General features: G+C 46.8%; 2 protein-coding genes across 2 annotated transcripts; both read left to right on the top strand.

The window, feature by feature from the left end:
* Window positions 1-53213: 53213 nt before the first annotated feature.
* PIK3C2A (phosphatidylinositol-4-phosphate 3-kinase catalytic subunit type 2 alpha) lies at window positions 53214-606939 on the top strand. The gene is made up of 17 exons (XM_086954142.1): window positions 53214-53251; window positions 53361-53486; window positions 107096-107276; window positions 178761-178865; window positions 183545-183637; window positions 246294-246423; window positions 277722-277858; window positions 286979-287148; window positions 313670-313826; window positions 338852-338961; window positions 391354-391561; window positions 404048-404172; window positions 486369-486486; window positions 486582-486663; window positions 532405-532514; window positions 539756-539881; window positions 602497-606939. Exons 1-17 carry the CDS (start codon window positions 53214-53216, stop codon window positions 602677-602679), a joined length of 2199 nt encoding a protein of 732 aa, XP_086810268.1. The 3' UTR covers window positions 602680-606939.
* An 88030-nt stretch (window positions 606940-694969) lies between these two features.
* On the top strand, window positions 694970-703874 carry RPS13 (ribosomal protein S13). Its single transcript, XM_086956049.1, has 6 exons — window positions 694970-695118; window positions 695688-695736; window positions 696303-696381; window positions 702285-702454; window positions 702605-702705; window positions 703796-703874. The coding sequence occupies exons 1-6, from the start codon at window positions 695096-695098 to the stop codon at window positions 703827-703829; spliced, it is 456 nt and encodes a 151-aa protein (XP_086812175.1). The 5' UTR covers window positions 694970-695095; the 3' UTR covers window positions 703830-703874.
* The last annotated feature ends 320839 nt before the right edge of the window (window positions 703875-1024713 follow it).

The following is a 1024713-nucleotide window of genomic DNA, read 5'->3' as shown; positions in this document are numbered from 1 at the left end:
GCGGCGACACCAGCGGATGGCAGGGACAGCAAACTCAAGCAGCTGATGGCGACAGGGGCCTGTGGCCTGACGCATCCCTGGAGTGTGCCTGGGAGTCCCTGGCAGGGGGCGCAGTGGCGGTCTGCTGACGCAGCCTGAGGCCGAGGGAGAGCCTGTTGGACATTGCAAGAGGGACACGGCCTGGGAGTAGCTGAGAAGTTGCGCCCCCGATCGGGCATGAGCGGTCCATAGGCCGCGGAGACGGTCGGAGGAGGATTGTAGTCAGGCCGGTGTGACCTTGGGCGCCGGAAGTGGGGCCTGCCCGACAGTAGCAGATACCCGGTGAGCCCGGTGCCCGGCGGGAGAGCGACAGCAGTGAGTGTGAGGAGGGCGGTGGCGAGGCGTGGACGCACTAACTGGGACGAGCCCTACCGCGACCGATCTGAGGCTGGTACTGGCCGCAGACCTATGACTGGGTGCAAGGAGTGACCTGGAGGAGCTGCGGCGGAGGGGGCCGGACCGCTGCGCCGCCTGTCGGGGGGGGGGGGGGCTGTGCCTTGGCAACAGAAGAGGTGGACTTCCCGGGTTGGTTGCTGTCCCTGAACTTTGTTGACCGTTGGGGCTGGCCGAAAAGCACAACAGGACTCTTGCCCGGAGGTACCCTCTTATACGATGGCGGGCAACAGAGGGGGCAAGAAGGGGGACCAGACACTGCCGGAAATGCTGAACAGGGGCCCATCGAAACAGGACAAGGGGCAGCCCTTGCCGGGCCCCTCGAGAGGCTCGCAGGAGGCGAGCGGGGGGGAACCACCGGTCACCAGATCCTTCCTGGAATCTCTCTTCAGCTCCCTACGGGATGATTTCCAGGCGCTGAAGCAGGAGGTGGCCGGAGAAGTTCGTGAGGTACGGAGAGAGGTTGATAGCCTAGGTGAAAGGGTGGCTACCATGGAAGGAGCGGGACACACGAGGGATGAAGAAATCATGCAGCTGCAGCAGGAGGTGCTGCGCTTGAGGGATCAACAGCTGGACCTCCAGGCGCACAATGAGGACCTCGAAAACCGGTCCCGCTGGAACAACATCCGGGTCCGGGGGGTGCCTCCTAAAGAAGAGGGGGAGGGCACTGTTGGGTACCTGCAGGCCCTGTTCAGGGAGGTACTAGGTGAGCCGGAGGACTTCCCTATCAGAATTGACAGGGCCCATAGAGTGGGCCTGACTCGTCGGGCTTCGGCGCCACCGCCTGATATCCTGGCCTTCCTGCCTGACTTCCCGCTTAACCCCATCGCTGCTCATGACGAGCTCAGCTCGTCATGAGGCACAGTTGAGCTGTGCTTATGACGAGCTGAGCTCGTCATGAATAGAGAGATTCATGGAATGTTAGCACAGGAGGGGAAAACCATTAGCAGCCAAGGTGTTAAGGAACAGATCCTCCGTGAGGCACGGAAGCAGCAGTCGCTGCACTTCCGAGGGCACCCAGTTGCTCTCTTCCAGGATCTGTCGGCAATCACGCTCCAGAAACGCAAAGCATTTAAAATAGCGACGGACTTTTTGAGAGACCATGGGACACAATACTCCTGGGGCCACCCTCTCCGCCTCATCTTCCGGTGGAACGGCGCCCTGCACCAGCTTCGCTCCCTCCAGGATACCTGCGGGGTACTAGGAATCACCGCGACGGACGAGGATGCGCCTACACCACGTCGACGACGCACCACCAGAGACGGCCGGCAGCGGGTCTCTGGATGCCGGTCCTCTGCGTCTTCAGCTCGACCGGACACGCCTACCATCCGAGCGGAAATGGACAACGCAGTGCGGAAGGTGGCCAGGGATACGGCCTCGGGTGACGTCGCGCTGACAGCCTAAGATGACTCCGGGGGGAGATCGACACAGCCTTCTTCACAGTGCAGGTTTGGGGGTTCTGGGGGGGAGGGGTGGCGGGCAGGAGTGTAGTGGCTGGACGTCCACTTCAGTAACTTACCACAGACTTGTCCCTTGAGGACTGGACTGGGACTATGGGGTTCTGGAATTCGTTGAGGGCACAGGGAGGTGGGGGGAGGGGGTTTTGGGGTTGTTCTGAGTTTGGGGCAGGGGGGAGGAACGGGGGAGTTCTGGTTGGGGATAGGGGAACCAAGGGAGGAGGGTGGGTCGTCCAGTGCACTAAGCAGGTCTCAGCCGCCCATAGTGGCACTCATACGCCTTCCGCTCAGGCGGGAGTTTTACGCTTTTACTTTCATACCACATGCCGCCCACGACTCTTAAGATTGTGACTCTTAATGTCAGGGGCCTAAATAACCCGGTTAAGAGACGGGCGGTGTTATCTCTATTAGAGAGCACCCAGGCGGATATTTTTCTTCTTCAAGAAACCCACTTGCTGCCCCGTGACTGCCATAGGCTGCGCTCCCATAAGTTCCCGACACCATTTTTTTCTTCCATCAACACTAAGACTGCGGGGGCGGCGGTTCTGGTGGCCCGGCATTTCAAGGGGGAAGTCCTCCACAAGCATGCAGAACACAAAGGCAGGCTGCTGGCTTACAGGTTTAGGATTGGGGGTGTTGCCTTCATGGTTGGGTCCCTGTATAGCCCTAATGAACAGCAGGAGCGCTTCTTACGGTCGGCACTGGTAGACGTCACTGCCACGCAGGACAGGCACATTGTCATTGGAGGCGACTTCAATATGGTCTTCGACTCGGCCCTAGACAGGTCCGCACAACGTTTTCTGCAAGCCAGGGAGTTCTCGGCCGGGTGTAGAGCACAGTTGGCGGAGGTGGACCTCCATGATCTCTGGCGTTGCATGCACCCCACTGACAGGGGATATTCATATTATTCCCACGCACATAAAACGTACGCGAGACTGGACCGTCTCTTGGTCACGACCCCGGTACGTGCTTTGGCCTCAACGACGGAGATGGGAGTGGTCTCCTTATCGGACCATGCACCGCTTTCCACCATGCTATGCCTACCGCCGGTATCCTGCCCTCCCAGGGTCTGGCGCCTTAGAGACACCTTATTGCACAGGAAAGCGGTGGTAAAACACATAACGGATACTATTCGGGACTATTTGTCCCACAATGATAATTCCGACACCACCCTGGCTACACAATGGGCGGCCCTGAAGGCTGTACTTAGGGTGGAGTTTCTGGCCATCTCTTAGGCCGAAAACAAGGAGCGGCAGAGTAAGAGGGATGAACTCACCCAGCGGGTCCGCAAACTTGAATAAATACACCGACGGACGGGGCTCCCCGAATCTGGAAGCAGCTCCAAGGAGCGAGGTAACTCCTGACGGCCCTGGATATGGACCGCGCGGAGTACGCTGCGCTGCGCTTGCGCCATACCTACTACACCGGGGGGGACCGCTGTGGCTGACTGCTGGCGAATCGGTTCCGGGTGACGCACCAGCGACAGATGGTGAAGGAGGTTTCTGACTCCACGGGGACGATGGTCACGGAGGACGCCCATATTGCCGAAACCTTCCGCAGGTTTTACGCAGATCTTTATGCCGGGGATCCCCCGGATGAACCTGCGACGGCGGCGTACTTGGACTCGATCACCCTCCCCTCTTTGGCCCCCTCGCAGGCAGAGTACCCAGACAGAGATATTCGAGTCGAGGAGGTGATTTCCGCCATTGCCAAACTTAAGCGCGGTAAGGCTCCGGGGCCGGACGGATATACGCCTCTTTTTTATAAAACGTTTTGCACGGCGTTGGCTCCGCTCCTCACCCGCCTATTTAACTTGTTTGCTTATCCGGGTGCTATCGCGCCTGACCTTTTACGGGCCTCTCTCACGGTCATCCCCAAGCCGGGGAAGGACCGGACGCAATGCGGCTCCTACAGACCGATATCTCTCTTAAATGTAGATCTTAAGCTGTATACTGGGATCCTTGCGGCCCGATTAGCCCTACACCTACTGGGACTTATAGTACCGGACCAAACGGGATTCGTTCCCGGGCAGCAGACGGTGGACAACACCAAGAGGATCGTTCACCTCATAGAGAAGGCCTCCCGAATTCTCAGAGAGAGAATGATGTTGGCGGTGGACGCCGAAAAAGCGTTCGACCGCGTACACTGGCCCTATCTGGAACAGGTCCTGCTGAAAGCGGGTATAGGAGAGAAATTTCGATCCATGATCTTTAATTGCTATAAATTCCCGACAGCGGTAGTACGGGTGAATGGTTACAGTTCGCGGAGTTTTGACATCGAGAGGGGTACCAGGCAGGGGTGCTCGTTCTCACCCCTGCTCTTCGCCCTTTATATGGAGCCCTTTGCCCAGCGGATACGTACCAACCCGGCGGCAACAGGATTGAGGTTTGGGGGCTTCACTCACACCATAAGCCTCTATGCAGACAACATAATACTGTCGTAGGACGACCCCCGGACTGCCCTTCCGGTGTGCATTGAGGAGCTAGACTCCTTTGCTGCTGTCGCGGGCTTCAGGATGAATATGGGGAAATCGGTGGCTCTGGACGTGTCCCTTGCGCCAGCCACTAGATCTTACTTACAAGGCCTGTTCCCACTGCTCGAGTCGTCGGATCTGGTGCCTTATTTGGGGATCCAGCTGGCTCCCACCTTGCTGGCTATGGTGGTAGCTAACTACACCACCTTAGGCAAGAAGATCCGGGAGGAACTCGGACGGTGGACTCGCAGCACCCTTTCTTGGTTGGGCAGAATAGCTGCAGTTAAAATGACGGTCTTACCCCAGATTCTTTACCTGTTCAGGGCCTTACCGCTCCAGCCGCCCGCTGGGTGGATCCAACAGACGCAGGCCGATCTTGCGCGTTTTATTTGGCAGGGCAGGAAACCCAGAATGAAGAAGACACTCTATGCTGGCCCCTGAGGCTGGGGGACTAGGGATACCGGATCTCCGCAAGTACTTTGAAGCGGCACAGCTGCGTTATCTGGTGGAATGGAGTAGGTGGGAATCGGACAAGCACTGGCTCTTCCAGGACCTGGCGGTAGCGGGCCGGCCCCTACAGGAGGTGCCATTCCTGCGTCGAGCTCATCGCACCGCAAATTTATATGCTTCCTTTGTCACCAGGGTGCCCCTGCGGGTCTGGGATGCCACTAACATCGTTCACAATCTTACCACATTCCCCTCGCCACTCACGCCGCTGGTCGACAATTCGGACTTTACTCTGGGGATGGAAAAAGGGGCCTATACCCACTGGCGAGCGGCCGGGTGTCGGGCCCTGTGCCATGTGTACGACCCGAAGGGTGTCATCCCCTTCCCACGCTTTCGACAGGTGCATTCATTCCCAGAGACCGAAAGGCTCCGCTACATGCAGTTTCGCCACTGGGCACTACACCCACAAGTACGGGAGGCGGCTGATAGGCGACTACTCCCTTATGAGAGATGGCTCTTGTCTCGTGCGTCGGATGCAAAACTGATTACCGACCTCTATAAGCTACTGCAACCGCCTTCTTCACACTTCTACAACCCCGGGAGGGAGCGCTGGGAACGGAAATTAGGCAGGACACTGAGCGATAAGGAATGGGAGCAGATATCGTACAGGGCAAGGCACTCGGCATACCATATGGGACTCACTGAAACACTCACTAAGGTTTCTACCTACTGGTATTATACCCCAGAACGAGTACATGAAATGGACCGTAGTTAGGGTAGCACTTGTTGGAGGGGATGCGGGCAAGTGGGCACATTGACACACATTCTATGGGACTGTCCGCTCCTAGACTCTTACTGGAAGGAAGTGATAGATGACATTGACTCCCATTTCAACACCGAACTGCCACGCTTCCCAGCATACATATTGTTAGGACTCCCGAACAGGTTAATGAATCCCCTTAGATCTCGCAGAGGCAGACAGATAGCTATTGCACTAGGCTCAGCAGTACAGAACATCCTCCTACACTGGCGCACTGCCACGCTTCCCTCTATCACAGGCTGGCTCCATAGACTGTGGCATGTGTTAGGAATGGAGAAACTGTCACTCACAGTGGCAGGGGATATAGAGCAATTTGACGACCTTTGGTAGCCGTTCCGGTCCCTGCTGCTCACTGAATTCAGGGAAATCACCTGCCCAAGATACCGTCGCCTCTTAAGGCTCACGACGCCCGAAGAGTCGACCTCTTGAATGGATGCTGGGCTAGATTCTTTCACTAAAAAGTGGCCGGGGAGGACGGCAAGGGATAGGCCTGCGCACTGGACGAAGGGGGGGGTAAGGGGATCAGGGAGTTAGGGTACTGGAGGGGGGGAGTTCGGGGAGGGGGGGATTGTTATCTTATTGCAACACTGCCTGTCTTTATGTGTCGCTGCGGACTAGTCTTCAGTTGAGATGTCCTTTGGAGAGACTGACGCCGAGAGTGCAGCTCTGGCCGCGGTGACTTGACACTTTATATGCTCTGTATGTTTTGTTTACTTGTGTTGCACCAATAAAATGCTTTAAACCTAAATCGTCTTGATAACACTCAACATGTTTATGCTCTGAGTGCTAGGAGGCATTGTAAAACTAATGGTAATTCCACACCAGAGGTTTGCCCGTGACTTTTCTTTCGTCATCTCTCCATGATGATATTCTGAACTTTATGATGTCATACATGGTCCTCTTTTGAACAGAAACCGATAACAAAATGTGTGTGTTTGAGAGATTGCTGATTAAATGAATAGTTTGCAGCATGTGCTGCTGTAGATCAAATGCTGTACACACTCATACCATTTAGTGTTGGGCTCAGACATTGCAAGTTGTTTCTTTTAAAATCCACAATGCTCCAGGAGACAGACTCCACCCAAGAGAGGTTTTTTAAGCATCGCCTTGGTTCAGACATCGAGTCAAAGATAACTTTATTTGGTCTATATAAGACTTTAAAAGTACAAAAAAACTTCAATAAATACACACATTACACAAATTAGACAGATTAAATATAACGATAAATCCAAACAGTAAATAAATTGCTAAAGATACATATAATACAAAAATTAAGTACACATCCGTTAATACAATGTCTAAAATGAGAAAATTTGTGAACATCAGTAAGCATCCCAAGTATGCCTAAATTCTATTTCTACATTAAGATTTTATACACTCGTGAAGATCTTTTGGGCAGCAATCTAAAATCTACCTATGGCACGTGCTATATCTAAGGACCGTATTTCAGTTATAAGTGCCATCGCTTGGGGTCGGTTTCTAACTTCATATTTTAGGAAGATCGGTCATAAAAAAAATGTCCACTCGGCTAATACTTTAAGGCAATCTAGTAAGATGTGCAATATATCGCGTTTAACATTTAAACCACATGTGCAGTTCCCCTTTTTATCTATCATGTCTGTTTTTATCTTCTCATTAGCTTAACAGGGGTTAATTCCAATTCTATCACTTCTTTTCTCAGATGACTGTCTGGAAGTATATCTGCATATTGGTATCCTACTCTCTTTATCCATGGACCAGACATGAATTTTACTGATTTTTTTCTCTCCTCAAGATACTTCTTATCTCTGTGTTATGATAATTCCCGGCTTACTGCTCTTAACTCACTCTATGTAGTTCCAATTTGTTGGTTTTCCATGCACAGCTTTTTTTCTCATCTCACTGCATACTTTTACCATCATTTTCTTAACCTCCTTGACCCATTTTAGTTCGCTGTACAATATTTCCTTTAAACACCCCAATGATATCTGTCCCCCCCACCCACTCCCGTTTAGACCCCCCCCCCCCCGAATCTTAACAATGCATTAGTGGCCATTGTATTCCCTGACAGCAATTGCATGTCCATTCTTATAGCCTGGATCATTGATGATTTGGGTAATGACCAAATATTTGAAATATTTACCCTGTTTAATATCCCATCTGCATTTGCCACTTAGAAATAGCAGTTCACTTACATATTTATTGATTTATTAACGTTTTATATAGCGCAAACAAGATCCCGAAGGATATCCGAGCGTTTACAAAGGATGGAAGGCAGGACATAAATCAAAATAAGGACATCAAGTAATAAATACACCACAAGAATAATAGCATAATTCGCAGAAATGGAGAATCAGGGAAAATAGTACAATAAACCTGTATAAAGCAGGCTACGAGGGGTGTACATAATGAGGAAAAGAAGAGCATAGATCCAATATCAACATCAAGTAGAAATACATAACAGGAATAATTGCATGATTCCCAGACAAATGAATCCAGGAGAGTAATACAATATACCTGGCTGAGTGATATAACTACCCAAGATCAGCGGAAATAGCTTGCCTCTGAGCCCAAGACAGGTCAATGGGTGTTAACTGCTGACCACTTAGCAGGAATTAGTTATTAAGGAGTGGAGAGGAACAGTTGGTAGAACAAAAGGCAGCTTTAGTCCTACCCTCTTAGGTCAAAGCCTACCAGACAGCACAGCCGTCTAGTTTACTAAAACTGTCTCTGAGACTTTCATAAAGTTTCATTGGGAATATTGGAATTGTTATGGGATCATAGCTACAAAGGCTTTCAGGGCGGGCCTACCTGATATCTCCTCATAGTCCTTATTACATTTGTTCGGGCCACTAACTGAGATCAGACCTCATCCTCTTAATGACGTCCCATTTTAGTGATTTATCAAACCAGACCTCTGGGTTCTCCAATATTATGGTGCTCAGATACCAGCCAAACTTAGTTTTTTCCATATTCATCATCAATTATTTGTGCTTACAGTATTCCCTAAATCTATCCAATTATCTTTGTAAGCCTATCTGTGTCTGGTCTACACTTACCAGGTTGTCTGCTTAAAGGAGGCAGGCTACATGTTTGCCATTTATTTTGGGGCTGGCTCCCTTGGCTTCTCTCTAGATTTGTGGCAGGTTGACTATAACCAAGGAAAAGAGGATAGGAGCCAGGACACACCCATGTCATAGTCCTTTTTTTAAAAATAATATTTTCTCTGTTCGAGTTCCCTCAGTGTGCCTGATGACTTGCACCCAGTTATTTCAGTGTACCTCCTGTATTATAGCGAGAAGATGCTTTGGGATATCCCACCTTCAGATGTGTTTCCAATGCTTCTTTATGGTGTGCAGCATGAAAAAACATAAAATCAATATCGGGGGACCTGGGGCACCTATAAGACATGGAAGTTACTACTTTAAGCATCAACATTTCCCTGCCGACCACAATGAAGGTTATGTGAGAATGACTTCAGTGGGGAGTGGTTATGGAGAATACACCATTTATACTCTATGGGTAGTGGGTATGGAGAATGCAGCATTCAATTTCTGTCTCATGCAATAGTAAATTCATGTGGTCAAATTAGCATGGGTTTTGTAACCTCCTAAGGGGACATTACAAAAGAGAATGTGCTCTGCATGTAATGCCTTTAATTGAAACAAGACTGTTCTACTGCAACAGGACAGAGGTTTAGTACACCGCTAGACGAGGCAGTCCCAAGAGTCCACTGAGTCACCATCTCTTGCAGTTGCCAAGAAAGTGAAATAAGTTGACTCAGATGATGTAAAGGATGAGTCCTCCAGTAGCCCATTGACCCCATTTATGTGTCTTCTCACAACTGTGTGAAAGAGTGTCCGGGCCCTACATGAAGTCTGCTCTCAGGACAGGGGCCATACCAAGAGTTTCAGGCATTAACATGAAGCTCCTGGCGTAATGCTCTCAGCCTCAATCGGGCACTTAAAGGTCTTCCTCCACCGGATCAACCTTGAAAATAGCCTCACTCCCATAGCAAGGAACAGCCTCAAGATTGCCATGTCTTGTATAATGAGGCTCCCAGGAGAAAGGGCTGGTAGTCTATACCCATAGCTATTGAGACCTTTCACCTCCAAAAGGCACTTGTGATGCAAGAGAACTTGCAAAGCCAAGGCACTGAGCTTTGAAGCTGAGAGGATCACAACCATCCTCTGTAACTGGGGTGGACACTCAAATCTTACAAAGCCTCAAGTCTGATCACATCAAACCTTAGGCTGAGGAGGGAAAGAAGCTTGATAGTATTCAGAGACCTATTTACATTGACCCAGAAGCTGGCCCTATTGTAGCTAGTCCCTTCTGCAACGTACAGCCATCCCACTTAAAATGTAAGCACAGCTTTGAGGAGGCTATTTCATAGGAGCTTAGAGTCTTCCCCACTCCTAAAGAGAAAAGGCCACACACTATCCAGTCTAAATTGATTGGCGTCAAAACATCCACAATAAATAGGTTTCCACAAGCCTGTACTGTGTCAAAGCACTGTCCACTGTGCCTTCAAAAGCCAGCAGCAGCAAGTCAGACTAGTACGAAATCCCCGGGATGACTGTGTGAGTATGGTCCGCCAAAGCCAGTGTGACCACGGTGGGAGTATCTCTGCCAACAAGCTGTGACACACCATTTCGCCAGGCAAAGGCATAGATCGCACCCTTTTGTCATACATGCAAGCGTATGCAAGTACGTTGATATACTCGAAGATAGATAGTCATGGAAGCAGTATAAATAATAAAGGGATTTAATGCAGATACAGAGTAGAAGCTGAAATAAAATAAGAGAATACCACATACGTCTGATCCAGCACCTTGTTCTTGGTAATGTTTGTTGTGTGCAAACCATACAGCCTGGGACCTGTTATCTACTTGTCATACCTGACTCCTCCTCAACGCACAACTCATTCATGCCAGTGCCATAGCGGAGCTTGCTGATCAGTGGTCCAGCGGGGATTGCTGCGGTCGAAGAAAGCGATGCTGCCTACGGTAACACGCCAAAGGCAGAGAACTGAGCAGGTTTGAACAGCGAGGGCCGTGAGGGCTGGGGCATTGGCACCAGCGTCAGCTGCCACTTCTAGCCCCACCCCCTGCCTCTGCTACAAGCTGTTTCTTGGCTCTAACACCAGCTCCTAGGCTTCTGGCCCCTGGCCTCCCAGCTCCCAGCATTCAGGCCTCCTCCAGAACGAGCCAGGCAAGTGGTGACAACCGAGAGAGAGAAACTTTTTATGGGGGGAAAACAAAACCTTGCACCCACTACAACCCTCTGCAAAAAAAAGCCTGCATCGCATAGCAGGGTGCAGTGAATGACAAATAACAAGAAAGAAAAATAAATAGAGAAATGGGAAAAAAGGAAGCGGCCTGGTTAGGTTCCAGGTGCGCCTTGTAGGTTTTCCTCACAGTACCCCGCTCATTACACGCTCTGCTTTTGTGGACCGTGCATCCAACTCTACTGCCATCTTAGCTGTCTAATGGGCCTTGATGATTAAGATGGGGGTTTCTGGGGTGTGGTTTGGATGCCGAAGAAAATGGCGGCATAGGTCTCTTCCTCCTCCCGTGGCGTCAACTCTATTTGATTTTCTGATTTGATTTGATTTGTGGTTTTGTAAAGCGCTATTATGCCCTTAGGCGTCTTGGCCCTGTAGAAAAGACAGTTAAACCCGGTGCAATCTTGATGCTGGCACCAAATCCTGCAATCGGTGAGGGGCTACTATTACCTGGTTTTGGTGGCATCTCGCCGGTTCCAGTGACTGCTACGTGCTCGAGCACGGCGTACCCCGACACCCGGCCGGGCCCCGGTGTCGGATCAGCGACGAGGGAAGGCTCCGGAGCTTCCGCGGCTGCAGATGCACCAGGACTGCGCACTTACAGGAGACTGCCTGCGATCCCTGATGCCCCCAGAGCCTTCCAACAGTAAATGAACCTGGAAAGCGCGATTAATAGTAGATCACGACCTCGCCAACATCTACGTGTGCGGTATACACCTGTTACAACGCATTTGTTACAACGCACTACTGTTACAACGCGACTTTTACAACGCATACCATTACAACGCATTGCGCTGGGGGGCGCTCTAGGATAGGGAATAAGTATAATTTACTATCCAACACCTTCCCTAGGGTCCACGGGGACTGGAGTTAGAATAGTAAATTATACTTACCACTATCCAGCACCTCAAAGCGCTATGCGTTGTAATGGCATGCGTTGTAATGGTTGCGTTGTAACAGTAGGTAGTTGTAATAGTATGCGTTGTAACATGGTACATCCACGTGTGCATTATATAAAATGGCGGACGCACCCGATGTTTAAAGTGGAACGCACCTAGCCTTTGATCCACCATGTTCATCGCTACGCTGGCAAACCTGCTCACTGCATAATTTTACATGACTGCGCCCGATACCTAGGGCTTTTCCCTGAGGCTTATGTGCGTTGATTTATGGCCATCTGAACGGAGGAGCGCGCTGGGAGAGAAAATGGCTGGCGCTCTCAGTACCTGTATGAGGAGCACTGCAGCGTGCTAGAAGAGATAATGGTGGTCGCTCCTGGTATTTGAGGGTGTGTGAAGGAGGCCTACTAGAGCGTGTAGGAGGATACTGACGGCGCATTTGGTATCTGGAAGTGTATAAAAGCGGCTGACTGGAGGGTTTGAGGTGGATTGCAGGTGGCTCAGTGGAAGCTCTATGTATATGGGACAACTCATGATCATGACCGATGACAATGAAACAGCCCTACTTTTGGACTCATCGCTCATAATAAGGTGATATTAGCCTATGGCCCTGTACTGCGGTAGGAACAAATACACAACCAACTGACCCATTCTGCGATCATTCCCTGAGGGGAACATATGTAACTCTCTCGACACACCTTCAGGAGTACTACTTAGAGCGTTCAACACTAACACTAATCTATATGTTGATGATGAAGCAGGATTGAAATAGCGCTCAGAAGCCCTGTAGGTATCCCCGTGCTATGCGAGTCAGTCAGCCTTGAAATCAAAATGGTGCACGCACTAACCTCAGATGTCTAATGTGCAGGCTTGAGTATTAATTCAATCAATGGTGCTTATTAGACCTTCCTGATGCATTTCCTGCCACCTTGTGCCATCCATGTGCCTCTCATGTCTTCGGCCTCTCATGTCATATGCCACATCCTATGAGACCATATCGAGTCCCTGATACCTGTGATCATACTAATACATGCCTGTGATCCCTGGTCAGTACCCCAAGGCCCAGGTTAAGCGGATTTGCTAAAGTGACTGTATGCAAATTGTATTATATTGCGTTGTTTACTGACCTCAAGCTGGCAACCATCTGAAGCTGCTTATCTCCATCAAATTCATCAACTTCCGGGTCTGACTCTAAGACAGCGTGGTAGGAGTAAACCTTTTGTTATCACTGGGCTCCGCCTGGTGGTCTCAATTGTTGTCCATTCGTAGATCCTGTTCTCCAATTACTGTCGTGTAATATAGGGAGTGCAAATATCCTGATCCCTTACTGAGAACATCATGAGTGAGAAAGAAGCAAAAAACCTCAAGCGGCTCAAGGCAGATCCACCTACTCCTGTTTCACCTATCAAGGGAAGGAAGGACATCAACGACACAATGGACACAATACTGAGAAAATTAGCGGAGGTACATGACTTGGCGAAATCCATAAAAGAAGAAATTACAGCCATTAGGCAAGATATTAGAGACACCAACTCCAGACTAACCGAGGCGGAGGCAAGGTTAAGCCGTCTGGAAGACTGAGACAAAAGTCTGCAAATCCCTCAAGAACTTATCTCTAGCTTCGGACTCAATGTCAAGGAGGTTGGCTGAGCTTGAAGACCGGAATCGAAAGGGGAACCTACGCATCTTTGGCATACCTGAAAGCTCGGAAGAAGCCTTCAGCTCATGTATTTCCTTCTTGGAGTCCTGGTTCTCGCAAGCAACTAACCTAACCTTTCACCATCCGCTTCAATTTGACAGAGCTCACAGAGTTCCCGGTAGAGTCACTCCGACCCAAAAAGGCCCTAGGCCAATTGAATGCAAGCCCCTACGAAACCAGCACGTTGAGCAGATCTTATCCTTTATGCGTAAAAACAACCATATCCTATGGAAATCCAGCAAGACCTTCATTTTCCAGGATTACAGCAAGGAGACAGGTGATATAAGAAAGGGCTTTCTTGCTCTCCGTCCAAGACTACGCTCGCTAGGCCATCAATTTGGATTCGTGGGTCCAGCAAGGTTCCGAGTGGTCATCCAAGGCACACCTCAGGTTTTTATGGACCCTCAGAAGCTCAGACGATTCCTTGATGGTCCGGATGAAAGCTGTATGGACAAGACGACACCCGGCGCTTCAGCAATTGCCACATGAGTATCCTTTCATTTGTATCGGTTCTACTTTCTGATTAGCGCACTCCTAATAAGGCTTGTTCTTGTTTACTATGGCTGATTCACAGCTAGTTGTTTTATGTGGTAGAATCACCGCTACTTCTTGTTGTTATTTGTTGAGGTCAGCCGCCATATCATTGACTGTTTTACCTATGCAGGAACTGTTCCCTTTACACACTTGCCGTTTCACTGCTCCAGGAACTTTTGTGGATGCTAAGACTATATTCTCTGTTTTTGATAAATTAATTATCCTGTGAGGCTATGTACTGAGAAGATGCACTACCTTACTTATGTCATGATCTAATCCCGTTTAGGTTATACTAGCATATTGCTACAGTTATCTATGAACCCAATGCTTTGAATGTTGGTCCAGTTTCATACTCCATGATGGTTCTTGTTCATTACCATGAGGGGGAAGCTGTTTTCCCTCGTCACCATGCCTACTAAATTCGTTCAGGGTGGGGGGCGGATGGGTCTGGGCGGAGAGGGGGTAGGATTTTCATTTGGTTTTCTTTGTCATCATTACTTTCTGCTTCTTTAGGTCCGCCTGTTATTATTCTCAATGCTCAAGTACCGTTATATATTGTTACGTGGGCAGCATTTGCCTCATGTCCAATGGTTGTCCTGACTTTCATTTGTCTTCTAAGTCGTTTCAATATACTTCGAAACACATCTGGTTGGGCCGCAAGATCTGGCCTCTCTGTTTTAGGCAGCCCACAAGGCACCCAGGGGCAATTGATCATTTAAAGCTATCTGTTCTATGTCAACACAAACCTATACTCCACAAGTCACAATTTTAATCGTGCTCATGCATCCTGGTTGTACTGTTACCCAACTGGAAGCGTTCAATTAGGGGCGTCATTAATGGCAGTGTCGCTAACCTGACCTGGTTTGATCTTCCACTGCATCCTTATGTCGCACACTACAGTTAGTACACCCCTAGGTACCACTAGGGTGGACAACCTCAAAATAATTTTACTTAATGTCAAAGGTCTTAATCAACCGATTAAGCGGCAAAGATCCTGGACTATCTCCGAAGGCAAAAAGTAGACCTTGTCCTGTTACAGGAAACAAAGATTGACACAAAACAATTCAACACAATTAGAAATATATTCTACAGAGATGTGGTAGGTTCTGAAGCAATTGGCAAGAAAAATGGTGTCCTGACGCTGATAGTAAAAAAATCAAATGTTGAACTGGTATCTTTCACAGCTGACACTAATGGGAGGTGGGTCACAACTAAGTTGGTTAAAGATAACACGGAATTTTATGTCACAAATGTTTATGCCCCTAACACCAGCGAGCTGAGGTTCTGGAATGACCTTACTAAACAGATTGAAACTATTCCTGACTCGGCTGTGCATGTCCTGGCAGGAGACTTTAATTTACCCCTTGATCCGACTCTTGACAAGGACTCAAGGTGCACTTATCACTGTAATAAATCCCACAAAGCCTTTACTAACCTCTACGCACGCTTTAACTTAGTGGATTCTTGGCGGTTACAAAACCCTACGGGTAGAGAAAACACATTCTACTCGCCACCGCACGATTCGTATACTCGCATTGATTATCTCCTCATTATTCCCTATTTAGGTAAAATTCTGGAGACGTATGTCACTCGCTGCCTGAGTGCTTTTATTGAGAGCTCATCTTTTTTAGATGCCCAGCAAGCCGGTTTCCGGCCGCTCCATTCTACCGAGGCGGTCATTGTGGCTGTGATGGATACCTTGAGAAAGGGCGCTGACAATAACATCTCCCAGGCACTTGTCCTATTGGATTTGTCGGCGGCCTTTGACACGGTCGATCATGCAATATTGATCGACCGTGTCAATAATGCGGCATCCAGGGCGTAGCTCTCGATTGGGTCAGATCTTTTTTGGATAAGAGATCCCAGGCAGTGAACTTGTCTACCTTCCCTGCTTCTTACTCCCCCCCTATCTTGCGGAGTCCCACAGGGCTCCGCCCTATCTCCTTTGTTATTTAATCTTTACATGCAACCCCTAATAGCCTCTCTCCGCAAATCCTCGGCTACAATCTTTAATTATGCGGATGATCTGCAGCTAATTTTTTCTATTGACACTTTCCTATCCTCTTGCACTAGCTTCCAAACTACCATGCTTGATATATCGGAATGGATGTATCACAGTCAGCTTAAATTAAATCCCACTAAGACCGAGCTTGTGTTGGTAGGCGGGTCAGCCAACCCATGGAATGCCAGCTTTTGGCCTCCCTCACTAGGGTCTCCACCTTGCCCCGTCAACTCAGTGAAGAGCCTTGGCGTAGTCATTTCTGGTGATTTATCCATGAGGCCTCAGATAAATGCTGTCACGTCATCCTGCTATTTCCATCTGCGTAGGATACGCAAGATCAGTAGGTTCCTCACCAGAGATGCACTTATACTTGTCATGATGGCTCTAGTTACATCCAGAATGGACTATGCCAACACTCTGTAAGTGGGAATCCCTGCTTACCATCTCCACAGGTTGCAGCTGGTGCAAAATCAGGCAGCACGCCTAGTTCACCATCAGCCTAAACACCAGCACATTTCGCCGCTGTTGCGGAGCCTGCACTGGCTCCCGGTGGCTAAGCGTTGCGCCTTTAAACTTGGTTGTACGATATTCAAAGCTCTGTCTGATCAAGCTCCTGCCTTCATCTCTTCTAGTCTGAAGCGATATGTGCCCCTGAGAGAACTCCGCTCCACCTCACACTTCGAGTCATTCCTAAAATCAAACGCAAAAAGCACGGTGATCTCTGTTTTTCTTTTCTGGCCCCCAAAATCTGGAATTCCCTCCCGACTGCTTTCCGACACTGCCCTACCTATGATTGCTTTCGTAGGATGTTGAAAACCTTCCTCTTTCAGTCAGCGTTCGAGTAACTCCCGTTCCTGCCCTCTGCATTTGTTATGAGCGCCATGAAACCGTCTGGTGACCGAGCGTGGTACAAATAATTTTAACATAACATAACATACGAACAACAGCATTTCTAGAATAGAAGAGACAACAATAGAACCCAGGGTACTATCTGACCACTCTTGTATTTCACTGTCCATCTCCAATGTAAAACCGTCCATCCGTCAGTCCGTTTGGAGGCTAAATGACGAGGTATTGGACAAGGAGCAGCACAGGTCAGCCATAGAGACTGCAATCCAAACTTACCTAGAACATAATAATAGGAAGGGAGACACTTCAGACCTAACTCGTTGGGATGCTCTGAAGAGTACTATCAGGGGGGTAATCATCAAAATTAGATCAGCTGTAAATAAAGAACATAATAGGGCCCTGGAGGACTTAGAAAAAGAGATCTCCGCTCTAGAAAGCAAACACCTGATAGATAGGGACGATGCAAGACTGAATAAATTGGCCAATAAGCAATATGAATATAATAAAATAATAAGCAAAAGAGCGGGGGTCTGGTTAAACAGACGGAAGAGGTTCAAGCTTTGCGAATCGAACAAGGCGGGTAAGAGTTTAGCTTCATATTTAAAATTTAAAGTACAGAAAAACACGATAAACAGCATAAAAGACCACAATGGAGTGACATATTCAGACCCTGACAAGATTGCAGAAATATTTAAAGACTTTTACAACAATTTATATAACAAAAACGTAGAGATAGAAAATGCAAAAATTCAAGAATATCTTAGGGAGTGTGACCTAAGGTCCCTCTCTCACGACGAGCAATTAGACCTTAATAGCCCAATAACCATCCTGAAAATAGACAAAGCAATCAAATCATTAAAATGTGGGAAGGCCCCTGGGCCAGATGGGTTCAGTGCGAAATTTTATAAATGCTTCCCTTCTCTCCGCCACTCTTACATCTGTTCCAAGAATTCAACAACACTGGTGAAATCACGGGTACACTGTCTGAAGCCATCATTGCGGTGTTGCCTAAGGAAGGGAAGGGCCCAACACACCCCTAACAATTATAGGCCAATTTCCCTTATCAATTTAGATTGTAAGCTTTTTGCTACGATCTTGGCCAATCGCCTTCAAAAGATTCTACCCAAACCTATCCATCTCTTGCAGGTCGGCTTTTTAAAAAATAGACTTTCCAGTGACAATACCAGAATTGTAGCTCTTGTGTTAGAAAAGGCTAAACTTGCTAACACCCCCACGGTAGCGATAATGCTTGATGCAGAGAAGGCCTTTGATAAAGTAGATTGGAAGTGCCTGGAGGCGGTGCTAAATAAGTTTGGCCTAGGAAAGAACTTTACAAAAATGGTAATGTCCCTCTATTTCAGTCCTTCGGCTAGAGTCAGGGTGGGAGGGTCGTTCTCTTCATCCTTCCAACTTCAACAAGGAACTAGGCAGGGGTGCCCCCTCTCCCACTCATTATTTTTACTCTCAATTGAACTATTCTTATTCCACATAAGAAATAATGTTGTATTTCGGGAGTCCATGTTAACGACTGTTCGGTAAAACTTACTGCCTATGCGGACGATGTCTTAGTTGTCTCAGAGAAGGCTGAGGAAGCTATACCTGCCCTCATGTCCACAATTGAAAACTTTTCATGTGTATCAGGGTACAAATTAAACAAAGATAAAACCATAGTAAAACTTCTGAATAATGTGGGCAACAAAGAGGTTCTGGGTAACTCAGGCCTGACTTGGCAGCCAAACTGCTTCAAATATCTGGGGTTAGATTTTTACAAAGACTTAATTTCTACACTGCACATTAACGAAAATTTGACCTTCAAAAAAATCTCCAAACTACTAGATGGGTGGTCTCCTAAATACCTCTCATGGTGGGGCAGGGTCGAAACACTGAAAATGATGGTGACTCCTTTAACTAAATTACCTGGCCAGCATGTTGCCGATGACTTTCTCCTCTGACTTCTTGAATAAGATCGATAAGCTCTTTAGTACCTTCCTTTGTCAGGGGAAGAAGCCTAGAATATCTCTGACTAAGCTGCAGCTATCTAAGGAAAAAGGCGGTCTGGGTCTCCCCAACTTCAGGAATTACCAGACAGCATTCCTGTGCAAACAGGGAGCGAATTGGCTGACTCTGACTCCGGATTTCACTCCGTTATGGCTTGAGATAGAGATATCCTTCATCGACAACGTACCTCTACCTGCCTTACTCACTATGGATCTCCTCCACCTGCCTCACTCTGGATACATTCTCCTTAATACTAGGCGTGCCATTTTGAGATTAGAGCCGACACACAAATCAAACTTAAAAATCAAGAAGTCTAATTTGTTATCCCTGTGGCGGAATCCCTCCCTTAAATTTGAAGGAACATTTCTCCACTGGGAACCCTGGTCTAGGAAAGGTATCAACTTAGTAGGAGACCTCTATGAAGGAACACACCCTTTGCCTTTCCCTTCACTTAAGACTCTACACAATTTAACAACTATGGATTTGTATGATTTTCTGAAGTTGAAAGCCTTCCTCTCGACGTGATCCTTTAAGCCCTTTACCCCTTGGCTCATGACTAGGGTACCACAAATTATGGAAGCTGGCCATTTTGTTTCTAAAACATATAAACTCCTTCTCCCTCTCCCAAGGAAAACTACAAACAAAATGAACATAAATGGGAAACGGAACCCAATTCCACCGGCCGAACGTTCGACTGGGACAAAATATATAACACGGCCTTTTCGAATAAAATCTCCCCTATCCTAACCCAAACCAAATATATGTTACTAAATAGAACGTACTGGAATCCGGAAAGGCTTTTCAAACTTCACTTAAGAGAAAACCCGACATGCTGGAACTGTAACTCCGCTATCGGGGATCTTGCTCACATGCTTTTTCCTTGCCCCTCCTAACAGCTATATTGGGGTAAAATTTTTGATTGTATTGAACACATTTTTAATGTCAAACCAACTAGGGAATTTTCATACATCATACTGGGCGTCCTTGAACCGAAACTAGTTGACGATTATGACCGTCAGCTGCTCGACCTCTTGCTAACCCTGGCCTGTAAAGTCATACTATGTAAATGGAAGAACTCCAAAGAAGTGTCCTTTAAAACTTGGCAAGGGGGGCTGACCTTCCTAAGAGGAGCTGATAACCCGGCGTTGCATTCCTCCCCTTGGCGCATATCCCACAAGAAACTTTGGAAATCCCTAGACGCCTCATCATTCTCATTCGATCCCCCTTGACATCCTACTCCTCCAGTGTTGTATGTATATCCATAGTGATGCCATTGACCTACCTTTAACCACACTACTGGTGACCATGTACTAATTTGTAATAATCTGTAATAATTAATTTCATACACTGCCATTTCCACATTGCCACTAATGGTGTTGAAATTAAATGTACCAACAGGTGCATCAGTATGAACATTTTGTATGAAACAATCAATTTGTTTGTAACAATCAATTGGTATGTATCTTACTGAGTCGGACCTATTTTGTTTTATATCATATGATTATATATTGTTGTTTTATTTTTTTTCTTCATGCAGTTCATGTTAATTTCCTTTCATGTACCTGTTATTTCTTTTGTGTATTTCCTTGCATATATTTTCTTTTCAATAAAAATGATTTGAATTTTAAAAAAAGATGGGGGTTTCTGACATGGCCCCTGCAGTTGGAGGCAGTGTAAGTAATATAAAGGAGTACCATCAGGGCTTCAGGTGCAAGAGGGTGAACGCCTCTTTTTGGAAAAACAGGCCCATGGTGAGAGTTAGAAGATAGCCCATAGAATTTTTCTACAATGGAAAGCTATGGTGAATGGCGGTGAGTGGACCAAGTGGATGCCACAGAGGAGAGACCAAATAAGGATGCTCACAATTCAAGAAGATGGCCCTGTCATTGACCTTTCTATGAGAGGTGAATCAGCAAAGACTAAGGGCCAGATGCATCAAAGGGTTTTATCCATTCTGTGTCTATGGGGAAATGTGTTTATGCATGTAGCCCTAATGAACCAACAAACCGGGAATGTGAATGCCTGTCTGCATTGACCAATACAAACATGGGAAGGTTATTTGAGCAAAAGGACAAGGCTATTTCCAGCTGCCAAAGTAATAGCGAACAGTCACTGTCAAAGGTCTATATAGAAGTAATGAGCCCCACAATAATCAGAAATATGCCAAAGATAAATATCGGGTCCACTGAAAAAACTGAAACATGCAGGAGCCAAAGAATAAGATACAGGACACTCCCAGAATATTTTTCAACTGTAGCAAAGGGGACATCCATCCCCCAGAAGGAGATCCCCCTCAAGGTTCAAAGGAGACTACATTTAAACGGTAACAGACACCAAAGAGATTCAAACAACAAATGTGGCAATAGATAACTATTTAACAGAAAGCCAGAAGATTGCAACCTCTCAAACAACTTTAACCCCTTTCAGTTGACCATCCTGCAGCCTAACTTACCTCACTCAGGAGCGGGAGTGGCCATGACAGGCAGGAGCCAGTCCATAGACCCTCAGAGTATACAAATCAACAGCAAGAAATAAAAAAGTCAATAACAGTCAAGGCGTAACTACACACATATGACATCAATGGTGACCAGTTGGGCACAGTTAACACTACACCTTTGAGCACAGGCCATATTGGAGACTTGGACTTGTCAAACTAACAAGAACAGGGAACAATTATTGTCCCCTATAAACATAACTCTTACTGCAGAAATCAACACCCTTACCTGGCAATGAAATAAATGTAATAATCCAAATGGATATAATTCAAACAATTCAAACAATAGCTTTAGCAATTGTGAAAACCTCAGCCAAATTAGACAACCTAGAAAAGGGGTTCTTGATCAGGGAGTGCCATTGTTCTGGAATTGTAGATAAATTAACAACACTCCCTGAAGTCCTGTTATCTATGATAAATGAGTTGAGGAACCTTAACTCGCATGGTCAGCAAAATCCAAACAATGAGACCACAAGATCAGTTGCAAAAGTCCTAATATCTTTAGAAGGTCATGCAGAACAACTTATAGTGGCGGGAAAAGAAAAGAATAGGACGCCACTCTAATTTCGATCAACTTAATCCAAACATACCCACTGCCAAAACAGAGCCTGAATTTATAAGTTCAAATCTGGCAAACCACAAAAAAACACACACAGAAAATTAAGCATCTATTTAAAAAAATAATTAACATTGGTTTAAACCAGGTGGAGGAGCCAAGCTGGTGACCTAGGTGGCCGCTTAGGCTCCCGGCTCAGCAGACCTTCTCATCCTGCTACAAGATCCTGCCAGTTATCCTGTGCCTATGCAACTCTCCCGGATAGATGAAACGAAATAACGCTACACCGAGTGACCCAGAAAGTTCCACCTGCTTCGAGAACGGAGAAACGTCGCCTTGAAGTTTGCGGCCTACATCAGCATTGAAGCCGGGGCCTCTAGTAAGAAAGCAGCCAGCTTCTAGTTGAACAACATCGGCCATAAGAGTTCGGGAAAAGCCGGTCCACCGGAATGGAAGTGAATTTTGTCTGATTTCAACATCATATATCTGTATGGATTAGCGCCGAAGTGGGGCACTTTAATGACACTGCGGGTGCGAGCGGAATAATTGGTTGTCGGAGCCCAGAATATAAAAGGCTTGGTACCGTCTAAACTGCGACCCGATGGTTTCTTCCATATTCTGAAGAAAGCTCCGCAATATCCTTGCATGCAGAGGGATTGGAACGTGTGTCTTTGCTTCTGATTCTACTGGGTCTATTTCGAAGGGCCCAAGGAGAGACAGTGAACGAAACGCGCGAAATGGTGCTCAATATCGGCCTTCGTGTAAATCAGACCCGATCCTCCGAGAGGTCTGGGAAAATTCGAATGGATGACCTGGGACGACATATCCTATCTAAGGGATCTCCGAGACCGGACCAGAATGTCCCCATCGAGGGGGACCAACTAGTGCTGACCAGGGTTGAACCTACGCTTGGGGCTATAATGGCGGCGATCGAGGGTCTTCATCTCTCCCTGTATTGGAAAGCCCAAGCCTTGGAGCACAAATTGGACGCCGTGGCTTTTGGATTGGGAAATGGTGACATAGCTTTTGTTGAGTTCAAAGACACTGTGGAAGTAACAACATCCACACCACCCGGACTGATGGCGGCCAGCAACCCCATAAAACAAGTGATGCAAAAGACCCTGGATTGCAAATTAGCTAATGCCCGTGTATTGGAGGTCCCGGTCATGTCCGTGCACACACTATTATTATCGACTGAGGGTAAATCGCACCAGTCAATGTATCTGATGACTCATGTGATGACTCAGGAGTGGCTCGACCGGGTAGCCCTTTCTCCCTTTCCGAACTCAGTGCACCTGGACTTTAAACAACATCTGTGGTTCTTATCGACACAGATGGGACTCAGTGACAATGAGACTGAGAGAGCCCAGCTATTTCCGGCTCGCTACTGTTCTTTCACATTTTTCAAGATGGTGGCTGTTCGGTTGAAGAACATTTGTGTACCTGATCGAGTGGGTCAAGGCTGAGAACGGCCTATAGTTTCAAGACTTTTATTCAAATGGTGGCAGGGTGGGATTCACTCTATAATGTTGGTACCGGGAGGCAGTGTAGGAGAGTAATGTATCCCCCGATTTTTGCTTGATAGTGAAATGATAATATATCCGTGATAGGGGGAGGCTTAGAACTAGCGGGGGGGAAGAGGCCGGGAGCCTGTACGAATGGCCCTCCTCCACTTACTTCTTTTAGTAATTGTAGATTAGATGGGGTCGACAGGCACACTGCTAGTTGGGGTCAGGCGTAAGCTTCATGCAGGGGTGCAGGGTGGGGGGTGGGGTGTTGCGTTTTTTAAATTTTATTTTCTTTCTTTACTTACTGGATATCCTGACTCTGTTTTCTGTATCAAGGTGCCAATGCGTGCTCTATTTTTTTGATTTTTTCATTTTTGCATACAAGTGTCTGTACTTTATCCTGTTTACGATTTTAGTATTGAGGGGCGCATTGATCATTGATATCCTGATTTTGTGGGTGGAAGGGCCTGTGGGCAGCACGCATTGATGTAGGCTAACTCAGCTAGTTTTATAATCCTGATTCGTCAAATGTGTGTTAAAGGGTGTGTCCTACCTCAACGGCTGCCGATATTGCGACCTTTCAATTGTTTGATTCCTTGTATGTTTTGGACTGCATTGCACTTGATACGCTCTTATTGTTTTTCTTTTTTCTTTTATAACAATAAAAAGATTTACAAAAAAAAACATTAGTTTAAACCTCAAAGCTAGGTGTGCACCGCATACTCCTCCCTCTTTTTTCACAAATTACAAGAAAACGCCTGACAAGGAAAGGATGAAGAAGAACGAGCTAAGGTTGCCTCAAAACTTGAATCAGCAAATAAATTGTCAGTGACGATAAAGTAAGCTGTCGCAGCGCGCAAAGAAAAGATTACAAAAACAACAGAAGGGCCAAAAGATCACACAAATCAGAAGAAGCTGGGGACACCCCCTGCATGCTTCCGCAGACTCAATAGCAAAGCCAACTACAAGTCAGGATGGGCCAATAAACATGAAGTCATATCCAATTTTTACAAAGATGTACAAGCAAAGTAAACCTTTTGCAGAAGGGAATATAACTGGAACTTCATATACTCACCAGCCACAACAGCAGGGACAACTTCAATGCGGCATGAGCTGTTTTGGAACCCAAAAAACTCTCTAAATGGGCAGGAAGTTGGACGCAGAGAGGGTCAGTACAGCCACCAGGAGGAACTTGCAAAGGGGATCCACAAATAACAGAAATTCGAATGAAAAGCCCCGCATATGAACCACCTAAAGAAAAATTCCACAAAGGAATGATGCACTCACAGACTGCGAGGGAAAATTTATCAAATTCTACCCACAAAAGCAGTGCATGGAAGACTGTATTTCCGCCTTTTTTATACAAATCAAAGGGTCGGCATGACACACTCAACCGGGCAAACCTACTAAGGCTCTTCCAACATATTCCTTCATTGACAAAGTGAAGATATGGTCTGTGTACAATTTACACCCAAAGAGAAAAATAACACACAAGAAGACACCATAGTGACATGGAAGAGTCATCGTACGTCAGAAGCAGTTCTAAAGGAAAAAGATAGCTTCGAAAATTGGGCATAACAATACATGAGTGAAGGCAAGAAAAATATCTTCACATGTTACTTCAGCCAATAAACACCATAAAACACTTAAAGAAAGCCAAGGAAAATTTGCAGACTGTATTTAGAGGAACTATAAAAACACAGTTATTTCAGTGCTATAATAACTAGAGTACCCAGGAAGGTACGATAAAAAATAGAACAGTAACAGATGAAGCACTTCAAAAAAACGAAAACAAGGGAGCACCAATACAGGACCAGCAGTGAGACAGTGTATGTCACTCCTCATTCCTGACACCAGGGTGGTCCCACAAGAATTGTGCAATCCCAAACAAATGAGGACGACAGAGATTGGAATTCAGCTCACCAACCAATCGAGTATAAAAATTGTTTCCTGGAATGTTGCTGGCATCCAAAGAGCCCTTAAACACAAATCGGCATGGAAGACATTACAAGAAGGTGACATTGTATGCCTACAAGATACCTGGGCAACAGAGCCCACGCATTTGGAAGGTTTTGCCGGCTTTCACAAACCAGCAACTAGACATCAACGATATGGTAGACTGTCTGGTGGTATTTAGACCTATACAAAGCACGCAAAAGAATTCCCAATATTGAAAGAAAAACAGTCAGAAATGCTGCTGGCATTTTTAGTAGGAGCAATAGAGGAAAAGAAAAGAATATCTTCATTGCGAATAATAAATGTATATGTCAATGCACTGGGTTAGGCAAAATTGGAGACAACAAGATCCATGATCGCCACAAGGTGATCATGGGCGACTTTAATCTCCACTATTTATGAAGGAAGAAAAGTGAAAAAATGCACAGAACAAGCACAGAATTTTATTTTAATGACTTTCTACAGAATTACAATTTCAAGAACTAAGTACCTACATCAAGCAGCAGAAACAAACTACCATTCTAGCATACTCCAGAGGCATTGAGGAATACTCATTACTTAGGATGATAAGATGGAATAAGCAGATGGCTGTCCTACTAACATCATGGAAATACGAACAAGAACACTCAAACGACCATCTTAGCACCGAACATACCATAGAAAACTGGGGAACATGGATCTCTGCCCTGAATACAGTCCTTTGGAGAGGAGCAAATAATACCTTCTAAATAAACCTTCCACCTGCTACGCAAACCTGGCAAGACAATATGCAATTAAGTGAATTAACCCAGAATCTAAAATAGGTAAAAAGGAATCCCCACAGTGCTGTCACACAAACCACCAAGCATAACTATAGAGAACTCAATACAGAGAACACAAATCTGATATGGTCCTTAAAACAGAAGAATCTAGAGAAAGAATGGATTAAGATCCATGATCTAACCATAAATCACTAACATCAGCAGTTCTGGCAATTTATTGCTCGGTTGGAAAATTATAAAGTGGAGCGACGCAACATGGCTAAGTCACGTAGCTAAAATCTACGTAAAAAACAAAGCAAGCATGGAGGAATGCCTAGTCTAGTCTAGGGCACAAATGGTGATGAGGAGCCCAGGTTAGAAGCCGGAGGTAAAGATCAAGACTGCTCTGCCGTTCATAAGAGGGGAATAACATCAGAAAAGACGGGGATCCCGGACTGAACGGGCTACCGGTAGGAATGTTCAGAGATGACCCGGCATACTGGGGAGGAGTCCTATCTACCCTATTGACTGAATGTCGATTGCAAGCTAACGTTCCAGAATCATGGAGTTGCTCACTGTTTCCATACATTTTTAAGAAAGGAAATAAAACAGAACCAAAAAACTATAGACTGATTGCCCTTTTGGACATCGAAGGGAAAGCTTATGTGCGCACCCTACTGGCAGAACGGAATAGGTGGATCGACGACAGAGAAATCTTCCCGCCATATCAAACCGGGTTTCGCAAAGGAGGGTCAACAATTGATAACATAGTGGCTGTTTCTTACTTGAGCCAGCAAGCCAATATCAAAAATAAAAAAAGTCTTTGCCTGCTTTTCTTGATTACTCTGCAAAATTCGATGGGGTCTCTCGACAGAAGCTTTGCAATAAGCAAATAAACTGGCAATTCCCAGCAGGCCTCTTGAACGCCATCATCTCCAAACACAGCAAAATCTGGATAAAAGTTAAATTAGCAGACAGCACACAAAAAAACAGGTGCTTTACTGACAGGGGCCTAAAACAGGGCTGCACTCTTGCCCCTACTCTCTTTAACTTATACACAACAGATTTAGGGAAGACACTTCAAAATGCCAACCTTGCAAGTCCCAAAACAGGCCTCCATACGTTTTAAATATTGCATTATATGCAGACGTCCTGGTAGTGATGGACCATACCAAAATCGGCCTATAAAGGAGTCTAAAAGCTCTCAACATCTATAACGAGACCAATGAATTGGTCATACATCCACATGAGACTAAAGTAATGATTTTTGGGCATTGAACAAAAAAACAGTACTCAAATGGAAAGTGGGCAATGAGACAATCTCCATTACAAAAACATATAACTATCTTGGAGCATGGCTTAGCGACTCTGGGAAAGCGACTTTTACATCTACATAAAATGAATTCAAATGCCCAGTCAATAATTTATGCTTTGTGCAATCTCCACAGGAAACTGCAGAGTCCAACGACAGTCCCAGTAAAAAGAGTCATACAATCCAAAATAAGGTCAATAGCGGGTTATGCACAGCAGGCATTCCCAGTCAAAATGGATAGCATATTTGAGAAAGCACAATGCCGGGCGTACAAACAAATAATTAAGCTACCAAAACACACTTGTAACAGCTTGATTCGCCTGGAGTTTGATTGATGCAACAAAACCAAGAATATTATTACCGAGTGTTGAAAGCTACAATTGTAAGCTTAAAGAACATGTCAAAGCCCATCCATGAAGGGGCAGCTAACCCTTGGAAAACTTGTCTGCCGAAAGCGGTGGAAACATCAGGCCTGCTAACACAGAACTTGGAGCAAGAGGGCTCAAGCTACAGCGGCAATGAAAACGCACTTAACAAACATATTCACCAATTGTCATGAGAAATAGACTTGACAAACTATACTGCTGGGGGAGGGCTCCCTAGGCTGATTACATCACACAAGGAGCATATAATACAGCCTTACTTGAGGCAAGCATTTGGGGAGGATGGTTCTAAAAAATATTCAATGGGCCAGGCTAGTGCCCCTACCAACTAAAGAACAAAAACCTAGATGGAAATCCCTGGCCACTATAACAAGGTGTAGAATGTGCAGTTCTAAAAAGGAGTCCCAGCTACATTTAGTTGTCCTAGCCTACTACAGCAACATCAGAAGATGCTAAAAACCAATGTGCCTATCTAAGGAGGTGTGGACAATGTTCTCCTGCACTACTCCAACCGATTTAGCTAAATTTGGGAAATATATGGCTGAGTTGCGCGTTAGGCTCTCTGAGAAAGAAGGTTCGGAAGACACCAGAAGAACCCGCAATAGCAAGCAACCAAACTGAAAATAGACTTGCTCTCTACTTTTAATATCAAAGTTTTATACGACACAAGGCACTTAGTCACTTTAAACTTGGCGGCGCCTAGACAATATGGTGGCGGATACTGATGTAATTTCTGTCTTACAATTATGTCGCATGATGGCCTTTGCCACAGAATTGGATATTAATTTCTAATTAATGCTGCTAAAACAACTACTCCTTTTAAGACAAATAAGTATTTTACACAATTTTACAACAGTAATCAGATAGAATTTGACTTATGTTTTTTCTTTACAGATGTAAGACGTATTGCAAATGGCTTTAAATAATTGTGCTGTAAAAGGTTTTTTTCATACATTCATTCATTCACGCTTTTTTCTCCCCTGACCGCCCAACACCTATTAAGGGAAGCGTGGGGTTATAACTACCCTAAAGTGATCAGGTAACATTAGATCAGTGAGTACTGTCCAACACTGTTACTGAATAGAATTTCATACCACTCCTCTTAATCTTTCACCCCACCACCATAACACCAGCAAAGATCATTGCAGGCTGTTGAGGACGTCAAGACACTTTTGTTTCAGAGGAGTTATAGAAGTTGTCCCATCACATCAAAGATAGTCTATTCATTATAGTTCCTAACTCCCAAAAAGCATGAAACATTTGTAGCCAGTTCTCGACCTCATAATGTTCAACTTGTACATTAGGCCCGATCATTTTGAAATGATGCTGCAAGACATCACTCCCCTGCTCTGGGTGGGAGACCGTAGGGCAAACCTCAATCTCAAGGACGCCTTCTTCCACATCACTCTGCACCAGTCTTACTGCCAGTACCCCAGATTTGGGGTCATGCAAAATAAACTGTTGGGACATGGTTGCATAGTGCTGGCCATGGCTTACTAAAATTGAGGACAAAGAGTCAACAAGTTCAAACTTGGATTAATTTAAATTTCCACTTTTGAAATGCGATGGATCATCCTTATTTTGCTCAGTAGGTTATATAGCACCTGTGAGGAAACTGGGTGTATTACAGGGTGTGGTTGTTTGTTGACCTCACTGTGTAATGCACTCACCACCCTCTTTAGGACCAATAGGTTTCATTTGTTAAACCCTCTAGCTCAACACTAGGTAGCTGTGATTCTGAACTGCAAGGCTTACACAAAGGAACACGTATAAAGCTTGTAAACATCACCAAAACAAATGAAGTAAAAATATACAAGGCACTCAAGAGATCTGACCCCAATTTTCAAGAATAGACTGTATTTTTAGACACCACAACCAAAAAGATCCATCGGCAGACTTCCGGAGATGTAGAGTTTACAAGGCAATTAAATATGCACTTTTTGTTCAGCTGTGAACAAGCATGGGGCACATGCAATGAATTTGGCATTTTTTTTTTGGAGCAAATTCTTTTCGCCAGCTGTGTTACTTTGGGTGTCCAACTCCGACAGGGAAGCCAGTGAGCGGGGCCAGTTAGGCCCTCTAGAACAGTTACCTCAGCAGGTGAAGCAGTCTTCAGTCAGTTCTAGTAACTTAAATCCTTTGCGGTAGGTTCCTACGGATGAGGTCCTCATGCAAGGGATACAGGATACTGAACATGCTCAAGGACGCTGTGGATTTGATGTGGTTAACGGGAGTCTTCCTGCAGCTACTCGGTCCAGGGATGGGGTGAGGCGGTCCTGACGATGGGGTCGATGTCCATTGAAATCCACTCAGTTCTGGCTGAAGTCCAGTCACCTGGTATCATGGTGACAACCAAATCTTTCCCTGGTCAATAGCTCATCTTTTGGATGATCAAGTTGCACTCTGGCAACCTAATGCATCAGGTTCTGGTAACTTGTGCTGCATAGTGGCAGTTTGCGGCAGAATGAAGATTCTGGGCTAACAACTTGCCTCAGCAGGCTTCTTCTGCTATTGTGACCCTGAACTGCGAACAGGAGCTCAGCCAACTGACCCTTGGCGTCTTTCTTAGGCTGGGCTCTGGAGACTGCGTCTCCATGAGGACACAGTAAGCACAGTCTCTTCTGCTTTGCTAGCCACCAATTCAGTTGGTGCAGTCGACACCAGTGTAGCCTCTCTTTGTTGGTTCCACGTTACAGCAGGGCAGTTGAGATCTGAGATTGGGGCCCTTTTTATGTTGAGTAAGTGCCCTCAGGTTGTATGTAATCTGAAGCCATCGGGCTACTAGGTCTGCTGCTTCCTAATGACCACTTCCTGGGAAGTGTGACATATGGCTATCCCAGGATGCACCATTCTGCCCACTCCCAACATGGCAGAACCCCTCTCTCGGTGTCCAGAGCTTCCTAACCCAACCCAGAGGTGTGGCTACCGAGGAGGCTTCACGCCAGAGAAACCTGTTTGCCAACTGGTTTCCTCTTTCCTGTCCCCAGTGCCAGCCTATCTACCTAGACAAAAGAGCAGCTCCTCTCCGAAGTGTTACTCAATTGCCCTTCAAAGGTGGCTTGTCCTTTGAAGCTTGCCTTTTGGGCCAACACCCATGTGGCTTTCTGCACGAGAGAGACCACACCTTTCTCCAGTGCAGGCTTCTTGGCTCCTTTTCTGGGAGTCCTTATTTCTTCGCCTCAGAGAAGAAAGCTGTTTCGGGGACAGGTTCCATGTGCAACTGTTCAGGGCACAAGAGACTAAAGGCAACAAAGTTGCTACTTTGTAAAAGTTGCTCACCACATCCAGCTACATCACTTTCGACTATAGAATCTAGTTGTGCTCAATATAACAAGTTGTTTGATAACTTGAGTATCAACTTTGGTCGCTACTTTCAGGCCCGTGAAATATGCTGCACCCTGTCTGAGGAGTCACTGCTTCATAGTACCAGGGGAGCCTTGGCTTCTTTTCTGTGGGCATAGACAAGGCTGGGCTAGCCGTTAATTACATACAGTAGGGGCTTTTAAGTAAGCTAGCTTATGCCAATATTTATACTACAATTCGACATGTACGTTTCAGGGTTAGGGCGCTCGCCCTAAGTTCTGATTAGCAGGCCTCAGTGCATGAGTCGATAAACCAGCATCATTAGTCCAAGAACGTGGGGTTGGCCGTACATAAAGAGTCTTTCCCTTACAGAGCCAACAAAGACACATGACCGCAGCATTTCTCACATACCTACTGGATCTATTTGAGTGCATGCTAACCATAATCAATGCCTTATGACATTGACATCTTCTGCTCACAAAAGCTTACCAACCCCACACATCGTCAACCTCCTTTTCTCTCAGATCTTCAGTCCTGTCCTATCAGACTAGCTCTTCTTATTTTAGTCAACCACATGCTCATCAATGTTTCTATTCCCTGCAGACAACCCCACAGCCTTTGGTCCATACGCTTAAAGATACTTAGTTCTCTTAAACTTTCTTCTATGATTCTCCTTGTGGTTCCAGCAACATTCTAATGAAATAATCCGTAGCAAACATGTTTGCCATAAAATGACGAAATGCCAAATGTCTGAAATGACAAACCAACCAATGGCACAAAAACTATTTCATGAAACAACAAAAAACAATAATGGCACTTGAGAAAACAGCCTCCACCTTAGCTGTTCCGCTAAGAATGAGAACTTTCCCAAACTAAAAAAGTGTATTTTTAATCCTGAATACTAAAGGCTGATAGTTTTAAACTTTCATGACATTAGTGAACTGCCAGCATTCCCCTCATCGCTGTCCAAAGTGACATCCTTTTTAGGGCTAACACAGCCTTTATTTCCTCTTTGCAGCCAGCATGTTTTGAGCAGCACCATATTCTGCAGATTCACTACTGTCTAGGAAGAGAACATTTACAGATTTATCTTTTAACTAACAATCATTGACTCACACAATCTGCAATGGAATGGTTGCCTAACTTTGTGGACTGTCTATCATGCCCATCATTAGTGCCTCCTTAAAAAGGGAGCAGTCTCGCACTAACTCAAACTTGTCCTGCCTAACCCTGTTGATGATCAATACAACATTAATCCAAAGTCCTTTAATCGTTGTAGACTGTTTTCTGACTTTTTTTGTCAATCTAGGTTCCTCAAGACTACTGAACACCAAACTATTGCCTCCCTGAAATCAGATTAACCACCTTCTCAACTTCTGTTCTGGGTTTAATCTTCTTAGCTACTTCTTTTCTAAGTTCAACCACTTGTGAGGAACTGAGACTTCTTCAATAGAAATCAGTGAGTCTGAGGTCTTTCCTGCTATTATCCTATTGCTCTTTGACCAGGTGTGTTACTTCTTGGGGGTATAGAAAATGATGTCACCATACTTGTAGTCTCTTCTGGTAGGGAGTAAGTATGGAGCGCGCTTTAATTGTTGCTGTTTTGAAGTTGTTTTGTTGTCTTTCTTATTGTTATTTTTGTCAATTTTTACTCTTGATAGACCAGCAATAAGACTTGATAGAAAAGTAATAAGATAGAATATAGAAGTATTTTTCTGTAACCCTATCATTTACTTATATTGCTTAAGTGTGGAGTTTAGGTTAAATTTAGACGTTGGAAAAAGGTTGACATTATCCGATCAAGAGACATAGGCTCTTAGATCTCAAATAAAAATTTGAGCCCATAAAATATAGTATAAGAGGTTATGATAGTAACTGTCTCTTGAGGCATGTTCTCCTTCCTACTATTAGGAATGTGAATAGGGGCGGCGTGGCTAGACATTGATGGTGTAGGAAGCACAGTTCGATGTTCCTGCTAGAGAAACCCCATCCAGTGCCATCCTGCAGATAGTGGCTGGCTCGAGGGGCATGAGTCCTCTGAGCCCTACTGTGGCCACTGACACCGGCAGCAGTAGCTGACATCTGGTGCAGAACAGAGGCTCCGGCAGAGAAATGCTGGAACTGTGCGGCTGCAGTCCCAAGATTGCGGCTGCAAATTGAAGAGCTGATTACGGGAAAAGCCTGACTGAGCCCAGCATGAAACTGTTGCTACTACCATCCTGCAACGGGGAGAATCCCCCAGATAATTGTGGAAGAGATACGACCGGCGATCCTGGTCAAATCTACCCTAGCCACGAGCTGAGACAGGCACGGGCACCTGGGAGCGGAGGTGAGGGCAGCAGGAGAATAACAAAAGAGGTGAGTGCGCTGCTGAGGTGCTGCTCCCCATAGGAGGCAAGCGATAAGGATCGATGCCTGTCTGCTGCCCTGGGCGAGATATTACAGTGAGATGGCTACCGTATGCAATAATGTTCCCTGCACAACTGTGGGTGGCAACATCAGTTGGGGTGCAATTCTTCCAAACCACTTCAAGAGGTATGGCGCTGACTCGATCGGCACCCACAGCCTGAAACTATATCACAAATCTCAGTAAAGACAATCTTGGCAGGCCAGATTGAAGTTCAGAAACAAAAACCACAGTAAAGCGTTTCCTTCCAGAGATGAAGCACAGCAAGAGTGCCAGAAAGTGATGGAAGTGATAGCATTGATGAGCAGCAGTGGGGCAAGCCTCCTATCTACAATGGAGGAAGAGGTCGCCCAAGACTCTGACCGCAGGCCCAGTTCATCTCGGAACAAGAGTACAGAGCTGCCTAATGTGATGCCTGGAACCTCCAGTGAAATTATCTGACGCAGCTATCATGTTGGTACAGTGGTGATGGACGATTGTTATAAATTACATAGTGAGCAACGACAGGAATGGAGAGAGAGATTATATTAATCCCCTGAGCCAGGAGATTCTTTCTTTCCTATTGATGCTAAATCGGGGAACCTGATGTGGCGCACCGAAAAGCCCCAACCTCCTGGTTAGTGTTGCACATGTTCCCTCAGGAGCAATGGTAATTTGACTGAATGTTTGGATGGGGGGGATGGGTTCGTTGCCTACTTGTCTGTTGGAGTTGTGATGAATGTTGTTTGTTTGTTAACTAGGAGAGTATGAGTTGTGACCCACTGGACCTCTTATCCCCACCCAAACAATGGATTGAGGTGCCACGTGGTAGAGTGGAAGTTAGAGGATTGTCGCAATTACTTGAACGTAACTTTGTGAGATGGCAACTCCTTTTACTTTCGAGCTCTGATCTTGGAACATTAGGGGGATGGACAAAATGATGAAGCAGTATAAAGTATTTTCCTATCTAAACAGAAGGGGAATCCACATTGCACTTTTGCAAGAAACACACCTAACAGCCAAGGGGCAGTATTGCAAAGAAGGTGGAGAGGTTAGGCCTATGACGCTACATATTCAGCCTGCGCAAGGTAAACACTGATTTGGATCTGAGCAGGAGGTACCTTTTCAGCACAGGGGAGATTTGATCGACCCAGCAGGTTGATATGTAGTAGTGATGGCCCGACTAGAGGGTCGCGATATAGCGATCATGAACGTATATGCCCGAAACGTATATCGGGGGGACATTTCCTGGCAGGCCCTTAGTCCCCAATCTGGTGGCCATCATGAGGCGAGACTTTGTGTATCGGACCCTAATGTTTACCTCTCCCACCCTACCTTGAGTGATTCACCAGCAACCTGAACATTTCTTCGCCGACTGGCAGACCAGATGGGGACTAATCAATACTTGGTCCCAGACTCACCCACACACACGGAACTATACTTTTTTTTCCTCAAGCCCACACAAATTGCATAATCTCCTGGACACGATCCTCTGCACCCCTGACGTTCACAGCTTAGTACAAGACCTAGAATACTTGGCCAGAACGATATCAGACCTTAACCTGGTCCTCCTCCAGCTGAACTGTGAGCATCCTAAACGATCTATCGCTACGTGGAGATGGAAACCTCAATCACTAGAAGACCCTATGTACCGAGAAGTGATCGGCCTATATAAGGCGATATTTTGAGGACAACAGTGGCACAGCGTCCGGGCACATACAGAGTGCTATCACACTGGCTCCCTCCTGACTCGGCTGGCTAACGGATTCTCTACTATAGTGGCTCTCAAGACTGAGGGAGGGACCTGGCTGTGTAGGCAAGGGGAGATTAGGGGAAACTAGGGAGATTAAACAATACTTAAACCACGATTATACCAGCTTTTACACAAGTATGTCTACACGCATTGCAGAGGCACTAACGGCTTTCCTAACACCATCACTTTTTCCTCACATCACCAGTGAAGAGGCAAGGGACTTGGTGGGGACATAACTCTGCAGGAAATATGTGCAGTGATAAAGGGTTTAGCACAGCTTGGAGTGTGATTTTTAAAATGGTGTATTGTAGCGCGTACAGTTAGGTCACTGATTTTTTGCCTGAACTAGGCTGCTACACACAGACCCAACAGCCAGAGTTTGCATGGGCAGACCATCTCTGAGTGCTATAAAGTAGGGTATGGGATAAGGCAGGGATGACCCCGTCACCCTTACTTTTGCATTGGACATGAAACCTCTAGCTAGCTATGTGAGGACAGCAGAAATATATCAGGGCCTACAAATTTGTGATCATCTCCAGCACATTGCCTTGTGTGCGGACAATCTCTTATTTTTCCTTCGAAACATGACTACAGTTGTTTGAGGTGCCAATGCCCTGTTAGAGGATTCTGGACTAAAGGTCAGTTGGTAAAAGTCAAGGCTGTTCCTGATGGTAGCCAATCGCAACCCCGTAAGGGTCTAGAGATGTTAGAATGGGAGCCCCGATGCCCCCATGTGGGTGTCAAAATCTTTCATGACCAGGTCGATCTCCTGGAAGGGACGGTAGGGATGGTTATTAGAGCACTCAGAACGAGCACTGATTTCTTGAAGACAGGCCCTTTATCGACAGAAGTTGCCTGTGAAGACCCATGACTCTGCTAGCAACACTGCTCCATGGTGGTAACTGGTGAGGATTAGAGGATTAGAAGACTGCTGGGACATCAAAAATTGGGTACTTGTTCTGTGCTGAAGAGCTCCTCCCATTTGAGAACTTCCTACTCCACAGCGCAGAGATGACTACCATTCTCATGCACTGGCGAACCGGCATGTCGGAACCACAGCCTCATAAAAGTAGTCAATATATTTTCGTCATCAGGCACAATCAAAACAGTCACATGCCTATACAGAGCTCTAAGTAAAGACATGCTTCAACCACTAGAAACCCTGAGGACACGTTGGGAGGAGGACCTGGGGATTCCCATCGCTAAAGGCGATTGGAGGACCCTCTTGGAAAGGGTACAAATATATCTAGGAACGTCTGATTCAAATTAATCAATTTGTATATCCTACACAGGGCATATTTAACTCCAGGGCGGATAATATACTTCAACACAGTTGGAGTGGCATCCCTGGGATGTGTGGGAGGTTCGGGTAGAGCTTATGCACATGCTGTGGAACTGTCCCCTGCTGACTGATTACTGGGTAGAAAAAAACTACAGTGGTTCCTCACATCACAAGAGAGGTTCCCTGCTCTCCGGGACATTGCATGCTGAGCTGGTTTCCGCGGAAATCCGAGACTAAGGTCACAGGTAGATTTCAGAATGTTGCCTTTATAACAGGGAAATCATCAGACATTGGAAGGTCCCAAGGGGCCCCTGTGCTGCCTCCTGGCATAGCGAACTTGAGATATGTGCAGGATATCAGGTACTGTTGAGGGAAGCTAGATAGGACCGAGACTCGCCGGACCGAGCCCAAGCTTAGGAAGCACTGTGAATTGCTTGAGAGACCCAGACCTCCCATCATGACCGACGTCCTCAGGGGTAACACCAACTACAATCCCTCCCTAGAACTGTGTGTAAAAGCACAAACAGATTCCTTACACTAGGCACCACAATGACTCCACCACTGGATGAGCCCTCTGAGCCTTCCAAATATCTGAATGTAACGGCGGGTGATTATGAATTATACTTCACTACCTGATGTACAGATTTCTTTTCAGCACAACTCAGGGAGGGTGGGGAAGGGCGGGGAGTTTGGGGTATCCAGATACGAGATTTTGAGAAGTTAAACACATTTGGTGTGTAGGTAGGACTGTAATAATAATTGCTGTTATGCAGCTATGGCCTTACACATCTATCAATTATTAATTCAAATCCCTTGAATTACAAGGGGTCTCAAGGTGAAAAATGGATGTTACTTGTATTAAAGATGATTTTAAAGCGTCAAGCCAATGGTACAGTTTCAAACTGTGTTCCTCTTTAAACAGAGGTCAGCTTAGCGAGGGAAAGAATTTCCAAGTTAAAGTTTAAATGTATGAAGTGTGTTTAAAATTTCTTCTGTTACCGCTTAGTAGACAGTCCGTTATAAAATACACGAAGATCACACTCCGCGACTGGAAAAGAAGCGACTATTGTTTTCATACATACAAGTCTGGTGACTGAGCTTTGTAGGTCTGTAATGGGACAGTGGCACATTTCCGCATCAAGCCCTGACTATTGAAGGATGTGTGGAGCAAAATAAGATGTGCAATTACTGCATTAAAAAATCTTTTATGGTAATCAATTGTCAATCAATAAAATATGTATTCTGTATGTAAACAAACAGCCATAAAAGTATAAATAAGCAAAACAATAAAACAATAATTGACAACTGATAGTCGTGATATGCTAGTGGCACTTATTATTCTACAGCAAACAATAGCCATTGTATCGGAGCTAAGAGGCTTCATCTTGATCAGAGAAAGATAAAATACAACAAGCTATATTAAAATAGTTAAGAGCAATGAAATAGCATCACTGGAAAGATGCCAATAAAAACGTCCTAGGCACTCATGCATATAATGGTTCAACAGACTCTGAGAGGGATTTTTAAAAAAGCCTCAAAGGTCTGATATGTGCTGAAGCAACTATCAAACCTAATAACTGTGACTTCCAAAGTGCCATGAACAAGGAAGGCACTCTATTATGCCTTAACAGAGTAACACACATTTACAAATACAAAATTACAAACTACATTCATACTATATTATCCCTGACTAGCGCCTTGAGACCCTTGCGCGTATGTAGTGCTCTTTACAAATGATTGATTGATGGATTGACTAGGAGTCAAGCTGCAGCCTGACCCTTACCTCCCATTATTAAAAAAGTGGAAACTAAGAAGATATCTTCCCTTTCAAGCTGCTGTAAAAAAATAGTGCTTCTGCAAGATAGACTTGATAAATTGAACCCTTCCCTATGCATAAAAATGGCAAAAGAACGTAAGGTGCAGGGTAGTCTGAGTAGTAATAGCATCACAAGTGCATGGGCATAGAGTGATAGCCCAATGATTTAAAGAAAACCTCACAGGGAGGAAACTCGTATGATGATCCTTCACCTTCAACATAAATGGTTGCATTCGGGGACTAGGATGAAGTCTCATGTATGCCCGAGCTGAGGACTAAGGCTGCGTCCCTTGATGCCACTCCTCGTCAAGCTGAGTAATTCACAGATCTCTAAACTGACACTTGCTCAGCGCTTCCAATCTGCCCGTCTCTTCAAATAGTTCCCTCCCATTAAGTTTATGGGTGATATCCTTAATGCTCTTAATCCACAGATTTTTAATCAAGTGAAACAAGGCCAAACAGTCCCTGATTAGATCCCTATTTAAGGTCAAGGCCGCGTTTGTTTATACCTGTAGCCACAACATGAGTGAACGTATGGATAAAATGTCTTTTAAATAGTGAAGCCCTGTTTCAATATGGCAGATGCATGCAGGATTGCTCCGCGATAATAGAAAAAGTCTATTCAGAAATTAATTCTCAACTCGAAGCACCTCCACATTCTCATGCCCCCATATCCCAGCACCATATATGGCAGCCGATAAGCAGTTAGCCATATAGATGGAAATCATATGGTTGATAGGTTTTTGCCTAAGTTTGGAGGCAAAGCCGAGTATTGCACTAACAGATCTGGATACCATGTCCAGTCATTTGGGGTTTCCATTAGCCCTCGTCAATAAATATGACTCCATGATAAGAAAAATTAGAGCAGGTGTTAATTCCCTTTCCAAAATAAACTGGGGGGCTTACCTCTCTTACTGCCATAAATCATGACATGGGTTTTAGTCCTGTTAACATGTAAATCAAGGGCAGCCATGAACATTTCAAATTTGTCCAAAAGGTCCTGTAAAGCCCTCGGGGTACGACCCATCAGGACGGTGCCATTGGCGTATAATAGCGCCGGTCTTGCGCGAAGACCAGTATGGGGCATGTCCCTGCAACCATACCCTTTTGAGATGGTTAGTATAAAGGGTAAAAAGAAAGGAGGCAATGACACCCCACTGTCTTTCGGGCTCTGCCAGTCCTGAAGGCAATAGAACGTTGTCCTGAAACCCAAACACAACAGATGCAGAGGAATCCCTATAGATGTCCTTTAAAAGATTAATCATGGAACTGTCCATGCCTTGCTCTTCCAGGATCGCCCATAATTTCTTATGGGAGACGCGATCTAAGGTGTTGGACAGATCTATGAAACCCAGATGCAGATGTCTCCCCTTAACAACTGTATATTTACCAGTGAGTAGCGCCAAGTTAAGGTACTGGTCCTCTTTACCCATACCTTGGTGAAAACCAAACTGAAGATCAGAAAGGATACCCTTTTGTTTTGCTCAATCTTCCAGAGGGGCCAAAACCACAGGTCCCAAAACCTTTAACAATAAGTCGAGCAGTGATATGGGACGGTAACACGAGACATCCGCCCTATTCCCCTTTTTAAAAACTGGTACAATTAAAGAGCTGAACAAGGTAGGAATGTTACCCTCAACTCCGGTTGCCCGAAGAACATTAGTCAACCAAGGAGCCCACAAATCAACATTAGTCTTGTACAGATGAAGAGGAACTCCATCTTTCGACTAGCACTACTAACAATAGCGAGCCTCACCTCCTCCACCGTGGTAATAAATGAACTGTGATCCACAAGGGCCATTGAGGTAACTTTAGCCCTTTTGTCCCATGTGTACTGAGGCATGCAGATCTTACTGAATGAGGCCACCCAATCTGAATCTGGGATAGCAGCTTTCTGACAAGGATCAGGCTTCCCCTTCAGGAGTGGCTGATTTATAATCTGCCAAAACATATATTATTGGTCTGAGCAGCTTCCTCTAGCCCTTCTCAGGCTTGAGTCTGGAGTTCTCTCTTCCTTGCACCATTTTATACTCCTTCCTGCACTTGGCAATATCTATTCTGGATTTAGGATGTCTTTTTGTTACGGCAATTATATTTTTATATGCAGTGGTGCAATGCTGGCTAAACCACCCATGAGGAGATTTCTGCTCTTGATTTAGAGATCTCTGTAAAGCATTACTAAGTGATAAATCAACTTAATAAAAGCTCTCTTAATGTCTACAGTGTCACCTTCCTGATCTAGGCAAACATTAAAGTCTGCCAGGTGACTTTGCACGAAGATGGTAAGAAAGGCATCCGAGCAAACTCTGTCCCACCTAAGCCTAACCCTGTTTCTTTGAAAACCACACAAGACCATTTAGGCCCATCACAAGCCAGGACATTATACCTACATTAAGCACATTATTAAACCAATTGACTATTACTAATCTCATGCCATCGTTCAACTCCAGTTAGATTAACTGGAAAAAAGGATCACCCATCCTACACACACACACCTTAGCTTTAAGCAGAAAGGATATGTAAAAGGAGAGATCCCCATTGGGCTTCCTGCTTGGAACAGAGATGTTGGCAGGTGTAAGTAATATTCCAACATGTGATCTGGATGCAATGACCAGGCTTCTTGAAAACATAGGCTATTAAAGTTTACCCCAAACTCTTGCCACATAGAGGTAGACAACTTACTATGCCAGCTATTTTCCAACACCATACCTAGAGATAATTATTTTCACAACTCAACCCCTCTTCAGCCTGGTAAATTGACTGCTTCCTCCCTTGCCAAGCGAACGCTACAGTGCCAGGTTTTCACCCTCGTCAGGGTGGAGATACCTTCCTGTATCCCAGAATTTAGTTAAGAATTACTGGTGAGCAGTGTGTTGTTCCTCTCCTGTCAATCTACACTGTCCTCCGAGGCTAGCAGGGAAAAGCGGCTGCTAAGATGTAACGATCGCTTCCAGTCCCTGGACTCTGAGACCTCCAACCTCTCCTGGTGTTAATGGAGCAGCATGAGCCTTATTAAAGAAAAAAAGGCCTAGGGGGACTACCTCAGTGCCAATGGGAAATGATGTTTTTCGATTCTGCATGGAGGTAAACGATTTAGTAAAACTAGCTGAACTAAAATTGATCACAATATAATCTCCACTGCAAGTTTTTGCATCCTTGCCCACCCACCCTACTCCTTGAACCATGCGGATTCCTGTAAACAGTGAGTCGACAATGGCCCTTTGATGACCCAGCCAGTGCACAACTTTATTTCGCAATTGCTCCGGACTTTACGACTAGTTTGGGAATATTAATTAAAACTGCAATGAAAAGTATTGCTTGAGGGGGCAGGTCCAAAGTTACCACCTTTACTCATGAATAGGTCACTATATCCTACAGGCCGCTGGGGGGTGAAAGTTACATGCCTTTGCATGACTCTGGTCTAGTAATAGGAGGAAGGGGTGTTGCACTTAACTGAGGTGGCCCATTCAACTGAAACTATATTGGACAAGACTGACCTGGTCCTAAGTTACTCAGGGAGGGCGTCTGCTGTGGCCTGGACAATTTCAGCAGAAGATTGAAATTCATTCTTAAGCTCATTATAATTGTGTGTGATTGCGGAGGCTAAAATATTCTGTTTCTCCTAGCTTCCAATGCCTCCAACGCAGTGAGTCTATCCGTAATAGCCCCTAAGGCCTTGACCAACCTCCACTCCATAGCCTGTAACAAACGTTCCAAAGTGACCAATAGAAGTGAATGCAGGGCCCCAACATTGCCCTTGAGTACAGTACTTGCATTAATGAAAGATTCCTGGCCCAATTTTAGTGCTGCTATGGGATATGGTGTGATTTGCCTCGATCAGCCCTATTCTTTTTAATCTTTATCTGCAGCCCCTGATCCCCATGATCAAATCCTTCGGCATAGATCTGATAAACTACGCCGATGACACACAATTGGTGTTCTCCTTAGAAGGAAGACAGGCGGTGACCATGGAGACCTTCCAGAACTGCATGAACAAGGTGTCCAGGTGGTTGACAATAAACTCCCTTCAATTTAATGAGGGGAAGACAGAGGTTGTCTACTGTTCGTCAGCCAAGCCGAGTCAACAACCCTCCCATGAGATTAGGCTCGCGCCGGGAGCAGAACCTTGCATCCCAGTTAAGACCGTGCGCAATCTAGGGGTACTGTTTGATGCGGATCTCCAAATGACCTCTCAGACCAATAAAACCATCAGTGTCTGTTATGGATTGTTGAAGGCACTCAGACAGATTCTGCCCCTCCTGCCTAACGAATCTAGACCACTAGTAGTTAGGAGTGTGATTCTGGCCAGACTGGACTATTGTAACTCTTTATATCTAGGGGCCCCCCTATATATCCTACAGGGGCTCCAGAGGGTCCAGTCTATAGCGGCCAAGCTGGCACTCAAAAGACCTTGCAGTTCTTCCACTACGTCGGCGCTAAGAGATCTACACTGGTTGCCAATCGGGAGTAGAGTTGCCTTCAAGTCCCTATGTATCGTGTACAGAGCCTTGCACAACACAGGACCTATCCCTCTACAGGAAAGGCTCTCCTGGTATAGTCCTTCCAGGTCCCTGCGCTCTGCTAGCCAGAGTCTGGCAGCTACTACCAGGATCAGGAGAACGAGGATGGGAGGCAGAGCGTTCTGTACCTCTGCCTCTAGGCTGTGGAACGAGCTTCCCCAGAACATCAGACAGATCGACACCCTACTGGGTTTCCGAAAGAGCCTGAAAACCTGGCTGTTCGGGGGGGGGGGGGGCACCCCTCGGCAAACTGCTTTGTGTCTCCCACCTCCTATTAAACTGGAGCGTTGCTTGGTGTCTCCCGCCTCTTCCTGTAGGCAAGGCTCTCTGGGTATGTAGTCTGGACCCTGCTGCTAGCGTTCTGCGCTGCTAGTTAAAAATGCTCATTTCCAAGCTCCCGACTGGCATGCTGCTTGGTGCCTTCTGCCTCTACTTGGAGGCAAGGCTTTCTGGGGTATGTAGTCCGGCCCCTGCTGCTAGCATCAGATAGTCTCATATTTCAATTACGGCACAAGTCCTAAAAATCCGAAGTGGTTGGGACTAACCTAGGGGCCGATTATGATAGCGGATAATCTGCATCCGGATTAACCGCTGCGGACTAAGAAAAGACCCCCCGCCAGATTAGGATGGCTGGGGCATCTTTTTTCCGTCCGCCGCTTTTCCTCCGCGGTCGCCTTCTGACAGCGGCGGAAAAGCTCTAACATGGCTGGCGGTGTCTATCAGACACCGCCAGCCATATTAGGATGGCGGCGCTCCTATGCCTTTCCATGGCGGCATTTCTGCCGTGGAAAGGCATACAGTGTTTTCTTTGGGAGCCCGTTGCGGGCCCCTAGGGGTGAAGGGGGGGGGGAGAGTGGGAGCTGCACATGGGGGGTACCTATGGTACCCCCCTGCCTTTGCGTGCACGTAGTGGCAGGCACCACGCGGTGCCTGTCGCTTCGTGCATGCAAAGGTAAACATGCATTTTTTAACATTGCGGCGTGTGCTGCTTCAAGCAGCACCCGCCGCAATGTTAAAAATACAGAATGTGACCGCCAGGGTGGCGGTCACATCCTAATTCGCACGGAGGGACTGCCGCTGCCCCTGCGGACGGTCCCTCCTCCTCTGGGGTGGCGGACGGACGCAGGTCCGTCCGCCATTCTAATAGGCCCCCTAGTTAGTCAGTATGCAAGTGACATCACGGCACGCAACATCACCGCGCATGATATTATGGGGCACCTGACATCACAGGAATTGACATCATAGAAAGTGGCATCACAAGCCACAACTTTACGTGAAGTAGTATCACAAGAAGTGACATCAGATCTAAAGCCCTCATATATATGTTTAACAGGTCTGTCATGTTTATGTTTGAGTGCATTGCGAGGATAAATAGCACTGTGAGCTTTGGAAGATGATATGTGACTTCTACACCTTGCAAACCCCCAGTTTTATGTGCCATATTCTGTACATTCATTTACAAACTTATATAATTTATTTTACCTAATATTTTATTTCATATGCATGTGTTGATGTAAAGCGCTCCGACACCCTGCATTGGAATGAGTAGGGCTGTACGAAAAAAATAGTGGTACTTACATTTTTTCAATGCCTCTTCAAGGGAAGTAAGCTCTATATAAATCCAGTTTGCTTTGTGTAAATACTGGGAAAGACCAACACATCTCACATTCTTACGGTGTATGCATATCTCCTAAACCGACTCAACCAAGTGAAAAGCTGCCTCTTTAAAGTATGTGTGAAGTTCTCTCTTCCCACTCGCCCCAAGAGTAAAACTGAAATTTTATGGGAATCTGATTTGCAACGTACTCTCCATATACACACCTGGAACTCGATTTGGACACGTATACATCACACTTCCTGCAATGCTTATACCACTCAAACTCTTTATTATTTTTATCAAAGGTTATTTTTAACCACATTATCTATTACAAAGTTCAGTTCTGACCTATCCCCCAACTGTTGGTCCTGTAAAAACATTCCTGGCACATGCTTACTCTTTTTTCCTCTGCCCTAACATTTCCCTTTTCTGGACAGATATATGTAAATTAATTACCTCCATTTGCTCCATCAACTTTCCCTTTGATATCTACTACATAATTTTGGGTAGTAATTCCATGCACTGGTTTGGTGCTCTCAGCATGGGCTCCTTTGTGGATCTGTTACTTGCCACTGCATTTGAGGTTCTTTTTTTTTGGGAAAATCTTTTTATTAGTAAAGTAGGTAAGGACCAATACAGTATAGCCGACATAGTTAAAAGTTTCACATCGTGGTGTCCCCACATATCAATAGTGTTTAATGCAATGATCAGACATTTTCTTTTTATATATTCCAACTATTTCATACTAAACTCCCCAACCCCTACCCTCCCTCCCCCGGCACTTTTTTTTAATCACATTCGATAGTTGCAGTACATGACTCTACTTAACACAGCTGATTCACAGTTATTGACTCAACACAGACCTTTCGGGGACTATGTACAGCATGGTATGCATAAGATCTCCGTTCTCTGCACCTAAAACTGGTCTCTCCCATCGGAGTGTAAGACGGCGCCAACTGTAGGGGAAGCTTCATGCATTTCGAGCATAACACTGTACATCCTAACCGGGAGTAGATGATGAATCAGATGCAATGTCCCCACCCGCCTCGAAAGCCCCAAGTGTAGTATTCCAATCCAGGGACATTAGGGTCTTCCTGAGTCCCCTACGCTCTTCGCGCCTCAATGTCTCGCCCTCTGCCTTTCCCCAACGCACCACTTCTGCTCTCGATACCTCAGGGTCCGGCGGCCTAGCCGACTTCCAGCGCATTGTTATTGTGCGTTTCGCAAGCTGCAGAGCTAGATCAGTAAATCGTGTAGCTACGCTTTTTTTACGCTCCATAGGCCCCAGCCCTAATATGGCATATTCTATAGTGGTGTATGGCTTTGAAGGAGCCAATTTAAATAGAGCCTCCTGGATCGTCTTCCAGTAGTACCCTAGTTTTGGGCAGTCCCAAATCATATGTTTTAATCGCACATCATCCGCACTGCATCGGGGGCAAGTGTTAGCTGTGTTGGGGAACATTGTGTGTAAGCGGTGGGGTGTTAGGTACGCCCTATGCAGGACCATAAGTTGAATGAATTTAAATTTCGGGTTCCTGGACACTTTCTTCGGGAATTTGAGGATTCGCCCCCATTCCTTGTCCCTTACCGGTCTCCCTATATCTTCTTCTCATTTTTCTCGCAGAGGCTGTAACGAGGTCGCCCTCCCCGCTCTTATACCATTCGTTATCCATTTTGTCAGGTGGCTGCCCGATCCCATGAAGTACTGCATTGTGAGCTGCGGGTTCGTAAGTGGCTCCACCCCGTCTGGTGTCCATGTCTTCGCTATGTATCGACGCACCTCAGCATGTAAGAGAAACATTCCTCCCGGGGTCTGGTGCGTGACACGAAAGTCTTCAAAAGACATTACTTGGCCATCTGCAAACAGATCTCCCACCTGTGTCACGCCCGCCTCATGCCATGTAGCGAGTGTTTGGTTCAAGTGCGGTCCCGATCCCAGCAGAGGTATTGTGGGGGCATAGGAGGACGCAGGGGACGTGTACTTCACCGCCTTCCTCCAGTAGGTAATCGCGAGTCGAAGCAGGGGGGGCGTCGATCTAGGAACCTCCGACCTAGGTAGTAACAGGGTGTGGATGCTCCCTCTTGACCAGTCCGCCTCTGACATGCCAATTTCGTGCAGGTTGCGCCCTGCCAGCCAGTAGGCCAGCCACTGTAGTTGACAAGCATAGTTGTATGCCTGGAAGTCCGGGACCCCCATACCGCCCGTCGCAGTGGTGAGCTGCAGTTTGGACAGGCTGACACGTCTCCGTCCCGCTCCCCACACTAATTCCGTTAGGATTGTATTTAACATCTTGAACATTATAGCAGGGTCCATGAATGGCATGCTCGTGAAGTAGTAAATTAGGCGGGGTAGCACTACCATCTTAGAGATGGCCACTCTGCCCGCCACTGACAATGGCAAGGCGGTCCAGAATTGTACCTGTGATTTCAGCGCTGTGGTCGCCCTTCCCAGGTTTCCATCTATCATATCCTTCGCCCCTCTATATATCTGTATCCCCAGGTACCGGAAGGTTGTCTCCGCCACCTGAAAATTGTGAGGCGCAAAGGACAGTTGGGTAGTCGCTCCAGCGGCCCTGCAGCAGAACCCATAAGACTTAGGCTCGCTAATGGTGAGACCCGACAATGCACGGAAGTCCTCGAAGATTTCGGGGATGGGACCCAGGTCCCCCCTCAGGTCCCGTAAGTATAGAATGATATCGTCTTCATATGCCGACACCACATCAACTGTTCCGGCTCTATCTATTCCCCGATGGTGTGCCAATCTACGAAGTTTACAGAGTAAAGGCTCAAGCGCCAGTATAAACAAGAGCGGGGACAGCGGGCATCCTTGTCTGGTCCCCTTCGCTATGTTCAGTTGTGCCGATATGCACCTATTGCGTACCCGGGCTGTCGGTTGGGTATACAACAGTTTGACCCAGGCAACATACTCGGGTGGTATCCCAAACTTTGCAAACGTCGCAAACATTAAGTCCCATCAAAGGGGGTCAAATGCCTGCTTCAGGTCTTGAGAAATGCAGCCCTCCGTCCCTTCTCGCGCCTGTTCGCATAGCATGAGTTGGCTGAGCCTCCGCAGGCTCATGGCCGTACTCCTGCCAGGTACGAATCCGCACTGGTCTGGGTGTATTAGTTGTGGGATGTGTTGTGCCAGACTCGTCGCTAGGATCTTGCTCAGTATTTTATAATCCATATTTAGTAAGGACAGGGGTCTGTAGTTGGCTAAGTGCATTCCGTCCCTACCCGGTTTCAGAAGTGAGACTATCAGCGCCTGTAGGGACGACCGTGGCAGTCTCTGTGTTTGCAGCGCTTCTTGGTACACTATATGTAGGCGTGGGGCAAGGAGGTCGATATAGGCCCCATAGAACTCGGCTGGGAGGCCGTCAGTCCCAGGGGTTTTATTCCGAGGGAGCGTGCGTATGGCCTGCCGAACCTCTGCAACTGTGATAGGGCGTGTCAGGTCCTCCCCTTGGTGGTCCTCAAGTCTTGGCAATTCGAGCCCTGACATAAACTCCTCGAAAGCCGTTTCGGAAAGCTGTCGGTGTGGGCCATACAGCGTCTCATAATAGTCCCTAAAGGCAGTGTTAATGTCTATTTGTGTCGTGGCTGGGGATCCCCCTTGGTCAGTAACCTCTAGTATGGGCATGTGTGCTGGGACATCTCGCACTATACGGGCCAGTAAGGGACCCGATCTTTCTGCCTGTGCGTGTTGCCTGCATATGTACTCCCTATAACCTAGCACACGCAGCTCCTCCAGGAGTTCAGCGTGTTGTATGTGCGCCTCCTGTAATGGCGTGAAGGGCACGTTTGTTCCTGCAGCCTCACTTTCCAGCATGGCCAGGCGGCCCTCCACCTCCCGGAGCCTTTCTAATACATTAAGTCTCATGCCCACTCGTGTGCCCATCGCCTCTCCTCTGATTGACACCTTAAAGGCGTCCCATTCTACTTGCCGGGAGCTAGCAGTACCAGTGTTTGTGCTGAAGTAATTTGTAATAGCATCTGCAAGCGATTTCTTAAAGACAGTGTCTTCCAGTAATTCCGTGGGTATGCGCCATGTCGGTATAGGCGTCGGGACTCTACCCCACTGCAATGTGACTTCCACTGGGTTATGGTCGGAGAGGGTCTTACCCATATGTTCCGCTGTGGTAACCTCCCCTAGCAATGGTTTGGCACAGAAGACTCGGTCTATCCTAGTGCGTAGCCTGGGGCGGGGAGTAGAAAGAGTATTCTCTGTTTAACAAGTGTTTGCAGCGCCATATGTCAGCTAAGTCCCATCCCTCTGCCCACTGCGCAAGGGCGTCCGCCTGCCTCCTACTTTCAGTGGCTTGTAGAGGTGGGTGCGACCTGTCTAGTGATATATCCAAGACTGCATTAAAATCCCCACCTATAATCCACTGGTATTCTGCTCAGTCTGCCAACACTCCATTTATGCTAGTTAAAAAATATGATTGGCCTGAGTTCGGCGCATACACACTGCCAATCACAACAGGGGAACCATCCAGCAATCCACGGACAAATACGTATCTACCCTCTATGTCCAGTCTCTTTTCCACTATCTTAAATGGCACTGAGTTCCTGAACCATATAGCCGCCCCTCTTGAGAACACAGAATAAGAGGTAGCAAACAGCTGTCCCTTCCATTTTTTGAGCAGTTTTACGCTCTCCGCACTGTTCAGATGAGTTTCCTGGAGGCAAACTATCATGACATTTCTCCGGTTAAGCTGTGCCAAAAGTCTGTCTCTTGTGGATGGACCCCATACCCCTTACAATCCAGGTGCATAGTTTGTAGGTGTTAAGAGTCCCCATTTCTGTCTGTGATAGGTGTGTCCATCAGGCTTTGTGCCAGTAAGGCCTTGTGTAATGTGTGCAATGATCCAAGTCCCTTCAAAACGTGTAACCCCCTAACTTTAAGGTTCCCAAGTGAAAAAGCCTGATGTCCAAACCTTATTGCCCAACGTGGGCAAGAGTTAAACCAGAACATGTCTATACGTTGGGGGGGTGGTGTCCACGTACACCTGCCCAGGACCAGTCGGTGGTACTACTGCGTGCCCTAAGCTAGAGTGTCCCCATTCCCTGTCAACTCACTCTTGCCCCTGCGTGAATCTCATACATTACCAACTGGAGTCTTCTGAAGACACACTCAGAATTTGTTTGCCACTTGTGCCGTGATTTTGGGAAAGAGCTGTAAGCTATCCGCAGAGCCCGACACCTCCGTGGGTGTGTCCGAGTTGCTTCCCAGGGCCGATTTGCCTCTTGTGTCGTGTGCGGCCGGCGCAGCCTTCGTCAGCTGGACCACCTTCGCCTTCTTTCCGGATTGCTCCGACATTGACCCACTGCGTGCCGCCGACTCTTTCGCATGTTCTTCTCCCGTGTCAGTCCGTTGGTGATCCTCCTGATGTGAAGGCCCCCCACTTTGGTCCTCTTCAAACGGGTCCTGTGTATTCGGCGGTGTCAGAGCCACCTCCATCCACTCTGCTGAGTTTGAGTTTGAGTTTAAAGCATTTATAGAGCGCACGTTCACCTGGCGGTTTCATGGCGCTGTGGTGTACTGAACCTAGAAGGACAGGAAGATCAGGAGGGAAGCAAGGCAAAAGGCAGTTTATAATGGGAAGGCTTGTGAGAAAAGGAAAGTTTTTAGCTCCTTTCGGAAGTGTGCATATTGAGTGGAAGATCTGAGTTGGGCGGGGAGAGAGTTCCAAAAGGCAGGGGCGAGTGTGGAAAATTTCGTGCCCCCCCCCCACTTTTTTCGCCTTCAGCGGGGAACTGTCAACAATTGTTGGGAAGATGAGCGCAGTTCCCTGACGGGGGCGTAGGCTTTGATTTCCGAGGAGATGAAAGCGGGGGCTGCGCCGACCCGGGCCTGAAAAGTGATACATCCCATCTTGAACTGAGCTCGCTCTCGGATGGGAAGCCAGTGCAAGGACTTGAGGAGCGGAGTGACGTGGTGGAATTTGGCCAGGTTATGAACCAGGCGGGCAGCCTGGTTTTGGACCAGCTGTAATCGGCGCATGCTGTAAGCCGGCATGCCACAGTATAAAGCGAGAGATTACCATTGCCAGGACAATGAGTTTTAAGGCAGAGAAAGAAAAGAAATTGGAAACTTTGCGGATGGTGCGGTGTGAAAGAAAAGAAAAGGACACCACTAGGCTGACCTGGGAGTGTAAAGTGAGTTGGTCGTTCAGCTTAATCCCAAGTGTTTTCACAGAGGAAGATGGAGAAGGGGGGGGGCCCAGGGAGGGGGGCCAGAAGAGAGAGGTCCAGGGACTGGAGCAACCACCTGTCAAAACCAGCTCAGTTTTGTCTGGGTTTAACTTCAGGTGGTTGTAATTCATCCAGTCCCGGATGAAGATCATAACAGACTGGAATTTAACCATGGACTCTGGGGATGGGGACAAAGTAAAAATAAGCTGAAGGTCATCCGCATAGTTATATACGGAGACCTCCATTTGCTGAAGGGCAAAAATGAGAGGGGCAATGTACTAGTTAAATAAAAGAGGGGAAAGGGAGGAGCCTTGAGGAACCCCACATTGTACTTTCCGGAGGTCTGCCGAGAAATCACCCAGGCGGACTGCCTGGGTGCGGTCCCTCAGGAAGGAGGACAGCCAGACCAAGGCCGAGCCTCCAACCCCCGCCGCCCTGACACGAGAGAGTAAGATGGAATAGTCAACCGTATCAAAGGCGGCGGAGAGGTCGAGGAGGGCCAGGGCCTGGGGGTGGTTAGTGTCCATGCCCTGTCTGAGGTTGTCGAGGACCGATAGTACCACGGACTCCGTGGAGTGTGCAGGGCGGAAACCAGCCTGACGGGGGGCTAACACCCCGTTCTCCTTCACATAGGTACTGAGCGTTCTGGTCACATGGTGCTCCAATACCTTCCCCAGAAAGGGCAGTAATGAGATGGGGCGGTAGTTGACAAGAGCGGAGGGGTCAGCGCCAGTTTTTTGAGGATGGGGAAAATGATGGCCGATTTTAAGAGGTTGAATAACAATGCCCTGGGACAGTGAACTGTTGAGAAATTTAAGAGTGGGCTGCACACAAGCCGAGTAGATGTGCCTGAGGATGTGGGCAGGACAGGGGTCTAGAGGGGAGCCTGATTTGACCATAGGGAGGATGGAGAGAAAAGCCTCTTCTGTCAGAAGGGGGAAGGAGTCAAGGCGTGCCCCGACTGACGGACATTGGGGGTCGACAAGGAAGGGGGGGGGGAAATGTTTGCTTTTATGTTTGAGATTTTGTCCAGAAAATAAGTGTTGAGGGAGTCGCACAAGTCCTGGGAAGGGGAGGGTTTGAGGGTAGCTCTGTCAGAGTAGGCGAGGTCATGAACAATGGAGAAAATTTCTCTAGGCTGATTTTCGGCAGCCAGGATTGTTGTGGAGAAATAAGCCGTCTTAGTAGCCAAAATAGATTTTTTGTATTGAGACAGGAGGATGGTATACTGGGTTTTAAGGTTGGGGCAGTACTCTCGCCTGCTGCCTCCTCAGGGGTGTCAAAAAAATGTGACTTGTTTTCATATATCACTGCATTTGAGGTTATCACTTCCAACTGAAAGGATGCTTCCAAAGTCACTTTTTCTGCTTGGTGGAATCTTCTCTGTTCCCATCATAGGCTTGATAGAGCCTCTGCAACTACCTTTCAGCAACTCCTATGAAAAGAAGCCTTCTGGTCTCCACTTCCCAATTATTTAACTTCTACTGCAAGACAATACCTTTTGTTTTTCAACCGCCATGAGTATAGTGTTAAACCCTTTTTACAATGTTGTTATTTGATTGCTATTATTTTGCGATCTGAGATTGTATATTGTTTATTATTGGATATCTTTATTTAAAATATTTGGTAAGGATGTTGACTTTCTGTTTTTCATATACTCTTTTCTTTCTTTTTCCCTCTATTTTTCTTTCTTTCCTATAAAACCTAAAATGTTAAACTGTTATGGCACATAACTATTTAATTGCTCTCAACCTTAGTTTTTATTTTTTGATAAAATCTGCTACATTAAGTTTTCACCTTTCCTTCACCATATACATTTTTTGATACCTGCTGCACTTCTTTTATGACTGTTAATATATTATTGTACCCTGTTCCTTATTTGCTTCAATTAAGCTTTTTGAACTAAAAATAAATTAGGTGTGAAGTGCTAACAGGGTGTGAGCCTTCATTTCCCATCCGCTTCATTTGCATCAGGTGGAAGGTTTCTGACTGCTCCCAGCCAAGAGACTCAAACAAAAGGTGGCCTGATAACCCCTCAAATTCGGCCATTCTTATGGGCCCAGCAGGAATCTTAAATAAGAAAGCCCCATGCCATCCCCGCCTGCTCATTGTTGCTTGTTGCAGATGGAAAGCAGACAATGTGCAGGCGCTGCTGAAAGTGTCCCGGTGTTTGGAAATTCCACCGGGAGGAGTTGAGCACATTATTCAGTGGGGTCAAATTCTTGGCAGGGTGGACAGCGTTCACCCTGTGAAAAAAGTGGGTGGACCCCGACCACCCGCATGTACTCCCGATCCGTGCCCTGTTTCAAACTTTAAGTCTGTGTTGAAGTTTCATGTTTCAATATGTCCGCCAATCATCCATGAGTTCATTGCAGAAGTCTACAGTGACAAGCCCTGTAAGCTGCCTGGTAAAATGAGTTCTGTCTGGCCCTCCTCCTTAGTGACATGTTACTTGCTTTTCTTCCTTAATGAGTGGTAGATAAAGGATGAGCTGAGAGCAGATCTCGCACACTCACTCTCGTTGAGTAAGTGAATAATGGCTGATGTTTCAAAGTCGGTGTTTAGGACATGCCTGTGAGTTAATGGTAATATATGTATATTTCTTGAGGGTTTTTTTTGTTTCCCATGTCACTTTGGTTTTTATTTTCCAATACTGTATTTCTTAATCCTTTCCTTTCCGCAGTAAGTTAACTGCACATGTTTGTTTTGATCAGGCACTAAAGTATGAAATATACTTGAACAACGCATTAGTAAGATTTCTTCTGAGTCGTGCCTTGGGAAACATCCGGATAGCACACTATTTGTACTGGTAAGAATTCCTTCACTCTTTTTCGCTGTTGATGTGCAAACTGTTACATAGACAAAGTTGAAACCTGAATGGCAAATTTAATAATCTGGAAACCTGCACCAAAATATTAGGTCAATATACATTCTCCAGTACTATTTCTCACACTTTGTGTTTGGTATTCGATCACACATTGTCCCTCCTATTCCTGTCTGCAATTTACAGAAATCTTTTGGTGGTAGGCAAATTACTTTTTACAGCCTAGCATCTTCCACTGCTGGTAGCAGTGGTAACCAAATAAATGGTAATGCAATTTTAAAATGCAAATAAGCAGCAAACAGAGATAAGGAGGGTTAGTTTATCCGAACATTAAATGGATAACCCACTCTAACTCCTATTAGAGTGCTCTGGGGCTATGTGCGAGATTTATTGCACCCAATAAAATCTAACTGCAGGGATCAAACCTTATCGGGTGCATACAGTTTGGCGCTTCCCCACCAAGATCCACAGTTCCCAATATTTACTAGACCTCTTTACCTCAGTAAATTTCCACAGGCTTGACCTGAAAAATGTATTGGGGACAAATTACGGGTTTATGATGTTTGCCAAAAAGCGTATAATTCCTGTATGTGCGAGAACAAGAGTTATACCACATATGTGGATTGATTAAAGCACTTGCTATTGGAAATTCAACATTTTAAAATTCTACATGCCACTCAGTGCTGTATATACACGCACACCTATTTTTTAAATAATCTTCCCAGTACGGTTCCCAAAACACCATTATGTTATGTATGTAAGTTGTAGTCGGGTACCAATAATGTTAATGGAATTGTCCTAGATGTGTTTGCTCAAAGTCTGTGCAGTGCAATCATAAACCTTTGCACTGCACACACAACCAGGTAATGAAGGAGTTAAATAGCACTGTTATCATACATTCTTAATTTCTGTCCAAAAGAAATTGAAGAAAACTTCAGATTTCTGTAGTGACATAGGGTTTCTAAATTGTCTACTGGAAGGAATAGATTCTTCTTTGAAGTTACTTGACTTTCAGTTTTATAAGCATGTTTTTTTTCTTCAGAAAATCAGTGTTGTAGCAGAGATGTTTGCTTGATTTTTGCAGATTTTCTGCATGGTAATCATTAGTGAATTTGAGAACCAGTCCTGATAGTCTGCGGTTATGTTGCTAAATATGCGTTTTGGTATGCCTGAACCCCAACTTTTGTTTTGGCTTCCGGAGATATCAATCCCCCTCTGAGTCCGAGTCACTGTCTTCAGAATCCGATAGAGGATCACAAGTTTCTCCTCTGTATTTGTTCCATGCACCCCACACTTTTTCCCACTTTTGTGGGCACCCTCTGTTACGGCATACTGCCCTTTCAGCTATCATGGCTGCATCCATATCTTTACTCCATTGCGCCAGGGTTGGCACCTCTGCGCCCCCCCCATTTCTGCGCTATATTTCTCTTTGCCACCATCATGCCCAAGGTAGCCCAGCTTTGTCCCAAATGTGTAAGGTCATTAGGTTCCCATATGTTTAAGAGGCACCGCCTGGGCTCAGGTAGCAGCGACACCTCCACCACCTGCGAGATCGTTCTCACCACCTGTGTCCAATAATCCATTATTCCGGGACAATCCCATATAGTATGAAAAAAGGTTCCTTCTTCCCCACAGCCTCTCAGGCAATAGGGATGGGCAATTTTTACTATCGTATGTAGGGTGTGTCTGGTTTAGTAGGAGCGGTGTAGTTTACGTAGTTGTACCAGTCGGAGTCGCAAAGGGATACCCACCTCCCTTAGGGACGCCAGTGCTTCCTATCATTCTGTGTCATCGATGTCTGCAAGGTCATGCACCCACTTCTCCCTCAGTGTTCTCGTTGGATTAGGGAAGTTATTTACAAGCTTACAGTAAGTTAAAGAGGTAGCTCTTTTCGGAATATATTCTGTCAATAATCTATCTTCCCTTGGGGATGCCTCCGGGACCTCACAGCCAGCAGTTAACGCCCGCACCAGAGCGTGTCATATCTGCGTATATCTAAACAATTCCGAAGGGGCCAGTTAATACTGTAGTTTTTAGCTTTCAAAGGTTACCACGTCTTCCTTCTGCAACATATCTCTGACCGTTGATATCCCAATATCATCCCAACGGTCAAAGCCCTTAGTGTGTCTGAGGTTTCCTAACCGTTTTGAGTCCCATAGCGAGGAAAGCCGGGTTATCACTCCCTGCCATCCTGATCTCGTCTGAGCTGCGTGCCACAACTCTAGGGTGTGTCGCAGCAGGCCAAACTTTGTCTGTGCTAATTTTTTATTATATAGGGGGGCCAACATGTCTCTCACACCCAACTGCGCCCTATCTGCTTGTAATGCCGGGTCTGACTGCGTGAGGTGCATCCACTGATTCACCACTTTTAGTTGTGCTGCCCCATAATAAAGTTTAACGTCTGGAAGTGTTATCCTACCATCATACCAACTACGTACCACCTTGGTTTGCGCAATACTTATTGCCCCACAGTAGACTGGAGACTTGAGCAGCAATAGCCTTGAAGTAGGAGAGTGTCACTAGATATGGTGTATTTTCCAGAATATATAGGAATCGCGGTAGGGCCATCATTTTAAAAAGAGCTGCCCTCCACAACAACGTCAGCGGCAATGTTTCCCAGTGATTTATGTCTTTTGAGACGCTCTAGTGGAGGTTGCAAATAGTTTTTATAGAATTCCCCTGGGTCTGCTGTGAAGTGAACTCCTAGGTACTTAAACGTGCTGTCTACTATTGTAAATGGGCAATTGTTGGGGAGCCGTGGTGGTGGGCCGTGTAGCACATACAAAAGAGACTTGGACCAGTTAAGGGTGTATCCAGATGCCCGACCATAAATTGTACATATTTCCAATAGACTAATTATTGAATGTCTGGGTTGGGTGAAATATAACAGGATATCGTTGGCATAGAGGGACATACGGTCCTCCCACATAGCGGTCCATCTAAGGCCTTTTATCAGAGGGTCCCACTGCAACCACACTGCCAGCGGTTCCAGCACTAGCGCAAATAGTAGTGGTGACAAAGGACAGCCCTGACGCGTACCTCTCTCCAGTAAGAAGTCCTCAGAGATGTGACCGTTAGCAGCGACATGCGCTAGCGGTTTGGTATAGAGCAACTGAACCCAAAAACAGAATTTCAGTCCAAACCCCAAATGACGGAGTACTGCAAAGAGAAATATCCAATGTATTGTATCGTATGCCATTTGCGCTTCCAGAGACAGCACCACTGCTGGCTTCTTTAGATACGCAGAGCGAGCAAGCACCCCGTGCAACCTTCGTAGGTTGAGCGCTGTGCCTCTGCCAGGTGTATGAGCTTTGTTGGGTGTGGTGTGAGTCTGATCGCTAGCACCTTTGCAAGGATTTTGGCATCTGCATTTATGAGAAAAATAGGCCTATATGATGCGCAGTCTTCCGATGACTTTCCCGGCTTTATGATCGCCACTATGGTGGCTGTGCGTTGGTCTGGTGGAAGTTCTCCCACCTGCAGACTCTGTGTACATTTGTAGCAGATGTGGTTTTATGTAGTCTGACATCTTTTTGTAAAATTCAATAGGTATACCATTGGGACCTATCGCTTTGCCTGATTGGAGTGCCCTGATAGCTGTCTTTACTTCTTCTTCTTCCATGAGGTCAGCCTCTAATCCCTGCGATTCTTTGGGTGTCAATGTGGGCATGGCCACGCCCTTGATATAGGTCAGCGCTTCATCGACATCTGTTGCAGAGTTTGATGAGTATATCGTCTGGAAGTGGTGTGCCAGTTCTCGCACTATACTTTGTGGGTCAGTCAAGGGTTGCCCCTCCCCCGTGGCGATCTGTGATATCCATCTATCCTTTGATTCCTTTTTGTCCAGCCATGCCAGCAATTTCCCTGCTTTGTAGCTGACCTCATATATTTTGCGGTGCGTGTGTGCCAATTGCTGTCTAGTTAGTTCTGTCAGGTGTGCCTTGTGGCGCTGTTGTGCAATATGCAACTGGTGTGTGGCTTCAGGGGTTGGGTCTATAGTGTGTCCTGAGTCAGCAGCTGCCAATGCAGTCTCTAATGTCTGCAGTTCCAGCTGTCCTTCACGTTTGTGAGCAGTGATGGAAGCTATGGCCTGTCCTCTAAGGACTGTCTTAAACGCTTCCCAGAGAGTGACCGGTGAAACAACCGAGCCCACATTGTCCTGAAAGTATTATTTTGTAGTCTTGCGGAGTTCTCTCCCGATCTTCCGAATTTGAAGATAACCGGGGCGTATCGGGTATGTCCGGAGTCGCTTCTGTCGATGACAGGGGTATCTGAGCAAAAGTGGGGAGTGGTCAGAGATACCCCGCAGTCTAATTTCTATTATGTCGATCTGTTGGAGGCTATCTAACGAGCCTATAAAGTAATCTATCCTTGTGAGAGTATTATGCACATTACAATAATATGTGTACTGACGTTCAACAGGGTGGTGTCTTCTCCACATATCAACCATTCCCATTGCCTCCAGGAAACTGGAAAGTCTGGATGGGCCAGCAGCATCCGCCCTATGTGGGAATCTATCTATAGCATCCTGGATGATCGCATTAAAGTCCCCACCCAGGAGCAGTTCCCCTCCCGGGAGTATAAGCAAAAATGCACTCAGCTCCGGAAAGGCCACCGCATGCAGTGCTGGAGGAATATAAACTGAAACTATATTAAGGGGTCTTCCCTCCCATTGTGCGTGTATGGCAGCACATCGCCCTGAGCCATCAGACCTAACCTCGTTTATTATCAGAGGGCATTGTTACTTCACTAATATACCTACTTGCCACCCGGAAACACCACCAGCTGATCCGCGCCGCCAAGAAAACAGCATTCAAGGACCGGTTGGACAACAACGCACACAACTGCAAGGAACTCTTCAACATCGTGAAAGAGCTTTCCAACCCCAGCGCAGGAAACAACGACATCACCCCATCGCAAGACCTCTGCAACTCCCTCGCCTCATACTTCCACAACAAGATCACGGACATACACAGCAGTTTCAACAACCAACCAACGCACACCATGACCGACCAACCACCCCCCCCCCCCCCCCACCACCACCCTCCACGCCTGGACCCCGATCAGCACCGAAGACACCATCCGCACGATGAACTCCATCCACTCCGGATCACCGACCGACCCCTGCCCTCACCACGTCTTCAACAGGGCCGACGCTGTCATCGCACCCCACCTGCGAGACATCATCAACACCGCCTTCGACACCGCCATCTTCCCTGAGAGCTGGAAACACGCCGAACTCAGCGCTCTACTCAAGAAACCAACAGCGGACCCCACCGACCTCAAGAATTACCGCCCCATCTCGCTTCTCCCGTTTCCAGCCAAAGTCATCGAGAAGACCGTCAACAAGCAGATGGCCGCCTTCCTCGAGACGAACGGATCCCTCGACCCCTCACAGTCCGGCTTCCGAGCCAAACACAGCACCGAGACCGCCCTCATCGCCGCCACCGATGACATCCGAGCCCTGATGGACAATGGAGAAACAGCGGCCCTCATCCTCCTAGACCTCTCCGCGGCATTCGACACGGTCTGCCACCGCACCCTAGTACGGCGCCTCAGCAACATCGGAATCCAGGACAAGGCGCTGGAATGGATCATCTCCTTCCTCGACGGAAGAACACAGAGAGTCCGCCTACCACCGTACAAGTCAGAGGCCTCCGAAGTCATCTGCGGCGTCCCCCAAGGATCATCCCTGAGCCCCACCCTCTTCAACGTCTACATGAGTCCCCTCGCGGCCATCGTACGCAAACACAACCTCAGCATAATCTCCTACGCCGACGACACCCAGCTGATCCTCTCCCTGACCAACGACCCCGCCGCCGCCAGAGCCAACCTGCACGAAGGGATGAAAGAGGTAGCCGAGTGGATGACGACCAGCCGCCTGAAACTGAACTCGGACAAGACGGAGGTCCTCATCCTGGGCTCCTCACCCCTCCGCCTGGGACGACTCCTGGTGGCCTCCCGCCCTGGGCACCGCACCCAAACCGACAGACCATGCACGAAACCTGGGCTTCATCCTGGACTCCTCCCTCTCCATGACCAGGCAAGTCAACAACGTCTCCTCGGCGTGCTTCAACATCCTACGCATGCTACGGAAGATCTTCTGGTGGATCCCCACAGAGACCAGGAAGACCGTCACCCAGGCCCTCGTCACCAGCCGACTGGACTACGGTAACGCCCTCTACGCCGGTACCACCGCCAAGCTCCAGAAGAGACTCCAGCGGATCCAAAACGCCTCAGCCAGACTCATCCTCGACATCCCACGATCCAGCCACATCTCCGGACATCTGAGAGACCTTCACTGGCTCCCCGTCAACAAGAGAATCACCTTCCGCCTCCTCACCCACGCACACAAAGCCCTACACGACCAAGGCCCGAGCTACCTCAACAGCCGAGTCAACTTCTACGCTCCCAAACGCCACCTCCGATCAGCCAACCACGCCCTCGCCGCCGTCCCCCGCATACGAAGAGCGACTACAGGAGGAAGGTCCTTCTCCTACCTAGCCGCCAAGACCTGGAACTCCCTCCCGTCCGACCTGCGCCTGACCCAAGACCACCTCTCCTTCAGGAAGAAGCTGAAGACCTGGCTGTTCGAGCAGTAGCGGCACCCCCCCCCCCCCCCCCCCCCCCCAGCGCCTTGAGACCCTACGGGTATGTAGCGCGCTCTATAAGTGTCACTGATTGATTGATTGATTGACTCCCCTGGAGTTCGACGTAAATTCGGAGTGCACTATCATCTTATATCCCCATCTGTCTAGTGCTTTGGTGGATGTGCCTGTAAGATGTGTTTCCTGCAGGAGCACTACTGCCGGGCCCTCCCTTCTGATGCTTTGTAAGACTAGGCCACGTTTGATTTTATCACCTAGCCCAAGCACGTTCCAGGTGAGTATTGAGAGGAATGGTGTTGTGGTGTTGGAGTGTCCCACAGAGTCAGTCCTTAGTCCGTCTTCGATTTTCATGGCATAGCAAGTTAGGGATACATGTGGAGTGTTTTGAATTGCTACTGGACTGTGTCTGCGATCTTGTGAGTGTTACATAACCAGCCCCGGTCAGAACCATGATCTACATTAAATACAAAAATCGTACAAAAAATCCCTGCCCCCCCCCCCCATCACTCCTCCCTGCCTTGCGGACACAGAACTGCCCGCCTCCCCAACTTAGCAGAGTGCTTAGAACCCCAAAACTGTAACAGTACTTGCATGCACCGGGGTGGGAAGTCCGAGGAAGACCTTTCAATCCCCACGTCCCAGAGTCCTGAATTAACAGCGAGTCTTTTGCCATTGGAACGCCAAGGTGGTTTTGCTGATAGTAGCATATGGAGCGGCCATGGTTTGCTTTATCAGTAGGTACCCTTCCAGCGCAGCCCTAGAGCTCATTCCCCAGCCTCCTTCTGTAGTTGCTTGCTTTCCGCCCCATCCTGCGCACCATTCTCCTTATCTTCGGTTTGCATCCGACGTCCTCTTTCTTTTGGCGCTCTTCCAGATTTACCCGTCGTTCGCCATCCCTCCAGCCAGTCTGTGGCCTCCTCAGGCATTTAAAAAAAAAACAGGTTTTCCCCTCCGCGACAACTCGAAGCCGTGACGGTAAGATCATGGAGTACGGAAATTATCGGGTTCTCAGCATGTTCTTGACCTCCAGGAAAGTTCTGCGGCGAGTTGAAACTGCTGCCGTGTAGTCAGGGAAGAAGGAAACTGTAGAGTTTTGTATGCCGACAGGTGGCGCTACTCTGGCCGTCTGTAGGATGGCGTCCCTATTTCGAAAGTTAAAAATACGGGCCAATATTGGACGCGGTTGGGCCCCAGATATCGGTCTGCCTCCTGGGACTCTGTGGGCCCGCTCCACTAAAAAGAAGGTTGAAAGTCCCTTTGGCTGCAGGCGTGTTTTTATGAGATCTTCAATGTATAGGTCCATGGTGGGGCCCCCTTCCAATTCAGGAACTCCTGTGATTCGAACTTTGTTCCGTCGAGAGCGTCCTTCCTGTTCATCCAGCTTCTCCGATATGCGCTTGTTTTCCGCCTCCAACTGCGTCACCTTCTTAATCAGGAGTGCGGAGTCTTTGGAGAGGCTGGTCATCACGTGCTCTACCTCATTTACTCTGGCAGACATTTTTTGAAAGTCTGCTCTAAGGAATGTAACATCCGTTGAGAAGTAACCCACCGTTGTCTGTACCTTATGGAGAGCTTCCATGATATCTTCTGGCGTTACTTTGGGGCCACCCTCATCTTCTTTAGATCTGGTCTCTTGTTCCTTGTGTTCCGGTAATGGAGGGAAGTCTTTTATGCAAGCAAATGTGTCTAGCTTGCCTTGCTGCGCCGCACGTGTCCCACTACCACTCATATTTTCTAGGTCTGCTCACCTTGCGCCAGGGAGATTCACGAGGTGCCTTGAGAGCCTCTAGCCCGCTGCACTCGGGAGACCGTCCACGCAGTCTGCGCGCGATCACGGCCAAACGCACCAGCCGTCTGCTCCTTCTCACCGTCGCTGGGGTACCAACTGCGCATTTACTTGTGACTGTTCCGGTGCATCAACGTTACTCCAGCCAGGCTGTTGCTTATTGTCACCCCTCAATTCTGCAACTGTCGAGCGGGGGAAGGGGGTCTGTGGGAGGCACTATTGCACGGCAGCCCCCGTCGCGGGTCTCCAAACCTGCCCAAAAGTAAGTGTTCCCCCGGCTTGCTTGTTCTCTCCCTCTCAGTCGTTGCCTGCCCAGCAGTAAGTGTTCCCACGGCTTGCTTGTTCTCTCCCTTTCTGCTGTTGCCTGGCCGTCTACGCCCGAATGTCCTCCGCCGACCAGCCGGCTGCTTACCTTCTCAGTCCGTTGCCGTGTGCGGGGGCCGCCATTTTATCTGCACCCCGCCCCGGGGGTCTCCGGTCTACTGTCTCCAGCGTGCCCGCCTCCTTTCTTCGAGCACCCCCCATACCGGGACCCTCAGGTGTGGGGGGGAAGAGGGGAATGTTGCGCGGATCTCACAATCTCTACTCCACTTGTGCCCTCAGCATTCCATTGGTTAGCCACCTATTACTGAGCGTCCTGATGTACTATATATCTGAGGCTGGGCTGTATTACCAATCTTCAGGGCACCCATGGGGAAGAGCACTCAGTCGGGCTCTTTGCTGCAGCTCGGTGGGCCGGTCGGGGAAATCCTTCCCTGCGTCACTCCACCCAGCTGCACGCCGAACACCAGGGCACCCGCGGGGCAAATCACTCAGTTGGGCTCTTCGCTGTAGCTCGGTGGGCCGGTAGAGAAACCCTTCTCCTGCGTCACTCCTCCCAGCTGCACAGTACTGTACCGGATCTTTAGGGTACCCGCGGGGTAGATCACTTAGTCGGGCTCTCCGCTGCAGCTCGGCGGGCTGGTAGGGAATCCCTTCCCTGCGTCACTACTCCCTGCTACACAAATACTGTACAGGTGCCAGGTCTTTACCCAACGGCACAGTCGCCGCACCCCTCCGCAGGGTCTCGTCGGTCGACTCCGTCACCGGCCGCCGTCGCGCTGGACACCTCCAGGGGAGGCCGCCAAAATTTAGTCCCCGGTGTCTGTATGCCTGGGTAGGCCGCGACCGTTGCGTCAACACAGCACTGCCCAGGGTTCTTCAATATTCACCAACGTTGGGCTGTCGTGCACTGCTTCCGCTCCTCCACCTATGTACAGGCTCTTGGTATAATATTTTCCACGGATAAATGCACAGATTACTGGGGAGAGGTTCTTATTCTCGGAGCTCTGTTAGGCTGCGGCCATCTTGGTTGGCTGCTCGCCATGCCCCCCCCGGACTCAGCTCTTTTTTGAACAAGGCAGATTGTGCTCTGGAGCGGTTAATAGAGAGCAGAGTTGCAGCATGCCCTCTGGGCTTATCTTGCCTGCCGCATCAGTACTTAATTCCTTTTGTGGTTACAGCAGACGTACTCCATAATGACAGCCACTTCAGTCTCGGCAGTGTACCCAACAGTTTTGAGGCATTGGCATCCACTGACCCCTGCGGTCAAGGAAAGCGTACTAGTTAATATGTCACCTCTCCCCTGCCCTAACCCCACCAGAAACCCCCCTGCCAATCCTGTTTAGAATGCCTTTACTTGAGCTCAGCCAAATGATTGGAGGCAAGATCCAACAATTCTTACTGGGTTGACAGACCATAATATCATACAGATGCATTTTGCAGATTGCCCCAAAGGGATAAACTCTACTTTTCATAGCTACTCCGCTGCACCTTACAACGACCCCGGGCTGACTGGTGAAGGACTGTCTGTCTGTGTTCCAGTAGGAGGGGCAAGTCCTTATGGCCCTTGGGGATATAGAAAGGGTTCCTGTGCCAGAATTGGGTTGTGGTGGTTATTCCCGCTACTTTCTGGTACCTTTAGAAGGATGGAGGCCTTTGTCCTATTATAGACCGGCACCTCCCCAATGCCTTCCTCTGGTAGATCATATTTAAAATGACCATCCTAGCATAAGTCTTGTTTCACTTGACACTGGAGACTGGACGGTGGAGTTGGATCTGCAGGACACCTGTTTACATATGTCCGTCCTGCACGCACATGGGCCCTACCTGTAATTCGTGGTGGGACAGGAGCATTTTCAGTTTGCTGAGATTTCCTTTTGGTCTCTCCAGTGCCCGTTGGGTGATTACGAAGGTGATTACCGTAGTAGCTACACATCATCGAAGGTGAGGGAGTCCCAGTCTCTCCCTACCTCAACAACTACCTGTTGAAGGTGGACTTGCAGCAGTTAATTGTCAACCTCCTTCAGATTATGGTGAACCTTCTGTCTCCTTTGGGGTTCACTATCATCTTGGTAAAGTCACACATGACTCCTTCTCCGACGCTCTCCTTGATCGTAGCCTTTCTTGACGTTGGTCGGATTTGTGTTTCCCCCCCAGAAAGAAGAATCCAGTACATTCAACCTATTATTCTGATATATCTCCCTATATCCTGGATATGGGTGAGGTAGACTCTGAGGCTGCAGGGACTAATGGTCTCCTGCATCCTGCTGATACGCCAATTGGCATATGCGGGCTATGTAGTGGGTTCTGAAATCTCAGTGGACCCAACATCAAGTTGACCCCTCTGACCACGTCCAGATTTCAGAGGAGACTGTGAAATATCTGTTGTGGCGATTACTAGAATGTGACTGGATCAGAAACGGACCCCTCTCACTACCTCACCCAGAGCTGACAGTAGTGACTGATATGTCATTACTGGGTTAGTGCAGCCACCTGGAGAGGTGAAAATGAAAGGTCTTTGGTCTCCAGCGTAGTCCCATCTCCATGTTAGCCTAATGGAGCTGATGGACATGCATTGATAGCCTTCCTTCCATCCATCAAAAGGAGGCTGGTACAGGTGCTTAAAGATGACATCACTGTCATGTGGTGTTGCAACAAACTGGGCTGTTTGGGGTTGTGGACCCTCTGCCAGTAGGCACTACATCTTCTGGAAATGACTATACCATCCAGGAATTTCCCTGATGGTGAAACATCTGGCAGGATCTTAAAATTCCAGGGCGGCCAAGCTCAGCCATTGACGCCTTGCTGATAATGAGAACAGTTGAATCAAGAGGTGGTGCTAGGTCTTTTCCATGACTGTATAGAATCATGGCTCATTCTATTCACCACCGTTGAGAATGCACAATGTCACCAGTTCTGCATAATGGAATTTAAAGGCGTCTCTCAGTAAGAGACTCGTTCAGCCCAGGTTGAAAGTCTGGAGTTCTGTATGCCTTCCAGCTGATACCTCTTCTGTGCCCAGTTCTCATGAAGATCAGGACTGACTAGGCCCAGGTCATCCTAGGGGCCCTAGATTGGGTGCCAAGAGTATGGTATCCAGAGCTCCTTGATATGATCGGCTCTTCTCTGATTGGGCGGTCCTTCTGGGAGCCTCTGCTGTTGCAGCAACAGGAAGGGTTCTGCACATATGCCTTAGCAATCTCCACTGAACACCTTCGACCTTTCTTCAGAGGTAGTTGATGTCATCTTGGCAGCCAGGCATACCTCGACAAAGAAAGTATAGGTCAGTTGTTGGAACAGATTTGTTTCAGGATGCAGCACACAGCAAATGGTTCCTCTAAGGAGGAGGAGAGACTCCATCACTTGGACCAACGAGCTTTTACATCAATTGTACCAGAAAACACCGGGTGGACTATCAGTTCATTGTGGGGTTCACTTGAGTGAAACCAGCTAGGCAGTACAGAACAGGACCTTCTCTTGATAGATCGTGGTCTACATTAAGATCTGCAAAGCATTGGCCAAAAAAGCAGGCTCCAGAAGGAATGCAAGTTCATTCACCCAGGTCCAAAGCTGCTACTACTGCATTGGCACACAGTTCCTAGGCATCTGCCAGGCACCTAGGTGTGCGTCACTCCATATGTTCATAAAGCACTACTATCTAGCCTACCGTTTCACCAAGAGGGGTATTTCACCCACTCATTCTTCCACGACTTTCTGGTTTGAACCTCTTCATAGACCAGCCTCCAAATAGGCACTACTTTGGTATCTATTTAAAAGGTGAGGACTCTGTGGCAGATTCTATCAGAACAAGTTAATTAATAAGATCCTAAGTATAGGACTCTGTACACTGGTCACAAACAATTTGCTATTGGGGCTTAGCATCTGGGGGCCTGAACATTCTCGTCCACGTGAGCCGTGTTGTGCCTATATAGGCTCTGCACATCATTTCTTGAAAAGAACAGCGTCCTTGCGGAGCCGTACAGCGCCACCTACGGGCACGCAGATGCACCGCTAAAAGCATTTCTGGATCAGGTATGGTGCCTAGGGAATAGTCAAAAGGTGGAGAATGTGTGATTAGGCAGAATATCCACCAGACAGAGCATTCCCGAAGGTAAGTTACTTGTTCATTCAGGACATCAAGTCCGCTACCCTTCTCCAAGAATTGAGTTAGTGGCACAGAAAGCAGTAACATAGAGTGCAACTGTGTAGAGTGCAGTGGCGTAGAGTATTGCAAAGTAAAGTATAGTGGCATAGAATGCAATTATGCAGAGTAGATTAGTGAGAGTGCAGTGGTGGGGAGTGGCGTAGAGTTGATTGTTTCAGAGTAGAGTGAATTTGCGTTGGGGTAGTAGTGCAGGGTAGAGTGGTGAAGGGTAGAGCGCAGTGGTACAGAGTAGTTTAAAGCAGTGTAGAATGCAGTGGTGTACAGTTGAATGATGCATAGTAGAGTGGCATAGAGTGTAATGTCGTAGAGTGCATTAGCGCTGAGTGCAGTGGAGTGCCTTAGAGTAGAGTGGTGCAGAGAATAATGCAGTGGCATAGAGTGCAGTGGGTGCAGTTTAGAGTTGCATAGAGTTCAGTGGCATAGAGTAGAATGGTGTAGACTACAGTGGGTAGAGAGTAATGGCATAGAGTACATCGGTGCACAGTAGAATAATAGCTTAGAGTGCAGTGCCGTAGATTACAGTGTTGCAGAGTAGATTATAGTGGCTAAGAGTGCAGTATTGAAGAGTAGATAGGTGTGGAGCGCTTTGGTTTAGAGCAGTGGCTTAGGGTGCAGTGATGCAGAATTGTTTGACGTGGCGTAGAGTGGAGTGACACAGAGCAGAGTAGGGGGGCATAGATTAGTGTCATTGACTGCAGTGTTGCAAAGTAGATTGTAGTTTACAGTCTCGTCTGGTGGCTTAGTGGACTAATGCATCCACTGTAGGTATCGGTGTGAGACCTCATAGTCACAGGTTCAAATCCCGGCGGGTCCACTCAGCCTTTCATCCTTCTGAGTTGAATAAAATAAGTACCATTGAGTTCGGTAACAATAAACATCTGTTATTCAGTGCCAAGATACCCTTCTTGGTGAACGTGCACTTTACAAATACACTTCTGTTAGAGTTGGGTGGCGTAGAGTTGACTGGTTCAGGGTAGAGTGCAGTGGCATATAGAAGAATGGCTTAGAGTGGATTGGCCTAGAGTGCAGTGGTGTAGAGTGTAGTGGCATACAGTTATTGGTGTAGAGTGGTGCATAGTAGGGTGCAGTGGCGTCACTAGAGTGCAGTGGCATAGTGGTGTAGGGTTGAGTAGCATAGAGAACAATGGGAAGAGTACAGTGGGGCAGAGTAGAATAGAGTGGCTGACAGTGCAAAGACAGAGTGCAATGGTGTAAAGTAGAGTGGCGCAGACTGCAGTGGGCCAGGGTAGATTGGCATAGTGTGCAGTGGCGTAGAGTGCATTGATTCAGAGTAAAGTGGTGTAGAGAGCATTGCCTTAGAGTGAAGTGGCTTAGAGCACAGTTGTTACTGTAGAATGGCGTATAGTGCAGTCGTGTAGATTGGTGCAGAGAAGAGGGACGTAGAGTGGTGCACCATTGATTGTAGTGGTGTAGAGTGGAGTGGCCCGGAGTGGAGTAGAGTGCAGTGGCATAGAGTAGATTGTTTCAGATGAGTGAAGTGGTGTAGAGTGGAAAAGTGCAGGGTAGAGCGAAAGGTGTAGGATACAGTGAAGTGGCGTAAAGTGCAGTGTAGCTTAGAGTGGCATAGAGTTGATTTTCATGCAGTGCATTGGCGTCGAGTAGTACAAAGTAGAATACATAAGCATTGAGTGCAGTGTTGCAAAGCTCACACCGATCCCTACAGTGGATGCATTAGTCCACTAAGCCACCAGACCAGAGTGTAATCTACAATCTACTTTACAACACTGCACTCAATGACACTAATCTATCCCCCCCTACTCTGCTTTGCGTCACTCCACTCCGCGCCAAGTCAAACAATTCTGCACCACTGCACCCTACGCCACTGCTCTAGTGGAGTGACCTAGACTGGAGTGGTGTAGAGTGCAATGGTGCAGACTTCAATGGTAGAGGAGAATAGAGTGAAACAGGCTGCATTGGCATATAGTGGTGTAGAGTAGAGCGGTGTAGAGTGAAGTGGTGCAGAGTAGAGCGCAGTGATGCCGAGTGGAGTGGCGTAAATGGGAGTAGCATTTGTGTGGTAGCTCACTGCCATTGCAAACAACACCTTTTCAATTGAAATGATCATTACATTAGCATAGTTGTACAGATAAAACTATATAACGCAAAAAACGATTATGTATTGATTTGTTTTGAAATGAAATGAAATGAAAAACGATTTTTAACGCGCAACTAAGCCCAGATGGGCGTCAAGGCGCCTAACCAAATAATACCAGATAACAGAGACTGATCCTAATTACGGATAAGCCCTGACAAAACACCAGGTCTTGAGCGCCTTTTTAAAGGAAGACAACGAAGGTTGCATCTTAATCTCAAGAGGTAACACGTTCCATAGTTTGGGAGCAGCAATGGAAAAAGCTCTGTTTCCCCAACGAACCCTTTTGGTACGTGGGACAACCAACAGATTCATCTCAGAAGATCTTAAAGATCTACCAGGCTGATACCGGGTCAGCAGGGCACCCAGGGGGTCAGAAGAACCCTCTGCCAAAGCTCGATAGACAAGACAGAGGATCTTAAACGAGATCCTGAAATGAATGGGCAGCCAATGAAGGCTCTTTCTGGCCATCGTAGCAGATGAAGCTTTGGGAAGTGCTAAGACAAAGCGAGCAGCCGCATTTTGAACCACCTGTAATCGCTGAATGAGCCCCTTGTTGGAGTCTACATAAAGCGCATTACAGTAGTCCAACCTTGAACCTATCAATGCTACTGCAACCTGTTTGCGTGCCGAGGGAGAGAGATAGTGAAGGATCCTCCTAAGAATCTTTAACACTCCCCAGCAGGTGGCCACCGTACGGTTGACCTGCAGAGTCATGGATAAGGAGGTGTCAAAGATTACCCCCAGATTTCTTGCATTTCATTGTATTAAAATATTTGTTTACATTGTACTTAACCAAAAAATGTGCTTCATTTGTGCTCGCCTAATTCGGATATATTCTGAAATATCTGCGAAGGTCATTTACATTTTCATTTAATTTTTGTAGAGTGCTTGAAAAAAATAACATCATACAGCCTTTCTCTAGCACACCCCCAGTAGCCAGCATGATTGTAGCACAAGTCCTCTCACTTTAAAATCCGAGAAAGAAAAGTAATCACCAAGGACACCTCGAAGATAGAGCCTGACATTAGAACTCTGTCTCTGAATGCACAGTAAATGTGCCAAGATAAGAGCAAGATTTAAAGGCCTGTTTACAGAAAGGAGCCCTGGGGGAAGAATACCAGGGACCTTGGTATATAGGCAACGCTCCACGGATTTACAGAAAGAAACACAGGTTGAAGAATACAAGAGGCCTTTGTAAACCGGCTATGCTCCACGGAAGGGATGAATTCAAGTTCTACTTCCCAAAGCAAATGAAGCCAGCAAACGGAAAGCAAGTAAATGTTAGTTAAGAACCACAAAGCCAATGGTAAGTATGGGGTGGAACGCATTCCCATGGGAATGTATGACGATACAACGCATACTTTTACAACGCATACCATACACAACTCATTTTTTACAATGCAACATCCATTACAACGTATTCCATTACAACGCATGCCATTACAACACATTTTTAAAAACTACCATTACAACGCATTCCATTACAACGCATAGTACCTTTACAATGCATACCATTCAACGCATACCATTACATCGCATGTATGGTAAGTATTGGATAGTGTAGGGGTAAAAATTACTATTCTAATTCCAGGGGGGCGCAACAGTAGGGTAAGTGTTGGATAGTGTAAGGGTACTATGCGTTGTAATGGTATGCGTTGTAATGGTATGCGTTGTTGTAATGGTATGCGTTGTAATGACATGCGGTGTAATGACATGCGGTGTAATGACATGCGTTGTAATGACATGCGTTGTAATGGTATGCGTTGTAGTGTCATGCATTGTAATGGTTGCGTTGTAATGGCGTGCGTTGTAATGGATGTTGCGTTGTAAAAGTTTGGTTGTAATGGTAGTGCGTTGTAAAAGTTGCGTTGTAAAGGTTGTTTCCCTTCCCATGGAATGCATTCCAGATTTCTTCAAGAGGTCTTAAGCAAATCAGACTGCTGCGCTGTCTGGTAGGCTTCGACCTAATGAGTGCTCTGACTGAATTCCCAGATGATACTGCCACTCAAGCTCATAGTGCCACCTACTGGCAACAGCCAATAGCAGAAAGTATATTGCAAATTGTACAACATGGGTAATCACAAACATTTTCTCAGGGGACACAAATTTGGTCTGTGATGTGACTTAGGGCGCATTATTACCAGCAAGGTGGCGGTAGGGGCTTGGGGACGGGTTTGTAGTATGGTGGGTGTAAGGGAAGCCAGGCGTATACATTCAGTGTCTGAATTGCACAATGTGAAACCAAAAACTTGATTATTCCCGGCTTAACCAAATTGTGTGATCCTAGGCAATTATTTTATTCACTTTTTCTTCATTATGTCATATGAGGACCTCGAAATACATGACTTCAGGATGTGTGCTGTACAAAGCCTTCTCCAGTGTTTGATTTAATAAACTATATGTTCATGTATAAGCGAAACCCTGGTTCCCAAAAAGTATAAATGACAACTGACTTGCCTCTTCGTACTCTATTAGTATTGTTATCAGGGTGAAGGGAAGAATTCATGTTTTTCAATTCATGTTTGAAAACTTTCACTTTAAAAAAAAAATAAAGCACTTCTCAATGCACTGACAATCTGATGTACTAAAGCGAAACGGTTCTGCATTTTAACTAATTATTAACCGATTGTACCATTATTTTATTGCAAGAGGTCTTTATAAATGATGTTCTTAAAGTTAAGTGGTTTAGGACACCCTAAATACTTTGTTGCTTTAATTTCAATCAACTATTAAATATATGCTTGCCAGTTTATTTAACATATTTTTTATGTCGAGGCTCAGTCATGTAAACATAAGCCCAGTGCTGCTCTTGACCAGGGGGCCGCTTGTAAAGGTCAGGAGGGCCACTTTGAGTATCAATGCTGTACAAGAACAATATCGGGGAAAAATCAAGGCTTTCTCCGCCTTATTTTACTCTGTAATATCTATAATATCTATGTCACAAAGTGAGTTTAATCCAGTGTATTGTCACCCCACCCAGTTTCTTTTATCAACCAAGGAAATCCCCCAAATGAGTGGGACGATTGGATTGATAATTTTGAAAACTATTTACAAGCTTTAGATGGGCCAGATTTCCCTCCTATCAGGGGAAAGGCACTTCTGCTGGGCACCCTAGGTAAAGAAGGACAACATGTCTTGAAATATTTACCACCCATGGTTGATGAACATGGAAACAACATTTTGGATGTGTACAAGGAAGCCAAACTTCGTCTTGCAGCTTGATTTCGAAAATCTGTGAACATTATGCTTTGCCATAAGTTTTATACTCAACGCTGGAAATTGACAGAATATAGTGATGACGTTGTAGCTAGACTGTGAGAATTAGCTGCAAAGTGCCAATTCAGAACAATGACAGATGAATTGATCAGAGACCAGCTTTTAGTCTCATGTTCCAGTAAACAAATTCCAGAAAGATAATGGGCTGCCAGTGATCCATCCCTAAAGCATGCCATAACAACTGCTAAGGTGGTTGAAGAATCCGAGAAATGCATGCAAGAAATTAAATGCAATGGATGGAATTCAGGAGAGATGGCTGAGATGAATGAGAAATTGGATCAACTCGATGCAGTGTGCAAAAAGAATACAGTGCAGAACTACAGTAAAACTTACAATTCTAGATGTAGTAGAACCTCGATCGATTGTCCAGGGTCTACATCAAGATCCTGTCACAGGTTCAGGAGCAATCTACACTGGAGACACCAAAACTACTTTGCTATAGGTAAACAGTGTTGGAACTGTGGCAGGAAAGGTAATTTCGCAATGGTATGTAAGGTGATGAGCAGAGGGGGTATTTCACTAGTGAGTGAGGCAAATGATGATTCACATCATGAGCTTTTGAATGTGGACAATATGGACTCGATGTATCTTAATAACTACTTGAAAATGATGGTTCATCCTAAAGCCGTCCTTATTGTGAAGGACAAAGATGTGTCATTAATGGTGGATTCTGGGTTAGTATACACTTTAATACCTAAACACTTGTTGAGATCACATGGCCTGGCAAATCACTGGATCCAAAGAATGTGAATTTAAAAGGAACACCACATATAGCAATGAACCATGTAGCGCCCGACTTGTGGGTCGAGTTTTTTAAAGGCCAATTTTCAATTGCAAACTCCTTAGACACCCACCCATTACCAAGTTGTACACCCCCCACCCTGTTGTTCAATAGCTCTGAGGTGGAGAATGTTCTCTAACTGTTGCCGAAATGGAGGGCTCCTGGTCTAAACTGTATACCGGCCGACTTGTTCCAGTATGACAAAGCAAATTGGGTTAAATACATTACATTAATTGCTAATGCCATAGCCAGTGGTGCACCTATCCCTGAGACCTGGGCTGGAGCCACAATTTTACCTATTTACAAGAAGGGTGATCGCTCGTCCCCTGGCAATTATAGGTTGATTAGCCTAATTTATTCTATGCAGAAAAAATTTGCCAGACTGGTACTCAGCCGGATCCAAACGTGGATCGAGAAGAATTAGATTTTGTCACCACTGCAGGCAGGCTTTCGCCCTTTTACAAGCACCAACAATCAAGTTTTTAGTTTTACTATGGTGTACTGGAAGGTTGTTCTTTTAGGAGGAGGGTCCCTATATGCAGCATTTATTGATTTAAAGTCTGCTTTCGATTTGGTGCCACGTAATAAAATGTGGCACGCCTTTCTGGAAGTAGGGATGCTCCTGGAGTAACTGGCCCTGATAATTAAGCTGCACAATTCAAACCACGCTCAGGTGCGGTGGGGCCCTAATGGTGAGACCACAGATAGTTTCCCAGTGCTAAAGGGTGTGCGCCAAGGATGTGTCCTGGCGCCGACGTTGTTTTCCTTGTTTATTAACAGGGTGGTCCGTTACTACTCCACATATCCTACAGATGCGCCCAGTCTGGGGGTCATAGGATATGTTATGTTATGTTAAATGTTCTGTAAGCGCAACAGCTGCCCCAGCAAAGAGGCGTCCCGGCGCTGCTAGATCCAAAAGTACTGAAACAACTAAAGGCTAGCCGACCATGGTCTTAAATCCCTATGCTGGAGGAAACAAAGGTTTTAATGGATTTCTGAAAAGCAAGCAAATTCTCCATTCCGCGGATGCCGACTGGCAAGGAGTTCCAAAGCTTGGCTGCCAAAACCCGGAAGGAGCGGCCACCAATGCGGCATAATTTAGTCTGAGGTACAATCCCCTGATGTTGTCCTAGTGAACGCAGACTACGCTGTGGAACATATGGGGTTAAAAGTGGGCATAGTAGGTCCGGGCTCCCGAATTTAAGGATCTTAAACGCCAGAAAAAGAGCTTTAAACTGGATTCGGAGTTAATCGGAAGCCAGTGCAGCCTTCTGATCGTGGCTCTGGCTGAACACATACGGGGAAGTCCTACCAAGGTTCTCGCTGCTGAATTTTGGACTCGCTGGAGTTGCGCTATCTCTGCTTTATTTGCGCCCAAGAACAGCACACTGGCATAGTCCAAGCGTGATCGAAAAGTGGCTTGGACAATAAGCTGACGCACTTTTGAATCAAAAAACTTCAGAATAGGGTTAAGGCCTCTTAGCAGACCCACACAAGTAGCTGCCACTGTCTTGGTGTGAGTCTTAAAGCTAAGCGAGGAGTCCATCCCGACTCCCAGGTTCTTAACTAGAGATTTAGGCGCTGGCATAATGTCCAGCGAGGCCGGCCACCAGTGCTCATTCCAGAGGGTGATGTTCTTCCCTACAAGCAGAACCTCAGTTTTGCCTGCATTAAGCTGCAGACAATTGTCAGTCATCCATTGGGCAACTGCTGCCATCCCGTCTCTGAACCTCGTAGCCAAAGCAGATGGCCCTTCAGCTAAGGTGATAACCGGCTGGGTATCGTCCGCATAGGATACCAGCATTACTTCCCACTCTTTAGCCACTGCCACAAGCGGCTGTACATAAAGATTAAATAGAGACGGGCTGAGTGCAGAACCTTGAGGAACCCCCTGTCCAATGGAATAGGACTGGGAAAGGTATGGTGGTGCCGATACCCGGAATGATCTATCTTTCAGAAATGATCGAAACCATTCTAAAGCGAGTCCAGCAATCCCAACTGCTTCCAGACGATATAGAAGGATGTCGTGAGAAACCGTGTCAAAGGCAGCGCTGAGATCTAACAAAATCAGCGCTGCACTCTGACCAGCGTCGAGAATCGTCCGTAGATGTTCGGTCGTGGCTAGTAGGGCGGACTCGGTACTGTGGCCCGGCCTGAAGCCATTTTGAGATGGATCCAGAATGCCATTAAGATGCATGAATTGGGATAACACATTATTCACTTGGGCCTCAGCAGTCTTAGCCACACATGGGAGAAGGGATATTGGCCTAAAGTTTTCCAGTTTTGACGGATCCAATGTGGGCTTCTTAATAATAGAGGATACCCATGCCTGTTTCCATGCCATAGGAACACTGGCCATGGAAAAGGACACGTTGAGTATGAGGCCCAGAGGCTGCTGGAAGAGCGTCAGAGACTCAATGAATTGTGCCGGCCTCATAGCGTCCGACGGAGATCCAGATTTAACTTTCCTACATAGTTTAACTAGCTCTTCACTGGTGATCTCTGGTATAGCTACCAGGGTAACGCCCCCGACCGTGTTATTGGTGGGGGCGTATATTCCTGGAGAATGTTGCGGGAATGACTTATAGATTTTTTGCACTTTTTCGACAAAAAAAAGTAGCAAGATCTTCACACTGCTGTGCAGAGGTTATACTGGATGCAATAGTTCTATTACTCTGTAATTCTTGAACAATTTTAAAAATGCATTTGGTGGGATTAGGGCTAGCTTTGATTTCTTCCGCATAAAATATGGCACGTGCAGAACAAATAGCTGTATGGTAAAGCTTTAATTTAGCCAGATAGGTCACTTTGTCCCCATCTTTGTAGTCTCTTCTCCAAGCCTGCTCAGCTCTCTTGCATTCCTTTCTCATAGATCTCAAAGCATCACTATACCAAGGATTAGAGATGGATCTGCGCCCCTTAGTCCATTTAGCCGGAATAAGGATGTCTAATCCCCCCACAATCCAATCGCAGAAGGTAGTGTATGCCATCTCAGGATCCGCCATGTCCCCTCGGGGAAACATCCCTAGGTAGGCATGGAAGTCCTTCAGTTTAAGTTTGTGCCATGGCCTCTTAAAGACCCGATTCACCCTATCCACCTTAAGTGGCTCGATGACCTCCACACTGCCTTTAACCAGATAGTGATCCGTCCAGCCCATAGGTTTGGGCGCGTCTATGTTCACTTCCGGGATATTGGAGAACACTGGATCCAATATATGCCCTGCTGAGTGAGTAGCGACTTGAATTAATGAATCTAGCTGTAAAGCCGCTAGATTCGCCAACAGATTCCGAATGGTCGAATCATGAATCTGATCAAAATGGAGATTCAGATCCCCCAGAATCGTAAAGTTGGCAGATCCCACTACCAAAGAGCTAACTACCTCCAGTATAGTCTCAATAAACTTAGAAGTAGGTCCCGGGGGACGATAAATATATAGTCCCGAAAGTGTAAAATGCGGGCTGATTACAATCCTGAAGCTGGCACATTCACAGCCCCAAATATCTTCCTTGATGAAGGAGCTGGGATATTGTGCTTTATGAATTACCGCTATACCACCACCCCTTGAATCCCTGTTTAAAGTCTTGATCAAATAGCCTACAGGGAGAGTGAAGTTAAGTATCCCAGTCATATCATCTCGCAACCAGGTTTCACACAGGAAGAAAACATCAAGGGATTCTTCAACAATAAGTGTCTGTATCTCCAAATGATGTTTAGCGAGCGATCTAAATTTGATTGGAAGACAGTAAGCTGTGCTTGTTCTTTGAACCCCCGAACTCGTCCCACCACACAGGGTGCAGGGGCGACGAAGTTACAAGTATCACACTTCAAACCTGTCTTCCCAAGTTGAGACGGCAGCTCCCCACAGATCTGGCCACCTGGGTTCAATGTTAACAATTCCTCTCTGTCATAGTAACGGGGCTCCAGGAAGCCTCGAACAGAGGTACTGGCGAGAGGCGATGTCCTGGCGGTGACGGGCGCAGACGGGCTTGCCTTTGGCGCGCCCGCTGTGCGGACGTCTAATGGAGGCCATATGTAAGGTAGACAGGAGGAGGGGGATACAGCTGCTTATGTTCGCGGACGACACTCTGATCCTATCTAAGACACAGACAGGACTGCAGGCTGCATTGTCCAGGTTCGAGTTGTTCTGCCGCGAACATGGGCTGGTGGTCAATGTGGACAAAACAAAGTATATGGTCTTTCATCACCATAAGACCATCCATAGTACCGTTCTCATGAACAATGTTCCTCTGGAACTCACGACCGGGGAGTTTCTGGAGTGGCACGACGCCAACGTGCAGACTCTGGGAGATCTGTATCGGGATGGCATGCTTCTGCCATTTGAAACACTTGCTGAAGAGCTGGGGCTACCGCAGGGACATTTTTTAAGACACCGCTCCTTGATCACCACACTGGCCTCTAGATGGGGGGATATGACGGAGGAGCAGAGTCAACACCTCACCATACAATATCTCCACGTCATGGGTCGTGGCCGAAATCTAATCCGGTGGTTTGCGGCATCCCTTCGCACGTATGCAGCGATAAAGTTAGACTCACTTCCACGCAGGTGGGAAGAAGACTTGGGGAGGCAGCTGGAGGATAGGGAGTGGGAAAAGATATTGAAAAGTCCTAAGAGAATCCCCAGAAACATGCAGTTCCGCCAAATTCAATTATTTATAGTCCACAGGGCTTACCTCACTCCTGAAATTATCAATTGGTACTTTCACCGTGCGGACGCAGCCTGTCCCCGCTGTACAGAGGTGGGGGCTGGCCTTGTGCACATGCTGTGGGGCTGTCACATACTGCACATTTATTGGCGGGCTATTAGTGAGACAATGGGCGCATGTACTAACCGCAGCATACCTTTCGAGTGGCCCACTTACTTATTACATTAATTTAATAGGGCGCCGACTACGAAAGTCACTTCTCGTTTTCTCAACGTGGGGCTAGTTGTTGCCAAGCGCCTTTTAACAAAGAGATGGAAGTCTCAATCCCTACCACACATAAGGGCGTGAAGGTATTCCCTCATAGCATGGGCTAAAGCGTAAGGAATTGCTTTCACACTGGAAGAAACATTGGGCTTGCGTAAGACGCCGATGGCAGCACAGTGGGAGGGTCTGCTCCAGAGTCTTATGCACATAGAGGAGGACAACCTAGAGCAGCGGCCGCTTGTTGAGGGAGGCACCCCTGCAACTTGAGATGGGCGACACTCTTATCCCGCCATACAGGCGCATTTATACCGTCCACCGACCAAGCAGCTCTGTGGAGTGCTGCGAGCCGGGGAGCGAGGGATGGGGCAGACAGGGGGTGACGGATGTTGTTATGGGGGAGGGGTATGGGGACTAAAGGATAAATGTAAAGTGGAAAAGGTGTAATTAGAAGTCGAGCTTAGCTGCTGTGGTTGGTTTCTTTCCTTAGTTACTGTTGTTTAATCTATAACATCTGTACACTCACACAAGATGTATGATCTGTAACACTCTACATATTACGTCTCCAGACCCGCAATATGACGACACTGTGGACTTTCCCTCTGCTGCAGCGGCGCATATGCTGTAGTTTTATCTGGACCTGTGGCTAAAGAGACATCAGAGTACCTGGTGGCCATCCTAAGCATGTACGAACTGAGCGCACGGTCTAAAACAGTGTATTTGTAACAGTAATGCATTGCTGGAGATTGTCTTACATAATCTGAAAGAGACACGTTAGTGATAGATTCCTTACCTTAGAATATCCACAGGCGTCAGACTGGATCCGGAAACTTTTGCGCGTCGGTAGGCGTCTTCTGCGGCTCCGCGTCCGTCGTCGGCGTCGTGGGCGCCGTGATGACGTCGTCGGAGTACTTAGACGACGCCTCCGCGTGCTTACGTCAGTTCTTCTTTTTCCCGCGCCAGTCAGCGCAGATTCGGAAAAGAGCAGTTACCCTAGTCAATTTTTGACTAACTTTTGGTGATCTTTTTGATCCTTTCGAAGTCTAACCACTCCGACGGTGCCGTAGGGATGCCCGGCTTCAAGCATTGTGAAGATTGCGACGACACCATGTCGGTCACGGATCCTCACCGCCAGTGCCTGACGTGTTTGGGCGTCGACCACGACGACGAGGCCTGCCCCGACTGTCGGGCCCTTTCGAGGCGGCTCGAACTCCGGCAGTCGGCCCCACGCGCGTGAGGTCCCGGTCCCACGGGAGGTCGAGGGACAGGTCGCGGGGACGGAGCCGTCACAGCTCCAGGAGTCGGCACCATTCCTCCGGGTCCAAGTCGTCGGGTAAGAAACACAAGAAGTCGAAGAGGCATCATCGCTCTTCTGACTCCCCCCCCCCGACCGTCGCGCGATGCAGCCGGGGGTTCGGGTGACACCACCCACGCGGCTCCCTGGGCTGAACGCGACGCCGGAGGATATTGAGCGTTTCCTCATGGCCATGAGGTCCCTTTCTCCTCCGACGGGTTCCGCGGCGCCTCCGGGCCCGTCTGGGGGCCCTAGTGGGTCGGGGGCTTTGACCCCGACGCCGTTGGTTGCTTCGACGCCGCCGGCGCCTTCGGGCCTGGCGCCGCAGGGCCCCACGATCCCGACACCGCCGGTGCCCTCGGGCCCGGCGCCGCAGGGAACAGCGGCACCGGCGCCGCCGGCGCCTTCGGGCCCGGCGCCGCTGGGCCTTCCTCGGGCTCTGGATCGTCACCGGTGGACCTTACGACCCCCCCGGCGTCGTTCCGTGTGGTGTCACCTCCGGCGCCGTCCTCGGGCCTCCTTTGCTTCTGTTACGGCGTCGGGACGGCGCCGCACCCGACGCCGTTTGGAGATTTTTACTTCTATGAACCGACCTCATACAATTACAACCCTGACTCTCAGGAGATGGGTGATGAGGAGGATTGGGAGGGGTCTGACCAAGGAATGTCAGTCTAATATGGACTGGGCAGGAGACCTTGGCGAGGCCAGTGGCCTGGACACTTCTCCAGACACTGGATTTGTCTCTCCTCCTACCGTGGCTTCGGAGGAGGGAGCTACCTACGGTGTGGTGTTGACTAGGGCTGCCAAGGCCTTGGGCCTTGAGCTCCCCGTCGCGGCCGTGAGGACTAACCTCCTCACAGAGGTCCTTAAGCCGCAGTCATGCTCAATGGAGCCTCTGCTGCCGTTTAATGAGGCCTTGACCGACGTTCTTTTGGGCACTTGGTCCAGGCCCGCTACGGGTTCGCCCGTAGATAGGAACGTGGCCAGACGCCACCGCCCGGCTTCGGGCGACCCATGTTTCCTGTCCTACCACCCCACCCCCGAGAGTCTGGTCATCCAGGCCTCTAATTCCCAGACCGCATTCCAGACGGCCCCGCTGGATAGGGAATCCAAGAGGTACGAGAATTATGGAAAGAAGATATTCTCATCCCTTAGTTTGGGACTGCGGTCTTCCAACACCGCATGCCTCTTGGGCCGCTACACCCACTCTCTGTGGGAGACGGTGGCGGAAGTGCTGCCAGAGTGCCCGTTGGAGGTACGGGTCAAACTCGGCCAAGCCCTTGTGGAGGGCCGGGACGCAGCCAAGTATTCCATCAGGTGTGGGCTGGATACTACCGACTCACTAGGCAGAGTGATGGCTACGACAGTGGCGGTGAGACGCCACGCCTGACTGAGATCCGCCAATTTTTCGGCAGATGTCCAAAACACTCTTATGGACATGCCGTTCGATGGCCGTCACCTCTTTGGCGACAAGGCAGACCACGCGCTTGAGCGCTTTAACGACTCCAGGGCTACTGCCAAGTCCTTGGGCCTCTCGGCCCCGCTCCAGCAAACGGGTGCCTTTTGCTCCTTTCGTGGCCAGGGAAGGGGCGCCCCCACACGTGCCGCCAGCCACTCGCCGCAGACTGTCGTCCAGCGCGGCGACGGACATGGTAACCGCCGCGGAGGCGGTCGGGGAACCAGGCGGAGTCAGTCCACACCTGCCCCCGCGGCATCCATCTCTAAACCCTCCTAGTCCGTGCTTCTCGGCCCATGTGACGCCAGTGGGAGGCAGGGTTCGCCATCACCACTCTCACTGGTGCACTGTCACTTCTGACAGGTGGGTGCTGCAGATCGTCTGGAGGGGCTTCTCCCTCCCCTTCGAGACAACTCCTCAAGCCATGCCACCGCAACACCACCGCGTATCGGGGGATCACTTGCGGCTCCTGCAGGAGTAAGTTTCGGCCCTCTTAACAAGGGGGCCATCGAGCGCGTTCCTGGGCCAGAAGTAGGACGTGGTTGCTACTCCCACTACTTTCTGGTACCCAAGAAGGGCAAAGGGGGCCTACGCCCTATCTTGGATCTGAGGAACGTCAACGGCTTCCTCCGGAAGGAGAAGTTCAAAATGCTGACTCTGGCTCAGGTCTTAGCTGCCCTAGACCTAGGAGACTGGATGGTAGCGTTGGACTTGCAGGACGCGTACTTCCACATCCACATCCCCGTCCTGCCGGCCCACCGGTGTTACCTGCGGTTCACGGTAGGCCATGAGCACTTTCAGTTTACCGTGCTCCCCTTCGGCCTTACCAGCGCCCCACAGGTGTTCACGAAGGTGATGGCCGTGGCCGCAGCTCATCTGCGCAGGTTAGGGGTGTCAGTCTTCCCCTACCTAGACGACTGGTTGTTGAAGGCGGGCTCGCTCCAGACAGTCGTCAGCCACCTCCAGACTACGGCGGATCTCCTGCACCAGCTGGGATTTTCCATCAATGTGCCGAAGTCACACCTGTGCCCCTCTCAGAAGCTCCTTTTCATCGGAGCGGTTCTCGACTCGGCGCAGTTTCGGGTTTACCCGCCCGAACAGCGGGTTTGGGATATACAGGCTCCGATTCCGATCTTCCAGCCTTTATCCCGAGTTTCGGTCAGGTTTACGCTGCGGCTTCTGGGGCTGATGGTCTCCTGCATCCTTCTGGTGCATCACGCCAGGTGGCGGATGCGGGCTCTGCAGTGGGACTTGAAGTTTCAGTGGGCCCAGCATCAGGGCAACCTGTCCGACCACATCCTGATCTCGGAGGGCACTGCGAGACAGCTGCAGTGGTGGCTCACGGACCGCGATTGGGTTAACGGCAGATCCCTCTCCCTTCCCTAACCGGAGCACGTAGTTGTGACGGACGCGTCCCTCCAGGGCTGGGGAGGCCACTTGGGAGAGGCGGAGATCAGAGGCCTCTGGTCTCCGGCGGAGTCCCGGCTCCATATCAACCTGTTGGAGCTGCGGGCGATTCGTCTGGCACTGAAGGCATTCCTCCCGTCTGTCCGAGGGAGTGTAGTGCAAGTGTTCACGGACAAACACCACCGCCATGTGGTACTGCAACAAACAGGGCGGGGTGGGGTCGTGGACCCTCTGCCAGGAGGCTCTGCGCCTCTGGCAATGGCTGGAACATCAGGGCGTGACTCTGATGGTTCAACACCTGGCAGGTTTTCTGAACGCCAGGGCGGACGAACTCAGCCGACGGTGCTCGATGGATCACGAATGGCGTCTGAACTCGGACGTGGCGCAAGGCCTCTTTCAGCAGTGGGGAGAGCCTTGGTTAGATCTATTCGCCACTGAAGAGAACGCGCAATGTCATCAGTTCTGCGCGTTGGAATTTCCAAGGCGGCACTCGCTCTGAGAGCGCGAGTGGAGTTGCGGTCTGTTGTACGCCTTTCCGCCTATACCACATCTGCCCAGAGTGCTGAAGAAGATCAAGCGCGACCGGGCACAAGTCATCCTTGTGGCTCCGGACTGGGCACAAAGGTACTGGTATCCCGAGCTACTCAGTATGTCAGTCGATCCCCTGGTTTGTCTGCCTCTTCAGGAGGACCTTCTGTCGCAGCAGCAGGGGACGGTCCTCCACCCGAACCTGTCCAGTCTCCACCTCCATGCTTGGAGATTGAGCGGCGACAGTTGAGGCCATTTGACTTGCCTCCTGAAGTCTGTAACATCATTCTGGCAGCCAGGCGTCCCTCCACAAAGTCGGTATACGCCTGCAGGTGGAACAGATTTGTGGCATGGTGCACAGCAAAGGCTGTGGATCCCCTCAATGCCCCTCTTTCTGAGGTTCTCCTCTTTCGTCTCTCTTGCCCAGCAGGGCTCTGCTCTGGGCACTGTCAAGGGCTATCTTCCAGCTCTTTCAGCCTTTCTGAGGCTGCCTGACCAACCTTCTTTGTTCAAGTCCCCTATCGTTAATCGGTTCCTGAAGGGCATCACTCATACGTTTCCTCCTGTTCCCTTCGTGATGCCTCAGTGGGACTTGAACCTGGTTCTTACGTTTCTGATGTGCACTCCCTTTGAGCCACTTCACAACTGTCCTCTTCGCCTTCTTTCTTTGAAGACTGCCTTCCTGGTAGCCATCACCTCTGCCAGGAGAGTGAGTGAGCTCCAGGCTCTATCTTGTAAGCCTCCTTTCCTTTCAGTCCATCCGGACAAGGTTGTGCTACGGACAAGGCCCTCCTTCCTACTCAAGGTAGTCACGGCCTTCCACATTGGGCAATCCATCACGTTGAATTTAAAAGGTTATCAAGTAGCCAGCATTGGAGTGAAGGGTTTCATCTTATCTAGAATAAAGTTTTGAGATCATGACATTTGGCAAAGTCTACGTTGAGGAGTCTAGACCACCGCCAATTCTAGGATGGTCACATCAATATGACTTGCATATAATAGTCCACCCCAGTGCTGACAACCAAGTTATGGTGGTAGATGATTTTGACTCCGACACTTTATTGGGCAAATACGCTACATTTGTTTAGAACAGACTCAGTGAGGCAAAGAGTTATTTGCACAAGATCATCATGAAGAAGGGGGCTGTGCCTTTCAGGCATGTTGCAAGAAAGGTTCCAGTAGCTATTAGAAGAGACGCCAAGGCAATATTGGGCCAGATGAAGAAAGATGAGGTTAAAGACGCTGTGGAGCCTGCTGAATGGATATCTCCTGTGATGGTAATGAAGAAATCTGATGGCTCACCAGGTTCTGTGTAGACTTGTGCAGCCTGACCCAAAATATTGTGACCTACTGTTTGCCACTCCCTAACATAAATGATTTGGTTTTGTTGTTGTATGGGGGAAGGTACTTCTCAAATTTACATTAGCAAAGTGCCAACATTCAGGTGAGGCTTCATCTCAAGTCCAGGACCTTAACAGCATTTTTTTCTACCAAAGAAGTCCATCAGTTCAGCCGATTGTCGTTTGGTTTGTCATTTGCTGTGAGCTTCTCCAAAAATAATTTCCAATGTTTTGGCCGGAAATAAGATTGTTGTGTTCTTTCAAGATGTCATCTTGATTTTTTAAAACATCAGCATACAAGGTCTAAGGGAGTAGGTAGAGGAATCTAAAAAAGAGGACAATGTGTGTGAACTGTTTGCGTATATGGCAAAGATGCCCCTTGACCGGATTATACTAAATGGGGCCCATCAGGTAGGCCAGTGCCTGAAACCGAAGGGTGCAACAGACCAAGAGATATTTTAGTAAAGTTCTACAGCTATCGGTGCAAGGAGGAATTCAATCAATCAATCAAGTCGTATTTCTAGAGCGCAACTTTTCACCCAGGAGGGTATCCAGGCTCTAGCGGCTGGTCGTAGTCGAAAAGCCAGGTCTTGAGTCCCTTCTTGAATCCAGTCAGTGATGGTGCAGTTCAGAGGTGGAAGGGTAGGGTGTTCCAGGTTTTGGCAGGGAGCTGGGAGAAGGAGTGTGAGAAAAGGCCATCTTTCTTGCCTTGGTATGCCCCCACTTTTGTCTGAATTGCTGATGTGCTTTGACTGAGTGTCCCCAGGGCTCCTGCCAACCAAGTACCCAAGGTCTGTGTTCCTTCCCTAAAAACTGGGTTGAAACAAAACCCAATTGGTATCTCTTGCCACCTATCACCCCCTAGTAAATGGCACCCTAGGTACCCAGGGCATGGTGACAAGAGAAGACCCCTAAGGGCTGCAGCACTTATTGTGCCACCCTTAGGGGCCCTGTACCTGGGTACCCACCCACTGCCTTTGGCAGGGTGAGTGCCTAGGTACAGAACTAAACAAAGAGTCGACATGGCACACATCCATGTATGCCGTGCCCACAAACCCACAGTCATGGCACACATCAGTCACCCCTCTAGCTGGGTTCCCTGTGCCAGTGGTGTGGGCCCAGGTGCATGAGCTCTGTGCCCCTACAGTACCCAGGGCCATTCCTGGGCACTGTAAGTGCAGTGATGCCATTAAGAGTATATGGTGCTGGGAGTTTGTCATTACGAACTCCACTGTACCATAATGGCTACACTGAAGACTGACAAGTTTGGTACCAAACTTCTCCGCACATTAAACCCGCACGGATGCCAGTGTGAGATTTAATGTAAAATGCACCAGAGGGCATCTTAGAGATGCCCCCTGAAAACCTAACTTACAACCCACGTCTGGCTGAGTGGCTGCAGAGGCTGCAACACAAAAGACCTGTTGCTGGACCCCTGGGTAGGAGAACCCCCGCTCTCCTGGGTTCTGCAACAATGCACATTCTGGGCGAGGTGCTAGGTCTCCTCTCCCACGATGGACAGGGGGAAGCTTCAAAGGCATGCTGCCTCTGTGAGCTTCTCCAGACCATTTGCTGTACCCAGCAACCAGCCCCCACCAGTCCTGCCCCCACTCTGGCGGGAAGACTGGAGGGAAAAACTATGTCAGGAAGGGGTTGTGCCAGCCTGTGCCAACCCCACCCCTCAAGTGTGGGAGACGAGGTGAAGCACGACCCCGGGCTCCGGCCATCTTGAAGATTGGGAGCCCTGCCCAATCACAGCTAGACTGCTGCCACCCTCCTACAGGAGAGGAGCGGGCTAGGGGGTGTAATCACCCCAGGGCAGGGACCCATTGGTCCCTGTCCTTGCCCTACCTGTAACGCCCCTAAATTCAGTATTTAGGGGCTCCCTGAACCTTCGTTCCTCAGATCCCGATACGAAAAGAAGAAGATCAAGAAGAAGACCCGCCGTGCAGCTGCTAACAATAGGACGACAACAACTGAATTGGCCCCAGCCCTACCGGCCTGTCGGTCCTGGAACCTGCCCCTGCTTAATCCCGGCGACTCCTACGGACAGCAACCTTGGGACACTCGGAGGACCTGCCTGCCTTGACCCTCTTGAAGACTGGGACACCCATCAGCAGAGGCTCTGCTGCAACAACCCACCTGATGCCAACCAGGAAGCTCCGGATCAGCCCACTCTGCACCCGCCGAGCCCGGGCCGGGCCCAACCGAACCAAGACCACGAGGACGTCCCCCCAGTGACTGGGACCCGAAGTCCAGTGCCTAAAGACCCTCCTCGACCAACTTGCCGACGCCTGCAGACTCAGAACCAGGGGCCACCCCAACTGTGACCGCCGAGGGTAAGCTTTTCAGACACCCAAAGACACCCCTGCACTCAGCACCATACAGCCCCCCGTGCCTCCCTTTGAGGTACCTACCTGTGCTCCAAGATCCCAACTTACCTCTCGAAGTGCTGGTCACCCCTAGAGAGTCTCAGTCCCGAGGCTGCAGCCTTTGTTCCTTTTTGACCTTTCCCATTGGATAACATTGAGCATCCGAAGGCTCGAAAGCACCCTGCACCCAGACGCCAGAGTGCCGCTGGCTGTGACCCCTGTGACCTATCCTACTACCTCCCCTTGTAATTTGTAATTTGTAATTGTATTTGTAGAGCGCAACGGTCGCTCCGAAAGGAGCATCCTGGCGCTGATTCTGGAGGTATGCAGTCAGTTACGTAAGCCGAATTAAATGGCGGCCATGACATAATCGTCTGGAAGATTAAAAATCCAGGTTTTCAGTTGCTACCTGAACTGGGATTCAAGAGTTAGGGACCTGAGATTTTTAGGCATGGAGTTCCAGGCTCTGGAGGACAGATGAGTCAAGGTTTTGCCCCCTTTAGTTTTGAGGTTGAACCTAGCTATCTTTATTTGAGATATTTAGGGCCTGTGCAGTGGAATGCCCGGAATGCGATGATAAGAATTTTGAAGAGTATTCTTTTATGCAGAGGCAGCCAATGTAGAGTTTTTAAGGCAGCAGATGCTGAGGATTGCCTGGGCAGTTTTAGGACTAATCTGGCTGCTGAGTGTTGTACACTTTGCAGTTTTTTTAGTGTAGATTTTATGACTCCTGCCATCAGACTATTGCAGTAGTCTAGGCGGGCGAGGATTAGAGCCACTGTTACCGTCTTTCTTGAGTCATTGGGCAAGAAGTGGAAGAATTTTTTTAGAGATTTAATGATGCCAAAGCAGCATCCAGCAACCTTGGTCGAAGGAAAGCTCGGTGTCGAACAGGACTCCGAGATTCCTTGCTGTCGTTACGGTCTGGGGAGGAGCGGTGGAGTCTTCTGGCCACCAGAGGCTAGGACAGAAATTGACATTTTTTCCCATTGGGAGGATTTCTGTCTTGCTGGCGTTACATTTAAGGTGATTTACTTCCATCCAGTGGAAGACTTCCTTCAGACAATTTTTAAGGTTTAGTTTGGCATTAGTAGAGTTTTCCTCTAATGGCACGATGAGTTGAGTGTCATCGGCATACGAAGTTACGAGTATGCCAAATGATTCAATCAGAGAGATGAGTGGGATTAGGTAGACGTTAAAAAGTAGAGGACTTAGGATGGATCCCTGAGGGACTCCAGAGCAAACTTTCTTGGAAAGGAAAGGGCCCAAGGCAATGGTTTGAGATCTGTCTGTTAGGAAGGATGTTATCCACGCGAGAGGCACTTTTGAAATACCAATGTCTTTTAGTCTGCCCAGCAGTATAGGGTGGGAGATGGTATCGAACGCCGCTGTAAGGTCCAGCAGAATCAGCACGCTGTTCTTTCTTTGATCCTGAAGCAGCTTTATGGAGTCTGTCAGTTCAATTAGTGCTGTTTCAGTGGAATGGTGAGGGCGAAACCCTGATTGTTGGGGGTGGAGGAGGTTGTATGTTTCTATGTGTCTTTTTAGTTCTCTGTAGACCAGTTGTTCCGTGATTTTTCCCAGAACTGGGAGGAGAGATATTGGGCGTAGATTGGAGAGGTCTGAGGGTGATTTATTATGTTTTTTCAACAGAGGTTTTACAATTCCTTGTTTCCATACTCGTGGAACAGTGCCTGTATTGAGGGAAGAGTTTACGATCTTATTTATAATTGGATTCACCACATCAATTAGCTGATGTAGGATTCTAGGGGGGCAGGGATCTGAGGGTGCTCCTGATTTACAGGCTAGGATTACTTCACGAGTTTGGGATAGACTGACCGGAGTGAACGTTTTCAGACTTCCAATGGAAGTTTCTCCCTGGTTGAAGAGGGTAGCCGCATGAGAGACTTGATGTATGGGAACATTTTTCTGTATTGAGTCAATTTTCTCCTCGAAGAAGTCCGCAATTTGATTGCAGAATTCTTGGGATGTGGGTATTTCGGGCTGTAACGCTCTTGGGTGGGTAAAGGTCTTCACTATTGAAAACAACGTTTTTTGTTTTTGTTTGGATTCTTTGATGGCATTGTTATAGAAATCTTTCTTGGCAGTTTTTATGTTGGTATGATAAATCTTCCTCAGCTGGATGTAGGAGTTCCTGTCTGCACTGTTGTAAGTTTTGCGCCAATTGCGTTCTCCTTTTTTGCATAATAGATGGGATTTGGCTAAATCTGGGGTAAACCAGGGGGCATTTTTCTTGCATCTTTCATTCCCTCTTCGGGGACGTTTGTGTGGTGCACGTACTTTAATCTCGTGTTGTATCCAGCTTTGGAAGAGATCTGAGTCGTGTTCTACGTTGCCCGTCAGACTGGGGGTCTGAGTCTGGATGATAGGTTTAAGCTTGAAATTTTCCTCTACTTTTTTCCAGTTCACGTAGTTATCAGAAAGTGAATTGGTGTTGATTGCGATCTGGGGGCGTGGGGCTTTGATGCAAAACGGGATCAAACTATGGTCAGTCCAGATGAGAGGGACAGGAGAATTGATTTCTAGGCGGGGGAAGTTCGTACATACCCCATCTAGTATGTGTCCAGCTTGATGTTTGGGCTGTTTAACCATTTGTTGACGATTAAAAATTTCCAGGGTCTGATGGAAATTAAGAACCTGAGAGTCTGCTATGGAGTCGAGTCGAGCCCTGAGCAAGTGACAAGGAGCCCAGCTGCCACAGTCGCGTGGCCTGCTAGCCAGCAGCCACTAACCGAAGGCCCCCCTTCCCTCTTTGGATATCATTAGACCTACCTACCTCTGGACCCGGCCACCCCTGTGCCGCTGGGAGTGAACTAACTGTACTTACCTGGCCCTGGGGGACCCCTGAGTCTGTGCCCAGAACCCTAACTTCACCAACCAAGTTCTCACCTGGAAACCGGTAATTTACTTACCTGCCATTGGATAACATTGACTCATTTTGACTCAAACATTTTCGAAGTGTGAAGTTTTGAAATCTAAAACTATTCACATAAAATCAGCCAAAGTCCGAATTCCGAAGTACTTACATGTGATCAGGGGAGAAGCCAGTACTGTACCTTTCAGCCCAATACTGAACCGCAAAAGTAATCCCTAGCGGGGTTACTAGTAATCTGTATTTTCTCCCTAGGAACCCATTGTCTTCTTTTCTGTGAAATTTCTTCTGTCTACTTTTGAAAACTTGAAATATTCTTTAAAAATCATTCGAAATACTGAAACGCAATTACCTACCTGTTTTGAGTTAAGACCCCAGTGCAGACCCTAGGAGACCAATACTGGATTACAAAAGTAACGAGATCGTACTTCACCTGCAACCTGAATTTTCTCCCATTGAATAACATTGTCAGATTTCCATTGAAAAGTTTCTAAGTGTGAACTTTTAAAACGGCTTTATATTCCTGAAAATTCACTACAGTAACTAAAACGTTTTTGCTATTCTGGTTTCAGCTTAGACCCCAGGACTGAATCTAAGATCTAGTCCTGGAACTACTAAAGTAACCTATATAGTAATCAACTGTACTTACATGTGGAAAACCCATTGAGCTCAATGCTATAGTGTGTTTTAGGATTGTGTTGCTTACTGTGAATACTGTATTAATTGTGTGCACAAACTTTATTGCTCCTTTGCAAAGTAATTACATGAGAGAACTCATAACAAGAAAAGTATATTTTTATAACTGTTGGTTCTAAAAAATAAAAACCCTATATCTGTGGATATAAAAAGAATTGGCCCGAGTTCAGTCCTTGAGTGTGTGAAAACTTTTGACTGAGTGTGTATAACACATGCTTTACACTGTACTCTGGTACTGCCTTACTGTTTGACCAAGCTACCACTTTGGAGAGTAAGGTCAGTTCTGACTTTAACCTCTGTTATACCTCTGGGGTTGGTGGACTCTATACACACTGTACTTCATTCTAGTCCAGTATATATGGAGCCTCTTTCTCACAAGGAACGTCCTCCGGAGCGGCTATGATATATCCATGGTATCTCTGCAAGGGCGTGGTGTGCTGAGCAGAGGTTCCTGTGTGGCTGATGAAAGTGTTGCTGGTGGTTCATGTAGACAGGTACTTGGTCATGTAGGGCTTTGTAGGTGTGGGTCAGGAACTTGAAGTGGCATCTTTTCTGAACTGATAGCCAGTGGAGGTCTCTCAGGTGGTGATGTTGGTTCTCTTGGGTAGGTTGAGGATCAGTCTAGCTGCTGCTTTCTGGATCAACTGTAAACTTTTCATTAGTTTGGTAGTGGTGCCGGCTTGGAGTAAATTGCTGTAGTCCATTCTGCTGGTATTTATGGCCTGCGCTACAATTTTCCTGGTGTTGATGGGGAGACGTGAGGATCATGCATAGTGTGTGGAAGCAGGCTAAGGAGTTGGCGTTCACTTGACATTTCATGGATAATTCACTGTCGAGGATAATGCTGAGGTTTCATGTGTGGTCCATATGTGGGGGCGGGTCGGAGGTCCGATGGCCACCAGGAGTCCTTCTATAAGGCGGTGTGCTTGCCGAAGACTAGGATTTCCTTCTTGTACGGGTTGAGATTAAGGCTGTTGTCCCTCATCCAAGCTGAGATGTTCTTCATACAGTTGTGAAAGTTGGACTTTGGCATGGTAGGGTCAGCTGAGGATGATAAGATGAGTTTGGTGTCGTCAGCGTAGGAGATGATGTTGATATTGTGTGATCTGACAATCTCTGCAAGTGGTGTCATGTAGATTTTAAAGAGTGTTGGGCTGAGGGGTGAGCCTTTTGGAACACCTCACGTGCTTGGCCTGTGATGTCAACGGAGGGTGCGTCCAGCGAGAAAGAATGCCATCCATTTTAAAGCGTTGTCTGTGTTGCAGATCTGGTGTAGATGATTGAGTGTGTGGTGAGAAGCAGTGCCAAATGTTGTGGAGAGGTTGAGCAGAATCAGGGATGAAGATTCTTCTCTGTCGAGTGGGGTGTGGATGTCTTCTAATGCAGCGATCAGAGCTGTCTCAGTGCTGTGGTTGGTACTGAAGCCTTATTGGGAGGGGTTTCTCTCCAGGTGTTCGTTGAATTGGAGGTTGATGGCCTTCTCCAGGACTTTGGCGTGGAATGAGAGCTTCGAAATGGGATGGTAGTTCTGTAGCTTGTTGGGGTCTGCAGAGGGTTTCTTGATCGGTGGTTTGACCTCAGCGTGTTTCCAGGTGTCTGTGAAGGTGGCTGTGGTTATCGAGGTGTTGAGAATTAAGTTGAGTTGGGTGCTGATCTTGTCCTTTCCGAGAATGAAGAGTCTGTGCGGGCAAGTGTGGGTTGGTGCTCCTGAGTGCATGGTGTTCATCAGAGGGGCTGTGTTCGATATGCTAAGTTTGGTCCCAAGTTAGTCGGCGGCGGTGGCTGAGGAGGATGGAAGGTTGGGGGTTTAAGTTTTAATAGACGGTTGCTATTTTGTTGTGAAAGCTGTCTGTGAGGGCGTTGCAGAGTTCCTGTGATGCAGGATCGCGTTTTCAGTGAAGGCAGGTAAGCTCTTAGATGATACTGAAAAGTTCATTGGCTTGGTTTTAGCTTGTGTCAATCCGGTGTGTGAGGGCCTCTTTTTTTGCAGCTTAGATTTGCCTTTAGTAGTCGTTGAGGGCTGATTTGAAAGTGGCTTTGTTGGTGTGGTTCCTGCTTGTGCACCATCTCCTTCTTAGTGGTAGACACCTGCGTTTGGACCTGCGGAGTTCTGGGGTGTGCCAGTTTGCTTGCTCGGGGGGAGGGGTCTGTGCGGTGTGGCTTGTTTGTTGGGGTGCAAATCAATTGGCATCATTGGTGATCCAGTCATTGAATTTATGTATAGTATGCTCCGAGTTGGTGATCTCTTTAAGGGCAAGTAGTGCTGTGGGCCTTGGTCCATTGTTACTGGGTGAACTTGGACCACTTTCAGAAGTCAGTTGGAAGAGTTGTGGGCAGGTCCAGCGATGGTGAAGTGTACGATGGGGTGATCCGACCTATGAGTTCCGAGGAGTGGCTGTATCTGATTCTGTTGCTGGATGTGAAGATAAGGTCCAGCGTGTGTCCTGCTTTGTGTGTTGGGTTTGTGTCTAGCTATTTGAGGCTGATGATGCCGAGTCTTTCCAGAAGGTCAGTGGTGCTGGTGTCTGTTGTGTCATCCAGGTAAAAATTGAGGTCTCCGAGGAAGATGTAGTGTACAGATTCAGTGGTGAGTGGGGTGATGAATTCTGTGATGATTACGCTCAAACCGGTTCGTGGGCCTGGCAGTCTGTATGCTAGTGTGCCTCTGATGGTGGTGGTAACGTCGGTGCCGAACTGGAAATTCATGTGTTCCATGATCAGCATGGTTTTGTCGTAGGAGTTGCTGCAAGTGATTGATTCCTTGTGTGTGATGGAGATGCTGCCTCCGTATGTGTTGGTGAGGTTGCAGTGTTTCATTTTGAAGCTCTGGGGGTTGCCATGGCGATTTCTGGGTCTATGCGAGGATGAGCCAGGTTTCTGTGATGAAGCCACGTCGGGAACAATGGTGGTGACTGTGTCCCAGATTTTGGTGGTGTGCTTGCAGAGCGAGCTGGCGTTAAGCAGGTGAGTTGTACAGGGATGGTCTTGGCTTCCGGGGCTGGTATGGCTCTGGTTGCTATGATGGTGCTCGGTGCTGGTGTAGAGGTGAATAGACAGCGGAGGCAGTTGAAAGGTCCTGCTGTGGAGCGGGGTGTTGAGGTAGTAATTGTTATTCCGTCTGGGAATTAGGGCAAGCAGATCTGCGGTGAAGTACTGGTGGGTTGCGGGTCATGGCACTGTGCAGGGTCCACACCCATACAGGCGTAGACAGGCTTGTATTTGGCACGCCTGTGGCGCAGCTGAACAGCTGTCTTCATAAGTAGTCCTGGGAGGTGGGAGACGCTAGAAGGGAGGCAGAAGGTCTGCACGGGTGGAGTGGCGAGGAAGAAAAACTGCTCTTCAATGCCTAGGTTCATTCTTAGACATTGTAACTGAATAGGGAAGCCATACCGAGAATGTGGCCTGGACACTCGTCATTGCGAAGTTCCCAGGTCCATGATGGCTTCACTGTAGCCCAAGAGGTTTGGTACCAAATATCTTGTCCTAATAAATTTAGTTTCATCCTCTTTAGTTTGGGAGGGTTGTGTAGAAAAGTGCCTTTTTTGACATGGCCACCCGACTTTTTGCCTGATACCTCATGCAATTTCGACTGACAGTGCACTGAGTCCCTGATAAACAGGTCCCCAGTGCCAGAGCTCTTTCACAAAAATGTACCATTGTTCCACAAGTGGCACGCCTTCAGCCCCCAAGTTCTAAGTAAATGGTACCCCTGGTACTTCCGTCATTGGGACCGAAGCGGGTGCTACGAAGGCTGCTGGTACTAATTGTGCCACCTTAGGAGGGGCTCTCACCAAGATCATGAAAACTGCAATTGAAGGCTGGTTGTTTTGGTGCATACAAAACTGAAGAGTCGACATGGCACACAGCCCTGTATACCATGCCTACAGACACTGCATGAGATAAAGGTAAGCCACCCCTATAGCAGGCCTTACAGCACGAAGGCAGGTGCACGAAATCCCATGTGTGGACATATCTGCCTGGGTAGATATAACCCTGCAATGCCTAAGTCCACTCATAAACATGTAATTCACCAGGGAAGCCATGCAGAGTACATGGGCTAGACACTCCTCATTATGAAGTTCCCAGCTCCATGATGGCTTCACTATACCCCAAGATGTTTGGTACCAGATATTTTGTCCTAATAAACCCGCACTGATGCCCGTTTCGGATGTATTAGTAAATGCTGACAGAGGGCACCTTAGAGGTGTCCCCTGAAAACCTACTGTCTGGTCTCAGCCAGCCTGCCATCACTAGACATGTTTCTGGCCTCCTGGGGTGAGAGCCTTCGTTCTTCGAGGCTGGGAACAAAGCGTACTCTGGGCGGAGGTGTTCACACCTCGTCCAAGTAGGAACTGCCTTCCAGGGCGGGATGCTTCAAAGGCCATGCCGCCTTTAAAATGCAACCAGGCCTCTCCAGTTAGTGGAAAATGCCAACCCCCTGTCCTGATCCTATTTTGTGGCAGGAGGACAGGTGGGAAAATTAGTTTGAAAATGAGGTGGGCTCACACCTAGCCAGCACCTCCCCTAAGGTGGGGCAGGTGATGTGGACCAAACTTTTCCCACTCCTCCATCTTGTGTTGGAGAGATTTATCTTATTAGGGTCAGGGTTATGCCCATTTCCCACAGGAAGTGGTCATATAGAGGGTGTAGTCACCCTAAGGTAAGTAGCCCATTGTCTGCTACCAGGTACTCACCTTAAAATACCTAAATTGAGTATTTAGGTGGCACCCCTCAACCCAAACCTTAAGATTCGACAGACCTATAGAAGAAACGGACAAAGAAGAGCTGCTGAACTCGAGAACTGAGACCCTGCCACAGAGTTTTGGGCGAACCCCTGCCTGCTGCTTCAAGACCCTACACTCGAGATGAATTGTCTCATCCTGCTGCTCTGTGGCTTCTAATAACCCCAGAGAACTGCTGGCCATCCCCAATTGCCAAGATCTCCCTTGGAGTAGAGGAGCTACTTCGCTGCAGGCCACAGGCACCGAAAACTGCAGAGTATGGTCCACCAACTTGCAGCCACCGGCCTTACCGACACAACAACCGACTAGGGAGAGGTACTTGTGTTCTGGGAGGTCGGATCTGTCTCTCCCTCGAGTGAGGAAACACCAGGACCAAATGGAGCCGTGCAGTACCACTTCCTGTGGTACTGGAAGCCCTGAACTAAAACGGACCACAAAGAGTCCCGTCGGGGCTTCAGCTGCACAGGAAGCAAGCACCTGTTGAGGGACTTCAGCATCCCTGAGACGCACTCTGGGACCGGCCCAGCAGTCCTAAAATTCGTCCTGCCAGCTGTTTGCTCTTACTGCGAAGACCACCTTTGCGCACAGAGGCCGGCCTACCTAGTCTGCAGTCAGCCCACCCGGCCACCGACGAACCCGCTGTGCTCCTGTGCTGCTGAGGACTTTATGCCTTGAGCCCCTACTTGGAAGCTCTCAGACTTGCATAAAAGTACCCCTCAGCAGTCTGTTTCTAGGTGCCCTCCCTTCACCATAGCACTCCAGATACCAATGCCTTCAGCACCCTGCTCCCAGCTGAATCTCTGACTCTTCCGACAAACATTGGACCTTGGCTTGCTACCACTCCGAACCCTAAGGATGAACCCCTAGAACCGTCTGCCTGATTTTCTCTGCATTTCTGCTTTTTCCTCCCATAGGAATCCATGGTGCATAATTGTGCACAATTAATGCTTCTTAACCAAGCATTCTTAATTTTGCCCCCCGCCCTGATCCCTAAAACCAACCTCGCCCTACACTTGATACTACTTGAGACATTAAACCCTGCCTGCATTTAAATAGACTACCAAACCTTCTCCACTGCCTTGAACCCCTAAAAACTACCCCCAAACCAGGCCCCAGCCCTTAAAACTACCCTGCCCCCTTCTAAAAACTAACCTCTGAACCCTAAAACCTACCCACACCCCTAAATATTAGCACGCAACACGGCCCCAGCCCCACTTCCCTGTCTACGTCCAGAGCTTCATGTTTCAACACTTCCTCTTCCTCTCCCTGCCCATCCAGACACTAGACCGCTATCTGCGTTAACCACACATATGCGTGGTTAAAGCAGATGCGTGGTTCTGGCAAGTTTTGTTCCACTTGCGGGGAAACGGCTTGCATGGCTCAGCATGCGTTGTAAAGGGCATTTCCCTTCACAGGTGTACGGCAAAACCTTTGAGAAGTGTAAAACAAATGTTGGGTTGAGGAAACATAGACATTATGATATGCCCAAATTAGACTTTGTGTTCTCCACCCAACCTTCAAAGAAATGATTTTGAGACCTGACACCACTAGAGAAATACCTGAAAATGCATACATGCTCAAAGGGATAGACCTCAGCCTTATACACTATAATCCTAGACGATTCACTGACCCTGACACACCAGTACTCCTCCAGGTTGGCAAATCCTCTGGGAAATTCCCCCTTATGATAAGCAATGGTCTCACACATGGAGGAATGTTAATCCAGTCAGTTGTATATTATGCAGAGAAGCAGTCTACAAAGTTCTATATAACTGGTATATGTACCCTACAAAACTGCATTAACTGTTCAACAGCTAGTACACTATGCTGAAGATAATGCAAGGCCAATGGGAGACTAACTGCATATATTGTGGACATGTCCTAAGACACGCCCGTTCTGGACTGCTGCCCTGTCAGGCCTGCACTCCACGCTAGGCGACCCTGTCTCAAAGATACCAGGTTTAGGAAGCTGGCTCCGTATATACTATACCAAAGTGAGGTATAGTGTGCAAAGAGTCCTGTGAAACCCAAAAGGTAGGCAGAGGTAAAGTAGATAGCACTGCACTCTCTATTTGTGGTAGTGTAGTCGAGCAGTAAGGCTTTATCAGAGGACAGTGTTAAGTATTTGTTGTACCCACTCAGTCAGCAAATTAATTCACACACTGAAAGACTGAACTTCAGACCAATTGTTTTTGAATAAAAATATTCTTTTAGTTATTTTATTTTGTAGAACCAAGCAAGCCTGGCACAGGTAAGCAATAACTACTTTACAGTAATAATACAATTTGTAAACCGTTAGGATTTCAATTGTAAATGTACTTTGATTGGATTACAGAAATGTTACTGTTAATGCAATGCTTTTCAGAATACATTACATATACTTTGTATAGGATTTTTAGTAAAATATCATATAAGTTTCTTTTTAATTAACTTTTCTTACACAGTGCAGTATACCTGGATGCATTTCCTGTAAACAGGTAAATAAAAGCGTTTTGGTTATTTAGTTACAATTTTAAAGGATTTCTTAGATTTTCCAACTCCACACAGTTAAACACTTTTCATATAAAAACAGTCAATGTTATTCTATGGGAGAAAATAGTGTTATCGGTTCAGAGGTAAGTACTTGTGGGAGTTGGGTTTCTGGGGTTAGACTCAGGGGTCCCCGGGGTCAAGGATGCACTCTTGTTACACCCTCAGCTGCACTAGGGCGGCCGGGTGCAGAGTGCTGAGGATCAGTGTTATCCAATAGGGGATAGGGGCCTCCGGTTGGTGGCTGCTGACGAGCAGGGCACTGGGTTGTGGGAACAAAGCTCCTGGACTTAAGCTCAGGGTGAATGGGGTTTAGGCCAGCACAAAGCAGCACTAGGGCGGCCGGGTGCAGAGTTCTGCTTTGGCGTCGGAAGCCCTGTAGTTTTCATGGGGAGTCTCAGTTTGCAAAAGCACTGCAGGCTCAGGGAAGGTCTTCTGGGTGCGACCACCACTTGGAGAGGTAAGTTGGGATCTTTGGTGTTTGTTAGGCACAGTCAGTTGGAGCACCAAAGGCCGTGCGACGTTGGGTGCAAGGGTGCCTTTTAGGGTCGGATCTTCTTACCAGCTCCTGGTCGTGGTTGTGGGGACCTCCCGGTTTGAGGCTGCAGGTGTCTGTTTGAGGCAGGGCAGAGATCACCGGCTCTCTGGTCAGGATCGCCGGGGACACCTCCTCTTGGTGTTGGGCCACTCGAACTCAGGCCGTTGGCATCTGGTGCAGAGTGGTGCATACTCGCAGATACTTGCGGAGCTGGAGTCTTTTGTTTGAACAAATCCGATTTTCCCAGGGGACACAGTCTTTGGGATTGAAGGCAGGCGGGTCCTCCGGGTTTCTTGGGGTTGCTGGCTGCAGGACACACCGGGGTTTCACTAGAGCAGGTTTGAGGTGGGGACACCATACATATCAAAGGAGGCAGTGGAGAGGGAACATGTCCACGTAGACACAAGGGGCGGGTTCAATCTCACCAACTATAGATAATGAACAAAGAGAATCCACCCATGTAAGATAGGCGAAAAAATGGGGAAAAGGTCTGGAGTTAGAAGTGTTTCCTACAATGGTGGGAAGCACGTGGTGTTCTTTAAATACCCCTCACACACCAAAAGGGCCCTTGGTGTCATGCTTCATCATAGGGGTCTTTGCGTCCCTCTACGGAAAGTGGCTTGCTACTAACCAGCGGATACCTGGGAGCACTGATGTAATCACTATATGTGGTGTGCGAGGGTGGTGAGTGGTAGGTTCAGGAGTGAATGGTAAGTTTTAAAAAAATACCTGAGGTGGGGACACGCTGGTAGGGCTGGGCCAAGTCAGTGGGCGTCCTCCTCTTGTTAGCCTCGGCACCGCTGTTTGGTCCTTGAATGAATGAATGAATGATTACGTATTTGTATCGCGCATGGCTACCCGAAGGCATCCCAGCGCTTTGGACAACTTTCATTCACCGAATTCAGACAAACAGCAGGGTTTTCAACGACTTCCTGAAACTAAGATGGTTACTTTCCATTCTCAGATCGAGTGGCAGATTGTTCCAGAGTCTTGAAGCCTGTAGGGAGAACCGTCGTTCACCCATCCGCACCTTTTTAGTTTTAGGGATTGAGAGAAGGTTCTTATTGGAGGATCTTAATTCCCGGCTCGGGAGGTGGGGACAAAAAAATAATTGTATCAATAGGGGTGCTTTTTTATGGATCACTTTGTGGACCGTCACCAAGGTTTTAAATTCGATCCTCTGTTGCACTGGAAGCCAGTGCAACTGGCGGAGTGCAGGTTTGGCAGATGTTCTTCGTGGAATGTTCAGCAACAAACGTGCAGCACAATTCTGAACAGTCTGCATTGTCCTGATTGTCCCTTGGGGGGAGCCCAGATAAAGTGCATTGGACTAGTCAAGGCGTGACAGAATCAACGCCTGCACTAGTATCCGTCTGGCTTCAAAGGGGAGAAGAACGATAATTTTCCTCAAAAGCCTCATAAGTGCGTAGCATGTGGCAGCTACCTTCAGGGCCTGGACAGAAAAATTAAGAGCTGGGTCAATCCATACCCCAAGGCTCTTAATTTGGGTCTTAGGTTTGGGTGGTTGGCCCAGATTGTCCGGCCACCAACCATCCACTGTGGTAGGTGTTTTATGTCCCAGCAGCCTCACCTCAGTTTTTGACCCGTTTGGTTTAAGGAAGGATTCATCCATCCATTCCTGAACTTTATTAAGGCAGCTGGCGAGTTTTTCAAAAGGGGCATCATTGGTAGATAGTGAGATGATCAGTTGTGTGTCATCTGCGTATGTAACAAGTTGTATTCCCCAGGGAAGCACCACCTCAGCCAACGGCTTCATATAGATATTAAATAAGGTGGGGCTGAGGGATGAGCCCTGGGGTACACCGCAGTTGAGACACATTTGAGGGGAGGAGGCTTCATTTTCAAATACCACAAAGGTCCTATCAGCCAGAAAAGATTGCATCCACTGTAGTGCGCGGCCCGAGACACCGACCTCCTCCACCCTATGAAGTAGAATGGAGTGGTTGACGGTGTTGAAGGCCGTGCTAAGATCTAATAGTAGTATGGCCGCATGATTCCCACTGTCTACGATCTTCCTTGCCTCCTCAACCCCTGCAATGAGCGCTGTTTCGGTGCCTTGATTTCTCCTAAACCCTGTCTGCGTCGTGTGAAAGAGATTGTTATCCTCAAGAAAGGTAGCCAGCAAAGAATTGACATACTTCTCTGTGAGTTTACTAACAGTGGGCAGAAGAGAGATGGGGCGATAGTTTGCCCAATCTTCGGGGTTAAGGTTGGGTTTTTTAACAGGGCCTTAACTTTGGCCTGTTTCCAGGTTGGAGGCACCAAGCCTGAGGTCAACGAGGCATTGATCACTTCCTGAATGACTGGAGCCACAGTGTCTGACACCAGATTTAATTTGGTAGGGGGTGCAGGGTCATTCGGAGAGCCTGATTTTAAGTTTCTTAGGAGACTCTGAGTAGTGGAGAGGTCTATAGGAAGGAATTCATTAAGTTGGATTTGGGCCATATGAGAAGCCAGAGGGGGTCCAGTGGGAGAAGGCTGAAAAGAGGAATATATGGTAGCTATTTTGTTGAGGAAGAATTTGGCAAGTTCCTCACAACATGCCTGGGCAAGTCCTGGGTCTTCAATAGGGGTGGGAGGGGCGACCAAAGATTTAAAAATTTTAAAAATTTCTCTAGGTGAATTGGCAGCCATGCTAATTTTGGTCTGAAAATAATTAGTTTGGGTGATTTTAATCTCCTCCTTATACTTTTTTAGGGCAAGTTTATAGTTGACTTTGCCATTTTCGGAGTAGTGTTTTCTCCACTTCCTTTCTTGTTGCTTGCAGGCGAGCTTCAATAGTTTCAAGTCCTGGGTGTACCAGGCCTTCTTGTTCTTACCACTTCTGTGGGAAAGTTCCACCTTCGGAAGGGAAAGATCCAAGGGTGCCTCCACCCATCGATTGAAGGAAATATCGGCTTCCACCGGCTCCGGTGGGATTTTGGGAAGGGAATTTTAAGATTGATGTTCCAAGTTTCGATGGGGAGTTTGGACCATCTCCGACATAACTGTTTCGTGAGTTTAGTATGTTCGGGTTGATTCTGAGAGGGCAGGGAGAACAATAGTAGTGAATGGTCAGACCAAGGGATCCGAATCGCATCATCATACCTAAGGGATTCAACGTTGGTATAACAATGATCTAGGATGTGTCCTGCAGAATGTGTTGGATCGGTAACTAGTTGTTTCAGATGGAGAACTTCCAGACCAGTAATCAGTTTTATAGAAGCCGGTGCATCTACTTCATCTGCATGGGTATTAAAATTCCCCAGAATGGTAAAATTGGGAGAAGTACTAGCATAGTTAATAGCTGTGCAAGAAAGATCTTCACAGAATTGACCGCAAGGGCCAGGGGGTCTATAGATCAGGATTCCTGAAAGAGTATTAGTGGGAGAGAAAGAGATAGCAAATTTGAGGCTTTCAGCTCCAGAGATGGAAAGATTTTCTATTCGGCATCCAAGGGTATTCCTATAAATAATAGCAATCCCACCCCCCCTCGATCATGAGGTCCTTCTTTTCTTGTAGGTTCCAGTCTGAGGAAGCAAGGTTCAGGGGTGCCCCTAAATACTTGATTTAGGGGCGTTACAGGTAGTTAAAAAGGTTGGGACCAATGGGTCTCTTCCCTGGGGTGGGTAGACCCCCTAGTATGCCACCCTCCAGTGGGAGGGGGGCATAAGCCTTTTCCTGGTTTGCTGGATCCCCCCCATCTGCACGATGGCGGGGACTGAGAGTTGTGCTACATCTAACCTCCCCCACCTGAGGGGTGAAGTTGGCAGAGTTGGGCACATCTCTCTTCCTCACTTGTTTTTCCCACCGGTTCTCCCGCCGAAAGTGAGGGTTCGAACCGGTGGGGACCAGTTGCTGAAAGTAGCAAGTGGCCTGGGGAAGCTCACAAAGGTGGCAAGACTTTGAAGCTTCCTCTTCGTGAACCCTGCCCATCCTGGGTGAGGAGGCTTGGCACCTCGTCCCAGGATATCCATTGTTTCAGGGGCCCAAGAGCAGCAGGCTCTCGACCCAGGGGTCCAGAAACATGTCTAGTGGTGGCAGCTGAAAGCAGCCACTCAGCCTGGACACTAGTGGTAGGTCGTTTTTCAGGGGGCATCTCTAAGATGCCCTCTGTGTGCATTTTTCAATAAATCCCACACTGGCATCAGTGTGGGTTTAATGTACTAAGAAGTTTGATACCAAATTTCTCCGTTTTCTGTGTAGCCATTATGGTGCTGTGGTGTTCGTAATGACAAACTCCAGCACCATTTACTCTTAATGGCAGCACTGCACTTACAATGTCTAAGAAGTAGACACTGTAGGGTTACAGGGCTCATGCACCTGTACCCTCACCACTGGTATATTGCACCCAGCTAGAGGGGTGACTGATCTATGCCAGGGCAGTGGGTTGTAGGCATGGTACACTGAGGTGTGCCATGTTGACTCTTCACTTTGTTCTGCACAAAAACACGCAGCCTGCAAAGGCAGTCTGTGAGTGTAATTGTACTTGACCTCTAATGGTGGCATAATATGTGCTGCAGCCCTTGGAGGTCTTCCCTGGTCACAGTGCCCTGGGTACCTGTGGTACCATTTACCAGGGGCTGACCTGTGGCCAGAGAATCCAATTGGGTTTTGTTTTTAATGCAGGTTTTAGGAAAAAAACATAGGCCCTGGGCTCCTGATTGGCAGGGGCCCAGGGCACACTCAGTCAAAGCATATCCGCAATTCAGCAGAAAGTGGGGGTGAGCATGCAGAAAGAGGGCACTTTCTCACACCAGGCTTCATTCTCTTTAGGTTTACAGCAAGCGACTCCCTTTATTAATTGAGGGCGGATGAAGCAATCATCTGGAACTAACTGGGGGCACTGAAAACAATCATCGCAGCCTCCTGTTAGAAAAGGATCCGTCGGGCGGTAATAAGTGGCACACCCGGTTATGGTTGCTCATGACCATGAAGAAACTAATATCCAGACTCAGTGGGGAAAGCAGGGTCTTGTAATCAGTATGGGAACCCCTGCTGGAATGTTTATCAAGGGGAATCTCGACCAGAGCACTATCACTGAGCTTGAAGGCATTGAAGGTATTTTGACATTGGTGGGGCAGAGAATGAGCACAAGACGCTATAGCTACTGTATGGTTCCCATTTGTGGATTCATTCTTTTGATTTATGGTTTGTTCGCCAGTCAGGGGAAATTTGGGGAAAAACCAAAGCCTTATGCGCAGTAAGAAGACATTCGGATTTCCGAATGTCTTCTTACTGCGCATAAGGCTTTGGTTTTTCAGAATTAAATTGAATGTTCATTGTATTAATTGCCCCATGCGCAATCAGGCCAAAAGAAAGGGAAAAATATTCATCCTAGTGGCCTGACATAGAAACGTGGACAGGGTACTCTTAACCTAAATGAGTAATTTATGTTTAAATGTCCTCTGTGTAGAATTGTATAAATGTTTAATTTCTTTCGTTTTTCTAAGTAATGTATGTTTGTAGTTACTGTAAATACATGTGTCTTTGTGCAGGACAGTAAGTAATTCTTCGGACTGTCACAGAATCTGTAAAAATTGCTGCAAGCTTCTTTTCGAATTTCTAAAACATAATGTTTACACTTAAGGATTAAATACCTTAGTGTATGATTCTGCTCTAAATAAAAAAGACAGCAGAACAAAAAAACGAGTGACCGGGTCTTCCTTTTTTCTCTCAAATTTTTTTTTCTCTCAGATAGTTTTTCCATGTTTTAAATGTTCTCTACCAGATATGCATGGGGTGGGGAGTGGGAGTTGATTTCCTGTTTAATATTTCAAGACTTTGGCCAGAGACGTCCGAGCAACAATTAGAAGTTGTGACTTTAACTTACCTGTGGTGGTAGAGAGTGACAAACTATTCATTCCTGTGTCTCCCAGAAGCCCTACCAGAGTTTTTCAGTGGTATTTTGATTCCTATAATCTGGTTATTGTGCAACACGATTTTTTTCCAGTAGTCTGGATAGGTCTGGATTGTGTGTGCATGACAACCACTTATGGTAAACGGTGCTCCTAACTCCCCATTTTTTCCATCAGAGCTCGGAGCGTCCATGGATTGCATGTATGCAAGTGGGAGATGGGCACCAGTGAGTTAACAGTTTATATGTATTTTCTTTAAGGTGGACGCATATCAATACTGTATTTTCCCTTTACCATATTTTCCACCAGGTTTCTTTCCAGGTATTGAACATACTTATGTTTAGGCTGTATATAGGTTCGTAAAAACTCGCTGTCACCCTGTTATACCCTTTATGTTTATTGGCATACAGGTTTTGTAGTGGAATTTTGTCTCTGCCAGCTGATGCGATTGCCCTTTGCGAGCATGTCCATTGTAGAAGGTGTGTTATGCAAACGTAATCTACCCTGACCAGGCCTCATTCAGTCATGAGCTCCTCTCTCATCAGAAGTGTGCCTCCCGGGAATAGGTCACCCAGGATTGGAGTATTATAATCATTTCAAGCCCCAGATCTATGGTCAATACGGACGAAAGGGAACTCTGCATGTATGTAAGATTGGTATCATGGGTGAAGGGGAAGAGGTCGAACCCTTTTTCCAGGTTATTTGTTGCCAGTATTCTAGGAGGATTATCAAGAAAGGACGTAAAGTGTTGGTTGAGCGTTGTACTGCTGGGGGCATTCAGCGAAAGAGCCTAGCAGGCGGGGTGGGGTGCGGGGGTTGTCCAGAGTCTATGTGAACCCATCCCTTGTTTTTGCTGTTGTGGTTCCAGTTTAGTGAAGGCTCTCTAGACATGCATCTGAATGTTGGGAAATCCCAGTCTCCCATTCATGGTAGGTCGCAATAATGTGGCAACATGATTTCTCCATACAAAAGATTATTTTTAATTCTTGACACAATTTATGATGAAGTTATGTATTCTGAGGCAAAGGTTTTTAGGATACAGAGGAAGCAAGGTAAGAAGTTCATGTAAAAGCTAGTCAGTCGGCCCAGACAGGATATTTCTAGCTATCCCCATCTGTTTGTCTTTGAAAAGTGCTTGCAAAACAGGTGGTATGTTGGTGCTGTAAAGCTGGGATGATTTATGTGGGAGGTAGATGCCTAGGTATTTGATAGTGCCCTGTGGCCATATGAGCCTATTGTGTTCTATGGCCTCTTGGGCATCTTGCTACCCGCCCGTGACCCCTATCCCACTAGATTTATTTTTAATGTATTTTGAAACCAGACACGGCTGCAAAGAGTTGCAACGCTTTTTTGTGTGCTAGAATAGATGTGGCAGGATTGGACAAAAAGCAAATTACATCGTCAGCATATAATGCTGTTTTAAATTCCTGATATGCCACGACTATCCCTTTGATTACACAGTTATCTTGAATTCTGTGGACCAGGAGCTCCATCGATAGTGTGAGCATTGATGGCGACGGGTGCTTCATAGCATGTGCCCTGGGAGAGGGGGAGAGTGGGTGAAAGTTCCCCATTCACCTAGATTCTTGTTATGAGGCATTTATAATTAGTTAATAACCAAGCTTTTATCTTGGAACTGATTGGTCTTCTGTCTAGCATTTTTGTTATGAATGATCAGTTAACCCTGTGAAAGGCCTTCTCCGCTTCTAGTGAGAGAAGGACCATTGGTTGATTTGTGCTTTCTGCTTACTCTGCTAGAGTGACCTCAAGTCTTGTGTTATCTTGGGAATGTTGTTCTTTATGAAACCACTTAGCTGTGGGGAGATCAGTTTAGGCCACACAGTATGTAGCCTATGCAGCAAGATAGAAGCAAAGATTTGTGCATATGTGTTCAGTTAGGCAATGGTTTTGTATGATGAGCAGTTCCTCACGGGTTTCAGTAAGAGTGCGAGTTGTGATTCTAGCTTAGAATCCGTTTTCTTCCCTGTAGTGAGGATGGTGGTTCAAGATCTTGGTTAGGGGCACTATGAGGAGGTTGGCATAAGCCTTATAGAATGTGGCAGGAAAGCTTTTTGGCCCTGGTATTTTATATCCAGGAAGCTTCGTTATGGCTTGTTGAACTCCTCACTCGTTAAGTCCTCTTCTAGATGCAAGTATTTTGTTCTAGATAGTGGGCAGGTGAAATGTTCAAGATATTCGTATTGTACTTCTGGTTGAAGGATTGATTCTGTGAAAAGGTCGCTATAAAAGCTAGTGTAGGTGGTCAGGATATCTTTCGTGTTTGTGTGTATGGTCCCATCAAAATCCCTGATCCCCAAGATGAAAATCTTTGTTCATAGCAGTCTGTTTATTGGTTTAACGGCCATCCTGACCACTATGTGGTCCGATAATATCTTAGGGCCTATATGAGATGAAGCGATTGATGATATGATGCCATGTGATACTAGGATAAATCTATACGGGTATCTGTGTACGAAAATGGAAAAAATAATCCCTATCTTCGTGGTGTGGATCGTGGTATATGCCCATTAGGTCAAGATCTGTTATTCTGTGAAGCAAATCAGCAGAGGGTGTGTGACACATGTACCGCCTAAGGGATCGGTCTACTGTTGTGTTCAGAATGGCATTCAAGTCTCCACCCAAAAGAGTGTGTCTGCATTCACGAAATCTGCTTAAAACTTTTCCTTTCCATCGTTTGCTGTGTGCAGAGACAAAAAAGGGTAATCGAACAAATCGAACAAAACGGAAGTCCTAATCTACCACAAAAATCACTCCTCCTAGGACGCCTCTTGGTGGCCCTCCAAACTTGGCCATCCACCCTTCCCTGTAGACCATGCCAAGAACATCCGGATCAACCTCTCCATGAGCAGACAGATCAGTGCATTCTCCTAGTCATTCTTCTACATCCTGCGAATGCTACGCAAGATTGATCGGTTACCCAAGCTCTTATAACAAGTGGATTTTGCTTACGGAAACCCAGTCACAATCCCAGCCCAAGTCTATGCCGACTCCAAATTACCCAGAACGCTGCTGCAGGCTCATCCAAATCATCCTGCGAATAAAAACACCTCTCACCACACCTCAACAATATCCACATGCTCCCAGTCCAAGAAAGATGTAAGTTCAAGCTACCAACCCACACCTACAAAGCTCTCCACAGCACTGGTCTAGCTTACCTCAACCACTACCTCAACGTCTGCAAACTCACATGACACCTTCAATCTGCTTCCCAGGCAAAAGCTCACATCCATTGCATCAAGAAGAACAGAAGCGGAGTACGCTCCTTAATATACCTTGCAGCCAAGACCTGGAACGATCTCCCAAAATACCTCAGAAACTCACTCCTCCCTCATGGACTTCGGAAGGAACCTCAACATATGGCACTTCCAGACGAAACAAGGCATGATCGCCTCGCTCTCCTCAGGCCTGCCTTACTCCGCTCATGGATACATGGATACGCTCACATTTGATTAGCTGCGATCTACAAATGCTCATAACATAGCAAGTAATTTGTTATATACAAAATAAATGACCTCCAAAAAAACTATTTTTATTCTTTTAGATGTGAGGAAGCGTTTGGTATTGGCTATACTATGTCCTTGTCTTATCTAAACTAGTTTAAAGATTCCTTCTAGAAATGAGAAGTTGAGAAACCGTTAAAACTGGCATACCTTATTTTTCAACTACAAATGAAAATTTCCAGCACCCAGGGTGATACATTGTTTCCTGTTAACAAAAAGTTATTTTGTGACACTTAGAAGAAAGCATATTGATCTGACCGCAAACATGGAAAACCTACACAGATTTACTTTAGATTGCATTTACTGCTATATAACTGCAAAGATATTTATGTCTGATGGTATACTTGATTTTTAAAGTTTGTAAATACTATTGAACAGAATGGTGTGCATTATGAATTGTTTTAAGCTGAAAATCTTCATTTGGTGTGTTTCATTTTGCAGGTTACTAAAGGATGCATTAAATGACCCACATTTCGGTGTGCAATATGAGCATATTCTTGGTGCTCTGTTGTCTGTCTGTGGGATTGGATTGAGGGAGGAACTGATGAAGGAGAACAGACTTGTTCAACTTTTAGGTTTAGTTGCTGAAAAGGTTCGGCAAACCAGTGGATCGTCAAGACAGGTGAGTTCTACTAAATAGCAAACATGCTTAAAATGTGGTGGTGTGGTATCTACTACTGCTCTTTTATTTAGTGAATTTAATGTGTTGTTTTCTGTCACCTCAGTTTAAATATTTGTTGGTGTTTATCTATGTATATCTATATATAGATATATGTGTGTGTGTATATATATATATATATAGATATAGAGATAGATATAGAGATAGATAGATAGATAGATAGATAGATAGATAGATAGATAGATAGATAGATACTTGTGAGAAAGTGGCTCTATATATACTGGACTAGAAGGAAGTACAGTGTGTATAGAGTCCACCAACCCCAGAGGTATAGCAGAGGTTAAAGTCAGAACTGACCTTACTCTCCAAAGTGGTAGCTTAGTCAAGCAGTAAGGCAGTACCAGAGGACAGTGTAAAGCATTTGATGTACACACTGAGTCATCAAAAGGTTTCACACACTCAAGGACTGAACTCCAGGCCAATTATTTGTATATCCAAAGATATGGTTGTTTTATTTTTAGAACCAACAGTTATAAAAATATACTTTTCAAGTTACGAGTATTCTCATGTAAATTCTTTGCAGAGGAGCAATATGTTTGTACACACAATAATCACAGGTTTGCTAATGGGTTTTCATAGGAAAGTACAGTTGATTACTTTATGGATTACTTTGGTAGTTCCAGGACTAGATCTTGGATTCAGTCTTGGGGTCTAAGCTGAAACCAGATTAGCAAAAATGTTTTAGTTACAGTGATGATTTTTCCTGAATATAAAGCTGTTTTAAAAGTTCACACTTAGAAACTTTTCGAGGTGATTCTCACAATGTTATTCAATGGGAGGAAATTCAGATTACAGGTAAAGTACGATCGTGTTACTTTTGTAACCCAGCACTAGTCTCCTAGGGCCAGCACTGGGGGCTTAACTTAAAACAGGTAGGTAATTGCGTTTCAGTATTTCATACGATTTTTAAGGAAAATGTGTAGTTTTCTAAAGTAGACACTTCATAGAAAAGCAGACAATGGGTTCCGATGGAGAAAATACAGGTTACTAGTAAACCCGCGAGGGATTACTTTTGTGGTTCAATACTGGGCTGAAAGGTACAGTACTGGCTTCTCTCCTGATCACAGGTGAGTATTTTCGAAATCAGACTTTGGCTGATTTTATAGGAATATTTTCAGTTTTCCAAACTTCACACTTAGAAAATTTCCGAGTCAAAAATGGGTCAATGTTATCCAATGGCAGGTAAGTGAATTACCGGTTTCCAGGTGAGTACTTGGTTGGTGAAGTTAGGGTTCTGGGCATAGACTCAGGGGTCCCCCAGGGTCAGGTGAGTACAGTTAGTTCCGTCCCAGCGGCGCAGGGGCAGCCGGGTGCAGAGGTAGGTAGACTCAATGTTATCCAATGAGGGAAAGGGGGCCTTCGGTTGGTGGCTGCTGGCTAGCAGGACACACGGCTCTGGGAGCTGGGCTCCTGGTCACTTGCTCAGGGCAAGAGGGGAAGTAGGATAGGGCAAAGAAGTCACAGCCAGCGGCACTCGGGCGGCTGGGTGCAGGGTGCTTTTCAGTCGTCGGGCGCTCAATGTTAACCATTGAGAATCTTGAAAATAGAACAAAGGCTGCAGGTCCAGGGACTGTGACTCTCCAGGGGCGACCAGCACTTTGAGAGGTAATTTGGGATGGAGCACAGGTAGGTACCTCAAAGGGTGGCAGAGGAGGCTGCAGGGCGCCGGGTGCAGGGGTGTCTTTGTGTGTCGGAAAAGCTTACCCTCGGTTGGTCGAGGTGGCCCCTGGTTCTGCATCTGCAGGCGTCGGCTGGTTCGTCGAGGAGGGTCTTTGGGCACTGGACTTCGGGTCCCAGTCGCCGGGGGTACGTCCTCGTGGTCTTGGTTCGGGTTGGCCCGCCCCGGGCTTTGCTGGTGCAGAGTGGGCTGTTCCCGAGCTTCCTGGTCGGCACCAGGTGGGTTGCTACAGCAAAGCCTCTGCTGATGGGGTCCCAATTGTCGAGAGGGTCAAGGCAAGCAGGTCGTCTGGGTGTCCCAAGGTTGCTGTCCGCGGAAGTCGCCAGGTTTAGGCAGGAGCAGGTTCCAGGATCAAAAGGCCGGTAGGGCTGGGGCCAAGTCAGTTGTTGTTGTCCTGTTGTTAACAGCTGCACGGCGGGTCTTCTTCTTCTTGATCATCTTTCTTCTTTTTGATATCGGGATCTGAGGAAGAAAGGTTCAGGGAGAACTTAAATACTAAATTTAGGGGCGTTACAGGTATGGCAAGGGCAGGGATCAATGGGTCTCTGTCCTGGGGTGAGTACACTCCTGCTCCTCTCCTGTGGGAGGGGGGCAGGAGCCTAGCTGGGAGTGGGCAGGAACTCCCCATCTACAAAATGGCCGGAACCAGGGGTCGTGCTTCACCTCGCCTCCTCCACCTGAGGGGTAGTGTTGGCACAGGTTGGCACCCCCCCTTCCTGACGAAGTTTTTCCCGCCAGTCTTCCCGCCAGAGTGGGGGTAGGACTGGTGGGGGGCTGGTTGCTGGGTACAGCAAATGGTCTGGAGAAGCTCTCAGAGGCAGTATGCCTTTGAAGCTTCCCCCTGTCCATTCTGGGGGAGGAGACATAGCACCTCGCCCAGGATGTGCTTTGTTGCAGACCCTAGAGAGCGGGGGCTCTCCACCCAGGGGTCTAGCAACATGTCTGCGGTGTGGCAGCCTCTGCAGACACTCAGCCCAGACGTGGATTGTAGGTTCGGGTTTTTGGAGGGCATCTCTAAGATCCCTCTCATGCATTTTACATTAAATCCCACACTGGCATCAGTGCGGGTTTAATGTGCTGAGAAGTTTGGTACCAAACTTGTCAGTCTTCAGTGGAGCCATTATGGGGCTGTGGAGTTCGTGAATGACAACCTCCCAGCACCACATACTCTTAAATGACAACAATGCACTCACAGTGCCCAGGAATGGTCCTGGGTACTGTAGGGGCACAGGGCTCATGCACCTGGGCCCTCACCTCTGGCATAGGGCACCCAGCTAGAGGGGTGACTGAAGTATGCCAGGGCAGTGGGTTTTGTGGGCATGGCACACAGGGATGTGTGCCATGTCGACTCTTGCTTTCGTTTTGTACCTAGGCACTCAGCCTGCAAAGGCAGTGTGTGGGAGCCAGGGTACATGACCCCTGAGGGTGGCACAATAAGGTACCATTTACTAGGGGCTGACAGAGGCCAGCGATGCCAATTGGGTATTTTGTTTCAGCATAGCTTTTCTTTGTAGGGAAGGAACACAGGCCCTGGGTACCTGATTGGCAGGGACCCAGGGCACACTCAGTCAAAGTACATCAGCAGTTTAGAAAAAAGTGGGGGCATACCAAGGCAAGAAAGATGGCACTTTCTCACAATATTCATGAAATTTTTCCAAGAAGTGTGCTGAACTCCCTGCGAAGCGGTTGCTCCTTGCTCACCTCCCGACCTACAAGCGCCACTGCGGTATCGTAGCGCTGACTATTTCATTTCATTCACTGGCTACATCTTTCATTTGGCATTTTACTCTCTCGTAATTAAGTGCCCATTCCACCGCGTAGCGCTCCGCATTTGCGTAGTTGATAGCAGTTTAGTGCAGATATTGTCTCAGGCGTATTGTGCTATTACTGCTGTTGTCCATCTCAGGATTTTTAATATTATTTGATACCTGTGTGCATAGCGCCGCTGTTCTGACTGATCGCATTTGTTTTGGTGCATTTACTTTGCCCTCACATAGCGTCGTGTTGTTGTTTGGGAGCCCTCCATTTTGTTGTGCCTGCAGCCCGTCCCTCCCCCTTCGCTAACGCCTCCCAGCTCACCCTCCCACGCTCCGCCCCCTCCACTTTCCATTTATGGCCAATGCCCCCAAGCGCAGCGTCCACGCGCTACGCCCGCGCCGAAGGTGCGCCAAAGGTAAGCCTGTCTACGCCCGTCCGCGCCTGGACCGCGCCCAGCGCCAGACCCCCTGGTCCTCGTAATGCCCACCCCTCCCGCATTACTTACGATGCCACCACCCTCCTAGCCCTTAACCCCGGCCACTCCCCCAACTGCGTCCAAGCCGCTCCTGGACACACCCATGGACCCTTTTCCTGCAACTCCTGCAAGTTCGACGGCACCAAGAACAACTCCTCATCTAAGAACACACAACAGACATCCGACCCCAACCACCTTAAATGCATCCTGCTCAACACCCGCTCGGTCCACAGGCATGCCATTGACCTCTGGAATCTACTAGACACCATCTCTCCGGACGTCGCCTTCCTAACAGAAACATGGATGAACGCCACTTCAGCCCCAGACATCACCATCGCCATCCCGGAAGGCTATAAGATCATTCGCAAGGACCGTACAGGCCACACAGGTGGAGACCTCGCTATCGTCCATAAGAAATCCATCCGCATCTCAACCAGCTCAGACATCAATCTCGCCAACACTGAACACCTTCACTTCCAGATCCACATCGACCCCAAGACCACACTCAGAGGCACCCTCCTTTACAGGCCACCAGGACCCCGCGCACAATTTAGTGAAGACATCACGGACTTCATCACTCCACACGCGCTCCCCTCCTGAAGATTACATCCTTTTGGGTGACCTCAACTTTCACCATGAAAAGAACAACGACCGCAACACCAATACCCTTCTAGACAACCTCGCCAACCTCGGACTTAAACAACTTGTCACTACCCCCACCCACATCGCAGGTCACACACTCGACCCTATCTTCACCTCCAGCAAACATGTCTCCTTCAGCCACACCACAGCTCTCCTCTGGACTGACCACAGCTGCGTTCACTTTACCTACAACAAGCCCACATCCAACAACCACCCCCAACCCACTCTGCAAACAAACTGGAATAAAATCACCATCGACCAGATCTCCTCTTCCCTTCTTCAAAACCCCCCAGCCCACTCCTCAAACCCAGACCATGCAGCCACCAACCTCACCCAATGGTTATCCAACAGCGCCGACATCCTAGCACCACTGAAAAAACGACAAATCAAACTAGGCAGCAAGAAGGCTCCCTGGTTCAACGAGGATCTTAAGAAATCCAAGAAACTCTGTCGATCCCTTGAGAAAGCCTGGAAAAAAGACCCAACCACCAGCACCAAGGACGCCTTCAAAAACGCCACCCGCATACACCACCAACTGATCCGGAATGCCAAAAAAGCCGCTTTCAAGAACCGTCTAGATAACAACGCCCACAACAGCAAAGAATTATTCAACATCGTCAAGGAATTTACCAACCCCTCAGCCAACTCCAACGACATCACCCCCTCTCAAGCCCGCTGCGACTCCCTAGCCTTATTCTTCCACAACAAAATTGCAGACATCCACAACAGCTTCGACAACCAACCCAAAGACAAACCCACCCTACCCCCTGCAGGACCCCCACCCCCCCTGAACATCCTCAATGACTGGAAGCCAATCTCCACTGAGGACACCATCCGTCTGATGAACTCCATCCACTCAGGATCCCCCACAGACCCATGCCCTCACCACATCTTTAACAAAGCAGACTCCATCATAGCACCGCACCTCCGAGACGTCATCAACTGCTCCTTCAACTCCGCAACCTTCCCGGAAAGCTGGAAGCATGCCGAACTCAGCGCCCTCCTGAAAAAACCCACGGCTGACCCAACCGAACTCAAAAACTACCGCCCTATCTCACTCCTTCCTTTCCCGGCCAAAGTCATCGAGAAAGCGGTCAACAACCAGCTCGCCGCATTCCTCGAAACCAACAAATCCCTCGACTCCTCACAGTCCGGCTTCCGAGCCAAACACAGCACTGAAACCGCCCTCATCGCAGCAACAGACGATATTCGAACTCTACTGGACAATGGAGACACAGTCGCCCTCATCCTCCTCGACCTCTCCGCAGCCTTCGACACGGTCTGTCACAGCACCCTTTTACAACGCCTCAGAAACGTCGGAATCCAAGGAAAAGCACTGGAATGGATCACCTCGTTCCTCACCGGAAAAACCCAGAGAGTCCGCCTTCCACCATTCAAGTCAGAGGCCACTGAAGTCATCTGCGGTGTACCTCAAGGATCTTCACTCAGCCCCACCCTCTTCAACGTATACATGAGCCCCCTCGCGGTCATCGCACGCCAACACAACCTCAACATCATCTCCTACGCCGACGACACTCAACTGATCCTATCACTCACCAGAGACCCTAACACTGCCAAAACCAACCTGCATGAAGGAATGAAAGAAGTAGCAGAATGGATGAAGCACAGCCGTTTGAAACTGAACTCAGACAAAACAGAAGTCCTCATCCTAGGCACCTCCCCCTCCGCCTGGGACGACTTTTGTGGCCTGAGGCCCTTGGAAAAGCACCCATCCCAACGAACCACGCACGAAACCTGGGCGTCATCCTGGACTCCTCACTCTCGATGACCAGACAAGTCAACGCCGTTTCTTCATCTTGCTTCAACATTCTTCGCATGCTCAAAAAAACATTTCGCTGGATCCCCACCGAAACTAGAAAAACAGTCACCCACGCCCTGGTCACGAGCCGACTGGACTACGGAAACACCCTCTACGCCGGTACCACCGCTAAACTCCAGAAAAAACTCCAACGCATCCAGAACGCTTCAGCCAGGCTCATATTAGACATCCCGCGCAAAGAACACATCTCTGATCACCTGAAAAACCTCCACTGGCTCCCCGTCAAAAAGAGGATTACCTTCGGGCTCCTTACCCACGCACACAAAGCACTCTACGAAACCGGACCTGAATGCCTCAACACACGACTGTCCTTTTACACCCCCTCCCGCCAGCTACGATCCTCCAACCAAGCCCTTGCCACTGTACCTCGCATCAACAAAACAACCATGGGAGGTAGATCCTTCTCCTACCTAGCAGCTAAAACCTGGAACTCACTTCCCACTCACCTTCGCCTTACTCAGAACCACCTAGCATTCAGAAAGCAACTTAAAACGTGGATATTTGACAAGTAATTCCCCATCCTTCTTCAAGCGCCTTGAGACCCTCTGGGTATGTAGCGCGCTATATACATTTTTTGACTTGACTTGACTTGACTTGTGCATGGGATGTTCTGGGGTGATCCATCAAGCGGGGGTTGAGAAAAAGGAGGTCAAATCAAGTGCTTTTCCCATGTTAATTTCTTTAGTGATTTTAGACACAACTACAGCCCGAACCTCTGGACGGAATTACACCAGATTTGGCAGAAAGCTAGCTCTTGGTCGAAAAAGAGTGCTTTTTATGAATTGGTGTAAATCCGTTCATTAGTTTTTCAGATATTAAAATAAATCCAAATTTAAATATGTAGGGACGCTAGGGCTGCCTTTCCAGCAGCTGCCTTCATGCAGCAGAAATGCTGGCTCCCGCAGAAGGCGGGTAACCGGCTAAGATCACGAGGGCCTTGAGCCCCCCCCCCCCCCATGGTCCCGTGGAACAGAGCAGAAAGAGGCAAAACAAAGATTAGAAATTAGTAGAAAGAGGAAGAATGAAGGTGAGAATCGATCAGAAAGGCAAGTTAAAGGTCAGCAGTGAGCAAAAAGAGGCAAAATAAAGGGGAGCAATGAACAGAAAGAGGTAATAAAGTTCCGAAATTAGCAGAAAACTGCAAACTAGAGATCAGAAACTAGCAGAAAGAGGTTTCCAATGACCCTCAGCAGTCAAGGCGACGTCATTCCCCAACTAGTAGTGCGCCATGAGGCGCATTTCTACAGTGGGTGAGAAAGGTGACTGGCCGCTGCAAGGACAGTCCCGCTGTGGGGGACTTACTCGTGGCAGCAGTAAGAGTTCTTGGCTCTCAAGGACCCTCAGCAGCCAAGGGGACTTTATCCCCAACCAATAGTGGGTCAGGAGGCACATTTGCTGAGTTGTTGAGAAAGGGGGTGGGGCCTACGAGGTCTCAGCAGTCCCGCTGTGGGGTATGTACTGGTGGCAACAATGGAGGTTCTTGGCCTCCAAGGACCTTCAGCAGCAAAGGGTACTTAATCTCCCAAACAGTTCCCCAGGAGGTGTGTTTACAGAGTGGTTGAGAAAGGGGGTGGGGCCTCCGACAAGGTCTCAGCAATTCTGCTGTGGGGATCTTACTGGTGGCATTAATAGGGGTTCCTGGACCCCAAGGGCCCTCAGCAGTCAAGGGAACTCCATCCTCCTTCCAGTAGTGTGCCACATTGTGTGTTTGTAGAGTGGTTGAGAAAGGGTGTTAGTCCTCAGAGGTCTCAGCAGTCAAGCTGTGGGGGACTTTCAGGTGGTTACAGGAGTGGTTCCTGGCCCCTAACTATTCTAAGCGTCCAAGGGGACTTATTTAGCGGTGACGGAACACTACTCCTCCTGCTCACGGAATTCTGCGGAATTTGGTGGAGTTTTTCAGTACCTCCGGGGAATTCTGCAGAATGAAAATCTGCAAGCTCCGCCCAGGCCTAGCAGAAAGAGGAGAATAATGTTCAGCAACGAGCAGGAAGAGGCAAAATAAAGTTAGCAAGTGAACAGAAAAAGGCTGAAAACGCGCAGAACTCACTCCGTCACTCATACACCCACTCACAGATTCAGACACTCACGCACCCTTTCACAAACCCATTGAGACCCTCACTGACTCACACATACACTGAGACACTCAAGCACTCACTCTCAAAGGTTTCAGGTTATAGTTGGGAAATAACATTAAAAAAACATAGGAATGATATAGTTGGAAATTTTATTTTAAAAGTCTTAGAAATTCACTGAAAAAAACAAAGGTTACAGGGATACTATAGTTAGGCCCAGATTTCTCTAGTACAAAAATGTATAAATTTAGCTTTTCTAGTTAATTGATCTAACTCGAACTTATACCCCGCAATGCAATGCTTATTGTATTGCATTGTAATTGCATTTGTATACCGCTTGCTACCCCTGACGAGGCATCAACGCGCTTTATTCGGCGAGTAGCACGCTACTCCGGGACCCATAGAGGATTAGTGTTGAATTAGTATAGTAAAACATGAAAGTACATTTTAAGTGGGGGATAGGTTAGTAAGTTATTTGGATTCTGAAGGATAACGGAAGGATAGAAGAGGAAAAAAGGTTTGTATCTATATAGCGCTTGTTACCTCTGATGGGGTGTTGAAGCACGCTACTCCGGAAACCCATAAAGGATTAGTGGTGAATTAGTATGGTGAAATATTAAAGTAATTTGAGTGGTGGATACTAGTCAGTTATTTGGAGTGAGAAGGATAGGGGAGGGATAGAAGAGGGGAAGAGGTTTGTATTTATATAGCTCTTGGTACCCCTGATAGGGTTTTGAAGCGCTTTTGTTGGCGAGCAGCACGCTACTCTGGAACCCATAAGGATTATTGTTGAATTAGTATGGTGAAACATGAAATTATTTGAGTGGTGGATATGTTAGTCAGTTATTTGGATTGGGAAGGGTTGGGGAGGGGTAGAAAAGATAAAAAAGGTTCGCATTTATAGAGCGTTTATAACCCTGATGGCGTGTTCAAACGCTTTATTGGCGAATTGCACACTACTCTGGAACCCATGATGGATTAGTGGTGAGTTATTATAGTGGAATATGGAATTTGCGAAGTGAACATGCTAGTCTGTTACTTTGATTGAAAAGGATAGTAGAGGGATAAAAGAGTGAAGGATTTCAAATATATATATATATATATATATATATATATATATTTATATATATTTTTTTTTTAGGTCATAGCAGTAGGGGTAGGCTTTTGGATAAGTAAAAATGGTTTTTGGATGGTAAGAGTCAGAGGGAAGAGTTTAGAGGGGTTTGTTTTGGGAGGGTCGGTATAGTAAAAGAGGTGCCAGATGCAAGGAGGGGTAGAGTAGGAGAGAGTCTAGAAAGGGTTATTTTGTGGGATCATAGTAGTGGTATGGGGTTTGGGATAAAAGAGAGAGTGGATGTAGAGGATATATTGATAGATGTATAGGGTTAGAGATAGGGTAGTGCATTGGAAAGAGTAGTAGAAAGTAGTTTGAGACGAGTCAGAAAGTTGACCTAGAAGATATATTGAGATAAGTGTAGGCTGAGAGATAGCGGAGTGCATTGGAAATGCCAAATTAGAAGAGTGATAAATATATAGATCCAAAAGTACATTGAAAGTATATAGATGCATAAAGGAGGTACGTATATGTAGATTAAAGATATTGATAGAGGTACAGGATGAGAAATATGGTAGTGCATTGGATGTGCTTTTTCAGGAGAAAAGTAACTGACACACAGATCCAAGTACATGGAGATACATAGATGCACAATGGAAGCAAGTACATGTAGACCAAAGATGATTTTTTTTTAACCACATCATTATTCTACAAAGCAATACACAAAGATTCTGTAGTGAAAATAAATGCTTATATTCAGAGGGATATGCTGTAAATTTCTGATCTGAAAGAAACTGGTTAGTGTTAGATTCCTTACCTTATAATATCCCCAGGCGTCAGACTGGATCCGGAAAGTTTTGCGTAGCAGTACCCCTGCGCGTCGTCCGCGTCTGTTGTCTGCGTCGTTGGCCCCGGGATGTTGTCATCGGAGTACTTAGACGCCGCCCTCGTGTGCTGACGTCAGTTATTCTTTTTTCCACGCCAGCCAGCGCAGATCTGGAAAAAGCAGTACTTCTTAGTCAATTTTTGACTAACTTTTTCGATCTCTTTTGGATCCTTTTTCGAGTTGATACGACTCTCGGTGCCGATAGGGATGCCCGGGTTCAAACCTGTGCCGACTGTAACCGCCTGATGTCCGTTACCAACCCACACCGTCAGTGCGTCTATTGCCTTGGGGCCGACCACGATGACCAGCTGCAGGCGCCGCGCCTAGCTCCATACCGGCGTTCAGTCCCTGGACTGAACGCGTTGCCGGAGATCAGCGCCTTCCTCGTGGCCATGAGGAATCGCTCCCCTCCGACGGGCTTTTCGGAGGTGCCTCCGGGCCCCTGGGTCCTTCTGGGTGCCCTAGCGGGCCGATGGCTCCGGCCCCGGCGCCGTTGACGACTTCGGTCCTGACGCCGCAGGGCCCCACTGGATCCGGGTCCGGATCTGGGTCGCTGCTGGTGGACCTTACGACTCCTCCGCCCGCGCCGACCCCCCGGCTGTCGCCCTCGATCCGGCGTCGGACCGGCGTCGCTTGACGCCGAGAGAAAGGAAATTCTTCTATGATCCGGCCCCATCCTTTGGACTTGACTATCAGGAGATGGGGGCGAGGAGGATTGGGAGGGGTCTGAGGACCCTCTGGCACAGGAGTGCCAGTCGTATCAGGACTGGGCAGTTGAGCTAAGGGAGGCCAGTGGTCTGGACACTTCGCCCGACACTGGATTTGTCTCCCCTCCTACCGAGGCTACGGAGGAGGGGGCTGCTTACAGCATGGGGTTGACAAGGGTGGCCAAGGCCTTGGCTCTTGAGCTCCCCGTCGCGACCGTGAGCACTAAACTCCTCACCGATTTCCGCAAACCGCAGGCATGCTCTTTAGAGCCTCTGCTACTGTTTAATGAGGCCCTTACTGACGTCCTGTTGGGCACCTGTTCCAAGCCCGCTACAGGCCCCCCTGTAGATCGGAACGTGGCCAGACGCCACCGCCCGGCCCCGGGCGACCCTAGCTTCCTGTCAACCCACCCCACCTCCGAGAGCCTGGTTATCCAGGCCTCTAACTCCCAGACCGCATTCCCGAATGCCCTTCCTGATCGGAAATCCAAAATGTATGACCAGTTCGGTAAGAAGCTGTTCTCTTCACTTAGTTTGGGGTTGCGGTCGGTCAACACCACTTGCCTTTTGGGTCGTTACACCCACTCACTGTGGGACACGGTTGCGGACGTGCTGCCAGACTGCCCGGAGGAGGCCTGGACAAAGCTCACTCAAGCCCTTGCGGAAGGGCGAGATGCAGCACGGTACTCTATTCAATGTGGGCTGGATACACATACTCGCTAGGCAGGGCGATTTCCACGACCGTGGCTGTTCGCCGTCACGCCTGGCTGAGGTCCGCCAACTTCTCGACTGATGTCCACAGCACACTCATGGACATGCAATTTGTTTGCCGTCGCCTCTTTGGCGACAAGGCAGACGGTGCGCTTGAGTGTTTCAAGGACTCCAGGGCTACGACCAAGTCCTTGCGTCTGTTGGGCCAGCGCCAGCAAACTTCTGCCTTTCGCACCTTTCGTGGCCAAGGAAGGGGCGCCCCCTCACGTCCTGCCAGCCACGTGCCGTTGACTAGCATCCAGCATGGCGGCGGACATGGTAACCGCCGTGGCGATGCAAGGGGACAGCGGTGAGGCCAGTCCACATCCACCCCCGCAGTATCCGCCTCAAATCCTTCCTAGTCCAAATTTTCAGGCCCATTTGACGCCAGTGGGGGGCAGGGTTTGCCATCACCTCCTCCACTGGCGCACCATCACATCGGACAGGTGGGTGCTGCAAATCGTCCGAAGGGGCTACTCCCTCCCCTTCTAGGCGACCCCTCCAGCCATGCCACCGCAGTACCACTGCATGTCTGGGGAACACTTGCAACTTCTGCAAGAGGAAGTTACGGCCCTCTTGGCTAAGGGGGCCATCGAGCGCGTTCTTTGGCCAGAAGTATGGTGTGGTTGTTACTCCCACTACTTTCTGGTTCCCAAGAAGGGCAAAGGGGGCCTATGGGCTGAGTTTTGCGCGTCATAAATTTGCTTTCATTTCATTTCATGCCCTATCTTGCACCTGCGGAATATCAATGGCTTCCTCCGGAACGAGAAGTTCAAGATGCTGACTTTGGCTCAGGTCTTAGCTGCCCTAGACCCCGGAGACTGCATGGTAGCGTTAAAACTTGCAGGACGCATATTTTCACATCCCCGTCCTGCCGGCCCACTGGCGTTACCTGCGGTTCACAGTAGGCCACAAGCATTTTCAGTTTACCGTGCTCCCCTTTGGCCTTACCAGCACCCCTCGGGTGTTCACGAAAGTGATGGCGGTGGTCGCAGCTCATCTGCGCAGATTAGGGGTGTCAGTCTTCCCCTATCTCGACGACTGGTTGTTGAAGGCGGGCTCGCCCCAGACAGTCATCAGCCACCTCCGGACTACGGCCGACCTCCTGCAACTGCTGGGGTTCTCCATCAATGTGCCGAAGTCACACCTGTGTCCCTCTCAGAAGCTCCTCTTCATCGGAGCGGTTCTGGATTCGGCGGAGTTTTGGGCTTATCCTCCCGAACAGCGGGTTCGGGATATTCAGGCTCTGATTCTGATCTTTCAGCCTTTATCCCGAGTCTCGGTCATGTTGATGCTGCGGCTTCTGGGGCTGATGGCCTCCTGCATCCTTCTGGTGCATCACGCCAGGTGGCGGATGCGGGCTCTGCAGTGGGACTTGAAGTTTCAGTGGGCCCAGCATCAGGGCAACCCGTCCGACCACATCCTGATCTCGGACGGCACTGCGAGACCGTTGCAGTGGTGGCTCACTGACCGCGATTGGGTCAGCGGCGGATCTCTCTCCCTACCCTAACCGGAGCGCGTAGTGGTGACGGATACGTCCCTCCTGGGATTGGGGGGGAAGGGGGGCACCTGAGAGAGAGGGAGATCAGAGGCCTCTGGCCTCCGGCGGAGTCTCTGCTCCATATCAACCTTCTGGAGCTGCGGGCGATCCGGCTTGCACTGAAAGCTTTCCTTCCCTCTGTCCGGGGATGTGTAGTGCAGGTGTTCACGGACAACACCACCGCCATGTGGTACTGCAACAAACAGGGCGGGGTGGGGTCGTGGACCCTTTGTCAGGAGGCTCTGCGCCTCTGGCAATGGCTGGAACACCAGGGCGTGTCCCTGGTGGTTCAACACCTGGCAGGTTCCCTGAACACCAGGGTCGACTAACTCGGCCGTCGGTAAATGATGGATCACGAATGGCATCTGAACTCGAACGTGGCGCAAGGTCTCTTTCAGCAGTGGGGAGAGCCTTGGTTAGATCTATTCGCCACAGAAGAGAACGCTTAATGTCTTCAGTTCTGCGCGTTGGAATTTCCAAGGCGGCACTTGCTCGCAGATGCTTTTCGTCGCGAGTGGAGCTGCGGTCTGTTGTACGCACTTCTGCCCAGAGTGCTGAAGATGATCAGGCGCGACAGGGCCCAAGTCATCCTTGTGGCTCCGGACTGGGCACAAAGATACTGGTATCCCAAGCTACGCAGCATGTCAGTCAATCCCCAGATTCGTCTGCCTCTTCAGGAGGGCCTTCTGTCGCAGAAGCAGGGGACGGTCCTCCACCCGAACCTGTCCAGTCTCCACCCCTATGCGTGGAGATTGAGCGGTGACAGTTGAGGCCATTTGACTTGCCTCCTGAAGTCTGTGATATCATTCTGGCAGCCAGGGATCCCTCCACAAAATCGGTATACGCCTGCAGGTGGAACTAATTTGTGGCATTGTGCACAGCAAAGGCTGTGGATCCCCTTTCTGCCCCCCTTTCAGAGGTTCTCCTCTTTCTTCTTTCTCTTGCCCAGCAGGGCTCTGCTCTGGGAACTATCAAAGGCTACCTCTTTGCCTTCTCTTTTCAAGTCCCCTGTTGTAAAAAGATTCTTGAAGGGCATCACTCGCATGTTTCCTCCTGTTCCTTTCGTGATGCCTCAGTGGGACTTGAACCTTGTTCTGACTTATTTGATGTGCGCTACCTTCGAGCCACCTAACAATTGCCCACTTCGTCTTCTTACTCTTAGGACTGCATTCTTGTTTGCCATCACCTCTGCCAAATCCTGAAGAACAGAACAGTTCTGTTCTTCAGGATTTCTGGTGTGATCATTGGTTCGCAGACCCACCACCGGGGTTGGTATTGCTGGGGTATCTATTCTAAGGTAAGGAATCTAAAACTAGCCTGTTTCTTTCAGATGCACAAGTTACTTACCTTCGGTAACAATATATCTGTAAGAAACAGTAGTTAGTATTAGATTTCTTACCGCTCCACCCATCCTCCCCGTTCTGCGAACCGATATCTAGGGTTTAGGTTCTTCCCTTTGAGGGCCCTAGTTTCATGGCACCAGTGTCAGTTTTTATCATGGCTCTACGTTTCTGGCGCGGAAAAGCTGTGTATAAGAACTGACGTCAGCACGCAGGGCGGCGTCTTAAGTACAGACGACGACACGGACGCGGAGCCGCGGACGACCCCTACCAACGCGCATGGGTACTGCTACGCAAACCTTTCCGGATCTAGTCTGGCACCTGGAGATTGACGTGAGCAAGCCTCAGCAAGGCCTACCAGTGCAAGGGGTTCGCCCTTCTCTGCACAGAGTCCTTGAACCATAGGAAGAAGTTGGCACAGAAACTGGAAAATACAAAAGCATAGTTTATTAAACCTTTAAAGGTGGAACTACAGTCCACACAACACCCTTCAGTTATTGGATGGAGTAGCACACCGAACTAAAGCACATGGCCCCTTTTATACACAAAGAGGGGGCTCAAAAGAAGGCGGTACAAACATGGAGCATGATTTATGACCATATAAGGACATTTCAGAACACAATCGATACATGGGTGGAGTTAACGGTTCTTGAGACCCCCCAAAAGCACATTCCCATCTGAAAATAATCACTACCAGATGTGGACTCTACTGGGCATGCGCTAACACACAAAAGATGCTAATTATAGCCTGTTGCTGGGCAGATTCCAAGTGCAGTTAACTGGGAAGTAGGACAAAACTCGTGGCGAGCACATGGCATACAAAATGGCTGCCACAAATACAAAATGGAGTCGGTTCAATTGCTACAACAATGGCCAAATACAACATATCTTCTACTAATGCTTAACCTAATCGGGGATATTCTAAGGTAAGTAATCTAACACGAACTACTGTTTCTTACAGATATATTGTTACCAAGGTAAGTAACTTGTGCTTTGCGTATGGTTTTATGTGGGCAAGAGCCAATTCTTAAGTAGTTTTCTGAAGATAAGGTGGTTGTTGGTGGATCTTATGTTGGGGGTAAAGAGTTTCATAGTTTGGCTGCTTGATCAGCGATTGGTGTGCCACCCATGTTTTTTTTTACTTGTATCTTGGGATTTTGAGGCGAGAATATTGATATAAAAGGTAGCATTGTTTAACCTCCATGCCTTTTTGGAAGGAGAAGCCTTTGTTTGGGCCTCAATCATATATTCATAATTTCCTGCCTTCCTGTGACCGATTGCCATTTTAGTTGCAACATGCCCTCACAAAAAAAATCTAATTCTGGTTGTTTTTGTCCGTAGGTGAGGGTTTCCTAGTAGCCAACAATTATTAGTAAAGTGTGTGTGCTTTTAAGGATCCATTTGCCTTTTTTTGACTATACACTGTGCCATGCCTTTTGGCAAAGATGTTTGGCAATTACCACAGTGCATATTGACACTCCATGACCATCTGCCTACCATAAGGGCAAGATTGTCTACTAAGTGAACTTCTGAACCATGCCATCATCGTGTATTAAGTTTGCGCCTCCACGCAGCAAGGCATTCTTCTGTTCATTTTCCGTTTGCCAAGAACTGAGATCTTTCATACTTTACACTCGGGGTGGAAATGTTTTAGAAATGTCTTGCTTTGTACACCTCTGAATATTTTTTGTTTCTTAAGTACAAGCTGGATTGCGAGGCTGACTGATTCCTTTGCCAGAATATGTACGGGATGATAGTCTTTAAATATTGTCTGACTTCTTTCAGCTCTAGTAATTAGCACATATGGCACTTCAGAGGAATGAGTCTGTACTTGGTTCCGTTTTAAACGGGCTCGGCTGGTGCAGAGTGGGCTGGTCCCGAGCTTCCTGGTCGGCACCAGGTGGGTTGCTACAGCAAAGCCTCTCCGGATGGGGTCTCAATCGTCGAGAGGGTCAAGGCAGGCAGGTCATCTGGGTGTCCCAAGGTTGCTGTCCGCGGAAGTCGCCAGGTTTAGGCAGGAGCAGGTTCCAGGATCAACAGGCCGGTAGGGCTGGGGCCAAGTCAGTTGTTGTTGTCCTGTTGTTAGCAGCTGCACGGCGGGTCTTCTTCTTCTTGATCATCTTTCTTCTTTTTAATATCGGGATCTGAGGAAGGAAGGTTCAGGGAGAACTTAAATACTAAATTTAGGGGCGTTACAGGTATGGCAAGGGCAGGGATCAATGGGTCTCTGTCCTGGGGTGAGTACACTCCTGCTCCTCTCCTGTGGGAGGGGGGCAGGAGCCTAGCTGGGAGTGGGCAGGAACTCCCCATCTACAAAATGGCCGGAACCAGGGGTCGTGCTTCACCTCGCCTCCTCCACCTGAGGGGTAGTGTTGGCACAGGTTGGCACCCCCCCTTCCTGACGAAGTTTTTCCCGCCAGTCTTCCCGCCAGAGTGGGGGTAGGACTGGTGGGGGGCTGGTTGCTGGGTACAGCAAATGGTCTGGAGAAGCTCTCAGAGGCAGTATGCCTTTGAAGCTTCCCCCTGTCCATTCTGGGGGAGGAGACATAGCACCTCGCCCAGGATGTGCTTTGTTGCAGACCCAGGAGAGCGGGGCTCTCCACCCAGGGGTCTAGCAACATGTCTGCGGTGTGGCAGCCTCTGCAGACACTCAGCCCAGACGTGGATTGTAGGTTCGGGTTTTTGGGGGGCATCTCTAAGATCCCTCTCATGCATTTTACATTAAATCCCACACTGGCATCAGTGCAGGTTTAATGTGCTGAGAAGTTTGGTACCAAACTTGTCAGTCTTCAGTGGAGCCATTATGGTGCTGTGGAGTTCGTGAATGACAACCTCCCAGCACCACATACTCTTAAATGACAACAATGCACTCACAGTGCCCAGGAATGGTCCTGGGTACTGTAGGGGCACAGGGCTCATGCACCTGGGCCCTCACCTCTGGCATAGGGCACCCAGCTAGAGAGGTGACTGAAGTATGCCAGGGCAGTGGGTTCTGTGGGCATGGCACACAGGGATGTGTGCCATGTCGACTCTTGCTTTCGTTTTGTACCTAGGCACTCAGCCTGCAAAGGCAGTGTGTGGGAGCCAGGGTACATGACCCCTGAGGGTGGCACAAGAAGGTACCATTTACTAGGGGCTGACAGAGGCCAGGGATGCCAATTGGGTATTTTGTTTCAGCATAGCTTTTCTTTGTAGGGAAGGAACACAGGCCCTGGGTACCTGATTGGCAGGGACCCAGGGCACACTCAGTCAAAGTACATCAGCAGTTTAGAAAAAAGTGGGGGCATACCAAGGCAAGAAAGATGGCACTTTCTCACAATATTCATGAAATTTTTCCAAGAAGTGTGCTGTGATTCTACTTGTGCATGGGATGTTCTGGGGTGATCCATCAAGCGGGGGTTGAGAAAAAGGAGGTCAAATCAAGTGCTTTTCCCATGTTAATTTCTTTAGTGATTTTAGACACAACTACAGCCCGAACCTCTGGATGGAATTACACCAGATTTGGCAGAAAGCTAGCTCTTGGTCGAAAAAGAGTGCTTTTTATGAATTGGTGTAAATCTTTATTAGTTTTTCAGATATTAAAATAAATCCAAATTTAAATATGTAGGGACGCTAGGGCTGCCTTTCCAGCAGCTGCCTTCATGCAGCAGAAATGCTGGCTCCCGCAGAAGGCGGGTAACCGGCTAAGATCACGAGGGCCTTGAGCCCCCCCCCCCCCCCACGGTCCAGTGGAACAGAGCAGAAAGAGGCAAAACAAAGATTAGAAATTAGTAGAAAGAGGCAGAATGAAGGTGAGAATCGATCAGAAAGGCAAGTTAAATGTCAGCAGTGAGCAAAAAGAGGCAAAACAGAGATCTGAAATGAGCAGGAGGATGCAAAATAAAGGTCAGACACGAGCAGAAAGAGGCCAGATAGCGGTCAGCAGTGAGCAAAAAGAGGCAAAATAAAGGGCAGCAACAAACAGAAAGAGGCAAAATAAAGTTCCGAAATTAGCAGAAAACTGCAAACTAGAGATCAGAAACTAGCAGAAAGAGGTTTCCAATGACCCTCAGCAGTCGAGGCGACTTCATTCCCCAACTAGTAGTGCGCCATGAGGCGCATTTCTACAGTGGGTGAGAAAGGTGACTGGCCGCTGCAAGGACAGTCCAGCTGTGGGGGACTTACTCGTGGCAGCAATAAGAGTTCTTGGCTCTCAAGGACCCTCAGCAGCCAAGGGGACTTTATCCCCAACCAATAGTGGGGCAGGAGACACATTTGCTGAGTTGTTGAGAAAGGGGGTGGGGCCTACGAGATCTCGGCTGTCCCGCTGTGGGGTATGTACTGGTGGCAACAATGGAGGTTCTTGGCCTCCAAGGACCTTCAGCAGCAAAGGGTACTTAATCTCCCAAACAGTTCCCCAGGAGGTGTGTTTACAGAGTGGTTGAGAAAGGGAGTGGGGCCTCCGACAAGGTCTCAGCAATTCTGCTGTGGAGATCTTACTGGTGGCATTAATAGGGGTTCCTGGACCCCAAGGGCTCTCAGCAGTCAAGGGGACTTCATCCTCCTTCCAGTAGTGTGCCACATTGTGTGTTTGTAGAGCGGTTGAGAAAGGGTGTTAGTCCTCAGAGGTCTCAGCAGTCCAGCTGTGGGGGACTTACAGGTGGTTACAGGAGTGGTTCCTGGCCCCTAACTACTCTAAGCGTCCAAGGGGACTTATTTAGCGGCGACGGAACACTACTCCTCCTGCTCACGGAATTCTGCGGAATTTGGTGGAGTTTTTCAGTACCTCCGGGGAATTCTGCAGAATGAAAATCTGCAAGCTCCGCCCAGGCCTAGCAGAAAGAGGAGAATAAAGTTCAGCAACGAGCAGGAAGAGGCAAAATAAAGTTAGCAAGTGAACAGAAAAAGGCTGAAAACGCGCAGAACTCACTCCGTCACTCATACACCCACTCACAGACTCAGACACTCACGCACCCTTTCACAAACCCATTGAGACCCTCACTGACTCACACATCCACTGAGACACTCAAGCACTCACTCTCAAAGGTTTCAGGTTATAGTTAGGAAATAACATTAAAAAAACATAGGAATGATATAGTTGGAAATTTTATTTTAAAAGTCTTAGACATTCACTGAAAAAAACAAAGGTTACAGGGATGCTATAGTTCGGCCCAGATTTCTCTAGTACAAAAATGTATAAATTTAGCTTTTCTAGTTAATTGATCTAACTCGAACTTATACCCCGCAATGCAATGCTTATTGTATTGCATTGTAATTGCATTTGTATACAGCTTGCTACCCCTGACGAGGCATCAACGCGCTTTATTCGGCGAGTAGCACGCTACTCGGGGACCCATAGAGGATTAGTGTTGAATTAGTATAGTAAAACATGAAAGTACATTTTAAGTGGTGGATAGGTTAGTAAGTTATTTGGATTCTGAAGGATAACGGAAGGATAGAAGAGGAAAAAAGGTTTGTATCTATATAGCGCTTGTTACCTCTGATGGGGTGTTGAAGCACGCTACTCCGGAAACCCATAAAGGATTAGTGATGAATTAGTATGGTGAAATATGAAAGTAATTTGAGTGGTGGATACTAGTCAGTTATTTGGAGTGAGAAGGATAGGGGAGGGATAGAAGAGGGGAAGAGGTTTGTATTTATATAGCTCTTGGTTCCCCTGATGGGGTTTTGAAGCGCTTTTGTTGGCGAGCAGCACGCTACTCTTGAACCCATAAGGATTATTGTTGAATTAGTATGGTGAAACATGAAATTATTTGAGTGGTGGATATGTTAGTCAGTTATTTGGATTGGGAAGGGTTGGGGAGGGGTAGAAAAGATTTAAAAAAAAGGTTCGCATTTATAGAGCGTTTATAACCCTGATGGGGTGTTCAAACGCTTTATTGGCGAATTGCACACTACTCTGGAACCCATAATGGATTAGTGGTGAGTTATTATAGTGGAATATGGAATTTGCGAAGCGAACATGTTAGTCTGTTATTTTGATTGAAAAGGATAGTAGAGGGATAAAAGAGTGAAGGATTTAAAATATATATATATATATATATATATATATATATATATATATATATATATATATATATATATATTTTTTTTTTTTTTTTTAGGTCATAGCAGTAGGGGTAGGCTTTTGGATAAGTAAAAATGGTTTTTGGATGGTAAGAGTCAGAGGGAAGAGTTTAGAGGGGTTTGTTTTGGGAGGGTCGGTATAGTAAAAGAGGTGTCAGATGCAAGGAGGGGTAGAGTAGGAGAGAGTCTAGAAAGGGTTATTTTGTGGCATCATAGTAGTGGTATGGGGTTTGGGATAAAAGAGAGAGTTGATGTAGAGGATATATTGATAGATGTATAGGGTTAGAGATAGGGTAGTGCATTGGAAAGAGCAGTAGAAAGTAGTTTGAGACGAGTCAGAAAGTTGACCTAGAAGATATATTGAGATAAGTGTAGGCTGAGAGATAGCGGAGTGCATTGGAAATGCCAAATTAGAAGAGTGATCAATATATAGATCCAAAAGTACATTGAAAGTATATAGATGCATAAAGGAGGTACGTATATGTAGATTAAAGATATTGATAGAGGTACAGGATGAGAAATAGGGTAGTGCATTGGATGTGCTTTTTCAGGACAAAAGTAACTGACACACAGATCCAAGTACATGGAGATACATAGATGCACAATGGAAGCAAGTGCATGTAGACCAAAGATGATTTTTTTTTTAACCACATCATTATTCTACAAAGCAATACACAAAGATTCTGTAGTGAAAATAAATGCTTATATTCAGAGGGATATGCTGTAAATTTCTGATCTGAAAGAAACAGGTTAGTGTTAGATTCCTTACCTTATAATATCCCCAGGCGTCAGACTGGATCCGGAAAGTTTTGCGTAGCAGTACCCCTGCGCGTCGTCCGCGTCTGTTGTCTGCGTCGTTGGCGCCGGGATGTTGTCATCGGAGTACTTAGACGCCGCCCTCGTGTGCTGACGTCAGTTATTCTTTTTTCCACGCCAGGCAGCGCAGATCTGGAAAAAGCAGTACTTCTTAGTCAATTTTTGACTAACTTTTTCGATCTCTTTTGGATCTTTTTTCGAGTTGATACGACTCTCGGTGCCGATAGGGATGCCCGGGTCCAAACCTGTGCCGACTGTAACCGCCTGATGTCCGTTACCAACCCACACCGTCAGTGCGTCTATTGCCTTGGGGCCGACCACGATGACCAGCTGCAGGCGCCGCGCCTAGCTCCAAACCGGCCGGTCCCTGGACTGAACGCGTTGCCGGAGATCAGCGCCTTCCTCGTGGCCATGAGGAATCGCTCCCCTCCAACGGGCTTTTCGGAGGTGCCTCCGGGCCCCTGGGTCCTTCTGGGTGCCCTAGCGGGCTGGTGGCTCCGGCCCCGGCGCCGTTGACGACTTCGGTCCTGACGCCGCAGGGCCCCACTGGATCCGGGTCCGGATCTGGGTCGCTGCTGGTGGACCTTACGACTCCTCCGCCGGCGCCGACCCCCCGGCTGTCGCCCTCGATCCGGCGTCGGACCGGCGTCGCTTAACGCCGAGAGAAGGGAAATTCTTCTATGATCCGGCCCCATCCTTTGGACTTGACTATCAGGAGATGGGGGCGAGGAGGATTGGGAGGGGTCTGAGGACCCTCTGGCACAGGAGTGCCAGTCTTATCAGGACTGGGCAGTTGAGCTAAGGGAGGCCAGTGGTTTGGACACTTCGCCCGACACTGGATTTGTCTCCCCTCCTACCGAGGCTACGGAGGAGGGGGCTGCTTACAGCGTGGTGTTGACAAGGGTGGCCAAGGCCTTGGCTCTTGAGCTCCCCGTCGCGACCGTGAGCACTAAACTCCTCACCGATTTCCGCAAACCGCAGGCATGCTCTTTAGAGCCTCTGCTACCGTTTAATGAGGCCCTTACTGACGTCCTGTTGGGCACCTGTTCCAAGCCCGCTACAGGCCCCCCTGTAGATCGGAACGTGGCCAGACGCCACCGCCCGGCCCCGGGCGACCCTAGCTTCCACCCACCCCACCTCCGAGAGCCTGGTTATCCAGGCCTCTAACTCCCAGACCGCATTCCCGAATGCCCTTCCTGATCGGAAATCCAAAATGCATGACCAGTTCGGTAAGAAGCTGTTCTCTTCACTTAGTTTGGGGTTGCGGTCTGTCAACACCACTTGCCTTTTGGGTCTTTACACCCACTCACTGTGGGACACGGTTGCGGACATGCTGCCAGACTGCCCGGAGGAGGCCTGGACAAGGCTCGCTCAAGCCCTTGCGGAAGGGCGAGATGCAGCACGGTACTCTATTCAATGTGGGCTGGATACCACATACTCGCTAGGCAGGGCGATTTCCACGACCGTGGCTGTTCGCCGTCACGCCTGGCTGAGGTCCGCCAACTTCTCGACTGATGTCCACAGCACACTCATGGACATGCCATTTGTTTGCCGTCGCCTCTTTGTTGACAAGTCAGACTGTGCGCTTGAGTGTTTCAAGGACTCCAGGGCTACGACCAAGTCCTTGCGTCTGTTGGGCCAGCGCCAGCAAACTTCTGCCTTTCGCACCTTTCGTGGCCAAGGAAGGGGCGCCCCCTCACGTCCTGCCAGCCACGTGCCGTTGACTAGCATCCAGCATGGCGGCGGACATGGTAACCGCCGTGGCGATGCAAGGGGACAGCGGTGAGGCCAGTCCACATCCATCCCCGCAGCATCCGCCTCAAAGCCTTCCTAGTCCAAGTTTTCAGGCCCATTTGACGCCAGTGGGGGGTTTGCCATCACCTCCTTCACTGGCGCACCATCACATCGGACAGGTGGGTGCTGCAAATCGTCCGAAGGGGCTACTCCCTCCCCTTCTAGGCGACCCCTCCAGCCATGCCACCGCAGTACCACCGCATGTCTGGGGAACACTTGCAACTTCTGCAAGAGGAAGTTAGGGCCCTCTTGGCTAAGGGGGCCATCGAGCGCGTTCTTTGGCCAGAAGTAGGGTGTGGTTGTTACTCCCACTACTTTCTGGTTCCCAAGAAGGGCAAAGGGGGCCTATGGGCTGAGTTTTGCGCGTTATAAATTTGCTTTCATTTCATTTCATGCCCTATCTTGCACCTGCGGAATATCAATGGCTTCCTCCGGAACGAGAAGTTCAAGATGCTGACTTTGGCTCAGGTCTTAGCTGCCCTGGACCCCGGAGACTGCATGGTAGCGTTAAGACTTGCAGGACGCATATTTTCACATCCCCCTCCTGCCGGCCCACTGGCGTTACCTGTGGTTCACAGTAGGCCACAAGCATTTTCAGTTTACCGTGCTACCCTTTGGCCTTACCAGCACCCCTCGGGTGTTCACGAAAGTGATGGCGGTGGTCGCAGCTCATCTGCGCAGATTAGGGGTGTCAGTCTTCCCCTATCTCGACGACTGGTTGTTGAAGGCGGGCTCGCCCCAGACAGTCATCAGCCACCTCCGGACTACGGCCGACCTCCTGCAACTGCTGGGGTTCTCCATCAATGTGCCGAAGTCACACCTGTGTCCCTCTCAGAAGCTCCTCTTCATCGGAGCGGTTCTGGATTCGGCGCAGTTTTGGGCTTATCCTCCCGAACAGCGGGTTCGGGATATTCAGGCTCTGATTCTGATCTTTCAGCCTTTATCCCGAGTCTCGGTCATGTTGACGCTGCGGCTTCTGGGGCTGATGGCCTCCTGCATCCTTCTGGTGCATCACGCCAGGTGGCGGATGCGGGCTCTGCAGTGGGACTTGAAGTTTCAGTGGGCCCAGCATCAGGGCAACCTGTCCGACAACATCCTGATCTCGGACGGCACTGCGAGACCGTTGCAGTGGTGGCTCACTGACCGCGATTGGGTCAGCGGCGGATCTCTCTCCCTACCCCAACCGGAGCGCGTAGTGGTGACGGATACGTCCCTCCTGGGATTGGAGGGGAGGGGGGCACCTGAGAGAGAGGGAGATCAGAGGCCTCTGGCCTCCGGCGGAGTCTCTGCTCCATATCAACCTTCTGGAGCTGCGGGCGATCCGGCTTGCACTGAAAGCTTTCCTTCCCTCTGTCCGGGAATGTGTAGTGTAGGTGTTCACGGACAACACCACGCCATGTGGTACTGCAACAAACAGGGCGGGGTGGGGTCGTGGACCCTTTGTCAGGAGGCTCTGCACCTCTGGCAATGGCTCTCAGGGCGTGTCCCTGGTGGTTCAACACCTGGCAGGTTCCCTGAACACCAGGGTCGACTAACTCAGCCGTCGGTAAATGATGGATCACGAATGGCATCTGAACTCGGACGTGGCGCAAGGTCTCTTTCAGCAGTGGGGAGAGCCTTGGTTAGATCTATTCGCCACAGAAGAGAACGCTTAATGTCTTCAGTTCTGCGCGTTGGAATTTCCAAGGCGGCACTTGCTCGCAGATGCTTTTCGTTGCAAGTGGAGCTGCGGTCTGTTGTACGCACTTCTGCCCAGAGTGCTGAAGATGATCAGGCGCGACAGGGCCCAAGTCATCCTTGTGGCTCCGGACTGGGCACAAAGATACTGGTATCCCAGGCTACGCAGCATCTCAGTCAATCCCCAGATTCGTCTGCCTCTTCAGGAGGGCCTTCTGTCGCAGCAGCAGGGGACGGTCCTCCACCCGAACCTGTCCAGTCTCCACCTCTATGCGTGGAGATTGAGCGGTGACAGTTAAGGTCATTTGACTTGCCTCCTGAAGTCTGTGATATCATTCTGGCAGCCAGGGATCCCTCCACAAAATCGGTATACGCCTGCAGGTGGAACTAATTTGTGGCATTGTGCACAGCAAAGGCTGTGGATCCCCTTTCTGCCCCCCCTTTCAGAGGTTCTCCTCTTTCTTCTTTCTCTTGCCCCAGCAGGGCTCTGCTCTGGGAACTATCAAAGGCTACCTCTTTGCCTTCTCTTTTCAAGTCCCCTGTTGTAAAAAGATTCTTGAAGGGCATCACTCGCATGTTTCCTCCTGTTCCTTTCGTGATGCCTCAGTGGGACTTGAACCTTGTTCTGACTTATTTGATGTGCGCTACCTTCGAGCCACTTAACAATTGCCCTCTTCGACTTCTTACTCTTAGGACTGCATTCCTGGTTGCCATCACCTCTGCCAGGAAAGTGAGTGAGCTCCAGGCTCTATCTTCTAAGCCTCCTTTTCTTTCTGTCCATCCTGTCAAAGTTGTTTGAAGAACGCGTCCTTCTTTCCTGCCCAAGGTGGTTACAGCCTTTCACATCGGACAATCCATCATCTTGCCCACCTTCTTTCCGCATCCCTCGAAAGAGGAAGAGAGGCTTCACCGTCTGGACCCACAACGTGCGCTCTCATTCTATCTGGACCGCACACGCCAGTTCCGGGTGGACGACCAGCTCTTTGTTGGTTACGTGGGCGCTAAGATGAGACGGGCGGTGCACAAACGAACCATTTCTCGATGGGTCGTTTTGTGCATAAAGGCTTGTTATTCACTGGCTAAAAAGGAGCCTCCTGTGGGGCTTCGTGCCCATTCCACTCTGGCCACAGCGTCTACTACTGCCCTGGGTCGGGGAGTCCCCTTGCAGGACATCTGTCAGGCAGCTACGTGGGCCTCGCTGCACACGTTCGCTTGACACTACTGCCTGCACAGCCAAGTCCGTAGAGATGGCTTTTACGGACGTTCTGTTCTTCAGGATTTCTGGTGTGATCATTGGTTCGCAGACCCACCACCGGGGTTGGTATTGCTGGGGTATCTATTCTAAGGTAAGGAATCTAAAACTAGCCTGTTTCTTTCAGATGCACAAGTTACTTACCTTCGGTAACAATATATCTGTAAGAAACAGTAGTTAGTATTAGATTCCTTACCGCTCCACCCATCCTCCCCGTTCTGCGAACCGATATCTAGGGTTAAGGTTCTTCCCTTTGAGGGCCCTAGTTTCATGGCACCAGTGTCAGTTTTTATCATGGCTCTGCGTTTCTGGCGCGGAAAAGCTGTGTATAAGAACTGACGTCAGCACGCAGGGCGGCGTCTTAAGTACTCCGACGACGACACTGCCGCGGACGACCCCTACCAACGCGCATGGGTACTGCTACGCAAACCTTTCCGGATCTAGTCTGGCACCTGGAGATTGACGTGAGCAAGCCTCAGCAAGGCCTACCAGTGCAAAGGGTTCGCCCTTCTCTGCACAGAGTCCTTGGACGATAGGAAGAAGTTGGCACAGAAACTGGAAAATACAAAAGCATAGTTTATTAAACCTTTAAAGGTGGAACTACAGTCCACACAACATCCTTCAGCTATTGGATGGAGTAGCACACCGAACTAAAGCACATGGCCCCTTTTATACACAAAGAGGGGGCTCAAAAGAAGGCGGTACAAACATGGAGCATGATTTATGACCATATAAGGACATTTCAGAACACAATCGATACATGGGTGGAGTTAACGGTTCTTGAGACCCCCAAAAGCACATTCCCATCTGAAAAAAATCACTAACAGATGTGGACTCTACTGGGCATGCGCTAACACACAAAAGTTGCTAATTATAGCCTGTTGCTGGGCAGATTCCAAGTGCAGTTAACTGGGAAGTAGGACAAAACTCGTGGCGAGCACATGGCATGCAAAATGGCTGCCACAAATACAAAATGGAGTCGGTTCAATTGCTACAACAATGGCCAAATACAACATATCTTCTACTAATGCTTAACCTAATCGGGGATATTCTAAGGTAAGAAATCTAACACGAACTACTGTTTCTTACAGATATATCGTTACCAAGGTAAGTAACTTGTGCTTTGCGTATGGTGTTATGTGGGCAAGAGCCAATTCTTAAGTAGTTTTCTGAAGATAAGGTGGTTGTTGGTGGATCTTATGTTGGGGGTAAAGAGTTTCATAGTTTGGCTGCTTGATCAGAGATTGGTGTGCCACCCATGTTTTTTTTTACTTGTATCTTGGGATTTTGAGGCGAGAATATTGATATAACAGGTAGCATTGTTTAACCTCCATACCTTTTTGGAAGGAGAAGCCTTTGTTTGGGCCTCAATCATATATTCATAATTTCCTGCCTTCCTGTGACCTATTGCCATTTTAGTTGCAACATGCCCTCACAAAAAAAATCTAATTCTGGTTGTTTTTGTCCGTAGGTGAGGGTTTCCTAGTAGCCAACAATTATTAGTAAAGTGTGTGTGCTTTTAAGGATCCATTTGCCTTTTTTTGACTATACACTGTGCCATGCCTTTTGGCAAAGATGTTTGGCAATTACCACAGTGCATATTGACACTCCATGACCATGTGCCTACCATAAGGGCAAGATTGTCTACTAAGTAAACTTCTGAACCATGCCATCATCTTGTATTAAGTTTGCGCCTCCACGCAGCAAGGCATTCTTCTGTTCATTTTCCGTTTGCCAAGAACTGAGATCTTTCATACTTTACACTCGGGGTGGAACTGTTTTAGAAATGTCTTGCTTTGTACACCTCTGAATATTTTTTGTTTCTTAAGTACAAGCTGGATTGCGAGGCTGACTGATTTCTTTGCCAGAATATGTACGGGATGATAGTCTTTAAATATTGTCTGACTTCTTTCAGCTCTAGTAATTAGCACATATGGCACTTCAGAGGAATGAGTCTGTACTTGGTTCAGTTTTAAACATATGAAATAATCTCCTTTTTAGGTCGAGCAGACAGAGTCTGCGCAGAGACCTATTGTTGGCCGTATTTGTGAATGTGGACACAAGAGGGGCACGAGCGCAGATTTCACCTCGTGGGCGCGCACGGCGCCGTGCCCCTCTCGTGCCTCATATTCCCATGCGCAAACACACTCACACAGCCACACTCACACAGCCACACTCACGCATGCGCACATACACAGCCACACGCATACACACACTGCATACACACACGCACACACACACTGCATATACACACGCACCCCCCCACTGCATACACACACGCACCCCCCCTGTCGCCGCTGCACCTACACACACACACACTAGCGCACCTACACACACACAGAGACCCCCCACACACACACACCAGCGTACCTACACGCACGCACACATACATACAGAGATTCCCCTACCCCCTCGCCGCCACCGCACACATACACATACACACACACACAAGCGCACCCCCCTACAACTAAGCCTCACTTACCGCCTTCCGGGACTTCTGTAGCCGGGGCTCTCCCTCGGGAATGAGAGCCCTGCTCTCAGGCACTCCGTGGGCGCGTGCGCGGGACTTCCGAAGACGGAAGTCCCGCCCAAAGGAACTGGCTCAAACGCGCTTGCGCAGTGACCAGACGCTCCAGCCAAAGCAGCTCTGCGCCTCCTCGCACCTGGCCCATACAAAACTTGTTTTATTTATGTTTTTAACTTCTGCACATCTAGATGATCTCTCTTCATAGCGAACCCTCTTGTCGCCTTAACCACCCATTATTGTTTATAAAGTTGCCGAACGAGTATTTTTGGAGGCGATCTCTGAAGAGTCGCTTCCTGCTCTGCGTACCTCCGGCGGCAGCCACCCGGCCTCCTCAGGAGGGTGACCAGAGTGTAAGTAAACTCGAAGTGGAGTTAAGCGCGAGGGGTGCCAGAACAGAACCTACGTGCCACCCTGGCCCAGGACATTTAATTAGAACATTTCCTCTCTGTCTTTCTGCTAATACGGAAATCGTGGAGGGATTTTCAGTCCGTCTTATGCTGTTATGTTGACGACGGGCTAATCGGCTGTAACCACGTGTGTGTATTTTGATAATACCACTTTCCTCCTGTGATCTACTTACAGTTAAGGCTCCCGGTGTTATCGTATATGTATTTCTTTTTAACATTTCCTTGTTTATTTATATATATATATATTTATTTTTCCTCAATTTAGCTTTTGTTATACGGTTTGATTTTTGATGCCTGAAAATAAAATCCTGTAACTGTTTTTCGCATTTATTGGTACATAAAATGGATTCTCACACATAAATTTGTATGCGGATTAATGAGCCATTTTACAAAACCAACAATACAGTTTTGTTACTGGGTTGTTTAAATGATAATGCGATGTTTATTTGTGTTAAATCCCTTTGGCTGAACATCCGTTTATAAACGTGGGTATTTCCGGAAATGTTGCTCTTTCTTTGCTGTCAGTATGCCTCTGTACAGAGAGAGCTCAGTGACAAAGTGTGTATAGCTAACCTAAATACATGGTTCCCGGTTGTTCCATGTTTTATAAAGAAATACCCACGGGAAATTATTTCACATTTGGAATATTTGTAAAAATTAGTAAAACTGAAAATTTGTAGTCTTAATTGTACTAGAAATATCAAAGATAACAGGCTGGGGTATCAATTATCTATTTTCCAACCTATGGCTTGGCAATTGTTGTGTTTTAGACGGGTTGGGTGTGGTACGCTGGTCATCCCATGGCGAATATGAGCCCTTTAGCAAGTTCATTTCAGATTATTTACCTGTCAAGAATGAGGTCGCCTGATCCATCCTTCAGGAAACTGGGAGTGGTGCCTTCAGAGAGCACTAAGGCAGAATGTTTTTCATTTGTAAAGCGCTGGCATTTGGCACAGTTATTTCATAGCACTAGATGTTTCAGAGTCCGACGTTTTCGAATCGCCATCTCAGGCTGAGTCATCAGAAGTAGGTAGCCTACAAGCCTGGGTGGATATTTTTTTGTGAATAAGTTGCCCGGATCAAGGTTCTACAAAAACCACTGTACTCCTGAGGGAGTGGCGGTCCCTCCAATTCAATTCAATTTCAATTCAGTTAATTTATATAGCGCGCTACATACCCAGAGGGTCTCAAGGCGCTTGGGGAAGGGTGGGGAATTACTTGTCGAATATTCAGGTTTTAAGTTGCTTTCTGAATGCTAGGTGGTTCTGAGTGAGGCGGAGGTGAGTGGGAAGTGAGTTCCAGGTTTTGGCTGCCAGGTAGGAGAAGGATCTTCCTCCCATGGTGGTTTTGTTGATGCGAGGTACAGCAGCAAGGGCTTGGTGGGAGGAGCGTAGTTGGCGGGAGGGGGTGTAGAAGGAAAGTCGTGTGTTGAGGCATTCGGGTCCGAGTTCGTGAAGTGCTTTGTGTGCGTGGGTTAGGAGGCGGAATGTTATCCTCTTATTGACGGGGAGCCAGTGGAGGTTTTTCAGGTGACCAGAAATGTGGTCTTTACGCGGAATGTCTAGTATGAGCCTGGCTGATGCGTTCTGGATGCGTTGGAGTTTTTTCTGAAGTTTAGCGGTGGTACCGGCGTATAGGGTGTTTCCGTAGTCCAAGCGGCTAGTAACCAGTGCGTGGGTGACCGTTTTTCTAGTTTCGGTGGGGATCCAGCGAAATGTTTTTTTGAGCATGCGAAGGATGTTGAAGCAAGATGATGAAACGGCATTGACCTGTCTGGTCATCGAGAGTGAGGAGTCCAGAATGACGCCCAGGGTCCGTGCGTGGTCTGTCGGGATGGGTGCTTTTCCAAGGGACTCTGGCCACCACGAGTCGTCCCAGGCGGAGGGGGAGGTACCTAGGATAAGGACTTCTGTTTTGTCGGAATTCAGTTTCAGACGGCTGTGCTTCATCCACTCGGCTACTTATTTCATTCCTTTATGTAAGTTTGTTTTGGCGGTGTTAGGGTCTTTGGTGAGTGAGAGGATCAGTTGAGTGTCATCAGCGTAGGAGATGATGTTGAGGTTGTGTTGGCGTGCGATGGCCGCGAGGGGGCTCATGTATACGTTGAAGAGGGTGAAGATCCTTGTGGCACGCCGCAGATGACTTCAGTGGCCTCTGACTTAAATGGTGGGAGGCGGACTCTCTGGGTTCTTCCGGCAAGGAACGAGGAGATCCATTCTAGTGCTTTTCCTTGGATTCCGATGTTTCTGAGGCGTTGTAATAGGGTGCTATGACAGACTGTGTCGAAGGCTGCGGAGAGGTCGAAGAGGATGAGGGCAACTGTGTCTCCATTATCCAGTAGAGTTCGAATGTCGTCTGTTGCTGCGATGAGTGCGGTCTCAGTGCTGTGTTTGGCTCAGAAGCCAGACTGTGAGGAGTCGAGGGATTTTTTGGTTTCGAGGAAGGCGGCGAGCTGGTTGTTGACAGCTTTCTCGATGACTTTGGCCGGGAATGGAAGGAGCGAGATGGGGCGGTAGTTTTTGAGTTCGGTGGGGTCAGCTGTGGGTTTTTCAGAAGGGCGCTTCGTTCGGCGTGTTTCCAGCTTTCCGGGAAGGTGGCGGACTCGAGGGAGCAGTTGATGACATCTCGGAGGTGGGGTGCAATGATGGAGTCAGCTATGTTGAAGATGTGGTGAGGGCATGGGTCTGTGGGGGATCCTGAGTGGATGGAGTTCATCAGGCGGATGGTGTCCTCGGTGGAGATTGGGTTCCAGTCATTAAGGATGTTCAAGGGGGGTGAAGGTACGGCAGAAGGTTGGGTGGGTTGGTCTCCGGGTTGGTTGTCAAAGCTGTTGTGGATGTCTGCGATTTTGTCGTGGAAGAACGAAGCTAGGGAGTCGCAAAGGGCTTGAGAGGGAGTGATGTCATTGGAGTTGGCAGTGGGGTTGGTAAACTCTTTGACGATGTTGAATAATTCCTTGCTGTTGTGGGAGTATGCGGATGGCGTTTTTGAAGGCGTCCCTGGTGCTAGTGTTTGGATCTTTTTTCCATGCCTTCTCAAGGGAGCGACAGAGTTTCTTGGATTTCTTAAGATCATCGTTGAACCAGGGGGCGTTTTTGCTGCCTAGTTTGATTTGACGTTTTTTCAGGGGTGCTAGGCTGTCGGCGCTGTTGGTTAGCCATTGAGTGAAGTTAATGGCTGCTTGGTTGGGGTTCGAAGAGTGGGTAGGGGGGTTTTGAAGAAGCGATGAGGAGATCTGGTCGATGGTGATTTTGTTCCAGTTTCTTCGCAAAGTAGGTTGAGGATGGTTGTGGGTTGTGGTCTTTTTGTAGATAAAGTGAACACAGCTGTGGTCCGTCCAATGGAGAGCTGTGGTGTGACTGAAGGAGATATGTTTGCTGGAGGTGAAGATAGGGTCGAGAGTGTGACCTGCGTAGTGAGTGGGGGTATTAACAAGTTGTTTGAGTCCGAGGTTGGCGAGATTGTCCAGCAGGGTGGTGGTGTTTCTGTCGTTGCTTTTTTCCAGGTGAAAATTGAGGTCACCCAATAGAATGTAGTCCTCGGAGGGGAGGGCGTGTGGGGTGATGAAGTCAGTGATGTCTTCACTGAATTGAGCACGGGGTCCTGGTGGTCTGTAGAGGAGGGTGCCTCTGAGTGTGGTCATGGGGTCGGTGTGGATTTGGAAGTGAAGGTGCTCGGCGCTAGTGAGGTTGACGTCTGAGCTGGTTGAGATGCGGATGGAGTTCTTATGGACGATAGCGATGCCTCCTCCTGTTTGCTTGGTGCGGTCTTTTCGGATGATCTTGTAGCCTTCCGGGATGGCAATGGTGATGTCTGGGGCTGAGGAGGCGTTCATCCATGTTTCTGTTAGGAAGGCGACGTCTGGAGAGATGGTGTCTAGTAGATTCCAAAGGTCGATGGCGTGTCTGTGGACCGAGCGGGTGTTGAGCAGGATGCATTTAAGGTGGTTGGTGTCAGGTCTCTGTTTGGTGTTAGTGGATGAGGAGTTGGTCTTGGTGCCGTCAAACTTGCAGGAATTGCATGAGAAGGGTCCATGGGAGTGTCCAGGGGCGGCTTGGGCGCAGTTGGGGAGTCGGCCTGGGTTGAGGGCTAGGAGGGTGGAGGCGGCGTAAGTAATGCGGGTGGGGTGGGTGGGACGGGGGCCAGGGGGTCTGGCGCTGGGCGCGGTCCAGGCGCGGACGGGCGTAGACAGGCTTAGCTTTGGCGCACCTTCGGCGCGACCGTAGCGCGTGGACGCTGCACGTTGGGACATCTGTCATTAATGGAGAGTAGAGGGGGGCGGAGCGTGGGAGGGGCAGCTAGGAGGCGGGATCTGGGAGGAGACACGGGCTCATACAAGTAAACACTCCACAAAATGGTAGCCCGGTAACTGAATCGAAACTGGGGCAAAGCCGGAGTGCGAGTCAAGGTACAGGAAATGTCAGAAACACTATTCAGGCTCAATTAACTTCCCCACAATGCAAATTCTATGTGCACAAATATGTTAACACAAGTAAATGATACCAGGCGCTGAATGCGCTCTAACAGGGCAAGCAGGCAGCAGGCAAATAAATTAATGCACAACGATACCAGGCGCTGCGTGTACTTCAAATGCGCTCAGTTAGGGCAAGCAGGCAGCAGGGAGCAAAGCGTCTGATGGGAGGCAGAGAGCAGGGGGAGCGATCGTTATGGACGGAGTCCATAACGATCGCTCACTGGTAGGTTGTGTGGGATGGGTAGCTGCTCAATTAATGACTTTGGGAAAGTGAGCAGAGAATTGCCCAGTTTTCAAATGTGGGTGGTAGCATTTTTAGATAGTCACCAGTCAGGTTACTGAGACGTATACATGTCTTGATGGGTTTGTCAGGGGTATTCTCCTTTTAGTGGAGCTGCTTGAGCACTGGTGCATTCAGTATTAGTAATATCCCTTATGTACAGCGCTTAGTAAGGATAAAAGGTGTATATTAAGTGCTACATAACAATATTATTCCTTTTAAATTGGTTTATAGACTTTGATCATATCAGGAGTGTACTGTTAGAGCGTCCCATTTATGGACTGTACATAACCTGAAACTGGAGTTTAGCTCAGACTACTGCAATAATTCAACAATTTTGTATGTGTCTTCACTGTAATGCACAGCTGTTCGACATGTCAGGATCCTGTGAAAGGATATTGAAAGGGGTAGCAGACAGACAGAAAAAATTAAGTCACCGCAAGTGACTCACAACAGAACCTGCACCCTCCCACCCGGGGAACTTCCATCAACCAGTCACACCAGTGAAAAAGTCATTACCTTCACTGTGCAGTTCTCATATCTTAAAATGCAAACGCAGAGGCATTTTGCCTTTTCAAGCAGCTGAAGTGATAACTCAGACGAGGTATTGAATAAATGGCGCCTCCTTCCTTAAAAAAAAAATATATATATACCACTTCTGCAAATGCAATCCATCTGTTCTCGGTGAGGTGGTCTCTGAGCAAGATCCTGGCCCAGGATCTGTTCTTTTCTCATGCCAGTTCTCACAGTAGGGGAGGTGGGGCTGCAACAATGGACAGCCCTCTAATTATTCTCAAAACCTGAAAAACGCCTACAACAATGGGCTTTGCACTGGGTGCCTTGTACTTTTGACTGGACTTTCTCTACTGCAGTTGTGTTCTTTGAGTGTTTGTGAGCCGCCCAGCACTGCTGCTCCTCTCTGGTGAGGCCCCTTGCAGGCGGCTGCACCCAGACGCTGCACGGGGGTGTATTGCTCGCCCCTCCCCTTCGCAGGCCTCGTTATAGTTAATGAAAGCTGCAAGCGCGCTTGAGACTTGAAATTATTCAATTATCTCGACCCCGACGGGTGATTTGAGGACGAAGGCCGCTTTCTGGTTGCTTTGCAATAATATCGTTTTACCCGAAGGCTCCTCCTTTTAAAATAAGCACGTGCTGAATTGTGTTACTTGCTCCAAAATGCTTTTGTGAGCCCAAAGTCGTCTTGGTAAGGGGAAAGGATGCCCTCGCCTCTTTCTATTCTGTTAACTTCTCTGCTATATCTAGGGCCTTCGAAACAGTTTTTCGTAACCCGCTAAAAAAACAGCTTGTGCTGCCAGTTCCAATAAAGTCTTCACCAGCCCCGAGAAGCTAGCAAAGTTACTCCTCTCTGGAATAGTAGGGGTGGACAATCACAAGTCTAGAAGCGAAGTGAAAGGAGTAAACTAACTGTCAGCAGCACTGGTTCTCTTAGTTGAGGTGGCATCTGCATCGTTTTGTTCTGCGGGTGCAAGTTTAGGGCTCAAATATTAATGTGAAGCTTTTTCATTAAATAGTTGGTTTAATAACCACATATTGGTGCATGTGCAATAGTGAGTGCCTTAAAACCGATTATCTGAAAGAGACACGTTAGTGATAGATTCCTTACCTTAGAATATCCCCAGGCGTCAGACTGGATCCGGAAATTTTTGCGTAGCAATACCCCTGCGCGCTGGTAGGCGTCGTCTGCGGCTCCGCGTCCGTCGTCGGCGTCGTGAGCGCCGGGATGACGTCATCGGAGTATATAGACGGCGCCCATGCGCGCTGACGTCAGTTCTTCTTTTTTCCGCGCCAGCTAGCGCAGATCCGGAAGAAGCTCTACCCCCAGTCACTTTTTGACTGAAAACTTTTTTGATCTTTTTGATCCTCTATTTAGTCGCTTCTCGACTATCGGTGCCAGGGATGCCCGGGTTCAAGCCTTGCTCGAAGTGCGGCCGACTCATGTCGGTCACGGACCCCCATCGCCGGTGCCTGAAGTGCTTAGGCCTCGACCACGACGATCGAACCTGTGACGACTGCCGGGCCCTGACGTCGAAGGCTAGGCGGGAGCGGTCCCGCAAGCGTCTCGAGCTGAGGCAGTCGGCCCCGCGCCGCTCCAGGTCCCGGTCCCGGTCCCACGGGAGGTCGAGGGACAGGTCGCGAGGTCGGAGTCATCGACGCTCCGGGAGTGGTCACCGATCGTCCGGTTCCAAGTCCTCAGGTAAGAGGCATGAGAGGTCGGAGCGACACCATCGATCCTCCGACCCGCCCCGTCGCTCGCACGACGCGACCGGGGACTCGGGCGACACCGCCCACGCGGCTCCGCGGGAGTCGCAAGCGTCGCCGCCTGCCCCACACCTCCGGGTCCCTGGGCACGGCGCGTCGCAGGAGGAGGTCGAGAGGTACCTCATGGCCATGAGGGCCCTCCCTCCTCAGTCGGTTCCCGTGGCGCCTTCGGGCCGATCGGCTCCGTCTGGAGGTCCTTCCGGGTCGGGCGCTTCGGCCCCGACGACGTCGGGTGCTTCGGCCCCGGCGCCGCTGGCGACTTCGGTCCCGGCGCCGCGCGACCTCGCTGGATCCGGCTCCGGATCCGGGACCTCGCCGGTCGACCTTACGACCTCACCGGCGCCGTCCCTTCAGGTGTCGTCCCCCGCAGCCGATGTGGTTGCCGACCCCAATGCTTCCTACGGTCCTACTCGGGTGTCGGAGGGGCGCCGCTGGGCGCCGATTCCGTCGGCCTTCGGAGAATTCTATCTCCACGAGGAGGCCCTGGCTGTTAATCCTGGTCTCCAGGAGCCAGGTGACGAGGAGCAATGGGAGGGGTCCGAGGACCCTCTGGCACGTGATTGCCAGTCGCATCAGGACTGGACATATGAGCTTGGGGAGGCCAGTGGTATTGACACCTCGCCAGACACTGGATTTACGTCGCCCCCGACTGTGGCTTCGGAGGCGGGTTCTGCTTACAGCGTAGTGTTGACGAAGGCAGCTAAGGCCTTAAACCTTCAGCTCCCCGTCGCGGCCGTGAGGACTAATCTCCTCACTGAGGTCCTCAAACAGCAGTCCGGTTCCACGGAGCCCCTTCTGCCGTTCAATGAGGCCTTGTGTGACGTTCTGCTGGGCACTTGGTCCAAGCCCGCCACAGGCCCCCCTGTGGACAGGAACGTGGCCAGACGCTACCGCCCGGCACCGGGCGACCCATGCTTTTTGTCCACCCATCCCACCCCCGAGAGCCTGGTCATCCAGGCCTCTACCTCCCAATCCGCATTCCCGTCGGCCCCGCCCGACAGGGAATCCAAGAGATATGAGCAGTTCGGGAAGAAGGTCTTCTCGTCTGTAAGCCTGGGGCTACGGTCAGTGAACACCAACTGTCTCTTGGGCCGCTACACCCACACTCTGTGGGACACGGTTGCGGAGGTGCTGCCACAATGCCCTGAGGAGGTCAGGGCTAAACTCAGCCAAACCCTTGCGGACGGCCGAGATGCGGCACGCTTTTCTATCCGGTGTGGGCTGGATACCACGGACTCACTGGGCAGGGCGATGGCAACGACGGTGGCGGTTCGACGCCACGCCTGGTTGAGGTCCGCCAACTTCTCGGCCGATGTCCAGGCCACCCTCCTGGACATGCCGTTTGATGGCCGTCGCCTCTTCGGCGACAAGGCAGACCATGCGCTGGAGCGTTTCAAGGACTCCAGGGCCACGGCCAAGTCCTTAGGCCTTACGGCCCCACGCCAGCAATCGGGTGCCTTTCGCTCCTTTCGTGGCCACGGAAGGGGCGCCCCACCACGGACCGCCAGCCACACGCCGCAAAATGTCCAGCAGCGCGGTGGCGGACGTGGGAACCGCCGTGGCGGTGGTCGGGGTCAGCGGCGAGGACAGTCCACACCTCCCTCAGCAGCCCCCGCCTCAAAACCTTCCTAGTCCGAGTTTTCAGGCCCATTTGACGCCTGTGGGAGGCAGGGTTCGCCATCACCTCTCCCACTGGCATACAGTCACTTCGGACAGGTGGGTGCTGCAAATTGTCCGAAGGGGTTTCTCCCTCCCCTTCGAGTCTTCCCCTCCATCCATGCCACCTCAATACCACCGTGTGTCGGGGGATCACTTGCAACTTCTGCAGGAGGAAGTTTCGGCCCTCTTGGCCAAGAGGGCCATCGAGCGCGTTCCTGGGCCAGAAGTAGGACGTGGTTGTTACTCCCACTACTTTCTGGTGCCCAAGAAGGGCAAAGGGGGCCTACGCCCTATCTTGGATCTGCGGAACGTCAACGGCTTCCTCCGGACGGAGAAGTTCAAGATGCTCACTTTGGCTCAGGTCCTGGCTGCCCTGGACCCAGGAGACTGGATGGTAGCGTTGGACTTGCAGGACGCCTATTTCCACATCCCCGTCCTGCCGGCCCACCGGCGTTACCTGCGGTTCACGGTAGGCCTAGAGCACTTTCAGTTTACCGTGCTCCCCTTCGGCCTTACCAGCGCCCCACGGGTGTTCACGAAGGTGATGGCGGTGGTCGCAGCCCATCTGCGCAGGCAGGGGGTATCAGTCTTCCCCTACCTCGACGACTGGTTGTTGAAGGCGGGCTCGCCCCAGACAGTCGTCAGCCACCTCCAGACTACGGCCGACCTCCTGCACTTGCTGGGGTTCTCCATCAATGTGCCGAAGTCGCACCTGTGTCCCTCTCAGAAGCTCCTTTTCATCGGAGCGGTTCTCGACTCGGCGCAGTTTCGGGTTTACCCACCCGAGCAGCGGGTTCGGGATATTCAGGCTCTGATTCCTGTCTTCAGACCGTTATCCCGAGTCTCGGTCAGGTTGACGCTGCGGCTTCTGGGACTGATGGCCTCCTGCATCCTTCTGGTGCGTCACGCCAGGTGGCGGATGCGGGCTCTGCAGTGGGACCTGAAGTTTCAGTGGGCCCAGCATCAGGGCAACCTGTCCGATCATGTCCTGATCTCGGAGGGCACTGCGAAGCAACTGCAGTGGTGGCTCACGGACCGCGAATGGGTCAGTGGCAGACCCCTCTCCCTACCCCAGCCGGAGCACGTAGTTGTGACGGACGCGTCCCTCCAGGGCTGGGGAGGCCACATGGGAGAGGCGGAGATCAGAGGCCTCTGGTCTCCGGCGGAGTCCCGGCTCCACATCAACCTTCTGGAGCTGCGGGCGATTCGTCTTGCACTGAAGGCATTCCTCCCCTCTGTCAGGGGAAGCGTGGTGCAAGTGTTCACCGACAACACCACCGCCATGTGGTACTGCAACAAACAGGGCGGTGTGGGGTCGTGGGCCCTTTGCCAGGAGGCTCTGCGCCTCTGGCAGTGGCTGGAACATCAGGGCGTGACCCTGGTGGTTCAACACCTGGCAGGCTCTCTGAATGCCAGGGCGGACGAACTCAGCCGCCGGTGCATGATGGATCACGAATGGCGTCTGAACTCGGACGTGGCGCAAGGTCTCTTTCGACAGTGGGGAGAGCCTTGGTTAGATCTATTCGCCACAGAAGAGAACGCGCAATGTCAGCAGTTCTGCGCGTTGGAGTTTCCAGGGCGGCACTCGCTCGGAGACGCTTTTCGTCGCGAGTGGAGCTGCGGTCTGTTGTACGCCTTTCCGCCTATACCACTTCTGCCCAGAGTGCTGAAGAAGATCAGGCGCGACCGGGCCCAGGTCGTCCTTGTGGCTCCGGACTGGGCACGAAGATACTGGTATCCCGAGCTACTCAGCATGTCAGTCGATCCCCCGATTCGTCTGCCTCTTCGGGAGGACCTTCTGTCGCAGCAGCAGGGGACGGTCCTGCACCCGAACCTGTCCAGTCTCCACCTACAAGCTTGGAGATTGAGCGGCGGCAGTTGAGGCCATTTGACTTGCCTCCCGAAGTTTGTGACATCATTCTGGCAGCCAGGCGTCCCTCCACTAAGTCGGTATACGCCTGCCGGTGGAACAGATTTGTGGCATGGTGCGCAGCAAAGGCTGTGGATCCCCTCTCTGCACCCCTTTCGGAAGTGCTGCTCTTTCTTCTTTCTCTTGCCCAGCAGGGCTCTGCTCTGGGCACTCTTAAAGGGTACCTTTCTGCTCTTTCAGCCTTCTTGAGGCTACCAGATCAGCCCTCTTTATTCAAGTCCCCTATTGTAAGTAGATTTCTGAAGGGCATCACGCACATGTTTCCTCCTGTTCCCTTCGTGATGCCCCAGTGGGACTTGAATCTGGTTCTCACCTATCTGATGTGTGCTCCCTTTGAGCCACTTCATAACTGCCCTCTTCGTCTCCTTACTCTAAAGACGGCATTCCTGGTTGCCATCACCTCTGCCAGGAGGGTGAGTGAGCTCCAGGCTCTTTCTTCTTCTCCACCTTTCCTGTCTGTTCATCCTGATAAGGTGGTGTTACGTACACGGCCTTCCTTTCTGCCCAAGGTTGTCACGGCCTTCCACATCGGGCAGTCCATCACTTTGCCAACCTTCTTTCCGCCTCCGCATCCCTCGAAAGAGGAGGAGAGGCTCCACCGTCTGGATCCAAAACGTGCGCTCTCCTACTACCTAGATCGCACACGCCAATTCCGGGTGGATGACCAACTCTTCGTTGGTTACGTGGGCGCGAAGAAGGGAAAGGCTGTGCACAAGAGGACCATCTCAAGATGGATCATCTTGTGTATTCAAGCGTGCTACTCCATGGCGAGGAAGGAGCCCCCGGCTGGATTGCGGGCTCACTCCACTCGGGCCACGGCAACGACAACTGCCCTGGGCCGCGGTGTCCCCCTGCAGGACATCTGTCAGGCAGCCACGTGGGCCTCGCTGCACACGTTCGCAAGACACTACTGCCTGGACAGTCAAGTCCGGAGGGATGGCTTCTTTGGCCGTTCCGTCCTCCAGGACTTTCTGGTGTGATATTGGTTCGCAGACCCACCACCGGGGTTGGTATTGCTGGGGTATCTATTCTAAGGTAAGGAATCTATCACTAACGTGTCTCTTTCAGATGCACAAGTTACTACTTGTGTAACGATATATCTGTAAGAGACATTAGTTAGTGATAGATTCCTTACCGCCCTCCCATCCTCCCCGTTCTGCGAACCGATATTTAGGGTTAAGGTCATCCCCTTTCAGGGCCCTAGTTTCATGGCACCAGTGTTAGTTCTATCATGGCTCTGCGTATCTGGCGCGGAAAAGCTGTGTTATCAGAACTGACGTCAGCGCGCATGGGCGCCGTCTATATACTCCGATGACGTCATCCCGGCGCTCACGACGCCGACGACGGACGCGGAGCCGCAGACGACGCCTACCAGCGCGCAGGGGTATTGCTACGCAAAAATTTCCGGATCCAGTCTGACGCCTGGGGATATTCTAAGGTAAGGAATCTATCACTAACTAATGTCTCTTACAGATATATCGTTACACAAGTAGTAACTTGTGCATCAACTCTACTGGTAACCAACCGATGAAGACTGTGAAGGGCTATTGACACACACTATTTTTGCCCCATTATCAAGAGCTCCTGCGGGTTAAATGTATTTGTTTCTGTCATAATTGACTTACATTGTTGGATTTTCAGCCATGGTTGTTTTGGCAGTGGTAGAACAGTGGACCTGAACAACCAAACACAACCACACACACAACCACACACACACACAACCACACACACGCACAACCACACACACACACAACCACACACACACACAACCACACACACACAACCACACACACACACACACAACCACCACACACAACCACCACACACAACCACCACACACACACAACCACACACACAATGTAAGGTAATGTAATGTAATGTAATGATGTCTTGTATAGCGCATGAATCACCCCACATGGGGTATCTCCGCGCTGTAGACCGCTGGGGAACCCGTCCTGGCTTTCCCTGTGAGATGGTCCCTACTGGGTATCTCCAAGGTGAAACCAGGCATCCCCGGCGTATGTGGGGGGCCGTTGTGGAGATGAGGCAACCTAATGCCCAGAGTTGCCGAGTGTGATCCCTGGTTAGAGTAGGCACCGAGGCGAGAATTATCGAGTCCGCTGACCCTGGTCCACGACCCTACCGCGTCGGGAATCGAACCCTGGTCCCGGGCCGTCCTCTGCTTCCGGGTCTGCCGCCTCTAACCAGTGAGCCACACCACTCCACAACCACACACACCACACAACATCAATGTATCTATCGCCCTCACTCTATCTATCTATCGCCCTCACTCTATCTATTGCCCTCACTCTATCTATCTACCGGCCTCACTCTATCTATCTACCGCCCTCACTCTGTCTATCTATCGCCCTCACTCTGTCTATCTATCGCCCTCACTCTGTCTATCTATCACCCTCACTCTGTCTATCTATCACCCTCACTCTGTCTATCTATCGCCCTCACTCTATCTATCTATCGCCCTCACTCTGTCGCCCTCACTCTGTCGCCCTCACTCTGTCGCCCTCACTCTGTCGCCCTCACTCTGTCGCCCTCACAACATCAATCTGTGCAACCATTCAAAAACAACTAGTTCAAATATGTTCTCTCAATGTTTCAAGCTTTATTACAAATGTCACAAAAAGATGTTAATATTTCACTTCTGTTCTTGGATTTTCGTCACAATAAAATACACTGAACATAATCTTCACAAAAGTTATTTACAAAAGTTTAAGCTATTGCCATTAAAAATTACAATAAATTTTATTGAAGTATTGATTGTTTAAAAAAAAAGCTATTATTATTTGTAATATCAATACATCTAAGTCACGTAAATACAAAACATGTTGCATTACAAATGCTATAGGTGTCACATTTGCAAGAGTTAAAAGTATTGGCATTGTAAATGACAAAGCTATTAATTTCGCTATTTTCAAAACTAACACATAAATAAAAAATGTGTCATTTACAAGACCAATAGCTCAAACTTTTCTAATGCGAGACCTATTGCATTGCAAATGCTTGTTTATTTTGGTTTTGTTGTTTGCCATCATTAAAGCTAGTGGGATGCTGGAACAGCATGAAAAAATGCATTTATTTCATCTATTGTTTTATTGCACCATCCAAATAGTGACGGAAAGCTGATTACTCCTCAAATAGACTAGGAACATACACAAATCCATTTTTCCATGGATTTCTATCTGCTGGACAAGCAGAGTAAGTCGGTACTCCCAGATTGTATACTCTTCTCTGTTTTGGACAATTACATCCATCTTTCTTCCTACACCTAAAAGCACAAACACGTGCATCTGTGATGGTCATTTACTCTTCCAAGAGTGTTGGAGGCCCAGTACTTGAGCATTTCTGCCTGCTCTTCTGCTCAGTCTGGGTTAGACTTAAAGGCGCAGTTTCCTTTCATTCACAGCTTCTTTTCTGCAGGTACCCAAGCTTGTGTAGCTTTACTTGGCATTTCCCATCCTATACATATCTGTAGCATTTGTGATTCACATTTCATTAAGAGTTGGAAAGTCACTTAAAGTGATGGCTGGATAACATCAAAACTCCTGCTGCCCTTGAGTTAAGGATATCTTAATGTAGGCATGCCTGTCATTTCACAGTTCCCTTGTCTCGGTGATCTGTTATTGCCAGCTGCTGATTGGGTTGTAGAAGGAATCAATAAGTAAGAAGTCAGATTACATATGTGTTCATTTTGCAGGCAGTTAACCACAATGCAGTCACAGCCCTGAACCAGGAACCTTGCAATCAAACACAAGGTGCACTCCCAAGTCACCAGAGCCTCCTAAACTGAATAAAATCCTGAGCTGCAACTAGAGCCTAAACTTCCTTTCCATACTGATCCATAGTACCCTCAACATATGTCATCCAAAATCGTTCTAGTGGTCCAGCGAAACACATTTACTGATCATAGTGACTGGTACATGAGAAAGGAAGCACTGTACTGTGGACACTGCAAGCACCAAACATAGTACACATGGGACTGGACTGTACCTGTAAGTGACTTGAGATGGGACAAGGTAGTACAGTAACCTCAAATTAGTTACATGCCTCTGGGCAACCAGCCATATACAATTTGACTTTGCTTGTGGTCCAATAGGAACATTCCAGCCCGAGCTGCTGCATCAGTGGACTTCTGTACATGAGCATAAGTTACCCCATACCGTTGTTAGGGTGCAGCTTGAGTACTTTGATATGGTGAGCACGAGATGCATGTACCAATGCCTGGGCATACTCATTCCATTTAGGTCATCGCCCAGAGAATAGCAAACACAGATGAGGGCATTGCTTGAATTAATCTAATCTGCCAGTAATTACTCTGACCTTTGACGAAGCCCAAGGTGCAAAATCCCACTCCGATTGATCTCAGGTCAAAGAATTCAGGTGTGGAAACAATGTCTGACTGCCAAGACAGACTGGGGAGTGCTTTGATCGGTTTCATCATAGAATATTTAGACAATTTAAAAAAATGCATAGCAAAGGCATATTTGAAAGTCATGTAATTACAAAATGTTCTTAGAAAAAGCAATATTGAAAGTCCACACTGCGTAAAAAGGAAGTCTAGGCAGAGAGACTGAGTGCAGGGCACTCTTGTAGTCCATATGCCAGGCCCTAATTCTACTACTCGTGGCCAAAGGCCACGTGCATTGTGGTTTGTGGGCAAAGGAGCTTGGCGCAACACATGAACAGTGACTATGCCTTATCCCCAAATGATGCTCCACACTCTGAAAGACCATGCACTGCGTGTTCTCGGGCACTGGGCCTGAACTAGGAGTTAATTGTGCAAGGCCGATAATAAGTCAACTGTTTTTGATTAATTGATTATAAATTCACCTAAAAAATTTAATTAAGGATCTTAATGGCTATGATGCTATACTTAAATGGTGATATTCCTCCTTTCTGGTGAGCAGTACATTAATATCCCCCCCTTCATGCACTGGCTATGACTTCACACTTGACATTATAGGAGCTGCAGGCTAAATAACATGTCCTACACCAGGATATTTTGAGTATTGTGAACTCAGTTTGAGTGTGTGCTGAACATTTGGTCTGATATGCCACGAAGTTTCACTGGGCATGGCCTATGAAGGGCTCTTTAAGAATGGTCTTAATTGCAAGGTGTGAAAAAAGGATGAGTCCTGCACCTAAATATCACTGGGCATGGGTTAAGGCGAAGTCTGTTGGGTGTCGAGTGTGGGTGCTAGTGACCCCAGTGGATTGTAGAATGTGCGGAAATTGAGTACCTTCTATGATTTCATCAACAAATCGCAGTAGCAATATAATATAATTTTGACATGTGAGCTCATGAGCAGTTTTTGGGGGGAGTGAAGGTTGCCTCCCCATCAGTAGAACTTATTCTTTTGCAGTAATTTGTTTCCTACAAAACTACATAAGGTAATAGACACTTGGCTAGTGTATTTTTCAGGTTAACAACCGGCATATTTCTCTGAAGGTATCCACTCACTGTACTGAGGTTGGAGCAACCCAGATGTCTGTTGTAACAAGACCTAACTCTCAGTAGTTGGTAAGATTTCTTTAGTTCTTAACAAAATCATGTCAGAGTTGCTGAATATTATCTCAATATTTTACCACAGTCCAGACTGTCTGTACTGATCATTCTTGATCTAAAGTTACTAAAAGGTCTTGCACACGGGCCTTGTCTGATCTCTATCTCATTCCTGATATTGCCATAGCTTCGATCCACCTTGATTCTGTGGATAATCTTTTACATTTTAGATCACTTCCGCTTTGTGTTGTATTGCTTCCACAAGGACATTTAAAAACTTTAGAAAGCATCCTGCTTCTTTGCCGTTTTCCAATGATTTCTTGGCTGTCAAACAGAAATGTAAAACTTCTGAAAGAACATAGAGAAAGAACTCCAGTTCTGAGGCTAAAGTCCTCTACAGGGAAACTATAAAAAATTATCACAGATACACTTGTCAAACCCGCATTCCTTTGCTTCGCGAATTGAACAGGCTCAAATGTATGTAAAGAACTTTTCTCAGTTGTCAAACACATGCTGAATCCTGCAAGACTGCAGTTCTTCCTTCACAAGTGCATTGTAACAACATCTCTCATTTCTGTTATGGTAAAATAGCAAAACTAGAACTTCATTTCAGTAAGCAGTCATCCCTTGACTATCGTATTTCTTCACTTCTCACAAATCTTCTCTCCATCAACTCTTGCCTTATTACGTAAAAAGCGGTCTTCTCTCTCTACCCACAATAAAATCAGTCTCACCTCTTGTCTATGTTTGGGAGGTTCTACCGCACTGATCTTAAGTAATTTCTATGCAGCATTTGATATGGTTTTGCATTCCATTATAATTAACCATCTTTAATAAAAACGGTATTTGCTGTCCGGCGCTTTGTTGACTGAAATGTTTTTTTTCCACGGTTCACAGTCCTCCTTACTGCTTTGAGAAAATGCTGATTTGTGGAGGTCCTTGGGGCTCTTCATCGAACCCCACTCAGTCTTCCCATTTTCCCTCTGCCACACCGGTTAGATGAAGATGTTCCTTACCTTCGGTTTTCAGATTGATACTCTTACCTCAGATTCCTTACTTTTAAAATATTCCCCAGATGCCAGACTGGACCTGGACGTATTCACAGTAATGCTCCTGTTCTCCTTGAAGTAGCACTTTGTGGCTCCATGCTGACTTCAATCCACCCCCAAATTGACTGTGGAAAGCTGTATATTAGCACCACCGTGTCTCGATATCAGTTTCTTGCTCGTCAGTTTCCACACTTCGGATGCAAAGCACATACAATTGGAGGTACCAGTTTGCAGATCTCTAATTTCGGGCCTCTTTATATGGTAAAAGGGAACCTCTCCACAGAAAAAGAAGGTGGTAGGGAACTGAGAAATCTGTTAGTATCCAACAGAAAGAGCATTTCCAAAGTTAAGTAACTTGTTCTTTTGATGGATACTTCTGACCGCAAATTCCTCACATTTAGAATAGATACCAAATCAGTCCCTCTTCAAAATGGATGGTTTCTCTAGTGGACTCAGACCAAAAAGTCCTGCAAGATTGAACAAAGGAAATGCCCTTCCTGTTGGACCTGGCTGTCAGTGCAGTAGTGCTCTAAGAACTTTGCCACTGACGCCCGGGTCTCAGTTTGACAGATGTGCCAACAAATTGGTAGTGCTCTTGGCCCTGGTGGAATGAGCCTTCAGTCCTTCTAGAGGCTACTTTTTGGGCCAGTGCATAGTAGCTCTTATTCAAAGGATTATTATCCACTGTGACGGAGTCCTTTTCTTCACCACCTTGCCTTTTTTTTAGCTCTGGAGAACCCCACAAAGTTCTAGTAATCCACCTTGACTGTATTTGCTGCTAACTATATAAAAGCTTAAGGTTTTCTTGGGATCCAGTGGTTTCAGTCTTTCACCTTTTTTCGAGGAGTAAGATAGAGCAAAGACTCTTGGGAGGGTGATGGATTGCCCAGCATGAAGCAGAGTTCTGACTTTATACAAAAATGCTGCCCGGGTCCTCAACACCAACTTGCCTGCGGAAAGAGGTGGCATATGGTGGCTGAACAGACAGAGCCTGGAGCTTACTCATGCGACAAGATGAAGTGCTCAGAATGAGAAAAATAATTTTGAGGGTGAGAAGATGCAGCAAACCGCTGTGCATGGGAGTATACACAAGGAAAGTAAGGAATAAATTAATATCCCATTGTGGCGTCACAAACAGTTTGGGAAGGAACATGTGTCAAGCCTTTAAAGTATCAGCAGGTGATTTAAACAAGGATGGCCTGTCCGGCAAACACAAAAATGATCAACCTTTAAACGTGCCCACTGCAAAACCTTGTTGGGCCAATGATTAAACAAACCGTTATATATCCAACAGTTTGTCTTGTCAGGGGTCTGTGTTATAGACTCCACAAGCGACCTCGGATCGGTCCCTATGCTTGTGTCGACTTTGTAGAAGAACACCGAGATGTGAGGATGACACTCAAGTGACAGATTAAAGGCAGTCAACTGCCACTGCTCAATCTCCCCTCATAAAGGTGTAGATTGCGCACGTTCCGGTACAGAACCCTGTCCTGCTGCGTCAACTGAAGATCCCTCCTCAACGGTACCCTTATCAGAGATCAATTACTCATACCCAGACATTCCGGGCACCACTCTCTCCTAACCTGATCCAGAGCCACGAGGAAAACTTGTACCCAGCCAGTCCAGATGTTTAGAACTATGATCAGGAGAGGCAGAAAGGAGTACAAGAGTACCATGCTCTACTCTAGCCTCAATACATCTCCTTGAGAGAGCATCTTTGGAAACTCCAGCGGGCAGACTTTTTGACATTGCGCATTTTCGAATGTAGCAAAAGGATACAGCTAGGGTTCTCCCTCGTTGTTGAAAGATACCCTGTGCCACCTCGGGCTGCAACCAACATTCCTTATCTACCAGGTGGATTACGATCAGAGAAATGCCCTGACGCTCCAGCCAGCTTCAGAGAACTAGCACCTCCTGGCACATGTCACATGGTGGTTGTGTTTTTCATGATTACTAGCACCGGCTTCCTTGAAAGGACATCAGGAAGGCTTTCAGCACCAGGACAATGGACCACAGCTTCAACACTTTGTTTTGGCGCTGGGCTTCCGATAGAGACCAGAGACCCATGATCTCCACCCACCCCAAACTGATGTATTCGTCCGCTCATGCTGGGGAACAAAGAGGGGTCTGCTATTTGTCAGGGTTCTGTTATGTGTCAGGTTGCTGTCAAGCAGCCACCACTGCAGACCTTGTGCAGTATCCTTTAGAACGCGTATGATATCCAACAGATATTTTATGTGTGCCCAGTGAAACTTCATATCCCATTGCAAGTCTGCATGTGCCATTCTAGCCCCCTAGGTCATAGCTGTGGTTTGCCCTCTGCCCAGTCAAGGCCCATTTCAGGGATGTGGAAATGTTTCCAAAATCTACTTGGCCAGGAGACAAAAGTTACAGAAATCTACTTGTCGTGAGAAGATATCTGCCTGACCCACCTACTCCATAAATCACTAAGGTAGGTCTGCATCGAAAGAACCTGCCCTGTGCAATCAGTGCAACAAAATGTGCATTATATATTTCAAATGCAAGTCCAATTATGTAGTGCATGGTCATGCACCCTTAAATTCAACTGTTGTACAGCATGCATGCAGATGTGTCGGTGTGCACTGCACCTAAGAATTAACCAGTTTGCATGTGAAAGATTTTCAAATGTAGAGAAATAGTACATAAAGGCAGAGTGCAGACTAGTAATTGACCTCATTTCTTAAAGCGTCTTTGGCACAGACTGTTTCGGAATGTGAACCTGTAGGACAGATCGGTGCTCTTCACCCTAAGGCCAACTCCCATGTGCTGCTCTAATATACGTGTGGATGGGAATAACTGCACTTTTTGGCAGAGCTTATGAACTGTTAATGTGGCAGTAAAAACCACGTAGCAGAGGTGCTTAGATTCATTGAGGCACTATCCACAAATAAAAATGCACAAGAGGGGCAGTAATGGTCAGTTAAATACATCTTTCCTTTTACACTCCTGGGCAGGTATGGAGTGTTTATATTATTGTGCACTCACTGCTACATCTCCACATTCTTCTCCCACACAAGAAGCATATGTAGCACTAGCAGAAGCAGTACAGGGTTCTCTCGTGCACAGTACTGGTATAGCAATGGCGCCAGGAGAGTAAGCTTTCCTAACATGGGGTGCAACTGCAATAGATGTATAAGTTTCTCACTTAGATTTGTAGAGTAGTCTTGTTTTTCTTTAAAATCCTCGTTCTCTGCCACTTGTCTCTCTCCTCCAATGTCCCCATCCCCCTCAGAGCACCCCCAAATGTGCCTGTTATCTTTTGGGAAATCCTTTAATTCTGTTGCCGGATGCTGACAATCCTGGGAAGCCTGATACTGTTTCAACGTTGTAGCAACTTGTGCAATCAGTTTGTTTCTTTCAGAAGCTGTGCATCCCAAGAGTCTAAGGGATGATGCTTGGATATTTCAAAATGGGTACATGCATAAAGAAGGCAGGGAAAAACACCCATTGGCAAATCGTGTAGGAGAAGAAAAACAAACCTTTTTGTCGGCATAGGACGAATATTCACACATGATAGTCACTTTTCCTTGGATCTGGTATGGGCTCGTTTTTACTGCTGACATACTGTGCAACATAAATGCACCTCGACAGCGTTTTGCATAAAATTCTGAGGGGAAATATTGTATAATTCCATGCAGTTTTTAATAAAACGTGATTGTGAGACCTACAAATTTATATTTTAATAATTTCTGTTTTATAGATGGTTCCCCACTGATGGCAGGTCCTGTGTACATATACGTGACTTCTATACAGAGCTACTCTAATTATGAGATTCTACAGCTGCAGCGTTTTCCACATAATTTAATTCATAATCATCACATGCTGCACTAACGGCATATATTTTTTGATTCTAGTTCAAACAAAGGAAAAGTTACTAAAAGGGGGCAACACATCCTGCCTCACAGTTGAAAGACGATCACAAGTAGTGACGGGTCACTTTTACATTGCTTATTGCTGTATTTGGGTGTTAATTTGAAAGTAATGAGGCAACACATTTAATCTGATAGACGTCTAGCCGCAGATTACTTAACTTAGAATGGATCCGGGAAACTTTTCTGCAGCAGCACCTGTTCACTTTAGGGGGTGGCTCCGCCCTGACGCGCCTGACGTCCACTGACATGACATCAGCGGAGCCATATATGCCCCTCCTGGCGCGCTGACGTCAGTTTTCTTCTTTTCCGCTTCCGAGCGCGGATCCTGGAAAACCAGCAGTTCCTTGGCCTGGTTTTTGGGCCTTCAACGACACCCTCCGTGTCGTGGGAACAATGTGTAATGCATTCCGGATATAAGGCTTGTGAAGCCTGTGCTCGTCAGATGTCTGGCACTGACCTACACCTCATTTGAATGTGGTGCCTCGGCATGCACCATGACTCTAAGGACTGTGATGCCCATCAGAGGATGAAACCAAAGTCATTGAGAGGGCGTCGCATGAAGTTGCTGGCCTCGCGGGTGTCTGGTCCGGGTCACTCCCGCAGCCGCTTTTCTTCTCGGGATCGGGCTCGTTCCCGAGGTCGCTCCGGCGACAACAGGTAAGCGTAAGCACAGGCATCACTTATGGAGATCTTCAACCACTGTCCCTGTCGCTGACGCCTCCTCTTGGACTGCGCCCTGTGAGGGCGCACGGCAGCCTTATTCTCCATATCCACCCTTTTTGGGTGTTGGGGCAACGCGTGCCCAAATGGAGGCTTATTCAAAGGCACTCCAGGCTTGTTTTGAGTTGCACCCTCTGCCTGGTGCGCCTTCGTGTCCCACAGAGGCAGCTGGCACTTATGCCGGGCCTTCGTCTGCAGACGTTTCACCGGCACCAGCTGTGTGCGTTGACTTTGATTCCGAAGCTGACGCGGCACGACACCACCAAGCCAGGGCCCAGAGCTCAGCCCATCACGGCAGTCAGCGCATAGCCCTGTGCGGCTTCCCGCGCCGATGTCTGATGCAGCGCCGTTGACGCCCGGGTCGACGCCGTGTTTTACTCCAGGCAGGCTGCAGTGGGCTCGGCGTGGGTCGGCGTCCAAGACCAGTGCTCTGTGGAGGTCGTTGGCGTCGAGGGGACTCCGGTGGCGGCATCAAGTCCGCTTCCCTTGGTGGTTGCTCCCCCGACTCCTCGGACAACAATGGGTCTCCACCACAGCATTCACCGACGCCGGTGCTACCATTTACACCTCTTCGCTTGGAACCTGATGTTTACCTGGACTCTCCTGATCAAGGAGCCCGGGTGCAAGTACCCTCTGCCGCCTGCCTTCGGGTCAGTCTCCAGCTCCTTCACTGCTCATGTCTAGTGGTAGAATTAGCCTTCAACCATCTCCTACGGACAGTTAGTTATCTCCTACATGGATGGCAAATGAGTCAAGTGCTGCCTTTGCGCGCGCTATTCATGGGGCTGCGGCTGATGTGCTTGGATTTCAGCCTCCTATGGTGCCTCTTCTCTCTGATCCTTTGGTGGATCTGCTCCATTTGGAGCCTATCTAAGTAGAACCGTTGCTGCCCTTCGGAGACTCTTTACTGGATATCCTGCATGGCACATGGTCCAGACCCGCTTCAGGTGACCCTGCTGATCGGGCTATTGCTCATAGACACCGCCCTGCCCCGGGTGATCATCTTTGGCTGTCTGTTCACCCAACAGCTCAGGGACTGGTTGTTCTGGCAGCTTTTAATTTACAGTCCTCACCCTCTTTGCCCCCATTACCTCCCACCAGGTAATCTAGGTGGCTGGATGATTGTGGTCGCCGGCTTTTCGCCTCTGCCAGCGCAGGCGTCCTGGCTTTAAATATAGCCTCTGTGTTTTCATGAGCATCCTCTGCCATTGGGACTAAGTTGCTCACCTTCTCCCTTCCATTCCAGAAGGTCCACAGACAGAATTGCTTTGTCTACTGCTGCATGGTAGAAGAATGGCACAGTTCTCCCTTAGGTCCTCCAGGATGCAACTGACTCTAAGGGACAGGTCCTTGCTTGCGTTGTGGCATTACGCCACCATGCTTGGCTGCGTGACAGTCGCTTCCCAGATCATATTGGGGATGCACTCAGATCTTTCGTTCAATGGAGTGGATCTTTTTGACCGCCACATGGATTCAGCAGTCTCCCGTCTCTTGTCAGGGCTGCCATAAATCTGGTTGCCATATTCTCTGCCTTATTTTCAGGGCGCCCAACCTAATGCACAGGTTGGTTTTAGAGCCCGGTTACTGTTCATTGCTGATTTGCCATCTCTATGTTCATTCGGCGCATTCTCTTATTTTCAGTCCTCCGACTGTGTACTTAGCCCAAGAGGACGCCCCTCCTTGGGATTAGCCTAACCCTTTGTGGTGTATATGATGGCGTTAGGTTCTGCCTTTGCCTTGGTACGCTCCTATGGACTACTGGGAGTCACTTGTCTCTTCCCACAGAATTCCTCCTATAACTTGCTCTATTGCACGTTGGGTTGGTCTGTCTGTAGTGCATTGGAACATGGCATAGGTTCCGTGCTGTGTTGTGTCTATCTCACACGCCTGGTGAGACACCTTGTTGTCGCATTTCTTTCACGAATTACACCCTATTGGATGCTGTGCAGCTGCTTCTTCTTATTCTCATTGGTGCAACTTGAACGTACAGCCCCTTTTGGTTTGTCCTCCAAGATAGTGGATTAGCAGATGTTCTCTGCTATGCGTGGTCATGACCTCTTTCTGGCTTCTTATCCTACAGCAGTGTTCATATTCCCTGCTGTTTCCTCACAAGTGTCTCAACGCTTTTGCTTGGATTGCACAATACTGTGCACTCTCAAAGGGGCGTGTTTTACCTGGATACTCGCTCCTCGGGGTCAAGGACCTTTAAATTTGTCCTCACTTTTGCCACTGTAGTGACTCGTTCTTTTTCTTACTGTGTCTTGCAGGGGACTGTTGTTCCTCTCAGGCAAGGGGCATGGGTTACTTACTGCTCTGGACATTGTCCTACCCTGTTTCCGCATGTCTGTGAGTATGTTCAGTGTACTCTAGACTCTAGTTGGGTGACGTTTCATTGTTTCAACGTTTTTTCTCCTGCTCTGTATCTGCTCTGTGTTCTTGCACACCTGATTCGTTCAGGCTCTTAACTGCGGTGTCTGTGGTTCCTGACCCGGTCTACTTGTACCACAAGCTCTTGTGGTGTCCGGCTTGCTGGTGCCCTTTTTGGGCCGTTGCCTTCTTGCTGTTGTGTGCCTCTGAGCTGCTATGCTACCCTACAGGTAGTCTTGGCTTACGGTTATGGTTCTAGTGTCCACACGGTATGCTTAGGTCCCTTCCGGTCTTCGCTCTTGTTTGTTGTTGCTCAACTGCTTGTCATCGGCTCTTCACCACGAGTATTCTGGCTCTGTTTTCCTTCTCTCAACCCGGTATACACAAAGGTTTTCTTTTTGTGCTGTTCTTGACTGCTTCTAGTGCCTTTGTCTCCCATGGCTTTCCGCTCTCTTTAGAGCTTCATGGTCTGGTGACTAACTGCGCTAACATTACTGTCCTCATTGTGGTTTGCCCCCAAGGGTAACAGTCCTCTTAAGTTACCTTATGAATTAATAACTTTATTGTGTGATTACTTAAAACGATTACATTAAAACCAAAGTATAAAATTACAAAAGTTAAAACCGAAAATGTTTCTGCAGACAGGTTACCAAAGTTCACAAGGGCACACGCGGTCGGGGACCTGGGAGGGCCACCCAGTGTCCCACAACGAAGTCTCTATTCCTGCGTGACCTTGGCAGCCATCAGCTCGGACTGAGTCTGTTGTATGAATTTTCCGAATGAGGCCATCTGTTTTACTATGCTCAAGGTGTATAGTTGGTGGATTGCTTCCTTAGCTGTGCGTGACCCGGCATCCCTAAGAATGGGCCTGAGGTAGAGGGTGCGGGGTGCACGTAGGGCAGGGCAACAGAATAGTAAGTGGGCCAATGACTCACGTTTATAATTACAGAGTCTGCATTCCAGAGCTCCCGTGCCTGCATTTCCTGGATGATATAGTTCTTTGACCGCAGGGGGTGCAGTCTGTAGGCAAGAATCTTGTGGAGTCCTGGGAGGCCCACGGCCTGCGTGAGATGATTTCGAAGATTATACACGGTGTGCGGCAAGCATAGGGACTCATGAAAGGCTCTTTTCGTGAGGGACTCCAGATCCAGGTCCCGAGAGCATGCACGCACTTGCTTTTTTATCGCGTGTTTGATGGTTGTGTAGTTGACAAGGTCTGGGTTCCACGACTCGATCGCCAGGTTCAGTAGCGTCATGGCTGATTACCTTATGGACGACTAAGTTCTTTCTGGAACTTGGTGGGGTTCAGTCACAGACCCGCCTCCTCCATGGGTATGGCTTTGGTATCTATAGTAAGTTAAGGAATCTGCGGCTAGACGTCTCTTTCAGATGAACGAGTTACTTACCTTCAGTAATGATGTATCTGGTAGAGACATAGTCTAGCCGCAGATTCCTTAACGCCCGCCCGTCCTTCCCGTTCTGCGAGGACCTTTTCAGTTGGAGGCTTCTATACTCGCCTCCCTTAGGGTGGCTTGCCCTTTGGCAGGGTGATATACTGTCTCACTCCAACACAGACTGCTTCATTCTGTTTCTCTGCTACTTTCCGCCCATTCTCTAAAAATTAGGCGGTATGTTAATAGATCATGTGTTCCTTCCAGCCCTCGGCCTGGATGGTAGGGTGTGAAATCGTATTCATGTTTTTTCCCACCATCCCGCATTCCCTTTCTACATTGCCTTATGGTCTTTGCCACCTATGCAGCCTTTTCCTTCAGGTCTATTGGCTTTGTACATTTATGGATATTTAATTAGAATTGCGACGTCTTTTTGGTGACGTCTTATGGTGAACTCTTCTTAATCTAGTGTTCCAGACTTGTTCTCCTTCACGGTTTTACTTTCAGGATGTGGACTTTCTGCCCTCTACCAGACTGTTTTTCCACATCCTATTCTCCCTTTAATGTTGATTGAGCCTTCACTTTTGAAGGGTGGCTTTTCAGAGCACTGCACTGTCTCACCGGTCCATTTTTTTATCATTTTTGCACACTGTTCCTATATTTTCAGTTTTTTGTTTTGGTAATGGCTCGGAAAAGTTTCTCCGAGAAAACTGACGTCAGCGTGCCGGGAAGGGCATATATGGCTCCGCTGACGTCAGGTCTGCGGATGACGTTGGGCGGAGCTGGACGGCGCAGCCCCCCGGCGAGCAGAGGTGCTTCTGCGGAAATGTTTTCTGGATCTAGTCTGACGGCTTGGGTTATTCTAAGTTAAGGAGCCTGCGGCTAGACTATGTCTCTACCAGATACATCGTTACCGAAGGTAAGTAACTCGTTCTACAGACCGTGTTAACGTGTACAAATGTCAAAATAATGTAGTAGTACTATCAAAAAACGTGCTGAGTTATGCTACATAATTCTTATTTTGTGAGCACTTAATTTAGTCAAACCGGGCGCATAATTTAGACCTTCCCTTGTGCCTCATTAGTGTCTCATTTAGCACAAACCGCCAGAGCACTGTGCATGGTGGGGTTGGATTAGAGTAGGTATATGCGATGAGAAAAGCAACCAAATAAAGGTAGAGGCTAAAACGAATGAGCACAAAATGTGGAGAATAACCGGTTTCTTGACAGGGTAAGGCCTAAAAAATTGACACAGATGTGAGTCTTTTCTTCTGCCACAGTGGCAAGATTGGAAGATAAAGTGTCGGCACTGATTGAGCTAGAAGCCGTGGAGTGAAGGGGGGGTTGTATTTGAATAAGGAAAAGGCAATACTGTGGGGGAGGATATTGATAAAGGAGACCTCATTTGGGGGAAATGTGGATATTGCGACATTGCGACATTTCAGAAGCCAAGAGTGGCCCACATCTCAGTGACCAGTGTAAAATTCACTGCACACATGAATCGAAATTTGCCTGGCTTACGTAACTGTAAGTTTCAATTCTATTAAGGACATGGAGGCGAGGATTATGCTTTTCTTTCTTCGCCATTTATTATTACATCAAAACACAGCAGCCTCAGAAAAGCCTCAACCAATGCTTATATGCAAAAACCAAAGAAGCATTCAGGAAACACCATGAAAAAATCCATAGGTAAACTACAACTCCCATGAGTCTTCACAACAGTCCATAATGTAGTCATTCTAATATGTCCACAAAGGGTAGATAGCCTGTCCTTCCTCAATCTTCCTCCTCTTTCTTCGCGCAGGTTACGCATTCTCCTCACTGGTCCTGTTTGGAACCGTCATTTCCTATTGGAAAAAACAACAGTGTGAGCGTAGTGCAACAACTACACTGACAGCATAGCATAGAGGAACAGCCACAACATTGGCATGATACAAGTACAGGAATGTAAACAATTTACTTATAGCCATATGGGTGGGTTCTCAAACGTTGAACTCCTGGGTGGGATAATCCTCGCCTCCGTGTCCTTAATAGAATTGAAACTTACCGTTACGTAAGCTAGGCAAATTTCGATTCTATGTCAGGACCGGAGGCTTCGGATTATGCTAGTTCAAAGCTTACTCCCCATAAACTGAGCAAGATCCACCACTGGTTTTAAGTAAAACCTCTTAAACGTGGAGTCAGAGGACCAATCTGCTGCACGCAGTAGATCTTCCAAACGAGCTCCCACAGAGAACGCCTTAGAAGCCATGGCTCCCCTGGCCGAGTGAGCTCCGAAACATTTTGTGTCAATGCCTGCCTCTTGCATGACCCAATGCACCCACCTGGCAATAGTGGGGGAGGAGACTGCTTTGTGCGGTTTTCGCAAGGCAATGAGTAATTGTTGTTCACCCGGAGGGAGAAGATCCAAAGTCAAATCCTCATAAGCTTTCAAGCATTGAAAGACACACAATTTGGAAACGTCCACAAAGGCCGGGTACGATATAGTTTGTGACGCGGACTTCGTGCGGCGTCCCACCGTAAAAGTCACCCCTTCTGGGGAAAAAACCCGAGCCGGAACATCCAAAGCACGGACGTCTGATACTCCTCGGCTACAAACCAAACACACAGCGTAGCCAACTTAGCCGAAAGCTCTTTCAGAGATAAATAAGCTTTAGCTTGCCAGGACAAAAACAGGTTCAAGACCACATTAATGTCCCAAAGGACAGAAAACCTTGGCTCCGGAGGCAACGAAAGACGAATACACCGTAAGAGCCTGCAAACAAAGGGGTGTTCACCTACTGGAGAACCCTCCACAGGGTGGTGGCCTGCTGAAATTGCCGAGCGCATTGCTTTAATCGTTCTATATGCCAAGCCCCTAGACGCCAACTCAGCCAAAAAATTTAGAATTTGAACGATTCCTGCAACCACGGGATCCAGACCCCCTCGAAGACACCAACGCATCCACTTAATCCAAGCGGATCTGTAGCGCTTAGCCTTGCTATCCCCCCAGGCTTTGGATAGCAGGCCCTCAGCTGATCTCGAAAGGCCTGGGAGCGACCAGCCTCGCCTGAAAGCCTCCATGCCATGAGGCGGAGAGAGCCATGAACGATAAGAGGATGCGGCTCCCGATCCGGATTGAGCAGGAGGAGAGGAAACTGGGGTAGTAGGATTGGAAAATCCCAAGAAAGTTCCAGAAGAACCGGAAACCAAACTTGAGACCTCCACAGTGGTGTAATCAGCACCAACACCACCTCCTGACGGCGAACCTGGGTCGCCGTCCGCACTACCATTGAAAAAGGGGGAATGCGAAAGGCTTCTCCCGACTCCAGTCCTGAAGGAAGGCGTCCGTGGCCTCCCGCTAGAGGATCCGGTCTCCAACTGAAAAAACGTGGCAGCTGGTGATCCAGACGGGACGCAAACAGGTCCACTGAAAACGGACCCCAAAGTTCGTTCAGCCACTGGAAGACCGGAATGTGCAACATCCACTGACTGGCATCCCTCAGATGTCTTGAGTGCCAATCCGCTACCTGATTGGAATGACCCGGTAAATATTCCGCCGTCACCGATATGTGATGCGTTAGACAGTAGTCCCAGAACTCCTTCGCTAAATTCGCCAGAGCTCGGGAAAGGGGGCCTCCCAGATGGACAATGTCTCAGCGGTTCGCTACGCCAACCATCTTTAGGAGGACGCAGGACGTTGCTGAGTCCTTGGTCCAACAGCGCACTGCAAACGACCCTGCTAGGAGCTCCAAACAGTTGATATGCAACCGCTGTTCGTTGGAGGACCACACGCCGCCGGTGGAGAAATCCCCACAACGGGCTCCCCAACCCGTCGGACTCTATCACCAGATCCGGGACCGAAGATCGCCCGACCATTCCACGCTTCCATGTGTGACAGCCACCACGACATTTCCTCCAGCACCTCCTCCGTGAGGGGAAGCATATGGTCGTAGGACATGCCTCTGCGTAGATGTTGGGCCTTGAGCCGCTGGAGCGCTCTGTAATGCAACGGGCACGGGAAAATCGCCTGGATGGAGGGCGACCGCAGCACCACCACCCTGGTAATCTGACGCAGAGAGGTCCGGTTCTTCGCAATTGTTTGTCTCAACGTATGACAGAACTTTGTTATCTTCCGTGAAGGAAGACTGAGCGAAGCTTCGATGGAGTCTATGACAAAACCCAGAAAGGTAAGCTTCTGACACGGACCCATGACCGACTTGGAACCTTTGATGACAAACCCCAGACTCTAGAGAAGCCAAACCGCTTGCTGGAGTTGCGGGTTCAAGACCACTGGGCCTTCAGGAGGATGTCGTCTAAGTAGACGATAATCCGAATACCCTGCCCTCGCAGGTATTCCACCACCGGGTGCAACACCTTCGTGAAGCACCAAGGGGCTGAAGAAAGCCCGAATGGAAGGGCGACAAACTCGAACACCCTGTCCTTCCAGCAAAACTGTAGGAACCGACGGTGAGGAGGATGAATGGGAACCACCAAATACGCGTCTTTGAGGTCCAACCTCACCATCCAATCCTGAGGAAGGAGTACATCCCGCAGGAGATGAATCCCTTCCATCTTGAAGTGCCGGTAGACTAACCAACCGTTGAACTCCTTGAGTTTGATCCCCGGACGTTTACCTCCATCCGTCTTGTCTACCAGGTAAATATTGCTGAGCTAACCCGAGGGATGGCGCGTTGATTGACGGATGGCTTACTTGCGCAGCAACTCTCAGACCTCTTCGTCTATCAACCGCGCGTCGGACTCGGAAAATACTATCGGCCGCGGGACAACCGCCTGGACGGGCCGATCATAAAACTCTATGTGGAAACCGCGTACGGTCTGCTGTAATTGACGCCCAATCCTCGTAAAAGGAGGGGAGCCGACCCCCCCCATGAGAATCTGGTCCGAGAATTGACACTCACCGTTGGGATTGTTGGATCTAGAATTCTTGTGGTAATCTCTACCGCCGAAGCTCTGTCCTCTCGTGGAGTAGAAGTTGTTAAAGTTGGCTGAGGTGTGGTATTGGCCTCTGCCGGAGCCTTTCCCTCTGTTACCTGCATTTTGCCCGCCACGGCCGGTCGAGCGGCCCTTACTACGACCGGCCCCTTGGGAGAAACGTTGCTGGAAAACACGTTTAATGCTGGACTGTGCTTTGTCCAACAATGTAAATGTGGACACAAATTTTCCCAGCTCCTTAATGAACGGCTCACCGAAGAGGCCACCCTGGGCCACCGCTCCCGCTTCCGAAGAAGCTAAATCTCCTAACTTTGGATCCAGCTTGATGAGCAGAGACCTCCTAAGCTCTGTCGACAGGGCGCAGTTGGCATTCCCTAGGAAGATTATGACTCGCTGCGCCCAGTTCGACAATACCTCCGGGGAAATAACGGTGCCTGTGGCCTTAGCCTCTTTCGCCATATCGAGGATCTTTGTGGCGGGCCCAACCGCGTCCAACAATTTATCTTGGCATGACCGCTAAGAGCGATCAATGCCCTTGCGCGGGTCCTTCATAAACTTTGCCAGGAAGGTAGCCATTTTTGCGTCCAACTCTGGCGTCTAGGCCACCTTACCCTCTAGCGTGGGCCTCGGGCACTCTCTCCTCAGGCACCCCCTAGCCTCCTTCTCTAATGGCTTGCGCAGACAACCTGCCACAAACTTAGCCACAGAGTCACCCTGCGTCCAGACCGCGGATGTATGATCTCATCCGGGTCCAGCATGCCCGAACTGTCCCGGGGCAACTCTGTGGTCGAGCCCGAGGGACGCCAGGAGCGCACCGACTCCCCATAGTCATCCGTGTTGGGGGAATCCACCCCCGGAGACGGAGGGGCAGTCTCCAAATCCACCGCAGGCTCAGGACCTGAAAGTGGCGTGGGAGGGACAGCAGTCGCCTTAGCCAAAAAAGCGTCCCTGAGACGCTCAAAGGCACCTCTGTCCACCCCCTGCGCCCCTTCCAATGTCCCCTCCCTGCAGGGTTTCTTCGGGGCAGAAGGGCCCTCACCTGAGGGGCCCGGGAGACCAGTAGGTACTCCCATATGGGCTTGCGCAAGCTTTGCGCATTCCTCTACGATGCGCACTGAAAGGCGGTCCTCCATGGGACCCACCACTTCAGTCACGCATCGGTATATTGAGCTATCCACTGTGCGACTCCTCATCGTAATAATCCCCCTGCTCCATACCTAATAGAGGGGAATGGACCTCAAAAATGACAAACCTTACCGACAAACTAGGGTGTCAAGATTGCTTCGATATGGGCAGACTTACAAGACTGCAATGAAGTTTTTGGGCCAAATGTTTACACTGGCTATCAGGGTTGCACCAACCCTCCAACGCGCTAACCCTCCTCACAGGGACTGGGTCTGTCCACCCCGAACGCGCGTTTCACCGCCGTAAACAACAAATGTGCACACTCTCGCCTACTGGCGCTCCACGCGGTCACTGCCGCAATACAGACCCCGAGGAGCGTAATCAATCTCAAATGACAGGCCAAATACCTACCCGGTAACCGGGCGTATAGGGGTGGAGAGGGCATAGCTCCGGATCAACCGTCTCCTCCGAGTGAGGAGAGCGAGCCAGGGGAACAGCGAGATGAGCGAGCGCCCCCTGGTGGGCGCTGTAAGCACCGCACCGAATGACAAAGTCGCATAAGGTGCGAGTCCGCTCCCGCGACCGAGGGCTCTGAAAGGGAAAACCTAAGCACAACAAGGCAGAATAGAGCCCCTGTGACCCCCGTCCCCCAAACAGACGTTTTTTCATACACAAATCCCTAAAACATGAGACACCGAAAAAAAGGCACTTAACTGGCTACGTTGAGCAGCGAAGAAAGAGGAGGAAGATTGAGAAAGGACTGGCTATCTGGCTATCTACCCTTTGTGGACATAATAGAAGGACTACATTATGGACTGTTGTAAAGACTCATGGGAGTTGTAGTTTACCTATGGATTTTTTCATGGTGTTTCCTGAATGCTTCTTTGTTTTTTTGCATATAAGCATTGGTTGAGGCTTTTCTGAGGCTGCTGTGTTTTGATGTAATAATAAATAGCGAAGGAAGAAAAGAATAATCCGCAGCTTCCGGTCCTGACATAGAATCATGAAGATACTTTCTACCTGCTGCATTGTGTGGCCTTTATTTTATTCAAATTTAGCTTGATTTGTTTAACCCCAGGAAAAAGATGTGACTTAAAAAATCTGTTTATTTACAGCGCACGCATAACCTTGCGAGGCAGCATTTTCTGTGCGCCTACTAGGTGTTTAAAGTAGGATTGTTTTCTCCTTGGCCCCAAATGTGACCTCGTCCATAAAAGCAGAGTCAAAGTAAAGGTCAACATCTCTATAGTGAACTGACCTTTCATTGTGTTTTCACTCATGATCAACTCGAGCACTGCACTGGTTCCATTGTTACATTTCAACAGCAGCCTTGTACTAATACCACACCACGTCGAGTTCACACCTTCCCTGGGCCGTGTAAATTGTTAGGGGCGGGAGAGATTTGGTCTCCCGTGTCCCCTCCATTCACAGCCGTAGATATTCCCTTACCGGATATCTTGAGTTCTCTCACATCCGCTGCAGTGACTGAGGTAGCCATACATTTCACTAACACTACACTGACATACAGATTTTGTCTCGGATGTATAATTGCCCACTCTCTATTTCACAGTAGTGATGTGATGCTGAGTGAGTTGGCCTCTTGCATCACCTTTCTTAACCCCTTCGAAGCTAATGACGAGCTGGGCTCGTCATGGCGCTTACCTGCCGTGCGCGGATGACAAGGCCAGCTCGTCATGAATTATGGTGATTATAGTTTTTCAGCGCAGGACGGGAAAACGCCTAGCAGCCATGTGGTTAAATAAGGTTCCACGTTCATCGGCCAAATTCATTGGAGAGAGAGTCTCCCGTCGTATTGTAAGTTATGGTAAAACATGCCACACATTTAATTTGACTCTGCCCCCATGCTCACTGAACCCAGCCCATTGTATGCAGGATCATAGTTCATATACTTTTCTTAAGGCATAAACCATTATCAGACTGACTCACCAGCTGGGGAAGCATACAGTGTGTCGGAGAGGCGGCCCTGCCACTACCGACTCCAGGAAGAGCCACTCACACTTTTTCTGCTCATTTCTCTTTTATTCTGCCCATTTCTGCTATTTCACTTTTCCTGAAGTTTCCTTTTTCTGATGTTTTCACCGTTTTCTTCCCATCTCTGCCAATTTCTTATTTTCACCATTTTAACTCTTAATTTGTTCACTCTGTGCCACTGTTGCTTTCCCTGCTCTTCTTGCTAGTTTTTGATACTTTTCTCACTTCCCCTTTGTTCTTTCCACTTTTTGGAGCTTTTTTTGTCTTGTGCTCTTTGCTGGCTATCCATCTCCCACACTCTGTTACATCCCTTGCCTCTTCCCAGCATCCCACCTTCTCTTCTCCATGCTTACAGGGCCCACTCAATGGCAGATGCTCCGAAGGCAAGCCTGTTGGCGCTCCATCTGTGCCCAGCTTCAGGTACCCTGGTTTTCACCCAACCTGCTGTTACCCTACCGTTACTGCGACTCCAGACCACCACGTGTTCCATACTGCATTGACATCCGCAGCAACAGTAGGAAAGAGCTATTTGCCATCCTGGAAGATTTAAAGTTACCTGTGGCTGCTGCCAGCAGCATCATCCCCTCACAAGACCTTTGTCACCCACTCTTACAGTTCTTCTGCTGCAAGATTACACCCATATACAACAATTTCAGCCTATAACTGGGGCCAACAAACCTTGCAGCAAGACTTCCCATCATGCCGAAGAAAATGCCTGTATCCACCTGATCAGACATCACCACGGAAGAAACTGCCACCACCATGCAGTCCACCCACTCTGGGGCCCTGTAATACCTCTGCCTCACCCTGCCTTCAGCAAAGGATTTCTGCTAATCGGTGCATCACTCACCTCAATACTGAACTCCTTCTTTGCCTCTGCCACCTTCCTGGATGTGAGAAAACACGCCACAGTTCTATCCTGCTAAAGAAGCCTACTGCGGACCCATCAACACTGGCCAACAGAGAAACTCATCAATAGAAGCCTCACTAACCACATGAACCAACAATAACTCCTTGACATCACAGTCTGGCTTCACACCCAACCACAGCATGGAAACAGCTGTAGAGAACCGAATCCGAGGACCCGACCTCTGCTGGATCTGCTTCTTCCTGTCTGAACAGTCTGTTTGTCTGTTCCTCTGTGCCAGGGAAGCCAGTTACCTGCTATGTGTGGTACTACAAGGATCCTCACTGAGCCCAAGACTGAACATATACATGATCCGTCTCACCATCATCATGCGCAACCAAGACGTTCTTTCCTATTCTGATGACACCCAGCTCATACTCTCCTTTACGACAAATCCCCCAGCACCCGGAGCAAGTTCATGCCGGCATGAAAAATGTGGCTGACTGGATGATGACAAACTCCCTCAAAACTAAACACCAACAACAGATATTGTGGTGATTGAGAAGATCATGTTACAATGAGACTCCACCTGAACTAGGATCTGGTCTGAACCCCACCTCTGATGCCAAAGACCTCTGGATCGTTTTCAATAATAAGCTCAACATACTACCCAAGTCAACGCTGTGATAGCTTCATGCTTCCACAGCCGGAAGATGATGAGGAAAATCTTCAAGTGGCTCCCTACTGGGACATACTAAACAGTCACTCCAGCCCTCAAATCTAGCAAACTGGACTATAACACTCTTTGTGGGGGGTTCAGCGAACAACTAACCAGACGACTACAAATCATTTTGCTGCAAGAATATCACTAAGCCTCCACCCACTGCACACACTTTCACCACACCTCCAAGAGTTCCACCGGCTCACAGCATTTGCTTGATTGTTTCCATCATGGGTCCAGAAGTGGCCATAGCCCGGAGACAGCTTTAACTTCTGTAGTAAATAACATATGCAATTAAAGTAGATGCTGGGTACACCTCGTTATTATTTCTACTAGACCTATCCGCAGCTTTTGATACCATCTCGCCTACGCGTCTGGTTGGCCGTCTCAAATAAATTGAGGTCACAGGCTCCGCTTTGATGCTTCTGTCCTCATTTCTCACTGATCAGTCACAAAAGGTAAAACTGGATCAATTCTTTTCTGACGCTACTCATACCTTCTGCGGCGTTCCACAGGGTTCCTTATTGAGTCCTTATTGAGTCCTACCTTGTTCAACATCTATGTCTCCCCTTTGGCCACGGTTATTAGAACTTTTGGGCTGTAGTCTCTTTCCTATCCGGATGACACACAAGTTATTGTGTCAATTACCAATAGCATTGAGGCGTGCACTGCAAATTTTAAGAGCTGCTTGCAGGCTGTGGCCACCTGGATGGTAGACATCTACCTGCGACTCAGTGGTGACAAGACAGAAGTCCTGATTTTTGGCAACCAACAATATATATGGTACCACTCTTGGTGGTCTGAAATGCACGTCTCATGCTCCTCTCTAGCTCCAGCAGCAAAGAATGTTGGTGTCCTAGTTGATAGCTCTCTCTTTTGACCCCAGATCAACAGAACAGTCTCCACCTGTTTTGGTATCATCAGGATCCTGAAGAAGAGCCTTCCATGTCTCTCCTTTTCCTCTTGAAAGCAGGCAGCTGTGGCCCTAGTGCTGTCTAGATTGGATTATTGTATTTTTTTTGGTGGGGAGGGGGTTCCGGGTTCCAGTCCATCAAGGAGGGGGGGGGGGGGGGTCTGTCGAAGAGCCAGGTTTTGAGGTTTCTCACGAAGATAGGGAGCAATGTTGCAATGAGTCGGCTGTTCAGGTATGCTGGTCCGGTGTCGTGGAGGGACTTGTGTGCGTGGGTGAGAATCTTGAAGGTGTTTCTAGCTTCAATGGGGAGCCAGTGGAGTGTGTGCACGTGCTGGGAGATATGGCATGTCTTGGCAGGTTGAGGACCAGTCTTGCGGCGTCATCTGGATATTTTGTAGCTTGCAGGTGAGGTTTTTGTTTCTTCTGGCGTAGGGTGCGTTGTAGTAGAGTCTTCTGGTGACGAGGGTGTGAGTGACGGTCTTTCTGTGCTCGAGGGGGATCCATTTGAAGGTCTTACGTAGCAGGCGGGAGGTGTGGAAGCAGGAGGATACGACGGAGTTGATCTGGCAGTCCATTTTGAGCTTGGAGTCAAGGATGATTCCCAAGGTTCCGTGTGTGGTCCATGGGGGTTCAAGGCCCTCTGCCTTGTCCATAAGGCTCTTCATAACTCTGGTTCCGAAGGTATCAAAACGTTCTTCCTATTGTATGTCCCTACTAAACAACTGCGGTCTGCCAGCAAAAACTAGTTGGTAGTCCCAAGGTTCAAGAGAGCCAGGTTGGAGGGGGCAGGGGGGTAGTGTGTGGGGGGTGGGGGGTAAGAGCTTTTTCTATTGCTGCCTCTAAGCTTTGGAATTCTCTCCCACTATCAATCTCTGGGTAAGACTCATCTTCTGTTTTACAAGGCCTTAAAAACATGGCTCTTTACTCTTTAATTTTTAGGCCCCTCTTTTGTGCTTCCTATTACCGCTGGCTCTATCCGCAGCGCCTTGATGCCTTTGGGCAAAGTTTGCGCTCTATAAGACTAATATTCATTCATGCATTCAATACACACACAAGCACAGTTCAGCTCTTGACCCACATTTTCAAGGCACTACGCAACACTAGCTCGCTTGCCTCAACAGCCGCATCTGCTTCAACAAGCCGCTCAGCTGGACTACTTCTTGCACGCAACCCATGCAGACCAGAGCTGGTGGCTGGACCTTCTCTTAAGTCGCCGCTAAAGCCTGGAACATCCTACCACTACACACCAGGGTCTTTTCTTCAATTCCAGAATTCTGAAAGAAAATGAAGACCTGGCTCTTCGAGTAGCCTTCCCACCTAAAGAGACAAGACTAGTGCGACACCTGCTCAGTTCCAGGATACACTCCCGGGTGATGGTACACTCTACAATAGGCCTAACATAAGAATAGAGCAAGAGTTTCAGAGCCGCTCTCAAAGAGATCCAGGCGCTGAGGCTTAAACATCAGGTTCATAGCCTGAATATCCCTGACTCATTGTGGCGGAGGCAAAACCTTGAACTTCACTGTGTCAAAAATGGCTCCTGTAAAGGGGAGTCCCTACGGTGAAGCAGCTAGTTGATGCAGAGTGCAAGTGACTGGAAAAGGTCTGCTGTTATCTTGCAGTGGCCTGCAACTGACTGTGGTGAGTCCGCCTTCAGCAGCCAGTTATAGAGGTAGGTGAAAACTGGTATCCCCAAACTCTGAAGATGGGTGGCAACCACGCTTAAGGGTGCTGGTAAAGTAGAAGTGGGAGCAGAGCAAACTGCAAATGCCCCTGGCCAATCTTGAACCACTGAGGTCCTCTCTTGGACTGCTGGACAGGCATGTGCATGTGTGTGTCCTACAGGTTCCAGACATCATCCATTCACCCAGATTCAGTGAAGACAGAACTTGGGCCAGAGATAGTATTTTGAATTTGTCCTTCCGTACGGAAGCATTCAGAGGGTGTAGATCAGGATAGGATGTAGGCCACCGTCCTACCTCTTGAGGAAATAGTGGGAGTCACAACCTGCTCCTACGTCCGAAGTAGACACTCTGTCCATTGCCCCCTTGGCCATCAGAGCTTGCACCTCTTGCAGCAACATGGATAGGTGCATCTCTGGAAGCCACTTTGATGTGGGAGAAAGTTGAAGTGGATCAAGTGGTAGTGCAGGAAAATCTGGAGAACCCATCTGTCAGATGTGATGGTCTACCACAGTAGAAAATAATGTATGATTCTGCCCTCCAAAGGCAGCTGTGCATGCTGGCTATGCACTGCTAAGTGCAAACTAAAGCTGCTTGTAGGCTTATTAACCTAGTGACCTGCACAGTGCCTGCTTGATCTCAATCCTCTACCACAAATGAACTGGGAAAACCATTGCATTAGTGGTGGTTGTGGTAATGCCTATACACAAGCTCTGTGGCTTAGCTTTGAAAGGGTCAGAACTGCTGATGAAACACCAGTGAATTGAATCAACATTTGGCGGTGTAGCACCAGACTTTTATCAAAAGAAGTAGGTTGGGAGGACATTCATTTTCCCTCCTGGCAGCTGAATGGTGAAAAACTCACTCCTGATTTAGGATCCATCCCTTCTCTCGCTGTCTTCCTGAAGAAACTTAAAATATGGCTTTTTCATCTTTCTTAATTTTGTTAGTTAGCATCACTGTCATTATTTTTGCAGTGACTGCTAAGCTAGAATCTTCTTTAGCACACCCCCCATTTATCTGACATTTGTCAAGTTAATCAATTACTATATTTATCCAAGGGTGGACCACATTAGTCTTGTAGTCTCTTGGTTTAATCAGTATGACTACCCCATCCCTGGTTAGTATCTCCTTTCGATGCACTGCACCTCATAGTCATTTGACTTTCTTATTCCTGTTCCGTATACTGTATTGATAGCCACACATTTCTTCAGTAGGATGCCATTTTAATTTGGTTTCCATATGAGTTAATTCATAATTTATTTGTTTATCAATGTTTCTGAAAGAATTGTATTGTGAAATCATAGATTAATTTCTTTATTTCCCCAAAGCATTGTGTGATTAGAAAGAGCTTGTCTTCAGGGGGCTTGAGAGGGAATCACCAGGAATGAAACAAAGTATATACACAACACATATCATTCTGAGTTTTCCCTCACAATATGCCAGTTAACTTCTTTTACAAATGAGTAGTAACAAAGTTCCACAGCTACTTATATTGATGTAAACAAAAACAAAGTAGATGTGTCCAGTGTTCAAACCATTATTAAATGTTCATGATACTATTGAACAGATAACCGAAAGTCAATTTGTTATATAAAAACTAAAATTGCACTTATGTGACATTGATAGCCACCCTACGTTTTGCTGTGTTAGAAATAATGACAGCATTAAGAGGTGCTTTGTGAATCACGTTGTCCTCTCTGTGCTATTATAATGTTCTTGAAACCATAAAATGATATTTTCTGATGGTAAACATGTGGGTGCTATCTAAAGTGTGGTGATGCTTAAATTACAGGTTGTGACTTTAATAGCAATGTGCTTGTAAGCATGTGATGTTGTAAGGGCAAAGCTAACTTAGCAAAATAAATCCATTGGAGCAAGAAAATTGCAATTTGTCAAAGCCGTAAGAGCTCTGACAAATTTAGCCAGGAAGTTAGGTAAGCGTCCCATCGCAGAATTGCTCGCAATTTACAAAGCTAGATGCATCTCATCTGCTGTGTATGGAGCTGGAATATGGGGCTAGGTAAATGTGGATTCACTTTATGACAATTGAGAACACATTTTTTAGATATCTTTTAGCCACCACAAACAGTACAGCTACGTATATTGTCCATGCCGGGTTGGCAATGTCATAACTCACAGACCTAATTACAATGCAGCTGGTCCTTTGTGGCACAAGATCTGGTCAAGCGTGGCCACAGGTCTTAACAGGGGTGTGATTGAAGATTGCTTGAGCCTACAGCGTGCTTCAAGTATCCCATCCTGAATACTTCAGCAACTCTACCATTCAAAGGCAAGAACTAAAGACCACCTGCATGTACTTTTTAGAGAATTTGAGATTCTCTCTTAATAATGACAAACCGACTTTTAGAGAGAACCAATTTCTCTTAATGCAATCAGGGATACAACCATACCGTTTAAATACAAAGGGAAGTTATGACTGACCGTTAATGACACGCTTAGGTAATTTTCACAATACGGCTACATTTCCTTACATGAACGTTTGGTCACGCCCCCTAGACCCTTGAGACGATATATCCTCACAGACCACGCTTCGCGTTATATTTTTCTGCAATTTTTATACATTGCTAAGGAAAAGATGGATTTTGCCAATTTTAAAAGAGTTAGGACTGAGACAATGCCGTCCCGCATTTATTAAATTGCAACTTTTAGAAAATGAAATTTAGAATGATTGTATAGCTAAAAATATGAAAGGGATTGTCAGATTTTAGAAAAACAATGTAATATCTCAACCCCTCACTGCGATCAACCGGATTTCATTTCTTGCCCATGCATATGTTGGAAGATGAAGTACGACGCTTAAGTCTTGTTAATAATGTTTTTTAATGGCTTTTAAATCATTTTGTAGAATTGATGTATGTTCTTCTTGTACCATGCTTTCATGATTTAATACTTGAATCGAATAAAGCGAATTTTGATTTGATATTTTCTGATGGTAAACATGTGGGTGCCATCTAAAGTGTGGTGATGGTTAAATTACATGTTGTGACTTTAATGGCAATGTTCTTGTAAGCACGTGATGTTGTAAGGGCAAAGGTAGCTTAGCATAAGAAATCCAAAATACTATAAAAAGTCTGATGGTACCATCCTGGAAGTCAAAATATTGAATGTTAAATGTCCCTATTATATAACACATTATCTTGGCCCTTACCTAGTATAGATCAATATACTGCTAATCCTAGTGCAGCCATTCGATGTTACTGAAGAAATGTTGCTTATCAAATTTCACCATGAAAAAGATGTGGATAGCTAGGGGCTGCACAACTGCCCATTGATGTTTCATTTAACTTAAATAGAATTGTTGGTTACTTCAAAATAGCTGTGGTACAGCTTAGATTGGAGTTGTTACAGTACTAGGACAGTTTTAGCTCTGCAACTATCTTATTGAAAAAGGAACCATTCTACTACCTCAATACCCAGGGTGTGTGTCATAAGTGTGTACAACTATTTCACATCAATAGTACACAGTCACCCTTTCTTAATGATAAATCTTCAGTTTCTGTAATTTTTTTAAAAGTCTGTTGTATCTATAATGTATAAATGACTTTTTTGTAATTTTGGTTGCATGTGAGATATGAACTACACAGGACAAATAAATGGTTCCTACATGGTGCTCTGTAACAGGAAAGATGTAGATAAGAATAGGCTGTAGGGACGTGTGTACTGTTGAAATTTCCTAATAGAGTGGTTTGGTGCACTTTAGAAATTTACATCTCTGGACTTGGCTTCTGTGTCAGGACATTACTTTGACAAAAGGACCTGCCTATATAAAAAAAACCTCATTATGATGATAGTATAACAACCCATACGTTATTGATCAAGAGATTTTGTGGTTGTCTTTCCTTCAGATAAATCTGTTCCTTATACACACAATGAAGATTCGCCAAAACTTGTTTCACCCCTACTGGCTTGTCCTACCCAAGGCTTTTTCAACGTTGTCTGGTCATTAATGATACTTCTGTTTGTAAAATGTTTGCATTCATCATGTCTTCACATGAGCAGCTGGAGAAAACACATAGCAGCCGCTTCATGTTTTGTGCCAAGTGATACCCTAATAAAGTTATTACATAACTACAGTAATCTTAGACGGGACTTGCTTAGCTTTTATTAATACCTCCACCCATTCATAGGTGCAAATGTGTACATTAGATTACTTTTACTGCTTGACTGAAGGGAGAGAGAACCAGAGGATTGAGGTGCTTTGCTCACATGACTCAACATTGCGAAGATATTTTTTCTTTCATGATTATATTGCTTTAGTCCTGATTTATAATGGAAATAGCATATTACACATATTAAAACATGATTTCTACGAAGGATTGTGGTTATTTTTAATTGGTTTGTTCGCAGACTGTTCTTCAAGAGGAAATGGAACGTGTACAGACCTTTTTCGTCAAGAATAAGTGTCGACTTCCTATTAATCCAAGCCTGGTGCCAAAGGAATGTAATACTAAGGTACTCTAATTGCTGTATCTTAATTTTGATGTACTTAAATGTCATTAGTATTGCAACAGAATGTTTTCTCTAGAGATAGTGCTTTGATCTTTAGCATTTATTGACCAAATTGCTTTTGATTATTGGATATGTTTCGAAAACTGTTTGAGATGAAGTCCCGAAAATCACAAAACAATTATGCATCAGAATTTAATCTTTAATAATTTCTAAACCTATGTAGCTTGTACTGCCAGCTAAATTGCTGATCTGTGCATCCTACTTGACTTTGTGCTTCATGTGGCGTCCGATATTCAGAAAAGAGTACTAACAGTATTAGGAGAAGAGAATATGTTTTAAACTGTAATTGGAATTAATTTTCTGAAGATAGTTGGGGGAGTTAAAGCAGACATGAATAAAAGTTTATGAAACTCAATAGGTGACAATTGAGGCAACATTATTGCCCACCTCCTGCACTCCAGCATTTGTAAGTTTGCTGATAACCAGAATGCTCTACTACATCCTGGGTGGAATTTTTGACAATGTATATGTGCATGTATTGGTATTTTTTCAGTTCCATCAAAGGTGGGGAGTAATGTAATGCTGGGCATCAAGCTATCATTGCGCATTTATTTTACATGTAACAATCAGTGTGTGTATGAGACACAGGCACGTTACATGATTTACCCAGGGTCACATGATGTTTAAGTTTGGAAACTGGTAATCAAACTTCCTTCTCTTGGTCCCTGGATCAGCAGCGTAGTCAATAGACCATATCTCCTCTTATATGCAAAGCGATTTAGCCAAACAGACAAAGTTTCCTTCCATTATCGGGCATTTTGTTAATGCCTGCCTAACAGGCACTTGCAAATTGCCATTGGGTATGGAGGATGTGTACAATTCGAGAGCCTCAGCCCATGGGTTGTCTTACTCTATGAACCACAGTGCGACAAAGAAATATGCAACTTTGGGCAGTGGAATGTTGACAAAGTATCACAGGAAAGAAAAATGTTAAATCAAGATTTTGTTTTAGAGAAGCTATTATGCCTATTAATTATTAATGAAACATAGTCACCCTACGTTCTGAGCAAGGCTTTCAAGAATGTTATCCATATTATCTAAATGTGTAAACAATCTTCCAATGTATCATCCATGACAAAATTCTGCATTAATGCCTGTAGCCATTGTTTCCCCTTCCTTGATTAAGAGGCTTGTCCACTCTGACACACCTTTGTAAGTACTCACTTGTACACATCTGCGGAGTACTCACAAATGTGTTGGTCTTGCCGAAATTGTATAGGGTCCACACACTGAAAGACACATTCATACTTAACATATACATTTTAGCTTTTGTGAATGGCCTCGATGCCATGCATGCTTGAGTTGCAGTTTTTTTCATTTGCAACTTTCCTGTTTGCGTGTTGAATTTGACCCGTACTGCTTTGAATAGAATGCTAAGTTGTGGCTGTTAGCATATAGAGTAGACTTATGCTGAATTCATCTCTATTTGCTTTTATCCCCATGAACTACTCTCAATAGTCACAATGAAGTCAACAGTTGTAGATGCCTGAACCTTTTTTTTCACTGTCAAATTTCATGTGGGCTGCACAAACCAAATCACATATTATTAGGTTGAGTGCCTTTTGTCCACACCCTCCTCTTTGATTGCACCTGGTAGGCACAGATTACCCCATAAAGCAGAAACATTTGAGAACTTTATAAACTGGTATGTTTTGCCTATCTCTGATCAGGCTGTAAAGTGAGAATGTAGAGCTGTGAACTCAATTCATTTTTGAAAGTTTAGATTCGAAACCCTGTGTGGTGTTTTCAGTTAATCAGACCAAGTACATCATCTTTTGACATTTCTTCGGGATATAAAGTAGAACATTCTGGCAGTTTTAAAATGTCAACACAAACATACTTGGGAAACGCAGGGAGCGCTAACTTTCTTACTAAGGATACATTTTTTAAACTACCGGTAAATGAAACTCTTGCTCATTTTCTTTTTTTTTTTTTTTTTTTTTTTTTTTGTAAACCTTTATTAGCATTTCTCAGTTACATTCAAAGTCTACCAACCACCATGGTTGAACACAAGCACAGAGGTAAGTTGAGCAAACAATATAGAACAGGATCAATGCGAAAGTACACCTCACAGTATCTATGTGTAACTCAGGAGAGCTTAGTAGAACATGTTCACAGGATTAAGAAAGGTTTGTTTTTAAAATTAAGAGAAAGCAGGATCTGATGCCGCACAGTTAGACCTTGCCAATGCTAGGGTTACACATAAAATAGGATATTTACGGCAGGACCACCATAGGCAGGATATTCGTGTCAGGACGTAGAATCAGGATATTCAATAAACTTTACATGTCCCCACCCAAACAGTGTCCGTCTGCCATGTCATAGAGCATTACAAAACATAAACCCCTGAACTGAACCAGGAAAACGCACGGAGAAGTACCTCTAATCAGACCCGCAGAGAAAAGAAGAATAAAAAGAAGAAAGGAAAGAAAAACCAAAGTGTTAACAAGAAAAATAAAGGCCATAGAACTAAGAAAGGGAATCGAAAAACAAAAATACCCCACCCCCATCCCCCCACCCTGCACCCCTGCATACGGCTACGGCCTACCCCCCTAGCAGCGTGCCTGTCGCCCAGTATCTAAACCCGAAATATAGAGAGAAAGAGATAAAGAAGAGAGAAAAAGACAGTATTCCACACGAAGTAAGAGAAAGAAAAGAAAATGAACGAAAACCCCACGAAAGGGGAAGAAGAAAACATGGAGGGTCCCCAGTACAGGCCCACGGACGACTCCCCCCCCCCCCCCCCCCCCCCCCCCCGCCGCCTAGCATCCCTGCAATGATACCATAGTGGATGATAAAATGTCAAAGACATAAGCAGATTCAAGATCACAATTACAGCCCAGCCAGCCACCCGAGCAAGATGGAAACCTCCCCATGCCAGTACAAAGGAACCGAGTGTCATTGATGTACACGCACTTCGATGTCCCGAATCAGAAACATATCTCAAACATTATGAAGCGGGAGAAGGCAAGTAAAATAACACCGTGATCGGGCAGACCAGACCAAAAAGGAATAGGAAGTCTTGCAGTATTCCGAGTAACTGCACCGTCAGGGGTTATCCGCTGCCATTTTAACCGTCTTCGATCCAGACAACAATGTGTAGGAGAACCAGGGCAGCCATTTCGCAGTTTCAAAGCTCGACACCAGGAGAGGCGAGCGAAAGGGAGAATAATCAAACATAGCCGGTGGTCGCTCCAGTTAGATAATGTATCCGTGGAATTAGGTGTCGATGAAGCAATCAATTGAAAGCAAACAAGGAGTTGTACTTGCGTGAGCATTCTTCCGCGCCGCCGATAGAGTCTAAGCAGGGCCCCACCACAAAACCTGCTCAACGAAGGCCGAGCAGGGGCCACATGAACAAAGTCTCGCAACGAAGATACCTGCGGCAAAGCGTTCTCTCCATTCCAATGACACCGGGCCCACCCCTGTAGCAGTCCATTTCCAATTCCGTCCTGCCAGCGCACGGGGGGCATCCGATCCACTCCCCTCGAGCCACTGCGCGCGCTTCCAGCGCCGTCTGTAGACACACCACATGAAGTCACTACTCACAGGGGGGACCCCCAACACGAACTCCGCTTCGACAAATGCCAGGGCCGCCCGCCCCGAGTTCGAAAAAGAGGGGATGGTGTCGTCAGTACCCCCACGTTAGTACACATTATAATCATCATCCCACTGCGTGGCGGATGAGCACATTCGGGCCCCCACAGTCAAAAAGGGCGCCCCAGTGGTACAGCGCAGCAGCCAGCCCCAAGTAACTAAAATGCGGGGAATAGGCAGCGCATTGCGGGCCAAACAGCGTTCCAACCGAGTAGCCAAAGGCAGTTGGTGAACGAGCAAGGCCGTCGGGGGGAGAAGGGGGGTGGGGACACCAAACCAGCCCTGAAGAATAGCATGTGTTCTGCCCTCCCGGTCCACGGGGCAGCGCTGAAGCCAAGTTCTCGGGGGCGGGCTGACCTGCATAGCAGTTGACCGGTACCTTCTGGATCCCAGCGGCCGTTGTTATTGCACTCGCAGGCGGCGGTGAAGTCACGCTAGGTCCCGGCTGCAGGTCTCATGCAGGCCAAAATCACGGACGTCCGTAACTCCGCTTCCAGGGCACGGAAATCGCTCGGGGTCGGACGCATCTGCTCAGCACCCCTTCCGACACACGGGAGCGCTGGAGCTGTGCGGGGTGGGCGATGAAATCAGGCGACGGGAGAGGAGAGCCGGCGGAGACGGGAGCCCGGGCGACCATCTTGCCCGCCGGTCTGGCTCCGCCCCCCCTCTTGCTCATTTTCAACCCAAATGTACTTTTGATGCACTAAAATGGGATTTAAAATAAATATTTCTTGTGTTTTAAGATTGGTTTTAAATGATAAAAAATCGTATTTAGAACGATTCTCCATTTTGTCAGAATTGTTTTTACAATTGAATAATGTTTCTCCAATTTCTTCAGCTTAACTGTGGCTCATAAACAGTTGTTCTTAATGTTAAATTATATTTGTCATGCTAAATCTTTTTGTGCTGTGCGCAGCTGTTTTTGAGTGAGTGGGCGGAGAGGCAGAAAACATTAAACAAAATGTCTACTTGTTGCTCTTACCCTTTGTATTGCTGAGTCTTATCCATGTTAAATGACTTTTCAGGTGTGCTCCTTCTTCAATTCAAATGCAGTGCCACTGAAAGTTACAATGCTAAATGCAGACCCCCTTGGTGATGAGATCAATGTCATGTTTAAGGTATGTATTACTACAGAGATAAATAAAAAAAAAAATCTTTTTGTAAGACCTTTATTGCACATTTGTTCTTATGTACACAGCATTGCACCTACAACCTTAGAGGCCGGCTGCAGCGATCATAGGTTTCTCAGAGTCCTGTTCGGAGTTACACAGCCCTTTAGCCGACAGCCATAGGTCCGGCGGCATGACAGAGGTATCAAGTGCAGATTATACTTTTTGTTATAGAATAGTTGTCGTCTGACAGTTTTTCTAAACTTTTTGATTTGCATACTAAAGTGAAACAACAAAAAAGAAAAATAACATCGACCACTGCACCACAGCATTCTTCCTCCCATCACCTGTACAATGATATCATTAAGCTTCCAACATCATGTCATACATGTTGCCTGTACTTCACTCACTTTGTTCCGGCGACTGCGCATTAAGATAATCAAGTAAATAAAACCAATAGTCTTTGGGACGTGACCTGGCCGGAAGTTCTTCTTCATATGTTGCTAGTGTATCTCGACAATAGACTAGGTCCTCTAACCAGTGCCGTACCGTTGGACATCTTCTACCGTTCCAGTGGAGTGAGACTCTGCGTTTAGCCATCAACAGGGTAATAACACAAAACTTTTGTTTCCTTGCCCTGACTTGAGGAACGAGGCCTAGTAAACACACCCGCATCGTACAGTCAATTTGTGTCTCCAGCATAGTGCTAAGTGCTCTCGTCACCTGGACCCAGTAGTCTGCAACTTTCGGGCAATGCCATGCCAGGTGAGTAAAGTCAGCATCTTCCTGCCTGCATCACTTCCACCTAGAATCCGCACTTAGCCCAGATCTATAGAGCCTATGTGGCGTATAATACATTTGATGTAAATATTTGTAGTGAATGATTCTCAAATTACCATTTGGAGTCAGCATGTTGGTCAACATACACGTGGACCATTCCTCTGTGGATAAAGGTTCAGACATAGCAGTCCTCCATTTATTTCTCATTGTCTCAGTGTTGCCTGCAATATCCTCCTGCAGCCTAGCATATAGTCTCGATACTATGTGTGTTGCCGTGGGCGTCGTCAGTATAAACTGTAATGATGTCATTTGTTGGGGCTCCTCAGGATATGTCTTATAGTGTTCTTTTACTGCTCTTTGCAACCGATAATACGTGAAATTGAATAATAGTGTGGGATTACTGATATAACTAATTTTCGCTAGCGGTTTGAATACACCTTCATGATACAGATCACTCTTTCCATCTATGCCCGCTTGTCGAAGTAGGTCCATGCCCACAGGCTCTTGAGTAGCCGAGAGTGCCGGGTGGTGGGGCAGCGGTAATGCCGGAGCATATAATGGTAGCTTACCCGCTTTCTTGCCCATCAGTCGCCAAGCTTCATTAGTGGTGTCTATAGCGTTTATGTCACGATCGTGTAATTTCGGCCGCTTATGAGGCAGTATGGCCGATAGTGGGATCGGGAACGCATCCCCTGTCTCGACAGCAACATGTGACATGAAGGGTATTTCATGGTACCAGTAGTGAGCAAATTGTGCCTGCGCACATAGATAGTACAGCAAGAAGTCAGGCACCTTGAATCACCCCCTGTGCATACGGCAAAGTCAACGTCTGCAGGTCCAACCTAGCTTGTTAACCCGCCCAGATGAGACTAAGGACTAGTTTGTTTATATTGCGGAACACTTCTGCTGGTGGTTTAATGGGTATGTTATTAAATAGATAGAGAAACTTGGGTAAAAGCACCATTTTGACTGTGGCAGTCCTATCTGCCAGCAAGAATGGCAGTTTGTTCCATCAATTTACTTTTTCCTCCAATGTGGAAATGACTCTTCCATAGTTTGTGCGGATGACTAATTCAGGATGTCTATGGAACCAGACTCCTAGGTAGCGCGTGGGCTCCTCTTGCCATTCTAACGGGTAGTCTAGCGCAAAGGGGACTGTGCTATCAGTCAGCGCAATAATGAGGGATTTGGCCCAGTTTATTTGCAGGCCCGAGTGCTAGCCGAATTTAATATATTCACGCAATAGCGGGTTGAGGTGTTGCGCCGGATCCTTGACGTATAGCACCATGTCATCCGCGTAAAGGGAATATGGAGGGGGCGCGTCTGGAATTGGAGGGCCGAGTAGTGATGACATTGCCGGATTTTGCACGCAAGGGGATCTAACACCAGAGCGAATAGCATTGGGGATAAAGGGCATCCTTGTCTGCTACCCCGGCTAATTTGAATTGGATCTGAGACATAATTGTTTATTTTTATGCGAGCTGATAGGTTAGTGTATAGCATTGATATCCACTGCGTGAACATAAGGGGGAAGCCCATGCGTACCAGTACGGCATGGAGGAATGGCCATTCAATCGTGTCGAAGGCTTTGGCAGAATCCAACAATACCGCCACAGCCTTGGTCTCAGGTGTCAGGTAGTGAGAAGAGATAAATAACATGATGTGATTGTAGGTGGATGATGATAATTGCACAATTTCTGTCATGATCTTCACAACATACATTTTCCAAGTCCGCCAGTAGCAGTGGAGACATATTCAAGGTATTTGTGGATCCAGGAAACTGCACTTTTTTCCAAATCATTTATACAAGTGCAAAGTTGCGACCAATGACAATCATATCAGGGCCTAAATTAATGCGGCAATTTAACTTGTTCAATAGATGTAATAGTTTCTAAACAAGAAATAGTTAGAACCTTCAGTGGATAATGATGTGGGCATCTACAGGCCCAAAAAGCATTAATCAAAGCTAACTCAAGTCATTAGTGTTGATAGGGGGCGTCTGGTCCATACAAAGCAGCATGTCTAGTAATGAAAAGAAAATTAAGTAATGCAGATCTGTCCATAGCCCGTCATGTAGTATGTAAGTTTTATAGTTGTGGGGGTTGAGTGATCCTTACAGTTTTTTTAGGGCAGGGAGTCCAGTATTGTTTTAATGTAAGGAGAAACTAACCTAGCAGCACCCATACCCATCCAATGTCGTGTTAGGTCATTTTGTGGAACTCACACTTTTAAAATACTGTCTGATTTATTTGAATGGGTGTTCTTTTGGATGTTCTCCCCAGTTCTTGAAATTAAAATTTAGGAGTTCCAGTACTCACTATCCATAGGTACTTGTCCACATTAAAAGTGTTGCACCTTGCTGTGTGCTCTCCCTTTCAAGGTAAATATGTTCAAGTGCTCCAAACCTGCTAAATGAAATGATGGTTCACTCCCTCTCATGGAGTTTCTGGTGTTTCCTTTGTATTGGTACTTTGCCTTGGAGACCAGGGTGAAGACATGAATCCTTAGAATGAGCTTCTTTTTATGCGATTTATTTTTCCAATGCACAAACCATAGTGATCTACAGCGCAAACATCAAATTACTACTTCCCCAGCACCCATAATTGGTATGGCTAAAGATGCTAATAAAAAAGGTATTGAACGTTATAAAATATTGTTTCTGCTAAAAGGCTGGATACAAACGGTATGTCTAACTCTTGAAAAATGTGCAACTCATAGCTGCTTGAGCCTTGGATAGAGGCTTCACACCTCCTGCCTGTTTGGACATTCTCTGTGGTGCTAAACCTATTTGGTGGCAACCCAGCACTGTTACCAGTTTTTGTAGGGTCATGAAAATGACAACAAAATTGTACTACATGGGTGTGGAATAATGGCAGCAAGTTTTCTCATTTATCTATGGCAAGATAAAAAATAAGCATTTAGTTCTGCTGTGAACATTATTTCCTCTCCTCCATTATTGATTTACTGAGTTCTCATAATTTTTGAACTAGTGGTTTCCGGTGCTCACCACTGGCACTTACGACAGTTTGCCACATGGTGACGCTGTTTGTCTGCTTTCGAGATGAACACAACAATATTGGTTTGTTCATACATTAAAAGTGACTAATAGCTGCCACCCAAGCCATTCTTGTAGCTATGGGGGCCTGTAATAGTGTGAATTACAACACTTGTAGGAGTGTGATGGTTAGTAGTTGTGTTGGTACTGTGCTCCTCAACCTATTAAGATGCTTTAATGATTAAGTTGGTACAGAAATACCCATTTTTGCATGATCACCCCCAAGGCTTTGGACTAATGGTGCTGGTTTGGTGACTCAGAGAATGCACTGAGGCCTGCTAACCAGACCTTTATAAATAGGCTAAATATGCAGTAAAATAAACATAATAAAACTACAAGGCAAGCAAAGTCTTGGTTCTCCTAAGATAATCCCTTATTTTGGTTCCAATGCTTGTTCCTTTTAAATCAGTTTGACATTTTCCATCCTACCTCGCTTTTGTCAAGACTGATTTTGAAGTCCTTATTTAAACGTCTAAAGGGCTTTGATGTAGCCAGCTTTGTATAATTTTGTATATTACAATTTCTGAAGGACTTTAAATGCTCCTTATAGAGAAGGTAACATTTCTTTCCACTACTCCTGCTTAAATAAAAGAGTTTAAGGCAGGAATCAATGCTAATATGATTTAATATGCCTGCCTTTTAAACCTTTCATCTTGTCTTTCCCACCCACTTCCATATTGCCTAGCAAAGTGGGCCCCATACTTATTTGTTCATTCTGGTGTCTCACTTTGGTTTTCAGCCCCAGTTCAGGGCTGATGAAGACTATATTTCGATGTTTTCTTTCCCGGACCGCAGAGACCACGTTCTACTATGGAATGATTGTTTTTCAGAACATCCTTAAAAGACTCTTGCCTTGAAAAGCCCTCGCCCAACCCGCCATCTGGCAAATCACTTGTCTGCTGTTTTGTCTTTTTCCAATATTATTATGTGTAACTGAAAAAATAAAGAAAAAGTAGCACCAACTGTGGAACACAATAATTGGATATTATTCTCCACAATCATATGAAGATTAAAGGGTACAAACCTCCACCATTACCTACAATTCGATGTTAGAACTGCTGCAAGCCAGGAATAAACTACCCAAACAGCTCGTTTTTAAAGCCTTTCTGAAAGGAACAGGCTGTTGCACAAGCTTCAAGTCTCCATATAGGGCATTAACAACAATCTTGCAGTGGCCAGGAAATATTTTCTCCTCGCCATTTCCCTAATTATAAAAAGATGATTACAATATACAAAGCTAATTATTAGCATTAACGCATTGCAAACTCAAAAATCCTGCCATAGAAATTCTTTACATTTATAACAGTTTAGCTCATCCACAAGTTGCAGCAAGCCATGTACCTCGTCACAGGTACTTTGTAACAAAATATCCAACTTCTTCCAGGGGAAGATCACCAGACTACCAGACAGTCTGGGACTGAAGGAAACCAGGGTCATTCTAGTTCCCATGAACCAGTATGGCTCCTCTTTTGAAAAGAGACGATAACCTGAAAATCTGGCCCAACATTAGATCATCCTCGCTGGTAGATGCTTGTCTGGTTAATCACGGAAGTACTTGTAAACAATCAACTGGGTCCTTTTTTAAAGAATAACCCACTTCTCCATCTTGTCTATTCGGGTGTTAGAAAGGTTCCTCATCACCAAGACATTGCCAGCTTAAGTCGCTAATGATTTGCATTTCATTCTGGTTTAGGGAAGAACAGTAGCTCTGGTGCTCCTTAACTCGTGGGCTACATTTGATACCATCTTTCATATTACGGTCTTGGAGTGACTGGCAGAGATGAGCTTTCCGTAAAAACCATGAAGTGGTTTGCATTCCTCCTATCCAAACACAAGCACACAGTCCGCCTCTGGGATTTTCGCTCTCTAGCCTCGTTTGGGGTTCCACAAGTTTCAGCATTGTGTCTAACCTTGTAGAATCTGTATGTAACCCCCTTGGCGAGACCCACTAAATCCTTTGGTCAAAAATATTCCTCTTACACAAATGTTACTCAATTAATTCTAACAGTTTTCCGCCTGTCTAGCAAAAGTTACGGACTGGTTTAGAAACCTCTCCTGCCCTCTGAACGGGGATAAACCGAGTACAGCAATCTTTAAATGAATTGTGTATCTTTCGTGTAAGAGAAATATATTTTACCAAAGGATTCAGTAATTCTCGCCAAGGGGTTTCACACAGATTCAACAAATATTGATACTGGTAAGTCACTCATTTGTATGATATTGCATAGTTTTTAGAAGTGGGACATGGAAAAAATATTACCACGTCCCTACAGTGACAAGACCCGACATGTTATTTTCACTGTGGCAGGCCTAGCTATCCTATAGAGAAAATCACAGTGCAGATTAAAATACTAATGCTGTATCTTGGGAATGGGATCAGCGAGAAAACACTTATATTAGCTATTTTTAATTGTTAATAAAGAAAACAATTCAGTGGTGAATTTGGATTTGTAATAAATATTAAGGAAAATAACTTCAGAAAGTTACCCTTTACCTATCTGAAATGTCAAAAGGCCAATTAATATATGCCTCTGTCAGCTCTCAGTCTGTGCTCTGCTTGTCTGCGTCCTTTTTGACACTACAGTGTCCAATCCAACTTGACAAGTCTGTTGAGCCACATGTACACTTGGGCACACTTGAAAGGGAGAGCACTGGATGGCGAGACATTTTTTGTGATTTCCCTGTCTGGTTGATGAAGTACCCTCATTGTGTCCTACCAGACATCTTTCTCTGGGTTTGTTGTGGGCACAGTGTCTGCCTCAAGCTGGATTTTAGTGTTAGATGCAGTAGAACACTCGGATTACCATAGAACACTCACCCACATACACCCAGCCCTCAGTGCCCAAGTTTAGTGTTGCCGAAGACTTTTGCCATCTTGAAAATGCCTTGGCACATTGCATTTTGGACTTGTGTGTAGTAGGGCAGACAGGAATTTCTGCAACGGAGGGTAGAGTTACTACAAAAACCTTCACCCTATTGGTTAAGGAGGGGCCAGCAGTCACTCCACCCACTAGTTAGTACCAGGCATAAATGTAACATCTCCAGGGACCTACTTCAGAACACTTTCAGGACCTGCAGAAGATCAGTCGTGGACTGGGCCTGTATAGAGACAAGAGTCACAGCACATTACTTGGGCCTTTCAACGCCTGCCAGGCAGCTTACCCACCACTTACTTCCCTTTCAAGGATTCTCCAGAGGGTTGGTGTCCTGGCAGTGTCAACCCCCAAACCCTGCATCAGGCACCCCAGGACTATCGGAGTCAGAAATGGGGTTTGAGCAGACATGGGTGGGTATCCAGGAACAGTGATGATACAAGTCCCCTAACACTGCAGCATCAGCCTCCAAGCAGCTTTAGCTTTCCCTTAGTGGCACACGACCAGCCCTGTAGGAGGCTGGATTAAAGACTATCTGCATGGGTGGCATAGGATTACAACCTCTCAACGGGGCTATGCCTTTCCATTCCTTTCCATCCAGCCGCATCTTCCACCTGCATCAAAACAGCTTTCAGAGGAGCACCTGGTCATTTTTGTGCAGGAGAAGCAGGCTCTCCTGTCCAAAGTGGCTATGGACAGGTTAACAGCCTTGGAAATAGGAACAGGTTTTTATTCCCGCTATTTCTTCATGCCGAAGGACAGTGGCCTTTGTTCTATTTAAGACCCTGCCCTCCGAATGCCTTTCTTCAGAAGGACAGATTCAAGATGCCCAAAGTGACCCAAGACCTGTCTGCCCTGGATCAAGGTGACTGGATGGTAGCCCTGGACTTGCAGGACCATATTTTCATATACCCATCTTGTATTTTCAAAGAGATTCCCTGCGGCTCAAGGTAAGCCAGGAGCGTTTTTAATTTGCTTTTCTCCGTTTCAGCCTCACCAGTGCCAGTCAGGTGTTCATGAAACTAATAGCTGAGGTCACGGGACAACTTAGGAGGTTGTTGATACCAGTTTCTATCTGCCTCAATGATTGGCTGTTGAAGGTGGGCTCCCCACAGCCAGTCGCAGACCACCTCCAGACAGTGGTGAACCTTTTGACATTGTTGGGGTTCACAATCAACACTTTGATATCACACCTGATGACTGCGCAGAGCCAATTTGGTACTGTGTAGTCCATGGCCTTCCCTCTCTCATATCGTACCAAGAGGACCCAGGCTATGATCACAATGTCTCAGCCTCAGCCCTGAATTGCAGTAAGAGTGGTTCTAAGGCTAGTTGGCCTATTGATCTCTTGCATCATGCTCGACAGTTAAACTTGAAGTCTCTGTGGGCTAGCACCAAGGTAACCTGTCAGATTCCATCCAGGTTTTGGAGGAGAGTGCATAAGATCTGCAATTTCTGTTTAGTGGTTGGTAGTGGCAAATGGAAGTAAGGGTAAGTTTAGGGTTTTGGGGTTGGTAGTGGTAAAGGGAAATAAGGGTTAATTTAGGGATTAGGGATGGGTAGTGATAAAGTGAGTTTGGGGTGGAGGGCTAGAGGATTCCCTCCTCAAAAAATATTATGTATGTGTGTGTATACACACAAATATATATATGTGTATATATATGTATATATATATATATATTCCACCTCTTGGCTCACTTTCCCTTCGCTAGGCGCTCCTTGATTCTCTGTCGCGTTTCTCCTGCGGTTGAGCCAACCGCTGTAATTTATCACAGGATCTCCCCGGTCACCGGGGAGGAATGGAGTCGCTGAAAGACGGCACTGACACGCTTCTTTCAATAAAGGTGGTTTATTTCATCAATCCATGTGGGGGATTTAACAACAAAAAGCAACCAACGCGTTTCGACAGCGTCCGCTGTCTTGATCACGGTCAGTTTGGGAAGTGAAGCTCACAGTTTTATAAAACAAACAAAACATTTTGGTTACACCCCTTTGGTCACTGGTACCGCCCATAGATCTGGGTATTGTGGGATATGTAGTCCTAATTCAATTCAAGTTACTTTTTCCGTGAATGTTTTAGGGATGCGTATCATTTTTACATTTAAATTGCTGTTCAAATTAATCTTGTCCACATTTAAATTAACAGTGGCGATACGTTTTAGTATTGTGAGTATCATGAGAAACCTGTGGATGTTAAGTCCCGCCCTCCAGTGGGCTTGGGCTGTGTCTCTGCTGACTAGTGTTTGGTGAATATTATGCCCACCATTGCTAAACATTTTATCATGTTACCCAACATATGACCTGCATTTTTGGCATTAATAATTAGGCATGACATTTCATATGGTTCAATTCATTTGTACAGCTGGGTATGTGAGCACAATCCTTTAGTCTTTATGTTCGGGTTCTCGTTGGCATAATACTGCCCTCTGGTGGGCTGATTAGTCCATTAGAACAGCAGTTTGTTTCATATGTGAGCTTAATTCGAGTGAAAAATTAAGTGAGGTGGTGAAAAATTAAAAGTAATTGGGTTAAAATTGTTCATGGTTAGCGGGAAGGTAATGGAGAGTTTGTTAGATTAAAGATGTATGTATAGTTCTTCCGACTGATTGAGCCCAAAGGGGGTCATGGTCCTGAAGCTCAGGATAGGTTTTGATTCTTTTCGTCGGAGTTCCTTCTCATTGTGTCCACCCCTTATTGAGAGACTCAAGGTTTCAATGCCCCAGAAACATAGTTTCTTCCAATCTCCTTCATGATTCAGCTCCATGTGTTTTGCAACAGCGTTGCTTCTGTCCTTATGTACAGTGGCTCTTACGTGCTCTAATATACGTTTTTTTAACTCGCAGATTGTGCTGCCTATATATTTGAGCTTGCATGGGCACTCAATCATGTACACTGTGTTTTTGCTGTTACACGTGATGCATTCTTTGATTTTTCCAGGTTTTGTTATTAGGCATTGGTATTTCAGTAGTTGGCTTGGCTATTTCGCAGATCTTACAATTGTAACATTTTACAAAACCTTTGGTTTGCAGCCATGATTTCTTGTTGGAGGTTTGGAAGTGACTGTGAACCAGTTGGTCCTGCAGGTTTTTAGCTCTCCTGTATGTTAGGATGGGGTGGTTACCCATTTTTTCTCCTATTACTGGGTCCAATTGTAAAAGCTTCCAATTTCTTCTTAGTATTTGATTCAGTTGTTTGGTCTCTTGACTGTAATCCGTTATGAATCTGATTGGTTCTTCTTGTGTTGGTCCTGAGATCTCTTTTGGTTTTAGGCAGTCTTCCCTTGCTTTTGAATTGGCCTTTTCCCAACATAGTTGAGTTGCTCGTTGATTATATTGTCTCTTGCAAAAGCGCTGCTTGGCGATGTTACTTTGTTTTTGCCATTCTTGCTCCTCACTGCAAATTCTCCTTAAGCGTAAGAATTCCCCATAGGGGATGCTTGTTATGAGCGACTGCTGGTGGAAGCTGGTAGCTTCTAATGTTGAGTTTGTCGCAGTACTTTTGCGATGAAGAGTGGTTTCCATTAGATTGTTTCGTATGTACACTTCCGTGTCTAGGAAAACTGCTGTATCTTGACTGATGTTGTAGGTGAATTTGATGCCAGGTGTGCTATTGTTTAATATTTGAAAATATTGCAAAAATGTGTCTTTTCCTCCGTCCCACACAATGAACAGGTCATCTATAAATCTTTTCCAGACTTTGATATGTTGTGTGAACGTTTGTAGGTTTATGTTCCATGCCACTGTTTCCTCCCACCAACCCATGGCGGTGCAGGCATAATTGGGGCTAAAGGAAAAGCCCATGGCCGCTCCATTCTTTTGTTTGTACATGGTTTCCCCAAACACGAATACATTGTTTTTGAGCAGATATTTAATCATGTCGAGCAGCATGATATTGTGATGTTGGTAATGGATGGTCCGTTCCTGGAAGGCACATTGACATGCCTCAAGGCCCATGTTGTTATCTATGTTTGTGTATAATGCAATTACATCCATGGTGATCAGGATGTAATGTGGTTGCCATTGTATTTGTTTCAAATTACAAAGAAAGTCCGTGGTGTCTTTTATGTAAGACTTTAGAAGCTTCACATGTGGGCTCAGATAGAAGTCTATAAAGTTAGATAAGGGCTCCAGTAAGGAACCGTTAGCCGACACAATTGGTCTCCCTGGTGGTTTCGTGGCATTTTTGTGGATCTTGGGCAGGAAGTATATGGTAGCCATCTTCGGGAAATCCACTGTCAAATACTTTTTCTCATCAAAGTCTAGGAGTTCTTCTTTTTCCCATTGTGATATTTTCCCGTCCAATTCTCTCTTGATTTGATCCATTGGATTTTTGTCTATTTTTTCATAATAGTGTAAGTTGTTCAGTTGTTCCATCGCCTCAGCAATATAAAGTTTTCGGTCCCATAGCACTATGTTCCCGCCTTTGTCGGCCGCTTTGATCTCAAAGGTGTCATTGTTCCGTAATGAGTTTAAGGCTTCTCTTTCACTTTTAGATAGATTATCTTTGGTTTGGTTTTTTATTTTGATGTTGTATAAGTCGTGAATTACTGCCTCTTGAAACATGTCAATTTTGTTTCCTGGTGCTAGTTGCGGGTAAAACTTAGATTTCGCTTTCAAACCACTAGTTCCGGCCCCCAGTTGTGGTATGGCTGTCTCCAGGCTGATTTCTTGGCCTTCTTGTGCATTTAGATTTAGCACAGTTAAATATGCTTCCGACTCTTTTGCAAGAAGTATCGATGTTGGTTTGGGCTGATTTTTTGTAATTTTTGGTTTATTTTTTCTCTCCGCAAAGAATTTTGCAAGCTTGATTTTTCGTATGTATAAGTATAGGTCAATTCTTGTTTGGGCCAGGTTAATGCGTGCTTTGGGACAGAAATTAATTCCTTTCTTCAGTAGAGAGATTTCCGCATCAGTGATTGTTTTTCCAGATAGGTTGACTATTTGGAGTTCTTCATCTATTTCCCTCTCTTTTGTTTCATGAGTCTGGTTTCTGTTCCCACTTTTTCGCTTGTAACCGTTTCTCCGTCGGCCCCTCCTTGTGTGGATCTGTTGAATTTTGGTTGCCAACCTCTTCCTCTGCCCCTCGCTCGACCGCGTGTATTTCTCTGCGCCCCGTGGTTCTGTTCCCATCTTTGTTGTGATAGAACAAGGCGCATGTCCCCTAAAAAAATCCTCTGTCCGGGGTCCAAATTTGTGTCATCTTCGCTTAGATCTGCTGATGTTAAGGATGCCATACTTGAGGAGGAACTGGCGATGTTAGTTTTGGATGGCCTGAAGGAATCATATTTTCGTGCAAACGTAAATATGCGGCCTTGAGCATAATCATTGGCGTCCCTTTCGAATTTGGTTTGTTTCCTTTGCCTGACCTCTTCTTCATGTTTTTCGATTTGCTTGTTTTATTCTTCTTTGAACTTAGTCATTTCTGCATTAAGTTTGATTGAATCCAGCTCTTTCTCTACTGTTCGCAGTTGTTCTTTTATTTTTTCTAGTGTTATCTCGATATGTTTGACTAAAATTTTTATCAATCCCAGGGAAGAATTTAGCGTGTGTTCACCCCACTCTTGAAGTAGTTCATTGGTGACATCCTGTTGGCTTGGCATTGTCAGTATTCGTAGCCCGCGGGGCACTCTTTCTACTTCCAGATACTGTTGCAATGAAATCAGTTCCCAGGATTTGTTTATTTCCTTTTTGTTTAGCTTCTCCCATAATCGGAGCTTATCTTTTATGTCATTCTTTTCCTGGTCCTTATTGCTCTCCGCTGGTCTAGCCTTATCTTGTTTGTTAAACATGGTACCAATGAGTTCTTTTCTCTTAGCTTCCCGCTTATCCATTGTGAATTTTCGTATTTTTGTGTTTATATTCCCCCACCTTTGAGTATCGGTTCGTTTGTTTTGATAGCGAATCCGTCTTGTTTAATCTCGTCCTTTCCTGCTGGTGCTGTTAGTGCTTTTGCTTATGTTTATGCCCACAATTGGGTAAGTGAACGGATTATCAGAATCCCAGAGCACACGAGTTGCAGTTTTGGAAGATTTCAACCCAAGTAGCCGGGGAGATCCTGTGATATAGATATATATATATATATATATATATATATATATATATATATATATATATATATATATATATATATATATATATATATATATATATATATATATATATATATATATATATATATATATATATATATATATATATATATATATATATATATATATATATATATACTGAAAAAACCATAGGTTATAGACCATATATAGTTAGGAATTAGCATTTACAAAACCTTGAAAATTCACTGAAAAAACCATAGGTTATAGACCATATATAGTTGGGAATTAGCATTTAAAAAACCTTATTTTAATCACACAAAACCATTGAAATTCCATATATAGTTAGTTGCACTAACTATATATCGCGCACCCGCAATCCACTGCTGATGATGTCACATATTACATCATTCATGACATGGTCAGTGACATCACTGATGACATCTCAAATGACATCACTGATGACATCTCAAATGACATCACTGATGACATCACTGATGGCATCTCAAATGACATCACTAATGACATCACTGATGACAACATCCAGTGACTGTATGTTTCTGTAAAGTTAAAATATGTCTTACATATTGAAGAATGAGTGGATGTATAAGTGTCTGGATGAAGGATTTAGTAGGTGCATGACTGACTGTGTGAGTGAGTGATTAAATGTGGCTCACTGAGTGCATGGGTTAGTGACTAAACTGTCTTAATGTGTGCATCATTATGTCTGTTGTTCTGTAAACTGCTTGTGGCCTGGCTTGTGACCCGTCTACGATTACTGTACCATGCTGACCATTTTGTATCAAGAATATATAAATTGCTCCTCCCCTTGCCCAAGAAACCACATAGGCGGACCGAAAGTAAGTGGGAATCGGAACCTAATTCCACAGGCATTGCATTAGATTGGGAGGTAATACACAACACCGCACTGACAAACAAGATATCCCCGATCCTATGTCAAACGAAATATATGCTGTTAAACAGAGTGTTCTGGACCCCCCAGAGATTGTTTAAATGTAAACTGAGGGATACGCCTACCTGTTGGAACTGCCAAAAAGCACCTGGTGACATGGCACACATGTTTTTTCATTGTTCCCTATTGCGATCATTTTGGAGTAAAATATTTACATACATTCAACAGGTGCTTGGAATCACGCCTATCCAGGAATTCATATATGTCATTCTAGGTCCTCTGGAAGCACAATTGCCGGACATTCATGACAGACAATTGCTTGATATTATGCTGACATTGGCGTGCAAAGTCATACTTTACAAATGGAAAAATTTTGCTGAAGTCAACTTCAAAATGTGGCTGGAATGGCTTTCATTTTTAAGAGGGGCAGATAATCCTGCACTACAGTCAGCCACTTGGAAGCCTTCGAACAAAAAACTCTGGACATCCCTGGATGAGTCATCCTCCCACTTTGAACCACCATGACATGCATCTCAACACTCGGCTTTACTAGATAGAATCTAGATGGAATTTGATGTGTTTGCTTCTGTATGCTTACTGTATATTCTCTGTTACACACACAGTGTGCCAACTCTGGGTAAACCAACTACTATTGCCCTATGGATACACCTGTCCTCTCTCTTCTCACCTCTTTTTTTTCTCCTCTTCTCTCTTTTCTCTCCTCTCCCTCTCTTTCTCTCTCTTCCTTTTCTTATCTTTTTCCCTTGATCTGCTTTTTGATTACTGTAAGTGTCATGTTACCAAGAATGTATTCATTCGTACCTTTGAAGATTTATTGTATTGTCTTTATTTTCATCCTTATTCTTCAATAAAAAAGATTTGAAATAAAAAAAAAAAAAAAAAAAGAACATTCGTAAGCTCCGATTTCTCGATGCGACAACATCTTCAGACTGAAACTGTACAACTTCTTGCTGAGGCTCTTTTCATGGGAAATGTCCTCCCACATATCCTTCAATTCTGTCTTTTCTTTTTTGGTGATGTAAGATGTCACATACCGAGCCACAGCCATACAGTTGTCAGCCACAAACTGTATATCCATGTTAGCATTCCACATGGACAAAATCACTGGGTTGTAGTCGTTGATGTACTTGGACTCTTCGTTCCTTTTCAAATTGTATGTATTTTTGGGTGATTTCCTCGTCACATTATGTCGCAGCGAAGACATCAAACTGTTCACTCTTCCTTTAGAAATCACCGGTCGTGGAAAGTTGAAACGACATTTGGTGTAGAACTTGTCCTTGTTTCTGAATTTACGACGACAGTACTTTCCACAACGATGGCTTTGGAAACGTAGAACTTGTTCTCTTAGGCTTTTCTTCTCCGTTGCGTTTGGAACAGCACACGTAGAATACTGTTCTATGAAATTCATCACTAAGTCATCCGGATCTGTTCCAAATTTAGGTTCATCCTTGATCCACAGCAACATATGTATATGAGGAGCACCTCTTGCTTGGTACTCCTTTCTCCAGAAGAAATCCAACACCTCTCCAAGAGGTGGATTCTTCTTATTTGTGATGAAAGACATCATAGCTTCAAATCTATGATTGAAGTACCTGCATACATTCACTGGATCCAAAGAACACAGTTCTCCAGGTGTCTTGAATTCAATGTTTTCAATATTTCCATTTGCCTCTCGTAGAAATTCAAGTAAGTCTTCCCAGCCATACTCGGCACAGCTCAGAGTGAGGAACCAAGTTGGAGTTCCTAAGTTCCTCAGCATACATTTTAAATCACCATGACGACGGTACCAGTACTCATTAGTACCACGCTGACACGCCATGAGATTAATTAGGTGAGAATCCAAAATACTGTCTTGGACATTGACTTTATGCATAAAGTCACTTGCCGAGATGTTTCGCATCTGTATACCACTTTTTAAGATGTGGTTCACTGCATATGACAGTCCAGACAGATCGCTTTCAAACAGGAGATGAAACAAATAGGGAATGCATTGACGAAACCTAGGATCTTCTGCATACAATCATAAAGTCCGGTATTCAGACGCAGGAATTTGATGAGGTCGCTCATCATATCTTCCTCCTTGACCTGTTGGAAATAGTTGTGGGAAACACCGAGCTTCCAAACTTTCCTCCCAAACACTAATGGGACTCCCTTTGGCTTGTTTCATTTGAAACAACTCAATAGCATTCCCCATGACTTCCTTGGAATGCAAAGGATGAACACTATAATGTTCATATATTTCTTCACTTTTAGAGGCCTCTACTTTCTCAATTTGGCCAGCACACAAATCGCTATCCTCTTCATCACTTATTTCCTCTTCTGCAACATATACATTCTTATAGAACTTATTATTTTTCTTCAAATACAATGTTGCCTTTTTGACTTTCCTAACATCCACTAAATCGTGCCATATTTTCTTATTCTTTGTCGGAACCCCATTACCAAGATAACCAGAGGTTCCTCTTCCACTTTTTCTACTCCAATTGTGTTAATGTTTTTGTTCAACTCTAGAGGCAAATAAACAACTCTTCCCTTTAATCCTCTCTGTAAATCTGATGGAGGCAACTTCCCTGTCTTTGGCTCCATTCTTACAATAGCCTGAAAGGGATGGATACTTTGAATCAAAATAGATTCAGAAGTATTTAAATCCTTCAATTCAGAAGGAATCTCAACCAATTCCAGATTATTATGAACATCCCTAGCAGGCATCTGGTTTTGGTTTAATTTGTTACAACAATAAGTACACACACGTTCATCCGATCCCAAATCAAAATAATTTTCTACCATCAAGTATGTGGCAAAATCCTTCCATTCACTATTATTTTCCCTTTCACTTTTTGCATATAAATCCACTAACTTAATCTGATTCTTGTAATAAGTGCGTCGACAACACACACAAGTGAAATTAGGCCTCTCACTTGATTTCATCTGAAACGTGGCAATTTCCTTCTGAAATTTATCTGTACTACAAACCTGTACATTATCTTCAACATTACCCTGTACTTCTGGGTCAATTTGAGCATTCTCATCTTTACTTCCAAAGTAACAAAACTACATTTCTTCACAAATATTCTTGACCTCTATTTCAGAACCATGCAAAAGAGCAGCACATAATTGTTTAAGCATAATTGCTGGACTCAGCATGATACAACATTCTGACTAATTTCCTGACTTTATTATGATGCACTGCTAGCATCCTGAAATGATGAAAAACACTCTGGCATACTCTCCTGGGAAGACAAGCCAGTGAATGACCACGCAAACCTGTCATTTGTCTCACTCTGCAAGGATCTAATTCTTGCAACAACCTCATTTTCTGCTTCAAACTTTTCTTATTAAATGTCCGTACAAAATCACAAAGCAAATTGATGGAATCCTGTTGCACACTGCAAATAGAACTACACTTCCAAATGTACACAGGACCCTTAGGACGTCTTCCTAAAACCTCATTACCTAACACCTCGTCTGCCTCTATTGTCACAAGTTTTTCTTTTTCAACTGGACAACCATCCTTCACTTCATAAGCTCGACCACTGGTGTCAACTGCAAACACCAAATCATTATCCTGAAAATAACTCTCCTCATTAAAAAATGCCTCACAACTTGAACTATGCATCCATTCTCCGGAAAAAACTTCACAAAAGTTAGTACGATTTACTACTTTCTTCCATCTACTATTTGATTTGAAATCAGAAATTACCTTGTTTAGTTTCCTAATTCTATTGATTACCAAAATAAATAACTTTCGCTTAATTTCGAAAGCATGATCAATAATTTTCTCTACATTTTTCTTCTTCTTATAAAATGCCACTTTCTGTTGGCCTTTCTTAATATTTTTTAATAAATTAACTATTATCCTGTTGCGGAACATTCGTTTTCGAATGTCCCTAAACTGTTGTTTCCTTCTACTATCATGCACAGAGTTATCTCTTGCTCTAGCAGTAACATTTTTGATTGGTCTTTCCTTTCCATTTAAATTGCTTTTCTTTTTCTGGACTGAAACATTTTTGGGAGAAATACTTTTTTTACTACAAATATTTCTTATGAATGATTTTGTGCTCTTACCCGGAGCTTTCTTGGTGATTTCACAAGTTTTTGGGGGAGAGGACTGCTGCAATAATAGATCATCCTGCTGTCTTTGACGTTTTCTAGCCTTTCTAATTCGATTCTTAGTTGGCATTTTTCAAATTTTGAAATGATCTGCAGTTGAATCTGTGGAAAAATATAATAAAAAATGTTATTAACCACTATTACCAAACAGTAAATGAATAACAGTCATCAAAAACTTAACACCCTACTTATTATTTAACATAGCAAATCTTTTGCACCACCACTGCGTCACAAAAGTGACGCACAGTGGTACAAAACAGGCATACACCTATCATAAATCTCTCCCTAACATTTTAAATGATTGATTCAGGATGACGATAAGGGGCCTCATTTATGAGGCTTTGCGTCAGTTTTGCGCTGCGGATGCGGCACTTTTTGTGACGCATTTGCGGCGTAAAACATGCGCCTTGTTGCGCCATATTTAAAAAGTGACGCATCTAGGTAGATGCGACACTTTTTAAACCCCTGCGCCACATTATACCTGCGTCAGGTATAATGTATGCAGAGGTGGCGTTCCCCCGCAAAAAGCCTCGTAATAGTGACGCAGTGAAATCTATGAGATTTCACTGCGTCACTTTTAGGATGCTGTTGCGTCAAAATCTTGCGCCTGCCTCACAGCAGGCGTAAGGCTGACGCAAGCCCTTTCACATGGGGCTTTCTTCATGTGAAAGGACACATTGCTGGAGATGCGTCACTTTTGTGACACACTCCAGCAATGCGTCACTTTTGCGCTTACAGATGCGTCAGAAATACTGACGTATCTGTAAGTCCTTGCAACATGATGCGTCATACATTAAATATGAAAGCGTTTTTTAGATTGCCCTTGCACCATTTTTGGGTCATTTTTAACATGGCTATATAAGTCCCATAATCAAAATCTAAATTTGCCAAGCACAGGTGGGAGCATATTTACAAGAAACTTGCCCCATGCAGAAAGCTCTTCAATTTAAATGGGAAAAATAACATCAGAGACACTTAAATGCCTTATAAATATGCCCCAAACAACCTATAAAGCTCTAGCAGTACATAACCAGAAATGTAATTGATTTCAAAAAATCGTTTTTAAACACAGCATATAAATCAATTGTATACATACATTCAAGATGAAATGACTGAAAATGTCCTTGAGACACATGAAAGCGTTTTTTTGAATGCCCTTGCACCATTTTTGGGACATTTTTAACATGGCTATGTAACTCCCATAATCAAAATCTAAATTTGCCAAGCACAGGTGGGAGCGTATTTACAAGAAACTTGCCCCATGAAGAACGCTTTCCATTTAAAAAGGGAAAAATAACATCATAGACACTTAAATGCCTTATAAATATGCCCCAAACAACCTATGAAGCTCTAGCAGTACATATCCAGAAATGTAATTGTTTTCAAAAAACGTTTTTAAACACAACATATCTGTTTCAGCTTACATGAGAGACCATGGAACGGGCTCCATGTACAACAATATCTTGTATTACTGCATGCCAGAATGCTAAACCGAATATGCAATTACAATTTCTCAAAGAAACAAAATCTATTTGTATATGACTTGAGACAAAGCCACATTTTAAAAACACAGCTTTCTTCATCATTTTCTCCTTAAATCATACTATTCTCTATCTAAATTAAATAAATCTTTTCTCACCTTAGCAAATACTTTTTGAGTTTCAAAACAGTCTCAGAAATACTCCAAATTGTCTTCAGCAGAACAAAGAGGATGCACTCCAGAGGCTGCAGCTATAGAAAGCACAGAAATGCTGATATTCTTTACACATATCTCTCATATTAGCCAATCATAACTCTTCCCTCATTTTTTTCAAATCAAAACCCTTCCCCCCTCTGCCCTCTCTGCCTTTTTTGCTTAGCAACCACCTCCTGAAAGACCTCTCATGTTTGCAAGTTCACACAACAATGTTTCAATTGAACTCTGAACTCTCAGTGCACCTGCGTATCCAGTGCAATCTTTCATTAAATGTTTTTTCCTTGACCATTCAAATTACATCTTTCAAAGAACACATCCATGCACCCTAACTTTCTGTTTTCAGAAATGGAAATGCACCAATCACTGCTAATGAATCATTAGCACTGGAAATCCACAGTTTTTTTTCTTTACAAACTCCTACTGTTTCAACTGCCCTTTCATTACCACACTTCATCTGACTGCAGCCCAACCTTCTCTCACCATGTTTAATGTCTGGATTGTTGGACATAGTTACATCTACTGGGCTCAAAGGTATGCTGAGAACAGAAATTTACCTAACCTCAATTTACAAGATGTGGAAATTAAGTGGTTGGGCCAAAGAGGATTAAAATGTCACCAATTGATACCATTGGTGAAAACCTTTATGCATTTGCCAAAACCTGACCTGTTGATTGTGCACTGTGGAGGTAATGATTTGGGCACTTTGACTGGGTTAGGTCTGGAAATGCTTTTAAAGGACACCTTTGAGCAATTGATGACACTTTTTCCTCAAACTGCCTTGGTATATTCCAATATATGCCAAAGACAGAAATGGAGGTGGTCCAACCAATTTTGTCCACAAATTGAGAAGTCGAGGAAGCATGTAAACAAATCTGTTTCAGCTTACATGAGAGACCATGGAATGGGCTCCTTGTACAACAATAACTTGCGTTACTACATGCAAGATATCTACAGAGGAGATGGAGTTCACTTCTCAGATGAGGGCAACAGAATTTTCATTTTGAATTTAAGACTGTGCATTGGTACCTACTTATAAGTACCAAAATGTACCATAAACCCAAAAGCTCTTCTCAGAGCTACCCTACATCTGATCACTCACAATTATTATTTTTCTCTAACTTTTTTCTCTAATTTTCTACAAATTACGCCCCAAGAGCGCTACCCGGTACGCGAACTGGAAGCTAACCGCGTAAAATTTCTAAAAAAAATATTTTTACCCCGCACATATGGTCCTCCTCAGCCACCCTCAGAAAACCTAGGGGGTCAAGATACATCTACCGTGCCCCCTTCTACCCATTCTGAACATTATTTGCCCTCCATCTTGTATCTTGATTCGACCGAAACACAAAATGGTGGACTCCCGTTACGCTGCTGGTTCGCGGACCGGACCGCTTCCCGGGAAGCGGTCCAATAAAAAAGGTGGGAATGTAATTCACAGAAAAACGACTGGAGACACTCTCACCAAATATAGATTAGCTCATACTACATAACAATCCCTTTCATTTTCACAAATTTGATTGAAATTCCATTTAGCCATTAAGCCTGTTGACCTCTCTAAATACCGTGAGGTAAATTACTTCACAAAACACATCTGAAGTGTTGGAATTGACAACCAATGAAAATGTTACTTTCATTTTCTACTTTTATTACCTGACATTTGATTGGTTATATACCTGAATATATATAAAGGAAGAGAAGAAAACACAGCCATTTTTACTGCTACTTCTTGTTGTACATTACATTTGAATAGTTACCAAACACTTCAACTTGTTTGTGAAGGTAAGTTGTTATTTTTAAAACTGAAGTATATTGTGCACCATAACTTAACATGGTAAACTTTTTCTAATAGTTATATACTATCCCTCTGTAGTAGTTATAGATTTAGATAGACTTCTCTGTTATAGTTATGGATGGAGTTAGGCTTCTCTTGGTTAAATCACATACACTTTTTTATAGTCCTACTTCCACTCTGATACTATACACTGCCAAAAGATGAATTCACTGATAAAAACTGCCTATCTAAAATTAATCCCAACAGTGCCCTATCTCTAGTAATATTTATTTTTTTAATCCAAATTTCAGGCAAAATGGAAGGCGAGCAGCAAGTTCAATTTAAAATTGTACTGGAAGAGAGCAGCCAAGGAAACATTGATGAATTTATGGATGAAAGTAGGGACCAGGAACTACTTCAATGTGTGGAAGCAGTGGATAACCTGCTTAAAAATGAGGACATTTTACACCCTCATAGACTTCAAAATATATTCAATGACAAATATGAAATTTCTGACGATGAATTGTTAGAAAATTTAATAAATTATGAAACACAATCAAAATAAAAAAAAATGCTTAAAAAAAAAATAAAAAAAATAACAAAAACAACAAACAATTAACATACAGTATTTGAAAAGTCTATCATTCTTTTTTCCTTTTAGTACGCTGCCTAGAACGCTTTCCGGTTCGCGTACTAGGCGCTCACCACGCAAAAAAAAAAAAAAATTTTTTTTTTTTGCCCTGCTGGGCCCTTTTAAAACCTCCACATAAAACCTAGGGGGTCAACGAGGATCTACTATGCCCCCTTATGGTAATGTCCCCCTTTGTTTTGGCCTCCTCTTGTCTCTCGATCCTACCGAGAGACAAGATGGCGGCCGCTCCGGACTGTTTAGAATGTTGACAGACACAGGAGAGCCAATCAGATTCGCATCGCAAAGTTCCGTTACGCGAAAAGTACGCGAACCGGAGCGCTACCCGGAGCGCTGTTACAGATATATATCTTGTTTTGAACGTTCATTTCTCAAAATCCACTGAAGCACATATATTGAGACCTAGCAAAGGCACATCGGGCTAACAGTCCCTACAATTTTGCCAAGTTTCGTGCAAATCCATTCAGCCGTTCGGGCTAAAAGTGAGGCCAACCGCCCTATGGAAATTAACATGGGAAAAACGTGTTTTGGGACCCCCCTTTTTTCTCGGCCCCCTAAAAGTGAGGCCAACCGCCCTATGGAAATTAACATGGGAAAAACGTGTTTTGGGACCCCCCTTTTTTCTCGGCCCCCACTTGATGAAACCCCCCCAAATTTTCAGGGGCTGCTCAGAAACAAAATGTGCCATTTTCCTGAAAATTTCAACCAATTCCGTCCACAAACGCCAAAGTTATTAGACATAGAATTTTCAGAAATCCCATAGGGAAAAAATCCTAACTATATATACCTACTGGCGACCGCCAGTAGGTAATATATATATATATATATATATATATATATATATATATATATATATATATATATATATATATATATATATATATATATATATATATATATACTGAAAAAACAATAGGTTTGACACCCCTTATACTTAGGAATTGGCATTTAAAAAACCTTGGAAATTCACAGAAAAAAACCATAGGTTTCATACATGTTATAGTTAGCTGCTGGACATTTCACTCATACAAAACCTTTGAAATTCTCCCGTTATAGTTAGTTCAGCTAACTATTACTCGTGTGCCCACAATGCACTGCTGCTGACGTCACATATAACATCACTCATGACATGGTCATTGACATCACTCATGACATCTCAAATGACATCACTGATGACATCATCCAGTGAATGTTTTTTTTTCTGAAATTTAAATAGGTTTTCTATATGTGTATCACAAGGTCGATGGAAGAAAAATAGATAAATGTCTCAATGGATGTTTTTTTTGTAAAAATGATTGCATAACTGACTTATTAAGGGTATCTTAGTGAATACATGTATTAGCGAGTAATGTTTAAATATGTAAATATCTGTATCAGTGTCTCACTTTGTCTATAATTGGCTGCATGGGTTGGTGAGTAGCTACATGAGTGTATATATGAGTTATTAGTTGGCTTTTTGAGTATCAGTATGTTTGGTGGGGAGTATTACTTGGCGCATGAATGAGTGACTCACTGTTTGTATGTGTTTTGAAGACAGCATATATGCAGGACTGTATGGGTGGATGAGTGTGTGTATGGGTGTGTTAGTGAGAGATTGACTGTCTCAATAGTATCTTTATGAGTAGCTACATATGTTTTAACCCCTTCGCTGCAGTGGCTATTCCGCCGCAGCGCTAAGGGGCCGCGCGGCGGGCGCATGCTGGTGACTGAACCGCTCCGTCACCAGCCGCGGTTGAGCTGTGCTCATGACGGAGCGGTTCCGTCATGGCCCCGCCCGCTCAATAGAACGCGGCGCGGCGGCCGAGCCATGACGGAACCGCTCCGTCATCAGCACAGCGCCACCGCGGCTGATGACTGAGCGTTCCGTCATCAGCATGGAACGAGTTAATCTACTATGTATGAGTATTGATGTATATGTGATTATATGTGAGAGTGAGAGATTGAAAGAGTTCCTGTATAAATAAGAATGTGTTTCTGTAACTGATTGTTTAAGAGAGTAAGTATATGTACCTTTCTGTAAAAGTAAGTATAGTGCTGTGTGTATATGCTGTATATGCAATTAAATGTATGTTTGATAGTTTATTTGCATGTGTGAGTATATGTGTGATTATGTGTATGGATGTGTGTCTGTGTGTAACAGGATGTATAAATGTATGAGTACATATGATGAGTGAGTACATGTATAAGTGACTATAAAGAACTGTTGGTGAATGAGTGGATGTGTATGTAGATGGTGAAATTACTGAATAGCTTGTTGGTAAGTGGTATCAGTATCTCAATTTTTTTGAAAATTTTAGTTTCTTTTTTTGAATGGGTGTATCAAAGGTTATATTATGCTGAGTGGTCTGTCACTCTTTCACAAGGATGATGTCATCAGTGATGTCATTTGAGATGTCATGAGTGATGTCATGAGTGATGTCACTGACCATGTCATAAGTGATGTTATATGTGACGTCATCAGCAGTGCATTGTGGGCACACGAGTTATAGTTAGCTGAACTAACTATAACGGGAGCATTTCAAAGGTTTTGTATGAGTGAAATGTCCAGCTAACTAGAACATGAATGAAACCTATGTTTTTTTGTGAATTTCCAAGGTTTTTTAAATGCTAATTCCTAACTATAACATGTGTCAAACCTATGGTTTTTTCAGTGAATTTGCAAGGTTTTTTAAATGCTAATTCCTAACTATAACATGGCTGAAACCTATGGTTTTTTCAGTGAATATTTATGCACTGGAAAACTAAACACCCACTTCCTTTACAAAGAAATGGAAAGTTTGCATCTCTGCAATCTCTCTAATTTTTCATCTTAGTCATCTTCCACTCAATCAACACAACAACCACAAATGCACACACCTACTTGCTACCATTCTTCGCTGAGCTTATCAATTATTCTTCTTTAATTCAAATTCAAAGTGCAGGCCCTTTATTAGGCCTTCTTGGTAACTACTACCGATGAATAGCAGAGGTTAATTTGCACACTTCCGTCCTTTCTCGCGTCTTTTCTACCACACACTGGGGCAGATTTACAAGCCCATTGCGCCACTTTTGCATCATTTTTCCCACTAGCTTGTAAATCTACCGAACTGTGTGTACTTTATGCACTAGCTTTCTTCCTTAGATGTAGTTCTAGTTTCTCTTGCTCCCACTGCAGAATCCAACACCCGATCTGTGTAATGGCCTGGAAATTCAAAGATCCACTTCACTGACAATGCAGTGGGTTGTTTGTGTGTCTCCAGCCTTTCTTATTTTTCATGTTTTTCATCTTCCACTTAATCTACACATCATCAACACATACACACATCTAATTACTGCATTCCTGAGCTGTGATTATCAACGAATCTTCTATTTTATATTCATATTCATAGTGCAAGCCCTTTATCAAGCCTTTTTGTTGTAACTACTGTTCCAGGAACTCTGCTCATACACAGAACTATGCATAAAGACTTAGGACCTCTGTGAATTAATGTGTACCAAAACCCACCTTACCACACAAACCCCCTATCAGACTAGCAATCAGTCACTCATTGGTTCTTCGCCCTAGAGCAAAAACACCAATAACTAGTCAACCCAGAACATGCAACTTAAATTATATGAAGTAAACTGGATAACAAGAGCACTCTTTCATTATAGTCTTACACCAGTCCAAAACAAGATGTAAATAAAGACACATGCAACTTTGAAATGTTTATTTCTAACGCCATAATCTCATGCACAGTACCTTTAATAATACAACCAAACATATTATCAGAAACAAGGTTGTCAGCATTGTTACTATTATATTAAATACAAACGGAAAAAGCATCCTATAATTTTAAAGGAAAAAAAATTAAAATATACCTACATTTCACCCTCCCTACCTAACAGATTAGTTTATAACTACAGAAAGTTTCATAGGATTACATGGGCAGACCCATACCTCTGGTAGTCAGCAGTAATGCATCACATTCAGTGCTCCACAAACTGTCAAGATACAAATGTTCTCCAACTGTGTGTAACTTTGCCTCCACAATGCATTATGAAACGTGCAAGTATCAGAGGTGGCCACAGCTGCATATGTGTTATGGCTCGAACGTGTGAGGATCATTCTGAATAAAAGACAGTATGATAACCTTGATGTTTTATGCTCTCACTATACACACAAAACTTGCGAGGCAGTTTACAAATCTAGCATACCAAGTTATTCTCATATAAACCAAAATACTCAGCGTTCTCTAAACAATATCACAAGTATGTGTCGTGTGCAAAGCAGAGCAGGAAAGCAAAAATAGCGTGCAAGCTTCTAATAAACCCATGCTAACTTAACAGGGTGTGAGTGCAAGACTCACGCCCACGGCACCCTTCCTTGATCGAAGCACGTGATATAAAAGTTGGCGAATTAGAAACGCAGAGTCCAAGCCTAAAAAGCAATCAAGTTCACATTTCCAAAAAAAAGTTATTCGCTCTTTGATAGAAAGCAGTAGCTAAATAATAAAGAATACGTAGAAAAATCAAAGAGTCTTAATCCAACAGCGTGTACGCACAGTATGTAGCAACAGCCTCCAAGAGGAAGTCATTGTTCTCATCTGAAAACATTTCAGCTATCCAATTCAATAGTGGGAATGAACATATATGTTCCTCAACAACCGGAGCCTCTATCACCATCATAGGAAAACTCGGGTCATCTTCAATGTAACTGCATGCCAAGAAGTCATGCGCCGCTGTAAAAACATTCCAACGTCCCATTATTCCATGTATCGCTGCTAAGGCCATAATCCCGCCGCCAGAACAGAAAAATTCATGAGCAACTAAGGGGCTCATCAGCTGATCATAATCCGCGTTGGGAGACACCGTACTGCAGACACACAAATCCAGGGCCAATTCTAATCGCAGCTCAGGCAATAGAACGCATGTGAAAAAGGAAAATTGAAACGATAATCCATGAGCTGCACTCAATGTAGCCAGAGGCAGCTCTCCGTAATAACTAAGCATTCGGTTGCGGACCAGCAACAACACGGACATTCTCATCTGCTGCAAGATGTGCATCCATATTTAAGTAAACAAATTAATACAAGCACACCGGCAACTAATGTGAGCATTAAGGAGAATCCACCAAAGATGCTTGAAAAAATCGAATGGAAAAACACAGACAAGACACCAAATATACTTTCTACAGAAGTCACAAGGCCACTGCTTCTAACTTTTGAAAAAGTAAGGTAACCCTAACAGCGACCTCTTTTTGAGACAATAGCGCTCTTATACGACTCATTTGGTTGACTCTGCTTTCAAGGTCGAAATCGACAGCCAGATGAAAACATCCAGCTTCCCATGCAGAGGAGTTAACACAACTTTTTTTTAATCAAACCACACGCTTAGTTACCGTAATCATGTAAGCGATGCCTGCTAACATTGCACAACAATCTCCATTATTTCAAAGTAAATAACTCCCGTTTCCAGTAAACTGAACGTTGTTATGATAGCAGGTGTCGGACTACCTTTCCAAACTCAATCCAAATTAGGCGCATCTTGTTTACAAGAGCCATGCAATTGTATGTGTCTACAAATTAAGGAGTGATCTGCTGCTAATGTGCAATCTTCGCCATTCAGGTGGACTTCTTTTCCCTCCCTCGGGCACCTATATGTAAATGATAATAACCAAGCTTCATGGACATAAGCGCTGCCTAAACATCCATATCTGCCTATAGCATAGTATTTCATGCAAGCCTCAAACTTAAACAGGTTAAAAAATAACTTTATGATACTGTGGATAAGCCACACACCTGAATTGGATCTCCAATGAGTGACCACTTCTAACCATTCTCATAGCGCGCCCTGTGCTCTGATTTGACATTGAGAGAGTGATCGCACCATAGTTTATTCTGCTAATCATTCTCAGCATACGCTCCGAATACGCTTTGATGTTACGCGTCGCATCAAAGCTTCCGTGTGACGTCATGTACGGCGCCCCGTAAGCGAAACACGCGAACGTTTTTAATTGTTTAAAAACATATATTCATGTATTTAATGAACATATGGAAAGGGACGACCACTCGGTCCCCCCGAACGTATGGTAGGGTGCCCTGATCCCCCCCGGAAGCCATCTTGGGCGGGGGGCGTGTCTCGGCTGGTATGCCCGAAGCGGCGTAGCCGGGGCGCGCCTTTTCCCGCCCAAGAGGGGTTGTCCTAGACACCTACACCGTTGACCACGCCTCGTGGGCGGATCGGAGGAGGGTACACGCCCTCCCGAGGAAGAATAAAAGGAGCGACAATCCAAGGAAGCATCCTCTTGTTCCTGTGCTTGGAAGCTGCACCTCCTCGTTGCACGTGAGCCCTAGACGGAACAAGGAGCCAATTTTGAGAGCGTTGTAATTTTTGTGCTTCTCTTTGCAGGGATTCCGATTCTCTGGATCCAGGACCTCGTCGGGCAGCAAGTGTCGAACATCCGAGAACGATGCCTGGCAAGAAGGTTGGAAAAAAGGTCGGGACCGAACAGATGCTTCGCATGCTAGTAAAAGACATGGCGAACATGAAAAAGCAGATGGCGGCAATGAATGGTACGGGGAGACCGAAGAAGGTCATCGGGCCTGCATTGCCGGGAGTAGTACCTGCCGGGAGAGGTAAAAGGGCCAGGAATAGGGCGACAGGGGGGGAGGCACCGGTTCCCGAGTCGCCTCCGGCGAGCCCGGTCAGTCCAGTGGAGGCCCCAATCCCGATCCCGGACGTAGGACAACCGATCCCTGTGGTAGTCACACCTGTTAACGAGGGGGATATGCCTCCTGAGCTGGCCGCCCAGTTGGCGGCATGGTTAGGCAAAAGCAGCGGGGGTGCCGAGGCACCAGGAGACACGGCCGAGGAGGCCAGATTAATAATGAAGCAGTTGCGGCAATCGAGAGATGCTGCGAAGGCACCTTGTCCTCTTGTTTCCCCTCAGGTTCCGGCGGAACAACCGGCGTCGGGCGTTGGAGCAACAGCAACAACAGGTCCAGTTACTGATACGGGTAAGCAGCCATTACCAATGGCAAGGGAGGGGTCGTTACCCTCAAGGAGGGAAAAGGTGGTTCAACATATTCCAATGGCCACGAAGGAAATGATTTGGGCTGATAAATATGTGAACATGTTTTCACTGTTGACCGATCACTATGAGATAGAGCAGGTTAGAAATCAGAAGGAGTTGTTGCATCCTAGTGTATGGCGTGCAAAAATGGCGAGTTTCAGAGTAGAAGAGACGATCGCTAATTGGGCCAGGGCTTTTGGAATGTTTACTGCAATCATGGGGGAACGTAGGCCCGAGGTATTGCAGGAATTGGCTTGTTATCAGACACGTATAATGGAATTTCATGAAACATATGAAGGTAATCAATGGCTGGGTTATGATAACAAGTTTCGTAAGGCCAAGGAGCATGACTCATCCCTGACGTGGGATTGTTTCGACTCCATTTCCTGGCAGAAGCAGGTTATGCCGAACACGACGAAGTCGTCTTCGTTTGGCGGAAATGGGGCGGAGCCTTCCCGCCATTACTCGGCGGCACCCTTTCGGGCAGGCGCCAGCAGTGATCAACCCACAAAGAATAATGGGAACTCGGGGAGAAAAGGGGTCTGTTGGAGCTTTAACAGAGGCAAGTGCTCTAGGCCACAAGGGACATGCAGGTTCAGGCATGAGTGTGCAGGGTGCGGGCAGTCTTCACACCCTGAGAGTTCGTGCAGAGCCAAGAATGGTGATACAGGAGGTAGAGGAGGGGCCAAACAGGTCTAATATCGACCGAGGGGCACCGCTACCTACTCCCGTTGACATCATGGCAATGATCCCTTGGCTGAACGAATACCCTGTTCATGGCTCCGCCGGGGTGTTGCGAGACGGTTTCTCATATGGTTTCCGCATCCTGGCGGGGAATTTTCAGGGGAATACACAGTGTAAGAACCAGTTATCGGTTCAACAAAATGCGGCGGTAGTTCAGGCAAAGATTGCAAAGGAGGTGGCCCGAGGTCGAGTTGCGGGACCTTATGGGAACCCGCCGGTTTGCAACTTTGTTTGTTCACCGTTGGGAGTAGTCCCCAAGAAGGACCCAGGTGAGTTTAGGTTAATCCATAATTTGTCCGCTCCTAGGGGTCTTTCGGTGAACGATGCGATTGACCCGGGAGTTTGTTCGGTGCGGCATGCATTATTATATCTGGTTTTGTAGAGCGCTCAGCTACCCGTAGGTTTCCCGGCGCTAAGAGAACAGAAGTAAGAGAGGACAAAGGAAGATAAGGAATCGGTTACAGAGAAAACAACCAGGTTTACACACCTTTGCGGAATTTGATGTAAGATGGTTCAGACCGCAGAGGAATGGGAAGTGAATTCCAGAGCGCAGGTGCTAGGTGGGAGAACGAACGTCCGCCGACTCTGGCACGCTTGAAGCGGGGAACAGAGAATCTGCAGTGAGTGGAAGACCTAAGGGTGCGAGAGGGACAGTATTGCTGGACTAAGGTGGTGAGATAGTGGGGGGCTTTTCCAGCTTTGATGCGGTGCATAAAGCAAAGTGCTTTAAATTTGGTCCTAGATTCTATGCGCAACCAGTGAAGGTTACGCAAGGAAGAAGAGACTGAGGTTGTTCTCGGGAGATTACAGAGTAGCCGGGCAGCCATGTTCTGGACTACTTGAAGCTTCCTGGTAACCTCCTTACAGGCACCCAGAAGAAGTACGTTGCCGTAGTCCAGCCGCGATGTCACTAGGGCCTGGACCACTGACTTCTGGGTATCTGGAGGCAACATCCATGTGATCTTCCTCAACCACCTGATGATGGTGGTACAGGTGGCCGAGACCTTGACCACATGTTGTCTCATGGATAACTGGTTATCAAAGAGGACCCCCAGATTGCGTGCTGACGTTGCTGGGACCGGTAAAGGTCCCATTTGCTGAGGCCAATGTTGCGGGCCCCAGAGAGCGGAATCCGGCCCAAACAGGAGAAGCTCTGTTTTATCGCCGTTGAGCTTAAGCTTGTTAGTCAGCATCCAGTTGGCGATATCAGTGAGTCCAGCACAGAGAGAAGAGGAAGGGGAGTGTTGATTAGAGGAGAGAGAAAAAATAATTTGGGTATCATCAGCATAAGAAAAGATAGAAAGTCCCGCCTGTTCTGCAAGAAAAGCAAGAGGTCTAACATAAAGGTTAAAGAATAAAGGACTAAGAATAGAGCCTTGGGGAACACCATACGGAGAATTGTGAACAGTGGACACAGAAGAGGGGGAGAAAACCTGAAAAGTGCGATGAGAAAGAAAGTCAGAAATCCAGGCAAGGGCGGGGCCGCAGATACCCACAGACTTCAGGGCAGACAGAAGGATGCTATGGGAGACGGTGTCAAAAGCGGCACTCAAATCCAAAAGGATGAGTGCCACTGTCTCCCCTTTGTCTACCTGGCGCCTAACTGTCTCCGAGACTCCCAAAAGGGTGGACTCCGAAGAGAAGCCCGCACGGAAACCAGACTGAGAAGGATGGAGGACGTTTGCTGATTCAATGTAGGTGGTGAGGTGACGATTGACATGTTTCTCCAACACTTTTGAGAGGCAGGGGAGCAGGGAAATGGGCCGGAAGTTGGCAGGATTGCTGACATCCGCATTAGCTTTCTTCAGCAGTGGAACCACCATCGCATGCTTCCAGATATTAGGAACCACTGCCTCAGTGAGGGATGCATTCAGAAGAGCCAAGATGCAATCCAAAGGGACAGTGTCCAAAGTACAAAGAATCTGGGGAGGCATGGGATCCAATGGAGAGCCGGATTTAATCTCTGCCAACAATTTCTGGAAAACAGGCATGGAGATACATTCCCATTTATCTAGTTGAGGCGAAGAAAGTCGTTCAGGATCATCCTGTGTGGAGAGTTGGTCGTGTAGCTGGAAAGGTGGCCTAAGTGAGACGGAAGGAGAAGCGCCAAAGCCTGCGTAGATGTTATCAATTTTTGATGTAAAGAACTCTGCCAAGGAATTGCATTGATTGCTATTCAGGCAGGGGGCTTTAGGGGCACATGACATACCCGATAGTTCCTGAACTGCCTTAAAAAGGGCTTTAGGACGATTCTGGGCTTTCAGTATCGTGTCGTTAACATGATTAGCCCGGGCAGTGTTACATAGAGTGTGGTATTTATGTAATGCAAGTTTGTAGTTCTCTTTATCTGCCAACAGGTAGTTGGATCTCCAAATGCGCTCCAGTCTTTTGCAGCGTGACTTTTCCACTTTGAGTTCTTCATTGAACCAAGGGGCAGGAGGGTGCAAGAACTTTTGTATACATTTACGTGCTGGAAGGCAGGACTCAATAGCAGAAGTAAGCCAGGTGCTAATCTTGCCCACGTCATCAGTGGTAATATTAGCAGAAGGGGGGAGAGTTTCTATTAAGGAAAAATTAAGTTGCTCCAAATTCAGTTTTTGCCAGTTCCTTCTTATTCCAAGGGAAGGTGGGCTGCCAAGGGGGCCAGGTGCGACCGTTGTTTTGATGTGAAACTCTACAATGAAGTGATCTGACCAAGTAATTGGTTTAGGGGGGAGGCAGGTAACATTATCTAGGTTAGCAAAAATAGGATCAAGTAAGTTGCCGCCTTTGTGCGTGGGACCAGAGTTTAGAAGATTTAAATTGAGGGCGGCCAGGTCCTGTGTAAGATGGGTGCTGGTAGGGCATAGGGTGTCATTAAAATGTATATTTAGATCACCTAATAACAAAAAATTGTTGGATTCCAGCACAAGGGGAGAAATATGTTCCGGAAGAGCGGCAGCCCATGCGCCGGCAGCGCCAGGTGGGCGATACAAAAGGGCACCGGACAAGGTAAAATTTGGGGATAATAGAAGTTTAAAACTGCCAGCTTCGCAGTTAGGGATAACAAGATCATCCCACTTGCAAGAGTAGGTCCTTTTAAAAATAATAGCAATGCCTCCTCCATCTTTAAGAGGTCTGTTACGACCCACGAAGGCGTAATCATCAGGGAGGGCGGTAGCGATGTCTGGGCCAGAACAGTCCTTTAGCCAAGTTTCGGTAAGAAACAAGGCCGACGGACTATATGAAGTGAGAAGGTCAAATATGTCCCTTTTGTGCTTAGGTAACGGGCGACAATTTAAACTGATAAAACTAAACACAGGAGAGGGGTTAGACAAATGAGCTATCACAGGGAAAGGGGAAGTGGTCCAGAAAGGGAGTGAGGGAATGCACAGCTCAGAGGGGTAAGACGTGATAGCCAAGGCGCAAGCAGGGCAGGCTAGAGGAGCGTCCTGACAGCACATGCGAGAGCAGTACTTGCCAGGCGACGGACGTAAGCCAAGCAGAGTGCAGCGAGAGTAGGTATGTCTAGGAAAAATGATGCCAGGAGCGGGGGGAGTGGCCCCAGGTCCCAACTGGTCGCAGACGGGCTTAACTCAGGCGCAACTCCGGCGCGCCTACGACGCGCCCGCTGCGCTCGTCCGCTGCGCTTCCTAGGTAAGGGGACCATTTTAAAGCGCTGAGGGCGGGAGGGGCCGAGCGCTAGTCCGCTCGCGTCCGCTCCACTCCCGGCTCCTCACCCAAAATGGCGGCCAAAGTCGGGTCCCGGGCAGTGTTTTAATCACCTGCCATGGGATGAATGAGGACAAGTGCACGAGTGTGCAAAGTAAGTTTTACAATAATCGCCTGTATAACAAAAGAGTCAAAACAAAGTGTGCAGATTAAAATACAGATTTAGACAATTCCGTTTTTAAAATCACCACATCGCCTCTAAAGTATCCACGGAGCCCGATGTAGCCTTGGGCATCCGTGAACTTCTATCAATTGGCCTGTGGACACGAAGGGCTTTTGAAGGGCTGAGGGCGGGAGGGGCCGAGCGCTAGTCCGCTTCCTTTGATGAAGCCGTCGCCATGTTGAACCGCCTGGGGCCCGGAGCGCTGATGGCTAAATCTGATATTGAGTCAGCGTTCCGGTTGCTCCCGGTACACCCACTGGATCAGCGTCTCTTAGGTTTTGTGTTTCAAGGACGTTACTACATGGATAAATGTATGCCAATGGGTTGCTCCATTTCTTGTGCGTATTTTGAAAAGTTCAGAACCTTTTTGCAATGGGCGTTCACCAGAGCCACAGGCTTTACGCAAGTTATGCATTACCTTGATGATTTTCTGTTTCTGGGGGCAGCCGGGGACACGGAATGTGCACAGGCTTTGAGGAAATTTTGTGATCTTATGGGACGATTTGGCGTGCCATTGGCACCGGGCAAGACAGTGGGGCCATCTACTTCACTCGAGTTTCTGGGAATTGAGCTCGATTCTGTGGAGGGGTGCTTCCGTTTGCCCAAGGAGAAGGTAATGAAATTTAAGGCCTCGCTCGAAATATGAATCGGCGAGAAAAAAGTAACTCTCCATCAGCTGCAACAAGCTGTGGGTCAGCTCAATTTTGCCCTTAGAGTGATACCGATGGCTCGCCCCTTTTCCCGCTCTATCTCACAGGCCATGGTTGGCCTAAAGGAAGGGCACCACCGCACAAGACTGTCAGCAGAGGTTCGCCGGGACATGCGCATATGGTTGGCATTTCTGGCGGATTTCAACGGTCGCGTCGTGTGGAACAAGCCACCAGCTTCTTCCGAGGAGCTGGGGTTGTGGACCGACTCGGCGGGGAGTGTGGGTTTTGGCGCCATCTTTGGTAATCACTGGTCGGCACAAACATGGCCGGCGTGGTGGCACGATAGTGGGCTCACAGGTAACATTGGGTTTCTTGAGCTGTTCCCCATTCTAGTGGCCTTGAACACATGGCCAGAGGGGTTGCGTGATCGCACAGTGGTGTTCTGGTCTGATAATATGACCGTGGTTGAATGTATCAATAATCAGGCAGCGCGCTGCAAATGGATTTTGAGATTGCTGAAAGAAATTGTCCTGCTGTGTATGAGACTAAACGTCTACTTTAGGGCAAGACACGTGCCTGGGGTACTGAACCAGGCGGCTGATGCACTCTCTCGTTCCCACATGCAGGCCTTCCGGGGTTATCTGCCCTCAGCGGACGTGGTGGCGGCACCATTTCCCGAAGCTCTCTGGTCTCTCGGTGCCCCGGATTACAAAACCTCGTGGGAGAGAGTCTAGCACCCAGGACAAGGAAAGCATATGAAGGAGCGTTCCGTTCCTATTGGTCATTTTTGGGTTCAGCTAGGGGGGAGCAGTGGGGGCAGGAGGAGTATGTCCTGAAATTTCTAGTATCACTACATCAGGCAGGCCGATCAGTGGCAACAGCCAATAGGCACCGGGCCGCCATTTCCTTCATGGCACAGGCTCATGGCATCCAGGACCCCACATCGTCCTTTCTTGTAAAGAAGGCACTGCGTGGGTGGCAACGCATTGAGGGTCGTAGAGTGGACGAGAGGCGCCCGATAGGGCTAGCAAGGTTGTCCCTGTTAATGTCCGTACTCCCTGCGACATGTTCATCGCAGTCAGAGACAGTGCTGTTCCGGGCCGCTTTTGCATTAGCATTCCATGGGGCCATGCGGGTAAGCGAACTGGTAGCAAGGAACAAGCAGGATACGGGGGAGGTCTGTGTCGAGAACACATTCAGATCAAGGGTGATACGATGCTAGTCACAATAGTCAGGTCCAAAACCGATCAGGGAGCGATCGGGGACAGTGTGGTTGTGCAGCGCATTCTAGGGTCCCCCATGTGCCCGGTGAAATGCGTGGAGGAATATTTAGCGCAGAGGGCGGTATCATGGGGGGGATGCTTGCTGAGACACACCGACGCCACCCCACTGACGAGGTTTCAGTTTCAGCGGGTGTTAACGATGGCAATCGCGGCAGCGGGCTTGAACCCGAGCGATTTTGGGACCCATTCCTTCCGGATAGGGGCTGCTACTGAGGCTACAGCCAGGGGTCTGAGTATTGAAAAGGTGAAACAGTTGGGGCGTTGGTCCTCGAATTGTTATAAAAGGTATGTGCGGTTGCACATGTTGTGAAGCTAATGTCATGCACTCACGCTTCTTGTTTTCTGTTTGGTTTACAGTTTCGCGAGCAGGCTTTGCGGGCGGACTGTGCAGTTGACCCGACACCTGGGGACCAGCGTTCAAAGACCACCGGCTGAGGGAGGAGTGGTGTGGGTCGTTGGCCACTCATACGTGAGGCGCGCCGCGGACTTATTCAAAGCAGGTGACATGATTCACGTGGCTGGGGAATACGGGTACAGGGTGACCTTCCACGGAAGGGGCGGGCTCTGTATTGACCAGTTTCAAAGTTTTATGGAGGGACTATTAGGGCGGACAAGGTCACCGCCGTCTGTAATCATAGTGCATCTTGGGGGCAATGATTTGGTGACCATTGGTCGACGAGTACTTCTCGAGTTAATTTTATCCACAGTGAGTTGGCTGGCGAGAAGGGTTCCGGGGTGCACGATTGACATGATTCCTCGGAAGGTGTGGCGGGGGGCCCTCTCTGTGTCAGCTTTGAATCAGTCGGTAAAGAAAGTTAATAACAAACTGAGTAGGTTGTTTCGTTCAGGACAGTTGCATTGTATCCCGCATGGATGTATTCGGGGGGACCATATGTATCTGTGTAACTATCCGGCCTGTGGCGGTAAGGTCAAGATCGGTGAGCAGTAATTGGAAGATCCCTAGAGGTGGGGCGCCACCCATTATGGATGGAAGCGCCAGGGGGGAATCGGCCATTGGCCCCTCACACGGGGAGGCGGTACCCTCTAAGGATAGGGCCGCCGAAAGGGAAGGCGGTCAAGGCCCCTCCCTGGGGAGGAGGGGCTACGGGCCCCTCCTGGGAATTTCCCGGGGCCAGGACATCCGCGACGGCGGATGTGGTAAGCAGTGTGGGGTGGGAGGGGGGTCTACGCTACCTTCTAGACACCTCACACGAGTCCTCGGACGACCACTAAGATGGCGTCGAGTAAATTTGGGGCCCCCGCTAAGACAAGGGAAATTGGAAGTTGGCACAGAGGTACAGTCCTCTGTGCGCCCGCCCCTCACAAGTGAGGGGGGAGTTCTGGTATTAGGGATCTGACACCGGTTACGACCTTGCCGTTGGCCCGTAATGTTAGGATGTACAATTTGAATTTTGAGAATTTGCATTTACAGGATGTTTTAGAATCGGCTAGGAGAACCTTTGTATTAGAGATGTGTTAAGGTTAGCCAATAAACATCGTAATGTGTAAATGAAATTGTACATGATATGAAACTGTTATTTTTAATGTTTTAATTTTGTTTCATATTTTAATAAATACGGCCGGGAGGGTAACTCCCTCCCGCCTTCCAAAAGTTCAAGAACTGTTTCCGTCTTCCCATTCTTGGGGATTGTGTTGGGAGGGGGTGACGGGTATTATATTACTTCTATATTGTATGAGTGGAGCTGCGTGGCCCTCCGCCTGCTGCCCTAGACTCCACCACGCCCAGACCTGGTTCATAAGCATGCGTGATTGTCACCACAAAACCATTAGCACGCATATCGCTTTACCACACATGCTTTTACAACTAGTATGCATTTACCACGCATAATAAACGCATAATCTTAATAATATTTTTTTCTTGGCAAACACGCGTTCTAATGGCTGTGGCTTACGTCCTTCAAATTAGTTTCTAGGTATACGGGTGACGAAGTCGGATAAGATCGGAGGCCAAGGACAAACACTGTGGTGTCTGTGGCAGGAAATCTCTTCGATCACAGAGAACATCTGCGCAGGGTAAAATGAAAGTAGCAGGTATAATATAAATATTGGAGGAAAACTACTAAAATGGCGGTTGAACGGAGTATGTAATCAACGTTTGGCGCCTCAACACTACATTTCAAATAAATATACATCCAATATGTTTATTAATATTTTACAATAGTATAGCACCGGATGACACACACGACCCGGAAAAAGAAAGCGGTAAATTTAATACCTAAAATCAGGAGAGGTTTGTTTGGAAAACTTGAAGAAAAATAAAAAAAAAGTGCACTTGCAAACAAGGCTGCCCATGCACAGTGTATTATTGTCCATCTTAACGTGTTTATTGTACTACATGCTCCTTTAGAAGATGTTACTTAACATAGCCCGGATATGCCGCCAAACCCCTTCTTTATTCATCCGACACTCTCTTTATTTGCTACACATAGAATAACATTTCCTCTCATCCCGCTCACTTCCGGGTCACGAGAGAACTTTCCTATAACGCGCTCCCTGCGCATGCGCGAGTACACACTAACCCGACACCGGACCAGCTACGCGTCCCACCCAACCGCCAGACCGGTGAGTGATATATGGCGCGTACCGACCCGCACTAAATGCGCACAGTTTTCCCACTTATTTTCACGAGTATTGAGCACCAACCTGCGCACAGTATTTTATACTTCATCTCCACGAGCGCCGAGTTACACGCCACAGCGGCGCCTACCTTCACAGAACTGCTAATGATTTAAATGCCACCAGGTTAACAGCATGTTAGCAGCACGTAACACTGGGTCTATTGACATTCAGGACAAGCGCCCTTATACTGTCGGATTAACTTTAGAAACTTTTTCTTTTTAAACAACACTTGGGTTGTGCACTTTTTTCCCACAAACTCTCATAACTTCACCTACGTTACAGCATGTTTTTAGACAAATTTCAGTCATCCCTTGATTATGTAGCCTTAACATTCTGAACAGACTATGACCTGCATCCTCTTCATTGATTATACTCTATTTTGATTTTACCCTATAGAAATGTATTTCCCCTGATGAAGTGCAGACAGCACGAAATGCATTGGGCACTTGGTTGAATTTGTGGACAACAAATTGTTTATTGGAATGACGATGAACCTTTGCACAGCTGTGATGTAACAGCCCAATTTTGAGAAAAAGATTGAACTATTGAACTAGAAGAATAAACTTGTGCAACTAACAGTTTCCTTTGGTACACGTTCATGAATACCTTTATGTTTGAACTGTATTGAAATAGAAGGGATTGATTTCCCCAGAAGAGTGCGGCTGGTTAATCTGTCAAATCTGACAGCATCTAATCGACACAGGGATGTGTGCCAGGTCGAGTCTTCACTTTGTGAGAGTGAGAGAGAGATAGCGCCAGGTGTGTCATGGGTTGATTGTTTATTTTTTTTGATAATCAATTTCATTGAAATTTTCCTTACAACATATACATTCATTGGTTGCAGTTCAATAATCATCAGGATAAACATGACAGGACACACAGTTGACAAAGAAAAAGGTGATCCAGCAGGGCACATCCGACAGACCATACTGTAGATCCAGTTGTACATGAAATAAACTAAGGAAAAGGCAGATCATCAGGGTGGAAGCATATTGAACCATTTACCCCACACTTTACTGAATAAGTCCTGGCACCCCCGGGCCTCGAATAGGGCCTCCTCCTGGATCCCACACCAGTCCACTCCTCTCCTCCAATCTTTTACGGAAGGCGCCTTAGCCTGGGACCAGTGCGCCGCTATATTTCTCTTGGCCACCACCACTGCTGTCGCCAAAAGGCGCTTGTCCGCCTTAGAGCCACCCAAGACATCAAACACCCCCAACAACATACGCAGCGGATCATGGGTGACCTCCCTTCCCAAGGCCTGCGTGAGCTCATGCTCCCCCCTCCCCTACCACCAATCCTCCCCCCCACCCAAAAACGGCACCAGCGCTGGACAGCGCCATACCATGTGGTAAAAATCGGCTGGGGCGGAGGCACAACGTGTACATGCTGGGGAGGATTTCAACCAGGCCTGAAATAGACGGGTTGGGGTAAGATATGCTGCGTGGAGGTAATAAAGTTGGACCAGGCGCAACTTGGAGGATGTGGTCAGGGTTTTGGCGCAATAAGGGCATCCCTCCAATCCGCATCTTCTAGGGGGCCCAGCCAGCCCTCTTATCGAGCCCTGAGCCTATCCAGGGAAGCGGGACCATTGTTGACCAGGCACCGATAAATACTAGAGGTGGGCGGAATTTGGGTAATTGTGTTATGCAAATCTCTGCGAAACGGTAAAAAATCTCTGCGAATACGCAGAAATTCTGCAAACACGCGGAATTTCTTGTTCGCTATGCTTTTTTCCTGTTCGCAATCACTGTTTGCGTGCTCTGGGAGAAATATCTCGCGAACGCGCATTTTGAGAACGCGAACAAGCAAAGAATTTTGCGATGTTGCGGAATGCAGACTTTTGGGCAATTTTGCGTTCTCCGCGGAACGCGAAATTACCCAAATTCCGTAAAATTCCGCGAGCAGAATGGAATTTACCACCCAGGCCTAATCAATACGGGACACTCGCTCCCTCCCCAAATTTCCCATCACCTGGGCTCCAGCGGGCTGAACTCTGGGACGGAGATAGGTGGCAAGACATGTGTAAGAAGGGCTTGTCTAAGTTGTAGGTATTTATAGTGTTGGGAGTGTGAAAGAGCATGGCGCTGCTGCAGGTCCGCAAAGGAGCGAATGTGGTCCCCCACCCAGACATCTCTGAGCACTGAAACTCTAATGAGGTCCCTTCTTCGGAACCCCTGCAGAGACAAGACCTCTTGCAGCAAGGACCCGTGCCAAAGGGGCATCTGCCGAGTGAGTTTCCGGTCCCACCACACGTGGCGAAGAGCCGTACGCCAGGCCAGAAACCCCGTCCTGGTGACCGAGGGCAGGGCCTGTGGCACTGGGCTACCATACAGAAACGCCTGGATCTGCGGGAAGTCCGACGTGCTGAGTTCCACGCAGTATGCCGGATCGGACTAGCCGCCCGCATACCAGTCATGGATGACAATGAGTTTCGTGGCCAGGTTATAGGGGTGGAGATTGGTGACCCCTATACCGCCATCAAAGGGGGTAATACGACAGTGCGCCAAGGATAGACGTGGTCTCGCCCTCCCCCAGAGAAACCGGTTGAGGACAACGTCCAGCTCGCGGAACCATCTGCCAGGGAGGTAGATAGTAGTGTTTTGCAGTATGTAAAACGGGGGAGGATCATCATTTTGAAGAGGTCTCTCCTGCCCAGGGGGTTAAGGGGAAGGTTCTGCCACCTCTTTAGATCCGCCTTCATCTGGACGACCAAAGGCGTGACTATTAAAGCCCATTAAAGTTCTGGTAGGAGAGCTATCCAGATGCCAAGGTATTTGACAGAGTGTCTTCTAAAGGGGATGTCCGACTGCCAGTCATAGCAGTCTCTGGAGGGATGTAGGGGGACCAAAGTTGACTTCACTGGATTAAGGCTGATTCCAGAGACCCGCTCAAAAGCGACCAGCGCCGCCATGCATCTGGGGCCAGAGCTATCCGGGTCTGCCAAGTAAAGCAGAACGTTGTCTGCATATAAGGCTTTCTTATCTACTTGGCTCTAGTCCCAGGTCCAGCCTCGAATAAGTGGGTCTTGTCGGATAAGGGCCGCCAGGGGTTCCATCGCCAGCACAAATAAGAGTGGCGAGAGCGGACACCCCTGACGCGTACCTTGTCGGATCGGGAATGCTTCAGAGAGTTCCCCATTAATGAGTACTCGGCTTCTGGGGTTAGTGTATAAAACTCTGATCAGATGACGGAACGAGGGACCGACACCCATCCTGTCCAGCACATCTTGCAGATACTCCCAATTCACCGTATCAAAGGCCTTCTCAAAGTCTAAGAAGAGCAATGGCAAGTACAGGGTTAGGCGCTCCCGGTGGGCCAGCGCCAAGTGGAGACGACAAATACAGTGGCGAGTGCCCCTGGCAGGCATGAACCCGCATTGGTCGGGGTGGACAAAGTCCTGCAGGAGGGGCCGAAGTCCCTGAGCCAAGACCGTGGCGAAGATCTTGATCTCCATGTTGATCAGCGAGATTGGGCAGTAATCCCCACAATTCAGGGAGGGCGGCTGCGTCTTCGGAATAACCACGATCGTGGCGACATCCGACTCGGGCGGGAATGATCCTGTCTCTGCCACATGGTGGTAAAGATCCACCAAATGGGGGGCTAAGATATCCCGAAAAGCTGCATAGTGCTCCTGGGGGTACGGGACCTGGCGTTTTACTGGGGTGTAAGAGCGAGATGGCGTTTGGACCTCCAGAGTGAAGGGGAAGTCCAAGGCTTCCGCAGTCTCAGGAGAGATGTGTGTAGAGTATTTATATAGCGCACTTCTACCCGGAGGCCTCGTAGCGCTGTATTCATACCGCTGTGGAACCCATCCTGGCTTTCCTGTGAAATGTCCACTCCTGGGCACCACCAAAGTGAATCCAGGCATCCACAGTGCTGCCGTTGTGAAGATTAAGCAAGCTATTGCCCAGAGTCACAGAGTGGGACCCATGATTAGACTAGGCACCGAGGCGAGAATTATCAGGTCCGGGGAAATTGAGTTCAAGAGCCGCCGAGGCGGGAATTGAACCCTTGTCCCGGGCCAGACCTCTGCATCAGGGTCTGCCGCTCTAACCATTGAGCCACGCTTCTCCACGCTTCTCCACGAGAGACACGGCAGTCGGGTACCAGTCCCTTCCATCCAGTCAGCCAGCGAAGCTCCCGGGGAACGAGCGGTGTAGAGGGTCGCGTAGTAAGCAGCAAAGGTTTGTGCGATGACTGAGGACGTCACTTGGAAGGTCCCGGTGTTCGAGCGGACCTCCCGAATAATACGGTTGACTTTGGGGTAAGACACATGGTTGTGGAGGAGCTTGCCATTTTTGTCACCCCACCCATAAATACGGGCAACCGAGGAACGCCAAAGCATCTTAGCAGATTCCAACGAGATCCGATGGATCTCCTCGCGTACCACCGCTAGTTGGCGGGAGGAATCCCTTGCGTTGCTAGTGAGTTGAGCTGCTTCAAGCTGTGCCGCCCGGGATTCCAGCAGAACAAGCTGGGCCGTCTGCTCCGACCGTTTGGCCTGGCCACCCCCCGGATGACGGCCTTGCTCGCCTCCCACAGCGTCCCCGGCGAGGGAACCGAGCCTGTATTGGGGGAGAAAAAGGAACGCAGTTCCTGACCAAGTGACTCCACCATCGCAGAATCCTGTAAGAACCAGGCATTCAGCTGCCAAATCGCTCGGGGGCCCGACGGAGGGAATCCAAGACGGAGGGAGAGGGGAGAGTGGTCCGAGATCCCCCTGGGTAGCATCACAGCCCAAGAAACTAGCTTTCAGTCGGTGGCCGGCATCAGGAGAAGGTCCATTCGGGAATGAGTATGATGGGCTGCCGACGTATGGGTGTATTGTTCCCCACGGGGGTTCCAAACCCGCCAGACGTCACAGAGACCAAGGGCCCAGGACCAGCAGGAAAGGAGCTTCAAGGAGGCAACACGGGCTCCGGACGGGGTCCCCGTCGTATCTTGCAAGAGTCGCAGGACAGCATTAAAGTCCCCCCCCCCCCCCCCCCCCCACCATAAAACCCTGCGGGAGGGAGGAAATCACTTATGTCAGGTGGCGAAGTGTGGGAGGCAGGAGGGGGAGGGGTGTAAAGACATAGGAGGCTCAAGGGGCGCCCTTCAATGGTTCCTGAGACGGCCACATAGCGGCACTGCGCATCAGTCTCTGCTTTAGCCAGGATAAAGGGAAGCCCTTTCCTAAGTAGAATAACCACCCCTCGGACCCCCGTGTAAAACCAGAGTGCCAGACCCTGTCAAAGTCATAGCGAGCTACAAAGTTGCATTGGGTACCCATGAGGTGCGTCTCTTAGAGAAAGAGAATGTATGGCGCGTGGCGGTGAGCAGCGCGGAGGACAGCTGTGCGCTTAATTTGGTCCCAAAGGCCATTAACGTTCCATGAAGGGGAGGTGGATAGGTCTAGCAAGGTTGTAAGTCATCTTAAGAAAAGGGGCCGGATAGCTACCTGGGACCCTACCCACCTGGAGGGGAGCGCCCACCCAAACCCGGGCTCAGAAGCGGGGCCGAGGAAGGTGATGATCTGCTCGTCAACTGTGGAAATCAAGGAAGGAGGGAGCTTAACTCCCGAAGGGAGCCCCCGATGACTGCCCATGGGCGGCCACAAATAACAAACTGACGGAAGATGTGGTCTGGGTGTCAGCGGTGGGTCAGTCCGAGAAACATGGATATCAAGAAGAACTGCAACCTTCGGCCCGTAGGCGGCTAAACAAAACAAACTGTCGAGGAACAACGATCCCCCGTCCCACCCAACCCCCCCCCCCCCAACTCCCCCAACCCTACACTTCTGAAGTGGAAGCATCTGTCGCTCAAAACCCCAACTACTAACTGCACCACAAAAGGTGATTCGCTACTCTAAAACGGTTAGCAACAACCAGTCAGGAGCATGGCTGAGTCAGACCCCCCTCCATATATGCGGATGCATGCCCACAATGAATAAGCATGGAGTGGATAACCAAATGTCACAAGACGGTTCAAAGTCAGGATGGCAGGAAGAAGGTAAACCTTGGCCGGATCTTCCAGCGGAGCCAAGGGAGAGCCCCCGTTGTGGGGCCAGAGATAGGTGCATCATTTCAGGTCCTGAAGAGTAGAGTGCAGGCACACAACTAGTAACCCAGATCACACCCCTCTCCCCCCGCCAGAGTAACGTATCACGGGACTGCCCAACAGGTCTGAGTGCGACATAGCCCTCTGACCGAGGGATGCTATCCATGTCGATGAGGGAGGACACCAGAGTGGGGGAGGAGGCCCTCTGGCTTAAGGCCTGAACCGGGGAGCGCCGGGACCGTGCCCTCGGCGACCGCGAGCCCCCTCCCCGGCGGTTGCCCCGCCGTCTGGACCCAGTTTGTCGCCGCTGTGCCCTGGGCACCCCTGGGTCGGGTCGGTCGTAGCTTTCGCGGCGGGGGGGGGGGCAGGTAAAAGGGGCCGCTCCTCCATAAGCCAGGTCCATGCTGCCTGTGGAGTGTCGAAGAAAAAGGTTTTGTCTTGAAAAAACACCTTAAAGCGGGTCGGGAAGAGAAGCCCGTATCGGAGGTTCAAAGCCCTACGTTTCTGCTTGACCTTATCGTAAGACCGTTGTGTCTGCACCTCCCTAGAGTTGTCCGGGAAGATCATGATCTTGGAATTTTGGAAGTGCACTGGACCCTGCACCCTAGCGGCCTCCAGGATTGCGTCCCGGTCCCTAAGTCTCTATTGGTAAAATCTGCATCTCGTTTGGCGCTCCCCTTATGAGAAGTTGTTCTTGTTCCTCCCATTTTTCTGGGGTCAAACCAGTTCCGATTCACTTTTCTGCCCTTTGGCCTATCCTTGACTCCCTGGATGTTTACAAAGATGACAGCAGTGATTGTGGCTCATCTTCACAGGTGAGGAGCTGGTGTATTTCTTTACCTTAACAACTGGTTTTGTAGGTGGGCTCATTCCAGTCAGTTGTCAACCAGCTGAAGACGACAATGTCAGTTTTGTTTTACCAGAATTTCTCCATCAACGAGCTGAAATCCCGCCTTGCGCCAGTGCTGAATATTTCCTTTATGGGTGCTATTCAGCTCAGGATGGCGTTCAAAGCTCTTTTGTCATTGCAGTATCACTGATACACTCATGGTATTATGCCGATGTATCTGCTAGGGAATTCTACCTGCAGATTTCTTGCCTTAGAATATTCTCCAAGTGTCAGACTGGATCCAGAAACATTTCAAGCAGTACGTCAGCAATACAGCATCATTAGACTATATTGATGCAGGTGGTCTTTAAGCCTTGTGGTTCCTGTCACAGACGTATGTCTGTCACAGGACCCTACTGGTTTGTCTTTGGTGTTAGGAGCTGGACCATGACTCCAAGACTTGGAATGCTTGAATGAATCTTAGCCACTGGTAATTTCTCAGGGCAGCATCCCATGCCATCGTTATTTTCCACACCATGCCTCCTTTTTGGGGAATATCCAGGCATCCCTCTTGGACATGCCTTTTAACAGCAACCATCTCTTCAGAGACAAAGCAGACCCAGCGCTGTAGCGCGTTAAGGACAGCCTAGCCTCTGCCAGGTCCTTGAGCCTCTCCGTGGCCCATTGCAACCCCATTCTTCCATTCGTCCATTCCATTACAGTAGGGGCTTACCAACTGCATCCATTCCTGCCCAGCCACCAAGGCCAACAGACTTTCCAGGCCTTTCATGACCACAGACGTAGGTTCCTCAAGCTTCGTGAGACACATAGGCAGAAGACCACTCCTTTCACCATTCCCTGGTGGCCTCTGCCTCAAAACCACTACAGTTTGCCCTCATAGGCACCTTGTGCTTGTGGTGGCAGGATCCATCATCACCTGACCCGCTGGTTGTCCTTAGCATCTGTTAAGTGGGTGATACAAATTGTTTTTCTGGGTTACTCCATCCCTTTGCTCAAGACTCCACCACCCATGCCATCTTCCCCAGACCAGCTGATGGAGGACCACCTCATCTTATGGCCAAGAAGAATGGAGGTCTCTTCCCTATTTTAGACCTGTGCCCTCTCAATTTCAAAATTCAAGATGCTCAGGTCCTGTCTGCCCTAGGCCCTAGAGACTTAATGGTAGCGTTAAACATCCCTTTGAACATTTTTGAGGCAAGAAACATGTTGACCCCTACACAACTCACTAGGACGACATAAGTTTAATCTTCCCTTCCCAGTCTGTGACTCTTCAGTCTGTTTTTAGCCATGGCCCAGATACTCCGTGAATAAAAGGTTTGGAGAATCCAGGAGCTATTTTACTGCACACTCACTATCCCACGTCTACTCACTACACAAAGGCGCTCTCACACAGATACCATCTAGCTTTATATTCACCATCTAGCTTCACGACGGCAAACCGAGAATACCTCCGGCAAAGAACCCCCCCCTGCGGGGCCCGTTGTACATTGCAGCGCTGGCCCAACGAGGAGATGTCCTATGATGAAGCATGACACCCCTTAGGGTGTGTGAGGGCCCTTGCTCCCTATATGAGCTATCCCTGGATGAGTAACCTTATGCTCGGCCTGGCACCACACGGAAACCAGCCATCACTGACGCGGCCTACCCCCTTTTCTCCTTCCCTCTTCGCACTCCTAGGAACAGCATACCTTTCTCTGTATCATGATCAGTTGAACGTCAACGCTTTTGTTGGTCAATTCGGTGGAATCACTTCTCTTCTTTGAGAAGTGTGATGTGGAGCAAAGAAGTAGGCAAGGTGATAGTCTGGCCTACATTAAAAGGTGCCACCACTTTCGGAAGGAAAGATGCACAAGTTTCCAATAACAGTTTGTTTGGGAAGAATTTTGTGTAAGAAGGGTTCACAGAAAGTGCTTGCAGTTCTCTAACCCTCCTGGAAGATGTAATTACCACTGGAAAGACAGTCTTGATGGTTAACAAACTAAGAGGAAAATTGTGTAAATGCTCGAAAGGCAGACATATTAGGAACGTTAGAACTAGGTTCAAGTCTCATTGGGGCACAATGAAGGGTTTTAGAGAGAACAGATGTTATAGACCTTTAAGGAACCAAGTCACAACAGGTGACTTAAACAAAGAGGGCTCATCTGGCCACCACAAGAACACCGATTTGGCCAAAAGATACTCTAACTGTGCCCAAAGCACAGTCTTGCTGGGCTAATGTAAGAACAAATTTCAAGATCTGACCGAGATGCAGAAAGGGGATCAACATGTTTGGTGATGCAGCAAGCTACAAATGTGTCCCACAAGCAGGCATATATACTCTCTTGGTTGGGGATGCCTGGGAGCCAGAATGACAACACAGATTTCATCAGGTAGGTCTAAAACTGTCAATTGCTGCCTCTCTATCTACATGCATGAAGGCAGAGCGTGCACAGGTTAGGGTGCAGGACCCTGCCCCGTTGCTGTGACAGAAGATCCTCCACAGAGGGCTCCTTTAACAGAGCATGGATGCTCCTGCTCAGGAGTTTGGGATAGCATACTCTCAATGCCCAAACCGGAGCAATAAGAATGACTTGGGCCTGGTCGATCCTGATCTTCTTGATAACTCTAGGCAGGAGTGGTAGCGGCAGAAAAGCTTCCAAGAGGCTTGACTTCCACTAGAGACTAAACATATCTCTGAGGGGAAGTCATCATGGAAACTCCAGTGTACTGAACTGCTGACAGTGCACTTTCTTAGCAGTAGCAAATTGATCTAACCAATGTTGCGGAATGCAGACTTTTGGGCAATTTTGCGTTCTCCGCGGAACGCGAAATTACCCAAATTCCGTAAAATTCGGCGAGCAGAATGGAATTTACCACCCAGGCCTAATCAATACGGGACACTCGCCCCCTCCCCAAATTTCCCATCACCTGGGCCTCCAGTGGGCTGAACTCTGGGACGGAGATAGGTGGCAAGACATGTGTAAGAAGGGCTTGTCTAAGTTGTAGGTATTTATAGTGTTGGGAGTGTGAAAGAGCATGGCGCTGCTGCAGGTCCGCAAAGGAGCGAATGTGGTCCCCCACCCAGACATCTCCGAGCACTGAAACTCCAATGAGGTCCCTTCTTCGGAACCCCTGCAGAGACAAGACCTCTTGCAGCAAGGACCCGTGCCAAAGGGGCATCTGCCGAGTGAGTTTCCGGTCCCACCACACGTGGCGAAGAGCCGTACGCCAGGCCAGAAACACCGTCCTGGTGACCGAGGGCAGGGCCTGTGGCACTGGGCTACCATACAGAAACGCCTGGATCTGCGGGAAGTCCGACGTGCTGAGTTCCACGCAGTATGCTGGATCGGACTAGCCGCCCGCATACCAATCATGGATGACAATGAGTTTCGTGGCCAGGTTATAGGGGTGGAGATTGGTGACCCCTATACCGCCATCAAAGGGGGTAATACGACAGTGCGCCAAGGATAGACGTGGTCTCGCCCTCCCCCAGAGAAACCGGTTGAGGACAACGTCCAGCTCGCTGAACCATCTGCCAGGGAGGTAGATAGTAGTGTTTTGCAGTATGTAAAACGGGGGAGGATCATCATTTTGAAGAGGTCTCTCCTGCCCAGGGGGTTAAGGGGAAGGTTCTGCAACCTCTTTAGATCCGCCTTCATCTGGACGACCAAAGGCGTGACTATTAAAGCCCATTCAAGTTCTGGTAGGAGAGCTATCCAGATGCCAAGGTATTTGACAGAGTGCCTTCTAAAGGGGATGTCCGACTGCCAGTCATAGCAGTCTCTGGAGGGATGTAGGGGGACCAAAGTTGACTTCACCGCATTAAGGCTGATTCCAGAGACCCGCTCAAAAGCGACCAGCGCCGCCATGCATCTGGGGCCAGAGCTATCCGGGTCTGCCAAGTAAAGTAGAACGTTGTCTGCATATAAGGCTTTCTTATCTATTTTATTTTATTTATTTTATTTTTAGCATTTATTAAGCGCGAACAATTGCCCGCAGGCGTCTTGGCGCCGTACTGTATTACCCTCCTATGTGATCTTGGGAATTTTTTTCAGAGGTTAAATAGCCAAGTTTTCAGTTTCTTCCTAAAGGACATTAGATTAGGGCTTGATCTTATGGTTTGTGGAAGTGTATTCCATAGTCTTGGGGCGGCAACTAGGAAACGTCTGTCTCCCCAGTTGACCAGCCTAGTCCGTGGCACTACCAAGTCATTCTGTCCTGCTGATCGTAGCATTCGAGTGGGAATGTATGGGACAAGATGGTCGCACAGGAATTGAGGCGCTTGATGGTGTAGTGCCTTGTAGACGATACATAACGTCTTAAATTTAATTCGATTCCTAACAGGAAGCCAGTGGAGACTCCTCAAAGATTCAGCTATTGGCTTGAATTTGGGGATGTTAAGGAGAAGTCTGGCTGCTGCATTTTGGATTGTCTACAATTTCTTGATTATCCTGACTTGGGCATTTGCAAACAAGCCATTGCAGTAATCCAGTGCTGATAAAACCATAGCGCTAACCAGTGTCTTTCCCACATTAGTAGGAAGAAAAGGAAGAATCTTCCTAACCAGTCGTAACTTGTAGAAGGCAGTAGAGGCCGTCTGATTGGCGTGAGCCATGAAATTTAGATTGTCATCAAAGATGACACCCAAATTTCTCACTTTCGTGACTGGTTTGGGTGCAGCTCCAAAAGATGATGGCCACCAAATTGGGGACCAGCTAGGGTTGAGGTGGCCAAAAGTGACCACCTCGGTTTTATCTGAATTTAATTTCAGACAGTTTGCTGACATCCATTTTCCAATGGCCAGCATACCCGTCTTGAAATTTTCCGCCACTGTTTCCCCATCATTTCTGACAGCCAGTATCAGCTGTGTATCATCCGCATATGAGGTAAGGTTCATCCCGTGCGCTTTGATGGTTTTAGCGAGGTCCGACACGTATATATTAAATAGTGTCGGACTAAGGGATGAACCTTGAGGTACCCCACATGGCAGCGATAACTCAGCGGATTCAAACTGGCCCAATATAACTGCCTGGGATCTCTCTGCTAGAAAAGACGCTAGTAGATCTTTTGCTAGGCCTTGCACGCCCATCTTTTCGACACGGTTGACTAGGATCTTGTGGTCAACCGTGTCGAAGGCAGCCGATAAATCTAGGAGCACCAATAGTGCTGTGCCACCTTGGTCTCTGATTAATCGGATATCATCCGCTGCTTTGATGAGCGCTGTTTCCGTTCCATGAAACTTGCGGAATCCAAATTGTGTTTCGTCGAGCAGATGGTGTTGCTCGATGAATTCCGCAAGTTGAATATTCATGGCTTTTTCAACTATCTTAGCAAAGAAGGGTAAGTTCGCTATAGGCCTATAGTTTTTAAGTTCTGCTTTGTCCAAGCCGGGTTTTTTCAGGAGGGGTTTGAGTAAGGTTTTTTTTAACTGGTTAGGAAAGATACCTGTGCGGAACATGAGATTACTTATTTGGGTAATAACTGGAATAACAGTGTCCATTAATGAACGAAGAGTATTTAAAGGACAGGGATCCAGGGCTGATCCAGACTTAATTGTTTTAATAATGTCCTGAATTTGATCTTCTGTGACCTCTGCGAAGCAAGAAAAATGATTGCTTGGAGATGGTGTATTTATTTTTTCAAGGCATTGGTTATCACCTAGGTTAAATGCTGAAAATATGTTGTTCACTTTGGTGAAAAAGAAGGATGCCAATGAATCACAGAAATCTTGTGAGCAAGGGGGGTTAAGGTCTGGGACGCATCCCGCAAGATGTTTAGTTATTTCAAAGAGCTTTTTATTCGAATTTTTAGCGCTTTCGATTTGCTCAGTGTAAAACTTCTTTTTTGTCTCTGTGATCAGAAGTTTATATTGGGTTAACAATTCCTTGTACACTATCCTATCTTCATTATCATACTTTTTCCTCCAGATTCTCTCTTTGTTTCTGCATTGCTGTTTTAGTTTTTTAACCCCATGGCTGCTAGGCGTTTTCCCGTCCTGCGCTGGGTTTTATTATTATTCATTGTTTTATGACGAGCTGGCCTTGTCATCCGCGCACGGCAGGTAAGCGCCATGACGAGGCCAGCTCGTCATTAGCCTCGAAGGGGTTAAGCTCCTCGGTGTACCATGGTGCTGAAGGGGAGCTTCTATTCCTGGACATTCTTTTTTCTGGTACCAGTTTATTAGCCGCCTGGCCCACCCATGTGTGATATTGTTCAATAGCGGTTTCTGGATCAGTAGCCCACATGGGTGTAGAATTCTGTAACACCTCCTTGAAACAGGGGATATTGATGTCTTTCCAGACCTTGAACAATTCTCGTTTGGAGGGGGATATAGTGGTGGTAGATGTTTTATTAATTTGTATTGTAGCCAGTACCAGGTAATTGTCGGACCAAGTCATTGGCAAGACATCAGTCACTAGTATATTTTGTAAGTTAGTGAAAATACCATCTAGGGTATGGCCTGCAGTATGAGTAGGTCCTTTCACCAACTGAGATAGACCAAAAACCTCCATTTCGGATTGCAAAGATGTAGTGTCCTTGTCTTCACTACATTCCAAATGAAAATTGAAATCACCTAACAGAGTTACAGATTTATCAGTAGCTGAAGTTTCTAGGATAGTGAGCATTTCTGTGAGGAATTCCGACCGAGTTTCTGGTCTTCTGTATAGTAATACGCCTTTAAAGTTGTATGAGGGGGAAAGGTAGATGTCAAATTGAAGCGCCTCACATGTCGTTGAGGGAATGGCAGTGGTACGAATTTTAAAAGAATCACGGGTAATTATAGCAACCCCACCGCCTCTTTTACCAGTTCTGTCTAGTCTATAGCATTTGAATCCTTGTGGAACGGCTATCACAAGATCTGGGTCGGAGGCTTTATCCAGCCAAGTCTCCGTCAAGAACATTATATCTATGTTCCTGTCGATGAGTACATCGGCTACCTCTTGCCTATGTTTGGCTAATGAGCGCACATTAATGAGGGCTATCGTGTGCATTTGTTTAGTTAGGTTCAGATTTTCACTACCTGCTCTTTTATTTAATAGGGGAATGGACATTTGACAGTGTTTACAGTCCAGTACAGTTTTAGATGATATGGAGTCAGGGCTATACCTTATGCATTTTTCCATAGCTTGTGGGCGGAGGCCAATCAGCGCTGAGCGTGGATAAGATGTGAGGCTTGCGCGAGCATTCTAGCCAGGGGGGGTGGCCCTAGGCCTGTGTCCGGCGCGGACGGGTGCAGACAGGCTTGCCTTTGGCGCGCCTTCGGCGCGCCGCCGGTGCGCCCGCTACTTGGCTCGAGTCCCAGGTCCAGCCTCGAATAAGTGGGTCTTGTCGGAACAAGTGGGTCTTGTCGGATAAGGGCCGCCAGGGGTTCCATCGCCAGCACAAATAAGAGTGGCGAGAGCGGACACCCCTGACGCGTACCTTGTCGGATCGGGAATGCTTCAGAGAGTTCCCCATTAATGAGTACTCGGCTTCTGGGGTTAGTGTATAAAACTCTGATCAGATGACGGAACGAGGGACCGACACCCATCCTGTCCAGCACATCTTGCAGATACTCCCAATTCACCGTATCAAAGGCCTTCTCAAAGTCTAAGAAGAGCAATGGCAAGTACAGGGTTAGGCGCTCCCGGTGGGCCAGCGCCAAGTGGAGACGACAAATACAGTGGCGAGTGCCCCTGGCAGGCATGAACCCGCATTGGTCGGGGTGGACAAAGTCCTGCAGGAGGGGCCGAAGTCCCTGAGCCAAGACCGTGGCGAAGATCTTGATCTCCATGTTGATCAGCGAGATCGGGCAGTAATCCCCACAATTCAGGGAGGGCGGCTGCGTCTTCGGAATAACCACGATCGTGGCAACATCCGACTCGGGCGGGAATGATCCTGTCTCTGCCACATGGTGGTAAAGATCCACCAAATGGGGGGCTAAGATATCCCGAAAAGCTGCATAGTGCTCCTGGGGGTACGGGACCTGGCGTTTTACTGGGGTGTAAGAGCGAGATGGCGTCTGGACCTCCAGAGTGAAGGGGAAGTCCAAGGCTTCCGCAGTCTCAGGAGAGATGTGTGTAGAGTATTTATATAGCGCACTTCTACCCGGCCTCGTAGCGCTGTATTCATACCGCTGTGGAACCCATCCTGGCTTTCCTGTGAAATGTCCACTCCTGGGCACCACCAAAGTGAATCCAGGCATCCACAGTGCTGCCGTTGTGGAGATTAAGCAAGCTATTGCCCAGAGTCACAGAGTGGGACCCATGATTAGACTAGGCACCGAGGCGAGAATTATCAGGTCCGGGGAAATTGAGTCCAAGAGCCGCCCAGGCGGGAATTGAACCCTTGTCCCGGGCCAGACCTCTGCATCAGGGTCTGCCGCTCTAACCATTGAGCCACGCTTCTCCACGCTTCTCCACGAGAGACACGGCAGTCGGGTACCAGTCCCTTCCATCCAGTCAGCCAGCGAAGCTCCCGGGGAACGAGCGGTGTAGAGGGTCGCGTAGTAAGCAGCAAAGGTTTGTGCGATGGCTGAGGACGTCACTTGGAAGGTCCCGGTGTTCGAGCGGACCTCCCGAATAATACGGTTGACTTTGGGGTAAGACACATGGTTGTGGAGGAGCTTGCCATTTTTGTCACCCCACCCATAAATACGGGCAACCGAGGAACGCCAAAGCATCCTAGCAGATTCCAACGAGATCCGATGGATCTCCTCGCGTACCACCGCTAGTTGGCGGGAGGAATCCCTTGCGTTGCTAGTGAGTTGAGCTGCTTCAAGCTGTGCCGCCCGGGATTCGAGCAGAACAAGCTGGGCCGTCTGCTCCGACCGTTTCGCCTGGCCACCCCCCGGATGACGGCCTTGCTCGCCTCCCACAGCGTCCCCGGCGAGGGAACCGAGCCTGTATTGGGGAGAAAAAGGAACGCAGTTCCTGACCAAGTGACTCCACCATCGCAGAATCCTGTAAGAACCAGGCATTCAGCTGCCAAATCGCTCGGGGGCCCGACGGAGGGAATCCAAGACGGAGGGAGAGGGGAGAGTGGTCCGAGATCCCCCTGGGTAGCATCACAGCCCAAGAAACTAGCTTTCAGTCGGTGGCCGGCATCAGGAGAAGGTCCATTCGGGAGTGAGTATGATGGGCTGCCGACGTATGGGTGTATTGTTCCCCACGGGGGTTCCAAACCCGCCAGACGTCACAGAGACCAAGGGCCCAGGACCAGCAGGAAAGGAGCTTCAAGGAGGCAACACGGGCTCCGGACGGGGTCCCCGTCGTATCTTGCAAGAGTCGCAGGACAGCATTAAAGTCCCCCCCCCCCCCACCACCATAAAACCCTGCGGGAGGAAGGAAATCACTTATGTCAGGTGGCGAAGTGTGGGAGGCAGGAGGGGGGGGTGTAAAGACATAGGAGGCTCAAGGGGCGCCCTTGGATGGTTCCTGAGACGGCCACATAGCGGCCCTGCGCATCAGTCTCGGCTTTAGCCAGGGTAAAGGGAAGCCCTTTCCTAAGTAGAATAACCACCCCTCGGACCCCCGTGTAAAACCAGAGTGCCAGACCCTGTCAAAGTCATAGCGAGCTACAAAGTTGCATTGGGTACCCATGAGGTGCGTCTCTTAGAGAAAGAGAATGTATGGCGCGGGGCGGTGAGCAGCGCGGAGGACAGCTGTGCGCTTAATTCGGTCCCAAAGGCCATTAACGTTCCATGAAGGGGAGGTGGATAGGTCTAGCGAGGTTGTAAGTCATCTTAAGAAAAGGGGCCGGATAGCTACCTGGGACCCTACCCACCTGGAGGGGAGCGCTAACCCAAACCCGGGCTCAGAAGCGGGGCCGAGGAAGGTGATGATCTGCTCGTCAACTGTGGAAATCAAGGAAGGAGGGAGCTTAACTCCCGAAGGGAGCCCCCTATGACTGCCCATGGGCGGTCACAAATAACAAACTGACGGAAGATGTGGTCTGGGTGTCAGCGGTGGGTCAGTCCGAGAAACATGGATATCAAGAAGAACTGCAACCTTCGGCCCGTAGGCGGCTAAACAAAACAAACTGTCGAGGAACAACGATCCCCCGTCCCACTCAACCCCCCCCCCCCCCCCAACTCCCCCAACCCTACACTTCTGAAGTGGAAGCATCTGTCGCCCAAAACCCCAACTACTAACTGCACCACAAAAGGTGATTCGCTACTCTAAAACGGTTAGCAACAACCAGTCAGGAGCATGGCTGAGTCAGACCCCCCCACCATATATGCGGATGCATGCCCACAATGAATAAGCATGGAGTGGATAACCAAATGTCACAAGACGGTTCAAAGTCAGGATGGCAGGAAGAAGGTAAACCTTGGCCGGATCTTCCAGCGGAGCCAAGGGAGAGCCCCCGTTGTGGGGCCAGAGATAGGTGCATCATTTCAGGTCCTGAAGAGTAGAGTGCAGGCACACAACTTGTAACCGAGATCACACCCCTCTCCCCCCCGCCAGAGTAACGTATCACGGGACTGCCCAACAGGTCTGAGTGCGACATAGCCCTCTGACCGAGGGATGCTATCCATGTCGATGAGGGAGTACACCAGGGTGGGGGAGGAGGCCCTCTGGCCTAAGGCCTGAACCGGGGAGCGCCGGGACCGTGCCCTCGGCGACCGCGAGCCCCCTCCCCGGCGGTTGCCCCGCCGTCTGGACCCAGTTTGGCGCTGCTGTGCCCTGGGCACCCCTGGGTCGGGTCGGTCGTCGCTTTCGCGGCGGGGGGGGTGGGGGGGTGGGAGGGGGCAGGTAAAAGGGGCCGCTCCTCCATAAGCCAGGTCCATGCTGCCTGTGGAGTGTTGAAGAAAAAGGTTTTGTCTTGAAAAAACACCTTAAGGCGGGTCGGGAAGAGAAGCCCGTATCGGAGGTTCAAAGCCCTACGTTTCTGCTTGACCTTATCGTAAGACCGTTGTGTCTGCACCTCCCTAGAGTTGTCCGGGAAGATCATGATCTTGGAATTTTGGAAGTGCACTGGACCCTGCACCCTAGCGGCCTCCAGGATTGCGTCCCGGTCCCTAAGTCTCTATTGGTAAAACCTGCATCTCGTTTGGCGCTCCCCTTATGAGAAGTTGTTCTTGTTCCTCCCATTTTTCTGGGGTCAAACCAGTTCCGATTCACTTTTCTGCCCTTTGGCCTATCCTTGACTCCCAGGATGTTTACAAAGATGACAGCAGTGATTGTGGCTCATCTTCACAGGTGAGGAGCTGGTGTATTTCTTTACCTTAACAACTGGTTTTGTAGGTGGGCTCATTCCAGTCAGTTGTCAACCAGCTGAAGACGACAATGTCAGTTTTGTTTTACCAGAATTTCTCCATCAACGAGCTGAAATCCCGCCTTGCGCCAGTGCTGAATATTTCCTTTATGGGTGCTATTCAGCTCAGGATGGCGTTCAAAGCTCTTTTGTCATCGCAGTATCACTGATACACTCATGGTATTATGCCGATGTATCTGCTAGGGAATTCTACCTGCAGATTTCTTGCCTTAGAATATTCTCCAAGTGTCAGACTGGATCCAGAAACATTTCGAGCAGTACGTCAGCAATACAGCATCATTAGACTATATTGATGCAGGTGGTCTTTAAGCCTTGTGGTTCCTGTCACAGACGTATGTCTGTCACAGGACCCTACTGGTTTGTCTTTGGTGTTAGGAGCTGGACCATGACTCCAAGACTTGGAATACTTGAATGAATCTTAGCCACTGGTAATTTCTCAGGGCAGCATCCCATGCCATCGTTATTTTCCACACCATGCCTCCTTTTTGGGGAATATCCAGGCATCCCTCTTGGACATGCCTTTTAACAGCAACCATCTCTTCAGAGACAAAGCAGACCCAGCGCTGTAGCGCGTTAAGGACAGCCTAGCCTCTGCCAGGTTTTTGAGCCTCTCCGTGGCCCATTGCAACCCCATTCTTCCATTTGTCCATTCCATTACAGTAGGGGCTTACCAACTGCATCCATTCCTGCCCAGCCACCAAGGCCAACAGACTTTCCAGGCCTTTCATGACCACAGACGTAGGTTCCTCAAGCTTCGTGAGACATATAGGCAGAAGACCACTCCTTTCACCATTCCCTGGCGGCCTCTGCCTCAAAACCACTACAGTTTGCCCTCATAGGCACCTTGTGCTTGTGGTGGCAGGATCCATCATCACCTGACCCGCTGGTTGTCCTTAGCATCTGTTAAGTGGGTGATACAAATTGTTTTTCTGGGTTACTCCATCCCTTTGCTCAAGACTCCACCACCCATGCCATCTTCCCCAGACCAGCTGATGGAGGACCACCTCATCTTATGGCCAAGAAGAATGGAGGTCTCTTCCCTATTTTAGACCTGTGCCCTCTCAATTTCAAAATTCAAGATGCTCAGGTCCTGTCTGCCCTAGGCCCTAGAGACTTAATGGTAGCGTTAAACATCCCTTTGAACATTTTTGAGGCAAGAAACATGTTGACCCCTACACAACTCACTAGGACGACATAAGTTTAATCTTCCCTTCCCAGTCTGTGACTCTTCAGTCTGTTTTTAGCCATGGCCCAGATACTCCGTGAATAAAAGGTTTGGAGAATCCAGGAGCTATTTTACTGCACACTCACTATCCCACGTCTACTCACTACACAAAGGCGCTCTCACACAGATACCATCTAGCTTTATATTCACCATCTAGCTTCACGACGGCAAACCGAGAATACCTCCGGCAAAGAACCCCCCCTGCGGGGCCCGTTGTACATTGCAGCGCTGGCCCAACGAGGAGCTGTCCTATGATGAAGCATGACACCTCTTAGGGTGTGTGAGGGCCCTTGCTCCCTATATGAGCTATCCCTGGATGAGTAACCTTATGCTCGGCCTGGCACCACACGGAAACCAGCCATCACTGACGCGGCCTACCCCCTTTTCTCCTTCCCTCTTCGCACTCCTAGGAACAGCATACCTTTCTCTGTATCATGATCAGTTGAACGTCAACGCTTTTGTTGGTCAATTCGGTGGAATCACTTCTCTTCTTTGAGAAGTGTGATGTGGAGCAAAGAAGTAGGCAAGGTGATAGTCTGGCCTACATTAAAAGGTGCCACCACTTTCGGAAGGAAAGATGCACACGTTTCCAATAACAGTTTGTTTGGGAAGAATTTTGTGTAAGAAGGGTTCACAGAAAGTGCTTGCAGTTCTCTAACCCTCCTGGAAGATGTAATTACCACTGGAAAGACAGTCTTGATGGTTAACAAACTAAGAGGAAAATTGTGTAAATGCTCGAAAGGCAGACATATTAGGAACGTTAGAACTAGGTTCAAGTCTCATTGGGGCACAATGAAGGGTTTTAGAGAGAACAGATGTTATAGACCTTTAAGGAACCAAGTCACAACAGGTGACTTAAACAAAGAGGGCTCATCTGGCCACCACAAGAACACTGATTTGGCCAAAAGATACTCTAACTGTGCCCAAAGCACAGTCTTGCTGGGCTAATGTAAGAACAAATTTCAAGATCTGACAGATGCAGAAAGGGGATCAACATGTTTGGTGATGCAGCAAGCTACAAATGTGTCCCACAAGCAGGCATATATACTCTCTTGGTTGGGGATGCCTGGGAGCCAGAATGACAACACAGATTTCATCAGGTAGGTCTAAAACTGTCAATTGCTGCCTCTCTATCTACATGCATGAAGGCAGAGCGTGCACAGGTTAGGGTGCTGGACCTTGCCCCGTTGCTGTGACAGAAGATCCTCCACAGAGGGCTCCTTTAACAGAGCATGGATGCTCCTGCTCAGGAGTTTGGGATAGCATACTCTCAATGCCCAAACCGGAGCAATAAGAATGACTTGGGCATGGTCGATCCTGATCTTCTTGATAACTCTAGGCAGGAGTGGTAGCGGCAGAAAAGCTTCCAAGAGGCTTGACTTCCACTAGAGACTAAACATATCTCTGAGGGGAAGTCATCATGGAAACTCCAGTGTACTGAACTGCTGACAGTGCACTTTCTTAGCAGTAGCAAATTGATCTAACCAAGGTTCCCCCCAATCTATGAAGAGACCTTGCACCACCTCCTGATGGATGACTACGACCGCTTTGGCATTCAGAGGGCCCACCAGATGCTGAACCACCAGTAAAATGCGCTGACATTTCAGCCATGTTCAGAGGCTCAGAGCCTCTTGATACGGGGTCCGCGACCCCACCCCATCCCATCCCACTTGCTGAATATCACATGGCAGAGGTTTTGTCCGTGAACCTTTCAGTGCCAGTCGGATCACTCTTAACTCCAACAGGTTTTTGTGGAGTTGGGACTCTGCCAGAGACCAGAGTCCTCTGATCTCCCAAGCATTTGTCACTGCAGTAAGCTCTTGGGGGAAGAGCGAGGGGTCTGCCACTGACCCAAATGCGGTTTGTCATCTACCACTGCCGGTCTTATGCAGTTACCTCCGATAGCTGGACTGGGTCAGAGAAATTCTCTATTTGCTACACACACTGGGACTTCAGGTCCCACTGCAGAGCCCACATATACCACTGAACATGAGTCACCAGCACAATGCAGGAGGCCCAGCAGCCTCAGGGTCAGTCTCACTGAAATCCAAGATAGAGGCTGAGATACCGGAATCTTAACCTGATTATCCTCAACTTGCTGTTCTGGAGGATAAGTCCAAATCTGAACAGTTCCGATGAAAGGGAGCGCTGAGAGGGAGTCATGTGTGACTTTACACGTTTAAAGTGAACCCCAGTGAATGCAGGAGGTCTGCCACAGTCTGGAGGTGGGAGACTACTCTCTGGGGCAAGCCCACCTTCAACAGCCAATCACAGGGTTAGCGGAAACTCTGGAACCCCTGACCTCTGCAAGTGTGCTGGGACCACCACCATCACCTTGGTGAACATCCAAGGGGTGCAGGTTAGACCAAAACTGATAATGCTCATGGCCCACCGTGAACTGCCGGTATAGACCAGATCTGTGAATGTTTGATATGTTTTGCATCCTGTACATTATCTGTTCTTTTTGCAGGTAGAGTCTGTGGGAAGGCAGGATGGGAATATGGAAATAGGTGTCCTGCAACTAGGCAATTCTTCAGGACCTTTTAAATCCTCGTCTACTCTAAGGGGGCGGTGAGGGGTGTTCCGCCAGTAGGAACTATGTGTCACGTCCCCTTAAGTATAAATTCTTAGTAATCCTGGAAGTGTAAAAAGGTGAAAAAAAGTGTTGCCGCAGGTATAAGTATACCGTCTGGAAAGTAATGCACCTAAGTGGGGGGGATAGTGAGGCCTCAGCAGGAACGGTACGGGATGCTCGTTAGAAGTTGCGAGAAGGACCCACTAGAGTCCCGGCGGTGCCGGAGTATGGACTTACCCATGGCCATCCGTCCCTGGGTTGACTGATCATGCCAGAGAGTTACTTCATTGGGTTCATTGGGGCGAAGAAAGCAAAGGCTGTGTAGAAATGGACCGTTTCACAATGGATTGTACTCTGCATTAAAATCTGCTATGCATTGGGTAAGAAACAACCCCCTTGCATGCACATTCCACCATTTGTTTTCACTATTTACATATATTTCATTGTCATCACATTACTTACACATGCTTTGCACTTCTTACTCACCTGCCTGTGAGGAAACAATCCAACAATGGTGCTGATGCCCATGTACATTACCACCGAGAGGAGTCACTCGACCTTGTGAGTCAAAAGATTTCTATGAAGAAAAACAACTTGCACAACTCCGGACCCACCATCATCTCTGTTCTGTAGCATGCTCTTCAGTCAGGTTGCATGGTCCCAGGTTAGATTTAACGTACTTCCCGACTACCAATTTGTCAGCCACGTCTGAGGGCTCAAAAGTTGCTATTATAATCAGACATTAGCCAAAGAGGTGGCGCCTCTGTGCAGCTTCATGTTACCTCTTCCAGAGATGGGATGTGGTGCCACCTTCTGTTGAGTGGAAGCTGTTGCATGGAAAGTTTCCAGATCCAGTTTAGCACCTGGGGAATTTTAAAAGGGTAAGAATTTGCGATTAGATAGAGTATACCCCAGATCGTTACGAACGGTAATTACCTTGTTTACCTGCGCAGTTCCTTATTTCAAATGGAAGAAGTGCAAGTAGACAGCTATATTTTTACTTCGTTTTAATACCAATAACACAGAATTAACCTGACATAAGAATTTACTTTCCCAAAGTTTTTGTAGCTCGATGAATGAGGTCTTGGGCTGTTATGCTATGAATGTCTGGGGTAGGGTAATTTGAAATGTTACAAGTAGCGCATTTATATGGGATCTTTGATTGTTGCCAGCTCTAGTGGAGGTTTTCGGTGTTTGTTTTTGGAAATAAATTATGTCCTAGATTTTAACAGTCTTGGCTCAGAATCAGACCTTGTGCAACACAAAGCATTTATTTGATGTTTTGCTCAGACGTTATTTACCCAGCATGCATTTCAGTGCAGATAGATAATAAGTCACTGTAGTGAAGACCATAGATTACCAGTAATTCCTATGTTATGCTTTTTTATTTCCCAGCCTACTGCTACGTTGAAGTTAACATGGACTTTTCTCCATCTGGAAAAAACTAAACTGATTGGGGCAATGAAGCAGATGAAAGATCTTGCAGTTTTTGGTTTAATTCTCCCATTCTGGCTGTCCCCTATTGACGTTACCGTGTATTTCTCCACTCTGCCCCTTAGAGTTCACTTGTAATGTTATTGTAAGTCCGCACTGCCAATTCTGAAGTGACTTGAATGGCCATCTCTCCCAGAGTCTACTTACTTGATTTCTTAAATAAATTCTTAGCGCATTGTTCTCATAACAAATGGTTGGTAAAGTCACATATTAATGGCACCGGCGAAACTTCTTTCTCTCTGACAGGGTAACCTTTTATATATATATCTATCTGTATGAGTGAGCGTCTTATGTGAAAATGAAGCTAACATAAATAGCGACAGTGTTGCTTATTTAAATAATTAGAGGCCCTTTTGTCCTGAATGTTTTCATGTCGTCTAACATTGCTTTGCTCTCCAGTTGTATGAGTAAGTGTGGGATTTCTTTGAATCTGGTAACGTGAACACAAACAATGATTCCAAACATCTACACCTAAAATGTGTACCGTACCTAAATAGCTCTACAAAAATGTCGACGTGCACCTAAGCAAGCCATCAAGCCCTTGCCCCTAGAACTGCATTTGGGATAGCGCATTAAGCTGGTTCTAGGATTTTTTTAAAGTTTGGATTTTTTTCGTCAAATATATTTCTGTATGGTGTTTATTTTCCCAGTTATTGTTTGTGAGTCTGCTTTTCTGTGTTACATGGAACCTTCATTTTTGCATACAAAGTCTAAGCAGCTCTTTACGAAATTATCAAGCTACGGAGACATTCAAACTGAGCAGGTATTTACTCGGGTAGCAACGGTAAGCCTTAGCTCCTTGACACATTGAATAGCAGAGGGTTTAGGCAAATATACAGCAGTGTGTTCCCATAGGCGATAGCAAATGGTTAACTGATATCAGTCCCAGCATTTTGTCAGTTAGCTCAGGCACAAACGAACTCGGTTCATTTTGAAAAAGAGGCTTTGAGTATAACTGGTTAGCTAGCCTGCTGTCCTTCTCCAGTGCTTATTTTCTCTAATATAATTTGTAAAGTTTCCATTTGCATCTCAATGGAGTTTGTGTAAAAAGTTGTAACCTATTCCCTCAGTTTGTTTTGTGTTAATTTTGCTTTTGTGCTTAGGTGGGGGAAGATCTGCGGCAGGATATGCTGGCTTTGCAGATTATCAAAATCATGGACAAGATCTGGCTTCAGGAAGGATTGGATCTTCGAATGGTCATTTTCAAGTGCCTTTCTACTGGCAAAGACAGAGGTGTGGTGGTCAGATTGTGCCTTTTACTAAAGCTTCACATACACACTTATAACCCTAACATACATGAAACAAGTGTTATTATATTTTACATGTGTGGAATTTTTTTTAATGTTAAACTCTTCTGTTCTTTTCTGGCTACATTGTTTTTATCATTAACCAGGTGCTATCTTTGTTGATCTTAAAATGTAATCTGCCCTTGGAAACAAAAGATTACAGCGTCATATGGCAAATACAAGAAAGTACAAGCCTATCCAGCTAATGTTAGGAAATAAAAACGAATGTTGCTGAATTTTTTAAGCTATTTCCAAAAACAATATAATTTTATCGTGTACTATCAATCTATCGTTCTGACCTGCCAGGATTGAAGATCAAAGCGCGTCAGACTTGTAGCCATAGAGCATATGGGAAGCATAAGTATTATGGCACACATAAAAATTACAATTTCTGGGGCATGTTGGCAAAAGTATGAGATACTTTTACAGTCTGATTCACACACAGTTTTTCTGGTTCCAACAAAGTACTTGTTCCATCTTGGGTTAGATGCTACTATGCCATGTGGCCTCTGATGAGGTGGGGTGTTAGCTGATAGAAAGCATTGACAGGCAGGAGTTACAAGAGGCTAGGGGATAATTACGGATAATGCGGCCTTACAATTGTTTGTCTTAAATTGTCAGTCTGGCGCCAATCTTAATTGCCGTTTTGCCAATCCACTAGGTTTCCACTCTTAAAAGCACTCTCTGGCATGTTTTGGCCCGTCGTTCTTGTTTCATTCCACTGATACAGATGCACATTTATAGCTGCCTGACTTGTAATACCCCCGTCTGTTGTCTTCTTCCATTATAGACCCACCTTGTTGCTGGTGAACTCATCCTTGTCTGTGTTACTGATCTCCCTGACTTCACAGTTCAGTCCAGTCCTCTGCATGTCATAAAATGATGCTCTACTTTACTCAAAGTATGGCAGTTTGCCAGTGATTCAAAACTTGTTTGTAATCTTTGCTAACTCATCAGTAGCCTCATCATTGTGCATCCTGTTTTCGTCTTCACAAAGTCCTTAAACCCATTAAGGTTCAGCTCCTAGTCCTTTAATCCACTTATGCAGATGTCCATTCGGACTTTACCATGGCTGTGCAAAACTTTCTGTACAATGATTGATGGATATCTGGTTCCCATGATGACGTCTGTCATCTCAGATAGTGCTCGTAATCGTAATTAAAGCTATGATTCATAGAAATCATTGCTCTCGTTACAATTCTGTGCACCATTATCCCCTTGTGCATCATGTGACCACCTTCCTCATTCTTGCACAGTTGTAGGCTGTAGAGGGTGGTAGGGGATGTGGCTGTCTGCTCTTGTGTTCAAGGTTCTGCATCTCAGATGTGCCCACTCTTGACAATTTATTTGTTGGTCATTTATGATGCTTTCTTGTCTGCTTATTTGATAAGACTAGAACCTTTGCAGCAGTTCTTTTTTTGGATTGGTGTGACTTATTTTCTCACCCATTTCTTTTTAATCAACACGTTTGTTTCTTGAATTTTGCCATAGGTTGCTGACTTAAAGAACTTAAATGCTCATTAGATTTAGATGTAGAACTTTCATGCTATCCACATATTGAGGGGGCATGTTGCCTGTCTGTGAGTTCTTCCTGCTGTTCCCTCTGATTTCAGTATCCTCCTAGACGACCTGATTCCTCTGTATGAATATCCTTTGAGGACAGTTCCACCAGGGTATTTTTTTTAATTTCATCTGAACACTGGAAATCTGATGTACATAAAGAGAACTCTGTAATGGGTACAGTTCCAAACCTGAAAACCATGGTTTCTCGAGTCCTGGAAAACTTCTCTTCCTAGGGCTGTGTACCATAAAGGGGTACACGCCTCACAACATCTGACTATTTGCCCTAGTGTTAATTTTTTAATCTTTCCCATAAAGAGGTTGCTTAAGCTTTGCCCTTTCCCCTTCTAAATGTTTTCCTTGAGACTCTAAGCAGAGGGAGATTGATAGAGTATTTCCATGTATTTCAGGTGTGGCTTAAATCCATAACACAACGTTCATAACTCAATCTGTTCCACTTACTTCCTCTGCGCAGTTAGTGCAGTTAGTGCTTGTAGTTACTGCTATGGCACAGGGGAAAGCATATTGTTCCATGTCTTCATTTAGAAAAGAAAGGAAGCTTCAATTATAAAACATTGGGTAAATGCAAGGTATTCTGCTAGTTAACACTCCTCCACATACTTTTTGTCCTCAAATATCTTGTAAGAGTGGGATAAACAATGCAACCATAACATATTCTGTCAATAGTGCCTGGGGTGCACTTTGTCTTCTTCCTTCTGCATGAGAAAGTGGTGGAAATTGAGAGGAAAACAGAGTTGTTTGAGCATAGTTTTGAAGTTTGCAAGACACTCTGGGTATAAGACACTGGGTATAAAAGTGCGGTGGCATCCCAAGTAATCAACACTGCATTGTATTCCCATGGATAACTAGTTTCAGAAATCACTATGTTTGATATAGATCTTTGTGTGAAGGCTGAGTCTGGCCGAGTGCCTCACCCACCCGTATACCAAAACATAATCTAATTCCAGAGATCTGTCATAGTGTTTCCACAGTTCCTTTTTTGAGTCTTCTCTTTTTCGGCCCACACAAATGGTTGTCAATTTCTTCAGTAGAGGTGTGGGACTTCTGCATTGCCCAGCAGATTCTAGAAGGAGGCGGTCGGGACCGCCAACTGGAGGACCGAGACTGTTGCGTCAGCCCAACATCATAATCAGGCCCTATATTTCTGATCCATTCTTCGTACTGCAGATTACAAGCGCCAGACTGCATCCAGAAAATTGTCCATGCAGTGCTTCTGCGTACCACTATATGATGCCATGTGGCCTCGCATTGGCTCTGTACTGCCCTGGAAGCTATGGAGCAGAGCTGCATAAAAGCAACACCTCTGCATAGTGACGTTGGTTCCTTTCTTTCTGTGCCATCTGATTAGGATCCAGAGTTCCCCTCCCAATTTTCTTGGCCTTCCAACGACTTTTAAAAATGAATTTTAATCTGCTCGGGAATGCTGAGATTGCACAAAAACAATGCCTGTCACGGACTTGCATGAGGTGTGTGTCTGCGCTTGTGCCACAACTTTAAGTAACCTGAATAACAAACAGGAGTTAACCCGTAAACCCACTCGAGATCTGGGTGCCAAGCATATGTAACAAACAACGTCTCAACAGGTAAGAATTAAAAGCAAGTATAAATATGCACACAATAATTGAAGAAAAACAAGTAGACCAGGAAGGAGGGAGACATCAATGGTTATGCAGAAAATGCTGGGAGCGGTTTTATGTTTAGAATTTCGCCACTGCGAGCTAGTGTACATAGGTCAAACTACACAATTGGTCAAGACGTGTATAATCCAACACAAGAGCCGTATCCGCTGCAGGATGGAAAACGCTCCTTTGATTCACACTTTCTTGAAAAGGGTCTCACTGAAACAGACTTCAGACGTCATTGACCAACCTACTCTACCCCCCAGAGGCGGCAATCTATAATCACTCGTGAATAAATGCAAGTGTAGATGGATCACTCGCTGTGACTCTGTTAACCATGGAATCAGCACCCTAGATGAATGGAACAATACCATCACCATGTAAATGCCTCCTGCGTCTTACATAGGTCCTTCCCTACTCCAGGGCACATTCATCCCAGGGTCCTTCTCTTCCCCCCCAGGCATGTTCATTAATGTAACTGTCATCACTTACTTGTGTTCATGTGTTATTCTCTGCAAAAACAGGTCCTCTATTTCCAGATTGATGTCCATATCTCAAAAATGTGATCCCTGTACGTCTACCTGTAATCCTCTGCAAAATGTGTTTCCACCTCTATGCAGGTTGCATATTTTTCTGTCTTCACAGGCTTATGTTATTATACTGCACTTTGACTTATGTTATCATAATTTCTGTACACCTACTATATTCATATCATACAAAACATTGTAATATTTCCCTCCCTGTGTACTAATATATAATGTGCATCAAGCTCGTATTGTTTACAAATATGTATATTGTCTTTTTTCCACCCTGTAACCTATTGCACACTCTAATTCTCTTCATTTTTTACGCCAGCTACAATTTGGGTGCTGTGCCCTTTAAGGCTTGCCTTGCCTTCGTAGCTCCTGCCCTCTTTTTCCACTTAACAGCTCTCTGCTGTCGATCTTTCACCCCCGTCGAGCATTTTCCGGGCAGCACTGAGCTGCACAGACACATGCCGTTACTGCTATTGATCCGTGTTCCAGCCGCTTAAGGCAGAAAATCCACCCGTCCTGACGCTGATATGTGTTAACATACACTGCCATAGGTCTACTAACGTGAACGCCTTGCACGCTCGCTTTATTCAACCCCTTGTATCACCCCGTCTACTAATGCAAACGCCTTGCTCGCTTTATTCAATCCCTTGAATCATCCCGCTGCCTTGTGTTAATGCACGCAAACGCCTCATGCGATCGCTTTATTCATTCCCTCCAGCGCTTAAAATTGTCGGCCAGGCCCCGCAGTTTATTGAGGTTGTTTAGTTTTGTAATAAGGGTGAATGCCTTAATTATTCGCCCTTTTGATGTTATTTTCTGTGCATACTTAATTGTCAGCCGGCCCCTGCAGTGCTGGCTTTATGCAAGCGAACATTTTCATTTAATTGAATTGTTTGGGCCTCTGTAATTGGCAGCTCGCCTTTGCGTATCTTCTCCTCACAACCCGAACGCTCCACGCGTTCACATTGCTCACTGGTTGTGTTTTTACTTCCTTAATTGTAGTTGCTGGACGCCCGTTATCCTGGACGCCGGCTTTGTTTTCCCAACCATTAACTCTGTGACCATTCGTTGGACTCACAATACTACACACCGTAAGTATCCCCCCTTTTTTGTGTCTTAAGTCCTTAAAAGGGCACTCCGGCCACAATTTTTCTTACACCTGCCCCCTTTCGCCTCTCTTCCAGGAGGGTGGTGGCTACAATTACAGCAATCCTGGGCGACGAAGTCCTAACTCGCTCACCCTGAGGCTCCAGCCATTCCTGGCGGTACCTCCATGAGGAATCCCTGTCCACCTCATTCGAATCCGGCTGTGACGTTGATCCAAGTGCCTTTCTTTTCATGGATTTATAGCCTTGTGCCCTTCTGGTGGGGCCCATGCAGGTATTTCCCGCTTACTTTCTACTACTGGCTCTTTGTGGCTACGTTAGCCCTTCCATCTATCCGTTATTACATCTTTTTCTTATATCTTCCCCCTTTCTGTGTAGCAATTCGAATAAGTGTAACCTGGTCCTGATGATGACCTGCATTGCTATGAGGTCACAAACTTGCACAAGTGGTACAGATTACATGTCATTAAATGTAACACAGTGCTTTATTTCCTTGTTCCTCCCAAATTCTTAACATAAAACTGCTCCCAGCATTTTTTGCATAACCATTGATGTCTCCCTCTTTCCTTGGCTACTTGTTTTTCTATAATTATTGTGTGCATATTTATATTTGCCTTTAGTTTATACCGGTTGAGACATTGTTGTTTGTTACATATACAACTTTAAGTAAAGCGCTAAATATGCTGTCATGCACTTCAGAGCAATCCGGGACTGGAAAGCAAAGGTGTACATTGCCATAAATAAGTTGTTGCGTCCTTCTCGTAAGTCCCACCCACGTCACATGCTTGTGCACTTTAAAGGCTATTCCTGCAAGCTGTCAGTGTTGCACTCTAAATCCTCCCGTAAGTCAAAGTCAAAGCGAAACATAAACAAAATAACTCCACTCTACAACAACCTGCCACTCTGTACCTAAAGACAAGGTGCAAAGGCTTCATTATGGAAGTAGTTTACCTTCGAGGTTTCCAGGCACAGTGCTGACTCCTCAACTGGTGCGTCTCTGAATTTCTGTGGCCTTCTGCGATGCCACAGAATATTAAAGCCTCCAAGGAGGCCATGGTGCAGAATTATGGTGAGCTTCTGATTCCCTCTGGTGAGACTTCAGGCCCGAAGGATCTTCAGGGACCACCAATTGATAGAACAGACGGATCTGTAGTGTGTGCCATCTAAATCATTTGGACCCGATTTGAGCCACATTCTGACACAGGCTTTCATTCTGACTCAAAGACCAGCGCTGGTCCCTTCCATGTTGACATCTGTACCTGTGACACAGGCGTGATAACTGGGTCTGGTGATGAGACTAGTGTCGGACTCCGAACAGACTTCTGCTCGATCTTGACTGATGTCATGCTGCGAGATTGTAAAAACGCAGCTGGTCGTCATGCACCCTGCCTTTGGCCAGATGTCTATACAAGATGTACATGCCGGCGGTTCACTGACAAAATGTCGACTACCAAAATATCTACATACAAAAATATTGACGTAAAAAATATTGACATCCTATACTTATAATTAAAAGTACTAATATATTGAGAAAAAAATATTGTTGTCACCAGTAAAGTTGTCTAAAATATCGATCTGATAGAGACTACTAGCCGCAGATCCGTTAACGTAGAATTATCCCCAGGCGTGAGACTGGATCCGGAAAACTTTTTTCCACAGCATCCATGCACGCCAGCAACATGTGACTCCCCCCCTGACAATGCCCACGTACGGGACATCAGCGAGGTCACATAAGTCCCACCCCGGCACGCTGACATCAGTTTCCTTCTTTTCCGTTTGCAACACGAATCCGGATTGTGTTCCCCTGACCTGTTTTCAGGCCTTCTTTTGACGCTTTGCGTTGAGGGACAGTGTGCGAATGACTTCGTGTTTCAAGACGTGTACTTCTTGTATGCGCCAGATGTCAGCGACGGACCCTCACCCTATTTGTATGTGGTGTTTGGGCAAGCACCATGACTCTACGGACTGCAACGCTTGTCAGCATCTCAAGCCGAAGTCACGGCAGGAGCGCCGGATGAAATTACTTTGGGCCCGCTTGTCCAGATCAGTGCTCGCCACAGCGTCCGTCCCCTACCTCGGAAGCCAGAAGCAGCTGATTCCGACTGCAGCATCGTTATTCACCGAGGCCCCACAGGCGTGGCTCGCCCGCTGGGCAGTCCTGCAGTTTGGCGCTGAGGCCTTGTCCTCGTATGCAGAGGGCGCAGGTTCGCCTCTGGATGTGCGCCCTCGCCCGTCACTATCCTATCGGCCATTTCCTGGTGTTAGGGCAACTAGGGCCCAGATGAAGGCCTACGCTACGGCTCTGCAGACTTCTTTGGGGCCCCTCCTATTCCTGAGACCCCAGCGCAGATGAGTTTGGCTTCAGGTTCTGGGGGTGTGGTGTCGTCGAAGTGCGGCCCTACGGGGTTTCCCTCTTCGGGCCACGGTGACCCTGCCTCTCTGCAAATCCCCTGGGGTTCCCTGTGGTGTCGCAGGAGGTCACCTGGACTCACCGTTCGTCCTGAGTCCCCCTCGGTCCTTTGGGCAGGCGGCTGCCTTACCGGAGGCCGAGCCGATGCCTTTCTGGCACCAACGGTTTTCCACCATGGCCCTGGCGGTGCCGCAGGTGGTGGCCGGGACCGGGCACCTCCCAGAGTCCCTCTCGATCCTCGACGCAGGCGGCTGCCTCGTAAGAGATCGAGCCGGTGCCTTTTCGGCGCTGTTCATTTGCCTCTCCGGCTCTGAACCCCGCCCGATTCTCCTTGACAGCACTTGGTGGTGGAGGTAGACTCGGCGCCCCTGATGGCCACTTCGGCTCCGATCGAAGGCACACCGGTGCCTATGATGGACTCTACGGTGCCCTCCCGGCATTGGGTCGTTGACTCTTCTCCGGAGGTCCCTTCCTCGCCGGAGGTTTGTCATCTCCTTGTCTCCTCTTCACCGGAGACTGGACGCCGCGTCATTGCTTTTTCCCTGGCGGTTTCTAGGGGGGGGGGGCTCTATGCCCCTGGACCCTCTGGTCCGCAACTCGCTGTTGGCTGCCCCGCAAGCTTGTCCGGAGATTCCTCGACCATGGATCTTCCATCCTACAGGGCTGGCAGTTTCTTTCTCCAGCTGGACTTGGGGATGGGCAGCTTAGCTTGCAGCCTACGCCCATGGAGGATTGCTCTGTCCCCGGCGATGCCCTACGGAGGCGAGTGTAGCCTTTGTCCGGGCCATTTCCATGGCAGCTGGCATTTTGCAGATGGGCAACCAGGTCACTCCATTTCCTACGGACCATTTGTTAGAGGCTCTCCACCAATGCCCTGGTGAAGAGGAGCTGCTTTTTCCATTTGAAGCCTCGCTCCACAACTCTTTTTTGGGAGCGTCCTTACACTGGAGATCTGGTGCCTCAGCCACTCCTCCACCGTCCTGCTCCGCACGATCCAGTCTGTCTTTCTTTCCACGCTTCTGCCCAGAGCCCTCTCCTGCAGATTGCTTTTCCTTCCTTGCCTTCAGTGTTGCTCCCTCCGTCAAAGGAGGCCCGGTGGTTGGACTCCTGGGGGCATAACATCTTCGCTTCAACTAGTGCTGCCTTGCGAGCACTCTACACACTTTGTCTTTTGGCCAGGGCTACCTCCAGCCTATAGGATTCCACCGAGTCCCCCCTGTCTCCCTCCTCGCATGACGGAGTCTGTGCTGATCTGCGGCACCATGTGCTGGATATCTGGGAGTTGGCTGCATTTATTCTCCGTTCAGCCTTGAATGTTTCTGATTCTCTCGGCCGCGTTATGGCAAGTTCTGTGGCTCTCCGCCACCAAGCTTGGTTGTGAGATAGCGTTTTTCGAGAGAATATTAGGGGGCATCTTGTTGACCTGCCTTTTGATGGGATTGTTTTATTTAACACCCGCGCGGAGTCCGCCATTCAGCAACTCCTTGCCGGTCTCCGTCCTCTTCCTTCTCCGTAAGCTTCGGCTTGTCGGTCCTCTGGTGCTTTATGGGAGGCATTTCTCCCACCTTTCTCTTTGGGCCTAGTGTTTCGGTTGGCCCGTCTGTGTGGCTTGGAATGCCTTCAGCGTCCTTGAGTTGGCCCCTCTGTACTGTTGGCTGCTGGTAGAGCCCTTTGGCTTTTGTGGTGTGTTTTCTGGCTGTTATTGAATTCGTATAGGTCCTAAGATTGGGCCATCTGTGTATTTTTGGGCTGCTTGATAAGCCGCCTGTGGTGCTACCCGCAGGTACTTTATGTTCTTGTCCTCTGCTGTGGGGTTTTTCCCCTAAGTGTTGTTCCCATATTTTGTTTTGGGACGTGTCATACCCTAGGTGGGGTACTTGTAGCTATTGTGTAGCTCTGTCTTAAGCTGGGTGGGTGTCGACACATTCTTGGGGTTTCTCGCCTTTCCTGGCGTCACTGTTTGCCGTGTGGTGCGGTCTTTTTTTTCTGTCTTAGCGCATCTTGCGCTGCTCCTGGGTCTGTCCTGCTCAATATTGGCTGTGTCGCCAGGCCGACTTTGGCATGCCATCTATGGCGTTGTTGTGGTGTTTCCACCTTGTTATCCGATGTTTCGGGCAGGTCCTCTGCCTGGTGTTCCAGGGGGGGCTAGGATACTCCTGGTATACTCCTGTGTTCTGGTTGATGGCTTTAGGTCTCAGCTACGCATTCCTCCTCTTTAACTTCTGGCTGGTCCCACTTCTTTTTGTGGGTCGGGTTGCGTCACTGGAATGGTCCTTCTCTGGGGTTTGTTCCGGGGTTCCTTTGCCTTTGCCTTAGTCTTATGCTTGGCTTGTTCTGGGCGCACTGCTTCCATTCCGTCCATCACCACCCCCTTTTGTACCGCTTTTGGCCGCCAACGATTCCTGGTCAACCAAGCAATCTCTTCCCCACGCCCTAACGCAATCGGGGTCACGCAAGGTTCAACGCTATCCCCAGATCTATTCAACTTGTATGTAGAACCTCTCACGGAGATTCTTCGAAAATCACAGCTATCCTATCACATGTATGCAGACGACACGCAAATATACATAAAGATCGCCTCCCTTGATGACATTGATCTAATGAACGAGACACTAAAGAGAGCTTTGCAATGGTTAACTACTAATCATCTGAAACTAAATGCCCATAAAACAGAATTCCTGCTAATTTCACCTCCAAGGAGCCACTCTGAAGTAAAGGAATGGACTAAATTGGTGACTGCGCTAAATTGCACCCCAACCCTAGTTAACTTTGCTAAATCACTAGGAATTACATTAGACGAGAACCTTGACATGAAAGCCCACATTAATTCAATGGCTAAGAGCGCCCGTTTCCACTTGAACTACTTAAGAAAACTGAAACCTTTCATCTCAGAGGCGGATCTAAAACTGGCTATCCAATCCCTAGTTATCTCGAGGATCGAATACGGTTGCACCACGTTAGCTGGCCTACCTAAAACATCCACAGCACCACTAAAAGCCTGTCTCAATGCAGCGGCAAGACTCATCACGGGATCGAAGAAATTTGATCACATATCTCCTCACCTGAAAGCACTAAACTGGCTACCTTACGAGGCCAGAATTCAAATGAAGATGGCATGTATTACTCACAAAGCGGTTCACTACAACACGCCTAGATACCTAGCCAAGAAAATTAAGCTATCGGGAGGTAACAGACCAACTAGGAGCGCTAAGGAGCTGCTATTGCGGCCAGCCTTCTTCCGTAGGAAAAAGACCTATGACCGAGCGTTCTCTGGAGCCTGGAACTCACTCCCTCCAAGCATCAGGAAGATTCAAAATACTGTAGCATTCAAACGGGAACTGAAGAGCCACATGATGAGTAAATACCGTGCATAGAGAAGCCTACGGATCGCTGGTATGAACATTTACGCCAGAAGAATGATGGTCCTCGTCATGAATATTCTGAAGATCAATTACTGACAAATGACTGATTCCACGTACAAGACTCAACTGTACACTTACTGCTACCTCATGTCTATGTGATCTTATCACTATCTCACAGCCAAAACTATATAACCTCTACCTCACCTTTGTTTGTCTATATGATACATGATACAAGCTAAGCCTTATTCACCTCTTAATGCTAATTGCACATGTAATTGCACTTGTAATGCTATATAACCCCTACCTCACCTAGTTTGTCTATATGCTCCATGACACAAGCTAAGCCTTATTCACCTCTTAATGCTAATTGCACAGGCGTTAGGAATATATATATCTAATCACCCCCTCATAGCCATATCGCCTTCTACCTCATATATGTTTGTTTTTATAATTGCTATTATAATGTCAATTTGTAATCTACCTTCTATGTTAAGCGCTCTGATACCCACGGGTCTTGTCCGCGCTATACAAAACACTATAAATAAATAAATAAATAAATAAGTGTGGTAGGGTATGCTCAGACGTGAGTCCCTTGCTCACTTTGCCACTGGATTCAAGCAAGCCGGGCTGAAAACGGCTGGAATGCCAGAAACCGGTCCTCGGAAGCTTGTTTCCGGTCCAGGGAAGACATGGCTTGGCAGTTCGGGCTGGACTGTTCCCATGAGGCACAGGGTCAGACTGATTTGCATATAGCCATGTCTGAACTGGGGTGGCAGAGTGGGCTAAAGAACGGTGATGGATTAAACCCAGATCTTTTGACTGAGTGTGAGTGTTTGATTAATTCAGATGCTCCGTCCATCACCACCCCCTTTTGTACCGCTCATGGTATTTACCAGCTGCTGACTGCGCACGCCTAGTCGTTCTGGTCCGCCTCCGTGGGCCTTGGCGTGTGCTCCTGTCTCTTGCTCTGCTGGAGCTTTGCGCTAATGTGTCTGTCTTTTCACACCTGCGCTTCTCGGCTGTGGGGCCGTTCTTACCTTGTACGCTGCCTCTGGGCTGATGGTAGTTCAGCTGTCCCCTTCGCTCTCTGTGTATTCTCCTGCAGCGGGCTCTGCCTCCGTTTCCTCCTCTTCTCCTTGGATTTGGGTCCTTCTTTTCTTCCTTTGGTACTCTTTTGGCACTGTCTGTCCCTGCGGGGTTTTTTGGCGGATACCCCAAGCCTCGGGTAGGCTTGGGGTGTCCTGGCCTTCCCTTCTCCTTTTTCTGTTTACTTCTGCATGGTGGGTACTGGGCCGTCCTTCCTGTCCCCATGACACATCCCCTGTTGGGGCCCTGTGTTTTTTCCAAGCTGGTGAGGTTCTCTCGTAGACCCTCCTCCCCTCTGGGTATTGCTCGGGTGTCTATTCTACTTTAAGGAATCTGCAGCTAGTAGTCTCTATCAGATGAACACGTTACACACCTTCTGTAACGATGTATCTGGTAGAGATGATTCTAGCCGCAGATTCCTTCAAGACCTGCCCTTCCTCCCCGTTCTGCGAAGACCTTCAGCTTGGTCTTCAGGACTCCCCTTTCTCTGGGTGGCTTTGTCTTCTGCGAGTGCCCTCTTTCACTCCCTTCCTGGCAGCATGCTTCGTTCTGCTTCTTTGTTCCACTCCTTACTTTCGGCTACTTGAATGGTAGGTTCATGTGCACTCCTGCATCCCTATACCCTAGTTATTCCAGTGTGGGGCCTACTCATACTCTTCTCCATTTTTCATTGCTTGGGGTTTCTGACTCCTCTGCAGTCATATGGGTTGGGGTCTCTTGGCTGTGCCTCAGCCCTTAGTTCTTTACGGGGGCTACAACTCTCCTTGATGGTGTTGTCTTGGCGTAATTTGTCGTTACCTTGTTGCCCTTCTCTATTATAGATTGCGGTTGCAGTCTTTCTGTCGTCTGCTATGACATTTTCCACATGTTTTTCTGTCTCCAGGGAGCCTATAGCCTTCGTTTGGAAGGTTGCTTCTCAGAGCGGGCTCTGCTATTTCCCTTCCATGACATTCCGTAACACAGTGCCTTGCACTGTCCCTACTGGTGCTGTTCTTCACCATTCTCTTCTTTCCTTTCTATTTGACAGATTTTTTTCGCACACTGTTCTCATACTCTCACAGTTTTGTTTGTGATGGCTCCGCGTTGTGGCGCAGAAAAGTTCTCTGAAGAAGAGTGATGTCAGCGCGCCGGGGTGGAACTTATGTGACCTCGCTGACGTCACGTACGTGGGCAACGTCAGGGCGGAGTCACTTGGTGCCGTACCCCGGTGTGCAGGGATGTTGTGGCAAAAAGTTTTCTGAATCTAGTCTCAATGCTGGGGATAATTCTACCTTAAGGAATCTGCGGCTCTACCAATAACTTTGTTACCACACTTTCAATAGTTAGCTTTAATTAAATTAAAGAATATTTATAAAAATAAAATATATTTAATAATGTATTTGATAAACATAGCCATTATTTTCAAAAATTAAATCTTCATTTATCAATTTATCATTATTAAGTTAATATTTTTAATGTATATTATACATTTTTAAATGTAATAAAATAATTTACATACATATATCCAAAAACATGTCTTTTTTCAAAGACAAACCATTTTAATTGCAAATAAAAGAAGAAACAAAATACAAATTTTAAATTTACTAAAAATAAATGAAATATTAAAAAGAATAATTATTTAGGGGCGTGGCTTCGAGGGCGAAGATGGCGAGCGCGGCTCTGTAGAGCTCCTGTCGGCCCTATCCTTATCCGCTAATTTATCCTTGCCCTACACCCTCTTCCCTCGTCTCTGCTAGTGCAGGAGTTTGCTGGAGTCCGGCGGAACACGGTGGTGTGGTTGTTGGAGCTCCAGACCTCCGCTGGCGCCACCATCGGGGACCGTCCATGCTGGGCCTACCTGCCGCGTGGTGAGCCGGGGCCTCGATTTTTCTCCTGCCCGCCGGGAAGCCCTGAAGCCGGCTGGGCGTCATCTATCTCAGTCCGCACCGCCGGAGCGGAGTCGCTGGAGCTGTGAGACAAGGGGCTCGTGACCATATCCGGTGGATTGGGGTCCCGACGCATTGGTTGTGTGGACCAGAAGTGTATCCTGATCGGCCTGCCCTGACGGTCTCGTGGGACGGCAGCGCTACCTGGGGCGGACGGTCTGGTGGCGCCGATCCGGCGATTCAGCCCTGGGCCCTTGCCTGGTGATACCTGCGCCTTGGTGGAGGGCCCCCCCCCCTTGGATCTGGCCTATATCTTGACGAGCTGGGGGCGAGCTGGACCCGAGGGACTGCTGTGCCGCGGACGCCCCATACCCCGTCTGCTGCCTGCTTCCGCGGGGTGACCCATAGCGAGTGTCTGTCGCCGGACTACCCCGCCGGCGGCCATGACGAGAGGTAAAGGCGGTCTTACTACAGCCACAACGGGACCCATCGACAAGTTCACCGGCCCCGGGGGTGGTGCCGGAGCTGCCGGAGGGGGTCAGGCGGCGGGCCCGGACAATGCAGCGCTGCTAACGGCCATCACGCAATCCCGTGATATGTTGGATGCGAAGATCGGTGCGGTGGGCGCCGATGTGATGCTGTTGCGCCAGGACCTCCGCAACGCGATTGCTCGCATCACGGAGGCAGAGACCAGGGTCACGACAGTGGAGGGCGATGTCGGTGCCCTGAAGAAGAGAGTTGCCGACCTGGAGCAGACGCAGCGGGGCCTGGCACTCCGTGTGGAGGACGCCGAAGGGCGGGCACGGCGGAACAATCTGCGCTTTGTTGGCTTTCCGGAGGACTGCGAGAAGGGGCCTATGGATGTTTTCCTATCCCGATGGCTGGAGAGCTGGCTACCCCCGGACACCCTGTCACGCTGTTTTGTGGTAGAGCGCGCCCACCGCGCCTTGACGCAGAAGCCGCCGGCTGGTGAGCGGCCTCGCCCGATCATTGCTCGGATCCTAAATTACCACGACAGGGATGTCATCCTCCGGGAGGCAAGACTCAAGGACACCCTGCTGTTTGATAACTGCAAAATTATGATCTTCCCGGACTATACCAAGCTGGTCCAGCAGCAGAGGCATTCCTTTCTGGCGGCCAAGGCCAAGCTCCGGGGCCTGAAAATTCAATACTCATTGCTGTACCCGGCCCGCCTCCGTGTCATCTACAATTCGAGGACCCACTTTTTTGATTCCCCGGAGGCTGTCTTTGCCTGGACAGACGAGGCGGTCCGGCTTCGGCCACACGTCCAACCGGGGCTGCACTCCGGCTCCTCACGCAGTTCCTCTCAGGAGCGGAGCGATCAACAGACCAAGGGGAAGCGGCACCGCAAATCTCGTTCGAGGCGGAGGTCCCTGTCTCGAGACCCCCTCTTGGGGGACACACAGCCGGAGACGGATCACTCTGGCAAGGGGCCGTGACTACTGTTCACCGACTTTTGACTCTTTGCATTTCTATTGTGGCCGCCTGCTGCGGCGACTGCCTGCTGCACGACGGTTCGGACTTCATCTGGTGCAGTATTACCTGGCTCTTAAGTGCCTATTTGGGACTCGTGTGAACAAATGCACTATATTACGCAATGTTATTGATTGTGCTTAATGATGGGGGGGGTGGGTGGGGCATGTTCTGAGGGCTGCCTCCTCCTGTTGGGGTTTAGGGGAGGTTTTTGGGTGTGTGCTTGGTTGGTGATGGGGGGTTGTGTGGGATCCATTGGCCTGTCTGACTTTCGGCGCTCTGTTCTGTGCCTGAAGTACCGTATGCCGCGACAGATACTTCATTGTTTCTTGAGGTATTGGGGTGGGGGAGGGGGGTCTTGGGCTGTTAGATGGCAAGTTGGGGGGGTTTGCTTTCCGGGGGTCGTGGGTATTGGGGTACTGTTTTCTGGGGTGCACGTGATCTTTCTGACCAATGCTACTGTGGGGTTTGGGGCCTGGGCCGAGGGCCGGGGATTGTGGGGCTGGGTGAGTCGTAATGATGGTTGATGTTCCTCGTTTAGCGCCTTCTGGCGCCTCCATGCATGTTCTTAGTTGGAATGTCCGGGGTCTCTTGGACAAGATTAAATGGGGGGCGGTGCTTCGCTGGGCCAAGAGGGATCTAGCGGATGTGCTCATGCTTCAGGAAACACACATGCTGGGCACGAAGGCCCTGAGTCTCCAGCGCTTTGGCTTCCACCAGGTGTTCCACGCTGGGTTTGCTAGGGGGTCCAGGGGGTGGCCATTCTTATTCATAGGCGGCTGGCATACACTCACGAGCGTCAGTGGCTCAACCCCCAGGGGCGTTTTGTGTTTGTTCAAGGGAAGGTTGGTGCGGAGCCTGTGGTGTTTGGCTGTGTATATGCTCCCCCCCCCCCCCCCCCCCTGCAATGGGCCTTGGCTGAGCGGTTATTTGCCCTATGGACTGAACTCCCCGACTCCCTGGCAGTGATTGGTGGCGACTGGAACGATGTGGTGGATGTGGCTATGGACAGACAGCGGAGGCCTGGGGTGGCGCCCGTACCCTCCCCTACACGATTAGGGGCTATGATGGATGTCCTAGGATGGGCGGATGTGTGGAGGCATTTGCATGCAGAGCGACGTGAGTACACCTACGTCTCAGCGGTCCATGGCTCCCTTTCGCGCCTGGACTATGTGTTTGTTCCGAGGGCTTTCCTTGCTAGAGTAAAAGGGGCGGCGATTCGGCCTCGCGGGCTCTCCGACCATTCCCCTGTGGCAGTCCAGATAGACCTGCATAAAGCGCGCCAACCTTTCAGATGGCGGATGTCCACGTGGCATCTGCAGCGACCTGACTACTCCCAGCATCTTCGTTGCGCAATCGCCCAATACTGGCAGGACAATCTTGCCGGGGGTGTAGACGCTGTGACTGTCTGGGAGACTATGAAGCCCACTCTGCGGGGTATTGATATTGCATGGTGTGCATCTGCTCGCCGGACTCGGCTGGAGGGCATTGCTGCTGCGGCGGGGCGGGTGGAAGAACTAGAGGCTCGCCACAGAGAGGCGGCAGATGATGTCGCCCTGCGACGGCTCCTGCAGGCGCAGCAATCTTACTCCTCGGTCTTATTGGACGAGGCTCGCCAGGCGTGGCTGGCCACCCGTAGTCGGGTCTACCAGTGGGGCGACAAGTCCTGCACAATGCTCCATAGGCTCTGTCAACAAACTTTGCAGCCCCTTACGCTCCTGGGTCTAGTCGATGCCGCAGGTGTGGCGATTACAGACCCGGCCACTCTTGCCACGAGCTTCGCGCACTATTATGGGCGTCAATATGCCTCCCGGGAGACTCTCTCCCCCGCTGCTATTGCAGATTATCTCACATCGGTTCCCCCTTCCGCTGTGTCTGATGAGGTGCGTGACGCCCTGGATCTTCCCCTGACGGCTGAGGAACTCGGGGACGCGCTGGGTCAACTAAATGTGGGCAAGGCGCCGGGACCGAGCGGCTTTCCCAGCGAATTCTATAAGAAATTCCATCTGCAGCTCGGGCCGCATTACCTGCGTGCCCTGGAGCTGGCGCGAGAGCAGGGCCGCCTCCCACCGGACTGGCGCCATGCCGAAATCGTAGTGTTCCAGAAGCCGGGAAGGCCCCCGGACCGCCATGACTCTTATCGCCCCATCTCCCTTATTAACTTCGAGGCCAAGCTCCTGGCCAAAGCGCTCGCGAATCGCTTGCTTCCCCATATCTCTGCCCTTGTTCACCCTGACCAGGCAGGCTTTATGCCACGCCGGGCAACACGGCACAATATACGGCGGGCGCAGGCGGCGATAGATGCGATCGGATCTTCGGAGGATCAGGCGGCGTTATTATTGGCCGACATTGATAGTGCCTTTGATTCGGTCAGCTGGACTTTCCTCTTCACCCTTCTGCCACTGCTGAACCTCGGCCCAGTCTTCATCTCTTACGTCCGCCTGCTTTACACTGAGGTCACAGCCTCGGTGCGTGTCTCGGGGGCGGCTTCGGCTCGATTCCCAGTGACCAGGGGCACGTGTCAAGGGTGTCCGCTCTCCCCCTACCTTTTCGCGCTGGCCATGGAACCGTTGGCCGCCAGGGTACGCAATGATGCACTCTATCGTGGCTTTGTTTGGAGCGCGGATCACGCGGACCGCATTGCTTTATATGCGGACGATGTGCTGTTCTTCATGACTGACCTGCGGCGTACGGGCCCTCGAGTCCTAGAATTGATGCAGGGCTTTGGTCGAGCGTCGGGGCTCTTCCTTAACCCGCGCAAGTCGACCCTATGGGTGCTGGGAGGTGGCGCAGTGGAATATCCATGGGCTGCGTCCCTTCAGATCGCAGTGGAGGGAGTGAAATACCTGGGAGTCTTCCTCTCTGCCTCGCCCACGGAGGCGTGGAGCCGGAACATCCAGCCGGTTTGGGACCGGGTCCAGTTGGGCATCAAGACATGGACGCGTATGCCTCTTAACATTTACGGTCGATCGGCCGTCTTTAAGATGGTGGCCTTGCCCCGTCTCCTTTACCAACTGCAGAATCATCCCTACCCGATTGATCCGCAGTTGTTCCGCAGTGTTGACTCTGTGTTGGGCAGGTTCCTGTGGGCTGGGGGTGCCTCCAGGGTGGCGCTACGTACGTGCTTCCTCTCTACTTACTGCGGCGGCTTGGCAACCGCGGATATATTGTCCTACTATCAGGCCTCCCATCTCCTGGTGCTCAACGAGTGGTGGTATGGGGACCGCTGTGACCCGGCCTATGCTCTGGAGCACTCTCTAATGGGCGACGCCTCCCTCCATACGTTGCTGTATTCGGCCAGGCGGAGGCGACTGCTCCCGCGGATCACCCAGGTGGTTTTCGCTGTCTGGCGGATGGCCCTGCACCGCATGGGCTGGTGGGGTAGACTGACGGCTGAGACTCCGTTGTGGCGTAATGGCCTACTGCCGGCGCTGGCATCGCTGCAGGGATTCGACGGCTGGGACGCGATCGGGGTCTCGTCCCTTGGACATGTCCTCTCCGGCACCACTCTTAAATCCTTTCAGGATCTCAGTTCTGAATTCAACATGCCCAGGTCTCAGTTCTTTTGTTACCTTCAATTTCGCCACGCTCTTACTCCTAGCCTGGTGGGACTGGAACAGCTCCCGGACTTTAGTCCCATAGAGGCGAAACTGTTTATGGGAGATTTGGGTGACAAAAAGGTCTCCCAGATTTACCGCTCCTTGGTCACGCACTGCTCCCCCTCGCTCTCGACATTGAAGGCCTCGTGGGAGACTGATGTCGGTCCCCTAGATGAAGACGACTGGCGCGAGGCCCTTGAATCCCCCCGTGGTGCTGCTATTGCTGTCCGCCTCCGCTTCATTCAGTTCAAATATCTACATCGAGCTTATTTCACAAGAGACCGTTTGTGGCGGGCGGGCCTTATTGCGACTCCGGAGTGCCTGAGATGTGGTTCAGAAAGAGGCACCCTCTTTCACACTGTGTGGTCTTGTGTGCGGTTGACTCGGTTCTGGGCCGGGGTCTGGGACTGTCTGTCTGAGGTGTTGGGGTGGGACCTGCCCCGTACCCCTAGATTGGGCCTTCTTCATGTCCTAGAAAATGTTGGGGGCAACATTTACAAGCGCCATCTGTTGTTGCTGGGGCTGGAGGTAGCAAAGAGGGACTTGGCGCAGGCCTGGTAGAGCGAGCGCGCCCCCCCCCCCTCTCCTCAGTGCCTGGAGGGCGGGCCTGGACTTCCTCATGGGTTTGGAACAGCCTGTTTTTGAAGCTCGAGGGTGTCCCCGCAAACATTTCAAAATATGGAAACGGTGGGCGGACTACAGGGGCCTGACCCTCGACCCTCCTATGGACATGGACGATGCACTGCCGCAGGATGTTGACCCTGCACCCTAGGCTGTTGGCCGGCTCCACCTTTGTATACCTTCTCTTATGGCTGAACTATGATCGCGTGCACTGGGTTAGGGTGCGATACGGGGTGGGTAGTAGACGGGGTTGGTGGGAGTTTTGGGGTTGGTGGGTGGGAGTAGTTTGACAAAATTCGCTCTATGCACTGGGTTCAATGCTATGCCAATGCTGTGTCTTTTCATATCTGCCGACGACAGTCTCCTCCTGATTGTGGAGGGCTGTGCTGAAACTTGATTGAACTCCTAATAAAAATGGTTTTGAAAAAAAAGAAGAATTATAAAAATAATTGTATGTAACCAAAACCATATTAATATAAATTTAAAATATAAAGTAAACTACAAAATTTTAAAATGAATACATATACTATTCTCACTACGTTGTATCCAAAAGTAAACAAAGTGTCGTACTCAGGAGTTGTAAAATGTACAAGTCCCACTACACAATACAACAGTAGAGAAAGTGTTGGGCTGCGGAGGAGTAACATTTACTTTTCCCACTCCACTCAGTTCAACAGTAGGAAAAGTGTTGGATTGCGGAAGGGTAACATTTACTATTCCCACTCCAATATGTGGAAAAGCAGTCAATACAACTAAATATTAATTAATTAGAATTAATTTCCTCCCCACCCTGTACCCCAATAAAACCCACAACTTCTAAATTCAACAGTAAATAAATTGCACAAATAACATAATTATCAATTAAATAATATCAATTAAGAGCTAATTAATAATTAAAATTAAATTACGTCCCATCCTGTACCGTTATGAACCCCACAACCCGCACATAAAAATTTAATTAAAAAAAATAAATTACACAATTTGCATAATTTTCAATTAAATAAATAATATTAATTTAAAAATAATCATTAACTTATTATAATTAAGGTACTTCCCACCCTGTACTCTTATAAACCCACAACCCGCTACGGCACTAAAAAGGACAAACATAAATTTTATTTAGTAGCTACTAAAAATGTAACCACTATATTAAAAAACATAAATAATTATACCATTTTTTTACCTCTTATACATTTAAAATATATACTAAAATGCATAATAAAAAACGAAATTATAACAACTATATTGTTGTAAACAATATTAGTGATTTAAATTTTTGAAAAAACGATATTAACTTAAATTCGATATTCTTGACAACGATATTCTTGCTGATAATACCATATCCACATTTTTTTACTCAATATTTTGGCAAGCTGATATTTTGTACTCCTTATTTTGTCTGAACACCCATGCTGGCAGAGGCATGATGGTGGTAAGGATAGCGGTGTTCTCCCCTTTCAGTTCTTAGACTATGCCGTCTACATGGATTTGCAGGATTTTAGTGGGCTTGTTTTCTCTCCTGAGATGGGGTTTATCTTGCCACTTTGGCCGCAAACTAAAGTACGTTCCTCTAATGCCATAGTACTCAGGAAGGCAGCTAGTTTCTAGATTTAAATCAGCCTTCAGTTGAGACCAAAGTAAATGGCCCGATGGAAATTTGCAACTTGGACTAATTATTTCTGAGCCTTACTCCCTTTTAGTGGGGCACCGATTGATACCTTGATGACCACTAGGTCAAAGCCCCGTTCCTGCCCACCAATAAATAAACAGACAGACGTCACAGACCAGCTCCTCGCAATCCTGTTTTTCTTACGAAAATTCTACTCTAGAGAGCCTTGTGATTGAGGCTCCAACCAGTAAAGTGAATCCATTTTAGTACCTCACAACTTCTTCAGTTGGGGAATTAAGGTATAGACAAGCACACGCTTTCCTCCACGAGTCTGCCTTTGCTGTTGGTCAATGCTGTTTGATTACTGGGTTGTTATACATATGCCCTGCGGGGTATTGCCAGCTAGATTTTGCCGGCAGTACTAGAAGACCTTTGGGTCTTAATTCATGAAGGACAAGACATGACTAAATCCACGCTTGTCTAGATGATACTGATTACATGGGTAGGGCAATTGGCACCAGTGTTATAGGTTACACGTAGATGCAATCCACCGGAGTTTACAGCAATGTACAGGCGTCCCTCTTAGATATGTTTCACACCTTCTCAATTAGAAGGCTGACTGTAGATTGGAGCGCTTAAAGGAAAGTACAGCTGGAGCAAGTTCCTTTGGTCTTTTTACCACTGCCAAGCAGTTTCCATACCAATTCGACTTCAGAGTCTATTCCAGAGGGATAGTGAATGGGCAGAGACGGTCTTCCCAGCCTGCACAGCAGTCATATAGTCCTTTTGAGTATGTGACACAGTTCAGTTTTCTGTGCTCCCCTTCTGCCTAACAAGTGCCCTTTGGGTGTATTGCTGCTCAGCATCAGTCAGGTAAACCAGGATTTCCCTGCCTCAACGACAGGCTGTTGATGCTGGGCTCACCACAATTCGTTGTAGACAACCTCCAGTCAAGGACAAACATCCTAACATCATTGGGGTTCACTGTCAACAAGCATCTGACTCTTTGGCAGAAACCTCCATTCATTTGAGCTATCCTGAACACAATGCAGTTCATGGCCCTCCCTCCGCCTCCATGAGTCCTAGGACATGTTTTAGCCTTGGTCCTTGATCTAGGTTAGAGCAGCTTTGAGACTTCTTTGCCTCTTAGCATCTTACGTCCTCTGTCAGCTATGCCAGGTGCCACATCCCGGCTGTGCAATTGAATTAGTAGTTCCAATGGGCTTCGCCTCAAGGAAATCGAACAGATCTCATCCAGGTCATCAAGTGAGGTGACTGCCCACATTTAATTGGTCTAGCAGCAGATCTCTCTCTCTTCCCCTCTTGAAGCTGATTTTGTCAAATAACACTCTCCTGCTGGTCTAGGGAGGTGATCAGTGATGAGGTGGAGATCAGGGAACTGTGCTCCCATGGACGCCTGGCTTCAAAGCTACTGAAGTTGTGGGCCATTTTTCTGGGTCTGAAGACCTTTCTGCCATCTGTTAAAGGGAGGCTGGTGCCGGTTCTTACGGACAACACAATGTCTCTTTGGGATTGCAACAAGCAGAGTGCAGTGGGGTCTTGGGCCCTCTGCCAGAGGGCTCTCCACCTCTGGAGTTGGTTATATTGCCAGGGCATTTCCCTGATCTTGAACCACCTGGCAAGATCCTTGAGTGCCAGGTCAGACAACCTACAAAAACAAGGTGCTGGAATAAATGCTTTAATCTCAGCAACTGGCAATCCATCGGGCTGCATTTCAGACTATTTGTTTTTGCCCAGTGTGCCATAACAGTACAGCCCAAACTACAAGGCTTGGTCCCCTCCGAATGGTAACGCAAGCAACCCCAGAACAGTTTTGACCTAATTAAGTCTCATCAAAAAAGGTATAACTTGAGTCCTATGGCACAGTGAGCAGAGGACCCACTTCTGAGCGAATGTATGATGTTACTAGGCCATCCATTACCCCGCAGTAGGTTACAACTCTGACGTTACATCGTCCACGTTGTTCCCACGCATGGCTTTACATTTAAAATCCAACACATTTCCTGGTGTTGCGCGCCATCTAGCGCAAGTGGTAGAAACGACTTGCGATTTAATGTCATGTGTGGTAACAACACGGACAATGTAACATCAGCGTTGTAACCTACCTGCATGATATTACCAGCGTTGTAAACGCTGTTTTCCCTTCTGAGCACACCTGTCACACCCAGGGTGTCTACTGTGGAAACAAAAGGTGATGGATGGAATGTAGTTGAGCTAAGCAGACATCGTCTGGCAGAACATGTGTGTTGTCTGCATCCTGAGGTGGCACAGCACCTTCCAACAGTGGGTAGAACCCTGGCTAGATCCTTTTACTAGCGTCAAGAATGTGCAATGTTGAAAGATTGTTTGTTCAAGTTCTGCAAGAATACTTGTTAGGAGATGCTTTCCAGCTGGAATGTAACATTGATACTCCTATAGGACTTACTACACCTGTCTGTCCTGCCTTGAGTTCTGTAAAACATCATCATCTACCGGGACTTTGTCATCCTTGTGACTTGAAATGGGACAGAAGAGTGAAGTACCTGGAACTTATGAGCATTTGTCTTCTGAACAGTCTACCTCTTCCAGAATATCTTCCTTTGCTGCATCAGGGCATGATCCACGACCAAATCTGCACAATCTATACTTAGCCATCACAACTAACAGCGTTTGATCTGCGCCTGATGAGGTATTTATTTTCCTTGCTGCCAGGTGCCCTTCCACAAGATAAATGAATGCTGGGTACTGGAACAAATTTGTGGCCTGGTGTGGAAAAAAACGATCCTTTACAAGAAAAGCTGTTGGACATTCTTTTGTTTGTTTTATCTTTGGCCTAGCACACCTTTGCATCTGCACTATTAAAGGCTTTTAGTCTTCCCTTTCAGTCGGTTTACGTTTACCAGACTAACCAGTACTTGTTCAAATCACCTGTGGTGATGAGATTTATCAAATGTCTGACACATGTTTCGGCCCAAGCCATCCCACAGTGGGACCTTAACGTAGTCCTGTTACTCATGTGTATGCCTTTCGCGCGACGCATAATTACTTAGTGCGTGTCCTGACTTCCAGAATTGTCTTCCTAATTGTGATTACGTCCAATTGTCAGGTGAGCAAACTCCATGTACTCTGTGTAATTGCCACACACTATCTTCATTCATGTTCTCAGGGAGCATTCTTGATGAGAGCTGCGACACATTTCACGTTAGTCAATCAATCACTCTACCACCGTTTTTGCTCCTCCTCACTTGTCCAAAGAGGAGGAGATGCTCAATTAGCGTTAATCTTTTACATTGATTGTAAAGAGCAGCACCATGTGGATGTTCAGTATTTTTGGGGAGGGGGATGGTGGTTCATGGTCGAAGACAGAGAAAGCTGTTAAAAAGTGGACCCTGTTGAAGTGGATACTCCCCTGTATCAAGGTCTGTTATGCACTGGCCAAGAAGCAGTCCCTGCAGGTCTGAGAGCACATTTCAACAGGGCTAAGGCTGGAGCACTGCAGTGGCTCACGGAGCCCCAGTCCTTGACTTCTGCCAGACTACCACATGTGCATCAGTACTTACATTCACAAAGCACTACTGTCTTGACAGCCAAGTCTGGCGAGAAGGTCATTTTTGTCTGCTTGGTCCTGCAAGACTTTATGGTTCACTTCACAGACCCTCTACCTTGGGAGGTACTGCTTTGGTATTTATTCTAAAGGTGAGGAATTTGTTGTTAAAATATCCATTATAAGAAGTTACTCAACTTCGGTAACACTCTTTTTGGTACTGATCTAACTGTAGATTCCTCACTGCTCTCTCTCCTCCCCGTTCTCTGGAGTGGCGTCATCTAAACTCCTAAAACAAGTTTGAAATCTGAACAGTGCACTGGTACCAACAATTGCTCATACTCGGTCAGTGAATGCAGATAGGCAAAAACAAGAAACTTATGTCAGCACTCAAGGGTGGCACTTATATGTGGCTACACTCAGTTACTTTTGGAGCAGCACAGAGTCAACACAGAGATGCACAATGCCTCCTAGCAGCAGTTCTGGGAATCACACTCTACTGGTCCTATCCAGCAGTAATAGGAGGATTGGACCAGGTTATTCCTTATCTTTTTCAGAACTTGAGGCAGCCGGTTAGGAGTCCCAAGCACCACTGTAACTTGAATGCTTCTCCTAGAGAGGTCCTTCATGGAATTTCCAGCGCACAAAAGGGTTGATACTACATGTTTTCGATGGTGGTGAAAAGATCCAATCAGATCTCATTTTAGCAAGAGGGCCTGTGCCAAAAGTATTTGCCATTCTCAATCTGCCAAGTGCTGTCTGTTAAGCTCGTCTGCCCTAGCATGTGATTCACGATGAGGGAAGTGCCCAGATTCCTCAGCTGACTCCAGAGGTGAAGAGCCCTCCAACACAGGACCCACTGCTCCATACCACCTTGCTTGATACAGTACCAAACAGCAGTGGTGATGTTGCTTGTAAGGACCTGTAATAGCCTCCCTTTGGCAGATGCCAGGTGGTCTTCCATGCCAAGCTTTTGGCCCACAACTCCAACAGATTGATGTGGAGTCCATTAATCTTCAATTCTCCCTGATGACCTCCCCAGTCCATCAGTAACACATTCGTCACCACAGTCTGCACTGGATGGGCAGGGAGAGGGAACTATGCTGGGGCAATTGCAATCAAGCAGCCAACATTATAGGTATTTTGCAGTCTCTGTGAAACCTGGATGGACACTAACGGGTTCACTTTGTGGTCAGACCACTGAGACTTCATATACCACTGCATAGCCCACATATGCTACATATGATTTGATTTGATGAGCAGGATCCAAGAGGTCAATAGACCAAGAATCCTCAGAACCACTCTCACCATGGCTGAAACATTAGATAGTATGAATGTCTTGGACTATTGCTGGAGGGAAGACACTGAATTGTAACGTTTCTAATATTGTTCCAGTGAAAGGGAGCCTAGGCAAAAGTAGTCATGTGTGACTTGGACACATTGATTGTAAAGCCCACTGATGTCACAAGGTTCACCATCACCTGACTTTGCAATATGACTGACAGTAGAAGCCCGCTTTCAACAGTCAGTTTTCAAGTTAGGGGAAAACTGGTATCACCCAATTTTCCATTCTCCAAAAGCGTGCTGTGACCACTACCATGAGGGGCACTGTGAGGCCAAAGAGGGCAAAGCACACTGAGAATGCTCTTCGCCTACTTCGAACTGCAGGTAATGCCTGTGAGACTGCAGGAAGGGTGAATAAAACTAGGTTCCTTGCAAGTCTAGGAAAATCTTTGTCACCCGGATCCAAGGTGAACAGAACCTAGGCCTGTGTGAGGATCTTGGATCTGTCCTTCCACAGAAAGGCATTCATAGAGCAGAGATCTAAGGCATCTATCCTTTTTTGGCACCAGGAAGTAGCAAAAGTTTAAAACGGCCCATATTTCTGAGTTGGGTTCCTTCTCTACTATGGTCTGGTTGCCCAGGAGAGTCTGCAGTTCTTTCAATAAGATGGCCTGATGCTCCCCTAAAAGTTGCTCTGACATGGGTGTAATATGTAGTAGATTGGACATGAATGGCAGGGCAGATCCCAGTTGACCAATATGAATGTTTTATTTTCCCACTCTTTCAGTTGGTGTCCGATCCTGCCTTCAACAGAATAGTCTTGTACCACTAAGGACAAAGTAAGGTGGTTTGAGGCTGATGCCGCAGGAATGGGGCGTCTGCTGCTGAGACCCTTGGTGGTACCTATATGCCAAACCTCTGGAGAGCTCCCAAATGGGATGAAACTGCCGAGTTTGGGTTGAGAATCTCAAGTAACGTGCGATGGCCTGACTCGCTTTGTAATGTTTCCCAGAGAAGAATCCTCCTTTTTTATTAATAGGGAAGATCAGTCGAAATGCATATCCATAAGGAAACCTTCATTTCCCCAGCTAAATATTTGGATCTCATCCGTGCATGAGTATGAGACACCACACCAGTGCCAGATGCTCTGCCCAGTCTATCAGTGGCATGTATACCAGATTGAATTCCATATTTGGCTGCATCCTGGCCATCTTGGATTGATTGAGCCACGAAGGCACGAAATTCTTGACATTGACCTATCTTGGGGCTAGGTTGGCTGATAAAAATATCTGTTCCCTAAATGCCTTAATTCTCTTTGACTCTCTGTCCAGGGGTGTGGTAGGGAATGGATTGATTTTCACCTTTGTGGTAGAAGTTTGTACCATCAGCCTGTGGCTTCTACCTACCTGCCTGGTCACTGGTAGAAAAGAACAATGATTAGACCATTAATGTGTTGGTCAGTGCCGTTGTAACAATTCAGAGGAACTAATAAATCAATGGGGTGTCGCCCATAGAATCAAAGGACCTGAGAATGAATTAGTTTAAGAAAAAACAGTGGTCCTTGACTATCAATCAGGAAACAAACTTTACATGAAAAACATTTTTGATTCTGAAAATGCAAATTAAATCAGCATACTTTGACTCAAGCTGGATAAGGGAGATATAAGTCTTATCTCAATTGGCTCTATATACATTAGATGAAAATGAAATAGTACCCTAGCGTGTCAGTAAAATCAATAAATTGACACCACACTCTGAAAATGTACTTCTAGAGAAATTACATATTTATTTACAGTTTTTATAAAACGATAGTAATCAAAAACGGTGCAAGGACTATTAAGTATAGTCAGTGAGAAAGTAAAGGGTGCTCAAGAAAGGAAATTTAGTATACAGTTCTGGTATTTACAATAGAACAAAGCGGGCAACCTTCCGCTGTTGGTGTGTGCCTGTCCGCACAATTTGTTTTAGGGGGTAAGGAGAGGATGGGGACGTTATGGGTACAGGCACATTGGTAATTAAAGCGTCAACGTTTCGACCCTGATGCTCATGGGATGTTTGGGGCCTCGGCGGCGGGTCTTCCTCAGGACGGGGGAGGGAAGGGGAGTGGGGAGGGGTAGAGAGCTGGCTTGGCCGTAGTCCAATGAATGATCTGGATCGGGCACCTAAAGTGCCCGATCCAGTTCATTGCTTTTGCTTTTAGAATGGTTGCTTTTAGAATGGTCATCGATTGATATTTACAGGGGTGTGGTCTAAGTACATGCTGAAGGGTACATTACCAATAAAGCTGGTCAACTGGGAATTCTGTTCAAGCTTCCAGGGTATGAATCACCTGTAGAGTATAGAAGATATTGGAACATTATCAGTTCCCATCTCCCAAGGGCAACTGACATCCAGTATCATGTCTATGGAAAAGCAAGATGCTAGACTCACCTACTGTCTTGGGGAATGATTCACTGGGTAGGTCAATCTGTTCTTTATTATAATACCTGTGGGGGAGGAGCACATGTTCAAAACCCAGCCTTCACTATGCATTGTTAAAAAATCGAGATGCAGAGTGAAACTTACCAAGGAATTGGTGTGATAGGGCAATCCTACCGGTGCCCCCACCGGCAATCCGGTGGCTTAGAAGGATGGTTTGGTTGAATATCGCCTCTGATTCTGGCTGGGAATATTTGTGTCACCTGGTATATGAGAAATGATAGAGAAGTGTATTACAAACTTCATCTATCCAGCGTTTCTCTGATTAGGCGCCAATTAGCGTTCTCGCTAGTGTGCACCCGGTTCGTGGGCTGACCGGATGTGCACCCTCCCTTGATGCAACAGATAGCCTGCTTACCTCGATGTAAGTACTTCGTGCCCCTGTGACCGCGAGCAGCGTCTAGCGCGAGGAGCAGTGGCTACGATCGGCGGAGAACAGCGGTCAGACTCGGCTGTTGCTTCCGCGTTAGTGACTCGTGTCACATGTACTCGCGACCAATCAGAACGGGTTGGGCATAGAAGAAGGACCATAGGCTTTTAGGTCCGGTCTAAAGGTAAACAAAGGACTGGTGATTTATTCTGTCTCCGTGAAGAGCGCTTGGGTCGATTATTAACAGGTGATCATTAGAAGAAAGGCTCAAAACGGGAGATGTTTAACTAGATGCAAATCCAACAATAAAATGGTACAAAATCCATTAAATCAAAACAGGATCATTCCAGAAAATGCATTAGTACAACTATGTTGGGTGCTTCCATCTTAATCAGAGTTATTTTGCTCAGTATGAATGCCACAATGTGTACAATAATTCAGTGGTATAATACATGATACATAAAACACAGATTATACAGTATAGTATTCTTTACAGAGAGTACACAAAACGTGTAATAGTGTATATTTGGAAATTATCCTGAGCCAGTAAGGTACATAACTATGGGGATTAGTTCTCAAGCAAGCATTCAGCCATTTCTGATTGACACCATTTGTCTCAGCACTTCTTCACGGTCATTAAGACCACGGTTGACAGTATCGAAGATGTGCAACCAAAGACATTCGCGAGTACTCAATAGTTTGGCATAATTACCACCTCGGGGGTTCTTATTGACCTTCTATATTATCCACCATGTGAAACTTTCCGGATGATGGTTAAACCTTAGAAAGTGATCCACTAGTGGGGCCCCTTGTACCTTGCAGCGTATTTTGCTGCAATGCTTTTCTAAAACAATTCAGAGGAAGCCTGTCCATCCTACAAAACCTCTATGAGCACATAGGTCTGAACTCCAACAGAAGAAAGTTGTAAGTTAACTCCTCTGCTGCCCGTCTAATCACTATAGCTAAAGGAACAATATCTTCTGTTGTTGGTCCGTGTGGTGTGACCAACCCATGATCAGGGGTTGTGTCCAACCCACTGGCCTCTTATAAATCAATATACAGATTGTCATCACCATAATTGGGGGAGTATACTGTCCCCATCATCTCCCTGGTCATCTTCGAAGGCTCGCTGACTTTGATCAGAGTCGAAAGTGTGGCGGAGCACAATGGTACCCCCATGGTAAAGGCAGTGTCTTGTCTGAATCTCATCACACAGTGACCTCATGACCACAATGAGTTAGGGCTCGGAATCAGACACTTAAATCAATAATGAATCCTCCTCCGACACCTCTGGCATTGGGACTTGTGATGATTTTGAAGAAACCAGTGTGGATTTTGACAGTGGTGTGTATGTCTGCTCCAAAGAAGTTGCAGAACCAGGGAGTGGTGCGGAGGGCACAGACTGCACTGAGGATGGATCCACTGGTTCTAACCCACCAGCTGGGCTTTGTGGATCCTTTGGGCCTGAAGACACACTAGAGGGTGCCAGAAGAGTGCCAGAGATTTGCAACACAGTCTCTCGAAAGACTTTGATCTGCTGCGACCGATCTACACAAACAATGCATTGAATTGAGAATTTAGGGATTTTGAGCATCCAAACTTTTTTTACACTTGCATCCCTAACAAATTGCAAATGGGCAGAAATTACAAAAATACATTCTATTCAACAACTGCAAAAGATCTGCAGAGGTGGTTAACAAAAAACATTTGGGTCAGCGGCAGACCCCTCTCCCTACCCCCAACCATATTTGACAGTAGTGACAGATGTATCACTCCTAGGATGGGGCGACCAGCTGGGAGAGGTGAAGATTGAAGCCCTCTGGTTTCCGGCAGAATCCAGACTCCACATCGATCTACTGAAGTGCCGGGCGATCCGGCTGGCATTGAAAGCCTTTCTACCCTTCCTGTCTTCCTTACCGCCCCCCCTCCCCTTTGGAATACTGGGTCGTGTTAGCGCTGGGATGCCCGAGGGTAGCTATGCGCTCTACAAATCCCTACTCAAACTCAAACTCAAACCCTCCGTTTAATGAAGACTAGTGCAGGTGTTCACGGAAAACACCACTGCCATGTGGTACTGCAACAATCGGGCGGGGTGAGGTCATGGATCATTTGTCCAGGGGCCCTGCGTCTCTGGAAATTGCGGGAATGTTAGCAATATCCAGAGACCCAGGGGCAGATTTCTTGACTCAGTAGTGATCATCTGGAGCTACCATGACGGTGTTCTCACTTCTGGCACTGCATGGTAAACAGCTGTAGAAGAGAGGTTTAGCAAACAGAAGGCAAGAAATGTGGCATTTTTAGGTTTCCATTTTTTTAAACTGAAATTGGCATTATTTCTGCTCTGAGGTTTTGGAAATATCAACAATGTCATCATTACCGCTTTTAAACCATGCTATACATTGAGTTATTTTACCTAATAATATACAGTTTATTACTTTTTTATATGTGATATCATAGGAATGATTTGTAATTTAATTTATGATGCTTTCTACCATTCTGTGCATGTAAACTGTAGAATCACTCTACAATGTCATATGTATACTTATATCACTATTCATACCCATACTATCATCAATCCATCTTTGTTGGCTCATGCATTCGTAATGTGTCCAATGCTGCTCTTCATTGTCAGTATGTACAGTACTTCTTATAGTTCTAAAAAACAAATGTTTTTCTTTAAGGCATGGTGGAGTTAGTTCTGTCTTCAGAAACACTTCGAAAAATTCAAGTGGAATATGGAGTCACAGGATCATTTAAGGATAAGCCACTTGCAGAGTGGTTAAGAAAGTATAACCCTTCAGATGAAGACTATGAAAAGGTATTAATTAGCATAAAATAGTCGTAAAACAAGGCTGGCAATTTTGTAGTCTGTAAACGTACTAGCAGTACCTCAAATGCTACAGTTTCTTAAAACATCTAAATGTGTAGCCTTTTTACATCAATGGTCCTGATTTCTTGGCCGTTTACGTTTTTAAGTGGCTTCACTCTCCACTCTGTTGCAACTGTTTCTTTTATGTCGACTCTTTGTCATACAAGTGTCCACAACATTCTCACCTGTCATTGGTGAACACTGTGCCTCCAACTATGGAAATGATAGTTGCATCACAAATTACTGTTAGGCAGGCCTTCGTTTGCAGCTGAACCACTATTGCCTAAGAAACAGTGGTGTGATGCGAATAGCTGGCTTGAGGTAAACCAGCATGAGTATTTCATAGTGAAGAATTCTAGAGATTGGAGCAAATTATTAAAATTTTTTGTAGCAACCAGTTTTAAAGGAAATGTAGGAACTAATTTCAGGTGGGGACATTGGCCAACTACCTGTTTGTAGAGGCAAAGAGAAGTTTCCTGACATGGAGATACAATCCAAAACCTGATCTTATCCTGAAAGAAAACTGATAAGCTGAATGAAGAATGGCCTGTGAACCAGGAAAGGCTATTGTTCCATTAAGGGAAACTTATCATACAAGACCTCATGTGAGTAAGGTCCGTACTTTCAGTGTGTACCAGTGAAGTAATGTTGCAGGACACCAGGGATGGTAGCCACATCGGTGAAAGGGCAGAGTCTGAATAGAAAAGAACACCTCAGTAGTTCACTGGTTCCAGGCCAAGTAAAATGTTTCTTGGTGCACCGGAAAGAGTCCCATAAACAGATTACAACATTGTAGACATAAACTCACAGCAAAGAGGGATCTTGGGGAACAAATCGAAAGGAAGTTCCCTGATTAAAGCCTATGTGACTCATTTAGAAACAAACTGTTCTAAACCATTTTAGGACACTATTGTAAATTTCCAGATTATGCCCGTATATAGTTATAAATCGCCATATCCTTATATAGGCATAGAAATCATAACCATATTTAGGCATAGCTCATGCTGTCCAAATACGGCAGGGCTACTTCCACTAGTTCCGAAAATCTACTACGATTTCTTGGAAAACTCGTCTTCAGCAGCTAATGATTTTCCCTTGCTCAAGAACTGACTTGTCCAAGAACTCATGGAGTTTTCACAGAATCGAGATTCTTTAATGACATTATGTCCACCTTTACGTCAAACTCGGCAACTTCAAGGTATAAATATGCCCACACTTGCCTTAGCAAACACACAATGGTTTGGAGCAGTTCGACTATCTACTTGCCCGACGCATCCTGCTACAGCAAGTGCAGAAGGAAGCCGACCCTCCAGCAGATGCACTGAGAGAGACGCTGTCTTTTCTCCTGCCTAGAAATCCAGCTCCAGTGTTTCCAAGCTACCCTTGCAAGTTGTTGGGAAATCGAGTCCCGAGACTGACCTTCTCCATTCTAAACTACGGTACGGAGCTGATTAGACCCTAAAAGAAATCTTGGACAGATTCTTGGCAAAAGAATACTACATTTATGCTACACCTCACTTACTTCTTCCCTCGTACTAAGGTTAGGTTAGATTAGGTACACCGGGGTAGCCGTATTTTAGAAGCACCAATTGAGTACTTATAGCCTCTGTTATTTATGTATGTATTTATCTATGGTTTAGGAACCATACAATGCTCTTACAGTATTATTTTATTCAACTCTTTATACTGTATGCATTATATTTTACAACCAGTTTTACGATTGTAGCAGTTCATTTCTTATGCTTGAGAAAGAAGACTGTTCAATAAAACCTTTTTATTGAAAACGCCCGTCTGTCTTTTTCTCTGCACCTCTGGTGAAACGAAGCATGCACGATTGACTGATTGAAATATATATCTATTGTTTCCACGACTCTGATGATCAGTTTTATCTTGGGGAAACAAAGTTGTCATGTTTATGCGGTTGTCAGAAACTAATCCCTTCTTGTGAATTAGAGAAAGTTTCTCGTGACCTCTGAGCTAGCTGGCACTCACAATTAAGTCTAGTATATTCGATAAAGACCTAGTAGACCTCAGTCCTACGTCTAATCTATAAAATATATTATTCCAATGTGTAGAGTCTATTGGGAATATAGGAACTACACGGCGCTCAACTTTTGGTAAGGCACTAATTTAACGCTAAATACTAGAGTAACTCAGTCGTGCTTTTCACAGAGTGCCCCTATTTCCCGTAAAATACTCCAATAGACGTCTGGAGTGGGTTAAAGGATAAAATATTTGCCTTAAACTGAGTAGGACGAAAAATCCTATGTATTAGTTTTTGGTTTTGTTCACCGTTGAAGTATACAGTGTTCCAAAACATTGTGCACCTTATCTTTATTTCATTGAAACTTGCTCTGCAACTTTCATTAAACAATGTTGGTTAACAGTGACATCAACGCAACCGGTGGAGCTGCAGTAAATGCAAACCAACCGGGTTTAGACGTTACAGGGTTTCATGAAGACGACGATGATGCTATAATCATCCTGGAAAACGTAAGAAAAACCATAGCTATAAAGCTTATAGAAAATGGCCTATCACCAAGAGGTGGTAGGGTCATTTTTGTCATAGAGGCACATGACAATCGGCAGACAGAAGTATTCTATTCATGGATTGTCTTTCCACAAGCAAATCCAACCACACGATTTCACTTCTACAAGATGGAGGAACATCCAGCGAAATACGTTCCTTTCTAGGACGTTGAAATTCCACTAACTTACCAAGAGCATCCGCTCTGGTTTAAAGGCTCCCTACAACATCAAAATCACATTACCAGGCTCGGTCCACTAGGTAGACCAGGAGCAACATGGCCGGTATTAGCCAGCTATACACCACATCCTAACACTGAAAGAATGTCAGATGTAGAACTGTTAGCTCAGCTAAAACAATTAATTAAAATATATAGACAATTAGTACAATATGTCATGCGGACGTTAACTGTCCAACCTGCTATTAGAGTTCCACTCCACAACACACCCCTCATCAGGGGAATACAAACAAAATCACACCACAGACTATACAATCAGTCATTGGTAAATTGCCCGCAAACACTGAACAAATTCCATTCTGGTTAGCCCAGAAAATTGCTCAAATAGAGGTCATATTTCCCAATAGTACACCTCATGAAAAACACAGGATTCTAACAATCTGTTTACCAATGGGGATTTGACCTCACGTGGAGGACTGTGACACTTGGGGTACAGTCTTTGCTTCAATCTACACAAAAACACATGGTGTCCCGTCTATGGCGGTAATACCAGACGTTCTGAGACCGTTTCAAAATGAATACGGTCCAGAACCAGCCTTGAATCTTGGTATGAAATTACTGAAAGATTTCAAACAAGTCTCAGCTATTTTATTAGCTAACATTAAAGGTGAAGCAGTATCCGTGGCAATCCGCCAAAAATTCAAAGAACTCGATATTACTGAGCAACCGTATGAACTTGCCGGAATTATTGAAAAATCCTATGAAGAACTAGGAAGAGATAGTTTGGGAGGGAAACCTGTAAAGCTAGAATTAACAGAAAATCCTGAAAAAGTTTTTATCAAAAACAATCTAACTACTCCTAAAAAGAAATGGGAAAATAGTAGACCGCCACTTCATAAAGAGAAGCGCTCTCAGTCCAGAGGTAGATCTCCTCAAAAGGAGCACTCTGAAAAGAGGTATAACCTTAGCAATAGGGATAATTTAAGAAAACCTGATAGACATCCTCGCAGAAATCCGAAAGAAGAGGACGATCCGAACACAAAGAAGAGCGTGTGAAGTCTAAAGACGATCAACACGTTCCAAAAAATAAGAAAACTCAATTCTCCAAAAAGAAGGTAGCAAGTATTAAAATCAGACATGCCGAGGATCTTGAGGACACGACTCAAGAACGGGGAGTGGGCCCATACAATGCTGGATCTGAATGAATACATTCAGGTCGAAACTGCCGACACCAGGGTTAGTGTACCCCATAAGTTATATGAAGTAACACTATAGATAGAGGAGGACATAACTAGAAAAATAAAAGCATTCTTTTGGGAAAAACTATTCAAGGGTTATGACATCCTTCTGGCTGAAAAAGACTGGCCACCTGAATTTGTCAGGGAGTTCCCACATGGTGAAGAAATAATTATCAACAAGTTGTGGCCACAGGCACTCCTCTTAATTATCGCTGGGGGTTATTTAATAATAGATTTTGTCAAGTTTTTCCTCCTTTGGCGTGCTGTTTGGTATCATAGGGCTGCCTTTCCCTAGGTATAATAGTTATTTGAGCAAATGGTTAGTGATAAGATATCACAACCCTACCGATCGCACAGCAATCCTTGTCTTAACTCCTCTTCTAATTTTAAAGAACTTTACTTTGCTCTTTTCAAAATTTGTTCATGAAATTTTCATATTTATTCAAATGATTCCATTTGATACTAGGATCACTGTTCAGAATCAAATCATGAATCTTAACGTTCAATTGTAATTATTTCAACATTACATTTGATCATACAATTGTATTATGTTTCATACAAGTATTATTGACATTTTACGGCGATTGTTGCTGTAGTTGGCCCGATGCATTTCGGGACCGATGTCCCTTCTTCAGGGGTCTCTGTAAGACAATGTTTAAACATGTATAAATAACACAACACACTTACTGACAAACATCAGCTTAAAACTACATAAGCCACTTATAAGTTTTGAGTACACCACCTTGGTTGTACCATGATTTGAATTGTCTTACAGAGACCCCTGAAGAAGGGACACCGGTCCCGAAATGCATCGGGCCAACTACAGCAACAATCGCCGTAAAATGTCAATAATACTTGTATGAAACATAATACAATTGTATGATCAAATATAATGTTGAAATAATTACAATTGAACGTTAAGATTCATGATTTGATTCTGAACAGTGATCCTAGTATCAAATGGAATCATTTGAATAAATATGAAAATTTCATGAACAAATTTTGAAAAGAGCAAAGTAAAGTTCTTTAAAATTAGCAGAGGAGTTAAGACAAGGATTGCTGTGCGATCGGTAGGGTTGTGATATCTTATCACTAACCATTTGCTTGAAGAAATAATTATGCCAGCTTTCTCTAATCATATTCCTATACATAAAAAATATACCTATGCCAGGAAATGGGCTGTGGCCCAGGCTCCAGCATTATATAAAAATCATATGGGATGAGGACTCTCCTCACCATAAAATCCAGTTGAAAAATTAACCTACTGCTCAGAGGCAGTACCCAGTAAAGCAGCAAGCTAAAAAACAAGTCAGGGAGATCTTAGATCAACTTAAATACCAAGGGGGGATTGAAACATGCACCTCGTCAATGAACAATCCTTTGTTTCCTGTCTCCAAACCAGACAATACATATAGTCTAGTTTTGGACTACAGACATTTAAACACTTGTTGCAAAACATTTGCAGTACAAAGTGCACACAGTGCAGTGCAGCACTGATGAATAACCTCGTTCTCACAAAATATAAAACTAAATTAGATATTTCAAACGGCTTCTTCTGTCAAAACATTACGCCAGAAAGCAGGTATTTGAACACTTTCTCAATAATGGGGACACAACAACACTTTTGTCGTCTCCCCGAGGGATTCAAGAACAGTCCTCGATTATTTTCAGCCAGAGTAACAGTTACTACAAACGTTTGATGATGAGGCATTATCTTATGTCGATGACATCTATCTTACAGATGATGATTTGGACAGGCACTTGAGCAGGGTAAACACCATAATACTTGGATTCGACTCTGAAGGGTATAAATTCGACTTTAAAAAATCAAGAATTTCCCACCTCAACGTCCTATTCTTAGGATACGAACTTTCAAGTGAAGGCAAAAGCCTGGCAGCAAACTTTTTAGAAAAATGTATGGTTAAACCTCTCTACGAACTAATCAAACCTGATTTCAAACCAACTAATTGGACTCAAAAACACATAGAAAGTTTGCGTTCAGTACAAACAGACATGTTGGCTACACAACAAAACATTTACAAACACGCAATAATGTACGCAACCTTGTAATCCGAAGCATCCCAGGGAGATTCAGATTCACATACCTAACCTTTTAATGAAGGTGAAAAGGTACTAATAGCTTACAAACCACACTTGTATACACAAGCTGAAATGAAATTCACTTCTACAGAAAAAATTCTGACAGCTGTTCAAACTGCAGTAGCAAAAGAGAGCGCCCTCGCAAAGGGTAAACGCATTATGGTGGTTACATCTGTACCTGCCTTAGAGGCAGTGACAAAAGTGAGAATTCCGAATGCTAAAGCTTTACATCCGAGACGGATACAATGGGTTAATTCTCTTGCTGCAACAAACGTTGAATATGTTTTTGACCCTTATTTGAAAACACAAGAATTTCTACAATATGAACAAGAATGTCCTCTACCTACTGAAATTTCACCTCTAGAACATTACGGCTGTATCATTTATACGGACGGATCAGCACAGCCCGCGATTGGGGGTAAACAAGCTTATAGTGCAGCGTGCGCGATTGTTAAAGGTCGCTGGCACGATGGTAAATTCCGACCTCTGGTCACAAAAACTCAATCTCTAGGAGACTACAGCTCAGCAAGCTCAACTCCAAGCTGACGCTTGAAAATACCGATCGCGAATTCCCCACACTCATATTGTGGGATTCGTATTACTGTATCCAGTCTTACAATGAATATCTGCAGATCTGGGTTCAAAATGGTTTTAAAGACGCAAAAGGTGGCACAATCAAGCATAAAATGTTTTGGGAACATAGAGACCTAGTAGACCTCAGTCCTATGTCTAATCTATAGGATATATTATTCCAATGCCCAGAGCCTATTGGAAATATAGGAACTACTCTACAAAACGAGATTGGTAGCTTAAGGTTCAGAGGCCCTATGTCTCAGAACCCAAGATATTTCTCTAGAAATTGGTGAAGCTTTAGTGAGGCCAGAAGCTGGAAAGAAATAAAAGTGCCTGGCCTTCATTTCAGCTAGCTCATGTATGTTCATTGGGACCCCAAAATCCCAGTAGTTTTCATAAAGTGATCAACATGTGTGTTTGGAAACTCCAAGCAAATTTAGTTTATTATATTCTTGCCAGTGCAAACAAACACCTAACTTCAAAGGGGGAAGTGAAATAAAACTTTCAGAATTCTGGAAAAATGTCACAAAACAAAATATGATGGTATACAGAGTCCTGAATAGAAATGGTTAAATTCTTCCAAAAGGTACCAATTGTTCTAGAGGGAAACTGATAGAAAGGGAGACCGTATTACCACAGCACCAGGATGAACCTGGGCTTCATCCTGGACTCCTGCCTCACGATGACCAAGCAAGTCAACGCAGTCTCATCATCCTGCTTCAACACCCTGCGCATGCTCCGAAAGATCTTCCGGTGGATCCCCACCGAAACCAGGAAGACGGTCACCCAGGCCCTCTTCACCAGCCGACTGGACTACGGGAACACCCTCTACGCTGGAACCACAGCCAAACTCCAGAAAAGACTCCAGCGCATACAGAACGCTTCTGCACGACTCATCCTGGACATCCCTTGTCGCAGCCACATCTCTGCCCATCTGAAAGACCTGCACTGGCTCCCCGTCAGCAAGAGGATCACGTTCAGACTCCTCACCCACGCACACAAGGCTCTCCACGACATGGGCCCGAAATACCTCAACAGCCGCCTCACATTTTACACACCCACCCGCCAGCTCCGATCCGCCAGCCTCGCCCTCGCCTCCGTCCCACGAATTAGCAAATCCACCGCCGGAGGAAGATCCTTCTCCCACCTGGCGGACAAGACATGGAACTCCCTCCTCACCCACCTATGGCTGACCCAGGACCATCTCTCCTTCAGGAAACAACTCAAGACCTGGCTGTTCGAGCAGTAGCGAAATCCCCCCTTTCAGCGCCTTGAGACCCTAGCGGGTGAGTAGCGCGCTTTACAAACTTCTTTGATTGATTGATTGATTGATTGATCATATCACAATAACAGAGTACGAAATGATAAAGTTGTTGCATTTTTTCTCCCGAGGGCATAGCATTCTAAAGCTGTTAGAAATGTTCCTGTTCCTTTGAATCTAGTTAAAAATCTCAATGGAGAGAAAAACGAAATTAGTTTTACTTAAACTACTGACGTTGTTTTAGATATATTGTATGTAGCTTTGATTGTTGCATTGAAACAACCACCATATTCAGAATAGTACTATGCCTAATGACAAGGTGGCCACCACCTTCATTGCATCCCTTTTGTTTTGTTACTGAATATTAAATGAACATGCTTAGCAGTGGTATCTGTGCACAGACAAAGGGATGCATAACTGACAATATTTAGATAATCTGCTCCTCACCCCCACTAAGTTCACATAACTGCCTTGTCTCATTTCTTCACATGCAACCCCTAAAAGGACAGTGCCCTCCTTCATCACCTCTGTAGTGTTGGCTTTCTAGTTGTTTCACATATGTCATCATTTGGAATGTTCTCACAGATTGGAATGTTATGTTCTGATGCTAGTGTCTACACTACAACCTCCCTTACCTAACATATCACAACCCAATTTCTTAAGTAGCTCAATTTTGAATTTGAGGTAACAAGTTTTCTAACCTTTTCCCTAATCTTCCCTTATACTATATCAGTACTAGTTGCACTATACTGTGTGCATCCTCTCTACGTTCAGCCTGACATTTGACGTAAACAGTTACTACCTAATATTTTAATCTTTCAATCCCATAATTTGCAAATAACTTTAAAGAGGAGGACATTAGAGTAAGCAAAAGAAATCACTACCAACATACCTCCATCAGCTCATTTCTTCTGTTATTGTCATCCAACAGGTTTTTAGAGAAAGGTGCTACATGGGAGTACTGCAAATTATCTGGTTTGCACATTTTTTATCCCTATATATTCATTTTCCTGTGCTTTCCTGGTCATTGGATTTCTAAAAGATCATTTCATGAATCGCTAGATCACAAGGCCACATGTAAATAGTGCTTCTATATTCATGTTAGGTTTTGCTAATTTGTTTACCTTTCTATTTCTACTTAAATATTGTGTGTACGTGAAATGCCATGTGTTAATTAACTTTCTCGTTGTAGGCATCAGAAAACTTCATCTATTCTTGTGCTGGATGTTGTGTAGCAACGTACGTACTGGGAATATGCGATCGCCACAATGACAATATAATGCTTCGAAACACTGGCCATATGTTTCATATTGATTTTGGCAAGTTTTTAGGTCATGCACAGATGTTTGGCAGCTTTAAAAGGTATGCTTAGTTTCTAAATGGAATCTGACCACATTAACCTGTTTTTTTTTGTTTTGTTTTTGCAATGTTTCCCCATGGGTTTAACTTTCCACTGAAGAGGATTACGATTTTGTTTAACTAACAGGCTTTAGTACAGTCCTGATAGCTTCAAGAATAATGTCATACGTAGTATAGTTCATAAAAATAAGTGTGATTTGTTTTTCTTATGTGCCAAATTATTTACTCTTGTTTCACCTGTGTTACCAATTAGTTTGGTCTATCATCTTTTATGTTCATGCCCTAACAGGTTGTGCAGTCATCTTACAGTAGGGAAAGTGTTTTTTTATTTTTACATTTCCAAGCGTTTGAAAAATCATGGCCTTGTTTTAAAATGCAAGCAAGAGTCTCCCCATGACATTAAAGCCTGACTCGTCCATTTCTCCTTACCTTAGACGGAGTTTCATTGCACTCGCAGCTCACTATTTTTGACACACAACCTCAATACTATACCAAGTCTATTATGCTCCAACTCTGTTAGAAAGTTGATTACTTGTCACATACATGTGACATTTTGCAATCTTTCTATTCATTGGTTGTAATAACCAGTTTGTCATATGTTTTGCTATATTATTTAAAGCTTCATACCATTCTACTACTGTTTCTATGAATTGTAAATGGCAGGTGCTGCTATTGCCAAATGTAATGGCTCTCTATTTATTAACGGATTTAGGTACAAGGTAAGTCTGAGGAGTCTTGGGGAGGGGTGGGGGGGATTTAACCCTGTGACCTTTAGATCGATGGAAATGTCAGTGAGAGCATTAACTCCTGAGGCACCTTTGTGGCCAAAGATAGCTGGCTTCCAGCAAGAGACTGCAGTAAAACATAGCAATCCATATGTACTGACTCTGGAAACAGATCTAATGAAATAGGTTAGCTTCAGTAAACCTTTAGGAGTGGAGAGCAGTACAAAATGGGGCACTCTACACCAAAACCAATGTTGAATACAATGCCCCATTAGGGCTTAAAACTCTGAAAATGTCTGTTTAGGTTTGAAGGCATTTACTAATAAATGAATGATCTGAAAGACTTCTAGCCACAGATTCCTTACCTTCAAGTTATCCCCTGGCATCAAAAATATTTTCATGAGCACAGTAGGTGGTGCCATTCGGCTCTGCGTGACGTCAACCGTGCCAGAAGTGACCTGTGCATTGCCAATATAGGCACCACCTCAGCGTGCTGACGTTAGTTTCTTGTCGCAACTTTCCATGCCAAAAGTGCAAAGCCAGGAAGAACATTGACCACTAGTGTGGAAAACTATGGCCCTGACAGGCAAAAGCTTTGTCCCTAGGAATCTGTTTGCAGAGTGGGGAGGATGGGTGGGTTGGAAAGGAATTTGCAGCTAGATTAGGGTCTATACCAGATAAATTGGTAACAAAGTTACTCATCTGCTAGATACTTCTAACTGCAGATTCCTTACCTTAGAATAGATACCCAAGCAATACCTCCCTGGAGGTGGGTCTAAACAATTTCAACCAAAAAGTCCTGCAGAATGGACGAAGTGCTGGTCCCGACTGGCCTAACTGTCCAGGCAGTAGTGTTTTGTGAACGCGTGCAGAGAGGCCCACATTGCTTACGGGCAGATGTCCAGAACCAGGACTCTGTACGCTAATGCAGTGGTCGCAGCCTTTGCTCTGGTGGAATGAACATGCAAGCCCTCAGGGGTTCCTTCTTGGCCAATGCATAGCAGATTTAAATGCAGACCACGATCCATTGGGCAATTGTCAGTTTCTGCACAGCCTTTCCCTTCTTTGCTCCGACATTCTCCCACAAAAAGTTAATTGTCCAACTGGAACAGTCTTATGTGGTCAAGTTTGAATGACAACACTCTTTTTGGGTCGAGTTGGTGAAGTTGCATCCTCCTCTTAGGAAGGTTGTAGCAGGGCGTAAAAAGTAGGCAGGGTGAAAGACTGGCCTATATGGAAAGGAGTGGCCACTGTCCACAGAAAAGAAGCTCCAGTGTGAAGAACCAACATGTCTGGAAAATGTTCAGGTATAGAAGCTTGGATTACAGTCTGAAACTCGTTGACCCTCCGGGCAGAAGTTATTGCCACCAGGAAGACCATCTTGATGGTAAGGAGCAAGAGAGGACAGTTGTGCAAGGGCTCGAAGGAAGCTTTCATCAGGAACTTCCAGACTAGATTAAGGCCCCTCTGAGGCATGATGAAGGGCGAAGGAGGAAGCAGATGTTGCAAAGCTTTCAAGAACCTATGTACAATAGGGGATTTGAAGAGGGATTGCCGGCCAGGCAACCGCAGACCGGCTGAGATAGCAGAAAAGTAGCCGTTTGGGTGCCCAGAGCAGAGCACTGCTGGGCAACCGAAAAGATAAAGTACCTGAGAGACGGGAGCAGAAACAGGGTCATCCTGTTTGATGGAAACCATGCCACAATCTTGCCTCAACCGCAGGCGTTAACCGCTTTGGTGGCAGGACGTCTGGCTGCCAAAATACCATTGCAGACTTCGAGGGGGCGGTCGGAAGCGGTCAATTGTTGCTCATCACTCTCTATGTATGGATGCGGAGTATTGAAAGGTTTGGGTAGAGAACCATCCTCTTCTGCTGCAACAGAGGATTCTCCCGAAGGGGCAGACTAATAGGATGGGCGATGACCATTTTCATGAGCTCAGGATAACAATCTCTCCGAGCGCAGTCCAGAGCCACAAGAATGACTTTGCCCCGGTCATTCCTGATCCTCTTGAGAACTCTGGGCAGAAGTGGTATGGGTGGCGATGTTATGAGCAGAAAGGCATACAGGTGGCCTTAACTCCCTTTGAGGCGAAAAGCGTCTCTGAGTGAGAGCTGCCTTTGAAAACTCCAGTGCTCAGAACTGCTGACATTGGGCATTCTCTGCGGCGGCGAACATATCTGCCTAAGGCTCTCCCCACTGCTGAAAGAAACCTTGCACCACTTCTGGATGAAGACACCATTCGGCTGAGTTTGTCCACCTTGGCGTTCAGAGAGCCCACCAGGCGTTGAACCACCAGAGAAATGCCCTGGTGTTCCAGCTATGTCCAGAGACGCAGGACCTCTTAACAAAGTGTCCACAACCCCATCTCGCCCTGTTTGTTGCAGTACCATGTGGAGGTGGTGTTACCCGTGAACACTATACTAGCCTCCCCTTGATGGAGGGTAGACAAGCTTTCAATGCCAGCCAGATCGCCCAAAGCTTTAGAAGGTTGATGTGGAATCTGGATTCCACCAGAGGCCTCAGATAATCACCTCTCCCAGATGCCCCTCCCCCATCCAAGAGTGACTCATCCATCACCACTGTGAGATCTGGTTGGGGAAGGCAGAGTGATCTGCCGCTGACCCAATTGCTGTTAGTTAACCACCACTGCAGATCTTTTCAGTTCCCTCTGAGATCTGGATCGTGTTGGAATGATTTCCCTGATGCTGCGGCCACTGGAGCTTCAGGTCCCACTGCAGGGCTCACATATGACAGCGTGCATGTGTCACAAGCCAGATTCAGAAGGCCATGAGGGTCAGCAGCCTCAGTCAGTTTAACAGAAATGGAGATTTTTCACAGCCTGGTGGGCAGAAAATCTGGATTTTATTAAGGACATGGAGGCCAAGATTATGCAAATCTCCTTTATTGCCACAGCTCAGCAGTAACAATGAAGAATAGCATATAGAACTTTAACCCCTTCCACACTCATGACGAGCTGGGCTCGTCATGGTGTAGCCTCCTCGTACACTGATGACGAGCCCAGCTCGTCATAAAACAATGAAATAGAGCAATCTCCAGCACAGGAGGGGAATTGCCTTAGCAGCCATGGGGTTAAACAACATTCCATTACAGTATATAGTCCATGAGCGCACATCCATCTTCCTTCTTTCTTTGTCCAGTGCTGCATACAAGAAATAAGCTCAAAGAACCATAACTTCAAAATGACTGGGAAAGAGTCACTTCAATCAATAATACATAGACGGCTTATTCTGGAAGAAAAAGAGACACAATAGGTCAGACAAAAGTGAAACCCAGGGAGGGTTAACGAGTGGAGGGATAATCTTAGCCTCCGTGTCCTTAATAAAATCCAGATTTCTGCCCACCAGGCTGTGAAAAATCAAACACTTCTTTTACCCATCTTGTAAGCGTGGGGGATGAAACTTCTTCAATGTGGGATCTGTGAGAGATCAGCAGTTGAGTTCCAACTCCTCTTAGACCAGCAGTTCTCTTTACATGCTCCTTTAGACATTTTACAACACACCGACTTTCATTCAGAGAGAAGAAAGTGTAGAAAATTGAAGATGACTTAGTTTTTGTCCCTTTTTAAGGTAAAAACAAACTCCCTCAGGTTGGTAAGCCCTGCTTGTAACATCTCATGTCTTAACATCAGAGGTTCGTCTAAAAGAAACTAAGCAAAGCAACACAGTAAGCTTATAAGAGATGCGCTTAGGAGAAAGGTTAACATTATCTCCCCAAGAGGATATAAGTTGTAAAATGTTTCTTACGTCTCATAAGGCCGTATATTTTGGGGTTGGAGGATTAAGAACCTGCATACTTCTCATAATTTTCTTTGTTAAAAGGTTTTGTCCCACAGAGACACTATCAACTAAGGAATGACCTGTAGCTATTGCTGATCTATAGACATTAACCGTTCTGTAAGTTAGGCCAGATGCAAACAATTTGAATAGGAAGTTTACTACGTGAACTAAATAAGTTGAAACAGGATCGTAGTGTCGTTGAATACACCAGCGAACCCATTTACTCCATGCCAGTCGATATGCCTTCCTTGTTCCAAATGCCCAAGACTCAGATATGAGCTGGAAAGCATCTTCGAAAGCCCTGGAATTTTCCATTGTCACCTGAAATCTTCCAGCCAGTCAGAACAATTAGACCTTGATCTATGAGAGGGTGAGATTCGCCTTCTGGACCCCGAAGTATTTGCTTGAAAGGGGGTATTAGAAGTGGAAAGCCTGGTGCTTCAGGTCCCATTGCATAGCCCACATATGACAACGGGCATGTGTCACAAGCAGGATTTGGGAGGCCATGAGGGCCAGCAGCCTCAGTCAGTGCAACAGAAATCCAGGATAGAGGATGAAAAACCAGCATCATAGCCTGACTATCCTAGGCTCACCTTTCGGAAGGATATGCCCAACACTCCAGAACAGCTCTGATAAAAAAGGAGCATCTGAGAGGAAGCCAGGTGTGAGTTTGGCACATTGATAGTGAACCCAAGCAAGTGCAGAAGGTCTGCTGTAGGCTGGAGGGGGGGAAGACGACAGCCTGGGGTGAGCCCGCCTTAACCAGCAAGTCAACGAAATAGGGGAAGACTGGCACCCCTGATATCCTTAAATGAACTGTAATCTCCACCATCACTTTGGTGAACACCCGAGGTGTGCTGGTAAGGCTAAAATGAAGCACGGCAAACAAAGTGCTCGTGGCTTACCGTGAACCTTAGGTAACGTTGGTGGGCAGGCAGGATAGAAATGTGGAAATTAGCATCCTCCCTTGGCCATGAGAGCCGTCACTTTCTGCCAGAACAAGGTAAGATTGTCCTCCGTCAGCCTGTCACCAACAGGTGGCATGAGTGGCGGGGTAGTCACAAAGTGGAGTGAGTAGCCCCTTCGGACAATTTAAAGAACCCATTGGTCTGATTTGATAGACCTCCAGTGGGGTGGTTCTAGGCATATCTTGCCTCCCACGGAGTGCTCATGATGGAAAGAGGGCAATCTGGAGGTGTTTGGAGCGTGCAGCTGCCGGGGTGGGGATGAACTGGCCCAACCTCTGGCTGCCCAACGCACAGAGTCTGTGGGTACTGCATCCTTAGCCACCCAGAGATTGGGAAGCTTGCGCATCGTGGTGGCTGTGCGTGTAAATACATGCTGGAAACTCCTACCATGAAAGGAGCGAAAGGTGTACTGGGGTGTGCAAGGGGTCATAGAAAGGCTCTAGGACCTGGACATAGCTCTGCTGTCTTTGAAGCACTCCAGCGCTGAATCTGCCTCATTTCCAAATAGATTGGAGCCATCAAAGGACATGTCCATAAGTGATGCTTGGAAATCCCCTGAAAAGCCAGATGTTTTCAGCTAGGTGTGGCGCCCTAAGGCCACTGTTGATGAAACCTCTCTGCCTACTGAGTCGGTGGTATCTAGTCCACATCTGATTGTGATTTTAGCTGTGTCTCTCCCGTCAGCAGCAGCTTAGGAAAGTAAGGTCTGTGCCTCCGTAGCCATGGGCAGCACATGCGCAACCGAATCCCATAGATAATGGGAGCTATAGCCCAAAAGGCAAGCAGTGTTCATGGTTCCTGTGCCAGCCTGGTGGAAGAAAACATTTCCTTGTGTAAGGTTTCCAATCTCTTGGATTCCCTATCAGGTGGAGCGGAAGGGAATACACCAGGATTTACATGGGAAGAAGAGGCATGGGCCACCAAGCTCTCCGGGGTAGGGTGTTGTGTTTGAGAGGAAATGTGGGTCCCTCGGGGAGGGGCAGTGGCGGCAGGCAATCGTCATTTTCACAGGCGCCCCTTTGCTGGGCTTGGACCAAGTCCCAAGCAGGGCATCTCTAAGGGCTTCATTAAATGGGTGTAGTGGTTATGAGGGGGGTCAATCCCAGCGGACGCACCTCTGTCAAGATATTTGTCTTGATCGCCACTGAGGGCAGGCTAAGGTCGGACCAAGGCTACACTAAGCATAGCAGACAGCGCTCCTCAATAGCCACGGTAGGAGAAGAAAGCTTGTCAATAGGTTATTTTACGTTAATAAGCATTCAGTTACCCAAAGGTGTCTTGGGGCTGGCTTTGAAACCAGAGAGTAGCAAGAAAAAGAAGCGAAGAGCTAGCAGGTGTTAAAAAAGTGAGGTCTTCAAGAGCTTCCTAAAAGTCATGAGGTAGGGTGCACTCATGATGTACAATGGTAAAAGCATTCCAGGATTTTGTGGTTCCCAGAAAAAAACTCCTAAAACCGTGGGTGGGTCGTGTGAAACTGGGTACAACAATATGTTTGGCCAAGGCTGAAAGTAGGTGTCTGGCTAGGGTATACCAGTTAAAACATTGTTGAAGAAATTCTGGGCCAATGCATAGAGTGCCTTGTAAGCAATACAGAGTGCTTTGAAAGTAATCCTCTGTCTGATAGGGAGCCAATGCAAAGTTTTTAATGGCTTTGGCCATTCACTGATGTTTTGGAATCTTTAGGAGAAGTCTTGGAGCGGCATTCTGCAGTGTTTGTAGTTTGTTGAGAATGACTGGTGTGCAGTGAGTAGTAGACCTTTGCAGTAATCCAGTTTAGCCCATTACTAAAGATGCAATGACAGTTTTTTGGCAGTGGACAGGAATAAACAGGAGAATCTTTTTTAGCATTCTCAGAGTAAGAAGGCTGAGGACGCCAGAGCGCTTACATGATTTGTGTTACTTAGTTTATTGAAAATTAGAACAGGTTCCTGCTCTTGGTGATAGGTGTTGGTAGAGTGCCCATATCAGCTGGCCAACAGGACAGGGTCCAGAAGGAGGTTTGTGCACCAAAGATCTTCTGTTTTTCCTGCGTTCAGTTTCAGGCAGTTCTACTCATCTGGGGAGAAGTTTCCGGTCAGAAGGTCTCTGCGACGCCCTCGCACAAGTCCATGTTAGGATCTAATGGCTGGTATTCTTTAGGGTTCAGCAACCTCTCCCAATCCTCCTCGAGTCCTAGCTCTTAGGAATAGGGCTCAGGTTCCGGTTTGGAAGGCATGACTCCAATTGGCACCAGAGCACGCATCAGACGATTCCTCTACGGCTCTGTGTCTGAGTTGGGGATCAGAATGGGGATGGCGCCACAAGGGAATGCCAGCTCGGGACTGGCGGCAGGGAAGATCAAGATGGTACGACCAGTGCTGGTCTGGATCCATCTGTGGATCCAAGGTGCCCGAATGTCACTGGGGGCGGATCTGCCGGTGTGGAACCAGTAGGGGCCTCTCGCGAACCTGCGGGGCCCAAAAGCACTCAAATTTGAGGTGTATGACATCATAAAACTCTTGACATTGAGTGAGGAATGCTCCAGTATCCTGAAACTCTGGACAACACTGGGTCAGCCGTAGAGCCCAGCCTCGGATGGCAATGCTCCCTCGTCTCACCTGAATACCACAATAAACGTGGCGAAGTCCTCAACTTCTTGTTCTTTTTCTTGTGGGACTTACCCGATGGCCCGACGACTTCAAGTGCGATGAGGATCTTGGGATCCGCTACTCTCGACTGAGATCGAGACTGCTGAGGCGTTACACGCTGAGCAGCAAGAAACTTGAGGGAAATCTCCCTCAAGGACTTGGAGTGCACAGTGTGGCAATCGTCACAGATTTTCATGTTGTGGTGGTGCCCCGGGCACAAGTGGTAATCAAGGTGCAGGTCAGTCACCATAGGTTGATGACAGGCACTGCAGGGCTTGAAGCTGGTCTTCATAGTCTACATCCCTGCCACACCAGTAGAAGATCTATTTAAAAAAAGACTTTGACAAAGTCAAACATTGACTGGAGGTAGCTCTCTCCGGATCAGCCCTGCCTCTTGCGCAAAAAAAATAACTGATGTATGTCCACGCGCTGGGGTGGCTCCTATATAGGCAATGCACACATCACTTCTGGTGCGGAATCTTATGCCACCTACTGGTGCGAGGGGGTACAGCTTGTGAAAAAATTTCCAGATCTAATCTGATGCCGAAGTCTAATTCAACAAACTGCGGCTGGATAGTCTCTACCAGGTAAGGTGTTACCGAAGATAGGCATCTTGTTTTGCAAAGTCCAACCACCTGGTATGTGTAGATCTGAAACATTCACCTGCCTGTTGATTCCTCACCTTTTGAATTACCCTTGTGCTGGCATTCCACTGAAACTTTTTCATAGCTCTCACATGTCAAGGAGGATGTTACAATAGCACGGCTCCGCTTGCGACTCCGTAAGACGTCACCAGGAGGCATAAAAAGACCTTGTCGGCGTGCTGACGTCCGTTCCCTTTTTTCCGTGCTGTCGACGAATAACGGTTTTTCTGAGACTCCTTTTCCTTATATATTACTTTGCTACAATATCGTTCTATTGTGCAGCAGTGCGATGGCTGCACAAAAGAATTCAGTATTCAATTGCTGTAGGGAATGTGGGGGTCATATGTACATCACTGACTCTCATAAAGATTGCTTTTAGTGCCTGTTGTTGGATCACAAAGTCGAAAGATACTCTTCTTGAAGGAGGATGATTCTGAAGGCACTTAAAGAGTGAGAGGCAAAGCTATTCATGGCCCTGGCGAGAAAGGATAAGAGAGGCTGCAAAAGATCCAAGTACAAGAGGTCGTCGAAGAAGCACAAAAAGAAGTGTTGACATTTATCTCAGCTTCGATCTTCAAAAAGCAAGTCTACGAGGTTGGCTTATCAGGTTATGCAGCATCATGGTAAAGATGACATGTCTCCTTCGCCCTCACCTTCTTTTCAGGCTACTCCGGTCCTTTCTCCAGCGCCAGGGGATTTGTTGGCGCCCAGAGAGTCGTCTGCTCCTCCGACTTTACCTGCCCTAGCCCCTGTGTCTCCGGCACAGCAGCAACAGCACACTACACAGCCTCGGTTGGATCCAGACAGGCGGTTCCGGATCCTTATCCACCCTTTCCAGGCCCGGATGCGGATCCATCGCATATTCTAAATGTGATGTTTGGCATGTTGTCAAAGTGGCTAACACATCTGGTGCACCGGCTGACCCCGTTGGTCCATTGCCTACAAGCATCCCCCAGCGATATGCCAAGGCAACGTTTTTGCCCTCCATGCTGATGACCCCATGATGGTATCTTCCGCGCCGAGATTCTCAACGCCGATATCGCTGTCTCCGGTGCCGTTGTTTTTCGGGTTGACACCATCCCGGCTTCAAGCGGCACCGACTACCTTTGTAAACGATATAGCCGATTAACTATACACCTACTAAAGCACTCAGATAATCTTTCGCCGATCAGGCCTGTATCGTCAAAACACATCTGGTGCGCTGAGGTGGTAGGTTCTGTGGCTTCCTAGGAGCCCAAGCTTGGAACAAACTACCGACAACTTTGAGAGCATTAACAGATCTGTCTCACTTCAAAATACAGTTGGAAACATGTCTTTTTAAGAGCTAAGCCTTCTAGAAGGGCAGCCATTTGTAAGTTGTTGGCGCCGGGACACTCCTGCCGGAGTAGCTGTGTGCTCTGTAAGCACCAGTCATTCATTCATTCATTTATCCGAACAATCTGCTGGATCCTTCCCCACCACCCCTAGGGACAGGGACTCCAAAAAACGTGAACAATCAGCCAAAAAGGTGTTCTCCTCTGCAAGCATAGCTTTAAAATCCACAAATGCCACGTGATTGTTGGGAAGATATATCCATGCTTTGATGGCTCCTAAACTGCCTAATAATGTACCTGTTCACTTTTTGGGGGTGTTGGCGGATACGCAGGCTGAAGCCTGTCAAGTGATTTAGTCGAGTCTGGATACGGCGGACTCTGTTGCCAGGGTGATGGGCTCCTCAGTGGCTACAAGGAGGCATGACTGGTTTAGATCTTAGGGTTTGTTTCTGGATGTGCAGACCACTCTGCTTGATATGCCTCTTGATAGCACCAGGCTGTTTGGGCCAAAGGCAGATTCTGCTCTAAAACGCTTCAAGGATATCAGGGCTACTGCGACGTCCTTAGGCCTTCAGTCCAAGCCTAGAGGCTATGGTTCCAGGAGGTTTCGTGGCTTTCGATAGGCAGCTTCCTTTCGAGGCAGTTCGCGACAGCAGCAGCAGAACCCCCAGTACAAGTCGTATAGAGGGAAGGGAAAAGGCCGCCTGGCAACAGTCTTCCTCCTCCCCCTCCTTTCCTGTTCCCCTCCTCCCCCTCCCCCATTGGTTCCGCAGGGAAGCAGCTCTAGATCCCCCATCTTCGAGTATGTTTGTCCCGTAGGAGGCCGGGTGCCCCATTTTCTACAAAATTGGAAATCTGTTACATCAGATCTTTGGGTTTTGAATCTTGTAGAAAATGGGTATGCCCTACCTTTCCAGGATTTTCCCCTACCCCCCTTGTCAGGGGAGGTGTTCTGAGTATCATCTGCTGCTCCTTTGGCAGATGGTCCTGGTCTGGCTTCAGAAAGGTACGATAGAGGTGGTTCCAAAGCAGAAAAGGGGTCAGGGGTGTTACTCCCAATATTTCCTGATCTTCGAAAAGGATGGCCTGTTGAGACCGATCCTGGATCTCAGGATCTTTAATTTTTACGTCAAGCAGGAGAAGTTCAAGATGTTGACCCTAGCTCAGTTTCTTCTGGCGTTGCAGCAGGAAGACTTGATGATGTCGATCAATTTGGAGGATGCTTATTTCCACATTCCCATCCTGAAGCTGCATCAGAAGTATCTCCCTTTTTACGGTGGGATCTCAAAGCTACCAGTTTGCTGTCCTTCCATTCGGTCTTACTTCCGATTCTCGGGTCTTCACAAAGGTGATGGCAGTGGTTGCAGCTCATCTTAGAAGGTCGGGGATTCCAGTAGTCCCCTATCTGGACAACTGGCTGCTCAAAGTGAAATCTCCAGAGTTAGTGCTGCATCATCTGCAAATAACAGCTCAACTGTTATTCGACTTGGGTTTTTCAAAAAATGTACCCAAATCTCACTTGGTGTCCTCTCAACGCAGCCTGTTCAGAGGGGCAGGCCTGGACACTCCTGTGAATCGTGCCTTTCAGCTTCCGAGAGTATTCTAGACATCCAGGCAATGATTCCGTTGTTTCAAGAAGGAGCAGAAGTTTCAGCCCTGAAGGTCATGCACCTGCTTGGTCTGTTCGCTTCCTGCATACTGTTGGTAAACCATGCCTGCTGGCACATGAGGACCCTTCTGTGGTTTATCCGCTGGCAGTGGTTTCAACACAACGGAGACTAAAGGGAGGTGGTTAGAATTCTCCAGGTACACTACAGGAGATCTGTTATGGTGGAGTGTGTAGGTAACCTGTATCAAGGGAAGCCATTTCAACCTCCTTCAGTGGCAACAGTGATTACGGATGCCTTCACTCTAGGATGGGGTGCTCATCTGGGGGATCTGAAGAAGGGCCTTTAATCTTCAAAGGAGAGATTGCTTCACATCAATCTTCTGGAATTGCGGGCGATACGTTTGGCTCTCAAGGCCTTTCTTCCCTCCCTTTGCGGTCAGGCACTTCTGGTCCTAACAGACAACTCTACTGCGATGTGGTGATCCATCACTTTTTCGTATGTGGGGATTTACTCGGTTGGACCTGTTTGCCAGTCACAAGAACGCGTACTGCCCATTGTTCTGCAGTCTCCAGTATCCGATGCGGGGATCGTTGGGGGGGACACCTTTCAGTTAGATTGGGTCTCTCAGCTCATTTCCTCCCTTACCCTTGATTCCTCGGGTTCTGAGGAAGATTCGCCAAGACTCAAGTCATATTGATTGCCCTGGATTGGTCAAGAAGGGGGTGGTACACAGACCCTCTTCATCTCGCTTCGCACCCTCCGCTCTGTCTGCACCTCAGGGCAGACTTCCTCTAGCAGTCGCTGGTGCAGGTTCTACACCCCCCACTTTCAGAGCCTGCACCTTCATGCCTGGAGATTGAACGGGGCAACCTGAGTTCCTTCTCTCTCCCACCGGATGTGATGGATGTTATTTTATCGGCCATGAGACTTTCCACCAAATCTGTTTATTCCGGTAGATGTGGACCAGATTTGTGAAGTGGTGTGAAAAGATGTCAATTGATCCTTTGAAGGCCCATTTATCTGATGTTCTTAGCTTTGCACTTTCCTTGGCCCAGCAAGGTTGTGCTGTGGAAACTGTTAAGGGTTACTTGTCGGCTTTTTAACACCCTTCCTTTGTTTGCTAGACCAACCTTCGTTGTTTAGGTCCCCCATAGTTATGAGGCTCATTAAGGGTCTTATTAATAGATTTCCTCCCACACCCTTTATTATGCCTCAGTGGGACTTAATTCTGGTTCTCTCTTTCCCGATGGGGTCTCCTTTTGATCCTCTACATAGTTGTGCTTTGAGGCTTCTTACATTCAAGACTGTTAATCTTATTGCTGTTACCCGTGCCAGGAGGGTAAGTGAGCTTCAAGCTCTTAGTTTTAAGCCTCCTTTTACAACCATCCATGCAGACAAGATGGTTCTTAGGAGCAGAGCTGCTTACCTATCTAAGGTGGTTACTCCCTTTCATCTAGGGCAGTCAGTACCTTACCTATGTTCTATCTTCCGCCTCACACTTCCAAGGAGAAGGAGAGACTAAATCGACTGCACCCTACAAGAGCCGTCAGCTTCTATTTGGACAGAACCAAGGACTTGAGGCTGGACAACTAGCTTTTTGATGGTTACGTGAGTCAAATGAAGGGCAAAGCTGTCCACAAGAGAACGCTTTCCAGGTAGATCATCATGTTCATCAAGATATGCTACGCCATGGCCAAGAAGAAGAAGCCTGAAGGTATCCAACCACATTCTACTAGAGCAAAGTCTTCAACTTCGGCTTTGGTTTCAGGTGTCCCTCTTATTGACATCTGTAAGGCAGCAACATGGACCACCTTCCACACTTATGCAAAGCATTATTTCTTGCACTCGAAAGGTGAGCAGGGATGGCCATTTTGTAGGTTCTGTGATGCAAGTCTTTTTGCCCGGAGAGGGACTGCTTTGGGATTCAATTCAAAAGGTGAGAAATCCACAGGCAGATGTATCCATCAGAAGAACAAGTTACTTACCTTCGGTAATGTTTTTGCTGGTAGATACAGTATCTGCCTGTGGATTCCTCACTGACTCGCCCTCCTCCCCGTTATTTACCTACGTATACCGAAAACGTTTTTCGTCCTTGACCTTCTTTTATTCCTATGTAATTTGCTTTGCTATGTTGCATGTTGTTAGGAAATGTCTTGGCTTTTCCTGTTTATCCTTCTTATTTCATTTACATACTGTGTATATTGTATACTGTGTATACTTGCAATATGTTGTCGGTCCACCTGTTCGCCTCGAAGGCACAGGAAAAATTAGTTGAACTGACATCAACACGCAGATAAGGTCTTCCTATGGCTACATTGGAGTCTTGCTGAGCCGTCCTATTGTGTTGTCCTTGTCGGCGTGGTAGAGCTATGAAAACATTTCCATGGAATGCTGCTGCTGCGGTACTTCAAAAGGTGAGGAATCCACAGGCAGATACAGTCTCCACCAAAAAAAGCATTACTGAAGGTAAGTAACTTGTTTTTTCAATTTCTGCTGAAATCTGGCTACGGGCTATACCACTGAATCATTCCCCCACGCAATTGAAAGGAGACACCTCACAGGACCTTTCATTATCTGGACCATTTTGCACAACCACTATACTTCAAGCCCTGAAGAAGTCTCAGTTAAGGGACAAAACATATTGGCTTCAGGAAATGTGTTTTAAAAAGCAGGAATAAATAAGTACTGGAAATTTTGATGGGAAATCGAGAAGGAGTCTGTGCACTACATAATAATTTTCTGTTACTGTGATTTTTATATATTGATTTGAATTCATGGTGGGTGCTGATCACCTTTTGCAATTACTTCGTGGGAGGTACCATTGTGTCCATTGATTGTATGTGTGAATTACCCCAGCTTCTATTCTGTGTACTCCTGCAACTGGGTTTGAAGTAGGATATTTCGGAGGCAGTCACCGTCTGGAGTAACACTGTCCTAAGTGGCCTTGTTGTCACTAGAGATATTACAATTGACTTTTTATAGCATCTTTCCCTATTGTGTTTCACCTGTATGTTTGTTTGTTGTTTGCCTATATAGTTATGTGGAGTAACACTGAACATCTGAAAGAAACACATAGTGATAGATTCCTTACCTTAGAATTACCCCTAGGGGTCAGACTGGATCCAGAAAGTTTTCGTCAGCAGTAACCCTGTGCGTCGGTAGGTGGCGTTGTGCGTCTCCGCGTCCGTCATTGGGGTCGTGGTCGCCGAGATGACATCATGGGTACTACTTAGACGATGCCCACGCACACTGACGTCTGTTATTTCTTTTTCCGCGCCAGCAAGCGCAGATCCGGGAAGAGTAGGTACCCCCAGTCATTTTTTGACTGACTTTTTGAGGCATTTTGTCTCTTTTCTCATTGAGAATTTGACTCCTGGTGCAGTTAGGATGCCCGGTTTTAAGTCCTGCGAGGACTGGCATCGCATGATATCGGTGACTGATCCGCACCAAGTGTGTCTTTTCTCCCTGGGGCGCTACCACGATCCCAAATCGTGCCCCAACTGCCGGGCATGGCGCTGAAGTCTTTGCGGGAGCTGTCCCGAAAGCTGCTGGAGGCCTGGCAGTCAGCTCTGCGTCGTTCGAGGTCCCGATCCCGTGGGAGGTCGAGGGACTGTGCACGGAGTCGTCATCATTGATCCTCGAGATCCAAGTCTTTGCACTAAGGGTCACTAAGGCGAAGCACAAGAAGTTGAAGAAACGTCATCGTTCTCCTACTTCCCCTCGCCGGTCAAGTGACGCGGCTGAGGGTGCAGGTGGTGCCTCCCCCGCAGCTCCGGCGGAGCCTGTGGTGTCGCCGCCGGCCTACCCGCCCTTTAGGGGTCCGTCTGTGACTCTGACCCAGATACAGGTGTTCCTGTCGGCCATGGCTCTCCTCCTTGGGCTGTTGGGTCCCGCTGGTGCGCCTACGGGCCTGTGGTCCTAACTGGGGGTCTTCGCGTTCCATCGCCGGCGGCTACAGCCCCGGCTTCGGCCCAACGTTGCAGGACCCCCGTGGATCCAGGCCTGGATCCCGGTCGACCTCATAACACCTCCACCGAAGTCGATCCCACAGGCACCACTTTGGACGTTGCCCCTGGTTTCAGCCCCAAAGGGGACGAGGCATCGGACAATGTGGTTCTCGCCGTTGCTCGTGGATTTCTATCCCCATGTCCCTACCTCTTATTTTAGGCCTGTGAAACGACCTGAGGTGGAAGGGGAGGACTGAGAGGAGTCTGAGGACTCTCTTGCAGCTGATGGCGAGGATGACCAGGTCTGGGCAGAGGAGTTGGGGGAAATCAGTGGTCTGGCTACCTCACCAGACCTTGGCATGCTGTCTCCTTCTACCGTGGCTATGAAGGAGGGCGCTAGTTATGCTGTGGTGTTGCATAGGGTGGCCGAGGCACTACACCTCGTGCTCCCTACTGTGGCCAGCAGGACTAACTTTCTGGCAGAAGTGCTTCAGCCAGCAGCTACTTCTGCGGAGAAGCTGTTCCCCTTCTACAAAGCACTTTCTGACGTTTTTTTGGGCACCTGTGGATAGGAACGTGGCCCACGTCCTCGCCTGGCTCCGGGTGACCCCATTTTCCTCTCCCAACACCCCACCCTGAGAGCTTGGTTGTCTAGGCTTCTGCTTCCCCGACCGCCTTCCCTTCCGCACCTCAGGATAGGGAATCCAAGAAACTGGATCAGTTCGCAATGAAGATTTTTTCTAACGCCTGTTCTGCGGTCCGTGAACACCGCATGCCTCTTGGGCCGTTATTCCCACTCTCTGTGGGATACAGTGACACCAGTGCTGCCTCAGTGTCCGGAGGAGGCCCGGAACACTCTCTCCCAGGCTGTTGCAGAGGGGAGAGACGCAAATAAGTTCATGATTCGTTGTGGACTAGACACCGTCGACTCACTGGGCAGATCGATTGCAACGACGGTGGCAGTTCGACGGCACGCCTGGTTGAGGACAACTGGATTTTTGGGGGATGTGAAAAACACACTTATGGACATGCCTTTTGATGGCCGTCGCCTCTTCTGTGACAAAACAGACAGTGCGTTGAAGTGGTTTAAGGACTCCCGGGCTAGGGCGAAGTCCTTGGGGCTGTCTGCAGTCCTCCCTCCTCCGCCTTCTGCTTTTCACTTCGTGGCACCGAAAGGGGCGCCTCGCAGTGTTTGCAACAGAGCCACAAAACTGTGTAGTCAAAATCTCAGCTTGCCACGGACGCAGATTTCACTGTGGCAGACCAAGGGGCTGGTCAGTCCACCTCCACCCGGGCCACCTCTGCCTCCAAACCTTCCTAGTCCAAACTTTCAGGCCCATCAATTGCCAGTGGGCGGCAGGCTTTGCTGGCGCACCATCACATTGGACAGGTGGGTTTTAGAGATAGTCCGGAGGGGCTACTCTTACCTTTCTAGACTACCCCTCCAGCCATTCCACCTCGGTACCACTGCATGTTGGGGATCACTTGGTGTTTCTTTAGCAGGAAGTTGCGGCCCTCTTGGCTAAGGGGGCCATCAAGCACGTCCCGACGCCAGAAGTAGGTCACGCTTGCTATTCCCACTACTTTTTTGCGTCCTATCTAGACCTCCGGAACGTCAATCGTTTCCTCCACAAAGACAAGTTCAAGATGCTCACCCTGGCTCAGGTCTTGTTTGCTCTTCATCCACAAGACTGGATGGTAGCGCTGGACTTGCAGGCTGCTTATATTCACATCGCAGTCCTGTGGGCCCACCTGTGTTATCTGCGGTTCACGGTAGACCACAAGCATTTTCAGTTTACTGTGCTCCCTTTTTGCCTTAACTGCGCCCCTCAGGTGTTCACGAAAGTGGTGGCCGCAGCTCATCTGCGCAGATCAGGGGTTCAGTCTTCCCCTATCTCGACAACTGGTTGTTGAAGGCGGGCTCGCCCAAGACAGTCGTCTCCCACCTCCAGATTACGACCGACCTCCTGCATTTGCTGTGGTTTTTCATCAACGTGCTGAAGTTGCACCTGGTTCCCTCTCAAAAGCTCCTCTTTTTAGGGGCGGTTCTGGACATGGCGCAGTTTCGGGTCTATCCTCCTGAACAGCGAGTCCGGGATATTTGGGCTCTGATTCCGATCTTTCAGCCCTTGTCCCGGGTTTCGGTCAGAGTGACTCTAAGGCTGCTGGGTTTCATGGCCTCCTGTATCCTGCTGATCGATCATGTCAGATGGCATATGCGGGCTCTGCAGTGGGGCCTGAAGTTACAGTGGGCGCAACATCAGGGGAACCTGTCCAATCACGCCCAGATCTCGGGGGCACTGCTCAACAGTTGCAGTGGTGGCTCATTAACCGGCATTGGGTCAACGGCAGATCCCTTTCCCTTCCCCAAACGGAGTTTCCAGTGGTGACGGATGCGTCCCTCCTGGGATGGGGCGGCCACGTGGGAGAGGGGGAGATCAGAGGCCTCTGGTCTCCGGCAGAGTCCAAACTCCATATCAACCTTCTGGTGTTTCGGGTGATCCAGTTTGCACTGAAGTCATTCCTTCCCTCTGTCAAGCGTAGAGTAGTGCAGGTGTTCACAGACAATACCACCGCTAAGTGGTACTGCAACAAACATGACAGGTGGGGTTGTGGACCCTATGTCAGGAGGCTCTGGGTCTCTGGACATGGCGGGAACATCAGGGCGTTTTCCTGGTGGTTCAACACCTAGCAGGTTCTCTGAACTCCAGTGCGGAACAACTCAGCCTCAGGTGCATGATGGATCACGAATGACGTCTTCACTCGAAGGTGGTGCAAGTTCTCTTTCAGCAGTGTGGAGAGCCTTGGTTAGATCAATTCGCCACCGAAGAGAACGTGCACTCTCATCAGTTCTCCGCGTTGGCATTTTCAAGGCGGCACTGGCACAGCGACGCTTTTCGCCGCGAGTGGAGTTGCGGTCTGTTGTACGCCTTTCCGCAAATACCACTTCTGCCTATACCACTTCTGCTGAAGAAGATCAGCCGCAACCGGGCACAAGTCATCCTTGTGGCCCCGGACTGGGCTCGAAGAGTATGGTATCCCGAGCTACACCGTATGAGCATCGATCCTCTGATCAGACTGCCTCTTCGGGAGGATCTTCTGTCGTAGCAGCAGGGGCGGTCCTCCACCAGAACCTGTCCAGTCTCCACCAGTTTCTTTGGCCGTTCTGTTTGCCGCGACTTTTTGGTGTGATCTTGGTTCGCAGACCCACCACCAGGGTTGGTATTTCTGGGGTATCTATTCTAAGGTAAGGAATCTATCACTATGTGTTTCTTTCTGATGAACACGTTACTTTCCTTCGGTAACGATATATCTATAAGAAACATTATTATTGATAGTTCTGCGAACCGATTACTAGGGGTAAGGTCATCCCTTTCAGGACCCTAGTTTCAATGCACCAGTGGTCTGTTTCTTGCATGACTCTGCGTTACTTTCGCAGAAAGTCGTGTACAGAACTGATGTCAGCGCGCTTGGGAGGCATCTAAGTAGGGCGCACAACGTCATCTCTGCGACCACGACGCCAACGACGGACGCGGAGCCACGCGATGCCACCTACGATGCGTAGGGCTACAGTGGACAAAAACTTTCCGGATCCAGTCTGGCGCTGGTGGGTAATTCTAAGGTAAGGAATCTACCACTGCTAATGTTTCTTACAGATATATCGTTACTGAAGGTAAGTAACTTTTTCTTATGGTTTATGGTGCTCTATACTTACTGACATGCTGCAACAGTCAAATAAAAAGTTTTTAAAAATATGTCGAAGGTGGCATGTCTACATTTTAAATGTATGTGATACCTGGCACATACGTAAAAAAAAAGTATACCACTTGCTGATAGAACCTTCTAAATGCGGATTCATTGCCTTAAAATAATCTCCAAGTGTCAGACTGGATCAGAAAAATCTTTGGCAATACCTCTGTGCACCAATAGGAAGCATCGATCTGCTCAACGCTGGCATTGTCCTTGTCAGAAGTGATGCTTCGGTGCTCTGTTTGTAAAGTTTTGTCGACCTTTTTTTGAACATTTGCTCCCAGTGTGATTCGGGGCATGTTCCGTCCAAAACCTACAGGTTTTAAACCTTGTGAGGCCTATTACCGACAAATGTCGGTGTTGCATCCTCACTTGATTGTATCTGGTGCAAGGGGTTGGGCCACAACCCCAAAGTCTGCTCTGAGTGCAAGTCAATGCTCTCCAAGGCAATATGTGAGCAGTCTTTGAAGCTCCTGCATCATGGCAAAAGTCCTGTTCCCGATTCAGATCTTAGTGCTGTTCTCAGGTATGCTGTTCTCAGGTATGCTAATCTTCTTGCTCCAAGGCATCGTCTTTGAAGTCGGATAAGTCTTAGAAACACAAAAAGAATTTGTCCATTTGTTCTTCAGCTTCCCTCTTCTCAGTTGAATGAGTTCTACGACGCCACCGACTCACTCTGCATGCCTTTGGGCCTCACTGTGCTGAGAGATGCCCCTACTGAGTTGCCACCAGCAGATCTGCCCCTGACACTAGTCAGGCCACAGGTTCCGTCCCAGTATCAGGATTCATGCCGCCATGATGCCATCTTCTATCCTGGCTCCTTCCCACCTGTTGCCATTCGGACGCCACTGGCACCGCTCTACAACAAGCTCACCTTAGACTCCGAGTCGGTGCTCTTCATCATCTATGCCTGCTCCTTCCAGGCAAAACCAACCCCTGGACTTACTGCCTCTAGATTGGCCCTTCCTTTGTGAAGGAGAGGAGGAAGAAGGGTTTGGTCCCCTGAAAGAGGACCTTGTACCTGCAGACAACTAGTATGAGGAGTTAGATGACATCAGTGTTTTGTATACTTCTACAGATTCTGGCATGTTTTCATCTCTGGGAACTGTTTCTGAGAAGGGGTCATCTTTTGCCACCGTGAAGCACAGGGCAGAGGATGTCCTTGACCTCCAACTGCTAGCTTGTAGTCAAGACCAGCATCTTGACAGAGGAGTTTCACCCCGGAGTGGGTTTGGCTTATCTGTTGGTCTCCTTTAATGAAGCCCTCTGACGTTCTCTTGAGAGCCTGGGCCAATCCTTGCACAGGGGCTTCTGTGCACCAGATGATTGAACGATGCCATCGTCCCTGCCCAGGAGACCTAGCCATCCTCTCCCATTACCTCATCCCCTGAGAGCCTGATTTTTCAGGCCTCAATGGCCAAGTTCAACCCAAATGTGTTCCCTTTCCGTTATACCGGACCAGATATCCAAGAAGCTGGGCACCTTTGGACAGTACATTTTCTGTTCCACCAGCCTAGTCTTGTGGGCGGTGAACATTGCATGCCTCTTGGCCCAATATTATCTTGTGTTGTGAGACTCAGTTGTGCAGCTGCTTTCCATGCTTCCAGAGGAGGACTGAGTTGTCTTCAACCAAGCCTTAGTGGATGGTTGGGATGCAATGAACTTCACAATACGGTGTGGACTGGATACCACAGACTCCATAGGCAGAGCCATGGCTTCTACGGTGGCACTGCATCGGCTGCCTGGTTGCGATCCATTGGGTTCTCAGGAGATGTCTAAGTGTTCTTGATCGACATTCCAGGTTACTGCCAGATCTCTAAGCTTTGACCATCTGCCCGGTCCCAACCAGAATCCTTTCAACCCAGTCATGGCTGTGGTCCGGACAGGGATAGGCGTCCGCAATATCACACATACCTGCCATTCCAGGAGCCTGCTCAGTCCTTTCATGGGCAGGTTATTGGTACCCAATGAGGATGCAGCAGCCAGTCCCAGTGTGCTGTCCAGTTCCCACCCCTACAGCTGCTGCAGTCTCTATGCCTCTTTAGTGCACCCTCCATCCTATTGGCGGCAGGATCAGGCACTGCCTGCCTCAATGGTCTGCCATTACCTCCATTAAGTGGATGCTTCAGAGTGTGTGGAATGGGTATGTCCACCTATTAGTGGGGACCCCTCCCTATTTGCCACCTTTCAAAGAACAGCAGACCATCTCTTTTTGCATTGTCAGGATGGGCAGGGCCTTCTTGCCAAAGGGGCCATTGAGATGGGCGCCTGCACAAAAAGTAGGTTGTGATTGCTATTCCCACTATTTTCTGGTTCTGAAAAAGGACTGGGGACTTTATCCTATACTAGATGCGCACCCTCTCACCGCCTGTCTTCGGAGAGAGAAATTCATAATGCTACCCCGGACTAAGGTCTTGTCTTCCCTGGACCCTGGAGACTGGATGGTAGCGTTGGATTTGCGGGACACTTATTTTCACATGCAAGCCCACAGGCATTATCTGCAGTTAACTGTGGGCCACAAGCATTTTCAGTTCGCTGTGCTCCCCTTCGGCCTCACCAGTGCACCCCTTGCGTTCACAAAAGTGATGGCATGTTTGCAGCACATCATCATAGGTCCGGGTTACCAATCTTCCGCCTACCTTAATGCCCATGCAGTCATCACGCACCTCCAGACTACTGCAGACTTTTTGTTTGCACTTGTTAGAGTTCACTATCAACATGCCAAAGTCACCCCTGGCGGCTTCTCAGATGCTCCCTTTCATTGGAGCCATTCTGGATACAGTGCAGTCCCAAGTCAATCCTCCGTAGTGAGGAGTCCAGGATGTTAAGGCTAGGATCCAGAAGTTTCAGCCTCAGTCCTGCATTTCGGTGAGACTGACTCTGAGGCAAATGACACAGGATCTGAGAGGCAAAATAACGGCAAAATCGCCAAACATAAGCAGATGAAACGAAAGGTTTGTATTTATCAATTATATCCTTTATTTCATATTCCTTGAAGAACTGTGAATACAGCCAACGCGTTACACCCGTATCTGGGCTTCTACAGGGCATTCAAGAAGACAAACTCCTCGGTCTTATGGCTGTTCCCAGTGCGTTATCTTTATAGAGCCCTTTAAGCTGTATGGTTAAGATTTCTTCATCACACCGGAGTTAAAGTTGTAAACACTAAGAGTCTTCAGTGAGGAGCTGTGCGACCCGCTTCCCAATCGAATCCCATGCTACACTGTCCCCGGACACCGTTCAAATTTAACAGTTGCTGATTACAGCTCTTCACTACTAATGTGTGTTCAGAGAAGCCTAGTCACTCAGCTCCTCACTGAACATCCGACTGGTGGGTCCTGCAAATTGTTGAGCATGGCCATGCCCTCCTATTTCTTTCTGACCTCCACTTCTTCAACCATATCAAAGCAACTTTCGGAAGACCACTTATTTATTTTCATGCAGGAAGTTCAGGCTCTTTTGGTGAAAGAAGACATAAAGAGCTTCCCTGTCTCAGAATCTAGATGTTTCTTCCTCTGTATCCTAATGCTGAAAAAAGGCATAGGCCTTCATCCTATTTTAGATCTCTGGCCTCCTTATTTTCTTACAACAGAAGGACACATTCAGGTTGCTCATGCTGATCCAGGCTCTATCTGCCTTAATTTTAGGAGACTGGATTGTGGCTTTGTATCTGCATGAAGCCTATTTCCAGGTGCCCATCCTACAGATGCTACTCTTGCGGTTCAAGGTTAGCCAGGAGCCTATTTAATTTGCCACGCTCTTCTTTAGTCTCACTGGTGCCCCTCGGGTGTTTCCGGAAGTGATGGCGGTGGTTAAAGAATACCTTTTGGAGGTTGGTTTACCAATCTTCCCCTAACTCAGTGCCTGACTTTTGAGGACTAACTCCACTTCCAGATGACCTCATTGGCGTTGACTATCAACTTGCCGTAGCCACACCTGACTCCTTTGCAGAGACTCCTTGTTAGTGAAACCATCCTGGATAGTGTTTTATTGGTCTCTCCGTCCGGATGAGCGAGTCCAGTACATTTGGGCTGTGTTCCCAATGGCTCGGCCTCAGTTCTAGGTCTCCTTGAGGGTGGGTCTGAGGCTTGGCCTCCTGCATGTCAGTTGTGCGGGATACGATGCAGAGGCTCAGTGGTGTGAATGGACCTAGAACCTAGTGAACTTTTCAAATTTCATCCAGGTTTCGGAGGACACTGCAAAAGATCTGCTGTGATGGCTGTTCAACCACAATAGGACTAGTGGCAGATCACTCTTCCGAACCTCACCCAGTGCTGACAGTGGTGACTGAATCACACAACTGCTGGGTTGGGTAGGCCATGTGAGAGGAGTGATGATCAGAGGACCTGATCTCCAGCAGATAACCATCGCCACATTAGCCTGTTCGAATAAAAAGCCATTCGCCTCTCATTGAAAGCCTTCCTACTGTCCATCAATGGGATCGTGATGCAGGTCTTTACAGACCACACAAGCATCATGTGGTATTGGAACAAACAGGGCGGTGTGGGGTTCTCATTCCTGTATCATTAGGCCCTGTGCCTCTGGAATTGGCACGGCATTTCCCTGATCGTACACCACCGGTGGGATCTTTGTCATTGGTAGGGTGGACAAACTCTGTTGCGATGCCTAGCAGACCATGAATGACTAATACGCCTGGAGGTGGCTCAGGGCATCTTCCAGCAGTGGCTCAACCTCTTTGTCATTGCCAAGAATGTGGAATTTCAGCACCCACTTACTGAGACGCAGTCTGCCTACAGTTTAGAACAGGATTCCTCTATCTTCTGACGCTTCCTCTCCTGCACTGATTTTGATGACGATCAGTAACGACTGTGGCAAAGCCTTCCTTCGTGGCCCCATAATTGGCCAGGAGAATGTTGTTTCTGGACCTTCTGGGCGTGAGTATCTTCCGTCAGAGCAGCAGGGCAGGGGTAGTACACTAGGGTCTGCACATTCTACAGTTCCTTGGCTAGACTGAGAAGTGGTAGTTGACTGCATTCAATCTCCCTCCCGAAGTTGTAGATGTCCTCCTTGCTGCCAGGCATGTTTGGAAAGAGTCCACTTATGCATGTTACTGTCGTAGTGTGGTGCCTTTAATACGGACCCATTGCAGGAAAAAATATCAGATGTATTATACTGTTGCAGGCCAAACTGTCAGATGCATTGTTGTTTGTTTGTCTTTGGTCTAGGAAGGACTTGCAGTGGGGACTGTTAAAGGTTTTGTCTGCCTTTCCAGCCTTTTCTTTTAATTTACCGGACAAGCTGTCCTTATTTATATCACCTGTTGTGGGACAATTGCATAAAAGCATTCTGAACACGTTTCCTATTAAACCCTTCATAATGCCACAGTGGGATCTTAATTTGATCCTCACTTTTATTGTGTGTACCATTTTTAAGCTGATGCACAGCAGCCCTCTTCGCCTCCTGACTCTGGACACTGCCTTTCTCATTGTGATAACTGCAACACCCTCCACAACCACCTTCGTTCAGGATAAACTGGTGCTGAGGACTAGAGTGGCCATTCTACCAAAGTTTGTAATTGACTTTATTGTTGAATAGTCAAAAGAGGAGGCAAGACTTTGTTTGGACCCCGTAAGCGTACTGAGTATTTGCATTGATCGCACTAAAAACCAGAGGGTAGACAATCAGCTCTTTGGGACAGAGACAATGGCTCTCTGGAGGTGAAGAAAGGCCAAGCAGTGCAGAAAATAAGTTTAGGAGAAATTCAGGACAAGTGGGGTATTGCTTAATTTGTTGCAAAAAATCCAATTAGGTGGTTGCTTGGAAAAAGTTTTTATCTGATATGACTCTTAGTCCACTTTTCAGTTTTAAGATCGAGAAAGGTGACAGCCAACACGTGTTTCGCCCTCTACATGGACATCCAGCCCGGGGCGTCCTCAGGCATGCCCATGGAACTGAAGGACTTGCGCAAGGCAGTAAGCCGCTTCAACCAGCACGGACTAACGAGTGTGCTGTACGGGACCATTTAAAGCCTTGAATATACATATAACGCCCTGAGGAAGCCCTGGGCCGGATGGCCATGTAGGGGGTGAAACACGTGTTGCAGGTCACCTTTCTCGATCTTAACACTGAAAGCTCGACTAAGAGTCATATCAGATAAAAACTTTTTCCAAGCAACCGTCTAATTGGATTGTTTACAACAAATTAAGACAATATCTACTTGTCCTGACTTCCTCCTAAACTTTGTTTCTAATAGGAAGGGGGTCTCCCATTGTAAACACGGTTAGTACGGGATTGGGACCTACAACCCCCTCTTTTCCTAAATAGTGCAAAAAATAACATAGTCTAGGTGGATAGTCTGCTGCATTATGATCTGCTTTGCGGCAGCCGAGAAGCAACCTCCTGGTGTGCTGAGTGCCCAATCCATGAGGGCTACCACTGTGTTGGCATATGGAGTTGCCTGTCCTGGATATTTGGCAGGCAGCAACGTCGGCATCAGTGCACACAATCACAAGCACCGCTGCCTCGACAGCTAGCTCAGACAGGAGGGGCTTTTCGGCCATTCGGTCCTGCAAAACTTTTTGATCTGAGCCCTTGTACAGGCCAACCAGCTGAGGATGGTATCTATTCTAAAGGTGATGAATCTGTGATTAAAAGTATACATCAGATGAAAGAGTTACTCCCCTTCGGTAATGCTCTTTCTGGTGGTAATCTAATTCTACTACTTTGCCTGAGAGTACTTTCACACAACCCACCTGTGCGAACAGTCTGGCGTTTTGTGATGCGGTATGGGCTAGGATTGTACCAAGATAGTTTGCATTATCTCCACTGGCAGCATTTAGAAGTTGACTGTATTGGACATCACTCAGTTTTCCATGCATGATGGTTAGTGGTGATTAGCTCATGAGGTTATGTAAACTGTAATCATTACAGTAGGACAGAGTACTGCATTAACATTCTCACAATATAGAAAGTGTATGTTTAATAAAGACTTAAGTTGTGAAGGTATAGTGCTCGGAGGTGGCACTCGAAGTATATTTTATTATGTTTTAATAAGAATATAGTTACTGCTTTAATAAAAATGATTTATAAATAGTTTTATGGAATGCATCGAAAGCTTATATGTTAACTGTCATTATACTCCAATCTAATGCCTTGACTGGTTTTGTTTTCTTTGCAACAGGGATCGTGCTCCTTTTGTGCTAACTTCAGACATGGCATATGTCATAAATGGTGGTGAAAAACCAACAAGTCGCTTCCAGTTGTTTGTGGACCTCTGTTGCCAGGCTTACAATTTGATCAGGAAACACACAAACCTATTTCTTAATCTGCTTTCCTTGGTAATGTGTATTATTTTTTTCTTCATTTTATCTCACTTGCATAGATTTATGAAAGCCATTCATACAGCATAATGTATTCCTTTTTAATCCTATTTTATTGTGATAATCCTGTTTATAATGGCATACAAATTATAGAACAATGTTTCTTTTTTCTTTGCCAATCATTTAAAAATATTTTAGTAATCTTTTAGAAGAATTATTCAATCTATTATTTATAAAAAAAGATACTTTTTCACATTTCAAGGATATGGCCTTCATGTCTTCCATATAAATCTTTAAAAGTAATGATTCAAGTGTTTCTTCTAAAGCAGTACCCATAATCCACACTAATAAGAAGTACAATCTATTTGTATGTCCCTAGCATAGCTTGATAGTAAATCAGAAAACAAACATACCTAGTGGATTGTTATTATGTATAATTATGCAATTCCCAAAGTTGGATGATTTAACTCAATACAACTCTGCATGCCCTTGATTTAACACAAGTTAATCAAGGGCATGTTCACATACAGAAATAGTTGAATGACGTGCCATCTCAGGATATTTGCTTGATGAAGAAAATTGCTACCTTCTTTGTTTGCAACAGTAGCACCAAATCTGCATCTCAGAAATTCAACCTTCACCTTTTATACTTTCGCATGTATGTAGTCATATTATGTGTCACTTGTTAACCTGCTTCTTTGATAACAAACAAAATACCTCTTTTTTTTTTTTTTGCTGTATGCATATACCTTCACAAGTATAATGTTCTAGTTATGTTTTTAAAAAAAGCTGTTGGCATGTTCCTGACTGGTAACTTCAAAGAGCTTTTGGGAGACATATGTGAATGTGGATAAGAGAAGATATTTATTTTTTATTAAGTAGCAGATCTATAAGAAAGGTCCAAAGAGAGATAAGTGCACGGATGGAGTAATAGTTGTCAGAAAATGTGATTAACGTTAGCCTTGAATCCTTATTATATTCTGTCGGGGTGTGGCTAAGGCGTGGTAAATATTTAATTTTTCCATGGAATAATTAAGGTAATTGGAGAGAATGGTTGCAACAGCACGCAAACATGCAGGAATATTCATTTGGTTAACTTGTTATGTTATGAAATGCATTATGTTGAGTACAATGCTCTAGCTACAAAAGTCAAAGATTTTTTTAACCTTCTTTTCAGCAAAAGTAATATAAGCTGTGTTTGTAAGTTATGTATTGGAGTCCTAAAATTATTTGTATTAAGCTTAGAATGTAAGGTGGTGCAAAGAGAAAGGACATCCTCTTAAGAGTATGTGGTTTCACATGTCAATATACATCTACTTATCTTGTCCTAATAAGACGTAGTACATTAATCTAATCTCTTGTGTCACAAATGTAATTTTATCATAACTTTTCAAACCAATTGGCAAACATTCAGTAGTCTTGTTTGTATGAAAGGTAATCACACCTTTACAGCTTCCATATCCGTTAACAAGCTAGTTAAAAACAGGTGTTGTGTTAAACAAGTGCACTTGATTGCTTGAGATTTTGGAAGTGCTACCACTTGTATATAAAATCAGAAACTTTGTCAGTTTGGTCTTGGGCATTCGTTCTTCGTTTAATGCATCATACCCAGGTCAGAAAATATCTGTGATGTTCACTGAGAAAGAATCATTGCTGGTGATCTGTCTCGATAACTTTGTGAATACATTTAAAAACAATATGAAGTCCATAGTTGCACGGGGCGTGGCTACGCATGCAGCGAGACTGGCTGTGTTGTAGCAGAGCTCCAGCGTGACCCTCCAATCTGGGGGTAAATTCTCCCGTCATTTCCCCGTCTGACCGGCCGCTACTTGGGGCATGACACTGTGAGGCGGCTGCCCTGCATCGGACCGAGTTTTGAGGTCCCACATGCTCCGGAACCGCACCGGCCCTTGGGAGCCCACCTGAGCCGAGAAGGGAGCCACGAAGTCGGCGAGGCCCGCCAGGCAAGCCCAGGGACGAGGCCGGAAGTGCAGGCCGTACTGGCCGAGGACGCCCGGTGGCCGAGTAGAACAGACAACGCTGGGGAGCGCTGAACGTGGCCGACCCCCGGCGGAGACAAAAAGCGGAGACGGCCCGACCGGGACCCCCTTGGCAGCGAGAGTGAAGGACTGTAGCGGCAGACTGGGGCTGACGTCTGCCGAAACCCGGGTCACCGGGGCAGCCTCGGACATGGTGAGGGTCTTCCGTGGGAAGAGTGAGAGAGCCCCGGCGACGACGAGCAGAGCCCAGCCACCCGACGATCTGCCACCTGCCTGGGGCCACTGTTGCCGACCCTGGCGAGGACCCCCGAGAGCTCCTGCTCGCAGGACACTCCCGCGCCGCACGGCCACCAGCTGTTCCGGTGCCCTCTCCCCTCGCTGCTGCTCGCAGCCTCGCTCTGCCCTCAGCCCTGCAGGCCCGCCTCCCTCTGCGGCCTGATCTGCTGCTAGGCAACGCTCGCAGATTGTGAGCGCTCCCCCCCCCCCGTGCCGGCTCCGCCAGACACGGTAGTATTCTGCTGCCCGTTTTGTACTCCTACTGCTGTTGTGTTGTCATTCCTGTATTTTCTTGATTGTATTGTGCATTTCGCTTGGTTGTCCCCCCTGTGCCCTCCCCACCCCGCTCCCCGCTTCCCGCCGCTGTTCACGCGGCCACGCCCTCTGGACCCCGCACACCCCAGCCCACCCGCCGGACCTACGACGCCGCCACCCTCAACGCACTCAACACCGGCCGAATCCCGGGATGCTACCGAGCCACCCCGAGACGCACCCACGGACCTTTCAGCTGCCACTCCTGCAAGTTCACCTGCATCCGGACCTGCACTGCACCAGCACCCACCAAGCCGAACACCAGCAGCAACCACCTGAAGTGCATCCTGCTCAACACCCGCTCCGTCCACAGACACGCCGTCCAACTCTGGAACCTCCTCGACACCACATCTCCAGACGTTTCCTTCCTCACGGAAACATGGATGAACGCCTCCTCAGCGCCTGACATCGCCATCGCCATCCCGGAGGGCTACAAGATCACCCGGAGAGACCGCGCCAACCAGACGGGAGGAGGCATCGCCATCATCCACAGAAACACCATCCGCATCACGACCAACACCAACGACACCCTGACAACCGCCCAACACCTGCACTTCCAGATCCACACCGACCCCAAGATCACCCTCAGAGGCACCCTGATCTACCGACCCCCGGGACCACGCACACAATTCAGCGAAGACATTGCCGACTTCATCAGCCCGCACGCCCTCCCCTCCGCTGATTACATCCTCCTCGGGGACCTCAACTTCCACCTGGAGAACAACAACGACCGCAACACCACCACCCTGCTTGACAACCTCGCCAACCTCGGACTCAAGCAGCTGGTGACCACGCCCACCCACTACGCCGGACACACAATCGACCCCATCTTCTCATCCAGCAAGGACATAGTCTTCAGCCACGCCACCGGACTCACCTGGACGGACCACAGCTGCGTCCACTTCAGCTTCAGAAGGACCACTATCCACCACCACCAGCAACAGGTTGCACGAAGAAGCTGTAACAAGATCACGGCCGACCAACTCGCCACATCCCTGAGCCAGCAACCTCCCGCCAGCTCAGCGAACCCCAGCCAGGCCGCCGGCAACCTCACGCAGTGGATCAGCAACTGCGCAGACGACCTCGCCCCACTGAGGACCCCGCCCAGCAGACCCGGCAGCAAGACGTCCCCATGGTTCACCGACGAACTCAAGAGCTCCAAGAAGAACTGCTGAGCCTTAGAGAGAGCCTGGAGAAGAGACCCAACACCAGACAACATTACCACCCTCAAGCTCGCCACCCGAAAGCACCATCAACTGATCCACGCCACCAAGAAAACAGCATTCAAGGAGCGGCTGGACAACAATGCACACAACAGCAAGGAACTCTTCAACATCCTGAAAGAGCTCTCCAACCCCAACGCCGGAAGCAACGACATCACCCCATCGCAAGACCTCTGCAACTCCCTCGCCTCCTACTTCCACAACAAGATCGCTGACATACACAACAGCTTCAGCACACAAACAACGCTCCCCACGACCGCACCAACGCCCCCCACCACCACCCTCAGCGCCTGGACCCCGATCAGCACCGAAGACACCATCCGCACGATGAACTCCATCCACTCCGGATCTCCAACCGACCCCTGCCCTCACCACGTCTTCAACAAGGCCGACGCTGTCATCGCGCCCCACCTGCGGGACATCAACACCTCCTTCGACACCGCCACCTTCCCTGAGAGCTGGATGCACGCCGAACTCAGCGCTCTACTAAAGAAACCAACAGCGGACCCCACCGAACTCAAAAACTACCGCCCCATCTCGCTCCTCCCGTTTCTAGCCAAAGTCATCGAGAAGACCGTCAACAAGCAACTGGCCGCCTTCCTCGAGACGAATGGATCCCTCGACCCCTCACAGTCGGGCTCCAGGGCCAACCACAGCACCGAGACCGCCCTCATCGCTGCCACCGACGACATCCGAGCCCTGCTCGACAACGGAGAAACAGCGGCCCTCATCCTCCTAGACCTCTCCGCAGCATTCGACACTGTCTGCCATCGCACCCTAGTGCAGCGCCTCAGCGACGTCGGAATCCAGGAGAAGGCACTGGAGTGGATCATCTCCTTCCTCGCTGGAAGGACACAGAGAGTCCGCCTACCCCCTTTCAGGTCAGAGGCCACCGAAGTCATCTGCGGCGTCCTCCAGGGCTCCTCGCTCAGCCCCACCCTCTTCAATGTCTACATGAGCCCCCTTGCGGCCATCGCACGCCAGAACAACCTCAACATCATCTCCTACGCCGACGACACACAGCTGATCCTCTCCCTTACCAACGACCCCGCCACCGCTAGAGCCAACCTACACGAAGGGATGAAAGACGTAGCAGAGTGGATGATGACCAGCCGCCTGAAACTGAACTCAGACAAGACGGAAGTCCTCATCCTGGGCTCCTCACCCTCCGCCTGCGACGACTCCTGGTGGCCCCCCGCCCTGGGCACCGCACCCAAACCGACAGACCACGCGCGCAACCTGGGCTTCATCCTGGACTCCTCCTTCTCCATGACAATATAAGTCAACGCTGTCTCCTCGTCTTGTTTCAACATCCTGCGCATCCTACGTAAGATCTTCTGGTGGATCCCCACCGAGACCAGGAATACGGTCACCCAGGCCCTAGTCACCAGCCGTCTGGACTACGGTAACGCCCTCTACGCCGGAACAACCGCCAAGCTCCAGAAGAGACTCCAGCGAATCCAGAACGCCTCAGCGAGACTCATCCTCGACATCCCCAGACACAGCCACATCTCCGGACACCTGAGAGACCTGCACTGGCTCCCGGTCAACAAGAGAATCACCTTCCGGCTCCTCACCCACGCACACAAAGCCCTACACAACCAAGACCCGAGTTACCTCAACAGCCACCTCAACTTCTACGCTCCCACACGCCTTCTCCGATCGACCAGCCACGCCCTCGCCGGCCTCCCCCGCATCCGAAGAGCCACAACAGGAGGAAGGTCCTTCTCCCACCTGGCCGCCAAAACCTGGAACTCTCTCCCGACCCACCTCCGCCTGACCCAAGACCACCTCGCCTTCAGGAAGCAGCTCAAGACCTGGCTGTTCGAGCAGTAGCGGACCCCCCCTCCACAAGCGCCTTGAGACCCTCCGGGGGAGTAGTGCGCGATATAAATGTCTTTGATTGATTGATTGATAGAGCCCCCGGCCCCGCCTGAACTGGGCCAGAGGAGTGCGCGGTGAGGCGTGGGCCACCACTGGAGAGCCCCTCCGCCAACTCCGAGGGTGCGCCCTTCTCTGCACGGCGACGCTGGTGGACGTCCGGCCGCCATCAGCCTAGACAACAGGCACGGACACTGCTCGGACAAGGAGTCCCCGACCCGTGTACCCTTGGAGACCGGCGCAATACCCCACGCCGCCAGGCAGAAGCGGTGAACATCGGAGGACGCCGGGACCGGCCTGGGCCGAGGCTGCCACACCGCGGGAGCACGCACACACCAGCCATCACTGGCCGCCTAGCCGGGCGGCGCGACTCCTGGCCACACCAGACGTCATTGCAGCGGCGCACCGAGAGGGATTCACAACGGGAAACAGCGGCCCCCTAAGATACACTGGCAGAGACCGGGAGGAGGGAGACGCTTACAGGTGATGCTGCCGCCTGAGTGCCTCGCATGCTACTAGAGCACTGGGGGTGTTTGAAGAGCGCGGATGACCACCCGCAGGTACTGACCCCCTCTGAGCTCCGGTACCGCCAGCTGACCGATGCAGTGGCGGGACAGCGCAGACCGTGCAACATACGACGTTAGAGGCAGAGCTACGCAGTACATCGCACCCGGCCGAAGAACCGGGAAGTGACGCAACCACTACCAGGACACACAGACCCGTACACTGGTCGGCCCAATACAGCCACGGACGGCTCACGAAGAACACCCCCCTCTACAGGTATCATCCCTGCTTTGAAGCAGCGCCTGTGGTGCGGACGACTGGCAGAAACGCTAAACACTACACCGTCCAGGACATCCGAGCACAGGACCCTGCCCATGTCTTGAGGTGCAGGGAAGCGCACAGGAGCCGGGAGCACGTACCCGAAGGGCAAAATGGACAAGTCACATAAGCCGGCGGACGCAGACCGGGTGACGGCCAGGCTGGACTCAGTACTGGCGGCCATGGAACGACTGGAGAACTCCATCCAGTCCACCCGAACGTCCCTGGAGGCGAAGATAGACGGGGTCGCTATAGACCTGACGCATCTGAAAGCGGATCACAAAAAACTGGCTGAACGCACCACAACCCTGGAGACCACCATGACTGACTTGGAACCGCGCGTCACTCAGTCAGATAAGCAGGTAAAAGATCTGCTCAACAGAGTGGAGTTCCTAGAAGACAGAGCAGAGGATGCAGAAGGACGGGCGAGACGCAACAACATCCGAATAGTGGGTCTGCCCGAAAAATGGGAAGGGAGAGATCCGACTTCGCACGTGGAGGACTGGCTTCGCGCCCTATTGCCAGAAGGCACCCTTTCGCCCCACTTTGTGGTGGAGCGGGCGCACAGGGTCCCGACTAGACCGCTTCCAACTGGCTCTAACCCGCGCCCATTCCTCATTCGAATCCTGAACTACAGAGATCGGGACGCAGTCTTGAGAGAAACCCGCAAACTCTGCACCATACAAGTGGATAATGCGAACGTAATGTTTTTTCCGGACTACACGATTCAAGTGCAACGCCAGAGACACTCCTTCCTGATAGTGAAAAGGCGTCTACGCCCGCTAGGACTCACGTATTCCCTCCTCTTCCCAGCAAAACTGAGAGTCATAGCTGATGAGAAGACCCACTTCTTCAACACCTCGGAAGAGGTGGAAGCCTGGCTGGACAACGGGACGGACAAAAACACAAGAAGACAAGGAGACCCGCCCAGGTCGAGGAGGCGCAGGAGATCCAAAAGGAGACGCGGGAACAGATCGCCCTCACCAGCAGCGAGTAGTACACAACACAGCGCAAGCCCACCTGAGGAGGAAATACGCCGGGAGCAGCAGGAGGCCCTGCGGATGGTCACGGAACTCAGCGGCTCTCCGTCCCAACGCTCCCCGCCTGTCACCAGCCCCAGGATATCACCGAGCGACGATGAGGCGATCTATCGACTACCGGACTCAGAAATCTCAGGTGATCTACCTGTAATCACGCCACAAACATCGGACCTGTTCGGCTGACGGAGTGTAGCACCCTGGCACTCTTCCCGCCTTGCTCCACTCTCCCTCCCATTCCTTGCCCTCACACCTGCCGACCAGTGGGAACGGAGCACCGGAGAGGGGCGGCCAGGAGGCACCGACTGCATGGGACGGAGGCGGTGAGTCAGCACCTCCCTGCGGGGACGCACACCTGAGACGCTGCAAGTAGACACTGAGACACATATAATGTCACCTGCCGCCGAACAAACGGCCCGGAGAGCCTACTCCCCCCCCTGGGCCATGATGCGGCGGGGGTCCCTCCAGATGGGCGGGGCCTCCAATACACACTGAGAACTGATGGCAATGGTGCTGCATGACTTTACGGTCGCACTGCGCTGCCGACGGTGTGGCCCACTTGATGGCCGCCCAGAACTATATACTTCCCCCCATGAGAGGTTGTACACGCATTCATGCTCTGCTGGAAGTCATTATCCCATTCGCCTTGCGTGCTAGACAGCAACCCCCCAGACTGGAACGTTAGTTGTCTCAGTAGAGTGTTTGGACGGCTGCCCGTTTGGCAGCCGACCCTATGGTATTTCCCCCAGTTTATGTTCACCCTTCTCCCTCCTTTTGCAAAGTGCTGCATCCACAGTTTAGTGGCGAACTTACTGAACTTTTTATGGTGTCCCACAGGTATGCGTGGATATGTTATGGAGTTGGGTGGTGGTGGGCTTCGGGGGTGGGGGGCCAGATGGGGGCCAACCTGATCTATAATGATGGCTGAGGTTAAAATCTGTACTTGGAATGTACGAGGTATACACACACCATCGCGTAGGTATATGATATACTCATACTTGAAGAGACACAAGGTACAAATGGCACTCCTGCAGGAGACACACCTGACAACGCTTGAAGTACACACACTACGTACTACTACTGTACGCGACTGGGTTCTCCGCCTACGCCAGGGGTGTATTAATATGGGTGAGACCAGGAATACCGTTTGACATTGACGACTCACACATAGACGGGGAGGGGAGACTGGTGGCGGTCAAGGGGCGCCTGGATGGGCGCCTGTTAGTACTGGCGTCGCTTTACGCCCCCAACACGGACCAGCAGGGTTTTCTTGAGACAGTGTCTACGGCCCTATCACACTGGCATGGGATCCCTTGGATACTGGGGGGGGGGACTATAACTGCGTGCTGGACGTCACACTAGACCGTTCCTTCCTGCCCTTACCCAATGCTCTGGTAGTGGGCGCCATGAAAGCCCTCATAGCTTGGGCTGACCAATGGAACTTGCAGGACGTGTGGCGGCACCGAAAACCAACCACCAGGACGTACTCGTACTACTCAGGAGCTCGTGCCCTACACACCCGATTAGACAGACACATGCTCACTGACGACTTACTCCTGTTGGTAAAGGAGGCACACTACATGGGCAGGACACATTCCGACCACAAAACACACATGCTGACAGTCTCATGGGCAAACGCTCATCCCCCTATCCCCACCTGGAGACTGCAGCCGGATCTCCTGCTAGACGCACCATTCCGGGACTCACTGTTTACACATATAGCGCATTACTTCGAAGAGAACGCTGGCTCTGCCACCACCCCACAAATAGAATGGGATGCATTTAAAGTGGTCATACGGGGACAGTGTCTGGGCACGCAGGTCAACCTTAAACGGCGTGTTGAGAAAGACCTTCAGAGGGTTGAAACTGAGTTAATACGGCATGAACAGGAATCGGTTAGAGGTGACGGCAATGAGTTACAATCTGCGCAAGCGAGCCACGAAAAATTGCTGGAGAGGCTTAGATGCTTGAATTATGCGGCCCACGCGGCACGCACCCACGATAGGGGGGACAAGCCAGGTAAATTGCTATCGTGGCTCATTAACAGGGAGGAAAAGACAAAAACCGGTCACAAGAGTATTGGGCGCCGATGGGATGCTCTTACACACTCAATTGGAGATCCACGACGCGTTCACTGCCCATTATGACACATTGTATCGCTCTTACCTGCCCATCCCCGCCCCGGACACGGAGGGATACCTCCGCCAGATCCCGTTACCGGCACTCCGCGATGCCCAACGCACAGACCTACTAGTGCCCATTACCTCAGAGGAACTCCGGGAGGTCATAGCAGCGCTGTCCAATGGTAAGTCCCCTGGCCCTGATGGACTCCCAGCGGAGTTCTATAAGGCGTATCCGGACCTCCTGATCCCCGAACTCATTAAAGTGTATGAGGCAGCGCTCGACGACTCCTCCCTACCACCCTCTCTGAATGAAGCCACCCTGGTCTCCCTCTTAAAACCGGGAAAAGGCGGGACGCTACTGGGCTCATATAGGCCACTCGCCCTCCTAAACACCGACTATAAAATATTAGCATCCACGCTAGCACGGAGACTAGCCCAGTACACACCCACCCTGGTCCACACAGACCAGAACGGTTTTGTACCCACGCGCAGCACATCGCTCAATATCCGTCGGCTGTTTAGGGTGCAGGAATACGCGAGGGGGCCTTGGCCACAGTCGGGTTGCCTTGCTCTAGATCTGGAAAAGGCATTTTATTCGGTAGAGTGGCCGTATCTCAGGGCGGTAATGCAGAAATTTGATCTGGGAGATGCTTATTTGGATATGGTCGGCCTCCTATACCAAACACCTAGCGTTCGGGTCCGGACTGGGGGCCTCCCATCGGACAATATACGAGTCAGACGGGGCACATGACAGGGTTGCCCATTGTCGCCTCTGCTCTTTTCATTGGCGATGGAACCACTGGCGGGCTGCTGAGGGGACAAGGTGCAGAATGGGGCATCCCGTTGATAGACGGCACGCACGCGGTCTCGCTGTACGCTGACGACCTGCTCCTCTACATTAGGGACCTCACGCAGATACCGCCAAGGCTCGCGGACACCCTACGTGAATTCACAGCCCACTCAGGATTGAGAGTCAACTGGGGGAAATCTGGGGTCTACCCCTTTCACCCCGACATGCAGGAATGTGCGATGCAATTAGGAGGTACAACGCTGACCTGGTACGCGGGCACCTTTAAATACCTCGGTATTCATATATACCAGTCTCCGACGGACATACTGGAAGGCAACCTGATCAGGGCTATATCCTCCCTGCGAGCCCAGATAACTTTCTGGAGCACGCTCCCGCTGAATGTCCCGGCTAGAATCACCTTGACGAAAATGATAGTTTTGCCGAGACTCCTTTATTATTACTCGAACATACCGGTGTACGTCCCCGCCCGGATATTTAAAGACCTGGAGACCATGGTACGAGCACTCATATGGAACACAGGGAGACCCAGAGTGGCCCTGAAGAAACTTTACGCCCGACGTCCTCGGGGGGATTAGCGGTCCCCAATCAAGAACTTTACTACCTCGCGGCGCAACTTCAATGGGTGGTGGCGTGGCTTGCAGGAAGAAACCTAAACGACACAGCCTCGGCGACCCCGGCCCTGACCCATGCGGGGGCTCTCGCAATGTTCCGCCCCCTAAATGATGCGGCTCGCGGAGTGCAACTACACCTTGCGGTGGCACTTAAATGCTAGAAACGAGCACTAAAACTAACAAAGGGGATTACACCCTACGCCCCAGCACTCCCACTGGAAGGTATGCCCAGGCCTGGGGGAGTAGTTACTGCGACACAATTACACAGCTGGGAACGCGCAGGAATAGAATCACTGGCGGACCTGTATACCGACGGCACCCTAGTCCAGTTCGAGAGACTGGCAGAGGACTCTGGTCTACCGGCAGGACAATTCTTGCTCCACGCCTCCATGGTCCGTGTACTCACGAAACACTGGGGGGATATGTTGGAGGAACCTCAGACACACTTGTTGATCCAATACCTGCACATCATGGGGAGCGGGTCTCACGTGATACACTGGCTGACACAGGCGTTAAAATCCCACGCCACATACACACTCCAGCCCTTGAGAGACAGGTGGACGTCACAGAGGGAGGGTCTGGACGGATAACGAATGGGAGAGAATCCTGGAAAGCCAACGCCACATACCCCGCAACTCGAGATTCAAAATAATACAATTCTACATTATACACAGGGCATATCTGTCCCCGGACAAGATCAATTGTTACTTCGCGCTGGATACCTCCAGCTGCCCACGATGCGCGCTACTGAATGCAGACCTCCTGCACATGCTGTGGGCGTGCCCCGGACTACAAACGTACTGGCAAGATGTCACCACACTCTTGACAAAAGGGACAGACATAGAATTGCGACACGATTGGGATGCCTGCGTGCTGGGCCTGTTCAAAAGAACAAAACACAACAAGGCTCATACCAGGTTCTGGGATCTGGGACTGATAACCGCCAAACGACTCATAACACGACACTGGAAAGACGCAAACCCACCACTGACGAAGCACTGGTGTGCCTCTCTCAACTATTGGGCGACGGCAGAGGGTACAGTTTTACGCAGGAAGGAAACTGTGGGACGGAGAGCCATTCCAATAGCCCAGATCTGGGACGACATCCTACGGGCATTCAACAGGGCCTGCCATGACCGAGGGATGACGTAGGCTGGGCGAAAGCCCTCCCCCCACCCCCCTAGCGATGCGCAGATGTACGATTGGGGAGAGTAATACACGGCAACAACACGAAGTCGGAGCCACACATATATAGGCTTGAGCCACCAACCATATAGTCCCTCCCTCCCCCCCCTGCTTCTCACCCCCCCCTCTCTCTTTATCCCCCCCCAATGCTCCCCCCCCCCCCCCCCCCCCCTTGTTGGGAAGGACTGACCACACGACCGGCACACACGGAGCGACACCGCCCCAAAGCCAGAAGCCTCCGCAACTCGCCTATAACAGTTGGCCCACACATGCACAGCATCCCCACCCCGCATTGACACGCTACCTGATCGCGGACCTAGGACAACAGGAGCCACACTGCAGCACCCCCTTCCCTCCCTTGAATTAAGGTTCACTTCATCCCCAATTTCTCTTCCATTTCCTACCTCGGTTCGGAGGTTGTTTTTCTTTTACAGACTGTCACCCCCCAGTTGACTATGCTGCACTTTCACACCTGACAAGCAAGCACATGAACATAAACTACATAACGACCCACGCCGCAGCCCTCTACCGCATCGCGACAAATGGCCAAGATGCACTCAGCATCGATGGCATCCACACACTACGCTCAGTGACAGATCTGGTCGGAGAGACCCACCCTTGGGAAACGATGCATTACAACACCGAGCGGAGGGTTGTGGGTGACACAGGGAGAATCGACCAGAGGCACACCTAGTCGGACAAGATGGGCCAGACACTCTGGTGGGATGGATAACGCAAAATACATTGTTGTGTAATGTAAGAATGTTATTTAATACAGACGCCGGGACTATTCCCACTGCAGGTGACTGCATAGCTCACTGATGATTGTACTTATTGGGATTCCGGCCGTAGTCTACGTTATCACGGACATTGTACGAGTTGACCAACTCTCGGTTTCCCTACTATACCATGCGTACAGAAATGTAATTGTATGTCAATTGTTTCAATAAAACATATTTAAAAAAAAAAAAAAAAATGAAGTCCATAGTTGCACAGTTAGATACATTATGTGCAAATTTGCCCAGGAATCGGTGTCCCTTCAAATTCAGGCATAGATCCTAACGTATATGCTGATATAGATTGCAAAAAATGCCAAACCTACGTCCAGTATTTTACAGGTCTCACAATGCAAAGCGAAGTCGTGTGGCTGTATTTCTGAGAAACTTGTTTGATGAAAACCAAATGATGCATTTCACCAGAAAAGCCACTTGTCAACCTGGAAGCATGGTGGTAGAGTTGTGGTTGTTTAACCCTGGTGTGGAACCACAAGATATGAATGCCTTACAAACATTGATTTCATTGTGAATTAATTTCAGTTTCTCTGGATTCTAAAGAATAAATGTGAGACCATCTACCAACAGCTAAAGCTTAGCCAAATGTGGGTCATTCACAGGGAAGTGAAACAAAACATTTCCGTAAGTTTACAACTCAGTGACTTAGAAAGAAAAAAATCAGTATTTTGTAATGGCTCAGCAAAGTCCAGACTTCAAACTCACTAAAATGCTGGAGCAGTATCTAAAATGTCTGTGCACAAATGAATGACTTTCAACATCACCATCTTAAGACTTTTCAATTAAAGAAGTGGACCAGCATTCCTGGCAGGCGAAGTCTTCACATTAATAGCTTTGAAAGTGGTTCCAAGCATTAGTGAACCACATGTTGCACTTTTTTGTGCAAGTCTGATGTTTGACAAAAGCAGTGAAACTCATCCTTTAGGTAGCGGTCATCTTAATATAAACATTTGAAGAACAGGTACTTGTAAAAGAGACCCTATATTAGCCTTGATATATTAGCAAAGGCCTTCACTGACTTAAGTGGGGATAATGAGGAACAGCTTCCTTCTGAATCAGTTGGTATGATTATTTCCACAGGATACCAAAATGACTTCTTCAAAGTGTATTATATCTTTAATTGTCATAGGGCTTGTTCTTTCTAGGGCTTCTCGATTTTGTATCCGGAAGAGGTGTCATCTACTCGAATTGCAACTTACAAGTGACCCTGTGGACTGTCAACCTATACACTCACTGATTAACCTTTAGTACCTCACTTAAATCTAGGAACTCACCAAGGCCAGTTTCACAACCAATTGTATCCAACAATTCACATCTTCCTATCCTGTCAATTGCAGATGGTATGGGAAAAGGTGATGATACTGGATTAACCACTGCATTAAATACACCTAGTGTTTTTCTGGACTTGATTGTGCTTCCTCATTAGTCATGAATTGCTTAGTTTACCCCTCACACGCAGACTCCATTCAAAAACTGCACTACCAAGCTGGTTGATTACTTTGTGCTAGTCGTTTTGTGTCCCCGTCTCTTTGGCACTTAGCTGTAAACAGTATATTGGAATGCCACCTATTTCAGACCTCCATCCAAGGATCTGTCTTTTTAGATGACCAGGTTGCAGTGGCTAACCGATGATAACAGTTGAATTCCAAAGTCAACATTCGTATTTGTTATGTAGAATGTTCAAATCAACCCTTCACATTACATTAAGTATATTAGGTGTTCTCTAGAAAATCATTATCTTGGAAGGTGTTTCAGGTTACATTTTAGAATATTAAATGTCACAAATTGCTCCCGTTAAAGAAGCTATTCAACTACCCAGGCATGTTTCATGTCCTCACTAGTTATTGTCTGTGTGTGTCAGTTTGCGGAATGAGGCATGTAACCCCAAGGATCACATACTTTGTTACACAGCTCTATCAAACATGGCCCCTTTCTACAAGCAGTCACAGCTGAATTTCTGGACGGGTTAGGTAAACCGGAAATGCTGCTGCATGTGGTCTGGTCTTCTTTCGTCCTTCTGGGTCTCCTTCCTTTGGCATACTAGTCCATCACATGTGGGCCTGTATACCAAGCATAGATTTTGGATGTACACTGTTAACATTTGCTGGACAGGTTTGTCTAACACACTCTCGAGCCTTTAATGGTGTAGGTCTACATTTGACAGACCTAGGCCTTACCTAGGCTATGTTTCTTATTGGCTAGGGTCCCTCATATGTAGGCCCTACCTATCAGACATGTACTTTGACCACATGCAAGTACATATAAGATTTGCAATGCCATTCTATAGAAAACAAATTCAGCCCAGAGAAGCAGTTATTTGTGTGCATGACTCTGCCTCCTTACAAGGAGCATACCGTTCCCATGGTTGGTTGACCGGTTGGAAACGCGTGATTGACCACCAAGCATGGTCTTCAACCACACAGAGCCACATTCCTTATTTACAAGATTGGTCCACCAAAGATAGACATGAAATTTGCTTCAAGAGGCTGGGGATCAAGGTTTACACTGTATCTGACAAACATGGATTTGTTTTTCTGTAAGAAGACACTACCTACCTTTGGTGGACCGAACCACCAGACATTAGCTGCAGCCATTATTCACAATTGCCAGATTGATCAACCTAAGATAGATCATGGTCACAGATGACTGGCATTTGCAAGTATTGCATATAAACTGCAAACACAAATTCAAGCAGCACAGGATTGAAGTTGACATTTCCTGGATCAGTTCACTAAAAAGACCTGCAACCGATAAAGGCCCAGGGAAATGAGGAGGATCTACTTGAAAGTATATCGTCTATGTTGCTTCTTGCTTTTACGAGTACATTTAGTCTGTCGGGTGAAAGATGCCTTGTTCATTGAAATAAGTGTGGTTAAGTGCACAGTCCAGAAACCCGTTCTAAGTGTATAAATATAGTTAGTTTCTATGAGCATATAACATTTTAAAAATGTGCTTAAAACTGCAGTAGTAAGATCCTCATGCCTGTTGAATTTAAGATGTGTAGTATCTCTAATGGAAATATGGAAGTGGTTTGTTGTGGTTTTGGTTCAGGGAGACCTTCTCCTAGTCAGCCATGAAAATGGAATATTATGGTGTAATACATTTCTCTTTACCAATGGAAAATGTTTATGGGCATTGAATTGCGTGGCGGCATACATTTTGATGAGTTTTGTAGTCTACAATGTCCAGCTTACCATACTTTTTTTGTGCTTGCATTTGACATGCAGCAATCCAGTCTTTCAGAATAATGTTAGTGTATGTTACACTGAAGTATAAGTTATAGTTTATAATATTTTTTAGATGGCAAAAGAAGTCCATTATGTCTTGGAGGACAGTTGGTGTAAAGTGTTTTTTTATTGAGTCCAGAGATCTTTTTTGTAAGTGCGTATTCCAGAAAGTTACTTAGTTGGATTTTCAGAAATCAAATTCTCCAGTATATCCTTGAAGTTGGTAGGAATTGTTGTATGCTATTCTCCTTTGAGGGGTCTTTGGCTGTTGTCTTCTGGATGAATGCATGGGGTGTAATCTGTTAATGAAGACCGGAGCATGCTTCGTCCATGTCAGCACAGATTTTGAAAGAACAAGGTCTATTCAATGATCCCGCTACTTGAGTCACAATGTTTCCAGTATTTAATCATGTGTTTGCTCCCTGATAAGTATTTCACTCACATTTCTGTCATTATTGCCTACTCTGTTTTTCCTCCTGAAAATCCTATCTAATTTAAAAATAAAGATAGAAATCAATACTGATAAATATAGTCTATTGGACAATATCTTGTATTGTTTTAGGGTTTAATTGTTGTAGAGGTGTGAATGATTTGAGGGTCTAGAATTTACAACGGCTTTCTTGAGGTATGTTTTGGAGGCATGTTTGGCTGCCTTATCTAGTATTTGGGTATCTTTCATAGATTCACATGCCTGAATCATTCCCCGTTGTCGGGATGGGAGTCCCTGGTAAATAAACAAAGTAATGTCACATTAGACATATTGAGTAATAGGCCAAAGGCCTCACATTAGTAACATATCCAGGTCCTTCTGTAATAAGGACCAATCTCTAGAGAGCAACCAATCAGCTGCCACCATCCTCTAGAACCTTCCTGGAAGGAGCTCTAGTCCCTCAGATTTTCATAAGCACAGTGCTATATAGAGGTACCACTGAGAGTACTAGGTGAACTCTTCCAAGTGAGGCGAATGGGTTGCATGTAAATCTATGAAAGATACCAATACTGGATAACTGCAGTTACAGGTAAGTAACGCATTTCTTATCCAGTATTAGGGTATTATTCAAAGATTCACATGCCTGAATCAGAGTAGAAAGCAATGATTAGCACATTTCCTTTTGCCTAAAGAACATAAAGCATTGGTTAACAAATACGTATGTATACCTCTGCATATATCACAACAGTAAAATGCAAAGCAATAAGTTGCAAGTCTGTTGGAGGCGGCAACTTTACAGGAGGGAAAGTCCGAAACAGACCTTTGAGGAATTGTTTTATTAATCTGTTTGACCACAGAGAAGGTGCCGTAGAAGATCTTCTGATAGGGGATATTGCTGCTAGGTGAACCTTGATGGAAGCGTGGGCGAGGCCCAAAGTAGCTAAATAAAAGAGGTATGGCAATATCTCTTCTGGAGAGGACGTGAAAGGATGCACTTTAGCCGACTTGCACTAGATACAGAATCTTTTCCATTTAAAGGATTAAGTCCTGTTTGTACTATCTGCTCGAGCGCGAGATAGGACAGCTCTGCATTCCGGAGAAATGTTCAAATCCTGAAATTCGTGGAACTCAAGAGCCAGGCCAATAATCTGAGAGATGCTGGGTCCGGGTGTTGGACTTGTCCCTGGTTCATTATGAGGAGGGATGGAAACGGTGACAACAGAATTGGAGCTTGTAGGGAGAGGAGATGAAGTTCCATGAACCAATGTTGGCGAGTCTATCCTGGAGCTATTAGAATCAGCGTGCAAGGCTCTGCCTTCATCTTCCTGAGGGACCTGGGAATCAGTGGAATCGGCCCAGTGGTCTCCAAACCGGTCCTGGAGGGCCGGATCCATGCCAGATTTTTGGGATATCCCCATTGAGACACACGTAGTAATTTTAAAAATCTGGCATGGATCAGGCCCTCCAGGACCGGTTTGGGGACCCCTGGTGCGTTTACGCCGAACAATGGTATTGAAAATACATTCACCATAGATCCCTGTTGGGGATGCCAGCTTGCGAAGTGTTGGCATTTGGTGTTCTGTCGCGTGGCAAAGAGATCCAATAAGGGTTCGCCCCACAGAGAGAAGATGCTGTTAAGAGTATCTTGGTTTAACTCCCCCTCGTGGCAGGTGGTATGCATTCTGCTCAGCGAGACTGCCAACACATTGTCTTTTCTTTGAACATACTCTGCTCGCAGGGAAACTTTGTTCTGAAGAGACCAGTTCCAGATTTTCTGAGATTCTCGAGAGAGTGAGAGTGAACGAGTCCCTCCCTGCTTGTTCAGGTAGTGCATTGTTGTAGTGTTGTCCGTTCTGACTAGCACCTGTGAACCTTTTATTCTGGGAAGGAAAGCCAGGAGGGCTTGGTAGACAGCTCTGAGTTGTAGGAGGTTTAAGGGCAGTTTTTGCTCAAAAGACAACCACTTCCCGCTGATCTGAAGCTCTTGAAGGAAGGCTCCCCAACCTTCCAGAGACACATCCGTGTTTATAACCTGAGGGGAGGCTTGAGTAGGAAGGATAGGCCTCTAGACAGTGTTTGTGGCTGAATCCACCAGTTGAGAGCGCCGACCATCTGAGGAGTCACCTGTATGATGTTGTCAAAGGATCCGCTGATTTGAATCCACTGTGCGAAGAGAGCCTCCTGAAGAGGACACAAGCAGAAACAAGAGTATAGAACTAGAAAGATGCAGGAAGACATCATTCCGAGGAGGGATTTGAATAGGCGCACTGAAAGAGACTTTCTTGTGCGAGCGTGTTCTGCCAAACATCAGAGTTTTTGTTGTCACTCCTGCGATGGGAAAGCTTTTATCAGGAACGTGTCTAGGACAGCTCCCAGAAATGTTATCAGCTGAGAAGGCTGTAGAACTGACTTGTCCGAGTTGAGGGTAAGGCCTAATCTTCTGAAAAGCTGCAGGCAGGCTTTGGAAAATCTTCTCGCGCTGTCGAAAGAAGGTGCTCTGACGAGGCAGTCATCTAGATAGGGAAAACATTTGATGATGTTGTTGTCTGAGGTATGCAGCCACCAGAGAAAGGCATTTTGTGAAGATGCTTGGGGCTGATTTGAGCCTGAAAGGCATGACCTGGAATTGGTAATGTCTGCCCACTACAGCTAACCTCAGAAGCTTCTTGTACCTTCTGTGGATAGGAATATGAAAGTAGGCATCTTGGAGGTCCAAGGATACCATGTAGTCATTCGCATTGAAAAGCTGTAGGACTTCCTGTATAGTGATCATGCAAAATGATTGTTTTTTCAAGTATTTTTTTAGACTTCTTAGATCTAGGATCGGTCTCCATTTCTTTTCCTTTTTTCGCACTAAGAAGCAACTGGAGTGAAAACCTTTTCCCCTTTGATGGACAGGTACCCGCTCTATAGCACCTTTCTGGAGCATTGATGCTATTACCAGGAGTAAGAGGTGCAAATGCTTGTGATTCAAATGTTGTGGAGGCGTTGATGGTAGAGTTTGTTCAAATTCCAGAGAATGTCCGAACTGCACCAGCTGAAGAACCCAACGATCCGTTGTGATTTGACTCCAATTGTGAAGATAGTGGGAAATTTTTCCTTCCACTCTAGAAGGTGGAAAAGAAACTGAGGCTGGCGGTAGAGGGAAGTCATTGACGTCGCACGAAATCCTTCTGCGGTCCAGCTTTTCCGCGAAAGGAAGACTTGTAAGAAGTCTGCGCTTGTTGTCTCTGATGAAAATGCGGTCTGTATTGCTGGTTAGAGGTACCCACGGATCCCTATTCTGCTGCTGGAGACGCCGTGTGACTCTCGGACCGGGACTGTGGGGAGGTCGTGCCTGTGGGGGACTGCGAGGACCAGCATTCCTAGCTGAAGTCACCAGCTGGTCCTCTTCCCCTATTCAGCCCCGCCTCCTTCCATATTTCTTCTGGCCCCTCCCGCATGACGCGGGGCTCGCGCGGGTGTGCGCCGGGCCAAGCCCGGGCCCGTTCTAGCCCGTTCTAGCCCGTTCTAGCCCGTTCTAGACCGATCCAGACCGGACCGGGCCACCCCCCTTGGCTCTATATTACTTTTCTTTGTGCCTTATATCTTGTGTTATCACTTACGTAAACATTGTATTTAGTGATTTCCTTAAACTATACAAAGCCAACGAAGGATGGCCACTAGGGAAAGTAGAAGCAAGGCTGCCAAAGGGGGGAAATTGCTCACAGGTACTCTTGATGACTTTATTACCAGATCTAACACTGTAATAGACATGGGTATTCAACTCATGGAACACAAAAGTTTCGATGGAGTTAGCAGCTGCTAGGAGATTGTCCCAGGGCATTGAAATGGCGAAAAAGTCTTCATTGGGCCATATAGCATCAGCAAGAACTCCCGAACGTATATCAGGCCCTGTTTCACTTGTTACACACAATGACATACACAATATTCAGGCTCCCCAGCCCACAATACCAACTCCGCCAGAAGTAACCAAGCAAACTATTACAGATAATATAAGTCCCGATGGGCAAGCTACCAGGGGAGTTACACTAGTAATCCAAACTGAGACAGACGTCCAGGGTGACGACGTTAGTTTGAGTCAGACCCCCTGGTAGACGGGAAGGCGCAATACCAAAAAGAAAACGCCCTAATGGTTCTTCCTATGCTAGGAAAAAATCTAAAATAGCAAAAGAACAGGTATCGAGGTGTAGGGTGATCAATGAGGAAAACAGGTCTGTATTGCCTCCTTCGAATTTATCAAGTGGGGAGAAAGAGGCCCAAAATGTTGTAAATTTGGATATATCAGAGAGTCCGCAAAGCATGGTAAACTTGTGTAATCCGGGAGGTTTTGGGAACTAGGGAAGTGCAGGGTGAGAATAACATCCTACTAAAGGAAATAGGTGATATTATAAAAAAAACTTTTCACCCCTCTTGAAACGAGACTGACATCGATAGAAAATCAGTTACTCGAGGTGGAGAAAAGTATTTTAGCCATAACAAGCCTTAATTTAGCTGGACCAATGCCCAATCCCAATGTGGGTACTGGACAGACTTCATTGACTAATACGGCCTCCCATGTGACCAAAATTAATCCCCAGATAAAGGGCAAGAGCGCTAATAGCAACCAAAAACCATCAACCTCGAATCATGCAGCAACTGCCCCACAACGACCTTAAACTCTGTTGACAATAAGACTAATCGTCCTGCTTAGATTGAAAGATCTGTGTCAGAGTTGTCTTGTGACCTGTCCTTCTTTCCCTTATTACTCCTAGATCTTCTTTGCCGCCTGCACAATTACTTTGCTTTTGCTGTTTCACCCTAGCATTTGTTCCCAACCGTCATCCCAGCTCCACTCTTATCCTTCTCTCAGGCCCTCCTCTTTTCAACTTGCTCTTCTGTTTCTCCTTTGAAAGCAAAGACTGCTTCTTGACCTCATCTGCCTTACTTATTTACCCCACCTCTTCTGTTACCACTTTCAACTTCTCCTTACCAAACCCTTGTTTTCCCCAAATCTTCTCATCCTTTGGCTCCAGTTCATCTTGCCTCTCACACTTCACTCTCCCCAATTCAGCTGCTCTGTCCCTTGCCAGCTGCATATGTCTTCTCCGTTCTAAACTCCAGCTCTTACTTTAGTATGCAGTCAACTTCTTCCCCATCCTTCAAAGCTCAGGTTGCCTTTACCGAACACTACCCTGACCCCCTTCCCTCCATTCCGTTCACACCTAGCATTCAATGGAGGCTATTATCTAGGCATCCAGTGGCATGGTATTCAGGGCAGTTAAGAGAAAATTAGTGGGAAATGTTTAATTTGTGGGTGTAAAAAATCTAAATGCGGATGAAGCCTTCAATTTGCTGATGAGTGGGCAGCTTTGTGGGCATGGTTAGTGACACTATAGATTCCCTTACTGTCTGCAGTTAAATCTTATGGACAGAGTCAGATTTGGACCCAGAGAGAATGTTCTGACTGTTTTACACTGGTTTAGACTTCTTTGGGGAGTTTTGCCATCCCTCTTCTTGACTTTAAGCAAACTGTCCACAGGAATACCCAAGGAAACAGGTTGCAAACACATTTACAAGAGAAATTCAAATTTCAATCTGCCCTGCCACTGAAGTTATTTGACCCAAGCTGCTTAGCATCTTGAGAAATTGATAAATAGCTATGTGTACTTCATGGGCGATTATGAGTACTATTATTTCTAAAATGTATGTTTTGTCCTTGGGCCACAAATCCACAAAATCCAGGAATGTCTGTATTAATAATTGTGTACTAGAGACAGTGTTTCAAAGTTAGAATTACTTTTGAGAACTGTAGACACCCTGTTTGTTCCAATCAGAAAGATAAGATTTATTAAATTGCTGGGGAGCTGCTTTTGATTTTTCATTTAGGATTGGCAAAAAGCCAAACTAATGTTGCATTGTTGTAGAAGTAAGTGTGTTTTGTCAGTATTTCATGGTGCTGGGTTTTGGGGTATTACAAATAGGACTTTTATTCAGGTGACAAAAATAGCCTTTCAGACAGCTGTTGGGTCTCACACAAAGTGTATCTCATGTCTCTTTCCCTGACACACTTAGACTGAGTTATCTGGAAGAAATTGTTAAATCGTCTCCAGTTTATTTCTGCGTCTCTCTTTGGGCTGAGCTGGCTGCTTCTTTAAGTCATAAAATTAAGGATTGCTTGAACTCGGACTCCAACTTAAATGCTATGGCTTAGAACCTATAGTGTATATGTTCTGTGAGCTAGGCAGGTCAGAACTGCTCATGCGTTATAGATAACCAAGGCATGGGTCCAGAATATTTTTCGTTAACACAGATGTTTGCAAGAGACTCCAATGAACTATTCAAGTTCCTTTATTTATATCTTATCCCTGAAACTTTTGAGAGTTGCTTATTCACAGGATTTAGGATGGGTATTGTCCACTATAAGATGTTCTTTAAGAAAGGTCTGGACTTTTGTGAACTCTTTGATATTGTGTCCCTTTGATCACAGCACATTTCGAATGCTATACTTTATTTTGCTCATTCTTTAGATGTGTATGACATAATTATATTGTTACTCAGTGGAGAAAGGGAGCCTTTATAACATTTGCAAAAATAATAATGCATGTTTGCAGCTTGCAGAGTCCTTTGACCTGTCATGGTGTTAAATGCTTTGTATGCGCTAGTAGGGCCAATCGTGTTCAATGTTGTTTAACTCAATTGGAGATGCTCTGGTACATTTAATAATACTGAATTCCTGTCACCTCCTGGTGGATTTAATGATACTGATTTGCTCTCATTTCATTTTTATGTGAACATATGAAATGCTGTTTTAATCGTTTACATTTGGTTTATTCTGGTTATTTAACCAAAAATAAACTTTTGAGTTTTGAAAGACTAAAGTGATCTCCCATCGCAGTATGCTCTTCAGAACACCACAAACATGGTACCTTTTTCAAGAAACTGGAGACTCCAATCCATTTACTTTTGCGGAATGGTAAGATACCCTATCGCCTTCAAAAAATTGAAAAGGGGGATATGATGGTGGTATTGCACTTCCGCACATTAAAAAATACTACTGTGCTACACAGTTGGCAGTCATATATGACTGGGTGTTTGCACAACTGGATGAACCTGCGATTCAATTTATATAAAAACAATGACCTGGCAACATTGCCGGTTCATACAAAAACACCAGTGTCCGTATAGAAGGAAGCTACAAAATTATTAGGATGGATTTCTGGAGGGGGGACAGTTGCAATAAGATTCAGATGTGATACAGGCGGAAGGGGGTGAGACAGTGGGTAAGAGATGGAGAAGGGGATGTATATGCCTAAACTTACATGGACTAATTTCATTTTATGCCTACTCCCTATTTCAGAATGTTGTAGGTGATTTGTTGCACTTTTTAATGTTTTAAAAATAACTTAAAAATAGTTCTAAAAAAACAATATGAAAGACAATACTCTTGGCATCCAGGTGAGAGGCTTTTCGAATTTGGTGTGGTACTGGTTTTTGGTATTGCTTTTTTTATGAAACCAGTGTGAGGATCACCTCACCTTTACCCAGGTCCTCCAACCACTCAAATATAAATCCTGTAGTACCAGCCAGCTTATTCAACGTGCTTAAAACATTATGGTACTGCACACTAATGCTTCTGCCTAAGGGAAACACTGAAGATTCTCCTATCACTGTAAAGTTTAGCAGACTTCCCAAACCAAACGCCCCATTGAGGTCAGTAGGCCCTGTACCTAATCCCTCCCATTATAGGTTGATTTTCTTCCTCCTCAATTGTCCCCTTAGAATGTTCTTTCTGCAATTTTACCAGATGATCTAGGCTTTCCTAAGTGTTTGCTTAATACTTATAGAACGCTTCCTCATCGCCACCTCCTTAGCCTGTGCTTGACAAATGTTCAATCCACAGACCTAGAGTGTTAATTGTGTACAATATCACCTGTAAACACGAGTCGTACTTCATCCTCTTTACCAATAATATTGAATATGTGCTTTGCTACTTCACCAATGGTATCTTAAGATTAGACAATTTGTCCAGTTGATTCTGGTTGTAACAAGTCACAGGAGAGAGCACCCATTCCAAAAAAGAAATGCTCTCAGAATTCCTTCTGGACATTCTAGCTGGCAACTCAACGCAAGACAAGAAACACAACACCCTCATATTTGTAACTGGGATCACCATGAAGATAACTTTCCCTTCTTATACATAATAAAACAAAAAGAATTTGAAGTATTTCTTAAATCTTCGCTGAAATAAATACACATTTTACCTGCTTACTTACTACCTTATATTTTCTGTAGAGACACATTTTACTTTGTCATTGTTTATTTTTTAAAACAGATGATGTCATCTGGTTTACCTGAGCTTTCTGGAATTCAGGACTTGAAGTATGTCCAAGATGCTCTCCAACCACAAACTTCAGATATTGAAGCTACCATATTTTTCACCAGGTAAAAATTAGAATGCAATGTATTTAATTATCACAATTGTTATTTCTGTACAGGACCCCAGCGATTGCTACAGTTAGATCATTCTATTGAACATTTGTATTTGAAAATTCCTTCTCTTGATGGAAAATGTTGTAGGTGCTTGGATTTAAAGAAAAACGAAAATGTTTATAGTTTGGTGCCAAACAATTCCCATGTCCTCACCTTCAAACTAATTCTCAACCACACAGGAATTTGGGACTCTGACTATAGGTTAGTAAAGGAAGAAATCATCTGTCTCTTCGTTTGCAGACTCATCTTGTCTGGGGTGTTTTCAAGAACTTGGGTCGCTGAATACAAAGACAACCCTTTTGAGAATCAGAAAGAGGATTACAATCCTCTTTCAGAAAAGAGTTATATTTTATTACTCCATAGCTTGGTATCTAGTGTGAAAAGACATTCGTATGATAATAGTATAAAAGATGCAAGTCAAGCTTAATTGCATGTGAACATGACTGAATTTGCCATACATTAGAGAATGTGTGTAAAGGCATAGATCCTAAAACCTGATTAACTGTTTTCATGAAAATGCTAAGAAATGTTTTTGATCACCATGTTTTCAGGAAAAGTAGCATTAGCTTTCTAGCTTCCATATGCTTCTGCAAAGGGACTTATTTGTTTTACATTTTTGTAGCAAAGCGGGAGCTGAGCAAGAGGCTCCACTTTACTCCTTAAGACACAGGGAGGAGCAGGTTTAACTCTTGGGCTTGTAGCTGAGGAGAGATGCTCTAGAGCTAAATTCTGACTACTTACCTCATCCAGCATAAGGTATGCTGGGAAACTATAAATACCTTGGCATAATAAAGCTTAGTGAATTAATACAGCTGTTTATTTTGGATGGCTATAGCTCTGATTGACACTTTGGGTAGCGAACAGTCTAACGGGTTAAGTATGTGTGATGAAATATGTTTGGGTTATTTTGAACCTTTGCCCTACTTTGCATATTATCTGCTAAGTTGTTTAAAATCTTTATCTTTGTAATACATTTGTTTTGTAGACAAGTATTGCATAATAACCATATGACTGTAAAATAGCAATCTTTGTGTATGAATAAGAGTTCAGGTGCAAGGGCTGGGTGCTACTTCATCATCACCTGTAGATGGTGATTTCTGACAGGATAGTCTGACACGCAACGTTCTCTGTCTGCCAGTATAACTCACTAAAGGAGGTATGAGCGAAACATGCTAGTTCTCATTGTCTCTGGAAAGGGTAAACTATATTGGGTGAACACAACAGTGAAATCTTGTCCGGCTGCATTGTCAATTTTTTTAACTTTTCCAGTCCCCTTGAATAGGCTGAGGCGCTAAAGACCTTGTATTAAATTGATCCGTGATGAGAAAAGAGGCTAAAAAAAGGACAGTGTGGCCCCTGAAGACGTATTGGGCATTTATCAGTGCAGAAGAGAACTATCTTGCAATGGGTCGTCTTCTGCATCAAAATCTGCTACGCTCTGCTAAAAAAGCAGCGTCCTGAAAAGGACTCATTTAACCCAGAGCTAACCACAGCATTGCAGCATGAAGTTCCAGTCCTCGACTTTTATCAGGCATCAATGTGAGCATCCCTGCACATGTTTACCAAAGACTACTGCCTATGTAGTCAAGTCCGAAGGGACAACCTTTTTGGCCGCTCTGTACTGCAGGTCGTCCTGGTCTAAACTTGTCTCCAGTCCCCACTTTGGGGATAGTATTGTTTGGGTATTTATTCAAAGGTAAGGAATCTGTGGCTAGATGGCTCTGTCGGATGGACAAGTTACTTACCTTTGGTAACTCCTTATCTGGCAGAGACTATATCTAACTGCAGATTCCTTACTAACCCACCCATCCTCCCTGCACTGTGGACAGGTTTCTAGGGTCAGGGCTGAACCTCTTTCGTGGCCCTAGTTGTTCAGAAACACACCTATGTAAGTGCACGTCATGGCTCTGCTCTTCTGGCGTGGAAAGTTGTGAAAAGTAACTGATGGCAGCAAGCCGAGGTGGTGCCTCTATAGGTGACACGAACGGCACAACATCGAAGACTGCACCAATGATGTCACGTGGAGTCGACCAACGTCACCTACCGGTGTGCAAGGGTATTGCTCGAAGAAAAATCTCCTGGATCCAGTCTGATGCCTGGGAAATTCAAAGGTCAGGAATCTGCGTCCAGATCATGTTTCTACCAAATAAGAAGTTACTGAAGGTAAGTAACATGTTCATTAGGGACCTAAGCACCTCTGTAAAATGGTCTAGAATTTAGTACCTATTGGACCAACATCCATTTTGTTACTGCAAAAAACAGATATAAAAATAGGGGAATCTGAAATGTACCTTCAGGTACTGCCCAATTCAAATGGACACTACTGTATTGACCAAAACGTGCAGTGTTGCGATTTTGATGCGGAGCTGGCTGGGAAAGTGACCGACCCTTGAGGCCATAGCAGGTAAATCTGGCAGATATGTATTTGCTAGAGGAAGAATAAGCTCAGAAATATTAGCATAGCAGCTCTTTCTAATGGACTCTTCAAACCACAGATTCCTCACATTATTAATTTCCCCAAGTGGCATACCAGAGTTGGAAGATTTCCATTAGTTGCTTCTGTGTGCTGACAAATTACATATTCAGACTCCACGGCGGCTTTGCACTAGCCCAGGAAGCGACCGCATGGAGCAGTATATAGGCATGCCTACCCTGTTTACTGGTGTAAGTTCCTTCCTTGCCTCACCTTTTTATACAGATCAAGAGCTCCACTCCCATAACTTTTCATGGTCTTTTACAGAGTCCAGAATTGGGGTCATCGTGACAGTGTGCTAAAGCAAATGGCTCACTTTAAGACCACAGGACTCAAGCCATGAATGCAGGATGCTGATGTCAGTAACAGATCTGTGCAATGTCTGCCTATGGTATCTTAGACCTTTCCATGATTCAAAGACCTGCAACAAATGGTTCATGATGCATCCAAAGGCATCATCAAGTTGGATATGTACTGTGATAAGCCAAGCACAAGAAACTTTGTAGGTCACGTCCCAAACACAGATTTACTGCAGATGCAAGTCGCTGGGCAACTCCCAGTCCAGGTGCTAATCTTGCGCCAAGTTACAATCTTAGGTTAGTCAACGGTCAAGAACAGGTCCTATCATAAAGACAAGATGTCCAAGAGGTACTCTTCTCAATCCACTGATTCCTGTCTTAGAACAAAGTTGTGCAGTCGTCACTCACCCATTACCATCCAACTTGGGTGTCTATCCCCAAGGTGGACCCGACGCTCCCCAAGTTCCCGGGGCGTTGTCGACCCCAAAGCAAGTAAAAGCCATCAAGGAGGATATGCTGCAACTGTTTCTTTCCCTCTGGAGCTCCTTTGGGCTATTTGGTGCCTCAGGGGTTCCCGGTTGGATTGGGGCCTCCTAATGTGCTGGCTTCCTCCAGAAACCCAGAGGCAATGTCAGCCTATGCTCAGCCGATGACTCATTATGAGGTAACTAAAGTACAGCCCATCTGTTGGAATGATTCCCAGACATTTGTACCTTGATGCCAGTACTATTGAAGGGTGGAGACCTAATTTCGATGTATTTGAATGCCATCCAGGGCCTCCAAAACATTTCACATAGCAATAGGGGAGAGGATGTGGCCTTACGGCTAGAGCAGTCGACCTGGAAGCTGTGGAACTGGGTTCGAGTCTCGGCAACAACGCTCAACATCCTCTGATTCTGGGCAAATAACTTTATCTTCCCGTGCCAAACAAAAATGAAGGTGTCTATCTGTAACAAAACTGGTGCTCATGTAAAGCGTTATGATACCTGATATCTTCGGGTCGAGTTTGTGCTATATAAAACTCTACATATAGCTCCCTTTGTGTGTCTCTCAAACCTTTACCTCTACATTTTTCTTCAGTTTGCAAGAGATGCCACCCCCAACAACAGTGTTTTAAGCCTCTCAGGGGTTTGTTACAAGCAAATGACAGCGATAGGTCCTTACCAGGTATGCCTTTGGTGTCTGAGGTCGACTCCAAGGCCTGCAATGATTGCATGAAGGCCATCGGGGACAGTGAAGTGAAGCTTTACATTGCCAAGCATAAAAAGACTCCTCTCTGGTATCGCTCCAAGTCATGGTCCACGTCCAGAGTTCGATCCTTGCCCTTTTCCCATGTCTGAATTTGACAAAGACTCTGCAGTGCCCTCTTCTTCGCGGTCTAAATCGTCAGGTAAATATAAGCAATTATACCCTACTCGCATTCGCATTTGCAGGGGCAGAGCCACACCTCTCTATATTGCTCCTGAAGTTGGTCAACTTTGGAGCCAATCCTGCAACGGATTCCGGCACAACCACAATAACCGGAACCAACAGCCATGCCACATCAGTTTGAAGAATTTAACACAGCCGTGCTTGGGCTCTGGAATCCTTACGGACTCTCTTCCATCTTCAGTCCTGCAGACTGGTTCATTAGTTGAACCCTCTGATCCTATCTCACCTCCGGTTCCAGTCGACACCCCGCTTCCGGCACCACAACCTACTCCAGCCCCATGCACACCGATGCAGACTTCCTTAACACTGTAAGAGGAGGTCACATTAGTTATAGGGATCGATTACCCCCGCTTTACTTAACACCTCCACAAGGGAGAACACAAACTCTACATTCTCTTTTTGGAAATGACTCAGACAATTACTATGACCCAGGCATGAGTTTGCTCAACCCTAGTAGGAGGATAATTTGGTATGAGGACCTGCAGGAGACTAGTGGTCTAAATACCTCCCTTGAAATGGATCTCCGACAATTTGCAATTATTATTAAGCAATGTTTCTGTTAAGAACAAGTGATGTAAGTTCCTATTTAACATTGTGTCTGTGACCTTATTACAATATTTAGCTGCAACTCTACATTTAGGAGGAAATGAACATTTGTTCATGGGTATGTAGTTTAAAAAGATCTAGATGAGGATATTGTACTTAAGACAATTCACTGTCTTAGTAGTTTTGAGGTGTGTGAGCAGAAATGATGGGTATGTATGAGAAACTGTTAGACTTTGTGCACTCATCTTGGTACCTGTATTAACTAGTTCAGCAATGTCTAGATCCTAATGATGAGAAGGAGATCTATTAGGATAGGATTGTTGCTTTTGATTGTGATCATAATAAGTAGTGCGGCAAGAGTAGTTTTGGTAATTAAAGCTATGTTTAGAAGTTGTATCACTTGGATAATGTTGTGAAGTGATCTGAAAATAGAAGTGTTTGGTAATGTATGCCGTAGGCGAAGTGTAGTTATGTTGAGTAGTCACTTACAGGGAGTTGAGACATCAGCTGGTTGATCCTGAAGTTTGATATATATATATATATATAACAGTCCACTTCCTCCATTTACACCGGGACCTTCCAACTGCGGTGCATTCCAGGGGCGGAGGTCGCCCTGTCTCAATTGTTTTCCACAAAAACACAGCGGCCGCTGTGTATATGCACTCCCATCCAGCGTATTAGAAATCCACAGAAACAGTGCGTGTGCTTCAATTTGATTTATTTATCCATAACGTTCCAGCATGTAATCACGGCAATAACGGAACAAAAACCCAACGCGTTTCGGCGAGTAAACCTCTCGCCTTGCTCACGGGTAACTCGTTTGTGAAAGACAACCAATTTAAATAAAGTTAAAGTTTTACAAAAAATGTGCTCATGTGGTCAGTGGTTTGGTAATGAACATAAACAGTGGACACAGGTAGCGGTCACTTTGGCAGACATCTTAACCTGGTACTAGTAACAATTTACTCAATGTCTAAAATGTTCAGAATCGGAACGTTGTATATCTCTATTTGACAATACATTGTTACAATAGAGATGAGTACCTTCATGCGTGGTGTGTACAAAACAATAATATGCCCAGTGGCTGATATAAGATAACAAAAGGACCGCCAGCATATCCCCTTGAATAGATTACTGCATACCCACTAGGTGCAGTCACTACAAAATAAAACGTAAAGACTATCGACAGGCTGGAGCTTGATACGTGATCCAAGTGGACCTGAAAATTAATGATCTAGTCTTTTGATGTATTGATTACATACAATAAATTGTTATTGAAATAAAGTGGCTATTCGATTATTAATATATATATATATATATATATATATATATATATATATATATATATATATATATATATATATTACCTACTGGCGGTCGCCAGTAGGTAGTTAAAGTTAGGATTGTTTTCTGTAGGAAATCCACAACATTCTATTGGGAATAACTTTGGCACCGGTTTAGGAATCTGCCTGTAATTTTCCTTAAATTTGCCTCGCTGCGCTCCGCTCCTTCCCTGAAAGTTTGGGGGGGATTCGTCAAGCGGGGGCCGAGATATCAGGGGGGTCCCAAAACGTGTTTTCCCCATGTTAATTTCCATAGGGCGGTTGGACTCACTTTTAGCCCGAAAGGCTGAATGGATTTCCACAAAACTTGGCAAAATTGTAGGGACTGGTAGCCCGTTGTGCCTTTGCTATGTCTCAAGATATGTGCTCCAGTGGATTTTGAGTAATTTAGGTTAAAAAAAATATATATATCTGGGCGGAGCCTAACCACACATCTGATCTGACTGGCTGTCAGCACAGCATCCTAGGAGTGTTGGCTGCCATCTTGGGACCAATATACATGATAGCACCTCATTAAAAAGCATTGTAGTTAGTAGAGGGTTTTAGGACTTTTACATTATAAATCATTTGTTGATGGTACCATACTCATTTTAGGAATTGTGGTGTGTTCTAAGGTGATTTTACCATGTGAAAAAGCCTTCTGCTGTGATATCATGAATCATGTTTGAAAGAAAACTAATATCTCATGATTTTCCCACAGTTGTTTGGAAGGGGATCTATAAGCTAAACTGAAAGCATATTTTCAGTAAATTCACATTATCTTTCTCATAAATGTGAGAATGAAGTCTGACATTCTCAGTAAAACATGTACATCCAACAAGGACAGAGACTGTCAGTTGATTCCTTTGTGTTCTACTGCAGCCTCCTAGAGTGTTCTAAAGAACAACTAGAGCGCTAACAGTCCTACTTATTACAAAGGTATGGCACACCCGAAGCCATCTTGATTGGAATAAAGTGGTAACTCTTCAAACATTTAATTTAAAAAGGCACGAAATGAGGGGGTATATTTTGCCATATAAAGTATGATTAGTGCTGCAGAAAGAAAAATTAGGGCACATTTTGAGTGACTTCTCAAATCCTCTTCAATTTCATTAAAAAATTCTGACATGCAGTCTCCCAAGATGGCCACCAGAGACAAAAGAGCCTAAATGTAGCCCAAATAGCACCCAGATGTAGCCCAAGTATAGCCCAATGGCAGAATGTCCCAGAGTGTTCTAAAGAACAACTAGAGCGCTAACAGTCTTACTTAGGACAAAAGTATGGCACACCTGAAGCCATCTTGATTGGAATGAAGTGGTAAGTCTGAAAATATTTAATTTAAAAAGGAACAAAATGAGGGGGTTAATTTTGCCATAGAAAGTATGATTAGTGCTTCTGAAAGAAAAATTAGGGATCATTTTGAGTGACTTCTCAAATCCACTTCTATTTCCTTAAAAAAATTCTGACATGCAGACTAAAACATGCACTTTGAATGCCAGCAGCTGAGTTCCCTGGTGAGCAGTAGCTTTACTACAGTGATCTAATGAGCAACTAGAGTGCTAACATTCAGAATTTATGGCAAATGTGTGACACATCTGAATGCCTTCTTGATGGAACCAAAGTAAACAAGCATTGAAAATGCAATAGATCTTGCCCTCGTTTAAGTTAAAGCCATTCTGTTTGTAATGAGGTGGCTTTTTAGCTTTGCTTTTATTAGTGTTTTTTAAACTTCCATGTAAATAACATGCATCTGTATGCATAAATGTATATGTATGCATGCATTTATATTTGTTTTAATATAGATATACAGATTATATATGTTAATATATGTATGTATATATATATATATACATACACATACATATATATAAATGCATATGCATATATATATATGTGTATATGTGTGCGTGTGTAGAGAGGTAGAGGTGTAGAGGTAGAGAGGTAGCGGTAGAGAGGTAGAGACTAGTAGAGAGAGAAGTAGAGATAGGTAGAGAGGTAGAGAGTGAGTAGTAGAGAGTAGTAGAGAGCAGTAGAGAGAGTAGCAGAGAGTAGTAGAGTGAATAGTAGAGTGAGTAGTAGAGAGTGAGTAGTAGAGAGTAGTAGAGTAAGTAGTAGAGAGCAGTAGAGAGTGAGTAGTAGAGAGTAGTAAAGAGAGTAGTAGAGAGTAGTAGAGAGTGAGTAGCAGAGAGAGAGAATAGTATTGAGTAGTAGAGTGAGTAGTAGAGAGTAAGTAGTAGAGTGAGAAGTAGAGAGTGAGAAGTAGAGAGTAGTAGAGAGTGAGAAGTAGAGAGTAGTAGAGAGTGAGTAGTAGAGAGTATTAGAGAGTGAGTAGTAGGGAGTGAGTCGTATCTGGAGGAGGATCAGCTGGGAGGATCAGCCTCCCAGCTGATCCTCCCTCGCCCCTCCCCTCCCACCATCCATATGGCAGAAGCCTTTGCGCGCAGCGTTCACGCGCAGCGGGCGCGCCCTATGCGCGCCGAAGGTGCGCCAAAGGTAAGCCCGTCTTCGCCCGTCCGCGCCTGGACAGCGCCCAGCGCCAGACCCCCTGGTCCCCGCCGCTTCCAACCCTCTAGAGTCACATATGATGCCGCTACTCTCCTCGCCCTCAACCCCGGACGTACACCACTATGCTGCGAAGCTACTCCAGGACGTACCCACGGCCCATTCGCCTGCCTCCCCTGCAAGTTCAACTGCTTCAGAACACTCACCAAATCCACGTCCTCCAAACACAACTCCGACTCTAACCGCCTAAATTGCATCCTGCTCAACACCCGCTCGGTCCACAGACACGCAACAGAACTCTGGGACCTAATCGACACTGCGTCACCTGACATCGCCTTCCTTACTGAAACATGGATGAACACATCATCAGCCCCCGACATCGCCATTGCCATACCGGACGCTTACAAGATTATCCGAAAAGACCGCACCAATCAAACAGGAGGAGGCATCGCCATCGTCCACAGAAACACCATCAAAATCACAACCAGCTCCGACGACAATCTTGCAACAGCCGAACATCTCCATTTCCAGATCCACACCGACCCCAGGACCACACTTAGAGGCACCCTCATTTACAGGCCTCCAGGCACCCGCACTCAATTCAGCGATGACATCACGGACTTCGTCAGCCCACACGCCCTCGCCTCCGAGAACTACATTCTTCTAGGAGACCTCAACTACCACCTTGAAAACAAACACGACAGCAACACCACCACCCTTCTGGACAACCTGGCAAATCTCGGACTCAAACAACTTGTTGACACCCCCACTCACACAGCCGGACACACGCTCGACCCTATCTTCACCTCCAGCAAGCACATCTCCTTCGATCGCACTACAGCTCTCCACTGGACGGATCACAGCTGTGTTCACTTCAGCTACAAAACCACCCTGACCCACAACTGTCCACAACCTATTCCTCGGAGAAACTGGAACAAAATCACCACCGACCACCTCCTCACATCACTCAACCAAAACCCTCCCACCCTCTCAATGGACCCAGACCAAGCAGCCACCAACCTCAGGCAATGGATTACCCACAGTGCGGACGAATTAGCACCCCTGAAAAAGCACCAGATGAAACCGGCCAGCAAAAAGGCTCCCTGGTTCAATATGCCGCACCATGGAGAAGAATTGGAGAAAAAACCCAACCTCAGACAACATGGCCTCCCTCAAGACAGCCACCCGCAAACACCACCAACTGATTCGATCCGCCAAGAAATCAGCATTCAAGGATCGTCTCGACAACAACACTCATAACAGCAAGGAACTCTTCAATATCGTCAAAGAATTCACCAACCCCACCGCAGCATCTAACGACATCACTCCCTCCCAAGACCTCTGCGATGCGCTATCCTCCTTTTTCTACAACAAAATTGCCGACATCCACAACAGCTTCGAGAATTCTCCCAGCGATCAACCCGCCCCACCCCCTTCAGATCCTACTCCTCCAACTAACTACCTCAACGCTTGGAACCCAATCACCACTGAAGACACCATTCGCCTCATGAACTCAATCCACTCTGGCTCGCCTTCTGACCCCTGTCCCCACCACATCTTCAACAAAGCTGACTCCATCATCGTACCCCAACTCCGCGATGTCATCAACTGCTCTTTCAACTCTGCCACCTTTCCAGAAAGCTGGAAACACGCCAAACTCAGCGCCCTTCTGAAGAAACCCACAGCAGACCCCTCAGAACTGAAAAACTACCGACCCATATCCCTCCTCCCTTTCCCGGTCAAAGTCATCGAGAAAGCCGTCAACAGCCAGCTCGCCGCCTTCCTTGAATCCAACAACTCCCTTGATCCATCTCAATCCGGGTTTCGAGCCAAACACAGCACCGAAACCGCCCTCATTGCAGCGACCGACGACATCCGAGCACTCATGGACAACGGAGAAACAGTGGCCCTCATCCTACTCGACCTTTCCGCAGCTTTCGACACAGTCTGCCACAGCACCCTTATACATCGCCTCAGCAACATCAGCATACAAGGAAAAGCCTTGGACTGGATCATCTCATTCCTCGCTGGGAGAACTCAGAGTCCGACTTCCCCCATTCTACTCAGAGGCCACCGAAGTCCTCTGCGGCGTACCTCAAGGATCCTCACTCAGTCCCACCCTCTTCAACGTCTACATGAGTCCTCTCGCCTCCATCGCGCGTCAACACAACCTCAACATCATCTCTTACGCCGACGACACCCAGCTAATCCTTTCCCTCACCAAAGACCCGAACACCGCCAAAACCAATCTTCACGAAGGCATGAAAGAAGTAGCCGAATAGATGAAACAGAGCCACCTAAAACTCAACTCAGACAAAACGGAGGTGCTCATCCTAGGATCTTCCCCCTCAGCTTGGGACGACTCTTGGTGGCCTTCCGCTCTGGGCACAGCACCCACACCCACAGACCATGCACGTAACCTTGGCTTCATCCTAGACTCCTCTCTCTCGATGTCCAGACAAGTCAACGCCGTCTCGTCCTCCTGCTTCAACGTACTTCGTATTCTCAAAAAGATCTTCCGCTGGATCCCCCTCGAGACAAGAAAGACTGTCACCCACGCACTGGTCACGAGTCGACTGGATTATGGTAACACACTTTACGCCGGAATCAAAATTACAGAAAAAACTCCAGCGCATCCAAAACGCGTCAGCGAGACTCATATTAGACATCCCGCGCCAAGATCACATCACCGGACATCTAAAAGACCTCCACTGGCTTCCCGTCAACAAAAGAATTACTTTCCGCCTTCTCACCCACGCACACAAGGCCCTCTACAATCTAGGACCCGAATGCCTCAACACTCGACTGTCCTTCTACAAACCCACCCGCCAACTAAGATCGTCCAATCAAGCCTTCGCCGCAGTCCCGCGCATCCGGAAATCCACCATGGGTGGCAGACCCTTCTCCTTTCTGGCTGCCAAGACCTGGAACTCACTCCCCACCCACCTCCGCCTCACTCAGAACCACATCTCCTTCAGAAAAGAACTTAAAACCTGGCTATTCGACAAATAATGAACCCCTTCCCCTAGCGCCTTGAGACCCTCTGGGTGAGTAGTGCGCTATACAAATGCCCGAACTTGAACTTGAACTAGGGTAGTAGAGAATGAGTAGTAGAGAGTAGTAGAGTAGTAGAGAGTAGTAGAGTAGTAGAGAGTGAGTATTTGAGAGTAGTGGAGTAGGAGAGAGTAAGTAGTAGAGAGTAGTGGAGAATATTCCAAAGTTTGGCACAACCCACTTGCACAATAAGTCCAATCAAATCATATCACTTAGAGTCCTTATTGAAGCGCTGAATCTTGGTGTATATTCAAATGCTTTTTTTTCCCTTACGTTTATGTACCACAGCCAGCCGAAACGTTTCGTTCTGTACAACAGAACTTCTTCAGGGCGTTCATATTTCCTTCAAGTTATGTCGGTATCCTGTTGTCATACAACTAGATATTTCTTCCAAATGTTAGACAAGACGTAAGTACATTCTTATTCAAAGTGACTAGGTATCAATTTTACCCACACAATTCAGGCAGACTTGAGTAATTTATAGCATCCTCAAAGTCAGTCTTTCAAAAATTCCAAAGTATAGGACTTGATAATCCAAATCCGAATGTTTCTCAAGAAAAGTCATTTTCAATCGTTCGGAATATTGGTGTTTGGGCAGATATGACCCAGGGACCCCCAGTATGCAAGGGGAATGAGTCCCCCCTCTGCAAACACGCCAGTGGCCTGCGTTGCAGAGAGGTGTAAAAAAGGGCATAGCCTCATTACACCTTTCTGCAATGCAGCCCCCTGGCGCATACTTGAGGTTCCAGGTGGGCTAGTTGGCCCCCAGAGACCCCTAGTATGCAAGGGGAATTAGTTCCCCCTCTTCAAACCTGCACGGGGCTGCGTTGCAGAGAGGTGTAAAAAAGGGTGTACCCTCATTACACCTCTCTGCAATGCAGCCCCCTGGCGCATACTGGAGGCTCCTAGTGGGCTAGTTGGCCCCTAGGGGCCCCCATTATGCAAGGGGAATTAGTTCCCCCTCTTCAAACATGCACGGGGGCTGCGTTGCAGAGAGGTGTAAAAAGGGGTGTGGTTATTCAGTTTAATACTTTGCTCTCCATAGCAAATTGTCCTTCCACAAAATTTGCAAACTATTTTGAAATCTCCAAACTGGGTTTGGATGTTTGGGACCATCTCACTTGTCTCTGGACCCGATGGAGTGGGTTGCTTACTTTGGGAGGTGCTGGGTAAAGATTGGGGAGAGTTTCTGGTCAGTTCTCTGACCTCTGCCGCAGCATAGTTGTTTGTGTGCCGGCGTTGCATGTGGCGAATCATGGTGTTGCTGCCAAAAGAATACTTTTTGGCTGGGTTCCCCCTGGAAAGTACAGTGCCACAGATCAGACAAGTAACCTTTGGCGCATTAACTTTCTTGAGGCCCCTTGGGATTTTAAAAAACTCCCAGACAATGTGCTCCTTTTGCTTATAGGTGGTAGTATCTTCAGGCAGGTACCGCCTCTAATCCTCCTCCTCCTACTCCTCCTCTTCTTCTTCTCCACCACTGTGGTGTTGTGGTGGTGGTGGTGGTGGTGGTGGTGGTGGTGGTTGAGATGCTCCTGCTGCTGCTGTTACTGTAGCCATTTCTCAGTACAAATAGGTCTGCAAACAGGTCTTCCTCAATCAAAGTAAAAAGTGAGAATGAGGAAAAAAGGTGGGGGCTTTCATCTTTTGGAAAACAAAACTGTCCTGAACCAATGAAAAGTGTTATTTTCAGGTCACATAGGGCGCTTACGTAGCGCTATCGTATGCGCTCGAGTGCTTCCGGGTGCACTTACGCCGTGCGTATCACACGGACGCGGCTACACGATACATCACGATGATGTTTCCGTTCGCGGCAATAACGCTAACGGGACGCTCACCGGTACGCGCCGCATGACTGCGCTTACCGGTGCGCTCACCGGTACGCGCACCGGAAGCGCTCCAAAGCAAAAAAAAAACCCATGAACAATATACATAAAAAAATAGTATTACATAAATATACAATATAGGATTCATTATAAAAAATATTACATTTCATAGCTATAGAAATTTGCTATTAAAAAACCTTTGAAATTCACTGAAAAAAACATGGGTTTGAGGCCCTATATATAGTTAGGAATTAGCATTTAAAAAAACTATGAAATTCACTGAAAAAAACAGGTTTCACACCAGTTATAGTTAGGAATTAGCATTTAAAAAACCTTTGAAATTCACTGAAAAAACCATAGGTTTCACACCAGTTATAGTTAGGAATTAGCATTTAAAAAACCTATTAAATTCACTGAAAAAACCTTAGGTTTGACATCAGTTATAGTTATCTGGAAATTTTACTGACATAAAAGCATTGAAATTCCCACGTTATAGTTAGTTGGACTCACTATAACTTGCGCGCCTGCAATGCACTGCTGATGACGTCACATATTACATCACTCATGACATGGTCAGTGACATCACTCATGACATCACTGATGACACCATCCTTGTGACAGTGACAGACCTCCTTTCAGTGTAATGTAACCCTTGAAACACATATTCAAAAATAGAAACTAACATTTTCAAAAAAATTGAGATACCCATACCAGTAACAACAACCAATTCAGTAATTCCACCATCTATATACACATCCACTCATTCACCAATAGGATGAGGAACACTGGGCAAGGGTCGGGACACTGTTATTAGATGTTATTTCCTTATGTACTAATGCCTCGTCCTGTAGTCATTCTATGTTAGCTAGATCATTCAGTGGTGTGAACCTGTTTGCACATACCAGTGGGGGCATTTGGAGAGTTTGGGGAGTGGCACAAGAACACAGGAGCTGTTATTGGTCTATAAGAATGCCCTACCCGAGTGGGGTAATTCTTGACTATCTTCCTTCATTCTCAGTATATTACTCACAAAAGAAGGAATATGAAAGTTTATCACAATTTAGTCCCATCAATTTCTTTCTTGACTACCCTACTCATTCAACTCTTCTCACCATTATGATCTCATTAAGACCCCTTGAAGTAAAATGTTGATGCTTGCCAAGCCAGTGAACAGTTATATTGCGAAGGTGCTCCGATTTTTCCTGCTGATCACATATAAGGGAGGGAATGCCTGCCAGAACCAGGACATATGGGCAAGCCGCGGGTGGGAGGCTCAATAAATCCTTGTGGATTTAGTCTGATCCTGTGGCTCCTGTATATGTTGTGTTTTGATTTTTAGACTGAGTGCCATTTATAGTAGCTTGTCTATTAATGTTTGCGTCTATTAGGCAGGAACCACTGCCCTGATCCAGCCCTTTTAGTTGGTACAAGTTTACAGCGACCATCCCGAGGCATTTCAGAGCTCGCAGACATAGACTGTGAGTTACTGCCCCCTGAATGGCAAGGAGTAGTATGAGCCATCTGTGGGGAACTTCCGCTGCTAATATCAGCAATTTGTTGTTTGAATAAACCTATGGTAAAACTCTCAATACAATCAAGACGATGTAAGATTGGTTTCAGTTTTTCCTCTAGGATAGTGCAAAACTCTCACAGGGGTCTGGCTGGCCTGGAGGGTCTATGATCATGGGGCACCCATCGGAGTTGACTGGGATTGAGATGGAGATTGAATCCATGACAAGAGCTGGACATATTGAAAATTTTGTTTGTGTTTGGCAGGTAAGCCCTTCACTATGGGTCTTTTCCTCTCAGTGGCTGGGAGTTGATGCACCTGAGTAGTAGGCGGACTAGGCAGCTCAAGGTCCGTTTCCACACTACCTGCCAGCACATTGTGGTCGCTAACCAAAACATGTATATGTGAGCCAGACCCTAATTCTGGTGGTGCTTCAGTTTAAATTAGAGCAAGCTCTTGTCTAGTCGGTTTGTAAACCTTTGTCCTGTGACCATCTACGTTCTGCAAGCACGATCTCATTAGAGATTATCCCCACAGCCTTCTCCAACATGCTATTTATAGTCATTGTTATGCGTGGAGCGGTAACAGTCCCAACTGCTTACCCATGGCTCAAACAAATGGGAAATGCGCTCACCTGCTGTTCGCTACGAAAGCTAAAACTGGCAGGCCCCAAAGAGAGTGAGCCAGCCTTGTCTGGTCGCGGACTGGCGCAGACGCTCCAGGAGTTCGGCAGCGATCTTGAAGTATCAGCTGATTTTGGCCCATCCTAGCAACAGTGGAAGGCTGTAGGACGAAATCCCACCCCAGCCAGGGCCTCCAGGAAGCAAAATGTTGCAGACAGGGTGAAGCAGGCAGGAAAACCTGATTGTGTGCGACGTCCCGCGCTGCAGGAGTTTGGCGGCACTTGTGAAGCATCAGCGGGCCTTGACCCCTCCTATCACCAGGGTAAGAAAGCTGGAGGACGAAGTTCTACCCCAGCCAGAGTCTCCAGGAAGCGCAGCATTGCTGACAGGGAAATCTGCTTGTGTGTACCATCCTCTCAGACCTCTAGTTACTCTGCAATCCTTTCATCCATCCATACAACTATCCTCCTATCCTTTCATCCACCTAGCCTTTCGCCGACTCATCCTTTTACTCACAAATCCATCCATCCTTTCGCATTCTCCTCCATCCTTTCGTACACCCCTTACTTGCATATATTATCAAGCATTGGCAAAGTCAATAGGTCGCGCCTATGCAAGAGCTATTTGCTTTGCACATATGTTTTAGCAATGTTGTACTCCAGAGTGGCTGCTTTTCAGCATGGCTAAAGTTAGTGGGGTTAAGAAGAGTGGTGTGAATAGGAGTGCCATGATGTATAGAGGAGCATTGTGTTATGGAGTTGCGTGGAGCGCAGTACAGTTCAGTTGAGTGGTGTAGAGAGGAGTGAAGTAGAGTATCTTGGAGTAGCATACATGGTTGAGGGGTGTCGTGGAGGAAGTAGAGTGGAAGCTCGTAGTGTTGAGTGGTGTACAGTGGAGCACACTGGCAGGGTTGAGTAGAGTGTCATGGAGTGGTGTAGAGCAGAATGGAGTGGTGTAGAGGGTGTTGAGTGGAGGAGAGTTTTGTAGAGTAGAGTGGCGTACAGAGGAGTAGATTGTTGGAGTAGAGCAGCATAGACTGGATTAGAGTTGAACAGTGTATCATAGCATAGAATAGAGTAAAGTGGCATAGAGGGAGTTGCGAAGAGCGTCGTAGGATGGAGTAGTGTTGTAGAATGGCATAGAGTGGAGTAGAGTGCCGTAGAGTCAGTGGAGCAGAGGTTAATTGAGTAGAGTGTAGGGAAGTGGAGTGGCCTAGAGTGAAGTGGTGTAGAGTAGATTGGCGTAGAGTGCATTGGCATATAGCAGATTGCAGTGGCATAGAGTGCAATAGCATAGAATGGAGTAGTGTAGGGTAGAGTGGAGTGGTGCAGAGTAGAGTGCAGTGGCATAGAGTGCAGTCATGCAGAGTGCAGTGCAGGGTTGTAGAGCGTTGTAGAAAGTTTCAGAGCAGTGACGCTGAGAGCCGTGGTGTAGAGTGGCGTAACGTGCCTTGGTGTAGAGTAGAATGTTGTACAGTAAAGTGGCGTAACCTTCAGGGGTGTGAAGTAGCTGACATAGGTGCAGTGGCGTAGGTTGCGTTGGTTTTGAATAAAGTGGTGTCGAGTGCAGTGGTTTAAAGTACAGTGGCATAGCTCAGACTGCAGTGGCGTCGAGTGAAGTGCCATAGAGTGGAGGGTTGCAGAGCTGAGTAGAGTAGGGTGGAGTGGTGCAGGGTGGAGTGCAGTGGCATAAGAGTGGAGTGATGCAGAGTGTATTGTCATAGAGTAGAGTGGTTCAGTGACATAGAGTGCAGTCATGCAGAGTAGAGTGCAGTGTCGCAGAATTGTGCAGAGAGCAGTGATGTAGAGTACAGTGGCGCAGAGTAGAATAGAGTGGTATCTTATAGAGACATGGAGCCAGAGATTCCTTACCTTAGAATATCCCAGTCGTCTGGCTGGATCCGGAAACTTTTGCTCGATCAATACCCTTGTGCGCCAGAAGGTGGCGTTAGTCAGCTACGCTGGATGGCAGGGGCATCCGCGCCAGAAGTGACATGCATGTCACCTATATAGGTGCCATCTCAGCGCGCTGACATCAATTCTTTTCTTTCCGTGCCTGCTAGTGTAGATCTGTGAAGAGAGCTACCCTCTGTCACTTTTTGACAGGCTTTTTACATTTTGTCGACTATTTTGTGTGTAGGTTTTACCCTCTATGTGGAGGACTTCTGGATTCAAACTGAGCGGCCCCTACCAGCGTGCCATATCTGTGACTAATCCACACTCAATTTGTCTCTGGTGCCTGGAGTGCGATCACTACTTGATGTTGTGCTCTGTCTGCCGGGCCTATGCTCTGAAGGCTTAGAAGTAGTGGTCCCGAAAGCTGTTTGCGGTCCGGTGTTAGACTCCACGTCGCTCGTATCAGAGGTCTCATTCCCGGTCTCGGTTCAGAGGAAGGTCCCGGCACTGCTCCAAAAGTCCAATGTCTTCTTTGTCCCTCTCAAATTCGTTGGGAAACTCGTATAAGAGGCTTTGACTTCTTTCACGTCTGTCGGTGGATGCAGTGGATGAGCCTCGGTGTTCAAGGCCTCGTTCTCTGGAACCTGCATCTGGGTTGGCTCCATGCCTCGCCGCCTTCAAAAAGAATTTTGCCAGACCATGCCCCTCATTTTTGAGCGGCCTGACCCCTCTGATGCGCCTTTGTTCCCCATGGGGAAAGAGCGGGGCTCATTGGGTTTCGGTCCAGCTGCTCCAGCCCTGGCGCAGAGACTGCCCCCCATGAACCAGGACCAACGCCAGTCTGGTCATTGCGACCTGCCCTGGCCCCAATACTCCTGACACCGCTGATTCCCACCGGCGGCGTCAGCCCCATTCTGATTCCAGACGATCCAGAGCTAGTACCTCATTGACCTATGCCGATTCCACCACCGACAGGACCTCCAGGTTCGAAGTCGCTTCCTCAGCCTTATTCAAAAGGGCTATGAGTAGAAGAAATTTTGGAGGGATCGATGGACCCCATAGAAGACCAGCCTTCTCCAGATAATGGCATGCTTTCTCCCGCTACCATGGCTATTGAGGAGGGTGCATTTTCTGGTATAGTGGTTTGAAAGGCGGCTGAGGTGTTTGACCTTCAGCTTCCGACAGTGGCGGTCAACACTAACATCTTGACAGAAGTGCTTCCGCCTGGCGTTTCCTCCTTGGAACCCTTGCTTCCTTTTAATGAAGTCCTCACAGATGTCCTACTGGGAACCTGGTCCAAGTCCAGCACAGGGGCGCCTGTGAAAAAGCCGATTGCTAGTCGCCACCGCCCTCCACCGGGCGACCCAAACTTCCTCACGCCCACCCTACATCCCTCTTCATCCCATGGCACGTTCCCTCCTGCTTTCACGGACAGTGAATCCATGCGGATGGACGGTTGGGGCAAGAAAATGTTTTCTTCCGTCAACCTTACATTGCAGTCGGTGAACACATCTAGCTTATTGGGCAGTTATTCCCACTGTTTGTGGGAAACGGTTGTTCAAGTGCTGCAACAGGTTTCGGAGGAAGCCCAGGCTGTCCTTTCCCAAGCAATATAATATGGGAGAGATGCAGCAAATCTCACCATAAGGTGGGGTTTAGACTCGGCCGACTCGCTGCGCAGATTATTTCATTGACGGTGGCTGTTAGATACCAAGCCTGCCTGGGAACATCTGACTTTTCAGGGGTTGTCCAAGCCTTGCTCATGGACATGCACTTTGGCGTCACCTGGCTCTTTGGAGTCATGGCAGACACGGCGCTGTAGGCACTTTATGGACTCATGGACTACAACAAAGTCCTCAGGCCTCTCAGTGGCCATACGTCCCCAGTCTGCCCTTCACCCCTTTCGTTGCTACAGAAGGACCATATCTCAGCCACAAACCCACGCAAGTTACACAACTCCTGTGTGGCCGTGGGTTGTTCCTACCTCGTGGGTCAGACGGCCAGAGGTCCGGTCAAACCACCACCCCCCTTGTAGCTTCAGCCTCCTAATCTTACCCTTCCAGACCATGGGAGGCCAGTTGGTGGCAGGATCCGCATTCAACTCTACCACTGGCAAAACTTTACATCAATCAGGTGGGTCCTCAAGATTGGCCAAAGGGGCTACTCCCTCCCCTTCAAGACCACCCCTCCCTCCATGCCCCCATCCTACAACCGGCTGACACATAAGCATTTGATTTTGCTCCAGGAGGAAGTCCTGACTCTCTTGGCCAAGGGAGCCATAGAAAGGGTTCAAGTGCCAGTAGTAGGCTGTGGTTATTATTCCTGTTACTTTCTGGTCCTGAAAAGGTACAGAATCTTTCTTCATATCCTAGACCTACGAGCCGTCAACTAGTTCCTCAGATAGGAAAAACTCAAGATACTCACATTAGCTCGGCTCCTGTCTGCTCTGGACTGGGGAGACTGGATAGTAGCATTGGACTTGCAAAACACCTATTTTTACATACCCGTCCTGCCTGCCCATTAGCGCTTCCTGCGGATTACGATTGGCCACAAGCATTTTCAATTCACCCGGTGCCCTTTTTGCCTTTCTTGTGCCCCTCAGGTGTTCACCAAGGTGAAGACAGTGATCACAGCTTATCCATGCAGATCAAGGGTGCCAGTCTTCCCCTTTCTTGACAACTGGCTGCTAAAGGCCGGCTCGGCCCAGGCTGCCGTTTACCAGCTCCAGACTACGGCAAACCCCCTACATTCGCTGGGGTTCACTATCAGAGTGCCGAAGTCACACCTGAATCCATTTCAGATGCTCCCTTTCATCAGAGCCATTCTGGACACAGTTCAGTGTCTGACCTATCCTCCCGAGCAGCAAGTCCAGGATATTCAGGCTATGATTCCGATATTTAAGCCTCTACCATGGATTTCAGTGAGAACGACTGAGGCTGCTGGGCCTCATGGCCTCCTGCATCTTGTTGGTGACACACTCCAGATGGCATATGCAGGGTCTACAGTGGGGCCTGAAGTTCCAGTGGGCGCAGCATCTGGGGAATTCCTCACACATGGTTCAGATCTCGGAGGGAACTGCGCGAGAACAGCAGTGGTGGCTGATGATTAGGTCAGAGGCAGACCCCTCTCCCTTTCTCAACCAGATCTCACAGTAGTGACAGTTGCGCCACTCCTGGTATGGGGCAGCCATCTGGGAGAGGTGGAATCAGAGGACTCTGGTTTCCAGCGGAATCCAGGCTTCACATCAACCTGTTTTAGTTCTGAGCGATCTGTTTAGCATTGAAAGCCTTTCTACTCTCCATCAAGGGAAGGCATGTACAGGCATTCAGGGACAACACCACCGCCATGTGGTACTGCAACAAATAGGGTAGGGTGGGGTCATGGACAGCCCTGCTTCTATGGACATGACTGGAACAGCAGGGCATTTCTCTGGTAGTTCAACATCTGATTCCCTGAAAGCCAGGGCGGACAAACTTATCCGTCGATGCCAAACGGATCATGAATGGCATCTCCATCCAGAGGTTGTGCATGGTCTCCTTCACCATGGGGAGAGCTTTGGTTATATCTGTTTGCCTCTGCTGAGAATGTGCAATGTCAGCAGTTTTGCACTTAGGAGTTTTGAAGGCAGCTCTTGCTCGAAGACACTTGTCTACTTCAGTGGAGCTTAGGCCTCCTCTATGCCACTCCTGCCCTTTCTTCTCATGAAGATCAGGAACGACCGGGCCCCAAGTCATCCTTGTGGCTCCGGACTGGGAAACAGAGTTTGATATCCCAAGCTGCTGCAAATGAGCATCGATCCTTCGATCAGGCTGCCCCTTTGGGAAGATCTTCTGTCACAGCAGCAGAGGAGGGTTCTCCACTCGAAACTGTCTACTCTCTGCCTTCCTGAATGGAGATTGAGTGGTGATGGTTGACAGCTGTGGGAAAGTGGGTGTTCGAGGCATATGAGCTGTAGGTTGTGTACTTTAGCATAGATCGCCATGTGGTGTTGGGCTTGGATGTTTGAAGTTTGTTTTTGTCAAATAAGTCTTTGTTAGTCACAAGATAGGTGACTCCTCCTTGTAGTGACAGTGCGCATGGGCATCGACTCCATCCCCAGCTTGTTTTTTTTCCGCCATCGGGTTCGGATGTGACTTGCTGCGCTCCGGGTCGGTGTGGTTATCGAAACCCCCCTTCGACGCGCAATCACCTACCACTCGACGGTACAGTCTTGATCGCGTTTCCCTTTTTCGACATGCATCTTCTACAATCGAAAAAAGTTTGACGCGGGCCGTTGGGCCTACCCGTGCCGATTCCGACAGAAGTTGATGGAACGGACTCCCTTTAAGAAATGTCCCCAGTGTGGTGCTAAATTCCCACACTCTGACCTACACCCACTGTGTAATCTCTGCCTCTCTCCGTAACATAGAGAATCTACCAGTGAGGCTTGTCTATCTTTCAAGTCTAAGAAGACCATTCATTATAGTCAGGCTCGACGCCACAAAATGTCCTGAGGAAGCGGCTCAATTCCGGACATCTTTAATCCAGGCCCGACAGCCTTTCTGAACAAGCCCAGGAGGAACCGGTCTTGGTCTCCACAGATGGCTCAGACTCTGAAGACGAAGTCACCTCAGCTCCGCGGACCGTGAATACCGAGACACCCGCCCCACCCCAGCCCATACCAAAGGCTCCGGTAACACCTACTCCACAAGGCCCAGGTCCACTCCGGTCGAACATTTCAGATGCCCCGCCCTTGGGCTCGGCTATGAAAACCAAAGATAAGCCTTCCAGCTCAGGCTCGAGCCAACCGCACTCCAGTACCGAAAAACCATCTTTAGCACCAAAATCCAAGGCCACCGATATGCCATGCCTTCCTCCATCGGCACAGGAAAACCCTCCGGCACCGAAACAGCTGAAGGACAAACCCTTCGAGCCAAAGTAAAATGGGAAAGCTTTGAGAACTAAAACCTCGGAGCCGAAACAATCCAAGGAAAAACCTTCCACGCATAAAACCCCCGAAGCAAACCTCTCCGGAGCCTCAACAATCGACACTGAAATCTTCAGAACAACGAAAGGCTTCTAAACAGGACACTATCCCTATGCCTAAACAGTCTAAGCCTCCTCATAGGGAGAAATCTTCAGCACCCAAAAAGAACACCAGCTATGAAGAACTTTTTGTCCCAGATCCCAACCAGAAAACAATTTACATCCATCCAAAGACTGGTCATATTCTCTACAAACAACTTATAAAAAGGAAACCAGACCATATGCAAGATTCACCGGTTCAGGCTAAACGAATGGACAAGGACACTGACACCTCTCCACTCCTACACCTCCTCCTCTACCTGTTAATCCCAATTTACTTATCTCTCCAGTACACTCTCCAGAACACACTTTTCCACTCTCACAACCAGAGGATAGTGATAATGGAGATGGGAGCGGACATGGGGACGATAACATAATCCACAACCAGACAATGATGACAATGAGGATCCCCCACAGGACCCAGATCCATGGATGGACTATAACACAGATCCCGACTTAACAAACCCAGATCTTTATCCCTCCAAGCCATCCTAATGGGCCGCAATATACCACGGAGTAAATCTAGATTCTGAACCTGTAGAGAAGGATTTTCTCTTAGAGACTTTTGCTCAGCCACAAAAAAACTTGCACGTCCTACCAATGTTAAAAGGGCTCACTAGACACGCACCAGAAGTGTGAATGGACCCTGTTAGGACTAGGGTTCTTAACTCAAGGATAGACAAGAAAAACAAAGCTGCTCCCAGTGACCCCATATACATTAAGGACAACTTCTTTAGATTCCCTGGTAGTAGCCAATGCATGTAAAAGGACCAACTCTCAAGGTTCAGGTGACGCCCGCCCCCGAATAAAGAATCCAAATTATTAGATGGCTCAGTCAAACGTATGGCATCTCAAGCTGCAAACTATTGGAAAAAAGCCAATACACAAGCTCTCTTTGCAAGGTACCATAGGGCTCTCTACAAAGAGCTAGAAAAACTCATCCAACACAAGTCTATGGGAGCCTTGCAGTTATCTTCTCCTAGAGGCTCCTTTTGACGCTCCATTCATAGGGCTGGCTCAAAACCCAACACACCAGAGCACCCATCCTCATCTTACAAAAGACCCAATCAGAGTTCCTTTTCCAAAGAATACTTTAGGGGAGGTTACAGGGGTAACAACAAGGGCAGAGGCTGGGGTAACAACACTCGCAGACCCCCTATCACCAAGCAGTGACTTCCCAGCGCTTCCCCCGACCACTCCACACCTATCGCGAGAAGCCTTTCACAGTTCCTACCTGTTTGTAATTCCATCACCACAGACAGGTGGGTGAGACAAAAGTATCCAGTATGGTTACTGCCTGGAACTCACGTCCACTCCCCCACACATTCCTGCCAAACACCGTCCAATGTCCACACAACATTTGAATCTCCTCAAGCAGGAAATTCTCTCTCTACTAGACAAAAATGCAATAGAACCAGTTCCCTTACCCCAATAGGGCACAGGGGTTTATTCGCTCTACTTTCTGATTCCAAAAAAGGACGGCTCTCTCAGGCCAATATTAGACCTCAGACCCCTAAACTTCTACATCCAATCAGACCACTTCCACATGGTCACTCTCCAACAGGTGGTACCACTACTTCAACAAGACGACTTACTCTTCACTCTGAATCTAAAGGACGCCTACTTTCATATTCCTATTCACCCTTCTCACAGAAAGTACATCAGGTTAACAGTGGATGGACAACATTATCAGTTCAAAGTCCTTCGATTCGGAGTAACCACGGCACCCAGAGTCTTCACCTAATGCCTCGCAGTTGTGGTAGCTCATTTAAGAAGGCAACACATTCATGTGTTCCCTTATCTGGACAACTGGCTGATAAGGGCCAAATCCCACAACAATTGTGTACAACACACACTCAGAACTATCCTACTACTTCACAACTTGGGTTCTACAGTAAACCTCAATAAGTCTCACCTTCAGCCATCCAACATACAGCAGTATCTAGGGGCTACTCTGGACACCTCAATCCATGCAGGCTCTAATATTACAATTTCGACCCTAACACTCCTTGCCAGCTAGAGTGTTTATGCAGGTAATCGGGATGATGGCTTCTTGCGTTCTCATCGTCCCTTAGGCAAGACTCCAAATGCGTCCCTTGCAAGAATGCTTAGCACATCAGTGAAGCCAGGCTCGAAGCCAGCTGATAGATCTGGTTTTGGTGAACAGCCGCACACATCGCTCTCTGCAGTAGTGGAATACACAAAACCTTTCAGAGGGCGGCCGTACCTCGACCCGGTTCCACAAATAGTACTAACAACAGACGTGTCGCTCACCGGTTGGGGGAGCTCATCTACAAAGTCAAACTGTCCAGGGCTTTTGGGCCCCTAGACAGAAACTACAAAACATAAATCACCTGGAGTTACTAGCAATCTTTTTAGCGCTAAAACCTTTCCAACTTTTGCTACTAGGCAAAGCTGTCCTAATACGTACAGACAACATGACAGCAATGTGTCCCATTCAAAAGCAGGGGGGTGGGGGGACACTCTCTCCAACATTTGCGCCTAGCGCAAACTATATGGAGATAGGCTATTCCTCAAAAGATATACCTACTTGCTGAACATCTATCAGGAGTACACAATCAGATCGCGGATCTGCACAATCGACAAACGCAACAAATCCACGAATTGGAACTTCATACTCAAGTTCTTCTTCTATTCTTTCAAATGTGGGGACACCCAGACATAGATCTGTTTGCCACACACCACAACACAAAATGCCAAAACTTCGACTCCAGGTATCCGCACCCATTGTCCAAAGGCAATGCGCTATGAATTAACTGGTCAAACAGATTTGCCTGTGCTTTCCCGCCTTTCCCACTCCTTCCGATAGTGGTTCCGAAACTCAAACAACATTCCCTCACAATGATCCTAGTTGTTCCAACATGAGCCTGACAAACATGATTCACAACCCTTTTGGAACTATCAGAAGTTCCACATCAAAAGCTACACCTCTCGCCCAAAGTTCTTATGCAGAAACTTGGAGAGACAAGACATCCAGATACCAATCAGCTTAATCTTGCGATCTGGCTCCTGAGGTCCCAGAGTTTGGCTACCTTAATCTCCCACCAGATTGTATGAACGTCATCAAAGAGGCTAGATGTCCTACCAACAGGGCATGCTATGCAGTAAAGTGGAAACGATTTGTTGTTTATTGTACAAATAACAAAATCAACCCTCTAAATGTATGTATGTATTTATTTTTGTATAGCGCATAACTCACCGTTCGGTCTCAGAGCACTAGCGAAGGACTGGGCTATAGAGGACTGGCATGGGATTTAATTTCAGTTAAAAAGCCAAGTTTTAAGGTTTTTACGAAAAGTTTTGTGGTTTGAATGCTTCCATTCAAAACTTTATCTGTTATCTCCTACGTCTACAACAATGTAATTTGGCCGCTTACCTCCAAAATAGACACCACTTGTCTCTGTTTCGAGTTCCTCCTATCAAAGCGTTTATGGAAGGACTAAAAAGAATAGTTCCACCCTCCCCAGTCTGTAACCTTAATATTGTCCTTACCAGGCTCCTGGACCCCCATTTGAACCTCTACACAAGTGTGAATTACAATTCCTCACTTGGAAAGTAGCCTTCCTGGTAGCTATCACATCCCTCAGGAGAGTTAGTGAACTTCAGGCATTAACCATACAAGAACCATTTTTACAAATGCATCATAGTAAAGTGGTTCTTAGGCCTAACCCAAAATTTCTACCCAAGGTAGTTTCTGCCTTCCACCTTAATCAGTCTGTTGAACTGCCAGTTTTTTTCCCTCAACCAGACTCCGTGGCAGAACATGCTCTTCACACACTAGACATTAAAAGAGCATTACTATACTAGATCGAAAGAACTAACTCTTTTAGAAAGACTTAACAGTTCTTTGTATCTTTCTTCCCACCTCACAAGGTCAATCCCATTTTAAAAAAACTGGGATTGCGAGATGTCAAGTGAATCCAAATATACTATCTCAAAGCTAAACGCACGCTAACCGTTCCCCCCTAGAGCTCATTCCACAGGCAAACTAGGGGCTTCTATGGCATTATTAGGGAATATTCCCCTAGATGACATCTGCCAAGGAGCAACTTGGTCGAAACACACACTTTCACTAAACACTATTGTGTAGATGTGCAAGCAAAGCAACAAGCTGGTGTGGGCCAGGCTGTATCAAGAAAAAATTTTCAGACCACTGCAACAGATACAGGTTGCCACCACTAAGGAGACAAACTGCTATATAGTTAATGCTAAAGTATACAATCTACAGCTCATATGCCTCGAACGGACAATGCTACTTAGCAGTATGCGTCTGTTCTTGGCATGTAAAGCTGTAGAGTTGTATACGCCCACCCACCTCCCATGATACCTTTACCTGTTTCAGATACATTACACATGGACATCCTTTTCAACTTTCCTACTAACTCCATCATTACCCTTCATGGCGAAAAACAATCTGGGGATGGAGTCGATGCCCATGCGAACTGTCACTACAAGGAGGAGTCACCTATCTCGTGACAAAAACAAACTGCAAACATCCGAGTCCAACACCAGATCGCGATCTATGCTAAAGTATACAACTCTACAGCTCTACATGCCAAGAACAGATGCCTACTGGTAAGTAGCATTTTCCTTCTTTTGCAGTAACTTCCCTGCTTTTTGCCAGATTTCTGATGCACTTAGAGGGCCCTGGGTCCCTGCCAATCAGGCTCCCAGGGCCTGTTTTCTTTTCCCTAAACTGAACCATTGTTACCACAATTGGCACAAATCTGGCCTACCTGTAGGTCCCTTGTAAGGGGTACTTACGGTTCCAAGGGCATGGTAGAGCATGGTAATGTCTCTGAGGGTGGAAGCATGTATTATGACACCCTCGGAGACCTCTCACCACAAACATGAACCATTGCTTTTGCAGCCTGCATGTTTTGGTGCAGCTAAAAGTTAAGAGTCAACATGGCACAACATGGCACACACCACTGTGTGCCATGCATGATGCATAGATAAGTCACCCTTAAGGCAGGGTGCACTGTACCTCATGTGAGGACCTATCGACATGAGCAGATAGACCCCTATAATATCTAAGCCCGTTCTTGGATATATGTGCAGTAAAGCTATATAAGAGAATATGGTCTGGAAACTTGTCATTACGAGTTTCAAAGCACCATAATGGTTTTACTGAATCCTGGGATGTTTGATATCAAACATCTAAGAATAATAAACTTGATTCCAGTGTCAGATTTATTAATCATTGCTATCAGGGGATTCTTATAGAGGAGACCCTAAACCAAATCAGCCCTGACTGATAAACACCAGCCCGCCACCACCAGACCCGTCTCTGGACTCCTGGGTAGAGGGCCTCCGCTCTCTGGGTCCAGAAACAAAGTCCATCCTTGGCAGAGGTGCCATGCCTCCTCCACGAAGGGGAGCTTCAAAGGTCTGCCACCTTTGTTAGCTGACCCTGCCTTTTGCTGCCCCAGCAACTGGCTCCCACTAGTTCTGACCCACACTTTGAGCAGGAGAATCAGCAGGAAAACCAAGTTAGGAAGAGAGGTGTGCCCATCTTTGCTAACCATACCCCTTAGGTGGGGGAAGGCAAGGTGAACCACTCAGCTCAGTCACCTCCATCTTAAATACAAGTGGACCCAGACAGTCAGAAAGAGGCGCATGCCTCCCTCCCATTGGAGTGTGGCATAATAGGGGTTTTCCTGCAAGCAAGGACGAGGCAAGCTCTAATGCTTTGAAGGAATCAGTAAGTGCTGGCCAACACATGCTATGAAGCACTGTAAACAAGGACACGTTGTCTCTAGAGACACCAAAGGGGGCAGGCAAAAAGACCACTATCTTGATCCTACCTCTAGGCAATGGGGCCAGGGGGGCGGGGGAGGCAGATCTGAGCAGGCTGGAGCAAATGAATCCGGCGCTAAAAGGAGAGTATGATGTTGAGAATTCTCTAGACGTAAGTTCTTGCTGCTACCACTCGAGCACATACTAAGGCAGTAGGGACCCCTGAGGGGGGATACAGTTTACTACCTAACAGATGAATCGGAAATCTCGAACGCCAGTGAGAATGGGGACTCAGATCTGGAAACATATGAAGGGGACGCTGACAGTCCTGCTATAAAACCAACTATGCAAAAACGTGCATCCGTCCTGAAAAAAGGAAGAGCACTGCTGGGAAGAGCAGGGGCTCAGATTCAGACCATAGCAGGTCAGATGAAATGGGACTATTCATCCACTTACTTCGGGATAAAGGCTGGAGAAATGAAGGATGTCTGAGGACAGCTTGAAGCTGCTAAGCTATTCTCATAGCCTAAGTCTATCTCAGAATCCTCTCCATTAATGGGGCTAATTTATTCTACTCTTAAACAAATGCAGGTAGAAGCGTTAAAGAGCACAAGAAGGCTCACTTGGCGACAAAAACATTGCAGGGGCAATTTGAAAAAGTTAACAAGGCATGCTCCGAGATTTTGGAACGCACAACAGCATTAGGAGAGCGGATCCTGGTACTCAAGGCAGGGGCTGAGGCTACGGGACAGCAATCCCCTGTGAACGAAGCCAGAATGACGGATTGTGTTATGGAACTGGAGGATTTCGAAAACTGCCAGGGGCGGAATAACTTGAGACTCCTAGGCATTGAAGAAAATGCAGAAGGGGATGACATTCACAGATTTGTCCTTCAGCTGTTTAAGGGGACCTTCCCAGAATTGGCACATTGGTATTGGGATTCTGAGGTGCAGAGCGTACACCGATTCCCTCTGATGTTAAAGCCATTTGTAGTTACCTTGGATCCATGTGTGTCAATTTGTGACCACGCCATAAGATGGCTTCCTGCATTGCTCTTAAGGTAGCTAGCACTATATCCTACGATATGTATATTTTGTTGATGCACATGTTACAGATCAGCATAAAAGATTTATTGTACTTCTCACAAAGAAGCTATCACTTGATATAACATATAAACAACACAGAGTGGCCTGGTGTCAAAATATAGTAAATAAAATATTGCCTGACAGAATAATTGGGTTCTAAATATTCGTTTATAAAAATATCACCCATTGGAGTCAATAATAGAAAATCTACACCCAATGAGACAATATTTTTTAAACCATATTTGGGACATGATTTTTCTGTTACACTCTATTTTAGGTAAATGATATTCTGGAATACAATCCACAGAATGCATTGTAAAAGGGATGCTGTCCCCCATCTCGCTCCTTCCATTCCCGGCCAAAGTCATCGAGAAAGCTGTCAACAACCTGCTCGCCGCCTTCCTCGAAACCAACAAATCCCTTGACTCCTCACAGTCCGGCTTCCGAGCCAAACACAGCACTGAGACCGCACACATCGCAGCAACAGACGACATTCGAACTCTTCTGGACAATGGAGACACAGTAGCCCTCATCCTCCTCGACCTCTCCGCAGCCTTCGACACAGTCTGTCATAGCACCCTGTTACAACGCCTCAGAAACATCGGAATCCAAGGAAAAGCACTGGAATGGATCACCTCGTTCCTTGCCTGAAGAACCCAGAGAGTCCGCCTCCCACCATTCAAGTCAAGAGGCCACTGAAGTCATTTGCGGCGTGCCACAAGGATCCTCACTCAGTCCCACCCTCTTCAACGTATACATGAGCCCCCTCGCGGCCATCGCACGCCAACACAACCTCAACATATCTCCTACGCTGATGACACTCAACTGATCCTCTCACTCACCAAAGACCCTAACACCGCCAAAACCAACCTACATGAAGGAATGAAAGAAGTAGCCGAGTGGATGAAGCACAGCCGCCTGAAACTGAATTCCGACAAAACAGAAGTCCTTATCTTAGGTACCTCCCCCTCCGCCTGGGACGACTCTTGGTGGCCAGATTCCCTTGGAAAAGCACCCATCCCAACAGACCACGCACGGAACCTGGGCGTCATTCTGGACTCCTCACTCTCGATGACCAGACAAGTCAACGCCGTTTCATCATCTTGCTTCAACATTCTTCGCATGCTCAAAAAAACATTTAGCTGGATCCCCACCGAAACTAGAAAAACGGTCACCCACGCACTGGTTACAAGCCGCCTGGACTACGGAAACCCCCTATACGCCGGTACCACCGCAAAACTTCAGAAAAAACTCCAACGCATCCAGAACGCATCAGCCAGACTCATACTAGACATCCCGCGTAAAGACCACATTTCTGGTCACCTGAAAAACCTCCACTGGCTCCCCGTCAATAAGAGGATAACATTCCGCCTCCTAACCCACGCACACAAAGCACTTTACGAACTTGGACCCGAATGCTTCACCACACGACTTTCCTTCTACACCCCCTCCCGCCAGCTACGCTCCTCCAACCAAGCCCTTGCTGCTGTACCTCGCATCAACAAAACCACCATGGGAGGAAGATCCTTCTCCTACCTGGCGGCTAAAACCTGGAACCCACTTCCCATTCACCTTCGCCTCCTTCAGAAACACCTAGCATTCAGAAAGCAACTTAAAACCTGGATATTCGACAAGTAATTCCCCACCCTTCTCCAAGCGCCTCGAGACCCTCTGGGTATGTAGCGCGCTATATAAATTAATTGAATTGAATTAAATTGAATTTCAATAACATCATTCAAAAGTTGTCTGAAAAGGTTTACAAGTAAATGTTTTAACTTTTCAGAGTACAACTAGGACAAAGTAGTGCATGAAGACAGCTCCTTTGTGAATTCCTTGTCCATGTTAGTGGTGGTTCTACCCACCAAGATATAAATTATTAGTGGGTTTCTTATGCTCAGGCAATTGCGACTAAAGTGTCACTATAAAGAAAATGCGATTTGCTTTTGAAATACCCAAGCATGTTAAGGGCTAGTTAAAGTCAAGTGTAATGACATAGCTCTGCTTCAAATCAAGAATGGACCCTGGTCTAGATTTAGGTACTGTATACGCAAAGTAAAAGCATAATGTTATTAGTATATTTACTAATTTACCATTATTCTCGGAGCAGTTTCAAACTCTCAGACAGATAAAAAGACTTTACCTGCAGATTTCTCGGAGCAATAAATCTCAATGTTCTTACAATGTTCTACTGTGACAAAGAAGTGTATCTATAATCTCTTGCAAGTAGCTGTAGCTTTTATAATGGTTGGTGTAGACATGCACCGACTTAGTTAAAGAAGAAGCAACACACACATGGAACTAGATGATGAATTCCCTGTCCTTCATTACACATCACCTGCTTGTGGTGAGATTTGAGTTCTAAGCTAACTGTCCTGCATCTTAGAGTACCTTATATTTCATAATGTCAGAGTTGCTACATCATACCCCCTCCAAAATCTATATAAGAGGGAGTGGGATTTTAAGCACATCTTCTGCTTGTTGTCAGTACCATTCTGAGTAAACTTTAAAAAAGGCCAATTTCATTCTCCCACTCAACAGTAGCATAGCACGTATAATAGTGGAGGATTCCAACCTAGTAAAAAGGAGGATGAGAGATACAAGAAATCAAAAAAAGGATTTACTTTTTCCGTTGTGCAGCAACCAATGTAGTGTGTCCAAGAGAAGCATGTTTGAGCTCCTAGTCATGACTGAACTTCTTTGTCGATGAGAATTGAAACTGAGATTTTATGAACGTATTGACCAAGGGGGGGAATTAAAATGAACTGAAGTGTAACCATAATTCTCCAACTTCAGTACTTCTTTCAGCCTTTGACTGTCGATAACATTCTTTGCTGGGCCAAAATCTCATTGATGTGACAACAGGGAAAAATGTCTTTCAATGAGAAGGTGCTGGGAATGAGAGGGATTCAGACACTTATTTTGAGACGCTTAACTCGTTTTAAGGGCCCTTTGAACCCCTATAAACGTTAAGAACAGATGTTCTAAAAGGTATTTCGAACAGTTATAGGGAAAAATTTGCCTTTTGCCATTCAAGTAAATTCATACACATCAGCAGTATATCCTATGTGCCCAAATAACCTTAGCATTTTGTTTCATAATTTTTACATACATAGGTGTTTGGATGAAATATTCTTCCTGGTGCAATAATTTCGCTATCTTGGGAGGGGTCTGCCAGTATTTCCAGCTCGAGCATTTTTGGTGAACGCAAAGAGGCTGCAAACGGTCGAAGCTCTTTTGTTTTCATTTGGGAGCCGGTACTGTGTCATTTCCGTGCACGAGGTTTGATGGCACCGGGTGTAAATGATTCCAATTTGCTGTGGTTGATATTTCCCTCTTGTGTTCTGCTTGCTGACTGACATCTGCTATCATGCTAAGCAGGTGTTCCTTTGTAAACGAACGTGCCCTGCCTGTTTGTGTTTCGCCATCCTCGCTACTGCGCACCCAAATGAGCAGCGCGATTAAGAATCCTGTACATTTTTTAAAGGGAGCGGATGGCTACCCTACTAGAACATAATTACACCGTTCCAACATCCGCAGTTCACAGCTGCAGCCGTCTTGGAGAACAGCAGAAATTAATAATATATAATAGCATCACTCCTGTAATTTATAAATGAAATAAAGTATTGAGGAGTTTCTGCTGATGTGCATTTTCATGTTGATCCTTCAACAGGAAGTATAGATTCTAATATTCACCGTGGTAATCATGGTTAGCAGTATGTCACCAGTTAGTAGTGAAATGGTCAACGCTTGTGGAGAAGCTGCTGTTCTTGTATAAAACTGATAATGTCTTTACTCACATCATCTTATATATCAAAGACGTTGCATTTAAAGGTTCACAAACGTATTTTTCTATCATAAGCACTATGCATTTAAGCTGTAGATTTGGCTTTGAGAGATCTTGCTGCGGAAGCCGCAAAAAAGGAGGTTAGGGTGTATGCAGTTATTTTGGTGGGAGCTGAACAAACTGTTCTGTGACTAGTATTTCGGTTTGACTGACTTCTCATAAACCATAGGATTATAGTCCATTGGTAATGTGAAAGAATTGTGAATATGTGTGTAAGTTTGAGGAAGTGTTCCCACTGCGCCTCACTTTACAGTCAACTATTATATAACTAATGCGTTACAGTATGTTATGTTATTTTAATTTATAAAGCACGCGTATACCTGGAGGTGTCTTGGCGCTAGGGACGGCGGGGAGTCTGCACTGACAACTAGTTCTGGAACAGCCAGGTTTTCAAGTCTTTTCTAAAGGAAGTGAGGGAGCTTGCGCTTCTGAGTTTGAACGGAAGGGAGTTCCAGAGCTTGGAGGTGTAAAAGTGGTAGCTGCGGCCGCCCCATTGTAAAGTGCGGATTTTCGGCACCTGCAGAAGTTTGGTGCTGGAGGAGCGAAGGTGTCTGGCTGGTTCATACCAGGCAAAAAGATTTTGCAGAAAAACCGGACCCTTTTGGCTCAGGGCTTTGTAGGCCAGAGAAAGTGCCTTGAATTTAATCTGTTGTTCCACTAGAAGCCAATGCAGTCTTAGAATTTCTGCTGTAACCGATTTATTCCAAGGAATGTTAGATAGTAGCCATGCGCTGAATTCTGTACACTAGTTTTTTCAAGCATTACTTCTGCACGTTCACCAGCAGTCCATTACAGTAGTCAAATTTTGACTGAATTAAGGATGTGACTACGGTTTTTCTAGTATCTGCAGGGTGTCAAGGAAGAATTTTCCTCCCCTTTTTAATAAGAAAGTGAGCGGCCGAAACCGTTGCATTGGTGTGTTGGGTAAGAGAGAGTTTGTGGTCCAGCCACACCCCCAGGTTCTTGGCCTTTACCACAGGTTTAGAGGGCCACCTCTGTTTAGAGGACCTCTGTTTAGAGGGCCATCTCTGTTGGCCACCACAGATTACCCCAGCTTGGTTGCAAATTGCCGAAAATCAGAATCTCTGTTTTGCCAGAGTTTAGCTTAAGGAAGCGTGTATTCATCCATCAATTAATGGAACGCATGCAATTTTAAAATTGCAGGGTAGGGGGAGGGGGGAAGGTCTCATTTTTGTATGCTGTTACCACAATCTGAGTGTCGTCGGCATAGGATGTAAGGTTAAAGCCAAAACTCTGAATTAGCAGAGCCAGTTCCGATACATACACATTGAAGAGTGAGGACTCAATGAAGAGCCCTGTGGCACTCCACATGGAAGAGTATAGGATTCAAAATGGAATGTGTCGACCTAAACCGTTAGCCTCCTGTCTTTGAGAAAGGAGGATAAAAGGGCCAACGCAGTACCCCCGACCCCTAAACTCTCGAGCCGCTTATGCAAGAGAGAGTGGTCGACAGTATCAAAGGTGGCTGACAGAATGAGGAGTATCAGCGCTGCTGTGCCTCCCCGATCCTTCACCGCCCTGATCTCTTCTATGGCTTTAATGAGAGGTGTGTCGGTACTATGTTCACAACGGAGGCCAAGCTGTGAGGGAACTCATTGATGAATTGGGTCAGCTGGGAATTAATGAGTTTATCAATTATTTTAGCAGGCAGTGGTAGCCAGGCAATGGGACGATAATTATTGGGGTCCGAAACATCCAGCGAGGGTTTTTTCAACAATGGTAAAATTGATGTGGCCTTCCAAATAGATGGGAAGGTGCCATAAATGAACATTGAATTAAGGATTTCTGTTAGTCCTGGACTCACCAGATCTGCAATTTCTTTAAGAAATGTTGGTGGACGAGGGTCAGCAGGGTACCCTGATTTTGCTTCCTGAATAAGTCTGGTTACAGTTAGGCTATTATCCTTTTTACAGGGGGACTCGTGTGTCTTTCCAGGCGAATTACAGTTTCTGTAGAGACAGGAGAAAACGTAAGTAGCAGGTTGGTGTTGAGTTCTCTAGTATAGGGTTTACTAGGAGGGGAATGGGTTAGATCTTTGACATTTTTAAAAATGTTCAACACTTTTGTTCTAAAGGCAGCTGCAATGTTGTAGGGTAGACGCGGAGTTACAACTCGTTGAAGAGAAATACGGTGATTTACGATTGAGCCACATATTGAGAAAACTAGGAAGAGAGGCAGTCACATTGTTCTGCACGGGCAGTACTGAATTGTGGAAGCTTCAAAATAAAGACATACTTGGAGTTTGAAGAGCCAAAGGATTGAATAAGAAGATGGCGCAACCTTGAACGCCCTAGTCCTGATGAGGCCTGGAAATTAGAAGGGCTGAAACGCGTCGACACTTTTTGAAGGCACCATTAAAAATTTTTGAATATGTCAATTAAATCTAAACGGAGTACAAAAATAATAGAGGCTAATGAATATACCTCCTATGCTCCTATTTCTTAGTGGCGACCTTTTTGTAAGGAATGTCTTTGGTTATACATGGTTGGTAAGCATCCTTTTGTTGTAAAAATAAGAGCGAAGACTCTTAAAGGTTCAAAAATAGATATGTATTACGTGTAAAGTTATATTGTTTTGTTTGTATATTGTATATATATATATGTATATATGTATGAGTTGTGTGTGTATATATATATATATATGTGTGTGAGTTTGAAAAACAGTAAAAAAAACTATGTACATTCATTTTTGCAGAAGATGGTGAAATAAATAAAGAATACATCTTAATTCTTTCTGGTTTGCCATTGTTTGAAGAGGCCTAAATAAATATAGATTTTTTCGGAAGAGAGTAAACTCAAATAGGAAGAGATAATTAGTTGTATCTTTATCCTTCAATTGCTTGCACTATTTTTCCCTAGGCATCATTTTCATTATTCTCTGTATTATTACCCAGATGCTGTGTGGTTACTTGGGTTCCCCCTGTATTATAAGTTGTTACATAGCTTTTGGTTACTTTTAATCCCTAGGGTCTTGGTAGTGACTAGTTTGTTCACCACTGCAAAGAGTTCTTTAGATGAGTTTTTGGCATCTTCAATTTGTTTGGTTAAAAAATCTGTTTTTCTTGCTATCAATAGGCTTTTGTACTGTAATAGGGCTGTTTTATAAATTATTTTCTCGATGGGGCAATAGTTAGCATGCCAACGTCTTTCTAATTGTCGACATTTCTGTTTTTCTTTCCAAAGATCGTCGGAGAACCAAGGGGCTGAAGGGTTTTGCCTATTGCCTGTTATTTTTTTAATAGGTACGGAGGCTTTAAACGCATCATTTAGCCATTTGGAATATTTAAGGGCTGTGGAATCGGGGGAGCCATTTAGCTGCGGACGGGAAGCCTCAAGCTGAGTGCGGAGGGTTTTTCTATCCATTGAACCCCAGTTTCTTTTGGTCATTAGAAGTCCCATTAGTTCCGAAAGAAGTGATTGGGAGAGTAAATTTGACAAACGAGTGATCGGATCAATTTAGGGGCAGGATCTCAGTGGAGATAAGGCGATGAACTGACGTAAAGATGCCATCTAACATGTGTCAAGCCTCATGGGTAGGGGTCTGGACCATTTATCTGAGACCCACCGCTCCCAGCGTTTCCATAGTCTGTCTCTATATTGTCCCTATCTTCAAGATAAAAATTAAAATCTCCCAAAATGGTAAAATCATCATTTTGCCAAGTAAGCTCTAGGAGGCTGTCTAAGTTAGATGTGAAATTACTCCTAAAGCCAGACGGTCTGTATAGTAAAATACCCCTAAAAGTTTGATTTGAGCTAAGCTCAACTATAAAGTGTAAGGCCTCGTAAAAGGGCGTAGAGGCGGAGTAAAATCTGACCGGGAAGTGTTCCCTCAGAATAATTGCAACCCCGCCTCCTCGTTTTAGTGGCCTATCAATCCTTAGAGCCCGATAACCGGCCGGAGTAGCGGTCACAAAGTCAGGGTAAGAGGCTGTATCTGCCCAGGCTTCAGTTAAACACAGTAAATCCAGTTCATTGTCAGAGATGAGGTGGGAGATTTCATATTTGTGTTTGGCTAGCGATCTAACGTTTGTGAGTCCGCCGCGCAAAGTAGTGTTCTTTGTAATTAAAATGCTTGTCACTTTCAGGTCTCTGGACAGGCTGAGAAGCCTTGGGCCTATGTGTATAAGAAAGGGTAAAGCTGCATGAACAGGCGGCTTGTCCGTTGTCCGGAATGAACTTGCAGCAATTTGCCTCAGGCCAGTTGAGGAGGAGTAGATCTTTGGAGTTATACCTGAACATTTGTGTCCCAGGAAAATCAGGGGTCCTGGCCCTGGGGCATGTTGAATTCCTAATATGTCATATTACAGCAGGGTTGGTGCAGGTAAGTGTAGTGGGGTTGGCGAGAGTGGGCGAAGTCAACAGACCATGGAATACCAAAAATTAAATTAATAAATAAATCCTATTCTGTCATCTATTGACACCGCCCGCCTCCCCTCACCGCGCTTACCTGCACCGACCCCTGCTGTCAGATTAACAAATGTAGTCATAACTATTTAATTCTATGTCTACTTCGTATTTCTCTCTTAAGACAATTAGCCTGTAAAGATATTTGTCATAGAAAAGAGTAGTATTGGCCACAACAGGAACTTACAAAATGCTCTGCCACCTTTGTAGGGAAAATGTGATAACTGACAAATAAAGAGGGGCGAATTCTAATGTCAATTAATTAACAGTTGGCTTTAAATCTGTATGGAAAATATGAATCTGAAGGTCCGGAAGGAGGTCGAGGAACCGGTCGCGGGGCCGGAGTCACCACAGTTCCGGGAGTCGTCATCGGTCTTCGGGCTCGAAGTCCTCAGGTAAGAGGCACAAGAAGTCGAAGAGGCGACATCGCTCTTCTGACTCCCCCCGACGCTTGCGCGACACAGCCGGGGGTTCGGGCGACACTGCCCCGCGGCTCCGCCGGAGCCGCAGGAGTCGCGGCATGCTCCATACCCGCCGGTCCCTTGGCAGAACGCGATGCCGGAGGAGATCGAGACCTTCCTCATGGCCATGAGGCCGCTCACTCCTCCGTCGGGTTCCGCGCGCCTTCGGGCCAAGCGGCCCCGACTGGGTCCCTAAGCGGGCCGGGTGCTTTGGCCCCCGGTGCCGTCGGGTGCTTCGGGCCCCCGGCGCCGTCGGGTGCTTCGGGCCCCGGCGCCGCCGGGTGCTTCGGGCCCCGGCGACTTCGATCCCGACGCCGCAGGGCCCCGCCGGATCCGGCTCCCGATCCGGCTCGTCGTCGGCCGACCTCACAACCTCAGCGGCGTGGGCCCCTAGGGTGTCGCCCCCGGCGCCGTCCCAGGACGACGTCGTCCCTGGTCCTACCCTCGATTAGAGTCTGGCGCCGTATTCAACGCCGCTTGGAGATTTCTATTTCTATGACCTGGCCCCATCCTTTGAACCTGAGTACCAGGTGATGGGTGGCGAGGAGGATTGGGAGGGGTCCAAGGACCCTGTCTTCTCATGACTGGACAGGTGAGCTTGGGAAGGCCAGTGGTCTGGACACTTCGCCCAACACTGGTTTTGTCTCCCCTCCTACCGTGACTACGGAGGAGGGGGCTGCCTATAGTGTGGTGCTCACGCGGGCTACCAAGGCCTTGGGCCTTGAGCTCCTCGTTGCAGCCGTGAGGACTAACCTCCTCACTGAGGTTTTTAAACCGCAGGCAAGCTTAGCCGAGCCTCTGCTGCCTTGTAATGAGGCCTTGTCTGACGTTCTTCTGCGCACTTGGTCCAAGCCCGCTACAGGTCCGCCTGTAGATAGGAACATGGCCAGGCGCCACCGCCTGGCTCCCGGGAACCCTTGCTTCCTGTCCACGCACCCCACCCCTGAGAGCCTGGTCATCCAGGCCTCTAACTCCCAGACCGCATTCCCGACGGCTCCCCCCGATCGTGAATCCAAGAGGTATGAGCAAAACTGGAAAAACGTATTCTCCTCCCAGAGTTTGGGATTGCGGTCAGTCAACACCGCTTGCCTCTTGGGCCGTTACACCCACTCTCTGTGGGACACGGTCGCGGACGTGTTGCCACAATGTCCAGAGGGGGCCCGGACTAAAGAAGCCCAAGCCCTTGCTGAGGGTCGAGATGCGGCACGGTATTCCATCCGGTGTAGGCTGGAAACAACGGACTCACTGGGCAGAGCGATGGCAACGACGGTGGCGATTTGTCGCCACGCCTGGTTGAGGTCCGCCAACTTTTCGGCAGATGTCCAAAACACCCTTATGGACATGCCGTTTGATGGCCGTTGCTTCATTGGCGACATGGCAGACCATGCGCTTGAGCGCTTTAAGGACTCCAGGGCTACGACTAAGTCCTTGGGCCTCTCGGCCCCACGCCAGCAACCGGCTGCCTTTCGCTCCTTTCGTGGGGAAGGAAGGGGCGCCTCCACACGTCCTGCCAGCCACGGGCCACAGACCGCCATCCAGCACGGTGGCGGACGTGGAAACCGCTGTGGTGGCGGTCGGGGACAACGGCGAGGTCAGTCCACACCTACCCCTGCAGTATCCGCCTCAAAATCCTCCTAGTCCGAGCTTTCAGGCCCATGTGACGCCAGTGGGTGGCAGGGTTCGCCATCACCACCTCCACTGGCGCACTGTCACATCGGACAGGTGGGTGCTGCAAATCGTCTGAAGGGGCTACTCCCTCCCCTTCGAGGCGACCCCTCCAGCCATGCCACCGCAGTACAAGCGCGTGTTGGGGATCACTTGAAACTTCTACAAGAGGAAGTTATGGCCCTCTTGGCCAAGGGGGCCATCGAGCGCGTTCCTGGGCCAGAAGTAGGGTGTGGTTGTTACTCCCACTACTTTCTGGTTCCCAAGAAGGGCAAAGGGTGCCTAGGCCCCATCTTGGACCTGCGGAACGTCAACGGCTTCCTCCGTTAGGAGAAGTTCAAGATGCTGACTTTGGCTCAGGTCTTAGCTGCCCTGGACCCGGGAGACTGTATGGTAGCGTTGGACTTGCAGGACGCTTATTTTCACATCCCCGTCCTGCTGGCCCTCCAGCATTACATGCGGTTCACGATAGGCCATGAGCACTTTCAGTTTACCGTGCTCCCCTTCGGCCTTACCAGCGCCCCATGGGTGTTCGCGAAAGTGATGGCGGTGGTCGCAGCTCATCTGCGCAGGTTAGGGGTTTCAGTCTTCCCCTACCTCGACGACTGGTTGTTGAAGGCGGGCTCGCCCCAGACAGTCGTCAGCCACCTCCAGACTACCGCCGACCAGCTGGCGTTCTCCATCAATGTGCCGAAGTCACACCTGTGTCCCTCCCAGAAGCTCCTCTTCATCGGAGCGGTTCTAGACTCGGCGCAGTTTCGGGTTTATCCTCCCGAACAGCGGGTTTGGGATATTCAGGCTCTGATTCCGATCTTTCAGCCGTTATCCCAAGTCTCAGTCAGGTTGACGCTGCGGCTTCTGTGGCTGATGGCCTCCTGCATCCTTCTGGTGCATCATGCCAGGTGGGGGATGCGGGCACTGCAGTGGGACCTGAAGTTTCAGTGGGCCCAGCATCAGGGCAACTTGTCCGACCATGTCTTGATCTCGGAGGGCTCTGCAAGACAGTTGCAGTGGTGGCTCACGGACCGCGATTGAGTCAGTGGCAGATCCCTCTCCCTACCCCAACCGGAGCACGTAGTTGTGACGGACGCATCCCTCTGGGGCTGGGGGGCCACATGGGAGAGGCGGAGATCAGAGGCCTTTGGTTCCCGCGGAGTCCCGGCTCCACATCAACCTTCTGGAGCTGCGGGCGATCCGGCTTGCACTGAAGGCATTCCTCCCTTCTGTCCGGAGGAGTGTCGTGCAGGTGTTCACGGACAACACCACCGCCATGTGGTACTGCAACAAACAGGGCGGGGTGGGGTCGTGGACCCTATGCCAGGAGGATCTGTGCCTCTGGCAGTGTCTGGAACATCAGGGCGTGACCCTGGTGGTTCAATACCTGGCAGGTTCCCTGAACCCCAGGGCGGACTAACTCAGCCTTCGGTGCATGTTGGATCACGAATGGCGTCTGAACTCTGACGTGGTGCAAGGCCTCTTTCAGCAGTGGGGAGCGCCTTGGTTAGATCTATTCGCCACAGAAGAGAACGCGCAATGTCATCAGTTCTGCGCGTTGGAATTTCCACCGTGGCATTAGCTCGGAGACGCTTTTCGTCGCGAGTGGAGCTTCGGTCTGTTGTACGCCTTTCCACCTATACCACTTCTGCCCAGAGTGCTGAAGAAGATCAGACGCGACCGGGTCCAAGTTATCCTTGTGACTCTGGACTGGGCACCAAGATACTGGTATCCCGACCTACTCAGCATGTCTGTCGATCCCCCGATTCGTCTGCCTCTTCAAGAGGACCTTCTGTCGCTGCAGCAGGGGACGGTCCTCCACCCGAACCTGTCCAGTCTCCACCTCCATGCTTGGAGATTGAGCGGCGACAGTTTGTAATGTGATTCTGGCAGCCAGGCGTCCCTCCATAAAAGTTGGTGTACGTATGCAGGTGGAACAGATTTGTGGCATGGTGCACAGCAAAGGCTGTGGATCCACTCTCTGCCCCCCTTTCTGAGGTTCTCCTCTTCCTTCTTTCTCTTTCCCAGCAGGGCTCTGCTCTTGGCACTATCAAGGGCTAACTTTCTGCCCTTTCCGCCTAAGGCTACCTGATCAGCCTTCTTTGTTCAAATCCCCGATTGTAAATAGGATCTTGAAGGGCATCACTCATATGTTCCCCCCTGTTCCTTTCGTGATGCCCCAGTGGGACTTGAACCTGGTTCTGACTTACTTGATGTGCGCTCCTTTTGAGCCGCTTCATAACTGTCCTCTCTGTCTTCTTACCCTTAAGACTGCTTTCCTGGTTGCCATCAACTCTGCCAGGAGAGTGAGTGAGCTCCAGGCTCTTTCTTCCAAGCCTCCTTTCCCTTCTGTCCATCCGGACAAGGTTGTGTTGCGGACAAGACCCTCTTTCCTGCCCAAGGTAGTCACAGCCTTCCACATAAGACAGTCCATCACCTTGCCCACCTACTTTCCCCCTCCGCATCCCTCTAAAGAGGAAGAGTGGCTCCACCATCTGGACCCAAAACGTGCGCTCTCATACTATCTGGATTGCACGCGCCAGTTCCGGGTGGATGACCAACTTTTCTTTGGTTACGTGGGCGCTAAGAAGGGACAGGTGGTGCACAAACGGACCATCTCTCGGTGAGTCGTGATGTGCATCAAGGCATGCTACTCTTTGGCTAAGAAGGAGCGTCCTGTTGGGCTGAGGGCCCATTCCACTTGGGCCACGGCGGCTACTACTGCCCTGGGCCAGGGAGTCCCCTTGCAGGACATCTGTCAGGCAGGTACGTGGGCCTCGCTGCACACGTTCGCAAGACACTACTGCCTGGACAGCCAAGTCCGGAGGGATGGCTTCTTTGGCCGTTCCGTCGTCCAGGACTTTCTGGTGTGATTATTGGTTCGCAGACCCACCTCCGGGGTTGGTATTGCTGGGGTATCTATTCTAAGGTAAGCAATCTAATACTAACAATTTACTTACATTCGCTAACGATATATCTGTAAGAAATAGTAGTTAGTATTAGATTCCTTACCGCCTCACCCATCCTCCCCTTTCTGCGAACCGATATCCAGGGTTAAGGTCATCCCCTTTCAGGGCCCTGGTTTCATGGCACCAGTGTTGGTTTTTATCATGGCTCTGCGTTTCTGGCGTGGAAAAGCTGTGTATAAGAACTGACATCAGCGCGCGAGGGTGGCGTCTAAGTACTCCGGCGACGTCATCCCGTCGCCAATGACACGGAGCCGCAGACAACGCCTACCGACGCGCAAGGGTACTGCTACGCAAAAGTTTCCGGATCCCGTCTGACGCCTCAGGATATTCTAAGGTAAGGAATCTAATACTAACTACTGTTTCTTACAGATATATCGTTACCGAAGGTAAGTAACGTGTGCATTAATGGCAGGACAGTTTGTTTATGGTGAATATGGCAATATTGGAATATATATGACCTCAGCGTACATTGAGAAAGGAGAAAAATATTTAGAAACTGCTCCTTGTATGACTCAATCTGACAGTGGGAAAAGCCAGTGTGTGCGATGAGTTCATGTCCTCTCTTTGTTTCACACACACTGTTTTTAGACATACAGCATTTTCAGTGCTTAAGTTGACCCCTGGTTTCCGGTGTTCAGCACCTGCACTTAATTGTACACACCGGTGCTTATGACAGCTGCCACATGGTGGCGCTGTTTGTATAATTTGAAGATGAGCAGAACAGCAATTGTTTATTAATTTAGTATGCATTAAAAACAACTAATTTGGCCGCCCAAGCTTTTTTTATAGCTTCGTGGCTGGAATAGGCTAAATTGTAACACTTGTAGCAATGTGTAGGTTCTGTCATTAGCAACTCTAGAAAGTGGCAAGCTGCAGAGCCTCCTAAGTTCAACCAAAACGGGAAAAAAGAGATGACGTACTCTATTTCCATGGCAGCAAACATGTCAACATAATGGTTAAGAACTTCTTAGCGAATTCCAGTAGTACATAAATCGTAGCTGCCATTCTCTACCTCACACCCAGTCGTTGCAGAGTTGTTTTGTCATCCCTGCATTAAAAAAAGGGATAGGATGGGGAGAGGATGCTGGCTTACGGCTATAGCGGTCAACCTCAAAGCTGGGGTACTGGGTTTGAGTCTCTGCAACGACGCTCAACACCCTAGGATTGTGGGCAAATCACTTAATCTCCCCATACCTGACAAAAATAAACATGAATGTGTGCATCTGTAACTAAACTGGTGCTCATGTAAAGTGCTCTGACACCTGATATCTTTGGGTCTAGTTCACGCTATATAAAACTCTAAAAAAAAAAAAAAATTAAAAGAGAAATTGTAGTGCTTAGGTCTCCTTGAGGCAAGGTCTAATTGGGAGGAAATGTGTCTCCTCCGATTCCTTGTGTTTATGATTTCCGTTTAGATTTTTTTATGTTTTTCTTTTTTGATTAAGTTTAGAGGTAAATGGGCAGGGGGCAACAGCAGGATACAGGAGGCATTACAAGGGTCTTCGAACCTTTTTTGCCTAGCGAAGGGGCGGGGGCCTGATCCAAAGGAGCTTATATGGGTAAAAGCGACAATGAATAGAATGTATGGGCATGATGGAAAAAGAGCACTTGGGTGAATGGGTAAATTAAGAATAGCCTCCATTGATATTTGTGGCCTAAATAATCCACAGAAAAAGCGCAGGATTAATGTGGGTATCCAATTTCTGAAGGCTGATCACATATGCCTTCAGGAGACATATGTTGAAGCGAGCAGACGGGAGATAGTGAAGCTGGCAGGTTTTCAATTTATCTCTGGCACTTCACTGGGGACGCTAACAAGGGGGTTGGCAGTCATGGCACAAAAAGGGAGAGCCAGATTTCCGTGGTCTAGCTCAGATAAAATAGGAAGATGGGTGATTACCCATTGTTGTACGGATCATTGTATGTTTACCTTGTGTTCCGTGTATGGTTCAGTGCTTGATGACCGGGTGCTGTTTGAGTGGCTGAATGTCGCGTTAGTGGGGTGGCCACTCCCCTGAATAGTGTATGGAGATTTTAAATATAAATATTAATTCTCAAAAAGACAATCTAGGGGGAAGAGGATACCATGGCCGCAGACCTAAAGTTTTTAAATCTTCATCACAGTTATGAGCGTTTCATGGGCTTTTAGATGTTTGGGCGATGCAGGAACCAGGGGACCCAGGCTATACCTACTTTTCTGCCCCACATCAAGTACATGCTAGGCTGGATTACTTCTCATTCTCCCAGGAACTAGCACAGTCCTGCAAGATATATAAATATCCAAGGGTCATGTCTGATTATAACCCCCTAGTCTGTGATGAGGGATTTATTCAGCATGTGAACGTTTGGAATCCTAGGTTCATAGAGGAGAATAAAGGTAATACCAGTATTAATGTAGTCTGGGATGCCCTCTAAGCTGGGATAAGAGGGAGACCTCTAGGTAAGGTTGGGCGGCCAAGAAGAAGGAAAAGAAGCTTCTTCAGGATTTATACAAGGAATTGGCGGCGGCGGAAACGCAACTGGTTGAGACAATTGCAGGAGGGGGAGACATGGATTAAGCGCAATCTAGGGTCTTAGTTGGGAAATCACCAATAATTGATATTTCAGCTGAAAAATCTGCTGAGAGATTTATGGCTTAGCATAGTAAAATATATGAAAACAATGAAAGGGTGGGTCATCTACTGGCTGTACGCACCAGTGACAAGATAGTTCATGGGGGCATCGCTTAAATTAGGGACCCAATTGATGGGATAATCCCTCAGCATGCTGCGGTGTGCTCCTCGTTTCAGAGGTTTTACCAGCTCCTATACACTGACAACACTTATTGTGAGGACAGAGTAATAGAGGTCTGTCTAACGGGCCTGCCAGGGGAATGGCTGTCCCTCAAGGAGAAGTTTTTAGAGGCACCAATTACACATGATGATGTAAGGAGGGCAATTGATTAACCTCCAGCAGGGAAAGCGGTGTGAACAGATTCAATACCGGGTGAATTTTTAAGTGCACAGTCAGAGGGAGGTGGCCCCTGAGTCATGGAACATAGTTGTGTTCCCGAAGAAGGAAAAACCCATTAACGAACTTGGATCATATCGCCCAATCACGCTGGTTAACAGCGATATTAAGATATACGGTAAAATCATTGCAGGCCGATTGGCTGAAGTAATTAAGAGGCTGGTTTACCCTGTCCAACGTGGATTTGTCCATGGTCATACTACGGTATCATATCTGAATAACCATTGCTTTATTTGACTCTTCGAAGAATGCCAGAGACCCTAGGGCGTTGATCTTGCTGGACATAGCAAAAGCCTTTGATAGGGTCTCTGGCCTTTTTTTGTGGGCTATTCTGGAGAAGAAATTCTTGGGTAGTGGTTTTATCAGGGAAGTACAGACCATGTATCAGAATACAGTTGCTTGAGTTGTCGCAATGGGCAGTATGTTTTATTTAATTAAGATTACTCAGGGCCCTGCTCCCCCCTGTTGTTCTCCCTCTATATCGATCCTCTAATTAGGAAGATTGATGGAAACAAAGGAATTTTGGCTATACATAATGGGGGCGAGATTCTAGCTTATGCGTATGACTTGACAATCACTGCCCCTAACCCAGGGAATGCCCTTACCAAAAGAGAAGTTGCCAACTTTGGGCATATCTCAGGGTATCAGCTTAATCAAAGCAAGAAGCAAATTGTGATGAATGGCACTGCACAATTAAATGATGATCAAATAGTCCCGAATGCCAGGTATCTTTGAGCGGAGATCACGTCGAACTTAGAGAAAACCACTGAGCTAAATCCAGACCCAGTGCTCCAAAATTCAAAAGTGACTTAGCTAAACTGAATATTTTGAAACTTACATTGATGGGGAGAAGCAATGCTATCAAAATGATCTTCGTACCAAAGATTTTAGACTTTTTCAAAGCCATTCCCTTAGAGGTTGATACTTTGTGGTTCAAAGCCTTAAACCAGCTGATTTCTAGGTTTTTATGGGCTGGCCAACGCCCCTGGAGAGCTCAACATTTTGAGCCTCCCAAAAGATCGGGGAGGATGGGCCATTCCTAACTTTCAATTATATTATTGGCCAGCATTGCTGCAGCAGATGGCAGGCCTAGTAACAGGGGAAAGAGCTGATCTAGAGGAAGAGCCTTCTGTCTCAATATATGAACTAATATTAGGAACAGAATCTAGAGGATGTCTCATGCGCCATATTGATTTTGCTTATTTTAGAGGGTTGTATTCAAGATCTTGATTGCGCATTTAATGTATGGACAGCTGTTCGGAAGATGTTTGGACTGGGCCGGATTCACAGATACACTCCCATATATAACAATGACTTACTCTCAGCCATCCTTTATGATGGATACATGAAATAATGGGATGAGAGTGGATTGAGGAAAATCGGGGACTTCGTTGTAGAGGGGGTGTGGGGGGATACTTCCTTTCCATGCAATCAAGGATCAATATGGGATGGGGAACAAATAATTTTTTAAGTACTTGTAAGTAAGAGACATCTTGGTCAAAAAGTCAGGGGGAATGACCGGTTCTCTAGGGTCACTCTGATAGATATATTGCTGAGACCTACACTGGCTACTGTATATAAATTGTTAAATAAGGAAATGGTGGATGATCTCACGAAACATATGGACCACTGGCAGAAGCTTTTACAACTGGGACTGGAGAGTATGAAGTCTCGCTCCACTTGGCTCAAACAGCATTCATTGCGGCCAATCAGGTACAGTGTTTTTAAACCTTCTCTGGCTCGGATATCCAAGTGGGGGGTGGGGGCTTCTGGTCTTCGCTGTCCGCGATGTGGGAACCTTGCTGCTGATATCGTCCATATGTTCGCAACCTGTCCCAAACATAATATTCTTAAAGTGTATGTTGCTAAACGTCTGGGAGTACAGTTGAATTCGCTATTGATCTGACCCCAGTTTGATAGTCTTAGGTGTGAGTGATTTTTAGGTGCCTAGGCCGACCCAGATTTTCTTATTCACTGCTATGATTGTACTAAAACTCTGCCTGGCTTCATTCTGGCTAGACCCTGAGCCACCATCTGGGCATCAATGGTTGGGCAGACTCCTAGCGTTATACCAATAGGAGATAGAAGTTTATGAACGAAGGCGACATAGAGCCCGGAAAAGAGGCTCTGAAATCTGGGCCCCTATTAGGCTGTGGATCAATGAGATTGATGGAGTTATCAAACCCATTTCGGGATAAGCAGGATGTGAGCTCGACCCCTGTCATATTTCTGTTTCTTACTGTTAATTAAGGGTGTAAATCATGATGTATGTTTTTTCCCAAATTTTCATTTTCTCTTCTTTTTCTTGATTGTCTTCCGAAAATAGGCTTCAATTTTGATTTGGATCAAGAGCGGGGAGGGGCAGAGGGGATAATTCAGGAACGTTGAGAGCCCTTACCATTATGTTTTGCAAAATGCATGCAAGAAAATATCAAAGAATGTATAAATGTATAAATTAAAAAACGGAAACAGGGTTCCCGAGTCCCGACATCCTTGACACCTTGCATCCTGCTGCTTCTGTGTACTGATTGCTGTCACCTGCAGTGCTGATCATAAGCCCAGGATCTTTTCTCCTACAACCTAGTGGCCTTCTCGTGAGCAGCCCCCAGCAGAAGGCCCCCTAACCCCATTGGAAGGCATTGGGCCACTGCACTCATCACCTGGCAGCCTTGGTGCTGCTGGTTGTTCAGCTCTAGTGCCTCCTTGAACCTTGGGGAACCTTGGTTGTAACCCCAAACACAGCCTGCAAACTGATAACATTCTTTTTCTCCATAGGAACACATGTTGTGGTTTTTCCTCTGGAAATGTTCTCTCTCAACCTGCTTTTTGTATGAAACAAAAGTAACTGGTCTTTGAAAAGTAAGTTGCCTTACAAACCTCTGTGTTGTAGAACCCACAGTGTGATACCTAGGCATATCACCCTAAGTAGTAGATGTAACTAAAAAGGAACACAAAAGTAATCCAATGTAATGTCAAACTATTATGTACTGTTTTGAAAGCAAATACAAACCTGCACCAATACCAATTTCATCTACATTTGCATTTCTCTGTACAGACTTGCATTTGAAAGTATATTTTACCTACCTGTACCAAGTTCTGCTTGGGTCTAGAAATAAAACATAAGTAAAGCTTTTTTTATACTTACCTAATTGGTCTGATTCAGTTTTAGGGTGTGTGTCATCATTCCTTTCCTGAGTGAATACAATAAATACACCTCTGATAAGCCTAACTGCTGGACATACCATCACAAATGAAGCTGTTAGTAATTCACTAATTTAGCCTCTGCTATACCTCTGGTAGTCTACTGGACTCCGTGCACACTATACCTTACTTTGGTATAGTATATTCAGAGCCAGCTTCCTACAGCAGCTTTTTACCTTCCTGCAGAAGTCTGCGATGTCATCTTGACAGGCTGGTGTCCCTCCACCAAGACTGTGTACGCCTGCTGTTGGAAACAATGGGTGGCATGGTGTGCAGAAAAATCAGTTGATTCTATTTCTGCCTCTAAATATTAAATTCTGCTTTTCGGTCTTTCTCTCGCCAAGCAAGGCTATGCTCTGAGCACTATTAATTGCTATTGATCTGGCATTTCGGCCTTCTTGCGGGTGCCTGATCAACCCACTATGTTCAAGTCCTCTATTGTGCATAGGTTCTTTAAAAGCCTTACTCATCTATTCCCTCCTTCACCATTCATTATGCCTCAGTGGGACCTTTATTTAGTTTTTAGTTTTTTGATATGTGCTTCCTTCAAGGTTTGCACAATTGTCGCCTCGGGCTTCTCACCTTGAAAAAAGCCTTCCCTGTGGTGAATTCATCGGCCCACAGAGTAATTGAGCTGTAGGCCTTATCTTACCCGCCTTACTTCTCAAACTATCCTGACAAAGTGGTGCACAAGGGACTCCTTTCTACCAAACATGGTCACCCTTTTTATGTAGGTCAATCTAACACCTTGACTACCTTTTTTGCTCCTCCTTATTCATCTAAAGAAAAGGTGCGACTCCACCATCTGGACCCAAAAAGAACGTTGCTGTTCTACCTTGAAAGCACACAAGAGTTCCAGGTGGATGACCTACTCTTCGTGGGTTATGTGATATTGAAGAAAGGACAGGATGTACAAAAGAGGCCTGATGTCCAGATGGGTCATTAGCTCAGGGAGTTCTAGTCATGTACATCTCCCAGGCAGTAACGTGGGCTTCCCTGCACACGTTTAACAAACACTACTGCCTGGACAGTCAGGTCTGTAGGAATGGGAACTTTTCATGTTCGGTCTCGGTCCTGCTGCAAGACTACCTCGTGTGCAATTGGTCCACTGGACTCACATCCGGTGAGTTATTGCTAGGATATCTATTCTAAGGTAAGGAATCTGCAGCTAGAAGTCTCTATCAAATGAACAAGTTACTTACCTTCAGTAGCGCCTTATCTGGTAGAGACTATATCTAGCCACACATTCCTTGCAGACACACACATCCTCCCTGCTCTGCAAACGGTTTTCTATGGACAGGGCATTGCCCTTTCAGGGCCCCAGTTTTCCACATTAGTGGTCAGTGTTCTTCGTGGCTCAGCGCTTTTGCCATTGAAAGTTGTGAATAGTAACTGACATTATTGGACTGAGGTGCTGCTTATATAGGCACTGCGCACCTCACTTATAATGCTGCCACGCAGAGCGGAATGATGCCCGCCTACTGGTGCACAGGTGTAATGCTCTAGAAAAATTTCTGGATCCAGTCTCATGCCTAGGGATAATTATAATGTAAGGAATCTGCGGCTAGAAGTCTCCACCAGGTAAGGTGTTACCGAAGATAAGTAACCTTTTGTGATGCTCCAGTGGGATTTGAATTTGGTTTTCACTTATCTACTATGCACCCCATTTCAACTGAGACACAGTTGACCTCTGAGGCTTCTAAGCCTGAAGACCGTGTTCTCTTAGCAATCATGTTGGCACACCTCACGAGAGAACTTTAGGCACTAACCTTTACCACCTTCTTCCCCGACAAGCTAATGCTACATATTAAGGTGGTTTTCTCTGCAAAATTTGCCACACTCTTTCACATCAGGAGTCTATCAGCCTGCCAACATACTCTGACCCTCCTACCAATTCTAGGAGAATGAAAGGCTCGATGATTCAGACTCTGAGAGCTCCCATTGGGTGGACGATCAGCTGTTCATTGGGTTCTCTGGAAAAAAAGAAAGGAAAGCCAGTACAAAATCTGACCATTTCCAGATAGATTGTACTTTATATTAGGATCTGCTATGGATTGATTAAAAAACAGTCTCCAGAAGGTCTGCAGGCTCATTCCACATGAGCCAAAGCTGCTACCAAAACGCTGGTACGCAATGTGGATGGTTTGAACATTGCAAAGTCTGGGAAAGGCATTAGATCACATGTTCACAAAAGACTGCTGTCTGTATAGTCTGGTTTAGCGGATAGGGCAGTTTGTGAGTGAGTAGGATGGCGGGGGTACTTTCCTGGTATCTATTCAAAAGGCGAGAAATCTGTGATTAGAAGTCTCTATCAGAAGAACAAGTTTCTCACCTTTGGTAACGCTCTTTCTGGTAAAGCCTAGCTAACCACAGATCATTTAGCGACACTCCGATCCTCTCGGTTGTGTGAATTGGGCTCTATTAATATGATCCCAAGTGCAGGAATTTGCAAACGAGTAAATCAATTTTATTTTGGGGCTCTGCATCTTGGGGTGCTGAACGCCTTGAAGCAACTGACGTCAGTTTGCAGGAGTTGCTCCTATATAGGCCCTACATGTCCTCTCAAGAGTGGAACAACATCCATGCAGAGTAGCATTGTGCTACCTACCGGCACTTCAGAGGTACTGCTCAAAAGTTTCCGGATCCAGTCTGACACTTGAGGAATATTCAAAAAGTGAGGAATCTGCTGTTAGATAGTCTCTTTCAGAAAGTGTTTTACCGAAGGTAAGTAACATGTTAGATAAAGCTAATGTAGGTCAGGCACCTTTCTAATTCACCTGCTTGTAAAGGAAAAGTAGCACATTCCTAGTAGTAATTAAACAACATGGGTAACTTGAAATGTTTTGAAGAACAATTGCATAATTTTTTCCTGTGGGTATTTATTGAAACAGTTAATATGTAGTTTAAAGCTAGGTGGTAGTGTTTCCTTTGATTTATTTTTACAACTAGTCTTATCAGTAACACATTTCTGTGGGCCTGTCAATGCATTGAACTAAGGAAGGAGCAGCTACGTTAACCTTCTCTTTACCGGCTCCCCTGGCCACTTTTTACTATGATCTGCAATTTAATTCTCTAGTAAGAGTTCCAATTTTCCGCTTTATGCTATTTAATTGTTTTATCTGAAGCATTTACCTTACTCACTACATCTCCTGTAATGCTTTTCATTACACATGAGGTTCACTACCTAGATTAATAGCAGTCATATTCCACAGGGGATGATATCAAAGAGGTAAGTCCCTGAAATGTAGCACAATGTTTCTTGAATATAGTAATCTTCCTTGCAGATTCAAGTGTCATTTCCTCCAAACTGTTTCTTCATTGTTTCTTACATTTGGAAGCAACTTTTAGAGAAATTCATGTGCTCTAAACTTTGTTTTTTTTATATAGATTGATTGAATCAAGTTTGGGAAGTATGGCCACTAAGTTCAACTTCTTCATTCATAACCTTGCACAGATGCGTTCTTCAGGACCGCATAGCAACAACGAGCCTATCCTTTCATTCTCTCCCAAAACATACTCGCTAAAGCAGGATGGACGAATAAGGGAAGTCTCTGTCTTCACTTATCAGAAGCGATACAGCCCAGACAAGCACTATGTAAGTGTTGATCTTGCTAATTGTAGTACTCATGTTACTTTTCCTCTTTAATGTGTTCTTAGATGTTCGTACCCTTGTTGAACTTGGTACATTTTTTGAATATAAAAACGAATTTGACCAGCTCAGGTTTTAAATTAAACTGAAAATGGTAGATGTGGTGCCAAGGTTAGTGGCTTATTTTAGTTTATTACATCTATATGGATAGATAGATATATCCGTTCGGGTTAAAGGGGAGGTTGCCGTTGTGCCCGAAAATATGAGGAATTTTAATGGGACAAGAGGAAGGCATTAGCAGTTGAAAGTCCCTGTCCTACCCTTTAGCTTAACTGCGATGGACACTCAAGGTTTTTATGAAATACTTGTCCCATCGTCCTTTATTATTAATACCTCAATCTGCTGGCTCTAGATGTAGCTGCTGTCCTGTAGGAAATTCTGCACTTATGTTGGACACAAGTGGGCAGAGGCTAGTGCAACCATGTGTGGAGCACAAACAGAATGAAACTGGCTTAAGCCATGAATCTGACATGGGCATTACATTTTGCCCACAATCAGGATTATGGCTCCTTTTTAATAAGATGCAGTGACTTTGGAACTTAGAGCCCTGCAATTGCATATCCTCTCCACTTTTCGATTCCTCTCTGTCACTACAAAACCAGCGCCCTAACCATGAGTTACCCCAGCCTGCATCAGCAACTCCTCAACCTCAGCATTTCCACAAGCATCTTGAATGGAAACTGTGCTGATGCAACAAATAGTTAATTGTGGAGCCTTTTGATAGGTTGCCCAACATATTTTTCTAATGTTCTTTTATCTTATTTGAGGTTTCGTAAGGGTTTTTCATTTTCATTTTTTTAATTCGTTTTTGGGATTTTTTCCTCCCACAAAGACCCTGCTTCCTGCATTCATACAAGATTGTTCTGTTTAACTTTTGTGAACTTTTGTAACATGCCTTGCGTTCTAATAGTTCTAAAAGGTACGAGAGATGTAGATTTTATTCTCTATCTGGTAGCTCATTTCAATATCTATGGCTGCAGATCTACAGGTATTTCTTAAGAAGCGATCGCCTTTTCAATTAAAGACTAGGGACCCTGAATTGACTTTGGTATTCAAGTAGGACAGTGAGTAGCACACTTATGCAAAATAAGTGAGTATGATGCTCAGTAGACCATATTCAAAGCGTTTCAAGATTTTTCTTCAATTTTGTTTATAGTCATCCGTGTTTAAAACGTTTTGTAACATATGGTAGTAGAAGGAACACACTGCAAACTAGTTTAGTGCTGTAAGGAAATGCCTCTTTTGGTATGGTCCCCCCCAAGTTTTCAAACTGATGGGGCTGTTTTTTTTACTCTGAGAGCGCACTTAGGCCTGCTAATCAGACCTCCATGCCTGTTCCCTTAACCTCAAACTTATTTGTGAAATTGACTCTTACCCAATAGATTAAGCTAACTTACTTGTAAGTCCTTATTAAATGGTATCCAGGGCATGTAAGTTAGAGGGTCTCCCAGGGATTACTGTACTGGATGTTCCACATTGTGCGTGGCACAAGTAAGACAAGACTCCCAGCCCACCATTTGCCGTCTGGAAAAGCGGTTTAAGCTGCTAGGCCGATTTTGCCATTTATGATATAACCATTGTAGATAGCTAGGATATCAGTAGTGGTCTTACTCTAATACTTAATTATGTTTTGCCATTTTTTACTATAACCTAGTGATTTCTTGTATTCTCCAGTCTGTGTGGTTTGGGTAAGGTTAAGCATTTGCCAATATTATTGAATACGTATACATACTTGTCATTAAAGAATTGAATATCCACTGAAGGTGGCTGTTTTGTAAAGCACTCTGACACCCAATTTGTGGGTCTTGTTCGCGCTATAGAAAACACTGAATAAATAAATAAATAGTAATGTTAAAGCCAGACTTCTCCCTGGTATATCTGTAAGGGGGTCCTTTCGTGGAGACAGCTCTCTGCCCTCCTGGGGAGACGTCATAACAGGATACAATAGGGCCTGCTCTGGAAGGGGGGGTTCCCCGCCCTTCTACAGGAAGCCACACAGGTGCTGGCCCAAAAGGTGAGCTTCAAAGGGAAAGCCGCCATTCAAGGGCAACTTGATACAGTATGAGAGGGGCTGCTCCACTGACAGGCTGGCACTTGATACGGGAGAGAGGAAACCAGTTGTTAAACTGGTTTTCCAGGAGCGTGTAGCCCCCTTAGCAGCGACACCTTTGGGGTTGGGCTAGGGAGCTCCATACACCAGGATAGGGGTCCTGCCATATTGGAAGTGGGCAGAATGATGCATCCTGGCATGCCCAGATGCCACACTTTGCAGGATATGGTCATCAGGTGGAAGTCAATCTGGTAGCCCATTAGGTACCAAACTCATCCTGCCTTAAGGGTATTTTCTGAGAATAAGTAGGACACCTCTGGCCCCCTGAACTCAGATCGTGACTGGACTGGAAGAAGGACCGGAGTGTGACTGCGCTGCTGCACCGTGGAACCGGCGAAGAGAGTCTGCACAAACGTGGACCGCACCTGGTGGTAAGCAAAGGAGAGGGACTGTGCCTGCTGTATTATGCTAGAGAAGTCTTCTCCAGAGCCCAGCCAAAGCCAAGAGACTCCAAGGGTCAGTGAGCTGACCTCATTTCCACAGCACAGGGACACAACAGCTGAGAAGTGTGTTGGGGCAAGTTGGTAGCCCAAAGTCTTCAACCAGTTGCCATGCAGTACCAGGGACCAGAACCGATGCATAAAGTTACAGCTGTGTTTGCTGAGCCTGGGGTGTCCTCGAAGTGCAGCTGGGACCGCCAGAGGATGAGTTATCGGCCCAGGAAGGATTAACCCATGATCATGATACTGGGCAATTGGTAGTCCATGGTTGACTGGACTTCTACCAGCACAGAGCAGACTCTGATCCAGCTCATCTCCTACATGGACCGAGGAGTAGTCATGGCAACACCCCCTGTCGGCTGCATCGCATCCACAGCGTCCTTTGAGCGTTTAAAGTATCCTTCATCCCTTGCATCTGGATCACTTGATAGAAAAGCCCTGCAAAGGATAAAAGTGCCTGGGACTGACTGAGGGCTGCTTCACCTGCTGACCTTGCTGGTCCCTCTGACTAGCTCCCCACTGTAGTTGGTCTCCCTAAGTGACTCCAACTGAAAACTTTACACTGAGCCCAAACTTTTTAGTGAAACAGTTTGTGTCACAATTGTTGAATTTTCTGATGCTTGTTTGCGATTGAGTGAAAATACCTTGATGTACTATACCTTGTAAATTCTATAAAGTTGGAACCCTCCTGTGGATCTTTTCCTTTCTGGTGTCTAAAAATACAGTCTATTTCTATAAATTGGTGTCTTGTTGATTTCCTTTTTCAATTGTTTTGGTGTTGTGTAAACACTTTACACTTGTTCCTTTGTCTAACTGTTGCTGGTCAGAGCCACAGCGACCCTGAGTTGAGCTAAAGGTTTGATAAACTAAACCTTAGGTTCTTCAAGGTGTTGGTGAGTGAATTACACAGTGAGTTCACACAACCACACCATATAGTACACCCCAATTCCTCACAAACACTCAAAACCTTTATTGTATATTTGTTTTCTTACCAAAGCTCATTATTTCCTAGTCCAGGCATTTCCCATTTCGCAGTAACAGTTTTCTCTGTAAGATTGCAGTATATATGCTTTTGTTGTAAAAGGCATTTTTGGCATGGGACGTTCACTCTCTCGCCCTCCCTCCTGGTTGAAGGTCATTCTCTGCTGAAGATTCCAAGTTTCCATTGTGGAAGAGAGATTATTCTCAGTGCATGTCTTAACAACTTGTGTTCCTCACCTCTAAAAAGAGGCTGTAGCCGTTAATACAGAATGTTCCCGAAAGAAGCTTCAATCTTTCCTAATTGCTTTTATACAGGATGGCCATGCTCCGGCGTCTTTGCTAATTTTGCCTCCTGGCTGGTAATTGGTAGTTGAAATGGGAAGAAATACATGCACCCAGCCGCCCCATCACTGACCAAATCGTTTTGTGTCAACCTCAACTTACTCCCTCCGACTACATCTCACATAGTATACCAAACATCTCTCCTGCATGTAGCCCTGAAGTGATGGAGTCATCATCCTGTCATTGGTTGGCTGTATCCTGATCCCTCTGTCATCTGATACCTCCCATAGAGTATAGCCTGCAGAGTTAGTAATATTCATGTGTTGCATGCATCACCACTGCCAACCAATTCACCCCTGCAGAGGCTGCATGAGGCAACTGGTTACGATTTGTCCTCCTGGAACATCCAACAAGTTGTGTAACCACATGACATTCACTATATTACTTGTGTCTTCCAAGAGTACAATGTTCTGCCATTTTCTGGGACACAAACATTAGCCTTTGACCTAAAACAGATTTACATGTTAGCAAGGATATTTCGGGGAAGAAACCTTAATATGAAAGGCAGAACTTTCTGTGGTACAGTTGTCCCTTTCGAGATGTGACTTTCAGTGTCATAATGGGAAAATGCCATGACACTGGGATGCTTTCATTTGGGAATCCAAAGAAAATAAATTAATCTGATAGAGACATCTAGTTGCAGATTCCTTAACTTTTAAATTCTCCCCAGGCGTCAGACTGGATCCAGAAATTTTCAGCAATACCACTGCGCGCTGTGAAACTGTGCCGCACGGCACCGTGATGATGTTGACTCCGGTTGTGACATCACTGGAGCCATATAAGTCCCATCTGGCGCGCAGACGTCCGTTTCTTCTTTTTCACACAGCAATGCAGATCCGGAGAAGCAGTTCCTCAGGTCGTTCAATCTGGCCTATTTAGAAGGCTTTTGTTGGAGGGAACAGTGTGCCTTTTTCCAATGCCGTCATGCTTTAACCCTTAAGGGTCCTGTACTCGACAAATTTTGGTTTCAGGCCCGCATTCCATTTTTATTTGGTGTTAGGGGGAACACCATAACTCTGAGGATTGCGCCTCCTGCCAGAAACTGAACCTGCTCAAGTAGCGCCGTATGAAGTTGCTGGCCGCATGTCTGTCGCGGTCCTCAGAGTCCTTGCGGTCTCTGTCTTCTTCTCATAGGATAGGATAGGATGTGGATTTATAGAGCGCGAATTGCTGCCCGGAGGCGTCCAAGCGCTAGGAATACTGAAGACCAACCATGAGGAACACAGGGGGGAGGGAGAGGAAGTTTAGACTGGGTAAAATAGGAAGGTTTTTAATTGTTTACGGAAGGCTGTAAGGTTGGGGTTGGATCTTAGGTACAATGGAAGGGCATTCCAGGCCCTAGCAGCATTGTGGGAGAACGGCCTGCCTCCGGATCTGGATCTTTTTACTCTCGGGGTAACTGCTAAGAAGGTCTGGTTAGATCTTAGGTTCCTGTTGGGCCTGTAATGATTGATTAGGTCCTGTGTGATCCTGGGGCCAGAGTTCCAGAAGGACTGATGGGCTATGCACATGGCTTTGAACATAACTCTTTGGCGCACCGGTAGCCAGTGGAGAGTAACAAGCCCGGATCTTACTGACTGTCTGCGGGGGAGGTCGAGTAATATGCGTGCAGCGCAGTTCTGCACAGTCTGCAGCCTTCTCAAAGTGGATTCCGGGGCGCCGAGGTAAAGAACATTATTAAAATCAAGGCGGGATTGGATCAGGCCTTGTTCCGCTGCTTGCCTGGCTTCCATGGGGAGGAGAGGGAAAATTTTCCTAAGCATCTTCATGATGCCAAAGCAGGTAGCCGAGAGTTTAGTAGCTTGTACGTTGAAGGAGAGAGATCTGTCCATCCATATTCCCAGGCTTTTGATGCTGTTTTTGGGGGTTGGTGGAGGGCCCATGCTGGGTGGCCAGAGGGTGGCCGGGAAGCTAGGGACCGAGTTGCCGAGGACCATAAACTCGGTTTTGTCTCCATTTAATTTTAAGGACGATTGGGACATCCAAGTCTTTACATCCTCCAGACACTCTCTAAGCCCGCTCTGTACAGGTGGATTGGTATCCTGTGTCAGGGAGACCACAAGCTGCGTGTCGTCCGCGTAGGAAATGATCTTAATCCCGAACGGGCGGACGACATCGGCCAGTGGTCTCATGTACAAGTTAAAAAGTGCAGGGCTTAGAGAGGAGCCTTGGGGGACGCCGCATTTCAGAGGTCTGCTGGTGGAGACCGAATCGCCGTCGAACACCTGGAAGGATCTGTCTTCCAAGAATGACCGAAACCAGGACCACGCTTTACCCTTGATCCCGACCTGGGACATGCGGTGCAGCAGGGTGGCATGGCTGACCGTATCGAAGGCCGCACTGAGATCAAGGAGGATCACTGCCACTGATCCTCCCTGATCTAAGATTTTTCTAGCCTCCTCGTGACCATGAGGAGGGCGGTCTCGGCCCCATGTTTGGGTCTGAAGCCGGTTTGGGTGGGGTCCAAAAGATGGTGGTGTTCTAGGAAGTTTATTAGCTGGTGATTTATGTATTTCTCCAGGACCTTGCTCGCCCAGGGGAGCAGGGAATTGGGGCGGTAGTTGCTTAGATCCGTGGGGTCCAGATTGGGCTTTTTCAGCAGGGCTTTCACCATAGCTTGCTTCCAAACTGTAGGGACTGTACCCGTGGATATGGAGGTGTTTAAGACCTCCCTTAATATGGGTAAGGTGGTCTGTGAGGCCGCCATTATTATCTCCGGGGGGGCTGGATCATTGGGGGACCCGGATTTGACTTTGCGTGCCAAAGGTTCAAGCGAGGCAAGTTCCAATGGAGGAAAATGAGACAGCGTAGGTAACTGTGGGCTGGGGAGTGGTTCGGTAGAGTGTGGGGAGGAGATGGGAAGAGGGAGATTGTTCAGGGGGAAGGCCGAGTAGATGGAGCTGATTTTCTGATGAAAAAATTCGGCAACTTTGTTGCAGTGGGAGGTGGATTTGTCCGTCGGTAGGCTGGGCGGGTGTTTAGTTAGTTTTTTTATGATTTTGAAAATTTCCTTAGGTTTGGATTTTGCGAGCACGATTTTCTTCGAGAAGTAGGCGGCCTGGGCTTCTTTTATCAGACTTTTGTAGTCGCTGATAGCTTCTCGATAGCGTGTTTTGTGTTCCGATGAATAGTCGGTTCGCCATTGTCTTTCGTATTTCCTACAACAACGTTTTTTGTCTCTCAAAGTCTCCTTCTACCACGGGGCAGTTTTATGGAGGCGTTTAAGCGTGATTTCTTTTTTCGGAAGGACAATGTCGAGAGATTGGGAGATCCAATTAACGTATGCCTGGTTAGCTGGACCGGGGTTGTCGGTGATCAGGGGTGGATTCTCCATAAGTGTGTTAGTCCAATTATCAACTGTTAGATGGGACCAAGCTCTCTTGAGTCTTGTAGTGGGGGTAGGTTCAGGGGGTTTAGAGATAGTCCAGTTGATTGGGATCAAGAAATGATCCGTCCAGGGAAGGGGGATGGGTGGACTGGTTAGGTCAGTGCAGTTGCTAAAAACTGGGTCAAGCAAGTGGCCCTTTACATGTGTGGGCAAGGTGACCCGTTGTGAGAGCAGCAGAGCTGCTAGGTCGTCTGCTAAAGTCGAGGCAGTGAGGTCAGAGGATGAGTCAAAGTGAAAGTTAAAATCACCCAGCAAGATGAAGTTGGATGAGGAGTTGATGCGTTCAGATACATTTGAGGGTAGGCTGACGTGGAACTGCCTAGGGGGGCCCGGAGGTCGGTAGATCAGGGTGCCTGAGAGGCACTTATTAGGTGACAGTTCGATGTTAAAAGTTAGGCTTTCACAGTCTAGAATGGTTTCAGCGACCACTCGGCAGTGGAACTGTTCTTTGTGGATTATGGCCAGGCCTCCTCCTCTCCCTTTTGACCGGTCCTGGCGCAAGATTTGGAAACCTGAAGGAAGTGCAGCTATTGCGGCTGGGTCTGCTTCCGGGGAGAGCCAGGTTTCTGTTAGGAACAGAATGTCAGGTGAGTGTTCTTCTATTAGAAGCATTATTTCGGCTGTATGTTTGGGGAGGGAGCGGCAGTTCAGTAAGAACATAAGGAAATCGTATAGCGGTTTGGGGGTTGTATTGGGTTTGAGGGGTTTATGACACTCTGGGCAGAGCTGAGGCAGGTTATCAGCATGATATCTGCGACAGCTGTGGTTGCTCGTAGGAGCCCTCAGACTGTGAAGGAGGTCCGCGCTGTAGAGTATGCGGTCTGTTGTTCGGGGCGCAGGGGTTCTGGCCCTGGGCCCGGACTCGGCGCGGACGAGCGCAGACGAGCTTGCCTTATGCGCGCCTTCGGCGTGCATTTGTCGCGCCCGCTGCGCTCGTCTGCTGCGCTTCCTGTGCATGCACATTTTTTATTGGGAGGATTAGGGGGCGTGTCTCTCGCTTCCTCGTGGCCGATGGCGGCTGAAGAGGGCGCTCGCAGGCACTCCCTCTGAGCGCTAGCTCCGCTCTGGGGGATGCTTCAACGAGGACAACAAAGTGAGCAAAGGTCTAAAACAATTTTAAAATAAAGTATTTAAGTTGTGCAAAATACGCAAATTAGCAGCGTTTCTTCTCCCGGCTGTGCCTCAGGAGGAGTGTGGTATTCAAATGCGCTCGTGGGTCTGCGCGCTTTCATACAGCGGGAAAGGGGGCGTGGCTTCGAGGGGGCGTGTCCCTCGCTTCCTCGTGGCAGATGGCGGCTGAAGAGGGCTCTCGCAGGCACTCCCTCTGAGCGCTAGCTCCGCTCTGGGGGATGCTTCAACGAGGACAACAAAGTGAGCAAAGGTCTAAAACAATTTTAAAATCAAGTATTTAAGTTGTGCAAAATACGCAAATTAGCAGCGTTTCTTCTCCCGACTGTGCCTCAGGAGGGGTGTGGTATTCAAATGCGCTCGTGGGTCAGCGCGCTTTCATACATGCAGATGTCAGTTCGCAAGGCCGTTCCAGGAGACGGAGCCGATCTCCAGGTTGTTGTACTTCTGAAACGTCCAAGGGTAAGTGCAATTTGTGACACCTCCGACTTTGCCACGTGGAGACTTGGTCTCCCGCAGCTCCCTCCGCTCGGAAGTTGAGGAGACTCTACCTTGTGTCTCCTCATCTTTCCGGGAGCCGGCAACGGTGGCCCAGATAAGGGAGTATTATAATTCTCTGCATCTCACCTTTGGTCCTCTGCCTTGTACTGAAGCACCCATGGGCACCAAAGAGGTGAGTGGAGCTACCCCAGTGGGTTTGTCCTCTGTGTCAGTTGGGCCATTTGAGTCTACTCCGCTATGGCACCCGTGCGCAGCCCTTTGGGGACTCCTCCTTCGGCATTCGTTATTGATCAGCCTACTTTGAGAATGACGCCGACGGCGCTAATCAAAGTCTCTCCTCCTATTGACGTTGAAGCATCATCTTCTCAACGTCGATTGAGGTTGGGTACGGAGTCACTAGAGCAAGCTGGGAGGAATGTGGTGTTTCACTTCCTTCTCAGGTTTAGAGTTCCGGAAGTCACATTGGGATGGATGATGCAAGGGATTCTGGGTTTTTCAGCCCTTTTCTGAAATTATTCCATCTCAAGGGGAGGAGAGTTGTCTCTCTGCTCCTGGTGAGACTAGTGGGCTGGAGTCCTCCCCAGCCTCGGGCTACTTTCTCATCCAAGTCTTGCTACTGAGGCAAGTTCTTACTTCGCAGAAATGTTGAGGAGAGTGGCTTCAGTTTTGGGCTTGTCACTGCCCATGGTGGAAAAGTCCATTAACCCCCTGATTGATGTCCTTTAACAGACGGGTGACGATCCTGTTCTTCAATACATTGTAGCCCTGTTTGACATATTGTTAGGAACTTGGGCCAAGCATGTTCCAGGGGTCTTAGTGGATTGTGCTATATCTCGCAGGCACCCAGTTTGTCTCCTCAGGCATCCTACCACTCATAGCCCGATAGTCAGGCTGCTAAAGCCTCGCAGGATGTGGATTCTTCACTGAAGACTCCTTTAAATATGGACTCTAGGAGTCCAGATGCATGTGGCAAACAAATCTTTGCTTCTGCTAGTTCTGTGTTAAGGTCCACCAACACATCATGTGTTCTTGGACATTTTCCCCACGCTTTGTGGGATACCTTGCAGTCTATGCTGCCATCACTTCCGTATAACCTCCATTCTGATGTTGAAAACTTGATTAGAGATGGACAACCGGCATCGGATTTGGCATGGATACTACTGATTCAGTAGGCCGGGCCATTGCATCTTTGGTGGCGTTCCCGCGTCATGCATGGTTAAGAACTTCCCCTTCATGACTACTACTCCACCCATGCCACCTGCTTGCGACAGGCTAATGGAAGACCATCTTGCCTTGCTCCTCCAAGACATGACTGCGAATAGAGAAAGCTCTGACACCAGAAACAGCTCGTGGTTGCTATTTTTGGGGCCAAGAAGGACGGAGGCCTTAGTCCTATATAAACCTGCGCCCTCTCAATTTCTTCCTCAAAAAGAAGTTGAAAATGCTCACTCTCACCCAAGTGGTGTCTTCCCTGGACCAGGGAGACTGGATGGTAGTGTTGAACTTTCAGGACGCATAACTCCACATTCCCGTTCTGCCTCCTCACAAGAGTTATTTGTGGTTCATGATGGGCCACAAGCACTTTCAGTTTGCCATGCATACTTTTGGTCTTACCACACCTTGGGTCTTCAACAAAGTGATGGCGGTAGTTGCAGCTCACCTGAGGAGATCAGGGGTGCCGGTCTTCCCCTATCTCAATGGCTGGCTGTTGAAGGCGGGCTTGCCCCAGGCTGTCGTCTCCCTCCTCCGGACTTAAGCAGTTGAGAAGGGTTCTCCACCCGAACCTGTCAATACTCTAGCTTCTTTTGTGAAGATTGAGTGGTGACAGTTGACAGCATTTGACCATCCACCCGAAGTCTGCAATGTTGTCTTGACTACCAGGCGTTCCTCTGCCAAAACGGTATATGCATGCTGTGTGCTGAGAAACAGGTTAGTTCAATTTCTGCCCCCCTTTCTTAGGTCCTTCTCTTTATCATTACCTTGCCCAGCAGTATACTAATCTGGGCACCTTATAGGGCTCCCTTTCCGCTGTGAGCCTTTTCGTGGTTGCCTGACCAGCCAAATCCCCTTTTGTACGTAGGTTTTTGAAAGGTTTGCACCATATATTTCCTCCTTCACCATGCTTAGTGGGACCGTAATCTGGTCCAGACGTTCCTGATGTGCGCTCCATTTGAGCCCTTGCTCAAATGTCTTGTCAGCCTCCATACCATCAAGGCGGCCTTCCTGGTGGCAATAACATCTGCCCAGAGGGTCATTGATCTTCAGGCTTTGTGATCCAAGCCTCCATATTTGAACATCTTCACAGATAAGCTGGTTCTACGAACTAGAGCTTAGTTTGTGCCGAAAGTCATCACCTCCTTTCATGTGGGTCAATCCATCACCCTGCCTACTTTTAATGCTCTGCCACATCCCTCTTTAGAAGAGGAGCAACCTCACCAACTTGACCCAAAAAGAGTGTTGCCGTTCTACCTAGACCACACGAGAGTTCTGGGTGAATAACCAACTCTTCATGGGGTATGCTGGAGCGAAGAAGGGAAGTTCTGTGCAGAAGCAGACCATCTCCAGATAGATTGTGCTTTGTATTTAGATCTGCTACGCATTGGCCAAGAAAGAACCCCCTGGAGGTTTGCGTGCTCCTTCCACCAGAGCAAAGGCTGCAACCACTGCGTTAGCATGCAGTTACGGTCCTGAATATCTGCTAGGCAGCAACATGGGTTTCTTTACATGCGTTTACGGAGCACTACTGTCTGGACAATTCAGATCCTTCTGGAAGGGCACTTTACTTGTTTAGTCCTGCAAAACTTTCTACTGTAAATCAGTTTTACAGATCCCTTCCAGGGAGGTATTGCTTGGGTATCTATTCTACGGTAAGAATCTGCAGCTAGAAGTGTCTATAAAGATGAACAAGTTACTTCCTTTCAGTATCGCCTTATCTGGTAGAGACTAGCTGCAGATTCCTTTCTGACCGCCCATCCTCCCCGCTCTGTAGACCGATTTCTAGGGATAGGGCTGTTCCCCTTTCAAAGCCCTAGTTTTCCTCACCAATGGTCCGTGTTCTTCGTGGCTCCTGGTGTAGAAAGTCGCAAAAAGAAACTGACTCCCGCACGCTGCGGGCGCTGTCTATGTAGGCACCGCACACCTTACTTCTTGTGCTGACAACGCCAGTGATGCCTCGCAAAGACAAACCACTCTACCTTCTGGCACACCAAGGGTACAGGTCACAAAATGATTACCAGATCCAGTCTAACGCCTGGGGATGATTCTAGGAAGGGAATCGGCAGCTAGATGGAATTCCTACCAGATATGGTGTTATGGAAGGTAAGTAGATGGTTCTTCCTGCTTCATTTGTGAAAGAGAAATGTTGGATGCATATAGGATGAATAGGTAGTTATGACAGGTATGAATGTCTTTTGTGTTCTCTCTGTTTTTGCACAGACTGCAATTGCAAGTGTAAATACTACTAAGATTGTTCATGTTTTCCATGGTCCACTTATTGTTGAGCACATGTGCAGTGTTTTATAAGTCATACTTTTTTCTTCAAGGTTTATGTATTGACAGTGTTGCGAGAAGGGCAGGAAGAATCAGCATTTATCTTCCGGACATTTGATGAGTTCCAGGAGCTCCATAATAAACTAAGCATTCTCTTTCCTCTATGGAAGTTACCAGGGTAAGCATTTATCCATTAAGATTTCTTGTTGGGTAAATTTTTTACTTGAATGATGTTTCAATGTTTCACAGAAATATAAAATTGGAGCCTTGACTTTAATGGGATTTGATAAGAAATTACATAAGATTAATATGATGGCTAAACTTAGGGATATATATATACTGCTGTGCAGTATTGGTCCTATCTGTGTGGTGAAGCAGGTAAGTTAGATGTCTCATAGGCATATAAGCCCAAAAAAAAACACGTCTCTTGTTCTGTTCTTTGAAAAATATTGGGGAGGGTGAGCTTGAGCATTTCCATTGTCTCAAAAGGAGTTTCTGTCTTAGTTTCATGCTGTTTTCTTCTGCCAGAGAACAGGGTACCGTTTTTAATTTGCACAGCCTTCACCAGTGCCTCTACCTCCAGAAGTTCAAAATGGTGGCTGGGGTTCAGGTGCTGGCAATCTAGATATCATTCAGTGTTTATGCTTACAGAGGACTCCAAGGATTTGCACTGTCAATGGCTTGGTTTCTTTTTTTTGTATCAAGGCCACAGGCCTTTTTGGGGAACCTCGTCATGTCTGTCAGGTCCATTGCTTATAGTTCCCTCACACAGAACAAAAGTGCCAATGTATGTAGTCCAAGCTGAGTTAATGTATTTCTCCTTCAGTGGCAGACCTAATGTTGTTAAGTGAGTTGGGCTTAGCAGTGTGGCAGCGAACTCCCTGCGTAACAACCTGGTATTAGGCAATTGCTTGCAGGTATTACCTCCGTGCAGTATAGACAGCCTCCTGGGTCTTCTGCCGGCTCAGCGTAACTGTTTCCTATGCGCAAACCCATCCAGTGGTTCACACAGTCTCTTCTCCTTGTCCCACGCTGCATATGATCCTGATAGTAAAGCTACTTACATGGCTGTGCCTAAATGGTACCACAGTCTCATCAAGCATTATCTCTGTGACTACTATTCAATAAAATTTATTTCTGCTCAGAATTCTTCACAAGACATGTTTTTTGCCAGTGTCAAGTCACTCATCTATTTCCTGAGTTTTGCCAACCACCATACCACCAGAGGAGGGCTGCAAGGTGGCAAATATCTGTGCCTCCTTTCCAGCGGAGTCTAGAGAAATCATCTGTCTAGAGTCCTGGTTTGACTCCTCAGACGTTAGCTTTGGGTTGCCGCATTTTAAACCCATCGTACTTGAGAAGTTGTCCTCGTTGCTCGCATCTTTCAAATAAGGTTCTCCGCTTGAACTATTATTGCCCTCCATTTTGGAATGGGTGTTGAAGCAGTCCTGCCCATGGTCCATGAGCTTCTTAAGAGCTCATTGGCGGCGGGCCGGGTTTCTCAGAAGTGAACGCCAAGATTGTAGTCCCACTTTTTAAAAAGCCATTATTGGACCCTACCAAACCTGGTAACTACGGACCTATTTCATTGCTAATGCTCCTTGCCAAAGTCATTGATATGCATGTCAATGGACCACTGTCTACATTTATTAAGGCCAACAACCTTCTTCACAGGACACAGTCAGGGTTCCGGACCTCCTACAACACAGAGTAACCCCTGCGTTCAGCACCGGAATCCATACACCAAATATTGAACCCCAGATATACTGCAGCTCTTCTGATGCTGGATCTTGGTGCGGTGTTCCACACCATGTCTCACATCCTGCTGATTGAGCATCTGTGGAGATGCGCTGTCAACCACAAAGCATTGCTGTTGGTTGCTTCTTTTTTTATAGGGGTGCACCTTCCAAGTGTTTCAAAAGCCATACCATTCTAAAATGTATACCTTGCAGCAGGGAGTACCTCAGGGCTTCTCCCTCAGCCCAATGTTGTTTAATATATCTGAAAGAGACAAGTTTGTGATAGGTTCCTTACCTTAGAATATCCCCAGGCTTCAGACTGGATCCAGAAACTGTTTAGCAGTACCCCTGCGCGCCAGTAGGTGGCGTCCTGCGGCTCCGTGTCCGTCACTGGCGTTGTCAGCGCCGAGATGACGTCACGGAGGATACTTAGATGCCACCCATGCGCGCTGACGTCAGTTCTTACTTTTTCCGCACCAGAAAGCGCAGATCCGCATTGAGCACGTACCTCAGTCACTTTTTGACTACTCTTTTTGAGACTTTGTCTCCCCCTTTTTTCTCCTGGTGCACGTAGGGGTGCCAGCTTCAAGTCCTGTGGGACTTGCTGCCGTAACATGTCCGTGGCGGACCCCCACGATGCGTGCCTCTACTGCCTGGAGACCAATCATGACTCACGGGACTGTCAAAACTGCCGAGCCATGGCCCGAAGGCCTTGCGGGAGTTGCTGGAGGTCCGGCATTCCCCTCACCGCCGCTCTGGGTCTCGGGGCCATTCCCGAGACCGCTCACGGGACCGGAGTCATCGGTCCTCGGGCTCCAAGTCTTCGCCCTTGGAGTCCGGTAAGCGACGCCATAAAAAGAAGTCGAAGAAGCGTGTTCGCTCTCCGACACCCCTCCCCGTCGCTCTCAGGAGGCAAACGAGGGGAACAGGGGTCCGCCCCGCGGTTCATCTGGAGCCGGGGAGTCCCGAGGCCTACCCACTATACCGGGTCCCGAGGCGGCTCCCGAACAGATGGAAGAGTTTCTTGCTGCTATGGACCGCCTTTTCAGGCCTCGTGTTCCTGCCGGCGCGCCTTCGGGCCCCACGGTCCCGTGTCCAGATCCAGTTGGCCCGGCGGCTCCGCTACCGGCACCAGCCTCGGCGCCACAGGATCCTGCGATGCTGGCTCCGGCCCGACGCTACGAGGTGCAGCGCCGTAGGCTCCAGCCCCGGCAACGCACTGGGTGCTGTTTATCCCACCCCTGCCCCCAGACCATTTTGTTCCGAATTGGGATACGACTCCGGCACTGCCCCGGCCGGCGCCGCTCTCTGCGCCATTCGTCCCCTCCCTGGCCCGCCGCGACAGAGGACCCCCTTGCCCGGCAATGTGACTCCGAGCAAGATTGGGTGGACGACCTGGAGGACGCGGGTGAGCTCGATGTCTCTTCTGACCCATGGTTTGCCTCTCCTCCTCCTACTATGGAGGAAGGTGCTTCCTACACCGTGGTGCTCCGTCGGGCTGTGGAGGCTCTCAATCTCAACCTCCCTATGGTGGCCCTCAAGACCAACCTCCTTATGGAGGTTCTGCTGACGGTGTCTGTAGCGTCGGAGATGCTGCTCCCTTTCAATGAGGCCCTTACCAAAGTCCTTTTGGGCACTTGGTTGCGGCCGGCCACGGAGGCACCTGTGGATAAAAACGTTGCCAGGCGCCATCGTCCAGCGCCTGGTGATCCCGCCTTCCTGACCACTCCGCCTACGCCGGAGAGACTTTTAATTCAGGCCTCGACGACGCAGAGTGCCTTTCCCACAGCTCCGCCGGATAAGGACTCTAAACGGCTGGAGCAGTTTGGCAAGAGGTTGTTTTCCTCGGCCAGCTTAGGACTGCGGTCGGTGAACACCGCCTGCTTGTCGTTACTCCCATGCAGTGTGGGATTCCGTGGCTCTGGTCTTGCCTCTGTTATGATGAGGTCCAGGCTGTCCTTTCCCAGGCGGTTGCTGAGGGTAAAGATGCGGCTAAGTTTGCCATCAAATGTGGTTTGCATATCGCTGATTCGTTGGGCAGGGCGATCTCCACAACAGTGGTGTTGCGGCGCCACTCCTGGTTGTGTTCAAGTGGGTTCTCGCCCGATGTCAAAAGGCTCGCTCATGGACATGCCTTTTGATGGCTCCAGCCTCTTTGGCTACAAGGCCGACAGTGCATTGGAGCGCTTTAAGGACTCTCGGGCCACGGCTAAGACTTTAAGCCTTTCTACAAAGAACCCTGCCACTCCCGGCTTTCGTTCATTGTGTGCCCAAGGCAGAGGGTCCCAGGCATGCTCCTCCAGCAAGCCTGTGCGGAGCCAGCCTCAGCGGGTTCGCGGGCGTGGCTTCCGCAAGGGCGGGTCTGGAAACCAACATGCAGGTCAGCCTACATCTACCCCCGCTGCTTCTGCCTCTAAGCCTTCCTAATCCGAGCTTCAGGGAGCACCCCACGCCGGTAGGTGGCAGGGTCCGCCAACACCTCCATCCACCACTGGCGAGTCATTACATCGGACAAATGGGTGCTGCAGATAATCTGCCAGGGTTACTCCCTTCCCTTTCAGTCCTATATCCCCCCCCCCAGCCATGCTACCTTGGCACCACCACATGTTGGGGGATCATTTGGTTCTTCTCCGACAGGAAGTCACGGCCCTCCTAGCCAAGGGGGCCATTGAGTGTGTTCCCGATCAGAAAGTAGGGAGTGGTTGTTATTACCACTACTTTCTGGTCCCCAAGAAGGACAAGGGGGTGCCTTCTTCCCATCTTGGACCTTCGGGACGTCAATCGCTTCCTCCGTAAGGAGAAATTCAAAATGCTAACTCTGGCTCAGGTCCTGGCTACCCTCGACCCTGGAGACTGGATGGTAGCGTTGGACTTGCAGGATGCTTATTTTCACATTTCTGTCCTGCCGGCCCACTGGCGTTACCTGCGGTTCACGGTAGGCCACGAGCATTTACCAGTGCCCCTCGGGTGTTCACGAAGGTGATGACGGTGGTTGCAGCTCATCTGCGCAGGTCGGCGGTGTCAGTCTTCCCCTTCCTCAGTGACTGGCTGTTGAAGGCGGGCTCGCCTCAGGCAGTCGTCAACCACCTTCAGTCGACCGCCGACCTCCTGCATCTGCTGGGGTTGTCCATCAACATGCCGAAGTTGCACCTGAGTCCCTCTCAGAAGCTCCCCTTCATTGGAGCGGTTCTGGATTCAACACTTTTTCGGGTTTATCCTCCCGAGCAGCGAGTCCGGGATATTCAGGCTGATTCTGATCTTTCAGCCTCTATCACAGGTTTCGGTCAGGATGACCCTCCAGCTTCTGGGCCTGATGGCCTCCTGCATCCTGCTGGTGACACATGCCAGATGGCATATGCGGGCTCTGGAGTGGGACCTGAAGTTCCAGTGGGCGCAACATCCGGGCAACCTGTCTGACAATGTTCAGATCTCAGGGGACACTGCACGATAGTTGCAGTGGTGGCTTGCAAATCGCGATTGGGTCAGTGGCAGATCCCTCTCCCTTCCCCAACTGGAGCACACAGTGGTGACGGACGCGTCCCTCCTGGGATGGGGAGCCCACTTGGGAGAGACGGATATAAGAGGCCTCTGGTTTCCGGAGGAGTCCCGGCTCCATATCAACCTTCTGGAGCTGCGGGCGATCCAGCTTACCCTGAAAGCATTCCTTCCCTCTGTCCGGGGATGTGTAGTGCAGGTGTTCATGGACAACACCACCGCCATGTGGTATTGCAACAAACAGGCTGGGGTGGGGTTTTGAACTCCATGCCAGGAGGCTCTGCATCTGAACTTGGACGTGGCGCAAGGTCTCTTTCAGCAGTGGGGAGAACCTTGGCTAAATCTATTCACCGCCGAAGAGAATGCTCAATGTCATCAGTTCTGCACGTTGGAATTTCCAAGGCGACACTCGCTCGGCAACGCTTTTCGTCGCAAGTGGAGTTGCGATCTGTTGTACTCCTTTCCGCTTATACCACTTCTGCCCAGAGTGCTGAAGAAGATCAGGTGCGACCAGGCCCAAATCATTCTTGTGGCTCCGTACTGGGCTAGAAGAGTTTGGTATCCCGAGCTACTCAATATGAGCGTCGATCTCCTGATCCGTCTGCCTCTTCGGGAGGATCTTCTGTCGCAGCTGCAGGGGACGGTCCTCCACCCGAACCTGTCCAGCCTCCACCTCCATGCGTGGAGATTAAGCGGCAACAGTTGACACCCTTTGATCTTCCTCACGAAGTCTGTGATGTCATTCTGGCAGCCAGGCGTCCCTCCACCAAAACGGTGTACGCCTGCAGGTGGAACAGGTTTGTGGCATGGTGCACAGCAAAGGCTGTAGATCTCCTTTCTGCCCCTCTTTCTGAGGTTCTTTTGTTCCTTCTCTCTTTGGCCCAGCAGGGATCTGCTCTGGGCACGATCAAAGGTTATCTTTCGGCCATCTCCGCCTTTCTACGTCTTCTAGATCAGCCTTCTCTTTTTAAGTCCACAGTTGTTAACCGTTTCCTTAACCGCATCGCTGCGGCGGTAATTTTCCGCTCTGCGGCAAAATACGAATGGCAATGTTACATGACGAGCTCAGCTCGTCATCCGCACACGACCACCGTGGCTGATGACGAGCTGAGCTCGTCATCAGCAGCGAAGGGGTTAAAGGCATTACACATACGTTTCCACCTGTACCCTTCATAATGCCTCAGTGGGACTTGAATCTGAGTGAGTGAGCTCCAGGCTCTTTCTTCTAATCATCCTTTCCTTTCTATTCATCCGGACAAGGTGGTTCTGAGGACCCGTCCTTCTTTCTTTCCAAAGGTTGTGTCACACCCTTCCACATCGGGCAGACCATTACTTTGCCCTCCTTCTTTCCGCCTCCGCATCCTTCCAGAGTGGAAGAGAGGCTCCACCGTCTGGACCCAAAACGTGCGCTCACTTTCTATCTGCAACGTACACAGCAGTTCCGGGTGGATGATCAGCTCGTTGACTACGTGGGCGCCAAAAAAGATCGGGCCTTGCACAAACGCACCATCTCCCGGTGGGTCGTTCTGTGCATCAAAGCATGTTACTCCTTAGCCAAGAAGGAGCCTCCTGTGGGACTGCATGCCCATTCCACCAGGGCAACTGCAGCCACTACTGCCTTGGGACGTGGCGTTCCCTTGCAGGACTTTTGTCAGGCAGCTACGTGGGCCTCGCTGCACACTTTTACCAAGCACAACTGCCTTGACAGTCAGGTCCGGAGAGATGGCTTTGTTGGCCGTTCTGTGCTCCGTGACTTTCTGGTGTAATCTTGTCCGCAGACCCACCTCCAGGGTTGGTATTACTGGGGTATCTATTCTAAGGTAAGGAATCTATCACTAACATGTCTCTTTCAGATGCACAAGTTACTACTTGTGTAGAGACATTAGTTAGTGATAGATTACTTACCAACTTACCCATCCTCCCCGTTCTGCGAACTGATTACTTGGATTAAGGTCACCCCCTTTTAGGGCCCTAGTTTTATGCACCAATGGTCAGTATCTTGCATGGTTCTGCATTTCTGACACGGAAAGTCATGTACAGAACTGACGTCAGTGCGCATGGATGGCGCCTAAGTACCCTCCATGACGTCATCTCGGTGCTGACGACGCCAGTGACGGATGCGGAGCCGCGGGACCCCACCTACTGACACGCAGTGGTACTGCTAAGCAAAACTTTCCGGATCTAGTCTGAGGATATTCGAAGGTAAGGAATCTATCACTAACTAATGTCTCTTACAGATATATCGTTACACAAGTAGTAATTTGTGCATACATGTGCCTCCTGCTTGGATCATTGAACGGTTTTACAGGTATTACATACGTTGATGGTATTTGGTTCATCATTATCCTCTCCCAAGAATGCGTCAACATGGCTGCCTTGCTAAGTTAGTGTTTGTCTAGAGGAGGTAGCCGGGCGGATGGAGCAGAACTGTCCAAAGTTCAATGCAAGGAAGACCCAGGTTTTGATTCTGGGCAAACACCCCAAAATCCGGTCACCTCCTGGTGGCCTGAAACTCTTTACCCTCTACTCTGCCCCAAGCCCAGGGTTAAAACTCTGGGTATCTGAAAATAGTTACAGCTTCTGCGCGGCTCCGATTGGTTCAAGTATACTATTTGCATGCGGCCTACCATGCACCTTCATCGCTCTGGGCTCCGACTTGATGTTTCCTGTCCCCACTGTCACTGGCCCCTCTTACTGAGGTCCTGGCTGGGAGGTCCCTATGAACATACTTTTGGGAGTTACTGATGGTCTGGAGAGGAACAGAGCAGAGGGGTTGATTGGTGTGCAGCGCAGGAACGCCCCATGTATGCTGCCCGTGGCTGCCCTAAAACGTTTTGAATGGTGTGGGGTAAATCGGTCGGAGTGATGGAAGACTGAACTTCTTGAAGCTTCCTCATAGACATGCTTGTGGACATTGTCGCTTGTTATTCCTAATCGGACTTCTGTGTGTGGGGGGCTTACTCCCCTTGTTTTATTTGTCGCTCTTGTGTACTGCTCGCTGTGCAAAAGTTGGCTGTGTTCTCATTGCTGTGTATGTACTCATTTAAAATCAATAAACTTGATTATATTAAAAAAAAAACTAGGTATCTGGTCTGACCAGGAGCTGTCTTTTGACAGCCAAATCATAGCTTTGAGTAGGAAGTCTCTGTGTTTTCTTAGACGCCGCCCCTGTGCTCTGACGTCAGTTCTTTCCTTTTCTGCGTCAGCCTAGTGCAGATCCAGCGAGAGCCTGCCCCTTAGTCATTTTTTACTAACTTTTTTCTACTTTTTTCGACATCTTTTTTTTCTAATCTTTGGCTCCTGGTGCGCAATGGATGTCCCATTGTCGAACCAGCATCCAGACTTGTGACTCCTGTCACAAACTGATGTCCATGACTGACCAGCATCTCGTGCTCCGACTGTCGGGTCATGAATCCAAAGTTTTTGCGGGAATGGTCCCGAAAGCTTTTAGAGCCCAGGCAGACCGCTCCGTGTCACACTCGGTTGAGGGGAAAGTCTCGAGACCGGTCGGGGAGTCACCACACTCGTCCAAGTGTACGCACTCTTCGGGTAAGTGAATCACAAAAAGAAGGTGAAGAAGCAACGTCGCTCTACGCCTTCTCTCCGTCGGTTCATTGCTGCTCCAAGGCACAGCCATAGTGCCTGATTCAGGGACGACTCTGCGCCTCCCTCCTTTTCTGGGAGCTAGAGCGTCCCCTGCCCAGCTTTGTAAATTATACATAGCCCTTCATCACATCTTTTGGCAGTCCGACTCCACTGGCGCAAGTTTGGCCCCGCAGAGTCGATTGGAGGCTTTGGGCCTTCAATGCTGGCAGCTCCATCCCTGGTGCCGAAGGGCCCCCATGGATCCGGATCGACGCCGGTCGACAGTGCTCAACCTTCCCCGGCTCCAATCCCAGTGACGATGACCCCGGCAGTGCCCCTGGCCGACGGTGCCCCCATCCTCATCCCCGAGATGGACACGGAACGGATCAACGTTTAATCCGATGCCTGAGGGTACTTTTGTTCCCTTGTTCATCCCTGGTGGTGAGGACTGGGAGGGGTCGCTGGACCTTTTGGCGGACCAGCTGGAAGACCCGAGAGGGGAATTGGGTGACACCAGTGGTTTGGGCACCCTCCCAGACCTTGGCATGCTTTCTCCCCCTTACTTGGCTAAGGTGTAGGGAGCATCCTATGCAGTGGTGGTGCGTAGGGCAGCCGAGGCCTTGGGCCTGGAGCTCCCTACAGTGGCAGTCAGGACTACCCTCCTGACACAGGTGCTTCAACCGGCGGAAACTTCCTCTGAACCCTTCTTGCCCTTCAATGAAGCCTTCACGGACGTCCTTCTGGGCACTTGGTCCAAGCCCAGCACGAGGGCACCTGGGGAACCGACGATTGCCCATCGCCCGGCTCCGGGTGATCCCAATTTCGACAAAAACAAAACAACATTTTTAGTCTTGGAGATACAGGCAGTGAGAGGTGGACTGAAAAGCAAAACCCACTTTAAACCCACTGCCCGCAATTCAATCCTACATTTCACCAGTTTCCATCTCAGAGCCCTGCGTGAAAATCTCCCCTACGGACAGTTTCTCAGGCTCCTCAGAAACTGTAGTGATGTACAAGACTACAAAAGCCAGGCTAATGCCCTAAGTACAAAACTGCAACTTGAGGCTACCCCACACGAATCATAGAAAAAGCCAGGAAACGCGCATGCAACCAAAACAGCAAAGGTTTACTAGAAACAACGCTCCGGGAACCAGCCACCACAACTATAACTTGCGTAACCACTTTCAACGCAGTCTCGAACAAAGTATCGCACATTATCAAAAAACACTGGAAAATACTACAGACCAGCAACCTGAACTGGAACCCCCGCTTCTCTCATACAAAAAGGCCAGGTCCATAAAAGATACCCTAGTATCTAACACCCAGCACCTCCACAACAATCAACCAATACAGTCCTCAATGCCTGGGGGCTTCCGAACATTGTTGGCCACTTTCCATGTGGTAACTGCAGTGTAGGCTACATCACAAAAACGACCAAAAGCCTTATTCTGGAACCCGGGAAAATGTGGTAAATAAGGCAGCACAGGAACTGAAACACTGCACACGTCATCTACCGCATCGTATGCCCCTGCAACCTTAACATACAACGGGATGACAAACCGCAAGGTAAAGACCAGGATCTGTGAACATCGCAGCACCATCAGATGTAAGAAAAATACCACACGAATGACTAACCATTTCTTAGAGGTAGGCCCTACAACCTATGACGTGTTGAGTCGTCATTGAAACACTGAACCCCATATACCAAACATACAGTCGCCTCTTCGTAAAAGAGCAGAGATGGATCTATCGCCTGTCCAGCCACAAGACAGGCCTTAATGATAACATTCAGAGGACCAGCCTCAGGAAGCCTCCATGAAATCCCCATATGGCTCACCAAAAAGTAGATCTAGTAATTCGCAACAATGGCGCATTACCTACCATCCCATGTGGCTAATACACCACTTTCTCCATCCTAATGTCCTATGGAACAGCCTCAAAAAACCTCCATGTATTCCCCATATGGCTCATCAAACAGCTAATACAGCAATAAGCTCCAATGGCTCATTATTGACAAGCTCATGTGGCTAATACAAAACTTTTTCCATCCCAATGTCCAACTTAATCAAAGACAGGGCCACATCAATCTGCTTTGCCAATAATACATTGAAACCTCCATGAAATCCTCACGTGGCTCATCAAACAGCAGATCGTATACTAAGCCCGATGGCACATTACCAACAAAACCCATGTGGCTAATACACCACTTTCTCCATCCTAAAGAATAAACAGGACAGGGCCACACCAACCGGCTTTGCCATAACTATGTTGCCCCTGCCCTTCCTGAAGCAAGACTCAGTTTTGACATCCCAATCTGCATCCCTTATTCTTTTTCATTATTCTTTTTTGTTTCAGATTTATTGACCACTGCATCTACCCTTTAACCAATGGCACATACAGCCTTGAACCTCCTCAACAAGACCCTCCGAAGATGGCTGCTACAAGACTCACTTGTTTCTATTGAGCTCCTTGCCTCCCGTCTACCAAATTACCCCGCATGCGCAGCGCAAGTTCCGGTAGCACTAATCACTCTACAGATCGCGCAGCCCCGCACGTAACTGACCGCGTCTCGTTGCATAAAACCCTCTAGCACACGATCGGTCTTCACCAGCCGTTACTACAGGAGACCATAGCAGGCTACTAACGAGATACTCTTCTACACCAAGTAAGGTTGTGCATCCGTTTTTTAACCCGAGGCATTGGAGCACCCACAGACATCTGTGCTCACCATGTCTCCCTCTTTCTATTTTTTTAGAGTGGGACTACAGATGAGACCCCTTCTGAGCCTTGAATCTCTGCCTAACACTTAAATCTAGTGTAATTATAAGATATAAGTTTCATTTCACATGTTGGCAATATAGATGTAAACTACTTTACACCACCTTAAGCGACCACATGTCATATTTCACGAGTGGTCGGCCTCACAGGGTTGACACATTGGCCCTGTTTTTTATCCTCCTCCGCACAATATCCTCCTTGATGACACGTCGTCAACGCTGCATAACCACCAGCCTGGAGTCCCTCGCTGCATGTTATAATACAACCGCTGCGCACACCATGAGTTATCAGCTTCATGCGCCTCCACCTAATCACGGCTATGTATTAAATCACTGTGGTAGTCTCTTACTTGCGACAATGACTGCAGCAACTGCTTAAGATTGCATTTTATGTTGGTAATATATGCGTCTTGTCTTGTCCTTTTCTCTCCCTAACTTTTTCACTCACCCGGTCCTGAATAAAACCCATGTTATCTACCTTGCGGGCTGAAATATGTAGACAAAGGTATCTAGCCAACTAAGGGTAATAATTCTCCAGTAGTTGCATCACATATTTTTATTCATATCCTGGGCTGCCATTAATAAATTCTACAGGAGAGGATTCTCAGAGATCTTTTTAATTCACAACACTTCACATAAATCACACCACACCAGCTCCGTTGTAATCAGACGTTGTAGCACACCTGGGGGGTATTCGGCCACCCTGTTGGGACCCCAGTGATGAAGCATGACACCAACTAGGTTGGTGTGTAAGGTGTCTTTTAAGCAAACCTAATGGGTTCATATACTTACCACAACAGTGATTTATACAAATTTGCTTAGTGGGTCAGTCCACATTGTTTAGCCTAGTTCGGTAATACTTACCTTGGGTGGTTCCTTGTGTCCCCAGCTCTTCTAAGTCTTCTAGTCCAAGTCCGGACTTAGGTCGCAGTTTGCATTCCACTTCTATTGTCTATGGTTTGGTCTTCCCTTGGAGACCACTGTGTATTTGTGCTTACTTAGCTGGTTACATTTGAAATATTTTGTGTATTGTGTTATCTCTGGGTAGGAGATATACCAATGTGTTAGTGAGTGTATAATGAATATAGCTATTTTTATAACCACACTGTGTGGTTCTTTTACATTTAACCTACACTATATGATTAGTTCTGGTAAAACAAACTGCTACACATCCCTTTTGGACTAAGCCTGAAGGCTGCTCTCCACAGCTAATACTTAAAAAGCTTTCTATGGTTGTCTAAGACCACTAAAATCACCTTAGAGGTTGTCTGGATAAGTGCAGGGTGCTCCACTTAAATCAGTGTGCACAATATACTAAGCCATCACTTGGTCCTGATTAGTAGGATCCCAGTCAGACTAGTAATAAAACAGAGAAACACCAGCAAAAAGTGGGGGTAATCATGAAAGCAGATCTTACTTTGCTACACAACTCCCCCCCCACACTGTACTGTTAAATTTGTTGCTATTTTAGGATTCATCTTAAAACTCTGGTGCTATTTTAAACTGCTGTTTTATTTCCTGCACCTTTTTAACAAAGTCACTTTTATCTATTGTACTTACCAGCACACTTACCGCCTGAAAGGGCACCAGGGGGAGCACACTTCCTCCCGGCTGGGCTGGGAAGGGCGGTGACACTTGGGAGGCGCCATCTTGAGGGAGTGTGCGCTGTAGTGGTCTTGCCTTCCCTGCCCCTATGGACATATATGAGGACGCAGCACGGACGTGCTAAGGCTCTGGGGGCTCTGAGACGAGCAAGTGGCTCGGCTTTCTGCCACTGTATGCTGCATATTGCACTTTACATGATTGACTAAATCTGTTGTTCGCATTGAAACTGCTGAATTTGTTGCTAATTTAGGGCTTATCTTAAAACTCTGGCGTTGTTTTAAAGTGCTGTTTTAATTGCTTGCACCTTTTTTTTTACAAAGCCTCTTTTATCCATTGTACTACGCGGCTGAAACGGCACCAGGGGAGCACACTTCCTCCCGGCTGGGCTGGGAAGGGCAGTGACACTTGAGAGGCGTCATCCTGGGGAGTGCACACTCTAGTGGTCCTTTCCTCCCTGCCCCATGTACATAGATGAGCCACAGCACAGGCTAGTGCACCAAAGGCAAGCCCATCTGCGCCCAGAAGTGGCCAGAGCCAGCCTCTATGCCGGTATGGTGCCAACAGACTCACATTGTATCCGTTTTTGATAGGGATTCCTTAATCACTCTAGCACCCAAAAGGAAATGCACAACAGCTTGGTCCACGGACCTTCACTGCAAATAATTCATCTGCTACCCTCACTGCAAATAATTCATCTGCCCTAGGACTCCGGTTATTCCGGCTCCCCACAGGACGTATCACAGCCCTGTATTGGCTGAGAGAACTCAGTTTAGGGCAGCCACGCTTAACACAAGATCGCTTCAGAAACATAAAAAAACCTTATATTGGACCTACTCACGGATGAGGACCTGGATGTACTCTTCCTTACAGAGACATGGCTGTCGGCCACAGCCAACCCCACACTAGCATCAGCCATCCGGCAAATTGTAGAGTTCTTAGGAAGGACCGTGACTCTGGCAGGGAGGTGGAAGGGCAATCATATTTAAAATACACTATGAATGCACACCTTTGGAGCTGACAGGTCTCCTTGAGATCAGAGCTATAGGTTTCTGCCTCTCCCTCTCACCGAATCAATTGCTGGCAGGGGTCTTGGTGCACCGACCACACGGCTCTGCCAGTAAGTGACTGCGCTCATTGGAAGGCACATTGGTGCCGTGGGCAATGAGATATGCAAACTTTATGGTGCTCGGTGATTTTAATATTCACATAGACCACGCTAGGGAGCCAGAATCCATCGCCCTACTTAAAATTATGACCCCTTTGATGCTCAAAAAAGAGGTCTTTGGGCCCACCCATCTAGCTGGACATACTCTCGACCAGGTTTTCTCTAACCTGAACTTAGCAACTACACAGTCCATTCCTTTTCCTTGGACAGATCACTATCTCATCTCCTTTACTTAGTCCCAGGCGTGTAGTAAGCCGCCCACGAAAGATAGTGCTTTCTCCACCTATCGGGCCTACCACAAGCTACAGCCAGAGGCCATCAACCAGGCCCTGACCTCCACCTCCCCTGTCCTGACAGGTAATTTAGAATGTGACACCGCCCTCCTTGATAGCTGGATTAGCGAGACGGTCAACACACTTGCACCTATTAAAATAATTTCTCAGACAAGATCTAGCCCGACAGCCCCATGGTTTAAGGCTGAGTTCAGCTCTTGTAAAGGCAAATGGAAGAAGCTTCAGAGAATATGGAGACGGAAGTGACTTACAGACGATAAAAAATGCATACAAAGATGCACTAAAGGTATACCAGAGGAAGTCGCACTTAGACAAAAAAAGCTTTTTTGACACTAAAATTATGGAAGCAGACAACAAAGCAAAGGAAATCTTTAAAATTGGGGACTTCTTCCTGCATCCCTTGGTCTCTTAAAGAGCCTGCACCCCAACTGCGGAGTGGTGCAAAGAACTCAACCAATTTTTCTATGAAAAAATTATGTCTATTCAGAAAAGCATCCTGAAACCTGCACCCTCTCTGCAGACTCAAGGGCCGATGCCAGCTCCTTCCTCTCTCACATATGCCACCTTAGCCGTTTTCACTCCCATCCCCTCGCTCAGTCTCTAACCGCACTAAAAAGTCTTAAATCCGGTTCCCCCCTTGATCCCTGACCCACCACAGTGCTAAATATCGTGATACCGGAGATCAACCCCTCTGTTAACCATATTTTCCCCACCTCACTGGCAAAAGGGGAGGTCCCCTCCGCATGGAAGAAGGCTGAGGTCCTCTCACTGCTAAAGAAACCTACAGCAGACCCTAAGCAAGCAGTAAAGTACAGGCCCATCTCCCTCCTCCCCGCCTTCTCCAAAATTCTGGAGAAAGAAGTTAATCCACAACTTTCCACGTATCTGGAAGCCAGTGGTATTCTCCATCCTACGCAATCTGGCTTCCGTCCCCAATTCAGCACTAAGACCACGCTCCTGGAAGTTACTGAGCACATTCTAAATGTCCTTGATAAGGGTGGCAAAGCAATGCTGATACTACTCAACCTCACAGCGACATTTGATATGATACCTCATTTCAAGCTGCTGGAGCGTGTGCACAAGATAGGGATCAGACACCAGGCCTTTAGGTGGCTAGCATCACTCCTGGACAGTCGGACGCAGGAAGTCTGACTGCCACCGTTCACAGCTCAGGCCAGGCCCCTGTCAGTGGGAGTTCCACAGGGGTCTGCCCTCAGTCCTATGCTGTTCAACGTTTATCTGACACCCATTGCCACACTCGCAGAATCGTTTGGCGCTAAGGTCATCTCGTGTGCAGATGGCACTCAGCTGCTGTTTACATGCGAGAAAAATGTGGAGTTGGAGGAGAAGGTGATCTCTGGTTACCTTACCAAAATCTTTCAATTGATGGAGCTGCATCATCTGAGATGCAACCCGGATAAAACGGAGATGGTGACCTTCAGAGCTGTCCCTCACAATTTTGTGAAAGAGTGTTGGCCGAATAATCTTCCACATCCAGGTCCCCCGCAAAAGTGTGTCAAGAATCTCGGAATCAAAATTGACAGCGCCCTCTCCTTTCTCCCGCAGATCCAAGCTCTTGCTGGGTCCTGCTTCAACGTGCTTTGCATGCTGAAAACATTTCTACCACTCCTGTCTGAGGCTTCAGGTAGAAAGGTAGTACAAGCCCTGATTACATCAAGACTGGATTATGGGAACGCACTGTACCTGGACCTTCCTAACTAGCTCCTTAATAGGCTCCAGGTGGTACAGAACTCGTCAGCAAGACTGCTGCTCAGACTTCCTGCTAGGTCCCACATGACTCCTCACCAGAGAGCCCTCCTTTGGCTCCTGATAAAACAGAGGGTTGCATACAAAACTTTGGTTCTTATGCACAAGTTCTTGAATGGGACAGGACCATTGTATCTCAACAAGAGAACCAGCTCTTACACCGTCCACTCGCACCCTCCGCTCTTCCTCGGCACGCATCGCAAAGGTGCCTCGAATCAATCGACTCAGAATGGGTGAGAGATCCTTTTCCTATTTAGGACCCCTCTCATCGAACAGACTCCAACTCCACCTGAGGCGGATAGACAGCCTCGACCTTTTCAAAATGAAGCTGAAAACCCACCTCTTTAACATCCAGACACCCTCTTGCGAATCTCTTCCCCCCTCCGCCAGTGCTGGGACACTCTTCGGGATTAGCAGCGTGCTTTATATATGTTTTTTAACATAACACAACAACAAAAGGAGTTGAGACTAACCTTGCCCAGTTGATTCTTCATTTTCTAAGTGTAAATATCTGAAGAGTCCATCTACTTTGGCATGGTTACTCCCAGGTTTATGTTCCACAGAAAAGTCCATCCCTGTAAGGAAATGGACTACCTCAAAAGTTTGGGATTTTCACCCTTCATCTATTTAAGCTGTAAGAGAGGCTTATGGTCTGTCTGAACAATGAAGTGAATACCAAGTGGGTATGGCCTCAACATCTTTATGGCCCAGACAAAAGCAAAGGCCACCCTCTCAATAGCCGTCCAACGTTTGTGTAGTGAGTCTGGGTAGTGGAAGCAACCCAGTCCATTATGGTCTGGATTTTTCTCTATAATGGCTGAACAGCCATTCTCTGCCCTATCCGGCATGTTGTGGCCTTGATAGTGAGGCCTGCCTTTTGCAGAGCCTCCAGGACATTTCTGAGGTGGACCAGGTGACCCTCCCAGGTGGAACTAAAGACAGCAATATCATCTCGATATGCTGCACTACAGGCGTCCTTATTTGTGAGAAATGTACCTATGAAATCTTGCAGGTGCATTCTTCAAGCCAAAAGGCATTACAATAAATTGATAATGCCCACTAAAGGATTAAAATGCTGTCTTTGGCTTGGCATCCTCAGAGAGTCTGATTTGCCAGTAGCCAGCAGTCAGGACAAATGTTCTAAGATACTTGGCTGAGGCCAACGTATCAGTTAGCTCATCTGCCCTGGGATTTGAATGGGCGTCAATTCTAGTGACTGCATTGAGGCCTCTGTGGTTCACTCAGAGCCTCATCTCTCTCTTACCATCTTGGATATGAGGTTTTGGCACAAGGAGTGCTGGACTAGCCCAAGGGCTATCTGAAGACTCAATGACCCCACACTCCAGCATATTTTGGACCTTAGTTCTGATGCAGTCTTTGGCATGGTCAGGCTGTCTGTAATTTGTATTCTTCACCTGTGCCCTCTTCATGGGTAAACCAAGGTGGTTTTACTAGGAGTCAGAGAAAACAAATGGTTGAACCGATTGAGGACATTCCAGCAATCTTCTTGCTGCTTATCAGTGAGTCTGCCTGCCAAGGCTACCCCATCAACTGACCCATCATCAGCGTTATGATAGAGGAGACCAGGGAAAGGGTCACTCTCTTCCTGCAGTCCCTCATCAATGGCCATGAACAAGCTCATGTCAGCCCTGTCAACAAAAGGTTTTTGGCGGTTTAAATGAAGTACCCTGTGGGGACTTCTAGGAGTGCCTAGGTCAACCAAATAGGTGACCTTACTTTATTTCTCAAGGATGGTGTGGGGGTCACTGGAGACCTGCTGAGGCCACAGATTCCAGCACCCACACATTCTGTCCTGGGTGGTAAACAGTCAGTACAGCCTTTTGGTCATGCCAAGCTTTCTGAAGCTCCTGGCTGCTCTCAAGGTTTTTACTGGCCTTCTTTATGTACTCGGTCATACATGAACGCAGGCCAAGGACATAGACCACAATATCGTGTTTAGGAGGTTTGAAAGGCTTCTCCCAGCAATCCATAACCAGACATAGTGGACCCCTAACTGGATGCCCAATCAGAGGTTCAAATAGGTAGTAGCCCACTCCCTTCTGAGGAACTTCTTTGAAGGCAAAGAGAAGGCAGTTTTCCAATTCCAAATCCAATTTTCACATGAGCTTTTCAACAAGCCCATTGCACTCTGGATGTTAGGGTGTGGTAAACTTGTAGTTTACTCCTCACTCTTTCCACATTGGAGTGATGTAACTAGACATGAAGTTTGTACCTCTGTCTGCTAAGAACTCCTTGGGAAACCCCACTCTGGAATGACTCCCGGGCCCTAGCCACTACGAGAGCTGTAGTGGTCCGAAGTGGAATAGCCTCTGGATGCTTAGTCCCATGATCCACCACCACTAGGATGTAACTGTGTCCAGATGCTGTTCTAGTGTTTAGGGGACCAACAATGTCTCTCCCTACCCTCTCAAAGGGAACCCCAACAACTGTGAGTGGAATTAAGGGGTCTTTGTACTGCCACTAGACTTAGGACTGGCTTGGCAGGTGACACAAGAACGACAAAACTCCTTGATGTCCTCAGACATGTGGGGCCAGTGAAAATGAGGGACAAGCCTGTCCCAAGTCCTGCTTTGCCCAAGATGTCCTGCAAGGGGAATGTTATGTGCTAGGGGTAGAAGAAAAACTTTAGCTTCTGATGTATTACCAACCTTCTGGTGGCACCAGACTTGGGGTCTCTACACTCCGAGAACAGGAGCCCATCTTCCCAATAGATACTACGGGACCCACTAACACTTCCTGCCTCCTCCGCAGCAGCTTGCTGTCTGACCTATTCAAGAGAGGGGCAAGTTTCTGCTCCGAGCTCAAGTCTGCCCTGGAAGGACCCCTACCCTCAAGAACTCTGCCTGGTTAGGCCTAAGTTCCTCTGGGACAGTACCTTCAAAAGAGCTGAGGCCCTCTCCCTCAGGAGGCTGACTCTCACTGGGAGTTTGGGAGGAAAATAAGTCCTTACCCTTCCTTCACTTTCTCCTAGGAGCCAGCTGGTCCATTATCCAGAATCCAGTGCTCCTCCAGTGCCTAGCTGTTTGACCTGAGCCCTGGTGACAGCAAATCCTCTGGCAGAGATTCCCATCATCACTGCATGTGTCCTGAACTCCACTTCAGACCTGTCTGAAGTTTCTAAATCATTGCCTAACAGACACTCTTCAGGTAGGTCTGAGAAAACTACATCTCTTTTAGGGCCAGTTACCCCTCCCTGCTGAGATTCACAACTGCAAAGGAGTCATCAATCCTGACATTGCTGGCATTGGTCACTTGATAAAGTTGACCAAGTATGATTTGGTCCAGGTGACACAATCATACACTGGCCACTGTCTCCCTGTAAGCTATAAGTTCTTGACCATTGATCAAAGGCTTCTGTCTGCACTTGCCAAGGTTAGTGGGACTTACAAGTAAAGTTGCACGATCCATGCCAATGTCGCAGACAAAGACAGCCTGAGTGTGTGTTATGACTAGGCCAGAACCCACTTCAGAACCCAAGGTTAACCCCACTAATCCCTTGGGGGCTGTACTACCACTTGTACTGGTGCTAGGGAGTTGCCTTGGGGGCAGTGGTAGTAGCTTTCTTGGTTCTGACCTTAGAACAATTAGCATTCCTTGGCCTATGGCCGTTCTTCTTACACAGGTAATTCCAAGGTTTCTTTCTGGATGAAGTGGAGGATTGGGACCCACCCACAGAGGCAGGTTTTGGGAAACATTGTGAAGACTACTTTTTGTCTTTACCCTTCTCCACACCTTTCTCTTGAGCTTTAGAAGAATCTTGCTTCTGCTGGTCTCCACCACCATGAGCTTTCTTCTTAACCCTGGTTTGTACCCATTTGTCTGCCTTCATTCTCAATTCTTGGGGGGAGGTCAGATCGGAGTCCACCAGGTACAGGTGTAGCTGTTGTGTTGGACAATTATTAAGGATGTGCTCCCTCATCAACTAATTGTACAATATTTCGTAGTAATGCACCCTGCTTCCATGAAGCCAGCCTTCTAGAACCTCAATAGCATGGTCTATAAAATCAGCCCAATTTTGGGTGTGTGCCTTCTGTGTGACCCTCAACTTAACCCTGTATTGTTCAGTGGTTAAAGTAAACCCCGAAATCTATGAGGGCACTCTTCAGGACTGAGTAATAATCTGCATCCTCTCCTTAAACAGTGAGGAGCTTGTCTCATCCTGTGTTAGCAAAGGAAAGCCACAGGATAGCTGACCACTGCCCTTGAGGGACCTTCTGAACATTACAGCCCTATCCAAAGCAGTGATCCATTTATGGGTATCAATCCCCTCCTGGTAAGGAGAGACTATCCTGCTCAGGTTCCTAGCATCAAAGGAAAGTTCCCTGACTCTAGGTACACTAGTGCTGCCACCATGGGATTGTAGTCCCATATTCTTTCTAGCCCCCTGGACTTTCAGGGTCTCCTTATCAAGGGCCAACTGCTCTTGCTCTTGCTTGAGCTTTGCTCTCTCAAGTTTGAGTAGGTGGAACTCCCTTTCTATGGAGCCCTCCCTCTTGCTAGCGATGGAGGTCCCTTTGGAACTATCCAAGGTATTGAAATTGGCAGAGGAGGATCTAGACATCCGCTGCATTCTCTGCACTATCCCAGGAGGAATAAAGGGAGACCTACTTCTAGGGACACCCCTGTAGTATCAGTACTATTTCCTGGGTGATCAGAGTACACCAATGTGGAGTCATCAGACTCCTCCTGGTCATGCTCAGAATTAAGGTCACTAAGGGCAAACCCCTCCTGATCCAGCTTCTGGAGCATCCCCACCACTTTGTCCTACCCTTCTGTCCTATCAGCATTCTTGAGTTCATCCTGCAGAAGCAGCTTTAAGAGTTGTTTAGAGTTAGGGTTGCTACCTGTCTTGTGTCTTCTAGAGGCACACAGGGTTCTTAGTTCCTGTAACTTATGACTACTGTATTAAGAGCGTTGGGACCCACTGGGTTCCATAACTAAAGGCATAGTGACTAGGTGTAGTGTGGTATTTCACCCCCCTACCTTAGTAAAAACTAAACTTTCGAAGGTTGGAGAAAGGGTTATGCTATCCCCTTAACAACCCATCTAAAAGTTCAGTAGAACTTATTGTTTAAATCATATTTTATATGTGCCTAATGCTAGTGATAATTTTTAATTTAATCCACACCTAGATTTGCTGGTAAAACTGTGCAGGCTTTAATCCCAACCGTTACACTAATGTAGGAGGCTGGCTTAGCATATGGTGCACACTTATTTAGGTGTGGAGTACAGCCTTCAGGCTTAGTCCAGAAGGAGTGTTAAGCAGCTTGTTTTACCAGAACTAATCATATGGTGTCGGTTAAACAAAAAATAACCACACAGTAGAGTGATAAAAATAGGTATATTTATTATACAGATTCACTAACTGCGACCAAAGTCATGACTTGAACCAGAAGACTCAGAAGAGCTGGGGACATAAGAAACCACCCACAGTAACAACCCCAGAACCCCACAGAGGCTGGGTGCAGTGTGGAAACACAGTCAAGTTCCTAATGCAAGTCAATGGGAAAGTTGCGGTGTAGTTTTTAAGAAGGACCCTTCCCAGTGGACCCCGAAGAAATCCAGTGGAAGACAGAAGGTTTGAGAATCACCCCACCCTTGGATACCTCAGGAACCAGGATACCTACAGAAAGGGAAGCCGGGTGCATAGGTGCGAAGTGACGTCAGAAACCGCTATAGACCACAATGGAGGACTTCAGAAAAGATGCTGCGTTCGAGGAAGGTGAAAGAGCCCAGTGGAATCCTAGGATGGATTCTTGAAGAGGAGTACCTGCAAGCAGAGGGGACAGAGTCTGCCACTCGGACATGACCAGGAGGCATGGCAGAACAATGACCAACCATGACCGAAGATGCAGGAGTGATGACAGTGACCTTGTTGCTGCTGCTGTGAGGACCAGGTGATGCTGTAGAAGACCAGGTTCACAAGCTGTCCCACGTTGGTAGTCCAGAACCAGGGGGTCGTGGTCCTTCTGGAGCACAAACAAACCTTGGCAGCAGCAACCAACATGGTAAACGAAGAAGGTGCAAAGTTGGGACAAGCAAGATCCAAGGGACTCAACAATTGCAGTAGAGTCAAAGCAGGTCCCGAGCAAGCAGGGGAGTCCACTGAAGCCAAAGAAGACCCTCAAGGGGACCCACAGGCTGAAGGCACAGGAGTCACAAGGGGACCTCAAGCAGCTCACCAAAGATTCAGGACCACAGTGCAGATGATGCGGTGAGGACAAAGATCTTGGCAGGAAGAGATGATGGAGGCTAGTGCTTCTAGTAGCCCCGAAGATCTCTGGAGTACAGAGTCAGCAAGCCTTGGGAACTGCAAGTTGATGTAGTGAGACGGGATTCTGTTCCAGGGCTTCAGATGAGGAATACTGGCCTCAAATTTGCTGAGAGGACAGGACGGGCCTCAAGGAAGTTGCAGAATCACCACCTGTGTTGTTGAGCCTTTGAGTCCGTAGGTCCTCAGGAACAGCAGACCGCTCAGCTGCGTTGAGGTGCCTGCAGATGCAGGGGAGTGACTCCTTCACTCAGAAGGAGATCCCTTCATATTTGTTTTATGCCCACAGGCCTGAAGAGGAACCTGAATGAAGCGCAGGCACAGACAACGAAGAAGGCTTGCAGAACAGCAAGACCAGGGGCAGCAGGAGTCTTCCTCCATGCTATCTCGGTTCCAAGCAAAATCCAGTGAAGTCCGAGGTGCCCAAACTGTCAAAGTTGAAGTGGTTTCGCACAGGTAAGCCCTTAAGTATCCTGGGGAAAGGGTTGGGATGGTTGAAGGGTGCCTCCCAGAGGAGGGGTTGGACAAAGGGGAAGATACTCCCATGTCCTTTGTCCAGTTTCACACCAGAGCAGGAGCCAAGGCCTCCCTGAACTGGCTTAAACTGGGGTATGCAAGGAGGGCACGAAATGTGCCCTTCAAAGCAGTCTGGTGGTGCTTGCAAGCACTCTCATCCCAGCCCAATAGTCTAAGACCTGTCTGGAAGGTAGTCACATCTCCCTGTGACAGGAAACCTATTGTTCTACCTTCCTCTGATCGAGCTCAGCAGCAGGAGGGCAGAATTGTTTCTGGGGTCGGCAGGAGCACTGGCTTGCTGGCAGACCCTGGAAGGCTGTCACCGGGAGCACTAGGGGCTTCCCGTAGGAGCCCCCTGGTGCATTGAATCATACCTCCAACACCAGTAATGGTGTTGGGGTATGATTCCAACATGTTTAACACCAAACATACCTAGGTTCGGAAGAGCCAATATATAGTTAGCCATTGCGTAATGACTCATGGCCACGAAATGTATCAAAAGGGCTGACCACACTTAGAAAGCCTCCGGGGTCTGTAGTGGGTATCCTGCTCGTTCAGGGCACCCTCACACTTATAACTTAGCAACCTTCCTTCAAGAATGAAAGGCCTGACTTAGTGGTGACTTATAGGTTTTAAGTGCAGTGACCTCAGATGTAAGGAAATGTATATCTGCCGTAGGTGGTGCTAACACCAACTTACACAGGCTGCAATGGCATGAAAAGTATATCTGCCATAAGTGGTGCTAACACCAACTTACACAGGCTACTATGGCAGGAGGGTAAGCACAATTTGAGTGGTCTCTCATGGGTGACACAATACATGCTGTTGCCCATGGTGTACCTAGTCCCTGGCTACCATAATACCATAGATCAGGGAATTAGAAGCGTACACCAGTAGCCAATTGGGAAGGTACCACAGTCCAATTTAGGGAGAAAGCACAGTAGCTGGGGTCCTGATTATTTATTTATTTTAATGTTTTATAGAGCGCGAACTTGACCCGTGAGGGTATCAGAGCGCTTTACAGGTTCATAGAGTAATACAAGAAAGACGGTTGCAGGATCCCAGTCAGGCTAGTCCTAAAAAAGAATAACCCTAACACGACAAAAAGTGAGGGTAACCATGAAATAATATCCTACTCTCCTACACTCCCCACACATTAATAATTCTATATTAACCGTAACCTTTTAGACCCAAGAGGAACACTACACCTTTCACAGCTTTATATAAACAATGATGTGAATAATAATTACTTTAACAAAAATTGAAACCAGCAAGAAAAGAACTAAAAACTGAAAGAGTCAAAGTAAAAACTCACATCCTCTCTGAATAAGTGTCCATTAAAACACAGATGTCACCTCAGCGTTAATCACATAATCACTGAAATAGCCTGGACGTTTGTGCGAGTTCATAGTCTTCCTTTGACCAACATCAATAATGGTGCTTTTATTTCTGAAGTAAAGTGGAGAATTTGAGATCGTATATTCCTGAGAACTCACATATACGTTATTATCCTCTTGACACTTGTTAGTTTTAGCTTTAAATTTTACTACCTGATTGAGATTCCAGATCCTTTCATCATCTGTTTTACAGCATTTTTTAAGAGGTTAGTAACTCTTGTCAAGCCTGTTCTTTAGATTACCAATTATTGAGAGCATTAAATATAAACCTATACCCACCCCATTTTGTCCAACTTCGACAAGTAAGGGGCTGGGAGCGTGACCCGAGAAAAGCTGCAACGGGTATTTCCCAGTGGAGGTGCGAGGAGAGATCTACTTGGGTGTAATCCTCCCGTAAATATTTTTTCCAATGCAGGCCCTTACCTCTAGCCAATTGTTTTCCTCCATTAAGGTCGTGTCCAATCTTTCCAGTGCATTATTAGTTTCCGGGTGATAATTAGAACATCTTTTATGTGTAAAACCACAACTCTTTAAGAACAAGTCAAATTCACAGAATTGCACAGACTGCATGCAAGTGTAATCATGTGTGGCCCCTGGGGGTCGGGAGGAGAACGTGGCACCAAAGGGGAAAGGAGGTGAGAGGCAGCAGCATAGGCAGCAACAAAGGAGCGCAATAAGACTCCTTGGGAGGTGTTAGAGTCCCTGCACCAGTCAGAGCCCCTTGACTGCAGATGCGGCCCACCTAGGTGTGGGTGTGGCTTGTGGCCAAAGTGTGCCCCCACCTCCCACGTTTCCTCAAGCTCAAAGCCTCCACAAAAACTTCAGTGTCCTGACAAGGGGGGGATGACAGTCCAGTTATAAGTCCTGTTTGAGTCCTAGTAAGTGCTGCTACCTGAGTCACGCCACGAGTTGTGCAGGAAGAAGAATAGTAAACTACCTTGAGCCCAATGAGTCATCCTGACGAACGCCTTTAAAACATCCCGAAAAGAGTACTAGGGCCATCATGAAGGGCCCATGGGGGTGATCATCAGCAAATTAGAGCCATATGTTTCACTGCAGGCTGGAAAGTTGCTCATAGAGTCTTCGTGCAGAGAAGAGCAGCAGCCACGGTAAAAGGGGGAAGTAGAAAGCAGCAGATTAGAGTTTGCGCCCAGAGGAGCACACAGGAGGCTGCAAAGGGGCCTAAAATCCTGGTTGATTATTACGAAAGAGTCCCTGCTGGAATCAGAGGGAGTGCAACATCTGACTCCAGTGCGGTTCTGCCATTTAATAATGACAACAGCATGCCAAATATAGGCGGTCGAGAGGCCCCCAGATAAAGACAGGGCCAAGCATCAATAAAGAAAGGGATCTAGATGCCCCGTAAAGCAACGAAGAAGCTCCAAGGTATCATACCGTTACCGAGGATAGCCATTAAAAACAACGGTGGTACGCATGCCACTGGCCCACAGGCGGGTGGGAATGATGCCAGTGTGAAAGAACTTTCCTCAGGTTCATTAGCAATGCCCTGTCTAGGGGTTGATGAACCCAGTGAGTCGCCTTCAAGGATGTCAGGCCTCTAGTCCCCACAACAGGCACAGCAGAGGAAACCGATGGCAGAAGTACTCAACAGGAATGCAGAAAGCGATCTAATGGACCTGACCAAAACTATCCCAACCAGCCCACTGACATCAAAGGGCTGGGTTGAGCAGAGTGGAAACAGACCTATGCCGTGGTTGGATGAGGAGGTGCAGGAGCAAGGGGCAAGACTGATTAGAATGACGCACATAGCCAACACATCACTTGACAATATCAAGGTGGTTGGCACGAAACAAGCCAAGACCCTCACAAAAACCAAGATATTCTGCTGTCATCAGTTAACGCCACTAATGCCCTCACATGGCAGTCACATATGCAGGAAGTCCATATGGACACTCTGCAAACTATAGCACTGGCCATCGCAAATATAGTTGCCAAGCGAGAGGACTTGGAAAATAGAGTCATTACATAAGACTGCCACTGCAGAGTCATAGTGGAAAAACTATCAACGTTTATAGAAGTTCTTACATCTATGATCTATGAAAAAAATTGAAAACCTGGCTGTTCAATAAATAAGTTCTCGGTATAGAATAGAGGTCTGAGCAAGGCAGCTTATTTAACATCAAGCTGGCAAATTAATCAGCGCCAAGACACCCTAGGGTATATGCTGCGCTTTATAAATGCCAATAAATAAATAAATAAATATGATCAAGGAACTGGAAAATCTTAAGTTAACCAACAGTGCCAAAGCAAGCATAGAAACTAAGTCAATTATCGCAAATAATAAGGAGCCCGAGATCTAAGTAAGGCCATGGAACCTGAGAGAGAAGGGGTCCCTGGCTGAGGCCTAAACATCAGATGTCTCTTCACAGCGACGGAAATGGGCAGGCATCCTTGGCAAACAGAGCCAGCAACAGCAATAACCATTCAGTGTCGACTGGCTTGAATTCAGAGGGCAATAATATTAGCCTTACAAATATCACAAGCACCATAAGCAAGGATAACAAACCACTGACAAGATATGAGAAAAAAAGGTTAAAGAAAAGGTGAAAAATGCTAAGGCAGACGCTTGCACAAAGGAGCTGGGGGCAGTACCCCATGGTTGAAGAAAAAACAGCAAAGATAGAAGAATCATCCAGTACAAAACTCTATCCGATATTCAACAAAAGAAAGACAACCCCCTGAGCCCCAGGAGATCCTGAACCCTTTGGCCATTGCGGGTGAGGGGCAAGCCTCAAGCCAAACCCCAGCACGAAAGGATGCTAGGCCATTTCAAGCAGCTGTTGAAGTGGGCCCAAGACAAGTAAGAAAAGTGGGCATAGATGCAGCCTGCAAAGGCTATACAGGAAGATATAAATTAACTAAAAGAAAGACCTCCGGGCCAGTAGTAATACACTGTGACCCGCCACACAATGGACAGCAAGTGTCCAATTGATTGCTACCCAGACAGAAAGCACAGCCCAAGAACTTCCAACAAACTGAAAGAAGTCCCCCTGGGTTCACACAGGCGCTATGCAGAAAGTGATGTTATGCCCCCAGTTCACGTGACGAGGAAGGCATGACACCCTAAATAGGGCAGATATCTTGAAGCTGTTCCAAGACATCCCGTCTTTAGCACAAATAGCAAGCAAAGGTATCCTCAGCATTTATTTTTAGAAGGGCAACCAGTGGAACACTTCGCAAAAATAACATATCAATATGGAAAACAATTGCCTTTGATCACTTGGTTTTGCAAAAAAAGAAGAATTTTGAGGATTGGGGCTTACTGCTCCAGGAACTCAGTGACGAAAAATACCCACACATGCTTGATAGACAAGACGGTGGCTGCACCAGACACCAAAGAAGTGGCACAACTGAACAAGGCCTTTTACCGGGGACTCCTCGTCTTGAAACAGCTTCCAGCTTACACAATCTTACTGTAGAATATTGTGAAAAAGAGCCGAAGTGAGAGAAGAAATAAAGGCAACTCTGTAGATGAAAGGCGGCACAAGATCCAGAATTGCAAGTCCTCTACGATGCTGGGCTGACCTAACTACTCGTAGCTTTCGGTTACAAAAAAGGTGAGACCGGCAACCACACAAGGAACCACTGGTGAAGCATCCTCCATCAGAGCAAAAAAGTCCACCTTCAAGCTCATAAAATGGAACGTTGCAGGCAGTGCCAGTGTACAAAATAGTGAATTGGCAATGGAAAAGTTGCAGAAGGTCTATATTCTCTGCATACAAGAAACATGAGCAACTATAGATGTACACGTTCAAAGATTTGACGGCCTACATACACCAGCTAGTAAAGTACACTCCCACAGTAGGCCCTTGGGTGGTCACGCAATATATATGAAACATGCACTAAAAGTCTCCATCAAAGAGGACACAAAATTGCTAGACATGCTCCAGTGTACCATAGTAGGACTATTTGATGGCAAAACCAGAAAGGAACTTCTAATCATCAATGTATATCTCAATAGCAATGGTATCCCAAAGCTGAAAACTTCAAAACATGCCATCACCGCATTAGAGAACGTGCTGTGTGAACACGTAGCTATGGACTCGAATATTACAGAGGACTTCAACCTTCATTCACCATTGAGTCTTAAGGCAGTCAAAAATGGGAGTGGCACACCTGCAGAATGAGCATTCAGTAGCAACCTCTGGGCCTACGAACTTGTCTCAAGGCCTGTGTCATGGAATTCCGCTTTAAGGAATCAAGTTGTCTCACCTTAAACAATTGCACAACAATTGACTATACCTTTGTGAGGAAAAATATGAGGCGTTGGATTACATATTTTGGGATTCACCGAAACAATGCAAGTGATCCCGCTATGCTTATAGTAGAATTTACTAGAAAAAGAGGGTGGGGGGGGGTCAACAGGGGAAAATTTAATGACCACAGTAGCTCAAACCCCTTTTATCCACTAAATAAACAAACAAGAGGTACCTGGTCAGATTGCTTATCTATGAGTTGTGTTGTGCCAAAGAGACCACTACACCAAATTGTCCTCCCAATGATAATACTGGGATTAGAAAAAGTCCCATCAGCCCACCCTTACTGGTGGAGTGTCGTCATGTGGGATATGGACCATGAACCAAGATTTTCTCCTGATGCACCTAATAATGATGCAGAGATAGGTTCTGGAAGGTGATCTTCTTAACCACAGTATTACAGAGGTAGGACCAATGGAGTGCAGTGCTGGTGAAAACCAAAAATAAAGGTGATTTTAAAATTGGCTCCTGGGACAAAACATATGTTTATTCAGTATTGTCCAGGGTCAAGAGTAAAAACAACGCCTATAGTCTTAAAAAATGGCTATGTCATGGCGTAGTGCATAGTGGTCGACATGTTTCAGCTCGGGGGACAACTAGTCCGAGCTTTCTTCAGGACCTTAAGATGTTATGCATCTGCACTGTTAGAAACATGAAGTGTAGTTAACATTTTGGATTAATCCTACCGGATCTTTGAGCCCAAAGTATTCCCTGGTAGTCGTCCAATTGGTCTTGATTTTCCTAAATGTAAAAAGGGGAATGTGAGAGGCAATTTGTGAAGCAGTGGCACTTAAAAGGACACAACACAACAAGGAATAAGCAGTGGCTGCAGAAAACTTTTCTCAGCCCTTCAGAAGCTGCATATGTCTTCTGATTTACAACTAAGTTAGTTACACAGTGTTCATTAATGTTGTACTCGCCCAGCAATCTCTGGGAAAGCGCCTCACCTCACCCGGCACCCACTCGGGAAAGAAGGAGGCCCCGCTCTGTTAGAGATGGAAAAGTATAGTGACCTCTAATGAACAGATCTATTGAGGTACAGAGTGTGTATGCTCTACTTATCCATATATATATTTATACACTAACTAGAACTAGTTGATTAAAAAGAGACTCAACCCAGACAAAATTGCATGGTTGTGACTAGGCTAGGGAATAAAACTTGATGAAAAAGTTGGTTCTATAGGTGGGCTGTAGATGTAAGCTAGACCCACATGCAGAAATTTAAGTAAAAGAGACCAAACCCAGTCATGGGGGGGAAGTCTGGTTAGCCCATGTTGCGGAAATCTATACAACTAAACCAGGGTTGCAAGGAAGCGAGAAGATCTCCGGGCCAGAAGGTGCAACACTTGAATAAGAGGCCCGACGTCAAATGTGGTACAGCGCAGGAACCCAAGGATGGTTATAACAAAAGATCAGAAGTGATGGAGCCCCCAGGCCCGATGGCCTACCCAGTGGTTTGTTCAAAGAGGATCCTAAATTTTCGGCGGAGATCTTAATCACGTTGTATCTGATAGACTACTAGCCGCAGATTCCTTCACGTAGATTTATCCCCAGGAGTGAGACTGGATCCGAAAACCTTTTTGCCACAGGATCCCTGCACGCTCGGGCGACATCACGCGACTCCGCCCAGGCGTCGTCTGCGCACTTGACGTCAGCGAGGTCACATAAGACCAGCCTACGTCAGTTTTTTCCTTTTCCGCGTGCAAGGCGGATCCAGTCCTTGCTACGGACCTGGTTGGACCCTCTTTTTTCCTTCCATTGTCCCTTCTTTTGTGGAACAGTGTGCGAATGCCTTCAGGCTTCAAGACGTGCACGTCGTGTGGGCTTCTTATGTCGGCGGCGGACCCTCACCTCATTTGTATGCGGTGTTTGGGGCAGGATCACAGCAACACTGATTTTGTGGAGTACCAACAGTTGTAGCCGAAGTCAAGATGGGAGCGCCGGATGAAACTTCTCTCGGCGCGGCTCTCCAGGGCGACGTCCTCCCCTCGGTCTGCTTCGACGGACGGCTTCAGATACGGCCGTAGTCGTTGTCCTCGCCCTTCTCCGATGTCACGTGAGCGTCGGTCCCCTGTGGGTAAGTGTAGCAGTTTGTCCACGGAGGCTGGTTTCTTACCTGCCGGGACTTGGATTCTCCACGGGTGATGCGGCCCCTTGTGTCGTCATATCCACCGTTTCCCGTGTTGGGGCATCGAGAGTCCAAATGGAGACATGCGTAGCGGCTTTGCAGGCCTCACTGGCGTCTCCTCCTCCTGGGGTGTCGGCGGATCCCTCGCCATGTGCAGGGCCCTCCGCAGTGCCGCCGGTGGCTCCTGCCCTGGCTGGTTCAGATCCAGGCTTGGAGGATGTGGTGCTGTTGGGTTGCGACTCCTCCAGGGCACCTCCTTCAGGCCACAGCTTCTCTGCCTCGCCGCAAACTCCAGCGGGAGTCCGTGTCGCGGGAGGTCGCTGGGGCTTGGGTTGCATCCCCGAGCCCCTCTCGGTCATTTGACAGGGTGGTCCTGTCTAAGGCTGAGGCGATGCTGCTACAGCAGCAGCTGGACCGTGCGGCGCCATAGGGGGTCGGTGGACCCTCTTAGTCCTGCTCTGGGTCGAGGCCGGGTGAGGACCCCTCGTCCCTCTCCAGGCTCCTCTTGTCCCTCCCCAGGCCCCTCTTGTCCCTCCCCACAGGCGGCTGCCTCGTTGGAGGGCGAGTCAGAGGTTAAATCGTCCCTGGCACCGACACATGGGTTGCCGAGCAATCTCCGCTTTGTTCTGGGCAGCGGCTGGCTGAGTGCTTTGTGTCACTCCCCAGGCCCGTCTCATTCCCCCGTGCAAGTGGCTGCCTCAGTGGGGGTCAGGTCTGTGTAGTTCCGGCGCTGCCCCAGAGCCGGTTCGGCTCCAGCCCAAATCCGGTCTCCACTACGGTCTCCGGTGTGGGATGACTTGGAGGAACCTTGTCCGGTGACGCCGGATGGCGCCGACGTCCTGCCTCAGGCAGCAGACTCTACGGCTCCGCACAGGGGTCGTCCAGCGGATTAGTCTTTGGACGCTCCTTATTCTCCAGAGGCAGGCTGTATATTGGTGTCGTCCTCCCCGGAGACTGGTCGCCGTGTGGTGCCTTTCTCACCGGCGTCGAAGGGCGGCTCCCCACCCTTCCTGAGGCAGAGGTGTTCGTCGGAAGAGCAGCAGGTCCCTCATTCTTCGGCTGCTTCTGACTTCCAGGTCTGGCCCTTGCCAGTCCCGCTTGGTCTCAGGGACGGCCGCCTTAGTTTGCAGCCGTCGCCCACTGAGGAGCTGCTTTCTCCACCGTGGGACCCTACCGAGGCGGGTGCGGTCTTCGCTCACTCGGTGTCCACGACTGTGGGCATCCTGCGCATGGGTGAACCGGTGGTTCTTTTTCTGGCGGGCCATGTATTAGAGGTCCTTACCCCAGGGCTCTGGTGGGAGGGAAATCTTACTTCCCTTTGAAGGTTTACTCCTTTCTTCCTTGACGGGGGCTTGGAGGCCTCCTGCCTCAGGAGACCAGGTGCCTCAGCATCTTCTGCATCGGCACCTCACAGCGCCATAAGACCCGGCGTTGGCCGCCAGCCCCCTTTTGCGGACTGCTTTTCCCTCCCTGCTGCCACTGTTGACTCCGCCGTCCCGGGAGGCCCGCTGGCTGGATTCTTGGGGGCGCAATATGGTCACCTCAACCAGCGCTGCCTTGCGGGCCCTTAATACCTTGTGTGTTCTGGCTAGGGCCTCCTCCAGTTTGTGGGACTCGGTTGAGTCTCTGGGATCCGCAGCGTCCCAGGAGACTGGTCAGGTGGACTTACGGTATCATGCGTTGGATGGCCAGGAGCGTGCAACGTTTATTCTCCGCTCCGCTCTGGACATTTCAGAGGTGCTTGGCCGGGCCATGGCTTCCTCAGTCGCTCTCGGTCGCCATGCTTGGCTTCGGGACAGAGTATTCCCTGAGAATATTCGGGAGCGACTCATCGACCTTCCGTTTGATGGCAGCCTGTTGTTCCATGTTCCGGCCGACTCCGCCATTCAGAGGCTCTTGGCAGGGCTCCGTCCTCCTCCTCCTCCTTCTCTGCCTTATCCTCATCTTCCTCCGGCCCCTCCTCAGCGACTCCGGAGTTGGGCTGATTCTGGGCCTTCTTAGGCCAGTTGTTCTGGCTGTGGAGTGTGTTTTCTGGCCTTTGCATCCTTCCTTGGGACTTTGGCATTGTTGGCTGCTGGACGGCCCTTTTTTTGATTGTGTTTGTGTGATCTGCCGGAGTTATTGCTCAGACTTGGCCCTGAAATTAGGCCTTCTGCTTTGCTTGGACTGCTTGCCAAGCCTTCTACGCGGGTGTTTTTTTCTCTGTGGCTCTTTTGTTTTTCCTCTGCTCCGGAAGTTGTTCCAAAGAGGGTTCCCATATCTTGGGACTTAACATACCCTATGTGGGGTAGTGGTAGCTGTTATATAGTTAAGCTCTGCTGGGGAGGTCTGGTCGCCTTGGGGTGCCTGTTCTCCATGGTGTTTATGTAAGTTGCTTTTGCTTCTTGAGGTCGTGTGCGTGGCCACTCTTAGTGGTGTGCCCGGGCATCTCCTCCTCTCCCTGCTCCTGTCCTGAGGTCTGGGGTTATCCTGTGTTCTCCCTTGTGGGGGAGTGGGGTGCTTCGCCCTCTCTGACCTTACACTTGGTTCCTCTGCTGTGAGTGTATGGGCCTCTTCAGCCTTCTCCCTCCTACATCCTCTTGGGTTAGGTGGGGTCCTGCTGTGGGAGTTCCCATTGCCTGGCAGGGACGAGGTTCTACTTGGTCCACAGATCTGGTCCCCTGTGGGGCCCTCTGTTCTGTATTGGCTGGTGGGGTCCTTTCGCAGACCTTCCTTCCCAGGGAGTATTGCTAGGGTATCTATTCTACATGAAGGAATCTGTGGCTAGTAGTCTCTATCAGATGTACGAGTTATTCACCTTCGGTAACGATGTATCTGGTAGAGACGATTCTAGCCGCAGATTCCTTCATGGCCCGCCCTTCCTCCCCGTTCTACGAAGTCTCTTGAGTTGGTCTTCGGTACTCACCTCCTGGTGGGGGGCTGTGTCTCCTGTGAGTGCCTTACTTGTTCTTGACGGGTGGCTCCGTCTGTGGGCAGTTAATTCTTCCTCTGGTTCTTGGGAGGATGGGGTTCCCGTGCTCCGGTGCCCTGCTGCTCTGGCTACTCGAGGTTTGGGGGGGATTGCTTTCTATTCCTGTCCTTCCTCCCCTCCCTTCCTTCCATTGCTATCCTCTGATTAAGGGTCATCTGACCGTGTCTTGCCCTTGTCCCTTGTGGGTATTTGCCCTTTATGTTTGGGTGGCTTGGAGGTTTGTTGTCCCTGTCTGTCTTGAGCCTGGCTCAGGATGGGGGTGGTAGGTTACTACGTGGGCCATGACTTTTATGCATGTTCCCTGCTTCTGGAGCACGAGGGTGGGGGGCTGTTTACGTGCTGACAGGGTGGCTGCGCAGGGCTCTGCTTGTTCTTTCTTCTTTCCTTGCCTTTGGATTCAGTGGTGTTGGCACTACTCTGTGTGGTGTTGTTAGTCACCGCTTCTTTCCAATTTTTCTGCTCTTCGCACACTGTTCCCATGTTTCCACAGTTGTTTTATCTGGTGGTTCCGCGTTGTGGTGCAGAAAAGTTCTCCAAAAAAAACGTACGTAGGCACGCCGGGGCGGGTCTTATGTGACCTCGCTGACGTCAAGTGCGCAGACGACGCCTTGGCGGAGTCACATGATGTCGCCCCGTCCCCCGGCGCACAGGGATGCTGTGGCAGAAAAGTTTCCGGATCCAGTCTCACGCCTGGGGATAATTCTACGTGAAGGAATCTGCGGCTAGAATAGTCTCTACCAGATACATCGTTACCGAAGGTAAGTAACTCATATAGAATGTAGGATCTCAAGAGACTTCTCGGACTCCTGACGAGGCACGTTGTTGCAACCAAGAAAAGTGAAAAAACAGAGGCAAGGAATTGCAGGCTCATTACCTTAATAGATATCATAGGCAAAGCATACGCCAGCACTCTGTTGCAGGAGCTAACTGAATTGATCATGGACAATGGAATTTTACCTTTCTACCAAACCGGATTCCGAAAATGCTGCTCGACTAAAGATAATAATGTGGCATTATCTTACCTAGCACAGCAGGCAAGCTATAAACAAAATCTTCCAGTTTTTTTCTTTTTTGTGGCTGACTAGGCAGCTTTTGATGGCGTCCCTCAAAGCAATGTATGGAACAAACTGTAAAGTTGGAAGATCCCAGACTAACCACTGATGGCAGTTATCACCTTATACAGTAACGCCTCAGTGAAAATTAAACTGGCAGGGGACCCGATTTTGCTTAAGCATTTCACTGACCGTGTCCTAAAAAAGGTATGTGTATTACCTGCAACAATCTACAGCCTATACACGACAGACATTGGGAAGGACCTACAAGGCTTAATGCTGCTTACTCCAAATATACGGCCCCATCAATTGCACGTGCTGCAGTATGCTGATGACCTGTAGATTATTTTTTTTAAAACTTTTTATTAAACATTCGTCAGTCTCAATATACAGCATTCCATTAGGCAGTATTCGTTAGTACATCACCATCCCCGCATTACACTTCAGCAACATATAAATGTCTGTAACACATGCTGTAATTCAGCTAAGTATACAGCCCAAGGCACTTCCTACCTCCCCCTCTCCTTCTGATCATTCGGGCCTTTCCCAGTTACCCCTGCACACTTCCCTTTGCTGCCACACTTTTTCCCATTTCTTGGGGCATCCCCTGCTATCATATACTGTCTTTTCAGCCTCACAGCACCTGTCCATGTCTCTCTACCATCTTTTCACTGTCAGTGGTTGCGTGGCTCCCCAGGCCCCGTCAATATTCCTTTTGGCCACCATTGCCGCCACTCGCAGCCAAATTTGTTGGTATTTAGGCCACGCGGGTGCCCCGATATACACAACAGATGCCACCTGGCATCTCTGGGGACTTCCTGTCCCACAACTTCAGACATTGTCTGAGTCACCCCTCCCCAATACTGCTGTATGATCGGGGATTCACAGATAATATGAAAGAAGTTACCCCTCAGGTTACACCCCCCCCCCTCCCCCCCCCCCTGACAGTTTTCGCTGGGTATACGCTCCAGCTTGACCATGAGCAGACTTGTGGAGTAAGACCTGTGAAGAATTCTCAGTTGTACAAGCCCGAACCTTGCCCTAATCGCCACCTCTCTAAGGCTCTTCCACCCAGTCATCATCCTACAGCAGGCCTACATCAGATTCCCAGGTCTCCCTTAGCTTCACAAGGAGGCACGGGGCATTATTAATAATCTTCCTATAGGTGCATGATAGCGCTTTCCCTGGGATTAGATCTAGGATTAGTCTATCCTCAAGTGGGCTGTATTTGGGTATCTACTCCTCCTCCTTAAGATGCCCTCCCAGTGTGTGTTTCATTTGCAAGTACCTATAGTGTTCTGTGTCTGCTAATTGATATTCTTTTTTTAATTCGGGGAACTTAAGCATAGCCTGTCTCTGCCACACATCTCCTAAGCGCACAATATCTAACAGTTTCCATTTACTGAAACCCTGTAGTCTGCCTATTTCCTGAAGTGCATTGCGGTCCCTTAAGGGTGACCTTTCTGTTAGTCTATTATCCCAACCCAGCAATCGATTGGTTTTCGTCCACACATTTATTACGATCTGTGTATGCGAGGGGAAGCCTTCTTTATTCCCTCGACTATATAACGCTCGTAGGTGTCCTCCGGCCCCCATTGCCCAATGATCCACTATGTATGCCGGGTGGTTCCTATCCAGAAACACCCAGTCCTTGATTACCATGAGGTGTGAGGCCCAGTAGTATTTTTGTAGATCTGAAATGGCCAGACCACCCTCATATATTCCTTTTTGTAGTTTGGCCAATGCAATTCTCGCACCACCTCTATCCCATAGTAGTGTTCTTAGTTCCCTGTTCACATCCTTAAAGAATTTGTCCGGTATCGGACAGGGGGTGTTTTGTACGATGTATAGTATTCTTGGTAGCGGCATCATCTTGAAGAGCACCGCTTTTCCATGAGGGATATCAGCAGTTTTCTCCAATGGGTGACGTCTCTCCTCAAGCGTTCCAGCTGAGGTTGTAGATTCCCTGTCAGAAATCTCATGTCTGTTCTAGCTATTTGTATACCCAAATATTTAAAACTGCGTGTACAGTAACTTAACCCATGACTGGAATTGTGAGCCAAACCCAAACAGCTTCACAACCTCAAATAAGTATTGCCATTCTATACTATCAAACACCATACTGGCGTCCAGTCCAGAGATAGAAGTGCTTTCTCCTCCCCTGGGTTGGTCTTTACCAAGTACAATTCCCCTGTGTTGGTCTTCACCAAGAGCATACATCTTCGACGACTCTATGGGGTCGTAGAGTCGTCGAAGATGTATGCTCCACAGAAGTACCAGGCTCAATCCCGATTGGTCTGGATGGATCAGGGTCCTGATTGGAATGAGGAGTTGGTTCACCAGGACCTTGGTAAGTATTTTAATCTCCATGTTTAACAAGGATATCGGCTAATACGAGGTACACTGGTCTGCTGGTTTGCCCGCCTTGGGTATAACCACAATGATGGCTGTCAGCTGATCAACTGGTAGGCATCCCCTCTCTCTCGCTTCGTTAAACATACTTAATAGATATGAGGCCACTGTATTCGCTGTGCATTTGAAGAGCTCCACCGGTAAACCGTTTGGTCCCGGTGCCTTCCCTGCCTGTAGGTCTTGTATGGCCCCTACTATTTCCTCAGTGGTAATGTCCCTATCGATACTTTCTCAGTCTTCCTCCGACAGTGCCGGCAGCCTCATTTCTTCTAGTAGGTCGCAACAATCTGTGGCTGACCTAACTGAGTTGGACTCCATGAATTATTGGTCTCCCTGTGTGACTGGATGGGAAGACATTGCCTTCAGCTGAACTCAGGAAAAACTGAGGTGGTGCTATTTGGCAATCTTTTCCCTCAGTTGTCTCCAGTCTGGTGGCCAGATACTTTGGGCATTACTCCCACACCAGTGGCTAAGGCGAAAAATCTGGGGGTCATTATAGATGATAAACTTAACATGAAGGCCCAAGTCTCTAAGGTGATCTCTTCCGCTTTCCTTACTATTAAAATGGTACGGAAAATTGTGCCTTTCATTCCTATAAGTTCTAGAAAAACGGTGATGACCTCCTTGGTGTTATCCAAATTGGATTACTGTAATGGACTGTATATTAATCTACAGCCCAACTTACTTAGAAGGTTGCGTTCAGTACAGAACGCTGCTGCTGGACTGGTCCTGGAGGTCCCTAAATATCAGTCTATCAGTGCAGGAATTCGGGAATTACACTGGTTACCAGTCGGTCAGCGGATTAAGTTCAAGGCCCTCTGCACAGCCTTCAAGGCCTTGAATGGAGAAGGACCATCTGTTTAGCTGGTACTCTCCCAAAAGATTGCTTCGTTCAGCCAATGGCTTCCTGATGCTCACCCCCAGAATTAAGAGATTCAATTGGGGAGGAAGGAGCTTCAGCTAGAATACCATTAAGGAATGGAATGCCCTTCCACTCCCTCTTAGGAAGTCCTCCTCCTTGTTTGAGTTTAGGAAGCTGCTCAAAACTTGGCTTTTTAAAAACTAGTTCTTCTGACTCAGTTTCCTTGGAGACCGCTAGCGCCTAGCACCTTCGGGTAGTAGTGTGCACAATAAATTGTTATAACATAACATGTTATAACATAACTCATAAAGTTCCTCATAGTAATAGGCAAAGATCCAAGTCATGTCCTCTCCAGTACAGTAAGCCTGAACATTTTTGTCGCACATTTCTGCTATCCAGCTCTTTTCTCTGTCTCTCTTTTCTAACCAGGCTTTCTTGTTGACTTCGTCTCCCAGATCATGTATTCGTCTCTGCATTATTCGCCATGTGCTGCAATTCCTGGCTCTTAAGTTCTAATCGATGTGCTAATTCGGTGTCAGTTCTCCCACCCTCCAGGTAGGTAGCCTCCATTTCCATTATCTTCGCCTCTAGTATGTCTAATTGCAGTCTCTTTTCTTTATTATCTCCTATGCAGGCCTCGACATGACCCCTTATGACTGGTTTAAGTGCCTCCCACAAGGTACACACCTCTTCAACTGTCCCCTCATTTTCCTAAAAGTAGAGTTGTGCCCGATCCTAGACCTTTTGAGCGTTTTCTTTCTTCTTGAAGAACCAGGAATTCAGCCTGGGTGGCAGGGTATTGGTTTGAGACTGTCCCCTCACCATTACTTCTACTGGCAAATGATCCAAAATGCCCCCCAGACCAATTCTAGCATTAGAGAACCATGGCTCCCCACCTCTGTGTGTTAGAATATAGTCAAGTGTAGAGTAACTGCTATGTGTGGCTGAATAAAAGGTGTATTGGCGAGTGTTTGGGTTATGCAGTCGCCCTGGGTTTATGGTTGAGTTTATGTTCCCCCGGCCCCAATAGCAAGAGTCCCTATGGAAGGTCGACCAGTAAGGTTCCCAGCGCAGTCAACGCCTCAGACCGCATTGCCGGCGGTATGTAACAGGAGACCATATTAACTGTTTTTCCTTTCGATGTCCCTGTCAAAACCACATACCTCCCATGGGGATCATTCCAAATTTTCCCAACTACCAAGGGGAGACCCCTTTTAACCAGTATCCCCACTTCGTGCGAGCCGGTCGTGTAGCCCGCATGTGCAACCAATTTGTATCCGTATCTATCTTGTCAAGTGTCACATAAATTGCAGGCCCCTGTACTCCAGAGGTTGCTGCACATATCAAATACACATTCAATTGACTTTGACTTTTATGTGCAATAAACAAACCACATTATAACAAACCTCCCACCCCCCAGATTGTGTCCATGCCACACACAGCCATCCATGTCGTCACTGCACACCCAGAAATCACAGTCCCTCCGGATCTTCCCGCCTGCCCCTGTCCAGCCATGAGGGATGTATATGTATCAGGTCGGCAAACGTGCCTCCACCTCCTGTGGGGGGTCCAGGTCTATCTCCTGGTAATCCGCACACATGTGCCATATCTTGTAGTGTTTACTGGGGCATCCCCTGGCCAGGAAGACTGGTTGTTCAAGCCCTATGGAGAAGTGTAGCCCGTTTTTCCAAACTGCCACAGATGGGGCTCTGGGGGCCTTCCAAGCCCTAGCAATGTCCCTCTTCGCTAGTGTGAGGCCTAACAGCAGGAGATGTCGTTTGTAGCAGTTACCCCCACTCCCTCCATGACATGCAGCAAGACCAAACGCGGTGTAAAGGTGAGCTCCCAGACTAATACCTCAGACAAGCAGGAGTATACTCCTCTCCAAAATCTATGCAATGATAGGCAGTCCTAGACTGTGTGGAGGAGCGTACCCTCCTCCCGTTGACAGCAGAGGCACTCAGGCGATGCTATCGATCCTGCCCTCCACAGACGTTGTCTGGTAAAGTACACTATATGTAGGTATTTAAACTGCACTAACCGCAAGCGTGTTGCTATTGCCGCTCCTCGCAGGCTCGCTAGAGCCTCAATCTAGTCCTCCTCCTCCAGTTCCCCTATATCTGCCTCCCATGCAAGTCTGAGCCTCTGTAAGTCGGGGGAACAATGGATGACCAATGTTTGGTAAATGCGGGAGATTTTACGGTCCGGAAGCTCCCCCATGAAGATCTTCGCCTCAATGGGGCTAGAGTTTGGGAGTGACTCCAGGCCCTCCAGGCTAGGGGCAAGGGCATGCCTAAACTGTAAATAGCGGTAGAATTGGGCTCGCGGCATAACATATTCCTCCTGCAAGTCCTGAAAGGACCTAAGGGTCAAATCCTTTACAACATCACCCAGAACCGAGATGCCTATTGCGTCCCACCCCTGGAAACCCTGCAGTGCTGCCAGCTGAGGCAGACGTCCATTGTCCCAAAGGGGTGTTGTAAACTAATCTAGGACCCTAGTGTAATTTTCCCGATTCATGCTCTTATACAGGTATACTTTATCATGTCCTTATATAGGCATAGAAATCACTACCTTATTTGGCCTAAGCCATACAGCCCAAATATGGCATGGCTACTTCCAGTAAGGTCCGAGAATTAACAACAATTTCTTGGAAAAACCTGCCTTCAGCAGCTAGGGACTTCCCCCTGCTTGAATATTAAGTTCTCCAAGAACTCCTGGCATTTTCCAAGAATTTAGCCTTTGAGTGACGATATGAAGTCCAAACATGCGTCAAACTCGGCACCTTCAAAGTATAAATATGCCTAGGTTTGCCCAGACAAACACACAGTGGTTTGGAGCAGATCAACTATCTACTTGCCCGACGCCCTGCAGTAGCAAGTGCCGAAGGAAGCCGACCCTCCAGCTGACGCACTGAGAGAGACGCTGTCTTTTCTCTTGCCGAGAAATCCAGCTTCAGTGTTTCCGGCTTACCCTTGCGGGTATCTGGGAAATTGAGTCCTGAGAGAGAGATACAAGACCTCCTTCATTCTAAAACCAAGGTACGGAGCTGATCTAGACCTCTCAGAGAAGACCTCTCAGAGAATTCTTGGAATAGATTCCTGGCAGAGAACTACAAAACTTAGGCTACTCCTCACTTACTTCTTCCCTAGTACTAGACTTAGGTTAGGTACACCGGGGTAGGCGTATTTTAGCAGCACCCGTTGAGTACTTTCAGTCATTTATTACTGTATGTATTTTATACATTTTATGCACTTTATGGCTTAGAAACCATATCATGCTTTTACAGTACTACTTTATAATACTGTTCGTATTATACGATTGTAGCAGTTCATTTCCAGTGCTTGAGAAAGAAGACTGTTCAATAAATACTTTTATTGAAAACACCCGTCTCTCTATTTTCTCTGCATCTCTGGTTAAACGAAGCATGCACGATGGACTGAGTAAAATAGTTATCTATTCCTATTGGTAATATAGGAACTACACTAGATGGCGCCCAACGTTTGGTAAGGCGATAATTTAACGCTAGATACTAGAGTAACTCAGTTGTGCTTTTTCACACAGACCCCTTTTTCCCGTAAAATACTCAATACACGTCTGGAGTGGGTAAAAGGATAATATCCGCCAAAACTGAGTAGGACAAAAATCCTATGTATTAGTTTTTGGTTTATTCATCGTTGAAGGATACAGTGTTCCAAAATATTGTGCACCTAGTCTTTGTTTCCTTGAAACTTTTCTCTGCAAAAAATTTCAGTCAACAAAAATGTCGGAGAGTGACTATGAAAGGGAGAGAGCTAGAGTAGTAGCTCAAGCAGTCTTAGATGACACAAATCTCCAACAAAATGACGCGGATGCAATAATCATCCCGGTAAATGTAAGAAAAACCATAACTATAAAACTTATAGAAAATGGGGTATCATCAAGAGGTGGTAAAGTAATCTTTTTTATAGAGGCACATTAATATCGGCAGACAGAGGTATTCTATTCATGGATTCTATTTCCTATAGCAAATGCAGTAACACACGAGTTCCACTACTACAAATTAGAGGAACCTCCAGCGGAATACGTTCCTTTCGAGGACGTTGAAATTCTATTAACTTACCAGCAGCATCAGCTCTGGTTTAAAGGCTCCCTACAACATCAAAATCACATTACCAGGCTCTGTCCACTAGGTAGACCAGGAGCTACATGGCCGTACTTGCGAGCTATACACCACATCCTGACATTAACGGAATGACAGGTCCAGAACTGTTAGCTCAGCAGAAACAGTTAATTAAAATACACAGACAATTGGTTCAATATGTCATGCGGGCTTTAACAGTCCAACCAGCTATAAAAATTCCACAGCACACCCCGTATCAGGGGAACACAAATAAAATAACACCACAGACTATACAATCAGTCATTGGTAAATTACCCGCAAAGAGGGAACAAATTCCGTTCTGGTTAGCTCAGAAAATTACTCAGATAGAGGCAGTATTCCCTGATAGTACACCTCATGAGAAACACATAATTTTGACAATCTATTTATCAATGGAGATAGCACCACATGTGGAGGACTGTGACACTTAGGGTACAGTCTTTGCTTCAATCTACACAAAAACACATGGTGTACCGTCCATGGCGGTAATACCAGACGTTCTGAGGCAGATTCGAAATGAATACAGTCCAGAACCGGCCTTAAATCTGGTTATGAAATTACTGAAAGATTTCAACAGGTCTCAGCTATATTATTAGCTAACATTAAAGGTGAAGCAGCCTCCGTGGCAATGTGCCACAAGTTAAAAGAAACAGATATAACAGATCAACCATATGAGCTTGCTAGAATTATTGAAAAATCTTATGAAGAATTAGGAAGAGGTAGTTTGGGTGGGAAACCAGTAAAACCTGAATTAACAGAAAATCCTGAAAAGGTGTTTATTAAAAATAATCTCACTACTCCTAAAAAGAAGTAAGAAAAACTAAACCGACACTTCCTAGAGAGAAAAGTTCTCAGTCCAGAGGAAGATCTCAGCAAATGGGAGGTAGGTCTCCCCAATGGGAGCCCTCTGAAAAAAGGTATAACCTTAGGAATAGGGATAATTTAAAAAAACCTGACCGATATCAAGATAATGATACACGTCCCTCTCGATCTTTTCAGACTTCCTCGCAGAAATCGGAAAGAAGAGGACGGTCAGAACACAAGGAAGAAAGCGTTAAGTCCAAAGACAAAGAACCCGTTCACCAAAGTAAAAAAGCTCAATTTCCCAAAAAGAAGGTAACGAGCGTAATAATCAGACATGCCGAGGATCTTGAGGACACAACTCAAGAACGGGGAGTGGGCTCAAACAATGCTAGACAGCGCAGCAGACGTCACCATAGTTCCCAGGATCCTGAAGGATCATCTGGAGACAGTGGACTTGAATTAATGCATTCAGGTTGAAACTGCCGACACCAGGGTTAGTGTACCCCACAAGTTATATGAAGTAACACTCCGGATGGAGGGGGACATAACTAGAAAAATAAGAGCACTCTTTTGGGAAAAGCTCTCTAAGGGCTATGACATTCTTATAGCTGAACAAGACTGGCCGCCTGAATTTGTCAGGGAGTGCCCACATGGCGAAGAGATAATTATGTCAGCCTTCTCAAATCACATTCCAATTCATAAAAAATACACTTATGCCAGAAAATGGGCAGTAGCTCAGGCTCCAGCATTATATAAAAATCATGTAGGATAGGATGAGGATTCTCCTCACCATAAAATCCAGTTAAAAATCAACCTTCTGCACAAAGGCAGTACCCAGTTAAGCAAGAAGCTAAAAAACAAGTCGGGGAGATTTTAAATCAACTTGAATATCAAGGGGTGATTGAAACATGCACCTCGTCAATGAACAATCCTTTGTTTCCTGTCTCCAAACCAGACAATTCATATTGTCTAGTATTGGATTACAGAAACTTAAACTCTTGTTGCAAAACTTTTGCAGTACAAAATGCACACAGTGCAGCACTGATGAATAACATTGTGCGCAAAAATTATAAAACCACATTAGATATTTCAAATGGGTTTTTCTGTCAAAACATTGCAGCCGAAAGCAGGCATCTGACCGCCGTCTCCCCCAAGGATTCAAGAATAGTCCAGGGTTGTTTTCAGCCAGGGTAACAGAGTTACTACAAACGTACGATGATGAGGCATTATTTTATGTCGATGACCTCTATCTTACAGATGACGACTTGGACAGGCACTTGAAAAGAGTGAATACCATAATACTTGGGTTCGCTTCTGAAGGGTATAAATTCAATTTTGAGAAATCACAAATTGCCCAACTCAACGTCCTATTTTTAGGATACGAGTTATCAAGTGAAGGCAAGGGCCTGGCAGCAAACTTTCTAGAGAAATTTGCGCTGCTCCAAGCTCCAGAAACGCTGAAAAACTTAGTCCATTCTAGGTTTCCTAAATTTTGGAAGAACTTTTTCTCTGAATTACGCAGAAAGGGTTAAACCTCTCCACGAACTAATCAAACCTGATTTCAAACCAACTAATAGGACTCAAGCACACACAGAAATTCTGTGTTCAGTCCAAACAGACATGTTAGCATAAAACACAGTTACAGACACGCGAAAACGTTCGCAATCTTGTGATCCGAATCATCCCAGTGAGATGCGGATTCACGTACCTGACATTTAATGAGGGAGAAACGGTACCAATAGCATACAAATCACACTTGTACACACAAGCTGAAATGAAGTTCACTTCTACTGAGAAAATTCTGACAGCGGTCCCAACTGCAGTAGCAAAAGAGAGAGCTCTCCCGCAGGGTAAAAGCATAATGATCGTTACACCTGTACCTGCCTTAGAGGCAGTGACGAAAGCAAGCATCCCAAATGCTAAAGCTTTACATCCGAGATGGGTACAATGGGTTAACTCTCTTGCTGCAACAGACGTTGAATACGTTTTTGACCCCAGCTTGAAAACGCAAGAATTTCTCCAATACGAACACGAATGTCCTCTGCCGACCAAAATTCTACCTCTTGAACATTACAGATGTATAATATATACAGACAGATCAGCACAGCCCGCAATTGGGGGTAAACAAGCTTATAGTGCTGTGTGCGCGATTGTTAAAGGTCGCTGGCGTGAAGGCAAATTCAGACCTATGGTCACAAAAACTCAATCACTCGGAGACTGTACAGCTCAGCGAGCTGAACTACTGGCTTTCAAGATGGCGCTTGAAAATACCGATCGCGAATTCCCCACACTAATAGTGTGCGATTCGTATTTCTGCTCTTAATCTTACAACGAAAATTAGCAGAACTGGGTTATAAACGGGTTAAAAAATTCTAAGGGTGGCACAATCAAGCATAAAATTATTTGGGAACAAGTAGTACTTTTACAGAAAGAACTACAAAAGACACACGTGATCCATACACTTGAGTCATCAGCGTGATGGCGTTCACGTTGCAGGGAATCCATTGGCTGATGAAGCCGCGAAGGCAGCTGTGCAAACGGCTTCCGTACCTACAATCGCTTGCTCAAAAAGAGTAATAGATGGTGAAACGCTATTAGCAGTGAAAGCCTCAATGGATGGCAATCTTGCAGCGTTACCTCTAAACTATCCACTCACGTATACATATATAATTGATGCAAACTCCGTTATTTTTGCTCGAATCCCTGGAGTGGGGGACAGAGTAATTCCCAACAGTAAGCAGAGAGCTTACTTGGTTCAAGAAGCACATATGGGAGAAGGTCTGACACATCAAGGGATCTTAAAATCTCTAATAAAATTAGAAGAGATGTACTGGTGGCCAGGAATGAGCATTCAAGTTTACGAATTTGGAATAAACTGTGATACCTGTTACAGATATCATAGCTTTGAGTTCCAGCAGATACCTGACTACAGTATAGCCAGCCCAGTTCAGATACCATTGTTAGACAGCATTAGGCTATCTACACGCAGACGACACCATGGACAGATGCAGTCCCACAACTAATAGGACAAGATTGATTTGGTTATGGCCCCAGCGCTCGGCTGACGCTCGAACTGTTATAAAGGATTTGCGAGTCTTTATCAGCACATACGCAATCGGCACGCTACATTCTGAACAGGGTCCTGCGTTTAGCTCTCGAGCTTACAAGGAGGCTATGGTTAGCTTGGGTTCTGCATTGCGATATTCTAGTCCCTTCCATCCTGAGGGTAATGCGGTAGTGGAAAGAAAAAACTGTGACATAAAGCAATCCATAACAGCTAAGGTACTAGGTTTGGGTGATGGGTGGGTCCAACATTTAATAAGTGTCCAACGTAGTCTTAACATTCTACCAAGAAATTCTCAGGGGGGAATCACTCCTTATGAATTACTGTTTGGTACTAGAATGATAATCGAAGACCTTGATTGTCATACTTCAGTGGTGGAACAAAAACCCTTTGATGTCGAAGATTGCTTGGCTGTTTTACAGGACTTAAATGAAACAAGAAGAAGTCTGAGTAACACAACACAAAAGTCAATAGCCACTGAAGAAAAACCACCTGTCCCAGCAAGACCTGTCTGGATTCCAAAGATTGGGGATCTAGTTAGGGAAAAGATAGCGGTAAAGAAGGAATTTGGGCCTTCTTACAGAAAAGCAGTACCTGTCTTAGCAATCCAAGGAACAAGATCAGTAGTACTACTGCTACTTGCTGGTAAAAAGGAGAACCGAGTCGTGTCCATCGACCTGGTCAAACCACAACATATAGCCAATAATAAGTAGTAGGCCCAGTGGACTCCCAAGATGTAGCAGAAGACCAAATCTTGCTACTATCCAAGAGGTTCAAACTGAAAGACTTATCACCTTTGATAAACCTGCAGTAAGAAAAGAAGGACTATGCAACAAAGCCATGGAACTCGTGCCTCTTGAGACCCAAATAACAGTTCGTCAAGAAACACCTGTCTACAATGATGTTGCCTCTGACTATACCAGTATGACAATGGAAGAAGCAACTCCAAAGATTAATAACAATCCTGATGCAATTCAAACAATTGACAGAACTGCCTCTGGCTATTTCATCAACTTTGGTACATTTTCTGAGGATCCCAGTGAACCCGAAGAAAGGCCAGCAAATAAAACTATCAAAGAAAAAACAGAACTCTTTCATCAACTTGGGAAAATATATCTGGTTTCACCATGGATTGAATTTTGGATTGGCTTAGGTGTATTTTTTCTCCTGCTCTGGCTGATATTAGTTTTAAGCTTGGGACAAATGATAGATGGAAAATACAGTACAATGGACACAGCAATTCAGAAAATCAACTTGGTCCTAAAACCTCACAAATCATCCCATCGTGAAAAAAGAGACCTGTCGTCAGTGAACATCACAGCCGTTCCTATACCTGGTGGTATAGCATGGGATAGAACTGATTGTGACATATATGGCCCGGTGGAGCTGTTGAAGATTCCACACCAGTTCAAGGTTTCATTAAGTGACTTTGTATCGCCCAGCACATTTTCTGATGATTGGGACTTTGAGACTATTAATAATATGATGTCAGATTTAGAAATGTCTGCAAAATTTACTGAACATGACTATTTAGAAGGGTCATCAGATTATGAACAAATGTATTGTTTTAATCATTATGGTCACCACTATTTGCACAAATCTGCAAGTCCTAGGAATGTTTTTTCATATAATCAATGGGAACATTGTCCCACGACACCAAAAGGCAGCTCAAAAACATTTCATGAAAAGTTTTCGTACTTCTCAGGGTTTAATGTTACAAATCCAGAAGCGTTTCATTTCAAAAATGTAAATAAGACAGGAATGAAAACAATGTTGACCAATACTAAACACATTTATTCTGAAAACTTTTATGCTCAGCTGTCTACATTAGGTTTCGACTTTTGAAAAGACCACATTTAGACAAAAACTGTCTGGGGCACGAAAGACTGGCAGGTACAAGGTTTAGAAGCCTTGTTCAGAGCCTGCGTTATACCAGAACAAATAATGTTTTTAAACCACACTGTTCAAAAGACTTCTTGTATTGGCCTGGCTAAGATAAAAGATTTAAATAAACCGTCTTTACCTAAACCCACTTCTGAGAGTAATGACCCTACAGAAAAGGAGGTGGACGTACCATATATTTTAACACAAAACAGAACTAATCCTGATTGGAAAAAATGGTTAATCTGGCCTACAGACACCAATAACTGTCAAGATAGATTCCTGAACAAAACACAGGGGTTAAAACTGAACAGGCCAGATCCAAGATACTCCCAGAGACAACATCCAGGGATAGTAACAACATACAGTGTAGGAAAACTATGCCTTGAGTGGCCAAAGACATCCACACTTCCGGAAATCAAACAACACTTATCTTTACTTAAAGAAAGCAATGATTTGAGAGATTTCTTAATGGGGCCTCGCAAACCACAGCAAAAACTTTTCATATACTCCGGTATGTACAACAAAGCTTGGGATATAACGCAAATGAAAACTGGAGAAAGAATACGAGAAATTGATCGTATTAATTTAGAGAAAGCTCTCTGTAGTGGACAATGGGTTAACGACTCTGTCCTCCAGGATATATTCTTTGGACAGCATTGTATCCTCTGCAATTGACAAAATGGAACAGGACTTGCTAATGTTGCAACATGGCCAGTCTCAATTACGTTCTATAATGCAGTTAGGCTGGACGTTGCAAAACCTTCGTTCAGGCCACGTGCCATGGCGTCTAATCAACACAACATCATTGTTTGCTGTATTTAACCTTACAGATAAACAAATCTCTTTGGCACAAAGAGGAGCAGACTATACGCTGCTGAGCATTGAAAAACTGGAAAGATTACCATTGACAGTTTCTGAGAAACCTGTCATTGAATGGATAATTCATGGCACCATCATGATACCAGTGACAATTTTCCAATTTCAGTATTGTCTACAGCATATGCCAGAGGGCCTGTATGAAAGGTTGGGTAAAGAATACATTAAGTCAACATGGACTTTACCTTACACACACAAATGTTGGAACAAGGAAAAAGGTATTCCTTAGTGGTAAAAATTGTAAGAACTCACTAAGTGGTACACTTTTGTGCAAAGGTATTAATTTACACAGAGCCTGCGACGGTTCTGCAAATAACCTCTCTTGCCACCTGCACTGTACTCCCTCCACGGTGATAGAACCCATTTTCAGGCAGCTATCCAATGGCAGTTACGTTATGTTGAATGATCACAGCTGCTGTGGCAGGATGCCAGGAAAACTTTATCTCGTTAGTGTGTCGTCCATGGTCCCTTGTTGTATGCAAGTATTGTATCCAACGCACAAGACAGAAAGTGGGTCGGCATTATGGCCTTCACTGAATATCTTTTCTGTACGAATTGATACTTTAAGCAGAATAAAAGCCATTCTTTTGCAAAAATCTGTGCCGCTGACCTCGTCTAAAGAAACGTATGATCTGCAAGTTGCGAGGACATCTGCAGAGATACATGCATTATTATCAACAAACCGCCCAATACATTTCGCAGAAATGTTAAGTCAAACCTTAAACATGTCTGATACCAGTTGCATCGCACATGTATTTAAGATGATTTTTTGGGACTGTTAACACCATTCGAAGCAGTCCTCGGCATTTTTCCAAACTTCGTGCACTCTGTGTTCGGCCGCCTGACTCATCTTGAACTCGTAGCAGGAATTCTATTTTAATTCCTTCTGCTCCGATATGACAAATCCGGCAACCAACGATACCCAAACCAACATGGAAGGGACCCTCCTTGCTATGAAGAATAGTGAGAGGATTCTTGGCTTGGCTCGTTTAAGAGATCTGAACACAACCTGGTTTCTATTTTTCAGGCCAATCTGGCAAGATTGCATCTTACCTGTTCTACGATGCCTGCTTTGCGGAGAGGAATGCGTGTTGGACATCTGTCTTACACTTCCATCAGTCCTGCCATCGGATGTCGACGCCTTGCTAGGTCAAGTAACGACTCACGCATTGTGTTTTCCCCAACGGCTACCAATCCTGATGACGGCATTCATTGAGGTCTCACCAGTAAGTCTAACTGAGGGTGAGATACGAGGAACAGGCACACAGGTACCATCTGATATGAACACTGCTAATGCGGCACCTGGCACTGACGGCAATCATCTCATCTGTGCACATTTGATCTGCTAGATAAAATAGTTCCACTTTCACCTACTGTGGTAGACGATTTCTTTGCCAGCCTAGACGATCTGATGTTTTCTCCTGATACCAAGAATAACTTTTGATTCATGCACACAGCGTTCCCTGAACTCTGAAATTCGGCCTTCAATTTTTCAAAACATAGAATTCTAACTTTGCGACTCTATTTTTTCACAAACATTTGAATTTTTTCTCTCCAAAACATTGACTTTTTTTGGCACAGACTAATCTGCTTAAAGCAGAACTATTCTTAGAGAACAAGAAATTATTTTCCTTTTCACTACCTAAAGAAACTATTTGACCTTGTCCTCATGTTGTGCCTCATTTATATTCTTGAAATAAAAGATTTGAAAATCAAGGAATACCATCGTTCGCAATTCATTGTATAATATATATTGCATATTATAATTTGTGGTGCACCTTTGCTGTTGTGAATGTTATATTGAATTCCCTAGGGAATAGGCACTGTTGCGGTGGGTGCCAATCAGTGTGCACACAACCCCCATTTGATGTTCAGGCGAAGAAACATATGTGGGGTTATTGTTTGATTAGGTGCTGTCAAGAAGAAGGTACCACTGTTAGGTCTTTGTTGTCTTAATATAAATATGCCTAGGTTTGCCCAGACAAACACACAGTGGTTTGGAGCAGATTGACTATCTACTTGCCCGACGCCCTGCATCAGCAAGTACAGAAGGAAGCCGACCCTCCAGCTGACGCACTGAGAGAGACGCTGTCTTTTCTCTTGCCGAGAAATCCAGATCCAGTGTTTCCGGCTTACCCTTGCGGGTATCTGGGAAATCGAGTCCTGAGAGAGAGATACAAGACCTCTTTCATTCTAAAACCAAGGTACGGAGCTCATTAGACCTCTTAGAGAATTCTTGGAATAGATTCCTGGCAAAGAACTACTGAACTTAGGCTACTCCTCACTTACTCCTTCCCTAGTACTAGACTTAGGTTAGGTACACCGGGGCAGGCGTATTTTAGAAGCACCAGTTGAGTACTTTTAGTCATTATTTATTACTGTATGTATTTTATACATTTTATGGCTTAGAAACCGTATCATGCTTTTACAGTACTACTTTATAATACTGTTCATATTATACGATTGTAGCAGGGGGGGCGTGGCTTGGATGCCGAGCGGACTGGCGGCGTGAGCCCGGAGCTCCGCTCCTGATCCCCGCTTTTATCCTGAAAAATTGCATGAAATCCACCCTAAAGTGCATCTTTCGATCACTAAAGGACACCTGAACAGCAAGGAACCCCCGAGCGACGGACTCAAGGCGCCCACAGCGCTAATTGGCTCGAGGGAAGAACGAAGAAGCGCCGAGGGGGCGATGGAACAAGATGGCGACCGGAGCTGGCGCTCGAGACCCAAGATGGTGAAGTCCCCGTAGCGCCTCTTTGGGGGACGGCCTGTGACGGAGGGGTTGTCGCCTGAGCCCGCTTGATTTTGCCACCGCGGTGTGAGCAGGGGAGCTTGCCGAACCTACAGCTTGAGCAGGTCGGGTCTCCAACGGACGAGGGTTGAGGAGCACAAGATGGCGGCCGCCCTGGCACCAACGAGCCGTGGAGAGCCCAACGCCTAGCAGTAGAGCGGGGAGACAAGAACGTCCTGGCTCAGAGGCATACTGGGCACGCATCCGGATACATCCTGAGAGAGGCCCCTGACTCCACGGCGGCAGAATGGGAAGCGCCACCCCCAAGTTGTCGCCCCACGGAGGGGTCGAGGTGCGGGCCTGGTCGCCGGAGCGGCACCAGCGTGAAGGATACGTGTTAAGAAGACCGAGTGCCTCCGGGACAACATTGACTGGAGCCAACGGAGGCTGCACCGGCGAACTGAATCCCAATCTCCCTGAGGGGCCTGGCGGCCTGCGATCAGAGCTGGCTTGATCCTGCTGGTGACGGAGCGTGGGCCTATGCTGCCACGCTGGCCGGGTTGCGGCGCTCCCTGCCAATTTCAGACATTGGAGAGCCGGGGCCGAGGGGACATTGAAGGTGCCCTCCACTGAAAAACGGGGAGAGTTCTGAGGTTTCTCCCCCCCCCCTCCTCTCCAGTGAACGAAATGGGGAAACCTAGGGGAAAAGTGGAGGAGGCTGCGAGCTCGGGAGCGGCGGAGGGCCCACCACAATCCCCGACGGACTTACAGCAGCTGCAAAATTGCATCTTGGAAGCCATTCAAGCCACCAAGGATGCGCTACAGCAAGATATCGCCCAAGTGGCGACGGGCCTGGGACTGTTGCGAGCCGACCACGATAAACTGAAGGATAGGGTCAAAGCTGCAGAACATACTCTCAAGGAAATACTGCCCGAGCACAAGTCTATGGTGGGGAGACTAGGACGCGCTAGACCGCATCCAGGCCTTGGAGAGGAGGGCGGAGGATGCCGAAAACCGCAACAGGCGCAACAACGTGCGCTTAGTGGGCCTTCCGGAACAGAAAGATGGGGACGATATGGTGGGATACCTCGAACACTGGCTTAGGACGGAGGTGGCACCAGAGGGCCTTTCTCCCTTCTTCCCGCTGGAACGGGCGCACAGGGTCCCGGCTCGACCTCCTCAACCGGGCCAATTGTCCCGCCCGGTAGTGATAAAATTGCTGCACTACAAGGACCGGGACTGGTTACTACAACGAGCAAGGGATGTGGGTCCTTTCCAAGGGGACAACAGCAGGGTGACGCTTTTCCCGGATTACAGGTATGAAACGCAGAAATTGCGGGCCTCGTTCTTTTCGCTCAAAAAAGAACTTCGAGCGGAGGGTCTGGCGTATTCACTTCTGTTTCCGGCCAAACTCAGGGTGGTGGTGGACGATAAGGTGCTATTCTTCCACAACTCGGCGGATGCCTGGGCGTGGTGGGACACGTACAAAGCCGGCACCGATGGGGCGAAGCATAGAGCCGAGGACGAACTGACCCAGCAGCCAACTCGAAAATCGCAGAGGATCCGGAAGCGTCGACAGAGAGCCAAGAAACCGACGGAATCGCAGACTGAAGGCGAGAGGAAGGCTGCGCTGCAAGCGGTAATGGAACTGTCAGGAACTACAAGATCCAGATCGTGCGACAGCTCGAAGGCGGAGGGACTAGTTACTGGCTCAGAAGCAGAACAATCGGACTTGAACAGTGTTAAGTGCCCAGACGTCACGCCACAGACGTCGGGAGGCCTTATGGACGAATGATACTGGAGATGCCCTATGTCGGGATGGTAAGGTTCCTGGGGTGTATCTTAGCTGGCAGTTGGCGACAAACACTGAGAGAGGGATGGAACTCTTGACTTGCATGGGGGGGGTCATGGTTTGGGGGTAATGGGACTAGGTTGACCACCTTCGGAGCCGAGCAACGCCTTGCGGGCCCATAAGGCCACCGTAGTGTCGACTGCGGTATAGTCGGGTTGTTGGGGTAGGACGCTAGGTCCTCAACAAGTTTGGATGGGAACTGCGCTTGCTGGGCTGGGCCCTGTTCTGGGGGGGAGGGCGTTTAGAGTAGTTGGGGGCGCTCGAAGCGGGGTGGAAGGGGAGGGGGGGTTCTGTTGCGTTGGGACTGGGGGGGTGAGTGTGACCCTGTGTGCCGAGCTGGGCACCGTTACGGGACTCTGCAGTGCATCATGGGGTTATGGCTAATACTGGACATGTGAAGTGCATAACCTGGAATGTGAGGGGTCTACACACGATGGCACAGAGGCATAAAATACATGCGTACTTGGTTCGGAGAGGGGTGCAGATAGCGCTGCTGCAGGAAACGCATCTGACGAAACAGGAGGGTATAGCACTGCAGAGACGATGAAGGGGGGTGCTGATTTGGGTGCGGGAAGGGACTCCTTTTCAAGTCAATAAGCACATCATAGACCCGGAGGGCAGGTTCGTAGCAGTGGCAGGGAAACTAAGAGGCAAGGACATAGCGCTCTGCAGTGTGTATGCGCCTAACATAGACCAGGCGTCCTTTTTCACCAAACTGTCTGGCGCTCTGGCGGGGTTCTTAGCTGGCCCCATCATAATGGGAGGGGATTTCAACTCGGTGACCGATGTGGAGCTGGACAGATCTCATCCCCCACTAGGGACGTCTCCCATGCACCGGCTAGCGAGGCGTAGGGCGCATTGGCAGGAGAGTTGGGAACTCCAAGATGCCTGGCGGGTGCATCACCCAACGGTGAGGGATTATTCCTTCTACTCTGGGTTGCACGACCTCCATGTCCGCTTGGACACTTTCTTGTGCTCCTCACAGGTGTTACCGGCGGTATCCAACTCTGAATACCTTGCACGCACGATCTCCGACCACAATCCCCTACTGCTGACCCTCAATTGGATGACTGAGACATCGCGGGTCTCGACGTGGCAACTGAGGCCGGACACGCTGGATGACTTGGTGTTCAGGGAGGAGCTGGGGGACCGGATCACGTGCTACTTCGAGGAGAATGAGGGCACGGCATCGACTAGAGCATATGAGTGGGACGCCTTTAAGACCGTTGTCAGGGGTCATTATATAGGGAAGTACACGGGGACTCGCAGATCCTTGTTAGACGATCTGGACAGAGCAGAAACAACATTGCGCGCTACTGAGAAAGAGCGCCCCAACCTCCCGGAGTTGCAGGGGACGCTGAGTGCTGCCAAAGAGGCGGTGGCTGTGGAGATGGAACGGCTTCGCTACTTCGACCATAAATCCTACTTGGCAAGGGCGCACGCAGAGGGGGATAAAGCGGAAACGCTGCTGGCCTGGTTAGCCAACCCCACTAGACGGAGCCACCCTATTTTAGCCATAAAAGGGGAGGACGGCCTAGATCGTCGCACCCAGGCGGAGATTTTGGAGCGCTTCCACTCGTACTACGAGACGCTCTACGAGAGCGCGCTCGAGGGGCGGGAGACTGAGATAACCGCTTTCCTGGAAGGCCTACAGCTGCCACGCTTGGAACCAGAACAGGCGGAGGCTCTGGGCAGGGGCATAGAACTGGGCGAGGTAAGGAGTACCGTGAAGAAGATGGCCCGTAACAAAACTCCGGGTCTGGAAGGGCTTCTGGTCGAATTCTATAGCAAGTATATTGGCCAACTTGCCCCGAGGCTTCAGGCGGTGTATAATGAGGCTAAGGCTCTGGGGAGACTGCCTGCATCTATGTGCGAGGCGCTCATGATCCCGCTTCTGAAGCAAGGTAGAGAGAGCAAACACCCAGCCTCCTACAGGCCACTGTCCATGTTGACGGTGGACTACAAAATCCTGAGTACCATCTTGGCGACCAGGTTACTTCAGCACATGACGTCGTTGGTCCACAGTGACCAGTCTGGCTTCATTCCCGCCTGTAACACGACTGCTAACATACGTCGTTTGATTCGCCTGCTGGGGGAACCGTGGCCTGCCACGCACACGCCGGTGGTCCTGTCGATCGACATAGAAAAAGCATTCGACAGCCTGGAGTGGGGGTACCTATACAAGGTTATGCAACACTTCGGCCTTGGGGACGGGTATATACGCTGGACGAAAATCCTGTATGCCTCGGCGGTTGCACGGGTGCGGGTGGGTCCCCTTGTGTCGAACCCGTACCCAGTTAGTCGAGGCACCAGGCAGGGATGTTCCCTATCTCCCCTGCTGTTCGCTTTAGCGATCGAACCTTTCGCGGCAGAAGTCAGGAAGGGGCTTTCTTTCACGGGCTTGACTTATCGAGGACAACCACACCTCATCTCACTATACGCAGACAAACTCCTGTTATATCTAGAAAACCAGAGGGAAGCACTGGAGGGGGCGGAGAGACTCCTGGTGGCCTTTGGCAGATTGTCTGGGCTGCGGGTGAATTGGCCTAAGTCATGCCTATTCCCGTTACACCACGGCGAACCGGCGCCTATCAGAATGCAGCTGGCCTGGGCGCCAGATTGCCTGAAGTATCTGGGAGTGTATATATACCACAAGGCTGCGGACCTGCTGGAGGGCAACGTGGGTCGCTGTATACGGGCGCTACGTGGTAATATGACCTTCTGGTCTACTCTCCCGCTGTCGGTCACGGGACGCATATCCCTGGTGAAAATGATAGCCCTGCCGCGCCTCCTCTATTACTTCCGCACGCTGCCTGTCTGGATACCCAGGTCGACCTTCCGGCAGCTGAGATCTTTATTGATCTCCTTCGTCTGGGGTACGGGCAGGCGCAGAATTGCTCTGACAACGCTGCTCCGGCCGAAGGATGAGGAAGGCCTGGGGGACTCTGACTTTGAGTTGTATTATCTGGCGGCGCAGCTGCAGACCTTCACGCAGGAGGTGGCGCGGGCGTACCGTGGACCAGAGGGGGACAGGGAGGCGGGTACCCCCCGCCATGTACTAGCATTTATCACTTTACAGCAAAAGCTGTTCCTTAGGGATCTGTCGCTGGAAGAGCAGACGTACGGACTCTGCTGGAACTGGGCGCAGAAACGGGCCGGGGTGCGACGCATGTATGCGCCTGAGATACCCCTCGGTATGATAACAGCACTCCCGCATGGGGGCGACTGGTCGAGGCTACAGGGATGGGAAGAGGCAGGACTGCAGATACTGGGAGACCTATATGAGGACGGGGAACTGATCCCCTCCCAATCGCTGCAGGACCGCTTCGACCTTCCGAGGGGGACTTCTTAATGCACGCAGCTATTACCAGCGCGATGCAGGCACACTGGGGGGAGGGGACTCAAGAGCCCCCGACGGCAATGGCTTGTCAGTACACAATGATGGCGGCTGGTACGTATAAAGCAGTGACGTGCCTTTATTCGCGAATGTCACGCGAAACGTTGCAACCCTAACCACGCTGAAAGAGGCTTGGGAGCTGGAACTGGGGACTGAGATCCCCGATACCACATGGCACAGTTAGTGCGGCGGGCGAGAGAGTACAAGGAACGCCCGTTTTCAGCTGATCCACTTTTATGTATTGCATAGGGCCTATCTCACACCCAGGAGGATTGAAAAGTACTTCGGAGTGGCTGATGCGGCGTGCCCCAGGTGCAACACAATGGGGGCGGACCTGGGCCATATGCTCTGGGATTGCGCACATTTGCGGGACTACTGGGCGGAGGTTATTGAGACCTTGAGTACGGTTACCTACCGGGAATTACAAGTCTCTAAGGCAGTGGGCTTGTTGCACTGGTTACCGCATACACCCAAGAACAGGATCTCGAGCAAGTTTGTGGATATGGGTCTGATCTTAGCTAAAAGGGAACTAACGAGGAACTGGAAGTCGAAACAGGGCCCAACGCTGCGAAGGTGGACCAATGAAATGCATAGATGGGCTGCGAGCGAAAGCACGCTCGGGTATCAATTGGCCCGCCGCAGATCAGACGACAGGGCGCTGGAAGCGGCCATGGAATCGTAGATGCTAGTGCAGGCACTCCGGGACAGCGCGTTAGAAGACGAGGACAGCCTCTCTGAGTCGAGTGTAGTAGTACCCAATCACTAACCAGTTGCACGTTCCCAACACGACATTGTCACTCCGGATTGCACACACACAGGAACCTTAAGGCAGAGCTTAGGAGCAGGGTCGAGCACTCGGGGGGGTGGTTTCAGTTGGGGTAGGTGGGGTGTTGGGTAGAAGGTAGAGGGGTGGGGGGGTGGGGCGATTAGAGGGGCGTGGGGCAAAAATGTTAAAAGCAGGTTCGACTACTCCGAATGAATCAGCAGTCATATGTGCATGATGGCAAACAGGTTGACCTACTGACTGACGCCGCCCGACCCCCAGGTTGTGGGCTTAATGGCTGTGTATACCTTAACATTTAAGGAGGTCGGGCGAGGCGGAGCCCGCGAGGTTGAATATTGTACATATGTGAAATGCATCTTTTCCTGCAATAAAAACGGTTTTTAAAAAAAAAAGAAAAAAAATATACGATTGTAGCAGTTCATTTCCAATGCTTGAGAAAGAAGACTGTTCAATAAATACTTTTATTGAAAACGCCCGTCTCTCTATTTCTCTGCATCTCTGGTGAAATGAAGCATGCACGATCGACCGAGTAAAATAGTTATCTATTATTTCCGCTACTCTAGAGATTCATTTCTTATTCTTGGGAAACAAAGTTGTTATGTTTATGCGGTTGTCAGAAACTAATCCCTTCTTGTGAATTCGAGAAAGTTTCTAGTGACCTCTGAGCTAGCTGACACTCACTATTAAGTTTAATATATTCGGTAGAGACCTAGCCGACTTCAGTCCTACGTCTAAGCTACAGTATATATTAATCCAATGCGCAGAGCCTATTGGGAATATAGGAACTACACTACTGGGGAGTCTCACAAGTTAAAGTATTCCACCACCCCATCCTACACAGTGTCTGTCTTCAAATATAAAATACCACCCGTGTGACTGGTGGCAGAGACCTTCGTAGTGGTGCGGAATACAACAGGGTGTGTAAAGAGTGACGTCCCATAAGTCGCCTCTTGACCGCGTCTGTCCCCTCGGTCTCCGTACCAGCAATCGCTGAGGAAGCCTGATAGTAGGAAAGGACATCCAATGTGGCCAGCTCTCCAGAGTAGGTAGACAAGAAACATGTGCACAGCGCTACAATTACGCTACCTCCCTCCCACAGAAATTGTCCCAGGACCGCGTTCACTCGCCGGAACCATTGGGGTGGGATCTGATACGGGTGATTCTGCAGTTGAAAAAGGCCGCCACCATCTTGAATATGGCCAACCTACCATATATGAACATGGGCATACAGGACCAGACCTTAAGATCTGCCAGGGTACGCTCCCACACCGGGACCAGAATGCGTTCCCAGGACACCGCCGGCTCATCAGGCAGGAACATCACCAGATATTTCAACCCTCCTGCCGCCAGCGGAACCGACACAGCCCACGCACACAGCCTCTGTCTACCCCCCATGTCCCATATCGTAGATTTATTCTGGTTCATGTGTAGCCCTGAGGTTTCCCCAAATATCTGTAAGATATGCAGCAGCCACGGCCCGACCTATCTAGTGTGGTGAGAAAGAACAGAACATCGTCCACGTATAATGCTATCCTGTCCGAAATCCCCGGAGTCCATTTGAAACCCCTAAGCTGTGCATCAATGCGTACCCAGGCCGCCAGCGGCTCCATGGCGAGCGCAAAGAGATATAGGGAGAGGGGGCAGACCTGCGGCGTACCCCGCTGGATAGTAAATGAGCGAGAAATCGCTCCCCCCACCCGCACCAACGCCGTAGGATCGGTGTACAGCAGCGTCAGATAGGCCAGAAATCTCGGCCCGAGGTTAAGTCTCCGCAGGAGGGCAAACAGATACGTTCAGCTTAGAGAATCAAAGACCCTGTCCATGTTGGCCAGGAGAAGTGCCGCCGGCTCCCCCAAATGTCCGCTGGCCGCCACTGCCACGTGCGCACACCTGATGTTGTGGCGCGTCGCCCTCTGGGGCATAAATCCAGCCTGGTCCGGGTGTACCAGGGAAGGAATGTATGGAAGAAGTCGGTTAGCTAATGCCTTGGCCAGGACCTTTGCTTCTATGTTAAGGAGGGAGATGGGACGGTACAACGTGTGTTGCTCCGGGGACCTGCCAGGCTTGAGGAACACCACCACCTCTGCGTGTCTCCAGTCTGAGGGAAGCGAGCCCGATTCCCGTGCCGCCTCCACCTTCAGACGGAAGTGTGGGGCCAGCTGCACAAAGCACTTTTTAAAAAAACTCACCGGGAAAACCATTCGGTCCTGGGGCTTTCCCAGGATTCAGCTCCCACAGGGCCGTACCCAATTCCTCATCTGTCAATGGCCTATCCAAGCGGTCTCTAACCTTATCTGCTATGGCCTTGGGTGGAAGGTAATCTATAAATTTGACTATGACCTCAGCAGTGAGGCACTCCTTAGGTGCTTATAGGTCTTCATAGTATGTGGCGAAACTGTCCGCAATAGCTGCGGGCTCAATAAGTGGTGCCCCCGTAGGCCCCAGGACCCTCGGTAGGGCCTATGAATGGAAGGCACTCTGGCACAATCGATGCAGCATCTTGCTGGACTTGTCCCCCCATTGGTAGACCCTACTTCTCGTTGCCAACCGGGCCTGACGGGCCTCATCTAGCAACAGGGCTTCATAAGACTGTTGGGCCAAATGTAACTGTCTGCGCGCCGGGCCGCCATCTGTTTCTCGGCTCCTACGCTCCAGCGCCTCTATTGCCGCCTCTCGTCTCACTAGTTCCGCCTTCCGCTCCCTATGCGCTGCCACGCACCAAGAAATATCTACCCCTCTTAATGTGGGTTTTAATGCCTCCCACAGCACTGCTGGGGACAGGACCAACCCTACATTGACCGCTAGATAGTGTTCTATCTCTTCCGCTAGACGCTCCCTGTAGTCCTCTTTCTGGAGATGCCAAACCGGCATGCGCCATCTAAATGGCTGCTGTCCCGGGCCAATCCGTAGGGTGAGGGTTACCGGCGAATGATCCAACAGGCCCCTGGGCAGGATGGCAGCTGACCCCACCCTGTGCGCTATGCCCATAGGGACGAAGAGGTAATCGAGTCTCGAAAAGGAATCATGTGTTGCAGAGAAGTAGGTATAGTCCCTACTAGAGCCATGTATGTGTCTCCAAGTGTCAACCCAATCAAGTCCCGCCACCAGAGTGCGCAGTTTCATAGGGGGACCAGTTTCCACTACTCCCCAACTCCTCCATCTGTCCTGGCCCTGGTCCATCACGTCATTCCAGTCCCCTCCCACTACCGAGAGTGTGTCCAGCCTATCACCCCAGAGGTTAAGGAGTCTCTCCACTAAGTTCCATTGCAGTGGCGGGGGAGCATATATGCTGCTTAATGTTAGAATTTTCTCCCCCCACTTTGCCTCGAATGAGGATGTAACGACCTTGTGTGTCCGACTATTGTTTCACATGAATATAGGGGACCCTACGGTGAATCAGGATCGCTATTCCCCTCGAACCCTGCATGAAGCCTCAGTGGAAGACCTGCTGGTACCCGTATCTTTGCAGGCACAGGGCCTTTGTACCCATTAAATGGGTTTCCTTCAACAGGAGCACATCGGCCCCGGCACGTTTGGCATAATGAAGCATAACCCCCGCTTAATCTTGTCAAGGGCCCCGCGGACGTTCCAGCTAACTATATGTAGGGCGCCAGGGGTCACCTGCTTCCCAGGCGTCGTGCGTGACATCTCGATCTGCTTGTACAATTATGGTCGGTGCGTGTGACACCTAGTGTGTATATTGTGCTGTTGTAAAGCTGCATCGACGCGCAATCTAGAAGCACCCCGAACAATGGATACGTAACTTGAAAATTAAGATAAACCCTTCCCAACAAGCCCCCCCACCCCATACCTCAAAAACTCTGAAGTATCTATCATGGCGGGAACAGCCGTCCGCCCCCAACGGGGGACCGAGGACCGCCCCCGCCAAGGATCGCCAATTGACAACCCATCACTCTTCTGGCTCACCCCCCACCGGCGTCAAGCCGAAGGGGAAACAGCCCACATAGCAACTCCCTCCACCCCAAGGTCAAGCGTTCACTCTGCCCAAACAAAGGAAATCTTCAGCATCATTTCAATTGCAATAGTCAAGAGTCCGCCTGCTGCTGCCCAGGAGCGGGACCTCCCCGGGAGGAGGCTCCACAAGACACTGAGCGCCGCCGAGATCTAGATCGCCTGTTCCCTCTCCGATGTTGCAACGGGGACCCTTCGATGGCACCTCACTCTGAGGAGCCGCAGACGACGCCTACCGAAGCGCAGGGGTACTGCTACGCAAAGGTTTCCGGATCCAGTCTGACGCCTGGGGATATTCTAAGATAAGGAATCTAATTCTAACTACTGTTTCTTACAGATATATCGTTACCGAAGGTAAGTAACTTGTGCGATCCCACCGTCCCCGAGTGTCCACCAATGTGTAATGTGTGACCTAGAAGCCTACCCTTCACCTCTGTTACTCTAGGGCCCATTTCTTCCCTGAATCTTCTAGCTACCAGGATTGCCACTCCTGCTTTTTTCATCAGAGATAGATGAAAAAGAGTTGGTGTCAGAATGATCGAGAGTGGAGACTGTACAAATCGTTGCTCAGGAGATTGTAATTGTATTGTAATTGCATTTGTATAGCGCTTACTATCCCTGACGAGGCGTCCAAGCGTTTTTTTCGGCGAGTTGCACGCTACTCCGTGACCTATAGCGGATTAGTGTTGAATTAATATAGTGAAACATGCAAGTACATTTTAAGTGATGGATAGGTTGGTCAATTATTTGGATTTGGAAGGATAGCAGAAGAATAGAGGAAGAAAAAATGTTTGTATTTATATAGTGTTAGTACCCCTGATGGGGTGTTGAAGCATGCTACTCCAGAAACCCATAAAGGATTAGTGGTGAATTAGTATGGTGAAATATGAAAGTAATTTGAGAGGTGGGTATTAGTCAGTTTTTGGAGTGAGAAGAATAGCGGAGGGATAGAAGGGGAAGAAAAGTTTACATTCATATAGCACCTGTTACCCCTGATGAATGTTGAAGCGCTTTTCTGGCGAGTAGTACGCTACTCCAAAACCCATAAAGGATTAGTGTTGAAAATTAGTATTGTGAAATATGAAAGTAGTGGTTATGTTATTCAGTTATTTGGATAGAGAAGGGCAGGTGGTGGGATAAAGGAGGAAAAAGTTTGTATTTATATGGCGTTTGCTACTCCTGATGGGGTTTTGAAGCGCTTTTTTGGCGAGTAGCACGCTACTCTGGAACCCATAAAGGTTAAGTGGTGAAGAAGTGTGGCTCAATGATTAGAGCAAAAAACACAGTTGATGGACAGAATGCCGAACAATGTCTTACATTCACCCCAGTACAAAGATCTGGGCCTAAATCCATCGTTTTTTTGCACTCCACACCACCCTAGGCCCAGATCTTTGTACTGGGGTGAATGTAAGATATTGTTCTGCATTCTGTCCATCAACTGTGGTTTTTGCAATTTTCACCCCGAGTGGGCTGAGTATGCTCAGACGTGAGTCCTAGGCTCTCCACATCACTGGAGTCAAGCTATCCAGGCTGAAGAAGGCTGATAGCCAGAAACCGGTCCTTGGATGCTTGATTCCGGTCTGGGAAAGACATGGCTTGGTAGTTCAGGCTGGACTGTTCCCATGAGGCACAGGGTCAAGGCTGATTTGCATAAAGCCATTGTCTGACCTAGGGTGGTGTGGAGTGCAAAAAAACGATGGATTTAGGCCCAGATCTTTGTACTGGGGTGAATGTAAGATATTGTTCTGCATTCTGTCCATCAACTGTGTTTTTTTCAATGATTAGAGCGGCAGACCCTGATGCAGAGTTCTAGCCCGGGACCAGGGTTCGATTCCCCGCCTCGGTGGGTCTTGGGCTCAAAATTCCACGGACCTGATAATTCTCGCCTCGGTGCCTATTCCAATCATGGAGTCCCACTCTGCAACTCTGGGCAATAGCTTGCTTAATCTCCACAACGACCCCCACAACGCTAAGGATGCCTGGCCTCCACCTTGGGGGTGCCCAGGAGTGGACGCCTCACAGGGAAAGTCAGGATGGGTTCCACAGCGTTATTCGTACAAGCACCTTGAGACCCTTGCGGGTGAGTAGTGCGCTATACAAGTATCAATTTACATTTACATTTACATTTACATTAGTATAGTGTAATATGGAATTTGAGAAGTGAACATGTTAGTCTGTGTCTTTGATTGAAAAGGATAGGGTAGGGTTGGAAGAGTGAAGGATTATTATTATTTTCTTTTATTTAAATATAGTGAAAATAAATGCTTATGTACAGAGGGATATGCTTTAAATTTCTGTTTGCGTATGGTGCTTATGTGGGGAAGAGCCAATTCTTGAGTAGTTTTCTGTAGCTAAGGTGGTTGCTGGTGGATCTTAAGTTGGGGGGAGTAAAGAGTTCCATAGTTTGGCTGCTTTAACATAGAAGGATGTGCAACCCATGTTTTTTTTTCTTGTATCTTGGGATTTTGAAGCAAGATGCCCCTTTAGAGCAGAGGTTCCTTTGTTGAATGTGTATGGTGATTTTATTCCTGATGAAGAGCAGTCCCATTCCTTGTATTGCTTTGTGGGTGATACAAAGTAGCTTGAACGTGGATCTTCTGGCAGCCGGTAACGAATGCAGGGCTTTCAGGGCAGGTGAGATGTGGTCTTACGGTTTGATATGCAAGAGTAGTCTGGCAGCCGAAATCCGAATCCGTTGTAGTCTTTTCATGGTCGTTAAAGGTGATCCGTTGTAGAGGCTATTGGCGTAATAGAGTTTGGACAGAACAAGGGAGATGGTAGCTTGGACTTTGTGTGGAAATCCCAAATGAAGAAAAAACCGTCCCAACGTTTTTATAGTGACAAAGCTTGATCTTGCTAGTTTGTCCACTTGGGCATTCATCGACAGCTTGGAGTCCATGGTCATTCCAAGGTTTCTTACTTCCTTTGATACTTTAGGCAGTGATCCCAGTTCATCAGGCCAGGTGGCAAGTGGTTCATAATGTTTACAATCACCTCATGTGAGTATTTCCATTTTGGAAGCATTCAATTTGAGATGACTCCAAGTCATCCACTGATCCACGGCTCTGAGACAACTAAAAATTGGGGACTTTCCAAATTCTTTGGGGCATTCCAGTTGAAGGAGTATTTGCATATCATCTGAATAGTTACAGCATGTGAGGTGAAATTGATTGATCAATTCCGGTAATGACTACATGAAGATGTTAAAAACCATGGGCGAGATGATAGAGCCTTGAGGGACCTCTGCTTTTGTGTAGTATGGTTTGGACGAGAATGGTGGGGTATGGATGGCATTAGTTCTGTTTCGAAGGTAGGACACAATCCCGTCTAGAACAGTTCCCTCTATGCCTTCTTCATAGAGTCTTTGTTTCAGAGTGTCATGGTCAACTGTGTCAAAGGCAGCTGAGAGGTCCAAGAGGAGTAGCTTAGCAACCCCTTTGCTGTCTACTGTATTCTTCAGGTCATCCCAGATGGCAAGGTGGGCAGGTTCAGTGCCTCTTCCCAGACGGAATCCTGTTTGGAAATCTGAAGGTAGTTAAGGAATCGTTGATGATTCTTCTTACTGGAGTGGCAGCAGAGGTTGTTCAATAAGTTGTCTTGAAAGTTTGTGGTGGACAGGGGTCAGAAGGGCTGCCGGCAGGCCTGCTTGCTTGGACCAGGTCCATAAATTCATTTTGCGAGATGTGTTAGAAGGAACGGAGCGGCTGGGTTAGAGTATTCTTGGATTGCTGATTTGTACACGGGTTAGTACTGGTGCTTTGTTTCTGTTTTAAGTACGAATCCAATGTGTCTGCTTTGCCCGTGTAATGATTTGCCAGTGTGTCTGTGAAATCTTGAGTAACAGGATGAGTTCCTTCTAGGCAATTTGGTTTGCGAAATTCATTGAGTATTTTATAGAATTCTTTATTTGCACATTTAGTATTTTTAATTCTGTCTGAATAGTACCTTTTCTTAGCTTTTTTGATAGCTGACTTGTATAATCTGTTCATTTTCGGTAGGTGAAGTTTGTCTTGTTTGGTGTTTGTTTTGAGCCAGGTACGGTGCAGCTTTCTAATTGTAATTTTATGTCTTATTTCCAAGTTGCTTTTTTTGTTTTGTTCTGTTGTGTGGTTTTGAGTGGTATCAGGATGTCAAAAGCTCCCTGTAGCCACTCATATATATTTTGAACAGAATTTCTTGTTTCCAGATTTATACTGGATGTTAGTTGTTTGTAAGTGTTCAACACTGAGTTTGTTTCACGGCCGATAGGTGGATGGATGTAAGGTAGTTTTAGGTGAGTCGCTTAGTGTTGTTTTATGTTGGAAAGCAAGCAAATAGTGGTCTGACCATGTGACTGGAGTTATAGTTTGAAAGGTAACTAGTTTAGTATTAGCAAAAATTACATCTAGGATATGTCCAGCAATGTGTGTGGGTTTGTGGACAATCTGATGCAGGTTCAGTGCATCTAGGCCAGTGATTGTTTTTGGATGGGTCATATTGCGTTTGTCAAACCAAATGTTGAGGTCACCCAGAACGCATAGGTTGGGGTGTATTGTTATCAGGTTTGAAACTGTGTCTAGAAGTGTATCTTTGAATGTCACCTTGCTAGGTGGAGGTCTGTAAAGGAGCAGGAAGTTAAAGGAGGAAGACGGTGTAGGATTGCATCTTGTTAACAGAGCCTCACAATTCTTTATGTAGATGTCGTCAACTTTAGTGATATGTAATGTTTGCCTGAACACAACAGCTAGACCACCTCCTTCTTTTCCTATATGATTTTGGTTGATCATTTGATAGCTATGCAGGACTGGAGCCATAACTCCCAACCATGATTAAATTATGAATAGTATGTCTGGTTTTATATCTGTGAGAAGGTTGTAGATGTGATGTTTGTTTTTAGAGAGGGATCGAGCGTTTATTAGTAGAGAGTTTAGAGAATTGGCTTTGGTGATAGTGAGACTGTTTTGTAGAAGTGATCAGTATTGTGTGGGTTTGTAGCAGGTGTGTTTTTAGTGCGAGCATTAGCTGTATTAGGATAGCAATTGTGTAGCTGTTCTGTATCATGTTCTTCATCCAGCATGCTAAAAAGTCATTTTGATGGGTCTGTGCATGTATGTGGTGGAGATGGTGTTTGAGATTGAGTTGGTGTGCTGTGTTTTCGTGGTGTAACATTGTTATGCAGTAGAAATGCGGCAGCGAAGTTGTGAGATGTGGCACGTTGCTTATAATGTTTTTTTGTGTTTAGGGCAGAAGGTGTATGAGTCAAGGGTGGTGGTGCAGCATGCAAATCATGTAGTAAGTTTCTAAATTGTCCAATGGATGAGAGGCGGTTAGAAGAGAGTTGCTGTGTGGCTGTATCTATTTTAGGTGTGGTGGAAGAGAGAAAACTTGGCATAGGAGTTTTTTTTGTCCTTTGTGTGGTTATTTTGTGATGGTAAGTATTATGAGATGTTGTGCTTTGAAGGTCTTGTTGTGCTGGTGTGTGTGATATGTTTTGTTTTCTGAGGAGTAGTGAAAAGGGGTGCTGGTGTATTTGTTTCATGCAATGGATTGGGTTGTATAGTATTGTATGTGAGAGGAGGTTGTAAGGTAGAGGGGGTGGTGATGTGTTTATGAGTAGGGTGTATGTGGTGTTTAAGAGGGAATGAAGTAGAGGTAAGAGTTTTTGTCCTAGACTGGTTTGTTGCAAGAGTTAAAAGGTGTGGTGGTGTGCAGTGTAAGAGTTGTTAGTGTTATTATGGTAGAAAGAAGCGGAGGGTGTTGGTTGGACAAATGATGGAAGGCTGATTATATGTTAATGATAAAAGGTGGTCTGTTAGGAGTAATTAGAGCAGGGTGTGTATTTCTGGATGGGATGTAGTTCTGTATGGTGTTGAATGGCGTGTTGGTGATGAGTGGATTGGTTGGTGGTATAGGATAAAGTAGGGTACTGTTTGTAGGTGATGGTGGGTGGGTATGTGTGGTAGTTTGGGATAGAAGGGTGGTTTGGTTGGTTTTTTACTCTATGCTGGTACATTGGTTTGTGCATAGGGTTGTGTGTGGTGTACATTTGGTGTGAGTGTGTTATTCTGTTTGTGGATGGTGTGGGGTGGGTATTACTGAATGGGAACATGGGGAGCATTTCTGGCCCTAGTCCCAACCAGTCTCATGCAGTCTCAAACAGGCAACTGCCTTGTTCTCTCCGTTCTTAGTGGAGACGCCCTAAGCCTTGGCCTTTAATAGCCCGAGTGACCCCTTCAGCCAATGGGAACCCTAGCCCTAACAGTATCTAATCACACTACCCCTAAAATCTGGAACCAGTAGGAGACCACGACCTTACAGCCCATCTTAGCCCTAGTCCAAGCACCCAATCAGTTTAAAAATACCCTGATCTCTGTCCAATACAGGCCCTAGCCCTACCAGTAGTCCCAACCCAAGTCCAAGTAACCATTTGCACAGGAAGCCCTAGTCCCTACTTCCTTTAGAAAGCCTAACCCTACTCTTAGCCCCACACCTAGTCCAGCTGTAGATTCACATGCTCTGCACTCCCGCCATCCGTTGCTGGGTCCGGATGCCTGCACCCCGCCCCTCCCCGAAGAAGCCCCCATACCCGCCACGATGCAGGCGACTCCCCCCTTGGCGACAGTGCACATGGGCCTCGACTCCACTGCCACACTGCCTTCCCGCAGAGGGTGGTAATGAAGTGAGTAAGTATCTCAGTAAGATATCAGTGCAACAGGTATAGGTACCCGGGGAGGCAGGTGGGTGCATGTACATCTAAATGTAGATTACATCTTTTGCATAGACTATATTGGAGTAATCTCCCAAAGAAGTGGCTAACCTGTACCTGTTGCAGTGGTTTGAAAGAGTGTCGTAGAACTGCCTGGCCCACACTAGCTTCCTGTCTTGCTAACATCTAAACAATAGTGAATGTGTGAGGTGTAGACCATGTCGCAGCTTTGCAGATGTCATCTATGCGGATGTTTCCTAAGAAAGCCATAGAAGCCCCTAGTTTATTTATTTATTTTATTTTGAGAGTTTTATAGAGCGCGAACAAGACCCTTGCGGGTATCAGAGCGCTTTACATTAAGTCATGATAATTGTACAACAAATCAATGCAGGCAAATCACATATACATAGTATTACATTAAGTCAGGTTATTGCGAGTGGATTGCGCTCTAGGGGGAATTGTTAATGTTCGTTTCACTTTTACATAGCATGTTTAAATACATTTAACTATCCACTGTGCAATACCGGTTTTGAGATGGGATTGACTTTGAGGTGGAGCAAAAGCCACCGAGAGCGGTTTCGTTTTACAGAAGATTTTGTCTTTTCTATGTAGTAGAGTAATGCTCTTTTACCGTCTAAGTTATGTAGAGCAGGTTCTGCCACAGAATATGGTTGAGGAAAGAACACAGCCACCTCAAACGATTGGTTGATATGGAAGGCAGAAATAACCTTGGGTAAACATTTAGGATTATTCCGAAGAAACACTGTTTTGGTGTACTTGTAAAAATGGTTCCTGTATAGTTAGTGCCTGAAGCTCACCTACTATCGTCAGTGATGTAATAGCTATGAGGAAAGCAACTTTCCAAGTGAGAAATTGCACCTCACATTTGCGCAATGGCTCAAAGGGTGAACCAATGAGTCTGGTAAGGACAATATTGAGATTCCACACTGGGGCATGTGGAAGTCTTGGGGGAATGACTCTTGAGTCCTTCCATAAATGTCTTAGTAACAGGCACTCTGAAGAGAGTCAGATGTGGTCTATTTCGAAGGTATGTGGCTATTGTAGCAAGATGTAAGCTTATGGATGTGTATGCTAAATTTGAACAATGTAGATGCAGTAAATAGCAGATGATCTTTTGAATGGGAGCATCAAGCTGGTTGATTTGTTTGCTTTTACAATAAATTACAAACCACTTCCACTTTGCTGCATAGCAAGCTCTTGTAGTAGGACGTCTAGCCTCTTTGATAATGTTCATGCAGTCTGGCGGAAGATTGAGGTAGCCAAACTCTGACTTCAGGGGCCAGATCGCAAGGTTGAGATGACCGGGATCTGGATCGCTTATCTCTCCACGGCTCTGCATGAGGAGATTGAGTGTAAGATGTCGTTTTTGGTAATGGACTACTGAGAGATATCTGCTGCAGAGTTTTCCAGGTATGAAAGCATAGCTCACTTCTTAATGGAGTAATTAGGACCATTTGCATTGAGCGATAGGACCTTAATTACATGCAATGTCATGTCATATGTATGAGATAACTGCTTTCTATGGTCCCTCTTATCAGTTTCCCCACCTCTCTAATGATTTTCAAGATCTTCAGCATGGGCTTGGAGATCTATCTGTTAGCGTAAGCGGATCATCTCGTTCTGTAGCTGCTCCACTTTCTCATCGCGGGTGTGCTCCTAATCTTCTATACTTGCCACGCATTTCCCAATTGAATCCACATTGCGTTGGATCTCTTTAATGTCCTTGGATGGTTCCCCTCTAAGGGATTGCAGATCTTCGTGCAATAAAGAGAACAGTGCCTCCAGAAAGGAACAAGTGACTTGTTCCTCTTTGTTGTCTACTTCTTGGCCAGAGTGCTCTGCGATACCCGTCCACCCCCCCCCAGTCGCAGGGGGAAGTTTAGTCAACATGTCATTTAGTGTCCAATCCACCTTCCCCCTTGCAGAAGACCTGTCTAGGGGCATAAGCTATATTTCGTTGTGTGAGCCTCTATTCCCTTAATCAGCCACCGTCAGCCTATTGGAACTGTGCGACTTTGTTAGTCTTGCGTGGCGGATTTAGAGCCTGCTGACTTTGCGCAACCAGCTCTCAGGCAACCAGTATCCCTTCCTCTTCTGAATGCCGATAGGTCTGGATCAGCCCTCGATCTCGGCTCCCCTGGCACGCTCCCCGTTGGGTAATTACAGTTTCTAGTAGCGCTTTTGCCCCCTTCGGAGTAGGGCTGCTCTGTGTCCATCTTCTGCTATTAGCTATGTTTAGCTCCAAGGATTTGTTATTCAGGTCTCTATTTCCTCTGCATGCTACTAGCATGTCCATGGTGCATCTCGACTTCTCATCCTGCGTCTGGGGGTTGACTGTTCAGGCCCACTTACCCCTGGGCTCTAACCATTAACCGCTCCCTGGGCTCCTATAAGCTTTGGGAGTGGGGCCGGGAGTTGTGCCTCACTTCTTCCTCTTCTGCCTCTCTATTAAGGGGTCTCCAGGCTTCTTTTTGGAATTGGAGTTGCCATTGCAGGACCCTAGCTCATCAGGGCTCCCTCCCGTGGCAACTATGGGGGACTTCTGGCCACGTGGGTTAAACCAGCCATGGCGTCTCCAACCTCTTAATACCTTTGCCCCCAACCTCTTAATTCCTCCGCACCATTGGTCCACTCCAGCCTCCCTAGTGGCCTCAGCTTCAGACCTTGTCCCCGCTTTGTTGCGCTATTGGGTGGGCCAACGCGGAGCCTCTTCGCTCTCAAGTCCCCCAACGACCACCTCATCTGCTGTTGTCCGCTTTAATCAGGATGCTTCTCCCAGCCAGTTGCACCATCCTTTTTCACCGTCAGCCAAGCATCTGTCATTAGGTGTCCCGGGCCATGGTTACCGTTCCGCACAGCCGAACCCGACTCTCTCTGCCAGCCGCTCCAGATTAGGCTCCACTGGTTGGCACTGACCCCAGGCCCCTGCGGGCTTTGTATAGTGTGCTGAGTGTAATTTTACAGGACTTCCCCCTCTGTCAGTCCATACACTCTCAGCAGGCCTACCTTGTGACGATTCCACAGTGCCTTTTCCTATCGGGCTGCTCCCTCACTGCGTCGCCTGTGTTCCTTCTGTTGTGTGGGGCAGGTCCAGCGTGGTGCCCCAGACCTACCTATTTCGCCACAGGCTCCCCAGCCCCTCTTTGGGCGTAGGCTCAGGTTCTCTAACTCGCCGCCCCTTTGTGCCGGAAGGGACTCTGCTCTGCCTCGCCGCTCTTGGGCCCCGCTTCGGACCTACCTCCTCTCAGCTCTTGTGAGCAAGGACGATTGAGGCAACCTCGTCCCAGGGCGACATCCGTACCCCCTATCAGCAGCTGATCTCCCTCTGTTGGGTACGCACCTTATGGTGCGCTCCATGCCGCGGTCGCCAGTGCTCCCAACCGGGCCGTCTCACTGTCAGCTGCCTGCCTCCCGGGATAGCAAACTCTATCTGGGGTCTGGTCTATTGTTCAGTGCCTTCGCCCTTCATGGGCGCACTTGGGCGGGCTGCGGTCTCGGTGGGCCACCGAGAGCTGGGAGACGATGAAAGCACGTCTAACCTGCTCGCCATCTTGGCAATGCCCCCTGGTTTTTCCTTTTAAAAGAGAGAGGGATACACAGCCCTTTCTCCAAGCCTATTCTGGCCCCGGTACACCATCCCCAGGGCCTGGATGGGTGCGTGACCTTGTGCCCCCACCATACACAATGTTGGAGGCCGCGGAGGAGTCCCAGAACCCAGCACCCCAGCCGGCTCCCCGCATGCTTCAGGAGCCGGCATTGCTTCAGCCCTTAGGGAGCAGCTATTTGTGCTGCTCTATCCGGATGGGAGCAATATCTTGATCTGTGTCCCTGCCTGCATCAGTGCTGACAGGCAAACAGATCAAAAGTCTGCTCCCACCTGGCAGGAGCATTTTTTTCAAAGCTCCCTCCCACTAGGAGCAGAGTTTGTGTTTGCTCCTGTTTGGCAGAAGTTTTAAAAATGCTCCACCCTCGCGGGAGGAAACACCGATTAATGACTCAGGAAGAGGGGGCCGCATGCCCACCTCTCCCCTTTTAATGTAAATAGTGACCGTGGGGGAAGTAGTCCCCAGGGGGTTTTAAAGGCTCGGGATAGAGGGGTGGGGGAGAGGGTCACGTGGACATATGAGATAGAGGCCTTGGAGACTTTTTGTTTTGACTGTGCTTTCTCTATGGAGAACTAGTATTGAGAGGTTACTCCGTTTTATTTATAGATCTTAATAATTTTGCTTACGGTTATCCCGTTTGGAGTTGATTGCAATCTGAAGTATTTCATACTCGCACCAAATCAATACCGCTAACAGCCAATTCATGAATATTCAGTAGTTGTTCTTAGGTGGTAAAATTTGAATAATTTTCAACAACTCATTTGGCCTGGTTTCTTATGACCTCTACTGGGCAATGCAAGATCCTCATGTTATTGTTTCTGTAAGGGAAGTACAAGTCATGTCCTGACTAATTTGTTAGCTGTAGGACAGAGAAGGCCTCAGTTCTTATATTCCCTTTCCCCACTGACCACATTGTGTGATTGTGGGCAAGCTGCTTTATCTCCTTATGCACTAGTTCCTTTTCATTGAAGCATTGGCAGCTCTTAGAGACAGGGCAAACTCTAGTACTAAAGGCTGTATGACAACTTTCTATACATGCGCATCATGGAGTAGGTGTTTAAAAGTTCTCTGTAAGGAAGTATATCTTTATTTGATGTTTCCTGCTCCTGTCATCACACAGTGTTTCATGTTTAGGCAGGTCGTGATAGAATAGTGGCACAGGTTCTCTGACTAGCCATTGGCTGGTAGTTATTGTAGTCTGTGTTCTGCCATGCTGTGAGTGGCTTTCTAGTGCCAGCTGGTTCCTGAAGTCTGCACTCTAGTCATAGGTGAGCCCTGTACTCTATGTTCTGCTGTTGGTGACTGGTCAGTGTTAGGCATGTTATCACTTCACAAGCGCTTAAGAGAAACTATGATTATCAGGCAGGCCTTTGTTCAGCAGTCCTATGCAAGCGATATGCATGAACTGTAAGAATGCCATTTGTATCTGTGTGTACGGGTAATTACACAAAGAACGATTTAAATGGCACTCACAAATTAATTTCTCTTCTTCTTACACTCGCTCTCTTATCAGTCGTCCACTTCTCATCTGCTCTTCTCTCCCTCCCCATTGTGTTTCACTGCCCATCTCTCGTTCCTCATCCTGTTTAACGTTCCTGCGCTCCCTCTCTCTAATTGCTATCTCTTTCTCCTCTTTTCATCTTCCCTCTTTCTGTCTTCCTACTAATCTTGCTCCTTCTTCTTCCTTCTCTTGTCTTTCTCAATCCCTCTTTCCTTGTTATCTGTTTCTCTCCATTTTATCCTCTCTAGCGCACACTCACTTTTTTCTTTCTCCTGTCTTCTTCCTCTAGCGTCTTATTTCTTCATCTCTCTCTCACTGCCTCACTCTAACGCTCTAGTTTATTTTCCCTCTCTTTCTTGCCCTCGTTCTTCTCATTCTTTCTAAAGATTTCTCTCATTTTGCTAATATCTGTATCCCCCTTTAATGTTCCCTTTCTTTTATATCTTCCATTTTTTTATCTTGTCTTTCTACTTTTTATTTCCAACATTACCTAACCTTTTAGTTCAAGCATTTTCTATTTTTTATTGATGAACATCAGTTCACATGTTTCCCCTTTGTTTTTTAGGTTTCGCCTAGGCAGCGTATGCGCTGTCTCGATGAAAGATACTGTATACAACTATAGTGGGGGAAGCCCCGCCCACTTTCAACCTAGCTTTGTCATTGGCCGCAATCGTAAATGCTGCATGCTGATTGGTTTATGGAAACTTAATCCCGCCTCATGACGGCCATGTCGTCATTATTGTTCTTCCACAGCTATCGGCACCATTACCTTTAAAAAAGTTTAAATTCCCTGCCTCCTCCTGTTCCATCCTGCAGTTCGTGACTTCTGAGACCAGCAGCACCCCCCACCCGTCCATGCCTTCTTTCACGCCCGCACTTCTGTAGAAAATGCAGTATGTCTCTCGTAAATAAGAGTCATATAGCATTTTCAGTGCTTGTTTGGTGCTTGTTTGGTGAGTGATTGGTTGATGGCTTCGCACTCTTTGTTGCAATGGGTCAGAGTGAGCCTCTTTTCATATCCACCGGGACCAGACAGTTGGCCTCAAACGGATTTGCTGAAGTGCAAACAAGCACACGCTTCGTGCTCGCGGGCACAATATTTAAATGCTTTTAAAGCTACTTGCGTATTCGCAAAGGGAGTTAGTTGCCTGATTCTTAAATGGCCGCCGAACGGGACGTGCAGTACCACCGCGCCACTGTTACACCTCCCAGTCCCAGTTTATGTGCCTCCTGAGGGCGGGCTCCTTCAGGGCGCTGCAGCCGTTCTATTCCTGGAGCCGCCTCCCGATCCTGGCCCATCCGACCCCCATGTCTTCTCGCCGTGGTCTCTGCACTGCAGAGGGACACAGAAGCGGCGGTGCTGGTTTTATCCCAGTCCCAGTTTATGTGCCTCCTGATGGCGGGCGCCTCCAGGGCGATGCAGCCGTTCTATTCCTGGAGCCGCCTCCCGATCCTGGCCCATCCGACCCCCATGTCTTCTCACCGTGGTCTCTGCACTGCAGTGGGACACAGAAGCGGCGGTGCTGGTTTTATCCCAATCCCAGTTTATGTGCCTCCTGAGGGCGGGCGCCTCCAGGGCGCTGCAGCCGTTCTATTCCTGGAGCCGCCTCCCGATCCTGGCCCATCCGGCCCCCATGTCTTCTTGCCGTGGTCTCTGCACTGCAGAGGGACACAGAAGCGGCGGTGCTGGTTTTATATAGCATGAACTCTACCTTTAGGTACCAGAGCGCTTTACACGAGTACCAGTTGCCCTACAGCAGGGCATATTGATTTTATTTTTAGGCACGGGGGGATTGTGATGTGCCCAGAATCACAGGAAGACCCTAATGCAACCAATATGGCGAAACCAATTGGCATGGCCAATGCTTGTTCTCCCTGGTTTCCATGTATTTTCCTCTCATTTCCCCTTTCCTGTATATTCATTTCTCCCCCTGCTGCACTTCTCTGTCGCACTATCTCTTCTTCATTTTTCTCTCCACTGTTTCTCTTTCCACTCTTCCTCTCAGCATTTCCCCTCTCCTCCTTTTTTTTTTTTTGCTGCACTTTGTTGTCTCCGTCTCTAGTCGTCTGCCTTATCTCTTTCTCGGTCTATCACCCAGGCACTCATTTATTTCTTTTAATCTCTCCTGTGGTCACTCTCATTCTGACACCCACTATTTGTTCCTGTTCAGAAGGAGGGACTCTGACAACAGAGCTCGGTAAATGAGGTTTTATTTTTATGAATGTTTTTTTCTTCCTCTGAGTGTTTTTCACGAGCTAAGGTTGCAGGGTCTGTGAGGGGGCGGAATCTTCGGGGGCTGGTCCGCCTTCTCTCCTCCTCTGGTGATACCCGTTCTCTCTCTCTGGCTGGTTCCCAGCGCCACATGCGGGAGAAGAAAGAGAGGGCTTTAGCGCTTTGACCTATGACCTTAATGTTCCCCTTGGGATCCAAGGGAAGTGCGGACACCGGTGTTTTGTGCTATATACAGATACTAAGTGCAGGACAGGTGACGGAAAGCGTGGTGAGGATAGAAGGTAGGAGGGGTTTTCAGGGAGAGATGGGGGCGGAAAGTCAGTACGATATGTACACTAATTACACGGCGTTGCCACGCCGCCCCAGCCAACCCGATACTCGGTCACGCTCCTGAGTAAGCCACACTCCTCCGTGGGTGTGGCTGGGCGGTGCTTGGGAACGTTGGCCTACAGGCACTGCTACTCCCGTTCTCCGCTCCTCCGCATGGTCTTCACTCGATCCTCCTCCGTCCTCCACAGTCTCCCGTCGCTCTCCTCTCCTTCTCCAGGTGTCCAGACACACGGACTCTTTCACTCCTGCTTTTTGACCACTCCTCGAGTCGGCTCGTCATTGGGGGCGTACATTGTTCCTCCAGTTGGTTCGCTCGGCACAGCAGCTCATCATAGGTGGGAGTGTCTTCTCCTGAAACCACGGCCCCTTTAAAGGTACAGTCCTCATTTCTGGATGGTAGCTGATTCCACCACGCTTTGGACTCCGTTTCCCAGGGGTCCTGAAGCGGTGAAAGAGAGGGGGTATCAGGTTTGTCTGTCGACCACCAGTCACTCTCAGTAGCAGTCCCCGCCACCCCGCTACAGTTCCCCTCTCTCAGTTTCACTTATTTTCTCTCTCTTCCTCCATCTTTCAAGCAGATACACACACACACACACACACACACAATATATTACTCGTTCTCTATCTCTTGTTTCCCTTTCACCCTTTGACCTTACTGTGAGTATCATTCTTTCTATTCTATTGCTCTCCTCTCATACTAACTCAGTCTGTCTTTCTCACATGTTTATTTCTTCCCCCCACACACAATTTTACCTCAATGTTTCATTCTATATCTCTGGCCGCAATATTTCTATATATATATATACTGATTGCAGTCTCTGTCTACACAGTTTTTAATGTGCCCCATTTCCATCAATAGTCTGCCCTCGGAGTCCGGCATCTGGTGATTCTCCCCTTGTTGTCATGTATTGTAAATCGGGTACTATTTCCCAACCTCTGCCCTCCAGTTTTTTATGTCCCACCCACCCCCAAAAAAAGAAAGGTATAATAAACAAGCATTAGAACAGGCAGGAAAAAGTTGCCATCATTGTAAGGACAAAAAAACTAGAATTCATTTTTTATGTTAATTCTTTTTTTCATAGGGTCATTCAGTTGTTTATACATTTCTTCTTGTATAAAAGTAACCTACCTCCATCTTCCTCGCTCTTGACCCTGGTCCGCCCCGGCTGTGTGCCGTTTGAGCGGAGGGTCAGCCCACGAGCGACACTTCCTGCCTGGTCCTGCTCCACTTCCGCCCTGCCTCTCCACCGTGCAGGTCAGCGGTCTAGTGGCTCATGGCAACCAGATATAAATGGTGACCTGGAGCAAGCGCAGCGGACGAGCGCAGCGGGAGCGCTGACTTCGCGCATAAGTCAAGCCCGTCTGCGCCCGTCCGCGGCCTGCCGGGGCTAGGGGCACGTCACTCTACCCATTTCACCTCCTACTCCCCGGCAGAACTTCTCAGTCTCCAGGGCCCCTGGCCTTTAGCTGCCACCACTTGTTCCCGTATTTCCTCCCTTGGCCTGTCTCCCGCTCACGTTTCCCCTCCCCCACATTATATTCCTTCTAATTCTTCTGGGGGTACTGTCAATCCTGGACCCACTAAAACCCTCCCAGCCTACTACCTTAATACCCGGTCTGCCGTAGCCCACTCGCATGAGCTATCGGTGCTGCTGGACCTCCATGCTCCAGATATTCTGTTTCTCACAGAAACCTGGTTTTGCGACGACTCCCTCCCCGCCCTATTGGCCACCCTACCAGCTCCATACTACGCCTTACGCTCAGATCGCCTCAATGGCAGGGTCGGGGGAGGTGTAGCGCTCATTGACCGAGCGGACTTCCCCTTTCAAATTCTCTCTCTGCCTGATATTGCCACCACTGAGTACCTGGCCATCCGCACTTCCTCCATCACCCCTCCCCTTACCTGCTTACTTATCTACCGCCCCCCTCAATCGCCCTTACTGTTTCTCCCTACCTTTCTGGAAGTACTAGCCACGATTACGATCAACAACACTTCCATTTTGCTTTTGGGTGACTTTAATTTCTGGCCGTCCGACCCCGCAGAATGCCCTTCCTCTAAGGAATTTTCAGAAACCCTCCGATCTCTTAATTTCATGCCCCACATTCACTCCCCCACTCACGTCAAAGGGCATGTTCTAGACCAGATTTGGTCTCTGAACTGCCCTGTAAATTCCGTCTCTATCTCACCCTGCACCTGGTCGGACCATCGCCTGATTTCATTTGCCCTCCCCATTTACTTCCCGGTCAAGCCCCCACTTCCCAAAAACGTTTGGGTCCGGGCCTGGGGATGAGTAGACCCAGACAATCTATCTGACCTACTCACCGCTTCCTATCCTCTATTACAAGGTACGTCCATTCTCTCTCAAGTCGCGTCCATCAATCAGTGGCTCACCTCGGGTTGCGACTCCATTGCCCCCCTCAAGCGGGTTACTTCAAAGCGGAGAAGGACGCCAACCTGTGGTTTAATGAGGACCTCAAGACCACTAAACTAGCGGTACGCAGAGCGGAGCGTGGAGGAGAAATTACTGCCCCCTACTACGATTGGAGTTCATCAACATCCTATCCCAATATAAGCAGGCTATCCTGGTGGCGAAAACAGCTTATTTCTCCTCCAAAGTCCTCGCCGCAGAGAACCAATCGAGGGAAATTTTCTCGATTGTGCACAACTTGGCATTCTCTGACAGAACCACCTTGAAACCCACTCCTTCTCCAGAACTCTGCCACTCTCTTAACAATTTCTTTATCCAAAAAATTGCCACCATCAAGGCCAATATCCCTCCCCCTTCTCCTACATTTGTGGATCCTCAGTGCCCTCCCCCCAAGGGACAACTTGATGCCCTCCCTCTCCTGACTAAGGAAACCCTGACCTCAATAATTCCCTTAGTCAAATCTGGTTCCCCCCTAGACCCTTGCCCTTCCCACATTCTCCGTCACATTTTTCTTCCTGTTCTGATCCCCCCTTCACCTTCTTAACAGTTCACTCTCTCAGGGCGTGGTACCCGCCCCATTGAAAACAGCAATCATCGTCCCCATTCTCAAGAAACCAGGCGCGGACCCTTCGGTCCCCGCCAACTATCGTCCCATCTCCCTCTTGCCATTTTTGGCAAAAGTGCTTGAGCGCCACGTCATCCGCACCTTGAGCACTTTTGTGGAGATGCATGGGGTCTTAGCCCCCCGCCAGGCCGGTTTCCGCCCCGCACACTCCACGGAGTCCGTAGTACTCTCGGTCCTTGACAACCTCAGGGAGGGAATGGACACCAACAAGACCCAGGCCTTGGTCCTTCTTGATCTCTCAGCCGCCTTTGACACGGTTGATCATACCATCTTACTCTCCTGTGTCAAGGCGGCGGGGATCGGTGGTACCGCACTGGTATGGTTGTCCTCCTTCCTGAGGGACCGCACCCAGGCAGTTCGCCTGGGTGACTTTACTGCGGACTTCCGGAAAGTTCAGTGCGGGGTCCCCCAAGGCTCCTCTCTCTCACCCCTTTTGTTTAACCTTTACATCGCCCCTCTTATTTTCTCACTACAGCAAAAGGAGGTCGCAGTATACAACTATGCTGACGACCTCCAACTTGTTTTCAACCTGTCCACTTCCCTGTCTTCTATTTCCAACTTTCAATCTACCATGATTCACATCCGAGACTGGATGAACCACAACCATTTAAAACTCAACCCCGACAAGACCGAGCTGGTGTTGACGGGTGGTTCATCCAGTCCCTGGTCTCCTCTGTTTTGGCCCCCTTCCCTTGGCTCCCCACCTGTCCCCTCTTCCTCAGTAGAAACTCTAGGTATCAAGCTCAACCCTCAGCTCACTCTTCACTCCCAGGTCAGTTATGTGGTGTCCTCTTCTTTTCTTTCACTGCATACTATACGCAAGGTGTCCCGTTTTTTTTCTTTTCACGCTTTGAAATTGATCACCTTGGCAATGGTCATCTCCCGCCTGGATTACGGCAACGGCCTATATGCTAGTATACCTGCATATAGCCTTAGGCGGTTGCAACAGATTCAGAACCAGGCGGCGCGCCTGGTGTTCAAATTACCAAAATCCCATCATGTCACCCCCCTTCTTAAATCTTTGCATTGGCTCCCAGTTCGTGAACGTGTCCAGTTCAAGCTGGCCTCCATCACTTTCCAAGCGAGACTGGGCACGGCACCGGCCTTTATCTCTTCAGAGATTATTCCTTATGTCCCTACCAGAGAACTTTATTCTTCTACCCAATCCCTCCTCACTGTCCCGCGATTCCGGAGGAAGAAATGGGGAGGCTCGAAATTTGCGACCCTTGCTCCACTCCTCTGGAACTCCTTGCCTCCTGAGCTCAGAGCCTTGACTCTATATCCCCAGTTCAGAAAACAACTTAAAACTTACTTGTTTACCAAAGCCTTCAATTAACTTTTCTCCTGTAGTTTAAATTTTTTTAATTTACATTTCCCCTCTGCCTTGTTTTCTGTAAGTTGTAGCGTCATGAAGCCGCTGGCGAACGAGCGCTTTATAAATAATTTTAAATTCTAATTCAAATTTAAAAGATAAGGTAGCAAAAATGTGTGAAACACTTTATTAGAACTTTTCTACATGCCGTTCAGCAGCCACTCTGCTCTTCAACATAGCTTAAAGACATTGGAAAAGCCGATAGCTCTGGCTAAACACAAATAAGGTCCCATAGCCGAGACCTATTGGCTATGCCAATGCTTGTTCTGAAGTTGCTGGCAGCCAATCCGAGCGCTCGCTCCAGCAGGATGCTGATTGCCGCGGGAGCGAATTGGACCAAGGTGACAAAAGCTCCCTGAGCCAATCAGAACACTTGATTTTTTTAATCGGCCCTCCCGCTAGAGTCTTTCAAGTCTCTTGCGGACACAACTGTCCAGATACAGAAATATTTTTGACCCTTAATTAAAAAAAATTAAAAAATAATAATTACTGAACGGATTTACACCAAGGCACAATCTGCACACCAACAGTTAAGCAGTTTTTGCGGTAGCTCTTCTTAAAGAAGTTAATTGGAAAATGCATGGGGATTTTGGGACCCCCCCCTTTTTTTCTCGGCCCCTGCCTGATGGATCACCCCGAAACTTCCCATGCACAAACTAGTCAAAAAGTGGCAACTTTTTAGAGTGTTTCGTAGAGATTCGTCGAACGGAGCCAAAGTCATAATACAATACAAAAAACACTTAATTTACTTTGGAACAGCTGGTCTAACTGACCACTCAATGGTGACCGCCACTATATATGTATGGATTTGTTATGTATGCAACAGTATCACTAAAAGCACAAAATCCATTCAAATCACCCCATTACATTATGCTGCCAAAATGCTTACTCGCCCATCTGCGATAAGCAATCTCTGATGACACATCAAAGTACTTAGTTGATTACATTAATGTGATGCACAATGTATGCAAGAGATGCAAGGAGTGGTTGAGTTTTAAGGAACTGAACATGACCAACTGCTGTGTGTTGTTGGTATAGGAGAAAGCTGTGAAAAAGCAGCTAGGATACCCCCAAAATCCAAAGTCCACATAGCCAACGGCACATGACCTTTGACCGTACGCAAAATGTGGATTGGCACAAGGTGTAGCCTTTGACCTTACCTTTGCATCCCCATTTGCCCTAAAGTAGTTTTGCTGTGTTCTGTGTTGGCAGCTTCATGGAGATGTAACATTTCTAGGGCACCTGCACACAGCTTCCAGATAATGTGTTCAACAAAAGAGCACACTAATTGGTTACAGACAATACTCAACATCTCTAAGGAACTAAACAATATAGCCCCATGGGAAAGGATGAAACCACAGATACCCACTCCTAGAATCACAAATCCGCATTCCCCATTGAACACCACATGGCCTTGAGTGTGTGGTCTGGCATTTGGCCACACTCTGCTCCCATTCCTCCCTAAACTGCTAACAATAAGCCTTTGGCTTTGCGTGTGAATCTTTTGTGGTAGCTGCATATAGCCTGCAGCTGGTCCCGGTCCACACCCCTTCTGTTTGCACAGCCGATGTCAACGGTGATATGTAATGTTACAAGTGATCTCAGTGATTGACATATTGGTGACATATTGCTCTGATTAATTCATTTTGACTTGATCGTTGTATTTTGTAAAGTAGGTAGCTTGTTTTCATGTTTTCAAAGAATAATTTTAGTTTTCTTTTTCATCCTTTAGTTTTCCTAACAGGATGGTTCTCGGAAGAACTCATGTTAAAGATGTAGCAGCCAAAAGAAAAATGGAACTGAACAGTTACTTACAAAGTCTTATGGACAGCTGCACCGAAGTAGCAGAGGTTAGAGTTTAACTTAAACTTTGTACTAAATCATATTGTGTTCTATTTTAGAAACACTGCTAACATTTCTCTTTCCATTTTCTATTCATATTCAGTGTGATCTTGTTTACACATTTTTTCATCCATTACTGCGAGACGACAAAGCTGATGGCATCGAAGGAATTGAAAAATCCATAAGTATAAGAACTTTTTATTTTATTAATTTGTTCTTGCTTTGTGCACTAATTTGCTATTAGTTTTCTAGTATTTTTATTTAAACAATTGCGTACAACAGCGTTCTGCTTTTGTTTTGAGTTGATTTTGACATTTCTCTCCCTTGAACAAATCTCTAAAATACTTAATATTGACCTGTAATTTAGATGCGTCTCACCTTATATCTAATACTGATATTTGTTACACTTTTTGGATAAGGAACATCTTTGCAAAAACATCTCGATTAGAAAGATCCTTGGTGTGTAACAAGATGTTTAGAATATTTCACTTCAAAGAGGATATTACATAGCATATTTCTCCTATGACAGACACTAATTTCTTTGAATACTACTGTCCATATACACGAAAAAACATAAAACTGCAAATGGAGATTTGCATCTCTGCCTCTGCGTCATCACGATTACTACCAAAATTACACCTACAAAGATGTGACGGACACAGGTTTCCAGGCACACTGAGAATCTCATGGGAAAGCCCCTAAGGACTTCTATTCCTGCTGTACTGGTGTTCTATACAGTTCAAAACTGCATAAGAAGCATGGAGTTTCCTGTGCAAATTAAAAATAAATTGTCTCATGGGCAAATATTTCGCGTGGGGAAATTGTCTGCAGTTTTCTTTCCATCTGGGCATGTGATCCTGAGATCTGGACACAACTATCTGATGGGCACTTACAAATTGTCTGCATAAGACAAACAAAATCTCACTATCCCTGCAGCTGGCTGTGACATTGCATATGCATTCCAGTACCCTCTTCCCATGCTTATGGATGGCCTTGTCACATTATTTATTCTAAATTTGGCTGTAATGATTCCTTCTCCATTCACTAGTTTACCTTGTATCTCTGTGCCCCAGAGCATGTACTTTCCTCTGGCTAACTAGATCTTTGCGCCATCACCCCAGATAACTTTTTACAGCTTGGTGAAATAAAACTTCATTTAACTATTGAAACTTTTGTTTTGTGACATATCTTTTTATGATCTAGGAATCGTTTTACCATACCCGTTGTCCTCTGCAGTATAATTAATCAATTGTTGTAGAGGTAGGGCCCTTGGTGAATGAGGGAAGTGGTAACCAGAATATTTATAAACCCGAAGCCATGCACGTTTTGAAGACTTTGCTCCTGTGCTGTCAGATTTATTTACAACTTTTACAGCACAACTTACCAGTGTACCAGTGGGGAGACAGCTAAGGCTGCTAATACACCCAGATGGTAGCAGATGTTGGATCTAGTGTGTGTTTTTCCCATAGGCCTTTTTTTATTAAACTTATTCTTGTCCTAGGTTGGGACTTTCTTCAGTGGGTTCTATCAGTCTGTTCCTTATCCCATTTTCCATCCTACCTCTTATCCAGAGGCTGTTGCCATGTTTAGAAGTGGTCTTTGTTAAACAATATTGACTACCAAGGTGTTTTTTTTATTATGTAATGTAATGAATCACATATTAATTGCCCATCTTTCTAGTGCGAAGTAGTGCTGGCCATGGTTGTTTAACACGCTCTTTTCAAGGTACCACTTTGTTAGTTCCAGTATAAAGGATTTCACTAACTTAATCCAGAATGTTTTAGGACTGATTATTCGGTGGCTGTGCTGCTTTAAATATTTTAAAGTAGGACGAAATATGCTTACTACAAGCATGTCTTGAGCCCTGGGGCTCCTCCCGCGCCCCACAACAAATATTAAACATGTGGGATTGGTGGCCCAAACAATTAATAAATAAAAGAATAATAAATGAGCGTCAGGAGCTCCTCATTTATTATTCACAGTTCCTTGCAAGGAGCATCCAATTATGCCCTGTGAGGGCTTTTTAGGTCTCGTGTGGCTTTGCAGCGCAAAGCGCTGCTCACCTCTGCAAGATTTATTGTGAACAAGGAGTTTCAGAAAAGAGTTTTAAGCCCCGCCCCTCATGTCCATTGGCTGGCGTCACCATTTATGCTAAACGGTGGCTTGCCATTGGAAATTAGGGTTTTTGGTTGATACCCTTTGGCCTCCGAGCCAGACTGGGTCGCCTGCTTTGCTGCTGTCGCAAAGCACTTTCTTATCTTTATGGGGCATGTGTTTCTAATTAGAAACACATGGGCCCATAAAGACAAGAGATCCCCATACTCTGGCTGCAGCGCAGTACTCTTTCACTTTCGGGACCGAGATTGTTATTATAGACTCCTGTGAAATTTCTGGGGTGTTCCTTTGGAAAGAGGGTGGTGGTAAGGTTTGTTCTAACCTTAGTTGAACGTCTTTCTGAAAAGGGGGCTGTGGTGCTCAGCTCTATGGAATGTGGGGGTGCCTAATATACTGCCCTCCGTGGCTGCTAGTAGGGCTGCAGCGAATTCTTGGTGTGAATGATGAATCTTGGAAGGGTGGATGAAAACTTAGATGTGGTGCTCAGATCGATGGAATGTGGGGGTGCCATATGTATTGCCCTCCGTGGCTGCACCGAATTCTTTGTGTGATTGATGAATCTTGGAAGGGTGGATGAAAAGTTAGATGTGGGGTGCTAATATTTGGGGGGTCTGGAGTGTTTCAGGGGTGATGCGACATCTGTTTGAGGGGCAGCATAGAATGTTGGATTTATTGTGGGGCACCGATTATAGGGCCATTAGCCAGTGGAGGAGCAGACGGCTGTGGTGCTGTGGCAGGCAGCGTTCATCCCCAGCCATGTGGGGCTGTAGTAACAGCTCTCGTACTGTGGTAACAAGTGCGATGTCATAGTACCAGTGCTTTGGCAGCACTCAACGGGTACCACCAGTGGTAATGACCAGGGGCCTTATGTATCATTCCTAATTACGATCGCAAACGCCTAAATTTGCAGAAATTCGGCGTTTACAATCTCAATTTGGCTCAGTGGTATGTATGAAAGAAAAACTGCTTCACAAAATAAGGAATCGCAAAATTTGCGATTCCTTATTTTGTGATTGCAATTAAGGAATCGCAAATTGCTATTCCTTAAATGCACAGTAAAAAGCACAGAAAAAGTGCAATTTGGCCTTAAGGAATCGAAAATTACCACCAACTTCAAGTTGGTGGTAATTTGCGATTTCTTTAAAAAATTCACTTTTTTGCATTTTGCAAAGTGCCATGTGCACATGTACATTTCAGGGGTACACCCTTGAAATTGCATTCTCAATTTGCGATTCTCTAATTGAGAATCGCAAATTGAAAATGTCTTCCCATTCATTCCTATGGGCCTCAAGACCCTTAGGAATGAATGGGGAGGTATTCCTTAATTGCGAATTTCAGTTTCGGATTCGCAACTAAGAAATATGTAGGATTCGCAAAATTATATGTAAATCTTACATGCATAGCGTTTTGCGATTCTCAAATAGCGATTCTCTAAAAATCGCTATTTCAGACTCTCAAAACCAAAGATTCATTCATATGGCCCTAGATCTGTAGTGATCGACAGCAACGAACCCTCCACCCCATGCTTGCTTTCTGAGCTGACAACCCACTACACCGCCTGCTCTAAGTACTGGGCAGTAACAATCCTGCATTCCCAGTGATGCCTCGTGTCATGCCACTCCTCGGATTCCCAGTGCTTCGATGTTGCAACCCTAAAGCGCAGGCCTGTAACAACCACAACTACGCTGATGCCCGGTGCGGCGCTGGCTGTAATAACACTCTCCCATTGGGTATGAAATGCTCTGATCCCCACCCCCAACGAAACGGTTCCACCCGGCACTCTTCCCATCTTGAAAGGCTGACATGAGTACCCCTCCCCCACCGTCAAACATGAAATACTTGCTATCCAGCCTTGACACAACTCACCACAACAACAAAAAACAATCGGGAAAGACCCTATAGAGCGATGCTTGATGCTGCCAAAGGGGTGCATTACTACGCACAGGACCGAGCGGTAGCGGTGGGCTACTGACCTGACCGGCAACTGTACAGCAAACCACTGCGCAGAGGCCGAGCACAGGTGGGAGGGGCGGGACAGACGGACCTGTGGCGGAATCCACAAGAAGGAATGCCCACCTTGCGCACCATTCCCCTGCTTCTGACGTGGTCTTGAGGCACCCACAGACTGTCTCTGTTCACGCCATGAGGATGTTGGGCCTTGGAAACCTAATTAAAGGCGGAGGGCACTTGTTCACATCTTGCCACAGAGGGGTCTGAGCTTCGTACACGGAGACCTGTGCTTTAACGAGTTACTCTTTCCACACAACGAATGGCAGCTTTGCCCTTCAAATTGCGGAAAACACAGGAGTCCTCCCTCCCCGAAGGCGTCGCAGGGCGACTCCACAGGGGAAGCCATAGGCGGCCAAAGGTCTAGCCTCACCTCTGATCATTACTAAACATATAAACTACATTCTGAAAGTGGTTTTGCTTGACTTGTCCGTGTGGAAGCAGGCTTCGATGAAGGTCCGTCTCAGCTTTTCTTAAATGTATTATATGTGGTGCAACTATACTCTACTATTTCTGACATTGCAATTTGAGATTTATACAGACAGACAAGTGGCGCACACATTAGGTATGAGGTAAAAATACATTCCACATAGATGTTAATACGAGCTGTTCTATACATTTCAAAGCATTTAGTTCCAACAGATAAGGAATTATCCTCCACCTTAATTCACATCAGCAACCGAGTATGTTGCTGAAATTCGGTGATTATAATCTGTCGTGAGTCATCTTGTTCGCGCCCCGTATCTGGAAGTTGAATGATCCCTAGATGATTAAACCAAATCCACAGTCCGGCCCTGCATACCTCTCCATTTGGCTTCCCTTAACCTTGTGAATGTCTGAGGAGTCGCTGATTTAAGTGGTCGCTAACAGCATTTGGAGTGAAACGGTAGTAAAGCCACAAAGGAGGTTGACCGTTGCAAATATGCCTTCAAACTAAAACTCATAGGTAGGGACAGTCAAAACGCGTTTTACTGAGTTTACGGCTGATTTCTTAGTTCCCCACAGACTGTCAAAATTTGGCATTTCCTCCACCTAATTTTAGAATTACTTGCAGAGGTTCTAGATCTACCTTAATCTACTTGCATAATTAGTTATCTTGTGTATCAGCTTGAGAAAGGTGCAGAGGAGGGTCTGGGATATTTTTTATTAGCTCCGCCGAGTTGAGGACAGCCTGAATGGTTGGCGTGTGTGTGTGTGTTAAGAGTATTCAGTGAATATGTCCAGCCCTAGTCACCCTAGCTCTTCTAACTAACACGGCACGCTGTTGGGTGGGCATGAATGCAGACGTTATCCTAGGAAAACTGTGGGTTCACATAAGCCCAAAACAGTTGTTGACCGAAGTGTGGGAACAGGAGATAGGTGCTCAAGATTGATACCTTCACATCCGCTTGCCCACATTGTAGCTAAAGAGAGATGTCTACAAGGGGGGAGAAACCCAAGTTATATATTGCCTTATGTTCTAGAATTGTAGGGCTCCTTGAGACACACGGTGGGCGCAGTTTTATTTACTTTTTTTATTTTTTGCATTGGTCTAAGACACATTAAGATGACTCTTATCCATCTTCACTACAGATTTGACCCTTTCCCGCAGAAATATCTTCATGTTTCTGCAAGTTTTATTTTTCTGGCATTTTTGTCCATCACTGGGAATTTCATCATTTCAAGGTCAATGAAATTAGTATTGGTTATATACATTTTCAGAGCTATGAAACCGCACAATTCAATGGCAACCACACTTTTAAAACGTAAGTTAATTGGGTCATAGTGTAGAATTCAGTTAATCGCCTGACAGCTGACTGGTTTAATGCATTTGTTGCTGAAATTGGTGACATTTACTGCTCACAGGTTTCGATGCGAGTGTGTAGCAACTTGGTTCTTTCAAGGTAAATTAATTGAGTACCCTTTAGGACCTGATTATGAGTTCTCTAGAGCAAAAGGTGTTAGTTACCAAGAGTTTACAATAGAGCGGGTACTGTAAACTGCAGGGATGAAAAGTTAACGTGGATTATTGGTCGAATCCTGAGAATCCCCAGAGTAATGATGCTGCTCTATACAGTTCAATAACCCTGTGAAACTGGTAACAAGAACTACGGGGGGGGGAAAAACAATATATCACATTGGTGAACCACCTGTTTTAGGGTGGAATGCGGTGGACGCTGTACAATATGTGAACAAAGGTATCCCTGAAGTCTCTGGCCATTCTCCAACCATATGCGCCTCAAGTATACTAAACGTTTGCCCTTGACTGGTTACTTAGCTTGTGTGTGGTTTACATAGTGCAAACTTAGTTACAAAGAAACTTAATTCTCTGCAAGAAGGGATTCCTCAGAGTGAAGACTCAGTGTGGAATGGAGAACAGCAACGGTAGGAGGTTGAAGCTGGAAAAGTGCTCCTGAGGTTACATTGGTTCGTCTTTGTATGGATCCACTGAAGCCACTTGAAGTTCCCTTTCATTTGTATGAATCCGCAGTTGCTTATCTAAACAAGCTTTTAAAATGCAATACGTCTTGCCTTTGATTAAGTTAAAGCCATTTGCTTTGCTAATGGTATTGTATAACAAAGCAAATGGCTTTAACACCTTGGGTGCTATGGGTTTTCCCGCTGGGTGCTGAAGCTCCTGGTTTCCCATTGTTCATGACAAAGCCAGCTCGTCATAAGCACAGCGCAGGTAACACCCATGACGAGCTGGCTTTGTCATCAGCACTGAAGGGGTTAACTTAATGAAAGGCAAGACCTATTGCATTTTTAAAGCTTGTTAAACATATTGTTTGAGGCATATGGGCTGCAGACCACACACTATTGCATAGATCACCATCTGGTGGTGGGCCTGGATGATTACACTTTGTTTTTCTTGGAAGAGTCTTTTTTTGTCTGTTGGATGACTCCTCCTGTAGATCGTAGTGCGCATGGGCATCAACTCCATCTTCAGATGCTTTTTTTCCGCCATCGGGCTCGGATGTGTTCATCGTTCGGTCCCGTTACCGATCTCTTTTCAAATTCCAGAACTTCATCATGCCATCGGTATCGTCTTCGACTGTAATTCCAAGTTACCCGCGTCGAGAGAAGGCTTGCGCTTCTCGATTCCAGCGTTCATCTGGGCCTTCGGGCCCAACTGCACCATTGGGCCTTTGGCTTATGGAAAGAACATCTTTCAAGAAGTACCCTCAGTGTGGACATAAATTCCCTCACACTGATCTTCATGAGGTTTACAACCTGTGCTTGTCTCCAGAGCATGAGAGTCGAGACTGTGAGGCCTGCGCTTCGTTCTGGTCCAAGAAGACTATCGGAGACCGTCAAGCTCGAAGAGTCATGGCACAGTCATCTTCATCGACACCAGACCTCATCATAGACGAGGCTCCGATCGAAGTAGAGTCCGAAGAACAGCAGCAGGACGACGAGATAGTTTCCGAAGCAGAGGAGTCCGCTCGGAAGACGACTATCTTCTTCCAGCTGGTCAACAGGTCGGGAGTACAAGCCTCAACCCTGTTCACCTCTCCATACCAGGACAGGCTTCGATTCCACCTCCGGATCCAGGTGCACACCGACCAAAACCTTCCGACTCCCCGCCTCAGCAATGAAGAAGACCAAAAAGCCTTCAGTCGACTCGGGCTGTAATCAGTCTGTCGGTCCCGACAAGCAAAAGGTCCTCAAACCAAAATTAACCCCGGCACCGAAGCAGCCATCGGTACCGAAACCGGTCGAGCCGAAATCTAGCTCAGCACCGAAAGACCTTCCCAAGTCTACCGAACCAAAGACCCCGGTTCCGAAAAAGTCAACCCGAAGCCTGCTTCGGCATCGAAACACACTTCGGCTCCGGTTGATGTCAAAGCCCAGCTCACCTGAGTTTCTGCTCAGTTCTGATAGAGGTTGAAGACAGTCCGACCCCGCCCTGAAACTGCTTGTTCCAGCACACTAGTTTTAAAACAGTGTACTAAGAACCTGAAGCTCAAGCCAAGGGGGGAAGTGGATAAAATAAAAAAAGAGAGACAACACCGTTCTTGCGTTTCCACTGCAGAAGAGCTGCTAAAATCTGCGGCCCTCTCTGACTTCTGTAGAAACTGGTGCCTAATGAAACATAAACAAAGAACAGATAAGTGCAACCTAACCCTAAATGTGTTCCTGACTAAACCTTAATCTTATTAGAAATTCTCTTCTAAAAGTACCTCTTGGATCTTGGACTCGGCAGGTAATTTGTGCAAGTCCTTGATTTACTGTTTGCCTTGCTGTCAATGGTTTCCTCTGTTCGATTCTTAAAAAAGTTCCATGTAAAACAATGTTTATTTCACAAAGTTCCACAAAGTATTCTTGTAACAAAGGGTTTGAACCACAAAGTTCGTGGGAGATATCTTGTTCCAAATTGTCTTTACATGAATCCAGAAATCGCCGATAAAGTTCTTTCAGGTAATAAAAGGTTTTGCACTTACTTGTTGCTGAAAAGGGATACTGATCAGTCTAACCTTGACCTCTTTCTCTTTTGCAGGTCGATTGCAGTGGACAGAAGAGGGGCTGAGGCAAGAAGTAGCCGGAAACCAGAAGAAGGAAGAGTCAGAAGCCGCGCCCGTTGAAGTCAATGAAGGTCTGGAGAGAGCAGGAGTGCCAGCGTTGAAGGATCTGTTCTCAGGTAAGTGGGAGGTAGACGAGCACAAGCACTGGGTGAGGCTCAGGGGCTGCCTTTTATAGAAAGGGCTGGGTGTGGTTCGAAGAGCTGGGTGTGGTTCGAAGAACTGGGTGTGGTTCTCACAAGTAGGTGTGCAGAGCTTCAGTTATTATGCTAATGAGTTGAAGTAACACATGGCCTAGGGAGGAGTGTTCTAAATAAGCCTTGGTAAAAGCAAGGTCCAATGTTTTCTAAATAAGCCTTGGTAAAAGCAAGGTCCAATGTGCAAACAAGACAGCAATGTCCAAACTTGTGAATACATTGAGCAACATACACAGAAGTCTTAGGGAGGGGCCGAGATAACAAGAAAGGCTTTTAGTAGTATGTTTAAAGAGAGTTATTACAGAGACCACTAGTGCAATGAGAGGGGACATGCTCTTTGCTGTGCACAAACCCTAACAGTTGATGACTCCAAACGCACTTCGGGAGCAAAGATCCCGGATCCAAAATTGGTAGATCCGAGAATGACTAAGGCTTCGGAACCGAAACCAAAATCCGCTCCAAAGACCATAGAGAATGTAAAACCTAAGCATTTTGGTCCCAAACAAGCTAAATCGGCACCAAAAAAGGATTTTCTTCAGAAGAGCTTTTCAGACCAGACCCAAAGCAAAAGACTCTTCAAATTAATCAAAAGACTGGACATGTTATTACAGTGCCTGAAAAAGGAAAATTGACTATCCTAAACCACCTCCAGTTACTCTCAAAAAGCATGCTTAAACTTCTCCCATAAGAATTCCTTCACCATTACCAGAGATACCAACAGATTTTTCTCCAGTACACTCACCATCCAGCACACATAGCCCTATACCACAGGATGATGAAGACAATTATTCACAAGGGGTCGAAAGTGAACATCATATAGATGACACAGATGACCCAGACATTATTCCTGGGCCATCAGATGATCCCTGGGAGGATTATAATGCGCCAGATGCACCAGACCTGCCACAAGATGATGCATACCCTTCTAGACCATCTCCACCATATGACACTATTGGGTTTACACAGCTCATTCATAGAGCAGCCACATTTCACGGAGTAGACTTACACACAGATCCAGTGGAAGAGAATTTCCTCATGGATACACTACTGTTGTCACATAAAACCACAACCACATTACCAATACTTAGTAGAGTGGTGAGACATGCACCAGAGGTATTCAAAGACCCTGTCAGAGCCAGGGTGATTAATCCCAGGCTAGAAAAGAAGCAGCTCTAGCTGACCCAGCATACATCAAAAGTCAGCTGTCATTAGACTCATTGGTGTTATCAAATGCGAGAAAAAGAGCTAACTTGCAGACAACAGGGGATGCTCCACCCCCTGAGTCTTAAGTTTTAAGATGCTTCAGGGAAACGCACCATCTCAAAAGCAGGCAATATCTGGAGAATTGCTAACACTCAGCTTTGTTAGCAAGATATGATCGAGCTCATTATGAGGAGTTAGAACCACTCATTCATCATTTACCAGAGCAATATAAGGCCAGAGCCTCTGATCTAATACAAGAAGGCAAGGTTATTACAAATACCTCAATCCGCTGCGCATTAGACACTGCAGACACAGCCTCTAGAGTGATAAATACAGGGGTACTGTTACGTAGACATGTATGGCTATGCATCTCAGGGTTTAAACCAGAAGTACAGGCCAGTATTTTAAACCAACCCTTTGACCAGCAAAATCTCTTTGGCCCAACAGTTGATAGTGAACTAGAAAAGATGAAAAAAGATACAGATACAGCACAATCTATGTGAGCTTTACAAACTCAAACCCATAGAGAGTCCTTTCGTCGCTCTTCATATAGAGGCGCCTCCAAGGGGTTTAAAACTGACAACACCTCCTCTTCTTATAAAGCACCCACTCAAACCTCACCCAGCAGAGGCTATTACAGAGGAGGATATAGCGGTAAAAACAATAAGGGCAGAGGCAACAACAACCGCAATGCCTCTACTCCAAAACAGTGACTTCCCTTCCATCCCCCGAGACCATTCCACTCCTGTCGGGGGAGATTACAACAGTTCTAGTACCTGTCTGGAACTCCATCACCACAGACAGGTGGGTAAGACAAATAATTCAGTCAGGTTATTGCCTAGAGCTCACTTCCACTCCTCCAACAATACCACCCAGACAACGGCCCATGTCACAGGAACATCTCATACTTCTAAGACAAGAGGTTGCATCTCTATTACTAAAGAATGCAATAGAACCAGTCCCAAAACACCATCAAAACACAGGAGTTTACTCCCTATACTTTCTCATACCCAAAAAGGACGGGTCCCTCAGACCTATACTGGATCTAAGACCCATAAACCTGTACATACAATCCGACCATTTCCATATGGTCACACTACAACAAGTTCTACCGTTGTTAAAACAAGGTGACTTCCTTCCCACATTAGATCTCAAGGACGCTTACTTTCACATTCCTATTCATCAATCTCACAGAAAGTACCTTTGATTTGTACTACAAGGTCAACACTACCAATTCAAAATACTCCCTTTCGGAGTAATTACAGCACCTCGAGTGTTTACAAAGTGTCTAGCAGTAGTAGCAGCACACTTGAGAAGGGACAACATTCATGTCTTTCCATACCTAGACGACTGGTTAATGAAATCCAAGTCATACCACCAATGTGTACAGCATACGCATCAGACCATCTGCCTGTTGCACAAGCTGGGATTCACAGTAAATCAAAAGAAGTCACACCTCCAACCATCCCTATCTCAACAGTATCTAGGTGCCACAATAGATACTTCAAAAGCGATTGCATGCCCCAATCTTACAAGGATACAAAGTATGCAAACTCTGATACAAAAATTCCAGCCACAGCACTCACTACCAGCTCGAGTGGTCATGCAATTGATAGGAATGATGGCATCTTGCATTTTCATAGTACCATACGCAAGACTACAAATGCGCCCAATACAAGAGTGTTTGGCAAGTCAGTGAAATCAAGCTCAACAAAAAATAACAGATCTGGTGGTGGTAGAAGACCGAACATATCGCTCTCTGCAGTGGTGGAACACCAAAAACCTTTCCAGGGGCCGGCCATTCATAGAGCCTGTTCCACAAGTGGTGCTAACCACAGACGCATCTCTCACAGGATGGGTAGCGCATTTAGAGAAACACACAGTACAAGGTACATAGACACTGCAACAAAAGTTACTCCACATAAATCATTTGGAGTAGTTAGCGATTTTCCTAGCTCTAAAATAGTTTCAGCATTACCTCTCAAGAAAGGCTGTACTGGTCCGTACAGACAATGACGGCCATGTATTACATCCAAAAAAAAGGAGGAACACACTCCGTACAGCTCTCCCGGCTGGCGCAGAGCATATGGAGATGGGCCATTCCTCAAAACATCTTTCTGTTAGCAGAACATCTACCAGGAGTTCACAATCAAGTTGCAGATCTGTTAAGTCATCAAAGACAACAGGTACACAAGTGGGAACTTCATCCACAAGTTCTTCAACCATTCATTCACTAGTGGGGACAGCCAGAGATAGATCCGTTCGCCACACACCACAACTCTAAATGCCCAAGCTTCGCCGCCAGATACCCACACCCATTGTCCAAAGGCAATGCGGTATGGATGAGTTGGTCAAACAAATTTGCATACGCTTTTCCACCTTTCCCACTAATTCCGTTAGTGGTACGCAAGTTACAGCAACATTCCCTCACATTGATTCTCATAGCACCAACGTGGGCAAGACAACCGTGGTACACCACACTAATGGAGCTATCAGTAGTACCACATCAAAAAACTCTCTCAACATCTACTGACACAGAACCATGGAGAGATCATGCATCCAGACCCAGTGCAGCTCAATCTAGCGATTTGGCTCCTGAGATCTTAGAATTTGTATACCTCAATCTTCCCCCTGATTTGAATGTCATTAAAGAAGCGAGATGCCCCACTACCAGAGCATGCTACACAGCCAAGTGGAAAAGGTTTGTTGTGTATTGCACAAATAACAACATTAACCCATTAGATGTTTCCATACAAAACATCATATGCTGCCTACTTCATCTACAAAGATGAAATTTAGCGTACTCCTCAATCAGGATACATCTTGCTGCTATCGCAGCTTATCTTCAAAACAGACAACATTTGTCATTGTTTAGAGTACCTGCCATCAAGGCGTTTATGGAAGGATTAAAAAGAATAATTCCTCTCAGAGTACCACCTTCTTGGGTATGGAATTTACATATTGTTCTCACTAGACTTATGGGTCCTCCATTTGACCAGTACATAAGTATGAGTTACAGTTTCTTACATGGAAAATTGCATTTTTAGTTGCTATTGCCTCACTCAGAAGAGTAAGTGAGATTCAGGCATTAACAATTCAAGAACCATTTATACAACTCCATCACAACAAAGTGGTTCTTAAGACAAACCCAAAATTCCTCCCAAAAGACATTTCACTATTCCACCTCAACCAATCTATTGAGTTGCTAGTATTCTTTTCCCAACCACAAACAGTTGCAGAAAGAGCTCTACACACATTAGATGTAAAAAGAGCACTCCTCTACAACATCGACAGGACAAAACCGTTTCGTAAAACAAAACAACTGTTTGTGTCCTTTTCTCCTCCACACAAAGGCAATCCTATTTCAAAATCAGGCATTGCAAGGTGAATTGTTAAGTGCATTCAAATGTGTTATCAAAAAGCAAAACACACTCGATCTATTCCCCCTAGGGCTCATTCTACCCGTAAATTAGGGGCACCTATGGCATTCCTAGGAAATATACCATTAGATGATATCTGTAAAGCAGCTACATGGTCTACACCGCACACATTTACAAAACACTACTGTGTAGATGTGCAGGCAAATCAACAAGCCACTGTGGGCCAGGCTGTACTCAAAACATTATTTCAGACTACTGCAACAGATACGGGTGGTCGCCGTAAGGGAGAAAACTGCTGTGCAATCAATACAATAGTGTGTGGTCTTTGCCCATATGCCTCGAACGGAAAATGCTACTTACCAGTATGCATTTGTTCTTGGCATGTAGGACTGCAGAATCGCACACGCCCACCCGCCTCCCCCGCTACCTACATCTGTTCCAGTAATATCTTAATTAGATGCACGATACATGGACATCCTTATTTATACTCCTACAACTCCATCATTTGCCAAATGGCAAAAACAATCTGAAGATGGAGTCGATGCCCATGCGCACTACGATCTACCGGAGGAATCATTCAACAGACAAAAAAAGACTCTTCCAAGAAAAACAAAGTGTAATCATCTGGGCCTACCACCAGATGGTGATCTATGCATGTTGTCGGGCACTGCAGGGGTTACAGCAGCCCCCACTCTCCCAGCAACATAAAAAAAAACAGTAAGTCTCCTGGGTCATTAAATCCATGACCCCATGAAAGCTTAGCATATTTTTTTTTTTAATCACTCTTTGCTGATGCTCTAGCTAAAATAGCAATTGAATCTTGTGGTTGTTTCAATGGCTATTCTTTGTAGCTTGACAACTGTTAAAAACAAGCATTGGTAATGCATCGGTTTATGAATAATAACAAGCTTCACAGGAGTGGAGAGGATGCGGGGCAGTTGCCAGAGCTGCTGACTCAGTCTCGGCGGCGCAACATCCTTTGATTCTGGGCAAATCACTTAATCTCTCCATAAGTTTCTAAAGACATATGCTGCAAGATAGTAAAGTAAAAAGAGGCAAAACATTTTTTTTAAATAGTTCCACCAAAGCGGATATTAACAGCTTTTAGGCTAAGGGAAACTGATAGGAGAAGCAGACGAGGAACAAATATTAGTAAATGCAGGAAAATATGCTATAGCAAATAGAAATGGAGGAAAAGAAAGTGGCATGCTCAGGAACCAGTGAAAGGCCAGGAAAGTGAGGAGGCGGGATGGAAGCCCCTTTTCTGGTTATATTAATTACAATAGATTTCACAAGCACAGCTCAAGCACTGAGCAGGCGAAACCTAAGGAGACTCCGATATGTTCATTATTTTTTTTTAATTGCACCTGATTAAAATTGTTTTATAACAGCCAATTTTAATAAACATTGTACTGTGTGAATGAATGAAATATACATTTCATAATAATTATTCGTGATTTTTTCACAAAGCCAATAGGTGTGCTTTATATATGTTGATATGCTGACCCCTTCATAAAGCCAATAGGCTCACTTTTTAGGTCTCGCCTAGCGACGCAGTGCGAAGCGCTGTCGCTAGCGAGATCTATTGTTGTCGGCTTGAGTTTGGAAGGGGGACAGGAGATGTGCACTTTTTCCCGGACAGGCATCTGTATAAGCTTCAGCCCAGACAGCCGATGTGCATGCGTACGGCTCACAGCGTTATTACAACTCCTGCTTTCATCATACGCGTGCACATCTCCTGTCCAGGGGCGGCTTACTTACGTCAGCACGCGTATGGCTCATCTCCCTCGACGCGCATGGCGTGCTTTCGCTTTCCCTCCCTACGGTGTTTCATGCACACGACCCGTATGGGTCATGTGTACTTGTGCACATCTCATGTCCCTCCCTGTCTCCTGAGCACTTTCACTTTTGTGCGCTCCCACTTTCTTTTGCCTTGTATCCGCGAGTTCCGCAGCCGTCTCTTTGCAACATTACTTCCCCTTGGTGCCCCCCTCGGAACCCATATTGGACCATGCGCCCTTCTGGACCTCCAGCCAGGAATATTTTGTGGGATGCTGCCTACTTCTTCCCTGAGGATTTGTACACAGCGTGGGCCTGTGCTCCAGACTTAGGTGGCTTTTATTTTTCCTATTTTGTGTTGTGTATTTATTTTGAAGAGCAGCCAAGAGAGGAGGACGCAGCTTCAGCCCTGTGGGGAGCACAGGGATGCTCTGCCTGCCCTGCCCCGGAGGCAGGTAGTAGAGGCTGGACCCCCTGCCTGCTCGCTGTTTCATTGGAGGAAGGTGTGTCATCCTGGGCCTAGCGTGAAAGCCGGCCTCCTGGGGAGGTTGGCACTGTTTTCCTGTGCAGTGAGTTGTCTTAAGGAGAGAAGCAATGGAGTGGGGGAGGGGCAACTGGTAGGGGGGCATTAGTAGCTGGTAGTCGTATATCCTACCCATTAGTTACTGGCAGTCGTATATGCTACCTATTCTCTTATTTGTTTTAATGTATTTATTTCCGGTTTTGTATAGAGCGGATCACGTGTAGTCCACGTCAAAGTGCTTTACAGTGGAGTGGATGATAAGATTGTGGAGAAGAGGCAGTATTAAAATATACATTTGTTAAAAAAGTGAACTTGTATCGCTGACCTTGAAAACTACTGTGCTGAATCTAACAGTTGTGAAATAAAAAACATGTAGACATATTTACGTCTTCAAAAAGGATATACCAGGGGGGCGTGGCTTGGATGCCAAACATGGCAGACGTGCTTTGAGTCGTCTCCGTCCAGCCCATGAAATATCCTTAATTTATCCTGGCAATCTGGCGACTTAAGAGCCACTGACCTGCGGAGTTAAGTGCGGTGGCTGCTCCCCTTTCTAACGGTGCCCCTCCTGTTAGCCGCGATCGGTGTAGGCTGCGATCCGGCAGAGGCTTGGGTAGGCGCGGCGGCTGGAACCAACATGGCGCTGGGGCCGCGGCTGGCCTGATCTGTGGTGGCTGCCGGGCCGCGCTGAGGAGTCTGCGGGAGGTGCGCGGCTCGGAGAGGCCCCCGGGTGATCTGGTGTTCCCGGGAGTGATCGGCATCGGGGACGACTACCGCTTGGCAGATGGCAGCCGGAGGACTAGCTGGCTGTGAGGCGAGGAGGCAGCACCTGGCGACCGGTGGGGGGGCTGAGGTGAGCGGGTCTGGGCGGCTGGCGAAGGGCAGCGCGGCCTGACTCCTTGCGTGCCCCCCTTCAGACACGGGGTTCGGCAGCGCGGTCGTGCCGCGGGGGGGGGGCGAAACTCGGACGGTGTACTTGGTCCGGTGTTTCCCCCTCCCCTGTTGGCCGGAATCGGTGTGTGGCCGGGATCCGGCAGAGGCCTGGGAGGTGCTGCGGCTGTAACGAGCATGGCGGCGCGGCCGTGGCTGGCCTGATCTGTGGTGGCTGCCGTGCTGCGCTGAGGAGCCTGAGGGAGGTGTGTTGATTGGAGGACCCACCCGGCAATTTGAACGGAAGAGTGCCTGGCATCGGGGATGACTGGCGAGTATTGCGGAGCGGTGGGGCAGCACGGAAGACCCCACTCTGGAACGTGGGAGGCAGCCCAGTGGACAGACAGGCGTTGTAAGAGGACAGCCATGCGGAGCACAGGGTAGGCCCGAGTTTCTGGGGGGGTTTGGGCCTACAGTCGGGACACTGGTGAAGACCGCATTCGGGAGGACAGTGGGGATAGGACCCGGGTCCCCTCGTCGGCCCGACCTGCGGTGTGCCCCTAAGACTCCGACAGTGCACTGGGCCCCGGTATCTCCCTGTAACCCCCCACGGCGGTAGTGGGCTGGCGGCGATCACTGCAGTGCTGCAGGAGCAACACGGAAGAACACCCCCCATTTCCCCCCTAGCGCGAGGACTATACAGCTCCGGCCCTGAGTCGAGGGTGAGACGGTGGTTGGCGCAGGGTGGTACTGCTGCGGGTTGCGCTTGGGGTCCGGGAATTGACTACTGGTTGCCCTACCTTGAGGGACCCTGGGGACGCGCTCGCGCCCTCTTAGACACTGGAAATCACAGAGGGGCGAGGGCTGGCTGGGCCTGTGGTTTGGGAGGAGCGTTGAGTGGAACCTTTGGAGTGAGCGGCAGACTGTGCAGCTGGGCCTGACGATATGACGAGGGAGAAGGGTGGCCGCGGCACGACCAAACAAAGGCCCATGGATAAATTTGCGGGTCCGACTGGGGGGTCTGGAGCGACTGGGGAACAACAGGGTGCGATGCCGGATAATGCGGCCCTCCTGGCCGCCATCACTCAGACCAGAGACACGCTAGATGCCAAGATTGGCGCAGTCTGGGCAGACGTCATGTTATTGCGCCAAGACCAACTCAATGCAGTATCCCGCATCTCGGAGGCTGAGACATGGATATCGAGTGTTGAAGATGACATGACGAAACTCAAGAGGAAGGTGACGGCGATGGAAACGGTCCAGAAGGGCTTGGTACTTCGGGCAGAGGATGCGGAGGGCCGGGCTCGCCGCAACACCCTCCGTTTTGTTGGCTTTCCAGAGGGCTGCGAGGAGGGCAATATGGAGCTCTTTCTCCCGTCGTGGCTTAAGGGATGGCTGCCGTCGGAGTCGCTGTCAAGGTGCTTTGTGGTAGAACGCGCCCACCGTGCACTCATGCAAAAACCTCCTGTGGGGGCCTGGCTGCGGCCAGTTATCCCCAAACTCCTCAATTATATGGATAGGGATACGATCCTTAAACAGGCTCGTGCAAAAGAACCAATACTGTATAAGAATGCCCGTATTCTGATTTTTCCTGATTATACACGGGGGGTCCAACAGCAACGCCAGTCGTTTATGGCCGCGAAGGCGCAGAGCAATGGTATGACCTGCAGGGTCGTTATGTAATTATTCGGGGCAGGATTGACAACCTCCCCATTATATTGGGCAGTGTGTATGCGCCGCCTCCGCTGCAATGGACTCTAATAGAGAAGTTGAGGCTGCGTTGGGCCGAGATGTCGGATGATGTGTCAGTAATGGGGGGTGGGGAGACTGGGACGATGTTATGCAATTGGCACTAGATAGGTCAGGATCTGATGCGGGGTCACGGGGCGGCGTGCCCACAAAGCTTCATGCACTGGTGACAGGAATGGATTGGGTGGATGTGTGGCGGCGGCTGCACAGTGTGGCCAGGGAATATACGTTTCTTTCGGCAGTGCATAAGACCTTTTCCCGGCTAGACTACCTGTTCGTGTTCAGGGCTGCGGTGGGCAGAGTGGTGGCGGCGGAGATATTGCCACGAGGTATCTCAGACCACTCCCCCATTTTTATGGAGCTAGACATTGGGAGGATCAGGCAGCCCTTCCACTGGCGGTTGGCTGTATGGAACTTACAGAAACCGGAATATAGGACCCATATTGGGGAATCCATTGCCCACTACCTGGAAGAGAATGCGGGCACCGTGTCCAGTGCGGCCACGCTCTGGGAGGCGCTGAAGCCTACGCTACAGGGGGTGGACATATCATGGTGCGCAGCCACCTGCAGGCAGCGGCGGGAGGAGTTTGTCCGAGCCGAAACCCGCATAGAGCAGCTTGAGTCACAGGCTCGTGAGTCGGGCAGCGAGCTGGGGGTGAGGCAGCTACTTCTGGCTAGACAAGAATGTGCAGCCCTGCTGATGGAAGAGCCGCGGCAGGCCTGGCTTGCTACACGTAGTAGGGTGTACCAATGGGGGAATAAGTCGGGGAAAATGTTACATCGGTTGTGCCAGGGCACCATGCATGCGCAGACTTTGCCTGCAATCCTGGACACGGCGGGGGCAGCATGGCGGACCCACTGGCTATTGTCTTTAGAGCTTTGCCGAATACTTTACCGACCTGTATGACCCACGGGAATGCCTGGAGCCAGCCATGAAAGACAAATTCATAGCGGACCTGCCACCCAGGGCTTTGTCAGACGACCAGCGGGACCAACTGGAGGCTCCCCTCTCTGAGGAGGAATTGGGGGTGGCCCTAGGAGAGTTGAGAACTAGGAAGGCCCCCGGCCCAAGTGGGTTCCCCAGCTAATTCTTTCGTCGGTATAATTTGCAGCTGGCCAAGCATTATAGGGCTGTGGTGGAGGAGGCCCGGGAGGAAGGGACAATTCCTCAGGATTGGAGGCATGCAGAAGTAGTGGTCTTTCAGAAACCTGGACACCCCCCGGAGAGTCACGCGTCCTACCACCCCATCTCTCTCCTAAATGTGGTTTTGGCAAAGGCGCTGGCTAATCGGCTGTTGCCGCATATACCGTCCCTCATACACCCGGACCAGGCGGTCTTTATGCACCAGAGGGCTACACGGCACAATATCAGAAGGGCGCAGGTGGCGGTCGCGGCGATCCGGCAGGCCGGGGAGCCAGCGGCGTTGCTCCTGGCGGACATGGATAGGGCGTTCGACTATCTGAGCTGGACCTATCTGTTTGCCCTACTGCCTAGGCTCAATTTTGGTCCACGCTTCCTGTCATACATAAAGTTGCTCTATACTGGTCTCACGACAGTGGTCAGGGTCGCGTGGCCGGTCTCCTCTGCTTTTGAGATTCAGAGAGGAATGCGGCAGGGGTGCCCCCTGTCGCCATACGTGTTTGCTCTGGCCATGGAGCCATTGGTGGCGTGGGTACGCATAGATGTGCAGGTCCATGGGTTTGAGTGGGACACAGGTGTTTCCGACAGAATAGCCCTTTACGCGGATGATGTTCTTTTTTTCCTAACGGCCCTAGAAAGGACAGGTCCGAGACTGCTGTAGATCATGCAGATTTTGGGGAGACATCAGGCCTTTACATGAACCCCCGCAAATCCACATTGTGGGTTCTGGATGGGCAGATGACAGTGGGGTCGTGGGCGTCCACGGTACAGTTGGCTGCTGGGGGACTGAAGTACTTGGGGGTGGTTTTGTCAAAGGTTCGAGCTGTGGCATGGGAGCGCAATGTGGTACCGATGTGGGATAGGACGCGGGCAAAATATTAGGTCCTGGTCTCGTATGCCCTTAATGCTGTTCGGTAGGTCGGCAATATTTAAAATGATGGCGCTTCCCCGTCTTCGTTACCAGTTGCAGAATCACCCATTCCCGATTCCAGCCCAGTGGTTTCGCACGGTGAACTCGGTGTTGGGGCAGTTTCTGTCGGGGGGGTGGGGTGCGGGTGGCGGTGCGCACATGCTTCCCCTCTACGTATAGCGGGATGCTGTTCTCACCTGACCTTCTACCGTACTATCAGGCCTCGCAATTATTGGTCCTTAATGAAAGGTGGTATGGAGACAGGGGGGACCCAGCTTATGCGTTGGAGCGCTGGTTGATGGGTCAGCACACATTACACACTATACTGTACTCTGCCAGGCTACGTGGGGCGCTACCGCCGGCCACAAAGGTGGTGTTTGCAATCTGGAAACAGGCACTGCGGCACATGGGTTGGTGGATGGTCCTGACCCGGGAAGCCCCACTGTGGAACAATGGGCGGCTGCCCCAGTTGACTACTCTTTCGGGCCTCAGGGGGTGGGATGCCATTGGCATTTCCACATTGGGTGATGTAGTGACTGACAATGTTATTAAGTTCTTTCAGACCCTACAAGAAGAGTACCACTTGCAGCCATCACAGTTTTATCAATACCTACAGCTGAGGCACGAGCTACACCCGAGTTTGGGGCACTGGAGGACATCCCTGAGTTCAGCCCTATAGAGGCCAAATTATTCATGGGAGATTTGGGAGATAGGAAAATCTTGCGTATATACCAAAAATTAGTGAGTCACTGCTCCCCCACACTTCAGAAGTTGAGGGGGGATTGGGGGGCTGACGTGGGAGTGCTGGAGGAGGAGGACTGAGTAGGGCCCCGGGGCGTCCCCGCGTGGGGCGGCCATTGCAATGCGACTTCGTCTGGTCCAATTTAAGTATCTTCATAGGGTGTACTTCACCAGGGTGTGCCTTTGGCGAGCCGGGATGATTTCCTTACCGACATGTTTGCGCTGTGATCAGGCGGATGGCATATTTATACACACGGTATGGCTATGTACTGCTCTGGAGCGCTTCGGGGGGGGGGGGTCTTTGCATGTCTTTCGGAGGTCTAAGGGTGGCAGCTTGCCCGCACATCGCAGTTGGCCCTGTTGCATGTAAATGAGGGGGCGGGAGGGAATAGGTATAAGCGACACCTCTTACTATTAGGACTCACCTTGGCAGAACGAGATATTGCACAGGCATGGAAAATGACGCAGGCCCAGTCAATAGCGGCTTGGAAAAATGGTCTTGACTTTTTGCATGGGCCTAGAGCAGCCTATTTTTGTGGCAAGGGGATGTCCACGCAAGCACTATAAAATTTGGAACAGGTGGGCAGAATATCGGGGACTGTGGCTGAACCCTCCAGTGGTGGACGAGCAGGTACTGCCGGATTAGGGGGGATTGCATATGAAGACGAAGAACTGTGTCGCAAGGGTGGTGGGGTGGACTGTGGGTGCCTTCTGCTATGTGGTTGTTCTGCACAATTGCGATCATGAAACTGTGGACCTGTGTGACCTGGGGGGTGGGAGTTGGGGGAGTTCGGAGTACGGGAGGGGGGGGTGTTCTATGCACTTTGAACCGTACAGTCAAGAATGATTATGAACCTGTTGTAATGATTCTGCAGTTGCCTCTGGGCTACAGGGGGCTGTTTGACATGTGCTACTTGACTAATAAAATCTGTTTAAAAAAAAAAAAAAAGGATATACCAGGGTCTGAAATAGATAACTGCATGTATTGAGGATGGGACGGTAACGATAAGGACTACCACCGTGCCGCAGGCAGGTCCAGTAAGTCATGGGTTAACTCAGGTGTCTTCGTTTTGGGATAGAAGTTCTTTAGTTTTTAATGACAAATTATAGCCTAGCTTAATGGTGCGAATTTAGGATGAAAGGCGGAGTGTGAACCCCTAGTAATGTACCGAATGCTGCAGCTGGTGCATTTATCACTACTACGTTGTAGAAGCTTGTGTGCACGAATGTCCTTCAGGGTGGGTGTGGGGTCACTCCAGTTTATCATGCTGGGTGTCTGAAGGCATGCCCAAATGTGTCTGATCCGGATGGCAGGCCCGAGTTTGATAGGCTGGGTGTCTGAAGGCATGCACGAGTGTCACATGCTTGGTGTCTGTAGGCATTTCCGAGTGTGCCTGACCTAGTGTAACACGCTGGGTGTCTACTCATGTCCGACTCCGAGTATAACACACTGGGTATTTGAAAGCATGCCCCGATGTAACATGCCGGATTTCTGAAGGCATGCCCGAGTGTAAGACGCTGGGTGTCTGAAGGCCTGTCGGAATGTGACACGCTGGGGGTGTGAAGGCATGCCAGTGTCACAAGCTGGGTGTTTGTAGGCATGTCCGAGTGTGCCTGCCCGATTGTAACACACTGGGTATCTGAAGGCATGCCTGAGTGTGACAGGCTGGATATCTGAAGCTCAAGTTAAACATGCTAGGTGTCTGAAGGCATGCCTGAAGGTGAGAAGCTGGGGGCTTATTTACAAGCCCCTGGCGCCACTTTTGCATCACTTTTCCCATGTTAAGTGACACAAAAGTGCCGCAAGGGGCTTGTAGATCTGCCCCTGGGTGTCTGAAGGCTTGCCGGAATGTGACACGCTAGGGGTCTCAAGGCATGCCAGAGTGTGACACGCTGGGGGTCTGAAGGCATGCCAGAGTGTGACACGCTGGGGGTCTGAAGGCATGCCAGAGTATGACACGCTGGGGGTCTGAAGAAATGCTTGAGAGTAACATGCTAGATTTCTCAAAGCATGTCCGAGAGTTACATGCTGGGTGTCTGAAGGCATGCCAGAGTGTGACAATCTGGGTGTCTCAAGACATGCCAGAGTGTAACATCTAGGTGTCTGAAGGCATGCTTGAGAGTAAGACGCTGGGTGTCTGAAGGCATGCCTGAGTGTGACATGCTGGGTGTCTGAAGGCATGCCCGCGTGTGACACGCTGGATTACTGAAGGCATTGTTGAGAGTAACATGCTGGGTGTCTGTAGGGATGCCTGAGCACAGCAGGTCCAAGAGGCTCCTGTAGAGTAGATGATCTGTGTGTCCTGGTATTTAAAGGAGAGCATTGAATGATGCAGTAGTCGCCCTCAAACTCAAGCAGATATCATTAAGGAAAGTTGGATTCTTCAATGCAAAAACTCTGCCAGACCATCTTACAAAGGGCCATTCTGGAATCGCTGCTGTTGGCGATACTGGACAACACACGTTTAATATCTTTCTGTTTTCGATTTTAGAAACCACGTTATTGATAAAAGTGGAAATCATGAAGCAGGACAAAAGAAGTGAGAAATAAATGCATAAAATACCAGCACCTCATAATGTACCGATATAACGCAGAATGTGTGCCCCTTCTACCAGAACCTGTGCAAAGCCTATAGCCTTTGGCTGTCAATCTCCGGGATTTTGGGCACCGTCTTCCTCTTTCCCGGGCTTTAATTTTTGAACCACAGGACTGCACACAAAACTGCACAATTAAGCGAACATATCTGCAAAATACAAATTAGCATTTTTTTGTGTCTCCATTCGAATCTTCATTGGTGCTTTGTAAACCAGCTTCCATGTGCTTATTAATAGCTGTCTGTATAGCTGAAATATTTCCTAGGAAACAGCATTTGATAGCGTAGAATTGGGTAGCTAAGATTTGACCTCAATCAGTGTGGTCCTCATTCGTCATAACTTCATCACGTGTCACTTTCCTTTTTATTAAGCAGTTTTCATTTTTTTTATTGGCTACAACACAACCTTTGCAAATAACCTTGGAGTGATCCTAAATTCTAACTTGGGCATGCTCACACTGCTCATCTCTATCTCCTTACTTGTGCCTCATGCTGCTCTTTTAACTCTCCTTCCTTCTCCCTCCTGCTGCTCTTCTCCTCACTCCCCTTCCTTGTACCTCATGCTTCTCCTCTCGTCACTCTCCTTCGTTGGGACTTACACTGCTTTTCTCCTCCTCACTCTGTCCTTGTGCCTCACGCTGCTCTTCTCCTCCACCATCCTTAGGGCCACTCCGTCATCCTTACAGTACCAATAGTTGAAACTCTAACAACTGCGAGACCTATTGCATTGCAAATGCTTGTTATAATGTGGAGTTGTGGTCTGTTGATAACGCCAGTACATATAGCCAGCTGTATGCATTCATGGGGGTTTAGCTTCAGGGTCTGTGACCAACCCCCACCCCCACCAGCATGGGGTTAGGTGCAGCACTTGCGCCCAACCGCCTGCTGTGCACTACTCATGCGCAGCAGAGAGGTAGGGTACTAGCACAGGGTTGGGTGTAGAGCCTGGCCACAGACCAGCACCTGTGGCCGACCTTGTTCTGTGCATGGCCAAAGGCCACTCACAGTATGGTGTTGACTGCCAACGAAGGGTTGAATGCAGCCCTGGGCCTGCAATGTGTGAAGTTGTTGTTGCATATGGTAATTAAATATTATTTGCATTAAAAAAAACTACTGAAATAAAGGTTGAAAGGACGTTCTAGTTGGGTGAAAATGTCAAATCATACTCATGTGCAACCATACACTGCTAATTGACCTAAATATTATGTTGCTTGTGACTCTTTCTATAACATCATTGATAACTGCAACATCTGAAATGACATCATCGATAAAAATACTGTACATGGCGGTGGCACAAGTTAGTTACTTTAGGACACGAGTTACAGTTAATTGAGAACTATAAATGGTGCATTTCAGTGGTTTTGTTTGTATAAAACGGACATTGTCACATAACTGTAATGTCAAATTAACCCTTGTGTTTTAGTGACCTTCTTGGTGACGTTCTAGGGTTTTTTTCGTCAAAAATATTTTTATTGGAATATGTAGGAGCATACAGTGCACAAGCATTCACGGCTAGAACAAATGGTCCCACGTAACTGATTAAACAGACATGATGAAAGCTTGCCATACAAAGAAGGTAAAAATAAGAAAAACAAAAAGGCTGGGGAGGTAAGCTCCTCTTCAAATTCCAGTAGCTAGATGGGTCACAGCCGCTAAAGTATCGGAGCAGTTCCCACTACCACAATAAAGTTGCGAAGCATCAAAGAGCAGGTGTCTGAATAGTTAGTTGACCAAGCCTCGTACAACCAGATAAGTGTCTGCATTATCATGCCGTCTAAAACACGCTTCCTTAGTGCAGCCAGGTAGCGAAAGAGGCACCTGTAGCTCAACAAAGCCCGCTCCAACATGGGGCAAGGAGTAAAACAACTAATAAAAGAACAAGACCATACCCCCCCCACCCTAACCCACCCCCACCCCGTGGTGGAGGCATTATTCCTAGAAGAAAGGTAGAAGAGGTAAAAAGAGCACCAGACACCAGTGAATTGGTCAGAATTGAAAGAGGTGTAAAGCTCTGATGGTAGAGGCACAAACAGCAGAGGGGATGCCCCGAGAATGGCAAACGACCAGTGGTCCCCATTTGAATTCAAAGTTCTTGTAATCGTCCCCGAAGATGTCAGCCATACATTCAAGGCTCAATAGTCTCCAGAGGCGGGCATGCCACAGGGATATAGCCGGAGCTTCTTTTTTCTTCCAGGCAACTTTCAGAGTGACATTGGCCGCCCAATGCACAGCCACATGATCATCTTGTCAGCACAGGTCTGATGTTCTAGGGAAGGGTCACACAGCCCCAAGAGAACCCCCACCACAGTAGAAGGGATAAGATAACCCAACATTTCTTTTATGCGTGCTAGAATGTCATCCCAGAAGGGTCGGATAGACGGGCAATCTCACCATATATGGCGAAAGTCGTCCAGGAGCCCACATCCCCTCCAGCAACTGTCTGAAGTAGTAGAAAATATGCGCCTGAGCTTGGAGAGGTGCAGGTACCAGTCCTTCATAGTTTTAAGGTGTGCCTCTCTGAGATCTTTGGAGTGGTTGAATCGGATAGTGTCAGACCAAAGGTGGGCCCGTTCCTCGTCTAAAATAGGGCGTTGGATCAGGTCTTCCCACATGCTCATGTACCTGGGCCGAAGCGAGAGGGTGGTTTTGAGCAGAAAGGCATAAATAAAGGAGATTACCCCTTTCATTGAAGACAACTTAGAGAGAAAGGCTTTGAATTTTCGTAAGAGGTCTAGTAGCAGCGTCCCTGACCTGAGGATTGAGGGCCCAATGAATTAGCTGTGTGTAGTGGTAAAATTCTGTACCCTCCAGGTCGAACTCCCGCTTACACTCCTCAAAGGTGAGAGGCTCACCGCCTCAAAATAGATGGATCAAGGCTAAGCAACCGCCTCGTTTCCAGGAATTAAAAGGACCCTCATGAAGAGCCGGAGGAAAGAGGGAGGTGTCGTGGATCGAGGTAAAGGGAGATGTGAAGGAGGTCCACCTGTCGTCACCCGAAACTGTGTCCCATACCCTAAGAGTGGTGTGTGTGGGTGTGCTAAGATAAGTATTCGGGGGTCTATCTCTACTAGGGCGCCACACCAGATTCCATATAGTCCGACCTGTCACACCACGATCCATATGTAGCCAGTGTTTTTCAGTGTCTTTCTGGGACCATTCGACAAGTACCCGCAACTGAGCGGCCTTCTAGTACATCTGGATGTCCGGCAGGCAAGTGTTTTATAAAAAAGAGCTGTATAGCCGTCACGACCCGGGGCTTTATTAGATTTCAAAGAGTTAATTGCTAGGGTGACGTCTGTAATGGTGATGGGAGCGGTAAGTAGATCGTTCCATGCCTCGGAGACCCGTGGCAGGGACAGCGAGTTAAGGAATGCCTGTTGTGTGCCTTCGTCTAGTGAATCCACCACGTAGAGGTCTCTATAAAAGGACCCAAAAATAGCAGCCTTCGCCTCATCTTTGTGGGTGACCCTTCCCGCTGAGTCCAGAATACCACCTATGTATTCTCTCTCTCGCTTATCCTACAGTTGGCGAGCTAAGTGTCTGCCCATCTTATTACCTTGCGTGTAGGAAAGATGTCGTAATTTAAGAAGGGTGTACTCTGTCCTATTAGAGTAAATGGCCCGGAGGTTACCTCTGAGAGCGGTGAATTGACGTTTTGTTTGTCTCGTGGGGTTCGTTTTATGGGAGCGTTGAGTAGAAGCCAACTCGGCCTCAAGGGCATCGCGTTCTCGAGCGCGTTATTTGTTAAGGGCGGCATTAAGGGCAATACATTCACCCCGAAGAACAGCTTATAGGGTGTCCCAATTAGTACATTCTGAAGTGTCTTCTGGGGAGGGTTAGACTTGTTGAAGTCTGCAATAGCATTACGTTGCTTAGTGCAGGATTCTTTATCACGCACGAGAGAAGATGAAAAGTGCCAATTAGGTGAAGCCTGAGCAGGCCCACGCCACTGCAGGCAGACTGAATATAGGCTGTGGTATGAAACCGAAATGGGAAGGATTTTAGCGTCCTGGAGGATGCCCTGCAATGTCTGGCTAATAAAAATGTAGTCCAAACGGGAGTATGTCCTATGTAAATGGGAGAAAAATGTATAATCCCGGGTCTGTGGATAGATTGCACGCCAAGAGTCTAAGAGGCCTAGATCCCGAATGCATTGTCTCCCCAGTGAAGGTCCGCGCATCTGATCTCTGCGAGTGCGTGCTATCTAGATCCTTCTGCCAAATTAGATTAAAGTCACCCAGAAGAATAAGCGGACCCTCCACAAAGTCCGCAATCCTCCCCAACAGGTTGTGTAAGAAAGATGTTTGACCCACATTGGGAGCGTATAGAGCAATGAAGGTGCAGATCTTCCCCTCAGGTGCCCCTTAACCATGATCCAGCGGCCATCCTTATCGCCCTGAACCGCCAGTGGCTGGAACTGAATCGCGGCTCGGAAGAGCAAGGCCACCCCTCTGTGCTTCGTAGTTGCTGAGGACCTATAAATAAGTGGGAATTGTTTATGCTTGAGTCGCGCCTCCTCCACTCTGGCTAAGTGGGTCTCCTGGAGGGCCACAACATCAAGCTGGTGATCTATGATGTATTTCCACACCCTACAACGCTTCTGCAGTGATTCAGGCCCTTAACATTCCACGTAGCTATGGTAATGGGCAACATGTCACTGATGGGGGAACGTCACTTTCTCTAAAACAAAAGGGACCCAATACACCACTGCCCTGACCCACCCGTCTGTAGATACGAAATGCTTCAGACCATGACGTAAACCTACACTAATGTCTTCAAAGGTGTAGAAGCCGGGGTTAATAAGCCGCCACCACCCCTCGCGCCAACAAACCCATGAAACCCCCCACAAACCTCATACAAACTAGAACAAAAGGAAATGCAAGAAAATAACTAACTAAAGACATGGTCTCCACAAAAGGCCAGAAAGGCCTGGGAACGACCATGGAGGACTTCAGGTCCGAGGACCCGGTCCACGCCTGCCCCCGCAGGCCAGCGAGTCAGTAACTCAGCAGCATTATGATAAACAAAACATTAGACACGAAGAAAATCAATAGTCCGATGCAACCAAATCCACAGCTGGGCGGAAAGATACAAGCATTATACTACATTAGGCATAGCGCAAGAGTCTGGTTCGCTCTGAGTGCCTACGGTCTAGTCTCTAGAGAATACCAATAGTAAGTCAGAAATTTGAGGCGGCTGCCTCGGTCTCACCCATGAAGATTAACGACAATGGAGGACTCCCCTCAGGAAGGGGGGACCAGAAAACACCAGTGCAGGGGCTGCAGCGGGGCTAGAGGAAACAAATGTCCCAGCTCACCCGGTAGATGCAGGCCCCCACCGCAGTTCAGTAAAGAGATTCACAGGTGTCAAGGAACAGGATAAACCATGGATGAGATGGGAACAGGGTCTCAGAGCTATATCTGGATACAACAGTCAGCATTTCGAGCCCCTTGACCACATGAAGGGAGGAATAGATCTCTTCGATGATCCTGGCGCCGAAGCCTCCACACTGGAAGAAATGCCCAGCAGCTCCAGTCCCTCCTGAAGGTCCATGATATAACGTCTCTTATTCTGGTACTCAAAGCTTAGTCCAAAGGGATAGGTCCATCGACATCTGATTTTATCGTTGCGCAGTTTGGAGGTTATAGGTCGGAGTGTTTGTCTCCTATCCAGCGTGGCCGGCGCAACGTCTTGATAGATGGTGCAGTAAAAATTCTGAAACGTGACAGAGGCCTGCAGGACCGCTTCCTTGATTTTATAAGAGTGGAATTTGGCCAGAACGTTGCGTGGTCGCTTCTTCTCCCCCTGCTGTAAAGACCCCACTCTGTGTACTCTGTCGAGTTTGATCTTAAGAGACTGGTGGGCCGGGATCGCCGAGAAGAGGCCCACCACAAAAGCTTCTATATCAGGCCCCTCTGCGCTCTCCTCCAGGTCCCTGATGCGTAGGTTCTCCCGCCGCGACCTATTCTCGAGGTCCTCTGCCTTAAGTTGCGACTGGAGGAGTTGCTCTTTAAGTGTATGGACATCATCCCGGAGTTCAACAGTGAGTTGTTGTTGTTCTTGGTTATGAGCTTCCAGGTCCAAGACCCTCGTGCTGACGGAATCCTAATCGTGCTGTAGAGATGAGAGGTGTTCTGATAGATCAGAGCAGAGCTGATCAATAGAGAACTTGATGTCTTGACCGATGTCCTTGTGTAGATCCGTTTTGAAGTCCTTGAACGTCGATAGGAGTTCTGCTTTGGTAAGGGCCATTGCCAATGCACCCGTGTCACCTCTCGGCGAGGCCCGCTTTTCAGCAGCTGAGAAAAAGTCGGATACCTTAGCAGTGGTCTTAGTTGTCGTTCTCTTCGGAGGCATAGAGTGGCGCCCCTGAAAATATCTTTGGAAATAGGTGAATGTCAGGGCCCCAGTTTGCTGCGGGGGGTCAGCGGGTCAGTCTCCACATCCGGATGGCCTCTTCAATTAGTGTGCAGCGTTGCAGAGGCTAAAACTCAATGAAAGCGAAGAACCACACCACAGGCGTCAGGGTGCCCAGCAGAGAGACGCACAGTGGAAGATAGGAGGGACCAGGCCGCTCTATAGGGGCCCATAGGCCATGGGAAACCAAGGTGTAGGATCACCGCGTTCTTGCAGGCACCAAACTCGTTGGCAGCCAGGTGGGAGCCTAACACAACCGGGCGCTGTGTCCGCAGGCAGGCGATCAGTGTCATGCCGCCCAGGCCCCAAAGAGCAGGTTGAAATAACGGTGCAGAGCCTAGAGGACTCGTCCGTGGTAACCCTCAGGAAGCACAAGTCAGGAGCCCAGGTAGCAGGGGAGACCTCTAGGTGCGGGGGAGGTGTTCCACCCAGCATACATCAGGCCCGGTGAGCCAGAGATGTCCTCAAGCAGGAGCCAGTAACCGGTGAATAAGCAGCTCCCAAGGTGGCTTACCGGAGCTGCAGATGCCTCGGCTGAGGCAGCGGCATGTCGGCAGCAGGCGGGCAGCCACACACGATCAGGTCAGACCTTCGAGCGCGTTGCCATTTCACGCCGGAGGTATCGCCATGTTAGGATCAGGCGCCAACAGAAGACAGTCGGGAGGAGCATCAAGCCTTGTGCCCCCCCCCCCCCTCGGTAGCGCCTCACTGCACCTGTGCCGAGATGGGCGCTTCGAAGATAGCGCGGAAGTCTCTCCGACGGAGAGTCTGCCACAGGGGATGATGAAACCGCGGCCCGACCGGGATCAGGCCGCCATTTTAGCTCCGGACGTCGGAGCACGCCAAGGCAGCCAAGTCAGAGCAGCCGCCTTCCGCAGCGATCCGCAGGTAATCCCGGTGTCCTCAGGTGTCAGTCATTATCCGCAACAGCGGGGGTTCATTCTGGAGCTCGGGCGACGCCACATCTGCTAAAAAGGAACGCAGGAGCAGCGCTTGGACCTGGAGCCGCAACAGTCTTCGTCTGTTCGGCCATCTTGCCCGGCCACGCCCCCTCTAGGGTTTTTTTTAATACCTAACTATAACTGTCACTTCTAACGTTGGTTTATTCAGTGAATTTCTAGGGTTTTTAATATAAAGTTGCTGACATTATATCAAAAGTGAAACCAAAGGGCTTAAGAATGGTGATGGATTAAACCCAGATCAGTTGACTGGGGGTGAGTGCTTGCAAAGTTCAACTCCCCATCCATCATCCCCTTTGGTTTTAATATATTCAAAGAGCCTATTGGTTATGTCAAACATTTTAATAAAACATTTATAGTCAAAATAAAAACGTCAGTCTTTTTTTTACAGAACTCAGGCCACAAAATGGAGCCATAAAACCAACCACCAGGGGTCTGTGCATTCCCCAGCGGAAGAGCAAAAACTTCAACACTGGGAGTGCTTAAAAATATCAATTAAGTTTCCTGGGGTCATATTCCAAAGATACCAGGAAACGTAGTTATTTCTTTTTCAGTATTTTTGAGGGGCTGCTGCACTTCCTGCAGCCCCCCACAACACTTTAAAAGATGCTTGCGGTTCTCCTGCCCAGATTGTGGTGCCACCATGCAGTCCAATATATGTAAATTAGCCGATGAAGGGCATTATGGGGTGCTCCTTGCCAGGAGCATAGAATAATAGAGCAACTCTGACCGCTCCATGGGACCACGCAGGAGCTGGAAACACTTTTTGCCATTAATTTGTTTTTAATCTGGAGTGTACCTCACAACATTGTTAACGTTTGGTAAGACAGTGGGAGCCCAGAGGCCCTGCTGGCTCCCTTCAGGCATCCCCAATCTATGGGGTCGCACAGGGGCTGGCAACATTTTTTGCCATTTCTTCTTCTTTTTTTTTTAAATCTAGGATGTCCACCTGGGGCACCCCACAACATTATTTACGTTGGTGGCTAAGGGGAAAGTCCTAAGGCCCAGCAGCTCTGCCAGTTTTCATGCAGCACCCATAAACGGGTGCGGTGGAAGCAACTTTTCTCTTTGCTCCCACCAGTCAGGAACAATTCTATGTTTCCCTGTACGTGAGAGCACGAGCAGGCAAAACAATGTGTTCGCCCACCCTGCTGGAGCCTGTCTTTTCCTGCTGGATAGGAGCTCAGAATTCTTCTGTGCCCCAGGCTTTTGCAAGCAAGGAAACAACAGTATCCTGGGGTCCCTGTGACACCGTCACTGAGCCCAAGAGGAAAGTTTATTTTCTGTGGGTGAATAACATCAGCCAGCGCATCAGATTGTAGACTGTGCATCTGCAAAGTTTAGCCAAATATTAATATTGTAAGCTGTTGCCACGATCTTTTAAAGGAACTCAATATATTTTTTAAGCTACCTCTGATACAAGACTTGAAATAATAGCAAAACATTTACCTTCTAATGAATTCCTTTTTTTAGCTTCATTAGTTAGGTCGAGAGCTGCAAGGACTGATTCTGCATTGAGCTCACTTTCAGATCGATATTTCTAACTGCAAATTCCTCACTTTGTGCATTTACCCCAGTCAGCAGACTGGTTCCAGAAACTTCAAAGCAGTACTCCTGCATGCTGAAAGATGACGTCCTGCTGTCCGCTTCAATGCCGTTCGACTCCAGAAGTCACAAGCAGAGCCGCATATTAGTGCAACGCTAATAACAGTTCCTTTCTTTCCACAACTTAAGACTCTGATGTAGAGCTATTCCTTGGTCTTTTCAAGATCTTTTTTTTTTAAGTTTTCAGTTTGCAAGTGAAAATGTCACCTCTAAAGACAATAGGGTTCAAGCAGTGTACGGACTGTCGCAAACAGATGTCTGTGACAGATCCTCACGAGGGATGCTTATGGTATCTGAAGCCGGAGCACGATCCAAGGGTGACTTCCGCGCCATAATGGATTCGAAGGCCCTCAAGGCAAAGCTGTATGTCGCCAAACATTAGAAGACCTCACGCTGTGACCAATTGAAATCGAAAGGAAAATCCTGACCCCAAAGTCATTCCCATGGAAAATTATTGTTGCGGCCAAAGTCTTTGGATATGTCCAAAAAAGAAGCATAAGAAGTCAAAGTAGGAATCTACCCCTTCCTGCCACTTTTGAACTCAAGAGAGGGTGCAAGGACATTAGTGTGCCCCGCCAGTCTTGCAGCAAGTAGAGGCCTGCACATTTTTGGCACGTTACCAGTTCCCGCTGGTGTGACTTTGGGCCCCTAGTATCTAAAGGGGCCTCCAGTCAGGCATCCACCAGTATGTTCACCCTCAGCTTTGACTATGACAGAGGTTCCTTTTGCATCAACCCTTGTGATTACGCCATAGAAGGATTTGCAGCCCATTGTGCTTTCCGAGACTGAGCAGAATCCACCACCAGGCCAAGTGTGCTCCCACCAGAAGGCACCCAGCAGGCAATCCCTCTAATTCTAATACTTTGCCCTGACCACACAGTAGGGCTCAGACTTTGCACAGTCTATTCATCCCTGATAGAAACAGTAACAATTTCGATAAAGGGCATGGTTTTGTCCTCTAATATAGTGAGTATGACTGGTAATTAGGAACTCCAATATGCTAGTGTCCTGGATACTTCTCCACATTCTGGCCTTGTTTCACCTCCTGGCCCAGCCACTGAAGAAAGTGCTTCTCTCGCTGTTGTATGCAGAGGGCAGCAAAAGTATTGAACTTGCAGCTTCCTTCTATGGAGGTGGAGAATAATATTTTAACAGATGGTCCAGAACCTACAGAATCTCTATCACAGTGTAATGTTGCCCTTACTAATACCCTTAAGGGCTCTTGGCTGAGTTAATAGGCAGGTGGCTCGGTGTCATGATCCGATATCAGGTGACCCTACTTTATTTTACTCAACATCCTACACCAGAGAGTTTGGTGGTGCAGTCATCCATCAGGAAGGGAAATTCCAACACATTCCCGACCACTCCACTTTATTGCATATCTAAGGTAAAAAGACATTTGGCAAACATATTTGTTCCTCCACAAACCTTGCTCTGCATTCACTAAATGCTAGCTGTCTACTAGGCTGTTTCTCCCAGTCCCTATGTTACACAGTGGCCCAAGTATTACCTACAGTTCCAGAACACCTTAAGCGTTCCTGACCCAAACTCACCAGGAGGGTTGCAACGCAGCAAAGTTTGGCATTAAATCAGATTTGGACATGACAGACTGCTTAAGTCTGGTGATGGCTAGGAATGTGGTTCTTTGGCACGACACCTGGTTGTGGTCTTCAGGCTTTTCCGGGGATGTCCAGGCATCTTTGATAGAGATGCCATTTGATGGCCCTCGCCTTTGTGGCGACAAGGCAGATTTAGCCCTCAAACGATTTAAGGAAAAGAGGGCCAAGCACTTTACCTTGGGACTTTCTGCTCCTTCCAGACAGTTCCAACAATATTGCTTACTCTGTGGCTATGGCAAGAGTTTTCAGTTTTGATAGCATCATTCCCCTTTGCCAGCCCTACATGACTTCCATCCTTTTCATGGCAGAGATTGCTGCTCACAAAGACAAGGCCCAGGACAGTAGAAACAATGTGCAGCTCAGTCCCTTGCCCCTGGAGCATCTGCAAAACCACTTCAGTGTGTCCTTGCTGGCACAGCCACCTTGTTGGAGTTGTACATTGTAGCTATTCCCTCTCACCGGACCTCCCAGCACCATCAGAGCGACTGACAGAGGAACATCTGTTTGTCTTGCGGCAGGAAGTGCAGGCCCTTCTGCCTAAAGTGCCCATAGAGAGTATTCCGGCCTTCAAAGTAGGAACTGTGTGTTAATCCTGCTACTACTTTGTACGGGAAAAGGACGGAGGCATTTGTCCTATTTCACATCTTTCCCCTTTCAATGCCTTTCTGCGGAAGGACAAATTCAAGATACTCTAACCCAACAAAGTCCTGTCTGCCCTAGACCCTGGAGACTGGCTGTCTGAAGGCAGGCTCTCCCAGGCAATCATCAATCGCCTCCAGATAATTGCATGTCATATAACAACCTTGAGGTAAACTATCCATGTACTGAAGTCACGCCTGACCCCTTCGCAGACACTCCCGCTCATCAACACCTTTCTGGATGCAGTACTATTTTGTGCCTTTTCCCTAGAGCAGAGTCCAGGGCATTTGGGCTATGATTTAGAATTTTCAACCTCTGTTCTTGATTTCAGTGTGGATGACTCTGAGGCTGCTGGGATTGTTGACCTCCTGCATCCTGCCGGTTTAACATACCAGATGGCAGGTGCAGGCCTTGCAGTGGGCCCTCAAGTCCCAGCAGGCACCATACCAGGTGAATCTGTCATATTGTATCCAGATTTTGGAGGAGACTGCAAAAGATCTGCAGGGCTGGCTACTGGACTGCATTTGGCTCAGTGACATACCCCTCTCCCTACCCCATCCTGAATTGACGGTGGTGTTGGATGCCTTGCTTCTGGTGTGGGGAGGCCATCTGGGAGAGGTTGAGACCAGGGGCTTCTGTTCTTAGGCAATGACTCAACTCCATGTCAGTTTGATGTTAAGAGTGATTCACTTGGTAAATGTAAATTGATACTTGTACAGCGCACTACTCACCTGCAAGGGTCTCAAGGCGCTTGTACGAATACCGCTGTGGAACCCATCCTGGCTTTCCCTGTGAGGCGTCCACTCCTGGGCACCCCCAAGGTGGAGGCCAGGCATCCTTAGCGTTGTGGGGGCCGTTGTGGAGATTAAGCAAGTTATTGCCCAGAGTTGCAGAGTGGGACTCCATGATTGGAATAGGCACCGAGGCGAGAATTATCAGGTCCGTGGAATTTTGAGCCCAAGACCCGCCGAGGCGGGGAATTGAACCCTGGTCCCGGGCTAGACCTCTGCATCAGGGTCTGCCGCTCTAATCATTGAGCCACACTTCTCCACCTTGGTGTTGAAGGCCTTTCTTCATGCGATCAGAGGAAGGCTGGGGCATGTGCTTATGGACATCACCATCACCGGGGGGCCTTTGGTCCTGTGCCAGGAGGCTCTGTTCCACCAACAATAGCTATACTGCCAGGAAATTTCTCTTGTGGTGAATCACCTGGCGTATTCTCTAAACGCTAGGGCAGACAAACTCGGCTGCCAATGAATGAATGAAGAAACATTTGTAGAGCGCAACCGCTTCCTGGCACTAATGGGCCCGAATCACATTCACGACCAGGGCGCCTTCCATCAGTGAGAAGAAACCTGGCTTGATCTTTTTTCCACCGTCGAGAATGCACAATGTCAGCACTTTTGCACGTCTGGTAATGTGACTCTCATAAGATTTATTTTAAACAAAACAGAAAAATCCCCTAGGGCCACAAACTCCTTCAGATCATCTGATTAAATCACAATGCGGTGCAAACTGTGCAGAGTTAACAAAGATAAGATCTATTAAAATACAATAACATTATTATTTTGTAAAAAAACGGTTTTAGAGGTTCAAATACCTCTTCTCATTTCCCATCATAAAACCAGTTGAATACATTAGCATTCTTATTTCAAACACACAAAATGAGTTTCTTAAACAGGCAGAAACTTTTATCCATTCAAGAGTTTGGAAGGGAAGTCTGGTGGCTACCAGTAAGCTGGTTGCTGTTCCACTCCCTACTTCTGGGAATTCTGGGTGCAATTGATAGGTTATATACACGCCTGATGGCCATAAGTTGACCCTCTGCACCAACAGGTTACCCTTCAGGTGCACAGATTAAACTGGTCAGTAGAGTTTTTACTTTTTTTGCTGAGTTGATGATGCAAATCAATGTGGTCCTTTTCTATGTAAACCGCGAGGGTCATACAAGATCATTTGCTTAACGAATGGCTTTTCGTTAATGAATGCCTCATGAATCATAGAGGAAATTTTCTTTAGGCACAAGGGAAATAAGAACCTTTGACACTATGGTATTTAAAAGGAGTAAGCACGTCTATTACAAAAGTAAGTGAACATGCTCTTGGTATACAAAAAGAATCAGCGTTCCAATTAGAGAGTAAAATCTGGGTGAAGCCCACCCAAGTGGTAAAACAACAAAATGGGACACCCATATAACGATCATCTTTGGCTCTATATAAAGGAGAACATTTAATCAAACCCATGGAAGCTTTTTACCAAGAGATGTATTTTAATATTGTCCATTTTTGACTACTTTGTGTGTCTTTTAGTGGAAAAACTCCATGTACTTGCTCTGAAGAAGGTGGTTAGCAGCAAGATAGACCAACAAAACAAGTCGACTAACATTGAGTGCCTACTTTATTTCTCAGTTTTTGTGTTTGAAATAAGAATTATAATGTATTAAGCCGTTCTTATGATGAAAAATGAGAAGAGCTCATTGAACCTATAAAAATGCATGGCCTCTCTTTCAATCTTCTGTTTTTTAATCTTTTGTTTATTTTCATGTATGTATTATTAGTGACTTTTGTTAAGTAAATAATACATTTATCATATTTTTGTGTATATTCTACTTTTGTTAGTTCTTTGCACAATTGGCACATCATTGTAATTAAATTAGATGTTTTAAGGCGTTTGTGGCCCTAGGAAATGTTTCTGTGTAAGACTCCTATATGCCTTCCTACCACTGCCTCTCCTACCCTGAGTTCTGAAGAAGAGCAGGAACTACTGAGCTCAAGTCCGGCAGAGTTTGGTACCAGGAACTCCTGGGCATGAGCATCTGTTCACTGAGTCAAGCTGCTGCTTTGGGAGGATTTTCTTTCTCAGCAGCAGGGCAGGGGCCTGCCCTGTGCCTGCACAGTTTGCTTGTCCATGGGAGGTAAGGGTAATTTTGAGGTTTTAGGGCTGGGTAGTGTAAAAGGGTGGTAAGGGTAATTTTAAGGTCGTGGGGTGGGTGGTGGTAAAGGAAGGTTAGGAGTAAATTTAAAAAAAGGTGTTGAGTTTCCTCCCACCCAAAAAGAAAAAAGTAAATATATTGTATTTTTAAAAAAGTGTGTGCGTTGTCCCTTTCTATCTCTGCGTGGACGGCACTGTGCTAATCCTTTGAAAGAAAAGCATATATATATATCAGAGAACTATGGGTAGTTCTCAAGTTTAGGTGGAAAGCAGCTCCTGTATGAAGCACTCTCAACCCCAGCAACACTCTAGATCTGCTCACCTTAAATGTCTGCTTTTATTTCAAAGGATTAGCACAGTGCCATCCATGCCGAGATAGAAAGGGACAACGTATTTTGCCATTTCTACAGCAAAGTCTTTAAGCATAGGACTATTACATTGCTGTCCACATTGGCTTTTGTCATTTTACAGCATGGCAGTGGGTAGTTATAGATAGGACCATGCTTTAGGAAAAGCGTTTTTGACTTGCCTATATCTTTGCCTCTGTTTGACAAATCTTCTTGAACTTTTGCTTTGTTGATTCTAGTTGTGCTTGGAAAGTTTCAGGGTGAACCTTGACGGCAGGGGCGTGAAAGTGGGGGAAGGGGGGTGTTAAAAAAAAGTGAGTTTCCGATGTTAATTCCGATAGAGATTTTAGACTTGACTACAGCCCGACATACATGATAGCACCCCATTGAAATACATTGTAGTGAATGGCAGGTTGTGAGCATCACAAAAGAACGTATAAAGGGTGATAACAGATTTTAGTTACACTATAAATCATTAAATGATGGTACCATACTAATTTTAGGAAATGTGGTGTGTTGTAAGGTGATTTTACCCTGTGAAAAATACTTCTGCTATGGTTTTCTCATAGAGGTTATGGAAGGTGCTCCAGAAGCTAAAATGAGAGCTTGTTTTCTGTAAGTTCACACTACATTTCGTAGCCATATGAGAATGAAGTCTGACATTCTCAGTAATCATGTATGAACAACAGGAGAAGCCTGTCAGTTGATTCCCTTGTGTTCTACTGCAGCCTCCCAGAGTGTTCTAAAGAACAACTAGAGCGTTGACAGTCTTCAAAGACAAATGTATGGCACACATGAAGCCATTTTGATTGAATCAAACTGGTAAAACTAAAAACATTTAATTTTGAAAGGAACAAAATGTGGGGGCTCAGTTTGTCATAGAAATTATGGTTAGTGCTGTAGAAAGAAAAATTAGGACACATTTTAAGTGAGTTCATTAATATCTTCCTCTTCTGTTTCATTAAAACATTCAGACAATTAGTGTGGCTCACTGGTTAGAGGCGGCAGACCCGAGAGCAGAGGACGGCCCGGGACCAGGGTTCGATTCCCGGCGCGGCAGGTTTCTGGACCAGGGTCAGCGGACTCGATAATTCTCTCGCCTCGGTGCCCACTCTGATCAGCGATCACACTCGGCAACTCTGGGCATTAGCTTGCCTCATCTTCACTAACGGCCCCACCAGACCGCCGGGGATGCCTGGTCTCACCCTGGAGATACCCATTAAGGGACCATCTCTCAGGGAAGCCAGGAAGGGTTTCGCAGCGGTCGAAGCGCCTTGGGACCCTACGGGTAAGTAGTGCGCTATATAAATGCCAATACACACACATGCAAATTGAAACATGCACTTTCAGCACCAGCTGTAGACTGGCAGTTAACTCCCTGGTGATCGGCAGCTTTACCACAGTGTTCTAATGAACAACTGGAGTGCTAACATTCTGAATTTATGCCAAAAGTGTGGCACATCGGAACACCATCTTGATGGAATCGAAGTGGAAACTGAAAGCATTTTCTACCCAGGATACTGCAGTAAATGTGGAATTTAGGGAGCTTCCTAACAAATAAGTCGCCCAAGATGGCCACCAGAAAATAAAGAGCACAAACCCAGCTCAAATATCACCTAGATGTAGCCCAAGTATAGCCCTATGACGGAAGTGTGCAAGACCCTAAATCTTTTTTTTTTTTTTTTTTTTTTGCGGTTTTATATAGCGCAGACCTAAAGATATTAAAGTGCCTTGCATGAGTATCAGTAACATTGCACAAGGACACATTAATTTTGGTTTTAGGCATGAGGAGATTAAGTGATTTGCCCAGAATCACAGTATAGCGAGCTTACGCTGAAACTTGAACCTGGTTCACCAGTTGCAAAGTCTGCAGCTCTGGCTGCAACACCCCTTTCTCTTCCTTAAGTGTAACAAGTGTAACATGTAATCAAGTGTTCAGCTGGATAAAAAACATTAAGATGGAAAATTATTTAAAAGTGTTTGTCTCTATTTGAGAACTCAGAAAATATGTCCTCATGTTAGTTGATTAGAGCACTAACCAAACTTTCTGTGGGAATAAGAGGTTTTGTATGAGTGAAAGCTGAGCCTAATTATAACTTCCCTGTAACCTTTGTGTTTTTTCAGTTAATATATATTTCTATATATATATATTAAATATAATATTAATTGGCCCTCTGTCAGCCTTCAAAGTCGGCTGTCCGGGAGGAAACTTGCAGCAGCGAAAAAGCAGTAAAATACAAATACCCACTGGAGGGTTTTAAAAATTGACTCGCTGGAGAAACCACAGGGCCCATCAGGCACTTCGAACTGGGAAAGTTCCCAACTGGGCGGAGCCTCCGGAGTGAGGCGGGTAAAAACATTGAAAATCACCTGTGGCAGACCTGGCGTCTTGAATTGAGAGGCATACCCAAGAAGAAGTTTCAGGAGGAAACGAAACATGTTGGTTTAAATGCCCCTTCTGCTCGAAATAAAAATCTGCAAGGCAAGTTCGTGTTGCGACTCATTGATCCCCTGACAGGGATAATTTGTAATAATATGCATCGGCATGGTTCAGCCGAAGAGAAACGCACAGCCAAACTTGCAGCGCCATGCATCCCCGCTTGAACCAGGAGGTGGGAACCGGCAACGGACTTAAGGGGAATGCGGTGCTCCCGGGGACTGGACTCCGGTAATTGGCCCTCTGTCAGCCTTCAAAGTCGGCTGTCCGGGAGGAAACTTGCAGCAGCGAAAAAGCAGTAAAATACAAATACCCACTGGAGGGTTTTAAAAATTGACTCGCTGGAGAAACCACAGGGCCCATCAGGCACTTCGAACTGGGAAAGTTCCCAACTGGGCGGAGCCTCCGGAGTGAGGCGGGTAAAAACATTGAAAATCACCTGTGGCAGACCTGGCGTCTTGAATTGAGAGGCATACCCAAGAAGAAGTTTCAGGAGGAAACGAAACATGTTGGTTTAAATGCCCCTTCTGCTCGAAATAAAAATCTGCAAGGCAAGTTCGTGTTGCGACTCATTGATCCCCTGACAGGGATAATTTGTAATAATATGCATCGGCATGGTTCAGCCGAAGAGAAACGCACAGCCAAACTTGCAGCGCCATGCATCCCCGCTTGAACCAGGAGGTGGGAACCGGCAACGGACTTAAGGGGAATGCGGTGCTCCCGGGGACTGGACTCCGGTAATTGGCCCTCTGTCAGCCTTCAAAGTCGGCTGTCCGGGAGGAAACTTGCAGCAGCGAAAAAGCAGTAAAATACAAATACCCACTGGAGGGTTTTAAAAATTGACTCGCTGGAGAAACCACAGGGCCCATCAGGCACTTCGAACTGGGAAAGTTCCCAACTGGGCGGAGCCCCCGGAGTGAGGCGGGTAAAAACATTGAAAATCACCTGTGGCAGACCTGGCGTCTTGAATTGAGAGGCATACCCAAGAAGAAGTTTCAGGAGGAAACGAAAAATGTTGGTTTAAATGCCCCTTCTGCTCGAAATAAAAATCTGCAAGGCAAGTTCGTGTTGCGACTCATTGATCCCCTGACAGGGATAATTTGTAATAATATGCATCGGCATGGTTCAGCCGAAGAGAAACGCACAGCCAAACTTGCAGCGCCATGCATCCCCGCTTGAACCAGGAGGTGGGAACCGGCAACGGACTTAAGGAGAATGCGGTGCTCCCGGGGACTGGACTCCGGTAATTGGCCCTCTGTCAGCCTTCAAAGTCGGCTGTCCGGGAGGAAACTTGCAGCAGCGAAAAAGCAGTAAAATACAAATACCCACTGGAGGGTTTTAAAAATTGACTCGCTGGAGAAACCACAGGGCCCATCAGGCACTTCGAACTGGGAAAGTTCCCAACTGGGCGGAGCCCCCGGAGTGAGGCGGGTAAAAACATTGAAAATCACCTGTGGCAGACCTGGCGTCTTGAATTGAGAGGCATACCCAAGAAGAAGTTTCAGGAGGAAACGAAACATGTTGGTTTAAATGCCCCTTCTGCTCGAAATAAAAATCTGCAAGGCAAGTTCGTGTTGCGACTCATTGATCCCCTGACAGGGATAATTTGTAATAATATGCATCGGCATGGTTCAGCCGAAGAGAAACGCACAGCCAAACTTGCAGCGCCATGCATCCCCGCTTGAACCAGGAGGTGGGAACCGGCAACGGACTTAAGGGGAATGCGGTGCTCCCGGGGACTGGACTCCGGTAATTGGCCCTCTGTCAGCCTTCAAAGTCGGCTGTCCGGGAGGAAACTTGCAGCAGCGAAAAAGCAGTAAAATACAAATACCCACTGGAGGGTTTTAAAAATTGACTCGCTGGAGAAACCACAGGGCCCATCAGGCACTTCGAACTGGGAAAGTTCCCAACTGGGCGGAGCCTCCGGAGTGAGGCGGGTAAAAACATTGAAAATCACCTGTGGCAGACCTGGCGTCTTGAATTGAGAGGCATACCCAAGAAGAAGTTTCAGGAGGAAACGAAACATGTTGGTTTAAATGCCCCTTCTGCTCGAAATAAAAATCTGCAAGGCAAGTTCGTGTTGCGACTCATTGATCCCCTGACAGGGATAATTTGTAATAATATGCATCGGCATGGTTCAGCCGAAGAGAAACGCACAGCCAAACTTGCAGCGCCATGCATCCCCGCTTGAACCAGGAGGTGGGAACCGGCAACGGACTTAAGGGGAATGCGGTGCTCCCGGGGACTGGACTCCGGTAATTGGCCCTCTGTCAGCCTTCAAAGTCGGCTGTCCGGGAGGAAACTTGCAGCAGCGAAAAAGCAGTAAAATACAAATACCCACTGGAGGGTTTTAAAAATTGACTCGCTGGAGAAACCACAGGGCCCATCAGGCACTTCGAACTGGGAAAGTTCCCAACTGGGCGGAGCCTCCGGAGTGAGGCGGGTAAAAACATTGAAAATCACCTGTGGCAGACCTGGCGTCTTGAATTGAGAGGCATACCCAAGAAGAAGTTTCAGGAGGAAACGAAACATGTTGGTTTAAATGCCCCTTCTGCTCGAAATAAAAATCTGCAAGGCAAGTTCGTGTTGCGACTCATTGATCCCCTGACAGGGATAATTTGTAATAATATGCATCGGCATGGTTCAGCCGAAGAGAAACGCACAGCCAAACTTGCAGCGCCATGCATCCCCGCTTGAACCAGGAGGTGGGAACCGGCAACGGACTTAAGGGGAATGCGGTGCTCCCGGGGACTGGACTCCGGTAATTGGCCCTCTGTCAGCCTTCAAAGTCGGCTGTCCGGGAGGAAACTTGCAGCAGCGAAAAAGCAGTAAAATACAAATACCCACTGGAGGGTTTTAAAAATTGACTCGCTGGAGAAACCACAGGGCCCATCAGGCACTTCGAACTGGGAAAGTTCCCAACTGGGCGGAGCCTCCGGAGTGAGGCGGGTAAAAACATTGAAAATCACCTGTGGCAGACCTGGCGTCTTGAATTGAGAGGCATACCCAAGAAGAAGTTTCAGGAGGAAACGAAACATGTTGGTTTAAATGCCCCTTCTGCTCGAAATAAAAATCTGCAAGGCAAGTTCGTGTTGCGACTCATTGATCCCCTGACAGGGATAATTTGTAATAATATGCATCGGCATGGTTCAGCCGAAGAGAAACGCACAGCCAAACTTGCAGCGCCATGCATCCCCGCTTGAACCAGGAGGTGGGAACCGGCAACGGACTTAAGGGGAATGCGGTGCTCCCGGGGACTGGACTCCGGTAATTGGCCCTCTGTCAGCCTTCAAAGTCGGCTGTCCGGGAGGAAACTTGCAGCAGCGAAAAAGCAGTAAAATACAAATACCCACTGGAGGGTTTTAAAAATTGACTCGCTGGAGAAACCACAGGGCCCATCAGGCACTTCGAACTGGGAAAGTTCCCAACTGGGCGGAGCCTCCGGAGTGAGGCGGGTAAAAACATTGAAAATCACCTGTGGCAGACCTGGCGTCTTGAATTGAGAGGCATACCTAAGAAGAAGTTTCAGGAGGAAACGAAACATGTTGGTTTAAATGCCCCTTCTGCTCGAAATAAAAATCTGCAAGGCAAGTTCGTGTTGCGACTCATTGATCCCCTGACAGGGATAATTTGTAATAATATATATTAACGTGCACACACAAGTTTTACTTACCCTACTTATATTTACAGTGTGTGTTAATGGAGTATGCGTTATAAAGGCTGAGTGGTAAAGACATGCATTAAAAAGACATACACCCCCAAGAAGTAGCTCACAGAAGGCTTACAGGCTCATTCTACCTGAGTCCAAGCTACTACCACTGCATTGGCACACAAATGGCCTGTCTTGGTCATTTGCATGTTGGTTACGTGCGCATCAGTTCATACTACTGTATTGATGGTCAGGTCCATCCAGTTCACAAGTCCACCACCTTGAGAGGTACTTCTATGGTATTGATGTCCCAAGGTGAGAAACCTGCTGTTAGAAGCATCCATTAGAAGAACAAGTTACTTACCGTTGGTAAAGATCATTCTGGCAATTACTCTATCCAACCAGATGCCTCACCAACCCTCCCACCTAACCTTTCTGTGAACTGGGACTCTTTTTTCCATCTAAAAAGGTCTCAATTTAGAGACTTACGTACAGGTCAGCTGCATAAAGGCTGTCCGTTGGAGGGCATGGACAGCTAAAGAAAGAAACTGACGATAGCACGCCTAGGTGGTGCTTATATGCTGCCGCACTCTTCACTTCTGGAGGCAGAACGGTGTCTGTGCGTAACTCCGTGGCGCTACTTACCAGCGCCTAGGAGTACTGCTTTAAAGCTTCAGAATCCAGTCTGACGCTTGGGGAATATTCACAACGTGAGGAATGTGCAGTTAGTAAGAGTAGCCGCCAGATTGTTATCAAAGGTAAGTAGACTGTTAGCAGCAAACTGTTGCATCCGTTTTCTTTGATAATAGGACAACCATCTATCTTCATTAATTTGCTTTCTGCATCATACTCTGCGTACTACTAGCTTTGAGGTCAAAAAGCAAAGTTTTTATTTCATTTTTATTCCAATGGTATTAAATGGTCTATGGTGGATTTACATTTTTGTAAGTTCTGTGTCTTATGGTGCATCGTTATGTTTTATGTTCTTCTTGTTATGCTTTTTATTACCTGAATGTTTTGAAATGTAATCTGTCAAGTTGTTTAGTTTTCTCCATTGCATCATTATCAGTTCTCTACATTCTCTCTGTTCTGAACGTATTGTGGTTCATTTGACTAGACAATGGCGTAGAATCTGTGTTCTAAAGGGAATTTGTATCCAAATCATCTTATGAGGTGCCAACTTGTAGTTTCCACAACTCTTTTTATACTGCTTGTTAACTAGAGTACATAATTAAAGAAGAGCTATGTTGTGATGGTCATAAATTCTGAGATTCTGAAACCCTACCACCTATCATGAGGAACTATGTACTGCTTGGGACATGTATCAAGTTTGAGAATGTACGTGGTTGGTGGGATGGACATGAAGAAGCTACTTGACAGTAATGCTATTTCTTATTGATATCTGCACCGCAGGGATTTCAAATTGTTTTACATCTCAACCCTGTGCCTACCTGGTTGATCGTGTGTTCTCAGAAACTGGTGTATTGAACTGCAACTTTTCTGTCGAGTAGACATTTTGTTATTTAGACTTTTTGTAATGTAACTTGTAGTACTATGAGATGTCATATATATCTGAATTAAAATTGCCTGTGTGTGATTTCATTTCTTCTAGCTGCACCTCCAATGAGTCCAGCTTCTGGTAAAGTCGGTGGAAAAGTTAAATTATCAATCTCCTATAGAAATGGAACCCTGTTCATTATGGTGATGCACATTAAAGATCTGGTGAGTGTAACCATGGTTGATTTTGAAGTAACGGGATGCTGCCATGGATACAAGGAAGAGCTGAACATAGTTTTAACATATTTTACTTGTATGTCCATCTCACCCCTTCCTTTAAGGAGGACTGCATTTAGTGTACTTTCAAGAATTACAAGTGTTAGTTACTAAGAGAAGCACTGCCCACACCTATGTCATGCCCCCTAACACAATTGCCGGCTTCACCCCTTAATTCCTTCAGTAAACCCCACAAATGCAATTGATTACTGGAAAGGCTCTCTTAACTCTCTTCAACAGAATATCACTAACTTTTCTTGGTGAGCCTTGACCTACTGCACACCTTCAAAACCTGCTATCTTTCTAGTTGTACTCTTTGAGCTTGTGTCCTTAAGGATCACATCCACCTGTGTCCATGCCAACATTCCTTTAATGAAAGGAAACCACATTTATGAATGAAGCCACCCTTTTCTTAGTATCTGCATGTGGGAGACTTATTATGGCCAAAGTGTCAGCTTGTGGAGAGTGTGAGCTACACTAGCATTACTGGGCCTACGGCCTAATATGGGATCTTTGTCAAAAATGTCCATGAAGCAAAACACTGGGTACAAATCTGTGATAGAGTAGCTTATCAAATTTTCCCTGAAGTGCTGTATTTACCTGAATTACAGGTGGTGCATCCCATGCTTTTGCACAGGCCTATATTTAAGTGAGAAACACTCAAAGGCAGTGCACCACTCCACAATAAAAAGCTTTAAGTTGTTCTTATTAAATGCCATCCTTATCTCTGGCTGGGCCCAATCTACCACCTGAGACATTTTAGGATCATCTCTGAGGTAACGATTTTGAAGTCTGCTTGGTTTGAACTGGCTACTTTCACCTCTCCAAAAAGGTGTAACTTTACAATAATGGTCTTGCTTATCCCGCTAGAGTTCGTATCCGATACTTTCACGAATGTGTAATTGGTATAAATAGCTGCCCAGTCTAATTCTGACACTGACATGTCCTACTGATGAGGGTCTTACAAACAATACATGCCCTTGGTTACATGTTGATCAGAAGAACAACTGTTGGAAATGGCGTTGAATGTTAACAGGGTGGAAGTCACCACACACAGAGATTAATCTACGGTGATTGGAATGTAATACAGCAGGTCTGTGTCCAGCCATGTTTGGTGCTGTGAAATGCTCTCTTGAGGAAATTGTTGCCCTTAACATAGTGACCTCCAGGGTTATGCTATGCTGAAGACATTTCAAGCATTCATCTCCTACCACGCTGAGGGATTTAACACCTTAGCTGCGTGTAAACATCCCTCCCCAGTGCTGCGCTGTCCATTGGAACCAGTGCTGAATGGACGTCCAATGGTCGTGCGCAGCACTGGGGAGGTAGCGCTGCTGACGACCATTGGCCGTCAGCAGCACTTAAAGGGTTAATAAAGGGTCTGACTGTGCAGTCACATCTTCGGTCTTAGTTGCTGGTGCCTCAAGAACAGACTCCCAAATCCTAAATTCTCTTGGTTTGCAGCTTTGCTTTAATTCAGCCTCGCTGGGCTTTTTACTGCGATGCTCGTCCTGATGATGACAGGCTCACTGAACACTCCATTGGCGCCTGGAGAGTCCATAGGTTTGTCGGCTACACCAGTCGTTCTAGCAGGTGAACCAGATACTGTGTTCAGTGCTGCCAAAGAGTAAAGTCTTGTGGGGGGACCAACTTTTGAGAATTTAGGTTTGCAGTTCCCTGGTTCAGTACATCAAGTTGTGGATGAGCCTGAAGATTAGATAACTATCCTCTGAAAGAACAGGTGTTCGGACACTGGTTCTGCACTCAAGTGTAGGCAAGAGGTTAGCCATCTCTCTATAGTGAAATCATATGCACAAGACCCTTTAAAAACTTAATAAAGGTATTTTTGTTGGTCACTGAGCATGATCTTTTTGATCTCCCATAATCTGTGGTTTCTGAACGACCTGCTTAACAACAAAAACATCTTGGAACTATTTATTTATTTATTTATTTATAAAAGCATTTGTAAAGCGCGAACAAAGGCCCTTGGGCATCTCGGCGCTAAAGTTGCTGCAGTGTTTTAACCCTCATGGGGCAGAAGTTCATTGGTTAAAAAGCCAGGTTTTAAGTTGCTTGCGGAACATCCAGAGGGAGGAGCTGATTCTGATCGATTGTGGTAATGTGTTCCACAGTTTTGGTGCGGCTACCATGAATCTTCTGTCCCCCCATGAAACAGATTTGGTTCGAGGTACCACCAACTCATGCTGATTGGATGAGCGTAGCGTTCTTGGAGGACAGTAAGGGATAAGGTTTTGGACAAAGAATGCGGGTCCAACACTGTGCAGAGCCTTGTATACCAGGCAAAGAGACTTCAACATAATTCTCTTTCTCACTGGTAGCCAGTGCAGCTGTCTTATGGTAAGTGCGGCCGATTGATGTTTGGGAATGCGCCCTAAGAGCCTGGCGGCAGCATTCTGAATGGCCTGCATTTTCCACAGCACTCTCTCCTGGGCACCTAGAAACAAAGCATTGCAATAATCTAGGGTCGACAAGACGAGGGAGCTCACCAGCGTTTTTCCGGCACTTTCCGGTAAGAAAGGCAGGATTTTCTTAATGAGCCGCAGTTTATGGAAGGCTGAGGAGGAGATTTGGTTAGCATGTGGAAGAAAGTTTAGGTGGTCGTCAAAAATGACTACCAGATTCCTCACCTTGTTGGTCGGGTCCGGAGGTTGGCCCATAGATGATGGCCACCAGAGGGGGGACCACTGCGGGGATAAGTTGCCAAAAATTACAACCTCCGACTTATCAGAGTTTAGTTTCAGGCAGTTTTGAGCCATCCAACTTCCAATAGCCAGCATGCCTTGGTTAAAGTTGTTTTTTTGGGACCGTCATTCTTGACTGCGAGGACCAGTTGAGTGTCGTCTGCATAGGACGTAAGGCTCATCCCGTATGCCCTGATGACTTTGGCAAGGTCCGACACATAAATGTTAAATAGTGTCGGACTTAGGGATGAGCCTTGAGGAACTCCACATGGCAGTGACAGAGGGGAGGATTCAAAAGGTCCGACAGTAACGACCTGGGATCTATTTGCCAGGAAGGAGGCAAGGAGACTCCTAGCATTGCCTCGGATTCCTATGCTCTCGACACGGTCGACCAGGGTGATATGGTCGACCGTGTCGAAGGCTGCCGATAAGTCCAACAGGATGAGAACAGCTGTACCTCCGGCGTCCCGGATGGATCTTATGTCGTCCGCCGCTTTGATCAGTGCAGTCTCAGTGCCGTGAAATTGACGGAACCCAAACTGTGATTCGTCCAAAAGTTTGTGTTCCTCAATAAAGGAAGAAAGTTGGAGGTTCATAATTTTCTCCACTATTTTTGCCATCAATGGGAGACTAGCGATAGGACGATAATTTTTCTAAACATCCTACTCATGGCTGTAATTACAGCACTTCTATTTTTGGTAAATCACAAGTATTTTGTTTTACGGAAAGGAAACTGCAAGCTTGTCGGCTAGTTCTTCATACTTTTGAATTATGAGAATGGCTTCTGGCCACAAACTTAACCTTGAAAGCAGCCCACTTAGGCTTTTCAGTGTAAGGCATCATGCTGTCAGTATGTTGGTCTATATTCCTTGAGAACATAACTACATTAAAGGGTTCTTAGCACCCGATTTCAGAAATGAGGATTCTAAATCTGAACTCATTCATTTCAACTTCTATTAGAAACGTCCCTTGAATGCATTTTAAATAGGTAGCAAAGTTGCACCCTAAGGGGCACCCTACATATCAAGTGGGACAACAGAACCTTGTAGGCCTTCCAGCTTACTTCCATGATAGCATGGTGGTGCAGAATTGAAAGTGACTAAAGTCAGATAATCATTATGACACCTCATTGTTCTGACAGGTTTTTAGTGCCCGGATCTCTTATTGGGCATAATAAATCTCCTGTTTCACTGGTTGAATGTGTTGTATTGGCATTAGAGCCGGATCGTTTGCTCTCTGCATCTAAGGGCTAATAGAGCAGAGATACAGTGCCGCCAAAGGATACAGAAAGCACCCGCCCCGTTACTTTTCGGTCTACCCAGGACTTGTTCCACCTCTGACTTCATTAAATCCCAGTGTAGAAACCAATCCATTTTAAAACTCTGTGTATCTCCCAAATATTCTTGAATGCCCAATCCCCTTATCACCTAGCGGATCTTCTCATACCCTACACTCCCACCCGCCATCTGCACTTGCTGGATCAGCACCTGGCGTCCGTCACACGGGTCAAGAGAGCCCGGACTGCAGGACGTTCCTTCGGAGCTCTTTCCCCCAAACTCTGGAACTCCCTTCCGGTGAGCATTAGAAGCATTTCAAACCATGTAGCATTCCGTAAGGCCATAAACACCTATCTTTTCCCTAAATGATCTACTGCTCCGCCTGCTTCCACCTTCTATGTCTGAGACTAGCGCTGCAACGCCCCTTGGCTGGGGCAGCCATGCCCTCTACAAATACTATAACATAACAATTCTTGAATTATAGAATACTTCGGTTTGTGTGAGCTTACTGGGCATGTTTTCAAATATTCAGATTTGAAAGTAGTTTAGCAAGAAAACTACCACTATAAGAAATCTGGAACCTGCCCAATCCCCTCATGCACAGCAGGGAGCCAATCTGCCAGTTTGTTTCTGCCTTTTGCAAAGGCTATTTTTCGTTCATCTGTTATGGTGTTTTTTTCTTGCTGGCTTTGCCTTTGCTTGATGTCTTTTGGGCATTTAGTTTACTTTTGTCCTCATCTCCATGGTAAGAGCTATCTTTTGTCGGCAATTGATAAAGTATTTCTCTTTTCACCCTTTTTCCACTCCCCTATGCCTGCTATGTTTTTTTTTACAAATGTTGCAGACCTTGTCAAGCAAAGTGAAGTAGCCACTTTAACCTGACACTGAAATAGCTAAGTCTGACTCTCTGATGCTCTTCTCTTCTCTCCATCATAATGAGTTTGATTTCTTTACCAGGATCTTCCATTCACATGCAAAATATCCAAGTTGTGGTGGACTACATGAAATTGTTAGGTGGCCTCCAACAACCTTTGTAAGGAATTCAAGGGCCCCTGATGTCTGATTCACTGTTTTCCTTTCTGTACGTCTTATGTAGCATCTTCCATGCACTATACATTGGGCTACTGGAAAAGTTGCTAGGCAAACTAAAAGTTGCGATGAATGATGCAGCCAGGTTGATTTTCACCTCCCCAGATGCGCATGGGCCACTCCCCTGCTACAAAAAACTTCACTGGCTCCCGGTCAAACAGAAAGCTAGATTCAAGGGCCTCTGTATCGCCCCAAGGCCCTATATGTACAGGTCCCAAGATACATTACAGAGCGACTGGGGAAATACGTCCCCGGCTGCACCCTTTGGTCACCCGTAGAAGGCCAGCTAGCCTGCCCATGGTTTAACCACTCGACTGAAGGAGGGCGAGCCTTCTCTGCCCTCATCCCGCAACTTTAGAATAAGTTGCCTGGCCAACTCCGGTTAGAAAAAGCCCTTCTCCCTTTCAAGAAGAAACTGAAGACCCTCCTCTTCACAGAGGCCTGGCCATAACGCAGAATGATCAGGGCTAACAGTCACTCTTGGGGTTGTTGCTACTCTCTCTCAGCGCTTAGAGACCTGTCGGTATTAAGTGCTCTTCAAATCGCAATTAACATGTTCTGCCAAACCCTTGGGGGCAGCTTCTATCCTAAGAACAAAATATGTGATGGAATGTTTTCACCCATCTCTTCTACTTGGCTGGGAATACCCCTTGGCAGTATTTTATAAGTTAGCTTCTCTGTCTCTTGTTGAAGTACACAAAGCCATTGAACCTTGCCTATAAAGAACATTCACTCACATTTCAATTGTGTCTGTGCTGCGGCAGGGGTTTTGGCTCCCTCTGCCACATGTCCATCCTTTCACTCCTTGCCTCCATCCAGTAATGATACACTCTTCCCACACCTCCCGCTTCCTCAAAATTTCACGCACTCTTTTTATCTTATGTAGTAGATATTAGTAAGAAAGTCCACTCACTTTACATTTTGAGGGCGGGGGGGAGAATGCACATGTTCATACTATTCTAGAGCACCTTGTTAATTTCTTCCTCTCACCAAAAATTTGCGATTTGGCACAAATCTTGTATTCTAAGGCATAGAGGACAGATGTATGAAACACTGGTTGCAATTTGCAACCAGTATTTTTGCAGTCAGTGCAGTATTTTGCAAACCAACCTTTGTACTAGTAGATCAATACGAACAATACAGATTCCTAGTCAAATTGACCTACCTCATGAATATTAATGAAATAGGTTGCAATTTGCAACCAACTTACAATCCATCAGAGGAATGGTGGTTTGCTTTGGTATGCATACCATCCTGTCTGTGTTACTTTTGATGGCAAAACATTTAATATATACCATTCAGATTTTGTATTTGGAAGGGATGCCCTAAACACGCCCCTTCCAAATACCAAATCGGTCGGCAAACCCAAATTGAGATTCAGTAACATTGCACAAAATCTCTATTTGTGCTTTTACCATACCAAAAGGCATTTGTGTGATCACAAACTGCCTCATTCTGCGAATTTATCAGTTTGCGACTGCAAAAGGCCTTTGTACATCCAGCCCTAGGTCCATGCTTGGTGGGTGCCCCCAGATAAGGGTCAATCCAGGATCCAGAAATCTCTTACTTTGCATTACGCAAATGGGAAATGGGGAGGTCTCTGGCCTGTGGATACCCGATTTGTTTTCTCATGTACAAATGTCCCTTCACCTGATATTCCAGAGTTGAAGGTAGTTAAGTATGAGGGTTTTTCTTACATCAGTGCATAAAAGGGTTGTAGACAGATAGCAGTGTTATACTTATTCATATACCATCTTTTATTAATGAGAAACAAGCCTTGGGCATATCAGTAACTACAAATGAATTACTGAGGTGACTTGTAATTCAAATTCTGTCCACTTCTTCCTCCAATCCTTAAACTATCCATCTTCTATGTCTTTACATCCATGGCTTACATGATGAGTGGAGAGCAAAGAAACTCCAGTATTAAAATGCTAATTATTGTGTTGGCAGATGAGGCACAGGCATGGCCGGGGTTGCCCTTACCTCCTAAATTTGAAACACTAAACTTTGTTTGTGAAAGTGCTCCCGCACTTGCAGGGATGTCCTTTTGGTGTTTAGGAAGTGGCAGTATAGGAATAAGTGTCACTAAAGCAATGCACTAAGGCTGTTTATTTTACAGGTCACCGAAGATGGCACAGATCCAAATCCATATGTGAAAACCTATCTACTTCCAGATCCACACAAAACTTCCAAGCGTAAAACCAAAATTTCACGTAAAACTAGCAATCCAACTTTCAATGAAATGGTGAGTATTGCTGCCAGCATTTACATACCTGTGATCTGTACCTCTATTTAAAGGCAGGCTATTGTGCAGATTTTTAGGATAAATTATCTTCAGTGGGTTATTAATGATAGTTCACCAATCTAGATGGAAATTCTGGAACAGTGTGTCAAAATAAGAATATTTGAGAGCCCTATCATCATATGATATTATGGTCATGTAACTATGTACACTGTGTTTGACCTTTCACCTCTATGGTGGTCTTCTTGCAAAGATTTTGGTTTTACCTTCCACTTTGCTTAAATTTGATTTTGTTGGATTTAGGACTCTGTGCAATTTACCACTGTTGACCAGTGTTTGTGCTCTCTCCCTTAACAATTATAAAACTAGCTTACACCTGATTGACATATTTATTTACTAATAAGTCCCTTATTAAGTGGTATACCATGTTCGAGGCATGTGGGCTGCTGAATTCATATCTGTGCATAGTCCGCCACCTAGTGTTGGGTCCGGATGATTGCACATTGTTGTCCTGGAAGAGTCTTCGAAGTATCACGAGATAGGTGGCTCCTCCCCTGGACTACAGTGCGCATGGGCATCGCCTCCATCCCCAGATTGTTTTTTTCCGCCATCGGGTTCGGATGTGTTTTCGGTTCCCTCTATCGGAACCGATAGTTGTTCTACTTTAAACTCGACACCAAAAGGTCTTTAGGCTGGGCGTCGGTATAGTTGCGTTCGGGTTTCTTACTGACTCTCAGCTCCGATCTACTACTGCCCCTCCACGTGCTTTCGACGCGGACGGGCCTACACTACACACTTTGTTATGGAGCGGACGCCATTCAAGAAGTGTCCGCTGTGTCACTCTAAATATTCGCACCTTGACGTGCACCCCGTGTGCAATACATGCTTGTCACCGGATCACCGTGAGGACACTTGCATGGCGTGTTCGAAATTTAGGAGTAAGAAAACTTTAAAGATTCGCCGGGCTAATCGGCTCCAGGCTCAATTGTCGGCTTCGGCACCCCCACCTGATGACATCTTCCAAGAATCGGTTGAGGAAGAAGAAGACGTACAAGAATCGGACTCTGGCCCCGCGTCCGAAGAAGAGACCGGCGACGCGGGTGATGAGGCCTATGACGAAGTCTCCGACGAGGTAGGGGACGACGACCGGGCTTGTCCCGCAATGGGTGATAGCTCGGACGAAGAGCATCCCCAACAAGACTCTGGGGTTACTCCCCGTTATACGGCCCAGGTCGAGGGATCGCCTTCGGGCCTTACCCAAGATCTACCAACCAGTCCTACGTCCCCGCCTCCGGGCCCGGTCACGGACATTTCTAACAAGAAAACGAAAGTGAAGCCAACTGGTCTCGCACCCTCGGATGCGAAACCGAAACCGAAAGTGGCGCTGGTGAAAAAGGTTCTGGAGGCGTCAACTTCCACGAAACCCAAAATGGCCGACTTGAAGAGCCACGCCAAAATGGCTGACCAGAAGAGCCGCGCCAAAATGGCCGACCCGAAGCCCTCTGTGTCGGCGCCGAAGGTGAAGGCATCCGACGCGGCGGCGTCGGCACCGAAAGGGGTCGCGGACCCGAAGACGGCTTCGAAGAAGCGTCACGCCGACAGTGCGCCAGGCCATGGGGCGTCGGCGCCGAAGAAGAAGCTTACCGTCGAACAGGCTCTCGAAGACGAAGAGTCGCTCGAGTCGGTACAGCCCTCGGCGTCCCTTACAAAGAAGGTGGGAGAATCCTTACGGCGGATCCAACAGTCTGTGGTTCCCAGCCAGGACCCTTTAGTGCCTAGGCCCACGCCGAAGCCTGCCAAGGAACAAACGCCCATTCGTTTTACCCTTCCTCCCAAGTCGGCGCCGAAGGCCTTCGCGCCTAAGCAGAGCGGACACTCTCGGGAAATATTGACGCCGAAGGCTGCCTTGGTGGTGTCGAAGCTTCGGCTCCAGCCGCTCGCGGTGGAGGAACGTCGTGAGGTGCACATCGACGCCAACACCGGAAAATTATCGCTCCTGAAACGGAAGATTACATCGGAGCCGGCCTTGGAACCTTTTAGGATTCCACTCAAAAGCAAGAAGTACTCTGCAGACTCTTCGGCTCTGATGGAAACACTGTCTCCACAAGCCCTGGAACACTCGCCGGCCCATTCCCCCGTGCCTGATGTCGACGAGGAAGAGGCCGAGTACACCTATCCTGCGTACTCGGATCCGGACGAGGAGCAGGTGCCCTGGACAGCAGGAGGCGACACAGACGACCCGCAGTCGGGGCAGGACGCTCCACTTTTCGCCGCGAAGACGTCCCCGACAGAGGACTCGGCGGCATTCAATGCATTAATAGAGAGAGCTGCGGCGAACCATGACGTCGAGCTGCACTCAGACCCAGTGGATGCAGACTTTTTGGTCGACACCTTCTCGGTAGCCGAAAAACAGGTCAAGACACTACCAATGCTTAAAGGGGTACTGAAGCATGCACAGGAGGTATTCAAGGAGCCCACCCGGGCGCGGGTGGTCAATCCTCGCATCGACAGGAAGTATAAAGCGGCGCCCACGGATCCCACTTATATTAAGGGACACTTACCATTGGACTCCCTGGTGGTTTCCAACGCTCGAAAGAGGGCTAATTCGCAAACAACTGGTGACGCTCCTCCCCCTGACAAAGAGTCAAAAATCTTTGAGGCATCAGGCAAGCGCATTGCTGCACAGGCAGCAAACATCTGGAGGATCTCTAACACTCAAGCCCTGCTCGCACGTTATGATAGGGCCCATTATGACACATTAGAGGCCATCCTACAACACTTGCCTGACCAATATAAGGAGGCGGGGGAGATGCTCATTCAGGAGGGTAAACTTATTACAAATGCATCCATCAAATGTGCCCTGGATGTGGCGGACACTGCCTCCAGGGCTATCAACACAAGTGTTTTACTTAGACGTCATGCCTGGCTCCGAATTTCAGGGTTCAAACCTGACATACAGACCACAATATTGGGGCAAACAGTAAATCCTGACCATCTGTTCGGCCCTGAGGTGGATGCCTCCCTAGAAAAAATGAAAAAGGATACTGAAACTGCCAAATCTATGGGAGCTTTGCAAAGCCAGCAGTTTCGGGGTGGTTCTTTTCGCCGCTCCAATTCAAGAGGCACCTCAAGGGGACAGGCATCCCAATCCTCACAATACTACAAGGGTAACACCCAGTCCTCGTATAACAACAACAAGGGCAGGGGTGGCTACAGAGGCAACAATATCAAAGGCAGGGGACGTGGAAACAATGCATCCAGGTCCACCACCACCAACAAGCAGTGATGTCTTGTCACTTCCCCCCGATCACACGTCACCTGTCGGGGGGAGACTCCAGCAGTTCCTGCCGGCGTGGAGATCCATCACCACGGACAGGTGGGTGAGGTCTCTTATCCAGTACGGTTACTGTCTAGAACTCACGTCCATTCCACCGGACATACAGCCAAGAAGCCGTGCTATGTCCAACGAGCACTTGACCTTGTTGCAGCAAGAAGTTCTGGTCATGCTGCAAAAAGGGGCAATAGAGCTCGTTCCATTGGGAGAACGGGGAACGGGGGTTTGCTCCCTGTATTTTCTGATCCCCAAAAAGGACGGATCACTCAGGCCGATCCTGGACCTCAGGCCCCTGAACCTGTACATCAACTCGGAGCACTTCCATATGCTCACGTTGCAGCAGGTGCTTCCCCTGCTTCAGCAGGGAGACTTCCTAGCAACGCTGGATCTGAAGGATGCCTATTTTCATATTCCCCTGCATCCTTCCCACAGAAGGTATCTCAGATTCAAGATCTTAGACCAGCATTACCAGTTCAGGGTCCTGCCGTTCGGGGTCACCACGGCACCAAGAGTGTTTACAAAATGCCTAGCGACTGTGGCGGCGCATCTCCGCCGCCAGCACGTCCATGTTTTTCCATACCTAGACGATTGGCTTATTCAGGCAAAAACGGAGCAGCAGTGCGTAGACCACGTGTCACGTACCATTCACCTCCTGCACGATCTGGGATTCTCTCTGAACTACCCAAAGTCCCATCTCCAGCCCGCCCACGTGCGACAGTATCTGGGCGCTACAATCAACACTCTGGCAGCCACTGCGCAGCCGAATTCAGCGAGAATCGCCAGTATCCAGGCGCTGATCCAACGATTCAGACCCCAGCACTCGCTTCCAGCGAGAGTGTTCATGCAGTTGATAGGCATGATGGCCTCCTGCATCTCCATTGTCCCGCACGCGAGACTACATATGCGTCCGCTTCAGGAGTGCCTTGCACGTCAGTGGACTCAGGCTCATGGGCAACTGACAGACCTAGTGTTGGTGAGCGGTCGGGCATACAACTCTCTGCATTGGTGGAGTCCACAAAACCTTTGCAAGGGCCGACCATTCCAAGAGCCTGTCCCACAGATCATCCTGACGACGGACGCCTCTCTCCAGGGATGGGGAGCGCATGTACTCCACTACACTGTGCAGGGACTATGGACACTTCAGCAAAGGAAGATGCACATCAATGTGTTGGAACTGATGGCAATCTTCATGGCCTTAAAGGCGTTCAAAGTACATCTGTGCAACAAGGTCGTGTTGATCCGGACGGACAACATGAAGGCCATGTACTATATCCAGAAGCAGGGAGGTACACACTCTCCACAGCTGTCTCATCTGGCTCAGAGCATGTGGAAGTGGGCCATTCAGAGGAACATCTTCCTCATGGCAGAGCATCTCCCGGGCAAGGACAATCAGATGGCGGATCTGCTCAGCAGGCACAGCCATCAGATGCACGAGTGGGAGATACATCCATCAGTACTCCAACCGTACTTCCAAAGGTGGGGTCATCCAGAGATAGACCTGTTCGCCACCGAGGAGAACGCAAAATGCCAAAGCTTCGCCGCCAGATTCCCACACCCCCAATCACAGGGCAATGCGATGTGGATGAACTGGTCAGGCAGATTTGCGTACGCTTTTCCCCCAGCACCTCTAATACCGCTGGTGGCACGCAAGCTCAGGCAACACTCGATGACGCTCATCCTGGTTGCTCCAACGTGGGCTCGCCAACCATGGTACACCACGTTTCTGGAACTCTCCGTGGTACCGCATCAGAGGCTTCATCTCACTCCCAGCCTTCTGACGCAGAGCCATGGCGACATTCAGCATCCAGATCCGCAACAGCTCAACCTGGCGATCTGGCTCCTGAAGTCCTAGAGTTTGGCTACCTCAATCTTCCTCCCGATTGCATGGACATCATTCGGGAGGCAAGAAAGCCCACTACTAGAGCTTGTTATGCAGCTAAATGGAAGAGGTTTGTCATCTACTGTGTGAACCACAGCATTGACCCGCTAGATGCTTCCATTCAGAACATCATATGTTATCTCTTTCACCTGTATCGATGTAATCTAGCGTACTCTTCCATCCGCATTCACCTGTCTGCCATGGCAGCATACCTCCAGAATAGGCAGCACCTGTCACTCTTTAAGGTCCCTGCTATCAAGGCCTTTCTGGAAGGACTCAAAAGGGTCATTCCACCAAGGACCCCACCAGCTCCAGAATGGAACCTCAATGTGGTTCTTACAAGGCTGATGGGTCCTCCCTTTGAGCCACTGCACTCTTGTGAGCTCCAGTTTTTGACTTGGAAGGTTGCGTTCTTGGTGGCAATTACATCGCTGCGGAGGGTGAGCGAGCTGCAGGCGCTCACCATCCAAGAACCTTTCTTCCAAATACATGCTAACAGGGTGGTGCTCCGCACTAACCCAAAATTCTTACCCAAAGTAGTCTCACAGTTCCACATGAACCAAACAATTGAATTGCCAGTGTTTTTCCAAAACCCAGAGACGCTGGCAGAGCGTATGCTCCACACTCTTGATGTGAAAAGGGCCTTGATGTACTATGTGGACAGGACAAAAGATTTCCGCAAAACCAAACAACTCTTTGTCGCTTTTGCCACACAACACAAGGGAAATGCAATCTCCAAAGCGGGGATTGCTAGATGGATAGTAAAGTGCATTCAGATCTGTTATGCTAAAGCTAAGCGCACTCTCACTATCCCACCAAGGGCCCACTCCACTAGGAAGTTGGGGGCCTCTATGGCCTTCCTAGGTAACATTCCCTTAGAAGACATCTGTAGAGCAGCCACATGGTCTACCACACATACCTTCACTAAGCACTACTGTGTAGACGTACATTCCAGACAGCAGGCAGCTGTTGGTCAGGCTGTTCTAAAAACGCTTTTTCAAACTGCTGCAGCTGGCACGGGCGGCCGCCGTTAATGGAGGGACTGCTATGTATTCTATGCACAGATATGAATTCAGCAGCCCACATGCCTCGAACTGCAAATGCTACTTACCAGTATGCATCTGTTCTTGGCATGTAGGGCTGCTGACATTCATATCGCCCACCCTCCTCCCCGGCGCCTGTAGCAGCTGCAGTATTTATTCATATACACATATGCTCATAGCATGGTCATCACTCACTTTCTTCACTCCATCTCTGCCAATGGCTAAAAACAATCTGGGGATGGAGGCGATGCCCATGCGCACTGTAGTCCAGGGGAGGAGCCACCTATCTCGTGATACTTCGAAGACTCTTCCAGGACAACAATGTGCAATCATCCGGACCCAACACTAGGTGGCGGACTATGCACAGATATGAATGTCAGCAGCCCTACATGCCAAGAACAGATGCATACTGGTAAGTAGCATTTGCAAAACCCATGGCCTGTCCTGTAAATTAAATGCTACTAGTAGGCCTGCAGCAGTTATTGTGCCATCCACTTACGTGACCCCTTAAAACTTGTCCAAGACCCGAACCATGTGGCAGGGGACATTGTAATTAAAAGGTTGGAGATGTACTTTTAAGTTTTACATGATCTGGTAGTGAATACCTCCAAATTGCCCTTTTCACTGCCGTGAGGTCTACCTCTCTCACAAGATACTATTGAGTTGCCTTATTACATTTAATAGGTGCCAAAGTTTGATTGAGAACAGGTAAACATTTCATGATTGGTGTCTGAGAAATTGTAATTAAAAAAACCTTTTCAATGGTAACATTGGATTTTAAGTTGCTACTTTAAAAATGTCACATTTAGAAAGTTGGCATTTTCCTGCCCTAACCATTTGGTGCCTGCAGCCTGTTTCTGGGTGGATTGACTTGGTGTAGTTGGCGGTTGAACCTTGTTTAATCCTCTCATCCAGCCACACGGTAGAGGTATTAAATGTGCCTGGATGGGCCATCAACTCGCAGGATGGGGGATGGAGCTTGGCATAGCCCCATTTACAACTGAATAGACTGTTCTGACTTTTCACCCCGGCATTGTTCATGCATACTGCCAGGAGCCAGGGCAGGGGAAGCTGGAACATTCAAGCACTTTAAGGGAAATTCTCTAGAAACGTCTACTTCAAAGAAGTCATCAGGTATAAAAATAGGACCCTTAGACCCACTCTTCATTTCAGTTTCTGGACCTGTGGAAGCACTCTGAGGACTGCCTGCTGTGTACTCCACAAGACTGCATCGCTGCACTTGGTAGGACTGCTTTGCTGCCTGGAGCCGGCTTTGGGCTTCCAAAGCCCTGCCATGCTACTTGAGCCCTGTTCCATTGCTTGAACCAACGACTACAAGAGTGACTCCAAGGGCTAGTTAGCTGGCCTCCTGGTCAGAGCCTCAGGGTCAGAAAAGGCTCTGACCGTCTTGAACTCATATCGGAATTCAGCTTGAGTGAGTCCTGAGCCACCCTCCCACCCCCAATTGGTGCCGGTTCAGTCCTGGGCCCTTGCTGGTGATGCTAAAGGAGCTCAGAAAACTAAAAACTTGGGACTTAAGAAATGTTTGGCTAAACCTTCCCCTGTGAACCAAGGAAAGATCTGGACCAGCCTGCTCTTCTATCCACCCATGGTGAATCGCCGGTCAGCCTAACTTCACGGGTGCTCCTTCTACATTCTTCTCTGCAGCATTAAATCCTATTCAGCGGTTCTAAGCTGAAGGGGTATCCAGCTTTGTTGAACTCTCATCGGCTACAGCCTCTAGCCCCGTCCTGCTGGAGATTTTCAACTTCCAAAAAAGTGACGAAATCTGAACATAGAAATCTTCACTGCAACTTTGTCCAGTGGCTGTCCGACAACAACACTTTCTCATAGATAAGCGCCTACTGCCTTGCCCCACTGAACACCTGCCTTCTCAGAGACATTTTTGCCTACATTTCCTCGAAGTCCGAGGGTAAGCGCCAATGGGGCCCAATCCACTTTTTCTATCAGACTTGCACTTGGGCATATTTTCTTTTTACTTTGATCTGGTCTTGCTGGACTAGATGTCTGCCGTTGGCGCTTTGATCTTTTAGGTGCTAGTTTTTACCTTAAACTTTACAAATTCAGAACTCCAGTTCTACTGATTGTATTTATGTTGTTTAGTGTCAAATACTTTATTCAAATGTACTCTATTTTTTCTAAATGGGTGTGATTTTTTTTTTGCGTTTTTACTTGTGTTTGTGGGTTTGTATGCTGCATAAATACTTTGCACAAGTTAAGCCTGACTGCTTTTACATCAAGCTACCAGATTTTTGTGGTTCACCCTGACAGGAATTGTGGCTGTTGTTTCAACAGGGTTAACACCCTAATCAACCAACAACCCCATTTCTTACATACTGTATATCAATAAAGCACTTTCCAAATTCTGGCTGTTTTAGTTCCTTTAATGTATACATCTTGCCACAACTTCTCAATCTTTAGAAATATCCACAAATGTCAGACTGGATCTGGAAAAACATTAAAGTTCTCAGATGGACGCTGCGACAAATTCCAAGATGAGTTCTACGATATAAAATAATGTTTTTATTTATGAAGCTGTATAATTGTTGCTACCTGTTATGATGTAAGGGCTCCATGAGCATACATTACTGCTCATGTTAAAGCTGTCTTGGGAGGATCCTTTTTCTACCTACTACTTGCTGCTTTCTCTTCCAATGTCAGGGTTTAAACCATAAAACAAATCTTTGAATAAGAAGTCAGTGTCAGACCCCACAGGCACAGGGTGCACTCCATGTCGTGCTGGGCCAACTAAGATATTTCTTCCACAGTATTTTGCCTAAATTTACACCATAAAGCTGTGACGATGGATAAGGTGGTATGACTCCACTATCCAGGTATGAAAGCTAGATCATACTCCCAAACCACTCGTCTGTTTTAGAAATTTTATTTATTTTGTAGAGGATGCGTCCCATAACATGAAAAAAAACATTATAAGAGGTTGGTATTAGAATCTTCATCCTCTTAGAGGCATCGGTTTTGTTTGGCCTCAAGAATATAGCACCCTAGTTATTCCCTATTGCATCAGAGATCATTTTCAAAACATCATCCATTCTAAAAAGGATTTGATGCGTACCTTTTCCCTACCCCTTTTTTTTTACTGTACACTGGGTTAGGCTTTCAGGGTGGCAGTGTTTAAGGTTTTTCAAGTCCTAGGAGCTCCTGGTCCTTTGCTAATGGGATAGTTTTATTAGATACCAACACCCTCTGTATCTGCTCTGCTAAAAGCAGGCTTAAGGCTCGGACTACACTGGCCCTGCCCTCAACATCTCTATAATCAGCCCTCAAAGTTCTTACAGAATTAATTAAAGAAACCAAAGAGGTGCTTCAAGTTGTCTTGGATGGGGAGGAGCCAGCCATCCACTTGCAAGTTTCCTAGATGCGAAGGTGTGGCTCTTTTTTCTTGTATATTTATGAACATGAGTGTGAGGACATTTACTTAATTATTGCTTTGAGGGTAAGCTCGAGGACGATGATTTAGAGGTCACAAACATCTATTGATTCTCATTTCACTTCTGCTGATGCACAGGTCGGTTAGCTGGACTTTCCCCCAGATGTCTCGCACAGCTGTACTGCTCCCTTAGCGCAGTGCTCTTACTTCATTACAGTGATTAATAGCCCTGCTGTATCTCAGAAATTTGTTTTTCCTCCACAGTATTTAATATCACTCGCGAAAATAGAAGTTCCAGGACTTCTAGATCATAAATCGTACTTTATTCTAATTTCAAGCCCCTGGTGGGCTGTACATGGCCATACTGAAGAAGCCCCCCTGCATTATTTGGAGGTTCAGCACCTTGTCTGAATGACACCTTTTTTTACAACTTTATTTAATGTTTTAAGACCAGTGTTTATGAGGAATTCAGAGTGCCTCGGTTAAAAAAATAATAAACTTAAAATAATAAGAATACGCCATAGTACTAGTTGTTTGTCCGCACAGTTTGCATCTTCACTTAGCTTCTTTCCCCAGCCACCCCCCCCTCCCCCCGATGCAGTCCCCTCCAAATTTTACCATACTCACTCTTACTTATTCCAGTGCATTGTCTGGTTTGATCTTTTTCTGTTACTATTGTATGGTATTTTTCCCAATAGCCTCTCTAGTCCCAGCCTTAGGACTCAATTTAAAGTTAATCCTAAAGACCAGGCCACACGTGTGCTGTATATAGTAGATCTGGTGGTGGGCCAGTTCTCTTCATATGAGTTAGTAATGGTGATCATGTTTTTTCAAACCAAAGCATCCTATTCGGACTAGTAGATGTAAGTGTTTCCATAGTGTAGATGTTCAATACAGCCACATTTTAATAGTGGGCAAATCAGGTGCCATCCAGACAATAGTTCTAGCAGCCAGTAGCAATTGTGAAATAAGTCCACCAGCAGACGAATTAATAGGGTATACTTAATCTTCATCAGCGGCACCCAACAACACAATCAGAGAATCGATTTCCAAACAAATGCTCAACATATCATGTATGTGAGACGGTACCTTCCCTCAGAAACCTCTGATAGCCTGACATTCCTACCACATATGTATCTATGTTCTTTGAGCATCACACCCCTTCAACAATCATCATGTATTTATTTCAATCATGTTGGTGTTAGATACTATCACAAAATAACTTTGTAAGCTCACTTTTAAATTGTGTGCAAATGGACAGCTTTGCTGTTATTTGTCAGATTGCTATCTATTGACTTGCTTATATTGTAGTGATTTATTAATTTATTTATTTACTTGAGTTTTATATAGAGTTGGCAAGACCCGAAGGCATCAGAGCGCTTTACATGAGGAGAGTTACATAGCTTACAAATTATACATAGTTACATAAGGTACAACAGTTACAAGTTACATTTTTAGGTTAATGGCATGTAGAGGGTTAAGGGGGTAGAGTAGAAGGGTGTGGGAGGGAGTAGTTAGCAGAGCATGGGTAAAAGGATAGAGAAAGCAAGCAAGTGGAGAGAAATTCAGGGGAGAGAGGAAGGGAAAGGGGGGTAGCCAAAGAATGAAGGAGGGAAGTGGAGGTGGAGGGGGTAGAGGAAACAGCGTAGAGACGAGGAAAGTGACTGTGTCTGGGTGGGACAGGGATCATTCTCAGTCCTCAGTTATGTGTGATTCCCAAATTCACTGTGGACTCTCTCAGCGTGGTCGCTGACACTCCAGGGCATAAGATGCAGGATCCCTCCCCAAAAAGGGAAGAGGAGGGCTTTTGTCATGGGCACACTGAGGAATAAAGGAGGGAAGAGGTGGGGGAGGGGGTGGGAAACCCGGCAGGAACACAGTGTCTGACGCCTCGCAGGATGTGGTAAGGGAATCCGTCCCATTCCTCCACTAGGTGTGTCACCCTTGTCACTGTTAACTCTCTCAGATGGATCTCTGAGACTCCAGGGCAAATAAGCTGGATCTATCCCCAACAAGGGGAGTAGGAGTGCTTTAGAGAATGACAAAGTTGTGGGGCAGTTAAGGGAGTCAAGCTGGTAGAGAAAGGCTCTCCCTGACAAGGGGTCTAATGGCATTGTGTCTTCCCACTTGGCAGATGAATATGAGCGCTTAACATGAGGAACGTGACGTTACAAGTTAACATACAATACCAGAGCGTAGAAGAACATGGGTAGAGAAAACAATATAACAGTAATTAGAAGAAGAGGAGAGGGAGAGAGTAGGCAACGGCAGGGAGGCGGGAAGAACTGTGCCCACTGTCCAGCTGGGTAGGATACAGCGAGTTACAAATTGCAAAAGTTTCACAATAGTTACATAATGGATAGATAGACAATACAGGAGTAAATTAATTAACACGAAAATCAGGTTAAGAAGGACCAGGGAAAGCTGTTAATCCACACGAAGGGGACAGCGGTGGGAGGGAAAACGAGACAAATGTCCGAGATCCAGCTGGGAAGGTGTCGGCCATAGCGGTGACCCCTATAGCTGTCGGGGCAGCTCCACCGGGAAACGGCCATGCATGAGTTTAGGGCACCACAAGAGTAGAGTGAGGATTAGGAGGTGATCAAAAGAATAGAGTGCAAAGACTGGTGGTAGGCGCAGGGAGGATGGCAGGGTAGGAGAGGTTGTGTGGTTTTGGCAGCCATCATAGGGTCAGGCATGACGAGTCAGCTAGCTCCTTGATACAGTGGCTACTTCTAGTTGCCACCAGTTCTGAAGTTGCTTAAGATCGCAGTGTCAATAATCCTGGATGAACATCAGGACCCTAGTTGGCAACAAGGGACATCTACCTCCACCGGTGAAAGTACTATGGTGGGTTCCATTTTGGGGTCAGGGTCAACTAGTAAAAATTAGCGGAGAAATTACAGTGGAATTAAAGGATTTAACAACAGTCTTATTATGCGCCAGAAGGTTAATGAAGCCCACATTGGGAATTGCCTGCGACTAGTTCTTCGGCTCCCCACTTACCGCCACTGAAGCGAGTCCACTGAGGATCCCAGAGGGCACTGCCGGACGTGCTCAAATGCCCTTCCCTCTCAAGTAGTAACAAAGCTCCGTAGCAGCGCAGGATCGCGAGACGGCACAGAACGGTAAAATCCACAGGCATTTTGAGGTGAGGGCCGAGGTGTGGGGGTGTAGATTGTCAGCAGGAGCAGCGGCCCGCAGCATTGCGGTGCGCTGCTCTCAGCACCAGGTGCTCATTTGGGGGTCGGGTAGCTCTCGTAGCTCGGGAGCCATTTTGGTTTATTCAAAGGGAGGGACGTCGCAACAGAAATCTCTGCAGCGATCGGCCGGAGCAGAGCGAGTGATTTCAGTGGTGAAAAAGTTTTTAAAGCTTTATATATATGTAGAATTAGCCTTTGTTTCCCCTTCTGTGAATATGGCCTCCATTTTGGGCTTGTTTCTAGTCTCTACTGCTTTAGTTGAATGTTGTTGTGCACAATGTAATAACTCAGTTATTCTTAAGACATCGTTTCTGCCCAGTTGCAAGTCTTTGGGACATTGTTCCCTACTTTTATCATCATCTCCGTCCTAAAGGTCTCTTAAGTATCAGGAGTAGTACCTCATGCCATTGTAAAAAGCTCATGAGTCATATCTGGCTTGTATGGGTTCCCTAGAAAGGCCATGTCATAATTTGCTTAACTCTGACTGCCTTGTTCCAATAGAACAATATCGTTTTTGTTGACTGTAGAAGGGGCATAAGTGTTTGAGTCCTCGGCGAGAGCCAAAGGAGATGTTTCAGTGGAATTGTACAAACATTTTTCCATAACGTCACCCATGGCTTCTCCAATAATGCAGAAAAACAGGACAGGACCGGCATAATTTGAGTTGCTAAGATGTATCTACTAACCTCTGGTACCCCCAATCCACCCTCATATGGGGATCTATCAAGAGGCTGCCTAACACTGATTAGTGCTTTATTTTTCCAAATAAAGACCACAGCCTTTGCTGAATGTAATGTACAATATCAGGTGGAAATCTGACTGGCAACACTAGCTACATAGAGCAGTCTGGACCTAAAAATCCTTTTCACACAGTTAATTCTCTCAATCCACAGTAACTCTAATCTCGCCCCAACGGTACAAGTATTTGTAAAGAACATCTAGCAGGGGTGGGAAATTGTGAGTATAGTGATGTATGGGAGAACTATGCCCAGGTTGTGAGTGCCATCAGGGACCCAGTCAAAGCCCGAGTTTCTTCTTTCTCTCGGCCCACTCCCATGCCTTTAGATTTTTAGTAGTGTGCCTTAAAGCCTGATTTTATTTCAAATTTATGAAGCTCTTCCTTCAGTTCTATAAAAGAAGGGGTTAGGTCAATCAAACAGTAAAGTACCCCTATGCAAAAAGTGCCATCTTTACCTGTTTATCTTTAAGCCCTTGATTTTCTGATTAGACATAGAATTTTTTAAGTGTGGTTCTATGCTTAATGCAAAAAGAGAAATTGAGAGCAAATACCCCCATCTGCTCCCCTTCACCAGTATTAGGGGGTCTAAGAATTGACCTCTCACTTTTATTCTAGTAAAACACTGGCCAAGGTTACCTAGAATGAACGTTTTCATTCTCAGGCCTAAGCTTGCTTTAACCAAAGCATTATTGAAATAGCCCCTGTTCATTCCTCTCAAAAGCCTTCTCTGCATCAAGTGAGAAGAGCACGTAGGCATGGTCTCTGTTGGCACTCTTGATGACATCAACAGCTAGCCTGGTTTTGTCACCTGTCTGTCTTAAATGAAGGCACTCTGATAAGGAGACAGTAGTATCAGCCATATATTTGTTGACCCATATCGTGAAACGTTTTGTGTAACTCTTCTCATTGTTATTCAAAAGTGCTATTAGTATATAAGATTCACATAGTGCTGGAGATTTCGTTGGTGGCTCTATAAGGGGAAATATTGATTCTGTGTTACTTGGTGTGACCTTACCCATCTCCAAGAATGAGTTAAACACCTTAGTGAATGTTGGTGCTATATGCTCAGCGAAAACCTTATAAAGAGAATTCCAATATCCATCAGGCCCTGGAGCTATATTGAAATGAAGAGATTTAATGGTTGTCTAACTTCACTCTAAAAGATCATTTTCTTCAACACCGCTCATATCTTTGGACAACTTTTGGAAAAATGGACCTCTCAAGTACTAATCCTGCAATCTTGGAGCACAGAATTCCTCCTTGTAGAGATTTTGATAGAATTGCATATGTCTTAATTATTTCATGATAAGCTGTTAGCAAACGTCCTGCTGAGTTGCTTACCTTCCTCAGTGACAAGAGATAAACTCTGACCTGTATTTATTTATTAATTTAGTGTTTTCTATAGTGCAAACTTGACCCAATCCTGGTTGTCAGAGCGCTGTACAATTCAACAGCAATCAGTTTTCTTCAGTGTTTACAATTTTACAAAGAATACCCATAATTCTTACTAGGCGTCAACTCTGCTTACAGTAGTACATGTCATGACATACTTGAATTTTAAAATGTAAAACCACTCCTAAAGAAAATGTGGAGTCAGCAACTGGCTACACAGTTACTAATGACTGGATACACAGTCATTAGTACCAACCAAAATTCCACCTGTCTATACTCCATCTTATAGGAGCATCACAAATTCTTTATGAACCTCCTCTGTGACTGAAATAAGCGATAACACAAGTTGCACAAAGTCAAAGTGATATGGTGTGCAATTTCTTTCTTTTTTTTTTGCACCCAAGAAAGACAAGACATTGTGGCCTATACTGGACCTTCGAGCTCACAACTGCAATTCAGTTCAAAATGACCAGTCTTCAGGATGTCATTCCACTGCTCCAGGTGGGGGGCTGTATGGTTACCCTCGACTTTAAGAATGCTACTACAGTTCCTAACTAGCCTGCTAACCACTGGCACTTCAGGTTCATGGAAATTGGGGTAGATTATCAATTCTAGGTGCTAACGTTGGGAGTAAGTCCCTACACAAGGGTATTCAGCAAATTACTTGCTGCGGTTGCAGCAAGTGCGGTCACAGTCATGTGTTTCTATACCTAGACAATTGGCTGATAAAAGGGAGCAGCCATGCGCAATGCCTCGTACAAATGCAAGAAACCTTTCACCTCCTTTAGAAATTGAGCGTTAATATAAATGTGAAAAACACCACATCTGTCAGCACATTCAACTGTCTCTATTTGCTACAATAAATGCAGTAAAGGCCAAATCGTACCCTAGCAATGTGAGTGTTATAACTTTTCACTGACTGCTGCTCCTTTACCAGAAGTCCCCTCATCTAACCTTGAAGGCGGTAATGAATGTGTTGGGCGTTACGGCATCATGTATTGGTCCAGCCGCAAACGCCAGGCTCTTTCCTCTAAACCTCCTTTCCTTTCTGTCCATTCGGATAAGGTTGTTCTGAGGACTCGTCGTTCTTTTCTGCCCAAGGTTGTTACTGCCTTACACATCGGCCTGTCCATTACCTTACCTACCCTCTTTCCGCCTCCGCATCCCTCGAAAGAGGAAGAGAGGCTCCACCGTCTGGACCCAAAACGTGCGCTCTTTTTCGACCTCAACCGCACACAAGTTTTGAGTGGACAACCAACTCTCTGTTGGCTACGTGGGCGCTAAAAAGGGAAGGGAGGTGCACAAGCGGACCAGCTCTCGTGGGTCGTTTTATGGAACAAGGTCTGTGATTCCGTGGCTAAAAAGGAGCCTCCTGTGGGGCTGCACGCCCATTCCATTCGGGCCACGGCGGCTACTACTGTCCTGGGTCGGGGATCCCTTTGCAGGACATTTGTCAGGCAGCTACGTGGGCCTCGCTGCACACGTTTGCCAAGCACTACTGCCTGGACAGCCAAGTCTGAAGAGATGGCCTTTTTGGCCGTTCCGTTATCCAGGACTTTCTGGTGTCATCTTGGTTCGCAGACCCACCACCGGGGTTGGTATTGCTGGGGTATCTATTCTAAGGTAATGAATCTAACTATCGTGTTGCTTTCAGATGCACAAGTTACTTTCCTTCGGTAACGATATATCTGTATGAAACATTGGTTAGATTCCTTACCGACCCACCCATCCTCCCCGTTCTGCAAACCGATATCTAGGGTTAAGGTCTCACCCTTTGAGGGCCCTAGTTTCATGGCACCAGTGTCGGTTTCTTGCATGACTCTGCGTTCCAGACGTGGAAAGCTATGTCCAGAACTGACGTGAGGGTGGCGTCTCCGTACTCCGTCATCCTGGCCATCACGACGCCAACGACGGACGCGGAGCCGCAGACATTGCCTACCGACGCGCAGGGGTACTGCTGACGAACACTTTATGGATCCAGTCTGATGCCTGGGGATATTCTAAGGTAAGGAATCTAACTAACGAATGTTTATTACAGATATATCGTTACCGAAGTTAAGTAACTTGTGCGTTACTTCCAACGTTGAATGCACACCAATAGTTAACCTATTTACAACATAAAAGAATAAAAAATATCCTAACTTTGCTTCCAGGTCCCCCGACCCATGGATCCTAGGCAATAACATAAGAATCAACTGGTCAAGGATAGTTGCATAAACCTTTCTCCTGCTGTCACTGATTCCTTCCTGCATCAGGAACATGTTTGACACAGTACAAGGTGATCAATGTTTATAGGCTCCTACCTGGGCTTTACTGCCTGGGCTCAGTGCTTCTGAAAATGTCTGTTGACCCTGTACCCAGATATGCTTACACAACATTTAACACATCCTAATCCTAGGGAGCTCCAACTTGTGATTTGGTACCTGTAGTCCTAAAATGTAAATACCTACAGCTTCACAAGAAATAGGTAGAAACAGTAAGCAAATCTAGAACACAATTCATGCTTACTGCCAGATTTAAACAAACAGCCCTTTACTGTTGCTGTACAAACTGTTATTTTCTACTGGTTACATTTCCTTTTCATCAATGTGTATTCCTAGTGGCTATTTCTGCACACTTACAAACAGACAACACCTGTCCTTTTTTTTAAATTGTTGTAGTCAAAATCTTTATGGCAGACTTAAAACAGGTATACCCTCTTCAATTGGCGTCAGTCGCTTCTTGGGATTGTAAAATTTCCCCCCCTCGTCTTATGGGGTCTCAATTTTCTACCTGTTGCAGTTTTTCAGGAAAGATGGTTTTCCTCTTAGCTCTGCATTCTCCAGCTGTTAAGAGGAGTCAATGTATAATATATTGATTAATGCATTTGCCCAACCACACATTGACAATATTTTCACTCCTAGGCATTTCTCCCTAGAATGCCAAGCCCTTTTTTGGCTATTTGGGGTAGTTCACGGTTACTCCTCCATAACCTTTACTCCACATGAGGTATCCGTGCCACGTTTGCGTCGGTTTCTCCAACATGCTTGTGATTCCAGAGGTACCCAGGGTTTGTGGATTCTCCTGGAAGGTGACTGAGAAAATAGCCGAAATATAGCAACATTTTGTGTGGTTTTTTTTTTAATAGGAAAAAAGTGCTGCCCAAAAAAGCTTCAGTTTTTTTCCTAAAACGACTTCAATGAAATGTTTGCTGTGCTACAGTCACCAATTTCTTGGCTTTCATGAACATGCAGAGCTGAATCAAAATACTTTTTTCCCCACAGTTATGGCATTTTACAAAGGGGTAACCCATTTTCCTAGTTTTGTGCTTTTAACCCTTCTTCCAGTTTGTGATAGAAACCAGGGTGGAACCTATAGGTGATCTAATAATAATAAACTTTATTGCGTGATTAATAAAAATCTTTGCAATGACTCTTAAAAACATTGGAGTAGATACATAATCAAAGAGTTTTACAAAAAAAGTTAAAACAGTAAAAGAGGGTAAAAGATATGGACGAAAGAATCGTGCAAACTGATGCAACACATTGTGTTTGTAAAAGAGAAAAGCATTTTGAGATTTACTGAGTCTTTGTTAATCAAAGGAGAGTTTCTTGAGATGCAGAAGCGAGTCTTATTGAGTCAAGTTCAATCGCTGTCCTCTGGGTTTTGGATTGTGTTAACTGTTTTCATGAAGCGCACTAGGCTGCAGGCTAATTGAATATCTTCTCCCTTGAAGCTGATCAGCAAGGCTTGCCTGCGAGTTCGCACACCTTTTTGGTTCCAGAGCTGTGTTAATTTGCCGCTTCGAGCACTGTCTAGAGCTTTGCAGCTACATAACAAGTGCAGAACGTCCTCCTTTGGATATTCGCAAAGCCTGCAATTGGAATTCAGTTCCAAGCGTTTCCATGGGGGAAGATGCACTTTTGACGGAATTACCCCCATCCTCAGCCGCAGGAAATCTTCCTTCACCTTCCTTGAGAAGCTGATGTTGAGGTATGGCTGAGGTAGGGCGCTAGTGTAACCTTGGATCACAAACCACCCATGTGATCTCCTGGTTAGGGCGGCTTTGTCTTCTTCCATGGAAAGAATTTTTACTGACTTGTTGACAAGGCGCTTGAAGCACTTGTGTGAACAGCTCGAGTGCCACAGGTCTTCCAGTGCAAGGGATTTTATAGCTGCTTGAAGGTACACTGTTGCGGGGGATCCCTTGTTTGTCTCTTGCTCTTTCCAAAGGTGGGCGTTCAAGGAGTCTGGTTCAGCATTCTTTATTTTGTGCCAGCATTTAGCATATGCACCTTTACGTGCTATTTGCTGCTTCTGTAAACCAAACTCCAACCTTAACTGTGCTGGGGAGGTGTAGGGGGGGAGTGAGAAGAGTATTCGAAGTGTTTTACTGACCACATTGTCTAGAGTGACCTCATCTCTCCCTCTCATGCATTCACTGCCGTATGTTATTGATGGTAGTAATTTTGCGCGCAGTATATCCAGCAAGGGGATTAAGCTTGGGCCCGCTATTTTATTCTTAATGTTTTTTAAAGCGATGGCCAGTGAAGCCCCTCTATTTTTTATTGTTGTTACATGTCGCTGGAATGAGCCGTTGGAGTCAAAAGTTATCCCCAGATATTTGTATTCCTTAACTGTTTCCATTTTTAGGTTGTGCAGAGACCATTGAAATGTTTGCTTTTTTGATTTTTGATTAAAAACCATCACCTTCGATTTGTCCATGTTTATGGTCAGGCCGTTTTTATCCGAGAATGTACTTGTTGTATTAATAAGATGTTGCAGGCCTACTGGGGTGTGGCTGATTAGTATCAGGTCGTCTGCATATAATAAGTTCGACAGTGTAAGCCCCCCTAGCTTTGGGGAGTGATGGTTGCAGTTGTCCAGATCTTTAGAAAGGTCAGACACAAAAAGGTTGAACAGGGTCGGTGCGAGGACGCAACCCTGTTTCAGTCCTTTTGTGGTCGGAATCTCTTTTGATAAACAATTGCCGGCCCCCAGTTTTATTTGGATCCAAGTATCTGAATGTAGTAAGATCAGTAAGTTGAGCAATTTGTTGTCCACCTCCCACTTTGAAAGTTTTGACCACAATTTCCCTCTATCAATGCTATCAAAAGCTGCTGAGAAGTCGATGTAGCACGCATATAATGGTTTTTTGTGTTTGATGGCGGCATCTATCAGCAGGGAGAGGGCTAAGATGTTTGTCGAGGTCCCTAGATTTTTTTGGAAACCAGTCTGGTTGATGGGGATTAATTTTTTGGTTGACGCCCAGGAGGTTAGTTCTTCCAAGAGCAGCCCTGAGAAGTATTTTGCATCTAGGTCTATAAGAGCTATCAGTCTGTAGTTCTTAGCCTCATTCTTGTTGCCTTTTTTATAGATTGGAGCTATTATTGAACCCCTCCAAGAGGACGGAATTTGTTCAGCCTTCCAGATTTCTACAAAGAGCGGGAGAAATTGTTCCGCCCAATAGGTTGGATCTTGTTTATAGACAATGGGAGGGATTCCGTTTGGGCCTGGGGCTCCCTCTTTCCGTCCTTTCGCAATTCGTCCCTTCAATTGGTCAATCGAACTTGGGAAGTCGGTGTCAGCAGCTAGGGGCTTACAGAGTTCTGGGTTTCGGTGGCCCATGCTTGGTACTTCATCATTAAAGTGTTGGAACAGATAGTTTACCCAGGATGCCTCTGTGATGTGGGAGTTCACTCCAGGGGCATTCGGATTATCTATTTTATTAACAGTTTTCCAAAATCTTGCACTGTTATTATTTTTTGAGTCGTAGAGTAGTTTTGCCCATGTTTTTTCCGCGGCTTCTCGTTTGATTCGCCACAGGATTTTATTCTTTTTACACTTTAGTGATCTCAGTTTAGATGCTAAGTCATTGTCGCTCCCGGCTTTCCGCAGCTCGCGAAGTGTTCTGTTGATGGCTGTTTTTACTGCCCTTAGATTAGGCGTTAGAGAGGATTGAGAGTAATTTTTTGGGTTGCTTGACAGGCTAGATGATGTTTTGTTTTGGCTTGTCCGTACCCTATTTTCTTTAGCGACGTTCTGCTTAGTGTTCTTTAGGCCAAAGGATTTCAAGAAGGACTCCCAGGCGAGTATTTTGCTATCGTTCAGCTCAGCAGCACTTTCCCAGCACATCTTTGCTTCTTGCATTAATCGTACTGGGTCGCTAGTATTGCACTTAATTCTGTTGTGTTTTGCTGAGGTCGTCAGCTTTGGGCCATTTGCTAAAAGTGTTAGCGCTGTCCCTTGTGCCCTCAGTGACAGTTCTTGCGGGAGATGGTCACTGCAGTCAGATATTCCGATTTTAAAATCTTGTACTAATGCGAACAGTGAAAAAGACAAGAAGGTGTAGTCGATCGCCGATGATGTAACCGAGTTGTGGAAGGTTGCTGCTTGGGGACGGTCCCCCGGTGTTCGCCCATTTGCCGCAATCAGACCCAAATTGGTTAGATCTTCTGTTAAGCTTTTTGATAGATTAGTTTGTTTGCCCCAGGGGCACACTTCCAGAGGTAGAATCCCCCTGACATGCAAATAATCTTCCATTGGATAGTTCTTCTCTGATGATTTTGAAAGGAACATATTAAAGTCTCCTGAGACAATAAGGTTCGGATTATCCACTACCGTTATTAGTTTGTTCAGTTCTGTCACCAGGGCAGTGGCCCCCTTTTGTTTTCCCTTTGGGTGCAGATAGGTGTTAACCAGGATAACTTCTTGCCTATTGGAACCCGGTATTGAGATTTCCAGCTGAACTGCAGTGATCCCGTTTTCAGTTCCCGAAATATTTTTGTTTAGAAGTTCTTTTACGTGGTTAATTGTTTGTATCGCGGTGTAGATCGTTAAACCACCTTTCTCATGGCCAAATTTTGAGGTTCTCCTTGCTGGGAGGTGGTATGTTTTGAATCCCTGAAGATGGAGTGGTTCTGCTGACCAGGTTTCTTGTAACAGTATTAAGTCATACTGCTGAAAATATAGCAATAGATCCTTGTTGGTGATTTTTGCTCTTAGACCGTTTATGTTCCAAGAACACAATTTAAGCGACCGATTTGTATTTGAGGGGGTACCAATTCGTTCTTCAGATTGTCATTGGCTGCACTGTCTGAAGTTAATTGTTTTTGCAATCCAGTCCCATTTTTGTTTTTGGGTCGGAAGACCGTTGGTTATTTGCATAGGGGGTGCATCTACCTTTCGTTCGACTGAGCATCCTTGTGCTCCTCTCAATATTGATTTTGTGGGAATATCTGGACGGTGTTTGCTCAAATTCAAGTTGGCATTTTCTTGTAGATTGCGGAGTAGTGGAGCTGGGTAGCCTGGGTTGTAGAATGGTTTGATTCGAATCCCCCATGCCTTTAATTGCTTTTCCTCTCTTAAGATTTTTTTCACTAATTCTCCAGAGTTCCAGGTTGTTTTTGTTATTTCCTGCTCAGAAAGATGTTTGAGAGTGATGAATTCGACAGCCTCCAAGTCTTGAGTAGTTAGCGTAGCTAAAGATGTCATAAAGTTCAACACTCGTAAGATATTTCTTCGATTTAAAATATCTTCGCGCCCTTTGGATCTGTAGTCAGGAATGAAGAGTATTATTTTGGGCTCTTCGTGGTTGGTGTCCTCCTGCCTCTGTTCGGGATTTAATGCCCATTCTATGCTTTTGCGGTTACTGTATTCATGAGAGCTTTCTTGGGAGTATGGCTCTCTTTGGTTCGGCGGGCCCGAGTTGGCTGTTGACACCCGTGCTGTATTCATGCAATTGCTGTAGACTGAGGGGGCTTGCTCACTTTGCGTCAGCTGACCCAAGTTGGCAGTAGGATCACGGGGTTGCGTCAGCTGGCCCAAGATGGCAGTGGGGTCACGGGGATCGTGCTTGTTGTTGTCCTGCCTTTGCCCCAATGTTAATTCTAGGGCTGTACTATGGGTTGAACCTGGGTTTTGCTCTCTCTGAATGCAGGGTACCTTGTCCGCAGTTGTGTGATGTTCGTGTTTCATTGCTGGTGTGGAGATACAGATGGCGGAATTCCAAGGATTAGTTCCTCCTGTTGATTGTACCACCAGGTTGTCCGCATTTTGTAACCTCATTGACTCGATGTAGAAGGGGTTTTTTGAATACTTGCTTGTCGCCCCTAAGTCAACTTGAACACAAGCTTCTTCAGCTGAGCCCCTTATAAGATCAGCGTCTGTTGCTATATTCTTGGCAGACATTTCCTCTGGGCTTATAAGGGTAGGGGATATTGGAGGGCTTTGCCTTGCCCTTTTGCTTAGATCGTCCTTAGTGCCTCTTTGTTCTGTGTCTTGTTCCTGCAGCAGTTTGTTTGCTTGTGGGAAGTATGTACTTATAGAGCCCATCTTGTTTCTCCCTTTTCTCTTCATTTTCCTTCTTTGTTTAGCAGACAGATGTTTGTTGCATGTGTGTTCCCTGCTTTCTCCGATGACGGACGCCTCTCTGGTTGATCTCTGCTGGTTTTCGTCGAGCCGGAGCTTATATGCCCCTCCCGTTTGTTGTGGGATCTGTACATTCAGTTCCTTAGGGTGATTAATTGAGTTGTTCGGGACCATTGTAGCAATGGGAATAACCGCCGATTGGATTTTCTCTGTTGTCTCACAATCTGGGTTTATTCTTTCCTTGCTTGCTGCTGCCCATGCTGCTCTGTGGGAGTCATTTATGGATTTTATATCAGTTAAGAGCTCACTCATTACATCTGGTAAAGATGATAATGTATCAATGATTGAGTAACAAGTACAGCTTGGAGGGTTAATTGTAGTTTTTGATTGAACTTTTTTAATCATCTCGTTCAGATCTAGTAGCTTGATGTTGATGACGTGGGTCGTTAGTCGGGTTAGCAGATTTAATTGGATATCCATCTTATCCGAGTGATATTCCATTGCTTTTGTCGTGAGGTTCATGGTGTTTAACAGTGATGCCCAGAGCCCGCACTCTTCTGTGTTTAGAGTCTTTGGGGAATCAACCGTTTTGGTTTCTGTATCATGAGGGAACGTGGCACCTTTACCATGGGCAGGTGTTTCCGCCTTTATCTCCCGTTCTTCAATTATCACGGGAAATGCGCTGTTTGCCAATGCTAACTCTGTGTGCTGAGTTATAGTTGAATCCGAGAGTCCCATTTGAGGTGAGATGTTTGACTCCAATGCAGCGGTGTGTACGGGACTTGCTGGCACATACTGGGTTGTATTCGGACCAGGATGATTTGTTTGGTGTGAACTGTTTAACTCCAAAGCCAAATCAGGGGACTCCCGCTGTGATTTTTTTGCTGAGGTGGCGTGGAGTGAATGGTTTAGCGATGATGACTGTTCTAAGTGCTCCTTGGGAGAATGCTCTTTGTCTTGATCATCAGGCTCATCAGCTGGCTCATCTTCTTTATGTTCTCTTATCACAGTTGTGTCCTTGTTCACTTCAAAGCTTTTATTTTGCCACCTGGGATTATTTCTGTCGGTTTCAGAACATTGAAGGCTCTTTGCTACTGTAACTGAGTTAGGCGTTGAGTTTCTGTAAGGTTTAGGTTGGCTTTCGTTGACCAAATGGCTCGCCAATACCGAAGCCGGTTTTAGGGCTCTTGCCGAGTCTGCAACGTCGTGTTTTGTTAAGATGATTATTTCCGGAAGCAAAGGGGAGGGAAGGCCCTTCTGAGAGGGGCTCATATGGTTTAACACGGCCCCAGCATCTTTTACAAAGGCAAACTTGGAGAAAATTTTAGGTTGTACAAGAGGTTTTTTTGATTTTTGATGGTTATGAAATTGTTGGTCTGTTTGACCTAGAGCTGATCCCTCTGGACCCTCAGCTTCATGCATAAGGGTAACTAAGAAGTTGTCTTCTGTGTTTGTGCCAGGTTTTGTTGGCCTTGATAGTTTTTCTAGGCTGTCGGAGGAGGCATTAAGTAGCTTGTTTTTCTTCTTCCGATTGCTCACTACTGTAGAAATACTTCTTCTTTCTTTACCTGATCTCATGATGGCTAAAGAAGCTGATGTCAGCCAAGGGGGGGGGAGGGCGTAACCCAACGCTGCGCTGTCCTTTCAGTAGAAAACACCCCCCGGCACCCTTCACCTGACGTGCAAATGCCACTTCTTCTCGGCTGTAATTTCGTGGCTTTTTAAAGAACGTCACTTTAAAGAGCGTCACTTGTGTTTTTTGAGCTTTTTATGCTTTTATGCTTTAAGCGCTGCGCTGCGTTGCGTAACACTTACGGAACAAGCAGTGCTGCGATGCTGCGATGCCGCGATGCTGTGATGAAGCCAGTTGGAAGGTTCAGCTGAGGAGTGGCTATCTAAGTCAAAAGATAATTGGGGGGACCGCAGTGCCACAGTGCCTCAACTCCGTGGTGCGTGACCTGTGTCCACAGTGTCCACGGTGTCCCGGGGTCCACGTCTTTGTTAGTACTCTCTCTCGCTGTCCAGGTGGTGCAGGTTGGCAGGTTTAGCACACTCTCCTCTCTGTGATCTGCTCCGTGCACCTCACTTATGGGCTGTGGGCTCTGAGCTCCCGTCTGCTTATTTGCCTGCTGGATTGCTCACAGGCTCGTCAGAGAAAGCGAGGTGAGGCAGGTGAGGCATAAACAGAAAGATAAAAGAGCCATGGAGGCTCGTGTGCCCCTGGAGATCGTAGGAGTCGGGACAGGCGCGGGCTCAAGGGTGGTGGAAATACCGGCGTCTCCCAAAACGTCCGGAGCAGCCCGAGTTCACCCGAGTTCACCAGGTCACCAGGTCCCCCGTCCACTCCCTTTGCTCTTTCCGCGGCTCATCACCACCGCCTCACCACCGCTGAACCGCCGATTCTCGTTTTCAGGTATTGAAGCAATTTCCGATTTCCTCTGGGGCTTTTCGGCGCTTTTGTTTGGCGTTTGTTTGGCGTTCACGATCACCGCCGCAATCCGCCGCTGGTAGCACTCTGCTCGCTCTCCTCGGTCTGCAGTCTGTTCTCTGGCGCCACCTCAGAACAGGTGATCTGGTAAAGCTATAGATTTCTGAAAAGTAGACAACAAATTTAAATTCAGCAAGGTGTTGTTTATGTAGATCCCTCAAGATTTTACCAAAGAAACGAACTGTTATAATACAAAAATATTGAAAAGGATTTCGAAAAAACAGGCATTTGTGAGTGTTTTTTCTTTTTTAACAACAAATTTTATTCGGTTGTTCCATTGAATTGTGGGCTGCAGCCCTACAAAGAAAGACCTGTAAAAAAGTAAGATACAGCAGGAGTACTGGCATCTTTTAACAATTGCAAAGCCTGCGAAACATGCAGATTACATTATGTTAACAAAATGTAGACTGCATTAGATTTTGGTAATTGAACATATGAATCATTCATAGAGTGACGGGCTGTCACATAATATGGTATGTCGGATCAATAAATATATGCATAGGTAGTGATTCCTATTAGGGGTTTGAGGACGGTAGGGGGGAACATCTATCCCATGATACGTCGCCCATCGGGTCCAAATTTTCCGATGTTTTTTAGGGCAGCCGTCGACCAGAATCACTGCAGTTTCTGCACCCATACATCTGTCCAGTTCGGTCTTTCATTTGCCTATATTCGGGGGAGAAGTCCCTTTCCACTTCTGGGCAATATCGCATTTGGCGATAGTGAGGGCTACGAACAGCAAATGTTGTTTGTACTTATTTACGCCAATGTTGTCTTTACTGTGTAGGAGGAAGAGTCGTGTGTTGAGTGGGAGTTCCCATGATAATACCTCGCTTAAGCAAAACGATACTCTGTGCCAAAAGGGTTGCAACGCAGAGCTGCTCCAAACTGTATGCAAACATGTCCCATTATCCCTCTCACATCGTAAACTTGTAGAGGACTGGATAACACCCATCTTCCAGAGTCGGATCCGGGTTTAGTATGCCCCGTGCAGATACTTGAACTGTATAAGGTGGTATTGTGTGGACACCGCAGCGCCTCGGGGGCTGGCAATGGCTTCCGCCCAGTCATCATCTGTTAAGTCAGGAATATTGGCTTGCCACGCTCATCGCGCCTTATCAAATGTCATCCGTGTGTGAGTCGTCAATGTTTGGTATATTTGCCTGATTTTGTGTAGGCCCAAATCCCCCATCAGTAGGCAGCCCTCCAGAGTGTGAAACTCTGGAAGGGTCTCTAAGGCATGAATAAAGGGTGTCAAAGCATGGCGGAATTGGAGGTATTTATAAAATTGTGTCCTATGTAGTTGGAACTCTACCTGAAATTGTTGAAAGGATTTTAATGTAGTGCCCCGCATCACATCACCCAGGGTCGATATCCTCACCAAGTCTCACCGAAGAATCCCTCCAGAGCTGCCACCGGGCAGAAGTATGTGCCTTGCCACAATGGAGTTGTTTGGGTTAGGGTCCCGCACCATCCCATCTGTTGGACCGTGTTTCGCCAAAGCTGTATCTAGGTGCTTGTGGCTGTGGAGGAGCTGGAGAAGGGGAGCCCTATCCATGTTCTATTGCAAAAGCCGGGTCGTTTGGGGAGTTATACCACCATTAATTTATTATTAGTATATGAAAAGCCACATAATATGCATATATATCTGCTGTTGCATTACCCCCACAGTATGTAGACTGTATGCAGGTGTGGAGTGCAAACCTGATCGCCCCTCCGTTCCAGAGTAATTAATTTTGGATCGTATTTACCTGCGCAAAGCAGGATCGCGGAATTTTGTTGGGGTACGTTTTGTAGTCTGTATAGAATTCAGGGCAGAGAAACTATCTTAAAAATGGACGATCGCCTATAGTGTGACAGTGAAAGGGAGGACCATATCGTCGTTTCAGTATTTAGACACGTGATCAATGGATTAGTATTATTGCCCATGAGATCTTAGTGGGAACAAAATAGGGCTGGCTCTAATCAGCAAGGCTGAGCCAATATAACAAATAACTTATATGTGTCCGTTTTTCATCTTGATTTTCTTCCAATGTTTTTTCTTCTCTAAATGTAAAGATGAATTTTTAACATATTGTTGATTTTCTATAAATAAAAATTGCGACTAAAAAGCGGTTCCCTTTCTGGAATCTAATTTTCTGTTTGTGGAGGATTAATTCTAAACCAAAGTCTTTAGTATCAGCACTGGCACCCCCCCCTTTGTTATTTGGCATGAGATCTTAGGGCATGGCGTTATGAAGATACCCAGATACTTAAAACTATCCGCTGCGTGAAACAGCAGTGACGCCCAGGAGCCACGTCCCTGGTTGCCGCATACTGGAAAAAGCACGGATTTCGCAGAGTTGGGGTGTTGGCCGGTAGTTTCCCCAAAAACTCTAAGGATTTGTAGGATGTGGGCCCCGAGAACCATAGGTCCATCATGAAGAAAAGGATGTCATCCACGTATAACGCAATGTGGTTCTATTTCGACTGGGACCAGTCAAATCCACGGAGCACTGGGTCGCTCCGAACCCACGCCACCAAAAGTTCCACTGCTAGGGCAAACAGTGGGGATAGGGAGCAGCCCTGGCTGGTGCCCCTGTGAATTTGGAAGGGGTCTGAGTGATGTCCGGCTATACAAACAGACGTTGTTAAGTTAGTGTAGAGCAAGAGGACATAGGCTATGAAGTGAGGACAAAGATTTACCGCTTTAAGTAATTAAAAGAGATAAACCCAGCTGAGCGAATCAAAGGCTTTGTCTATGTCGACTAATAGTATAGCTGGTGGACGTCCCAACGCTGGAGCCGCCACTATGGCATTATGTACTCTTCGTATGTTGTGGCGAGTAGCTCGCTGAAGCATAAAGCCCGATTGGTCTGGGTGGATTAGGTCTGATACGCATGTACGTAGGCGATCAGCCAGGACCTTCCCTAATTGTTTAGGTTCAATGTTGAAGAGAGAAATAGGACGGTATGGGGAAGGGTCCTCCGGAGGGCGCCCCGGTTTAAGAAATAAGACTATCTCCGCATGATGCCAATCTTGGGGCAATATATTTCGTTCTGGGGCATCTTGCATGGCTAATGCAAAAACAACAATTGCTGGACAGAATGCAGAGCAATGTCATACATTCACCCCAGGACAGAGATCTGGGCCTAAATCCATCGTTTTTTTGCACTCCACACCACCCCAGTTCAGACATGGCCATATGCAAATCAGCCTTGACCCTGTGCCTCATGGGAACAGTCCAGCCTGAACTGCCAAGCCATGTCTTTCCTGGGCCGGAATCAAGCATCCTAGGACCGGTTTCTGTCTATCAGCCGTCTTCAGCCAGGATAGCTTGACTCCAGTGGTGTGGAGAGCGTGGAACTCACGTCTGAGCATACCCATCCCATCTTGCATAGCTGCCAATAAGTGAGGGCCCAGCTGGTGCATGTTCGGCCACAGGAACTCCATAAGGAATCCATTGGGTCCAGGAGCCAACCCCGGGCGTAGAGCATGTAAGGCCCCGGTCAGCTAGTCTAAAGTGATAGGGGCCTCTAGTTGATCACAGAGCTTCGTAGGTTGAATATCCATAAGGAATTCCGCTATTTGGGCCTCTAAATCGATTGGGATGTTCGTATAGTGAGGAGAAATGCCGTGCAAATTCCCGGGCCACCCCCTCCGGCGATGAGCACAAGAGCCATTCAGCATCATGGATGGTGGGGACGACGGCTGGGGATTTGTCAGCCTGGCAGAGCCTGTGGTGCATTTTACTCGATTTATCTCCCCATTGGTAGATCCGATGTTGCGATGCTTCCCAAATCTCCTTCGCTGCCCCCTTTAGATATGGCTGTATTGCTTGTTGCACTTGCAGCAAGTCGCGTTGTAGAGTATTTGTATTTGTATGGGGTATTTATAAAGCGCAAACTGTCGTTCCAAAAGGAGCATCCTGGCGCTGAAATAGTGATCAGTACAGTGGCAAAATCTAAATGGCAGCCATTACAAAACTGTCAGACAAATTGTAGATCCATGTTTTTAGTTGCTTCCTGAAGGCATTCTTCTGTGCCAAGAGTCTGAGGTCTTTGGGCATGGCATTCCAAGCCTTAGAAGCCAGTACAGTGAGGATCTTGCCCCCCTTAGTTTTATAGTGGAATCTAGGGATGTTAATCAGGTTACCTCCTGACGACCTCAGGCATCTTGAAGGGTCATAGCGAGTGAAGCGTCTCGCAAGATACTTCGGACCTGTCTTATTAAGGGCTCTAAAAGAGGTCAACAAGATCTTAAACAGTATCCTCTTGTGTGGAGGTAGCCAATGTAGGGTCTGAAGCGCAGCCGAAGCAGGGGATCTTCTTGGTAATTTAAGTACCAACCTCGCTGCTGCGTGTTGCACACTCTGAAGTTTTTTTTAGCGTGGCTTTTTTCACCCCGGCCATCAAGCCGTTACAATAATCTAAACGCGAAAGTATCGGGGCTACTGCCACCGTCTTTCTGGAGTCTGTAGGCAGGAAATCAAAGAACTTCTTAAGAGATTTAATATTGCTAAAGCAGCTTCCTGCCGTATTCCTAAAGTGCTGATCAAAGGAGAGGGTAGAGTCAAGAGTGGGCCTGGGGTCCTAGTTAAGCTGTGATGCCAAGGACACCTGGCATGAGACTAGGTCCGCCAGTTGCTCTTGTTGTGTGTGCTTTTCTTTGGTGCGGTAGCTCATTTCTGTCCCATGTATAGTGAGTTTTAAGGCCTTCCAAAGGATGCCCTGGGACGGTGCTGGGGTAACATTGATGTCTAAATATTTGGATATCGCTGCATTCAACATGTCTTGGTAATCTGGGATTCTAAGGTGCCATGGGGACATACGCCATCGAAAGGGAGGTTTACGAGAGCAAGTATGGAATTTAAGAGTGATTGGGGAATGATCAGAGAGCCCTCGGGGGAGGTGGGTGCCTTGTGAGAACCTGTGGAAAAATATGCAATGTGTGAAAAAACAATCCATTCGGGATTGTAAACTGTGGACCCAGACATAAATGTGTAGTTAAGTTCTGTAGGGTGGTACTTCCACCAGATGTCCGCCCAGCCTTAGGTGGACACTAATGAGTGCAGTTTAGAAGGACCCACTGGTGGTTGACGGTCAGTGCTGCGCTGTCTGTCTACCTGCCCCATAATGTCATTCCAGTCACCACCTTCGAGGGTCTAGCCCTCCAGCAGCTCCCTCCAAACCCTAGAAATCTTGTCGAAGAAGGTCTTCCCTAGCGGAGGGGGAGCATAAATACTACCTATGGTGACATGCTCATCATACAGTGTGCCTGTGACAAAAGCGAATCTGCCTCCCGAATCTACCCAGTGGTCTATGTGCTGGAATGGGACTCTGTGATGTATCAGAATGGCCACTCCTGTGACCCATTGGTGAATCCTGCGTGGTATATATATGATGGTATCCAAATCGAGCCAGACAAGGGGTTTTGGTACCTAGGAGATGGGTTTCTTGTAGTAGAATGTCGGCCCCATACCTTTTGGTCTGATGTAACACAGCACCTCGTTTAATTTTATTAAGAAGACCCCGGACATCCCATGAAACCACCGTAAGGTCCCCAAGGGGGGCTGTACGAGACTGTACCATTATCCCGTATCTCTGAAGACACTATAATGGTAATATCGGAATCTAGGTGAGAAGTCTGCATATAAAACAACAATAAAACTGAATTCCCAGATTAGCCCCCACCCCCTTCCCGACACTGCCATAAACTAGGAGCATATGTTGCTGTGTAGGGCTCACCAGTTCCCTAACAAGGGTGACCCAGGCCTGCACGCCAAAAATACCCAACCCACCCACAAAACGTTTAACGAAGGGAGATAGAAGTTTCTAGGGCCTGGCAGCCCCATAGCTGAGCGTCTGTGCCCATTCAGAGGATAGCAAATTTTAGGATCGTCCCAGTAAATAGCGATCCACGGCTAAACATAGCGGTTGCTAGAGGTCTAACTGGATGGCTCAGGAGGTGTGTTCTGAACTGGTGGATCTTTGGTCCGAGCTGGATCTAGGCCTAGATGTAGGTAATTTTATTTTACCACTTCTTAAATACCGAATTTTACCGATTCTGTATTTAAGAAGTGGTAAAATAGAGGGGGGGGGAATGTACGTATTACAGAATCGGTAAATACTGAATCGTTAAGATTCGGTATTTACTGATTCTATAAATACCGATTCGGTAATGCCCATTGATTCCTATGGGCATTGAAGCCCATAGGAATCAATGGTATTTACCGATTCCAGCAAGGGTGCAGGGGGTGTCACTTTGACACCCTCTAGCACCCCAAATACAAGCATGTGTGCCAGGTGGAACACACATTGCCCCAAGGGCATGTCTGTGTGTCACATTGCACAGGTGTGCATGCACAGATGTGCATGCACACTTGAATTTGGTATTTTACCACACAATAGGATTGTGTGGTAAAATACCGACTCTTAAGGGCCTGTCGCACTCTTAGGAGTGTCACCTACATATGGATTTACCGATTCGGTAAATATACCGATTCGGTATTTTACAGAATCGGTATATTTACCGAATCGGTAAAATTACCGATTCTTAAAATAACATGCCCCTACATCTGAAAACCCTATTACCGGTCGGAAACGGCAGAAATAGGCGGTTTCCGACCGGTATTAGGGCTCCTACATCTGGCCCCTAACCTCTTTGATTTAGTCCTGCCAGGTCTGTTCATTTGTGATCTACGGGAGGAGTCTGATTCCAGCGGCGCTGAATGCAGCTTAAGGTGGGAATGTTAGTCTGTCCATGCAAAACTGCCTCCGGTATGTCTAAGAAGAATGACTTTGAATTGAATATTACTTGCATCCTGGCTAGATTTATAAGCTTATACTGCAAATATAGGTCTCGTAACCTGCTCTTCGCCGTTGTGAGCGACTGGCGTTGCTGTTGGACCAGGCGTGTATAATCAGGAAATACCATTATGGACCTTGAGTCATACTGGAACTGTTCTTTGTGTCCTAGCAAACTGTAAAATAGAATTGTGATAGGCGTAATTCAAGAACTTTGCGATTACCAGTCTGGGATTCTCGCCTTGGTCTGGTTTCTTGGTCAATGCCCGGTGGGCTCGCTCCACAACAAAGCATGTGGAAAGTAGTTCCTTTGGCATAATATCTGTGAGCCATTGAGCAATAAAATGGGTCATGGAGGGTCCTTCACAACGCTCCGGTAAACCCACGTGCTCAGATTATTGCGCCGCGCGCAACCTTTTGCATCTTCTACTCTACTCTAGTCTAGTTCCTGTGAAACTACAGTTAGTTTCTTGATCTTTTTCTGGAGGTGTGGTGACCCAGTCCTCCACTGTCGAGACCTGTGCTTCTGCCTCAGTGATGCGGTCGACTACTTTTCTGAGATCTTGGCACAGGAACGATACCTCTGATCCCACCGCGCTGACTTTGGCATCTAACTTATCTCTGGCATCGTTTATTGCCGCTAAGAGGGCTGCATTGTCTGGTGTTGACCACGCCCCATCACCCCCGGTGGCACCCCGGCGGGTGTGGTAAAGTGATCCAAGGTGCCCTGTTTGGGGCCAGCTCCACTAGGTTTGTCTGTACCCATAGCGGTTGGTGAGGGGGAGCCGGCTGAGTCTTCTGAGGTTATAAACGCTAAATTTGTGACTGCCCTGGCACGGGGGCACAACCCAAACTTAGAAGAATCTGTAAGGACTGTGCCACGCCCACTGCAGGGATGCACAGTCGGCAGGTCCTCACTGATCCACGCATTTCCTGGGCTGCAAGCCGCAACGAGCCTAGCTCAGCCGCTTCCGCAACCCACGACTGCCTGCCGTGGAGGCCCTGTAAGAGGACCAGACTCGCCGGACCACCGGCCAACAGTGCGCCCAAGAGATGTCGAGACTCAGGCCTTGGCGTCCCAGTAGAGGCTCCAGGGGTCCCACACATTCCAATGCGGGTCGAAGAATAAGTTTGGGGGGGATGGGAGGTCTGTCACCAGACCCCTATCGGCCGAGGGGTATAATGCCTGTTTCCTTCTGTCCTCCAGCCTACCTTACGAACCTGTCGGTGGTGGTGAAGCAATATTGCACAGGTTGTTCCGCCGCCGACTCTGCCTCTGTAGCATGCACCTTGGCTGCGCCCATTGGTGTTGCGCGTGCAGAGACAGGGGCGGCGACCTAGGCGTGATTCTAGGCCTCTTCGCCAGTAGGGTATGAGGGCAGGCCGCAGCTGCGACTGATGAAATCCCTCGGCCAGTGGTGGTGAATCGAAATTTGCCCGGGTTGGTCTGCCACTGATACGTCCACTGCCGCTTGCTCTTTGTCTGTCCCCACTGGAGCAGTGTGCGGGGGAGAAAACACGGCAGCCGAGGCAAAATTCAAGCCTTGTTGCCGGTAGGACGTCAGACCGGCTTAAAGTCCTGCGAGGCATGTCACAAGTGATGTCTGTGATGAACCCACACCTCTGATGCCTGGAGTGTGACCAAAATCGTGTTCCGACTGCCGGGCCATAAATGCAAAGTCTTTGCTAGAACGGTCCGGAAAGCTCTTGGAGGTCCATAAGTCAGTTCCCGGTCTCTCTCGAGAAGGAGGTCTTGAGACCGGTCGCAGAGCCCTCACTCCTCATCACTCTCAAAGTCATCCAAGTCTTCAGGTAAGTTGAAGTTCAAGAAGTAGGCGACGCGAATCATGACCCTGAACATCGTCACTCTAAGGCTCTGTCTTCGGTGCCTACTTCTAGGATGACTCAGCACCTCCCTCCCTTTATGGGAGCCAGAGAACCCCCTTCTCAGCTTTGTGCATTTTACGAGGCCTTTCATTCCATCTTTGGGCAGCCCAATTCCGTCGGCGGGCCTTCTGGTCCCCCCGGAGCCGGTGAGGGGGTCATGGGCCTTCGATGCAAGTGCCTCGAGGGGACCCCCGAGGATCCAGGACCTTCCCCGGTGATGATCCCGGTGACGACACACCAGGCGTCGGTTGTGCACCCGACCAATGCCATCCCCAACCTCACCTCCATGATGGAACCGGAGCCGGATGGACCTTGGCCAACGCCGGAGGGTACTTTGGTTCCCCTTTTCCTCCCTGTTTTTCCCTATGGGCCAGAAGGTGGTGATGAGGTTTGGGAGGGGTCACCAGACCCTTTAACAAACCAGCTTGAAGAGCCGGACTGGAGAGAGAGGACCCGGGTGATGCCAATAGTCTGGATACTTCCCCAGACCTTGGCATGCTTTCTCCCCTTACCGTGGCTACACAGGAGAGAGCGTCTTACAATGTGGTGGTGCAAAGGGCAGCTGAGGCCCTGGTCCTAGAGCCCCTTCAGTACCGGTCAGGACTAATCTCCTGACAGAGGTGCTTCAACCAGCGGTAACTCCCTCTGAACCCCTTTTTGCCGTTTGACGAAGCCCTCACTGACGTCCTTCTGGGCATCTGGTCCAAGCCCAGCACAGGGGCTCCACCGCCCGACTCTGAGCGGCCCAGTTTTCCTCACCCAACACCCTTTCCCCGAGAGCTTGGTGGTCCAAGCCTCCTTCTAAGGGCGCATTCCCTTCTGCTCCCCGAGACAGGGAATCCAAGAAGCTGGATCAAGTTTGTAAGCACATGTTCTCTTCCTCCAGCACATATTCTCTTTCTCAAGCGCATGTTCTCTTCCTTATGCTTAACACTGCGGTCTGTGAATACCACGGACCTCTTTGGCCGGTACTCCCATACCATCTGGGATACAGTCGTGCAGGTGCTGCCTCAGTGCCAGGAGTAGGCCCGGGCCATTCTCTTACAGGCAATGGCAGATGGGAGAGACTCAGCCAAATTCACAATAAGATGTGGAATGGATACCACTGACTCACTAGGCAGGACTATTGCCCCGTCGGTAGCCCTTCGACGCTACACCTGGTTGAGGACATCTGGCTTTTCGGGGGATGTCCAGTCAACTTTCTGGACATGCCCTTTGATGGAAAAAAACAAAAAAAAACAAAGGGGGTGATGGACGGAGCTTTGACAATACAAACACTCACTCTCAGTCAACTGATCTGGGTTTAATCCATCACCGTTCTTTAGCTCACTCTGCCACCCCAGTTCAGACATGGCCATATGCAAATCAGTCTGACCCTGTGCCTCATGGGAACAGTCCAGCCCGAACTGCCAAGCCATGTCTTCCCTGGACCGCAATCAAGCTTCTCAGGACCGGTTTCTGGCATTCCAGCCGTCTTCAGCCTAGCTTGCTTGAATCCAGTGGCAAAGTGAGCAAGGGACGTCTGAGCATACCCTGCCAACTGCCGTTGACTTTTTGGTGAGAAGGCAGACTCGGCGCTGGAGCACTTTAAGGATTCTCAAGCTAAGGTCAGAACCTTGGGCCTTGCAGCTTCATCCCGTCAACCTCAGTCTGCTTTTCGCCCCTTTCTTGGCAACGGTAGGGGCATTCCACATCATCCGGCACAGTCGAGCCACCGGTTCATGCAAGCTGCCCAGCCTCTGCATAGCTGTGGACGTGAGACCAAGTGACACAGGTCTGGGAGCCAGTGGGCTGGCCAGTCCAGCAGTAGCCTCTACACCTTCTTAATCTGACTTTTCAGGGTCACCAGTGGGAAGCAGTATTCGCCATCACCTCCCCCACTTCAATCTATCATGTCGGACAGGTGGGTTTTGCAAATAGTCCAAAAGGGCTACTCTCTCCCATTTGAGACTACCCCTACCTCCAGCCGCTGTCATTTGATCACATGTTGGAGGATCATTTGGCGCTTCATCGCCAGCAAGCTTCAGCTCCTTTTGCCAAGGGAGCTATCAAAAGTGTGCCTACGCCAGAAGTAGGTTGTGATTGTTATTCCTTCTACTTTCTGGTGGCCAAAAAGGACAAAGACCTACATCCTATTTTAGACCTCTGGGCCCTCAAACGCTTGCCTCAGAAGGAGAAGTTCAAAATGCTAATCTTGGCTCAGGTCCTATCTGCCGTCGACCCTGGAGACTGGATGGTGGCACTGCCTACTTTCAAATCCCTGTCCTGCCATCCCACAGTCGCTACCTGCGGTTCACGGCATGCCACAAGCATTTTCAGTTCACCGTGCACCCCTTTGGCCTTAACAGTGCCCCTTGGGTTTTCGAGTAGGTGATGGCTGTGGTCGCAGCTAATCTGCGCAGATCAGGGGTTCTAGTCTTCCCCTATCTCGGCGACTGGCTGTTGTAGGCTTGCCCGCCCCATGCTGACTCCCTATCAGATGCTCTCTTTCATTGAAGCTGTTCTGGATACAGTGAGTCCAGGATATTCGAGCAATGATACCGATGTTTCAGCCTCTATTCCAGACTACATGAGAATGACCCTGATGCTTCTGGGCCTCATGGCCTCCTGCATCCTGTTGGTGGATCATGCCAGATGGCATATGCAGACTCTGCCGTGGGACCTGAAGTTCCAGTGGGGAATCTTTCCGTCTATGTCCAGATCTCAAAGCGTACTGCGCAACAGCTGCAGTGGTGGCTAACGAACCACGTTGGGCTCTCCCTTCTCCAACCAGGGGTCACAGTAGTTACAGATGTATCACTCCTGGGATGGGGCAGCCACCTGGGAGAGGCGGAGATCAGAGGCGTCTGGTCTCCAGCAAAGTCCAGGCTCCATATCATCCTTCTGGAGCTCTGAGCGAACCGCCTGGCACTGAAGGCATTCCTTCCCTCTCTAAAGGGGAAGGTGGTGCAGGTGTTCATGGACAACAACACCAACATGTGGTCCTGCATCAAACCAGGTGAGTGGGGTCGTGGACCTTATGTGAAAAGGCTCTTTGTCTCTGGCCATGGCTGGAGCATCAGGGCATATCCCTGGTGGTTCAGCACCTGGCACGTTCTCTGAACGCCAGGGCGGACAAACTCAGCTGCTGGTGCCTGGTGAATCAAGAATGGCGTCTTCACTCGGAGGTGGTGTAAGGTCTTTTTCAGTGGTGGGGAGAGGGTTGGAGTTTCCAAGGCGGTATCGATGCTTTTCGTCCCGAGTGGAACTGCTGCCTCCTGTATGCCTTTCCTCCTATACCACTTCTTCCGTAAGTGCTGACGATCAAGTGCAACCGGGCCAAAGTTATTCTTGTGGCTCCAGAATGGGCGCGAACAGTTTGGTACCAGAGCTCCTGCGCATGGCTATCGATCCTCCACTGAGACTGCCCCTTCGAGAGGATCTTCTGTCGCAGCTGCAGGTTTTCGCCCGAACCTGTCCAGCCTCCACCTCTTTGCATGGGGATTGAGTGTTATCAGTTGACAGCTTTGACCTTCCGCCTAAAGTCTGTAATGTCGTATTGGCAGCAAGGCGTCCCTCCACAAAAATAGTTTCCACCTGTTGATGGAATATGTTTGTGGCATGGTGCACAGCAAAGGCTGTGGATCTCCTTTCTGCCCCTCTTTCCGAGGTCCTTTTGTACATGCTTTCTGTGGCCCTGGGCACTCTTAAGGGCTATCTAGCAGCCATCTCTGCATTCCTTCAGCTACCAGATCAGCCATCTTTGTTCAAGTCAATTTTGTAAATAGGTTCTTTAAGGACATTCTTCATCTCTTTCCTCTATCTCCCTTCGTAATGCCCCAGTGGGACTTGAACCTTCCCTTGACTTATCTTATGTGCACTCGCTTTGACCCTCTTCACAACTGTCCTATCAGGCTCCTCACTCTGAAGACAGCTTTTCTTATTGCCATCACCTCTGCTCGCATAGTGCGTGAGCTTCAAGCTCTTTCTTCTAAACCCCCATTTCTTGTCTGTGCATCCAGACAAAGTGGCGCTTAGGACAAGACCATTGTTCCTTTCAAAAGTGGTTACACCTTTTGACATTGGACAAACCATTACTTTGCCCACTTTCTTCCCACCTCCTCACCCTTCCAAGGAGGAGGAGAGACTCCACCGTCTGGACCCTTAACGTGCACTGTCCTTCTACGTTGACCGCACAAAAGATTTCCGGGTGGAAGATCAACTCTTTGTTGGCTACAAATGTGCCAAGAAAAGTCGGGCTGTTCAAAACGCATACCATCTCTAAATGCTTTGTCCTTTGTATCAAAATCTGTTAAGTTTTGGTGAAAAAGGAACCTCCGGTGGGGCTCTGAGCTCTTTCCACCAGAGCTACGGCTGCCACCACTGCTCTAGCAAGCGGAGTTCCACTTCTTGACATCTGACCGGAAGCCACTTGGGCATCCTTGCACACATTCAACAAACGTTACTGCCTGGACAGTCAAGTCAAGAGGGTCGGCTATTTTGCCCGTTCTGTCCTCCAAGATTTTCTGGTGTGAACTTGGTTTGCAGACCCTCCTCTGTGGTTGGTATTGCTGGGGTATCTATTCTAAGGTAAGGAATCTATATCTAACAGTCTCTTTCAGATGAACACTTACCTTCGGTAACAATGTATCTGTAAGAGACATATGTTAGTAGTAGATTCCTTACCACCTCACCCATCCTCCCCGCTCTGCGAACTGACTTCTAGGGACAGGGACTCCCTTGCAGGGCCCTAGTTTAGCGCACCAGTGGTCAGTGTCTTGCATGGCTCTGCGCTTCTAGGGTAGAAAGTCATGTCAGAACTGACGACCGCGCGCAGGGACTGCGTCTAAATAGACACTGTGTAGTCATCCCGGCAAACCCGACGCCACCGACGGACAGAGTCGACCGACGCCACCTACCGGCATGCAGGGTTACTGCTAAGAAAAAATTCTCCAGATCCAGTCTAACTCCTGTGGATAATTCTAAGGTGAGGAATCTATAACTAACATATGTCTCTTACAGATACATTGTTACTGAAGGTAAGTAACTTGTTCTTCCTCACATTTCTGTGATGGGAAGTTCCTGAATCTGCAGGGAGCCACAAATTTCCAACCACCTAACACTCACCAAGTCTCTCGATAAAAATTGTACCTCACTTGTGAGGATAGGTCTAGTGCCTGCAACAGGAAAGACCTAAATACAATATGGAGACCTCAATATTTCCTGTCACAAAAATTATCTGTTTTTGCAATGGAGTAGCAGCATTTCTATTGGCGGGGGATTGGCAGCTTAGACACCCAGGGGAGTTCAGGGTGGTATTTCTTGTTTGGGTCCCACAAAGTTTTCTCACCCACAGTGCCCTATAAATCACAAACTTTGCCTAAAATTTCAAATTTTCCTTGCATTTCTGTGACGTAAGCATCTGGAATCAGTAGTAATCCACAACATTCCTACCACCCAGTGTTCTACCACTTGTCCCGATAGTTGAGAGATTTGCATGTTTGAAGTTTCAGCAGGACTGCTAATTAGTAGATGCATTCTGGCTGAAATGTTATGTTAAAACAACTTGTAGAGCGCATGTATACCTCTCCTGCCTGGATTGGAGCGTCTAGCCTCCCATCAGACTGCGACTTCGCGAGCACCTCCTGTTTCTATAACAGGGCATGGTCCACTATCTGAATCTCCGCAATCTACACCTACAATGTGTGGAGATTGAGGTGGAGCAACTGATTGTTTTTGATCTGCTGCAAAAAGGGGTGGAAATAATCCTTGCCACCAGGCACCCTTTAAAGAAAATGATTTATGACGTGCAGTGGGACAGATTTGTGGCCTGATGTGACAGTCGTAAGACTAACTATTAAGGAGCCAAGCTGTTGAACGTCCTTTTGTTTGTTTTATCTTTGGCCCAGCAAGATGTAGTAGTGGGCCCCATTAAAGATTATTTGTCTGCCCTTTTAGCCTTTTCATGTTTACTGGACTAACCATTCTAGCTTTAATCACTGGTTTTGATGAGATGTATTAAAGGATTATTTCATCCCAAGCCATTTGTAATGCCACAGTGGGGCCTTAACCTGGTCTTGACTTTTCTTATATGTACGCCCTTTGAGGAAATTCATAGTTGCCTATTGCATCTCCTTATTATGTAGGTTGTCTTCCTCATTTCGATAAGTCAGCTTGACTGCATATACCATCTTTTTCTTGGGCCCTTTCAATGTGAGCAACTAGCATTCTTTGCTCACTCTCACCCCTTGAAACAGGAGAAAAAGCTTCATTTTACACTGATTGTACCAAGGAAGTCTCAGTGGACAAATAGCTTATTGTGGAGTTCTTCAAGAAGAAGAAAGGGAAGACTATGCTGAAGAGGACCCTAATAAGAAAGACTGCTCTCTACTTTAAGATCTGCTATGCACTGACCAGGAATTAGGTTTACGGAAGGTCTGAGAGCCCATACCTCCAGGGCTAAGACCACTTCCCTGGCTCATGTAGTCACCACCCCATTTTCTGAATCGTTTTTGGCCACTATAGGTGTGGCAGGGTATACTCAGACATGAGTCCCTTTCTCACTGCACCATCAGGATTCAAGCAAGCCGGGCCGAAGACGGCTGAAATGCCAGAACCGGTCCCCGGTAGCTTGTCTCCTTTCTGGTGAAGAATTGGCTTGGTAGTTTAGTCTGCCCTGTTCTCATGATGCACTGGGCCAGGGACAGACTGATTTGCATATAGCCAGGTTCTGAGCTGGGATGGTGCAGTGAGATAAATAACGGTGATGGATCAAGCCCTGATCTTTGGACTGGGTAAGAGTGGTCTGCTTAATTCAGACACTCTGTTCATCACCACCCCCTTTTCTGAATTGCCCTTCACATCTGGCAGGCTGTGACGTGGCATCTGTGCATATGTTCACAAAGCACTACTGGCTTGATAACCAGGTCCGGCGGGAAGGTCTCATATCTATCTGCACATTCCATACTGCCCTCCCACCGCCCCCATTCTGTGAAGTGGCCTCTTTTTAACATCTAAAATGGTCCCAAAATATTATTCAGCACACTGTACTAATGGTTAACCACGATCTGTGTCTGAGGGCGCGTAAAGGGAGTCACAAGAAACTGGCAACAATGCACATGTGGTGGCACTTTTGTATGGCTCCGCTCTGTGACATTCGAGGTGGTACAAAGCAAACATGGACATCCACGGCACCATCTAGATGCATGTCATAGAATTGCAAAAAAAGGTTTCCAGATTGTCTGGTCCCTAGGGAAGTATTCTAAGGCAAATAATCTGGATTGGATTGAGTATCCTCCGGAAAAGCATTACTATAGTTAAGCAGCTTGTTCATCTCTGCAACTGGAAGAGTCTTGCAAATATTATGGTGTAATACTGTCATAATTCGTTCTTCAGTGCAAAACGTAAGACACTTGTTGCCTACTTATCCACCAGTATGAGCGCTACCAAAGGTAAATACCTTGTTAATGGACAGTGCCCACATTGACTGTTGAGCATGACGTAAATTGTGGTCCAGATCTCATTCCTGCTCTTCACCTATTTCTAAAGAGGAGTAAGCACCAAAAGATATTGAAGCAAGAGATTTCTGATCAGCGTTGATCTTGAATATCTGAAAGAAACAGTTAGTTATAGATTCCTTACCTTAGAATTACCTCCAGGCGTCAGATTGGATCTGGAAAGTTATTTTTCTTCAGTAGTACCCCTACACATCGGAATGTGGCATTGGTCGACTCCAAGTTTGTCATTGTGGTCGCCTGTATGATGTGGCGGTAGCTACATAGATGCCCCCCTTGCGCGCTAACGTCAGTTCTTTCTTTTTTCGCACCAGCAAGCGCAAGAGAGCGGTAATCCTGGTCACTTTTTTGACTGAATTTTTTCTCGACTTTTGTCAACACCGCTTCTTGAATATGACTTCTGGTGCATGAGGGATGCCTGGTTTCAAGGCATGCGATTCCTGTAACCGACTGATGTCGGTAATGGGTCTGCACCGCGTGTGCCTCTTCTTCCTGGAGTGTGACCATGACCCCAAGTCGTGCTCCGACTGCCGGACCATGAATCCGCAGTCTTTGTTGGAGTGGTCCCAAAAGTTTCTCGAGGCCCAGCAGTCGTTCCGCGCTGCTCGAGGTTCCGGTGGCGTAGGAGGTCGAGGGACCGGTCACAGTGCCATCACCATTCTTCGTCCAAACCTTCAAACTCTGGATCAGGTATGGGATCACAAGAAGAAGTCGAAGAAGCATCGTCAGTCTTTGACTTCTTCCCGTCCCTTGGCTGATGCGCCAAGGGATGCGTCTGGTGCCCCTGCGGCGGCTCCGCGTGCGGAGCCTGAAGGGTTGGCTTTAGGTTTCCCTTCCTTCCCGCGACCTGGAGCGACCCCTGCCCAGCTTTGTCAGTTTTACAAAGCACTGCACGCCATCTTTGGGCAACCCGACTCCGCTGGCGCGCCTTCGGGCCCGTGTACTTGGCTGGGGGCCCTGGACCTTCTACACTGGCGGCTTCGGCCTCAGCACCGCAGGGCCCCCTTGGATCCAGATCAGTGCCGGTCGACCTTGTTATGCCTCCCCCAGTGCCGATTCTACCGGCACCACGTCCGCAGCCGACGTCGACCTCGGCCTCCACCTCGAGGTAGACACTGAGCCGGACCAGCGCCATCCGATTACGGATGCAGTGCTGACGGGTACTTTTGTGCCCCTGTTCTACCCTGGCTCTTTGAGACCAGATTGACAGCCAGAGGAGGCTGAGGACTGGGAGTGGTCTGGGGACCCTTTGACCGACCAGTTAGTTTATAAACAGGAAAGGAAAGAGGAACTGGGGGAAGCTAGTGGTCTGGATACATCACCAGACTTTAGCATGTTGTCTCCTCCTACCGTGGATACGGAGGCGGGCACGTCATACGCAGTGGTATTACTTAGGGCGGCCGAGGCTCTCCACCTCGCGCTCCCTACAGTGGCAGTCACGACTAACCTCCTGACAGTGGAGGAGTGTGGCTCAATGGTTAGAGCGGCAGACCCTGATGCAGATGTCTGGCCCGGGACCAGGGTTCAATTCCCGACGCAGCAGGGTCTTGGGCCCATTTGTCTGCGGACTCGATAATTCTCGCCTCGGCGCCTATTCTAATCATGGGGTCCCACGCTGCAACTTTAGGCAATAGCTTGCTTAATCACCACAACGGCCCCTACAACACTGGGATGCCTGGCTTCACCTTGGGGGTGCCCAGGAGGGGCATCTCACAGGGAGAGCCAGGAAGGGTTTCCACAGTGTTATACAGCACCGGGACGCCCCAGTGATGGGCAGTTGTGCGCTTTACAAGTATCCTACATTTACATTTACAGGTGCTTCAACCGGCGGCGAGGTCTTCAGAGCCCTTGCTGCTTTTTAATGAAGCCCTGACAGACATCCTTCTGGGCACCTGGTCCAGGCCCAACATAGGGGCTCCTGTTGACAGGATGATTGCCCGACGCCAGCGCCAAGCCCCTGGCGATCCCACTTTCCTCTCCCAACACTCCACCCCTGAGAGCTTGGTGGTCCAAGCCTCCACCTCTAAGGGCGCATTTCCTACCGCTCCACCGGACTGGGAATCCAAAAAGCTGGATCATCTTGAGAAGATGTTTTCTACCTCCAACTTGGTACTGCAGTCAGTAAACACTGCATGTCTGTTGGGCCATTACACCCACTCTGTGTGGGACATGGTTGCGCAAGTGCTGCCTTAGTGCCCGGAGGAGGCCTGGGCCGTACTCTCTGGAGCAGTTGCCGAAGGGAGAGACGCAGAGAAGTTTACCATCCGATGTGGGCTCGATACCGCAGACTCACTGGCCAGGATGATTTTCACGTCAGTAGGCCTTCGACGCTACACCTGGTTGAGGTCGACTGGTTTTTCCGGGGATGTCCAATCCACTCTTATGGACATACCCTTTAATAGCCGTCGCCTTTCCGGCGACAAGGCAGACAACCTGCTGAAGCGCCTTAAGGACTCTCGGGCCTTGGCCAGGTTCTTGGGCCTCTCCACCCCCCGCCCTGCTCAGTCTCCCTTTTACCCCTTTCGTGGCTATGGAAGGGGTGTCCCCCCACCCCCCCCCCCCCCACGTCTCGCCCAGAACCACAGGCCCGCTTAAGCTGTTCAGCCTCTACCCGGCAGGTGATGTGGGAACCAGCACCGTGGTTTTGGGAGCCAGCCGGCGGGCCAGTCCACCACAGCCCCCTCTGCAGCAACCTCCAAACCCTCCTAGTCTGACCTTTCTGGGCCACCAAATGCTAGTGGGTAGCAGGATTTGCCATCACCTCCCCCACTGGTCACCATCATGTCGGACAGGTGGGTTTTGCAGATAGTCCGAAGGGGCTACTCTCTCCCCTTCAAGACTACACCTCCATCCATCCCACCTCAGTACCATCGCATGTTGGAGGATCATCTGGCCCTTCTCCAACAGGAAGTTTCGGCACTCTTGACCAAGGGAGCCATCAAGCGCGTTCCTGTCCCAGAAGTTGGTCGTGGTTGCTATTCCCACTACTTTCTGGTGCCCAAGAAGGACAAAGGCCTGCGTCCTATCTTGGATCTCAGAAACGTCAACCGCTTCCTCCGGAAGGAGAAGTTCAAATTGTTGATGCTCACTCAGGTCTTGTTTGCCCTTGACCCTGGAGACTGGATGGTAGCATTGGACTTGCAGGATGCTTACTTTCACATCCCCGTCCTGCCGGCCCACCAGCATTACCGTCAGTTCACAGTAGGCCACGAGCACTTTTAATTTACTGTGCTCCCCTTTGGCCTTACCAGCGCCCTTCGGGTGATCACGAAAGTGATGGCGGTGGTCGCAGCTCATCTGCGCAGAGCAGGGGTTCCAGCCTTCCCCTATCTCGACGACTGGCAGTTGAAGACGGGCTTGCCCCAGGCTGTCGTCTCCCACCTTCAGACTACGGCTGACCTGCTGCATTCGCTGGGGTTCTCCATCAACGTGCCGAAGTCACAACTGACTCCCTCTCAGAAGCTCCTCTTCATCGGAGAGGTTCTGACACGAAGCATTTTCGAGTTTTTCTTCCCGAACAGTGAGTCAGGGATATTGGGGCTATATTTCCGATCTTCAGCCTCTATCCCGGGTTTCGGTCAGGATGACCCTCAGGCTGATGGGTCTGATGGCCTCCTGCATCCTGATGGTTGACCATGCCAGATGGCATATGCGGGCTCTGCAGTGGGACCTGAAGTTCCAGTGGGCACAACATATGGGGAATCTGTTCGCTTGCATCCAGATCTCGGAGGGCACTGCACATCCATTACAGTGGTGGCTTACGAACCAGAATTAGGTCGACGGCAGATCTCTCTCCCTTCCTCGACTAGAGTTCACAGTGGTGCCCGATGAATCACTTCTGAAATGGGGCATCCACATGGGGGAGGCGAAGATCGTCTAGGCTCCACATCAACCTTCTGGAGCTTTAAGCGATTCGCCTTGCACTCAAAGCAATCCTTCCCTCTGTCCGGGGAAGAGTGGTGCAGGTGTTCACAGACAACACAACTGCCATGTAATACTGCAACAAACAAGACGGGTGGGTTTGTGGATTCTATGTCTGGAGGCCTTCCGCTTCTGGACATGGTTGGAACATCAGGGCATGTCTCTGGTGATTCAACACCTGGCAGGTACCCTGAACGCCAGGGCAAACTAACTCAGTCGCAGGTGCATGATGGATCACGATTGCCGTCTTCACTCAGAGGTGGGTCAAGGTCTCCTTCCGCAATGGGGAGAGCCTTGGTTAGATCTGTTCGCCACCGAAGAGAATGTGCAATGTCAGCAGTTCTGCGCTTTGGAATTTCCAAGGCGGCACTCGCTAGGAATTATTGATCTAAGCTGGCTTTGTGTCCTGGAGCATATTGAATGTTGATGACACTATGTTACTCAGAGAATAAATCCTAATTGACAATGCAGTAATGCCGTTCTCAACAACAGCCATTGCCTAATACAAATTAGTCAGCGGCGCCACACCTCTTCCTCCAGTCAGCAATATCAACAGAGTAGTCAGAGGAAGTTTGTGTAAAAACGGGGACCTCATGAGTCAAAATGGAATGGGTAGGCATCTCCAAAGGTGGTAGGAAATAAACAACGTCATTGTTAGGAATAGCAGTCGAAGACTGTGAATTCACCTGTGGTGTGTTTATGGTATTAACATCAGTAACCGAAAGGAGTAGAACTTCAGTATCTGATATCCCCCGCCGGGGAGAAACAATTTCTGTATTATTTAATGCTTGTAGCGGGATTTCCTGAACGGTAGTTAGAGGCGCCGGTAAATACCCATGAGCCCTTCTGGCCGATGGTGTAGGATTGGCCACATGGTGTGGTTTGACTAAGTCAAAAGACACAAACCTTTTCTTTCTACAACCTGCAAGCGGTGGCAAAATCACAGTTCTGGTACCTGCAATTCAAAGGACTGGAACTCTTTATGATGGGCTGAATTACTTCTTTTCTGTAATCTTTTCTAAAACTAGATCCCCAATTTTTGGTGTCCAGACAGGAGGTAATGGTTGCACCTTCACTTCTTCAGTGGCAGAAAGTTTAGTGGTTTCATTGGAGCACTCATCCCAGAAGTCTTTTAGTTCCTCCAATACAGCGAAACGTTCATTAATGTGAAAAGGTGTATGTGACATATGTGCCAGGATTATCAAGGTCTGAAAAGCACATCTGAACGCCGAACAAGACTTCATAGAGAGTCCGGCCACCTAATGATCTTCTAGGCATATTATTTAAAGCTCTCTGAACTCCATACAGGTGATGTATCCAACTACAACCTGAACCTAATACTCTAGCTGTTAAAGACTACTTTAAGTCACAGATTTTCCTCTCCACTATCAAATTTCCCTCAGGACGATAAAGGGTGGAATAATGCTCTATGAGGGTGTATAATAAGCTAATTATAGCTTTACCTTAAGGCACAAGGATGCACCAAAGGGAGTGAATCACCCCACTCACTGATGCATAAGAACTTGAAGCTAAAGCTCCAGTAGTGCCCTTTGTTATTTCCAAGCTTATAACATGTTTTTTTCAGACGATTATTAAATAACCATAATCTGCCTTAAATGCTCACAGTGTCGAAGCCAGTCAAAATCAGAACCAGAACTTGGACAGGAGCTCATCAAGCAGACAGAGCTCACTCAAGACACTACAGCATAATATGAATGTTATACCTGACGATGGTGATGTAGAGGAAGGTGCAGGTGGAGAAGAAAGGCAGGGCACTGATAAAGGTAAAGGCAAAGAGAATGGTAAAGCTGAACTGAGTCATCAACATGGTGCCCTAGATGATTTGTGGGATCGCTCGGATCCTGTAAATTACTCACTACCCATGTGGCTGAGAAAGTAGAGGACAGGAACGCCTAAACCCTATGCTTGCCCTGTAAGGCAGATAAATATTGACAACAAACCTTTGGATAGCAATCCTCCCAAATGTAACACCTCATAACTCATGAGATTTATGAAGTTCATACTGACTGTTGGGGTCATTGACCTGAAGAGGAGAGTCCCTGAGTGCCAATTCACTAAACTTCCTCGATTGCACACTACCTGATCTACAAGACATAATTGGCCTTACCTATTAATGTGGTTGATAACAGGGAGACGATTGATGCACAAGTTGATAACATCAAAGGGCACACAGTACCCAGTGTGGCGCCTAGAGAGCCAGGCCAGCCTGATAAGTGCCTTGCAGATGGTTGCTGGAACTATATTGAGAGAGCACAATTATATGATTTGATGTTTTTGAATATTTCGGACAACAGTTATACGGGCAACGCCAATGCTGGGAGCCCCTCCTAGAAGTCAGAGGTTCTCCCAAGAATTCATCATCTCAGAATTGATAACGCCCTGCAGAGGGTATTGGCCAATTTCCTATTACTGGAGAAATACCTAGGAGGGTCGGATCACATAGCTTTCCTACTGACGTCAATATTGCGTGCTGTAGTGTCATCTAAAAATAATGTGGTCACAGGCACCCAGAACATTGGTGGTGGCGAGGCGGAGAACCAAAAATCAAGTGCAGCATTCAGTACATTTTCAACCAAAGTGCCTTCAGCCAAAAACTCTAAACAAAATGGTGGAAAAAAAGTAACTTTGAAAGTTGTATCAGTACCACCAACCCAAGGGCAGAAGAAGGTGGAAATGTAAAGGAAGCGTGAGCTGTTCTGGGCCAACCAAAATTAACACAGCTTGGTCCCACTGCAAGGATATAAGCAGACCCCCAAAACCCAGCAGAAGCAATGGGAAGCGGGGAAACAACAGAAAAAAAGAAGGAATCTACACAAACTGTATACTCGCTAAAATGGCTCTTTGCCAGCCCTACCTCAAGCCGGGACAGAGCAGATATCATAAGCAACACAAGGTCACTGTGTTGCTGACAACAAGGTACTTATCCCCATCTAGCCAATATGTCACCCTAAGCAGGCCAAAGACCCAAGTAGAACAGGATAGTAAAGCGAGGTCTGATGAACACAATGAACCATTATCGCAAAAATCCACACTCCAGAAGAAAAGGATGCTGAAAAAGAGATGCCCTTTCAGGAGAAAGGCCATCAAGAATTTAAAAGTGCCCAGTAGAGCGACACCACTGGTCGAAGATCCTGGTGCTAAATACTAGTTCCCTCAAATCAAAAAGGAAGGACAATGCTATTTTAATATTCCTACTAACCTACCAACTACGTTTTACTAACGGTCGCACTCTCTCTTGCTAAAGTAACCTATGAGAATGGCCATAGGTCATCACTGCTAGATTATATTATATTCAGGGCTACTGAAATTGTGATTGTACGGCCTTTGCAATTTTCATATAATTATAGATTTGCAGCGTTGGCAACATAATCCATCATCTGCCGCATAAGCGGCAGATTTTACCCCCCAAAATATTGTTTCTAGCGCAAACAGTTAAAACGTTACTAAAAATGCAGCAAAATTTTGCCACGCAGTCTGGCCCATTGCAAAACTGGAATGATCATCTTGCTGTTGCTTATATCGATATTTGGGTATTAAGCTGGTACTAATGAGTCGCAACCAATACCCATACAGTGTTGCTAAGTTTAAAAATGACTAAATAATGAAGTAATACTACTACAAAATGTGCAGCGTTACGCCACCTAATTTGCCTTTTCTTGCTGCATAATATGACCCTCTCCTGCCGAATATTTCCAGTGGTCCTGATTATAATTTAGCCATAAATCCTACCATAGCAGGCTATGCTGGCCTGAGCCGAAGATCAGGGCCTTCAACTAGGTAGCAGGACTTTAATGCCAATATAACCAAACTATGGAGGGCCATAAGGCTATTTGAACATTCTGCCACTAGAGAGAAGAATGTTATAACCCATAAAAAAGGCCAGATGGAGCCCGAGGGGATTGAAACCCACTCACTCTCCGCAAGGCCTTTCTGAATGACAAATTTGAAATGTTGGAGCATCAGGCTTCTTCCGGCCATTAGAAGCCCCGAGCACTCCATTGTTTTCATGGGATCTCCCAATATTTGAATGGGTGTCCTTGATATGTATTTTATTATTACCTTTTCTAAATTTGCACTTTCTGCTGTTTTTTTAAAGGATTTTAACTAATCATACAATAAAGTTGTTGTTGTTGAGTGTCCTTGACATGGCTTTGTTAAAAGACCAGAAAGCGATCATGACCCTGTGGTGCTAGGTGTGAAATCCAGCTCTGTAAAGTATTCTAACTCTGTGTACACCAAGGGGAACTATTGCCTCAAGATTTCTCCTACTAACAATAAGAGTATACAATGGGACACGAGGAAATATCAGTCCGATACACCACTCGTAGAGGCCATAATGGTAAAATACTGCACCACTACACTGAATACTTTGATTGAGAACAGCGATACCATATTGTATTGTATTGTATTGTATTGTATATTGGATTTATATAGCGCTTATCACCCAGGGGTCTCTAAGCGCTTGCCTTGGGAACCCGTCCTGGCTTTTCCCTGTGAGATAGCCCCTACAGGGCATCCCCAAGGTGAAAGCCAGGCATCCCGCCGCGGGGGGCCGTTGTGGAGATTAAGCAAGCTTAATGCCCATAGTTGCAGAGTGTGAACCCATGATTAGGTCAGGCACCGAAGCGAGAATTATCGAGTCCGTGGACATTTGAGCTCAAGACCCTGCCGCGTCGGGAATTGAACCCTGGTCCCGGGTCTGACCTCTGCTTCAGGGTCTGCCTGCTCTAACCAGTGAGCCACACTTCTCCACAGACAGAAGAAAGATCTAGAACTGCTGTGGTCTAAGCTGGTTGAGGCTATGACAGCTCTCCTAAATTGAGGTAATTAAATTAATAACGGTTATAATTGGTATGATGCCAAATGTTTCTCTATGAAAAGAACTGTTTCGCAAGCCCTGATTTTGCGACATCGCAGCTTACAGAGCAAAGCATGCTTTTGATTATGCAGGCTTGAATATAAAAATCTTTTAGATACCAAGAAATTGGCATTCCGAAATGCTCTGTGGGTGGAGATAAGAGAGTGCTTCTCCGTGAAAAACACAAAGATTCTGGGAGATTGTTTCTTGTATAGAGAAGGGGGGTTCAAACATGCTAGACTGTCACATTGGCCCAGATTTGTGGGTCAAGCACTTTAGTTCCTTGTATAAAGCCTATTACTCTGTCACCCCTGCTCCCAACTCATATAGTGAGAGGAAATAAGGGAAATCCCGTATTCAAATATTCTAGTGTCCGAAGTGGAGCGGGCCATAAAAAGAATGAAAAACATAAGGCACCAGGCACAGATCTAGTGCCTGCGATATCTACCATGAGGACCCTGAAATAAGGGTTAGAATGCTCACAAAAGTATTTGATTTCACTCTAGCAATTAACCAGGTTCGACCATCATGGCGCTCAGCTGTTCTAGTGCCAATATTCAAGAAAGGTGATTGTGGTAGTCCCTCTAATTATTGCCCAATTTCTCTTTTAGATGGGGCACAGAAAATATTTGGAAAAGTCCGAAATAGATTACAAGCCTGGGTAGACAGTCGGAATATATTAATAGAGGCTCAGGCCGGGTTTAGACTGTTGACCAAGCAATACTCCTCTAAATGATCTTCTATTACTTAAACAATCAAAAGGAAATCTCCATTATATTTAACCTTCATTGATCTTAAGGCAGTTTTTGATCTTGTAGATCGAGAGAAACTGTGGAGATCTTTAGTAGAGCTTGGGGCTGACACCACATTACTATATGCAGTAATGGCACTCCACAAGAACAACACAGCTAGGGTCAGATATGGACCCTGGTGAGTACACTGCTAGATAAGGGAGTTCGCCAGGGTTGTATGTTAGCCCCTTTTCTCTTTAGTCTATACCTAAAATATATCATGGAATACCTGCTTAAAGATCAGGTCAACGCCCCATTATAGCAGGGAAAAACATCCCGATGTTGCTATTTAAGAATGAAGCAGTTTTATTGGCACAGACAGAATATGCAATACACAATTTACTATTGAGGTTTGTAGATTATTCCCAAACAAAGTCTTTGATTATTAACTGCAGCAAGGCATAGTATTGAGACTGTCCCCAGTCTCAAGCTGAAGATGAGGATATATGGCCAGCCTATAGAGTCTGTTGAGCAGTTCGATTATCTGGGGCTATGGTATACTGAGGACCTGAAATTGAACTTTCATATACACAAGGCAACTACAATCCAAAGTCAGACGTCCAAGGCAGTTTTCAAATTTAAGCATAAGGCAAGTGCCAAAAGCATTAGCACCATTCTGCAAATGTATAGACAGAAGTCAGTAGCAGTAAACTTTACAGGGCCAAGCTCTAGGGGTATGGGAATTTAAACACCGTACAAGTGGCTGAAAATAATTTTCTCAGACTTTTACTAAAACTGGGCCCAAGCACCCCTCTGTTAGCACTTTACACAGAGTTTAGACGCACACCCTTAGCAGAAACAGCAGCTCTAAAACCAGTAATATACTGGATTGGAGCTGTGCTGAACTCTAAGCAGCAGTCAATGTAAAATCTTTGGCAGAGACCAATTATGCCAGTGCCCCCTGAAGAAATACTTGGTTGTCTCACGTAAAGTGAATATTAGTTGAATTGCAGTTTGGGTCACTCCGGACCAACATGAGTAGCATAAGGCGGGACTCTTTAAAAATTGTCAAAGAGCACTATTTTGGGATTAGGCAGGAAAAGCTTTCTCTGATTATACCTGGGAGTCTATTGGGGCACTATTTTAGCAATAATTATTGTTCGTCGACATGTTATTTATGGAATCGATTTACCCTGAACAAAAACACACACTGAATATCAAATCTAGGTTGGGTAACTTGCTGATAAGAGAATACTTAGTTAAATGTTCGAAGCATGCCACAAGTGAAGAATATTTTGACTATAATTCTTTTGTGGGGAACAATCTGTTGCACTTTTTGCTGTTTTGACTAAACACGTCTTGCCACGTAAAAGGTGACTTGTGTCCCTATTAGAAAAAAGATTAAGCACGATGGAGCAGTATTACTATTTTGTTTAGAACAGACGATGAATGTATTTTTAACTCGATCGCCTACTATTTAGGGAGCTTGGCTATGTATGAGGGGCCTGGTAACCCCCGAATTAATCCGATGATGGATATCATAGTGCTTACTCTCTTCTTAAAAAATGTGTATACCTGTACTCGAGGAGGATCTTGATTAGTAGTTGCTGCATTAATGTACAGTATTTTTTGCATCCTGTAACCCAACATGATTGGTAGGAGATTGTTGTTTTATGGGGGGGGTTTATGTAACTTGGTGTGTGTTGATATACAACTGTAAGGCTGTATGATGTGGATAATATGGTGGTTATGATCTTTGCAGCTTTCTTTTACCATAAACACACTTGCACTTTATGGGGAAGCTAACTTGTAGTTGCAAGTCTTATGGGCAATAATGCTTTTATTGCTTTGTATTTCTGTAGACTAATATGACTATTAAGATACTGATTTGTGTATTTATTGATTTTTTTTTTTATTATTGTATGCCAAAAAGCTAACACACTGACCAATAAACTGAGCTTTGCACAGCCACACCCAGGGTGCCCATGGTATCCTGGTAAGCCCTGGAGGCAAACCTTGGTCTGAGTGGAATGTATATGTCCCAATAAAGACTTGCAGATATTTTATAACTGGTTGAGCCTCAGACGATTGCTGTGGCCTCATCCATAGAAATCTAGAACATGAATTCTATGCTAATAGAATGAATTAAAAGGAACCATCTAAATTTAGAGGTCCGCACTGGTCGAAATAGACACAAGCCAATGGTTTGTTTGAGACTAAGATACCGGTCTACGGTGGGCGAGCTGCAGCGGAAGCTTTTATTTGTTGACAAATGTCTCAACACCCCGTCCATCATCCCCTTTGGTTTTGCTTTGTTCGTCCTAAATTGGCAGGGTATGTCCAGACGTGGGTCCCTTGCTCACTTTACCAATGGATTGAAGCTAGCCTGGCTGATGACTGCTGATTAGCCAGAAACCGGTCCCAGGATGCTTGTTTCCGGTCCAGGGAAGACATGGCAGTTCGGGCTGGACTGTTCCCATGAGGCACAGGGTCAGACTGATTTGCATATGGCCATTTCTGAACTGGGGTGGCGGAGTGAGCTAAAGAAGGATGATGGATTCAACCCAGATCAGTTGACTGGGGGTGAGTGGCTTGCAATGTTCAACACTCCGTCCATCATCCCCTTTGGTTTTGAAATGTCTCAACAAGGGCATATTGTTTTGTCTGTTTGTAGAGACCATGCCCCAATAGCGTTGCTGTAGCACTGAAACTATAGTGGCTACACCTGCTTGGGCAGAAGCCAACCCTTCATCAGTAGTTATGATTCTAGGCTGTTGTCTGAAGTTGGTATCGCTTGATTCCCCATTCCAGTAATCTGAGAAAAAGGTATGTTTTGGCCACTCAGTATGTAGGAGTATTTTTCTGGAAATATTTGGTAATGGAGCGCCGTAGATGAAGCATTGACCGCTACCTTGCCCTTTCCAGCCACTCTCGAATGAGAATGAGTAATTGCAACTACTTCAGCAGTCTAAACCGCTAATTTTGTTGCTTCATGAGCCAGTGAATTGCCTGCAACAGGTATATGAACATGTTGGTGACAGTTATATGAGCCTGTGGCAAATATTTATCCTCAATAGCATTCCCTTTTGATTCTCTGAATCCATTTAAGTGCCAATAATGAAAGTGCTCATTAAAAGACTGGACATAAATAATATGAGTCACACGCTATAAATGTGGGGAATTCAGGATCGGTATTTTTTAGTACCAGAATTAAAGCTTTCATTTCAGTCAGCTGGGCAGTACAGTCCATTAGAGATTGTGTGAAGGTTTTTTGAAGGTGGAATTCGCCATTCCTCATCACTCCACGTACTAGTGCGCAAGTGGCGGAGTACTGCAGTTTTGTTCCAACAGAGTGCTGTGCTGAACCATCAGTATAGAGTCTATGATGTCCTTGGTCAAGAGGCAAAACGTTGCTGGGCACCGGGTGTTCTTAATCATATTGGAGGAATTCTTGTGTTTTTAGTATGGGGTCAAAGACCTAGTCTACATCAGTAGCTGTTAAGGAGGTGGCACACTGTATCCACCTAGGATGTAAGTCTTTCGAGTTAGGAACACTGGCCTTTGTGACAGCATCTAACCCTGGAATGGGAGTAAGCACAATTATATGTTTTTCCTGAGCCAATGATCTTTCCTTTACAACAGCTCTCTGAACTGCAGTCGGTATTTTTTCTGTAGGTGCAAAACGCATTTCAGCATTTGAATATAAATTTGCAATGTGATTTATGTACAATCTATACAGTATCACCTTCATTGAAAGCGAATTGTAGCCAGTGGCTCCCGCAATTATACGGATCCCCAAATTTGTGGTGTTAACACGTGTAGGCAAGTATCAGAAAGCAAGCATTTCTGTTGGCAGTGCTCTCAAAATCTGTGTTTTTTCTGGTGTCCAATGTGTGCTTGAGAACGCTAGACGGATTAATTCATAAAACTGATTCACCCGTTGTGCATAGTCTGACATGTACCAAAGTTGAGAAAGGCCAAAAGTGATTGTAGCTTTTTTATTGTGTTTGGTGGTTTTCTCTAAGAAATGTGGTGCTAAGCTTTTGCCTTCATTTGCTATATCGTATCCCAAAAATAGGACACTAAGCTAGACAATTTTTGTTTTTGGGAAATTTAATTTATAACTGTGTTGAGCAAATCCCACAACAATGCGATCTACTCTGGCTGGATGTGTGTTTAAGTCACCATCCATAAGGTATATTCCTGAGGGAGTTGACAAAATCATGTTTGAAACCTTAATGCGGTTAAATCCCTGTTTTCAGGCGCTATGTTCTGGCAGGAATAACCATTTGAAATGTCTAATGTTGGTTTTTGCCCACTATGTTAATTCGTGCTGCATTGTGTGAATTTTGTGCTGCAAGTGTGCATGTGTGACTGTTAAAATGTCTCTAGTCTAAGACTAAGTGTTATGAATGATCTGGTTTCGTACTGGAAATGAAGGATTGTTCATTGGTGAGATTAAAGGCTCGATAATGGCTTGATATTCACTATTTAGTCAGCAAAATGTAAATCACATCAATGGGTGTAGATTAACCCATTCAACACCAATCTGAAAATATTAACAGTAATCAAAATATAAGGATCCAAGGCATTTGGCAGTGTTGATAATCTTTATTCCAAAATTATTTCATTAAAACACGACTTGCCGACACGTGTTTCGTCTTTCAAAGAGACTTTTTCAAGGCAATAATGGATGTATACTATCCTGGAATCAGACACTGTAGGAGTTACAACTGTAGGGTAACATTCACAGACAGCCACCATGTAGGCATAATCTTCAACCGTGGTCAATAATGAGTCATGCAGTGTTACTTAGGGAAGGAACATAGAACACTCCTACACATGCTGAAGCGTTCTTGTTACAAATTCAGAGATGGTGACGTCACCAATAACACAAAATTGGATCGCTAGCTTAGTCTGTGATTAAGTAACCATCCAACCGATAGCACTCCTGTATTCCTGTCACAACTGGCGAAATAACTAATAACACAAGATAAATCAATAATTAGATAACAGTCCGTCCGGTCCAAGTAAAGCACTTCTATTATAACTGGTGAATCAACCAATGTCACAACCGGTATACTATGTATTAGTGTTGTCCTCTCCTACGTGATGTACAAGATAGTGTCAAACTAGCAGCAATTTGAATGGGAGGTCAAAACCATAATAAATCCCGACCTTATTGCGATGGCGCCCGCAATCATAACATGTCCGATTTCAGAAACCTTTTCTCATTCAAATATGTATTTCCACTTGTAAAGGCATTAGTTGCTCTCTCCACCAGAAACTGTTGAAGTGTCTGGCAAACTATTGTGACCACTGTTAGCAGTATCAGTGCCCACTCCTAATTCCGATGCAGCGTCCTCAATATGTGTGGCATATTTAACGGAAATTCCTGCCACTTTCTACTTTCTGAGTTGAGACTTTTGGTGTGGAAGTTTCTCTTCCTTTTTTATGATGGCGGAGAAGCATTAGGAGTCCTTTCTCAGCTTCACATACTCTTCTGATCAGCGCTCTGATCGTACTCCTTGCTCCAAACGTTTGTCGGGTGTATCCTGAAAGGAACGAGAAGGAAGAGTATCGGTATACTGATACCTATCAGTTGAAGTGTTTCACGGTTGCGCAGATCATAGCGTTTTTCAGTGGGTTCCAGTTGGGGATACCCTAGTTTTTTCTTTATTTTTTTGTTTATCCCAGTGTTTTTGGAAGACTCAGGTGCCTTTTTAGAGTTATCTTGTTCAGAATTACCATTAAGTTTTTTTTTTTTTGGTCTAGCTCCCAAATTATCCCGAACTATAAATAGAAATGTATTGGTTTCAACAATAATGTTTGGTAGTTTGTGCTCCAGATCCGCAAAAGGAACTTGCATGAGGTGTTGCAGTACTGCCAAAGCTGCTGTTTTCCCTTTTATGTTAATTAAAATGATTGTGGCTACTGTGGCATAGATTCATCCCCAAACCCAGGGCAGGGGCAGCCCCATATTCATTTTGAATCTCTTTCAGCACTTCAGACAAAACAACTATAGATGATGTACCATGTGTTATGGTATGTATTACAGAAACAACTGTGCCCCAAGTGACACATTCTTCTACCGGCAGAACCATCCCTAGTTGTAGGCACAGTGTTAGAATTCTATACTTATCTTGGGGTACCGTATAGGAAAATATTGCTTCAAGCTGGTTTGTTCTTTGTGCAGTCCAGAACGTAATTTCCTTCTTTTTGGTGGGTACTTTTCCCATAATCGCGTTAATGGTAATTAAACTAATCGCTGGCACAACTATATGTGATTGCACATCTTGAACCGCCCTTACTGGAGTTGCTGTTATTGTTCACATAACAAGCAATGTTAAATTTCTGTACATTCTAACTGTGTAAAGAGCACGGAGCTTTACTAAAGTGAGTGGTGTTAATGTTGGATACGGTGTATAGCTAACTAGGACTGGCCAGGTCGCTCCATCATTACTGGGGGGACCCATTCTTACATTGTCTAGCACATGTGGTAGGGCGGTTTGGAATCAATTTTTATGTTCCTGAAATGTCAATGGTATTTCTGAATCTTCGTAGGCTCAGTATTGGCCAGATGTTGCAGCTGCTGTGTATGTATGAAATATTTGTGTGTTGTCTTCGACTGCAGAAAAAGTGACCCATGAATAGAATTCCTCTGTTTTGTACGCTTTGTGGGCCTCTACCACTGAGGTATTAGCTCTCCTATAAGAGGAAGCCCTTAGTGTTGTAAAATCTGTGTTACTGCATATCTGCAATTGAGTAGAATAACCATTGATGGTTGTGCTATATTTTAATGAATGTAGTTCAAAGGGGAAACCAGTAGTGGGATGATCTTTTTAAAAGTTCAAGCTTGAAAAGCCTACAGGCAAAAACAGGGGTACCATTTTAGCTGAAAATTAGTAATCCCTAATGCAACGGATGTCTCCATATAAGGTGACTAGGGTCTTTGAGCCCACATAAGAAGTACTCAGGAAACCAGTTAAAAGGTACTTGACCTAGAACGTTGGTGGTGCCATTCCGTGCTGTTTCTACAAATCAAGTAGGTATATGTATCTGGACAAGATAAACATCCGAATATGGGGACTCAGTTCACTCATATTATCAGAGTGTGTTGGCCCAATTCCTAGCTTGCTCACAGTGCCCCATCTGGACCCCCAATCTTACAGGGTACTGGATAGGTCTGCCACCTCAGAACATGACCACTCTGATTTCCGAAGGAAATTGTGGAAACAAATTAACCCTTCAGTTATTACTTTGGCATGTCCAAAGGAAGTCACAAGAAATATACGAATCGGCATTTCAAACATTGAAGCAATTGTATTCTTGTGTAAAACATATGAGCTGCAATTATTAACAAAAGGAAACAAAGCATTGTAACTAGCATTACAAGATTAATGAAAAAGATGAACAGCACATTATGATGTTACAGTGATTATATGAATATATGAGATAAGTATCATACTCCTACTCCTACTTAATACTACCTACTCTTTTGAGAGCATAGTCTGAGTACTCTATGCCAAATCTCTTGGGACAGAGGCCTTTGTGCACAGGCCCTGTTGAACCTTACAACACTAACAGAGCACCTCAAACGGCATTTCACAAAGGTTGTACATAGTTGCCAGGATGCCTCCAGGAATGTATTATAGGACTAAACCACTCTGATTCAATAGCCAAGATCATGGGGTCCTCTTGTTCTGCGCAAACATGCATGGCTGCAATGGACTGCTTTATTTGTGGATGTCCATACCACACTAATGGACACGCTCTTAAAAGGGGAGAGTCCCTTTGGAGACAAGACAGATGCAGACCAGTCGTTGGGTGTTCAGTCTCCTGCAAAAGACTTCAAACAGTTTCAGATGTTTTGGGCCTTCTCTAAAGGGTTCACTTTGAGCAGTTCCAAGACTCCCACCCCTTTCAACAGCAGCAAAGCCTATTGAAGATATAGTATGAAGGCAGAGGCAAAAGAAGAGGACATCAGACCCACAACCCTCGTCCTCCTCTTCCTTTCCCTCTTCAGCACCACCCAAAAAGCTGCGTTTGCTTCCCCTTGAAGTACAGTCCAATGAAGAATGAGCATCCTCCTTCCTGTTGGGCTAGAAGGCCATCTCATCAGCTCAGTGGATCCTTCATATTGTAAAAAGAGGGTATGGCCTACCCTCCCTACATCCCATCCCAATCAGTCAGAGAACCACCTACAAATACTACTGTAGAAGGTGACATCCTTGTTGCAGAAATGACTGGTGGAAACTGGGCAGGGGTGCCTTTTTCTGTACTTCATGGGTCCCAATATAGATGGCGTTTTTCCCCATTCCTAAAATTCAGGATCTTGACATTTTACCTGCTCCAGGATATATTGAAGATGCTTCCCTGGCTCTGGTTCTTCTCGCTCTATTGAAGACTGGATGGTATGTCTCAACTTGCAGGCCAAGTATTTCCACTTATAGATACTGCAGGTGCACAGGAAATTTGTGGTAGGGCCCACAGGCTACCAGTTTGTGTTCCTACCTTTCAGATTGACATAAACACCTCAAATCTTCACAGAGGTAATGGCAGGGTTTGCAACATATTTCAGTGTGTAGTGGCATCTGTGTATTCCTGTACCTAAATGACCGGCTACTCAAAGCCGGCTTGTCACTGATGGTGTCACATTCCTTGCAGACAACAACATCCCTGCCGTTTGATTTGGATTTTTCCATCAACCTGCCCAATTCTCACCTAGAGCCTTCTCAGCACCTCTTGTTCATAGGAGCAGTACTAGATTTGACATTACTTTGAGCTTTCCATCCTCAACAGAGGATGCTAGACATTTGGGATGTGGTTCTGATGTTTCAGGAGTAAACTCTCATTCCAGTCTTGACAGATCACAGCCTGCTGGGTCTGCTAGCTTCTTTCATCCTTCTAGTGATGCATTCAGTCGTGCCTCCACAGGCATGGTTCCAACATTAAGGGGATCTTTCAAGCACAATTTGGTGTCCTAAGACCCTTCATCCTCATTGTAGGCTGCTATTCACATTAGCCTTGCAAAATGAGCGAATCACCCGGTTGAGGCTCTCCTACTGGATAACCTTGATTCGTCACTTCACATTTGAGTGTGCTGTTTTCTCTTAAAACGCCTTGGATTACAGAAATCTTTTTTTATTGTTTGGCTGTCCTCTTTGGATGCATATCTAAATGCTGTAGTACTCCACTTCACATAGAGGATCTCCAGAGAGTATAGGCCTTTACCATGCCCCAGTTTGTGTAACCCCAAGCTGTATGAATAAGCAGTCACTCAACTGTACTCTTTTGTAGAGGTCCTAATGCCCAGAACTACTTAAGGTCTCCACGGGCACCAGCTGTTTCCCCATCAGTCACTGTCTGCATGGAAGAGGAGAAGCAAGCTTCTCTGGTTAACCATTCGCCAACCTTCACTGCACACCCCCCAACCCAACTCCCTTCTTTGGGTCTGGCCAGCTTTATAGACTTCAGGACATCAGTCTTCCAGAGCTCCACCTGACTAGAGTTCTCACCTTCGAGTCTATGAACGTGTACAAGTGGCATCTTAAAACTCTGGATGGGACTGGGCAGTAGTACCATCTTAAGACGTTTTGGGGCCTCAGGCGAGATATATTTTGAGGGCCCTGTTCGTAACCACTTTGAATTTTATTACTGATTTTGTGATGATTCAAGCTTGCATGACACCAAACAGTATTGACTTATGCCTTAACTTTCACATAAAACAGCTGAAATATGTCTTGTATGGGGCCCAAAATCCTTAAAATGGGTAGAGAGAGATGGAGTCTGAGCCAGAGACAGGAAGAGAGAAGTTATTTTTAGATAAATCATTAAAAGTGAGTGAGAAAATGAGAAAGATTGCTTTACCAGGGGTACCTTCGGAGTTGGGAGCCCTGGCCAATTGTACACGTTGCCCATGTCTGAAAACGTCTCTGGGACAGGAGTTCACCTCTCCTCTCAATTTCTGTAGTCACGCAAGCCAATTGCAAGTTCCACAATCTTGATGCTGAAGTACAACAGATACAGGCAACCGTACTCGACCTTCAGACTTATTTGGGGCCCGCAGTATGGAGTTGCAGCAGAGCTCCGAGGGCTAATGTTTGCTTGAAAACTAAGCTAGCTCTGACTACCAACTTTAAATGTAAAAAAACACAAAAACGAGAATTAATAAAAAATATTTGCCAATAATTCAGTGTTTTGTTTTTTACCTTATTTATTTATGTATATATATATATATATATATATGTGTGTGAAAATAATGTTCCTGTTTCGCCACTGCTCGGCGAAAACACGACCAGGGGCAGACCTCTCAAACGACTCCAATTTAGTAGGCTTGTAGTGGTTCACGAAGAAAGTACAAATCCACAAATGGATGGCAGAGTTCAAGATTTTATTCAATCAAATTGTAGGACCAGTGTCCACCAACGACTCGTTTCACTCCTCCAGGGAGCTTGATCACATATATATATATAAAAAAAATGTAATGCATTGGACGAAATGAAACAGGCAACAAACCTGAAGTAACTGTCAGACTACCTTGTATGATCTCATTATACACACTACTTCTTGGATTTTGTTCATTTCAAAGCTGTAGTATGACCTCTGTACATTATTTCTGTTGTAGATGGTAAAAAAGGTACTTTCAAATTCATACATTTGTAAGAAAGAGTTTAAAATTGCTTAACCCCTTGCGTGCGGGGCGTATTTTCCGCCTGTGCTGACTCCGCCTTGCGCGGGCGGAGTCATGACGGAATGGTTCCGTCATCAGCACAGCTCAACCGATGCTGATGACGGAACCGTTCTGTCATCAGCACGCAAGGGGTTAAAGAATTAAAGGTAGAGGCACTTGCAGCACCAGAAATACCTGGGTCATAGTAAACATCATTGCTCTATTCTATCCTCCACCGACTAAGCTTTACTTTGCTAGATACGTGTGATTTTGATTTGTGGTACTATTTTTGAGGGCAAGCATGCATGAAATTAATGAACGGTGTAGCCAAATATGATGCTTACTGAACAATGTGATGACTGTAAGTGACCATTAAAATGAATGTGTTCATTGTTGTCCCCTTTGTTTTAACAGCTTGTGTACAGTGGATACAGTAAAGAAACACTGAAACAGAGAGAGCTGCAACTGAGCGTTCTCAGTGCTGAGTCGCTAAGAGAAAACTTTTTCCTTGGGGGAATAACATTATCTTTAAAAGATTTCAACTTGAACATAGAAACTGTTAACTGGTACAAGCTGACTGCTGTACCCTATCTGTAAGATAATTTACATCTTAAATGGAAGGCAGAAGAATGAAAGAACTGATTTTATTATGGAAAGTAGAAAACGTTCTAAATTAAAATTCCTGCACATTTCAATAACAATGCAGAATATCAGGTTAACCAACCAACAGAAACTGCAGAAGACGAAGTTTATGGCAGCATTGTCTTCTCTGTTTTTCTGCATTCCGAGCCGTCATTCAGAATCTTGGTGTCGAATGGAATTGATTGATAAAAAGCACTTGTTGTGGAAGTTGAAAACTTTCCACAGACTTTTCAAAGTAGCCACTTCTTTGTACAGTTGTACTGTAAGAGTTGAACAAGCAAATATTTGTCTTCCATTACTTCATGGCTATACAGCTTACCAGCATCGGCTGTTAGTTTTTCATACTGCTGCAGTTGAATGTGAACAACTGCTAAATGTAAAACTGACAGAGGAGCAGTTTGCCCACTGCTGTTGGATAATGGCACTTTCACCACTTGTTTGTGGATGGGAATATTGGTTTTGTAAACATTATCTGCAGTATCTAGTATTATCAAAAACAGCTAATGTCTTCATTTGTTCTTCTTTTGACCAATCTCTTTCTACCAGTAAACTTTGGATAGCAAACACTTTTTCATTCTATATGTCGTCTGATTAATAACACATTCTTAGTTCCTTTAACGTTTGGCTTTATTATTATGTAATGTAACACTATTGGTTAGGTAATTAGATTTACTTTGAGGACACAAATATAGTTTTTGAGAAGTATTGTAAATGTTTAGCCAACATTGATGGCTATCTGCTTTGGCTACTTCTTTTTTCAAGGTCCAAAAAAGTGCATGCCTTACCATTGTTAAGCTCTCCAATTTTTCCACAATGTAAATTGTGAATTTACAAAGCTGGGTAAGTAAAGCATCATCTTAGGTGCTAATTCCCTAAGTGGATAGAACTCTACATAGTAGAAGATTAATCTCGTAAATGAGGCACCTGTTAACCAGGTCCTACTTTGTTTCATCCATTTATTGTTGTTGCAAGACAAAGGGCACATGTCAGCATGCATACTTAAGAGTCTCAGGACAGAACTGATGTTTTGTTGCAGTACAATCTTCTGTCACAGAACTGTGAATAAGCTACTGTGCATTTTGTACCAGACTACTTTCTTTATATTTGTTAGTACAAGTACTCGCATTGCTGCCGAAGTTTTCTCTGTGAATAGCTCTCTTCGTCATTTAGCACATATTGGGTGGGTTAATTGATGTATTCTACAAACATCCACTTAATCTTTAAGCACAGTAAAGATTGAGGGTCACCATTGTTTGTTCTTCTTTAAAAAAATGGCCTCCGTTCATTTAACTCTCATTGGAGAGTAATATCGATCATCCAATTCCATTAAGTTTGTTTCATTTACATGTGGTTCATTAGTTGGTAAATTGCGTTATAAACATGGTTATCATTTTGCACAAATTATGTTTTAGCTGAAGAGCAATTTATAGACAAACTACACTTGAAAATCCTCTAGTGCCTGTGAAAATATATATGTGTCTTTATCATGGACATTCTTTAGATAATAGCCAAGAGTGTAGTTTTTAATGTTAGTACTGAGCTACAGCAATAGGGACAAAATTAGAGCAAAGCTAAACGCCATTAACAAATTACTTGTTTGCTCTACAAACCACATAATTCTTTATATAAATTGTTAATAGTACCCTAGTAAATAATTGTATCTAGTCCTGTTTTTTGTTTACTCTGTTATGTTAATTCTGAGTTCTTTGTCTCCTGAATTTCTGTTTTCCCTGCTTACTCGGATTATGAGACTTTTTTCCATTCCATCAGTGTCTTGTAATTTATTTCGACCTAAACACAAAAGTGCTTTGTAAAACCACCATTAGTTAGAATGTTGTTAACTTTATTTACTGTATTTTTACAGTCTGAAATATTACAGCACACATTATTAAAGCACACCACATTCAAATTAATAATTAAGAGACATTATTTGTGTAAGTAATTAAAAGTGTTCATTCCAGTCAGTGCCTTTTCCTTGCCACCTTTGTAGGACATAGTGGCAGTGTCACTGCATTTCACTCTTAAATGGGTATTTCTCATTTTTATATAAGAAATATTCAATCCTAAACCTTTTAAGAATGGGCTGGCTGAACACATACTATTCAGTGTGTTATAGGTAACTATGTCAAAATACAGGATGAATCTTAAACGGTGCAAAGGTTGGAGTTCCATTTAGCATGAAAAGTTAGAAAACCTTTTTTAATGAGATTCTTTAACGCTTTTCAATTAACAGATTCAAGAAAAGGGAATTGTGTAAAGAAATAGGCTTTCTGTCTAAGTGCAATGATGTATAGGGAGTCCAGCCAAAGACTGTATAAAAGAATGAAGGGAAATAGAAACAAGTGTAGGTAACTTCTTACCCCCCTCCTTCCATCCGCTAACTGGACATTTGAAGAAATATGTATTTATATCCCTTTAGACAGCAGTGATAATCTACTAGTCATGAGTTTTCTTGCATGTGTTTTGTGTACCACTAATCATGTATGTAACTAGTCACTTTTATTGGCAAATTTGCCCGTTAACAATTTACAGTTCTGCCTCCAGATGTGCAAAGCTATTTTCACCACGAACCACTAGATCACAAAATGATGTATTATCTGCAGAGGGAACAACTGCTTAAAAAATAGGTGTAGGTATTCTTTCCAACTAAACATTGGAGGCTCTTTGATTCTGAATGGAACGTGTACAGATATTTTCCATTTCTCCCACTGGTATTCAAAGAGATGTGTGCACACTGTACCAGATAAATACACAGCGACATTATATTTTTAAACAGAATTGGTCCAACACTGGCAATTATAAATAATAGCTGCCTTGATTCTTAACTGCCATGAACATGTTTATGAATTTGGGTTATATTATTTTAGTAGTATCATCTCTATATAAGTACTTTTTTTTAAGGTAGTCCTAATTGAGAAATATGGTCTACAAACATGAAACCTTTACATGTTATTTTTAAAGCTCCATTTTGAGTGGTAAGATCACTGCCCCAAACCCAATGCTCGGCTGTTTCCGCTAAGCCCATGCTTTTCTCCTATTAAAACCCCTGGTATTCCAGCTCCAATAACTCAGCTGCTTCATATTATTCTCCCAATTTTATAAAGGGAAAATAACGCATTCCAAATTTGCGTGGTCGAGTGGTTAATAGAGATTATATGTTGGGAAATGATGAGCCTATAAGGTGAGGCTTAAATGCCAGTATTTTGGGACACAATACAAGTAGTACTCATAGCCTGTCTAGAAAAAACTTTTCACACTCTTAAGTACAGATAAAATTCTAACTCTTACAACTAAAGTAAGTAAGTACACTTTACGCTACTTCTTTCACTGATGTTATTGAATATTGGAAAGCAATTAATGCATGTTAGTATACATTTAAAGAAGATACTCTTGCTTACTATGTATTCTACTATATATTTATTGTTTTCAATTTCCTGTATAGTATGGGCATAATTAGTGAATTAATCTCAATTAATTCTAATCAAGTACAAGTGAAATTGGAGGTGAAATGTTTAACTGCGCATATAGATTTGTTTCATTACACATTTGTCTTCTTACACCTTTTTATGTTCCCAAGTATAAATGTATCCACATTTTATGCAGTTTGCAATATGAATTAGAATGTGATCTGTACTTCTGTATCTTTGTAAAGTTAACGATTTTGCCCTTCTTCAACAGCAGATCCCTGTATCGATCACTGTCAGCACAGAACTTTGCACTGAATAATTTGTCACTGTGTTTTATAATATACAGGTATGGCTTGTAGAAGCTTTTTCAGTTAATAAGTTTGGGAACCCCACTTTTATTAAATTTGTATTTAGACTTTTGTTTAGAAGTTTAATTTGAGTATGTTGCCTTACGGTGTGTTTTATTCGTTCCTTCCGTATTTTCAAAACCAACAGTTTGGTCATGGTTTTTGCAATATACAGAGCAGAACATTGTTTTGGTACCTGTAATTTGGACACTCTTTCTTCTGTTGATAGTCTCCTACTGTGACTAAATATTGTAAATGTTAAAAGATAATGAAATACCTTAGGAGCAAATATTTTTGCTTTGCATTGTCTATAGCCATTGGCTTTTATGAACCAAATATTGTTGATTGTAACATTTGTATCTAATAAAGATGTATAATATTTCCATGAAACCCTGTATGTATGTAATGGGTACATTGATTTTATATATGTCCCAGAATTATAATAAAATTCTATTCTCACAGAAGAGTTGTTTTTTGTATTAAATGTAGTTAGCTGTCATCTTCCTGCATGTAATAATTTAGTGTTGTTGCCTGCACAAGTGGGCAGTAATGGCTGTTAATCACACTTCCTTGCCAGGTATGGGCCACACTTAGGGGAAGGTACATGAAATCTGCTGTTGATCTGAAAGTAATATCACCAAGGCTATTGACACGCTATAAAGGCCTGTCTCACAAGGTGCATTTCCTGTAAACTGTGACCAGCTCTAGGGGGGAACAGATTCTCCTTTTTACGATGCATCTGTAGGACATTTCTCCCCTGCGCTGGTTTAAAAAATAAACTGTTCTGTGGCAGTTGGCCCTGATTTCTGACTGAATAAAGAATTGGAGCTGGCACGCCATATCTGTAAAACTCCGTTGATGTGTGGGTGCAAGGACCTGTGGAATGTTGGGACACTGTGATCATACGCCTCTCTTAATGGGAGGGAACTGGCAACAATGGAATGATGCTTCAACCCGTCGAAAGCAGTAGTTATAGCCTGCGTAAGGAGCGGTCTACTTGGCTGTCCAACTCTGATAATTCCATACAGGGTGCTCACAGCTTCATTCTCATTATTTTTCAAAGTCCATAAGTGGAAGTAAATGGTCGGTCTGTGTTGCATCTAACCTTATTTGAGTGTGCTTTAGATAGACAGCTAAAGGTATAGCTTCGCACAAGCTGGTAATCTGCAATCCTTGCTAGGATGATGCAAGCTATGGATTTGTGAATGCAGTGGCAGCTAGTCCAGCTTCCCCAACAAAAACCACTGGTTCACATTAAGGTACAAGTTCTGAAACACTTTCAGGAAGTATGGGACAGACAGAGCTCTGATCAAAGCACTTTGGTGTTAATTGGTAACAAATACAGGGGACTCAAATATGCCTTGTTCGTGATTTTAACCTTCCTGCTCAGTCAGTGGTGGGGATGACAGCCTCCCAGGAGGTAAACAAGCCTAACTTTGAGATGGATAAGGAGCCAATGGCCCTTGGGAGTTATGACAGGAAACTGTGCAATTCCAGTGGTCTCTCTTTGAGGCAGGTGAATGCTGTTGCAATCAAGACCAACTATCGGTTTCACTTAAGGAACCTATTTTATAGGAATGACGCATTGTTACCCAAACACTTCCAAAAAGAGTGTGGGTGTGGTAACTTCAATGAGAAAACTTAGCACAGGGAATTTTTACACTTTAAGAGTCTAGCTGCATTACAAATATTACTACTCTGTTTATTCTTTTTTTTCCTGTGTTGTGGCTGTTAATTGAGTAAAATTATTAACCACATTTGAAGTTACATTTTTATTTGTCTCTTCTTTGTACCCCTCTTAAATGTTTATCTGTAGCGAAGAGATATATGTGCAACATAAAATTCAACTTTCATCTAAAATGAGTTCTAAAATATAATTAATTATGACAAAACAAATATTTATCATCACAAATATAGCTAAAGCCCAAATCTAGTCCTAAACATAATGCATGTGGTTAGGAAAGAAGAAATTAATTAATACACAACTTCTGTTTCATGCAATTTATCTGTTCACAGGTCCAAATGGGCATTCCATAAATCACGCCATTTTTTATTTTGAAATTTGTTTTTATTAGAAAGTGTTGCAGAACACAAACATGTTGATATATAATGGCCACAAAGAATATGGGTTCTCTGTTTTGAACATGTATCACTTATGTTGGGCCTTTGGATTCGTCCACCATAGCAAGTTTGGAGTCTAGGGTGCTTCTTCTCTCGTTCATTCATGTATTCTCCCTTTCGGGTAATGTGCACAAGAAATCCAACCTGCAGTGCTATGGGGTTTTCAGGCTTTGAAGCAGAAATTTAAGTAAGGACCAGACTGGGGAGAGAGTAGGCGGAATGAGCTATGTGGAGAATAAGTAAGACAGATAGGTAGTAGGTCAAAAAGAGGGAGACGATCTTGGGCCTGTGTTTCCTTGCAAGAACAGGGTACGGGTGTATTTGAAAGTGGTGTTTGGGAGAGATGGGGAGTGTTATTTTAGAAGAAGGGAAGGCAGCGGGTCAAGTGGAGGAGGTGATTGGGGAGGTAATTATAGAAGGGGTGGGGGGCCAGTCTTGGTGACCCTCTTTTTGATGGCTAAATTGTCAGACTGAACCTCTTAAAAACAAACACATTACCTCTCAATAAGAAACACAGACCTCCAGCTGCCTTGTCACGCATGTGTCAGCCATGGGGTTGTTTAGGGTGTGCATCGTCTAGGGCCTAATTGACAAAACAAAAAAAGAAAGTGCCAGGTCCCCTATCGGAAGGTCCCTGCAGTTTCTTGCATCTCCAGTTGCCACTGTCTGCGTAGCCAATGACAGTACTAACATAACTAATACCCATCTCGTTTTTACAAATGTGACAAATTTGACTTCTCCAGGCCACCGAACTTTATAAGAATGGCATTGATAGCAGGTATTATTCATTGTCTGATAGAGATTTCTAGCTGTGAATTCCTTACCTTAAAATATTCCCCAGGCATCAGACTGGATATGTGATGTGTATGTTGCCTGTGTACGTTGCCTATATAGGCCCCACCTGAGCAAGCTGATGTCAGTTCTTTTCCTTCCGTGCCAGTCAGTGCAGATACTTTTTGTTTTTTGTTTTTTTGGGCAAAGCCTTTTTGAGATTTTTAACTCCTGGTGTGTTCCCTATAGAGCCAAATAGCTTCAAACCATGTGGTGCCTGTCACAGGCAGATGTCTGTCACAGACCCTCATTGGGTTTGCTTATGGTGCTTGGAGCAGGACTATGACTCCGAGAGCTGCGAGGACTACCACGTCACGAACCCGAAAGTGGGAATGGTCTCTCAAGCTCCTCACTGCCCGGCATTGGACGACCCCTTGACTCTCTAGATCCCAGTCGGGTGAATACTCCCAGCATCTCGAATGGAGGCACTCCCGACGTTCGTTGTCTTGATCCAAGTAGTCGGTTAAGTCTCACAAGAAGTCTAAAAAGGCAAAGCAGTCTTAGACTTGTCTGCACCACTCCAAGTCATCGGATCTGGCGTGGAAGCGTCGGCACTCTGGGCCTCGCTCTGTGGTGGAGCCTGTTCTAGGGTCAGGTTTCCTGGAGATAGAGCTAGCCCCACCGACTCAAAAAGCTCGGAGGCCATGCATCTCCTATTTGGATGGCCCGATCCGGAGTATCCATGGGCCCTACGGGTATGGGAGGGGCCCTTACTGGTTTTTCGCCAGAAGGTCTGCCCTCGGCACCAGTCAGGCCCATTATATTCAGTGCTAGATCGAGAGTGGCACTGCCTGCAAGACCGCAACCATCCTCTGTGCCTGCTCCAGTGCTGTCGTCCTCCACCGACACCCCATGGCAGCACATGCCCCATTACCATACCCAACTACTACATGGAGCCAGATGGGCGTTGTCTGATGCGGTCTCTGGCGCTGACCTGTACCATGCCTTTCAAGCTAGATCCTTTTTCATTTGACAGGCCTAGAGAGGGTGACCATTGGGAGGGATCAGAGGACCCTTATGGTTACCACCATCTCCTTTATGACACGGGTCAATTGGTACGAGGAACTGAAGAGTTTGGGCACCTCACTTGACACGGTTTGGTCCCTCCCCTACCGTGGCTATGGAGGAGGGGGCCTCATTCAAAATGGTGGTGCGGAGGGTCTCAGAGGTCTTGGACATTCATATGCCCACAGTAGCAGTCAAAATAAACATCTTCGACATAGGTGATACAGCCAGAAGTCCCCTCTTCTGAACCTTTACTCCCATTCAATGAAGCCCTCACAGATGTCTTCCCTGGGGCCTGGTCTAAGCCCTGCACAGGGGCTCTTGTGCACAGGACAGTTACTCACACCAGTGCCCTGCTCCTAGGGACCCCCGTTTCCTCACCTCACCCCAGAGAGCTTGGTAGTCCAAGCCTCCGCTTCTTGAATCAATCCTGGTGTGTTCCCTACCACTCCACCGCATAGGCAATCCACAACGCTGTATACCTTCGGTAAGAGGATTTTCTTTTCCGCCAGCCTAGCACTGTGGTCAGTGAACACCGCATGCCTTTTAGGCCTATACATCCACACTGTGTGTGATTTGAAGGCACAAGTGCTACCTGTTGGCCCGGAGGAGACCTGGACCCTGCTCTCCCAAGCTATTGCTGACTGTCAAGAAACAGCTAAGTTCACCATCTGATGTGGACTTGATACGACCGACTCGCTGGGCAGAGCTATTTCATCATCAGTGACAAAGAGATGCCATGCTTGCCTGAGAACCACTGGTTTCTCCGGGGATGTCCAAGGATAGCTCATGGACATTTCCTTTGATGGCTGTCGCATCTTTGGTGGGAGGGTGGACAGCAGAGGTAGAATCTGAAAGAAACAGGTTAGTATTAGATTCCTTACGTTAGAATATCCCCAGGCGTCAGACTGGATCCAGAAACTTTTGCGTAGCAGTACCCTTGCACGTCGGTTGGCGTCGTCTGCGGCTCTGCGTCCGTCGTCGGCGTCATTGGCGCCAGGATGACGTGGCCGGAGTACTTAGACGCCGCCCTCGCGCGCTGACGTCCGTTCATCTTTTTTCGTGCCCGCAAGCGCCGATCCGAAAAAAGTTGTACCCTAGTCCATTTTTGACTAACTTTTTCGATCCTTTTTGATCATCTTTTGAAGGCTCATCGACTCCGACGGTGCCGGTAGGGATGCCCGGGTTCAAACCCTGCGTCGACTGCAACAGACTGATGTCGGTTACCGACCCCCATCGCCGGTGCCTTCACTGTCTGGGCCCCGACCACGACGACAAATCCTGCTCCGACTGCCGGGCCCTGACGTCCAAAGCTAGACGGGAGCGGTCCCGCAAGCGACTCGAGCTCCGGCAGTCAACGCCACGCCGCTCGAGGTCCAGGTCCGCAAGGAGGTCGAGGGACCGGTCGCGGGGCCGGAGTCACCACAGTTCCGGGAGTCGTCATCTATCTTCGGGCTCGAAGTCCTCAGGTAAGAGGCACAAGAAGTCGAAGAGGCCCCCCCGATGCTCGCGCGATGCCACCGGAGCCGCAGGCGTTGCTGCCTGCTCCACACCCGCCGGACCCGCCGGTCCCTGGGCACAACGCGACGCCGGAGGAGATCGAGCCCTTCCTCGTAACCATGAGGTCGCTCGATCCTCCGTTGGGTTCCGCGGCGCCTTCGGGCCAAGCGGCTCGACTGGGTCCCCACGCGGGTCGGGTGCTCCTGCCCCGGCGCCGTCGGGTGCTTCAGCCCTGGCACCGTCGGCGACTTTGGTCCCGACGCCGCAGGGCCCCGCCGGACCCGGCTCCGGATCCGGGTCATCGCGGTTGACCTTATGACCTCACCTGCGCCGGCCCCCAGGGTGTCTCCCCCGGCGCCGTCCCCTGTCGACGCTTGGAGATTTCTACATCTACGACCCAGCCCCATCCATTGAACCTGAGTACCAGGTGATGGGTGACGAGGAGGATTTGGAGGGGTCCGAGGACCCTCTGGCACGTGAGTGCCAGTCTTCTCAGGACTGGGCTGGTGAGCTTGGGGAGGCCAGTGGTCTGGACAATTCGCCCGACACTGGTTTTGTCTCCCCTCCTACCGTGGCTACGGAGGAGGGGGCTACCTATAGTGTGGTGCTAACGCAGGCTGCCAAGGCCTTGGGCCTTGAGCTCCCCGTTGCGGCCGTGAGGACTAACCTCCTCACTGAGGTCCTTAAACCGCAGGCAAGCTCGGCTGAGCCTCTGCTGCCGTTTAATGAGGCCTTGTCAGACGTTCTTCTGGGCACTTGGTCCAAGCCCGCTACAGGTACGTCTGTAGATAGGAATGTGGCCAGGCGCCACCGCCTGGCTCCGGGCGACCCTTGCTTCCTGTCCACCCACCCCACCCCCGAGAGCCTGGTCATCCAGGCCTCTAACTCCCAGACCGCATTCCCGACTGCTCCCCCCGTTCGGGAATCCAATGCGGGAAAAAGGTATTCTCTTCCCTGAGTTTGGATTTGCGGTCAGTCAACACCGCGTGCCTCGGGCCGTTACACCCACTCACTGTGGGACACTGTCGCAGACGTGCTGAAACAATGTCCGGAGGGGGCCCGGACTAAACTCGTCCAAGCCCTTGCGGAGGGTCGAGATGCGGCACGGTATTCCATCCAGTGTGGGCTGGATACCACGGAATCACTGGGCAGAGCAATGCCAACGACCGTGGCGATTCGTCACCGCGCCTGGTTGAGGTCCGCCAACTTTTCGGCTGATGTCCAAAACACCCTTATGGACATGCCGTTTGATGGCCGTCGCCTCTTTGGCGACAGGGCAGACCATGCGCTTGAGCGCTTTTAGGACTCCAGGGATACGGCCAAGTCCTTGGGCCTCTAGGCCCCGCGCCAGCAAACGGCTGCCTTTTGCTCCTTTCGTGGCCAAGGAAGGGGCACCCCCACAAGTCCTGTCAACCATGGGTCGCAGACTACCATCCAGCGCGGTGGCGGACTTAAAAACCACTGTGGCGGCGGTCGGGGACAACGCCGAGGCCAGTCCACACCTACCCCTGCAGCATCCGCCTCAAAGCCCTCCTAGTCCGAGCTTTCAGGCCCATGTGATGCCAGTGGCGGGCAGGGTTCGCCATCACCTCCTCCACTGGCACACTGTCACATTGGACAGGTGGGTGCTGCAAATCGTTAGAAGGGGCTACTCCCTCCCCTTCGAGGCGAACCCTCCACCGCAGTACCACCGCGAGTCAGGGGATCACTTGAAACCGCTACAAGAGGAAGTTACAGCCCTCTTGGCCAATGAAACCATCGAGAGCGTTCTTGGGCCAGAAGTAGGGTGTGGTTCTTACTCCCACTACTTTCTGGTATCCAAGAGGGGCAAATGGGGCCTACGCCCTATCTTGGACCTACGGAACATCAACGGCTTCCTCCGGAAGGAGAAGTTCTAGATGCTGACACTAGCTCAGGTCTTAGCTGCCCTGGACCCGGTAGACTGGATGGTAGCGTTGGACTTGCAGGAAGCCTATTTTCATATCCCCGTCCTGCTGGCTCCCCGGCGTTACCTGCGGTTCACAGTAGGCAACGAGCACTTTCAGTTTACCGTGCTCCCCTTTGGCCTTACCAGCGCCCCACGGGTGTTCACAAAAGTGATGGCGGTGGTCGCAGCTCATCTGTGCAGGTTAGGGGTTTCAGTCTTCCCCTACCTCAACGATTGGTTGTTGAAGGCCGGCTTGCCCCAGACAGTCGTCAGCCACCTCCAGACTACGGCCGACCTCCTGCACCTGCTGGGGTTCTCTATCAATGTGCCGAAGTCACACCTGTGTCCCTCTCAGAAGCTCCTCTTCATCGGAGCGGTTCTCGACTCTGCGCAGTTTCGGGTTTATCCTCCCGAACAGCGGGTTCGGGATATTCAGGCTCTGATTCCGATCTTTCAGCCGTTATCCCGCGTCTCGGTCAGGTTGACGGTGCGGCTTCTGGGGCTGATGGCCTCCTGCATTCTTCTGGTGCATCACGCCAGATGGCGGATGCGAGCTCTGCAGTGGGACCTGAAGTTTCAGTGGGCCCAGCATCAGGGCAACTTGTCCGACCATGTCTTGATCTCGGAGAGCACAGACCGCGATTGGGTCAGCGGCAGATCCCTCTCCCTACCCCAACCGGAGCACGTAGTTGTGACGGACGGGTCGCTCCAGGGCTTGGGGGGCCACATGGGAGAGGCGGAGATCAGAGGCCTCTGGTCTCCGGCGGAGTCCCGGCTCCACATCAACCTTCTGGAGCTGCCGGCGATCCGGCTTGCACTGAAGGCATTCCTCCCCTCTGTCTGGGCGAGTGTAGTGCAGGTGTTCACGGACAACACCACTGCCATGTGGTACTGCAACAAACAGGGCGGGTGGGGTCGTGGACCCTATGCCAGGAGGCTCTGCACCTCTGGCAGTGGCTGGAACATCAGGGCGTGACTCTAGTGGTTCAACACCTGGCAGGTTCCCTGAACGCCTCAGCCGTCGGTGCATGATGGATCACGAATGGCGTCTGAACTCTGACTTGGCGTAAGGCCTCTTTTAGAAGTGGGGAGAGCCTTGGTTAGATCTATTCGCCACAGAAGAGAACGCGCAATGTCATCAGTTCTGCGCGTTGGAATTTTCAAGGCGGCACTCGCTCGGAGACGCTTTTCTTCCGAGCTACTCAGCATGTCTGTCGATCCCCTGATTCGTTTGCCTCTTCAGGAGGACCTCTGTCGCAGCAGCAGGGGACTGTCTTCCACCCGAACCTGTCCAGTCTCCACCTCCATGCTTGGATATTGAGCGGCGACAGTTGAGGCCATTTGACTTGCCTCCTGAAGTTTGTAATGTGATTATGGCAGCCAGGCGTCCCTCCACGAAGTCGGTATACACCTGCAGGTGGAACAGATTTGTGGCATGGTGCACAGCAAAGACTGTGGATCCGCTCTCTGCCCCCTTTCTGATGTTCTCCTCTTACTTCTTTCTCTTGCCCAGCAGGGCTCTGCTCTGGGTACTATCAAGGGCTACCTTTCTGCCCTTTCCGCCTTCTTAAGGCTACCTGATCAGCCTTCTTTGTTCAAGTCCCCGATTGTAAATCGGTTCTTGAAGGGCATCACTCATATGTTCCCCCCTGTTCCTTTTGTGATGCCCCAGTGGGACTTGAACCTGGTTCTGACTTACCTGATGTGTGCTCCTTTTGAGCCGCTTCATAACTGTCCTCTCCATCTTCATACCCTTAAGACTGCTTTCCTGGTTGCCATCACCTCTGTCAGGAGAGTGAGTGAGCTCCAGGCTCTTTCCTCCAAGTCTCCTTTCTTTTCTGTCCATCCGGACAAGGTTGTGTTGTGGACAAGACCCTCTTTCTTGCCCAAGGTAGTCACAGCCTTCCACATCGGGCAGTCCATCACTTTGCCCACCTTCTTTCCGCCCCCGCATCCCTCTAAAGAGGAAGAGCGGCTCCACCGTCTGGACCCAAAACGTGCGCTCTCATTCTATCCGGATCGCACACGCCAGTTCCGGGTGGATGACCAACTCTTTGTTGGTTACGTGGTTTCTAAGAAGGGACAGGCGGTGAGCAAATGGACCATCTCTCTGTGGGTCGTGTTGTGTATCAAGGCATGCTACTCTTTGACTAAGAAGGAGCCTCCTGTTGGGCTGAGGGCCCATTCCACTCGGGCCACAGCGGCTCCTACTACCCTGGGCCGGGGAGTCCCCTTGCAGGACATCTGTCAGGCAGTTACATGGGCGTCGCTGCACACGTTCGCAAGACACTACTGCCTGGACAGCCAAGTCCGTAGGGATGGCTTCTTTGGCCGTTCCGTCCTCCAGGACTTTCTGGTGCGATTATTGGTTCTCAGACCCACAACCGGGGTTGGTATTGCTGGGGTATCTATTCTAAGGTAAGAAATCTAATACTAACCTGTTTATTTCAGATGCACAAGTTACTTACCTTCGGAAATGATATATCTGTAAGAAACAGTAGTTAGTATTAGATTCCTTACTGCCCCACCCATCCTTCCCGTTCTGCGAACCGATATCTAGGGTTAAGGTCATCCCCTTCCAGGGCCCTAGTTTCATGGCACCAGTGTAGATTTTTATCATGGCTCTGAGTTTCTGGCGCAGAAAAGCTGTGTATAAGAACTGACGTCAGCGCGCAAGGGCGGCGTCTAAGTACTCCGGCGACGTCATGCCGACGACGGACGTGGAGCCGCAGCGGACGCCTACCAACGCGCAAGGGTACTGCTACGCAAAAGTTTCCGGATCCAGTCTGACACCTGGGGATATTGTAAGGTAAGGAATCTAATACTAACTACTATTTCTTACAGATATATTGTTACCGAAGGTAAGTAACTTGTGCGCTAGGTCCTTGGGTCTATCCATGGCCCCTCACCAACCCCAGACCACTTTGGTCCCTTTAGTGGCTATGGTAAGTGCTACCTACCGCATCCCTTCCCGCCCAGTCAGCAAGGCAAATTGGCTTCTCAGCCATTTTATGGCTGTGATTCCCATAGACCATCTGATACCACCAGCCACATGTTGTGTCAGTCCACCATCCTACCGGCAGCTGCAGCCTCCAAACCACTTTAGTTTGCCCTTACACCAGCACGGCCAACCATTAGGAGGAAGGCTACATCATCACCTGCCCCTCTAGCAGTTCATCACATCGGACAAGTGGGTTTTACAAATAGTCCAGAGGGGCTACTCCATTCACCCTTTCTGGAGACTAGTCTGCCCATGCTGCCCTCTTATGACCTGCTGACGAAGGACAATCTCTCCTTGCTCTGCCAGGAAGTGTCAGCTCTTTTTGCCAAAGGGGCCATAAAAAAGGTGCTGGCATCAAAAGTAGGTTGAGGTTACTATTCCCACTACTTTCTGTTGCCCTAAAAGGACGGTGGTCTCTGTCCTATCCTAGACCTGCACCTCCTCCACTTCTTCCTGAAAAAGGAGGAATTGAAGATGCTCACCTTAGCTCATGTCCAGTTTATCCTGGACTCTGGAGACTGGATGGTATTGTTAGACTTGCAGGACACATTCCCGTCCTGCTTGCTCACAGGTGTTATTTGAGGGTCATGGTGGGCCAAGAGGCCTTCCATTTTACTGTGCTCCCCTTTAGCCTCACCAGTGCCCCTCAGGTGTTCACCAAAGTGATGGCAGTAGTTGTAGCACATCTGCAGAGGGCAGGGGGTCCAGTCTTCCCCTACCCTGGCCATTGGCTATTAAAGATGGTCCTAGGCAGTTGTTTCTCACCTCAAGACTCCAGCAGACCTCCTGTATTCGTAGGGGTTCACTATCAATTAACTAAACGACCCCTGACAACCTCTCAGATGCTCCTTTTCATCAGGGATGTTCTGGACACATTGCAGTTTTGGGGTTATCCTGAATGGCGAGTCCAGGATATTCAATCTGACACTTATGTTTACGCCTTTTATCCTGGATTTTTGTGAGACTGACTCTGAGGCTATTGGGCCTCCTGCATCCTTCTGGTGATACATGCCCATTGGCTTGTAAAGGCTATGTAGTGGGACCTGAAATTCCAGTGGGCACAATCGGGGGAACCTGTCCCACCTGGTCCACATCTCGGAGTGAACTGCAAAAGATATGTAGTAGTGGCTGACGAACTGCGATTGGGTCAGTGGCCGACTCCTTTACCTTCCCCAGCCAGCCTGTAGTGACTGATGTTACTTCTGGTTTGGGGCAGCCATTTGGAAGAGGTGGATTTTATGGGACTCTGGTCTTGGGTAGAGTCTAGGCTTCACATCAGCCTGTTGGAGCTCCAGGCGATCCGGTTGGCATTGAAAGGCTTTATTTCTTCTATCAAAGTAAGACTGGTACAGTGGTTCATGAACAACACCACTGCTATGTGGATCTGCAATAAACAGTGCAGGGTGTGTCTGTGTCTCTAAATCTGGCTGAAACTTTAGGGCATTTTCCTGGATTGTTAAACACCTGGTGGGTTCTCTGAATGCCAGAACAAATTAACTCAGCCGTCAATGCCTAGTGAATCACAAATGGCGTCTCCATCCGGAGGTTGTGCAAAGTCTCTTTCATGAGTGGGGTGGACCTTGGTTAGATCGGTTTCCCACCACGGAAACGTGCAATGTCAGCAGTTCTGCGCATTTAAGTTTCCAAGGCGGCTCTCACTTGGAGACACTTTTCATCTTGAGTGGACCTCTGGCCCCCTGTACGCCTTTCAGCCGATACCACGTCTGCTCAGAGTTCTCAAGAAAATCTGGAACAACCAGGCCAAAGTCATTCTTGTGGCTCCAGACTGTTGCTAGCTCCTGAGCCTGATCATCATACCTCCGTTCAGGCTTCCCCTTCGATAGGATCTTCTGTGCATGTTCTGTATTCATGCTTGGAGACTGAGCGTCAACAGTTGACAGCTTTCAACCTTTCTCCTGAAGACTGTGATGTTATTCTGGCAGCCCTGTGTCCCTCCACCAAGGGTGTATACAACTGCCATTGGAACAAGTTTGTGGCATGGTGTGCATTCAAGGATATTGATTCTCTTTCTGCAACCTTATCCCAAGTTTTATTGTTTGTTCTTTCTCTGGCCCAGAAGGGATCTGCTCTGGGCACTGTTAAAAGTTACTTGTCCGCCATTTCGACATTCTTTTGGTTGCCTGACCAACCTTTTTTCAAGTCACTTGTTGTGACTAGGTTCCTCAAACATCTTCAACACGTTTCCCTCCCATGCCATTCATCATGCCCCAATGGGACCTTCCTGGTCTCAACTTTTTCTATGTGTGTGCCTTTCAAGCTGCTGTACACTTCCCACTTTGCCTGCTTACCATCAAGACGACTTTTCTAGTGGCCATGACAGCGGCCAGGAGAGTCGGCGAACTGCAGGCACTCTCTGTACACTCTCCATATACCAACTTTTACCCAGACATTCTGGTTCTCAGGTCCCAGGCTTCCTTCCTACTGAAGCTTGTAACATCTTTTCAGGTAGGACCAGATAATCACCTAGCCTACCTTCTCTGCTCCACCTCACCCCTCTAAAGGAAAGGAGAGTCTCCATTGTCTAGACCAGTGCTTAATTTGTAAAACAATGTGCCAAGGCCCTCGTCAGGAAGCCAATGCAGTGTATGCCAACTATACCCCCTCCAGCGCTGCCAGCGACAGTACCAACATAACTACTAACTATCATACTCTTAGAGGTGTGATAGTTCAGACTATTCCAAGCCCCGAAAGGAAAAAGAATGGCCTGGGTGGTAGGTATTTTTCATATTTAATGTATATTGAACTAATAGAAGTGTTGTGCTCATCTCTAAATTGGACAGACAGCACCGCCATGTAGCAGACTGCTATAAGTGCCAGTATTAACAGTAAAGTGCAGGTTCGGAGCACAGGAAACCACCGGCTCAAATTAAGCACTGGTCTGGATCCAAAAAGAACATTGTTCTTCTACCTAGATCGCACAAAAGAGTTTCGGCTGGATGATGAACTCTTTGTAGGGTGTGTCGGCCCAAGAAAGGGAAGGCTGTGCTCAAAAGTATCTCATGATGGATAGTTCTCTGCATAAAGATCTGCTACACATTAGCCAAGAAGAAACCCCCTGATGGCTTGCATTCTCATTCAACCAGAGCTAAGGCTGTGATCATTGCATTAGATTGCGAAGTGCCTGTCCTGGACTTTTGACAGGTAGCACTGTGTGCGTCCTTGCACATTTTTACCAAACATTACTGTCTGGATGGTCAGGCCTGCCATGTTGGCACTTTGCCCATGCGGTCCTGCAGGACTTTTTTGGTTTAATTTTTTTCGCAGACCTACCTCCGTGGAGGCTTTGCTTGGGTATCTATTCTAAGGTAAGGAATTTGCAGTTGGAAGTCTCTATCAGATGAACATGTTACATACCTTCTGTAGTAGGGGATCTCTGTTATAGTCATAATCTAGTGAATAGTCCCGCCCATGTGCGTGGACCCCGGAGCAATCAAAAATAATCTCTAAAGTGTCGAAAAAATGCAGAACTGCACAGACACGGAAGAGAGAATTTAAAGACATATAATGCAGCCTAAAAGGGCTACACTGTCCAGTACGTCAGCTAGAAATTCCACCAAAAATCCACAAAACAGCAAAATCTGTCCAGATTTCCCTTGCCTTCAGCAAAAACCCCTCTGAATGATAGAGAGGAAGACATGGACAGACAAGCCCCATAGGCTGCCATTATGTGGCTCAGAATAGGATACTGTGCCTTTAAGAGAACTTTCCAGAACTTCACAGTATCCCAGAATGCCCTGCAGGTCTCTCTTACTTTCAGTTCTTTTTTCCGGCTCCTGCAAGCAGGACCCTGGAGCATTGAGCTCTCCTTTTTCAAGGGTTTTGTTGGTGTTTTTTCACTAATTTCGATTTTGTGTACTTTTAAAGTACTTTGGTGACTTTCTTCTTGTTTTTTTCACCCTTTTGTTGTCCATAATGCCTGCATTATTTGACTAATGCCCGGAGTGCTCCAGGAAGAAGGCCAAGACAGACCCCCATGAGGTCTGTATCCTCTGCCTTTCCCCTTCCCACATCCCTGAGGAGTGTGAGATCTGCCAAGGTTTCTCTGGCAGGACCCTGAAGGACAGACTGAAGATCAGACTTCAGGGCCTCGAAGAAAGAAGACAGAAGACGCAAGGTGGGTCTGGAGTGGCTTCATCTGCCCATGCTGAGGCCCCTGGGGGGCTCCCCGGGGGGCAGGAAGACCAGCTCTCGTCCCCATTCTCCGTCTGGGTCGGTGGCACCCCCCCAAGACGTCGAGGGGAAGGTCTAATGCCGGCTCCCCATCTGGTAGGGACTCTAGCTAGTCATAGATAGATTACCACCCCTGCATCCTCCCCCCCTGTGCGAGCAGATTACATAGGGTCACCCTTCTCAGGACCTTAACAATACAGACTAGTATGTCTGAATTCTTTGTGGCTCTGTGCTTCTGATGTGGAAAGTTGCAAAAAGAAACTGATGTCAGCACGCTCGGGCAACACCTTTATAGGCACCAGGCACGTCGGGTCCAGCGCAGCCGATACTGAGCCAAACGACACAACCTACTGGTGCGGTTAGAACATGTTGAGCAAGAAGACTTCAGGGTTCAAGCCGTGTGGTGCCTGTCACCGTGCCCCCCATTTAGTGTCTCTCTGGTGCTTGGAACGCGACCAACTGCCTGATCATGGCACCGAAGGCTTTGAGGGAGCGGTCCCTAAAGATTCTCATGGCCCGGCATACAGCAATGCTATAGTCTCTTCGTCTCGGTCCGGGTCCTGGTTGAGAGGAAGATCCAAACACCACTCCGGTGAATCGCTGTCCTATTCGTCTGAGTCATCGAAGTCAGGTAAGAGGCACCACAAGAAGTTGAAGCGTGCTTTGACTAAGCCCCACCCGTCTCGTGACGCAGTGGAGGAACCTCAGCATTCAAGGCCCCGCTCCACGGAGCAGGTACCCGAGTCTGCTCTGCATTTCCCTCCCTTTCCGGGTCGGTTAGTGACACCCGCCCAACTGACGGAGTTTTATGATGCCATGTGCTTCATATTTGGGCGACCTGACCCTGCCAATGCACCTTGGGCTCCACAGGCTCCAAAGATGGAGGGGTCCCTGTGGTTCCCAAGTCTGCGGCTCTGGGCCTGGCGCTACAGCCTCCAATTGACCAGTTCCCCGGTCCGGAGTGACGCTGGTTGCCCCTCCACAATGACCTTCCCCCTCAGCACAGCTGGCGCCCACCAGAGCCTCCCTGATCCTCATTCCTGGTGACACGGAGGCGATCAGGCACCCCCCAACGTCGAAGCCGACGGAGCTGTATGGCTCCCTGGTGTTCACCTTGCCCAATTCTCAAGGGTTAGGGATGGAGAAGGAGGATTGGGAATGTCAGCAGGATCCCTGGGTGATGCCAGTGGTTTGGACACCTCCCCAGACTCTGACATGCTTTCCCTTCCTACCTTGGCTACGGAGGAGGGAGCATCATTTGCCATGGTGGTGCATAGGGCTGCAGAGGTCGTCGACCTGCAGCACCCTACAGTGGCTACTAACGTTTTGACAGGTCCTGCAGCCTGGGGACTACAGCTCGGGACCCCTACTGCCTTTCAATGAGGCCTTAACAGACGTCCTTCTGGGAACTTGGTCCAAACCCAGCGCAGGGGCTCCTGTGAATAGGACAATCGCCTGCCATCATGGCCCCGCAATGGGCGACCCGCTTTTCCTCACCATCTACCCTACCCCTCAAAGGTTGGTGGTCCGGGGCTTCCACTTTTTATGGCGAGTTCCCTTCTGCACCCCGTACAGCGAATCCAAGAGACTAGAGAGCATCGGAAAGAAAGTGTTTTGTTCCTCCAGTCTGGCATTGCGGTCGAGAAACACTGCATGCCTTTTGGGCCGTTACTCCATTCGATATGGGATACGGTTGTGCAGGTGCTGCCCAGTCTCTAAGAAGGACTGGCCTCTACTCTCCCAACCTATCTGAGACTGGAGAGATGCAATTTCCAGCTATCCCTGGATATGGGTAGAACAATTCTATGTTCTGCTACCCTTCAGTCGCAACATTATAAAACTATATACTCATTATATCATACTCCTGCCAGACTCGCACAATGGGGATGTAATGCAGGAATTACTTGCCCACGGTGTGACTCCGCAGAGGCAGACATTTTACATATGTTTTCACGGTGCCCACAATTGTTTTCCCTGAAGAAAGAGATTGAGAAATTTTCGGATGAGTCATTGGGATGCAAAATTAAGCTCACAGATGAGCTATTATTAATGGGGGTTTCGGGGAGTACTGAGATTGTATATCCTGAATTTATGTTTATGTTAGCCGCAGTTTTTCGAATATGTATAGCGATATCATGGCTTGATAGGGTCCCACCAACTTTCCAGATGTGGATAGCTCGGCTATTATCAACTTATAATTTAGAAAAAGCGATATATGACAGAAAGGGGAAAAAAGTAGGTCTTTGGGAAAGATCTGGTACCCAGTGACAAAGTGGAAGAAGGGAGGGATAAATGGGGTAGGATTGGCTGAGGGCACTGAGCAGGAAACTTGAAACTCTGTTACTGAGAAGAATTACAATTAATGCCATATGTTGGTAGGAATAATGTAATGTAGTGATCATGGTCTTCAAATGTATAAATGTGCTGTAACATTTATTGGTTTATGGAAAATTGGCAAAAAATTTTAATAAAAAAAAAAAAAGAGACTGGAGAGATGCAGCTAAGTTCGACAGCAGATGTGGCTTGGACATGACTGACTTGCTGGGCGGAGCGATTTCCTCAGTAGTGGCCATTCGTCGCCAAGCCTTGTTGAGAATGTCTGGGTTTTCGGGGGGATGTCCAGGCTAACCTCATGAACATGCCCTTTGATCGCTCATGTCTCTTCGGAGACAAGGTGTATACTGCCCTTGAGTGTTTAGAAGACTCGCAGACCACGGGTAAGTCTTTGGGCCTCACCACAACCCCTAGGGGTTGTGGTGAGGCCCACCCTCCCGCTGCATTTTGAGGCGGATGCTGGGTATGGTAGGACGGAGGTTTGAAGTACTGTTCCTGTACTGTTACTAGAGCAAATCTTAAAAATTTCTAATTGCAATTTCTAATTGCACTGATCTAGAGTGCATTTTAACCTTTTAAAATCGTGTTTGTTTTGCTTTATTCACCGCTACTGCGCGCTGATTGCTAGCGTATCAGGCGGCTGCTCTAGCGTGTGTATTAATTTCCTTTGTGCGCTGACTACTAGCGTTTGTGCCTACTTTGTGACACTACCTAACTGACGCTCATTTCTCCTCCTCCTTCTCTACTCACTCTCCCCACCTGAGGCGGAAAGCCGGGTGTTCTTCTGCCCGCAACTTTGGCATCTTTTCCCTAGTCCTCACTTCTCTCCCAGACTGCTGGTGTGGCAACAGCAGCGCGGGTGATTATTGCGCACATTTCCCCAGACCTGCTCGGCTGTTTAAGCACGCAAGGCATTCTGGGTCCTGTAGGCCAGTAGGCTGCAGTTAGTGTTCAGGGGCCATCTTTGGAGGATTACCGGCACGCTGGTCGGCGGACCAGTGGTGCGGTCTTCCCCACCTTCCCAGGATTGGCTATAAAGCTTGGGGCCTTTCTCTCCACGCAGCGGTCGCGCGGTGCGGGCGCGCCTACTTTCGCGCCAAAGGAGCACCTAAGGTAAGCCTGTCTGCGCCCGTCAGCGTCCCGGAGGCGGACGGGGGTGGACAGTTGCTCTTGGTCCCTCTTTTGGACCGAAGCCTTTCCCAGCATGCTCACCTATACATCTGAAGAGCTTGTCTCTATAAGAGGCTTCTTCCTGGGAGACATGCTTTTAAAAAACGTTGCTCTGCCTGTGGCTGGAGCTGTGGGGGCCTGACAGCGTCCTTCCCCCAGGACCCGCCTATAAACCTGGCTTGTCTTCTGCTGAATACAAGATCTATTTCCAGACATTCTCTGGATATTTACAATCTGCTGGTGGGCATGAACCCTCTGTGCCTTTTCCTGACGGAGACTTGGCTGGGTGGAAATTCGGGGCCCGACCTTGTGTCGGCTATCCCCCCCAACTACGTCATCATTAGGAAAGACAGAGCACAAGGCAGAGGGGGTGGCATAGCCCTGGTAGTGGATAAACGCTTTCCCTGCACCACTATTTCGATAGACTACATCTTAGGCTGTGAAACTCTTGGGTTTTCTCTAGCTGCGTCCCCACATCAAACTTATACAGGGATCCTACTCTACAGACCCCCTGGCCCCCTCGGCGCCTTTTATGAAGAGCTTAACAGTGCTGTATCAGCTCTGTGCCTAAAAAGGTACCACTGTCTGTTGCTGGGGGACTTTAATATCCATATGGATATAAACACTGATGTCGATACCATCAAGCTACTAGCTGTTACCACCCCGTTAGGCCTGGTTCCTTACATCACTACTCCTACACATAGCAAAGGTCACACGTTAGACCAAGTTTTCTCCACCACACCTATTGCAGTGTCTCCTCCGTGCCCGGTTTTATGGTCAGACCATCTTCTTGTTAAATTCCGGATTCCTGTGACCAACAAATCATTAACACGACACTTAGAAGGTGCGCGTCAGACAACGAGCGCGTACAATCGAGTAACTCCACCTATGCTGACACAAGCTCTTCTGGACCATCCATGCCTGTTGTCGGGCAGCCTTGAGACGGATCTTGCCCTCCTGCAAGACTGGTTGGTGGAGATATTTGATGAACTTGCTCCTGCCTTGACCCCCCGCAAAAGCTGCAAACGGGCATCTGCCCCATGGTTTACAGCCTCTCTTGCGGACTTGCGACGCAGCTGTAAAAAAGCGGGAAGATCTTGGCGCCGTCATTATGATCCCCTGGAGAAAATTGCTTATAGAGAGTCCATCAAGGCATATCACGGCAGCATCATCCTGGAAAAGAAAGCGTACCTCGCTAGGAGAATTGAGGCCACCACTGTAGCTAGCAAGGAAATCTTTCTTCTAGTTAAAGAATTTACTGCGCCTTTGGGTGTCGGAGCTGGCCTCTTTCATTATCTCTAAAATTCAAACTATTCCAAACTCATTTCCCACCAATATCCCGATTACGCCTTCTGAAATGTGTGCCTCTTCCCCCTCTCTTTCCCTTGATGATGGTCCTATTCTTGCCAATTTTCCGTTTCTTTCATTAACCGTTTCTCATGATCTGTTGTCCAAGCTTAAATCTGGCTCACCCTTGGACCCCTGTCCTGCAACATGCCTGGGCAAAATGGCCCCAGTGATAAACGATCTTGTCAACCCAGTGCTGAACTGTTCGCTCAGCACGGGTGTGGTCCCCCAGGCATGGAAGCATGCCCTGATCTTGCCGCTTCTGAAGAAGCCTGGTCTGGATCCTTTGCTGCATGCCAACTATAGGCCTATCTCCCTTCTCCCGGCCTTGGCTAAGGTCGTGGAGAAGCACGTCCACGCCTCTCTTTCCAATTTTTGGGAAACTAATAACATCTTGCATGACACTCAGTCGGGCTTCCGTGCTAACTTAAGCACGGAGATGGCATTACTTGAAGTCACAGATGCCATCAGAGAGGTGCTGGACGCGGGAGGTAAGGCCTTGCTGGTTATGCTGGACTTGTCGGCGGACTGTGCAGACTTAAGGAGATCGGGCTGAGGGGAGCGGTGTTCAATTGGTTTAAGTCCTTCCTTGCTGGTCGCCGACAAACGGTCTGGGCCCTCCGTTCTCCGCCGAGATGATGCCATTGGAGGTTGGGGTGCCGCAGGGCTCTGTGTTGAGCCCTACTTTGTTTAACATCTACATGGCACCCCTGGCGGCTCTGGGGGAGTCCCATGGTGCCCAGATCGTGTCCTATGCTGACGACACCCAGCTTCTTTTTACTTGCCCGAAGGGTGCTGATTTTGACGATTTGCAGATCAGTGGCTGCTTAGGAGCGGTTTTCCGATGGTTTGAGCAACACAGCCTGAAATGCAATTCCAATAAGTCGGAGCTGCTATTTTTTGGCTGCCCATCAGACCCCAGGTGGCAGTCTTGGTGGCCACCAGATATGTTCCCTCCCTTGGCTGTGTCCTCCCGGGCTAAGAACCTGGGTGTACAGATTGATGATGGATTTACACTGAAACCCCAGGTCATGGGCCTTGTGGGCAAGTTTTTTGGCATCATCAAAATGCTCAGAAAATTCCTCCCGATGTTGTCTCTATGTCACCGGAAAGTGACAGTCCAGGCTTTGATAGGCTCCCGCCTGGATTATTCTAATGTGCTTTATCTGGGCCTGCCGAATTTTCTCATTTCTTGTCTGCAAGTTGTACAGAATGCCGCTGCTAGAGCCATTTTTGGCTTCCATCGCAGAACAAGCGCGACGGCACTGTTACAAAAACTTCATTGGCTCCCCATCAAAAAGCGTGCGGCTTGTAAGGCTCTCACGCTAGCCTTCAAGGCGCTCCATGGCATTGGAGCCAAATATATTAGAAACAGGCTGGCTTTTTATATGCCTTCACGCACTTTGAGGTCAGCTTCTCTGGCCTTGGCAACTGTTCCTCTTGTCCGACGGGCCCGACTGGGTGGGCGTTCCTTTTGCTATCTAGCTCCCAAATTGTGGAACTCCCTGCCTGTCCCCCTGAGACAGAATACCAGCCTTTTGAAATTTAGGAAAGAGCTAAAGACATGGCTCTTTGTACAATAGTCCTCGGCCTGGTCTGCCCGCTCCTAAGCATCTGTTCTCAATCTGATAAAGCGCCGGGACACTCCTTTGGAGTAGCTGAGCGCTATATTAAGACAAACTTTAACATAACATAACATAGGGCCTCAGCCACCTTTCCTTCCTTTTGTGGCTACGGAAGAGGGCTATCAGCGGAGCCAACCCTATTCCGGCCAGCGGGCCCCCCCAGTTCAGCAACATCCACCAGGCCGTGGACGCTGTTCAACCTGGCCCCATGGGTCAGGAAACCAGAAGTCGAGCCAAGCAATGATCCCCTCCTCCACCACAAAACCTTCCTAGTCCGATCCCCCTGGAGCACTGTCAGCCAGTTGGTGGCAGAGTACGCCATCATCTCCACCACTGGCAAAACATTACATCGGTCAGATGGGTGTTGCAAATATTCCGAAGGGCTAATCCCTCCCCTTAAAGACAACTCGTCCATCTATGCCTCCAGTGTACGAGCGGCTGATGGAGGATCACCTTGCTTGGCTCCGCGAGGAAGTTAAAACTCTTGGCCAAGGGAGCAATAGAGAGGGTTCCCAGGCTTAAAGTAGGCAGTGGTTGCTATTCCTGCTACTTTTTGGTCTCAAAGAAGGACGGAGGCCCTCCATTACTTCCTAAAAAAGGAGAAATTCAAGATGCTCACCCTTACTCAGATCCTGTCTGCCTTGGACCCGGTAGACTGGTTGGTAGCGCTGGACTTGCAGGATTCCTATTTTCATATCCCCATCCTGCCTGCCCATCGTCACTACCTGCGGTTCATTGTGGGCCATGAGCTTTTTCCATTTGCAGTGCTCCCGATCAGCCTTACCAGCGCCTCTGGGTGTTCATGAAGGTGATGGCGGTGGTCACAGCCCACCTGCGGAGATCGGTGATTCCCCTATCGCGACAACTGGTTGTGGAAGGTGGGCTAGCCCCAAACAGTTGTCTCCCACCTCCAGGCTACGGCGAACCTCCTGCATTCTCTGGGGTTTACTATCAACATGCGGAAGTCACACTTGACTCCCCCTCAGATGCTCCTTTTCATTGGAGCGGTTCTGAACACGATCCAGTTTCTGGCCTATCCTCCTGAATGGCAAGTCCAAGATATTCAGGCTATGATACCGATGTATCAGCCTCTATCCTGGATTCCGATGACAATGACTGAGGCTGTTGGGCCTCAGGGCCCCCTGCAATGGGGCCTGAAGTTCCAATGGGCTCAGCATCAAGGACAGACATATCACAGACCTTGTTCAGATCTCGGAAGGCACTGCGAACGACCTGCAGTGGTGGCTGATGAACCGCAATAGGGTCAAGGGCAGACCCCTCTCCCTTCCCCACCCAGACCTCACAGTAGTGACAGATGCAGCTCTTCTGGGATGGGGTGGCCATCTGGGAGAGGTGGAGATTACAGGACTCTGGTCTCCGGCAGAATACAGGTCTCATATCAATCTGTTAGAGCTTTGAGCGATCCGACTGGCACTGAAAGCATTTTTACATTTCAAGCAGGAAAGGCTAGTACAAGTGTTCACGGACAACACTACTACCATGTAGTACTGCAACAAGCAGGGCAGGGTGGGGTTGTGGACTCTTTGTTAAGAGGCTCTGCATCTCTGGACTTGGCTGGAACAACAGAGCCTTTCCCTGGTGGTTTAACACCTGACCTGTTCTGTGAACGTCAGGGCTGAACAGCTCAGCCGAAGGTGCACGAATGGTGTCTCTATCCGGAGGTGGTACAAGGTCTATTTCAGCGTGGGGAGAGCATTGGTTAGATCTGTTCGCCTTTGATCGCGCAATGTAAGCAGTTCTCCGCACTGGAGTTTCCAAGGCGTCTCTCGCTCGGCTATGCTTTGCTATGCTCAGGCCTCCAATTCGCCTTTCAGCCCACACCACTCGTGCCCATGGGCTCAAGAAGATTAGGAGCGACCAGGCACAAGTCATTCTTGTGGCTTCGGACTGGGCACTGAGAGTTTATTATCCCGAGCTTCTAGAAATGAGCATTGTTCCTCCGATCAGGTTGCCCCTTCGGCAGGATCTTCTGTCGCAGCAGCAGAGGAGGGTCCTCCACCTGAACCTGTCTACTCTCTGCCTCCTTGCATGGAGATTGAGTGGTGACAGTTGACAGCTTTTGATCTTCTTCCGAAAGTCTGTCAGGTTATCTTGGCAGCCAGGTGTCCCTCCATGAAATCGGTATACGCCTGCCGAGGGAACAAGTTTTGTGAATATTTTACAGACCGGTCTATTGACCCTCTTTTTGCATCTTTATCTGATGTCCTCCTGTTTATTCTTTCCTTGGCCCAGTAGGGTTCTGCTCTGGGCACCTTGAACGGTTATCTTTTGGGCCATTCTTCTTTTCTTCGGCTGCCTGACCAGACTTCTCTTTTCAAATCACCTCTGGTGCAGAGGTTCTTGAAGGAGCTAACGCACTTGTTTCCCCCTTCACCCTTCATTATGCCATAGTGGGACCTTAACTTGGTTTTAACTTTTCTAATGTGTGCTCTGTTTGAGCCGCTGCTCAACTGCCCTCTACTGCTGCTCACCTTCAAACCAGCATTCTTCTTGGCAATAACCTCTGCCAGGAGGGTGAGAGAATTGCAGGCACTGTTATGAAAGCCTCCTTACCTCACAGTCTTCACAGACAAATTGGTACTCTAAACTCTGGCATCTTTTCTGCCTATGGTGGTAACATATTTCCATCTGGGACAGTCTGTTACCCTGCCCACCCACTATGCACCTCCTCACCCTTCCAAGGAAGACAAGCGTCTCCATCGTCTGGACCTAAAAAGAGCATTATTGTTCTATCTTGATCTAACCAAAGAGTTCTGGGTGGACGACCAACTCTTTATAGGGTACATTGGTGAAAAGAAAGGGCGTGCTGTCCAAAAGAGGACTATTTCACGCTGGGTTATCCTCTGTATCAAAATCTGTTAGGCCTTAGCAAAGAAAGATCCCCCTGAAAGGCTGAGAGCCCATTCCACCAGGGTAAAAGCAGCCACCACGACTCTCCAGCGTGGTGTCCCCGTTTCTGATATTTGGCAAGCAGCCATGTGAGCATCTCTGCTCACATATGCCAGACACTACTGCCGGATTCCCAAGTAAATAGAGAAGGCCTGTTTGGTTGCTATGTCTTGCAGGACTTCCTGGTCTAAACTTTTCCACAGTCCATCCCCCGGGGATTGTATTTCTTGGCTATCTGTTCAAAGGTAAGAAATCTCCGGCTAGATATCTCTATCAGATGGACAAGTGACTTACCTTCGATAACGCCTTATGTGGTAGAGACATGATCTAGTCACAGCTTCCTTGTCGACCCACCCATCCTCCCCGCACTAGGGAATTATTTTTAGTGTCAGGGATGTACCACTTCTGGGCCCTAGCTGTTCATTTTTTTTTAACACACCATGGTCAGTCACTTCATGGCTTCGCTCTTCTGCCGTGGAAAGTCATAAAAAGTACTGATGTCAGCTCGCCAGACTGGTGGTTATATTGACGATGCGGACGACAGAATGACAGCAAACACAACGCTGATGACGACGCCCGGAGTCGACCGGTGTGCAGAGGTACTACTAATAAAGATCTTACAGATCCAGCCTGACACCTGGAAGTTCAAAGGTAAGGAATCTGCAGCTAGATCAGGTCTCTACCAAATAAGGCGTTACCGAAGTTAAATAACTTGTCCTTTTTTACTTTTGTTTTTATTTGCAGTGGAGTTATTATATTTGCATAGCTTTATTGCCAATGGTGTAAATAAGCAAAAGTAAAAAAACATTGTCATTTTCAACACCAACAGCTCTAACTTTAACAAATGCAAGACGTATTTGATTGGAAATGCAATCGATCTCGCAGTTGTTGGAGTTGGAGTTTTTGGCATTATAAATACCAATATTTTTACCTAGCTATGTTGCAGGGTGCAGTACCATATGTGGCTAAAAGAGGTATCATGGGACCTCTTTTGGCTACATATGGTACTGCACCCTGCAAGGTAGGAGTTATTGGCATTATAAATGGCAATGTATTTTACCAAGCCATGTTGCAGGGTGCAGTACTATATGTGGCCAAAAGAGGCCCCGTGGGACCTCTTTTGGCCACATACAGTACTGCACTCTGCAAAGTTGGAGTTAAAAACAGAAATCTTTAACCTAGGACTGTCCGTCTATTCAACAAAATAAATAATATATACCCCCTTTATACTATGTACACATCATCCCCAATCACAGCAAATGTCATCTCGGAGTAATGTGGGAGGAGACTGGCTTTGGTCTCTATGCCCAAAGGGACATTCTACCAAATGAAATTCATAAAAAATCTCTCTGTTATAAGCCCTCCACCCGTTCCCCAGAAAAACAATGACCATGGTAATCCACGCACTAATACATTTGTGCGTGCCCTTCAGTAATGCAGTGTACACTGGCCAAATGGGAGACCCAGTAACAAGATCACAAATAGCTCGGAACACTGTAGTACACCTCGTTCTTAACTTGCAAAAGAACCAGCCCGTAAATCAGAGGCCTTCACTGGTTCCACGTGCAGGCTAGGATTACTTTCTAAAAACTCATTACCTGACTTTCAAAGGCCGAGAAAGTACCATTCGTAGGAACATCCAGAGAAAATTCAAATACTACCAACATCCTGTCTGCTACAGACTGACCAAACCAACAAACGAAACAAGGACCACATGTAAAAACAGAAAGTATAGAAGATCTCAGTCACTGGTCTCGAATGCCCTTCCAATAAACAGATGAGGGCAAAGGTGAAAAGCCACTTGTTTCGGCTACATCTCTCACTTACTTTGCACTTATTGACAACACATACCTAAAATCCATTTGATGTAATAATTTATTTACAATCTTCTCCTTTCATAGCAAGAAAAAACATAAAACACACAACTTGGGCTCAGTGCTATGATCTGCAACCCACCTAGGGGATGTGTGAGAGAGACAGGCTGGAAAGTTAAAGCCACTAAATGTAATTTTGAGCAAAATTAACTTTACACCTATGCCTTTTGGATCCTTAACCTCATTTTAATCCTAGACCGTGCACACATACATTTCAAATATTTTTCATTGGATAAAACTATTGAAATAAGTTACACTTGGATCTGTGATTTATAGTGTTTCTCGCTGCTTTGATAATCTGAGGTGATACTCCCTTCTTACTGCTAGCCTTCCGCTCATCACCTTTCTTCCTAAACGTGGTGCCACTTTCCAACCGGATGCGAGAACGGCAGTCTTCGATCCTGTTAGGCTGCCATCTAGTGGTGGGTGTATATTCCATTGTCTAGCTGTAAAGAGGCGTGTGTTGACGTCAGGCGCGCAACACCCATTGGACTCACCGGGCTTCAGCCCCCACCCACTCCCCCCCGTCGTGTGTGGCAGCCCGGGATGAGACCGATCCCGGGCACACACACAGTCGCACCCGAACGTTTCACAGGTCTTTAAAAGACCATTTGAATGTTAATTAGGTCTTGGAGTTGTTTCACCCCTTCTAAGAGCCCCTGCAGCTCCACTCTGCCTACTAATTAAAGGTTCAGCCCCCCCCCCAAAATCTTTTCTTAGCCCCCCCGAAATTCGGCTCTAGTTGCGCCTCTGGTTGACGTGATAGTGTGGCTGTGTGTGTGCAATTCGCTCTGCAAAAGAACAGTAATTTGGGTGAAGTTACCCCTTATGCCTGGAACAAGCCAGTGCCAACTTTACTGTGCGGATCGGCTGCACATGTGCCGCGTGCGGAAAGGGGAAACGAGACCGCGCTCACATGCTCGCCTGTCTCCATCTCCTTTCTCTGTGTACTGCGTCATTAACAATGAATTGACCACGAGACACCCACACATGGAGGACGACACAGTACTGTGTCGCGACACAGAGGTTGGAAAGCTATGGTTTAAAGTGAACACCCAACGAAGGCCACATAAGGTCATTTCTAAGTAGAAGTTGGGGCCCATGTCCCCAAATCTCAACCTATAAATGTATTTTAAGTGACAAGTCTTCGAAGTTGTCAACTGTTGTGTTGTATGCCACTTTTAATGGACTATGTAGAATTATTTCATTGTGCGTAAATTAATATAAGGGTTTGTTGCGTTCAGACGGATGAAAGGCTGAGCTATCTAACGTTTATGGACACTATCTGCAAAAACATTACTGGATACCTTTTAATTAAAGAATACAGTTGTATCAGCATAACTTTTGCTGGGTTTTCGTGGGCTTCCTGTAGACGGACTGAATTCTGGTCAAAAATCAGAAATTGTATTGGAAGTATACTTTCTGGACACGCAGAGCAGACATTGTTTTAACCCACCCTGCGTTCTTCTTTGTTGAAAGGGTTATTCCGAAATGTGAACACTCCGAACGTCCATGAGATCACGGAGGGTCATCCAGGTCTCTGAATTTAGCTAATATTTCCTGCTGCTGGCCATGTTTGTTTGTGTTTGTTTGCTGGATGTCCCGAGGCCCCGCTCTGTGCAGACTCTCATGTCACACATCATCACAGATGGATTGTGCTCTGTGCCTGAATGTCATATGTCGTGGTGGTCATGCTTTTGTGGCAAACCACTATCGTCTAAGATGAAAAACAGTTACAATTTTGTGCTAGACCCAGTAGAGAGAGAGCAGATTCTCCTAACAAAGCAGGATGAGCAATCATTCTCGTCATTATGCTTTAAAATTGCATACTGTTAGCTCTGGGTTGTGGTGGAAAATAGTGAAGTCAACATAGAATAAAAATATCCATACTGCCCACATAATGCACATACCGACTCTGGAAGCAAGATGGTGCAGAAAGATACAGGACCACCGTTAGAGAGAAAAAAGGTGATTTATTAGGAGAGGCATGCAGGTAGCTTTCAGAAATACAAAAACAACCATCCCTGCCTCACTAATACTCTCAACAACCTATGCCCCACCCATAAGCACCCTAAATTATGAACTCCCCCAAGCAAACCATCACAGCATCCACTACCATTCTGCTTCTCTTCTACCACCCACCCTCCTTTGATATCTCACCACTAGAGTAATTTGGTGGAGCCAGTGGAGTGGAGCTTGGGGGAAGTTGGAGTGGCCTCCTATAGCAATTTGAGCACCTGGACTATAAATTAAGCACGGACTTAGACACCCCTCTAGCTGAGTGCACTATACCAGTGGTGAGGGTGCATTTGCATGAACATTGCACCCCTACAGTGTCTAAGTCAAGTCTTAGACATTGTAAGTGCAGTAAAGCCATAAAAGAGTATAAGGTCTGGGAGTTTCTCATTACGGACTCCACAGCACCATAATGGCTTTACTGAATTCTGAGAAGTTTGGTAGCAAACTTCACAGCATAATAAACCCACACTGATGCCAGTGTGGGATTTATTATACAATGCACTCCGAGGGCATCTTAGAGATGACCCCTGAAACACAACCAGCCTCTGGGGGGTGGGTCCCCTGACTGGTAAACACCAGTCTAACACCACAAGACATATTTCTGGACCTCTGGGGTGGGATCCTTCGCTCCCTTGGCCAAGAAACAAAGCATTTCATGGACAGAGGTGTTCACATCTCCCCCAGGCCAGGAAAAAATATTGGCAGGGGAGCTTCAAAGGCCTTGCTGCCTTTGTAACCCAACCCCCAGCCTCTCCTGCTATCATGAGCAGGCACCCTTCCTGTCTCACCTCCTTTTCAGTGGGCAGACAGGTGGGAAACATTACAGTAGCCCAGAAGGTGTGCCCACCTCTGCCAACCCCTCCCCTCAGGATTTGGGAGGCATGGTGAAGCCCACTCTTCAGTGCCCGCCATCTTGCAGATGGCAGGCACTCTTCAATTAGGATTAGGGTTTGTGCCCACTCCCCCACGTGGGGTGAGCACACCAAGGGTGTAGTCACCCTAAGGTTCGTAGCCAATTGGCAACTGACCTAGAGACCCCTAAAACACCCCTAAATACAGTATTTATGGGGAAGCCCTGAACCAAGAAGACAGATTCCCGCAACCTACGAAGAAGATGGATGAAAGAAGAGGCCCGCAGAGGAGACTGCAGAGAAGAACTGACTTGGCCCCAACCCTAACAGCCCGTCTGCAGTTTCCAATTTGCATTTTCCAGAGATCCTGCGGTTCCCCAGCGCTCTAGAGTCCAAGTCCACCATGGGTTGACCCCTCCAGGTCTCCCTGACGTCGCCTGCCACCTCTGCACGTAGACCACCCCAACTGCGAGTGGGTCAGTAAGGTGAAATCCGACCTCAAAAGGCACCCCTGCATCCAGCCGCCCTGCACCCTGGAGAAGCAGACCTGAGGTGCACCTATGTCTCCAAACCCTCCACCTCTCAGATGCAGGCTAAAGCCTGTTCAGTCTGCCCGAGCTCTCAGATCTAATCATCTTCGCCTCCTCCACTCTCCCTGTTTTTGCCGCTCCAGAACTGGGGAAGAGCCTTTGCTGTTGTGACTGCTAAACTGTGGAACAGCCTACCACTGTGTCTACGGCTGACCGCATCTGAATCTCTGTTCCGATGCAATCTGAAAACCTGGTTGTTTTCCAACCTCTAGCCGCGTTTGACATTTCTGCTGCCCCCGTTGGGGGTTGGGGGTAGCCGCGTGCTTTATAAGCTTCTAAGTAAATAAACTTACCTCCTGGAAAACTTCCTGGACCGAGACTGTAGCCAAAAACCAAACCCGGCGATTCCCATTGAAAACAACAGGGCACCCGCTGCTGCTGCTGAGGGTGCTTTTTGAGTGCATCCTCGACCCTGGGGGAATCCTCGTTCTAACCCCAGAAACTCAACCCTCAAGAACCGTTTACTTGCCTAAAAAAACCATAACCCCATTTTTCTCTATAGGATATCATTGACTGTTTTCCTCGGAAACAATTCTGTGTTGAGGGTGTTGTGTATGGAAACGTGAGAAACTATGTTTTGATACAAACTGTTTTATTCACCTTTCCTCTTGGATATGTCCCAGTGTGATAACTAGGTATACCACACTGAGTATAAAAATAAATCTCAAAAGTAACTTAAAAAGTAATCACAAAGTAATTGGAAAGGAACTGAAAAGTGATTTAAACTGTTTCTGAACAATTAACCTACCTGAATCTACATTCAAATGTATTATCAGAAAGGTACTATATTTACTTACCTGCACCTAGTCTGGCTTGGTTCTAGAAATAAAATACAAATAAATAATATTTTTAACACAAAACAAATTGGTCAGAGCTCAGTCTTTGAGTGTGTGACATAATTTCTTGTCTTGAGTGTGTACAATAAATGCTTAACACTACCCTCTAATATAGCTTTACTGCTCGCCCACACTACCACAAATAGAGAGTAAGGAATTATCTACTTTATCCTCTGTAAGCCTTTGGGATCCACAGGAGTTTGTGCACAATATACCTTACTTTGATGTAGTATATAAAGAGCCAGCTTCCTACAATTACACAATGGCATGTATTTTTTGAATCACAGGTTGTTGATCCGCGTTGGGCTTGAACCTGCTCTCTCTGCTTAAGTCAGCAGCTTTAGTCTTACACCACAACGTCGCCCACAAGAATTGCAGCAGTTTCAATATTATATGCAATATTATATGCAAAGATGACATAGTTGTTGCTTATTTCTTCTATGCAACTTACAACCATTGACAAAGCCAATAGTCCTAGCTTCTTGTAGGTGTAATGTTGCTTGTTGTATCATATATCTGGATGTATGGACAGAAGCGTCAAAATGCCAGTCAGGCTATGCTAAGTACAGATTTTTGCCTTAAGTGTTTAAAGCCAAGCCCTTAATTACATTGGCCACACTCCTATGAGAGACCCCTAGTTAAAGCCCTGATTATAAGACCCAATTTTCATGATATCCTAACTCTTTCAAGCCCATTCTCCCCTACCTTATTATCCTTCCGTGTTTACATTCGCATCCTTTACCATTTTTTCAATGTTTTGTATTTCTGTATCTTAATTGGTAAATGGTTGCACTTTATCAAATGTACTCCTGTATGTATTTCTCTGTTGCCATTTTCTATGGTTTCTTTCCTTTTTTGGGTTTTGGAGGTGTGCAGCTTCCATTTGTATTGGTCTATTTGTATGCATTTTCTTGCTGATTTGTAAAAAACAAAAAAGAACTACTGGCAGAATGTTATAAGGATTGTTGCATACATGATAGACCATCGGCTGGAAGTACAACACCTAATAGTATTATTTGATTACGTTAAAATTTCCCCAGCTGGTGTTTAACAAGTTTGTGGAACATTATAACGCATGCCTTTAACACACATTTTTTTTCAATGCATGCCTTCACAACGGAGGGGAGTATAAATAAGGTAAGTGATGTATATAATCTCATAATTGTTGTTTGTGAGGGGGGACCCCGCTCAGTTTCCCCTTAATAATTTAGCCATACCACCCTATGTCCTTACCCACCCTTAAGCCATAATAAAATATCCTTGCCACCCCTAAACAAACCCCACCAGATTTTGCAGAATGGATTATCAAAATCTGCTGCACAAATTTGGTTATTTTGCGGCATTTTCGCAGCACTTTGTGTTGCTATTCTGCATAAAATAATGCTGTACCTCAAATTCCTTCCTATTTAAAAAAGTACAATCTACTGTTCACCTTTGAACTTTACAATTTAGATCATTTGAAATCACTTTCCAGCCCTGGTTACAAGATGTCCTCACCCATAATGTCTTCCGGATACTTCAGTGAGAGTTCTCCAAACACAATCTCTTGTTGGTTACTCCCTTTTTGTATTTAATCTATGTTCAGACAGTGAAGTCGCCCTCAATTCCCCATTCTTTTATCATTTTTTTCTGTTCACTTTTTAAAATATATTTTTGTAGGAAACAAATGGTGCTTGAAGTGTCCCATAGAACCTTAAGCGATTGTTTGTTCTTGATATTTCCTTTCTTTTGCCAGTGTACCGTTACCTCTCGCTTCCTCGAATTATAATTTGCATACAACAACAAGCATTTGCAATGCAAAAGGTCTCGCATTTGCAAGAATTTAAGCTATTGGCATTGTAAACGGCAAAACCTTTTATTGATCGATTTTGAAAACCAACAAGCCTTTGACCTCCAATTTCCTCTGCCTGTTTATCCTGCACACCCTGCTGGAAGCACACTTTTTTCTGGTCTGGACGGAGCATTGGAGGTCATCATCAGAGATTCTGAGTCTCCTAACCGCATTGAAAACCTGTCTTGAGTCCGGCACACGGGGTGAAGTCACAGTGCCAGTGGAGCTCTGTAAACCACCTCACTGGACTGCACAGCAACCATCTTTCTTCCTGCAGATACCAGGCCCCTGGAGAGCTAACAGAAGGCATATGCCCCAAGCACCCCACCTGTGGCATGCTGTCTGCACCCGTGACTTCCCACTACTGCTCCTGTGTCCTCTCCTGCCTCACCATCCACTTACCTTATAACACTGCCATGTATCCCCACACTTCTCTTGAAGCCCCGTGTCTCCCTAGTCCTTCACCACTTGCTCATATTCCTCCATCCCATCGTGCCAATGTGCCATCCTGCCTGCGCCTCTACACCTGTGCTGGCCTGCTCATTCTCCTGTGCAGCCCATGCTACGCTACTATTCGAGTCTCACATGTACCTCCAGTCACCATTTCTCCTTGGCCACCTGCGCATTCCATGCCCTCTCCACTGCATATTGAGCTTCTGTGCCTCCCATGCTCTCTGGACTCCCATGGCCCCAAGTGGCTTCAGTGATCCCTGCATTCCTTATACTTATTTATTATTTATTTTTAATATTTGTAAAGCGCTGCATATACCCATAGGCGTCTTGGCGCTAAAAACCAATATTAACTAAGGAAGTGAAGGGGTAACTCAGTTAATAGAACAGATGTGAGTGAAGAAAAAAGAGATTAATGAGAGAACAGCCAGGTTTTCAAGAGTTTGCGGAACTGAAGCAGTGTGACACTTTGTCTGATGTTAAGGGGCAAGGTGTTCCAGAGTCTGGGGGCCGCCACCAAAAAGCGTCGGTCACCCCAGGTAACTGTTTTGGTGCGAGGGACGACCAGTTGGCTAAGAGTGGCTGATCGTAAAGCTCTTGTGGGTTTGTAAGATTGTAATTGGTCTCTTAGAAAATGTGGTCCTTGATTATTGATTGTTTTAAATACTATGCAGAGTGATTTGAAATGAATTCTTTTTTGCACAGTAAGCCAGTGAAGATCTTTTATGTTTTTGGAAATGGATTCAAACTTTGTTTTGCCGGTGAGAAGGCGAGCTGCCGCATTTTGTATTGTTTGAAGTTTTGCAATTACTCTGGTTTGAGCATTGAGGAATAGCCCATTACAATAGTCCAGGGATGAGAGGACAAGGGCAGAAACCAGTGTCTTAATGGCAGAGTCAGGGAGAAAAGGGCGTATTTTCCGGATCATTTTTAACTTCAAATGCGCTGTTGATACTGTTTTGTTGGCGTGGTTCATGAAATTTAGTCCATCATCAAAGATGACACCGAGGTTCCTAACCTTCGAGGTGGGAGTAGGAGGAGTACCGAAGGTCTCTGGCCACCAACAGGTGGGCCAGGCTGGAGAGAGTGGACCAAAGATGAGTACCTCGGTTTTTTCCGAGTTTAGCTTTAGGCAGTTTGTAGCCATCCAATCTCCTATATCTAGGAGCCCTTTCTTAAATTTTTCAGCTACTTGCTCTCCATCCCCTTTAATCGCCAACACTAGTTGGGTGTCGTCGGCGTAAGAGGTTAGGCTCATCCCATGTGCTTTGATGGTCTTAGCAAGGTCCGACACATAGATGTTGAAAAGTGTCGGACTCAGGGATGAGCCTTGAGGAACTCCGCAAGGAGCAGAGAGTTGAGCTGATTGAAAGGGTCCCAGAATGACAGCCTGCGTTCTTTTGGCTAGGAAGGACGCTATTAGGTTTTTGGCAGTGTGGCAGATGCCAAATCCCTGGACACGGTCGACCAAGGTGTTGTGGTCGACCGTGTCGAAAGCCGCTGATAAATCTAGCAGAACCAGTATGGCGGTGCCACCCTGGTCCCTGATTACCCTGATATCATCAGCGGCTTAAATCAAGGCTGTCTCTGTCCCGTGATGTTTTCTGAACCCAAACTGCGTGTTGTCGAGAAGCTGATGTTTTTCAATAAACTCGGAAATCTGGGTATTCATTATTTTCTCAATCATCTTCGCCATGAAGGGTAGACTAGCAATTGGTCAATAGTTTTTTTAACTCACTTTTGTCCAGTGAGGGTTTTTTTAACAGAGGTTTTAGTAAAGTGTTTTTGAGGGGGTCCGGATAATTGCCTGACAGCAATATTAAAATGCAAACCTGCGTGAGTGCCGGTATGATGGCATCCATTACTGGTCTGAGAACAGATAAAGGGCAGGGGTCCAGGGGTGATCCTGATTTAATGGTAGATAATGTATTTTTTATTTGGTCCGGGGTGACTGGTTGGAAGCAAGAGAACGTGTTAGCTGGAGGAAGAGTGGTAGATGAGATTGAACCCGGAGGTGATTTGGAAGAGAACGCCTGGTAGATATCATCTACTTTGGTGTAGAAAAAAGAGGCAAGAGAGTCACACAAAAATTGTGACGGGGGGGGGGGGGAGTAAGGTCTGGGGAATTACCTGATAATGCTTTGGTGATTAAGAATAGTTGTTTGCTGGAATTCTTAGCTTTCTCAATTTGATCACTGTAGTATTCTTTTTTTGCTTCCGCTATCATGGTTTTGTATAGTGCTAAGGATTCCTTATAGACAGATTTACTGCTAATATCATAGTCTTTTCTCCAAGATCTTTCCTTGCTACGATTTATCTGTTTTTGTGTCCTTAGTTTGTCATTATACCAAGGGGCGGTGGGTTTGGCTCTATTACTGGAATGTTCTTTAGAAGGGGCTGATTGATGTGTTGCCTGGCCCATCCAGTCGTATAATTGTTGGAGCGCTAAATTGGGGTCTGAAGCGAACACTGGGTGGGTTTGTTCTAGTATGAGCTTCAAATCTTCTTGATTCATATTTTTCCAATCTTTAAAAGATTGTTTAGGTATAGGTTGAGGATTGTTATTACAGTGATTATTGGTGGCTATATTTGCAAAAATTGCAAAGTGGTCGGTCCAAGGCATAGGCAAAATATTGGTGATTTGCAATCCTTCTAGGTTAGAAAAGATGGGGTCTAAAATGTGGCCTGCTTGATGGGTGGAGGATGTGACAAGTTGTTTTAGCCCTAGGGTACCTAGATCGGAGATGAGGGCGGCAGAATCGGTAAGGTGACCTAGATCTAAGTGAAAGTTCAGGTCACCTAAAACCGTAAAGCTACTTTCTGTGGCTACAGATTCCATCATGGTGTTTATGTTGGACAGGAAGGTCGTCTTTGATCCTGGAGGACGATATATTAGTATTCCCTTGAAATTAAACAAGGGGGAAATGTTGATAGCAAATTGCATGGCCTCACAGGAAGTGGATGGAATAGATGTCGTCCTGACCCGATATGAATCTCTGGCAATTATGGCCAGCCCACCCCCTCTTTGTTTAGGCCTGTCCTGACAGTAGGCTTTAAATCCCTCTGGAACGGCGATGACCAAGTCTGGCTGTGAAGTGTCATCTGTCCATGTTTCGGTGATAAACAGTATATCTAGTTTGAAATCAGTTATAAGATCAAAGATTTCCTGCCTATGCTTACCGAGCGAGCGAGCATTTATAAGGGCTATGGAAGTGGCAGCACCTACATCGTGTTTGGTTGAAGTGCCGTTAGTTTGGGAAAGTATTAATGGGATAGTGTCATGACAGTGAGGGCAGATGATGGCAGTATCCTTATGGATCTCTGAGGGTTTAGTTTTGGAACATTTGGCCATAGTGAGTGGTCGAAGCGCGTGTAGGTTGTGGCTGGTGTATGTTTTAAAGTCTCCTGATAATTTTTGGGCAGGGGTTGTGGCCCTAGGCCCGGTCCCGGCGCGGACGGGCGCAGACGGGCTTGCCTCTGGCGCGCCGCCGGCGCGCCGCCGGCGCGCCCGCTGCGCCCGCCCGCTGCGCGGACGGGAAGTGCCTTTACTTTTATGCATCGAGGGGGCGGGAAGGGGGGGAGTGCTGGATAGACTGGAGCGCAGCCCTTCCCTCCTCAAGATGGCGGGTGAGGTAGGAGAGGTCACGTGACCGCGACCGAGAGGGCAGCGCTGTTGGAGATGAAAGCTGCAGTCGCGCTTTGCAGCGCGCGATGATTACAGAAGGTAAGCGCCAAGGTTTAGCCACCCAAAATGTATTTAAAAATACATCGAACTAATCATTGCCCTATGCACGGACAATATCAGCTGAGTGCAGGTACAAGTTTAAAAATAAAAGGATAGACAGAGAATCCCCCGGCTTCCGCCTCAGGGGAAGAACTTTGTTCTTCTCATTGTAAACTCCGACCTCTGATGCTAGACTGAGGCAGGCCATATACAGTCTGTAGCACCAACTTCACCCACTTTCTGGGATCTTCAAGGAAAGATAAGCAAATTGTTTCTGGTCCAAATCTGACCTGGCAGTCAAGACATCGGATTAATGATGCAAAACTGGCAGGTGTTCGAGATTTCGGAGTGCCGGAGCAAACGTCTGCATGTTTAAAGGATTATTCCATAATAGTGTGAATTCAAACATGCATTTATTTTTTGAGAACGACTGTGATAATCGGAACATGCAGCAAGGATTACAGAACGATGAGGTAAATATATTAAGGATTACTGAGGAACTGGGCAAATATGAACATGCACCTAGGATTACTAAGTGATGGGGCAAATTGGAAAATGCATTAAGGATTACTAACTGATGGTGTAAGCAATTCTGATTTATGAGTAAAAATTATCCTTAATATTTATGAGTAATGATGCAAATCCAGGCACACCTTAAAGATGTCTGACTATGAAATACCAGCACACACAGATTATGGCTGAGTGACAGTGCATATTTGGGTATATACTGGAAATTAGTGAGTGAGGGTGTGAATCTTAACATGCACTACTGGTTGATATGGAAAATCGTAATATGCACTAGAAACACCAAGTGTTACACTGAACACACACTAATGATAAGGGATGGTTCAAAGAGGTGGCTATGCACCAAAAACCTTTAAGTGATGCAAATCATTGCAAGCACTCGAGGTATCTATGTACATATCTGAACACACACTCACTCAGAAGTGAATGTTAGTGCACATCTAAGCATGCAGGAAGGTTAACTAGGTGATGATGGGCTATATTTAAACACACACTGATAACTGCTAAGCAACGGGCAAATTTAAAAATGCCATATGTGCACTGGCATAATCGCAGTAAATATTGAAATGTTATAAGCACGCTTTGCGCAATGTTGCCCACCCTGAGTGTAACACTTTTTTTTTTGTTTATTGTTGACCGTTCAATTATTTAAATTCATTACAGTAGGAAAATAGAATAAATAACAAGAAAGTAAAAAATAAAAAAAAAGTTACAAATTGGGTCCTTTCCCCCCATTTCTCCCCTCCCCTGCTGCCCCCCACCTCCGCCAAACTGCGAGTCTTTCAAGTCCTGTTTCCGACAGTCATGTCCTGTGTTACAAAGTACCTTTTTGCCATCGGCTCCGGAAACTTGATTTTGCTTCTGCAGTGGGTCAATCGGGCTGGCTCCTCAATGCCCTTAGGTTGTTACTGAAGCTCGTTGTTTGCCTGTTTAATGCCTCTATATTGTGCCTACTTGTGGTAAAGCACTTGTGCCTAGGGCCAGTCTAATCTGATGGCTAAATTTTGCCGCTCTGGCGAGATAGTGGGTTGTGGTACTCCTTTATATATTGTGGACATTCTTTGCACAATTGTGCAAACTCAAGGTGTAATGCTTGCAATGGCATGATGCACGCAATGGTTGGTATTATAATATTGTGCTCTGATGTGATGTTAAGTTAAATGAACTAATGTTAAAATGCTATATATTTTTTTGTAACACACATTCCACTGCAGGAGCTATTCATGCATACAGATATTCACTTGAGGTGTACGGGAGTGAATCACCCTCATTGTATAGGTAATTTGATAAATAGTTCTTATGTTACCCTAATGGGGCGTGCTGGCAGGAACACCTACTGGGATAATAAGAGAGTGAATCAAGTCTCATTGTTTTATTTAGCTGTATTTCTGGCACGTAGGTTAACGACGTCTTCTGGGCACGGCAGAGAGCAGGGGCATGGTAGGGGGGGACAGGGCTATAGACTGGCAAGTAGTGGGTGACTAGTGGCCATTTACTTTGTTCAGCTGCAGTCCCTTGTGTTTATTAATTAGCAACAGTCCTGCGCCCTCTTACAAGATAATACATCGAGTAGATGAATGTTGAAAGTAATGGAACCAATCCAACGTTGGGATCTTTGTGTTTCTTTAATTGGTCATCAAACATAAGTTACACTTAGCCAGCCGACACGTGTTTCGTCGGGGAAACCGTGTTCTCCAACTCTTCAGGGCTCTGTGGCTGACGGGGCTGGACTGGGAATCAAAACCGGCCCTGGCAAAGTGCTCGGGGTGCGGCTGAGCTCGTTGCCAGGGACGGTATTCGGCCGATTTTGTTACAGGGCCGATTTTGCAGCTATACTGCAAAAACGGCCCTGTAACAAAAACTGCCCCCCCACCCATGCGGTGCACCGGGGGATTGCCCGGTGCCCGCAACGGCCAGTCCGGGCCTGGTGGCTGAATCCAAATTTGAAATAACCCCAAGCCGGTGATAGTTCCAACCCGGTAGGGTATATTCAATCTCAGTGCAATGGATATTTACATCAATAGTAGGATACAAGCCGATCTCAGTTTTAGTCAAATTTGACGCCAGTTTCAGTATATAGAAAGATTTCAAGTCAATTAGTACGTAAAGTGATGATTGGAGTATATAAAACGTGACCGGATCAGTCCCGGTGGAGCTCGTGTGCCAGCTCTTTCAAGGTTTAAGTTCCGTATGTTCCCTGCTTCCTGGCATCTCCGCACAATCCCGGGGTTGGATTGGTTCCATTACTTTCAACATTCATCTACTCGATGCATTATCTTGTATGAGTGCGCAGGACTGTTGCTAATTGTGAATTGTGTTGGGTTTTTCCTCACAGATTGAGGGGTTTTAGGGTCTCCCCTTCCTGACAGCACCATACTTAATTTGTGTTGACAGAATATTAACGTAAATATTGCTTGGGCGCCATTACTTCCTGTCCACGAAAACCCGTTCCTACCCACTCATTACCTTGTGTTTATTAACCCTGGATCACTGAACAGAGATGGTTTTATTAATTGTATTGCAGACGATTCCATATTACCATAATACCGTGCAAGGTGGGTGCAGCCCTGAGGACAAATCTTGCAGTGACCCACATTTGAATATATTTCACCATTACAGAGTCGTGCTGAGTTTCTGAGAAAAAGATGTGCTCTTACTGTGGACATGGTCTTAGGGGGCGTGAAGTCACACACACTGAGCAGAGCCAGCCACCCTCAAGCTGTGCCCGAACTCACTGTGTACGTCCTCTGATGAGCCTTCAGGTGCGAGGATTTGCTGTACACTTCGCCGCTGCCAGGTTCCAGCCTCCTATGGTTCTCTTCCCATTTCTAAAGTTCTCTCTCTCCCTCTTGGTTAAAGTCTAGGTATATAAAATAAACCCACTGCAGCACACATGAGCACCGATATTGCAATGTTTACTAATTACTTCCTTATTAGTCTGGTTACTGGTGTGGGTGCCGCCTGCGAGCCTAAAAAACGTAAGTAAAAATAATCCCCCAGGCAGAGATGACCCAGATGCCTGTCTGAAGACAGGCCGGTGCTTGTTGGTTCAACCGCAGAGTGCTAAGTTTCATGTCGTGGTTCTTGCTGCAGTCTGAGAATAACACCTGGGCTTTCAGTCACCCAGCTCAGCGCATAACAGCGCTGTTTTCAAAGAACGAGAATATGGTGGCCTAGATGGGTCCTTGAATGAACTGCAGGGTGGATATGAGAATCCAGCATGTCAAAAACAAACAAGTGCGCTCCGCCTTCGATGGCAGCAGTGGGAGGGGAGACAGGAGGGGGCTGGCGCGGGAGCGAGGGGCTGACGCCTCGATAATTGATCACATTTGGCGCCAGCTGCTCGCTACCGCGAGTGAATAGCCAGACGTGCACGCATTGCCATTGGAAGCAATGCAACGTGTGCATGTTTTTGCCGGGAAATCTCTACCGATCGCTGAAGGTCTCTTTCCTCTGTAGCGCATGCGCGCTGCGGAGGCGAGACCTAAAAAGAAACTTTATGGGCCCCTATAATCTCTGCAGATCGAAATAACCACACTAGGGATGACTGCTGAAGCTCATCAATCACACATCTGTTCATAAAATACTAACACCGTCACACAAAGAAAAAAATATTTCAATGCTGTGTGACTCAGCTGCTTCGTCACAATGTAGTACAAATTCTTACACACATCCATGTATTTAATTAGTCTCATATCTGTTCAAAGTGACGTTCAAATGATGCTTATGGGCAGACATGATTGATGATGCATTTCTGGTCTACCATGAGGACCGGATGAACCAGAGCCTCCTGCTATTTTACCAGTCTCCGACTGTTCTCACAGTATGAGGCATATTTTTGCTTTGCAGAGAGTCTGCAAATAATCATCCCAGAAATAGACAGGCGCTTTGTGATGGATCCCGTGATTCGCTGGCTCTAGCACCAGTCACGTAGCTGGCTTCCCTGCATGAAATGTCCTCCTTTTAAGCTGCACAGAGCCAAAGGCTGGACCAGAGGTGGGAACAAAAATCACTTTCCATAGAATCTTCTGAAAGAACTTGAAACCGATTCGAGAGAGGGAGGCCCATCTCTTCCCCTGAGATTGGTTGGGCTACGTTAAACTGTTCCATGTTATGGGTATTTTACTGGCGAGATAGGGTCAGGTTTTTTTAAATTGGGCTGTTTTTAAATATCCCGCGCTTCAAAATAAGAACTTAGGGAAGGTGTGATTTTGATTCTTCCCCTGGAATACCTGTCTTTGGATTTTCTAGTGACCTTTAGTTTACCACCCTGATTTAGTACCGGAGCCAAGGTAGGTAAGTTAAATAACAATACCTGCTCTTGTGGAATGAAGTAATAATGGGAGGGGAGATAATCACCCTGCCCATCTGTGGATCCCTAGATTCCTTCAAATTGTTTTGTACTGAATCTGAGCCTAGACAGATGTTCCTTAGTGTATGACCAAACACCAAAAGACCTGATCAACGCGGGCTAAATCCACTTTCTTATATAGGAATGGGAAGGGGTATTTAACTTGTATTACCCATAAAATGTTTTTCTTTTTTCTCCCAAATCCTTAAAGCCCCATAATTCTTCTTTTTCTAAAGAAAATCTTTAGGGTTGTAAGTCACTATGCTCCAGATATACCCCCACTTAAACAGTGCATGTACAAAAAAAATGTTTTAATAGGAGAGATAGCCCCTCACGTGCACTACACCAAAGGGGCTGACTGGTTGGTTCTCATGGCGGTGCTTTCAGCGACTCTTCCGGTATGAGTTGCATGCTCTGGGGCACACTCGGTACATAGTCAGTTACACTTGTCTGTTGCTACGGGCCCAACACTGATGACCCAGTCTACTTTACTACTCTATGTGGACATATTCTTAAAGTGGGATCTACTCTCATCATCTGGGGGGGAGGGTGGAGACTTTAATACTGCTCTGTGCCCTTCTACTGACAGGTCCAACCCTCTCCCCCTCACCATTACACTAAAACTCATGAAACACTAGTGCGTTTGCTTCCTGACCATGGGCTGATTGATGCTTGGCACCATGTGCACCCTGATGTGGAGAAGTGTGGCTCAGGGGTTAGAGGCGGCAGACCCGGAAGCTGAGATCGGCCCTGGACCAGGGTTCGATTCCCCGCCTCGGCGGGTCTTGGGCTCGGCGGGTCTTGGGCTCAAAAATTCCACGGACTCGATAATTCTCGCTCCGGTGCCTTCTCAACTCACGGGTTCACACTCTGCGACTCTGGGCAATAGCTTGCTTAATCTCCACAACGGCCCCTCGTGGCGGGATGCCTGGCTTTCACCTTGTGGATACCCTGCTGGGGTTATCTCACAGGGGAATACCAGGACGGGTTCCCTAAGCAAGCGCCGGGAAACCCTTTGTGGGTAGCTGTGCGCTATATAAGCTCAAATACATTTACATACATTACATGTGAGAGAAGGCACCTATTACACTACAGCACATGCTTCCTGGTCGCGGCTTGATTATTGGATTGTATTCTGAGGGGTTGTTCTTTGGATTCTCTCAGTGGTGCACATGGCCAGAACCCACTCGGATCATGCTTTGGTATGCATGACGATTGCGCCCCCTAACTTGATTGCCTCCCCAAGAACCTGGCGACTAATGCCAGAAGCGCTATTAGACACTACCTTCAAGGCGGAACTTGGAGAGGAGATTTCTTATTTCTCTAGGAGGACTAGGGGCTCAGTCACCCATATGAGCACACTTTGGGAGGCTTTTAAAGTTACGGTGTGTGGTTTCTGTATATTGAAAAGCTTTGGAGGCCTCAGAGATATTCGCTGCAGCCTGCGCCGCCTTGAGGGGGAGTTAAAACAACTGGAAAAAGATATGTGGCAAGATGCAACCAGAGCTCAGAAGGTTACACTTAAAGATAAACTCGCTGAATATACCACCAGAGCTCAGCGGGAGGTTAAATTTTGCAGCAAATACTTCACTGCTCGTAGATATGGGGAGGGGGAGAGGACTGGCAGGGCGCTATTGACGGAAATCCACTTGCCCTGCTTTTCCAATTACATTCTGGACATAGTGGACAGTTCGGGGACACATCACAGAGATAGTCTTGCCATCTTTCACACTTTCACTGAATTTTACGCAAATTTTACCACACTCGCAGGACCAAACCCCCGGATTTGACTCCATTTCTTGAAAATATCACATTAGGTGGTTGGGCGATAATCAAAGGGAATTCTTAGCAGCTCCGTTTGAAGATGAGGAGCTCAGAGCGGCCATCATGCAGATGAAATCAGGCAAGGCCCCGGGTTCTGATGGCCTTCCCATTAATTTCTAAAAGACATATCTTGAACAACTGCTCCAGGTGTTGAGGGAGGTCTACATGGAGACCCAGGAGGCACAGATCCTTCCTGGTTCAATGAGAGAGGCGCTTATTACCTCCCTCCTGAAGCCTGGAAAGCCTGCAGACCATCGCGATCCCTATTGGCCCCTCTCCTTCATTAACACAGATGCAAAAATCATTGCAAAACTATTAGCTAACCACCTCAGTTTATTGATAGAGAAACTAATATTGCCTGATCAGGTGGGCTTTATTCCCCGGAGGGCGACTTCCCATAACTTCCGCACTCTTTTCTGTATTCTGCAAACAGTAGACCCCAAATTGGCACTATTGGCAGTCTTTTTAGACTCCATGAAGGCCTTTGATTCTGTGGAATGGGACTACCTTTTTACTTTCCTTAAACGCATGGGGCTCTCCATAGGCTTCTTAGCATGGATACGCCTTCTTTATGCCTCTCCCACAGCGAGGGTTTTAATCAATGGTCATACCTCCCCCTCCTTCTGCCTCACTCGGGCACTCGGCAGGGCTGCCTCCTCTCTCCCCTTTGATGTTTCCTTCGCCCGATTCTTACTTCACTATATGCCGATGATGTTACCTTGTATGTTAAAGACCCCCAGCAGAACCTCAACCCGATCGTCCGTGAGTTTTAGATTTGGTGGCCTCTCCGGTATTCATATTAATTGGGCAATTTAATTTAATTTCATTTAATTGCGGGTTTATATAGCGCTAGGAATCGACTCCCGGAGGAGTATCTCCACGCTTCGACCGCTGGGGAACCCGTCCTGGCTCACCCTGAGAGATGGTCCCTAATGGGTATCTCTAAGGTGCGACCAAGCATCCCCGGCGGTCTGGGGGGGCCGTTGTGAAGATGAGGCAAGCTACTGCCCAGAGTTGCCGAGTGTGGTCCCTGACTGGAGTAGGCACCGAGGCGAGAATTATCAAGCCCGCTGACCATGGTCCACGACCCTGCCGCGTCGGGAATCGAACCCTGGTCCCGGGCGTCCTCTGCTTACGGGTCTGCCGCCTCTAACCAGTGAGCCACACCACTCCAATTCAATTCAAATCTCAAATTTTTCCACTCACAACTTCTGTGGTGCAATTCCCTACTGATTTTCCAATAGAATGGTGCACCGCTGACGTGAAATATTTGGGGATGCATGTCACCATTGCTCGAGAAGAGTTAATGAGGCTCAATTATGGATATACACTGGAGCATATCACTAGCAGTATCACACGATGGAACTCTATCCCTCACTATGGCGGGACGGATCTCGCGCATTAAAATGGTTGTCCTCCCCAAGCTCTTGTATTTGTTCTTAAATATTCTGTATGATCAGTGTAGGCCCTTCTCTCAACTCCGTTCGTAGCTAATAAGATTAGTTTGGGGCGGTAAACAGCCGTGCTTGCAGTGGGATACACTCACACGACCTTACCCTCAGGGGGGCTTTGATGTCCCTAACTTAGAACTATATTATATCTGTGCTCAAGCACACTATGTCCATTATTGGGTCCACCCTCCCAGATACACGCCTCACGTTGCAACTGAATATTGGCTATCGGAGCCTATCCCACTTGACAGGGCCATATTGTCTGTGACCTCACCCCGCATACCATGCCCGACATCTGTAGACTGCACAGATATGGCGTGGAGTTGCATTGCTCGCCGCTTACAAACTCCCATATTATATTCCCTGCTACTCCCGCATACATATCATCCAAAGATGCCTGTCTTGCAGGAAGGTGTCTTCAACAAGGCTAAAGCTAAACATAACATTTACTGCTGGGGTGAACTCTATCTCAATGGCACGTTTCGCACTGTACAGCAGTTATTTAGAAATACACCACTCTCTCCCATGGATGGCTTTCTCTATGTCCGCCTGCGGCAAGGTTTTAAGGAATATACACCCTCATACCCTCAAGAGCCCCCTATTGTCGCTCCACTGCATCAAGTCCTGCACACTGGCAGTTCGTCTCATCTGGTATCCACACTCTATCATAGCTTGTACATAGAAGTGATCTTCAGCCCCTGCACATCCCAAGTAAGTGGGCAGCTGAACTCGGGCACGAGGTCACGGAACAACAGTGGTTGTATTGCTGTAAGCAAATTGAAATAGCCTCTTCCAGCAGTTGGCTACGTATTACCCACTGCAAGTTTTTACATTGTATCTACTATATCCCAGGCAAACTACACAAATACACACTAAGTGAAACAGACCAATGCAACAGATGCAGGGCGGAAGCTGCTGACTTTCTTCACCTTGCTTGGGATTGTAGCTCTGCCCTTACCTACTGGCAGCAGGTTTTCACTGCACTGGAGTTAATGACCTCCCTGCAAATTCCATCTCCCCCCCTTCTCGCATTACTAGGGTATACGGAGGAGATACCAGTGACGTACTGCAAGTTTGTCTCATTTACTCTCCTTGTCGCCTAACGGCGTGTGGCCTGTCGTTGGAGCCGCGGTCGTGTGCCCAAATTCAAAGATCGGATCAGCGACATGATACTCTGGCAGGACCAAGCATATATTTATGCCGAACTGCTCCCACTCTCGTCCCGACCTCGGGATATTTGGGGCCCATTCAAACTGTATCTTCCGGAGCACCAAGTGGAACTGGAAATGAGCCCTGACTGCCCCCTACTATTGTAATTTATGCCCTCATTTTGCATGGTCGATGACTAGTACTTCTCAAGTTGACTATATTTGTGTTTGCCTTGTTACTTTGTACCTCCACAATTGATGTCTGCGGGTTTGGACTGAAATGTACAAATTATGTGTTGACTCTTTACTTCAGGTTATGTACGGTGGCAATCCAATGGTCACATGTCATTGCTGTATATGTGCCTATCTACATATTGTTATCATCATGCTGGTATTTTCTTCATTATGTTTTTACTTGATTCCCTTGTCTCCACTTTTCTTTTCTCTCTTATGCTCAGTCCTATGTAAAAAAACGAAATAAACAAATAAAAAAAAATAAAAAACAATTATGGGTTATGGGAGAGCCCAAATTGACAGAAGCTATTTCGACTGCAAAGGCACTACAACAGTCTGAAAAATGGATGCAAACTGTTAGAAAGACTAGTATGAGTGTAGAAGTGAGTGAGGAAGTGTGTGTGGTAAAGTGTAGTGATAACTTTGTTTGAAGTGCCTTTTCCTAAGGACAGAATGCATCGAAAGAGAACAACACTAGTAAAGGTAGACAATATGAGAGGTCGTACAAACAAACTGTGCATTAAAACCTGGACTACCCTAGGTCTAATGTTAGCGAAACATAACAAAGCCTGTCACTAGGGAGCAGATATCCGACCAACTCTTCGGGACTGGAAGAGAGATATGGACTGGTGTATGGTGGTGGAAAAGTCAGTCTGTGTGAACAGAGGGTGCCCAAGACAATGGGGGGAAATATGGGACAAATGGAATGTCTTTAGAGGGAATCCATTGATTATTCCAGAGGTCGATTGAAAGTGCTCCCAGATTAGTGGAAGGCTAACAGTTTTTGTGCCAAAAAGCAGTAAACGAAGATTAACCAATGACTCGTTTTAATTATCTTTGGTTGTGTCTTTCATAATTGTAATGCAATGTATGTTTTAATGCTCTGTCATAATAAAAAGATAAATTATAAAAACAAACTGTGTTAGAGGTGTGGCAGTAGAACACACATTGCTTCATTTGCAGGATGTCCTGCCATTAACAGAGAGTGAAAAGAAAATGCGGCAGAATCGGTCACTTTGCTAATGTATGCAGGGACATAAGGAAAAGTTCAAATCAAATACATGGGAATGCATCATGCACTGCTGAAAGGTGCATATTTAAAACTAGATGCAATTGTGTACATGTTAGTGAAACCAGCAAGGGCATTGTGTTGTCTATAATTGATAATGAAATGTACGCAAGTGAAGATATGGTAAAGAGAACTCCAAAATGTTTAGTAAGTGCGATTGGTGTGGAGTTAGTACTTATGGTGGATTCAGGTTCTCCTTTGACGACCATTTCAAGACCGTATTACAACGAGAAGTTGAGTGATACATAGAAAAGTGATGAATTACAACCATCTGACATTGTGGCTGAGATTTTTGATGGCTCTACTACTGAAATGGAATTTTTTTAAGTGTCCCTTTGGTATTTAGGGGGAGATGTGGACATATCAAATTATATATTGCTGTGATGGGAGTGAATGTGTTGGGGTGGAAAGATCAGTGGAAATCGGGTTTTGCGTTGATCCCAAGTTTAAGAGAACCTGTGTTACTAAGCAATGAAGAGTGGCCCAGACAAATTTCTACTATTGAGAGTGGTGATGGGGTTGTAAATCCTATGGAATGTTTAAAAAATGTTTTCATAGACAAGCTGGGGGAGTTAAAGAATTACACACACAAAATTAAACTTAAGGGCAATGCTGTACCAGTTAAACAGAAGCTATGTGGGGTTCCCATAAATGTGCGAGATGAACTAAGAGATATGTTCAAAGAGCTAGTTAATGAGGGCATTATTGAGGCGATTGAGTCATCAGAATGGGTTTCTTCAATTGTTTTAGTACGCAAACTTTATAGAAAAATTAGGGTATGTGTGGATTTGAGAGCATTGAATGCTAATGTCATAGTTGATTGTCACCCTCTACCCAACATAAACGAAGTTGTGTCCATGTTGGAAGGTGCAAAAATATTTTCTACTTTAGATTTAAGATCTGCATATCACCAGATTAAATTGTCAGAGGAGTCAAAACAATTGACAGCATGTATTACTCCCCAAGGGTTATATCAGTATACTTGAATGCTATTTGGCTTAGCTTCTACCACTTCAGTTTTTCAAAGGGCAATGTTTCATGTATTCAGGGATGTTGATCAGTATGTCAAGTGTTTCCAAGATGACATATAGAATTTTTCTAATAATGAAAACTCTCGAGAAAGAATATGCTCTTTTATTTGTCAGACGAACAGAAGGCTTTTGAAGATATAAAATGTGAGTTTATTAAAGCTCCCAATTTAAAACCATTTTGCATTAAAAAAAATGATTAATAACATGTGACGCTAGTTTGTATGGTATTGTGGAGTGTTATCGCAGAGGAATGGCAAAGAAGAATGGAAATATACATTTGCTACTCGCACCCTTAATGAGGATGAACCGAAGTATGCAGTTATCGAAAGAGAACTATGTGCATGGATGTGGGCCATTCAACATTATCGTAACTATGTTTGGGGCAGTAAATTTGTGCTACAAACTGATCGCAAACCATTAGTGAACATTTTATACCCTGGTGGTGGTTGGAATTCCACAACACGTATTGCGCGATTAACATCCAAATTACAAGAATGCAATTTTATGACTATGTACCAGGGAAGAGAAATGTAACAGCAGGTTTTTTTATCATGGTTTCCATGTAAACAAATTGTTTTTGAAGTGTGTCATGAACACGATATTGTGGTCAATATCAATGATCTCGTTCCAGAGCAGTTTGGGGAGAGCGAACGTAAGGATAATTATTGGGAAAACGTATATACATTTTTGTAGGAAGGATGGCCAAGAAAGAGAAATGTAAATTCTGAATTCCTGGCACTATATATTGTTGCAGATGAACTAGAAATTGAAGGTGATTCGTTTTTCAAAAGAGGTAAGTGTATTCCTCCTAAAAGGATACAAGAGTTGATACTACAGATTGTGCATACAACTAATTCTGGTATATCTGCCATGAAAAGGTTGGTGCAGAATTATTTTGGTGGCCTGGAATGGATAGATTAATTGATCACACAGTTAGAGAATGTGATGTATGTGTATCTAGCGAAAGAATATTAAAAGTGAAAGTTCCTCGTTTGAAAAGTGTGAATTGTGGCAAAAGATTGCTTTTGGCATCTCTGGACCTTTTAGTTTCTTATCTGTAAATTTGCGTTTTGTTTTAGTCATGGTTGATTATCACTCTAAATGTCCTGAGGTGGAATTTGTATCTCAGGCTACCACTGGTGCAGTAATAGAATTTTTTAAGGGAGTGTTTGCATGAGAAGGAGATCCCTCTACGCTTGTCACAGACAATGGGGTGCAGCTAACTTCACCTGAAATGGAAATTTTCCTTAATCATTGTTGTATAAAACATGTAAAAACTTCTTTATACAAACCACATGAAAATGGTCAAGTTGAGGGATTCAATGAAGTGTTGAAAAGGTATGTTGTTGAAGCTGTTAAGAATGGTAGTGGATGGTTGAGTGAACTTGGAGAAAGATTGTGGGTGTATTGCATCACACTGCATTCTGTTACTGTAGTTAGCCCTTTCAAGTTGTTAAAACGGAGAGATCCTGCCTCTAGTGTATTTCCTTGGTGGTTCAAGGAAAGGTGCAGGAAGGAAGGTGCAGATGGAGAGCGTGTTGAAGAAACAGCCATGCGAGAAAAAAAATACAAGGAAAAAACAAGACAGTTGCATTGAATGTCTGTGATTTAGAAAACACTCCCAGATGGTTTGCTAGTTGGCCGCCATGTTCCTTATGTCGGAGGCAGCAAAATCTTTATTTCAAGAAGAGAGAAATAAAACATCAAAACATACAGTCCAGGTAGATATAGGGGCGCAATTACTCACACTTCAGAGGAGATTAAAAGCAAATTTGCGATATCAGAGGCTAACCAAGCTGAAATACAGGGGGCCTGTGAGAGCTTTTAGGTGAAAATGACAGACCTTACGGAGACTAAGTACTATGGAGTCCTGCATAGATGTATTACGTGAGGAGGTGGAAAATAACAGTGAAGTGATCCAGGCTTTAAAGAGGGGGGGAAGGACCTGCAAGAGAAAATAGAATCCCTAGTAAATAACTCCAGAAGAAACAACGTAGGTATTATTAATATTACAGAGGAGGCAGAAGGGATCCAGGCTTTAAAGATGGGGGGGAAAGGAACTGCGAGAGAAAATAGAATCCCTAGTAAATAACTCCAGAAGAAACAACTTAGGTATTCTTAATATTACAGAGGAGGCAGACGGGAGGAATCTGAAGTAGTATGCCATAAAATTAATTAGAGAGTGCATACCGTCAGTCAACTGCATAGATCTTCATCAGGATATGCAGAGGGCGCATCGGCATCCATTTAAGAAAAACCCTAATAGAGACAAACCTAGGACGATCCAAATAAATGTTTGTGCTTATTCAGTTAAGGAGCTGATTTTTTCAGAAGCTCTGAAAGCAAATATTTTAAAAAGATTAATCGTCTTTTCGCATCAGGTCAGACATTGCTAAAGTCTCCCAAAATCGACAGTGGGAGCTAGAGAAATATATACAAGAGTTAAAAACACTAGGAGCACAACTGAAATTGCCAGCCACACTAAGAATAACACTGGAGAGACAAATCTCAAGGGGCATGACCAATTGCCCTTTTTGGTTACAGAGTGCTGGAAGATCAAAATGATGGAACCAAACAGAATCCACAGCCTTAGGGTCTTAACCTGGAATATAAATGGTCTGAGGGAACCAAGTAGGAGAAGGAAGATTTTAGAAGAAAACACATTTATGTTAAGAGGAATGGGGAAAATCCTAAGGTGACACAAGTGGATAAAACCATTTGCCTGCACTAATCAAACGTGTAACATGAAAGGGGTGGCAATTTTACTAAAAAAACTCTGCACAAGCAAGGTTTGAAAATTTCACTGCAGACCCTAGGGTGGGATGACTGATTGCCAGTGTCAAAATACATGGCATAAGTTACTCATTTGTAGGTTATTTTGGCCCAAATGTAGATGATCTGACCCCGCTCGTGGAGCTTTGCTATCAACTCGTCGGTACTAAGAAACTTATTATAGGTGGAGATTTTAACGCATTGCTAGACCTAGCACTAGATAAATCCAATTCTAGACCAACGGTTTAACGACTAAAAATGAGGTAGTGTATCCATTATTTGATGGACCCCTGGTGACAAAGGGTGGGTCTGAATTGGGATTATACTCGTTATAACAAGAAATATGGCCATGCCTCGCGAGCAGATTTCTTCTTGACAAATGTACAATTTTAGGAATAAGCTAAAAGAGATAATTCATCAACCAGAGCATCTCTCTGACCACTCCTCTATAAAACTAGAGCTTTCCATTGAAAGCACCCCACATGCGCGTAGCTGGGCCCTTGGTAGGTCACTATTAAGGGACCAGGAGATTATAAATAAATTGAAGCGAGACACCAAGGAATATTTAGAAATAAATTAGGATTCTGCCGATATAAATATTTTATGGGGCGGTTATACAGCTTATATTTGAGGGAGGTTGATTAGTTACACAGCATATAGAAGGAAAGAAACTAATAATAAGGTGAAGGAGTTAGCGATGAAAATTGGTGAATCTCATAAGGAGCTGACTAGTTGCAACGATCATGTTGAAAAATAAATTTACAAAACCAAATCAAAGATTCCAAGGGTTCCTTAATAGAATGCTAGAAGACAATGCCAGAAATATAATCAAGGAACAAGAAATTGACGAAACTAGTGAACAGTGCTTTGTGGACCTTGATATTGGGAGAGCTGTTGTTAATTTCTTTCAAGATCTATATACCAATGACTCAATGGCCACAGAAGAATAAATATATAATTGGCTTCAAAAGGATACTCTCCTTATATTATCTCAGGATAAGTAGCAGTATCTTAATCAAGGGATCAGCTCCACAGAATTATACAATTTTGATAGAGGGCTAAAAAAAGGGGAAGGCTACAGGACCTGATGGTATATCGAATTAAATATATAAGGTTTTCAAAAGTGAACTTACTCCTCTATTAAACAGTCTGATAAATGCTATATATACACTTCAGTATTCATTTTTGTTTGTCGCTGAAGATGCCTGAATCGGGAGGTCCCGGGTTCGGGAAAGCGAACCCCCACAAAATTGCTGCAGGACCTGAGCATCAATGCCGCATTGGAGGCAGATGCATAGCTGAGGCTCCGCGGACTGTGCGGAGACCGCAAGTGCACAGAATCATGCACTAGAGATGAAGATAGGCAGAGGTGGGACCGGCGGCAGATAAAGACATTACGCGAGGCCGCGGCTTGAGGCCTACACATGCTGGGGCAGACATAGCGAGTCCGCTGGGCTGGAAAGTCCCGCTCAGAAGCGTTGAGGCGTAGTACGCTAATCTGCCTGCAAAGATACACCAGACACCACCTGACTGTGGTGTGACCAGAGGTGAGCCTCCTTTCTCTGGACGTGGACGCTGCACGAGGGCCTCGGTGCTGCGCGGCAGAGGGTGTGACTGGCGCCGGTAAAATTGAAAGTGCAACGCCGCGGGCAGTGATTAACAGAGGCAGAAGGTACCGGTTCACAATCAGATTGGAGGCATAACTGTAGTGCTGTGGATTGTACCTCATCCCACAAGAGGTGTAGGATTGGCGTTCCCTTCTCCTGTAGCCAGCCGGGTGCAAGAACAGATGGTGAGCAGGCCCCAGGGATAACTGGGCCTTAAATTGGGGTGCCCTTGACAATACCAGCAATCCTTGCACGGAGCACTTTAGCAGCACAGGTCACTTTAATCCTACTGGCGTATCCAACGGGACTACATCGCCCGGCAGTCTTAGCACTAGGAGGCCGCTATGTGCACCGGCAGTGCCGGGGGTGCCCTTAAGCGGCTGCGGGCTCCCCCGGGGCGGGTGCCCTTGACAATAGCAGCAATCCTTGCACGGAACGCAGAGCACTTGAGCAGCACAGGTCACTTTAATCCTGCCGGTGGATCCGACGAGTCCAACTGGACTACATCACCCAGCAGTCTTAGTGCCAGGAGGCTGGGCTGGGCCAGGTACCTTGCCTACCGCTTAGGATTTGAGGGCTGTCGTTTTGGCTAAGGAAGATTTCTGGGACATTTCTGCTAAAGGTCAGGAGATGGGAAAGCGCAAAAATGCAATGCCCTCTGCTACGGGTCGCCCTTTAACTACATCAATTACTAGCTTTTTGACAACAGCAGTGGGGGCAATAGCAAGCAAAATTGCGTCTGTGGAGTAGAGACTGGGGGAACCTCAAAGAGCTTTAGAAAATGGTGCACCAACAGAGAATGACCCTGGGATTAATTTAGCTGTGGAGCTTGCTGGTGGTGATGGCAATCATAAAAGTAAGGAGCAAGAAGCAGGGATCTTAGCATCTAACACCCCAAACAAACGTAGGAATGCAGCCAATACTAGTAATTCTCAACAGGGGGAGTTCTCGGACACCTTATGCCCCCACAACCCACAAAATCTAAGGCATATAGTAGGGCCAAGAAAGATGCACATCCCCAGACAACACGCAATAAAACTACGATCTCTCTTCCAGACTTTGAAGAACAAGGCCTCGGGCCCTGACGGTATCCCGGCGGACCTGTTCCTAGCCAAAATCCCCCTGTGGCTTCCACTATTAACAAACACTTTTTAAATGCTATGTGGCTCAGGGTCCCCAGGAATCGTTTAGTGTAGTGACAATAGTTCCCAATTTTTAAAAAGGAGACAGGTCGGACCCTAAATGATACTGGACCATATCTCTAATTGTATTGTACCTGTAAGATTATGGGTTGAGTATTATTGGGGAGATTGGAGGATTGGGTAACAGAAAGCGGGAGCTTTTCTGACATCCAATATGGCTTTAGGAGTGGCCTGGGCACAGTCGAACAGTGCCTCAACCTGCAGCTGGTCATAGGTAAATACACACCTGCCAAGCCTGGATCTCTTTATCTAGGATTCATGGACTTGACGTCTGCCTTTGACTGGGTGCAGAGAGGAAGGCTCTGGGAGAAAATGTTGACTATGGGCATTGATCCACCCATCGTGCATTATCTGGCAGCCATGCATCAGGAAGTAACAGAGAGAGTTTGATATGGAGCAGGTGTTGAACTTACTGTCCCAATAAGGATGGAGCGCGGGGTACGTCAGTGCTGCGTTGTTGCTCCCTTTTTATTCTGTTTATATATAAATGACTTAGAAATTCAAATCAAAAGAGGGAACGTGGACGATCCGCTGGTAGGTTGTAGGTCACTACCAGCACTGTTATATGCGGACGACTGTGTATTGATGTCCAGAACCGGGGTGGGGCTGCAGAAGCTTTTAACTAGTTTTTTTTGTTTTGTTTTTTTAAACTTTATGTGCATTTGAATATGATTACACTTACGGGCCTACAACCACAGGGCCAGCCGCTAATACAAGTAGAAGCAATCAGTGTTCAGCACAGATCTGTCGCCGACATCCTAGAGGTCCGGCAGTAATACAGGCTAAGATTCGTAGCAACACAGGATGATAGCAGGGTATGATAGTATTTTGTTTTTTATAAAAAGGAACAAAAAAGAAAAAAGAAACGAACAAGCCTCAAGGCCTAAGTCATTGTATATGAAGTTGTGCTCACACGGGGGGGGGGCTCTCAATTGCAAGATGAACAAATTAGTAGAGGTGGTCAGGGGGGGGGGGGTCAGTGGGGAAGTAAAAAATTAGGGAAAAAAAGTAGACTACACATGGAATGTTGGATCAGGGGGATAGGGAGATGTCTGAATTATCCTCAAACGGGGGTGTACATATGTTTCCTCGATAGGCGTTCCACTGGCCCCAGATTCTAGTCCATGCCCCAGGCTTGCCCCTAGCCAAATACACCGTCTTCTCTCTAAACATACACCAATCCATATTCTCCTTCCATACTGACACGGTGGGCGGCCGTCGGGAACCCCACAACTGCGCAATGTCTCTCTTTGCGATCATGTTCCCAAGGGCCGCCCACGGAGCCTGAGCGACGTTGTAATCATTCGGCTCCCACACATTCAACAGACATCTCCAGGTCTCAGGCAGCAGAGCAACCCCGGTGACACACTCCATCACAGCATGCACCCGAGACCAAAACGCGGCCACCTCCTGGCATTCCCAGATGTTATGGAGGAAAGTAGCACTCAAACCACATCCACGCTTACATAACCCATCCGCAGAGAAACCCATGGAGACCAGACGAGGACCAGTAACATACACACGATGAAGAATCTTAAGCTGGACGAGACGGAGATGGGCGGGAATGGCTACCTCCTTCGGGGAAGACAGTGCAGACTGCCAGTCCTCATCATCCAGTTCCAACCCGTCCCCAGTCCAGGCCTCCCTGAGACGCACGAGGAGATCTGCTCGGTTGTTGATCAACTTTTTATATATTAGTGAAATAGTACTATCAGGCAGATGACCATCGAGTACACAGTCTTCCAGTGCGGAGGACTCAGGAATATTGGCATCGGCGGCTAAGACCGATGTCAAGGCATGACGGACCTGTGCATATCTAAAAAACTCCCTTTCACTCAGCTCATATTAATTCTGTAATGTCTCAAAAGTCTTAACAGCACCCTTAACCCAAAGATCACCCACTCTGCTAATACCAATCATATCCCATTTCTCAAAACCTTTCGTTGTCCAGAGGCATCCCAATCTCTCCGACGCATACAAAGGAGTCGCACGTGTCAATCGATCCTTCCAACCCAGGGCAGCATTTGCATCACACCAGACGCGCACAGCAATCTTAGTGGGCCCTGTTAAATTTCTCCCTGCTACTCTAGAGTAGAGCGCTCTGTTGTAATTCCCACCCCGCAACTGATACTTGTCCATCTCAAATGCCGGGTTTGGGCTGGGTGCATACATTGCGTGATTAATCGCGCTCAACTGAGAGGCCCAATAGTGACGCCTAACATCTGGGAGCGCCATACCCCCGTCATACCAGGGGAGGGTTAGCTTAGCGAGAGCAATTCTTGCTCGTCCGTCCCAAATGAGCCGCATTTGTAGGCTTTCCACCTCCCGAAAGTAACTTGCCGGGATGATGCCGAGTGAATTCTGAAGTGCGTATAAAAAACGTGGCAGGGACATCATTTTAAAGAGCGCGGCACGACCGAGCGGTGACAGTGGCAATCTACGCCAACGAACCACGTCAAGCGTCAACCTCTGAAGAGGGGGGAGCAAGTTGCGCTCATAACGAGCAACAGGGTCTAATGATATAAAGATCCCCAAATATTTGAATCCCATCTGGGAAACCTGTATAGGAAATCTACGTGGCAAGGGAGGGAGACCACCCGAAATTACATATACACAAGATTTAGTCCAATTTATAACCAGACCTGAATTCTTGCCAAACGATGTGAGAACATCGAACAAGACGTTAAGCGATTTTCGGGGGAAGGTAAGGTATAAGAGGATATCGTCAGCCTAAAGCGAGATCCGGTCTTCAAAATTGGGAGTCCACTGAATACCCTTTATCGATGGCTCCCATCGGAGCCAGGCTGCGAGGGGCTCTAAGGCAAGCGCAAAAAGCAGGGGAGACAGGGGGCACCCCTGTCTCGTGCCCCTCCCAAGAGAGAAGGAATTGGATACTCGCCCGTTGACGACCACCTGAGCCAGCAGTTCCCTGTACAAAAGTTTCACCCCCCGATAAACTCCGAACCGCAATCAAATTTCGCGAGGGCGGCCCAGAGAGAAGGCTATTCTATTGTATCAAAGGCCATCGTGGCGTCCAAGGAGGCCAAGAGGCTGGCTCTTGAAGAGACCCCGCCCTCGCGAGAACACCATGCAAGCGCCGCAAGTTGAGTGCGGTGTTACGATGTGGGATAAAACCAGATTGGTCCGGATGGATCAGGTCACCAATCACCGTAATCAAACGATTGGCCAGAACTTTAGCTAGGACTTTAGGCTCAGCGTTCAACAGGGAGATGGGCCTGTACGAGGAGCAGCGATCCCGAGGCTTGCCCTCATTAGGAATTACCACAATTGTAGCTAAACGCTGATCGCAAGGGAGGGCGCCAAGGTCTCGCGACTCCAGGAACATATCGCGGAGATATGGTGCGACTTTATCGGGGTGCAATTTGTATAATTCGATGGGTAGACCGTTCGGGCCCATAGCCTTGCCCGAACGAATGGAACGAATAGCGATCGCAATCTCATCCGCAGACAATGGAGCATCCATTAAATCTCGGTCCTCCTCCGATAGGCAGGGCAGCGCAATATCGCGTGGCAACAAATGGGAGTCTTCCTCATCTCTATCAGACACCGGGGAGTACACAGTACAAAAATAATCAGCAAAACACTCCACAATCTCGCACGGGTCATTCACACACTTTAACTAGTTTTAATAAATAACTTCATGAATGATCTTGGCCTAAAAACCAATGTAGCAAAATCACATATCATGGTGGTGGGCAAATCTCCCAAGGTTTTAAAGACATCTTACATAATAAATGAAAAATTGTCTTATGTGCCGACCTTTTCCTATTTAGGGATTTTGTTCGATCAAAAAAGTTCCTGGTGTCATCTAGTTGAGGCTAAGATTAGGGGCTTCAGTCAAAATGTGGAGGCTATCTTTAGATTTACTAAAATGTTAGGCTCTAGGCCCATCAAAGCAATTATTGATATCTATAAGGCCCGTACGTGTGCTGTTACTCTGAATGGTGCTGTAGTTTGGGGCTCTAGTAATATTAAGGGCATACAGAGGGCCGAGAACACGTTCATGAAATGCCTTTTCACAATACCTAAAAGTACTGCTGCCACCATTTGTCATAGTGTACTGGGTGTGACCCTGCTGTCAATTTGCATACATCTAGTTCCTTTACTGCTATGGCACAACATTTGAGAAAAAGAAGAAGCAGTCTTGAATCATGCTCTCATTTCAGATTATTTAAAATTGGATTGTTTTTACAAAAATCCCTTGGATCACTTCTAATAATGACCAGCTTGAAAAATTGGGATTGTCAGACTGCCTCAAAAGTCTTGGAAACATAGTCAAAATATTGAGAGCCAGGTTGAAAAAAGAATTTTTAACCCATTTGTATCTGGTTAGAGATAACCTGGAGAGGGGATAAAACAGACCCTCCAGCCTTTCGCGATTTCGCGATTTGCAAAAAAACCGCGAAATCGGCTGACTAGCGCGATGGCCGCGATATTTACAATTATTGCCGCGATAATTGTAACCAATTCAAACATTACCCTTTTATAGGCTGTTTGCGCACATGTCACTACTGCCGCCGTCCAGCCGCCGAATACTTGCTGTGTCCCACTTGACAAGATCCAACCCTTTAGCCTGCGTGGCTTTGATATGTAAATGCAGCTACTGGCACCTCGCTCCGGAAACAGGACTTTCTCTCATCATGACGCCTGAGGCCAATAACAAACTCTGAGCCTGCTGGCGAGGTCGCACCCCTTCCTACCTTCTGGCAGGCGAGTACTGTAAGGGCAAAGGGTCACGGCTTACATAATTTCCCAAGCGCTAAAGTTTATCTCCCCGTCACCAAACCCTGTGTTTGAGGCTCGTGTGCAGCGTCTGTTTACCTGCTGCGTTCACCTTTCCCTTAGAAAGCTCAAGGCTGGTGCTCTGGGAGGGTGGGTACAAGGAATGCGACTCTTTGCCCCCAAGTGCTCCAATACCGCTCACTTTACCTGTGTAACTGAGTATTTAGAACTAATAAATAGTGGAGCGGCCCGAGGCACTGCCGCAGTAAGGAATTGCGACACTGAAGAAAGATGCGAGGACAATTCTTGCACCTCTGATGTGTGGAAACAATGGCCTCTGCCCTGTCCTACATTTCAGCTTGAAAGCCGGCTTCAGAGAAACTGAATCTGTGATCTTTCGAGTACGGGGGCAGTCAAAAATAAAGCAGGAACATTACCGTATTACTCCTGCTCGAGTCCACAGTCCAACAAGTGAGCGAGCGGGCGTCTCTGCCTCTTGACCTAAAGCTAGTAATATGGATAGAAACAGTGAGGGGAGATTTAGCTTAAGAACACCCAGCGATGCCACATTCAAAGAAGGAGAAAAACGTCTAATGTTAGATTTGACCGGAAAAGCTGACTGCGAACAGAGAATCAAAGAATAAAGAATCACACGAAAACCAAATATAAGTACTGGTGAAAAGGTTCAAATGGACTCGTCACTGCAGATGGCCGTGACTAGATGGATGACGTGGGGCCTGGTTGGATTGTTGCAGTCCACTCTCTTCCTCACTCAGGACGCAACCCACCGAGAAAATGCTAGGATGGCAAGCCAATCATTCCCAGAGCAGGACATCGCTTAATTTGAGAGGGGGGGGGGTGAGGGGGGACACCGAATCAATGGGAAAACACACAGATCGGGAAGAGAGACAATTAAGATGGCAACCCCGTCACAAAAGGAGAAAGCAGGGCCCTGCCAGAGTGAGATAATAGAGCAGGGAGTGTCTGGCAGTGGAGTACCAGGCAGGAGGTGGATTTAACCACATGGCTGCTGGGCGTTTCCCCCCCCCTGTGCTGGAAAATGCCATTTTAGTGGCATCATGACGAGCTGAGCTCGTCATCAGCACACGACACCCGTGGGTGATGACGAGCTCAGCTCGTCATCAGCATCAAAAGGGTTAAGACAGGCGCGCAACACCCATTGAACTCACCGGGCTTCAGCCCCCCCCACCCGTCGTTTGTGTCAGCCCAGGATGACACAGTTTGGCGGGCTGGCGACGTCTAATGCAGCCGCACCCGAGTACCAAACAAGTCTTTCAATCAGGTTACAAAGGCACTAGGCTAATGTCCTTCCTTTTCTGGTACTTTGCAGCAGTTTCAAGATATTCTTAGAGTTTCTAATTGCTCAAATGGGGGTATTTCTGATATTTATTTGTTTCCCTAGACTTCATTGCTTGATTTCGCTCAGGAGAAACTGTCACTCATAATCGTTGATTGTCACTCATATTTACACTTAATTTATGAAAATGTGACACATAGCAACCTGAAGCCTTGGCAGTTATGTACCCTGCAGCAGCGCTTCAGAACTGCTGGGGATATTTTAAGGCCCTTTTAGACCATTGGGTTTCAGATAGGAGGATAGTTTTTTTATGGATTTCCTTGCTTTTGTCCAGTCACAAAGTGTCACTTAAATTGTCCACTTAATTCAATGCATTACTTTCTAGTAAAGCGCTCTAGCAGCAAAGCAAGACTTCCTGTATGGGTCATATTTGTATTATCAATATATTTTCAGTGTTAAAAAGGGTGATAGAAATGACTGTTTTTTAAAATGTACGTGTCCAGGAGGCAGCAGTACCCCAGCAGGGGTGCATACATGGGTGCTAGAACACCCCAGGGAGAAATAGGCCCCCTCTCACGAGGTGCAGATTGGAGCTGTGCTTCTGTAGAACCGCAGACACTTTAAGCATGCCAGTTTCACAGTGGAATTCCCTGTTAAATCAGTTTACATTGATTTAAGGCTGAAAAGGAATGCTTACGAGTAAAATAAAGTGCCGCAATAATGCCGCTAAATTTCCATTTTTGTGCCGCTAAATTTCCATTTTTGTGCCGCTAAATATGCAAATCTATGCCGCAATATCCTGGGGGGTCTGATAAAAGGGTTGTTGACCATTCTTTGTTAGTCTGCTCTCCAGGTATTGCGCCCTACCTCTCCTTTTATTTCAGTCATGCTAAAATATTCTTTTGGTAAGATTCTGGATTGGTACTTCTCACCTATTAGTCTCATACCCACGTGATGTGCACTGTGATGCTAACTTGGCTCTGTGTCCATGTGACTCAAAGTCAGTTCAGAGCACTTTGCATTTTATGTTTTTTTGTAAACTTTATACTAAATAAAGATGTGCCTGTTTAAAACCACTTTTACGATTTTTAAATATTCAAAAGTGTCGGGCTGCGTTACATCATCTAAAACTTTTAAATGATGAATTCATTTGCTTAATGGTGTATAAGCATATTTCCACGGCTGTTCGGCATCGGAATAGTGTTGGAAAATTATTACTTTGTATATTGATTATATTACCATGCCTAGGGCTAAAGACTCTTTTATGTGGAAATATAATAAGATACTGTTTAATTATGGAAATTGAAGTTAACATTTGTAAGGACTATATATATAGATGTCTGCTCTGTGGTTGGTAGTAATCTGACTGAAATGCTGTTATGTTTTGGCATCATAGCACTCGGTGATCAAATTCCTTCAAGGGATTGTCATCGGATTACTTGTAACCGCTACCGTCATGGACTCATCATTAATTGTTTGTTTATAACTTTATGAATCGTTCTTTTTTTTTGGTTTAAAATTTGTTTATTGGGATTTTTGCATTTCTTGTTACATATTAACATCTTATATCATTAAAATACATTCATGTGACTGCAGTTAGGAGCAAAATGATTGTGATAAATAGCATGCACATCCTCACTGCACAACAAGCATTACAAAACTAGACACCGTGAAAAGTTTCTGGGATTTTATTATAATCTGGCTAGGCTTGCTTCCAATGAGCGTGCACAGCTATGTTACTCACATGTTTTCTTTCCCTGTGTCAACATGTCTGAGTTTACCTGAATGCGTTCCCGTTCAACAATCCTCGGATTCATAACAGCCGATGAGGAAATACCAACTGCCAACTGGGTGGGTAAAACTAAGGGAAACGTAGGGGAGCTATTGGAGTGTATATCTAAGAGATCGATTATGTGGATGGTTGCGTTACCTTAGTATGGTACGGTGCTACGTATGTGGGGGGCCTTCATGGTGCGTTACCCCGGTGTAGTTGTTGAGATCATCTGATATGACTTTGGTAGAGCACCGGTTTTAGGTGATTGGGCTCTGTCTTGGGTCATCTGCCATCGGCCCTTTGGTTATAGAGGTGGGGTCTGGGATTGGGAGTCTACCGGCACAACCGCCTGGGTTGTTTTGTGTGTAAATTGATGTAATTATTGTGCCCATTCTAGAGATATGGGACGTTTGCGGATTCCCTTCACTTCCTCTTCTCTCAACACCTCTTCTTCCGCCTTACCCCCATTTTTTCATGGTGACTACCCAAGCTGCTTCTGGTGGTCCCGACGGGGCTCGCCAGTGCATGGCTATTCCTCTTTTTGCTAAGAGAATGGCTAGGGATGCAAAGCGGTTCTGCACTTGTTCGATATTCTGCCTGCGGAAGATCCCAAGGGCGCATGCTTCCCACATGGACATGGTCGTAATGTTGGTCGTCACCCGAAGTGTCCGGTGTACGTAATCCCAGCATTTCTTGAACAGTGGGGCAGTCCCAGAACATATGAGACTCTAATGCTGTGTCCCACTGTGTCCCACTCTCCATCATTAAACACCCGCCCCATTTCAGTTTCCCATGTCTGACGCAATGAATTTGGTGGGTTGAGAATCCGTTCTCGAACGGCTTAGTAGAGCCATGTGACCTGGTGTCTGCCCGCTCCCATATGCAGAATGGCGTGTATCACCGGGTGTGTCAGAGGTTCCCCCTAGTTTGGGTCACAGTAGCGGCGGCTGCTGTCTAAGAGTTGCCTGTGTAGTAAGAACTGGCCTGGCGGGAAGTCATGTTGGTCAGTCATCTTGGCACACGTCTTGAGTTGGCCTTCCTCAAACAGGGATTCTACCTCCATGACTGCATGGTCGGTCCATATCTGGAGTGCACCAGCAGTATAGTATTTCTCCTTTCGAGGGAAACTTACCAACGGGAGTAGGAACTTTATGAAACATTCTTATGATGCTTTCTTTTATGGCTGGCACACAGCTGAATAAAGACTGATATACATATATATATATATATATATATATCCACATTCCACACCTGATCCGGAGACAAAGTGAAGAGGCCACAGCAGGGGAACCGTTGGAGACAAACTTTATTCCATCACACAGGCAAGTGTCAGTCCCGCATCACCCACAATCGGCGATATATATATCTTCCCCACCCCAGTCACATGGAATGAAGCTACAATAACAAGTTTAAAGCCAATTAAAAAAATCCAAACAGATGTGGCCTATACTTTACTCAACAATGATTATAAGATTTGCACACAAATATTAGCCAAAAGACAAGGCAAAGTGATAGGAGACCTTGTCCATGAAAATCAAAAAAGCTTTATGAAACACAGACAAATACATGAGCTGATCCATGATTTGGTGATAGATGTGGCTAACAAAATGTGGCTAAAAAAAAGACCCTGCCCCCAAACAAGCATCATTACTGTGGATGCCGCTAAGACCTTTGATAGAGTGTGTTGGCCATTTCTATATGTCGTTATAAAGCAAAGTGTGTTAGGCAACAATTTCTTCAATGCAATAAGAACCATTTATAAAGCACAGACAACCAGGATATTAGTTAATGGTCCCATCACACCACAATTCCAAATAGAAAGAGATCACTCATCAAGGGTGCCCATTATTTCCCTTATTGTTCAACCTATACATCAAACTTCTTGCTAGAAGGATCAGGAGTGTACACAAGATCTTATCCTTTCAATATCAAGAATGGATTACCAAAAGCGACCCTCTATGCAGATGACCTGATGATTTAGACACAAAACTTTAAGCGCGCCTTTTCCATAATTCTAAACTTTCTGAAAAGCTTTCTAAGAGTCTGAGGCTACTCGGTAAATTAATAATAAATGGAAATTAGAACTTGGAATTGAACCACTGCTAATCCGCTAGAAAGAAAAAAAGTATTTAGAAGTATGAGTGGTGAATAATGTGGATAATATGGCACAAATACATTTTAAGACTTATGTTGGAAAACAAAGAAACTCCTGCATGTATGGGGCTATCTCCTTCTCTCTTGTAGGGAGAACTGATTTAATTAAAATGATGATCCTGCCAAAATGTACTTTTATTTTTAACACACTACCATTACGCTTCAGGTCTGAGTCATTTATAAAATTAAAAGGGGAACTGAGAAGCTTCATTTGAGCTAACAAAAGTGTAAGAATTGCCTTGATATAACTACGTAAAAAGAAAACAGATGGAGGCATAGTGTTACCTGATTTTGAGATATACTATTGCTCCTTCCAACTGAAGAACTTTAGATTTAGCCACCCAAAATGACAAAAAGATTAGATTTACAGTGCTGCGTGTGGCAGGCAAACTATGGATCTAAGTCAGAAGGTTCCTTGGAATCCAATATTACAGTGACATAGCTCAAATATGGAAGTCTACTGAAACTCCTCTTTGATTTCAAGTTGCTTTAGCTACCCAAATTATGGATGCAGGAATAGGAAGGTGGGCCCGTTGTTTGAAGAGGGGACTTTGATTTCATGGGAATCCCTTGCAAAGTTTACATACAATAGTATCTCAAGATTTAAGTATTATCAAATAGTGAGCTGGTAACAGGAATAACCTAATATGGGGACCAGAACAGAATGGGAGGAGGAATTACAAAGATATTGGATATAGAAAAAATAGGTATCTAAGTGGTACTGGATTTTGGTACAAGATGAAGATGGCCTCCAAACATTGCCAGAAGAGATTTGAAAATCAGACCTACCCAACACCCTCGCCCCATTCAAGACACCCTCTAATAGCCACACCATCAAGAAAGCCAGCTGGTTCACTGAAGACCTCCAGGCCTCCAAGCAAACCTACCGAAAGCTAGAGAAGAACTGGCTCCGTGAACGAACACCGGACAGCTACGCAGCCCATAAGAACACCACCCGCCTACACCACCACCTCATCAGATCTGCAAAAAGGGCCTCCTTCAAAGACCACCTAGACAATGCACACAACAGCAAAGAGCTCTTCAACATCGTGAAGGAACTCTCCAACCCCAGCTCCAACACAAATGACATCCCACCCTCACAAGACCTGTGCGACTCACTGGCCACCTTCTTCCATCGCAAGATCGCAGACATCCATGACTGCTTCAACGCCACGACCACCCAGACAACCACTGAGTCCCCCGCCTCCACGACCACCATCCGCACCAACCGCCTGCTCTCCTGGACCAATATAAACAACAATGACACTATCAAGATCATGAACACACTCCACTCCGGATCCCCACCAGACCCATGCCCACACCACATCTTCAATAAAGCCAGCACCACCATTGCACCCCATCTCCGGAAAGCCATCAACATCTCATTCAAGACAGCAACTTTCCCAGAGAGCTGGAAGTACGCCAAGATCAATGCCTTACTCAAGAAACCCAAGGCGGACCCCAAGGACTTCAAGAACTTCCGGCCCATCTCCCTGCTACCGGCAAAGGTCATCGAGAAGACCTTCAACAAACAACTAACCCGCTTCCTCGAGGAGCACTGCATCCTGGACCCGTCCCAGTCCGGGTTCCGCAGCAACCACAGCACCGAAACTGCCCTCATCGCCACCACCTATGACATCAGGACCCGCAGCCCTCATCCTCCTGGACCTGTCAGGCGCCTTCGACACGGTCTGCCACCGCACACTACGCACACGCCTCTATGACGCCGGGATCCAAGAGAAGGCCCTGGACTGGACTACCTTTTCCTCTCCGGCAGAACACAGACCGTCAGCCCCCCCCCCCCTTCCGCTCCGAAGCCACCGAGATCATCTGTGGCGTACCCCAGGGCTCATCCCTCTGCCCAACGCTGTTTAACATCTACAAGGCACTACTCGCCCAGGTCGCCCGACTACACGACCTCAACATCATCACTTATGCCAACGACACCCAGCTGATCCTCTCCCTCACCAAGGACCTCTACACCGCCAAAACCAACCTCCATGAAGCCCGTCGCCGAATGGATGAGGAGCAGCCGGATAAAGCTGAACTTGGACAAGACGGAGGTCCTCATCCTTCAGCCTGGGACGACTCCTGGTGGCCGTCCGCACTGGGAACAGCCCTAACACCCACCGACCACGCATGCAACCTAAGGGTCATCCTCAACTCCACCCTCTCCATGACTAAGTAGGTCAACGCTGTCTCGCCGTCTTGCTTCAACACCCTCTGCATGCTCCGCAAGATCTACAAGTGGATCCCTACCGAAACGAGAAGAACGGCCACCCAGGCCCTCGTCAGCAAAAGGTTGGACTATGGAAACGCCCTCTACGCAGGAGCCTCGACCAAACTCCTGAAACTGCTTCAACGCATCCAGAACGCCTCTGCATGCCTGATCCTCGACATCCCTTGCCGCAGCCACACACCACCCCACCTTTATTATTATTATTATTATTATTAATGGAAATGTATAAATAGCGCAACTAAACCCATAGGCATCAAGGCGCTGATGATGGTGAACAGAGAGCTCAAAAATCACCTAAGGGGGAATTAGAGATAGGCTTCTTGAAATAACCAGGTCTTGAGTGCTTTGCCGAACAAAGTGTGGGAAGAAATCATCTTGAGGTCATTAGGGAGCGTATTTCAAAGTCTGTGTGCAAGGAAGCAAAAGAACCTTCCGCCACATCTAGCCTTGGCTATACGGGGGACAGCAAGCAAGCTTTTACTGGAAGAGTGGAGTGCTTTACCGGGGGTGTAGTAGGCCACCAGAGCGCGAATAGCCTCCGGTCCAGACTCATTGAGGGTACGGCATAAAGCCTTGAAATTAATCCTCGCCTGCATGGGGAGCCAATGCAGGTCTTTTCTGAAGGCGGTGCCAGAGGAGCGTTTAGGGGCGCCCACAACAAACCGGGCAGCCGCATTCTGCACAGTCTGGAGGCGCTGGACCAGACCATTGCTAATGCCAAAATATAGGGCATTGCAATAGTCCAGTCTGGAGGCAATGGCCGCCATTGCTACCTGTTTGCGTGCCTCAGGGGAAAGATAATGAGTGATTTTTCTTAAAATCCTCAGAGCATTGCAACAGGTGGACACAGTCCTGCTGACCTGCTTGTCTAGGGAGAGGGAGGTGTCCAGAATGACCCCAAGGTTGCAGGCAGAAAGGGACGGCAAGGGGCAAGCGCCAGGGACAGAAGGCCACCAGTCCATGGACCAGGTCTCGCTTTTGCCCCCAAAAATGAGGAGCTCCGTTTTCTCCCCATTCAGCTTGAGGACGTTCTTAACCATCCATCCGGCGACCGCCTCCATGCAGTTTTTAAAATTAAGAGCAGTTATGCTTGCAGATTGAGAAATGGAGGCCATAATCTGCGTGTCGTCGGCGTAGGAAAGAACTTCTAGCCCAAAGGATCTTATAAGCCTGGCGAGAGGAGCGACGTAGACGTTAAAAAGCGTCGGGCTCAGTGAGGAGCACTGGGGGACCCCACACTTCACGGCCTTAATGGGTGACATGTACTCGCCTAGCTTAACCCTTTGCTTCTGTTGGTCAAGGAAGGGTGTGAGGAGGCTGAGTGCAGAATCCTTGACTCCCAGCTCACTGAGTCGGCTGACCAGAATGGTAGGGGACAGGGTGGTGAAAGCCGCCGTAAGGTCAAGTAACACCAGTGTGGGGAACGGGGTCGGGAGAATGAGAGTCGCCACGAACTGGAGTCTATCTTTAACCGTTTTTATTCGGTTTGACAATATCTGGGTAGTCTCAAAAAGGGGAATCAAGAACACAATGTCCAGTGGGGTACACAACACAAGCTTGGAATCTCTCCGTTGGGGAACTTCCGGGGTCTTCGGTTCCTGTCTTGACTCAACCAGAGATGGTCGCTGGTCCGGAGATAAGCTCGGGAAAAGGAAAAGAAAAGCAGCCACGTTAGGGGCTGGGGTCGATATGTACAACAGGTGAGAGGAGGGTAGGGTAGTGAGGGATCACCAGGGTGCTACCACCATCTATAGCAGTCTATAAGTGTAGACGGACGGCAAGGTACGGCGACAGTGACCACCCTCAGGCTACCCCGTCCCACCCCGTGATTTAAACAATCCCTGACAACGCCCTCGTACCTTGTGGAGCCACACTTCTCCCCTGGAAGTGTGGCGGGGCGGCTCGTGGTAACGTTGGCCTCCTGGCTTGTCGAGTCTCTGCTCCAGGGGTCCCAAAAGCGGTTCCACGGTACTTCCTCCTTCGTCTGTGGCGTCCTCCTCGTGCTTGGCGTCTTCCTCGTGCTTCGGCTGGCGTTCCAAAGGTTCCGCGCCGACAATCCAAGATGGGGCTTCCTTAAACGCCCCCAGCTCGTCCGATTGGACAGCGGCAAATGACGTCCGGTCACCTGATTGGTCGACTGCTGGAGATGCCGGAGAACACGCCCCCAGCGTCACAGAAGGTGGATACAGTGACGGATGTACCGGAGGTAGAGCCGGGGAAATCCAGGAAACGTCCAAAGGATCCTGCGGACGGGGTGGAAAGGAAGAAACGTTAGCAGGTACACCCCGTCCGTCCGAGTCGGGGAGCTCATCCAAGTCAGGGAGCTCATCCAAGTCAGGGAGCTCGGCTTCGTGACACATCCCACCCCCAGGATTGACCCGATCGGGGGGAATCGGATAACGGGACAGAAAGTCAACATTCCCCTGCAAGGAACCCTTTCGGTGACGGACCTCAATCTGGAAAGGCTGCAGGGCCAAGAACCAACGCAGGATGCGATCATTGTTCCCTCTGTTACGTTGGAGCCAGGTCAAGGGAGCATGATCCGTATACAACACAAACGGCCTCCCTTCGAGATAGTATCTCAATTTTTCCACTCCCCAACGGACAGCCAGGCATTCCTTTTCAATCGTAGAATACGCCTGTTCCCTAGGAAACAGCTTGCGACTGATAAAGAGCACAGGTCTTTCAGCCCCTTTCTCGTCCTCCTGGGAAAGAACCGCTCCAATACCAACCCCAGAAGCATCCGTCTGGAGGATAAACGGTTTGAGGAAGTCAGGAGAAATGAGAACAGAGGAAGAAGTCAAAGCGTCCTTCAGAGCCTGGAAGGCCAAATCTGCACAACAGAAGGAGTGGGAAGTGCAGCAGACTTAATGTTCTTCCCGAGGAGGTCAGTGAGAGGACCGGCGAGACTAGCAAACTGAGCAATGAATCGGCGGTAGTAACCCACCAACCCCAAGAAGGCCCTGAGTTCTTTTTTTGTAGAGGGGTAGGGTAATGCTTTGATTGCTTCTAGTTTCTCAGTCTGGGGTTTAATCTGACCGTCCCCTAAAAGGTACCCGAGATACTTGACCTGTTGGAAAGCAAATCGGGATTTTTTTGCATTAATGTGTAGATTGGCATCCTTTAGACTTGTCAGTATATTCCCAAGGTGTTTCAAATGGTCATCCCATGTCTTGCTAAACACTACAATGTCCTCCAGGTAGGCCGACGCATAGTGTAAGTGAGGTGCCAGTAGTGTATCCATGACCCTCTGAAACGTTGCTGGCGCCCCATGCAACCCAAAGGGAAGTACCGTGAAGTGGTAATGACCAGAAGGGGTTGAGAAGGCCGTCTTTTCCATGTCTTTAGAAGCAAGGGGTATCTGCCAATATCCCTTGGTGAGATCTATGGTGGTGATGTACCGAGCCTCTCCAAGGCGTTCCAGTAGTTAATCGACCCTAGGTAAGGGGTATGCGTCTTGTTTAGACACCCGGTTAACGGCCCTGAAGTCGATACAAAAGCGGATACTACCGTCAGGCTTCGGTACCAAGACCACCGGTGAGCACCAGTTACTGTGGGAAGGAACTATGATCCCGGATTTCAGCATACTGTCTACCTCGGCCTGGAATGCTAAGCGTCTTGCCTCTGGGATTCGGTAGGGCTTTTGTTTTACCACTGTATTGGGGAGAGTAGGAATACTGTGTTCTGCCAAGTGGGTACGGCCCGGTTGATCCGAGAAGACTTCTGTATGAGACAAGAGTAGGTCTTTAACTTCTTGTTGCTGGGTAGCAGACAGATCAGGATTGATAGGAGCAGCACTGACTGTATGGTTTGTATCGAGTACAGGGGACGCCACATTGACTGTCTGGGGGGGTTTCCCTAACCATTTTTTAAGTATGTTGACATGATACATTTGGGTTTTGCCTCTTCCTAACTGTACCAAGTAGGTAGTGCGTCCTATTTTCCTCAAAATTTTGAAGGATCCCTGCCACTCCTTCCTCATTTTATGTGTAGAGGAGGGTAATAGAATCAAAACCCAATCCTCTACATCCAATACCCTCCACTTCGTACCACGATCATATAGGGTTTTCTGTTTGGTTTGAGCCACCGCTAAATGCTCGTGAGCAAATGTCCTAAGTTTGTGTAGCCTGCTCTGTAGTTGCCTGGTGTAATCCAACAGGGCCTCAGCTTCCTGTGCTCCCTCAGTCTCCCAACTATCTTTAGTGATTTCAAGAAGCGTTCTAGGGGGTCTCCCAAACAACAATTCAAATGGAGAGGTCCCTAGACTGGACGGTTTCTGACTACGGAGCACAAAGAGGGCCAGAGGCAATAACTGGTCCCAGTTATTCCCATCACCAGACAACAATTTCTTTAATGTTAGCTTAAGGGAGCCGTTGTATCGCTCAACCAAGCCGTCTGTTTGGGGGTGATACACAGATGTCTTAATGTGTTTAATTGTTTGCATACCTGTTGCATCAAATAGGAAACAAAAGGGGTGCCCTGATCGGTAACAATCTCCCTTGGAAAACCCATACGAGAGAATACCTCAACTAACCTCTGGGCTATCGCTGCTGAAGTGGCTGCTTTAAGAGGAAAAGCCTTGGGATATCTCGTGGCGTAATCAACCAAGACCAGGGCGTACTGGTGTCCTCGGGAGGATTTCGGCAAAGGGCCGATTAAGTCCATTCCTATACGATCAAATGGGACCCCTATAATAGGCATGGGTACCAAAGGGACAGGAGGAGGAGTGTAGGGGTTCCGTTTCTGGCATATTCTACACTCCTTACAATATTTTTGGACTTGGGCGTAAATACCTGGCCAATAGAAATGTTGCAATATGGACTGACCCGTTTTTTCCACCCCAGAGTGGCCAGCTAACAGATGAGCATGACCAAAAAACAATATCTGATCACGAAAATCATTCGGGACCAGCAGTTGAGGTTCAGCGTCAGCTTTGGCGAGTCTATAAAGTAGGCCATTCTTTTCAATAAATGTGGGATAACTTCTGGTGGACGGATCTTGTCCGTTTCGTGCAACTTGCCATGCATTTGTGAGACTTGCATCGTTTAATTGGGCAGTCCTGAAATGGGTGTCCCTGGCCCAGGGTTCTGCGGCTAACAAGGTGTCACGGGGAAGGGACAAGTGGTGAAGTGTATCTAACAACAAAGTGCTAAAGGAAGGGTTATCTGTCCCTATGATTATGGGTTCGGGTAAACCAGCCATAACCCCTACGACAACTTCCATGTTTTTCCCTGAAGGTGTGTACAACGTGACTTTGGCTACAGGATACTCCTTAACGTCCCCATGGACACAACGGATACTGACCCGTCTCCCCGCAATGAGAGAGCTGTGGTCTACCAGCTCTTCTCTTATAACTGAATGTTTGCAGCCGGAATCCAACAATGCTCTTATACTAGTACCGTACAAAGAGACCCGTACATAGAAAGTGGTTTCGGTTTCTTGAGCATACAGGATGGACCTCGGGGCATAGCTCACGTCCATGGGTTCGTCTTCTCTTTCTTTCTTTTTCCTACAGAACCGAGCAATATGACCCCACTCTCCGCAGTCACAACATTGAGGTCCTGAGTTTGGAAGTTCAGGTTGTTGGAACTGCATCTTTGGTGGTTCTGGTATTGGTTTTTGGAACTTTTTATCAGTTTTGACAGGTGGCAAGACTTTAGCGGTTTTCTCAGGTTCCCTCATGTAAGGCTTACCCTGAGCCCGGGCGTAACAAGTCGCCATTTCTATAGCATGCTCCAATGTTAAACCCGCATGTTGTTTAAGCCACCTCTGCGTGCTATAGGGAAGGGCCTCGATGAACTGTTCAAGATATACTTTGTTCATAATGGCATCGATGTTTCCTTCATGGGGCTTTAGCCATAAGTCCGCAGACTCCTTTAACTTGAAAAACAAGGTTTTGGGTAAATCCCCGGGAGACCCTTTTTCTTGACGAAACCGAAGTCGATGTGTTTCCTCGTCTACCCCCAACCTATCGAGGATATACTGTTTCACAATCGCATAAGCAGTGGTTCCATCCCGGTTCACTGTCTGATACGCTGCTTGGGCCTCACCAACTAACAAAGGCGCCAAATAGAAGGGCCTCCTATCCCCAGGCCAGGAACTGGCTCTTGCAGCTCTTTCAAAGTTCAAAAAGAAAGCAAGGGGGTCCTCGCCTGGACTAAATTTCTGTAGCGGTACAACAGTGCCTGGAGGTGGGGCTGTAACCCTTCCTTGTCCTAACACAGTCATTAGTTGTGTTTGTCCCTCCGCCAATTTTAGTATGTTATCGGACTGGGTCTGAATGGCTTGGGAAAACGCAGTCCTGTCTGCTTCCATTTGGGTTAATATATTTTCCATTCTGTATCGGATGGCGTGGTTCACTGGTTGATCCGAGTCACGGCACCATTTGTGGGGAACGGGATCGGGAGAATGAGAGTCGCCACGAACTGGAGTCTATCTTTAACCGTTTTTATTCGGTTTGACAATATCGGGGTAGTCTCAAAAAGGGGAATCAAGAACACAATGTCCAGTGGGGTACACAACACAAGCTTGGAATCTCTCCGTTGGGGAACTTCAGGGGTCATCGGTTCCTGTCTTGACTCAACCAGAGATGGTCGCTGGTCCGGAGATAAGCTCGGGAAAAGGAAAAGAAAAGCAGCCACGTTAGGGGCTGGGGTCGATATGTACAACAGGTGAGAGGAGGTAGGGTAGTGAGGGATCACCAGGGTGCTACCACCATCTATAGCAGTCTATAAGTGTAGACGGACGGCAAGGTACGGCGACAGTGACCACCCTCAGGCTACCCCATCCCACCCCGTGATTTAAACAATCCCTGAAAACGCCCTCGTACCTTGTGGAGCCACACTTCTCCCCTGGAAGTGTGGTGGGGCGGCTCGTGGTAACGTTGGCCTCCTGGCTTGTCGAGTCTCTGCTCCAGGGGTCCCAAAAGCGGTTCCACGGTACTTCCTCCTTCTTCGTCCGTGGCGTCCTCCTCGTGCTTGGCGTCTTCCTCGTGCTTCGGCTGGCGTTCCAAAGGTTCCGCGCCGACAATCCAAGATGGGGCTTCCTTAAACGCCCCCAGCTCGTCCGATTGGACAGTGGCAAATGACGTCCGGTCACCTGATTGGTCGACTGCTGGAGATGCCGGAGAACACGCCCCCAGCGTCACAGAAGGTGGATACAGTGACGGATGTACCGGAGGTAGAGCCGGGGAAATCCAGGAAACGTCCAAAGGATCCTGCGGACGGGGTGGAAAGGAAGAAACGTTAGCAGGTACACCCCGTCCGTCCGAGTCAGGGAGCTCATCCAAGTCAGGGAGCTCGGCTTCGTGACAACCAGTAAGGTGGTCTGACTGGTGTCGACCTTGGAACGGATGCTATCGACAACCACTGTAAGTGCCGACCCAGTGCTGTGAGTCCTACGGAAACCGTGCTGTGAGGGGTCGAGGGAGTTGGTACTGTCGAGGAAAGCACTCAGATGGAGATTAAGATGGGCCTCCAGAAGTTGAGCAGGGGCAGAGAGAAGGGAAATGGGACGAAAGTTCTTTAATATCCCAGGGCCCTGAGAAACCTACATAGGCTCCCCGTCAACAAGAGGATAACCTTCATGCTCCTCACACAAGGCACTCCACAACACCGTACTAGCGTACCTCAACAGACGACTCTTCTACACTTCCACCCACCAACTCCGCTCCGCCGACCTCGCTCTCACCACAGTCAACCGCATCCGACGAGCGACCTCCGGTGGCAGATCGTTCTCCCGCCTCGCCGCCAAGACCTGGAACACCCTCCCCATCCACCTTCGGCAGACCCAAGACCTGCTGACCTTCAGAAGACTCCTCAAGACCTGGCTCTTCGAGCAGTAGCAGTACTCCCCACCCCCACCCCCAGCGCCTTGAGACCCTCACGGGTAAGTAGTGCGCTTTGGCAAGTATCAAGGTCTACACTTTGGTTATCTGTGAGATCTGCTTCTCTGAGTAGAAAACCATGTAACAGATAGGGCTTACTGGTCTCCAAAGAAGTTATCAAAACTGGGAGAGCAGAAAACGAGGTGTTGTCTGTAATGTGCCCTCGAGAAGGCAGATGATGTTCCTCTACTTTGGCAGTGTCCAGAAATCCGCCTCATCTGGCTAGAAATGGGTTCGATTTTAACAGAAGTAACAAAATTAGATATAGAGGTAAGCTTGACTCTGAATATTTTTGAGATTCTAGAGGTTGAAGGATTAAAGGGAAGTTGATAAAATCTCAATCCCAGTTACTGCTTATCTTGATAATAATTGCAGGCAGAGAAATCTGCATTAAATGGATATAAAGCACTTTATCTACCTGCATGGACTGGGTTGACTCAGCGAACCGTATTGGCAGAATTGATTGTATAAATGGTTCAGTAAAGAAGGTCAATATGTGGGAATCCTTCTTTTTCCTATTGGCAAGCTATTTATTCTAACTGGGAAGAGACAAAATGTCAGAAGGCAGGATAATGAGTTGCTAACAGTTCAAGGATTAACCCCTTCGGTGCTCATGACGAGCTCAGCTCGTCATGAGGCACAGTGCTCGTGTGCTCATGACGAGCTGGGCTCGTCATAACCACACCCATTTCTATTATGGTCCAGAACAGCAGGGGAATATCTTAAGCAGCCAAGGTGTTAAAGACAAGCCTCAACATAGGAAGAGCTGAGAGGTGGATTCCACAAATCTGCCATTAATTGGTTGAAGGAGGCTTGAGTTAGGAGGTTGTGGCCCTTAATGGTTGTGGTTTATGTGTTGAGTTTTGCATTGTACCTCCAGCCAATTGTCTCATATGAGGACTAAAGAAACACAAGCACTTTCCATCACTGGCCACAACATGTACTTATTTCCTAAAAGTTGGAAATCGAGAAGCCAAACTTTCTGCAAAGCCCTAAAATGTCACAGGTGCTTCTATAAAAGTGTGCCCTTTTTCAAAACTGCAGATTTTGTGATTTTTTTTCCCAAAATGTGAAATCCTGGAGGGACTTAAAAGCATAACCATAACCCCTACACCCTAAAAATACCCTTACCACCCTAAACCCCTACCCACCAAAACCCTAAGAAACACCCTTACAACCCAATATCCTTCCCCACCCCTAAACCCTAAAAATACCCTTACCACCCTATGCCCCTACCTACTACTAAACCCTTAAAAATCCCTTACCATCCTATACCCATAACTACACATAAACATATATCTATATAGAGATATTGCAAAGAACTCCCCACATTCTACTTAGAAGGGAAACAAGCTACACCCCATGTAGGGTCAAAACGTATGATGGTAACCTTGCTGAAATAAAATATTGCTGAAGATCTTGGACTGGTGTGGCTCATTTCCCCTTCCTCCACAATGAGTGTGGGGTGTCAATGCAATATTTGCAGCTGCATCTGCAGACGGGCCCTAACCCGTGAGGCTGGGTGTTCCGAGTGTCAATGTGTCTTTGGAAGCAATATATATGTAGTGTCTTTGGAAGCGATTATATATTCTTTTCAAATGTTCGCTTAGCAGAGGGAACTGCTTGCGTTGGTGCCCGCGTTGGAGACCGGGAGCGTGTCTCCTAGTAACCCAAAAACAAAAGCAAGGACGCGGCACTCTTCTTTTCTCTGTAGATTTATTTAGGTCTCAAGCAAAACTCCTGTTTTTGGATATATATATATATATGTATATATATATATATCACCAGACACCCTCCAAATGAAAGGACAGAGGCCATCACGGGGATCATTCAAGAAAGCATCTTTATTTCCGAATAGGCAGCATGACGGGCGTATGCATTTCGGCTGCGTATAGCCTCCTCAGCGCCCAGCGTGGTAAGTGATGAAAGGTCAAAGTGCCACTGATTGACCTGAATGTTCAGCTGTTGAAATGTTCGCAGAAAAGCTCCGCCCTCCTTAATGGCCAATTGCCAGGATGAGCAGCGTCCCAGTCCTGAGATGCACTGCATGTCCCAGCATGCAACAGTTTACCGGGAACGGGCGGCCAAATGGATTTCTGTGAACGTAGCTATTGACCCCATCTCCTCTTTTTGCCGCTTTTCCAGAAGCAATAGCCTTCTCCAGTCCCCAACTGCACAGCCTTGGCATGCAGGACGCATCTCCACGAGCGTGAGTTCGCAATGCGTCTCTCCCAAGGCGGAGTTGATAACTCCGACACCGCTCTGTTATGTCCTGTTTGCCGAAGGTGGGTCTTATCGATTTCAATAACTTGAAAGAAGAAGAGGCTTGTCGCCGTGGCAACAAGCAATTGCCGGTATAGGATCAGTCCGAAGCTTGCGTGCAGGAGCCTCTGTAACATGCCGCTGGCAGGCATGAATAATATCACCAGACATACTCCAAACGAAAGGACAGAGGCCATCACGGGGATCCTTCAAGAAAGCATCTTTATTTCTGAATAGGCAGCATATATATATATATATATATATATATATATATATATATATATATATATATATATATATATATATATATATATATTGAAAAAAACATAGGTTTCTGGCATGTTAAAGTTAGAATTTAGCATTTAAAAAACCTTAGAAATTCACTGAAAAAACCATAGGTTTCAGGGACGTTATGGTTAGTTGGACATTTCACTCGTGCAAAACCATAGAAATTCTGCCGTTATAGTTAGTAGAGCTAACTATAACTCCCCCCCCCCCACAATGCACTGCTGATGACGTCACATATTACATCCCTCATGACATGGACATCACTGATTAATCAGAGTCTGGGCCATGTGCCAGTGATCAGGGGACCTTCATCATTCAATTGTGATAACACAGCCCCTACCCCCAACTCAGATGCATCTGTTTGGACAAATAATTATTTGGAGTAGTTAGGACTTTGCAGAATGGGAGCAGTGCACATGGCCTGCTTCAGGTCATCAAATGCCTTTTGACAGCTAACTGTCCACTGAACTTTCTTAGGCATTCTCTTGGAAGTTAAGTCATTCAGGGGTGTCACAATGGATCCATACCCCTTGACAAATCGTCTGTAGTACTCAGTCAGGCCCAAGAAAGTTTTGACCTGAGTCTGGGTAGTTGGAGCAATCCAGTCCATGATGGTCTGGATTTTGCCCCACAATGGTTGAACCTGGTCTCCACCTACAAGGTGGCCCAGGGACACAACCTGACTCTGCCCTGTCTGGCACTTAGTAGCCTTGATAGTTAGGCCTGCTTTCTGCAGGGCCTCTAAAACATTTCTCAGGTGGACCAGGTGATCCTCCCAGGTGGAGATAAAGACAGCAATATCATCTAGATATGCTGCACTATAGTCTTCCAGACCTGTTAGGACTTGATTCACCAACTTTGAAAAGTGGCAGGTGCATCACCACCAATTGGTATTGCCCACTAGGGGTAGAAAACGCTGTCTTAGGCTTTGCATCACCAGCTAGTCTGATCTGCCAGAAGCCAGCTGTCAGATCAAATGTGCTCAGAAACTTGGCTGAGGCCAAAGTGTCTATAAGCGCATCAGCTTTGAGTATTGGATGGACATCAGTCCTAGTGACTGCATTGAGACCCCTGCAGTCTACTCAAAACCTAATTTCTCTCTTACCACCCTGGGTGGGAGGTTTAGGCACCAAGACTACTGGACTAGCCCAAGGGCTATCTGAGAATTCAATCACTCCCAAATCCAACATCTTCCGGATTTTAGTCCTAATACAGTCCAACATGGTCAGGTTGCCTGTAAATCTTATTTTTAACAGGCAGACTGTCCCCAGTGTCCACTTCCTGAGTGTACCAGGTAGTCTGAATTGGATTCAGAGAGAACATATGTCTGAACTGATTGAGCACCTGTCTGCAATCAGCTTGCTGCGGGCAGTGAGGCTGCCTGCCAAGGCTACACCATTCACTGACTCGTTCTCAGGGTTCTGTGAGAGCAGGTCAGGGAGTGGACTGCTCTCTTCCTCCTGTCCCTCATCAGTAGCCATGAGCAAGCCCATGTCTGCCCTGTCAACATATGGTTTCAGTCTGTTGACATGAAGCACCCTATGGGGGCTTCTAGGAGTTCCAAGGTCTACCAAATAGGCAGCCTCTCCCTCCTGTTCAACAATTGTATGGGGGCCACTCCACTTGTCTTGGAGGGCAGCTGGGGTCACAGGCTCCAACACCCACACCTTCTGTCCTGGCTGGTAAACAGTTAGCACAACCTTTTGGTCATGCCAGGCCTTTTGCAATTTCTGGCGAGCCTCAAGGTTTTTAGTTGTCTTTTTCCTATACTCCGCCATCCTGGAGCGGAGACCAAGTACATAATCCACTATGTCCTGTTTAGGGAGTTTGAGAGGTAACTCCCATCCCTCCTTTACCAGACACAATAGACCTCTTTCAGGATGCCCAAACAGAAATTCAAAAGGGCTGTAACCAACCCCCTTCTTAGGAACCTTCCTGTATGCAAATAAAAGACAGGGCAAAAGGATGTCCCATCTGCACCTAAGCTTTTCTGGGAGACCTTTGATCATGCCCTTCAAGGTTTTGTTGAACCTTTCAACCAAACCATTGCATTGTGGGTGATAGGGTGTGGTGGATTTTTAATTCACTCTACACTCCTTCCACATTGCAGTCAAGTAACTAAACATGAAGTTGGTACCTCTGTCTTATACTACCTCCTTAGGAAAACCCACCCTTGAGAACACTCCCAAGATGGCCCTTGCCACCACAGGAGCTGTGGTGATCCTAAGTGGAATAGCTTCTGGGTACCTAGTGGCATGGTCCACCACCACCAGGATAAATCTGTTCCCAGAGGCTGTCTGAGGATCCATGGGACCAACTATGTCAATCCCCACTCTTTCAAAGGGAACCCCCACCACGGGTAGTGGTTTCAGGGGGGGCTTTATTGTACCACCTACCTTACCACTGGCTTGACAGGTGACACAGGAGCGACAAAACTCTTTGGTGTCTTCAGACATGTGGGGCCAACGAAAGTGAGGGGCAATCCTGTCCCAAGTCTTGTTTTGGCCCAGGTGACCTGCTAGAGGAATATCATGGGCTAGTGTTAGTAGTAAGCCCCTAAACTTCAGAGGTATAACCAACCTCCTGGCTGCACCAGGCTTGGGATCTCTACTCTCTGAATACAGGAGTCCATCATCCCAATATATCTTATGAGTTCCACTAGCATTCCCAGCAGCCTGCTGTCTGAGGGGTTTAAGAGAAGGGCATCTCAACTGCTCTCTGTCCCTAAGAACTCAACCTGAATAGGCTCAAGCTCATCTGGGACAGTTCCTTCTTCAGGACTTGGATGATCTCCCTCAAGAGACTGATCTGTATTCTGAGTCAGGAGAGAAGGCTCTGCCTTAACACTACTGCTCCTTTTCTTGGAAGGCACACGGGCCATTGTTCCAGAATCCAGAGCCTGTTCAGCTTTTGACATTTTGGTCTGTGACCTAGTCATAGTGAACACATGTGCAGGGATTCCTAACATTTCTGCATGGGTCCAGAGCTCCACTTCAGCCCCAGCTGAAGTCTCTAAATCATTGCCAAGCAAGCATTCAACAGGGAGGTCTGCACTTACCACAATCTTCTTGAGGCCAGTTACCCCTCCCCAGGAGAAATGAACAACTGCCAGGGCAAGGTCAGTCCTGGCATTGCTAGCATTGGTCACTTGGTACATTTCACCAAGTACGATCTGCTCAGGAGCCACAAGGTCTTGTGTCACCATTGTGACACTTGCCCCTTTGCCCCTGCGTCCCTGTATGCCAAAGCCTCTTTTCCATTAATCAAAGGCTGCTGTCTGTATTTTCCCAGGTTCCTGGAACTCACAAAGGAGGACATATCCATGCCTCCATCACAGATCAGTACAGCCTGAGTTGGAACTCTGACAAGGCCAGAGTCCTTCTCAGAACCCAGTGTTAACCCTACTACACCCTTATTCTGAGTGCCACCACTTGGAGCTGAACTAGGGGGAACAGTTGCCTTAGAGGCTGGAGTTGTCTTTGGACTTATTACAATCACTAGTCCAATGGGTTTTCTGTTTACAGATTTTACACCATGGTTCCTTTTGGCCTTTTCCTTAGGATGATTGGGACTCCCCACCAGATGCAGATTTTTGGGGCCCTTGAGAAGACTTCTGGTCTTTACCCTTTTCCCCACCCTTATCAGAGTTCTTAGAATCTTGCTTCTTCTGGTCACCACCTTGGTTCTGAACGTTCTGCTTCACCCTAGTTCTGACCCATTTGTCTGCCTTCTTTACCAATTCTTGGGGAGAGGTCAGATCAGAGTCCACCATGTACTGATTTTGACAATTATTAAGGATCTGCTCCCTCATAATTAAGTTGTACAATTCTTTGAAATCACACACCTTACTGCCAGGTAACCAGCCCTCCAGAGCCTTAGTAGCACAATCAACAAAGTCAACCTAGTCTTGAGTCTGTGCCTTTTGGGTATCTCTGAACTTTATTCTATACATCTCAGTGTTTGAGCCAACCCCTTCAATCAGTGCACTCTTCAAGACATGATAATCATCAGCATCCTCTTCTCTAACAGTGAGGAGCTTGTCTCTACCTTTATCTGCAAAGGAGGGCCACAAGATTGCTGCCCACTGCTGCTGGGGGACCCTCTGAACTTTACAGGCCCTTTCCAGTAGGGTATTCCATTTGTGGACACACTTCCTCTATCCATCAGATGTGATCCAAATCATAAATCATTTAGGAAAAACCTGAAAACTTGGCTATTCTGACCAAGATGTTCCACGCCTCTCTTCTTCCTCTTTATCTGATCTTTCTGCAGCGCTATGAGACCTATAGGTGATTTATGCGCTATACAAAACCAATTACATACATACATACATACATACATACATGTCATCCACACTCTGGTAGGAAGGGACAATCTTGCTTAGGTTCCTATGGTCATGAGATCTCTCTCTACTACTAGGGAAGTTCCTGCCACCATGGGGCTCTAGCCCCAGCTTCTTTCTATTTCTCTGAAGCTCTATGGACTCCCTTTCTAAGGCTACCTGCTGTCTTCTAATTCTCAGCTGGGCCTCCTCATACTTGAGTTGCCTTTCTCTCTTCTCCCGAGAGGATTCCCTCCTGTGAGAAGAAACAGAGGTACTTACAGATATGTCAGAATGGTAAGACTCCTCAGAAGGAGATCTTGACCTTCTAGGCATGCCTCCAACTCTACCAGGTGGAGTAAAGAGAGGGCCGTCATTTCCGTCTTCCTCACCTCTAGGAGGAGTTGCTTCTTCCAGGTTAAGGTCGTTGACACCTTCCTGATCAGCTTCAGAGGGCAGGACCTGGGTATGTTCACCCCTGAGCCTTTCCTCATCTGCTGCCCCACCCAATCTGCCTATTCCTCCAGACCCTGAGGCCTGTCTGAAATCTTCCAACAGAAGTTCCTCTATGAGGCATTGGGTGTTTACACTTTTGCCTGTCTTCAATCTCCTCGTAGTACACAATGCTCTCAATTCCAAGAATGGGAGTTTGTCAGACTGGGATGCCAGTATCTTACTGACATCTGACAGGGACCCACTGGTTCCTGGCCTTGAAGATATCACTAGTGTGGTGTGGTGTATGCACCTACCTACTCTAGTATCGCCTACTAAACTCTCTTGAGTTGTAGAAAGAGTGTGCTAAGCCCTAGACACACAACTATAAGTTCAGTTGAACTTACTGTAGTTTACGCTTGTATTATATGTACCTCAGGTACCTTTAGTGCTTTTCAGTTAGTCACTTACTTGAGATTATCTGTGTAATGAATGTTGCTTACCTCCTGTTATCTTGTACGATCTCGGAGGATACATCTAGCTTGCTGCTTATCTCAATTCAGTTATAATCATTTTTAAGTGTAGGGTCAGAAAGATTCCAAAAGTGGTATCTAGAAAAGGAAAATGATCATTTTTGTGGCTGGTACTCATCTATAAACTTAAAGTACTGCTAGAAATTGTAATCATAAAGAAAAAAGGGGGGAATTCCATTTATAACAAGGATAGCTAGCACATATATGGATAATAAAAAATGAAATATACAAGATGAATCTCGTGGTGTAATGAGCTTGAAGTAATTCTAGTAAAGAAAGTTGTTGCATTTAGTGCTAGAATTTTTAGGATGTTAGTACAATATTGATCGGTGGTGGTTCAGGATGTCACATGGAGTGACTGTATATTTTTGAAATTTTGTCTTGGCACTGGGTGCATTCAGTGATGAATATGGACTTAACGTCCTTATGATTGCATTGTAATATAGATATTTTTGGTATATTTTAGCCCTGAGGAAACCGTAAGGGATATACTCCTGTTGCGACAAAACGCGTTGGCACAAGGCTAAAAAGAAATAAAGGGACAAATAGAAGAACGAGAATTTCAGCATTGTGCTTTGTTTTCAAGATTACTACGAACTGCAGTTTTAATTGTGTTATGCATGTGCCTTGATTTCTGTACATTCATGTTTCAATCATTGGATTGATAATTGGGAGAAGCAGGGTATATCTCCCCCTCAAGAGCACCGCACTAATTAAGCGATTTTGATACATTGTGGTGTATTCCATGTACAGCCCCAGAACACATATGTATACCACTCGACAGTTGATCTAAAAGTGAATGAATACAAATCATTTATAATTGTGGCCGCAGCGAATAGAGGTGAGAAACATCCCCACTTTTAGCTGACAGTTAAAAAAATCGCGGTGGTTGACACCTTCTCATATCTTGGAGTGCTCTTTAATAAGGATCACTTGTGTTCTAAATTAGTGAAAAAAAGAGGCCAGGGTATGCAAAGGAGCCTTACTGCTGTTAAAAGATTTGCAAAAGTGTTGGGCTGAAGCCCACGGATTTAATCAAAAATAATACTAAAACAAAGTCGGCCGTAAAATATGGGGCAGGTGTCTGGGTGATGGTTAATGCTGCTTTGTTACAGCAAATGGAAGACTTCTTCTTAGGTCTCGCCTACCAGCGCGCAAAGCGCTGCATAGGCAAAAAGACCATTAGCCATTGCTTCGGCGTTTCAGCCAAAAAGGTGCACGTGTTCCATTGCCTTCAATGGCAATTCGTGCACATTTGGCGATCCCCTTGCGGGAGCGAGCTTGACACCATATGCTTGTAATTAATTTACATTTTTTAGAAACAAGGGGAACCCAACGGATAGCTAAGGACCATGGGTATAACTTCGTTATAGGAAACAATGGAGCCTAGCTTATTCAACATATGTACAATGTAGTATAGAAACACAATGGAAACTATACAGATCAAGATATCCTGACCCAGCCGGGACAGGAATTTATTCTCAAAAATCAATGTCAAGTATACAGTACAATAATAACAAGACACAAGCCTGTGCCGTACTGACAGAGAAAAGGGAAGATAGAGGTAGGGTGAAAAAAAGGGGTGTTTTTCAGGCAAGGAAAAAGAGCAAAGACAGGGCACTGCAGAAAATTCAAAGATCAATAGCAGTGTCGCCTGGAGTGGAAACAATGTCAGTACGGCACAGGCTTGTGTCTTGTTATTATTGTACTGTATACTTGACATTGATTTTTGAGAATAAATTCCTGTCCCGGCTGGGTCAGGATATCTTGATCTGTATAGTTTCCATTGTGTTTCTATACTACATTGTACATATGTTGAATAAGCTAGGCTCCATTGTTTCCTATAACGATAATAATGTAATTAATTTACAAACACATGGTGCCCATGGCTCGCTCCCACAAGGGAAACGCTTTAACTTTTGCCAACACGTTTTTAGGCGCGCTCGATGTTTAACTTTGAGCGCGAGGCGCGCGCGCGGCCACTGCTTGTTTTTATTGTTCTCTCAATACCACGAATTTTGCAAAATTTAGAACCAAATGTGCATTTAAATTTCTGTTTTTAAAGATGAATATACATTGAACTCTAAATGCAAGTCAATGTCAGTTATAGGTAAATAAATGAGCATTGCATTCTAAATACATGTGCAGTACAATACTTTTTAAATAAACTTGGAAACAAGTACATGCAAGACGTTTCGCAGTTTCTTAAAAGTCAACACACAATACAGTTTAAATTATCTTGTTTCCTAATAACCAAAGTGGATGCAGTTCCTTCCAACTAACCTAGGCGGACCATTTTAAAGTTACACTTGTTTCTGTTTTGGAAATTTTAAAAAAAGTAAACCAGTACTCTGGTCTTACTTACCTCTGTGGATGTCTGTCACCTCTTCTCTCACTGCCTCGAGGAGGTCACGTCACGCAGCGTGCAGTACCCCTCCTGAATAGCACCCCGAGCGCGCAAGGCCACAGCTCTATAGTAAAATGCGCTCCGAATTCCTATCCCAATTAGTCTGCATGGACCACCAGAGGAAGCTGTGGGCGTGGCAGCAGACAAAGCTCAACTTCTGACGCCCCACTCTCTTAAAGGGACACGATCCCTCGTTTGCCTTTTCTGGTGGGGTGGTCTTTGCCTCATATCCATTTAACAAGGAAGATGGCACTGCAAGTATGCTGAGCAGAATCTTGCCATTCTATGGTGGAAACGAAATGGGCAGCATTTATTCAGTGCTTATTTTTGGAGATAGCTTGTGTTGCGTCTATGAGGACATGCTATCTAGAATGCCCAAAACTGAAAAATAGTAGTGCAGGTACCGGATACCACAGCACCTGGTTGCTTCGGAGAAGTAGCAGTACTATGCAATTGAAAGTATTTCCTCTGCTGATAAGTGCAGGTACTTTCCCTTTCAAACTAAAGAAGCCCAGTACCAGCCCATATAAAGCACTGCACACATATAAGCAACAATTACATCACCAGGTCACACGAATGGGTGATACTTCAGCACCTTGGGAGAAGTATGACGCGCTTTAGAAATGTTATTACAATACATGGCTGCTTGCGCCTAATTTACTTACTAATACTCTATTTGTGTCGGTCCTTCTATCACTGGCGCCCTACACTTTAATGGAAACGAGCTAAACCAGACCTTGTGTGCAGTTGCAGCCTGGATGAGGCTTGATCCCTACCTTGGCAGCTGCTCTGGCCCAGTATCATCCTCTAGTATGCACACCCACTTCTCTACCTGTGCTGATGACGTTGACGGTTCCCAGAATTTGGTAAGCAGAGTGGTACTTGGGGTTTGTCCGGCGACAGGAAGCAAAACTTTGACACAGCCTGGAGATGGCTATGCCCATCATTGTGAGAGGTTCAGTGGTTCCAGACAAAGTTCGGTGCCTGCCTGTAAAGAGAGCCATCCCACTTCCCACCAAGCCAAAGAATAAAGTCTGGCACGTAGCGAGGAAGAAGGGGTTATGAAGTACTGGAGAAACATCCCAAGAAGCTTCTTGATGCACTGCCAGGGCTCTGGGGATGAACCGGTTCATAACAAGAGCCACGAGTGTCAATTGTTACCTTTGAACGCAGAGGGTCCCTGTCATGGTTGATGGCACACCTCCTGAACCACAGGCGCCCCCCCCTACCTCCAGTATTGTTGGCAGGAAGGGCATTGGTACTGCCCTACAGCATACAAGTAGTGAGGAGCGCCTGGGAATTAGCCCTCTTCACCCCACGCTTTACACAACAACTGCTTGTGGGGACTAGAGTCAATACCACTCCTGGGCAAAGAAAGTAGCCATGTGACCCTGGTACCAAAAGAGATGAGGGACAGCCAAGCTGACAAGAAGCTGCTGTATCCCGCCACACTACACAGCAACTGCAGCGACGGGTCCATCCCTCACCAGTGGTAGGAACGAAGCTTTAAGCATTGGCTGTTTCCCTGCTTCACTGTCGTGGCAGAGGTTCCAGTGACAGGAGCTGCACCAGCTGCCACACAACCTCTGCCTCCTCCTGCACCAAAGGTGTGACTGTCTTGGGGAAGAAGAGGCAGCATTAGCACCTCCTTCATTTGAGGTGAGCATGCCCGCACAGAAAGAAAATTGTGCACAGCCAAGTGCCTGCCACCACGAGTCGCTCACTCCTCCATTGCCTGAGGTGCCTGGCCCCTTGATGAAGAGGAAAAGGCATGTCACCAGGCATCCTCTCACACCATAGTCCCCAGCAGTGAGAAGGCTGTACCAGCCCATGCCAGACTGCAGATTCTGGGCACGAAGCAAGCAACAGAAAATAAATACATGTCAAGATACAAAGAATGAGCATGGCCAGAGTGCTACACTCCAACCCACCTTGCCCCTGGGAGCTAGCACATCAAGTGCTACAGGCTCCCCACAACCCAACAAGGACTGGCTCCTGAAAACCAGGCGTTCCACAACTGTACCCTTTGCCACAGGGATGTGGATCTTTCTCAGGCCTGAGTCTGAAAGGAATAGACAGTAAATTGATGAAGGGGGCTTAACTAATACAGCCCAGTCATGCCTCAACCTGCTCACAAAGGTTACAGAACACGCTCTCAAGCAGGCCGCGGTGTTGATGAAATGTGCCTGCTGCCCCTGAGTGCAGCCCCTTGCTGCCGCCTGTAATCTTGTGGTCCTGAAGCTCAGAAAGACCCCTGTGAGGGACAGTTTCAGGCACAAATCCCCAATGACCGTTCAACAACCATGAATAAGCTTGAGGGCTGACACTTGTCGCAAGAGTGCCTCCTTATCACTGCTCTGACTTTACAGCACAGAGGCTATGGTGTCCTGTACAAGAATAGGGTGTCACACCCCCATGAGCAGGAAGGAAATGAAGTGCCCTGCCAGTCCACACACGCTCCGTCTACACCCCGGCACAAGAGAAGGGAACCGGAAATGTCCTATAGGGTGCAGCTCAGCATTAAAACCCCAAGTATAAAAGCCAACCCACGGATCAGGTTTGGTCACCCCTGGACCTCATGTCACCTGTGCCAGGCCAGTGACGCATGCGTTACGCATCCAGGTACTTTGTTGAGAACTTCGTCACATTTACCAACAACTTGAACTAAGAGACTTTAATCATCTTTTAAGTCTACATTAAGAATACTTATTTTTATAAAACCTGTGTTGTGTCCATCTGTAGTGTTTTCACTGTATTACTGTGTATATTCACAAATGCTTAACATACTGCCTATGAGATAAGCCTGTCTGCTTGTGCCAAGCTACCAAGGGGGTGAGCAGGGGTTATTAAGGAGTGTAATCCCCTTATCCTGACTTAGAAGTAAGGGTCCCTATTTGGACAAAGGTGAATACCCTTGCTAACTAGAGACCCCCAGACCTAACACCACCCACATTTTGTTCTGTGGAGTGGTCTATAACATCTAAAAAGGTCCCAAGTTAGAGATCAGCATACTATCACCAACATTTGTTTTACACTCTGGGTCTGAAGTCACAGAAAGCGAAAAGACAAAAAATTGATGCCAGCATGCTGGGGTGACGCTTATATGAGTAACACTCTGTCACTTCAGGGGAGGCATGGGTCAAGTGCGGAGCCACATGGCACCACCTACCAGTGTGTAGGAGCACTGCTGAAAACTTTTTCCGGATCCATTCTGGCACCAGGGTGTAAACGTGAGGAATGTGCAGTTAGGTGGAGTTTCCATCAGAAAGTGCTTTACCAAAGGTAAGTAACTTGTTTGCCTCTGCTGCCCTCGCCTTCTGATGCTTCGCCTTCATTTGATAATAGATTCACAATATTGAAATGTGGCTCCTTCAGCTGGACCTGACTTTTCTGATATTTCATATTCTAGCAATGTTAACCGATGAAAGTATAGGTCCCATATACAACCTCTGAGCTTTCTTATTTGAAAATTCTTTGGAGGACTGATTAAGAGTAACAAGGTGTAATGTCATGTAAACTTTGACATCAGTGACAAGACAGGTTTTGCCATTTTGTAAACTATGAAGCAATCAAAATAAATGGTAAATTACTAATACCAACTAAACCTTGCAAATAAAGACAAATGCCTCGGATAATCTATTGAACGTCGTGTCTGTGTCCCGATCATCTCCTCCCAAAAAATGAAAGATTCTGTGCAATGCTTCTATTATTGATTATGTTGCTTCCGTAAGGTTCGATGCTAATGAGGAGCTACTGTGAACCAAGCAGATTATTAAGCACATGTGCATTCAGCGATCAAGTTTTAGCCCTTCCCTGCAGGTGTGCTATTCGGTCTGCTACGAGTGAGAGCTTAACTTTACGTCTAAATGAGTGAGTCTCACTTGCAATGAGTGAGACTTGCGGTAAGTGCAATCTACTATATATTTGGTGGCTAAAATGGCAGCATTAGTTCAAGGTGTGACACATGATGGGGCAATTAACAGACATTCAGACTGTTCCTAGGCAGATCCCAGTGTTGCTGCCCAGCCTCACGTCAAGAGTTTTCAACTTCCTCCATATTAATGTAGACCATTAATCTTATCTCCTCGGAAAACACAATATATTTGATTGGAGCGATATACATTAGGTTGCGGCGTCTAATGTGTACATCAGCAAATAATTTCAAGAAATACAACTTTTAAGATTTGGTATTTAGTCTGTCGATGAGAAATATTATACAATCTTTTAAAAAACGTTCAGCGGTTGTAAGGCAATTTTTAGACTATTACATTAAAAAGAATCGGCTGCAATTCCTAACTTTCTTCTTTCGACCGTAGATCGTCCTTCGAGGAGCAACATTGAAATTTCTCACTTAAACAAACAGAAAATGTGGCAAGTATGTTTTCTCGCCCATTCAAGCCCGATCCCTTTTAATCCGCCTTCAATGACATAAACGAAAGACTAAAAATTAGCTTCCGCAGTATGTAGCAACCATGATTTGCAAAGGGTGGTTCAGAAAATCTATAAACATGCTTTCAATTGGAACAATAGGGCGTTTTTTCTGCTATAGAATATCATAGCTAATATTCGTAAATGTATAAAATATTTTACAGCGGTGAACGATATATATATATATATATTCCATCTGATATGCAACCAACACCTAATTTTAAATTCTGTCATTTCTACTTTGACGGAGCAGCACCTCCGAATTTGCACTTGGGTCAATAATCACAAAAGACCGCTTAATAACTACCATCAAAGGAGCTCGCAAAGTGAAGAGCGTGCGTCCCTATTGGAAATCTGTGTGACGTTGTGACGAGCCTACCAGAGCAGTTACGTAAAGACGTAGAAAGATACGTCACTTCCTCCTAGTTTTGGTGTTCATCCGGGAACGTTCCAGCTGTCTCTCTTTTCCTCCCGCCGCCATCATGGGTCGCATGCACGCTCCCGGGTAAGCGGGGCGTGAGGGTTGTGAATGTACCCTGAATGGGCCACGGAATAGCGGCTGGAGAACCGCCTCATGAGAGCAGTATCGGACAGTGTGGAAAGGGAGTTTGGTTTGCGGGTGGGGGGTGTAGGACGTGGTTAAGTGGAGTGACTGCTGGCTTTAGAGCGCTCATTATTATAATGAGCTCTCAATGTAAACTTGATGTTTCTCACCGCGCTCGTGTATTTTCTTCATGAAAACCCACGTGCAATAGTGATAATTAACTTTTCTGTGGGGACGTTTAGTGTCGCTCTCGGGTACTGCACCGGGGACACTTGGGAGATGTCACGTTTTCCCACGTGTGGTGTGAGCATCTTGTTCCCGAGGCTTCTTGCTCTCATTCCTATTACTGACTGTTGCACTTTTAAAAGTGAGAGAGAAGGGGTAGTACAATCCCACTGTTAAATGTCGATCATACCCCTGGTCTGTGCACAAGTTTGGTAGCCACTCCCTACTGCAGCTTCAGAAAAACACATCTTACGTTCTACTACTTCTCTTCTTGATACGTCATTTTGTTTCACGTTCCTTTACAGAAAGGGTTTGTCCCAATCTGCATTGCCGTACAGGCGAAGCGTGCCAACTGTAAGTTACCTCTTATTCTTGTGTTTGATTAACATTATCCAGTAAAATGTGATTAAACTATTTGTAGTTTACGTTATATCTAAGTTACAACTTACTGGTTAGGATGCCTGCGAACGTGTTGAATATTTAGCATCTGCCAACTCAAACATTGTAACTTAAAAACCTGACATACATTGACTGCATGCTGTGTTGGTATACGACTTTCATGTGGCTGTCAAGGCGAATGTTTAGGGATCTAGCCAATACTTTTTGAAGGGCAGTCAATTAAATTGCTCGGAACAATGTGGCGTTAGTACTTTTGTTCTTTCCTCTGGTGGCGCAAATTGGTGAGGGCTGATTGTGTTTGATTTAATCGAGCCCCATTTACTACTTTTTGTACACCATCCTTATTTTAAAATTGCATGCCTAACAATATTTTTTTATGGATTTGGATGGCGCCTTGGTCACTTGATAGGAGTATGTTGATGACTGCGATCTATTTTTATATTTGGGTTTGCCTTTGTTCATTTGGTCCTGGTTACTTTGCAGGTAAATATTTTAGTAAACTTCATAAACTTTCTTCACAGTGGTTGAAGCTCACATCGGATGATGTGAAGGAACAGATTTTCAAGCTGGCAAAAAAAGGTCTCACTCCTTCCCAAATTGGTAAGTTAAATATCAAAACCATGAAATGTGTAGTATGTATTTCAGTTGCTATAACTTTAAACACTGTTACTACGTGTGTGTATATGAGAGGAAGAGAAAAATAACATAATTGAAAATGAAAAAAGAAATGTATAGTGATTCCGGGTTATTCCTTTCGGGATCAAATGTTGGACTTGTGGAGAATAGGGAAGAGTTACATCAAATACTTGTCCCCTTTTTTTCCCCTTATCTGTTTTTAAAAAAAAATCTACTTTAGAATAATTAGATATAGGGAGAAAGATAACTATAATGCGTCCTTGCACATGAAGAATATCTGCACAGAATGTTTTGCACAATGTACATGACACTTTTTTTCCAACTCTATTCTCCCTCTCAGACTTCCAACTCAAACAATTCTTTAAAAAGATAGTTTTAAAGAAGTGATTTTAATAGGATGTTTATCTTGTTAATTCTACCCTTGTGATCACTACTATAATACTGTTATAGTTTGATTTATTTTTTTGAAATGTTCTTTTTCTTTCACTTTTTCCTTTTCCTCTTCTCTTTTCTCCCTCTCCTCAGATCACACTGATCTGTATAATTCCCTCTCTTCCGATGTTTTAGAATTGTAATCACATGTTTTTAACCAGGCAAAAATGATGTTAGAACAATTCCTTTTTCTCATTGGTACTTTACCAATAATGCCTTTCTGTCACAGCAGAAAAAGTAAAAATGATGAATGACGGCCATTAGATACGAATAGAATAAAAGTGTTAAGTCTAGTCTATTTTTAAGAAATAAAGAAGGGACTCGTACACTTTGAATGGACAGTTTAGACCGCAGGACTCTATGGTCCAGTTGAAGGCATCCGCCGAAACACGTTGACCGTCCTCTTTGTTGCACTAATGGTGTTATAATGGAATAAAATACCTCAATTTTGAAGAAAATACGTCTGGATTCAGTCTGTGCTGTGGTGAATTTAGGCTGCTGACAGGAGCCCGGCTGGGTTCGTTCTTTCTTTGAGTATGTATGTGTATATATATAGATATAGATAGATAGATAGATATATATATAGATATATATATTTTTTCACTGTTTCTAGAATCCCGAATATGTTAAGCTGCGAGTGTTAAGTGTGCCTTAATTGGCTTAAGCAGGCTTGGTTAGCTTCCTCATCTGGTGTGTGGTTTTTAGGTCTTGCCTGAGTATGCACTGCTCTGCGATGCTTATTCCAACTCCCAGAGCTTTTCCCATTGCGTAAGGCTTCCACAAAAAGCATGCAACTGGTCAAAGGCTCGGGTATGTCACGCCTCATCTTTAATTGTCCCCTCCTGTAGCCTGTGTGTCTCGGGAGTGAGCAGCGGCGCCATCTGTTTGCAGTTATCGCGCCCATGCTTTTTTAATTAGCGGCGTGCAGGGTCATCTGTTTTTCAATCTTTAGCCAAGCCAAATTTATTGCCATTGCTTGTTTATCTGTCCACGAAATGGAATCTATTCTCTGGTGCACCGGTTATTTCGCTACAGTTTGTGTTTCTTACTCTGGCACTTTACTGGGCCAGTTGGATTGCAACCTGATCCGACTCCAAAAGTGTCTGACGGTTTAATCAAAGTTTTGATTGCCTGCAAAATCTAAGTTAAAATGCTGCGGTGATGGTCGTGGGAAAATCCACAGCACAACACAAACCTGCATGTCTTACAGAGCGTATTGTTAATCTCTCCTGGCCATCTGGAAACTTACGCTATGGTTTTTGAACATTGGCATGCTTGGATCAGCTATCAGGAATATTTTATCCTAGCCCTTACATTATTGGCTTTTTGGCTGTCATTTCGCCACCATTTGTAAGAATGAGGGACTGTTATATGTCGAAAATCTGCAGTGCTTCTAGGCGGTTCACCAGCTCCTGAGCACTAACCAAAATCTTGAAATAAATGCTAACGAAACGTGCGCTGGAAGAATCAGTTTTGACTTGTAAAAACTATGGGACCCGTATAGGCATTGGCAATAATTCTCTTTCAGTGGGGGCAAAAAGAAAAATGGCCACAATGGCATGTTTTGATCATATGCCTGCAAGGAGGTGGCTAACATTTCCGTTCGTATCGGTGTGTGTGTGTATATATATATATATATATATATATATATATATATATATATATAATGTATGTTTATGGGTTGGTCTATGTGCATGTTAAAAATAGATGAGGGCGGCATCAGATGAGCCAAGGAACGATTGTCCCAACAGCAGTATGCAGCTTTTAGAAGAAAAAGTGTGGGGATAGGCATGCCTCTCCTATGGAGTGCTAAAAACAGGAAAATAGTCTGTCAATTGGAAAGCACCCATCACATGGTATAGATGAAATAAAACAGTGAGGGGGCAAATGCTCTTCTATTAAGTGCTAAAAGCTGAAAACCACAGTCGCCAGATGTCAAGTAGAAGATAACCATAACATGCTAAAGATGAAGTGCATCAGTGAGGGGACAAAGTATAGGGAGAAAAGCAATCTAATAAGCAGGTAAGATACAGGCCAAGTCCAGATTAAGGGGCAGGTCCAAAATCCAGTATGTCAATATTTTTATATCGAACCTGGCAGCACATGCGCTGCGAGACATGCAGTATTCAGGCATGTAGTTAAAGATATATATTGGCTTGTCATTGTCCACTATTAACTGGCTTTTCTTTGGTCAATAGGCTTAGTGGTAGCTTCTTAGTACCGTCACATTTTGTAACCTCTCATGACACCCCATGTTAACCTTTGTTACTCGGTAGGCTTTAATTGGAGCATCCAAGCACTTTCCTCAAATAGCTTTGTCCTGCCTGCTGTTGCAGACAGGACACGCTCCCCCAACGTTTAAACAAAATAAAAATCTTTATAGCACGCAAACGGTCTCACATTTGCGAGAGTTTACGCTATTGGCGAAACCTTTTTCTGTTTTAAAACGCATAAAAGCATCTTCATTTACAATGACAATAGCTCAAACTCTCGTAAATTCAAGACCTATTGCATTGCAAATGCTTGTTATGATCCGGCTTCAAAGCACAGGAGTTCTCGGACCATTCGGTCACCAGAGGATGGCTTGGCCTCATCCTCGGAGCCACAATTAAGTATGTTTTGATTGGGCATAAGCTGGTGCTTCCACAAAAAAGTTCTTCTCTCCACACAGTTGCGTTTATTTATCCAGCTGCCTGAATTTGAACCCTTAGGGGCACACACATGAGTGTAGTACTATTTAAGTGTCTTGGAAACCTGCATAATAGGAGTTTTTTTTTCTCTGGCAGAAGCACAGATGGGAGTAGGGCAGTCAGTAACTTGCCTGGATTTTTCTAGGTCTGCTATCTAACCTTTCAAACTAAGCCAGTATTATTCTACAGTTCTTGGCCTCCACAAACTTGCATATCCATTCCCAGGCTAAATGTTATTTTAAAGCCCATGGGCTTTGCCAGTGCTTATGTATTGGAGATGATGGGTATTCAACAAAAGGCGATCAAAGCTGACATAGGGAAGACCTTAAAACTGGTTCTATCCATTTTTTTTCCCTTTCAGATACGAATGTCTGTTCCTGGTGCTGTAGGGCAAACTAGCATTAACCAAGCCAGTAGGGTTAAAATATGTAACATGCGCAAATGCTGGGGTGTGGAATTTCATTAAACTCAACTTGTCCCTTTTGTGCCATGTAATGCAGCAGCAAATTATGGCAGCAATCTCCTTGTATAATAGCTCTGAAAAAGCCTCTCTAAGTATACCAGGGCTCCTTCCATAGTAGGATGTGAATACTCGGAATTCCCTTATGTTGCCACGTTTGAAATGCCCTTTTGTGTCTGCAAACCTAACTTGCATATATTAATGGTTTCACCAACTCTTCTCTTTTCCCATACTGAGAAGGGTTGGAAATTTCCTCATGACAATGGCTGATATAATAAGTCTTCCAAGGTTGGGGAAAAAAGTGGTTGGAGGCGAAGTGAACTTCCAAACACTCAGATTTTCTCATGAGCAAATCTACACCTGCATATTTGATCATGCTAAAATGCAGTTCAATAATATTTCCTGGGAGTACTGTTTCTTGGTCTGCTTCTGTAAAGTCTTGTGCATTAACAAAAGCTGTATATCTGCACTTAATGCAAAGACTTGGGTGCAGTTTTGAGACTTTAATAACTGGGCCCCTAATTGGGTCTGGCGTTGAACATTTGTGTTTATTACAATTATCTCTATCGGCTAGCTTCACTGAGTGCCAGCATTCTGTTCTTAAACAAGGAGCATACTGATGCACAGTAATTTTGTTCAGTGCCAGGAACTAGTGTGGCATTGTGTGCCTTTGCCAATGTGTGTTATAATGGTGAGGGCCCGGCAGCGCCCTCACCATTAGTTTTACAAAAAACATGCCAAAACAAGTCACACATTGACTACCAAAAGGCTGACCCAAAAAGTCAAACCTACTGGCTTTACCAATGCTTGTTTTTGTTTCCCATAATTATATGAAAACCGGTTACACTGATTAGTCCAATAAGAATATTTTTGGGAAATGCTAGCAAACATCACTACATTTTACTAATTGATGCGGCAAAGAAATGGTACCTAAAATTTTACAGTCGTTCAGTGAAATATATGTGCAATTTTTAGATAACTTTTTATTTTGAAAAAAGACTCCAATATTTGCATCTAATCAGCATTCTGGGAGCATTATGCGTAGCCTCATTGAAAACGTGTACCCTTTTAAACTGGAACCACTCAGTGCAGTCTGAGCTTACATTTTAGAGCTTTCACCCTAATAATTATGGCTTTACATTAATAAACCATAAATACAAGTTTGAACCGCATTAACACATGGTCACACAGTACCTTAACTGCATGCAATGCCCTTCCCTGATCCATAATGTGGTAATGTAAACTAGCATCCAAAGGGTTTGTGTTGTAGGGGTTTGGGGCCTACTTGTCCCAATGACAAAATGCACATACAAACTTGTTGCTCTTGACCCCGAACAATGTGGGCAGTGCGTTGGGCTATAGGAATTCCACAACCCTGAGATACTGGATTCGGATTCAATGCAAACGTCAAGCTTATTATTTTTGTCCTATATCTTTTGTTGGCTTCTATTTCTGTTGCATAAAGCTGGGGGATTAGAGAGAAATGAACCTGACTGTGTTAATACTTGTACATTAGAATGATTTACTTTCTTTAAAATGCTAATCTTTCTGGCTGGATTTGGTTATGGGTTGCCTGTTTGTAGCATCCGAAGGAAGGAGGTAGCAAACGGTGTGGAGATTGCAGTACTCTGAGTCTCCTGACAAATTTTTAAACTGGCAAGAAATTAGTTCTAATTTCCATGTACTCTACCTAATTGACTAATTTAATTACTGTTTAAGTGGTGATTGTAGGGAGAGCTGATCACTTTACATACTGCAATTCATTTCAATAAATGTGTAGAAATATGGTTAAACGGGCAAATATTGGTTGGGCAATCCTCATTGCTTGAGCCTTTGGCTTTGGCACTTGCCTGGCTGAGGTGGCATAGACCCTCCCACCCCCCCCCAAAAAAGGATTAGATCATTGCTTTAATTTATCCTGCTTGACTCCTTGTGCCCATGTTGGGCGCTTGAATGCTGGATGACTGGTGCACAACCGTGGCCGTTTTGCTACAGTGTTCTTGCAGCATTCACCATTTTCTCTTAAAGGGTGTTAACATTGATTTTCCAATAACTCCACAGGTGTGGATTGTACCAAGTTTTAGCATGGTTGGTGTTTTGATATTACCTTACCTACAGAGCTTGGACAAAACACTGCAATTAATTTAAATATATGCATGTTTAACCACAAAGGTTCTGCTTGTGTGTATTGTAGTCTTTGAGTTTAAACGTCATTTGCTGCACACTTTGAATATTTTGTACTGTACGTAGAGTTGTAACCTATGTCCTGCAAAACCTTTTTCTAGGTGTGATTCTGAGAGATTCACATGGTGTTGCTCAGGTTCGCTTTGTTACTGGCAACAAAATCCTGAGAATACTTAAATCCAAAGGCCTTGCCCCAGACCTTCCCGAAGATCTGTATCATTTGATCAAAAAGGCTGTTGCGGTGCGCAAACATCTTGAGAGAAACCGTAAGGTAATAAATAACATTTAAATTAAACAGATGAACATTTTCAATGTTAGCTTCGCGACATTTGTTGCTTATACAATTGTAATGGCTTATTTGGATAGGGTTTGCCCCCCTTCAAGAAATGTTTATAACAAGTTTTCTTTTTTTAACTTTCAGGACAAGGATGCTAAATTTCGCCTCATTCTGATCGAAAGCAGAATTCACAGGCTGGCACGCTATTACAAGACTAGGAGAGTGCTACCACCAAACTGGAAGTAGTGAGTATTTTCCTACAAACGTGTTTAGTGTGGTGAAATTGGAGCGCTTTTGACAGATACAAGACTGCTTTAGATACATGTTCATCAGGCTGCAGTAACTAAGCTTTAAAGGGTCTCAACCGATTAGATGTATGGAGAGACCTGAGCAAATTAGATAATTTAATGATTAAGCATTAAAAATAGAAAAACTGTGGGACTGTTTTAATGTATGTTCGTAACAATGGACAGAAAAGTAATGTCAACTTCTACCTGAGTTCTGTGTCCAAAATGATCCAGAAGTATACTGGGAAAGCTTTCCAATATTAGAATGCCAACTGAAGATGACTTTGTCACACGTGAGACTTGTTAGGCGGGCAATATTTGTAAAGTGATTTCTGTGTCAGTTGTGAATTAGACAACAGCTTTTGGAAGGAGATTCCACCTGATACATATTAATTAATGTTCCTGATTTGGTGTCTGCTGGATCCTTGTGTGACTCTTGCCAATTGTTGGGTATTCGCTGTTAAAATTAGTAATGCACCCTCCACATTGAACCCATGTACAAAGTCATCGGTCCATTCATGCTACAATGAAAGTTACTTTAGTGTTCTATGTATTGGCACAATGTCATTCAATCAGTTTAGTTTGGACCCAAGTCGTCCACGAAGTAAACTAGTCCAGCGTTAATGACTTATGAAAGGACCTGCCATGCCCATCATTCCTATGAAGGTTTAATGCATTTTTTGAATGGTTTTATCACTTGCATTGAACAGATCTAGATTTAGAAAACCTACATTTTAAAGCTTTAATGCATATCGAGGCCACAAATCTATAGCTACAATTTATAATCTTTTCCTGCCTTTCCTGGATGCAGTGCATGCATTAAAGTCGCGGGAATGTGGAAGCTGTAGTGTTGTAATTGATGCTAATTTGGTTGTTGTTGATTACCTCATGCTTCCATAAACTCTCCTAACTAAAAAGTGGACAGGGGGATTAGGTTAAGCAGTTAAACTAACTAACCATGTAAAGCATATCTAATTAGGTATTCTGTTTTGAAATGTACTGTAATGTTTGTTAGCCCGTGTCCTAATTGTTTTTTTCTTCTTTACAGTGAATCTTCAACGGCTTCAGCACTGGTAGCATAATGATTTTTTGCTGTGCTGAGAAATAAACTTTTCAACTAAACTACAGACCGCTCTTTTGTTTGCATTTTTAACTTTACGTTGTGTGTTCCTGTACGATGTCTATCTGCCTTTTTGTTTTTTCACTACCCGAATTTTCTGAGATGTTAAAATATATTGCACATTTGCACAAGAACGTTTACGGACTACCTAGACTTCTAATGGATAGATCATCCAAATTTATTTTTTACTGATTTAATATGCTGTTGTGAGTCCAGCTTGGGGTATTCGAGGGCAGGTGTTGAGTAGTTCATTTGGATGCCGTCCGCTAATTAAATTAGCTTCTAATGGCCCTCTTGCAGTCTTTTCCCATGATGCTAAAGATCCATTGCAATATCCCTCTTATTAGCTTCTTTAATTTAGCAGAATATTTTTTTGAAAGGATATTTAATTTTGGACTTTAACGTCTTCAGTTATAAAGCCAGAAGGCTAGCTAATAGTGTCTACATTAATTTAAAATAGAGCGTTTGTGTGACCAAGCAAGTAATCCATAGTTTTTTGTATTGTAAATGATATCTGTCCGACTCTGCACTTAATGACTCACCCCCCTGTAGTCTGACCTCCTTTCTCTCACTATCCTTGATTCTTGGAATCCTAGAGTAAAATGTTTCCTGTCCAGCACTGCTGTTACTCATCTCTTACTGTTCAAGCACACTAAATAATTAACTACATGCGCATGGCATGGCAGCATGTTTGTCGGTGAAACCTCCAAAAAGCATCTTCAATATGTGGGCTCTTTTAAATATGATGCTCAGTCTTTATTAACTCCACTCATGCAGAACCCTGAACTCTGCACAAGGGAACTAAGAACGCTAAACCACAGTTTATCGTAAATCTAAATGGAGGCCTAAGTAACAAATCATCAATCCATAGTAAGCCTTCTGAGCTCTATAGGACTCCTCCCACCAAAAAGAAGCTATAATAAAGTGCAATCTTAAAACAGTTTCTGTAATTACTTGCAACTGCTACAAAAAAGGGAATGCCAAACTCTTTAAAAACGTTGCTTGCCCCACAGACTACATAGTTCGCTTAGTTGCTAGACGATTGTTTGATTCTACTCGCCCCTAGAGAAGAGTAATCCTCTGTATAAACCCATGTAAGAATAGATACTGAGGGTTTCTCAATAGAGTTCTGTCCTCAATTTGGTCAATAGTGGCTGTGATTACGTCCTAAAAATGTTCATTTGGGGAAGCACCACAATATATGGAATAGCATGCATGCACCTCCAGTGTCCTCAACGCTTCCTGAGAAAGGACTAGCGCACCTCCTTATCTGTTTACCCCAAAAAAACAGACTATGCCTTAACCACAGCCCTGGAGCTCCACATAGTGGCTAATAATTGCGACTTTCACAGTTAAACCTTCAGGAATCTTCGAACTACTAAATTCTAATCGGCCCTATGGACGTTAGCCCTTCCCACGCCTCTCTCCCAGTTATGGCCTCACTGCAAAGCCATGGGAATATATGGTCAATTCCTACCGCATTAAAGATCTGCAAAATTAATCCTAACATGCTGCGAAAACTACAAACTCAAAATGTCCAGAAAAAACAAATAACTGACATCTACTAGAGTTTAGTGCTTGAAGGCCTTCAAACTGGCTTTGTCTACATCAAGAGACCTCTGACATGGAATTACCTCTTCCTACAGCACCTACATGTAACCAACGTCCCCAATGGATCTAAACTTGCTATGTCCCCATCCCAAACATTTTGCGTAGACTTGTCCATATCCATTTACATAACTGGAAACATTCGAATCCAAGCCCCAGAACAGAACCTGTCTTTGACTGCCACTTGGCAGCTCTCTGCACCTCTAATCTCCACAAGCTGTGGCATTACTTAAAGAAGTATTGCCCCCATTGATCACGACCCAGTTCCCCTGCACATTCAGATAAAATGACCACACGTTATTCCTCCCAGTCCCTGAATCACCTCAGGCTAGTTCCTACCTGAACCACTACTATAGCCTATGGTAACCACCAATATCTCTCTCTGCCTTAAAGCCAGCTGTATCTTAACTGATTCCTATATTCATCCGCCTGGAACTTCGAATCAACACTGCTGGAAGCACTATGAAAGTAAATCAAGATCTGCCCCAATTCGCAAACACTGATCTTGCCAAAATCATTCTCTGACACCGTACCGTATGGTCAACTATCCTTACTATTCCGTGCCACAGACTCCCCAACTGGTGTTCCCAGCCAACCTTGCAACCCCAAAGATTCCGGTCATCCTCCGCACAAATAGAATCCATCAAGCTTACTCCCTGGCCACCTCCCCAACTCGATTTAACACCTTGGCTGCTAAGGGTTCCCCCCCCCCTGTGCTGGATTCCCACAATTACCATTGTTTGTGACAAGGTCAACTCGTCATAAGCACAGCACAGGGCAGGTAAAGCCCATGACGAGTTGCCCTTGTCACTAGCAGGGAAGTGGTTAAACCAAAAACACCCAAACTAAATTGTATGTGTAGGAAGCTGGTTCTCTATTACAGAGGCTAAAGTAGCCCCTTATCCTCATATGGTAGTGTGGGCGAGCAGTTAGACCGATCATGGGGTAGTGTTAGGCATTTGTTGTACACACTGGCAATAAATGACACATTCAGAGAATAAATCTGAGACCAATTAATAAAAAAATAGTTGGGTTATATTTTTGTAGAACCACAGAACTTCGTCAGACATTCATTTTGCAAAATAAATACTTTTCAATGTAAATAGTGGACACTTCTACAATTTTCAGGCTTTGTAATGTTAATCTACGGGAGAAAGAACATTTAACATGCATAGGCACATCCACTTATAAGACCAGTCTTGGGAAGTTAAGGTTACTATTGGGCAAGGTTCAGCTGTAGTACACCACCAGGGGTGGCCGGGTGTAAGGTTGAGTGCCCAATACAATCAATAAATCAATAGTAATTTGGGCAGTTGGCCATGGGCTGCTTACAAGTAGCAGAGGCTTGGGGGACCAGTCTCTGGGGGTTGAGGTCAACATTGGACAGGGCCCAAGGCAGTCCTTCCAAGGTCCTGGAGGTTGCTGGGCTGCAGCATGAGGCTTCTTTTGGTTCTCTGCTGGTGCCACTTTGTCATGTCTAGGGTCTTATGTCACCAGGAACTGAAGTTCAGGGTCTGGGTATGCCACATAATTAATAGATTTAGGGGTGTTGCAATGGAGTGATGGGTAGTAGCCAAAAGGCCTCTTACCTGTGGGGTCTACACCCTCTATTATGCCCACCTCCTGAGAGACCTGACCCAGATTGGATAAGTTCTACCATCTTCAATATATTGGGCACTAAAGTGTACTCCATTTGCCTCCAGCACCTGAGGGGTGGAGTTGGCAAAGGGGGGGAAGAAACACCGTTTCTCTCTGTTTTCCCATCTGTCCTCCCGCCCCCTCCCAAAAAGAGGGGGCGTGCAGAAAGGGGGCCTGCTGTTTCTAACAGGCGGTGGTCGCTTTACAAAGGCAGCAAGCTCTTCAAAGCTCCCAACTACAGATGGCTCTTCCAGACCCATGAAAGGCATTGTTCTAGACCTCTGAGTGTACAGGCACTCTCCGCATGAGGTTGGAGCATTGGTGGAAGCAGGCCAGCCGATGACCACACTAAGGATTGGTAGGTTTCATGGGTCCCCTTCAAGAGGTCCTCTGTGGGTAATATTTTTTTTATGAATCTGACACTGGAATCTGCAATTTTATTATGCTGCGATATTTAGTACTATACTTGAGTGAAGCCATCCTGACGCTGGGGATCTCGTAATGACCAGTGTCCAGCTATGTACTTACTATGGCTTCCCTGGTCACTTACAATATCCAGGAATCGACAAGGATATTGCAGGGGCATAGCTACTCCTGCATATGTGCCATCACAGGCAATATAGTGCAACCTGCCTTGGGGCGAATGCCTCCTAGAGGGGTGTCTTACAAATATGACATGCTGTGTTTATGGCCATGGCACACAGGCATGTATGCCATTTCAACTCTTCAGTTTTGTTTGCACCAAGCTGCAGTGGCAATGTGCTTGGTCTGGGGCCACTTAAAGTGGCACATATCTTGCTGTACTCCTTATGGACACACTAACTACAAAAAAATGGAACCAGGGATACCTTTTACTAGGTATTTGCATGTGAGCAAAAGTGGTGCCAAATGTGGTTCTGGTTTTAGGGAAGGAACACTGGTACTAGGAACCTGGTTAGTAGGGAACCAGTACTCTATAGTGTTGTATTTTTTGGTGGGAAAATAACCCAATTTCCTACAGAATGTTATTAAACTGTAGGTTAGCAGTGAAGCATTCCACTGAAAAACAATTCTACTTAGTAAAATTGACATGCTTTCTGGTGGAAATATGGCTAAATGACAACTCGTCCCCTATTACTGATCTTGCCGGACTGCGATGGTAAAGACCATATCATGGTCTATTAGCTATCATACATATTAATCTTTGCTTAAAACCCTTGTATTGGCTACTTTAAAATACCTAGTTTGATCTCCCTTCCAAAGGCTCTAACCCCATCAAATTCCACACCATCGATCACCCACTCGGGGAGAAACTACAATTTTGAGGATTTAATAGACCTTATAATGCTAAACTCCATGAATGACTCCTGACATTCTAGGAGACCTAAACTTGCACGATGCTGATGATGGAACAGTATTAGCCTGACAAAATAAAAAACATCATACTCTCGCTAGACACACCACCTTTTCTCCTGCCGCCAAAGTTAGACCCCTCCTCTTCATCCAATGGTCCCCTCAAGTCATCCTCTCTGAGAACAAGTACACCAAATACCATCACTTGCAACTGGAAGATCACTGCAACTTGACAAAGTTTGAAAATATCACTGATGTAACATTCCACCTACAGATCTGACTAACCTCGCTCTCCTTCCTAAAACTATTGCAAAATGTGTGCTCTTAACAACTGTATTGAAAATTCAACCTACATGACACCTTCCAATCCTTGTTCATGGAAGGCTGCAGCACGGACACAGCAATCTTGAACACCACTGATGACTTGACCAGATCTCGCTACAACAGTGAGGCCTGCGCCCTAATCCTCCTGGACTTCTTTGGTACTGTTACCCACAACATTTTCCTAAACAGTCTCACAGCATGCTGTCATCAATGGTACTGCCTTGCACTGGTTCGCCTCATACCTGATCCAAAGATCTCACTGGATCAAACAATTCCACCTTCCCAGCAGTATAAGTCCCACACTGATTTCCCCCAAGGATCAATGCGGTCTCCTGCCTTGTTCAATTCTTTCATGGAACCCCTTGTGATCCTGAAAAAGGCCAGACTTACCATCTCTATGTGAATGACACCCAACTCTCAATCTTGTATCCAAAGACATCTGGCACCTAAACAACACTCCGTGATACCAACCTGGTTGACCAACAAGCACTTCAAGTGTAACCCCAACAAAATTAAACTCCTCTTCATCCAGTCTAAAGGTAAATCTAATCCTTAACTGGCTTGACAAAGTAACTGCATGTAATTGTAAATTATCAAAGTCACGAGGGATTACTCTTGACAACTTGAACATGAAAGACCATTTTAAAACCCCTGGAAAAAAGACAGTCTACCTGCTGAAACACCCCAAAAAATGCAAACCCTTCATCCCCATTGAAGATCTAAAGACTACAATCCCTAGTTCTATCAAAGCTGGACTACGGCAACGCAACAATCGCAGGTACTCCAAAAATCTATTGTATCCCCATGAAATCCACACCCAACGCAGCGGCTAGACTTCTCTCTAGGGACAGGCGATATGAACGCATCATTTCCACACTTAAACTCAAATGGCTACCAGTTAAAGCAAGAAGCATCTTCTAGACTGTCTGCATAGCTGACAAAACGTCTTAAACTGGAAATCAGAGTTACCTCGCCAGCAAACTTTCAAAAGCTGCCCAAAAGAGGATTTTGCGCCTGCTCAAATTTCAATCAAAAGAAAAAATCACTCGTTTGTGGGAATACACACAGAATTTGGAACAATTTGCTTCCGGAAGTGTGTGACACTCAACCATACTTGTGCTACAGGAAAAAAAAACACAAAACATTTATTCTCAACAAATACCTGAAACCACCTTCCCTGAAAAAAAATGCATATATGTACCTCTCCCTCCCACCCCCATAGATTATTTCTCTACCTCTGAAACTACTGCTTTTCCGCTTCATACTACCATCACTAATTCCAAACTATATTGAGCACCTTTTAACCCCCCTTTTTTTATTATAAATCATTTCCACATATAAATGTTGCTGACTTCTTGTAATGTGAGACTGTTTACAATTCTGAATGATTATTGCCTCACACAGTTTGTTACAATTAGAACAATGGGTACAAACAATACAAATTTCTCATTTCCAGGTAGCGCCTCCAAATTTGGACCTATTACTCCTCAAGCTTAACACTTAATGGAGGTAGCTCATCCCAACTGGTACAACATGGGCGTATACACTAGATAGATTCATAACCTTAAAACAGTCCTTTGCCTACTTGTTTTATACTAGGTCACCACCTTCTTATGACCTGTTTATTCGTATTTTTGCTAAAAATTTTACTCTGTCACTTTCTTGTTGGTTATACTAACCATCTGCGTTCATCTTGGGACTGATAATATGTACCCATTACTGTTATTGTTACTCCCGTTTTGCGTAGCATGGTACTGTCGTCCTACTCCCTGCGTACGTATTTTGGGGGGAGGGAGGGGTCACCTAGAGGAAGGAGAAAAGAGTATATAGGAGCAGACACTTGTCAGAGTTTCAGTAGGTTCCTTCTCATTTTGTATCGCATCCTGTTTTTTTTGATGATGTTTAACTCTCACAGAGATACCTTGCACAACCCACCACACCAAGTCCGCTTGATCCCTTATTGTTTCCCCACCCCTTGCTGTAGGCACGCATCTCAATTCTCCAACTTTTACTTATTAGTAAAGGTTGTACTGAAATTTATCCAATTTTGTCAGAGTATGGTGCTGGAATTTGTCACAAAAATTCGCTTTTCACACATCTCACCGCCAGCTTTCCACATAGATATAAAATATATCACCAATGGCTAACACCAACTCAATCCAAGACTATCTTAACGTAATATCACTAAATGTCAAAGGACTTAACCATCCGGTTAAAAGGCGGAGAGTGTTCGATTATCTGGCAAAAACAAAAGGGGACACCGTCCTTCTGCAGGAAACCAAGCTATCTGAAGATGACTTGCGATTCCTTAACATCCATTGGTCGTCACATGTCCTGTCCTCTCCTGCACCACAAAAGAAAGGTGGAGTAATCACACTGTTGTCGAAAAATGCCATTCTGACACTGCTATCACACACTCACGACACAGAAGACAGGTTACTAGTGACTCATCTACGCAGAGAGGATGATCCCATTCACGTAGTGAATATATATGGCCCTAACTCTGATGATCCCATGTTTTGGGAATGTCTCTCGGTCCATCGAACATATCCCCCAAGATGAACTACTAATAGTGGGTGGCGATTTTAACCTGCCCCATGACCCCTTATTAGACAGACAATCCAAATGCTCATTCCACCCCTCACGGTCGCATGAGGCCCTCCTACGCCTCTGAACGCTACTGCCTCAAGGATTCTTGGCGACTTCAGAACCCCGATGGGAGAGACTACACCTTTTATTCTGCTCCACATAACTCCTATTCACGTATTGATTTTATCTTGTTATCCACCTCATTCGCACACCTGATTGAAGAAACTGGCATTGCCCCCAAACTGGTGTCCGACCATGCATGTATTCACACCAAACTTGCAGGTTCCCGCTCGATCCGCCCACCTAGAAGATGGCGACTTAATGATGAAATTCTAACCAGCCCAGAGGACAAACTCAGGATAGCGGACGCCATTGAGGAATACTTACTCCTAAACAATACCGCAAATACCACGCCTAACATCCTATGGGATGCTCTTAAGGCCACAATCCGTGGAGTCATTATAAATATTAGAGCTAAAACCAATAAAAAAAACTAAACAAAGACCTGGAACAATTGGAACTAGATATCGGAATCCCAGAAGACCAGCACAAGTCCAACCCCCAAGATCACAAACCCCTCGACCTCCTCACTAAAAAGAAATATGAATACAATGCCATAACTAGTAAAAGAGCGGGCGTTTGGATTAACCGTTTCAAAGCCCTAAAACTCTGCGAAGGAAATAAAGCAGGTAAATTGCTAGCTTCATATCTCCAACATAAGCAAAAGCTGTCAACCATAGCATCAATAAAAGACTCTGCAAATATTACCCACACCAATCAGACTAAAATCCTAGATACATTTAAAACCTTCTATGAAGAGCTCTACAAGAAGGACAAGGCGCTGGACATAGCAGCTTGCAGCGACTATCTTGAATCTCTCGATCTTCCTAAACTATCAGAAGCTGACAAACTAAGATTAGGATCCACCATCAGTAAAATAGAGATCACAGAGGCCATCAAATCTCTAAAAAATAACAAAGCCCCCGGCCCAGATGGCTTCACCGCATCTTTCTATAAAGCCTTTGAAAACCAACTTACCCCAACGCTCCACACTTCTCAATTCTACGGCAACCAGTGGATGAGTGAGGCTAACATAATCGTGATCCCTAAGGAGGGGAAAGACCCTCTCCACACCAAAAACTACCGCCCCATCTCTTTGATAAATCTTGATTGCAAGATATATGCCAAGATCCTGGCAAACCGCCTAAACGCTGTTCTTCCCACTTTAATAAGCCCATCGCAAGTTGGCTTCCTGAAACACAGGATGTCTAATGACAATACCAGACTTTTGTGCCATATACTAGAGAAAGCTAACAACTGCCAATCACCGATGGTCGCGATCACCCTGGACGCTGAAAAGGCCTTCGATAAGGTGTCATGGTCTTTCCTTCAACACTGTATGCGTTCATTCAACCTCGGACAATCCATCACAATGGTGATGGCCCTTTACTCCTCCCCTTCGGCTCGAATAGCACTCAATGGCACACTTTCCAACCCATTTCGCCTCTACCAAGGCACCAGACAGGGCTGCCCACTTTCACAGGCACTATTCCTTTTGGCCCTTGAACCCCTTCTAACTGACATCAAAAGGAATAAGGACATTCAGGGAGTCTCCTTTGGAGATACTCAGATAAAATTAGCAACATATGCTGATGATATATTGATTGCGACAGAAAACCCGGCCAAATCAATCGAATGTCTTATGACCTCAATCAGCAAATACTCGAACTTGTCGGGATACAAGCTAAACAAAGACAAATCCGAAGTTAAACCACTAAACATCTTCACCACCAAAGAAGTTCTTGGTAACTCGGGTCTAGCTTGGCAAACAGGAGTTATAAAATATTTAGGGATAGAGTTTACCAATAAATTATTGAGCACCATCAAACACAACGAAACGTTGACACTGACAAAAGTTAAAAGAATCCTTGATGGCTGGTCCCCACGCTTTATTACTTGGTGTGGAAGGGTTGAATCTATAAAAATGATGATTTCGCCTCTAATCAACTACCTGAGCACTATGCTACCCCTCACCTTCTCCAAAGAATTCCTCTGCAAACTTGATAAAATGATTTCCTCTTTCCTTTGGCAAGGGAAAAAGGCCAGAATTAGCCTGAAAAAACTACGGCTTGATAAATCCCTAGGAGGCGTCAATCTGGCTGACTTAAAGCTCTATCAAACTGCATTTTTAGCCAGACAAGGGTCTTTTTGGCTAACCTCGGAGGAGCACGGGGGTAGGAATAATGATTTCTTTCTCTGGCAGACATGTGAGTAATAGACTTTGACCTCGAGTCTCAAAAAACGGGTCACAGGGGTAAAACGTACTAACAAAATCTCGCTGATTCTGAAAACCATTTAATACGAGATTTTGTTCCTTATAGTAAACTGCGCAGAATACCCCTCGCCTGCAAACTCATGGGGCGATGACAATTATTGAGATAAGTATGTTACTGATATCCTGACTATTTTGTAAATATTGTGAAGGAGGTCCCCCTCCCCTTTCAATTGCTAGTTTGTTGGAAATGCATGGAGTCATGAGTGTTTAGTGTGTGTGATGAGATGATAGTGGAACCCACAGTATGAAACCACTATTTGTCTCTAACGACAGGCAGTTGATGTCGAGAGACACATAACAACTACATGTTGATTCTCATGTAGGAATACAATCGCTTTCGGATTTACAATGCAGTTTTCTTCCAATAATGTGGAATAATTGTCTGTCTGTATTTTCACTCCGATAAGAATGCTCATTTATGCATTTATGTTGGCTTTTCTCTTCCCTTTCTCTTACAGAGACCACATCAGGTCAATTTTTTCTGCTTCACCTGGGCCAACTCATGCCCCGAAGCCCAAACAGCCAGCTTATTTTTGCTGGTTGTTTGTAGGACAGTAGGCACTATCTTATAGAACTGAGTAGTAACTAGTAGGGATCGTTATATGGTCCTGATGAGTAAGCAGTAGGGGACTGCTTACGAAAATGTCGACTAGGTAGCAGCTAATGCTCTACCACACAACCCCTTCTTAATGTTCCCAGCTAGAGAAGCTAATACATTTGTTTTTTTCTACTAAGCCAGGGAATTTTTAACCTTTTTCCATTTATTCACTTTTTGCACACTCACTAGTGTTAGGTCCCTACACTCTCACTGATACCCATGCACCTACACATAGCCTCTGTCACATCTTAGTGCTCCCGCGTATTCCGTCTGGTCGTAGCACGCCCCGTCCCAGGGGCGGGAAGACCCCTATGATGAAGCATGACACTAACGGTTTTTTAGTGTGTGAGGGGTATTTTAACAAGCACATTGTGCTCCCATCTTTCCATGTGTAAGAGAGAGCCTAGCACCTTTTTAGAAACGGTTAAAAAATTAAAAAAACATCACTTTTTTACTTTTTTGATAGAATCTCTGTGGTTAAAAAAATAACTCCACACTCAGACTACACCCCGGTGTGGCTGATGGTGGAAAAATCCTTCTGCAAGGCCTTAACCCCTCCGCTCTCCTCACTACCAAACCACAACCCACTGTATCCTCAGGTACCATCTTCAGAAACACGAAGGCTGCCCTCCTTCATGTAAGCAAATTTTTACACCCCACCAATTTTGTAAATCAAAGTGGGAATCGCTGTGGCACAATACCAAAGTGCTCTACAAAGGGAAACCACTGAATAATCATACTTGGATAGAGATGGGTATACACTTCCCTCACCAGCTAATTGATGGTTCGTTCCCCCTCATTTTCTGCGAGCTACAAAATAAGTTTCAATTCCAGTGCATAGATTTCTATTACTTCTTACACCTCAAAGTGGCACTCTCCAAAGCAGATCTGACTGACATCACCCCCTCCCTCCCTGGCTATCTTCACACACTAAATAGACTGGGTCATCAGGTGTCCAGAATGTACAAATTGATCCGCCCACAGAGCTCCAAACTGACAACATCCACACAGTCCTTCTGGGATTCATACTCTTCCACACCTACCTCGGAAGCAGAGTGGGCCAGAATATGGGAGTCTACCACACGACACAAAATTAGCCCTACGCTATCCCAAACTAAATTCTGGCTTCTTCATGAAGCTTTCTGGACTCCTAAGAGACTCTTCTTGCACAACATCAAAGAAGAAGACTCCTGCTGGAACTGTATGGCGGAGGGTGGGGACCTTGAACATCTAATATTCAAATGCCCTTGTGTCTCTAGCTACTGGGATAGAATCTTCGAATTCATTACCAAAGTGCTACATGTTTCGCTCCCGAGAGAATTTGCAACCTTAGTCTTGGGTTTTACCAAAGCTGTCTCCCTCAATGAAAATAAAAAAACCTTACTTGACCTACTCTTGACAGCAGCGGTTAAAATCGTACTGAATAACTGGATGGGCACCGGTAAAGCCTCTTTTCCCCCACTGGCTCAACTGGGTTTCGAATCTCAGAGGAGCCGACAATATAGCGCTTGCCGCTACACCTTGGCGTCCCCCCTATAGAAAACTATGGTCCTCGCTCGACGCTCACTTCGACCTATTCAAACCGCCATGATTATCTGTTACACACATGCACCCTGACCGATAGAACCCCTTCAATACCCACCAGCTTAATTGTTGTTCTACGCTATATCACAGATTGTACTGCCTCTTTAGCCAAGATACTGACCTCACTAAGCTGTATGACTATCTTGCACCCCCTTATGGCTGTGAAGCTTGAAAATGTACTGATGCAATGCCTGTTTTTCATTGTTTGTTGCTGATTTGATTTACCCCCCACCCTCTGTTCCCGTTATATTATGCTTTTGTTGCTATTTGAACCATGCCTGATATATGCTCATTATTGTAATGCTCGCTTATCTCACTCAATAAAAAAAAATGGTGAACATAAAAATAAATGTTGCTGTATATAGCCATGCTATTTTTCTTTTCGACTCCTTGTAACTTATCTGTACTCGAAATAAAAGGTGACAGACTATATATAGGATGATTTGGCCTCTGCTTGTGGTGGTAATTGTGTAGGGTTTATCATCATACTTGTTGAGATGCTTTGATTCTCTCTACCTCGTAATTGTACCTTCTACCTGATGAGTCCTGGATCTATTGAATAAACTTCTGAACTGAGTAGCTTGCTGTTCATTAGCTAGAAGAGATCAAGTTTTGTTGCCCCCTTCATAAAAGTTCCTACCCCAGCCAGAAGTTAGTTTGCTATGTCTAATTTGGATGTGTGGATCTGGCCATGAATAGCAGTAAACTGTCTCCAGACTTTTTAGGGAGGGGCCTGCTTATATTTTTGCTCAATCGGGGATTAGCTCGTCCTTGAGATGAAGCAACGGGATATCCCTCATGAAGCGGAGGCAGACGACCTTAATAAACATAACTGCCCCCCCCCACAACCCCTCTCTCGTAGCTGTTGGGTTGTCCCAGATCATTCTTGGACTCATTTCCTCAGTATAGTTATGGATTAGGTACACTTTTATAGGCTCCCTCATTTTATGGAGAATGACTGGATCTCTTATTGGGGAATGGCTTAGACTACAGGAACGTCCAGACCTAGTGTTGTGCCGGTTTGTCCACTCTAACATCAGATGAATCAGACCGTGGTCTGAAATGGTTAGAGGGCCTATAATGAATTCTTTAATCTGTGGGGTTAGCCTTTGGTTACGTAGGATGTGTTCTATTCTTGCACAAGCTTGATGTGTCGCAGAATAAGCTGTCAGGAATGGATGTCTGTCGCCAGGTGTCAACCAGGCCTAGGATGCCCATTATGACTTTACTTGCAGCTGAGAGAGTGGTGTTGGCCCACTCTTTGGTGCTATTTGTCAAGTATAAGGTGCATCACACCATTGAAGTCTCCCTGATTAATATGGGGGTGTTTGCCTCCGTGAAGGCTAAATATTTCCCCTGGCTAGAGGTGGGAATGAATATGGTTACTGTTGAAATCTGGGTATGTTCCTACTCTCCTATCATTTTTGCCAACTGCCTTGCTGGTCAGCCTTGACTTATCTCTAACAATTTGGATCTATCTTTCATTAGTATTGCCACACCTGCCTTTTTTGACATGGATGGTGAATGATATTGGATAAGGAAGTATCTGGTGCAGAATCTTTGTACACCTTTAACTGGGTGTGTCTCTTGTAATAGGCAATTTTCTGCTCTTGATCTCTTGTTCTCCTATAATGTTTTAAGCATCCCTAATATTGAACATACCTCTTAAGTCAGTGAGTTAGGCATTGTTTGTGATTGGTAGTGCAATGTGTACATGGGGATCTAACCAGTGCATCACTTGGGTGCTTGGTGTTCCCATGTTAATCAGTCCTCAGTGGTGCCATACACGCACCCTTCCCAAACCTTCAATTAACTGCCCAACTAGAAAAAAACTGCAAATTAAATTGATCTAAATCTTCAGGTCTGTAGGTCCCTGATAATAGGGTTCTGTTAGAAACTACCAGGGGTGTAACAGCCATGTTAATCCCTACATCGACTTCTACCCGGCGCCTCCACTTCTTTTAGACTAAAGAATTGTCAAATGAGGGTCAAACGATCGTGGGAGTTAGTCTTTTATATAGTTCTAGATCATTCTTGGCCACGTTGTCATCCCGGACTCCTCAATGGTTACCAGGGCCCCCAGAGTTCCCCCAGCCACAGGTGTGAGGATACTTTCCTTGCTGTCCGGCTTTGTATGACTGTGTATCACAGTAGTCCATGGATCTCTTGAAGATTTATTGTGGAAGCTCGGGAAGGAGGCGAACCGTCAAATGAAGGCAAGTCTAGAAGAGCATGCACCTCCTATTAGGCAAGGGAGCGAGTCTTGGCCTCCCAATGAAAGAGCAGCCGGAAACGGGGTCCCCATCAGCATTTAGCTTCTCTAGTTCTCGAGTCTGTAATTTTAGAGATCTGTGCTTGGCCAATGATATTAGTGAGAGGTCTTGAAATAGTTCCCGAGTGACCCCTTTGAAAGGCAAGACTGCCCTCCCTAGCTCGGGACATGACTGCCTTCTTGTAAAAATGCTCCCTCACTACTACATCTGGGGGTGAACCTTTGGGAGATGGTCATTGGGTTACTCTGTACTCTGCCATGTCTGGTTGATGCATGACAGTACTGGGTCGTCCAAAATGGCTTCTGAAAGGTTCTGGACACATTTCATAATTCCAACTAAGATTTTCTGTGAGATTCCTTGGATGCAGATATTCCAATGCAATCTATCCTTGAAGTTTTCACGCTTTTCTTATAGATATATCTGTTGCTCTTCGAGGACTCATCCGTTGCTGAAGGTGGCTGCAGGCATCTGTTTGTTCATGACTCCTTTCTCCACTTCTGAATAGCCTCATTTAGAGGCTGTATTCACACTAGTTGTCCTTGGTGAGCGCCATACATAATTTCTTTTTTCTAAAGAATTACAGGACTAAACCAAGGCTTCGACCCCAATAGCTTGTTGTAGTGTTAGCCCCTTTAACTTCTTTCCAGATCACCCCAGACATTGTTTCCTCATCCATGCTACTTGACCTAAAAATACTTTAGGCATACGCATTCAGTAATGATCAGTAGTTTTTTTGATTTAAGTTCCATAACACTCGACACCAATCTCAACATGCAGCAACATATCAGCAAGGCAACAAAGGGAGCGAACTTCCAGATCAACACTCTGAGGAAACTTAAACCCTACCTCCCAGCCAAAGACTTCCAAACTGCAGTACAAGCATTAGTCATCCCACGAATTGAATACGGCAGCACCGCCCTCTGCGGACTCCCCCTAACTACAACCGCACCACTAAAAGCTTCTCTAAATGCTGCAGCGAGACTCATCACTGGGTCAAAAAAGCACTCCCACATCACCCCTGACTTGAAATCCCTGAATTGGCTGCCTTTTGAAGCCAGAATACATCTGAAAATCGCCTGCATGACACACAAGGCGGTACACCTAAACTCACCCGGCTACCTTGCTCAGAAACTGACAATCTCTGGGGGAATCAGAAACACGAGAGGCACAAACAATCTTCTGCTGAAACCTCGAAGATTCCGGAAGGAAAAAACATACAAGCGCTCCTTCTCAGGAATGGCGCCTAGGATTTGGAACTCACTCCCTCCCGAAACCAGGCTTATCTCCTCCACTGCACTCTTTAAAAAAGAAGTAAAAGCTATCCTCATGGCTAAATAAACTTGAACTACTATCTCGAACCCTATTAACACCCTGCACCGATCTGTACTACATGCTTGACCGCTTTACTTATCTGTATGAGTTGTCTTATACTCACATGATTGACTTCGCAGTCACCTATTTGTACTATTTGTACCGTGTAATCTATTGATTTACTTGTTTGACTATGTTCTTTCATGTACCCTTCTATGTAAAGCGCTCTGATATCTGCGAAGATCTTGTTCGCGCTATATAAAACTTTTTAAATAAAATAAATAAATTCTTGTGAAATTGCACAAGTGAATAATGCTACCACAACTATTGCTTTCACCAATAACTGAAATCGGATTCTACTGGTAAGCGATGGCCCCATATATTGTTGCTGGATATAATTCAGCAGAAATCTCCTGCAGAATAGAGGGAGTTGTAGAACTAGGCATGTTTCTGTACAATCCTGGCACATCCTGAGTTAAATGCAATCGTTTCGTCCTAAACATTTTCTTCCCTGTCTCTGAAGTATATGTCACCTAACATGTTTTTGTAATGTGCACGTTCACCCAAGGCTATATTGGCGCCGACTCAGATATTTATTGTTACTCAACTCAAAGGTACTCATTTTATTGACTTCAGAAGGATGAGAGGCTGAGTGGACCCACCAGATTTGAACCTGTGACCATAAGGTCGAACACATGCTCCTACAGTGTGCACATTAGTCCACTAAGCAAGCAGACCCGGCCAGACCTTTCGTGAAACATTCAAGTTGCATTTTGGATAAATAAGTCCAGTCTTGCAACCAAGCTATGTTTTTGTCTGACATGACAGATAATCAATGACTCTCTTTGTTTGATATGTTAATAGCTAGTGTGGATAGAACTGCATTGCTTCTGAAAGCAACATGTTCATGCATTCATTAGCTTGTGTATTAGTACGTGATCGGTATGATTGCATTTTTACTGATGATGGTAGTATTTCTAAAAGTGGGTTCATGCATGGCCTCAAGCTTGCTGCTTATCAGTGATGGGTAGATGAATATTCATGTGTGGTTGTATGCAAAAAACATAGTGTAAATCATACTTAATATACTTTGCAACATTTACCTGTCCGTTACCACTGCAAAAGAGGGAGAAGGATGTGTAAGCACTACCTATGATGTGACAACACTGTATGCTAATTACTCTACTTTCTATATTTTCATACTTTGAGTGCACCAGTTTTTATAATTTGGGGGCTGGCACTTTGCGTTTAACACTTTTCTTGTGGTGCTATACTAACAGTAATTTACCCATTGGTCTGCGGTAATTCCAAGTGGACATCAGGAACCTGAATTGGGACATCCTGTACAGTGCTCAGCATCTTACCTTCAAGGTGCTTCATGGATGACCTAGGCATGTGGTTATATGCAATATATTTTGGTGAACCCTGCTGCTTTGGAAGAGATTATGGACCATCTGCCTGGGTGGAGTTTGCAGAGTAAGTGACCAAAAAAACTCTGCCATGCTATGTAGAAATTTGCGAGCGGCGGAGTGGGTTACCTTGTGCCGTTCATACTGATTTATAGTGCCAGGAGTTTGTCCTATGCTGTAAAATCAGCACAAACTGCATCTCGCACAGGGTAAGAATGTGCTGCTTCTTTCTGCCGCTCGAGTAGAAGTTCTACTCGAGCGGCAGCTTCCTCAACACAAACTGAGGGTTTCTCAACGGGAGCGGTAGCAGGTATCTGCCACCGCCAGTGTTGAGAAATCTCGCGGGGAAGTGGTCTAGCCTTGGATTTTCCTCACTCGCCAACTTACCATTGGCAAGCGTGAGTGAGGAAAAAACTTCGCTCAGCTACGTGGAGAAGAGCTTTTCAGAACTGCGCGAGCCCTGCGTAGTGCGAAAAACTCCGCACACCCACCAATGGAGAGGAGTTTACCGCCCAGGCTTATTTGTGTGCACATTTCAGTTTTTGTCTTGGAGATATGTTATGCGAGTGGACACTGGTGCCTTGCACTGTTAGAGAATCCTCAAATCATCAATTTAATAAAGTTGGCATGTTTATAGTAAAGATATGCGAGGTGTAGCCAACACCGAAGAGCCTTCATGATATGTCACGTAAATAAAAGGGGAGAAAGACTACACTGTAACACACAGTAAAAGAAACACTGCCTTTGTGTCAGTCTAAAACACTAGCAGGTGATAACACTGATGCAGGCACCATCTTTCCAGTACTAAGTTTTCCTATTCAGTAATTTTCTGTAAAGATAAGCTGGATTCTTGACCCTACCAATAGGTGTACGTCTCAAAGCCTTCTACACAGATTGCTAGATTTGGTGAGGAACGTTGGTCAGACAGTATGTTATCAGTGGTCTGGAATGGGCTGGTGGGGTGAAGCATGGCAGGGAGAGCGCTTTTCCAAGGTGTGAATCTGACTATAAGTGGACATTTCATACTGTTATGTCCAATGTACAGTCTACTGCTCTATAATGATACCTTTTCGGATGCATATCTGCATGCAGAAGCTTTCATCCATCACAGCAGGATCTGCACTCTGTTCTTGGGGGTTTTGAAGCCATTGCAGAAATGACATGAAGAAGCTATTGCTTATAAATCATTCCATGGGTTGTGTTTTTAATGAAGAACTTGCACATTAGATTTTTTTGAATGGATCAAATGCTTCTTGCTCTGTGTTTGCTACTTATATGGTAAGCAATGGAACAACCAGATTTGTCCCTCAAACTTAGTGCTGTTTGTCTTTGAAAAACGGACTACAATATATTTGTTCCATATATCCTTAAGCATTCGCAGTATAGCATAAAAGCAGCGTGCTTCTTTTTTTGCCCATGCACACCTTGGAGCACATCCTATCGGCCTTCTAAAACCCCTAATTGATTTTGGTCCAATTTCCGAACTGCTGGTATATAGTTCACGTTCAGGAACCCGATTGGCAGGATTACGCAGATCATTATGATCTCTGCCTCTTTCAAGAGACCTGGGCGATGGAACCACTATATAAGGTGGGTTATAGAACATTTCGTATAGAGGCTCAACAATCCAAGAGAGGAAAACCTTCAGGTGGCCTCCTAATATGGATTAAAAATAATGTAAATGTTTTGATAGAAATTTTGCCCACTGATACAGATGACATACTGGGATTAATCTTAAAATTCCCCAATAAGTCCATATTGACCCTATTCAATTAATACATAAGACCAAGAGAGCACTGTGAAGAATCGCCATTAATTAAGCACCTTGAAGGAATTATTGACTCAATTACACCTAACTGACCCATTATAATTGGATGCAACTTTAATTTTTGCTACGAACCACTAATGGGTCTGGAAACTATTCGAAGAGAATGACCTAGCAATGGGTATCCCGTTACTCAGAACAGAAAGGTCCATGGGGTGTACTGTTTCTGCTTTACAGATACTTGATTTTACTGTCGAGAAAGGACTACTGTCTTGCAATAGAAGATGCCCTTCTAATCCTGAATGTTCAAACACCTCAAGGGGCCATTCGTCATCTCGCATTGATTATATTATGATAAGCTCCTTATATTGGGCTTATGTGAATGATTTTAGAGCGGACACTAGGAGAGAAAGTGATCATTTCCCTTTATGTCTAGTTCTTGAAGGGAAATCTTTCCAGGACCAATCTGGATTTAGTACAGAGGCTGTACAGCCCATATGAGTAATAATAGAAGGGCAGTAAAATGGCCATCCATACTGGGAAAACCCAAACCCATAACTTTCATTTATAAAATTTTTAGTGACCTTTTATCCATCTTTTTAAATTTGAACTTAGACGCCATATCAATTACCCAGATCCACCAAATGCTAGTAGAAAATATAAAACCCTATCTTACTAAAGCCTTGGAATGGGAACGTCGTTTTAACAACAATACGTTGCTGTCTAATCCCTGGTTTAACGAAGATTGTGCAGTTGCGAAAACACGCTTAAAGAAGGCTATAAGATCAAAAGAGCCTGAGATAATCGGACAAGAGAGGAAACTCTATAATCATGCATTAAAATTAGCACGCAGAAATTGGTAGGATTCAAGTTGGTAGGATCTGCTAGCTGCTGCGAAGGCAGGTGATCAAACCTTATTTTGGCGGATCATTGCAAACGGTAGCAAGATGAGCAAGCCGGCCCAGGATTATAATCTAGATCGAAATACATGGTATAGACCTTTTGCACAATTATATGCATGTCCGGGGCTACCATCGCGAGATTACAGATTGTATTATTGAAGAGTTGATAATGTCAAGAGAGATTGAACCTCTATATTTTAGCATAGCAGACCCGGAGAAGGCCATAGCCGCTATTAAGTCATCTAAAGACCCTGGCCCAGACAGCATTCCTGGAGACCTTCTTAAACATGCCCCTGAGGTGTGGGCCCCATATATCAACCTGCTATTTAACACAATTAGCAGAGGGCAGCCCATCCCCCCATCGTAGAAGGGTGCAGAGATCGTCCCAACATATAAGAAGGGTAGCAGGGACGATCCTGCAAATTACAGGCCTCTCAGCCTGATGGATATTATTCAAAAGGTTTATTCCAAACAGATACTAGGTAAGTTAAATGAATGGTTGGTTGAAAATGAAATACTTTCCCTGTACCTACAGGCAGGCGCTGGGTGAATTACTTGCACTAGATACCCATGTTACCTTCTCCTGGTTGGCTAACGTTAGTAAATGGCTTTTGGAGCTGGGCCTAAGTAGTTTTTGGGACTACCCTAACATATTGACTGCTGAATCAAAAAGGGAAATTTAAAATATCTACTGGAATTTTATTATGCACAAAGCCACTTTAAATTGTGGATCTGGTTCACTCACAACTCAATATTTCATATTCAAGATAACTCCCCGCTTTGAATTATTTTTAGACCAAATCGAACCCCAACTTGCGAAGATACTTTATCTGAAATTCAGATATGGTATTCTCTGAGTCAAAGCTTCTACATCTAAATGGGGAACGTTACAGACCGTTACAGAACGGGAAGAACGACAAGTGTCACTTAGGAAGACAGGAGGATATAGCCCACTCCTATTTTTCTGCCCCTCCTACACTAATCCTAGAAGAAAGTGGATAAAACCGCTGGACAGAAACTTGGGCGTTAGAAAACATATTGAAATGTTACGTATCCTAAAAACTGTTAACACACAGCTTATTGTATTTGACGTCAGTAGATTTTTATTGGCTATCAATTTTATGAGAATAAAGAAAGGGCTGAAGTTGTAACTGTTCACTTGTACTGACGGCACTAAAGCACTTTATCCTTTGAATTGAGTACTGTAGGAAGGTCTTGTTCAAAATGCTGTTTGCACTTTGCATTTCAGTCTTATTGATCCTGGTGAAAGTAGATTCTTATTGGCCATAGATTTTATGATAAGTGAAAAAAAGGGTTGAAGTTTTAACTGCTCAATTGTACTAGTGGCATTAAAGCACTTTATTATCTTAACTATGTATCGCATGCTGACCTTGATGAAAATGTTCTCTGTATATTGCACTTTCGTAAATACTCATATAATTGCGCTAATTGCAAAGACTAGCAAACCCATGTATTTTATTTCAACATTTTAGAGGATTAATGTTTTAACTTGGTTTTATGTAACATAAGTAATGTTTTTGCTCTTTCATGATTCTATGAATCGAATAAAGAGTTTTTTTGACTTCACTCGATATAGTAATCGTACCATGGTGTAATCTTTAATAGTTCAATACTTTTCTTTGCTGCATTACGATGCCACATGTAAAAAGTTCATTTTGTATTTAAGATATTTAAGCATGGCAACCACTAAAGACAATTTTGAAAAGCTAGCGTGCTCATTTTCACATATTGATCTAGACCTTGTGTATACTAATTCTTTGCTTGGTGCCTGTTAAGATACCATTGCCTGTTGAGATCCCTCATCTGGTGTTTTCTGAACATATTTTGATCGTCCCCTGTGCTTGTAATCCAGGATTATCACAAATTCATAGTCGTCCCTGTGCGGCTACCTAGCAGAGATAAGCAGCTGCTTTTCCTTTGATTACACCAGGCAATAATAGTTAAATTCATAATCCGTTGGATTGGATGACTGTCATGTTAGAAAGAGCCAGACATTCTGTGGTACCTGCTCTTCCTTACCAAATCAGGAACATATCGTAACATTTTCCTGCCCCTATTCTGAGTCTTAATATATGCCTTAAATGGTTTCCGATTGATTTAAAATGTGGGAATTCAGTTTCTCCATTGTTTAAGCATGCCAGACATTTGTCGACCACAGGCCCAGTGGTGGTGAGGCCTCTATCAATGGGCTAAGATTAATTACCTGCTAAGAGAAATTGTAGAACGCCTCCCTCCATTCGAGAATGCATGGAATACACTCTATCTGCACCTGATTGGCCCGGCAAGATCACTATTGAATCAAATGGGAGAGCAACTCCGGCTATAACCATAGTGAGAATCAACAAGGCTGCCCAATAAGATTGAGCCTTTGGACATGACCACCAAATATTAGCCACTGTACCCATTCCCTGGCTTTCCCTCCAGCAAATGTCAGTTGTTCTGAACATTGCTTTGACTCTATCCGGAGTCAGATACCATGTTGTGAGCACATAAAAAAAATACTCTCTTTGCAATCAAGGTTTCCACTTCTCCGATTGAATCCGTTCTGTTTCTGGTGTGATAGAAAGGGTGGAGTAAACAAACCCCTTCTTTCATTTATCCGTTAAAGACGGTGGCCTTGATGACTGAGATTTACCCTCCAATAGGAAAGTTTTGGAGGCGAGAATGCATCTCTTTTAAAGTCTCCTGTGGAATAACCAAAGGCAGTGTTTGAGCTACATGTCGTGGAAGGGGAGAAAATTTATCTTGATCCTATTGATTGTACTAATCCAGGACAGATCATGCATGCCTGCCGCAATAAAAAAATCTTTAAAAACGATGGATAGCAAAGGGAGCAGATTGCAATCATTCAAAGCATTGCACTGTGCCGACAGTCATATGCCTAGATAATGTAAGGGTGTCTCTGTATATCTGACATCTGCAGCCTGAAGGCAGTATTATATGCTCTGGGTTGCGTCCACTACTTTCATCGATTAGGACTTGGTGTAGTTGATGCGTAAGCCAAACAAGGAAGAGAAGGCTCGCACGTTTTCAAAAGGGCTAAGATGGACTCTTAGGTTAGTCAGGAAGGACAAAACACGGCAAAAAGCACCCCACCTTTGACCTCGATTGTTGTTCGTTCTCAGAACGAGGGGCTCAATAGCCAGGGCAATAAGATTAGGATACATCCCTGTCTCATCCCCTGCGTAAGGTGAATGTTATGCAACAATTCCCCATTGATTTTAATTTGAGCTGCAAGATTTACATCATTGGCCACAATGAAGGAGGACATCACTGGGCCTGTATCATACAAAACACATGCAGGCTGTGAGTTGTTTTTTTTTTTTTTTGCAAGGGCCTTTTGAATTTATCCTCAGTCCACCCTATCAAAGACCTTCTGCTGCATCAAGCGAGGGTCATCTTAGTACTGGGTGGAGCTAGGTCAATAAAATTCACTGGTAAATGTATATTATCGTAAGCATGATGTCCTCATGTAAACCTTGACTAATAAAGTAAAACCAATACTGACTGTAAGAAAGGGCCCTCTTTCTGCATGGTTGCCCCCACTTTTTGCTGAACTGCTGATGTACTTTGAGTGTGTCCTGGGCTCCTGCGAATTAGGAACCCAGGGCCTATGTTCTTTTCCTAAAACTGCATTGAAGTCCAAACCCATTGGCACTCTGGCCACATGTCAGTCCCTGGTGAATGGTACTACAGGTACCGTGGGCATTGGGACCAGGGAAGGTGTCTAAGGGCTGCAGCACCTATTGTGCCACCCTAAGAAGCCCTGTACCTTTACACTTGCACACTGCCTTTGCAGGCTGCGTGTTTTGGTCGAGAACAAAGTGAAGAGGCGACATGGCACACATCCCTGTGTGCCGTGCCTACAACCCACTGCCCTGGCATAGGTCAGCAATTCCTCTTGGTAGGTGCACTATATCAGTGGTGAGTGTACAGGTGCATGAGCCCTGTACCCCACAGTGTCTAAGCCAATTCTTAGACATTTTAAGTGCAGTAATGTCATTAAAAGTATATGGTGCTGGGAGTTTGTCATTACGAACCCCACAGTACCATAATGGCTTTACTGAAAACTGAGAAGTTTGGTATCAAAGTTCTCAGCACATTAAACCCACACTGATGCCAGTGTGGGATTTAATGAAAAATGCGCACAGAGGGCATCTTAGAAATGCCCCCTGAAAAATGACCTCCTACTAGTATCCAGGATGAGTGGCTGCTCGCCATCTGCCACCAACAGACATGTTTCTGGACCCCTGGGTCAAGAGCCTGATGCTCTTTGGGTCTGAAACAATCCACATTCTGGGACGAGGTGCAACACCTTCTCCCCCAGGATGGGCAGGGTACACGAAAGGAAAGCTTCAGAGGCTTTACGCCTTTGCCAGCTTCCTCAGGCCTGTTGCTGCTTTTAGGAACTGGCCCCCACCGGTTCTGATCCCCACTTTAGGTGGGAGAACCGGCAGGAAAAACAAGTGAGGAAGAGAGCTGTGCCCATCGTTGCCAACCCCACCCTTCAGGTGGGGGAGGAGAGGTGAAGCATGGCTCCCAGTCCCCACCATCTTGCAGATGGGGGGACCCAGCCAACCAGAGTAAGGCAAATGTCCCCCTCCCTATTTTCCTTTCTCACCTTGCTCTCCCAGGTTAACAAGGCTCTACCTAACAGGCATGAATTGAATGTCCTGATGATGATCCGTATATTTCCCCAATGGAACAAAAAGCCGTCAACACTTCAAAACACCTTATACACTCAACATTTTTCAATTTGTACATTGTAAAGGTGTTCTTCGTGATTTTTTCTCAGACACTGTGAAATTTTCCTATGTAACAAACCACCAGCTCTGCCTAAGCCTCCTGTTGTTCTTTCGTTTCTTCTGCTGTACCGGTTTGGTTGAGTAGGACACAGGCTTGTGTATTAATGTTTAACAACTGTTCATCTATTTATAAATAAATATTAGACCTCTGTCCGGCTAGACATGTCCACTTAATATAGCAACTAATGAGTCTATATTTATTGCTTGGTTTCCTATTTTGAACTTCTCTAGGGACCATTGGTATTTAAAGTAATTGATTCCCAAGGTCCCTGGTCGACTTATCTTGGGCCCCCTTGTTGTTTTATAATAAGTTAAACGACAGCAGCTCTAGCATGTAGGCAAAACACTTTTTTTGAATAAATATTTATTTCATTTATTTTTTATATGTATAATAAACAGATATTTATCACAACTATAACATTTATCGTGAAAGGTACCTACACAAAGGACATCGCTACATCGGCAAAGTCCATCTGAGGAGATCTTCCAGACTACTCTCACCAAACATGCCTGCTCATGACCATAAACTGTAAAGAAAATATCAGTCTGGACAACCCAGTGCAGTAACCATATAAATAGATTATGATCATATGAAATACCACGAAAAGACCTGCACAGTTGCTCAAAGCTGTGCACATACTGAAAAACTGAAGTGCACAATAGTCAACCTAATATAAACATATTTTGACTTTTACTTGTGTTGGTTGTCTATTTACTTCCTTATATACTATTGTGCGACCACCTCTGATGTGTCTGTAAAACGCACCTCTTTTCCCAAATTGTCCTGTATTTTAGGGAAGAGGTATGTAGTATCCTGATGTTATGGATTGCCTCTCCCATGTGTCCCTGGCTGCTCAGGCTGTGTGAGTGTTCTGAATGGAATGTTTGGTGTGTGGGATACGAGTGGAATGCTTGGGTGACTGAAGGAAGGATGGCAGTTGATGGATGGGTCTGAGCAGCTAGCAGGCGGCTCCCGGTGGTGTTTGCTGTGACTTATAGCTGGACTTGTTCTACCTGTTTACCTGCTTTCCTGATACCTGAATAAACCTACGTTGACCGAATATCTCCAGCGTGGTCCCTGATTACTACACTTATTTCTGGCGAAGAGGTGAGGATGTTCCCACGCTCTACAGTGGTTCAAGAGGACAAGAAATATTTCAAGATGCCTCCTACATCATGCTGGGAAGGAGCCACTACATAGAGAAGCCTACTAACGCAAGCGACGGGTACACGACGAAAAAAACAAGAGTTACATGAGGACACACAACTGTGTCACTCTAAAGACTTTATGCTACAAGGACAATATATGAAACTGGTACAGTGACAGCACGCAGTGCAGCCCCACCAGTGTCAATCACATCGGACAGCCCCCACACAAGCGTGCTGTACCCTGTCTTAAGAGACTTCTACAACTAGGTACCTCATGAATGCTGCGCAGTGTGACCTACAAGTACAGTAAGCCTTTTCTTTCATTACATTGATGTTGCGCAGATTGTGTGCCTATTACTGCAGCGTTGGAGCAAAAGACAGCGTGCACATCAAGAGTTACACGTCCAGGAGGCCTGCGTAAAGTCTCTCTTCTCTTACTCCTGTGCTAAACTGATCTGTCAGCTCTGGTCACCCTGAACTTTGATTCTTCAAAAGAACTTTGCTGCGTGTGGAGACCGATTTGCCAGAGAGGGTGTTACCTGCAGTCCACTTTAGATGTACAGAGGCATGGCTTTAGTTTGGCTCTACTTGCCTACATGGTGTGATTTTGGCACACTTACATTTTTACCCAGGTGGATTTTTTTGGGAATATGCGCCAATCTTTAACTGGCAACAACCTGTACATTTTCATCAGCCCATGTGGAATTCAGACTGTCTACCTTCTGATGAAGCTGGCCATGTGTGGTGGGGCTATTTGAGTCTTCTTCACTTTATTTTACTGTTTATTCTCCAAACTCTCCAATGCGCAATTAAACTGTCATTTTGAATCTTCAAAAGTTGTGTGCGATCCACATAATGCTCATAAGGCTTACCTGTTTGTGATGGATGCGAGGATGTACAGCGGAGATTTTCCTGATGTCGAAGAATAACAGCGCTGCTCAATGATGTATTTCAAGCACAGGCGTGCTGGGGGCCACCCGGCGCGGCGTGATTAGAGTACCCATTTTGTGTTTGTTTCTACGTGGCATTCTGATTCTGCATCCTGCACCTTTGGCCAACCATGTTTCCTTGTTTTCCTAATGCCTCATAGCGTTCTCGAGGTGTACTCTCCTAATACTGATAGAACATGAATGAAGTTTGTCGGAGCGACGGTGTCTTAATGTCATGTACAGTGTATTACCTTTCTTAGTGGTGCCACAAAGCATTTTCTGGGGTTTTTTCTCAAGTGCAGCGTAGGATTGCTCAAAATTGTGTTTTCACGCAGCTATGTTTTTTCTGTATTCACTGCTCTGTGTTACGCTGCCATCTAGTGACAAGCTGGATATTGGATGGAATTTTCTTTTGTTTACACTTTCCGTCTGTCGGTGGTTTATAACTGCTTTTCTGTTTTAGTACATGAAGTTGGCTAATCTGTAGCTGTACGCCCCATGTTCAATGCCTCACTGTTCATTATTAATGTGTCAATTTTGAATGTCTTATTTATATTACAGTTTACAGTGTTTCAGCTTCCACATTTCACAGTTTAGTTTCCCTTACTTTGGGGACGTTTTAGTCTTGTTTACAGTGGTTAGCTGCACGTCATTCTCCCTTACATGGGGGATGGTCATGGGTTTAGTTACATGTCCTTTTCCCATGAAGCTTTACACGTGGCCCCTACACAGGGGTGGAACCCTTACACGGGGTAAGTTTTCCCTTACCCGAGGGGTGGCCCTACGTGGGGGTAAGCTTTTGGGGTTGTCTCCCATATTTACATTTTGTGACTTCATTTTGGGGTTGATGATTGAGTTTTGTTGCAGGGGTGGTCCCTGCGTGCATAAGACGCCTTGTGCTGGATGGGTTTTTGTTGCAGGGTCTTCACCTTGCCTGCCTCCTCACATTGAAGAGCTTTTACGTTTTTTTCCACAGGTTGTCCCTTGTAATTTGTAGGGGCAGGACATAAGTCCCTTTCTGTAGTAGGGGATCTCTGTGTATAGTCATAATCTAGTGAATAGTCCCGCTCATGAGCGTGGACCCTGGAGCAATCAAAAATAATCTCCTAAAGTGTCTAAAAATGCAGTCCTGCACAGGCGGTGACCTCGACGGCAGTCTCGTCAGTCCCCTCGACCCAGAGCCCTGGGGAGACGGGGAGCAGATCGCCGCCATGCCTCTCGACGCCGTTGTTGATGCCATCGACATCGACGGAGAACGGCAACGCTTTTTGGCCTTCTTGATGCTGGGGAGCCCCCCAGAGGCCTCAGCATGGGCAGGGGTAGCAGATCCAGCATGCCCAGACCCACCTTGACTCTGCAGCCTTCTTTCTTCCAGTCCTTGGAGCCTGATCTTCTTTCTGTCTCTCAGGGTCCTGGAGGAGAAGGTCTGGAAAATCTCACACTTCTCAGGTAGATGAGTAGAAGGGAGGCACAGGATACACACAGGGTGTGGGTCCGACTTGGCCTTCTTCCTAGAGCACTCCGGGCATTTATCAAACAATGCTGGCATTTTTGACAAAAAAGAAGTGCTCAGAATACTAGAAAAGGAAGAGGGCACCAAAACACGTCGAGTGTAAACACTCACACACTTTAAAAGTGCAAAATTCTTACAATAAACCAAAAAAAGGGAGAGCTCAATGCTCCAGGGTCCTGCTAGCAGGAGCCTGAAAAAAGAACTGAAAGCAAATGCTGCTGGGCATTCTGGGATACTGAGAAAGTTCTAGAAAGTTTTCTTAAAGGCACGGTATCCCTTTTTGAACCACATCATGGCAGCCTATGGGGCTTGTCTGTCCTCCCCATCCTCTCTATCATTCCAGAGGCTTTGTTGGTAAAAGGGGAAGTTTTTCTCTATGAAGAAAACTAGGCAAGCTGTGCTGTTTGTGGTTTTGGTGGAATGTCTAGCTGAAGTACTGCACAGTGTCTGTGCAGGACTGCATTTTTAGACACCGTAAGAGATTATATTTGATTGCTCCGGGGTCCACGCTCATGAGCGGGACTATTCACTAGATTATGACTATAACAGAGATACCCCTACTACAGAACTGGAGTAACAGGACAGAAACGACTCCTTTGTCCTTATGACATTACTCGTTACAGACTGAAAATTTTTCAAACTTACTGGTTGTCCCTATTTGTCGGCGGGGGCAGGACTTTAGGTATTAGTCCCTCTTGCGATCATTCACGTACACCTTGTCCCTTGCTTAGGGTGGGGGCAGGACGTTGGGTACTAGTCCCTTCTGTCCACATAGACTTTATTCCTTACATGGAGATGTTACATTTTTACGTTTTCTCATTTTTTCTTCATATGAGGAGGGGGATGGGTATCATTGTTTATCCATCTTTCTCTATGGTCTTCTGTTCCTTTCCCTCTAGTGATGCGTGTTTCCCGCCTTCCCTGGGTCTGGGCTCTAGATTTATCTTGTTTAGTTATATTCCCCTTGCAATGTTGTTTTTCCTTATTTACTTTTGCTGTAATTTTAGGTTTATAGTTAATTTCTGTTTTTATCTTTTATTCTTTGTTTACGTTACATCATTCTTCTGTTCATTAGGGAAGAGGTATGTAGTATCCTGATGTTATGGATTGCCTCCCCCATGTTTCCCTGTCCCTGGCTGCTCAGCCTTTGTGAGTGGTCTGAATGGAATGTTTGGTGTGTAGGATATGAGTGGAATGCTTGGGTGACTGAAGTATGGATGGCAGTTGATGAAAGGGGTTGAGCAGCTAGCAGGCTGCTCCTGGTGGGGTTTGCTGTGACTTATACCTGGACTTGTTCTAACTGTTTACCTGATAACTGAATAAACCTACATTGACTTAATATGTCCAGCGTGGTCCCTGATTATTACAACCTTCTGTCCAGATTTTTTGTCCTGCATTTTTTACCTTCTGTCTAGAATTTATTACCTGAATTTTGACCCTTTGTCCTAAATGTATACACTCACTGTCCTGAATTTGCTGCCATTCCAGTTGGTCACCCTAGATGGAATGCAGAACAAATCAAAACATTCCCCCCCTAGTCAAGAGATCTGGGTTAAATCAATCATTCTTTTGCTCACCATGCCACCCCAGTTTAGAGCTGGCTGTATGTAAATCAGTCTTGACCATTTGCCTCATGGGAACAGTCCAGCCCCAACTGAGTGGATAGTTGAGAGGTAATGCTGCATAATCGCCTTTTAATGAGGCTTTTACCGCCGGCATGGTTTCTCCATCTATGTGTTTTTGTGAACGCTTTTCAGTGGCTACGGAAGCCAGTTGGAGCGCTTCCGCTGTGGCTGTGTTAGCCAATGAATTCCCTGCAACGTGAACGCCATCACGTCGATGACCCAGTGCGTGTATCACATGAGTCTTTTGTAGTCCTTTTCTTAACCCCTTCCATGCTCATGACGAGCTGAGCTCGTCATGAGGCACAGTGGAGCTGTGCTGATGACGAGCTGAGCTCGTCATGAACAATGGGACTCACTAAGGATCAGCACAGGAGGGGAAAATGCACAGCAGCGATGTGGTTAAAAGAACTACTTGTTCCCAAAGCGTTTTGTGCTTTATTGTGGCACCTGTGTCATCTTTGTAACCATTTTTACTCCATGTCTGCATGTCACTGTTGTATGACTTGATGCAGAAATACGAATCACACACTATTAGTGTGGGGAATTCGCAATTGGCATTTTCAAGCGCCATCTTTAAAGATCTTATTTCAGCTCGCTGAGCTGAACAGTTTCTGAGTGATTCAGTTTTGGTGATCATTGGTTTGAATTTACCAGAGCACCAGCGACCTTTAACAATCGTGCACGCTGCATTGTAGGATTTTTTATCTACATTGTAGTGTTGTGCGAATCTGTCCATATAGATTACGCAGGTGTATTGTTCCAGAGGCAGAATTTCGATTGGCAGAGGATATTCTCGTTCATATTCTAGATCAGGGGTACTCATAGTACGGCCCGCGGGCCGCTGGCGGCCCGGCAAGCCTTCCCTGGCGGCCCGCGGACCTTTCAGACATCGTACCCGAGTTTTTTTTTTTTTATTAAAGGCTGACTGCAACCAGAGCTCGACTCAGAGACTCTGCTGCCTGTGGGGGCCGGGCGATTTCCGCCGTAGTCCGAGTGGGGCTGCAGGGGCGTTGAGAGGTGAAAATAGCCTCATTAACTTGCTAATGGTCTTTTAAAGATCCGTGAAATGCTTGGGTGCGGCTATGTGCGCTAGGGGCCGCGCAGGTTTCAGACACGCATCACTAAGACTTACACTGGCAATTACGGACGGGGGGATGCCCTCAGGAGTGGTTGTTACTGGCTGTGGCACATCATGGGGGGCCGGGATTATTATCCGAATGTGGCCGTAGTGCCTCGGGTCACTGGTGGAAAAGGAAGTGAGATAAGGTCACTTAGAAGCGGCGGGGGACTCAATCCGAGAGTCGAGTCCATATGATGCTGACTGCGCAATAAAATCCCCAGCGTTGCCGGACCGGTGGGAGGCCAGATTGACCAGTGACGGATTAATTAGTCACTCGCCGACAGGATAGTCATGGCCACCGCGGATCACAGGCATCGTCGACATCGAGGTGATCACGGGCGGCGGCGCAAAACGCGCCTGCGGGGGACGAGTCAGTCTGGATTGGAATTACACTGCAGAGGATCACGCAGTGTGCTGTTTGATTTGCTGGTCCCTGTGCGGCTCACGCTGCGGCCGCTGCACGGACCGGGACGCACAGACAGCATTCTGAACTCAACTCAAGTTCAGTAAGTACTTTGGCAAACGTGGTGTGCGCCAGGCAAAGCGGTGTCTAACTTTGGTGAACACAGTTTATTATTGTAACTTGTGTCCGCGAGTTTTGATGCAGCCATTAATGGAGTAAAAGCCCTGGGCTGCAGAGCTTCTCACACCGGCCAAACAGTACGTAGCGGCGCAAGCAGAAAGTTTATTATACTATTGACCTGTTCCTATGCTGGAGAAGCCTGAGTGAACATAGCAGCCCTGTGCTGCCCGGGGGTGCTGCGTGACGGCCGACAGAGCCCTGGACTCGAGCCTTCCACTGAGGGCTCAGCACGCCGTGTCAGGGAGGTGAGAGATCATAGACTCTCTTGTGTTGTGATGGGGCGGCCCTCCTTCCCTTGCTGCCCTTTCCCCAGCGCAGACTGCATCCTCACACCGCTGCGTTACTGTGCCGCTGACGCCCTGTTGTTAAGGGGGCCTGATTTGCCGGTTGGAATCCCTGGGTGCAGTGAACAGAATATGTGATAATGTGGGGCCTTCCACTTCGGTAGTAGTGACCGGCACCGCCAGCGACCTAGGCCAGCAGTCTTTACTATCAGCCACAAAGGCATTTAGCTGCACTTCCTGCTGGCGTCTCTCCGAGCATCAGAAGTCCTCCATAGGCTCTCTTCTTCCCATTGCGGGTCACCGTCCTGTTGAATGAAGCAGATTCAATGTGTTGTCTGAGGGGTGTGCATCTGCTGAAGAGCGATAGTTCAAGTGGATCGATCCTGCTTCAACTTTCATACTCTGCCAAATACGAGTTTCTCAACGGGTCCTCTGGTTAGATCCGACTTTAATCAGTTGCAATATTGTGCGTGCTGCAGTCATTATTTCACTGCAAACTTTGAGGCAGAACCCTGCATCCTTATTTTACATGGCCTATAGTTCACTAGGAATGGTAGCTACATAACACCTCAACCCCAACCGCAATGTTTGGCTGTGCTGTCGGTTTCCACAGAATCTATGTCTCCTCTTGTCTTAGCAATTGTCCAGTATCGTGATAAGGACAGTTACACGCTACACATATGAAACTGGCTGAACAGGACATGCACAGCCCTGCCCAGTGCTACTTGTTAGACTCAGAGTACCTTTTGGAATATAACATTACAGAGCTCTGGCTGCCAGCTATAACCTATGTGGGACTGTGTGCCCCTCAATCCAAGGCTTGCCCAGTGCCCGAGCTTGTCTGCGAGTCAGCTGACGGTGTTTGGCTCTTAATTAGGCAGCTGAGAAGAGATGTAAATGTTGGGGCCTCACATCCATCTGTTGTGGGCCTGGTCCCACTTGTGACAGAAAGGTCCTAGAGCCCCAACTGATGCTCGGCATCCTGATCTGATTCATTGATTGATGCTGGCAGAAGGTAGGATTCCGGTGACCCAGTGTGGGCAAAGGCTGGTAAAGGCCTCTGTGTATTAATAGCTCGCCTAACTTGCTATGGATGTTATTAATAAATAAAATGAATGCTTCATTCTGAGCAGCCTGCAGCCTGTAGTGTACTTAGGGTGAGAACTGTTCACTCTCGCAGTATGGCTCTGCTCTGTTTACAGATGCCTGCTGTTAGTGCAATTACTTTTTAGAGTTTCTTGTTGCTCAAATGGGTGTCATATTTCTGATATTTATATGTTTCTCTTGTCTTCATTGCTTGACTTTGCTTGCGAGAAAGTGCCACTCATATTTATTGAAATGTCACTCAAAATTACATTGAAATTATAAAAATGTCACACATAGCATTCTGAAACTTTGGCAGCTATGCTCTCAGCCCCCCTGCAGCCCCACTCTGACTACGGCGGAAATCGCCTGGCCCCCACAGGCAGCAGAGTCTCTGAGTCGAGCTCTGGTTGCAGACAGCCTTTAAAAAAAAAAGGAGGGAGACAGAGGGAGGGAGGGAGGGAGAGCGAGGGAAGGAGAGTGAGGGAGGGAAGGAGAGCGAGGGAGGGAAGGAGAGCGAGGGAGGGAAGGAGAGCGAGGGAGGGAAGGAGAGCGAGGGAGGGAAAGGAAGGCAGACAGAGGGAGGGAGACAGATGGAGGGAGAGCGAGAGGGAGGGAAAGAGAGGGAGAGGGAAAGTGAGGGAGGCAAAGTGAGGGAGGGAAAGGGAGGGAGAGCGAGGGAGAGGGAGGGAAAGGGAGGGAGAGCGAGGGAGGGAGAGGGAGGGAGAGCGAGGGAGAGGGAGGTAGAGCGAGGGAGAGGGAGGGAGAGCGAGGGAGGGATGGAAAGGGAGGCAGACGGAGGGAGACAGAGAGAGGGAGGGAGACAGAGAGAGGGAGGGAGACAGAGAGAGGGAGGGAGACAGAGAGGGAGGGAGGGAGGGAGACAGAGGGAGGGAGGGAGTCAGAGGGAGGGAGACAGAGAGAGGGAGGGAGACAGAGGGAGGGAGGGAGACAGAGGGAGGGAGACAAAGGGAGGGAGACAAAGGGAGGGAGACGGAGGGAGACAGAGAGAGGGAGACAGAGGGAGGGAGACAGAGGGAGGGAGACAGAGGGAGACAGAGAGAGGGAGGGAGGGAGACAGAGGGAGAGGGAGGGAGGGAGACAGAGGGAGTGAGAGAGTCAGAGTGAGTGAGACAGAGGAAGAGAGGGAGTGAGAGTCAGAGTGAGTGAGACAGAGGGAGAGATGGAGACAGAGGGAGAGATGGAGACAGAGGGAGAGATGGAGAGAGAGGGAGTCAGAGAGTCAGAGGGAGACAGAGAGACGGAGAGAGGGAGAGGGAGGGAGAGAGGGAGAGAGAGAGAGGGAGAGAGAGGGAGAGAGAGAGAAGGGAAGAGAGGGGAAGAGAGGGAGAGGGGGAGAGGGAGAGAGATGTGTGTCTATGCCGGGTCTGGTGGCTCAGTGGACGAAGGCGTCTGCTGCAGGGACCTATGATCAACCTCATGGTCACAGTTTTTTTTGTTGCTCTAGCCCCGCCCCTTCCCCACTGACCCCGCCCACACCGGTGCGGCCCTCGGACACAAACCACACTGTAAATTTGGCCCCGAGAGATAGTTTGTGAGTACCCATGTTCTAGATCATCTAGTTTTTTCAGTTTCGGGTCAAAATAGTATTTCACGTCTTCTGTAGCAAAATAATTTTCCCATTCTATCCATTTTGGATCTAAGGCCACTGTAATCAGATTACGTGGACTTGTTAATGCTTCAATGGCTGATTCTGCTGTATAAACAGATATTCTCTTGCCTTGGGCTAGGGCTCTTTGTTTTGCTACAGCAGTTTGAACCGCTGTCAGAATTTTTTCTGTAGAGCTGAATTTAATTTCAGCTTGAGTGTACAAATGTGATTTGTAAGCTATAGGTACCGTTTCTCCCTCATTAGAGGTCAGGTATGTGAATCCGCATCTTCCTGGGATGACTCGGATTACAAGATTGCGTATGTTTTCGTGAGTTTGTAATTTTGTTTTAGCTAACATGCCTGTTTGCAATGATCTCAGAATCTCTGTGTGTTTCTGAGTCCAATTGATTCTGCTGTATAAACAGATATTCTCTTGGGCTAGGGCTCTTTCTTTTGCTACAGCAGTTTGAACCGCTGTCAGATTTTTTTCTCTAGAGCTGAATTTAATTTTAGCTTGAGTGTACAAATGTGATTTGTAAGCTATAGGTACCGTTTCTCCCTCATTAGAGGTCAGGTATGTGAATCTGCATCTTCCTGGGATGACTCGGATTACAAGATTGCGTATGTTTTCGTGAGTTTGTAATTTTGTTTTAGCTAACATGTCTGTTTGCAATGATCTCAGAATCTCTGTGTGTTTCTGAGTCCAATTGATTTGTTTGAAATCTGGTCTTATCAATTCATAGAGAGATTTAACCCTCTCGGCATAATTTAGAATGTATGTAAAATTCAGGAAACCTAGTATTGATTGTAAATTCTTCAGCGATTTTGGTGTTTGGAGTACAGCACATTTCTCTAAGAAATTGTCTGCCAGGCTTTTGCCTTCACTTGATAATTCATATCCTAAAAATAGGACAGTTAGATGGGCAATTCGTGATTTTTTTAAAGTTGAATTTGTAACCTTCTGATGCGAACCCAAGTATTATGGTGTTCACTCTTTTTAAGTGAGTCTCCAGGTCATCATCTGTGAGATAGATGTCATCGACATATGATAATGCCTCATCATCATATATTTGTAGTAACTCTGTTACCCTTGCTGAGAATAATCCTGGGCTATTCTTGAATCCCTGTGGGAGTCGGCAAAATTGTTTTTGCGATCCCATTATTGAGAAAGCGGTCAAATACCTGCTTTTAAGTGCAATGTTTTGACAGAAGAATCCGTTAGAGATATCTAATGTCGTTTTATATTTTTTGCGCACAATGTTATTCATTAGTGCTGCACTAGGTGAGTTTTGTACTGCAAATGTTTTATAACAGGAGTTAAGGTGTCTGTAGTCCAAAACTAGACGATATGAATCATCTGGCTTGGAGACAGGAAACAAAGGCTTGTTCATTTGAGAGGTGCATGTTTCGATCACCCCTTGATATTCAAGTTGATCTAAGATCTCCCTGACTTGCTTTTTAGCTTCTTGTTTAACTGGGTACTGCCTTTGTGCAGTGGGTTGATTTTCTACCTCGATTTTGTGGTGAGGAAAATCCTCATCCCATCCTACATGATTTTTGTATAAAGCAGGAGTTTGGGCCACTGCCCATTTTCTTGCCAATGTGTATTTTTTATGAATCGGAATATGATTTGAGAAGGCAGGCAATCATTTCTTCACCATGAGGGCACTCCCTGACAAACTCTGGTGGCCAGTCTTTCTCAGATAACAGAATGTCATAGCCTTTAGAAAGTTTTTCCCAAAACAGACCTTTTATTTTCCTAGTTCTATCTCCCTCTATACGTAATGTTATTTCATATATTTTATGGGGCACACTAACTTGTGTGTCTGCAGTTTCCACCTGAATGTACTCATTCGTGTCCACTGTCTCCAGAAGATTCATCAGGATCTTGCGAGCTATTGTCACTTCTGCTGCGCTGTGTAGCATTGTATGTGCCCACTCTCCGTTTTTCAGTTGTGTCCTCAGAATTCTCGGCATGTTTAATTTTAATACTTGCTACCTTCTTTCTGGGAAATTGTAATTTTTTACTTTGAGGAGCAGGTTCCTTGTCTTTTGACTTGACGTGCTCTTCCCTGTGTTCTGACCGTCCTCTTCTTTCCGATTTCTGTAAGGAAGATCGAGAAAGATTGAGTGAGAAGGATCGAGAGGGACGTGTATCAACATCTTGATATCTTTCAGGTTTTCTTATTTTATCCCTATCTCTAAGGTTATATCTTTTTTCAGAGGGCTCCCTTTGGGGAGACTTGTGTTCTCGGCCTGGAGATCCCTCTCTACGCTGAGGAGACCTTCCTCTGGACTGGAAATATTTTTCCCTGGGAGTGGATTGTTTATTACCATCCCAACTCTTTTTTGGAGTATTTTCAGTTAGTTGGGGTTTTACCGGTTTCCCACCCAAACTATCTCTTCCTAGCTCTTCATAGGATTTTTCTATGATTCTGGCGAGTTCAAATGGTTGGTCTGCTATATCTGTTTCCTTCAATTTCTGGCAGATCGCCACAGATGCTGCTTCTCCTTTTATGTTGGCTAGTAATATAGCCGAGACCTGCTTGAAGTCTTTCAGTAATTTCATACCCAGAGTTAAAGCATGTTCTGGACCGTATTCATTTTGAATCTGTCTTAGTACATCTGGTATCACAGTCATAGACGGGACACCATGTGTTTTTGTGTAGATTGAAGCAAATACTGTGCCCCAAGTGTCACAGTCCTCCACATGTGGTGTGATCCCCATTGGGAGACAGATAGTCAGAATTCTGTGTTTCTCAGTAGGAGTAGTATCTAAAAATACCGCCTCTATTTGAGTAATTTTTTGTGCTAACCAGAATGGAATTTGTTCCCGTTTTGTGGGTGCTTTACCAAGACATGATTGTATGTTCTGTGGTGTGATTTTGTTTATGTTCCCCTGATGAGGGGTCAGCTGTGGAATATTGATTGTGGGTTGGACTATTGAAGTCTGCGTGACATATTGGACCAATTCTCTATGTATTTTAATTAAGAGTTTTAGCTGAGCTAAAAGTTCCTGGACTGACATTTTATCAATGTCTGGATGTGGTGTGTAGCTGGCTAGAACCGGCCACGTTGCTCCTGGTCTACCTAGTGGACCGAGCCTGGTGATGTGATTATTACGTTTTAGGGCGCCATTAAACCAGAGCAGGTGCTCTTGGTAATTTGGTGGGATTTCTTTCTCCTCGAAAGGAGTGTATTCTCCCGAAGGTTCCTCTATTTTGTAATAGTGGAAGTCTTTTGTTACAACGTGTGCTGCTGGAAAATGTATCCAGGAATAGAATACCTCTGTCTGCCGATATTCATGTGCCCCAACCACGAATATGACTGTACCACCTCGTGGTGTCAGTCCGTTTTCTATAAGTTTAATAGTTATAGTTCTTCTTATATTATCCGGGATGATAATTGCACCCGGTTCATTTTCATTAAACCCTGTAACATCGAAACCCGGTTGATTCGCATCTACTGCAGCTCCACCGGTTTCATTGTTGTTGCCGTTAATCGACATTGTTTTAATGAAAGCTTGCAGAGCAGGTTTCCAAGGAAACAAAGATTAGGTGCACAATATTTTGGAACACTGTATCCTTCAATGTTGATCAAACCAAAAACTAATGCATAGGAATCTCTTCCTACTAAGTTCCGGCGGATATTAACCTTTCACCCACTCCAGACGTCTTTTGGAGTTTTTACGGGGAAAGGGTTCTGTGTGAAAAAGCACGACTGAGTTACTCTAGTGTCTTGCGTTAGATTATCGCCTTACCAAACGTTGGGCGCCATGTAGTGTAGTTCTTTTTTTTTCCAATAGGCTCTGCGCATTGGAATAACATAAACAGCAGTGTAGACGTAGGACTGAGGTCATCTAGGTCTCTACTGACTATGTTAAACTTAATTTAGGTTTGCGCCAGCTAGCTCAGGTCACTGGAAACTTTCTTGAATGAATAGGGAGGGATGAACTTCCCTGGCTCAGACAAGAAGGGATTCAGTTTCCGACAACCGCATAAACATGACAACTTTGCTCCCTCAGAATAAGAGTGTATCTCTAGTGAAAACAATAGGCAGCTATTTCGCTCAGTCAACCGTGCATACTTAGTTTCACCAGAGTGCAAAGAAATAGAGAGATGGGCGTTTTCAATAAAAAGGTGTTATTTATTGAGCAGTCTTCTTTCTCATGCAAGAGAAATGAATTGCCACAATTGCAATACTTATCATAAAGTGAAGTGCGTACAGTAAAAGTAGTATTATGAAATAATACTGTAAAAGCATTGATATGATTTCTTAGCCATATGATACTTTAAAATGGATAAAATATATACATACATAAAACCATTGACTAACGTACTCAACTGGTGCTTCTAACTACGCCTACCCCAGTGTACCTGACCTAAGCCTAATACTTGGGAAGGAGTGAGTAAGTAGCAGTTTAAGTTAAGTTGGTTAAGATAATTTTGCCAAGAATCTGCATCAAGAATTCTCTTAAGGGTTTAGTCAGCTCCGTACCTTGGTAATAGAATGTGGGAGGTCTGGTATCTCTTTCCTCAGGACTCGATCTCCCAGCAACCCGCAAGGGTAGGCTGGAAACACAGGTGCTGGATTTTCTCGGCTGGAGAAAAAGAAAGCGTCTCGCTCAGTGCGTCAAACGGGAGGGGCGGCTTCCGTGGGCTCTCGGGCAAGTAGATGGCCGCTCTGCTCCACACCACCGTGTGTTTGCTTAAGGCAACTGTTGGTATTTTATACCTGGAAGTTGCCGGGTTTGACGTAAGGGACATAAGACTTCACTAAGAACTAAAATTCTTTCTGGACTTCAGGAGTTCTTGTTCAAAACAAAAGCGGGGGGATTTCCCGGACTGCTGGAGGCTTGGTTTGTTTAAATAACGCGTTGTGCTTTCTTGGAGTCGATGGGAGTAGCCGTGCTGTGCTTTGGACTGCATTGGCTATTACTGAATATGGATCTGATTCTTATGCCTTTATCAGGATATTATTGATTATAACCTCACAAGGGCATACATTGGGAATATCAAATTAGGGTCCTAGATAGAAACACAACTGTTTCAGAGATTGGGACCTATATATAATCACCACCCAGGGAAGACAGCATGACTGGATGAATTATCAAGCTCATCTCGAGCTTGCAAGAAGAGTATGAGTTACACAGAACTCAATTTGACCACTGCTGCAAATCAGACATGCCCTTAAGCCCTACAGCTCTAACCTGAAGGAGCTCCCGGAGTGAAGTCCCTTGGAGACCTAGGTGCTGAATAATCCCCCCATCCAACACAAACTGGCTGTTTCCATTATCTACAAATCACTGGTCATGCACACCCCAAGACTCTTCACGACCTACGAGCCACCTGGACAAGGGTCCTTTGACAGACAGACAACGACAATTGACGAGAAGCCCTAAGCTCCCCCAGAAACATGGCCATAGCTGCCCAATTCCCTCTCATACAATTCAAGTACCTACACATAGTCTACCTCACACGCTCCAAACTATGTTGGTGCAATCGGCTCACCGCTGAGCCTCAGCTGCACAACCCACTGGGGAGACTTCATCCACATGGTCTGGAGCTGCCATATTCTTAGTCCCTTTCTGGATGGGAATTCTGGTCTGTCTGGGCAGGGTCCTGTGGTGGCAGCTGGCCACCGACCCTAAACTCACACTCCTACACACCTGAGACGACATTGAGGGAAACGGGTACAAAAGGGCCCTACTATGGATAGGACTGACATGGACAAAGATCGATCTCGCCAGACACTGGAATCCAGCAGACGCCCCACCACTAGAGGAACGGAAGATAGGCCTGTACCGGTGCATGGTCCTGGGAGGGCGCCAGTGGTGGCATTATGGCAATGTGATTTATAGTGTTTTCCAATGCTTTGCCAATGGGGTGCCATTTGGGGCGGGTATGGATATAGGACTGTATTATGTTTCAGTTCCTTGAACAATATACTGCCAGAGTTAACAAGGTTGAGATGCTAATAAAATATGCTATAAAAAATTAGGACAGCTTTTCGGGCTGTTCATGGTGAAGATTAAAATAGAAAATAGAATCGTACAGTGTTCGGGTGCAATGACAGAGGGGTATTTTCATATTGACTAAGGCAGTTGGAACTATAATTGGGGCTGGTGTATGCCCGGTATGACCAGTAAGTTTATTTACAAATCGAGTAGACTAGCCATGAGGCCACTAACTGCAGGGACTTCCACAAATGATAAAAACGGGTTTGCTCCTGGATCCTTGGGCAAAGCATTGAAGGAGGGCTAAAGGGACAGTGTAAGGAACTGGGAGCTGTCCGCTTTCAAGATAAGTACATTGAGCAGATTTTTATTTCTTCACCTTTGGGCAAGTCGAGGGAGAGTTGGTACCAAAGTACCCTCCTGTCCATTGAGTATGGGGACATCTGCAGACACTACGGCAGCATGCAGCTAGCTGCCAATAGTTAAAAATACATGAATTTGAAAAACTCTTCTTCCTTTGAGCGAGGCTGGGAGTCTTCTTGGCTTTGCTAATGCATTTTTCTGATATTCAGCAAACAAGGAACTGAAGGGAACAATGAAGGTGCGGGATGGGGTTGCTTAAATTAAAAAAGACAAAAAAGTTGAGCAGGATGGGGAGACGCAGGGTCATGAACAGACAAGACTGTGATGGGGCAACGTGTGAGAGGCGAAGCAGCAATCCGGGGAAGAGCAAGAAACACGTAGTCAAATGGAGTAATACGTCCAGTTGTTACGCATAAAGGCAACATGCATAGACGATGGAACACACTTGGAGTGCGCGCATGTTATGTGCATGTGCTTGGGTGTATGTGTTTCTGTGAATGGTACAATACATGGAGGACTCCGAGTTCCATTTTGGGAGACACAGGGTTGCATGGTAAAACAAGATGAAAGGAGGCAGAGGAATCCCCCAGACAGATGTGTGTTGCTGCATTCCTGTAGCTGGAGAAGGAAGATCCAGGCTGCCCGTGCACTTTATAATCCACATTTGTAAAGCGCACAATCACCCGTAAGGGTCTCTATGCGCTGGGGGCCGTCAGGAAGATTAAGCAAGCTATTGCCCAGAGACACATGATGCTGGGATAATCTGCCGCCGGTGCCAGGGATCGAACCGTGATCCCCAGATTCCGGAGTCAGTTGCCATAGCCGCGGCGCCACACCTCTTCAAGGTGTGCTGGGAGGCTGCAGTGAAGAAAGCTGTGGCCATCGATGAGCCGAATGGATCATTGCCCTGTGCAGTGAGGGACTGGGGACCCCGAATACCAGGAGGGGCTGCTGTGGACATATTGCTGTGCTGAGTGGCCTGCAGCACTTGTGTGGAGGTGAGACAGCAGCCCTGTATGCCGCGAGTTAGCACTGTGAAGGAATTTGCTGTGCTGATTAAGTCGGAGCCCATGTGCAATGGAGAGACGGTGGTCCTGTATAGAGAGGATGTCACCGGGACCAAGCAAGAAATCTGATCGGTATCGTAACTGGAGAAGAAAAGCCGCTATGGGGACTTGCACCATGACAGAGGCTCAAGTTCAGGACCTTTGCACTACTTCAACCACACCACTCACCATGGGACAGACCAAAGAACTTACCTAGCTTGGAGGCACAATGAAGAAATATTGGTCACTGGGGCTGCAAGGCCACGTGTGCGGAACCTAAGGGCCATTGAGCACTGCCCACCTGGGCCACATACAGTGAACTCACCAGAGCCAGCTGCTTCTGCTCCAGCACCCGTGGAGGAGGCACACTCAAACTCTGGTCACTTCGATCCTGCAGGTGCAGATAAGACTGATTTCGGGCCAGTCGGCCTGGGGGGAACTTGGTTGCAGGATAGCTTTCATCAGGGTAACACTTAATTTTAAGACGGAGTCAGAGTGGAACTCTTGAGATTCAACTACTAGTGGGGCTTACCCTGGATGTTGCCTATAGAGAATGGGGAATAACCACAATTGCTGCTGCGAGGAGGACGTGGCACCCAAGGAATTGCTTTAGAAACACTACAGTCCTGACCCAAGGGGGATGATGAAAGCTGTGAGTATTTGTCTGAACAATAATTTAGTGCTGCTGCGAGTATATTGAGTTGCAAGCCTGGGTTCACCCCCCTGTATCTACCTCCCCCTGAGGGGGCATTGCACTGCCAAACGCACATTACCACTGACAGCCAAGTGCTGAAGGGGTACTTAGTCCAGTTGCCCAGGATCTACAGTAGGTCAGCCCCCGGGACATTGGGAGTATAAGGCCTCAACTCAGACTTTTTGGCCCAGTACCCTTGCTTGTCACATGGCCCTCTGAACAGGGTTCTGACACAAACCATGTGAGTCATTCAACAAGTAATAAGTCTGCAATTGTCTTTTTATTTCGAGCCAATTACCCCTTTATGGCACTTGACTCTCTCTCTCTCTCTCTCTCTCTCTCTCTCTCTCTCTCTCTCTCTCTCTCTCTCTCTCTCTCTCTCTCTCTTGAGAGAGAGAGAGAGAGAGAGAGAGAGAGAGAGAGAGAGTGTGGCCCTACAGGGTCTCGAGAGAGAGAGAGAGAGAGAGAGAGAGAGAGAGCAGAGTAGTGTAAGGCATACTCCGGGCAGGTGGTGTGGGATAGTAACCCCAGCTTGCTGGTACGCAACAACAACATTCAGTAAATCATTTTCAAGGCAGTGCCTTCTCTTTTGAAAAGGAAAAGTACATTTAGTACACGCACACTACTAAACACTATGCATTAATTTAATCTATATTAGAAAAGCTAGATAGAAATACCTTTGGTGACACACTCATGACATTACACACACTGTGGGTCCTAAACCTTTGGTTTTCCTAAACCCTATAACCACAATACCTCCCATACTAAATGGATTATCACAATATACGGGTAAGTCCTTATCAATAAAGGTACGCCTACTTGATTTTTCAGGGGGTTCACTACAGGAGTAATAGCAGCTACAAGTCACACTTCATCATCATAACTTCACTGAAATCAATGAGGATGGTACTAATATGTAATACCTGTTTTAACCCTCCATTGCAACACAATTACAGTTAATGAGGGGCAGTAGCAATATTCTCTACAAGTTATAACCCACCATTGAAGTCAATCTGGGCAGCACCAATGGTCAATAGCATTCATTATACTGTAAAAAAATGCATTGCTAACTATCAGCATTATCAATAAAATGTTCAATTGCATGTCACAGAGTCTAGTCTTTACTTTTACTAACCTTCTTCTGCAGTTCCAGTGTCCACTCACAGGGGTCCTTGCCCAAGAGCAATATCTTCAGCTCCAGGGGTGCTTTGAATCCAATTAAACTTCTCTTGGGGGCATAAATGCTGCCCCCCTAGGAGACTTGGGGTGAGTTTTGGGCACACGGATGGGGGGCTGTTCCACTTCCTGCAGCGGTGAGAAACACTCGGGTAATGGGGGTGGTGCCTCTGCCATTCTTGGAGAACAACAGGAAGATAACTATGCAAATGATGAGCCCTCAGTGAAGTTTATAGAGGGTTCCTTGGCTGATCTTTGAATATCCACAGTGGCTCTGGCGCTTCCTAAAACAACGCTTTCTTGCATTTAATTTTTTTTTAGATACCTGGCGCCCTCGTCTGACCCATGTTGTCCCATTGGGAGTTGCGGGTCCTACTGCCTCTATGGCCACTGCCAGCTCCCCGTGTACCTTCATGGTCTGGCGCAGGAGCCAACAACACTCTCAGCAGTGCTCTCTTTGACTCCCACTTGCAGGCGGGAACAGCGTGGTTCTCTCCTGCCTGTGGGTAGGAGCCAGTATGTTTACACACTTTGCTCCTTTCAGAGATGGGCTTGGGTCATCTTCTGTCCTGGAGAATGGGGTCCCCTGGAACTCCAGGGATTGCGTTGGGCCCAGGGGAGGAGGTCCGAGGGCTGTGAGATGTCTCAGGGAGGGGACCTAACACCCCTCTCCTAATCTAAATTCAATAAATGAAGCTTTGCCAAACCCAGCGCGCTTGGACTTCCATGTGGCAATTTCAGAATTTATCTGTGAAGCACTACACTCTGCTCTCCACCCAATTCCCCCAGGGGACAAGACTTTGGGCCATATGTAGGTAATCTCTATTTACCGATTCTGAAATACCGAATTTTACCGATTCGGTATTTCGGAATCGGTAAATAGTATGTAGGTAAAAATTCGGTACATTTTACCAATTCGGTAATATTTGGTATTACCTGGAGGCCCATAGGAATCAATAGGAAGCCATTCACTATTACCGATTCGGTAAATACCGAATCAGTAATGGGGGAACATATTCAAGGGTGGCAGGGTGTCACATTGACACCCTGTTGCACCGCTGAATTGTGCTTGTGTGCACATGTGGCACACATACATGCCCTAAGGGCATGTATGTCTGCCACATGGCACTTTTAAAAGAGCACAAAATTGCTTTTTTAAAGGTTTTCGATATTTACCACCAACTTGTAGTCGGTGGTAAATAACAAATCCTCAACTAAAAAAATGCACTCACTTGAGTGCTCCCTACATAGGATTTAAGGATCGGTAATTTACCGATTCAGTAATTTACAGATTCCTTAAATTACTGAATCGGTAAATTACCGAATCCTTAAATCCAGCCACCTACATTGGAAAAAGCTAAATACCGGTCGGTAACGGCAAATTTACCGATTTTTGTCCATTACTGACCGGTTTTAAGCTACCTACATATGGCCCTTTATCTCTTGTTTTCTCTGACCCTGTAGGGCCACTTTACATGCTCTTGGGCTATTTTTGCACCCAGTGGCCACCCCTAGCAACTAGGAGCATTTTCTTCAGGCCTTTTTTCCTCTGACAGGTGCTTTTTGTGGGAGTTGAATGTATTGGCTCCCTGTGTCAGACCTATCCTCTGCCTTGCTCCTGTTGCTTTCCTATGCTTGTGGGGGCAGACTGTGTTGCCCCTGCACAGCGAACAAGCAGACCACTCTCCTAGCAATACTCCCCAAGCTCCATGGCTTTGACTTTCTTACAGAGTACCCATGTGTTCTTAGAATGATGGCAACTTTCCTAATGGAGGTCTCCCAGACCAGGGAACACTCCAAGGCACCCCATCATGTCTATTCCCCGAACTGTTCCTCAAGAGGTATAAGGGGCAGTGAAACCCATCTTAGTCTTGGGGTTACCTGGAGTTAAATTCCTGGGGTCCATCCTTATAGTGGCATCAGGAAGCTTCTCCTTCCAGCTGAGAGTTCTTTAATTGTTATTGCTCCCAAATCCAGTGTCTTCTCAGTCTTTCCCTTGTGCATGTGCTTTGAGTGGAGATGGAAAGTTCTAGGAAGTAGATTTCTCTGCCTAATCTGACGATGCCACATTATCACTCTACCTCCATCCCAGCCCTCGTGTACAATATTCTGGGGCATTCCAACATAGCGATTTCAAGGTGCCCATGGAAAGATCTTCCCTGGGAGCCTAAGCTTTGCTTCCATCTGACACAGCTTCCTGGTCTTTTCCCATTAAAACTTTAAAGGAGAGCCTGCCCTTCCCATGTATGGCCCTCCTTTGTTTCTGTGACTTGGGCCCAGATGTAGGTAATAGCAAATTACCGAATGGTAAATACCGAATTTTACCGATTCGGTATTCACTATTTGGTAATTGCTATGCAGGTAAAATATTGGGTAAAAATACCGAATAGGTAAGATTCGGTAATTACCAATTCAGTAATTACCGTATCTGTATTTGCCATTGATTCCTATGGGCCTTGAAGCCCATAGGATTCCATAGCAAATACCGATTCGGTAATTACAGATTTGGTAATTTTACCGATTTTACAAGGGGGACAGGGTGTCACTTTGACACCCTGTTTCACCCCTGTTTCTGGCTTGTGTGCCATGTGACACACAGACATGCCCTTAGGGCATGTCTGTGTGCCACATGGCACAGGTGTACATGCACAGATGTGCATGTACACTAGAATTCGTTATTTACCATGGAATAGTATTCCATGGTAAATAACGATTCGGTAAGGGCCTGTGGCACTGATTACAGTGCCACCTACATATGGATTTACAGAATCGGTAAATTTATCGATTCGGTATTTTACCGATTCTGTAAATTTACCGAATTGGTAAATATACCGATTCTGTAAATATGAGGCCCCCTACATGTCAAATCCCAAATACCGGTCGGTAACGGCCAAAATCGTCCGTTACCGACCGGTATTTGGCGACCTACATCTGGTCCTTAGGCTTTACCAGCTCAGGTACAGTGTAACAAGCTAATAAACAGGTTAACGTTCCACCCTTCCTTTTCCAGGATGTGGGTCAAGCACTGTTAATGACTATATTGTGTGGGGAGTTTAAGAAATTGGTTTATTAGTGGGGGCGGGGGCTACCACATTGAGTAACAATCACAATCCTTGTCAGGGTGTAACCTCAAAGACACTATATTAACCTGAGCTCATCCTCCTGGTCGTTATGGGAGACAGATGACAGGCTTAACATAGGGCAATGCATAAAGTATTTTTGCAGTACCAAAACAGCAATATTGTCAAATCACAAAACGGTAAAAATACCAAACTGATGGGTAGATTTACAAACATTTTGTACCATGTTAGCATCACAAAATGATGCTAACCAGCACAAATATTTTTTTTCCTAATTGACTTTCCAGTGCAAAACTTGTTTTGGGCTGGAAAGTACCCTGAAATAATGCAAAGCGGCTTGAAGCACTGCTTTGCTTTACTTAGTGCCAGGGGGCATTACGTGGGCATTCTCATGCTACCACGCATGCATTTTGATGCAAAACAATCCAATGGTAGACAGGGTTTAGCACCAAAAGTTAATGCCATTTGAAAAGAGGCGTTGAGAGGAGAATTGTTTTTATTTCTCCATTCTTTTCCGAATTTGCATGCATGCTGCACTGTGCAGCACACTTACAAAGTAGGAAAAGTTTTAAAGTGTGCCTAAGCATTGCATTTTGTACTGAAGGGTCCCTTCCAGTACAAACCCTATAGTAGACCCTAGCACATACCCTTGCACTATCGTGCAAAGATGTGTGCATGGTCCACGGCATCTGAAATCTGTGCCAGCTAGGGAGCAGGGAAGAGAGAGCCATATCTCCTTAGATATGGCACTCTTCTGCTCCCTAAAGCATTTTTGACTGCCGAGATAATTTCTATGACTTTTTAACATCTGGGCTTAAATTTGAAAAATATAGTACATTTTCATAAATAAAATAACTCCAAAAAATCCATTAAGGGGAACCGGAGATATACATTTTTAAAGCCCTAAGACAACAGCTCTGAAAAGCATTACGCGCTCACTGCGGTCAACAAGTCGTGATAGACTGGGACTAATGCTCGATTTGAGCCCAACCGCGATGGAGTCCTGGTCGGATACACAAATCAGATTTCAGTTTGGAGGTTTTACCTTGGGACTTATTCTCAAAAATGAAAGTCCAGCAATTTCGGTGGGGCAAGTAAGCAGGTTGTATCCCAAGAGGGCACCAAGAGATTGGCTCGCTGGACACAATACCAGTAAAGCCATTGGTAGGAAAAAGCCCAACGTTGGAGAAATTTGAATTTCGAAACAAAGGGAAGTCCTCTCGCAGGCCAGATACTTTTGACACCTTCACCTTTTGCACATTGTCCCTTTTTTTGTGCTAAGAATCCTTCAGCGGGACAAGGCTACAAGCTGTAACTGAGTGCTCCACAAGGCCAGAAGTCTTCTTAGCAAAGTCTAGTTGTATCATATTTGTTGCTGTGGGGAAGCTACGAGTGGTAGGAACCTGAATTGAATCTTTAGCCCAGTAGCAACGGATCCGCTGGGCAGGTTGTCCTGGTCCTCCAAAGGTCTTGTAATTGAAAAAGTTTCTATGTCTCTTGACTTCATCAGTTGTAGGAGAAGTCCAGCCAGACACAGCCAGGGGTTCAGAGACCTCTAGAACATCCCTTGGGTCAGGAATCACTCGAAAGGAGGGCAACAGCAGGGTCCAATGCATCTCCAGTTGGAACTGGTCAGCTGGGCAGTTGCAGGAAAAGCCTTCTATAGTTTGTTGTGCCCCTGTAGGACTCCACTTCTTTGTTCTAGGTATAAGAAAGAGCAAGTCCAGTCCTTTAGAGCTCCTCCAAGGTCACAGACAGTATTGTTCTAAAGAGGGTGCCAGTGATGCCACATTTAAGCCTTCCATTAGCTTGTGGGTGGATCCTGCACCCTACCTAACCAATGGGGTAAGAGCTTCAGGGGTAGCCCTACCCTCTACTGTAGCAGTTCATGTCTGCCCTACTTCAAACAATCCTACTGTTCCATTTATTACTAAAATTCAAAACGGTGAAACCCTCCTCCCCTTGTTAAGAGTTTGTGTGCCCAACCAGAGGTGGCCATGGTAATGAGCAGCCTCACCTCGATGATCACTCCAAACCAGGTCTGGAGGCAGCTCCCCTCCCATTGGGATTGGTGCATCCCTGACTGGGGGAACAAAAGAAGGGGCCCGTCTAGGTGTCACCTGACATCTACCTGTGACAGGGAAGGTCAGTTTGTAGTAAAGTAAGTTCCTGGGCACAACCTAAATAGTCATCCTAATAGAGGAACAAAAACACCTCCACGCAACCAGGCCTTTGTCTCTGCTCTGGAAGCAGTTTTTATACCTCACTCAGGGCCAAGTACTCAGAGGGCTGAAGCTGGAGATTTATGCTAACTAGACTCCGGTGGCTTTAGATAGGGAAAAGGTAACTTTTTAAAAGTTACTTGACCTCAATATTTATTACATTCCAAATTCACCATTTACTTGGGCTTTAAATATATATTAAAACTAGCAGCCCGTCCCGACCTTGTCCGGGAGCAGTCAGGCTTCAGGGCCCCCGCCCGCCACGGCCCCCGCCCGCCCCGACATTGTCCGTGGGTCCCCCGGAGCCTCACCTCATCCGCCGCACCTCCCTGAGCTCCTGAGTTCACCGGTCCGCCGCTCCTCGCTGCTCCTCCCCGCCTGTCCGCCGCTCCTCTCCGCTCCTCCCAGCCTGTCCGCCGCTCCTCGCCGCTCCGCTCCTCCCAGCCTGTCCGCCGCTCCTCACCACTCCTCCCCGCCTGTCCGCCGCTCCTCCCCGCGCTCATGTCCGCCGCTCCTCCTCGCGCTCTTGAACGCCGCTCCTCCCCGCGCTCCTGATGTCAGCACGCACGTCACGGCCGGCGCTACTTCCATGGGACTACTTTTTTTATATTTTTTAAATTTATTTAGCCTATGTCCATCTGCACACCCTGACAATTACAATGATGTATCAGGTGTGTGGACTGGCGCTGTGGTTCCCGAGTTTACCCGCCTCAAAGGTTCAAAGTTCTTCCTTTATAATAGTAGTATAGATGAGTTGTTGAATCATATGTCTAGCTGGTCCCCACCCTGAGATAGGAGAATTAATATTTACTATTGTCTATCAGTGTTTCTCATTTGGCCATCAAGCTTTCTCACAGTGTACATAACTGTTAGTTGCTAGACTTTGTAAGGATGTGGCAACATCACTTTTCTACATGTACTTCTTTTAAGTATCATGCACCCTGCTTGTGGGATTGAAGGCATAATTAGGGGTGATTTATTAATATTTAAAAGGAAGGCTTAGACCTGTCAAAAGGGATTATTTTGACAGGCTGAATTGCAGTATTTACCCTGCTCTAGTGAGGCTAAAGTGGTGGGCATGAAACCATGTTAACACTGTAGTAGATGGCACAATAGACGCTGCAGTCTACTAGTGGCATTTATCATCCAGGCCTCGGGCACATTTTGTACCATATGCTAGGAACTTATAGACAAGTTAAATATGCCAATTAGGATTATGCCAATTCAACCATGTTAAAAGGGGGGCACAGGCACGTTACTACTGCCAAACAGGGTAAAATGCACAGAGTTCTACTGCCAGCAAGTAAATATAGGATCCAAAAAAGGTAAAAAGGGGGCGTGACCAAAGAGGCCAACATTGCGGTCGCACCCTAACGCTGCTCCGCTGTAAAACCTACTTTATCCGTCGTAAATCCAGACCACAAGCCATCATTAGCTGCTCAGGATACTTTGCATCGTTCCTTTTTACTTGTGGTCATATACGTAACATGTGACCCTCAGGGACACTATATCGCTTTGGAGGGACAAAGCCACCCGCCTTCCACAAGGGCTCACAGTAATAGGGGCAACTTTAACCCAGTTACTGACCTGGACAGTTCTGGCACCCCCACGGTCTTCCGTGGAATTGGCGCCTGCAGTCTCACTGCGATGCTTGGAGATTCTGGCACCCCCGTCGTCTGCAATTCACACACACCTCGGTGGCTCACCACACTCACTCTTGGATAGACCTTGCCTTCTTACCTGCCCTTCACTGCCAATTGTTGAATCAGATTCAGATTCTGGCCTGCGGTATTTCAGACCATTCCCCTTTACTTCTTCATCTTAGGCACCCTACGGTGGGACAGCGCCCCATGTGGCGTATAAATACCTGATACTTTCTAAACAAATCGTTCACTCAATCCCTTGAGTCTGAGCTACGAACTTATTTTAACATCAATGTAGTCCCCGTTGCCTGTATGGGAATCCTATGGGCTGCAAGTAAAGCAACAATGCAAGGCTAGGCTAAGAGGCTCAGGAGTGCGACCGTACTGCTCTTGTTGCTCAGCTAGAGGCGCATGTCCTTCGACTCGAGCAGCAGTTGGAGTCTAACTCCCAGACAGGTACCTTTCGACGGTAAGGCCTCATCCGTGAAGATATTTGTTTGCATTACAATAAAAATTCCATTGATTGCTATAGGAGATATTTTTTAGTCACTCATGATGTCAATGATGCTTAATTTCAATTCCAATCCGCCCAGTAAGTCAAGTATTCCTGAAAGTTGGTGAGGAACCTCGGCATTATCAGTTTAAAGTTCTGGAGGAATTTACATTGCTTTTTGCAGGATTATGGATTGCTATCCTGTTTCTAAATCGGGCTTAATGATTTCAGATGTGTTATCACTTTTTTAAACTTGTCCTTAACTTATATTTAATGGTGTTCACCCCTAATGTTGTTATAAAGTATTTGTGTCCACTAATATTGTTATAAAATCTCATAATGACAATAATATTGAGGGATATGATTTAGCAGTTAACTTCATTTTAATTTGCTAAAAATATTGAAGTATTAATATTGAATATAATACCTATTTTTGATTTTTTTTAAATTCTTTTTATTAGCAGAAATAAAGGTTTGATGGTCATCACATTAATGATACAGTATATTCAAATCTATTTTTGATTTTTATTAAATGTGTTTGTTAGTTTTTTTGTGCTATAAGTTATTTTTTGTAGAGATCATATTTTTCGTTTGGTAATATATTGAAGTGTTATATTTTATTTATATATTTTTTGTTTGTCTGTAAGTTGTTGGGTTTAAAAAGGAGTTGGGTGGGGAGTGTTTTATCTGTATCACCCCAAAACTTTACATGAAGAAACTAGGTGAAAAAGGAACATTTTTGGGAAAGTTTCCTGAAGATTCATCGAATTAGTCCAAAGAAGCTGTATCTAAAATCCCTATGGAAAATTGCATGGGGAAAATGTGTTTTGGGCCCTCCTTTTTCCCAGCTTCCCCTTGATGGATCACTCCAAAACTTTCAAGAGATCAGCTGAAGTGAGTGGCAAACTAGTTTTGAAAGGTTTGTGAGAATTCGTCAAATGGCGCCCAAGTTATTGGCAAAACAAAAATTGCTTTTCTTATGGAAACTAGGTCCTAACTATAACCAACTACCTATTGGCGACCGCCAGTAGGTAATATATGGTGGTCTCTAGTAAGTAGTTATAGATAGGACCATGTTTCCATAGGAAAAGCTTTTTTTGATTTGCCTATGGGCCTCATTACGAGTTTGAAGGAGTGGTAGCGGGGTGCTTTACCACCGCCCCATACCACCAAACACAAATGCTGCCTGCCTGCCAGATTACGATAAAAATCGTAACATCGCATGTGGGTAGCGTACGGTCCTGTGGTTGTGCATTAAAAATGCTCAAGGAACCTTTAATGCTGCCCCGCTGTGGGACCGCCACAGCACGTTTTAAGCATGGCATGGGTTGTGAAGTCCATGCTGTGTGGGAACTGGGAGGGGTGCTTGCAAACAGGGGGGCACAGCATGTGCCCAGAGCATGCACCTCCATGCATGAGGTTCGAGGGGCCCGTTCCCCCACCACCAGCTTTTACATGGGAGTGCTGACCCGCAATGTGAGGCTGGTGGTCGGGAAACTCAAAATATGCATGGCAGTGTCGCAGCAGCATTGCCAGCATATGCTGAGTCCCTGACTGCCATGCAACCACCAAGGATGCGGTTGCCTGGTGGTTGCAGAGTTCAAATGGTGGTCCGACCATCCACACTTATAATACAGCAGCCTGACCGCTGCTGCAGCGGCGGTTGGACCACCACTGCCGCATCACCACGAGTCTGGTGTTCCATGGACCGCCAGATTCTTAATTAGGCCATAAATCTTAGGCACCATTTGACGAATCTTGTTGCACATGGAAAGTTTTGGGGTGATCCATCAAATGGGGGCGAGAAAAATGGGGGGTAAAAAAAGTGTTTCTTCCATGTTAATTCCCATGGAGATTTTAGTAGTGACTACATCCTGAACCACAGGACGAAATTACACCATATTTGGCAGAAAGGTAGCTCTTCTTCCGTTAAGAACCCCATTTTTTATTTGGTGTAAATTGGTCCACTATTCTTAGCGAAATAAAAAAATAATTAAAATAAGGATTTATAGGGTTGTAGATCCTCCAAGGATCCGACAGTCCCCGTACTGAAATGTGATTGCCTGCCAAACCAGGAAGTGTTGACAGCCATCTTGGGACTCCACATCAGCCTGCATGGCATCCCTGTGCCCTGGGGACTGCCACCTCCCCAATGCAAAATAAATGCAGGGAGGACAGCTTGGCACCCTCACAGTCCCATGGACCGCCATCTTGCCGGGGCAAAACCTTTACTATTTATGCAGTGGCCCATACGGGCTCCCCAACAACCCTGAGGACCACCACAACCTACCAGGGGCTAAAGGGCACATGCATCAAAGGAAATTGCATTCGCAAATGGTACGAATCGCAAAATTTTGCCGTTTGCGAATGCAATTCCCATTTTTGAGATGCATTAACATTTTTGTAATTTTCGCAATTTAAGAAATCGCAAAATTGAGATTTCTTAAATTGCGATTGCATTTAAGGAATCTCAAATTGAGATTCCTTAAATGCAATGCATCAAACTCGAAAAATTTGTGAATTCGCAAGTAAGGGGAGCAAATTACCATGAAGTTGACCTTCATGGTAATTTACAAAAACTTAGAAAAATGCACTAAGGTGCATTTTTCAAAGTTCCATTTTACACACACACATGCCCTTGGGGCATGTGAGTGTGCAAAATGTACTTCTAAGCAGATTTCAGGGGTGCAACAGGGTATCCTTTGGACACCACTGCACCCTTGAAATTGCATTCTTAATTTGCGAATTTCTAATGGTGAATTACAAATTAAGAATGTCTTTCCATTCATTCCTATGGGCCCTTAGGCCCATAGGAATGGATGGGGAGGTATTCCTTAATTGCGATTCTCAATTAGAGAATTGCAATTAAGGAATTTTAAGAAATGGCAATTTTTTTAGCGATTTCTGGATGCATTGCAGTGTGCAATTCCTTAATTGCGATTCCTTATTTTTCGCAATTAAGGAATCGCAAAATGCAATATTGATGCATGTGCCAGCTAGTATTACAATGGAGGGGCACTGCGGCTCTCCTTAAGGAGGAGCTATGGATGGCCCTGGGGACCACCAGCCCCGCAGATCCGTCTCATACTACCTCCTGAAGTGCCCACCCTCAGGACGTAGGTCATAGCTTTTGCTTGCTGGGAGCTGACAGCAAAAGCACCCAGCTCCTGCTTGCAGAAAGAGGAGTTTTCATCTGTTTCTCTGCACTCAAATATGCGTGCAGGGAAACAGATGAAAGCATTTGAGCAGCCACCCGGCTTCCATCACTCAAAGTCTCATGTAGATTGCTATGGGGTGCATAGAATATTTAGTTTTACTCTATCTATACAGAAAACAGTTGTTAGTTATCTACACAGATAAATATAATCAGCAGATTCATATTTGACGTTGCCTCCACAATTGATAACATCACCACCCTAGGTATCCTGAAACATCAAGCAGCCCAAAAATGATGTCTTCTTCTTTTCTGCTGCTTCATAGATTATAGTGCCACTTTCGATAAGTGGCCCTCAACACTCTATGGCGGAAATTAGACACTTGGGCAATCCCAGGGAATCTGCTCAGAGTCCTCCTTTCTTTGCACAAGTATACATGGGGTGAGTGAGAACAGGCCCTTTGACTGTCTCTGCAAAAATTTCCACCACAGGCGGCCTGAAGCAAGGATGCGTTCTCCCACCCCTCCTGTTCAATCTCTATACCGTCAACCTTGGGAGATACTTGAAGCACAACAGCCTGCTTCTGCCTCAACTGGGCCAATCGAAATTGAAACTGCACATTTTATAATACGCTTACGACATCGTCATAATGGATCATGCCAGATCTGGCCTTAAAGGTGCCCTGAGTAAGCTCACCGAATATAATAAAGCTAATGCCCTTACAATTAATCAGGACAAGACCAAGGTCCAGATTTTTGGCCTCTGCCAAAAAAAAGAAATTTTTAACATGGTGCATTGGGTCTGTGAAGATAAAATCTCTTTCATGCAAAGCAGATATCTTGAAGTACTACATAAGGGTACTAAAAGCCCTGGACAACACCCTTAAAGCTTGCCTAAAAGAAACCTCCGTGAGTCCCAGGAATCCATGGACCCGACAAATTGAAAAGGCTAAAAGATCCCTACAAATTGAGGAATCAGCGCTAAAATTAGACTTGATTTCCTACGCAGTTTGGAAAAGGGTCATAAACAAGCAGGTGAGACAAATTTCCTACCAGCTGGACTTAAGATAGTAAAAACGTCAACTATTCTGTCTGTTCTGAATGACTCCTATCTCCCAGGGTTAACCCACCCTTACCTTTCAGATAGCTTAAACTCGCTGGCTCACAGGAATATTATGTTTATGCGCCTTCTAGGCCTACAAACCATCGATTTTAACCAAAAGGGCCCCATGTGGAGAGGAAGGGGGCCTGCATATTATGCAACTATAGGTCTGAATCGTGGCTCCTTTTGTGCTGCTGTCCTTCTTGTGATGCCCCAGGAGATTTCTTCTGAAGTCATAATACCAAAACAAGCATTTACAATCCAATGGTCTCGGCATTATTAAAGGTAGAGCTATTGGCATTGCTCATGACATTTTTTTTTTAAATCATAAATAAATGGCATTGTCATTTACAATGCCAATAGCTTAATCGTTAAATAAATGGCATTGTCATTTACAATGCCAATAGCTTAATAGCTCGCAAATGCATGACCTATTGCATTTACACCCACACAGAGCCACACACACAAAGCCACCCACACACATACAGAGCCACACACACACAGAGCCACACACACACAGAGCCACACACACACAGAGCCACACACAGAGCCACACACCCAGAGCCACACACACACACACACCCAGAGCCACACACACACACACACCCAGAGCCACACACACACCCAGAGCCACACACACCCACACACCCAGAGCCACACACACACACACACACACACCCAGAGCCACACATACACACACACACACAGAGCCACACACACACACCCAGAGCCACACACACACACACACACCCAGAGCGACACACACACACCCAGAGCCACACACACCCACCCAGAGCCACACACACACCCACCCAGAGCCACACACACACCCACCCAGAGCCACACACACACACACACACCCAGAGCCACACACACACACACACACACCCAGAGCCACACACACACACACACACACACACCCAGAGCCACACACACACACCCACCCAGAGTCACACACACACACCCACCCAGAGCCACACACATACACCCAGAGCCACACACACACACACAGAGCCACACACACACACACACACCCAGAGCCACACACACACACCCACCCAGAGCCACACACACCCACCCACCCAGAGCCACACACACCCACCCAGAGCCCCACACCCAGAGCCACACCCACACACACACACCCAGAGCCACACACACACACACCCACCCAGAGCCACACACCCACACCCAGAGCCACACCCACACACACACCCAGAGCCACACACACACACCCACCCAGAGCCACACACACACACAGAGCCACACACACACCCACCCAGAGCCACACACACACACACCCAGAGCCACACACACACCCAGAGCCACACACACACACACACACACACCCAGAGCCACACACACACACACCCAGAGCCACACACACACACCCCCAGAGCCACACACACACACACCCACAGAGCCACACACACCCATACCCAGAGCCACACACACACACACACACCCACACACACACACACACACACACAGAGCCACACACACACACACACACCCAGAGCCACACACACACACACCCACACCCAGAGCCACACACACCCAGAGCTACACACACACACACACACACCCAGAGCCACACACACACACACACAGAGCCACACACACACACACACACACACACAGAGCCACACACACACCCACCCAGAGCCACACACACACCCAGAGCCACACACACACCCAGAGCCACACACACACCCAGAGCCACACACACCCAGAGCCACACACACACCCAGAGCCACACACACACACACAGAGCCACACACACACACACAGAGCCACACACACCGGAGAGCAAGCACAGCGAGGGGGCAGGGAAGCAAGCACAGCCAGGGGGCAGGGAAGCAAGCACTGCCAGGGGGCAGGGGAGCAAGCACAGCCAGGGGGCAGGGGAGCAAGCACAGCCAGGGGGCAGGGGAGCAAGCACAGCCAGGGGGCAGGGGAGCAAGCACAAAGGAACAGGGGGCAGGGGAGCAAGCACAACGGAACAGGGGGCAGCAAGCACGACGGAACAGGGGGCAGCAAGCACGACGGAACAGGGGCATCAAGCACGACGGAACAGGGGGCAGCAAGCACAACGGAACAGGGGACAGCAAGCACGACAGAACAGGGGGCAGCAAGCACAATGTAACAGGGGGCAGCAAGCACAACGTAACAGGGGGCAGCAAGCACGATGGAACGGGGGCAGCAAGCATGACGGAACAGGGGCAGCAAGCACAACGGAACAGGGGGCAGCAAGCACAAAGGAACAGGGGGCAGCAAGCACAAAGGAACAGGGGGCAGCAAGCACAAAGGAACAGGGGGCAGCAAGCACGACAAATCATGACACTGCTATCATGCTAATGACAGCAGGGTTGCTATTGGCTCAGGTTAGTCTGCTTCCTGCATCGCCCGAAGAGGACGGGGAGAAGCAGCGGCCGGCTGTTGAATGAAATTCTCTCTTTTTTTTTTAAATACTCCTTTTCCTTAATGGCCTAAGAGAATCACTGTTGTTTACTAAACTGTTAATTTCCCCAGGGTCTCTAAAATGGCGGGGTTCCCTTCTTCTGTAATGTATGTGGGGGTGTTGTGGCACATTAGCTCTGTTGTGAGACGCTTTCCAAATGTATCAGTAGACACATTAGGAAGGCGCGGCGTCCATATTTTTCCATGCTGTGCTGAAGGGTGACGCCAGGGCTGGCGAAAGCACTAAATATAAAATACATAATTAAATAACTGAAATCCTTCAAAGTGCAGAATTCCCCGTGGCTCGTGAGCCGGCTGACTCTGCAACGCACATCCGAGGCCAACCACCGGAGCTTCCCGTCTGCTTAAAAGTGAAACCATAAAGTGGTTGTAGGCGGCAAGACTGCTGAGTGGGTTAATGCGCTTGCTGAAGAGGATTTTGTGTAAGCAGCAAGTCCCCGGTGGGCCTAGTCTGTCTGCACTTCGAGCCCTGACAGAACCGGCTCATCCTTTCAGCCTCTGCACCTCGAGGTAGAGAAAACGAGCACCTTTGAAAAGGTTACGTGACTTGTGGTGTGTGCAAAGTATTGCAGCACACAGGCACAGCCTCCAACCCAGCGCATACATGTATAAAATGTGTAAATATATATTTCCACTAAATGACGCATTTTGTAAGCCAAAGGTTGATACCTAAGGGGCAGCAAGCACGACGGAACAGGGGGCAGCAAGCACGAAGGAACAGGGGGCAGCAATTACAACGGAACAGGAGGCAGCAAGCACAACGGAACAGGGGACAGCAAGCACGACAGAACAGGGGACAGCAAGCACGACAGAACAGGGGGCAGCAAGCACAACGTAACAGGGGGCAGCAAGCACGACGGAACAGGGGGCAGCAAGCACGACGGAACAGGGGGCAGCAAGCACAACGTAACAGGGGGCAGCAAGCACGACAGAACAGGGGGCAGCAAGCACAACGTAACAGGACGCAGCAAGCACAACGGAACAGGGGGCAGCAAGCACGACGGAACAGGGGGCAGCAAGCACGACGGAACAGGAGGCAGCAAGCACGACGGAACAGGGGGCAGCAAGCACGACAGAACAGGGGGCAGCAAGCACAACGTAACAGGGGGCAGCAAGCACAACGTAACAGGGGGCAGCAAGCACAACGTAACAGGGGGCAGCAAGCACGACGAATCATGACACTGCTATCATGCTAATGACAGCAGGGTTGCTATTGGCTCAGGTTAGTCTGCTTCCTGCATCGCCCGAAGAGGACGGGGAGAAGCAGCGGCCGGCTGTTGAGTGAAATTCTCTCTTTTTTTTTTTAAAATACTCCTTTTCCTTAATGGCCTAAGAGAATCACTGTTGTTTACTAAACTGTTAATTTCCCCAGGGTCTCTAAAATGGCGGGGTTCCCTTCTTCTGTAATGTATGTGGGGGTGTTGTGGCACATTAGCTCTGTTGTGAGACGCTTTCCAAATGTATCAGTACACACATTAGGAAGGCGCGGCGTCCATATTTTTCCATGCTGTGTTGAAGAGTGACGCCCAGGGGCCTGGTGTAGCGAGGCACGCCAGGGCCTCAAGTTTCGCGGCTGCCCGGGGGCCCCTGGGTGGTGTGCGGGCCGAATGAAAGGAGAGGCGTGGGGCGGCTGGCGGTCTATACCCGCCCCAACGCTGACCCTGCCGGACTGCCCATATTTGTCATCGGTGGCCCGCGAGAGCTCAGCGGTGCAGTTGGCGGCCGCTGGGGTGATTCTGTCCGCGGCGAGGAGACGCAGAGACGCCCAAACAGACAGCGAAAATACAAGGAGAGCGGGAGGGGGGCGGGAAACAGACAGGGGGAGACGCAGAGACGCCCACCGAAACAGACAGGGGAAAGAAGGCACAAACGGACAGCGAAAATACACGGAGAGCGGTAGGGGGGCGGGAAACAGACAGGGGGAGACGCAGAGACACCCACCGAAACAGACAGGGGAAAGAAGGCACAAACGAACAGCAAAAATATACGGAGAGCGGGAGGGGGCGGGAAACAGACAGGGGGAAGAAGGCACGGAGGGAAACAGACACGATCTTACCTTCACTGCGAAGGATAGAAAATGGCGGACACAAGCTTCCGGATTTTGAGGATTTGGGGGCGTGGTTTTGCTGTCCTGAGTGACGGACGACGTCACAGGGCTAAAGAATGCAAAAAATCACGCCCCCAAATCCGAAAAAGACGGGGCTTCTTTGGAGGGATGTCTCTCTCCTCCAATGGCTGGCCTCCGTTCAGGAAGCCAGCCAATGAAGGAGAGACAGGGCAGGGAGGCGGGACCTTCTGCGCTACTGAGAGTCATTAAATCTCCGGCCTAAGACTGCGCAAGCGCAGCCTTTTAGGCCTTCGACCTAAAAAGGGGCATTTACACATGCTTAGAGGCATCTGCACTTTCTTTTACACAATCAGGCACTCAAATGCTTGCAAGTTGCAGAAAATATGTGAGAATCCTGGAAGACTTACTTTCACCTCATATAACCCTTCCCAAACTTGAATCTGCGCCTCAAAAACTAATTACTGATTACTTAATACCATGCCCCAGAGTTTTATCACCACACTAAGGCCCACATGCATCAATAATGACATTTGCGATTCCTTATTAGCGAAAAATAAGGATTCGCTAATAGGGAATTGCAAAAAGCTATGCATGAAGAAATCGCTAAAAATAAAAAAATCTTAAAATTCCTTAATTGCGACTCGCAAATTGCGAATCGCAATTAAGGAATACCTCCCCATTAATTCCTATGGGCCTAGAAGCCTATAGGAATGAATCGGAAGACATTCTCAATTTGCGATTCTCAATTAGAGAATCCCAAATTGAGAATGCAATTTCAAGGGTGCCAGGGTGTCAAAAGGACACCCTGCTGCACCTCTGAAATCTGCCTATAAGTACATCTTGCACACACACATGCCCCAAGGGCATGTGTGTGTGTGTAAAATGGAACTTTGAAAAATGTTCTTTAGTGCATTTTTCAAAGTTTTTGCAAATTACCATGAAGGTCAACTTCATGGTAATTTGCTCCTTCTATTCGTAAAATCGCTCATTTTTTTAGTTTGATGCATTGCATTTAAGGAATCTCAATTTGAGATTCCTTAAATGCAATCGCAATTTAAGTAATCGCAATTTTGTGATTTCTTAAATTGCGATAAGTACAAAAATTAAGATGCATCCCAAATGATGAAATTGCATTCGCAAACGGGCGATTTTTGAGATTCGCACCCTTTGCGAATGCAATTTTCAATGATGCATGTGCCCCTAAGTCACTTTCCTCGTTTTATATCTGATTTTAACGCTTTTATTCGCAGCAAGTCCACTGCGCAAGAATGCCTTTAATGAATAATGAATTTTAAATGTGATGGCCAGTATTACCGCTGCTCCCAAGGCGCATTGGCCGTGCTACTTGTAATTAAATATGACAGCGTGTATATATTGTACTGCAGACCTGGGAAATTAATTTCATTAGTATTACACGAAACGTAACAAGTTCAGGGGACTAAGAAACCCAGCTAAAGTGAGATAAATATTTAATTTAGTCGTCATAGGGGGAGCTGCGTTGATCCCTCAGTGGGAACCAGGCTTTGCTTGGTTATTAAGGGTACCTGGGGTCTCTATTAGGAACCCGCGAACTTCGACCGAGGAACCCGCACTTGAAAGAAATCGGGCTACTCGGAGTGTTGTTAAAGAAATCATTTTGATCAGTGGGCTAGTCAATATTCGAATGCTAATTGACAAAAAAAGTATCTTCATCTTCCTTTGAAATATGCTGGATGTCAAATATGCTAGCACCTTTGACCATAACTGGTCACCCGAAAAAAATATGAAAAACCATCCCTTACTGCAAGCACCATTTGCTTTATTCAGTTTTTTTCTCCACATTTTCTAAGTCTAGTCTGTTACGTCTGCCACGTCCTTGATTAATCCCGATTAATCAGGTGCTAAGATTGTGGTTGGGTTCCTCTTTTATATGCCAGGCACCGTATAGGTTTGTTTTTCATTCTTAACTCTAAAAACTGAATACATAACCGTGTTCAGGATGCACAGAAATAACTCTCTGCACTGGAAGTTAAAACTCTACTACAGGCCACCTCTCATGTAGTGGTTCAAGTGAAAGCCAAGCCCTGAATCACGAACCTCTCATCAGGAGAACATGCAATGCATGTTTTTCGTCAGCAGTCTTAAATCCTCAACTTTGAATTTGGCGTAGCTGCTGAATGCAGAGGCACAAATCATTTCCAAGATGGTGAGGGTAGTCACACAAGGGCGGGCTGGAAACCAACATCATTCAAACTTGTCCCACGCTGCAGAAGGCTGCAAGTTCATAAGGTCATGGTAGCTTGGCAGGGTCCCGGCAGTCCATCCAGTTTTCAAGGCAGTGCCTTTCCTTCCAGCTTACTGGTGTAATGCAAGTTTTAGAATGGTCAGCCTCGCCCTGCAGCACTCAATCAATCAATCAATCAATCAATCAATCATAGCATTTGTAAAGCGCACTACATCCCCGTGAGAGTCTCAAGGCGCTGGGGGGCTGTTACTGTTCGAAGAGCCAGGTCTTGAGAAGTCTCCTGAAGGTTGAAAGGTCTTGGGTCTACCCTAGGCGGATAGGGAGGGTGTTCCATGTCTTGGCAGCGAGGTGGGAGAATGATATGCCGCCGGCGGTCACCCTTTGAATGCGGGGGATGATGGCGAGGGTGGATGGGGTTGTTGAGGCTGAGTCCGCTGTTGAGGTACGCTTGAAATACTGTGCTTCAAGTGTCACAGTCCTCCACATGTGGTGTGATCCCCATTGGGAGACAGATAGTCAGAATTCTGTGTTTCTCAGTAGGAGTAGTATCTAAAAATACCGCTTCTATTTGAGTAATTTTTTGTGCTAACCAGAATGGAATTTGTTCCCGTTTTGTGGGTGCTTTACCAAGACATGATTGTATGTTCTGTGGTGTGATTTTGTTTATGTTCCCCTGATGAGGGGTCAGCTGTGGAATATTGATTGTGGGTTGGACTATTGAAGTCTGCGTGACATATTGGACCAATTCTCTATGTATTTTAATTAAGAGTTTTAGCTGAGCTAAAAGTTCCTGGACTGACATTTTATCAATGTCTGGATGTGGTGTGTAGCTGGCTAGAACCGGCCACGTTGCTCCTGGTCTACCTAGTGGACCGAGCCTGGTGATGTGATTATTACATTTTAGGGCGCCTTTAAACCAGAGCAGGTGCTCTTGGTAATTTGGTGGGATTTCGATCTCCTCGAAAGGAGTGTATTCTCCCGAAGGTTCCTCTATTTTGTAATAGTGGAAGTCTTTTGTTACAACGTGTGCTGCTGGAAAATGTATCCAGGAATAGAATACCTCTGTCTGCCGATATTCATGTGCCCCAACCACGAATATGACTGTACCACCTCGTGGTGTCAGTCCGTTTTCTATACGTTTAATAGTTATAGTTCTTCTTATATTATCCGGGATGATAATTGCACCCGGTTCATTTTCATTAAACCCTGTAACATCGAAACCCGGTTGATTCGCATCTACTGCAGCTCCTCCGGTTTCATTGTTGTTGCCGTTAATCGACATTGTTTTAATGAAAGCTTGCAGAGCAGGTTTCCAAGGAAACAAAGATTAGGTGCACAATATTTTGGAACACTGTATCCTTCAATGTTGATCAAACCAAAAACGAATGCATAGGAATCTCTTCCTACTAAGTTACGGTGGATATTAACCTTTCACCCACTCCAGACGTCTTTTGGAGTTTTTACGGGGAAAGGGTTCTGTGTGAAAAAGCACGACTGAGTTACTCTAGTGTCTTGCGTTAGATTATCGCCTTACCAAACGTTGGGCGCCATGTAGTGTAGTTCCTTTTTTTTTCCATTAGGCTCTGCGCATTGGAATAACATAAACAGCAGTGTAGACGTAGGACTGAGGTCATCTAGGTCTCTACTGACTATGTTAAACTTAATTTAGGTTTGCGCCAGCTAGCTCAGGTCACTGGAAACTTTCTTGAATGAATAGGGAGGGATGAACTTCCCTGGCTCAGACAAGAAGGGATTCAGTTTCCGACAACCGCATAAACATGACAACTTTGCTCCCTCAGAATAAGAGTGTATCTCTAGTGAAAACAATAGGCAGCTATTTCGCTCAGTCAACCGTGCATACTTAGTTTCACCAGAGTGCAAAGAAATAGAGAGATGGGCGTTTTCAATAAAAAGGTGTTATTTATTGAGCAGTCTTCTTTCTCATGCAAGAGAAATGAATTGCCACAATTGCAATACTTATCATAAAGTGAAGTGCGTACAGTAAAAGTAGTATTATGAAATAATACTGTAAAAGCATTGATATGATTTCTTAGCCATATGATACTTTAAAATGGATAAAATATATACATACATAAAACCATTGACTAACGTACTCAACTGGTGCTTCTAACTACGCCTACCCCAGTGTACCTGACCTAAGCCTAATACTTGGGAAGGAGTGAGTAAGTAGCAGTTTAAGTTAAGTTGGTTAAGATAATTTTGCCAAGAATCTGCATCAAGAATTCTCTTAAGGGTTTAGTCAGCTCCGTACCTTGGTAATAGAATGTGGGAGGTCTGGTATCTCTTTCCTCAGGACTCGATCTCCCAGCAACCCGCAAGGGTAGGCTGGAAACACAGGTGCTGGATTTTCTCGGCTGGAGAAAAAGAAAGCGTCTCGCTCAGTGCGTCAAACGGGAGGGGCGGCTTCCGTGGGCTCTCGGGCAAGTAGATGGCCGCTCTGCTCCAAACCACTGTGTGTTTTTTTATGGCAACTGTTGGTATTTTATACCTGGAAGTTGCCGGGTTTGACGTAAGGGACATAAGACTTCACTAAGAACTAACAATTCTTTCTGGACTTCAGGAGTTCTTGTTCAAAACAAAAGCGGGGGGATTTCCCGGACTGCTGGAGGCTTGGTTTGTTTAAATAACGCGTTGTGCTTTCTAGGAGTCGATGGGAGTAGCCGTGCTGTGCTTTGGACTGCATTGGCTATTACTGAATATGGATCTGATTCTTATGCCTTTATCAGGATATTATTGATTATAACCTCACAAGGGCATACATTGGGAATATCAAATTAGGGTCCTAGATAGAAACACAACTGTTTCAGAGATTGGGACCTATATATAATCACCACCCAGGGAAGACAGCATGACTGGATGAATTATCAAGCTCATCTCGAGCTTGCAAGAAGAGTATGAGTTACACAGAACTCAATTTGACCACTGCTGCAAATCAGACATGCCCTTAAGCCCTACAGCTCTAACCTGAAGGAGCTCCCGGAGTGAAGTCCCTTGGAGACCTAGGTGCTGAATAATCCCCCCATCCAACACAAACTGGCTGTTTCCATTATCTACAAATCACTGGTCATGCACACCCCAAGACTCTTCACGACCTACGAGCCACCTGGACAAGGGTCCTTTGACAGACAGACAACGACAATTGACGAGAAGCCCTAAGCTCCCCCAGAAACATAGCCATAGCTGCCCAATTCCCTCTCATACAATTCAAGTACCTACACATAGTCTACCTCACACGCTCCAAACTATGTTGGTGCAATCGGCTCACCGCTGAGCCTCAGCTGCACAACCCACTGGGGATACTTCATCCACATGGTCTGGAGCTGCCATATTCTTAGTCCCTTTCTGGATGGGAATTCTGGTCTGTCTGGGCAGGGTCCTGTGGTGGCAGCTGGCCACCGACCCTAAACTCACACTCCTACACACCTGAGACGACATTGAGGGAAACGGGTACAAAAGGGCCCTACTATGGATAGGACTGACATGGACAAAGATCGATCTCGCCAGACACTGGAATCCAGCAGACGCCCCACCACTAGAGGAACGGAAGATAGGCCTGTACCGGTGCATGGTCCTGGGAGGGCGCCAGTGGTGGCATTATGGCAATGTGATTTATAGTGTTTTCTAATGCTTTGCCAATGGGGTGCCATTTGGGGCGGGTATGGATATAGGACTGTATTATGTTTCAGTTCCTTGAACAATATACTGCCAGAGTTAACAAGGTTGAGATGCTAATAAAATATGCTATAAAAAATTAGAACAGCTTTTCGGGCTGTTCATGGTGAAGATTAAAATAGAAAATAGAATCGTACAGTGTTCGGGTGCAATGACAGAGGGGTATTTTCATATTGACTAAGGCAGTTGGAACTATAATTGGGGCTGGTGCATGCCCGGTATGACCAGTAAGTTTATTTACAAATCGAGTAGACTAGCCATGAGGCCACTAACTGCAGGGACTTCCACAAATGATAAAAACAGGTTTGCTCCTGGATCCTTGGGCAAAGCATTGAAGGAGGGCTAAAGGGACAGTGTAAGGAACTGGGAGCTGTCCGCTTTCAAGATAAGTACATTGAGCAGATTTTTATTTCTTCACCTTTGGGCAAGTCGAGGGAGAGTTGGTACCAAAGTACCCTCCTGTCCATTGAGTATGGGGACATCTGCAGACTTTACGGCAGCATGCAGCTAGCTGCCAATAGTTAAAAATACATGAATGTGAAAAACTCTTCTTCCTTTGAGCGAGGCTGGGAGTCTTCTTGGCTTTGCTAATGCATTTTTCTGATATTCAGCAAACAAGGAACTGAAAGGGAACAATGGAGGTGCGGGATGGGGTTGCTTAAATTAAAAAAGACAAAAAAGTTGAGCAGGATGGGGAGACGCAGGGTCATGAACAAACAAGACTGTGATGGGGCAACGTGTGAGAGGCGAAGCAGCACTCTGGGGAAGAGCAAGAAACACGTAGTCAAATGGAGTAATACATCCAGTTGTTACGCATAAAGGCAACATGCAATGGAGAGACGGTGGTCCTGTATAGAGAGGATGTCACCGGGACCAAGCAAGAAATCTGATCGGTATCGTAACTGGAGAAGAAAAGCCGCTATGGGGACTTGCATCATGACAGAGGCTCAAGTTCAGGACCTTTGCACTACTTCAACCACACCACTCACCATGGGACAGACCAAAGAACTTACCTAGCTTGGAGGCACAATGAAGAAATATTGGTCACTGGGGCTGCAAGGCCACGTGTGCGGAACCTAAGGGCCATTGAGCACTGCCCACCTGGGCCACATACAGTGAACTCACCAGAGCCAGCTGCTTCTGCTCCAGCACCCGTGGAGGAGGCACACTCAAACTCTGGTCACTTCGATCCTGCAGGTGCAGATAAGACTGATTTCGGGCCAGTCGGCCTGGGGGGAATTTGGTTGCAGGATAGCTTTCATCAGGGTAACACTTGATTTTAAGACGGAGTCAGAGTGGAACTCTTGAGATTCAACTACTAGTGGGGCTTACCCTGGATGTTGCCTATAGAGAATGGGGAATAACCACAATTGCTGCTGCGAGGAGGACGTGGCACCCAAGGAATTGCTTTAGAAACACTACAGTCCTGACCCAAGGGGGATGATGAAAGCTGTGAGTATTTGTCTGAACAATAATTTAGTGCTGCTGCGAGTATATTGAGTTGCAATCCTGGGTTCACCCCCCTGTATCTACCTCCCCCCTGAGGGGGCATTGTACTGCCAAACGCACATTACCACTGACAGCCAAGTGCTGAAGGGGTACTGAGTCCAGTTGCCCAGGATCTACAGTAGGTCAGCCCTCGGGACATTGGGAGTATAAGGCCTCAACTCAGACTTTTTGGCCCAGTACCCTTGCTTGCCACATGGCTCTCTGAACAGGGTTCTGACACAAACCATGTGAGTCATTCAACAAGTAATAAGTCTGCAATTGTCTTTTTATTTCGAGCCAATTACCCCTTTATGGCACTTGACTCTCTCTCTCTCTCTCTCTCTCTCTAGAGAGAGAGAGAGAGAGAGAGAGAGAGAGAGAGAGTGAGAGAGAGAGAGAGAGAGAGAGAGAGAGAGAGAGAGAGAGAGAGAGAGAGAGAGAGAGGCCCTACAGGGTCGAGAGAGAGAGCAGAGAAGTGTAAGGCATACTCCGGGCAGGTGGTGTGGGATAGTAACCCCAGCTTGCTGGTACGCAACAACAACATTCAGTAAATCATTTTCAAGGCAGTGCCTTTTCTTTTGAAAAGGAAAAGTACATTTAGTACACGCACACTACTAAACACTATGCATTTATTTAATCTATATTAGAAAAGCTAGATAGAAATACCTTTGGTGACACACTCATGACATTACACACACTGTGGGTCCTAAACCTTTGGTTTTCCTAAACCCTATAACCACAATACCTCCCATACTAAATGGATTATCACAATATACGGGTAAGTCCTTATCAATAAAGGTAGGCCTACTTGATTTTTCAGGGGGTTCACTACAGGAGTAATAGCAGCTACAAGTCACACTTCATCATCATAACTTCACTGAAATCAATGAGGATGGTACTAATATGTAATACCTGTTTTAACCCTCCATTGCAACACAATTACAGTTAATGAGGGGCAGTAGCAATATTCTCTACAAGTTATAACCCACCATTGAAGTCAATGTGGGCAGCACCAATGGTCAATAGCATTCATTATACTGTAAAAAAATGCATTGCTAACTATCAGCATTATCAATAAAATGTTCAATTGCATGTCACAGAGTCTAGTCTTTACTTTTACTAACCTTCTTCTGCAGTTCCAGTGCCCACTCACAGGGGTCCTTGCCCAAGAGCAATATCTTCAGCTCCAGGGGTGCTTTGAATCCAATTAAACTTCTCTTGGAGGCATAAATGCTGCCCCCCGAGGAGACTTGGGGTGAATTTTGGGCACACGGATGGGGGGCTGTTCCACTTCCTGCAGCTGTGAGAAACACTCGGGTAATGGAGGTGGTGCCTCTGCCATTCTTGGAGAACAACAGGAAGATAACTATGCAAATGATGAGCCCTCAGTGAAGTTTATAGAGGGTTCCTTGGCTGATATTTGAATATCCACAGTGGCTCTGGCGCTTCCTAAAACAACGCTTTCTTGCATTTAATTTTTTTTTAGATACCTGGCGCCCTCGTCTGACCCATGTTGTCCCATTGGGAGTTGCGGGTCCTACTGCCTCTATGGCCACTGCCAGCTCCCCGTGTACCTTCATGGTCTGGCGCAGGAGCCAACAACACTCTCAGCAGTGCTCTCTTTGACTCCCACTTGCAGGCGGGAACAGCGTGGTTCTCTCCTGCCTGTGGGTAGGAGCCAGTATGTTTGCACACTTTGCTCCCTTCAGAGATGGGCTTGGGTCATCTTCTGTCCTGGAGAATGGGGTCCCCTGGAACTCCAGGGATTGCGTTGGGCCCAGGGGAGGAGGTCCGAGGGCTGTGAGATGTCTCAGGGAGGGGACCTAACACCCCTCTCCTAATCTAAATTCAATAAATGAAGCTTTGCCAAACCCAGAGCGCTTGGACTTCCATGTGGCAATTTCAGAATTTATCTGTGAAGCACTACACTCTGCTCTCCACCCAATTCCCCCAGGGGTCAAGACTTTGGGCCATATGTAGGTAATCTCTATTTACCGATTCTGAAATACCGAATTTTACCGATTCGGTATTTCGGAATCGGTAAATAGTATGTAGGTAAAAATTCGGTACATTTTACCAATTCGGTAATATTTGGTATTACCTGGAGGCCCATAGGAATCAATAGGAAGCCATTCACTATTACCGATTCGGTAAATACCGAATCAGTAATGGGGGAACATATTCAAGGGTGGCAGGGTGTCACATTGACACCCTGTTGCACCGCTGAATTGTGCTTGTGTGCACATGTGGCACACATACATGCCCTAAGGGCATGTATGTCTGCCACATGGCACTTTTAAAAGAGCACAAAATTGCTTTTTTAAAGGTTTTCGATATTTACCACCAACTTGTAGTCGGTGGTAAATAACAAATCCTCAACTAAAAAAATGCACTCACTTGAGTGCTCCCTACATAGGATTTAAGGATCGGTAATTTACCGATTCAGTATTTTAAGGATTCAGTAATTTACAGATTCCTTAAATTACTGAATCGGTAAATTCCCGAATCCTTAAATCCAGCCACCTACATTGGAAAAAGCTAAATACCGGTCGGTAACGGCAAATTTACCGATTTTTGTCCATTACTGACTGGTTTTAAGCTACCTACATATGGCCCTTTATCTCTTGTTTTCTCTGACCCTGTAGGGCCACTTTACATGCCCTTGGGCTATTTTTGCACCCAGTGGCCACCCCTAGCAACTAGGAGCATTTTCTTCAGGCCTTTTTTCCTCTGACAGGTGCTTTTTGTGGGAGTTGAATTTATTGGCTCCCTGTGTCAGACCTATCCTCTGCCTTGCTCCTGTTGCTTTCCTATGCTTGTGGGGGCAGACTGTGTTGTCCCTGCACAGCGAACAAGCAGACCACTCTCCTAGCAATACTCCCCAAGCTCCATGGCTTTGACTTTCTTACAGAGTACCCATGTGTTCTTAGAATGATGGCAACTTTCCTAATGGAGGTCTCCCAGACCAGGGAACACTCCAAGGCACCCCATCATGTCTATTCCCCGAACTGTTCCTCAAGAGGTATAAGGGGCAGTGAAACCCATCTTAGTCTTGGGGTTACCTGGAGTTAAATTCCTGGGGTCCATCCTTATAGTGGCATCAGGAAGCTTCTCCTTCCAGCTGAGAGTTCTTTAATTGTTATTGCTCCCAGATCCAGTGTCTTCTCAGTCTTTCCCTTGTGCATGTGCTTTGAGTGGAGATGGAAAGTTCTAGGAAGTAGATTTCTCTGCCTAATCTGATGATGCCACATTATCACTCTACCTCCATCCCAGCCCTCGTGTACAATATTCTGGGGCATTCCAACATAGCGATTTCAAGGTGCCCATGGAAAGATCTTCCCTGGGAGCCTAAGCTTTGCTTCCATCTGACACAGCTTCCTGGTCTTTTCCCATTAAAACTTTAAAGGAGAGCCTGCCCTTCCCATGTATGGCCCTCGTTTGTTTCTGTGACTTGGGCCCAGATGTAGGTAATAGCAAATTACCGAATGGTAAATACCGAATTTTACCGATTCGGTATTCACTATTTGGTAATTGATGCAGGTAAAATATTGGGTAAAAATACAGAATAGGTAAGATTCGGTAATTACCGATTCAGTAATTACCGTATCTGTATTTGCCATTGATTCCTATGGGCCTTGAAGCCCATAGGATTCCATAGCAAATACCGATTCGGTAATTACAGAATCAGTAATTTTACCGATTTTACAAGGGGACAGGGTGTCACTTTGACACCCTGTTTCACCCCTGTTTCTGGCTTGTGTGCCATGTGACACACATACATGCCCTTAGGGCATGTCTGTGTGCCACATGGCACAGGTGTACATGCACAGATGTGCATGTACACTGGAATTCGTTATTTACCATGGAATAGTATTCCATGGTAAATAACGATTCGGTAAGGGCCTGTGGCACTGATTACAGTGCCACCTACATATGGATTTACAGAATCGGTAAATTTATCGATTCGGTATTTTACAGATTCTGTAAATTTACCGAATTGGTAAATATACCGATTCTGTAAATATGAGGCCCCCTACATGTCAAATCCCAAATACCGGTCGGTAACGGCCAAAATCGTCCGTTACCGACCGGTATTTGGCGACCTACATCTGGCCCTTAGGCTTTACCAGCTCAGGTACAGTGGAAAAAGCTAATAAACAGGTTAACGTTCCACCCTTCCTTTTCCAGGATGTGGGTCAAGCACTGTTAATGACTATATTGTGTGGGGAGTTTAAGAAATTGGTTTATTAGTGGGGGCGGGGGCTACCACATTGAGTAACAATCACAATCCTTGTCAGGGTGTAACCTCAAAGACACTATATTAACCTGAGCTCATCCTCCTGGTCGTTATGGGAGACAGATGACAGGCTTAACATAGGGCAATGCATAAAGAATTTTTGCAGTACCAAAACAGCAATATTGTCAAATCACAAAACGGTAAAAATACCAAACTGATGGGTAGATTTACAAACATTTTGTACCATGTTAGCATCACAAAATGATGCTAATCAGCACAAATATTTTTTTTCCTAATTGACTTTCCAGTGCAAAACTTGTTTTGGGCTGGAAAGTACCCTGAAATAATGCAAAGCGGCTTGAAGCACTGCTTTGCTTTACTTTGTGCCAGGGGGCATTACGTGGGCATTCTCATGCTACCACGCATGCATTTTGATGCAAAACAATCCAATGGTAGACAGGGTTTAGCACCAAAAGTTAATGCCATTTGAAAAGAGGCGTTGAGAGGAGAAATGTTTTTATTTCTCCATTCTTTTCCGAATTTGCATGCATGCTGCACTGTGCAGCACACTTACAAAGTAGGAAAAGTTTTAAAGTGTGCCTAAGCATTGCATTTTGTACTGAAGGGTACCCTTCCAGTACAAACCCTATAGTAGACCCTAGCACATACCCTTGCACTATCGTGCAAAGATGTGTGCATGGTCCACGGCATCTGAAATCTGTGCCAGCTAGGGAGCAGGGAAGAGAGAGCCATATCTCCTTAGATATGGCACTCTTCTGCTCCCTAAAGCATTTTTGACTGCCGAGATAATTTCTATGACTTTTTAACATCTGGGCTTAAATTTGAAAAATATAGTACATTTTCATAAATAAAATAACTCCAAAAAATCCATTAAGGGGAACCGGAGATATACATTTTTAAAGCCCTAAGACAACAGCTCTGAAAAGCATTAAGCGCTCACTGCGGTCAACAAGTCGTGATAGACTGGGACTATTGCTCGATTTGAGCCCAACCGCGATGGAGTCCTGGTCGGATACACAAATCAGATTTCAGGTTGGAGGTTTTACCTTGGGACTTATTCTCAAAAATGAAAGTCCAGCAATTTCGGTGGGGCAAGTAAGCAGGTTGTATCCCAAGAGGGCACCAAGAGATTGGCTCGCTGGACACAATACCAGTAAAGCCATTGGTGGGAAAAAGCCCAACGTTGGAGAAATTTAAATTTCGAAACAAAGGGAAGTCCTCTCGCAGGCCAGATACTTTTGACACCTTCACCTTTTGCACATTGTCCCATTTTTTGTGCTAAGAATCCTTCAGCGGGACACGGATACAAGCTGTAACTGAGTGCTCCACAAGGCCAGAAGTCTTCTTAGCAAAGTCTAGTTGTATCATATTTGTTGCTGTGGGGAAGCTACGAGTGGTAGGAACCTGAATTGAATCTTTAGCCCAGTAGCAACGGATCCGCTGGGCAGGTTGTCCTGGTTCTCCAAAGGTCTTGTAATTGAAAAAGTTTCTATGTCTCTTGACTTCATCAGTTGTAGGAGAAGTCCAGCCAGACACAGCCAGGGGTTCAGAGACCTCTAGAACATCCCTTGGGTCAGGAATCACTCGAAAGGAGGGCAACAGCAGGGTCCAATGCATCTCCAGTTGGAACTGGTCAGCTGGGCAGTTGCAGGAAAAGCCTTCTATAGTTTGTTGTGCCCCTGTAGGACTCCACTTCTTTGTTCTGGGTATAAGAAAGAGCAAGTCCAGTCCTTTAGAGCTCCTCCAAGGTCACAGACAGTATTGTTCTAAAGAGGGTGCCAGTGATGCCACATTTAAGCCTTCCATTAGCTTGTGGGTGGATCCTGCACCCTACCTAACCAATGGGGTAAGAGTTTCGGGGGTAGCCCTACCCTCTACTGTAGCAGTTCATGTCTGCCCTACTTCAAACAATCCTACTGTTCCATTCATTACTAAAATTCAAAACGGTGAAACCCTCCTCCCCTTGTTCAGAGCCTGTGTGCCCAACCAGAGGTGGCCATGGTAATGAGCAGCCTCACCTCGATGATCACTCCAAACCAGGTCTGGAGGCAGCTCCCCTCCCATTGGGATTGGTGCATCCCTGACTGGGGGAACAAAAGAAGGGGCCCGTCTAGGTGTCACCTGACATCTACCTGTGACAGGGAAGGTCAGTTTGTAGTAAAGTAAGTTCCTGGGCACAACCTAAATAGTCATCCTAATAGAGGAACAAAAACACCTCCACGCAACCAGGCCTTTGTCTCTGCTCTGGAAGCAGTTTTCATACCTCACTCAGGGCCAAGTACTCAGAGGGCTGAAGCTGGAGATTTATGCTAACTAGACTCCTGTGGCTTTAGATAGGGAAAAGGTAACTTTTTAAAAGTTACTTGACCTCAATATTTATTACATTCCAAATTCACCATTTACTTGGGCTTTAAATATATATTAAAATGAGTTGTTGAATCATATGTCTAGCTGGTCCCCACCCTGAGATAGGATAATTAATATTTACTATTGTCTATCAGTGTTTCTCATTTGGCCATCAAGCTTTCTCACAGTGTACATAACTGTTAGTTGCTAGACTTTGTAAGGATGTGGCAACATCACTTTTCTACACGTACTTCTTTTAAGTATCATGCACCCTGCTTGTGGGATTGAAGGCATAATTAGGGGTGATTTATTAATATTTAAAAGGAAGGCTTAGACCTGTCAAAAGGGTTTATTTTGACAGGCTGAATTGCAGTTTTTACCCTGCTCTAGTGAGGCTAAAGTGGTGGGCATGAAACCATGTTAACACTGTAGTAGATGGCACAATAGACGCTGCAGTCTACTAGTGGCATTTATCATCCAGGCCTCGGGCACATTTTGTACCATATGCTAGGAACTTATAGACAAGTTAAATATGCCAATTAGAATTATGCCAATTCAACCATGTTAAAAGGGGGCACAGGCACGTTACTACTGCCAAACAGGGTAAAATGCACAGAGTTCTACTGCCAGCAAGTAAATATAGGATCCAAAAAAGGTAAAAAGGGGGCGTGACCAAAGAGGCCAACATTGCGGTCGCACCCTAACGCTGCTCCGCTGTAAAACCTACTTTATCCGTCGTAAATCCAGACCACAAGCCATCATTAGCTGCTCAGGATACTTTGCATCGTTCCTTTTCACTTGTGGTCATATACGTAACATGTGACCCGCAGGGACACTATATCGCTTTGGAGGGACAAAGCCACCCGCCTTCCACAAGGGCTCACAGTAATAGGGGCAACTTTAACCCAGTTACTGACCTGGACAGTTCTGGCACCCCCACGGTCTTCCGTGGAATTGGCGCCTGCAGTCTCACTGCGAGGCTTGGAGATTCTGGCACCCCGTCGTCTGCAATTCACACACACCTCGGTGGCTCACCACACTCACTCTTGGATAGACCTTGCCTTCTTACCTGCCCTTCACTGCCAATTGTTGAATCAGATTCAGATTCTGGCCTGCGGTATTTCAGACCATTCCCCTTTACTTCTTCATCTTAGGCACCCTACGGTGGGACAGCGCCCCATGTGGCGTATAAATACCTGATACTTTCAAAACAAATCGTTCACTCAATCCCTTGAGTCTGAGCTACGAACTTACTTTAACATCAATGTAGTCCCCGTTGCCTGTATGGGAATCCTATGGGCTGCAAGTAAAGCAACAATGCAAGGCTAGGCTAAGAGGCCCAGGAGTGCGATCGTTCTGCTCTTGTTGCTCAGCTAGAGGCGCATGTCCTTCGACTCGAGCAGCAGTTGGAGTCTAACTCCCAGACAGGTACCTTTCGACAGTAAGGCCTCATCCGTGAAGATATTTGTTTGCATTACAATAAAAATTCCATTGATTGCTATAGGAGATATTTTTTAGTCACTCATGATGTCAATGATGCTTAATTTCAATTCCAATCCGCCCAGTAAGTCAAGTATTCCTGAAAGTTGGTGAGGAACCTCGGCATTATCAGTTTAAAATTCTGGAGGAATTTACATTGCTTTTTGCAGGATTATGGATTGCTATCCTGTTTCTAAATCGGGCTTAATGATTTCAGATGTGTTATCACTTTTTTAAACTTGTCCTTAACTTATATTTAATGGTGTTCACCCCTAATGTTGTTATAAAGTATTTGTGTCCACTAATATTGTTATAAAATCTCATAATGACAATAATATTGAGGGATATGATTTAGCAGTTAACATCATTTTAATTTGCTAAAAATATTGAAGTATTAATATTGAATATAATGCCTATTTTTGATTTTTGTAATTCTTTTTATTAACAGAAATAAAGGTTTGATGGTCATCACATTAATGATACAGTATATTCAAATCGATTTTTGATTTTTATTAAATGTGTTTGTTAGTTTTTTTGTGCTATAAGTTATTTTTTGTAGAGATCATATTTTTCGTTTGGTAATATATTGAAGTGTTATATTTTATTTATATATTTTTTGTTTATCTGTAAGTTGTTGGGTTTAAAAAGGAGTTGGGTGGGGAGTGTTTTATCTGTATCACCCCAAAACTTTACATGAAGAAACTAGGTGAAAAAGGAACATTTTTGGGAAAGTTTCCTGAAGATTCATCGAATTAGTCCAAAGAAGCTGTATCTAAAATCCCTATGGAAAATTGCATGGGGAAAATGTGTTTTGGGCCCTCCGTTTTCCCAGCTTCCCCTTGATGGATCACTCCAAAACTTTCAAGAGATCAGCTGAAGTGAGTGGCAAACTAGTTTTGAAAGGTTTGTGAGAATTCGTCAAATGGCGCCCAAGTTATTGGCAAAACAAAAATCGCTTTTCTTATGGAAACTAGATCCTAACTATAACCAACTACCTATTGGCGACCGCCAGTAGGTAATATATGGTGGTCTCTAGTAAGTAGTTATAGATAGGACCATGTTTCCATAGGAAAAGCTTTTTTTGATTTGCCTATGGGCCTCATTACGAGTTTGAAGGAGTGGGAGCGGGGTGCTTTACCACAGCCCCGTACCACCAAACACAAATGCTGCCTGCCTGCCAGATTACGATAAAAATCGTAACATGGCATGTGGGTAGCGTACGGTCCTGTGGTTGTGCATTAAAAATGCTCAAGGAACCTTTAATGCTGCCCCGCTGTGGGACCGCCACAGCACATTTTAAGCATGGCATGGGTTGTGAAGTCCATGCTGTGTGGGAACTGGGAGGGGTGCTTGCAAACAGGGGGGCACAGCATGTGCCCAGAGCATGCACCTCCATGCATGAGGTTCGAGGGGCCCGTTCCCCCACCACCAGCTTTTACATGGGAGTGCTGACCCGCAATGTGAGGCTGGTGGTCGGGAATCTCAAAATATGCATGGCAGTGCCGCAGCAGCATTGCCAAAACCAAAACAGGGTCTGGGCTCACTGGCAATAAGGACAAGCCTCACCATCAATAAACTATAAACCAAAAACAGTACCAGTATTGCCTAACTAATTGAACTTGGACCAAGGATGATCACTCGAATCGCTGACTGAAACAGTGACTCTCGGAGAAAAGTTTTGTCCGAAATAAATCAAATGACTTTAATTATTTTTTCATCATATGCATCATATCAATGAGCAATTTTTTGTTTTTTAGATACACATTTAGATATCTCCACAAAAGTATGTCAAACAACAGAATGGAACGAGTAAAAAAGACACTTTGAAGACAAATTGACAACTTGCATTCAACACTCATACGGGACAACACATTGATATATATACACATATAAACATTCGAAAATTCTATTTACAACATGATTTTTGAAAAGCATAGCATTGGAAATAAACAACTAAAGAGTTTTCATGTGTTTAAGAATAAATCGAAAAATCCTAATGCTGGGTAGAGAAGGTCTACGCGTTTCGATGACCCCTTGTTGTGGGGAAATCTCGTCAGGACCAAGCGCCTGTGAATGGAGAAACAAAAATGGGTCAACCAAGGGGACCGGACTCTACCTCTCAACGCTTCAGTGGGGGTAAGGGAAACTAATCATACCTTTTAGTTGCTGGGTTCTCTTTTGAAAGTGAGACTGTAATAAAAACAAAACCTGTTTTAACCTCTAATTCAGAAAAAACCGCAATAGCACTTTCCTGATTGTCACATTCACTCGTGAGTACTTACATCGTGTTGCACGTGGCGCGCTCTCAATAAGTCTTGTGTTCATCAATTAGTGATGGAGGTGGAGATCTACAAGAATGGAAGGACTAGTCAGGGTACTTAATGGTTAAGCTGGTGGCGGTGGCTGCTATCGTTAAAGCGAGGGGTACTTACATGTAGTTGAAGCGTGGAGACGGGGCTGTTTCCCGGGTTCGCACGGTGAAACGCCTTTTTGGATTGATTGATTCCTGAAAGAAATTGAAGGCTCCTGTCAGTTTCTTTCGGAAAAACTAGATGAGCGGTGGTACAATTCTACCACGGAGTTCCGATATACCTGTTAGTTTGTAGTATGATGAGTAAATCTGGGGGTCCACGCTCTTCGGTCTCAGTCAATGAATGCAGTTACCGGCACCATCCAGTCGATGTCTCTGATCTCGTGTGTCCTGGTTTTTAACTCATTTCCTGGTCCTGGGGTTTGTGGGGATTGTAGTTTTTTGAGAGATTTGTCATCATGGAGACGTTGTATGTGTCATGTGACCATGTGTAGTCGGGCTCACAGCCTGCGCAGGAGACGGTAGCCCGAATCGATTCATATGTCTTAGATGGGTTTGAAGTCTTTATAAACGGTAGATCTCAGAGAGTTCGTTAAGACCATTTATCGCTGTATTAAACTTGACTATAAGCATGGCTTCATGGCGGGATAGTTTTGCTTCAATATCTCCTCCTCTGGGGTCTTTTTCAATTTTTGCGATTACTGTCCATTTTAGATCCTCTAGTGTGTGTTCGTGACTGATCCAATGGTTGACAAGTGGGGCACTTGTGACTTTCTTTTTTATCCGTGATTTGTGTTGAGTGATGCGGCATCTTATCTCCTGACTTGTTTTGCCGATGTATAGCATGTCGCAAGGGCATTTTATGCCGTAGATGACGTATCTCGATTTACAGTTAGTAAACTTTTTGTGTTTCCAGAACAGTTGCTTATGTTGAAACAAGCATCCTTCTTCCGTACTTGCACAACAAATACAAGATCCGCATTTGTGGTGTCCCTGTATAGGTGGTAGTCCTAGCATGGTGTTAATTGTAGGTGAGTTCTGCTTCATTGCTGCTCGTACTAGGTGGTTGGCCACGCTCTGGTCTTTTTTAAAGGCAAATAATGGCTTCTCTTTTAGTGTCTCATCTACATTTTCTACTAGATGCCAATTTTGTAGGATGGTTTTCTTGAGTTGATTCGAATTGGGGCAGAATGTGGAGACACATACTATCCTGTTGAGAGTTGGTTTTTTCTTTTTTACTAGTAGTGTTTCTCGGGGGATCCACCATACTCTCTTCATAGTTCTTTTTAGTAGTTTTACGGGATAGCCTCTAGACGCTAGATTGTCTGTCAGGTTGGAAGCGTGGAACATATATTCGTCTTTGAAATGGCAGTTCCTTTTTATCCGCAAGTACTGTCCGAATGGGAGATTTTCTTTTAAGTTTCACGGATGATTGCTATTGAAATGTAAAGCCTTGTTTCTGTCTGTCAATTTTTTGTATAATGTCGTCACCAAGCCTTCGTCTGTTGGGTATACCTCGACATCGAGGAATGACATTTTGACTTTTGAAAAGTTCATGCTGAATTTGATCTCTTCTGTGCGTGTATTAAGCCACTCATGAAATTCCTTTAGATCTTCTTCTGATCCTCTCCAAGTTAAAAAGACGTCGTCAATGTAACGACTCCAACTCGTGATTTTTTCAGAAAATGGATTTGACTGGTAAACAAATTTCTCTTCATATAATGACATAAATAATACAGCCAATTCTGGGGCGAACGGACACCCCATGGCTACACCGCTTATCTGGTAGAAGAAATCTCCGTTGAAATTGAAGTAGTTTTTCTTCAGTGCCAATGTAGCTAATTGCATGATAAACTCTGTTGGTACTCTAGTCGGTTTTGGTCGTTGGTCAAGGTAGTACTGGATAGCATCCAGGCCGTCACTCTGAGGGATCTGGGTGTACAGTGAACTTACGTCCATTGTTACAAGGAAATCCTCATTTTGTTCAAACGGAATTGTTGGTAGTTTATTAATAAAATCAGTCGTGTCTCGGAGGAATGATTTAACCTCGGACATGAAGGGTTTCAAGAAAAAATCCACAAACTTTGATACCGGTTCAAACAGAGACTCACACCCGGAGACAATTGGTCTTCCGGGGGGGGGCATTAATGTCTTTGTGGACTTTTGGTAAGACATAAAATAAGGGTATTCTTGGGTTGTTACATTTAAGATATTCGAATTCTTTCTTCCCAATTATTCCTTCAGCCAAACCTTTATCCAAAATTGGGTTAAGTAGTTGTTGTAGTTCTGCAGTAGGATTTTTGGCTATTTTTCTGTAGCATCTAGGGTTGTTAAGTTGACTCATCACCTCTCCGATGTATTTTTCCGTGTCCCATACCACTATTGATCCTCCCTTGTCTGCCTGTTTTATTGTAACTGACGTGTCCTTTTTGAGATTGTCTAGCGCACTTTTTTCAGCTTGTGAGATGTTAAATTTGGTCCAATTCTGTCTTTCTTCCATTTTACTTATAGCTGACAGGATGGTTTTTTCAAAGGTGAGTATTTCTTTTGCTACTTTATTTCCTGGTGGGCAAAATGTAGACTTTCTCCTCAGACCTGTGACTTCTAATGGCAAATGGGTCGGTGTTTGTGCGAAAAAAGATTTTAATTTTATTTTCCGACAGAATTCAATTGCCTCCATTTTGAGTTTAACGAAATTGGTATGTCTCATGGGGACAAAGGAGAGTCCTTTTTCCAAAATACTAGTTTCTGCTGGGGTGAGAATTTTATTTGATAGATTGAAGATTGGAGAGACTACCAGTTCTTGTAATTGTGCCTCCGTGTCTACATCTCCCATGGCTGATTGTACCGCGGGCGTGCTCGGTTTTGTGGTTGGCCTCTTCCTAAAAAAGGAACCGAAGAGGGTCCTGGTTGCTGTTGGAATGATCCTCTTTTGTTACCTCCTCTTCTTTGGTTGTTATTCTCACTCTCACTACCACTTGATGCTGACGAGGTATCTGAGAAGGAAATGAATTTATTCGTTGATCGTCCTTGGTATTCTCCTAAATATCTCCTTGAGTCTGCTCGAGAGTAGAAATCTGTTTGAAGGTATGGATATGTTTTTTCTAGATTGAAATTCTTTTTGTCTTTCTGAAACTGATTTTCCTTTTGGTTAATTGTGTAGTCCTTGAATTCTAGGATCTCTTTTTCTACTTTCTCAAGTAATGATTTTGCGTCCGGAATCTGTTGGTTTTTTTCTATCTCAGTTTCCAAAGTTTTTATCTCTTCAAGTTGTTGTAATGAGATTCTTTGTGCCGTCTCAACCGTTAAGACCATGAGATCTCGGCTACACTTGGTCTCAATAAAACTGTATCCTTTTTTATAGATCGGGTCGTCTGTAAATATCACGGGGATATTTTTAATCTGAAGTCCTCCTGGGATAGTGCCAGCTCTCAAGTGCTGGAGGAGGAAGTGACCGTGCAGGTCTGTGCGGATTTGCTTCTTTTTTAGCCTTAAGAGTTTCTCGGTTTCATTTTGATTCCTAGCAGTAGTACTCAAAGTGGCTGATGCGAAGAGAGGGGGTTTAGCCAATAGGCCCTTTATATGGTCTTCGCTGTAGGCAAATGTTTGTTCTTCAGACATACTGTGTATAACTCACTCACACTCAAAAATACTCAATAAACAAAATGAAAACAACAAAAACAACAACAACTTCAATGACAATAATTCAGCCACTCCCACTGGGGCCAAAAACAACCTCGCAGAACGTCTTCTGCTAAAGTACCAAAACCAAAACAGGGTCTGGGCTCACTGGCAATAAGGACAAGCCTCACCATCAATAAACTATAAACCAAAAACAGTACCAGTATTGCCTAACTAATTGAACTTGGACCAAGGATGATCACTCGAATCGCTGACTGAAACAGTGACTCTCGGAGAAAAGTTTTGTCCGAAATAAATCAAATGACTTTAATTATTTTTTCATCATATGCATCATATCAATGAGCAATTTTTTGTTTTTTAGATACACATTTAGATAACTCCACAAAAGTATGTCAAACAACAGAATGGAACGAGTAAAAAAGACACTTTGAAGACAAATTGACAACTTGCATTCAACACTCATACGGGACAACACATTGATATATATACACATATAAACATTCGAAAATTCTATTTACAACATGATTTTTGAAAAGCATAGCATTGGAAATAAACAACTAAAGAGTTTTCATGTGTTTAAGAATAAATCGAAAAATCCTAATGCTGGGTAGAGAAGGTCTACGCGTTTCGATGACCCCTTGTTGTGGGGAAATCTCGTCAGGACCAAGCGCCTGTGAATGGAGAAACAAAAATGGGTCAACCAAGGGGACCGGACTCTACCTCTCAACGCTTCAGTGGGGGTAAGGGAAACTAATCATACCTTTTAGTTGCTGGGTTCTCTTTTGAAAGTGAGACTGTAATAAAAACAAAACCTGTTTTAACCTCTAATTCAGAAAAAACCTCAATAGCACTTTCCTGATTGTCACATTCACTCGTGAGTACTTACATCGTGTTGCACGTGGCGCGCTCTCAATAAGTCTTGTGTTCATCAATTAGTGATGGAGGTGGAGATCTACAAGAATGGAAGGACTAGTCAGGGTACTTAATGGTTAAGCTGGTGGCGGTGGCTGCTATCGTTAAAGCGAGGGGTACTTACATGTAGTTGAAGCGTGGAGACGGGGCTGTTTCCCGGGTTCGCACGGTGAAACGCCTTTTTGGATTGATTGATTCCTGAAAGAAATTGAAGGCTCCTGTCAGTTTCTTTCGGAAAAACTAGATGAGCGGTGGTACAATTCTACCACGGAGTTCCGATATACCTGTTAGTTTGTAGTATGATGAGTAAATCTGGGGGTCCACGCTCTTCGGTCTCAGTCAATGAATGCAGTTACCGGCACCATCCAGTCGATGTCTCTGATCTCGTGTGTCCTGGTTTTTAACTCACTTCCTGGTCCTGGGGTTTGTGGGGATTGTAGTTTTTTGAGAGATTTGTCGTCATGGAGACGTTGTATGTGTCATGTGACCATGTGTAGTCGGGCTCACAGCCTGTGCAGGAGACGGTAGCCCGAATCGATTCATATGTCTTAGATGGGTTTGAAGTCTTTATAAACGGTAGATCTCAGAGAGTTCGTTAAGACCATTTATCGCTGTATTAAACTTGACTATAAGCATGGCTTCATGGCGGGATAGTTTTGCTTCAATATCTCCTCCTCTGGGGTCTTTTTCAATTTTTGCGATTACTGTCCATTTTAGATCCTCTAGTGTGTGTTCGTGACTGATCCAATGGTTGACAAGTGGGGCACTTGTGACTTTCTTTTTTATCCGTGATTTGTGTTGAGTGATGCGGCATCTTATCTCCTGACTTGTTTTGCCGATGTATAGCATGTCGCAAGGGCATTTTATGCCGTAGATGACGTATCTCGATTTACAGTTAGTAAACTTTTCATGTTTCCAGAACAGTTGCTTATGTTGAAACAAGCATCCTTCTTCCGTACTTGCACAACAAATACAAGATCCGCATTTGTGGTGTCCCTGTATAGGTGGTAGTCCTAGCATGGTGTTAATTGTAGGTGAGTTCTGCTTCATTGCTGCTCGTACTAGGTGGTTGGCCACACTCTGGTCTTTTTTAAAGGCAAATAATGGCTTCTCTTTTAGTGTCTCATCTACATTTTCTACTAGATGCCAATTTTGTAGGATGGTTTTCTTGAGTTGATTCGAATTGGGGCAGAATGTGGAGACACATACTATCCTGTTGAGAGTTAGTTTTTTCTTTTTTACTAGTAGTGTTTCTCGGGGGATCCACCATACTCTCTTCATAGTTCTTTTTAGTAGTTTTACGGGATAGCCTCTAGACCCTAGATTGTCTGTCAGGTTGGAAGCGTGGAACATATATTCGTCTTTGAAATGGCAGTTCCTTTTTATCCGCAAGTACTGTCCGAATTGGAGATTTTCTTTTAAGTTTCGCGGATGATTGCTATTGAAATGTAAAGCCTTGTTTCTGTCTGTCAATTTTTTGTATAATGTCGTCACCAAGCCTTCGTCTGTTGGGTATACCTCGACATCGAGGAATGACATTTTGACTTTTGAAAAGTTCATGCTGAATTTGATCTCTTCTGTGCGTGTATTAAGCCACTCATGAAATTCCTTTAGATCTTCTTCTGATCCTCTCCAAGTTAAAAAGACGTTGTCAATGTAACGACTCCAACTCGTGATTTTTTCAGAAAATGGATTTGACTGGTATACAAATTTCTCTTCATATAATGACATAAATAATACAGCCAATTCTGGGGCGAACGGACACCCCATGGCTACACCGCTTATCTGGTAGAAGAAATCTCTGTTGAAATTGAAGTAGTTTTTCTTCAGTGCCAATGTAGCTAATTGCATGATAAACTCTGTTGGTACTCTAGTCGGTTTTGGTCGTTGGTCAAGGTAGTACTGGATAGCATCCAGGCCGTCACTCTGAGGGATCTGGGTGTACAGTGAACTTACGTCCATTGTTACAAGGAAATCCTCATTTTGTTCAAACGGAATTGTTGGTAGTTTATTAATAAAATCAGTCGTGTCTCGGAGGAATGATTTAACCTCGGACATGAAGGGTTTCAAGAAAAAATCCACAAACTTTGATACCGGTTCAAACAGAGACTCACACCCGGATACAATTGGTCTTCCGGGGGGGGGCATTAATGTCTTTGTGGACTTTTGGTAAGACATAAAATAAGGGTATTCTTGGGTTGTTACATTTAAGATATTCGAATTCTTTCTTCCCAATTATTCCTTCAGCCAAACCTTTATCCAAAATTGGGTTAAGTAGTTGTTGTAGTTCTGCAGTAGGATTTTTGGCTATTTTTCTGTAGCATCTAGGGTTGTTAAGTTGACTCATCACCTCTCCGATGTATTTTTCCGTGTCCCATACCACTATTGATCCTCCCTTGTCTGCCTGTTTTATTGTAACTGACGTGTCCTTTTTGAGATTGTCTAGCGCACTTTTTTCAGCTTGTGAGATGTTAAATTTGGTCCAATTCCGTCTTTCTTCCATTTTACTTATAGCTGACAGGATGGTTTTTTCAAAGGTGAGTATTTCTTTTGCTACTTTATTTCCTGGTGGGCAAAACGTAGACTTTCTCCTCAGACCTGTGACATCTAATGGCAAATGGGTCGGTGTTTGTGCGAAAAAAGATTTAAATTTTATTTTCCGACAGAATTCAATTGCCTCCATTTTGAGTTTAACGAAATTGGTATGTCTCATGGGGACAAAGGAGAGTCCTTTTTCCAAAATACTAGTTTCTGCTGGGGTGAGAATTTTATTTGATAGATTGAAGATTGGAGAGACTACCAGTTCTTGTAATTGTGCCTCCGTGTCGACATCTCCCATGGCTGATTGTACCGCGGGCGTGCTCGGTTTTGTGGTTGGCCTCTTCCTAAAAAAGGAACCGAAGAGGGTCCTGGTTGCTGTTGGAATGATCCTCTTTTGTTACCTCCTCTTCTTTGGTTGTTATTCTCACTCTCACTACCACTTGATGCTGACGAGGTATCTGAGAAGGAAATGAATTTATTCGTTGATCGTCCTTGGTATTCTCCTAAATATCTCCTTGAGTCTGCTCGAGAGTAGAAATCTGTTTGAAGGTATGGATATGTTTTTTCTAGATTGAAATTCTTTTTGTCTTTCTGAAACTGATTTTCCTTTTGGTTAATTGTGTAGTCCTTGAATTCTAGGATCTCTTTTTCTACTTTCTCAAGTAATGATTTTGCGTCCGGAATCTGTTGGTTTTTTTCTATCTCAGTTTCCAAAGTTTTTATCTCTTCAAGTTGTTGTAATGAGATTCTTTGTGCCGTCTCAACCGTTAAGACCATGAGATCTCGGCTACACTTGGTCTCAATAAAACTGTATCCTTTTTTATAGATCGGGTCGTCTGTAAATATCACGGGGATATTTTTAATCTGAAGTCCTCCTGGGATAGTGCCAGCTCTCAAGTGCTGGAGGAGGAAGTGACCGTGCAGGTCTGTGCGGATTTGCTTCTTTTTTAGCCTTAAGAGTTTCTCGGTTTCATTTTGATTCCTAGCAGTAGTACTCAAAGTGGCTGATGCGAAGAGAGGGGGTTTAGCCAATAGGCCCTTTATATGGTCTTCGCTGTAGGCAAATGTTTGTTCTTCAGACATACTGTGTATAACTCACTCACACTCAAAAATACTCAATAAACAAAATGAAAACAACAAAAACAACAACAACTTCAATGACAATAATTCAGCCACTCCCACTGGGGCCAAAAACAACCTCGCAGAACGTCTTCTGCTAAAGTACCAAAACCAAAACAGGGTCTGGGCTCACTGGCAATAAGGACAAGCCTCACCATCAATAAACTATAAACCAAAAACAGTACCAGTATTGCCTAACTAATTGAACTTGGACCAAGGATGATCACTCGAATCGCTGACTGAAACAGTGACTCTCGGAGAAAAGTTTTGTCCGAAATAAATCAAATGACTTTAATTATTTTTTCATCATATGCATCATATCAATGAGCAATTTTTTGTTTTTTAGATACACATTTAGATAACTCCACAAAAGTATGTCAAACAACAGAATGGAACGAGTAAAAAAGACACTTTGAAGACAAATTGACAACTTGCATTCAACACTCATACGGGACAACACATTGATATATATACACATATAAACATTCGAAAATTCTATTTACAACATGATTTTTGAAAAGCATAGCATTGGAAATAAACAACTAAAGAGTTTTCATGTGTTTAAGAATAAATCGAAAAATCCTAATGCTGGGTAGAGAAGGTCTACGCGTTTCGATGACCCCTTGTTGTGGGGAAATCTCGTCAGGACCAAGCGCCTGTGAATGGAGAAACAAAAATGGGTCAACCAAGGGGACCGGACTCTACCTCTCAACGCTTCAGTGGGGGTAAGGGAAACTAATCATACCTTTTAGTTGCTGGGTTCTCTTTTGAAAGTGAGACTGTAATAAAAACAAAACCTGTTTTAACCTCTAATTCAGAAAAAACCGCAATAGCACTTTCCTGATTGTCACATTCACTCGTGAGTACTTACATCGTGTTGCGCGTGGCGCGCTCTCAATAAGTCTTGTGTTCATCAATTAGTGATGGAGGTGGAGATCTACAAGAATGGAAGGACTAGTCAGGGTACTTAATGGTTAAGCTGGTGGCGGTGGCTGCTATCGTTAAAGCGAGGGGTACTTACATGTAGTTGAAGCGTGGAGACGGGGCTGTTTCCCGGGTTCGCACGGTGAAACGCCTTTTTGGATTGATTGATTCCTGAAAGAAATTGAAGGCTCCTGTCAGTTTCTTTCGGAAAAACTAGATGAGCGGTGGTACAATTCTACCACGGAGTTCCGATATACCTGTTAGTTTGTAGTATGATGAGTAAATCTGGGGGTCCACGCTCTTCGGTCTCAGTCAATGAATGCAGTTACCGGCACCATCCAGTCGATGTCTCTGATCTCGTGTCTCCTGGTTTTTAACTCACTTCCTGGTCCTGGGGTTTGTGGGGATTGTAGTTTTTTGAGAGATTTGTCGTCATGGAGACGTATGTGTCATGTGACCATGTGTAGTCGGGCTCACAGCCTGCGCAGGAGACGGTAGCCCGAATCGATTCATATGTCTTAGATGGGTTTGAAGTCAGGTATATCGGAACTCCGTGGTAGAATTGTACCACCGCTCATCTAGTTTTTCCGAAAGAAACTGACAGGAGCCTTCAATTTCTTTCAGGAATCAATCAATCCAAAAAGGCGTTTCACCGTGCGAACCCGGGAAACAGCCCCGTCTCCACGCTTCAACTACATGTAAGTACCCCTCGCTTTAACGATAGCAGCCACCGCCACCAGCTTAACCATTAAGTACCCTGACTAGTCCTTCCATTCTTGTAGATCTCCACCTCCATCACTAATTGATGAACACAAGACTTATTGAGAGCGCGCCACACGCAACACGATGTAAGTACTCACGAGTGAATGTGACAATCAGGAAAGTGCTATTGCGGTTTTTTCTGAATTAGAGGTTAAAACAGGTGTTGTTTTTATTACAGTCTCACTTTCAAAAGAGAACCCAGCAACTAAAAGGTATGATTAGTTTCCCTTACCCCCACTGAAGCGTTGAGAGGTAGAGTCCGGTCCCCTTGGTTGACCCATTTTTGTTTCTCCATTCACAGGCGCTTGGTCCTGACGAGATTTCCCCACAACAAGGGGTCATCGAAACGCGTAGACCTTCTCTACCCAGCATTAGGATTTTTCGATTTATTCTTAAACACATGAAAACTCTTTAGTTGTTTATTTCCAATGCTATGCTTTTCAAAAATCATGTTGTAAATAGAATTTTCGAATGTTTATATGTGTATATATATCAATGTGTTGTCCCGTATGAGTGTTGAATGCAAGTTGTCAATTTGTCTTCAAAGTGTCTTTTTTACTCGTTCCATTCTGTTGTTTGACATACTTTTGTGGAGTTATCTAAATGTGTATCTAAAAAACAAAAAATTGCTCATTGATATGATGCATATGATGAAAAAATAATTAAAGTCATTTGATTTATTTCGGACAAAACTTTTCTCCGAGAGTCACTGTTTCAGTCAGCGATTCGAGTGATCATCCTTGGTCCAAGTTCAATTAGTTAGGCAATACTGGTACTGTTTTTGGTTTATAGCAGCAGCATTGCCAGCATATGCTGAGTCCCTGACTTCCATGCAACCACCAAGGATGCGGTTGCCTGGTGGTTGCAGAGTTCAAATGGTGGTCCGACCATCCACACTTATAATACAGCAGCCTGACCGCTGCTGCAGTGGCGGTTGGACCACCACTGCCGCATCACCACGAGTCTGGTGTTCCATGGACCGCCAGATTCTTAATTAGGCCATAAATCTTAGGCACCATTTGACGAATCTTGTTGCACATGGAAAGTTTTGGGGTGATCCATCAAATGGGGGCGAGAAAAATGGGGGGTAAAAAAAGTGTTTCTTCCATGTTAATTCCCATGGAGATTTTAGTAGTGACTACATCCTGAACCACAGGACGAAATTACACCATATTTGGCAGAAAGGTAGCTCTTCTTCCGTAAAGAACCCCATTTTTTATTTGGTGTAAATTGGTCCACTATTCTTAGCGAAATAAAAAAATAATTAAAATAAGGATTTATAGGGTTGTAGATCCTCCAAGGATCCGACAGTCCCCGTACTGAAATGTGATTGCCTGCAACACTTCAAACCAGGAAGTGTTGACAGCCATCTTGGGACTCCACATCAGCCTGCATGGCATCCCTGTGCCCTGGGGACTGCCACCTCCCCAATGCAAAATAAATGCAGGGAGGACAGCTTGGCACCCTCACAGTCCCATGGACCGCCATCTTGCCGGGGCAAAACCTTTACTATTTATGCAGTGGCCCATATGGGCTCCCCAACAACCCTGAGGACCACCACAACCTACCAGGGGCTAAAGGGCACATGCATCAAAGGAAATTGCATTCGCAAATGGTACGAATCGCAAAATTTTGCCGTTTGCGAATGCAATTCCCATTTTTGGGATGCATTAACATTTTTGTAATTTTCGCAATTTAAGAAATCGCAAAATTGAGATTTCTTAAATTGCGATTGCATTTAAGGAATCTCAAATTGAGATTCCTTAAATGCAATGCATCAAACTCGAAAAATTTGCGAATTCGCAAGTAAGGGGAGCAAATTACCATGAAGTTGACCTTCATGGTAATTTACAAAAACTTAGAAAAATGCACTAAGGTGCATTTTTCAAAGTTCCATTTTACACATGAGTGTGCAAAATGTACTTCTAAGCAGATTTCAGGGGTGCAACAGGGTATCCTTTGGACACCACTGCACCCTTGAAATTGCATTCTTAATTTGCGAATTTCTAATGGTGAATTACAAATTAAGAATGTCTTTCCATTCATTCCTATGGGCCTTTAGGCCCATAGGAATGGATGGGGAGGTATTCCTTAATTGCGATTCTCAATTAGAGAATTGCAATTAAGGAATTTTAAGAAATGGCAATTTTTATAGCGATTTCTGGATGCATTGCAGTGTGCAATTCCTTAATTGCGATTCCTTATTTTTCGCAATTAAGGAATCGCAAAATGCAATATTGATGCATGTGCCAGCTAGTATTACAATGGAGGGGCACTGCGGCTCTCCTTAAGGAGGAGCTATGGATGGCCCTGGGGACCACCAGCCCCGCAGATCCGTCTCATACTACCTCCTGAAGTGCCCACCCTCAGGACGTAGCTCATAGCTTTTGCTTGCTGGGAGCTGACAGCAAAAGCACCTAGCTCCTGCTTGCAGAAAGAGGAGTTTTCATCTGTTTCTCTGCACTCAAATATGCGTGCAGGGAAACAGATGAAAGCATTTGAGCAGCCACCCGGCTTCCATCACTCAAAGTCTCATGTAGATTGCCATGGGGTGCATAGAATATTTAGTTTTACTCTATCTATACAGAAAACAGTTGTTAGTTATCTACACAGATAAATATAATCAGCAGATTCATATTTGACGTTGCCTCCACAATTGATAACATCACCACCCTAGCTATCCTGAAACATCAAGCAGCCCAAAAATGATGTCTTCTTCTTTTCTGCTGCTTCATAGATTATAGTGCCACTTTCGATAAGTGGCCCTCAACACTCTATGGCGGAAATTAGACACTTGGGCAATCCCAGGGAATCTGCTCAGAGTCCTCCTTTCTTTGCACAAGTATACATGGGGTGAGTGAGAACAGGCCCTTTGACTGTCTCTGCAAACATTTCCACCACAGGCGGCCTGAAGCAAGGATTCGTTCTCCCACCCCTCCTGTTCAATCTCTATACCGTCAACCTTGGGAGATACTTGAAGCACAACAGCCTGCTTCTGCCTCAACTGGGCCAATCGAAATTGAAACTGCACATTTTATAATACGCTTACGACATCGTCATAATGGATCATGCCAGATCTGGCCTTAAAGGTGCCCTGAGTAAGCTCACCGAATATAATAAAGCTAATGCCCTTACAATTAATCAGGACAAGACCAAGGTCCAGATTTTTGGCCTCTGCCAAAAAAAAGAAATTTTTAACATGGTGCATTGGGTCTGTGAAGATAAAATCTCTTTCATGCGAAGCAGATATCTTGAAGTACTACATAAGGGTACTAAAAGCCCTGGACAACACCCTTAAAGCTTGCCTAAAAGAAACCTCAGTGAGTCCCAGGAATCCATGGACCCGACAAATTGAAAAGGCTAAAAGATCCCTACAAATTGAGGAATCAGCGCTAAAATTAGACTTGATTTCCTACGCAGTTTGGAAAAGGGTCATAAACAAGCAGGTGAGACAAATTTCCTACCAGCTGGACTTAAGGATAGTAAAAACGTCAACTATTCTGTCTGTTCTGAATGACTCATATCTCCCAGGGTTAACCCACCCTTACCTTTCAGATAGCTTAAACTCGCTGGCTCACAGGAATATTATGTTTATGCGCCTTCTAGGCCTACAAACCATCGATTTTAACCAAAAGGGCCCCATGTGGAGAGGAAGGGGGCATGCAGATTATGCAACTATAGGTCTGAATCGTGGCTCCTTTTGTGCTGCTGTCCTTCTTGTGATGCCCCCAGGAGATTTCTTCTGAAGTCATAATACCAAAACAAGCATTTACAATCCAATGGTCTCGGCATTATTAAAGGTAGAGCTATTGGCATTGCTCATGACATTTTTTTTTTAAATCATAAATAAATGGCATTGTCATTTACAATGCCAATAGCTTAATCGCTCGCAAATGCATGACCTATTGCATTTACACCCACACAGAGCCACACACACAAAGCCACCCACACACATACAGAGCGACACACACACAGAGCCACACACACACAGAGCCACACACAGAGCCACACACCCAGAGCCACACACACACACAGACCCAGAGCCACACACACCCAGAGCCACACACACCCACACACCCAGAGCCACACACACACACACACACCCAGAGCCAGACATACACACACAGAGCCACACACACACACACCCAGAGCCACACACACACACACACACCCAGAGCGACACACACACACCCAGAGCCACACACACACACACAGAGCCACACACACACCCACCCAGAGCCACACACACACCCACCCAGAGCCACACACACACACACCCAGAGCCACACACACACACACCCAGAGCCACACACACACACACACACACACCCAGAGCCACACACACACACACACACACCCAGAGCCACACACACACACCCACCCAGAGCCACACACACACACCCACCCAGAGCCACACACATACACCCAGAGCCACACACACACACCCAGAGCCACACACACACACACAGAGCCACACACACACACACCCAGAGCCACACACACACACACCCACCCAGAGCCACACACACCCACCCACCCAGAGCCACACACACCCACCCAGAGCCCCACACCCAGAGCCACACCCACACACACACACCCAGAGCCACACACACACACACCCACCCAGAGCCACACACCCACACCCAGAGCCACACCCACACACACGCCCAGAGCCACACACACACACCCACCCAGAGCCACACACACACACAGAGCAACACACACACCCACCCAGAGCCACACACACACACACCCAGAGCCACACACACACCCAGAGCCACACACACACACACACACCCAGAACCACACACACACACACCCAGAGCCACACACACACACCCCCAGAGCCACACACACACACATCCCCAGAGCCACACACACCCATACCCAGAGCCACACACACACACCCACACACACAGAGCCACACACACACACACACACCCAGAGCCACACACACACCCACACCCAGAGCCACACACACACACACCCAGAGCTACACACACACACACACCCAGAGCCACACACACACACACAGAGAGCCACACACACACACACACACACACCCAGAGCCACACACACACCCACCCAGAGCCACACACACACCCAGAGCCACACACACACCCAGAGCCACACACACACCCAGAGCCACACACACCCAGAGCCACACATACACCCAGAGCCACACACACACACACAGAGCCACACACACACACACAGAGCCACACATACCGGAGAGCAAGCACAGCGAGGGGGCAGGGAAGCAAGCACAGCCAGGGGGCAGGGAAGCAAGCACTGCCAGGGGGCAGGGGAGCAAGCACAGCCAGGGGGCAGGGGAGCAAGCACAGCCAGGGGAGCAAGCACAAAGGAACAGGGGGCAGGGGAGCAAGCACAACGGAACAGGGGGCAGCAAGCACAACGGAACAGGGGGCAGCAAGCACGACGGAACAGGGGCATCAAGCACGACGGAACAGGGGGCAGCAAGCACAACGGAACAGGGGACAGCAAGCACGACAGAACAGGGGGCAGCAAGCACAATGTAACAGGGGGCAGCAAGCACAACGTAACAGGGGGCAGCAAGCACGATGGAACGGGGGCAGCAAGCATGACGGAACAGGGGCAGCAAGCACAAAGGAACAGGGGGCAGCAAGCACAAAGGAACAGGGGGCAGCAAGCACAAAGGAACAGGGGGCAGCAAGCACGACAAATCATGACACTGCTATCATGCTAATGACGATTTACAAAAGGGGGTGGTGATGAACAGAGTGTCTGAATTGAGCAGACCACTCTTACCCAGTCCAAAGATCAGGGCTTGATCCATCACCGTTATTTATCTCACTGCCCCATCCCAGCTCAGAACCTGGCTATATGCAAATCAGTCTGTCCCTGGCCCAGTGCATCATGGGAACAGGGCAGACTAAACTACCAAGCCAATTTTTTACTAGAAAGGAGACAAGCTACCGGGGACCGGTTTCTGGCATTTCAGCCGTCTTCGGCCCGGCTTGCTTGAATCCTGATGGAGCAGTGAGAAAGGGACTCATGTCTGAGTATACCCTGCCACACCTATAGTGGCCAAAATCGATTTACAAAAGGGGTATATTTTTGTCCACCCTAAGCGTGGAAGGGTATTCTCAGATGTGAGACCCTTGCTCATTGCACCATCAGGATTCAAGCAAACCGGGCCGAAGACGGCTGTAATGCCAGAAACCGGTCCCCGGGAGCTTGTTTCCTTCCCAGTGTAAGAATTGGCTTTTGTAGTTTGGTTTGCCCTGTTCCCATCATGCACTGGGACAGGAACAGACTAATTTGCATACAGCCAGGTTCTGAAACTGGGATGGTGCAGTGAGCTAAAAAACGGTGTTGGATCTAGCCCTGATCTCTTGACTGGGTGAGAGCTTTCTGCTTAATTCAGAGACTCTGTCCCTCACCACCCCTTGTTGTAAATATTTTTGTCCACCCTAAGCGTGGAAGGGTATTCTCAGATGTGAGACCCTTGCTCATTGCACCATCAGGATTCAAGCAAACCGGGCCGAAGACGGCTGTAATGCCAGAAACCGGTCCCCGGGAGCTTGTTTCCTTCCCAGTGTAAGAATTGGCTTTTGTAGTTTGGTTTGCCCTGTTCCCATCATGCACTGGAACAGGAACAGACTAATTTGCATACAGCCAGGTTCTGAAACTGGGATGGTGCAGTGAGCTAAAAAACGGTGTTGGATCTAGCCCTGATCTCTTGACTGGGTGAGAGCTTTCTGCTTAATTCAGAGACTCTGTCCCTCACCACCCCTTGTTGTAAATATTTTTGTCCACCCTAAGCGTGGAAGGGTATTCTCAGATGTGAGACCCTTGCTCATTGCACCATCAGGATTCAAGCAAACCGGGCCGAAGACGGCTGTAATGCCAGAAACCGGTTCCCGGGAGCTTGTTTCCTTCCCAGTGTAAGAATTGGCTTTTGTAGTTTGGTTTGCCCTGTTCCCATCATGCACTGGGACAGGAACAGACTAATTTGCATACAGCCAGGTTCTGAAACTGGGATGGTGCAGTGAGCTAAAAAACGGTGTTGGATCTAGCCCTGATCTCTTGACTGGGTGAGAGCTTTCTGCTTAATTCAGAGACTCTGTCCCTCACCACCCCTTGTTGTAAATATTTTTGTCCACCCTAAGCGTGGAAGGGTATTCTCAGATGTGAGACCCTTGCTCATTGCACCATCAGGATTCAAGCAAACCGGGCCGAAGACGGCTGTAATGCCAGAAACCGGTCCCCGGGAGCTTGTTTCCTTCCCAGTGTAAGAATTGGCTTTTGTAGTTTGGTTTGCCCTGTTCCCATCATGCACTGGGACAGGAACAGACTAATTTGCATACAGCCAGGTTCTGAAACTGGGATGGTGCAGTGAGCTAAAAAACGGTGTTGGATCTAGCCCTGATCTCTTGACTGGGTGAGAGCTTTCTGCTTAATTCAGAGACTCTGTCCCTCACCACCCCTTGTTGTAAATATTTTTGTCCACCCTAAGCGTGGAAGGGTATTCTCAGATGTGAGACCCTTGCTCATTGCACCATCAGGATTCAAGCAAACCGGGCCGAAGACGGCTGTAATGCCAGAAACCGGTCCCCGGGAGCTTGTTTCCTTCCCAGTGTAAGAATTGGCTTTTGTAGTTTGGTTTGCCCTGTTCCCATCATGCACTGGGACAGGAACAGACTAATTTGCATACAGTCAGGTTCTGAAACTGGGATGGTGCAGTGAGCTAAAAAACGGTGTTGGATCTAGCCCTGATCTCTTGACTGGGTGAGAGCTTTCTGCTTAATTCAGAGACTCTGTCCCTCACCACCCCTTGTTGTAAATATTTTTGTCCACCCTAAGCGTGGAAGGGTATTCTCAGATGTGAGACCCTTGCTCATTGCACCATCAGGATTCAAGCAAACCGGGCCGAAGACGGCTGTAATGCCAGAAACCGGTCCCCGGGAGCTTGTTTCTTTCCCAGTGTAAGAATTGGCTTTTGTAGTTTGGTTTGCCCTGTTCCCATCATGCACTGGGACAGGAACAGACTAATTTGCATACAGCCAGGTTCTGAAACTGGGATGGTGCAGTGAGCTAAAAAACGGTGTTGGATCTAGCCCTGATCTCTTGACTGGGTGAGAGCTTTCTGCTTAATTCAGAGACTCTGTCCCTCACCACCCCTTGTTGTAAATATTTTTGTCCACCCTAAGCGTGGAAGGGTATTCTCAGATGTGAGACCCTTGCTCATTGCACCATCAGGATTCAAGCAAACCGGGCCGAAGACGGCTGTAATGCCAGAAACCGGTCCCCGGGAGCTTGTTTCCTTCCCAGTGTAAGAATTGGCTTTTGTAGTTTGGTTTGCCCTGTTCCCATCATGCACTGGGACAGGAACAGACTAATTTGCATACAGCCAGGTTCTGAAACTGGGATGGTGCAGTGAGCTAAAAAACGGTGTTGGATCTAGCCCTGATCTCTTGACTGGGTGAGAGCTTTCTGCTTAATTCAGAGACTCTGTCCCTCACCACCCCTTGTTGTAAATATTTTTGTCCACCCTAAGCGTGGAAGGGTATTCTCAGATGTGAGACCCTTGCTCATTGCACCATCAGGATTCAAGCAAACCGGGCCGAAGACGGCTGTAATGCCAGAAACCGGTCCCCGGGAGCTTGTTTCCTTCCCAGTGTAAGAATTGGCTTTTGTAGTTTGGTTTGCCCTGTTCCCATCATGCACTGGGACAGGAACAGACTAATTTGCATACAGCCAGGTTCTGAAACTGGGATGGTGCAGTGAGCTAAAAAACTGTGTTGGATCTAGCCCTGATCTCTTGACTGGGTGAGAGCTTTCTGCTTAATTCAGAGACTCTGTCCCTCACCACCCCTTGTTGTAAATATTTTTGTCCACCCTAAGCGTGGAAGGGTATTCTCAGATGTGAGACCCTTGCTCATTGCACCATCAGGATTCAAGCAAACCGGGCCGAAGATGGCTGTAATGCCAGAAACCGGTCCCCGGGAGCTTGTTTCCTTCCCAGTGTAAGAATTGGCTTTTGTAGTTTGGTTTGCCCTGTTCCCATCATGCACTGGGACAGGAACAGACTAATTTGCATACAGCCAGGTTCTGAAACTGGGATGGTGCAGTGAGCTAAAAAACGGTGTTGGATCTAGCCCTGATCTCTTGACTGGGTGAGAGCTTTCTGCTTAATTCAGAGACTCTGTCCCTCACCACCCCTTGTTGTAAATATTTTTGTCCACCCTAAGCGTGGAAGGGTATTCTCAGATGTGAGACCCTTGCTCATTGCACCATCAGGATTCAAGCAAACCGAGCCGAAGACGGCTGTAATGCCAGAAACCGGTCCCCGGGAGCTTGTTTCCTTCCCAGTGTAAGAATTGGCTTTTGTAGTTTGGTTTGCCCTGTTCCCATCATGCACTGGGACAGGAACAGACTAATTTGCATACAGCCAGGTTCTGAAACTGGGATGGTGCAGTGAGCTAAAAAACGGTGTTGGATCTAGCCCTGATCTCTTGACTGGGTGAGAGCTTTCTGCTTAATTCAGAGACTCTGTCCCTCACCACCCCTTGTTGTAAATATTTTTGTCCACCCTAAGCGTGGAAGGGTATTCTCAGATGTGAGACCCTTGCTCATTGCACCATCAGGATTCAAGCAAACCGGGCCGAAGACGGCTGTAATGCCAGAAACCGGTCCCCGGGAGCTTGTTTCCTTCCCAGTGTAAGAATTGGCTTTTGTAGTTTGGTTTGCCCTGTTCCCATCATGCACTGGGACAGGAACAGACTAATTTGCATACAGCCAGGTTCTGAAACTGGGATGGTGCAGTGAGCTAAAAAACGGTGTTGGATCTAGCCCTGATCTCTTGACTGGGTGAGAGCTTTCTGCTTAATTCAGAGACTCTGTCCCTCACCACCCCTTGTTGTAAATATTTTTGTCCACCCTAAGCGTGGAAGGGTATTCTCAGATGTGAGACCCTTGCTCATTGCACCATCAGGATTCAAGCAAACCGGGCCGAAGACGGCTGTAATGCCAGAAACCGGTTCCCCGGGAGCTTGTTTCCTTCCCAGTGTAAGAATTGGCTTTTGTAGTTTGGTTTGCCCTGTTCCCATCATGCACTGGGACAGGAACAGACTAATTTGCATACAGCCAGGTTCTGAAACTGGGATGGTGCAGTGAGCTAAAAAACGGTGTTGGATCTAGCCCTGATCTCTTGACTGGGTGAGAGCTTTCTGCTTAATTCAGAGACTCTGTCCCTCACCTCCCCTTGTTGTAAATATTTTTGTCCACCCTAAGCGTGGAAGGGTATTCTCAGATGTGAGACCCTTGCTCATTGCACCATCAGGATTCAAGCAAACCGGGCCGAAGACGGCTGTAATGCCAGAAACCGGTCCCCGGGAGCTTGTTTCCTTCCCAGTGTAAGAATTGGCTTTTGTAGTTTGGTTTGCCCTGTTCCCATCATGCACTGGGACAGGAACAGACTAATTTGCATACAGCCAGGTTCTGAAACTGGGATGGTGCAGTGAGCTAAAAAACGGTGTTGGATCTAGCCCTGATCTCTTGACTGGGTGAGAGCTTTCTGCTTAATTCAGAGACTCTGTCCCTCACCACCCCTTGTTGTAAATATTTTTGTCCACCCTAAGCGTGGAAGGGTATTCTCAGATGTGAGACCCTTGCTCATTGCACCATCAGGATTCAAGCAAACCGGGCCGAAGACGGCTGTAATGCCAGAAACCGGTCCCCGGGAGCTTGTTTCCTTCCCAGTGTAAGAATTGGCTTTTGTAGTTTGGTTTGCCCTGTTCCCATCATGCACTGGGACAGGAACAGACTAATTTGCATACAGCCAGGTTCTGAAACTGGGATGGTGCAGTGAGCTAAAAAACGGTGTTGGATCTAGCCCTGATCTCTTGACTGGGTGAGAGCTTTCTGCTTAATTCAGAGACTCTGTCCCTCACCACCCCTTGTTGTAAATATTTTTGTCCACCCTAAGCGTGGAAGGGTATTCTCAGATGTGAGACCCTTGCTCATTGCACCATCAGGATTCAAGCAAACCGGGCCGAAGACGGCTGTAATGCCAGAAACCGGTCCCCGGGAGCTTGTTTCCTTCCCAGTGTAAGAATTGGCTTTTGTAGTTTGGTTTGCCCTGTTCCCATCATGCACTGGGACAGGAACAGACTAATTTGCATACAGCCAGGTTCTGAAACTGGGATGGTGCAGTGAGCTAAAAAACGGTGTTGGATCTAGCCCTGATCTCTTGACTGGGTGAGAGCTTTCTGCTTAATTCAGAGACGCTGTCCCTCACCACCCCTTGTTGTAAATATTTTTGTCCACCCTAAGCGTGGAAGGGTATTCTCAGATGTGAGACCCTTGCTCATTGCACCATCAGGATTCAAGCAAACCGGGCCGAAGACGGCTGTAATGCCAGAAACCGGTCCCCGGGAGCTTGTTTCCTTCCCAGTGTAAGAATTGGCTTTTGTAGTTTGGTTTGCCCTGTTCCCATCATGCACTGGGACAGGAACAGACTAATTTGCATACAGCCAGGTTCTGAAACTGGGATGGTGCAGTGAGCTAAAAAACGGTGTTGGATCTAGCCCTGATCTCTTGACTGGGTGAGAGCTTTCTGCTTAATTCAGAGACTCTGTCCCTCACCACCCCTTGTTGTAAATATTTTTGTCCACCCTAAGCGTGGAAGGGTATTCTCAGATGTGAGACCCTTGCTCATTGCACCATCAGGATTCAAGCAAACCGGGCCGAAGACGGCTGTAATGCCAGAAACCGGTCCCCGGGAGCTTGTTTCCTTCCCAGTGTAAGAATTGGCTTTTGTAGTTTGGTTTGCCCTGTTCCCATCATGCACTGGGACAGGAACAGACTAATTTGCATACAGCCAGGTTCTGAAACTGGGATGGTGCAGTGAGCTAAAAAACGGTGTTGGATCTAGCCCTGATCTCTTGACTGGGTGAGAGCTTTCTGCTTAATTCAGAGACTCTGTCCCTCACCACCCCTTGTTGTAAATATTTTGTCCACCCTAAGCGTGGAAGGGTATTCTCAGATGTGAGACCCTTGCTCATTGCACCATCAGGATTCAAGCAAACCGGGCCGAAGACGGCTGTAATGCCAGAAACCGGTCCCCGGGAGCTTGTTTCCTTCCCAGTGTAAGAATTGGCTTTTGTAGTTTGGTTTGCCCTGTTCCCATCATGCACTGGGACAGGAACAGACTAATTTGCATACAGCCAGGTTCTGAAACTGGGATGGTGCAGTGAGCTAAAAAACGGTGTTGGATCTAGCCCTGATCTCTTGACTGGGTGAGAGCTTTCTGCTTAATTCAGAGACTCTGTCCCTCACCACCCCTTGTTGTAAATATTTTTGTCCACCCTAAGCGTGGAAGGGTATTCTCAGATGTGAGACCCTTGCTCATTGCACCATCAGGATTCAAGCAAACCGGGCCGAAGACGGCTGTAATGCCAGAAACCGGTCCCCGGGAGCTTGTTTCCTTCCCAGTGTAAGAATTGGCTTTTGTAGTTTGGTTTGCCCTGTTCCCATCATGCACTGGGACAGGAACAGACTAATTTGCATACAGCCAGGTTCTGAAACTGGGATGGTGCAGTGAGCTAAAAAACGGTGTTGGATCTAGCCCTGATCTCTTGACTGGGTGAGAGCTTTCTGCTTAATTCAGAGACTCTGTCCCTCACCACCCCTTGTTGTAAATATTTTTGTCCACCCTAAGCGTGGAAGGGTATTCTCAGATGTGAGACCCTTGCTCATTGCACCATCAGGATTCAAGCAAACCGGGCCGAAGACGGCTGTAATGCCAGAAACCGGTCCCCGGGAGCTTGTTTCCTTCCCAGTGTAAGAATTGGCTTTTTGTAGTTTGGTTTGCCCTGTTCCCATCATGCACTGGGACAGGAACAGACTAATTTGCATACAGCCAGGTTCTGAAACTGGGATGGTGCAGTGAGCTAAAAAACGGTGTTGGATCTAGCCCTGATCTCTTGACTGGGTGAGAGCTTTCTGCTTAATTCAGAGACTCTGTCCCTCACCACCCCTTGTTGTAAATATCATGCTAATGACAGCAGGGTTGCTATTGGCTCAGGTTAGTCTGCTTCCTGCATCGCCCGAAGAGGACGGGGAGAAGCAGCGGCCGGCTGTTGAATGAAATTCTCTCTTTTTTTTTTAAATACTCCTTTTCCTTAATGGCCTAAGAGAATCACTGTTGTTTACTAAACTGTTAATTTCCCCAGGGTCTCTAAAATGACGGGGTTCCCTTCTTCTGTAATGTATGTGGGGGTGTTGTGGCACATTAGCTCTGTTGTGAGACGCTTTCCAAATGTATCAGTAGACACATTAGGAAGGCGCGGCGTCCATATTTTTCCATGCTGTGCTGAAGGGTGACGCCAGGGCTGGCGAAAGCACTAAATATAAAATACATAATTAAATAACTGAAATCCTTCAAAGTGCAGAATTCCCCGTGGCTCGTGAGCCGGCTGACTCTGCAACGCACATCCGAGGCCAACCACCGGAGCTTCCCGTCTGCTTAAAAGTGAAACCATAAAGTGGTTGTAGGCGGCAAGACTGCTGAGTGGGTTAATGCGCTTGCTGAAGAGGATTTTGTGTAAGCAGCAAGTCCCCGGTGGGCCTAGTCTGTCTGCACTTCGAGCCCTGACAGAACCGGCTCATCCTTTCAGCCTCTGCACCTCGAGGTAGAGAAAACGAGCACCTTTGAAAAGGTTACGTGACTTGTGGTGTGTGCAAAGTATTGCAGCACACAGGCACAGCCTCCAACCCAGCGCATACATGTATAAAATGTGTAAATATATATTTCCACTAAATGACGCATTTTGTAAGCCAAAGGTTGATACCTAAGGGGCAGCAAGCACGACGGAACAGGGGGCAGCGAGCACGAAGGAACAGGGGGCAGCAATTACAACGGAACAGGAGGCAGCAAGCACAACGGAACAGGGGACAGCAAGCACGACAGAACAGGGGACAGCAAGCACGACAGAACAGGGGGCAGCAAGCACGACGTAACAGGGGGCAGCAAGCACGACGGAACAGGGGGCAGCAAGCACAACGTAACAGGGGGCAGCAAGCACGACAGAACAGGGGGCAGCAAGCACAACGTAACAGGACGCAGCAAGCACAACGGAACAGGGGGCAGCAAGCACGACGGAACAGGGGGCAGCAAGCACAACGGAACAGGAGGCAGCAAGCACGACGGAACAGGGGGCAGCAAGCACGACAGAACAGGGGGCAGCAAGCACAACGTAACAGGGGGCAGCAAGCACAACGTAACAGGGGGCAGCAAGCACGACGAATCATGACACTGCTATCATGCTAATGACAGCAGGGTTGCTATTGGCTCAGGTTAGTCTGCTTCCTGCATCGCCCGAAGAGGACGGGGAGAAGCAGCGGCCGGCTGTTGAGTGAAATTCTCTCTTTTTTTTTTTAAATACTCCTTTTCCTTAATGGCCTAAGAGAATCACTGTTGTTTACTAAACTGTTAATTTCCCCAGGGTCTCTAAAATGGCGGGGTTCCCTTCTTCTGTAATGTATGTGGGGGTGTTGTGGCACATTAGCTCTGTTGTGAGACGCTTTCCAAATGTATCAGTACACACATTAGGAAGGCGCGGCGTCCATATTTTTCCATGCTGTGTTGAAGAGTGACGCCCTGGGGCCTGGTGTAGCGAGGCACGCCAGGGCCTCAAGTTTCGCGGCTGCCCGGGGGCCCCTGGGTGGTGTGCGGGCCGAATGAAAGGAGAGGCGTGGGGCGGCTGGCGGTCTATACCCGCCCCAACGCTGACCCTGCCGGACTGCCCATATTTGTCATCGGTGGCCCGCGAGAGCTCAGCGGTGCAGTTGGCGGCCGCCGGGGTGATTCTGTCCGCGGCGAGGAGACGCAGAGACGCCCAAACAGACAGCGAAAATACAAGGAGAGCGGGAGGGGGGCAGGAAACAGACAGGGGGAGACGCAGAGACGCCCACCGAAACAGACAGGGGAAAGAAGGCACAAACGGACAGCGAAAATACACGGAGAGCGGGAGGGGGGGCGGGAAACAGACAGCGGGAGACGCAGAGACGCCCACCGAAACAGACAGGGGAAAGAAGGCACAAACGAACAGCAAAAATACACGGAGAGCGGGAGGGGGCGGGAAACAGACAGGGGGAAGAAGGCACGGAGGGAAACAGACACGATCTTACCTTCACTGCGAAGGATAGAAAATGGCGGACACAAGCTTCCGGATTTTGAGGATTTGGGGGCGTGGTTTTGCTGTCCTGAGTGACGGACGACGTCACAGGGCTAAAGAAGGCAAAAAATCACGCCCCCAAATCCGAAAAAGACGGGGCTTCTTTGGAGGGATGTCTCTCTCCTCCAATGGCTGGCCTCCGTTCAGGAAGCCAGCCAATGAAGGAGAGACAGGGCAGGGAGGCGGGACCTTCTGCGCTACTGAGAGTCATTAAATCTCCGGCCTAAGACTGCGCAAGCGCAGCCTTTTAGGCCTTCGACCTAAAAAGGGGCATTTACACATGCTTAGAGGCATCTGCACTTTCTTTTACACAATTAGGCACTCAAATGCTTGCAAGTTGCAGAAAATATGTGAGAATCCTGGAAGACTTACTTTCACCTCATATAACCCTTCCCAAACTTGAATCTGCGCCTCAAAAACTAATTACTGATTACTTAATACCATGCCCCAGAGTTTTATCACCACACTAAGGCCCACATGCATCAAGAATGACATTTGCGATTCCTTATTAGCGAAAAATAAGGATTCGCTAATAGGGAATTGCAAAAAGCTATGCATGAAGAAATCGCTAAAAATAAAAAAATCTTAAAATTCCTTAATTGCGACTCGCAAATTGCGAATCGCAATTAAGGAATACCTCCCCATTAATTCCTATGGGCCTAGAAGCCTATAGGAATGAATCGGATGACATTCTCAATTTGCGATTCTCAATTAGAGAATCCCAAATTGAGAATGCAATTTCAAGGGTGCCAGGGTGTCAAAAGGACACCCTGCTGCACTCTGAAATCTGCCTATAAGTACATCTTGCACACACACATGCCCCAAGGGCATGTGTGTGTGTGTAAAATGGAACTTTGAAAAATGTTCTTTAGTGCATTTTTCAAAGTTTTTGCAAATTACCATGAAGGTCAACTTCATGGTAATTTGCTCCTTCTATTCGTAAAATCGCTCATTTTTTTAGTTTGATGCATTGCATTTAAGGAATCTCAATTTGAGATTCCTTAAATGCAATCGCAATTTAAGTAATCGCAATTTTGTGATTTCTTAAATTGCGATAAGTACAAAAATTAAGATGCATCCCAAATGATGAAATTGCATTCGCAAACGGGCGATTTTTGAGATTCGCACCCTTTGCGAATGCAATTTTCAATGATGCATGTGCCCCTAAGTCACTTTCCTCGTTTTATATCTGATTTTAACGCTTTTATTCGCAGCAAGTCCACTGCGCAAGAATGCCTTTAATGAATAATGAATTTTAAATGTGATGGCCAGTATTACCGCTGCTCCCAAGGCGCATTGGCCGTGCTACTTGTAATTAAATATGACAGCGTGTATATATTGTACTGCAGACCTGGGAAATTAATTTCATTAGTATTACACGAAACGTAACAAGTTCAGGGGACTAAGAAACCCAGCTAAAGTGAGATAAATATTTAATTTAGTCGTCATAGGGGGAGCTGCGTTGATCCCTCAGTGGGAACCAGGCTTTGCTTGGTTATTAAGGGTACCTGGGGTCTCTATTAGGAACCCGCGAACTTCGACCGAGGAACCCGCACCTGAAAGAAATCGGGCTACTCGGAGTGTTGTTAAAGAAATCATTTTGATCAGTGGGCTAGTCAATATTCGAATGCTAATTGACAAAAAAAGTATCTTCATCTTCCTTTGAAATATGCTGGATGTCAAATATGCTAGCACCTTTGACCATAACTGGTCACCCGAAAAAAATATGAAAAACCATCCCTTACTGCAAGCACCATTTGCTTTATTCCGTTTTTTTCTCCACATTTTCTAAGTCTAGTCTGTTACGTCTGCCACGTCCTTGATTAATCCCGATTAATCAGGTGCTAAGATTGTGGTTGGGTTCCTCTTTTATATGCCAGGCACCGTATAGGTTTGTTTTTCATTCTTAACTCTAAAAACTGAATACATAACCCTGTTCAGGATGCACAGAAATAACTCTCTGCAATGGAAGTTAAAACTCTACTACAGGCCACCTCTCATGTAGTGGTTCAAGTGAAAGCCAAGCCCTGAATCACGAACCTCTCATCAGGAGAACATGCAATGCATGTTTATCGTCAGCAGTCTTAAATCCTCAACTTTGAATTTGGCGTAGCTGCTGAATGCAGAGGCACAAATCATTTCCAAGATGGTGAGGGTAGTCACACAAGGGCGGGCTGGAAACCAACATCATTCAAACTTGTCCCACGCTGCAGAAGGCTGCAAGTTCATAAGGTCATGGTAGCTTGGCAGGGTCCCGGCAGTCCATCCAGTTTTCAAGGCAGTGCCTTTCCTTCCAGCTTACTGGTGTAATGCAAGTTTTAGAATGGTCAGCCTCGCCCTGCAGCACTCAATCAATCAATCAATCAATCAATCATAGCATTTGTAAAGCGCACTACATCCCCGTGAGAGTCTCAAGGCGCTGGGGGGCTGTTACTGTTCGAAGAGCCAGGTCTTGAGAAGTCTCCTGAAGGTTGAAAGGTCTTGGGTCTACCCTAGGCGGATAGGGAGGGTGTTCCATGTCTTGGCGGCGAGGTGGGAGAATGATATGCCGCCGGCGGTCACCCTTTGAATGCGGGGGATGATGGCGAGGGTGGATGGGGTTGTTGAGGCTGAGTCCGCTGTTGAGGTACGCTTGTCCGGTGTTGTGGAGTGCCTTGTGTGCGTGGGTGAAGAGTTTGAAGGTTATCCTCTTGTTGACAGGGAGCCAGTGCAGGTCTCTCAGGTGGGGTGTGATGTGGTTGTGGCGAGGGATGTCGAGGATCAGGCGTGCAGAGGCGTTCTGGATGCGTTGGAGCCGTTTCAGGAGTTGGGCCGTGGTTCCTGCGTAGAGTGCGTTTCCGTAGTCTAGTCTGCTGCTGACGAGGCCTGGGTGACCATCCTTCTCCTTTCGGTGGGGATCCACTTGAAGATCCTGCGAAGCATGCGGAGGGTGTTGAAGCAGGAGGAGGAGACAGCACTGACCTGCTTCGTCATTGAGAGGGTAGAGTTGAGGATGACCCCATTACTACCATCACATTTGTGACCTCCCAGACCCCTACAGCTTAACCAGCAACCTTTATTTATAAGGAAAGAAGAGACATTTCTTTGATCCATTGGAAATCTGTCTTTACAGAGTTTTTCCTGTCGAAAACAGAACAAGATCAGTTGATGAGGAGAAACCCAGAGGCAAATGTTAAGCCAACAAGTTAAGGCTGCTACTCCTTACCTAGAGAGACTGAGGAGTATGTGCAGGTGTTTTGATATGAAAAGCGGAAAAATAAATTTGGAATTGTTTGTGACATGACCATCTTGGACAAAGGCCCCAAAGAAGGAGGCTGAATTCACTTACAAATCCGACATTTACTGAGGCTTCTCTTCGGGACACGGTGTCAGAGTTCTAAGTAGCTAGCAGTGCTTAATTTGAGCAGGTGGGGGTCACCAGCACTCTTTTGTGGGGGACTGGTATTTATTTTACACCATCAGACATTTCCCAAGTGCAAGAGAGGGTAAAAAAACACACAAATGGGAAAGGAGGAAGAAAACAACTGAAAACATTTCACAAAGCGAGAAAGCAGCAACAAGAGTCAGAGAAAAGGGGCAGGGAGTCTCGCATTTCCCCAGGCAGTCCAGGTTCTCTGAGGACTGTTCCGGTGTCCCGAGGTTTTCTAAAATTTTAAATCCATGTACCACTTTTTGGGACAAAGGTCAAGTCATCCTGGAAAGCAGAATTAAAACAAATGCTTTCCGTACCACCTGCACCTTTAAAGTCTGAGCTAAATTAAGTAATTTTTCTGCTTCTTTCAGGCAGTAGGAGGTCAGCTGCACGCTTCCAGAAGAGGAGACACAGTGGGGGGGGGAGGGGCAAAGCTTTCCAGGGTGGCAGTGCATTGTTAGTATGTGTGTGTGTGTATATATATATATATATATATATATATTTTTTTTTTTTGTGAACAAAGTGCCCTGAGGCAATGGAAGGTCACACGACAGCACTCTGCCCACCGGCTTTGATGATGCAGCCTGCCTCTCTGCTCCACTTTGTAATTTACATGCCAACGCGTTTCAAGGTGTAAGAACCTCTTCTTCCTGGGCCACAAAAACCAACACCTGAGGCTCGCTTTATTTATTTTTTCCATTTCCGGTTTTATTTATTGTTGTAACTGCCCCCAGTGGGCGTATACTCAATGCTGTCTTCTTTGGTGCACGATGGGACACGAAGTCCAAAAGCGAGCATAAATTGTTCCTTTAAGTAAGTTCAAGTGTTGTTTTGCAATTAAAAGCTTTTTCCGTTTCCTTAGTACGTTGCAGAGTGCACAGGCAGGCTTAATCTGCATATAGAGTGCTGTGCCGAAGAAGTCTCGAGTAGTTCAAAACTTCAGCCTCAGCCAGCTGGTTACGGGTCTCTTCCAGCTGGTGATGGTGCTCCTTCCCACGGCCGGGCTGCCGTGAGTTAATTTTGTGAACAAAGTGCCCTGAGGCAATGGAAGGTCACACGACAGCACTCTGCCCACCGGCTTTGATGATGCAGCCTGCCTCTCTGCTCCACTTTGTAATTTACATGCCAACGCGTTTCAAGGTGTAAGAACCTCTTCTTCCTGGGCCACAAAAACCAACACCTGAGGCTCGCTTTATTTATTTTTTCCATTTCCGGTTTTATTTATTGTTGTAACTGCCCGGGGGGAACTATGCCCATGCCCGATGTTCAGCACAGCAGATGGGAGCTACATGACCAGCGCAACACTCGGAAGCCCACTGTGGTAATTAAATTGCTTTAAAGATGTGAGCGCACAGAACTTACCAAAGTACAATGATGGCTTTAAGGACTACAAATCCCAGCATGTATAAACTACACGTACTCAGTGTGACGTACTGGAGGTCAATATAATCACATGCACTCAATTAGTGATTAAAGCCTTTCTGTGAGAACTCGCACGCAAGCTGCCTATGAATAAGAGGCGCCAAGCCTCGAAACGCGTCAGGCGAGAGAAAATAAAGACATCCGAATGCAGATGCTGGTTTCCATTTTTAATTATCATCGGCTGTTGAGTGCGCTTTCGTTGCTTTCGGGCCATTCCTGGAAATATATATATATATATATATATATATATATATATATAGAGAGAGAGAGAGAGAGAGAGAGAGAGAGAGAGAGAGAGAGCGAGAGAGAAATCTTTGATGTAAATCTAACAAAGTGAAACCCGCACTCCAAGAATTATCACACCAATAGATTTATTCCATTGGCTGATGCTTTTCGACCACCACAGTCTTTGTCAAGCCAACTTTGGCAAAGACTGTGGTGGTTGAAACGCATCAGGCAGTAGAATAAATCTGTTGGTGTGATAATTGCTGTAGTGCCTGTTTTTCTTTGTTGGATTTACATCAAAGGTTTTCGCTTACATGTGGAATGCAGGTCCTAGCCTCGCCACCGATAGGTGGACGTAGTCGTATACAGCAGGGAGAGCGGAATAGATAGATAGATAGATAGATAGATATAGCCACACACATACACCCACACGGTGGCGACTGGGAACTACTGCAGGTGGGGGGCGAGGACATTTCATTAAATAAATACAATTTTAAAAAACGTTACTTACTGTTCAGCAACCATCCTCCTTGTTCCAGTCCTCTTCTTTTCTGTGATGTCAGGGCCCCAACCAACTCCCTTAACCAATCCTGGTGCTGTTAACCAGTATGAGAGAAGTGCCAGGATTGGTGGGAGGAGCCTCTGTCGGCGCTCCTGAGAGCACTGGAGCTCTGCACTTGCTCCCAACCCAGCGGTTTTAAGACAGCTTGGTTGAGAGGTTTAAAGTGTGCATGTCTGACTGGCCATTGCAAGATGGCCAGCCAAAGGGACATGCGCACTTTAAACAGTGCACAGGCAGCCCTTTACCCACCATTCCTCCCTGCTGCCACTCAGCAGCAACGCCCTGTCCTGACACGTGGTTCAGGACTGGGTGATGAAAAATAAAATGTTAATGAATAAACTTCATTACTATTTTATTTTTCGTCTCCGGGGGCATTTCAGTGGGGCTATGCTCCTCTGCAATAATGGAGGAGCGACCACTACAGACAGACACAAACTCTGTCTCTGTCTCTCTCTGTCTCTCTCTCTCTCTCTCTCTCTCACAGCCTCTCTCTCTCTCGCTCTCTCTCTTCCTCCCTGCCTCTCTCTCTGCTACGCAAAAATTGGGACAGTCCAAACATAACACCAAGACTAAAGGCTTTAGTCCTACTTTAATGTCTGGCCTGTCACGATTTCTACTTCCCAAAATCTGGTCACTCTAGCAGGGAGTGCCTAGCAGTGAATTTAAGCGGTCCGTCGTGGACTAAGTACTATACATATATGGCTATTGGTGTGCTGATATTCAATAGCACCAACTACAGGCTTCAGAGCTGTGCTTTGTGTGTTGAGCACTGCATTCTTTAGTTTACAAACTAAGCATTGAAGCCAAGATATATTCTGCATGGCTCCAGAATTGAGGCTTCCGTATTCAGATTCATACAAACTGTGTTTGATTGAATTCTTCTTTCATGAGAATATTGTGAGTGAGGTGTTTTTTACCATTGACTATTTTTGCACACCCGTTTGCCACGTGCCTGCTTATTTTTTAGGTCTCGTGGTTTTGACTGCGCACATGCGCAGTTTCGCTCGTGAGATTTTATGATTTTAAGTGAGATTCACTAGCGGGCCTTAAGCCCCGCCCCTCTTTCCCATTGGCCGGCGTCACCGTTTAGGCTAAACGGTGGCCAGCCATTGAGAAAGAGGTGTTGATGACGTACACTTTTCTCTATTTCTGCCGTCCCACTTGGACTGACTGGCTTGCCTTCCTTCTGCCGTAAAAGCTTTGTTATCTTTATGGTGTCAAACAGATGGCCCCATAAAGATAACAAACCAAAGAAAAGCAGGCAAGGCCGTCCAAGTGGGACGGCAGAAAAAAGAGTAAAGTCTATGTCATGGCGAGCGCTTGTTGTTTACACGGCCCGGGTGACCTGTGTGCCTGCCCTCTCCCATCCAGACTCTGTTAATAAACCCGTCTAGACGCGCAGGGCTCTTGGGCTTTGCACCGTTCTACTTGCCCCATTGCTGCGGGTACTCCTCCAGCCTGCCTTGGTGAGTTTTACACCTCTCTACAGTCGTGTGCCAGCACGTCCCCTTGTTGAAGGAGGAGGTGTGTGTCCTCATGCGTGGGTTAATGACTTTTAACCAGCTGTGCCCGCCTGCTTGAATTAGATGGACTCTCTGCCTGCTGCCGTGGAGGGTCGGTGTCAGGGCGCTCTCTTGCTTCCTACCCTAGTATGTTCTCCGCCCTCTCCCACTCTTGTCACAGAGCCCTCCAGTCCGTCGCAGCTTCAGACCTGCCGCCTCCCCCACACCTCCGCTCCGGGCTCCTGTGCTCGTGCTCTGTCCCGTGCGCGGACCCCGGCTGAAGGCTGACCTCGGACGTGGCACTGCGTGCGACCCTTCCTGCAGGAGTTTGTTGTCTTCATCCCGGGACAGATGGGGCCATGCACCACAATAATCCACAGCATTTGCCATAAAGCATTAATTTTAACATTAGCAAAGATGGTTCCTGGCATTAATGAGGCTTCCGTACAGGCCTGTCTGGACTATGAAGCCTGTGGGTTCTCTGCTTTAAACACGTTGCAATCAGTCATCCTTCTGAAGTTGATGACACCTATTATGCAAGCTTCCAGACACAGTTCTGTTGATAACATTGACAGATAAATACTGAAATGCTGCATTTCAGTACGTTATTTTAAATATATTTGCTTGGTACAATTAAAAGATTTTAGCAGACTTCGCTCCTTTTGTTGTTAGTTCAGGGCAGTAATACCACATGTGGGGAATATCAGACCCACAAGGTCTGTTTTTACTTTGTTAGCTATTTATGCATCGTTCCAATTTCCTCACCTCGAAATAGGGGACAACATTGTTATTCCTCGTGTTTTTGGAATATTGCCAAATAACGGAATTTTGTGTGTGCCGTAAATCATGTGGTGAAGCATATAGGCAAACTCCTGGTTGTGCCTGAATCCGAATTCCCACGTTACTGTGAATGAGCCTGGCAGTCTTTCTGAGGGTGTCAGTGACAATAAAAGGAATAAAGAGCGTCCTCGCTCTTTAGGTCTAGCCTAAACAGCACGCATGCACTGCATAGGAGAGGACCTCATGTAATTGATCAGCTTTTTTCTCCAAAAACATGCACGCGTTGCATTGCTTTCTATTGCAACACGCGCACGTTTGGGGATCTCCTGGCGGGAGCCAGCGGAACCATATGTTGCACTGGGGAGCAAGCAGGACGCGCAGGGTCGTCTGTCTGGTGTCATGTATCCTTCAGGGGAGAAACCTCGCATGCAAACCTGGAGTCCGCTCTTGCTCCCGCAAGTGCAGGCCCCCCCAACCTCCCCCCTGCTGCAGCGCGAGCTTGTCTCCTTTCTCTCAATGTATTTTTCTCTTTTCAAAATGGTTCTCTTTCACTCATTTATTATCTTGTGTTACTTTCTTTCTCTTTCATGATTCGCCTTTCGCATCCCTGCTATCTCTATCTTTGTTTATGTACCGACCCCTTCCCCCCCTCCCCCAACTCATTTATTTTCCTTTCCGCTCTCGCTCATCTCACTCGATTCTCTTCTTGCCCCATCTTCCTGCTCACAGTCACTTCTCACTTAGCCAGCACGAGCCGGAGCCGCCTCCTCTTTAATTACTGCTAACTATGAACTCTTTGCTGGAAAGGCAGCGTCCCCGCCGGCGGGTATCTGTACGGGAGAAGCTCTGGCCGCCTCCTTCCCTTCTCTGTGCTCCCAAGTGTCTTGCTGGCCTGTAACTCTTGCAGTACTATAGGCTGATTTATTTTAAGGCACGAGGATGAAGTTTCACAAAAGGCAGTAAGGCTGCTCCATCATAGCGTGCTGGGGCTGGCCAGAATGGAAATGAATCAGGTTTTGGTTGAACATGATGTCTTTATAGCCCAGAGACACCACCCGGCGCCGAAACACTGAAATGTGCTTTTTATCCGTCAAATTGTGTCACTGAGTATCACAGCCATATGGCACGCTCGAGGCTGCAGATGCCACTGTCACTCAAAAAATGGGACACCAACCCTAAACTCAACTGGGGGGATGTGTGCCTTCAATATGGCAGCACTATATGTAAGTGACTGTAGTCTCTAGATGAAGAGCGTAGGCTAACCATTTATAGCGCATGGGGAAAATGTACATAAAGAAATTCTGTTTCATCCATATATAAAATCAATTGAAAGATGCACGAGCTCATTCAGATCTTTTGCAATACCAGTCAATAACTGCGCTCCTCATAAGCACTGATAGTGCCAGATGTGCAATTTCCTAGGAGCACATTGCTTCACCATTCGGAGTTTCTTTTCTCGAATGATGGGATAACATGCTCATAGCATGTGTGTTCCTCGTTCTGAGATGCACAAACTTGGAATATGTGCGGTTTAGTCAGTTGTGTTAAATTTGAACTGGTAAAAATGGTGTTGGTTATCACTCATGGTTGTGCATTTAGCACACAAGTAAGTTCCTTATTGTGCCACTTCCCCCAAAAATAATTTCTAGAGACGTCACTGTGGATAGAGAATGCCACACAGGGGATCGCCGATTGCCGACTGGACTCTGACTAGACTATCCGTGCAAGAGTCAGGGTCTTAGTCGCGTGCAGCGAACTGAAGTAACCGGAAGTGACGCACAGCGCCACAAAGAACTCTTCAATTAATAATGTGGCCGGTGCAGCTAATATGGCTCCTTAGAGAATCTGAGAGTGACGCAAGGTTTTGTACGTAGAGAGCAGAACTATGCTGGACTATGGAGAAATCTGAAGACCCCATTTATATGAGGACTCTCAAAGGTCTGAGTCCTGAGTCAGTCACTTATCAGGTAGGGTGTTTTTTTCTTACATCCTTTGGAAAACTATATGACGAGCTTTGAAAGCTTCAAACGTTTACCTTTTCCCTCATGTACATGCACATCATGACTTTTGTCACAATTAACATCCCATTTCACAAGCATTTGCAATGCAATAGGTCTCGCTTTTACTTGAGTATGAGCTATTGGCATTGTAAATGGCAATGCCTTTTATTTATGTTTTGGTTTTTAAAACAAATAAATAAAAGGGATTGTTATTTACAATGCCAATTAAACACGCGTAAATGCGGGACCTATAGCATTGCAAATGCTTGTTATTATTTGGCTGTGGTGTGTGGGCACGCTCTGGGGTCCAGGAGGACCACCCCGAGAAGACATGGTAACAATTAAGTGCTGCCTCGGTCTCATCTTCTATAATATCTTTAGGGATTGCAGGGAGGGAGACGGTTAAATGTTTGTGTCTGCAGAAGCGCTTATCCTGTTTCCGTAAGAGGTTCTGTTTAAAGTGTACTTTCCGTCTGTTTTTTGTGTGGTACAAGCAGATGATGCTATGCGCGGATACTGGCACGCTCGGGGATGTGTGCAGAGGACTGGCCTACAGAGATAGTGCCAGGTATTCAGACTGGCCGGTGCCTCCGAAAGGTCGGCAGTGCCAGGGTAAAGCAAGGGCAAAGTAGTGCGCGCCTCTGGACTGCTGGTAGGTGGTGAGGCAGTGACAAGATAGGCCGGCCTCTCTGACAGTCCGGTCCAACAGGACATTCCAGTGCTTCTGAATGTTCTGTAGGGAAGAGGCAAGAAAGGACACACCTCTGTCTTGAAAGAGAGCGAAGGAATGGACAGGAAAGGGGCAGGCAGGTGTCATTCGATGTTCTGTTGGCTTGGGGGCAACTGTCTGGGCCGGTTCCTCTGAAAGGCTGATAGTTTGAGACTGAACCCTATAGTACCTAATAATGGCACCGAGACAGAATAGTCCAGCACCTATAAACACACTATAGCCCTTCTGTAGGTAGGGTTGGGTTAAAGTCAATCAAAAGCAAACCTGATTTTTTTTTTTACAGATTTATATAGCCCGAGCGACTTACATGGCCATCCAGCTACATTACTAAAGGATCAGATTCCTCTTTTTTTATGCACGGGGAAATTTAAGCAATTCGCCCAGAATCACAGGCTGTTGAGCCGACGCCGGGACTCAAACCCGGTCCTCAAGTTCCAAAAGTCTGCAACTGTGCCCGCTTAGACACAACTCTTTCTGGCAGACAGCTCTCGGACATGAGTAATACAGCCTTTGTCTGAGAACTCCTTGACACTGCCCTCTCATTTGCCTCGCAGTCTCTAGGCTTGGCATTTCCTGTTCATAAAAGCCCCCCAGAGCTGCAAATGTGGGCTCTGCACCACGCCCTCTGGCGTGAGGTGGCTCGTCTGATGTCAGTGTGTTTATCCGCGCCAGCATCCCCTGGCAGATCTGTGTAGGGCATCAGTAATCTCGGCCCTGGCTCCAGGCGCGCATTGTTCGGCACCCCTCTTCCAAATGAACTTTGTTTCAGCCAAGTTTAGGGACACTAAATCCTGCCTGGCTTGTTATTTTATAATTACAGTCCAGCCTCTGAGTCCCCGCAAACCCACCAAACGGAGTAAAACCGGGATGTGTTTGTTTGCTTTGCAGTGGGTTCTTAATGACACGCCAGAATACTTTAGGAGCAACAGCGTTTTGTTTACTTTTGTGTGTATAGTTATATCTGTGTGTGAATGTGTTCCAAACAACGGGATGTCGAATTGACTCCAGCAGGGCTCAGAACTAAGGACAGTCATGTGGCAACCGCGCCAGATTTACCACATAACTCATTTATTTCAGAGTATGGTGCCAAAATCCTTGATGATAATCCATTCCTGGTGTTCTCATTGTATTGTATTGTAATTGCATTTATATAGCGCTTACTACCTCTGACGAGGCAGCGAAGTACTTTTTCGGCGAGTAGCACGCTACTCCGGGACCCATAGAGGATTAGTGTTGAATTAGTACAGTGAAACATGCAAGTACATTTTAAGTGGTGGATAGGTTAGTCAGTTATTTGGATTTGGAATGATAGCAGAAGGATAGAGGAGGACAAAGGTTTGTATTTATATAGCGCTTGTTGACAACGTTATTCAGGAAGCCTACAAAGGATTAGTGGTGAATTAATATGGTGAAATATGAAGTAATTTCAGTGGTGGATATTAGTTAGTTACTTGGAGTGAGAAGGATAGCAGAGAGATAAAAGGGGAAGAAAGATTTGCATTCATATAGCATTTGTTACCCCAGATGGGTGTTGAATTGCTTTTCTGGTGAGTAGCACACCACTCCAGAACCCATAAAGGATTACTGTTGAAAATTAGTATAGTAAAAAATATGAAGTCATTTGAGTAGTGTATATGTTATTCAGTTATTTGGGTAGTATATTAGTATAGTTTAATATGGAATTTGAGAAGTGAACATGTTAGTCTGTTAATTTCGATTGAAAAGGATAGTGGAGGGATAATAGAGTGAAAGATTTTTTTAGGTCTTAGCAATAGGAGGAGGCTTTTGGATGAGTAAAAAGGAGTTTTGGAGGGGAGGACTCAGAGGAAAGAGTTTAGAAAGGTTTGTTTTAGGGGATCGGTATAGTAAAATAGGTGTCAGACGATACAAGGAGGAATAGAGTAGGAGAGAGTGTAGAAAGGGTTATTTTGGCAATCATAGTAGTGGTATGGGGTTTGGGATAGATGAGAGAGTGGATGCAGAGGATATATTGATAGATATATAGGATGAGAGATAGGGTAGTGCATTGGAAGGAGTAGTAGAAGAAGTTTGAGATGAGTCAGAAGGTTGGGCTAGAAGATATATTGAGCTAAGTATAGGCTGAGAAATAGGGTAGTGTATTGGGAATGCTAAATTAGAAGAAATTGATAAATATGTAGATCCATAATTACAATGAAAGTATATGTGTTGCAAGAGTTACAAAGTGTGGTGGTGTGCAGTGTGTGTGTTGTGCGTTAGTGTTATTATGGTAGAAGGGAGAGGAGGGTGTTTGTTGGACAACTGATGGAAGGTCTGTTAGGTGTAATTACAGCAGGGAGAGTGTGTCTGAATGGAATGTAGTTATGTATGGTGTTGATTGGTGTTGTGTTAGTGATGAGTGTATTGGTTAGTTGTATAGGACAGAGTTGTGCACTGTTTGTAGGTGATGGTGGATATGTGTGGTAGTTGGGATTTTAGGGTGTGTAGATGTGGTTTGGTTGGGTTTGTAGTGCAGGCTGGTACATTAATCTGTGCATAGTGTTGTGCATGTTGTACTATTGGTGTGAGTGTGTTGCTCTGTTTGTGGATGTGGATGGTGTGGGCTGGGTATTGCTAAATGAGAAAAAGGGCAGCATTTTTGGCCCTAGTCCCGACCAGTCTTGAACAGGCTCAAACAGGCAACTGCCCTTGTCCTCTCTGCCCTTAACAGGCTCTAACAGGCAACTGCCCTTGTCCTCTCTGCCCTTAGCCTCGATGCCTGGGCTGAGATGCCCTAAGCCTGGCCTTTTTTATAGCACTAGTAATCAGGTGACCCTTCAGCCAATGGGAACCCTAGCCCTAACACTATCCAATTACAACACTAGCCCTAAAATCTAGGAACCAGTAGGAGACCAGGACCTTAGTCAATCTTAGCCCTAGTCCAAGCACCCAATCAGTTCAAAGACCCTGATCTCTACGTCCAATAAAGGCCCTAGTCCCAAAACAAGTCCATGCAACCAATGGCACAAGTATCTCTAGCCCCTACTTCCAATAGAAAGCCTAACCCTACTCTAAGTCTCACACCTAGTCCAGCAACCAATCACACCAGAAGCCCTAATCGTTACTTCCAATTAAAGGTCTAACCATAGCCCTAGTCTCACCCTACTCCCAAAAACCAATAACTTAGGAAGCCCTAGTCCCTACTTCCAATAGAAATCCTAACCCTAGTCCCAACCCTACAATGATTTAATCACAGACCCAGAAACCAATCCGAACCCTCAAATACCTAACCAATGAGGACATTAGCCCTAATCCAATAGAAACACCAGATACAACCACCAATCAGTGTAGACATGTACCAACCACTAGGAGACCATATAAGGTCCCAGTGACCTCAGCCAAGGTTTGCTGGCCAGGGAGTTGGAAGCTGCTTCTCCTGTTCAGAATCTCCTAGGAGACAGACAGGCTCAATCCACACTTTGAACTTCAGCAGGTAAGGGCCTCACTAACTTGAAATTTAACAATACTGTTTGAATAAAACTTTACTCCCCCTGCTGGTCAAAAAAACGATGTGCACAGGCCCTAGTAAAACACAAATTAAACGGTATGCAGCGTTTAGAACGCAAGCATTACCACGGAATACCTTTACAACGTGGGCGTAACAACGAAAGTTGTTACCACGCATTGCACTGGGGGGCGCTCAAGGATAGTAAATGATTTAATTTACTATCCCAACACCTTCCCTACTATCCAAGGGGACTGGTGTTGGAATAGTAAATTAAATTAATCAATTTTGCGCCCCCCAGCGCAATGCGTGGTAACAACTTTCATTGTTACGAACGCGTTGTAAAGGTACGCGTTGCCAATGTATGCGTTCTAACGTCATACATCCAAATTAAACAGCTCACAGAAGCACCCTCTGATGTAGAAAAAATCCTTGTTGCTGGGGGAGAGGCAGGGGGGCTGGTTTCACTGGCTTGTGAACACAAAATAGTGGCTGGGAGTGTACTGTTTTAACATACAGGTCTTAGCACAGAGCAAAGGAGAAATTTGGAGGGAAAACAGATTTGGCAATCATGGGCAGGGAAAACCACACATTTAAAGCACTACACATGTGATAAAATATGCAACTACAGGCAGGCGAAAACTACAATTTTTAACTGTGACAACCACAGGCATAGACAGTAAACACAGAAAGTGAAAATCGTTTTTTAAACAACTTTTTGTCTTGGAAACAGACAGCACTAGTCTGTCTCCTTACCACTCCCTAGACTCTGCTCACTGCAATATGGGGCACAGGTAGGCTGCAACTCACAAGATGGAGGAGAATGATTTGGGGTGCACCCAGCAAGGTCTTAAAGGGCCTGGGCAGGTGTGAGAGGAGGGCTCATACTTGACTGGTAGCTGAATAGCCAATGGTTTGCTGGCCTGGGGGTGGGGGCTGGCAGCTGCTTCTTCTGTTCAGAATCTCATAGGAGACAGACAGGCTCAATCCACACTTTGGACTTCAGTAGGTAAGGGCCTCACTAACTAGAAATTTAACAATTCTGTTTTAATAAAACTTTATTCCCCTGCTGGCCAAAAAACGAAGTGCACAGGCCCTAGTAAAACACAGTTTAAACAGCTCACAGAAGCACCCTCTGATGTTGAAAACATCCCTGTTGCTGGGGGCGAGGGGGAGGCAGCGGGGGCTACTTTCACTGGCTTGTGAACACAAAATGGTGGCTGGGAGTGCACTGTTTTAACATACAGGTCTTAGCACAGAGCAAAGGAGAAATTTGGAGGGAAAACAGAATTGTCACCAAGGAATGAGAGGGACAAACTACAGAGGTTGGACTACAAATCCCACAATTCAACACACTAAAAGGAGGCAATCATGGGCAGGGAAAGCCACAAATTTAAAACACAACACAAGTGATAAAATATGCAATTCCAGGCAGGCTAAAACTACAGTTTTTAACTTTAACAACCACAGGCATAGACTGTAAACACAGAAAGTGAAAATCGTTTTTTAAACAACTTTTTGTCTTGGGAAGAGACGGCACTAGTCTGTCTCCTTACCACTTCCTGGACTCTGCTCACTGCAGTTATATATTGCTGCGGTCCGCAAGGTATTATTACACTTACATTAAATTGCAAACTGTAAACAACTGTAAACAAACATTGGCAAAGTCAATCGGTCAGGCGTTGGTTGCCTTCATTTTAGCTTTGTCAGTACTGGTTACATTTGTTGTGGTCCTCTAGGGCCAAGTTAGGTTCCTGCGAGTTCGTACTTTGCATCCAATTGCAATAAACTTTGAGGTTAATGAGACTGACCGCATGTCTCCTCATCTACTTTAAAGCACATGCCTAAGAACTAGTGCTTAAAGAAAACTTAAATTAGGGTGGTGCTCTAAAATAATATTATTTGCAACTCGTGTTACAATTAAATTGATTTAAGGTACGGTACTTCTCTGTCTCCTGTGCAAAAGGCTTGTTTAATAAAGATAAGGAGTATCTGTTTGTTGACCTGCTTAGCCATGTGGTTTTTTTTTGCAGTTTTATGTAGCACAAACTCGACCCAAAGGAATTAGAGCGTTTTACATGAACACCAGTTGCATGGTTGCGCCAACAAAATTAGCATTTTTCTGCGCCCACTGGAGTGCATTACTCTGTCCATATTAGTAGGTTGTCGGTAATGGGAGAGATGAGACGCGCGCTTCGCCAGATAGTCCAGAGTCGCATCTGCAGGGGGCTAATAGATGTGCCATTTATGAGAACATACACAGTGATAGGGGGCCTGTATTTGTTGCATGGGTGATTTAGTTTAAAAATGAAAGCATTGCAAGTGTCTGCTGGTCTAGTTATTCAATGTCACTCAACATCTTCATATACAGCTCTAAAACGGTAAATTCTCCATGGGCTCATGTTAGATTAATTGCTCCTAAGAAGAAAACAAGTATTTGCAATGCAATAGGTCTCGCATTAATTAAGTTTGAGCTATTGGCATTGCTAAATATTACAACAACAATAGCAACAAAAGTCTATAAATTGTAGGCCAAACAAATGTGTATTTGTTTTTGTAGCAATGGTGGCATGCTGTGCTTTAGATGAATATGTTTCAAAGTAAAGTGCGCCATACTGCGATTGCTACAATAGTTAATTGTGGATGCGTTAATAATTGATGTGTGCACTGCTGGCTGGTGGTGTGTGTGCCTGTAGAAATTGTGCATTGATGGCTCTTGGTGTGTGTGCCTGGTGGAACTGTGCAATGCTGGCTGGTGGTGTGTGTGCCTGGTGGAAGCGTGCACTGACTGCTGGTGCTGTGTGTGCCTGGTGAAAGCGTGCACTGTCGGCTGGTGATGTGTGCCTGGTGAAAGCATGCACTGACGGCTGGTGGTGTGTGTGTGCCTAGTGAAAGCGTGCACTGATGGCTGATGGTGTGTGTGTGCCTGGTGAAAGCGTGCACTGACAGCTGGCGGTGTGTGTGTGCCTGGTGAAAGCGTGCACTGACGTCTGGTGGTGTGTGCCTGGTGGAAGCGTGCACTGACGGCTGGTGGTGTTTGTGCCCTGTGAAAATGTACACTGACGGCTGGTGGTGTTTGTGCTTGGTGAAAGCATGCACTGACAACTGATGGTGTCTGTGTCTGATATAAGTGTGCACTGATGGTGTGGTTGTGTGTGTGTGGTTGTGTGTGAGGTTGTGTGTGTGGTTGTGTGTGTGTTTGTGGTTGTGTGTGTTGTGTTGTGGTTGTGTGTGTGGTTGTGGTTGTGTGTGGTTGGGTGTGTCTGTGTGTGTGGTTGTGGTTGTGTGTGTGTACTTGAGTGTGTGCTTGTGGTTGTGTGTGTGTGTGGTTGTGTGTGTGTGTGTGGCTGTGTGTGTGTGTGTGGTGGTGTGTGGTAGTGTGTTTGTGGTTGTGTGTGTGGTTGTGTGTATGGCATAGCCAATAGGTCTCGCCTTTGGGACCTTATGTGTTTAGCCAGAACTTTTGGCTATGTTGTAGAGCATTGTGGCTGCTGTGCATTATGTTGAAAACTTATCATAAAAAGTGTTAAGAATTTTTGTGACCTTTATACAAACAAAGGCAACATTATATGCAACTGAAAAACCTGATTAAAAAAGATTTTAACACAAAAATTGTCTTCTATTTTTTCTGTGCTTGCACTGCTGACAACTACTTCTTGCCTGTTCTCATGCTTGTTTGTTATAATTATTTTGTTATGGGGAAGGTGGACATAAATAACGGGGGAATGGATGTTTGAAAACAATAATTTAATTAGAAAATGAGCAGCGGACAGACACTAGGGGAGAATCAACAGATGCCAGATTCCAAGGGCAGACTGACGTGATGCTTAGGTGGTGCGCTGATGCAAAATGGTGGTTGTGATTGATGTTTGGTGCTCAGATGGTGAAACTATATGGTGTGGATTGGAGGTACGTTGTGAACTGTGGAGTTTTGGAGTTGAAATATGTTGTTTGGTGTGTAATTTTGCGGTGTGAATTGGAAATGTGTGGAGTTGAATTGTGTGGCCTGGAACTGTGGTGTTCTCTGAAATTATGCTTAGTGAAATTGTGTCATGGTGTGGTGTGCATTTTGCATTAAGTGCAGTGTAATTGTGTAGCATATAATTATGTGGTACTGAGTGGTATTGTGTGGAGTGTATGTTGCATTCAGTAGAGTGTATTATGGGGCACTGAGTGGTATTTGGAGTGTATGTTGCATTGAGTACAGTGTAATTATGTAACATAATTATGTGGTACTGAGTGGTATTGTGTGGATTGTATGTTGTATTCATTAGAGTATAATTATGTAGCGTGTAATATGTGGCACTGAGTGGTACTTGGAGTTTCTGTTGCATTGAGTGCAGTGTAATTATGTAGCATATAAGTATGTGGCACTGTGTGGTAATATGTGGAGTGTACTTATGTTGCATTGAGTAGAGTGTAATTATGTGGCGTGTAATTATGTGGCACTGAGTGGTATTATGTGGAGTGTATTTACGTTGCATTGAGAAGAGTGTAATCATGTGGCGTGTAATTATGTGGCACTGAGTGGTAATATCGGGAGTGTATGTTGTATTCAATAGAGTGTAATTATGTTGCGTGTACTTATGTGGCACTGAGTGGTTTTTGGAGTGTATGTTGCACGGAGTGCAGTGTAATTATGTAGCATATAATTATATGGCACTTAGTGGTATTGTTTGGAGTGTATGTTGCATTAAGTGCAGTGTAATTATGTAGCATATAATTATGTGGCACTGAGTGGTATTGTGTGGAGTGTGTGTTGCATTCAGTAGAGTGTAATTATGTGGCACTGAGTGGTATTATTTGGAGTGTATGTTGCATTGAGTTCAGTGTAATTATGCAGCATATAATTATGTGGCACTGTGTGGTACTATGTGGAGTGTTTTTATGTTGCATTGAGTAGAGTGTAATTATATTGCGTGTAATTATGTGGCACTGAGTGGTATTTGGAGTGTATGTTGCATTGAGTGCAGTGTAATTATGTTGCATATAACTATGTGGAACTGAGTGGTATTTTGAGTGCATGTTGCATTGAGTGCAGTGTAATTATGTAGCGTGTAATTATGTGGCACTGAGTGGTATTTGGAGTGTATGTTGTATTAAGTGCAGTGTAATAAAGTGGTGTGTAATTATGTGAAACTGAGTGGTATTTGGAATGTATGTTGCATTAACTGTAGTGTCATTATGTGGCATGTAACTATGTGGCACTGATTGGTATTTGGAGTGTATGTTGCATTGAGCGCAGTGGAAATATGTAGCATATAATTATGTGGCACTGAGTGGCATTCTGTAGAATGTATGTTGTATTCGATAGAGTGTATTTATGTGACGTGTAATTATGTGGCACTGAGTGGTATTTGGAGTGTATGCTGCATTGAGTGCAGTGTAGTTATGTATCGTGTAATTATGTGGCACTGACTGGTATGTGGAGTGTATGTTGCGTTGAGCGCAGTGTAATTATGCTGCATATAATTATGTCAAGCAAACATAGACTAGGCTGTTCCTACAAGTCAGAAGTTAAGGGAAGTAAGATGAGGTAAAGGTATGGTCACAAGGAGCGTAAGGGTAGTGCTCTGTGGAGGACTACTCTGGGTATCCAATATGTTGGTAATAATGGCCTCACACACCCTTGCGAGTGTCATGCTTCATCATTGGCGTTTACTCCTCGTTGGGCAGGCGGTGCAATACCCAACGGGCTCACCTCAGGGAGGGGCTTTTTGGCGGAGATCTTTTTACCAACCCCCTAAGGGTGAAGTGTGGGTGAGGGGCCAGAAAGGAAGGGATAGTGTAAATACGTGAGTTAAAATGTGGCACAAGGTACCGGAGATCAATTTATTCTGGTGGTCCCTTGCCACATGTAAAAACAGGGGGTAGCCTATGATGGCTGGAAATTATGATTCCTTATCACGATCTAGGACTACAAGACATTTCGTGAGGTCAACATGTTTCTCGCCTATGCACACTGGCTGCGATTCTTCAGGACCTAGTGGTTACATCTATCTCTAGTATAACGTGACCTAGACTAGTGTCAGTTTAAAATAGTTGTACTACCTGTATGGGACAGCTCTTGCCTAAGGAGACAAAAGAGATCATTACCATGATTTAGTTACAACAACCCTTTTAGTGACCGTGAACACGCAGTGCTGTGCAAGGTGCAGTGACACAAAGGTAGTGACATACCAGTATAACATTAGTGACCAGTATGTATTAAATTATATCACAATGCTACATTACACTGCTCTACTAGGTTAAAACCAAAGGTAAAGATTAGAAATTAAAAACAGCAGCAATTACTCAGAAATCTTATATCAAAAACCTATAGCAAGGGTAAAGTGTTTACTCACCTAAGGTCAAGGTGTCTAGGTATCAACAGTACCCGGTAGGTTTTACATCAAGGGAAAAGAACCATAGGGGTTTAAGGCTGAAGGGGGGTAAAACACAGAGGCAATCTGTGTGAATCACATTCATTATCTCTTTTCAAACAAACCCCTTGTGGTGTTGGGAGGAAATAGATACAGCACCGTGGTATGTATTGTTTAATATCAAAAATTTCCTGTTGGATGTTGTTTCCTTTGGTATCCCATAGACTTATATGGGGTTGAGTTTGAAACTTAGTATGCTATACTCTGTTGAGTGGTATAATGCAACTCATGTCTGAGGTTTATGTAAGGAGTGAGCCTAAGCTGTTGCAATCGTGTCTGCAAAGTGTCTGTTCAGAGGGGTGCATTATATTATCCCCTCTCTCCACCATTTGTAAGATTGTATTGTTCCAGTGTCCCCTATGTCAAGACTACTTAGTTTATGGAGCAGATTAATCTCTCCTACTGATGCCCGTTTTGTGAATTGTATTCGCGCTTAACTGGGGCCAAAATCGGGTCATTTGCAGAGAGAAAATGTTTGCTGCCATGTAGCGCGCTGCTGCATCGAGCGTCCTCTCACCACTAGTCAGGCAGATTGCCGGGTGCACACTTATATGCCGGTCTAGGTAAATGGGTCTCGCTCAAGCAGCGCATAATTATTTCACTCGGTGCTAGAGCGCAGGGAGTCGCTGTCGTTGTGTAAAGCGCGCTATCTTTATTTTGTCAGGTGGGTTTCCCGGTGCCCTTTAACATGCCGGTCTGTTTTACATCACGGTTACTGGGTCGCGATCAGGCAGCGTTTACTTATTACGCGCGGTGCTGGCCAATTACATCTAATCGAGTGCAGGGAGTCTCTGCCCGGTCTTGTTGTCTCAGCGCCGGAGATCTAAATTACTACGCGCTTATTAGTTAGACTGCGGTATAAGCTATAGCATCTCAATGCGCGTGATGCGATGTAAAGAGAGGTTGCACTTACTTCAAAAAGCCTTGGTAAACGCACGATTTGCCTACCCATCTCTACCGGGGTCCGGATAGTACAGAGACCTCGGGTAGGAGTCTAGACAAGTGATTTGTTTGGGGCGTGGTCGAGGCAGTCTCTCCCTGCAGGTCATGTGACACCCAGTGTTTACATGGGGGCCATCTTGGAAGGGACACTTCCTTATCGAAACTGGTGCAATGTTGGGGTGGAGGAGTTGGTAAAAATTATATGTAAAGGAGTTGGAAGTATATTCCGTAGTTTTGGAATAATATTTACAATGTATGTCTCGTAAATAATTCCATATATTCCAAATCAGACTCAACCATAAGGGAAATGTCCTAACGGTGTATTATAATAGGACAGGTCATGTCCTAATATAACCGATGCAGTGTTGGAGTGATAGAATTATCATTAAGTAAATTCTGAATTAGGAGTATATTCTCAATTCATGGGATCTAATTACAAGATGTGTCGTCAATGTTCAATGTGTTCCAAGCCATACTATACCATAAGGGAACTATCTTGATTGGATATTTTACTGGTGTACTCATGGGTGTCATAGTGTACTCCAAGGTATGTCTTCATTGAGTACCCGCCTGTCTGAGGACAGCCTGTGTATCCACCTCTGTTCTTTCTGAAAGAGGTTCTGTTTTGATTTGTTACTCGGTGTGTCAAGAATGAGCCATCTCAGTGAGTCCGCAGTGTGGTTTAGGTCTATAAAGTGCCTACACATTTTTGTGTTTGTTTTTTTGCAACGGAAATTGCTTCTGTGTTCCGAGATGCGGATCTTGATAGGGCGGATGGTCATGCCCACGTATTGAAGATCACAAGGGCATCTGAGTAAGTAGATGCAATTTGATGTATTGCAATTGGTGTGGCATCGCAGTTCCCACAGGAATGTCTCAGTGAGTTGGATAGACTTAGTGATACTCGTAAAGGGGCATACACTGCATGAACCGCAGGGGTAATGTCCCTTTACTGGTGGAAGTTGCCAGAGTGTGTTCTGCCTGTGGGTTTCCACTTGTTTAGGCCTAGTGTGCACTAAGATGTCTTTGACATTTCTAGACCTTTTGAAGGCGAACCTCGGTGTTGCAAGGTTGAGATCTCCTGTGTTGAGAATCTGCCAGTGTCTCTTTATTATTTTCTTAATTTCAGTAGAGACTGGGGAGAAGGTTGTTACACAAGTCAAAAGATCTTTGTCTTGTGGTATAGGAGTATTATATTCCAAGAGGGCCTCTCTGTGGTTATTCTGTGCCCGTTTTTTTGCTTTGTAGATCTCCCTATTATTATTATTATTATTATTATTATTATTATTATTATTATTATTTAATTTTATAGAGCGCGTAGTCACCCGTAAGTATCCCAGCGCTAAAATCAGTACAACTAGGAGTCAGCAAGGGAAGGGGAGAAACAGTTTAAGGGAAGAGGTGGGTTTTCAATTGCTTCCTGAACCGTAGGTAGTTGGATTCGGTTCTCAGGTAGTGCGGTAAGGCGTTCCAGAGACGTGCGGTGTGAACCGAGAAACGTCTTCCTCCTGTTCGGGCCTTCTTAATTCTGGGGGTGACAATGAGGTGTTCCTGGTCGGAGCGGAGGGATCTAGGGGCTTTGTATGGTTTGATAATTTTTTTTAGGCTTGGGGGACCATTGTTTTGGAGCAGTCTGTGTGCTAGGCAGAGGGCCTTGAACATCACACGTTCTCTAACCGGAAGCCAATGGAGACACTTCAGCGCTGGTTTGGCTGAGGCTCTGGCCGGGGTGTTAGTAAGGATCCGGGCAGCTGCATTTTGGACCCTTTGTAGTTTATTCAGGGTTGCCTCTGGGGCCCCTAAGTAGATGGAATTACTAAAGTCGAGCCTAGAAAGAATCAGTCCTTGGATCAGCAGTTTTTTAGAGTTGTGGGGGAGTAGGGGCAGGATCTTTCGAATTGACCTGAGCAGTCCAAAACACGTACCGGCTACCTTTTTTGCCTGTGTTGCAAAAGATTATTCCTTATCGAGCCAGGCACCCAGGCTTTTTACCTCTGGTTTCGGATCTGGGATCGGGCCTAAACAGGGTGGCCAGATGTTATGAAGTGAAGTGGGTCCCTTCTGGCCAAGGAGGAGAATGTCAGTCTTTGAGCCGTTGAGTTTCAGAGACGATCTATTCATCCATCCTTGTATCTGCGTCAGACAGTTGTAAAGGTCCGCAGGTTGTTGTTTCGGATGAGAAATGGACACCACTAACTGAGTGTCGTCGGCATAGCTGACGATGCTCACTCCCTAGATGGGTAACCTCTCTCTCTCAGATTACGAGATAGAATTTTGGACTCATTTTTATAATCTGTGAGGAGGGTACAATTGCGCCTCACCCACAGGAATTGTCCAAAGGGAAGGTTCAGCCTCAACGCTCTTGGATGGTGGCTTGTAAACAGGAGTAGACTGTTCCGGTCTGTTGGCTTCCGATACATAGTAGTATCAATTTTACCCCCCTCTAATCTGATAGTCAGGTCCAGGAATGCTATCTGGGAATTAGAGGCAGTGATGGTGAAGGTGAGGTAGTTGTTAAGGGTATTCAACCAGTTGAAGAACTCTATATAGAGATCTTCAGTTCCTTTCCAGAGAATGAGGATATCATCAATGAACCTCCTCCACAGTTGGATGTTGGAATGGTAGGGGCTCATTGGTCCATTGATGTGTTTCTCCTCAAAGTCAGCCATGTAAAGGCAGGCCACCGAGGGGGCAAAAGTACTACCCATAGAAGTACCTTGGGTTTGATGATAATGTTGTCCTTTGAACTCGAAGAAGTTTTCAGTCAGGGCAAGGTTTGCACACTCCATAATAAAGGAGGGTGGTGTGGGAGAAGTCCATTCCTCAGTGTTGAGAATTCCCTCGATCACCCCGAGTGTGGGCCTCTGTGGGATGTTGGTATAGAGGGCCTCCACGTCAAGGGTGATCAGAAAGTCGGTTTGAACGTCTTCTTGTAAGTTGTCAAGGAGACGGAGAACATCCTTTGTGTCTTGGACATAGGACGGGATTCTCTTCACTAGAGGCTGTAGAAAGTGGTCGCAAAATTGTGATAGAGGTTCTAACACAGAGCCTATGCCCGATACAATTGGGCGTCCAGGTACTGGGGTTGTCCCCTTGTGAATTTTGGGCAGAGTGTAGAAGTAAGGCCCTTTCGTGTCTTTCTTCACAAGGAAATCGGCCTCCTTCTTCGAGATCCATTCCTGACATTCTGCGGAATCCACAATTCCCGTGATTGCGATTTTCAGTCGTTCGGTTGGGTTAGATGGAATTGGGGTATAGTAGCGTCTATCCCCTAGTTGTCTTAAGCACTCTGTCTCATAATCTGTGGTGTCCATTATTACTGTCGCCCCACCCTTATCCGCCTGTTTAATAGTGATGGTCCCATCATTGGCCAGAGAGTTCAACATCTGCATTTCCGTTCTGGACAGATTCTGATTTCTTTGGGTAGGTCTCAGTGTTCCAATGTCCTTCAGTACTGCCTGCTCAAACGTCAAGATTTCATTTGGGACCATACCGCTGTGCGGTGTAAAGGTAGAGGGGTTGTGGAGACCCGAGTCAGTTGGGGTCTCGAGTGGTCTTCCGTCAAAGAAAGATCTCAATCTGATCTTCCTGAAGAATTTGTGAACTTCACAGTTCAACTCAAAGTTGTCTATTTTGGGTGTTGGTACAAAGCCCAGTCCTTTCTGGAGGACTTGTTCCTCAGATGCCGTAAGTAGGCGTGATGAGAGATTCACTACCAAGCTTACTTCTGTCCTGTCTTGCTCCTGGTTCCATCCCTTGGGCCTGTGCATCTTCCCACTGCACCCTCTTTTCTGGAGCGTTTCCTCGCCTGCGCCCGCACCCTCTGCCCCAGCCTCTGTCTAAAAAAGGCTGCTGGTTAATGCCATGGGGGGCGAAGTGAGGGGGGTACTGGGGTACAAAAGGTGTCATGGGGTGTTGAAAATGTGGGTATTGCCACATTGATGGCCCCTGGCAGGGTGGATGTGGATAGAAGGGTTGACCCCGTCTAGACCCTCTATTCCCCTTACGGGATCCTGGTTGCCACTCATCACCGCTCGAATTGCTCTCACTATTAGAGCCTCGTCTAGAAGAGGTGGTGCTGGAGTCGGAGAGGTATCCTTTTCCTGGGGGAACAAAGTTGTCCTTAAGATAGGGATAGACCGTCTCTTTGGAGAAGCGATCGATATCTTTTTGCAGTTTGGCTACTTTTTGTTTCATTAGGAAATCTTTATGTTCAGAAATTTCCTTGTTGAGCTCTGCTAGTTTGGTCTTAAAACCGGAGTTTTGTCCCGTATTTTTAAGAGCGCTCTCCACTGCCTGGATTTTACTAAGAAGTTCATCAGTCAATCGTTTAGCTGTATTAACCAGGAGAATAAGGAGGTCATGTGTGCACTTCCAAGAAATCTGAGACCATTCTATCTTGAACTGGCCGTCCTCCCAGAAGATCCTGGGGAAGTTTTTAACAATCAGGCCGTTCGGTGCTATTTTGGCTTTAAAGTATTCTGCCATGAGTGCTCGATGTAGGGTAATTCTAACCCACTCTCTCTTCATGTCAGAGAGTGCTTTCCAGTCTACAGAGTTACTTGCTGTTGAGGTATCTATATCAATCCCCAAGATGGACGGGAGTCTAAGAATGGCTGCTGCGTCATCATCCCCGAAACTGAGTCCTTGTTCATCCATGGTTAGGCGGTCAGGTGTCAGGGGGGAGATGAGGGAGAAAAGTGCTGAAAAGAGGATTATTGATACTTGTGGAAGAAAGGAAGTATCCACCCAGTTCTTGGGTTAGTAGCCAGGAACTGAAGATTTATCTGGGGGATAGAACAATTCTTACCCACCTATGAAGTCAATCCCCACGGTGGAAGCCGTGCAGAGTATATATCAAAAGGAGGGGAAGTGGATCGAATCAAGCGATATATATGCATATAATTATGTGTCACTGAGTGGTATTGTGTGGAGTGTGTGTTGCATTCAGTAGGGTGTAATTATGTGGTGTGTAATTATGTGGCACTGAGTGGTATTTGGGGTGTATGTTGCATTGAGTGCAGTGTAATCATGTGGTGTGTAATTATGTGGCACTGAGTGGTATTTGGAGTGCATGTTGCATTGAGTGCAGTGTTATTATGTGGCGTGTAACTATGTGGCACTGAGTGGTATTTGGAGTGTATGTTGCATTGAGTGCAGTGTAATTATGTGGCGTGTAACTATGTGGCACTGAGTGGTATTTGGGGTGTATGTTGCATTGAGTGTAGTGTAACTATGTGGCGTGGAACTATGTGGCACTGAGTAGTATTTGGAGTGTATGTTGCATTGAGTTCAGTGTAATTATGTACAATTTAATTATGTGGCACTGAGTGGTATTGTGTGGAGTGTGTGTTGCATTCAGTAGAGTGTAATTATGTGGTGTGTAATTATGTGGCACTGAGTGGTATTTGGAGTGTATGTTGCATTGAGTGCAGTGTAATTATGTGGCATGTAATTATGTGGCACTGAGAAGTATTTGGAGTGTATGTTGCGTTGAGCGCAGTGTAATTATGTAGCATATAATTATGTGGCACTGAGAGGTATTTGGATTGTCTGTTGCATTGAGTGCAGTGTAATTATGTGGCCTGTAATTTTGTGGCACTAAGTGGTATTTGGAGTGTATGTTGCATTGAGTGCAATGTAATTATTTGGTGTGTAATTATGTGGCACTGAGTAATATTTGGAGTGTATGTTGCATTGAGTTCAGTGTAATTATGTAGCATATAATTATGTGGCACTGAGTGGTATTGTGTGGAGTGTGTGTTGCATTTAGTAGAGTGTAATTATGTGGTGTGTAATTATGTGGCACTGAGTGGTATTTGGAGTGTATGTTGCATTGAGTGCAGTGTAATTATGTGGCATGTAATTATGTGGCACTGAGTGTTATTTGGAGTGTATGTTACATTGAGTGCAGTGTAATTATGTGGCATGTAATTATGTGGCACTGAGAAGAATTTGGAGTGTATGTTGCATTGAGTGCAGTATAATTATGTGGCGTGTAATTTTGTGGGACTGAGTGGTATTTGGAGTGTATGTTGGATTGAGTGCAATGTAATTATGTGGCGTGCAATTATGTGGCACTCAGTGGTATTTGGAGTGTATGTTGCGTTGAGCGCAGTGCAATTATGTAGCATATAATTATGTGGCACTGAGTGGTATTGTGTGGAGTGCATGTTGTATTCAGTAGAGTGTAATTGTGTGGCGTGTAATTATGTGGTACTAAGTGGTATTGTTTGGAGTGTATGTTGCATTGAGTGCAGTATAATTATCTAGCATATAATTATGTGGCACTGAGTGGTATTGTGTGGAGTGTGTGTTGCATTCATTAGAGTGTAATTATGTGGTGTGTAATTATGTGGCACTGAGTGGTATTTGGAGTGTATGTTCCATTGAGTGCAGTGTAATTATGTTGCATATAATTATGTGGCACCGAGTGGCATTTGGAGTGTATGTTGCATTGAAAGCTGTGTAATTATGTGGCATGTAATTATGTGGCACCGAGTGGTATTTGGAGTGTATGTTGCATTGAGTGCGGTGTAATTATGTGACTTGTAATTGTGTGGCTCTCAGTGGTATTTGGAGTGTATGTTGCATTGAGTGCAGTGTAATTATGTGGTGTGTAATCTTGTGGCACGGAGTGGTATTTGGAGTGTATGTTGCATTGAGTGCAGTGTAATTATGTGGTATGTAATTATGTGGCACTGAGGGGTATTTGGAGTGTATGTTGCGTTGAGTGCAGTGTAATTATGTGGCGTGTAACTATGTGGACCTGAGTGGTATTTGGAGTGTATGTTGCATCGAGCGCAGTGTAATTATGTAGCGTTTAATTATGTGGCACTGAGTGGTATTCTGTGGAGTGTATGTTGTATTCGGTAGAGTGTAATTATGTGGCGTGTAATTATGTGGCACTGAGTGGTATTTGGAGTGTATGTTGCATTGAGTGCAGTGTAATTATGTGGCATGTAATTATGTGTCACTGAGTGGTATTGTCTGGAGTGTATATTGTATTCAGTAGAGTGTAATTATGTGACGTGTAATTATGCGGCACTGAGTGGTATTTGGAGTGTATGCTGCATTGAGTGCTGTGTAACTATGCAGCGTGTAATTATGTGGCACTGAGTGGTATTTGGAGTATATGTTGCATTGAGTGCAGTGTAATTATGTGGCGTGTAAATATGTGGCACTGAGTGGTATTTGGAGTGTATGTTGCATTGCCTGCAATGTAATTATGTGGCACTGAGTGGTATTTGGAGTGTATGTTGCGTTGAGTGCAGTGTAATTATGTAGCATATAATTATGTGGCACTAAGTGGTATTGTGTGGAGTGTGTATGTTGTATTCAGTAGAGTGTAACTATGTGGTTTGTAATTATGTGTCACTGAGTGGTATTGAGTGTATGTTGCAGAACCATTTCAATTATTTTGCGCACAAACAAGCAGAGAAACACTCATAGAAACGTAACTTTGCCTGTCTCTGCACTGTATCACACAACTACCGCAAACTGTATCAATTTATTTTCATAGATTGAATAAGTTACACCAAAAGCCAGAAGGCTTCAGTGGATATGATCAGTGGAAATGTTCGAGCCCTTCTTGTGTGCAATTCTCTGATAGAGTACTTAGGGCTAGTGAGATCTCCGTTTGTCCTGCTCCAAATAGATACAGAAGAGGAGAACGACAGAGAGAAGGAAGGTGGTGAAAGAGGAGAATGCCAGAGCGCACAAGAGGAATGTAAAGAGGGGGCACAGGGAAGAGGGAAGGGAGATGATTAGTGGGAGAATGAAAAGTGCATTTTATAAAATAGTGAAAGCAACAAGAGACTAGGTTTTAACAAAATGCCAGAAGATTCACGCGTGGATGCATCACACACTGCAGTGAGAAGTTCTGATGAGCCAGGCACATATGAATGGGGGGTGGGGGAGCGCATTCCTTTGAAGTGTTTGAAGTCTGATGCCGGCTGCAAGCAAACCAGCATGAGTGCGGAGAGAGGCTCACAGGCTGTCAAATGGTGTGCGATGTGCACATGCCCGCACACATGCACTGTAGGCAATCCGCCTTTGGGTGCATTTTTGGGAGCTTTTACTTAAGTCTCGCTGAGAATACATGCACGTTCGCTCAGCGAGACCTAAAAAGAACATAATGTGAACAGACTGCACTTATTTCCACAAAATATTGAATAGGTGTTAATGTTGCCCGCTAGAGTGGCTGCCTTGTTATTTCTGGTGATTGATCGATCTTTCATGCACATGATCCCTGTGTACAGAGGAAGCAACCCCAGAAGGTTATTTTATGCCCATTGTGTTTAATGGGCGAAAGGTTAGAAAGCATGCAGAGTCTTATCTGACTGCGGTGCTGCAGACAAAGAGATGTTTTGCCAACACTTATATTTTACGCTTTTCTCAAATGGAAGTGCGAGCAGGAGCTTGCACATCTGTGCCCCAGCTCACAAGGTGTTCATGGAGCCCTGAGAACAGTGCTTGCCCAGGCCTGAACCGGGGTCGGCAGCCATCACAGCATGCCCTCCCTGAATTATTCTATGGGAGCCGGAAACTCTCTGCGAATTATTGGACTTTGGCACAGCCTATGACTATTGCAGAAATAGCATTCCCTGAACCCCGCAGCCCGCGATGCAGCGATCCTGGTAAATTGACTGTGCCTAAAAACTACTTATACACACACACACATCCATACCTGACTTCTGTACATTGATTGTGTCTACAAATTACTTTCACAAACACACACACACCCATACCTGACTTCTGTACATTGACTGTGTCTACAAACTACTTTCACACACACACACATCCAAACCTGACTTCTGTACATTGACTGTGTCTACAAACTACTTTCACACACATCCAAACCTGACTTATGTACAATGACTGAGTCTACAAACAATTTACACACGCATAGATCCATAGCTAACTTCTGTACATTGATTGCGCCTACAAACTACTTACACACACACACATGCAAACCTGACTTCTGTACATTGACTGTATCTACAATTTACACATGCATAGATCCATAGCCAACTTCTGTACATTGACTGCTCCTACAAACTACTTACACATACATCCATACCTGACTTCTGTACAATGACTGTGCCTATCAATCAATCAATCAATCAATCAGTGACACTTATAAAGCGCGCTACATACCCGTAGGGTCTCAAGGCGCTGGGGGGGGGGGTGCCGCTACTGCTCGAACAGCCAGGTCTTCAGCTTCTTCCTGAAGGAGAGGTGGTCTTGGGTCAGGCGCAGGTCGGATGGGAGGGAGTTCCAGGTCTTGGCGGCCAGGTAGGAGAAGGACCTTCCTCCTGTGGTTGCTCTTCGGATGCGGGGGACGGCGGCGAGGGCGTGGTTGGCTGATCGGAGGTGGCGTTTGGGAGCGTAGAAGTTGACTCGGCTGTTGAGGTAGCTCGGGCCTTGGTCGTGTAGGGCTTTGTGTGCGTGGGTGAGGAGGCGGAAGGTGATTCTCTTGTTGATGGGGAGCCAGTGAAGGTCTCTCAGATGTCCGGAGATGTGGCTGGATCGTGGGATGTCGAGGATGAGTCTGGCTGAGGCGTTTTGGATCCGCTGGAGTCTCTTCTGGAGCTTGGCGGTGGTCCCGGCGTAGAGGGCGTTGCCGTAGTCCAGTCGGCTGGTGACGAGGGCCTGGGTGACGGTCTTCCTGGTCTCTGTGGGGATCCACCAGAAGATCTTCCGTAGCATGCGTAGGATGTTGAAGCACGCCGAGGAGACGCTGTTGACTTGCCTGGTCATGGAGAGGGAGGAGTCCAGGATGAAGCCCAGGTTACGTGCATGGTCTGTCGGTTTGGGTGCGGTGCCCAGGGCGGGAGGCCACCAGGAGTCGTCCCAGGCGGAGGGAGAGGAGCCCAGGATGAGGACCTCCGTCTTGTCCGAGTTCAGTTTCAGGCGGCTGGTCGTCATCCACTCGGCTACCTCTTTCATCCCTTCGTGTAGGTTGGCTCTGGCGGCGGCGGGGTTGTTGGTCAGGGAGAGGATCAGCTGGGTGTCGTCGGCGTAGGAGATGATGCTGAGGTGGTGTTTGCGTACGATGGCCGCGAGGGGGCTCATGTAGACGTTGAAGAGGGTGGGGCTCAGGGATGATCCTTGGGGGACGCCGCAGATGACTTCGGAGGCCTCTGACTTGTACGGTGGTAGGCGGACTCGCTGTGTTCTTCCGTCGAGGAAGGAGATGATCCATTCCAGCGCCTTGTCCTGGATGCCGATGTTGCTGAGGCGCCGTATTAGGGTGCGGTGGCAGACCGTGTCGAATGCCGCGGAGAGGTCTAGGAGGATGAGGGCCGCTGTTTCTCCATTGTCCATCAGGGCTCGGATGTCATCGGTGGCGGCGATGAGGGCGGTCTCGGTGCTGTGTTTGGCTCGGAAGCCGGACTGTGAGGGGTCGAGGGATCCGTTCGTCTCGAGGAAGGCGGCCATCTGCTTGTTGACGGTCTTCTCGATGACTTTGGCTGGAAACGGGAGAAGCGAGATGGGGCGGTAATTCTTGAGGTCGGTGGGGTCCGCTGTTGGTTTCTTGAGTAGAGCGCTGAGTTCGGCGTGTTTCCAGCTCTCGGGGAAGATGGCGGTGTCGAAGGATGTGTTGATGATGTCTCGCAGGTGGGGTGCGATGACTGCGTCGGCCTTGTTGAAGATGTGGTGGGGGCAGGGGTCGGTTGGTGATCCGGAGTGGATTGAGTTCATCGTGCGGATGGTGTCTTCTGTGCTGATCGGGGTCCAGGCGTGGAGGGTGGCGGTGGGGGGGGGTGGCTGGTCGGTCGTGGTGTGCGTTGGCTGGTTGTTGAAACTGCTGTGTATGTCTGTGATCTTGTTGTGGAAGTAGGAGGCGAGGGAGTTGCAGAGGTCTTGCGATGGGGTGATGTCGTTGTTTTCTGCGTTGGGGTTGGAAAGCTCTTTCACGATGTTGAAGAGTTCCTTGCTGTTGTGTGCGTTGTTGTCCAACCGGTCCTTGAATGCTGTTCTCTTGGCGGCGCGGATCAGCTGGTGGTGTTTCCGGGTGGCAAGTTTGTAGGAGGTCCTGTTGTCCGGTGTCGGATCCCTTTTCCAGGCTTTCTCGAGGGCTCGGCAGTTCTTCTTGGAGCTCTTGAGTTCGTCGGTGAACCATGGGGCCTTCTTGCTGCCGGGTCTGCTAGGCGGGGTCCTCAGCGGGGCGAGTTCGTCCGCGCAGTTGCTGATCCACTTCGTGATGTTATCGGCGGCCTGGCTGGGGTTCGCTGAGCTGGCAGGAGGGTGTTGGCTCAGGGAGGTGGCGAGCTGGTCTGCTGTGATCTTGTTCCAGCTTCTGCGGGCGGTGTGTTGCTGGTGTTGGTGGGTCGTTGTTCTCTTGAAGGTGAAGTGGACGCAGCTGTGGTCCGTCCATTGGAGCTCTGTGGCGTGGCTGAAGTCGATGTCTGTGGTGGATGAGAAGACGGCGTCGAGTGTGTGTCCGGCGAGGTGGGTGGGGGTGGACACCAGTTGCTTGAGTCCCAGGTTGGCGAGGTTGTCGAGCAGGGTGCTGGTGTTGTGGTCGTTGTTGTTCTCCAGATGGAAGTTGAGGTCTCCCAGGAGGATGTAGTCAGCGGAGGGGAGGGCATGCGGGCTGACGAAGTCGGCGATGTCCTCGCTGAATTGCGTGCGTGGTCCAGGGGGTCGGTAGATCAGGGTGCCTCTGAGGGTGGTGTTCGGGTTGGTGTGGATCTGGAAATGCAGGTGTTCGGCGCTGGTCAGGGTGTTGTCGGTGCTGGTCGTGAGGCGGATGGTGTTCCTGTGGATGATGGCGATGCCTCCTCCCATCTGGTTGGCGTTTCGGTCCCTCCGGACGATCTTGTAGCCCTCTGGGATAGCGATGGCGATGTCGGGAGCTGATGAGGCGTTCATCCAGGTCTCCGTGAGGAAGGCAACGTCAGGGGCTGTGGCGTCTAGGAGGTTCCAGAGTTCGATGGCGTGTCTGTGGACGGAGCGGGTGTTGAGGAGGATGCACTTGAGGTGGGTGTTGCTGGAGTTCGACTTGACGGGTGCTGGTGCGGGGCTGGTCCGGATGCAGGAGAACTTGCAGGCGTGACAGCTGAACGGTCCGTGGGTGCGTTTTGGAGTGGCTTGGTGGCATTCTGGGAGTCGGTCGGTGTTGAGAGCGATGAGGGTGGCGGCTGAGTACGTCAGGCGGGTGAGTCGGGGTCTACGAGATCCAGGGGTCCTGGCGCTGGTCGCGATCCGGTCGCGGACGGGCGCAGACGGGCTTACCTTTGGCGCGCCTTCGGCGCACAATCGGCGCGCCCGCTGCGCGTGACCGCTGCGCGCTCGCACGGTCGCCATTTAAGGCGAAGTGCGCGGGTGGGCGGGGCAGCTGGGAGGCGGGAGCGGGGAGGGTTACAGAAAACAAAAGGGGCGGGGACAAGCGGCGGTGGCGGGAAGGGAGGGCGGGGGGCGGCGCGGTAGGCGGACAACCAGGAAGGAGAGCAGACACGATAAAACACGGAAAAGTAGAAAAACAGGCACAAATTACCGCTAGAAGCGGCAAAACAGACTTAAACACTAAAAAACAAGGCAAGCATAAATTATTGGCAAAACAAGGGAAAACAAATCACTCGCAGCGGCGGCAGCCGGCAACGAGGCTGCAGCGAGGCAGGGGCAGGCAAGGGGCACACGCAGCAGCTGGTGGCCGTGCGGCGCGGGGGTGTCCCACAAGTGGGTCACACTCACCTGCGTCGCACGGTCGCCATATAAGGCCAAGTGCGCGGGTGGGCGGGGCAGCTGGGAGGCGGGAGCGGGGAGGGTTACAGAAAACAAAAGGGGCGGGGACAAGCGGCGGTGGCGGGAAGGGAGGGCGGGGGGCGGCGCGGTAGGCGGACAACCAGGAAGGAGAGCAGACACGATAAAACACGGAAAAGTAGAAAAACAGGCACAAATTACCGCTAGAAGCGGCAAAACAGACTTAAACACTAAAAAACAAGGCAAGCATAAATTATTGGCAAAACAAGGGAAAACAAATCACTCGCAGCGGCGGCAGCCGGCAACGAGGCTGCAGCGAGGCAGGGGCAGGCAAGGGGCACACGCAGCAGCTGGTGGCCGTGCGGCGCGGGGGTGTCCCACAAGTGGGTCACACTCACCTGCGTCGCACGGTCGCCATTTAAGGCCAAGTGCGCGGGTGGGCGGGGCAGCTGGGAGGCGGGAGCGGGGAGGGTTACAGAAAACAAAAGGGGCGGGGACAAGCGGCGGTGGCGGGAAGGGAGGGCGGGGGGCGGCGCGGTAGGCGGACAACCAGGAAGGAGAGCAGACACGATAAAACACGGAAAAGTAGAAAAACAGGCACAAATTACCGCTAGAAGCGGCAAAACAGACTTAAACACTAAAAAACAAGGCAAGCATAAATTATTGGCAAAACAAGGGAAAACAAATCACTCGCAGCGGCGGCAGCCGGCAACGAGGCTGCAGCGAGGCAGGGGCAGGCAAGGGGCACACGCAGCAGCTGGTGGCCGTGCGGCGCGGGGGTGTCCCACAAGTGGGTCACACTCACCTGCGTCGCACGGTCGCCATTTAAGGCCAAGTGCGCGGGTGGGCGGGGCAGCTGGGAGGCGGGAGCGGGGAGGGTTACAGAAAACAAAAGGGGCGGGGACAAGCGGCGGTGGCGGGAAGGGAGGGCGGGGGGCGGCGCGGTAGGCGGACAACCAGGAAGGAGAGCAGACACGATAAAACACGGAAAAGTAGAAAAACAGGCACAAATTACCGCTAGAAGCGGCAAAACAGACTTAAACACTAAAAAACAAGGCAAGCATAAATTATTGGCAAAACAAGGGAAAACAAATCACTCGCAGCGGCGGCAGCCGGCAACGAGGCTGCAGCGAGGCAGGGGCAGGCAAGGGGCACACGCAGCAGCTGGTGGCCGTGCGGCGCGGGGGTGTCCCACAAGTGCCTACCGTAAGTTAAAAATCTGTGCTCAGCATAGTGGGCCGCCTGACTGGTATTTTGCTGTTTTTCATTGCATTGTAGATTCACGACCCAATGAAATACCATTTCTTTTTATCAAAATCGGCCACTTAGTAATACGGTGTCTTAAGTTGTGGCAGAGTATTTTGTTGTGTGGTGCAATGTCAGTCAATAGCAAATGCCTTTATGTTTTACAAAAGAAGAAAAACAATGTCATTTACAATGTCAATAGCTGAAAACAATGACACTGCGAGACCTATTGCATTGTAAATGCTTGTTTCTCTTGATTTCCCATCTCCGCCTACTATTGTTTTTTCCAGTGTACTTTCATTGTGATAACTGCCACGTGCAGAATTAATGAACGAAGTACAGATTTATGGTTGAATAAGTGTGGATACACTCACTCAGTTTCTGCATTTAGGGCATCATTGTGGACCAGGGCGCAAGTCGGGGTACACAGCGTCCACCCACTATTTTCACAGGGTGAACGGTGTCCAACCTGCAAGAAGTGGGCCTCACTGAAATATGCTGAACTTATCCTGGTGTAATTTTCAGGCACCGGGACATATTCAGCAGCACAACAGCACCTTGTCTGCTTTCTTTCAGAGCAGCAACGTGCAGGCGGTGAGGGGGCTATCATATTTCAGACTCTGGCTGGGCCCATAACAAAGGCCAAATTTAAGCGGCCATCAGGCCTCCTTTTTGTCTGATATCCTAGTTGGTAGTAATCTGAGCGCCACACCTAGATGCAAGGGAGGGAAACAAAGGCAGACAGCTTGTTACCTCTTCACAAATACTTAAGAGAGACATGCTATTTCTCTTTGTTTAATCCCTGTATATATGAGCTATGCATGCACTGTAAGAATGTCAAATGTGCTGGCCTGTCCCAGTTTTTACACAAAAAACATTTTAAATAGCATTTTTTTAATAGACACTAATCATCCCAAAGAAGGGTCTTATTTCACACATGCACATTATACATTGAAAATCCATCTTAGAAATTCGAAAATCAATGTACATGATGTTACGTAAGATGGTGAGGGTTACGAGGTGTAGGAGTCACATGTCCTTTATAGCTCGATGTGCTATATTAGAAGGATTACAATTTATGAACTGCAAGGAACAAAATGATCCCTGTGTTAAAAACAGTAATCCACTTACCTAGCTACATATAAAGCTGTTATTTGCATGTCAGATGATGTGCTTTGCAGGAGACATATTAACCCACGATGTTAATTTGATTTAAAAACTGGGACTACAGAAAACACAGATCCCTCCAGCAAAAGTATTACCCTCCAAAATTACTTAACCATTATTATTGTTCCTTGGGATTTACTGTGCACACAAAGGTCTCTACAGAAGGTGCCTTAACCCCAAAAGCTAATTAAAACTCTAGTACTTGCAGCCAATTAAACAGAATATAGTTACTGCTACATTTCTCATTGTTGTCAATTTATTTGTGGTAGAGTTTTTGCAAAATAAATGTGTAAGTTGAGGCCCACATTTTGCGTGTGGCGATGCATCACTTTTTTGGCTCAACCCAGATGCAAACTCTCATTTGTTAAAACTAGCAAAACACTCATATGTACTCATGATAGACCTGCGAAACATATTTGTGAGGTTTTAAGATCTGATGTCACTCCTTGTGATGTCACTTCCTCTGACGTCATGGGTTGCGATGCCACTTCCTGTCATGCAGTGCCGTGATGTCGCTCTGTGATGCCATGTGCCATGATTTCTCTTGCTTACTGCCTAATTTGGTTAGTCCCCCCCACTTCTTTTTTAGGACTTGTGCCCTAGTGTGGGGTACATTTTTTGCAATAAAGGCGGTGGATGTAATGTGAGAAATGTGACTATTGTGCAGTGGTTGGTCAAGGAATTAAAATAAAAGCAAACGTGTGGAGGGGAAATCAAAGCGTATGTGACAAAAGATCGTTTTTTGTATCTGATCTGCATTTGAAGATTGCTTCCGGAATAAGATAGCGAGTAGCCACTGTATTCAGTAGACTCTGGTGCAGTTAAAAAATCAGTTTATTGGGTATATGTGATATTTTTTGCAGATGATTTTAAGAATGAGCTACTCGTATTTCATTTTTGTTCAGGAGTCACTGCCTTGCTTATATAGCTAATAAAATGTAAGAGAGACATTGTCCTATTGCAATGAGTGAGTCATTCTTACTACTACGTCAGGCATACATGTAGGACCGTCAAATCACCCAAAAAAGCAAGCGAATTTGGAACGTTCGACATTAGAATGGTCTTGGAGGTATTTGTCAAGGAACGTAGGGAACAAGTCCTTAAATGTGTCCGGTAAATTTAGGAAGCAGCAGATTCGGAAAATGTGCATCGACAAGAAGTCTGTGATCTGGAGGTTGAAGATAACCCTCCGTTATTTTTTTTTTGTAAACCAATTCCTCTGGATTCTGGCTGAATTAATGTCAATGGATGTATTGGCTTCAGGGACATTAACAGGATCTCTTTTTGTGCACATACATCCATTAAATTTCGAACGGTTCAGTGACTCAAGCGAGCAATCACCTTGCCTGAAATTGGAATGCCTAGGTTCACTTGACCAATCCCAATAGTACACGTCCATCATTGCTTAGCTGATCACATCCGAGATGCTTAAAAAAACTTTCCTCCCAGTTATGCTGGCATTTAAAAATTCAAGGCCTGATTTATCCACTACAGTTGGGATTTCACACTGTACATATAGGCAGGAAGACCTTCATAAAAACTGCAACAGCAAACTTGAAACTGCTCGCCTGAGGGAGGAGTGACCGCTAGCACTTTTAGACCACAGCAAGTTTTTAAAACATTTAGACGATTCGATTCTGCTTGATCATCTCTCAGAATCTGAAGAAATCTCAGACTCTTAATTACCACGGTGTGCATCTTTCTTTTCCGAAAGATCAAAACTGAAGAAACAATAAACTTGTCTTTCCAAATATTATTATGTCTTGTTTGAAGTCCTGCATTGATAAACCATTAAACCCCTGCACATCCGTATTTACTATGTTCCTTTCCAGGAAATGATTGGTTCTCAGGCTCACCTTTACCACACCTCCACTCAGCATAGCCCACCAAATCCGATCTTCATCTTGAAGCAAAACCAATAAAAGTCCTTAAAAACATGATTTGCCTCATAAAATTATGAATGATAATGAGTTTCTTGAAGTACAGTGGCTCCAAAGTTGAGGTACTATTTCTTAACACTGATGCTCCTAAACAAACGGATGAGGAGATATTGTGATCTGTAATAAAAGACGTGTTTTTTCCTCGTCATATGCTATTGGCACTAAATTGTTTCATACTCTTAATAATGGCTTTTTGTTAAAACTGTATTTTATTGATTGTCAATAAAACAAAGAACAGACAGTGCAAGCGATCCGGTTCGCATTCGTCTTTCCATCAGAGAACTGAAAAAGGTTTATGACAGTCATTATCATAATACAATACAATCAATATTAATGCAAAATAATATAGTCACGGACAACTGCTGGTGCTCCCGAGGTTTGGACCTACATGATATGACATACAATGAAACAGTGCCAAAAAGTCGATGATACAATAAGAAATCCCACACTGACACCTTCAGTCGGCTTGAATGATTTGCTGCATCAGTGGCCTACTTACATTCAGTCCACTACTTCAGAGCTGCTGTCGGACCTCGAATCAGTGCATTTTTTTCCTTTGTGGGATCCATTACATTTAATTTATATGGAGTTTCATAAGTATGAAGGTGTAGAAAGTGAAAATGCAATACCTTAAATCTATTATTACAGGACACTGCGCATCTATTCCGCAGCCCTTTCGGAATCCAAATCTGAAAAGGGCAGCCCCAATTCCCGGTCCCAGGCGGCCGCATGAGCTACATACTGTTTGTGCACTATGTCACCCTTGAGCGCTCTGTAAAAGAGGGTGATTAAGTGCTACCCGTCCCCCCACTGGATAAGACAATCGAGCACCCTGGAGGGCCTCGGTGCAGCGGGAATGTCAGTCCAGAGCTCCTTCGCAACACTTCCCGAATTAGCATAATATAGAAAGTGTGCTGGCCCGCCCTCAAAAGTGTCCTGAGCCTCTTGGAATGTAATTATCTGAAGGAAGACCTCCCTTTACTGAAAATTCTATGCTCCATGACTATGGAAGGGCCTTCCCAGTGTGTTCTTGTGGTTGGAGCGTTTGCCATTTATTGCAGTATTATCCCTGCACCTGTGTTTGGTATTCTTTTGTAACATGCACACACCACTTTTTTCTTGTAACACACTGTTTGTTACCTCTCGAATTTTGTTTGCCTTTGATACTTGCACAAGTCCCACCATTGCCTATGTAACGTTTGTTCTTGTGCCTGAGTGTCTAGCATATATTGCAGTATTATACCTCTAATTGTACTTTGCTTTCTCTTGTAACCTGCACACTTGTCACTTTCTCCTCCTGTGCACTGTTTGCTACCTCATGTATTTTGTTTGCTCACAATTGTCACTTTTACCTCATGTAACTTAACGTCTGCTTTTGTAATCTGTTCACGTGTAATTTTCTCCTCATGTATCAGTTTTGTTCCTACTGTGAAGCGCTCTGACGCCTTCGGGTAAAGTCCGTGCTACATAAAAACGCATAAATAAATAAAGGAACATATCTCTAGGGCATATATCACTTGCAGCAGGTACCCATCCACCCTCCATTGCTCCCTGGACATGTCTACGTCTATGTTTTAAAGGGAGCCATGTCACACAGCCTCGGTTCCCTACTGAAGGGAGTCCTGCTGAGTGTCTTCTGCACCGTGCTTTCCCAGTTCTCTGTTGTGATTTTAATTAAATAAGGTATGGGTGGTCAGAACGACCCCCACGCATCAGCAGCTGCTGTAACGAGTCACTTCTCTCTCCGGTCCCCACCAGTTGCTTTTACCCAATTATCGGTCTCCGTTAACTTGCGGGCAGCATGTTCTTGGTGTGCAGCGTAGTAATAGCATCTGGGAGTGGGATGGCAAGTCCACCCTCTCCCAGATCGTGCTCGAGGATCGTCAGTGCCATTGTATTGCGGCTTCCTGCCCACAGGAGGGAGGTCAACATGCTGTCAAGCCTACAGCAAAATCTTTCTTAGATCAGAAAGCGATAATTTTGGACAAGATGCAAACACCATGGGAGAAAAACCATTTTTGTGATGGCCACTCTTTCCATCATCAATAGGGGAAGCCTGTTCCAAAATTGAATAGAGTTCTCAAGCCCCATCACAACTCTGTCAACATTTTTGAGTTGGTGTTGCACCTCAGAGTGCGTGACCCATATTCCCAAGTAACTGAACCCCTCCAGTTCCAACGGAGAACTTAAAGTCAGCAATTGTTCCAGAGTTTTAGCAATCTGTCCACCCAAGGGAAACGAGTGACCTCTGGTCATTGACCTTGAAGCCCAAAATCTCCCCAAAGGTGCCCAACCGTCGTAATCAATGCAGATCCAACTTGTCTGGGGAATAAACAGACTCCAGAGCGTTGTCCGCGTATAAAGAGACTACGCAAGTTGTTTCTCCCACCATGATCCCCAAGTCTCCATCTCACTGTGCAACAACAGCAGAAGAGGAGGGGAGAAAGAAGGCATTCTTGACGAGTGCCCTTACCTAAGTTCCATGAGTCATAGAGTTCATACCCCACTCTTATCCGCATAGAGGGTTCAGTGTATAAAAGGCAGATCCATGCAAAAAAATAGGGACCGAACCCCTTACCATGTAATATCAACTTTTGATAACTCCACCCTACCATATAAAATGCTTTTTCAAGGTCAAGGGAGACCATTGCCATTTCGGGTTAGGCATGGCGTACCATTTCTAGCGCTGGAGCAGCGGATAGACAAGCAAGGGGGATATATCTTTCTACAGGGGACTTTGATGGACAGCACGTGGTTTTAGGCAACATATATGCACCCAACATTGAACAGGATAAGTACTGGGGTGTGTTAAATATTGCACTGACAGTATTGCACTGACAGGATTTTGATTTGATTTGATTTGTCAACTTGTAGAGCGCGCGAATGCCCGTGGGCGTCTTGGCGCTATGACAGATCCTCATCTCCTAGGAACGGTTTCTAGAGTTATGCAGAGAATAGCCAGGTTTTTACTTCCTTTCTGAAGTATTTCAGAGATGGGCAAGTTTTTATGGCAAGAGGTAGCTGATTCCAAGTTCGTGCTGCATGTACAAGGAAGCTTCTTCCACCCCAGTTAGCTCGCCTAAATCTGGGGACACTAATTAGCTTGAATTGGCCGGATCTGAGATGTCTCGTTGGTTCATATATTTTTAAATGAGATCTTAAAAATTGTGATCCTGTTCCCTGAAGTGCCTTGTAGGTCAGGCAGAGTGATTTAAATTTCACCCTTTTTTCAATTGGCAGCCAATGTAGGGTTTTTAGTTTATGACTGATTGGTTTGAACTTAGGTATGCCTAAAACCAATCTGGCTGCTGCGTTTTGCAGACGTTGTAATTTAGCTATAATTTTTTTCTTAGCTCCGGCATATAGACCATTTCCGTAATCCAGTCTTGACAGAGCTAAGGCTGTCACTACTGTCTTACGCGAATCCTGAGGTAGATAAGGCAGTATCTTTTTTATCATTTTTAAAATATACCAGAGTGTTGATGACAGCTTGCTGGCTTGGGCTTCAAAAGATAGATTGGTGTCAAGGGTGACGCCCAGATTCTTCAATTTTTCTGATGAACTTGGGCATCTACCCAAGTTATTAGGCCACCAAATGGGCGACCAGATGTTTGTGTCACCCCCTAATATCATCACCTCACTTTTGTCTCCATTAAGCTTCAGACAATTTCTTTCCATCTATTGGCTCACCTGTATCATACATGATTGAAATTTTTCTGCTGTGTCCTCTACATCCTTGCTGATGGACACCACAATTTGGGTGTCGTCAGCATAAGATATTGGAGTGAAACCACAGCCTCTTATGATTTCTGCAAGGGGGGCCACGTATAAGTTAAAAAGGGTGGGACTCAGCGAGGTCCCCTGTGGGACTCCGCATGGTGAATTAAAGGATTTAGATTTTGCTCCTCCTACTTCTACCGAAAAAGTTCTGTTTACTAGGTAGGATGCGATTAGGGTGAATGCTGAATCATGTATTTCTGCATTTTTCAAACGAGTTAGGAGAATCACGTGACTGACCGTGTCGAAGGCCGCCGATAGGTCGAGTAATATCAAGGCGGCCTTCGTTCCGTTATCCAGCAGTTTCCTAAGCTCTTCCACAGCTGTAATTAAGGCAGTTTCTGTTCCATGTCCTTCACGGAAACCAAATTGAGAGTGGTCTAACCAGTTTCCATCCAGCAGATAACGGGATAGCTGTTTGTTTAGAGGTTTCTCTAAAATCTTTGCAGAAAAAGGTATCCTAGCTATAGGTCTATTTTTACTTGGTTCTTCACAGTCCAGATTTGATTTTTTTAAAAGTGGTCTGATTGATATCTTTTTCCAGTTGTCTGGAAATGTATTAGTTCCAAGTATTTGAGCAAATAATTTTTCTAGTACCAAGCTCAATTATTCTGCGCACTTTTGCATTATTTTGGGTAGACAAGGGTCCAATGGGCTACCTGGTGAGTAGTTCCTTCTGGATTTGATCTGCTGTTGGATTACTGAATTGGAACAATGTAGGTTGAGCTGATTGTTCCCCTGATTTTTTAAGTTGTGAGATAGCCTGATCAGCCTGATCTGCCATGTCTATGTTATGGCTTTTGAAAGATTCGTAAACTGAAGATACTTTGTTTACAAAGAATTCACCTAGTGTGTTACAGAAATCCGATGACATTTCTTCTAAAGTACTGTTTTCAATTTTTGAGAGTTTTTTAACAGTAGAGAAGAGGGTTTTACTGGAGTTTTTTGACTTGTTGATTTTTTGGACGAAGTATTTGCTTTTCTCTGTTTTTATTAATTTTCTATAGCTGGTTAGAGCTGCTTTATAATTGTTTTTTGCCGGGCGTCGTAGTTGGAGCTCCACTTTTTTTCTGCACTTCTACACAACTGTTTTTGTTCCTTCAGAACTTCTGAGAACCATGGTTGTGAGGGGGTCTTCCTTTTAAATGTGACTTTCTTTTGTGGGACCATAAGTCGGACTGCACCCTCCAACCACTCGTTGAATTGTTTACAGGCTTTGTTGCTGTCTGCATCGAGAGTTGGATAGGATGAGCAGAGGGTGTCAATAAAGGCTTGGGGCTGAACCTTGGACCAGTCCGTATATGTTTTTTTTTTATGGCTTCTTTAGGTCTTCCTGTATCTTGTGCGATTTCTAATGAAAAGGAGACCATCTTGTGGTCTGACCACGGGATCATGAGCGTATCAATATTATTTAGGTTCTGGCAAGATGTAAAGATACCGTCTACTCTAAGGTATGGCCGGCACAGTGTGTATTTAAATGTACTTTTTGTTCTAAATCAAAGTTTGTCATTTCATCTTTAAATGAGATTACCTTGGGGTCGGAACTTTTCTCCAAGTGTATATTGAAGTCTCCTAAAATTGTATAGTCAAGGCAAGAGACGCTTGATTCTAAAAATGGGATTAAAAGCTCAATTAAAGGCGTCTTGGCATTAGGTGGTCTATATATCAGTAGGCCGTTAAACGTATAATTGTTCGTAATCTTAATTTGAAAGGTCAATGTTTCACAATCCGGGTTGCTTCCTTTATCGGAACTTTTGATTTTGAATTCTTCTTTGGCTATTATTGCTAATCCTCCCCCGCGGTTCATTTTTCTGTCGGCTCTAAAGATGGAAAAACCCTCGGGGATCGCAAGGGTCAGATCAGCGTCAGATGCTTCATCTGCCCACGTCTCAGTGACAAATAGAAGATCGATATTTTGGCTTTCAATTAACTCAGCTGTGTGGACGTTGTGTTTGACCATGGACCTGACATTAATTAGACCTGCTTTAATAGAAGAGTTTCTATAGCTTGGTATCTTAGATTGGTTTTGGGGCATATTAAAAGCTCTAATCCGTGAGAAAGCGAAAACATGTGAGCAAGATGGACAATTTTTACCTTCCTTATGTAGATCAATCGGAGTACATGTGACACAAGGTCTTAGTGATAGGAGTTCCTGGCTGGTATAGGTCCGATTTCTTCTATCAGTTTGGTACTGGACAGGGGGTATGGCCCTGGGCCCGGTCTCGGCGCGGACGGGCGCAGACGGCCTTGCCTTAGGCGCACCTTCGGCGCGCAGACGGCGTGCCCGCTGCGCTCGTCCGCTGCGCGTCCTGGTCATGCCCATAGTTTATAGGAGAGGGGGCGTGGCCTGAGGTAGTGGGCGTGGCCTGAGCGCTCTCTGGAAATGGCGGCAACAAGTTTTGTATCCCGCGGCAGCGCTAAAATCCGCTGCGAGGGGATGCCTACTACGTGATGGCAAAGAGTAGGTGCCCAGGGAGAGGTATTGGGTGAGTAAAATCACAGTATCACATTAAATTGTTAAAAAGTTAAAACGAACGGTCTCCCGGCTTCCGCCTCAGGAGATGAGTGTCTTCTGACTAGCACTTGTAATCAGTGCGTCTTTAAATACCTTCGGCGGGGGGCGTGGCCTGAGGTAGCGGGCGTGGCCTGAGGGCTCTCTGGAAATGGCGGCAACAAGTTTTGTATCCCGCTGCAGTGCTAAAATCCGCTGCGCGGGGATGCCTACTTCATGATGGCAAAGAGTAGGTGCCCAGGGAGAGGTATTGGGTGAGTAAAATCACAGTATCACATTAAATTGTTAAAAAGTTAAAACGAACGGTCTCCCGGCTTCCGCCTCAGGAGATGAGTGTTTTATGACTAGCACTTGTAATCAGTGCGTCTTTAAATACCTTCGGCGGGGGGCGTGGCCTGAGGTAGTGGGCGTGGCCTGAGGGCTCTCTGGAAATGACGGCAACAAGTTTTGTATCCCGCGGCAGCGCTAAAATCCGCTGGGCGGGGATGCCTACTTCGTAATGGCAAAGAGTAGGTGCCCAGGGAAAGGTATTGGGTGAGTAAAATCACAGTATCACATTAAATTGTTAAAAAGTTAAAACGAACGGTCTCCCGGCTTCTGCCTCAGGAGATGAGTGTCTTCTGACTAGCACTTGTAATCAGTGCGTCTTTAAATACCTTCGGCGGGGGGGCGTGGCCTGAGGTAGTGGGCGTGGCCTGAGGGCTCTCTGGAAATGGCAGCAACAAGTTTTGTAACCTGCGGCAGCACTAAAATCCGCTGCGCGGGGATGCCTACTTCGAGATGGCAAAGAGTAGGTGCCCAGGGAGAGGTATTGGGTGAGTAAAATCACAGTATCACATTAAATTGTTAAAAAGTTAAAACGAACGGTCTCCCGGCTTCCGCCTCAGGAGATGAGTGTCTTCTGATGGGAACACCACCCATGGATCATAGGAGGTGATAGTAATACAGTGATGGATGTTACCCTGGACAGGTCCCACCCACCCATACGTGGGGAGGGTCTGATTAAGCATTGGGTAGATGGGCTGCGGGGTGGGAGATGTATAATGTCTGGAGGATGCGGCACCCTACACATAGGAAATACTCATTCTATTCCCCTGTCCATGAAATGCACACGAGAATAGACAGAATATAATGTTCCAATCGGATAGCAATGCAGGTGTCCCAGGCTACATACTTGGCAAAGTCCTTTACGGACCATAACCCACTGGAGATTGTTCTTAACTGGTGAAGAATACCTACCACGGTACCCACCTGGCGGCTGTGGCTGCAGATGTTGGAGGATTCAGTGTTAAGGGCAACCATGTCAGACACTATTGACCATTATTATGCTGAAAATAGTAACACTGCATCAAATAGATTGATCGAATGGGACGTCTTTAAGACGGTGGTAAGGGGACAAGCAATTAGTACAACAGTTGGTGCCCGACAGTAACTCCATAAATACCTCTTAGATGTAGAGCACAAAATGGGTAGGTTGGAGCAGGAAGCCATAACTAACACTGATAAGGGTGCAACGTTACTGGAAGCTAGAATCAGGCATGCGGAATTGCTAGAAGTTCTCAGAGTAATAGACTACCATAGGTACTCACACTGAGGCAGATAAATCCGGAACATTGCTTGCAAGATTAATTAGGGATACTCCCCCTGTGATTGTTAAAAACGAGGTCACTACCGAAGGAGAGGACAGAGTCACTACCCAGGGGGACATTAATGTTGCGTTTCGTCAATATTATGCCTCATTGTATAGCACTCAAATAGTGGCGAGGCAGCCCATATGGAGGCCTTTTTGACCTCCCTCATATACCTGCAATTAACGACGGAGGCCCAGAGAGCCATGGTTGGACTTATCACAACGTCTGAAATCAGGGACGCTATGAAGGGACTCCCATATAATAAAATCCCTGGACTAGATGGCCTTCCAGTTGAATTTTATACTACATATGCCGATGTACTGGTGCTCCAATTGGAAATATTATATTACATAGTGCTGGAGAGCGGTTCTTTACCCCTCACGACGACACAAGCATTCATGGTATCGCTCCCGAAAGCAGGTAGGGATCCCACGGACATGGCCAATTATCACCCGATATCCTTTTTGACCTCGGAGTATAAAATATTAAGTAAAGTATTGGCCAATAGATTGCTGCCCTCCCTGACTAAACTGATTCATGTGGATCAAACTGGTTTCCTGCCCACCCGCAGTATATCCCTGAATATCAGGAAACTACATTACCTCCTAACAGAAGCCCCGAGCCACTATGAACATGCCGGCTGTATATCCTTGGACTTGCGTCAAGCATTTGATTCTATTAATTGGTACTATATATTCTGTTCACTGGCGCAATTTGGGATCCCAGCGGACTACATAGCCTGGCTACGTCTTTTAAATTCTGCTCCTACTGCTCGTGCCCGTACAGGTGGCAATATTTCAACAGAATACCCGATATACAGAGGGACTAGACAGGGATGCCCCCTGTAGCCTCTTATATTCATACTGACCCTAGAACCCTTGGCTATCAAGGTGCGTAAGGACCTCCGTGATATGGGCATTATATTAAGGGACACGACACACCTTTTTTCCACGTATGCAGATGATATTATTCTGTATATTAGGGATCTCTGCCTCCCCTTAGACCCGCTGCATGAGCTATTTAGTCACTTTGAATCGATCTCAGGCCTTGCCATCAATGCAGCAAAGTCACATGTTTTATATCACAGAACATGAGGGCACCCATACTGTTGAGTTCGGAGATTCCATCTGCAAGTCGCATAACACACTTTCAAATATCTGGGTATCCAGATATAGCGGACCGATGCAGACATGCTGGATGGTAACTTGAATAGGGCGTTTAGGGCCTTGTATGCTAGTGTGGCATTCTGGACTACTGTGCCATTGTCAGTTATGGGGAGAGCGGCCCCGGCGAAAATGGTGGTACTTCCCCGTCTGATCTATTATTTTACTAATTTACCTCTTATAATACCACATACCACGTTCAAAGCGTTGAATACCCTGCTTACTGACCTCATATGGGGATCAGGCAGACGTTGTATCAGTCTTAAAAAACTACAACTGGGCAAGAGTAGAGGGGGATTGGGCACCCCGACTTGAGAGCATACTATTACACATGCCAACTACAATGGTTGTCCTTTTGGACTGCCGAGCGTAACCTGCAAGAGATAGGGTTTACGGACCGTGATATAGATCGTGGCGCCCTGCATACCCTGTTGTTGCCCAATAGCAGGCTCCTGAAACATCTCCATATTCTTCTGCGCACCGCGCTTCGATGCTGGAAAGCGGCAATATGCTACACTGGTAAACATATTGCTTATGCCGGTAATATCACATTATTGGGAATTTTGTTGTTGGACGGCCACATAACTAAGAGTACTATAACACCATGGCTGTATGTGGGGATCAGCACTGTGGCTGATTTGTTTGGGGTTGGTACGCTCCTGGACCATGATACCTTTGTGAACGAAATGGGAGCGACGGCGCACTTATAGTTATTGCATGCTGCACTGTTCCAATATGTAAAAATACAATAATAATAATAATAGCAATCCACATTTGTAAAGCGCGTACAGTAACCCGTAAGGGTCTCTAGGCGCTGGGAAAATTAAGCAAGCTATTGCCCAGAGTCACATGGTGCTGGGATAATCTGCGGCCGGCGCCGGGTATCGATCCGTGATCCCCAGATTCCAGAGTCGGTCGCCCTGGCCGTGGTGCCACACCTCTCCCCCCGCAGAGGCAGGAACCCCCCACACATGAACTGCTTAAACTGCTTTACTATATGGGCAGAGGTAGATATCTTGGTAAGTGGCTGTACGTAGGGATCAATTCCCATATAGAGGTTGGTCTGGACACAAAGCGGGCAGCATGGGCAGAGGATGCCAGGCGAGCCTTGACGGACAAGGAATGGGGGGTCATTGTGGAACGCCCCAAAAAGATATCGCGGAATGCAAAATTTAAATTTATCCACACCATGGTCCTTCACAGTGCCTATCTTACTCCCCATAAACTGGATAACATGTTCCCACAGATGCAACACCACTGCCAGAGATGCCTCTTAGAAGGGGCTGGTCTTTTGCATATGTTATGGGCATGCCCCAAAATAACAGTGTTCTGGTATACTGTTAGGCGCATAGTCCGTGAGACTGCACGTCGTGACTTACAATCTACAGTAATACAATGTATATTAGGCGTGCATGCACATGTATCGAAACACAAAGTACAATACCGTTTTGTAGATCTGGTGCTTATTCTAGCGATACGTGCCATCACAATTCGCTGGAAGTCGCGTAAGCCACTCACGGGGCACGTAAGGCATATTGAACTGCTCCGATGGGGGGGGCGGAGAGCGCTGCCCTATGCCCAGAAGAATTGAGAGGACTACGTAGAGTCCCTATTGCATTGGAGTGGGATGTTATGTTGGAGGCTCTCAAGGAGGTGGAGATAGAGCAGTATGATACTCCTGAAGGCACACAATAATAAACCGTATAACTTGCAGAGCAAGAGCACTTCCAGAGGGCCACGACCCGAGAAATGCTCCTGTATTCGCTTACAAATGTATAGTATTCACAAGAGCAGGAGAGACTAGATAGGGCAATTATATTGTATATCTAACTTTGCACAGGACCGGGGATGGTGGGAGGGGGGTGATGTTGGGAAGTTTGGTTTGGTGTCCATTCTGGAATATAACCATTGAAATTTGATGGAAATGTATATTTGCTGCAGTACAGTTTGTATTGGTAATATGATGTGACAAACAGAATTTGGAAAGGTATAATTCTTTGATAAGCAAGATTAAATATGATCAAGTCTAATGTAACGGAATGATATAAGGATGCATGTTCTGAAAAAGCAATAAAACTATGTTTAAAAAAAAATCTATCCATGGCTTCACTGCCTAGAAGCCACAACTATTCAATTTACACCACAACAATTAGGAGCGTCAACTATATTGTTTTCTTTCCGTCCCTACTTAAGGCAATCCAATGTTAACAAGTATAACAATGATGAACAAAAATGAGATTCAGTTGTCAGCAGTCTTAGGAATGAGTCCAGTATCAACTTTTATTGATTTTTCAATATATGAAAGTCTCCAGTCAGCCCAACCAACACGTTTCTTCTTCTATGGACATCATCAGGGCTGTAAATCAAATTAAAAGATATATACATCACCCATATGTAATGTCTATTTGACATTATTACAAAACAAATTATACATTATCTATAAAATCCCCCATAGTGCCTTCTGCACCCCAAGACTCCACACATTAAGGACATCTATCTTTTTAACAGAAAAAACACATTTTCATTTTCCACTGTTGTCATCATTAATGCAATATGTACATAACCCTACCCACCTCAGTTCCCTGCCTTTTTTTAAATTGTGTTAAACTTTTCAAGGACTTTATCTGCCCTTTTTTCACATTTTCATTTATATTACAAAGATACTCTGCTTAAATACATCAAATCTAAATGTCAGTCTGTTATTAAAAGTTTCCCATTAAATTTCCCCCCCCCAAAAAACTATTGCACAAAACCATTATTGAATTTCAACTCACTTATGCTTTTCAAACTTGTGTGACATTTAAATAGCAAGAAATATAGCCTCCTGTTTCAGTGTTTTCATGGTTAATAAATCCCTTTTCGTGTGGTCTAGAACCCTCTAAATCCTCTATAATTAAAACATGTCAATAATCAGCCTAAAATAAATTATCTTCCTCTCAAATTCACTTTAATGGTTTGTATCTGATTAAAAAGTAGTTCTTAGGCCCACTAAGGTTCTCCTATCCAGGCCTTTAATCAACAAATTCCTCATGCTCCATTTCAGTCCCCAAATCCTATTAGAATCTGAGTATTTACCCACTACCAATCTAGGTGCAGAATCCACATTCAATTGTTGTCCACTTAGCCACTAATATTGACTATTCTGTAAATCACATAATAGTCTGCCTCAATCCAGTGTATGTGTGCGTTTGATCTCCCATATCTCCACCCACCTTCCTCCTTCATGCGTCAGGGCTCAAGTGTTGCAGAAAAATGCCTCTAACCCTAACTACCGGGCATCCTTGAATTAAAGAATAAGGCCAACCAATCCGCTCTCAATATGCTCAGTGTCCTAGCACTCTACCAATCACTATGCTTCCCGACCAGCCCAATGCTAAACAAGTCCGTTGGCAGATGGTGTTCCCTCTGGTCCACTCTGCTTCCACTAATCAGCATGCTTACTTCTATAGAAATTATATTCAAAAACAGTTGGTTCATTGGGGAACACAAAATTACTTTTGTTATCTCATAAGGTTATGTAGATATTTTAAAACACACAAAGCAGAATCCAGAGACCATCTACGTATTTATGCACTATTTTATCAATTATTGTCATTCATAAACACTGGCTTTAGTAAATCATTTGCAGAAGAAGGCTGTACACAAATAGTGAATAGTGCAAAAGTGACTTAAAAGTGCTCAGTGATTACGGCGCAAGGTGAATACTGTACAATTGTTTTAAAAAAATGAAAGAAATGAAAAAGCGTGTGGTCTATGCGTATTATACAATTATCATAATGTACACAGTATTAATCAGTAATGATACATGATATGTATGCACATAATCCACTTGATCGTCGACGTTTCGACCCTTAACTAGCAAGCATGTGAAGTCAAAAACGGGTCTTCATCAGGACTGCGGTGGATGGCAAGACAGCCTTCATTAAACCACGCTGGGTTGAGGTGTAGGTAGAAATGTATTAGTCTGTTCTGTCGGGGTGACTTGGAATTCACACACGACCCTCCGTATTAGAATCAGGTACAACACTATTTAGGACGAGAATCTGGGATTGGGTATATTGATTATGCCCAATGAGACGTGAAATTCTCAACTTCTTATTTACGTAGAGCTGTGTTGTTATGCTCTGTCGGCGTAATTACTTCTGCCCGACTGTGGTAGAAAATATTGGACTTGAATCGCAACTGGGTACGGAGGGAGTGACCCTCCCAGTGGGATCCCGAAGGGATGTGTTTCACACAATGGATTGCCAGTAGTGGGATGGGTAATTCCGCACTTGTTTGCACAAGTGAATCGAGGATACTACACGCCGGGAAGAGGGTTCGTCCAAAATGGCACTGCCCCAAGCGGATACTGGGTCTACCCCATTTTTGTTGTTTAACTACTTCTATAGAAAGGCGTGAAGGAAGATTTCCCTACCACCTCCCTGTATTAAGCTGACACATCGGCCAACAGAGTTTCCACTCTGGTCCACTCTGCTTGCCCCAATTGGAAGGCTCACTTCTGATGTGAGGGGTAATGCAAGTTTTCTCCAACATCTTCCCGTATCACACTGCCATGTCATAGTTCTCAAACAATTACTGCGCTTGTCGGTTCTTCTGTTTTTTTCTTTAGAAACTTAATTTTTCCATTTTATAATGACAAGTAAAACCAATATTACAGCATACAGTATTACGTAAGTGCCTTGGGCATGAGTCTCCGAAGCTAACATCAACAATAGGTATTTTAACAGTCCACAATAAGTTAGCCACCTGTATCACATCATACAGCACACCATTAAAGACAATTTGCCTTGGAGCAAGCACTCTTACAACTATTCGTCCTTGCCCACCCTCCCTTGGCTCTCCTCTCAGCCTGTGTCCCTCCCGCTGCTCTCAGAGGCACTTGGCTTCATTCCTCCCTCCCCCGATGCAAGCCCTGAACTTCACAGCTCTCTCCATTTTGTGAGATATGCCTGTAGCCCTTCTTATTTACGTGTTAGATTCATGTGTATTTCCTTGGCTAACGCCCATTCCCTGACGTCTCTGAGACACATTGCTATATCTGGGCTTCTCTGCTCCATCCACGTTATGGCCACCCTATGTCTGGCCTGGGCAAGCATCAGCTGAAGTAGTTCATGGGGAAGTTTACGTTTTTTAGGTCTACAAATGTGGGCCAGCAGGCTTTGCAGCAGTTCCTTCCTTAGCGGAAGATCTGTGGTTATGACCAACTTTTCAGCCACCCGTGTCCAGAACTGTTTCATGGGAGGGCACTCTCACGCCAGGTGGATAAAATCTGCGTTCTCTGATGCACACCTGGCAAATTTACTATCCTTGTTATGGGAGATGCGTCTCAACTTCACCGGTGTGAGGTAAATGCGATGTAAGAAGTTATAGTGGATTAGTTTGAATCTAGCATTACCAGAGAGTGTATGTGTCACTAATAGCCACCCAAGCCCTCACGTCTAGTTGGGTGGTAAGGTCCCTCTCCCAAGCAGTCCTTGACTGTGGTGGCGGGGCAGTAGAGTCCTGCTTTATGGCTTTGTATAGTAGATATATCATCCTGTGACCGAATCCGCATGTAAGCATAATATCTAAGGTATGTGTCGGTTGGGGGACATCCGGATATTGTGGCCAGGTGACCTTTTTTTTCTTCAAATACTTAATTGGTTTTTTAACAAGGTATACAGCAAGGATCTCACAACTGCCGCACCCCCAGTCCTAGAAGGACATATCTCTAATGGGGGCCAGGAGCCAAATAGGAAGCTTTCTATGAAATGGCACCCGATGCAGCACCTTTTCCACAATCGGCTGCCATATGCTCTCCGTTTGATGCACTATATATGGGAGGTCCCCCTCAACCCTCTGCCTTTCATCATTGCTATTTGTAGGGCCACTGGGTCCGCCCTACCAGCCAACAGACATTTTCCAATTGCCCCCTTCTGCCATCCAGCGAGCTGCACGCTGCAGCTGAGGGGCGTAATAGTACAGGTCAAAGCGCTGGGCCTCCGATCCCCCTCCTCGTATGTACGTGTCAGGGTATTGAGGGCTACTCCACTCGGCCTCCCCGCCCACAGCAATGAGGTCAGGATCATGTTCAATTGCTTGAAAACACATGTCGGGATCGGGCAGAGCGAGTTTTGTAGTGCTTAAAGGCACCTAGGGAGCATTACCATCTTTGAGATGGCAACTCTGCCCATTAAGGACAACAGGAGATTCACCGATCGCTGCAGGGCCACAAGGGTCCTATCTAAGTTTAGGACTATTGGCTGGGCATTGCTCAAGGCTATCTGAACGCCCAGGTACCTGATGTTTGCCTGTTCGCATCTGAGCTCATAGTCTGGGACTTCCCCCAGGGGCACAGCAGCCATGTGCGCCAGTGGGAAGATCAATGATTTGTTACGGTTGAGTCTCAGGCCAGAGACCCCCCGAATCTGTCCAGGTGGTGTACTGATCCAATTCCGCTGTCATCCACACTTCCAATGGCTCAATGGTGAGGGCAAATAGCAGGGGCGAGAGCGGGCACCCCTGATGGGTGCCACGCCACAGCACCCACTCCTGAGATCAAGCAACCCGAGTCTCACCCAAGCCCGTAGCTCAGTGTATAGTATTTGGACCCACCAGCAGAATCTGGGGCCCATCCCCCCGACCCTGAGGACCTCCAAGAGATACCCCCAATTGACTGTGTTGAATGCCTTAGCTAGATCTATAGACACGAGGGCCATCCCCTCCTCCCAGTATCTCACTCACTGCATCATGTGGGTTAAGCGGCGCAGGTTCATTGCAGTGTTTAGCCCCGGTATGAAGCCACACTGATCCTCGTATACAAGGTGCAGCATGTGGGGTCCCAGGCCAGAAGCTAATACTTTGCACAGTATTTTTGTGTCCGCATTGATCATAGTGATTGGGTGATAAGATGAGGGTTTGCGTCTGTTACCTCCCGGCTTCAGGTTCATGCTAATTTCACCATGTCTTATAGTGGGAGGGAGGATTCCCTTCTTCTCGAAGGCCTCCTCATATACCTGCAGGAGGGCTCGGGTCAATGTGCCAGCATAGGCCCAATAGAACTCAGGGGGGTATCCGTCGCTACCCGGAGACTTCGCTCCCGGGAGCTGCTGTAGTGCCGACTGTACTACCTCGATGGAGAGAAAAGCCTCTAGGTCCTCTCTGGCCTGTGTGGGAAGTGTTATCAGGGTTAAGGACTGTAGGTATGGGAGATAAGCTTCTTTGCTCACTGACGGATCCGCCATGTAAACGGCCCAGAGGTGAGACTGGAGGACCTGTAGAATTGTGTCCTTGGTGTGCACCATTGCACCTGTGGGCGTGCACAGTGCCACTACAGGGTAGGGGGTTTGTTCCATTCGAAGGATCCAAGCTAGTAGGCATTCTGAATTGTCCCCCTCCCTGGGTAAATTCTGTTAGTATTGCCTAATACTGTATTTATCTCGCCTGTCCCATATATCACATATGCATGTCCGAATGTACCATTCCTTGGTCTCCACTGATGGGTCTGAGTGGTCCCAGGTTTGCACCGCCAACAGTGCCACCTCCTCTGCCCTAAGCTCTCTTTGGAGTTGCTTGCGGACCCCACATGTCAGACTAAGGCTGGTTCCTCTCACCACTGCCTTCAGGGCCCCCCACTTCATTGTCGAAGACATGTCTGCCCCTTCCCAGTTTAGTGTAATGTAGTCTACCAAGGCTCCCTCTATCTGCTGTCTACCCAGCGGATCGTCAAGTAGGTCTGGCTGCAGCCACCAGACCCTTGAGTGTTGGGCCGAGGACTCCCAGCAGACCATGCAAGTGGTTGGGGGTGGTCCGAGAGGACCCGGGCCTGATGGGCCACCTCAATGGACAGATCTGGATCCGGGTTTGCTACCAGTACCCTATCTAACCTGCTGTGAGTGTTGTGAGTGGGCCAGTAGCAGGTGTATATCTTCTGGGTGGTATGTCTCTGGTGCCAAATGTCCTGCACCCCTAAGTTCCACATAACCTCTTGGAGTTTCTCCGTCATTCATGGTTTTGTCACTCTGCAAGGTGGGCATCTTTCGAGCTCAGGGTCTAACACGCAATTAAAATCGCCCACTCACATAAGAGGCACCTTCAATTCTGAGATTAAGACTTCCTGAAGAGAGTGGTAAAAGTCTGGGTTGTCTACATTTGGGGCATATATATTTAGTAATGCTAGCTCCCTACCATCTATCTTTGCTCTTAGGAGAGCAATTAATCCATTAATGTCCGCCTATATGTATTGCAAAACGAACGGTGTCCCTGGGGCAACCCACACAAGCACCCCCCTGGTAGAATATGATGAGTGATGAATCTGCCCCCTCCATTTTTTCACAAGCCTCTGAGCTCCTGCCTCTTCCAGATGAGTTTTCTGTAGGCGTGCCATCTATATGTGTTGCCTCTGGAGGCATGAAAGGACCCTGTAGTGCTTAGTGCCTGTGCCCAGCCATCTTACATTCCAGCTCTAGATCTTAGTCCCCATTGTCCTGGTGGGTTACTGTGTTGGTGAGCTCCCGCTCCATCCCATGCCTAGTCGACCTATCTACTGTACGCTGTTTAACTAACATATGAACATGTAAAGTGAACAACCCCCTGTAACTTCCCCCACCCACGGGCAAATGACCTGCAACAGTGCGTGCATGTGGTTAAGAACCTCCTATGCTTGTGCCAGGACTTACACAGCCGCCCCATCAGCCAAACCGGGGCCATAAAACTTCCCCCTAACATTTTTGGTTCCCAACCTTGCCCAGCCACTAGAGTAAAGATGCCAATCCAGAAGACTCCCCTCTGAGTAAAGTCCATTCGCCCTTGGTCCAAAGCCTCCCAGAGCAACTATTTGTGCTGGCGGGCTACCTGCTCAACAGCAGACCAGTACCACCCACCCGACAAAGAGCCCCCATCCACTCACCCAGCACACCCCATCCACCCGCCGCCTATGCGGCTGGGTGTTCCTTGGGGATTCTGTTCATGTCCACCTACCGGCAATGAGTCCCAGATTACAGAGGCAATCCAATCACCCAAGTTCCGGTGGAGGCAAAGCTGAGTCCATGATGGTCTCTGGAATCACTTTGTCTGTCTGAAGTAGAGTTACAGGGACCGTTTCCAGAGTGGATTTTCCTCCCGACATCTGTGGTGGGGGGTCGCCCGGACCCGGGGTCTCCACCTGCATGGTTCCATCAACTCCCATTGTGATTCTCTGTCGTTGCTATTCAATGAGTGGGTCCTGCGCTGGCCCTCACGAGTCCTCGGAGGCCTCGATCTAGTCTTTCCGCAGCCCTGTCCACTCCTGTGGGGGGAAAGCATCCCCTCTGATCTCTAACCACTTCCACACTTCCTCAGGAGATTTGAAAAAGTGGGCCATCCCCTGCGTGATCACCTTCGACTTGGTGGGGTAAAGCATCATATACTGTAGCTGCAGTTCTGGAGCTTCTGCTTCATTCTAAGAAACGATTTTCTCTGATCCTAGACCTGTCTAGCAGTCAGGGTATACTGATACTTTTGCATTCTAATTTCCTAGGTCCAAGGCCTCCTTTGCTTCTCGGAGGATGCAGTTTCTATTCCAGTAATTTAGGATTTTGGTAATTATTGCCTGGGAGAGGCACCCGGCAGGGACGGTGGGACAAATGCCCGGTATGCCCTCTCCACCTCAAACACCCCCGAGAGCCTCCCCGGGCACACCTTGGTACGTATTCAGTATTCTAGGAAGCATTCAGTTTTGCCCTCCTCGTTCTTGAATGCCCAGGACTCTAGTGTTGATGTCCACAGTCCTCTCTCTGCTACACCTCAGTTAAGGTCTTCCGATGCCTGGACAATTGACCAACTTAGGTCCGCAGATGTGTGAGACCCTGCCACTTTAATCGCCCACTCCAATATGCAGCTTGCCCTGCCTGTGCAGTGCCTTCAAGGGTTACAGTCCCCTAGCAGGGTCCTCTTTTGGCAGGATTGCCGACCTCCGCCACAGCTGTTCATGTGGACCACGCAGGACCCAGAGGCCCAATCGGGACCGAGGCGCACCGGTGGGTAGTCCCCTCCTCTGCTTCTACTCCCCACGAGGCTCCTGTGCAATTTCAGCCTAGGACCTCAGCAGCACTCTTCAGCCTTCTCCTCTGCCCTTCACCCGCAGCGGAGCCCACCAACAAGCCTGTCCCGGGGCTCCCAGGCTCCGATCAGGCCCCTCAGCCTGAGCCGGCCACACTGCCTTTAGATGCAGCCGTGATTTTAGGCACGCCAGAAGGGGGGCCCCCACACTCGGCTGCTCACCTCACCTCTCCTCCGTATGCAGGGCTGCCAGCAGTCCTAGTTCAGGATTCCTCGGGATCTACAGGGCTCTCGGCCCTGGCCGCTCGGCCGATCTTCTGCTGCCGATCTCTTGACGCCACGTTGAGCCGCAGACCTCCGCTGGTCTCAACTCTCTCATCGCTGCAGGGGCAGTTTCAGGGCAGCCTCAGGACCAGCGCAGCCCTGCCACGTCACTTAGGTAGCCTCCTGCATGCACATCAGGCCAGCGGAGCCCCCACGCCGGGCAGGCACAGGGGGCTGCCCGTGTAAGAGAGTAGGGTCTGCAATCCTCTGATCACCCCAGATTTTTGCTTTTTGCTTCACTGGTTTATGACTTTCCCTGGCTGTGGGCCTGCTAATCAGACCCACAGCCTAGCTGTTCTCTCTCTAAATTGACACACATGTACCTTAGGTGCATCTACCAATTGGTACTGGGCCACCTTATCAGTCCCTGTACAGCATACCTTAGGTATCCAGGGCATAGGTGTACCCAGGGCCTACCAGGGGCTGCAGCATGTATTATGCCACCCCTGGCTGGCCAACCAAATCTGACACAACTGGCTGCACGACAGCTGGGGCAAGGTGGTGTAATCACCCTTTGCTTTAGATATAGTATCCCTATATCTAAACCTAAAATGGACACATGTATTCCTATCAGTCACTCCTATGGCAGGCCTTATCAATCCTGAATGCAGAGTGCTTGGAATTATGTGAGATGGTGCTCTGGCATGAGCTGAGCCCGTTTGCAGCTTGCGGAACCAAGTCCTAATAGCTGTTCCATGATAATGCGTACCATATACTCTTAAGTGCATTATAATCCTCGCGGTTATTTGCTATCTTTGGTATCGCTTTATCAAAACATGTCGAGTTATGTGTCATACGAATTGGAATACTAACCCCTCGCCAATTCTGGCAACGGGGTTAGCATTCCACCCTTCTAGAGGGACACGACATGTATGTAACTGTGAACCCCGGTTAAAGCTAACTCGAGCCTCAGCATCACAAAATGGATGCTGCCACCACAGACACAAGTCTGACCTCCTGCTGCTGGGAGTCCTTCCAGCGAGGAGAGCTTGGACAAAGGGTTTCCTGTCAGGGGCGGTGCTAGCACCATCCCAGACAGGGTTTTGTGTATCCCAGGTAGGCAGGGCTGAGAGGAAGGTGACTGCAAGTGGCACATCGGTGCTCACTGTGCATATGCCGGCTTGAACCAGTTCCAGGGGCACACCAGCCCCTGAGCTGGGGAAAGTCCGGACAAGGGAGAGGGGTGTAACCACCCCCTTCCTGGTCACACCCATGGGCAGGACCTAGTCGCGTGCCAGCCCCTCTCTTTAGTATAAAGGTAGGAGCGGGCCCCCTTCCCAAATTAGATAATTCTGAATCTTGACTACTTTCCACGAAAGAACTCTTGAACATTTCTGAAGACTCTCCCTTGTGGCTAAGGAGTAGCCACCCTGCACCAGCGGGCACCATCTAAGCACATGCGGTTTGCTGCACGTCCAACCTCGGGATCAAGACTGCCCAGCTCGACAAGACCCGGATTCCCTGGCACCTCTGACCTCTACCTGCATCATCAGCCCAGCTAAGATTCGTAGGTGTGACGAGACCTGAGGGACCGGCCATCTTCAAAACCAGCACAACGCTTATCCAGCACGACCGCCGAGGGATCCTCGAGTGAGTGCTTTGGAGTTTGAGAAGCCCTAACCCTGAGCAGCTCCAGCACCGAAGTCAAGCCCCCCAGCATCCACGAGATCTGCGTGGGGCCCTTCTGCTCTTTGCTGCTCACCGCGTTGTCCGGTCACTTGCCTGCTGGCTAGTGGCCCTCCTGACAACAAACCATGACGATTACACCACTGGTCTGGTTGCTCCAGACTGGCCCTTGCTCCCTTCCAAGAGAGGAGCACCCTGGACCCTCCTGGTCCACTCCAGACGCCATCTTGACTCCACCGCGGGGGCTTGACTTTGCCAAGGTTTGTTGCCCCAATCCTGGGTCCAGCATCGCCGACAGCAGACACCTTCGTGGGACAGCTCGCACCTCCATCCTGGTCACCGACAATGCCTCCTGGTCCGAGAGACAGCAGAGTCCAGCGTCGCCCACTCACCTGGTCGATGTGACTTCATCCGGTGCCATCCTGGTGCCCACCTAATCACTGGCTAGTGATTAAGAACCTAGTCCCCTCTGCTTTCAGGTCATCTCCATCACCGATCCAGGCTTGGATCCCATCGAACATCATCACTGGTCGCCTGCCAGCAACTTCTTCTTTCAGGCTCCATAGACTGTAACAAGGATTCCCGACGTCTTTTGAACCCTATGCAGCCGCAGCCCCTGGGCTAGGTAACCTGAGCATTTCGGTGCTCCAACGTAGGTTCACTATCTAAGTGTCCAGATCCTTTTTCGTTTTCAATCTACCTAGTCGGATTCATCCGATAACTGTAACTTTACGAATACTAGTAGCCATAGACTTTGTCCCGCATCCTGCGTGAGAGTGCACACTCTGCACCCGATCTCCCTAGGCCTCCTGCTCCTAACCTGAAGGTTCAGTAGTGTAGTCCTAGCGATCCTAAAGCCTCTGGATCTTGTTACTTACCTGCTAGTATTTCGCATTCCACTTTTAAAGTACATGGTTTTTCGTGCCCCTCGGGCATTTGTGTAAATTGTGCAACTTAAAGTATTTTCTTAAGAGTTTTGTTGTGTGCTTAGCTCCCTGACTCATAAAGAGATCAGGGTAGACTTGTTATAAATAAATATCCTTTTATTTTCATATCAACTTGTGTGGTGTCCTTTCACTTGGTGTTCAAGGGGTATATGTGATGGTATAACAGCTGGCTTAACACGCCCTCTAGAGTTTAGCCTAAAGACTGCTCTTGTCCACGCTACTAGGATAGCTGGTCTATAAGGTTGACTTACAACCAATCATCAATAAGGGTCGTTTGGAATGATACACAGTGATCACTAGAATAGTGAGCACTACATATCAGGCCAACTTCTCACAGCCCGCTCCTCCAACTCCCATCCAGGATGTGTCAGCGGCCACCAGGCAAATTATCGGCACCCCTTGCCCCACGGTCCAGATGGCCGATTGGGTAAGGGGGTCTCCTCCACTAGACCCCCGTCTAGCTTCAGCCAAGATGCCTGGGCCTCACACAAGCCGACTCAGGCTGGACGGCCCCTCACCAGGATTTCTCCATCTATGCAGCATGCTCTGGGGCCCAGGCTCTTTTGCAGGACCCCCAGAGCAAGAGGAGCCCCACCCAGATATCGGATGGCACTTAAGGGCGTCCACTTGCAGGATATATTCAGGATTATGTGGCAGGCCAGCCGTCCGGGAGCCTTAGGTGCTCACTTCCTGTGGGCCATGTTGCGTGGCCACACCCCCCTCATCTGGCTTTTCTGTTTTTAAATAAAAATATACTCCCTGAGTTTCCTCTCCGGTCGGCCAAAGATCACGCCCAATCCACAGCTTAATAAAACAGACTATTTGTACAGAGCGACCTACAATAAATCATCCGGCATACCAATCTCGAAATCAGTTAAGTACAGGATCGGGTTCAGATCAAAAACATTTACAGATAAATCCACATGAGTCGGTGCAAATGGGTTCTGCAATGATTCAGATCATATCATACGCACTTTCAATAGCTAGTTAACTCTTGTATATTTACTGAAAAATATAGTTAGAGAGTTTCCTCTAAGGTCGGTCAGATAATGCTGCCAAACCCAGGGGTCCTTGTCATAACACACTGTCAATATTGCGTGACTCCCATTTATGCCTTCGACCGACTGATTCTAAAAAATTTACTGGGAGCACAGCCACTTATGACAAAAACATTAAACCTCCTGAGACCCGTGAGTCTATGTAAATAAACCAGGTACTAATTTTGTGCATTTCGTGCGTATGTCTATTTGCTGAAAAAATAACTTATCTCTAGTGGTCATATATAATGTACCCTTTAAACAAACAGCATTTACAGCCATCAAAGAATTATAGGCCAATGATGCATTCATCCAGGCTGTGTCCATCATGTACTTTGACAATCCATACATTGTACGGAATCTTAAAACAAGCACATGATGTAATAAAATCAAGAATCAACTAGACATATATCATATCCTGTTGTTCACTTCGCCTTCAACAAATCAAACACCCGACTAAGGGGTCGATTAGGATGGCGGACGGAAACGTGTTCCGTCCGCCATGGTCGCGGTAAAAATACTCCCGACCGCTCCGCAGATAATCCGCGGTAGCGATTAAGATATAACTGACAGCAAACACTGACCGCGGCGGACGGATCACATCAAACACCGACCGCGGCGGACGGATCACATGAAAGATCGCCACAGGCGGACGGTACAACATAAATTTCCTCCGCCGCGGACGCATACACCGCAGATACAGGGCCAACCACTGCACGACCTGCGGAGGGTCCGGCTGCACTATTAGGATAACCCCGCAATCCCTACGGAACTCCCCAGCTCCCACGACCGCCGCGGAATCATCAAAAAACAGAAAATGACTGCGGAAGGACCAAAGGAACATCACCCCTGCCGTCAAACCGATTAAAAAATGGCGGACGGAAGTAAATAGGAAACACACAAAACAGGACACCCACCCACCTGAAACACCCACCACCAACAACTACATGCCTCCAGGCCCCCCCCCCAGCACAAACAAGAGCACCCACGTCACCACACCCACAGAACACCTGACTGGCAACAACCATTGGGACACAAGAACCACACAGAGTATAAAAGGAATCCCTCCCAAGACCACAATCCTTTGCATCACAGCACAGCTGGAAGAAAGAAGCAGAATAGCACAAACAGCAGACGCACACAAACACACATACAACCTGCACACCAACACACCCACCACACAAACCCCCACAACACCATGCCTACATACCACACACCTGCACACCCCACCCCACACCACCCACACCTTGCACATCACACACCATGGCACCCAAGAAAAACCCCAAGTTCACAGACACTGAGTTGAAGGTCATGGTGGATGAAATCATCCATGTCGAACCACATCTCTTCGGCAACCTAGTCCAGCAGACCACCTTGGCAACCAAAACCAACATGTGGAACAGGATAGTGACCAGAGTGAATGCTTCAGGGACCGTGCCTCGCACCAAACACGAGATCCAGAGTTGGTGACACGACCTCAAGGCAAGGGTGAAAGGCATCAGGGCCAAGAACCACCTGCGGGCACACCACACTGGCGGCGGCACTGTCCCGGAGCCCATACCATTTGCCGAATGGGAGAAGGTGCTGGGCATACTGCACCCTGAGAGCCTGGAAGGAATAGAAGAGGGACTTGAGGCTGGTAAGTACAAACCAATGACCACTATCACACAGCACTACAACTCCCAACAGGCCCCCATGTTCACAGGGAGGGCGGGGGTGGTGGTGGGGTGGGTCCAGCACTACAACTCCCAACAGGCCCCCATGTTCACAGGGAGGGTGGTGGTGGGTGTGGGTCCAGTACTACAACTCCCAACAGGCCCCCATGTCTACAGGGAGGGTGGGGGATAGGTCCAGCACCACAACTCCAAACAGGCCCCCATGTTCACAGGGAGGGTGGGGGTGGTGGTGGGGGTGGGTCCAGCACTACAACTCCCAACAGGCCCCCATGTTCACAGGGAGGGTGGCGGTGGGTGTGGGTCCAGCACTACAACTCCCAACAGGCCCCCATGTTCACAGGGAGGGCGGGGGTGGTGGTCGGGTGGGTCCAGCACTACACCTCCAAACAGGCCCCCATGTCTACAGGGAGGGTGGGAGTGGAAGGGGGAGGGTGGGGGGGTAGGTACAGCACTACAACTCCCAACAGGTGCCCATGTCTACAGGGAGGGTGGGGGAGGATGGGGGAGGGTGGGGGGTAGGTCCAGCACTACAACTCCCAACAGGCCCGATGTCTACAGGGAAGGTGGGGGAGGGTGTGGGTCTAGAACTACAACTCCCAACAGGCCTCCATGTCTACAGGGAAGGTGGGGGAGGGTGTGGGGGTCGGTCCAGCACTACAACACCCAACAGGCCCCCATGTCCCATCCCAGAGCAAGATGGAGTCCGCCTACCATGTGCTGACCACTGTATCTCCCTCTTCAAACTTACATGTAGGTAGCCATCTTCACAGGGGCACGATCCAATAGCAGGACAGGCCCACACATAATCAAGTATTGTCTCCCCACCTTCATACCAGCATAATGCCCAGTACTGCGTAACACACCAATTTGATGACAACAATAACCATGTCCTGATTCCCTAGAAAATAGAAATGTAACAACAACAAATCTGTCATGTCCACAGCATTGATTTTTATATTCTTGTCCCTCAGGTGACCGAGACTTGACAGGAGAAACCAGCAACCGCCAGCACCAGTCACCCCTTCACAGCCTGGACTCTGAGGTGATGATCCCGTGGACACCTTGGGTGTGGAGGACGATGCCGGCCCAACTTCACTCCCAGGGCCATCAGGCTCCCAGGACATCCCTGCCTCCACCACCTTGAACACTGGACCAACAGCAACTACTGCCACTGTGACCTGTGCAGCTAGCACCACCACCACTCCTGCCAGTGCCATCCTGCCTGACCCATCGGACGATGATGGACCATCAACATCACAGGCTAGCAGGGAGAGTGGACGGGTGAGGACACAGGTGACGCCACAGGTCACAAACAGGAGTGCAGCTGCAAGGCGAGGCCGGGAACAACATCCAGCCCATCCTGGGACAGAGACCCTGGATGCCATTTCCAGAGTGAAAGCCTCCTACGAGCGGTCGCAGGCACAGGCCGATCGTGCACACCAAGACTCAATAGACACCTGCCAGCTGTTGCGGTCCGTGGACACCTGATCGGGACAAATTGTTGACATCATGGGGCAGCAAACAGCTCTTTGGAGGGAGTGGTTATCCCGCACCACACCACCTCCCACTCCCCCAAGTGGCCAGCGGGACAGGGCACCAACACCACCTCCCCCTCCACCAAGTGGCCAGCAGGACAGGGCACCAACACCACCGCCACCTTCACCTGAGGCCACTGACAGGGAGGTGGTCCCAGAACAATCTGCCCCCACAGCTGGTACCGCTCCGGCTCCAAGATGGAGGGGCCGTTCGAGGCTGGATCCAGCTGACAGCAGTGGCAATGCACCATGCACCCGCTCAAAGAGGGGCCGCCACTGACTTCACCCTTCCTTGAGCCTGGCATTCACTCTGCGAACTATCTTGCACCACAATGCCAAGCATTGGCGCACGTCTGTTGGACTAGGTGTACATCACACAATGTGGTGTCCCCACGGTGTTTTCATCTGACATGACCTGCAGCTCTCACGTCCCCACCAATACCTATTTGTAAATATGCACAAACAGTAATCCACACCCTGTAAATAAACACCACATAAACACTCAATGACGTGTGACCTTCCTGTTTCAATCACAGGTTTGTCTTAGTACTTGTCATTACCAGGTGCAGGTATCAATGTACTTGAGAATCATGTCTCTGTGGGAGTGACCTAGGGATAATGAGAGAACAAGCAGCACAGGTCAGGAAACTGAATCACACCCATCACACCACGCCGTACAGCAACATCCCACAAACCACACTCATCACAAATTAAGCATGGTCAGGACACACATCAGGGAGCATTGGACGTACATCATCTCCCACACCCATTGGCAAACAGAACATACCAGAACAGGCACCACCCATACACCACATCCACACATCACCAGCGAACATACATCACGCTTTGAACACCAGCACAAGAGGTAGTTACTCACATTCAAGGAAAGTAGCGAGCAATGAGCTGACGCCTCTGGTCTACACCTTCTTCCTCCCCACTCTCCTCATCACTGGACATGGGTGGTATGGGAGGCGGAGCAACCTGTTGGTCTGCAGGGTCCATGATCAGTGCAATGTTATTGCGTAAGGCTGGGTTGTGGAGCATGCAGCAGGCAACCATGATTTTGCATAGTTTGCCGGGTGAGTACGGCAGGGCCCCTCTGGTTTTATTAAGGCAGCGAAACCTAGACTTCAGCAGTCCAAATGTACGTTCCACCACCCAACGTGTCCTCCCATGGGCCTCATTGTAGCGCATTTCTCCTGGGGTTGTTGGATTCCGTAGGGGGCTCAGCAGCCACGGTCGGTTTGGGTACGCAGAGTCGCCCAGGTGTGGGATGACAGACACATACATTATTACCAGGATCGGTGGGAACAGCATGGCACACATACAACACAGTAGTCATCACAGCACACTATCCTACAAGCCACGCACGTTCTTGATGCAAATTAGCCATCAGTTGGGGGACAATGCTGCTCCGCAGGATGTGAGAGTCATGTGTGGACCCTGGAAATCTTGCACACACATTTGAGATGATGCTGTTAGCCAGGCACACCACTTGCACATTAATAGAATGGTAGTGCTTCCTATTACGATAGAAGGCTTCACATGCCTGGGGTGAAATCAGACCAATATGTGTCCCATCAATGGCACCCACTACGTGTGGGATCTGGGCCAGGGCATTGAAGTCACCCTTCACTGCAGCCAGCTCTGCCGGACATGGGAAATGGATGTAATCATCCTTGTAAGACATCATGGCATCCAGCACATCCCGCAGTACCATGCTGAACATGGATTGGGACATCCCCCCTGCATGACCAAATGTGTACTGGAAAGTGCCAGTTGCGAATAAGTGAAGTGCCGCCATCACCTTTGCTGTGGGTGTAATTGCTCCTGGATATGGCCTGCGTGGCTGCAGATGTAGTGACAATTGGCCTAAAAGGTCCTGCAACCTTCGTCTGTCCAGCCGGAATTTGCGGATTACCTCCTCTTCAACCATGTCCTCCAGCACAGTGTATAGTCGATGCACATTTGGAGACCTCTTGTGTGGGAGTGGATGTATGACGGTACAACGTGTACCATCACAACGCATCCCTTTACCACGCATCCCTTACAACGCAAGTCGTTACCACGACTTGCGTTGGGGGTGCGGATTTCGAATAGTATAATTTTCTATTCTAACACCAGTCCCCGTGGGCCCTAGGGAAGGTGTTGGGATAGTAAATTTACTATTTTTAATCCTTTAGTGCCCTCCAGCGCAAGTCGTGGTAACGACTTGCGTTGTAAGGGATGCGTGGTAAAGGTACCGCGTGGTAAAAACTTCGTGGTAAACGATGTTTACCATGGGAGTAGATGGGAGCAGATGTCAATTGACCAACAACGCACAGCTGTGCCACACCATCACATCTTGATCAACACAATACAAATTATACATGTTGCAAACACTGATTGTATGTGTGACGTGACCGAAATATAAGGCACTACAGCTGACTACACACACAATATACACCCACAAACAACATCTGGTGTACAAAAATGTCGAATGTTACGTGCAGACATGTTGAAAGAACTGCCAACATAACATGACTGATTGCCCAAGTGTGGACAAGCGTCCCCACAGACACACCTTGACGTGCACACACAACACGAACATGGACCACACCCTCCTTATCATCATGCACCCATGACCCCACCTACAATGCTCTGCGCTCTGCATCCTCACATGACAGGCATGGGCATAAGACAGGGGACACACAGACGCATACCCAGTATGCATGTATACTCACAACAATGCGACTTGCACACACAAACCACACACTCACGACAGCTTCTGGATGTGGGTACATAGCCGTGATGTACTGTGTAGATGTGTACCAATACAAACATGTGACCTCAAAACCAAGACTTAAACACATAGCCATGCACATCTGATGAAACTTGGGCTCACATCACTGGCCTATGTTCCCCACTGGCAAGGTCAATAGTATGGCCACACATGTAAGCAATGAACATAACTGATTCACGTGTACACGGGCCATTGACATGACATAATGATTCCAGATGCATTCCGGACATGTCCTGACACACATGTACAACTATGAACATTACATGTGTGCGGAGACATGCATTGTGTGTACACACGCCATCCGGTTAAGCCTTCCCCCAACACATAAGATGATCCTTCATACAGCAATAGTGCATTACATTTGCTGAGTTGACAAGGACCATCAACATCACAGGCTAGCAGGGAGAGTGGACGGGTGAGGACACAGGTGACGCCACAGGTCACAAACAGGAGTGCAGCTGCAAGGCGAGGCCAGGAACAACATCCAGCCCATCCTGGGACAGAGACCCTGGATGCCATTGCCAGAGTGAAAGCCTCCTACGAGCGGTCGCAGGCACAGGCCGATCGTGCACACCAAGACTCCATAGACACCTGCCAGCTGTTGCGGTCCGTGGACACCCGATCGGCACAAATTGTTGACATCATGGGGCAGCAAACAGCTCTTTGGAGGGAGTGGTTATCCCGCACCACACCACCTCCCCCTCCCCCAAGTGGCCAGCGGGACAGGGCACCAACACCACTGCCACCATCACCTGAGGCCACTGACAGGGAGGTGGTCCCAGAACAATCTGCCCCCACAGCTGGCACCGCTTTGGCTCCAAGACGGAGGGGCCGTTCGAGGCTGGATCCAGCTGACAGCAGTGGCAATGCACCATGCACCTGCTCAAAGAGGGGCCGCCACTGACTTCACCCTTCCTTGAGCCTGGCATTCACTCTGCGAACTATCTTGCACCACAATGCCAAGCATTGGCGCACGTCTGTTGGACTAGGTGTACATCACACAATGTGGAGTCCCCACGGTGTTTTCATCTGACATGACCTTCAACTCTCACTTCCCCACCAACACCTATTTGTAAATATGCACAAACAGTAATCCACACCCTGTAAATAAACACCACATAAACACTCAATGACGTGGGACCTCCATGTTTCAATCACAGGTTTGTCTTAGTACTTGTCATTACCAGGTGCAGGTATCAATGTACTTGAGAATCATGTCTCTGTGGGAGTGACCTAGGGATAATGAGAGAACAACAAGCACAGGTCAGGAAAGTGAATCACACCCATCACACCACACCGTACAGCAACATCCCACAAACCACACTCATCACAAATTAAGCGGATCACAGGACACACATCAGGGAGCATTGGACGTACGTCATCTCCCACACCCATTGGCAAACAGACATACTAGAACAGGCACCACCCATACACCACATCCACACATCACCAGCGAACATACATCACGCTTTGAACACCAGCACAAGAGGTAGTTACTCACATTCAAGGAAAGTAGCGAGCAATGAGCTAACGCCTCTGATCTACACCTTCTTCCTCCCCACTCTCCTCATCACTGGACATGGGTGGTATGGGAGGCGGAGCAACCTGTTGGTCTGCAGGGTCCATGATCAGTGCAATGTTATTATCGTAAGGCTGGGTTGTGGAGCATGCAGCAGGCCACCACGATTTTGCATAGTTTGCCGGGTGAGTATGGCAGGGCCCTTCCGGTTTTATTAAGGCAGCGAAACCTAGACTTCAGCAGTCCAAATGTACGTTCCACCAACCAACGTGTCCTCCCATGGGCCTCATTGTAGCGCATTTCTCCTGGGGTAGTTGGATTCCGTAGGGGGCTCAGCAGCCACGGTCGGTTTGGGTACGCAGAGTCACCTAGGTGGGGGATGACAGACACATACATTATTACCAGGATTGGTGGGAACAGCATGGCACACATACAACACAGTAGTCATCACAGCACACTCACCTACAAGCCACGCACGTTCTTGATGCAAATTAGCCATCAGTTGGGGGAAAATGCTGCTCCGCAGGATGTGAGAGTCATGTGCGGACCCTGGAAATCTTGCACACACATTTGAGATGATGCTGTTAGCCAGGCACACCACTTGCACATTTATAGAATGGTAGTGCTTCCTATTACGATAGAAGGCTTCACATGCCTGGGGTGGAATCAGACCAATATGTGTCCCATCAATGGCACCCACTACGTGTGGGATCTGGGCCAGGGCATTGAAGTCACCCTTCACTGCAGCCAGCTCTGCCGGACATGGGAAATGGATGTAATCATCCTTGTAAGACATCATGGCATCCAGCACATCCCGCAGTACCATGCTGAACATGGATTGGGACTTCCCCCGGCATGACCAACTGTGTACTGGAAAGTGCCAGTTGCGCATAAGTGAAGTGCCACCATCACCTTTGCTGTGGGTGTAATTGCTCCCGGATATGGCCTGAGTGGCTGCAGATGAGGTGACAATTGGCCTACAAGGTCCTGCAACCTCCGTCTGTCCAGCCGGAATTTGCGGATTACCTCCTCTTCAAGCATGTCCTCCAGCACAGTGTATAGTCGATGCACATTTGGAGACCTCTTGTGTGGGAGTGGATGTATGACGGTACAACGCGTACCATCACAACGCATCCCTTTACCACGCATCCCTTACAACGCAAGTCGTTACCACGACTTGCGTTGGGGGTACGGATTTCAAATAGTATAATTTACTATTCTAACACCAGTCCCCGTGGACCCTAGGGAAGGTGTTGGGATAGTAAAGTTACTATTTTTAATCCTTTAGCGCCCTCCAGCGCAAGTTGTGGTAACGACTTGCGTTGTAAGGGATGCGTGGTAAAGGTACCGCGTGGTAAAAACTTCGTGGTAAACGATGTTTACCATGGGAGTAGATGGGAGCAGATGTCAATTGACCAACAACGCACAGCTGTGCCACACCATCACATCTTGATCAACACAATACAAATTATACATGTTGCAAACACTGATTGTATGTGTGACGTGACCTGAAATATAAGGCACTACAGCTGACTACACACACAATATACACCCACAAACAACATCTGGTGTACAAAAATGTCGAATGTTACGTGCAGACATGTTGAAAGAACTGCCAACATAACATGACTGATTGCCCAAGTGTGGACAAGCGTCCCCACAGACACACCTTGACGTGCACACACAACACGAACATGGACCACACCCTCCTTGTCATTATGCACCCATGACCCCACCTACAATGCTCTGCATCCTCACATGACAGGCATGGGCATACAACAGGGGACACACAGACGCATACCCAGTATGCATGTATACTCACATCAATGCGACTTGCACACACAAACCACACACTCACGACAGCTTCTGGATGTGGGTACATAGCCGTGATGTACTGTGTAGATGTGTACCAATACAAACATGTGACCTCAAAACCAAGACGTAAACACATAGCCATGCACATCTGATGAAACTTGGGCTCACATCACTGGCCTATGTTCCCCACTGGCAAGGTCAATAGTATGGCCACACATGTAAGCAATGAACATAACTGATTCACGTGTACACGGGCCATTGACATGACATAATGATTCCTGATGCATTCTGGACATGTCCTGACACACATGTACAACTATGAATATTACATGTGTGCGGAGACATGGATTGTGTGTACACACGCCATCCGGGTACGCCTTCCCCCAACACATAAGATGATCCTTCATACAGCAATAGTGCATTTCATTTGCTGAGTTGACAAGGACCATCAACATCACAGGCTAGCAGGGAGAGTGGACGGGTGAGGACACAGGGGACGCCACAGGTCACAAACAGGAGTACAGCTGCAAGGCGAGGCCGGGAACAACATCCAGCCCATCCTGGGACAGATACCCTGGATGCCATTGCCAGAGTGAAAGCCTCCTACGAGCGGTCGCAGGCACAGGCCGATCGTGCACACCAAGACTCCATAGACACCTGCCAGCTGTTGCGGTCCGTGGACACCCGATCGGGACAAATTGTTGACATCATGGGGCAGCAAACAGCTCTTTGGGGGAGTGGTTATCCCGCACCACACCACCTCCCCCTCCCCCAAGTGGCCAGCGGGACAGGGCACCAACACCACCTCCCCCTCCCCCAAGTGGCCAGCGGGACAGGGCACCAACACCACCTCCTCCTCCCCCAAGTGGCCAGCAGGACAGGGCACCAACACCACCGCCACCATCACCTGAGGCCACTGACAGGGAGGTGGTCCCAGAACAATCTGCCCCCACAGCTGGCACCGCTCCGGCTCCAAGACGGAGGGGCCGTTCGAGGCTGGATTCAGCTGACAGCAGTGGCAATGCACCATGCACCTGCTCAAAGAGGGGCCGCCACTGACTTCACCCTTCCTTGAGCCTGGCATTCACTCTGCGAACTATCTTGCACCACAATGCCAAGCATTGGCGCACGTCTGTTGGACTAGGTGTACATCACACAATGTGGTGTCCCCACGGTGTTTTCATCTGACATGACCTTCAACTCTCACTTCCCCACCAACACCTATTTGTAAATATGCACAAACAGTAATCCACACCCTGTAAATAAACACCACATAAACACTCAATGACGTGGGACCTTCCTGTTTCAATCACAGGTTTGTCTTAGTACTTGTCATTACCAGGTGCAGGTATCAATGTACTTGAGAATCATGTCTCTGTGGGAGTGACCTAGGGATAATGAGAGAACAACAAGCACAGGTCAGGAAACTGAATCACACCCATCACACCACACCGTACAGCAACATCCCACAAACCACACTCATCACAAATTAAGCGGATCACAGGACACACATCAGGGAGCATTGGACGTACATCATCTCCACACCTATTGGCAACCAGAACATACCAGAACAGGCACCACCCATACACCATATCCACACATCACCAGCGAACATATATCACGCTTTGAACACCAGCACAAGAGGTAGTTACTCACATTCAAGGAAAGTAGCGAGCAATGAGCTGACGCCTCTGGTCTACACCTTCTTCCTCCCCACTCTCCTCATCACTGGACATGGGTGGTATGGGAGGCGGAGCAACCTGTTGGTCTGCAGGGTCCATGTGAGGTAATATAAATTTTCATGGTCAGTTGTGTCCCCTATCGTAGACCCCACCGGCTCCATGTACGTGCTTTAAGTACATGTATGTTCCCTCCACTTCCAGCTATGAAGACGCAAATACATTTGCGTCCAACGTTATCATGTCCTCTTTCAGATCCACCATGAATGGGTCAGATATTCCGTTCCTAAGTGTGCCTTGCCAACGTCTTTATATGGTGCACTTTCATGTTTTTCTAGCCCTGGCGAGTTAGGCCCTGATTTCTGCCATCGAGCTTTTTCTGCCTTCTGTTTCTGAAACCTACAGTCTGCTGCTTCCTGACCCTTGACTTACTCCCTATGCGGCGAGCGGTGCCTGGCTCGGCCTGCTTGCCTGCCAAGACTGTATTCAACCTTCAAGTTATCTGCTCCGCTCCTCGAAAATACATTCCTGTCTAGTAGTTTAGGAAAACATCCTTCCCAGCTGCAGAGCAAAGGGCCCGGCCTCACTGTCTCCATGCAAGTAATTCATAGCTCCCGTTACCATGGTAGGCCCATGGCCCCTCGCATCTCATGTAGACACGTAGTCGCATATGCACGCACTAGCAGTCAGTATAGAATAGCCTCTGCCCGAGAGACCTTTCCTTCTAGATAATACAGTTCCTCAAACACAAGATATTAGATATGATTTGGGATTAGGTTGTTCTGACACCCCAGACTTCTGTCTCCTCATGTAGGGCTAAATGTCAAGTCCCCTTCACCCTCCAGTTCCACGTCAATTACACGTCATGCTGCTGCGCGCGCATCTCTGCCACATATTTCTGCTGACACTGCAGGATTCTCCTATGGATCCACCCACCTGTGATACGTTTCAAGTGACGTTGTCTAGCACACACCTCCGTGTACGCCCTCATGCACGCCTTCTGTTACGTACATATGTCCTTATCTCGTTTCTCTCAGCTGTTACGCCTCCTGCATCTGTCTCTACTGTAATGCATTGACTATATATATGATGTTATGTTATTAAAGCATTGTACATGTCCATGTCCATTCCCTTCCTGAACCCTTGTGGTGATGGAACATGATACCTGGTTCGAACCAATTCCTTTTTAAGGAATAAAACCCCCTTTAAAACCTCAGATACCACGGATTCTGTCTCTTATTTTTGACTGAGTTATTCTTATTGAACTTTACCGCATAAATTAAGTATAGGTAATTTAAATTTACCACATAATTGGCGCCCGAACAGGGACACCTCCCCCACCTTACGCGCCGGCGGTGCGTTGCAGGCCCGGTCCCCTGCCACAGCCGGACGGACAACTACGCGTACCCGCAGGATTTCCTGTATCTCCCTCAGGCCAACGGAGGTGACTGAGGCTACGATCGACACCCAGACGAGGCGGTGAGGAGTGCGGAGGATCCCGACCAGAGCCTAGCTGAGAGAGCAAAGTCCGAGGTATTCGGAGGCCCACCAGTTCCGAAGTTCCGAAGTGCCTACGTCACGAGTCAAGTAGAGTCCAGTCCGGTCCAGTCCAGTGTCGAGTTTCCGAGGCCTTCCGTTCCGTGCTTCCCGGTGAGTACCGTTGCTGGGGATGCATCTAGACGAGTGCATTAATTTGTGCCCGGTCAAGACGGGTTTGGGTACACAGACCCGGTCTGCACTGTTTAGCGGTGTATCTGTACTGTTTAGCAGTATATCGAGTATGCAGGTAGTTAGTTTTATTCTAGTTATTGTTGTTCGTTTTTAAAATGTTTAAATGTGTTTTAATGTCGTGGTATGAGTGATTGTTCGATCTACATTATTGTGTATATTGTATTAATTGTGTCCAAGTCCAAGTAAGTATCAAGTATCAAGTAGTACGGCTGAAACATGCCGCTGTTCTCCAAACTAATACAGATAGGAACTAGAAAAGGGATACTAGAGGAAGCTGTTCCCATTCCACCCAGGGACACTCCAGGGTACTTTATGTACCACAAACACGGCCTAGATGCTGTATTATATCTCGATTTGTGGGTGGATTACACCAAAGATTTAGCAGAGAATCAGAGATGGCCTGCTGCTGGGACATGGGATGCCGATTGCATCATGAGAGTAGAAGAAGCATTATGGAAAAAGAAAGCCAGACAGTCACAGAAAGATGCCATTGAATTATGGCGTAAAGAATCACACAGACGGACAGAGAAAGCACTCAGAAAAGCAGAGAAAAGTAGGGAGGATTCAGACAAAGCCCGAGAAAACGTATCAGTTGAGGAAGGTATACGAGTAAAAGCAGAACAAGTAGACAGACAACGAAACACTCTTATGAATGGTATGTATCCTCTTCTGGCCGAGGGTTTACCTAAGGCCACCCCGGAAGTACCAAAAGATCTGCCACCTCCATTGCTTCCGACTAAATTACGCCACAAGACCTATTTAGACGATGTAGCCCCTGAATATGTTAATATTCCGCCGCCACGCACACCACCTGCTGACGGCACTCCACCCCGAGATAATCTACACCCACTTCCCCAACAACAAACTCCTCCTCCTGTTCCACATCCTCCGCCTGTTCCCCCACCCCTTCCTGCACCTATTCTCCCTACCATTAACCCACTAAATCCTTTTGGACCTGGCACCTCGGGAGGTGCCGCAGGAGGTTTTCAAACACCGCCACAAACACATCGATTGACTTATAGGGATTTAGCACAACAACGTACACCTCAAACAGCGAGTTACGACATACTTAAGGAGCCTCTTACAGACTGTAGATATGATCCAGTACCCGGTAAAGACGACAGAATGATGCTATCATCAGTACGTCTACGACGAGTTGCAAACTATTTAATGTTACTACCAGGAATGATTGATCATCTAGACAGAATATATCTTTTTGTTCAAACGGGGCAAGGCCCTGAAAGTATTGGCGAGGCCATGGCACATCAGAAAGTTGACACTCAAAGAATGATATTACGTTTCTTCATAAACTGCTTGATAAGAGACCAAGATAGGCCTGGTGTAGACCAGGAAGAAATGAAAGCACTTAACAAATGGGGTCAGAATATAGCAGACGGAAAACATGATAAACAGAGTTGTATAGAAAATATGTACCGAAGGATCCGAAAAGTAGTAGAACAAATACATGAAAGAAGGCAGCCTGAAAGAGAAATAGATACAGACAAGAATGAATCCTCGGAGGAGGAGGAACAACCAGAAACGACAACAGGAGCATTACAATTACCAGCTAGAGAAATGATAGCATATGTAGATAAGGGAAGACCCTTTAATAATTCAAAACGTCCGGTACGTCCAGAAAGTAAGAGACTTTTTCAAGCTGCCATGTCAAACCCGAAGACGCCAGAACACCTATTTCAGGCTACCGATAAAATACTTCAAGAACGAATGGGGTACCATGTACTCGATTCTATGGATGAACAAGAATTAGCCAGGTCAGCAGTACAATGGGCTGACAGTTCTGATAAATATAGTGATGACGCATTAGCACAAACGTTTTTGAATCTTTCTCCAGATGAACAGCGTCTAGCTGGTATGTACATGATACAACACCTCCTTATATTATATAAAAGCCAACATTCTGATCCAGGTCCCCTACCTGATATATTAATAGAACTACTCATGAATAAATGGAGAGGTCTAGGTACCGATTTAATTAAAGTAATTCTAGAACATCGGCACAGATATAGTGCCTTCCTGTGTTCACAGTTTGTTCCAGCTCCACCCGTAGAAAGGAAAACGTATTACATAGACAGACAGAATCCCTTGCGAGAAGTGCATCCAGTTAGGAATGATGATAATACCTTTAGACGTGTGTTTGTGTACACGCCCATAACGAAAATGGAACTATTAGAAATGAAGAAATTAGTGCCCAGCCATGACAAAGATCCAGCAGGTTTTCACCGTGAAATAAAAGACATGTTACTCATGGGTGATTACACCTATCCCGACATCATGAAAATATTGAAAGTATTACTGCCTGCCGGTATTTATGAGAAACTGAAAGAAAAAGAATGGGAGGTGGGAGAGCAAAAGATTGATTGGGCTGCATTAGAAAACGAAGAAAATACTCGAACTCCAGGCCTAGGGCTTGGGGACAAAACTAAAGCATTACCAGGATTGTTAGTACAAGTATTGCCACCTTTGTTAGCAACGAAAAAGGAGGACTGGGATGCAATCTCAGCCTGTAAACAGAAACCCGATGAAGACACTAGTGATTTTTATTCCCGATTTGAGAAATGTTTTGGTATTAATAGTGGCCTGAAAGCAAGTAGCGAGTCATATCCACATCTTTTTGTAACAAAATTAGTCGAGAATTCCTTGCCCCAGGTTAAGAATCGTGTTCTGAAAGTCGAGAGCACATGGCAAGCTAATACCCCTTCACAAATGTTACAAATGTTACAGTACCACCAGAACAGAATTAGAGAAGAACATGATCACGAACAAAGACGCATGAAAGACACGAAAATGAAAATGTTAGTTGCTCAGTCAGTTCCAGCTGACGGTCAGAAAAAGGGTATGACACAGTCCAATAATTCAGCAGCTCCTGTTAAAGGGATATGCAACTATTGTAAACAGCCAGGTCACTATATAAACGATTGTGCAGTTCTGAAACACAATATAGCTACAGGTAAAACTAAAGAAAGACCGCGTCCTCCTAGACAGGACCAGGTTCAACACCAAGTACCACAGAATATCCAGCCTATGCAAGCTTCACAACAGGCAGTACAGACCGTAGCAGTTCCACAGCCACAACCCATTGCCGCAACACAACATGCAACGCAACAGATGTACCAGTATGCACAAAATGACTATCCCGATTATCAGCGATACACATGAAACAGCCTAGAGAGGGAAGTTGGCTTGCCTCTTATTGAGGTTCCTGTAGATCAAGAAGGTCCTTATGTACACAGTCAAGTATTAGGGAAAGACAGAAAGTTTTTAATTGATACAGGGGCAAGCAGGACAACTATAAGTCACGACGAGGTTCCAGGGGCACCCCTCTCAGGCTCACAGAATGTTTCCCTTGGATTTTCAGGAAAGCCTATTGTTAATGAAGTATCGCAACCACTTCCCCTTGCAGTTGGTCCATTGACACGTACTACAGATTTATTACTAACGAAATCATGTCCAGAAAACTTGTTAGGTATAAAGACACTGAAAGCTCAAGGAGCTGTAATTTGCTGTTCTCCGGAAGGAATAAGACTGTTTTTACGTGACTTTAAGGGTCACTATGTGTTGAGAGATATTGATCCCAGATTACAGAATGTTCCTGCACATTTATGGGCACAAGGCCCCACTGATGTAGGTTGTATGCACATTACACCATATCGAGTCACACTCAGGCCAGGAGTCGTCTTACCACGAATCCGACAATACAAGTTACCTCCAGATGCTGTAGCGGCTTTACTGAAAATCATTGACGAGCTCATTGCACAAGGAGTGGTTGTAGAAACCGACTCGAATCTATGTAACTCCCCCATCATTCCAATTCTTAAACGTACTGACCCTAATGCACCCCCAGTTTATCGATTAGTTATCTATTTGCGCGAATTAAATAAATGCATTGTACCACAATATCCTGTGGTCCCAGATATCTCGTCTTTATTGACTGCCATTGATTCCGAAGCAACGTTCTTTACTGTAATTGATCTGAAGAACGCCTTCTTTAGTGTCCCCATTGATTCGGAAAGCCAATACCTTTTCGGATTCTGTTTAAATGGACGAAGCTTCAAATTTGCACGCGCACCTCAAGGATTCACAGAAAGCCCCAGCATCTATAGCCAAGCACTGAAAAGACAACTAGACAGTATGCACATGCCTGACAACACTGCCCTACTTCAGTATGTCGATGATCTATTGATCACCGCCCGCACCGAACCTGAATGTGAGCAAGCGTCACTGACGGTTTTGCATTTTCTGGCTGACAAGGGACACAAGGTGTCCCCTTCGAAGCTGCAATTCTGTGTTCAGCAAGTTGTTTACCTTGGGCACTTGCTGTCCAAAGGGGGGAGACAGCTAACACCTGACCGCATCCAGTTAATTGTAAACATGTCACAACCCAAGACCCAAAAGGAGGTACGAGCCTTTATAGGCCTCACTTCTTACTGTAGACAATGGATTCCTCAGTATGCATTTCTAGCAAAGCCACTTATACAGTTGACAACTCAGGAGGCAGCGACATCGACTGCCCTCCCTTGGACTCAGGAACACACACAAGCTTTTGACGACTTAAAGAAAGCCTTATGTCAAGCACCAGTGTTAGCGACACCATGTTACAGCAAGCCTTTTACACTTTTCGTCACAGAACGTGAAGGTACCGCATTGTCAGTACTCACTCAGGATCAAGCAGGTTCACACAAACCGTGTGCTTATTTTTCTAGTACATTGGATCCAGTAGCCCAGGCTCTGCCTGCGTGCTTGAAATCAGTAGCAGCAACAGCTCTAGCAATCAGACAAAGTGATTCCATAGTGTTAGGACATCAATTGACAGTACAAGTTCCACATTCCGTGGAAGTTCTTTTAAACCGAACACAGACCCAGCACTTGACGATAGCACGACTGACAGGTTATGAATTGACATTGTTTCAGCCACACATAGAAATCAGACGTTGCAACACATTGAACCCTGCTACACTTTTGCCATTAAGTGAGACAGACCCATTGGCACATGATTGTATTGAAGTCATTACCATTACGACGAAACCCAGACAAGACTTGACAGACACCGCATTACCAGATCCAGACCTGACACTTTATGTGGATGGTTCATGCATGAGAACAAGTACAGGAGAATTAGTGGCCGCCTACGCAGTCACGACAGAAACTGAAGTCATTGAAACAAATTGTATAGACATCCTGTCAGCCCAAGCAGCAGAGCTCATCGCTCTGACTCAAGCCTGTATTCAAGCAAAGAACAAGAGAGTTAATATATACACAGATTCACGTTATGCATTAGGAGTCGTACACGACTTCGGTGTGTTATGGCGAGAGAGAGGTTTTTTGACCTCTCACGGAGCCAAAATTCAACACGGTCCCCTCATTCAAACTCTGTTAGATGCAATACATCTGCCTACAGCAATATCCATCATGAAGTGCAAGGCACATACAAAAGTCACAGATATAATTTCCCAGGGTAACGACCTGGCAGACCGAACAGCCAAGCATACTGCTCAGACTCAGACTCACGCAACTGATCTGACAAAGACAATAGTCCAGACACCAACACATTGCATGACAGTTAAGGATCCCGCCCTAGATGTAATTGACATACAGACACATGCTACACCAGACGAAATCAAGAAATGGACTGAACTAGGAGGGATCCAGACAGAACAGGGATGGATGACGAAGGGAAAATCTACATGGTTTCTCCCTGACTCTATGGTCCAAGTCATCATTAACACAGTACATAGTCCTGCACATTTAGGAGAAAAAGCCATGTTAGACAGTATTCAACACCTCTGGTTCAATATACATTTACGAGCAGCAGCCAAACAGAAAGTGCGTACTTGCATGATCTGTTGTCAGTTCAACCCAGGTAAAAGCATTACCGTAGAGCAAGGTGGATTTCATCCTCCCGATCACCCTTTTGAAGTCCTCCAGATGGATTATATCCAGATGGAACGTTGTCGAGGATTCAAATATGTCCTCGTAGTTGTATGTGCACTCTCCCGTTGGACAGAAGCATATCCAGTCCCAGATTACACTGCTCCGACCACTGTCAAGCAGCTGGTTCGTGAATTCTTCCCCAGATATGGTTTGCCCCGCATCCTATACTCCGATAACGGTCAGCCATTCTCGTCTGAGCTAATGAAGCAGGTATCTCTCCTGCTCGGCTACCAATGGAAGTTCCATTGTGTCCGACATCCCGAGGCAGCAGGCCTCGTGGAACGCCATAACCAGACTCTGAAAATTCGCCTTGCCAAGATCTGTAGAGAGAAAGGAGTCGACTGGATAGTAGCTTTGCCAGTCGCACTCTTTTACATGAGAATGGTCGCACACTCCAGAACAGGGCTATCCCCGTCCGAGGTGGTCTTTGGCAGGCCACCGAATATGTGGGGGACGCCTCTGCCTCCCAAAATTACAGATGTTGACTGTAATATGCTGACAGATTACCTTGCTCCTTTGATGTCTGCACTACAATCATGTTGTTCACAGGTTGCTGCAGCCTTTCCCGACAACACCGAGGTGAAGCCGCATGAAGTGGTTCCGGGAGACCTCGTCTACATTAGGAACTTCGACAGGAGAAGTCCGCTGGAGCCCCGCTGGCAAGCACCAAGACTAGTACTTTTGACCACAAGGACAGCAATAAAAGTCGAGGGCCGCAAGGGTTGGCTTCATTCGAGTCATATCAAAAAATGTCATGGACTAACGCCAGACCTAGCCTCCCAGCCCGGCCCTCCTCCACAGACTGACTCAAAACTCCCCTTGGTCGAGAAAACTTCTTCTCAAGAATATAAACTGAAATTGAGGTCTAGCAAGTCAGACAGTTTAATTGTTTAAGTCCTCCCCTAGGTGAATCGGTTAGACGAGTTTCTGACATGTATCCCCTAGACCCCAACAGAGAGAGAGATAGACAGAAACAGCTCAAGAAACGTGAATATTGTAAATCTCTTCGCAGTCACTGCATCGTGACACTATTAATTATGTTTTTTCTAAGTCTTATGATTATTGCTGCAAGTGTGCTGTTGCATGTGTATTACCCTATTTTCAAGCGTGCACATTCACCCTTCAATGTCACTGCCGAGCACTCTTTCAGTGAACTGCCCCCGCATGAATTATCTTACCGACTTGCGCTGCGCAACAACACATTCATTAGTATGTTACATCATTCCCATCAGACCAGCAATGCTACCAATTGTTGGATATGTGGCCGACTCCCTCCCTATCAGAAATACAAGGGAGTTCTGCCCCTCTTCCCGTACCCGTTTACACACAATGGTTCCTGTGGTGCATGGTTTAGATTAATGAACTCTCTAGATTCCAATTCCGTAGTTTACCAGAGCAACTGGGTATGGGGAAATCTGAACACCGTTCTGCATAAAGTATGTTACCCTGACAAGGAGGGTCTACCAAAAAGGACAGGGACTGATCTAGAAAATGAAGTATATGGATTAGGTAACTTTACACTTAACCTCATGATTCTGAATGTTGAATCCGAAGCCGAACCAGTCTTGCCTGCTATGTCCGTACTACCAGTCAAAGGTGAATTATGTATCAGAAAGAATGGTTCAGTACACCTGGGTCATAGTAAATGTACTACTGTGATCGAATTCAGTGATAAGGACAAGTCTGCGTTTAAAGCTTCACGTCATTCCTACTTCATTTGTGGTCATACCGCATATATACGCTTACCTCTAGATTGGGATGGCACCTGTTACATTGCATTCCTTCTGCCACCTGTTTTCCTAGCCCCTCCTGATTACCATAGGGACACCCATCTAGTACACAATAGACCACAGAGAGATCTCCCGATTGTCGACTACACTGAAACGGCATGGGAACAATATACAGACTTCAATAAAGGTTTCTTTCCCTACTTAGGTGCTGTCTTTAATAGTAAACTGATACGAAAATTAACCAGAACCCTCGAAGCAGTAGTGAATGAAACTACTTCCGCCCTAGGTAACTTAACAGAGGAGCAGTCTGCTATGCGGATTGTTGTTCTTCAAAATCGTCTCGTCCTTGACGTCATCCTGGCCGATAGGGGCGGAGCCTGTAGAGTCATCGGGTCGAGCTGCTGTGTTTTCATTCCAGAAAACGCGCCATCAGTATACAGAGCCATCACCCGTCTTCATAAGATTGCAAGTCAGATACACCAGAATCCAGGCACCTGGACTTGGTCCGGTTGGTTCTGGAGCGTATTGTCAGCCTGGGGATGGAAGGTCCTATCCTTCCTAGGTATTGCCCTTCTCATAGTATTCAGTTGCTGCCTATGTCTGCAATGTGGGCCAGCGATTTGCGGCCTGTGCGCCACATCATGTATTCCTCATTCAAGTCCTCATTCGAAACGCCGTAAGAAGAAAGAAGAGCAAATGATGTTACATGAACAGATTGATAGATTAATGAGGATTGATATATCATGAAGGGTCCGTAGGGGACAAGGAGGGAATGAGGTAGTATGAATTTTCATGGTCAGTTGTGTCCCCTATCGTAGACCCCACCGGCTCCATGTATGTGCTTTAAGTACATGTATGTTCCCTCCACTTCCAGCTATGAAGACGCAAATACATTTGCGTCCAACGTTATCATGTCCTTTTTCAGATCCACCATGAATGGGTCAGATATTCCGTTCCTAAGTGTGCCTTGCCAACGTCTTTATATGGTGCACTTTCATGTTTTTCTAGCCCTGGCGAGTTAGGCCCTGATGTCTGCCATCGAGCTTTTTCTGCCTTCTGTTTCTGAAACCTACAGTCTGCTGCTTCCTGACCCTTGACTTACTCCCTGTGCGGCGAGCGGTGCCTGGCTCGGCCTGCTTGCCTGCTAAGACTGTATTCAACCTTCAAGTTATCTGCTCCGCTCCTCGAAAATACATTTCTGTCTAGTAGTTTAGGAAAACATCCTTCCCAGCTGCAGAGCAAAGGGCCCGGCCTCACTGTCTCCATGCAAGTAATTCATAGCTCCCGTTACCATGGTAGGCCCATGGCCCCTCGCATCTCATGTAGACACGTAGTCGCATATGCACGCACTAGCAGTCAGTATAGAATAGCCTCTGCCCGAGAGACCTTTCCTTCTAGATAATACAGTTCCTCAAACACAAGATATTAGATATGATTTGGGATTAGGTTGTTCTGACACCCCAGACTTCTGTCTCCTCATGTAGGGCTAAATGTCAAGTCCCCTTCACCCTCCAGTTCCACATCAATTACACGTCATGCTGCTGCGCGCGCATCTCTGCCACATATTTCTGCTGAAACTGCAGGATTCTCCTATGGATCCACCCACCTGTGATACGTTTCAAGTGACGTTGTCTAGCACACACCTCCGTGTACGCCCTCATGCACGCCTTCTGTTACGTACATATGTCCTTATCTCGTTTCTCTCAGCTGTTACGCCTCCTGTATCTGTCTCTACTGTAATGCATTGACTATATATATGATGTTATGTTATTAAAGCATTGTACATGTCCATGTCCATTCCCTTCCTGAACCCTTGTGGTGATGGAACATGATACCTGGTTCGAACCAATTCCTTTTTAAGGAATAAAACCCCCTTTAAAACCTCAGATACCACGGATTCTGTCTCTTATTTTTGACTGAGTTATTCTTATTGAACTTTACCGCATAAATTAAGTATAGGTAATTTAAATTTACCACACATGATCAGTGCAATGTTATTGCGTAAGGCTGGGTTGTGGAGCATGCACCAGGCCACCACAATTTTGCATAGTTTGCCGGGTGAGTATGGCAGGGTCCCTCCGGTTTAATTAAGGCAGCGAAACCTAGACTTCAGCAGTCCAAATGTACGTTCCACCACCCAACGTGTCCTCCCATGGGCCTCATTGTAGCGCATTTCTCCTGGGGTAGTTGGATTCCGTAGGGGGCTCAGCAGCCACGGTCGATTTGGGTACACAGAGTTGCCTAGGTGGGGGATGACAGACACATACATTATTACCAGGATTGGTGGGAACAGCATGGCACACATACAACACAGTAGTCATCACAGCACACTCACCTACAAGCCACGCACGTTCTTGATGCAAATTAGCCATCAGTTGGGGGACAATGCTGCTCCGCAGGATGTGAGAGTCATGTGCGGACCCTGGAAATCTTGCACACACATTTGAGATGATGCTGTTAGCCAGGCACACCACTTGCACATTTATAGAATGGTAGTGCTTCCTATTACGATAGAAGGCTTCACATGCCTGGGGTGGAATCAGACCAATATGTGTCCCATCAATGGCACCCACTACGTGTGGGATCTGGGCCAGGGCATTGAAGTCACCCTTCACTGCAGCCAGCTCTGCCAGACATGGGAAATGGATGTAATCATCCTTGTAAGACATCATGGCATCCAGCACATCCCGCAGTACCATGCTGAACTTGGATTGGGACATCCCCCCCGCATGACCAACTGTGTACTGGAAAGTGCCAGTTGCGAATAAGTGAAGTGCTGCCATCACCTTTGCTGTGGGTGTAATTGCTCCTGGATATGGCCTGCGTGGCTGCAGATGAGGTGACAATTGGCCTACAAGGTCCTGCAACCTCCGTCTGTCCAGCCGGAATTTGCGGATTACCTCCTCTTCAACCATGTGCTCCAGCACAGTGTATGGTCGATGCACATTTGGAGCCCTCTTGTGTGTGAGTAGATGGGAGCAGATGTCAATTGACCAACAACGCACAGCTGTGCCACACCATCACATCTTGATCAACACAATACAAATTATACATGTTGCAAACACTGATTGTCTGTGTGACGTGACCGAAATATAAGGCACTACAGCTGACTACACACACAATATACACCCACAAACAACATCTGGTGTACAAAAATGTCGAATGTTACGTGCAGACATGTTGAAAGAACTGCCAACATAACATGACTGATTGCCCAAGTGTGGACAAGCGTCCCCACAGACACACCTTGACGTGCACACACAACACGAACATGGACCACACCCTCCTTGTCATCATGCACCCATGACCCCACCTACAATGCTCTGCATCCTCACATGACAGGCATGGGCATACAACAGGGGACACACAGACGCATACCCAGTATGCATGTATACCCACATCAATGCGACTTGCACACACAAACCACACACTCACAACAGCTTCTGGATGTGGGTACACAGCCGTGATGTACTGTGTAGATGTGTACCAATACAAACATGTGACCTCAAAACCAAGACGTAAACACATAGCCATGCACATCTGATGAAACTTGGGCTCACATCACTGGCCTATGTTCCCCACTGGCAAGGTCAATAGTATGGCCACACATGTAAGCAATGAACATAACTGATTCATGTGTACACGGGCCATTGACAAGACATAATGATTCCTGATGCATTCCGGACATGTCCTGACACACATGTACAACTATGAACATTACATGTGTGCGGAGACATGCATTGTGTGTACACACGCCATCCGGGTACGCCTTCCCCAACACATAAGATGATCCTTCATACTGCAATAGTGCATTACATTTGCTGAGTTGACAAGAACCATCACGGTCACACCCCGCAAACCGCATGTGCGCACTACCGCGACGGTGCATCATTTGAAAATCATCACTCACTGGCATCGCAATGGCGGAGCATGCATTCCGCATGGGCAGGGCAGGCTAACACATACATTTGAATGTATAAGTCAAAATGCCAGTTGGTATCCCCCCTTACAGTCACAAAGCAGCACCCACAACGGACCGCCGGGCCTGGCCGCTCACCCACCGCCGGGTGCGGGCGGTGGTTGACCGCCGGGTGCAGGCGGTGGGTGACCACCCTGTGTAGTGATATCAGCCTGGCATGGTTGCCCCTGGCCGCTCACCCACCGCCGGGTGTAGGCGGTGGGTGACCACAGGGTGCGGGCGGTGCATGACCGCTGGGTGCAGGCGGTGCGTGATCGCCGGGTGCAGGTGGTGGGTGACCGGCAGGTGCAGGCGGTTGGTGACCACCCTGTGTATTGATTTCAGCATGGTTTCCCCTGGCCGCTCACCCACCGCCGGATGCAGGCGGTGCGTGACCGCCGGGTGCAGGTGGTGGGTGGCCGCCGGGTGCAGGCGGTGGGTGAGCGGCCAGGGACAACCATGCCAGGCTTATATCACTACACAGGGCGGTCACCCACCGCCTGCACACAGCGGTCAACCACCGTCTGCACCCGGCGGTGGGTGAGCAGCCAGGGCTGGCGGTCTGCAGTGGGTGCTGCAATGTGACTGTAAGGGGGGTACCAACGGCCATTCCCACTTGCACATTCAAATGTATGTGTTAGCCTGCCCCGCCCCGCGGAATGCGTGCTCCGCCATTGCGACGCCAGTGAGTGTTCAATTTCAAATGATGCACCATCGCGGTAGCGCGCACATGCGGTTGCCGGTGTGTGACCGTGACGGTCCTTGCACATGTAGCCAATGGAACCAGGTAACGCGGGGCGCTTAAGCGAATTCAAAAAATAGCGGAAGCCGTGCACCGCCACAGCAGGGCAAGTCATTGGCTCTTTTCGAAAGAGGCAGCCCGGGAAAACCAATTGCTGAAGACGTGTGCCACTGATATCAGCTCAGGGCCCTATATATGTGTGAATCTCTGCAGCACACATCTACTGCTTCTAGCTGCTGCTGCCTGCACCCATCACCTCTACCGGCTGCTGCTGAGCAATCCACCAACTGCTGCCTGCCCCCATCACCTCTACCTGCTGCTGCTGAGCAATCCACCAACTGCTGCCTGCACCCATCTCCTCTACCTGCTGCTGCTGAGCAATCCACCAACTGCTGCTGTGTGCCACAGCCCGGGACCCTGCCATGCCGAGAGTGAAAGAGATCCAGCCTCGTCCCTTCACCGCAGCGGAGCTGGATGTCCTTGTGGATGGTGTGCTCTGCCACTATGACCGGCTCTACAGTGCCCCCGGACAGGTGGTAAGTGCAGTGGGGGACATTTTGGTGTGCATGAGGTCATCACTGACTCCTGGCTTCTGCAATCTGTGGGACCTTCAGATGTGCTGTACTGTGCATATCTGCGAAGGATACGTGTTGTTCCTTTCTGTGTGAATGGCCAAATGTCCACTGACTTTCCCCTTTTGTCTCCCATCATGGTAGGTGAAGCTGCACCTTCGCAAGGCCCTGTGGAGGACCATAGCACGTGATGTACCGGCGGTGGGGATGTGCAATAGACGATACACACACTGCCACAAGCGCTGGGATGACATCTCCAGGCTCAGCAAGAATGTGGCAGAGATGACCCTGGGGCAGATTCCCCGATCATCCCGGCTTGCATGACGCACCATGACCCCTCTGATGCTCCGTATCATTGCATTGACGCATCCTGACCTGTCCGCCCGGTTGAGAGGGGATCAGCAGCAAACTAGCGGTAAGCACACTGAATGGGTTTGTGACTTATGAGTGCATGCATGCATTGATGCTCAGACGCAGTAGTGACATCCGTGGTATGTATGTTGTGCTGCAATAGCATGTTGGTGCCATTATCGGAGTGAGCGTTGGCATCCATGTCAGCCAGGTGGACATACCAGTTGCATTGTAGTGCAGGGTCCCAGGACATGCCCTTGAGGTCTGTCTTCTCATGGCAACACATGTGTGGTGGTCTGCATGCACTTGCCCTGTTTGTTAGATGTACATGTTTCACAGGCACCCCCGGTTTTTTTACATGAGGATGTCTGGTAGGGGTGGTTCTTGTGCAGGATGGGGGCTACATGTTGGTCAGCAGTCAAGGTGTTTTGGTTTTGCAATTTTCAGTTCGTGAGTGTGGCACTTACGTATACCTCTTTTCTCTCTTTCAGCTTTGGCCGAGGGCACTGACCCACAAACGACAGAGCTCAGTGGTGCAATGCATCAGAATCCAAGATCACACACACGCACACTGAGACTGAAGAGAGCAGCCCCCGAGAGGGGGACAGGACTGTCCCTGAGGACTCACATGTGGAGAAACCATCGTCCTCATCTTCAGACGGTGTTGGTGAGTCAGCACTGTTGGTAGACACAGGGAGTGGGCAATCTACACCTTCAGTCGGTACACAGCACACAGGGCCAACATTGCCACCAATTGCAAGCTCGTGCTTGCCAGAGAAGGGGGAGCAGAGTGGCCTTCGGTGCAGGCACCGCTGCCGCTGCCCCTGTGACGCAAAGTGCCCTTTGTGCTGAGGCGGTTGATCTGCTGCGATAGCTGTGTGTAGGGCAGACCAACATGATCAATGCATTCCTAGACCACGAAAGGAAGTTGGGGCATGTGGAGCATTCATGGAGGGGATGCATGGCGATGTTGCTGGTCTCCACAGAACAGTTCAGTCGATATCCAACACAGTGTCGGCAGCCATTCAAAACTCGCAGGGACAAGGTTCTACTTCAGTTCCCCCATCCACACCACTTGATGTCTCAGCAGAGAGTGACATTTCTGAGCATGCCTCATTTTCGGGATATTGCACTAGAAGCAGCCACAGGCAGCAAGGCAGGGCACGGAGGGCACAGACACCATCCCCTAGGACAGGGAAATATTTCACAGACCACGACATCAGCTACCCTGGAGTTGACGCACAGGATTCTCAAGGGGTGTTGTGGGACAGAGATTCACATGTAACACAGGCATCCCCCTCCAAAGGTACTCCCAAGGCAAGGGCACCTCCCAAGGCCAAGGACACTGCAAAGGACAAGGACAAGGACACTGCAAAGGAAAGGGCACCTCCCAAGGCCAGGGACACTCCCAAGGACAAGGACACTGCAAAGGAAAGGGCACATCCCAAGGCCAGGGACACTCCCAAGGACAAGGACACTGCAAAGGAAAGGGCACCTCCCAAGGCAAGGGGCACTCCCAAGGACAGGGACACTGCAAAGGAAAGGGCACCTCCAAAGGCCAGGGACACTCCCAAGGACAAGGAGACTGCAAAGGAAAGGGCACCACCCAAGGCCAGGGACACTCCCAAGGACAAGGACAATGCACAGGAAAGGGCACCTCTCAAGGCCAGGGACACTCCCAAGGACACTGCAAAGGAAAGGGACACTACAATGGATCGGGACACTACAATGGACAAGCCAACTCCCAGGGACAGGGCACCACCCACGGATCAGGCACATTCCAGAGACAGGACACATACTACAGGCAGGGCACCTCCCAGGGCCAAGGGTTCTCCCATGGACATGAGCTCCAGCAAGGACAGACATACATCACCCCTGCATGCCCTGAGGCTGTTGTTGGAGAAGGAACGTAAAACACATGTGTCAGCGGTGGAGTCCCCCCATACCTCTACTCCCATCCACACCCCGCAGAGGAAGGAGTACACTGTTGTTGCATCACCCATTACACATGATACAGAGGGCAGAAGGCAGGGCCACAGCAAACATCAAACAGGGTCCAGCACGTCCTCAGAGAGCAGACCCACACCAGCATATGATCCACCTTTGATGGGTGAGGTTCATGATGAGGCCACACCACTTACCAGTCCAGTCATGTCCAGGGTGCCCTTCCATATCCCAAAGAAATGTAGACACACACCTGTGACACCTGCCCACCCCAATGTCGCTCAAGTACAGCTGTCCCCAGCTCCCAGAGCCACCCTGCCTCCTGGCCCATACAGCCCTGTGGCTCATCATTTCAGTGGTCCTAGTGGGTCAGCTGCAGTTCACTCTCATGTGCCAGATAGTGGCACTGTGTCTGTTGTTTGCTGGCATGCCTCATGTAGTAGCACTGTGTCAGTTGTGCCCTCTCCTGTTACAGGTACTACCAATGTGTGTGTCCGACACTCTCATGTCTCAGATGCTGGCATGGTATTTGTTGGTCACTGTGCACGATCATATCCTGGCAGTGTGTCTGGGTCTATGGCTCATGTGTCAGTCACTAGAGCTGTGGCTGTGTCTCACACTCCTGTATCTGGTGCTGGCAGTGTGTCTGGGTCTATGGCTCATGTGTCAGTTACTACATCTGTGGCTGTGTCCCACACTCCTGTTTCTGGTGCTGGCAGTGTGTCTGGGTCTATGGCTCATGTGTCAGTCACTAGAGCTGTGGCTGTGTCTCACACTCCTGTTTCTGGTGCTGGCAGTGTGTCTGGGTCTATGGCTCATGTGTTAGTCACTAGAGCTATGGCTGTGTCTCCCAATCCGGTATCAGATCCTGCCACTGTGTCCGAGGCTACTAGGTCGAGCAGTCCACCAGATTCTGTGCTGTGAGGTGTAGTTCCCATCACTCTCATGTCATTGTACTTGGTGTGTAGATAGTCCATTGTAACCACCCTTGCATTATTAATGTCCATGGGACGGGACGCTTGACACACGTCCTTGTGCTGCCTCTGATGTACCTGCTCTGTTATGAACACTGCCCTGTTGCTGTTATGATGCTGCATTGTGCCCTCTCATGTGCTGCCTCTGATGTCCTTGCTGTGTGCCATGGACTGTTGATGCACTTAGACCCTCTCATGTGCTGCCTCTGATGTACCTGCTCTGTGCCTTGCCATGGACTGTTGATGCACTTGGCCCCTCTCATGTGCTGCCACTGATTTCCCTGCTGTGTGCCATGGACTGTTGATGCACTTAACCCCTCATCTGCTGCCTCTAATGTACCTGCTCTGTTACGAACACTGCGCTGTTGCTGTTAGGATGCCCCATTGTGCCCTCTCATGTGCTGCCTCTGATGTCCTTGCTGTGTGCCATGGACTGTTGATGCACTTAGACCCTCTCATGTGCTGCCTCTGATGTACCTGCTCTGTGCCTTGCCATGGACTGTTGATGCACTTGGCCCCTCTCATGTGCTGCCACTGATTTCCCTGCTGTGTGCCATGGACTGTTGATGCACTTAACCCCTCATCTGCTGCCTCTAATGTACCTGCTCTGTTACGAACACTGCGCTGTTGCTGTTAGGATGCCCCATTGTGCCCTCTCATGTGCTGCCTCTGATGTACCTGCTCTGTTACGAACACTGCCCTGTTGCTGTTAGGATGCTGAATTTTGTGCCCTCTAATGTGCTGCCTCTGATGTACCTGCTCTGTTATGAACACTGCCCTGTTGCTGTTAGGATGATGCATTGTGCCCTCTCATGTGCTGCCTCTGATGTACCTGCTCTGTTATGAACACTGCCCTGTTGCTATTAGGCTGCTGCATTGTGCCCTCTCATGTGCTGCCTCTGATGTATCTGCTCTGTTATGAACACTGCCCTGTTGCTGTTATGATGCTGCATTGTGCCCTCTCATGTGCTGCCACTGATGTCCCTGCTCTGTGCCATGGACTGTTGATGCACTTAGACCCTCTCATGTGCTGCCTCTGATGTACCTGCTCTGTGCCTTGCCATGGACTGTTGATGCACTTAACCCCTCTCATATGCTGCCTCTGATGTACCGGCTCTGTGCCTTGCCATGGACTGTTGATGCACTTGGCCCCTCTTATGTGCTTCCACTGATGTCCCTGCTGTGTGCCTTGGACTGTTGAGGCACTCGACCACTCTCATGTGCTGCCACTGATGTCCCTGCTGTGTGCCATGGTCTGTTGATGCACTTAGACCCTCTCATGTGCCGCCTCTGATGTACCAGCTCTGTGCCTTGCCATGGACTGTTGATGCACTTGGCCCCTCTCATGTGCTGCCACTGATATCCCTGTGTGTGCCATGGACTGTTGATGCACTTGACCCCTCTCATGTGCTGCCACTGATGTCCCTGCTGTGTGCCATGGACTGTTGATGCACTTAACCCCTCTCATGTGCTGCCTCTGATGTACCTGCTCTGTTATGAACACTGCCCTGTTGCTGTTAGGATGCTGCATTGTGCCCTCTCATGCGCTGCCTCTGATGTACCTGCTCTGTTACGAACACTGCCCTGTTGCTGTTAGGATGCTGCATTGTGCCCCCTCATGTGCTACCTCAGATGTACCTTTTCTGTTGTATCCAGTGCCTATGCTCCTGCCTACTCTAGGAGTAATTTACTAATATGTGCAATAAAACAATTTATTTGTGTGTAGTAGTTTCTGTGTGTCATTCCTGGTTGTCTCCTTGCATTGTTGATATATTGGTGCTAACGTAAATGCTGTTTCCCCAATATGCACCTCCCCTCCCCACATCACAGCCCCGGCAGGTACTCCCCTTCCGGCAGCGATTGTTGTGTTTGCATACCTGCGTCGTCGTCGGCGACGGTCCATGACTTGCTGGTGGTGGAGCACGAAGAGGATCGGAAATGCGTTCAGAGCTGGGTCCATGACGGAGATCTGCCTGTGGTGGGTATCTCTCTGCAATGTTTTGCCTCTCCGCTGTTGTTTAAGGCCTGGACAGGGGAACCTTAGGGGACTAAGAACTACTTTTCAATAAGATACAGACCATTAAATGATTTTGAGAGGAAGATAATTTATTTTAGGCTGATTATTGACATGTTTTAATTATAGAGGATTTAGGGGGTTCCAGACCACACGAAAAAGGATTTATTAACTATGAAAACACTGAAACAGGAGGCTATACTTCTTGCCATTTCAAAGTCACACAAGTTTGAAAAGCATAAGTGAGTTGAAATTCCAGAGATCTCCAAAGATACAGGTATTCTGGGTCAAGGTGAATATGGCACTGACAGAAATTTTGAAGATAAAGTTCCAGGAAAGCCGTATACTTGTTTTCATTGGTGTGGCCCGGAAGTGAGTGAACAAGATAAGGATAAGCGGAAGTTAATATTTTATGCAGTGCTGCTGGCACGTAGAGAAATATGCAAGAATTGAACTAACTCGAATTCTCCCATATATATTGAATGGAGAGCATCTTTAGAATATTTTTTTAGGATGGATGCAGTCTCTTTAGGAAAGAAGAGATACGCCTTTTGGCTCCCAATGGTGGCATGGACGAAACAGAATAGATAGGGATCAGGAAGTGGATAGGAAGGCATGGTCCAATGATTACGCCCAAACTAAACCTCACTAAGGCACATATCATTCCCATTCCTTTATCGTCCTCCCATCTTCGGTTACCGTTTTTTCAGTGGGTGTTCAGTAGGGAGAGTCGATTATATAAGGAAAAATGCACTGAAGTGCATGCAACTGGAAGGGTTTCGGATAAGGGCGAATCAGAATTATCTGTTCCGGCACAAGGAAAGGTTTTTTCCGGATAGAAGTGCTGTAGATAGTAAATCTGAGGCTAATGAGGACAAAAAAACAAAAACAAAAAAAGCATACAGACCAGTAAATGTGATTTTGGGTCGAAGATAATTTATATTGTGCTGATAATTGTCATGTTATAATCATGAATGATTTAGGGGGTACTATACCACCTGTAAAGGGATGTATTACCCATCAATACACTGAAACCGGAGGCTAAACTTCTTGCTATTTAAAAGTCACACAAGTTTGGAAAGCACAAGTGAGTTGAAATTCAATAATGGTTATGTGCAATAGTTTTTGTATTGGGAAAACGTTTTTAACAGGAAACCTTTGAAAACAAACTGACTATTAGATTTGACAAATTTAGTTAGGGTATTTTTGTAATATAAATTAAAATGTGAAAAAAGGCAAAAAAAGTCCTAGGAAGGTTTAATACAATTAAAAAAAAAGGTTTTGTAAATAGCCAGGGAACCGTGGTGTGTAGGGCTATGTACATGTTGCACTAATGATGACAACATTGGAAAATGAAAATTTGTTTTTGTGTTAAAAAGATAGATGTCATTAATATTTTTAGAGTCTTGAGGTGCGGAGGGCACTACGGGTGGTTTTATAGATATATCTATAAATGTCTTTGTAATAATGTCAAATAGCCCTTATATATGAGTGATGTATATATCTTTTCATTTGATTTACAGCCCTGATGATGTCTTAAAGGACAATACCCACTGGCTGGGCTGACTGGGAAGTTAATTGTATTGAAAAATCAATAGAATTTGGATACTGGATACATTATTAAGACTCCTGACAACTGAGTCTCATTTTTTGTTCATCATTGTTATATTTGTTAACATTGGATTGCCTGAATTTGGGCCGGAAACAAAACAATATAGTGGAAGCTCCTTTTCTAAATGTTATTAAGCACGCACTCCCTTCACTCATGGTTTGCGGAAGAAGACCCTTTTTCTTTGCTTCCAGGAATACCTCAAGCAATTTCTCCCATAGGAGAGCATAGTAAGTGTGATAAAATTCAGCCGAGAGCCCATCATATCCCGGAGCCTTGGTTCTACTGTGCGCCTTCATGGCAACACTCACTTCTTCTAAGGAAAGATCTCGCTCCAATTCTGCTATAATGGTATCCTGCAATTGCGGAATCCCCAACCCAATCAACAATCTTTCTATTCTGTCATAAGAAACGTCAGTCCCTGCCTGATATACTAACTTAAAATGGTTTAGCAGAGATGAAAGAATGTCTCTCCGTCTCTTCTATATACACTCCTGCGCGTTATGGATGTGTAATATGTGTGGGAACTCAGTTTCCTTTCTACGGATCCAGACCAGAACCCTGTGTAATTTCTTTCCTTCTCTATGCAGTAGCTGACGGTAGCACTTCAAGGGGGTCTTGTCAAATGAATCCCATAGTGAGTGTAGCTCCCTCTGTACCTCTAGAGTTGTTGCATGCACCTCAGCAGAGAGCATATCCCACTGCTGAAGTCAGCCAGCTGCCCCTCGAGGACCTTGAGGTTTGTTATCAAGCGTCTCTGGAGTTCGCAGACAATCCCTATGCAGGCGCCCCTAATTTCGGCTAAGGGGCGCACTCAACTTCACTAATGGTCAAGGTCCCCCCTATCTGTGGTCAGGTGGTCTCCAGAGTCCCCACCAAATCATTCTTGCAAACCGGCTCCCTGAGAAGGACAGGTGGTATGCGCCAGGACCTAAACCCAATCAGCCCATCCCTCCATTCTAGTGACAACAGTGTAGTGGCATGGTCCAGTAAAAACCTACTTGTGTGTTAACGTGGGGAAACAGGAATTGTTCAGACCACTCACCAGGATGCCATCTAATCCACTATAGGTATCATGGGTTAGAGAGTGACGGGTGAATTCCAAACTCTCAGGGTGTAGGGACCGCGAGACATCCAGTAGACCTAAATTATGCATAACCCTTCTGAACGAATCCACCATTAATGGTGGAAAATGATCAAGTGACCCATTAAGGATACAGTTCAAGTCCCCTGCCCAAAGTATACAAGCCTCTTGATTTCTCTCTAAAATGTCTTGTAACTCTAGAAAGAAATGCCACTCATCTACATTGGGTGCATGTGAATTTAGCAGGGTGATCTCCTTGCCATCTAAAGTTCCCTTTAAAATGATATAATGCCCTTATGCATCTGCTTCACTGTACGTGTGCCTGAAGAGGACCCCTGGAGCCATCCAAGAGCCACCCACAAAATTACCCTCCTGGCATAGGCAGATTAGGATGCGAGAACAACTCACCCCTCCATTTCTCCCTCAACTTCTGTGTTTCCTACGCCATTAGGTTTGTCTTTTGGAGACAAGCATTCTGAAAGTCATGTCGTTTAAGGAATGAGTATACTCTGTAATGCTTAGCATAATCCCGAAGACCCCGAATATTCCACGTGACAATGTTAATGTGTTTGGACATAAGTGCAACAAGTGTCGTTTGTTGGATCTCCGCTTTAATACGGCCACACAGGGCCACCATATGACTAAGGTCCATGTAGATAATTCTATGCTCCTTGAACACCTAGCACTAAAATGACATAAAACTAAAAAGAAAACAGTCAAAAAATAACATGAACAACACAAACAAACCCAGGACAGGCAGCATATCAACAACATACCACGCTGCAAATCCAAGAAGACTTTTGCTGTCAGGAACCGCAGCCTTAGCCAACCCTCCCTAACCATTGCCTACCCCGAAGTGGAGAGGCTTCCCAACCAGAAACCATTTCCCCAGACTTTAACCCACTTGCTAATGAATCAGTTGCATAACTGAATATGTGTCAGCAAACAATTAATGACTGATCCCCCCCAACAATGAACAGAAGACATAGGGGACTCACACGAGTGCCTCTCATAAAGGTACTGCAAGTAGACTAAACCTCAACAGTGTTGTAAGAGCAACCCCCCTCCCCACCTCCTCCCCAGGGTGAAGGCTGCATCATTAGATAAAAGCATCCCCAAATGAGCAACTACTCTGTAAGGAATAAATGATAATTAGTTAACCACACATATATCTCAATGACATCCCCATAAAGAAGGAAAGATGGATAGATTTTAGTACTATCAATCACAAAACGACCCCAAGGGCGTCATAAGGTACAGTTCGTGGACAGTACAATAAAGTATATGTTAAAGGATGCTGTGTCATATTTCAGTATCATTTGGTAGGCATGTCCCCTCCTGTTGCAGTGAGGCCTCAAAAGGATCTGGACGTTGTTTCTGTGGGGCCAACACCATGGCGCCATCTGTTTGAATCTCCACCCTTGTATGATCATTCCTTTCCTGGGACTGCCTGCCCTCAGGAGCAGACCCCTCTGCGACTCTCTAACTGGGACCCACCCCCCGGACCTTCTCTGAGCCTCAGACCTCCAGGCGCCAGAGGTCTCTTTAGGAACTCTGTCCCAGACATCCAACCGGAGCCACACATCCTCAGTACTTTAAAAAATGTGAGTTTCCACCCAATAACACTCTGAGTTTATCCGGGAACATATAGCGCAGGCCCATTGAGCACAAATTCGTCTTTACCTCCAAGAAGGTTTTGCAGGCTCCTTTTACGCTGTTGGTGTAGTCTGGGAAGATAGAGATCCTGTAATTTTCATACTGGACGTATCAGCAACTCTGGCCACGCTGAGGATACAATCCCTGTCCTTGTACTTCAATATACAAGCAATGATGTAAATGTAAATGTAAATGTAAATGTAAATGTAAGGTGTTTTATAGCGCGCTCAATTACTACCGGAGTATCCTGGCGCGAATGACCGCTGGGGAACCCGTCCTGGCTTTCCCTGTGAGATGGTCCCATGCTGGGTATCTCCAAGGTGAAGCCAGGCATCCCCGGCGTCTGTGGGGGGCCGTTGTAGAGATGAGGCAAGCTTAATGCCCAGAGTTACCGAGTGTGATCACTGCCCAAAGTGGGCACCGAGGCGAGAATTATCAGTCCGCTGACCCTGGTCCTCGACCCTGCCGCGTCGGGAATCGAACCCTGGTCCCGGGCCGTTCCTGGTCCCGGGCCGTTCTCAGCCTCCGGGTCTGCCGCCTCTAACCAGTGAGCCACACCTCTCTACTATGATGGCCTGTGGTAGACCACCGGGGCGAGGAGGGGGCACAAAAGACTGGTGTGCTCGTTCAATGATGAACATGGTAGACAGACCAGAGGGTTTCAACGTAGTGCAAATCCATATTTCCACAAAATGTTCAGTTTTCGAGTCCTACGTGCGTTCCAGCAATACCAACAGGAATACAATGTTGCGAAGCGATCTCCCCTCTGCATCCTCCACCCAGACCTCCAAAACTCCGGCTCAGTATGCAGCCTTAGTCACCTGCTTTCTTAAGGTAGCTACCTCTATCTCTAGGCCTTCTATCAAACCCTTGGCTACTCTAACCTTCTCAGAGACTTTGCTTTGATCTAAACGGAGTAGATTTACCCCAAGGGCCCCTGTCTCTATTTTATTCTGCAGTGCCTGTCTTGAGCCCTGAATGGCAGCCAGAAGTTCTGCTCTTGAAAGTTCCTCAACAGTCCGACCAGGGGTCTGGTCCACCCGGCCAGATGCATGGCGTGTGCTTCGCTGTACCACTGACCCCGCAATCATTTACTGTTCCTTGGGGTTCCCCTGTGGGGCTCCTGATTGTTTACTTCTTCCCATGGGGTTAGGAGATTGAATACTCCCAAGCAACATCAAAATCCAGTCCACTGATCCCCCCCCCAGCAAAAACAGGCCTCCAGGTATCCGCCCACCTAAGGTCCAATGCAAAGCAGACTCAGCTCACCCTTGGGGCAGGGAGAGAGCTCATTCCACCAATCAAGTGTCACCATTCAAGTCCTATGAATATGCCAGCGGGGTCCCAAACTACCAGGCTGGCGAGGAACCTCAGAGGGGCTCCCCACAGGTAAGCGATTAGGCAGGGTCCAAGGAAGAAATATAGCAAGAGGCCTAATCACCATGCGGCCTTTCAAAGAGTGGAAACCTCAAGCTGTGCAGTTCCACCTAAAAATCCCTCAAGGAAGTTCAAGCTCGGTTTCATATGCTCCTGCCGGACAGAGGAGCCCACGGAGGATGCAACAGATCTCCCAGAACAGCCTGGAGAATAGCGTTGCACCAACCCCAGCAAGCAGTTTGTGTAATAAAGAGTTCTCCCGAATTGTAATTGTATTGTATTGTAATTGCATTTATATAGCGCTTACTACCCCTGACGAGGCGTTGAAGCGCTTTTTCGGCGAGTAGCACGCTACTCCGGGACCCATAGAGGATTAGTGTTGAATTAATATAATGAAACATGCAAGTACATTTTAAGTGGTGGATATTGACGCACGCTATTCAGGAAGCCTACAAAGGATTAGTGGTGAATTAATATGGTGAAATATGAAGTAATTTCAGTGGTGGATATTAGTCCGTCACTTGGAGTGAGAAGGAAAGCAGAGGGATAAAAGGGGAAGAAATATTTGCATTCATACAGCACTTGTTAACTCTGATGGGTGTTGAAGCGCTTTTCTGGCAAGTAGCACGCCACTCCGAAACCAATAAAGGATTACTGTTGAAAATTAATATAGTAAAAAAATATGAAGTAATTTGAGTAGGGGATATTTTATTTAGTTATTTGGGTAGTACATTAGTATAGTTTAATATGGAATTTGAGAAGTGAACTTGTTAGTCTGTTAATTTCGATTGAAAAGGATAGTGGAGAGATAAAAGAGTGATTTAAATTTTTTTTTTAGGTCTTAGCAGTAGGAGGAGGATTTTGGGTCAGTAAAAAGGAGTTTTGGAGGGGAGGACTCAGAGGGAAGAGTTTAGAAAGGTTTGTTTTAGGGGATCGGTATAGAAAAAGAGGTGTCAGATGATGCAAGGAGGGGTAGAGTAGGAGAGAGTCTAGAAAGGGTTATTTTGGCAGTCATAGTAGTGGTATGGGGTTTGGGAAAAATGAGAGAGTGGATGTAGAGGATATATTGATAGATGGATAGGATGAGAGATAGGGTAGTGCATTGGAAGGAATAGTAGAAGAAGTTTGAGATGAGTCAGAAGGTTGGGCTAGAAGATATATTGAGCGAAGTATAGGCTGAGAAATAGGGTAGTGCATTGGAAATGCTAAATTAGAAGAAAGTGATATATATATATCCATAATTACATTGAAAGTATATAGATACATAAAGGAGGTAAGTATATGTAGATTAAAGATATTGATAGAGGCACAGGGTGAGAAATAGGGTAGTGCATTGGATATGCTTTTTCAGGAGAAAAGTTACAGACACACAGATCCAAGTACATGGAAGGTACATAGATGCACAATGGAAGCATGTACATGTAGACCAAAGATGATTTTTATTTATTTATTATTATTATTTTTTCTCTCAACAACATAATTATTTTACATGTTTATACAAAGTAATACACAAAGATAGGTACATATCTATAGTTAAAAAAAGTCTTGTATACAGAGAGATATGCTGTAAATTTCTGTTTGCGTATGGTGCTTATGTGGGGAAAGAGCCACATCTTGAGTAGTTTTCTGAAGATAAGGATTGTTGTCGGTGGACCTTATGTTGGGGGGTAAAGAGTTCCATAGTTTGGCTGCTTGAACAGAGAAGGATGTGCCACCTATGGTTTTTTTCTTCTATGGTAGGATTTTGAGGCAAGATGCTCCTTTAGAGCGGAGGTTCCTTTGTTGAATGTGTTTGGTGATTTTATTCCTGATGAAGAGTGGTCCCATTCCATGTATTGCTTTGTGGGTGATACAAAGCAGCTTGAATGTGGATCTTCTGGCAACCGGTAACCAATGCAGGGCTTTCAAGGCAGGGGAGATGTGGTCTCGCGGTTTGATATGCAACAGTAGTCTGGCAGCCGAGTTCTGAATCCTTTGTAGTCTTATCATGGTCGTTAAAAGGTGATCCATGGTAGAGACTATTGGCGTAATCGAGTTTGGACAGAACAAGGGAGATGGTAGCTTTATACCTTGTGTGGAAATCCCAAATGAGGGATAATTCGTTGCAGCGTTTTTATAGTAGCAAAGCTTGATCTTGCTAGTTTATCCACTTGGGCATTCATCGACAGCTTGGAGTCCATGGTCATTCCGAGGTTTTTTACTTCCTTTGATACTTTAGGCAGTGATCACAGTTCATTAGGCCATGCGGCAAGTGGGCTGTAATGTTTCCAATCGCCACACGTGAGTATTTCAGTTTTTGAAACATTCAATTTGAGATGGCTTCAGGTCATCCACTGATCCACTGCTCTGAGACAGTTGAAAATTGGTGATTTTCCGATGTCTTTGGAGCATTCCAGTTGAAGGAGTATTTGCGTGTTATCTGCATAGTTAGGGGAAATTTATTGATCAGTACTGGTAATGACTTTATGTAGATGTTGAAAAGCATGGGCGAGATGATAGAACCTTGATGTACCCCTGCTTTTGTGGAGTACGGTTTGGACGAGAAAGGTGTGGTATGGATGACATTAGTTCTGTTTCGAAGGTAGGACGAGTTCCCTCTATGCCGGCTTCATAGAGTCTTTGTTTCAGAGTGTCATGGTCAACCATGTCAAATGTAGCTGAGAGGTCCAAGAGGAGTAGTGCAGCAACCCCGTTGCAGTCAACTGTATTCTTTAGGTCATCCCAGATGGCAAGGAGGGCAGATTCAGTGCCTCTTCCCGGACGAAATCCTGTTTGGAAGTCTGAAAGTAGGTCATTCTCTTCCATGAATTGTGACATCTGGGCAAAAGCTGCTCTTTCTATCAGTTTGCCCAGGATTGGTCCATTTGTAATGGGTCTGTAGTTGTCAGGGTTCAGCGGGTCCAAGTTTGTTTTCTTCAGTAAAGGGCGTATGTATGACTTTTTGAGTTCTTCTGAAAATATTCCAGTAGTTAAGGAATCGTTGATGATTCTTCTTACTGGAGTGGCAGCAGAGGTTGTTAAAAGAATTGTCTTGAAAGTTTGTGGTGGACAGGGGTCAGAAGGGCTGCCGGCAGGCCTGCTTGCTCTGACCAGGTCCATGAATTCATCGTGTGAGATATGTTGGAAGGAACGGAGAGGCTTGATTAGAGCATTCTTGGATTGTTGTTTTGTACAAGGGTTAGTGCTGGTTCTTTGTTTCTGTTTTAAGTACGATTCCAACGTGTCTGCTTTGTTGGTGTAATGATTTGCCAGTTTGTCTGTGAAATCTTGAGTAACAGGATGAGTTCCTTCTAGGCAATTTGGTTTGCAAAATTCATTGAGTATTTTATAGAATTCTTTTTTTTGCACATTTAGCGTTATGAATTCTGTCTGAATAGTACCTTTTCTTAGCTTTTTTGATAGCCGACTTGTATAATCTGTTAATTTTCTGTAGGTGAAGTTTGTCTTGTTTGGCGTTTGTTTTGAGCAGGGTACGTTGCAGCTTTGTAATTTGTTGTTTTAGGTCTTTTATTTCTATGTTTCTCCAAGGCGCTTTTTTTCTTTCGTTCTGTTGTGTTATTATTATAACACTTTACTATCCTCTACACGAGGATAGAACCCAAAGCACACAATACGAGATCAATATAACAGTTGTAAGTAGCACAGTACACAGTGATCTCCAGGGGGAGACAAACCATATACTAAAAAAGTTGTATAACAGTCATGACTGAGATCAAGACAAGGTCTAGGGCACGTAGAATCGCTGGGACCCCAAGGAACCACCCAAGGTGAGTGGACAGGGACCCCACGGAGGCTAGGTGCAGTGTGGGAACAACACTGCGGGCTCTGTACAATTCTATGGGGAAGCTGCGGTTACACTTTAAGTTTAAGGACCCTTCTTGGAGGACTTCACAAACCCTTTGGAACTTAAGAGTTTGAAAAGCCACCCCACCCGTGGATACCGTGGTACCCTAGTTACCTATCCCAGAGGAGCCGGGTGAAGAAGTACTGCTGCCATGAAGGTGAAAAGGGTCCGGTGGAATACAAGCCTGGATTCTGGAAGGAAGGAACCTGAAAGCAGAGAGGACAGAGTCTGGGTCGCTTCAGACTGACCAGGGGCTCTGGAGACGAATGCCCACCGATTGTCTGGTTCTTCAGGTGAGGAGAAGGGATGCTTGACTCTGCTGCCACGAGGACCACGAGACGTCGAGGATGACCAGGAGTCTGAGGTGAGCTGTCCCACGAAGGATGTTGAGTGCTGAGGGGTTGGTGCCCAGCGGGAGCACCAACAAGCCTTGACAAACTACGATAGAACTTGGATATAGTATTGAGATATTTTTGCCTCTAAATGTTTACTGCTTCTTGATTCTGGTGATGTCAATTCACACTGTTATAGTGGGCACATAATGTCTTCAGATTACTGTAAGTACTCCGATCAGCTGAATATCTTACATATGTATGTACACCTGGCATGTTTGTTGACGCACACCAGAGGTAGAGTCCATAATCAAGACTACTAACCTCGCCTTGCACCTTTTTTAATAGCACCAGCCAGAGTTTTCGAATAAATTTTTCTCACAACCTACTGGCCAGGTGTCTTTTTAATCCTCACCACACCCTTCACTCACATCCTCCCATGTACCCCAGCACAAGCACATAACACACACCACACATAGTCAATCACTCTAGTGCTCCCGCGCAGCCGCTGGTCGTAGCACGCCGCATCCCTCTAGCGGGGTGCGAGGACCCCGATGATGAAGCATGACACCAAGGGGCCTGTTGGTGTGTGAGGGGTATTAAACACAACACTGGGTGTCCCCCACTTCCTGAGTTGTACACCCCGAGTAGGATTCTTCTTGTTTAATTTATGTTTGTTTTTGCATCAGAATGTGTATTGTCTTAATTCTGAAATACCAATAAATAAAAGTTTACTAAAACAAGCCTTGGCAAAAGCAACCCACACAGGAAGGTCAAATAGGTTACGGTGTGGACCAGCAAGGTCCAGGGGACTCACCAAGCAATGGGGAGTCAGGGCACATCTGGAGCAACCAGGAAAGCCCACGAGAAATCAAGATGACCCCCAGTAGGACCCAGAGGCCGAATGACCAGGAGTTGCGAGGGGACCTCGAGCAAGATTGCAAAGCACCAGCCCACGGAGCACTCGATGCGAGGAGGCCGGAGTTCTTTGGTGCAAATACTGCTCAGGGTCAGGCTACACAGAGTCCAATGCACAAACTCGGGAATCACCAAACAGCATATGCAACTGCAAATGGACGCAGCGCACAGGGGTTCGGGTTATGCAGTCCTCACCAGGGATACTGGCCTCAAACTTGGTGAGATGGCAGATCGACCTCAGGGACCTTTGGAAACCCACCTCCTGTGTTGTTGAAATCTTCGGAGTCCGCTGTAGCAGCAAACCGATCAGTTGCGGTTCGGTGCCTGCGAAAGCAGGGGAGTGACTCATTCACTACAAGGGAGATTCTTCAGTTGTTTTAAGTGCACCACAGGTCCTGTATGGAGCAAAGGCACAAACTAAGCTTCAGACGGAAACGGGGACGAAGTGGAGCCCAGTTGAGGTCCAGCGAAGTCCAAGGTGTCCAGATGGTCGAAGGTCAGTGGTTTCTTCTAGTAGAATCTTGTCAACGTAAAATCTAAAGTCTTACAGCCAGGTAAGCACTTTTGTACCCGCAGGAGAGGGTTGGACAGATTCAGGGGACCCTCCTAGGTGAGTGGCAGGACAGGAGGGTGGCTACACCCATGTCCTTTGTCCAGTTTCGCGCCAGATTAGGAGTCAATGGCTCCCACAACTGGTTTGCGCTGGACTATGCACAGGGACACCAAATGTGGCCCAAGTGCAAACTTTCAGACACTCTCAGAGTGCACCCACCCAGCCCCAATACACTAAATCCTGTCTGGGAGGTGGTCGCACCGCCCTGTGACAGAATGCCTATTGTGCTGCCTTCGTCTGCTCAAGCTTGGCTCAGCAGCAGGAGGGCAGAAATGTGTCTCTGGTTGGAAGCATCCATGTTGTGCTGTCCAGGTTGAGAAGGCTGGCACACTTCACCGTCTTGCGCAGGGCCTAGGGCTCCACGGGTAGTCTGCCAGAGCCCTCGGGGGCAGGTATCCATTTCTTCCCTCTCATCTCCAACTAGTCCCAGGCTGCTTCAGGGGTAGTGAAGTATTGGGCTTTGTCCTGGTGGATTACTCGTGTTTGGCAGGGTATAGCAACATGTATTTTAAGTTTATTGCCCTAAGCTTCTGCTTCACACCACCGAAAGACATTCTAAGTTGTTGGACCATTCATTTGTAATCGCAAAAAATACGTATGGAGTTGTTCTAGAAAGGCTGGATCGCCACTGCGTCGGGTCTCCCGAAGGATGTGATTGCATTCTCTGTAGTTGAGGATCTTAGAAATGATAGTGCGAGGAGCAAGCACCACCGGAGGGGGATCCCAGCACCCGGTGCGCCCGCTCTATCACAAAGCAGGAGGAGAGAGACGCTGAGGGGAAAGTTATCCTAATCCATTTCTCCAGGAACAGTTCGGGTTCAGGGCCCTCTACCCCTCCAGGAAGCCCACGAAGCGGAGGTTACATCTACGGGAGCGCCCCTTTGCGTCCTCAGCGCGGCGCTCTAGTGTGGCCATTTTTTCTGTCAATTCCGTTAAGGCAGTCTCAGGGAGTAGACCTCCATCTACAGTGTTGACACCTTTTGATCTGTAGCTAGGGATCGCTCTACACTGTCAGCAGGTCGACCCCCAGCATGCCCACATCCAGCGAAACTGCGTTGATTTTGGCCTGGATCCGCTGACTAGAGGCCTCTATGGCAGCGAGAATCTGAGTACCCGTGGGCTCGCCCACGGGGCCTGCCGCAGCGAGCGCAGAAGCTCCCGGAGGCTCAGAGCGCGCTGCTGTGCCCTGGACCTTGAACTGGTCAATTTTAGTATGATGGTCCCCTCTTTGGGGCCTGTCTTTTACCATGCTAGCAGTCTTCTGTTGCCGGTATGTGGGCCCAGTTCCAGTCGATTTTGGCTCCTCCCGATCTCCCCCTCCCCAAGTCCGTCCCAGTCTTCTCTCCACCGGGGGGATGTGGCTGGCCCTGCGTGCTCAGCCCTGGAAGTTCAGAGTCCCAGAGGGGTCCCGGGGAGAGTCAACAAGTGAGGGCCAGGCCCGGAGTCGATGTGCACCACCCAAGGAGTGCCTGTGTCAGGTTAACACAGCAGGCGGAGCGATGTATGGGTCCCTGCTCCTTCACGCTCCACTCTTGTGAGGTCACTGATGTGGCCGGCTCCCCAATGCCTCTCATCCCAGTCCGCTGCACCCAGGACTCCAGGTGCCACTCCCGGGGGCCATGTGCTCAAGGCGCTCCCCTTTCAGAAGTTCTCAGGGTGTGCTAGTGGAAGTCACCGGGGGGAGGTAGCAGCAGGGCCCCCGTCCCCCTCTAGGCTGCTCTTAGCCGGTCAGACCGCCTCCTCACCTCTGGGCCCCTGCCTCCCGGGCCAGGCCATCCGTTAGCCTCGGCGTCGCGGCAACGCCCTCTTCTCGGGCTCCACAGGTCGCAGCCTGCCTGAGGCTATTCCCAGGGGGCAGAGTCACGGCTCCCAGGCTCCCTCGAGAACCATCTTGGCCGCTCACTGGGTTCAGAGGCAAGATCACACATCAGTGGCCCGTGGGTCCCACCCAGGCTGCACATATACAAACTCCCCTTTACAGGTCAAGAGAGCTAAGTCTTAGCGCTGTACGGCCTACCACCCGGAGCAGCATGCAATCACAGGAGACCAACAGACTGGCACAGAGGGACCATGCCCATACTAGAGATTCCTCTAGTATGGGCCCATCCAGTGTGGCAGTCTCTTCCCAGGCCCGGACTTCCCCCTATGGCCGCTGTCTCGTCCCCAACCCCAGCGGGACAGTGGGTCCCCCCCATTCCCGCGGGGAGAACACCCCTCCTCAGCAGGCCATTCAGACATGGGATAAGGTGTGCCACCAGTCAGACCCCTGCAGCTTCACCTGGCTCACAGCAGACACCCCTGCCTGGTGCACATTGGCCCTATCACACAGTCCTTCGGTGTAGCTGCGCAGATGCGGCACCCAGGGTCAGTTTTTTATCAGAAATCAGGAAGGAATCAGGCAACGATGGCTTCACAGAGGCTGATGTTTTAAACTTGCTGATAGGAGTCTAATACTGCAAAAAGTGGAAGTGGGTCGGGGGGGGTAAATCATCAATTACTTACATCATAAGGGACTCCAAATTCCCTTATATTCCGAACATTAGTCTCTCCATCAGGTACATATATACATCAATGATTGCATACCTAATACAAAAACTGGATTATCAATTTTATTTATAATAATCCATCTAGCAAGTCAATGCTTGTATAAGATTCAATCAATAACAATTAATTTACACATATATACACAAATATCTACATACAATCTGTACAGCTAACGATAAACAAGAAAGCATACTTTTTTTCATTAGATACATAAAAACTTTTCACCCAAAAGATGTATTCACAAAAAGAGAAACGTGCCCCCCCCAGGATCTCCGGTCGCGGCACTCTCTCCTCACTCCAATCCAAGGAGCGGAGAGTGAGGAGAGAGTGCCGCGACCGGAGATCCTGTGTTTTGCATAAGAGGAGTCTGAGGATATCACTTTAATTATGAGATTTTGGGTCATCACAATTGTTGATTTTTTTGTTCTTGATTGAGTAGAACTTATTGTGTTGAGACAGGACTTCCTCTTAGTGGACTCCCTGAATTAATAGGGGGGCACGTTTCTCTTTTTTTGAATACATCTTTTGGGTGAAAAGTGTTTATGTATCTAATGAAAAAAAATGTAGGCTTTCTTGTTTATCGTTAGCTGTACAGATTGTATGTAGATATTTGTGTATATATGTGTAAATGAATTGTTATTGATTGAATCTTATACAAGCATTGACTTGCTAGATGGACTATTATAAATAAAATTGATAATCCAGTTTTTGTATTAGGTATGCAATCATTGATGTATATATGTACCTGATGGAGAGACTAATGTTCGGAAAATAAGGGAATTTGGAGTCCCTTATGATTTAAGTAATTGATGATTTATCTCCCCGACCCACTTCCACTTTTTGCAGTATTGTATTCTTTACCCAGGTTCGGTGGGATATTTGGGTATACCCCTGTGGTTGCTGTTTCACATGACAGGAGTCTATTAATCACAGGATTCCAAGGAGTAGCTGGGGTCAGTCGGGAAACCCTTAGAAACGCATCCCGTCTGCCATCTTGCTTGGCCACGCCCCTACTAATACCTTTAAACTCTACTGATATAATCCATTCAAAGTGAGTGTGGAGTAATGTATGTGATGGGCTATGGCAAGTTGGGACTCAGAATGACTGTTCCAACCTTAAAGTAGAAGGAGATGCTCCTCCTTGTGTTGGCCTACTTACATTGTCCTTTTCATATTCATATAACGATGTGATGCATCCATCCCAATCCTCATTATTTTTCACTCTCCCGCTAAAAGGATCTAGATGGTTTTACTATGGTGGTAACCTTGCTGTATTTTCCCTGCAGTGCCATTTCCTGTCTTTCTTTGTTCTTCTCACAGTGCCTTGTTGCTATGGCTTTCAAAATGGAGGGTGACAATTCAGAACTCCCCCTTGACTTCTGTGCGTAGTGCCTATTGTTAGTTTTTCGTTTTTTTATGTGTCCCTTCTTTTCCTTCTTTATCTACATTTGTTACGTTTCTTGTCTCGCATATCTGAGGCTGTCACCAAACATTGTAGCCAAGTTATGTCTCCTCTTGTGCTTTCTGCACTGAGTGCTTGCTTCTCGTCCCACGACACCCTCTCTTTTTAAGAACATGCGCCTCACAATGGTGGATAATAAAATTTAGAATTCGTTTTGTGTGAAATTAAATAGAAACATCCTTAATTCCTCGATAGCCTCAAGAAAAGTCGCCTTTCTCTCTGACATATAAATCTATTTTTCCTAAGCTGGTTTCCTGTGTCCTTCACTGTAACGGCCCACTGCTGTAAGACCATCTATTCTACATGGATAGCTACCATCGAGGCCACTTATTCTTTCTAAGAGACTTTTTATTATAAACACATGCATTTGTCACTAAAGGCAATTATTTTCTTGAAGAATACTTTTCCGAATCTCCAATATGAAGCCTCTAATTCCACTAGAGACAGATATCTATTTTGCATTATATCTCATTTCTTTCTCTCTTTTTACATTTTTTGCCACCTAACCTTGAATTTCTAAAGATATCAAATCGCTCTAGTAAGAGCAAGAGGCTTCAAATTGCACAATGTATTGATTTATGGATATCTTATTAGCCTATGCTCTGGACTATAGATTTGATTACATAATGCAATACATGATATACACTGCAGTAAATAATAAATATTTCCAGTAGCACTTGTCACTTCCTGTATGTCCCTCAGTGGAAATTAAAATAATTTCACACATTCGGGGACTCTAGTTGATATGTATTGCCGTGGTTTTGGTTACACGTCTGAGGGCAGGTGCATATTTTCCTTTCTGAGCTGGGGATGTTCAATAATGTCACGAAATATACTTTTCACACTGCAAAAAAGTACATTTTTGTTTCTGTGTACAAACGTCTTTATTTTAAGGGAATTGGCAAGAATTCAGGGTTAATTTGCTGCATTGAGGATAGAAGGCAGGGGTTATTTGAGAGAGATGGAGCTCCCATTGGCAAACACTTACAAAACTCCACATGCGCTACAGTTCTATTGTTGTGCTTTGCACATACATCTGTAGTATGTTTTTTTTTTTGCAAACACTTTGGTGTTTGCCGCCCACAGATTCATTTTTCACGCCATAATTATCAGCATGTGTGCATTGCAAGCAATTGACTTCAGAAGCAGCCTGTCTATGTCACAGTTTATTTTTTCTTCGAGTCTTGCTTGCGAATAATTTCTGGCGGAAAGTTATAAGAAATGCTCCACAGTGTAATTTCCTTTACAGAGTGCTGACAGTTTTCATGAGCCGAGGCATAGTACATGGCGACTGTTACTGTAAGTCTGAATGTTACCGCAGCGTGGTTACTGGTTACACTGCAGTTCACGCCCCAACAAATCTCGCTAGAAAAGCCAGCAATTAGGCTAAGGTGAAGACCAATAAATACAGACCCCTGTTCATCCCTTCGCTTATTACTTTCCCTGCAGGATTTTAGGTTTAACATTGTGTGAAACTACTCGGACAAGATAACCCGTTTTTTTCTGAAAATGCACTGTAGTTGATGCAGATATTTTCAGACTTCGTCTCTTTGCAAAATAATGGTCTTTTTTCAAATTAATTATCAGAATTAACTACATTCTAGTATGTAACATCAACCATGCCCATAGCTTTTCATAAAATACATTTCTCTTATCAACCTTTTACCAATCCGTTTTCGCCTAAATTCCACACCCGCCCAGTCCACATTCAATCAATTCAACTGACCCTTACTATATTTACAGGTTGTTTCCTTTCTGATTCTTCCTTTTGATCACGTCTTCACGTCAGCGCCTTCCTTCCGGGTCATTTAGACTATGTATGTTTACCGTGTTTAGGATAGATGTGCCAATCATTTCAAACACTACCGCTTCTTTATTAGCACATTGATCAGTCTCTAATATATAGGCATAGTGATCGAAGCACAATGGACAGAGGTATCCATGCATATGGAAGGGACGCTAATTTATTCCTAATTTGTTTTGCAAAATCTTTGCATCTCTGAAGTGCTAAAGGGCGCCATGTTGTTTTCTCCTACTAGATTTTGTCCAGAGATTGGAAGCCTACACAATGGTTTATTGGGCAGGAGGTTACTTATAAAAGCTGTTTTTGAATGTTTTAAGCTCAACTGATGAGTGCTATTGATAGGACCGGCAACATTGACAATTGGACTGAGGTTCTCAAGGTGCTATTTAAGTCTGTGCACAAAGGTATAGCCTTTTGGTGCAAATTGTTACAGCACCATTCCTAGGTCAATTTTCTGCAAAAATACATAATCAATGGGTTAAAGACACAGGAATCGTAATAACAGAGCAATTATGTTAATATTTCTACACTGAGATGCGCCAATATCTGTAACATGCATTGGGGTGTTAGCACAGGAAATAGGTTCGCCCCTCTATCGGACTTAAACATATGCGATTGACTTGAACGAGGTTCTAGGCAAGCCATGGAGGCACCAAACGAGTCACCACCAGTAAGAGGTACTATGGTCTCACAACATCCAGGCGAAATAGTCTCAGCAGCTCCAAACACCAATAAACCAGCATCGTTTGTCCCATGTAAAATCTTAAGCTGGAACGTTGCAGGGACAAACGCAAAACGCCAGGACAAAGCCTGGCTGAGCTTTATCTCAGAACACCATATTATCGCCTTACAAGAGACCTGGGACACTTCCATTAGTTTTTGGCTGGATGGGTTCTCTAGTTTCGTCAAACCTGCAAGTCTCAGTAGAGCAGGCAGAGCCAAAGGCGGCCTGGTGCTTCTATTCTCACTAGCCTTAAAAGGTACCTATAGACAGATAAGCTCAGACTCTGATAATATTCTGATAGTTGAGAGGGTGATAAACAAAGATTGTAGGACCTTGTTTGTCAATTTTTATAACTCAGGGAATAGTGTCTACAGCGGCCGCAACATTGCTAATTTGGAAAACATTTTAAACACAGTCTCACAAGATATCGAGCTTTCTTCTGAGTTAATTTTACTAGGCGATTTTAATATTCACCCATGTGGTTCTGCCTGTAAGGGCAGAGATGTAGATGAGGCTGATGACGCAGCCACACGTGGTCCCCATTTTGAACATACCGCTGAGGGGCAGGAGCTTGAGGAGCTTTTGGCCTATTTTGACCTACACGAACCTGACTGTGGGCAGAGACTCCCAACCTTCAATGGAGCTCAGCAGGGAACAGTGATTGACTATATCTTTGTTTCATCAGGTATCTTACAGCAATATATGGCTTACAGCACAGTCCCTACAATTTATAGTGATCACAACCCAGTCCTGCTTGAAGCTGCATGGGGAGCTCACCTGGGACCTGCACCAGCCAAGTACAAACCTGCCCTTCCTCTGAGGCCCACAGACCAAGCCAGACGTATTAAGTGGGCAAAAGTTATTCCGGAAAATTTTTATAAAAAATGCTATCCTAAAATCAAAGCACATGTGGAGAAGTGCAGAGATCCGGATATTCAAGGGCACAAAATTATCGCAGCATACGAGGCAATCTGTGACCAGGTCTCGAAGGACTTACTCGCTAAACCCATCCAGGGTGTTGATGGCCACAAGCGTTGGTTCGATCATGCATGCTCCAAAGCTCATAGAGATCTATTGGCGGCTCTTAAATCTGTGCCCAGGGTTAAAGAGGACATTGTGAGTTTAAGGAAAGTCTACAAAGCTGCTATAAAGACCCGCAAAGATGAGATCAAACAAGAAGCATGGGAAAACCTCCTCTCGGCAGCAGTATTGAAGGACAGCCGAAGATTTTGGGAAATTATTAAACAGCCTCTTTTCCTTGACGTCAGTAACGACCCTATGGACTGCGTAATCACTGATGAGTCTTGGTTGTCCTTCTTTGAAAAAGTATATGGGGGTGCTGACGAGGGAGCTAAGATAGGCTCTTCGCCGAATAATGATGATCATTATATCATCTTTAACCATCAAGAAGTAGAAAAAGCCCTGTTGGCTACCAAAAAAAACAAGGCACCAGGGCCAGACGGAGTACCCGCAGATTTCTTTTTGTTCTCACCCAAACTTTGGGCCGAGGTCCTGACAAACGTATTTAATTCAGTGAATGGAAACTCAGCCCCCGTTTCATGGGCCCAATCTATTATCGTCCCAATTTTTAAAAACAAAGGTCGGCGGGACGATCCAGCATTCTATAGGCCAATATCCCTCCTGGATTCAACTATAAAAATCTTGGGCAGAGTACTTCTGGCTAGACTGAGGGAGAATGTGGAGGCCTGCGGGGGGCTGTCCGAACTTCAATACGGTTTCAGGGAGAGGAAAGGGACCATTGAACAATGTTGCAACTTGCACTTACTCATTTCTAAGTATACAGTCGCAAAGGATGGTTCTGTATTTCTTGCCTTCATGGACCTCTCGTCGGCATTTGATCTTGTTAACAGATCCAAACTGTGGGCGATTTTACTAGAGTTAGGTATTGACAAAGCTTTGGTTTTATTCATGGCTGCGCTGCATCGAGAATTATTTGCCGCAGTGCGTGTATCAAACAATGGCAGATGTACCCCCACGTTTAAATCTTTAAAGGGGGTGAGGCAAGGGTGTATTCTGGCCCCTACACTTTTTACCCTGTATATTAATGGCCTAGGAGAACACCTTCGCAGCCAGGGCGCGGACGTACCACGCGCAGGAGATGTGCATATTCCGGCCCTCCTGTACGCGGACGACGCGGTGCTGATCGCTCGCACTGGCATCGGACTGCAGCATTTATTGGATGCCTTCGGTTCCTTCATGGACAAATTGGACCTGAAGGTGAATGTTTCAAAATCCCACACAATGGTTATGGGGCGTGAGTGCTTTAAAAAATGCCATAAAACATTTCTTTGCAGTGGGGTTCCCGTATCAAAAGTCACCACGTTCCCCTATTTGGGAGTTTTGTTTGATAACAAGGGAACATGGGGGCCCCAGGTAACAGCAAAAAGACTGGCAGTAACTAGGTCTTCTTTAGCAATCCTTGGCTTTGCGGGCAAGCTGGGGGCAAGGCCAATGGAAGCCCTCTTAAAAATCTATAGGTGCAAACCTGTGGCCATAGCACTCTACGGATCTCCGCTATGGGGGTATGTAAACCTTGAACCCATACAGAGAGCGGAAAATAAATTTATTAGATCACTCCTCTCCTTACCCCAGTCAGCCCCAACTTACGCGATACATCAGGAGGTGGGCCTATCCTACCTGACGGATCTACTAAGCCTAGCGCCACTGATTTTATGGCTTAAAATATGGCTGAATGAGGATCTCCCACTGAACCATACCATCTTGAAAGACGTACTCGCCCTAGATAGACACAAGAGCATCCCATGGTTGTCATATTTAGACAAATCATTTGCTGATTTAGACCGTCCAGAACTTTTCTTACACCCAGAAAAAATCAAGGCATCAGATATCGCCCAAATAAAAAAGGCATTTCTGGAAAAGAAGGCAGCCTGCCGTGAGGATGTTGAATTATTAAAACCCTCAGTTAGGGCACATAACCTCTTGGTCAGTGCACCATCTTTGGCCCCTTATCTTTGCTTTGTTACACACCCCTACCACAGGTTTTTACTGACGAAGTTCAGGTTTAACCTGATACATTTTTACCTGGGTTCTTCTTTTAAAAAATGGCTGAAGCCCGAGTTAGCCCCTCCTTGTAGTTGTGATGACTTTTCGGTGCAGGACACAATGCACCTTGTAATGTTCTGTAGCCACTATCAGGAGCCGAGGAAAAAATACCTGCTGCCTATCCTGAGAGAACTGGGGTTTACTCAGGTGCGCCCGGCGCTGCTTTATTTACAGCTTGTACTAAATCCACGGATAACATTTTGCATTGCTAATTTTTTAGTGGCCGCAGTAAGGGTGAATGCTGCGGGTCAAATTTCGCCTTCTTAAATCACTGTATGTAGTACTTTTTTTTTTTTAACACTTATCTGCTTATATGTATTTTATGCTATGTTTTATCTGTTTTATGTCCTCTTTGTATGACTTGGAAAAAGTCGAATAAAGATATCTTGACTTGACTGTAACATGCATTAGATCAGTGAATGGATACTTCATTTATCACCTGCAGCCCAACATAAAGTATGCGTCAGCCCCATCCATGTTGCGCAAGGTGTCCAAATCTGGTGAGAGATTGGTTGGATATGTTCTGGACCTGACATTGTTTCACAGAATTTTGCAGAGAACCATGAGTCAATTAATTCAGGTAAACATTACTTTAAATCCAGTCTTAGTCATGTTTGATTGTTCTTTCAATAAAGGGGCCTATCTAATATCCAATTAAAAAAAATAATTGCCATGGTTGTTGCTAAACCCATTATCACAACAACCTTGAAATCATCAATGGCGCCAATATTTGAAGGCTAAGTTAAGAAAGTGCCTAAAGTTCAACTCTTGAAAGTATTTATTCTGAACTTTTGGGTGTCATGAGTAGATTTAGAAAAGTCTGGTACTTCTGGGATCTTGATTGTATTAACTAGTAAAATAAACGTGTAAGTATACCAATATTTTCTTTTTATATTGAATATATAGAACTGTATTTTTAATGAATCGTTTTTCTCTGTTTTCATCTTCGATAAAGAAAAATGTTAATATCATAGTGGCTTGGGTATAGAAGAGAAGAGTTCTGTGGAATATGATTTTTTAAATCCCCTCCAAGTCCTCAGGCACAGCATCTGGTTACTATCTTTACCCCTCTCACATTTACTTCTCCTTCAGCTCATGTTTCATCATGGAAATCTCGAAGAGAGTTCCTGGAAGCCCATTAAAGCCATGAAAGTCACCTTTCCGTTCTTCTGGCCGACCACTCTTTCTTAGCTGATGTGTTTCGGATCACACATTTTAATTTACTTTCTTTTCTTCTCTCCTTCACAGCAAATGTTTCACTTAAATGAGAAGGTATTTATACAAGGGTGCTTGGAATATTATTGCTCACTCCGATATACCCCAATCAAAGGCTGGGGCTGTTTTTAGTGGTAGTATTTGACTCCACCACATTTGCAAAATTATGATCACTATTTACACCAACTGTACCAGCATTTCAATATTATTCATTTCTGTGTTGCATTTTGCATGTTTGTGTTAGTGTTTTATACTATGGTTGTGCTGCCTTCGCTCCTACTTATCAGCTTCCTCAATCATTCTCGTGGCCACTTTGCAGTCCTTAAATCCGTGCTTTTACTGTCTCCATGACACAGTGATGTTTTCTGACTGTATCAGAGATGTAAATTCAAGTTGTCTCTTTATTTGCCTCAGTGGTAGAGGCACTTTTTCTATTTGATTTGCATCTCGAACCCTCTCTCAATAGACCAGGCAAAATGTTAGCTCGTTATGTTTTTAATGTCTATCTGTACCACCGTTTCTCCACTGTGGCACTAAAACAAACTTGATCTTAAAATATCATGGTGTAGCATTAATAAGGTTCTTTCACTTGGGCTGATGTACATGCCATCTAAACGTATATTTTCTGTTTCAGTATCGCAGTGAGTAGATTATCCGAACAGACTTCTAAATTTGCAGTTTTAGGTGCACCCGCCACCCTCAGGTGATTCTTTATGCACTTTGATTCTAAATTCACTTGCCTAAAGCCACATGTCACGGTATGTTTATCTTGGTATGTTTTCTCCTCTGCTGCAGTGTCCGTACTGCTACTATTGCCAGTTCATCTGGTTCATCATGTTCCTGCTCTCCAAGATGTACTTCTGATTATTGGTACTATGTTCATGCAGCAGTGGTACGTCTGTACGGTCTATGGGGCCACTCTCCTCACCTTTTTCCGGGCAAGAAGAGTGTCTATCAGACTGAATAAAGATCAGCCTGACAGACACTCTTCAAGTTCAGGTCGGGCAGGCAGAGGCTAGACATGCGCTAAATGCACAGACTTCCGGTTGCCTGAGCTGAACTTAGTCTGAGGATTTCACAGCTCTGTATGAGTGATCTCCTCAGCCTGGTAACAGTGCCTCAAGGCCCTGCCTCTCATGATGAGGGGGAGTGTCACCGATTGCCTCAGATCTGGGCACTTCAGTTTTAAGCCCTGAAGTGCTCAGGGCTAAGTGTCAATCAGTGACACCTCGTCACAGAGTGGGGTGGGGTCAGCAGTCTCACTGACCACATCACACTGCTGCCATACCTCATTGGCTGACCCTCCTAGGTAAGATTTATGCGTTTTTTTTATGTTTGGTGCATGCATGTATGTATTAATGTGTATGTATTTGTTAGTGAGTGTTGTGAATGGCTGTGTGTGCATGTACGTCTGTAAATGCATTAGTGTGAGTGCGGTTTATATGTGCGTTTGGGCCCCCCCACACACCCCTCCTTGGTAAAATCCGCCACTGTGTTCATGATCAAATTTACCATATAATCTCCTATTTTTCGTTTCCATAGTGGAGACTTAAAACACTGCACCTTCTTCAGGTTTCCGCTTCAGACATTTAATACCTTTGATTTGGTGGCCTGTTTACTTTGATCTTAATTTCCTCCTTTTCTCTTCCAGAGAGGAGCAATAGACTCTAACTAGTGGGGGAATATTACCTCTGTTTCGTAAACCTTTTTAAAGTTTCTAGTGTTAAGGCTGTATTTAGTGGTAGAATTGCCTCATTCACAGAGAAAATAAGACCTATGTCCTTTTTACTTTGCTGCATCACGTACCTTCTTGCTGTTTGCCTTTTAATAAATACACAATTTAGTTGGTGGAGGACACACAGCTGTTTCCATGTATTTTCCTCAAAAGATATCCAGCATGGATTCTGAATGTTCCACGACAGAATATTGTGGAAAACAAAATTTTTTTCACCAAAATACCTTCAAAATAATATTGATTGAAAAAATAGTGCCATCCTGTACGTAAACAAAAAAAAAACAAATATCGATGACAAAAATATTGCTGTCAAAAGACCTACATCTAACCTAATATTGAACACACAAATATCAAAATACAAAATATCATCTACTTTTTAAATCTAGAGGCAAAAGCAAAAATACTGAGACCCAATAGCAAACACAATATTATATCCAAACATACGGAACAAATTATATTTTAAATGACATCATAAACTACTTTGAGTGAAATAAATATAAAAAATAGACAAACTACACAAAAAATTAATCCATTAAAACAAACATAATTATTCACGTGTATAACCAGATCAAATCACAAGTCATTTACTATTAAAAATGTACACATTTATAAAATTTACCATTATTACAAGAAAATAAATATTACAACACACATAAAAATATATGCAATCAATTTAACATTTAGAATATATTAATAATACAAAATCCAACAAATATACAATTAAAATTAAAATAGAAATAGGTCCACCAAAAGGGAATAACTGGTAAAAAAACTCAAACTACAAAGTAACCAATAAAATTTACAATAAAACAAACTAATTATGAGAACACAATAAAAAAGCACTAAACGTCACTATTTTTCATAGGAAAAATGTAATTTAAAAATTATTACACTATGCAGGACTGCAGAATAAAAAGCCAAAAGGAAGATTTCATTAAAATAACAAGGCACCTTTCACAAGTAAGTTAAAAATGACCTTAGCTATAATGTAACATAACATAATTCTAAAGCACGAACATATGGATACATTATAAAATTATCTTTCTTTTGAATGCATATTAATCCTTAGGTATTAATGAAACACTGCAGCAAAAACAAAGTACTCTAAACCAAAAAATCCATCTCCACACTGTACATTAAACTTAACCCTAAAACCCGACCACCCCTCAACACTCAATAAACCAGTATTTTTAACATGTACCTAAACCAAACATTTTCTCAGCAACATGAAAGGAAAGCCAACTTGGCTCAAATACAGTGGCATCAAAGAGAAATGGAAGAACACCAACTACAACTTAAATCGTGTTTACATTATATGCGCATTGTATAGTACAACTATTGGTCCTAGGACTCATTTATCTGAGCATTTAAGTAAAAATACATTAATAATTCAAACTATGCAGAAATATATTCAGCAAACAGTACAAATGCAATTCTGCACCTTGGGAAAAGAGTAAGGTAACCACTGTATTGAGGGAAAATGGTCTATTTTATTCATAGTACCAAAATTGGAGGTAAAACCATTACCAAGCATACACTTGTCAAGAGGTTGCTCCAAGAGAAAGGAGGTTAAAAAAAGGGGGTGCTCATGTGAAGTAAAGCTGAGAAGAAGCATAGAATGAGAATAGTTCAACAGAGATTCCAATTGGTTTCCATATACATCTGGTTAAAACATTAGCACCAGTTGTTTGCGGCCTATCCAAAAAATGTCATTTGTCATCAAATTCAAAATAATTCACATGGAATGTAGCTGAGAAATATCATCTGTTCAAAAGGGTGGGAGGGTGGTGACATATGGTACTGGCCCTTGGTAAAGAGTAGATGTCGACGTTTCGACCCGACTTAAGGTGCAAGGGGTTACTTAAAACCTCCACTTGTGGGTCTTCCTCAGGACAGGTGTGGAGGAGTGGCAACCTATTGCAGGCGCCTCACGTTGAAAGGCCAAAGTATCTGCAAAGGACGGTCGCCTGAGTTTCTTCTCACTGACTAATCAAGAAGAATAAATAGTGTGATTGACTTGCCCCCAACCGGATATTTCTCCAGGTTGATTTGACCATCTCACTCCTCTGGGGTTGTTTGGCCTCCCTTACCGCAACAGTGATGCGGAATACCAGTCCTTGGGAGCTGCCATCAGGGCCTTTAAACGTGAGGCGCCTGCAATACGTTGCCCCTCCCTCACCCCTGTCCTGAAGCTTTGGCGGTCCAACAGCAGACGATGCGTTGCCGCCCTGCTGTGGGACTGCCAAAGACGTAATCAGTCCTAAAGCCAATGAGAAACGTGGGTGATTGACAAAACTTTTATAATGGGCCCTCTACACATTTATACAACATTTATTGTGAATGTCATAACACTAACATATCTCTCATTAATGCAGTGGTTCTTAGCAAAGTGCAATTTACTATGAACTTGGAAATCACATAAAATTTAAAACTAAAAACTACACTCTAGGAAAGAAATATGTAGGCTTTGGACAGGCAATGATACTAATAATACTGAAATTTAGGGCCCGATTAAGATGGCGGTGAGACCGCCATCGACAGCCCGTTGGTGGTGGTCCCACCGCCATCGGTGACTGTATCACTGTGAGCCACATTACGATGGCCAGCAGTATGTTGGTGGTCCGAAAGACCGACTGTCACACATCCCATGGGCTCCTTGAGGTGGAGGTAGCCATAATCGCGACAATGGTGATGTCCCTACCCTCCAGCCTTTTCATTGCGGTTTACCCGCAATGAAAAGGCTGGCGGTAAGGGATACTGGGAGCCCATAGCGGGCCAGCCTTCCCTCCGGCACTTGATTTTGGGTGTATAGGTGCTCCCCTACATATCCCTGCACCATGTGAGCCACGTAGTGTAGGGAAATGTACAGTGTGTATTCTTTGCATTGCTGTGGGTGCTGCAGCCAGCAGTAGCCACTGCAATGCAAACAATACACAGTTTTGTAAACACAGTTTACAAAAAAACAAATATTAAAACATAAATGTATAACATCAAATACATTTAAAAATTAAAACATTATAAAAAAAGTCAACTATCCATATAGATATGTAAAATTTATAATTGGCAAAATGTAAACTTATACAGTTTAAAGTTAAATATATTAAACATTACAGGTGTTTTAAAGTAAATGTTCATACAATCTATCTAATTTAAAATATAAATAACTATGAAAACTAACCCAAAAATATTGAAAAAGTACCATATACAGAAAGGTATTTTAGTAAATGATATATTTTACAACAATATTAAAAACAGGAAATTAATGGATTATGCAGCACAGGCCTTGAATGCTCAAAAAGTTGCTAGCCACTGTCTGATGCATTATTGCCTATTTTATACATCCCACTGCAGAGGTGCAGTCCAGTGATTTGCCAGACCGATTGTTTCCAGACACAACTTTGCATAGTCAAACTAATGGCCCGATTACTAGTTTGACGATGCAGTGGAGGGACAGCCCGCCCCATAATGACTTTTTTGGCATTGGCGGGCATTTCCTTATTCATTCCCACGGCGGTGCCTATAAAATAGGCACCACAATGGGAATGTCAAAGGAAGTTCCAGCACGGCATGGACTGAAAAGTCCATGTCATGCAGGAACTTCAGTGCATGCACACAGGCGGGTACAGGTTGTGCCCCTCGTGTACATCCACAAGGCTTGAGGCACAAGGGGGCTCTGCAGGACCCCCTTTCTTACATCCACGCTCTGTTTTCATGGAGGAAAGACCTCAATAAAATCAGTGGGGGTGATTAAAGTGAAATATGCTTGGCAGACTGTCAAGCATATCCAGGGCTGGCTTTAGCACTGGTGGCACCCTGTGTGACAATGTTTGTTGGCACCCCCTCAATGACCACCTCCGTCCTGGAGTCCCTCACTACCATCATTTAACAATGCCCCCCAAGTCTCCATAACCACTCTCTTAGATTTGTTTAGTTCTATAGCGCCACTCGTACCTGTTTGAAGTGTCAGAACACTTTACACCACACATACAGTGAATGGAGATAGTCATACATGTTGTAAATCAGTGTACATGAAATGTTACGTAAGACAGAAGACAGCAAGGTGTAGGAGTCACATGTCATCCATCCAGGTATGTAGTATAGTTTAAGGGTCCTTGGTCTGGAATAGCACAAATTCAGAATTTAAAATGTAACACCATTGTTAGGGGTTTTCTTTAATATTAAGAATTGATTTCTACCCAAATGTTTTCGCAATATCAGAATAAGGAAAGACTAGGCAAAACAAAACATAGCTTTAATATTTTCCTTGCGGTTGCATGTAGCGCTTTGATGACAGTAAATAGCTTACTGCTCTGTATTAGGATTTTAGTTTATAAACTGGAAGCAACAAAAGAATCTCTCTGACAAAAGCGAAAGCCTATTGACCTACTTATAGTTAATGTACTTTGTGATCTGAATGCAACACGTTCTTTGCAGTAGGCATTTTACGATGAGTCAAAACTTCTACTACAAGACAAATATCTTTCCAGGAAGAACATTAATCACCTTGACATTTTCATTGATGCTTTAAAATTGCTGGGACAAGGAAGGTGATCTCGGGTGCTTTTAAAACAATTAACATGGTGCCCCACCCCAAGTCAGCACCGATGGTACCGATCACACCGCTCTAAAGCCGGCCCTGAGCATATCCATGCCTCGGGACCGCGGTCCCAACATGGCACGACCACTAGGGTTGTAATGTGGAGGTTGCAAGACCGGCCACGCCCGGCCACCACGAGTCTGGTGGTTTGAGAACTTAAAAAAGTAATTGCCTATTTGCACATTACAGAGTAGAGTCTATAGATAGTTTAGCACGTTGTTAGGTTAATTACTAACAAAGTTAATTGCTGTTTATAGATGCATCTTTCCATAGATCTACTTGCATGTTTTTCTATGAATTCAATTAATCATAGTGTCAAGGTCTATGAATTGTTTATTTGCTATTTTTACGGAAAAGAGTTGTTTTTATTAAACTGATCAATAAATTATTTGTAATTCTAAAGACTAAACATGATATACTTACCTTCGATATTTATGCCCGCAATATTTTTGAAATCACAATATTCCTATAACTATATTTTTGTATCTAGATATTGTTTCAAATATTCTGCTCAAACACCCATGAGGCACTCCATTTAAGTGTATTAGCACAGTGGCACACTGATTCTGCCTTACTTTGGTATTTTTGTGGGGAAGCTAGATTGCTTTCCGAAAATTAGAGTTAGATATGTGTGCTTTTATTGCTATAGGACAATGACCTTTAAGGAGTGGCTTGAATAGTCATACTTTTTTTAGATTTTGTCTATAGATGCAAGATTGGTAAAATATACTTATTTTTCTATCATTTAGATGACTTTAGTAGGTTTTATCCTGTAAAAATATAAATGCGCTTGTTTTTTTCAACTATGTGCTTAATGTGTTTTTAATCAGTATTTTATTGTTTTAATTAAATGGAAACAATGACATATACGTAGCTTAAAACACTGCATTGACATGATAGAGGGTAATATCTCCATCCCTGTCTGTGCAATGTGGGGTCCCTCAAGGGTCGGCGCTTAGTCCCACCCTTTTTAACATCTATGTGACCCCCCTTGCCAGACTCATTAGATCTTTTGGGATGGAGGTAGTCTCCTACGCGGACGACACACAGATCCTCGTGTCTCTCTCCCAGTCAATTGAGCTGACCGCCTCCAGATTTAGATCCTGTATGGAGGCCGTCGGCCAGTGGATGATATACAACTCACTCAAATTGAATGGGGAGAAAACCGAGGTGATGGTGTTCGGTGGAAGGGAAGATATCTGGTCCATGGAGTGGTGGCCCGACTCGCTTGGTCTGTGCCCCAAACCTACTTCTTCAGCTAAAAACCTTGGGGTAATGATTGACCCTACCCTGGACATGCGCCAGCAAGTCAACAGGACGGTATCGACCTGTTGGGGCATAATTCATGTTCTCAGGAAAATAAGGAACTATCTTTCCCAGCCGGCAAGAAGACAACTTGCTGTCGCCCTTTTGGGATCGCGCCTGGACTACTGCAACGCGCTGTATGCTGGACTGAATAAGAGTCAGATGCAGCGCTTGCAGGTAGTACAGAATGCGGCAGCTAGATTTGTCCTTGATCTTCCCCGTCGCTCTTCGGCTACGCTGGCCAGGAAGCAGTTGCATTGGCTTCCGATTAAGGAGCGGATTGTCTTTAAGTCCATGTGTATGGTCTATAAAGCCTTGGCCAAAAGCAGCCCCACAGGGATCAGAGCCATCCTGACATACTACAACCCTGGCAGGAGCCTCCGCTCCTCTAATCACTCTTTCCTCCACATCCCCCGTACTCGGAAAGCCAGATGGGGTGGTAAGGCTTTTTCCCTCCTGGCCCCTAAATGGTGGAACGATCTTCCATTAGAACTTAGGTCCCTCCCCTCCCTCCAAACTTTCAGAGCAGCCCTTAAAACTCGCCTCTTTGTTCAAGCGTACATGTAAGTGCATTACTGCCCGCTTTTTGATCTTTTTTGCTAGGCGCCTTGACACCTTCGGGTTTTAGTTTGCGCAGTATAAGTTGCAAAATAAATAAATAAATAAATAAATAGAGGATATAATGACGTTGCACTACCTTCTGTTAAATCCTACGCAGGCTTACAATCCTGTTAATGGCTTGAATTCTGGTTGTTTGCCTATTGAGTCATTGTTCTGGAAATTTAAATAGGAGTGCAAGGGAAATCATAAGGGGGTTGTTTAGTTTTTGGAGCTGGTCTTAAAACATCATGATCAAATCATTACGGCATGACATAATTGTCAGTTGTTTACTTTTGAAGAAACTGCATATGCCTTGGTTCCAGCTGCTGACTTGCTGTGCATCGTGCAAACATTGCTTTTCCTTTTCCGGGACACAGACAATGCTGCTTCAACACTGTATTGCAGTTGGTAACTGCTAGAAGGTGGTTCTGATCATCTGAGCGGCCTGGATTTTTCGCTTTATGAACACCTATCTGTTGAGCCAGCTTTGGGAGAGCCTCATAAGTTGGGACTCACCCAGAGTGAACTCATGATGAAAGGGACTGCATGTGTATTTTTCCAGTGTCCCCCTGGCACAAGTAGGCCGCTGCACTGCAGCCAGAGTAAGGGGTACCGGCCTGGTTACATGCAGACACGTGTGTACATGCGTGTGCACAAGTGTAAGGGTTGCGCAGGGGAGATTCCTGGCGTGCGCAGCCCAGGAGCAGCTACAAAGTGAATGGTGTTGCAGGACTTATGCAGAGCTGGGTGGTGACATGGAATAGGCTTTCTAGAATGGGAAGAACATTTGAGGGAAAGTCAGTGTGCTGTACTGTTTTCACTCCATTACTCTCCCATGAGGATGGGGAGCACATGGGCTAGTTTCACTTCCCTAGGGCCTACAAATTCTAGACACACACTAAAGTCCACTGTAACTTATGTGAGAAGAAGTACTCTGCAGAGCCCAAAGTCATATTTGTACTGCTTTGGGTCATCCAGAAATGTCATATTTCTCTGAGTCAGCTCATAACCAGGGCCCAGCTGGGGCTGACCCTGCAGACTAAATTAATGACCTTCCTCCCCAAGCTGTAGAATAAGAGGCCTAGCCCTGCACGACAAGCATTCCAAGGGCGAAGGGCTCCTCTCTGAGAAGAGAGGATGGGTGGAGCTACAGGTTAATCCATCAGCAGCTGTCACCTGGTGCTAGGCACCCAGCTGCTCTGGAGGGAAGGCAGCGTGGGGGGGGGGGGGGGGAAGGGGCTTTCGGAGACCATGTGGCATGAGACCCCTGGATGATGCAATTTTTAACTAACCCAGAGGCCTGGGCAGGGAGGAGGGAGCAGGGACAGGGAAGTGAGGTGTCACTGCTTGATAGGGCAAACAGACTTCCTGCCAGCTCCTTCCAAATTCTTTAAAAGAGTTTGCATAGGAAGTCAAGTCAAGTCAAGTCAAGAGATTTATATAGCGCGCTACATACCCAGAGGGTCTCAAGGCGCTTGAAGAAGGGTGGGGAATTACTTCTCGAATATCCACGTTTTAAGTTGCTTTCTGAATGCTAGGTGGTTCTGAGTAAGGCGAAGGAGAGTGGGAAGTGAGTTCCAGGTTTTAGCTGCCAGGTAGGAGAAGGATCTCCCTCCCATGGTGGTTTTGTTGATGCGAGGTACAGTGGCAAGGGCTTGGTTAGAGGATCGTAGCTGGCGGGAGGGGGTGTAGAAGGACAGGCGTGTGTTGAGGCATTCGGGTCCAATTTCGTAGAGTGCTTTGTGTGTGTGGGTAAGGAGCCGGAAAGTAATCCTCTTATTGACGGGGAGCCAGTGGAGGTTTTTCAGGTGACCAGAAATGTGTTCTTTACGCGGGATGTCTAATATGAGCCTGGCTGAAGCGTTCTGGATGCGTTGGAGTTTTTTCTGGAGTTTTGCGGTGGTACCGGCGTAGAGGGTGTTTCCGTAGTCCAGTCGGCTCGTGACCAGAGCGTGGGTGACTGTTTTTCTAGTTTCGGTGGGGATCCAGCGAAATGTTTTTTTGAGCATGCGAAGAATGTTGAAGCAAGATGAAGAAACGGCGTTGACTTGTCTGTTCATCGAGAGTGAGGAATCCAGGATGACGCCCAGGTTCCGTGCGTGGTCCGTCGGGATGGGTGCTTTTCCAAGGGCCTCCGGCCACCAAGAGTCATCCCAGGCGGAGGGGGAGGTGCCTAGGATGAGGATTTCTGTTTTGTCTGAGTTCAGTTTCAGACGGCTGTGCTTCATCCATTCGGCTACTTCTTTCATTCCTTCATGCAGGTTGGTTTTGGCAGTGTTAGGGTCTCTGGTGAGAGATAGGATCAGTTGAGTGTCATCGGCGTAGGAGATGATGTTGAGGTTGTGTTGGCGTGCGATGGTCGCGAGGGGGCTCATGTATACGTTGAAGAGGGTGGGGCTGAGTGAAGATCCTTGAGGTACGCCGCAGATGACTTCAGAGGCCTCTGATTTGAATGGTGGAAGGCGGACTCTCTGGGTTCTTCCGGTGAGGAATGAGGTGATCCATTCAAGTGCTTTTCCTTGGATTCCGACGTTTTTGAGGCGCTGTAGAAGGGTGCTATGACAGACTGTGTCGAAGGCAGCGGAGAGGTCGAGGAGGATGAGGGCGACTGTGTCTCCATTGTCCAGTAGAGTTCGAATGTCGTCTGTTGCTGCGATGAGGGCGGTTTCAGTGCTGTGTTTGGCTCGGAAGCCGGACTGTGAGGAGTCGAGGGATTTGTTGGTTTCGAGGAAGGCGGCGAGCTGGTTGTTGACCGCTTTCTCGATGACTTTGGCCGGGAATGGAAGGAGCGAGATAGGGCGGTAGTTTTTGAGTTCGGTGGGGTCAGCTGTGGGTTTCTTCAGAAGGGCGCTGAGTTCAGCGTGTTTCCAACTTTCCGGGAAGGTTGCGGAGTTGAGGGAGCAATTGATGACGTCTCGGAGGTGTGGTGCTATATTGGAGTCTGCTTTGTTAAAGATGTGGTGAGGGCATGGGTCTGTGGGGGATCCTGAGTGGATAGAGTTCATCAGACGGATGGTGTCTTCAGTGGAGATAGGGTTCCAGTCATTGAGGGTGTTCAAGGGGGGTGGGGGTCCTGCAGAGGGTTGGGTGGGTTGGTCTTCGGGTCGGTTGTCGAAGCTGTTGTGGATGTCTGCAATTTTGTTGTGGAAGAATGAGGCTAGGGAGTCGCAGAGGGCTTGAGAGGGGGTGATGTCGTTGGAGTTGGCTGAGGGGTTGGTAAATTCCTTGACGATGTTGAATAATTCCTTGCTGTTGTGGGCGTTGCTATCTAGTCGGTCCTTGAAAGCGGCTTTCTTAGCATTCCGGATCAGTTGGTGGTGTATGCGGGTGGCGTTTTTGAAGGCGTCTTTGGTGCTGGTGTTTGGGTCTTTTTTCCAGGCCTTCTCAAGGGAGCGACAGAGTTTCTTGGATTTCTTAAGATCATCGTTGAACCAGGAGGCCTTCTTGCTGCCTAGTTTGATTTGTCTTTTTTTCAGTGGTGCTAGGATGTTGGCACTGTTGGATAACCATTGGGTGAAGTTAGTGGCTGCTTGGTCGGGGTTTGAGGAGTGGGCGGGGGGGGTATTGAAGAAGCGATGAGGAGATCTGGTCGATGGTGACTTTGTTCCAGTTTCTTCGCAGAGTGGGTTGGAGATGGTTGTTGAATGTGGACTTGTTGTAGGTAAAGTGAACGCAGCTGTGGTCAGTCCAGAGGAGAGCTGTGGTGTGGCTGAAGGAGATATGTTTGCTGGAGGTGAAGATAGGGTCGAGTGTGTGACCTGCGATGTGGGTGGGGGTAGTGACAAGTTGTTTAAGTCCGAGGTTGGCGAGGTTGTCCAAGAGGGAGGTGGTGTTGCGGTCGTTGTTCTTTTCAAGGTGAAAGTTGAGGTCTCCCAAAAGGACGTAATCCTCGGAGGGGAGCGCGTGTGGAGTGATGAAGTCCGTGATGTCTTCACTAAATTGTGCGCGGGGTCCTGGTGGCCTGTAGAAGAGGGTGCCTCTGAGTGTGGTCTTGGGGTCGGTGTGGATCTGGAAGTGAAGGTGTTCAGTGTTGGCGAGATTGACGTCTGAGCTGGTTGAGATTCGGATGGATTTCTTATGAACGATAGTGATGCCTCCTCCTGTTTGGTCGGTCCGGTCCTTACGGATGATTTTATAGCCTTCCGGGATGGCAATGGTGATGTCTGGGGCTGAGGAGGCGTTCATCCATGGGCAGCTGGAAGGAAGAACCTCCAGACTGGCAGAGAACACTGACTTGCGCCACAAGGGGAGATCAGGACCAGTGAGCAGAAGCCTGGGCCTCTGCACAAGGAGAAGAGAGGCCCAGAAGAAGAGCCAGGTGAGAGGCTGGGGCAGGGAGCTAGTGAAGACCGCTCTCTGCCCAATTCACCCTCCTGGAGACCGAGATGGTGAAATAAAGTGCTCCCATGGGCTGGGGAGCGCTACCAGAAGCAAGAAGAGGCCAAAATGATTAAAATAGAGTGCCTGGGGGCTGAGATATGCCCCCCAGAAGGTAGGCAACCTTGACCCCTGAGAGGACCGATAACGAAGCACGTGGGGCTCCGCCGCCGGTCCTGGATGTGCCCCCTGGAACAAGTCAAGCCGGGGAGTGCCATCGCTCTCCCTGTGAACATGCCCAAAAAGGGGTGACAGGAGACCAACCTGGCCCTCGGTGATAGCGCTGAAGAGGAGGTGGCGCACTATCACGCAACCCCCCTCTTAGAAGAAGTAAAGTCAGGGAGCACCATTGCGCTGCCTGTGAAGGTTCCCTGGAGCCCAGGATCCCAACTCTGAGCCGCACCGCCAAAGCCAAGTCAGGGAGCGCAGTCACGCTCCGTGTGAAGATGCGCTGGGGGCCCGGAATCCCAACTCCGGGCCCCGATGTGGGTGCCAAGGCCAGGGGAGTGCCGCTGCACTCCCCTGTGGCTGGAGGAAAGTGGGGGAGTGCCGTCACACTCCCCCGAGGTCTGGCTGGGCCAGCGGGAATCTGTGTCTGCCCTCCGGCGCAGGCAGACCAGAAGAGGAGTGCCGGCTTCCGCGGGAGCACGTGAGGGAGCTGGCCGGCAGGGAGCCGGCAGGAGCCATCGGGGGTAGACTCCCTTAGTGGCTCTCCATAGAGCCTGTAGCGAGGGGCCCGGGTGGGACCGGGCCTCCGAAACACAACTTGAGCAGCCGGGGGTGGGCTCCCCGAGCTGCCATTGCTCTCCTGGGGGTCCAGGTGGGACGGGGCTCCCCACCGAGGCCAGGAGATGAGGCATGAGGTCACCACGGGCAGTGCGGCTCTCCCCCAGAGCAGCGGATGGCCCGCTGCTATAATATACACACATGGATCTCTTCCCCCCATAATGCCTTGCAGGCCCGGACCGGCCTGCAAGAAAAGGAGGATGTTTCTTGGTGTGTGGTGACCCCAGGAGGACTGGGTCTCCATAAGAGGTATGCCATGGTGCAGGGGGAGCTGCAGAAGCAAGGCAGTCTCCCCCAGCATGACAAAAGAAAGTCCGCCCCTAAGTCTCTGGGGACTTGAAAAGAAGGGCTCAGCATAGGCGTCAACAGCATCCTGTAGCTGGAACTTTTGTTCTTCAGATGGAGTTGCGTTAAGGATTGCGCCCAGGAATGAAATGTAAAGGGCTGAGTTTGGAGTTGTCTGGAAAAGGGCATCCCCTGGAGGTGAAGAGGTGCAACTGCACGAGGAGTGCATTTACCAATGTTATTTCTTTTAGAGGGACTGTAAGTCACACGTGTAATGTGAAGTACCTGTGTAAGGTGGAGTCATAAGCGAAGTGGGGTTATGTTGCCAGACATTCCTGCTAGGGTGTCTGGCTGGAAATGCTTAATCCTGTGATGTTACCTGTGTTGCCTTTTAGAGGCTGTGATTCAATGCATTACAACTGTTATCAGCTATGAAAAGTACCTCATTTAAAGTGATGCCCAAACATGTTTTCTCGCGACTGCGCTAGGGAAGGAACAACCCAGACTGTTAGCTACTAAGATGTAGAAGTGCATACTGTATGGTCAGTATAAAATGCTCAGTCAGGGTTATGTGTACCCAGGGCAGGATTACCTATTTTTAATGCTTGTTGAGATGATGGGGTGAGTCGCCATTGGGATGGTGCCAGTTGGCAGGGCCCTCGCTCCAGGTTGTGTCAACCCACTGCATTAGGGGGCATGATGATGTGCATACATGGGAGTGGTGGTACTAGACCACACCCCCCCTGCGGGAGGGGTGGAGATGTTATGCAATGTCACAAAGTAATTCCAACAGCTTATGTATATTTGTAAATTGGTGCATAGTATTGAGTAGTGTGTGTGTCTAATAAATGTACTCTTACTTTTATGAAGCAAAGTAAAGACTGGGCATTCAATTATTGAGTGTTATTTCTGCGTGCTTGTAATGGCGATTACTAGCCTACACCACCTCCCTTGAGTAAGCCTTAGACTGCTCTGCAACGCTACCCTCTGACAGTCAAGTGCTACAACAGGGGGTTTGGTTCCCAGTGAAGGTCAAATGTGACATGTTATTTGTGCAGACCTTACAGATACTTCCTCGTTTTCCAACAGTAACCTTTGCCAAACTCTCAGTGCAACATTCTCTCCAGTGCAAAAAATATTGCTTATCATACTTCTAGAGTCATTCATTTTGGAACTACCTAATATATGGCTGTTGCAAAGTGACCCGCTTTTGGAAGGTCACCCCCAGTCTTTCATTGTTTGGGGGGGGCACATATGTTATTAATTTTGAACTTTAAAACTTGAACACTGCTGCCCAGTGCCCATTGTATGTGTTCTGTCCCCTAAAACATGTCACAATTGGCTTAAAACGTGATTGGTACCTTTAACTTTGCTATAAGGCTATAGTATATGGTGCATAAATGCATCTATGGCATGGAAAGTTGTGACTGCAAAAGGCACACAGATGATGGATGGTTATTTTTGCACTTCTGGACTGCAGCACCTATTGTGCCACCCGCTACAGTGGCACTAAAAACATGTCTCCAGGCCTACCCTGTGGAGCCCGACTGCTGCAGTGTGAAACCTGCAGTGAGAACCGTCAGAACCAGTATTTTTTATAGGTAAAGACCTACCTTTTAAACTTTAGTATGTCACCCCTTTGTAGACCTTGTAGCACACAAGGCAGTGTGCATGCATTTTAAAGTGGGAAATGTAGAAAATGTATGTTACAACGTCTCTACGATGACAAAGCCCTAACAGCTATTTTTACTGTCTCATGTCTAGTTGTCCTATATAGAAAACCAGAGTAAAGATTATTATTTATTTATTTAAGGTTTTTATAGAGCGCGCAGTCACCCAAGAGTATCCCAGCGCTATACCTCGTAATCCGGAGGGGAAGGAGAGCAGAAGGGTTGGAGGGGTTATGGGAAGAGAAGAGTTTTGAGCGATTTCCTGAAGCGGAGGAGATTCCGTTCAGTTCTAAGTTTCACGGGAAGCGCGTTCCATTGCTTTGCTGTGTGAACCGAGAAGCGGCGACCTCCTGAGCGGGCTTTTTTTACTCTGGGAACCACAATGAGGTTTTCGTGGTCCGATCGGAGCGCTCTAGTAGGTCTGTAGGGGGTAATACAGTTTCTAAGAATTGGAGGGCCTCCGTTGTGGAGCACTTTGTGAGCCAGGCAGAGGGCCTTGAATACCACTCTTTCCCTGATCGGCAGCCAGTGCAGTTTCTTCAAAGCGGGTTTCGCAGAAGCTCTGGCCGGGGTGTTCGTAAGCATCCGGGCAGCGGCATTCTGGATTTTCTGTAGGGTCTGGAAGGTGGCTTCAGGGGCTCCCAGATAGATGGCGTTACTGTAGTCCAACCTGGACACAATCAGGCCTTGGATCAGCAGTTTCCGGGAGTTGAAAGGAAGAAGGGGGAGCACTTTCCTACATGACCTTAGAAGGCCGAAAGAGACACCGGCCGTCTTCCTTGCCTGCGTTCTAAAGGTGAGATCTTTTTCTAACCATATTCCCAAGCTCTTGACCTCCGTCTTGGGGGCAGGAGGTTCACCAAGACAGGCGGGCCAGATGTTCGGGGGAAGAGAGAGCTCTTTTTGTCCCAGGAGTAGAATCTCTGTTTTTGACCCATTGAGTTTAAGCGCTGAGTCATTCATCCATTGATGTATTTTGGAGAGACAGCCTTGTAGGTTGGAGGGTTCTTGCTTGGGGTGAGAAAGAGTTACCACCAGCTGTGTATCATCAGCATAACTGATGATAGTAACTCCAAATGGGGTGACCACGTCCTCCAGTGGGGCCATGTACACGTTAAATAACGTGGGGCTTAATGACGAGCCCTGGGGCACACCACAACGAAGGGGGATGGTGGGGGAGCGGCTGTCATTTTCCCAGACTTGGAAGGAGCGTTGGCAGAGAAATGATGAGAGCCATTTCAGAGCTATGTCTTTCACTCCAATGTTTCCCAGGCGTTGAGTTAAAACCTGGTGGCTAACCGTGTCGAAGGCCACACTCAGGTCCAGGAGGATCCCTGCCACTGATCCTCCTGTGTCAAGAATGTCTCTGGCCTTCTCCACTGCTGCAAGGAGTGTGGTGTCAGTGCCCTGGCCTGGTCGGAAGCCCGTTTGGGAGTTCTTGAGTAGGTGGTTAGTTTCCAGGAACTGTGACAGTTTTTTATTTACTAGTTTCTCCGTAACCTTACCAATCCAGGGGAGGAGGGAGATGGGTCTATAGTTAGATAGGTCCTCAGGGTCTAGGGAAGGTTTCTTGAGAAGTCCTTTAACGACCGCCTCTTTCCAGCTATGAGGGACTTCGCCCTGGGAGAATGAGGTGTTAATCAGGGCGGTCAGCGGGGGTACTATGGTGTGGGTGATTTTTTTAAGGAACCGTATGGGTACTGGGTCACTGGGGGCGCCACTCTTGACCGAGGCAAATGTGGCGGCTACCTCCTCCATGGTGACCGGGCCGAAGGATACCAAGTACGGGGCAGAGGAAATCAGGGGGGAATCCATCTGCAGGGGAGGGAGGTCATTATCTCCTTCCATAAAGCCGGGTTCGGCAGCGGGGAGAGAGGCGAGGATCTTCTTGATTTTTTCATCGAAGAAGGTAGCTAGTTTGACACATTTGTCTTCCGCTGCTTTGGGGTCCATAGGTTTTTGTGGGGGGTCGGGGACATGAAGGAGCTCTTTAAGGATAAGGAAGGTTTCCCTAGCAGAGCAGGAGGAATTCTCTATTTTTTCCTTATAAAAGGCACTTTTGGCGTTACGGAGTGCTAGTTTATATGCTCTCAAGGATGTCTGGAATATATCTTTTTTATTTGCAGACTTGTCCTTCCTCCACATGCGTTCCGACTTTTTGCATTCCTTCCTTAAGGTGTTCAATGCAGAGGTATACCATGGAGCGGGATTGATCCTCTTGGTATGTTTAAGTGTAATTGTAAGCGGAATAAGACTGTCTAAGGAATGGGTGAGCCAATCATTAAATTCTTTATCCGCGGTTTTGGGATCCAGGGAGGGGAGAGGGGTGGATTCTCTTAACTTAGCTTCCCAGTCCTCCGTTACCAGCTTGTGCCACCGTCTAACGATGGTCCTGGCTTTGGGTGGTTGAGTCGGGGCGATATTGAGTTGCCAGTGCATGGGAACCAGTAAATGGTCTGTCCATGGGAAGGGAATTGGTTTCTGGGTTTTAAAATTGCGAATATTCGTGAAAATCGGGTCCAGAAGCTGGCCTTTTTCGTGGGTAGCTTGTGAGTTCATGAGATGCAGGTCTACTGACGCAAGATCTGTTAATAGGTTAGCTGCGGAATTGTCTGTGGGGTCGAGAAAGTGGAGATTGAGATCCCCTAGGAGAAGGAAATTGGAGGCAGTGGTTGCTATTAGTGTAACATGATCCATCAATGTGCTGGAGAATTCCCCAAGTGGGCCTGGCGGTCGGTAGACTAAGAGTCCGGAAAGAGAGATCGCAGGAGAGATCTGTATAGTGAAGTTACAACTTTCACAATCTTTGACATTGCCATTGTCGAATCTAATCTGGTGGTGCCAGAGGAGTGAGTGGAGAGTTAAAATACACCAATCAATTAATAGTGACACAGAAAACAATTTTTAAAAGGCAGTTCGACTCCCGGCTTCCGCCTCAGGAGTATACGAGGTTCTGTTTACCAGCGCTCGCATTCAGCGCTTATATACAGATGGGCGTGTGGGCGTGGCCTAAGGGTGGGCGTGGCCTCGTCCCTCGCCGTCAATGGCGACTGGAATTGTTTGTTAAAAAAGATTAAAATAGGAACCAGCTAGAAAAATAATTAAACCACTATATTAATACATTTAGAGCACATCGTCACCTGGGCCCAGGATATCTTTCAGTGAAATTTAAGCCATACACCACAGTGAGAACACAGAGGTCCAGCACTGCAAGCCTGTTCAAGGTCCCTGTATTTAAACTATCTACCAGAGGTGGAAAATCGGCCACTGTTCTGGGAGCCAAGGCCTGGAACACCATGCCTAAGGAACTTAGAGTAATTGAACAGGAGGGGCAGTTCTGGAAACTATTAAAGACGTGGATAGTTGGAATATCGGATGCCTGCTGTCTAGACCTCATTTAAGTGTCGCTCTACATAGTTGATTCTCATCACTTGCAGCGTCAGGAGACTCCGCCAGGAGTGACAGTTGCGCTATAGAAAACGTACTTTTCATTTAATTTAATTTCAAGAATCGCAGGCACAATATTAATAAACAGTAGACAAGGCGCAAATGCATCAGAGATGCCTTTGTTTTAGAGTCCCTTGTAAGGGCATATAGCTCTAGAGAGAGGATTGATTTCTGACTGAACATTAAGACCCGATGGTCTGGACAGTTTGTTCTCGTAACAGACTTGCCAGATGCAACTCTGCTGTAATGCACATGTGGTTTAACATTTATAGTTTAAATCTGTTTATTGAAACATTTCAAAGACATATTAAGCATGTTGGGGGCAATACCAAAGCCGTGCGTCGTGACCAGGGTATGCCATAGCCAAGAAATCTGTGCAATAACATACTGAAGACAATGGGAAAAACATAACATGGCTCAAAGATGAGTGTGAATCCCTCCCTCCCTCCCCCCTCCCCTACTCCTTGTCCACAAAGAAACAAAATAAAAAAAGGAAAAAAGCTTGGTATAGTGTTGGTCATGCAAAATAGCTCATCAAGTGCCCTTTGATTGTGGGTCCGAAAGACGCAGAAGGCGGAGGTACCTGGGACAGGTGACTTCCATAAATCGAGCAGAGATGAGGGACAGGAACTGTTGCCATAGATCGTTGAATGCTGATCCTTTCCCTGCTATGGTTAGAGTTAGCCTCTAAAGAAGGTGAAGGACTGTCAATTAAAATTTAAAGTAAAAACAGAAGAGATTTTGCGCCAAAAATGGGAGTTAAAGCAAAATGAGGGAGTTTGATCAAGGGGAAAACTGCGGCAAGCTTCTTGCTTTGAAGTCTAGGTTTGATAGAGCTAACACCTATATAAGTAAGAGCAAGAGGGGCACCCAAATAATAGAGGAAAAAGACAAAATAGCCCAGGTTTTCACTTGGTTCTTTTAAGATCTATATCATGAAGATCTCCAAGGTGTTGATGAGTTTACAGACACCAGGCTTAAGGCGAAACAACTTCCGCGGTTAACAGAGGCAAGTCAAGAATTTCTCTCTCGAGACATATCAGGGAATGAGATACTGGATGTGTTAAACCTGGCCAAAAAGGGGAAAGATGCGGGCCCAGACTCAATCCCGATCGAGGTTTATAATATGCTTCAAGATGAAATCATTCCGGTCTGGCTGGATCTGTTTAATGAAATATTAAAGGGCTCTTCTCCTTTACCTAAGTCATGGTCTGATGCAGTTATCACCCTGATCCTGAAGTCGGATAAGGACCCTCTGGAGTGTCAATCGTATCAGCCGATATCTTTATTGAATGTGGACTATGAAGTATTTGCAGAGATTTTGAACAAACGGGTCTGCAAAATTACACCCCAGATAATCCATGAAGATCAGAAGGGTTTTCCTCCGGGTAGGCAAATGTCAGAGCTGATGTATACCCTGATTGGTTCTGTGGACCTGGCCTTAGCTTCGGGTTGCCCTTTGTCAATTATTATGGTTGACGCGGCCAAAGCTTTTGACCGCGTCAACTGGCATTTTCTAGACAGAACCTTGAATGTTATGGGCTTTACTGTAGCCTTTAGAGAGGTAATCAAAAAAATCTATAGCTCACCCCATGGACGCATTTTAGTTAACGGTAGTCTATCCCCGATTGTGAACATAGAACGCGGAACGAGGTAGGGTTGCCCGCTGTCCCCCATCCTATTTGATATCTACTTGGAACCTTTTGCTCAGAGTTTACGGTTAAATGAAAAGATTATGCCATTTAAAGTGGGTGGGCTTGTTAGGAAACTCGCAATTTATGCAGATGATCTAGTCCGTTTTCCTCGTGTGTGGATACTACCCTGCATGAGCTTATAAATGAATCTGATACCTTTGGGAAGTTCTCAGGTTATGAGATCAATAAAGATAAAACAAAGGTAATGGCTTGGAATATAGCTAATCAGGGGGAAGTCTATGAGACAGAATTAAGATACCTTGGGATCACAATAACCCAAGATATTAGGAAAATTCCAACGGTGAATTTAGCAAGAATCTCAAGGGAAGTGGAGATTCTTTTAAAGAGATGGCAGAACATACCATTATCACATTATTGTCGTGTTAATTTAATTAAGATGTGTGTTCTCCCAAAATACACCTATCTTTTTAATAGCATACCTTTGGAGTTTCCAAAAACCGAGATTCTGAAAATCCAGGGTAGGATTTCATCCTTTATTTCGGCAGGAAGGGGGATTAGAATATCGTGGAAAAAACTTAGACACAAACTTTCACAGGGTGGTTTGGGTTTACCTGACTTTCAATTTTATTGCTGGGCCTATCAACTAAAAAACGCTTGGATGTTATTGCACTCCCCGGATGAGTCCCCGATTGGTAGCATGTTTAAAGCCATGTTGGAGGGGGTGGGGGAATCTGGTTTTATGTATAAATTTGGGTCCCCCAAATTCTACAAAAAGGTGTGGCTGAAAACACTGGGGATGGCGGCCAAACTGTGGTCGGACTGTTGTCTCTGTCTGGGGCTTTCCTATTATAGTAAGGGGGCCCCTGTGTGGGGCTCTCCTGGAACGCCGGATTGCCTTTTAGATGCCCTATCTTGTCCATTAAAAGCTGCAGGAGTCCTGGTTTGGGGGGACCTGGTACAGGACAGTAAATGTCTTCCTTGGGAATTCTGGAACCAAACCACTACTGGAACTCTTTCCAGATTCAAGTATTACCAGCTCTCGTCATGGTGTAAGTCTCAAAGAATGTCTGGTAGTCTGGAAGATGATATGGAAAATGAGCTGCAAAATCGACCGTCAAGGAAGAAAGAAGTTGCTCTTTGGTACTCTTATTTTTTGGCTGCCGCAAAAAAAGAATGGATAATCCGTACCGGGTCTGGGAGAGTTACTTGCCAGGCGAAGACTGGAAGGAGTTATGGCAAGTATCTATTGACATGCTTTATTCCAAGATTAAATCTGCTGCTCTCAGAAGAAATCATTTTTTCACAATACATAGGATATACTGGACCCCGCTAACGATCTCTAAACTGAAGGGTGGTGGTGCTGCAAGTTGCAGGAGGTGTGGTTTTCAGAGCGCAGATGACGTCCATATATTCACTTCCTGCCCCAGAATACATAAATTTTGGTTGGATGTCGGTAAGACCATCTCCAGGGTTATTGGTCTAGAAATAGAGGTAAGCCCAATTCTTATATTTTTTCGGTGTGGTAGACATGATGCCTGGGACACGAATTCAGTCTGGGTATCCAATGTAAATTGGCGTTCTACTTGATATTGTTGGCAAGGAGGGAGATCTGCCTGTTTTGGCGACAAGAAACATCCCCTAATTGGAATGATTGGTGGAAGTCTGTTAAATATGATCGAGCTATAGACCAGAGGGTCACTATCTCAAGGGGTAGGCCTGAGTCAGGGTTATTCTGGAATTGGCTGGACGACCCCCCTGAGTGGAGACTAGATCATGGCTTAAATTGGTTAGACCTAGACTTAACACACTTCCAATGATTAACACCTCTGCGTCAGCTCAAGTTGAGTATAAACGGGTGATCCCCGTTTAGAATAATTCAGCTGAGAATAAGTATCCACCAAAAGCTATTTGCGCCAGTGGCGAGACAGGTCGAGAGGTGGCAGTAGCTACGGAGGTCATATGAGGGAAAAAAAAGAGTTAGCTTCTCCATGCCTAACACGTGCTAAAGGCAGTATAGTCAACCGGTAAAGTAAGGGATCTGGGGAGTATGCCAGTGTGTCAGGATGTTTTGGACTGCAGATCCCAGTGCTATTGCAATAAGGCAGCCTCTACGGGATTTTAGGGGATAGGTTAATGGGTTTGGGAGGCCCAGAAGGACATACGCCGGAAAGCGTGGTATCTGCGTATCCAAGTATTTATCTACTTCATCGAGCACTTGTGTCCAGTAAGGTTGGAGATGTGTGCATTCCCACAGTAGCTGCACCAGAGTGCCCGGGCCCCGCACCCCGCCAGCATTCCGCCCCCTTAGAGGGATCCATTGAGTGTAGACGCTCAGGGGTATAACACCAATAAGTGGCCAACTTAGTAAGGGTTTCGGTCAGTCCCATGTGGTATGCTGAGTGACGGGCTCTGTGATATATCCCTTCCCATTCCTTATGACTAAGTGTTCCACCCGGGTCTCGTTCCCAGCGCTCACGGCCGGCATTGTACATGTGTGTGTTCTTGTGTAGCAGCATCTAATAAAGATCGGAAATACATTTTTTATCCGAGGTACGTGTGACTAGCCACTTTTCGTATGGGGTGAGGAGTCTGCTAGCTAAGGGTCTAACCTGCCTATGGAGGGCCCAGTGCCTAATCTGGAAGTATTGAAGACGTTCGATTTAAGACAACCCATAGTCCAATTTAAGCTGCTGAATTGATATGATCCCATCCACTTCAAACAAGTGTCCTAGGGAACAACACCTTGCGGTCCTCCAATGCGCAGAGGTAGCTGCGTCTTGGCTTGGGTGGAAGTCATGGTTGTCAAAGAGGGAAGTCAACGGCGAGGGAAAGGTAGTTAAGTTGTGTTTGACATTGGTACGGTCGCACGTGTCAAGGGTGGCTCGGGTGATAGAAGATGTATATAGATTAGGTGGTCTATATGCCTTTCAAAGGTAGGGGATCCCCTGCAGGGGCCTACCAGCTAATGCTTGGTCTTAAAACAACTAATGTTTCTCAGACTCCAGTCGGCTCCACTCCACCCAGTGTTGCAACTGAGCCACCTGGAGGTATAGCTGAAGGTCAGGGATACCAAGGCCTCCTCTTCAGCGGGGAGCACCGGCACGGCTTGCTTCATCCGTGGTTTGCGCCTCTTCCAGATAAAGTGTGCCAGTTCATCCTGGGTTTGCTGCAGCCACCCCTGCGAGGGGTCGGAGAGGCAGAGTCTGGAAAATATATAGGAGCTGAAGCAGTATAGTCATTTTAACTGCCGCTATTCTACTGAGCCAAGAGAGTGGGTAGTGCTTCCAATGGCCCAGTTCTTTGCCTATTTTCACCTGTAGTTGTGCATAATTAATGGCTACTGTGGTCGGCAAGGATGGAGGGACCTGAATCTTGAGGTAGGGAACTGAGCTAGTTGCCCATTGTATGGGGTGGCGGTCCTGTAGGTGTGCCTGGGTGGAAGATGACAAGGAGAGGTCGAGTGCCACCGATTTATCAATATTCACCCAAAACCCCGAAAATTGGGCAAACGTCTTCAGTTCGTTGAGGCATGCTGGGAGTGCAAGAGTCAGATTTGACAGCGAGATCAGGACGTCATCTGCGTATGAACTGATTGTGTGGGTGTCTCCCCCAAATTTAATCCTGGTTATCTCTGGGTTGTGCTGGAAGTAGGACGCCAGGGGCTCCATACAGAACGCAAAGGGAAGGGGTGACAAGGGGCACCCCTGTCTTGTGCCTCTCTCCACAGGGAACCTTGATGACGTGTAGCTGTTTACACGCACTGTGGCCGTTTGAAACCTGTAGCAGTTAAAGATGCGTGTGCGGAACTTCTCTCCCATCCCCACTCGCTCAAGGACCCGTTCCAGGCCTTTTCGGCGTCTATAGTTAGTAACATGTATTCACCTGGAAGCTTAGATGCTTTCTCAATAAGGTGGAGTGCCCGTTTGGTATTATCGCTCGTCTGGCACTGGGGAATAAAACCCGATGGATCTGGTGCTATCAGATCTGGCATATAGGGCACAAGGCGCACGGCCAGGATCCCAGTGTAAGCTTGAGATCCACATTGAGGAGAGATATAGGGCGGTAAGCCCCGCATGTAGTTCTATCTTGGCCCAGATTCGGGATAACCACTACAGAGGCTTCCAACATATCTCCTGGGCTCCGAGAATGTGTTAAAGAGTTTCATAAGGATCGGGGCCACCAGCACGCAGAAGGTTTTATGAAATATTGCAGAGAAGCCGTCCAGCCAGGGTCCTTAGCAGGCTCAAGGTGTGAAATGGCCGCAACCACCTCTTCAATCCGTATGTCCCGGTCCAATAGATCAGCCTGCATTTTAGTTAAGGAAGACAGGTCGGTGTCTGCTAGGTACTCTACCCCGTCTGTAGCGGCTGTGAGAGTGCTAGCGTATAAGCGAGCGTAAAAATTGCGGCATGCCTCAGCGATGTAATAGTCGTCAGTGACCCGACGACCATCTCCGATGTGGATCTCCTGGACCCCATGTCTCTGTCTGGTCTCTCGCATTATGTGTGCTAGGAGCCGGCCGCGTCTGTCGCCCCCGGTGTAGTAGGCGTATCGCAGCCAGAGGGCTGCGTATTTGGCCCTATCCTGATCTAGGGCCAACTGTTGTCGCGCGGCTTTCAGTTGATGCCAAATCTGTGGCGCCCCTATCCGTTGATGCATCTGCTGGAGCTCCTTTGTTTTTTTGGGAGAGATCTGCTCGCTTACGCTCACGGTCTGAGTTTTCCGCCGCTGAGATAGCCAGCAGTTTCCCATGGAGGACTGTTTTGAGCGCCGCCCATTGTGTGGCCCAGGACGTGTCATTGTTATCGTTATGGGAGAGATAATCTTTTATATTGCGTTGTAGTTGTTCCACCACCTTAGCTTGATGTAAGAGAGTGTCGCGGAGGCACCAGTGCCGCGAGAGACGCTGCATGGGCGGGGGACGCTGCATGGGTGGGAGGGTAAACGTGGCTAGTACTGGTGCATGGTCCAACAAGGAAGCGGTTCCTATTTCTACAGTCGTTGCTAGCGCATGCATGGGGGCTGAGATTAGCAGGTAGTCTAATCTATCATATGTTTTATGTGCATTAGAGTAGTAAGAGTACTCCCTAGATCTGGGGTGGAAGCTGCGCCATAAATCCTCAAGGCTTAGGTCTCACAAGCGCGCTAGTCCCGCGGCCATAAGCGCCCCAGTCTGCCCAGGGCGTTGGCATGATGTGTCTGTTACATTATCGAAAACCAGATTCAAGTCTCCCCCCCACCAGGATCCATCTCACGGACGTGGCTGTTCCGTCAGTGAGTGCTTTGTGTAAAAACAGTTGTTGTCCCTCATTAGGGGCATACACTGAGCCTACTGTGAACGTGTGGGCGCCTAGAGTAAAGCGATATGTAAGGAGTCTCCCCTTAATCTCTGCTTCCTTGTGAAGAACCTTCCCTTGAAATCCCTGAGCTAATAATATGGCGACTCCTGCTGTTTAGGTGGGGCTAGAGGAGAACAGTTGGGTGGGTAATTTACGTGACCTAAGACGGTAGCAGTCCTTGGATAGGAGATGTGTCTCCTGCAGGAGACAAATGTCCGCACGGGTATTCTCAAGGCAGGACAATACCACTTTGCGCTTGACGGGATTATTAAGTCCCCTCACGTTCAGGGAGAGTATCTTAAGTGTGGTGGGGTCCATTCATTCAGGTGAGGGTGACATGGGCCATGCGCGGAACCTGATGCCTGTTGCAGTGGTCTTAGGGAGCAGGTTATAGTGCTTAGGGGTTCTACCTGTACCAAGCTGTAATACTAATGAAAAGGGGTGGACAAGGGGCCCCGGAAACTCAGAAATAAAAACCCCAACAACTAACACAGTGAAACTCCTCTGCGTAGGGCAGGAGTGAGGAAGAACAACAGAGTACCCAATAAAACCCAAAAATAGTGAACTAAGAAAGATATGAAAAACATAACGAAGTCCATCATCATGTGATAATTGGGAAAAACTGTCCAGGGGGAATTGTTCGTGACCAGGGACCGGACCCGGACCCGGCCGGAGGGGGACAAAAGGACTTTTGTCCCCCTCCGGCCGGGTCCGGCTCACGTGGGTAAATTCGGGCGGCTCTGTTTACCGTCGGGATGTCAACCCGACTGAGTCTTCATGATCTCTGCAGGCAGGGACTCCAGCGCAGCCCTCTGGCCTCTGGTGATCTCCGCAGGGTTTGCTCGTTTGATTCGGCGGCGTCTGCCTTGCTGCCTCCAGGGGGGTTTGGTGTTGTCTGCCCTGGGCTTGGGCCCTTCATCACTGCTGTCCACCATCGGGGGCTGTATGCCTAAAAGCTGACAGGCTTCCGCAAGGGAGCAGATTTAGAACAACTTCCTGTCCATGCGAAAAATCAGGCGAAATGGGTGTCCCCAGCTGTATGGCATGTCACGTTGGCGGAGATAGGAGGTAACCGGTCTGAAGGTTCTTCGTTTGTGTAGGGTCAGAGCAGCTAGGTCCTGGAATAAGACCGGAGACTGTCTGTGAAAGATATTGGCTGCATCTGTCGCGCTTTCCGCAGTATCTCCTCCTTGGTACGGAAGTCTTGCACGCAGACCAAGATGTTAGAGGGTGGAGCTGTGTCCGGGCGTGGGGTCCCACTCTGTGTGCTCGGTTCAACTTAATGTCCGTGCCTGGCGAATTGCTGAGGATGTGGTTAAAAAGTTCCTTTGTATATTCAAAGATGTCATCCGCCTCTTCCTTGGATTTGACCCCTCGGTTCCGGATGTTATGACGTCGCGATCTGTTTTTCAGGTCCTCAAGATGGGACTGGGGGTCCACTTATTGAAAGTGTATGCGGATCACTTCTTGTTGCAGAGTAGACATCTCCACTTCCCGCGTGTCAGATTTGTCTTCCAGCTCCGCCACCCCTTCGCCAATGTTGTCTACGTCTCTGTGGACTTCTTTGAGGTCCGCCTTGAGGTCGCGTCTAAACGTTTATATGTCCTCTTGAAGGGCCACAAACAGGGATTCAAGGAATGCCTTGGTGATCATTTCTCCCCCTTTGGTATTCATGGGGCTAGTCGTCTCTGGGGTCGTCTGGGTAATCCCTGCCTGCTGACCAGTCTGGGCCTTAGCAAAAAGGTCTTTGAGGGTCTTGTCCTTCTGCACCCCGGAGGAAGACTTGATAGGTGCTAGCCAATTGCGGTGCCCCGGCACAAAGCCCCGGGCTTATTGGGCAGGAGGAGGGGGCTGCAGAGGGCACCGCCGGGCGTGGTGAGCAGAGTGTTGGTGGCAGCCGGTACTGGTTTCTCCACGAACTCCTGGTCTGCTGGACAACTCCCGGTCTCTACCGCAGTCACCTCAGGAACTGCCCTCCCGGGAAAACCACCACGCCCGCCCCAGCCACGCCACCAACACGGACCACTAGTGCCGGGGCCAAGGGGGCACAGCTAACTTTGCGTTGAAGTCAGAGTCCCAAAGGTAAAGTCAAAATCCTAACTTGAGTCTGTCTTAAATCTGTCTTAAGACAAACTTAAGACAAAATCCTAACTTCTGTGAATACCAAAAGTAGTAAGTTTAGGATTCTGTCTTAAGTTAGTTCTGTGAATCGGACCCTCTGTTACGGGGTGAGGTGGAAGGTGTACCGGGACCCGCAACTCCCACGGCCCACCGTCAGGGGATCACCCATGTCCCGGGCCCCACTCGGCTCTCTCAAGGCAAGGTTCTCCACACCAAGCTCCCAGCACTGACTGAGCACTGCGACTTTTCCTGCGCAGCGCACACACTTGCCTGCAATCCCCCTGGTGCTATGATGCTGGGTGCCCTTGCCACTTCTCCATCCAGTGCTGGGATAGCCGGCTCGCCGCTGTGTCTCCTCTCAAAATGGTGGGCCTCTACTTCCCAACAGCCAGCCAGGCCACCACCCGCGGTCCCAGGGGCCGGCGGGAGAGAGTAGGCGACACGTCCTAGTAAGTCGCCATCTTGGCCACGCCCCCTGGTTTAAAATTTAAAAAGAATTCCAGTGCTCCCCTGCTACGAATCACCCAAAACAACAAGAACTGACAAAGCCTGTAGGTTTGGATTTTTTGTGCTTGTTGTTTCTGCGTGATGCTCAATTTCTTTTTCCCAAATGCTTTAGAAAAAGGAACGCAGGGGTGAATTAGTCCCAAACGAGAGCACTTGTGAGGTTGAGACACATGATTTAACTGAAAAATACTTGTCAATTTAATGGAAGAGCCTCAGCCAGACCCCAAGATGTGCAAGACATATATTCTTCAGGACGGAGGATGCACTCATAATGCGTGTAACAACAAAAGGGAGAGTAAGGGATTGTGTTCACAAAATGTGAATGGAGATTACTCCTGTTCCCCTGGGTAAGGTATAATAATAAACAAAAGGAGGAGTATCACCAGAGAGAATCGTGGATTCTTAATGGGATGTGTTTTGAAAAAAGGAAAGTATTCTTCCTTTTGTACAAAACCCCTCACTCACCAACCTAGTGGTGACATGCTTCATCATCGGGGTCCACCCTGATGACCGAATGCCATCAGGGTGTGCTACGACACCTGAACTACAGTGGAGCTGGATTGTGAGTGATAAGTGCAAAAAAAGGGGTGTGTTAAAAATTGTCCTGGTTTAACTTAGTAAAATTATTTTTATTTAAAAGTAACTGGACAATGTTAAAAAGAAGTGTGGAGATACTTTGAGGGTAATTATGACCAAGAGTATCCCTGAAGGTTGTCTGGTCTACATGTTTCAACCTTTGTGTGGAAGTTACCAGGTTTTCGTCAGGACCAATGGGAAAGCAAGTGGACGGTCTACACCCCCTAAAAGGTGTACCCAGTCCTAAATTCTTGTGACCAGATAAGCAAAAAAGTCTGCTATTGGTGTAAACTCCTGCCAAAATCGGCGGGCTTGTAATAAAAAAAGACCTGTTGGAGGAAAGGAAAAGCAATCATAAATAAATTCAATTACGTGCCTGTAACGTTGTGATGATTCGCACGTGTCAACATGCATCATGCCATTCCCATTATTTTCCAGTGTGCAGCCTGCCGGAGCTTCAGGAGGCTTGCTAGTAGGTCTATCGACTATGCAGTGATATTGTGTTGCTGCAAGGTAACCCCAGAGGGTTTTGGAGCCATCAACATACACACCGATCAATACGTGTGTGAGAGGGGGCTTTAATTTAGTCTCACACGCGTCCAAACTGTAGTGGCGTGCTAATGCATCCTCTGAATACTATGTGTGAGGACGGGATTTAAAAACATGCAATTTTTACCAGTTCTTCAAACGGACAGACTAGAACCAACATACGAACAAGACCAACAAACGAACAAACATTATGGGTTAATTGGCCATTCTTACTCCTACTAGGTGTCTTTTAGGCTTCGTAGGGCAGGGGATGGGTATTCCTCAGCTAAAACATATTCTGTGGGTTGTGAGAAAAAAAGAGTCGGATTTAAGCGCTATTAGTCAGGGTCCGCGTGGTAGTGCGGTGCGTAGCACAGAGTCCGTGCTCTGAGGTTGGCGGTAGAGAGAATCGGGGCTGTAAAGGAAGGGATTACTTACAGTTTCGCTGTGCGAGAGAAGGCTGTATACCTATCTGCCATATCCGCTAGCCCCGCTATAATGGCCGGTGCTACCAAGGTCTGTTAAGACTGGAGCTGGTAAGGTATAATAATAAACAAAAGAAGGAGTATCACCAGAGAGAATCGTGGATTCTTAATGGGATGTGTTTTGAAAAAAGGAAAATATTCTTCCTTTTGTAAAAAACCCCTCACTCACCAACCTAGTGGTGACATGCTTCATCATCAGGGTCCACCCTGATGACCGAGTGCCATCAGGGTGTGCTATGACACCTGAACTCCAGTGGAGCTGGATTGTGAGTGATAAGTGCAAAAAAAGGTGTGTGTTAAAAATTGTCCTGGTTTAACTTAGTAAATATTTTTTTATTTATAAGTAACTGGACAATGTTAAAAAGAAGTGTGGAGATACTTTGAGGGTAATAATGACCAAGAGTATCTCTGAAGGTGGTCTGGTCTACATGTTTCAACCTATGTGTGGAAGTTACCAGGTTTTCGTCAGGACCAATGGGAAAGAAAGTGGACGGTCTACACCCCCTAAAAGGTGTACGCAGTCCTAAATTCTTGTGACCAGATAAGCAAAAAAGTCTGCTATCGGTGTAAGCTCCTGCCAAAATCGGCGCGCTTGTAATAAAAAAAGACCTGTTGGAGGAAAGGAAAAGCAATCATAAATAAATTCAATTATGTGCCTATAAAGTTGTGATGATTCGCACGTGTCAACATGCATCATGCCATTCCCTTTTGGGTCCATCACTCCCTTGCTTGATAAACACTCTTTATCCCAGAGCATTGTGTTAGTGACGTGCACCCTACAATCCGGGCATCCCCCGCACAACCTGTCCCGCAGAGAGTATCCTTCTGTTCTCTCTCCCACCAATCCGATACTACTATTCCAACAATACCGAACGTGTACTGGTTCTCAGAGTATCGGACCCCATGTAGCGCACTTATTCAGTGCACGCATAATGAATGCCCTCCCCGGCAGTACCGGTTACCTTCTTTTCTATTTCTTCACATCGAGGAACTGCATAATAATATGCGAATGCAGCCTTTTAACACAGTTTCCTTTCGGCTGTTGAGTTTTGAGAACTTCAGGCCACCGTAAGGCTGACACATCGTGATCACGTGGCAACCCACACGTGACCGCGACTTGGCCACGCCCACCCCGGAAACCAGCTCCGGTCTTAACAGACCTTGGTAGCACCAGCCATTATAGCGGGGCTAGCAGACATGGCAGATAGGTATACAGCCTTCTCTCACACAGCGGAACTGTAAGTAATCCCTTCCTTTACAACCCCGATTCTCTCTACCGCCAACCTCAGAGCACGGACTCTGCGCTACGCACCGCACTACCACGCGGGCCCTGACTAATAGCCCTTAAATCCGACTCTTTTTTCTCACAACCCACAGAATATGTTTTAGCTGAGGAATACCCATCCCCTGCCCTACGAAGCCTAAAAGACACTTAGTAGGAGTAAGAATGGCCAATTAACCCGTAATGTTTGTTCGTTTGTTGATCTTGTTCGTATGTTGGTCCTAGTCTGTCCGTTTGAAGAACTGCTAAAAATTGCATGTTTTTAAATCCCGTCTTCACACATAGTATTGAGAGGATGCATTAGCACGCCACTACAGTTTGGACGCGCATGAGACTAAATTAAAGCCCCCTCTCACACACGTATTGATCGGTGTGTATGTTGATGGCTCCAAAACCCTCTGGGGTTACCTTGCAGCAACACAATATCACTGCATAGTGGATATACCTACTAGCAAGCCTCCTGAAGCTCCGGCAGGCTGCACACTGGAACATAATGGGAATGGCATGATGCATGTTGACACGTGCAAATCATCACAACGTTACAGGCACGTAATTGAATTTATTTATGATTGCTTTTCCTTTCCTCCAACAGGTCTTTTTTTATTACAAGCCCGCCGATTTTGGCAGGAGCTTACACCGATAGCAGACTTTTTTGCTTATCTGGTCACAAGAATTTAGGACTGGGTACACCTTTTAGGGGGTGTAGACCATCCACTTTCTTTCCCATTGGTCCTGACGAAAACCTGGTAACTTCCACACATAGGTTGAAACATGTAGACCAGACAACCTTCAGGGATACTCTTGGTCATAATTACCCTCAAAGTATCTCCACACTTCTTTTTAACATTGTCCAGTTACTTATAAATTAAAAAAAATGTACTAAGTTAAACCAGGACAATTTTTAACACACCCCTTTTTTTGCACTTATCACTTACAATCCAGCTCCACTGTAGTTCAGGTGTTGTAGCACACCCTGATGGCACTCGGTCATCAGGGTGGACCCCGATGATGAAGCATGTCACCACTAGGTTGGTGAGTGAGGGTTTTTTTACAAAAGGAAGAATACTTTCCTTTTTTCAAAACACATCCCATTAAGAATCCACGATTCTCTCTGGTGATACTCCTCCTTTTGTTTATTATTGCACTCATAATGCATCATCAACCCCATCATTCCAATATCTATGGGGCAGTGAACCAATGAAAAGCCTAAGGTGTTTCTCTGAACAGAGAGACCTACTTTTCTTGTACTTTCATTAGTTCAGTGATCACACCGGAATCAGGAAAAGCCAGAAGTCCTATATCCGGGAATAACTCATTAGAGAAACCACTTTCACAAGCGATGATACAGTGCTAACTCTTCAAACCACTGGCCTCTCGAACGTGAGGCCAGATAGGGTCTGTGCCCCTAACTCTGTCCTGCCCCCTTAGGTCCCCACCACCACAACTTTTGAATGCACCAGCAGCCAGCACAGAACAACTGACACTGGACCTTGCCACACACAAACATTAATCAAAATAGCAGTGTTGTTTGTTTAAATTGTTTAAAATCTGAACATTGGACTGCAGATATCTGTAGTACTTCAATGGGTCATGACCAGTGATTTCATTTTGATATGCACACATGCCCAGACCTCACGTTCAAGGTCACAGGCACTTGAATGAAAGGGAGAAGCCCCACATGCGCGCTCAGTAGCACGGAGATTTGAAAAGCACCTCAAATCGCCTGTGCCTTACAGTAGCGAAGAGAAGGAGCTGGCCCCGTGCACCCAAACTTTAGGCCCTGGTCAATACCGCAGGTAGCACACAAGATTGCTCCCCCGCGGAGCAACAGTGTGTAAGATCCTTAAATATTGAAAAAATAAGTCTATGTAGGAGTTGAAGAAGTTTATTTCATGAGACACAGTACTGCTCAGTCCAAATCCAGCAGCAGAATAACAAGGATTCTAATTCCAATTAGAACATTAAAATGTTGGAAGCTCCATTGAAAACAATAGAGTGTTCAGGGCTTATACTGGCTGAAATAAGCACGGAGCTCCAACATTCCAATGCTTCTTTGTTCACAGCTGTGGCTGTGAAAAAAGGCTTCAGAGAGCCTGAGGGGATTTCAATCCCCTCGCGCTCCCTAAAGGCTTTGTTATTTTTTGTTAGAACATTTTGCCCTCTTGTGGCAGAATGTTCTAATCACCTCATAGCCCTTTGTAGCAGGGCTATACTGGCTATTAAAGTCCTGCTCCCTTGCTAAAGTCCCTTGCCTTCGGCTCTGGCCTTTAACGCCGAAGCGGGACTTCAATAGCAAGTATAGTCCGTTACGGTGGACTATAAAGCTATAATAGAATCAGTTCTAACTGCATGGCAGGTGCTAGAGTTAAAAGTACACAGGAGGATTTAAAGGGAAAGGACAATAGGAGAAAAGAACATGACGCAATGCAACACATTAATTACATTGATCACTGTCCCCATCCTCCCTGGGCTCAGCAACAAACTGGTCAGGTGGCTTCTGCCTTTACTCTCCCTCTGAGGAAGCAACCGCCCGCCAAAGTGCATGTGCTCACACTCTACAACATGGTAAGATTGGCTTACACCTCATTGGTATATTTCATTATTTCATTTACTTATAATTCCCTAGTACATTGGTATACCATATACCCAGGGTAGGTAAGTTAAATGCTACTAGTGGTCCTGCAGCACTTATTAAGCAACCTACTTAAGTAGCCCCTTAAAACATGTCCCAGGCCTGCCATTGCAGCCAAAAAGAGAATAAGTCCAAATGTAGAAATGTTCACTATGACTTCGTCCAGTGGATCCCCAACTATACCTCTATCTCCTCGTTTACCGGCTCTAGCCCTGCTCTCTGAACTTTACCTGCTCAGAACATTTTTGTTGAAATATCTTCTAAGTCCAAAGGTAAGCGTCGGGCCCAATCAACTTTCTGTATCCAACTCGTGCCTTATTGCGGTCGGCATATTATTTTTACTTTGACCCGGTCTCGCAAGACTAGATGCCCATGGTTAGCGCGTTGATCTTTTAAGTGCTAGTTTTTACTTTAAACTTTAAAAATTCATAACTCCAATTCTACTAATTGGATTTATGTCATTTTGATGTGAAAATATTTTTTTTAATGTACTCTATCTTTCTAAATTGGTGTGGGATTTTTCTTGTGTTGTGTTTTCACTTTATTACTGTTTAGGTATTCCTTAAATACTTACACATTGCCTCTAAGTTAAGCCTGGCTGCTGGGAGGTTAAGCACAGGTTAATATAGTGACTTTAGTGGTTCAACCTGATGGGGATTGTGGTGGTTGCTTGAAGAGGGTTCACACCCCCTCAACCAATCACCCAATTTCTAAAAACTGGCATTTTCTGCACCCACTTCCAGCTTGACCGGAGGGCAACCCACACTTGACCAGCAAGCCCCACCCCTACATCATGGGGCTGTTTTGACACTGCAGTGCCTCATGCCCGCTTATGCAATTGGGGATGCGGCCAATCCTCTGTCACTGTTCAACGAACTGAGCGATCCAGCGACGCAGTTCGATGGTAGCTCACATAGGTCACACATCTAAACAACTATTTGAAAGCAACAAAAGGGACTGACGGGGAGACTCAACGCTCCCTGCTTGAACATTATGCAGGCAAGGAGATCTTTAAACTCTTTTGCAGTATTCCAAGGGCTGATGATGATTATGACTGTGCTAGAACTGCCCTCAATGTGTGCTTTGAGCCCCAAATGAAGTCCGATTTCAAGAGATTCAAACCACGCCATCGGCGCCAATGAGAAGGGGAGTCCATTTTCCTCCTCTATGTCCGCCTAAAAGAGCTTTCCAGCACCTGAACCAAGGATAACCCACAGAAAGAGGTACGCGTGCAAATCGTTTAAGGCTGAAGGTCAGCCGCACTGAGGCACCACATTCTTTATCGCCCCATGCCACTCGAAAACGTTTTTACTCTCGCCAGGTCCCACAAACTGTCCAATGACCTGACTGACCAGATTGAAACAGCATGCACAGACGTGGGTCCTGTGCTATCTATGCCACTGGAGTCAAGCTAGACTGACTGATGAGGGGTGAAGCCCCGAAACCGGTCCCGGGATGCTTTTTTCCATTCCAGGGAGGACCTGGCCTGGCAGTTCGGTCTGGCATGTTCCCATGGGGAGCAGGGTCAAGACTGACTGGGTAATGAAAACTGTGCTTTACTTCACCTCCTGCTCCTAAGGGGCGGAGTTGGCAAAGGGGGCACATCTCCTATTTTTTCTAAGTTTTCCCGCTGGTTCTCCCACCCAAAATGGGGTTTTTGAACCAAGGGCTGCCATCTGCTGCTAGCAGCAGAGGCTAGGGTCACATTATAAAGGCGTTAGGCCTTTGAAGCTTCCCTCTCAAGCACTGTGCCCATCCTGGGGGGAGGCGGTGTGACACCTCTGCCCAGGATGTGCTTTGTTTCTGGTCACAGATAGCGGAGGCTCATGAGTCCCAGGGGTCCAGAAATATGTCTGGTGGTGCATATGGCTGGGTTGAAACTGGAAAGGCATTGGAATGGAGCAAAAAATGATGGATTTAATCCCAGATCTCTGTACTAGGGTGAATGTTTAATATTGTTCAACATTCTGTAGATCAATTGTTGTTTTCGACGTTCTGCCTTGAGAGCTCCTCACCAGCGCCGTGACTGGGGACAGACAGACTTCGCTCCTGGGCAGCATCTGTCAGTGTATGCAGCCGTCTTAGCCAGTGAGTGTGACAGACATAGACTCACAGAGGCAATTCTCAGGGACATTGGCAGCTGCATTATTTTCTTTTATTTTTCCTCTCCTAGGTACAGCAGTGCAGTTTTGGGACTTTACTAGAAACAAGGTATTCATAAAATAATGCAACAACACTGATTTTTCACAGAGGAGGGGTTAAACATCTCTTTTAAAAGCACTTGACTGTACTAATGATGCACTGCATATTCCTAAAACTATGATCAGTTTACAAGGGTACTAGGTTAGTGCCCTTCCATTTCTGGTAATTTGCAGAAGTTTTACGATTTTCTTAGAGTTTCTTGTTGCTCAAACGGGTGTTATTTCTCGTGTTTATACGTTTACCTAGTCTTTACTGCTTGATTTTGCCCGCGAGAATGTGTCACTCATAGTAGGTGAAACGTCACTCATAATTACACTGAAATTATGAAAATGTCACACAATTCAGTGTTCCTGGCTTTTAAATGTACCACACGTGAAACTGCAGGAAATTTCACAGCATGGAAGGAGAAATTGAAGGTACGCAGAGGACACCCAATAAAGTGTACGAAAGCCACGAGGATTCCTGCTTCCTTGATGCCAGTGGAAACATTCAGCTTATATGCCCTGGAGTAAGGTAGGTTTTATGCAAATAGTGAAACTGTGTGAACCTTAGCCTGGGAATTCGGAATAATCTTTCACATACCACATACCTCATCCCTTGCAAGTAAGTACTGGCCGAGGAGCTTAGTACAGCGTTACTCGTCTTGCAGGTAAGGGGAGGCTACTACTTGGCTATGCTATGATTTGTCATGTTACGCTGTGATTTGTTACACTACAGTAAGAGAGGCTCTGCAGTGCTGTTAAGATAATGCTCTGCAATCCCATGTTATACTATGGCATGGTATTCTCCCATAAGCTGTGCCTTGGCATGTTTCATTAGTGTTGTGTTAAATGCTAGGTTGTGCTATGATATGATGTGGTATGATATATGATGTGGTATAATATAGTTTGTGATATCATTTCATTTCCTATCATGCTTTTGTGCTATGTTATGATCAATTATGTTATAGTGTGGAAGGCTATGCTGTATATGTTTGCTATGCACTGCCATGTTACTGTGTACTATGGCATATTGTTTTATATGTTATGCTTTGTTGTAGCATGTTGTATACTGTTGTGCTATGCTGTGCTACAGTGGACTATGCTGTTCCATTTTATATGCCATGGTATGGTATGTTCCAGCATGCAATGTTATGTTACATAATATTTATTCTTGGTTACAGTATTTTCAGATACATCTTAGTCTACACTTTATTATATTGTACTTCTGTTATATTATGTTTCGTTAGGATACTTCCTACGAAGTGTTAAGCTGTGAAATTTCTTGTGATTATGTGTACGGCGTGTGACTGTGTGTTATACTAAACATATGTTGCCAGCATTTGTCTTGTGCATTGCTGCTAGCTGGATGGCTTTGTAGTAGTCTAAGGAGTTTGGGAATTGCATGCTGTCCTATTGTGTGTTATGTTGAAGCACGCTTCCATAATGTGGTATACTTTGTCCTGAAATGTGGAAGAGAAGTTTAAAGATTGGTGCTTTTAGATGGGAGCACATGTCTGGGACAGGAGTCAGATAAGTGCCAGGGATGCTTAACTCAGCCTTTCATCTTTCTGAAAAGATAACCTTGATTAGACACCAGTGAAATTGTTGCTACTCCACGATGAACAATATGCTGGGCTGTGTGTGTGTTTTTGTGTGGGGGGGGCAGGGGGGGTCAGCCGTGTTCATTGTTGTGCCCTGACCTTTTGGTGGCCACCAGAGGCCTGGGTGATTGGTGGCCTTGCGCAGGGGCTGGCAGCGCTGCAGCAAGAAGGAGGCACCGACACTGTAGTACTGTCGGAAGTGACGTGCTCGAGCGCGCGCACCCCTTTTATTGAACGCCGCAGACCACGCCTGGCCTGCGGATGTATGGGTGCGTGTGCGTGGTAAACTAGACCGCTAACAGACACTACATCCCTCCCCAACTTGCAATTGTTTTTTTTTTTTGTTTCAAACAGATAACGAGATAAACAGATTCAGTCTTACAACATGTCATATAAGAGCGCCTGGGTACTTGCGTGTCCATTGATGTCGTGCTCACGGCACCAGCTGGCAGGCGTAGTCTTTCAGCATCTGGCTCGGTGGGGGGTTAGGCCTCAGATTGTATTTTCGGGCTTTGCCCCTACCACCTTCATTAGTCTGGTAAGTGTCTCTGGTTGCAGCCGCCGGTGTTTGGGGCGCTGCCGCGGAGTCACTTTCTTCTGCTTGATCTTCCGGGACGTTGACGTTGTCTCCGCTGATTGTCGCCGTTCCATTGGATCGGATCTCCTCTCCTGCAGCTTCCGGTCGCTGACTGGACTCCTGCGGGAGCGCCTTGAACCACGAGGTGTTCCGTGATACTTCCTCTTCTCCTCTTTTGGCTGTGACCATGGTGCCTTTGGTAGAGGTGACAGTCCACGGGCCTGGTTCGTAACGGGTTTGGAACTTCCCACCTGGACGTCTGTTCCGAATGATCACCCGGGTCCCCGGGCTGAGACTCCTCGGCTGGGCCCTCCTGTACGTGCTGGCACGTTGGTTCTCTTGTCGCCTCCGTGACTGGGCCTCTTCCGTGTCGGCCGGGGGTGGCGCCCATCCTGGCGCGGTTGGGAGGAGGTCTCTCCGTGGTCCTTGGAACATCAGGGTCCATGGGCTCCTTTGTGTGGCGCAGTGGGGTGTGCCCCTGTACTCTCTTAGGAACTCGTGCAGTCTTTGCTCGGGATCGACTTGTTCCACCAGAGCGATTCGGAATACTTTATTGAGGGTCCGCATAAACCTCTCCACGTCTCCGTTTGCTTGTGGCCACTGAGGTGTAATGCGGCGGTGTCGAATTCCCCTGGTCGTAAGGAATGTGGCGAATTCTGCCCCTTAGAACGGCAGCCCATTGTCGCTTCGGATCTCCGACAGGTAACCGAACATGGAGAAGATCTTTTCTAGCGCCGGTCCCACATGAGCAAAAGCTGTGGAGATAACTCTCTCCACTACTGGATACTTGGAGTAGGAGTCAATGGCTACCAGTGTATGTCCTTCTCCCGGAAAACTTTCAAAGTCTATACTGATTTTGGTCCAGGGGGAGGTACAGGCATCTTCTGTGATTATTGGCACGGGTCTCTCCAGATCACTCGTCAGCTGGCAGGCCATGCATCCTCGTACGTACTCTTCCACCCTGGTCTCCAAATCTGGAAACCATACCTTTTCCCTCATGCGCGCCTTCATTTTCGTCGATCATTGATGTCCTCCGTGGGCTAATTGTATCGCCCGGTGTCTCAGGCTGAGGGGTATGACTAGTCGTGAGCCCCTCAGTAGCACTCCGTCATCCGTGGTGCTCAACTCGTGCCGGATCCGCCAGAATCTTGTGAGTGATTCCTTGTCCTCTGCGACCCAGGACGTGGGCGGGCGCAGGTATTCTGTCCACGATCCGTCTTGTACTGCCTGAGTCGTTCTCCGGTACACATGGTCGTCTGCCGCGGCTTCTTTTATTTCGTCTATGGTCATGCTGTTCAGGCATGACGCGAGGGCTACCCACTGAGCATACTCCTCACGGTCATCCTCCATCGATTCATGTTCTTGTGGAGAGGGGTGGAGTGACAGATTGTCCGCTGGATTCTTGGCTCCCGGGTGGTAGGTGACTTCCATCTCATAGGATTGTAGTTGTATCACCCATCATTCAATGCGAGGTGGGGGGTGTGGAGCAGTTCCTTTGAAAAGGGACACTAGCGGTTGGTGGTCTGTGACCATTACGAATGGGTGGCCTTGTAAGTAGAGGTGGAAGTGGCCGCAGGCCCACTTGATAGCGAGCGCCTCCCTCTCGATTTGGGCGTATCTGGTCTCCGTCGGGGTTAGAGCCTTGCTGGCAAACGCTAGCGCTGTCCACTGGCCGGGCTCATGTTCTTGGGTTAGGACCGCGCCGAGCCCCACCGGGCTAGCGTCCACAATCACCTCCGTACGCTTCTTGGGGTCGAAGTAGGACAGTGTGGCTTTCTCCAAAAGTGCGTCTTTGATCCCCCGGAATGCCTCTTCTTCCTTCAGGCCCCACTGCCACGAGACATCCGTCTTCGTTAGTGCTCGTAGTGGTTCACTCCTGGTAGCCAAACCCGGTATAAACCGGCCACAGTATGTGGCCATACCAAGGAAGCTTCTCACCTCCGTCGGGGACTTTGGCGCGAGGGCGTCTTTGATGGCTTTGGATTTCTTCGGATCAATCTGAATGCCCTCCTGATTGAACACGTAGCCAAAGAATTCTATCGAGGGCTGAAAGAATTGGCATTTCTCTTTGTGGAGTGTTGCTCCATGGACGCTGAGTCTTTTCAGGACGTCTCTCAGGTGCTTGTGGTGTTCTGATGCTGTGGCAGAGTGTATCAGGATGTCATCGCTGACGTTGATGACCCCCGGTAATCCTGAGAGGAGTTCACGGATGGTGTTTTGGAACACCTCTGCCGCTGACGAAATGCCGAAGTTTAGTTGTTTGTAACGCCGGAGTCCCAGGTGAGTGCTAAAGGTGGTGATGAAGCGACTCTCCTCCGCTAGGGGCAGTTGATGGTATCCGGCGTTTAGATCTATCTTTGAGAACCACTTTGACCCATTTACGTCAGCGACGTTGTCATCCATGGTTGGAGTCAGATGTCTCTCTCTCCAGATGGCGTTTGGTAGTCGCATGTCGATGCACAGGTGGATAGCGCCTGGTTGCTTATGTTTTTCTACAATCACCATGGGTGATACCCATGGGGTGGGCCCTGTGACTTTCTCGATGACCCTGAGAGCTTCTAGTTTCTCCAGTTCCTTTTCCACCAGTGGGCGTAGATGGAAGGGTACTCGGCGGTGCCGCAAGGCGGTGGGGGTGACTGATTTATCTATGTGCAATTTGATAGGCTCACATTTGATGCAGCCTAGGCCCTGGAACAGTTTGGGAAATCGCGCCAAAAGTTCATCCACCTGGTGTGATCTTATCCGGTTAGCGAAAGCGATGAGCTTCAAGTCCTCTGCTGTGTGACTGCTGATCAAGGTATCGGCTTCACGGTTGATGATGTGGATTGTCGCCATTACCTGTGCCTCATCGGCCTGAATTGGTATTGTTATTTTTCCCTTTAAGGGCAGGGGAGTGTCCGCTCCATAAGCAAAGATCCTGGTCTTGGACCGTAATATTTTGGGCCGTGGGCGTAGTCTGTTGAATTGTTGCAAGCCCATTACGTTTACAGTAGCGCCAGTGTCAATTATGGGCTGAACTTCGTTTCCCGCCATTTGCACAATGCACGTGGGCTGTGGCCGTCGTCGCTGTTTTAGCTCTTGTGCGAACGACATGATGTACGCCTCCTCATCCTCCGACTCTGAGTCATCGTACACCGTGGGAAGGTGTTTCTCTGCCCTGGCTGGTTTTGCTTCTTCCAACAATAGTTGACGGATGGCTTTTGTGGGCGCCCGTGGCCTCCGAAATGGTTTTGACGTGTTTCTTTTGCGGCACACCGAGGCGAAATGATTTGGTATCCCGCAGTTCGCGCAGGTTTTACCTTGAGCCGGGCAGTCTTTTGCCCCATGAGGTTCATGTCCACAATACCCACATCGCGCCCGCGGTGGGTCTCTCCGATATTCCCTTTGCGGTGGTCCCCGTGGTTGGGGTCGTACGGCATCTGCCCGCTCCACTTTGATGGCCTCTGCCTTGACTTGTGGTTGGTGTAGTGCCTGTTCCATGGCAGAAGCCCTGACACTCGAGAGTTCATGAGATCTAGCAAGGATTAGCATGTCTTCTAGCGTTAGGCCTGGCTTGCGGAGGATCGCCCCTCTCAGCGTTTTATCCCGGCATCCCTGGATGATTTGTCGTCTTATGGCCGTTGGTTGGTTTTCGTCGGTGGAGCTGGCCAGCTCCCTGACACGGGCATGGAATTGGTCCATCGTCTCGCCTTCCCTTCGACGCGCTTGGCCCAGTTTGAAGACCTCGAAGTCTACGTTCAGTTGGGGGTCAAAATGGCCGTTCAGAGCGGCGACCGCTGCGTCATAGTCATCTCCTGTGTTGGGAAGGTGTTTGATCAGCCTGAAGATTTCATCGCCCGCGTGGTGTAGCAGAAGCGACCGCTTCACCGCCTTGTCTGTTTCTCTCGTGACGATAAAGTAGTTTTCCAACCTTTCTAGCCATATTTTCCATCTCGGGGAGGCCGTAGACGGGTCCGCCGCCTCGCTGAATGGCGGTAGTACCCCTGTCGCAGCATGCCTGTTGATGACCGGCACCGGCGCATCTTCCTCCGTCATGGTGGTGGTGCCACAGGGTGCCAACAACGAGTCTCTTTTCCCTCCCTGCGCAGGCTCTGCGACGTCGCGTAGCTCACCTCAGCGTCGTCGCGGTGGTTGAAGGCCTCGGGGCGCCTCGCGATGAGCAGGCTGCAGGGCGCGTTCCTCCCCAGGTAACGATGACCCTGAAGACGCACACGGACGTGACGCGTTGGCCCCAAGGCTACACAGCTGCCGGCCACAGTGGGGCACCCAGGAAGGTGACGGGCACGTCCTCCGCTGGAGTGCTCCATTCCCAGGCACTGAGGAAGTCTCCCCCTAGCAGACAGAGGCCTCTCACGCGCAATGCGTGAGGAAAAGCAGGATGTCAGGCCGATCCACGGCTCACGCGCAATGCGTGGGATATGGCAGGCAGTCACGGAAGGTGGGCCGGCTCCGCACCCGTTAATGCCGCTTGGTGCCCCTCGATGCAGGGGGGTCCTCCGACCCAGGCGATCTCCACACAGTGTTCCAGGGGGGTGGAAGGGCCCTAAGCCAAGGCCCAGACAGGTGAACAGGCCCCAGCGCGGCCAAGTGCAGAGAGCCGTGGAGGCGCGGCAGGCACCGCGGGACAGAGCGGACCTGCTCCCTGGGTGGCACGGGTGTGCGAGCGAGGGTTTGGCCCCCTCCGCTCGTCGCCAGTGTTGTGCCCTGACCTTTTGGTGGCCACCAAAGGCCTGGGTGATTGGTGGCCTTGCGCAGGGGCTGGCAGCGCTGCAGCAAGAAGGAGGCACCGACACTGTAGTACTGTCGGAAGTGACGTGCTCGAGCGCGCGCACCCCTTTTATTGAACGCCGCAGGCCACGCCTGGCCTGCGGATGTATGGGTGCATGTGCGTGGTAAACTAGACTGCTAACAGACACTACATCCATGATCATTGTGACATGAATCTGCAGTGCACTGGATTCAGTGTTTTTAGCAGCAAGTGATTCTTCACTTCTTCAAGGTGCTTCTACCTTTTAACCACCCTCAAAATTACAAGATGCTGTTAGAGAAACTGAAACAGGCAGTGTGCCCACGTGGAACACATTTAGGCATCCGGCCCCCAGAGAGAATGATAGTCCCCACCCCAATTTAAGAGAGGCTTGGCTTGGTACCTGGCAGATTCTGTATACTTTCCCCACTCAAAGACTCGGACTGGTACCCAGGCTTCTTTTCCTCCAGTGGTTCTGGTGGTACCCTGCGTCCGACTGATGCTCCGTTTCATACCCCTCCTTCCCAATACATGCTGTGTTTAGTGCCCTGTCATCCACTGGTGCCTTTTTGATGCCCCACAATCCAGGTGTGCTCTGTTTTGCAGCCTCACCCCTTCCTAATACATTCTGTGTTTGGTGCTCTGCCCTCCCAAGATACTCTGCATAGTAACCTCACTCTCGTGCCAAGGTGGCTTTATTTGAATACTCTGCCCTCCAGTGGTGGTGGCTTGTACCCTTCTTACTCAAACATTTTCGGTATCGAGCCCTGCTCTCGAGGATCTTGGTTTGGCCAGGAGTCTTACTTCTTTGACTTCTTTGCAACCCTGACCAGCACCTCGGTTTTGCACCCTGCCACCTCGCCCAGCCTAAACTTATCCCCTGAGCTATGCTGCTGAACTATGCTTCTCTTCATTCCCTAAAGCCAGCCCAGCTGTGCAGACATTTGCAAAATGTCTGATGTGGAATTCTGTCAATGCTGTATCATTGCTGACAAGGAGGCGTTGGCACCAGGTCTGTGTCCCCTCATGTGCTTACAAGAGCTATAACCAGGGCCACTGGAATTATGCAACAGGGAAGGGGCAGATTGTTTGGAGGGGTTGAGTGAATTGTGCGGTGGGAGGGGGAGAACGAGAGATGTAGTACGGCGTGTTTGGTGACAGTGTTGCTTCATTGTTTGGTCGTATTTGCACGTGTTGACACCAGCTATGCATAGGTTTCACCTCATTAGTTAGCACTTTGTCGAAGCTAATGGCACATACCCTGTCTCCTCTGCTCGGCTTACTTTGAAACGCTTTATCTCTGCGAGGGGAGTTTTTTTACACTGTCATCCTGCCTTTAAAATTGCCTATATCCACCAAGGCAGCTACCTTTCTTGAAAAGGAAAGGTACATTTAGATACATTTACATTTCAAATGTCTTCCAGGCTGCGTTTCAGACACAGCCTTTGTGTAGAGTGATGCACCTCACAGCAGGGCTGACTACAGCCTGAAGCACCCACAACAGAGGCAGGGCCAGCTCTAGGCTCATGGTGGCCCTGGGCAAGGAGCGCAGGTAGGGGGCCCGAAAGGGGTGGTTCAGGCGGGGCGGAGCGCGCAGGCCAGTAAAGAGGGGAGGGGGTCAGGGTGTTTAGTAGTGGAACAGAGCCGGAGGCCGCCAAATCCCTGCCAGGGGCCACCACGCAAATATGTATCCATCCTCAGAGGATTAATATATTAAGGATATATATTGGCGTGGTGGCCCCTGGGGTTTGGTGGCCCTGTGCAGGTGCACAGCTTGCACATGCCTAGAGCCGGCCCTGACAGAGGCACAAAGAGTTGTAAGAGCTCTGGACTGAAGTGTGATTAAGGTAGATAAAAGCTTTGCCTCACCTAAAGGGTCCTTTTCAACCTGCAGCTTCACCCCTGCTCACCCTTAGCATCTACAAAAAGGCAGTGCTTCAGGAAGTCTAATCAGCAGCCATTTGCTAACAAAAGCGTTCATTGTATTTCTAAAGGGAGCCCTTTCATCATCCCCTCACTCACACCAGTGTTTGAATCCCCTGCCCTCCAGCCAGCGGAATGCTTGTAATACACTTTCATCTGGTGCTAATGCAAACCAGAGGCATTTAAATGTATCCTACTCTAATACTCTGAGTCAAATCTGAATTGAACGCCAGAATCCCTTTTTAGTGTTTACATTATTTCTAATGTATTTTCTCGCCATATGCGTCCAGCCATTCTTTTTTTTAATTTTTTTTATTAAAACCTTTATTTACGAAATGCACATTACACAGCGTCTGCCTACAACCCCTCAGGGCCGGCCGCTATGACACATATTGAAAAAAGGAAAGCGGGACAGTACACTTTTAAGAGGATCACTGAGCACACATTATAGTGTGGAGCATAAAACGTACTAAAAGGATATAGAAGGTTTAATTTTACGATTTTGTTGAGAAAACACAACAACACAAAAACATGGCATCATACTGGCAAGGGTCATAAGAGGGGGGGAAAGGGGAAAAGGAGTAAATATAGGAAGAAACGAATCTGGCAATGGGGGTGATCATGAAGGAAGAAAGGATACATGTGATACAGAAAACAAAAAAAAACGGAACGCCAATCATGGGGAGGAGGGGACAGGAATCTCATAATCGAGTGGAGGGGAACATATATCGCCACGGTACGAATTCCACTGTGCCCAAACCCTGGACCACTTTCTGGGACGACCCCGTGCCTCATACACCGTCTTTTCTCGAAACATGCACCAGTCCATGTTATCCTTCCAGGCACTGAGCTGTGGTGGTCTGGCAGAGCCCCAGAGCTGAGCTATGTCCCTCTTGGCAACCATGTTGCCCAGAGTGACCCAGAATGTCTGAGCAGCAGTACAGTCCGTAGGCTCCCACACATTGAGCAAGCAACGCCGTGCCTCAGGAAGGAGGGGGACTCCTGTGACACGTCCCATCACATCATGCACCCTGGACCAGAAGGCCGAGACAACCGGACATTCCCATGTAAGATGAAGAAAAGTACCATCCATACCACACCCACGCCTACACCGTCCATCCGTCGCAAGCCCCATTCGCACCAGTCGCGTACCAGTCACATACACACGGTGGAGGATCTTTAGCTGGACAAAACGAAGTCGGGCCGGAATAGCCACTTCCTTAGGGGAAGAAACAGCCGACTGCCAGTCCTCATCGTCTAATTCAAGCCCGTCCGCTGTCCAGGAAGCACAAAGTTTCCCCAGCTGGTCAGCCCTGTTGTTAATGAGCTTCTTGTATATTAAGGAAATCGTACTATCGGGGACGTGGCCATCTAGGATACGATCCTCCAGCGGGAGGATTGTGGGATATCAGTCCCAGGGGGAAAGGCTGAGGACAAGGCATGTCGGACCTGCATATACCGAAAATGTTCCCTATCATCAAGCTGGTATTCCAGTTTCAGGACTTCAAAGGACTTCACAGTGCCCCTGGCCCAAATATCCTACACCTTACTGATCCCAATCATGTCCCACCTGTCAAACCCTTTCGTCTGCCAAAGGTTGCCCAATCGATCAGAGTCGTACAGTGGGGTCATGCGCGTCAGCTTGCCACTCCAGCCCGTAGCCACAGTTGCATCCCTCCAGGCCCGAACCGCACACTTCGTAGGACCCGTAAGGAGGCGGATCGGCGACTTCGAGCTCTATTAAAGTTGCCACTGGGCAGTAAAAATTTGTCCAGGGCAAAGGCAGGAGCGGGTTCCGATGAATACGTTACGTGATTGATGGCGCTCAGGTGCGAGGCCCAATAGTAACGTCTGATATCTGGCAAAGCAATACCGCCGTCGTACCAGGGAAGGGTGAGCTTAGACAGCGCAATACGGGCGCGACCGTCCCAGATCAATTGTCGCTGTAGACTTTCGATCTCGCGAAAGTAGCGAGCAGGGACAGGGTCGAAGAAAGTCTGCAACGCATAGAGAAATCTGGGGAGCGACATCATTTTGAAAAGCGCCGCTCGGCCCAACGGAGACAAGGGCAATTCACGCCATCGCCTCACATCTTGTTTGAGACGACGGAGCGGAGCATACAGATTCCGTTCATAACGCACCGCAGAAACCGTAGAGACATAAATCCCCAAATACTTAAAACCGTCATTCGCCACCAAAATTGGAAACCTATGAGGCAGCGGCAGCTACACAGGATTTGGTCCAATTGATGACCAATCCAGAGTTCTTACCGAAGGATGTAAGAACGTCGAAGAGCACGTTCAAAGATTTTTGAGGGGAAGTGAAGTAAAGGAGGATGTTGTCAGCATACAGTGAGACGCGATCCTCCAGATCTGGCGCCCACCGGATCCCTTTAATTGAAGGTTCCCTCCGGAGCCATGCCACAAGGGGTTCAAGCGCCAACGCAAACAGGAGCGGGGAAAGCGGACATCCCTGACGGGTGCCGCGTCCCAATGGGAAGGGGTCAGAACTTCTGCCATTTACCACGACCTGGGCCAGCGGTTGTTCATAAAGAAGCCTGACCCACACAATAAAGTTAGGGCCAAAGCCGAACTTGGAGAGGACCGCCCAAAGATAAGGCCATTCAATGGTGTCAAAAGCCATCGTAGCGTCCAGGGAGGCCACCACCGCAGGCTCCGTGAGAGTAGCAGCTCTCGCGAGAACACCATGAAGCCTACGCAGATTAAGGGCCGTGTTCCTATGTGGTATGAAGCCGGATTGATCCGGATGGATCAGGTCACAAATCACCGTCAACAGCCGATTGGCCAGAACCTTGGCTAGGATTTTAGGTTCTGCGTTTAGTAGGGAAATGGGGCGGTAAGAAGTACAGCGATCACGGGGCTTGCCATCCTTATAAATGACCACTATAGTAGCTAGGCGCTGTTCGAGCGGAAGGACTCCTGCCTCGAACGCGTCTAGAAGCATGTTGCGGAGATGAGCGGCCATCTTGTCTGGGCGAAGTTTGTAAAGCTCGATGGGCAAACCATTAGGCCCCATCGCCTTGCCCGATCGCAGAGATCTGATAGCAAGGGCAATCTCATCAACCGTAAAGGGAGCCTCCAGAGCCAGGCCCTCCTCCTCCGAAACACAAGGAAGAGCTATATCACGCAACAGCAAACGGGAATCAGCCTCATCACGATCACTCACCGGGGTATAAACTTTCCGGAAATGATCGACAAAACAGTCAACAATCTCACCGGGGTCAGACACACATTCACCAGACTCGCGAACAATAACGGGCACAACACGATTCGCTCTTTCAGCCTTATCCAGCCACGCTAGGAGTTTGCTCGCCTTGTCACCCACATCATACAGCCGGCCCAATTGGTTCGCTCGCATCAACTTAGCAGCATCGGTCACACAAGCCTTGTAGTCCGCCTGTTTCAGCTCCAAAGTGTGTAACAGCGCAGGTGTATCATCCCCACCCAGCTCACTTTCAAGTGTTGTAATTTCAGTCTCAAGGGCCAGCACGGCCTCCGGCTTAGCCCTCCGTTCAGCAGCAATAAGAGACAGTGCGGATCCCCGAATGACCGTTTTAAAGGCCTCCCAGAGAACCGTAGGGGAGGTCACCGAACCCACATTTTCATAGAAATAACAGTCAATAGCCTTCACCAAGTCTGAGCGGAGCCGAGGGTTCCGAAAATGCCAGGGGGGAACAGGGGGGACCCTGCTACCAGAAAGACCACCCACAGAGATCTTAATTAGCAAGGGGGAATGATCCGAGATACCCCGGGGGAGATGACGCACCTCTCGTACCAAGGATAGGGTAGAAGCCAGCATAAAGAAGTAATCTATCCGAGAGAGGCTGCCATGCGCACCAGAGTGGAAGGTATACTGCGTCTGGGTGGGGTGCAGCGAACGCCAAACATCCACCAGACCAAAAGTTTCAGCCATATCATTGAGCCACATCTGGGACTGCGGCAGAACTCTAGGGGGCAGCCGATCACATTCGCCAGACATAACGGAGTTAAAGTCTCCACCCATGATCAGCAGACCATCAGGGAGACCAAGAAGAGTCTTGCCAAGATCGGCGTAGGTGGTGGCCTGCAGCCCCGGGGGGATATACACAACCACTAACACAATTGGCTTTCCCTCCCACCTCCCCGAGACAGCAGCATATCGTCCCCGATCATCTAGGACAACGTCATCAATCTCAAGGGCCAGAGAGGATTTAACCATTATACCCACTCCCCGAGACCCGGAGGTGAAACCAGCGTGGGCGGCCAATCGGTAGCCCCGACGGTCAAGAGCTTTACAGGCATTACCGATCAAGTGGGTTTCCTGGAGGAACACAACATCAGGGGCATGGCGCCTTATAAATTGTAACACAATGCCGCGTTTAAACCTGTCACCCAAACAGTTGACGTTCCAAGAAAGAACCTGCATCTCACCCCCCCCCATCCCAGGAAGAATGACCCAGCCCCACCCCCTCCCATAACCACAGATCCAGAATACTTGCAATCAGTAATATACCATGAAAAAAGAGAAATAACAGAAAACACAGAACACAACCAAGTACCCACCAACCACCCCCCAACCAAGAACCCGTTACAACGCCCCCCACCCTGCACCCCTGCTGACTAGAAAGCCACCCCAAACTGCAGTGTGCCTGTCGCCCCATCTGATCTACACAAAGAAACCCCCGAGGAGGAAGGGAGAAACCACCCGTACCCGCACCACCACGGGCACAATAAAGCATACGATATAGTTACTCTGTAAAGTTCACAGTCCCAAGTCGGACCACTGGGGGCCCACATTAAACCTGGGCCGTCGCACCACCTTCCGCACCGGCGGAGCCTCCACTCTCGGTGTCATCTTTCGGCAACGAGTCCAACCAGTCACTAGCACGATCAGGCTGATCGAAGAAATAGGCTCGTTCTCTGAACTCAATCCGCAAGCGAGCAGGAAACAGCATTGCGTATTTCAGTCCCAAATCCCTTAGACGACGCTTCACTCCAAGGAACCCAGAACGTTGTCGTTGTACTTGGGGGGTGAAATCAGGATAGATCGAGACAGAGTTATTATCGTATTTCAACGGGCCGTGTTTACGAGCGGCCTGCAGGATAGCGTCTCTGTCCCGAAAGTGAAACAGTCTAGCGATGATAGGCCTCGGAGGGCCCCCTGGCTTCACCTGGCCACCTGGGAAGCGATAGGCACGCTCAACCGCAAAAAACTTGCTGAGACCTGCGGGAGCGAGTTTAGATACAAAGAGTTCCTCGACCAGTAAATCGATCGAGGTGGCACCATTGTCCTCCGGCACTCCGACCAAGCGTATGTTGTTCCGCCGGGCCCTATTGTCATAGTCCTCCATGCGTTTGAGCAAAACGTCATGTGAGGAGCGCAAATTCCCTATCTCGGATTGCGCCTCCGCCATGTCCGTCACCAAACTCGACGCCTTTAAGTCCAATGCCTTGACCCTCTCGTTCGTCTTGGCCAAATCGGCTCGAATAAGAGTAACATCCACCGCCACCGTGTCTATCTTGGACACGATGGCCTCGTATTGTTGACTCATATCGGCCTTGAGGCCTGCAATGGCGGCCAACAGGTCCTGAAGGGACACTTCCGAGGAAGACGACATGTCTGTCTTCGGGTCCTCCAAGTCACGACTGGCAACGCCGGGGGAACCTCTCGGTTGGGTATAGCGCTCGGTCATGTTGGACTGGATCGACCCCCCGCGAGTAGTGGTCTTCCTGCGTTTCTCCACTTCAGGTTTCGTCGCCATGTTGTGTTCAGCACCGGCCAGGGACACCCGGGTGCAGCGAGATGGTGACAAGTCTCGGACCCCAAAAGTCTGGTGTCATGAAAGAGTGCCACGGGCCACCCAGCCGGCACCAAGAAAGAAAGCGTGCACAATGAGAGCAGCAGGCCGGAGAAAGTAGCAGGTCCCAAGGAGTCAGTGACGAGAGGGCTGGAAACCGAAAGTGAAAGTGGCACACCACCGATGGAGGAGATGCCAGGCAGCAGTTGTTGTTGCATTACAGCTCGGCCATAGTAGGCAGCAGAGACCCCGGTCGCGTCGGGGGTTAGGCCAGGAAGTTGGAGACGATGTAAAAATGGTCCCCGAGGTCCGATCTTGGCCAAAAAAAGGATCGATGGTATCAGTGAGAGTAGCACTTCAAAAGCCCGTCGAAGTGACCAGGATAATTGCAGGATAGATCTAGAAGGGCGGCGCGGGTCTCAGGAGCTCTCTGCTCACGCGACCATCTTGGATGCCCGCGTAGCTCCTCCTCTCCGTCCAGCCATTCTTCTTTCACTCTCAACCCTTGAGCTGATTAACTGGCCTGGCTGCGTCAGTGGTCTAGCAACGGAGAGATGGTTTACCCGATTCTAGTACCTATTACAAATGTTCAATATAGCACAATCCTCACAAGTAAATGCTTCTTATTTCTACATTCTTGCAACGTAAAGATGATTTACATGATTCTAGTATCCATTAAAAATTTCCAATATGGTACAATCTTCACAAGTAAATAATGTTGTTTTTTTCTACATTCTTGCATCCTCAAACTGTATACTGCCTCAAAAACATTCAATACATTCCTTAAATCTGATATTAAAACCTGTCCTGTAATCAAAACTTCTGTTCGTCACCTTTCCCTGTTTTTTTTCTCTTTTCAAATCTCTCATTCCCTTCCATCCTCTGTATACCTCCCCTCTGTTTAAGCAAAATGTACGCTGATACATGCCCCTAGGACTTTTCTCTATCTCAGCAAATTTTCCACAGCTCATTTACAAGATCACAGTCTCTCTTTCTTGCACTGAAAAGCATACCTTTGCAACCTAACATTACTTAATCCCCTCCAACTCCTGCAATAATCCCACCAACCATGTGCTTGAGCTCACCTTCCCCTTCGCCTTGCTAATGACCAACCAACCTCTATTACTTCTATCCACCATAAAAAACAGAAATGAATGCATGGAATGGTTTGCAAAAGACAAACCCTAATAACTAACAGTAACCAATAACCCTGCACTAACCATTAATCTTGGGTTCCGGAGCAGCGTGCCGCTCGGGGTTAATCGCTTTGAAGGCTCGTCAGGGGTAGTGAGGGCTATATAAATATGATTACAATTACATAGCAATCGAAAACCTTGGCAGCTATGGCACAGCACCTAGCCTGCAGAGAGTAGAGGACACTGGTACCTACTACGGCCAAATATCAATAAGCTCAAAAAGCTGGATAACCATATCTGTGAGTAAATCCATAGGGGTTAGCAGTTGGGGGCTAGCAGTTCGGCCTTGATAGGAGTTTAAATCGTGTTATAACTTGTTACGCAATTGTCGTCCTTTTGGAGCACTCTAGGACGTCAAGGGTTTCACACCCTGTGACGTCATGAACACATACACTCAGGCTCTGACCTCAGTTTGAGGTCATGGCGCTAGAACAAAAGGAGGAAGGCCCGCCACGCACTGGGAGTGCCCGGAGAGCTGGAAAGCAATGTGTTTCTCCATACCTTATTTGCTACCGCTGTTGTGAGACAGTCGGCCACTATAACACATTGTTTCCCATTAACCCTTCCAGTCGGGCACGGACAGGAGATAATAAATAAAGGGGCAACTTCCCCTCTTGGTTGTTGTCCAGACCCTCTAACCAAGTGTGTCCCGAGTGCTTTGTGTGCGCTACTAAGATAGGATTTAGCCAATAATTATAAAGGTCATTCACCGCCACAATACCCCGCTCTACATTGGCGACAAGGGTGTGTCCGGACCTGCGGTGCGTCTGCTGTCCTGCGGAGTACAAGAATCCAGTGGGAGGGATGGTGGTGTTCGTTCCCATGTGTCTGGTGGGGAGCAGAGGTCGGCGCATCCTGGCGCAGACGTTCGGCGGCAACCGATCCGCGTGTCGCGGAGAAAGGTGAGAAGGTGCAGTTGCGATCAAGGGGGAGAAGGCGGCGCAAACTTGCAGTTGTGCACCGGCGGCAGTGAGTGAAGTGGCTGAGCAGGTGGCAGCTGAAAAGGTGCGAGTGCGCATGTGCACCCAGGTGTCTGGAGGAGGCATGTGTGCCCGGGAGGCCCAGGGTGGTTGCAAGCACCTCCAGCGTGCTGCAGTGTATAGGCAGGGTGTCTCATCGAGAGGCCGACGAGTGGGCCTCACAGCTGCACGTGTGCATGCTAAAAACGGGCAAACAAGTACTGGCAAGTGCAAGGGGCACAGTGAGTGCATACAGTGGAGGTGTCCTTCTTGTGGGAGGACAAGAGGAACAGCCAAACAAGCACTGGCAAACACAAGGGGCACTAAGAGTGTGTGCACCAGAGGTGTCCTTTACTGTGGAAGGACATGAGGGACTAAAAGAAGATGTCGGTGCAAGCCGGAAGTAATGTCGCAGGTGGTAGTGGAGGTGGAGCACCACGGCGGTCACACCCAAGCTTGGCATCGCTGCTACCATTTAGCCAGCTGGCAGATCCTGCCACCGCAGCACCGTGGTGGAGAAAGTGGATCGGACGGCTAGAGAATTATTTTCAAGCAGTCAAGGAAACAGAAGGGTGCGGTTAAGCGATCTACTATGCTCCATATGGGAGGAGCTGTATGAATTGTTCCAGACACGGGGAACGTGGATGATTATTCAGCGGCGGTAGCTGTGCTCAATCGTCACTTCGACCCTCAGTTGAACCCGGGCTTTGAACATTTCAAAATACGGCAAGCGAGACAGCAAAAAGAAGAGTCTATGGATATGTTTTATGCCAGGTTGAGAAGGCTTCAGGGCTCGTGGACTGGCATTGACAAATAGCTGGAGATCAGGGCGCAACTGATACAGGGCTGCAGATCCTCGGAGCTGAGAAAGCTCATCCTGCGTAAACTTGATAAGGGTGTCCCGCAGGGATCATGTCTAAGCCCTACCCTCTTCAATGTTTATATGGCCCCGTTGGCTAAGATCGTCCGACATTATGGGTTTGAGGTCGTCTCATATGCGGACGATACTCAATTGGTCTTCCCCATTGGGTCAAACTTTAAAGAGGAGAAATTGCGCTTCTCGGCGGGAATGTTGGCGATTTCAAACTGGATGGCGGAATCCTGCCTCCAACTTAATTCAGGGAAAACAGAGTTGATGTTTCTGGGGAAGGCTCAGGACCTGATTCTGGCCGATTGGTGGCCAGCCCAGCTAGGGTCAGCTCCCATCCCCTCAACATCAGTAATGAGTTTAGGATCACAACTGGATGACAAACTGACCATGAAGCCTAATGTCAGAAACATCATGAGCTCGTGCTAATACTGTCTCTGACTTCTTCGTAGAATTATCCCATATCTACCAGTAAAACATCGTAGAACGGTGGTCCAGGCGATGGTGGTGAGCCGTTTGGATTACGGTAATGCTTTACTGGCCGAAGTAAATGAGACTTTGATAGCAAAACTCCAAGTCATCAAAAATACGGCAGCTCGGATGGTTCTAAACTATTTGCCGGGCTCACCGTCACTCCCTCTGCTGAAAGAGCTTCATTGGCTCCCAGTGAAGAAGAGGTCTTTCTTTAAGATTTGCTGCTTCACCTTTAAGGCTACTAATGGTATAGGCCCTGAATACTTGCAATACAAACTTTGCAAACAGATCTCTTGTTGCAATCCGAGATCAAATGGAAAGGCTCTGCTGATGATTCCACGTATTTTGCGGACAAGTCTAGGGTGCAAAGCTTTTTCCTATATTGCCCCAAAATATTGGAACTCCCTACCAGAAGCCCTCCGTAAGTCCACATCCTACCTTGTGTTTAGAAACTATTGAAGGCTTTCTTATTCTAAAACTTTGCTGCAGCTTTGGATCTTAACTTTTTCCTCCTCAGGCTTTAGCCTAGTCAGCGCTGAGGTGCCCCTGGGTGAGTCAAGCGCTTTACAAGAGGCCATTACCATAAGCAGGCATTTCCTTGGACAAGATACTCATACTAGGAAGATCACATGAACTGGTGAGGTGGAGGTGGCTAGCGCGCAAGCCAGTTGACGCCACTCGAGCACACCCGACAGCAATTAAGGAGGAACGAATTGAGGCGATACAGAAAAGTTATGGTCGAGGAAAGGAGGTACTGGATGGCCAACATAACAGAAGGGGATGTGTTAGAAATGGGATTTCTGGTTGGCTAAGGCTTGCGCCAAAGCCAGGCAGAAACTACCACTCTAGTCAGGTAAAGGGAGTTACACGCCAAAGATAACCCCTGCTCACCCCCTTGGTTGCTTGGCACGAGCAGTCAGGCTTATCCCGGAGTCCATGTGTAAAGCATTTGCGCACGCACACAGCAACAACATCCCAGGCACACTACAAAAGTAACTCCACACAATGTTATATAAAAAATAGCCTTTGTATTCTCAAAAAACATTAGAATAGTAAATACATAATATACACTGTGCCAACTGGCACTGGGCAATATTTACAAGAGATTATCTACACATGACAGAGCCACATGGACCACTGTCAGAACCATCACAAAGCAAACTTGGTAAAAGTAAAGCAGATCAGATCATAAATGTACAACCAGTACACACTGGTGATCACTTTACCTAGCATCAGCCTGTAACATAAACTACATTATGCACAGTATCATCAGGCGCGAATCACATTCTGCGCCAACCTCACCAGCATAAACACATTATGCAATCCTCTCACACGTCTAAACACATTAGACCCTAACCTCCTAAGCATAACTCACATTAGGGGCATAAATCACAGAGTGAAACATAATCTCACTAGCATGAACCACGATATGCAGGTCAACCTCATAATCATAAACCACTGTTTATAGGTATAAAACAGGGTGCGTAAAACATACTACACACATTACATTTCCTAGCACCACATCACATTAGGGCCTGGTGCACTATAATTCTAACAGTCCCCCTGGCCAACTGACCATCCAAAAAGGGGCTCAAATGCCCTATGTCCCAAAAGTCAGGGCGCGCTGCCTAGGCAGCGAAAGTCAAGAGTGCACACTTTGCGCAGGCCTAAACGTAGCAGCTGGCACGAAGTGCTGCGCAGCTGTGCAGGAAAAGTCTGGCCGACAGATGGGGCAAGCGAACAAGAGTCCCAAGTCCTGCCGCAGGAGATGCCAGGTGATGCTGGTGGGGTAAGAGATGCAGAAGTGAATCCTGAAAAGGAAATGGAACCCGCTCTCACTGAAGGTGGAGCAGAAATGATGCCGTAGGGAGACATGAGCCGTGCTACAGGAGAGGTGTTGGAGGAACTCCCGAGAGGATACACGTATCGGCTGCGAGAAAATCCCAGGCCGAGTCAGAGACTTCGTATGCTCCAACAGGAAACTGTGAATGTAGCTACTGATGTGGGGACCGTGACCTCCTTGTTTGTTTCGTTGTAGAATTAAAGGTCAGGAGAGATTGTACTGAGCCAGTCGGCCACTATAATCCATTGTTTCACATTCACCCTCCCGGCCGGCCGCGGACGGGGGTAATAAATAAAGAGGTGACTTCCGCTAGTGGTTGTCGTCCAGACCCCCTAACCAAGTGTGTTCCGAGTGCTTTGTGTGCGCTACTAAGATAGGCCTTAACCGATAATTATAAAGGTCACTCACCTGCACAAAAGCCCGCTCTAAAACCGCTAAGACTGTCGCACTTTGTCGCTTCACTCTCTATGTATACATTAAGAGATACATATCGCTCTACACACATTCAAAGTCAAGTTTATAAATTCTAAGCCGACACATAGCGGCATCAAAATATCTATATTTTAACTGTAACTGGTCCCAGCACTTTAATCTGTGGCTCAGTGAGGGCCCCCCTTACAATTCACTTCTAAAGACGCGACTGCCACAAACTGTTTTCGGATTCTTAACTGACTGTTCTTCAGAAGCATAGCGGTACATGATGAACACCATCTTTTCCAATTCCGAAATAGAATATATATGAAGGCAACGCTTCCAATGAGTCCTACTTCATTTTGTTGAATTTGATATAGTGTCGGGCTCAAAGGACATATCTTCCTCTTCGCTACTAGAAATATCGGGCCCCTTTGCCTTGGCAACTGTCTACTAACTTTATTTTAGAGTTGTTCCTTTTACCACTAGATGTCAGCATTGTCCAATATTTTCTTTTCTTTTTATTGTTTTGGTCAAGTAAATTCGTTGGCTTGTGTTGTTCCATGATGAGTGCTCTACCCCCGGGTGTGTGGGTTTCACCTGGCAAAGCTGAATGCCTTAGACAGCCACGAACAGAATTTTGTCACCTGGGACTGCACAAAGATCCCGCAGTTTAGTGAGTCTCACAAGTTCTCCGTTCAACGAAGGCGCTTTTGTCTTTTGAAAAGGACTTGTTGACATTAGTGTCTTGGCCCTCACTAAAAGAAAAGAGAAACTCTGCTGCACAAACTCCAACAAAAGAATGCAAAGCGACTGACTGAAAGCCACTAACATTAAAATACAGGACATTCTGCTAACACCGTAAACTATGGTCTCATGCACTCCTGCAAGGGAGATGTCTTTAATAATGCTATAAGAAAGAACCATAATATCCAATAAAATTAAGAATCTGTCTCCGCCTCAGCTCTTAGTGCAATAAGAGTCACTTATGTTCAATTAAAGTCATCCCGAGCGACTAATATTAAGCTTTGTAGTAGTGACCACCATGTGCAAAATCACCAGCAGTGACCACTTTAGTGCATTAGGATTCGTTGCCAGTAGTAATATAAACAAGCATTGGCATAGCCAATAGGTCTCACATTTGGGTCTTATAAGTGTTTAGCCATGCAGCACATTACCCTGGGCGCTGTGACGTCAGGGACTAAAGAGCTATACAATTACTACACACTGGGTCTTGCAGTCAAATACAGGAATACATACTTGCCCCAGGAAACAGTTATGGACACATTCCAAAGCTTTTTGATGCACAGACACAAAGTCAAGTGCCTTAATCCAAGTGAATAACCACAAAAAATGAACAGATTTAGCAGCCTGTGACCACTGTGCAGAAAATGCACTAGACAACAACATGTTAAAACATGCTTACTCTGCGCAGCAGATACTAGTGCCAAACGTAAAACAACAGAGAGCACAAACAATGTTGTGTCATCTGTAGTTCTACATTGCAGAAGATATGTTCTTTGAGGTGGTCAGTAAAAAAACACACAGAAAGCTAGAAATGACAAAGCAATTAGGCGTGGCCAGCATGAAGTCTACACTAATATTTTTTAAAAGCAGCAGCAGTGAAAAAACGGTTTGCTTTTTTTTCCAATAATGCATCAATAAAAAAACATTTACTTTGTGAGTATGCATGCTGTTTATATGGTGTAAGAAAATGCAGATTTAAATGTCTTTCTCACAACCACGCTATCAAAGCAAATGCTGTTTTATTAGAAATAACTTACAACAGTCTGTCCGTGTAAAATAAATGATAGATGGTCACCCTGGCTCTAAGCTACTTAACTCATGCTGCGTTTTCCAGTGTTTCATATAGAAGACAGTATGTACTACTGCTTCTGGTTTTCCTTCGGCAACACTGTCAGCAAGCATTACATGAGAAGCACATCTTCTACACAAAACATGCCACGTTTTCCAGCATCTCATACAGAAGGCAGCACTGCTGCTGGAGTTCCTTTGTCAACATGGTCAGCAAGCATTAAAGCGCTTTACTTGAGAAGCACATTTACACAAAAGCTTACCTTTCTGCCTCCATGGCTTGGGGGAGGTCCATCTGAGCTCCTGGTCAACTTCCTGTGTTTCTGGGCAACTCACTTAATCCCCCGCTCCGCAAAAACAAAAACGTGACCTATTGGCTATGCCAATGCTTGTTGGAATTGACAAGTGTGAATAAACCGTGGAGTTGCACTTGGAGTGGGGCAGTTGTGCAGGTTGACATGTGTGAAACTGTGCTAGGGGTGTTTGAATATGGGTTTTGTGAACGTGCTGTCAAGTTCCCCAGGTCCGCTAGTCCAGTTTTATTTTTGCTTTGCATTCTGGGAGTTGTAGTCCTAATTTTATAATCGTTTGATCCAGCAACAGGTCCCTGAAAGTAAAGCAAAAACTTGGAGTGAATGAGCAACTCTCACACGAACTTCGGAAAATTTGGAGCTCTGAGTTTTATGCAGTGTGTGGAGACGCGTGCTGCAGGAAGCACCAGAGAGTATGGCGAGCGTCCCGGAAGCCATCACTCTAATCAGCCATCTTTAAGTGAAAAATACATTTTAAAAACAGCGCGTAAAGTAAACAAGTGGGAGGGGTGGGGAGTGTATGCGCACGCAGCCCCGATCTGTGGTGCGTGGTGAGTGGAGAAGTGTGCTGAACTGGCAAAGAGCTCCGATCGAGAGGCCAGGAAAGGATAGGGGCAGTGAACAGTGACAGAGAGGCATTGCAGGACTGGAGACAGGGAGGAGGTGGGCGATGAGACACTTTCGTCTAGTGCGGGAGAGAGTCAGGGCCGTAGGTGGAGGAATGTGACGGCGCCCCCCACAGTGCAGATGCGCAGCGCGGAAATAAAAAAAGGATCAAAATAAATATTTAGGTAAAGCAGAGTATCGCCAGGCATCCTTCCAAGTTCGGAGTAATTTAGATGATTTGACACTGGCCATTTATTCAATGTGTTCAAATTACTTTGGAGTTCAAGCAGAAGGCAAACTGCATATTACAAGCATAATGCAAGCACTTAGAGCAAACAGGAATTTTAACAATGCATGGCCTCTATAGAGCGGCAAAGTGAAGGGAATCTGGGAAGGAATCAAGCAGCATACCGATGCATAAACTCTGCAGCCAGACACGAGTAAGTGAATTTTCGCTGTTTTGCATTGGCCAGCTGAGAGACACAGGATGCATGATTGCTTGGCGTATGACAAAAGGTACATGGCTGCTGTGCGCAAGGATGCTCCGAATTGGCGCATCAGAAAGTCCTATAAAACAAGCATTGGCCACGAAAGCCATCGCGATCACGATCGCTGTGAAAGCAAAAGTGATCGCGATGACGCGCTAAAACACGCAAGGGATGCGTGCACAGCAGCGCGTGCATGTTCGCGTTCTAGCAAGCTGGTCACCGCTTCGGAAGCACTTCTAAAAGCCAGCTTACTAAATGTCTCTCTGACAGCGCATGCTCGCTGGATCAGCGAGACCTAAAAACGGTAATAACATTAGTAATAAATCTACCAAATGTTGCATGATTTACCACTCAGCTGTAAATACATTTTTGAAAATTCAGACATTTTTCTCCAAACATCAGTTTATTTCTGAAATTGCATGCATTTTTTACCTCAAATACAAACTTTTCAATGTTTGTAGACATATATTAGTTAAATGAATGAAAAGCTTCTAATTTAGTAGGCTGGGCTGAACTGAGGAGAGCTAATTATAGGTAGCCGTAGAGCTACTGTTTGTAGTAGCGTGTCTTAGAGTAATCTTAACTTGTCCTTTATTGCAGCCATTCACCCATGGATGAAGTAAGGTATATTCACATCTGACTGCTATAATACCTTCTCCCCTTACTGCCATTCGAAAGCAACATTGGTTGTTTATTGCCATCCTTCCCGGTAAGCTGGAGTTTGGTTAGGCTCTCTACCTGTAAGTTGCCAAAACCAAGCTGCCCATCCAAAGTTGTTCCAGCATGCCAGTGCTGCCTTCCTCCAACCTATTGATTTTTACCCATTGAGCCACTCCTTATAGAGGCCTGTCTTGTGCAAATCAGTGCTGACGCTGCTCCTCATGGGAACAGTCCATCCTGAACTGGAAGGCTACCCAGAGCAATTACCAATGGTGTAGACTATTTCCAGGTCAGTTGGTTTAGACTATTTGCAAGTATTCCTCCAATTACTGTTTGCGTGCTTGATGTAATCCCCTAAGTGGCAAAATGTAAGGCCAGACGCGTGTCCCTTCCTCACTGTGCCACAGGATCCAAGCTGTAGCTCCCTGATCAGGTGGTCTATGTTAGCTTATGTTTTCTTCTGAACGTGTATGATGTGGGGGCCATCCATGTAGAACATCTTTACGCCAACAGTCTATCTAGTCCTTTGAATCTCGACTGGGTATCCCTTGGCTGATCAGTATGGTCTCTTCCCATGAGGAGAAGGGCCAGTACTGATCTGCATATGGCAAGCCTTTATCTGGAGTGGCTCAGTGGGTGAAAAAGAAGGGTTGGAATGATACCCAGGGGAATTGCTAGTGGTAAACTATTGCAAGCATTCCTTTCATCCGCATTTATGTTTTTAATATAAATCCCTAAGTGGCCAAGGGTATGGCCAAATATGGTCCCTTGCTCAGTATCTCTCAGAATTCAACCTATATGCACTGTCGAAACCTAACAGGGGCGAAACCTCTGCGGTGGTGCTTGTGATCCTTTCTAGAGTGGATCTAGTCTGACACTTGGAATGGACTGTTCCTTTGAGGAGCAGGGTCAATACTGATTTGCATAAAAGTGAGCTCCTGTCTGGAGTGGCACAGGGAGTGAAACAAAATGCTACCCAGAGTAATTGGCAGCAGTGTAGCCTATTTGCAAGCATTTCCCATCATCTTTTGTGTATTTTATATATACATATACAAATTGGATGTAATCGTGCATGGCTGAGATACAAAGTTAAAAGCCATACAGAAAACATGAAGACAAACTTTGTCAAAAAGTTCTAACATTATAAAAATACATGCATCAATAAAGCAAATAGATTGATGGCAACATCCATGCTTAGTACAAGCAAAGATAAAAAAAAATTCTAGGTAAAATTATAAAGTGAGAGACTCACAAATACATCTATCAGTATGTGTTCATCAGCACTGCAATTAGAGAACTGCATTTGGTGTGAAACAAAAAACAATGGGAAAAGAAATACACATGAAAAAGTTCAGTACGCAAACACAGCCACATCAGTGCTTAAAGCAGTGGCCTTCAAACTTTTTAATGCCGCCCTCCCTCCAGCGGAAACAAAAAATCATTGAGAGCCCACCTCAGAATCTTTGGCAATGTTTAAATATTTCTCGACATTGCTTTAAAGTTCTGTACCATTTTAAAAATGGACTCGAATTCATAATTGCCAAACATACTATTCTGGTCATTCAGGCCTTACCAATCCATATATGATTATGAGAAATGGGGCTAGGGTTTTAAAAGAATATTTGGTGTCCCTTCCCTTTTGACACATACTCCCAGCTCGGATATAAATGGCGAACGATGTTAGTGATGGCCCATTATGAGCTGCTTACTGCTGCTCATTTTCTTCCACTTTGAACAAAGCACAGTTATCAACATAATTCTTCTTTTGGCCAGAGCTCGGTACTCCTGAGATACTCCTGAGATACTTTGAGGCCCCTTTAGGGGCCGCTCTTCAGTTTCCCTGCATTGGTTCTGCTTGTAGTTGGAGGCCTGGTGCCGAAATCAAAGCCTGCTAAGCTCAAGGTGGCGGGGACGCGAGGAGCTGTAGACCAACAGGAACGGCTGCGGAGACAACCCACACTAGTCTGAGTCAGCCTCAAATGTGGAACAGGAGCGGCCGGTGGAATTTCTGAAGAGCAGGGGCTCTGAGCCCCGGGTTGGTCTGGAGCAGAGCCAATGTCTGTAGAATCGGCTGCTTCTTCTTGCTCTGGGCACAGACCTACAATTTTCGACCTAATGCAGAAACATCGCAATCCAGCTGGCGAGTGGGAGAATGCTGGACACAAGGCTGGTAGGGCTAGCAATGACTCTGAGCTCCCACTGCTACCCTCGCTCCCACTGCTACCCTAGCTCGTAATGCGCTCTGTCACCCTACATGATGAGAAACTCCCTTTGGCCTTGATGAAATCACAGGTAGTGACATCATATGGCATTTGACTCTGAAATGTCCCAGGTGATCATGTCACATGACCTTAACCCTAGTGACATCACAATAAGTGACATTATTGACGTCCTATAATTGTTGCATGATTATATTACAACGCAACACCTATGCGTCTATTTTAGATACCACATATATTAAGATGGTGACATGAATTTTGAAAGTTGTGGGGCATAATAACAACCTTGAAGAGTAGTGAACAAGTAAAGCTAGTGAGACAGACTTCTTCTAAGATGGTTCGGGGGGCTGCCCCTGAAAACATTTTGAAAAGAATGGGGTCAAATAGTGCATTTTAAAAGACAATGTAAACATCACTTTGCCACAAAGCCATAGTCTCCGAAAGGACACTTTAAGTATTCAAGTCCTCCAATGGTGGGCTAAGCCAATGGAACCAGACACTCCCCTGGAGCCGACACAATTTTTTCAAAATGTGCTATGTGTGTCCCAATATATAAAAAAATACCTCCATTGTGCCAGGGCCAGCATTCTGTCATGGATGCCCTCTTATGCCAAAAATTATAAACAATATACCAGAGACAGAAGTTTTGCTATTAATGCCATCAATATACCATGAGGGACACTTATGTCAAAAATGACCTCAATATGTCAAGGCCAGCATTTTTCTAAAGGTTCCCACTTTCATGTGCCCCAGTTGCCCTCACTCATGGCAACAATTACCTCCAATGTGATAGTGCCAGCATTTTGACACAGATGCTCCCATGCCAAGAATTTCCTCAAGTATGCCAGCAGGTGCCCTATATGTCACCAATGACCTCTCATATGCCATTACCAGTATGTTATCATTATGTCAAGAACTACCCTCAGAACTAATTACCTCTATCATATCAATTCCAGAATTATACTGTTATGCCAACAACTACCTCCAGTATGCCACTACTTTGTCACAGATGCTTGTCATGCCAAGTATTGCTTCCAGTATGCCAGTGCCAGCATTTTGCCATGGGTGCCTCCATCAACAATTACCTTCGGTATGGCATGGAAAACAGCAGACTCACAAGCATATTATCCCAATCTCACTCATGCTCACTTACGTCCACTTATTCTCACTCATGCTCACTTATTCATTTTCACCAAATTGTACTCACTTGTTCATTTTCATTCACTATCTTGCACACACTCTTACTTCCTAACTCTTATTCACTTTTACTCACTGACTCACACATTCTCACTCGTTCACAGTCACTCAAATTCACTTTCTCTCACTCAGTCATACTTTCACTAACGCATTCCAAATCGTTTTTTTCTCACTCACTCACTCATTGTTTCCCTTCCTCATTCTCACTCACATTGATTCTCACGCTCTCTAGCACTCATCACTCATTCATTCTCTCACTTGCATTCACTCTTACTTGCACAGTCTGACTCACTCATACTCACTGACACTCAAACTCACACATTGTCATCGACTCGCACTCACTCACATTAATATTTAGACACACAGATACACACGCACCCTCTCTTACACAAAAACAATCTTAACCACAAGAAGTTACACAACATACATTTAAAAACATTTTTACCTACCTTAGGTGCCGGGAAAGTCCCATTCCAGCTAATTGTACTCAATTTTTTATTACACCTATAGTGAATAACATAATGTTATTCACTATTAGTGTAGAAAACAAATTGGTAGAAAACCAGGAGATTGAAGCCACAACTGACGCCATAAGGACAAGCAGCTTATGTGTTCCTGGCACTGATTTTGACATCACTGAGGCCATGGACCACAAAGAGCAAGCCAGAGCCAGGTGACACAGCTGCAACCCCTGGTGACCCCTAAATGACATCCATCTCCTAGATAGATAGATAGATAGATAGATAGATAGATAGATAGATAGATAGATAGGGGTGGAGACTAGAGTAGATGGAGACAATGGTGTGTACAGTTCTCAGACTTGCAGTAGGTTGCGCCGCAGCTCGTACCATGAGAATGATTTCACGTGCAGTTACACTGTGCCTGACTATGACATGGCTCACCCCACCCTGAACCAAAGAAGAAATCAAGGCCAGGCATTGAGGGCAGGCCCAGACGATCCTTCCAATTTATTGTCTGCGACATTGTGCTGCTTATGTTTAGATATCAGTGCAACTTATGGAATCGAGGCCATTTTTTAAGAATTTGGCACACATTATTTAATTTGGTGAGGTACTGTGAGACACCTTCCTCCCTGAGGACAAACACCTTAACCCCAGCTGAGGACAGAGGGATACACCTCACACCCACACTGAGTATAAACGGCAGTGCAACATAGTTACCTGGCAAAACGTTAGACACATTTAAAAGAGACAAACCGAATGAACAAATCAATAACAGAAGTGATTGCAATATTGGAAATCAGATAGACTAATAGTACATTTTCTTGGGTAGGCAAACCAAAGACAGGTGCTTCACTTACATTGGACTGCTTGCACCCCTCTGACATGTGTGCACTCACATGGAACTTTCTGTTTGTAGTTTGTGGGGGGCGGGGGGCTGCAGGGCCTTACGTCACGCCACTGGCACCATAGTACAATGGTGCTTGCGTTGGCGCTCGGCTGCAGTTTGTGCACCAGTGTTGGCAGAAAGGACAGGAATGTGCCGTATCTTGTAGATACTGCACATTACTGCCCTTTTCTTTGGACAGAGGGCAGCACAGCTCAAAGGCTTGTGGCACGGCCCTACTCCAAAAATATTGTAAATATGTCCATTTATTTCTCCATGTTTTTTCCTTTTTACGTGTGCTGCATTCTACAGCACGCATAGAAAGAGGAAAAAAGCCTTAAAGATGGTCTGCAACGCATGGTGCAAGGGTGCCTGCATTGACACTAGGCTGCACTGTATGCCAGTGCAGGGAGAGAGCTTGGATGAGTTGTATCTGAGCAGCGTATTCCATCCCTCTCCATGTGACGCAGCACAGCGAAGCAAGATCTCTTGCTGCGTTGCACTGCATCACATCTTCGTAAATCTGGCCTGTAGTCTATAGCCCAATCCAGTAAATTATGTGTAACCTGTGGGTTGGGTCTGAGGTGTGAAGGAACAGGCCATCAGTACTGTGCCACCTGGAGGGTTCTCTGTGAGATGGCTCTGCTGTCTAAGGCCAATGTTTGCACGTTCTGTGGCCCTTGAGGGATGGATTTACCACTGTGTGGGGTCCCAGCCAGCATGAAGCTCAGTACCTTTTAGCATCTCTAAGACATGAAGGATAGATAGCGTTGCTGTGTCATTTTGAATCTGCAAAGTAGTGTGAATACGATATATCTCTCCTGTAAAAAAAAATAGTTTGTGTCTATAAGACCTGTATAACCTAAGAGTTAATGAACTATCTATAGCCACAGACACAGCCTTTGCCTGCCCTGCTAGATCCTCTCCAGGCGAGTCAGGGGGCCATAAAGGGAGTGGGACGGTGGGTTTCTCAGCCTACGCCCTGGGGGGGGGGGGGGTGATGTTTTAATACACAGCAGCTTCTCTTCAAACACTGATCGTAACCATCCACCTCTGAGCAAAACTGCAGTCCCTACACACCCACGACCTCTACTCTTGAGGTGCTCAAGATCCTTTCTGGACTGGAGTCGCATTTCCAAAAGAGACCCCAGTCTAGACACCGGCCTGCAAGCAGCTGATCGCACTGCCCTAAAAAAACTAATTTGTGGATTTGGACTCGCCTGACTCGACTCTCCGAAAGTCACACTGTCACTTACTTGCGAGGCTTGCACTGCAGTTTAGTTTGTGGGCCGGCCTCCCACCTTTCTTTCTCCTCTGACTCTTGGCCTCTGTAACTAGTCTCGCCCTCGTCAAACGTGCACGGTGCGTCACCCCTGACATCAGACTCACTCAGTCAGTGCCCCCGGCCCGCCGGACCTGCAGTTTACACTGCTCATGACATTCCAGAGTGCTGTGCCCTACCCCGAGGCTGAAGACTAGGAAGCTGCAAACTGTGCAGCATTTTATTTATGGGATTGGACTGGAGCGGGCGGCAACACTCACAGTTAAACTACGTCTACGTCCCTGCTCTATGAGGCTGACTACTGGTGGTACAATCTAAACGTTGTTTTAGATTGTTTATGTTAATTTAACAAAGTGTGCTTGAGTGCAGTAAAACCAATGGGGCGACCACTGTGTGCTGAGGTGGCCCCTCGAGCCCGAGGGCACTCCCGCAACGCAGGGGCTGCGGGGGCCTTTGTTACGGCCCTGCTGGGGATGTTCCATATATCTGGGGAGGTGAAGCAACCATGAAAGGGGCAGTCCAGAAGGTGAGTGCTATTGCAGGGGCTAACCTGGGAAAGGAAGGATTTGATCCTGTCCTCTGTAAGGATGACGGGGTAGCAGTTATTTCAATGTAAACACTGAGAGAGGCTTCAGGATTGGAGACACATATACCTGATAGTCTGCTTAATCAGGGATCAGAGAGGGCGGTTGGCCGCAACACTGCCTCTGAGAGCACCTGCAGTCGGAAGCAGCAGCCCACCCAAGCTATCACTAAGGAGGGTAGAAAATCCAAACAATATAAAAATATGGACTCCGACACTGATGCTGTTGAGCATTTCTTCTCATTAACCAACACTTCAGAGGAGGATTCTGAGGACAGGGAGTGGTTGGATGAGGAGTGATCAAGTAGTTTTATTTCGGATGCAAGAGATACAGCATCTGCTAAGGAAGACTGGGTTGGAAATTCTGGGTCTAAGGTACCTAAGACATTCTCAGAATCCTCCTGCAAATGTGCACCAAGAGGGGAATCTAAATGGGAATACTTGGTGTCCTAACACCTTGTTTCAGAACTAAGGTGTCAATGAAGGAGTCGGATTCACCTGCTTTGGAGGCTATGAATCATTGTATTACAGCCCACCGGGAAGAGATTCATGCTGATAGTAGGAGGTCACATGACAATACATGGGAAATGCGGGGTGCTACCCGAAGAACTTCAAAAACCTGTTTGGAGGTAATGACAGGACGAGGCGGAAGAGCAGACAGCTGGACTTCAATCCAAAATCATTTCAGTTAGAGAATGGACTTCGGCCCATGAGTCACAACTCGTCGATGTCCAATGGAAGTTAAAGGACAATGAGAACTGGCAGCGGCAGAAAACCTAAGGGTACTTAGTATCAAGGAAGGGATGGAGAGAGACAACGTGGTAGGATTTATCACAAAGCTCTCAGGGTGCCTTTCCAGATATCATGGGGTGGAGATGGGAACAGGAGGTACTGAGGGCACATAAGTTCCTCCTCTCTCAGATACAGAAACAGACCATTCTGGGAGCCACCTCTTTGGCACCAGGCCTAGGACCATCATGGTCTTTTTCTAAAATGTTTTACTTAAGTAAGCAGAGGTTTGAAAAGACAAGGCAGGATATGAAACACAACATTGACGGCCATGCCTTCTTTGTGCAACCAGATTTTTTAAACTTAACGTTTGAACGATGATGGAGACTTCGTCAAATAATTAAACCTTTCAAGGAGAAAGGCACCAAAGCATTCCTACTTAATCCTGTAAGACTAAAGGTATATAATGAGAGGTCTCACATGTTTAACTCAAAGTTTAAGGCAAAGGAATTCTGGACAGCCTAACTTGACTTTATATGTCATGGAATCACTAAACAATAGCATTGAGCCATGTATGGAGGATTCAATAGTATGCTTTGTGTAAATTGGGAAAATAGATTTAAGGCCAGATGTACATAAACTTTAGTTTACGATTTCCTAATAGCGAAGTTTTGTGATTCGCTTTTAGGAAAATGCAAACATCTATGTATAACAGTGTGTTTTACACTGTTTGCGATTCCCAGTGGGTCGCAAAGGACCTGCCTCAATAATATTGCTGAGGCAGGGCGCAATTTGGGAATGCCAGGCACTCACAGGGATCGGGGCCTGCTGGGGTCAGCAGACCACCATGTCTGTGAATGCTTTTTAAATAAAGCAGTTTTTTACATTTTGAAATGCATAATTTTCCTTAAAAGAAAACAGGATGCATTTCTAAAAGAAAAATGAAAAGTTTCCTTTTCATTTTTTAAGAGTAGGCAGTGGTCTGTGGCACCACTGCCTGCTCTTAAAAAATGTTGGCGCTCACATTCACAAAGTGGAAGGGGTTCCCAAGGGACCCCTTCCCGTTTGCGAATGGGTTAACACCAACTTGAAGTTAGTGGTAACTGTGAATGTTTTGAGACCACATTCCGGCTTGCAAATATTCCTACATACCAGTGTGACTCGCTGTTAGGAAGGGACACTCTTGGCATGCCCTTTCCAATAGCGATTCACAAACTCAGTTTGTGATTCGGTAATAGAGTACCAAATCACGAATAGGGCTTTGTACATTTAAAAATGCTTTTTTCAGGTCGCAAATGGTACGATTCTTCTAATTGGTCTGTTTGCATGCTAAAATAAGCTTTGTACATCTAGCCCTTAGATCACCGGATAATTCAAGGGGCTTTGTAGTCTATCTGATTTCGTCAGATCTGGTAGATTGCAGACATACAGGTGGGGGGGATGCATGTTCTGTTGCACGGTTCACTCATGGAGGATCTGACTGCATCACACAGGTTGGGGGAATCGAGTGAGGGGTGGGAAGGGGAATACAGGGAGGCACCAGCAGGAAGGGTTAGGGGGGTGGGTGGGAAAAGAAGCACTATAAAATGAGGAGTGAAGACAACTTTTAATCAATGGAGTTGTATATTGTAGAATTCAGTATAACATGTGGATTGGGTAGTCTCGATTGGGGGGCCTTCCTTGGCACAGTGTTTGGGCAGTCTGTCATCTGTGTTATAGCTATACTGCATATTGCATCAGTTAATGTTCAATGATTGAATGATAGGTGTAAACGTATACAGGTGACTAAAGGGCTAAGGACATTGAGGGTAATATTGTCTGCCTTCAGGAGACACATATTTCTGTAGATAAAAACGAATTTACGGGGACCCTGAGGTTCTGTGTGTGGTTAAATGGCATGCAAAGAGCAACTATGAGGGGGTTCCAATACATGCGAGAGATAGCTTCAATGTTGCGAACAATGTGTGTTTCAGACAAAGCTGGTGGATGGGCTTTAGCAGAATGTCAAATTGAAGGGTTTAGATATTCAATCTGCTCAGTATATGTCTCTATGTTGATGATGCATCAGTTATTGATTATTTAAAAAACAAAACTAGCATCTTTCCCTACACCAATATTTTTGTATGGTGACATCAACTGTCATGTGAAAATAGCATGGAGGACAAAAGCCGAAGGTGTTCCGGGTTGTTAAGCATCTCTTGAAATTGCATGGGCTAAGGGATGCACGGGCAGGGCTATACAGCCCAGGAGCACTTATTTTTCTTTTCCACATCAGAAGTATGTTCACCTGGACTACTTTCTGGTGTCCTATTGTCTTCTGGAAAAAGCAAGGGTATTCAAATTTACTTTGGTCTTTCCGGATCTCAATCCGCATTATACTGACCTCATCAATGAGTGGTTGACAGATATATAGAGGTAGTACTCCAACAGCGATGGTATGGAACACAATGAAAGCAGGCATCCGGGGTGAAACAATTTGCTTCAACATACACAGTCAGAAAGTTGAAACAAACAAAATTAAGGAACAATAAAAGGAGCTTGCCGAACTGGAATCCCTTCATGTGAGGTGATATTTGGGGAGCCAAGTAAAGCACAACAGCTTTCTGAAGATAGCCGCTGTTAATGCAGACATTAACAGAATATATGTTAGAAAAGTCGCAGAGAAGTACCAGCTGCATAAGACAGAGAGCTACGAGTACAGTGATACTGTAGGGAAGCAAAGGGTCTCAGAACTAGGCACAAAGAGGTGTTGAACGTTATCAAGACAATTCAAGATAGCTCTGGTCCGGTGGTGAATAGCCCAGGTCGTATTACAAGAGTATTTGCGGATTATTACAGAACTTTATAGCAGGAAGATCGATTCCCTACATCAGACCTTATCAAACAATATTTGGAGCAAGTGGACAAGCTTACTCAAGGTGAGGTCAGGCCAAGATTCCCCTCTAACTCTAGAAGAAGTAAAAGAATCATTGTACTCTTTGGTATCTGGGAAAGCTGTTGGACCAGCTATGATCCCCTAGAATGTTATTGTACTTTTTTTCCCAGTGCTTTCAGACAAAATGGCCGCCACTATTTTGGAGTCATCTTTCGGGTCAATAGGGGCATCCGGTGCCTGTGCTGCAGTTCCTGCTGCATCCAGTGTTTAATCAGGATGCCAGAGCGGATACGCTGAATCTGCGCCAGAGGCAAGCCCGTCTGCCCCCATCCGTGCCTGGACCGTGCCCAGGGCCACGACCCCTGTCTGTTCCTTCCCAAGTAGGGGGCCCACTGTTACATATTCAAGGAGCGCACTAATGAGCCTTAATAGAACAGACAAGCCCCACAAATGCCCTCTGCTGGACCTACCAAGCGAACCCAAAGCATGCATCGACTACCAACCTTTAGCCATAAAGCACAGGAGTTTATGAACTCAGATAAATGAAGCACCTGAAAGACTTTTGATGTTACACCAACGTCTTTAATGAAAGCGAGGCGAATTCTTATTTAAATACAAATAATTATGTGAATGTAAGTCAAAACAAGAGGCAAATTAATATTGTGTAAGTTCACTGTGTGTAAAATGACTCCCGCATTTTATGTAGCTAATTTGCATTCTTATTCTCTCAAGTGCTAAGCCATTCAAAAAACTAAAAAAGCATTTGGTGGCAGCCAGGGAAGTTACGAGGAGAAGAGAGAGAAGCCTAAACTCTTTGTCCAGAGAAAACCAAGCTCATCTCAAAGGACACCCTCAACCCCAGGCAGAGTGTTCGAACAAACTGTGAAAAATATCAATGGTTGGTCACACTGCGCGGTGGTAGTTGTGGAATTCACATTGCTCCTGTAGCTGGTCTCGAAACCCAGGAAAACACGTTTCTGAACTTAACAATACCAGCTACATTTGATTTTGTAAAACAAGGGGATCACACAACCAGGCATCAGGCCTGACCTCCACATCTAAAAGGCCCCACACACCTTCCGGCTTTGCAGGGGAAGACTGCAGGGTTTACCCCCAATTTTCTCACCTCAAGGGCAGAAAGTCCACTAGACACCAGGGAAAAATGGTCAAATAAAATGAAGGGTATCGGGCCTGACCCTTGCCCTTAAAAGGCCCACAGTATTTCTGCCACCTATAGAGAAATAAAACCCACTTGACAACAGTGATATTTTGTTTAGGAAAAAATTATGAGGAGAGGAGCCTTCCCAGGCATACGGCCTATCTCCCACAACTGCAGCCCAGCAGTCTTTCTGCCTTCCTGTGCCCTATAGCATCCACATTCCAATGGCAAGTGAGTGGAAATTTGCATTATTTTGGGTTTAGTAGAAACATGGACTTGGTGGCAAGGGGTAAATTCCAGTTTCCTTACACCCACCTTGGTGAATGGCCGCACTCTTCTGACTCCGGTCAGTTCAGAGCATTTCTGAAACCTAGAGACCCTGACGAATTCAGGGATGGTGTGGTTTACATCGATTTTGCTACGTTTTCTTACCCAGAATGCCATGCAAATGTCAAACTTTAGATCAAATCATGCACTTTCCTCATACTCTTGTGAAGAAAAGGTCTGGAATCCTTGGGGATCCACAACATTTCCTACGACTCAGCATTGCCACACTTCTCTAGATAAAAATGGTACCCCTTTTTTGTGGTTGGTCCTATCGCCTATGTAAGGAACTGACTGAACCAGGGACCATGCAAATACCGCATTGACTTCATATCATTACAGTTTTCATACGTTTCACTCAGTATAGCTTTTCAGGTTCACCCATCGGCTTCACAACTGTTTTCCAAATAGGCAAAAATCACATAAATAAGAAAAAAGGACTACCCCTTAGAAAATTGCAAACATTGTGGTAATTTTTTAACAACTCTTACTTCTGTAAGCTTGAAAGATAATAATGCTCGTAGAGCAAAAGATTTTAGAAGAAAGACCATACCCTTTTTTGCACAGCACCTTTTCCCATTTTTCCCCAAACACCCTCAAATGTTGCTATATTTTGGCTATTTTCTTTGATTCCTTGCATGAAATTCACAAAGCCTGGGTAGCTTTACAATCCCAAACATATAGTGAAAAAAGGTTTTAGAGTTGGTGCTGGATATTTATTGACTTGATAAGATATGAAGGCTTAAGTGCAAAGGGCCCGAACATAAACAAGAAAAAAAAGGCTAGGCACTTGAGGGGAGGGCGAACTCTGCAACTAAGGGGTTAACATATTTGTAACCGTGCATCTGCCAGAGAGTTAAAGCTATCTGAAGCAAGACCACAAAACAGTGTTTCCCTTAATCAATAGGTATTTATTTATTATAGCAAAGCTTATCACCTGTGAGATACCCAGGCACTGAGCTGTGGGTTTCAGTCAAAGAGCTAGGTCTAGAATCTCATCTTGAAGTCTGTCAGTGAGGGTGATGTTCAGAGGTGGAGGGGAGGGGGTTCCAGGATTTGGCGGCGAGGTGGGAGAAGGAGTGTCCTCCAGTGCGGCATTCACGGTAGCGCAGTGTCTGGGTGAGGTGGGTGGATCAGAGGTTCTTGGGTGGGTGGTGGAAGTTCAGGTGGTGGTTCAAGTATTCAGGTCCATGATCAAGGAAGGCTTTGTAGGTGGGGGCCAGTAGTTTGAACTGGCATCTTTTCTAAATGGGGAGCGAGTGGAGGTCTCTTAGGTGCTGTGTGATGTGAGTCCTTTTGGGTAGGTTGAGAATCAGCCTGGCTGCTGCGTTCTGGAGTCTTCCAACGAGTTCACTGTTGGTGTCTGCATATAGTGCATTGCCGTAGTCCAGACAGCTGGTAACGAGGGCCTGCATTACTGTTTTTCTGTTGCTGATGGAGAGCCATATGAAGATTCTCTGGAGCATGCGGAGACTGTGGAAACAGTCTCAGAAGATGGCTTTGACCAGTGGTTTCATGGGAATTGTCCGTCCAGGATGATGCAGAGGTTGTGGGCCTGGTCTTTCGGTGTTGGTGTGGGTCCGATGTCCAAATACCCCATATATGCTATATATGTTTATAAAATGTAAGGGGTATTGTGGTCAATACCATTGTATGGATGTATAATCTCACCATCTAAAGTTTAGCAGGTATTACTCTATTTGCAACACATCAAGTCAGACAAGTATTTTCTGGAAAATTATACCCATTATTCTAGGTATCATATTACCTAGATATTGTGTGAGTTCCTTCGTCCTACTCACTCCAGAGGTGAACACAAATAACTTTGCCCCATCCTGTAGATTGAACTAGTTAGCTAAATGTAATTTTCTTAGATATTTTTTCCTCTGCTAGACAAATAGACTGGCTGTCTAAATTCCTGTCTATCCCTTCTATAAGAACATGTTTGCTTTGTTGTGGTCTGTTTTATCTGTCCTAATTGTATAGTTTGCTCGGTTCGCTCTGTTGTCAGCCTTCCATGCCACTGGCCTGTTACCTACAGGCCTTAATCTCGAAAAACAAGTCCTGTCAATTTACAAGTTTGTGAATATAATGTATTAGCAATGGACAGTTCTAGCCCCATATTCAGGCTTTAAAAATTATAAAAATAATGTGTTTCATTTATACATACTCAGTAAATTGCAGGCTTTGCAACAAGAACATTTGTTTTTCTAATGTACTAAATCCACTAAACGATTCAGTAACATGTTACCAACTCGCTAACTTGGTTCTGGAAACCATTTGGAATCTTTAGTTAGAAGGGGTGTGGACAGGTTGTCTCTGGCAAATAGCTATTTTTTATGGTATGTATTAATGTTTTGCAACCGAAATTACTGAAAGGTTGGGGTAACCTGTTCGCAGACGAGAAGGGGTGCGCAAAGGACACCCCCCTCTTTGTGAATGGTCCAAAAATCATTTTCTGGAGTAGGCAGTGGTACAAGAGAACACTGCATATTCTTAAAATTAGTTTTAAAAACGTTTATTTTTTTGTTTAACATATCCCGTTTTCCTTTAAGGAACATGTTCTGCATTTACAAAAAACTAAAAAATAAAAGATTCTTTTTTTAAAAAGCAGTCACAGACATGTTGGTCTACTGACTCCAGCAGGCCACCATCCCTGTGATAGCAGTGAATCCTAGTGGGTCACAATTTGCGAACTACCTCATTAATATTCATGATGTAGGTCGCAAAGCGACCCACTACGATTGCGAACCAGGATAAGTTAGTTCACAAAATACAATATTATTCACAAAAGTGTGGTGCGCAAATTGCTAACTCTTTTTTGCGAATCCTGTCTTAGTACATTGGACCCTTTGTTGCTTAGATTTTTAAGTGCTGTTTCCACAAACGCCAACCTACATTTTGACAATATTACCAATTTTCTTCTTTTAATTTTTAGATGTTACACTTTAGATTGTTGTAAATGAATCTAGGACCCTAGTGTAATTGTCCTGATTCATGCCCTTATATAGGTATAAATTACCCGAACCTTATATAGGCATAGAAATCATTACCATATTTAGACTGAGCCTATGCAGCCCAAATCGGCATGGCTACTTCCACTAAGTTCCGAGAATCAACAACGATTTCTTAGAGAAACTCGCCTTCAGCCGCTAGGGACATCCCCTTGCCTGAATAATATTTTATCTAGGAAATCATGGAGTTTTCAAAGAACTGAGTCTTTGATGACGTTATTAAGTCCAATCATACGTCAAACTCATCACCTTCAAAGTATAAATGTGCCTACATTTGCCCAGACAAACACACAGTGGTTTGGAGCAGATCGACTATCTACTTGCCCGACGCCTGCAGCAGCAAGTGCTGAAGGAAGCCGACCCTCCAGCAGACGCACTGAGAGACTCTGTCTTTTCTCCAGCCGAGAAATCCAGCTCCAGTGTTTCCAGGCTACACTTGCGGGTTGCTGGGAAATCAAGTCCTGAGAGAGCGATATAATACCTCCTTCAATCTAAACCAAGGTACGGAGCTGATTAGACCCTTGGAGAAGTCTTGGATAGATTCTTGGCAGAGAAATACTAAACTTAAGTTACTCCTCACTTACTTCTTCCCTTGTACTAGACTTAGGTTAGGTACACCGGGTTAGGCGTATTTTAGAAGCACCAGTTGAGTACTTTTAGTCATTATTTTATCACTGTATGTATTTTATGTTTTAAGGCAATTTATGGCTTAGAAACCATATCATGCTTTTACAGTACTTCTTTATAATACTTTTCGTATTATATACCTTCTACTTTATAACCAGTATTACGATTGTAGCAGTCCATTTCTTATGCTTGAGAAAGAAGACTGTTCAATAAATACTTTTTATTGAAAACGCCTGTCTCTCTATTTTCTTAGCACCTCTGGTGAAACAAAGCATGCACGATTGACTGAGTAAAATAGTTATCTATTGTTTCCGCGACTCTTGAGATTGATTTCTTATTCTTGGGAAACAAAGTTGAAACTAATCCCTTCTTGTGAATTCGAGAAAGTTTCTACTGACCTCTGAGCTAGCTGGCACTCACTATTAAGTCTAATATATACAATAGAGACAGTCCATTGGGGCGTGGGGGCGTAGTCCCCCGCCCCCAGCTCCCTCGGCGTCTTTGAACTTAAGTAAACTGAATCAGTTTACTTAAGTTCAAAGACGCCGAGGGAAAACTGTCTGACAATCATGTCAGTCAGCCTGACGTCGGTCCGACGTCAGGCTGACTGACATGATTGACACCAGGGGCAGCAGCGGGCAACACAAGTGCGCATGAGTGGGGACGGAGGGCGAATTTTCGCACCATGCCCACTCATGCGCACTTGTGTTTTCCCTGTTTGCGCATGCCCATTAGGAGCCCCTCGGCCTCCTAATGGGCATGCTGGATTGGCTGGGAGGGGCTGCCACTCCACTCCAGGGCCGTTCGTGAAGGCGCCTAGGGGAGCAGCAGAGGTGGCACGGACAGGCTGAGGTAAGTTTTTCTTTTATATATTTTATTTAAATCCCTGCCACCCAGCCCCCTCCAACACGTCCCCTGCGAGCCGCGACTGATTACGCACCTTGATGCTCAACTCACCTTTGATGTTATTATGCGGTCCAGACACTGATTTCAAAAGACTCACTTAGAGCACTAAACCCGGAATTGGCTTTTATTTCGGTCATATTGTCATCTCGGAAGCACTAACCCCTAAAACACATCAACTCTAGCGCACGCAATGGAAGGTCAGGCAAAACCCGCTTTTTCATGGCATGAGACTCGGGCACAGGTAGCTAGAAGTTGAGATAGGTCTTACGGTGCTTGGTTTTTAGTTTATTTTTTACCTACAGGAAGCGCGTTGTTGGGGCTTGTGCTTCTAGCGCGTCATTTAACTCAATATCTGCGCACACAGATCACAATAAACTCTGGGCTGAGTTGTTTGTTCCATTTGAGTTTTTTATAACTCGTGTCACTGCCGTCAGCATGTCTCCAAGCGTCTCCCATGTTTTGGCGTTAAAGGATAGGAGTTCATATGATGATAAAATGATGTGCCAACGGTCACACAATTTGGTGAAACGTGATGCTGAGATTGGCAGTTAGGTCCTCCTTTGTCACCAGTTAGGCAGTGTCAATACCACCCAGCTGTTCATGTTTGCGAGAATATACCAAGCGCGTGCTCAGCTCTATCTCAGCGCTTTCGGTAAATTTGCTAAATATATGATGTTCAGAAGGTCCAGTGTGTTTTTTTGTCTTTGCTTATGCCCAGTTTGTCGTTAATAAATAGTAAGAACCATTTTACTCTTTCGATTTAATTGGAATTAGGATAACTTTTAGTGTTGGAAAAGCTTATACAAAGTGTACCGTCACTGAGGCCCACAAACCCAGCCTATTCTATGCAGCTGCTGCCAGTCGGTTATAACACTGCCAAGGAGGAGCTGCATTAGTGCCCTGCGGTCTCGCCCACTGAGGCGTAGAAGAAAAGGGGGTTGTAAAGTAGCCTATGCAGGGACACATGCTTGGCTTAAAATGTGCATCTTCCCAGGGAGGGGGAAGGGGGGGCTGGGCTGCTGCTGAAGATACGGAGCACGCCCTGGATGGACCCTTTCTCCCAGGTTCAATTTCAGTCGTTTTGCACTTTGATTTCTGAAATCCTAAATCTCAGGGTAGGCTTGAGTAACAGAGCCCTGCAAATTTGTTTACTTGCCCCTGGGCAAGGATTTGACATCAAACGACAGACAGACAGACCTCGTGTGAGCTGGGCATGCTTTAGTGCCAGCCTTTCCCCTGTTCGGAAATAGATTTAGCCTGCACGTGCATTTTTTCCTAAAACATAAATGGGACACTCAAATTTGTATATTGAAGGATTGAATTGCATTTCCTTTCAACGCGCATGTGTATAGTGTGGCACATGGGGAGACGTGTGTGAAGGGCTCTAGGAGTCTCAGGTGCCTACTGTGGGTCGTCTTATGGATGTATAGTTAATTGGACAATATATGTGGCTGTGGGGGATGTGAGTGAGACATTAGAAAATGAGCGAGTTATGTGGCCTAATGATGTGTGCCTGGAGGCTGGAGGGACACATGGGATGTAGGTGACATACATTGGAGTGTAAAAGACACTAGCAGCCAGATTCATCAAAGACCCGTTTTGCGAGTCTTTAATAGCGATTCATAAGGAATCGCTATTACAGACTCGCAAAACGGGATTCATGTAGGAATCGCAAAATAAGATGCGATTCCTACACAAAAAAGGCCCATAGGAATGAATGGGGAGTATTCCTTATTTGCGATTAGCAATTTGCTAATCGCAAATAAGATAGCGATTTCAAGGGTGCCAGGGGTGTCCAAAGGACACCCTGTGGCACCCCTTAAATGCAAATTTAAACAGGTATTGGGCACACACATGTCCAAAGGACATGTGTGTGTGTAACATGCAAAAGAAAAAAATGCACTAAAGTGCTTCATTCTCTTTTTTCGCAATTTACCACAAAGTCAGACTTCATGGTAAATTGCGACCAAATATTGCGAATTCGCAATTTCAAATTGGTTGATGAATTGCATTTAAGGAATCTCTATTAGAGATTCCTTAAATCCAATTCCTCGCAAATATGCGATTTCGCTAATAGCGATTTTTGCATTTGGGATGATGAATCCTAAATGCAAAAATTGCACTCGCAAAGGGCCAGATTCTCAGAATCTGGCCCTTTGCGAGCGCAATTTCGCTTCATGAATCGGGCTGATAATGTCTATAAGGTGCATCTCGAGGCAGTGGGTAATATGTGAAGACTTATGAGGTGTGAGAGTGGCACACACATTCTACGACGGAGAGCTGAGCGACCTATCGTAATTATTTTGGGAATATCATGGAAACGTGTACTGTGTGCTCTTGACATGGGGTGCGTTTCAGAGAGACCTGGATTTTGTGAAAGATATAGAATAGGTGGAGGTAAGTAAGGTCCGTGTGAAAGGTTCATGGTCCAAGGGTCTGTCCGTATGGGTCCGTGAAACATGGCCTGCCTCTTGTGAAAACGAGACGTACCATAGTTGGCATATTGGGAAAGTGTGTAGGTGTTATATGGGTAACAGCTGGATGATTAATATGAGGCTCTGTAAACATGCGCCGGATTTGGACAGCCTGTGTGCACCCACTTTCGGCTTTCGAGTGTCACGTATGTGTGTGGCAGATGTCACAGAAAGTATAATATTTCAATCAGCAAATGCAGCACGGAAGGTTTGGTAACGACGTGCGTTCCCTTGAGGCGATGCATCGTAGGCCTTATGCTCTTGGTCAACCCTTGTTTGATTGACATCTATTACTGCCCTTCTTTACAATCAATACAAGACCATTTGTGATTACTTGCAAGCCTTGTTTCATTGACTTCAATGTTTACAGTGCCTAAATATAGTGTCTAGTTTCTTGTGGCAATGGACCTTGGATCATCTGATGTCCCTTCACGCACACTCTATTATAGCTATTTATTTTTACATGAACTTACAATCACAGGTCACTGTGTGCATCTTTTTACATGAATATTGAGCTACATGCTTCAGATGCCCTGCAACATCAGCATCGATTTTAGGTCAATATGGATGACCCATACGGTAGAGCCCATTTGTGAACCTGTTGTCTTGGATTACAGTGTTTGATTTTATTTAGATAAGCACAACCCTACATCATGCTTCTGCTGCTTCATGTGATATTGGGATTGGGTTACTGCGAGTACTCCACTTCTAGTGAACACCCTGCTCATGGTCTTCCTGCTTCCTCAAGTTTGCTTGAAAATGCACCCTTTGTCCACTCTTTTTTTACGCTCGCTCGCCATAGTACAGTATGGCAATCATTTTACGCCTCACCACTTTCAAATGTCACCAGCCATCACTGTAGAGCCCTAGTCGACCTCAGTCCTACATCTAAACTATAGTATATGTTATTCCAATGCGCAGAGCCTATTGGGAATATAGGAACTACACTACAAGATCATTAGGAAATGTCTAATAATTGACTTTAATTAACCTGGATAGAAAAGGGAGAAAATGCATGTTGATTTTGATCACAATTTCACTATTGTAACAAGATCGAGCCCATGCGGTCCCCAGCAGGGATATATATAGTGAATCAACTGCAAATATAGTTCCACATTAGGACCATACTTTAATGGACTGTACTCGCATGAGCCAACATGTTCAGACTTGATATGCAATGTAAACAAATAATTTGATCCTGACAGATATCACATTTTATGATGCATGGAGTATATTTGGGTTACGTTTTATCTGTGTAATGACATGCATGACAAAAATGTACAGGATTAGTTGATTTCAGCATGGTTTTGTAATCAATATAATTTGTTTTTAATCTTCATTTTTTACTCCATTTAAACAATTAACAAATATCTACGCATGAGCATCAAGCTTTACGACAATACGTTAGAATAGCAAAAATATTACATCTCTAAATTAGCTCTGCAAGAACACGGGAACCCAACGGTGCATACTACATTGACATATATTACTTATTCCATCATGTCGCCCGCCCACAAGCAGAGTTTTTGTTAAATTCATGAGTCACGGTAATGGTAATCAATGACAGGTTAAAGTTATTCCATGCAATATTTGTGTGAGTATAGCCTGCTGTTATAACTGGGAAGTTAGTTTGTCATGCAAAGGGTATTAGCAGTGTAGGGCTGTCCTTTAGGGCAATCAGCCAGTGCCTGATGAGCTGGTCTGACATATTAGTGTGTGTTTTTGGCTGTTTTGGGCATGTTTTAAGGTCTGGTAGTCCGGTTTTACCATTGATTTTTGCTTTATATTACCGCAAACATTCTCTGCAGCAAATACAAGTGCATGCAGCTTTCCATAACTTGCAACATTTTTGTATAGAGTGTCTTTACTAATGTTTAACTCCCTCGGTTTCCAAAGTGGGCCAGCTTTTTAGCTGTCTAATTTACTGATGGAAGCCATTTTTAGGTTGAACCTATCAGTAGCGCACATTCGCTTCTCGCGCTGCGAGGCATGCTGTATTTGGGTATGCGCTAGCAGCCCCACCCACTCTCCGCCCAATTTGTCATTGGCTTTGTGTCATTGTCTTTCATAAAGGCTGGCTTCCGATTGATTATAAGACTTGTTAGTCCCTCCTTAGTACCACCTTGCCTCCATTTGTTACCGCCCATAAGGACTGGATCTTTTACTTGGCTTGTTACACGGTCGGCTTCATCTATTGGGTGAACACTATTTTGATAATGGACACGGATGGGTACAATGGCAGCTGCTTTTTTTTGTATATGCATGTTGTGCGCCGCTACCGCTTTAGGGACGTTGCGCTCAGTTTAAACATTTTTTTTTTAAAGCTTCATGTAAAGCGCGGTGCCTGCTTCAGGACACATCATTCTATTTATTTTTCATTTAATATTGAGCGTAGCGCCCGCTTCAGGGACACTGTGCTCGGTTTCAATTTATTTATTTAAACTTTAATACTGAGCGCGGCACCCGCTTCAGGGACACCACGTTCTATTTATTTATTTATTTTTAATTAAATACTGAGTGCGGCGACCGCTTCAGGGACACCACGCTCGGTTTCAATTTGTTTATTTATTTTAACTTTAATACTGAGCTCGGCGCCCGCTTCAGGGACACCGCGCTCAGTTTCATAACTTTTTTTTGTTGTAACTTTATTAACCCTTTCGCTGCAACTGCTATTCCGCCGCAGCGCTAAAGGGGCGGGGCGGTCGCGCGGCTGCCGCATGCTGGTGACAGAACCGCTCCGTCACCAGCCGCGGTTGAGCTGTGCTGGTGACGGAGCGGTTCCGTCATGACCCGCCCCGCTCATTAAAACTGCCGCGCAGGCGCGAAATAAGCGCCGCGCAGGCGCGGCGGCCGGGCCATGACGGAACCGCTCCGTCATCAGCACAGCCCAACCGTAGCTGATGACGGAGCGGTTTCGTCATCAGCAGGGGAGGGGTTAATGAGCACGGCACCCGCTTCAGGGACACTGCACTCTTTTTTTGTTTAACTTTAACAATGAGCGCTTCGCTCGCTTCACAGACACCACGCTCTGCAATGGAATAGCTGTTGCTTTTGCAAAGGTTTGAGCTGTTGGTTTTGTAAATGACAATGCCTTTACATTTTTTATAATAGGCATTGCCATTTACAGTGCCAATGGTTCGAAAACTCGCGATTGCAAGACCTATTGCATAGTAAATGCTTGTTAGTTTTGTGTCCGGGCTGATTTTCTGTCCCAGACCGACCCTGGGTATTAGCACCCCATGCCTGTGCTTCCTCATTTCTTTTGGGTTATGGGGATTGCATCTGGACTTACGTTTACTCTGGGAGGACTACACATTCTAAAAATGATGTTACTATTGACTTTGTGGTTTTTTGTGGTATATTTTTTCTCCCTGAAAAGCGCTAAGGACTAAGATCCCATCTGTTGAAATCTCAGAAGGAAACACGTTTAGATTTCCCTTTAAAATGGTTGGAATGCTCTCCAGTTATCGAAATACTCACCAAAAAATAAATGACCTGTCACTTGTGTTTTTGTTAATGAAGGCTGATTTTCTCGATGTAGAACAGGTCATTTTCATGGTCTTTCCATTTTAATGTGCTTTTCAAACATGGAAGCCAAGCTTTGCATCAGATAACTTACTGTAAATTCGAATATTGTAATTTTCTGTTTTTTGGGGGTTTCAGTGTCATTTTATAGCACCCATTAATCACCTTCTACTTTGAATTATCTATATAATTGTATTGTTACCTTTTGGACTTTATCACTACTTCGAATTTTTAGGCCTAGTAACCACGCATACCCCTTCACTGTTGCCTGCCTTCTTTATTAAGTTATGCCAATTCTCGCTTTATCTCAAACACCTATGCACATTTTTATATAACTGGTCATTTACTGGCTGATTGTTCTGGAATTTGCTTTGGATATATATTGTCTTGCCGCCTACTGTTTTTTACCTCAAACAGTTGAAGAAAGCACCACTTTCTTGCTTTTCACACCTCAGAAAAATAGAAATCTGTTTAATGTTTCCATCTCTGTCAAATGAGTCTTCTCTGTTAAGTGTAAATAAAGGTACTACGCTTCCTTGTAACTGTATATTACAACACCAACCTAGAGCAGCATCGTGGATACTACATCATTGAACACTAAGGTAAGTTTAATTTACTTTACCACTACCGTGATCCTCTCTACATAGTGATGTCAAGTTATTTGCTTAGGTGTAAAATATCATGATCCACATGGTATCTATTGGATTTCTATTTTATAACAGGCACCTACTATGGATGAGGGAGAATAATGCAAGGACAGTTGTGATAAGCCTCAGAAAACAGATCCGAGGGGGTGTGCTAGAGGGCGCACAGCAAGATGGCTGCGCATTAGTGCAGCTCCGCCGGCCATTTTAACAATCTGCCCATAATCCGGCAATTTGACTTGGCAGTGCCAACAATCCTAAGAGGCACAGTGCCCGCAGTGTGCCTGGGTTAATTTGGGAGCTGCTCTGTGGCCCGGCGAGGCACAGCTGAAAGAGATATCGTGCAGATGGCGGCTGTGGATCGATATTGAACCTGTGATCGATCCTACTGGTGGCGGTTCCCTCGGCCGCTGGAAGTTGTGTGGCGGGACCACCTGTTGAGGCTCGGCTGACGGCAGTGAGCGGAGACAGCGCTGCTGGGCCGCTTTCCTGCCTGTATATGCACTGCCGCATTGGAATCTGGCTGGGCAGCTGATGCAAAAATTTGTGGAAGCAGAGTGAAGAATGGAGCGGGTGCTGGCCAGAGTGAACTGCGGTGAGTGGAGCTTACTCCCAGCGAGCGGGGATAGGGTTCCGACCGCTCCACCGCGGCTGGGAAATTGGCGTAGAACCCCTCCGTGCATGACAGAGACAGTTTGAGAGGCCTGCGCCTGTACTATTGTATATTGCTGCCTGGTCGGCCATGGAGGCCATTGTGTTGCTGCCCTGAGGGCTGGATATTCCTCTCTGTGCTACCGCTTATTATTTGAGGGCCCGCGGTGCCTAACTTGTTTGTGGACACTGGGGCTGATGGTGCAGCAATACTTCGGACAGTTGGGCCACTGTGGAGCTTGTGGGTGAAGCGGCCTACCACAAGCGTGTTGCAGTACGGCTGAGCGGCTGCCGCCTAAACGTGCTGGGGACTGATTTTTGCAGCGTCCCAGCTCGGTTTGTAGCTACACTATATTATAAGTGAGTGCAGACTGTGTGTGCCAGACATGGGACTCTGTGCTGACTCTGAGAAGTAGAAATACTGTTCAACAGGCCCCCTGTGCTCCATTTTGGGGTGTGTTGCTGGCAGTGTGTTGTGTGGGCTGCTATGCTGAATTTCGGCTGGGTGGAGGCCTGCTACTGCCTCTGCCGGCGTGCCGAACATCATGGGCAAGCCAGACAAGACACATTCTCGCCTAACATTTGAGATGCACAAAACAGGCAGTTTGCAGCATAAGCAGGCCTCGGACTCGGAGGCCCCCTCTGACACTGCCCCAACCCTGGAATCGACTCTCCTAGTGATGCAACACAGCCTGCAGTCATTTAATGGTAAGATTGAAGTGTGGATCATATGGCGGCGAAGCTTGACAAGCAGGGCACCAGGCTCGGCGAAGTGAGCAACGAGTGTCCACGGTGGAAGATGAGCTGCACACTGTCGCTGACAAAGCCTTGACCAGACCTTTCCACACCAGATCAATAGGTATCATCTACAGACTTCCTGACGCTTAAGACAATTAAGAAAGTTCGATCTTTTATTCCACCAAAGGCAGTAAAAACACTTGTTACAGTTCTAGCCTTGGCTAGACTTGACTACGGTAATGCCCTGTACATGGGCCTACAAAAACAGCATGTGCTCAAACTGCAGCGTGTGCTGAACACATCCGCTAGGTTGCTGTTGAACATTCTGAAATTCCAGTCAATTTCCCATGGATTAAGAAAGCTACACTGGTTACCAGTGAAAAAAAGGATAGACTTTAAATCCTTATGTTTAGCTTTCAAGGCCTGGCACAGGAATGGCTCTCATTACTGAAACAGCACTTCATCTGGTACTCCCCAGATAGAATATTAAGATCAGCGAAGAGCAAACTCCTCCAAACCCCCAGATTCAACAAGGTACACTGGGGAGGAGGAGGCTTCGTTCTGGCCACAATGAAATTGTGGAAGTCACTCCCGATTGACATAAAGAATAGCCCCACTTTGCTCTCCTTCAGAAAGGCACTAAAAACCGGGCTGTTCTCTAGCTAAAGTTTCTTTTCTTTTCTGCTTCTGGCAATCTATCGTGCAGCACCTAAGCGCCTTGGGGCAATAGTGTGCTAGATAAATTTCCATATCAAATCAATCATATCTTGAACATGGAGAAGGTGCTCGCAAGTCATCCAAGCGAAGAACGAAGATTTGGAAGCGGGGTCCAGGAGGAGTAACTTACGGATCACGGGGATGCGGGAGTCGACCAACGTCGGGAAAATTGAGCTATATGTGGAGGGGCTGCTCTAAGAGATTTTTGGTGCTGACAATCTATCCCCTATGCTTATAGTGGAGAGAGCCCACTGTTCACTGGCAGCATGCCTTAGCCCTGGCACCCCACTATGGCCTATCATTGCACGGCTGCTGAACTACAGTGACTGAGATATGATTCTCCGCTTGGCCCGAGAATGTACGATTGTAGGTTTGCAGTTTTTTAAAATTTCTTCGGCTTAGCAGCAGTATGCTGGTGCTCCTTGAGGGCCGGGAGCACTCAATAGTTTGAGCTTATTTGTCAGGTAGAGAGGGGTATTGAAGTGCAGTGCTCTATGGGTCATACATACAATGTTTAACTGGATCCTTGCCTCAAATGGAAGGATGAGGTCCGTTGGTAAACATCTCTGTGGAATAACGCCTGGTAGGCTTCTGAACTTGGAGCCACACCCACTCTGACAGACGGTGCCCACAACCTTTGCATCATCCCAGACAGCAAGCTCGCCATTAATAAGCCAGATCAAATCAGTTTCCTCTGTCTGCTTCCTTACTTTCTGAATGCTCCATAAATCTTCAATTGGCTCCCCCTCAACACCAGACAAAAGGTCACTCAATACCTAGTCACCAGCTGACTGGACTATGGCAACATATTACATAGGAATCACCTCACACCTCCTCAAGAGACTACAGCCCATCCAGAATTCAGCAGTCACACTAATCATCGACCTCCCTAAATGACCCCACATCACCCCCCACCTCAGGAAGCTCCACTGACTCCATTCAGAAGAGAGGTCAATCCAAAATGCTGTGCCGCAGCTATAAAGCCCTACAAGTCCAAGGACACCTGCGCTTCGCCTCCTTCTCCCTCACTCCCCGGATCTGCTGAAGCAACAGTTGAAAATGTTTTTTCTCCTACCTTACTCCAAAGGCCTGGAACTTCCTCCCACTTTATCAACTGACCTCATCCTCTCTTTTGAAATTCAGGAAAGGATTGAAGACCTGGCTGTTCAAGTGATCCCTCCCTAGGCAGCAAGTTTCTCAGCTCCTGGATACCTTCATGTGTGATTAGCCATGCTTTACAAGTCATGTTTGATTGATTTGATGACATGCAGACCTAACTTTTTCATGGTGGCTCTCTAGAAACAGTTCTTATATTTGAAGGGTGTGGATTCATGAATTGCCCAGGAACATGATACTTTCTCACTATCAGCTTAGCATCAAAGCGAACACAGATTACAAGTCCACTGTTGCTGATTCACATAGGGTGTGACATATTTAGTTGTTTGCAGATTGTGTATAACCAAACAAAAGTTAAAAAGGCATTGGATATGAACAGCTTAAACGAAATCATGATTACACTATAAACAAGTAACCTTGAGATGGCAAATATATAATTGTTATCAAAACAAAAGGGGAATCCAATATTTGATACATTCATTGAGGCCAAAGTACTTTAGATGTGAAATACAGTAAGTATTTCTTGATTTGCAGAGTGCATATAACCAGGCATCATTTTTAAAATATAATTCTGGATATAACTGATAGGGAAGTTATTGTGTCCATATTAGAATCAACTAATTTTGAGGAGAGAAATATTTAACTGTTAGTCCAACAGTTTGTTAATGAAGGGGAATTTACTAGATAAATTCGGTTTTTGAGAAATGTGGGTTCCTTTTACATTTACAATTTAAGTAATAAGATGGCTGTAACCTAGAACGGTTGATGAATATAGTGGCAAACCGATAACATGTGAAAGACAAATCTGTTTGTTAATGCATTTATGTTTTACCAGGTTATTTAAAATTGAGACTGCCTTTAAGAAACAATGTGAGGAGCTTTAGTCTATTCATTGTAATGTCTTTGTATGTTACCAGAACAAAGGATTTTATTTGAACTACTTACGAAATATTTTTGATATATATTTTTTTCAACCTTTACAAAGAGGGTGTCGCAGGGATTCCGTGCTCAGACAGAACTGTGCATAGAGGCTTGGAACCTCAGTGAATTAGGATGTCCCAAAACTCACCTTAGTACCCAAAAATCCCCTACCAGACTAGCAATCAGTGTCTCATTGGTCATCATAAACTCCCAATGCTTAGACAAACCAGAACATGAACTTAGTACACCTCAGGTAACGTGGAACACATGAACACTCTTTCGTTATACAATCATTTTAATCCAGAACCAGGAGTAAAAGAGGACACGTGCATATTTGAAATGTGTATTCACTAATGCAGTGCTCTCAAGCGCAGTATCTTAGCTAATACAAGCAAACATATTATAGGAAACAAAGTAATCAGCATAGTCACTAGTCCATAGAACACAAACGGTGCAAGCATAATATTATGCTAAAATGAATAGGGTTTAACAAAACCAAATTCTTACCCTCCCTAGCTATTTTGGGTTTTAGCAGAGCGGCCCCATACCTCAAGATCCTAGTGATAAGGGATCACATCATCAGCAACCAGCTCTCTACATGCGAAGCACCATCAAGTGTGTTTGTATGCTCTTGTGCAAAGCAATATAAAACGCGCCTAAAGCCAGAACTTGGCTGCAGCTGCATGTATGTTATGTCTAGGGATGTGCGAAGATCAGTGCTCATAACAACTACTGTGTTGAAATATCCTTGAAGGTTTCAGCACTCACTGTACAGACACAGCTTGCCAAGCAAGGCTGATATCAGTGTAACAACATATTATTTTTGTATGAACCGAAAACATTTTACTAGGCTTAAAGCTAAAGCAGCAGATATGTGTTGTGTGCAAAAAGCAGCAGAAGGGTAAAATGGCGTTTAAAAGCTCATGCTAACTCAACACAGTAATCAGGCTACTGTAGTGTAGTTCCTATATTCCCAATAGGCTCTGCGCATTGGAATAATATAAACAGCAGTGTAGACATAGGACTGAGGTCGACTAGGTCTCTACTGACTATATTAGACTTAATTAGTTTCGCCAGCTAGCTCAGAGGTCACTAGAAACTTTCTCGAATGTTCAGGAGAGAGTTAACTCTCCAGATTAGACAAGAAGGGATTAGCTTCTGACAACCGTACAAACATGATAACTTTGCTCCCTCAGAATAGAGTGTATCTCTAGAGTCGTGTGAAAACAATAGGCAGCTATTTCACTCAGTCAATCGTGCATACTTAGTTTCACCAGAGTGCAGAGAAATAGAGAGACGGGTGTTTTCAATAAAAGGTGTTATTTTATTGAGCAGTCTTCTTTCTCATGCAAGAGAAATGAATTGCCAGAATTGCAATACTTATTATGAAGTAAAGTGCGTACAGTAAAAGTAGTATTATGAAATAATACTGTAAAAGCATAGATATGGTTTCTTAGCCGTATGATACTTTAAAATAGATAAAATATATATACATACATAAAACCATTGACTAACGTACTCAACTGGTGCTTCTAACTACGCCTACCCCGGTGTACCTGACCTAAGCCTAATACTTGGGAAGGAGTAAGTAAGTAGCAGTTTAAGTTAAGTTGGTTAAGATTGTTTTTGCCAATAATCTGAATCAAGAATTCTCTTTAAGGGTTTAGTCAGCTCCGTACCTTAGTAATAGAATGTGGGAGGTCTGGTATCTCTTTCTTCAGGACTCGATCTCCCAGCAACCCGCAAGGGTGACTCGGGAACACCGGAGCTGGATTTTCTCGAAGTGAGAAAAAGTAGCTTCTCCAGCGCGTCAAAGGGGAGGGGCGGCTTCCGTGGGCTCTCGCATCAGCTGGGCTCTCGGGCAAGTAGATAGCCGCTCCGCTCCAAACCACTGTGTATTTGCTTAAGGCAACTGTTGGTATTTTATACCTGAAAGGTGCCGGGTTTGACGTAAGGTTGGACATAAGACGTCACTAAGAAATAACAGTTCTTGCTGGACTCCAGGAGTTCTTGTTCAAATCAAAACAAAAGCAGGGGGGAATTTCCCGGGCTGCTGGAGGCTTGGTTTGTTTAAAGAACGTGTTGTGCTTTCTAGGAGTCGATGGGAGTAGCCGTGCTGTGCTTTGGACTGCATGGGCTATTACTGAATATGGATATGATTCTTATGCCTTTATAAGGATATTATTGATTATAACCGCACAAGTGCATGAATCGGGAATATCGAATTAGGGTCCTAGATAGAAATACAACACTATATCTATCCATATATCAAGGGTTACCTGGAAAAACATGCTGCCTGGTGTTGGATATATTGCTTTTTTGGATACTGCACTCTATGAATCTGATGAAACAGATTTAATAATAAAGGATGAGTCATAAACTGGGAAATTAATCTGGAGAATGGCAAGTTTGTAATACTTGGACATACTATGAATATATTAATGTGTTGTTCTTCATATTTTTAATTATTTATTATTATCCTTATACTGACCCCAGCGTTTAATGTGTTTGAGTTCTTTAGTTAAAACTAAGGGGCCCATTAGGATGGCGGGTGGACTTTGTCCGCCCGCCATCCCGACGTAAAATAGGACCGCCTGCCATAAGGGCGGCGGTCCAGTGGGGCCCATTAGGATGCGCCCGCCACACTGGCGGGCGCATCCCTCATTTTTATCATTGCGGCACCGCCCGCCTCAATGCTAAAAATGCACATTGTGCACTTCAATGCAAAACGTGACAGGCACCGTTCGGTTCCTGTCACGTGGTACAGTGAAGTGCAGGGGGTACCATAGATACACCCCATGTGCACCCACCCAGAGTCCCTGGGGGCCCCCAATGGGCCCCCACATGACATTCCCGCATGCCCCCGCCTTCACCCTAATATGGATGGCGGTGTCTAACAGACACCGCCACCATATGAAACCCTTTTCCGCCCGGTCAACTCCTTGACCGGGCGGAAAAGTGGCGGACGATCTTTCCGTCCACAGCGGTCTCCCCCGCCATAGTAATATGGCGGCGGAAAATGGGTGGCGGACGGGGAAGGATATCAGGTGGATCGCCACCGCCCGCATGGCGGTGGGGATCCGCCCGACATCCTAATGGGGCCCTAACACATTAAATAATGTTTTGAGAGTTACCTCCAAAAATCACTTCCCATTTTCAATTATTCTTAACTGAAGTAATTAACCCCTTCGGTGCTCATGACGGCTCCCGGTGGGCGTGTGCTGATGATGGGTGGGAGCCGTCACGACCTCGCCCGCGATAGGAATGTTCAGCACCGGCGCGGAATTCCAGCCGCAGTCAAGATGTTAAGTGAACTTTATTCCGTTTTGTGTTTATTGTTGTTATTGTTTTTATCAACCTCTTTCACCTAAAATTCCCATGTTTTTGAAAAAGTATAAATGTAATTGCAAATCAATACATAATAATATATCTTTATTCTTTTATTAACTCTTTAACACCACTTACACTATTTAAAAAAACTTTTTTAGCAGTTACCTTATCATACCTTTTTTAAAAAAAGCCATAAAAGATCAGAATAAATACAATTTACACAAATACTTCTTTCTATTATTAGAGCAAATTAAAACACACACGACAGCCTAATATAAAAACTGAAAAAATGTGTTATAACTAAAAAAAGAAAGAATGCAAAATGTCTAAGAACAATAATAAAAAAGTTCTATCTAGGGTGCACAACTGTATTTTTGCCTGATACTTAAGGAGCCTCCAAAAAAACTGTTCACAGCGTAGCAAACCCAATCGAATCAAGGTGCTGTAAAAATCTAAAACTGATCCTATAGGAGTCAGGGCATAATGAACAAGATAAGCATTAAGCATCAAGTTCATACTGATTTATAAAGTGTAAAAAAATCATAAAGTGCAGTGTGCTTTGCCTTGAGATATTATCAGATGGGCAGGGCAGCAAATTTTCAAAGCATGTACCTTGCTGTGGGAATGTTAAAAGAAAGTGCAGAAACTCCATATGTTACCTGGTCAAGTAAAACCTAAAATGGGCATTTGCAATATGTGTTAGGTAAAATTCCAGCTCCTAACTAGGGGCTAAAGCATGATAATCGACCAAGGAAGACAGCTGGTGTGCCTTGAACCAGCACTTAAGCTGCACATCATCATAAAAAGCTTTTTTATCTGCGATATGGCAGAAAGGGGGATTTGGTCGGGGTTATTAAAAAAAAACTCTGGTACTCCCAGCCTACTAAAAGAGCTCTTCAGGTACACCAGCCAAGGAATAGAGAGTGAATTATCCAGAGCTAAGCAATCCAAAAGTATACATTTGAAGAGCCTTAGCTCAGGAGTTTTCCAGATTTTCAACCACAGTAGCAACAGGACAGGCCCAAGGGCATCCTTCTGATAATTAAGGCCCACTTCCGAGTGGCAGAAGAAAGTGGGTGAGCCTTGTGGCACCATAAGTTATCTTTGCAAAAAGCAGTTTTCTACTCTTTTTATTTAGTCTGGAGCATTCACAATAGCCTCCTTCTCCCACTCCGTAGGTGGCGACTGAATGGCACTTCGCTTTGTACAGGGTTATCATCTCCCTCACTGGTCTCTGACCTAATTTGGAAGCAAAGTGAAACATCTCTTCGGACGGTCTATTTATTTGTTGTGCCCTCAGCACCTACAGAGATTTCCAGTTCAGATGTGGGTCAAGTGGCATACCCAAATAGCTAAAACTATCTACCCTGAAGGGGGGCACCCTCTAAAAGAAACGTCTTGCATTGGGTTCTTTTTTGGCCAACTGACCATAACAAAGAACTTTTTCTGATTGATCTGCAGATCTAGAGAAGACATGAATTCGGCAAAGGCGCCCAGATCTCTCTGTAGGCTGGCTGCTGTCCTAGCTATACATATTTTTTTGTTTTGATTGAAAGGCAAACATTCTCTAGATGTGTGTAAAAAGTTGCTGCTAAGTACATTGCCATTTGTCAACAAACTTTGAAACTTTAATTACATTGTATTTGTCACTGTCAATGTACTATAAAACATCAGTCGTATAAAACCCCTGTTTTTGCTGTATCACGAGTTTAAGTATAATATAAATGTGAAAAACAAATACACCTGCGTATATGCTTAATTTCTTTGTTTCAAAACTATGCCATGTACATTTAGACATGATGAATTGATTTCAGATGTAAGTCACAGACATCACAAAGTAATGATAAGTTATGTATTGATATTTTTTTAAGTAAATCCCTTGTCTGCACCTTTACCTACTCTAGCTATGAGGACAGCATCATTCGCATATAAGAGGTTTGGGATGAAATGAGTACCTGCCCTGCCCAGTCCAGTTTCCTCTGCATCAAATGGCCTCCAGACCATTAATGTATATGAGAAACAAACACGGGGCTAAAACACAGTTCTGGCTGACTCCCTAATTACACTGAATAGATGGTGTGCATTCCTCTCTAGTACCAAAGTATATCTTGGCCGAGGTGTCCCAATGCCGATGGCAAAGAAGGTTGATGAGAGGATCTTCCACCCCTAAGTTTACCAAGATAGCTCAACATTTGGATCCTTTAACGGTCTTGAAAGCACTGGACAAGTCCATGAAAGCAAGATTTAGCAAGCCCTTCATGGCCTTGGTGTACTTACCAATAAACAAAGAAAGATTCAGACACTGTTGAACTGTTCCAAACCCTGTCTAAAGCCATATTGGACCGCTGAAGGGATATTGTTAGAATTGGCCCAACCCTCCAATCTTGCTACAAGAACCCTTCCCAAGATCTTTACTGTAGAGTTCAATAGCGATATAGGACAGTAACAGATGAGGTCATTCCTGTTGCCCTTTTTAAAGACTGGAACTAATATGGCTTCTTTCCATGCGGAGGGCATGGGACCTATGATCGCAACTCTAAAGAAATTTAAGAGCAGAGGAGCCCAGAGGTGAGTGTTATCTCTAAATAGGTCTACAGGAACGCCATCGGACACTGGGGTCTTCCTACACTCACTGTGCGTGATGACTACTGCAGCATCTTTTAAAGTGATGCAGTGACTGGGCTAAAGGTACAAATCCATATCTTTAATAGGGGTATCCTGTTATCCTGTTGAGTGCAAGACAGGCCAGGGGGATTAAATATGTGCGTATAGTGTGCTTTTTGCCAATATCATTAAACAGAGTGTCAAATGGTTCTTCTTTTTCTGTTGTTTCTCAATGTTTTTCAATTTTTCACGTCACCTTACCATGTGTGGAAGTATACACCCACTGATGCTTGTGTGATATAGACACAACACACGGCATGCTCTGTGACGCGACATATGCAATGATTATGATGCATGCCACCTTTAGAGCATGCCTGCCACATACAGGACGCGGTCTTACCTCGTTCTGTCTCCATCCTCTAACCTACTCTCTCACACGAGTGCCACAATTTGACGGGGTCTGTGCAATCCCCTCTACATCCCGTTATACATCACTAGCACGCTCCTTTTGCACATTATGATGTACTCGGGCCACAGACATATCATTGACTATACCCTCTTTTTGTTTCCTTCCTAGTTTCCGGGAGGTCCATAAAGAAAGGGTGATTCTACGACACTATCCAGGTCGTATATTCGATTCCTCTAATTATTGAGGGATCGCAAGCAATTATATGAGCACTTTTGGTCCTGATGAATTGCCTTAGAGGCAAGAAACATGTCGACCACACTCTCACTAAGGGTTGAATGAGGCTTGATTACCTTACCCGTCACGCCTCAATACCCCTTAATTTTCCTTTTAATAAAGCAGTGAGCCATGCTATTAAAACTTCGTTTAATGGACTCTACTGACTTTTTTTAGACTACACTCACGCTCACTATTGCACTTTTTTAGGCCCCTCACACTCACACACCCATTGGCAAAGGAATAAAAGAACTCCGCCAAAGTGCAGCACTTCGTGCTGCCCAACGGGCATTGCACCGCCAGCCTGTCGCAGGAGCAGGAAACCAATGATGACGCTGGACGGTCATCGGGTGGGATGACAATAGTCGTTCAACCAGTGACTTGTGTGAGGTATCCTCAATTCCGCAAAGGGTTCACATCATTCACTTTTCCTGTCAAACTCAATGAGAGAAAGGTTAGTCTGAGCCATTTAGTTGGCTTACTCTGGGGAACTCTGTACAATTGTTGTTGCTTACTACGTATAGTGTGCTACCCAGGATCTCGTAATCAGACATTCTATATCAGAGGGAGGCCCTTCTTTAAATAGAGGTCAATTAATGACCTCCAAAAATTGCCTGGCATCCTTCAAGTTCCCAGCTGTTAATAAATCAGACCATGCCCTAGTTCTAAGTTACGTTTTCCTGGCCTCTAATGTGTCTTTATATATTTTATGCGTTGAAGTAATCGCTTCCCTATCCTTGGGTATGGTATTTACGGCTGCCTTCAGAGAGTTATGTGATTGCATTGAACCATCAATGGCATAGGATTGGGGATGAGATGCATTTCACAGTTAAGGCTTTGGAACTTGCCCCACAGATGATGCCAAAGCCTTTTATTATGGAGGAAGGGGTACCATCAGGTAACAGACTACATCAAAGTTTTCAGAAAACAAATTTTTCACAATCCTTTATGGGTCAACCTGCTCCCATCTAATTCTAAGACCTTTGTTAGAGCTGAAAGTGGGAGGAGCCACTTCCAGCTTAGGTTCCGTTGACACTTGGGCCACTTTAAAGGATGCAACTAAAGGTTTATGGTCACTGGCGCACTTTGGGGAAACTTTAAAACCAATAATTAAAGAATTAAATTCATGTGAAATTAAAATAAAATCAATGGTGCTAGATCTGTTACCTCCAGCGAAACTTGAAAGAGGCATTGAGGTACCCAGGGCACACTCGTTCACAAACACTAAGGGCCATATGTATCAAGCTCCCCTTTTGCGATTCTGAATTTGCGAGTTTTAGCAAATCGCAGTTTCAGAATCGCAAAACGGTATGTATGTAAAAAATCACAAAAAAATAGCAATTCTGTAAAAATTGCTATTTTCATTGCCCCCCAAATAGTGATTCCTTAGCAGAAAAAATCACAAAATAGTGAATTTCGCAGATCCGAGAATCGGAAACTCAGGTGCAGATTGATGACATCACAACCAGAAGTGTGGCTACCCATGCTGCACCTGAGTTTCTGAAGCACAGTCATAGAAAAGGAGTGGTGGAGAGGGAACTCTGCAGTGGTGAATACAATGGCAGACACTGGAGACACGGCCAGCCAGGACACACAGAAGCAGCAGCAGGGGGAAACCCAGAGGAAAAGGAAGCAAAAGTTTTCTGAAGCTGAGTTGGATGTGCTCATACAGGAAATGGTGAAAAGCCATGAGCTCCTATTTGGGAAGAAATCACTCGGGGTGTCTGAGACACGCAAGCGGCGCATATGGGCAGAAATCCAGCAGAAAGTGAATGCTGTTGGTGTCACACACAGGAGTGTGGAAGACTTAAGAAAGCGCTGGTACGATATGCGCCAGCGCTCCAAAGAGAAGGTGGCTGCCAGGTTGGAGCAGTCCAGAAAGACTGGTGGAGGTACCTCCACTGCCACTGACTCTACACCTCTAGAGGAACTGGTGGAGGAGACCCTGCTTCCAGAGAGCGTAATGGGCATTGCTGACCTTGACAGCCCGACCCCCCGGTACTAGGACAAGGTAAGAAGCATGCTATCACACCCCTGACACCCCCAACTACCCCCACACACCCAGCAGCGACCCAGGGGCAGGACAAAACTAGAAGTCCAGTGCAGGTACACAAGCACACACTGCAATACATTATGGGAGATGTAGTCACATGCACATTACAGTAGTGTATTTACACCCAGCTAGTCTCCAATAGCATGTGCGCATTAGGATAGGCAAATACAAGACACATGTAATCCCAAACAGTGATATTTAATAATTGACAAGTGCAAGTCAGAACAATAAATAAATGTGTGCTTTAACGTCCACAGCACCATATGCAACAGGCAGTGGAAGACAGGGCAATTCCCCTAACAGAGAAGCAGCAGGGCAAGAGGAGGAAACAGAGGAGGAGGACAGCCCAGTGCACCATCCAAAGCGCCACAGGAGACATGTAGTGCCACCACTACCTCCATTGGAGGACGAGGGCCAGGGCACCAATGGCGATGTCCAAACTGACGCAACACAGCCAGAGCCACAACACCATGCATGTGCTGATCCCATCCCAACAGTTCAAACCAGGTGCAGGTCTCATGCACCCAGCAGTGCTGCAGACCCAGGGGATGACACAGTGTTCGGCGAACTGGAGATGCACATGTTGCAAGTACAGCGCCTGCAGGCAAAAAATATAAAAGCATTACAGAGGGAAGTCGGTTCAGGATTCAGGGGCATGACTAGTGCCCTGGAGGCACTCTGTGCCAAACTTAAAGCCGACCGTGCTGCTAGGCGCAGAGAAATGCAGCGCCTAGACCTGTACACACGTGCGGTGAACCGCCTGTCCTCTGCTACCAATGTACTATCAAGGCGCAGCATCTGCATGCAGCGCGAGGTAGCACACCACAGCCAGGACGTTGCAAGGGCCCTGGTCCAAATAACATCTGCTGTCGATGAGTTGTGGGACTTTCACACGACTGGGTCAGGAGTCCTAAGATGAGGACGCACAATCAGGAAGGAGCAGCATCACCCCTCCACCCACCATGGATAGGTGCCACAGTGGCAGTACCAGTAGGCTTAGTGGGCCAAGTGTGGAGGGCACTGTGCAACCACGAACAGGGGCTTCCTCCCAACAGCGCCGCATATTAGGTGCACTAAATGGGAACACTGGATGGGTGCAGCTACCCTCATGAAGGACTTGCACTGTGACTGTAACATGTGCTGGAAATTGGGAGAGACATTGTGTGTTACTCAGGCTGTGTGACATCATTCATCCTGATGTTAAGGAATAAAACACAGTCATACAAATGATATCTAGCATTGTGTCATATTTTCTTACCTAGAAATAGTTGCATGTAATCTCTTCTCGCCTCTGCCGGCCAGCAGCTGCACCAACTACACCGGCTGGCATGCGTCCTGGAGCTGGCCCCTCCACATCTGATGAATCCGATTCACTGATCTCCACCGGTGTGCCTTTCCTGCTGGCGATGTTGTGCAGCATGGCACATGCTACCACTATCTTGCAACAGGTGTTGGGGCTCTATTGTAGTGCCCCTCCACTCTTATGTAGGCATCTGAATCTGCTCTTGAGTTGGCTGGATTCAGGTAGGGTGTCAGTATGAAGTCACGGACCACATACGCACTGTCACCTGTGGGGTGGGAGGAATATGGTTAAACACTGTCCTGCACATGCTATCCTTAACAAGTGTGGCCTCTGTTAAAATGCATTTACCTATTAGACATCCCTCACCAAACTCCCCACTTGTGAGTCGACGGTGTATCCCACTGTGACGGAAGATTAAAGCGTTGTGCGTGATGCCTGGTATTTAGCGACAATGTCCGTAATGATGTGTTTGGCATCACACACCACCTGTATGTTCAGAGAATGGTAGGATTTGCGATTCCTTAACACATACTCATTTTGGGAGGGGGGATATTGCAACGTGTGTCCCATCTATGCATCCAATGAAGTGGGAAATTGTGCTATTTGATCGAAGTCCTGCTTGGTCTGGTCTAGTGCTTGTGGGGTGCTTAGGAAGTGAATGTGGTGATGCAGCCTCTGTACCATGGCATCAAGGAACGCGTGGAAAAATCGAGAAAGTGCACTCTGCGACACCCCTCCTGCTGAGGCTATCACCCCCTGTAAACTACCTGCTGCCAAGAGGTGCAGTGAGCACAGGACCTGGATGTGGGTGGGGATAGAGTGTGTCCTGCGTGTGGGGTGTTCAAGGAAGGGTTTGAGTTCCTCAATTAAATCAAGGATACTCTCTTCATCCTGTCTGTAGTGTGTATATATGTCCTCCTCAGCCCGATGGAACATGGTAATGCGCGCACGGAATATCCTCTCCCGGCGTCTCCTCCTCTGTGCAGCAGCTCTAAGTCGCAGCCTCCTGCTATCACATACAGCCCAGCCATTGTGGAAAAAGTCTGTTGCATTGTGGGACTCCTTAAATAGTTTGCACCTGGTTACCACCTGCTCCTACTTGGTGGTAATTGCGATTCTCTATATTGCGAATTTTGTGAATTCGCTAATTGCGATTTTTTTATACATTCAATAACGATTTCTTATTTTGCGATTTCCTGTTTGCGATTTTCGCTAACTAAGAAATCTCAAAATAAGGAATCGCTAGGGAATTCACAGAATTCTGAGTCTCGCAACATAAGGAATCGCTATTTTTGAGATTTCTCATTTTGCGATGCGATTGTGCATCATATATTGGAAATAGAGATTTTTTAATCGCAAGCGCTGTTTTTTGCAATTCGCAGCGTTTGCGACTAAAAATTAGCTTGATACATATGGCCCTAAATTCCTATAGTGCATAATGTTGTTCAATGCATCCCCATATTTAGATTTCCTGAAATGTGTCATCATCTGGTTGTCTATATTCTCCAGTTCACACACCTGCGAGTCAGTACAATTAAAATCCCCCACCCAGAGTATGTAATATGGGCAATTTTAAAAATTCACATTTGTAATCATGTTATCTAGCATGGCGCAATATTAGAACAGTGATGGTCAGCAGTCAGCAGCAATAGTTAGAACAAGGTAGAAGATCCAACACACTTGGCTTTTTCGCCAGAGTTCTTGATAGAAACTAAGGAAACCAGGCCTACCTTCATCAGCCCACAAACTGATGGTAATTCAGGGTTACAATAAGAAAGGAAACCATCTATGTAGAAGTCATCCACACCCTAAGTCTTTTGAAGACAGATTAAGTCAAACTCATTAATATATCCCAGCCTATCCTCGTTCACTAGCTTGGGGCAGACGCCTGCAATGTTCCAAGATAATAAGTTGAAGGTGGTATCAGCACAGATTGAACCTAAAAGAGGACTTTGGCATTGACTTACATTATCTTTTGGAGCTGGATTTGTGACCATGCTTATGGAAAGATCAGATTCTAGGCCATGGGGAATAGAGGGACAAAATGCAGGTGGAGTTGGGCATCAGTCGATTTCTGGCAAGTTGCTAGGGGGGAAATCGGTTTCATTAAGAAATCTGTAATGCCTGTAGGTCTTGAAATATGACAATAGACTTAATCTTACCCTGCCGAAAACCATCCTCCTCACTATCTAGATGCTATGTGATGGCTTATAAAAAAGCCTAGGGGGAGGGCTCTGACATGGCCATAGGAATCGGCTGAGTGTTGGAGAGCGGCAAGTAGCTTCCCCATTAACCATGGGTTTCTAAAATGTATGACTACAGAATCCCCATGTGAGGTATTTAGTTTTGGACTTACCCCTTACACCCACCCTGCGGTAGCTTTAATCCAGTGCATAATTTTGTGTTTTAAATCCAACCAACATTACATTTTTGCTGGATTTAAAGCAATCGCGGCCCGTCCATGTAAGAGCAGTGGGCCGGGTGAGGGAGGATTACGACAGAAGATGAGGAGGGAAAATTAAATATTTATTTCATTTCCCCTCATCATCGTCCATCGAAATCCCCACGCATCCACCCCACTGCTCTTACTTGCATGGGCCACGACTACTTTAAAGGAAGGACTAGTTCAAGATTGATGACACAAGGGGTAAACTCTGGGGGGAGATGCAGGTGTGGCTTTTTGTGGAGTGACATGTGCCAGAGGACCACTCTCATACAACAGTTATTGCACATGATTAGGTGGTGATACTGTCCTAAAAGGTGATTGGGCTACAGAGATCTTGGAGCAATTGCTACTAGCTGAATTAATAGCAGAGGGAAATGCAGAGTGACAAATAAGGGCGTTAGACCTCAAATTAGATTTTAGATTTAGAGCAGGTTGGTTAGCCCTCTAATCCCCTACAGCCTTCTCGGTCTGACCTGGACCAGAGGGTGCCAAAATATTTCCCATCTCCTGCTCATATTTATTAAGTCGATAATCTCATAAATTCTTTCAAATTAGTTCCAGCATGATAAGCAAACCATCACAGTGCTCTTTCATGATCAGATTTATACAAACAACTAGGGGAGAATTCAGACTTTCATCTTGATGTAAAGCAATTGGGATGGAAATCCGGACCTCACTCCTGCAGCTGGATTGACTGCTGCCTTCCTTTTTTAAGCCACATTTTGTTCCTTATACATCTCTTAAAGGGTGGTGAGTTCTGTTGAGAGGGGGGGCTCTACAGTGTTTCCCACCTCCTCCCTTGAAGTGGGGATATTCACATTAGTGAGGCAAACTTGACTAGTCCCTTGATTCATGGATCCCACCCCATTGGACTTGCTAGCCGGGTTCTTGGGAATAGCTGCTCTTACAGTGTCTGGCACATCATTTCTCACACTCAAAAACCTACTGGTGCCACCCAGTACTCGGGTGGTAGAGGACGATGTGATAGTAACCCGCCGAACTGCATCAATTCTCTCCTCCACCAAACCTATTTCAAAGTCAATGGCTCCCATGACTGCAGTTAGGTAATTGGTGATCGAATGGGTAAGAGTGGTTGTGGGACCCTTTACTCGGCTAGAAGCCTGAGCGTTTTCACCATTCTGCCCCTCCTCCTGGGCTCAATGCACACTGGGGAACCAAGTCCCACCCCTGCACCAGTCACCAAGCAAAAGCAGGCAAATACCACGTCCCGTGGTGTTGGAGTCCCAAAGCACTAAAAAGCAAGTTGTCACCACTCTGTTCCTCCTCCTGGGCTCAATGCACACTGAGGGATGAAGTTCCACCCCAGCGCTGGTCACTAAGCAAATGCAGGCAGATATCGTGAATTATGTAGGCATGTGACATTGACACTTCTTTAATGTATTTTTTTCTATTAATATTGAAATTCTTGCTTATTGAGTACAATTTAGTTGCACAGAATTCTGTTCTCAGTGGCTTTTTTGTTTGAAAAGCCATAGAACCTTCTGCAAACAGCTATGAAGACATTCAACTGCCACCTATATTCTATGTATTCTTCTCTTATTTGGAGGGAAGATAGGCACCTGCAAACAGAATACATTTCTCACTGCAGTTCCATAAGATCAGCATCTCAATCTGTAGATAGCCAAACACACCTCACCCAAGGTCACCCATATAGTACTTATGACATTCAGCAATCAATTTCCTGTATTTGTTCTGCAGTCTCTGCTTGCGTAATCTTCCATGCTTGATTATACATGGCATAGATACCGGCATATATAAAACGTTTATGACAAGGTTTAGTAGGTCCTTGTAAGAAGTCCCTCAGGTCAGCACCATCTTTAAGTAAAGATAAGTGCTGTTTTACTTGCTTCAATGTAGATTTGTGTAGCCACTCAAGGCACAGTTTCCCTACACTGTATGATGTTACTATTCCTGGATGCTGTCTCTGAACATATCTTGGATCTGGCCTAGTGAATGTGAACCCTTGTGTCTTTTTCAGGAATCTATCTTGACAGTTGTTTATGTCTGTGGGCCAGATTACCCATTTTTTCCAATCTGGGTCTGTTCTGTTGTGATGCAAAATAGTATGTACGCCGACCACCCCCTCTGTAGTGTTGTTACTATCAGGTGTAGGTGTAGGTATAGACGGTTTGTTTAATTCCTTGATCTTGGCTAACCCAAGACAAGACGTCTGTTGAACAGTGTCATTCAAAAACATTATTTGCTCTGGGATGATGCAGGCTCTAAATAAAGCTTCTATCCCCTGCACTTGCCAATATTTTGTGCCCCAGACAGTTTTTGTCTCAATGTTGTCTTTCCAAAAGTCAAAACCTAATGTAGACAGCTGAGAATAAAAGGCAGCAGAATAAATTTGCTTGGTATTTGTCAACATACTTTTCATTCCTGTCCTATTAACATTTTTAAAGTAAAATTATTCTGGATCTGAAACATAAAAGCCTGAAAAGTACAGAAATCTGCCATAAAATGTTTTTGAGCTACCCTTTGGTGGCGTAGGACAATGTTATCCATCGGTTATAAGTTAATACATTTCTAGGATTTACAGATTTATGCAAGAAATGCTGACCATAGTGATTATAACAATACATTTGTTCATAATCTGATGAACCTTCTAAGTATTCATGATTTTTACATTTTGCAGACATTTCTAAGTCTGACAAAATATTATTAATAATCTCAAAGTCCCAATCATCGAAAAAGGTACTAGATGAACAAAATCAATCAAGTAACTCTTGAATTGGTGTAGAATCTTCAACAGCTCTGATGGGCCAACAATGTCATAATCAGTTCTGTCCCAAGCTTTACTCCCAGGTATACGAACAGCTGTGATGTTCACTGTTGACAAGTCTCTTTGTTCATGATGAGATGATTTGTGTGGCTTGAGTAGTAAGTTGATGTTCTTACTTGCTGTGTCCTTTTTAACATATGTTCCATTTATCAACATTTCCAAAGTGATCACCAGAGTCAACCAAAATAGAAGAAAAAGTACACAACACAATCCAAAATTCAATCCATGGTGAAACCATATAAATCTTTTCTAGTTGACTAAAAAGTTATGTTGCTTGTTCTTTCAAAGTTTTTTTAGCTGGCGTTGTTTCAGGTTCAATGGGATCCTCGGAAAACGTATCAAAGTTAATGAAATAGCCAGAGGCAGTTCTGTCAATTGTAGGGATTGCATCAGGATTCGTAGAAATCGCTGGAACCACTTGATCACCTGTTACATTTGTATAGTCAGATGCTATTTCATTGTAGACAGGTGTTTCTTGACGAACTGTTATTTGGGTCTCAAGAGGTACAAGTTCCATGGCTTTGTTGCATAGTCCTTCATTTTTCACTACAGATTCTTCAAAGGTGATGAGTCTCTCAGTTTGAACCTCTTGGATAGTAGC

The sequence above is a fragment of the Lissotriton vulgaris genome, chromosome 2_1, assembly GCF_964263255.1.
Source record: "Lissotriton vulgaris chromosome 2_1, aLisVul1.2, whole genome shotgun sequence".
In the NCBI taxonomy this organism is placed as follows: domain Eukaryota; kingdom Metazoa; phylum Chordata; class Amphibia; order Caudata; family Salamandridae; genus Lissotriton; species Lissotriton vulgaris.
This window is presented reverse-complemented; position numbering and strand designations above follow the sequence as displayed.

Bases quoted from the DNA above. Each gene is read 5' to 3' on its own strand.
- PIK3C2A (XM_086954142.1), top strand. From the start codon at position 53,214: ATGGCTGATGTTTCAAAGTCGGTGTTTAGGACATGCCT. The intron at 277,859-286,978 runs GTATTAATTAGC...TTCTCGTTGTAG, and splicing joins CAGATGAAGACTATGAAAAG to GCATCAGAAAACTTCATCTA. The intron at 313,827-338,851 runs GTAATGTGTATT...TTTTTAAAACAG, and splicing joins TTCTTAATCTGCTTTCCTTG to ATGATGTCATCTGGTTTACC.
- RPS13 (XM_086956049.1), top strand. From the start codon at position 695,096: ATGGGTCGCATGCACGCTCCCGG. The intron at 695,119-695,687 runs GTAAGCGGGGCG...GTTCCTTTACAG, and splicing joins GGTCGCATGCACGCTCCCGG to AAAGGGTTTGTCCCAATCTG. The intron at 702,455-702,604 runs GTAATAAATAAC...TTTAACTTTCAG, and splicing joins ATCTTGAGAGAAACCGTAAG to GACAAGGATGCTAAATTTCG.